Source organism: Notamacropus eugenii, chromosome 1 (assembly GCF_028372415.1).
Source record: "Notamacropus eugenii isolate mMacEug1 chromosome 1, mMacEug1.pri_v2, whole genome shotgun sequence".
NCBI lineage: Eukaryota > Metazoa > Chordata > Mammalia > Diprotodontia > Macropodidae > Notamacropus > Notamacropus eugenii.
The window spans coordinates 59,457,948-60,467,040 of record NC_092872.1 but is presented as its reverse complement, the minus strand read 5'-3'; the positions used below and the strand labels follow the sequence as shown (position 1 = coordinate 60,467,040).

General features: G+C 39.5%; 2 protein-coding genes across 4 annotated transcripts; both read left to right on the top strand.

The window, feature by feature from the left end:
• The first annotated feature begins 34,251 nt into the window (after positions 1-34,251).
• On the top strand, positions 34,252-653,636 carry PRKCB (protein kinase C beta). 3 transcript variants are annotated; one of them, XM_072603854.1, is made up of 17 exons: positions 34,252-34,635; positions 35,316-35,347; positions 251,176-251,258; positions 301,650-301,761; positions 310,229-310,357; positions 382,974-383,130; positions 385,521-385,655; positions 396,274-396,370; positions 443,334-443,480; positions 466,085-466,258; positions 496,537-496,628; positions 504,262-504,324; positions 514,259-514,397; positions 524,415-524,495; positions 525,534-525,641; positions 565,781-565,921; positions 653,198-653,636. In XM_072603854.1, exons 1-17 carry the CDS (start codon positions 34,463-34,465, stop codon positions 653,348-653,350), a joined length of 2,016 nt encoding a protein of 671 aa, XP_072459955.1. In that variant the 5' UTR covers positions 34,252-34,462; the 3' UTR covers positions 653,351-653,636. The 3 variants fall into 3 exon arrangements, with proteins under 3 accessions (XP_072459955.1, XP_072459946.1, XP_072459962.1); XM_072603845.1 differs by lacking the exon at positions 653,198-653,636 and adding an exon at positions 640,899-642,407 and having other exon boundaries at positions 34,253-34,635; XM_072603861.1 differs by lacking the exon at positions 653,198-653,636 and adding an exon at positions 566,093-566,202 and having other exon boundaries at positions 34,256-34,635.
• Positions 653,637-688,867: 35,231 nt separating this feature from the next.
• On the top strand, positions 688,868-813,873 carry CACNG3 (calcium voltage-gated channel auxiliary subunit gamma 3). The gene is made up of 4 exons (XM_072638057.1): positions 688,868-689,720; positions 801,695-801,778; positions 809,142-809,282; positions 812,759-813,873. The coding sequence occupies exons 1-4, from the start codon at positions 689,510-689,512 to the stop codon at positions 813,268-813,270; spliced, it is 948 nt and encodes a 315-aa protein (XP_072494158.1). The 5' UTR covers positions 688,868-689,509; the 3' UTR covers positions 813,271-813,873.
• The last annotated feature ends 195,220 nt before the right edge of the window (positions 813,874-1,009,093 follow it).

Here is a 1,009,093-nt window from a genome sequence, read left to right as displayed (position 1 = left end):
CGTTAAGGAGTTCTGGAGTACAGGGTCCGATATTATGGCTATGCCACAGGAATTGCCAGTGACATGTCATACTTTGCAACTGATTCATTAAATATTTTGCTGTTATATTAGTAGCTCACTAGAGAAAAATAGATGGTACGGTGGACAGAGTGCTGGACCTGGCGTTAAGAAGACTTAAGTTCAACTCAGACGTCAAATACTTATGTACTAAAATAGTTACTTGATATATTTATACTTACTCAATATATGTAATACTTACTCAAATGCTTATGTGAGTCACTTAACCTCTGTCTGCCTCAATTATCTGACTGTCCTCGATGCTTCGACAGTTTTCCCTCCTCAACTCTGCTTACTCTCTTCCCTGATTTCTTTTAAGTCCCCCCAAATTTCACTATTACAGGAAGCCTTTTCCAATCCCCCTTAATTCTATTGCCTTACTTCTGTTAATTATTACCTATTTATCTTGTATATAATATGTAAATATTTATTTACATGTTGTTTCCCACATTAGATTACAAGTTCCTTGAGGGCAGGAACTGTTAACTGATTAATTAGCTGATTGCTCTGTGAGATGGAAATCATAATTATATTTACCTCCTGGGGAGCACAGTGCCTGACATAGTTATTTACTTATAAGCCTAGCCTTTCAGAAGTAATTCCCTTTTCAAGGTTTGTTTCCTTTCTTATTTCCATCCCGTTTTGACAGTGTAATGGAAAGCGTACCGTACTAGCAGTCAGAATACCTGAGTTTTAGTTTCAGCTTGAACACTTTGCTTGCTGTGTGACTTTATACAATTTATATGACTTTTCTGAGATTCGTGTACTTCATCTGTTAAATGGGCATTATAGTAGTGTCCTGCTGACCTAACAGGGTTTTGTAAAGATGAAATGGGATAGTGGATGTAAAAGTGAAAGTGGTCTATAAAAATGCAAACATGATGATGATGAGGACTTTAAAAAAGCAAAAATGATTGGACTTCACATTATATTATTGATTTCAATACATTATCTACTCTTGGGAAAAGGCTAACTGGTTGATCTAGGAAACAATAAATCCAAGCATCACCTGGTAGAAACTACTATAGTTACAGGTATCGTGTGTAGAAGGAAATAAATAACTTCTGGAAGGCTAGGCTTGTAACTATAAGCAAACAACAAGACAACCATCATGCCAAGCCCTCACTTAAGATTAGGCAGGAAATCTAGAGACTTTACATCCAATGTTTCATATACGCTTTCCGTGTACACATTGGACATGGTCAGGACATGATACTCACAGGTAACCTCTCCACCTAGGGAGTATAGAGAATTACAATCTTCTCTCTCCCTGCCTTTACCCTAGCTGAAAAGGGATTCTTTTTGAATCCCTGAAACCTGAAGAGCAGAGAATCTAGCTCAGAGTTTCAGTGGCATAAGATGGATAATTTCTTTCAGAATTCTTAAAGAAATGAATCTAAGGTGGAGGGCTCAGTCCTTTGAAAGGACAATGGACATCTATTTTTCTGGCTTTAGGGAAAATGAAGATATAACAGGCAGAGAGGCAGAGGCAAAGGCAGAAATACATTGCGGTGAAGAGGAGAGTAGATTAGGGGCTCATACTGGAATAAAGGAAGAGGCAAATTCATCTGCTAAGAGTAGTAACGGGACAGGATTAAGAGCTCAAGGAAAGAAAAGGTTTAGAAAAGCTGCTTAGAGTAGTGCTTCTGGGAATTTATAAAAGCTGGACTGATGATAGAATTGTTGAGAAACAGTGTGAACTGAACCCAATTGACGTTGGACAGCATGGATTCATAGTGGGCCAGGTCAGCCTGAACCTTCATCTTTCTCCCACAGTACTCTGAAGCTTGGGAGCAGGAACAAACAGATAGAAAAGGTGATTAGGAAATGGCTTGGCAGCTAAAGTAGAAATTCAAAGGGATATAGGAACCTAGGGTGGTAAAGAAGGCGGCACTGAATTAGCTCAGAAATTGGTAGTGTTCTAGTTGTTTTTTGGTTATATCTGATTCTTTGTGATCCCATTTGGAGTTTTCTTGGCAAAAATACTGGAATGATTTGCCATTTCCTTCTCCAGCTCATTTTATAGATAAGGAAACTAAGGTCAACAGGGTTAAGTGACTTGCTCAGGGTCGCACAGATAGCAAGTGTCTGAGGCCACATTTTAACTCAGGAAGATAAGTCTTCCTGAGTCCAGGCCTTTGCCACCTAACTGCCCCAAAGTATAGGGGAAAATGAGATACTACGGAGCTCAAAAAAGAGTACAAGTAGAGCTAAGTTGAGTGAGTTGGCTTCCCCTGGGGTAATCTTATGTCACTAGGACTTCAGGAAAGAGATGAATTGAGTGGAGGCTAAAGTTGTTGGAACTTTCACACAAGTATTTAAGAGAATCAGATGGGGTAAGGGGGTTGGTGTCTCTTGGCTTAAACTGCTCTGTACAGTGTGTGACGACAAGAAGAAATGCAAATGAGAAACCACTTAAGCTCCAGTGGTGTGATGCAGCTGCTGGATGCAAAAACTTATGATTTTTAATCTTGAATATCCTCTTGTTGTTTAGTCATTGAGATGTCAGGGATTGGGGATAGTACTGTTCATAGGAGTCTGATAATGAGGGATAGAAGAGTGTACTGTTCAAGATCTATATGCATCATGCACTGGAATTAGGTATGTAAATGATGAGGCAACCTGCTACAGTAGAAGGAGTGTGTTGAATTTGGAGTTCAGGGACCCAGGTTTGAAAGCCGACTTTGATACTCTCTAGCTATGTGACCTTAGGCAAGTCATTTTCTGTCTTTGGGATTAGGTTCTCTAAAAATGGGAAAAATTGGGCTAATTGATCTCTGAGGTTTGATTTAGCTCTGTGTTCCATGAAAATCCTATGTTAACTTTTTGTAATGATAACCCTTAAAGTGCAAAGAAAAGAGCTAGGTCAATGGAAATCAAGCTTGGACTGCTCAGGTAGCTTGTGCAATTGAATGGGAATTATTTTCATTTCTCTAATGGATCCCCAGATGTGTACCTTATTGTAGTAAAAATAACAGGGATGTTAAGAGTCAGTGAGTTGGGTTCAAGTTTTGGTTTTGACACCTATTGGATATATAACAAAGGGCAAATTACTCCACCCAGGGTCATAAAATTTAGAGTTAAAAGGCACCTCAGAAATTGTCTTCCTTTCCTCTCTCCTCCTTCCATCCCTCCCTCCTTCCTTCCTTCCTTCCTTCCTTCCTTCCTTCCTTCCTTCCTTCCTTCCTTCCTTCCTTCCTTCCTTCCTTCATTTTCTCCTTCCTTCTTTCCCTCCTCTCCCTCTCTTCCCATAGGTAATTATACCCTTACCTGCAGGTGCACTGCTCAAAGGAATATAAATTTTGATCACTGAAATCTCAGAAGAGATCTTGGGATTTATAGGCTAGATTTCTTTTTTAAGGACTATGCTTTCACTCTGACTCTCTTCGACTGGCCAACAATAGGTCCCAGGCCAAGCCTTACTTGGTCATTGTTTGGTTTCTGATGGCTCAGAGTGAGTGTAAATAGCAACTGTTTCTGTTTGGCAGAAACCCTGAGGGTCCTCGCCAACTGGATTGATTTTTTTTTTTACAACTTTGCCTCGTTTCTTACCTAGTCTTAATCACCGAATGGGCATTGCCTCAGACAAACCAAGACCTGGGAAAGACCTTACCTTAAAATATTCAAGGTGTCCCACTGCATGGGGAGGTGGGGTGGGCATCTCCAGTTGTCCTGATCCATATCTTGCTACTGGACCCCAGATAGCTCTGGAGGAGATAGTGAGGTGTGTGATTTTGCACAGCTCTGCCTCCCTTACATCCAATTCACTTGCAAGTCATGACATCACCATGTCATGGTTTTCTTCCAGAATGAAGGACAAACGGGTGGAGCCAAGATGGCGCAGTAGAAAGACGCACATACACATAGCTCCGAACACACAAACCACAGAACGGCTAGAGGGGACCAAGCCAGGGTGAATTCTGCACCCAGAGACCACGGAGTATTGGAGCGAGGGAGATTCCTGCTCCGGAGAGACCTGCGGACCTCTCGCGGGGGGTCTTTCGCGCCGCGGACTGGGCGCCAGGACGGGGAGCGGAGTGCGGCCCTGCCGCGGCCACGACACTGAGGGGAGGGGATCCGAGAGGGCTACGGGGACAGGATCTCCAGTGGCCACACGGGTCCCCCCACCCACAGAGGGACCTACAAACCTCTCGCAAAAGGTCCGTCGCGCTGCAGACGCGGAGCCCAGCCCGGACCTGCGGCGGCGGCGGCCACGGCTCCGAGAGGCACAGATCTGAGAGGGCTCCGGAGGCGGGATCTTCAGCGGCAGCACGGGCCCCCCCACCAACAGGTGACTGACAGGGGTGGGTAAGAGAGTCTCTTCGGCGGGTTGAGAGGGGAGTGGGGTGCCCCCAAGGCTCGGGCCCCCTCAGGAGGTGGGGTCTGAGAGGCGGCTGCGGATGGGGGCTCCCCAAATGGGCAGGAGCCTGGATCCATTGTGGAAGGTCTGTGCATAAACCCCCAGAGGGAACTATGCCTGAGAGGCGGCCCTGCCCCTGACCACCTGAACTTAATTCTCACACTGAAAAGCAGCCCTGCCCCCGCCAAAAATCCTAAGGCGGGAAGCAGCATTTGAATCTCAGTCCCCAAACGCTGGCTGGGAGGACCAGGAGGCGAGGTGGGTGTGAGGAGAACATTCAGAGGTCAGGCCACTAGTTGGAGAAAATGCCAAGAAAAGGGAAAAGAAATAAAACTATTGAAGGGTACTTTATCGGAGAAAAGACACTTCCTCCCTTCCTTTCTGATGGGGAGGAACAATGCTTGCCATCAGGCAAAGACACAGAAATCGAGGATTCTGTGTCCCAGCCCACCCAGTGGGCTCGGGCCATGGAAGAGCTCAAGAGGAATTTTGAAAATCAAGTTAGAGAGGTGGAGGAAAGACTGGGAAGGGAAATGAGAGGGATGAGGGAGAAGCATGAAAAGCAGATCAGCTCCCTGCTAAAGGAGAACCAAAAAAATCTTGAAGAAATTGGCACCTTGAGAACTAGCCTAACTCAGTTGGCAAGAGAGGTTCAAGGGGCCAATGAGGAGAAGAATGCTTTCAAAAGCAGAATTAACCAAATGGAAAAGGAGATTCAAAAGCTCACTGAAGAAAATAGATCTTTCAAAAGTGGAATGGTACAGATGGACGCTAAGGACTTTTTGAGAAAGACAGATATCTCAGGACATACCGCGCAGATTCGAAAAATGGAAGATAATGTGAAATATCTTATTGGAAAAACAACTGACCTGGAAAATAGAATCAGGAGAGACAATGTAAAAATTCTGGGACTACCGGAAAGCATGATCAAAAGAAGAGCCTAGACATCATCTTCCATGAAATTATCAAGAAAAACTGCCCTGAGATTCTAGAACCAGAGGGCAAAATAAGTATTCAAGGAATACACAGATCACCACCTGTAAGAGATCCAAAAAGAGAAACTCCTAGGAACATTGTGGCCAAATTACAGAACTCCCAGGTGAAAGGGAAAATATTGCAAGCAGCTAGAAAGAAACAATTCAAGTATTGTGGAAATACAATCAAGATAACACAAGATCTAGCACCCTCTACATTAAGGGATCGAAGGGAATGGAATAGGATATTCCAGAAGTCAAAGGAACTAGGACTAAAACCAAGAATCACCTACCCAGCAAAACTGAGTATAATACTTCAGGAGAAAAAATGGTCTTTCAATGAAATAGAGGATTTTCAAATTTTCTTGATGAAAAGACCAGAGCTGAAAAGAAAATTTGACTTTCTAACACAAGAATGAAGAGAACCATGAAAAGGTGAACAGCAAAGAGAAGTCATAAGGGACTTACTAAAGTTGAACTGTTTACATTCCTACATGGAAAGAGAATATTTGTAACTCTTGAAACACTTCAGTATCTGGGTACTGGGTGGGAGTACACACACACACACACATGCACACACGCACACATACATAGAGACAGAGTGCACAGAGTGAATTGAAGAGGATGGGATCATATATTAAAAAAAAAATGAAATCAAGCAGTGAGAGAGAAATATTGGGAGGAGAAAGGGAGAAGTTATATGGGGCAAATTATCTCTCATAAAAGAGGCAAGCAAAAGACTTATTAGTGGTGGGATAAAGAGGGGAGGCAAGAGAAAAACATGAGGTCTACTCTCATCACATTCCACTAAAGGAAAGAATATAATGCACACTCATTTTGATAGGAAAACCTATCTCATTATACAGGAGAGTGGGGGACAGGGGCACAAGCAGGGTGGGGGGGAGGATGGAGGGGAGGGCATGGGGAGGAGAATGCAATACGAGGTCGACACTCATGGGGAGGGAAAGGACCATAAGAAAATAGAAGTAAAGGGGGACAGGATAGGATGGAGGGAAATATAATTAGTCCTATACAACACAACTAGTATGGAAATCATTTGCAAAACTAAACAGATCTGGCCTATATTGAATTGCCTGTCTTTCAAGGGGAAGGGGTAGAGAGGGAGGGAGCTAAGGAGGTTAGAACTCAAAGTGTTAGGACCAAATGTAATGTTCTTACCTCTGGGTAACAAGAAATACAGGTAAAGGGGTAAAGAAAGCTATCTGGTCCTACAAGACAAAAGAGAAGACGGAGACAAGGGCAGGGAGGGAGGATAGAGGAGAGAGCAGATAGGTCACAGGGGCAATTAGAAAGCTCGAGTTTGGGGGGGGGAGGGGATAAAAGGGGAGAAAATTTGTAACCCAAAATTGTGTGAAAATAAATGTTAAAAATTAATAAAAAAAAAAGAATGAAGGACAAACGACAACAATAATAATGACAGTTTGAATACTAGCTCTGCCATTTCCTTGTGGTCTTTTAAGTGTTCTTCAGGCTGTGAATGTGGTGAAAAGTAGAGGTGTAGTCATACCAGCATAACATACCAAAAAAGTACTATAATAACTGTCAAGACATTTTTACAACTCCACTGGCACCTCCAGCACTAGGAAGTTTCCCAGTCCTTCTTCTTCCTATTTAGACTGAGAGAAATACGATCATGAAATCTTGAAATTTTTGAGTTGGAAGAAACTTTAAGATATTCTCTCATCCAATATTCTCATGTATGGATAGAGAAGCTGACACTCAGATAAGGTTCTTCTCAAAGCTTGATAGATCAAATGTGGCCCAGTGTGAAGAAAAGACTTTCCTAGAGTTATACAGTTGAATGATGATGGAAAAACAAGAGGAGTCAATTTAAAAAAAGAAAACAAAAAGAGATTAGAGAAGAGCTTCATGCCAATGTCATCTTCTGCGCATGTGATCCATGAAGATGAGTAGCTTGCTCAAGAAAGACAGAGGCCAGAGGAATTCCATCATTCTTGTCTGTGATTGAGCAGTACAGTACAGGAAAACATTAGCCAAGGCACTGAAAATAAATCCTCCTTCCATGCTGGATAAAAACTTGTGCAGCTCACTAGCAATGACCAAGAGGAAATGCCTACTCTCAGCTGGATGGATCAAGGGGTCTGATTGCATGGCTAGAGTGAAAGCAAGAAAGGGTTTCATTAGTAATGATTAGTTTAATGGCCTTTACGTAAGACTCTGGTTCTTATTGCTTTTATTTTGATAGCTCAAGGGACAAAAGCTGAAGATTACAAGCCAGACTGTCTGCAATTGTTCTTAAGATGCATCCTAGGAAAGCTGACTGTCTTGTGTAAACATGTGGATCTTAAAAACTTAGATGTACAATGGTTGAAGGATTCAAACATTAGCTTCTTGACATCTTTTCTTAAGCAATAGGCCAACAGCAAATTTTGTCATTGAAGAACTAAGCAAAGTATGTTTACAAAGATACACTGTTTTGTTTCGCTAATGCATTTTTGTATAATATATAAAAAGACAGTGAACACTGGATTTGGTGAGATCTCTAATCATGTTGGTTCTTCCATGGATCCATGAGCTTGCTGAAGTGAGTTCCCTCTACAACGATACAAGTTGTAACTCATTCATGCCAGCCTGTCTTGTGCTACACTTTTCCATATTTATTTTCCCCAAATTCGACATAGGAGGATACACTCAAAATATCAGGAGCCTTCCTATAGATTTATTAACATTGTATGAATACCAATAGAGCACACAAGCCACCCATCATTTATACCTTACTTTTACTAAATTCTACCTTATCTGTTCTTTTTTTTTCAGGCCATACATTGTTCTGATGACAGCTTTTGAGCTCTTTCTCCTATACAATTCCTGGTTTGTACCATTTTGCAGCCAGCTTATAACCATTGTGTACTTCTTTTTTGTCCTTTTGGTGATTCTCATTTTTAGCACTTCACAGGTTGTGGTATTCCATATCTTACTGCTATACATTACCAGAAGAATAAAATATAAAAAGATGGGCTTTTCTTACAGAGAAAATTAGGATAGTTTTAAGAACTGTACAATTATCCAAAAACAATCCAGCACACTTTTTTCCTTTAATTCAGTTCTGGTTCTCAGTTAACTATACATTTACATCAGAGTTGAGAGGGCTGGGGTTTTTACGGCTTGATGGACTTATCATTGCCACGCAGGTCAGTACACTCTTTTGACCTCATGGAGATAGCAAATACAGAAGTGAGAGGAGTGGTACCCAACTGGACAAATTCTACATCTTAGTGGAGCATCTTTTCCAGGTAATTGCTGAGTAAACTCTTTTAGTAAAAGGAAAAAGAAATTGTCTTAACTAATCCCTTCATTTCAACAGATAAGGAACCTGAGGATCAAAGAGGGAAGATGACCTTTCTAAGGGCATGTGGCTGGTAGCTGGTAAGTGTCAGAAGTAGGACTAATGCTTATTCTTGTCTCTGTCGTTTCAGTTGAGCCTGACTCTTTGTGACCTTGATAGAGTATTTTCTCAGTGATCATACTGGAGTGGTTTGCCTTTTCCTTTTCTAGTCATTTTATAGATGAGGAACTGAGGCAAATAGAGTTAAGTGACTTGCCCAGGGTCACACAGTTAAATGTCTGGGGCCAGATTTGAACTCATGAAGATGAGTCTTCCTAATTTCACACTCAGTGCTCTATCCACTGTGCCACCTAGGTGCTAACTAACGACCTTCCTTTGAGCTGGAATCAAACTTTTTAATAAACTTTTAGCACTTTTTAATATAATTCAATTATCTAAACACATTTGATTTCATTGGTACAGGTACTCCTTCTGCCAAGAGAATTTGCAACCTCTCCTTCCCTTAGCGGACAAAACATCTTACCATCTACTTTCCAACCTTTAGTCAGTCAGTCAGTGAACCAATAAGCCTTCATTAAGTGCCTACCATGCCAGGCATTGTGTGGCGTATCGGGAATACAAAGAAATGCAAAAATAGTTCCACCTCTCAAAGAGCAAAAAGTTTGATGCAAGAGACAATATGTAAACAAGTAAATACAAAAAAGGTAGAAACAGGAAAAATTGGAGCTAATCAACAAAGGGAAATCACCAAGATTTAGGATCACTGGAAAGATCGAGTCTCAAAATTCAGTTGAGACTTGAAGGAAGCCAGGAGAAGTTAGGAGATGGAGACAAAGAGGGAGAGAATCTCAGACATAAGGTATCATCAGTAAAATTTTCCTGAGTTGGGAGATGGAGAGTTTTATTTGTCTTTTTCAGGCAATGAAATTTGCATTTAACTAGCTTGGATCCCAGACAAGAGGAAACAGACTACAGGCTGATATTGATGTGCAAGAATTCCTGCAGGCATCAGGGGTCTTTATTTCAGGGTTCTTAACCACTGTTCTTTACATAAAGTAATAATGCAACAACTAATAATGAGTGATGGTTATATAAAGCTTTACATTTTAAAAGTGCTTTCCATAAAGTGTGTTATTTGATAATCATCTTAAGTATGAGCTAGGGAGTGTGATGATTATTGGCCCCATTTTATACATGTAGAAACTATGTCATTACTGGAGCTAAATTTATGTTTAGCTATCAACATTTTCACTCAATCACACTTAAATTTTTTTTATTTAGTTTTCCTCAGGCTAGACCAGTGATTTCATTTGTATGAGTTGGTTCTTCATGTAGAAATTCCTTTCACTCACATAGTCTCAGATTTACATGGGGACGTAAGAGATTAAATAAATTGCCCAGGGTCACATAACTGATATGGATAAGAAGCAGTGATTGAACATAATTTTAAGACCAGCTATCTGATCCATTACATCATGATGCCTTTCACTTTTTACTGATAGCATACATTTAGAAGAAAGAATGAGAAGGAGAGCAAGTTTGAAGATAAGCTTTCTTATAAAGGAAACCTATAAGAAAATTAGCTGTAAAGTTAGCTAGTGTCTCTGGAGACCAAGTCACTTTACTTTGACCAACATTGCAATAAGTAAACATTAAAGCAATACTCACATAGCAAGATGTTTCTATAATTTTGCAGCCCAATTAATATCCTTCATTGAATTCTGTCAGTTGTTTTTGAAGTTTATTATGCTATCGTCAAAGGGTGGACTCTTTCAGGTGCAAAAGATCTAACACAGACTCTAACGGCTGGAGCTGAGTCTTAGTATTATCTGCATGCTTGACCCTAGCCTACTTTGTACATAGTAGACACTCAAGAAGGGATTGTTGAATCAAATTGAGCAAGCTCAAGTAGTGTGTGGGGGGGGGGGGGAAGAGAGAGAGAGAGAGAGAGAGAGAGAGAGAGAGAGAGAGAGAGAGAGAGAGAGAGAGACAAAAGAGAAAAGGATGAAGAAAAAGAATGATGGAATTTTATTGGTGTGGATACTCTAAACACTATCAAAGAATATAGTGGAGCAATATTGTCTTATCTAATTTTATTTATATGTCTTTCAACAAGTTCTTTTTGGGGGAGGCCCTCCACACAAATGCAATGGAGAGGTTCTTTTCATTTCTTTAACATTATATGCACATATGTGCAACATTTGGGTCATCCATGACTATCATTTTTTATTCTTTTTCTATTTATACATATGGCTTATAATGTAGTTTTAGACCATTTCTCCTGTGTAAGTCATTGCTAATATGTTTCAACCTATGTATGCCAATCTATGATTTTTCTATTAACCTTTAGAAATGATCAAATAATGGTATGCTAGTTCACAAATCATCCTTTATGCTATTGCTTAGAATTAATTCCCTCCTCAGTCCTAAGGATAAGCAAATGAGACTTGCTTTCCCTTTCTTCCCTTCTTCTGCCTCTCCTCTCCCAAAGGAATCATTTCCAGAGAGTTTATTCTCCTTGAGTGGTGTTGGTATTAACCCTGTGTTTCCTCTTGGCAGATTTTCCCACATGTTAATATTAACCATTCTTCTAAACTTTCAAGGGGGATCTCATTGAATTCTCAAAGCCAAATTAATTGGCATAGGCAATGAGCAAAAATTAAACAGCAAGGCACCCTGAGAGAAGAGACAGGAGGCAGCATGTGTCAGGCAAGATAAACCACCACTATAACTACTTTGACCATCATCTCCCCTTGGACCCTGATGGAGACAGCCCACAACCCTAAACCCAAGAACCTTGGGAAGAGTAGTGTCTTCTAAACCAACAGATCTGCTTCCAGTCCAGCTTCTGCCGCCAATACCGAGGGAAAAGGGAAAAGGGGCTACCTCTTTCATCATTTCTAGCAACAGTTGCTGACCAACTTACCAACAGGCAGATGGGCACAAGATCCTTGGGAGTGGCAACACTCACTATATCATCAGTCCTGTCTCCAGCTCAGCCCTCACATCAATCATCTGGAGAAGCAATACAGAAAAGGAGTCAGTCATGTCCACCAATTGCCTACCAAAAGCCATTCATACATGTGAGTCTGTCTGAGAGAATCAGGTACCCTGAAAGGAAAGGAAAGTAATAACCATATGCACCAGACAAGTCACATCCACTGTGACTACTGCTTCCCCTCAGACCCTGATGGAGAGAACTCATGACCCTGAACCCAAAAGCCTTTGGAAGAGCAATGCTTCCAGACTACTGGCAAGTGGTTCAACATCACAAAATGGATAGAATTATCAGTGTCAAAGGGACATTAATGAAGAGGCAATACCATATGATTTGTTGTTGTACCTTCAGTACAACAACTTCCATTTGAACTGATGCCTAAGCCTTGACATATATCCTCTGAGCTATGTCCTCCCTGCCTCACCCAGTTAGGATGTGAACTCCTTCAGAGGAGGGACTATCTCTTTGTATAGCCAATGCTTACCATGGTGTTTTGCATATAGCAAGTGCTTAGTAAATCATTCATTTATTCATCCATCATGTGCAGTCTATATAGCACCATATTGAAAAAAAATTGGGGGTATTGAGAACATTAGGCTTAGAGCCAGAAAATCTGGGTTCAAACTGTGCCACTTGCTAATAATCATAACAGCAGTTTACATCTATATTGGCTTTAAAGGATGAAAACGCTTTCCATGCATTTACTTCATGCCCCTAAACATCAGTTTCCTCATCTGTAAAATAAACAAGCTGGACAGGGTTGTCTTTAAGGCTCCTTTTAGTTCTGGTTATATGATCTTTGATTCTATGATTGTTTCATTTCATCCTTACAACAACCCTGTGAAGTAGATTTACATTGCAATGTACCATTCAATTTACAGATAAGAAAACTGAGTCTCAGTAACTTCCTTGCCTAGGGTCAACAAAGCTAGTAAGTGTCTGAGGTGGGATACAAATTTGGATGCACTCCATCATCTGTCTGTCTATCTATCTATCTGCATATAATATGTACACATACATTATATATAATATACATATCTATATCTGTATCTATAGCTATCTTTATATATGTATATCATATATACACACATTATATAATATATATATATTTATAAGTGTGTATTATATGAATATGTACATACATATATACATTATATACACATATATGCATGTATCTATATTTGTCTATTTCTTTATCATATGTTAAGCAGCCACTAGCCAGGCACTGTGCTAGACACTGGGGATGCAAGTATAAAGGATGAAACAATCTCTACTTCCAAAGAATTTACTTTCTAATGGAGGAAACAATTAAATATGAAATAAATACAGCATAAACAGAGAGTTAACATATAAAAAGTAATTAGTAGAAGGTATTTTGGGAGGGGAGACACTAAAAGTTGGGGCTTCATGCAGAGTATGGTGCTTGAGTGGAACCTGTAAAGGAAGAGAAGGACTCAATTAGGCAGAAATTCGGAGGGAGAGCATTCTGGACACAGGAGACGATCAGCTCAAATGCTAACCATGTTACCACACTGCCTCTTGCTATCAGTGTCACTGTGGGTAAATCCTTGCTTTCCTGGGCTTCTATTTCTTTACCTGTAAAATAAGTGGGCTCACCAAGATGGTTGGTAAAGCCTCTTTCAGTTTTAGCAATCTATAAGCCTAGGAGGTGATATCTCATTGCAATAGCAGCATGACCAAGAACAGAAATCTCGTCTTCAGGTTCTTCTACAAATATCTCTCCTTGAAAACCTTCAAAGATGGTGGAGCTCTCATTGTCTCCTGAAATAGACATTGCCACTGTTGGAGTGATCTTGGTTACCAAATTCTCACATTAAGGCCAAGTTTCTTTCTCTCTTTCCCATGTCAAATCCATTTGTCTTAGCTATCTAGGGGCAACCAGAATGAATTAACTTGCCTTCCACATTATGGCACTAAAGATAGAAAGGTCTCTCTTCCTCAAGGTAAACATTCCCAGTTCTTTATGTAGATCGAATGGCAAAGTTTTGCCTTCTTGGTCATCTTTCTTCTAACATGATTCAATGTGTTATGTCCTTATAAAAATGTTGCATCCAAAACTGAACACAATATCCACGTGTGGTCTGACCAGGCAGAGTACAGTGGGACCTACCCTGGCCTGAACACTGTGCTTTTTATTTATGTCTCCCAAGACTGCACTAACTTTCTTGGCAGTCACATAATACTCCTGACTCACTTTAAGTTTCTAGTTAGTACACAACAACCCTCAAGTCTTTTCCCTCATGAACTATCATTAAGCCAGCTTTCCTCTATTCTGTTGACTATGAAGAATTCAGCCCCAAGGAAAAAAATCATACTTGGTATCGAGTTAATGGAAAACAAAAAAATCTTTTAGAAGTATCATAGCTGGAAGCAACCTTAGAGGTTTCTAGCATAACTTCTTCATTTAAAAAAAAATTATTTATTTATTTTTAGTTTTCAACATTCATTTCCACAAAATTTTGAGTTCCAAATTTTCTCCCCATCTCTTCCCTCTCCCCACCCCATAACGCTTTGCATTCTGGTTACCCCTTCCCCCAATCTGCCCTCCCTTCTATCATACCCCTACCTTCCTTATCCCCATCTTCTCTCTTTTCTTGTAGGGCAAGATGAATTTCTATACCCCATTACCTGTATTTCTTATTTCCCAGTTGTATGCAAAAACAATTCTCAACATTTATTCCTAAAACTTTCAGTTCCAACTTCTCTCCCTTCCTCCCTCCCCACCCATTCCCACTGAGAAGGCAAGCAATTCAATATAGGCTATATATGTGTAGCTTTGCAAAAGACTTCCATAATACTCAGGTTGTGTAAGATTAACTATATTTCCCTCCATCCTTTCTTGCCCTCCCATTTATGCTATTCTCTCTTTTGACCTTATCCCTCCCCAAAGTGTTTACTTCTAATTACCCCCTCCTCTCATTTGCCCTCCTTTCTATCATCCCCCCCACCCTACTTGTCCCCTTTTCCCCTGGTTTCCTGTAGTGTAAGACAGATTTTCATACCAAATTGAGTGAGCATGTTATTCCTTCCTTAAGCCAAATATGAAGGGAGTAAGCTTCACTTTTTCCCTCTCACTTCCTTCCTTTTCCCCTCCATTGAAAAAGTTTTTTCTTTCCTCTTTTATGAGAGAAAATTTGTCCCATTCCATTTCTCCCTTTCTCCTCCCAACATATTTCTCTCTCACCCCTTACTTTTATTGTTTTAGATATCATCCCTTCTTATTCAACTCACCCTGTGCTGTCTATATATACATATATATATATATATGTATATGTATATATCATATATGTGTGTGTTTGTGTGTGTGTGTAATTTCTCCAACTACCCAAATACTGAGAAAAGTCTCAAGAGTTACAAACATTATCTTTCCATGTAGGAATGTAAACAGTTCAACTTTAGAAAGTCCCCTATGACTTCTCTTTCCTGTTTATCTTTTCATGCTTCTCTTGATTCTTGTGTTTGAAAGTCAAATTTTTGGTTCTGGTCCTTTCATCAAGAATGCTTGAAAGTCCTCTATTTCACTGAATATCCATTTTCCCCCTGAAGTATTATACTCAGTTTTGCTGGGGAAGTGATTTTTGGTTTTAATCCTAGTTCCTTTGACTTCTGGAATATCATATTCCAAGCCCTTTGATCCCTTAATGTAGAAGCTGCTAGATCTTGTGTTATCCTGATTGTATTTCCACAATACTAGAATTATTTCTTTCTAGATGCTTGCAATATTTTCTCCTTGACCTGAGAACTCTGGAATTTGGCTACAATGTTCCTAGGAGTTTCTCTTTTTGGATCTCTTTCAGGTGGTGTTCTGTGAATTCCTTGAATATTTATTTTGCCCTCTGGTTCTAGAATCTCAGGGCAGTTTTCCTTGATAATTTCATGAAAGATGATGTCTAGGCTCTTTTTTTGATCATGGTTTTTGGGTAGTTTCATAATTTTTAAATTGTCTCTCCTGGATCTATTTTCCAGGTCAGTTGTTTTTCCAATGAGATATTTCATATTATCTCCTATTTTCTCATTCTTTTGGCTTTATTTTGTAATTTCTTGGCTTCTCATAAAATCATTAGCTTCCATCTGTTCCATTCTAGGTTTTAAAGAACTATTTTCTTCAGTGAGCTTTTGAACCTCCTTTTCCATTCTTCTCCTCATTGGCTTTTTGGATATCTTTTGCTAGTTGAGTTAGCCTATTTTTATTTTTCATTTATTTATTTTGTATGTGTGTGAGTTAGCCCATTTTTAAAGGAGTTATTTTCTTCAGTGTTTTTTTGGGTCTCCTTTAGCAAATTGTTGATTCACTTTTCCTGATTTTCTTGCATTGCTCTCATTTCTCTTCCCAATTTTTCCTCCACCTCTCTTATGTGATTTTCAAAATCCTTTTCGAACTCTTCCATGGCCTGAGACCATTGCATATTTATTTTGGAGGTTTTGGATGCAGAAGCCTTGACTTCCTCTGATGGTAAGCATATTTCTTCCTCATCCAAAAGGATGGAAGGAAATGCCTGTTCACCAAGAAAGTAACTTTCTATAGTCTTATTTTTTCCCTTTTTTTGGGCATTTTCCCAGCCAGTTACTTGACTTTTGAGTCCTTTGTCAAGAGGAAGGTATACTCCAGGGACCTGTAAGCTTTCAGTTCCTCCAAGGTGGCACCAATCAAGGGAGAGGTGTTGATTCCTCTCCTCCACTGGTCTGGGAGCAACCAAAAACTTTTCTGGCCTGGACCTGGGAGTAGAATTCTCTCTCCACAACCACCTCCAGTGCTACCCCTAGGGCCGCTCTCAGGCTTGAGATTCATATCAGCATCTCAATTCCCCCAGGAGCTTTAGGTGGGGGCTGAGATTCAGATCAGCTGTTCGGTTCCCCCAGGGGCTCCAGGTAGAGGGCTCCAAAATGGATGCTGCTGCTGCAGTGACAGCAGCCCTGAGTCCACCCCATGCTCCCTTCTGGGTGAAGGAGCTTTCTCACTGACCTTTGAAGCTTTCTGTGGTGTCCATGGGCTGAGCAATCTGGGAACTACTGCTGCTGGTGGCTCCCTGAAGCCTGCTCTGGGTCCTGTCCTTGCTGTGCCACGTGGCCCAAGTTGGGCTGTGCTCTGCTCAGCACCGGTGGGATACAGCCTTCCTGTCTACCCTCCAGGCTGTTCTGGGCTGGAAATCTCTTTCACTCTGTCGTTCTGTGACTTCTGCTGCTCTAGGATTTGTTTAGAGTCATTTTTTACAGGTGCTTTATGGGCTACATGGGGGAGCTTCTATAGGTTCATCTTTCTACTCCACCATCTTGGCTTCACCCCCACTCCTTCATTTTACAGATGAGGAAACCAAGGTGCAGAAGTGTTACATGACTTGCCCAAGGTCATACAGATAAAAAGTAGTATTTAGGAATTGACCTAATATCCTCTGACTTCAATCTAGAACACTTTCAATTACACCACAATCTCTCTCCCTTCCCCTTTCCCTGCCCCTTACAGATAGCAGTCAGAATAGCAATAAAAGCCCAATATCCTTTCTTACAATTTTCTTGTTATTTTGTTCTGTTGCTAACACCTGCTTGAAAACTTTCAATGGCTCCCTTTTGCTGAACAAATTAGACAGGAAATTCTTAGCTTTCAAGGTTCTCTGTAATTTGGCTTCCACACAACTATTTAGTCTTATTTCATAGTATTCTTCTTCATGCATTCAAAATTCTGTTTCAATTGGAATGTCCTCACTCTTCCCAGATCTTATCCTACCCTTTCCAACTGTGTGATTTTGGATATGCCATTGCTCATGTCTGTGATTTACAATTCTTCCTTCCACAGTGACACCCTTCTCTACCAACATCCTTCCATTCTTTCCCAGCCCAGGCCTAGTTCAGCTGCCACCTCTTTATGGTAATTTTCCCTGATCCTTTCAGCTAGGCAGATCTCTTTCCCTTGTTGGATCTCTCGTGTCACTCTGTTTGATCTCTCCAATGTACTGATCACCTAACTTTTGCTAGAGTTATTTGTTTACAAGACTTATTCTCCTTCCCAAGTCTACTGTGAACTCTTGGAGAGTTAAGGCTTTGTACAAAGTAGGCACTCAGTAAACATTTCTTGGATCAGATTGTAAACTCTTTAGCTTAGAAGTCTCCTACTCTAAAAGAATTGTCTCTTTCTGAAAGATTGATCCCATGGATTGGCATCCTACATAGCCAACACAAGATGAAGCCTGAAATCTGGTCACAAGAGGAATTCCAGGGCAGAAGAAAGATGTTTCATTAAGATTTTCTTTTAAAGCTGAAGGTTCCTGTTAGCCTCTTAGAAAAATGGCAAAATCCATTTTCTCTGAGTCTCCTATTCTAGCCTTTGGCACGTCCTTGTTACATAATAACACAAATAAAGAACTGCTTACCTTGAGACTGCATCCCACATGGACTGTATTAGAAAGCATTCAAGATCCTGGAATTAATTTCAAAAAGATATGAAGCCAATGATAAGCAGCATCTCATTTCATATTCCACAAACCTGCCTTTGTTTGGCACATCACATACCCTTTCTTCCAGGCCCCTCCCACCCATGCTGCATGTTTGTACTGCTCATGTACTGTGCATGTTTAATACTGCTCATCTGTTTGCACTAATACCATCTAAACCCTTGTTTCTCTTGTCGAAGATTTGTCCATCTGATTACATAGTCCTTTGAACATAAGAGGACTGCATAAAACAACTGTGTAGGGCTGTAATCAGGTCAGCATGGCCCTTGGGTTGGGATTTGAGATTTCCCTGTTGTACCATGCAGATTGAAAAATAAGCTCGTATCATTGTACTTTGTGTTTGAACCAACAAGAACTTAATAAGTGTCTACTATGTGCTAGGCAATGGGGCTACAAAGACAAAAATAAAGTGTCCCTGATGACATCATAATCATGTTCATCATTATTATTAGCATTTATACACCACTTTAAGACTGATGACGTGCTTTGCAAATATCTAATTTTTATCATCCCAACATCCCTTTGTGGTAATTACTATTATAATTCCCCATTTTATAGGTGAAGAAACTGAGGCAGATAGCAGTTAAGTGACTTATCCAGGGTCATACAGCTAGCAAGTGTTTGAGGCTGTATTTGAACATAGAGTCTCCTGACTTCAGGGGTCCTGAATTCTATCTTACTGCACTCTCTAGCCACTCTTAAGAAGCAAGGCCATCAAGTCAGCTGTCCATCAAGGAACTTATATTCTATTGCACATATTGTACACATATACAATATGTGCAATAGAATATAAGTTCCTTGATACATATACGTAGATGCAGGACAGCGAGGTGGTGCAATAGATAGAGTACCAGATCCAGAATCAGGATGACCTGAATTCAGTGTGACCTGTGATACTCACTACCTATGTGACCCTGGGCAAGTCACGTAGCCATGTTTGCCTCAGCTTCCTCATCTGTAAAACGAACTGGAGAAGGAAATGACAAACCACTCCAGGAAATGGCAAACCAACTCAGGTCACAAAGAGTTGGACATGACTGCAAAAACAACCACAGTAATACATATACACATCTAAAGTATATACTAAATAAACTTGAGTACAAGGATTTTTCTATGTATATTCTATAATAATAATTTCACTTCATTCACAATAACTTTGAAAGGTAGATAGTACAAATATTATTATCTATATTTACCAGGTGGGAGAAATCTTTCTAAGGTTTGAAGAGATAAAGGGATTTACCCCTGTAGTAAAACTGGAATGTGAACCTCAGGCTCCAAGTCCATACTTTTTCTTTTTCCCCTATGCTTTTCCCATTAAATGATGCTGACTTTCTGAATTAGCTGTCAATTTAATGAAACTACTCTTTCAGGAGTCAACAGGGATGGCCAAGTCATGAGATGAGTGGCTTTTCCTTAGGTCTCATCCTCTTTGAATGATGCATTATTCGATACTGTATAGGACTACTCGTGCTTTAATCTGTTCCTCCTTTGGTTTTTGTGGTTCTTTGCCCAAGTCTGGCTCTCCTCCCCCTTTCAATCTTCCTATTTTGTAGACTTTGACACTCCCAAAGTTCTGTTTTTAGACTTTGGACCTTTTTACACTTTCTCCCTCAAAGATGTCACCCTCAGGATTTCAATTATCTTCTTTATATGAATGTCTCCCCAATCTCTGGCCCTCACCTCTCTCTGAAATTCTAGATCCACACTTCCAAATGCTCACCGAATAGCTCCATCTTAATGTTCCAGGCACCTCCAAATCAGCATGTCCAAGCATGAATTATCATCTTCTTCTCCCCTTTCCAATTCTTCACCTTGACTTTCTGATTTCTATCAACAACAATGAGATATTTGCAAAACACTTCACCAGCCTTAAAGTGATCCATATATGCTAATAATGATGATGATGACCATGATTATGATATTGTCAGGGACTGTTTCATTTTTGTCTTTCTGGCCCCATTGCCTAGCACATAGTAGGCATTTATGAAATACTTGTTAATTCAATACAAAGATCAGTGATATGAGCTTTTTTTTTTTCTTCTTTTCAATCTGCATGGTACAGCAGAGAAATCTCAAATCCCAACCCAAGGGCCATGCTGACCTGATTACATCCCTACACAGTTGTTTTATGCAGTCCTCTTTTGTTCAAAGGACTATGTAATCAGATGGACAAATCTTTGGGAAGAGGAACAAGGGTTTACATGGTATTAGTGTAAACAGATGAACGGTATTAATGCAAACATGCAGCATGGGTGGGAGCAGACTGGAAGAAAGGATGTGTGATGTGCCAGACAAAGGCAGGTTTGTGGCATATGAAATGAGATGCTGCTTATCATTGGCTTCATATCTTTTTAAAATAATTCCAGGACCTTGAATGCTTTCTAATACACTCAATTCTTTCCATTTCCATTACATAGTGCTAACTTTAGTAGAAGGTAGAATGAAATCAGTTACATAAGAAAGGTAGCAGCATCCTCCTAGTCATGTAGGCTTGAAATATTGGAGTTATCTTTAACTCTTCTCTCTCCCTCACTGCTAACATTGAGTCATTTGTCAGGTATGTTAGCTTTCTTATCTCTTCCTTTCTTTTCATTTCCAGGACTTCTTGTCCAGGCCTTCTTCACTTTCCTCTTCAACTACTGTGGTGTTCTTTTGTTTTGGCAAAAATGCTGGAATGCTTTGCCATTTTCTTCTTCAGCTCATTTTACAGATGAGGAAACTGAGGCAAACAAGTTTAAATGACTTGCCCAGGGTCGCATAGTTAGTGAGTGTCTGAGGCTAGATTTGAACTCAGGTCTTCCTGCCTGCATCCACTGTGTAACCTAACACTGTGTAACCTCTGATTACTGAACAGGTGTCAGTGCCATCAGGAGAGATTCCAGGCTTCTTTGACTTGTATTACAAATTCCTTACAACCTAGCCCCAACCAACCCATTCAGCCTTATCTTTCACTCTAACTATTCATGTACTCCTTGTATTAGTCAAACTGGATTACTCACCATTCCCCACATGGACATTATGCTTCCTCCACCCTCCTTTCTTTCCCTTCCTTGCCTTTACATGGGATTTTCTCTCTGCCTTTCACAAAGTCCTATTTTTCCTTTAAAGCTCAGCCACTTACTTTACTCCCTTGGCATTCAACATTTGTTGAATTCTTACTATGTGAAGAGCATTACATTAGGAAAAATAACGTATGATCCCTAAATTAAAAAAAAATGTGAGCACTGTGAAGTATTCCTTGATTCTACCAGCTAGAGATAATTTCTGAACTTTCATAGGCCATTGTTTCTGTCTTTCTTATGTAACTGATTTCATTCTACTTTCTAAAAATGAGCACTATGTCATGGAAAGAGCTGAGTCAGGAAATGTACATTCGAATCATGGCTCTGTTACTTCCTGGATACATGATCATAGGCAAACCAGTAAACCTCTATAAACCTCATTTTCCTTATTAGTTTAATAGAGACTATCATGGTCACTCATTTACAGAGTGGTTATGAAGAAAATATTTTGAAAACACTAAAACACTTCTGGTCTAGACCTGAAATTGTATCTGTCTGAAGTGGATTCCTGATGTGAAAATATTCTCCACCATTTGAATTCATCTGTAATTTATAACAGTAGAGGATTGCTTGAGGGCACTAGGAAATTAAGTGACTAGCCCAAAGTCCCCCAGTCAATATGTTTAGGGTCAGGACTTGAACCTTGATCTTTTTGACTCCACACGTGGCTCTTTATCAACTAGACCTGCGGTGTCAAACTCAAATAGAAATGGAGCCACTAAGAGGGCGGAGCCAAGATTGTGGAGTGAGATCAAGTATTCACCTAACCTCTAAGACAAGCTCCTTCAGATACCTCTAAAAAGAGAATCTAATTTTAGAGTTTTAGAGTAGCAGAATACAATAGGAGACAGGGTGTGACAGATTTCCAACCCAGGATAAACTGGAAGGTTCAGGGGAAGTATCTGTTGCACGGGACTGGAGGAGCACACAGTGCACAGGCTGTACCAGCACAGACCCTGCCATAGCAAAGCTGAGCAAGAAACCTGGATGGTCTGAAGCAGCAGCAGTACAGATTCTCAAACATATCAGCCCAGGATGAGAGTCCAGTGGAAATGAGTGAGAGAGAAATGTGCAATCCCAGGTAACTACAGCAGCTTCTCCTGAGACTATCAGCTGGCAAATTAAATATCTTGCTGTGGCTGAAGGGGATAAGTGCAGGACCAGAGCTGTCCCAGACAGCCCCACCTTAGCAAACTTGGAGGAGATCCTGAGCCCTTGGGAATGGAGCTGCAATCGCCAACCAGGACCTCAGGTGTGCCTCAGCACAGCCAGGGGAATCAGGAAGACACTAGTGCAGTCCGGGTTCACCAACTGCTGAGCTTGCCTATGCTCTAGCTCAGCAGAGGAGAACTCCTGTGGCCAGACTGCCCCTTCCCCACATTTAACACAGCTAGCTCCAGAGTAACTCCAGGAAAACTCAGAAAGACATCACCTGGTCTCTGCTTTGGCATACCAGCCAGCTCAGCACCAGGTAAGTTGCAGCATTTTAACTTCTAGCTGAAAGAACCAGAGGCCACAATACACAAAACCTCAAGTTCTAAACACAAGAACCATGGGGCAGAGCCCCCTGTGTCCCAGAAGTAGAGATCCACTTTAAAAGACAGGAAAAGGGAGACCATCATGAGCAAGAAGCAAACTAGGAAAGAAAAGTCCATAGAATCTTTCTATGGGGACAAGGACCAAAACACAAATACCAAAGAGATCAGCATTGAGACTGTACTCCCATCTGAAACTTCAGAACGGAATGTGAACTGTTCTCAAGCCCAAAGAGCATTCTTGGAAGAGCTCAAAATGAATTTAAAAAGCCAAATTAAGAAAGTAGAAGAAAAACTGGCCAATGATTTTTAAAATATGAAAAAAGAATTCACCGAAGAGAACAGCTCCTTAAAAAGGAAAATTGAACAAATGGAAAAGGAAGTAAAAAACCTAACTGGAGAAAATAACTCCTTAAAAAGAACTATTAGGCAAATGGAAAAGAGATGCAAAAGTGAACTGAAGAAAACAATCTATTACAAACTAGAATTGGGCAAATAGAAGCTAATGACTCTATGAGGCATCAAGAATCAGTCAAGCAGAATCTAAAGAATGAAAAAACAGAAGGAAATATAAAAATCTCATTGGAAAAACAACTGATCTGGAAAATAGATCCAGGAGAGAAAAATCTAAGAATTACTGGTCTACCAGGAAGCTATGATGTAAAGAAGAGCCTGAACAATACTTCCAAGAAATCATCAAGGAAAATTGCCCAGAAGTGCTAGATCTAGAGAGCAAAATAGTCATCTAAAGCATCCACTGCTCACCTTCTGAAAGGGATCCCAAACTTAAAACACCAAGGAATATTGTTGCCAAAGTCCAGAACTATCAAGTGAAGGAGAAAATACTGCAGGCAGCCAGAAAGAAACAATTCAGATATTGAGGAACTACAGTCAGGATCACACAGGACCTTGCAGCCTCTACATTAAAAGACTGAAGAGATTGGGATATGATATTCCATAAGGCAAAGGAGCTGGGATTACACCCAAGGATCAATTTCCCAGCAAAACTGAGCACAATATTTCAGGCAAAGAGATGAACATTCAGTGAAATAAGGGATTTCTGTCTTCTTGACGGAAAGACCAAAGCTCAATGAAAAATTGGATCTTCAAACACAAGTCTTAAGAGAGGCATAAAAACATAAATGGGGAAAAAACTTGTTATTCAATATAGGCAAACTTTTTACATCCCTATAAGGGAAGATGATACTTGTTAATCTTGAGAATTGTATATTTATTATGATATTTAAAAGGGATATGCATAGATAGAGGGAGTGGGCATAAATTAAATGGTGCGGTGATAAAAATGTGATTTAAGAGTATGAAGGGATTGTAACTGGAGATGTGAAAAGGAGGAGGCAGAAAAAGGTAAATTACACCACAGGAAGAGGCATAAAAACATATTGCAGTAGAAATGGAGCCCCTAAATGGTACATGCCGGTCACATAGTGATGCAGAAAACTACATATTAACCTTATGTATGTTCCATTGTATTTTATTTTGTTAAATATTTTCCAAGTATATTTTTCATGCAAAACGTATTTATATTTCCATGTTAGCCATATTGCAAAATAAAGTGAGAAAAATATATTTCAATTTGCATTATCAATTCTCTCTTTGGGAGTGGATAACATTTTTTCATCATGAGTCCTTTGGAATTGTCTTGGATCTTTGTATTGATTAGAGTAGTCAAATTGTTTCTTCACAGTTGATCATCATTACAATATTGCTGTTACTGTGCACAATGATTTTCTGTTTCTTCTCAATTCACTTTGCATCAGTTCATATTGGTTTTGCCATGTTTTCTGGACCTGCCCCCTTCCATCATTTCTTATAGCACAATAGTTGTGAGTGCACTGAGCTGCCTAAGCAGGGACCCAGCTAGCTGGGTAACTCAGCTCATCCTCTCTCTCAACCTAGCCTTGTCCCCTTCCTTCTCCTCTCTAAAAGAAGGTGAATTTTTATGGTCAGAAGTTGCCCAGTTAACTTGGGGTACACTGGCTAGATTTCCTTCCTTCCTTCTTCCCTTCCTTTTCTTTCTTTCTTTCTTTCTTTCTTTCTTTCTTTCTTTCTTTCTTTCTTTCTTTCTTTCTTTCTTTCTTTCTTTCTTTCTTTCTTTCTTTCTTTCTTTCTCTCTCTCTCTCTCTTTCTCTCTCTCTCTCTTTCTTTCTTTCTTCCTTTTCCTTCCTCCCTCCCTTCCTCCCTCCCTTCCTTCCTTCCTTCCTTCCTTCCTTCCTTCCTTCCTTCCTTCCTTCCTTCTTTCTTTTCTCTCATAAAATCTTAGTTTTCTCTCATAAAACCCAGTGCACTCTGAAGCCCATGGATTGAACAACAATGGGTCCCTGCCCAACCTCCATTCAATGGCTATTTTTGGACTCTCTGGGCTTAGAGTGAATGACATTAGTAACAGTTTCTCTTCAAAACAACAACCCTGAGGCTCCTGCCCTTCCTGGTGGAATTTATCTATTTTTTTTTTTTTCTATTAAAGGGGCCATCCCCCTGACTACTTTTTAAAGTATCCACTGAATGGGCCTTACTTCACCTTAAGTGAGTACCTGAAAAGGTCTTAGCCTAAAAGGCCAATTTTATCCCATTGCATCCTGGGCCATCTCCAGTCATCCTGATGAATATCTGGTCACTGGATACAGATGGCTCTGGAGGACAAAGTGAGGCTGATAACCTTGCACAGCCCTCCTTCACTCAAAATAAAGTCAAGTGCAAATCATGTCACCATTTCTCTGATGTCATGATCCTCTTTGAAAACAAAGGACAAACACAACCTGACTCTGTGTGACTCCATGGACATCGTCCATGGGGTTTTCTTGGCAAAGATACTGGAATGGTTTGCTATTTCTTTCTCCAGTGCGTCCCCATTTTACATATGAGGAACTGAGGCAAATAGGTATTAAGTGACTTTGTCCAGGGTCAAAGTTGGTAAGTGTCTAAGGTTGGATTTGAACTCAGATTCTCTTGACTCCAGACCCAGTATTTTATCCACTACACCACCTAGCCCAATAATATTCCATCACAATCATATGCTACAACTTGTCTAGTCATTCTCCAATTAATGAGCATTTCCTCAATTTCTAATTCTTTGCTACCACAAAAAGAATTGCTATAAATATTTTGGTAGTATAGGTCCTTTTCCTTTTCCTTTGATACCTTTGGGGTACAGGCCAAATAGTGAAATTGCTGGATCAAAGGGGTACGCACAATCTTATGTCCCTTGGGTATATTCCAAATTGTTCTCCAGAATGACTGGACCAATTCACAATTCCACCAATAGTTTATTGGTGTACATATTTTCTTTCATTCTTTCTAGCATTTGTCATTTCTGATAGGTATAATGTGGTACCTCAGAGTTGTTCTATTCTGTTTTTCTCTAATCAGTAGTGGTTTAGAGCATTTCTTCCATATGATTAGAGGTAGCTTGGACTTCTTCTGAAAACTGCTTGTTCATATCCTTTGACCATTTATCAATAGAGGAATGGCTATCATTTTATAAATTTTAATCAGTTTCCTATATATTTTCAAAATGAAGGCTTTATCAGATAAGTTTAATGTAATTTTTTAATATTATGTCATTGTCTGTGGTAGCCTCTAGCAAAATATAGTTTTGCTGATTATCTCTTTCAATTAGGCTTACTTTTGCTTTTACTTTGTCTGAGATCATGATTGCTACCCCTGCTTTTTTTTTTTTAGTTGAAGAATAATAGATTCTGCTCCAGCCCTTTATTTTAATTCTGTGTATGTCTTTCTGTGTGTGTCTGTTGTAAACAACATATTGTTGGATTCTGGTTTCTAATCCATTCTGTTATCTTTTGTTTTATGAATGAGCTTATCCCATTCACATTCATGGTTATGGAGCACCAATAGTGTTCCCTTCATCCTAGTTTGTTTGGTTTATTCTTCTCTCTTTTTATCCTTCACCTCCTCAAGTATATTTTGCTTCTGACCACTGCTTCCCTTAATCCACCCTCTCTTCTATTATTATTCTCCTCCCCCATATCATTCACCCCCTTCCCTTCCTATTTCTCTATTGGGTAAGGTAAATTTCTATTCCTGAGTGTGTGTGTGTGTGTGTGTGTGTGTGTGTGTGTGTGTGTGTATTCTTCTCTCTTTGAACCAGTTTTGATAAAATTGAAGTTTAAGCATTGCCTGCCACCCCACAGTCCATTTCCCCCTCCACTATAAAAATTCTTCATTACATCACCCTTTAAGTGAGAAAAATTTTCCCCATACTACCTTTCCTTTTCTCCTTTTTTAGTGCACCCCTACTTTTTAAATTTTTGAGATCATCTCAACATAACCACCTCACACACATCTCCTATTCATTAAATATCTGTTTTCCTCCTCTGAAGAATTATATTCAATTGTGCTGGGTTGGTTATTGTTGGTTGTAATCCAATATCCTTTGCCTATTGGAATACCATATTCCAAGCCCTCTGCTTCTTTAATGTAGAAGCTGCTAAATCTTGTGTGTTCCTAATTTTGACTCCATAATATTTGAATTGCTTCTTTCTGGCTCCTGGTAATATCTTCTCCTTGGGCTGATTCTGTTTTTTAAGGCATTATCTTCTTCAATAGTTTTTGTGCCTCTTTTATCAAGCTATTAATTCTCTTTTTATAATGTTCTTGTAATACTCTCATTTCTTTCCCCAGATTTTCCACTATCACTCTAATCACTTTCTTTAACTCTTGCAGGAATTAATGTTGGGCTTCTGTCCAATTAGTAGTTTCCTTTGAGGCCTTGGTTGTAGCTGTTTTTCTATTATTTGTTTTCTTCTGAGATTGTGTCTTGGTCTTCCCTGCTGCCATAGTAACTTTTTATGGTTTAAGTTCTTTTTGTGCTGTTGTTAATTTTCCCTCAACCTATTTCTTGACTTTGAATTTTATGTTCTAGTTGGACTCTGCTCACCTAGGGGTGGCGAGGCATTGTCCCAAGCTTCAGACTTTTTTAAGTTGTTGTTTGCAGAGCTAGTTCTGAGGGTCTGCAAGTTTTCAGTGTTTCCAAGGTAGTATGATCTGCAGAGATGTAATCACTGCCAGCCTGATCTGTATTGTGTTCTTTACCCAGGAAGGGGTCTTGCTCTCCTGCAGCTGCAAGCACTAGCACTTCTCTTAGTACTGGAACTTTGACCAGGTTCTCTGTTTCCTTGTGACTGAACACAAATGCTTTTCTTTGCCCTGGAATTGTGACCCAGAACTGCATATGGGCAATAGAGTTGCCAGTTAGTACCAGTGGTACCCAGTGTTAACAATGGGTCCCAGCTACTGCTGTGTGTGTGTGTGTGTGTGTGTGTGTGTGTGTGTGTGTGTTCCACCCTGATCTCTCTTGAAGCCCTCCTAGGTTTTCTCAGGGTGGCCAAAGGTCTCACTCTGACCTTTTATTGGTTCTGCCACTCCAAATTTTGATTCAAGGCATTATTTTAAAGTTGTTTGGAGGGGAATGTTGAGAGAGTAATTTGCCATGTTGGCTCTGCCTCCTCCAGTTACATTTTAATCTGGTTCTAGCAGTACCAGAGAGTATTGCCCAAGTGTGTTTAACACTTCTGTATTATGGTATATAGTGTATATAAATGTATTTTTCTTCTTCTTCTTTTATCCTCCCTACTAAACTGTAAGCTCTGAGAACAGGGACTGGGTCTTCATCTTTACATCGCTCACAGTGTCTGCTTGAGGACTTTGCACATAGTAATTGCTTAGCAAGCATTTATTATTCTTATTCCTTTGTGACCATGCTATTCCAACTCAATGAATAGTAGATATTTGGCTCTGGCTTATGCGATACAAGTCTACATGCATTGGAAAAATAGATCCTTATCTATTTGAGGTCTTGTGATCCATGCGGCTCTATGGGACCCAGGAACAAAACAGTTAGCAAGGTGGAAGACTCAGAAATAGAAAACGGTGTTCCAGTCAACCTGTCTAGCCTCATCTCTTGTTTCTTTCCTTCATATACTCTTTAGTTACTGAAATTGAACTACTCCATCCCTTATTCTTGTCTCACTCTTTCCTTTTTCAGTGACTAGGCCCATGATGTTTTTCCATACCTGGAATGAACACTATTCTCTATAGCCCTAGTCTTCATGTGGTGAAATTATTTCCTTTCCTCAGAATTAATCCTGATGCTTTCTTCTTCATGATTTCCTCTCAATGAAAGTGATTTTTCTCCTGTTCCTTAAGTGACTTATAGCATTTTTCTCCTAGACTTTCCTAGACTGCATCTCAGTATTTTTGTCATAGTTACTTGTATATTTGTCTTATTCCACCTTCCCAAGTATATTATAAACTCTTTGAGAGTAGAGTCTGTGTTGTACATATTTTTGCATCCTAAATACACAGAAAAAATATCTTGTAAACAGTCAGGGCTTAATAAGTATTTGTTGTCCTGAACTGAATTGAAAATCAAGTGTCTCACCTGGGCAGCTGCTCACATTTTTCTGTACAGTAACTCCTTTGCCTATTTCCTGGGTCATTAGTGAAAACTCTGATTCAGTCATCACATAAGTATAGTTCAGATTATTTTCCCCTCCATGCAGTACGGTACATTTACCCACACTCAATCTCATCTGTCATTCTTCTTCCTACTCATCCAGCCTTATGAGTTCTTTCTACAGCATATCCCCATTGGCTTGGCATTTCACCACCCAGAAGAGCTCAGAGTCATCTGCCGACTCAGAGATGTCACTGCATACTCACTCCTCCAGATCACGTATAAAAATCTTATATAAGACAGGTCCGAGTACTGATCCCTTCCCTACCCATGACAAACAAGTCTCCCCAACCTCATGGTGACTCAATTTTTAAAAAATAGTCTTTGGTGTAGAAACTCATTAAAGGTGTCCTATTCAGCTACTAAGGGATTAATGGTGCAGGTACCAGCAGATGGAGGGCAACTCTGTTGTGTAGGAATTGGGAAATATGAGAATCAAAATCAGAGAGAAGCCTTTAGGCTTGCCAAGAGCATGGGCCTCGGTTTACACTAGGGAGACAGTGGGAATGGAGCTGATGCACGGAGAAGAAAGCATAAGCTGGAGGCTTGATGGAATATTTATGAATCAGAGACCAGAACGATGGGAATTGGAGACCTCAGTTTTGAGATTGGTAGAAGGGTCAGGAAAGCTGCATGAACTCATTAGTTGGGGGAATGACTGAACAAATTATGGTATACGAATGTCATCGAATACTACTGTGCCTTAAGAAATGATTAAAGAGATGATTTCAGAGGAATCAGTGAAGTTTTGCATGAATTGATGCAGAATGAAATGAATAGGACCAGGAAAATGATTTATACAATAACAAGACTGTAAAGACAACTTTAACAAGACTGAAGACCTCTAATCAATGCAACGAGCAACCATGATTCCAGAGGACCAATGAGGAAACAGCCTTCTGACAGAGATGATAGACTCAGAGGGAGTAATTAAATATCTTTTGGACATGACCAATGTAGGAATTTTTTTCTCAGTTATGCATATTTGTTATAAAGGTTTGTTTTGTTTTTTTAAGTTGAGAGGAGGTAGGGAGAGAAGATAAATACTTGTTAATTAAAAAAAATGAAATTAATTTTTTTTAACAAAGCTTCATTGAGTCAAGAACTCTGAAAGTCATTTTGTCAAACTCAGGTATGCTCTGACAGACTGTCGTTTTGTAATATTTAAATCTGTTGGCTAATATTCTTTCCACTTTTTAAAGGAAATGGAAAGCTTTTCTTAAATTAGATCTTAGATAATTCCTTAGAGATCATGACTGTTGAGCCCAATCCTCTAATATTACAGATGAGTAAACTGAGGGCCATAAATGAATACATGACTTACCCAAGTAAGAAGTGGCAGAGCTAAGATTTCGTCCTTTGATTTCATAGCTTTGGAGCTAAAATAGATGATAGAGGTTATGTAGTATAACCCCTTTACTATATAGATAAATAGACTGAGGCCCAGAGAGAGAGGACAAGTTATTTGCCTAATGTCACATGTTCAGTAATTGACGGAGCCAGGGTTTGAACACTGGTTCCAATGCCTACATAGTTTCTACTACCGCACAGATGCTTCCCTCTAGTTCTTTTCCATATGTCAAACCAACTTAGATTCTTCTAAATGTTGAGACTGTTATAACAAGATTTTCGAAATTTCAAATAAATGAAATCTGTTTAGTTCCTTCTTCATCTCTATTTAGAATCCTTCCCTCAAAGAACCCTACTAAAACTAATCAGCCATGATTTGCCTTTATAGGAAGCATGTTGCTTTTCTCCCCAAATGGAAGGTTTGCTTAAGCTTTGTGGGAGCCTATCCTATTGCTACAAGTCTATCCAGCATGGAAATGGAATTCAGGCCAAGGTTCTCAGCACCTGTTGGCATCGTTCTTATGAATAGGGGACCAACTGGAATCTTCCAGTCCTCTTGCATAGTGGATTATTGCACATTATTAGTGCATAGTGCATTATTATAATGGGCAGTTTGGGTTCTGGACAATGCATTTGGGATTTCCTCCAGATCTCAGTGCAGGTTCCAATGACAGATTTAGACATTCTTCTTTATTTAGTTCTAGAACATACGATGTATTCATACCTCTGTTGTAGGTCTTCTAACCTGGATCGGGAGTGAGGATTTCTCTTAGCAGTTTGAGGGCAGATTTAAAAGATTGTTCTAAAAACATCCTTTCAGTCTTTCTGATCTTTATTCTCCATCCTCTGGCATTATCTTTCCCCTGACTTTCTCTCTTGGTTTTTAAAGAACTGCTCATATATTGTCTTTCAAGTTCTTTACAAGGTGCTTTACAATTTTTAAACTGTTGAGGTTCTAGTTTATGTGTGTGTCACTCTCTTGGCTTCTCTGCTCTTTCCCCTACTCTGTCTTTAGGGGAAGGGAATCTTAAGGAATGTCTCTCTTTGAGGAAGCCTGCTTTAAAGCACCAGAAATTACCACTCCTCCCTCTTTGAAAAAAAATCCAGTAAATGCTTGGGGGTGAGAGAAACCCTTCAGTCTTTTAGAGGCAATTGTTTCCAAAGGATAGACCATTAGAGGAAGTTGTGGCTGCTGAGACCCTGAAAAATTTTGAGGAAATTGGAAACCCTTTGGCAAAAAAGCATTTGCTTTGATTCACTTCAGGTAAAATGTATTAATCAATTGCTAGGTACCGGGTATATAAATTTAGCACAGTAACTTGCCCAGCACCAATAGACTGAAGCAACAGGGGCTGGCAACCTTCACCAATCCCTGTCCTATACCCACCATGTGGTTTGCCCTGGGTTCATTGTTCTGGACTTGCTTGTCTCCTTGATAGAGGAACTAGGTTCCCCAGTGCTTCAATTCTACTTCCACCTCAGATTCCTGAGGAACAGATCTATTTTGGGCTTGTCTAAGGAGTTCTGGTTTAGACAGTTTAAAAAAAAGGAAAGTAAAAAAGGTACCCACAGAGTACAAACATAATCAATTACAGAACAGGTAGTTTTATTCCCACAAAGGAAAAGGAATGATAAACAGTAAAGAATCATAACTGATAGGTTATTATTTAAGTTTGGTTGGGACATTTGCAACAGGGCTGCTCATTAGCTCATTTTACCTTCACTGAGTATAGCCCAGTCAATGACAAGTGGATTTTTTTCCTCCTTGAACTTTTTCTGGCTTCCTTAGAGAGGTCTTTCCTAACATTCCCTCCCTAAGGAGGAATAGCTCCTTTCTAAGTCTCCTTTGAAGTTAGAGGGCAGTGGTGGGGCACTAACCATCCCTCATTCTCACTTCCAGTCTCACAGGCTAAAGTTATTTATTGTTTGCTATTACAAAACTGACTGAATGGGCTTCATTCAAAGGGCAGGATGTTGGATAAAAGCCTCTAGTTTATAGGTTCAAAGGAAATAAACCTTTGCAGAGTTGTCTCTTGCTACAATGTTTCCCCAAATCTCCTATGAGGTTGTGAAGGCTTTTTAAACACCTAAGACTAGAAATCCTTGGCCAACTTTCTCAAATATGTTGTACCCTTAAAAGTGACTGCTATTTTTCCCCCTGTAACCTTTGAATAGCTAGGCAGAGAAGGCATATTTCATTATGATAGTGCAACTTTCTTTGGAAGCTATGAAATAATTTTTATCTCAGCAGCTTCAAGGAAAAAGTAATCTGATTAGAATTGATCTTTATCAGGAGCAGGGGTTTATTTTCGTTCATCTCTAGAAATCTGTTCAGCCCCTTCTGTGAAAGGAAGAAGGTGGGACCTTTAATGTCCGTGTAAGTAAAGCCAGGAATCTTATTTGCTCAAACCTCCCTTGTACTGGTTGTTGTTCAGTCATCCGCTGTCCTGATTGACTCTTTGTGACCCCATTTAGGGTTTTCTTGGCAAAGATACTGGAATGGTTTGCCATTTCCTCCTTCAGTTCATTTTGCAGATAAGGAAACTGAGGCAAACAGGGTTAAGTGACTTGCCAAGGGTCACACAACTTGTAAGTGTCTGAAGCCAAATTTTGTAATATTAATAGCTCTATGACACATAGCTCACATTCATGTAGAGCTTGTGGCTAATTTGCAAAGTGCTTGCCTTTCAACTATCTTGTGAGGTAGGTCTGAAGGGGTTATTATGGTTTGCTGATGAGGAAAAACTGCTCAAGGAGGTCCAGTGACTTGGACAAGGTCTTACAACTAGTAAGTGCTGCAATTTCCTTTTAAAACTTAGGTATTTTAACTGACCCCAAAGGTAGAATTCTTTCTAACAGGGACATTTCTGGTTTTGTTCAGCCCTCCCGGTCACATATGCACATATCACCATCTCTGCGGACCTTGGAAAGCAGAAAGTGCGTCAAGAAGATTTTATGAATGGCAGTTGAAAGGAGATGGACATCTTTTCACTGAATCTATATCCCCTACTGTCAAGAAGACACTAAAATAGATAATGAAAAGGGTAGGGGGCGGCACCGGCAGCGGCGGAGGCAGGGAAGGGTAGTCAGGGTGAAGAAAGAAGGGAAGGTGACTGTCGTTGAAGCTAAGCCCGCGATTTTTCAGGCAGATTCCCACATTGGGTTTTCATTCCAATTTAAGACATCCTTCCTTCTTCCCCTGTCAAGGATCACGGTGTAAGCACGGTGTGTGAATGAATGGGGAGACAGCTGATTGCGAAAAGGAGCTGCATCTAAGAGCAACGGGGAGGGTGTCCTTGGGGTCTCTGTTGGAGTTGGGATCCTACCCTTGCAGCTGCAGGGATACCCGAGCCCTGCAAAGGAGAAGCTGCTTGGGGTAGGACTTTGGCTGGCACCAATGTAAATGAGAGGCGGGCCGAGGAGTCCAGCCTGACTCAGTTATGCAAAACCGGAGCTGGGGAGTTGGGGCAGCTCCGGCCACGCTGCGGATGCGCGAGCAGAGGGGGAGGGGTGTTGGGGAGGTCTGAAACCGCAGAGGGAGTGCGAATATGTAAATGAGAAGCCCGGGATGGGTGTGGCCTGGAAGAGTAATGCAAATGAAGGGGCGGTCCCCTGTGGTCTCCGCCTCCCACCCCCGCAGCTGTGGACAGAGGTGCAGAGCGCAGCTGGAGGAGCGACGGCAGCTGGGGGCAGTGACAGCTCGGAGCTCCGCTAGGCTAAGGCGGCGGCGGGGCGACAAACCGCACGGCGAGGGAAGGCAGACCGAGTGGTCCCGGCAGCTGCTGTCGCCTCCTTCCCAGCCCCCGGTACCTCTCCGCTCTTCCTTGCGCGCAAGATGGCTGACCCGGCCGCGGTGCCGCCGCCGAGCGAAGGCGAGGAGAACACGGTCCGCTTCGCCCGCAAAGGGGCCCTCCGGCAGAAGAACGTCCACGAGGTGAAGAACCACAAATTCACCGCCCGCTTCTTCAAGCAGCCCACCTTCTGCAGCCACTGCACCGACTTCATCTGGTGAGCGCGCGCGAGGCGTCCCCCACCGCCTCCTCCCGGGGGGAACTCAGGGAGCCCTCTCCCCACCCGCCCTGGGGTGCCCTCGCCTCTGGCCCCCCTCTTACTTCCCGCTCCATCTCAGATTCCCCCTCTCCCGTGCACCCCCCCCGGCGGTTGGCGCAACCTCCGCCCTCCTCCGCGGCGGGCTGCAGCAGAATCCTGGCTCCAGAACCTGTCCTCCTCTCGGGGACTTGAAGTCCCCCCACTCCAGGGACAGATGCCTCTGTCGTAGCCCATCCTCTGGTGTCTCCTCACGGCGCTGTCCCCTGTTGCTAGCAAGGCACCCCTGCCCTCTCCCCGGCCCCGGCGGTAGGGACCTAGAGCCGTAAGCCCGCCTTCACCATCTCCTGGGGTTGGCAAGCGCGCACGGACTCGGCATCCTGGGGCCACCGTGGGAGCCCCTCTGAGGCACCAGTTCGCTTCCCCCGCAGCCCTGAGACCAACCGATAACTTTGCGGCTCCACTTCTGGGGGCAGAGGGGCGGGGCGGGGCGCGGCGTTCAGGCTCCCTGCAGCCCCCTAGAGCGGGAGCGCACCCAGATCCCTCAGGACCCTCAGGGCAGGTGGGAGAGGGAGAAAAAGGGAGAGGAGAGGGCAGGAGAGAGACACTCAAGGTAATGTGTCTTCCGTCTCCTTTTGCAGGGGATTCGGAAAACAGGGATTTCAGTGTCAAGGTAGGTGTTACCTGAGGATTCTACACTGCATAGACGCTTGGTGTGTGCGAACGAATGTCTTTGCCTGCGGTCTGTGGAAGCAGGCCCGAGTGTGGGTGGGTGTGAGCGCGCGTGAGCGGGTGTGTGGCTAAGCCGAGAGCCGGTCCATATAAAGTTTGGGACCAGTAGGTGGGTGATGAGAAGCTTTGGTTTTTAGCTAGGGTAGCCTCCCGGTATGACTCTTTAAGATTAGAGCCCTTAGCGTCAGGAGGAAGGCCCTGGAGAGAGAAGGAAACGTTTCTTTAACCCCCAGGGTGACACAAGGAAGGAAGCTGAGACTGCCCCAGCCCATGGGCCACCCACCTAGGTGGGGGCTGGCTGGCTGATGTGTTGGTGCTCACACTGAACTTCCTGTCTCACAATTAATTCCTCCAAGCCTCTGGGGGGCAAAGGGGGAATGTCTTTAAATGCTAAGAAAAGGTGGTTCCTTCTACGTTCCTCTCCTGCTGCCCCTCCTCCCCCCATGAATCTTTCTCCAAAGTATCAGGACAGTTAATTTAGGTTGGAGTGTCATCAAGGTCCTGTCTCAGCCCTGAGAACATTGCTAATCTCCCTCCTCGAGACAGAAAAGAAAACAGACTACAGAAAGATTTTGGTTATCAGTCTTGATTTGAACGTTCAAATTACTCATAAGCCATTTTTTTTCTTCCCCCATTTCTTGTCATACTTACTTCATCTCTGCCTCCATTTTTCTGGCACAACTGTGAACCAAAGACTTGGGTTTCAGCAACAGCCAAACCTCCTCTTCAGAACCTAAAAGAATCCGAACCCTTTCTGCAACTTTTCTGATATGGCTTGTTAGGGTTACAGGTGGTAATTAAAGTCAAACACTGATTTTCCTCAACTGTATTCACAACAAAAACCCAACAATGCCATTTGCCAGTTTTACATATCCGATGATGTTAGTGATCCATAACTCATTAAATCTCTTTAGTTTGGCCAGTAAATACTTTTCAGCATTTATTTACAAGATGGACTCAGTTATTTCAGTATTTACTATTTCATTGAGGTGTTTAAATTTCTTTTTTAGAACTTTGGCAATTGACCTTGTTTCTTACACAATCAGAAACAAAAAGTTGAAACTATATGAGATCTTAGAGATCACTAAATCATAGGATCATAGAATTTCGAAGTAGAAGGGACCTTGGGAAAGGCCATTTATCCAATCCTGTCCCCCCCCTTTTTTCTTTACAAAAAGAAACTGAGGTTTAGAAAAGTGATTGACTTGCCCAAGGTCATACAGCAGATCTGGGACTAGTGTCTCCTGACTCCAAGTTTAGTGCACTTTTTCCTCCTTACAGCTTATAAAGCTTCTTTTACACCTTTAAGGCATCGTATAAATGTTGAATCGAGCACCAATACTACCTTCAGGAAGACCTGACTTCAAATCTGGCCCCAGATAGTCACTTTGTGATCCTGGGCAAGTCCCTTACGTTCTATCTCCCTCAACTTCTTCAACTCTAAAATGGGGATAACAACAGTTACCTTGAATGGTTATTGTGAGGACTGAATGAACTAATACGTATAAAGCACTTAGTAGTGGACCTGGTACATAGTAGGGGCTTAGCTTAATAAATGCTTTTCCCTTTTCCCCCATCTCATTGAACAATCATAACCCTCAGAAGTATAGGTGATGTTATTCCCATTTTACACATCAGGAAATTGAAACTCAGAAAGATTGAATGGTTTACCTATGGTCATACTGTTAACAAGTGTGAACGATGGGATTTGAACCTAGACATTGTCCTCATTTTCAGTCTAATCTGCTACCTGATTCACTGAGTTGCTTCTTCATGCCCAGAGGTAACAGGATGCTTTAATCAGATGAGTGAAATTGTCACTCTCCTTTGACAGCCAGTGATTTCACTTATTCTTCTAAGCCAGTTTGAGAGGTTTTTTTGGTTCTTTTCTTTTCCTGAGCCCTCAACAGAAAAAAAAAAATCTCAAGTTAAATATAAATACAATTACAGCACCTAAATATTTCAACAAGGTTTTGTGGTGATCGGTGAAGCCTTTGTTCACAGGCAAATTTACATTTAAAAACTGGCCAGAGGGACTCAGCTTTGGGATTGTTGAATAGTTGGAGAGTGTCAATACCTTGCAAATGAGGAGGACTGATTGCATTTTGGTGGGTACTAAAGTGGGCATAGACTCATTTTTGGCTGTTTCAACAGCTGCTTTTTTGCCTTCCTAGAAAGTAACCTGGTTATATTTTAAAGGCTAAGATTCTTCTTAGAGTAAGGAAAAACTGAATTCAAATATTGCTTCAAGCACTTTTTTATTATGTGACACTGGTCAAATCATTTATTTGTGATCTTCCTCATCTGCAAAGTGGGGATGTAGTAGCATGTGCCTCGTAGTGTTATTATGAGATCAAATAAGGTGACTTGCAAAAATGCTAGTTATTTTAATCTCTTTTTTTTTAGAGCTATCTTTCATGTTGCTGAAAATTTCTTAAAATTTCACATTTTGGAGGTAAAGGAATGATGTCAAGCTTTTTAATGCTAAGCTCCTGATCCACATTTTAGGTTGACAGCAGCTCAGCTCACATTTACATGATACTTTGAGATTGCAAAGTGCATTCCTCATAACAACCCGATGAAATAGATAGTGAAAGTTTTCTTATTCCCATTTTACAGAAGAGGAAGAGGAAACCAAGATGTAGAAAGGTGACTTCCTGCAGTCATATAGCAAGGAAGTATTGGAACTAGGACTTGAATCTGAAGGCTTCTGACTCCAATTCCAAGGCTCATTCCTCTGTGGCATACTGCCTAGTATTTAGTTGTCTATTATTAAAGATTAGAGAAGTCACCAAAAGTCATAAGGTGTGGTCTGTAGTCTTGCCAAAGTTTCCAGATGACTTCACATCGGCAATGGATAGGAAAAATCATTTAGATAAGCCTTGGCATTCATCACTTCTAGAAGTGGGCACATTTTTTGTTGGAACTTTAGGAACATAGTTTGTTTTATTAATGAGAAATAACATCGGGCAGTTAGGTGATGCAATGGATTGAGTGCCAGGCAAGACTTGGGTTCAAATCTGGCCTCAGCCTCTTACTAGCTATATGACCCTGGACAAGTCACTTAATCCAGTTTGCCTCAGTTTCCTCATATGTAAAATGAGCTGGAGAAGGAAATGGTAAACCACTTAAGTATCTTTGTCAAAAAAAAAATATCAAATGAAGTTGCAAAGAATTGGACATGATTGAACAACAGTAAGAACAAGAAATATGTTTTCAGGTGCCCAATATAATTTGTAAATTTTCAATAAAGAATTTTCTATCTCTACCCCTTCTCAATCTTTCCATGGCTGTGATGCTGGTGAGCATTAAGAGCTGGAACAGGACCAGTCAGGTAGGTAGTTACAATGAGATGTCATGGTGAAACCCTTTCATCCAGCTTTTAGAAGAATGTGCCTCCTGAACTCTGTCTACATTTTGCCATCTCCTTCTCTTCTTTCTTCTCTTCACTACAGGTTTTTCTGTTTAGACTGGTTAGAATTACAGTTAGGCTGGATGGATAGGGCCAGAAAATACAGCCCCAGGAATCAGGATTCCTTGAGTGGGAACCAGAAGGAAGGGAACTTGGTGGTAGAAGTAGAAAATGCCAAATAGTATTAGATGGAGAAGTTGCTACTTTTGATGAAGCATCCCTGGAATCCTATTTTCCTTGCCTATTCCTATAGTTCCTCTAGTTTCAGTGAATTGCACCATTTTAGAGGTAGAAGAACTTTACAGATCACTCCTAGTTCAACTTCCTACCCAATTCAAGAATATAACATTAAAAAACTTTTTACTGGTTATCTTGTTTTAATATCACCTTTATTTTCAAACATATTATTTCGTTAATCTTCCACTCCTTTCCCTTGGTATAACTATCCTTTGTAACAAAGAATAAAAAGGAGGGGAAAAAAAGCAGCTTAGCAAAATTAACACATCAATTGGGTCTGAAAGGGTATGCAATGTTTCATATCCTAGTCTCCCAACTCTGCCTCCATCTTGGTTTTCTGTTTGTTTGTTTAGTTGTTTTTCAGTCATGTTCAATTTTTTGTGACCCCTTTTGGGTTTTCTTGGCAAAGATACCAGAGTGGTTTGCTAGTTCCTTCTCCAACTCATTTTATAAGTGAGGAAACTGAAGCAAATAGGGTTAAGTGACTTGCCCGAAGTTATATGGCTAATAAAAGACTGAATTTGAACTCAAAAAGATGAGTCTTCTGGATTCCAGACCTAGCACTCCATCCACTGCACCACCTACCAGCCCTGTAACAATCCTGAGAGATATTCAGAGAGAAGCCAGTGATAGGCAACTTATTATTTCATGAAGGAATTCACTGGACTGATATAATCATTAGAAGTTCTTCCCTATTCTGATAAAAATTGGCCTCCCTGTATCTTCTACTGATTAAGTAGGGCAGCTAGTTGGTGCAGTGAATAGAGCACCAATGCAGGAGTCAGGAGGACCTGAGTTCAAATCTCACTTCAGACACTTGACACTCACTAGCTGTGTGACCTTGGACAAGTCACTTAACCCCAATTGCCTCATCCCAGGTCATCTCCAGTCATCCTGATGAATATCTGGTCACTGGGTTCAGATGACTCTAGAGGAGAAATGAGGCTGGTGACCTGCACAGTCCTCCCTCACTCAAAACAAAGTCAAGTGCAAGTCGTCATCATTTCTCTGATGGCGTGGTCTTCTTCAGCAATGAAGGACGAACACACTGATTAAGCCTGGTTCTACCCTCTGAAACTCCACAGACTAAGTCTATACTCTTGTGTTTGTGATAGGATTTTCAATATATGGAGATAGCTATCAAACTTTCTTTATTTCAGAATAAAGACCCCCTTCTTTTAGCTATTCCTTTATAACTGCACTGTGCTTACTTGTGTTCCTTCTGTCAAGCTTTACTCATTAGGCATAGAGATATTTGTGTAGCCCACAGATAAGTCAAGAGGGTTAATCATTAGTAACTGCATACCATTAACCAGTTTGTTGGACCAAATGAAAAAGTGACTTAGTCACAGTGTCATCATCTGCCAAATGTATGTAAGTTGAAGTTCAGTTTGTTGTAAAATCTCAGAACCAAAAGAGAACTTAGAGCATCTCTGGTCCAACTCTTGAATTCTCAGAAATGAGGGCAAAATTGAGACTGAGTAACTTGTCCAAGGTCATACAGATGACCCTTTCAGAGTCTAATGAAAAAAGTGAAATGGACATCTTTGGATTATGATGAGATTGTCTGAGAAAGGGATTTGCTTTATTAGCAGTTGATAGGAGTCTTATTTTTGGTTTAATGGTATGTAATACAGGTCCGAAGATCTTTCTCTGTGCAACATAATACCTAAGTAAATATGGAAAATGTGACCTTTTTGGAATCTAGTGCATATCATAGACTAACTCTAATATATTGACTTTAGGAAAAAAGAATATTTTCTAAGTACCAGTGATATGTGAGCTACTGCCCAGGATCAGATTCAAAGTATTCACAATTTAGATGGGTAAACAGGGAAAAGGATCTACTCTAGGGAAGAGGCTGAATTATTGGCATTTTTTAGTATGATTGTGTGCTTTCAAATACTCTTGTTGATGCGTTCTTAGGTGTATTTGAGAAATATAGGGGCCTGGAGTCAGGAGGACCTGAGTTCAAATCGGGCCTCAGACACTCACTTACTAGCTCTGTGACCCTGAGCAAGTCACTAATCCTGTTCCCTCAGTTTCCTCATCTATAAAATGAACCGGAGAAGGAAATGGTAAACTACTGCAGTATCTTTGCCAAGAAAACCCCAAATAGGGTCACAAGGAATTGGACACTATTGAAATCACTGAATAACAACAAATAATGCTCTTGTGATGAGTTCTTGGGGGTAGTTGAAAAATATGCTTACCTCTGTAATATATGAAACATATCTTTGGGATCCAGACATCCTCTTTGAAACCTTGTCTGACTACAGGTAGTTAAGTCATTGACTGTCACATAAAATCTGTTGTTTGGCATTTCAAAATACTTCATTGCCAAATGCAATCTTCAATGGAAGTTGTTATGTTCAGATTTTAGATGATGTATCTGTGATCTGATCCCAATGATTTTAGAATTTCTTTCTTTGATTTCCCATAGCCCTTTCTCTCCTGCCAAAGAAGTTCTGTATGCCTCTGTATTTGTCTTTGCCTAAGATTCGAGTGAGTTTAATTTGGTTTAGAGAAGTTTTCACTCTTCCTTGGGAGAAATGAAGATGGTATTTACAGTTTCCTCATCTGAGAACTCAAGGGGTTGGATTAGACAATTTCTGAACTCCCTTTCAGTTTTAGCTTTACTCATGTGACTTACAGGAAGAACCCTGGACTTGGGGGCGTCAAAACAACTAGGTTTGAATTCCAGTTCTTTCACTTATTAGCTAGGTGACGTTGGGGGAGGTTATTCTGGGTCTTCATTTCCTGATCTGTAAACTGGGCATAATACTAGATTCATAACTTGCCTTACAGGGTTATTGTGAGACCAAATGAAGTCATGTCATAATGGCAATTAGTATTTATATTGTATTTTAAGGTCCATCAATTTCTCAGTTGACAAACATTTATTAAGTACCTACTATGTTCCAGAAACTCTGTTAAAAAAAAAAAAAAAACTTCCTCGGGTAGGTGGCACAATGAATGGGGTATTGGGCCTGGAGTCAGAAACCTCTGAGTTTAACTCTAGCCTCAGACAGTTTAGGAGCTGTATGACCCTGGACAATTGCTTAATTTCTGCTTGACTCAGTTTTCTCATCTGTAAAATGGGGATTGCAATAGCACCTCCCTCTCAAGGTTGTTGTGAGAATCAAATGGGATAATATTTGTAATACCTTAGTGCAGTGCCTGACGCATAGTCAGTGCTATATAGATGTTAGCTTCTTAGTATTGTTGTTAAACAAGGGAGCAAGACAGCCTCTGCTCTTAAGGACCACATAGTCTAATGGGGGAGACAAGATGAAAATAATTATATACAAATATGATGGAGGATAAATTGGAGATAATCAACAGAGGAGGAGGACTGGCAAGGCTTCTTGCAGAAATTGGTATTTTACTTAGGACTTGGACAAAGGTAGAGAAGCCAGAAGACAAAGATGAGGAGGGAAGAAATTCCAGACTGCCAGTAAAAAGTCCAGACACTGTATGTTGATTATTTCATACGAACCTGACAACAATCTTTGAGGAAGGTTTTAATTTTACAGATAAGGAAACCGAGACTTGAAGGAATGACATGCCTTGTGTGTAGTCATCTGGTTAGTAAGGGTTAGAGAGTTTGTATTCAGATCTTTCTAGCTTTAGATCCTACCCGCCAGTGCCAGGTTGCCTCCCTACAGATGAAGGTACTTTGGAACCACCATTAAGAGGAAACCAGGATTGGGAATCATCTGCAACCCTACGCAAGTCTCACCTGAGCAGCGCATAGGCATTATGGGTCCCTCTTAAAAGAAGGTCTGCTAGAGCTAATGGACAAAATGACATTTCCATTGGAATTCAGAATTCCATTCTGAATTAAGCTTCTGCCTAAGGATGTAAAAGAACCTGTCATGTAAGGGGAGATGGAAATGTTGTGTTTAAAAGGAGATCAGGAGGTGTTACTCTTTGATTGACTGACTTTCAGATAATAATCTGACTTGCTCTTTATCCCTGTTGCATTTTGAGTTGATTGAGTGGATATTGGAGATGGAAGAGCAAGCCCTAATTGTCAAAATGAGATGAAAAGAAAAGCATTTCTACAAATGTTTGTTGAATAAACAAGAGAGATTACTGAACGGGCAGTTGAGGAAATGGTAGATGAGAATGTAAAATGAAGTAGAAAGAGGGCTGGTTTTAGAGTCAGAAAACCTGGGGCCAAGGTCAGACCTGTTGTACCAAGTAAGACTGCTCTGAGCCTTAATTTTTAATCTAGAGGCGACCAGGTAGTATGGTGGATGAAGCACAGGACTTATAGTCAGGAAGACCCAAGTTCAAAATCAGATTTAATCATTTTCTGTCTGTGTGACTCTGGGAAAATTACTTGACTTCTGCCTCAGTTTCCTTAGATGCAAAGTGAAGGTAATAATTCCACCTGCTTCAAAGGGTGGTTAGATCAAATTAGACAGTATTTGTCAAGTGCTCACCACAGTTCCTGGCATATAGTAGATGTCTGCCTTTCTTCTTCCCTCTCTCCTTCATTCCTTTGTTTTTTCATTCGTTCATTCCTTCCTGTAGAAGGGGACAATCACACTTGCATTATTACCTGCCCTTTAGGATTATGAAGAAAATGCTGTGGAACCTGTAAAATGCTATAGGTGGGTGTCACAGCTGTTTTCCCAAATAATTTTTTTAATTATTTAATTATTTAATTTATTATTTAATTCTTAATTCTAGAGCCTTTCCAAGCCCCCTCCCTGTTGATTATCTCCTGTTTGTATCATATTTGTACATTATTATTTGCAAGTTGTCTCCTTTATTAAACTGTGAATTCCTTGAGTTTTGAAATTTAACAATTAGGGATTCATTGCTTTGCCTCAAGACTTGTTAGTCTGGTAAAATTATAGATAATTAATGAAGGGTGATATTCCATTCAGCAAGCTTTCATAAAACACTGATCACTGTACAAGACACCTGGAGAATTTTTGAAGTTTTGATAAGACACAGTCCTTGTGCTTAGGGACCTTGAACTCTACTAGGATGAGCAGACACAAACACTGATTACTCTAATAGACAACATTATAAGGTAAGCGTACTAAAGAGATTCAAGCCAAAGTGCTGCTTGAGGTATCTTGTGATGTGTGGACCAAGGAGATCACATCAGGGGATGGACCTTCCTAATCAGGTGATTGATCTAATGCTTCCCCAGAGATCAGATTTTGATAGTGGTGAATAGAGAAGTCTACACAAGCAGAACAGTCTTAAAGGGAGTGGTATGAGGGGGAGAGGGAATACTAAAGAAGAGCTTTGCTGTCATTGGCTCTGTTATGCATCCTAACTCCTCCCTTTGTTACTCTGAAAGCTGAATTACAGAGGAGGACGAGCTAGGGAGTGAGAAGAGTTTTGGACTGAGAGTCATCCCAATTTGGGTTGGGATCCTGCTTTTGTCACTTAGCAGCTATGTGACCTTGGGAAAGTCACTTGTCTTTCTATTTGTTCACTTGTAAAATGGGGATGACGATACTTGTACTATCTGCCTCATGGGGTCCTAGTGAAGATCAAAAGACTTTACTTTTTCCTAGAGGAGTATTGTTACAAAATGATGATCAGTACTAATCTTTAACCAATGGCTTTAGTAGGCTTTTCTGGGGCTGGCTAGAAATCTATGGGGCAGCTAGATGAACCAGTGGATAGTGTCAGGCCTGGAGTCAGGCAGACTGATCTTCCCCATTTCAAATCTGGCCTCAGATACTTACTAGTTGTGTGACCCTGGCCATGTTACTTAACCCTGTTTGCCTTAGTTTCCTGCTCTGTAAAATAAGCTGGAGAAGGAAATGGCAAACCACTCCAGTATCTTTACCAAGAAAACCCTAAATAGGGTCATAGAGAGTAAGACATGACTGAACCACAAAAACAAAGAAATATAATATTAATTTTTATGGGAAAAATATACTACAAGTTCCAAGGAGCTAAATTACAAATGTTTAACTTTTTTGGGGGGGAGAGGAGAAAAGAAACCTTAGTTTTCTCATCAAGGAAATGGGTATGATAATCGCTAAGCTACCTACTTCAAAGGGCTGTTATAAGGAGCGATTAAGTTAGCTTTACAGTTTTAAGGCACGCCATCTGAAAGTGAAGGGTGATTATGAGAAATCAGATGTGTTTATTTGAATCTGTTTGGGGACTTAGGGGATCTGTTTGTCTTGTAGTGGGCAGAGAAGAGGCCCAGGCCAGGGCTGGAACAAAGCAATATAATTTCTTTTTGAAGTTTATTATTGCAATTTTATTTTAATAGGTCATCACAGCCTCCCTGTTTGATTCTCACTTTTCCAGTCTTCCTCTTGCCAGATGGGTAATGTTGCTCTGCTGAGCTAGAGAAGGATGAAGAACACATTGCTTTCATGCCACTATCAGCCCCTCTCATTAAGTTGTTTTATATCCTATGTGTGGATTCCCAGAGTAGCAGTGATAAAGCACTTCAGTTGTGTGCGGTTAGCGGGACAGGCAGCCTACTGAAGTAGCTGCTCTAGGGGAAGTGCTGACCCAGGGGAAATTAGCTCGCCTTCCTCCCCAGGGACTTTTCAAGTTGGAGGGACTGAATTTTACCCGTGAGCCTTTGTCTTGGCTTTCTTTCAGTTACACTTCTGCAATAAGACAGCACCAAAGCTCAGAGACAGTTATCCATTCATTTGGCAAATGTTGGCTGCAATGGAGTGAAAAGAGCCCTGGGTTACTGGTACCAGGGAGACTTGGGTTCTCGTCCTAACTCTGCAGCTAGGAAGCTCTGTGCCCTTTGGCAGGTTTCTGCTCTTTTGGATCTGTTTCCTCCTGTGTAACGTGAAGGTTTTGGACTAATTGATCTCCAGGCTTTCTTTCCATTTGAATATCTTAATTTCTAAGCTCTATTCTCCCTCTGAAATAATTTGATCTATTTAATTTTGTTCAACAAATATTAAAAGGAACCACTCATGCAACGCACTGTTAGACACTGGGGTCAAGGAAGGACGAACGGTGAGGAGCATTTATTAAATGTTTACTATATGCCAGATGCCTTGCTAAATACTTCTCAAACATCATCTCATTTGATTCCCATAACAACCCTGGGAGGTATTATTATTATTATTGTCCCTATCATAAAGTTGAGGAAACTAAGGCAAACAGAAGTTAATTGACTTGCCTAGAGTCCCATCCCTAGTATTTGACTGTTATAGAGAATAGACTGTCATATAGAAAAAGAATTGGATTTGTTCTACCTCAGAGAGCTGACTTCAGAGCAATGGGTATAAGCTATAAAGAAGCAAAATTCAGCTCTCCATGAGAACGATCTCATGGAGATCTGGAAGGTCTGGAAGATCTCCTGGAGAACTGGAAGTGAAGTGGGATGATTAGCTATTAGTGAAATACATGTTACTAAAGATTTGCAAGGCAAGTCAGGATGAATGTTGGGAATGTAGTAGTAGAGGTTACTATTCAAATGCAAGTTAGAGCAGTTGATGTTAGATGTTCCTTCCTGTCACATGCCACTATAAGTTTTTGAAATGAGCATACGGAAAGCAACCAGGATGATAAGAGGACTGGACACCGTGCTATATAAGGAACAATTGAAAGAATTAGGGAGACAAAAAATACTTAGGGGCGATAGGATTACTGTCTTTAAGTATTATAGTAAAAGAAAGAAATAATCTTTTATTAAATGCCTACTGTGTGCAGGCACTGTGCTGAGAGCATTCCAAATATTTGGTCCTTATAACAACAATGAAAGGTAGTGACTGCTAATACCCTCTATGTGTTGAGGAAATTGGAACAGAAAGAGGCTGACTTGCCAAGCATGACACTAGTAGTGTCTGAATTTTAGCTGAAGTGTCTAGGAAAGGCTTTGTGGAAGAATTTGTATCTTAGTTGAACTTTAAAGAAACGGAAATTTAATAAGGTTGAAAATTAAACTGGGGAGACCATTCTAGTCATAGGGTACAATATACACAAAATGATAAAAGACAGGAAAAAAGTCTGGCAGTGTCTGAGTCGTTTTGAATGGAAAATAGTTTGAGATGAGGAGTAGTAAGAAATAAGTAAACAGTGGCATGTGGGAGCCAGATTGTGTTTAATATTAATATTAATATTCTTTTCTGCATTTTAATGAACTTTTTTTAATGTTCTAGTATGTAAATTTTATAAAGGTGCCATGCACAGCTAAGAAATATGTATATTCCTCTTTTCCCATTTGATAATAGCCAAAGATCTATCATATCCAACTTTTCTGAAATTCTATTCAGGTCCTTAACTTGTTTCTTGTTTCTCTTTTGGAGATCCAGATTATAAAGGGCCTTGTATGCCAGGCTAATGGGCTTGTTTTATTTGGCAGACATTGGGAAGATGCTTAAGAGTTTTGATCATGACAATGGCATGATGAAACCTGTGTGTATTATATTGCTTTGGCAGTGATGTGATAGATGGATTAGAGAAAGGAGAGACTGAAAAGAAAGCTAGAAAGCTATTATATTGCTTCAAATGAGAGGTGATGAGATTCTGAACTGTAGTGGTAACGGCATCAGTGTAAAAGAGGTTATATGTATACATACACTATACACACATATGTGTATATACATACATATATACACACACACATATATATGAGACATTTCTATAGAATTAAGAGGACAAAATGATCTATTTGACTGTATATGGGAAGGTTGAAGAAGAGTTGAGTGACTCCGATGTCTCATATCTGGGATTTTAGGAGAACACTGATACTGTCAACAGAAATACTTAAGATGTGAGAAAGTTTAGGTTTTAGGAAGGAAGGTGCTTTGTTCATTTTTAGACATTTTTGGGTTTTGAGGTTACAGTGTATTAGTCATAAAAAGATGTACAGCAGGCAGTTGGAAAGGTGGACCTGGAGCTCAAGACTAAAGTGAAGGCTAGAGATAGAGATTTGGGAGTAACTTGCATAGAAATGATGATTGAAGTCATGGGAGCAGAAGAGATTGGCAAGGTATAGAATATAGAGGGATAAAAGAGAAGGGTCTATAACAAAATCTTAGTGTATACTCATATTTAGGGAGGAGGAAGGGGCGGAAAAGCACATGAAGGAAACAGAGGCATCAGTCAGAGATGTATGGAGAGAACCATACCATAATTCAATTCTTCACATATTTTCTCATTTTATCATCATAGCAACTTCATGAAGGAGATAGCCTAGGGATGATGGCTTCCGTTTTAGATATGAGGAAACTGAGACTTGGCTGATGGGGTAATGTTGTTTCAGTGCTGGAGAAGAGGATACAAAAGACCAATTGTTCATGTCCCAGCAATCCTTCCCTTTTATTGGACATGTTTAATAGGCTAGCAAGAGACAGAACTGAGAATGATCATTTTAATCTCTCTCTCTCTCTCTCTTTCTGTGTGTCTGTGTCTGTCTCATTCTCAATTCTGGGGCTTACATTTTAATTAGAATATTGACAAATTGGAGCCTTTTACAAATCTGTAAAAGCATAACCAGGATGGAAAAAGGACATTGGCACAGTAAGATTAGTTAAAGAAATTGAGACTGTTAAGCTTTGAGAGTAGAAGGTGTGTGTGTGTGTGTGTGTGTGTGTGTGTGTGTGTGTGTGTGTGTGTGTGTGTGTGTGTATGTTGGGAGGGATTACTTGGCTCAAGTTTTTGAATATTGATATGTGGAAGGCTTTTTCTCTTTGAAACTACTTAGCAGAACTAGGACAAAATTCTTAGCTTTTTATGGGAATATCTTTGTGACAATTAGCAGTGTCTAAATGTGAAAGGAGATGTTGTGGGAGATCGTGAGTACCCCATCACTAGATGAAAACAGGCAAAGTTTGGATGACCAGTTGCCAATAATATTGTAGAGAGGATTCTTGTATAGAGGTATAGGTTGTTTGATATGGCCTCTATGGGTGATTCTGGGCAGCTAGGTGGTAGCTAGAGGGCTGGTCCTGGAGTCAGGAAGACTTGAGCTCAAATCTGGCCTCATACACTTATTAGCTTTGCGACATTGGGTAAGTCACTTAACCCTGTTTGCTTCAGTTTCCTCTTCTGTAAAATTAGCCAGAGAACAAAATGACAGACCACTCTAGTATGTTTGCCAAGAAAACCCCAAATGTGGTCACAGAGTTGGACACGACTAGCACAACTGACACAAATGGCCTTCCTAACTCTGACTCATATGATTCCATAAAGAGAGGGAAGTCTTGGGGATCTCTATCAAGACGAAGTGTTAAGGAGGGATCAAAGTTTGCATAGGGGAGTGCTGGGAGCTAAGGCTGGAAAATTCGTTTTGGGCCAAATTGTGAATAGTCTGATATTCAAGGCTGAGGAGATCCTTGTTTCAGATATCTTACTCTTAGCTTTGTGACCTCAGGAAATAATTAGTCCTTTCTGTCTCTTACTCCTCATTGTACAATGGTGGAGTTCAAAGAATTGATCTCTAAAATCTTTCCCAGTTATACAGTACTATGAATCTATCTGTGTGTTTATCCTGGGGACCACAGTGAGCTATAGAATGTTTTAGAGCAGGCAAGTAAAATACATTTCCATATCCTTATTTTAGGCAATGGATAGAAACTGGCAAATGGCAAATTTAGGCTTAACATTTCCTAACAATTGTTTTTCATCTTTTGTTTTCAAAGAGAATCAATGACATCAGGAGGCTGATGTCTTGACTTGCAAGTGAATTGGATTTAAATGAGGCAGAGCTGTGCGGTCATGAGCCTATCTCCTATCTCCTCCAGAGTCATCAGAGTCTGGTGGCAAGACATAGATCAGGATGACTGGAGATGATCCAGGATGCAGTGGGAGACATTAACCTTTTTAAGCTAAGGTCTTTTCTAGATCTGAGCCAACACCCATTCAGTAGTTAAAGGCTAGGTAAGAAGTGAGGAAAAAGATGGTCTACTTTGCCTTCACAAAGGAATCATGCAGAGTGGGGAAGACCCTGAGAATTTCTGGTCAGAACAGAAAAAATTGTAATTTATACTTACTCTGAGCCATCAAAACCCAAACAGTGAGCAAGTGAGGCAAGTCTGCATAGGCAAGTCTTAGGAACTAAGGCTGGAAAAATAGTTTTGGGTCAAATTGTGGATAGTCTGTCATTCAAGACTGAGGAGTATGGATTAGCCCAAATTCCTAGTCTCAGCTGTCTTACTCTTAGCTTTGTGACCTCATGAAATAATGAAGCCTTTTGACCTCTCACTTCTCATTTGTACAGTTGGGCAATAATGTTATTTCCTAATAGAATTTTCCAAAATTTGAACGGGCTATCTCAAGAGGTCATGGATTCCTCTTCATTAGCGGTCTTCAAACGAAGGCTATATTACAGCTTGTCAGATGTATCATAGAAAGGATTGATGTTAAGGTATTGATTGGACTAGATGTCCCCTCCAACTTTGAAATTTTGTGATTTGAATAACTTAAGACTGCACTGTGACTTTTGGGACACCCTATAACAGAAAGAAGGTAGATAGTATGCAGGATGATTTGAAAGGAGAAGCTAATAGAGGCAAAGATGTCCTCCTGGGACATCCTGGAGGCTCTTATGGTAATCCAGATGTGAGGCATTATTGTGGTGATTGTGAGAATGGAGAGCAAGGGATGGATATGAAAGAGAGATTGAAGGAACAGGACTTGATGACTGAGTGCAATGCCAACTAAGGTCAAAGTGTAGGAACTGGGCAGTGAAGAAGTACCTTTAAAAACTCTACTTCCAGTAATGAAAACTCTTTGAAGCTGTTGTCTTAGCTTAAAAAGGAGACATTTGGATTTTCATGTCAGTCTTACTGTTGATTGATCTATTTTTAGGGTGGTTGTTAGATTATTTTTGTGATCCTAACAATAAATATATCTCTCTATTGCATCTTTAGGAGCATTGTGTAACTGGAGAGATAACATCTTTATAGAAAATATTTTTTTTCTTGTATAATTTAAAGATGAGAAGTTAGTATGAAGTGTTCTTTGATCATGGTCACTTTCCACTGATTTCAGCTACTAATTAACAAGTATTTCTAATCATAGGATGACTAAATTTGAAGAGTGTTGAAATGCCTAAGGTAGGGATTCTTAACCTTTTTTTGTGGCTGTCATGCACATTGGCAGTTTGGTGAAGCCTATAGAGCCCCCCTCCCTTTTTTTTTTAGCATAATGCTTTTAAATTTATAAAATAGAGTATACAGGCTTACAAAGCAAACCAATTATTCTGAGTTATAGTTATCCAAATATTAAAAAATAGCTAGTTCAGAACCTCCAGGTTAAGAGTGCTTGATCTAAAATGGTAAAACTGGAGGGGATGCTGGAATATAGGACATACAGCTGGAAAATCCCTCAGAACCTAGAGTCATCTAGCTGGGAAGGACCTTAGAACATAAAATATAGAATATTGGAGTTGGGAGGAATTTTAGAATAGGAATTAAAATTCTATAAAAAATTTATTAGGCAATAAATTGTGCAAGGAACCATGTTAGATACCAGATATATAAAGATAAGGGGCAGTGCAGTACGTAGAGTGCCAGTTCTGGAGTCAGGAAGTCCTGAGTTTAAACCTAGCCTCAGGCACTTACTAGCTGTGTGACCCTAGGCATGTCACTTAATCCTGTTTGCCTCAGTTTCCTTATCTGTAAAATGAGCTGGAGAAGGAAATGGCAAACCACTCCAGTGTCTTTGCCAAGAACACCCCATAAAGAGTTCACAAAGAGTTGGATGCAACTGAAATGACTGAACAAAAACAACATATAAAGATAAATAATGACCAGGTCTTTGACTAAAAGGAATTTGCATTCTTGGAGAGGAGGGTTAGGTTACAACATGTATTGGGGCTTGACAACTACGTTTTTACTGTGGTAAACACATTTTTTTGTGCTGTGCTTTTCTACCCTTGTACATGGGGAGTCCTGGAAGAGGACTCATGGAGGGGAAGCAACTTTTGGGGAGGCCAAACAACATAGGGTCTAAGAGTAAGACAAAGATCAAGGTGGAAGTTTATGAATAGAATCTTTGGTGCCAACACAGAGAGATGATGGGAACTGCATAGTCATGGGAAAGGGAGCTATATAGAGGAAGCAAGGAAACTAATGGGTAGTTTTTGGTAAGAAGTGATAAGAGGCAAAAACAAACTGAGCACTAGTAGTGTGAACACTGTGAAAAAGTAGAAATAGAAGAATTTTCCCCTTTAATCAGGGTTTTGTTCTAAATGGTATTATGCATCACAGAGATGGTGTAGGACCCTGAAGGAATGAGTCTAATTAGAAGGGGAAAAGAGTCTTGAATTTCTTTGGGTTTAGTATAATGCGTTTGTTGTCCTTGTCTCTGTTAAATAAAACCTCTTTCCTTGATACCCTTGTTAGCATGAGTACTTGCAGGGGATCTAACATTTCCTTAGTGGAGAATGTCATAGACTGATGTTTTTATGTATCACTTGGGTAGTGGCAAAATGATCCAGATAAAGAAGCTGTCAGAGGCACATGAGGCAGAAAGGCTTATTAGAGGCTTACCCCTAATGTCAGATCTTTGCCACCAGAACTAGACATATTTCATTGATATAGGAAACTCTGATGAGGAGACTCCCTTTATTAATGCAACTTGGCACCTTCTCCTAAATCTAGCTTTAGTTGCTGAGAGCAGTGCTATGAAACTCAAATAGAAACAAGGACCACTAAACCATTCATAAGGATTTCTGTGGGCCACATATTAACTTAGAAAACCATATGTTAACATCATCTATGTTTTGTTGTATTTAATTAAATATTCACCTATTACATTTTAATTTGGTTCAGGTTGCTTGTGGGAATGTCATGGGCTGCATATAACCCCTGGCTGTGAGTCTGATACTTCTGGTCTAGAATAACATAAGACTAAATGGCTTTTCCAGGGTAACATTTCCAGTGTGTGTTAATGGCAGGACAATCTCAGATATTTCTGCCTCTGAGACTTTATGCCATAGTACCTAACCCTTACCTCCACCCCCCCCCCCCATCTGTCTCTCTTTCTTTCTCACACACACAGTAATAGATAAGTACAAAACAAGGATTTGACGATGTTGTTTTTCAGTCATTCTGTCATGTTTGACTCTTCATGACCCCATGGGATTTTCTTGGCAAAGATACCGGAGTTGTTTTTCATTTCCTTCTCCAGTGGATTAAGGCAAAAAGAGGTTAAGTGACTTGCCCAGAGTCACATAGCTAGTGAGATTCCAATTATGGATATGAACTCAGGTCTTCCTGACTCTATCTACTGAGCCACCTAGCTGCCTTAAACAAGGAGTGGAGGATATAGAGAAAGTATCCAAGTAAAGTACTCTGTGAAGATTTGAGAAGGCAGAGAATTCTTTTAGCTAGTGGGATCAAAGAAAGCTTCACTGAGGAATTTGGACCAGAGTTGAATTATGGAGGAAGAGAAGGAGTCTAAAAAATAGAAGTGAAGAGGAAAAGTACATTCTAGGCATGGAAGGCAACATGTATAAGTACATGGAGGTAGGAGATGGTATGTTGATTCTGTGGAAAAGTCAGGAGTCCAACTTGGCTGGAATGCAGAGTATGTGAAGGGGAGTAATATGAAATAGGGTTTGAAAGGTAAGATGGTACGAGATTCTGGAGGTCTTAAATGTAATGCTAGCATTTTAAATAGAATGTTAGCACTGGAAGACACCTTAGAATATATAGCATGTTAAAAGTTGAAAGTGTCCCTTCATTTCTCATTTTAGAAATAAGAAACAGACTCAGAGATAAGAAGTGATAGGCTGACGATGATATCGGTTTTGTTTGTTGTTTTGTGGCAGACCTAGGTTGTCTAGCTCTTAGGATTATGGTCTGTTCATTATATCACTCTGTTGCAATTGAGTTATTTACTGTGTACTCAGACTTGTCCTGGGACTAGGCTGTGGGAGAAGTATGTTAACTATTAGACATAGTTCTCCAGTGAGCTCATAATCTAACTGAGGAACCTCGAGACATATACAAAGAGCAACTCGATGTAACTTAGATCGATCTTCAGGAAAGGCTTGGGAGTGGTATGACAGAAGGATCTGACCTTGGTTCTCTCCTACTCATCATTTTTATCAATTAGTGACTTAGGTGAAGGCATAGGAAACATTCTTATCAAATGTGAGAATAACAAGAAGCTAGAAGGAATTTCTAGTAAAATAGGTGACTGAACTAGGTTCTCCAAATTTCTACAGATGGGGATAATGGACTAAGTCTAATAAGAAATTTAACAGGGATACAAATAAAATCTTTCATTTGTAAATACAATGGGAGAAATGTGGATTGACCCCTTATAGAAAAGATCTGAGGGTTTTATTAGACTTCCAGTTCATTATGAATCAGCTGCATAACATGACAGTCAAAGGGCTGCATTTACAGAAGGATAATGCTGAGAATAAGGAAGCTCATACTCCTTCTGTCCCCCACTCTGGCCAGACCACACTTGTAGTATTGTGTTCCATTTTGGATATCCAGTTTTAGGAAGGATGTTGATAAGCTAGAGTATACCCAGAGCAGGGTATAACCACATAGTAAAGGAACTTAAAACCATGACATATGCAGAAACATTCAAAAGACTGATGTAAGGAAGAACATTAGCAAAGATGATGCTCAACCTGAGGCCTTGGAATAGGTAGGAACATGGAAGGTAGAAAGGGAAGGAACCTTAGATATTTTACAGATGAGGAAATTGAGGTCCAGAGAAGTGAAGTATACTAAGTAATGGAATTAAAACTCAGGTTTTCCGATTCCTAATTTAGCGTCGAATGCCCTGCAGGATTTAGAGACCTCCTTTTGTCTTCCATTTATGGCACCAGTTGTATTATATAGAAAACTCCAGAATGTAGAGCCATTGTCTGTTATCTTTTTCTCCTCCCTCTCTCCCCTATCCTACACCAACTTATTTTGAAACTTTTTGATGGCCTTTCTGACTGTGCCACATTTTCTTTTTTCAACCTAGTATGGGATCTCTTCAGTAATAGGATAAAACTGTTCTTCTATCTGTGGAAACTGGTATCCTTTTTGAGTGGGTGAAGAACGTGAGAAATGAGTGAAAAAACAGAAATGGAAACATTTAGGAATACCTCTCTGAAAATGAAACTGGTAGGCAATGTGGTTTGGTTGGAGGAAAGCTAGATTTGTGGTCTGAAGACTTAAACTCAAATCCAAGCTCTGTCCTTACTTCCCTTGTGGCTTTAGGCAGATGATTTCATCTCTTTCGGCCTCAGGTTCTTCTAAGATCCTTTCCAGTTCTGTATCTGTGATCCTTTGACACTTATAATCTCGTTATTTTGCTACTTTCTATGAAATGGGAGTCTAAATGGGGAGATGCTACAGCATTCATTGTCACTATGCTCTTTCCCTACTGCCACATCCTGTACCCACAGTCCATGTGACCAAACTATGGATAAAGTAGACTGGAAATAATAATTCTAGGGTCTTATTGACCTTACTGACAAGTAGAGCCTGAAAATGGAAAGACAGTATTTTATGTTTAGATTTTAGGGTGACTAGGTTATGGAATTTATATCTAGAAGGAATTCATATAGTTTAACTTTCATTTTACTTTTGTGGAAACTGAGATCCAGAGAAGTTAAGTGACTTGCCCAAGTTCATATAGTTAATAAGTAGCAAAATCTAGATTTGAACCCAGTTCTCCTTCATTGTAATTCAACAAATATTTATTAAAAACCTACTGGGAGGCAAGATACTATGCTGAATTTTGCACTCTTCATGCAACCTGACATTTTACTGAGGGGATGTAAAATACACACACACATATAACAATAATAATAAAAGGTGAACTGAGAAGGGAGAAAGGACTAGCAACTGGAGGGATTAAGGAAGTGCCATCTGAGATGAGCTTTGAAAGCAAATACAAATTCTGACAGAGATGAGGAGGGAGTACATTCTAGGCACAGGAGAAAGCTTGTGGTAATGAATAGAGGTGAGTGCTGAAATGTCAAGTTAATTGAGTCTATGATGAAGAATAATGTGAATGACTGGAAAGGTAGATTGTTATTAGGTTCTAGAGAAATCCTTGAATAGCAGGATAGAGTTTGTATTTCATTTTAGAGGTAATAGGGGGCTACAGCAGTCTTTTGAGGAGGAAAATGAAATTACAAGATGTGCTTTATGAACATTATTTTGAGGAAACACAGACAAGTAGGACAGCTTTGAAACTTATATGTTGAATGTGTAATTATTTATATAAAAGAAAAGGTAAGATAAATTTAATTGAGATTCACAGTTTCATATACAATCTTTTTCTGTTCTGCTTTGTTTATAGAAATATTTTATTTCATATTCCTTAAATTTAGAATAAGAAAATCATGGAAAATTATTTTCATGACTATGTTGAGGATGGATTAGATAGAAGAAAGACTGAAAGAAGGGAGACCAGTTAAAAGACAATTGTAATGACCTAGAAGATAGAATTTTTGTTGTTCAGTTGTTTCACTCATGTCTCACCCTTCACAACCCTACTTGGAGTTTTCTTGGCAAAGATAATGGAATGGTTTGCACTGTCCTTCTCCAGTTCATTTTATAGATGAGGAAACTGAAGCAAACAGAGTTAAGTGACATGCCCAGGGTCACATTGCTGTTGAGTGCCTGAGGCTGGATTAAAGATAGACTAGGATGGTCATGAGAAAAGGGAATAAAAATGGGAGTTGTGGAGGCAGAATGAAAAGACTTAGTAATTGATTGTCCCTTCTTTGAGGACAATCTTGATCTTTAGAGTTATGCAGCATTCAATTTTGATAGTATTACTGACGTTCTTTCCATTTATATTGTTGTATATATTTTGTGCATATTTTCTTCCTGACTCTGTTTACTTTACTTTGCATCCGTTCATGTAAATCTTCCCATGCTTCTCTGTATTCATCATGTTTATCATTTCTTAGAGAATAATTGTAGTATACAGTAGTATAGTTGTATTTCCTTATGTGAGTTAACAAACATATCTGTTCTTCAGAGTCTTTAGGTGACAATTTACTTGAAATTTAGCAAATATATATGAAGACCAGTCTTGATTTTATAGCATAATCCATATCCCATCAAGATTTTATAACAATTGTTATAAAAAAGTAAAGATATTCTCTTAAACAATTATTTATTGATTATAGTACACATGTGAACTGGGACAAATATGGAAATTATTTTTGGCTCTTGTGATTGTTGTTCTTTGTTTTCAAAGAGGACTGAAATGACATCACTACATTAGAGTCAGGATAAAGTGTGTCAGATTGTAACTGATCAGACCACTATGAGTTTGGAAGGCTCTACCATAGAGTGGGCACATATAGTCCACATGGACTTTTGGAGTGGAGATGTCTCTAAATTTGCACATCTCATATTTCTTTTGAGCTACTGCAATTTTGTTTTCCTCACAGAGCATAGCACCTTCTTTGATGTCCCATGTTGGGCCAGTCCTCTGCCAGTGTCTCCCATGTCACACAATTGATTCCAAAGTTCTTCAGAGAGACCTTGAGAATGTCTTTGTATCATTTCTTCTGGCCTCCATGTGAGTACTTGCCTTGTGTGAGTTCTCCACAAAACAGTCTTTTAGACAAATGTTCATTTGACATTCGAACAATATGGCCTGCTCATTAAAGCCTTTCTTTCATGATCTGTTTAACAGATTAAACCAATTCTTTGAATGCAAATAAAACCTGGATTGCCTTGGAAGGATGTTTCTCCTCTTTGAATGTCTTCAAGCAAATCCAGTTCTAGTCTTTTTTGAGCTTTAGTCCTGCATCACCAACTATCTCTTGAACATATCAAAGTGGATTTTCCTGAGGCATTTCAAACTCAACATTTCCAAAAGAGAACTTAGGATTCCCTTTCCCAAACTGCAAACTCATCCTTCTTCCAAACTTCTTCGTTACTTTTGAGGGCATTGCCATCTTTCTGGTCACTGAGGTTTACAACCTTGGTACTGTTCTTGATTCCTCACTATCTTACTCCAGTCTCTTGAGATACCAAATGTTCTCATTTCTCTCTGTACTGCATTTCTAGAAAACATCTGTCCTCTCTAAACTCACACAGCCACTTCCCTAGTTCAGACCCTCATCACCTCTCACCTCGAATGCTGCCTCTTACTTAGTCTCCCTGCCTCGTCTTTTTCAGCTCTAATCCTTCTCTCATACCTAGTGGTCAGAGTGATTTTCCTAAAGTTTAGGTCTCATCAGGTCACTTCCATATTTACCAAACTCCAGTGGCTCCCTGTTGCCTTAAAAACCGAATAGAAACTCCTTTCTTTGACATGTAAAACTCTTTACATCTTAGCTCCCTCATCTTTTTCACTCTTCTTAAGTTGACTTCCCTCCTCAAATTCTGCAGTTGAACCACAGTGGTCTATATTCTGCTACAAACACACACACACACACACACACACACACACACAGACACATTTCCCATCTCTATGCCTTTGCACTGGTGGAATGTACTCCTTTCTTCCTTTTTTTTGAAATCCTTGAATTCCTTCAAGACTCATTTAAAGTACTTCCTTCTTCATGAAGCCTTCTTGGCTGCTCCAGGTTCTAGTGTACCCTTGTCTTCATTTTGTGCATATTCTGTTTGTACTTGTGTGTATACTTGTCTCTCATTAGAGTGTAAATTCCTTTAGGGCAGGGACTTTTTCACTTTTGTCTTTTTATCTCTGGTTCTTGGCACAGTGCCTGGCACATAGCAAGCACTTCATAAATATTTTTTGTTCCATTGATGAAAATGATGATGTAATCTCTTTCAATTCTGAAATTCTGTGCTTCTACAAATCTATATGACCATACATAAATCATGCTTGTGCTCTGGGCCTCAGTTTCTTCCTATGCAAAATAATGGGATTGGAATAGAGGCAATAGAATTTTAGTGCTGGAAAGGACCCTAAAAACCATACAGTACAATTCCATTTACTGTACAGACTAGGATGCTATCTATATGACCATACACAAGTCATGTCTGTTTTCTGAGCCTCAGTTTCCTACTCTATAAAATGTTAGGGTTATACTATAGTTTACAGAATTTTAGAACTAGAAAGGACCCCAGAACTCATTCATTCCAATTCATTTACTTTGTAGACAAGGAAGCTGAAGGCTAAAGAGGTAAGTTGACTTACCAAAGGTCACACAACTAGTCAGTGGCACAGCATAGGTGTCTGGGTTACCATTAATGTTCCCTCTTTGAATGTCTTCAAGCAAATCCTGCTGCTGACTCTCATCTTATAGTGCTTTTTAAGGAGCCATCATGTTCTAACTTTCTCTACCCTGTGTTTTAAGGTTCCCTCTACTTCTAAAATTCTGTTAGGATCTGATTCTAATAGCTACAAAGCATTCATTCATATTTGTTTACTGAAATGTAACTTGAGACAACCTTAAAATCATAAAGACAAATAGTTTCCAAACTCACTCTTTCCATTCCACCCTTTGCTTTGTACCCAGAAATAAAATTCTTATATAAGATACAAATTCTTCTAAAGTAAAAAATTAGAATGACAATGCCCTTTGCCTTCCTACAGAGGCATCTGTTTTATATTGGCCACAGGGACTATTTTAAGGACTCAGAGTTTTAATTTATTCCCAATGTGACTGAAGTCATATTTTCTTTCCTTCCTTGTGGTAACATAACTAATTTTGTCTCTGACTTCCGTAGGACTGAGATATCAAACCCTAGACTTTTAAAGTTGTTAATTATTTCCTAGGCAGCCCCCATTGTACTCCTAAGACATGAGTGGAACATGGGTAAATATAAAAAGTATGTTTCCTATTTTAGGTTATCATAATGCCATCAGTTCTTGTCTGAACTTCTACTTTTGGGAGCTCTTACTGACTTTAATTCACATCTTTATTGAGCATCAGCTTCGTGCCAAGATATTTTGTTGGACAATGAGAGAAGATACAAACGTGAATAGCACATTCCTTTTTATAGCGGAAAATTTTATTTCCATAGAATATGATTACTATCTGTAGTAACCACTGTCCACCCCACTACTAACTTTCAATCTTCCTCAGAAAGTAGTAAGTGCTTTTTCCTTCTTCTCTCCCTTTCTCTTCCCCATCCCTTTCTTTCCTCCCTTCCATCCTCTCCCAACCCAACTCATCAGATTATTCTCTTTACTGTTCATCCTATATCCTATTACGGGAGTTCTATCCCATTTTTGCATATTAGACTTCTTTGGAAGAATGGTGAAACCAGTGGATCCCTTCTTAAAATATTTTTAAATTCATAAAAAATGGACCCCTTCTTGGAATGTTTTAAAATTCATAATTCATAAAATAAAATGCATAGGATTACAAAGTAAACAAATTATGCTGAAATATAGTTATCAAAATATTGAAAGAAACATATTCCAGTTTAAGAATCCCTGCCCTGTTTTATGTCTTTTTGTTTTCTAGCTTCAGTGGAATAGATTGTGTGTTCTATGTTGTATGAATAAAGTCTTTTATAGGCTGATGTTATGTAGTGCAGTGGATAGAGTGCTGAACCTGGAGTAAGGAACTCCTCTCCATGAGTTCAAATCTGGCAACAGACACTTACTATGTGATCCTAGGCAAGTTACTTAACCCTGTTAGGCAAACCACTCCAATATCTTTGCCAAGAAAACCCCAAATGGGGTCGGGAAGTCAGATACCATTGAATAGCAACAGCAAAAGCCAGATTATGGAAGACCGAATTCCAGGCTAAGAAATATGGCCTTTATTCCATAGATAATAGGGAGCCAGTCTCCTTCTTATATCCTTAAGTCCCACCATTGCTTTTGAGCAACTTCATTGACATTAATAATGTTTTCAACTCTTTCCTTCCTCATATATCCTTCCCCTTTGTAAAATGTCCAGGTCATAGCCAGCTTTAAGAACCCGCACTAGACCCTTGGGCATCCACCAGCCACTACCCCATCTCTCTCCATCTTTTCTCCAAGAAGCAGCATAGAATATTGGATAGAATACTGAATTTTGAGTCAGAATGACTTGAGTCTGGAGCCTGCCTCCCAAATTTACTAGCTGTGTGACCCTGGAAAGTTGCTTAACCTCTTAGGGACTTAGTGTCCTCATCAATAAAATGAGAGGGTTGGACTCCGTATCCTCTGAAATGTTTTACATCTAGATATCTTTGCTCCTCTGATCCTAGAGTGTGCCAATTCACCCATTTCATCATGGACTCCCTGTCAGCTAACTCTCTTGGGCCCTTGCCAGTGCAGCTTTCATTCCCTGTTCACAGTGCCCAGGCTTAAAAGGTCACTTTTCCTCCTGCCAGATCTAAACAATGTTTTTACTACTTTGATCCTTTCTCTTTGCAGCCTTTGAGTACAATCCACTGCAACCTGCCCCACAAAATACTCTCTTTAGACTTGTTCTTCCTCTTGTCTCTCTGGCTATACCAGGCTTGCTGACCCCACAACATTTTTTGGAAGATTATTTAAATCTCTAGGTAACCAGAGAAATATCTCAGGGATCTGTTTTGGCCCCTTCCCAGTTACTACAGGAAGGCAGTGCTGTAGCTTAGCACAATGCCCAACACGTAGTAGGTCTGTAATATACACCTGTTGACTGATTGACTTGTAGCAACGAAAAGCTATCTGAGAAGACCTGATATCTAGTTTAGTTCTACAGCTAATAAACTATGACCATGAAAAGGTTTCTTCCCCTCTTTGGGACTCAGTTTTTCTCTCTGTAAAATGCAAGAGTTGGATTAGATGATCTCTTAAGCTGTTTTGCATATCTGGCAGTCTAATCCCAAGATATGTCACTGAATCCTATAAATACATAGATGGTACATAGTCAGTGCTTCAACCTTTTGAATAAAGGACATAGATGTCTGTATGTCTGATACCAACCTTTCCCTTTCAGGTCAATCAGTCTATGTCAAGCATTTAAGATTGCCATGCTCTCAAACTAAAAAGGCAATGTAGAATGACTTTAAAAACAAAGTTAAATGCAATCCTTCCCTTGTGTTCAGATCATACATTGAATCCAGCAACTGATCTGTTATCTTAGATAAGAAAACTTAGAGAGATCTTATTCAAGGCCTTTTTTTTTTTATTACAACTCTCTGATCTGCTGATAAATATTACGTCATTCTTCATGACTTTTTTTCTTTATGTCTTCCTTTTCCTTTCTATCTCTGTTTTTTTCCTCATGTTGACTATTGCAACCTGTTTCTTCCAAGACTCTTGGTTCAACACTGCCTTTTGTTTTCTCAGATCAGGTCAACAGGCATTCATTAAGCACCTACTGTGTACCAGAATTCTCCTAAGTACTTGGAATATAGAGGCAAAAACATTCTCTGCCTTCAAGGAGCTCACTGTCCATGGGAGGAGATAGCATGCAAAGGATTCTACACAAGCATTTGTTACTTCAAACAAAACACCCCAATTCTGGAAGATTCTGCATTGACTTTCCATTCTGCCTATGTCTGTGTCCTTTCATCAGGAGAGGATGTGTGGCCCCTGTGCACTCAGCCACTAGCCTCACTTTCTGATTGAATTCAGTCCCATTGAGCAGATCTCATCCATAGTCCTTGCTCTTGGCTTCTAGATCCTTTGCCAGAGCCTCTTGTGCTCTTTCCTGGATCCTCCTACGTTCCAGGCCACCTCCTTTAATTGACTCAGGCACATGTGCTTAGAGGCTTCTTTGTTCATCCTGCTCCCACCTTTGAGGCTTCTTCCAAACTGGACCATCTGCTTGGAATGAGCTACCTCCTTTCCCCTGCCCCCCTAGACAAGCTGTCTCTCTTTTGTCATTCAAACACTTCCAGGAAAGCTTCCTGGGTTGTTTAGAGCTGAGCTGTTGACTTTCTCTGAAGGGATATGAATCTGTCATGGTAATCCACCTCACTTTCCACCCCCTAGAATCATGATATATTCTAGAAAGGTGAGCTATGATTATGAATTATAATGCCATTTAAAAATATGCCCCTTGATAGTTACTGGAAAAGAACAATGGGTTTGGTGCCAGAAGAACTGTGCTTAAATCCCATCTTTGATGCTTAATATCTGTGTGGTTATGGGCAAATCTCTGAGCTGCTGAGATCTTGAGTGTACTCATCTATAAAATGGTGATAATATTACTAGTATTGTGGGGAGTGGAAAGAATGCTAGACTTGGGAGTCAGAAATAACCTGGCTTTTGAATTCTTCACCTGACCCTATTAATCTGACCACAGGCCCTTAACTTCTGAACTTTTATGTGTTCATCTCTGAAAGGTAGGAATCCCTGTGGTAGCTATGTCCCAGAGCATAGCTGTAAAGCTCAAATGAGATAAATTGAAAGAGTTTTACAAACCCTTAAGGAAAACAGTATGAATAACGGTTGCCACAATGTCAATGGAAAAGAGCAGGATGGAGGTGTGATTTTCTCAACAACCTTGAGAGGCAGGTGCTAATATGAACCTCGTTTTACTATTGAGGAAACTGAGGCAGAGGTTAATTGACTTGCCATGGGCCACACAGTTTCGTAAATGTCTGAGGAAGGATTTGAACTCAGGGCTTCCTGACTCCAGGCCCAATGCTCTATCCACTGTGGCACCTAGTTACCAGCAAGAAAAACCTGAAGCTGAATGCTGTCATATAATGAATGAACTAAGCCCAAGGAAGAGATGAAAAGAAATGTACCTTTATTTTTTTAGAGGTGGAGGATGATAGGGAGGCAATACTGCATATGCTGTCAGGCTTGGGTAATATATTGGTTAGTTTTGCCGAGCTGCCTTTCCCTTCCCCTCCACTCCCTGCCCCATTTTTTTGTGAAAAGGATGACTTATTGAATAGTAGGGAGAGGAGGGATATATTTGTAAATGAAGGTGGTAGCAAAACAATAACAAGATAAATTTTTTAAGCCTTTAAGTACCAGATAAATGTCACCTATAATTTAAAATAGTGAAAAATTAAAATCTTCAAATCCAAATTAAACCAACAAACTCGTATTAAGTGTATGATGTGTGCAGGATCCTGGGGGAGTTTAAATTAGAGATAGTGACCATATATTCAGTGGATCACCAGTGAATCAGAAGCCTGGTCTCTGGTCTCTCCTTTTCCCCCAGAGTGCTATATTTTTGAGCAAGAAAAGATATTTGAAAGAATTCACTGTTTTTTTTTTAACAGCTCTTGGCCTACTTTCAAAAGGTGACTGAGATATACCTTAATTTTGATGTGCGGATATCTGCTGTCTTTAAATAAAATGGTAGCTAATAAAGTTTTCAAATCCACTCATTTTCTCTAACTGGTAGACCTGATAACATTTTGTAGGCTCATTGACATTGAGGCATAGAGTTTGTACTAGCATTTGTGTATCTCAAAGTACTTGGAGTTCAGAGTGGGATGCAGAATGCAAATTGCTCTCACTGAGGAGAATTACTTTCTGTAATTTGGAATAGATTTGGAACCTGTCACCTCTATGAGTTAGCCAGGAAAAAGTTGAAAGCTGCTGAAGGATGGGACTTGGGAAGGCTGGGATTATGTCTTTATGAGTTAGCATTTTGGAATGTGAGCTAAATCTTATGAAAAGAGATCTGTGAAATACCAGGAGAAGGAATGATGGAATAGGGGTTGATGGAGGGTTTGCTCTAGGATTTGACTGAAATTTGAGAGTTTAGAAGAATAGTTTTTACCAAGACCTAGAACAGAATGAGAACATCATCCTGTAAGAAAAAGAAGGAAGAAAAAAGAGGAAGCTTGCTCTAGCAGATGCTCACTATGCCCCTTGGGAGGTGGGCATAACCTAATGTGGGAAGTGTTATTAATGTATCCAGCTTCTCATGAGGTTGTCAGATGATTTGGAACAGAATCTAAAGTCCCTTTCAGCTCTAAACCTATGATCCTATTAAAGACATCATTATTAATCACTAAGGAAAAGTTATGAAGTATTTTTAAACTCAGGAATTTAAACCTCATATACAAGGTATCCCAAGTGTCTTAGTGAAGTTTTAAATTTTAGTAGCTTAATTCAATCAGTCATTCAACGTTTATTAAGTGGTTACTCTGTTTCAGGCATTGTGCTAAGTGCTGGGGATACAAAAAGAAGCAAAAGTTGGTCCCTGACCTGAAGGAACCTACAATGGAATGGAGGAGACAACGTGTAAATGAATATATGTAAAACAAGCTATATGCAGGATAACTAGGAAATAAGTAAAAGAGGAGAGAGAGCACTGGAATTAAGAAGGGTTAGGAGTTATACTTCCTGTAGAAAATGGAATTTTGGTTGGAATTTAAAGGAAGCTTGGGAAGGTTAGGGGTCAAAGCAGAGGAGGGAGAACATTCCAGGTAAGGGGGACAGTTAGAAAATGTCTCGAGCCAAGATTATAAAATGTTAGATTTGAAGAGATTTTTGAACATGCAGAGCTAGATGAAATCAGTCTAACCTTCTCTCCCTCCCCCCTGCACTGAGCTCCATGAAGGTAGTGCCCTGACTAAGGTCACATAGTAAGTACAGTGTCAGACATGGGACCTAAACTGAAGACTGTGTTTCACTTTTACAAAGAAAAATGATCCCTTATACTCCGAGTTACAGACAAAAGGGCAATCAGATCATCCTCCTTTCTTAATATGTTGAGGTTAACAAGCTTTGAGTCTGAGAGCTCACTACCACACAAGGAATATTCCAATGTTAGCTCTAATTGCATGGTTTTTTTTGTTTAAGTGTGTTATCTTTAAAGACTCATAACCACAGTGTGAAACACCCGAACTTACCTTTTACTTAATGGGATTTCGTCCTGACAAAATATTGGCATTTGATTATCTGTAACATGTCGTAAACCTTCAAAGGAGCCCATAAAATTGGTATCATAATAGAGTGTAGGGTCTGTTGCCTCCTCCTTATAGAACTCTAAAGTTATCTTATAGACATATTGCCTCAATGGGACATATAGTACCTTCAAATTTGATTTACTTAATATTTATTAAATGTTTACCATATACAAGGCTCATTCAGTCAATCACTGGTATGGTCCTTTGTCCCCAAGGAACTCATAGTTTTGTAGGAAAGATAAGACATATATACAGATAAATAAATATAATACAAATTACAATCTGAAGTGTGCCTTGTTAAGTACTAGGAAACAGATGAGGGAGAAGTCACTTCCAATGGTGAGACTCAGGGAAACCTTCATGGGGGAGAAGATATTTGAGCCAGACTTTGAAGGATAGGTAAGTTTTCAGTAAGTAGTGGTGAGGGTTGGGGAGAATGTTCCAGTCATTAACTAATTTGTTGTTGTTCAGTCATTTCAGTTGTTTTCAACTCTTCATGACTCCATTTGGTGTTTTCTTGGCAAAGATACTGGAGTGCTTTGCCATTTCCTTCTCCTGCTTATTTTACAGATGAGGAAAGTGCAGCAAACAGGGTTAAGTGACTTGTCCAGGGTCACCCAGTTAGTAAGTTAAAGCCATTAATTAATATTACAAATCATTGTCAGTGACCTATAACATTAAAGCTGGCTTTTCATAGCTCTACATATTTAAATAGTTTAAAAAATCATTCTTGTAATTGACTCTATTTGTACTAAGTAACTTGACATATAATGGACCTGGGTCAGGTATCAGTAGAGTAAGCCTCTCCCTTCCTCATACAGAAGCTATCTTGGAATGACATGGATTTGAGAAGAGGTTACTTTATTAGCGGGGTTTATATTGGCCTTGGAGAGGCAGGGGAGTGAGCAAATTGAGGAGACTGGAGAAGATACTGAACTACAGGAAGACATGGGATATTGTATCTTAGCCCACATGTGGGTCAAAGTCAGCGTGTGACCCTACTGAAAGAAGCTGCTCGGAGTAAGGACTTCGAAGAGTCGACTTTCATAGGAGGAATTCTTTGTGTGTCACCTATTGCTACTGGGAAATAAATGGAGATGAGTGAGTTATTACCCAGTCAACATTTTTTTTTTTTTGCTCTTTTTTCTCCTCCTGCTGAAGAATGTCTTCTACATCCCAGAGCACTGTCACCTGTTTTAGATTTAGGACCTACAGTGGACATCAGAAAGGAGAAAAATCTCAGGTCCTGGGGGTGGGGGATGGGAAAGAAATCAGGAAAAGAGCCATTCCTGCTTGTCTTTGTTGTTGCAAACACCAGAAGGTGCTTAGGGATAGTGGGATGATACCCATGTTGACTTAACATCCTTTCTGAAACATTGAGCCTGAAAGCTGCTTTCCAAATGGTGTTGACTTGTTTGATGGGTACAGACCGTCTTCTTATATCTCATTCCTGGGGCTGGGAAGGGAATTTTCCAACTGTTCTTTAGGGAAATTAATGAACCTGTTGCTGGTTAGTAGATTGGGGAATGAAAGAAAGGAAAGCTCCCTTGTGATTCCTTCTTTCCCATTCCCTATAGGAAGCAGTTTGCTTTCAAATGAGTAACCTACTGGGGTATGATCAAAAGTCCTGGCTCTGCCACTCATAGACTTTGTGTCCTTGGGTGAGTTATCTTCTTTCTCTGGGTGTCAGTTTCCTTATTTCTAAAATGAGGGGATTGGATCTCTCAGATCCAGCCTTCTAACACTTCATTACCCTCCATGTATTTTGTGATTCAGGAACACTGGCTTTTTTGTTTTTTCTCCCATATGAAATTTCTATCTGCATTTTCACTGGCTGTCCTCTGTGCCTCGAATGCTGTCCCTCCTCACTGCTGCTTCCTGCCTCTCTCTGGCTCACTTTAAGACTCAGATTCTACCAGGAGGCCTTTCCATGTCCTCCCTTCTTCACCCAGTACCTTCACTCTGACATCATTACCTCTGTTCACACTGCATATGTCTTGTATGTTTATGGTTGTCCCAATGTTGTCTTCCTATGTAAACTTCTCATAGTGCCATGATGTTTTTGTCCTCTTGGTATTTCCAGCACTTAGCACAGTGCCAAGAACATAGGAAGGGCTTAATAAAGGCTTAATCATGATAATGATTACCTAGAATCCTGCCTTCTTCTGGGAACTAGAAAGAAGTCAACCTTAATGCCACTTCAGTGATTCAGAAGAATGCTTCGGAGAGGAAAGATAGCACAGAAAAACTGGAGGTGAATTAAGTAATTCTGGTTTACATCATTATTCATGTATAGTAAGATGGTATGGTCAAGGGGATAGAAAATATAGTTTCATCAGCTGTTTGATGCTTATGACTGACACTTATGAAAGTCGGGAAAAAGGATGAAAGTTGATGGGAAGCCTAGGTTCCCCCATATGAGACACTTTGGTTCCATGGTTTTCCACTGCGTTGTTCCATCTCTCCAAGGAGAGCTAGGCACTTCCTTTAGGAGAGCCCACCTCCTGGCTTCTGCTGTTACCTGTGCCACCTACTTCTTGATTTCTTTCCTTTAGCTTCCTGCACGTATAAAACAGAAGTTGTAGTGGTTTCCCATCCCTATTGCAGTGCCGTCAGTGGGGATAAAATGCTAACCATGAAGGTACTTGAAACCTTTGGGGAAAAGTGAAGGTACTCTATAAATCCCCCACTTTCATCTCAGCACTTCAAAAGGCTCATGGTTTTATCATCAAGGGTATTCCCTCCAGCATAACCAATTGTAACTCCTCTGCCCTTTCCTAGTTATTCTTTCTATCTTATTTTTCATCCCCAGTGCTCTAATGTTCTTCCTCTCTGCACTTTTCTAGGCTGGTCCTTGGAGAAAAGACAAGCAGTCTGTTGTCCTAGCCTATAGCGAAGCCTTTGTAGGCTTTGCCTGAGCTCACATCCTGCTGATGTAGCTTTTGAGGGTCACCTCTTTGCTATGAGGGAGTGTTGGAACGAAAGTCACAGGATTATAGACTTAGGGCCGAAAAGGACCTTAGAGGTCACCTAGTCCAATCTCATTATTTTACATATTTGGAAACTGAGGCACGGTGAGGTCAAGGGACTTGCCTAAGATTGCACAGGTGGGTTGCGGCAGAGTCAAGATTTGAACTCAGGTCTTATGACATTGTTCTGCTTCCCTTTAGGAGAGGTTCTTCTGAAAGCATGCTAAATAATGACTGGGCCTTACAGTATTCTTGTGAAGAAAGCAACTTCCTGAGTGTATTGAAAATAAGATGCTGTTTATTCACATTTTACCCTTCTTCCAAGGATCACTTTATAATGCTATCATGAGTTCTCCTTGGCTTTGCATCACTTCTGCAAGTCAGAAATTAACTTTTCTTCCCTAATTTCTCCTAGAATCTTCTACTTCTTTTACCAATATACTATTTTATATTGACATTATGTCAATGACATGATATTTATTTGTTCTAGTTGACCAGTGGTCCCCATTATTTTTTGTTCCTTGATTCTCTCTCAACACAAATGTGTTGTGAACCACCAGGAATATTTAATATTACTGCTTATAATATTATTTTAGAGTTATCTAGTAAACACTTGGAATAAATGCAACGATAACTTTTACCCCCCAAAAGCTTCAAATTAAAATTTATGTATGCATCTATATGTATCTATGGACACACACATGCATGTATATAGTTACACATATGTATATGCGTGTCTATAGATACATATGTATCTATATGTACATATGTATATAGACACATGTACATAAATGCTTCAAGCATGCACGTTTGTCACAGAGGAAAAAATGTATATTTGTGTGTTTGTATATTTGTAGTGCAATTAGGCAGCTATTTACTGCTTAAGGTGCCATTAAGGAGTTTTTAGTCAAACCCCTTGGACCATCATCACAAACCCACAAAAAGTTAGTAAACTGCAATATGAACACCACTATATTAGACCATAAGCTCGCTATGACTATGGTACCTATCTACAGTATTTTTTTATCCTGGGCAGCATCCAACACAGTAAATTCCACATAATAGGTGCTTGGATTGAATGAAATGAGAATGGTTAGCTCTGTGCTTAAAATACAGCTTCAGAACAACACAGTTTGCCCATTGGGGAAGGATGCTTTTCAAAGTTGGGAAATCTCCACTGTGACTTAAACGGCTTAAGATCCAGTGGCTGAAGAATAATTGGGTTTGGAAATACTCATTCCCAGGTGTGTGTTTTACTTTTTCCTTCATAACTATAGGTTTTCAGATGGTTGTTTGGGTAGGTATGTACTATACTTATACTCATGGAGGAAATGAGACTCCAATAAATGAATTCACTTATCCACCAATAATAGTGAGGGTCTAGATTCTAGATGTTCTGAACATGAACCTGCATCTCCTGAGAAACAGGTCAGAGTTCTTTCCACTGAATTATATGTGTGGCTTTCCACTTCTTGATTTGATGGTTAATTTAGAAGGATAGTTCATGTTTTCTTGTTGCCTCGGTACTCTTGGCCCTGTCCTGCATTTGTGTGGTTTTTCATTGCTGATTAAATGGCTGCTCCCTAGGTGGCAGGAGACCGAACTTTCTGCTGCCTGCAGGTAAAGTTGGTCTTGTTGTTTACTCATTCACTTGTGTCTGGATCTACGTAACAAGTAAATTCTATATGTTCATGGAGTTTTCTTGGCAAAGATATTGGAGCAATTTGCTGTTTCTTTCTAATGTGTCCCCGTTTTACAGATGAGGAACTGAGGCAAATAGGGGTTAAGTGACTTGCCCAGGGTCAAGCACCAGTAAGTGTCTGAGGTTGGATTTGAACTCAGATCTTCCTGACTCTAGGCCTGGTGCTTTATTCACTTGGTCATCTAGTTGTGCCCTCTAAAAATTGGTCTAGGGTGCCCTTACTTGGCCTTGTTCTGCAAAATGGGATGGATATGCCTGTGGGGACTTTGAGTACTTTCCATGGTTTTAATCACAACTGATGGCTGTGATATTGGAGCAAAGTATACTACTGAGAGTCTGAACTTGTCCCAAGGGCTTTGTATCTCATACATCTTTGCCACCTTGGAGCAGGATAAATTCCCATTTCTCTATGAGGAATCTGGAAAAGAACATTGGACCTGAAATCAGAAGACTGATATAATGATATAAATGATATAATAGCAAGAGCTAGAAGCAAATCCTGGCTTGGCCACTAGCTAGCTATGGGGTCCTAAGAATAAGCAAATGATTTTATCTCTCTGGTCCTCAGTTCCTTCATCTGTAAAATACATTTGGACTAAATGATCTCTGAGATCCTTCCAACTCCAAATCCTATAATTCTATGTCCTGGCTTCAAATTCTAGCTTTGTCACTTACCATATCACAGAGCCTCGATTTCCTAATCTATAAAATGGGGACAATAATATTTGTATTACCTACTTCACTAGATTTTCTGGGGAAAATCTCAAAGTGCTATATAAATAGTAGCAATTTTTATTTTTAATGTATTCATTCTGCTGCACTGGAGAGTGAGGCATAAGAAAGAAATGTTCTTTGCTCCAGGTCACCCAGAAAATCCCTGGCTCTTAATAACACCCCTTATGTACAGTTCTGGGCAGCATAGACTGGCCTCAGTCCTGTTCCTGAAATCCTGCCAGACTCTTCTTAGGAAATTTAAATGTAAGCCTATTAAAATACAGTGCTATCAGGGGATATTGTTAAGGACAAAGGAAAGCAGGCTGAATTCAGGGCTTAATAGATGAATTTGAGCTGAGTCCAGCAGGGGAACTTAAAAGGGTTATGAGCATTGATTCTTTCCCTACCTTCTCTTAAAAACTATTTGGGAAAAATTTTTAAGCCTTTGCTGCTCCTTATTTTGCAGGTATGTGAGAGCTCTTGGGAAGAGCCGATATGTGATTTTAGCTAAAAGGTCCTAGGATAGGGAATTAGCTATTATAATGATTGTGTTTGGATGGCTGTTCTCTTCCCCCAATACTACTCTTTGACGCCTGTTGTGGTATGAATCAGCATTCATGCAAAACCATGGCCCATAGCTTCACCAATGTAGTTCCTTCCTTCCTTCCTTCCTTCCTTCCTTCCTTCCTTCCTTCCTTCCTTCCTTCCTTCCTTCCTTCCTTCCTTCCTTCCTTCCTTCCTTCCTTCCTTCCTTCCTTTCTCTCCTCCTTCCCCAACCTAAAAAGGACATATTGATTCAGAGTAAAAGGCATTTAATTTAGCAACATAAAAACGTAAATGAAGAGAAATTCTCACGGCCCCCCCCCCCCCATTCCCATATACACAAGGGCTCTCTTCCACATTTACCAAACCAACATTATCACGAGGGTGGGTGGGACATGTATGACACAAAATATGAATGAAAGATACACAAATAGGGAGTATTCATGGTCAAGAAATATTTACTAAAAAGATATACAATAGGCACACATGTATGAGGAAATTAGTACCCTGTTGTTTCAGGGATATGACTTTCTTCTGGTAAAATAATTGCCATGATCTCCTCTAGACATGGTGTCTATACTCTCTGATGGGTTTCTCTTTTGGTTTGATGGGCGTTGAGTTGTTTTTATCTACTGTCTTCCATTCTTCACCTCTTCATAACTATATGCTAGGATGTAGTGTTTAGTAAGCCTCTCCCTGGTAATGGAAGGCCAAATCCCTTCTAGTGCAAAGCCAGAAGTTATGCAATGATACGTTTATCCAGGTAGCAAACCAAAATAAGTGGACTGTTCCAAGTTAAGGTTAAGTATGTTCTTTGGACTCCTTTGTTTCTTGTGCTGTCTCAAGGCCCTTGGCCCAGCTAAACATTTGACTAGAAGTTAAAAAAACTACTTTTCCTCCTATTAAACCTCAGATTATCAATCTGCTTTCCTGAAACCCATCTTGCATTTCAGCAAAACCCATAGCAACAGTATAGAGACTTGGATGAGGAGGCTTTCCTTACTTCCCTTGATTCTTTCTAATTGGAATGTAATTAAACCTAAAAGTAAGAATAAAATTTTGATCTGGGGCGGTCAGGGTCATTGACTCTATCCACATTTCTGCCTTTATTATGCACATCTGATATATGTACATTAAGAACACTGAATTTTGTGTTGCAATCTATCCAACACAAACCTTGCTGGTCTTTCTATACAATGCATCAAATACAAATATATTTTAGCTCACCTCTTCCCATCTAAATGGTTTTCTATTGCCTATTGCAGAGGTGTCAAACACTTGGCCTGTGACACCAACACCCCCCCCCCCCCCCAATTCTGTCAAACCGGATTAAAATGTATTTGGGAAATATTTAACAAAATGAAATGCAGTAGGACATAGATTATGGTAATATATGCCTTTCAGAATCAACATGTGGACCACATAAGGTAGTTTTATATATAGTTCAATGGCCCCCTTTTCTATTTAAGTTTAATTCCACCAGTCTACTAGATACAACATAAACTACCGATCCTGACATACAAACCCTTTATAAGTCAACTTTAATCTACGTGTCCAGCCTTGATCTCATACTAGTTTCCTTTAACTACAGATGCTCTCACCAATCTAGACTGCTTCTCATCTCCCATTTCCATCCCTTCCTCTTTGGTCTGGGTGTTTTGCTCATTTCATTCTTAGAATGGACTTTGCCCCTAACCCTCATATCTGCTTGTTGATTTTGTTTTTTCTCTAGATCAGATGCCTGATCAGACCAAGGTCAGACTAGATGACCTCTGTAATGAAGTTCTCAGTGAATTCCCTACTATACCAAATCCTTAAGCCCCAAGCCAAAAGGGATATTCCCTTTGTAAAATTTCTTCCAGAGCTTTGTCAAGGACTCTTTTTTTCCCATTATTATTTGTGAAAGCGTTTTTCTTCCTTATTGGTTTAGCAGCTTTTGGGGAGAAGGATCATATTATATGTGGATTATATTAGGCAGAGTATGCAAAACACTTTGTAGCCCCCAAGGAGCCATAGAAATGTTGGTCATTACCATCTTTGGATCTTCCCCAGTACCTTTTACAGTGTTACATAAGTAGTAGGTGCTCAATAACTTCTTATCAAATTCATTTGCTAGATGAATGAAGGCTAATGAAGTCTAGTTCCCTGAACAGGGTAGACAGACCAGTAAATGTAAAGTGGTGGCAGTGATGATCAATTATTTAATTTCTTGGGAGAAAAGAAAATGAGAAGAACATTGTTGCCTCCTTTGCAACAACGACTATATACTGGACTTTGCCTGGCCTTTTCTGGCAGTTCTCAGGGTGTTCTTGATGTTCCCATTTGTCCCAACGGCTTCTTTGCACAGCATTATTTTGCTTGATCTTGTAAAGAAAAAGAGCAAGGGGACATCCTAGTTGCTCTGTCATTACATTTGTATCTCAGGAAACTTTAAGACCATTAGAATTTCTTCTTTTTTTTAAATATAATTCTTTTTTGACTCAGAGACAGCTAGAAATACGCAGCTGTATTGTTGGGTGGATCCTACAGTCACTTATTTTGACTTGCAAAATATAGGCAACTCAGGCCTCTCTTGGATCTCTCGGGGGTGTTAGAAACTAGGGTACATATAATCTATGTCTTTGCTGAAATGTAAGCCTATGGATTAAGTGCAGGAGTTAGACCTGCATAGGAAAATAACTGGGGACACCTGTGGTCAGGTCTTTGTTTAAATCTGTAATTCTCAGTCCAGTATTTCATCTTCATCGAGTGATGATCTCACATGACCTAGGGAATCTTTTTGTATATAAATAACATGGGAGAATATCAGAGCTGGAAGGGACCCTAGGATCTAAACAAATCAAGCATTTTCTTAATCATCTACTGTTGTAAGTCTCTGGGGATACAACATAAATGATAATCAGACATTGCCCTCAGGTTACCATCTGCCATTGAGGATACTGAGATGTATCAAGGTGAAATGAGTTCTCTAGAGACAGAGATAGTTACTGGAAATAGGCAAGGTCTTCTGATGTCACATTCATGGTTCTTTTCTACTAAATCACATCACTTCTCTAATTGGAGGTTCCACTGAACATAGGTTAGATATTTATAAGGAGTAAGTATACTCTTTTCTCCTTGTCCTACATGCACATGGAACCACACAGCATGCACTCAAACTTAAACAACTGGAAGATGAGAATTTTATTTTAATAATAATTTCTTTTTGAACAGTCAGTAGCAATAAACAGTTATTAAACACCTACTACATGCCAGGCATTGTGCCATGTGCTAGGAATAAAATATGAAAAAGAAAGTTCCTATATTTGAGGAGCTTACAATCTAATGGTGGGGGGAGGGTGGGCGGCAGGAGGCAATACACAAAAGAAATCTGAAAAGGAGTTAAGGAGAAGGTACCTTGCATGATGGCGAAGTCAGACATCCAAAGTGAATTCAGGTGGGTAAGAAATGAGGAGATTTCAGTACTCTCTACCTTATTAAATGGACAAGTTTATTACTCCACCCTCCAGTCAATGAGGCAGAGGGTACTGATGAGATATATGACAAGTAGACAGGAATTGACATTGTAATATCTATCCATCACATGGTCCATAATCATGGCATCTCAAGTCCTAATGAGTAATGGACTAGGAAGGAAATGGTGAGACAAAAATTTGGTATCAGAGGGGAGAAGTTCCTAGAGAAGAGATGTGGAATGGGAGGGGAAATTATATAAGGTAGGAATATATCAGGGGTTCTTAACCTGGAGTCTGTGAATAGATTTCAGGGAGTTTATGAATTTGGATGGGAAAATAATGCATCTTTATTTTTACTAATTTCTAACTGAAATCATACATTCCCTTCCATTAGGAATGTGGACATTAAATTATTATTTTGGAAAGGGATCTATAGATTACACCAGACTGTCAAAGTTTACATACAGAAAGTTTAAGAACCCAAGAAATATATGGTACTAAATATCATTTAAAAATTCAAATATAAAAACTACAGTGTCATGGTAGTTCTATAGCACCCAAGCAGAGAAGGTGAATTACTAAATTGTTCAGATTATGTATGCAAATTTGTCAGATTCAAAAACTGCTTTCTTAGAAATGTTGGGATGGATGGGTATAGATTTGTAGGAATGTTGCTTTTTATATCTTAAATCCATTCCAGTTGCTGGCCCTGTTGTGCCAAGAGCTGTGGCTAGCTTTGTAGGCAAAGTGTGGATCTGATGGTCCCAGCCTGTATTGGTTAAAAGGGGGTGTTTGAGTAGGGTTGTTGTTCAGTCATTCAGTCATGTCTGACTCTTCTTTATTGCATGAATCTTCATAGCATGGATTACTTCAGGCCCTTCCATCCTCCATACCTCTGGAAGTTTGCCTAAGCTCATGTAAATTGATTCCATGACCCTATCTACCCATCTCATCCTCTACTGTCTCCTCCTTTTGCCTTCAATCTTTCCCAAGATCAAGGTCTTTTTCAATGACTCCTGGCTTCTCATTATGTGGCCAAAGTATTTAAGATTCAGCTTCAATATTTTTTCCTTCCAATGAATAGTGTGAATTAATTTCTTTAAGTATTGACCGAGTTGATCTCCTTGCTCTCAAAAGTCTTTTCCAGCACCACAGTTTGAAAGTGTAGATTCTATGGCACTCAACTTCCGTTATTGTCCAACTCTCATAGCCATACATTGCTACTGGAAAAACTATAGCTTTGATGTGGTGGATTTTTGTCTGCTAGGTAACATCTCTGCTTTTTAGTATATTGTCCAGATTTGCCATAGCTTTCCTTCCAAGGAAAAAGTCTTTCAATTTCATGCTTGCAGTCACTGTTTGCAGTGATCTTTGAGCCCAAGAATATAAAATCTGACACTGCTTCAATTTCTTCTCCTACTATTTGCCAGGAAGTGATGGGGCCAGTTGCCAAGAACTTAGCTTTTTAAATGTTAACCTTCAAGTCAGTTTTTGTATTCTCCTCTTTTACCCTTATCAAAAGACTTCTTAACACTTCTTCACTTTCTGCCATCAAAATGGTATCATCTACATTTCTGAGATTGTTGATATGTCTCCTGGAAACCTTAATTCCAATTTTTGATTTTTCCAGCCTGGCATTTCATACAATATACTCTGCATATAAGATAAATAAATAAGGTGACAGTATACAGTCTTGTTGTACTCATTTCCTAATTGTAAACCATTCCATTCATTTCTAACTGTTGCTTCTTGACCTACATACATTTTCCCTAGGAGACTAGTAAGATTATCTGATATTCCTCTCTGTTTGAGGACTTGCAACATCTTGTTGTGATCCATACAGTCAAAGGCTTTAGTGTAGTCAGTGAAGCAGAAGTAGATGTTTTTTTCCAGAACTCCCTTCCATTTTCCATAATCCAGTGAGTGTTGGCAATTTGGTCATTAGTTCTTCTGCCTCTTCAAAACCCCAGTCTGCATGTCTGGTAATTCTCAGTTCACATATTGCTGAAGCCTAGCTTACAGAATCTTGAGTATACCCTTTCTGGCACATAAAATGAGGGCAACTGTTTGGTAATTTGGACATTCTTTTCCAGTCTAGTGACTGCTGTCATGTTTTCTAAATTTATTGGCATATTGAGTGCAGCACTTTAGCAGCATCATATTTTAGGATCTTCAATAGCTCAGATGGAATTTTGTCACCTCCACTAGCCTTATACTTAGCAATGCTTTCTAAGGTCTACTTGACTTCATTTTCCAAGACATATGGCTCTAGTTCAGTAACCATGCCATACCATACCATTCTTATATATCCTTCAGTATATTCTTGCCACCTCTTGTTAATTTCTTCTACTCCTGTTAGATCCCTACCATTTTTGTCTTTCATCAAACCCATTGTTTTGCATGAAGCTTCTTTTGATATATCTAATTTTCTTGAAGATATCTCTTGTCTTGCCAATTCTATTGTTTTCTTCTATTTCTTTGCATTACTCATTTAAGAAAACCTTTTGATCTCTCCTTGTTGTTCTTTGAAAGTCTGCATTCAGTGGAGTATCTTTCCTTTTCTCCTTTCTTTGGCTATTTGTAAAGCCTCATCAGACAGCTACATTACTTTCTTGCTCTTCCTTTCATTTGGGATATTTTTGTTGCTGTCCTGTACAATATGGTCAACCTCTGACCATAGTTCTACAGGCACTCTACGTACCAGATCTAATTCCTTAAATGTATTCATCACCTCCACTTCATATTCATAAAGGATGCTATTTAGGTAATACTTATACAGTCTGATGGTTTTCCTTACTTTCTTTAATTTGTCTGAATTTTGCAATAAGAAGCTTATGATCTGAGCCAGGTCTTGTTTTACCTGATTGTATACAGCTTCTCCACCTTTGGTCGCAAAGTACATAAGCAAACTGATTTCAATATTGACTATGTGGTGATGTCCATGTGTAGAACTGCCTTTTGCATTGTTGAAAAAAAGTGCTTACTATGACCAGTGAGTTATCTTGACAAAATTCTATTAGTATTTGCCCCACTTTATTTTGTACTCTAAGGCCAAACTTGCCTGTTATTCAAATTATCTTTTGATTTCCTACTTTAGTCTTCTGATCTCCTATGATAAATGTGACATCTTTTGGGGTTTCATTTCTAGAAGATGTTGTAACTCTTCATGGAAATGATCACCTTTAGCCTCTTCAGCCTCAATGGTTAGAGCATAGACTTGTACTAATGTGATATTGAATGGTTTTCCCTTCATTCAAATAGATATCATTCTGTCATTTTTGAGATTATACCCCAGTACTTCTTTTCTCACCCTTTTATTGACTCTGAGTTCTAACTCCATTTCTTCTAAGGGATTCTTACCCACAGTAGTATATGTAATGATTAACTGAATTAAATTCACCCACTTCTGTCCAGTTAAGTTCACTGACGCCCAAGATGTTGATGTTCCAACTTTCTATCTCCATTTTGACCACATCCAGCTTATGAACCAAGGTTGACAGATCTTACATTGCAGGTTCCTATGCAATATTGATCTTTATGGCATCCAACTTTCCTTTTGCTACCAAACACATCTGTAGCTAAGCTTAACTTTCATCTTTGGCACAATCACTTCATTCTTTCTGGAGGTACTTATAGTTGTCCTCCACTCTTTGTTGTACATCTTCCAACATGAGGGGCTCGTCTTCTGATGTCCTCTCTACTCTCATTTTAGTACTTCTCCATTGGGTTTTCTTGGCAAAGATATAGAAGTTTTGCCATTTCCTTCTCCATAGCGAGTCACCTTTTGTCAGAACTCTCCAATATGACCTATCTAGTAAGTTACTCCATCATAACAAGATAGAGATCTAGAAGGAAGGTTGAGTAGGGTCCACTCAACATTTCTGAGAAAGTCTCTGTAGGCTTTGTTTCTGAACATCTCTGAGAAAAATTCTAGCATAGCTATAGATCATTCTTCACCAAATGATGTTAAGAGGGGTGAAATGTGTGAAGAGGGCAATTTTCTTATGACACCCCAGGAAGGTGTGGATTAACAGAGGGCAAAGCCAAAGTGCTCAGTGAACATGATGGGAGCAGTGATATTCCCTTCAACCAGAATGAAGGTTTTGTTTTCCCGAGGCTGTCAGATCAGAAGGGTAGATGGTAATTTATGACACTGTGGCCAATATAGGACGCAGAATACATTTGAACTGGAAGGATCTTATCAACAATTACCAATGTTTATGCTTACACATGAAGAGAAATACAATGTGTTTCTTCAATCATATACTCATGCTTTTGAGGAAACCAACCAATTTTATGCAGAATTTACCAGGGATCTGTGACACCTAGCCTGAAAACCATTAAGTTATCCAAAAGCATTTACAGCTACCTGGGAAGAAGGGAAGTGGAGAAACATTAGCAATCCAAGACAACTTTACAAGCCTTCCTCTCAAGAATTCCAATTTATGTATAGAATGAAATAAAAAGGTAAATATGAAGCACAAAGTAGTAAATCTGATCAGCTGCTGGGGCAAAAATCATTACTACCTAGTTACTGTAAGTATGTGTTTTCAAGAAAGATATTTCATCATCGCTTCCCACTCCCTGAGGATGAATGAAGTCTTTCCCATGCCTTTTTTTGTCTGCAGCTGGTACCTTCGGCTCCCCTTTGACCAAAATGAAGACATGAGGAGTCTTTGAGATCACTTTGAGCCCCCCCAAGACCTGAGAAAGGCCTAAAACCTGGATTGACCCCATCAAGAGAAAGACATTTCTGGCCCACTCTGAGCTTAACCTGCCCTAATGCCTTGCTCTGGCGTAACAGATATGCTTTGCTTTGCTCTCTGAGTGAATCCACACCCTCCTGCTGGATTTTGCTAACTGGAAACATTCTTCTGACAAGGACCAGCCCCACTGGACATTTCTCTTATCTTATTTTAAGACTCTCTTTTGTTGGCCACTATCTTGAGTAATGCCATCCTTCTTTCCAGATGTTATGTTTTGTTATATTGTGTCTTGTTAATGATAGAAGAAAAACAGACATCCCAGAGCTATAATTTCAATGGACACTTTGATACTTCTCCCTATTTTATTATTTACAACCTATCCTATTAAAAATTCCTTTCTCATATTATGGTTAACACATATAGAGACTATAATTTTGGCTGACAATAGGCATCCTGAGCAAGGAAGGGAAAGAAGGCTGAGAGAGAATTGCTCTGAGAATATAAGATCCCCTTTGTCTATCCATTCTTGGGCTCATTTTCACAATGAACTCCCATGCATATTTCTATATACATGATCTGCCAGCTTGGAGAGAAATAAACATACACATGCAGCCTAAAAAAAGTGTTTCATTTCTGGAAACCTCTGAAATCCTTATCAGCACCACAGTTAACAAATTAACTTATGAGAGGAGAAAGTAGATACTCCTCTCTAGGAATTAGAGTATCATTTCTATAAGCAAGTGTTTTCACCCAGATTTGTGCATTTGCTGCCAGACAAATGTGTGAGTAACTGATCATCACAGAACTATAAACCTAGACATTTATTCAGGTTCTTGAGTGATGATGCAGTCCAGTAAAGAAGGTACCATAGAATATCCTCTCAGCCCAGATTGAAAACGTACCGTGGTGCTAGATTTTAGCAAGATTTTTCCCAGATCTGGAAAAGGTACTGTGCTGCTAGACCTTAGAGGGCTTTGACTGCTATACCAAGGAGTTTTTACTTAGTATATAGTCAGCTGGGAGATTTTAAAGATTTTGAGTGGAGATTATAAGCTCCTCTGGGTCATGTATCTCATTTCCCACAGTGGCTAAAATAGGGTTTTATACATAGGGGCTTCATATGTCTTAAAATGTTCACTTCAAGAAAATATCTTTTCTCTATTTGCCTTAGTTTTCTGGATTGTAAATGTTTGGGGTATGGGAAGGGAAGAGGGAGGGAGGAGGAGAGATATCAGTGTTAAGCTGTCTCTACTCCAGAGGATTGAATGAGTATTTAGTAATCGTTCTGACAGTTGAAGAATTATTTGTAACTTGTACATCTCTGTGCCAATAGCAAATGCTACAACTTCTCCTCATCCTACAGGGAAGGATCACGAGATTTAGAGTGGGAAATTTTTAGAGGTTATTTGACTTTCACACCTGGTATCTTTCCAAAGAAGATGACTATATTGTGATGGAGAAAAACATGTAAAAATATACTCTGTATGGTATACACAAAGTATGTAGTATGTATGTACAGGAATTCTTGATAGTAGGAAAAGGTTATAGGGATGTCCTGTTATCTCATGGTTATAGTTTTTTGAGGACACAAGTAGTTGGGGAGAGGGGACATATGGCAAGATACTCCTTTATGTTAATGAGAGAGGTCAGATGAGTGTATAACCTATTAGACATAGACACATTCATAGAGAAATGGAATGGGACAAAACGAAAGGATTTTGTTACCAAAATAAGAGTGATGATTGTTGATTTTTAGAAGCATGAATTCCATGTTAATTCACTAGTTATTTTGCTCCATTTTTTAATGAAGTGGAACTGGTTTTAATTTGGGAATGCTTTTTGCTTCAGTCTGTTAGGGAACCAGTCATTTCTTTGAGTCTGCAAATATTCTCCATTCCACCCCTGATGCTGTAGTTGGGATTGAGTAGTTAAGTGTGGAAAGGTCTGTGGTCTAGTGGAGGGCAGTGTGGTGAAATTCAACCAAGGTTTATTATGTACTTATGTACAAGATGTTGTACTAGGTGATGGGTAGTCAAAGACGAAAAAGAGAAATAGTGTCTTACCTCAAGAAGCTTGCATCTATTGAGGTGGGGGTGTATGTCATGTATATTGACAAATTGGGGCAAACCATTAACAAGTGGGGGGTGGGGAGTTGTCAGGGAGGGTTTCACAGAGGAGGTGATACTTGAGCTAAAATGATGATTCTGAAAGACAGAGACAAGGAAGGAGTATATTTTAGGTTAAGCTGAACAATCTGTTTCAACACAGGGAGACTGCAGATGGGATGTTAAGATAGGGGCACAGTTAATAGTCCAGTATGACTGGAATGCAGAACATGTGAGAGGATTTTCAAGCAGGTGAAATGCCATGGTCAGAACTGTGCTTTGGAAAAATTATTCTGGCTGTTGTGAAAAGAAGACTAAAGAGGAGAACTATTGAGTATAGGCAGAACAACGAGGAAGTTACTACAGTAGTCCAAGTAGATGGTGAAGATGCCTTGACCAAGGGTGTTGGCAGTGTGGAGGGAGAGAAAGTGATGAAAGAATTGGAAGATTTAGCAACTGATTGGATATGAGAGGAGAGGGAATAGGAATACTTAAGAGGATGGTACTTATGTTCTCAGCATAAATGTTTGGCAGAGCACATGATTTGGGGGAAGATAATCCCCCTTCCTTTCCACAGTCCAAGGAAGAGGTCCATTTTGGACATGTTGAGCTTGAGATGTCTATGGGAGATCCAGGTGACGTCAAGCAAGTAGATGATGAAATGATGCTTGACTTCAGGAGAAGGATCAAGGCTATGAATCTATCTATCTATCTGCTAAAAATCTCTGTCTCTTGCTCTCTGACTTTGTCTCTCTCTGCCTCTGTCTTTGCATCTATCTATCTCTGTCTTTCTCTCTCTAAGTTATCAACATAGAAATGATAACAAACCATAGGAACTGAACAGGCCACCCACACAAGATCGTAGAAGGAAAAGGTGTAGGATAGAACCTTGTAGGACACTGATATTAAGGGAGAAGAAGATGGCTGGTGATCTATCAGACGGGTAGTAGAACTATCAGAGGACAATGCTATGGAAGTCATAGAAAAGAGAGAATAGGGATAGGGTGAGTGCCAAGCCTAGAGGCCTGTATTGGGCTACCCGAGTCTTTCTTACCTGTCCCAGGTCTTCGGTTGGCCAAACCGGATGCACATATGAGAGAAAGGACGTTCCAGAGTCGAACAAGGGTTGAGCTTTATTACAGGGTTTCGGTTACAAGTGCAGGGGGGTCTTCCTTAGGAGGAAGAGGGGGAGATTTCCTAAGGAGGCTAAGCTTAAGGGATTGGAAGTAGAAGTACAAGCGGGGAGAGAGGGGGAGGGGAGAGAGAAGAGAAAAGAAGCGGAGCCTACTGTCCTCTTTGGCTCCACACGTGCTAAGAGCTTTCAGGCTTCCTCAATCCTACTTAACCTTCAGCCACACAGTTTGCATCTCAATACCGTCGTGTTAGGTAACTAGGTGTGCTCCAATCCGGGACGACCTCGAGGGCAGGGAGACTCCACCCATCACGTATCTCCAGGGGAGAGGCGGAAATACCCGAGCTAGCCGAGCTAGCTCAGTCTGACCTTCTCGAACCCCCGCTGTTCATGGAGGGCCTCATAAGACTCTAAGATTTAGAAGTCCCACTTTTACCCGCCCGAGACCGTCCACACGGAATTGAGCTTCCAATCCCAACAGGTGAGGTTTGGTAATGTTAATTATAGAGAAATCCATGGGAATGAAGATAAAGAGAGAGCCATTAAATGTAGTTGTGGAAGAACCTCAACTTGAGTCAGAAGACTTTGGTTGCAATCCAGGCTTGATCTGTCATTGTGTGATTTGATGAAGGAGTAACTTACACTGGATATCTGTGACTCTTTGATCCTTTGATTTATTTCTAAAGTCCCTTTCTGTTCCAGCATTCTTTGATGTTCTGTTTGAGAGTTGGAGGTAGAGTTACAGCTCTGACATCTACTAGCTGGGTGGCCATGTGACCACTGTCAGGTTATGAGTCCTTCTGTTTTCTCAATTCAGTTAGCTGTTCATTAAGGCCCTACTAAATGCATGTACAAAGATGAGACAACATAGACTACACCCTCAAGGAACTTTGTATTTTATAGTGAGGAGAATTGATGCAGAATATATCCAGAAAGGTAAATACAAGAGAAATTTAAGAAGGGAGAAAACTGTAATAAGCAGAGTGGGGAGGACCAGAGTTAAGCCTCAAAGGAAACTAGTGATTCAGATTTCTAAGTTGGTAAACTAACATGCTGACAATCAGCATCAGTATTAAAGTTATTAAGTTTGAGAACTTAGGTTGAAGTTGACTCTGAAGTAGATACTGCAGAGGAAGAATGATTTGGAGGTTAGTAGATAACAGTGCTCTATCCATTTGGATATTCAATAGATAGAGTATTGAGTCCTGTAATTAGGAAGACTCATCTTTTTGAGTTCAAATCTGGCCTCGGACACTTACTAGCTGTGTGACCCTGGGAGAGTCACTTAACCCTGTTTGCCTCAGTGTCCTCATCTGTAAACTAAGCTGGAGAAGGAAATGGCAAACTATCCCAGTATCTCTGCTAAGAAAACCCCAACTGGGGCCATGAAGAGTTGGATACGACTGAAATGGCTGACCAACAATGAAGATGACAATAACAGATAACAGGAACAATTATCTAAGTGGAGTGATAGAATTAGGTGGTGAGAGCTTTAAAGGCATGATGGCAGAGAAGTGTTAGTGAGTGAGTAGATTGGGAACAACATCCCCCAGCTCTGTGATTTTGTACCCATCTTCCCACATTCCTGGAATACCCTTCCTCCTTACTTCTGCCTCTTAGAGATCTCTTCCTTTAAGACATACCACTACATGAAGCCTTTCCTGATTCTCCTTCTTCTCCCCTGCCAACTGCTCATCCTCTCCCTCCCTGTCTCATTGTTAACTACTTTCTCTCAGTTTGCATTTATTCACTTTCCATTTATGCCATGCATATTTTTATATGCACTTGTCTTCCCCATTAGAATGTAAGTTTATTGTAAGTAGGGGATTCATTGTTTTTCCTTGTGTCCCCATAACCACCACCCACATTGTAGGGGCTTAATCAATGCTTGTTGTTTGTTTGATTGACTAACTGAAAAGAAAGGTTTTAACAAGGGGATTGTAAGGATGAGCGGAGGAGAATGAGTGCTAGGGAGACCAACTTATTATAGGGATCAAAGTTCACCAGAAATATAAAGGGAAGTCTTTTTGTTTGGGCAGCGACAGAGACTAGGCAGGACCTGGCTAGCCTTAAGGCAGGGAGTTACATTGAGATTGCAGACTCATTTGGCCCCAAAGTTCTCACCTGAATGCTGTTATGGAGGTGGTTCTGTTGACCAGATTGAGGCTTGTGTATCGACTGGAGGATCCCAGGGTGAAGGAGATCTCTGCTAATGGTGTCTTCCAGGTTCACCTTTGCCCCCCGAGAATAGAAATAAGACCTGTGGCTTCCTGCCTCACATTTTTTTTCTCTGAGGAAAACACTTTCAATCTATATGCTGAGAACATCATAAATTTCGAGCCAGAAGAGACCTTCAAGGTTAGCAAGTCCAACCCCTTTCACTTTACAGATGAGGAAATGGAGTCGCAGAGAGAGGTTAAGTGATTTGCCCATATTTTATCTCCAGATTATTTTCTAGATCTATTTTTTGTAGCGTGTTCGGGGAAACAGTACAGGAGCAGGAATTATCGTTGGTTTTTTCATTCCCTACTTTAAAAATTAAATGAACAAACAGAACAGATGTAAAGGAGCAGCTATTGATTCAGAGCTACTTTGGAAAATAAGGTTGACATCTCATGCCAAGACAAGGGCAGCTCTTCCATTTTTTTTGTGGAGAAAACACATATGACTCTGAATAACTTATGCTGTGATGTGAACAACACTATAGATGTGTCAGAAAAGTGCTACTAAAGGACAGAGCGTTTTTAACGTTTCTAGTCATTTATGTCTTCTTGATGAGGTGAACCATGATGATTTATAAGCACAGATCCACCTTTACCAAGTTATTTTAGCTGCATGAGTTTAGTCCTGATAGTTGAACAGCTCTGATGTTTTGTGCATGCCTGGGGTAGAGGGAATTCCATTAGACTAGAGGTCTTGTATTCCAAGGTCCTTTCCAGTTCCCCCATTCGGTGTGAACTGTTCTAAGATTTCTTCCCTCCCAGAGGTGCTGTGGTGCCTGCCAGTGCTCACATTCTGTGTAGGCTTGAAGTTGGATGTCTGAATTCAAAGTGCTTGCCCACCTATTACAAAAGATGCTCTGTCTTCATGATTTTTACCTACTTCAATTTTCTGTTACTTAAAGCTGTTCCCCTTCCTCCCCCTCCTCACCCCAGTAACCTTAGGGGCAGTTGCTCTGTCAGACATCCGTCCTCTCCTGGGGAGGCTTTTAAAGTTAAATAAGAATCATACAAAGTCAAAAGCAGTAGTGAGTTGTGGTTAAGAGAGGAAGTTCAGCATTCAGGCAGTTTTCTTTAGAAAAGAGAGAGAAAAAAAGAGGAAGCTGCCACTTTCACTTTCTATCTAGTCAGTGTTTGGGATAGAAACTGAATTGGAAGAACTGGGCAGTCTGTAACTAGGCCTTGACACTTTGACATTAGGAATCTCATTTCTCTATGGGGACAAGAGTGGGAGGAAAGAGCTAGAATTTGTTGGTTAGGACAACACTGCCTTGATCTGTGGGAAAAAAGCATAACAGTTTTTTCAGTATTGTTTCCTACTCAGCTTAGGTACAGACACTTTCCCCTGATTCACTGACCCTCCCTAACACCACAGCCTCATTGGTTATGGAATATTTGAGCTGGAAGGGACAATGTGCAGAAGGTTGGAAGTGGAGAGGACCTTAGAAATTGTCTAGGCCAAAGCCTCCCTATCTTCCTTCCTTCCTTCCTTCCTTCCTTCCTTCCTTCCTTCCTTCCTTCCTTCCTTCCTTCCTTCCTTCCTCCCTCCCTCCCTTCCTTCCTCTCTCTCCCTTTCTTTCTTTTTATTTCCTTCTTTCTTTTCTTCACTGTTCTAGGCCATGAAAATACAAAGAAAAAATTCATTCATGATTTCAAGGAACTTATATTTTATAAAGCAAAACAACATAAGCGAATAGAAAATGCATACAAATTTAAATACAAGGTACTTTTTCAGGGAATATTCTAGGAGGTGGGAAGATCAGAAAAGGTCTTTTTTAGAAAAATTTATTTATTTATTTATTTTCAGTGTTCTGCAATCATTACCATCCAACCTAGATTTTTTTCTTTCCTTCTCTTCTCCTCCCACCACCCTCACTTCCCCCCTTCCTCCCTGAGACGGCATACAATTTTATATAGGCTCTACACATACATTCCTACTAAATACATTTTCACCATAGTCATGTTGTATAGAAGAATTAAAATGAATGGGAGAAATCATATAGCAAACCAAAACATAATACAAAAGAAAATGATCTGCTACAATCTACAATTGAATTCTATAGTTCTTTCTCTGGATGTGGAAGACATTTTGCCTTAAAAGACCACTGGGAATTTTTTACCTCCTTACATTTCCATGAAATTCTAAGTCTACTAGAAAAAAATCCTTGCACACTGTGGTTGTTGCTGTGTATAAAGTTCTCCTGGTTCTGCTCTTTTCACTCAGCATCAGTTCATATAAGTCTTCCCAGGCCTCTCTGAAGTCTTCTTGTTCATCATTTCTTATGGCACAATAGTACTCCATTACATTCATATACCACAATTTATTCAGCCATCCCCTAATGATGGGCATCCCCTTGATTTCCAGTTTTTGGCCACCAGAAAGAGTGCTGCTATAAATATTTTTGTACATGTGGAACCCTTTCCAATTTTTATGATCTCTTGAGGATGTAGTGCTAGAAGCGGTATTGTTGGGTCAAAAGGTATGCATATTTTTGTAGCCCTGTGGGCATAGTTCCAAATTGCTTTCCAGAATGGTTGGATCAGCTCACATCTCCACCAACAGTGAATTAATGTTCTAACTCTTCCACATCTTCTCCAACATTTATCATCTTCCTGTTCTGTCTTGTTAGCCAATCTGACAGGTGTGATGTGGTATCTCAGAGTTGTTTTGATTTGCGTCTCTCTAATCAATAGTGATTTAGAGCATTTTTTCATATAACTAGAGATATCTTTAGAAAGGGTCTTTTTTGAAGATAGTGTTTGAGAAGAGTTTTGAAAGAAACTGGGGATTTGGAGGTGAGAACAGAATATATTTCAGACATGGAAATGATGGAAAGCATAGATTCAGAAAAAAAAAACATGGGAAGACTTATGGACACTTATGCAAAATGAAGTGAGCAGAAGCAGAGGACCATGGATACTGTCCACTTCCTAACAGAGAGGAGCACTTGAGATGTGGAATGAGATAGATATTTTCTGACATGACCAATGTGTGGACTTACTTTGCTTGACTATTTTTATTTGTTACAAGGGAAGTTTAAAAAAATCAGGAGGAATATTAGAGGGGAGGGAGTGATGTCAGCATCAGAAAAGAAGAAAGGAGGGTCACTGAGGCATTTAAAAAGATATTGAAGAGGACCGAAGGGGATTAGAGTGAGACATACAAGCATGTCAGCTTTAAAACTAACATTTTAAAATGTTATATTGTTTTAAAAAGCAAACTGTTCATAACAGAAATTAAAGGTTTCATATGCAACCCTCTTTTTATATTCCTTGCATTGGGGATGTTCATGTTCATTTGTGCTTGTCAAATATGAACAGAATAACAAAAAATAAAAACTGTTAAAAAAACACAAGTCCAGGTGAGAGTTGATGAGGGCTTGAACTTGGGGATGGCCATTTGAATAGGGAACATAATGATATGGAAATGGAGTTGACAAAACTTGGTAACTCATTGGAGAGGTGAGATGAAGGAGAGTGAGGGGGTGAGGATGGCTCTGAGGTTGCCAGTCTCGGTGACTGGAAGGATAATGGTGCCTTGTAAAGAAACAGGGGAATTCAGAATGGGGGTCAGTTAGTCAATAAACATTTATTAAGCACCTACTTCTATGTTCCAGGCAGTGTACTAAGCACTGGGGATGGGTTTTGGGGAGAAGAGAATGAGTTGTTTTGGGCATGGTGAACTTAAGATGCCTATGGGACGTTGATTTTGACTGTCCAGTAGACAGAAGCTTTAGCTGAGTCTTTGCTTCCTGTATTATTCTTGCAGGTTCAGGCTAGTTCAGTGTCATCCTGTCCTCCTTCTTTTGGAGTCTGTGCTCCATTGCCACTTACATTTGCAGCTTTTATCCTGATTCCAGGCTGTCTGTGTTGTAACAACTCCCACAGTCCCCAGATTGGTCCAGGATCTTCCTTTCCTCCCCTGCAAGTCCATTCCCACTTGTCCATTCAATCTGGAAGTCCTTTCTTGTTCCTCCTATTGTACTTGGAAAAAGACCACTCGGCTCCTTTTAGAACTGCCTGCTGCAAATGAATTACCAACATTAAAAAGGCAATTATTAATTAACAATGGGAAGAAGAAGATGTCAGTCTCCTAGGGCAGACAATGAGATAATACCACTGAGGTTCATAATCTCCTTTTTAGTAAGAAATAATGGAGGGAAAACTACTGGGGGAAGGCCCATAGTGTTGCCTCTTTGAAGTGAGTATTATAGACTTTTTCATTTATGTAGATGAGTTTCTGATAGTTCTAAGGACACTGGAGTCCTAAACCTCTGGTTTTTACCCTCTAATCCATTCACTCACCCACCCACCCATCCATCCATCCATCCATCCATCCATCCATCCATTTAACCAACAATATTTGAGAATTGAGGTGAATCTTTGTATTACCTATCTTATGAGGACATTTTAAGGAAAGTCTTTACCAACCTTATAGCTAGATTAATTTGATTTGCTCACAAATATTATCATGTTACTCTGTTCAAAATACCTCAGTGGCCCTCTTTTGCCTACAAAGGTAGGTCCTGATTCCTCAGTCAGGCATTAAAGACCACTCATAGTCTAGAGCCGCTCTAAATTTCCTACCTTTTTGTTTATTTATACTGTCCATCTTTTCCATGTTCCGATTGAATTGTACTACTTGTTTGTCCTTTACACATACATCTGGTTTTCCTTTCCCTGAGTCTTTGCTCACACTGTCCCTCATGTCTGGGAGATAACATCTCTTACTCATCCACATTTTTATCCCTTGAGTTCTGCAGCACATGGAATTCATGAGTGTCTTGAGAATTGCAGATGAATACCACAGAGAGGCCAGTGGATGGGAGCATGATGGGCATGATCAGATTACTACATATAGCCAAGAAAGAAAGAATGGGAATAAAAGATGTCCTCATCAAGGAAATGTATAGTGGGAAGAGAAGACAGACAGGAGATACATTCAGCACACAGAATGCTCCACTGGTATCCTCATGACCAGAGCAATTGAGGAAGCACTCAAACGTTTTTCTTAACTTAATCAATATGCCATACAGACAAGCTAATAACCAATACAGAGAAAAACATTAGCTTTAATGTACATGTCCCATATGCAAGATATGATGAGCTCCTTGACAGCAGAGATTTTTTTGCCTTTCTTTGTATCTCCAGTGCTTAGCACAGTGCCCAGATAATATCAAATGCTTAAGAAAAGTTGTGACTGACACAGGATGGATAGGCAAGGATAGGCTATGATTTGCATCTTTGTAAGAAACATTCAAATCTGAATTCACAGATTCATTTCAGTATTTGAGAGTCCTCTATCTACTTTGAAAGACTCAGATGAAATGTAATCTTCTTGAAGCCTTTCCTGACCCTCCCCATCCCACCAGTGCTGACCACAGCATTTGAGCATAGTTGTTGCTTAATAGATATTGAGTTGACTGGACTAGGGAGTGGATACAGGGAAGGGATGGTAGTTGTATATGTGGGCTTTCTCTTCATTTGTGTTTCCTCCTGTCCACCCTACTTTTGGATGAAAATAAAAACTGAGATAGATTTTGAGCTAGGGCAAAGTCTGCTGCTGATCTCTCTTTTATGAATCGTCTTACCTTGAAGTGATATGTTTAATCTTGAAAGCTGTACAATATAGCCAAAGTGAACTATTATCAAGTATGAAAAGAACCCAAAGACTGACATATTTAATATTTTCTTCCTTCTTGCTTCCTCTACCCCATCTCACTTTGGACCATTAGTTCTTAACCTGGGACATAGGCACTTGCTTAAAATTTCTTTTTTAATGAAGCTGTTTTAAGACAATTAATTTCCTTTGTCATCCTGTGTATTTTACTTTGTACATTTAAAAATAAATCTGAAAAGAGGTTCATAAGAATCACCAGATTTTCACAGGAGTTCATGACACTAAAGACATGATTCTGAGAAGGGATCGATAAACTTCAGCGGGCTACTGAGGGAGTCTGTGTTGCAAGAAAATGGCAAGAACTCTCATTTTAGATAACACACCCAATCAGGATTGCTGGAAGAGGTGAGGAGGGAACGGGGCAGGATTTACTAGCTACAGCACTTGACTTAATGAAGTTGGGCATTTTTTTGGTTGAGAGAAAAAGGAGGTCATTGGTCTTTTGATAACTGTATTTAAATATATGAAAGGTTTTATCGAGCCAGATGAGAATTAGTTGTTTTTTGATTATTTGTCCACAGAGGACAGAACATGAGCTTGAAAGACAAAAGTAATAGATGATGTTTACAAAGGCTTTCTTTAAAATGCCCCCATAAGACAGGTAATACAAAAATTCACTTCAATTCTCAAATATTAAATGTCTGCTCTGTGCAGAGCGCTGTGGCAATGCAGATGATAGGGGTGGGTAGAAAAGACAAACAATTTAGACAAGACAATATTCAAATCTCACCTCTGACAAATATGACCAATGTGACTTTGGATAAGTTAATTTTCCTCCCTTGGCCTCAGATCCCACATCTGTGCAATGAGAGGGTTAGACGAGACCTCCACAGATTGATGGTCCTATGAAATGTGCAAAGTCTAGTTGATCAGCATGGCACACAGAAAGAGGTTACAAACCAAGATTCTTATACAACCAAGGTGGAACTAAAATACTCTTTCGTTATTGACTTATTGAAGCCCTAGAGAGGCTTCCTGGACAAGGCTGCATTAGAGTTAGGCTTCAAAGGCTTTACAAAGGCAACTGTTTGTCTTTCATTTTCAAAGAGGACCATGATATCAAGAAGGTAATGCCATGGCTTGCAAGTGAATTGGATTTAAATGAGACAGGGCTGGGCAAAGTCACTGGCCTTGCTCTTTTCCAGAGCCATCTGGGTCCAGTCACAAGATATAGATCAGGATGAGTGCTGATGGCCCCAGATGAATTATAAAGACAGAATGCTGCATGGAAAGAATGTTGGATTTAAGGTAGCAGAGAATAACAACATTTGAGAGTTAGAGGAGTGTTCAGTGGCCATCTAATCCAACTCATAAATCAAAGGAATCTCTGCTCTCTCATAGCCACAAGTAGTGATCGAGACTCTGCATGAAAAATCTCTAAGGATGGATGGGGAAACCTACCACTTCTTAGAGACATGACTGATTGTTAGCAAGAGTTTCCTGGCATCAAGCCTAAATTTGACTCTGACCCTTCTACCCCACTGCTCCTGGAACCCTAGGGCCAAACAGAACAATCTAATAGAATAACCTAATCATTTTTCCACAGGACAACCATTCAAATACTTGAAAATAGTTATCATTTCTTATCCAGGTTAAACATTCCAAGCTCCTTCAATGGATCCTCATAGGCCATAGCCTCAGAGGCCCCCTTCCCCATTTTCCTGGTTGTCTTCCTCAGCATATTCTTCAGTTTATGAACATCCTCTTTAAACTATGGCCCCAGAATTGAATACAGTCTTCTAGATGAGGTCTGATGAGGTCAAAGTACAGTGGAATTCTTACCTCTCTATTCCTGGAAGCTATGTCCCTCTTAATGCAGCCCAAGATTACATTAGCTTTTTTGGCTGCTACATCATGCTGCTGACTCATACTGAGCTTGTGATCTATGAAAACCCCAAGATCCATGCATCCCCCACTTTGTGAAGTTGATGTTTTGTAACAAAGTGAAAAATGGTACATTTATTCCTACTGAATTTCATTTTATTAAATTTAGTCCAATGCTCCAGTCTGTCAAGATGCTTTTGGATTTTAACTCTGACATCCATTGAGTTAACTATCTCTCCCAAGTTGGCATCCTTGGCAATTTGATGAACATAACATTTATGGCTTTATCCAAGTCATTAGTAAAAATGTTGTCAAATACAAATTCCTGGAGTACTCCACTGAAAGCCTCCTTGCACTCTATATGGAACCATTGACAACTGCTCTCTGAGTTTGACTTTCCAACCAGTACTGAATCCAACTTTTCCCATTATTGTCTAAACTATATTTCTACATCTTCTCCAAAAGAATAATATGAGATACTTTTATCACAAGTTTTGTAAAATCTGTTCACATATCTATCCATAGCATTAGCTGAGAAGCCATCCACATCACCACTCTAATCAACTGCTTTAGTAAGCCTGTCAAAAACAGAATAAATTAAGTGACTCCTTCTTGATAAAGCCATGGTGATTTGTAGTCACCACGGCTTTGTCAAGATATTTGCCATCTATCTTTTAAGTTTTTACTGACATCAATACTAGAATATCAATTCTAGAATTTTCTGACAAATTGAAGTCAAGGCAAGAGGACTTCAATTTGCAGATTCTGACTTTTACTTGAGTTCTATTTCTCTCTTTATTACCTATGACCTTGGACAAGTCAAAATCACTTCACCTTTAAAAGCTTTTGTTTTCTCATATGTAAAATTAGAATATGGAACTAAATCAGTGCTTCTTAAAATGTGGGTTGTGATCCCAAAGGGTTGCAAAAAAAATTGGCAACAGTAAAAGGTCTCTGTACATGAGAACAAAACATTAGTTAAAAATCAGACAAGTAATGTATTTGTGGTGTTTCTGGCAGCACTTGCCCATGTTGCATGACGCAACTTTGCTGCAGCATTGGTTCTGAACACACAACACATGCACTTTGCTTTGTGCATGTAGTCACATTCATGCAGCACCAGCAAATGCTATCAAAATGCAAAAAAGAGTTGGGAGTGGAAAAAGTTTAAGAAACCCTGGACTAGATGACGTCTAAAGCTTGTGCAACTCTAAATCTTTAAGACTAAGATGATGAGCAAGGATCTTTTAGTATGGGGAACTGTCTAAGTAAAAGATATGGAGATGGAAAGTACAGAGTCTTTTCAGGGACCAGAATCTAGTTTGTCTGGAATGTGATATACATGGAGGTCAATGGCATGTAGTAATTCAGGGAAGGTAATATAATCTCATTTCATAGATGAGAAAACTGAAACTCAAAGAGATCTTGATCCCATATCACTTTACTCCAAGGTAAGGGCTTTTTAAAATGATAATATTTTGCATTGATGAGATAATATTTGTAAAGCAATTAGCACAGTGCCTGCCACATAGTAGGTACATCTTAAATGCTTTCCCCCTTCCTCCTCTCCCTTTTGACAGTCACTAAGATACCCTGGTTGATTATCAGTGGTACTGAAAGTGGCTGCAGAATAAGCACTGACAACTTAAGCAGCCTTAGAATAGGTTAAATTGCCTCAAGACACAGAAATGTGGTTATTCTCCAACCTTTTATTATTACTCAAAGATAATTGAGTTAGATATCTCAAGAGTAAAGCCTGTTTAATTATTCATATCTTTTTCAAGCAATCGGTGACAAGTCTTTCTGTTGGAAGCCCACAATAGAAGGTAGATGTCTCTTCCAGCTATCCACAGAGGGGCTTCCTGCCTTTAGAATGTCATCCAGAGAGCTAGTATCCCCTCTCCAAAGAATACAACTGCTCTTCAAATAATTTTTTTCAAACCAAAGGGCTTGTTTCCAGAATATTTTACCTTTGAATCCAAACTGCAAATTCCCTTTAGGCCCCTAGTCCTTACTTTATATTTCCTAACTGCTAAAAGTAGCATTTTGCCCAGATGTGGTCATAGCTTCGGAGAATGTCAGCTCCTCATACATATAGCCCTACAGACCAGTTATACATTAGTCTCCTTATTTGGCAGATGAAGAAATTGAAACTCAGGGATGGGGAATGACTTTCAAAAGGTTACACAGTGGCAGAAAAGGAGCAAGAATGTATGGTCTTGTGGTTCTAATGTAGCCTTCTTTTTACTATGGTGTCAGAAAGATGTTGAGAGGGAAAACTGGTGAGGGTGTGAAATGGGGCAATTTTCTTTTAAAAATATGACCCTTCTACTCTGTATTTGTATGAGATACTTTTTTGGGGGGGCGGTTCATGATAGAGATATTCCATTTGCAAAGTAATACTAAAAGGTTGATGGAGAACAAGTGACTGTATTCCCAGTTTGCAAATTAGAAAACTGAGTAACACATAAGTCTAAGCTCACCCAAATGGCAAATTATATTAAAATTTCACATTTACACAGTGTTTTAAAGATATACAAAGTACTTCCCTCATAACAACCTTGTGAAGTGGGTACAATTACTGTCACTCACATATTACAGATAAGGAAATTGAGTCTATAAGAGGTCCATTTACTTGCCCAGAGTCAGAGAATCCCAAAATCTCAGAGTTGGAGGGGAGTGGAGAGACCATTTAATCTAATTCATATCTGCGTGTGAATCTCCTCCTTATTTGAGAAGGTGCCCTCCAGCCTTTGCTTAAAGATCTCCTATGAGGGGAAACCCATTGTCTCTAGAGGTGGCACATTCCTCTTTTGGACAGTTGTCATTGCTAGAAAGCTTTTCCTTATATCAAGCCCAAGTTTGCTGGAACTTTTTTCAGTGTCTGTAGCATCCTTACCATTACCCTGAAGCATCCCTCCATTGTGCTGACCCCCTTCTGCCACTGGTGAGTTTGTCTAAGTGCCTCCATTTTGGCAGTGGAGTCCAGTCTGGCCAACCTTCTTTCCCTGGTTTCTTTTTCTCCCCCCACTCCATCTATCTTTCCCAGGCTTCTAACAGAATTCAACATCATATACCAGAGCAGGTACCTTCTCATCCCTACTTTTCAGCACCCCTTTGTGTGTTATCTTCCCCCATTAGATTTGGAACTTTATTGTATTGCCTACATTCCCTGCGCTTAGTACACTGTCTGATATAATAAATACTTAATAAATTCTTGTTGCTTTGAAACTTTTGCCTTTTGCTCCTAGCCTGCCCTTTGGGGCCAGTCAGAAAACCCTCTCCATTCACATGACAGTCCTTCAAATACTGGGAGACAACTATCATGTCCCAAGCAGACGTCTTCATTTCTTCAACCAGTCTCTTTGCCATGTTGGTTGGTCTCTTGGATGCTTTATAGCCTGTCAATGTGTTTTATAAAGTGTGGTCCCTAGAACTGAACATCACGCTCCAGATATAATCTGATTGGATTTTAATCAAATCAGTGGGTCTATCATCTGATAGTTTGGGACACGAAGCCTTTCTTAATGCAGCCGATGATTTCGTTAGCTTTTGTGACTACCATATTATCCAGGAAGCTAGGTGGGGCACTGTGCTTGGGTCAGGAAGATCTGAATTCAAATTCAACCTCAGACACTTACAACTGGCTATGTGACCCTGGAAAAGACATTTAACTTCTGCCTGCCTCAGTTTCCTCAGTTGTATGATGAGAATAAGAATAGCACCTATGTCCCTGAGTTGTTGTGAGATACAAATGAGGTGTTTGTAAAGTGAGGTCCTGAGATATTTGTAAAGCACTTAGCTCAGTGTCTGGTACATAGTAAGTGCTTAATAAATGCTTGTTGATTGGCTGACTTTGAAGGAACAAAGATTTAAACTCCTGTGCTCTGAAACCTTGGGAAACCTATTTGTATAATATTTTGATAATATTTAATATTTTATTTTGTCCTCTTCTTCCTTCTATTTGCCCACAGTCAGGGAACTTATCAGTTGCTTTTATCAAGTAGGATATCTTAAAATGAGACATATTTTCAGACGTGGCCAGTATGTAATTTGTTTTGCTTGTCTTTATTATGAAGTAGGGTTCTGAAAAAAAATTGGGATAATAGAAGGAGTGAGAGAGATACAGCAAAAAAAAAAAAAAAAAAGAAAGAAAAGAAAGAAATGAATTAAAAACCATTTATTAAACACTGAATGTAGAAGCAGTGTGCTGAATGTTAGGGATACAAATACAGGAGGAGACAACATTTGTAGGACGTTTAGGCAGCAATGAATCGTGAAACTTTTAAGAGAAAAGAAGAGGAGGTTCAGAGGGAGACACAGATAAACAGGACAGCTTTGACATTCGTGTGCTGATGTGTAAAAAAGGAAACACTATTCTTTGTGTATGAAAATGTTGACATTTGGGATGTTTATAAAGTCTGTAATAACAAAAAAAATTTTTATATAAGGAAATTTCTCTCCCCTATATTAAAGAAGGGAGGTTGGTATCTTAAGGCTTAAGAAAAGCAACCTAATCAATAAACTCAAAGAAATTCTTATCCTTATCTCTAGAGAAAAATTAGGCCCGGGAAATGCCTACTTATATGAAATTTCAGGTCTATTTTGGGAACTCTTGGGAGAGGCCCAGAATCTTATGGTATAAATCTCCAAGCTCCTCCACACTGTTGCCAGAGTTTCTCCACAAGCAATGTTTCTGAGGCTGGGGAATGATAAGAGATCTCTTCCTCAGTAATTTGCCCAGGGAGTATAAAGTCGAGCAACATGTAACCTTGCTTTCCTCTTTGTACCTCTTAGTAGCCTGTAATGTGGCGTCAAACAAAGAGCATTTGCCTAGGATTGTGGGACCTAGTCCTGGCTCTATTATGAACTAACTCTAAGACCTTGGGTAAGTTATTTTGTCCATCTGGGTTTCAGTTTCCTAAACCAGTCAGGAATGAGATGCTACCCCTAATGTCCCCTTGGTTCCTTGGCTCTTTCTTTTCTCACCCTTTTCCTTCTTTCCACTTCTCCCTGAAGTTTCCCTTTCCCTCTCAAAAATGTTTCTGTGTCACTGTTATCTAAACTTAACTCAGGATATTATGTCTTCCTCTGTCCTTGGATTACTGGCCTCACAGTGTTTTCTTTCTTGGGACTGGAAGAGGAGAAAAGAAGGATCCCCAGGGCCTGTTCAGTTCACTCTAAGCAGGCTAAAAAAAGAAGAAAGATAGAAAAAGAAAAAAAAAGGCAAAGAAGTATGGGGCAGGAGATACTGAAGATAAGTGTACCCATGTTTCTCTGATCCAGGGACAGCAACTCTCATCAAAATGTATCAAGAGTCTACTGAATATAAAACACTGTTCTAGGGGCAGGTAGGGATACAGTGTTTAGAGTCATACCCTAGTTACTATAATGCAGATTGATACATGATAGGAACAATAGTGCTTATTCATTCAACTAACATTTTAAAATTAACTAGTTAATTCATATTTATATATAATTAATTTAATTAACTAATAAATAGTATTTGGAGAACTCTTTGCTGGTAGGGGAACTAAAATTTTAGATAAGACATTGTTTTTGCTTTCATGGAGATTGCTAAATAGGATACATAAACAGAAAACTATTAATAACCATCCAGGTTTCAGGGAGTAAAGATAGGGAAGAGAACTCTTGTGACTAGGGTAGGATATCTTGGACCTTTCCATTTCTGATTCGTATTCATGTGATATCTAGTGTTTTGTGATTCTAAAGATAATTGTCTGGATTTCTTGTGTCTTTACTATATAGTATTTCATTTATCACTCTAGCCTCCTTGGGAGGCAAAGGGTCAGAGAGTTCCATCCTTTTTTAATAGAGAAACTGATGTAAATCATAATAATACTATGAATATTAATAAAAATAGCTTATGTTGTTACGGTACTGGTTTTTAAGACTGTGGGCATACTGTCTAATCTTTCTAACCCTTAGATGGCTCATCTCTATGCTTGTCACATAGGAAGCACATAATCGATGCATTTCCATTTCATCTGCAAAATAAGGAAGATAACATTTTCAATACCTAACTTTATAGCATTTTTGAGGAGGAAAATGAATTACAAATCATAAATTAGCATAGCAATACCGTATTAGCTGCTGCTACCATTTTAACAATAGAACATAAGATCTTTGAGGACAGAAGCTGCTTTATTTTTACATTTGTACCTTCCATATGTGGCACAGAACTCTGGTACTTCATAAATGTTTATCGCATAAGGGTTTGTTGAATTCAGTTGAATCAGACTCATGAAGGGGGCTGACTTTACATAATTGAAAACTGGCTAGGCCCCTTTGAAAATGGTCTTCCAAAAATTTAGTTCCTAAACAATGGAACATCCATTTAATATAGAGTCTCCCAATTCTGTCACAGCAGTGTGGGATCATCACCTATTCAGTATGAAAGATGTTTTCCTCTAGACTTGATGATGACTTTTTCATTTCCTATTCTTGTTTTGCTGCAGGGGATGCTCATCTGTTTCTCAGCTGTGTCTGGGCTCTCTGTCAGTTGTTAGACTAGAAATGAGTTTTGAATTAAGCCATCAGTTGTTGATATAAAAAGATAGTTACCAGACAGCACTACTGAAAAATACTGCATGCTTGTCAAGTAACAGTATAGTAGAAAAAAGGAGTGGACAGAGGGTAAACTCTAGTAGGAGACCTGAATTCTAGTCCTATCCCTTGGGAAAGTCACTTCTCTCTGGGCTCAGTTTCTTCACTTGTAAAATGATAATGTTAGTGGAACATAATAGGTTCATAATATGTAGAAGCAAATAAACACAGTAATCCAGTGTTTGATGAAGCCAACAGTCCCAGCTATTGGGGCAAGAAGTCACTATTTGACAAAAACTGTTGGGAAAACTGAAAGTAATCTGGCAGAAACCAGGCACAGACCAACATCTCACACTGGATACCAAGCTAAGCTCAAAATGGCTTCATAATTTAGACAGAAATAGTGTCATCATAAGCAAATTAGTAGAGCAGGGAAGAAATTACCTGTTAAGGTCTATGGATAAGGAAAGAATGCATAACCAAACAAGTGATAGAGAAGTTCACAGAAGGTAAAATGGATGCTAATTGTCTGAAAAATAAAGTTTCTGTGCAAACAGAACCAATGCAGCCAAAATTAGAAGAAAAAAGTAGAAAAGTGAGAAAAATCTTTGTAGCAAATTTCTGTGATAAAGGTTTAATTTTTAAAATATATATAGAACTGAGTAAAAGTTATAGGGATAAAAGTCATGCCCCAATCAATAAATAGTCAGATGATGTGAATGGCCATATGAAAAATGCTCTAATTCACTAAAAATTAGAGAAATGAAAATTCAAACCACTCTAGGATACCACCTCATATCCATCATCTTGGCCAAGATGACCAAAAAGAAAATTGATAAATGTGAAATCGTTGGGGAAAAGGCATACTAATGTATTGTTGGTGGAACTGTGAACTAGTTTAACCATTCTGGAAATCAGTTTGGAATTATATCCAAAAGATTATTAAACTATGCATACTCTTTGATCCAGGAATACCACTACTAGGGTTAAACCCCAAAGAGATCCAAGAAAAGGGAAAGGAACCTTTATGTACAAAAATATTTATAGAAGCTCCTTTTGTAATGCCAAAGAATTGCAAACTGAGGAAATGTCCATCAGTTGAGAAATAGCTGAACAAGCTATGATATATAAATGTGATGGAATATGATTTTGTTATGAGAAATAATGAAGGGGATGGTTTCAGAAAAACCTGAGAAGATTTGTATAAACTGATGTAAATTGAAGTGAACAGAACCATGAGAGCCATTTGCGCAGCAGCAGCAGTATTGTAGAGGTAACCAACTTTGAAAGACTTGGTAACTCATTAACACAATGATACAACACAGTTCTGGACTCATGAGGAGACAGGTTGTCTACTTTCAGATAGAGAACTGATAGATTCAAGGTAGATGGAAGGATATTTTCTTCCTTCCAACATGGCTAATACAAAAATCTGTTTTGCATGACTGTACATGTTTGTAATAGGAAAAAAATGGTGGTATTGTACTGTGCCAGGGGTTCTTAACCTGGGGTCCATTTACCCTTTGTTCATGCAGAGATTTCAGGGGATTATTCAACATGGATGGGGAAAATTACACCTTTATTTCAATATAATTGGCTTATTTTATAATCCTAGATAGTTTATGCATTTTAAAACATTTTTCAGAAGGAGTCCAGGACACAAAAATGGTTAAGAACCTTTAGACAAGGTGGTGGCTGAGGTCTCCTCCACATGTCACGTTCTGTAATCCTGTATTTTTGTTGTTCATTTTTATTCTTGTTGTTCTTGTCACTTCTTGGAATTAACATGTTCCATAAATTTACAACCTTTTAGGAAAAGTTACACTTGTTTTAACTTGTCCTAAATTTACCTCATTCAGACTTGGAGGGATCTATTTGACTGAGCTCCTTGAAATTAGCGGCTGGTTTTGGCTTAGCCCAGTTCCTGGCAGGTAGGTGGTAGATGCTTGATAAATGCTTCTTCACTTGACTTCCTCTTACTAATGCTCTAACTTTGGTCAATAAGTCTTTCTTCCTTATCTCTGTCTAAACAGATTTTTTATCAGCTTGGATCATATCCTCTATAAGCCTCACCTTTTGAGTCTGTCTTCATTTGCCAGTACCTTTTCTATTACTTTAGATGCCCCTTCTCTAGCCTCCATTAAGGTCTGATAGCCAGATCTAACTAGTGTATTCTAGGTGGGGACACCTCCCCACCTTGTGGTGGAGGTCAATTACCTAAGGCTGCAAGCCCAGAAGCTACCAGAGTAAGTGGGAGCTAAGACATTAGTGAGTGAAAAGCATGCTACAAGATACAGGTTTTAAACAGGTTGTATATGTGCTGACTCTGCCTTCAGCCCTTTTCACCTACCCCCCCTTCTACTTAGCTTTAGAGCCTGGGATTCTGGGAATTTGTCATTCATTGGTTTTTTTGGGCAAGCAAAACACCCCAGGTTATAAGTACCCTTAGGAGCCACAGCCCCTATAGTCTCCCAAGTTTCTATCAAGACTGAATTTGATCTGAGTTTTTTGGACCCCAAGCCTGATCACAACATCTATGTCTACATATCTACCCTGTTCTATGTGTCCCAACCTAGAGAGGAAATTCAGTGTTATAGTTAACATGTAAGACCATAATTCTCCCGTAATTTGGAAAAGAATGCATAATTTTGTCAGTGTTTAAATTTCTCTTAATGCTTGTCAGTTGCTCCCAAATTCCTTTTCTTTGATTTTATATTATAGCTTCATTCAATTTAAAATTTAGTATAATTTTTGTATTTTCTGAATCCGGTTTTTCTTCTACAACTTTCCAAGTTCTCTTCCCCTTCAAAAAGTAAAAATAGAACTATATGAATGGCTTATTTTTACATTTCAATCTTAAGATATAAATTCAAATGTTAAGAACAGCTTGCAAACAAAATAAAGCAATAAACTGACTTTCCATGAAAAAAAGTGTTATATCTTTAAAAACTTTTTTGTATCACTTTTTATTTGTATCACAATATTTGTTTGTATCACAATTTATTTAACATTTTGAAAAATGGAGAAAGCCCTCCAGCTTCTTAGTTTTAAGGAGCTCTTTCTGAGGGGTTCTTATTCCATCCTCTTGTTACCAATATAATTTCTGTTGTCCTTTTAGCCTATCCCTTTAGGCTCTATCAGTGCAAAATAACAGCTGTGTAATAGACTTTCATTTGCATATTTTATAAATATATCTAGTGCTTTTCTTCTAAAGATTTCAAGATAAGAGTACTCAAGATCAGGGCTATCCCTACACAAAATGCTGCAAGGCAAAGAGTTTCTCTTTGGAACCCTAACTGCCCTTTCTGGGACTGGCTCTCACCCCTACGTCCTCACTTGATGTCTCTTTTCCTTTCCTGCAGTATTCCCTATTCCTAACACTTAAGGCCCTAATGAGATACTTTGTCTTACCAATGCTTCCTGTTGCATCATCCCTTTAGATCTGCCTTTCCTTTCCATCCTCCATTTTACAGGTGAAGAAAGGGTTCAAGGTCATGTAGCAAGTTAGTGACATTGCCCTCATCTGAGATCAGATCTCTTGACTTCTTGCACGTTCCCCTCTCCTTATACCTATTAAAATTTTCTTACCCTCTGTCAATGCCCTAAGGAACCTGTTTTCAATTCTAATAATCCATAGGGAATTGATCCTCTTTTTCCAGCATTATTATACTTTACTCCCCTCTAAGCCCTCTGTGGTCTCGCCAAACAGACCTCACTGTTTACACACATGGTACTCCATTGCCTGTGTCCATGCAGTTTCATTGACTGTCTTTTTTGCTTGTCCTATATTCCTTCCTCACCTGTGTGTTTTAGAGTCTCTTGTTTCCTTCAAGACTCAATTCATGCACAACTTTATGCATTTGGCCTTTAGTGGTCCACCTGTATGTGTTTTATATATTCCTATATATGTACATATTGTCTCCCTTGCTAACTTGTAAGCTTCTTGAAGGCAGGGATTGCTTTCCTTTTTGTCTTTGTATTTCCAGAGGCTAGCACAGTGCCTGGCATACTGTGGACACTTAAAAATGTTTGTTGATTCATTGGTGGACCTGACAAATGGATACTTCAGTAAACATATTACATTAATTTGATATATATTACGGTTATTTGATAGCTTAATTAATCCTCTAAGCAATTTTCTCTGCTATACCTCAAGATTCCAAAATGGACATAGTCTTCTAACAATGGCTTAACCAGTGTAGAAAATTATGCTGGTGGGGATTACCTTACATAGTAAATTCTCCTGTTTATTTCATGAGCTATTTTTATCTGTGCTTGTGAAGGGTTATTACAAAAGTACAGCTTACCCAGAAGTGATAGATTCAGAGAGTTGGAGGCAGCCTGTAGAGATGGTCTGATCCAGAGCTCCTTGCACCTGGCTTTGGGTGCATTATTGGGTTTTGTGCAGAAGAATTGCTGTCCTGTTCTGTTTTTCTCAGATTGATACTGGTACTCACTAAGCACACAATAGGGGGAAGAGAATTATGCAGCCTTCAAGTCGTCCTCTGTGTGGAAACTCTTCTTTCCACTGTTTGCTGTTTTTTTGAGTGAGGACGATCACAAGACTTAGTCACTGGAAGAACCCTTAGAGATGATGTAGTCCAACCTCATCATCTTGTATTTGAGGAAATTAAGACCAAGGGAGTTTGTAATTTGTCCAAGGTCTTTCAAGTGATAAGTAGCAAGGCCGGGATCTTCTGATTCCAAGCCAGTGGTGACTCTGACACACCCATGTAATCAGAGATGACTTCAGCTGGCAGAGTCTGAGCCCAAGTTTCATTATTGACTGTTGTTATTCACTTGTTTCAGTTATGGCTGATTCTTTGTGATCCCAGTTGGGGCTTCCTTGACAAAGATATTGGAATGGTTAGCCATTTCCTTCTCCAGCTAGTTTTGCAGATGAGGAAATTGAGGCAAACAGGGTCACTTGTCCAGGGTCATGCAGCTAGTAAGTGTCTGAGATCAGATTTGAACTCACAGAGTCTTCCTGACTCCAGGTCAGGCACTCTAGTCACTGTGCCACTTAGCTGCCTTATATTTGATACTATGGAAATATGAAATACACAAGTTATTCCTTAAATATTTCAAGAGATCTGGTACCTTCATTGTTATGGGTCCTTCAACTAATCCATATTCTCAACTCCTCCTCACATTAGTAGACCATCTTAACTAGTTGTGTAACAACCAACCAGAGAGGGATCATTTCCTTTAGATAGGCTGAACTGGAATGGTCTATCACAAAGACTGTATTCAAAGCCTTTCCAGTTGTTAAGGCCTGTTTCCTTTTGGCAAAGACTTTGAAATGCTGCTTTAATGCCATGATCAGGTATCAGAACAGGACCTCAGTGAAGGGATGTATACATACATACTATGTATATTACGTATGCATCTGTATATATACGTATTATATTGTGCTTTATGGTTACAAACTGCTTTATATTCATTATCTCATCTGAGCCTCACAATAACTCTGGGAAGTAAAGTGTTCAGTTTGGGGAGGGGACTGCAAAGGTAGACGTTTGGACCAACTGACTTTTGATTTCATCACTGTGGAAGAATTCTAGTGTGGAAACTCCATCCACCCCTGAAGATCTCACTTGTATCTTGTTTTAGACAGTGGCCTGAGAGTAGCTGAGGTAATTATTTCAAGTACTTACCTCCCTATTTTACAGATGATGTAACTGGGGCTCAGAAAGTTTAAGTTGGTTACCCAAGATCTTAAAAATGGAGTCTAAACTTGTGAGCCTTTGACCCCAAGTTCAATGCTATTTTTACTACTTCCAGATGCTTCTCTAGAAGATTCCCCATTTTCAATCCCTCATCTTCCCCAAACCAAACTGAACCCTCAGTTTCCTGTCACACCCCTTATTGTATCAAGCTTTCTAAGACTGAGGGTCTCTCAAGTAGAACTGAGTTTGGGATCTCTTGCGAATGATGTAAAACTGAGATCTTCCAGACTTCTATAATCTCTGTGATAAAGTTTCTCCAATGATATGGAAGTGGTTTGAAGAGCAAACATGTTTGTTTTTCCAAGTTTTGTTAAGATTCACTGATATCCTTCTTTGAGATTTTGCATATCAGTGTTTTCTAGAAGCTTAGCTCGAGGCAGATTTGTGCTGCAATAATTTCAACACACACACACACACACACACACACACACAATCCCACATGCATTTCAAAATTACTTTTCTCAACTGATGATTGTAGCTTGTGTTTTCTCACTAGCACACATATGAATATAGAATGGGCACATTGGACAGCATTGTGTTTTCTTAGGTTATAGGTTCATAGGTCATATATTATTGGTGAGGTTAAATGGAGCGAGCACAAGACTTGGAGTCAGACCTGGAGTCCAATTCCTTCCTGACATTAATCACATATTTTTGGACAATCCGCTTAAGCCCTCTGGGCCTCAGTTTATCTATCTGTAAAATGGATATGACCGCACTTTCACTGTCTATCTCAGAGGTTTATGAGAATGAATGCATTCAGTACACCTGAGAGTTCTGGAGAAAAACTCTGAGCTGTTATCATTGTTACTCAGTTTTTTTTTTTTAATCAGTAAAGCAGCTGCCAGTTTTCTCTTCTCCTCCTGACACATGAGGGTTACCTGGCTTGTCAGTTACTCAACTTGACACACCGATGAGAGCTAAATATATGGTCTTCTTCCTCTTGCTACTAACTTGATTATAGGGGCTCCCTAGAGGCAGGGTGGAGTAAGTCCAGAGAGTCCAGCGCTAAGAAATCACAAAGAAGGGAGAAGTAGGCATGTCTTGTTTTCTTTCTCTTGTTTCCCCTTCATCTTCCTCTTTTTATTTTTTCACATGGATTTCTCTAAGATATTCTATTTTAGTCTTTCTGGGGGTTTCTTTTGTGTACTCTTTTGTACTCCTTAGTTGATTTTAGAAGGTAGTGCATCTGGGTGTGTGTTTGTATATGTGTGTTTGAGGCATTTGTAAAGTCTTGACTGCAGTCATATATACAAGTCACTCTGAATGGGATCCCTTTAATGTTAGGGCTCCAGAGCTAGTTCTATTTGGAAGATCCTGAGTGTGTGTGTGTGTGTGTGTGTGTGTGTGTGTGTGTATGCATGTGTGATTCTAAAAGTCACCAAGCATTCATTAAGTGCCTACTAAATGCCAGAGCCTGCTCGGGCCACTGATAGATTTATTCATTCTTTTTACTCACTGGGCAAACACTGTTTAAATACTTCCTCTGGACAGAAACTTGGGCTTGGGGTTGGGAGAAATATGAAGATGACTAAAGTGTGGCTCCTGCCTGCATGGTAAATGGCAAGAATTATGATAACTGACATTTAATATGTGTTCAGATTTCAAGCCTTGCTCTGATTTCCACCAATCAGAGTTAGTTCTGCCTTGTGGAGCTACATAGAAGTCTATACTTTCTTTCATATAAAAACTCTTTATACTTGAAGGCAATGTCCTTTGTCCCCGTGAACACTTCTCCTCTCCAGGGTTATTGCTTCTCAATTTCTCCAACCGTGATTTCCAGCTGTTTCTCCAAACCACTTGTCCTCTGGACTGACTTCAGTTTTTCAAGGTCCTTTTTAGCTGTAGTTCTCACGCCTGGGTACAGCTCTAGATAGGGTAGGACCAGGAGACAGTACAGCGGAACTCCTACTTTATTTTAGACCAGGGCTTCTTAACTTGGAGTCCATGGATAGATTTCAGGAGATTTGAATGGGGAAAAATTACATCTGTATTTTCATTAAGCTCTAACTGAAATTTAGCATTTCCTTTAGTTGTTAATGAACCCCCTATTATTTTGAGGGATCCATAGACTTTATCATTTACCATGTTGGGGTCCATTGAACAAAAAGATAAAGAACCCCTGTTCTAGGTACTCTACATCTGTTTTTTCAATAATATTTTATTTTTCCCCAATTACATATAAAATTATTTTTAACATTCTTTTTCTTTAAAATTGAGTTACAAATCATTTCCTTGCCTTTCTCCCTTCACCCTTTCCCAGAATGGTTATCCTATATCTGTTAATGAAGGTTTAGCTCAAGTTACTTTATTGAGAATCATGTCTCATTGTTTATTCATTGGACTTGTGGTCACTAAACTCCAGAGTTGGTATTTTCTTGTAAACTGTTGTTAAAAGAATTGGGGGCCTCATTCTAATATGTGTTTGAGCCTCTGAGAGATAGCATAGTTGATCAAATACTAGGTTTAGTGTTGGGAGACCTTTGTTCCCATCCTACCTCAAACACTTACCTAGTTGTGTGGTTCAGGCTAAGTCCTTTAATCACTCAGTGACTCCTCATCTACAAAAATCATGACAGTAATACCTGAACTGTTTCAGGAGCTGTTTGAGGAAATCTTGGCACTCAACATGCATTTTTTTTTGGTGAATAGTATTTTGTTTTTTCCAATTACATGTAACAATAGTTTTAAATATTCATTTTTTATAAGATTTTGAGTTTCAAACTTTTTCTCCCTCCCTTCCTTCCATCTCCCCTTCCCAAGATAGCAAGCAAGCTGATATGGGTTATAAAACATGTGCAATCATGTAAACGTATTTCCACATTAGTTGTGTTGTGAAGAAGAAACAGAACAAAAGAGAAAAGTCACAAAAAAATCCCTCCGAAAGTGAAAATAGCGTACTGTGATCTGCATTCAGACTCAGCATTTTCCATCAGTTAATAAGGAGATAATAAGTTATACTCATGCAACTTAGTTTTGATAATTTCTGCTGATCGTTCTAGCCTATTGAGATCTTCCAGGATTCTGATTCATTTATTCAAACTGTGTCTTTTAGTTGTGGATTATCAGCATTTAGTGAATATACTTTTAATGATTTCATCCAACTTGATTCCAGTGTTGAACTGGACTGGATCAAGGTCAGAGCCCTGGGCGTTTTACTAACTGCCTTTCTCCAGATTGACATTGAGATATTAATCACCATTGTTTGGGTAGAGTCATTCAACTAGATATGAATCTACTCAGTTGTATTGCCCGTAGGCCATCATGAGTATCTGATTTGGAATCACAGTGGCTTTTAAAGGGATCAAGTGTTCACTCTGATAAGCGTAAGAGTTGTTGGACCTTACTTTGAAAAATATCACCCTGTACATATAACAGTTGTAGCCAGCAGTATAAAGGAAAATCTTTTGCCTCCATGTTTATTTTAGGAGGAGTCCTCCTGATTTGGCTATAGCAGAAGATGCTCTAAACTTGCTCTCCCATATTGCTAGGTGTTAAGATATCCTAGCCACCAATGAAGGCCTTTGGCACCTAGTCTATTGAGATCTGCTTCACCCTCCTTTCTCTCTCTAATTAGCAGAAGGACTCTTAGTAACTATTTCCTGTTTCAATCATGTGCACATGCAGAAGGAGGTTGGAGGGTGGGGTGGTGTGGGAAGCATTCACAGAACCCGCCGCTTCTGAGACAGTAGTCAACTTTGCCACAGACACTGATCTGCCTTTCCCCAGCCCACTAACATTGAAGTGGCTGCCCACTCACACCAGCCCTTTGTCCACAGGCTGTTTTGGCTTCACCCTCAACTTTCTTTTTTACCTCAAGTACTTGCTAGGCATCGGGGCAAGGCGAGCGATTTCAGACCTACTCAGACTACAGCTTGTAGCCAAGGTAACAAAGGAAATAGCTGTTGAAGGACTATGTATAGGCCTTGAGGTCTGAAGTCAACAGGAAGGCCTTCAGTAACAATTCTGATAAGTAGCCACATACTCACCCAACCATGGACCGGGACTTGACCAACTTGAGTTAGGGTTTTTGCAACAGCTGGTATTTTCATAATCAGGAACAGGGTGGCTTCATGGGATGGAGGATGCAAGGTGAGTTAAAATGGGACTTATAAATGTGAAGAGAGCCCACCAGACTCCTCCCCTCCCTTTTTTTCTCCCTACCCCCATGCTTAAGGAATGATGCCAACAAGAAATTTTTCAAGCACTTGCAGACCAGAAACTGTGCTAAGAGCTAGGGCTACAAAGAAGGCAAAATGACAGCTCTGCCTTCAAGGAACTTACATTCTGGCAAACGTGTTACTTTAGGAAAAAATATCAAATGTGAATGGTGGTCCTGAGTTTCATTGGCTCATAGAATGTTAGAACTGATAGGGTCCATTAAACATAGACTCTCAGATTTGGCAGGGCCCTTAGGACATAACCAAAAATGCAGGACGTAGGAAAGACCTGAGAGGTCATCTAATTGACCCCTTCATTTTCTATATGAAGATACCGAGGCCCAGACAAGGAAAGCAGCTTGCCTCAGATTCAGAGCAGGGAATTGGAGACACAACTTGAGGGGGATTTTTGGAACAGGAAATAGTCCACTAGGTTTTGAGTCTGGAAGACCTGAATTTGAATCTTGCCTCTTAGTAATTGTGTGACGTTGGCAAGGCATCTGCCCTCTCTCAACTTTGGCTTTCTCGTCTATAAAATGCTGATAGCAGCACCTGCCTTACAAGGTTATTGTGAGGATTAAATGATATCGGATGACTTCATACTGCATAAAGGGTTTTCACAAACCTTAAAGAGCTATATAAATTTGAACTATATTATTAACATACATGTGGGGTTGGATAGCAAGACAATGAAGTACAGTTTTTAAAAATGTTTTATTTATGTACACATTAAAAAAAATTTTTTAAATTTGGTTAGACATTTCTCAATTGCACGTAAATTTTTAACAATAATTTAAAAATTTTTTGAGTTCCAAAACCTCTCTCTTGCTTCTGTTCCTTTCTTCTCTTTGAGAAGGCAAGCAATTTGATTTCAATCACACGTGTGAGGTCATGTAAAACATTTACATATTAGGCATGTTGCAAAAGAACAAACAAAATGAAACAATAAAGATATGTATTTTTTAAAAGTATGCTTCAGTCTGTATTCAGAGTTCATTAGTTTGTTCTCTGGAGGTGGACAACGTTTTTTAACATGGGTCCTTTGGAATGGTCTTGGGTTGTTGTCTTGATCAGAGTTGCTAAGTTTTTCACAATATTGCTGTTGCTGTGTGTAATGTTCGCCTGTTTCTGTTCACTTCATTTTGAATGAGTTCATATAAGCCTTTTCAGGTTTTCTGAAACCATCTTGCTCCTCATTTCTTATAGCACAATAGTAATCTATCACAATCATATGCCACAACTTGTTCAGCCATTCCCAATTGATGGGCATCACATTGATTTCCAATTCTTTGTCACCACAAAAGAACTGCTAGAAATCTTTTTGTATAAATAGGTTATTCTCTCAAACCACTTTTAAAAATATCTCTTTGAGATACAGACATAGTAGTGGTATTGCTGGGTCAAGTGGCATGCACAGTTTTATAGCCTTTTGGGCAGAGTTCAAAATTGCTCTCCAGAATGGTTGGATCAGTTCACAACTCCACCAACAATGCATTGGTGTCTCAGTTTTTCCACATCCCTTCCAACATTTGTCATTTTCCTTTTCTGTCATGTTAGCCAATCTGACAGCTGTGAGGTGGTATCTGAGTTGTTTTAATGTACATTTCTCTAATCAGTAGTGATCGAGAGCATTTTTTCATGTGACTATTGGTGGTTTTAGTTCTTCTTTTGAAAACTAACTGTTCACATTCTTTGACTACTTATCAACAGGGGAATGACTTTCATTTTTGTAAACATAGCTCAGTTCCCTATATATTTGAGAAATGAGGTCTTTCTCAGAGAAATTTTCTGTAAACATTTTTTTCCAGTTTCCTGTTTTAGTTGCATTAGTTTTATTTGTGCAAAAAGCTTTTTAATTTCATGTAATCAAAATTATCTTTTTTACTTTCCACAATCCCCTATATTTCTTGTTTGGTTATCAACTTTTCTTTTATCTATAGATTTGATAGGTATATTTTTCTGTGCTCACCTAACTCATTTATTATATCACTCTTTATGTCTGAATCATTTATCCATTTTGACCTTATCTTGGCATATGGTGTGAAACATTGATCTATGCTTAGTTTCTGTCAAACTCTTTTTCAGTTTTCTCAACATTTTTGTCAAATGGTGAGTTCTTACTTCAACAACTTGGATCTTTGAGTTTATCAAACACTAGATTACTATGTTCATCTACTATTGTGTACCAAATCTATTCCATTAATCTACCACTCTATTTCTTAGTCAGAAACATATTGTTTTGATGACTACTGCTTTGCAATATAGTTTGAAATCTGGAACTGCTAATCTACCTTCTTTAACATTTTTTTCATTGATTCCCTTGATGTACTTGACCTTTTGTCTTTCCAGATGAATTGTGCTACTATTTTTTATAGCTCTATAAAAGAATTCTTTGGTAGTTTGGTATGGTATTGAATAAGTAATTTAACTTAGGCAGGATTGTTATTTTTATTATATTAGTTTGGCTTATCTATGAGCAATGAATATTTCTCCACTTGTTTAGATCTCTCTTTGTTTATGTGAAAAGTGTTTTATAATTATGTTCATATAATCCCTGGATTTGTCTTAACAGGTATATTCACAAGTATTTTATATTGGCTGCAGTTATTTTAAATGGCATTTCTCTTGCTGCTGGATTTTGTTAGTGGTGTATAGAAATGCTTATGATTTATGTGGATTTGTTTTATATTCTGCAACTTTGCTGATTCGTTAATTGTTCATTTTAGAGTTCTTTAAGTACACCTTCCTATTTTCTGCAGAATGTGATAGTTTTGTTTCCTCATTGCCTCTTCTAATTCCTTCAGTTTCTTTTTCTTGTGTTACTGCTATAGCTAGCTTTTCTAGTATAATATTGAATAATAGTGGTAATAATGGGCATCCTTGCTTCACCCCTAATCTTATTGGGAAGGCTTCAAGTTTTTCCTCATTACTGATAATGCTTGTTCTTGATTTTAGGTAATTACTTCTTATCTTTTTAAGAAAGGCTCCATTGATTTCTCTGATTTTTAGTGTTTGTTTTTTTTTTTAATAGGAATGCATGTTGTATTTTGTCAAAAGCCTTTTCTGCATCTATTCACATAATCATATGATTTTTTTTGGTTTCATTATTGATATGGTCAATTATCCTGACAGTATTCCTATTATGGAACCAGCTGTTCATTCCTGGTATAAGTTCCACCTGGTTATAGTGTATGATTTTTGTGCTATATTTTTGGATTCTTCTTGCTAATATTTTATTTAAAATTTTTGCATCAGTATACAGTAAGGAAATTTTTTCTTTCTGTGATTTTGCCCTTCTGCGTTTAGTTATCAAAACCATACGTGTGTCATAGAGGCAATTTGGTAGGACTCCCTTTTAGCTAATTTTTTCAAATAGTTTATATAGCATTGAGATTAATTGTTCTTTAAATGTTTGGTAGAATTCACTCGTGAATCTGTCTGGTCCTGGATATTTTTCAGGGAGCTCATTGGTGACTTGTTCAAGGGTTAAGTATTATATTTCCTCTCCTATTAATCTGGGCAGTTAATATATTTTTTTTAAAACATTCATCCATTTCACTTAGATTGTCAGTTTTAATGGCATATAATTGAGTAAAATAACTCATAATAATTGTTTTAATTTCATCTTTACTGGTTGTCCATTCAGCCTTTTCATTTTTGATACTGGTAATTTGGTTTCTTTTTTTAAAATCAAATTAACTAACTGCTTATCTATTTCTTTTTATTTATTCCCCCATAAAATCAGCTCCTACTTATCTATTAGCTTACTTTTTTTCTTTCAGTTTTATGAAGTTCTCCTTTAATTTTCAAGATTTTTATTTTGGTTTTTAATTGCAGATTTTTTTATTTGCTTTTTATTCTATTTTTTATTCGCATGCCTATATTCATTGATCTACTCTTTCTCTCAATGTATGCATTTAGAGATATAAATTTTCTCCTAAGTTTCTCCTAAACTAAGCTTTGGCTGCATGCCACAACTTTTGGAATGTTGTCTCATTGTTATCATTTTCTTTAATGAAATTATTGATTGTTTCTATGATTTGTTCTTTGACCTACTCATTCTTCAGGATTAGATTATTTAGTTCCCAATTAGTTTTTTATTTATGCTTCCACTGCCTTTTATCAAATATAATTTTTATTGAATCATGGTCTGAGAAGGATGCATTTAATATTTCTGTGTTTCTGCATTTGATTGTGAGGTTTTTATGCCTTAATACATGGTAAATTTTTGTGATGCTGTCATGTATAGCTGAGAAAAGGATATACTCCTTTTTATTCCATTCGGTTTTCTTCAGAGGTCTATCATATCTAACTTTTCTAAATTTCTATTCATCTCTTTGACTTCTTTATTATTTATTTTATGGTTAGATTTGTCTAGCTCTGAGAAGGGAAAGTTGAAGTCCCCCTTAGTATAGTTTAATTGCCCATTTCCTCCTGTAATTCACTTAACTTTTCCTTTAAGAATATAGATGCTATACCATTTGGTGCATATCCATTTGGTGTTGATAGTACTTCATTATCTCTACTGTCTTTTTTACAAGTTGCAGTTATTTTTTGCTTATCTCTTTTAATTATGACTATTTTCCCTTTTGCTTTGTCTCAGACCGTAATTGCTATTTCTACCTTTTTATTTTTTTTTTCCTTCAGCTGAGACATAATAGATTCTGCTCCAGTCACTTATTTTAACTCTGTGAGTGTCTCTCTGTTTCAAGTGTGTTTCTCACAAACAGCTGTACAAGTTTTTAATGCCAGGAAATTTAACTCATCATGGCAAATAGGTAGCTGTTTTGTGATAAGTCAAGTTAGATATGTTATAATAAAGGCTCAAATTCTCCCTTAGATAGTAGTTCACAAGGATACAATTCAAAGTATCCCTGTATGGACACTGCAAGGTTACACAGCTGGTGAGTGGTGAAGCTGAAACTAGGGCCTAAATTTGCTGCCTTTTATTTGGGGACTCTTAGCACCATGACACATTGCCTCTGGTTCATCTTTCCGGTTGGTCCATTTTTTTTTCGTACAATGGATTAATTTTCTTTTTCCAAATATGTGACTCTTTTGTTTGGATATGATTGTTGGCTCAAGTTTCTTAGCATTTACTATAGAATTCTCCAACTGGGACTTCCCCATCCAAATGCACTTAAATTTGATTTCGCCTTATCTCCTCAATATATTCCTTGTTATTTCTATCTGTGGACCTGCCGTTTTCTTTAGCCAAGCTAATTTGCTTTTTGCCCAACTCATATAATGACCTTCCTTTTTCCCTTCCTGTCCCTGTACAACCTTACATAGAACAGATTATCCTTTTTTTCTTTCTGGTTTTGGCCTTTATTCTTTTAAATTTATAGTTATGTGTGTCAAATTCCTCTTCTAGACTATAAACCTAATAAAGATGGGGTTTGCAAAGAGGAATGAGAGATGGTCTCATGATTTATAATGTTGAATATTTAAAGTGACCTTAGAGGTCAGTTAGTTTAATGTCTTCTTTTCATAGATAACCCGAGGAGAGGAGAGGATTTGCTTAAAGTCGTACAGTAAATTAGTGGTATAGACTGGACTTAAATTAAGGTCTTCTGGATTTCCTCTCAATGTAATTTCTACCATGTCACATGACCTCCTCCCACTTGGCAGAATAGACAGATGGAAACACTTGAAGTTAGAAAAGACTTGTGCTAAAATTTTTCCAATTATTCTTTATTAGCTATGTGATCCTGGGCAAGGCACTGTATCCTCATAAGGTTAAAATCACCATAATTGTAATAGCTGGCATTCATAGAATCCTTTCAGGTTTGTGATATACTTTTTATTTGATCATCACAATGCTATTGCAGGGCAGTTGCTGTTATCATCCCTGTTTTGCAGATGAGGAAACTGAGGCAGAGAGGAGTTAAAAGTTAAAATGTAAGTAGCATTATTATCAGGGAACTCCTAGTGCCCTATAGGAATAAATTATAATAATTATAATGATAGAGCACCCAAGTTTCACCAGAATGGTACAAACAAGGAGTTAAAGTTCAGAAGATGGAGAGGATATTTCTCAGAGTGTGTGTGTGTGTGTGTGTGTGTGTGTGTGTGTGTGTGTGTGTGTGAGAGAGAGAGAGAGAGAGAGAGAGAGAGAGAGAGAGAGAGAGAGAGAGAGAATATGAGAGAGAGAGAATATGAGAGAGAGAGAGAATATGAGAGAGGAAAGTGAGAGAAGTGGCATCTTGGAGGATGCATAAAGTTTCCATAGGCAGGGGAAAAGGCATGGGCAAAGATGGGGAGGTAGGAAATCATGACTTGGACAGGAAATAGTCTGGCTTGGCTGAATGGAGAAAAGTAGAATCATAGAACTATTGGCAGTTTCTTGATCAAAGTAGATATCAAACTCCCCAAATCTTAGTGGATGATCTTTCTGAGTACTTTTAGAGCCTAGAAATCATTAGTGGTCAGTCATCTGGTGTAGAGTATATGTGATGTTAGTTAGGTTGGCCTATTTACACTTTCTCTCTCTAAGCCTTGATTTGAAGCTGTTTTATGGTTTGTTAGGACCTGGCATAGCTTGTGCTCTATTGGCCTCCAAGAACAAAATAGGATGAGATGTCAGAAGAGGATGCAAGTAGAATTGCCAGAGAACCTATAGAATGTCATGATGCATCCTTTAGTGCCAAGGATTTGTGTTCTTGATGAGTGTTCTCTCCACTGACATAGGTCTTAACCCTTTATGCTATAGTAGATGGTCACCAAGAGTAAATTGGGTGCCCAGATTCCATTATGCTGCATCCATCCTGGGGGCAAACCTCACTACCGTAATTAGGCTAGTCCTCAGTTAGGCTAGTCCTCAGGTAACAAACATGTTCCATTTTAGATGGGTTTTCCAGCTTGGTAGAAACTGCCTGAGCTTATTCTATTCTGGCATATCTGTTATGCAGCCAGGATCACTCCTGTGCGATGATGAGGCAACATAGGAGAATTGTAGTGGAGGTTTCAAAAATCCTTTCCAGAAAAGCCTGCATAGCTGAAGCAGCAAGGCACCCTGAGGGACAGACAGGAGGTGGCATGGGCTAGCTGAGTTAACATATCACTACCACCTAGGTCATCATTTCACCTCTGGCCTCAGTGGACACAACTCAGCCCCTTGAAGTCAAAAACCTTGGAAATAGCAGGGCCTCTCACATCACTGGTCCTGCTTTGCAGTCCAGGCTTCATCCCAATTATTAAAAGGAGAAATGACTATTGAGAAGGGTCCTACCATTCTTGCCACCACCAGCACCAATTGCTGACCAACAAGCAGCCCTACAGAGAGCTGGGAGTGGCAGTGTCCTCTAAAATACTGCTCCTGATTTCAGCTACTATCGAGGGGAACAGTCAGCTCTCCTTCCTCACCACCACCACCCCTTAACCCTCACCAACTGCCACTGAAGGTCATATAAATCCAAGGGCACCTTCACACTGCTGGTTCTGCCTCCAGCTCAGCCCAAGCAGCCACCATCCTGGGCAACACCCCCATGGAGAGGCAACCTGGTAACTAACTGTCCTGCAGGGGCTGTGGCTACAGCTACTGAAGACACAGAAAGAATAGCTCTTGCCACTGAAGTATTTGGCACTGTCAGGTGGTTCAGCAGCAGAAAAGGATGTGATTTTATCAGTAGGAATGATATTTAAAAATGATGCATTACCAACGGCTTGATTGCTGCACCCTAAGGGCAATGGAACCTATCCATCTGACTTGCATCTGAAACCTCCCAGATGTGTTGTCTCTCCCATTATGCTGGGAGCTGCTTTAGAGAACAGATTGCCTTTTCTATTTGTATTACCAGTGCTTAGCACAGTGCACATAGTAAGCACTTAATAAATGCTTTTTTGCTCATATTTTGTCCTTCCTCTCTTTCCTTCTTTCCTTCTTTTATTCTTCCCTCCCTCCCTCTACCCTTCCCTCCCTTCCTCCTTCCCTCTTTCTCCCCTTCTTCTTTCTCCTCTTCCTTCCTTCCTTCCTTCCTTCCTTCCTTCCTTCCTTCCTTCCTTCCTTCCTTCCTTCCTTCCTTCCTTCCTTCTTTCCTTCCTTCCTTCCTTCCTTCCTTCCTTCCTTCCTTCCTTCCTTCCTTCCTTCCTCCCTCCCTCCCTTCTTCTTTCCCTCCTCCCTTTCTGTATGCTTCCCTCCCTCCCTTCCATATCTTTGCTTTGATGTATATTGACAGGCCCTATAGCTGTCATATCACCATGATATTGTACATAGAGAAAATGTTTGCCTGTTGATAAAAGGAGTGCTTGGAGTTCCGTACTAATGTAAATATAGTTCTTGGTTGAGAATCCATAATTCTACATTAGAAATGTATCAGTAGAGATCTAGCCTGATGGCACCAATGCAGATTACAATTGATGTTAGGCTGATGTGTTGGGCCAGTTCTTTTACTGACATGTCAGGCTGAGCAATGATATGGCTTCTGAATGGCCAGGGTAGACATATCACTTCTGGCTGTATCATTTGCAGCCTTTGACTTTGGCAAACATTTATTGAGTACCTTCTGTGTGCAGAGAGCATTGTTAGGGTCTGGGAGATGCAAAAATTAAATATGAAGTGCTCTTTCTCTTATAGGGTCTAGTAACGAAGATATGACAGTTGTACAAATGGCCACAGTACAGAATGACGTGGGATAGATGTTTGAGAAAGCTGTAAATTACATGCTATTGGAGGTCTGGGAAGGAGGGAGGAGACAGGCTTCATAGAGGAGTTAGCGTTGAATGGATCTTTAAAGCAGATAGAGGACCAGCCTTACAGCCTTACAGGACTCAGCCTTATAGGGTCAACTGCTACCTCTGGGTCATTCGGGGCTGGCCACTTAATATTTCAATGCCTTTGGGAAGCGTTCTAAGACTATCTATTGCAAAGACAGTGCCAATTAAATCAAAGGCCTGAACAAGAGGCAGAAACAGCAAAGGCATGTCTCCTTCTGTCACCACCTGAGAGTGATTCCAGATGTAGAGTCAGATATGTGGTTCTAGGCTGAGACAAGTCATTGTCAAAGTCTGCTTTGTTGTCCTTGCAGCCTGGTCCTAAAGCAGCCCAGGTGCTAATCTTGGCTTCACATGCAGACTCCTAGAAGAATCCAGACAGACAAGTCACAGGAGCTTCTCTCAGAACAGCAGCAGCAGCAGGTCCAATGGTACAAACACAGGGGAGCTTGGATGGGGCCAGCACAATGAGTCTGAGCTGCTGGGGGCTCCTGGGAGGGATAACTGGCCGTTCATTCCCACAGCCTCCCGTGCCTTGCATATCGAATCTCACGAAGGGTGGGTCAGCTGTGACCATGGTACATTGGTGCCGAAGCCAACATCAGCCTTTCTTAAATACTTTTTCTTTTTTGGTACAGGGGGAGCTTCTGAGGCTGCCCCAGCAATTTTCCTCTATTGCTAACATAGAAGACAGGTTGAATTTCAGACAGTGAGAGGAATGGAGATGAAGGAAATGACGATCATAATGTGTAGTTATTATTATATATATTATTATATATAATATATATGTATATATAGGACAATAATAATATATAATATGTAGGATAATAATATAATAACATAACACATAAAAACACATAGGAACTTAACAATAATAAAATAATGATAAGAATGGCTAACGTGGCATTTGGTATGTGCCAGGCACTGTGCCAAAGCACTTTACAATTTTTATTTCGTTTGATCCTCACAACAACCCTGGCGGGTAAGTGCTATTATTGTCCTCATTTTACTGATGAAGCAAATAGAGATTAAGTGACTTGCCCAGGACCACACAGCTAGTAAGTGTCTGAGGCTAAATTTAATCTCAGGTTTTCCTGATTCCAGGTCTGACAGTCTACACATGGTACCGCCTATCTGGGTTAAGCAAAGGTGGGGAATCAGGGGAAGCGAATGGGGGAGATGTTGAAAGCCCCCTGCAGCTAGAGCTTAGAAGTCAAAGGGAAGAGGAAGGAGGAGTCCCAGTGGTAGAGTCAGGAGTGATGTCAGGTTGTAGAGGACCCAGAATGCTAGAGCAAGGAGTTTGATTTGATAGAGATTGGAGAGCCAAGGAAGATATTTGAACTGGTGTTTAGATTTTTGCAATAGGTAGATTATGTTGACTATGTTGTAAAGGAATCAATTTTGTTATAATAGCATAGAGATAGGAGAACTGAGGTCCTGAATTATATTCATAAAATCATAGGATGTTAGGCTTGGGGCTACAAATTAAATAAACAAGAATTTATTAAGTACCTACTATGTTCCAGACACAGTGCTAAGTGCTGCAGAAACAAAGAAAGGGAAAAAAGAACAAACGCTAAAACTCCAAAGAAAAACAAATCTATCCCTACTCTCATGGAACTCACAGTTTAACATGCGAACAACTATGTATAAGCAAGATTTATACAGGATGAATTGGGGATGATCTCAGAGGAAAGGCACCAACATTGAAGGTGGGGGTATTGGCAAAAGTTTCCTGCAGAAGGGTAGATTTGAGTTGGGACCTGAAGGAAACCAGGAATCAGGAATTAGGAGGGAGAGAATTCCAGAGAAATAACCTGTGAGAATAATCCACTGGTTTGGTAGATGGAGGATCTTGGGAAAAGATTAACAAAGATGACGGTGACACTGGTATAGAGTCTGTAGAGGGGAGTAAGATTTGTAAGAAGTCTGGAAAAAATAGGAAGGGGCTAGATTGGTTGCTTAGTTGTTTTTTTTAATAATGTCTGACTCTTTGTGAACCCATTTGGGATTTTTTGGCAAGGATACTAAAGTGGTTCGTCATTTCCTTCTCCAGCTTATTTTACAGATGAGGAAACTGAGGCAAACAGGGTTAAGTGACTTGCCCAAGTTCACACAGCTGGTAAATATCTGAGGGTGGATTTGAACTCAGAAAGATGAGTCTTCCTGACCCTGACCCTGATGGTGCAGACCCACTGCACCATCCAGCTTGCCCAGGGACTAGATTCTGAAGAACTTTAAAAGCCAAGTAGAGCATTTTATATTTGATGCTGTAGGTTATAGGGAATCAACTAGAGTTTGCACAAGGGGGGAATGTGACTTTCATTATTCTCTATAATATATAAATGCAAATCAATAAAGGTTCCTCTTGAAACCTTCTAAAATAAATTAAGGATATAACCAAGAGATGTTTAAAATTGTGCTTTAGGAAGCACAGATGAGTGGAGATTGGACTGGAGTGGGGAGAAATTTGAGAAAGGAAGACCAACGAAAAGTCTATGTTAATAGTCCTGTATGGGTGAGGCAACCACAAGAGTGGTTATATTGTCAGAGAGAGAAGGTAGAGAACACAAGAGATGTTTTGAAGGTAGAATCAAGAGGACTTGGCAACTGGATGGTTTTGGAGGGTAAGAGGGAGTGAGAAGTCAAGGATGGTGCCTGGGTTGTGTGAGCCTGAGTGACTGGTGGTACCCTTAAGAGTAATAGGGAAGTTCCAAAGAGAGGAGAATTGGGGTCGGGTGGGGGAAGATGATGAGTTTAGCTTGGGAATGTATTGAGTTTAAGATACCTATGGACATCAAAGTCAAGATGTCCAACTGATAGCTGGAGATGGGAGATGAGAGGTCAGGGCTAGATAGTAGATCTAAGAATCATTTACAAAGACATGATCCTTTACATATATCATCTTTTATGACATATATGATACTTTAATCTATGGTAATAGATGAGATTACCAAGTGAAATAATAGAGTGGGAAAACCCCAAAACCCCAGGACAGGGTTTTGGATTGGTCATCTGGTCACATGAGGAAAGTAAGGTCTACACAGCTTAAATAGCTTGTCCGAGGTTACACTGAAAGTAGCTGAGCCAGGATTCCACACCTGTCTTCTAACTTCACATCCAGCAGACTTTTCTTTGCACCACAAATATTGGTGGTGATAACATAAGTTAAAAAGGAGGGGATGGATGTAGGGCTACTCTAGAGATAAAATTGACACGATTTAATAAGTTAATTATTTTCTGCTTCTTCAAGTAGTTGCAACCAAAAATGAGTATGAGGTTTTCAGTTGGAGAAAAATGACTGGGAAAGGAGGGGTTAGGAGGAGAGAGGGTGGACTTCAGGGCAAAAGAATTTGTACTAAGCTCATGGAGGAGTTTCAGAATATAAACCAAATGATGTCTCCATATGGGAACTCACAGAAGGGTGACCAAAGATAGTCCTTAAATGACAGCAAGAGGAACAAAGAAGTTGGGCACATGTAGTACAACAAAAAGACCACTGGAGAGAGTCTGGAGATCTGGGTTCTAATCCCGGCTCCACCCCTCAGCCTTGGGAAACTTACTTCCCTTCTCTGGGGTTTCTTATCTTTAAAACAAAACTAGATCATAGATCTGGAGTGGAAAGGGATGTCAGAGGCCATCTAGGCAGCCAGGTGGTGGAGTGGATATAAGGTTAGATCTAGATTCAGGAAGACCTGAGTTCAAATACTACCTTAAAAACTTAATAGCTGTGTGACCCTGTGCAAGTCACTTAACCCTATTTGCCTCAGCTTCCTCATCTGTAAAATGAGCTAGAGAAGGAAGTGGCAAACTCCTCTTGTATCTTGGCCAAGAAAACTCCAAATGGGATGATGAAGAATTGGACATAACTGAAAAACTACTGACCAAGGACATTATTATCTTCTCCCTTTTAAAGATGACAAAACTGAAGCCCTTGGGAATTTAAGTGATTTATTCAAGGTTACAAGGTAGTAGGATGTCAGAGGGGAGTTGCTCTGACATTCTATGATTTTTTTTTTTTTTTGCTGGGTACTCCCTGGGAAATCTTAGTAACATAATATCATCCTGACTAAGCATTTCATCAAAGTAATAATTACGACTGAAATTATTACTGCTACTCAATCACACCTCCATCCCTTTTGTTCTCTTTTCACTTCCTTCCCTTGCCCTCTCCCCCACCTTTGACCTTACTTTAGTTCAGCAGGTGAGAGGCTGAAAATCCACTGTAAAAAATGCTCTGAGGAACTTAGGAAATACTAAGGATGAATATACTGTGATGTAGTGAAAAGAGCCCTGAATGAACAAGTCATGAGACCTGGGTTTGAGTCCAGTTCTGTTTCTTACTAATGCTGTAACCATAGCCAAAGTCAGTTCCTCTTTCTTAGCCTCAGTAACTGAATGGGGGTAACCACCTCCCACAGTTGTGTAGTTGTGACAAAAGTGCTTTGTAAACAGGAAAGCGCTTTGGAAATGTGAGCTATTCTTAGTGATTATCGGTGTCCTAAAATGAATCACATTTCTCTGGGTGGGAGTTTGAAACCTCACTCCCATACTTGCTAGTGTTAATGCCACTTAAACACTCCCATCTTCAATGTCCCCATCTGTGAAATGGGTATAAAAATTGTGCCTGCCTCTGAGGGTTGTTGTGAGGAGCAAATGAGCCAATACATGTAAAGAATTTTGCAAACCTTCAAGTGCTATATAAATGTTAGATATTGTCATTATTACAAAGCACTTTCCTTATAACAGCTCTTTTGTTATTGTGCACTCATGTCTGATTCACCATGCCCCCGTGTACCATAGCATGACAGTGCTGTCCATGATGTTTTCTTGGCAAAGCTACTGGAGTGATTTGCCATTTCCTTCACTAATGGATTAAGGGAAATGGAGGTTAAGTGACTTGCCCAATGTCTGAGCTTAGCTTTGAACTCAAGTGTTCCTGACTCTAGGCCCAGCTCTCTAGCTATTTAAGAGCCACCAAACTACCTCCTATTATAAAGATTATATATTATAAATATATATGCTGTATTATAAATAAATATATTATTAAATATTTATATATGTCATTATGGGACAGCTAGGTGACGAAGTGGATAGAGTACCCGACCTGGAGAGAGAAGACTTGAGTTCAAATCTGGCCACAGACACTTAACTAGCTGAGCAAGTTACTTAACTCCTTTTGCTTTAGTTTTTTCATCTATAAAACGAGCCAGAGATGGCAAGGCAAACCATCGCAGTATCTTTGCCAAGAAAACCCCAAATAGGGTCATGAAGAGTCAGTCACGACTGAAATGGCTGAGCAATATGTTATTATAACAGCTCTACTAAGCTCAGATCCCACTTTCTGGGAGAAGTCTTTCCAGGTTCCCCTCAATGCTGAGCCTTCCAAATTCCTCTGTATATAGCTTGTGTGCATATCGTTTTTTGCTTGTCATCTCCCCCATTGAAATGTAAGCTCTCTGAGGACAGGGATTATTTTTGCCATTCCTTGTATTGCCAGCATTCAGCAGAGTGCTTGGCACACTTTAAGTTTAATAGATGTCTGTTGACTGACTGATAATGCTTGTGGGATAAGCAATGTTAGATTATTTGCCTCCTTGTATAGATAAGGAAACTGGGGCCCAGAAACACTGTGACATGTCCATGATGATAGAGCTAGTGACAGTAGCCTGGATTCAATCCACACTCTTTCTACTAGGTCACGTTGCTGCCTCTGCAAAAAATGAACCCCCCTGTCTTTGGTGTGAACATTGCAAAGCTGTGTTTTTCAGTAGTTTAAGACAGAGGTACCCGCTGGCACTGTGATGGGGGCTCAAACCAGATTTTAGTATAATTGAGAAATATTTATCAAAAATGAAAAAAATACAATAGAACATAGATAATGTTAATATGTGATTTTCTAGGTCCATATGTCACCTGCAGGGATCCTTATATACTGTTTAGGGGTCCCTGAGTCTATATGAGTTTGACACCACTAGTTTAGGACTGGACCTAGTGGTCCAGTAGAAAGCCAAAGGGGACACCAGCAAGAAATGCCATTGTTTTCTCAGCATTCATAAAGTGACTAATGTCCTTTGAATTCTTTATCCAAATTCTAATTGTTGCCCTTGATCCCTCTCTCTCCACTTTAAGAATATAATATTATCTCTCTTTTTAGGTGGTGTCACTGAGCCATATAGATTATGAATGATTCTCCCAGTCCCCCAGGAAAATCCGTAACCTAGCTAAGCAATGATTTCTAATTTTGGGGGTAACTTAGGCTCTCACTGCAGGATTTGAAGACTTCCCTTGCAGGCAGTGGTGGAAATAGCATTGTACTTGGGATCTGGGGGAATAGCCAACACTGTCAGTTTACCTGCTGGTGGAAGTAGGACAAGTTGTTTAAGTCTTATAATTTCTCATATTTTATTATCTTTAAAATGAGCAATATAATTCTTGCCCCGCCTACCTCTCTGGATTGTTGGGAGGATTTGTATGAGACAACAGGGATGTAGAGTGGGGGCAGGGGTGCTTTTTGAAAAATATTGAGACAGGGCAAGGGACTGGTCTCATGATTTCATTGGTATAAGGAATTTGACCGATATAGGTTGGCACCTCCTCTACAATTCACACTCTTAGCAGATTGCCTGGAGCCCTGAGATGGTAAAGACATAGAAGGAGGAAGTTTCAGAGGTGGGACTAGAACCTAGTTCTTCCTGACTTCTACTGTATGACTGACTCCCTCGAAACATATAAAGAGCTCAAAAATGTCAAAGTCATTACAGTGATTTTAAAAATGTAATTTAATTTTCTCTTGGGAATTATAGGACACTCCTTGGAGATAAATGAAGGCATGAGTTTTGCAAAAGCAGGACTGCAAATCATTGAAACAGGAACAAGAATTCACTTTGAACAGCTTAATCCACACAGCCAGTGGGAGCTTCCATTCTCCCCCTTCCCTCACCTCCTACACTCAATCAGTCATCAAATCCTGTCAATCCTGCCTCTGAAATACCTCTTACACCCATCCCCTCCTACTTACCTCCACTGTCATCACCCTGCTCTGGGCTCTCGTTACCACCAATTTTGCTTACTGCAATAGCCCATAACCAATTTTCTTACTGCTATTTCCTCCCTCCTTCAATCCACTGTGTTGCCAAGTTAATCTATCTAATGCACAAGGTTGACCATGGCCACTCTTCTGCTCAAAACCCATCAATGGAACCCCTCCCCCAATATTTTGGGGAAAGTATTGGTGGGAGAAGAACGATCAGCTTTGTGATTTTATTACTGTAGGGCATAACCCGTGAGGAAGCTGCCTGTGCTACAGAGGAGTTGCACTCAATGTGCAGCTTGGAGAGTTTGCCCCAGCACGGAGAGGTTAAGTCACTCTCTCTGGGTTGTTCAGCCAGTATATGTCAGAAGTGGGTCTTGAACCCAGGTCTTTTTGATTCCAACGCCAGCTCTCCACCATGACAAATTACCTATCAGTTCCATATCATATGCCAAATGAAATCCAGATTCTTTAACCTAGCATTTAAGACCTTTCATAATCAGGGGTGGGGAACCTGCAGCCTTGAGGTCACATATGGCCCTCTAGGTCCTCAAGTGTGGCCCTTTGACAGAATCCAAATTTCACAGAACAAATCCCCTTAATAAAAGAATTTATTGTGTAAAGTTTAGACCCAGTCAAAAGGCCACAGAATCTACTAGAATCTACTGCCATGTATGGAGAGTGTACCAACTGGGCTCTGCATCATTGAATCATCTAAGAAAATGATTCTAAAATGACCCTGTCTGACCTTAATTTCTTGTCCTTCTACGTCTCTTTCTCTTTCACTCCTAGATCTTATTTTCGTTCTCATTGGGATCTCTAATATCTCCCCTCCTACCTTTTCTTCTGGGCCGTCACCCCTGTTTTGGTCTAAGTTACCACCCTTCATAGTCTCAACCCTATAGTCAACCATTCCATCTCCACACTATCCTCTATCACTGAATCTTTTGATCCCTTGTTCTTTTGCCATTCTCACCATGCCAAACTGTAGCCCTGTATTAGCCCTACCATCTGTCTTCTCTATCTCAACTCCTGTTTTGCTGAATAACACAGGAGGAAATCATACAACCATGCCAACCAAGTCCAAAACAGATTCCTGTACTCTAATTTCAATTAGACCCTCAATTATTCCTGATTAACTGGCATGTACCCCATTTAAAGCTTCTCTATTCAACCTTCCCACACCCTTTTCTCCTTTCTTTTTCTAAACCACGAGTTCTTCTCTTGGGGTTCAAAGAATCCAAGGGGTTCTGTGAATAGATTTCTGGTAGTCTGTGAACTTGAATGGGAAGAATTACACCCTTATTTCAATAAATTCAGTTTCCTTTTTTAATTCCATGGATTCTATTTTATGCATTAAAAAACCGTTTTTCTGAGAAGTGGTTCATAGTTTTCACTGATTGCCAAAAGGCATCCTTGACACACACACACACACACACACACACACACACACACACACACACACACACACACACACACACACTTACACACACACAGGTTAAGAGTCCCTGTTCTAAGCCAAAGACCTGATATTACTGGGAAAATCAATGCGAACTCTTTGGGAGCTACCTCTTAATTTCTCCTCTATACCTCAAAACCCCTTTTTGCCATGTTCTCCATTTTCAGCTTTGTGCTTGGAGGAAGGTCCTGTTCCTACCCCTGCATTTGTACCCCTGATCCTTTCCCTACTCTCTCTTAGAAGATTGTGTCCCTTCTGTCACTTCTTATCTTACTCATCTTCCATTTTGTCTTCTGGCTCCTAATATCTTCTGTGTTGTTCACAGCAGTCTTCCCAAGTCTCCCTGAATCTATCATATTTGTCATTTCTTGTGGTGCAATGATATTTCACTACATTTATAGATCACACTTGTTTAGTCATTCTCCAACAGATGGAAACATTTTGCATCTATCACTTATCAACCCGCTTGCAGTCTGGCTTCTGACCTCATCAACTCAACTCAAGTTGCCCTCTCCAAAGTGACCAGTGATCTCTTAAATGCCAAATCCAGTGGCTTCTTCTTCAGTCAGTATTCTTGAATTTTCTACAGCATTTGCCATTGCTGACTATTCTCTCCTATTCTCTCTCTTCTTTGGGTTTTCATGACTCTGATCTCTCTCATTTTTCCTCCTAACTGTCTAGCCTGATGGTGGGAAACCTGCATCTTCAAGGCCACGTGCAGCCCTGTAGGTCCTCAAGTGCAGCCCTTTGACTGAATCCAGACTTTATTTGTTCTGTGAAGCCATATTCATAGAATGCTGTATTTGGAACCAGGAAGACCTGAGTTTGAATTCTGCTTCTGACACTTAATAGTAATGTGATGGTGGGCATGTCACCTAACCTCTCTTAGCCTCAGTTTTATCATCTTGAGAATGGGGATAATAATAGCACCTTCCCATGGGGTTGTTGTGAGGATAGAATCAGATAATATATGCAAGTCTCTGAAACCTTAAAGCGATTTGTAAATTCTGGTGATCGTCAGCATCATCATTCTCTTTTCCTCATTCTCCATATCCAATTAGTTTCAAATGCATCATTTCAATCTTTATAACGTCTCTCATATTCATCTCCTTCTCTCTATCCCTGGGACTATCACCATATTTAAGGCCCTCATCACATCTTACCTGTACTATTATAGTAACCTAATTGATATTCACTTTCAAGTGTGTGCTCTTGCTAAGCAATCCTTCACACAGATGCCAAAGTATAGGTTATATCATGTTGCTATCATGCTCAAGAACCTTTAGGGGCTCCCTACTGACTCTTAAATAAAACACAGATTCCTCTGTTTGGTTTTTAAATTTTGGGGGCAGCTAGGATTCACTTTCCTGAGTTCAAATCTGGCTTCAGACACTTACTAGATGCATGACCCTGGGCAAGTCACTTAACCCTTTTTGCCTCAGTTTCCTCATCTGTAAAATGAGCTGGAGAAGGAAATGGCAAACCACTCCAGCATCTCTGCCAAGAAAACCTGAAATGGAGTCATGAAGAGTCAGACGCAACTGCACAACAACAATGTTATCCAGTTTTAGCACACCTTTCCAGACTTAAGTTTTCCTCTTCCTTACATCCCTTATGTTCCAGACAAACTGGCATACTTGTTCGTTATCTATAACCCTCCATTTCTGGCTCACATGCTTTGCTCCAGCTGTCTTCCATGCATGGAAGGCATTCTCTCCTCATCTCTTCCTCTTAGAATGCCAGCCTGTGTTTAAAGCTCAGTGCAGAGCATCATTTCCTACATGAAGCTCTCGCTTATTCTTTGCCTTCTCCTGGATATTACCTCAAATTTACCTTGTCCTTACTTTATTTGTACTCTGTTGTTTAATCCCTATTTATTGAATTAATGTGAAAGTTTTCCTAAATCTTCCTTTCTCCACCTCCATCCACTTCAGCAGTGGTGGTGGTGGTGGTAATCTCCTCCTTCCTGGAATAGCTCACTGCACTTTGTTTGTTTAAAGAACTTATAGGCAGTGGGGGAGGAGATATGCAGATAAGACTCGTACATAAATAACTGAAGTCTTTATATTATCCAAGGCTTGTAATTCTTTATGCATGTCTTATCCCTCCCACAAATGTGTACTAAGGCATGGTGTTCATGATGTCCAAATTGAGCAGAGTTCCTTATGGAAGCTAGAGTTACTAGAAAGTTATGTGTTGTCTTTCATTCTGGAAGAGGACCATGACATCGGAAAGGTGATGCCATGACTTGCAAGTGAATTGCATTTAAGTGAAGCAGGGCTAGGCAAAGTCACCAGCCTCACTGTCTCCCCCTGAGCCATCTGGATCCAGTCGTAAGATATCCATCAGGATGACTGGAGATAGTCCATTTAGGGGCATGGCATGATCTGTTCAGTCATGTGGATGTGTTCAACCACCTATGTAATCGGCATCTGAGTGTTGTCCCTCCATGTGCTTTATAATCAAGAGAAGCACTATTTATATTACAGAGGCTCATTTCATTCTTTTTGGCCAGGTCCTTGGCTTGGCTTCAAGGAAATGTCCCACACCATCTATTCAAGGTAATTGGTAGGGATGCTTTGAAGAGATCAAGGTCTCTTAGCCTGAAGTCAATGTTCTAGGGACTAGTGGAATCTCTGAAACAGGCTAATGATAATTGTAGCATTTCTAGTTAGTTATTTGTGGTCCTGGGCTGTCCTCCCCACTGGAACGTAAGTGATATGAGAACTCCTCCATCCTTGAATTCTCAAAGCCAAAATTCTATGATGGATTAGAGGCAAAAGACGTGGGCTCTATTGGCAGCCTTTATACTTACTAACTGAGTGGCTTTGAGGATATCACTTCTCGAATCTGATTTCCATTTTTTCATCCTGGGAAATTTAGGGAGTTAAACTAGTTGTCTTCTTAGGTGCTTTCCATCTCTGATTTTCTGTGAAACATGTTCTGAGATTTCTTCCTACTCCAATATTGACTGTGAATCTATGGTCTCTTTGTTTCTGGTTTGCTTTCCGATGTCCCTTCTGGAGGTGGAGGTGGACCTTATTGTTGGATTTAGACTGGTCTGATGACCAGGTGAGGTTGACTTGAAAGGTACCAAAAAAACTTCAATGGCCAACATTCTCTCTCTTCCTTCTTTCCCTTGATTACAGGGTCAATTCTAAAAGAATTTCATGAGGAAGGCAGAAAGTAAGAAAATAAACATTTATTAAGTACCTACTATGCTCTGGGTGCTATGCCAAAGTGCTTTACAAATACTGTCTCATTTAGACCTCATAATAATTGAAGAAGGTGGGTAGCTATTATTATTTCCATTTTACAATTGAAGAAACTGAGGCAGGTGGGATAGGTGACTTGCCCAGTGTCATACATCTAGTATGTGTCAGAGACTGACTTTGAACCTGTATTTCTGACTCTAGGCTTATCCACAGTACCACCTAACTGCCTCAGATGGAGTTTTATGTGGCATAGAATGTTGGACTTGCAGTTAGAAGATCCCCAACTTTGCCACTAGCTAGGCTTGTGTCCTTAGGCAAAGCAACTTAGCTCCTGAACTTCAGCTTTCTCTTCTGTCCCATGGCGAGCATAATCTTTAGTCCCAGTGTAAGCTAGGAAAGGTGACTGCTACATTTGTATATTCTCTGAACTCAAATGTTTGTTTTAAAATAAAAATTACTCTGGCTGCTCTAAGGCTATAAGTGCTCATACACGCCAAGACCAATCTTTTCAGATCTCTCTTGGCTTAGCCAATAAGCTGGGCTGCTCCTCTTCTTGCCACTGAGCCCTTTACAAATTGGCATTTCAAATTGATTGCAGTATTTTGTTGTATTGTCTTTCTTCTCTTTACCTATAATGCAGAATCCTCACATTCTTTCATTTGGAGAATATTCATTTCATGCTAGAGTCTGAAACAGAATTGGACCCAGAAGCAGTACTGAGGCCTGGTTGTTGCCAGCAGTCTCATCAGCAAGGCAGAGAGGATTATCTACAGGAAACTGCAGTGGGAGGAGGGATGCATGTGGGGATAGGAGAATTAAGAGAGAAGGGCAGCCTCTTTTAACAGGGATATTAAAGGATGCTTCTGTTACTCCCTTTGCAACACCAAGTGGAAATTAAAAGCAGACAAGCTGAGTAATATTAGAAAAAGAAGGCCGACAAGAGGGAGAAAAAAGGATCATATGAGGATTCATTGAAGAAACTGGGGATGTTTGGTCTGAAGTGTTAAGACTGCCCAGTGATGAAGCAACTGGTGGTATCTTAATTCAGGGATGGGAACCGGGAGCAAGATGTGCTATATGTGGGCTTGGTGGCAACAGAAAGCATAGCCCAGAACGATATAAACACCCATCCGTGAACACCCCCACATGCCACAAAAATGAAATGATGGGACATGGCCCGAGTCCAGTGCTGTAGGAGCTGCCACCACCTCATGCCTTCCAGGTCCTACTGGTCTCTCTCCTATCGATTTTCTTTTGCTTCATCGCCATTAACATTTAACCAAATACCCCCTGTTGTACCCTCTGTATACACCAAATGATAGCCAGGGCCCATGTTGACCAATCATTCATGCACTAGTCCCTTTATTACTATCTGGCAACCCTAAATATTCTAGCAGAGGTGGCTAAGCAGTGTAGGGAACTCTTCTCTTTCTCTGAGAATGGCAGCACCTACACTTGCTCTCAGCGTCCACCAGTGCAATATCCCAATTGGTTGATATGGATAATGACGATGATGATGATGCCAGCTGGGATTTAATAGCATATTTAGATAGTGTTCAGTTATTTGGTGGTGTCCAAACCCAGTATGGGGTTTTCTTAGAAAAGATAGTGGAAAGGTTTGCCATTTTCTTCTCCAATGGATTAGGGCAAACAGGGTTAAATGACTTACCCAGGGGCATATCACTTGTGAATGTCTTATGCTGGATTTGAACTCAGGTCTTCTTGGCTCCAGGCCCAGCACTATCTACTAAGCCACCTAGCTGCCATATTAAGGCATACAAAACACAAATAGCATCATCTGTTACTCACAACAATCTTTTGAGGTTGGTATTGTTATTATCCACATTTCATAGATAAGGAAACTGAGGCTGAGAAAGGTTAAGCGATTTGCCCAGGATCCAATAGCTGGTAAGTATCTGAGGCAGGAGTTTGAACTCCAACCTTTCTGACTCTAAGTACTGTCCTCCATGAAATGTATCACCTAACTATCTTCTGACGAAAAAACTGACTTTGGTTGGGTGAGAGGGAACATGATAGTTGTCTTCAAATACCTAAGGGATTGTCATATGGGGGAAGATTAAATTCTTCCTGTATGGACTAAGATGGCAGAATTAGGACCAATGAATAAATATTATAGAGGTAAATACAGACTTGATAGAAGGAAACATCTCACAATTAGAAGTGTCCTACGTGGAATAGGCTGCCTCTTAAATTCCCCATCAATAGAAGTCTTTAAATGGAGGCTAGAAGACTGCAGGGATGTTGTCCAAAAGGACTGGGATGAGTCTGTGACTCCAGGTAAGTCACATAATCTCTGTGAGCTTCATGTTCCTCATCTGTTAAATGTAGGGACTGTACTACATGGTTCATTAGGTTCCTCCTAGCTGTAATCCCATGATCCTTGTTGAACTATGCTGTTCCTTCCTGATGTTCTGAGAGTATGTGGTTCTGTATGAGATTCTAGGATCCCCAAGTCTCATTTGGTCCCTTTTCTGAGATGGCCATGTGGACCAGTTGTAGCTACAAGTTGCCCAATGGTGGTCTGGAGGGAGCCTGTCAGCACAGTGCATTCATCCATGGCTACCTCTTTCTTTCTTCTTTCAAACTCTCTTGTGTGTTTCTAGAATAATCATTTCTTCACTGCTAAGAGCCTCCTACGGCCTTGATCTAGATGACAAAGGCAGAGGTTGTTTGCAGCCAAAGAGTTGAAATATCTGTTCGTGGAGAGTTAAAGGAAGGAAATAAGCCTTATTAAGTACCTACTCTGTGCCAAGCTCTGTGTTATGTATTTTATAAACAGTATCTCACTGATCCTCTCAACAACTCTGGGAGGCAGGTGCTGTTATTAACTCCATTTTACAATTGAGAGAACTGAGGCAGGCAGAGTGAGTTGCCCAGAGTCCCAAAGCTAGTAAGTATGCAAGGGTGGATTTGAATTTAGGTTTTCCTGACCCCAGGTCTCGTCCTTTATCTGTTGCATCATCTTCATTCACTCAACAATTATTTCTTGAGCTCCCTAATGTTTGCTAATGTTATGAGAGATAACAAAAAAAGTTGAAAATGAGATCGTGGCACTTGAGCTTATAATGTAGCAGGGGACAGTTCTCACCCAACAGTATTTTGAAAGGTTCATAATTACATTTGTTTTTTGGTGTACTGACTTCCCTGAGGCAGATCTCAAGCTCTCAGCTCAAGAACTAGCCATGGTAAGTTCATAGAGGTTCATCAGAAGAAGGTTGGCTGCCAATTGATTTCTTCAGTTTTAGGGTGGGGGCAAAATGGAACACAACAAATCAGGAAGCCATCTACTGAGGTCTGGAGGGATTGAGACTAGCATGGATGAAGGGAATACCCACACTGATAAAATCGCAGAACTTTGAAATGAGCAGTTCCAATTAAGTGATGAATTGTGCTGATAATTATAACATTAAATGTAACCAGTGATCAAGGAAGGCTTCTTGAGGAGGGGAGACCTTAGCTGGGACTTCCAAGGTGGGCAAGACCTATTTAGAGGGGGAAGAGTAAGGACGACACAGAGAAGGGCAGCTGGCACCCTACTTCTGGTTCACCTCCCCTTCAACCCCTACCTAGCCATCATCTTGGGAAACAACTCCTCTGGAGAAACAGCCTAGCAACTGCTCCTTCAGGGGCTACAGTCACAGCTACTGAAGATCCGGAGAAGAAAGTTCTTGCTACCAGGGTCCTTGGCATGGTCAAATACTTCAATATCATTTTGTCAGTGGAAAAGACTTTAAAGGAGAGGGATTGCTATTTGCATTGATTTTATACTCTAAGGACTTTTGCATGTATCTTGCAAATGCATTTTCTCCTCCATTAGAATGTGAATGGGCAACTAGGTGGTACAGTGCATAGAGTGCCAGGTTTGGGTCAGAAGACCTTCCCGAGTTCAAATCATGCCACAGACACTTACTAGTTGTGTAACCCTGGGCAAGTTACTTTAATCCTGTTTGCCTTAGTTCCTCATCTGTAATATAGGCTGGAGACGAAAATGGCAAAATACTCCACTATCCTTGCCAAGAAAACCCCCAATGGGATCAGGAAGAGTCAGGACAACTGAAAAGTGACTGGACAAAAGAATGCGAGTGTCTTAAGGACAGGGACAGTCTTTTATTAATTGTATCCCTTCCAGTACTCAGCCCTGTACTTTATACGTAGTTGGTACTTAAGAAATACTTTGTCATTTTCATAGCTATTAGGGAACATTGAGAGCTTGAGCCTAGAGGCAACAATTTTTTAGCAATGGCACAAAATGATGGTTTTGCGGACTAACCTGCCAGGGACACAGTGAAGGAGAGAGAATCAGGGAGTCCAATTAGGAGGCTGTTGGAGCAGTTCAGGAAAGGAGTGAATCCAAGATAGGTTTGAGAAGAATTGATAAGATTTGGCAAAAGATTAAAAACAGAGAGAAGATTTAGGAAGTGATGATTCCCAGTTTCCTTTGGACTGTAAGTCCCTAGAAAGTAGGGTATCGTTAGGTACAAAGCAAATGCTTAATAATTGCTTAAAAACTACTTAGATGTGTGCAAAGCTAAAGCTACTCAGACCAAGCCTCCAGAGGCTCTCCTATAAGGGAAAATTCTGCTCCTGGTTACTGGCACTGCAGTCTCTGAATTCATTCTGTCACTAGGGGCAGCTAGGAGCCATCTACTTAACAAAATTTACCCTCCCTGCTTTAGCCATAAAATATATCTACGGCTTAACTTGTCTTGGAATCCTTTCATGAACTGTGTATGAGCAATGGAAAATTGAATAATTTATCGGAGTACCTTAGTGAGCTAGCAAATAGCATATGTATCTAATCATTACCAATCATATTCATAATAACTATTGTTTGTGTCTTTAATGTTTTCAAAGCACTTTAGAAACATGAGACAACTTGATCCATCCAAGCATCTTATAAGATCAATTATGCTAGTGTTATTTACCCAGTTTTACAGATGAAGAAACTGAGGCTCTGGGAGGTAAAAGCCATTTGCCTAAAATTATAAGCTGCGGATGGAGGCTTTGGTTCCTATTATAGTAATCGTTCCATTACCTCAGGCTGCCTGGTAAGGTCAGGTCAAACATTTAATGTAATATTTTAGTGTCTCTACTGTTTATACTTCAAGAAAAAGGTCAAATTCTAGTTTACCCTCTGCTGATTACTCATTTAAAAGAATACTGTTTTGCCTTTTTTTTTTTTGTATGTGTGCCCTGTGTTTAAATGAAAAAATTGGGACTGTGGTGTGATGACTTACTGCTGGGGAATCTGAAGTTTGTTTCCATTTTGAGAAGCTGTCTTGTACAGGGCCACATAAATGTAAACTTAAGTGTGATCCTGGAATGTTGTTGGTGGTTAGCAGGCTGACATCTGGAATTTAACTTAGCTCAGAATGCTTTCAGGATCTCTGAGCGATGGGAAATATAGAATCCTCTTATTGTGATTTATACAAAGCTTTATGTTGCTACAGTGCCAGCCTTCCCTGGGATCAGGGGCTGTTTTACTAGAAATACAGATTAGAGCATACTAGAGTGTATCTGAGCATTGGAAAAACTCCAAAGGCATTTGGCCAACAAGGATTTATGGAGCCCTCTGCTAGGCATTTGGGTTGTAGGGTAAGAATGGCTACAGTCTCTACCCTCAAGGGGCTTATAGTTTCTTAGAACTAAGAATTGGATAATGGATCAGTATGTAATCAGTAGATATAGTTTGCGTGCATGTGTTACTACGCTAATTTCCCAGTGGAGAAGAATGATTAGTAAGTCCATGAACTATCCTTCTAGTCATTCTTCAATTTCAAAAGTTCCATGTTACTATAAATTGTATGATGTTGCTTCTTTCTGGTAATTCTTATTAACGGTTAGGATTATATAGTATTTAGAGCCAGTAGGTACCCTAGATATCATTTTTTCTAGGGGTTTGTAACCTGGAGTCTATAAACTTGTTTTTTTAACAAATATTTTGAAACTATTTCAATATAATTGGTTTTATTTGTTTTTTTATGTATTCCATGCTATTCATTTAAAAACCATATATTGAGAAGTAGGTCATAGGTTTCATGGACCTGGCCAAGGGTGGGGAGGGGGAGGGTTCATGACACAAAAAAGGCTAAGAATCCCTGATCAAGTCTATATCCTTCATTTTAGGGATGTGGAAATTAAGGGCTAGAGAAATTATTTGATTTGCCCAAGGTTATACAAAACAGCAAGAAGTGGGGCAATGATTTGAACCCAGGACCTCTATTTTCAAATCCAATGCTATTTCCAATAGAGACAAATGGTATGTTATATGAGAGAATAGCTAGACTTTTCTAGAGGTTGTTCTCATAAGTGGCCACCACCTTTAGTAACCTGACCATATGGGACCAACTCATCCTTCCACCAACGTTTTCCTGCTACCCATGGATTGACAAAGATTTGAGATAAAGATTCTATTTTAAAGGGAGATACAGAATATGAACTCTATTTTCACTGGACCAGGGCTGGAGGTTCTGATCCAGAGGGATGAACACACACACACAGAGTTGGGCTTACCACAAAAGCCTGTAGGGATGGAATTCTTTCGAATACCAGTTTCTGTATGACCCCCTTCACTCTCTACATACATGTAGACAGTACTTCACAGTCAAACTAGGAATGGACCAATTGGAATTGACCAAGACAGGAGATCTCTGGGGTTTCTTTATGTAATATCAGCTCTGCTGTTTCTAGGTGGGAATAACAGCTGATCTTTGAGCATGACTGCAGCTGTAGCAGCTTTCCACTGCTGTGTCCTGGGGCCCAAGGGCCTCTCTGAGATAATGAAGCCACATAGCACAGCTGGCACCTATGAGGGCTCTTAACTCCTGTCTTGCCGTTCTTAGATTTCAAGTATTAGAATTGGAAAGTGTTGATTGAGCTTGACTCCCTGATAAATAATGTAAGACTGTGTGTGTTTGTGTGTGTGCATGCATATGCACATGCACACGTGATATTATTCATATGGCGAGTTCCTGGTAAGAATGATCTCTTCTGCAGATTGACACCCTACTGTTTATAGTTTTGAGAATTGCTTGGAACATTGAGAGATTAAGTGACTTGCCCAAAGTCACAGAGCTAATACGTGTCATATGTGGGATTCGAATCCAAGGTCACTGTCCCATATTGTCACTAATTTAAAATTTTAAGACTTAAATATACTTGTGAAATGAATACATGCTTTCTTTTGATAATTGATGGTCACCAAAGGTGTTCAGTGATGGGGAATCTATTAGCTAAACATACAATTGACTAATTTGAAGTGTAAACAAGATAATTTCAGAATTTGCTAATTGTCATTTTATCATCATATATAGTGTTTACAAAAGTGTTTGGAGGGAGGGGGTGCCTGGGTTAAAGATTTTGCTTGCTGGCCAGAAAGAGGTGGAAGTATTCAAGAAAACCTTCTTGGAGGAGGAAGGTCTTGAGTCATAGTTGAGAAAAGATGGTGGGTGACCCTTGGCAAGTCACTTATTAACCCCATTGCCTCAAAGAAAAAGGAAGAAAGGAAGGAAGGAAGGAAAGAAAAGAGGGAAAAGAAAAAGAAAGAAGGAAAGAAAAAAGGGCCACTGCCAAGATAGAGTGCATTCAGAAGAGGGTCATCCAGAAAAGCAAGTTTCCTAGAGAGTGGAAGATTAATTAAAGGAATTGAGAGTGTTCTGCCTGGAGGAGAGAGTCTTTTTGGGGAGCTAAGGCATAATCACTAACTTCAACCACAGGGTTGTTAGGTGGAAGAGAGATTGGACTAATATTCCCTCTTGGCCCCAGCTGGGAGAAATTAGAGAGAGCTAGTTCCATAGTGTCTATGAATCAAGTTTCAGATCAACATAAGGAAAAGCTTCCTAAAAATTAGAATGCTTCAAAAATGCAACTGGCTGCCAGGGTAGATAGTCGTTCTCTATTACTAGAGGTCCTTGAACCTGCTTTTACGGGACATCATAGAGGAGATTCATGTTTCAGGGAAGGATTGAATTCACTAGATGATGGCCAAAGTTATTTCTGGCTATGAGCTTCTACAATTCTATACCTGCCTTGTGCCGTTCTCTCTGGAATGCCCTGCCCAAGTCTTTTGATTTGAAGGCCTATGATTTAGCTTCTCTTTTGCTGCTCAGCTAGACCTTGAGCCATCTGTCTTTGTCCTTATATGTTTTGAAGTCCTTGACTTTTGTAGCACATTCACTATTAGTTTCTCCCATCCAATTCATCCTATACAGAGCCATTGGACTTATCTTTGATTGTGTCATTTCCCTCACTGAATAAAAACCATCAGTAATTCTCTCATTGTCTTGAGGATCAAGTCCAGGCTCCTTCTGGGGCCTTCTTCCACCTTGCTTTAAGTAGTATATTGAAGTGGAAAGAACACTGAAAAGGGAGGGCTGGATCCAAGATGAATGGGGCATGAATTCAAATCCCAGCACTCCTAGTTAATGTTCTGTGATCTTGGGCAAGCCACACAACCCTTTGTATCTAAATTTTCTAATCTGTGACATTAGTGATTTGCCCTACATGACCTCCAAAGTCCCTTTCATCTTTAGATCTATAATCTTATGATCCTATGGTCTTTCTTATATTCTTCAGTCATAGGACCTGCATTCAATCCTAGCTATGCCACTTAACTTACCTGGATGACACAAATAACTATATTACAAAAACATTAGGTAATAAGTGTACTGAAGAGGAATAAACAAAATGTTTTATGAACAGCTCTTTTTGTGGTGGCCAAGAATTGGAAGCTGAAGGGACACCTATTAATTGGGGAATGACTGAACAAGTTGTGGCATATGAATGTAATAGAATACTCTTGTTCTATAAGAAATGATGAGCATGTAGTTTTCAGAAAAACCTGGAAAGACTTACATGAACTGATGCAAAGTGAAATGAGCAGAACCAGGAGAACATTGTACACAGTAACAGCAACATTGTAACAATGATCAGCTGGGAAAGACTTAGCTATTCTCATCAATACAGTGCTCCAAGACAATTCCAAATTATGATTTTTTCTTTTGGTTTGTTTCTCCTTTTGCAGCATGATTAATATGGAAATATGTTTGATGAGATTGCACATATATAACCTATATCAAATTGTTTGTTTGTTGTTTGTCCTTCATTCTTGAAAAGGAGCACAACATTGTCTACCATCCTAGGAAAGGAGGAAGAAAATTCAGAACTCAAAATTTTTTTTCACTGAATGTTAAAATTTGTCTTTACATATAATTGGAAAAGTACAATACTATTAAAAAACAAAAAAAATGCTTTGTGAAGCCTTGGTAGGATGGAATAAAGATTTTTATTGTTGCAGGGAGCTCATCAATCTCTTCCTGGAGGAGGTAGTATTTAAGTTGGGTTTTGAAGGATGGGTAGAAATTTGCCAACTAGGGGCAGGAATAACTGGCATAGGGAAAAGTACAGACAAAGGTATGGAAGTGGTAAAGTTCCAAGTTCCCGATGTACTAGAGAAAGCAAGTGATTGAATTTGGTTTGTATATAGAGCAGGTGAGAGTGCTTTATTATAAGATACCATTAAGGTAGGGTGGTATTGAAGTAGCTAGGTACTGAGCGGATAGAGAGTTGGACCTGAAGTCTGGAATACCTGAGTTCAAATTGGTCCTCAGATACTTACTAGCTGTGTGACCCTGGGCAAGTCACTTAATCTTTGTTTTCCTTAATCCACTGGAGAAGGAAATGGTAAACATCTCCAGCATCTTTGCCAAGAAAGCCCCATGGATAGTATTGGCATGCTATGGTCTATGGGGTTACAAAGAGTTGGACATGACTGAATACATGGTATCATATTAGGTAGAGCTTTGATTGTTAGGTCAAGGAATCCACTTTTATTTGGTAGGTGGTGGGAACTGGCCTCAGTAACAAGAAGAAAAACCTACTGAGACAAGAAAAATGAAAGGCGAGGGTGGGTGGTGATGCTGAGAAGTTTTAGTGACTGGGAAAAGGGAAGCTGGAGAAGCTTCCTTTGGATGACATCATTCTTTTCAGTGAAGTAGGAGTTTAAATTATTTGCTATAAGCTCAAGATCATAGATGAGAACTGAAAGGGACCTCAGAGTTCATTGTATCCAACTAAGTCATTTTATAAATAAGAAATTGAAGTCCAGAAAAGGTGAAGGTATCTGCCCACAATGATACATTGATGGGGGAGAGGCAGAATTAGAATTGAAGGGCAAGTTTGCCTGGGATATTCAGTAGATAGGAAAGGGGTTTGGAACGATCAAGGTGGAACTCGAGATGGAGTCAGTAAGAGTTACAGAAGGCTTACTGACTAGCAGTGAGAGCCCAGTTGAGGTCATGCCTCATAAACTGACAGGGGATAAAATCAGCTTGGTTTTGTGACTCATATCCAGCTTTTAGCTTAGCTTAACACATGCCTGTTTATCAAAGGATAGACAGAGAGGGCAGTTGGGTTACTGGAAAGAGCAAATGTCTGAAAATCAGACTCCTGCCAACTTCATCTTTAATAGAAGAGGGATTAGATGGTGGTTTTTGCTTGTTTTCAGAGAGGTAAAACTAGGAGTAGTGAATGGAAGTTCCAACAGTAAAGGAGGAAATGTATTAACAAAATGAGCTGTCCAAAAGTGGAATGGAGGGGTTCCAAGAGACAGTGAGTTGTCTGTTCCTACTGGTGGTTACAAGGCAGAATGGTTACTTGTCAGGGATTTTGTAGAGAAAATTCTGACTTCTATTTTGGATCATACTAGAAGGTGGCATCTTTCATCCCTAGCTATATGACCTTGAATAAGTACTTTTCTTCCTGGACTTCAGTTTCCTCTCAAAAAGAATGGGAAGAGATGATCTTTCAAGTTCCTGCCCCTTCTAACACCCTAAGATTTCTCATAGAGCATAAGGAGGGTCCCTGTAGTACACTCTTGGCAGTGAGGCCAGCAACATGTTAGGATTTCTCATCCCATAAACCCTGAGTCCCAATCTTTCTTCCTCCCTCCACCTAAGTCTTAGCAGAAGGAAGAAGTCCTCTCACTCACTGTGAGTGGGAAGAAAAAAGGGGGAGAATTTAAGGAATGTGGCAAAGGCAGTTTATAGCCTTGAAATCTATAAATAAAGACATCTGGGGAGAAAGTGAGTGATGTGTACGAGTCTGCTGATATGTCCTAGTATAAAGCATTTCAAATCTGTCAGTCTTAAACAGGAAGGAGGTAGGGGTTAGAGTTGGAGGCACTTACCTGACACCCCCAGCCTAATTTCACTCATCAGCCTGATGAGAGAATAGCAGAGCAGGTGTTGTACCATCCCAGGCAGAGATGAGGGAGGGACTGTCAGTTATGGAAAGCTATGATGCTGGGTGAGTGTTACTTGCAGAAGTTACACTCTCTTTATTGTCCCGTATTCCATTGTCAGAATGCTAGAGTTGGGTGAGACAGTGGAACATACACCATAGAATATTCGAGGTAAAATGAAATAATTTAAATAATATAAAGTGTTAGAGCTTAAAAGGACATTGGCACCTGGAACGTAGCATGTCAGAGCTAGAAGGGACCAAAGAATGTAGAATGTTAGAGCTTAAGATGCTGTAGATCTCTCCCCTCTCCAGTCATGTTCTACACAGCTGCTGAGGTGATTTTTGTAGAGTGCATATCTGCCCATGTCATTCTTCCTTATTACTTCAAACATAAACTCATCTATTTGGTGTTTAGAATTCTTTACATACTGGGGAGTATTCTGGGAAGATGGCGGAGTAGGTCAAAATACTTTCAGCTCTCCTCCACAAAAATCCAGAAGGAACATGGCCTCAGAGGGAATGCAGAGAAGAGGAAATAAACAACAGTTAGGGTTAAGCAGTGGTTCTCCTAAGACAACTTGAGAAGACCCCAGGGTTGGAGGTTCAACCTGAGTGAAGTACAAACACCTCCAGACTGACTGCAGAATCAACAAAAAAGCGCTGGGGACAGTGGGGTTGGGAGGCAGCCTTAGCTTTAGAAACTGTCATCTCCTAGACAGTCTGACTGCTGAGTAGGAGAAGACTGAAGGACTTTCCACTGCTGAGTGACTCTAAGCACAGCTGTGCTGACCAGACACACATACAAAGTTATGCTGTTGGAGAGAAGAAGTTAGCACACAACTGGTGAGTGCCATAGTAGTAGCTGCTGCTTGTGGGCATTTTCAGGAGAGTAGAATCCCTGGTTTCAATTTCAGGGCAGAGAGGACAGCTGTAATTTTCAGCCACCTGTGGGACTGCAAGGAAAAAAATAGCTTGTGGGACAGTGTAGCTGTGGGCCCTAGCTGTGCCTTAGGAGTGTAAAGGGAAGCCCAAGGTTGGGCCCTGGGCCAGACCTCAGAAAATAACAGTAAGAAGGACCTGAGGCTTAGAGTATCATTCCCAGGCCCTTGGGACTATAACTAGATTGCACTAATAGCTACTAAAAACAAAATAAACAAATAAAAATGATTAAGCAATGGAGAAAGAACCCAAACATAGACAGTTACTATGGAGATAGAGAAGATCTGGATTCATATTCAGAGGAAGATAATGGAGCAAAAAAAAGCCACTCCTTTTTCAGTGAGAAACATCAAATGATCCCAGTTACAAAACAAGTTCTTGGAGGAACTTAAAAAGGAAATCAAGAAAATTGTGAAAAGAAAATCAAACAACTTGAGATAGAGAATCAAAAGCTTAAGGAAGAAAATAATTCCTTGAAAACTAGAATTGGCAAAAGGAAGCTAAAGACATTCTAAGACACCAAGAAATAATAAAATACAATCAAAAGATTGAAAAAATAGAAGAGAATGTGAAATATCTCATCAGAAAAACAACTGATCTGGAGAACAGATCAAGGGGAAATAAGATAAAAAGATTCAGACTATCTGAAAATTATGATAAAAAAGTCTTGATACAATATTACAAGAAATTATGGAGAAATACTGCCCTGGTTCTAGAACAAGAAGGTAAAACAGAAATAGAAAAAAAAAATCAATCAATCACTATCTGAAAGATATTCCAGGAGAAAAACTTGCAGGAATATCATAGCCAAATTTCAAAGCTCCCAGGTTAAAGAGAAAATATTAGAAGCAACAAGAAAAAAGCAAGTTAAATATCATGGGGCTACAATAAAGATTACACAAGACTTAGTAACTACTACACTGAAGGACCATAGGTCTTGGAATACTATATTTTATAGAGTAAAAGAGTTGGTATTACAACCAAGGGTAATTTACCCAGCAAAGTTAAGCATAATTCTGAATGGAAAAGAGGACATTTAATGAACTGAAAGACTCTCAGGTATTTGAGACAAAAACAGCAGAACTTAAGGGAAAATTTGAGATATAACATCCAGAAGAAATATAAGGTAAATATTAAAGACCATTTATAAAGGACTCAATAAGGTCAAATTGTTTACTTCTTATATGTGAAAATATTATCAGTACTCTTATGACTGTCATCGTTATTTGGGTAGTCTGAAGAAAAAAGGCTTGGGCTGAGTTGTATATGATGATGTGATCCTAAAAAAATGTGTAGGGAGAGATAAAAAGGAGTAATTATATCATCAATTGGGGATAAAAGGAAAAAATTGATGGAGAAAAAAGCTAGTTGGGGAGAATGGGGAGTGATGGAACCTTACTCTCATTGGGAATGGGTTAAAGAGGAAACAACATATGTATCTAGAAAGGTATAAAAGTCTTCTAAATATAGAAAAAAATGAGGGCAGGGGGATGTGATGGGGGAAGAGGATAAGAGAAGGACTCTTGGAGGGGTGAGTAGGTTAAGGAATAGGAGGGCAAGGCAACAGGTAGAAGTAAAGCAGAGGAATGAGGAGGGATAGGAATAGGATGAGACAGATAGTGAGGAAAAATAGGAAGGAGGAAAATATACAAGAAATTATAGCTTAGAATGTGAATGGGATGAACTTACCCATAAAATGGAAACTGATAGATTAAAAATTTGAGTTGAATAGTATGTTTCTTTCTAGAAACACTATAAAAATGAGATCTACACACAAGGACAACATAAAGGGCAGGAGCAGAATTTATTATGTAAAAAAAGTATGGGTAGTAATCATAACCTCAGACAAAGTTAAAACTAAAACAGAGTTAATCAAAAGAGAAAAATAGAGTAAGTACACTGTGTCAGCAATATTATTTAATATTTAAAATAACCAGACAGTATAAAATACCTGAGAGTATACCTGCCAAAACTGATACAGGAACTATATGGACATAAACATTAAACATTTTTTATGCAAATAAAATCAGATCTAAATAATTGAAGTAATTATTGTTCATGGGTTGGTGATTCAATATAATTTAAAAATGACAATTTTACCTAACTAATCTATTTATTCAATGCTATCCCAATTAAATTATTAAAAATGTTATCTTACTGAGTTAGAAAAAATAACAAAGTTTATATGAAAGAACAAAAGGTCAGGGAAAAAGATATAAAGGACAGATTCAGCAGTATCAGATTTTAAACTGTATCATAAGATGAGAATATTGTTGAAGTATAAAATGGGTAATTTTGATTATTTTAAATTAGAGTTTTCTTGTATAAATAAAGCCTATGTGGACAAGATTAGAAGGAATGCAAAAAATTGGGAAAAAATTTTCATGGACAGTCTTTTAGACAGGATGTGACAGGGTTGTTGTGGTGTAGGAAATGATGAACTGGTTGATTTAGAAAAACATGGAAAGAATTGGACTTCTGAAGGAAGATGTTATCCACCTTCAGAGAAACACATGACAAGTGGAAATAAGCATAGTACGGTCTTACGCAAATGTGTATTATTGTATATGTATATATGTGCGGGTATGTATGTATGTTTATAGATATCTATCTATATGTACATATATATATGTATATGTATATATACATACACACACACACACACACACACACACACACACACACACACACACACACACACACATATATATATATATATATATATATATATATATATATATATATATATATATATATATATATATATATATGTATATATCCATGCTTAATTATAGCCTTCTTTAGGGTGGGAGTACAAAGGTGGGGAGGAGGGAGGGAAATGAAGTAAAAAGTGCACAGTAGAGAACAAAAGAAAACCTATAAGGAAGCAGAGAAAAGCTGGACAGCTTTGCAAACTGTGTAATATTTATTATATAGGTTTTCTTGAAATGAAAATTTATTGTTATATTGTTATATATATTACGTATATATTGTTATATACTGAATTTTCTCTTATGCTCTGCTGGGTATATGACAATATTTTTTCTTTTCTTTTTTTTTGTTTTGTGTTTAAAATAAATAATAAAATTTACACAAAAGGAATTCTCGACATCCTAAATCCAACCAGCTTCAATTCTACATTATTCCCTTTGGTGCTCTTTACAATTCAGCCATGCTAACTTTCTCGCTTCCTCATGCATGACACTCCACCTCTGTTCTCCATTTCTCATGCCTAGAATTTACTCTCTTCTCACTTTTTTCTTTTGGAATCCATATCTCCTTTAAAATTGAGCTCAGGATCCAACCATTCTGGAGAGCAATTTGGAACTATGCCCAAAGGGCTACAGAAATGTAGTTAGCAATATCACTTCTAGGACTGTATCCCAAAGAGATCATAAAAGTGGGAAAGGGTCCCACATGGACAAAAATATTTATGGTAGCTCTCTTTGTGGTGGCCAAGAACTGGAAACTGAGGGGATGCTCATCAATTGGAGAATGACTGAACAAGTTGTGGTATATGATATAATAGAATACTATTTGCTATAAAAAATGATGAACAGGAGGACTTCAGAGAGGCCTGGAAGGACTTACATGAAGTGATGCTGAGTGAAAGGAGCAGAACGAGGAGAACTTTGTACACAGCAATAACTACAGTATGCGAGAGATTTTTCTGGTAGACTTAGCTCTTCACATCAAAGCAAGGACCTAAAAAATTCCCAGTGGACTAATGAGGCAAAATGCCTTCTACGTCCAGAGAAAGAACTATGGAATTGGATCGCAGAATGAAGCAGACCATTTTCTCTTGTGTCATGCTTTTTTTTTGAATGGTTTCTCCCATTCATTTTAATTCTTCTATGCAACATGACTAAGGTGAAAATATATTCAAAAAGAATGTATGTGTAGAACTTATATAAGATTGCATGCCATGTCAGAGAGGGAGTGGGGAGAAAGGTGGGGAAAGAAGGGGAGGGAGGGGAAAAAATCTGAGATATATGGAAGCGATTTTAGAAAACTGAAAACAAATAAGTAAATTAATTAAAAAATTTTCTTCATGAAGCCTTTCCTCATCATTCTTGCCGAAATGCTTCGTATTTATTGTGTGCATATTCTGAATATATTCATATATAAACATTTGTCTCCTTCCAATGGAATATAAGTACCTTGAGGGCAGGATCTGTTCCATTTTTGTCTTTGAATTCTCAGTACTTATCGTTGTCTATTGTCAAGTCATTTTAGTCATGTCTGACTCTCTGTGAATCCATTTTTTTTTGGCAAAGATACTGGAGTGGTTTGCTATTTCCTTCTGCAGTTCATTTTACGGATGACGACCTGAAGCAAGCAGGTAAATGACTTGCCCAGGGTCAGACAGCTAGTAAATGTCTGAGGCCAGATTTGAACTCAAGTCCTCCTGACTCCAGGGCTGGCATTCTACCCACTGTGCCACTTAGCTACTTCATACATAGTAAGTGCTTAATAGGGAATTGCTAATTAATTGATTACAGAGAATATTAGACATCAGCTGTAATCCCTTGTTTTACAGAGGAGAGGGCTGAGGAGTGGAAGGGAAAGTGGACCTGTCTAAACTAACATAGTTAAGGGAAGAGGCAGAGCTGATATGCAAGTCTTCTGATGCCCTTGCCTGTGTCTTTTCTATTGAACCTCCATTAGGTTTCAGGTATAAAGGACAACTCTCCAGAGTTATAGAGAAGGATTTTGAGTTTGGAGGGAAAGTTCTAATTTGGGAAATGATTGTTTCTCTACATCCTCTGGGCTGTAGGAGTCATGACAGCAGGGTCCTGCCTATTGTCCTTAGAATTACCAGCAGATGTCCAATAGCAAGAGCTTGAGTTGGGAACAGGTTTGAGTTCAGCTTCTTATACTTGGAAGTCATAGCATATTAGTGTTTGGGATAATTTGGTCCAACTACCCAATTTTACAGATAAAGAACCTGAGGTCCAGAGGAATGAAGAGACTTGCATATTGGTGGTGGGAGTGATACCAGCACCCAGTAATCTTGATTTCCAGTCCAGTACTGTTCCCACCATACTCTATTTAATAGCTTGATGCCCAGGGAAACCTATTTATCTTCTTAGAGTCTTGGATTTCTTGTCTCTCAAATGGAATTAGTATTTGCATTACATACCAGACCAGGGCATTGTGAGAAAAATGTTTTGAGATTATTATTTAAATGACAATGATGACGATGGAGAGAAGAATGTACAAGTTTTGGAGGATGTTTACTTCTATTGGCAGCCACAGTGAGGCTGATGACTTAGCAATTTTACTGTCAACAAAATCAGAAAATACCCAACATGGCAGCTAGTGCAATAAGACGGTTCTGATTTCTCTAATATCCTCTTTTCAAAGTTCACTTAAAAGGGTTTTTGGGCAAAAGGAAAAGAAAGGTCAAGAGTTATAGAAAAGTCCCTGGATAGAGGCAACACTGGGGACTTGATTCCTCAGCAAGGATAATAATTATCCGTACATACCTAATTTAAGTGGCTAGAAAGGGGGTGGGTGAATAAGAAAAATGATATGACTTCTTCGACTTCATAGCTCCATGTGTTGGAACACTCTTTACGTCTTTTTGGATTGCATTAGAAAATAAAGTAGGTGTAATTGGCAGCTTACCACTCCCTTCCCTCCCTCACTGCTTAGACTTGATCTCTGGGGACTCCTTAGGGTAATACAATTTTAATAAATACATATGGCTGTTTACAAGACTGAAACAAGAGGCAATGGGTTCCTCTGACCTAGGGTTTCATTTCTATTCCTCTTTCAAGCACCAAGTCCTTCTGTCTGCTGCTAGCCACAAGTGGATTTCCTAGCGTTCTTTTTCTTTTTCAAAGAAAGGACATGTTTGATGTGAAATCTTGATTCATTTAAGCCACAGCCTTGCCTAGGAAGTAACACCTCATTGGTTCTTTGACTTCATTGATGTGTACAGTATACTTCTTCACTGGGAAGAATTAGATCTTAGAACACCCAAACCAAAGCATGTCTCACTGATTACAGGATGCTGGGTGTCAGTACAATGTGTATTGTCATGTATTGGGCTAAAAGGTGCGTTTGGGGACAACCGCAGTACCCATGACTCATTGCTTTGCTTTCAGTCTCTTCAGGTTCAGTGTCAGTCATGTTCTAGAGTATAACTAGAAACTATCAAAAACTGTAAACAGCAAAAAAACCCAACCTCAACCACTTCCCTTCCCCCCATTTTCCATGCCCCCCTTCTCAACATTCTAAATCATGAGATTCAATAATTTACTACCAATAGCTATGTGGTTTATTAATACAATAAATAAGTGCAAATAGACATTAAAAAGAAGCAGTGTTTTCAGTAGCAGGCTGTTGGATGGTATGCAGGGTTGATTTCTCTTTTGCTTTCCTCTCCCCGCCCCCACTTATCTAAGCAGATATTGAAGGGGACAGGAGGGAAAGGAATTGAGACTTAAAAGCTGGCCTGGAATTTCCTCAGCACAGCACTATGAGAAGGCAAGGGGAGAAAGCTGTAGATTGTACTCTGCTTACTGCTCATCAACCCCACTCTTGGGTTGGCTGAGTTCCTGGGCACTGCTACTTTTTGCCTTCTCCCATTGTCTCCATTTCTTTTCTGTGTTCAGTTATCATCAGTTTACTTCCTGTTTTTTTTACTTCCTCTTTCTCTCACTTTCAGCCACCTTTCTCCTTGTTGTTTTTTTTTCCACCTTTCTCCTTATTCATGCATGAGGACAAGTATGTAGTCTGGGAGCACCTGCTTCTTCCTCTTCTCTCTGTCTCTGTCTCTCTGTCTCTGTCTCTCTCTCTCTTCCTCTCACCCCCTCTCCCTTCCTGCCTCCCTCACCCCCTCTCTCTGCACATGCACCAAGAAGTCCTATCTAGCTGCAAGTCCCTTTGAGGACAAAAGAGCTGAAACCTCAATGACTCAGAGTAGTGTATGTGTGTACACATTCTAGCTCACTACATCTTTACGATCTTCACAAAGTGTCTGCCCTGAAATGAACAGCGCATGCTTTTGACTATCTTAAGTTCTCATCTCTCTTACAAAATCAGCCAAATTGCTTCATCGTCATAGCCCATTTGGGGGCATCATATCCATGTATCCCTTACCTGTCACGAGAGGCAGTACTGAATAAAAAACTGGCCTCAGAATCGGGAGAGGTTGGGTTCAAGTCCTCACTCTGACGCATACTAACTGTGTGACCCTGACTGGGCAAGTCACTTAATCTGTCAGCGTCCCCAGGCAACTAATTGCCCATGGTTCTACCTTGCAGACTTGCCTGCCTGCATAGGCAGAGAGAGTCTCCCTATACTAATGAAATCATAGGCCCAAATGCGAAAGAAAATAATTAAGGGATGTGAAGACAATAGATTATTGGCTGGATATAAGAAGGGGACCTGAGTTCACAGGCATTAAAAATAAGAGACATATGAAGAAAGATGCTATCTATGTCAAGAGAAAGAACTGATAAATGGAAGTATGTATAGAATAATTTAACACACATACACACATATGCACATGTATACATATATGTAATATATACATATATATACACACATATATGTGTGTATACATATGTATATATGCATATTTGTGTCTAATGGTAGCCATCTCTAGGGTAGGGAGAGGGAAGAAAAAAGGAAAAAAAAAATTTATTTTATAACTTTGTTGTATATTTGGAGGGAATAGCAGGTTGTACATGGTAAATTTACAGTTTCGTGTGCAATCATCTTTTTTTTATTATACTGTGTTATGGAAATGCTTATTTTGTTTATGAATTGAAAACAAAATAAATTTGTAATACCAAAAAAAAAGAACCACGAACTTTAGAGCCAGAAGAAATGAAAACCAGAGCATGAAATATATAATGTGAGAAGGATCACATCCCAGGACATAAAACATTAAAAATTTGGAAAAACTCTTTTCACTTTGCTGTGATGCTCCGCTTTTCTCCCTAGACTAGGTTTCAGGTGATAATTGCCTTTTTGCTAACCCTAATCTGCTCCTCCCATCCCAGAAAAGCATGGGCTTAGAGTGAGGAAGACCTGACTGTAATTGCCTCCTTAGACATTTACTATAGCTATGTAACTGTGGGCAAGTCATCTCACATTTCCTCGCTTGTTTCCTCATCTGTAAAATGAGAATAATTGGATGGTTGTAAGGCTCAAATAATATGCTTGTAAAGTGCTTTGCAAACTTTAAATCACTGTCTTTCTCCTCCTCATCCTTGCCCTTGCCGTCATCGTACATTGTGTGGAGTTTACTATGGGCAAGGTGATTTGTTCAAGGTTACTGGCTGAGTTGGGACTGAAATCCAGGTCTCCTGACTGCCAGACCTGTGCTTTTCCCAATGTACCCCAGCTGCCTTTAAAAGACAGAAATGTTATTTATTAAATCTGATGATTTTGTATAATTCAGTTATATCTTATATGTTATATAAGATATAATACAAATTTATGCTTGGAGTGTTTCAGGCAATCTGATTTGAATGGATTTAGATGTATCAAGACTCATCTTTCAAAAAAAACCTCTTCTGTGAGCAATTATAACTAAATTCTGGCTCCAAATAATGTTCAGCTCTCAGGAAGTGATAGGAAGGAACTTTCTTTAAAAAATTAAGAAAAATAGCATGTATCTTCCATTTTGACACTAATGGAACAATTTAATGTAATTTCTGAAAGAAATGGAGCCTCTAGAAAGCCTCCTGCAACGGAGAGGTTAGGCAGTGCTGCTGTCAGGCAGTGAGTGGGAGCTGTGAATGTGGAGCTCTTGGGGGTGGGCTCACACCAGGGAAAAGGAGTGGGTGAGAGTGCGCTGCAGCTTCGAGCCTGCTCTGCTCCCTCTTCACCATCCAGGCAGGTCTGGGAATGAAAGGAGCTCAGAGCAGTAGGGTTTTCCTGAGGGGGGTCCTAGACTTCATAGAGCTAGAGCTGGAAGCAATCTTGGCACTCATTCAGACCACATTTTCCTAAGGATGAAACTGAGGCTTGGGGAGAGGAAGTGTGTTATTGTCTAATATCACACACTTGATTATTAGCAGAACTGACGTTACAAACCATAATAATATTAACAGAAACAACAGTTATAACCATAGTAATAAATCACTGTTTTACATGGTGCTTTAAGGTTTGGAAAACTCTTCACATATGTCCACTTGAGCCTTACTACTCTGTCAGGTAGGTACTATTATAAATTCCATTTTACGGAACAGGGAGCTGAAACTGATGACTTGCTGGCCCTCACATAGCTAGTTAAGATCTGAAGCTGGATTTGAACTTAGTTCTTTCTGACTGTCTGTCTCTGTCGCTATTTCCTTCTCTGTCTCTCTGTTTCTTTCTCTCCCTTTTGGTCTCTGTTTCTGTGCTTTGTATCTGTGCCTCTTTGTCTCTGTCTGTGTCTCTGAGTCTGTCTCTCCCTCTGTCTTTGTCTCTGTTTCTCATATATTCCTTATCCAGGAGTTCCCCTGTGAAATCACAAGGTCCAGGCAGATACACAGTCTTGCTCCTCATTCCCCTGTTCAAAGCCTGTCTGTGTCTTCTTACTGCTATCAGAGGAAAGTTTAAACTTGTTAGCCTGGAATTCAAAGCCCTCTGTAATCTGGTGTCAATCTGCTTTCCAGTCATATCTCACACTATTCCCTTCCTCATTCTCTGTGTTCCAGAAAAATTGGATTATGCCGCTATCTTTGGTATATACCCAACCCTTTCTCATAATTACTTTTGTTCATATTTTCTGTGCCTGGAATTATCTCTTCTCTTTACTCCCTACCTCTTCTTTACCCCTCCTTGTCCCAGCTGAATCGCTATCCCTACTCTATGGTTAACTCAAATGTTACCTCTTCCAGAAACACTTCCCGTATCAACTCCAATCATTCATGGCCTCTCCACATTCAGATCTTTAGGATACTTTGAAGTAGCCTGGTGACTCAGTGGATACGGTGCTGGGCATAGACTTAGGGAAATCTGAGTTCAAATGTGGCCTCAGACTCTCCTTAACTGTATGACCTGATCAAGCCGTTTAACCTTTCTTAGCCTCAATGTCCACAACTGTAAAATGGGAAAATAATAATAGCACTTACCTCCCATGACTGTTGTGAGAATCAAATGGGATGATATTTGTAAGGTGCTTAACACAGTGTCTAGCACATAGTAGGTACTAAATCAAATCCTCTTTCCCCTCTCTTAACTGTAGTGCAAAACATCAGATGATATTTGCCTGTGCTTCATAGCCTTTGGATGGATTGTCAGCTGCATGAGATCAGGGACCCTGTCGTTTAAACTCTGTATGTTCACTTTCCCTTGCCACTAACACACAGTAGGTACTAAGTAGAGGTGAATTTCAACTTGGAGTCAGAGCCATACATTCTAAGTAAAAGGTGTCAGGTAATGCTAGGTGGGACTGAATGGCCCATCAAATAAAAACGATGATGGTAATGGCAATGACAACATTTAGATGGAGCTGTGTCTCATAAGTGTGGATAGTTTCTGTACTGATATGCATTGTAATGCTTTACTGGTGTTAAGAAGCATTGAATAAGTATCTCCTTTGTGCTAGGCATTACTTTGACTTTTTTGTGACACATTAGCAAGGGTTCTGGACTTGGGACTGGAGGTGTAGGGGTTGAATCCTGGCTATGTCACCTATTAACTACATGACATTACATAAATCACTTCCCTTCCCTGGGACTCAGTTTCCTTATGTATAAAATGAAGATCTTTTCCATCTCTGTCATCCTATAATCCCATTCTTGTCTCTTTTTTCTCCATAAAGTACCCATTCAATACTTTGTAGGCATCTTGCCTTCTTGGAACAGTTTCCCTCTAGTCATCTAATCATTATTCACTCTGCCTCTAAATCCTATGAATATGTGTTGTTCAGTTTTACTTTATTAAAGCTTAGAATTACAACTCAGTATACAGCTTGAGCTGTCTCTTTGCTAGATAACTGATCTCTTGGTCCCTTCGTGGTGGTGCCTTTTACCGCGCTTCTCATGGAAGTCATCATTTGGTAGCCAGCCTACTTGTAGCCTTGAATCTTAATAACTTTTTATTTGTGTAATGCTTGATAACAGCCAGAGATTTCATGCACAGTATCTCAACAGCTTTTTGCAATTCTGGGAAGAAAGTAGGGGAGGGGCAGCTAGGTGGTTCAGTGGATAGAGCAACAGGCCCTGGAGTCAGGAGGATCTGAGTTCACATACAGCCTCCGAAACTTATTAGCTGTGTGATCCTGGGCAAATCACTTAACCCCAATTGCCTCAAAAAAAAATCCAAACAAGCAAAAAGAAAAGGAAGTAGGGAAATTATTATTACCTCTCTCTGATGGGACGAATGATGAGAAAACTGAAGTCAAGAGGATTTCAGTGACTTGCCCAAGGCCACATAGCAAGTTAGTCTAGGGAGAGCATCAAAATCTAGGTTTTCTGAAGACTAAAATTTCACCTTCTGTAGGAAGCTTTTCCTAGTTTCTCTTAATTCCAGTGCCTTCCTTCCATTGATTATCTCCAGTTTACCCTGTACATAGCTTGTTTCTACTGAAGTTTTTGTATGTTGTATTCCCCATTAGATTGTGAGCTACTCAAGAGCAGGGACTGTCTTTTACCTTTCTATGTATCCCTAGCACTTTGCACAGTGCCTGGCACATAGGAGAAGCACAGTAAATGTTTAATAACTGACTCACTCAGTTTTTCCCCTCCTTGTAGTCTGGCCTTTATAGCATGTCTCTTTTCTTTCCCCAGGCTGTTTTTTTGTCAGCCCTCTCAGTATTGTGGAACACTGAACTGAGTCAAGGCATGGTTGGAAATCTGCCTTTGCTACTTATGGGTTAATAGTTTATTTTAATCCTGAGGACTTGAAGATCTGGATCAGAATCTTGAGTCTTCCTGCAAAAGGGACCTTAATACGGTCTCTTTACTTCCTTGTACCCATTTCCATACCTGTAGATCAAGGAGGAAATTAGACTAGATGGTCTTTCATTCTCAATCCTAAGATTGTTCTGTGAAGGATTCTCCCCTGAGTTAGGTCTTGCTGCTGATCTCGGATTCTGGGGTTATTATTTCATACTAGGCTGTACTCAAGACTTCTCTACTATTCCCTGTGTACCAGGTTATCATCATGGCCCTCTATTCTTCTACCCTTCAGCTTCCACAAAAATGTGTTGGATTCCTTTATCAGATTGTAATCTGAGGATAAAGATTATTTTTCTTTTCTTGTATTCTTTTATCCCCAGAATTTAGCACAGTGCTTCACACATTATAAATGCTTCACGCATGTGTTGACCGACTTGGTTATTAGCGTTTTCTCTGAACTGACCATGGGAAACCATTTGTCTTTGATGTAGAATTTGGTTTTTCTTTCTGCTGCATCCTTAATGAAGAAAGGGGGAAGGGCTAATTTTTGGTTTACTGCAGCTAAGTGAGCTAAAGCTTCATATTCTGCCCACACTCTAATGTGGTTAGACTTCCTCCTTTTCCCCAAAATACCTACTTGCTATCACATCTGGCTAAATCTTGCCTTTTTAGCCTTGCCATTTCCTGCAAACTCTGGGACACTATTGCGCTTTTCTTAGGACATTTATTCATAAGGAAAAAGACAAGAAAATGTTATTAAGGAAGTTTCTGGAAATCAAAAATGCTTCTGAAAGGATACTACCCAACATAGATGTGATATAGTGAAAGGAATATTGATTTTGGAGTATAGGGTTAGGGTTGGGTTAGAGGCTGAACCTGGGATTTTACTAGTATAGGTAGCTCTCAGGTGAAGAAACTCTCTCTAAAAGTATAGGTTGACACCTTCCCTGAAACTTACAGTCACAGAGAAGATTTGTGTTCCTTCGAGTTCTGTTTTTGGCCCTTTTTTCAATCACAGTCAAGTGATTTCACTTTTCTGAATTTCAGTGTCCTCACCTGTAAAATGGGTATACTACTTGACTTGCTCATTCACAGGACTATTGAGAAGAAAGTACTTTATAACCCTTAAAGTGCTACATAATTCCTTTGTGTTCAGTTGTTTTTAGTCACGTCTAACTCTTCATGACCCCATTTGAGATTTTCTTGGCAAAGATACTAGAATGATTTGCCATTTCCTTCTCCAGCTCATTTTGTAGATGAGGAAATTGAGGAAAACAGGGTGAAGTGACTTGCCCAGGGTGACGCAACTAGTGCTTGAGCCCGGATTTGAACTCAGGGAGATGAGTTTTCCTGACTCCATAGTTGGAACTCTGTCCATTATGCCACTTAGATGCTCCTAGCTTATTTGTTTAGGGCTTTGTAATTTCCATGACATTTGACACATTATTCTTAAACTATTCTACTTAGAGAAACTTCCTAGGTCACTTGCCATTATCTCCATCACTTCCCCTGCCTCCTATTCCCAACAGCCATCCTGTTTCTTCTTGATGTCAAATGTCTTTATACCTACTCCACTTTGCCCCACCCCATGCCAAACTCTCTTTCCTCTCTCTGTAAATAAATATACATACATACCTACATACATATATGTGTATGTGTGTACACACACACACACACAGTACTACTCCATTCCTGTGCTCTTACATATTGATTGGATGCTGATCAGGGAAATTAATTTCTCTGGACTCAAGTCTCAGACTTAGTCTGAGCCAGTGAGAAAACTTTCTGATTCATAGTGATCTTTTTGCTTGCCAAATATACTGTCCCATTTGACTACGTTCTAAGTAACCATCAACTTAGTCCTAGTGAACACTAACTAATTGGGAAACTACCATGTCTCTCTTTTAAGGACAAACAATATATAATTGCAAAGGTAGAGAGACACACCTCAGAAAATTTTCAAAGGATTCCTCCTCCTATTTTTGTCATATCCTCCCTAAAATATTATCCCTTCCTCCACCCCACACCATTCAGCCGCACACTGTCAGCTTTTGTTGCATGCTTTTAGGGCAGTTAGGATATTTGAAGAAGCATCAGTATATATGTTGAAGTACCTTAGTATGGAAGAAGGAATTAGAGTGAAAACCAAGACTGAGAGCCAGGCAACTGAACTCCTTGGGGAAAGGAGAATGTTCTGGGGTAGGGAGATAATTGCAACCAGGATCTGGATTGGGAAATAAATATGGATAACTTGGATTTCAAAGGAGGCATTTTAGTGGTAGAGATTCTGGACGTGGCAATAGAGAGCAAGGAATATTCTGACTTCCCCATTGTGACATGGGCGAGGTGGTGGTGGTGGAACAATAGGGATATGAAAGTGTAATTAGTTATAGAAAGGGTTGGCCAGGGATGTTGTTAGGTGGCCATCCTGAGTACCAGAAAGAGGTGAAGTAGGAGAGGTTTGAGAAGAGAGGGAGTTTATTAAATATGGAGGAAGCCTCCCCATTGAAAGGAATGGCAAGAGTTGGGAGTGGGACAGTGTAGAGTTAGGGTTGAGGTGAATGGGAAGAAAGTGGGGGAAGGTTGTTCTTTGGCAATTCAAGGATTCAGTCACTGGAGTGGGGAGAAGAAGAGGAAGTGGGAATATACTAACTATTGAGCAGTGAGTTCAGGCAGAGTAACAGTGGATGGAAAGGCCTGTGATAGGTTTGAACTTATCCCTCAAGATCTCCTGTGGCAGGCTATTGTGTTCTGTGAGGCCCATCTCATGGTAGATATGAACAGAAGAAGTATGGTCTAAGGATTCTGGGAGTCTGGTCAGGAGGTACGTCTCAGGATCTAGTCTGCAGCAGGAATGAGTAGCACCTGGTGATTTTGTGACCTGAGACAAGTGTTTCTTAGAAAATTCATTCAGGCCCTAGTTCTGAGCCAAGTTTCATGTGACCTAAATGTGTAGAATTTTTCATTAGTCAAGACTATGGCTAATAGATATATCCATGTATGTCAGAAGCAGCAGGTTTATACTTTCTCATTCCTGCGGTGCTCTGAGTCAGCCCAGGGTCAGTCTGCTGCTTTGTGGGCTGCTGCAGCAGCTTGGTTGATAGCTTTCGTTGTTGTTCTTAATGTGTTTGTAAAGTTGACCCTTTTAAACACATTGCAGTGACTCAGATCAGCAGCTAGCAGGAAACTAGCTGTGAACTATTGCTTTGAATTTTACCACAAATGGATTCTTTGGCTCCTCCCTCTTTCTTGAGTTGGTTGGATCAGCAATAGCTCTTACCTCTGAGCCTGGTGCACCTTACCTCTTAGAAACTCAGTTTCTTATTCTACAAAATGAGAATAAGGATAATTATATCACTTGCCATCAGTTTTGATGAAGGGAAGCTACTTTGTAACCTATAGAGTGCTACATAAAATGAAGTAGTGTTATTATTTAGCCTTCATCTTTGTCTATTTCTGAGATGCAGTGAAGAAATGAGGTTTAGATCCATCAACCATAAGCCTTACTATAAACTGGAGAGGGGCGAGTGTTGGTAGGTAGTACGGTCTTAGGTGGAATAGGAAAGAAAAGCCAGGGGAAGGGTTCTTATAGATCATTGCCAGGACCATAGCACTTAGAGTTAGAATGGGAAAGAGAAGTAACCTAGATCAATCCTCCCCATGACCTACTTCCACCAAAATCTTGCTCAGCTGCTTTGTCATGGTGTGAACATGATCCTGGCTTCTCAAAGGCTATTTCAGAAGATCATCATCAGTTGGGAGGAGCTTCGTGCATGGGCCAAAATAAAATAGTTTGTCTTTTATCTGAGCACCAACCTATATACTGTAAATTTAGAGAAACTTAATAGTAGAGTTTCAGCTGCCAGTTCACAAAGGTTTTCAGTAATAGAAGCTCTTGGAGATGGCCAAAATATCATGGATCTTTTATAACTGATTGAAGCAAGAATGCGAAGTGTCTGCACTGTACTGGCTGTTGTGGGTGGTGGTGGTGTGGTGTGGTGATGTGGTATGGTGAGGAATGGTGTGGTGGTGTGGTGTGGTATAGTGGTGTGGTGGTATGGTGGTATGATGAAGAGAGGGCAGGGTTAATGAAGATGTCATGATCCCTGACCTCAAGGAGCTTACCTTCTTGCTAATAATAGCACCATAAGATCGTCTTGCCTTTGTGTTACAGATTTTCTAAGCTCTTTCACTCTTCTGTCCTGTTTTAGCTGCACAGTTGATGAATTAGGCAAAGGGCAGGTGATATTATCTCCATCTTATAGATGGAGACACTGTGACATGAAGAAGTTAAATGAGCTTTCCTAAGTCATGGAGATAATAGTATGCAAAGATACCCTAGGTTTCCCTCTTATTGAGTATAGCTTCCTCCTTTTTTCCCCCACCAAACTGTGATGTCTCTACATGAGGCAGATGTCCAACAGCTAAATGGCTTAAAATAGAAAAAGCTAATTTCTGATCTATGCACATAAACTCGAAAATGAGTGGGGGGAGAAGAGAAAGGAGACCCCTATGTTGTTTCATGTGGGAAGGTATTTTGGAGAAGATGGCCCAGAATAGATCTGTGAATTACTCATGGGAGGTAACCTAGTAGATGAGAATAGTGTGTGTGTATGTATGTATGTGTGTGTGTGTGTGTGTGTGTATGTGTGTGTTCATCCTTGGTTGCCTAAGAAGACCATGCCATCAGAGAAATGATGACATGATTTGCACTTGACTTTGTTTTGAGTAAGGAAGGGCTGTGCAGGTCACCAGCCTCACTTCTCCTCCAGAGCCATCTGAATCCAGTGACCAGATATTCATCAGGATGACTGGAGATGACCCAGGATGAGGCAATTGGGGTTAAGTGACTTGCCCAAGGTCACACAGCTAGTAAGTGTCAAGTGTCTGAGGTGAGATTTGAACTCAGGTCCTCCTGACTCCTGCACTGGTTCTCTATCCACTGTACCACCTACCTGGTGGACTATGAAGGAAAGGAAGGAAGAGAGGGACAAAGGAAGAATGAAGTAGAGAGAAATAAAGGAAGGGAAAAAGAAGAAAGAAGTTAGGAAGGTCAGTGAACAAAGGATAAAGAAGAAATGAGCTTTTAGGGGCGGGGGTCAGCTGAATAATAAATTAAGATGAGCAGGACCAGGTAGAATAGAAGCAGATTAATTTCATCTAAGGGCATTCTTACAATTTTGTGCTTTGGAAGATCCATCATCATGTGGGCCCTTTCTTCTTGGAGGAAGGTTACCATGTCTCAGCACATTGGGTTTTGATTATTGGGGCCAAAATCTCCCCTACAATAAAACATCATTTGATGATTGGTTTCCTCGTGTTGATCCTCTTCAAATTTAACTAATTGGGAAACTACCATGTCTCTCTTTTAAGGACAAACAATATATAATTGCAAAGGTAGAGAGACACACCTCAGAAAATTTTCAAAGGATTCCTCCTCCTATTTTTGTCATATCCTCCCTAAAATATTATCCCTTCCGTTATAATCAGTGGTATCACTGACCTTCCTAACACTCTGGGATACACTGGGATACACTCTGTCCTGAGACCATCCTTGAAGCCCTTGCATTGGGAAAACTCTAATCAGGAAGATATTCTTTCCTTATGATGAGTTCTGCGTTATAATCAGTGGTATCCTGGTAGATGCTGAACAACCAGTTTTCTGGCATGACACACTTAAATTTGATCTGCGTTATTGACATTTTCTCAATTTCTTAAATCTAAACATTCAGCAAAACAGTCAAGCTCTGATTGATAGCATTTACTGATTTCTGAGGTGTGAATGTTCACATTATAGATTAACAATGACCTCTTTGTAAGCTGGTTTGAGCTAGCTCCAGCAAACTTCCATGAAGTGGTCCTAGTTCTATCTATCCTTTGGCACCAGTCAAAGCACGTTTAATGCATATTTCATGTCCTGAAGACTGGTGGAGATTTGCACAAAGTCACATACCTAACAAATATGCCAGACTGAGGTCTCTGCCTCCAAGTCTGGTGGTCTTTCCACTACAACATATTGCATCCTGATACAAATGGATTCATGGAAATTAGGATACTCAAGGTGACAATTTATAAAGTGATCATTTTGTAACCTACATGCTGGCATCACAGAATGTTCACCGGTGAAATATGATTTGAAAGTTGAAGTTGGGACGGAAAGCTCCTGCTTATGCCCTCACACCAAACTGAATTTGTGACTGATCTATTATTGATTTTTTTGGGAGGGCAGAAAGGGCATTGGATCTGGCCTAAGAAGACCTTTGTTCAATTCTTTTACTTTCTACCTCTATGTCCTTAGGCAAATCTCTGGGCCTCAGTTTCTCAATTATATATATTGAAGTGATTAAATCCAATGACTTCTAAGGCTTGTTACAACTCTAAATCCATCATCCCATGATCCTAAGAGCTCTCTTGGCCTTATTTATTTTATTTGTAAAATGAGAAAGTTGAGTAATACCTTCTGATCTGAAAGCTCTCAGAAAGAAGCTGCTAGGAGTTAAATTAGACTGACTTCAAGCCTAGAACTCTATCCACTATACCATTATGATCATGAATCCAATTGTCTCGCAACACCCCCATATGATTTTCTTCTCCAGAAGAATACTAAATAATTAAATGAAAGTACAAAATTTTTAAAAAAAAGTTTTAGGAATGCATTATCCCTTTTTCAACCTATTCTCTTATAAGGAATTCTAGCTAATAACACCAAAAAATGCAAAATTTAGCAAACCAGATAAAAAGTTTAGAAAGTCAAATTCAGATTTTTGTTGATTCCTTGGATAGAGAAAAATGTATTGTTTGAATAAACTCACATCCCAATCCATAAAACAAGAAATTTCATATTGGTCTGTCACAATTAATTTAGATCTGAAATATCATTTCATACTATCCAGGTATAACAAGATGTGTCAGTTACAATTTTATGATATAAATTTTTTATTAACTTTAAGTGCAAAATCCAAGGAGCTCTTACTCCATAATATAAATAGTTTGGAATTTCGTGAAGGACTTCCTGGAACTGTCAATTCCCCGATACTCCTCCTCCATCACAGCTCAGCACACCCATGCACATGTGCAGTTAGATAATTTTTATTTAACATTTGGTTACTTGTAAGAGAAAAAAATAGTGCTTTCAAAACTAAATATGCTAGCATACACACATTTAAACAACAGACTCACAAACACATGGCCACACATGCGCACACACACAAACACACATGCGATGAACCATGAATCCAACTTTCAAAGTCATCATTTGCCTAAGAGAGGCTAAATATTAGCCATCTTTGGGGGAATCTATGCCAGTTTCTTAGCACCTGTGTAACAGAACTTAGAAGGAATCCCTCCCTTTTTCTCTTTCCCCTTTTCCTTCTGGGAGGTTCATCACTTGGGAGAATGTTATCTCCTTTCTTAAAGCATGGTACCTAGAGTACTCTTACTTAGTGCATGATAAGGATTAAGATCTTACGGCTTGGATCTATCCAGATGTTTGCTAAGGACAATTGTTCTTTAGACCCCACCATGTAAAGCACTCTTGTGGGCTCTTTTTATCTCTAATTTGACTCCTGATTGCCTGATGCACACAGAGTCTTGTATAGACTTTGGTGCACGATGAAGACTTCTTTCCTTTGTGGACGAGGCCCTACCTATTTGTGATGGGGAATCTGCCAGATAAAATTAATAGGTCTAATCTTCTATTCTGCATTTTCAACTCCAGAGGGACACTGAGGTCTAACTGATGTTGTGCTAGCTTTGCTTTGCCAAGTTCTATGTTTTCTCTTCAGTCGTGTGCAGACTGGCGATCTTTGTTCTTCACAGGGGTATGTAAAGGGAGAGGGAGGTTGGCACTATCTCTGTGCTATATAAAGGTTAGTTATCATTAGTGGCAGTAATTGCATATAGAAAGAGAGACAAAGACAGAGACAGAGAGACAGACAGAGAGAGCCAAGAGACAGAAATACATTCACACACATAAGTTCTAACACATGCATATAGGTTCTGCCCACTTAATTCAGCATTTATTCATATAAATCTTTCTCTGTTTCTCTTTTTTCCACATTCATTGTTATGGCACAGCAATATCCTGTTATATTAATGTACCTCAATTTATTTGACCATTTCCGATCAATTAGCATTTATTTGGTTTCCAGGTTTTTTGTAGCACGGTTATATCTAAACTCCTAAAGGACTGGCTGCTGCCCATGCCTTCTCAGCACAGTTATTTCTAAAACTCTTGAGCCAACTGCTGATATCCCTCCCATCCCTCCTCTTTTCCTTTTTAAAAGTTTTTCTGGTAGGGAGAATCAGGTACGGTGCAATCAGAAATGGGACTAGTTCTCCACTGCATTGGGAGAAAATAGATTTTCTGATAATTAGTTTGAATAGCAACCTCATACTGCCTACCACCTCCTGTCATCAGGCATGGAGGAACGTATGAATTGTACCCTGGAAGATAACCTTACATGTATGTGTGAAACCAGTGCCTGGCAAGCCAGCTACATTTTATGATTTTATTTGTTTTTTAAAAATTCTATTATTGCTCTGTTGGCTTATTGTATGAAGAAGAAAAAATGAATATATACGTGTATATATTTATATATGCATATGCATGTATACATTTGCATATACACTTGTATATATTTATACATACACATACATATTTACATATACATAGACATGTATATACTTATGTATACATATGCATTTGTACATGTATATTTAATATAAATGAAAATTTATAGGGAATTGGTAATGTGGAGGATAGAAGTGGTGATGGGGGCTGGGCCTCAGCTGAGCCAAACTCAATGGCAAGCCTCAGTAGTTTTTAAAATCACTTTGCTAGTTTTAGTATCATTGTTTAACACTGTATAATATTAGTATTTTTTTTCCATGCGAAAGAAATGTTGGTAAGGGTCTTTGAAAGTCTTACGTTGTTTACATCTGATTCTTTAAACTTTGTTCATCTATTAAGTTTTTGTCCTTGTTTCTCAGGGAATTTATAATCTAGTGAGGGGAATAAGATACATATATAAATATAGAATATAATAATTGCATAATACAATGATTATACATTTAAAATCTGGCAGTTTATGTATATATATATATATATATATATATATATATATATATACTGTTCTTGAGGACAAATGTGTCCCTTAGGAACTATCCAAAAACAGCATCTACTTTTTTTTGGTCTTTTTCACATTTATTTGATTTTGCATACTGGATATCATTGGTCATGTAGCTAGTGAGAAGTTACCTCATTATTGGAATAAAAGTGTCCTTTGGAATCAGATGAAGAAGAAAAACATCTTCAAGTGGGGTAGCTAGTGGAGGCTTTACAAAACAGGTGGTATTTGAGCTGGACCTTGAAAGATGGCACAGATGTCATCAGCAAGAAATTGGGGGGCATTCCAGATTTAGAGAACATTATGATTCAAAGTATGAGGAGGAGTAAACAATGATATGTATCTTGATGTAAAGTTGGCGTGAGACAGAATTAGAAATGTAAATTGGAGCTAACATTGGATGGGTCTTGATTCCCAGACTTAGGAGCTTGGACTTGATTTGTTAAGAACTGGGGAGCCATTGAGGGTTTGTGAGTAGAGAAGTGACATGGTCAGAATTGTTCTTTAGGAAAATTTATCTGGTGGTGGTATGTAGGATTTGGATCAGTCAGTGAGAAAAGATACTGAAATTAGAATCAGTCAGGGAGAATGCAGTTTGAACTAGTTAGGGTAGTATTGAAAAGGGCATTATTTTTGAGTATTATATGTTGTTTTTGTTATTTGGTTGTTTCAATAATGTCTTACTCTCTGTGACCCCATTTTGGGATTTTCTTGGCAAAGACACCGGAGTGGTTTGCCATTTCCTTCTCCAACTTATTTTATAGATGACAAATTGATGCAAACAGGGTTAAGTGACTTGCCCAGGGTCATGCAGCTAATAAGTGTCAGAACCTGGATTTGAACTCAGGAAGATGAGTCTTTCTGATTCCAAAATAAAGAGACTTTAATTACAACAAATAGCTAAGATAGTGATAGCAGAATATGCTTGTCCTACGATTGAAGCCTCTCTTGTTGGTGACAGTAGGATGAGTAGAATATTAGAACCTAGGAGGTGGCAGAGACCTCAGACACAATTTAATGCAACCCATAATTGGAGATAATCTTCCCATGTAACATCCGATAGTCATGCAGCTTCTTCTTGAGGACCTCCATCAATGAGAAGCTCACTCCTTTGGGAGGCACTCTATTCCATGTTTAGAAAACTCTTGTTTTTAGGAAATCTTGCCTATTATCAACCTAAAAATCTTCCTCTCAGCACCTTCCATTCATTTCTGCTCTTTGGAACCAAGAAGAATAAATCTAATTTGTCTTCCATGTGAAAGCCTATTTGAAAAGAGCGGCACTGTTTCCCCCAATCCCATTTCCCAGTAAATCTTTCCTTCTTCCAGCTTAATGTCCCCACATGTTCCGTTGATCTTAACTGTTTTGGCTGACCCATTGCAAGGTCACAGTGTTTCTATTTTTATGTAAAAGTTAGGAGCATATTGCATAAGGTGAGTCTATTGGAGAGCTCTGGAATTGGCTGGACTTTTTGCAATTTATAGAAAGGCTAATGGGTTGAAACTTTTAATAGAGCTTTTCAATTTAACTGTTTGAGACTTCATTACCAGATTCAGTGTAGTGCTATATTTGATTTAGTCTTGGGATTAATTGTTTTCCTTTTTCAGAATTTAGCTTTCCCCTAGTGTTTGACAGGGAAAAAGCCATCTGCTTTAGGCTTGATGTGCAGTGAGATCTGATATTCATGGTGATACAGTTGGATTCAGCAAGCATTTATCAAATGCCTGCTATATGCCAGGCACTGTGCTAGGTTCTGGAAATACAAAGACCAAAAAGAAACAGTCATTGTTTTTCCAAGAGTTTGCTTTCTTTTTTTGTGTGAGGCAATTGTGTTTAAGTGACTTGCCCAGGGTCACACAGCTAGGAAGTACCTGAGGCTGGATTTGAACTCAGGTCCTCATGACTCCAAGTTCAATACTCTATCTGTTGCACCACCTCGCTGGCCTCCAAGAGTTTGCTTTCTATAGAGACAGAACATGATACATGTACATCTATATTGTTGAAATAATTGAGGGAGGTCTCTTTCTCTTATACTTTCTCTCAATCTTATTGTCTTTCATTCTCAGTCTGATTTTCTCTTTCTTACTTATTCCAGGTCTGTGACTTTATTATTATAGGAAACCCCCTTTGCCAATGTAGACATCACCTGTGCTTTCAACTTCTAGTTTGAGAGGTTTGCCTAAAACACTGAGAGATGTCCAGAATCACAGAGCAGTTATATGATAGAGGAAGTACTTGAATCTAGGACATTTTCACTATGAAGCAAGCTTTCCATCATCCATCATGCCATGCTGCCTCTCATAAAAGTATATGAGTAGATATAGAATTATTTCAGGAGTGGGGGAAAAATCATTAACATATGGGTGGATTAGTTGAGGCCTTCTGAGTACTCAAGCTGTACTTTAAAAAAGCAGTATTTATGTTTATTATATTTGTATTTATTTTGCTAAATATTTCCCAGTTATAGTTTTGAAGTCATGGAGAACATGTTTCCATATTAGCCCAAAACACACAAAAGCAAGAAAATTAAAGAAAATTTTAAAAAATTCTGTACCCAGAATTAATCAGTTCTCTGGAGGAAGAAAGTATTTTCCATCATGGGTTCTTTGGAATTGTCTTGGATCATTATCTTGATCAGAATAGCCAAACTGATCATCATTACAATATTATTGTTACTGTGGATGATGTTCTCCTGGTTCTGTTCACTTTGCTTTGCCTCAGTTCATGTAAGCCTTCCAGGTTTTTCTGAAAGCACCCTGGTCATCATTTCTTATAGCACAATAGTATTCCATCACAATCATATATCATGACTTATTCAGTCATTCCCCAATTGAAGGGCATTGCCTGAGCTGTACCTTAAAGGAAATTAGGTATTTTATGAGACAGAGATGGGGTGAGGGGAAGCATTCCAGGTGTGGAGACAACTTGCTCAAAGGCATGGAGGTGGGAAATGAAATATCATCTCTGGGGAAAAGCAATAGTTCATTTTGGTTGAATCAGAGTGTGTGAGGTATAATCATACCTAGAATGATAATCTGGAGACATTGTGATGGACTTTAAATACTGAACCAAGGAGTTTTCATTTTATCTTAGAGGCAATCCTTCATAAATCAGACACAGATATATGCTTTCTTTGGCATGAATTTTGTATTTAAAATTATTTTTTGTTACCATTGTCTCTCCTTTAGATTTAGAATTAGAAAGCACCTTAGAAGAAATCTAGTTCATCTCATTTTAAAAATTAGGAAAATGAGGCAGAAAAGTTAAATGATTTGCTGTGTTTCACATGTATAGTGAGTATCATGGTCAGGATTTAGACCCAGGTCCTCTGATTACAGATTCAGTCCCCTTTCAGTTTGATCTTGAAACTTCTACTCTTGTCTCAGGTTTATGGCCCCCACTAGCAGCAGTGTGTGCTGGAGCCAGCTCTAGAGATGATAATTAAATTTCCACTCTTGAGCATATGAACCTTGGAAATTGGCAAAGGCTACAAATTGGAGCTTGATTTAATGTTCTGTTGATTGTCTAGACTAAAGAAAATGAGGGAGGAAATGTTAATATTGCAGACTAAACTTAAAAGTGTGTTATGCTCTGCATTTACCCCTTCTCCTCTCTCCTCCTGAGAATAGGTAGTCAAGCATTTCCCAGAACATCTCTGTTCACAACAATCTCTCTTTCCTACCTAGAATTCTTATACTTTTAGGAAAATTCCAGGGCTTGGCTTCATGTGTTCAGACTTACAGGTAGACACTGAAGCTGATTAAGGTCTCTTTACTATATTGTTAATAAGTATTCTATCTTTGAAGATACAGATCCCCAGTATGAAAATCAAAGCAAGGAACCTTTTGAGAATGATTATGATGGCAAAAACAGTATTAATAATAACAGCTAACATTTTTATGACATCTTATGGTTCCAAATCTCCTTCCAGGTCTTATTTTATTTGATCCTGACAGTATCTCTGGAGGAAGGTGGTACAAGTTTCATTATCCCCATTTTATCTATAAAGAAAACTGAGACTGAAAGAAATTAAGGGATTGCTTGACGTATATAGATGGAAGCAATAATAATAATTAACGTTGACATAGTCCTTTAAGATTTGCTCTGTGCTTTACATATTATTTCATTTGTTCCTCACAACCACTATGAGAGGTAGGTGATATCATTTCCATTTTGCAGATGAGGAAACTGAGGTACAAAGAGGTTAAGTGACATGTAGCTAATAAGTGTCTGAGGCACTATTTGAACTCTGGTCTTCCTGACCAAGTGCAGTGATCTTTCCAGTGTACCACCTAGATGATTCCAGATAGGACATGACAGAGTTGATGGGAGAACCCAGGTCTTCACCAAACCCAGTGTTCTTTTCCCTATTCAATCCCATTGCTCATTTAATGTTTATTATCCATTAGATTAACTGAATGCCAACTCCCCTAGGGTAGAGTACCTTTCCTTTAAAATAATCTGTAGAAGAATCCTTGGAATTGCCATTAGAATGAACCACTGATAGAGACTCCACAGCCGTTGGTGAGCTATTTATAATTTTTTTTTCTAAAAGGGTTACATGAATATATTATCTCAAATACTATATAATTAGCAGCTATGATCCCCATCCTATGATGTCATCTTTCAGTTTCAACAGATCTTAGTTATCTTTATATAGGTTGCATTTTTTCATAAAAGGTTTTAAATTTAGAAAATCCTTTAAAAGGATTTTTTTCAAAATTAAAAAATAAAATCATTGGCTTTTATATACTCTGCAGAGTGGGAGATGAAATGATGCTGGGTGAAGTAGAAAGAACAGTGGACTGGATTCTGGTATTGGTTAGCTTTGTGACCTTGGAGAGAGGTTATTTCATCTATCTTAGCTTTGTTTTTCTCATTTTTAAAAACAAGAGTGGGGGGAGGCATAGGGGAAGGAGCTTGATCTCTAGTGGCCCTTCTTGCTTTGACAAGCTATATAATTAGGTTCATTTCAGATCTAACGTTTTAAGGTCCTTTCTCACTTTAGCATTCTATGTTGTATGATTCTAGGACAACTGCATGAAATTTATAAGTCAATAAACATTAAACACCCACTATATGCCAGGCACTGGCAATATACTTAATTAAATACCCACTATGTGCCAGGCACTGGTAATATACTTAATTAAATACCCACTATGTGCCAGGCACTGGCAATATACTTAATTAAATACCCACTATGTGCCAGGCCCTGTGCTAAGAGCTAGAGATACAAAGGAAGGCAAAAGGCAGCCCTTCACAGTCTAATGGGGAGACAACATACATAACTATGTAAAAACAAGCTATAAAATGAATAAACTGGAAGTAATCAACAGAGAGAAAGTATTAGAATGAAGAGGAATCACCATCTCTGACCATTCTGGTAAGTTTCCAACATCCAAAAGGTTAAAGGCTGTAGAGAGGGATGAGTCAAACAGGGAACACTACCTGTGAATATAGCACCTTTATAAAGGATTTTTATATTTTTTCTTTGAAGTTAGCCATGAGGCACACAGATATTATGTGTGTTCCTTGCTTAGCATCTGTTCCCACAGATAACGTTGGTGAGTATGGCAAAAGAGAGGGCAAGACATTGTGAGCTTAAATATGTTTCAGACATGGCTTCTGGGTTTGGCTAATTGCCTCTGTATTGGTTGTTCGTTCACAGGTGAATGAATGCCTCAGGCCCAGGAGAAATTCTAGAAACTCAAACGTGTATCCAGGAGCAGGTGTGATCAGTGGCTTCCAATCTGACTTAGCCATCACCCTTTATATGAGCTGTTTCTGCTCTTTTCAAAGGATGGACTTGGAAATTTTTGCCCCTTCTGGGTTCTTGGCAAGTTGAATTAGTTATATAATCACTTGAGAAGGCCAGGTTATATATGATCTTGGTTGGAAGTAACCTTAGAGATCACCTAACTTAAGTAGCAACCACTCCTGGGCTACTGAGCTTATATCTTGAAGCAAAAACAGTATGAGATATTGAAATGGAAAAAAACTCCTGGAAATATGAACCTAGGGATATACATCTGAATCTCAGTTCTACCAATTAGCTGTCTTTGGGATTAATGGACAAATTGCTTCACCTTTTAAAGTCTCAGTTTCTCCAATTGTAAAATGGATATGAGTTTTTCATTACTAACCTCACAGGATCTCTTGTAAAAGCTATAAAGTACCTCAAAATGTAATTTCTTTCCCATCTTTATCCATCAACTAGAATTGTATTTATTTTTTTCCTTTCTTCTAAAGAAGCCAAATTATGCTGCCAAGGTTGGTACCATATGGAGGGGTCATTAGAGCCCTGCTGAACAGGGAGTATGTAGGCATGTCCAAGGGGGAAAGGAATGTTGTTTTCAGGATGGCGTTTATGGATGACATTTCATATTCTGTAATACTCCTGCTACCTTTCTTAGTTTGCAGTTTCTATATCCTGTTTGTGATAGAAAACTGAAGTCATCATGTACCAACAACATTTGCTTTCATTCTCCTAATGGCTGTCATCACCCCTCCCTCCCATAAACCACCACATTTTTTTTTCTGGTAGGCTAATGGGAAAAAATAATTTGACATTTTAGAAGTAATTTATTTTAAATTACCTTAGAACTGAGGAAGAGGAGGCAAAATGTGTCATTTTAAGGTAGTTTTGGATAAAATAAGGAACTGAAACTACAGGCATATGAGGAATTGCTTTATCACTAACCTTGAACTGATAACGACAGAATATTTGCAGGCGAGGCTTTGAGAGAGATTTTGTAAAAGGTCAAGGGAAGGAGAATTCATGGCTGAGCTCTTGAGTTATGTGGACCTTGAAATTCCCTCAGTTGTAGATTCATGGTTGAAATATACTAAAGAAATGTTACTCAGGACAATTTTACTGATAACATTATCAGTGTTAGCAGGTTTTTTAGTTAACAGGTTTTTTTGTAGTTTTTTACTAAAACATAAGGGTTTGAAAAAAGTGATGAAGAATGAAAAAACTCAGAGCTAACCTCCAAGGAATGACTTCAGGGTACACCGTGGAGATTAAATACAAGGACATGCCAGCCTGGGACCATTTGGAATAGAAGCACTTTGTCTGCTTTAGAAGCTAAAAGTCAAAATCCTGGTTCCTCTGGGGAGTTGGAGATGCTTGAGTAAAATGTTTCTGGGGTGAGTCCCTGTCCTTCCTTCTCACTTCAAGTATAAAAGGGCAGAGAATGAAAGTTAAACAAAAGGACTCTAATTAGCTTCTTCAAATTGACTTTGAAAGCACGTCTGAGTGGAGTAAAGACTTTGAGTAAGGAGACACTGAGAGAAAGAGAGAGAGAGAGAGAGACAGACAGACAGACAGACAGACAGACAGACGGTGTTCAAGTCTCTACTTACCTTTAAGGGACTTTGTAAATTGTAAAGGATTTAGGAAATGGAAGGGAGTATAGAGACCATCTATTCCAAATCATTCATTTTTACAGAAGAAAAAATTGTTCCTCAAAGAGATCAAGTGATTCATCTAAGGTCACCCAGATAATGCTGGGTGGGATTTGAACTCTCTCCTTCCTTCCTTCCTTCCTTCCTTCCTTCCTTCCTTCCTTCCTTCCTTCCTTCCTTCCTTCCTTCCTTCCTTCCTTCCTTCCTTCCTTCCTTCCTCTTTCCTCTTCTTCTTCTCTTTCTCCCTCCCTCTCTCTCTCCCCTCCCTCCCTCTCTCTCTCTCTTTCCCTCTCTCTCTCTCTTTCCCTCTCTCTCTCTTTCCCTCTCTCTCTCTCTTTCTCTCACTCTCTCTCTCTCTCCCTCTCTGTCTCTCTCTCTCCCTCTCTGTCTCTCTTTTCCTCTCTCTCTCTCCCTTTCTCTCTCTCTTCCTCCCTTTCTCTCTCTCCCTCTCTCTCTGTGTCTCTCTCTGTCTCTATCTCCCTCTCTCCCTCTCTCTCTGTCTCTGTCTCTGTCTCTGTCTCTCTCTCTCTCTCTCTCTCTCTGTCCCCCCTCCCAGGTCTGAGGTGACTCAGGTCATGTATCCAGTTGAATGTAAGACTAAGAATCCTCCTTCCTTGACTTGTATTTATATTATGTACACACACACACAAACATACACATGCACGTAAGCATGCACACATATCTGGGCATACTGAGGGATTGAAGAAAGTTGTCATTTCCTCAGTATTTTTCAGTGGGGAGGCTGGCTGAAAGTGCGAAAACTCTAACAAGCTGCAAGGCAGCATGATGTGGGTGGCATGGTATAGTTAAAGAATGTTAGTTTTGGAGTCAGGTAATCTGGGTTCAAATCCTGGCTCTGCCAATTACTGCCTGTCTGATTCTGGACAAGTCATTTCACCACTCTGTGCCTCAGGGTCTTTATCTGTAAAAAGCGGGGGGGGGGGGGGGGCGTTATAGTAGGTGACCTCTGATGTCCCTTCCAACTCTTAACTCTATAAACCTGTACTCTTAGATATGTTAGGGCTAAGATAAAAAATTGAAATAATTTAAAAAGGGAGACCACTCTGCAGGGTTTCACATACTTTAGTCCTCTGAGCATGAAGGAGGTGTAGATTGGATTAAGGCTGTGTGCATCAGTGGGATATTTCCATTAGCCTCCATTAAAGAAGTGTTGATGACCAATAACTGCAGCTTTCCTTGCTTGGACAAGAGGGAGGGGGCCTTCAAAATCTTGTTCAGAGGAAGTAAAGAAAGGGGATGGCCCACTAGGGCTCCACTCATTAAAAATCACAGCTGGTTTTACTAATTGTCCTTCATTGCCCCTCCCTATGCTATTCAGCATCGTCATATTAAAGTTTTTTACTTGGTGAAGATGGCCACCTTATCCCATTCTCCAGAGTATAGTATAACAACAACAGCCAAGCAACCAACCAACCACATAGTTAGAATCCAGATAAGGAGATGAGAAGATGAGCTGAGCTGAGCATGGGGCTGGGATTCAGAATATCTGGCTTTGGTTTCTAGTCCTCAGTTTTCCTAAACTGTAAACTGGAGATAATCACAGGTGGTTATCTGAGGTAGGTGCTACCCCCCTCACTATTATTCTGAGGAAAGGACTATATGAATAGTGAAGTGCTATATTTGATTAGAAACAGTTTTCTGTGTTCCCTATATTCTTATCTCTGTCAATAAAGGTTCTGGTAATTTAGTACTATTACTAGACTAAATCTTAGTGTTTTTCTCCTTCTGTGTATTTCTTTTTTCTTTTTCTTTTTGGTCAAAATCTGTTATTTCATCAGTATAGGGAATTCCTAGGGAAGAAACTCTCTCTTTCTATGCAGATATACAACTCCTGTAGCCTCAGAAAGTTGGGTGAGCCACAGAAAAGTTGAGTGACTTGCCTAGGCTCACATAGTCAGCAGGTGTCAGAAGCAAGATTTGAGGCCAGGCCTCCCTGCCTCCCAAGCCCACCTCTGATTCTGGTAAGCCCATATCCTCTTAGTTAATTGATATCTATTATTACAGCATATTATTTATATAACATATATTATGTTATATTATTATATTATCTAATATTATCATGTATTTTTGACCAGAGGATTTAGATCCAGGAGAAGCCTTAAAAATTATCTAGTCCAGGGGTGGGGAACCTTCAGCCTTGAGGCCACATGTGGCCCTCTAGGTCCTCAAGTGTGCCCCTTGGACTGAATTCAAACTTCACAGAACAAATCCTCTTAATAAAAGGATTTGTTCTGTAAAACTCGGACTCAGTCAAAAGGCTACACCCAAGGACCTAGAAGGCCACACGTGACCTGGAGGCCACAGGTTCCTCACCCCTGACTAATCTTATTCCCTTATTGATGAGGAAATCAAGACCAAGAGAGATTTAAGTGTTTTGCTCAAAGACACCTAGGAAATGTTGGTATGGGCTGTGGACCTAGGGATTCTGACTCTGCTTCCACTTCACCACATTATGTCTTTATCTTCTGAATTATTATCCTGTATATACACTGGGAGAGTGACAAAAATGTCAGGCCTGCCTAAGGTAAAGCCTTTAGCCTGGGTCTACTGCCAAGCCAGCAGGGATTAACGCAAAGCAGGCAGTGTATTTCTGGCCGAACCACCATGTGACATCTGTGACCAAGTGCTGGGGCTTCCCAATTGGCTTGTTTTCCTTTCAGATAGCTAGCCCCTTTGGGATGTGAAGGTCGGTCCACACAGGCCTTTGTCCATGATGCACAAAATTGGGGTTAAAGAAAAGCAGTACCAAGCTTACTCACTGTGTGAAAGCTCTGGCTGTGGAAATGTGAAATGCACCAGGTCATATGTTTTTTTTGACCCTGCCAAGTTCTTGAATCTCTCTCTCTCTCTCTCTCTCTCTCTCTTCCTGTTGGAGCTGGCTGGTGGCAAAATTGGAATCCTCTTTGTCTTGAATCCTTTAGGATCTTTTGTTCTTTTCTATCTATTTGTGTGATTCTCCCCCTCTCTCCCTTAGCGCCACAAGCTGTTACTTACTATGACATTATAGACTAAAGTATTTGAAATATGAAGCTTGTTTTTTTTTAACAAAATCATGTATCCAAAGATCATGTATCCAAGATCTTCATTTTATGTATGAAGACCTGAGACTCAAGAAAGTTCAAAATTTACCCAAAATTTACCGAAACAGTGCATATCAAAGGGGACTGGGATACAAATTCTTTGTGTCTGGCCAGTATTCTTCCTGCCATACCAAAATTCCTTTCTTATTCAGCCAAGTAATTCCCTGTCCTTTATCCTGGTATTTTCTGCTCCAAAATGGATACCATGTGGGAGGTCCATCACTATAGAGTCTAAATGACCTATTGATTATTTTTGTTCCATTAGAAGAGGATGGTTTTTCCTTTCTTTGCATCTGAGAGATAGGGAGCTGATTTATTGTTTTTGCTGTTTGTCTTTTAAGTGAGGCAGGACTGTGCAGTCTTCAGCCTCACTATGTCCTTGAAGATCATCTGAGTTCAGTGGCAAGATGTAGGTCAGGATGACTAGAGATGACCCCAGACGCAATGGCAAACCTTTGCCTTTTTGAGCTAAGGTCTTTCCCAGGTCTCAGTTTGTCTGAGGCAATACCCATTCAGTGATTTAAAGCTAGTTAAGAAATGAGACGAAAGATGACCTAATTTGTCTACTCAAAAAAACCTTTCAAACTGGGAGGGGAAGACTCTCAGGGTTTCTGGCCACAACAGAGACAATTGTTATTTGTACTCACTCAGAGCCATCCAAACGCAGGGAGCTGATTGAGTAATAAGGGAAATGTAGTGTTGACGTTTAGTATTGAGTTATCCATTTGAAGCACAAGGACCGGGAGAAAGACAATTAGCCAATTAACTTTAACCTCAGATTCCTTGGGTCACATTGGTCATATCTTCTTTTAAGGTGTAGGGGTGTGTGTGTGTGTGTGTGTGTGTGTGTGTGTGTGTGTGTGTGTGTGTGTGTGTGTGTGTGTGTGTGCGCTGAAATGTGCCTGTTCCTTAAGGCTATTGGGTCTTAATAGTAGTGTCTCTAAATGATTGTATGTCAGGGTTGAGAGACAGCCTCTTCCTCTAACCTAGTGGGTAGCAGAGATAGAGATACACACATGAGGAGAACTGGGGTGGAGGAGGGAAGAGGCAGTCTAGTTGGGGGTAGAGAAGTGAATGTTTGCTCTTCCCTATACAGTAATTGATAGAGAGCTGGTCTTGAAACCAAGAGGACCAGAGTTCAAGCCCTACCCCTGAGGCATACTGTCTGTATGATTCTGGACATGTTAATTTCTCAGAGCTAGGAAAGTAATAATTATAACTCGCATTTATATAGAACTTTAAGGTTCTCAGTGTGTTTTATATATGTTTGTTCGCTGGATTTTCACAATGTGAAGTAGTTGCTATTTTTATCCCCATTTTACAAATGAGGAAACTGAAGCGAAGAGAGGTAAATGAGTTGTTGAGGGTCACCTAGCTATGAAGCATCTGAGGTGAGATCAGAACACAGGTCTTCTGGACTCTTTCTGAATGCTTTCCACGGTGCTTACCATGACAGCAGCGTCTGCAACTTCTGAAGACTCTAAGATGTAGAAAAGGTACTGAGCTGCATTGGTAGCACGTATTTCTTTAATGAGGAATTCTCTATACCAATTAAATCACAAGTCCAATTCCCATCTTTGTCTTCCCTTTCCCTTCCTTAGTTTCCATGCCAAGTTACGTATCTTACCATTCACCCTGGGTCCAGGGGGCTTCTTTTCATAAGATTATCAATGTTAGAATGGGATGGAATCTTTGCGATCATATCTAGACCCTGTGTTTTGCAGATGGGGAAATACAGATTCATATTGGTGAAATGATTAACTCAGCGTTACTCAGCAGAATTGGGATTCAGTCCCAGGTCTTCTGACTCCAAATTCTGAGGCTCTTCCTAACATATCCTTCTCTCTCTCTTTTCTCCCAGCATTTTATTCAGGTGAAGTTACTTTATCTACATCTCAAAGCTAGTATGCATATCCTGGAAAAGCTGTGTTGCAAAGATAGAGTTGGATAGAATGCTGACCTCAGTCAGGAAGACTTAGGCTTAAATCTAGCCTCAGACTCAAGTCACTTTTTAAGAAAAGGTCATTTGGATTGGAGAGGAGAGACTTTCGATCATGGAAAGAGAAGGATATGAAAAAAACCCCACAAAACTGCTGCTGCGAATTCTACTGCCAGGGAGGAGGAGCCAAGAAGACCAGGCAGGAGGAACTCACCTGGGGTGCAATTGCAGGAGGGAGAAATCCTGCCATCTGGTAGCTTCCTATTTTAACTAATTATTCTTGCTAACTAGGTGGCAAGCTCACTTATTTCTGTTTGCTGAAACCATATGTGTTCTCTAAACATCAGCACACTGGAGCAAAGCCCTGATGGCCCTACTATAGTTACAGCTTTGGATTTTGGATAATTCCAGAAACACAGGAATAAGATTAGAAAGTAAGAAGGGTATAGACAGGAAAGGGGTTGTATTCAGGACCTGGTACCTGATTTGATATAAGAAGTGAGGAAGAAGAAAGGGTCACAGATAACACCAGTTTCAAACACAAGATACTCGGTGGCATGATTCATTGTAATGAAGTCAGAAGGAGGAACTTAACTTTGGACAAAATGAGTTTGAGTTTTTTCTTGGGAAGATCCACGTGAATATTTTGTAGGCAATTGGCAATGCTGGCATGGAGCTTTGGAGAGAGGTCAGGGCTGAAGAAGTCAATTTGAGAGTCATCTGGATGGATTACAGATTTTTAAAATTATTAATTTATTTATTTTTAGTTTTCAACATTTACTCTCACAAGATTTTGAGTTCCAAATTTTCTCCCCATCTTTTCCCTCCCCCACCCCAAGATGACTTGCATTCTGATTACTCCTTCCTTTCATCTGCCCTCCCTTCTATCACCCCACCCCTTCTCTTATCCCCTTCTGGATTACAGATTTTAAAACTGTAAGGGACCTTAGAAGCTATCTCGCCTTTGATAGATGAGGAATTAGGGTCCAAAGAGCTCAAGTGACTTACCCAAGGTCACACAGGTACTGAGCAGCAGCGCTGAGATATGAACCCAGGAATTTTGACTCCAAATCCATCCTCCTTTCCACTCTACCATGAGGGGATAGTTGAAACTGTTGGAATGAATGAAATTGTCAAGGGAGAAAGTAGGAAGTTGAGACACCTAATGAAGATCAATAAAAAGAAAAACGCAAGAATAAGTAAATATGTTCTGAACCATGTGCACAAAGGCTTAAACACTATGGAGTAATTGTATTTACACGAGTGATGGGGTTGAGTGGGAAGAAGGTTGCAGCAGGAGTCATGAGATGCAGATGTTTGTCTTTGCTGTGTTACTAATTAGCTGAGTGACTTTGCTCCAGTCTCTTACCCTCTCTTCTTCTCAGTTTCCTCATCCTTGGAAGGTTAACACTGGAACCAATCACAAAAATCAATCAATAAGCATCTATTAAGTACCTACTATGTGCAAGGTACTTTGCTAAGGGAATGAGAATACAGTGACAAAAGTGGGGTAGATTCTGCCTTTGAGGACCTTATATTTTGTTGGTGGAGACAGTATATACACACATGTAAGCACATGCATAATAAATGTAAAGTAAATTTTTGGGGAAGGAAGAAAGAGAAGCTAGGGTCAACTCAAGTTTAACAAGCATACTGTGTACCAGGAGCTGTGCTAAGTGTTAGGGCTGCAAACAAGGACAAAAGATAGTCCCTGCTCTCAAGGAGCATACAATCTAATGTGGGAGATCATGTGCAAACAACTATTTCCAAAGAAGATATCAACAAAATAAAGTGGTGATAATCTCAGAGAGTGTGGGGATGGGGATCGGAAAAGGCTTCTTATAAAAGGGATTGCTTAAACTGAGCTTAGAACTAAAATAGAGATAAGAAATCTTTGCTCTAGACTCATCTCCTATAGTCTAAAATCTTCAGATTTGTATTTATGTTGTACAAAAAAAACCTCAAGTGTACAATCTTGCCTCTAGTTATTGATAATTAGCTGTATGACCTTGGGCATGTCCCTTCTATCTGGACCTCAGTTTCCTCCTCTGGAAAATCTAATTATGTCTCACCTTGCTATATCTTGTTTTGTTTTTTTTGTTTTTAGTTTCCAAAGCATAAATTCTTTTCTTGCCTTCCCCTTTATTACTGCAATGCAAGACAGAGAGCCAGGGAGGTACAGAGGTGACCCAGGACCCAATCAGATGTCTAGTATTCTTCTATCTACAGGACCCATGCACTCTTTTAGGAGAACTACACAGAAATAGAATAGAAAAGATTCCCAGAAAGGTACCCCAATGTGTAAAGAATTCTTTGCAAATAAATTTTTCTTTAGCTCAATATTTCAATAAAACCAATCCAGTGTAAAGAATGCCAGCAGGGTTTTCGGTGACAAGGCACATTTTTCTCAAGGGAGTGTAATTGATGTTAGCCATGCTGGTGATGTGATTTTCTTGTAAACACTTTGATTTGGCAGGGAGATTGCGTTGAGTGAGACTATAAATTAGGGTTAGAATGGTTACATTCCTCCCTGGGGGGAAAAGGGGGAAGAGAAAGGAGGGGAGTGGTACAGGGCTGAAATCTCAGGAGGAGGAAAGAATAAACTTAAAAGAAAGTGGGAGAGGTATTGACCTCAACTTCTGAACCACAGTAGTACCTGCTGAGCAGCAGATCTTACTTAGTTCCCTTAATCAGAACAAAGATCTGGAAATGTAAGTGCACTGTAGGTAATTGACAGAGTGCTGCACTAGCTGCTAGGTCTGGGGTCCTCCTTTCAGCACTTCCAGTAACTCCCTATGTCACCTTGGAGAAGTTACTTCATCTCTCTCTGCTTTGGTTTCCTTTTCTGTAAAACAACAGGTTTAAACTGAATTACCTCGGAGGTCCCTTCTGTTTCTGTTATCAGCGAACATCTGTGACTCCACAACAGGAATAAACATTTATGATTCTACAGGTCTGAATGATAATCTAAGCATCTATCCATCTATCCAGTCTACTTTGAGTACTTATTAACAATGGAAATTGAAAATTACAAACTGCCTTCCTTCTGTCGCTGAGCATATTTCTGAGAAAAGTCTCTCGAAATAGGAAGGAAAATCCACTGTTCTTGCAAATTGTTACTTAATACGTTCTGAATATTTTCTGATTATTTATGCCACTGGTCAGATGGTGTGTGTAATTGAGAGCTGGCTGTAAATATGCATTAAAAAAGAGAAGTAGATTATCTTGAGAAGAGATGGGATATAATGGAAAGAGCAATGGATGTGGAGCCAGAAAACCTGGCTTTTACTATCTATTCTATCACTAGGTGAGCTTTGGCAAAATTACTTCTGAGCATCAGTTTCCCCTTATGTAAGAAGGAAAACAATACTTTTTACCATTGTATTTATAGACACAGTGAGTTATTATGAAACTTGAAAGCAAAAGGTAAATGGGATCTACTATTATATTTAAGGTTCAAGCTGCTCTAAATAATCTTTTGGGATGGTTGGATTGAGGGCAATGAGATAATGTTTTTGAAATACTCTAGGAACATTTTTGGTTAGGTATAAGGCATGCACTAGAGCCTATAGAATAACAAAGAAGTTGAAGGGCTGCAGGTGATAAAGAGGACAAGGGAGAATAGGAAAAGAACCCTTTCAAAATGCTAGTGGAAAGGTAGGGGCAGGATCATGAGAGTTCAGGGCTAACAATTGTTTGTGCTAATAAACTACAAGATTTTTGCCAGATAGTGATGAAGCCTCCTTCCTGTACTAGGAGGCAGATCTGAAATAATAATGCAAAGTAGGGTGTTGGTGTTAAGGAGGGAGATAGAGGACAGTTCATGACAGTTCAGTAGGAGGTGGGAACCAAATTAGCCCTTCTTGAACAGCTTGGGAGCTCATGGTGGGGTAGGAGGTGGGTGAGTGGTGGTGTGCAGGCCAGTTTGAGCTGGAAGAGGGAATGGGGAGTAGGAAAGTCACAGAATCACATGATGAAAGGGACTTTAGAACAAAGAATGACAAAAAAGGGAAGGGACATTTGCACATAGAATGCTCAGTTCAAACATTTGTGAAATGCCTACATTGTATGTAAGGCACTGTATGTGGCTCTGAGGTAGGAAAACTCCGGTCTTTACCATCAAAGCACCATGCTGTCCATAGTGCCTGGCATATAATAAGTGCATAATAATTGCTTGTAGAATTGAACTGAATCCACAGTTGTGGGCCCCTGAATTAGGATTTCCTTCTTAAACTGCATGGAGCTGTACTCAACATAGACTCCATGGACCAGTAATTACCAGTGTGATTACAGTTTATACTCACAGAAATCATCCCATTTGTAAAAAATAGCCTTTGTTGTACAACTAGTCTGAAGGCATATTTTCTGTGACAATAGAAGAAAGGATTCAGAAGTGAGGGGGGAAACTGGAGCCACAGTGGAGGAGTCCAAAGCCTTGGGTGGAGGTAGCAAGGGAAAGTGCCTGATAGGTTACTGTTGTGACTCACGGACTAACTTCTTGGTTCCCTCAGTCATAGCAGTGCTGAGGGCCTAATTATTGCCTGGGACTGACCTGTGGAAATCCTGAGCATTATTGTGGGACTGACAAATCATGATGATATGAGGATGGTGATAGCATTTATAAAGCATGTTAAAGTTTGAAATATAAATACTATCTCATTATTATATTAATTAGTATTATTATTATAAATATTGTCTCATTTTATCCTCACAACCCTGGGAAGAAAGGGCTATTATTATCTTTATTTTACAGATAAGGAAACTGAGGCCGACTGAAGTAGTAAAATGACTTGCTCCTTAATTGTCACACAAGAAATACATGTTTGAGGCAGGGTTTGGACTCAAGTCTTCCTAGCTTCAGGTTCTATGCTGTATCCACTGTACCACTTACTTAGCTGTATGAATTAATAGCCCCTGAATCTCCCTTACGGAGACATCCAATAGAAAAACAAATCCCTGAGCTGGGCGAGATTGCAGACATTGTCCAGTTAGTTAAGCTTCTGTCTGAGCAAGAACCTCTTCTACAACATTCTTGCAAAATTGTCCTCTGGGCTCTGTTCCAGGGATGACGAACTCCAATAAAGACCTCCATTGATGAATGGGGAGCTCATTACCTCCCAAAGACACTCCACCATGCTTTTGGACAGCTCTAATTATCTGGCCCGTTTTCCTTATATTGAGCTGAAGTCTTTCAATTTGCAGTTTTCTACCCCTGGCTGATAGTTGTGCCCTCTAGGGCCAAGTAAATCAAGTATAATCCCTCTTTGGTGTGACGGCTCTTTAAATGCTTCATGACAACTCTCTGGGTCTCCTCTACCACCAAACTTTTTCTTCTCCAATTTATTATATGCAAAGCTTTGGACTACGTTGTGTAGTAGATAGAGCCCTTGGAGTCAGAAAGACTTTCTGCAGACACTTGCTGTATGATCTTGGGCAAATCAATTAACTTCTTAGAGCCTCAGTTTCCTCCTCTGCAAAATGGAGACAATAATTCCACCTCTCTCATGGGCCTGTTTTGAGGATCAATTGAGGAGATATGTGTAAAGTACTATGGAAGCTTCCTTCTGTGGCTCTCATTAGTTTCTCAGTCCCTGCTTGTCTGATGTGCCTAAAAACAGACTAGTTTTTCTTCAGTGCAACAAAAACAATTTTTTTTTTTACAGGCATGATGACTTACAAGGGTATAAACTCTATGATTTTGTCATTAGACTTTAAGTGATCCTTCCTTGGCATGCATTTGAGTGCCCCTGTCATTCATCGTGCTCTCTTCTCTAAATTGTCAATGTCTTTCCTGAAATGTGCCTGCCCCTGGCCTTCAATTCCAGTAAATCAAAAGGAAAAGCTGTCATATGGTGTTTAAGCAATGTATCAGTTGGGCCCTTCAAAGAAAATAATAATCTGAGTATTCTGGGTATAGCCATTGATTGAAAGACGCCTTCTTTTCCATGGTAAGTCCAAGGTAGGCTTTTCAAATGGTCCGTTGCTTTGTCATACACACTGGCATGTTTTGATAAATGGCTCCTGCTCAAGAAAAGGTTAATGTCATAATGCAACTGCTCAGCTAAGAAGACTTACATTGAATGCCTTCCATTTTGCCCAGCTAAAGGAGAAAAATAACCCAAGAGGAAAAGTAGATTGAGTTACAGGGAAGAACCCTGGACTTGAATTTTTAGAACATTAGAATCAGAGGGGATTTGAGAAGGTATCTATTCCAATTTCCCACCCAGCATAGAGATCCCTTCCATAGCATCCATGATAAGTGGTCAACCAGATTTTGTTTGAACCCAGCCAGGAGTAGAGGACTCACTGCTTTATAAAGTCCCCTTTCATCATTGGATAGATCCCATGGTTGGGCAATTCCTCCTTATATGAAGCAGGATTGTGCCTATCTTGTAACCTGGATTTGAATCCTAGTACCAACACTCATGGGGTAGCCAGGTAACCCAGTGGATAGAGTGCTGGGCATGGAGTCAGGAAGACTCATCTTCATGAGTTCCAATTTGACCTGAGAACATTGGTTGTGTGACCCTAGGCAAGTCACTTAAACCTGTAAAATAAGCTGGAGGAGGAAATGGCAGACCATTCAAGTATCTTTACCAAGAAGAACCTAAATGGTATTATGAAGAGTCAGACGCAACTGAAAAATGACTGGACAACAACACCTCACACATACTTAAGAAAATAATAGAATCAAGCATTCAGAGCTGGAAGGGGCCAAAGAGACCATTTAATCCAACCCCCTCATTTTACAGATGAAAAAACTGAGGTCCATGGAGGTTACATGACTTGCCTAAGGTCACACAGGTCATAAATGTCAAAGGTGGAATTTGAATTCAGGTCCTCTGATGTCAGAGCCTCCCTGCTGGTTCCCTGAGGGAAACTGATTGAGTCACTCAATCTTGTTCAGTTCTAGTGTCTATTTCATGAAATTATCATGAAGAAAGTATTTTGCAAATATTAGTGTGGTAGAAAAATATTTTTTGTACTGGACTTATGATTTCATTGATATAGGGAATTCCCCCATCAATGTAGATCAGAGCCTACTATATTACTTTGAATATTAGAGAAGTCCCTGGGAGCACAGAGGGGTGGAGTAGTCATATAACCAGTATATGTCAGAGTCAGGACATGAGCCCAAGACTTCCTGACTCCAAAACCAGCCCTATATCTTGTACTCTATGCTGCTTTCTGGGTTATAGAAATAGGAATAATTGATATTATTTTCATCATTTTGACTATTTGTGCAATAGTGAATACATTACTGCATTTCTCTGAAATTTTCCTCAGTCTGTAAAATGGGGCGAATGCTATTGCAATTTTTGCCTCCGAGGGTTGCTATGAAGAAAGCACTTTGCAATCTTCACAGCACTATAGAAATATGAGTTTATTATTTTTAGTATTAGGCAAGATATCTGGACCCTTGAGAAGCTGGTAGTCTGATGAGATTGGGGCAGTAGTAGTAGTGGTGGTGGTGGTGATGGTAGTAGTAGTAGTAGTAGTAGTAGTAGTAGTAGTGGTGGTGGTGGTGGTGGTAGTAATAGTAGTAGTAGTAGTGGTGGTGGTGGTGGTGGTAGTAGTAGTAATAGTAGTAGTAGTGGTGGTGGTGGTGGTGGTAGTAGTAGTAATAGTAGTAGTAGTAGTGGTGGTGGTGGTGGTGGTAGTAGTAGTAGTAGTGGTGGTGGTGGTGGTAGTAGTAGTAATAGTAGTAGTAGTAGTGGTGGTGGTGGTGGTGGTAGTAGTAATAGTAGTAGTAGTAGTGGTGGTGGTGGTGGTGGTAGTAGTAATAGTAGTAGTAGTGGTGGTGGTGGTGGTGGTGGTAGTAGTAGTAGTAGTGGTGGTGGTGGTGGTAGTAGTAGTAATAGTAGTAGTAGTAGTGGTGGTGGTGGTGGTGGTAGTAGTAATAGTAGTAGTAGTGGTGGTGGTGGTGGTGGTGGTGGTAGTAGTAATAGTAGTAGTAGTAGTGGTGGTGGTGGTGGTGGTAGTAGTAATAGTAGTAGTAGTTGTGGTAGGGGTAGTAGTAGTGACAGTGATAGTAGTGGTGGTAGTGGTACCATTGTTTATCCTTTGTTCTCAAAGGGGACCATGACATCAGGAAGGTGATGCCATGACTTGCAAATAAATTGGATTTAAGGAAGGGAGGGTAAAGTCATCAGCCTCATTTTTCCCTCCAGAACCAGCTGGGTCCATTGACAAGATATAGATTAGGACAATTGGAGATGTGTGGGTGGTAGTGGTGATGGTAGTAGAAGTAGCATATATGTAGTGCTTTAAGGTTGGCGAAGCACTTTATAAACATCATAGGAATGTTGGGAGGTAGGTGATATTATTAACCCCATTTTACAGATGAGGAAACTGAGGCAGACAATAGTTAAGTGACTTTCCCAGGGTCACATAGCTAGTAAATGCCTGAGGCTGATTTTGAACTCAGAGCCTCTTGACTCCAGGTTGAGTAGTCTATCCACTGCACCACCTAGCTCCTGAGACATATGGTAGTGGTAGCTAACATCAGTGAAGTAATCAGAGGACAATTCAGCATAGTGCAAAAGGGGATTCAGAGAATAGAGGGATCACTGTTGAGTTGGAAGGGCTGGGGACTGTTTCTAAGAAGCTGTTGGCTTTTGGTTCTCAGCACTGTGCTAAGAGACCTAGACAAAGGCACCTGCCCATCTGTCAGAAGGGGGTAAAATATCTCTTTCTATATTTTGAAGTGTTCCTTAACCTCCTCCCTTTCTCCCTTGCCTGGGACCTCCTACAGCTAACTGTTAAAGGGCCATTGGATATGGGAAAACTGGGGAAACATAACTATTGAAATCTGCTTTGTGAGACCACAGCAGAAAAGCTCTTGCCTTGCCAAGAGAGCATCCTGTATCCTGGATGTCCTTGCAGGTTAAATCTGCTGTGCCCTGGTGACTTCATTCCAAACAGAAGGTGGATTCCTTGTGGCTGCCAAGGCAGCAAGACCTGAGTGTTTCCCTTTGGGGGCTACTCTCAGCTGGCATTCACGATTGGGGATGGCACTCTCATTCTTTGCTGGAAAACTTTCCTGGAGTGGGTGTAGGCTGTGATGGAGACCAGAGTTAGAGTCAGTTGGCTGATAGGATCCAACTAGCCTAGTGATGGGCATACTATGAACTTGAGATGAAAAGAAAGACCGTGGAATAGATGATTAGGAAGCATCTCATGGGTAGCAGAAAGAGCACTGGACTAGGAGGACTAAGACTTGTATAGTCACCTGTTTGATGTGGGACTTTGCTTAGACAAATATCATCAGGTCCCTGAGCCTTAGTTTCCCCATCTGTAAAAAAGGAGACTAATTTTGTTCAGCATACCTCACAGTGTGATAGTGAGGAAAGAGCCATGTACATTGTGAATTGAAATGTAGCTCTTACTATCATCATATTTAGTCTAAGACTCATTTGTGTTAAAGAGGCTAATCACAAACGAAGTGTTACTGGGTGCTATTGAAGAGTTCTCTTGCATTTCCAAGAAAGAAAGAGGTGGTTGGGTAGGTGGGGATCAGTGAGGAAAGGCACAGTGGAATAATTCTAACTGGCATTTACGTAATGCTTTAAAATTTGCCAAGAACTTTATGTCCATTATCTCATTCGAGCCTCACAAAAACCTTAGAAGGTAGGTGTTATGATTACCTCTATTTTACAGATGAGGAAACTGAGACGAACAACAGTTATTAAGTGACTTGCCCAGGGTCGTACAGCTAGTAAGCATCTGAGGCTGAATTTGAACTCAGATCCTCCTGACTCCAGGGTCAGTGCTCTATCCACTGTGCCACCTAGCTACCCCATCCCCCTGATTCTTAAGTCTAACTCTCTTTGCACTATGCCGTGCTATCTCCGAAAAGAAGCATTGTGGATTCCTTCTTTCGCCCAGCAATTAGAAGCAGCATTTGGAGAGCCAGGTTTTCCTCCCTAAAAGTTATCCCCTCTATCCCTAAATCAATTTTCATTTGGGAAGATTGTGGCAACTCACTGTATTTGTTTCCTTTCCCTCCTTCCCCTTCTTTCCCTCTGTGTGCCCCTACATCCTATTTCCTACCTCTCTTCCATTGCCCTTCTTTGCTTTATCATCCTCTCCACTATCTTGGCTCTCTTTCTGCCCATATCTCATCCTTGGTCTGCCCCTCTCTTGCTTCTCATTGTCTTTTCCCTTTTTACCTTCCTTCTTGGAGTACTTAAATTCTTTCCTTCCTTTTCCTGAGGCTTCTGTTCCTGCTACCCACATAGCCCCTTTCTGATCTCAGTACCCTGTAGCTTTAATGCTATGAAATAGAGTACCTACTGTACTCTTGTAGGGTACTGGGATCATAGCTGGGCAGGTTAGGGAAGACTCATTTATAGCAAATACAGTCAGTTAGCTGATAACTTTGATAACAGAGTTAGCTGATAACTCCCCTTTGAAGCATTTCTGTTGTCAAGTGGACAGGAATTTTATATAACTGAGTTATGTGGTATTTGCTGGGTTTTTGAACATGGGCTAGTTGAGCTGGAGAGAGAGTGAAAGTGAGAGAAAGAGAGAAGAGGGAGAGGAGAAGAAAAACAGACAGACAGACAGACAGAGAGAGAGAGAGAGAGAGAGAGTCAGTCTCTAATATACTGAAGACAGCACTGGCCTACACTTAAAACCAGAGGACAAGGGTCTGAACCTGGGTAGGGTCACTTACTAGCATCCTGATCATCATTTATCTATATGCCTCCATTTTCTTTTTGTTAAGGTTAACTGGCATTGCCTTCCTCAGTGGTTTGTTGTGAAGAAAGTACTTGTGAACATATAAAGGAACAATTGAACTTGAAGGGTCCATATTAGTTCACTTTTACAATAAGGAAATAGAGACACTGAGGGAAAGTTCATAGAATGGGATTGTAGGTCTGTATCAGGAAGGGACATAAGAGACCATCTAGTCCAGTCTAGGAAAGTGAAACAACTTGCCCATGGATACAAAGAAGTATGACGGAATGAAAAACTATCTATTTATTTATTTTAAATAGCATTTTGACATGTAAAGATAAGATTTTAAATTTTAAAAGATTTTGAGTTCCAAATTTTTCTCTCTCCTTCCCTTCCTTCCCCCCTCCCTAAGACAGCAAACAATTTGATATAGGTTATACATGCACAATCATGGAAAGATATTTCCATGTTAGTCATGTTGTGGAAGAAGAAACAGAACAAAAGGGAAAAACTATGGGGAAAAACCACCACAATAAAACTATGCTTTGATTTGCATTCAGATCCCATAGTTCTTTCTCTGGATGTGGACAGCATTTTCCATGAGTCTTTTGGAATTGGCTTGGATCATTGCATTGTTGAGAAGAGCTAAGTCTTTCATAGCTGATCATTGTACAATGTCGCTGTTACCATGTTCAGTGTTCTCCTGGTTCTACTTACTTCATTAAACATTGATTCATGTTATGTCTTTCCAGATTTGAAAAACCATTTATTAAGAATTTTATATGTGCAAAGCACTGGGAATATAAATGAAAAGGCAAAAAGTCTCTGCACCAAAGGAGCTTATATCCAAATGAGAGAGAGAACACGTTTAAGAGATTTCAGATACAGGTCAGATAAGAAGGTCTCATGGTCCGTAGGGTACTGTGGCAAAGCAGGAGATGATGCCTCTCCTTTAATGCCATTCCTATTGATAAAATAATGATATCTGATGTTGAACCATTTGATAGTGCCAAGGACTTTAGTGGTGAAAACTCAGCATCCTAGGCAGAATTTGAACCCAGACCATCTTTCAGACCCAGTGTTCTTTCCACTGGTCTCTAATTACTTAGCCAAGATTACATAGTAAGTTAGAGGCAGAAAGACTAGGACCCAGATTTTCTGACAGCTGGCACAAACCACTTCAGGACTTTAACAAGCATTTATTAAGTATCCAATGTATACTAAGCACTCTTAGCTATTCTAATAGTCAAGGTCAGAGCTTGGAAGGTGGTGATGAAATTAGAGTGAGGGGAAGTGAGAGAATATGTGAGAGGTATTTCAGAAATAGAAAGTCCCAAGTGTGACAATGATTAGATATTAGGAGGTGGGCAAAAGGAAGAGGAAAAGATAATGCCCAGATTTTGAGCACAGAAGGCAAAGGAAATGCAGGTGTCACTGACTGAAATATGGATATCAGAAGGAAGAGCAGGTCCCTTCTTTGTCACCTCCCCCATGTCCGTGCAGAGTACTGTGCTAGATTCTGTAGGAGATTCACAGTTGAGATAAATAGGGTCACTGCCCTTCTGGAGTTTGATGCATAGATATCTAAAATACATACCATTCTGTGATATAGGTCCACACATAGGTTGCTATGTGATGTAAGGGGTTGGAATTTCTAACTGGTTGGTTTACAGGGAAGAATAATGGGTTTTGTTATGAACATGTTGACTTTGAGGTGCCAGGAGGACACTCAGATGGAGATGTCCCATAGGTAGTTTGAGGTGTGGATCTGATACATAGAAGAGACTTCAGGACAGAAAAAGAGACTTTGGAGCCAGCTGCCTGGAGCTCTTTGGCATCTAGCTATCCTCTTGTCACAGGTTAGCCCCTTGGAGGAGCTCAGCAGTTTCTGGGGCTTGTGTAATAGAATATGTTTTCTTTTTCCTCCTTATCTTCCCAAGCTTGATGCCCCTGATGCTATTTTGAGGTCCGGGAAATTGCCTAAGCCACATGGCCCCATGATCATCCTGGCAGGATGGGATTGGTATTTGGAGCTCCCTCCAGCCCAATCTGCTTTTGCTTAAGGCTAGTCCCAGTTCTGAATGCTACAGGAAACATGTGTGGCTTTGCTTCCTGGCTCTGGCAGCATCACCCACAGGCTTCCTGTAGCTATCTCCTGTGGCTGGATGGTGTCCACTGATGGGCCCAGAGCCTGGGTTTGGGGGAGGGTGCTCCTGGCCAACCCATGTGAGTAATCTTGTGGTAAGCCCTCTGGCGTGTGGGTGCTAGCAGTCCTAGGCTAACTAAAACCTCCTGCACAGATAATTTGGGGCTTTCTTACCCAAGGCAAAGGGAAGTAACTACACCTGCCATCTTGGCTAGCCCAGATCCAGTGTTTGGCATGCTCAATGTCAAATGGCCTGATAGGCCAGGGAGAATAAAGGGAGATGTGGCCAAGTGGATGTCAAGGTCCTCTCATCAATTGTAAGCTATAATCATGGTTTAACTACAACCCGGACAAGATTAAAGCTGGAGATTCCTTTCTCCCAAGTGATGAATTTATTCCTCTTGAGGTTCCCATGTCTGCAGAGGAGGACCCCATGTGGTTGCAGGTGCTTGGAGGGAGGAAAATGACTATTGTTATGATTGCTGTTCAATCGTTTAGTTGTGTCTGACTCTTCATGTCTCCATTTGGGGTTTTCTTGGCAAAGACACTGGAATGAGTTGCCATTTCCTCCTCCAGTTCATTTTATAAATGAGCTGTTGAAGCAAACTTTAGGGTAGGTGACTTTCCTGGGGTCACAGACCTAGAAAATGTCTGAGGTCACATTTGAACTCAGGTCTTCCTGACTTTAGGGCTGGTGCTCTGTGCACCATGGCACCATCTAGCTTTTTGTTATTACAGTGCTTTAGTTTAAAGATTACTCAAAAGAGACCATTGAGGGTAGAGAGTGTAAAGATTATTGCTCCTATTTATAAGATGATGAGGTTTAGAACTGGACACCATCTAGTCTAACCTTGTTTTACAGGTAAGGAAACTGAGGCCCCATATACAGGCAGTAACTTGCCTAAAGAGACACAAGTAGCAAGGTAGCTGAACTAAGATTCAACCCGAAGTATCCTAATGCCAAATAAAGTGTTTTTTTATTACCTCAGTGTTGTTAAACTCAAACAGAAATAGGGGTCACTAATCTATAGATAAGGATTCCTGTGGGCTGCCTTGACTTAGAAAGTCACATGTTAATACTGCCTATGTTTTATTACACTTTTATTTATCTTGCTAAATATTTCCCAATTATATTTTAATCTTGTAGAGGCTGTACTTCAGAGACCCTGTGGGTTGCCTTTTGGATACCTCTGCTCTATATCATGTTCCTTTGTTATAGATGAAGAAAGTGAGGCACCCAGAATGATTTGTCCCCAAATCCATCTGGCTAGGAAGTGACAGTGTCAAGATTCGATGGATCCTAGCTCTTCTGACTCTCAGTCCAGTGTCCTTTGCATTGTATTAGACTAGTTTGGTGGATAGGGCACTGGACTTAAGAGTCGGTAAGACTGCAGTTCAAATCTTGCCTCAGACGCTAGCTACGTGGCCTGTGACAAAGCATTTCCCCCAAGTTAGGTGAAGGAGAGGAGCTCGTATGGACGTCAAGTCGTACGAATGGTGCTTGGTAAGTGGGTGTTTTCCATAGGCCCTGTGGTGTAGTCAAGTCTCTTCCCTCTGCTTTGGGTTCCAACTACCAACTGTCTCCTGGCTCCCTCCAGGTAGAATACTTTGCTGTTGGCAGAACTCTGTCACACCAATTATGAAACTTGAGTCTCTGCTAAGGTCACCTGGTGTGCTGTTCATAGTTGTTAGGAGGCATCATACAAGATGCTAAAAATTTTTTAAATTTATTCTTTTGTTTTTATATCACCTGCATTTCCAAGTATATCATTCCACTTGTTACCCAGAGAGCCATTCCCCTATAGCCAAGAATAAAAAGGAACAGGAAAATCATTTTTTTAAGAAAGGCAATTCAACCAAACTAGTCAACCTGTCAAGTGAATCTGACAATATCCGGAATGTTCTGCACCCATAGATTCCCCCACCTCTGCAAAGTCAGGAAAGAGATGCATTTACTCATCTGTTCTTGGGGCCAAGCCTAGGCATTATAATCCCACACTGTTCAGTTCTGAATTTTCTGTCCTTTCCATGGACATCGCCATGGTTTACATTGCTTTTCTCATCCTGCTTACTTCGTGTTACATCATTTCTTATGTCTTCCTGAGCTTTTCTGTATTCTTGACATTCATTATTTCTCAACACACCGTAAAAGAAAGATGGGTTTCTACAATTCTCTGACTCTGTAGGGGGAAATAGTGGCAAGCTTTGGGTAGTGGGAAATAGTTTAATGAGGAAAGCCCATGAGTTATCAAATTGGAGCCACTAGAAGCTGATTTTCTCTTGTCATTGTTGGAAACAGGGGAAATTTATTTCTGTGGTTGTCAGTCAGCTTGGTAGACCCAAATAATCTGCAGTGTGAGAAAAAAAGTGTAAATAAATATTTATTGTACCTTTTACAGAACAGGTTATTCATATGGAAATGCTTTTCTCCGGAGCCTGGAGCCCACAGTGGAATTGGCTAATGGTTCCTGTCTCTTGGGAAAGAGAGTATGTGAGCGATTTGATGCAAAGATGCTGTGGAAATTGGCAGGCTTAGTCGAGACCGGACTAGGCTATTTGTGTGCAGAATTTCATTACTGCAGTCCAACTCTGAGAAACTCGCTTCCATTGCCAATCAATTACCAAATCCTATTGGTTTTCTTTTTCTTTGGGGGAGGGAGTATGTCCTCTAGCTTATTGCAATGGTTTCCTATCCGATCTCCCTATCTCCTCTTTTCACCACTTTGGTCCATTTCTTCACTTGATACCCGACAAATCTTCATAAAAAGCATTGCAGAGAGAATGACATCCAAACTCTGTCGTTTGGCACTTATTATTTATCATAACCTGCTTTTCTACTTTTTCTCTAATACTCTTTGAACGTCCAATTTAGCCTGAGGAGACTACTATGATCTTTGGTTTTATATATAGTCAATTCTCAACTTTTGCAGAAGTAATGTTCCGAGAAGATTTTGCAAAAGTCAAAAATGCAAATGTTGATACATTGATCCTATGGGAAATAGGGGGTTAAATTCCCACAGCCACTAAAAGCTGTAATCTTTCATTAGAGATTGCTGAAAATATGCTTCTTTGTAACAAAAGATTCATTCTGATATGCACTTTTTCTAACATAGTAACTATGAAATAACCCACAAAATGCAGTACACAAAATAAAACTGTTAACTAGCAAAACATTTTTTCTGTGCTAGTAATTCCCTAGAATTCTGTTACCTTTCTGTAACATCTTGATAAAAACAACAATAAAAAAAACATTAATTTCAGACAGTTCTATGCTGCTATAAACCTCTCTGAACTTTGGCTTCCCTTTGAAAAATAACGGTGAAGCTGCTGGGACTTTAGTCACTGCTTTCAGAAGATGCTAGGATTGGTGAGGTTTTGACATCATCTTCAACTCTCTGAATGCACAGGGAGCTCTTTACTCTACAGTAGTAGGGTGAATAAGACCAGTGAAGCGTCTAGTAGGATACCAGCCACTCCACAAACTTGAACGCATCTCTCTTTCATTTATTTCTCTATTGTGCATAGCTGCAAATGTGCATGGTTGCCAATGTGAAAGTGAACATGTGGTTACTAATAAAATCATGTGAATATTTGAAGTCCTGAAAATTAAACACCCAAATGTTGAGGACTCACTTCCTTTAGTTTGCCAGGTTCCTCTCTCAAAAGATAGACTGCAAAAGCGTTTTGAATAGGATAGGGAATGGTGGAATGATTATATTCTTTCTAGCTCATTTTTGTCCTAGTCAATCAAACCAAAGGAAATTGATTGAATCATGTGAATATCATATGAATTTTTGTAGTCATGTTACCTGGTTAATTTTTTTTAACCTAGACAATAATTTTAATTTTTCACCAGGGATAGCTTTCCTGTTAATTACTCCCTTTCTAAACTTGAGCTTGAACCATTTGAATCAAGCCTTGCCCACTGGTCTACCTGAGATCAGCTATCTCCAGGACAGATAATCTCCCCCTCCCTTAATCCAATTCTCTTGCATATCACGGCATCACCTCCCTGATGTCATGGTCCTCTTCCTGAACAAAGTACAAACATCTACAGAAATGTCCCCAAGACAATCTCCCATTTAAATTCAACCCAATTCCTTTTAACAATCATCCAGCTGTCTAGGACAAAATGCAAAACAGCATCTGCCCTTAAGTAGCTTATATTCTACTGGCTGGAGTGCTAACAGTCCAAACAATAACTGACCCCCCCCCCCCGCCAAATAGTAGGATATAGATAAGAACCTGCTGATGGATAACAGAATGATGGCTTTGGAACATTAGATCTGGCAGGGACCTTCAATATCACCTAATCTGATGCCATTTTATAGATAGGAAAAATGAAGCAGAGAGAGGAGATTTGAAACTGGTAGACTTGGTAGAGCTTGGGCCAGTTTATGTACAAATAGAATTTGTACACACACACTTAGCTATGTTCACATAGCCATTAATAACAGCACAGTGGGGACCAAGCTCAGCATTCAGTGCTTCTTACTTTAAAAAAGAAATTCATGTTTTGTTGATTTTTTTAAACATTTTTGTCAATTTCTAATATCCCCGCAGCTTCTCTTTTAAAATATTTTATTAATCTTTTGTTTTATATCATCTTCATTTCCAAACATATTTCTCCTCCTTCCTTTACCTAGTGAGGCATCTCTTGTAACAGATTTTTTTTAAAAAGAGGAAAAAATAGTTCAGCAAAACTACCTAATACATCAACTGAATTGGATAGTATAGGCAGTCTTCTGTAAATATTTGTTGAGTCTCCCTAATTCCCCATCTCTGCAAAGAAGGGAGGTAAGTGTATTCTCATCTTTTCTCTGGTGCCAAGATTGTTTTTTTTCCAGTTAGATTGCTGTCTTCAGGACCTTTCTTTTAGCAAATGAGTATAATTAAGCAAAATAAATCTATATGCTGAGCATCTCTGACAACATATACCTTGTCCAGCATGGTAGATAGTCCACTCCATCTCTGCCCTGTTTCATCCTTATTCTTCTAGGATCAAAACTGGTCTCCACAACTCATTTTTTCATATTTAATTACTATTCTTTTTTTCCTTCTACATCACTCATAAATAACAAAATTCACTATTTCCAAATCTTTTCATTTGGGAAAGTGACCAATAGCAGTGGGATGGCTAATGAGCCAGACAGTAGAAGGAGAAGGGAGAATCTGTCTGGTGCCAATACTAGATAATCAGCCCTGGATCAGAGGACACCAGTGGAGATGCCTGAAGCAGGAGGTTGCCTTTGTGAGGGATCAGAATTCAGAGCTGTCTGCAGACGTGTTATTGTTGATTTGGACCGTATTACCTATGGACTTTTCTGTACCTCCTTTTTCTCATTTTATGAACTGGTTATTAGAGATCCTAACCCCTACTCCCATGACCCAGTCTGGTTTTGGGCTTGGAAGTGTCTTTGAAAATACCTGTTGTTGATCAAAATTAGAAAGTCACTTTAATTACTGGAGCCTGAAGTACATAAGGGCACCGTGCATAGTAAGATCAAAAAGGTCTTAGCACAGGCAGAGCCTGGTCCTTCAGACAGAGAGGGATTCTATTCATTTTATGTGAAGTGAGATCTGATCATGCAGCAGTAAAAGGAGACCTAAATCCTTTAAGCTCAAGCAGAAAAAGAAAAGGGAAAGAAATGCTTTAATTTTGAAAAATCTACCCAAGCTTCAAATATTTCAACAGAGACCCAACATGCTCACATACTCAAAATAAGATCGATAAGCAGCTGTATGCATACATACAGGTGTGTCTATATGCACATGTATAGGTGTACATACACATGTATATATTGTGTATATACATACACAAGCCCCATTTTGCTCATTTATTTATTATTGGATTGGAGCTGTTATCTCATTGATATAAGAGATTCTTGCTGAGGCAATTCCCTCTACTGATGCTAATCGGCACCTTCTCTACAAATTATATAGTCTTAATGTGGAAATGTGTTTTACCAGAATGCATGCATGTAGCTTATGTCGGATTGCTTGCTATCTTGGGCAAGGGGAGGGATACTGGGAGAAAAAATATGGAACTAAAAATCTTATAAAAAATGAATGTTGAAAATTGTCTTTACATGTAATTGAAAATTGTATATCTGATCCTACAGGGTTTTGGGGTACATTTTGGGGCACACAAAGTACTCCATCCCATTTCCAAGAGAAATTTGGATTCTTGGACTTATGCTTACTTGACTTTTACTCTGAACTTCCTTCCCCTCTTCCCTATCCCTTCTTTGCTAGTTCATGACTTCCAGGCCCTTCTCCCTTCCTATACTCTAGCATTAAGCTTATCTCCTTAGGGCTTGGGGTTGCTTGACTGGCCAGTCACTGATATGAAGCACCAAAAGAGCTGAAATAAGTAAAAGCATGGTTTGACCAATGTTCCAGAAATTCAAAGATGCCTCATTTGATATGAGGGTATGTTTCCTCTATCTTTCTACTGTCAATGCTCACAGTTCCACTTGCCCTCCGCTGGCGTAGCCTGTGAGAAGCCAGGTTCATCATCTCACCATGAGAAGGCATCAGAGAAGAACAGTATTGGAAGGTTTTGTCAAAATCATGAGGTTTTATTAAGAAAAGGAACAACTGAAGGAGTAATTCTCTAACCTTTGACTCCTTCATCTCTTGAGTTGTTGGCACCTACATCTTAGAGGTTAGGCTCCAGTCCCATCCAAATCAATGATCAGTCTCAAATAAGTCTCTCTAAGACTGTTTCCTAGTCTGCAAAATGGTGATCATCTACAAGGTATCTATCTTTCTTTTTGTATACACACGCATACATACACATGTATATATATATATATATATATATATACACATACATTTACTCCATATATACCTACTTACTTGTATGTTGTCTCTCTCATCAGAAGGTAGGTCCTTTTTGCCTTTATATTCTCAGCTTCTAGGATAGTACTTGGTCCATAGGAAGCATTTAATAAATGCTTGTTGACTGACTGATCATTGACACTCATAGCGCATAGATAGGGAGTTGGAAAGGGACTTAGAGATCACCTGATAATAGTAGCAATGGCTGGCATTTATATAAAGCTTTAATGTTTTCAAAGGACTTGATATATTTTACCTCATTGGACCACCACAATGACCCTGTGAGGTAGGTGCTATTATTGCCTCCATTTTACAGATGAGAAAACTGAGGCAAACAGGGTTAAGTGACTTACCCAGGGTCACATAGCTGGTAAGTGTCTGAGGCCAGATTTGAACTCAAGAAGATGAATCTTCCTGAGTCCAGGCCTGAGGCTCTATCCACTGGACCACCTACCTGTCTCTCTTCCCTCCCACCCCCAAGAATATTAGAACTATCTTTATTCCAGGAGGGGATCCCTTCTCTATCCACCATCATTATATTGCTTTGTGAGTGTTTTAGAAACTAGTATCTGGCTGCAGTCTTTGTTGGGTCAGAAACAGAAGGAGATTTCAATCTTAAAGTGACTTGATCCTTAACAATAATTTCTCGGGAAAAAACAACAGGCAAAAAACCTCTGGAATAGGATTCAGAAGATATGAATCTTCCAGCTCTACCGTTTACTAGCTGTATATTCTTGGGAATATCATCTGACCTTGTGAGTCTCAGTTTTTTCCACCTATAAAATGGGGATCATACTTCAACTATGTACCTCAAAGAGGTATTGGGGATTTGAATGAAATAATGGATGGAAACATACTTTGAAAACTGTGACATGTTTAGTGAATCTTAATTATTTCTGTCAGAAATACTGATGATAATAAACATCCTGTCCTTTTCATCTTGTGAATCCCAAATGAACCAACTCCCTGTAGATTGAAGAAGAAAAATGAGAAATGGAAAGGGGGCAACCCACTGGAATGCTATCCTTCCCATTTATAGTAGTTAGTCAGGGCCTTCCCAAACCTTTCAGCAAAATAATAACAGAGTATTTTTGGTTGCCCCATTGAAATGTTTGGAACGTGCAGTTGTTGCTTTGTTTTTAGTACTGAGAGTGGATCTGATGATAGGTTGTAAAAAGAAAAGGGTGGAAATGCTAGGAAGTACCAATAAAACTAAATAGGGTAGTTTTTCCAGCACAAATACATAGGAGCTTGAATATGGTGGGATATTAACAATTGTCACTGATGCCTCAAATGGGTGGTCTCCCTTTTCTCCCTCCATTTGTAGATTGTTCAGTGTTCTTTCTAGGGAGCCACACTATTACTCTCAATAATGCAATGCTCACTTTCTTGCTAAATAGAATATCTCTTTTCTGTCTTCCTTTATGTGGCATTTGACACTATTGAATAATCCCTTCCTCCTCCATTGGTTTCTGTGGTGTTGCACTCTCCTAGTGGGTTTCCTACCTCCTCACTCATTCTTCTGTCTTCTCTGCTGATGCCACTTTTTCTTCCTGCCCCTTATGAGGAGGGCTTATCTTTGTAGCCTTCAGCTTATCTCCTTTTGGATTTGCTCCCTTGGTTAAGCTCATTCACTTCCATCATTTCAACTGTCACGTTGATGGTAATGATGATGGACTGGGTTTTTTAACCTGCTTAGCCAAACTCGAACTCCCATAATGGGCACTAGTCCCATTCCTCTAAGTGCCTGCTGAGTATCTCCTCCTGGTACCTGAGGTACAACATATCCCAAATCAAGTTCATCATTTCCAACCCTTCCTCCTTATGAACATGCTCCCCTTCCTCTTAACAAATATTAAACAACCAATGACTATCACAGTGATCCTCACACTAGACACTGAGGAGGACACGGATGAATAAGACAGAAGCAGAGAGATTCATGGAATTTAGAGCTGGTGGGACACTAGAATGCTAAAAGAATTTAAGCTGTGCAAGGGCAAAGATTGTCTCATGTTTACATTTTTATCCTCAGCATCTAGTGTTTAGCACATAGTAGGCACTTAGTAAATGTTCGTTGACTGATTAATCAAGTCCAGACCTTTCATTTTTGAAGAGTTGAAACAGAAGCCCAGGGAAAAGAGAGGTTAAGTTTCTGTTTGTCCTTCATTCTCAAAGACCATTGACCTCAGGAGGGGGAACGTCTTGACCTGTGTGTGAATTGGGTTTGAGTGAGACAGAGCTAAGCAAAATCATCATCCTCTCTCTTCCACAACCATCAGAGTCCAGTGACAAGACAAAGGCTAAGATGACTGGAGATGGCCCAGGATTCAGTGGGTGACCTTGGCCTTTCTGAGAGGTTAAGTGACTAGTCATGGTCATATGGATATGGGGAGCAGAGCTGGGATTTTGATTCCGATCCTTGAACTCCAAATACAGCACGCTTTCCACCACTCACACTGCTCATTTCAGACTGGGAACCTTGGAGTTATTGCTGACTTGTTTCCCTTTTCTAGTGTCTGATTTAAAAATATTCTTTGGGTTACAACTAACAGAGATAAGAGCAAAGTAATTCTCTGAACTCGATCCTGTGATGGAACTGTAGAACTTTCCTACTGTCCCCTTCACCACTCACGGTGGGGAGTGGATGGGTGACCTTCCCCTCTCTGATATCTCTATGGTGGTTTCCAGTCTCATTATTTCTAGCACTTGTTTGTTTCATTTGATCTGAGGAGAGTATCTATATTGCTCTATTATCCTGTGATGCTCATTATAATTCTTTATATTCTTCTTTCTGAGGGCTTTCAAGAGCTTCCTGTGGTTGTCACAGAAGGTTTCCCTTGTCCTTTATCTTTCGTCTGTTTCCTAATAATATCTCCAGTATGTCTCATTCCTCTTATCCAAGGAGACCAATTTGTTGCCTATAATAGTTACTTGTATTAGCAGGCACAAAGCTACTAGCCTTGAGAACCTCATTCCTTTTCCTTCTCTCTTCCTTTCCTCCATGCTCTATATACCAGAGCTGTTCCCTGTCTGTTGTCAAACCACAACCCTCATCCAACTTTAAACAGTCTGAGTAGCCTTGGTATGAGCAGCTTTGTCCAAAGTTTCATTTACAATGTTAAATGACCAGGTCACCTAAGTCAGAGTAGGTCAGCCAAGTCGTTAATGAGTCTCCTTTCTTGCTCTTTTTCAGCCTATTAAGTTTTTATTGAGACCATATGTAATTTAACACATAGTTACTGTGAGATCTAGAAGGGAAACAGAGAAGAGAGTGGTGTAACTTCTACGGATAAGTAGGAGGTGGGGCATGGCTAGGCTCTCTGAGTTAGCTTCTCAGGTAATTGCCAGTTTTCCGGTCTTGTGAACCATCTCCTTAAGTTGATTCAGAGCTAATTAATTCAGACACACATTAAGTTAATAATCTGGACCGCAAGTATTTCATGATCATAAATCACAGGATCTTCTCTTTCCTAGTTTAGATCACAGTACATGGTGCTCTGTGTACATAGTGGGCAATAAATATATGTTGAATTAAGTTGAATACCAGACTTAGAAGAGATCTCAGACCAGGCATATGCTGGAACCATCTCCAACATGCTTGTTGTAGTCATTGTGGGCATTTATGCCTCAGAAATAGGCAAACAGTTTAGTTCAGGGCATCATCTATTGTTCTATTGATTGTCTAGAGTAAGTAGACTAAAGAAAGTAATGGATAAAATGTGTATAATGTAGATTAATATAAAAGTGTGTTGTGCAGCTGGTTGTTAAACCCTTAAAAGCATACTCCTGCCTTAGAAGATCAGGACCAGAAAGGGCCTTAGACTTCGGAATATTACAGCTAGAAGGGACCATAAGACACAGTAAGTTAGAGAAGGGAGGGGCTTTAAAAATAAAAAATATAATGCTGAGACCAGAAGGAGTATTAGAGCAAGGTGGGATTTTTTTACTCCAGCCTGGACCGTAGACGAGGGATCTTAGAGTTGTTTTAAGAGATTTAAAATTCCATCTGTGTTCTGATCATTGTCATTTGCACTTTATTTAGCTCTAACAAAATATATACCATAAATAGAAGGTTTTGTGTCAGCAGTTTTACATGTTCTTTCTTTGGCCAAAAAGGAAAAACAAAATTTTCGGGTCACTCCAGGAGGGGCTTCCCGAAATGGAGGGTGATTTAAATTACTTACTTTTGGATTTTACTATTTAGTATGTTTATTTCCTCCCTATTGGCATTGGTTTTGAATAGTGATTATTTTCTTTCATCTGTAGCCGTGTAAATTTTTTATATTGATCAGTAATATCATTACATGTTGAAAACAATTTTGCTAATTTTTGTACCCTAGAGAGTCAATTGTTAAATATTTACCAGCACACACCTTGCTATATCACTTCTGTGGACTAGGCACATTTTCCTCTCTTTTGTGTAGTCCTTCATTCATTTATTCAGCAGCCATTCACTGAGCATCTAGTGTATATAGGGCTTGGGTACTGAGCAAAGTGGAATATACCAGAGATGCAAAAGATTCAGTCACTGTCATGAAGATGCTTAAAGCCTCTTTAGAACCTAAAATGTTTATGTGGATAATAAGGATGATAATCGCAATTAGCATTTATATGGTATTTTAAGGTTTGGAGGACATTTAGCTAATGTTATCTCATTTTTCATTACAATAACCCTGGTAGGTAAGTTCTATTTTCTGAACACTCATATAGTTTGCTCACATAGTTCCTTATGCCTAGAATATCTTTCTTTATCATCTTTGCCTGTCTAAGTCTTACTTATCTTTAAATTCTGCCTTAAGTTTTTGTTCTTATCCCAGAAGACTTCAGAGGACTTGAAAATAGCTCATGAATTCCTGACAGCCAGGCCCCAGGAAAGCCATGTTTCTCTCTCTCCCTCTCTCTCTCTCTCTCTCTCTCTCTCTCTCTCTCTCTCTCTCTCTCTCTCTGTCTGTCTCTCTCTCTGTCTCTCTCTGTCTCTGTCTCTGTCTCTGTCTCTCTCTCTCTCTCTCTCTCTCTCTCTCTCTCTCTCGTCTCTCTCTCTGTCTCTCTCTGTCTCTGTCTCTGTCTCTGTCTCTCTCTCTCTCTGTCTCTCTCTCTCTCTCTCTCTCTCTCTCTCTCTCTCTCTCTCTCTCTCTCTCTCTCTCTCTCTCTCTCTCCCCCCTTGAAATGCTACCACAGCTCTTACTGTGAACATATTAGTTCCTTCATCCTAGAGATTCTCAACCCAGAAAATCCCAGTCGGGGACTAGAGCCCCATTTATGTCCCCGAGGAGAGCAAGTTCATTCTGGTGTGTGCTGGATTCAGTAGGGAATAGTATCTGTTAGCTTTTATGTCCTCCTGAACTTAGGAGCAGGGTGCTTCTCACCTGATATTTGTTAAAAAGATGTGATTCAGACAGTAATCTCTGTATGAGCTCATAGAAAGGAGAGAGATCAGTGCAGGCCGAGTGGCCAAGGAAGGCTTCAAGAAATGAGATGCTATCAAGACCCTGAAAAACAGTTAGGACTTGTATAATTGGAAAGGCCTCCAAGGGTATCCAGGCAGGGAGGAAAGAATGATCAAAAACTCAGAGCTGGGAAGGAGTCCCTTTGTGTTTGGGAGAAACAGTCTGTGAGGAGGATGGCTTGGCTAATGTTGGGAGATAGTGGGAGATAAGACTGGGTACTGTAATTGGGGGTGGGGTGGAAAGAGCACCGGATTTGAAGGTTGGAGTTTCCATGCTTGAAACCCAACACTGCTGCTTTACAATTGGTGTGATCTTGGGGATTTTAGTAAAATATCTAGACCTAGGCTTCTTCACTTCTAAGATAAAGAGTATTAGAATAGATGGCCTATGAAGGATTTTATAACCTTGGATCCTAGGAAGGGAATGCTTGTAACTGCAGGGAGGGGAATCAGAAAAGAAAGCCTTTATTTATTTGAACTATGGTTTGAAGGAAGCTAGGCATTCTTTGAGAGGCAACTAAATACTTCAGTGGATGGAGTGCTGGGTCTGGAGTCTGGAATAACTGAGTTCTAATCTGATCTCAGACAATTACTAGTTGTGTGACCCTGGGCAAGTCACTTAACCTGCTCGTCTCATTCTCCTCATCTGTAACATGAGTTGGAAAAGGAAATAGAAAACTATACAGCTAGGTGGCTCAGTGGGTAGAATACTGGACCTCAAGCAGAGAAGACTTGAGTTCAAATCTGGCCTTAGATGCTCCCGGGCAAGTCAATTACCTTCTGTTTTACCTCAGTCCTCTGGAGAAGGAAATAACAAGCCACACTACTATCTTTGCCGAGAAAACCCCATGACAGTATTGTCCATGGACTCACGAAGAGTTGTCCACAACTGAACAACTATACAACAGGGATTCTATAAGGAGAAGATAAGAAAGGAGTGCTGTGATGAATGAAAAACCCAAGAGACAGAGTTTCTGGGCAATTAATAATCAGTTTATTAATTAGACTAGCTAATAATCAATAAATCGATGATCAGTTGTTTCAGAAGACCAAAGACTCCCAATGGAGACATTGAATGCTTCAAATACCTTTGTAAAAGGGAGAGCCCTGGAAAGTAAAAATCAACCCTGATTGGGGAACATTTAATGAGGAGGCGGGCTACAAGTTTTCAGCTCCTCCTGCTGATAACTGTGGCTGGATCATGAAACTCAGCTGCCTCCAGCAATCTAGACAGAGAAATTCATATCCATCCAGATCACTCTGGTTAGTTTTCTCCTTCATGAGCTGGGACACCCTAAATTCCAATGAAGAGGTACAAGGAGAGAGCAGTTCTCAGATCATATTCTGTTTACACCCCCCACCCCCATCCTGTTGGGTGGGGTGCAGCCCAAGATTGAGGAGCATGTTCCCTGAAGGTTATGGACATCTCATCAGTCAGACATGTCTTTCAGAGACTGACTGACCTTCTACAGGGGTTACAACTAAATGAAGAAATAAAAAGCCTGAATCCTAACTAATAATGGGTTATTGGTACAATAGAAAATAATAATTTCTCTCAGTGCATTCCAGGCAATGATGATTCCAAGCCTGGTTAGTGAGTGGAGGAGAGGAGGGCCTTCCACTTCCTACCTGGGAACTAACTTTGTACTTCTCTGAGACACCTATTACAACATTGCTTATTGCACTTATCTCTCTAATGTATCTTATCACCCTTCTAGACTGCCCATGAGGATTGGGACTGTGTTTTATCTAAACTTTACAGTTTTCCTAGCATGTAGCACAGTGTAGATGCATGGTAAAATTTGGAATTTTAATTCATTGAATGTATACACCATTGGATATTCATAACATTTCTGGAGGTAGGAGGGACCTGAGAGATCTTCTAGTTTAGACTTTTTGTGTTCTAGAGAACCTGAGGTCAGAGAAAAGAAACTTGACAGGTTCAAGGTCACATAGATAATAAGGAAAACTGAAGTAGCTAGGTGGCATGGTGGATAGAATGCTGGATCTGGATTCAGGAAGATCTGAGTTCAAATTCTGCCTCAGATACTGGGCAAGTCCCCTCTATCTGCTTCAGTTTCAACATCTTTTAAAATAGGAATAATAATGGTACCTGCCTTTCAGGGTTATAGTGATGATACAATGAGATGATATTTGTAAAAATACTTTGTAAACCTTAAAGTGCTAAGTAAATTCTATTATTATTATCTTCTGACTCTAAGTCCAATGCTCTTTCTTTTATAGACACTGCCTCTTATTTACCTTGAGATCTTCCTAGCATCTAGTAAACCTTTGCTAATAGCAAGAACTCTGTAAATAGCGAACAAATGAATGATGGATGAACAAAAAGCTTTTGCCTCCTTGACGTCGCATAATCATTATACCATTCTGATTCATTCTACTGGATACAGAAGGCCTCTTGCCTTTGGGGGCAGGAGGTATATCTTCTTCTGAAGAAGGAATCATGACAGGAGAGGTGAAAATGTCACTTTCCTGGGGTTCTGCTAATACAATGGTCTGTAGGCAATGATTTCTAATATTAGTTTCATTTCCTTTTGTTCATAAGCTTTGGTTGCTTTCTTTGCCCCTTTAAAGGTGAAAAGAATGACTTCAAGAAGGAAGGGACAAGAGACCTATTTGTATCCATGGAATCCCTATCTATTTTCTGATAAACTGGTTGACCCATTGAAATATTAAAGGTCTACTTTGCCCAGTCTTTAGCAAAGCATTTAATGGAGTCTGTCATATCATCCTTATGAACAAGATGGGAAAATATGGGCTAGGTAATGCACATAAGGCCATGTGGTACAGCGCATAGAAGATCAGCATTGGGGCAGTGTATTAGTTTTGCTGTGTGACCATGGGCAAGTTACTTAACTCTTTAGTACCCCTTTCTCTAAACAAGGTGGTAGTAAGCTCTCTAAGATCTTATTTTACAGACTAGTTGCTGATCTGCATCTGCAGAGGTTTTTCCACACTAGGAGTTCCTCAGAAATGAAAGGTGTGGAATGCACACATACTTAGATAGTTTTAGAAATGGTTAGATGACCAGATGCAAAGAATAATTATTAATGAGTTGATAACAACTTGGAGAGAGGTTTCTAGAGATATCCCTGTTTGTTTCCATGCTATGTGACATTTTTGCCAGTGACTTGGAAGATATTGATGGGATGCTTATGAAATTTGGAGGTGACCCAAAAGTGAGAGGGATAACTAACAAAAAGGATGGCAGAGTCAGAATTCAAAGAGACCTTGACAGGCTCGAATTTTGGGCCAAATCTAACAAATTTAAATTTCATTGATATAAAGTCCAAGAATTGGGTTCAAAAGCATGTCACAGGGAAAACACAGGAAGTCATGGAGAAGTAGCAGCTCATTTGCAAAATGTTAGGGGAGTTTTGATCAACTGCATGCTCACCATTGATTCAAGTAAGACATGGTAGCTCAGAAAGGTCATGTGATCTTTGGCCTTTTGCAAACTCCAGGTTGAGGAAGTCACAGTTCTGCCATATTTTGCCATCATCAGAGGACATCTGCCATATTATGTTCCATTCTGGACCCTACATTTTAGAAAGGACATTGATAAGCTGGAGATGATGCCATATCAAGATGTTTAGCCTCAAAAGGAGAAAACTTAGGGGGTACACAATAGTTATCTTCAAGAATGTGAAAATCTGGCATTGTGGAAGAGGAATCTAACCTGTCCTTATTAACCCCAGAGGGTTAAGAACTAGAAGCACTGGAGAGAGATAGAGTTTGTTGAGACTTAAGTTTAGGCTTGAGGTTAGGAGGCACTTTTTAACAATAAGAAAGAAAGGAAGGAAGGAAGGAAGGAAGGAAGGAAGGAAGGAAGGAAGGAAGAAAGAAAGAAAGAAAGAAAGAAAGAAAGAAAGAAAGAAAGAAAGAAAGAAAGAAAGAAAGAAAGAAAGAAAGAAAAGTCAAAATGGAAATTGAATGGAATTGAAAAGTATACACTAGGGAGAGGGAGAGGGAGATAAACCAGATAAGTTCTCTATTCTTACATGTTATCTTGTTATGTCATCTCTGTCCGCAAACCTTAAAGTTCTACAAAAGTTATTACTATTAGCACTAATACTATTACTTGTTGTTGTTTTTCAGTTGCGACTGATTCTTCATGACCCCATTTGGGGTTTTCTTGGAAAAGATAGTTTGTCATTTCCTTCTTCAGCTGATTTTACAGATGAGAAACTGAGGTAAATAGGGTTAAGTGACTTGCCCAGGGTTCCACAACTAACAAGTATCTGCAGCTGGATTTGAACTCACAAAGATGAGTCCTCTGATTCCCAGTCCAGTGCTCTAGCCATTTTGCCATGTTACTACTACTACTACTACTACTACTACTACTACTACTACTACTACTACTACTACTACTACTACTACTACTACTACTACTACTACTACTACTACTACTACTACTACTACTACTACTACTACTACTCCTCCTCTGCCAAAGCTGCTAGTGCTGCTAATACAACTACTACAATAAGCTGGGAGACTCAGGCTTTAAAAAAAATCACACAGTGAACCCCAACCCTCTCCCTCAGCCTGCCAATAATTATGTTGACCAACTAAGTGGTAGCACCCTAAACTGGGCTTCAGAAGACCTGAGCATTAACTTCACCTCTTACTAGCTATAAGCCATCATTTTTACAAAATGGAAAGAATGATCTCACATAATTTATCTCATAGGGTGGTTGTGGGGATAGCTCTTGGTGTTTTAAGGGTTGCCCTATAAGCATGAGGAGTAGTAGCAGTTATTATTTTTACAATTACTCGCACTGCCTTAGGTCAGGGGCAGGACCGAGGCACAAGCAGCCTGCTGGAAATGGAGAGATCCAAGCTGGATGGAGCTGATGCTGACAGTCCTTCCCAGCTCTTCATTGACAGTACTGTCATCTCTTCTCCCTCCTACAGTCTCTGTCTTTCAGTGAGTGATGGATATGTGTGTGAGAGAGGGGGCTCCTGCTTGACTGAAGCGAGTGTGTTCTTTATCATGCAGAGTAGCTTGCTTGTCACTCTGCCATGGACATCCTTTGAAAAGTTCTCATCTATTTTTGAGGACCTCTTGCTCACATGTACCCTCTTCCATGTTATGTCAGTGCCTGCTCATTTCATCCTTGAGCTCCTCCCCCACTTTTTCTTTTCTTTTTTCAGAACATAAACAGAGGAGGATTCAGAGTGCTTAGTGGATGAGTGTTGCTCAAATGACAGGATATCAAGATGGAACAACAGTGCCTAATTTAGGTGCCTCTTGCAGCTAAGAACATTTTATTATTTTCAACTAGCTGGGTCCCAAGGGAGAATTACAAAAGGACTGGATCACTAAAGGCATGGGAGAGGAGATTAGAAAGCACTTTCCTTTCCACAGTCTGTCCCATCCTCTTATTCCTCTGGTAGGATAAAACTTGGGAGGACAGTGATCTCAGGGCTATATAAGACTTCAGTTAGTGGAGTTGGATACTTCATTTAATGTCAGGGTATAGATAGAGTGAACAGGAAGACTCTGTGAGTTATAATCCTTCCATCCCTTGAAGACTCAACACATGTTCCAACTTCATAGGCAATGTGATACAATGGCGAAAGAAACAGAAAAGACAAACTACAACAAAAAACAAAACAAAAAACTTCAAAACACTAGTTCTGGCTTCAGAAGATTTGAACTCAAATACTGCCTCTGCTAGCATTTGCATGACCTTGGGCAAGTCACTTAACTTCCCTGGGCCTCAGTTTACTTGTTTGTCAAAAGTGAGAGGGTTGGAATAGATGGCCTTTGAGGTCCTTTCTAGCTGTAACTCTATGATTCTATGATCCTTCCTATTACTCTCAAGTTATCTAGGTATCTTAGTATTTAGAGATGAGTAAACAAAAGGTCAGAGGAAAAATGATTTGTACCAGTTCACATAGCTTCACTGGGTTTCAGAAGACCTGAGCATTAGTTTTACCTTTTACTAGCTGTAAGCCATCAGAACCAGACTGGCATTTGAGCCTATATCATCTGACCTTGAATTTGGTACAATTTATTTCTATCCAAACTGGTCTCCTTGCTGTCCCCTGTACACTACATTCCATTGCCTACCTTCATGCTGTTGCCCAGGCTGTGCCCCCGTAACTGGCATACGTTCTCTTCCTCCTTTCAACCTTGGGAACCCTTACCTCCATTTAAGACTTAGCTCAAGTACCACCTTCTTCAAGGCCTTACCTCATTTCTCCAGTTTTAGTGTCCCTCTCATTATTTTATATATATTCTGTATTTACTTATGTCTGACAACGTCAGTCTCTTCTTCAGTAAAATGTAAACTTCTTGAAGGTAGGAAGTGTTTCTCTTTGGTCTTTGTATTCCCAGTGCCTCCAAAGTGCCAGGTATATAGCAATAATGATCATAGTAGAATTTATATAGAGCTTTCAAGTTTGCAGAGCACTTTATGTAAGTATCTCATTCCATCCTTCCAACAATCCTGGGAAGTAGGTGCTATAATTATCATCACTATTTTAGAGATAAGAAATTTTAAGTTGAAGAGATTAAGTGACTTGTCCATGGTCATATAGCTAGTAAATTTCTAAAGAAAGATTTTAATCTGAGTCTAACTTGGAGTCCAGCTTCTTTACCAACCACATCACCAAGTTGCCTAGAAGTACTTAATAAATGTTTGTTGACTGATTCATTATACGTAAGTAGAATTAAATGCCTCAGGATATAAAGGAGTTTCATATAACTGAGGATCTTTTAGCAGAAGCTGAATGGTCACTCATCCAGGATATTGTGGAAGGGTAGACTAGGTTGCTATATGTTGGTTAAGGATTTGGACAAAGGGCCTGCTAAGGTTCTTCCAAGTCTGAGATTCTATGCTTCTAGGTTTCAGTTTAGCTACTCTGCAATTCTCACACTCACTTCAACTCTAGGGGTCCCAGAGAGAAGGACTATATTCTGGATTTACTGCTCTTTCTTTAAGAACTGTTTCCACCAATATCGGTATAAGGGAGTTGATTATGTTATTCAATGGGAGGACTTGAGCTGTGGAGAGTTCTGACTTGATAAAGCAGTTTCTGAAGTGCTAGTGAATGTCACTGTGAGAAAAATCTGTCTTTAGAGGGGTCCCTCTTCATCCTTCAGCTTCTTTTATGGCTTGATGTTTAATGGACTTGTGTGAAAATAACCACCTACTTACTGAGGACTACCTCCGGCTCTTCATTCCTTCCTTTTAAGACCTTTTCATCTCCATCCCTCCCTTTGTGGAATCACCTCCTTGGGAGCTCATTACAGATAGGATGATGGGATGGCACAAAGAGAGATGTGAGATCTGGGCAATTAATTAAAAAAGGTGGGGGGAAGAGATCAAATCAACTCCCACTCCAAATCTGATTATCCAGGATGATTGAGAGGTAAGAATAATGTGGGTAATGGAACAGAAAATTCCAAGAAGAGGTGGCATGACATGATAGGAAAGAACATTAGATTAAGAGTCTAGAGACCTAAGTTCTAATCCCTATTCTATCCTTGATTCAATGTATAATCTTAAAGGATTCACTTCTTTCTCTCTGGGCTTAAGTTTCTTTATTGGTGAAAGGAAAGGGCTGGTTTTAAATGATCTCCAGGACCTCTCATGTTCTGTGGTTCGATGACCTAATTGCTACAATGGCTGCAATCTTTACTAGAAGTGTTGAGAAAGACAGTTGACTTCCATCAATTTGTTCTCCCTTCCTGTCATTGTGTTTTATTATCACCTACCCTTGCTAACTGAAGCCCCATCAGCCCCATTTCCTCACTTGCTTTGGTGAGGCCTTCTTCACACTCTTGTGACCAACAGCAGAGCCTGATATACCTATAAGTTTGTGGACATCTCCAAAACTAGCAAGTGTCTCTTAAATGAAGAAATTCTCAGCTTTTTCTTGCCTCAGATGTCTCCCTTGAAATGCAGACACTCAATTCACCTCCCTTTTTCCAAGAAAGGTCTGAGAGTAGGTGTGTCTTGCCTTCAGAGTGGAATGGAGAACGGGAAACTGCCTAGACAGATTCCAGAATGGGAAAATGAGATTGCTTCCTAGGGCCTTCTGAGTTACATCTTTACCACTAGATAGTTAGGTAGTATAGTGGATAAAACCCTAAGCCTGAAATCAGGAAGTCTTGTGTTCGAATTCTATCTCAGACATTACTGGATGGGTAATAGGAGTAATCAACAGCAATTACTCCTCAGGGTTATTGTGAGGATCAAATGAGATAATATTTGTAAAATGCTTTCAAAACCTAAACGTAATACGATATATAAATGTTGACTATCATCATATAGCCTCTGTTTTTTGTTGAAACCTGAATCCACGAAACACACCTCTATGAGAAGGTAAGAATGAGGACACATCTTCAAAGCCCATTTGAAGTGATTTTTGGAAAATTGCCTGGATTGGATTTTTTTCTCCTGTTGCCTTCTATTAGCTGAGATAAATGATTATTTGAGTTTCTCCTTCTTTGAAATGAAGAAGTTGTACTAAATAATCTCTCTGATCTCAGTAGAAAAAAACTATATTTCATAAAAAATCATCAATAATACCATTATAAAAATCTTATGAATAATAAGTTTTAGGCTGGAACAGACCTTAGGAGCCAAGTAATCCAACTCTCTCATTTTATACATGAGGAAACTGTTACAAAAAGGCAAAATGATTTGCCAAGGTCACATAGGTAATTAGTAGCAGAGTAGGAATTCAAACACCGGTCCTCATACTACATTGCCTTCTATTCTAGGTTCTAAGTTTTAAGGTCCCTCCCATTTTTGACATTCTAACTTCTCAGTTCTAAAGTCCCTTCTAGCTCTAACTTTCTTTGATTCCATGACTAGTGTGTATCCGTTGTGTGTCTCATGGTTTTCTTCCTATCTCCCTCCTATCTTGGACTGTGCTTATGAGGTAGAAAAGGTTGAAAAGAGGCAATAAAATAAGAAAGCACTTGGTTAATCAACCTCTGAAGAAGCAAGCACTACCTGTTTTTAAAAATGTCCCAAATAAACTCAAGGGGAAAGGACAGATGGGAGAAGAACAGATACTATATGTCACTCTGACCTGAGTTAACAAAGGATATATTTTATTAGAGCCAGAAAATGTCTATATATGCTTCAGTCATTAGTCATAGAATCACACCTCCTCAAAAATGAAAGGGTTCTCAGAGACCACCTGGTCCAACCTACACCTAAAGAAGAATCCCCATCCTCTTGCCGTGGTCCTAACATACATTCAGCATGGCCTTGAAGACCTCTAGTAAGCAAGATCCCACTACTTCTAGAGATAGCTTGTTCTACTTTTAGATAGTGCAGATTGTTAGCAAGATTTTACTTATGTAAATATTAAATGTTCCTTCTTGCAATTTCTACCTGTTGTTTCTTGTTTTCCCCTCTGTGACTAAGCAGAAAAAATCTATTGACTCTTCAACCTGCCAGATATTAAAACACTTAAAGTCACTCTTCATATCTCTTCTTCCTTACCCCCTTAGTCCTCCAAAATTTCTTCAATAAGCTCTCATAGGGCATGAATTTGAGGCCCTTTACCATCCTAATTGCCATCTATTGGAGACTTTCCATATGATGTCCAGAATGGATGATAGTACTCTAGAGGTAGTAGTACAGTAGGACAATCACCTTCTCAGACCTGGCCAACTAGGCCTCCTTCCATACAGTCCATGATCTCATGAGCTTTTCTGGGGTATTGTATTGCCATCTACCAGAGCCAGTGAACTATTTTCGGATGAGTCGGTAGATGATGGTTGACTTCTGTTAAGAGGAAGATAAGTCACAGAAAGGTAAAGTCACATTCAGAGTAGTGCAGTGTATAAATGGCACCAGCAGAGAGAGCCCCTTGTTCCACTTGTTCCTGTACTCCTTCCTCCTTTTCCCTTTATCTACTTCAGTACCTTGTGTTATTTTTTCTCGAGGCCATATTGTTGACACTTTAATGGATGTGAAAGCTACCAACAGAGCTGCTGACTGTCCATTGTGTGTGGTAGTTACTGATTCACGTTCTTTCAGGAGAGAAAGGAGAACTCTTTTCTTTCCTCTGGCCTATTACTCTTGTTCCCTTCTCCCTTTTTTATCTTACAAAGGAAGTTGAGTGCTACATTAAAGAGAGTATAGGAAAGCGCCTTTGAGCCAACTGGAAGAAAATTCAGAGCCCATAAAAAAATCAAGCAACAGAGATAGATTAGGAAATTAAAAAAAAAAGATAATGAGAAACTCTGACTTAGACTACTTTGTGTGTCCAGACTTTTAATCAATAATTATTTTATGAAAGTAGGAGTTCTTAAGATCCATAGAATGTGGAGGTCTACTTAGAAATGGATTATTCAAGGCTTACTTTCTTTGAATCCTACATCTGTAAAAGAACTCAACATTTAATTAAGAATTGTTTATTGAGTACGTACTCTGTGTCAGGCACTGGAGCAATACAAAGAAATGGAAAACTCTGTCCCTACTCTCAAAAAGTTCATAATCTGGCAATATGAGTGATTTGCACACAACATTGTAGTAAAAACTACAGGGCAGATATGAGCACCTCCTAAATTGGAATGAAACTGACACCCATGTGGAACTGAGTGGCCAAGGTGGGCTTTGTAGAAGAGGAGGCTAACACCAAGACTTAAAGGATGATTAAGAGAGGTAAAAGGTTGAAGGGCAGTTTATCACCTTCCTGGCAAGGTGATAAAGTAGAGTAAAATACTTCAGATATTCGGCTTGTTTGTAGGACAATGAGGGGACTGGCTTGACTACAGTGATTAAATCTGTGGTTAGGGGATCTTTGTTAGTCTTTGAGAGAGCAATAGTGACAAAAGCTATAATGACAGAACTTAATACAGAAGTGTATAGAAAGAAGATGGAAGTGAGAGTAGTCTAAAAGTCACTAAAAGTCTTAAAGTGAGAGCAAGGAGTGAAACATGTTAGAGGGGACAAGTGAGACCTCAAATGGAGGATATTTGATTGCTTTGTTGTATATATGGCTTTTTAAAGGGGGAGAGTCTTGTTGGTTTTTAGAGATAGAAGGGAAAGAATGAGTAGAGAAGGGAGAGTTGAAGATTCTAGAGTAGATCTAGATTCTCTGGATTCTAGAGAAGACTCTAGCTAAGTGTGAAATAGAAATATCTTAGGAATTAGGCAAGAATGGAATAGGCAGGCGTAGAGGTTAGCTTTAGAGAAAGTCAGGAGATTTGAGTCCAAACCCTGCCTGTGACATTTACTGCTTGTATGACCCTAGCATGACTTGATCTTCCCAAGTCTCAAATTCCTTATCTGCAAATGTGTAGCTTGGTCAGGTTGGCCTCTGAAGTCCTTTCCAACTCCACAAAGATGGTTTATGATCTTTATCTGAGGTTGGTGGATTCGGGTGGATGGATTCAAAGGGTGAGTATAGACAAAGAGTTAATGGAGGAAAAAGTAATAGCAGATGATCTAGCAGTTGGGAGTGGGTAGAGCAAGTAAGTCTAGGGTTATAGTAATACTAGTAGTAAAGAAGTTAATCATGGTATCAAGACTAGGGAATCAAGTAAGAAGATTATTCTCAGGAAACTGAGAAGAGGCTATGTAAAAGTCATACTTAGGGGTTTGGGGCAGTAGAGAGTGGGAAAATGGCAGGCTAGGACATTGTTGTGAGAGAGGGAAACATACCAAGAGACCTGAACAGGAGAGTACTCTAGTATGATGAAGGTAAGGTTGTGACCGTGCTGTTGAGTAGGTAATATCAGCTGGAAAGAGCACAGTATGGAACCATTGAACTCAGTGAGTGAAGGCATATGAAGGGCACATGGAAAGGAAAGTAGACTTGTTTTTTCTAGCTCGTAAAGTTTTGATCAGTAGATAGGAGTTAGAAGGAAGTAGATTTTAGCTCAGGCTAGGGAATGGGAAGCTAGGTGGTACAGTGGACAGAGCATCAAGTCTAGAGTCAGGAAGACTCAGCTTCCTGAATTCAAATGTGATCTCAGACCTTTCCTGGGCAAGTCATTTAACCCTGTTTACCTCAGTTTCCTCATCTGTAAAATGAGCTGGAGAAGGAAATGGCAAACTAGTCCTGTATCTTTGCCAAGGCAATCCTAAACGGGGTCACAGAGTCGGACACTGCTGAAATGACTGGACAGCGAGAAAAGGTTATGATATTTAAGATATTGCCCAACTCTAGGACTCTGTTAGTAAACCATGGAATAAAAAGGTGTTGTGAATATAGCTTGGCCCTCCCCCTCAAATTGGGAAACTGAAACCAGAGATGTGAAGTAACTTTCCTAACGCTACACAGAGCTGGGATCTGAACCCAGTTCCCCTGACTACAAAAGTGACCTTTCATAATATCTCTAGATTATGTCCTTTGCTTTCATATATTGTATTCCTGTTTGTGGGTTGAGAAATCATTTCTAGTTGCCTTCTTTCCATGCTGGGTTTGATTAGCAGAGTAGACTTTGACTCTTGTAAAATTAGTACAATCCAGAAAAGGAAATTTGGGCTGTTTAGGAAGAGGAAGGATCTGTAATAACAGCCTCCGTTCCCGAAGGATACTGTGGGTAGAATTACAGAATAAGAAGAGAATGAAATCTACCCAGGGAAAGTATGGGTGATTGAGAGCACCAATGAGAGAAGGCGTTGAACACTTTTTATGTATTGTACTGGAATTTTCTGTCAAGCCCACAGCTAAAGTGGAAAATAGCTTCATTCCTTTCGAAGTTTTAAATTTCTATGAGGGACAGATGACTTTTGTCTCTTGATTTTTTAAATCTTTCATCCTCTACCTTGCATACAGGTATGTAGCGCTACAGATAGAGCCAGAGATCTGAGTTCAAATCCTGCCCAGGCACATGCCATCTGTGTGACCCCGGACAAATCACTTAATTTCTATCTGCTTCAGTTTCCTCAGTTGCAAAATAAAGATACTAATAGCACCTAAAAGTGCTTTGCAACCACAAATCATTTTATGAGTGATTATTATTAATTATTTCCACTTGAGTTTCTGGAGGAATTGGGGGAGGGGATGGTTCCAATTCTTACCCTTCCTTTCTACAAGCTGTTTTCTGTGTCACTACTTGACATTGGGTATTATTAAGAAATCACATTTATACAATGCTACTAGATTTACAAAACACTATTTTCTTCCTGCCTGTAACCCTGTAAAGTAATAAATTTAGAGTTGGGACTACAATAAAATCTCCTGAATATTCCACTGTCATGTAGACTCCTCAAGGACCAGGACTGTCTCATTTTTGTCTTGGTGTTCTCAGTGCCTAGCACAGCACCACTCACAAGTTAATTAACAGAATTTGATAGTACTTGTTGATTGTCTGTTGTTTGATGACCACGTGTCTGTTGTTTGACGACCACCCTCTCACTGCAACTGTTCAATCAGACCATTTTTTAGGGACATTGTAGAAAGCATTAGAGATTGGATGGAATGACCTTCAATGCTCCTTCTAACTCTGAGAATCAGTGATTTCTAATCCAATGCAACAAGCATTTATTGACTGTCTACTATATACAAGGCACTGTCCAGGGCCAAAGGTGAAGAGAAAATGGGGTCACTCTTCTTGCAAAGCTCCCATTGGTATCTCTCCTTCCTTAAGGCGTCTTTGCTCTCCATTTTTTTTTTTTTTTTTGTAGAGTAGGTTGGGAGGCTAGAATTGACGAGAATTTTAATCCTGGCTTCAAATAGCCTGACTCTGGAGGCACAATTTGGCATGTGTGACTCATTTGTAATGTCAAGCAATGACTTGTGCTACTGGATAAGTGGGGTTTTGCTGACATGATAGGATGACGGCAGTAGGCAGATTGCATAAATCAGGACCATGCTTTATCAGTGTGTTGGATGTGCCAATCACAGAAGTACTTATGGAAAAACAGAACATTCACCCACAGATCTAAGAGGCCTTTCCAAGCCCTCTCATCTCTCAGGTTTCTTACTCATTTATCCAACCTTTCATTCAGTCCTTAAACATGTGCTAATAGGGATTATGGGATGTACCTTTGCTGAATCCTTGGGAACCAGTCAACCCTATTGCCAAGAAACCATAGATCCTTTGAATATGAGGGGACCTTAGGAGACACTGATTCTAAGATCCCATCCAACAGAGGAATGTTCTCTTTAGTATCCCTGATAACTCTTTGGGAGGTCACAGTGATAATATCACAGGCTTACTATTCTATGGTCCAGACAGACAGTGTTACTACTGGTTCCCAAGGCCTTAGCAAGACTTCTTTTGTTGGGTTGTAGCATGAACATTGGACTCAGTTCTATTGGAGAGGTCATAGTTTTAGAACTGGAAGGATCTTAGATAAGAAAACTAAAGCTAGCTCATAGAAGATAAGAGACTTGTCTAGGACCACGCAGCTAGTAAATACTAGGAACGGAATTTGGATGTAGACCTTCCAGGTCCAGCATTCTGTTCACTTTGCTACATATTAAGAAATTGGTCTTTCTGACCATAGGAAGGAAAATGTTTAGCTGATGTTGATTTTGTATTAATGTTCTTCCCCTCCCTCCTTTTTTTGCATTGTGAATCACAATCCCCCTACTACCTGTCTTAGACATTTCCTTGTTGTAAAGGTGCTCAGTGGCGCTCCGTGTCTGATTTAGCCAGTAAGTAGAGATCACAAGGAAACAAAAATACTACTGGATTTGGTTCTTCCCTTTCACTCCCTGATGACCCATTTAACTTCACTTGAATGAATATTGATTAAGCATCTTTTTGGGGCAAGATACCGTGTAGGCAACTGATTAGATAGATGGAATAAGGTATGGGTCTTATCTTCAAGAAACTTACAGAGATAAGGCATGTACACATATAACTGGTACAAAAGGTAGCCTCTGATAATGAAGGAAAGAGCCAAAGAAAAAAACAAGGTCCGGAGAAATATGAGCAGGAAAAGTTACTTTCAGCTAAGGGAATCATTCAGGAAAGGTTTCATGGGAAAGGTAGCACCTGAGTTGAGCCTTGAAGGGAGAGACTACAATAGATAGACAAATAGGAAGGGACAGTCCAGTTTGGTGGTGGAGATAGTGATGGTGGGAATAAAATCATGCCAGAAGTAGAAAGTTGGATAAGAAGAGTGAACAGAAAATGGTTATATTTCCCTGGAATCTGGAATATGTGAAAGGGAAGGATGTGAGATAAGACTGGAGAGGTGGGGTGGAGTCATGTCATGGAGGGTTCAGAATGACTGGACTAAGGTATTTCTTTTTTAATCAAGGCAGTGGGAGTCAGTGAAGGTTTTTGAATAGAGGAATGATATGATGAGACCTGTTCATTAGGAAAGTTATGGGCAGTAATGTGGAGGATTGGATCAGCGCAGGGGGAGACTGGAAGTGAAGTGACCAGTTAGGAATCTGTGACAATTACAATGGAGGTGATGATGTTTTCAGTCATAGCAGGGGATGATGAGAGTAGAGGATGAAATGAATCTGAAAAAGAATATGGAGGCGTGGTCCTTCCAGAGAGAGATGGAAGTTACTGTTGATTCACAAATTAATTTTTTTCCCCTGTCAGATCACAGATTTCTCCAGTTGCTGCAAAGTTTTTCTCTCTGGGATTTATGTGGTATATATGTGAGAGACTGTTTTCTGAAGCTGACAGCTTTCAAAAATAGTGACAGAGATTGTGAGGGAAGAAGAGGATACACTGTAGAGAAATAATTCACCCTTTGATGAATGGATTTTCCTCTCTTGTACATAAATGAGGCAGCAGGGGATCTACTATTGCATTGGTGGGGGGAGGGAGGAAGCTTTTGCATAGTTCTTAGTCCTAGCCTTATTAGGATAATGTATGAGAGGTGATGGAAATCTTCACAGAGGGTCTTCTGGATAATAGGGAGGACTCTTAATGAGGTGCCAAGGATCACCACCATGCTGATTTTGTATGCAGTACTTACTTAATATGTATTCTTTACCTATAGTAATAATAATAATGATAGCTAATATTTATATTGGCTGCTAGGTGGCACCATAGTGTACAGGCAAGAAGACCTATCTTCTTGCGTTCAAATCTGATCTCAGACATTTACTTGCTGTGTGACTTTGGACAAGTCACTTAACCCTGTTTACCTCAGTTTCATCATCTGTAACATGAACTGGAGAAGGAAATGGAAAACCACTTTAGCATCTTTGCCAAGAAAACCCTCAGTGGGGTCACAAAGAGTCAGACATGACTGAAAAATGACTCAACAATATTTATTTAGGATTTACTATGTGTCAGGCAGTTGAAGGTATGAGATCTTTCTTGGCACCTCAGGTTTCTACTCCTTGTCTGCCAAGGGATCGTTGATTGAATTAAGGTGAACGAGTGATGTTTTCTTTTGGGGCTGCCACTAACTCATTGTGTGACCTCAGATGGGTTGTTTTCCCTCTCTAAGCATCAGCTTCCCCATCTTTAAGATGAGGAGTTGTGGGATTAGTGATGTAAGAGTTTTCTTTGAGCTCTGTCAGTCCATGGTCCAAGGCTCTGAGATTTAATGTTTTACATTCTAAGACTCTTCCCAGCTCTAGTGCTTTTTTCTAGCTCTAAAATTCTATGTTTCATGACTCCTTCCTTCTAGATCTAATGTTTTCTGGAGAACCTTCAAGTGAGGCCCAGGGTTCTTCATGTGAACTTTGAAAATAACAAAGGTTTGGTCTTTTTTAAGAAATTACGATTCACCCAAAACCAAATTTGCAAAAACAAAATTAATTCTGAGGAGCTAGCATTGACCTGAGGTTTCTTGAAATAGACAGCTCTGCTTGTTTATTTTTGATTTTTTCAGTTACGGAATTTTGATTTCTACATTTCTCTATGATCGCTTTTAATGCACCAAGTGAGGTTCATTCGTACCAGAATCTTATTAACTTTCTCAACGATGTTTCCAGTTCCAACATCCCATCAGCAGATGCACAAAGAGCCAAACAAATTAACTTAAATGATTTGTTTTATTTCTTGACTGGAATCTGTTTTTATTTTTGTGGCTAATAGTGATGTTGTATTGAGTTATTCTAATAATTAAAATAACAATTATGATAAAGTCATAAAGAAGTGGGATGGCATGGTACAGTGAGAAGAGAGCCAGCTATAAAATCAGGATGTGGGTTCAGATCCTACCTCGACACCTACCTTTGGTTGTGTGATCCTGAGCACATTACCTAACCTCTCAATGCTCCAGACATCTTCCTAAGATGCTAAGTTGCTTAAGAGTGCTAATTTGCATCAGTAAAGGGAGTTACCTCATTGGGTATTCTTCCTATCAATAAATTCACTCACTTGGGCCCTCAGATTAATAAATCAATTGCATAGCTTTTATTGTTTTGAAATATTTTCATGTTCATTTTCACACTTAGTCTTCCCAACAGCTGAAGTAGTAGGTCCCAATTTGTACCCAGGCTTTGGGACTACCATTGCTCAACTATTCCCCAGTTTCCAAGGACTATTACCACAAGAAGTCTCATGACATTAAAAACAAAGACCTAACATTCTTTTAGGCCTTGCTCACTGCCACTTCAGAGGCAGTCCAGCTACTCTTCTGGGCTTCTTGCCCTGCAAAGATAGCCCAACAGGAGAAATTTTAAGGTCATTACTCTATAGAGGATCACAGGTACAGATTTGGAAGGGACCTTAGAGATCAACTCTCTTATTTTCCAGAGGGGAAAACTGAGGCCCAGGGAGAGGAAGTATCTTGCTCCAGGTTCTACAAGTAGTGATAATGACATTAGCTTCCTTGTTCTTTGCATGCGATACTTCTCCATATTCCATGCATTTTCACTGGTTGTCCCTCATGCCTAGAATACTCTCACTCTCCATCTCTGCCTCTTGGTTTCTCAAGCTTCCTTCAGGATTTACCTAAAACCCTACTTTCTGCAAGAAACCTTTCTTCATCCTCCTTAATGCTAGTATCTTCCCTCTGGGATTGTTCTCAATTTACCCTGAAAAAATATATATGTGTGTGTATGTATGTATGTATATGTATACATATCTACACATACAATACATACATACATATATACATATACACACATATGTATGTATATGTATATATGGAGAAGGAGAGAGTTTTCATATGGTTATTTCCCCAACAAGTTTGTAAATTTATTGAGGGGAGGGATTTTCTTTTATCTTTTTTGTATCCATTTAGCATTTAGTGCCTGGGGAATAGTAGGCATATTGTTCATCTACCTACTAAATAAAAGTTGAAATTGGAACCCAAACCTGTGACTCCAAAATTTGGCACTTTTCCCAGTTATGTGATACTACTTGTCTCCCCCTCTATATGAATCCTTCACTGGAATGACTTGGGAGAATGCCTTGGATTACGTTGGGAAAAAGTGAGGTTATAGAGTCTTGGGGACTCAAAAGTCATCTAGTTCTATCTGTAACTGAAGCAGGAATCCTCTTTAAAACATCCTTGTAAAATAATTATAGTCATTCAGTCTATACTTGAAGACCTGCTATCATGGGAAACTCATTACCTCCTGCGGAAGCCTATTACAATTTGGTATAGCTTTCATCATTAGGACGGTTTTCCTTCTAAAGAGCTGAAATCTGCCTCTCTGAAATTTGTTTATTGCTTCTAATTCTTCCCTCTGGGGCCAGATGAAACAGAGTCTAATCCCTTTTCCGCATGAAAACACTTGAGATCTTGTGTCATCTTGACTACTTTCAAGGCAGTTTCTCAGTTTGACACATTGAAGAAATGAGTGTTGTCACACCAGGAAAGGGAGTATATTAATTTGCTTGTATCCAATAGTGCATAGTTGCAAAAGAAGAGAAACCAAGTTTTAGAATTATAAGACCAGGGATTGAGTCCCATTTCTGACACTTAATAATCGTGTAGATGGCTAAGCAGATAGAGTACTGGTCCTGGAGTCAAGAAGACTCATCTTCCTGAGTTCAAATCTGGCCTCCAACACTTACTAGTTGTGTGACCCTGGGCAAGTCACTTAACCCCATTTGCCTTAGTTTCCTCATCTGTAAAATGAGTTAGAGAGGGAAATGGCAAATCACTCCAGTATCTTTGTCAAAAAAACCCCTAACAGGGTCATGAAGAGTTGGACATGACTGAAAATGACTAGACAACAATAACCAACCCTAGGCAAGGGATGTTCCCTTCTTGAGCCTTTGATTCCTCATCTGTCAAATGGGGGAATAATGACAATATTATATATAATATTATATATAGCATATATATTATATATATAATATTATATAGCATTTATATAACACTTTAAGGTTTGCAAAGTGATTTATAGATATCTCATTTGATTCTCAAAGCAACCCTGGGAGGTAGGTGCTATTATGATTCCCCAGTTGACAGATCAGGAAACTGAGGCTCAGAGATGTTAAAGGACTTTCCAAGTGTCACATAGCTAGTGTCTGAAGACAGATCTGAACTCAAATCTTCAGGCCCAGTGCTCTATCAACGGTGCCAGTTCCTAAAGGGATTTGTCATGAAGACATGTCATGAAGAAAGTGCTTTGCCAACTTTAAAGTGCCATATTGGGATGAGTTATTATCACTGTTGAAATAATGAAATACTTTAAGAAATCTGTGATTTCATTAGTGGGAGTACATAAGACAGTGCTGGAATTGTAGTCAGGAAGACCTGGGTGGAGGCAAGAAGACTTGCCTCAGGTGCTTATTAACTCTGAGACTCTGGACAAGTCCCATAACATCTCTGGGTCTCAGATTTTCTCATCTTGCTAATGTGAGGGAGTTGGAGTTGAACTCTAAGATCTTGTCCAGCTTTAAATCTATGGTCCTATGACCTTGTAGTGTCACAAATGGAAGCAGCCTAGTATAGGAGAGAGATCAGTGACTCAGGAGTCAGAAGTCCTGAGTTCAAATCCTGCCTTGGATGTTAACTATGTGTGCAATCACTTAAGTTCCCATAGCCCCAGTTTCTTTATCTGTAAAATGAGATGATTGGACTAGAGGACCTCTATCCCTATAGTTCTATATCTTTAATCCTATAATTATAATTCTTTCATGCCTTAAAAAATAATCTCTGTGAGTGGCTATGGAAGAGGAAGAGTCCTTAATGGTCTCCTTTTTGGTAATATAGCCTCTCTATGAATAGTTCTAACCTTGTCCTCCAGTGGAAAAAAAAAGTCTTTATGGATGCATACTCAAATTTTTTTTAGTCTAATTCAATTCAGCAAACATTTTTCTTGTTTGTTTTAAGTTTTTCCAATTACATGTAAAGACAATTTTTAACATTCATTTTTTATAAAATTTTAAATTCCAAATTTTCTCCTTTCCTCCTTATGTTCCCATCTCCCTAAGATGGTAAGCAATTTGATGTAGGTTATATATAAGCAATCATGTAAAACCTATTTCCTTACTAATCATCTTGTGAAAGAAAAAACAGTTTCAGCAAGCATTTGTTTTTTTCTCATTTTTATTAAATTTGTTTATTTTTAGTTTTCAACATTCACTTTTATAAGATTTTGAGTTCTAAATTTTTTCCTCTCCCTCCCCTCCTCCTCCCTAAGATGACATGCAATCTGATATAGGTTATACATGTATAATCATATTAGACATATTTCCACATTAGTCATGTTGCGAAAGAAGAATCAGAACAAAAGGGAAAAACCACAAGAAAGAAAAAAAAGAAAATAGTATGCTTTGATCTGCATTCAGACTCCATAGTTCTTTCTCTGGATGTGGATAGCATTTTTCACCATGAGTCTTTTGGGATTGTCTTAGATCATTACTTGCTGAGATGAGCTAAGTCTATCAAAGTTGGTCATCACGCAATTTTGCTGTTATGTGTACAGTGTTCTCCTGGTTCTGCTCATTTCACTCAGCATCAGTTCATGTAAGTCTTTCCAGGTTTTTCTGAAAGCTTTCTGTTCACCATTTCTTAAGGAACAACAGTATTCTATTATATTCATATACCATAACTTGTTCAGTCATTCCCCAAATGATGGGCATCTTCTCAATTTCTAATTCTTTGCCATCACAAAAAGAGCTTCAGCAAGCATTTGTCAAGGCTGTCCTATATGCCAAGAAATGGGCTAGCCTCTGGGGATACAAAGACCAAATGAAAAGCCATCCTTCCCTTATGGAATCTCCTGGGGCAGAATTTGGGGAACGGTACAGTACATAAACACGGAAGTATAGACATGATAATTTGGGGAAAGAGAAGGCAATAACCAATCACTAAGGGGATAGTTGCTCAGCTGTCAGTCATTCAGCTCTAGCCTTCTATGTTCTGCGTTCTAAGGTTCCTTCCAGCTTGAACATTCTTTGCTTTTATAACAAGAGTTATTACTGCTGATGCCCAACAGGATCCCTTGCCCCTGAGTCCTGAATCACCACAGGAATCAGGAAAGAATCCTGAATATCCTCTTCCGTCCCCCTGAGCATTTCCCTGCAGCGAACAGAACCCAGTGGGTTTTGGGCACGAAAACTAATCTTTGAAAGCGTTGGTTGTAGTCAGAGGCCACATGCGGTACTTGCCATATGAAGGATCTGATTTATAGTGATGAGATACATAGTATTTCTGGGTTCTGTAAGGAGCTGTGGTGCTAAGAGAATTGGATTTCATACATCGTTATAAGAACCTTGGAGATCATAATATCTTGTGCCTCCCCTTCTTTACCACTCCAATTTTCGTGAGTTCCAGAGAAGGTTAAGTGCAAGGCTGCATTCATTATTAGTACCTGAGTCAGGATTCAAGGTGGGCACTAGGTGTTGCAGTAGATAGAGTGCCGGACCTGGAGTCAGGAACATCTGAGTTCAATTTAACCTCAGACATTTACTGGCTATGTGACCCTGGCCAAATCACTTCACTCTGTTTACCTCAGTATCCCTGTCTATAAGATGAACTGGAGAAGGAAATGGCAAACCACTCTAGGATCTTTGCCAAGAAAATTCCAAATACGATCATGAATTGTCAGACACTGTTGAAATAACTGAACAACAACAGGATTTGAACTCAGGTCTTCTGATCACCAGTTGTGTGTGTACATGCTGCCTTCAGGGCCCACTCATTGAATCTTGATGGGCAAATGCAATCAAAGTTGACTGCATGTGTTGTGATCATAATGTTCCTTTATCCTTCTAGGGTGCTTTAAACTTGTCAAAGAGCTTTTTGATTTGCTGAAGTGCAATCGTCAAGTTTTGAGATGAGTCTTGTTACATGGCTAGATCTATACAGATCATCAAAAGGGCCTCTGATTGTTTACCATTCACTGAACAAGATTCATTCATTATCTTTTGAATTAGGGGACTGGAATAGCCACTCTTTCCCCTCTACTTTCTAAACTACTTAGGTAATGTTATTTTATGGTCTCTTCAGAGTCATAAAGATCCTTAATGTATGGTGTAACCAACCTCTTTTATTTCCAAATATGGATCCCTTCAGAAACAAATCCACATCCGTTCAGTAAGAGCTTCTATATCTGAGCATGGGAAAGATATAAATAGAGGTGGGCAAGATTGTCCATCCTTCTAAGGAGTTTACAGCCTAGTGGGGATGACATAGGTACAGGTAACTATAAATTATGTCTTATGACAAGCTCATCTAAGAAGTACAAAGCCAAGTCTGGTGTGATGTTTGAGGGGGGAATGTCAGTGTTAATGAGGGGATCAAGGAAGCCCGCTCAGAAGAGGTAGCATCTGGTTTAGACTTTTAAGGTTTAGAGATGAAAGTAAAAGACATTTTGACACAGATCAGAGCTTGAATTGTTCAATTAGTCAGCAAACATTTACTGAGGGCCTATTCTGTGTTGGACACTGTGCAAGGGAGATGAAGAAAGGCAAAAGACAGTCGTTGTTCTCAAATGGTGCTCAGCCTGATTGGGGAGACAATATGCAAACAACTAAGTACAAATATAAAATAGACAGGAAAATCAACAGATGCAAGGCATGAGCATTAAGGGAATCAGGAAGGGCTTTCTATAGAAGGTGACACAGTGGATAGATTACTGGACCTGGAGTCAGGAAGACTCCTCTTCCTGGGTTCAGATCTAGCCTCAGATGCTTACTAGCTGTGTGACCCTGGGCAAGTCACTTAACCCTGTTTGCTTCATTTTCCTCATTAGTAAAATGAGCCAGAGAAGGCAATGGCAAAATACTCCAATTTCTCTGCCAAGTAAATCCCAAATGGGGTCGTGAAGAGTCAGACAGGACTGAGAAATGAGTCAACAAAGAAGGTAGGATTTTAGCTGAAGGAAGCCAGTAGGTGGAGATAAGGAGGGTCACCATTCCTGGCACAGGGGATAGCTAGTGAAAATGCTGGTCTTTGGGAGATAGAGTGGCTTGTATGAGGTGAAGGTGGGAGAACACAGAGAATTTGGGAAGGGGGACAGAGAATAGCATGGTTTGGTTGAATCATACAATATATGAATGAGAATAATACTAGATAAGTTTGATAAGGTAGGGTGGTACCTGATTGTGAGGGACTTTGAATGCTAAGCAAAGGGGTTAGAATTATATTTTGTAGGAAATAGGGAGCCACTGAAAAATTTTAAGCAGAAGGAGCAAAAAAGAACCACTAGAGTTGATGATTGAGTAGGAAAATGATGTGTTTAGATATGTATTTAAGGAAAATCACTTTGGTAGCAGTGAGGATGATAGATTTGGGTGGGGCTAAAGGCAGGGATACCATTTAGAGGAATGGTACAATAATCTAGAGGAGAGATGATGTGGGCCTCAACTAAGGTTGCTGCTGAGTGAGTAAAGGGGTTGGATGCAAAAAATGTTGTGGAGATAGATACATCAAGATTTGGCAACTGATTAGATATTTGGGGTGAGGTAGAGCGAGGAGCCCAAGATAATATTGAGCTTGTGTGCTTGGGGGACTGGAAGAATGAATTTGAAAGAAGGGAGGGTTTTAGGGAAAAGATAATGAGTTCTGATTTGGAGATATTGAGGGGATTTTTTTTGGACATGTTGAGTTTTAAGGTGTCTTTGAGACATTCATTCTGACATGTCCAACAGGTAATTGGTGATGCAAGATTGAAATTCTGGAGAGAGGCTGAGGTTGGATATATAGAAGTAGGAGTCCACGGCATAGAGATAATAAGTAATTCCATGGAAGATAATAAGTTCATTGAGAGAGTGAAGAATGAGAAGAGTAGGAAATCTAGGACAGATCCTTGGAGAATGCCTGTCCTTATGGATGATAGACCAGCAGAGGTGATTGAGAAAGAGTACTTAGGCAAGGACCAGACTCAGGAAAGTCGTTTCACAAAAGTCCAGAGAAGACAGAGAGTCCAGGAGGAAAAGGTGTTCATCTATGTCAAATGCAGCCTGTAGGTTGGAAAGGATGCGGACTGAAAAAAAAAGACTATTATTTCATGAAATTAAGATATCATAAATCATTGGTAACTTTGGAAAGAGTGATTTCAGTTAAGTGATGAGGTGAGAAGTCTCACTGGAAAATGCTGAAGAGCGAGTGAGAGAAGAAATGGAGGTGGTGAGCATAGACAGCTTTTTCTAAAACTTTAGCCAAGAAAGAAAGAAGAGAGAATGGTAGCTTGAAGGAACAGTAGGTTCTAGTGAAGGTTGTTTTGTTTATTTGTTTATTTTAAAGATTGAGGGGGCACAGGAATGCATGTTTAACTGCATTAGAGAAGATGCCAATTGATTGGGAGAAGTTGAAGATTAGAGAGGTGGGTAGGTTGATGTAGCAATCTGTTGGAGGACTCAGTAGGGGATGAGATCTAGGGCACATGAAGATAAATCCATTTTGCAAAGAGCAGGGTCATCTCAGTGTCAAAGACTAGGGAGGGGACAATGATGTCAAAGTTATATACCACGCTTGAATTTATGGTGAACGTCCAGCCTTTTATTTTTTGATCCTCCATTGAAAATTCGATCCTCACCCCTATTTATCTCCCCCTTTTAAAAAAAAGTCCCTCTGATCCTCATAGGCAATTTCATAAATGAGCTAAACGATAAACTTGAGCCAAACAGCTCAAATGTTTGAGTTTTGAAAAGTAACAGAAGTGTGAGATCATTGCGGGACAGACAGTATGGAATCATCTTAGTAAGAACCTTGTGATGGTAAACTGTGGAGGTGTCCTGTTTCTGCTTCTTCAGACTAGTTTATTTTTATGTAGCATATCTATATCTATAATTTGTATATATGACATACATATATAGATGGGTATATATACATCTATATACGTGGAATATACATCTACATATTTATATAGATGTAACATATAATATATAGATGTTTATGTACATCTATATAGAGATGAAACGATATAATTTGTATGAATTTGGTCCATTATTTTATTAATAAAATGAATCCATGTAGAGAGATTTTTCCTGCAAGTTAGTAGTAGACTTAACATAATTGACTTAATTGATTTACCTTTTCAGAATTGAATAAATCTCCAAATGTAGTTTTTGCCTTAATTGAATTATCAAATACAATGTTTGGAACATATTAGATTTTATTTTTACTTAGTGAGGGAGCCCTGCAGATTTAATGTGCTGTGAATGAGACATCTAAACCTAATATATGATTAATGACCCTTTTTCATAATTAAATATGAAAAGACTGGATCTAATTTCAAAATCAATCTAAAATTAAGGGCTCCATAGAAGCAATGAGACTGAGTAGAAAGAGACCTGATTGCACTTGGAGCTAGGAGACATGGATTCTATTCCTGGCTCTGGTGGCTCATTATCTTATAGTGACTTTAGGCAAAGCCCCTTTACTTTCCATGGACATTTGCCTTATCTTTAAAGTGTGGCCAGTACTGCTTTCACCACTTCTCTCATGGACCTGTCATGAAGATGAAAGAGGTAGGGTTGGTGAAAAAGATTGGTCAATTCTAAAGTTCTCTATGAATATGAACTCTCATTGTCATGGTGTAACCCATACCACAGAATGAATGGGTTTGAGCTTCTGGGAACCTGAGGTTTACATAATTAGAAATGAATGCCTCTTGATTCATACCCTTCATTGGGAAGTTTGAAGTCAAGATTTGGAAGAAGTCCTATTCCAAGATTGGCTTGAAAGGCATTCCAGCTGGTACAATATCACATGGGAATTGGTAAGCAATCTTTAATGTCATTGGCAAGGAGAACTCCTGGCATAGGAACTCCACCTGGTGTAGATTGCAACAAAATCCACATATAATTTAATAGAAAAAATAACTGGATTTTTGGATCCATAGATTTGGGGTGTGAAGAAACCTCGGAAGCCTCCTCATTGTTTATAAAAGAAAACTGAGGTCTAGTGAGAAGTGGCTTATCTAAGGTCATACAGGATATAAGTGGTAGTGCCTAGACTTGAACCCAGAACCTCCAGGCACAAAGTCATTGTCTTTCCACTGTATCGCATTCTCCACCTCTGAAGTTGCCATGGAGTTGTGTCAGAAACAGTATTTGAACTCAGGTCTTCCTGACCCTACCACCATCACTTTTTTCCCCCCATGTTGTCTCCATACTTATGTATTGAGCATCACAGGTATTTAATGATTTTCCCTTGACTGTCTGGTGGGTTGGATATGTGTTGGAGGAACAGCTTATGGGCAGCAACATCAGTGGAATCATCACAGTTAGTGCTATCATCATCATGTTCATTATCATTTTTATCTGATGGGTCCTTCTCTACACATGGACCATTATATATTCAGTCCCACCTAGCATCATCTAAGACCTTTTACCTAGAATATATACTCTGACTTCATGCTCCAATTCAACTGTATTAAGCTCCTGCTGTGTGGTAGTTTCTAGGGAAGGTGAGTATGCAGAGTTTAAATGACAGGGTCCCTGATCTTATAGAGTTTTCAGTCTATCCAAAGACTGATGAAACAAAGGCAAATATCATTTGATGATTTGCATCATAGCTAAGAGAGAAGGGAATAAATATTTTTAAGTACGTACTGTGTGCTAGGTACTGTGGTAAACACTTTCCAATTATTATCTCATTTTGCTCCTTATAACAACACTGGAAAATGGGTGCTGTTATTATACTGACTTTACAATTGGGGAAACTGAGGCACAGAGTGGTCAAGTGACTTGCCCAGGGTCACCTAACCAGTAAATATCTGAGGCCAGATTTGAACTGAGGTCTTCCTGACTCTAGAACCACCTAGATCCCCTTAAATTCTGTTAGGCTAAGGTTCATTCCAGTTTTGGTGACCCATATACTAGGGTTTTTTTCCATTCCAGACTTACATGTTCTTTTTTAAGGTCCTTGATGTTCTGACATTCTATGATTCTATGATTCTACTGTTAGCCTGTCAATTTACCAGACAAATTAGGAAGAAAAGGCCCATTTTTCATAATAATCTGAATAGATCTACTGAATTGTGAATTATAATTATCTTCCTGTACAGTTCATAGAGTTGGCATATAAAGGTGCCTCATATAAAGTTGTCCACTGAAGTTTCAAATGAGTGATTATAAGCATGGTGTTAATATAACTGTGGTTACAAGTCCAGTCCCATCTGCGTTTCACACGGAGAAAAATTCATTTTCTTGGCTACAGAAACTACCCCTGCTTAATCCTGGCCAACTGTCTCATAAATACGTGCCGTTGGTCAAAAAGTGATATGTTGTAGGCAGTGAGAGTGGTTCAGTGTAACATCCTCAGTGCTGGAAAAAGAGCTTGGAAGGTTTCCTTCCGAGGATGAGGTAGTATTTTAAGGATGTATTGGAGTGGACATTTTTAGTCTGGGACTTGGGTTCACAAAACCTGACTTTGAGACTTGGCTTTCCTTAAGTAATTTGCTTACATTATATGTGTGTGTATACACACATGTGTATATGTAGGTGTATGTATATGTACATATGTGTTTATGTGTATGTGTGTGTGTGTGTGTGTGTACAGTGGGCAGCCAATTCAGACCCATTTTCTAACATTAAACCAATTGGAGTTAGTGAATCAAAGCACCAAATTTTCAATAAGTCCTCGTCTAAAGTAACAACTAGATGAGGATGAAATGATGCCCAATTTGCCGCTATATGATATATGTAGTAAATCAGGGTCAGAGCTCGAAGAACTCTTGGGGACATTATCAACAAGTGGGAAATTTCAATTTACTGATCTATCTATGTTCCCTCTGAGGAAACGATACGAAAGCCACAGTATGGATATGTCATCAAATCAAGTCATAGGAAGTTAGAGTAGGGAGGGACCTAGAAATCACCCAGTCTAACCTCCTATCAGTCATTTCAGTCAAGTCCAATTCTTCATGAACCCATTGGGGGTCTTCTTGGCAAAGATATTGGAGTGGTTTGCCATTTCCTTCTCCAGCTTATTTTACAGATGAGGAAACTGAGGGAAACAGGATGAAGTGACTTGCCCAAGGTCACACAACTAGTATGTATCTGAGACTTAATTTGAACTCAGGACGAGGAGTCTTCCTGAATCCAGGCCAGAACTCTGTCTACAGAGTCACCTAGCTGTCCCAAGAGTGTTTGAATTCTGGTTCTTTAACTCCCTGTGTGATCTTAGATAAATAACTTGACCTAATTTATGACTTCTCAATTTCCTCATATGTAAAATGAAAGGAATGATAATTAATGACACCTAAAGTCCCTTCTAGAGTAAATTTATAATTAGATAGATAAATAGATAAATGGATGTAGAGCTGTTATTAAGCACTTTCTATGTACCAGGAACTGTGCTAAGTGTTGAGTATGTAAAAACAAAAGCCAAAAAGCCAAGATGGTCCCTAACTATCAAGGAGATTAAATACTGATGGTGCAAGACAACATTAGTGGGAGCTTGAAAGGCATGGGGGAAGGGGGAGAGGAAGAATGCAGAGTGAAGGTAAAGTAGACAGAGAGTGAGTCAGAGGGGAAGTGAGCAGTGTGGCTGGAGCTTTTCATGCATGACAAAGCATCCGGGAAGAAGAGGAGGTAGAGAAACAGTTGAGAAAATAGGAATAAGATAGTAGGTCATTTCAACTTTGATTCTGATGCCCAAAGGAGCCATCTAGTAGTAGTCAAAGGACAATGCTTTGAGTGATTTTTTTTTTTTTACTGAATGGAGAGTGGGAAATCAATATGCATAGGAAACTGTATTTCTCTGGTTCATCTCCTATCTGATCATTACTTCTCCATCCCCTTTCCTGTCATTGTCTCGTCTTGATTCCAAAATGTGGGCATCACCCAAGAAACCTGTAGGTTTGTTTCTGTAGGCTTGCTCTCTCAGAGATCTCCCCTCATCTAATCATAGAATTTCAATTGTAACTTTTGTGATTAGTGACTTATAAACAGCTTAGCATAAAAAGTGCTGAATTTGAAGTCAGATGATCGAGAATTAGAGAATCTGTTTAAATCCAGATTCTGGCACTTACTACCTTTGTGATATTGCACAAGTCCAGTAACTGTCCTGGACCTCAGTTTTCTCATTTGTAAAGGGGAGACTAGATGGTTTCTAAAGTTTATTCTATTTCTAAGTCCTGTTATCCCTTGAAATCTACATTTTCAGCCCTGATTCTTCTCCTTTGTGATCTTTCCTGATAACTTGAGTCTAAAAAGGCATTTCCACTTGGAACTATCCCCATCACCTCCATTCCAGTGGAAATTCCTGAATTTGAGAGATGGAGTATCTTGTGTTAGGAACAGCAAAGAGACCAGTGTCATAGGAATATAGAATATATAATGGTGTTGGTAATGGAGGGGGGACAGTAAGTATGGCATAAGAATAAAGGAAAGGTAGGAGAGGGCTAAATGATGAAGTGGTTTCAGTGTCAAAAAGAGCATTTCGTTGAAGATTGGGAGCCAATGGAGTTTATTGACTAGGGGAAGGTGATGTGATCAGATCTGCTCTTTAGAAAGATTAATTTGATAGTTGAGTGGAGGATGGATTGTAGTGGAGAGAGATGTGTGACTGGAAGATTCTCAACAGCCTGTTACAATGGTCCAGGTATGAAGTGATGAGGGTCTGCACCAAAGTGATAGTAGTGTCAGAAGAGAGAAGGGCCATATTTGAGAGATGTACAGTGCCATTCTATATGTATCACATGATATAACTGTGCAAATCATCTCTGAATCTTTGTCCTCCTCCTTACCCTGTCATCTGGGTACAACCTGTCATCTGGTTCTGTATATTCATCCTTCTGAATTCCTTCTAGCTATTCACTTTCACAGTCATCACTTGTTACCCGAGATGACCACTATGCATCCCTCTTTTGAGGGGATGGGTAATGGAACTCCATTCTGGAAGATCAGATATATTGTTCTCAGGCCAAGTCTGCAGGGTGGCTCATCTCTGCTTATATTTCCTTTATGTATTCTGTACTTTGGTTCAAGAGCAAGATAGGATGTAACTGAACCACAGGTAAAAAACAGGAGTGTATGTCTTACAAGCTTTTGGTGGCCTTCCCTATTGGATCAGGAGCCAGGACTAAAGAGAACCATGCCTAAACCACTACTAGCTTCCCAGATCTTTTCCTGGATCTGTCTTTTCCTCCATGTTGCACTGTGAATCTTTTACAAGAGAGGTACTGGTTTGACAATTGTACTCCAGTGCCAAAAGTAGCTCAAACCTAGGGTAAATATCTATTCTTTCTTGATTTATGCATGGATGGAGTCTGATAAGTCCGTATCCAGTGGGAAACGTTAGGTTCGTTCTTCCACATTGACAACACTTGCTAATGCCACCTTAATCCCGATGATTGATTCAGGCCTGGATCACAGAAATAGTTTCTTAGCTGGTCTCTTTCAGTCAAAACTCCCTTTGATACATCCTGGACTTTGTTGCCTATGGTGCTACTACACATGAAAGATTCATCCTCTTTAAACTATTCAGCTAAACAGTGGAGGGAATGTATATTAAGTGCTACTATGGGCAAAGCTCTGAGGAAAGCCCCTACAAAGTTTCAGTATTTCAAAAGATCCATAATTTCATTGGTATGGAAACTCTCTTAACTGAGGCAGATTGTAACCCCTTCACGCCTTAGAAGATAGTCTTTTATTATTAAAAAAAAAAATTATCACCCACTGGTCACTCTTCCGGGAATGAGGCTCCCTGACCTTGGCTAGGCTGGTCTTTTGTGACAAATACAATTGTTGAACTTGTATTCAAAGCCTTCCCAGTGTTGGAATACCTAAAAGAGATTTTGTTTTGCTGGAATTGGCTATAAGAACCCAAGCTCCCTTCCATGCTAGGATAAGAAAACAATGTAAGATTTTAGCAGGCAGGATAAAACAATCGCTCACATTTATGTAGTACAAAGCAATTTTTATGTTAACACACATATAGACACACAAATTCCCATTAATCCTCTTGTTAACTATGCCAAGCAGGTAAGACAGGTGTCATCCACACTTCATCGTTGACAAGCATTGTTCTTATGATGTCACTACTTAGCCAAATTATTTTTTTCAGTCACTCCTAGTTTACAGATAAGAGAAATGATTTGGGCAGATCCAGAGTTCTCCCCCTTTTTCTAAAGCCCTCATTTCAAGCCTCAGCCTGTGTAGGACCAGACTGATGATAATAGATAGGATTAATATTCTCCTCAATCTAGGTATTGCTACAGAATTTAGTCTAAGGTAAAATTCCTGGCACAATGTGTTCTGCTCAGGTTTGGGTGGGGGATACATACCCTTGTCTGGATTTCCTCCAAGGTCCAGGGGGAAATAAATGACATGATCAAAGTTACATGTCCCAACCCTTCGTTAGAAGAAGTCCACCCCATATAATCATTTTTTCCTGTAATTGTTAACCAATAAGAATTGATTGCCACCCTTGGGAATACTCACTCTTCCAAGAGCATATAAATTGTGATCTCACCACCATGATTCATCTTTGGCAATCCAAAAGTGTCACTGACCCTTTTAATTGGTAAAATGGTAGCATTACTAATAAAATGATTAATTTCTCAGAAATTATTCCTCTTGAATTTTTTTAAGCATCACACAGATTAAGGTTCAAACTGCTTAGACTTGCATGAGACCTTTCACAATTTGGGATCAACCTACCTTTCCATTCTTGCTTTATACTCTTCTCTTTCACCCACTGTCCACTCCAGTCAAACAAGATCATCTGTTTTTCTCCAGACATATGATGGTGATCTGCCTCTATGCTTTCATCTGTGCTGTTATGTTTGCGTATAATACTTACCTCCACCCCCATCCCCACTGCCCCAGTGTCTGTCTGCTGACATCACATTTCTCATTCAAAGCTCAGCTCAAATTGGTTTCTGCCATAACGTCTTCCTTTATCCCTACCAAGTGGGAGTTAGCTATCTTCTCCTCTTCTGAATATTCTTAACACTTTGTTTCGAACCTTTCTTCTGTACTCAGCACATTCTATTTGGATTATAGTTATTTATGTACATGTGTTTTATTCCCTACTAGACTTAAGCTCTTTGAGAACATGAACGGTGATTCTTTATTTAATAGCATAAGAATGACAGAAAAGATGAAACTGGGAACAAAATTGGTAGATATCCTTTTCTATCTGCATATTTCTTTCTTTTTTTAAAAAATAGATTTTACGGGTATCTTTTGTTTTTACATCGCCTACATTCCTAAGATTGAGTTGATATGTACTTCCTCTATCTTTCTCCTTATCCTCACCCAGAAATTTATCCCTTATAACAATTTTTTTTTTAAAAAAGAAGAGGAAAAGAATTCAGCAAATTTTACAGTTAAAATTTTTTTTGAGAGAAAGAAGGGAAAAACATAAACAAAACCAATCAATATACTGGAAAAAAAACCTGACATTATATACTGTCTTCCATAATGGGAAGATATCTGCATCCTACGTCTGCAAAGGAGCAGGGGGAGGTGCCTTCTTATAGCTCATCTTTGGGTCTTTAAAATTTCACAGCCATCAGTGAGGCAGTGAACAGAGTTACGAAGACCTGAATTCAAATTCTGCCTCAGACACTTACTAGCTTTATGACCCTGAGCCAGTCATTTGACTTCTGTTTACTTCTGCTTGCTCAAGTATAAAATGGGAATATAAAACATAAAATGGCATCTACTTCTCAGAATTGTTATGAGGATCAAATGCTATGTTTGTAAAGCACTTATGGTTCCTGGCATATAGTAGACATTTAATAAATGCTCCTTTCCTTCCAGCCTTCCTTCCTTCCTTCCTTCTTTCCTTCCTTTCTTACTTTCTTCTTTTCTTCTTTCCTTCCTTCCAGCCTTCCTTTCTTCTTTCCTTTCTTCTTTCCTTCCTTCCTTCCTTCCTTCCTTCCTTCCTTCCTTCCTTCCTTCCTTCCTTCCTTCCTTCCTTCCTTCCTTTCTTCTTTCCTTCCTTTCTTCTTTCCTTCCTTCCTTCCTTCCTTCTTTCCTTCCTTTCTTCCTTTCTTCTTTCCTTCCAGCCTTCCTTTCTTCTTTCCTTCCTTCCTTCCTTCCTTCCTTCCTTCCTTCCTTCCTTCCTTCCTTCCTTCCTTCCTTCTTTCCTTCCTTTCTTCCTTTCTTCTTTCCTTCCTTCCAGCCTTCCTTTCTTCTTTCCTTCCTTCCTTCCTTCCTTCTTTCCCTCCCTTCTTCCCTTGTTTTGTGATAATCTTTCCATTTACAATATTTACAATATTGTAGTCATTGTGTATATTATTTTCTTGGCACTGCTTACTTCATTTTGCATCAGTTCATGGAAGTCTTTACATGCTTCTCTGTATTCATCATGTTTGTTATTTCTTATAGCACAGTAATAAATATTGTCTTACATTCATGTAATATAATTTGTCTAGTGTTCCCCCAATCCATGAATGTCACCAGATCTATGCAACCACAAAAAGTGCTGTTACTAAAGTTCTGATGGCTACAGTCTTTTTTTTTGTTGTTCATAATCTCTTTTTGTATATGCCTAGTGGTATCGACTTGGTTCATGCATATTACTTTCAGTGTCCTGAATGGGACTTTCCATACAGTAGACCTTCAATTGTGTTCCCTTTGTTGCCGAAGAAGACCATGCCATCAGAGAAATGATGACATGACTTGCACGTGGCTTTGTTTTGAGTGAGGGAGGACTGTGCAAGTTCGCCAACCTTACTTTTCCTCCAGAGCCATCTGAATCAAGTGCCCAGGTATTTATCAAGATGACTGGAGATGACCCAGGATGCACTGGGAGACATTGAGTTCTTTAGGCCAAGGTCTTTGCAGCTACTCACTTAGGGTGAGGTAATGCCCATTCATTGAATAGGCCTGTTTAAGAAGGAGCCAGGGCATGGTCCCCTTAATGAGGCCAAGAAAAAGAAAAACATCAGGCTGGGAGGGAAACAAAAACAGTTAGTATTGATAATCATTCTAAAGCCAGGAGGGTCCAGAAGAGCCCTTAGGCAGAGGCCCATTGGTGTCACACCTTCAGAGTGCAGTAGGTTTAAGGTTTTGGGAAAGGAAAAGACAGGACAGGACAGAGAAGGAATGGAAAGGAGAGGAAAGGAAAGGAAATTAGCCAGTAAAACTCAAGTCAACTGGGCATCTTTTGGCCATCCAATTATACCTTCCTTTGGAGAGGAGAAGGAAGACGAGGGGGAGGCAGACAGGAGAGGAGGAGCTGAGTTACCCAGCTAGCTGGGTCCCCATTTTTTTCTTTCCCACAGGTAGAAATGAAGCAATAAAAGTCACAGATTCCAAAAGGTCAGAATAGGAATCTGAGATTATGTAGTCCAGTGGTTCTCAAAGTATGGTCTAATCACCCTTTTGTGGGGTCCTCCAAGTCAAAACTAATTTCATAATAGTACTAAGAAATTGGTTGCTTGTTTTGATACTCATTTTATTTCCAACTACCTATTTGTGTGAGGCCAGATTTTCTTTATATGTTGCATCCAAGATTATATATTGTAACAGATTGAATGCTGAAGCTGATATGAGAGAATCCAGCTGGCTTCTATTAAGCCAGACCTTAAAGAGATATGTAAAACAATGTCATTCTTCTCACTAATCTTTTCTTTTATTTTAAGAAAATGGATTTATTTTCCATTAAAAAGTATGAAGAGTTCCTGAGACCATAAAGTTTGAGTACCAATGGCCTGACACATAGTAAATGCTTAGTGAGGACTCATCGCTTAGCTGACTGGCACTTAACATCCCTGAGCTTCAATTCCCTTATCTATAAAATGAGAGATTTGGTGAGATGACCTCTGAGGGTCCTTTCCAGCTCTGAATCTATGAAAATAAACTTATAATCCTCCCTAAGATGAATAATAATCATGATGTACTAGAGGATGCATAAGACAGTGGCTCAGAGGAAAAAAAAATCTCCTAAATAATTGAGTAATAGCCTCACAAGAAATGTTGTAATGTTTTTTTTAATAGTAGTACAGAGTTCATTTTTTTTAAGTGTCAAATTTTGGTTTTGCTTTTTTTAAAAAATTAAAACCACCAAATACAGCTCTTACTTTCTGTGGAGTTATGATTAGAATTTCAACTCTGTCATAATCAGGCACAGGAGATAAGTTGATGCATTTCTAGGCATGATTTTTAAAATACTAACCCATCAATTGAGCATCACGTTCCTTTGCCATGGGCTGGCCAGGGCAGAGATGTCTAAAAAAGAAATATCCCTCCTGAACTTGAAGCAGACATGCAAATCAGTACTGGCCCACATGGGTTAGGCTTAAAGGAAATGAGGTCAACTCCAAACTAGTGAATTTAGAATACAAATCGAAGTCCAACTACAACCCAGAGGTTTTTCAAGTCCTGGTCTTCATGAATACTAGCTCAATCTTCGGAAGAACTACCTAATAATTAGAGATGTTCAACAAAGAAAAAGGGGGAGGACCCCAAAGAGAAAGGAAGTTTCTCAGTGATATGGGAGAACTTAAAACAGACCAAATGACCCCTTTTGAGGATATTTGGAATGAATTCATGTTTCTGGTAAAGATTAGACTTTTATCAGTGACTGGAATTTTTTGGTTCCAGGACCCTTTTACACTCTTAAATTTCTTGAGACCCTCCCCCCAAGAGCTTTTGTTTATGTGGGTTAAATCTATTAATATTTGACATACTAGAAATTAACACATCTTGGTATTATGAAAAAGAGTTTTGACCTCAGGGACTCCTCCATTGGTTCTCATTGAGAACCATTGTGTTATGTATGCACGGGAGATTTTTCAAAACACACACACACACACACACACACACACACACACATACAGTCAAGGTCTCTGTACTCAGGGAGCTCACATTCTAATGGGGGGAAACATAAGAAAGTGTACATAGAAGATATAAGTACAGTGTAGCTAGAATATAGTCCCAAAGGGTTAGGGTTAAAGTTTGGGGGTAGGAGGGAAAAACTGGGAAAAGAAAACTTCCCGCAGAGGGTAGAATTTCAGATGATTCATGCAGGAGTCCAGGAAAGCAAAGAGTCACAGGTGAGAAGAAAGAGCATTCTAGGTATTAGAGATGGTCTCTGAAACTGCAGGGGTGGGAGTGTTGTGTTTGAGGAACAGGAAGGACTATTTTTAGTACACTGTAAAGTACACGGAAGGAAGTGAAGTGTAAAAAGGCTGGAAAGGTAGGAAGAAGCCAAGAAGTGAAGGATTTGAATATTTGATGCTGGAAGTAAACAGGAGTCACTGGAGTTTATTGAGAAGAAGGGTGAAATGGTCAGACCTGTACTTTGGGAAGATGAATTTGATGGCTGATTGAAGCAGAGAGACTGACTGTCCTTCATTCCTGAAGAGGATCAGTGATATCACGTAGGTGATGTCTTGACTTGCTTATGAAGTGGAGTTAAGTGAGGCAGAGTTGTGCTAAGTCATCAGTTTCCAGAGTCATCAAAGTCCAGTAGCTAATGTAATAATCAAAACAGGAGATGCTGAGATCTCATATTTGGGTAGGAGCTTGGTCAGAAAGTCATGTCTACAAGAGAGGTAAAACAGGTCGTAAACATCAGAAGTGGATTTGAACTCAGATACTCTGTCATCAAACCTAGAGTTCTTTTTCCATACTATAATACTGCTTCTCTTAGAGTATATTGGTGGAATAATATTACTGGATTAAAGAATTGGGAGACTTGTGTTTGAGTCCCTTCTCTGCCACCAACTTGCTAATTGTGTAATTTGGGAAAATCACTTCATTTTCTGAGTGTCTCAGTCTACACCTTAGAGGAGCTCTAAAGTCTCTTGCAGCTCTGACAACTGATGTTCTATGATTCTTCATAAACCTTTAGCCCAGAGCTAATCTGCGAACCCACAACCACCCTGAGTAGCTGAAAAGGAAATGAATATTAATTTCATGGCTCTGTGTATGAAAGCCCCACTTTGCCATATTTTATATGGAAGCAAGAGCCTCAGTGTCATTTGAATGGCTTTTCACTGAGTAATTGATTCTGAACTTCTACTCATCCAGTGTGCTCAGGCATTTTGCTATGTGCTGAAGTTCACTTGTCATCCTCCGACACAGCTCATTTGGAATTGCATCTGACCCTCAGTCTAACTGAGGGGCTAAGGGAGAGAAACCCCGCATTGGGAGTTAAGGGACCTGAGTTCAAGTTTTGGCAGACTCTGAAGTCTATTTGCTGGATTCTCTTGGGCAATCACTTCCGTTGTCCCTGATATCTCAAAAAAATAAATGGGGCAAAGGGTTGGATTTGGATAAGGCCAGTAGATGGTACGGGAGATACAGTACTGGACCCAGAGTCAGGAAGATCTGAGTTTAAATCCAGCATCAAAGACCTTGAGCAAGTCACTTAAGCTCCATTTGCCTCAGTCTCCTCAGCTATAAAATAGGGATAATAACAACACCTACTTGTTGGGAGGACCCAATGAGATAATCACTTGAAAGCATTTAACAAAGTTCCTGGCACATAATACACACTGTGTAACTGGATATTCCTTTCTTCTGCACCCCTCCCCCATCTTCCATGAGCTCTAAGATCCCTCCTAGCTTTCCTGCACCACAAGCAGGACTCTTTTCTCCTATGATGTGAATCTAGCCGCAGTGCCACTTCCTTGTTACATAAACACTAGCAGACAGATCCTAGCAGCGTCACTGAAACTTCTTTGCTGTGACAGTAGTTTCTGCATTTGGGCTTCAGCGCATTCCCCGATCATCCCTATTCTTGAATTTTTATTGCACATATTACTCCTCCATCCCAAACAATTCTCAGTAATAGAGTCCTAATTTCTTCCTGCTTCCCTTGTGTTATTGCTTTTGTATACAAATGACCCCTGAGTAACTGGAGAGGAAATGGAAGAGAATTTGATGATTTAAAAAAGAAAAGAAATATATTCAAGCCATAGAAACTGTAAAAAAAAAACAAGGAATGGAAACATGGTCACCTTGAGAAACCATTCCTCTCCTGCAGCAGGCTGTTATGAATGAATGAATGATTCAGTCAATATTCTTTTATTAAGCACCTATTACATGCCAGATACAAAGATGAAATCCAAACCATTTATCCTCTCAAGTAGCATATTCTTATGGGGAAGAACATGAACATATATGGGTACCTATACATGAAAGTATATCCGTATATACAAAACCAGATAGAAGTTAGACTTGGCAGAGAAAGGCACAAACATATCAAGTAGCTACCATGTGCTGGCCGCTATGCTAAGGGCTTTACAAATATTAGGTCCCTATAGTCAAAGCTATGGTTTTTCCAGTAGCGGTGTAGGGCTGTGAGAGTTGGATCATAAGGGAAGCTAAGCACTGCAGAATCAACCCTTTTGGGTTGTGTTGGAGAAGGCTATTTTTGTTGCTTGTTCTTTCTTCTGGAAGAGGACCATGGCGTCAGCGAGGTGATGCCATGACATGTGAGTGGATTGGATTTAAGTGAGGGAGAGCTGTGCAAGGTCACCAGCCTCACTCTCTCCTCCTGAGTCATCTGGATCCAGTGTCAAAATATAGGTCAGGACAACTGGAGTTGACCTTGCTGCAGTGGGAGACCTTGGCCTTTTTAAGCTAAGGTCTTTCCCAGATCTTGGTCTGACTGAGGCAGCATCCATTCAGTGATTAAGACTAGATAAGTAATGAGGCAGAGAATGTCCTGTATTATCTAGATATATGAAAAAAAAAATCAATCTGGGAAGGGAAGACACTCTGGGTTTCTGGCCAAAACAGAAACAATTGTTATTCACATTCACTCTGAGCCAATCAAGGCCCAAATAACGAGTGAGGGTTGGCCTGGGACCTATTGTTGGCCCATCAATGAAAGCCAGAGTGATTTGGGCTTAAGGCAAGGTTTTTAAGAAAAAAATCTAGTCCTTAAACCCCAAGATATCTCGTGAGGTTTCACTGATCAAAATTTACATTCCTTTGGGCAGAGCACCCATAAGTAAGTATGATACCCTATGTGGACAGAAGAAAAGGAAAGAAAGAAAGAGTTCCGTTGCCCAACTGGCCAGTTCCAGTCGTGACCCCAATGGAGCAGCTCCTACTCCTACTCACAGAGGATGTTGTTTTTACTTTTTCTTGAAAAGGATCATGACATAAGGGAAGTTATGCCATGGCATGCAAGTGGTGGGCTACAAGGAGATCGACTCAGTCAATACTTGAAGAAATTAATTCATGTTTTTCAACTCGAAGGTCAAATACTGAAGCTGAAGCTTAAATAATGAGAAGATGGCACTCATTAGAAAAACCCTGATGTTGGGAAAAATTGAAGACACAAGGAGAAGAGGACAGAGGATTATGGGATAGATAGTATTGTGGAAACAATGAACATGAGCTTGGACAGACTTTGAGGGATAGTGGAGAACAGAAGAGTTTAACATGACCATGGGGTCATGGAGAGTCAGATATGACTGAATGATTGAACAGCAACAGTGTGGGGTGGGGTTGGGGGGTGAATGGAAAATGGGGAACAGGGAAGACCTAATGTAGAAGGTGATGCTTGAGCTGAGGACTGAATGAAGCTAGTGATTCCAGAAGGCAGAGGTGAGGAGGTGGTACATGCTAGGCCTAGGGGGACTACCAGTGACGGGTGTGGGAATGGAAGGTAGAATACATGAGCAACGGTAGAAGGCCATTTTGACTGGACAATGCAGTGTGTAGAGAGGAGTAATGTGTAATAAGTAGGTTGGGGCTGGGTTGGAAGGCCTTTAAATGCCAGGAGATTTGGAATCTAGTCCCAGAGTTTGGACCTCACTATCCTGAGAGAAAAAGGAAGGAGTATGTTGGAAATGTCAATGATGCAAAGATACAATGTAGCAATAAAATTTATGAAACAGCAAGGTGTTGTAGAGGGTAGAGCATTGGGTCTGGAGTCAGGAAGACCTGAGTTCAAGTCTAGCCTCACACACTAACTCTGTGATCCTGGGCAAATCACTTAACCTCTGTGTGCCTCAATTTTCTCAACTGGAAAATGGGAATAATAATAGCACCCACCCCTAGGGTTGTTGTGAAGACCAAATGAGATAATAATTGTAAAGCACTTAGCATAGTGCTTGGCACATAGTAGGCATTTAACCAATGTTTGTGTCCTTCTTTTCTTCATCATCTGTAGAACAAAGGGAATGGGACCAGATGATCTTTAACATGCTTTCTAGCTCTGACATTCTGTGATTCTAAGGGCCTAGAGCTGCAGTTCCATCAGAGGTTTTGAGGAAGAAATAATGGAGGGGAGATACGAACACTAACTGTATCCTCAGCTCCTATCAGTTTGTAATAAATATTCCATGACAGTTCCTATGGCTAGCTAAATCATAACTGAAGTGGATTCCATCAAAGAGTATACATCACTTAGAAGTAGGAAGAGTGATGGACTAAGAGCCTATAGATCTAGGGTGCAGTATTGGCATGTGATCGCCTGTAACTTATTAACATTTATATAACTCTTGGCATTCTAGAGCCAGAAAGGACTATAAAGGTTAAGGAGGGGAAAAAAATAATTAAAAAATTAAATTAAGTAAGGGGAAAAAAATCTCAAACATTTTATAGGAGACACAACTAAGGTTCAGGGAAGAGAGAGTGACTTGTCAGGTCAGATGGCCCAGTTAATAAGAATCAATCAATCAGTCCACAAGCATTCATTAAATACTTATTAGGTGCAAGATATTATGCTATCCACTGAGGATAAAAACACAAGAGTGAGACAGTTTTCCTGTAAGGAGCTTACATTCTACTTGGGGAGATAACATCTCATAGAAAAATACAGAATATAGACATACACAGGTGTGTTGTGTATATATATATATATATATATATATGTACATATGAGTAGCCCCTGTGTTTCCAACTTGAACAAAATGGGGAAAGAGATGGGAGAGGGAGAGAGAGAGAGGGAGAACATTCCATGAGATAAGGAACAGACTATGTTAAAACAAAGAGGTAGGAGCTGAAATGTTGATATAAGGTGCAGTAAACAGACCAGTTTGGTTGGTGCATGTACCATATACCAGGAGAAGCTTGGGGATATAGGCTGTCTCCAAGATTAGTGCTTTTTCCACTTTTTAGACTTTAGTGAGTCTGCACTGTTAATAATGTGAGCAGTCCCTTTAGTGGTACAGAATTCAATCCCATGACTTCTTATTCTGGGTGATTTGGGATCTCTATCCTTCCTTGCTACCTGCACAGAGATTTGATCAAAGTACTAGAGGCTTCCTTCCATGCATTTTTATAGTTCATAAGTACCAGTGGAATCCATTTTATTATCCCTTATTCTCTCAATGTGACAAACCTACTGCCTTTTCTGAATATATATTTCCTTGACAGTATTTGTTATTCTCTTTCTACTCCTCCAGGTACTTCAATAATTTTTTTAAAATCACCTGTTAAATGTGCTTTTATCTCTTGGATCACATTTCTTCTATAAAACGAGAGAATTGGATTTGTGAATCTCTAAGGTCCTTTTGAGCTCTAATATTCTATATCCTAGAGAATCTAAAGATTCTTTCCTCCTTCTGTCCTTTTCTTTTTTCTTTCCTTCCTTCCTTTCTGCTTTTATTTTTTCTCTTCCTCTCTCCCTCCTTTCCTTCTTTTTTTCTTCCCTTCCTCCCTATTTCTGTCTCTCCATCTGGTCCAGGCTACTCATAGACCCAATCTCTTTCCTGATTACCTTGAGAACTTCATTTCTGACCTGGACTTCCTTAGACTACCTAGTGCCCCCCCTCACTCATAGGGGTTTACTTTATTGATGCTAAACTTAATGAAGACATTCCATCATCATAGCTCTCTTCATCTCAGAATCCCAGAGCTCAAATGATCTTCCAGCCCCAGACTCCATACTAACTGGCATTACAGGCATTTGCCACCATGCCTAGTTCCAAAATCTCTTTCACATAATCCTAAAATCATCTGTTTTGGAATAGATCTAATCCCTGCTCTTAATGAGAATATAGGCTGATTAAGGGAATTCAGTGGGGCTACAATCAAGGAGACTAAAGAGAATGCCAGCCAGTACTTATGGAGTGACCAACATCCAGACAGCAAATGGGCAGATTATCACTGAGATCACAGAAATGTTTTATGAAGGGCAAGCAGTAGTCAATGGTGAAATGGTAATTTGACTCATAAAACCTTTCACCCCCAGACAGTATTATTTTATGACCATGGTGTGCAAGAAATATCCTCTCTTTGTTCTACTATGTATCCCTTGGGCTTTGCCAGAAGAGAGTCCAATCCATGCCTGAAGTACAAGACATCCTTACTGCAAGAATTTTTCATATAATAAGTAGTCATCCAGTCTCCATTTAGGAAATCCAGAGAAACAATTTCCCTCCCAGTGTGATTTTTTTTATTAAAAGGCCCTTCCTGTGACTCACTTCTTCAACAGCCTTATTCACTGAGTAGGTGAAGTTCTCACTCAGAGTGAGAACTAGGAAAGCCCTTAGCTTAAGAAGGTCAAGGTCTCCCATGGCATCCTGGGCTATCTCTAGTCATATATATCTGGCCACTAGACCCAGATGGCTCTGGAGGAGAAAGTGAGGCTGGTGATTTTGCACAGCTCTCCCTCACTTAAATCCAGTTCATTACAAGTCATGTCATACCCTCCCTGATGTCATGGTATTCTTCAAGAATGAAGGATAACACACACACACACACACACACACACACACACACACACACACACAGAAATCCAGAGATTTTCTATTTTCAGATACCTTTAATTGTCAAGAATTTACTTCTTCTTTTTAGCTGAAATTTACTTTGTAATTTTTATCCATTCCTAGCATTGTCCTTTGGGGCCAAGTGAGACAAGTCCAAACCTTCTTCTTTCATATTTCCCTCATATTTTTAATTATCCCAAGCTTCTTGAACCTATTCTTATATGTCTGAGATTGAAGTTCTCTCAAGTCCTTAACACAGAAAGGCTTCACCTTGTCAATGTCCTTCCTGGAATAACAATGATCGGTACTAGCCATACTACTCCAGGTGGGGTCTAAGCAGTATAACAGGATTACAACGTTCCCTCGTACTGGATACTAGGATTTTATTTAAAAAGTCCAATATTGCATTAACTTTTGGGGGGCTGCTGTATCATTTTGTTAATTTGTATATAGCTTATATTGCACTTAAATGTTCTGATTTTTAAAAATGAGTATTTTTGGCTATTTGTCCCCCATTTAGTACTTGTACATTTGATATATTTAAGTCAAGTGTAGGATTTTTCCTTTATTAAATTCCTTCTTATTAGATTCAGTCCATTGGTAGACCATTGAGTTCTTTTTTTGATCTTTATTAGCGACATTAGATCTTCCTGAGCTTTGTGTCCTCTTTAGATTTGACAAACACACTGTCTATGTCTTCATCCAAGAGACTAATAAAACTGTTGAGTAACACAGGTGAAAAGATAGATTCACTTGGCATTCCACTAGAGACCTCCTTCCAAGTTGACATTAATTCATTAATCACTACTATTTGCAACTAAAGTTTCAACCTAGTATATACAAATTGGCCACAAGTCACTATCACTCATTCCACATCTCTCTGACTTGTCCATAAGGATAAAATGAGAGACTTTTTCATATGCTTTGCTAAAATCTAAGCATGCTGTGTCTATTGAGTCAGTAACCTCTTCAAAGAAGGCAATGAGATTTGTCTGTGACATTCTTAATGAAGCTATGCTAGCTTATGGTGATCATCTCTCTCAAGAATTCTGGCATTCATTTCTGATATACTGTTTTCTCTTTTCTGTGGTCCCATTTGGCTTCCATTCCAAGAGTCTATATTATCTCTGGTTCTGTTGAGAGGACCCTATAATATAGAAAATCCCTTTTCACCTCCCACCCCAGAGACCAATCCTACCTTCACCAGTTCTCTGAATCCCTTCATTGAATTTGTCTTTCAGACTCTGAATAGAAATTGAATAGCTCATTTGGAATGGAGATTGGAACTAATTTAAAGGTATTCTTGGAGTATTGCTCCAGGGAAGCTCTTTCAAGGAGCGCAGACTTTTCACATATTTCATGCCAATAAAGTCTTCCTGTAATTTATTTTCAGGAGAAATGCATTGATATAAAAGGAGGAAAATTGGAGAAAGATTGGAGAGAGGTGCACATCAGAACTATGAGCAGTTGGATCAGCTATTGTTAGGTCTACTTCAAATTTATTAACATGGTAAAGTAAAAATCAGAATAAATGGCTGTTTCGATACCACTTTATGTCTCCTATTGAGGCCTAGCACATAGGTAGCATCAGGTGTTGGAAAGGATACTGAACTTGGAGTAGGATTGAACCCTTGCTCCCAACTAGCAAATCATTTTTCTGAACCTCAGTTTCCTCATCTGTAAATTGAGGGTGTTACTATGTATACTACTTATAATCCCATCAAATGAGATCAAATGAGAAAATGGATGTAAATTCAATTCTGTAAAGATTTACTCAAGCACCTAGTATGGAAATACATAATGACCTAGTTCATACCCTCTTAGAGTTTACAGTATGATTGATGGAATGAACCCAAACAATCGATTATAATACAAAATAGAACTCAGCCCAGCATGTCACCTCTTAACATTACAGAGAAAAGAGAAGTAATCTGTCTGGAATTCCATCTTCACTCTTTACACCTCCCTCTTCCTCATTTTCCTTCCTATCTTTCTTTTCTCTAGTTTCTGATTTAGAGGTGATTCTAAATCAAGGCCAGCTCATACTTGTGTTCTTGTCACCTCCAAGGATTGCCCCCCAGATCATTCTCTCTCTTTAATTTCATTTTTATTCACTGACTTCTTCCCAATTTCCCACAAATATGCCTGGGTCTCCCCAATCCCTAGAAAAAAATTTTCATTCTGTCCTCCTGTCAAGCTGGCATACTATTTCTCTTCTTCTTGTCATAACTAAACCCTAAGAAGGGGGCATATAGAGTCATTGCCTGCATTTCTTCACCTCACATACTCTTCTCAGACATACTCTCCCACATCTGGAATATTTTCCCTTCTCATCTCTGCCATGGAGAAAGCCTGGCTGCCTTCACAACAGAGATCCAGTGCCACCTTGGACAGCAACATTTTGCTGAGCCCCTCAGTTGTTAATCCTCCCTTTTCAAGTGACTACGTAAAACTTGGTTTCAAGGGTGTCCCAGATATCTTAGTGCAGTTTGATGCTTTATAAATCCTGTAAACTTGTGTATTTATTAGTTTAAGTTAATAATGTATCCCCTCATCCTCCACCAATAGAATCTTAAGCCCCTTAAGATCAAAGACAATTTTATCTTTGCATCCCCAGCATAGTGCCTTGCACTTAGTAGGCACTTTATGAATGGCTGTTGAAACAAAGTGAATGCACATAAGCATTGAACTCGTTAGACTTGTCTTTGAGAGACTTAAAGGCTTTGAGAACTTTACATTGTTAGGGAGCCGTCCTTCAGAGATGTGTTTACTATGCTTACTTATATCAAGGCAGAACTAAGGCAGGTTCTTTTTCTGCCAATAGACACTTTTCTGTTTGGACAATAACATTTTGACAACATAAGGGGTAAAGGCATAGGAATGGACTAAAGGGACTTAATTGTGTGCTTGATCAGCTTAAAGGTGTTTGTTCAGTGGGAATGCTGAGAGTGCTCATAAACCTTGTAATATTCCCTTTCACTGCTATCAAAAAGACAACCAACGTGGTAGATACAGAATTTAGGTAAGATGGGATTTCTGTCCTCAGGGACTTTCTAGACTAGTAGAGGATAATTAATGATAATTATTTTTATAACATATTTGTTGTTGAGTTGCATTTGTTGTCTCCAGCTCTTTGTGATCACATTTGGGGTTTTCTTGACAAAGATACTGGAGCGGTTTGCCATTTCCTTCTCCAGCTCATTTTGGAGATGATGAAACCAAGGCAAATGATGACTTGCCCACGGTGACCAGATTTGAACTTTGGAGGATGAGTCTTCCCGACTCTACTTCTGGCACTTTATTCACTCTGCTACCTAGCTAGGCACTGTGCTAAGCACTTTATAATTCTTATCTCATTTGATTCTTACAAAGAAGTAGATGCTATTATTATCCCCATTTTACAGATGAGGAAACTAAGGCAAGTAGGAAAGAAGCAACTCGCTGAATTTGAAATTAGGTCCTGCTGACTTCAGACATTGGTGTTTTATCTACTATGCCACCTAGTTGCCCCATATGGTGCTAAGACAGGTAACTATGACATGCAGCTGTATGAGAATTACATTTCTTACAGAAATGCATTTGGGGCTTCAGAGGGGAAAGCTATGATCAAAAAAAGGGAATCAAGGAAGGTTTCTTTGTGGCAATTCAATTAAGCTTTGAAGAGTGGATATGGATTCAGTAGGTTAAGATGGGGAAGAAGGTACCTTTTGAGCCTTGGGAGTAACCTGAGACTAATAGACACAAAAGTGTGAATGCATGGCATATGTTGAAGGCATCCAATCAGACGAAGCATGGAAGGGAATAACATAAGGTTAGGCTAGAAATATAGGTTAGCACCAGATCATGAAGGGTCTTGAATTCTAGGAAAAATAGTTTGAACTTTCCTGAAAGAACATAGGAATGTACTGAAGACTTTTGAGTAGAGGAATAACATGGCCAAAATACAGGTAGGATGTTCTCTGGTTAACCTAAGGATGGACTAAATAGCAAGGCAAACAGTAGAGGTACAAATACTTGTAATAAAGCTATTAGAATAGTTCAGGAGAGTGGTAATGAGGTTGAAACAAGACAGGTGCCAGTAGGAATAAAAAGTGGGACACAGGGGTGAAAGATAATGTGAACCGAGATGGATAATGCCTGATAAGTGATTGAATAGGAAAGAAAAATCCAAACTAGTCCCAGGGTTTCTTATGGATGAGAGTGGGTTAATGATTATCTCAACAGAAGAAGCATGAAGAATACCATGAATGAATGAAGCCTCATTGCAAGCCCCTGTTTGCAAGTGAGCAGATCTTCACATGGATGGTGACTTAGCCCCAAGTAGCCAACAGGCTAGGCAGAGAGGGTGTTGGCCACAGCTGTACCCCGTAAGACCTAACAATAAGAAAATAGAAGACTGAGGATCTCACTTCTAGGAGGGATGGAGAGTAAGAGGAGCTTTCCAGTTATCTGCAGAATCTGTTGTGTTTGTTTCTAATGGTGCTAGCAGAAATGACAGGGCATTCTATCTCTAAATCAGAGATTCTTGACTTTTGAGTGTACGTGTTGTGAGCCCCTTTGAGAGTTAGATGAAACTATATACTATATTTGTATGGAAAAATGAGCTAAGAATGGTTTTTACAGAGGAAAAATGGTTTTTACACTGGAAAAAATATTCTTAATGTGTGACATAGTGTGGGTATGTTTTCATAGATTTCAACCCCTGAAATAGAGAAATATTGGCTAAATTAATGTGCGATGATGTGGAGCTGGAACAAGCAGAATAAGCTGATTAAAAGTTATCTTTAATGGGTCAATGTCAACTTGAAATAATAATTATAAATAATAGCTAACATTTATGAAACATTTTATGAAACATTTTAAGATTAACAAAGTACTGTCTATCTATCAGTCTGTCGTCTTACTTTATCTTTGTAACAATCCTGTCAGGTAAGTGCTGCTATTACACCAATTTACAGATTAGAAAACTGAGGCTCAGAGAAGTTATTTGCCCGGGATCACACAACTAGTAAGGTCCAAGAGAGAACTTGAACTCAGTTCAACATCCCATCTCCTACAAGAAGTTGCCTTTGGTTCTGGGCTGTTTAACATTTTTGTTAATGACCCAAAAAGAGTCCTAGATGGCATGCTTAGTGAATTTTAAATAACATGAATCCTGGAGAGATTCACTAACATGTTCACTGAAAGTGTCAGAATTCAGAAAGACCTCAACAAGCCAGAAAGATGAACACAATCTAATAAGATTACATTTAGAAGAAATAAATGTAAATTCTTATATTTGACTTCTAAAAATTATCTAAAGTATGAGGGAAACATGGTTAGACAAGTTTTCATGTGAAAATGTTAGTGTATTGCAAACTCAGTTATGAGTCAGTTGTGTGGCAGCAGCGTCAAACCACTAATTTAATCTCAGGCCTCATTGAGAGGCATAGTGCCCAGGATGAAAGGTGACAATCTTGTGGTATCTGCTCTGCTGTTCGGAGTATTGTCTTCAGTTCTGGGTATTTCATTTTAGGAAGGCTATTAATAAATTAGAGTTTATCTGAAGGAAAATGTCTCGGATGTTGAGGGGGTCCTAGAGACAGTGCTAGGGGAAGGGCCTGGTAAGGGCAAGGGGAAAGGCAGGGTTAGGCTTAGCAGCTTCACGGTATAAAAGGGTCAGGGAAAGCCTTAAAAAGATTAGAGAATCCATGCATGTTTTCAGGCATATGAGGAGTCAGTAGATCAGAATAACTCAAGATCCATATGAAATAAAGGATGAATGTTGGAGCCAGGGTCCTAGAAGAGGTTTAGGGAGAGGATACAGGGTCAAAGGTGTGAGTGGGCATTAAGTCTGAGTTGTAGGGACAACTCTGTGATGGAAGGGAAGGAGAAGAGAGTGAATGGCCATGCTGAGGAATGGAGGAGGGGAAAGCAATTCATTCCAGGTGGTTTCCATTTCAGAGAAGGAGGCAAGGCCATCTGCTGTAAGTTAGGGAGTTAGGGGCGGGGCTGATGGTGAGACAAGAAGAAAAAATTTGGGGAACAGTTGTACAGAATAACATAAGGTATTGGAGAGGAGAGGATAGGGCAGTGGTTGAGTAGCAGTGAAGGTAGAAGTAAGATTATAGACTGTGCTTGAAACAGCCTTGATTTCATGATTTTCTCTAGCAACAGTGATCAAGCCTGGAACAGAATCAGAGAAATAGATATTGTAAGGGTTACCCAGGTACGAGGACTCTCAGGCCAGGAGCAAATGTGAAAGGGCAAGTGTTTGGGGTCTTGAGATCTTAAAGCAGAGCACCGTGGCTAGGTGGTAGAGGCAAACGAAGCCAGAGAAGTAGAAATAGATGGGTTAATTAGGATATTTAAGTGGATTGTCATAAGGACAAGGTGTAGATTTGAGTGGAAGGGATGATGGAAGAGGATGTTGTGGTTGGGGAGTGGAATTTATTTTTCCTGGATCTTGGAAATGGGGTAATTATGAGCGATCCCAACATCTAAGATGTTAGGCTACAAAAGGAGGAAGGAGGGTTGCTTGAGAAATTTGAAGAATTGAGGGATTGGGTTCCAGAAGGTTGTATCAATATGAATGTTATGGAATCATGGAATGTTAAAGCTGTCCTGGCCTTTGAACTTGGAGCAAGAATATATGGGTCAGAACTTATTCTTTTGCAAATCTAAAGAAAGAATCTTAGCCCATAGAATGTCAGAACCAAAAGTGGCCTCAGAACTTGGAATGTTGGAAGTGATCAGTGCCTTGGAACATGGAACATAGAACTGAAAGGATCCCTTTGGAAAGTGATTTGCTTATTCTGCAGCAATATAATTAGTGTCATTGTTGGGACTAGAACAAAACTATTCCTTTGCCCAGGTTGGTCCTCTCTTCATAAGGCTGTATGTAAAATATGTTCCAAATTAATCATCCATTTATTTTCACAGTACTACCCTACAAATGACCATCACAGTAACATTGTTACAGCGCTCTGTAGTGAAATGAAGTATTAAATGCCTCAGATAATCTTAAATGTAAGGACTCTGCATTAAATATTACTTGTTTCCTTTTTACATCACTCACTCTGTTAGCATTTACCTCAGCTTACCATCGGAGTTTAGTAGGGCTGCCTATTTTTTTTAGTTGCTCTCATGCTCAGCTGGTGGTTTTCTGTTGAGTGGGAAGGCACTGTGGAAAACCACTGCACTTGGTATCAGAAGACTTTGAGTTGGAGGCCTGGCCTCAACATTAACCAGCTGTGTCATTTGTACAGGGGACTTTACTGCCCTGAGGCTGTTCCTTCATCTGTAAAATGGGGATAATCCATCATTTACCTCAGTTTTATGACTCCAAATCCTGAACTCTCTCCCCTGAATAACACTAAAAGGCTTTGCCTCATTGTACCTAGGGCTCTGCTGAACATTAAGATATTGGTTGTGACTAAGCTGTTGTCTCCACAGGCACTCGTGGGAGGTGGGAAAGAATGCTGACCTTGGAGTAGGTAGGCTTGGGTTTGACTCTGAAGTCTACCCCACAAGAGCTGTGACCGTGGGCAAGACCTGTTTCCTCTCTGTGCCTCTGTTTCCTCATCTGGAACTAAACTAAACTAGTGATTAGCTAAGATCCTTTCCAACCCTAAATTCTAGAATCCTACGAAGAAAGACTTTCTGAATACTCTCAGCTATAGGGAAAGGGCTTCTTAGTTAGGCATCCCACATAACCCTCAAGCCCCAGAAAGCAAAGACTCCCAGTGAGGGATTTCAGTGCTCTGAAAATTGAGGGCATAGCTCATGAAAAAACATGTGTTTATTGAATTTGATGTCTGTCAAATTTGGTATAAAAACTTTGAATTGGCCCCTTGGCTTAATGATCTCTTTGTGTGTGTTTGTGTTTGTGTATGTATGTATGTATGTACGCTGTCCTCTCTCTTACAGTGTGCTGTTTCGTAGTCCATAAGAGATGCCATGAATTTGTCACCTTCTCCTGCCCTGGTGCTGATAAGGGCCCAGCCTCTGATGTAAGTAACTGGACTTGCTAACCTCTTATTATGCTCATTAGGGGCAATCTATGAGGAGGAAACTGAGAGTCTGTCTGGAAAAAAATAAATGGAGAGATGCTCTCTGCTCTGTATAACGAGGGCCATTGTGTATGCATGAATTCCAAGACTGACAGTTCACTTTGGTTGGATAAAGAAAAGGCCTACTTTCCTTTTCCAGTTTTCTTTGATGTATACTAGACAGCATCACAGTGGAGAGGAAGCTGACCTTGGAATCAGGAAGACCTGGGTTCTTAGTTCTATGTCTGACACATACTGGATGTTTGACCTTGACCAAATGACTTAATCTCTCAGTCTCCCAAGCTACTCTCTTGAGACTGTTTCAGAGCAGTTATTGATCTGCATTAGTAGGTGGAATTTTCTCATGAAAAAGTTCCTCATACTGATGAAGTACAGGATTGGACATCCATTTCCACCTCTGGGGGAAAAAATACCCAGTGCTCTAGGCAATGTAGTTACAAAAATAATAGTACTGCAAGGAGCTTACAACATGATTGGAAAATAAAACATTTGAACAAATAGCTAACAGAAATTGGATAGGAAAGATCAGAGAAGAATGGGAGCTCAAGGAAGGAGGGATTGTATCTAGCTGGGGGACTTGGGGAAGGTTTCATGGAAGAACTGACACCTGAGAAGGTCCTTGAAAAGTGGAGAATGTGAAAAGAGTCTTATTCTTGGTTTGGGGGACAATGTGTGCAAATTAGCAGAGAGAGCAAGGGAAAAATGAGATCTGGAACCTGTGAGTAGCTGGGTTCTGATAGAATATAAAATATATGAAGGGAAATAGTGGGAAGGAAGACTGAAAAGAATGGTCTCAATTGCGTTATCAGGGGGCTTTGAATGCCAAGCTAAGTAGTTTGTATTTTATGCCATAGGCAATCAGGTTTTGAATAGAGAAATGGAGGTTCACAGACTGAAGACTTTTGAGTACAGAAGTGGCTTGATCAAAATTGTAGATTAGGAAGATTACTCTGACAGTAAGTGCCAAAAGGATGAGCCTGGGAGTGGGGGGCACAGGGAGGCAGGAGGTCCAGTTAGGAGGCTGCTTCAATAATGTAAAGAGGGAGGTGATGAGGGCTTGAACAGATGGTATCAATTTTAAAGGGAGGTAAGTAGCTGCTGCAACTGATTTGGGTTGTGAAAATAAATGAGTTAACCTGTTTGAATCCTGCTGAATCCCACCAGTTTGGAGTAGTTATTTGACTGTCCTGGAACTGCGATGAGTACTTTGCCCTCTCCTTCTAGAGCTCTTTATCAGGGAGCATACAGAGTTTTACTGCTGCATCTCAGCAGTCTTCTGAGTAGCTCAGGGAGCTGGAAGAGCAAAGGTATTTTTTTAAATCTTGACAGTAGTTCATAGTTTAATTCAACAAACATTTATCTAAAACACCTTCTATTTGCAAGTCCTGTACCAGGTTTATAATTTACAAAACTCTCTTTTCCACAATAGTCCCCTGAAATAGGGGATGCTACATATTTATCTCCATCTTACAAATGAGGAAACTCAGGCCCTAGAATTGGAAATATGACTTAGGAGTACATATTTGATTAAGGGCAAAGTTGGAGGTAGAGTTCAGGCCCTCAGCTCCAAGTCCAGTCAGTGGTGTGCTGGTGAACATTTAACAACTAACTCTGGAGGAGAGGGGAATCTATGGGATATATTTTTAAGTTTAATCTCCGTTATGAACATTTTCTCCATCATGTTCTTAAGTCAAGACAATCAACAAAGCAATAAGTCAAACCTCTGAGTCACTCAGCTTCTTGGGACTTTACTTCCCTCATATACAAAATGAAACCGGCCTCGATTCTGATAACTGTGATCATTTTCAGTTCTGTAATAACTTACACTTAGATAGCATCATGAAGGTTAGAAAGTTTCCTTCCTCACAATGGTCAATTCTCTTGGAACCTTTCGGTGTGATAGGAGAGCACAGAATTTGGAATCTGGAAAGACATGAATTCAAATACCACATCAATGACTTAAAAGCTGTGGAATCCTACACAAGGTAATTAACTTTTCTCGATATCGGTTTATTCATCTATAAGGAAGAGATAATAATACTTTCCTCATAGTAGATTTTTTTTTGAGGCAATCAGGGTTAAGTGACTTACCCAGGATCACGCACCTAGTAAGTACCTGAGGCAGGATTTGAACTTGGGTCCTTCTGACTCCAGGGCCAATGTTCTAGCCACTGTGCCACTTAGCTGCTCCCCATGTTGTTGGGTTTTTTATTTTTTTATTTTATTGAAAAAAGAAAAGCTTCATTTATTGTAACTTCCCTTCATGAAATGATACATTTTGAATGGACTGTGAGGAAATAGTCATCCTTAATATACTAAAGGGCATTTTTTCAATAATACCACAAAAAAATCCAAAGCATCAAGTGTTTACATAATCGAATTGAACAAGTGTTATTAGATCAGTGGGAAAGGTTATCTTTTGTGATAGGAGGCATTTCCAAATCCCAAGGAGCTCACATCTCTAGTCAAACTTCCATTCTGCAACCCAGAAATGCCCACTGGGATGATAACAATTTTCTCTCCTTCCTTCTGTTTTGTGAAAAACTAATAATAAATTTTTTTGAACCTTACAAGGAGTAATGAAAATCTACAGATTGGGGTCCCTGTAAACACAGTAAGCAGGAAAGGTTTATGAGGATTTTAAAAATTCCAAATGGGGATTGTTATCAAATTACACAGAATGTCAGAGCGAGAAGGGACCTTTCATGTACTCGAAACCCTTTCATTCTATAGATGAAGGAACTGAGACTTAGAAAGTTTTAGTGACGTGCCTAAGGGCATTTAGCTTAGCACAGAGCCTGGCACAATAAGCATTTATAGAATTGGATTGAATTAATGACACCACAAGGATGGGAACCAACTATCTCTTTTCATTGTAGCATTGAGAAATAACTTCAGTTCTCCAAACCTAGTTAGCTTATCTACATATATACATATATGTATATGTGTAATATATATGTATGTATAATATATAAATAAGTAAATAATGAAATAAAATAATAAAATAAATAATAATACTTGCACTCTTTACCTCACATGGTCTTTGTGAAGAAACTGCTTTTTAAAATAAATTCACAAGCATACTTACATATATATGTATACATAAACATATATTCTTATAAGTCACTGTAAAATGGAATCAATGCTGGACTGAAGATCATAGGACCATATATTTCAAACTGGAAGAGATTTCAGACATCATCCAATCCAACCCACTCACTTTTCAGATCACCTTGGAGCGGCTAAGTCATTTCCCCAAGGTTGCAAAGCTAAGAAGTGGAGCTTCTGAGATTCAAACCTAGGTTCTCTGACTCCAAATGCCACATGGTTTTGCATATACAGCCTTGAACTGCAGCCCTGCTACTTAGTGCCTACTTCACACAATTGTAGGGAAGATCAAATGAGTTATTTATAAAGAAAAAATAGCTCTCAGCACAAGGCCTAGCACATAGTAGGCCCTTTATAAATGCTTGCTCCCTTTGTTCCTGTGCCTTTGGGAAAGTCACTTATTCTCCAGGCCTCATCTCCATGTGGTTTTGAAGAATAAAAGATATAATTTATATAAAGTGCTTTGCGAACCTTAAAATGGCATGTGAATGCTAATTATTATTAATCAATCAATAAGCATTTAATAAGTAGTTACCATGTACCAGGCATTGTGCTAACAGTGGGGATACAAAGAGAGCAAAAGATAGTCCCTGACTTCAAAGAGTTTATGGTCTAATAGGGAAGACATTTATTATTGTTATATTTGTTCTGTATCTTTGCTCCTTCCACTATATTATTTTGCTAATTTGTCCTATTACACCCTCTAATAGATTGTGAACTCTTTGAGAGCAGGGTTGAGTGTTTTTTATTTGTTTGTTCTCAGTCTTTCCATACATCCCCAAGGCTGAGGATAGTGCTTGTTACAAATAGGTGCTTAATAAATGCTTGTTGACTGACTTGTGAATGATCATATGCAACATCTAGCTTTCTCAGGATGCCAGAAGAGAACAAGGTACAAGCTGCCCCGTAGCCTTCCTTCACCTATTGAGATCTACATATCTGTGTCCACTAGAGTTACCTTTCCAAACTGGCTCTTCGTTGGCCAATCAGGAAACCTTATCTAATTGCTTGGCAAGGTTTTGGGTATTCCACTCACATTTCAATGAAGACACTTGCTCCCTAACTTCCTCCTTCCCCCAGCTAGGGGGAAGACAAGGAAATACAAGCAGATGCAGTGTTCCCATCACATTGGAAATAAAATGTAAAACCTCTCAAAAAGTGCACTGAGCCAAGCCCATCTGGTAGAGAAGGTAAAGGAGTTATTATCCCCATTTTACAGATGAGGGAGCAAAGCCTTGAAAGCTGAGGTTACATATCTTAGAAATACAGGTAACGCACACACACAGAGCTAACAGACACCCAGCTATGCTGACTCAACCTTGGACATTTTCCACTTTGCCTCACACTAAATGGCTGGCCTGAAAAACCTCATTTCTCTTTTCAAAGGTGAAACATTTCTTCTTTCTATCAGTAGCATTAACCCTGTTGCTCATGACCCAGTAGCTGAAGGTCCCTCACCCCCACCCCGTGTCTTTTGCAAATTGGAAAATTAAGCTTTGATGAAGACTTCCTGTGGAAATGGCCTACATATATTTCCCTTTGATACAGACCCTGTAATTTTGATAGTCCATTTCCTTCCTTTGATTCAGTCATTTAACTATGATTTTATTAAGCAGTTCCTACATATAATTCACCTTAATAGACACTAGGCAAAGTGAAAAGGTAAATAAGAAATGTCATCCTTGTCCTATATTTATAGTATGGTGCCTAGCACATAGTAGGTGTTTAATCATTGTGTTTTGAATGATTACCATCTGGTTCCTTATACCAATCAGATAAATGACTTACCATTCATTCTGTCTAGTTCCTCCTATGTATAATTCTACATAATAGTTGCTAGGAGAGAGATCATTAATAGATGTGTTCCTTAGCCCTGTGCTAGTAGAATACAGTACTTGGAACATATCTGTGTTTGTCCTTCTTTCTTGAAGAGGACCATGACATCACGATGATGACATGACTTTCAGTTGACTTTGATTTGAGTGAGGGAGGGCTGTGCACTTTCTTCTCCTGAGCCATCTGGGTCCAGTGGCCTGATGTTCATCAGGATGAATGGAGATGGCCCAGGATGCAATGGGAGACCCTGGCTCTTTCAGGCTAAGGTCTCCTGACCTGGAACATAGCAGACACCTGATAAATGCTTATCGATTGACTACAGCCTGGTAGGGAAGATAAGAAAAGTTTATAGATGAATGAATTAATGATAAAGCATTTATTCAAGGTTTATTCTATATACCAGATCTTTTGCTAAGCTTTGGAGATGCAAATACAAGTGGGTGAAATAGTTCCTGCCCTCAAGGAGTTTCTCTTCTAATAGGGGCAAACAGCATATAAAAGGATACAAGGAGTGGTGATGCCAGCTGTGGCATGTTGTGGAAATGAAGCAGTTAGCTGGCTTAGTGAATAGAGGACTTGGAATCAGGAACACCTGAGTTCAAATCCTGCCTCCAACTCCAGCTCTGTGAATCTTCACAAGTCATTTAGACTTTCTCAGTCTCAATTTCTTCCTCTGTAAAATGGGGATTGTAGCACCTACCTTAACAGGATTGCTGTGAGGGTTCAAATGAGATAACCAATGGAAAGCTCTTGGCAAACTTTGCTCTCTTAACTGCTGGCTATCATCACCGCTGTCATGATTATTCTAAATGGTTAGAGAATGATGGAGGCTCCATTCTAGGAAAGATAAGGGCAATTCTTCACTTACTCAGAGCCCAGTGTCTAAGTTGAAGGTTCCAATTGGAAGGGAGTAAGTATTATGAGGAAAATGGCCAGATTGCCAGTGGATTACTGTGGAAGTGTCTGGCAAATGACCAGATAGATAGCATGTAAAATTAGAATATAACAGGTACATAAGAAGAATACGAAGTGCTATGTCATATGAAGGAGGGTAATTCCATCTGGGGAGGGAATTGGTAAAGAGATAAAAAAGAAGTTAGTATTTTAACTGAGCTAGAGTGCCAGGAGGCAGAAATGGAAGGTGGGTAGTGTTCCAGACACAGGAAAGAGAGGGAACAAAGGTAAAGGAAGCACATTCAGGGGATGACAGGAAGTCTAGTCTGGCTTTAGCACATAGACTATGTGGGGAGGGAGAAAAATGGGATAAAACTGGATAAGTAGATTGGAGTAAGATTGAGGATTTGGGAAATGGTCATTTTCATTCCAAGCAATACCATGGATGTGAAGAATGACCTTACGCTTGTGAGTGCTCTGGTTCCATGTTGGAAAAGCCCTGAAATTTGGTCTCTAGTGGTGGGGAAGCATTGGCAGAAGAGCCCGGGAACGTTCTATGGAACAAGGAATCTTCTCATTAAGCCCTCTCAACTTCCCCATTGCTGCAGGGATAAGAAGATATTCCAAGATGGCCCAGGCACCAGACTTAAAATGCTTCAGCCCAAAGGAGTCAAAAACACTGATTGAGTGTTATTGTTTCAAGGGATCTTGAAATATAGGCTTTCCAACCTGAAAGGGTTAGTAGAACTCAGAATTTGGATTGTTAGAGATGGAAGAGATCTTGATATTAATAACAGGTTACATTTACAGAGCATTGCAAGGTTTATAGAGTGTTTGACATTATTTCATTTGTACTTTCCAATAACTTTTGAATATAAGCAGTACAAAGATCATTATTCCTATTTTATTTTTAAGAAAACTGAGGCTGAGAGAGGAAAATGAGTTGACCAAGGATATATGGCTAATACGCAGTAGAACCAGGGTTTGATCCTGGTCTTTGTTCTACGCCATGTCCTCCTCAGGACAGAGATAATTAGAGCTGGAAGGAGTCTTTGGGATCATCTTTGTCCGCAATACGGGAATATGCTGTATGAATTTTCCTGCACAATTCTGGCCACTCCATCTTGCTGATCTTTTTTTTTTTTTACCATGGAAACCAGATAATTTCAGGGATTGATCAAAAATGTGGGGGTAGGGGAGCATAAAGAACAAAAAAAGAAAAAGGGACAAAAATTTCGGATTTTCAGATGTAATTGTTGACACAAAACAACATTAAAAATAGATATGGTGGGTAGACAAAAGGCTAAAGTTGAGATAAATGTTGTTAAATATACATTTAATAATTAGCTGGAGGATAAAATGGGAAGATGAATGGCAGGTGGCCTCAAGTCAAGAGTCTCCTGGGGATATGATGATGAGTTGGCTTGTGGGGAAGCTTTTCTAAGCCATTCTTGGTGAGGTGGTGAACTTGGCTCAGGGAGCCCGCCTCCAGCCCCCTTCCTACACCTACTCTCTGGCTTTAGTTGTGTTTTCTTCTGAGATAATAGAAAGAGCTTCGTTTAACGCTCTAAGGAAGGAACCCTCACAGCCTGCATTGGGAAAGGATTTTCAAGCACAGTAGTTCTGCCAGTCTGGGTTCTTTAGCCTGCCTGAAAGTCATCTTCTGATGCTTCATTATGGAGTTGGGTGAGCCAGGGTTATGGAAGGTAAACCACTAAGGCACAAGCTGTGGCCAGTCCTGCCAACTAAAGAATTCAAATATGGTCCTAGGAACAGATGTATGTCATGTGATGGTTAGCCCAGCTGAATTCAAAGAGACTCATCACCAAAAAGTCAGCCACCAGATAGTGGATTTTCTGTTTTTGGAGGGGTGGAGGTGATCTATGAACAAAGGCATGAAGGGATGGCAAGCTTTATCTGTTGGAAGGTATACCTACTTGTAATGAATCATAGATCCTTAAAGCAAGTGTTCAAACAGAAATTGGTCAAACACTTGCCAGGGAAGTTATAGAAGGGATTGGATTTGATAATCTGTTAGAAAAAAATCCCTTGTAACTATTGCTCTTGATAAGTCATTTTAGTCGTGTCCTACTCTCTGTGATCGCATTTGGGTTTTTCTTAGCAAAGATTCTGGAATGGTTTGCCATTTCCTTCTCCAGCTCATTTTACAGATGAGGAAACTGAAGCAAACAGGATTAAGTGACTTGCTCAGGGTCACACAGCTATCAAGTGTCTGGAACTGAACTCAGGGCCATCACTCTATGTCTGAGGCTGGAGTTTAACTCAGGGCTGCCACTCTATCCACTGTACCACCTATGTGCCCTTAACTCAGAACTCTAACCCTTGAAACTTAGACTTCACCCTTAAACCCCATGATTTCACAATTCTATTGTATTTGAAGATGGCAGTGGTGGGGAAGCATTGGCAGAAGAGCCCGGGAACATTCTATGGAACAAGGAATCTTCTCATTAAGCCCTCTCAACTTGAATGGTGCCAGAAGCAGTCATAATTTTAGGATTGGATAGGACTTTAGAGATCATCTGTCGTAAGTTCTTGGCATTAGAGATAAAGGAACTGATTCCTAAAGAGGAGTAGTGACTTGCCCAAGATCACATAGTAGGTGAGTGTCAGGGATAGGCCCTAGATCCAGACCCCTGTCTCCAGATTCAATGCTCTTTCTGCTACATCCCATCATTGCTCTGAATATTGCATCATGTTAAAATTCTTTACAGTGAATGAGGTAGTTTTCACAATAGGAAGAATCAGTGCTGTTCAGTTTTCCAATCATTATCAAGCAGTCTAGTGAATTTGGGTAAGATCAAGCAGGCATCAAGTTTTCATTTCATTTACAGGGAAGTGTTAAGGCCCCCCATCATCTCTATATAGGAGAGTGACATTGGCAGATTAGCCAGTAAGAATCTTCAGGCTCTTTAAGGGCTTGTGGGTAGGTGGGCAGAAGTTGGGGGTCAACTTATCTGTTCTAGCCCATGGCCCTAGAAAGTCATCTTACCGCTGAGTTTTTGTAATATCACAAAATCAAGTACTTGATAAGAAACTTATTTAATTTTGGGTAGGGGAATTTGGTAGTCAGGGTAATCAGAATAAATAAATAGGGAGAGAGGAAACTCTTGGAACTGATTTGTCCTTTACCCATTTTGTTTTGTTTTTGCCACCAGTCCTTTAATTTTATTGATGTGGGGAGTTTTCAGTGAGGAATTCCTTCTACCAATATAGATGCTGCAATTTGTAGCCTTGGAATAGGTTGCTAAGAACTTAAGTGACTTGTCCAAGGTCACACAGTCAGAATGTGGGACTTGAAGCCAGTTTTTCTGCCTCTAAGACCAGTACATTTTATTCATCACTTCCACCATCACTGTCACTTGACCCTCCTTCTCATCTTTTTCCTTTTTTTCTTTCTCTTCTTTTACTTCCTCTTCTCTTCCCTCTCTTCTTTCCTTCAATACTTTGAAAAAATCATTTTGGGTACTCTACTTGCCAGCAAAGAAAACAGATTCTCCACATGTTTAGTAGATAATTCTCATGAATTGCTATGGTCCAAAAAAATCTACCCCAAACCCTCCCCCTAACTTGCCATCCTTCTGGGAAGAAACCTTTCCATACTAAACTAGACTAGATCTTTGATGAGAACCACAACATCTGTCTATTATTGTCTTTGTATCTTCTTTGGGCCCACCCAAGATGGTATATTCAGGACCAGGAGTCCCTCCATACCACCCTAAGATTTTAGCAGAGGAATAATGACAACGGTTGACATTATGATCCTGAAGCCTTTGTATATGTGATCACATTTGACTACCACAAAAGCAATATGAAATAGCTAATATTTCGGTGAACTATAGCATAAATGATTCTTATGTTGCTATTGTCATCTCTGTCTCCACTGGCTAGAAGGGTAGTCTTGTCATTTAGCCAGAATTGAAACAAGTCTGAGGAGTTCTCTTTTGCACTGAGGCTTAGCTAGAAGGAAAGGTCTTTTAATCTAAGAGAGTTAATTATCTTTGTGCTCTTAGGGAAGAAAAGGGCTCAATCAGGGGTCAACCTCTTTGCAGAAGTGACATGCCTTGTCTTCATTTATTCATTCCCTCTTGAGTAGGGAGGAGGCAGACGGGCAAGGCTGTATGCGCTGAGGATAGTTGATGTTTGTCCTTTTTCAAAGAGGACCATGACATTGGGAAGGTGATCTCATGACTTGCAAATGGATTGGATTTAAGTGAGGCAGGGCTATGCAGTCACCAGCCTCTCAGTCTCCTCCAGAGCCGTCTAGGTCCAGTGACAATATATAGATCAGGACGACTGGAGATGGCCCTGATGCAATGGAAAGAATTGACCTTTTTAAGCTGCCTTTTCCAGGTCTCAGTTTGTTAGAGGCAATGCCCATCCAGGCTAGGTAAAAATGAGGCAAAGAATGAACTCTTTTACCTAGTCAAAAAATAAAAATCAGTCTGGGAGGGGAAGAACTTCAGTGTTTCTAGCCAAAACAGAAACAATTGCTATTTAGACTCACTCTGAACCCTGAAAACCCAAGCAATGACCAAATGAGGTTTGGGATTGGACCTATTTTTAGCAATTTCTGAGATTCATAGTGCCACTGGACCCACATGGCTCCCGAGGAGAAAGTAAGGATGGTGACTTTGCACATCCCTGTCTCACTTAAATCCAATTCAATTGAGAGTCATGACATCATCTTCCTGATGTCATGGTCTTCTTCCAGAATGAAGGACAAACAATAATCAACAATCTGTGAGTATCATTAGCTGCCCCACTAAGGACCCACCTGGATAGTTCCAGTTGGACAATGCAGCTCCCTCCTTCCCTCCCTTCCTCCTTCCCTCCCTCCCTTCCTCTCTTCCTCTCTTCCTCTCCCCCTCTCCCTCTGTCCACATAGTTCTGTGGGTGCTCTGCCCAAAGGAAAATAAATTTTGATTGCTGAAACCTAGCAAGATATCTTAGGGTTTTCAGGCTATATTTCTTTTTAAAAGAACCATACCTTAAACCCAAATGGAATGAGGAAAGGGATGGTAGAGGACTGTGAAACTGGAGGGAGGAGGGTCCATTTAGCTTGCCTGGCTACACTTACCACAAAGGCAAAATTATCAGCAGAAGTATATGAAGGTTCACCTTTGAGAAATTCTACCCAAGCCTTGGATTTTTCAATGGAGCCAATGGATGACTCGGGGCGGGGGTGGGGTGGGGGGGAATGTATGGAAGGGTAGACTTTCACTTCTTATGGGCTGCCAAAAAAGCCTATACAACCTTAGGCTGCGTAAATAGAGTACAACCAGAGCCATAGAAGTGATCATCCCTGTGTACTCAATTCTTGGCAGGCTACTTCTGTAGTACTGTGTCAAAGTCTGGGCACAATTTTTAAAGGGAAGATGAATACTTTGGGGCTAAGGTTCTTAGGACTTAGAGTTTAGAGATCATTTCACCTTAATTCCCTGATTTGATAGATAAAGAAGTGAAGCCAGGGTAAATGAGTAAATCACTCAAAGTCATGCAGGAAACAAATAGGAGAGTCAGGAAAGGTCTTTGGGTACCAAATTCACTGTTTTTCCATTGTGACAAGTATTATTTCCTTCCTAGCATACCAGAACAGGGGTAACTGATTTAGAATCCAGACTCTTATAGTTGAAAGAGATTTGAGAGATCTTCTAGTCCAAAGCAAGAATTTTCTCTAGAGTATCTCTGAAAAAATGAGTTTTTCTTCTATCCTTAGTATATATGAAAGTTCTTGTTTATGGGTGATTGTTAATTTCATAATAAAAAATGGTCACTAAGCCTCTCCGGCAATGGGAACTCACCTTCCGTAATAGACCATTACATTTTGTGATAATTTTAATTAGTAAGAAGTTTTTCCTTTTATTAAATGGAAATCTGCCTCCCCTTAATTTTCATTTATTTGTCTTAGTTCTTCCCTCTAAGATCAAGCTTTTCAGGTACTTGAAGAGTAATTATCATGCCTTCTGCCTCTGCCCCAAAATGCAACAACTTGTATTTTCCAAACTAAGTAACTTTTAATTTCTTCACTCTATCCATCCTTTGGCATGTTTCTAGTTCCCTTGGTGTTCTACTTGCCATTCTTTGGATGACTGGGGTACAAGTGGGGAAGATTGAAGGTAGCACAAGGAGCCTTGGAACTGGGTTAGATGAAGGGGGAAAATAGTTTTCTTGAACAAACACAAAAGATCAAAAGGGAAGCTGATATGAATTTATTTAAAGAAGTTCCAGGACAGCTCCACATTCAGCCCAGTGATCCATTTCCATCCATACCTATGGTTCCCTAGAAAAAAACTGATCATAATGATGGCCCTATGTCACCAAGTAAGGATTAAATTTTGCTATAGCCCTCTAAGGGGGATGCAGGAACATATAGTTCAGAAGGATTTCCATCGAATGGAATTGGCATAAGATGTCTGTGCCTGAATGTACAATTCTTCAAATTAAGGACCATTTAAAGCTAGTTGTTACACAACCCACTTGTTACTGTCACATCAAGAGGAGGAGGAGGTCAGGCTGATGCTCATTGAAGCCATTTAGCAGCCACCCCTTCCTACTTTGTCTCTGAGATTTAATCGACATACAAGAGCCTCTGGTCTTGCAACTCTGTTTCTGCTTTTCCTTTTTTCTTTGCTCCTCTTGGTAATGTCTTGATTCTTAGCTTTACTTCCGGTGTCCATGCATAGGCATAGGCATAGGCATGGACATAGGCATCGACAGGTAACTAGCATTTATATTATATGTTTTGTCTCGTCTGATCCTCACAACAACCCTATGATGTAGTTGTTATTGTTATCCTTACTTTATAAATGAATCAACTGAACAAAGGTTAATCACTTGCCCAGGGTCACACAGCTCCTCGGTGTCTTAGGCAGGATTCAAACTCTGGTCTTCTTGATTCCAGGAATCACCCTCTAAGCCCTGCACCACTAACCCTTCCTAACCTACCTTAGCTGATTTATTGTTCCCCAATTACCCCTTTTGGAATCTTCCAGTTTCCTGACTTGACCATTGCCTTTTGGGTACTGCCCTTGCGCTTAGGTGCTTGTTCCTGCCCTTCCTTCTAAGGTTCTCTTAGATCTACTCTAAATAAATGTTGCACGTATGACTTTATATGCATTTTGGTTTTCCCTATTAGAATGTAAACTCCTTGAGGGCAGGGACATTTTTGCTTTTTCTTGGTATCCTTAGTGCTTAGCAGTATACTTGCTACATAGTAAGTTCTTAGCAAATGCTTCTTGGTTGATTGATTAACTGTAATTTTAAGGTACCTTTTTAGATCAGGCATCTTCTAATCCAATAGTTAGTCTGAGTTTCTTAGGGAAGGACACTAACAACTTAATGATGGAGCCAGAACTAGAACCCAGGCATCCTGACCTTCAGGCTAAAGAAGCAGCTTGGTATGGAGGGCAGAAAGCTGAAATTGGAGTGAGGAAGGCCTGGATTCAAATCTTGTCTTGGACACTTATTTTCTATATTACCCTGGACAGATTACTTAATGCTTCTGTTTCTCTACCTCTAGAGAAACCTCTGTTTCTCTCTAAAATGAGAGAATTAGACTCAGTGGCTTCAAAGATCTCTTTTTTCTCTAAATCTGTTGTTCTTTGATATAAATCTTCAATCCTATACGTGCTATTTCTCCTTAAAGTGTTCTAATCTAGAAATAAAGAGACATAATAGAAATTGAATTAATTATTGCTCTTCCCTCCAGAAGCTTGACTCTGAGTGGCAGATTGCTATTACCGCCTTACCTGGTGAACCCTGCCTCTTCACTTACAGTTATTCCTAAAGTCTCTTAAGTTTATAGAAAGTTAGGCTCAGCAAGCCCTACAGTTAAGAACAAGCACCATTAAAACTAGAAAGGGACCTTGGAACATAAAAAATGTGATATTTGGCAGAAGAAAAAATGTTGGAGCTTGAAGAGGCATGGGACATAGAAAATAGGATGTCAGAATTGGAAGGTCCCTTAGAGATGATCTAATCCATCTTCCTCATTTTTAAGTGAGGACAGTGAGGAACTAAAGAAGGAAACATTTATATTGTCTGCTACGTGTCAGAAACTATGCCAAGCACTTTATAAACATTTGAACTTCACAACTCTGGGAGGTAGGTCCCATTGTTACCCCATTATACTCTGGGATATTATTATCCCCATTGTACACTGGAGGAACTGAGGCAGACAGAAGTCAAGTGACTTGTCCAAGGATACAAAGACAGTAAGTTTGAGACAGGATTAGAATTCAGGTCTTCCTGACTCCAGACCCAGTGCTCTATCCATTGCACCACCTAGATGCATCCACAAATTGTGGTGAGGCCAAAAGAAATGGGTTGCCTAAGGTCATATGAGTTAGTGATAAAATAGTGATAATGATAAACACCTACAGACAGTAGGTATTTGGAGTCCCAGCCCATTACATTCCACTGACTACCTTCTCCAACCATTGCAGGTAAGTGAAATGCCATAGTGCTAAGCAAGAATGTGAGCTATCCTTTCTACAGATTTTAAAGAATTCAGGAACTGTCTGATTAAGATGATTTAGTTACAATCTTCTCTGGAGACAGGAGATTAGATTAGATGACCACTCAATGATTCTTCCAGGCTAAGACTTTTATGGGCTCTTCTAAACTGGCACTTAACACAGCCACCCACAGAACCAACCTTCGCGTTGGATGGAAGGAAGTAATCAAAGTATTAGTCACCTTGTAAATGGAATGGATTGTCCATCAGCAGTAATGACGCACACACAGAGTAGCCTTACAGCTTCTGGAGGAGGAAAGTAATTTATTTTGATTTCTATAGTGCTTTTCTCCAACTGGATTAGAACACTTTAGGGAGAGGCCATATGACTTAGTACAAGAGAACTCAACTGGACTTCAGGAAGCCTGGGATTCAGTCCTGATTCTGCCATTAATTGGCTTTATGACTTTGGGAAAGTCACTTTACCTCTGGGACCCAGTTTCTTCATCTGAAAAATAAAGACCTCTAAGGACCCTCAGCAGTATCTGTCTTTATTCCAAGAGCTCTTTTGATTCTGACCTTCCTCTTTGTAGTCCGAAATCCCCTCTAACTGGAACATCTTTTGTTCTAATATTCTGAGTCCTGAAGGGTCCTTCCAACTCTCAAATTCTGCAACTCAGCTTTTGCCCTGAATGAATTATAGCCAGTAACTAGCACAGACTGAGGTTGCAGCTTTGAGTTGATCCTCCCTCCTCTCACATATTTTTCTGTTCTTTTCCCTGACCTCCCCTAGCACATCAGCGTTGCTAGGCAATTCTGCCCACTGCCCTCTCTATGGTTCAGTGTCCAATTAGTACAGACTACCTTTGTTGACCATTTCATTAATTTCTTATTACTAGGAAAAGCATGAATGAAAATTGTCAAATGGGTATTTAAGTATAATTTTTTTTAAATTAAAAGTTGATAGGTTGCGGGCTTACATTTCAGTCAGGGGAAAGTGAATCGGTATATGGTATACTAACTACTATTTCTTACTACCGTGGAAAGAAATACTTGTAATTATTTATTAATTCTAATTAAAATTCAATTACTGCTTGGCAAAAATCCTAAATTAGGTTTCTAGGTAAAGAAAGTGATTCCCCTATAGACAGTCTTCTGGCTTTCTAGACTGAATAATATACATAATCTTATCAATTGGAACTTGTTTCCTTTCTCTGTTCGGGCAAAGGAGGACCTCAAAAGATGCTCTCAGGAGGTCCCTAGCCAACAGGATTTAGGGTCAGTTTTCATCATACATATATTTCTGTAGTGTTTTATCCTAACCTTAGGCAAGCTTCCATTTTATCTCCATGGTTCATAAATGAACGATATTCCAAATGTATCTATGATCTTCACAATGTGCATATTCCCTTGGCTCATGTCTTACCCCCCCTTGTAGCTCGATCAATCTAAAATGCATATACAAATATGAAATAAGTATACACATACACACAGACACACGTGTGTATGTATATATTTTCCCATGAGGGGACCTATCCAAGGTACTGAGGATTCTTCTCAATTGCTCTAGACGTCATTGGTTATATGTCACTCTTGCCACAACCCCAGTCCGTCTTCTCATAAAGACTAGCAAAAATCTTCCTAGAGTTCTCCACTCTCCCAGAAAACAAAAAGAAATGACTAAAGTCCTTCCCCTGCCACTCTTCCTCCCTTTGACTCCCATAGTATGTTGGTTTCTATTGCCACATGGAAATCAGATGGAAACCGACATGGATCAAAAACTCACAAGGAAATAGAAGAAAGACACTGAACCTGTAGCCTACTGCTCCCTTCTATGGAGAAAGAAAGAATCCAAAAATGTCTGAGTGAGCTAGAACCTTGGGCTGAATCTAATCAAATGAAAATGTAAATGTATGTAAAGTAATAGGATTATAGTTAGAGATAGCAGAGACCTCAGAGGTCTGAAGTCCAGCCCGTTCATTTTATAATTATAGAAACTTGAGGGGCAGAAGGAAAGAAACATGAATCCAAGCATTCATGAACCACTTCCTATGTGCAAAGTGCTTCACAAATGTTATCTCATTTGATCTTCACCACAACCTTGGGAAGCAGGTGCTATCATTATCCCCATTTTACCATTGAAGAAACCGAGTCAGACAGAAGTGAAATGATTTGCCCAGGGTCACACAGCTAGTAAGGGTGTGAGGCTGGATTTAAACTCAGGTCTTTCTGACTCTAGACCCAGTGCTTTATCCACTATACCCCCACCCAGAGTGAGATTAAGTGACTTGTCCAAAGTTGCAGAGATAGTAAAGTGGCAGAGCTAAGATTGAAATCCAGGTTCTTTGATTCCATATTCATTAGGTTTTCTACTTGGATTAAGAAGAAAAATAACCTGCTAACTACAAGAAGAGTGACGTACGGCCAGACAAGAGTTTTATTGAAAAAGACATGGGCGTTTTGATGGACCAAACGTTCACTATCAGTGAACAAAGCATGTTAGCCAAGGAAGCAAAGCATTAACTACAATGAGGGAAACGGCAATTCTAGTATAGTCTCTCTTTGATCAGACCGCTTCTCCAGCATTGTATTCTGTTGTGGGTACCACGTTTTCAGAAGGATGTTGATAAACTGGAGACTGTCCAGAAAAGTGTGACCAGGATGGTGAGAAGTTTTGAGTCCATGCTATATAATGATTACCTGAAGAAACTGGAAATGTCTAGGCTGAAGAAGAGAAGATGGATGGGTGGGGATGAACATGGACATAGTATCTGTCTTTACATATTTGAAAGGACTTTAATGTTATGAAAGAGATCACACTTGTTCTGCTTCACTCTAAAAGGCAGAAATAAGAGTTGCAGATGGAAGCTGGAGAGAGGCAAATTTTGGCTTGATGTTAAAAAAAAATTCTTAACAGATCTGACCAAAAGTGGAATTAGCTGCCTTGGGGGGTGGTCAATTTTCCTTTCCTTAGGCATTTTTAGGTGAAGGCTGGATGATCACTTTTTAGGCATGTTGGAGGTGGATTATTATGGCAGGCATGGTTTGGATGAATGGCTCTTAAGTTTCTTTCCAGATTTATGACTATCCATCACTAAGATTAGTGGATTCTGAAGTTACTTTTTTAATAAGGCTATCGGCAATCCTGTTCTGGATGCATGTGGAAGGGAATATGACCCCATCCTGTTAGTCTGTATTTCTACATACCTAGTCTCCTGACTCCCAGGCCAGTGTTCTTTCTGGGATACAGCCTCCTTTAGTTTGTACCTTAGGGTTCATTCACATTATATTCAGTAATTGTAAACTGGAATGAACCATAAGCTATCGGTATTGCCACAGGTAGGAAGAAATAAGGGATACAGCTGATGAGAAAATGGGGGAAAAGCTTTGTAACTGGATGTCTTTGGAGGACATATCTCTTCTTTTGGAAATCCCTGGTCCAAGACAAACATCAGGAATCATAGAATCATAGGATATCAGAACTGAAAGGGGCCTTAGATCACAGTGCATAGACTTTTAGTATGATAAGAGACCATAGGGTATTGACTACCAGAACTTGGACTATAGAATGTGAATGCTATAAGGTCCTTGGAGGTATCTAGTCCAATAATTTTATTTTATTTTTAATTTGTGGGATAAAACAACCATTTCCGTAATGTAGTATAATAAAAAGATGATTGCACGTGAAACTGCAGTTCTATTATGTACAGCTTGCTATTTCTTTTAAATATATAATAAAGTTATCATGTAAATTTCTTTTTTCCCTTTTTTCTCCTTCCTCTCCTCCATTAGATACAAATTAGTAAGCATGCAAACGCAACCCCTACCACTTATATGTATATATACATACACATATGTATATGTATGTATGTATGTGAAATTATTTTATACATCTATGTATCAATTTCTTCTTTAGATGCAGATAGTATCTTTCTTTATATGTCCTTTATAATTAATTTGGGTATTGATAATAGTCAAAATGACTTAGCCATTCAAAGGTATTCTTAAAACAATATTGCTGTTACTGTATACAATTTTTTCTTGAAATAATTTTATAAAAAGAGACACAGACTAAAAGAACTTAAGAGGTAGTGAGATACAATAGAAAGTGTACCAGCTCTCAAGTAGGAGGACATGAGTTTCAATCCTGATTCTCTCACTACCTACATGACTCTGGGCAAGTCCCTTAATCTCCCAGTTTCCTTATTTGTAAAATGAGAAGGTGAGACTAGAAGATCTCTGAATTCCTTTCCATCTTTGAACCTTGGATCCCAAGTGATTCACCTGTGGTCTAGTGAGGAAATATACTTTGTGAACAAAATGTTCTTAACATTTTTTTTACATGTGTCATAGACCCTTTTGGCAATCTGTTGAAACTATAATTTTTTTACATGCATATGATAAAATGTATAAGATTACAAAGATTCAGAGTCAGCTAAGTAGCACAATGAGTAGAGTTCTGGGCCTGACGTCAGGAAGACCTGAGTTCAAAGCCAGGCTCAAACATTTATTATCTATGTGATCTTGGGAAAGTAATTTCACTCTTTGCCTCAGTTTCCCCAACTGTTAAATGGGGATATTAATAGAGCTTATCTTCCAGGGTTGTTGTGAGCACATAATGATGTAAAATTTGTAAAGTACTTAGCATAGTGGCCAGCACATAGTCATTCTATAAATGTCAGCTGTTCTCATCACCATCAACGTCATAATTTTTACCACTATTGTTTTATTATTGTATATCGTACTGTTTGGTTGTTTCAATAATGTCTGACTCTTTGTGACCCCATTAGAGGTTTTCTTGCAGAGATACTGGAGTGGTTTGCTATTTCCTTCTCCAGCTCATTTTATAGGTGAGGAAACTAAGGCAAACAGTTAAGTGACTTGTCCAGGGTCACAGAGTTAGTGTCTGAGGCCAGATTTGGACTCAGAAAGATGAGTTTTCTTGATTCCAGGCCTGGTACTCTGTCCACTGTGCTACCTCACTGTTCAATATATTCTGTTAGCATATGCTATTATGTATTGTATATAATTATACAAAAGAAACCAACTGTATTGTAATGTAGTTACCAAAATATATTTGAAAAAATCCAAGTTCATGAGCACCTGGTTAAGAATCCTTGCTGTAAGTTTTCACATGCTTTGTACATGCAAGATCTTTTTAATTCCTTCACCACAGGCCTGTTCTAATAGCTTGAATAAGATTTGAAATGATCCTGGACAGTGGAGTGCCAGTTTTGGTAGGTACTGTTAAACCAGAGCAGTGTCACATAAGGACTCAGCTGTGACTGTATGTGTTGTCCTCTGAGGGCCCACCTAAATCATGAGGCTGTCCTTGGGGTAATGAATTTTTCCGCTGATAGCCACACTCTAAAGCCTTTGGTGTCATGGGGTTTGTGATCTGCATCAGTGGATAGAGAGTGCCCATACAACCTGCAAAATCACAGATCCTGAAAGTATTGAAGCTAGAATGATTGTTTGGCTGGGAAACAGGCTGATTTTCTTTTTTTCAAGTCTTTTCATGAAAGCTGTTCTATTCTCCCAGCAGGCTGACCATTGTCATTCTCAACATAAAGGGAACTTGTTCGATGTTGCTACAGTTTCCCCGTTGTGCTTGGCCCAGCCTCCCTCAACACCTCTACACATACATTTGCCCATTCACCCACATATACACAACTGGCATAGCATTTCTGTCCTGCTCCAGCTGTGGAATCAGATACCTCACTGTGCTTGGGGCCCTTGCAAACTGGTGGATGGTTTTTTGTGATAAGAGAGTGTAGTGCTTGAGGACATAGTCCTACCTCTTGAGTTGCTGCGGTCTACCAACTGGGGATTTCTTAAGTTTTCTCTACCTATGTTAAACCTCAGCATTAAATAGATGGCACAGTGGATAAACCTTGGACCTGGAATCAGGAAGATGTCATTTCAAGTCCAGTCTCAGACACTTATTAGCTGTGTGACCTTGGGCAAGTGAAGTTAATTTTTGTCTGCCTCGGTTTTCTCATTTGTGAAATGGGGTTCATAATAGCAACTACCTCACATGGTGTTTGTGAGGATCAAATGTGATAATATTTGTAAAGTACTTTGGAAACTGGAAAGCTCTATATAAATGCTAAATTTGATGGTTCTAAAGCTACAGAAGGAATGTGGATTACCAGGAGAGTCTTCATGTGAGCGAGTATTGTTAATCATTAGGGAAGTATGAAAATCTGTAAATGATGAACTATTTTATTTTTGTGAAATGCTTTTTTACTTTTCAAAGGATTTTCATGTAAATCAAAGAATTTCAGAGCTGAAAAAAGTCTTAAACATCATCATCTAGTTGAATTCCAAGAAGCCAAGGCAGAAATGGGAATAGAACTAGGTCTTTTCAAAGTCCTGTTCAGTAGATTAAAGACAAATACCCTCCTTTACTCTACCCTCTCCATCATGCACTCCTGAGCAAGTTCTCTCCTGCATTTACAGAGAGTATGTACAATATCTGGATGTCTCTCTGTAACTTCTCTCTGTCCTTTCCACCCATAACCTGCCTGTGGCCAGGGCTCATTTCACCCCCTAAAATAATTTGTGCCATACAGTGCCTAATGTCTTCTACCTGCATTTTTTGTGCACGTAGAAATAGGAACAAACATTCAAAGACAGAGATGCAAAGACTGGGATACACCCAGAGAAAAGGAAGTATGTGCAGAGATAGGGACACAGACATAGAAGTGCAGAGAGATAAGTATCCCTTCTTAAAGACCCTCAAAGGCAGATAGAAAAAGAGACAGGAACACATGCTCAAACAGAGACCTGCAGAGAGGCAGGGATATACTCTTGGAAACAAGACATGAAGGGAAGAAGATGAGACAGACATATGGCAGAAACAGAGATTGAATTAGAGACATAGACAGAAATGGAAAGATACATAGATACATAGCATGGAGCACAGAAATTGGGACATACTTTTTTTGTTGAATTCATTTCAATTTGGCAAAAAATTTCTCAAAGCACTTTTTATGTGCTAAATTCTATTTGAAGCATGAGTGGAGATTTGGAGTTTAGGTAAGATGGATACTTGTTCAGTGAAGTTTATATTCTAATAAGGGGATAGGACACATACACAAATAATTATAATGCCAAATAATATATAAGAGAATGCAAAATAATGATAATAGCTTACATGTAGTTCCTTAAGGAACAATCAGGGAACACAGGTAGTCTAAGAATTATTATCTCATTTTGTGGGTAAGTAAATTGGGGTTCAGAAAGGTTAATTAACTTTTTATCATTACATAGCAAATTAGATCCAGGACTTAATCTCAAGGTTTCTGACTCTAAGACCACTGTTCTTTTGATAACACATTGAGGAAAAGAATGAATAAAATTCAAATGGGTTCTGAGAAAATGCCTTTTATTCTTGTCTGAAGGAATTATGGAAACCTTCCTGAAAGAAGTGACATTTGATTATGGGTAGATCATGGTAGTAATTCAGTAGGCAGATAGGGAGGAATGAAGATATTCCTGATCTAGGGCATGAGAAAATGTATGGATATCGAAAAGTCCAGGGTTTGTGTGGGAAACAGTGAAGAATCCTGTGTGATAGGACCATACTGAGAATAGTAAGATGAGATGGCTGAATAGGATAATGTTAGATATGAGGGCTTCAAATGCCCTTTCTGAGCAGTGCACATTTTACTCATTAGGGAAGCAGAACAAGGTTTTGATCAAAGGTGTAACATGACAGATCTATGTATCAAGAAGATTTGTCTTGCACTGTTATCAGGGATGGATTGAAACGGGAAGTAAAGGTAAGAAAATCCATCAGGAGGCTACTGGCCATAGTTTAGATGAGGAAAAAGAAGAGGCTGTACTAGGGCTGTTGCAGTGACAATATAGAAAAAAGGATGAGTGTGAGAAATGTGACAGAATGAGCTACAGACAGGACTTGGCAACTGGGATTTGAGAGGTGAGAGACAGAGGGAAGAGTCCGAACGAATACCAACATTTCCAACGTGGGAATCAAGGTGAACGATGGTGCCATTGACACTTATTTGTTTTCACAACTGCCCCTGACCTAAGTAGAATTTAAGTTAGTTAGAGGCAGAGCTTGCGCTAAAATCTTTTTTGCCTGATTCCCTCTCTCATGTTTTTTTATATGCTATGCTGCCTAATTAGCTGAAGTCTGCTACTCACACAGCCTAACTAGAGCCTCATATATTTTAAATATCTAACTTAACACCTCAAATCTTGGTATCTAGACAACAGACTCAACATACTTTTGTAGCCTGTAGTTCAAAGCCTTTTCATTTTTATAGGTCTTGTCAGAGCTTGTGTTTAACTGGCTTAGCCTTTGAAAGCTGCAGTTACTTTAACACCAGAATGAAGTATCAGAAGATATACATACTTATACAGGAACATATATGTATGTGTACATAAAATTATACATACATGCATTACATATGTATGTGTATGTATATTTGAATGATTTAAGTCATAAGGAATATTCGAAATGATCTAAAACAGAGTTGGCAGACACATTGCCTAGACAAGACTCTCAAGTGCAGTCAGAACTAGATTAAAATATTATTGGGAAGTATTTAACAAAATAAATAAAAATACAAAAGAACTTAGATAATGGTAATATGTGATTCTGAAAGTGATCATGCAGTCCATAGAGGTCCTTATGGATGATATAATGGCCGCCCATTTCTATTTGAGTTTGTACCACTGATCTAAACCAGCCCCCTCATTTTACATATGAGGAAAATGAGGCATAAAGAGGGGGAGTAACTTGCCCAAATTTATAATTAGTAATTAGCAGAGTTGCAATTCAAACCCAGGTCATTGAACTCCAAATCCAGTTCTATTAGTTAAAAATAGTGGTATCTTTGACCACTATTAATGCAAGCCAGAAACTTTTTGGCATGCAGTCTTGGCAAGTAATTCATCTTTATACCAACTCGTAAATATTGCTTCAAGCCAACATACACAAATCAATGAAATATGTTGTCTGCTTTATGAAAAATGAATAAGTAAAATAAAATGCCAGAACATAGTGCTCCCTTGGTAACTTTTCCTGGTTTGAATACAACTGTCAGAAGAATCCTTTTGTCTTGTCCATCATCTCCTCCCCAGAGTGGCTATAATCATTTGTATTTCCAATGTAGCACAAATAAAAGCAGAAGAAACCTAAACTCTTTGGGATTAGGTCAGATCATTCTAATGTAAGTAGCTAGACAGTGTCAAGGAAAGGGAGACTTCTGTATAGTGGAAAGAGCTATATACTAGGAGAGGTATGGCCTTGGAGATACCCAGAGATATCAAGAGATACACAGATTTGGATCCTGATTCTGATATCTCATTATCATCATCATGAAGTTACTGGCAATAGTTCAGAGATTAGAGATTCAGAGTTATAACCATGGACAAATCATTTAACCTGTCTGAGCCTCAGTTTTCTCTCCTGTAAAGTGAGGCTTTCATTTTTAAAGATAAATACCCCTAGTACCTACCTCAGAATTATTTTAAGTGTTAGTCAAAAGAATACACAAACATACATGCACACATGTGTGTGGGGGTATGTAACACTTGGACAATCTTAAAGTGATATATAAATGTCAGCTATGAGTACTTAGTAGTACTTGGCTGAGGGATTGGCCCGATAATCTTTGGTGGCATCTCTCTGAGCATCAGTTTTCTCTCTTTCTATATGAGGATGAGTCACTGTTTTCCTACCTGTTGATCTATTTTTGAATCATCTTCCTTTTCCCTGTAGTAAGTGATCTTTCTTACTCCTGTGCTACCTTTTCAGATATCTTAGGACCTGTGGCTATGTGTGCTATTATACGGCAGGGCTCTGACCTGTGTTTCAGAGGAAATTGCCTCTTCCATTACTAGCTCTTCCTGCCATGAAAGTGCTAATGAAGAGATCAGTACCTTTGTTAGAAAGCCTAATCCATTGGTTTTGTCATCCAATCATGAGGGCTTCCTGGGGAAATGAGGACTAGGTCAAACCAGAAAACAAATACCTTTATACACTAATACTAAAGATTTTTAAATGGATGAGGATGATAACTCAACTTAGTCATGTGACACAGTGTCCTTTAACATGCAGAAAATGTGCCTAGGAAGTGGAACCAAGCCCTGCAAGATTCTTTGGATCATTAACTTAAATGGAGCTATCCTTAGTGCTGACATACTCCAGTTTGGGCTTGCTCTCAGTCCATCTACTTCCAACTTACTTGATTAGCTTGTTGCCTGTCACTATTTATAGTCTTTACCTTTGCTGACATCTGGTGTATTACCTTTCTTGGACCTTGCTTTACTTATCTCATGCACTATTTCTTTCTCCTCTCCTCAAAAAAATAATTGTATATACACACACATATACATACATACACATATATATGTGCGTGTCATATTTATACACAATATGAATATATATGTGTGTGTATCTATCCAGACAGATACACACATATAAAGCCCCCCCCCCCCTCCACCACGTATGTTGTTTTCACCGGGAGAATGTAAGCTTCTTGAAGAAAGGGGCTGTTTCATTTTTGTCTTCATATCCCCAATGGAAAGAAGAGTGCCTGGCACATAGTAAGCACTCAATAAATGCTTGTTGATTTGATTATTGATTGATTTTCATCTGTAGGACTAGCCTTCAGGGAGGTTCATTACCACATTAGTTGAAGAGTAATGAATACTTCAGCAATGATTCTCAAAATCTACTGTAGTTCCAGAAGCGTGGAGACAATCTTCAATCAGGGCTAGATGGATAAATTCCATCTTTACTATCTCTTATGTCTTAACCTGGGAAAGACTTCTGCTTTTCATCACTTGTTTCCTTCTTTGTACTTACTCAACTCAAGAGTGACATGCTCGAACTCAAGAATACTGGCCTGAAACAAAAATATCTTGCTACAGGAAATGAGGATACTCTAGTTATAAACATTTACAGGTTAGACAATCTCAAATACATTGAGTATATGTGGAGGCCAGCATTTGTAGCTTCTCTTATTGGTTTCCTTTGATCTTGACACCTCTGCTTAGCCCTCAGGGTCTAATCAGTTTTCTTTTCAGTTTTTTAACCACATTACCTTTCCTGGATCTCTGAGAAGTTTATTTGTAACAGAATCTAAATCATTTCTTTTCCTTAAGTCAGACAGAACTCGTCCTCCCCTAATTCTCCAAATACTTTATCTACTTGCTGGTCTGAGGCTTTTTATTTTTCTCCTCAGATTCTGGGCTCTTCTTTAGTTTTACTGGTTTCCATCCCCCTTCTCTAGCCCTTCACTTAATGTGAAGTTAGTAAACTTGTAAAATACATTATCCCCAACAAGTGGTACAGGTATCCCACAGCCAGAGGACAAACTTGCTGCTCTCAGGGAAAAGGCCTAAACAGAATCCATGCTTATCTATAGAGGATGGAATGAGCAGGACTCTCCCTTTTAGAATTGTTTAGAACAAATAAATCATGAATAATGTGTTGTTCTTCAATTATTTTTCTGTCATGTCTAACACTTCATGACCCATTTGTGGTTTTCTTGACAAAGATACTGGAATGGTTTGCCATTTCTTTGTCCAGTTCATTTTACAGGTGAGGAAACTGAGGCAAATAGGGTTAAGTGGCTTGCCCAGCACCATACAGTAAGTATCTGAGGTCAGATTTGAACTCAGGTCTTCCTGATACCTGGTCTGGTGCTCTATCTACTGCAGCATCTAGCTGCCCAATGAAGCATAGTAGAGACAACATAGTATATAATCTTGGATTTATAATCAGAAGATACAGGTTAAAGTTCCATCTTTGCCGTTCAATTGTGTGACTAATCAGATCACTATCAAGTGACTGGATTATATTACAAGCACTTAACTTCCCCCCACACCCTTTGGTAACCTGATGAAGTCTGTGGATCCCTTCTCAGAATAATATCTTTAATTCATAAAAGGATATGTATAGGATTATAAAAGAAACCAATTATGTTGAAATAGTTATCAAAATGGTTTTTTTTTAAGTTTATAGGTCCTAGGTTTAGAACCCCTGGATTAGATGGTTTCTTAAGTCCCTCCTAGCCCTTAATATTTTGTGACTAATCTTTTTCCTATATGTTATGTACCCTGATACCAGTTATCAGGAGATCAAACTAGTTCCAACTCCACCATTAAATTGCTCTGTGAGGGGAAGTCACTTTCATGACTGAAAATAACTGAACAACCAGAAAACTTGTCTTGATCCTTAAAGGAAACTAAAGATTCTAGGAGTAGGAAGAGAGAAAGGTTAATTCTGGCATGTAGGACAGCAAACCTCTGTAAACATATGGAAAAATCACTAGAACCCTTCAAGGCAAGGCTATATGTCAACTTGTTGGATCTACTGATGGAACTTTCCTTGTTCAGATAGAGTGGAGTAGATGACTTCCAAGGTTCCTTTCCTTTCTGAACCTTCTGAGATTCTGTGATTAGTTGACTTGCAAGGCAACAGTTCTTAAAAATGGAATTGTGAACTTAAAAATAATCTTTTTAACTATTTCAACATATTTGGTTTCCTTTTTAATCCTATGTTCTATGCATTTAAAAAACATTATTCTGAGAAGAGATCCATGAACTTTCCAAGATAGCTGAAGGGGTCCAGGACACACATTAAAAAAGTGAAGGGGGCAGCTAGGTGGTACAGTGGATAGAGCACTGGTCTTGGAGTCAGGAGGACCTGAGTTCAAATCCTACCTCAGACGTTAGCCAGCAGTGTGACCCCTGCCAAGTCAGCCAACCCTGAGGGGGGAGTACCCCCCCTCAAAAAAGGGTGAAGAACCCTTTCCTAAGGTCTGTTTTACTTCAAAAATTCTTTGATTCTAAGGAGTCTTTTCTCATTCAGATCATTCCTTTATCCCATATCTAACTCTGTGATTTTACTAGATACAAGGCATTGATTTGCACTCCTGTATTTGCACTTACTTGGCAAAGGTGCTCAGTTCTTCTTTGAGTATGTATGTTTCACATCCTCAGCTAGATAATAAGTTCTGCAGAGCAACAACTGTGTCTTCCTAGTGCCCAGGGGTGTTATGCACACAGTAGGTGTTTTTAAACTGTTGGTTCATCTGTTTGCATCTAATGGAACTCTGCTTTTCTGGAGAGAGCCAGCCACTGACTCTTCCTGCACACTGTTCACAATTCCTGGCACAGCATCTGATGCACAGTACTCACTCAGGGGTTGTGTCCTGATAATGAATATCATCATTAGCTTTACTCTGACAACAAGAAGAGTAAATTCCCAGAATCTAGCATCATAGAGCTTTCAGAAGAATCATCAAATCTTTAGAAGGGACCTTAGTGGCCATATAATCCAACCTCCTGCCAATGTTAGCATCGCCTCTATTGATTTTTGGAGTTTCTACTTAACCCTAGTGATGGGAAATTTACTACCTAATGAAGCATCATGCCCCATTTTTCAACAGTTCTAATTATTAGTAAGCTCTTCTTATATTCTAAACTCAGCTTTACCATAATTTCTATCCATCGCTACCAGTTTTTCCTTGTGGGACCAAGCAGAGCAAACCTGATCTCTATAGTACATAATATGCCGTTCAGACATTTGAAGACAGCTCTCATGTCCCTTTTCTTCTCCTCATAACCAGTCTTTTATCCAGGCTGAACATTCCTAGGTTCCCATTGGTATTTCTTGTGAGTTCTTCCTTTAGACTGTGTGTTGAGTTTACAGTATTAATCTGGAGATCACAGCCTTTAGTATGAGAAAAGACCTCTAACACAAAGTTAGATGAGGAAACTGAGTTACAGAGAGGTCAAATGAATTTATTAGGGTCATATAAGTAGGAAATAGTAAAGCTAGAATTTGAACTCAGGGCCTTTGGCTTTAAATCTAGTGTTCTTTTCAGTACATCATAATTGTTTTGGGGGCATCTGTCTGTGCTTTGAGTCACAGGTCTTGAGTGCCAGTTCTGTGATTTTTTTTTTTGGTACCTTGTTGCCTGGAGACTTCTTAGAAAGTTTACTGATGCTATCCCAATGATTGCTTCAAGGTATCTTGGGAGCGTGTTATACATAGGATGACAAAGGATGTCATTCTTTGTGAACTTGAAAATTTAAGAAAAAATAGTATTAGTATTTTTGGGTGTGGAAAAGGGCTGTGGATGTTAGTGACATATTCGCTGCTTTCTACTTATATGATCCTCCAATTCTAATGCCCTGGGGCCCAGAAAATGTTGTGAAGAAGTCTCTCATTAGAAGCTCTAGAAATTGTCAGGGTAGGAAGGATTCTCTTTCATCTCTTCTTTACTGTGGGATTCCTTCTTTAGGGATATGTGCTTTTCTTGCTCTTTCCAACTATTCAATGGCATCATCACTTTTGGATAGGGCTGTGGATCTTTCTTCTTATGGCACAAGCTCCCTTGCTATGGCCCCAGGGGGTTGACTGAAGCAGACCCTCCTGAATGTGTCATGTGGGGCGTGAAGTATTGGAAGTTGTGCTGTTGCTCCCATTTGAGATTTTTTCTAACCCTGAGACAATTCAGATGTAATAGAGAGAGACTCATCTAGAGTTTGAGAGACCTGTATTCTAGTATTTTATGTTCTTCTGCTATTATTGCTATGTGATGTGGTATACGTTCAGAGAGCACTAGTACCTTTGACATGAGGGTTTGCTGAGCCTTTTTCAGGGCTGCTCATCTACCTTCTGTGTCCACCTTTCACCCAACTCTCACCCATGACTCCAAGTTTCTGTATAGCATGTACAACTCCCATACCTTGGTAAAACTTTTTCAGCATGTGGGCTAAACCAGTTTGAGGGTAATTGACAGTCCTCAAGCTCATTGATGAGTTAAGGGAAATGTCTACCCCAACCATGTGAAGACTCTGGTGGAATGGGTAAATGAGAACAATTTATTCCAATGATCGTGAAAGCAACTAAATCAGACATTGTGGAGTACTTAGAGCTTGGTCAAGAAACATCATATACTACATCTTAGACCATCTCCAGTTAGCCTGAAACTTATCTTGCCACTGAGCTTTGATGAGTGAATGAGTGAGGCTAGCAATTCAGTGCAACTCTGCCTCACTTAAATCTAACTCATGCATGAGTCAATTCCAATAATGTCATTGATCCTCTTTAAAATGAAGGAGGAACATTGATAATGTGATCTTGGGCAAGTCGCTCCCTCTCTCTGGGTCTCAGTTTCCTTATCTGTGTATCAATCAACTCTTTAAGGTTCTCACCAGCCCTAATTGTTCATATTCTAAAGTTCCTTCTGGTGCCAACATTCTATGTTGTGTATTCTAAGGTCTCTTCCATCCTCACTATTCTACATTCCAAGTTTCTTTCCTGCTCGGATGCTTATCCCTCTCTGCTATTCTAAGTTTGTTTAGCTGTTGATGCTTAAACTTTGTGCTCAAGAGAATATTTTCCTTGCAAAATTTTAGTGGTCTTATTTTATAAATTTGGAAGAGAAGCAACTAACTAAACCCTCTTATTTTATACTTGAGGTTATTGAGACCCAGAGGAGGGTAAAAATGACTTACCTACAGGTACATGCCCTTTGACTCCAGTGTTCTTTCCACTGCGCTACACTATTTTTACCTTTGTGAGTTTTCATTGCAAGGTATTCATATTTATCTAGTCTTCTTTTTGAAAGATGAGCTTTGTGTGATTGAGCAAATGACCCTCTGTTCAGGAGGAAAGGAAAAACATGACAAAAATAAGTGTAGGTTATCTAGAATGAATATTGCTTGAATTTTCAGGACAGGCTGGAGTTGGTTGTCTTTGTGCACTCATTTTTTTTACCCTCATGTCAGGGGCATCTAGGTGGTGCAGTGGATAGAGCACCAGTGCAGGAGTCAGGAGGACCTGAGTTCAAGTCTCACCTCAGATACTTAACATTTACTACCTGTGTGACCTTGGGCAAGTCACTTAACCCCAATTGCCTCATCCTGGGTCATCTCCAGTCATCCTGATGAATAGCTGGTCACTGGATTCAGATGGTTCTGGAGGAGAAGTGAGGCTGGTGACTTGCACAGCCCTTCCTCACTCAAAAAAAAAAAAAAACAAAGTCAAGTGCAAGTCATGTCATTATTTTTCTGATAGCATGGTCTTCTTCATCAACGAAGGATGAACACACACACACACGCACACACACACACACACACACACACACACACACACACACACACACACACACACACCCTCATGTCAAAAGACATTACAAGGTAGTATGGCTGGAGAGCTGTCTCTAGAGTTGAAAAGACCTCTATTCTAATTGTACCTCTGATTTATATTAGCTGTGTCAACATGAGCTTAGCTGTTAAGTTCAAGAACTAGAATAAGAATGCAAACATCAGGATTCCAAGTCTATTTCTATTTAGATTATACTAGGGTGCTGTACATAACAGCTGCCATGCTCACTGGCTTCACTTGAGTGATCTTTATTTTATATGTTGGGTTATTGCTCCTTTGCAAGACTCAGGTAGAATCATAGGACTGTAGAATCTCAGAAAAAGTTGGAGGTCATCCAGTCACATCTTAGCCCAAGCAGGAATCTAATTTATAACTTCACTAACAAATTATCATCCAACTTCTGCTTGAAGGCTTTAATGGCATTAGAGTGAAGGATCAGGATAAGGATTAGCCAGACCTGTTATTTATTTTATCAGTATAAGGAACTGCGAGCTAAGTATATTGCTTCCTTTAATGCAAATTGGCAACTAATTCTTCAACTTAACAGTCTTAGAAAGTTGTCTCTAGCATTCAGAGGTTAAGTGACTTACTGAAATCTCATAGGCAGCTTATGTCAGAGTTAGAACTGGACCTTTGATCTACTTGCTCTAAGACTGGCTCTCTAGCAACTATACCACATTGCTTCTGAGGATGATCATTCCCATTTTGGACAAGTTTAAGTGCTTAGGAATGTGTTTCCTTAGGTAACTTTCATCTACTGGTTCCCATTTTCTCTTGGACCAAAGATCATGCCTAATCACTCTTTACTTGACAACTCCTTAAATACTTAAAGTGATCATTTCACCCCTAAATAATTTTTTCTTTAGACTGAAGTCCTCACAAATTTCTACTCTGATCACTCATCCTGTGGAAGTTCTTGAGGGCTATGCCAATAGAAAGCAAGTTACCATAGGTTTCTACAGAGCTGGAAGGACTGCACATGGACTCAGCAAGAGTTCAAGGCTGTTTCTGGCAGACTGGTCCAAGTGTGGAGAGGCACCTCACCATTAGACTGACCACAGAGGGATTAATTCTTTGCCCTTGGAATTCTTTGAAGCTACCTTCATATGGCATGTTCCATTCACCATCTTGCTTCCCTCCTCTGGATAAGCTCTGATTTGTCAAATGGCTTCCCTAAAATAGAGGGCTTAGAACTGAACACAATATTCTATATGTTGTCTGAACAGAACAGACGACATCAGAGTCATCCCCTTTCTCATTTGGATGCTATCTTTCTATTAGAGCCACCCAAGATCTCATTAACCATTGTGAATTTCGTAATGTGCTCTCTTGTATACCTACCATGGGTTAATGGGAACAGCTTAAAAGCAAATGAAATACTGAAAGGTCAGAAAGAATTGCTTCCAGCTGCCTCCTTTGTCCTTTACTGTCAAGGAGACAAACTATCTCATGCTGTGGAGGGGAAAAAAATCCATGATAGATGGTGTCAGAAAAAATGAGACCAACTGTTTCTTCTCCCCATGAAGGGGCAAGTGCTGTGACATGAAGGGAGGCTGCAGATGCCTTGTATTGTGCATCACCCTGGTTTTTCTTTGGGGAAAGATCTCACAGTCTGACAAAAGGCCATTTCCCAGAACCCCCTGGTTCCTGAGAACCTCTGGACTTGGGAAAAATGGGGAAAAAGGAAACAACCTTGGGAAGAGGCAGAGCTGGTTCCAGGTCCAGGAAACCTGGGTCCTATTCAAAACTGCCACTTACCCTTATTTGGACCTTACAATAAGTCTGAAGGACACTCAGGTCATGTAGGTATTATTATCCCCATTTTTCAGATGAGAAAACTATAGGTTACTGTGACATGCCCAAGGTCATCTAGGAGTGACAGGGGAAGGTGGGACTTGAACTCAGTTCTTTTGACTTCTTCTGACCTTTAAGTCCTGCCTGAAATTCCATCTTTTACAGAAAGCCTTTCCCACCTCTTCAATATTCTAAGACTTTCCTTTTATTTTTTCCTATTTATCTTGTATCTATGTATTTGTTTGTTGTCTCTCTCATTAGGTTGTGAGCTCCTTGAGGGCAGGACTTTTTTTAAGCTCTTTTTGTATCCCCACCACTTATCACTGTGTCTGGCAGATAGTAGGTACTGATTGCTTATATGTTTATTGGCTTGATTCCACGCACAGTACTCTTAGCACTAGACTATACTACCTCTAAACCCTTCACATTTTCAGGCTCCATTTTCCCTAGATGTAAAATGAGGGCATTGGATTAGATGATTGCTAGAGTCTTTTCCAGCTTGAGCATTTTGTTCTAAGGTCCTTTTCAACTCAAACATTTTTAGATTCTCAGATCTCTTCTAGCTTGGAAACTCTAAAGTCTCTTCCAACTTTGGCATTACATCTTCTAAATTCTAAATGACATTATAAATTCTAAGGTCTTCTGGTTTTGACATTCTGCATTCTCTTCCTCTTCCATTGGTAGCATTCTATGAGTCTCTCATTATTATAGTAATGCTGAAGTATTCCATGACACAACAAGAATACAGAAGTTGCCTGCCTTTTTAGTAATAAGTTCAGCATGATTCAGTTGAGCCAAAGTGGTGAGCAGTTATTGGATTGGAGTCAAAATAGGCCTGGTGTTTTGTCTCATTCTCCTGCCAAAACTATTTGGAGGAATGAATTCTGAAGATCTGTTTGTGCAAATACAGCCAACTCTCAATTTTTTACAGAAGAGAATGACTCCCTTCTCCTTTTGTGGCTTATGCAGATTACCATTTTTATCCTCAGCCAACTGCTTTTGGATATTTCACTGACAGAACAGGTAAAGGGAAAGTCCTACTGATCAGAGGACCCATAGATTCCTTCTTAGTTATAAAGTAGAACAGAAGACCTCTTAGATACCTCCTAGATGTGAGGCTCTATGATTTTAGCTACAATTCTTTTGTTCCTTCCTTTGGTGTTAGATATTTTGAATTTATACTGTAAACATTATAACTTATGGTGGAGCATCATTTTCTTAGGTCTTCCCCACACCTGGATATTTCCCATAGAACTTTGCTGAAACTGCTTTTTTCAAGATCTACCATTACCTCCTAATCTCCAAATCCAATGCTTCATCTCCTTAACCTCTCTGGAACCCAAAATTATTGATCTCTTCCCACCCACTCAAAGAGAAAGAAGGTCCTTCTCCATTTAGCTCCTAAAAAATTTGAATAGCACAGAACCAAGAAGAGGAATGAGAAATAGCACACTAGACTGAGATCTCCTTCCACAATGACATCAGTCCCTTAATGGCCAACTGTTTGGGTCTGATCATTGTCTTTATAAACTCCCATATTTTACCATTGTTTCCTCAAGGGTAGAATGAGTTTGTCAGTTTTTTTTTTCTGAAATGTAGGTAAATGATACCTATCTCATTCCTCTGATCTGCCAGTTTAATAATTGTCAGCAAAAGAGATCAATCTTTCATGACCTATTTTTGATAAAGCCGTCCTAGTTTGTGATCACTGCTTCCCATTCTAGGTATTGAGTTACCAATTCTTTAATAATACATTTTAGAATTTTGTCCAAAATTAAAGCCAAGCTCGTTTGCATGTAGTTTGTTGACTTAATCTTCTTCCCCCTCTTTTTTTTAGAAAATAATGTTAACATGTCTCTCCTTCTGCACAGTCTTTCAAAGATTATAGACAGTGATTTATGTATGATGAATAGGGTAGCAGATTGGGAATCAGGAAGGCTCATCTTCCTGAGTTCAGCTGTGGCCTCAGGCACTAGATGTTTAAACCTGGGTGAGTTACTTAGCCTTGCCTCAGTTTTCTCATCTGTAAAATGAACTGGAGAAGGAAATGGCCAATCCAATATCTTTGTCAGAAAAACCCCAAATAGGGTCATGATGAGTCAGCACAACTGAAAAGCCTTAACAGCCACAGCGATTATCACCTACCAGCTCTGTCGGTGCCCTGGGATATGGTTTGCCTAGGACTGATAACTTGAACTCATTATAGGCAGCGAGATACTTACTATCTATCTTATTATCTTAGGTTTCAACTCCCATTAGACATTTCTGTTTTTATTGTTTCTAGTTCAAGAATTATTCACTTTGACAGGGCAAGCAGAAGGAAAGGACAAATTGAGGAGTTTTGCCTTCTTTCATTCATCATTCTGTTGCTCTCTACCTTGAGCTGAATCCTATCTTTTCTTTGATTGTCTTCCCTCTCACTCCAAAGTAACTTAATTTTTAAAATTATTCTTAGCTTTCCTCACCTAAATCCTCCTGATACTAAGGGATGCTGTTATCTTTCTTACAGGATTAGGTCATATTTTCATATTCTTACTGTATTACCTGCTCTTGTTTTCCACCTTTCGAACATCTTTTATTTTAAATTTCCTTTTTTATGATAAATTTGCCAGACATGAAGAAATGTGAACTTGTGGCAAAGAAAATATAAGAAGAAGATTTTATATGCAACTGATTTTTTATTATCTAGATATGTTTTTAAAAAATTATAGCAGGTCTAAGGGTTTCCTTTACATGAATTGGGATGAGAAGATTTTTCGCAATGGTATCTTTAGGCAGCTCCCATTTTTCTCCTCATAAGAATCATTTTTCTTTGTGTCCACAAAATTTGATTCTTGAGCATTTCCCATTCCTTCAGGTCTGAAGTTTAGGACATGAGGCTTGTTTATCCTTTCTATCTCCTTTGAAGGCAGCTTTCCTAACATTTAGGATGTATGTAATATCTTTCTCATATTTTATGCCACCAGAGACTTCTAAGTTGACATTGATCTATCAATCTACTGTATTTTGCATCATCATTAAAAGAATTCTAACTCTGTTATTATCTAGACCAAATCTTTTCATCTTGTCCATAGGAGCAGAGAAAGGAATTCTGTCAAATACATGAAGTGCTGTATATTCCTTTGAAATTAACTCAACCCCTAGAATGAGGCTGATCAATTTAACAAAAGATTTGTTTTAAAAAAAATCACTGTATCCATACTACATGGGCCTTGATATCATGGAGCTTTTTTTTTTAAGCATTTATTAAGTACCTGCTCTGTGCCAAACATGGGCTTGTGTGCTTTAGAAATATTTCATTTGATCCTCACAACAGCTCTGGGAGGTAAGTGCTACTATTATCCCTAGTTCCTCAGATGAGGAAACTGAGAAGCTTACTAGCTCAAGGTCACACAGCTAGTCAATGCCTGAGGACAGATTTTAACTCAAGTCTTCCTGACTCCAACTCCATGTCTCTATCCACTCTACCATCTAACTGCTTCTATAGCTTAAAGTGAAGGAGAAGCATAGGATATATGCGTTACTAGAATACCAAGTAGAATATGATCAGGGCAAAGTGCTATGTGAGATCCCCCCACCCCCCATGACTTCTATACAAATGATTCTGACATCTGAATCTCCTTCTCCAGCCTGTCACACAAGCTCTAGTTCCACAATTCCAGTTGCCTTCTGGCCATTTTCACCTTGTCTTCCTGCCATTTCACACTCACATGTCCAAATCTGCACTTATCAGCTCCTCTCCAATACCTGTCCTTCCTCCCAGCTTTCCAATTTCTGCTGACAGCACCATCATTCAGACACTAGGGCTTAAAACCTCAATTTTTTTTGGACTTCTTCTTTTTCACCCCTCACCTGATCACATCATATCTTATAAATTCTTTTTCTGTACTATATAGAATCTGTCCTCCTTTCTCCCATCTTGACTACTCTGGTTCAGCCTTAATCACCTCATGTATTGCAAAAGTTTTCTAATTGATCTTACTATTTCCCGTTCTTCTTGAATCTATCCAGTCCTTCCTTCCCCTTCATTCCATCCTTCACATGGCTGCCAAAATACTCTTTCCAATGAACATTCCCCAGCTTATGAACCCCAGTGCTATCCTATGCTCATAGGATAAAATACAGATACTTTAGCCTGCCATTTATGGCCCATTATAAAAAAGCTCCATCCTACCTCTCAAGCTATTTCATGCAACTGTATTTTAAACATGCCAGTATTTCAGAAAAATTGCCCTACTAGGAGATACCTTATCTCATCCTGTCCCCTCTCAGAACTCTGCACTTTATCAGATTACTCCTTATGCCTAGATATAATCCTTTCACTTTTCTGTCACAATCTTTATATTCCAGCTAAGGCACCATTTGCATTGCTCCCCATACATGTTTCTTTGACTGTTAGAATACTAGTCCTATCCTCAAGCTCAGAGACCTTCTCACTTACTTATATTGGTATACCCATCAATTGTTACAGCTCCTGATGTAGTAAGTGCTTCCTTCGTTTATTCATTCATGAAACCATCCTGAATTGTCCCAACTGAAAATAACCTATCCTTGATATTTTTTTTAAAAAAGCACATTTGTTTTGTATCTCTACTCATCATATTTTACCTTTTGTCATATTTATTAGCACTTGTGTTGTATTTCCCCCAACTAACTGGAAACTCCAATAGGAAGGGAATTTATTGGTGTTCATCTTTGTAGACTCAGTTCACCAAGACTGTGCATGATAAATATTAAGTACTATGAGGTGTATTTTTAAAAAGTGTCGAATTGCAATAAAGTGGAAGCTGGATAACTTTTTGTCAAAAATGTTGTGGAGGGAGGGAGTGGGGGAATTTTTGCTTAGAACTAGTTTGAACGAAATGGCCTCTGAAGTTCTTTTCAACCTTGATATGCTACCGTTCTTTTCCCTTCTTTTTGGTATTTATTTAGCAGTTAATTTTTCCTCAGTTACATGTAAAAGCAGTTTTAACATTTGTTTATAAAGTTTTGAGTTCCAAATTTTCTCTCTTTTTCTCTCTCCACTTATCACTGAGACAGCAAACAGTTCCATATAGATTATATATGTATAGTCATGCAAAACAAATGTGTAGTCATGAAAAACGTGTGTAGTCATGCAAAACACAACATAGTCATGTTGTGAAAGAAAGCAGATGAAAAAATTAAGAAACATAAAGAAATTCTCCCAAAATCTGATAAATACTGTATTCCTTGCTCCCCTAATTTGTTTATAGTATTAGCATTTATACCTAGATCACTAGAACATTGTACACAGTAACAGTCACAGTGTGCAAGGACTGTTTCTGATTGACTTAATTGATTCACATCAATGCAAGGACCTAAAACATACCCAAGGGACTCTTGTGGCAAAATGCATCCACATCCAGAGAAAGAATTATGGAAACGGAATGCAAAATGAAACAGACTATTTTCTCTTGTATTATATTTTATTTTGTTTTTTCTCATGGTTTCTCCCATTCATTTTAATTCTTCTATGTGAAGAGGTGTTTATTAAGAATGTATGTGTAGAACTCACATAAGATTACATGCCATCTTGTGGAGGGAGAGGGAGAAAATTTTAGACTTATGAAAGTGATTGTTGAAAACTCAAAACAAACAAATTAATTAAAATTGAAAAAAAGAGAAAAGAAAGTGAGGGGAAAAAAGTTTCTTCAAGCTGTATTCAGATACCATCAGTTCCTTCTCTGAGGATGGATGGCATTTTTCATCCTGACTCCTTCACAGTTGTCATGGATCATTTTATTGCTGAGAACAGCTAAGTCATTCACAGTTAGTCATCTTATAATATTGCTGTTACTTTGTACCCTGAAAATTTCACTTTGCATCAATGCATGTAAGTCTTCTGAGGTTTTTCTGAGTGCATTCTACTCATCATTTCTTATAGTAGAATAGTATTCCATCATAACTACACACCACAATCTATTCAGCCATTCCCCAATTGATTGCATCCTGTCAATTTCTAATTCTTTACCTCCAGAAAAGAGCTACTATAAATTATTCTATTTTTCTATGGTCAGCTCTACATAATACAGAATAATTACTCTGGTTCCATGTATAGATTAGGGGCAGGGAGACCAGTTTAAGCTAATAAATATCTGTTGAAATGAATTGCCTTTATTGAAATAGTGGTGAAACCTAATTAGGACCTCTGCTAGAGTGGTGGCAGCTAGAATAGAAAGTAAGGGACAGATGTTAGAGATTCCATGGAGGTAGAATTGGAAAGATTCAGTAATGAATGGCATGTGGAAAGTAAGGGAGATTAAATAATTGGTGATAATAAGATTTTGATTACTGAGTGATCGGTAAATGGTGATACCATTTGTAGAAATATGGATATCAGGAAGAGGATTAGAGAGAAAGATGATATTTTTAATTGTGGAAAATTTGAATGTGAGGTGTCAGTGGGAAGTCCAGATAGAAGTGTCAGTCAACTTGTTTTAGTTACTGAGGAAAAAAAGATGAGGACCATGATTCCTCAAAGATCTCTGATATTTAATTAAAAAGGTTATACCCAAATTCCTTTAGTGTCTTGGAATATAATTTATTCAAATCAGTTGGCATTAATTCATGAAGTCCATTTATGTACTAACTTGTGGTGGGTGTCAGTTGTTTCTTAACTCTCCCCTCCCCCCAATCTTTTCTGGTGTGAGGTTAATTAATCAACAGGTTTTTGTTAAGTGTTTACTGTACACCAGGGACTATTTTAGGTACTGAGAATTGAAGTATAAAAATTGAAATAATCCCTACTCACCATAAGCTTACATGCCAATAAGGGAGAAATCAAGTATGTCTGTATGTGTGTATAGATACATATGTGTATACACATATGTGTGTATATCTATGTATCATGAATATAAAAGCAAACAAACAGGGCATATACAAAATACCTTAGAAAGGAGGCTACTGGCAGTTGAGGGAATGGGGAAAGGTTTCATGGAGAAGATGGTGATTGAGCTGTGTCTTAAAGGAAAAGAAGGAATTTATGAAATGGAAGTAAGGAGAAAATGTGTTTCAGTTATGGGAGTGGCCAGCGCAAAGGCAAAAAGAGAGGAAATAGAGCATTACCTGTGAGGATTATCATCCTTGTAGAGAAGAGAGAGGGGCAGTTAGGTGGTAAAGTGGTTAGAGTGCCAGACCTGGAATCAGGAAGACTCATCTTCAGGAGTTCAAATCTAACCTCAGACACTTGTTAACTGAGTGACCCTGGGCAAGTCACTTAACCCTGTTGCTTTCGATTTCTTCATCTTTAAAATGATCTAGAGAAAGAAATGGCAATCCACTCGTTTTTTTCCCCAAGAAAACCCCAAATGGGCTCATGAAGAATCAAACATGATGGAAAAATGACTGAATAGTAACAGAGAGGAGAGACACAAAAATATATAGTTGAAGAAATCATCTTTCCTCTGTTATGTTATCATAAATACCCAATAGCAGTTCCGACCTTCTTGCCTCAACATGGGTGTTTTGGTTGTCCAGATAGTTTAGTCATGTCCAACTCTCCATGACCCCATTTGGGGTTTTCTTGGCAGAGATATTGAAGTGGTTTGGCATTTCTTTCTCCTGCTCATTTTACAGTTGAGGAAACTGAGGCAAACAGGGCTAAGTGCCTTACCCAGGGTTCGCACAGCTACTGAGTATCTGAGGCCAGATTTGAACTCAGGTCTCCCTGAGTTCAGGTCTGGTGCTCAATCTACTGTGCTATTTAGCTGCCCCCAACATGAGTTGAAACTCTTAAAAGAAATACTTAGATTTTTTTTTTTTTTATCAAGTGTTGACTCATACTGTGCTTCAGCCTTCCTGACAGGTCTCTACCATTGTTTTATATTTGCCTTTGGATAGCATGGCATTGCCTTCATCCATTCAAATATAATCTCATCAGATAAGTCCTTTTAGACGTATCATTTACTATTTCTTTAAGTCATTTTTGGTTGCGTCCTTCAATTTTATTTCTTAATAGTCTTCCATGACTTTTCAGCCAACTTAGAAATTAAATTTGGAAGGGATCTCAGAGGGCATCTAGTTTAACTTCCCGTACAGTGAAGAAATGTCCTTTATAGTGCCGCTGCCCAGTGCACATTGAGGCTTTGTTTGAACACCTCCAGAACTAGGTACTTACTGATCTACTGAATCAGCCCATTCTCTTGTCAGACAGCTCTGACTATTAGGAAGTTCTTTATAGAGAGCTGAAATTTGATACCCTATTCTAAAGTCTCTTCTGTTCTAAATTCTCAGCCCATGAGTTATAGTTATCTTTTCTCAAAACTCTTTTACTTTACTCTCCTAATTTCCAGGGAAGGTATCAGGTTGTGTCTGTCTGGGAGAAGGGCAAGTATTAAAGGTGGTGACTAAATTTCTAGCTGGGAAGATTGAGAAAATAGTTACGCCACTAAAAGAAACAAAGATGATGGAATGGAGAACTGGTTTCAGGGAAAAGATGATTAATTTGGTTTTGATTGTGGTAAGCTAGGTGGTGGAGTGGACAGAGAGAGATCCAGGCCTGGAGTCAGGAAGATTCCCAAGTTCAAACCTGGCCTCAGATACTTAGTAGCTGTGTGACCCTGGCCAAGTCCCTTTACCTTATTTGCCTCAGTTTCCTCAATTGTAAAAATGAGCAAGAGTAGGAAATGGCAAAATACTTCAGCATCTCTGCTAAGAAACCCCAAGCTGGGATCATGAAGAGTTAGAACATGACTGAAAAATGACTTAACCACAACAAATGGTAAGCTAGAAATAACATCAGAGTATCCAGTGAGACATGTCCTCAGGCAGCTGGAAAAATGGAACTAAAAGAAAGGTGAGATGTCAGAACTAAAGACCCGATACGTTTTAGAGTCATCTGCTTTGAAATAGCAATGGAAACTGTAAAAGCAGATGAGCTCTCTAAGGGAGAGTGTATAGCAAGAGAATAGGGCCAATTCCCTGAATATTTTTCAATTTTATTTTGAGAAATGTTTCATTGATACCTTTTTAAAAAAAATTTTGACTTCTTCTTTCTCATTATTCCCCTTTCTCTTACCAAAGAACCCTCTTTTCTAACGGTGAAAAACTGTCAAGTAAAACAAACCGACAGAGTAACTGTGACTGACAGACTACGTAGCACATCTGTGCCTATAGTCCACCACCCCATTCTCCATAGAGCAAAGTAGGTGTCACTCTCAGTTATCTGGAATCAAGGTGATACATCCCACAAGTATTTTAGACCCCAAACTTTAAGGTCACTAGAACATATCACATCAAATCACGAGTCCCAATTTAGAGGCAAAAGGGACCTTAGCAATTACCAAGTTCAACCCCCTCATGAGGCAGATGGAGAAACTGAGGCTTAGGTGGTGTGACCTCAAATTTACACAGTGGCAGAGCCTGCATTCAAGGTAGTACAGTTAGGTACCTGCACAGATAGGCAGGTAGCTAATAAATTATTAACCGTCTAGGTTTTAGAATCAATTTGCACACCTTCTTTGATATATTCCTAGTTCTGCTTTACATTTGCTGGCTTTCCCTAGTTCCTGGTACTGTTTACTAATTTTTTTTGCAAAGAAGGCAGGAGTAGAAGATTCCTGAGTGTACCAGTAACCCCTGGATCATAGTAAGTCTAGAAGAAATCATGTCAACTCCCTTCTCCCTAATTGGGGGCAGTGTTTATTTCTGCCTGCCATGAACAAGTAAGGTCTTCCTTCCTTGGGCAGATCTGTGGCAGTCTCTGGGCTAGGGCCCTTTCCCTTGGCTCATTGCCACTCAGAGAGGAGGAGGAAGGAAGTATTTTCTTTCAACTGCAGTTTGCGGGAGTTCACTTTGTAATTCACTAATTCAGCTATAAAAAGGTTCTGTGTGCTATTCTGCAAAGCAGATTTCTGAGGTCTACCGTGGTAGAGCAAAGCAGGGTGGTAGCGTACTTGGGAGCCTTGAAATATACCCATAAATCAAGCTGACAGGGACTTCAGAGGTTATGTAATTTCGTGTCATACATTTGCATTCAAGCATTCCAAATTCAGCAGCAAGAGGAAAGAATGTGCTGCATCCCTGGCATTTTCCATGATTGGGGAAGGGGGTTGCTGGGAGGGGGTGTGTGTGTGTTGGTGGGTGAGAGATGATTTATTTATAACTTGAGGGTGTGATCTGATGCAGTGTGAATATTCCCTTAAACAGCTACTGTACTCAATGGGGACATCGGATGCTAAAATACAGTCTCCATAAAAATAGGCTGTACGCAAACATAGGATAATAGAATCCCAGAATCTTAGAGTCAGAAAGGACCTTAGAATGCAGAAGCTGAGAACTAGAAGGGTCCTCAATACACAGAATGTTAGCATTGGAAGAGACAATAGAGCATTGATTATCTGAGCTGGAAAAGGGCCTTAGAGGCCATGTAAGAAATGGATTTTTTTTAATCCTTTTTTTCTGTCATGGATTCCCTCTGGTAGTCTGAAGCCTTTGGATCTTTTCTCAGAATAATGCTTTTAAATGCAGAAAATAAAATGTGTAGAATTCCAAAGGAAGTCAATTATACTGAAATATAGTAATAAAATATTTTTTAAAGCCATATTTTCATAGACCTCAGGTAAAGAACCCCTGATCTAGTCTCATCTCATTACAGAGGAAGAAATTTTGCATAGAAAAGGGGTATAATTTGGGTACAATCACACATTCTGTCATTCTGTCAGTCCATCCCCAGATCTCTAGACCCTTAGTGTCCTTTCTAGTATATCTACTTTATTAGAGGGGGTTTATTTTGTATCATAGCTGTGTAATGCATCTGCAGTGAGATTTTAAAAAGTATTGTAACTCTGATCTTCAATGCATCAGGCTTAAACATAAACTCACTCCATCCCCACTTCAAGGCCTTGGAATAGAAGAGCTGGTCATTAGCCTTAGAAACATGGCTCCATCACTATCAGTCATCCTTCCTTTCTTTCATAGTTAATCTGAGTGTACAGACCCAAGGAAAATCAGACCAGGAAATTAATTTATGTCTCTGCAGTCAGCCACTTCTCGGCCATGTGGTTCTTAGTCAAAGTAAGGGTTAAATTATCACACATGAAGGAAAACCAAGTCCCAGTTTTGGTTTTGTTTTGTTTTGGTGATATCAGTGTAACTTTCCACTTCCTTATTATTCATTCATCAAACCATTATTGATTGCCCAGGATGTTTAAGCCACACCACATGGCATAGTTTCCAGATTCTTCTCAAATATAAGTTTCCCAACTGAAATTTTATTGTTCATTCATATTTCTAAATGGGAAACATGGCCTAATAGATAAAGTATTAGGTCTGGAACCAAGAATTCAATTCAAAAAACATTTATTAAGAACCTACTAAGCACCAGTCACTATGTTGCTGAATACGGGTGATGAAATTAAGACAAAACCAGCCTTTGCCTTAAAGGAGCTTACATTGGGAAAGGCAGCACGCAAAAGGAATCTGGAAAGGGGAGGGGACTTTAAGAGTTAGCAGGCAATGAGACATATTCCATGGAGTTGAAACCAGAGTTGCATATGGAAAGTGAATGTGAAGATCCGAGTTCAGGTACAGACTCTGATACCTACTGGCTATGTGACTGGGCAAGTCACTTAACCTCTCAGTGCTCTAGGCAATTTTATGACACTATAAGTTACCAAGAAGGAGCTGACCTGTGTTAGAGGGAATTTTCTCATTTGACAATGCCCTCTATTAAGGAAGTCATAGGTCCAGTCCCTATCCATTTCTCTAAGCAATTTACTACATTAATCCAATGCACTTTTTCTACCTCACTCCATGTATTGTTTATATAAATCCTGAGTGAAAATAATCAATGGGTGTTATTTTCATTGTTTTATGTGCATGTGTGTTTGCGTATGTATATATATACACATACATGTGTGTATGTATATATGCATTTATGTATGAACACATAGATGCACACACATATATACATATCATATGTAAGTGTATATGTGTATGTATACACACACACACACACACACACACATACACACACATTTTTCTTGACCATTGGTGGTTGTGGTAGCCTTTCTTTATTTGGGAGAGGCAATCTTTATTCATTCTATGGTACAGTATTTCGAGGTTTTCTGTTCCTTCTTCACACATTACCTCCTAAATCTTTGCTAATGTCTCTATAACAGATGTTCATGTCCTTTACTTAGACATGGGGTGTTGCAATACTGGAGGGATATACTGGTGCTTGGGGACGTGGTTGGGACCTGTGTTGCCCTTGCCTTATGTTCTTCTGCCCAGGATGAAATGAGCCTGTGTCAGCCCATGCTTGAATGATTAGTCTGGAAGCTCCAACTCCTGCCCACTCCTCCTCCAGCCCCTTTTTCAGCTTGACTTCTCAGTGCTGCTCATCTCTCTTGAAGCAGTCCTGACATCTCATTAATAGACATGTTAAGTAAGACCAAATTCATTTTTATTCTCCAGGACCAAGAGGAAGGTAGTGGGGCATAGCAGATATACCTAATTTGATGTTGGAAGACCTGGGTTTGAATCCTTTCTCAGACATAGTTGTGTGGCCATCAGTAAGTCACTTAATCTCTGATTTCTTCATATATCATATTATAATAATAGTACTTTTCAGAGACAGTATGATGCAGTGGATGGAATGTTGAATTTGGAGTCAAAAGATGGGGGTTCAAGTCTTGACAATAAAATTTATTGCTTATGTGGCCTTTGCCAGGTCACTTAATTTCTTTGGGCCTCAGTTTTCTCATTTACAGAATGAAGAGGATAGGAGTGGCTGACATTTAAGGTCCATTCCCACTCTAAGTATTTAGTCCTAAGACCATGGCAAAGTAAGGAGGCAATGGGATGTATACTGTCTGAGGCAGAGAAGTTGTGTGAGGAAAAAAGACCCCATGATCATTTTCATGGTATCATGACACCATATTAACTACCTTCTTTCTAGGCCATTACTTTGCTGCCTCTACCCACAGAACCCTGCCTTGACCCAGATCCTGCCCTTTATTTTTTTTTTTAGCAGTTTTGACCCCAAAGCCAACATTCTATCCACTGGTTCATACTATTTCCCCAAAGTACTATTATTCTAATTTTATATATGAGGAAACCAGGGCACTCAGAAGTTGTCTTACTGATGGCCATACAACTGTGTCTGAGGAAGGATTAAAACTCATATCTTCTTTCCTTCTGTGGAAGCTTTCTTCGAAGTGCACCCCCCTCCCCATTCACTGACTTAAAGTCTTTAGAGGGTTGAGATTTAATGACTTTAAAGAAACCTTCAAAGTGGCCTGGTGGGACTAAGAAAGGCTTCTTGGAGAAGATGGGTCTTGAAGATATGAAAAGCCAGGCTCCCTTCCCTTAAATAGAACAAAAAATGGTAAGTTTGGAGCAGCCCTAACAATTTGATGACTGATTTAAGTGACTGAGTCACTTAAACTTGGGGAGGGGATTTATGGCATGGTAAGGAAAAAGAAGAACAATTGACATGATCTGAGGGAAAGAATAATCCCAGAGAAGGTGGGCATGGTCCAAATGTTCAGGATCAGGACAGAGATCATTTAGTAATCAAATCCTGTAGTATTCAAATCCAAGAGTCTAGGCAGACAGCAGGAAAGAATTTGTAACAGGAAATCAAAGGCTGGGAGATGAGCCCAGTCATGCTTTAAAGGGTACAGTACATGGGGACCAGAGGAATTTTTCTCACTCAATTCCTCTAAGACCACACTACTCTATAACAGCAGTGGCTTGCTAGCTAATGTGTCAGGCATACTGTCATCCTAGACAATTGGCATTGTTTCATAAATCTTTCCTTTCAGAATAGACATATCATGTGGGCTTTCTCTTTGGGGAGGAGTTAATGTCAATACTTCTCCAAGCTGCCATATTCTATGAATTCTCTCTGTATAGCATTTATCAAATTCCTCCTTCTCTTTCCTTTCCCACAAGTCTTCCCTGAATTCCCCTTTCCCACTCCCCTGATGACCAACCCAAGGTCTAACCAACACAGGATTGGATTACTGAGCCATCTTCTCCTTGGTATCTTCCCTCCAAAGCACCTTTGGGGCTACCAGAGTTAACTTCTTAACAAAAATCACTCATATTTATATGATCCTATAGGTTTTAGAAGATATTTTTCTCATAATCCTGTGGGCTAACTAGCGCAAAGAAATCTTTCCTCAACATCGATTGCAATCCATTTGTAGCGAATCTTCGAGATTTGCCTGAGTCCCTGATAGGTTAATTGATTTATATGAAAATTCTAAGTTCTTTAGTCTTTCCCTTATACTGGGCTGCTTCTCAAGGCAGTGAAAGGATAATTATCTGAATTTCTCTGATTAGAAAACTCTGCCTGATACATGCTGAAGGTTTGTTGACTGAGAGGTACAGTAGCTAGCCTACAATTCCACATCTAGTATCAGAACTGACGGTTATAACCTAGATGTCCTAACTATTATACCCCTTTAACTGTTTCCCTCAGAAACTAAACTTCCTATTGCTTACCTTACCTATCGAAAATTCTCTCTTCCTACCCCCCAAGACAGACCCTTCATGGCAACTAGGTGGTACGGTTCGTAGAACATTGGACCTGGAATTAGGAAGTCCTGCCCGAGTTCAAATCTAACCTCAGAAACTTAGTAGCTGTGGGCAAGTTAATAAACCTCTGTTTGTCTTATTTCCTCAGCTGTAAAATGGGGATAATAATAGCACCTATTTCCCAGAATTGTTGTGAGGATCAAATAAGATAATACTTGTAAAGCACTCAGCACGTTGCCTGGCTCATAGTAAGCATTAAATCAATGTTAGCTATTATTAGTTATTACTATTACCTCTATGTTTTAAAAAAATCATTCTTCACTCTCCTGAATACTGGCTTCACTGTAGTTGTTTGCTATATCTTTGGATCCCCAGTGCCTTGAGCAGAGTAAGTCCTCACTAGAGATTTTGTTGTTGTTGTTGTTGAAGTGACTTGTTCCAGGACTCAGCCAGCGTCTGTAGCCCAGGTTGTGTCAGGTCCACTGTCCTTACTGTTCTTTGTGAATCGTGTGGAGTCTAGTCATAGGATTTGTGGAGCTGTCTATGGGTTCATCATAGGTAATACAAGTCATCTTGGAGCAGCCTCAACTCTCTGTTGGTTTTAAGAATAGGTGTGCAAGAAATTAGAATTTGCTGTCATTCAGGGAACCACAGAATAAGTGAGTAAGAGATTAGAATTAGGATCACTGAAAGAACCACCTATGATAAGAGACTGAATCAAAGCTTCTTAGTGTGAGATAGACATGCCCAGTCTCTCCTAAGGTGATTCCTTCCTTCATAATTGTAGAGTATAACAGTTGAAAGAAGGCAGTAAATAGGGTTATAGACTTATAGCCGGAAAGGATCTTAGGGGGCCTTTGAGTTTAATCCCTCTATTTTATAGATGTGGAAACTGATGCACAGAGAGGTTAAGTGAATTACCTAGGGTCACTCAGATAGTAAGTTTCTGTATACCTTAAAAATAGTGAGAAAGCCATTGCTAAAGTATTATCATGATTAGATTCTGAGGACATCCAAGCCACTTTAAAGGATTAAGTACCATAGGCTGAAGTACAGATAAAACAAAACTAAGGACCAAATAAAACTTGAGGCCAGATGCCAGGAAAGCAGAATCGGGCACTCACTAAATTCAGAAGATTTTCACAGTGTGGACAGTTTGTCATACATAGGTGCTCAACTTTGTCAACTTTCCTTTGATGATGAATTGGAATGCATTCTTTATATGTCTTTACCTTTTAAAAAGCCTAACATGCTGGGAAGTGAGAACTGGACAGTCTTCAAGATAAAGTTTTAAGTGAGAAGTTAGTAAACATGCCATAATGAAGATGAAGACTGGAGAATATTGCTGGAAACATGACTTCATGGACTAGATTTCATTGTCTGGGGACCTCCAAGAGATTGCTTAATTATCATTAAACAAGAAACTCATAGTGTTTGCTTTAGACTTGGCAAAGCCAGCTATTAGAAGGTAGCCATTTGGATCATGCACAAGAAAGAATGTCTATGCTTATAACATTCTACATGTGAAAGGGTGTTAGTGTGGACTGCTATGCTGTTAAATCAGCAGGAGTTCAAAGTCAAGTGTCTCATTCTTTTAGCTCTACTGAATTAAGGGCAGATTTGTTCATCTCACCAGCACAGCATTGATTTGGAACCTTGTGAAGTAAAATGGTAGCAAATTAAAATGGCTCAAATTCTTGAATTTTTTCCTTCAGGTTTCCATTCAGGATTTTTCAAAATAGTATACTACCCAATAACAACCATGTTTGAGATTTATGTTTCCTAAGTGATCCCATTCCTTTCTTATAGTTAGATCTTGGGATATTTGATGAAGACAATAGCCTACGATCAGGAGGCCACCAATATATACCTTATTTATCCTTACAACTGGAGTGTATCTCTTCAAAAGGAAAGTTCATCTTGGGAAGGCTACAAGAGATCAGAGATATTATAAAAGAGTACAGATGTTTAGGTCTGCATCAGGGAAAGACCACTTTAAGGCTATAATCTGGGACAGCTGGGTGATTCAGTGAATGCAGCACAGGCACTGGGATCAAGAGGACCTGAGTTCAAATTTGACTTAGACACTTGATACCAACTGTGTGACCTTGGGCAAGTCACTTAACCCCAATTGCATTGCTTTGCCCCCTCCAAAAAAAATATATAATGGAATTCAGGACATGTGGCTAAAGTACCTACTACGTGCAGTGAGGTGGTATTGCTTATTCATCATCTACAAATTTTCTTGTGAAGATTAGGAGATGAAAATTTTCTGAAGGAACTTGAAATATACTAGTGAGGCAGCATGATATAATGAAAATAGTCCTTGACTGAGAGTATCTTGGTTTACATCCTAGTTTTTGTTACTACCTATGTAACCTTGGTTGCAACCAAGGGCAGCTGAAGTCAGGAAGATGTATCTTCCTGGGTTCAAATCTGGCTTTAGACACTTATTGGCAGTCTGACCTGGGGCAAGCCATTTGATCCTGTTTGCCTCAGTTTCCTCATCTGTAAAATGAGCTGGAGAAGGAAATGGCAAACCACTCCAATGTCTTTGCCAAGAAAACCCAAAATTGGGTCACAAAGAGTTGGAAACCAATGAAATGCCTGAACAACAATGTGCAACCATGGACAAGTCATTTAACTGCTCTAGGTCTCACTTTCCTCATCTATTACATGAAGGAATTGGACCAGGTTATCTATAAGGGTCCCTTCTACTCCAAATTTCATGATGTTTTGAACCTGGAATGTACTGAAATAAATTCTATTTCTTTACTTTGGAACTTCATTGTCCTTGATTCCTGGTAGTAGACCTAGGTAAGGCTATTGATGATCATTATTTAAAACATTTTCCTAGAATGTGTCTAGCTTATTCAAAATTTATTCTTTACTTCAGTCTAGGGTTTATTTTCTAGTGTGTATTTGTTGTTTTTGTTAAACTGAAATTAAAGGGCATCCATACTTTTGCTCTGAGGTGGAGTAAAATGAATTGTAACAGATATGAGCAAAATGCCTTCTATGACAGTAAAATTCAGGAAAAGATGCTTGCTATCTAGGGATGCCTGGGAAAATTTCACAAAGGAAAAGGTACTGAGAGAGGCCTTTATGGGTTGATTTAATAAAGAATGGGTAGGGAATTCTGAACTGAGGGTACAATATGAGCAAGGAATCAAAACAAAGGAATGTAAAGGATGTGCTTGGGGAATGACAGGTAAGCCTCTTATCTGAAAAGTAGGATAGGAAAGGGAGTAGTATAAGATAAGGGTGCAGAGGTGCTTGAAAATAGATTATAGATGGTTTTGAATGTTAGGCTAAAGAATTTGGTCCTTATTCTGTTGACAATAGAATGACATTGAAGGATTTCAGTTAGGAGAGTAACATGAGCAGAATAGAATGGTCTGAGCTCTATAGGAATGGACTCATTCAATAAGAGTTGAAGTTTATTATTTATATGGCTACTTATAAATGATCACCTAGTGCTTTTGGACCTATTATTGGCTTATTGGAAATTCATAGAAATCAACAGTCATCCTTTTTTTCTCCCTTGATTTTTCAGGATCCACGGAGCAAGCACAAGTTTAAAATCCACACTTATTCCAGTCCAACATTTTGTGATCACTGCGGCTCTTTACTGTACGGGCTCATTCACCAAGGAATGAAATGTGACAGTAAGTGAAACCCCCTCAGCTTTTTTCTGTCTACTTTTTGGCTGCTGGAAGCAGACAAGAGGGACATATTTGTTGGATTTGGTGTTTATGTCCAAAGTGAATTTTCTTTAGGTCAAGGTTGGGTGCTTTGGAAACAGAAATGTGATTGCTACTGTCTCCTTAGTTTAGAGTAGGATTACATCTCTTCCCTCAGCCTGATATTTAAAGGCCAAGAAGATTCTGGAGAGAGGGTTTTCATGAAGATGGTAACTCTTCAACAATTTCTAGATCTATAATTTCGCCAATATGGGCATTCCCTAACCCTATGCAAATGGCGATTCTTCCACACTTAAGATGGTCTTTATAAATTGTATCAAAAATAAAATCATCATCCAAAAACTTAGAACTGTCAGATTAGTCTAACCATGTGCCTATTCAACCCCCAAATCTTTAGCGATCCCCTATTGCTATGAAATGAGAATTGACAGACAAATCCACTAGTGTTCAGCCTCATTTCACATTATTCTGCTACATGCATTCTGTGTTCCAGCTAAATTAAAATTAGGAATGGTTCCTGAAACCTAAACTGCCTCATTCAACAAGAGATTCTTATGTCTCAAATGCAATGCCTCCTTATCTCTGATTGGGGGAGAGTATGGTGCAGTGAAAAAAATACTGGATTTGAAGTCAGAGGACCTGGGTTTGAATCTGACTCTGCTACCCCTCTAGGACCTGGGTTTGAATCCGACTCTGCTACCCCATCTAGGACCTTGGACAGCTCACTTGATCAGGGCAGATCTGAGTTTCCTCATCTATTAGATGAAGGGGTTAGATGCAGTGAGATACAGTGAAAAGAGAGCTGGATTTGGAGTCAGAGGACATGGGTTCAGTTCCCGGCTGTGGCTCTTATTGCTTGTAAAATCACTTAACTTGGGCAAGCCACTTCTTGGGCTTCAGTTCCTCATCTTTAAAATAAGAGACTCAGACTAGATAAACATTAAATTTACTTCTGACTTGAAATCTATGGCTAGGGGACCTTTAAGGTTCTGTCTAGCTCTGAGCGTCTCCTTTAATGACCAACACTCTGGTGATAAGCTTCTCTGAATAATGATAATGATAAATGACATTGAGATATCACCTTAAGGTTTGCAAAGTGATCTATTATTATTATTAACATTGGGTTCTTACAACAGCCCAGTGAGGTAGGTGGTATTACTGTCTTCATTTTACAGATGAATAGACTGAGGCAGAGGGAGGTTAAGTGGCTTCCCCAAGGTCACACAGCTAGTAAGCATCTGAGGCTGGATTTGAACTCAGGTCTTCCTGACTTCAGGTCCAGAGCTGTATCCACTGCACCACCTTGCTGCTAGCTTGTAAATGTCAGATCTAGGACATCTGCCTCCCATATTCAGGACTCTTTCTATTACACTGTTTCCTTTCACAAGAAGGTATGACTATTTCTCATCAGTCAGGACCAAGAGGTTTTAAAAGACAGTGTAATTTAACAATCCTTTACCATCCTTTTTTTCCCCAAACGGAGGCTGTCCTTCCCTGGGGACTGGTGCAAAGTCAGCTAGACTAGATACATTTTAGTCCATGTTTGTTAGGAACCCTTGAGGGTAGCTTGAGTGACATTGTCTGGAGCACTTGGTAATTGAGAATGCCTTCATCAAGCAAAGAAAAGAGACAACTTTTAAGGCAGAGAGGAAAATAGCTGGAGGCTCTGCAGGCAAGAGTACTTTGCTGTTTCAGAGATATGTAATTTCATCAGTGTGGGTACTCTCTCCACTGACTGATCACAGCCCCCAAAATGCAGTCAATAAATGGCCTTCGAGACTGGCTGTGCCCTAAACAATGCATTTCCTAGGGATGAACCAGAAACCCTGTGGCCAGTCTGTAGTTGTCAGCAATTCCAGATAGCTAGCATTGCCCTACATACTTGGTCTTTATTCATCCTTCTTGAGAAATGCCCTTACTGGAAGGCAACCCCAGACCTGTGGTAGGAATTTCCCTGTGCCTGCATCCTTGCCTTATACCTTGGCAAGGCTGGGCATCAGATAGTAGGCATGTAGCCTATTACTGGGCTCTTTCCAGAGGAATTTCAGCTTGATGGATCCTGCTACAACTTGCACTGGATCCAATGGCTACCTTTGAGAACCAGGGGGCCACTCCCTCCAACAGCGATGAGTGAAAATAGCAGGTGTGAATCTGTATGGGGTGGAAATGATGACAATAAAAGCTTACATTTCTGGAGTACATCAAGTTTACAGCATGTTTTGTTCACAGAAATACTGGGATATCATCATTAACAGCAGCAGCAGTAGTAGTATTCATGTCTGACTCTTTGTGACCCCCATTTGGAGGTTTTTTTGGAGTTATTGGAGTGGTTTGCCATTTCCTTCTCCAGATCATTTTACAGATGAGGAAACTGAGGCAGACAGGGTTAAATGACTTGCCTAGTCAGATTTGAACTCAAAAAGATGATTTTTCTTGACTTCAGGTTTAGTACTCTGTGCACTAGGGTGCTACCTAGCTGCCTTGATAGTATAATAAATAGTAGTATTTATTTAGTACCTACCATGTGGTAGGGACAGTGCTGAGTACTTTCCAGATAACCTAATTCAGTCCTCATAACCAACCTGGAAGATATTATTTCCATTCTATCTGCTATGCACCTAGCTGCCTCAACTGCTAGTTAATGAATACATTATTCCAATTTTACAGAACAAGACCAATCTCTTCCAAATGAAAGCTTTTCTAACATTTTAAGCCAGCTATTGGATCCTTTCTAATTGTTCTGTTCCCCAAGCTAAATATCTACAGTTCATTCAATCCATAGTCTTTTGGTCTGGTTTCCATTTCCTTGAGTGTCCTGGCTCATTTGAATGCAATCTAATTTGAATTCTAAAATGTACTGTCAAGAACTGAACCCAATATTGCAGACTTGGACTGGCCAAAGTACCGTGGATCACCTTCCCAAACTTATTTCCTCATCTTTAAAATGGGTTAATATTATACTTACTATCTCAATGTAAACCCTAAAGGGGATAGGAACTGGAACCGTAATTTCATTAGTACAGGGAACTTCCAGATGAATAAATTCCCTCCACCATTGCAGGTTGGCACCTTCTCTCCGATTTAAAGTCTTAGAGAATTGCCCAGGATGCTGAGAGATTGTGACTTGCTCAAGATCACAGAGCCAGTGTGTCTCAGAGACTGGACCTGAACACAGTTCTTCCTGGCTTTGAAGGCAGCCTTCTAAGCATGATTCTTCAGACTCTTAAAGTCCCATGGAAATAGAAACTATTGTTATAATCAGGAGCGCGTTGTTCCCTTTGAAACAGTGGGGACAACCAATGTCTATACTGAGAACTATATAAGTGATATTTATTCAAATAAATTGTTCCTTATGTCTTTGGTGCCCCAGGGATGTTTATCAACTTTAAAACGCAATTTAAAATGAATCATTTATTGAATGTTTCCTATGGGCAAGACCCTTTGCTTGGCTCTGATGCTGCAAAGAAGAATAATATCCAATCATATTTTTCAGCTGCTAGGAATTCATAATCTTGTTTGGAAGATAAGAAAGGTGTACAAATAGTTAGGTACAAATGGCTAAGGTGCAATAAGAAAATGAAATAAGGACATCATGTAGAAGGATAATTCTGCTGCCCAGAACTAGGACCAATGAGGGAAAGATGTAGAGAGACAGATTTTGACTCTCTTTTAAAAAGTGTATTGAGAGCAGCTAAGTGGCACAGTGGATAGAGCACTGGCCCTGGAGTCAGGAGGACCTGAGTTCAAATTTGACCTCAGACAATTGAGAATAGCTCTGTCACCCTGGGCAAGTCATTTAATTCCAATAGTCTCGTAAACAACAACAATAAAAAACAAACAAAAAACTAAAAATGTATTTGATGGCCTCAGGGCAGGATGATTTCATTGTCCCTGGTGTGACCTTTAAAAAGGTTTGAGAGACATAGTTTCTGGATAATTCAATCATTTTATTAATAAGGCCAGCAGGTTATTAATAAAAGGATGGCCATTTGGTTGTTTCTTTTAGACCAAAGACCATAAAAGTGGGATCACAGTTTATATACCCTTCAAAGAAGAGCTATTCCTGAAGGGTGGCAATAAAGACAGGTGTGGGCTATATGAAAAGGAAGGTCTTGGGGCATGTGACGTAGTCACTCAAATCTTTGTCAAAGGGACATATCACCTGTCTTGATAACAGAGAGAATCAACCTTTTCCTAAGCCTGTCTGAGCAAGCATACAGAGCAATTTCTTTTATTGTCTGATTAGATCTTGACCTGGGTAAATCTCTAAGAGAAACTTCCCACACTGGTTCACTTCTGGATGAGAAAGTAGAAAAGGAGAAAAATTTTGGTCCTAATACAATAATTAGTTATTAAATACAAGAGAAATATTCATTTCTCACACTGAACATGTTGAACCAGAGGCCAGATGGTCATCTCTTGGGGATTCTGTAGACCAGATTATTACACTGGATGAAAAGCTGGGCTGGATAATCTCTTGAGATTCTCTTGAGACTTTTATCACCTGAGTTGGAATCCCAACTCAACTACTTACTACTTTTAATGGTGAACTTGGGAAAGTTAGCTGTCTTATTTTGGCGTTAGGCTCCTCATCTGTAAAATGAGATTAGACTTGATGATCTTGAAGGCCCTTTCTCCTTCTAAATCCTATGCTCCTTTGACTTTAGAGATAAATTAATTTAATTCCTTCTCCCCTCATTTTGTCTCCGAGGAAGCTGAGGCCCAGAAAGGGGAAATGACTGGCCCTAATGTCAGATGAATTAAAAACTGAAGTTCTTAAAAGAGCTGGCATCAGAGTGATGATGAAGATGGTGATGATGATGGTGGAGATATTGATGATGATGATATTTACGTAATACTTTTAAGTTTGCAAAATGTTTTACAAATCTTTTCTCAGCAGTCCTGATTTGTGATTCCAGACTCTTTCCATGGTTCCTCACTTGAAGCTCGGAGCATAGATTTGGAGTCCAAGTACCAGGATAATATTTCTCCTCTACCTTGACTCTGCTGATGACCTTGGGATATTTCTTCTTGTTCTGTGTCTTAGTTTCCCCCTTTCATAAAAGTAGAGAATTGGTATCTGTCCCTTTTATTACTCAATTTCCAAAGATTCATTTCTTCTTTAAAGGATTAGGGAGCCTGGGAATCTTATTGCCTCTCCCCTCTTTCCCATTTTGGGTTGATTAAAAAGCCCTTTAAATTTTATTTGTCTCTATTAGGCCAACAGGAAGGGAATAGTCAAGCATCTTTTAGGCACCTGGAGAAATATTACAGAGATATATCCCTGGGTAGTAATGCATCAATTACCAAACAAACTTAAAATGCTCTTGGCTCCATGCTGTGTCCCATCATCTACTGACATCTCTAGGCACAGGATCATAGAATCTCATTCCTTTTAAGAGGTTTTGGGCTTCGTTTAGGACAACCCGTCACTCTACAAGAATCTTTTTCCTATTCTATAACAACCCTGACAGTTAATCACCAAGCAATCACTTAAAGACCCCCTCGGGGAGATCGTTACCCCTTAAGGCAGTCCATCCTGCTTTTGAGGTGCTTTAATTCTCCAGAAGTTTTCCTTTACATGAAACTAAGACCTGCTTTCCTTCAATATCCAGAATCAGAATAACTCTTCCTCCCACGTACTGATCCCTTCAAGCAATGGTCATGTTCCTCTTAGGAATTCTCTTTCCCATACTCAACTTCCCTAGTTCTATCAATCCATTCTTATATCATGTGGTCTTTAGTTTCCTCATCATCCTGGTCACACACTAGCATGTCAGTTTCTATTTAAAATTCAGTGGCCAGAACTGACAACAATATTCCTAATGTGATCTGATGAGGGCAGGGTACAATGGGCTAATATCTCCCTCCTCTTGGACATTATTTTTATTTATGCTGCTGAAGATCACATTAGCTTTTGGGGCTGACTGCTCTATCTCAATGCTGATACGTATTGAGCTTGCAATTCCCTAAAATCCCCAGGTAACACTCACTTGTATTATTATATAAACACTGCCCTCCATGAAAGCTCTGTCATCCTGACTTCCCCCATCTCCTCAGGCACACACACAGCTTCTGCTGCCAGCCCTGTTTTTGGATCTAGTCCCTAAAGACCAAGTCACAGAGAAATGTGTTTGTTAATTCTCTTTTAGGGCTGTTACTACTTCAAGGGAGCAGGAAGGTGCCCTTGGGATCCCCTAGTTTTCCTTCTACCCATCCATTCAGCCTCTTTGATTTGGCAGTTTGTAAGAGATGGCTTTGTTAACTTCTTATTTCCTCAAATATCCTGACTTGGACCTTGACTATGCAAGCTCCCAGGCGCACGATGAGGTTTGAGACTTGGAAATCAGTAGTTGACTCTCCATATGTTGGGTGTCCAACAAGGGTTTGGGAGTGGAGTGATGACGATCTTTCTGGGTTGGTGGCAGCTAGAAGCAGTGGGTGGACAATGGCCAAGAGCTATCATACAAGGAGAGGGTGGGAGACAAAATTGGTACACTAGAGGACACGTCACCCTTCTAAATCTGACCAGCCTTGGAGAGCTGATGACTGAGCCCAGTGATTGAGCTTTAAGTGTGGTGACAAATTTTGTGCCATTTACCACCCTAAACATGTTCACAGGGAATTTCTCTAGGGACTTCCCTTTCTCTTTTCTCCCTTTCTGACTGTTGGGAGATATAACATGCCAAGTCAGGAATAGCAAATGAGCCCAGTGATGCCTGAAGAATCTGAGATAAAACAGTGTTCTTTCCTCCTCTTCTTTTCCTTCTCTTCTCCCTCTTTCCTTTCTCCTTATTCTATTGTATTCTTCCTTCTCCCTCCCTCTTTGCTACTCTCTCTCTTTCCTTTCCCTCTAACTCTATCCCTTTCTCTGCCTCCCTTTCCCTATCCTTGTTCCCTCTTTCCTTTTCCTCCCTCCCTCTCTCTTCCCTTCTCACTTCACTTGCTCTCTCCCATGTACACATGCATACCATTGCATTCTCTTAGACTCTCATTCTCTCACTATGTTTTCAGCCTATCTCTTTTTAGTTCTCTCTCTTTCTCATTTGCTCTATCATCCTCTCTTATTTCTTATGTTCTCCCTGTTACTCAGTATTCATTTTACAGTTTTTGAATGAATGACCTCTTAGTACTGCTGCCTAGAGCTCGGGGGCTAACTATCAGTAGAAGGGTAGACGGGTCGTTTCCCTAGTAGGGGCATGTAGCTGCATCTTTCCTTGGTTCCTCTGGGGAAGAATCATGTGGAATATCCTTTGATATAGTGCTCTGAAGAATGAGAAATTTGTTCTTTGGACCCTGGCATCTGTTCCTCTGAGATATGGAAAATGAAAATATAAACTGCACCATCCCTCTTGTATAGTAATGCTAAGCAATACTGAGAGAAATGACAGAGATGGAATGGATGTTTGCTTGATTCCTTAAAGAGCCTCAACTTCCTTACATGTAAAAGGAGGGTAATATCTGCAGTACCTTGGGTAGTTATGTGGTGCAGTGGATAGAGTGCTTTTACCGGAATCAGGAAGACCTGAGTTCAAAGCCAGCCTCAGATACCTACTAGCTGTGTGATCCTGGGCAAGTCATTTAATCCTGTTTGCCTCAGTTTCCTTATCTGTAAAATGAATTGGACAAGGAAATGGCAAACCACTCCAATATCTGTACCAAGAAAAGCCCAAATGAAGTCATGAAGAATTGGACATATCTGAAATGATTGAATGACAGCAATAAAAATCCGCAGTACCTACCTCAGCATTTTTGTAAGGCTCAAATGACATAATGCATGTAATGCATTGAGCAAATTGTAAAGCACTCTATACATGTCTGATTACTTTTTTTTTACTAGTTGTTCCTCTCTGTGTCACTTCTTCAAAACTAAAGGCAGTATAGCATAGTAGAAAGCATGCTGAACTTGGAGTTAGAGGGTCTGGGTTCAAATCCAAGCTCTGTATCTGAGACTTGGGGCAAATGACCTGCCATTCCTTTCCTCTTTTGTGTGTACTTCTCTCTCCATGTCCCTCTCTTTCTCTCTCTGCCTCCTGCTCTCTCTCCTGCTTTCCATCTCTCTTCTACCTCCCCTTCTCTGTCTCTGTTCTCCCTCCTCCTTCACTTCCCTCTCTTTCCCTTCCCCATCCCATCCCCTCCCTTTCTCCTCTTTCTCTCTCCCCTTATCTCCCACCCCTTTCTCTCACTCTTCTCCCCTCCTTTCCTCCCATACTTTTTTTCTTTACACTTGTTACTAATGGTAGACTTTTCTGCTCTTCCTTGAGTTCTGGGGATAACACTGACATTGGGAATTTGGACAGCAATATATCACTGACCCCATGTGGGTAGGGGTCACACTAAATGATCTTTCAGATCTCTCCTGTCTCTAAATCCTATGATCAAAGCCTACTCCTCCATCACATGGATTTTTCCTTTTCTCTCTTCTGTCCAGCCTGCATGATGAATGTGCACAAACGCTGTGTGATGAATGTCCCCAGCCTCTGCGGAACAGACCACACTGAGCGTCGAGGACGAATCTACATCAAGGCCCAGATTGACAAAGACGTTCTCACTGTTGTTGGTAGGTGTTGACATCGGAAAGCCTATCTTGGGGGAATATAGCCTTGGGATCTCCTGAAATATATTTCTTGCCTTGTTCTTGACTAAGCTCATGCTGATGAAGGAAGAGGGCAGGGAATGTCTGTGGGCAGGAGATCCTTAGAAACATGGACTTGCCTGCCTTATTGCTTTTGGCTTGTGAGCTTTGCTCTTTCCTGACTAGTCCAGAGTCCCATTTTTGTCAGGTTCTATGGGCCTCACAGTTGGTGTTCTTCCCCATGATAGTGACTTTATTATGTTTGTGTGGCCCCCAGGGCAGTGTGGTCTATCACTACAGACAGCTTGGGGCCTCTGTGAGGGAGTTTTGAGCACTCCCTGTGGAGTTTCCTTCTTCCTGTCATTTTGTAACTCTCTAAACTCCATGTGCTCAATTCCTTGATTTTTATTAATAGAACAGAAATGGCAAGTTGCTTCCCACCTACATCATCATGGGAAACAAACAGTCACTACACACAGACCTGTAGGCAGGGAGAGGAGGATGGAAGGAGGTGAGAGGCTTTCAGAATATGGCAGCAAATTTGAGTTGGATGTCTATGTAAATTAGATGTCCTGCGTCCCATGGGGTGACCTCTTAGCCCTTAAGTAAGCTGATGGGAGTAAAGACTGTGCCAGAGAATATGGTCACTTAGTTTTCCAGGTTGGTAGAACCAAAGTTGCCTTTGAATGTGAGAGAATGGTCACTTCCATAAGCAAAATGATCAAGATAGAAGAAGGCGAACACCCCCTTCCTATAAAAGGAAAGGAAACATATTGGCATGTGCTCATGGGCAGAGTCTGCAGACCATTCTGTCACCACCTCTACTGAAGGGAATTGGGAATCAGGGCTTCATACCCTTTCCCCAGATTAAAGAGAGATAAACCTCAACTAGAAGAATTCTGTCAACCATGGGTGTAATATAAATATATACGCAGCACTGTCTTTCCTTGGACTGGAAAGAGGCATAGGTTAGCACAGAGATACACATCCCACGAGAAACTGACCATTCACAAAGGGAACTTCCTGATACTATGAGGGCTTCTCATATTTGAAAAACGTGTGTTGATAGCCACACCCCCAGCGAGCTAGTAGGAATAGCCTTCCCAGCTCATCATATGATTACCAGCAAAACAGTTGCTTCATCATCCAGCTTCTAAACCCTAGTCATTAGTTGCATGCCTAAGGGGAAAAAAAGTCAAGATGGAATATGACAACTAATATGACAACTTCCTTTTTTTTCTGGACTAGGCATGTAGACTGATCAGTAAAACTGATACAGCATACTTCAATATCACCAAAGCATTAGAGCAAATCTAGCATGCTCTCCTTGTGAAAAAGGTGGAGAGAAATGGTCTAGAATAAGCACTTCTTAAACTGTGGGTCAAGATCCCATATGGAGTCATGACCCACAATTTCAGAAGCACTGGTTTACATGATGACAGATGTTGGCTAAGAGGACTTAGAACAGGTTGGATGACTAAACCCAAGCCATGTTTATTGATGGTACATTTCAGAAAGCATCACAGAGATCTGTCCCTAGTCCTCTGCTGTTAAACGTTTTAATCAGTAATTTGGTTGGAATCATAGAAGACATCCTTATCAAATTTGTGGATGACACAAAGTTGAGAGGAATATTTAGTATGCTAGATAATAATAGATGAAATTTAATAGGGATAAATGTCAAGTTCTGAGCTTTGGGTTAAAAAAGTCAACTTTAAAAGTGAAGGATGGGAGAGACATAAAGCTAATTCCTGTATTAAAGATCTGGATGGCAGGTTCAACATAGAGATCATTAGTGTGATAGGGTAGCCAAAAATAAGCTTATGCTGCATGGAGAGGCATGGTATCCAGAAAGAGGAAGGTTATTGAACCTTTGTGCTATGTCTTACTCAGAGCAAATCTCAAGTATTTTATCTAGTACTGGATGCTCCATTTCATGGAGAACATTGACAAGTTGGAGAATGTTCAGAGGAGGAAGACCAGACTGGTGAAAAGACTCCAAATCATGTCATGTCAAGATCAGATGAAGTAACTTGAAAGGCTTAGTCTAGGGTAGAGAAGATATCCTAGGGCCAAATGACTGTCTTCAAGCATTTGAAGAGTTGTTCTAAAAAAGATAGGTTAGGCTTGTTCTGCTTGGCCTCTGAGGGCTGAACCAGGAATAATGGTGGGGTGAATTGCAGAGATGCAGCTTTATGTTTGATGAAAGGAAAAACTTCCTAACTGGCCTGAGTGGTCTAAGTTGCCTTGGAAAGAGTGGGTCTCTCCTCCTGGAATACTTCAAGCAGAGGCTGGATAACTGCTTTGTGATTTAGAAGTGATTCTTGAGGGCAGCTAGGTGGCACAGTGGATAGAGCACCAACCTTGGACTCAGGAGGACCTGCGTTCAAATCTGGTCTCAGACATCTACTTGCTGTGTGATCTTGGGCAAGTCACTTCACCTCAATTGCCTTCAAGAAAACTTTAAAAAAGAAAGAAAAGGAAGAAAAGGAAGTGATTCTTACTCAAGTATCTGTTGTATTAGGTGGCCCCTGACGTATCTCCCAGTGTTTAGATTCTGTAATCCTAAGTGGCAGTTTGGGTTTATACTGGATAGCTCGAGAAGGTAGAATTAGAAGCAAAAGATGTGAGAAATAATGAGGCAGATTTCTGTTCACCTCAGTTGTGGAGAACTTCTATGCAGAAGAGAAAATTTTGAGGTCTACCCGCTGTCCATGGTCCTCAAATGTGCGTGGCTCCATATGTCTATTTATCCCTTGTCCTTCCCCTCCTGCTCCAGTCCTTGTTGATCCTGGTGATCCAAAGCATAGTTGCTTTAAAGAGCTGGGCTGGGTTATGGACTTTAATCGCCTCTTCCTCCCTCTTTAAAATTGTTTTTGTTATTGCTTTTCTCTTCTTGTCTTTAAGGAAAATTTCCAAGAAACTGAAGGTGTCAAGATTAGACTTTGCTCTGGACTCAGCCCAACTAAGATCAATTCTTTAAGTCTATCTGCGATTGAGTCCATCGCAGCGCCATCATTTTCCCAATAGAGGGCAGCAGTTGGCTCCTGATAGGCACATTCTGGACAGATTAATCTAATGTTTTTGCAAACCCAGAGGAGGTCATCATGCTTGGCTTTCTAAAGTTTAATGCAAAAGGCAATGAATGCCAGGCTAAGATAATACTATGATCTGTGCCATGGGGTTGGGACAAGAAAAGCAAAATCTATTCTTTACCTTGGTTTGGCTGGTAACAGAATGAAAAACAGATGGCTTGCTTTCCACCTCTTAGATATTGCTGGGAAAGAGATTTGAAAGAGATTTCACTGTTTGGCCTGTTAATGTACCATGGGGAAGTTCTTAGGATTAGTCCCTTCTGTTACAACTTGAGGCCAAATTGTTTACTTTTTCCTTTGGAGTGATGAATAACTATGCCCCTTTGCGTCCCCCACCCTTACCCCAAGAATTAAGCCGCTTGGGGACACCACATGTAAGCCTGGGCCAGGGGGAGGTAACATATAAATGGAGCTTTATGAGTGGGGAGGGGAGTGAGGAGCTGTTTAAACACAGAAAGCTTTCATCATTGATACTCAGTGCCTATAGATGGCTCCAGAGGGAGCCATTGGGATAGTTGTGGTAAAAATGATAATCTGCTGCCACCTTGTGACATTCTTGAGGATCTACACATTTAAAGAAAGCTGCACTACAGAAGATTTAGACATGGAAAGCCAGCTTGAAAAAATTAAAAAAAAGAAAGAAGATGGCAATAGCGCGAGTCGAGGGATGCTGCATGATGACATAATAGTGATATTAAGCCTCTTCTGCATAGAACAGATGATCTTTACCTTTTTTGTGTTATCCAGTAAAGTCTATGGACCCTGTCTCAAATAATATTTTTAAATGCATGAGATTACAAAGGACACCAATTATATTAAAACAGAGTTACCAAAATACAAGTTTGCAAGCTCGCAATTTAAAATCTCATGCCCTAAAAATTAGACTTGGGCTTAAGAGAGGAGATGCTTGGATCTTTGAAATCATGACATGAGCAGATAGAATGAAAGTCATCTCTTTCAACAGGAAAATTGGCCTTGTTCTAGTGGAATTTTAAAAAAATTAATGACTTGGATAAAGCCATAGATGTCTCCCTTGTTAGATGACAAAATCGGGCTCTAACGAGATTGTAATAGGATGGAACGATGGAGGAAAACTGATAAGGTAAAATGTATTAGGGGTACATGTGACATCTTACACTTGAGATCGAAGAATCAACTATAAAAAATTCAGAATAAGGGAGAAATACCTATATAGCAGCTCAGGTTAAAGGACTTGCAGGGTGTGTGGGGGGTACGCTACTAAATATTCTGTAGGAGGCCACAACGTGATGTGATCATTATAAAAGCTAGCACAACCTTAAGCCTCTTTAATAGAAAACACAGTGTCTAGAATCAAGGAGGAGGTAGTCTCCTTGTCCTTTGCCTTGGTGCAGATTGCTGTGTCTACTTCTGGGTGCCCTATTTTAGGCAGGATATTGATGAGAATTTCCTTAGAGGAAAGTGATCAGAAATGAGCAGAGGCTTGAATTCATGTCATATAACAATTAATTGGAGAAATGAGGAAAAATTGGATCTAAGGGGAGATTTAAGGAAAAAAGAAAAATAGGACCTTAATTTGGTGACTGGAAGCTATATATTCAATTCGGTAAGCATTTATTAAATATCTTCCATGTTCAAGGCATTGTTCAATAGATGGATGTTGCAGAGACCAGTTTTGGGTAGGTATCTAAGAAAAGCTTTCTTTGGCTACATTAGAACTCTAAAAAGGAGAATTCTTATGGACTGAGCAACTCAAGATATAAAGACTTGGAATGCCCTTGGATTGAAAAAAAAAAGGCATTCTAGAACCAGTGAGTTTCCATATCTCTGGAGCCCTTCAAATGGAAGCTGGGTGTCCATTTGTTGTAGAGAAGCTTCATCCTCAGATATGATTCAGACCAGATAACCCTTGAGGTCACCTCTCAGCTCTGAGATTTCATACCTGGTGTCCCTTCACATAACCTAAACCAAACTGTCAAACTTCAAAGAGGGGAATAGGTCTCCCACCCTGAGGTTCTTAGGTAACCCTTTGTAAGTAGAAGGGAAGCTTTTTGAGAGTAGAGACTTTTGTCTTCTTTCTCTTTGTGTCTTCAGTGTCTAGCACTGTTGTCAGCATCTGCTCCTTTTAATTTTTTAGCTGGATCTTTCTTTCCCATTCCTTTCCTGACTTTATAGACTGTGTCCACATCACCTCCAAATATTCATAGATCCCACCTGAAGTGTCCTTGTATTTCTGAGATGTCCTCGTTCTACTCATTGTTTGGTGCCCTTTGTTGTAAAAGGAGGAAAGAAGGAAAGAAGCATTTAGTAAGCACATATTATGTGCTGTGGTAAGTATTGAGGATGCAAATACAAACAAAAAGACTTTTCTTGTGCTCAAGGAGATTACATTTTATCAGGGGAAGACAACACATGAGCTGAAAAGGAGTGGGGGAAGGGAATGAAGGTACCCAGTGCAGGAGGTATGGTTTTGAAGTTTGGAAACGAGGAGTACCTTCCCCTCCTTTCCTGTTTCTCCTCTCCCTCCTTTCCTATTTTCCCTCCCCCTTTTTATCCTTTCCCCTCCCCCTCTGTTTTTTCTTCCCCTCCCCTTCCCTTTTCCTTTCTTCTTCCCCTCTCTCCCTTGCCCTCCCTTCGTTTTTTCTTTCTTCCTCATTTCATATATGAGGAAACTGAGACTTAGATGTATTAAATGATTTGACCAAGGCTGCATAGCTAGCTAGCGTCAGGGCTGAGACTGGAGCTCCTCATTTCAGGTCTAGAACTTGTCCATTATGTCATACTGACTACTTATTTGATAAACTCACAAGAGTCAGTTGTTTGGGTTGTGTCCAATTCTTTGTGACTCCATTTCGAGTTTTCTTGGCAAAGATACTAGAGCGGTTTGCCATTTCTTTCTCCAGCTCATTTTACAGATGAGGAAACTGAGGCAAAGAGGGTAAGTGACTTGCCCAGGGTCATCAGTATCTGAGGCTAGATTTGAACTCATGTTTTCCTGACTCTAGACCCTGTGCTCTATCTAGCTATCACCTGATTTGAGTTCAAATGTGGTCTCAGACACTTACTAGTTGTGTGATTCTGGCCAGATCTCATCTGTTTGTTTCCTTATGTGCCAAATGGAAATAATAATAGCACCTGCTTTCCAGTGTTTTTATGAGGATTCAATGACATAGTATTTCTAAAGTGCTTAGCACAATGCCTAACACATGGTAGGTACTTAATAAATGCCTGTTAAAATGTGTATTAAAAGCAAAATAAAAAGGTCTTAGATCTAGAGCTGATAGGGTTCCCAAGGTCTATGTAGTTTGATCCTCATTTTACAGATGAGGAAACTGAGGTCCAATGGCATGATATAACTTACCAGTAGTTACCCATATAGTAAATATTGAAGGTATACAAGGTGAACCTAGGTCCTCTGACTTCTCTAGAGCCAGTATTCCTTCCCCAGCACCACAGGAATCAGCGTAAAGTCATGACAAAGTTTGCTGTATAGTTAGCAGTGGGGGTAGTTAGTAACAGCGACAGGGACCCCAGGATTGTGTGGAGATCAAGGAATCTGTTTTTGCAAACTGTAAGAAGGATTGGACTGCGTTTGTAGTTCTTCCAGAAGTAATTAACAGCTATGTAGGCACTAAGTGTAAATTGGACTCCCTACGAACTGAGAAAATGAAAGGTCTAGATGAGCAACTTGTCTCATCTGCAGCTTTATAGATAAAGAGAATAAAAAAATATTCTCAAAAAGGATCAAAGGAATGAGGGATGCCAAAGTCGGTCTCCAAGTAGAACATGTTGAGGATATTTAGGGGAATGCAGACCAGAGTTTACATGGTAGAAGAAAGACAGTAAAGAGGAGAGGAAAGAGAAGCTTTGAATCAGTGAAATCTGGATTTCAAGGTGCCACCTGAGTTCACATCCAGACTCTGAAACAGACTACTTCTGTGGAAAATCACTTATTCCTCAAGGCCTCAGTTTCCTTTTTTGTAAAATGTGGAGTTTGGGATAGACAATCTTTAAGTCATCCTGTAACTCTAAATCTTGTGAATCTTTGAACACAGAATCTAGAGCAGCTACTCTAAATTACTCTCCTCAGACCTCTTTGAACTTCTCAATTCCATTCAACTCAATAAACGTTTATTAAGCATCTGCTAAGTGTCAGGCTCTCTGCTAAGTGCTGGGGGTACAAATAAGAAAAAGACAGTCTCTGTTTTCAAGGAGCTTACAGTCTAATGGGGGAAGATAGCTATATGTGTTTGTCCTTCGTAGCTGAAGAAGACCATGCCATCAGAGAAATAATGACATGACTTGCACTTGACTATGTTTTGAGTAAGGGAGGGCTGTGCAGGTCACCAGCCTCACTTCTCCTCCAGAGCCATTTGAATCCAGTGACCAGATATTCATCAAGATGACTGGAGATGACCCAGGATGAGGCAACTGGGGTTAAGTGACTTGCCCAAGGTCACACAGCTAGTGAGTGTCAAGTGTCTGAGGTGAGATTTGAACTCAGGTCCTCCTGACTCCTGCAGTGGTGCTCTATCCACTGCACCACCTAGCTGCCTGGCAGGAAGATAGCAAAAGAAAGTTGAAAGAGGAAGGAGAGGGCAAAAGCCACTGTGGGGACATGATGTTCTAAGGCATCATGTTCATGGTGACCAAATTGAGTAGAGTTCCTTATGGAAAACCGAGTTACTGGAATGTTATGTGTTGTTGTTTGTCTTTCATTCTTGAAGAGGGCCATGACATCAGGAAGGCGATGCCATGATTTGCAAGTAAATTGGATTTGAGTGAGGGAGGGCTGTGCAAAGTAATCAGCCTCATTTTCTTGGAGCCATCTTGGTCCAATGGCAAGATATAAACTTGAAGACAATTTGAGATGGTCCTGGATGCAGTGGGAGACCTTAGCCTTTTAAAAATAAGATCTTTCTGAGTTTTCCTCTATAAAGGATGGCTTTGGCAGGAGTTTAATGCTCCACACTCCAGCCCTCCAATCAGAGGGGAGAAGTAACTGAGGGAGTTGAGAAAGTGCTGAGTATTAAAAACTGCATCAATCTGCACGATGATGAGACTGCCTGTGATCAGTTAGTTTCTCTGGAGGGGGGCATGATGTTTCCTGGAACTGAAACCAAACGGAGCAGGTGATGAAAAAATGGAAGGGAAAAATGGGAGAAAACAAATTTTCCCTCATGCTTCTTAGGAGAGAACCTTTGTCTTGCTTTCTTCATTGGAAAAAAAAAAGAGGCCATTCAATGAGAATTTCTTTCTCACATCTTAAAAACACTCTCCAATATAATGTCGATAGAAAAAAACAAGGAAAGGGTCTCTAGGCATGATGAAATACTAAAAATGAAATGTAGTTTGTGGTCAAAGGTGGTGTTTTATCATTTCTGCCGACTGAAGACAAAGGTTGGTCTCTATGCCTCAAGTTCCTCTGTCATCCAATCCATCTTCCTCTTGCTTTGCTCTTCCAGATTTCACTAATTCAAAGCTTCTCTTTCCTCTCCTCTTTACTATCTTTCTTCTACCATGTAAACAGTTCTGGCCTCCTGATGATTAAATTCCAATTATTCCCTATCATTTCTAGAATCAAATAGAGAACCCTCTGTTTGGCATTCAAAGCTCTTTATAGCCTGACTTCTTCTATCTTTCCAGTTTTCTTAGACCTTACTTCACTCCAAAACCAAGTATTTTGTAATCCAGCGACACTATCTTCCTTCTTTCTCAAACAAGATACCCCATCTCATTACTTGGGCATTTTCACTGGCTGTCTCTTATGCTTGGGATTCCCTTTCTCCTCCTCTCTACCTCCTATCTTCCCTGGCATACTTCAAGTCCTAACCAAAATCTCCACTGCCTTTCCTCATCTCTCAATTCTAAAGCCTTCCCTTGGTTGTCTACAATTTGTATTGTTTGCCTATGTGTTTTCATGTTGTGTCTCCTCATTAGACCAAGATTAGGTCTTTTGTATTTCTTTGTATCCTAAGAGTGTAACATACTGCCTGACCCATAGTATGTGCTCAATAAATGTTTGTTGACTTAAAACATGCCTAGGAAGATAGAGTTAGAAATTGGGATTAAGTTTTATGAAACATAGCTAATGACATGAGAATGGTTGGCTCCTGGCTAAGGTTAGAGTACATCTAATGAAGATCTAGAAGAATGTATTTGCTTCTTGACCAGATGGAATAATCAAAAGAGCTTAAACTGAAAATGGAGAGGAATAGGAAAATGTGTCTGTCTGTAAAGCCAGAAACTACAGAGATCGGTAGATAAAACACAGAAAGAGTAGGCAAAAACCCTGATGACTGGAGACTCGAGGAAACAGATAGCAAGAAGGCCTTTTTTGTTTGTTTTATTCTTAGGGTAAGAAGAAAAGTAAGAAATTAATAATAATAATAATAAGCTCAGGTCTTGGGGATTGGGGCGATAACAATGCTATAAATTATGGCAAACTTAATAGTATTTACAGCCAGGCTCCAATTAGTGCAAATAATTAATCCCTTGAAGTAGTTGCATTGTTTGAGTTTCTATTCCATATTTCCATTGGATTGGAACGATTTACCATAGTTTACATAATTACAACTTGGAACAGTATAAATTTGAATACATGCAACTGCTTCAGGGGATTCATTATTCATGTTAACTGGGAGCTAGCTGTGACAACTCCTTTGATTCTGATTTCACAGGGAGAATTATCTTTGAACAGGACAATATAACAAAAATAGCTAACAGAGAATTGAAAACCAGAATAAGTCAGGTGATGGCAAGATTCCTCTCAGCTAACCTCAGTTCATTCAAATTACGTGATTTTGATAGGGGTAAGCTGTCCCAAGGCACTGAGGGAAGTTCCAGGACAATCCAGCAGTAGAGAGGACATAGTAAAGTTTAAATTAAGTGAGAAACAAGTCCAGGAGGAAAATGAAGAATGATGAAAAGGATAGATTCTGAGTCCTTAGAAAGGGAATGAACCAGCTGACGTTCATCAAGAATGAGTCAAAGCAGACTTACTTCTTGTTATTCAGTCATTTCAATTGTACCTGACTCTTTGTGACCCCATTTGGGGTTTTCTTCTCAAAGAAACTAGAGTGGTTTGCTGTTTCTTTCTCCAGCTCGTTTTATATGTGAGGAAACTGAGATAAATAGAGTTAAATGACTTGCCCAGGGTCATACAGCTAATAAGTGTTTGAGGCTGGGTTTAAACTTGGGTCATTCTGACTCCAGGCCTGGCATTGTATCCACTGTACCACCTACCTGCCCTAAGACTAATTTAATTTCCTCTTTTTATAGTATTATTCAACATGGATAAAGGGAATTCTATAGATGTAGCATGCCTGGAGTTTATCAATGATTTTAATAAATTTTCTCATAAGATCCTTGTTGACTATAATGAGAACTGTGTTAGACACATTCAAAACTAATTGAATGACTGTATTCAAAGATTGACAACTAATGGATAATTTCAACTTGGAGGGAAATCTGTAGTGGAGTAACCTATGGAAACTCTCATAAATCCTGTGCTATTCAATATTTCTAGCACTGACTTTAATCAGGGCATAGATGGCATGTGTCTCACATTTATGGATGAAGGATGGGAGTGATGGCTAACACCGGAGGACAGAATCAAGATCCTCAAAAGATATTTGGCTAGAACAAATGGGCCAATGCTAAGAAAGTAAAACAGAAAAGGAATTAATATAACATCATATAGTTGAGTTTAGAAAAAATGACTGCCTGACAGCATGGGGGAAAAATTGGCTAGAGTGCAAGTAAATTTAATTCAACAAAAACTTATTAAATGCAAAGCATTTAATATATGAAAGGCATTAGAGCCATAAAGAAGGAAAAAGCCCTCAAGGAACTTTGGATGTAATCAGTGATCTAATTACATGCACATAGAAAAGTATGATATAGTGTAGTGTGGTTAGTGAGAAGAAGGAATCTAAAGTGCTCTGGGAAGTTTTGAGGAAGTAGAGAGATGGATGGCTAATGGAGGGATGGCACTTAAATTGTGCCTTGGAGGAAGAGAGATATTTCACCAAGAAGAGCTCTGAATGGAGGAGGAAATCCAGACATAGAGGATGGATGGCGAACATGGTGAACAGGGGTAGAAGAAGGAATTCCAAGCTCAGTAAATAAATAGGACAATTTAGTTAAAACAGAAGGATACCTGGAGCAGGGCAGGATGAAGTAAGACCAGAAGGGTTGGCCGCAGCCATGTTATGGGCACTTTAAATGCCAGATTAAGGAACTAGGCATGCCATCTTATAATCAGTGAGAAGCCCCTGAGTTATTGAGCAGGAGAATAATGTGGTCAAGCCCGTGCATTAGAAGCATCACTTTGGCAACTGTATGAGGTAGGAATTCCATTGCAGTTGGGCTGGGGCTGAGAACTGGAAGCAGAGCATGGAATAATTAGGATATTTAGAGATTGCAATTATCCCTTCCACATTTCAACTTTCCCTAAAGAGGTTTCCATATATCACAGATCAGAAGAAATACTTAGTTGTAGCATGACCTTGGATGTGTTCCAACCTCTGTTTCCTCATCTGTAAATCAGGGATAATAATAGCACCTGCTTCACAAGGTTGTTGTGAATATCAAATAAGATAACATATGTAAAGTGCTTTGCAAATCCTAAGGTGCTAAATAAATACCATGGTCATTATAAACGTTACCGTTATCATATCAGTGAATTTTGGAGACACACTAACCTTGGGAGCACAAAGATCTGGGTCCTTTGGGATTTTATCCTTATAGGGAACTCCCTGTTTGGAAGATTCTCCTAGCAGTAGAGAACAGCAACTTTTCCATTAACTTACAGTCTTAGAAGAAGACTGAACTTTGAAGTTCAGTTACAGTAAAACGGAAGTCACAGAAATTAGGAGAAGAGTCACCTGGGATATTGGGAGGTGAAATTGCTTTACTGTTGATCAGATACATGATTAAAAGACTGAGAGATGAATGAAATCTCAGATGCCATTTAATCTGTCTCATTTTACAGATGAAGAAACTGAGTCTCACAGAGGTTAAGTGGTTTGTCCTGTGTCACATAGGCAGCAGTATTTGAACTCAGATACTTGGAGGTCAAATCTAGCACCATGGCTTTTCTACTTGAATCCATGTTCTTTAGACTCCAAGGCAAACCCACTATTCATGGCCGTCTGCTCCTTTACAATCAGGGTCACTCCTCACTTTTTTGAGACTGGGTTTCCCTATTTTGCACAGACTTCAGGACAAGCAACCAATAATAGGTACAATTGCACTAACATTTACCATGAAAGTTTTGACCTTTGATTTCCAACCTGAGCTGAATCACCCCTCCTTAGTCAGCCCTGGTGACTTATGGCTCCTGGGAGTGGGGAGGAAGTTCACCATACTGATGCCAGCCTAAATATGGACACCTGATAGCTTTAGGTTCACTGCTGCTTAGGCCTCCTGAGCTCAAGAAATCCACCAGCCTCAGCTTCTCCAGTGGCTGGGACTACAGGGATGCCCCACCATGCCAGGCCCACCACTGCCTCTTTTAGAATAGAAATATAAATATCATAGAATACTATGATGTATAAAAAGTTTGAGACATAATTTCTGGGTAACTAATCATTTTATTAATTATGGCTAGTGAATAATTTATAAAAGGATGATCATTTGGTCATCTCTTATAAACCAAAAACAAATTTAGGAGACCTCTTGACACTTATGTACCATTGGAAGAGTTGGGCATTTCCAACAGGTAGCAATGAACTCTGAATGGTTAGCTATTAGCGAATGAATACTATAATGAGAGGTGGACCTATTCTAATGAGGGGCTGGGGGACATGGATTTGATGTCACTCTTAGTCTCAGACCATTCCCCCACCTGGGTAATCTAGCCCACCCCCCAAACCTGAATGGAAAACAGTTGACTTCCCCATTTGGGAGTGATCTGAACAAGATGGAGGAGAATGGTAAATCCCATCTCATTCTCAGCCCTGTTCTTCAGAGGCTGATTTGACCTAGTAAAAAATGGAAGAAATAGGAAGGGAAAAAATCCTACATCTCCCCAAAATTAACAATTGCTTATTCAATAATCATTTCTTTCCATGCCTTTGGTTGTGTAGAATGACAATTTGTCCCAGGTAGGGAGTGGAGGTCACTTAATCCCAATCCCTCCTTTTACATATTTACTCAGAGATATGAAATAGCTTAACCAAGACCTCACAGGTCAAGTGAGTAGCAGAGAGGGAATAAAAAACCATATTTTCTGACTCTAAATCTCCTCTTCTTCTACCTCATAATATTCCTAATCCTGGAAATGTACCAAGAACTGCCCATCCATCTGTTTAATGGAGACCCAGAACTTGAATTGACTCCAATTACCATACATGAATGGAATCTTTTCCAAGGATATGAAGACTGTAGCTTAGGATGGTAGTATAACTCCTGCCAGGGACACAAACTGTGTATGTCTGATTTCTGGATGTGTAGGACACTCACTCTATATGGTGCATGTGAGAGAGATGCAGCGGTCCTAAAAGGCCTGACTGGGCATGGCCTCAAGCCAGAAAAACCCTGGAGTCAGTCTGTACCATGCAGGGATGAGTGCCATTGATTTAGAGACTAGTCTTAATCCCACCATTGTGCCTTGTATCTCCCTTCTATTCTCTATCTATCTATCCATCTATTTATACCTTCTATACTCTATTTTTAGGGAGGAACAGGCAGGTTGAAGGTGGGCAGGAACCTAGCTTGGGATGACAAGAAGGGAGCTTCTCTCAAGTCAGAAAAAAAGACAGGTCACTTGACCTCCCTCAATCTCAGGGCTCTCACATTTAACATTTGTAGGACATTCCTGGTCTCAGGAAAAGAAAGTAGACCTAAAAATTCAAAGCTGTAAAGTTCAAAAGTTTAATCCACTTATTTTAACAGTGTGAAAATTAAGGTTCATAGAGGTGAATGTTGGGTATTTCAATGATCTGTTTTTGCATCTAATTCCTCTACTAGGTGGTAAATTCCATGAATTCAGGGCAGTTATCTCCACTTTTTGTCTACCTACAACAGGAATACCTGTGGCAAAAGTCCATGGGGGAAGGGACAATTCATACAGGTGATGCTGCAGGATCTCAGGGTCACTGAAATCCTTAGAGTACTCCAAATTGGTTGTGGAGTCTCCACTGGATGTTGCTTCACTACTTGGTTGTCATCACAACTACTTCCATTTCCCCTATGAAATTATCTTCTTTTTATCATTTACACTATATATGTATCTACGCACCCCATGTGTACAGTCATTTGCATATTGATTTTCCTCTTCATTCCCTGTTAGAATGTGTCTTCCCTGAACTTAAGAAATGTGTTTTTTACCTTTCTTTGTATTGCTAGTAGAGAACACGGTGCCTGGCACATAGTAATTGCCTAATAAGAACTTGTTGACTGACTGATTGACTGATTGGCTGACAGCCTGCTTTTACGGTGCTCTCTATACTTGTGGAAAGAACTAGAGATCATGTCCTAGCAGAAGTCATGGCTTTGGGCTTGTCATCTCCTGGGTGGTATCCCAGCTCTGGGTATGGTACTCTCAAGTTTTTTTTTCTGACTCACTTAACTCAAAACTAGACTCCCTATTGGTCTTGACTTTCTCTTTTCTCCTCACATTCATCCATGTCAATGAGTGAAAGAAGACAGCATCAAAACAAGCCCTCTATTCGTCTACTGTGAGATGTCATGGCGGGGCAGGGCTATGAGCGTGGGGAAGAGAGAAAAATCTCTTCCCTCACTGTGCTGCATATTGTGGGAATGCAAAGGGGATTTAGTTGGCTCTCTTCTACACTGCCAGAGTTCCCGTCTGAGCTGCTTGCTTTTTAAAGTGGTCTCAAGGGACATTGCTGATTCATTCATTCAACCAATTAATTCAACCAAGACTTTTATGTGCATTTTCAATTGCCTTCACCTAAGGGTCTTGATGCTTTAATCCTCTCGAGTTGGTTAAGTTACTTTTTCATGCCTCTTAAAAGAGAAAAGATGTGGGAAAAGTTTCTTCCACATGCCTACTACTCACTAAGACTTTATAATCTCAAGGTGATTACTTAGTATCTTCACACTTTTTTATGGGATTGTAGGAAAATTGCTGTTATTTAGTTAGCTGTGCCTGATGCTTTGTGACTCCATTAGGGGTTTTCATGTCAAAGATACTGGAATGACTTGCAGTCCTGTTCTCCAGCTCATTTTACAGATGAGAAAACTGAGACAAATAGGGTTAAGTGATTTGCCCAGAGTTACACAACTAGTAAGTATCTGAGGCAAAATTTGAACTCAGGTTCGCCTGATTCCAGGGCTAGCATTCTATCCACTGTGCCATCTAGATACTCTAGGAAAATATATGTGTGTATACATATACATGTTTTATATATGTGTGTATATAGTTATAGATATGAAGTTTTTCTATAATCCCACAAAATGTGTACATATTCATTTATTTACAGAATTGAAATATATATGCATATATATATTCATATACACATCCATATACACAGATATGTATGTGTGCACATATATGCATGTGTATATATGCGTGTATATATGTATATGTATGTGTGTATATATGTGTGTGTATATATGTGAGTATGGGTGTGTATTAGTTAGTTCCATTTTACAAGTGAGGTTCAGACACTTAGCAAGCTAATTCCTTGGACGTCAAGACCAGGGCTCTTACTATATACTGAGCTGCTACATTTGCCTTCTCATTCTCATGTCATTTACCTTTCCCTGGACCTTCTCTGACTTCTGAAGTCACCTTTCCTCTAGGTCTGTATACAAAGCTCTAGATGGGGAGCATCTTTGATTTGTCAGAGAGAACACTGTGTCATGCATTTTAGCTGTAGTTATGCACATATACTTCCTATCTCTAGTAACACCAAATCCCTCTATTGTGCTGTGGCAGGGTGCCTGACCAGAGCTAACTTGGTGAAGGAGTGAGCACGCTCTGTAGGACTGCATGTGAATAAACCAATGGCCACATGGTGGCAGAAGTGTATTACTTGTAGCTATCCATTTTCAAAGGGAGCTAGTTCACTTAATTAAATTCAACAAACATTTATTAAGTGATTATTATGTATAATGCATGGAGGGATGCAAAGATAAAGGGATAATCCCTGTTCTCAAGCAGTTCGGAGTCTAGCAGGAGGGTAAGAGATGTCCAGATAATGGAAATAAAAGTTATGAGAGAAGCTCACCCAGCAATTTCAAACAACACTCTAGCATTGCCGATCCACTTGTTTCATCATCAGTCAGTTTTGTTGAGCTGGATGCAGTATGAGAAATGATGCTCTTGGCCTAAGAAGCTGATGTCTAGTTTGTTTCTGAAGTGGGCAGTTAATTAATTGGCAAGTGATTTAATAATCTCACATTTTCATAGCACTTTAAGGTTTATAAAGCTTTCCTCATAGCAACCTTTTGAGGTGCCATGTATTATTACCTCATTTTACAGATGCAAAAATTAAAGCCTACACGTTGGTGATAAATGCCTTATTCAAGGTCACCCAGCTTTTAAGTTCTGTACCTCAGACTATAACCCAAGTGTCTTGGCTCTAAACCAATATTTCTTCCTCCTACAAGATGAGCACAGTTTGGGAAAGAGGGAGGACTCGTAATACCTCTTCTTTTACTCCATCTTTTTCCATATGCCTGAAACTTTATGCATCTGTACAAATTGTTCGTTGGTTTGGAAATTAGATTTGAGTTTGTGATGTTTGAAGGGAGAGGCACAGGAGGAGGAGAAGGAGGAGGTATGTGCTAGGCAGACCAAATTACTACCACCACCTTCCTAAACATCCTAGGAGAGACAACTCTAGAAATAACTAGAATGGCTAGATCTAGAAATAGCTAGAATAGTGCCCCCACAGCCATGATCCAGAGCAGCAGCCGCTGTGGAGGCCTCATCTAAAGGTACTACAGATTCTACCTTTTCAGCAGCCGCAACTGCCTTCGAAATAGTTTATCTGGATTTTTAACTAACATGTCCTCTTTGAAAGGCAATGTGGTATAGTGGAAATAGTGCTAGATTAATAGCCAGGAGGACCCTGGGTTTGAATCCTACCCCTGACATTTAAAAAAATGTTTTTACTATTTCATTTTTTCATCAATTACATGTAAAAACAATTTTTAGACTTTATTTTTACAGTTTTGAGTTCCAAATTGTCTCCCATTTTCCCTCCTCTCCCTTTTCATTGAGAAGGCAAGTGATTTGATAAAGGTTATACATGTGCAGTCATGCAAAACATATTTCCATATTAATCATGTTGTGAAAAAACACTGATAAAAATGTAGAAAAATGAAGTAAAATAACAGTATGCTTCCATCTCCTTTCAGATTCCATCAATTCTTTTTCTGGAGGTGGAGAGCATTTTTCATCATAGGTCCTTCAGAATTGTCTTGCATCTTTGTATTGCTGAGAATAATTGAGTTTTTCACAGTTGATTATCATTACAACATTGCTGTTACTGTGCACAATGTTTTGGTTTGGCTTATTTCACTTTGCATCAGATCATGTAAGTCTTTCCAGGTTTTTTGAAACTATCCTGTTCATCATTTTTTATAGCACAATAGTATTCCTTCACAATCATATACCACAACTTGTTTAGCCATTCCCCAGTCGATGGACATCTCCTCAGTCATCAATTCTTTGCTACCACAAAAATAACTGCTATAAATCTTTATGTCCATAGGTCTTTTTCCTTTTTTGAAATCTCTTTGGGAAACAGGCCTAGTAGTGGTATTGCTGGGTCAAAGGGTATGCACAATTTTATGGCGCTTTGGGCATAGTTCCAAGTTGCTCTCCAGAATGATTGGACCAATGTACAACTCCACCAGCAGTGTATTAGTGTCCCAATTTTTCCCACATCCCCTTCAACATTTATCATTTTCTTTTTCTGTAATATTAGCCAATCTGATAGGTATGAGATGGTACCTCAGGGGTGTTTTAAATTTGCTCTTGATCTTTAATATCAGTGTGACCTTGAGAAAGGGGACAGCCTAACCAAAGGCATAAAGGAGGGAAATGAAAGGTGTGAGAAACTAGCACATTGGTCAGAGTGGATGAATTTTAACATGTTGTAATGTTAATGAAAGGTTAATGGTGGGTGGGGAGAAGAGTTAAAGATCTTCCTTGCGCATTAATAGGCCTCGATATCTTTTGTTAATTTCTGTGGAAGCACTGGGTCAGAGGGCTGTGCCTTCAGACTCTGGAAAGTATATAAATACTCTGAGGTGAGGTTTTACTTTGGAGCTTACTCAATGGAAGTGTTTGTTTGGCCAGACGAGACTCTGGGTAGCCAGTGAGGAGCCCCTGGCTTTAAAAATGCAGATGTTGGTGAGTCTCTCTCTGGTAATTATATATGTATGGTCAGACAGTTGGAAGCCCTGTCAGTTGATCTTTGCTTCTCTGTTTGTATTTTCTCTGAAGTTCAGGGTGCTGACTTTTCCTCCTGAACTAAGTGAATCATACATGCGTTTGATTAAAGTGATTGCGGACCCCTTAAAAGTTGCTTTCCTTTTAGAAAACCAGATCAAAAACATGTACAGCAGGTCCTCCTTTTGTATGTTGGGGTCCTTGCTGTTACATGTGTAAAAGGCAGTAATGTGTAATAAGTCTGGAAAAGTAAGTTAGAGCCAAAATGTGAAAGACCCTAAATGCCAGGGAAGTTTGCATTTGACAGGGAGATGCTATAGATTTTTGAGTGACTGCATGGTATGGTCATACTTCTGCTTTAGGAATATTACTTTAGCATTTATGTGGAAGGTGGCATGGAGAATGGTTAGACTTAAGGCAGGGAGGCTAGTTAGGAGTTTCTTTTAATAGCCCAGATGAGCAGTAATGAGGTCCTGACTTAGTAGAAGACATGGTCATAAAATAATATTCCAGGAATACTGAAGTTCTGAATGATCTAAATCTGGCAAGAAATTCTAAAGACAACAAAAAGTTAGAGTGTTAAGACAACTTAAATCCAATTTGTTTGATTAAATGTTTTCTTCAGTGGAAGTAAACACATTGTCGGAGACTCGTGAGCTAAGGCTATATCTTTAGAATTTCATTCTTGAGAGTTTCCCATCCCTCCTTGGTTGACTTATCATTTGGAATTTTAGATCATGGGATTCTACATATATTTTTCTCTGAACTCCTAAAATGTTTGGTAAAGGAGAGGAAAATCAGAAGAATCTGACATGCATCACAGAGAGGGGCAAATTCAGTTTCAGAGTTGAAATGGTCACTCCCTAGGATCATGCCAGCAAGCAGTTTCTCCTTGTGGTCACTGCTTTCCATAACATTTGAAGGATAAAGTGATTCTTTAAGGCAAGATAGTAAATGATTAGTTTCTGTGTATTTTAAAGAGAGGAGTCCCACAGATAATTGAATAAAATTTTGTGTCCCTATTTGTCTCATTTATACCTCTGTACTAGCTCCTGGGCCAGTCCTAAGAATTGTCATTCTTTTCATCTCCTTAACATTTCCTCACCTCATAAGGGCCTTGACACACATATCCAGCTCCCTATGTGACCAAGCTTCTATTTTCTCTTCTTTTTCTCCTCCTTTTCTTCCATTTTATATTCCTCCTTCTTGGTTTATTGTCCTCCTCCTCCAACTCAAGTTCTTTTCCTTCTCCTTCTTCTCCCTAAGTTTTCCTAAATTATGATTTCTGACCTTGTTTAAATTCCCCACATCTCCAGGTCTTCACAATTTCTTCTTGTTTTTCTATCTATATTTCAGTGAGGCGTTTAACAGCATCCCTCAGGGTGCCCTTGTGGACAAGATGGAGATATGGGGATGATAGTGCAGTTAGGTGAATTCAGAGCTAGTTGAATTACTGACCCTAAAGGGGAGAGAGAATGAGAGAGAGATTATGACTTGACACAAGGGAAAACTGATTAATGATTAAAGATAGGCACAGGCACTGGATCTATGATTTCAGTGGTAAATTTCCCCTCTTAATACCATTGTTACCTTCTCCATAAATTTTAACCTTCGAGCATTGCTTAGAACAACCTCTTAAGCTAGTTGTTTGGTATCGTGTAAGCCACATGTGTCAAAGGCACGACCTGAATTTAGGTTTTCTTGATTCTGAGGCTGCCTCCAAACTACTGTACCGAACTGCCTCTTACTAATGATTAGAGCTCTTAAAAATGGAATGGGGTATTGGTAGTTCCCCCATCACAAGAACATTCCACCTTCTATATTCTGTTTTCCCTTCCAGCTGTCATTCTTTCAGACAAGGGCCAGATGACCTTTTGCTAGGCAGGGTGTCAGGGGGATGTCTACTCGGGTAGAAATTAGAATAAGTGATCTCCCCACTCTTTGGGTTCATGACTTTGCATTGTATGGACCATTCAACCTTGATTTCCTGTGATTTTCTATTCTAAGATGTCATGCATCTCTGACATTCTAGATTCTAAATTTCTTTCCAGCATTCATATTTTATATTCCCTGATCCATTTTAGTTCTGACATTTGTGGCATAGTAGAAAGAGACCAGGATTTGGAGTTAGGAAGATCTGGGTTTGAACCCCCTTCTTGCATTTACTAATCTTGTGACCACAATCAAGGCACTTTTCTGGGCCTCAGTTTCCCCATCTTGAAATCATAATACCTAAAGTATGTTCTTCCTGGGATGGTTGTGAGATTCAAATGACACATAAGATATATTAAGTGGTTTGCAAACCTTAAACCACTTATATGAATGAATTTTGGGCATTAATACGGTTCCAGGATGTGATTCATATGCTTTTGTCCTAATTAAATCAAAGCCCAAGGCCAGATTCAGCACATGGGCCAGAGGTTCCCCCACCCTCCGTGTGAGACTCCAGAATTAGGTGTGAATGTTGACAAAAGAATGGTTGGGATTTCTAAGCCAGTGTCGCCTTTCCTAGGAAGGAGAAGGAGTCTTGTCTCGGTAAATGGAGTTTTGCTGATTCATTCACCAGTGAGTAACACTTTTTGTGGCTGTCCTTTTAGAAAAGCACTCTGCTGCCACAAGAAACTAGGCTACTGCTAATTGCAGTTTGCTGCACTTCCCTGAAGTTCTGCCTTAGCTCCTTGTATCCCACCCCTACTGTTTGCCACCTGGAAAACCACTCTCCTGCTTTCTGAGATAGTAAATGCCCTGATGTGTGCACCACTGGTTCTTTTTACTCATTCAAAAAAAGACAAAAAATTTTTTTTATTCCTATTCCTTCTGCTTCTCCAGTTTTATATTCTATTTATATTCTGTTCTCCCCTTTGAGGCTTCAAAATACTCTCTGGCATGGATGAGGCATTCAGTAGAAGGAATGATGGAAAAGAAAGGACCTGTGTTCAGATCCCAGTTCTGCTACTTAATCCCTTTGTATTTCAGAGTCTAATTTTTAATCTGTTGAATGAAGGTACTCCACTAACTATGGGAGTTATCTCTGTGGTCTCTTGTATTTCCAAATCTATGATCATATGACATGGATTCATAACTTAACCCTACTGCTTATGTTATCTTAGTGACCTCGGGCAAGTCACTTAACCTCTGAGGTCCTCCGTTTCCTCATCTTTTAAATGAGGGGTTGCACTAGATGACTTTTGGGGTCCCTTCCTGCTCCAAATCTGTGATGGTATTATTTTATAATTTGGGTCCAAGTCCTGACTTTTCTGCCAAAATTAACTGTGATCTTAGCCAAGCCAGTCAGCTTTAGTTTCTTTATACGAAAAATGAGAGACTTAGACTAGATCAGGGGTTCTTAACCTAGAGTTGATGAACTTCTTTATTTTTTTAATGTTTTGATAACTATCTTAATATAATTCTTTTCCTTTGCAATGCTCCATATTTTACCTTATGCACTTAAAGTCATTTTGAGAAGGGATTCTTGGCTTCATTGGAATACCAAAGAAGTCTATGATAACAAAAGAAGGTGAAGAACCCTGGGATTGAATCAAGGATCAGCAAATTGTGGCCTGAGTATCAAATCTGGAATTTTCACGTTTTTAAATAAGTGAAACTTTATTTTTAAATCTAAAAACCATTCTTAGCTGTGGACCGTACAAAAATAGGCTGCCTGTCTCTGGAGGTAGTTTACTGACCCCTGGATTAGATATTGTTCAAGATTGCTTCCAGCTCTAAATCCTTGGATCTCACCTATACACACAGTTGTGTGTAACTTTTTTTTTTTTTTTTTACAAATGCTTTCCCAAACATCTCTTTTCATTCTCCCCAGTACCTTGTGAAGTAGTCCTTGTTTTATAAATTAGAACATGGAAGGTCAGTGGTTTTAAGCCCCCTCTTCCAATGTAGCACACTGGTTTTGGAATCTGGATTTTTCTCAGTCCAGGTTTAGTCTACTTTCTTTCCCTGCTTCCCTCTCCCATGCTACTTTTAGGTCATTTGGATCTCCAACTGCCAAGGCACGTTTTTGCTGCCATTTCTCTTCTGCATTGTTTCTTTCGTCGTTTCAGTTGTATCCAACTCTGGATACTGGAGTGGTTTGTCCTTTCCTTCTCCAGCTTATTTTACAGATGAGGAAACTGAGGCCAACAGGGTGAAGTGACTTGCCCAGAGTCACACAGTAAGTGTCTGAGGCTGGATGTGAACTCAGGTCCTGCTGGCTCCAGGGCCAGCACTCCATCCACTGTGCCACCCAGCTACCCTTCTCTTCTGTATGACTTCATATATTTTATGATGCATGAACGCTATAGTTTGTGTTTCAATGATTCTATTTTAAAACAAAACAAAACAAACTTGGTTGAGATGAAGGGGTCCAGGACGATAGAGTATAAAATGTGATGACTGGAGTCGTGGAGATCTATTCTCTAACCTCAGCCTGCATTGCTATGGTATAGTGAAGTCAACACTTGGCTAGGACCCTGAGGTATTGACTCTGTCAGTAATTCATTGTGTGAGACCTTGGACAAGTCACTGCCTCAATTTCCTCAGCAGAAAAAGGGAGCGCTAGGTGAAAGTGGGGTTGGAGTTTATCTTGAAACTGCCTTCGAGTTCTGTGACTCCCTAACTTATTCCAGAGTTCCCTTTAACCCTCTGTCTTTGTCCTGAGTTATGTTGCTCCTTAATTCTCTCCTCTGTTCTAGAAAGTACCAAGTTTAGAAAATCATCCGAATACATATATCATAATTACCTGTCTGACCATTGAAAATGATGTAGGAAGAACCCTGGATCTGGCCATGGGAAAACCTGTTTTCAGTTCAGTTCTGGGGTAATTTGGTCAAATAGCTTCACCCCTCTTGTCCTCAAGTACTTCGTTTGTAAAATAAGGAAGATATGAATCTAGTCAATCAAATCCTTTTATTAAGGGGATTTGTTCTGTGAAATTTAGATTCAGTCAAAGGTCTGCACTTGAGGACCTAGAGGGCCCTATGTGGCCTCAAGACTGAAGATTTCTCACCCCTGGACTAGATGATGTCTAGGGACCCAATGGCATGGCTAGAAATCTTATAGCAAATTAAATCACTGGAGGTGCCTGATGGCTGGATCACCACTGGATGGCGGCATCTCCACATGGAGGGTTTGTGCTGCTGGTTGAGGTACCTGATTAACATTCTTCTTGCAGCAGGTGTTAGTAAATACAATTGGAACTGGCCATGGTCGTTGGTCGGTCATACAGCTGTAGTTCTAAATACTTTAGGACAGCAGCAGTAATAGGTTACTGCGTGGCTGAGCTGTCTAATTTGTTTAATAACCTAACACAACCATGTAATATACCATGGAGAGCACAAAGAGGGATCCAGGCTCCATAAGACACGGACACAAGATGTCTAGTGGTGAATGATGCCAGAGCAAATTTTTATGACCATTAGTATTCTCTTCATACCCACTGAGACAATCATGCAAGGTTTCCAGACATTTTTGTTTGCTTGTGACACTGCATGAGATAGGGGATAGAATGCTGGATTTGGAGTTAGGGAGAACTAAATTTAAATCCTGCCTCCATATTGGGAAGGAGTCTGAACCAGCCGTTCTTCATCCCTTTCTTGGCTCTGCTTCTGACTTTACCATCATGATCTCTTCTTGTCTTTCCATGTCTTTGCCGTTGCCCTTTGGGTTGTTGACTTGAGAATATAAGTTCCTTGAGGACAGGGATACTTCTCCTTGTATCCTCAGCACTTAGTACAATGAGTGGCACATGCTAAGAGCTTAATGCATGCTTGTTGACTGTCTCTGACACTTAACCATGGCCACCAGCAAGTCAAGGCTCGTAGCTCTAGAACTAAGAGGAACCTCATTGGCTATCCGACTCTTCATTTTATAGTTGAGGAAATAGGTGCTTAAATGACTGACCCAAGTCACCCAGATAATAGTCCTGGTTTCCTTATCTGTGAAGTGAGAAGAATAATAGTGGTGGTCCCAGTCTTAAGGAGTTATTAGTTATATAGCTATATATAAGTATTTATATATATATGCACATATGTATATATATATACACACATATATATGTATATATATACACACATATATCTACACACACATGCACGCACACACACACACACACACATACACACACACACACACACACACACACACATATATATATATATATATATATATATATATATATACACCTTTGAGTCTTCTTTTCATCCTGATCACTTCCCCTGGGTTCCCTCTAGTTTATCAATACCCTTCCAAAAGCGTGGCATCCAGATCTGATGACGATCTGTGCTCCAGATATGGTCTGCCCAGAGTAAAGCGTGGCATTGCTACCCCCTGTCTCATATGGCATAGTCTGACCCTCCTCTTACAGTCATCTTAATACAGAAAATCACATTATTGCTGGCCGTGTCATCTTGATGACTCCTACTGAGCTCACAGACCCTTACTAGACATGTGACCCTGGGCAAGTCATTTGAACTCTGCCTGCCTCAGCTTCCTCTATTGTAAAATGGGGACGGTAACAGCACCGACCTCCCTGGGCCATTGTGAGGATCAAATGAGATGTTAATTGTAAAGTACTTAGCACAGTGGCTGGCACATAGTAGGTGCTTAATAAATGTGTTCCTTTCACAAGCCACGAGCAACCCTTCTGTCTTCATCCTAGGAAGGAGTTTTGCTCCACTCCCCTGATCCTTTTCTTGTACAGTGGGATTTTTTAAATCCAAGAACAGGAGTTTATATTTAAACAAATTAAATTTCATCTTATTAATGTCCAAACCATTATAGAGATCTGTTAGGATCATGATTTTGCTGTCCAGTGTATATATAGCCTTCCTCTTGATTATATTTACAATTTACAATGCACTATGAGGTAGGCACTGCAGCTTTGTACTTATGAATTAACTCATAAATCCAGCTTCTAGATTCTAAGCCCTTTCTTTTTCCAATTCACAATTGTTTCCAATCTCAGGTAATTTTTCACAATTTAACTCTAAATTGCTATGTTATTATGTAGCTCCATCATTAAGAAAATTAAACATTCTGTAAAGCTCTTTTTCTCAGACCATGTTTTAATTGTAGCCAATGGCACAGGGAAATGATGTACTGAAATGGAGTGTGAGGTAAAATGGAAAAAATCAGGCTCAAATTTGTAGTAAAAAAAATCTTGTTAATACGGTTTCAGTGAAAAAAGAAAATGAAAGTCTGTATTAATTGAAAGTATGCTACTGTGTGTGGGGGGGGGGAGGGGGGGAGAGAGAGACAGAAAGTTGCTTTTCATCTTATTTGCTATAGATCTCTTTTATTATCTGGCAAAGTTTATGGACTCTCAGAATAAAGTTTTTGAATGCATAAAATAGAATCAGATACCAATTATATTGAAATAGTTATCAAAATGTTAAAAAGAAAATAAAGAATTTTTTTAAAAAGTTCATAGACTTTTTATGTTAAGAAAACGGGGTTAAGAAGCCCCATGTTGGATGCAGTTCTTGGAAAGTGGATACACAAGGAACCTCAGGGATATACTCTGAGATATGGCCTTGATTTATCCTACTTAGGCCTACCTTTGACTTATAGCTGCCTTCTTTAATCATTTAATTAACTCAGACCACATCCTTGTTTCCTTTCTGCTGCCCCCAGAAACTGTGGAACTTAGGCATACATGAAAGTCTTCCCAATTTACTTACAAAAATCTTATGTATTAATTGAGAACCTGTAAAGTTAAGATGAGGAATTGATCTCTAATCCCAAATCCAGATCCTGAAATCCCAAGGGAATCTACTCTTCTTAACTTGGGATCTATGAACTTTTAGTTTTTAAAATTTTATATGTTAATAAGTATATTTCAATATAACTGGCTTCCTTTATAACTTTATATATTTTATTTCATGTATTTAGAAACATTATTCTGAGAAGGGGTCCTTAGGTTTCACCTTGTCTTCCTTTGTGTGTTTATGATACACAGAAAATAGTAGTGCAGCTAGGCGGTCCAGTGGGTAAGAGAGCTGGACATGAAGTTCTGACTTCCAAATAAATATTAGCTTTGTGTCCCTGGGGGCAATCCACTTAACTCTCAGTCTCAATTTCCTTAGTTGAAAAGTGGGGATAATAAGAACTTCTACCTCTCAGGACTATTGTGAGAGTCAAGTAAGATGGTATGCATATTGCTCTGCAAACCCTAAAGTGCTATATAAGTACTGTATTAGTAGTAGCAATAGTAGTTAGTTACTAGTAGTAGTAGTAATAGTAGTAGGAATAGTGATAGTGGTAATAGTAGTAATAGTAGTAGTAATAATAGCAGTAGTGGGAGTGGCAATAGTAGGAGTATCATGTCTGTTTCAGCTGTTCCCCTACTGATGGATTCTCACTTTATTTCTAGTTTTTACTACGATATGAATGCTGATTTGATTATCTTGATGTGTAGTGGATCCTTGTGTCTTCCTTTAATATCCTAGATGCTCAGCAGTGAACTGCTATATCAAAGGGTATAGATAGACATTTTTCTTACATAATTCTAAATGGATATCCTGAATAGTTGATGCCTATTCTTGTATGAAGCTTTGCTTAATCCTCCTCTCTTACCCCTGCCCTCATATTCCTAAATATTTTATTCTTCCTCTGAATTCCTATAGGTATGAATGTGTATACCCTTAAAGTATAATTTTATATTAGTTCTTTGTGTTCATGTCCTGTTTCTTTACTAGACTTTCCCTATGCGTGAAGATAGTGAAACTTTATATTTTCCCAGTACTTACACAGAATTTTTCAGTTTTATTAAGATTTATTCACATTAATGGATTATTGGTAACTTGAATTGCAGTGAATTTCTCAGGTATCTGAAGCTTAACCTTTAAGCCCTCAAAAATTAAGATTTAACCACACTTTAGTGCCTCAGAATACTTATGATTCGATTGCTGTTGGCTCTACCAATCTAGACCACAACCCCCTCATGTACTAGTAGATAATTCTTCATCAAGAGTTGTAGCCAGAAAACAAAAATCCATCAACTTCCATGCCCATCAACCATGGTACTCAATGTTCTCTGGTTCAGAACTTCTCCATGCTTAAGTAGACTGGTTCTCAGATGACATATATGCCCATTGCCTGGATTGTATTTGAAACCTTTCCATGTGAGTAGGTCCTGCCAAAGTTTGTACTCTATTTGTTTATATCTAATAATCCAAGGTAGCTTCCATGCTCTGAAGAAGTGTTTAAGACTGACATTAATAAGCATATTTTAACCAATTTCCATGTACAGCTTTTGCAAAATGCATAACACACATCCCTATCTTCTTCAATAGCCTTCAATAGCACATATTTCCTCAATGACTCATAATCATTTTTTTATTCAATAAGATTTTATTTTTTTCTAATTCTATGTAAATGTAATTTTCAACATTCATTTTCTGGAAGATTTTGAGTTCAACTTTTTCTCCCTCCTTCCTTTTTCTTCCCCCTCCCTCCCCAAGATGGCAAGCAATTTGGTATAGGTTATACATGTGTAATCCTGTAAAACAAATTTCCACATTAGTCATGTTATGAAAGAAGAACTAGAACACAAGGGGAAAAGCATGAAAAAGTCTAAAAAGTAAAAATAGTATGGTTTAATCTGCATTCAGATGCCATCAGGTTTTTCTCTGGATGTGGATAGCATTTTCCATTGGGACTTTTGGAGTTGTCTTGGATTATTGTATTTCTGAGAAGAGGTAAGTCAATCTTAGCTGATCATGGCACAACATTAGTGTTACTGTGTACAATCTTCTCCTGGTTCAACTTCAGTTCATGTAAGTCTTTCCAGGTTTTTCTGAAATCTGCCTGCTCATCATTTCTTATAGCACAATAGTATTCCATCATATTCATCTACCACAACTTGTTCAGCCATTCCCCACTTGATGGGCATCCCTTTAATTTCCAATTCTTTGCCACCACAGAGTTGCTATAAATATTTTTGTACATGTAGGTTGTTTTCCCTTTTTTAGGATCTCTTTGGGATATAGATCTTGTAGTGGTATTGCTGGATCAAAGGCTATGCACAGTTGGATTGCCCTTTGGATGTAGTTCCAAATTGCTTTCTGGAATGATGACTCATGATTATTTTAATGAGCATCTATTATTTATTGTGCTGCATGTAATATAGGAGTTTCAAAGAATGTCAGATGCCTGAAAAGGACTTTAGAGATTCTTCAATCCAATCTTTTTATTTGACTGATAAAGAGCTTTTATTCAGAGAGAGCAAGCAAATTCCCCAAACTCACATAACCAATGAAAGGCAGAGCCTTAACTAGAACTCAGGTTTCTTAATTTCTAATCCACCTTTCTTTTCATTACAGCATGATCCCTTGTGTTTTTGCCTCCTCTATTCCTGTCACTTGATACCAAATTCTGCCTCTTGCTTTCTGTCCTTTTAATTTGCTGTGAACTGGGAAAAGAAGTCAATGAGCTTATTATAGTTTTGTGTAAAGTAAGAGTAAATCAGCTCTAAATTAGACCCTGTACAATTTTGTTAATATAATGCAGGGGCTGTGGTTCAAAGACTTTGTGACATCTGTTAACTGCTGATAAAATGACTTGTTTTCTTCCTCCTGACATTCTATGTTCTAAGATCTTGGCTTGGGTGTCACATGTTTTCTGTACCTGTATCTCTGTTAGGTGGTAGACTTTAACAAGTACCTTCTTAGATGAATATAAAGTCTGTGCTGCATAAAGTAGGAAATTGTAAGATGTTAAAATGCCATCAAGAAAATACACTTTTACCTTAATATAGTATCTTCCCAATATACTTTACAGTGTGCCAATCCTTTTTGAGGACCATGATATTTAAGTTTCTAAATGAGCTGATGTAAAAATGTTAGATCTGCCCTTTTCTTTGAAATTTATTAAGTTATAATAAAAGTAATAAATGTATCCTGAAGGTAGCACAGTATTGTTTTATATGTGGCATAGCACCAGACTTTAGGGAACGAGGCAGGTTGTAGAAGTTAGTTTGCTAAGTAATTGACTTAGTTGCTTCCTATACTGACCTTGCTCCCAGTTGCCATCTTATACATCAGGATTGAGGCAGAAAGTGGTCCTCAAAATTATATATGAGAGTAAACAGACTCTTAACTGCTGGAGACATTGATGGAGAGGCAGCATGACTCTGGGTCAGGAATCATATAATGTTAGTATTTGAAGGGACTCTAGAACACTGAACATAGAATGTATGTCAATCAGTAATCATTTATTATCTGCCTACTACGTGCTAGGCATTGTGCTAAACACTAGAATGTTAGACGAAGGAGGAACCTTAAATTATAGACTTTTAGAGCTGTAAGGGAGCTTAGAACCTGAAAAGTGATCCTGATTTTGCCAATTTGAATATTCCCTCTAGATGATCCAGATCACAACCCATCCATAGCTTTCCAACCTGTAAGACTCATTCATATGCTCTCATAAGTTCTCCCTAAAGGGTTGTCACAATTCACTTGACTCTCTCCTAATTCTGTAGAACCCTCATAAGACCAGATCATCCTTTCTTCCTGTATTATATGTCCCCATTAATATATTTTATTACTATTCTTTGAAATTCTTTATTTGTTGTATGTTGCTCCCTGCTTCCAATTTACCATCCCCCTCAGCCCAATATTCATTTTCCATTCTTTGGAGATGATTGTGCTCCATGCTTCGTAGTCTACACAACAATAGTGACAAAATATCTATATTTAAAAGATAGACCTTGGTTTCCAGGAGAAACTTGGGTTCATTAAAGGAGCTTTACAATTTCTAGAAGGCAATTCAACTCTTTCCTTCTGTTTAATATTGGCCAAATAAATTTTTCACCTATACTGTCTGTCCATTCTAATTAATAAATTCTATAGGTTTTCTGTGCAGCTAGGTGGTGCGGTGGATAGAATGCAGGGCCTGCAGTCAGGAAGACTCATCTTCCCGAGTTCAAATCTGGCCTCAGACAATTACTAGCTGTGTGACATTGGGAAAATCACTTAACCCTGTTTGCCTCAGTTTCCTCATCTGTAAAATAAGTTGGAAAAGGAAATGGTAAACTATTCTAGTATCTTTGCCAAGAAAATGCCAAATGGGGTAATAAGGAGTTGAATATGACTGAAACTACTACACAAGAAAAATAGTTTTTTCTATTTAACTTCATGTAAGGTTCCTTTGTAGCAGGTTATCTCTGCCCCAGCAATGAATTGTTATTGAAAATATTTTAACAAAGGTATTCATGGGGAATAGGCAGGGTTTCTCAATCAATAGTTTACAATGGACTCCATCTTTGTGTTTATTACCAATTGTTTAGGAAAAATGAACCATTTGATTCAATAGAAAAAAACACTGCCTTGAAAGTTCTTTTCCAATAAGGTTTCTCTGATCTATACATTGAAATCATTCAGGAGTCCTTGAAAGATATTACAGTAAAAATAACCATGTTCTTTGGCCCTCTGATGCCGAATATCCGGTAAGGCATAAACAAGTTACCGTAAGCCCACCAAAGGTGTGTGCCATTATAAGAAGAAGATCCAACAGAGAGCCGAAGTTGACTTCCCCGTGAATAAAGGGGTCCTTCACATGCTCAAGTTTTGTGGATGACATCATTCCAATTGCACCAAGTCCCAGAACATTACAGAGGCTCCTGGAAGAGATCCCAAATAGTTCAAGAGATTTTGGATTAACTTTCCTCATGGGAAAGACCAAGTGAACAAGGAGAATCCTTTGTTTAGATAGTGGTTGGGAATAATTGGAAGAGGAGAAAGAGAGCACTTACAACTAGGGGATAAGAAAAAGATTTCTGTAGATGTTGCATGGGTTGACTGTTATAAATTGATAGGGACTGATAAAAAATGGCTGCAGACCTGTAGTTGTGAATCACTAGGTTAAATGGACTGCCTTCACAGGACTGGAGCATCTACTTATGAGGACAAACCAAAGCAGCTTATACCATGTATCTGTGTATTCATGCTCCCTGGGTTCCAGTCATGCTGGAGACCAATTTTTCTACTTAGACTTCAAGAACAGGTGAGCCAAAAATTACAGGAGGGCAATTAGAGCTTTATCTCAGGGCACCAACATTTAGAGGGTTCTAACCTTATATTTCATAAGGTGGAAACAACCGAGCTTTGCACCTAGTTAGAAAGAATAATTCATTAAAATAAGAAGCTTCTCAGATGACATGGTTTCTACCCCACCCTTCCCACAGTCATATGGCCTGATGTCCCAAAGTCTCTTTTCATTTCTAGAGGCATGTGTGCGTGTGTATCTATGTGTCTATGCATGCGTATACATGTGCGTGAGTGCTTCCTGCTCCAGGTACTGAAATTACTAATTGAAGCTCTGATGTTTTCTTATCTTCCAAACAAGGTGTTTAGACTTGATTCCTAATGTCCCTTCTAGTTCTCATATTCAGGGATGTTTAAGTAGGAGAAATGATCAGAAATGGCTTTCAAGGTGTAATGTTAATACAAGATTAATGGTGGGGGGGGGGGAGTTAAAGATCATCCTCACCCATCAGTAGACCTCAATACCTTTTGTTAATTTCTATTGAGGCACTAGGTCAGATGGTTGTGTCCTCCAACTCTGAAAAGTATATAAATACTCTGAGGTGAGATTTTACTTGGGGGCTAACTTATTGGAAGTATTTGTTTGGCCAGAAAGACTCTGGGAAGCCATTAAGGAGCCTCCCTAGCTTTGAAAACCCAGATGTTGGTGTTTTTCTCTCTGGTAACTATGTATATATGTAATGATCAGATAGTTGGAACTGTGTTGATCTGTGGTGTAAGTATTGATTATGGTCAGATACTTGAAAACTCTTATCTGTTGGTCTTTATTTCTGTTTGTATTTTCTCTGAAATTCAGGGTGCTGACTTTTCCTCCTGAACCAAGTGAATGATACATGTACTTGATTAAAGCAGATTGTTGACACCTCAAAAGTTGATTTCTTTTTAGAAAAGCAGATTTAAGAACCTGTACACCAGGCCCTCCTGCATATTTTGGGGTCCTTGCTATGATACAAAGTAAACATTTATTTTTCTCTCTCCCCTGCCCCACAAATTGTATCTTATACCTCTCAATGAAATATGCAGTTAAACTATGCAGTTTTAAATAGAGGGATGTAATGGGAAAAATGTCTCTGACCTGAGAGGACCTTGGAGAATCAGAAAAAACCTCACGTAAGATGGGCTAATTGGAACTGTATTTTTATGGAAGTTGGGGATTCTAAGAAGGAGAGGTAAAGAAGGCATACTTTCCCTGCATGAGGACAGGCTGCACAGAGAAGTAGAGATGCAAGATGAAACATTACCTACGAGGAAAGTTATATAGGCCAATTTGACTGGGACAGAGAAGAAAACTATTATACATTTATTATAAATATATTACACGTACATTTTTGGAGGACTTTTGATGTTAGACCTCTTAGTTGAAAGGATTTTAGACCAGAGAGATTTACAGTTTGAATTTTGGAATAAAGTCTTCAGAATTCTTCTGAGATTTCTGAGTATCTTCAGATGTTATTACCATGACCAGCTATACCATACTCTTTCCCTCAGGCTATGTTTTCCAAGGTAAAAGTAAGAGGCATATAATCAAGCCTGATGGACATCAGTCAGTTTTACTCAAGGATGGAAAATTAACTACACTCAAGGATTTGTAGCAAGGATGGCTATTTGATAGATTGTAAGATCAAAGACTTGGAGCTGGAAAGAACCGTAGAGATTGTCTTGTCCAACTCCAATTTTTCATATGAGAAAATTGAGATCACATCTTTGTTCATGTGAATTAGATTTTTGGCAATGGGAAATCCTTGAAAAATATAGCTCACTCTGTTTGCTTATGCTTTTCAGTAGGAGAGCAGGATCATTGTGGGAGTAGTTAGGAGAGCCCCACTTATCTCCAGAGACGTTTAGTGGCCTGTGACTGAGACTTTCTGAAGTCTGGAAGGCTCTAAAGAAGGAATTGCTCTACCTCTTGAGGCTAATTAAAGAGCCTGTCATAGTGGTTAGAATGTTTTCCAGTTGCTTGAAGGAGAGAGAAGACTGTCTCTTTTTGATCTCAAAGTGCTGAGTTAGACTGAAGTGAAGGGAAGTTCAGCACAAATAGGAACTGTCCAGCATTGGGAAGGACATCAGTGGGAGGTAGTGAGTTTCCCCAAATTGCAATCCTTCCAGTAAACTATTAAGTATCTGCTAGGTACCAGGCACTGGGATGGGTGATGGAGTTATGACAGAAGAGTCTCTGCCTTAGCTGCGTATATACAGATAAGTAAATATAAACTATGTACCAAATAATGTAATTTTGGGGTGGGAAAGGGCAGGATGGACAGTGCTAGCAGGTTGGAAAGGAATCAGGAAAGTCCTAAGACCCTGTGTGGCCATTTATTAAGGATGCCGTAGAGGGTATTCATGTTTTTAGAGGACCTCTGAGGTCCTTTGAAATTCTGAGACTAGTTCTTTAAACTTTTTGAATCACAAATGCATACTTGGAAATGAATAAGTCCCAGGTAAATTAGGTATATCTGTTGTAACTACATTCAACCGTAGTGTTCCTCAAATGCTCCCATCCTCCTGGGTACCACCAGCCTTATCACGGAGAGAAAGATAGTGAAGTGAATGGTTTGGATAGTGAAAAAACCTTGGCAGTCAAAGAATGCCATTAAAATGACTAGGGAGTATCAATGACAGTAATAAAAAAGACTGACATTTATGTGCCCCTTTATGGCTGCAAAGTGCTTTATGTCCATTATCTCATTTGATGGTAGACTTGGAAATAATATTCTCTCGGAGCCTTGAACATGGCTACAAACTTTTGTGGAGTGCCCTCTCTGGACTCATTCCCCCAATACGTTCAAGTACTGGATGCTGAGTCCCCAGAGGAGTCCCCAAGAGGTCCTATGCTGCTTCTGTGATTCTAGGGGTACCCTGTGGAGAGTAGCCTCTTAATAACTGCTCATGAATCACCACTTTAACTGCCTTCCCTAACAATCAGCCAGCAGCAGATCAAGTCCTTTAGCACAGCATTTATTAAATTGGCATCACAAATACAGTGGTCATGAAGCATTTCCTCCAAAAGCTTTGGACACACTCTCTATCACAGATATGCACAGTCTGTGGTGGAGGGAACTTCAAGTACAATAGTAATGAGTCACATGTGATAGAAATCCATGGGGCCCAGGCAGCTCACACCTCTGGACCTAGAAGACTTTGATTTCCTTCCTTCCTTCAGAGTTCTAATGCTTCAGCTTATGGTATTAGTGATGGGTGAGTTGCTCTACTTCTCAGCTTGGATGGTTCCTTGCAGGGCATAATGTCTTTGCTGGATTGACAGCTCAGTTTGGCTGGTTCCTTGTAGATCACCATGTCTTGACTGGATGGGTTAATCTGCTGTTAGGCTGGGTCAAGGTTTGCTCCACTTTTCTCTGGGCTTGGCTGCTGCTGGGTTGAACCAGACAGATCACTTAGCTGCCAGATTGTTCTTGGACTCATCTGGGCAGCTCAGTCTAACCTTTGACGGCTGTTGCCAAATGGGGCCAAAGAGGTCATTTTCTTGCAGAGTTTCTGCAGCTGGACAGAGTCATGCAGGTCTTTGGGCTGTGACTGCCTGGGCTGGGCCACCAAAAAATACTCTGAACTTTTCTCAGCATTGGGTCAATCTACTAGACTTTCTTAGTTCAGTCTTCAGTGGGAAGTTATAGTCTTTCAGTATCTTCATCTACTGGCTTGGCTGGGTGGTACTGCTATCTCTTTAGCTGGGCTGTTACTAGGCTTTTTTAGGTTGCATTGGCAGGGAGATCTCCTTGATGACTCTCTTAGAGCCTTGTCTCTGAGGTTTCTTACATGGTGGCAGGAAGTAGGAAAGTCCAGCCTCTCCTGTTTGATAATTCTTCCTGGCTCTGGGTCAGTTCCCTTAACTTGAAACATGTCCTTGGCTTTAAAAGGCTCAACCACTTAAACTTCCCAGGCTTCTTTTTGGGTCTCAGAGGTAGAAGAGTGTCTAGGGCCAAAGATTTGCTTGCATTGTGTGCCCTAGAGGCACGCTCATTATCCTGTTTTCCTTTTGGTAGGTAATTGAGATATTCAAGCCTCAGACCCTTTTTAAAGGTTTGAGATGTATACTTTACATCCCAAAGACCTTCCCCTTTGTTTTAATATGTCTCTACTTTTGCTCCCTGAAACCTTCAGTTCTGCTGAGGTCTAAATGGGACACCTCCTTTGTGTGGACCATCCATCCATTGTATGGACTTACATCAATTTATGTATATTTTATATAATATTTTTATATTATAAATATATTTTATATGTACATGTCCTGTCTTTAATTTATATATTTATATATCTTGTCTGTACCTTTCTCAGTTTCCTTTTGATGTATGTCTTCAGCCTCTAATTACTTCTATGTATTTGAAAGCATATTTGCCTTTAGTACAGAACCTTGCTATATGACTTCCTTTGTATAATGTCTGCCATGAGGCCCCATGCAGAAATTGTCAGGAGACAGTATAATAGAGTATCCGAGCTAGAAGGGACCTTGGAACATAACATGCAGAATGTCTGAAGTTGACTTTAATCTTGTAATATGGAATGTTAGGGCTGAAGGAGCTTTGGGATGTTAAGAGTTTGGAGGGACTTCAGGTACCCTATAGTCCTGACCTCTAAGTTTTCTGATAAGGAAGTAAAACCTTAGAAAGGAGAAGGGATTTGTACAGGAACCTAAAGCTAATGAAGGACAGAGATTGTCATAGGACATTCTGCCACAGCAGAATCTAAGTTTCTTGAGGACAAGAACTGTCTCATTTTTTTTGTCTCCTCAGCTCCTAGCACAGTATCTGTCACATAGTAGATTCTTTATAAATTTTTGTTGATTAGAACCTACATCTCATGATTCTTAAATAAATGTTTTTTTCCACTAGGCCATGCTGATACTTAAGGTTTAGGATAATAATAACAGTAAATACAGTCCTGTAAACCTTAAACCTAAATGCACACTCTACAAATATCTCATTTTATCCTCACAAAAGCTTTGGAGGATAGGTAGTTATTATTATCGCCCCCATTTTACGGATGAAGAAGTTAAATAGCTTGCCCAGTGTCATACAACTGGTCTGATGTGGAATTTGAACTCAAGTCTTCCTGACTATGAGTCCAGTGCTCTATATACCACACTGTCTAGATTTAGGCCAAAAAGGGACTTTAGAGGCCATCTGGTCCAACCCTCTCATTTTACAAATGAGGAAACTGCGTCCCAGAGAGGGGAAGTAACTTTCTCAAAGTTACCACATACATAATAAATTGCAGAGCCAAAATTCAAACTCAGGTTCTTTGACGCCAATTTCAGTGTTATTTCCACTGTGCCATGTTGATTTTTCCCTTCAATTTCCTTTGAAAATGCTAGTCCTACTAATATGCTTCTATATGCACACACAAGGGCTTCTTAATCTTATTTGTGTCATGGGCCCTTGGAGAAATCTGATGTTTTCTCAGTATGATGTTTTTAAATGTATGAAATAAAATTCCTAGGATTACAAAGAAAACCAATTATATGTGTGTATATTATATCTATATCTATATCTATCTAAAATGTGTGTATACATACACATGTCTATATCTAAAAGCACGTCCATATATGGCTATATAGTTTAGTTATACTTATGTAGCTATAACCATAATTATATGTCTATGCATATAACTATGTGTCCATATCTATCTATCTGTCTGTCTGTCTGTCTGTTTATCTATCTATCCATCCATCCATCTATCCATCCACATCTGTCTGTTTTTCTTTTTATCTAAGCAAACATCTTCCAGAGCTCATCTTCTCTTTTTGCAACAGGCCTTTCTGTAAGGTCAGAAACCCATCACTTCTGCAGCCCCTTTAGGCACTGTGAGATTGGACATAAGTGAGACAGCAAACCCCAGATGGACTGTCAAACTCTATTGAAGTATTGATATTGGCTGCCGCAAGACCCTGAGAATGTTTAGCTGGGATGAGAAATCATAGCCGCCCTGACCTCTAAGCCCCCCTCCCAGGTTCCATGTGAATCATCTGCTATGTGAGAGAAGGGTAGGGAGCTGGATTTCTATCCCTGGGAACACTGGCTGGATTTGCAGCATTTCCACAGGCCTTGTGGGGGGCATCTGATCCACGTGGTGAATGGATCTCCACAGGGTCTTTGATTTGATTCCACCAGCCCTGTTCTGCATGTAGAAGATTGTGTTTTTTATTCTTTGATTTTATTCCCTTCCACCCTCTCTCTCTTCACCTGTGGCTTCAGAAGGCATCCAAGTAATAAATACTCTGATAAGAGCAGTCGGTTACTGGGGAGGGTAGTGCCCACCTTAATAACTGCCAGGCCAGAAAAATTGGCCATACCAAATCCTCCCCTTGATTATAAGAATCTGTGCACATGTATCTTTCTCCGAAGCAATCATTAGGCTCCTTCATGCCTGGGGCATCCTTTGCCCTCCTGGGGTGTTTATGAGAATAATGATGTTTGAAGGAGTGTTTTTTCCTTGTTGGCCTCTGGCTATAGGAGGGAAGATGGTCAGTGGTTAGTTGTATGGGGTGAGAAACAGTTTGATGTTGCTTGAAAGGCATGGAGAACCTGAAATTTTGAGTCCTAGATCTGTCATCTCCTACCATGGGAAAGGAAGCCCTCTGTACTGAGAAGGAGTTTTGTGCACATCCACAGATACATTGAGGCAAATGATGCTTATCTTAATAGTACTTGATATTTGCATAGCCTTTTTTGGTTATAGCATTTTATATAGATATAGATATAGATATATACACATTATCTCATTGGATTCTCACTAAAATCCTAGGAGACGGAGAGTTTCAGTACTGGGTCCTCAGTTTACAAGATGAGAGACCTGAGCCTCTGAGAGGGAAAATGATTTGCTGAAGGTCTTGTAGGCTTTGAAAATGGCATTACTGAGAAAGTAGTTTCCAGCTAGCAGTTTCTGGCAGATTTTGATCTGTCCACAAGATGTTTATTGATAAAAAAAAAAATAAAAATTAGTTTGTCAACTCAGCATGCATTTATTAAACTAATTTATTAATTTAAATTTATTAAAGGCACTACGTGGGGCTGTCAACATGTAGAGAAAAAAGCAAAAACAACAATCCCAGTCCTAAAGAAGTTGACATTTTGCTTCTTTAAATATACCAACTTACCAAAGTCACTCTTCCTCCTCCTTTTTTTCATTTTCCCTTGTGACTCCTCTCCCTTTTCTTTCTCTTCCTTTTCCTTCTTTTTCCTTTCCTTTACTCTTTCTCTTTTCTCTCCCTCTTCCTCCTCTTTCTCCTTCATGAATCCTGCTCTTCCTATCTCTAGCTTTCTTCTTTTGGGTTCCTGATCACCATGATTAAGATTCTGAGAGCAGCTATATTGAGGCCACAGAGGGCAGAACCATCAGTGGTAAAGAATGTAGGTGCATTATAGCCCATAGAATACTTTTGGGTGGGAAATGCTAGACTAGATTTCATAGGGAGGGTCTCACTATGATGAGGACTGAAGAGGATACTGCGAAAGCACTTTCATCGTATGTCTGTGTCCCTTTGTTCTATTTGTCTCAATGTTCTTGGTATTACTGCTGCTAATTCTAGAGCGGGTATACCAGTAGCTGTGTGTTAGCATTTTGGCTCTCTGTTTCCCCAGCTTTAAACGTTTTACTCACTCATTTTTACAAGTGATAATTCCAGGATAGGCAGGGCAATTACTGTATGTTAGCAGTCCATCTGAGCCTCCCTTTTTTTTCTTTCACATTTTTATTGTCTGTAAAAGGGTGTATTTCCATTTTAGTTTGCTGACAGATGCCTGTTGACAAAACTCAGGTCTGTTCTGTGTCTTTTCCTTTTGTTATTGAAATAATGGTCATGTCATGATTATACAATGGCATGTTACATAGACCCCTTAAAATATTTAAATCAAAATAGCATGAGGGAATTGGACAAATTTGACATAAGTCAACTCTGGATTCAGGCTAACCAGGATGCAAATAGCAATTTCTTTTGCAGTATGCCCCACAAGTAGTTATCCAGCATCTCCTTAAAGACCTAGAGTAATGCAAAACATTGTAATTTTTGCTGACTTTATTGATTAGCAAAATTTTCCTTATATCAGATCTTCCTGTAACTTCCTCTGGTTCTTTGCCCTGGACCAAAGAGAATGGGTCGAATCCCTCTTCCTCAGGATGACCCTTTAGATGTTTAGTGACAGCAATCAGGTCTTCTCGTTTCTAGGTCTAATGTGCCTAAGTTTTTCAGCTGGTCTTCTTTGACCTTATTCTGGTCCTCCCAGCATCCTTATTATCAATATGGCAGTTCTTCATGTACAACACTCCATCCGTAGTCTTTGTGCCTTGCCCTGGCCATCCCATAAGCACTCCCTCCTTACTTCTGCTCTTAAAGTCTTCTTCCTTTAAAATGCAGCTTACATGTATATAATATTCTCCATGAAACCTTTCCTGATTTCCTCCAACTGCTGGTTTCCTTCCTGTCAAGCTACCTTGTATATAAAACCATTTACATAATTGCATTTATTCACTTTATATTTAAGCTCTCTATATTTTTATGTGTACTTCTTTTTTCCATTACTGTGTAAGTTCCAAACAAGTAGTTGTTTATTCTTTGTACTTGTAACCCCGCATCTACAAGCAGCATCTAGTAGGTGTTGAATAAATACTTGTTGATTGATTGTTGATTAGTGTGGTCTGCCCAGTACAGAATTTCTGTCCGGTGGGATTTTCTGAATAATATCTGACACAATTGTTTGAACAGCATGTCTGTTTAAACAATCAAAGTGCTAAGCATTGCCATAATGGAATGAACATTAAATGGGTGGTTAATGCAAGCTTGCTTTTAATGACAATCTGAAATCATATGGCTTGCTAAGAGAATGGCCAGATAGCACATTATAATCATAAAACTTCAGGTTTTTCCTTAGAGTAGAGAACTAGGACCAAACGGGTAAAATTTTCATATAGGCAGATTTCAGTTTTATATAAGGACAATTGACAAGGTGGATAGAAAATGTAGCAGGTAGAAAGTTGGTCTTTGATGTATAGAAGACCTACGTTCAATTCTTGGTCCTGACATATTCTGGGTTGTGTACCCTGGACAAGTCATTTGACCTTCAGCTGCCTAGAGTCATTTAACCTAGCTACCACTAGGCAGCTCCCTTTTTCTTCCCTGTTTTTTATTTTATGTCTTGGCAATGTAGTCATTTATACAAATAAAAAAGTGTCCTCTTTAAATCTGTTCCTCCTTGGCAATATAGTTCAAAGACCAGGTAACCCTCTAAGACAACAAGTTGAAGAGAAGGTTCAGACCAGTATTAGCAGGAGACAGTTGTCACTAGAAGCTCCCTACACTGATGAAATCACAGGTGTTGTTTTAAAAACAAAATAAATTAATAAAATCTGGAGTTGTGCAAAAATAGAATGGTTTCCTCATGAAGTAGTGAGTTCTCCGTTGCTGAAGATTTGCAAGTTGAACTAGATATCCATCTGTTGGGGCTTCTGTAGAGAAAATTTTGAATTGCCTTGATTATTATTTTATGTAGGAATTCTGGGTAAGAATTCAATGCACAGAGGCTCAACATTAACAATAGAAGGAAATTCCAGGAGGGGAATATTATGATTCTTTTTTTAAAAAATTATGTCATATTGAAGTTCCTTCATGAGCAGAAATTCATCTCCAACATTATGACAGGGAAAATTTGATTCAATATCCAAATTAGATATGCTCCTAAAAATGTTTTGTGGAAAAATAGTCAGACTATATTAAATTGGAAAGCAGTTTTCTTTTCCCAATACACTACACTTTAATTCCTAGTTCTCTCTTCTGTGGTCCCACAGAGTAAATCTCATCCTTCCTTTAGATGATAACCCTTCAGATATCTGAAAATAGCTATAATTTCCCCCTAAGTAATATTTGTCTAGGGCAAAAGTCTCCTGAATTTTTTCAACAGACTCTTGTATGGTTCAACTTTGAGTCCTCTTTTCATCTTGGTCAAAATCCTCTAGGCTTATTCTAGCTTGTCATCGTCCTTCCTGAAATGTTATACCCAAAATGAGGTTAGTCTAGCTGATTTCATTGACTGATTTGGACTTTCAGGTCATGTGATCCACAATATGAAGGACTAAATATTTTCTCCAGGTCTCATAAACTGTCAGAAGGGGTCAAAAAGAGGAATTATGTACTAGAGGTACAGAAATCACAGTTGAATCAAAAGAAGGAAGCAAAATACCCAGGAAGATAACAGCATTATAAATTAACAATAGAGACCACTATTCCATAAAACTCCCACTCAGTGCCCTTTTCCACCAGCCTCCATACTGTAACAAATCACACAAACTAATCCATAGCCTTCTGATTTGGTACCCACATAGGTTTCTCTTTACCTGCAGAGAGTACTGGCACATTTTACTCTAGTTTTTGTCCCATAAAGTTTGCTATGCTTAGTAGCATTGACTCTACTCAGCTATGTGAGGAGAGAATAAGAATGAATCAGAATTCCTTTTTGCTTCCTATACTGGGGTGGCACCTAGGTTAGGGACTCCCAAGGTAGCAGAAACTCTGTTGAGATCATCCACCTTCCTCTCACCCAACCTTTTAAAAAGTGTCATAGGTTGAGTAAGCTTAGCCAGAGTATCAAAGAATGGTGGAACTGGGGCAAATGGCCAGCTTACATGACTGCACTGGATCTTAAGAGAAACAGACTAGCACCTAGTTGGAATCCATGCGGCCCTCCAAGAAGCTACTTGGAGCAGGGTCTCAGACTAATGAAAAGTAAATTCCTCAATATGAGAGATGGCCAAGACAGTCTTGTGGTCCAAATTTCAGGGGCAAATGTTCTACTAAAGGGGAAGGAGCCAGAAAATGAATGATAGGGACATATAATTTTAAAAGTCTAAAAGTGCAAAAGAATTCAAGAAGAAAATTCTGTTAAAAATTCAGAACACAGATATATCAACAGAGAAGATACAAAAATTAGGAGAAAAAGTGAGTGACAAATTATCAACAATATTAAAAACTTTTAAAAATATGAGCCCCTCTACCCAATAGAATTAATATCTAATAAACATAGAACTCTGTAGATCCCAATATAGCATAGAAACTCAGTAGGATGTTCCTAAATGTTCAAGAGAGAAACCAGAATCTTATTTTTTTTTTTGACAGGGCACTTGGGTTATGTGACTTGCCTAGGGTCATACAGCCAGTGTCAGATGTCTGAAGCCAGTTTTGAACTCAGGTCCTTCTGACTCCAGGTCCTATATTCTATCTACTGCACCGCCTAGGTACACCTGTGTAATCAAAATCTTGAAACAAAAAGTTAGAAGGGAAAATATGTCAGAATTGATGTTCTGCACAGCAGAAATGATCAGTAGAAGAAAACAAAGTAGCATCTATGATGTTAAGCTTCTCCAAAGAATCAAAAGAAAGAATGATGGATTGGGAATACAAATGTACTAGCGGGAAGGATGTGGAAGAAGCCAAAAGCAGTAACATTAAAAGAATACATGACCTCTAAATAAGCCAAAGACATTGTTCTCAAAGACAGGATACACAGAGACAGCTTAAAGATCATAGACTACCAGAAGAATATTACAAGTTGAAAACTCTGAATGCTCCAATACAGAAAATAAGCCAAGAAAACCTCTCAGAACCTCTGAGTACAGAATGCAAAGCTCCAATCTAAAGAATACACAGATTGCCTCTAAAACAAAAGGCTTGTGCTTTAAACTCTAAAACCATTAAATACTTGATTTCTAAAGATTTTTGTTCCAAATGAATTGCCACACCCTTAGACTGAACTCAGGACTTAAGGACAAACAGATTTAAAATGTAGCTGAAAGACACATCTGCTTTGTTATCTTGAAAGGAGTATTGAGATTGTTATTATTTTAAAACTTATGTGTAAGGTTACATCATACCATGTCTCAGTATTCTTGATCTCCAAGGGAGTTCCTACTGCCCAAATCTGCTTCTACTTCTCATAGGATTTAAAAGTGGTAGGGGCATTAGAATACAGGATACTAGAGTTTGAACAGGTCTTAGAGATCCTGCATTTATGTGTGAGGAAACTGAGTACAAAGTAATTGATCCAAAGTCACACAGATAGGAAGTGGTAATACTGGGATTTGTATCCAGTTCTTCTGATTCCAAATCCTGTCCTACTTCAATTCTATCATTCTGCCTTTGCTTCCATCCCACAAGTTTCACAATCTCCAGTAAGAGAATCTCTTCTGATTTTTTCCACTGATTTAATCCACATAAGTCTATTTGCCTTCTAGGCCTAATTCTTATGGCCGTAAGTTCTTGCAACCTTCAAATCTATGAGCCTATTTGTACGTTTTTTGAGCACTGTCCCAGACACAGCCCAAGCATACTGTGAAGTTTCCAGTTTTTCCTTGAAGACTCCTACTGTGGGTCTTTGGAAGTAGAGCAAAATCCCGTTTCCTCAGGGGGAAAAAGTTAAATGGAAATATTGCTTTTCTGGGTTGAAGGTGACTGCTTTGTTAAAAAAAAAAGTGTAAGTTTTACATGTTTGTTATCTCTCCCACTCAATCTTTCCTTCTTTACCCAACCACCAGTCTTTAGGAGGACAGCCATTTTACTTCCAGAGATAAAGTCAGTGACCTCAGTTAAATCATTTGTTCTTCTTTGCTTCATTTTCCTGTTTTCTAAGATGATACAGTTGGACAGGATGATCTTCTAGGACCCCTCCCAACCTTGAAGTTCAATGATCTGTTTCCAATTCACTTAATAACATTTTATGCTACGTATATCCTACTGTCTCTAATTCTGTCTTCTCTCCAGGGTCCTGAATATGCCTGAATATAGCAATTGGGGAACCAGAGGTTTTGATGCTAAGAGAACTGTTGACAAGGGTTTCTCCCACCATCTCTGACAGAACTGCTAAGTGATTATATTACTTTGCATAACCTTGCAATGAGAAGCAGTGTATAGTGAATCAAGGGAGGAAGACCTGGGTTTGAATCTTGTGTGTTAGCTTTGTGGCCATGGGCCAATCGCTTAACCTCTCAATTCCACCAGGCAATTCTGTGAGAGTTACACATTAGTTAGAGACCTGATTCTGTGGAGGGAGTTTGTGTACTGAAAGACACTAATGAAATCACAGATCTGGATTTTGCCCTCAAATTCTTGAAATACTACTACTTATGACTGTCAATTCCAAAGAATCCTTCCAAAGTACATAGAAGCATAGACTTAGAATTGGAATGGCTTTCAGAGGTTACCTAGTCCAATGTCTTCCTTTACAGATGAGGAAACTGAGATAGATGAATGACCCAAGATTCTTCATTCCTTCTAATACCTCCACAATTGGTCTAAGGCTAAAATAATTTCCTGCCTTTTGGCCTCAGTTCCCCCATCCATAAAACAAAATGAGGGATGTGGACTCTGTGCTATCCAAAGGCCTCTTTTGTTCTGAGATAATATGAAATCTAGATTTTTGTGGAGGTTTGAAAGCTTTTTTCTCTCCGGTGGTATAGATCATGACCCACCCTTGCCTTCTCTGTGTGTGATTCATTCTTATATACTCCCCAAACTCCTCTACAGGGGATCTACCTCACATACAGAGACCTTTAACTAGACCTTGTTATTGTGTGTGTGTGTCAAAGGAGCACCCAGACTGTTCATTGGTCATGCTTTATGCTCACTATGTGGTCGGCTACCTCCTTCCTGTTCATGCATTTCTCCACTAACATCTTTTACACTTCTCTTCCTACACAATTCATGGCTCCTCCTATGCTGCAGTCTCCTCACACTCGCTGTACATTTCGACATTGCTTCCTGGGTGATTTGCAGCTTTGCCTCTGAAGAGGTTTGAATATATTGAAGAAATTTTGCTGTCCACTCTGACTTGTTAAAATAAGCTTCTGCTTGTAGCTTAGGGAATGATGTCGTTTAAAAACACTCGTCTGCTTATTTGCATAGTTTTCCCCCACCACAGTTTTTCTTCCTGTCTCCTACTAACACACACACACAGATACACAGACACACAGACACACAGACACACAGACACACACATTATCTATTCTCCTTGAATTTTTCTGACTCCTACAGCAGCTGTGATTTCTGTGGCTAGCCTCACAGGCATGAGGACTTCCACGGAGCTGTCCACTCACATCTTCTTGTCTCAGAGTATGATGGTTGGTAGAGATTAAGGTACAGATAACAACTGTTGATGGATTTTCTTTTATACCACTTCTCAAAGGAAACTGTCCATGGCCTCTGTGCCCCAGGGAATGCCACTGCAAAGACTGAGAATCCAGGCTCAGTGACCAGGAAAACCAGTCTTTCCCAAATGACAAAGTGTTATGTCAGTTATAACCAGTTAGAGTCACAAGAATATAACAGGCTAGTGAGATCAGAATTTAAAAGCATAGATGCCAGTGTGATAACAAATTTAAACATAGAATCCTTGAGCTAAAAGGAACATTAGAATATAGACCAAAAAAATGTTCAAGCTGAAACGGTCCTCATAACATGGAATATTAAAGTTGGAATGGACCACAGAAACACAGAAACAAAAATATTAGTATTTTAATGGACCTTAGAACACTGAATGTCAGAATTGGAAGGAATCTTATAGCATAGTCTATTAGAACCTGAAAGGAGTTTAGAAAATATCTAGTTGACTCCATTTTACAAATGGAGAAACTGAAACCTAAAGAAGGAAATGACTTGCATTTCTATTTACTTTTGATTCTTTAGTTTCTTTACAATATTTCTCATCCCTATATTTATCCATCAAGCTTCAGGTATTAACAATAAGAGGGCTTTTGAAAACTACGAAAAGTTTCATAAACCTTCCCTATCTACTCCAGTCAATTTTTTTAAACCTATATTATTATTCCCTAGGAGGTACTCCATTGGAAACACAAATAATACCATCCCTTCCCCACCTAGCCTAACAGAAACTTTTTCTTTGCATAAGTAGACAGGTAACTGGCTGTTTTTTCCATAGGGCTACCTTGTGGGACAAGTTTAACATGAAGAAATTTGATTAGGATAATCATAAAGTCCTACACTTGGGTTTAAAAAAAAACTGCGCAAGAACAGGATGGAGAGATGTGGCTAGAGAAAAAAGCATGAGAAAAAAGAGCTCTGAGGTTCTGTTGAACTGCAAATTCATTATGAGTCAGCAGTGAGACATGGTGGCCAAACAGAAGCTAATGTAAACGTTAACTGTACTAATTAAAATATGGTGTGTAGAGCATAGCTATTTTTTGCTTGTTTTCTACCATGGTCAGATCACATCTGGATAGTAGATTTTATTTGTTTCTGGGTGCCACATTTAGGAGGAACATTAACAAGTTAGAGTATAACCAGAGAAGGAAACAGGCTCAGAATGGTGTCATCCCAGTAGTAATGAAAGTGAATGGGGCTTTTAAGCTTATAGAACAAAGACTTAGGAATAAATGAAAAGGCATTTATTAAATATTAATTAAAGTAACTAAGACTTTTGAACCTGTAGAAGAGAAGACTTAAGAATAAATGAATGAAAAGGCATTTATTAAATATTAGAGTAACTGAGACTTCAGGAATGAATGAATGAATGAATGAATGAATGAATGAATGAAAAACCATTTATTAAGTATTAGTTAAAGAAACTTGGACTTTTAAGTCTGTAGAAGAGAAAATAGGAATGAATGAATGAATGAATACACATTTATTGTTTTCTCTCAGCCTCAACAAATGAGGCAGTTGGAGTTTAGGATCTTTCTAAGTCTATGTGCCAAGCATTATCTGTCTTAAGTTTTGGACATTTAAATGCAAATGTAAAGTCAGTCTTTGTCCTCGAAGAACTTTATTATCTATTGGGAGTGGAAGTGGAAGTGAGACCACACACAAAGGGAAGTGGTGACCAGAGAAGAACATTTTGTGGTGGAATATGAAAAATTAAAAAGATATGAGTAGGGTCACCAGGGAGCAGATTGTGACATTCCAAGGATTACGGAAGATCATTTGCTCATAAATCCAAAATTGCTGGGGTTGGGGTGGGCAGTAATAAAGGTGAGAGGGTACAGGTGCTGCATCAAGGCAGCAAGCAAAATTGTTGAGAAGCAGGCCAGGGGATAGGAAGAGAAGTGAAGCCCAGCTGGGACCTCCATGAAATTATATGTGTGAAGCAGTCATCCTTGAGAATAAGAACTCTCCGAGAAGTTCCATAGATGAAAGCATTAAAGCTTCCCAGTCATGGTCTCTAGACTCAGCACAGCTGGTGAGGGGATGACAGGTGGGTAGGGAGTGAAGTAAATCATGGCTGGGGCTCCACTGAAATAAGGGGCCAGGGGAAGCTGTCACTCATCAGAGAAATGGATGGTGATGAACTGCTTCCAAATATTTGAACGGTTGTCATGTAGAAGAGATATTAGACTAATTCTGCTTTCCTTCTAAGATGGAAAGGTAGAAGTTACAAAAAGGCAAGCTTTGACTTGATAAAAGGAAAAATTTTCTAATAATTAGTCCAGTGATGAAACAGACTGCCTTGGGAGGTAATGAGTTTCCTGTTACTAGAAAGACTCAATCAGAGCTTGTATGAGTACTTTTTTGAGATGGTATAGAGGGAGTTCTTGTTCATATTCAAGTTGGACCAGATAATTTCTAAGGTATCTTCCAACTTTGGGTTTCTGTATTTTGCTTTAGTAGTGAGACCTCAATAACATACAGTAATGTGATTTTCTGTCCACACAGTCATGAGTTATTTTGTTTTTACTCTTTAGAATGGTAATGTTTGGTGTAAGGGTGTGACTCTTGGATGAGTGTGTGTTTTTAGGTGGGTTCTTATTATTAATATTGCTATATGTAACCCCTTTGTGAATTTTCATGAGCTAGTCCCAGTTTAAGCCATAAAATAATGCTTAAGGTTTTTATAAACCTTAAGCCTAAGAACAGGTTTGTTTGGTTTTTTTTTTTGTATCTTACATCTTTTCAGAACATAAAGATCATTCCTTGGGGCCTTTAATTTTCCAACTTTCATCCTTGGAGGGGTGCGTAAAATATATTACTTGTATTCAGAAATGGATTTTTGCTTCCCGAAAGCAGCCCATAAAAATAAGTAACTTCACAGAAGAAAGAAAAACTCTTTTCACTGGCCCATTTATAAAAATAAAAATGAAAAAGGTCTAGTGGTGGCAAAAGCAATCATGAAATTTGTATTGAGTTTTATCTCTTTTTTGTTTTGTTGAACTGGAAGAAATGGTTGAAATCGAGGTTTTGAAAAGCCCCAGACCTTCAGAAAAGCATCTTTTGTCTGGTAGATTTGGGGCAACTGCTGTAGTGCTGTCATGTTTTTGTGATTCTAGAATATCTAAGGTTCCATCCAGTCTAAAATTTGTAATTGCTAAGGATGGTTCCAGGGAACAAAATCTCCAAAATTTTGTAGTAGAGTAGAACTAGCTTAGTAGTTTGAGTGTTTGACTTGAAAGCACAAAGACCTGTATTTGAATTTGGCTTCCAACATTTAATAACTGTGTGAGCCTAGGGAGGTGACAGCCCCTCAGATCCTCAGTTTCCTTATCTGCAAAATGAGATTATGATAGTACCCTCCTGGTGAGATTGTTAAGAAGATCAAGTGATAATATATGCAACGCACTTTGCAAACCTTAGAGTGTCAAATGCTAGTTATTTTTTATTATTATAATGCTAATGTTAATTGGTGAAATACAGATGTAAGAAACATTGAAGATTAGAGTTGGAAAAGGAAGGAAACTTAGAACACAGAAAAGAGAATGTTACAGAAAGAATGGATTTTTTTTTAAGAACATAGACTCGTAGAGTTGAAAATAACTTTAAAGATTATTTACTGCAATGCCTTAATTTTACAGATAAGGATACTAACATGCTAGAAAGGAAAAGAATAGTTTGTTAAAGATCACACAACAATTATTTGTGAGAGTGGGGCTAGAATCTGGTTCTTCTGACACCAGTCCAGAACTTCTTTTTCTTGCTTTGTCCATGTGTGTTTATTCCTGTGTGTGAAGGATAAAGGGAGAGAAAAGAAATGCTTATTCTAGGTTGGCCAACCAATATGGAAAGAGTATTTAGAGTGTTCTTGAGACTTTCACATTTTTGTCCACAAGGAGAAAAACCTGTATTCTGCCTCCATTTAGATGGCTTCTATAATCCAGCCACACTTTTCTTAAACACCCACCTGGATTTTCATAGCATACCTTATAGGGACAACATTTTACAGTCGAAACACCTGTGAAGAATAATGACAACTAGATGACATTGGATGGAGCGATGAACTTGGAGTTCAAATTCTGCCTGAGATATTTACCGGCTCTGTGACCATTTGAACTACTGAACTGTAGATGAAGGAATTTGAGTTTTCTTTGGTAGGCCACAAGGATCTATGTTTTAAGGTCCTTTCCAGTCCTAATATTTTATTTAGTGTATGTGTAAGGTCCCTTCTCCTGCTGACATTATGTATTCTGTCTTCTAAAGCCCCTTCCAACTTTACTTTTCTGTGAATATTCAGGGAGATGTGCATATGCACTCTCACACATGTATGTATGTACATCCCCAGGGGATATAAATGGATAGATCACTGTGTACATGGATATACATGTGTGTATGCCTATGTATACATATATGTATACATGCATATGTATATATGTAAATATATGTGTGTATATTTATAAGGTAGAAGAGTTTTGCCAGTCTAAACTAAAATGAGGGGAAAAGATGCAATAGGAAAAAAGCATATTTTTACTATCCCAGTGAAACTATGAATATGAGACAAGTATAAGGGGAAATATTCTGCTATTGGTGCTTAGCTAATAGACATTTTCATATACCAATGCCAAATGGCAACTGAAGTAACTGAAAACTTATCTACAAATAAGTCATTTTCCTCTTCCCCATACCTCACTTTCTGCTTTTGTGATGCTGTACTCAAATGTGGCTATCAGATTTTTTCATATGTGCTTTGGATTTTATAATTTAAGGAAAGCTGTGGTTCTATAGATATGGCTGCTCTTTCAAAAGCAAGCAAATTAAAGCCCATCCGAATGCCAGGGGAATATGTATTGTTTTCTGTAGCAAAGAGAGGGGAAAAAAAATCCTCCTTTCCAGGCGCTTGGGTGTGGAGTGTTTTCCAGCCTCTGGAAATTAAACTCATCACTTAGAGATCTCAGAGCAGATAGCGAGTCCTCTGGCCCTTCCTGCTTGGATTGCACCAGGTTTTCTGTATAAGATTTTGATTGAGTGTCCAAATTAAGCTGCCAAATAGCTTCTATCCAGCTTTGGAGGCCTAGAGTAAGTATTTATGTCACAACTTTGAAAATAATCATGTTTTTAAATGGCTCAGGGAAGTCATTTTATCAGTGTTGTAGGGAATTTCTTGCTGCTGCTGTCCCTAGCAGCCCTTATTAGAAGGGCAAATAACAACATGTCGTCTCCATCTTGCTGTATTTAAATAACGCCATGCTGGCTCCCATTAACGATTGTGCAGCACATAACCAGAGATGCATTTATGCAAAAGTCAATATTAAAATTCTGAGACTGGAGGAAGAGAAGAGAGGAAGGTGGGGAGTTGGAAGATCACCCAATCCTTCCTCTCTTCACTCTTACACATGAGCACTCATGCTGAGCAAGGAATGTGCTATGCCAAATGCTTCCTAAAGATGGTTTGTCTAATGTGTTTTACTTTCTGCACTCTTATGAGGGAGAGCTTGGTGGGAAGGACCCACATCCCCAAATACTCAGAACTAGAGGTTAAAAAAAAAAGTAAAGAGATCAGTTAATACCGTAAGGGTTTCTACATATTTGCTAGATTCATCTAAACATCATAGACTCATAGAAAAACAGAATGGGGAGGGATCTTAGAACCAATAAAACATGGGATGTCAGAGTTGGAAGGGAACTAGAGTCACAGAATATTAGAGTTGGAAAGGACCTGAGACGCAACATTGGATGTACTTCCCTCTGCCCAGCTCCATTTTGTAGAGGAAGAAACTAAGGTCTAAGGGTAGAATGAATTGCTCCCATGAAATTACATAGTATGTGGCAGAGAAAAGACCTGAACCCAACTTTCTGTCTTCTAGACCAGGGGTCAGCAAACTACCACCTGCAGGCAAAAACTACCTGCTGCCTGTTTTTGTATGGCCTGAGAGCTAAGAATGGTTTTTTTACACTTTTAAATAGAACAAAACGTTATTTTAAAATGTTAACAAGAACAAACCATTCTTAGCTGATGGGAGTAGGGGTGGGGATTTGGTCCAGGTTATAGTTTGCTGACCTCTGTCCTAGGCTATTCATCTTCCCACTACACTAGGCTACTACTTGTCCATTGATACGAAGCCTCTACCCAACCTTCATGTCCTTTGTGAATTTGCAAGCATAGAATTCCTTTAGAGATCAAAAAAAACCCATCACACAGTATTTGGATGTATGCCAGGCTTTTAAAGCCACCAGGGCATTATTGGTTCAAGTTCTAGCTCTAGTACTCACTAGTCATTCGACCTTGGGGAGTTTTCTTTATGTCTCTGAGTCCCAGACTCTCTTGCCAGGAAGTGTAAGGTTAGAGATGGCTTCAGTGTCTTGTGATAAATCCTAACAAAGTGTGTTCTATGTCAGACTGCAAGTAGTATTTTAGCTTCCTTAAAGACAGTCTCCACAATTTACTTATATCATTTTGAAAGTATTCATCTCTAGCACACAAAGAAGGTTATATTAGATTTGGCTTTGAAGGTATCCTGCACTAAATGCAAAATTTCCCAAATTTAAACCAATGGAGTTCAAAGTCAGGAGGTACTACCAAGATGGACAAGCTTCAAATATGGGCTAAATGAAAGCTTTTGGTTCTGTTATCCAAGAATGGGCATGACTCAGTTCACATAGGTTTATGGTTATGTTTCTGGCCTCTAAGGAATTAATTTATTTTGGCCACAGTAACTCAAAATACCATCCACTAAAGTATTTAAGAATTCATATAGACTCAAGCAACTTTGTTTCATGTTAAGAAAGATAAGGTATTTACTACAGCTTTGATTCCTACTACTAATGCAGCATACATAATGGTTATTGCTGTCTTAATATACATTTTTAATGATAAAAATAAACTGAGAAGAGAGAAGAGACTTGTAAAATTTGCTTTGAATTTTCTCTAAATTGATAGTCTCACTGATTTATAGAAAGCAGTCTTATTTGAATTACTATTAGGTAGAGTTTAATTCAATTTCAAAAGTATTTGTTAAGTACCTACTATGTGGGAGGCACTGTACGAAGACACAGGGAAAGACAAAATCAAAATATTCCCTGTGCTCAAGGAGCTTACAGTCTACTGGAAGGGGAAAGGGGGTGTACTGTACACAGAGAAGTAAAAAGAAGTGTACAACTATGTTCTGTTCTGTCCTAATCCCCAGCTCACACTCAATGGTTGAGCCCCTAGAGAGGTAACTTTCTTGGAGTTTAAGTTACTCTTTGGACCTGTATGACTATGGCTCATAAGCCCCAACTGATATATTTACCGTTAACAGTCAGCCACAGAAAGTAGTGCAAAAAAAAAAAAAGGCATTTATTGAGCTGGCATTATGAGAACAAGAGTATCAAAACATTCTTCACCCTCCCCCCCACAATAAACCTTGGGCTTACTCTCCCACAAATACGTATAGCAGCAGTGAGAACTGGCACATGTATGGAATTCACTAATTGAGAGACACACCTATAGAGAATGCAATGGCCCTGGTACCTCACAGTTATGCCACTGTAAGACCTTGATGTCCTTTCTTCTTTCCTGGCGTTCTTATTCTGCTCTCCCTGGGTGCTGTATTTCCTACTGGACAGATACCTCCACTGGTCAATGGGGGTGGGGGAGCAGAGGTAGAAACAAATTCTCTCTCTCTAAAGAGGGGAAAAGTGATTCTCTCCCATGATTTGGATTCTTCTTCAATAACGAGCTCTCGTCTTCACCTCCAGATCTCAGAGTATTCAATTGTCTCTGTCCTTAACTGCTGCTTCAGCCAGCCAGTGCTAACTACCCTCTAATTCCATCAAACTTGACTGAAGAACTTCTTTTTTCCCCCCAAATGAAGAAAAGGCATGTATTGTGGATAACACAACATGCTAAGAAGACTCCTCTGCCCTTTAAGGGAGACCCAGCTTAAGGGGTGGTGGTGGCAGCCCCCTAAGAGGGAAGCCACTCAAGGGAGAGGGGGGACCCCTCAAGGGAAAGGGCTGCTTCTTGGAGACAGATCCTTAAGGAAGATGCCCCCCCTAGTTCCTTAAGGAGATGCCCACTTAAGGGGTTACCCACTAATGGGAGATGTCCAAGTAAGGGGGATGCCCTCCTTTTAAGGGGGATACTCCTGAAGTATTTCTTAACACCACATAGAGGGACAGCCAAATGTAAGTCCTTCTTTTCACTCCTTTTAAGAACTTTGCTAATTGTTGTCTCCTTATTTGTCTTTTCTTACCTAAATCAATTTATGCCAGAATGAATGAATGAACATTTTAAGTACTTACTCTCTGCCTGGAGCTGTGCTTAATTATAATAGAGGTAATACCTTGACAAAAAATCAGAAATCCAAAGGGTGGAAATAAGATGGAATGATGATCTTAGTGCTTTGGTTATATTTAAAGTACGCTTTTGTTTCTATTTCACTCTTGATTAGGCAGAAAATGTGAACAGAGGTGAAAATTATTTGCACACTTCAGTGATTAATGAGTCAAATTGCCATCAGCTTCTGATATTCCGAATTTATCCCATCTTCAACCAGAGAGCAGAAGTAAGAGGTAGAAGTTTCAGGGAACAAATAGATCTATCCAAAAAGTGGAATGGTCTACCTCTGATAAGATGAGCTCTTCCATAATTGGAACTGCTCAAGAAGACTTTATAAAGCAGTGGTTGGGGATGTTATGGATGAGATTCCTGTTTAGGCTTGGATTGGATCCAATGACTTCTTTGATCGCAGGTCTGAGATTCTATGAATGGAAGCAGGTTTACGAGCCAGTGTAACAATGACTTCCTTATGTTATCTTGATCCTAATTCTATTTCATTCCTTTCTATTTCACCATCCTTCTAGTCATCCAGGTTTGCAAACTTGGAATCATCTTTAACCCTTTCATCTCTTACCTGTTACATCCAGTCTTGTCTTGTCCACTCTATCTCCACAAGATTTCTAGAATCCCTTTCAGGGTGTATGAGGTGTTCGTGGAGGACTAGCACCTCTGGCATAATGGCTTTCTCAGTCCTTTTCAGGGCTCATCTACCTTTGATGTCCACTGTCACCCAGCTCTCACCTGTGGCTCCAAGAAATTGTAGCATGTGCAGTGGCAATGCTCTGGTAAAACCCTCTCAGCAGAGGGGCCACACTAGGGTAACCAAAAGGCCTCAAACCCTTTGGTGAGTTAGGGGGATGTCTACCCTAAGCTCATGAAGACTCTCCCCCCACTTACAGTGGAATGGATGGATGAGAACAATTTATTCCAAAGGCCATCAAGGTGATTAAAGCAGGCAGTGTGGGGCATGTAGAGCTTAGTCAGACATCAAAGACTCCAAATTCATCCTGCACTATCTCCAGTCATCCTGACTTTTGTCTTTTCGCTGGACTTTGATGACTTTGGAAGAAAGAGTGAGACTGATGACTTTGTCCAACTCTGCCTCACCTAAGTCCAATTCACATGCAAGTCAAGATGTGTGGCATGTGGTATCAGTGATTCTCTTCGAACATGAAAGACAAGCAGCAAGAATCCCTTTCCCTCTATTCGCACAGCTATCTCCCTGGGCCCCCATAACTTCTTGTCTAGAATACTTTGATAACCTCTGAATTGGTTTATTTGCTTCCAATATGTCGCTTCTCTGATACACCCTTGGCACACTTGTCTGGACAGTCTTTCTATGGCACAAATATGACCATGTTACTTCCCTTATCAAAAATTGTCAGTGGTTCCTCATTGTCTAAATGATAAAATACAAATCTTTCAGTCTGGCATTGAAGGCTCACTACAATTTGGTTCCCATTAGGTGCTGCAATGGATAAAGTGTTGGGCTTGAAGTCTGAAAGACTCAAGTCACATCTGGCCTCAGACACTTACTAGCTGTGTGACCCTGGGTAGGTCACTTCCCCTTTCTTTGTCTAAGTTTCCTTATCTCTAAAAATAGGATAGTGATAGTACCCACCTCCAGAGGTTGCTGTGAGGCTCAAATGAGATAATAGTTGTAAAGCTTTTAGCACAGTGCCCTGAATATAGTAAGTACTCTAAAATTTTCAGTTATTATCATTATCATTAATTTTATTCTACTTTACTCCATTAATTCTGCATCCCAGCCACACTGGATTACTGGCTCTTCTTTGAATTTAGTAATCCATTTCCTCCCTTGATGTAATCACATAAACCCTTCCTCAAAGCTTGGAATATATTTCGTTTTCATCTGCACCTCTCAGAATCCTTATCTTCCATCAAAGGTCAGCTTAGATATCATCTACTCTATGAAACCTTCCCCAATTCCTGCAATTTTTAGTGAGCTCTCTCTCCAGTTATCATGAATCTCACTTATTTCTGTGTGTGTGTTATATTCTTCTAGTGGAGTTAAGCTCTCTGAGGGCCTGGACTCCTTCATTTTGCCTGATCTAGTACAATAACTTCCGTATAATTTAATAAATGTTTATGTATTTAATTTTCTAAGACTATGTTCCTCTTCAAATAGACCATAGTCTTAGAAACTACATTTAAAACATCTGTAGAGGTGTTTTCAAGAAAGATGTGGAATCTGTAGTTTAGTTGCTGATTTCTTCAGGCTAGAACTGTCAGATAAAAATTTATTTCCAGCTAAAGCTTTTATGCTTCCCAGAAGCTCCTATCCCTGAATATATGAAGCAACAACATTGATCTCAAAAAATCATACTTTTGGTGGGGGGGGGCTTTAATGTTGTTACTGCTATTGAGTTAGTAGAGGAAAAGGACCAAGAAAGAAAACCAGAATCCTATCCTCTACTTAACCTCCACTCTGACTTTTTTTCATTTTAAAATAATTATATTTTAAGAAATGCACAGACTAATGCCATATTTTGAATTTTAAATTTTCTCCCCATCTCCTCCTTTCCCCTACCCCAGGACAGCACGTATTCTGATTATCCTTTCCTCCAATCTACCCTCCCTTCTATCACTCTCCCCCTCCCCCACATTATCCCTTTCCCTTCTCTTTTCCTGTAGGGTAAGATAGATTTCTATACCCCATTGCTTATATATCTTATTTCCTAGTTGCATGTAAAAATAACCTCTAACATTCATTTTTAAAGCTTTGAATTCCACATTCTCTCCCTTCTTCCCTCCCTACCCACCCTCATTGAGAAGGCAAGCAATTTGATAAAGGCTATACATGTGTGGTCATGCAAAATACCTCCATAACAGCTTTGATTTTTGACACCCTTTTCTATCTGCGGCGTTAATTATGTGGGATACTGGGCTCCTCAGTGTACCTTTCATCCTAGAAAGACACCAGCAATGTATGGTTTTGTCTCCACTAACCTGGACTTTTGTGCCTTGGAGTCTCAACCATAAAACATGAAAGCAAAGTTGTACTTCTAAACACTATATTTTGACCCACTTAGCATTATCTTCTTCCTTCTATATTATGACAGCCCTCCCTCACTCAAAGCAAAGTCAAGTGCAAGTCATGTCATTATTTCTCTGATGGCATGGTCTTCTTTGGCAACGAAGGATGAACACACATATTATGATGAACTTTGCTGTGTAACTTAAGGCAAGCTACTATTATTTATAAATCAGGGTGGGAATTCCAAAGATTAGCAAAGGGCCAAGGCACAGCTGCTTGAACAGTTCCTTTTCTTAACAACTCCATCGTTACTCTCCTCCTTCAACTTATTTTTAGAGTTTAAATATGAGGAGAGGGAAGAGTTGTGACATTAATAAGGTTAGGGCAAAATCGTTCAATTTGTCACATATTAGCAAAGCTGATGATCTCCAGATGACAAACTGCTTGTGAAAAATTCACAGTTCACAGTGTTGAAAAGTATTTTGATATCTGTGGGTTCTAAGCCAATATAAGGCTTCAGTTGTCTGGGGATTGGTCTTACAGAATGACTAAAAATCTAAAATCTTCTGTGACTAGGGTTGGGGGGGTAAGCTGGTGATCACAAAATTCTGCTATGCATTGTATTTGGGTCTTCCTCTTCCTTATTTCTCTGATGCATTCAGTTATTAACTCGACCATACTCTTATAATATCTTTTTCATCCAGCTCCTACCCTAATTATTACCCACCTGTATTATCGCAATGACCATTGAATGCCCAGAAGATCAGGAGAATTGTTCAAGCAAGAAATTGACACACTTTATATTGCTTAATGAGCTGAGAGTGAGTTTGTACTTTTAAGTAAGGGTACAAGGGGAAATTTCTACTCTACATCGTCCTTCCAGATGAACTATGAAGTAGTATGACTTGTTCTGTTATGACCTCTATGGCATTACCCACACACGCATGCACATGCACACACATCCACGTACACCCAGAGTGCTTTTATCAATATCAAGCCCTCAAGTTTCAGTAGATAAATTTTCTGGAGTCTTATCTTATCACTTAAAGTACACTTAAGTAAAATGTGCTAGGAAATAGTTTGCATAAATGTTATAGCTCCTCATTTAAGAACGATTACAGTTATAGGAATCAGAAGACCCATTTCCTCATTGTTCTCACTGTAATGTTAATGTAAGGTTAATGGTGGGTAGGGGGAAAAGTTAAAGATCTTCCCTGCCCATTAATAGACCTCAGTATCTTTTGTTAATTTCTGTTGAGGCACTGGATCAGAGGGTCATGCCCTCCAGCTCTGAAAAAGTGTTTAAATATTCTGAGATGAGGTTTTACTTTGGGGCTTACTCAATGGAAGTGTTTGTTTGGTAAGAGAGACTCTGGGTAGCCACTGAGGAGCCCTCTGGTTTTGAAAACTCAGATGTTGGTTGCTTCTCTCTCTGATAACTATGTATGTATGTATCTAATGGTCAGACACTTAGATCTGTCTGTAAATCTGTGATGTATATATTGCTTATGGTCAGACAATTGGAAAACCTGTCAGTTGATCTTTATTTCTCTGTATTTTCTCTGAAGTTCAGGGTGCTGACTTTTTCCTCTGACTTAAGTGAATGATATATGTGCTTGATTAAAGAAGATTGTTGACTCCTCAAAAGTTGCCTTTCTTTTTAAAAAGCAGATCAAAGAACCTATACAGTAAGCCCTCCTGTGTATGCCGGGGTCCTTGCTGTTACACTCACACATATCTGACAGGGAAAAAATTGCCAAATGTTTCCATATCATGTGCAGAATTTTGTGCCATCTGGTCTGGCTGGATTTCAACAAAGATAGTGAAGAGACATCTAACTAAGAAAATCAAAGCGACTCCTGCCAAATGGAGTCCAGGGAGATTTCCTTCCTCACCCCATATTCTGCTTAGCATTGCTTTGTCAACTTTGGTCAATAGCACTTTGCTTAATGAAACATAAAGAATGAAATAACTGTCTCTTTGGATTTTAGTCCCCAATGTCCATCATGCATTCATACTGTATTAGCCCCCAGAGAACTTCATTTTCTCCCTAGTATGTTTTATTAAAAAAAAAAAAATGGCCTACAATGGGAATTTTTTTCTTTTTTTGTGAGTATCTGTGTATATGTTTGTTCACACACATATATACACACATACATGTACACTTATATGTACATTAACTTGTATATGTGAGCATATAAATATATATATGTGTGTATATATGCAAATATAGGTATATCTGAACTTTTTATTTCATTTTTATGGGGAATTCCTTATGAGGAAGCTCTTCTCTCAAGGCATATCACTAGTTGGTCTGAGTTTAATAAAAGATTAAATGGAGTCCTGCAGACAATATCTGTTATAGGCAGAATTGTAACCTAAGTCTTCCTGACATTGAGGCAAGCTCTCACTGTATCTATCTTTGTTATGCTGACATGTGTATATATATTCACATATATATGCATATGGAATATATATAATAAATATCCATATTGTAATGTACATACATATAGGATATACATATATACACAATCAATATACATGAGTGGTACACATATATACACATGCAATTTATTTCAAGGTACTTCCTTCTGAGGAATAATGCCCAAATTTTGTACTAGTATTAAAACTGTAACAAACTAATTTCAATCAATCAATTAATAAACTTTTAAAAATGCTATATGATGAGTCCCATGTATTTTGAGAGCTGTTTCAACCCCCAACCCCCATATGCAGCATAAGGATGCTGCTGTGTAACTCAAAGGGAGGCAGAATAGACATCTCTAGCTTCTTCTTCTTCCACCCTTCTCCAAAGGAAATTTTAATTCCCATCAGGATGGGAAGCAGGAAAGTGGGGTCCAACAGTTTGGCCACTCTGCTCTCCTCAGAGACAGAGAGTACTGGGATAGAATTCTCTCAAATATTATTTATTTGTAATTCCCTTAAATAGGATTGATCTGCAGCTCTTCTTGGTGACCCATAGTTTAGGAAGTGCTGATGGAGTCATGAATGGAAAAAGTTAAAAAGCCCTGATCTAGAGGTTGTGGTTTTTAGATCCAAGCTAACTTCTGATCTCTGCTTCCTTACTGGAGGGTAGGAGGACACCAAGCTGTTTATCTGAGGCTTGATCCTTTTCCCTCCAAATACCAGTTCCAAAATGAACACACATAGTGAATATCAAAGAAACACATTTGTACGCATCAGGAAAAACAAATATATACCAGACAGTACAAAGTGAGGGAATTCCTCCAGGGAGAGTGAGATAACTCAGCTCAACAGAGAGACAGAGAGACACAGACAGTCCTAGATATCACCCAAGGGGGAAGTTCTCCAGTCTCTAGGATAGCAAGCAAGCTGGAGATAAGGACATAGTGGAGACTGCCAGCTCTTCTCAATCCAGCTTCTTCCTTGGGTCTTTTCCTCCCTTTAGTAGACTGAAGTGGGGTTCACATCTTCCAATATCTCTCTTAAAGCTGAAAATCAGAAGAACCTAAAGAGGCTAAAGAAACCAAAGAGACTTAGAGAGACCCAAAGAGACTGGAAGCTTGAAGAAAACAAAAGAGGAGTGAAGAGACTGGAGCTCACTCTTGCCAACTTTCCCAGACACAGGCGTGGGGTACTGATTTCCATCAATCAGGAGACACTCCCATAGCAATCTACTTTTGGACTGGGGTTGTACTTACTGTGTGCCAGATCCTGTGATGGGTGTTGAAATTAAAAATAAGAAGGTGAGACAGTACCTGCCTTCAAGAAACCTATGCTCTACTTGGAGAATATGTAAATATGCAACATAAATATAGGATGTTCCAAAAGTCCTCATGCAGTTTTAAATGATAAATCTTGACTTTTGGACAACCCTCTCCCTGCCATGTTCATCCCAGACAAATACATATGAGATATATAAATACAAAATTATTAAAGCAATGGGGCACTAATAACTAAGGAAATCAGGGAAGGCCTCTTATAGGAAGTGACAATTTTAAAAAAATATTAAATGTCTCATAGAGCACTGTGTTGGGCGCAGTTTGGTTTGTGGTATGTCAAATACATTGCTGGATATGGAATTAGACACCTAAACTCAAACTTTCTATTATTTACCTTCAGCAAATTATGTTACCTCTATGGACCCAAGTTTTTTCACTGGTAAAACTAGCATGTAGAAAAAATTAAAATTAGCACTAGATGACCTCTTAGGTTCTTTCCTGCTCTAAATTCTCTTATTTTCAGAAATACCAAAAAGGAAATTCAGAAATAAATGATTGTGTTCCTTGACCCTACAAAGTTTATAGTATTTTAGGATAGATAATATGTTTATTAAAATAACTGTAATACAGAATAGGATATGAATATATAGGAAAGGAAGAGAAAGTTATCAGAGATCTGAGGAAAGCATCACTTGTATTTGGGGGTTGGGAAGAATTAGAGAAGGCTTTTATGGAAGATATAGCATTTTACTGGTTCCAAATTATCTTCATGATTGCTGTCTTAAAATATAGTTTGAAGTATGGGAATTCCATGTGCCCTTCATTCACACTTTTTTCTTTTTATTTCTCTTGAGACTCTAGACCTTTTGTTCTTGCAAATGAATTCTGTTATTATTATATCAAATCATCTTTTGATTGGTATAGCATAAAATCTATAAATTACTACTTTGTCACAGTCTAACCATTAGCAATGATTTTCTGTTCAATCATTTGTCTCTTTTTATTCCTGTAAAGAGTAGTTATATTTATATAAATTTTGTGTATCTTGTTAGGTTAAATATAAGATTTTTATGCATTTTGTAGTTATCTTGAATGGGACTTCTCTTTTTAGTTTTTCCTAGTTTTTGTTAGTAGTATAAAGAAATCTTGATGATCTTTATGGATTTATATTCTCATGCTGATCTCTGAGGTTATTAAAGTACATCATTATGTCATCCGAAAAAAAGAAAAAAATTATCTCTTCTTTCACAATATTTGTTCCTCTTCCCATACTGATATAGCTAACATTTCTAAAACTATTCTAAATAATAGAGGGGAGGAGTACTCTTGCTTTACCCCTGATTTTACCGGCAAGGCATCACATGACCAGACACATTGAGTATTTTCTCCTGCTCTGGCATGTTAGATTTTGGTTTTTCATATTGCCAAGGGAGCAGAAATCCTCTATGCTTTTTTTCTTTGTTTTTTTTTTGTATTTATATAGAACTAGATGAATCCTAATGTTGATTCTAGGCCAATTGGGTTACCAACATCTCATAACCTTATGAAAATTGAATTCAAGTAGGCCAGAGAATCTTGCTTGTGCATGTGTTCTGAGACTCTACCTACATGTGCTGCTTAGCAGTAAGATCAGGGGTTGGGAGCGCCCAAGTTCTATGGCCCAAAGTCCTATATGACATTGGTTGCAGTTGTTTTTGACCAATTTGAATGGGCTAAGAAAGTTCTCAATAGTAAGATATCCATTTAAAAGGAATTTGAAACAAGGAACAGATGAGTTCCATAATATAGAAAGGTCATTTATCAGGATAGCAAGCTTGAAATATCAAACAAGGAGAACCTGAGATAGTAAATTATTGGAGCACAGATTTAGAATGGAAAGAAACATTAGTGAACATTCAGTTTAATGCCTTCATTTCATAGCTGAGGAAATGGAGGCCTAGAAAAGTTGTGACTTTCCCTTAACCGACATATAGGTAGTTAAGTAGCAGAATCAGAATTCAAATACAAATCCTGTGACTCCAAGTTTTGCATAGCACCACAATATTCCATTTGTGGGTCAGAAAAGCAAGTCAGCAGTGTGATGGCAAAAGAGTCCCAGGGGCAAGAAAGAAAAAGCTTTCCAAGGTAGAGTTCAAAGAAACCAAGTGGGTCCAAATGATTTTGAGCTTGAGCAAAAAGGTTGTACATGATTTTTAATACCCAATATGGCAAGATCTGGAGTCAAAGGACCTGAGTCAAATTCTACCTCTGATACTATCTACATGACCTCTAACAAATCACTTAAGCTCTCTATACCTCAACCCCCTGTCTGTGAAATGAGAGGTTGAACCAGATGGCTTTTGAGAATTCTGACTTGTGGTGCTGACCCTGCTCTCTTTGCTTCATTTTCCAAGTGATGTTAAGAGCTGGACAGCTCCCAACTGCTGCCAACATTTTCCCATATAAGAAACTGGTCAGTCCAATGACAGAGGTTGTGGTTAGAAACAGAGGGATGAGAACCAGGGGAAATGAACTCTCCTTCCAAGTGGACATTATTTTTAGTCATTCTTCTCAAGGAACTGTATTTTACACATTAGCACTTGCTGAGACACTGACAGCTTCAGTGTATAACACATTTTCTTATTGTACAAGGGGCGCCATAAGGTTACTATGAATTCCTGAGCTAAAGAAAAGAGAAGAATAAACCAAATGTCTTAAACAGGTGGTCTTCATTGCAATGTTAACTTATAAAGAAGAAAAATGAAAAGGGATCTGTTAAAAAGCAACCTTTGTTCTACCAGGGAGAAAGCATACTGTTAGGTTTTTATTTGGAGATGTGCTGTCAATCATTCAGACAGCGAAGTTTCTAATGCCATAAATCTTCTCAAATCCCATCTTTATTTAGCTCCCCATGTGTTAGATGTTACATTCCAAATTCCTTCTCCTAGAAAGCAGCACATAAAATCATTGATTTTGAGCTGGAAGGGACATTAGAGTTCTTCCAGTTCAATTTCCTTTTTTTAAACAAATGATGAAGCTGAGAGCCAGAATGGGGCCAAGTGACTTGGTCAAGATCATATAAGTACTGAAAAGCAGAACTGCTTGGGACACAAGTTCATGTCTTCTCAAAATTCAATGTTTTTGTACTACACCGACTAGTTTCCTTTGAACCATTGGTGACTTATTGAATAATTGAAACAACACTTAAAGAATCTGATTAAAAAACATGGATGTCTCAAAGTCAGCCACTGAAATGTTGAAATGGAAATGCTAGCTGCATTCATTGTATAGATGTAGAATTGAATATTTGGATTTTATGGCAGTTTATTAGGCAAATGTCTCCATTTTTCATGGTAAAGGAAGATTTATACATACATATATATTTATATATGTGTATGTATATATGTATATATACAGTTACTTTATATAAATTCACATTATGCAAATTCAGCTTTATGTAAAGAATTCTGAAAGGCATGGGAAGATTTAACAGAAACATATATAAAGAAAGTTTGGAAAATAGTGTGCTCACAGTTCATTCCTGATTTTTGTGGATTTGACAAAGATGAAACTTTTGAAGAAGTAACAAGATTGTAAAATTAGCACAAGAATTGGAGCTTGAAATGGATGAGAATGATGTGGAGGAGTTGATTGAGTCTTATGGAGAAGAACTGTTGAATGAGGATCTAATTGAGTTGCTAGTTGCAAAGATTGCAGAAGATGAAAGGGAAGATTCAGAATTTGAGGTCAAACCGAAATGATTCACAATGAAACAGTTGGCAGAAGCACTTTATGATTTGAGTGAATTTTTTCTTATATTGAAAAGATGGATCCAAACACTTCAAGATTTTTTAAAGTTTAAAGACTAGTTGAGGATAATGTTGCTCGCTATCATAAGATATATGAGGGAAAAAAGAGAGCCATTGTCCAAACATCACCATCAGTTTCATTAAACAAAGTTGCATAGCCCTCTGCCTGTGATAAAGGCTAGGTGGAATGGGTGAGGCAGGGACAGCACACTGTAATACATCTATGTTAACTTTAGAGTACTCTATTTACTTTATTATTAACTTTACCTTTCATAATTCTGTTTATTATCATGGTATGGCATTTAATATGTCTGTATTTTAGTACATTTTATGACTTGGTATTAACAAAGTAGTCATTTTTGAGGTCAGAGGTGAGAGCACTTGTACAGATTTGAAAGAATTCACTTAGACCTTCTCTTTAGCTGGTGGGAACTTTATTGTCCCAAAAGCACAGGGACCTGAGATTTAGCAAGGAGCTCAACTAAGGCACTAATAAAGGGAATGAACCAGACTTATATAGGCAAAAAGCTGTACAGTCTGTGTAGGATGATGATCTAATTTTTAGAGTTTCTAATGGGGATTGGAGATCTAGGGACAGGATAAGTACAAACAAGGTGAGGTAGGTGGCTGCTTGCAAGATAAGGAAAAATCATGATACAGGATGAAGAAGATGAATGACAGGATAGGAGACACAGGATAAGGGGGACAAAGCAACTCTTGGTACAAGTTGCATGGTTTTTCAAAATAAGGGGGCAAGGTTACCCTCAAGATATAGGATGGGCTATGGAATGAGCCTCAAACGAGTCAGAGAGCCTGGGAAAGTGACCCTTAGGGGCACCTTTGTATCCACAACAATTTTGCAAATACCTTTGTTGTATTGGCTAAGTGAAGTGGGTGGGTGGGGTAAATTTGCATTAATCACTTTAAGTGTGTGTGTGGTGTGTGTTGTGCGATGGTATTCTGAAATGGCCTTAACTCAGGTCAGTCTCTGGATAGTTTAGGTTCAATATTAGAAAAAAAAAATGAGACATTCAGAAATCATTCATGAAACAAAAGGAGCTTCACTTAGCTTTAGCAGAAAGATTTCCATTAAGAATAGGCGCGGAAGATACCTTATGTTGATTCAGCTGAGTGAAGTTCACTTGCCAGAGTTGCTCGTCATGTTCTCCCAACCAAATAGCAGAGAGAGCACTTGGAACTCCTCATGGCTGCTCTATATACAAGTGATCAGAAAGTGATGTCAACAACTTGAGCCTCTAGTCCTTTGAGACAATCAAGACTTGAGGATGGTCTCAGTAGTTTTAAAGGAAAAAAAAGATAGCCTAACCTGCATGGGGGCAAGGGTGAGAATATTGTTCCCACTGCACATGGTACAGGAGAAAAGTCACCGTGCTTGGCATCAAAGGACCTTGTTTGGATTCTCAGTTCCATTTAACTGTGTAATCTTGGGCAGGTTAGGTAATCTCTCAAACCCCTTTTTTTCTCCTCAGCTATCAAATCAACTATCTCACAGTCACCATAAGGAAAGAATTTTATAAATTGTAAAACTATAGAAACGTGAACTGTTGTTACCTGAAGGTATGATGTAAATGGATGAAGTCTAGTATGCTTTTCCTTTTTTTATGGGGTTCAGATGAAGGCATATATGTCAATGAAGGATGTTCCGCACCCCCATATGAACTGATTTATCAAGTATTGTTTAGTGCTTTTTATAACTTATAAAACACTTTCTTTCCAATATCCCTTTAAGAGAAGTGGCGCAAATTTTATTATGCTTATTTTCTGGAAGACAGAAACTGGGACCTATAGAGGAAAGTGATGTGCCCAAGGTCACATGACAGAAACAGGTCCTTTGGTGCCAAATTTAATGATGTTTACTCAAAAATCACCTCTATCCCTCCAATAAGTAAAAGTAAGATACCACTAAAGCTTTGCATTCCTATGCTAAGCCAAACAACTACAGACTGGGAACTCTCAGTTCCATGCCTGACAATCTGATTGAGAGCGTGGTACCCTTAAGAAGATATAAACAATGAAGGTGGAAAACCATACAAGACAGGGTCCTAGAGTAGATCACAAGCACAGAGCAAGCCTTAGAGCTGCACCTGTATACCAATCTGCATGAATCTCTGGGGGGTTCTAAGAGTAATAACAAATGCCTTTATTTTCATTGCCTCATGTGTTAGTTACCCAGACCTGTTGGTGGGGGATGGAAAGGGCAATATCTAGCCAAGAAGGGGCATTAGCACGAAATTTTGGGGGAAGGGATGCAATTGTTGATGTTCTCACTTACTGCCCCTGTAAAGTCCAGTAGGCCAGGGTAAAGGGAGGCGGGGAGCGGGGGAGGGGGGGGGCGGGGGGAAAGGGGTAGAATATACATCTTTCACTTTTGTCTCTGCATCCCCAGTACCTAGAACAATGTCTGGCACTTAGTGGGCACTTATTAAATTCTTGATTGATTAAAAAAAAATTGGAAATCTTCAATAAGAAGAAAAGATGGCTTGTGTAGAGGTAGGAAATATAATTATTATCTTTATGTTTTGGAAGAGATATTACATTGTAAAGGCAATAGAATCATTCCAATTGACCTTGGAATAGCAGAAGGAAGTAGAAGGTGCACAGAAGCAAATTTAGGCTTGTCGTAAGGAAAAACTTTATGACCATCAGAAATATGTACAAGTAGGATGCCTAGGGAGGTGGTAGGTTCTCCTCCACTGGATATTTTCAAGGAAAGATCTGGTGACCATTTGTTGAATGTGTTATAAAAAAGAAATCTCAGGTATGAGTTGGACTTATGAGATGTGCAGATAAATATTTAATAACTGACTTCTTAGAAAAAATGTAACCATAACATAAGCCTTGTAAGTTCAGTCTGAAATATTAATATTTTCTCCATCATTTTCCTAAATCAAATCCTATTTTGTAGCTTTTGCTGATTTTTGAGATGCAAATGATCACATTGAAAAATTAGTAGTCAGCTCTTATGAGCCGATAAAAACTGGCTCCAACACATCCCTGTTGGGCTGGATGACTTTTGAAGTCTTTTCAACTCTTAGATGCTCAGCGAAAAGGAACAATCACAATCCAGGGTGCAACACTTAACTGTTCCTTTTAACCCATAAATTTTGTGATTCTTTTTCTTTGATTTTAAAATCTCAACCCTTTCCTTGAGTATTTGGCATCCACTGTCCAAAACTCCAGGGAACCTTGGGAAACTGGATTTTAAGTGCCATATTTTTTGTGCCTACTTTACTGGAATAACTAGGATTATGTGTTTCTATCCTAATTCTTCTGAGATACTAGAAGCCTACTCTCTAGTGAATTAGAGGTGAGTGATAAATTCTCAGTACAAAATGTGAAATGCAGTTTTCTCCCCTTGAGAGACTTTAAAATTAAATCTTAATCAGGTATTTCCAGTCTGTGCTAAATTCTGCAGATCTTTAGGTATGGGTAAAGCACTGTATTTGAAATTCAGAAATTTAGGTTTTAGTCCTGGCTCTGACATTGGCTATGTGATCATGGAAAAGGCACCTTTGTTCTCTGACCTGGAAGCCCTTACCACTTTTTCTAGTCAGTGTTAACCCTTTTACCAAGCCCAGCTCTGGATCACTCTCATCATCTTCCTCCTCTGCTCCTATACCTATACTGCTGAACACCAATAAAAGATGTAACACATTTACATATTTGTTGCACAATCTCAATTGTGCAGGACCTCATTGGTTGTGCTAATATCTCATCAAATACTGTCTCTTCTCAGCTCTCCACTTCAAAGTAATCTTTTCTTTCTTCCCCACCTACCCTCAGGTGCAGAGTTGAGTCTCTCTTTGTCAACACTTAGACCTTCTAGTTGAGCTTCTAATCCTATCCCCTCTTGATTCCTCCAGGAACTTGGTCTTTATAAGATCACAAGATCGTAGACATCTGGCTGGAAGGTGTAGATACTCTGATCAAACTTGCTTAGTCTCTGGTCCTTATAAACAACATGCCTCTCCCCATGGCTGAATCTTTTTTAACAAGCTCTCCCCCATGCCTGAACAACACTCCTACCTCATCTCCATCCTCTTGAACCCTCTGCTTTCACCTCAAATGCTATCTCCTTCAGGTTTCCTGTTCCAATTCCTCACAGTTGCTAGTGCCCTCCCTTGGTTAATAATTTTGTATATACTTTTCTTAATTTTCTTTATTCCCTTATTTTCCCTAATATAATATAAACTCCTTAAGGACAGGGACTGTTTCATTTTGTTTTTGAGTCTCCAGCGCCTGACATACAGTAGACATTTAATAAAACCTTGTTGAATGAATGGAAATAATTTCATTTTACTGAGCTTCCATTTCCTTCTTTTTACAACTGGGATTATGATAATGCTTGCGTTGCCTACCCCATAAGTCTATTTGAATATCTATGAGAAGAAAGTAGAATTATATAACTGTAAATTGTTACCGTTATTTATAAAATTAGGTGCCTTAGCCGTTTTTGGTATTTTGTTCAGGCTTTAGACATAGTGACTGGTAGACATACATATGACCATATCCTTTATCAAGCACACAATGAACACTGTGTACTTAAATAATATACTTTAATAATAACTGGCATTTGCATAGCACTTTAAGGTTTGCAAAGCACTTTACATATGTTAAATCATTTGATCTTCACAACAACCTTGGCAGGCAGATACTATTATTATCCCTGTGTTATAGATGAAGTTCCAAAATTATCCCTATTTTACAGATGAGACAAACAGAGTTTAAGTGACTTGTCTGAGGTCTTATAGATATTAAGTGTCTGAGACCAGATTTGAACTCAGGTCTTCCTGCAGGTCCTAGGCTCTATATATTGTACCAGCTAGCTGTGGTACGCTAATGATGGCTGGGGGAACAATGTCAGGAAAAATACAAATTGAAAGGAGAATCTGCAAATTGAGTCTAAATGCACCTTAATGGGTTCTTTTTCCTTGTTAGGCAATCTGCACCTAGCAAGATGCACGTTATGTATATATGGCACATAGATACTTCTCAAACATACTACACAGAATACAGACCTTTCAGTAATATTATATTTAAATGAAACAGACACATAGTGCATGCACTCCCTGTGAATAGGCAGCTAGGTGGCTCAGTGAATAGAGCTTAGGCGTTGGGAAGAGAGGAGCTCAAATCCAGCCTCAGACACTTACTAGGTGTGTAACCCTGGGCATGTCACTTACCCCTGTTTGCGTCAGTTTCCTCATCTGTAAAATGAGCTAGAGAAGGAAATAGCAAACCACTCCAGTATCTTTGCCAAGAAAACCACAAATGGGTCATGAAGAGTCAGACATGACAGAAGTAACTGAATAAATCTCTAGGGATAGTATGCACACTGTGCATGTACCATCTACATCACACATAGAGGATGCAGACTCGGAATGCTATACATAATGCCAGAAATACAGCTCACAACATATATAGGTACCATCCATTTATTGATACTATCACATGTGTTTGATATATATTTGATACATACATAGAGTCCATGTGAATCTCCCTACTTGCTGCTTCCTGATATATCAAGCATTGCTGGTAGTAATTAATCTTGGTTTTCGGAGATACATTCTTATGCTCCACATCTACAAACAGGCTTTTTAGTCTTCCTTAGATAGTGAGTCCTTAAGGAGAAAGGGCTATTTCTCATGTTTTCCCTGAGCTGAAGATACATTTTTTCCTCCTTGAATTGGGATGTGTGTCTGCATATGTGTGTGTGGAATGACAAATGGACTGCCATGGGTGTGTCATATCACTACTGGTCTAGATATTCTGTCAGCCCCACTGATATAATGGTAACAAGAGGGTCTGTTTGTATAGAAGCAAAACTAGGGCCTGGGAAATTGGTCTTTCTGATCTTGGAAAATCTGCCCTAGGATAGGAAATTAGGAGAAATGCTAAGAGAACTTGAAATACTCTTAGGATAATACTTGGGGTCAAACTCAATGACAGTATGATACTAGCAGGGGTGGGAGGAGAACATGATTTGGCCTTTACTCTGATAGATTTCCTCAGGTAAGGAGAGAGAGAGGTTGTAGTCTAAGGCTGTCAGGATTGGAACTCTGGCCCAGCTTATGAATAAGGAGGGAGGCCTAGACCAAGCTTGGTTGGCACTTCAAGTGATGCATTTAGAGCCCAAGCGACTGGATGTGGCCAGTGAGTATTTGGACAATCTGATGCCTGTACCTCACTGTAGCACCAATGTGATATTCACAATGTCTACAGTAGTCATGAATATGTCAGCACAGTTCTGAATCTCAAAATTATAACAGACTCTCCACCTGAAAGACAAAACCAAAGCATTTATTCAAACACCAGAAAGTCAAATCCCAATAATAGAAAGCCAAATCCATCATAGCAGCAAAGAAATCTATACACAATAATGTTGCAGGAGGCTCTACCATCCCCAAACCTTCCTTCTGTTAGGCTTCCCACAAACCAGCTCCTTTGAACAAATCACAAACAGGCTCCCTTAAGCAAACTCAGAAACAATCTCTCTTGCTCATGCTAGTAGCTGCCTGCTCTCTCTTTTCCATCTCTGACTTCTCTGACTCACTTCCTGTTCCACCTGTTCAGTGAACTCCTTCTACCACAGGCTCCATGTGACTCCGATTTCCATGTGATCCAGGCAGATCTCATGGGTCTATTAATGAATGGGAAAGATCTTCCCATTTAAATTATCATTACACTTACCACACTGTGCCACAGTCTGGTGGCGGTCCTAAATCCCTCCTACTCTCAACACCCTTATTGCCACCTAGAGTAGGCAACTTGGGGTAGGTGAACTTGGGGTCAGATGGAGTCACAGAAGGATGGAGGACATATCTTCTTTCCCATTCAGCTATTTGTCCTGGGTCATGAGACCAAGGACTAGTTATCAGGAAAGGCCAGTACCCAAGAAGGGAGCCTCAGCCATATCTCGAAAGGTCAAATTTGAGTGTTCTGGTTGAAAGAGTGCTGGACTGGAAAGCCAGGAAACCAGGTGCTCTAGGAAAACCTAGTTCTTACACTTGACTTCTTTACCTTCATCTATAAAATAAGGGATTTAGATGAAGTGATCTTGAAGTTTCCTCCTAGATATAATAATAATTATGATGATGATGATGATAATAAATGCATTTACATAGTTCTTTAAGGTTTGTGAAATGCGCTATGCATCTTATCGCATTTGATCCTCACACGGGCCCTGGGAATAGGTGCTATTATTATCCTCATTTTACAGATGAGGAAAACTGAGGCTGAGAGAGATTATGTGACTTAAATGGGTCACACAACTATTAAGTGTCTGAGGCATGATATGAACTCACGTTTTCCTGACTCCAGGTCTGATGCTCTAGCCACTATGCCATCTAACATCATAATATGAGACTCTATGAGATTTGACTCCATGTCAACTCAGCCTCAGTTTCAGTAAGAATTGAATAAGCCTTTCTCTGTTAACTTGCCCAAATGACTTCTTTCTGAAGTCTCAGCTTCCTCCTTTACAAAATGAAGGAACTGAACTATGTCTCCTAAGATTCCTTTGAGGTGTAACATTCTGCTTTCTTTGAGGGGTTTGTTTGAGGGGACTGGGGGAGGTTCAAAACCTTTTTATCCACTTCCTTCTCTCTCAAAACATCTGTGTGCTCTCCACCAAGGCGTTGTAGAGTCCTGCAACCTCCATACATGAGAGCTAGTGTTCTAGGGGTTTTTGTCTTTATTCACAGAACAGTGTCCATCTCTTGGTTTCAACCCAAATCACCCCTCCAGCCCCCAGAAGGCTTCTTTCATGCCATATTCCCTAGAATATCTTGTGGTATTTGCTCCTAACTGTTCCAAGAATAATTAAGGCAATCAATAAGCATTTATTAAGCTCTTTTACTACACAATTGGCACTATCCTAGGTATACACTGGCAAAAAAAAAGGCTGTACCCTCAAGAACTTTATTTTTTTTAGAGAGACAACATTTATATGTATAGAAATGAATATAGACATACTTTTAAATTCTATTAAGGGACACAAAGCAAAAGTGATGTAGTAAAGCATTCTTTTAAAAAGCACTATATTCTTCAAGGTTTTTTTTTATTTGAAATGTTTTTGTGTTGTGTTTTCTGTGTCAGATCCAAATTTTCTCTCTTTTTCTTTTTTTTTCAGTAAGAGATGCAAAAAATCTAGTACCTATGGATCCTAATGGTTTATCAGATCCTTATGTAAAACTGAAACTCATCCCTGATCCCAAGAGTGAAAGCAAACAGAAGACCAAAACCATCAAGTGTTCCCTCAATCCTGAGTGGAATGAGACATTTAAGTTGTAAGTATCATAATTTTAGTTGGGTGGGTTGGTAGGCTCAGGTCACTGAGAGAGTTGGGGGGGGCCTCTTTTACCTTATCTCTTTTCTCTCCTTCTCCTCTCTCCCATTCCCTTCCCTTTCCTTCCTTCCCCTCCCCCCTAATTCAACTTCCTCATTTTATAGATAGGAAACTAAAATCTACAGAGTTTAAATGAGTTGGTCACTAAGATCCCTCTATAGCTCTAAATTTTATGAAATTTACTCATGGTCTCAAACTAGCACTTTACATTTTATCTTATGGTTGAGAGAACGATGAAAATTTTTGAGTAGGGGAATGGTATGGTCAGTCTTGTGTTTGGGGACATGTCAAGTAAATAGAAGGACAGCTATGGGGCGCAGTGGACAGAATGCTGGCCCTAGAGTCACTAAGTCTCCTCTTCCTGAGTTCAAATCTGGCCTTAGGTACTTACTAGCTGTGTGACTCTGGACTCATTTAACTCTGTTTGCCTCAGTTTTCTCATTTGTAAATTGAGCTAAAGAAGGAAATGGCAAACCACTTCAGTATTTTTGCCAGAAAACCCCAAATGGGGTGATGAAGAGTCTGACATGACTGAAAAACAGCTGAACAGCAAAGGAAGTGGAATGTTGTCCTGAGAGGGTATAGACTGGTAGCAAATTATTACAGACCAGAAGGGATGAGGGCTTGAACTAAGATCTCCAGGTCTTTAACCGTTCTTATAACCCTCACCTGAATGCTTTCCAGAATGTCAAGCTCTTTCCAATATCTGCTGCTTAGAATTGAACATAATACTCCAGCTATGTGATCTAACCAGGTATAATACAGTGGTACATTCATCTCCCCTGTTCTACTTGCAGTATTTTTGCTCATTTAGCCTAGGATCACGTTCACATTTTTGGATGCATATCACACTGAATTTGATTAATACTTTTAAAAAGCAAAACAAAACAAAGCCCCCATCCCTTCTGGACATGAGCCATTTTGTTACTGTTCACCCTACTCATAATTTTTAGAACCAGACCCAGTGCTTTAAGTATGGTCTGGCTAGGACAGGGTAGAGAATTGGGGCGATCATTTTCTTTGCTCTGGACATTGTGTTTCTGTAATGACAATCTGAAAAGCTCACATGAAACAAATACAGATTATAATATTATAAAATTTAAAAATAAATATTCTTTAATAGTTCCATAAATGGCCAACACAAATTCCTGGGATAATTATTTCCAATCTCATCTGCTTTGCCACTGCCATAATGCTTTAGGAGAGATACTCCATTTGTCCTTTTTTCTGGAAAGATAAGGATTAGAATGAAAGAATGAAACCTGTGACTTCTTTGGTGGAAGGAGTTCTTGGCAAGGATCTTCTATCAATATAGGTTGGCACCTTCTCTTCAATTCATAGGAGCCACGTAGAGCAGTGAGAAGTTCAGTGACTTACTCAGGGTCACATAGCCAGTTATATATCAGAAGCAAAACGTGAACTCAGATCTTTCTGACTCTCAAGCCAGCTTTCTATTCATATATACACCTTGTTCTTTGTTTCTGTTCCTTTACTTTGCCTAAATCTTACCCTGGTTCCTCTTCTCCTTTAAAACAGCCTTCCTTGGTTACCTTCCATACATAATGAGTCAACCACATTTGCAAGGTCCTCCCTCTCTCCCCCCACATTCCCAGGTTCATATTAGCATTACAAATTCAGAATTGAAAAAGACTTTAGAGATTATTTAATTCAGTTTTATTATTTAACAGGTTGGGGAACTGTACAGAGTTGGAGTGAGTTGATCACTAAGGTCTGTTTATAGATTGAAATCCTATGAAAATTATCCAAGATGATAAACCATAGGAGGTACTAGAACCAGCATTTGAACTCAAATCCTGAGTCCAAGTCCAGCTTTCTTCCTATTCTACTCTTGATTGGTTTATAATTTCTCTAACCAGGAATGATGCATTTGTCTAGAAACCATCTAATCTATAATTCAGTAATATGCCCATGTAATCCTCCCTTTGTATCATTCCTGGCAGCCAGTAGTATATTCCAAGTTCACTCAAAACTCTAGGAGATAAGAGGCTGTGGAAGATGAGGGTCTTAATAGATGGGTGAGAAGCCCATTAAAAAAGTTTCTGTACGTATTTTTCTTGTTCTTTATAACTTGCCTGGAAAATGTCAAGAAAGAACTTCTGTCACTTATTAGCACTTGGCTAGTCATCTCATCTCTCTCTGATTTCTCAACTATCCTGTCTATAAAATGGGGAGAACTGTAATTGCCTCACTATGGTGATTGTGAGAGAGTACTTTGTAAGCCTAAAGCCCTAGAGATATGTAAGTTATTAGAATTGTTATCTTCATAATGTAAAACTATGTTTTCTGGAAATCTTTTTTTTTTCTTTGTAGTCAACTGAAAGAAGCTGACAAAGACAGACGACTTTCTGTGGAGATTTGGGACTGGGATCTGACTAGCAGGAATGACTTCATGGGGTCCTTGTCCTTTGGGATCTCAGAACTGCAGAAAGCTGGTGTTGATGGATGGTGAGAAATGCTTTTATTTTTTCAAAAGCCACAGCTAAGAGGACATAATGATTGCATATTACATGTAGTCTTTCTCTTTCCCTCTCAAGCCTAGGGATTAAAGTAAGGAAGAGGGAAGATTGAGATTCTTTCAGTCTTTTTTTTTTCTTAAATTCTGTAAGTGTGGAAGAGGAACAAGCCACTTAGTATAGCGGAAAAACACTGGACTTGGAAATGGAACATCCTGGGTTTGAATCTTGATTCAAAACGTTCACTAATGACTTTGCACACGTCTTTAAACCTTCTGAGCCTCATTTTTTCTCATCTATAAAATGGGAATAAGGAAACATTGCAGTTGGGAGAATTAACTGAATAAAGCACTTTGAAAATATAAGTGCTCTACAAACAATCCAATTTAACAAACCCTTAGCATGCTTAATTAAGTTAAATGGTTAATTCAATTAAGCACTTACCATGTTTGAGCATTGTGCTAGATGCTGGGGAAAGAAAGGAATGAGGTAATCTTAAACTTCATGGCACTCTCATCTGAGCTGAAGGAGGGAAGGTATACGTGGATAAAGAAATACTGGAGGACAGAGAGAGCACAGTGTCCTGGAAAAAGCAAGAAATGTTTCACCCAGAAGGTAGCAGGATAGCTGAGTCCAAGAGGAAGTTAGGAATTCAAATCCAGCAGAGACAAGGAAGGAGCTCCTAGCAAAGTGGTACAAAGGTGCAGAGATGGAATTGACCTCAGTAATAGCTAGTACACCAGCTAGGCTGAGATAGATCCTAAATATAATAGAGAGCCTTGAAGATTTTTTTATAATTATTTTATTTGTTTTCAGTGTTCTACAATCACTTCCATATATCTTAGATTTTCTCCCCTCCCTCTCCCTCCTTCCCCACTCCCCGAGAAGAGCCTTGAAGATTTTTGAGCAAACGAATTTGGGGAACATTGACTTGGTAGCTGTGCAGCCAATAGATTTGGAGAAGAAAGAGAATTTGGGACAGGGAGACGGTCTAGGAGGTGATTGCAGTGCTCCCAGTGAAAGGTGATAAGTACCTGAACTGGGGTAACATGATTAGAAAGAGGGGAATAGATTTGAAAGATGGTGTGGAAGTAGAGTTGGCAAAATTTGGTGTCTGGAGAGATATGAATGGTGGGGCCAAAGAGGAAAACTGAGTTGACTTCACAGTTGAGAACCTATATGACTGCCCTCAACAAAACAGAGAAATTTGGAGGAAGAATGGGTTTGGGGGAAATTATGATGAATTTCCCTTAGCTGTGTGATCCCTCACTTAACGCAGTGTCTGGAACATAGCAGACATTTAATAAATGTTTATTGAATGAAGGAGCTATAGTAGAAGAGAGTGAACACAATTTAAGGAAATGGGACTGAAGTATAGCCAATGCAATATTCATAGCACCAACGGCGACTGTGACTATGCCAGCATAGTTCTGAATATTGCCTTGGCAATACAAAGACCTGAGTTCAAGTCCTGCTCTTAGCTATGTGACGGTAGGCAGGTCATTTTTACCTCTTAACTTCTGTCTTTTCATCTGTAAAATGGAGACAACAATCCTTGTACTGAAGCCTTCCAGAATTGTTGGGATGACTAAATGAGATAATAGATATAAAACATTTTGTAAAGTGCTATTCGAACTTGCATTACTATTGTTAGATACATAGTGTAATGAAAAGGACAATGGCCTAGGATGTTTCAGGCTTTGTCTCTGTCACTTACTGAGCTGATAGGTTCTAGCAAGCAAGTCATTAGACCTCCCTGTGCCTCAGTTCCTTCATCTGTGAAATGGGTACACTAGGGTTTGTAATAGCCTTCAGGTTTGTGACCTAGCATTATTTTTAGAAGTGGTCAAACTGTAGATCATTCTTCCCCAGGATGCCGTAAAGAGGACAATTGATCCAGCCCAAAAGGACTTAATAGGTGATATGTTTGTCATCTTCTTTGTGCTAGAGTGCGCATCCAGAATTCCTCACCCTCCTGCTAATTACACAGTAGGAGCCCATTGGTAGCTGTGTAAGAGGTAGCTAAGGAGGAGAGTGAGTATGAATAATTCAGTTTGACACTGGCTTCTGGAGCCAGGACCTCAAAGAAACCTTGATTATGGGTTGCTTTCAGTCCCCTATGAGACTCTGTCCAAAGCCTGCAATTACTGTCACTTGTTGCCATCCAGAAGATGAGCACAGTAGGTCTAAGAAGCCTCTGCTCAATAGGTCTATTCATTTTCCTGACTGCTTTCACAGCAGGATGTATGCCATTTTAATTTCTATCTCTGATGCTGAGGTCCCCCAGAGCCACGGTCTCTTATTAAGGACCATAAAATGAGGTTCACCTCCACTGAAGATGGCACAGACCCCAGTGTATCCCCACATGCTCAATCCTGCCACCTGAGTCCCTCTGATTATCTGAGAGCATGAGGAATTGTTTGCAGAATGCTCTGAAGGAAAGCTTGAATGATATCTGTCTCCTCACTCTTCCCCAACCTGAACAACAGTGCAACCTGCTCTCTGAATGAGGTACTTGGGATTTGGCAACAGAGCAAGGAGGGGGAATAGCATGGCAATCCAAAGTCAGCAGATCGAGGGTCAAATCCCTCTTCTGCCATTATGAGCTGTGTGACCTTAGACAAATCACTTTGCTTCTCTGAGACCAAGTTTCCTCTTCTGTAAAACAAGGGTTGGACTAGACATTCTCTGAGGTTCCTTCCAATCCTTGCTTTAAGATCCATGATAATTCAGCCACTCCTGGCCAGGTTAGCCATTTGAAGGCTGCCAGGAAAGAGACCAAACAGAGCACTTCTCTTTTGTTAACTTCTAGCCTCATTGATGAGAATTGGAGGCCAGAGTATATGCCAAAATACTTGATGAATCATTTTCAGACCTTTTGGGCATGCCTGCTGGCTCCGAAATTTTGATTCTGGGAGCTTATGATATAGGATTTAAACAAGAAAAATGGGTTTTGTTGCCCCCAATGAGTTCAGCAGGCAAATAAATTAACTATTAAATCTAGAAAGGACTCTCAAACAGTGTTAGAACTAGAAGGAACCTTGGAACATAGGATGTTCCAGTGGAAGGCACCATAGAACATAGGATGTTAGTGCAAACAAGAATCTTTTCAATAATCTGCTCTATCTCCCTAAATTTTTAAGGGTGCATGGCAACTGTGATTTCACTGAATTGGGGAATTCCCATGGAGAAAACTCTGTTTCCCAGTGCAAATCAACCACTGCTCTGAAAATTGCAATCTGGAGAGTTACCTGGGGCAAGAAGGTTAACTGATTTGACTAGGGTCCCACAGCCAGTAGGTATCAGAGCTTGGACTTAAATCTAGATCTTCCTGACTCTCCAGCTCTTTATTCACCATTCCTTGTCATTGTCCTCATTTCGGACACAGGACAAATGACTAATTTGCCCAAGGTTGCCAGCAAGTTAGTGGCAAATTAGGACAGGAGCCCAGTTTTCGTAGTCCTGTGGTCCTGCTATTTTCCCTATTCCTTGTAAATATCCTTTCTAATTACCTTGCTATGGGACCCAGGTCAAATCACCACCTCTGTGGGATTCTGATCCCTGTTCTGTAGAACAAGGGGTTTAGCCTAAATGATTTTCAGGGTCCCTTCTGACAGTATGAGTCTATTAATCTGTAGTGCTAGAGAGGGGCATGAATTCCTGCTAAATTTTCAATATGAACATTTATACCTTGGCAAATGCTACAAATCAAAGCTTGATTTATTGTTTTTGTTGACTGTCTAGACTTCAGTGATGGAGAAAATGTTCATGCAGATTAAACTGAAAACTGTCCAGTATACTTTTTTTTAACCTTTTGGAGAGCTGGTTGTTAACCATTTAGTGTCTCATCCCTGACTGTGGGCATTCTTCACTGTCTCAAAGGAACTGGGATTTTGTCAGTTTGGACATTCTTTTCCCCCATGAGAGAACAACAAACTCCCATACCTTAGCAGATGGTCTTCATGAGTGATTGTGGTTAGAAATCACTTTCTGATGAGCCCTGCTGAAGGTTGCTCCTTGGTTTTCACGTGATGACCTTGTACGATTCACTGGGAGACTCCCATTCACAGTCCTTCCAGACCGGTAAGAAGGACCTATCAGTTTATTCTTGAAACATTTATGAATCTGGGGGTCACATCTATGCTACAATGAGGCATTGAAGGAGGGTGAATGAATGAAAAAAATTATTGAACACCTACTACATATAATACACTATGTTAGATGTTGAAGATACATATAAAAAAGTGAGATAGTTCCTGCCCTCAAGGAGTTTATGTTCTAACAGGAGGGGAGGAACCATAATGTTAGCCAAAGAAGAAAATATTTTTTGAGGAATCACAGAGATTGTGAGCAGAGCTATAGAGTAGTAGATTGTCATGCCCTTTTGAAGAGCAAAGATAATATTGGTTTAATTCCTTTCCCCTAGCCAGAGGTAGAAAGTAGGATATACTAGGGCTTATCATGTACTGGCAAGGTATATGGCAAGATGCCAAAGTAAGTCCTGGTTTCCTGGTAAGTGACCTGATAGAATATGAAACATAGACTGTGACTGACTATGGGTAGTAGGTTAGATGAGTTTGTAATCTCCCATCATTCAGGACTGACCAACCTGAGAGCAGAATTTCAAAGCAGAGTGAATTTTTTCCCCTGAAGGGTAAGGATTTGGGGAGCCTGTGGTGGGGAATGATCTCTAGTCATATCACTTTTGGAGGCAGGGTTGATCAGGACAAGGGCAAGGAGATTAGAAGGGGTAGTTTACAAGGGACAGAGAAAGTAGCCAGACCATAAGACAGGGCAGATGACAAAACACATGGATAGACCCTGCTTCCTGATTAGTCCTTGTATAGAATAATATAGGGAACTAGTAATATCCTTCGTAGTGAATAGTAATATATCCATAGCTTGTTATTAAATGAAAATTGACTCAGGGACACCTGGGTTAAGGTCTTGCCCCTGACAGATTCTGGCTGTTACCATAGGAAAATCACTAAACCTTTTAGTGTATCCCAAGCGGTCATTCCCTCCTCAGAGATGTCAAACACTCAGTACCAGTCCACAAGAAGCCTTCAGAATTTTCAAGTTTGGCCCAAATCAGGTTAAAATGTAATTGGGAAATGTTTGTTTTTTTTTTAAATATAATACAACATAGATAATGTCAATTTGTAGTTTTCTAAGGTTTTCTAAGTCCACCTCTGTCTCACAGGGATCTGCTTCTGTTTGAATGTGAGATCATTGCCTTACAGCAATGGAATCATAGACCCAGCAGAAACAACAAAACAATGTGGTAAATTGGGAATCAAAATACTTGAGTTTTAGGCCCAAGTGTGCTCTTGAACAAGTCTCTTTGTCTCTCTCTGGTCTCAGATTCCTTATTTATAAAATGAATGGAATGAACAAAACAGTCTTATTCCCCTTTCCAGCTCTGATGTTCTATTTTTTAAGACCCTTTGAGGTCTACCATTTTGGCATTCTATGATCTACTGACTCAAGTAATTGTGGTCAGTTACATAATGGCCACACTTTCATTTGGGGCTGAATAGAATAGATAAATATTTGCAAATATTTCCTGAGCAGAACTTGTGTTTCTCTTTCACCCCCATCTCCTCCCTGCCCCCTATCTCTCCTCAGTGCCCTTGCATTTCTTTGCTTTTTTTTTTTTATCTGCCTCCCACTGCTGGCTCTGACTACTTTCTTTCATATGAAAAAATGGTGAAACTCTTATTTAAGTGATGAAAAACTGGGATAAAAGGTATGACCACTTTGCAAGGAAATCTGGTCATTTTTTAATGTTATTTTTTAAGCCATTGCAAGGGAAAACCCAAATTATTTTCCTTGTTGCAGGATTTTCCTGGAATAAAGCAAAGGGAAATAGCCTGAAGGTTTTTGTATCTAAACATCTGCAGCAAATGAGGGAAAGTGACTCAGAGGAAGAGTGTATCCAGTACTAGGCACAGTGGAATAACATTTGGTTGCTTCAGTGTAGATATCTGTTCTGTAGATAAAGCCCAACTGAAAAAATGTTCTCTCCTTATCTCTGCTCAAAAGAAGGTCATAGATTGAACTGGAGCTCAGCCTGAAGTCGGATGAAACGCTTTGGCTCTGAATATTTGTTTGATTTAAGTCAATTGGTGATTTAAGCATTTTTCTCCTACATCTATGCAACCTATTACAGGACTTCCGATCTCCTGCTACAAAAGAATAGACCAATGGATCTTTAAAATTTTGTTTGCTGTGAAGAAACAGGATGCTGTTGGGGATAGAGATGAATTAGTTTCCATCCCATCTGGGGTGGGGGTAGGGAAGTATCTTCTCTCTCTTTTGCCCCATATCTTAGATCACCTCCTAAGATCTTGGAGGGGGAAAGGGGACACTTCTTGTGTATTTCTCTATGGCAAGCCACCACTCACTGTCTAGCCTTTTTCAACTCCCCACCTTTACACTTGTTCTCCCTATTAGCTCATCTGGATACAGAAATTGTGTTTCTCAAATGGCCTCCCCTTTTTTAAGCACTAAACAGAATCGTAGAGTAGATAATTGCTAAATTATAAAACAAAGGATTGTTATAAAATAATTCTTTCCTATCCATGGAGCCATTGTGCATTTTTGAACTAACTTTGCCTGGCCACATAGCCAGCCCCTGTCATAACAAGGGGAAAAAGAACCCATTAAGATGCTTCTCATCCTACTCTAGACTCCATTTGCAGTTTCCCCTTTTCACTCAAAGGTGATGCCCTGACATTGTTCCTCCAAGTCATCATCAATCTAAATCACATTTCTAAGGATCCATTAACTTGGCTTCTCACAAATTAAAAAATTCCTCAAATACCATCATAGCGTACCCATGCCTATGTACCATTTCCCATGATCTGCAATATTGAGAATGAAAGCTACAGAAGGAAATTTAAGCAAATCTATCATATAAATATCTGAATTTAATAAAGAGGATCAATTTGTTGTTGTTTCAGTCATTCTTATCAGTTGTAGTTGACTCTTTATGACCCAATTTAGGGTTTTCTACACAAAGATACTGGAGTAGCTTGCCATTTCCTTCTCCAGCTCATTTTTAAAAATGAGGAAACTGAGGCAAACTATGTTAAGTGACTTGCTAGTAAACATCACACAACTAATAAGTGTCTGGGACCAGATTTGAACTCAGGAAGATGAGTCTTCTGACTCCAAACCCAGAACTCTATCCACTGTATCATCTACTTGCTCTACAGGATAAATTAGGAAGTGATTTCTGTTTATGGAAGAATTCACTTCACAAATAAATTCTTTTTAATAGCCAGCTCTTCTAGTTTGAGAGAGAAGTTAATTGTTTAAAAATGATTTCTCTTCAACTTTTCACAAACACATCTGTTGTATAAAGTGAGTAGCAATGTTCTGCAAGTAAATGTGTTTGCTCGTATCTGGGCTGGTAGATAGAGCCAATCAATATATTGGACATGATAAAATAAAAATAGCGGCACATTCCTTGTCTCTCAAGTGAAACACCTTGACAGTGGGCCTGTTGCCCAAGTTGATCAAGAGCAGAATATGGCCTTGGACAAAACTTGTTAACTTCTTTCTCTCACGAAGCATCAGTTCCTGCAACCATAAAAGAGAGACAATAATAACTGTTCTACCTACTTCACAGGGTTGTTTTTAGGAAAATGCTTTGTAAAATGTCACAGAATTGTGGAATGATGATGGGTCATAGTGATGATGGTAAGTCCTATTGTCGATGAGTTCTGTTGAGATGCTCTGAACTCTTCCCTGCTTTGGCTGCTTGTCCTACTGCTATTAACCCATAATATAGTTTCCAGTTGATGTGATTTTTAGATCTTCTTTTATCAGGTTTGGTCAACCTTGCTCAGGTATTATTCCTATGGTATCAAGCCAATGTACTGGTCCATCCATCCCCTGAATGGCCATGTCCTGGGAGTGTTCTGTTCAGAGTCATATAACATAGACAGAGGTAGGCAGGAGGAGATGAGAAAAAGTAAAAGAGAAAAAGAGAGTTGGTCTCAATGCTGATATTGGATTGGGGGAGAGGGAGGGAAAAAGACAGGGAAACAGGGAGGGAGATAAAGAGTTGATTCTAAGTTGAATATTATATATAAGCAAGAGGGCAGAGAGGAGAAGAGGGCAGAGGAAGAAGGAGAAAGGAAAATACAGAGAGAGGGGAAATAGGGGGCAAGGAAGAGAGAGAGAACATTTATTTCAACTAAAATTCTGTGAGTGGGAAAGGAAGCATTAGAAGGAAAGAGGTGAAAATATGCATATTAAAGAGGGTGGAGAGCATCTTCTTATATGATCCATGCTGAAAACCTGGGATTTTAGCCAGATTTCTTATGGTCAATGTTATATTAACTTCAGAAAGTTTTTAAGAGGGCTTAGTCATTTGTTGTTCAATAGTCTTTCATGTCTGACTCTTTGTGACCCAATTTGGAGTTTTCTTAGCGAAGATACTGGAATGGTTTGCCATTTCCTTCTCCTGTTTATTTTTCAGATGAGGAAACTGAGGCAAATAGGGTTAAATGACTTACCCAGGGTCACACAGATTGGATTTGAACTTCGGTCTTCCTGACTCCTAGCCCTGTGCTCTAGCTACTATCCCACTCAGCTGCCCTGTTAGTTATTTAATATTCCTGAAAAGTCACTCTCTCTTTTAATTGATTTCCCCCATCTTCCTTGAGCCTTTCCTGGATCTAGGAATAAATGAGATGTTTATTTTTTTTCCTTCCTAAGCCCAGCTTGTCTACCAAGTAAATTCATATGACTCAATCATTTTCTCTCTTCGTTATATGTCAACAAAACATTTGGATAAAAAGTACAAAACTGAATGAGCCATAAGGATATTTGAGCCACCCAGGGCTATACATCTGGATGTTTTACCCTCCAGGAGGTTCCGTTTCATGACAGGATTAACTGGAGCTGTCAGTTATCCAGATTGTGACCTTCATGATGCCAAACTTCCAGATGTTTTCACATTGATGGTGATTTAGAATAGTATAGAAAAAGGAAAGAAAAAATTCACTTGAAAGATTGACTGGATTTTCCATAAAAAGAAGTCTTCTCTAGATATATTCTAAAAATGCTGTCTGACAAATGTATATTGAAATGACTTGAAATACTATCCTACCTATCCTATCCTATGCTATCCTATCCTATCCTTTTCTATGTTATCTTATGCTACGCTATGCTATGCTATCCTATCCTATCCAATCCTATCCCATTTTACCTTATGCTATCCTATCCTATTCTGTGCTAATCTATGCTATGCTATCCAATCCTATTTTATCCTATCCTATCCTAATCATAGGTACTTTTCCCTAATTTTCCTTCTCAGGAAGATCACCCATGTTTGATCTGTTACAAAGTGGCAAAGGCATGTCTTGAATGCCAATTCGTATGGACCAAAAATATTCATGATCACATGGCAGCATGTTCTGGGTGGGGTGGGACTGATGGGATATGATTGCAGCAACTTACTGGCCTAGGGATGCAGTTATATGATATAAATGCACCAATCTTGTAATACCCCCTTGGTAATCACTCTTTGCTATTCATGAAGCTGTTCCTTTAACTTGTGAACAATCAGTAAGATAGGAGAAAGAGGAAAAGAAGTCAGATCCATGGTGCCTGTTGTGTCATCCTTGAGATTGATGGGACGGGTGCTGTAACTGAGATGCAATCAATCTGACTAAAGAAGGACTTATTACAAGTTTAGCTTGCAGAAGGCTGACCCTTGGCCATTGAGGAAGTATTAGACATAGCCACAATGTCTAAGATTTCTTAGAAGCAAAGGGAAAATATAATCACATACATCATTCCCTACACACAGTTCCCTAGGGGTTGGTATCATAGCGCAGACACCCAGAGATACATCTTCATCAAAGTCTTTCAGGAATTCTGACAACGCCCCCATGACCTTCCCGTGCCTCAGAGGCTTGCTTGAGTCAGTCATTCTCTGATAGCAATGGAAATGGCTATGTGGCTTCACAGAAATGTGTATTTTGTCATTCTTCTCTAATTCCTTTCTTCCTGCTATTCCAAATGTCTTTAATGGTGGCCCACTACAGTTCTGATGGGAGCATCTGGCTTCTACTCTTTGCTAGAATGCTGACAACTGATCATTCTTAAATTCTCTCTCTCTATCCAAGGTACTGACGTGACTAGTTGTTAGATGACCCTGGGCAAGCCAGTTCACCAGGTTTCTCAGTAGCACTGTAACACATAACTCCCAGGGTTCTGAGGAAAGCTCTTTGTGAACTGTCAAGTCTCATGTCACTGTGAATTATTATGACTAGCTACATGCCTTTAGATCATTCAATTCACTTTAATGAACCTTATGTTTCTCATTTGTAAAATGGGAATACAGCTTACTGACAGTATTGTTTGGAGGAAAGAATTTTATAAACATTAAAGAGCTTTATAAACGTGAGCTAAGCTTTTCTGTGAGTTAAGAGCTATTTTTTCTTAAAGTTTGGTAGGAAGTCCCCAAGAAAAGGTCACAGAAATAATATTAAACACATGTTGATTTCAGGAGAAAAATATAAATGTTGTTGAAAGCACCTGATAAAGGAGAGGCATTTTACTAATTCTGATTCTGTCTTGTCTCTCTCTAGGTTTAAATTACTAAGTCAAGAGGAAGGGGAGTATTTTAATGTTCCTGTTCCTCCTGAAGGAGAAGAAGGCAATGAAGAGCTCCGGCAGAAATTTGAGGTGAGTGTTTTTGGTTTGGGGTTTTTTTCTGGTCATTTGGAGAGTTACATCTACATAATATGTGATGGTTTTCATGTTTATAGCCTAGTTTTATGGGTATTTCTCTAGAATATAGCCTAATTATGTTGTTATTGATATATTAATATTTTCTTCAGTGACAGAATCAGTATCTAGGTGTCACAGAGGACAGTATGTTGGACTCAGAGTCAGGAAGACCTGAGTTCAATTTGACCTTAGCAACTAGCTAGCTGTGTGACCCTGGGCAAGTCATTTAACCTCTGTCCACCTTAGTTTCTTCATCTATAAGATTTGGATAATGAAAGCTCCTAAATCCTACGGTTATTGTGATGATAAGCTGGGATAACATGCAATTAAAGCACTAACATTGCTAGCTATTTAGCATTACATGAGATTCGGAACCACTGATGACTACCTCTCCTTCGATGGTCTTTGTAAGATCACAGATATAGCATTGCAAGGGACCTTAAAGGTCATAGGAACATAAATGTGAAGCCAAAAGAGACCCCAAAGACCACTTAATCCAACACAAGAAAACTGTCTTAATTGAGAGGTTAAATGATATGCCCAAGGTTACACAAGTAATAAGTGGCAGAACTGAGGGGGAAAAAACTCCCAAGTCATCTGCCTCCAAAGTCAACATTCTTTCCATCATACTGCACTGCTACCATTGTGTTAAGGAGAAGTCTGAATGGGTAGAGTTTGAAAGAGAAAAGAAAGGAATGATTTCCTGGGAGACTAGGAAATCCATACTTTTATAGTAAAAAAAAAAAGTACAGACACTATCAAATAGCATCTGTTGGTTGATACTGACAACCAACAAAAGCCTTACTTACCCCACTATCATGCAAGTGCAATGAGTGACGGCAGTTGTCAAATATTTCCAAAAGAGAAATCATGAAAGCATAATCGTATAAGAAGCAAGTTTAGCCACATGGCTGGTATAGACACTCATCAATTGACACTCATAAACGCAACAGATCTATAAAAACCAGCATTAGCCACAACCTGATGGTGATTTCATTTTGGCCACTTGTCTCTACTAATAAATGGCAAATCTGAAAATAAAAATTGTAAGCTTAACAAATATCAAACAAAATTAACATTTCATTGTACAAAGAACATAAATTTATATAAAATTTTGAGCTATTATGTTTTAGAGTATATTATGCTTAACAAAATGGTAACAATTACCCTGCTTCTCTCAGTCTCCTTTGGAACTTCCTTCTGTGTAGGTTGTTAAATGTTTCCCTAATCCTCTTTTGCAAGGGACAGTTTTATTTTGTTTGTTTTTGCATGAATCTCTAGGGCATTTCATAGTTAGGCAACTGAAGAGACCATTTGACCCAATGAAGCCTTTGCCAACAGTGTTGGAAATCTGACCCTGGTTGTCCATTTGTAAGATTGTTCATCTCCATCTGAACCTGATCATTCAGAAGAGTTCCAGGGAATGATTTCTCATTTGTGTGTTCCAAAGGGAGAAAGCTTCCTTTGGTAGTCAGGCCATGTTTCTCCACAGGTAACAGAAAGTTGTTGGGGAACTAACCTTTGGCTATTAATGAATACTAACTCTAGATTAGGCTACATGAAATATCACAGGGCCCATAGCACTAAGGGAAGCTGTATCCTCATGTCACGCAATAGCATAGCTGGAAGTAATTCTGGAAGCAAAAAGAGTAATTGACAAGGTGAATCAATTTAAAAGTGTGATGCAACAGGTATATATGAATATATATCAACAACATGTTTTACAATGATGGTTGCTTCTGATCATACTAATGCAATGATGGGTGTGATATACAGGTGAACAAGTTAGCTTCATTCTGATCCATGACCTTAGGCACCCCAACCTAAGTCAAGTCACCACCTTGAAAATGTGGGTCCTTTTTCATAGAGAGCAAAAGTGAATGGCTCTGTGTTACTTATGTCTTTTATCAAAGAAATAACTCAAAGTACAATCTCTCTTGTTGGTAATGAAGGAATGTCATCTTTGTTCAGAAAAAGGATGAACTATTATTTTCCTTTGGGTGTCTTATTGAAATGTTAGAAATTTTAAGTTTCAGAAGTGAATAATTCAGTTATCTGTTTAGAACTGTAAAAGAACTGAGATATATATGGAATATTCACTCACGGCCATGTCATGTGATCAAGAAGCTAGAAAGCTATTTTTCCAGTCCTGGCTAACTTAAAAAGGAAAACAAATGAGGAATTATATGCCAGAGGTAGAGCAATTATAAAACATTACAGAAAAAGAAGACAAGAAGGCCAGCAAAGAAATAGCCCTATGAATTAGCAATGAAGAATGCTAATCCATAACTCTTCAGCTTAGCACCCCTTCCCTACTTAAATCCAAGCCAAAGCAGAGTTTATGAAATAACCCATGGGTTTATGTTTTGGGACCTTCCCAGAGATTTCTTTTTGTGCTGCAGACTTTGCTGCCACATGCTGCCACTGCCTTTCCCTCAGCATCCTGTTGCAACAAGCAGTGCACCTCAGTTTTACTCAATAACAAAGGAGGGGAATGAATGTGGGTGAGTGGTAGCACTTCATATTTCCCTTCTACCTACAGTACCCTTTTTGATTATAGAACTCCAAGGTGGCAGAAATCCTTCCTGAAATATCCATCCTATAATCTTCCAACTAGTGGTAGACACCTACTCAGGCTAGTGAAAGAATCAAAGAATGGAGGAAACTGAAATAGGAGTCTAACGTGTGAGACCTGAGGGGAAAGAGCCTGGAATCTCTCTGGGGCCAGTGGTGTACCACCAAAAGGTTAAGGACCCATGACAGGGAAAAGTGAGTTAACCAACTTGGAAGACGTTTGAGACAAACTTGAAGCCAAGCTACAGGGGCAAACCATCTATCACAGGCAGAGGTATCAGAACCAGAAAGAGAATAATTGGGGGGTGGGGTGGAGAAGGGCTAAAAGCAACAGAGATTTTAAGAGGAAGAAAATTTAGTTAAAAACCCTAGAACAGAAACAGATAAATCAGTGGAGAAGATAATGAAATTAGAAATGATTGCCAAAGAATCCCAAAGATTACAAACCTCTAAATAAATATTTCAAGACAAAGGAAATTGAACCAGTGTCTGATGAAGCACGCAGCCCTGTAGATTCCAAGATACCATGAAACCGCAAAAGAATGTTCCAGAATGGTTCAAGGGACAAATCAGAATCTTGAGAGAAATCAGAAGGAATAGATGTCAGAATTTATGACCTGAACAGCAGAAAAAAATAACAAAATAGTAAACTTGACCGCGTGGTGATCAGTCCAAAATGTCTAAATAAATGAAAGATTGACAAATACATTGGGAATATAAATACACTAAAAGTAAAGCATAATCTGGAAGAAGACAAAAAGCAGCAGTGCGGAAGGACCACCTGATCACTATAGGTGCCAAATGAACTGATCTCAAGTCTGTATTTAATGCATAGAGACTACTTAAATATCAGAGGTCTCCTAGAAGAACATGACAAATCAAAAAACTAGACATTATAACTTAAGAAATAATCCAGGAAAACTGCCCAGACCTTCATCATATAGCCAAGTATCACTCAAAAAAACCCACTGATTGCCAGCAGAAAGAAACAGATCTTATGCTTCACACTCCAAAACACATACTAAGTAAATTTTACAATTCCAGTGATGAATGACAAGTTCGGCATGGGACCAGGAAAAAAGCCTTAAATATAAAAGAAAGAAAATTTGAAAGACCTAAGATTATGGTACATTCCCCCCAAAACTCAGAAGGGACAGGGATAATATATTCAGAAAAAACAAAGAAGCTTAAGGTACAACTCATTATGATATATCCTGAAGAAGCGATCCTATTAATTAAAAAAGGTGAATGCTCCATAAATGAAAAGGATTTGAAGCCTTGCTGCAAAATAAAAAAAGGCAAACAGATTATTTGACTTGCAAAAATTTTAAACAACAGAAACATAAGGAAGGCAAATAAATACCACTACCAAGGAAAGCAAAAAAGCAATACAATGTTACTCCGTTTTTATAGACTAATAAAAGAAAAATCTAAAATGAATGACATTTCATTGTGTTACAAAAGTAGGGGGAGGAGATACCATTAAAACATTTCTTTCTTAAAGTACACCAACAGATAATGATGGAAGTAGAATTTTAAGAAATAGAAGCGAACATAGAGGAGCAGACCTGCAGGGATTTGGTGTGTGGGGTGTCCATTTCCTTTAAGAGAACATTGTACTTTCATGGATAGCATCCTAGCTCTGGACAAAGGAAATCAGAAGTCTTCGGGGCATTCATTATATAGAAGGGTGTATGAGCATGGCCCTAGGAAAAAGACTGCATGGAAAACTGGAAAGAAAAGATCAAGGAAAAGTCAGAGGATCGAATTGGAGTGAATGAATTGTGACGTTGAAAAATGGTAGCAAGTATTGTTGGTGGTGTGTGTATGTGTGTTCATCCTTCGTGTGAAGAAGACCATGCCATCAGAGAAATGATGACATGACTTGCACTTGACTTTGTTTTGAGTGAGGGAGGGCTGTGCAGGTCACCAGCCTCACCTCTCCTCCAGAGACATCTGAATCTAGTGACCAGATATTCATCAGGATGACTGGAGATGACCCAGGATGAGGCAATTGAGGTTAAGTGACTTGCCCAAGGTCACACAGCTAGTGAGTGTCAAGTGTCTGAGGTGAGGTTTGAACTCAGGTCCTCCTGACTCCTGCACTAGTGCTGTATCCACTATACCAGCTAGCTGCCCAGTGGTATAGTGGAGAGAGTTAAACCTGGAAGATCTGAGTTCAAATCTAGCCTGAGGTGATTATTAGCTTTTTGACCCTAGGCAAGTTACTTAACCCCCATTTACCTGAGTTTTTTTCAACAGCAAAATATGGATAATAGTAGTACCCACTTCACAGGTTTGTTGTGAAGATCAAATGAGATTATATTTATGAAAGGGCTTGGCATATAGCATATATATTAGCACCTTAGCATACATAGCCTAGCATATAGATGGCACCATGTGAATGTTTATTGCCTTCCTTCCTCTCACCACCACAAAGAGACAATACATCTATGCTCAATACTTTCCCCAGAAATTGGTACTTCTAAGAGTGAAGCACAACAGAAAAAAAGGGGTGATGGGGGAAAAAAACTATAAGGCGATAACAGTTATTGGTTGGAAGAAGGAACTTAAACTTCATACTTTAGTAACTATAATTCCATGAAGAACATAAGGAGACTAAAGATGAAATAAATACATAAAAAGGCCATGAAGAATAAAAGCCTTAGATTAGACAGAAAAGGGAAAAAATAAATGAAGAGATCAAGGTACAGGAATTCTTTTTTGAAAAAGAAGAAAACCAAGCAACAAAAGAAGTGGGAAGGGAAGGGAGGAACAAGGATTTTGAATTAACTACTTACCTGAGAGAAAGAAAGGTGAAAAAGAAGGTTGACAAATAAAAGGAATTTTTTTAAAAAAGGAGTCAATGACTTAAGAAAAGCTCCCAAACTAGAGAAAAGGTTGATCAACAGTAATAGGGAGGTTTGAGGGTGAGGGGAAGAGAGTCTGTGGGAATAGTGTTGACTTAAATTAAGTAATTAAGACTATTTTTTGAAAGAACAAGGGAATCCCAAGGAAAAGACCAATTCAGAAAAAAATAAAACTATTCAAAACACATATGGAACAGAATATTGTTCTAACTCTCTCAACCACTTTAAACGTGGATGGATTAAAATATCCAATAAAATAAAAGAGATGGACAGATTGGCTATGAAAACAAAACTTAGAAATCTGTTGCTCAAACATATTTAAAAAGCACAGACATACATAGAATACAAGGGAAAGGCTAGAGCAAAATTTAATATGCATCCAATGAATTAAAAAAAGAAACTGTTTCAGTCATGCAATCAGACATGGCAAAAACAGAAATTCACAATATGAACAGAATTAAACAAAGGTATTGTATAATGCTGCATAAGTAACAAATCAGTATTAGTCTTGTATGCATCAAATGCTAAAGCATCTAAATTCATAAAGAAAAAATTAAGTGAATTGCAAGAAGATATAGTAATACAATAACAGTAGAATACTTTAATATTCCTCTCCCAGTCTTGAATAAACTGACAAATAAAGAGAAAAAAGGAAAACATAGAATTGAATAAATTTCTGGAGAAATTAGAGCCCAAACATTTATGAATCTTTTGTATGGAAAAGGCTGTACATATTTTTCATGGAACTTTTAATCTAATTTAGAGCACATTTAGAGCACAGTGGTATTGCAATTTAATGTAAAAAGGGCAACAATATTAACCATATTAGTTAAAGATTGTAATAGAAGAAAAATAGTAATCACTTTAGGAAGCACTAAAGATATATATCCAAATGGGGACTTAATACTGTAACTCTAAATAATGAAAAGGGTCAAAGCAAAGCATAGAAATGATGAATACTATGCACCTTCTGTTTAACTATACCTATGTCTTCTATGTACTTATATATTGTCTCTCTGATTAGAAAGTATGTTCTTTGAGAACAGGGACTATTTTTGCCTTTCTTTGTATCCCCAGGGCTTATCACATTGGCTGGCAAACAGTAAGCACTTAATAAATGTTTATTTACTGACTAATTGTGTAAAAGACAATCTCAATTATGAAATAATACAAAAATATTTTAAAGATGCAGCTAACGTCGTTCTCAGAGGGAAAAATTTACATAAAAAGAACATTAAACTTAGAAAAGGAATTAATTAATTGAATGTACATTTGAAAATTAGAAAACCAAAAAATAACCCCCAGAAGGGGGTAAGGAAGGAAGTAGTAAAGTAATAGAAAAGAGGAAGTAATAGAAAATATTGAAAAGTAGAGGTGAAATAGATAAATTGAATCAAATAGACTATAGAAACATAAAAACTACAATCTGATTCTTTAAAGGAATGAAAGAAGTCTTTGGGGTAGCTAGATGATGCAGTGGATAGAGTACCAGGCTTTGAGTCAGGAAGATCCCTCTTCCTGAGTTCAAATCTGGTCTCAGATGTTTACTTACTGTGTAACTCTGGTCACTTAACCCAGTTTTCCTAATTTATAAAATGAGCTGGAGAAAGAAATGGCAAACCACTCTAGTATCTTTTCCAAGAAAACCCCAAATGGGCTCGTGACAAATCAGACGTGACTGAAAACAACTGAACAACAACCAAAAAACCATTAGCCAAACCTCATTAAAAAAAAATCAAATAAAGAAAGGTAAAATCAAAACAAACCCATTTAGAAATAAAAGAAAAATCAGAACCTATAAACGCACAAATTAAAAATCTAAAACAAAGAGGACTGCCTTCAAAAATGTAAACTATCCAAACTAAGAACACTAAATAGAATTACAAATAATCCTATTTTTAAAAAAGAAATAGAATGGTTGTAAAGAAAATATAAAACCAAATTTCTACTGAAGCTTCTTCTGGCCTTCTCTGTCAGGAGGAACTGGGACATTAAAATACTCTCCTTCCTCTTGGTTTAGTAATTTAAACTTAGCGAGAGATTAGACAGAATCAGAGTAAGTAAACTAGTTCATTATCAGGTCACTTAGGTGGTTTCAGCATAATTTATATTTTTCTCCTAAAATCAACATGTGTTTAATATTAGTTCTCTGACCTCCTGTTCCTGATGGATTTATAGGAGAATTCTATTAACTTTTAAAGAATAATCAATACCAATATTGCCCAAATTATTCTCAAATTTTGAGAAAGAAAGCAGTCTGCCAAACCTCTTTTTTGAAATATAGACCTAGCATATAAACCATGGAAAGCTAAAGCCAAGAAGGAGAATTATTGACCAATATTATAGATGTGAATTCATAGTTTTAAATAAAATTTTGTCAAACAGATAGAAATAGAGCTAAAGAACCTTTCATTGTGGCCAAACTGAATTTATACTAGGAAAGCAACAATAATTTAACCTTAAGAAAACTAGCATAATTAAGCATATTAAAACTTTTCTCAGTAGATACAAATAACCTTTAACACCGTACAAGCAATTTATGCAAAATCTCTACAGGTTTTAGGCGTAGAGGAATCTCTCTAAATATTAAAATATCAATCTGAAAGCAAAAATTATGTACAATGTGAATGCACTAGAAATATTCCCGGTAAATACAGTGGTAAAGCCAGGATATCACTTTTCCCATTGCTGTTCTTTACATTTCTAGAGAAACTGACAATAGCAATGCCAAGGGAAAAAAATTAAAGGCATAAAGCTAGACGACCGAACTATAAGTCTATCCCTATTTGATGGCATTAAAACTATCAGTAGATTCAGTGAAATTGTAGTCTATAACATAAAGTCATACAGATCAGTAGCATTTCTTCCTAACAACAAAACCTGATAGGAAATGATATCTCATTTAAAATAACTATAAAATGCATAAAACGTTTGGAATTCAGTCTACCAAAGCACAGTCAATACTTGTATAGATTCAATTGCAAAGTCTGCCTCAAAGAAATGGAAAACAAATAAATGAAAATAGTCATGCTCATGTGTGGAATGCATCAATATATGTATAATAAAATATTAATACTACCAAACTGTGATAGTCTCAATGCTGTACCAATAAACTACCAAAATTTTACTATTTGATAAAATAATCAAATTAATTTGGAGAAACAAAAGATCTAAACTATAAAGGAAAATACAAATGAATATAGAATAGCATTTCTATACCACAAATTATATTAAAATCAGATCTCATAAGAATTAGTTGATATTGGTCAAATGTGAGAAAAATAGAAATATAGATCAATGGAACAGACTAAGAAAGAGTCAGAAATAATGACACTTAATAAATTACTGTTTAATAAACCTCAAAAAATAAGTCATTTAGGAAAGAACTCTTCTTTTTATTAAATCTGCTGGAAAAGCTGGAAAATAGTCTGGCAGATATAAGACTCAGATCAGCATCCTATACCACATTCTATATAATATATACATAACCTTAATATCAAAAATTATATCAAAAAATTAGAAGAGATGCATCTCACATACCTTTTCCAACTAGAAGTAGATGAATTCTTGTTTAAACAAGGGATAGAAGAAATTATATATAACAAAATATATAATTTTGATTGTTGTCATTCAGTCATGTCTGAGTCTTCATGATCCTGTATGGGATTTTTTTTGGCAAAGACACTAGTTTGCTATTTCCTACTCCAGTGAATGAAGACAAATAGAGGTTAAGTGAGTTGCTCGTCGCACAGCTAGTGAGTTTTTGAGACCAGATTTAAATTAAGGTCTTCCTGACACCAAGACTAGTCTTCTATCCACTGAGCCACTTAGCTCTCTCCTAATTTTGATTTACAAAATTAAAATACTTTTGCATACATAAAATTAATGGATCTAGGGTAAGAAGGAATGTGGCTGAATGAGAAAGAAGTCTCTGTCAAATTTCTTGGTTATGGGCATGTTATCCAAGATATAACGGTTCCATAAATAATAAAATGTTTATAGCAGGACTTCTTGTGATGGCAAAGAAATGTAAATTAAATAATTGACTATCAAATGGCAAATGACTAAAGAATATAAAGGAATAGTACTGTTCTATAAGAAACAATGAATATGATAAAGACAGAAAAATATGGAAAATCAATTAATTAATTAATTACTGTTTAATAGAGCCAGGAAAAAATATCAATGACCACAATCATCTAAATGGAAAGAATAACAACCATAAAATAATAAAAATAAATGTTGTTAAATTACAAAAAACAAACAGCCCCAAAGAAGAGAAATGGAAACACCTCCCCTCACTACGCAGAGGTTGGGGATTCATGGGTGGGGAAAACTGCTTATCATTGTCAGGAGGTTTTTTTTTTTTTTCGTATGTATTGATCAGTTTTGCTGATTTTTTTCTCTTTTTCTCTGCTTTTTAAAGATAACTTCTTTGTTTATAAGAGATGGTTCTCTCAGAGATAGAAAAGGAGAGAATGAGAATACAGGGGGAAATTTAGGTTATGTAAAAACACATGATATTTAAAATTTTATTTAAAACATGAGTTCATCCATTCCAGCTTTCTACTTGCCCAGAGGGTATTTCAAATGTTTTCACTAATGCTATCAACACAAACCTATTGAGCACCTGTGTACCCAGTCCTATACAAAACAGAAGCATGATGGGGATATGTATTTTTGTGTTGGGGGTGTATCTGCCCAGTGCATATCAACTTTCTCCTTTTGCCATCAATATTTCTATTGCTGTCTGGAGATTTCTTTCAGTCTCAGGGTAATTTGCATGGCTGGCACTGAGCGTGGAAAGAGGGTAGGAGTAGAAGGAAGTAAGATATAAAGGTATAAGGAAGACAGTTGTACATGGAAGGCAGAATAGACATGTAGAGGCCACTCTGTTCTTCTGAGAGGAAGGGGGTACCAGGCTAGATATATAGATATTTTCTTCCTTAGATATTCATCTCAGGAGAATCATCTAGGAGATATGATCAAGTTCCATATAACTTCTGATTGCTTTGTCATATTTAGGGGAAGGAGTCCCTAAGCTCTAAATCCAAAACTTAACCACTTTTGCACCTGATGCCAGTTCCACAATGAATATACATACCAAATAATAAATTAACTCATTTGTCCAAATTATAGCCAAATAGAAATCAGAGAAGGTATACTCAGGAGAATGTAACCCAGACAATACAGAGTGAAGATACTAACCTAATGGGAGGAAAATAACTCAACCAAGAGAGAGGATTCCAGATCTCATCCATGGGGAACCTTCTCAGTCTCTAGTGTAGCAAGTTAAGGGTAGAGACATGATAGAGACTTCTAGCTCTACTCATGTGTTTGCAGAGTCTTTTCCTTCAGGACCCTGACTTCCTCTTCCATCTTTCCTCTTGAAGTTGGAAGCCAGAAGTGCTGGAAGCAATTTGAAACTATTTGTTGCTTAAAGATACTACTTGAAGTTTGAAGATACTACTCAATGCTTGAAGATACTGCTCAAGTCCTGAAGATATTACTTGATGCTTGAAGACTTAAGCTTGAGGAATCCCAGCTGGTCCTGAAGAGTCCCAAAAGGGGACTCAAAGGGAATCTTTTCTTGAAGAATTCCAAAAAAGAGTGGTGAAGGTTGGAGCTCTCTTGCCAACTGTGGGGCACAGGCAGGGCATTCATCTGTGCCACTGAAGAGAGTCCCATATTTGTGGACTTTGGGACAGGAGTTATAAAGATAATAGAGACTCAACTATTCCTCCCTCCTCTCACCCCAAACCAAAAAGACTCGGTGTGGCATGGGAAGCACATTATTTGATGTCTTAGGGAAGAGGTGAATGGACCTCCCAACTCATGTAGGAGTAAGAATTAAGAAAAGACCTTTATTTAAGAAGGATGAATAGAAAAATCTTTAGAGTCACCTAAGGCTAGGTTTATGAGACCTGAATGAAAAAAGGAAAAACATGGAGGGAAGTGAAAGGGCCTCTAAAGCAATAAATCAGGAAGTGGTTGGATTCCCTGGGTAGAAAAAAAAATGAGCCAAATAAAATTTGTGAGGTCTGCTTACCAAAATTTAGCCAGTATTTCATTTAGGGTCAGCCCAACTCTATGGTCTACCAAATCTGGGATTCAGTGAATTTAAAGACAGATAAGAACAATGTAGGACAGAGTAGCTATAGAAGACTTCCTGGAGGAAATGGAGTTTAGAATCTGAGTTAATCACCTAGTCCAGATCCTAACTGCAGCTATAAAAAAATCTATTAAAAATATTAAAAAATCCCCCACAAGTGATCATCCATCTTCTGTGTGAACAGTTCTAATGATGAGATACTCTGTACCTTCCAGTTCATTCAACTCTTACAGAACAAATTATTAAGACAATTTCCTCCCTTATATGTTGTCAAAATATTCTTCTCTGAATACTTCAATGTGCATGGAGATCCCTTTGTAAAATTTAAAGTGCTGTATAAATGTCAGTCATTATAATTCTAACCACTACTTCTACTTCTTCTTTTTGGAGCCAATCAAGTCTAATAATTCTTCTTCCAAAGACAGAAAGCCTTTCATATTCTTGAAGAAAATGGTTACATCATCTCCTATCCCAAGCCTTTTTCCCCAGGTTAAGCATCCTCAGGTTTGTTGTTTTTTTTTAGTTGGTCATAGATAGAGCATTGATTAAGTGCTTAGAGTTCTTTCTCCTTTCTTATTGCTCTATTTTGGATAGATTCCATCTTCCCAATATCCTTTCTGAAACCTGGCATGCATGACAGAATACAATTCTCCAAATTTACTCTCATCAGAGCAGAGTATATTTTGAGATTGTCCCTGCTGTCATTCTGGACATAATGTTTCCATTAGTGTAATCCAAGTTCCTATCAATGGATGGCATATCACACTGTTAACTTCTATTGAAGCTAAGTAAATTCTTATCTGAGCGTGTCCCTCTGAAGTACTCTTCATGTCACTTGTGAACAGAGTTTTGAAAGCTGAGTGGGATTTAGATACGTAGAGAAGTAGGTGGAGGGAAATCTAGGTAAAGAAATTATACGAACAAGGACACGGGGATAGGAACATACGGGATGTGTTCAGGATACAGGCTCTACTGATCTGGAAGGGGTTTCTGTACAGGTTTGGAGATGCATGGTCATCTGAATGCCAGCCTGGCTAAGTGCAAAGAGGTTCATCCCAGATGGGTGACGAGCAGTGATGAAAGGTTTAAGCACAGCAACCCATACACCAGTCTATTAAACTTTAGAAAGGGCTGTTGTTAACTATCGCTGGTCTTCCCTTCTAATAATTCTTCTAGCTCTGATATTCTGTATTCTAAGACCCCTTCAATTCAGTTCAATAAATGTTTATTAAGTGCCTATAGTATGCCAGGTGCTATGCTAATAAGAAATATTAACAAATAAGAAAAAGAAAGATGGTCACTGCCCTTAAGGAGACTAGCAATCTAATGGAGGAAGACAGTACACACAACGAAGCTGAGAATTCAGTATTCTTAGGCCCCTTTCAGCTCTGTATGATACAGTAAGCCCCCTCTCAGTTTTAACATGCTATATTCTGTCCTCTGAATTTTCTTCTAGCTTGGTGATTCTGTGATGTGCTTTTAAAATGAGTGTTTTTCAAAATGGCCCAAGGGTAGCCAGACCAAAAGGGGAAATTAGCACCTAACACCCTATGCTTCCAAAGCTATGTTTTAATTGAAGGAAAAAGAGGTTGTCTTTAGCCTAACCTGGCATGCTGTTGATTTCAGAACGATGAAAATGCTGTTAGATACCCCCACACAATGGGATTTGTTGTGTTTTACGACAGTGTCTAGATCTAAATTAATGTAACCAGTTCAGTGTCTGGTATAATTGGATTGGCAACAAGACTTGAAAGGAAATCTTTTAAAGAAATTCAACATTAAGAAACTGTGCTCTTTGCCCTGGGTTTATTTAGATGCTTACAGAGGATCTCATCTGTTGAGGTTGCTTAGAAGAGGGCAAAGTACCTTGTGATTTGATTTGTAGGTCCTGAGCTAATAGCTTCACCTTGATAATCAATGGCCTCAAGGACTGACTTTGTAGAATTGGGAATCTTCCAAAACACCTAAGAAAACCTTTTATTTCATTTGAATGGGTATTATTTCATATGACATTTCCAGAGAGGATGAAAATTTCTGTTTAAGGCAATGGTAGGTTGAGTCACAGACCCAGGGTCACAAAACCAATATGTGCCAGGGGCAGAACTTGAATCCAGTCCCTCTTGAGTTGAAGTTTGGATGTTTATCCACTATGACATGATTTTGATCATTTACTTAAAGAGCTGACGTTTAAGTTTAAATAAAAAAGAAATTAACTGAAGTGTTGACTTTGCTTTGGGAGACTTTGGAAATACGTGCATTTTTACTAGATATAAGGTTCTGCATAAATAAGGTAGTTATCAATAGACTGTACATCAAAGTCTGCAATACATACCTGGGAATATCTTTGTGTCTCATGTAATCCATAGAGCTAGAAAGGCAAGAAGGGGGCAGCTAGGTGGCACCATAGTGCACAGAGTGCCAGGCCTAGATTCAGGAAGATTCAACTTCCTGGGTTCAAATCCAGCCTTAGACACTTACTAGATGTGAGACTCTGGACATGTCACTTAATCCTGCTTGCCTCAGTTTCCTCATCTGCAAAATGAGCTGGAGGAGGAAATGGCAAATTACTCCAGTAGCTCTGCTAAGAAAACCCCAAATGAGGTTGGAAGCATTGGACACAGATGAAAAAACAACTGAACAACAAAAACAGAAACAAATATAGTAAAACCTCATTCATGTAGACTAGAAGCATAGAATGTTTGACCACTAAGAGAGCCTAGAGCAGTAGAGGGAATAATAGAATTCCCAGATTCCCAAACTGAAAGAGACCTTAAACCAGAGAATATCAGAGATGGAAGGGACCTTTGAATCCAGAGTTTCAGAGCAGGGAGAGAGCTTAGAACACAGGAACTTAGAACACAGAATGCCAGAACTAGAAGGGAACTCAGAGATTGTTTAGTTATGTTCAGCAAAGAGAAATAGGAGCCAGTAAGTACCAAAGCTGGGATTTGAATCCTGAATTCCAAATCTCGTGATCTTTGCAAATTTTGACTCAGCTCAAGAACCCCATTCTACATGAGATTTGGCCTAATTCTCCAGCTGCAAAAGTTCTTTCTATCAAACAACTTCTTTCTCTTTCTCATTATATCTGTAACCCTATATCCACCTTTGGCTAGTATGTAGGCTCCTTGAGGCAAGTACTGCTTCACTTTTACCTGCGCACCTAGCACAGTGCTTGGCAATAAATCAATCAAAAGCCATTTATTAAATGACTACCATGTACCAGGCGTTGTGCTAAGTGCTGGGGATACAAAGGCAGAAGTGAAGAGCTTGTCATGTAGTAAGTGCTTAATAAATGCTTATTGAATGAATGCTTATCTAAACTAAGAAGGTAAAAATCCAGAATGCATATATTATCATATATTATAATAATATAACAGTATATTATATTACAATGTAGATTATGTACAGAATCTATATTGTAATAATATAATTTTATATATGTATATATATATATATATATATATATATATACACATATATATGTATGTATGAATGTAGGCCTCTAACATAATTGGACTGGGAGAGAGGACTCAGGCAAAAAAAATAGAAGTCAAATAAATAAGAACTACTCCCAAAGGATCTGGGAGTAGCTCTTCAAGGTCACATATGAGATTAAAAGTGCCTTGAGAACTAGAGAGCTGAATCACCATCCTGGAGGCTTTAAAGCTTAGAGACTGGAAGATAGAGGGGAGGGTGGCCAGCTGAGGAATTCCTGCCTGATTTATTCACACTCATTTGGGGCTTCAGGATTGATTGCGGCATTTAGCTGTGGAGTGCACAGAACTGTGATTCCAAAACTGGGAGGGGGAAGAGAAGCTTGACGAGGATAATCGCTATGGCCGACTCCTCCCCAGGGTCTTGCTACAAACAGTAACTGGAGATGATAGTTCTTGTCTAGAGTGTCATGTGACCAGCAGAGGGGTGGCATCAGGTAATAGGATGATGACCATTGGACTGGGAGGAAGAAATGACCTTTGCAGGGCCTTAATTTCCTCGCCTGTAAAATGAGGGGTTTGGACTGAATGATCTTTAAGATATCTGCAAGCTCTATAGCTATGATCCATATCCCATGACCTGGATTTGAGACCTGGTTCTGACATTTATGAATTGTATAGCCTTGGAGTGGCGAGTCTTTGAACCTCTCTAAGGCTCAGTTCCATGGTCCCCAAAATGGGGCGATACCCATACTTCCTGCTATGCTTGCCTTTACCAAGCTTCTCCTGAGGCTATGTGCTTCTTTACATGTTTCAAGAGTCACAATTTTAGGATTCTCATGCTTGCACAATACTGCATCTTGGTCGATTGTGTCCAGTCGCTCACCCAAAACAGCAGTGTATGTTCAACAGGAAGAATTTAAATATTGATTCCACAGTTTATGGAGTTAGGGCTAAAATGGACTTTGGGGTTGGTATTCAGATGTTTCAGTCTTGTCCAGCTCTTTGTGACCATGGGGATTTGTGTTCATGGGACTTTCTTTTGGCAAAGATATTGGAGTGGTTTGCTATTTTATTGTCCTGTGGCGCATATATGTGTGTGTATATATATGAAGAGGGAGGGAGGGAGAGAGGGAGAGAGAGAGAGAGAGAGAGAGAGAGAGAGAGAGAGAGAGAGAGAGAGAGAGAGAGAGAGAGGTTAAGTGGCTTGCCTAAGATCACACAGCTTTTGAGGCTGCATTTGAACTCACGTCTCCCTAACTCCAAATCCATCCATCTATCCACTGCAACACCTAGCTGCCTTAGCAAGGGTTTTCAACCTTTTCTGCCCCCATTATATCCTTTGGCTTTCAGTAAACATTCCCAAACTATCTATTTAATATGAAAGGAAATAAATTCTAGTGTTGACCTGCTATGTGAATGTTAATTAATTTCAAAAAAAGATATTATAGTTTTTACCAAATGTTCTTTATATTCTCTTGAAAAGTTCTTTTTTCCCAGGTATGAGCCCTTGATAGGGCAAGTAGAGCATAGAACCTGGGATTAGAAAGACCTGAGCCTGAACTGCCTCAGGCACTTACTAGCTTTGTGTCCCTGTGTAAGCTTCATAAACTCCTGATCTGTAAAATGAAGGAGTTGTTGAAACTGTAAAGTCTCATTCAGCTCTAAATCTATGAACCTATAAATCTCTTTCATTTTACAGTGAAGGAAACTAAAGCTCAGAAAGAGGTGAATGACTTATCCAAGGTCACCCAGCTAATGGCAGAGAGAATCAGATCTCTAAATGCTCAGCAATAACTCTTTGCATCTCTATGTAAGATTCTTCACTGTTGGGAAATTTTAGTTGAAAGAAAAAGTATGCAAATTATTGCTAATCAAAAATGAGAATTAATTTAATCAGGTGGCAGAATGGAGCTTTAGCAACTTCTCACAGTAATTCACAAACCAGTCAAACTGAGAAGGCACACAAACCTAGGGAAGATGGATAAGGTTGGTTCATGAGAGAAAGGAGATGTACACAGAGATGGGAAGGTAGGGACGAAATGATGACTGCAGTGAACTGGGAAAGTAGGAAGAGCTATGATCAGGCAATAAAGATACATTTCCCAGGGGTCCATTGAATCTTTATTGATATAGTGAGACAGAATTCCTGATTCGGCAGAGATAAACTTCCAGGGGCTCAGAAAGAGGGAAAGATATGAAAGATAGGCAGACAAAAAGGAGGGAAGAGAGGGAGGAAAGGAAGTTGGAAGGGAGGGAGGGAGGAAAAGAAAATGGAAGGAATGGAAAAGGAAGGAACAAGCATTTATTAAGTACCTACTATGTGCTAGGCACTGTGCAAAGTGGTTTTTTTTTTTTACAAATATTTTATCCTTTGATCCTCACAACAATCCTTGGGGATAAGTTCTATTATTATCCTCATTTTACAGGTAAGGAAACTGAGACAAAGATTAAGTGAAATAACTATTAAGCTCCTGAAGCTGAATTTGACACAGATCTTCTGGCATTCTATCCTCTGCACAACCTAGCTACAAGGGGAAGAGAGAGAAAGAACAGGGGTGCAGTATACTCGTGGTCTGGTCTAAGCCACATTCAGGGATAATGTCCCTTTTTGACCCAACCTGGCCCCTCTCTGTTCTTCAATTTTGTATCCTCCTCTAACATGCAACACACAGATTTTATTTGCTTTCCCATAACAGGGTTATGTTCATAATTCTTTGCCATAATATTTTTTCTGCTCCAGCCCGGTTATCTGGCCTGGCAGACATTCTCATTGCTCTGCCAATTATCAAGCCCCTTATTCACCATTCTCTCACAATTGTCTTTTTGATCAATAACAAACTGTCTAATTAACTTCTTTCTATAAGAATAAGGACTGAGCCTGTGATTGCATTGGAATAGGAAAGCCCTCCTGTCTAAGCCATTTGGCACCCTCTCTACGACTCAGTGCTTTTCAGAGTTGCCTAGGACAGTACAAGCTCAAGTGACCTGTTCAGGGTCACATCGCCAGTATATGTGACAAGTAGTCTTCCTGGCTCTGAGATCAGCTTTCTCGCCAGCATTCTACACTGTTTCTTAATTATTTTTCTTTTATGGATGTAGTTAAAAACAATCACTATCAGCTGTTTAAGGACTAACTCAGTTTGGGCTGGGTGCTGCAGTCATAGATGTTCCTAGACGGGTGTGAAGGATGTGCCAACATACTCAACAGCCTGTGTTACTTTGGGTTATCATTTTCCCTTCTCCTTTAGTCACTTCAGTCATGTTGACTCTTCATGACTCCATTTGGGATTTTCTTGACAAAGATTTTGTCAAGGTAAATGAATTCGGGATGAGTCCTTTTAAGTACATCTGTGATCATAATACTTTCTATGGCAGATCCTGGCCTCTGAAGCATAGACAGACCTAACCACATTTTGTAGAACCTGGTCTTTTAAAAATTCTTTTTGGATACTGCACCTCTTCTAAAAATCTCTTCTGATGCTTTATTGTGTCATGGAGGTGACACTTGTGTTCTTCAAGGCTTGGCCAGAAAGCCTGCTTTGGTTTTGTCCAACTGGTTTGATGGTTAGGACTGTGTCTATGGTCTGATCAGCACCCTACTGAAGTGCTAAGAGTCTCATTGCTCAAAGGCTGGCTAATGAGGGTCTACTATTTTATTATTATTCTTCTTATTGCTATAATAAATTATGAAGTCTCATGAAAGTGATCACCAAATGCTCTGGTGGATGGTGTACCCCACACTAATGAAACCATGGATCTTTTTGCTGCCTGTTAGCAATGAAACCCCCTGGAGCCCTGAAAATGGGTGAGTCATTGGAAATGCCTTGCATCCCCATAGAGAATGGCACCCTCCCTGCTGACCTCAGGTGCTTATACAAGATCCTCTTTGGCTTTCCTAGTTTAAAACAAATGAAACCATAATCTGCCTAAAATCACCTGCTTATGCAGCACCAGAGTTATTAATACTTGCAAAATACGGTGATGTTTTCCTTTTGCACAGCATTTTATAAAGTGCTTAGTAATAATATTTACTACCTGCTCCTGGGTTGCTACAGCCCTAAAAAAGAAAAAACCGAAACAATCATAACTTGGGGGCTGATCCTTTGGTGATGAGCTTCTCCATGTTTAGCTAGGCTGGGCTTCACATGATGGAGATCCTATGCTCCAGACCCTTCTACCTTAGTAGGGTCTGCCAGAGCTGATGTTCTGCTGGTGGCATAGTGTTGGAGAATCTATTGTTGCCTCCAAACTCCAGTGAAACAATCACAGAGGACTTCATGGTATTACTGCCAATTACAAAAGAGAGCTCCAGCCCAGTTATCCAGCCTGGCAGACATTCTCTGCTCAGAGTCTTATCTGACCAAACAAACATTTCCAATGAGTAAGCCCCAAAGTAAAACCTCATCTCAGAGTCTATGTACTTTTGAGAGCCAGAGGGCATCACAACCCTTGAGAACCAGTGCCTCATTAATAAAAGTTTACAAATCTTCCCAGGCCCATTAATAGGTGGGGAAGATCTTCCTTAATTATGTTATTCAATAAAAGGCACTTGATTATACTAAAATAAAAAAAAATACATTATGAATACACCCCAGGAAGTAGGTGCTATTATTAACCCTGTTTTACAGAGGAGGAAACCAAAGCAGACAAGGTTTGGTGACTTGCCCAGGATCACACAGGTAATAAGTATCTGAGGACAGATTTGAATTCGTATCTTCCTAATTCTGGACCCAATGCTCTAGCCACTGTACCACCTAGGAGGTGATAGTTGAGCCAAGATTTGAAGAAATTAGTGATTCAGAGGCAAAAATGAGGAGACAGTAAATTTCATGCATGGAAGGTTATTAGATAGGAAATAGTATAAGGATCATGTGTAAGGGTCAACAAGAAAAGCAGTTTGAATGGGCCATACACTAATGTAAAATAAGGCTGCAGAGTTAAGATGAAGCCAGGTTGGGGAAGACTTTAATACACATGACTTAAAGGACCAAAAAGGCATGGGCACACGTGGACTACAGGATATTACCAATGATGACCTTTGAGAAAGGGGCAGTGAAGAGATATTTACTGATAACAAATGTCGGGAAGAGGATCATAGGATGCAAAATTGCAAGAGACTTTTGAGATTATCGTGTTCCACAACCTCATTGTGCAGAATAGGAAACTACAGTCCAGAGGAGTTAAGGTGCTAAGCAGCAGAGGTGCTATTCGAACCCTGATCCCTGACATACCTCAGCCATACCAATGCCATCCTAGGCAGTGTATTAGTCATGTAACAAGAATGAGAGGTAACAGATGAACAACAGGAGTCAGATATCTACTGGAACCTCTGACCAAATGGCAACCTCTGTGGTGCTGGATATATTGTGGGACCTTGACCGAGTCACTCCATCTCTCTAAGCCTCAGTTTCTTGGTCTGTAAAATGAAGGGGTTGGTTGGCCTGGGTGACTTCAGTGGTGACCTCCAGCTCTACAGCTAAGATCCTATCACAATCACATGGTTTGGAAAATTCATTAGACATGAATTCCCCAGGCTAAGAAGGCAGGGAAGGGTTGCCACCTATAACAACAGAAAGAGGAAACCCACCAGTGAAATTACAAGTACTTTGCCCTCTTAAAAATACTGCTAGTAATGGAAATAGTTGGAATTTTGGAGTTATTTTATGACAATGTTGTGCTTCACATCCATTGTAGGCTACATTTCTTAAAATAGCCCTGTGATTTAGGTAATGAAAGTATAATTATCCCTATTTGACAGGGGAAGAAACTGAGGCTCTAGGTCATAATAGCTAGTATATAGGGCAGAGGGAAGACTGACTCCAAACCCTTCCCATTGTATTTTGATGGTGAATTCTGTAGCTGTAAGAACTAGGGTGGGAAATCTAGGCACTATTCTCACTTCAGCCATTTACCAATATTATGGGAATTTCTTCCACCAAAGCAAAGCAGGGCTTGTCTAATTATCTTTGACAGTTACTGGAAGTTCAGAGAGTTTAAATGAGTAATGCTGGGTAATATAGGTGGTATGGATCAGAGGTACCATTGGAACCCAGGACCAACATTCTATCCCTCCATGATGATGCCTCATCAACAGTGATATAGAGAGAAAAAAAGCTTCAGCTCTGAGAATATTCCTCTCCATAAGAACTTGTATTATTCAGTGACAAAGAGTGTCACTGAAGGTCTTCAAGAAGAGGCTGAAAATTTCCTATTTAGGTAGGAAGCAGATTAGATGAAATTTGGAGTCCCTTACATCTTTGAGACCTAATATGTTTCTAGGCAATTGTGTAATAAATGTTTCTGTTGTCCCAACTTTGTAAATTGGGAGAGAGAGAGAGGGAGGGAGAAGGGGAAGAGAGAGACAGACACACAGAGAGAGACAGAGAGAAGACAGAGAGACATGCACACAGAGAAAGAGAGAAGAGAGATGGGAGAGACAGAAAGAGGAAAAGAGAGACAGACACAGGGAGAGGGAGAGAGACAGAGACAGAGGGCGGAGAGAGAAAAAAACAGAGAGACACATAGACACACACACACACACAGAGAAAGAGTGGGGATGGTGGAGAGGGAGAGACAGACACACACAGAGAAGAGAGATGGGGGAGAGACAGACACACAGACAGAGACAGAGACATAGAAAGATGAGATAGAGGAGAGACAGCACGACACAGAGAGAGGGAGAGAGACGTACAATATGTGAGGTGTAGATGCTCTTCCATCCTGATGTTTTTGTCTCATGACTCATGTCTTAGCACCTGTATTGTTTTGTGCTAGACTTGGCTTGACATGTACACACTCTGCAGAAAAGAGCCTCAAAGGAGAGTTCGGAAATTACAGTCTCATCACTCAGATCAAAAGATCACGGGCCAGACGTACATTCTTAGCAGTCCATCGTCTCCATGTCGTAGACTTCAAAGGGAAAACCTTTCATGTCTATTCTGGTCTTATAAGCTCCCTCTCTGAGGGAAATGTCATATTTCCTCCTTTGTCTCTCCAGCCCCTGGTAAACTACTTGGCACATGCTAGGTGCTGAATAAAATGCTTGTTGAATAAAACTGAATGCACCTTGACCTACCAAAGGGCTCTGTGGCTGCTTACTTAGCTTGCAATCTGGTCACATTATTCCACTTCCATTTCAAAATCCTATGGCCTCTTTTTGTAATATCTTCCACCTGGTATATCAATATCTCTTCTTGATGCTTTGCACATGTATGTGTTTGGATATGTTGTTGCATATGTTTGCATATGTTAGTTGCATGCATATGTGTGTGTGCGTGTGTGCGTGTGTGTGTGTGTGTGTGAGTGTGTGCAGACCTATATCTAAGAATTTAGGTGCCTTGGGCAAGTACCGCAGAACATATCTGAGGCAAGTAGCTTCGAGAATACCATTAGTTAAGTAGGGGAGAGAGCAACCTCAGAACACAGGTGCTGCCCAGGGAAGGGGAAGAGTCATCCAGTAACATTTTGATTTAACTAATTGTCTTTGCTAACTCGATGCTGTTATATTCTTTTAGTGCTGTTTTGTATTCTGTTGTTTCTAAGCTCCTGAAGGACTGGCAACTCTCCCTAACTCTGGCATCCTAAGAAAAGTCAGGGACAAAGTTCTGTTTACAGCTCTACGTGCACGTATGGTTATGGGCTCGTAATTGTGCCTGGGTGATGGGGGTTAGGGATGATGATGGTGACTTCAGTATTATGGAACATAGAATATTAGAGTATACAGGGACCTTAAAATACAGAAATACAGTATCATAGCTGCAGAGGACCTCAAAAACACAGAATGTCAAAGCAGAAAGGAAGATTTTTTCCAAATGAGAAAGCTTAATCCTAGAGAGAGAATGCGCTTGCTTCATATCACCCTGTTAATTATGCAGTCAAGACTAGAACTTGCATCCTTTAACCCCCATGTCAGTGCCTTTTTGAATTGGAATTTTAAATAATATTTATTATTTTAATTTGTGGTTTTATTATTAATATTATATATTTTATTTATTATTTTATTATTATACATTTAAAAACAATTTTTAGCATTCTTCTTAAAAAATTGTGGGTTCCAAATTCTCTCCCTTCTTCTCATCCCAACATGGTAAGTAATTTGATATGTTAAACATGTGCAGTCATGCAAAACATATTTCTATATTAGTCATGTTGTAAAAGAAAACACAGACACACAAAAAATACAGTGAAAAATAGGATGCTTTGATCTGCATTGAATCCGAACTTATTCTGGTGAGTTATTTCCCCTGTATAACCTGTAAATCTCTGCTGTCTTTCCTGACTGGTTAGTCCATCCTTGTTTAAGAAAAAAACTAGCCTAAAAAGCTCTTTCCCACCTCTACCTCTACCCCACTCAGCCCCAGGTTCAGTTTTTATCAATCTGACCTCCCCTGCAGGAGGTGGCTAGATCAAAAGATAATAGCTGTGAGTCTGTTCCTCATATCCACCTGGGACTCAGCAAATAGTCTGAGATACAAGTCAGCATCCTTTCTGTCCTTTCTCAAGATTAATCCTCACTCATCATGGAAGCAGAGCTGTTTACAAGGTGCTTAGTTTCAAAAGGCCAGGAGTTTGGGTGACTCTGAGTCAACACCAACAATTGTGACTTCGACGGTGGAAGAATATTAAATATGTTTTGCTCCTGATATGATAGCTTTCTAAATGCTGGAAGTAATTCTTAGTCTGCTGAGAGTACATTCTTGATTGTAAGGAGAGGAAATTAAGTGTCTATGTTAAAGGGCTTAAATATTTTGCTTACCATGGTCAGTTCCACTATCTCTGCTTCTTAACTGTCTTCTATCTCTGGGTTTGGAGCATCTAGGAGGTGCAGTGGATAGAGTATAGGGCCTGGAGTTGGGAAAACTTGTCTGTCTGCATTCAAATCTGGCCTCAGAGGCTAGCTATGTGACCCTGGATAAGACACTTAACTCTGTTTGCCTCAGTTTCCTCATCTGTAAAATGAGATTGAGGGAAAAATGGCAAACTACTCCACCATCTTTGCCTAGAAAACCCCAAATAGGGTTATGAAGAATCAGACATGACTGAAACAACTGCACGTCAACATCATCATCGACACCAATTTCTCAGATCTGTTCACTTTCTCTCTTTGCTATAACTGGTTCATGTAGAGTACTTTGAAAGTCCCCTTTTTTTAAGTTATAGACTCAAGATGTCAGAGCTAGAGAGGACTGAGGAACACAGATTAGAATTAGAAGAATTTTTAGAATATAAAGTTGTTCAATAAAGACAGAACAAGAAAGAAGGATAGAAAAAAGTCTAGTTTAGGTAGACTGTAGTGTACATGTAGAGGAGTGATACACAATAAGGATGAAAAGGTGTGGGCTGGGCCAGGTTGTGAATGACTTTAAATGCCAGATGGAATAGTTTGTATTTGATTATAGGGATAATAGAGAACCACTGAATTTCATTTAATGGTGGAATAACAAGGTCAGTCCTGAGCTTTAGGAAGATTGCTTTAGCAGCTTTGTGGTGGATGGCTTTGTAGTGAGGAGAGACTTGAGGCAGAGCTTTCAAGGAAAAAGATACTACAATGTGTCTATAAAGGTCTGAAAGAAAATGGTGGCTGTGTGAGTAGAGAGGATGGGACAGATGCTAGAGATGTGGTGGAGAGAGAAACAGGATTTGGCAACCTCTTGGAGAGTGAGATGTGAGGATGACACAAAGTTTGCGAATCTGGGTGACTAAACAGGTGGTCATGCCCTTGATGGATATAGGAGAATTCAAAAGGGTAGAGGGGATTTTTGTTTTTGGGCAGAGGTGTTTGGAGGGAAGTTAGTGAAATCAGTTTGGAATATGTGAAATTTGAGATACCTATAAGACTTCTGGTTTAAAATGTCTTAGGAGAAAGATTGAGGTTAGATATATGAATTGGTGAATCATCTGTATACGGATGATAATTAAATGCATGCAAGCTGATGGAGTCACCAAGAAAAAAGGCTGAACAAGCCTAATTCATCCTGACTTTAGACAGAATGGGATCCTGAGGAAAATATTAAAGCATTAAAATTATAGGACTATTAGATCTATTGTAAGTGATGTTCAGTGTAATGTTGTGGATAGATTGCTGAACTGGAAACTGGGAAACCTGGGTTTCTAGTCTTTTCCTTTTTTGATCTTGGGCAAATCATTTTTTCTACTGAGCTGCAGTTTTCACATCTTTAAAATGGGAGAGTTGGGTCAGATGATCTTTAAGGTGCCTTCTAGTTCTGACATTTTAAGGTTGCTGTTAATCCAGTCATCGTGTGACTTTGTGGTTGCCCACTTCCCTGGTTTCCAGCATAAATAAATGTCTTCCAAAGTCTTACTGTGTATTTTATTAGACTTTCATTTTGGAGCCCTCGAATTTAGCTGAAGTCATGAGTAAAATGAATTGGGCAGGGCAGTAGACATCTGTCTGCACCACATGTCCCACAGACAGTTCAGCATAATTTGTTTTAGTCTTTGTTAAGAAATGATAGATCTTTATATTTCATTGTCTCGAATGCTTTTGAGAGCCTGAGGGTAAGCACTGAGTAGGCAGACAAAACTTCTGGGAGCTTGGAGAATCTTAGGCATGAACCTGGTCATGATGGAGTTTAGGGTCCAGTGTTCAGTCAGATTTATTAAGTTCAATGCTCTCTTTTCTGATTCTGTGATTCAGTGGGGGCACATCTTTTGAATGATACCCATACAGTGTTTACAAATGACTGAGTCAGTTATGGATTTATAGAAAGCTGATTCTGCTATGTGACACAAGTCAATATGGGCTGTCAGTTCACTGCACATTCTCCTTGTATGAAAAGAGCAGTGAGCTTATCTCAGCCCAGGAGATGAATCATACAAGTGCAGTCATAGGCAATCACACTCAATAGAGAGGTTTTGCATGTGTGTCTGTCTGTATATATATATATGTGTGTGTGTGTGTGTGTGTATGTATACATATATGTATATACATATATATGTATGTATATATACATATACATAGATAGATAGATATAGATGGGTTCTAGGTACAGCTATGTAATTTCTATGAATTTGGATCAGTCACTTCCCTTATCAGAGGCTCTTTATCTGTAAGATGGAGGGATTGGACTAGATAATAATTGAGATACCTTCCAATTTAGCATTTTGTAATTTTCTAAAAACTCACATTTTTCGAGCACTTTAGCGTTTACGAAGAGCTCTCCTTATAACTCTATCACTATTCCTTTTTTTCTCAATTTATTTTCTATACCCCCTACTTCACTCCCTCTTCTTTAAAAAAAAAAAAAAGAAAAGAAAAAAACTCCTCATAATAAATACACATAGCTAGGCAGAACAAAATTTCCTCTTTGTCCATGTCCAATGCATTTTTTCTTCCATTATCTCTTTTTTATGGATGAGAAAATTAAGGTTGAGAAAGTAAACAACTTGCTCATGACTGTACTGCTAAAAAATATCATAACCAGTACTTGTCCTGTGGCTTTTCTACTTATTCCTCAGTATTGACTGAGAACCAAAAGATAAGCTAGGCTTACTCTAAACTCTGATGAAGTTGGTCTGAATATGTCTTATTTCCTTAATTGGACAGTTCGGGTTGGTTTGGGAGGCAGAGATTTCCCCCTTTGCAACTATCATGGAAATAGTGACTTTTTTACTTTTAAATTTTTAAACAGTATTTTATTTTTTTCCAATTACACATAAAGAGAATTTTTTAAAAAGTCATATGAGCATTAAATAGGAAGATCTATATATGAACCCAGGACTTTTGACTCCAAGGCTAGGACACTCTCCAAGAATGGCTTTCTGTCTGCTACTCTGGACTGCTTTTCCACATTGGAGTAAATAAATTTGAAATACCACTCTAACCTTCTGAAAAAGAAAGTGAACACTTCTTACTTTATGAACTTCTTTTCTCTGGCAGAAAGATACAGTAGAAAGAGCACTGGAGGAAGACGTTGGTTCAAATTACGTCCCTGACATTGACCTCCATGACTTTAACCTTTCTAGGGCTGAGTTGCTTCATTTATAAATGGTCAGGTTCTGAAGTCCCTTGGAATTTCAGAGCTATGACCTGAAGATTATTTAAAAAGATGCTGAATGACCACTTGTGTCTTTCATGCATCATGGAAAATATTGGACTCAATCTCCAAGGTCCTTTTAGCTTCTCAGATTCGGTGGTTCCAAGGGAGAGATCATTTGCCCTTTCTCTCATCAGAAGCATTTCTAATGAACTCTGACCCTTTCCTACTATTTCTTTCCAATTAATTTTACTTCCTAAGAAGTTAATGCTTTCAAAATTAAATTGTGTTTAAATTAAAATTATGTTAGTAAAATACTTTCACATGAGTCTTGGGATAGCTAAGAAGTTACTGATACAAATAAAAGAGCAGAAATATAAACTGTCTCCTTAACAAGTGTAACATTTACTGCATTTTCTTTTTGTGTAGAATAATAGACTATTTAATTTGTACAGGGACCCTAGAACCTAGAATGTCAGAACTAGAAGAGACTTTATAACCTAGAACACAGACTGTCCAAAGTGGAAGAGGCCATCTCTGGGCTAACTTTGTTTTTCCATTGGGCAAACTGAGACCCAGGAAGGAGAAATTACTTGTCAAAAAACCCCCAGCAAATTAATGGCAGAATTAGTGTTAGAAATCAGATCTTTGTACACCTACATCCCTTGTCAGTAATTTTTATCTGGAAGTGTGTTCCAATCAGATAAGAATTCATTGTCCAATTATGCAAAACTTTCTATAGAGACATTTTGTGGTCTCATGCATGATCCAAATTTCCTCTTGAGTTCTGAATTGTAATAGACCATCTTTACTGTACAAAGATTACACTCCTGATTCTCCCCATCTGCCTTAGCTGCCTCCCACTGGCATCCATGGAAGGTAAGCACTTATTGCTTTCTTGGTAGTGGATCTCTCCCTCTGGCAATCAGAGTCACCAGGCCCCTTGATAGCACTAAGCTATGAAGAAAAAGAACTGTATGCTTTCTTCAACTTACTGGGGATTAAGGATTTGATTTTCTGTTGTAAGTGACTCCAGCATCGCCCTTGCAATTCTTTCAAGGTCTTAAATAGGATTTTCTTTGCAAGCTGCTGATTGATGATCTACTAAGAGGATAAAAAGATTGGGAAGTGTGGTTTTGTTTGATGAACCCTCTCAGAAATTAGGCATCATGCCATCTCAGATATGAAATAGACTTCAGTGGCCATATATTTCAGCCTGTAGCTAACTGAAAATTCCCTCAATTAAGCAAAAATCAATTAAGTGTACCTACTATGTCAAAATCAATGTTTTAGACACAAGGTACCCAAAGACAGAAAAGCAGAAAACAATCTCTTCCCTCAAAGAACTTCAATTCTATTGGAGGCTACTATAGGTAATAGACATGTCAACATCTGATACTTTGAGGTAAGAGAAGGCACCAACAAGTAAGGAAGGGGATCAGAAATGTCCCCTCTAGGAAGTGGTAGCTCACTGGGCCTGGAAGAAAGTTAAGGATTAGAAAGGAGTGACTGGGAAAAGGAGTGGGATGGGGGCTTTTACAACAATGAAGAGCTAAAAGATGGAAGTCTGAGTTTAGGAGAAAGTTGGTAGTCCGTTTTTTTTGCTAGAATTTAGTGAGCATGAAGGGGAATAATATGAGTTGAATCTTGAAGGGTGGACTACAGCCAAATAGTATAGAGTTTTAAATGCCAAGCTGAGAAGTTTGTATTTTATCCTAGAGGCTGTAGGGAACCACTGGAGTTCCTTGAGCAGAAGAGCAGCATGATCAGATGTGCTTTAGGGAGATTATTTTTGCAAGCATGTAGAGAATAAATAGCTTGGAAGGCTCTTTCCATGACACTATCCTCTCTCATATGATGCTGAAATCTGCCTCTTTATACCTTCTACCTATTTCTCCCAGTTCTCCCATGTGAGGCCACACAGAATATCTTTTTGTTTTTGCATAACAGCCCTTCACAGGATTCAACACAAGAACCATTTCCCTCTGAAGTTTTCTATGACTCTTCCCAGGTCATTTAAAAGAGGCAACTAAGCACCATAGTGGATAGAGTGCCAGACTTGGCATCAGGGAGATTGGAGTCCATATCCTACCTCAAATACTTCCTAGCTGTGTGAATGAACTTTTAATTTAGCTTCTATCAGCCTTAGCTTCGTCATCTGGAAAAAAGTAGATGATATGATATTAATTAATAATAATGATAATAAATGGTTAGCTACTTCCCAGGATTGTCATGAAGTCTGACTGAAATAACACTTTGCAGACCCTAAAGTACTACATTAACGCTAGCTGTTATTTTTATTACAGTTGTTGTTATTCAATCAATTCCTATATGAAGTGATTTCAAACCCCCTCCTCATTTAGATCTTTCTAACATCAAAAAGCTCCATTTTTAAAAATTTTCTCTCCTACAACATGGCATTTAGAACTTTAAACACCATCAAGGCAGGCTTTTTTTGCTGCCTTGTATTCCTCTACCATGCCCCCATAGTGTCCATTCTGTGGAAACATCAAGTTGTGGTTATCCATGGGGAACAGACACATGGGATCTTCTGTCCTGGGTCAGATCCATAGACTATCCAGTCCAGGGTTCTGTTGCCTACAATGGCATGTTGTGAAAGAATCTGGTTATTCTTGCTGATCTTAGATTTTTTTCTATTTGTTTTCGAAGTCCACACTTCACACATTCCATCATGCCCAACTCTTCATGTCCCCATTTGGGGAAGATATAGTAGACAATTAGTAAATGCGGGCTGATCCTAAGAAGCCGCTGCTGACTGTTCCTCAAACATCTGTTTGGCATCTAAGTATGTTTCATGGCTACCCCCTTTTATTATCAATGTCCTTAAGTCCTCTTCCTGCCCAAAGCACTTACCACCTTCCACTTTGCCTGCCACCATTGCCCAATTTCTTCCACTGAAGCATCCTACTCTAATGTTCCAAATGTTACCTCCTTGTTTCCTAAACAATAAAATCTCATCTGGACTGTCTTTCTTCCCATGAGGCCCTATGTGACTGCTAGCTAATGCAATAAATTGATCCGTACTACTGGTGCTAATAGGTTAATGTGTTACTCCTTGCAGGTAACATGCTTTCATTTCAGCAGGGGCTTCCTGGAGACAGAGTGCTTTAACCCAACAGTTTGACGTTAATGATAGGGTTCTTCACTTAACGAAGAGAAAGAGCTAGAAGGAATCCAGATCATCTTTTGAGTATTTGAAGGGTTCTTTTGTTTAAGATGATTTAGAATGAAGAGTACCTGCTTTTTCCCCAGAGAAAAAGACAAAGACAAAAGGGTAGAAATTACATGTAGATAAGTTTCAGCTGAAAATGAAAAGAATTTCCTGATAATTAGTGCTGTCCAACAACAAATTGCCTGGATAAGTAAAACATTTCTTCTTATCATTGTCTTCATCATTCTAAACATCCAAGTATTAAAGGTTAGCTAGGTGGCACAATGGATATAGAGCCAGGCCTGGAGTCAGGAAGACCTGAGTTCAAATCTGGCCTCAGACACTTACTAGCTATGTGACCCTGGGCAAGTCACTTAACCCTGTTTACCTCAGTCACCTCGTCTGTAAAATGAGCTGGAGAAGGCAATGCCAAGCCACTCCAATATCTTTACCAAAAAAGCCCCAAAGGGGGTCAGAAAGACTCACACATGACTGAAGCCGCTGAACAGCAACAGCAAAGTTTTTATTCTCTGAATTTCAGGAAAATGATATATCGTTGGAAAAGATATTCGAAGTGGAATAATACAATTGCTTAAGTAACAAGTCCTTTTATTTGGCCTCAACTTTTGTTCTAGATATCAATTCATTCTAAACTTGCCTCTCAATACTTTCTAGGATTACAGAATCTAATGAGCAAGCCCAAGTTCACCTTATCCATGACTGTAGACTTCAACCTTGCCCTCTCTCAGTTTATTGATGAGTCATAGTAGTTGCTAAGACAGAAGTCCTATTATAGCTGGTAAATGAATTAGCCCAACATCTAATGTGCCAGGCACATCTTCTGACTTGTCTCAGATTCAAGGAGAGATCGTCAGATCATAGACCCAGCTGAAAAGGAACTTAGAGGTCACCTAGTCCAATCTTCAGTTTATGTATGAAGAAATGGAATCCCAGAGAAGTTAAATGACAAAGAACTGTGGTACAAACTCAGATCTACTCATATTCACTTCAGCACTCTTTTCTCTGTATCTCACTGCCTGTCAAAGAGTTCTTTCTGCAGACAGTAGCTCTGAAAGCCATGTTATTATTTTTAACTAATTCATTTCTTTTCAACTTCCATAAATTTTAAATTTTCTCCTCTTTGCTCCCCAAGATGGCATGCAATCTTATATGGGCTCTACATATCCATTCTTATTAAACACATTTTCACATTAGACATGTTGCATAGAAGAATTAAAATGAATGGGAGAAAGCATAAGTAAGACTAAACAAAACCAAATATAATAAAAATAAAAGAGAAAATAGTCTAAAGTCATGTTATTCCTGCTGATTTCAGTTCTGTTTCAGCTTTCCTAAGGAGTCACTTACTCAAACATCTGTTTGGGATGCATTTGTGACAGTGCTTCCCTCCAGTTATAATGAATGTCTTGAGTTCATTACCTGCCCAAGGCATCCATTACCTTTCTACCATCCTCCAAATAAGCAAGTTTGACACATGCTTAGGTCAGCTGATTTCTGCGGGAAGGGTTGTAGTTCATGGAAACAATGCAAAGCTAGTGCTGGTCATAGAATTATGTATCAGTAAGCACCCCAACATACACAGGGGGGCCTGCTATCACAGGTTCTTAGATCTGCATTCATAAAAGGAAAGGCAGCTTTTGAGGGGCTAACAATCACTTTAATCAAACACATGTATCATTCAGTAAGTTCAGGGATCACCCTGAACTTCAGAGAAAATACAGAGAAATCAAATATCAACAGACATGGCTTCCTCTGTCTGACCATAATCAATACATACATTGCAATTCAACAGACAAGTCCAACTATCTGACTGCAGAGAGGGAAGCACCAACATCTGGGTTTTCCAGAGGTGGCAGGAGAGGAAGGGGCTGTTTAGTGGCTTCCCAGGGTCTCTCATCTGGCACACCAACCTTCTTCCAAAAAATTAAGCCCTAAAGTAAAACCTCACCCTCGGTGTATCTATACACCTTTCAGAGTTGGAGGGCATGACCCTCTCTCTGACCAGCCTCAACAGAAAAAACAAAAGGTACTTGGGACCTTCCTACAAAACAACTCCCCTAATCAAGTTTCCCTCAATGGGCAGGTCCATCAATGGGTGGGAAAGATCCTCCTTAATCACATTATTCAGAGACATTATAAACAAAACAGCAAGAAGATCCTGCTTTGCTTGGCCTCACAAATTATCAAACTGACTGAGAGTTAGCAAGGACCTTAACAAATAACTAAGTCAAACCCCTCTAATTTTATAGAACTGGAAACCAAGATTCACAGAGATTAAGTAACTTGCCCAAGATCCTAAGCTAATTAATTACAGAAACTAGATTTGAACCCAGAACCTCTGATTCTCAATCCTCTTTCTATTACATTCTAGTTTCATCTCTCAGTTAACAACTAAGGACATGGTGCCAAAGCAGATAATGTTCAGAATGAAGGTTTCCTAGGATCTGTTTATGCGTAGGTGGTGAATTCTCATACATAAATGCATATTCAATGTCTTAGAAAAAATATTGTTGCATGGGCATTTTCTCACCAAAGCTCTGCTTCATGCTGTTTGAAAAAGCAGAGCACCACCAACTAAGACTTAGGAAATCCTGGTGTTGTAGAATGAGCAAAGTGAGAGACCAGGGCTCTGGTCCTAGTTTGCCAGTAGCTGACTTGTGTTACCTTGACAGGTCATTTCCCCTTTGCTAGGTCTCAGTTTCTTCCTTTGTAAAATGAATTGATTTGGACTAACGGAAGGCTAAGGTGTCTTGTAGCTCCGATGTTCTGTGGTCAAGTCGCCCTTGTCTCCAAAACCTCTCCTGCCACTGACCAAAAGTGGTTCCTAACATGCCTATCCTAGAAGTGTTTCCTTGGATGAAGACATTATGTTTCTAAAAAAATCCATTAAATGCAGACATTGTTATATAGGATGCAAAATATATTATCCTAATTTTAATACTAATATTTAATGCATGTAGCACTATACACATGATCTCTTCTTGATTCTCCTAAAAGTTCTATGAGGTAAATAGTGGTGGTAAATAGTAGTCCTATTCTGCAGATAAGAAAGGTGAGGTTCAGAGAAGGTAAATAATTAGAGTTGTTTTTGTGCCGTAGTTTCAGTCATGTCCAACTCTTTACGGCCCTATTTTTGTTTTTTTGCTTTTTGGCAAAGATACTGGAGTGGTTTGCCATTTCCTTCTCCAGTTCATTTTTTTATAGATGAGGAAACTGAGGCAAACATGGTTAAGAGACTTGCCAAGGGTCATACAACTAGTGAGTGTCTGAGGTCAGATTTGAACTCAGGCCTGTCTGGGCCTGGTAGTCTATCCACTGTGCCACCTAGTTGCCCTAAATAACTAATACCTACTAGGATATTTCAGAATATTAACTTAGCTACTATCTGGCAATCACCCAAAGGAAAGGATGGAATAGGACGTTATAGATTGGAAAGAGGGTGGGGGAAGGGAAAGGAATCAGCTCTTACATCACACCCGCTATGTGCTAGGTTTTGTGCTAAGCACCTTAAACTAAGAGCCAAAGACTAGTAGCTAAGAGGGCTGGCTTCTAGTACAGGCTTTGTTATCAGTTAAATAGATGACTTGGAACAAGTTGTTTAACCATGCTTTGGTATGATTCTAGAGTGTTAACATCAACACAAGTTGAAAAAAAATTAAAAACAAGCAAACAAAGATACATTTAATAGCTTGTCTGTCCCTCACTCAAAAACCTTCAGTAGCTCCCTATTATATTTCCTCAGATAAAATGTTAACTCCTCACCTTGACCCTTAAAACTTATCTAATGTGGCTGCAGCCCTCCTTTCCAGACTTATTTTACATTACACCCCTTCATCTACACCATATTCCCTCTCCCACCTGGAATTCATTCCCTCTTTACTGATGCTTCTTAGAATCCTAGGCTTCCTTCAGGACCATTTCCTATGGCATTGCCTATAAGAAGCCTTTCCTAATCCCTCTTCTTCTCAAAGTGTTGTATTTGCTTTTCTGTTTATGTGTTGTGTCCTACAGATGAATATGCATTTCTTGAGGGTGAGGATTCTTTCTCACTTTCATCTTTCCATCCAGCCTCATTGGAATATGAAATATCTTGTCTATAGTAACTGCTTTTAAAAAAAGCCTTCTTGATTCTACAGAGTTGTTCCCCAAACATATAACCTATAATTTTGTTTCCTGAGAAAAGCTTCTCATCAGGAATGGGATTTTCTGTGTAGTGGACTCAGCCCTAGCGTTTGTGCTAGAAATAGCTCTTACTGTAAATTCTGTTACTTCAGTCTGTCTTGCAAGTTGTTATCTTGAGTTAATCTCTTTTTATTTAATTTATTTTTAAATTCTGAACTTAAACACTGAAAAAGAGAGCATTTCCATATATACAGCAGAATGCAAAAATAGAGTTGCACATGAAACCATGAATCTTTATTTTATGCTGCTTGCTAAAAAAAGTATATGATAATGAGACATAGTGGTACATACCTATGTAATCCCTGCTACTGGGGAGACTGAAGTTAGCAGCTGTTTTGAACTTGGGTGTTAGAAACTGCAGTGGGCTAAGCCAATCAACTGACCTCACTAAGTGTAGGATCAATCTAGTGAGACCCTGGAATGGGGAGCCTTTATGTTGCCTAAGAAGGGTCACATGAGCCCAGATTGGAAACACAGTAGGTCAAAGCTCCCATGCCAGTAAGTAGTGGGATTGGGTCCACGATTAGCTTCTGTATTCTGAACCTGGGCAAGATATATTCAGCCTTATTTTTTCTCAAAATGAGGGAAGGAAGGAAGGAAGGAAGGAAGGAAGGAAGGAAGGAAGGAAGGAAGGAAGGAAGGAAGGAAGGAAGGAAACAAAGACAAAGAAAGAAAGAAAAAGGAAAAGACAGATGGATGGAAGGAAAATAAAAAGTACATCATAAATCCCACTCATTGCTTTCAAAACTGTCTTGCTTGTCTATGCTTCCTTCTGAACTTTCCCCTATTCATTTCTGTGTATTAAAAAAATTTTAATGCCCCCTCTTTTTTGGCTATCACTGTCTTGTGCCTCTATCAATGCCCCATAGCACCTCTGCATCTGCTTCCCTGTAGGAGTCACTTTCTGGTCAAAAGTCATCTTGATTAGATTTCCTAAAGCTTGATCATCCCAGGGTGGGCAAATAACCTTGAGCTTCTGTACATTTAGCAATGAGAGGTAGAGCCTGAACTCCCTTGTAGACCCACAAAGGTTTTAGATGCTACTCGGGCCCTGCCAGAAGTAGTCACAAATTAGAATCATGATACGTATAGTTATAGGCAACTCTAAATATGTTGCCTTTTCTCATGCAGTTCATACCTAGGAAAGAGTTATTTGAGGGATCTTAGGATCTGCAAGTTAGAAGGGACCTCAGGGGTCAACCAGATGAACCCTGCTCCCTGAAGCTTGTATGAGTCCCCTCTTCCAAGTGTCCATCAAGAGGCCATTTGCCTTCCACTTGAAGGCACAGTTAAAAGTATGTTGGTTCTAGGGTCAGAGGACCTGGATTTAAATACCAGTGCTGCTATTTGCTACCCATTTGACTTTAGGTAAGTCATTTCACCCCTATAGGCCTGTTTCCTCATACGTAAAGTGAGGAATTTGCACAACATGACCAATTTTAAACCAGTGATCCTGCCTTCAAAGGGGATAACTTCTTATACGTTGAGGAAGCCCATTCCAACTTTGGATGATTCTTATTCTTAGGAAGGTCTTCCTTATGTTGTGCCAAAATGTACCTCTTTATAGTATTCAACTATTGATTTTAGTCTCATAGAAGCAGAATAAATCTATCCCTTCCATATTATGACTTTTGAAATATGAGTATAACCTCCCTGTATTTCTATCTACAGAGCCTAAATTCAAAGTAGTGGGGTCTAGTGATCAAAATCCTGCACTTGGAGTCATAAAAACTTGGATTTGAATACTACCTCTGACATGGTTTGATTTATGGGCAAGAGTTCTCTAAATGTCAGTTTTCTTATATATTAAATGGATATAAACCAACCTGTCAGAGGTTCTTTCCCTAGGGTGTTGGGAGTCTAAAATGAGATGATTGTAGATAAAACATTTTGCAAGTTTTAGGACTCTGTATAAATATCAGCTATTATTATTGGTGGGTTTGGCAACTTTATAATACCATGGACTTACTGAGGAATTCTGTCTGCTGATGTAAGAGGACCACTTCTCAGTCATTTTTCAGTTTTTATGATGAAGTTCTGTTTTGCTGATGCATTAAACTGTGATATATTTTGTCTCAGGATTTCTGTTATTTCAATGTTTCATCTATTTCAAAAGTTTCATGATTTCACTGGCATGGGTATTTTGTCTTTTGGCACAGATATATCATGCCCTTTCTATATCTTAGTAAATATGTCTTTGTGAGTTTGGCTATGGATACATGTATATATACATATATATGTGTGTATGTATACACACATACATATGCATAGCAGAATGCAAAAATAGAGTTGTGTATGAAACCATAAATCTCCATTTCATACAGCTAGCTAAAAGAAAAATAGTATACGATAGTCATACATGATATGTGTGTGTGTGTGTGCATGTATGTGTATTTTCACTTTGGAGCCAAGATTGTGGTGATGTACTTTTCTGTACTGAGTTCAGCTCATCCTTGAACTATGGACATACATTCTATTGTTAGACTTTTACCATCCACCTTTCTAGCCCTGCCTCCACCTCCCAACCCCCAACCCCAAAACTCCAAGTGCTTTCATTTCAATTTCTTAGCCTTTGAGAATCTAGTGCTTAGTATCCCCTCCATTGCCCAGTGAATAGGACTTTGGTGGAAGCAGGTGTTCTACATGGCAGGGCCAGGTTGGGGAGGGAGAGGGAAGTTAATTTAGAATTTTTTTATTAGAGCACATACACTTACAGATAAATGATGGTGCCATCTCAGAATCTGTGGGTGGTGGTGAGAAAACATTCGTACATAAATAAAGCTTTTTGTACAGACCATTTCTGACTTTGAAGTATAGGCGTGCTTTATCTATACTCTTTAAGGTCTCCCTCTCCCCCTCATGAGAGTCAAAGATTTATGCATTGTCCTGAGATTACTTATGGATAACTACCCTTCACTATTAGTCAGCCCATGTACTGGATCAGCAGATTTAAAAGCTGTTTTCGTGGGACCCCCAAACACTCTAAGAGATGTTTTGAATGACCTTGAATAGGAGAAATGTGATGCCTTGCGATAACCAATTAACGCCAGCAGAAACTCAGAAATTATCTTCGAGCCTCCTGTTTGGAGAAGGTCTGAGCGACAGTAAGAATGAGCTGCTAGAATCGGGTTAATGGAATTTCATGGTAGGCTGAGCTCTGTGCAGTCTCCACAATATGGCATATTTCAGAAAATTAAAATAGTCTTTCTTGAAGATAGCCTTTACAAATTCTGGCTCACAAAAGGAGGTGGCTCTTGGTGCAATAAAAGATCATGTCCAGTGATGAGATTTAGTATTTTCGAATGGGTATTCTGCCAGGCTTTAATAAGAAATGCCAAAGACTTGAATTCAGACTCTTTAGTTTCTACATTCACTAATCACTCCTGCAGAGCATTGTATATTCTCTTGGAACACTTGCTACCTTTATAAATTCAACTTTCCATACTGTTTAATAACAAAAGCTTGGCTTGATAGAATTCAGGACCTTAAGTACCTAATTCTATTCCTTCCTAACTAAAACCTTTCTTAGAGGAGTCACCATGGAATGGAGGTGATCAGGGGTTCCTCAAGACTGTGGCAGTAGATTAGCATCCTCTCCCATTGGTAAGACATGTTTGATGGCAGACCATTTGTTTTTTAAGGAACAGGCCATCAGAGTTAGGAGATGTGGTATGAGAACCATAGATACCCAGTGATAAGGAATTTAGAGGGCTAGAGAAGGTGCAGTGGCACACCAACTCATGATGATGGTCCACTTGAGATCCTTCTCTCTTCTGGGCTCTTGGATCATTTCTTTGTATATCTAATATGACATTGATTTACTGTCTGCTAAACCAGAGATTCCTAAACTTTTCTCTGTTAATAGCACCCTTATAGTGTCAGTTATTTTTTGAGAGTGTCCCTAGGTCAGAAGAAATACCTGACAGTTTCATTAATTAAGTAGTTAGATCCAAGCAACTGATAAGTATTTATGAACTAATAACTTAGTAGCCATTTAAAAAAAATGACACATATAAATTTAAAAAATAGTATTTTCATATTATTCTGAAATAGCTGCAGTTACTTCCTGATGGGATATGTGAGCCTGTGGGCACTGAACAACTTTTTAAACCTTGGAATCAGATTGGACGCTGCCACGCTCACTTCCACCTTCATATTGATTTTCGTGTGGTGCTTGATTTTTATCAATGCAATTGCCAATAGATTCATCCATCAGTCAGTCAATAATTTTTATTAAGTTCTTGCCATGTTCCATGTAGTGTGTTAAGTGAAAACCCAGATTTTCAGAGGTATGATGGTGAAAATGTTCAAATTTGAGATACCACTTAAGTAGCTGAAGGCAAAAGCAAACAAAAATATTTCCCAAACTTTAAAGAATGTTCTAGAAAAATAATGGACTATGATCTAATGTTGAAACTGTGAACTACTTCAAGTTATAGATGAAAATGTAAAATGTCCTGCTGTGTCCCTGTAAGTTCACTTTGGGGCAGACAGTGTTATAGTGCATAGAATATAGGACTAAAGGTTTATTTACTACCTAATATGATAAGTGTTTGTTGAAAGATAGATGAATTGGGGGGAAAAAGGCTGTCTATTTAAGTGCTGGAAGAGTTAAAGTCTATAGCTGGAGAGAGAATTTAGGTTGGAGAAATCACAGATCTTTGAAATTTTGAAATACATTTCTGTTCCTTAAATCTTGTCCTATGTTAAGAAATGTCTTATACCCACTCAGTAGAGTGTAATCTCCTTGGACCCACGGTTTCAGGAGGTCATGAATTTTCCATCATTAGAGGTCTTCAGGCAGAGACTGGATGTCCATCTGTTGGATGTGTTATAGTGGAGGTTCTTTTTGGACTAAACAGCTACTGAGGTCCCGTCCAACCTCCAAATTATGTGATTATTATGATATTTTCATTTTAGGTGTAAGTGTCCAAGTTGTAAAACCCTCCACATAGTGCCTGGCACATAGTAGGTACTTAAATGCTTATTCTTTGCCCATTCCTACCTTGCCACACGCACAGGGAAAATGCTTTATCTGTGGTGAACTTGAATTGGTCAACCATGCCAGGATTTTGAGAAGTTTACTTAGGTGGGAATAGCAAGATTGTGTGCAATACTGCATTTTTATATCATTTCCCCCTTAAGGTGTGTGTGTTTTCCTCCTTCGTTGCCGAAGAAGACCATGCCATGAGAGAAATAATGACATGACTTGCACTTGACTTTGTTTTGAATGAGGGAGGGCCTGTGCAGGTCACTAGCCTAACTTATCCTCCAGAGCCATGTGAATTCAGTGATCAGATATTCATCAGGGTGACTGGAGATGACCCAGGATGAGGCAATTGGGGTTAAGTGACTTGCCCAAGGTCACACAGCTATTAAGTGTCAAGTGTCTGAGGTGAGATTTGAACTCAGGTCCTCCTGACTCCTGCACTGGTGCTCTATCCACTGCACCACCTAGATGCCCTCCCTCTTAAGGAGGAAAAAGGAGAAATGTCTTGCATGTGCCTTGAAAGCTTGTGCTCCAATATAGGTCAAATTGTCAGTTACTTGTTTTCTGCTTCTCATTTGTCTTGGTTTCCTGGGTTTCCTTGTTTCATTTGGAAACATCTAGGTTACACAGTAGATAGAGCCCTGGGGCTGGAGTTAGAAGGACCTGAGTCTTATCCAGCCTTAGATACTTCTAGCTGTGTGACCTTGGGCACACAGAAGTTATGTCATCTTTGTTTGCCTCAGTTTGCTCAACTGTAAATAATAATGCCTACTTTCCTGGGCTGTTGTAAGGATCAAATGAGATAATATTTGTAAAGTATACAGTAGGCACTTAATAGATGCTTGTTTCCTTCCCTTCCCCTCATCCTGATGGTTGCTTTTCCTTTTGCTTCTCTTCTGGACTGGACCATTTCCTATTGTTATCTTTCACATTATTTCTCTCCAATCTACTACAACTTTATCTTCTAGCCATACATCTGTCTCCTTCTTAACTGACTGAGGTGCTCTGCTTTCCAGTCCCCATACAATCAATGCACATTTGTCCTAAAATCCTGGTATTCAGCCGATGAAGTCTTTTTTGCCAAGCAGGCAGACTGGATATGAGAGCTCACATGGAATCCTTTTTAGTACTCTCAGCCAGGATTTAGGACATAACTTTGTGGACAGCTTTTAGTTGGATGAAGGATGTATCAGCCCTAAGGGAGGAATTTTCAGACTCTAACATTTTACCAAGTTAGTCATCAAGCATTGGTTACTAAGTGCCAGGCGCTGTCCTAAGTGCTGAGGACACAAAGAAAGAGAACAGCACAGTCCTTGCCTTTGGGGAATGCCAGTTCTGATAGGGGGAAGGCAACATGCAAATAAATATTTATAAACAAAATATACACAGAATAAATGCAAAGTATCTCAAAGTGAAAGCACTAGTAGTAGTGAGGGGAAAACATGGAGGGAGGGAATAAATTTGGACCAGAAGATGGGACTTTTGAGAAAGAAGAAAGGTAGGAGGCAGAGGGGAGGGGAAAGGAGAGAAACCAGGGGAAAGGTGTGGAGTCTGAAGATGGAACAAGTGAACCACAACCAGGAATGTCCTTTGAGTTACTACTTCACCCAGCTAAGAATGAACGCCACCACCACTTCCACCCACTTAGTGAGTTTATAGAAGAATATCTAATTTGAGAGTCAGGTGCTGAATTTAGGACTTTCTTCAAGACAGATCAAATCCTCTCATTAATTGGGGGAAAAAGACACCTTGGAGAGTTGCCATACATTTGACACCAGATTTTCCTAATGCAGTGGATTAGGCTTGAGTTCTTTTTTTTTAATAGTATTTTTTTCAAATTACCTATAAAGACAATTTTTAATATTCATTTAAAATTTTTTTGAGTTCCAAATTTTCTCCTTTCTTCCCACTCCCTCTTTCTAAAATGGTAAGCAATTTTATATAGGTTTTATATATATATATGTATATATGTATATATTTCCTTATTAGTTATGTTGTGAGAGAAAAAATACACTGAAAGGGGAAAAAATGAACAAAATACGGTAAAACGTATGCTTCGATCTGCATTCAGACATCACATCAGTTTTTCTCTGGGTATGAATAGTATTTTTCCACAATGAATTCTTTGAAACTGTCTCACATCATTGTATTGCAGAGAACGGCTAAGTTATTCATAGTTAATCACACAGTGTTGTGGTTACTGTGTACAATGTTGTCCTGGTTCTACTCACTTCACTTTGCACTAGTTCACGTAAGCCTTTCTAGGTTTTTGTGAAACCTGCCTGCTTGTCATTTCTTACAGCAAATAGTATTTCATTACATTCATGCCCTGCAACATATTCAACCATTCCCCAATCAATGGATATCCATCCAATTTCCAATTCTTTGTCGCCACAAAAAGAGCTGCTATAAGTAGTTTTGTATGTGTAGATCCTTTTTCCTTTTTCTTGATCTCTTTGGGATTCAAGTCACAGCTCTGATAAATGTATGACCTTGAGCAAGTCATTTTAACCTCTATTTACTTCAGTTTCCTTATCTATACAATGGGTATAATACTAGTGCCACTTGTTTCATAGGATTGCTGCAAGCAAAGCGATTTTCAGATTATAAAGTATTGTAGAAACTTGAGCTATTTTCATACCATTTGTGTTAGAAAATGTCAGCATTCTTTGTTCAAAAGAACAATGGCCAAATCTATTTGCTTTCACTTGCATACTGAGTTCAAAAGCCTCCAGCTTGAAATATGAGCATTTATTCATCTTTTTCCCTGGAACTGTATTTTTACATGAAAAAAATTATCTGCACCAATTGAACAAACAACCTTCAGCACACATTTCACAGGATCACAGAAACTCATAGTTAAAGAAACCTTAGAGGACATCTATTTAACCTCTGTCAGAATAAGGATTCCTTCTACAACATGATATTTGATTAAATAAAACATTTATTAAGCAATTACTCTGTGACAGACACTGTGCTAATCACTGGGGCTACAAACACAAGCAAAAAGAAAATGAAAGAGCTTGCATTCTAATAGGAAAAGACAACTCAAAAAAGGCTTTTGAAATGGGATGGCAGGTAGAATAGGTGTCCATTTTGGGGCAAGGTGGAAAAGAATCTGAGCTAGGGTAGAGTGAGGAGGGCTTACATGGTGTCTCCATAAGTAGAGATTCTGAAGAAGAACTTGTCTGTCAGAGGAAGAGATTATAAGAATGAAAATGTTGCCAATGGGAGAAGACCACTGAACTGGAGGTGGAAATGCAATCTGGAGAGTCAGAAACTGAGCTAATAAATGATTATCTAGCTTTTGTTTGAAGATCTCCAATATGAATAAACCCATTCCCTGCTAAAGAAGCCCACTCCACTTTGGAATTGAAAGATTTTACTTACCTCAAGCCCACATTTGCTTTTCTGTAACCTCCATCCATTTACTGACCTCCTACTTAATGCCCATTCTAAGGGAATACAGAGATAAGCAAAGCACAATTCCTGACCTCTCATCACTTTCAGTCTAGTTGAGGAGATGATATCTATGTGAAAAATTGAGTAGCAATGCAAAATTATGAATGCTAATGCTGAGTAGGACGGACCATGAGGAAGGAGGCATTCAGAGGAAGAAGGAAACCCTGACTAGGGTGCCCAGTATTATAGTTTCTTCCCAGTACTGAAAACTGGTAAATTGATGACAACCTGAGAACATTTTAAAAACAGAAAGTGTTGTTGGAGCCAAGATGGCAGCTTAGATGTAGCAACCCAGTTGAACTCTCTCAACATTCCCCTCCAAACAGCTTTAAAATGATTCCTGAAATCAAATTTTGAAGTGGTAAAGCCAGCAAAAGGTCAGAGTGGAACATGTTTCTGGCCTAAGAAAGCTTAGAAAGTTGGGAAGAGGAATTTGTAATACCAGGGTGGAGGCCTGTCTGTAGCACACACATGCAGCAGTAGCAACAGCTGAGGCAGCTGCAGCAATTTCACAAGCTCTCAACCCAGAGTTGGTAAGGGAGTTGGACTACTGGTCAGAAAGATCACAAAGGACCCTTTGGTGGCACTAGGTGCAACTGGCACTGATTGGCAGCTCTATTGCCCGTATGAAATTCTAGGTTGTGGTTGCTGGGCACAGCCACAAGAGAGCTCCATCAGGGAGCTGGAGCCCTAATCCTAGTTGCAGAGCTAATAGGAGAGCTTGGTGCTTATGGCAGTGGGGGACAAGGGACCTTTTCTGGATAAATATCAGAGTATAGAGCAGAAGAGCATTGATTACACTTCTCCCTAGATTAAGCCACCTTGGGATCACAGAAAGCTTACAGGCCCCACAGAACTAGCTCTGACAACAATAGCATGAAAAAGTCTGAATCTTGGGATAATGTCTCTTTACCCCTAGGTGAACAGAGACCAACTTTAATGTAACATTCAAAGTCAAGAAAAAATAGGCTGGAGAAATGAACAGACAACAAAAAAACAACTTAAGCATGAAAAGGTACTAGGGTGGCAGGGAAGACGAAGACCTAATCTCAGAAGAAGACAGCAATGTGAAAATAGCCACAATTGAAGCCTCAAAGAAAAATGCTAACTGGGAACCAAATCCCAATAAGAATATCTGAAAGAGTTAAAGAAAGAGGTAAAAGTAGTAAAGGAAAATTTAGGCAAATAAATGAGAGTGATATAAGAAAATTATGAAAAGAGAATTAACAGCTTGGTTAAAAATGGGGGGGACATAAAAATACTCAAGAAAATACCTTAAAAAACAAAATTGACCTAGTAGTGAAAAAAATTAAAAGGCACAAAATATCACTGAAGAAAAGAGCTCCTTAAAAGGCAAAATAGGCCAAATGGAAAAGGAGAAACCAAAATTCTCTAAAGAAAAGAACTTCTTAAAAACCAGAACTGAACAAGTTGTGGCATATGATTGTGATGGAGTTCTATTGTGCTATAGGAAATGATGAGAGGGGTACATTCAGAAAAACATGGCAAAACCTATATGAACTGATGCAAAGTGAAATAAGAAGAACCAGGAAATTATTGTGTAATTGACCAATGCTGTAATGATGATCAGCTGTGAAACACTTGGCTACTCTGATCACTACAATGATCCAAGACTATTTCAAAGGACAAATGGTGAAAAAAAAATGCTATCCACCTCCAGAGAGAGAACTAATGAGCTCTGAGTGCAAATTGAAGTATAACTTTCTTGCTTTATTTTTTTTGCTTTTTTTCAATATGACTTATACAGAAACATGTTTTGCATGATTTCACATATATAATTGATGTCATATTTCTCAACCCTCCATGGGAAAGGGGTGGGAAGGAAGGAGAGAATTTAGAACTCCAAGTTTAAAAAGAAAAGAATGGTAAAAACAAAATATTTTTTAAAGTAAAAAAAAATAAGAGTATTTATACTTCTTGGAAAACTCTTCTGATCCTACCTCCCCTCCCTAAACAGTAATGGCTTTTCTTCATAAAGCACCTTGTATGCACTTAGTATGTGTTGTTTTGTGTATGGTATGTGCCTTCTCTTCCTACTAAATTGTAAGTTCCAAGTTCCAGGGACTGTGTCTTATCTAAACTTTCATTTCTTCACCAGCGCTTAGCACTAGCCTAGATTTGCACATGATAAATTTAATTATTCCATGTGACATCTCTTTAATTTAAAGAAATTTAAAGATCATGGTCATGTCTAGATACTATGGGAATGGGGGTGAGATATGGTTTATAAAGATGTGAAGAGGTATGTGAGGAGAAGTCTAATATCCCAAATGGGGACAGTGATCATGGTTTAGCCCTTGGCACTGCTCAGATGTATCTGGAGCATTGTGTTCAGTTCTGGGTGCCAGATTTTAAGAGTGATGCTGACAAAGTAGAGAGTATCTGAAGATTGGTAGCCATGATTACAAAAAGGATTTGGACACAATTTCCTCTGAGGAATAGTGAAAAGTACTGGGGATGATGAGTCTATAGAAAAAAAAAAAAACTTATTAGGTTGGGTTGTTGCTCAGTTGTTCAGTCCTGTCCAACTCATTGTGACCTCATGGACCATAAAAATCCAGATCCTTCTCTCCTCCACTATTTCTTGAAGTCTGTCCAAGATCATATTCATAGTTTTCATGACTCTGCTGTCCCCTTTTCTTTTTGCCTTCAATCTTTCTCAATACTAGGGTCTTTTCCATTAAGACCAGTCTTCTCATTATGTGATCAAAGTATTTAAGTTTCAGCTTCAAATCAGGATGAGTAGGGGAGACATTACTGCTATCTTATTATTGCTAAAATCTCTTAGATCAAGAGGAAGTAAATTTCTGAGTAGCTCCAGAGGAGAGAACTAGGGCCAATGGATGGAAGTTAAGGGATGGCACTTTTAAATATAACATAAAGATGAACTTGCTAAACTCTAATGCAGTATAAAAGTGGAATACTTTGGGGAATAGTGAATTCCCCATACCTAGAGTTGTTCAAGTGGAAGTTGAATAAACAACCACCACAAAGGGATCTCTGCCTTGAGAAACAGATTGAGGAAGAAGAGCTTTGAGATGCCCTTCAGCTGTGGGATTCTAGAATTCAAAGTCTGGCACATGTGGATGCTGAGAGTCAACACAAGTGATATGCCAGAAACCAGATTATCAGAAACCCAGCAAGCACATTGCTTAAGGGAAAGTCAATGCAGGTGTTTAGAGGTCTGGATCATGCAGGGGGAGAGGAGAGATGCACAGGAGACCAGATGGAAAGCACCAGCTGTGCTGAAGCACCAGAGGAACATCATTTAGAGGCATGGCCTCAACCAGAAGCTTTTGGGGGGGGGGGGTTCCTTCCCTGTCTGGATCAATGAATCAATAAACATTTATTAAATGCCTACAATAGGGTAGGTATTGGGGATACCAAAAGCAGTTTATATTATAGTAGTGTAAGCTACGTGTAAACTTTAAAGTATATCTAAATCTGTACAAGGTAAATATAAGTCAATGAGAGGAGGAGGGGCGACACTAGACAAGAGTACCAGAGTAGAAGTCATTGCTGGGGTCAGAGAACAGCCCTGTCCTCACAGGAGTCCAGTGATGTTCATTCTGTGAGCCTTTGTTTTCCCATCTGGATAGTAGTGATGATAATATTTGTAATGGCTATTTCACAACATTGTTGTGAGAAATGCTCTTTTTCAGCTATACAATACCTTAAAAAATAATTTATTGTTACTAGAAGGGAAGTGTAGCAGAGTGATGAAGTCAGGAAGACTTTCAAAGTCAAGAAGACCTGAATTCAGCTCTACCTTGACATGTACACACTTGCTGTGTGATCCTGGACAAGTCACTTAATTTCATTCCCTAGGCAGCTTCCTAAGACTTAAAGTTATTTGTAACTTACTGATCTGCTTCACTGGGGAAAATTTCCATGCCAACAGTTTCCTAAGCCTGTGAAATCACAGGTCCAGATGAAGCAAATACTGGTTATTACCATTGCTGTGAGTACTTCTTCATTATTTATAATGTGTGTGTGTGTGTGTGTGTGTGTGTATCATCTGTATTTTTCAGTGCTTTTGTGGATCCTTTCTAAATATTCTGTGTGTTTTCCCCTACAGAGAGCCAAGATTGGCCAGGGAACCAAGGTTACTGAAGAAAAGACAGCAAATGCAATATCTAAAATTGACAACAATGGAAACCGAGATCGGATGAAACTGACTGACTTTAACTTCCTCATGGTCCTGGGGAAAGGCAGCTTTGGCAAGGTATAGTGTGGTGTGGCAATAAATTGCTTCACAAGGAAAAGAGCATTCCTAGGATTTGGGGTCTTTGAATTTGGCACAGTTAAAATTATCTTCTGTCTTAACAAAGTAACAACATGGTCTAGAGTATCAAACTGGATTAAAAGTAAAACAACCTAAATTCTCATCCTGTTTATACCATTTGTTTAGGATGTTTCCATTGCACTGCCTCCTCTAAGCTAACGTAGGATGCAAGTAGCTTTATTATTCACTTTATCATTTGGACACATTTATCGATATGCAGCTGCACAGGTCCTATGTTAGTTACTGCATCAGTAATCCAGGGGAAATCATCTTGGTCTTCAAGGGACATCCTGCCTAAAAGAACTTGAGGCAGAGGAGAATCTCATGAGCCACCAGTGCCTTTAGGAGATTGGATGCTGTTGAAGATATTGTGGACTGGGAGTTAGGAGATTCAGGTTATAATCCTAGCTGTCTGAGACTCTGGTGTGACCCTCTTCTCTGTGATCCTTAGTTTTCCCATCCATAAAAACTCAGTGGTACAATGGAATGAGTATTGTTTCAGAGGATGCAGATTCAAAACCCACCTTGGATACTCACAAGCTGTGTGACCTTAACCAAGTCACTTAACCTCTGTAATCATCATTTCCCTCATCTGTCAAAGGAAAGCATTTCATTAGATTACCTCTCAGTCTCTTCTATGTCTAGATCTATGACTGTGATTCCTTTCAGCTCTAGGATTCTGTGCAGTGTTTTAAAGTCTCTCCAGCTCTAACACTATGTTTTTGTGTTCTCGAGTTCTTTCCATCTCTGACACTGCACTCTATGTTCTGATTCTCTTCTGTCTCTGGTACTTCATTCTGCATTCTAAGGTCTCTTTCATCTCCAACACTCCATTCTTCGTTCCAAGGTCCCTTCCATCCCTGACACTCATTTTTGTATTCCAAGGTCCCTTCCATCTGTGATGCTTTATTCTGTGTTCCAAGGTTCCTTCCATCCCTACACTCTTTTCTGTGTTCCAACATCCCTTCCATCTATGACACTCTGAACTCTCAGTTTTTAGGATATTTCCTAGCTCTAATATTTTAATTACCCATGATTCTCAATCCATGCCATTTTACACAGAAACGTGCAAGCCCCAGTTTTCAGTGTTGGATCTGAAAAATAAATAACCAGAGTTTTCATTGATGATGCTCCAATTAAATCACCTATTTCTGGAGCAGCTGCCATCCAGTGACAACACAGGTGTGGGATGTGCTTCCAGAAAGAAAGCAATCAGGAAGCTGCCATCTGTAATTCATTGTTCAGGCCACCTGCTTGTTTTAGAACCATGTCATAGGTGGACTGGAAAAAAGTCTGCCTCCTTTTGCACTTTACAATCACCAAGATGGGCTGTAATAGGATGATCTGCTGTAAAGGTTATGGTCATCGTAAATTGTGGTTAAGTACTTTTACTGTTCTCTCTCTTAAATTCATATACTAAAATCTAGGGTGCCCAAATCCATATCTTTTGCTCTACTGGTTTAAAGGTGACCCTACAGATGAAACTTCACATAGACTCTTTAGAAGAGAGTGTCCTAAAAGACAGGAAAGAGATAGTTTTAGTTTGAAGCTTGGAACATTGGATCCTGAAAGGAATCTTAGAACACAGAATGTCAGAGCTGAAAGTTAAGACATGGAACAAAGAACTGTAGACAGGGGATGGACCTTAGAATGTGGGATGTTCCCCATGTAAATGAGAAAATAGAAGCTTAGGGCGTTTGGGACTTGCCCACAGTCACATAGCTAGTATGTAATAGAGTGAGGAGCTGAACCCAAGCCTTCCTGAACTTCCATACTAAACATTTTAGGGGGTAAAAGAAACAAACAAAAACCTGAGGTCCAGAGAGGTAATTGACTCCTTCCATGCCACACAGCTATTTAGTAAAACAATGAGAAGTAACTAACCTAGTACCTGGCACATAGGAGGTACTTAATAATGTTTATAGAGTATTGACTGACTATAATCCATTGCTTCTGATCTCTTACACTGCTTACACCTACATATTCTTAGTGTCTCTGGTCCCAGGACAAGACTGCCCAATGTGCTCATCTGTCATAACTTTGTGACAGGAGTTTGACACAGAGCTAAAAATTAGATGGAAGCTGGCCTTGAGATAGGGTCTTCCTGATGCCATGGCTCTCTCTCCCTCTTTCACTGCCTCATTCTCTCCAAGCACTCATTGTATCTGCCCAATGGAACGAGTAGGGACAGCCTGGTAGTACAATGGATAGAGCACCAGTCCTGGACTCAGGAGGACCTCTGTTCAAATCTGGCCTCAGATCTTTACTAACTGTGTGACCATGGGCAAGTCACTTAACCTTGATGGCCTGCACAAGCACACACACACACACACACACACACACAACGTCAGAGGCTATCCAGTGGAACAAATAAGTAGGAGGAGATGAGCAGAAACCTTCTGAGAAGTCAACCATGTCCAAGGGAAAATAAGATGGTGGAGCTGGAAGCAACTTGACGACATACTGCAGAACACAGAACATCAGAGTTGGAAGGGGCATTGGACGTAGAATACAGAATATCAGAGCTTAAAGGGACCTTGAAATACAGACTAAAGAATGCAGTTCTAAACAGAGATGGAACTAGTGAGGTGGTATAGTGGGTAGAGCCCTGGGCCAGGAGTCAGGAAGATCTAAGTTCAAATCTAGTCTCAGACACTGACTAACTATGTGACCCTGCACAAGTCACTTAATATCTGCCTCATGTGTCCTCATCTGTAAAATGGGGATTATAGTAACAACTCTAATCTAGGATTGTTATGAGGGTAAATGAGAGAATAGTTGCTGTCTTTAAAGTACTGGATAAGTGCTCTTGTCATTTTCTGTCCCTTCCTACTGTCAATTAATTAAAAAAATTATTTGGCATCTATTATGTCTAAGACACCTAAGAAATGAAGGTGAGAGTGAGCTAAATAAGTTTCTACCTCCCTTAGGGGTTTATAATCTAGCAGAAGAGGTAAGTACCTGAAACTCAAATTAGAATATGATAAATATATAAGAGGAACCATACTGAACTACCATGTGCAGAACACTGTGCTAAGCACCTCTTTTTTTTTTTTTTTTTTTTTTTGGGACAGGGTTAAGTAACTTGCCCAAGGTCACATAGCTAGTAAGTATTTGAGGGCAGATTTGAATTCAGGTCCTCCTGACTTGATGACTGGTGCTCTTTCTACTTTGCCACCTAGCTGCCCCTAAGCACTTTTTAAAACATATTATCTCATTTGCTCCTCACAACAATTCTGAGAGGTAGGTGCTGTTATCATCCCATTTCATGGTTAAAGAAACTGAGGCTGACAAAAATTAAGTGACTTGCCTACGGTTACACAGGGAGTTGTGTCTAAGGTCAAATGTGAATGCAGATTTTCCAGATTTGATGCCCAGCCCTCTGTGTACCTAACGCTGAAGTTAGGTAAGATTGCTTCTATCTGTGGAGTGGGATCAGAGGAGTCAGGGAAAGAACAAAGCCCTTGGAGGCAGTTGAGACCTTAGGAAGCATCTCTTTCCCATTTTATTGATGAGCAAATAGAGGCCCAGAGAAATAAAGTGACTTGACCAAGGTCAACCAGATAGTAAAGGGTTTCATGTAGGAGTGTGCCTGGATGGAGGTGGTCCTCTAACCTCCTCCCCCATTCACTTCCTTTTTTTTTCCTCCCACATTCCTAAGAGGAAAGGCAGTTTTCTGATTTCTCCTTTCCAAATCATCAGGTAAACTGCCTCTGTGGGAGCCCCTGTGCTCATGCTTGTCTGCCATTAACCATTCACTTCCTTTACAACCCCAAGAAGGGAGAATTTTGTATTGGGTTACTCTGCAAGCACTCATTAAAACACTATATACCAGTCACCCAGCTAAGCCCTTCAAATACGAAGAAAGGTCAAAACAGTTCCTGTCCTCAAGGTGTTTATGTTCTAAGGAGAGAGACAACAGGCAAAGTTATATAGAAACAGGGTAAATTGGAGATAGTCTTAGAAGGGGGGAGGGGGACAGGAAAAGGTTTCTGGAAGACGACTGAAGTTTAGCTGAGACCTGAAGGAAGTCAGAGAAGCAAGGAGTTAGAGGTGAAAAGGGAGAAAATTTCAGACTTGGGGGCCAGCCAGGGCAAATTCATAGTCTGGAGATGGAACGACTCCTTCAAGGAACAGCTAGGAGGTTGAGGTCACTGGATTGTAGAGAAGTGAGAAGGCTGGAAAGGTAGGAGGGGGTCAGTTTATGAAGGGATATTAAAAGCCAAACGGAGGATTTTATATTTGATCCTGGAGATAAAAGGGAACTGCTGTTTATTGAGTTTATTCAGTAAGGAGGCTGACACGATCAGACATGTGCTTTAAGAAGGTCACTTAACACAGTAGGCATTTGGTCAATGTTTTATGAACATGAATGCTCTTAACATCACTTCCTGCTAGACTTCTTGACCTTTCCACCTTCCTTCCATTTCCGAAGACCAAGTTGACCAAAGAATCTTGATAGGTAAAAGGGAAGTAAAAGTTTCATATTGTGAGACACAAGCCCTGTGCCACCCAGGTATGGAGGGGATCAGAGGTAGAGTTTAAATGGATCTGAATTTTCTAAAAGAATCACCCTTAATTAGAGGGGGGTGCTGATGAGTGAGGTGATACCTTCTTGCAAGTTGGATTTGTTTCCAGTCCATTGGAGTCTGTCATCCCTCCCCCAAATCTTTCCACATGGAAATAACTGGGGCCCCTTAGGGATGGTGAATTAATTGAATAACCACGATTTCCTTCCATGCTGACAAGTGGAAATAGGGCTTTAAATTGCCTTTCTGATTAAGTGCTTCAATTACAGGTGTGGAGGAAGGGACTAGGGAGAAGGAGAAGTGAGAAACCATTTGGAAAGTTAAAGCAAGCTTTTGAGAAAGGGACAGACTTGCATTAGATTGAGTGGATCTAACTGTTCTAAATTTGCTAATGAATGCCTGACTTATAGGACTAAATCAGGAGTCATTTCTTTTCTAAGTCTAGACTCCAGGGCTCCTAATTCTCTTAGGTTTTTGGTCCCTGAACCACAAGGAAGAATGAGGACATTTGTTGCAGGAGGTTGGAAAGTGTGCACTTGTACTCTGTTGGACAGGTCATTGAACCTCCTAAAGCTCAGGTTCCCCACATTTAAAGCATCCCTCATCTCTAAAAGTTTCAAAATTCATTGTCTCAGGCTACATTACAAGGAAGGGGAGATGATGAATCACAAATGGAATTCAAGCTGGTTTTCTGGAGTCTCCCCTTGAAATCTGAAGAAAATGGTAGAAGTGAAGTTTTGATCCAGGATTAAGACCCAGTGGGGCCCCAAGACCCTTCCTAGGCTTCTTATTGCATCTGATTAAAAAACAATGACAGTAGTGGTGATGGTTGTGTTCAAATTCTCTCTTGTTCTGGTCCCCTTCACCACATTTCCCTTCTAGTCAGTATGGTAAATTTATAAGCAGTTAATATAAAGTAGCAATAGCAAAGGTTGCAAAGGGTCACATACAAACTGTCACAAAGTTCAAAGGAGCATCATTTACTCGTTATTATCATGTTAGCCAAAAATCATGTTCTAGTAATATGTGCTGAATTGGGGAATCCGATCCATCTAGGCTTTACTGTCAGGACCTTTCGGTCCTACAATATGTAAATCTCAGAGAAATTCCAGATATCCACAATTAGACCAGCAAAACACCATATAGTGCTGATAAGTCTGAGGTGATGGAACATGTTTGCTTTAAAGTTTTACCAACAACTGTGAGATGATTTACATATGTTAATGAATTAACCCCAAGGTAGCACAGATAAGAGTCTCTTTCCTTTAAAGACCCCATAAAATGAGACCTCAAACGACTTGCCCCTCTCCCCAGTATTCTTCCATCTCCATTGAGTCCATGGTGCTTAGTGATCTCAACTCTACTCCATGGTTAGGGAGTGATTATCTGTGCAGCCCCACCTCCCCATCTTGTTCCCCAATGCTACCTGCCTTCCTTCACCACACCATCCCTGATCCCACACTGCCTATGTACCCTCCTTTTCCCACTTATCTTTTTATTTTCTGTGACTCTTTGCCCTTACACTCTCTGGAACTTATAAAAGTGTGATTTCAGCCTTATTCTATGCTTCCATCATGGTCTTTCCCAGTGAGTACTCAAAGAACTGGGGCTGCCCATTTCATAATTTCATAAATTAATTATCAATTCTATGATGATGATAACTGATATTTATTTTTAGAACTTGAAGATTTGCAAATTCCTTTTACATAAATTGTCTCACTTGATCCTCCCTGTGAGCAAGGAGGTCCCTGCACTGGAGGGAACACCTAGTCCCCCAGTCACAGAGAGGTGGGAAAATGGTAGAACAATTTCCCATCGATGAGGGTCTCTCTTATTCCAGGGATGAGATGATGATGATGGCACTGCAAATATAATTACCTGTATTTTACAATTGAGAAAAGTGGGAATCACAGATTAAATGACTGTCAAGGTCACACAATGCATTAGTTATTAGTAGAATTCATTCATCTTTGTCTTGCCCATGAAGTTCAGAGATGTTCATTCTTGGAAATTTGTTCTGCCACTTTCTCATCCTTCTAGTGCTTGGGAGCCACAACCCAATCTCCCACCCCTACCAAGGAATTAGTGGATAATTTCAGGGAGTTCATAAACTTGGATTGGAAAATTATATCTTTATTTTCACTAACCTCTAACTGAATTTTAACATCTTTAGTTATTTAAAAATATTATTTTGAGAAGGGTCCAATGGTTTCACCAGACTGCCAAAGAGATCCATGAAACAGACTAGGCATCTCTGCACAATGTGAAATGCAGACTACATGTTCCTTTTAGTGCAGGGATGCCCTTTCCCTGATCCACTTTCACGAGGTGTTCTGCCTTCATCTTGATCTTCAGCTTGGATACAAAGTCCCCATGGCCTGTTACTGGGACCCTCCCCCTCTCTACCTGCAGTGGTGAAATGCTCATATGTATCAGTGCATTCTCCCATTTTACATTTGCCAGTTTGATGTGAGAGGTGAAGTGTTCCCAGTCTTGGGGCCCCTTTCCTCATCTCATCTACATCTCTCCACACTCTTTACAGAGAAGCTGCTTGGGTGACAGATATGGCCTGGGTTTGACAAGTATAGCTTTGCTGGCATCACTTCAGCATGTCCAATCAATCTCTTGGAATCCTTCCTCTCAAGGGATAGGGCCAGTTGAGTAAACAACCCAAACACAGCCCAGAGTTATTTACTAGAGCTTACTCTACAGAAACTGCTTTTGTTTTCCAACTGAATATGGAAAAATTCCAATTGAGGGAAAATATTTGAATATGCTTTTCCTTATTGTTACCCAAAAGCTATAACTTTTGCTCTCTATGATGATGATGATAGTAATCATTTTGATGCTACAGATGATCATTATTTAATGGACTACACAGATCATAGTCCCTCAAGACAGTTCGTCTTGAGTTGCCTGGTGTCTCTCACCCCCCCCCCCCCCAAAAAACCATCAACTGGTAATGAACCTTCTCATGATTATAATTATAGCTAACATTTGTAAAGCACTTTCAGGTTTATAACTGTCCTCTGATTATTAAGATGTTCACCAACATTATTTACCATAGAATATCAGAGAAATAGTTCAAGTGAGGGAAGTAATCTCCATTCATTTGAATCACAGAATCTCAAAGCTGCAAGAAGTTGTAGACGCTATTTAGTTGAAGCCATGCCTAAAGTAGTACCATCCATTCTTACTATAACATCATGGTAAATTGCCCTTCCTGAAACCTAATTAAGTTCTATTGCCTAATGAGGAAATCCTCTATTCCACAGTCATTGAGGTTTTGCTTAAGGGTCTCCAATGAAGGAAAGGCTCCTCCCTTGTGAAAGGGCATGTTATGCTTTTACATAGCATTAATGGTTAGGGAGTTTTTCCTTATATCAAGTCTAAATTTACTTTTTTTTTTACCTTCTTCCCATTGCACTTAGTCTTTTCCTGTGGGTTAAAGTAGAACAGATTCCATCTCTTTTTCCCCCTTTCAGATCTGTGAGTACAGTTATCATGACTTCTTTTAAGTATTTTCTTATCTAAAATGAAACTCCTCTAGTTTATTCATATCTATTTCATGTGGCATGACCATCCCTGTTACCCTTCTGTGGATTCACTTCAACTCATCTCTATTTTCCTAAAGTATGAAGCCTGGAGTCAGAGGACTTGGGTTCAAATCCTGCCTCTGACCCTTAATATTTGTATGATCTTATTTAGGCAAGTCTTTTAACTTCCTGACCTCAGTTTCTTCATCTGTAAAATGAGAGGGTTGAACTTAGATGCCTTCTGATGTCCCTTTGAGTTCTAGATCTATGACTCTATGGAACAAATCTTTTAGACATGTTCTAGAACTCATTTCTAGATGTTTTGACTCTCAATGTAACCTAAAATTATATTACTTTAGCTTGTCATCTCATAATATGACTGTTGTTGCTCCATCCTTCAAATAGGATCAATAGTTCATACCTGGAGAAGCTAGGATGCCTGGGTCTGCTTTGGGTCCTCATTTTCCTCCTGACCATAGCCTACCCTGACCCTGGAAGTACCTTTCTTTCTTTCTTTCCTTTTTTTCTTTCTTTCTTTCCTTTTTTTCTTTCTTTCTTTCTTTCCTTTCTTTCTTTCTTTCTTTTTCTTTCTTTCTTTCTCTTTCTTTCTTTCTTTCTTTCTTTCTTTCTTTCTTTCTTTCTTTCTTTCTTTCTTCCTTCCTTCCTTCCTTCCTTCCTTTCTTTCTTTTTCTTTCTTTCTTTCTTTCTTTTTCTTTCTTTCTTTCTTTCTTTCTTTCTTTCTTTCTTTCTTTCTTTCTTTCTTTCTTTCTTTCTTTCTTTCTTTCTTTTCTTCCATCCTTTCTTCCTTCCTCTTTTTTTATTTCTTTCTTTCTTATATATAATTCATTTATTTTCAGTTCTTAACATTGACTTCCATAAGAATTTGAATTCAAAATTTTCTCCCCATCTCTCCCCGCTCCCCACCCCAGGACAGCATGCACCCCATCCACCCCTTCCTCCAGTCTGTCCTCCTTTCTGTTGCCCACCCTTCTTCCATGCCCCTTCCCTTCTCTTTTCCTGTAGGATAGAATAGATTTCTATACTCCATTGCCTGTATAGCTTGATTTCTAGTTGCATACTAAAACAATTTTTAACATTCATTCTTAAAGCTTTAGTTCCATATTCTCTCCCTCCCTCTCCACCCACCCTCATTGAGAAAACAAGCAATTCAATATAGGTCATACATGTGTAACAATGCAAGGCACTTCCATAAAAATTATGTTGTAAAAGAGTAATCACATTTCCCTCTGTCTTATTCTGCCCTTCATTTATTCCATTCTCTCCCTTGACCTGTCCTCCCACAATAGTATTTGCTTCTGATTATCCCTTTCCCCAGTTTGCTGTCCCTTCTATGGAGTTTCCCTCTCCTATCCAGGGGAAAATAGATTTCCATATCCAATTGAGTGTGTGTTATTCCCTCCTTCAACTAGATCTCACGAGAGTAATGCTGAATTATCTCCTTTCATCTCCCTACCCCCTCCATTGTAAAAGCTCTTTCTTCCCTCTTTTTGTGTGATGTGATTTGCTACATTCTACCTCTCCCTTTCTCTCACTCCTAGTACATTCCGTTCAACAATAAATTTTATTTTTTTAGGTTATTCTCCCTCCATATTAAGCTTACACTGTGCCCTCTGTCTATATGTGTATATGTGTATATATATATGTATATATATACATATATATATACACACACATACACACACTCATGTACATATACATACCTACATATATAATACACATATACATGTATACCCATACCCCCCTACACACACACATACACACACACACATACATACATACATATATAGATATTCCCTCTACCCTAATACTGAAAAAGGTCTCATGAGTTACAAATAACATCTTTCCATGTAGGAATGTAAACAATTCAACTTTAATGAGCTTCTTAAGGCTTCTCTTTCCTGTTTACCTTTTCTTGTTTCTCTTGATTCTTGTATTTGAAAGTCAAATTTTCTATTCAGCTCTGGTCTTTTCAACAAGAGTGCTTGGAAGTCCTCTATTTCATTGAAATTCCAATTTTTCCCCTGAAGTATTATACTCAATTTTGCTGGGTAGGTGATTCTTGGTTTTAATCCTATCTCCTTTGACCTCTGGAATATCATATTCCAAGCCCTTTGATCCCTTAGTGGAGAAACTTCTAAATCATGTATTATCCTGATTGTATTTCCACAATACTTGAATTGTTTCTTTCTGGCTTCTTGTAATATTTTCTCCTTGACCTGGGAACTCTGGAATTTGGCTACAATATTCCTAGGAGTTTTCCTTTGGGGATTTCTTTCAGGAAGTGATCAGTGAATTCTTTTCATTTCTATGTTACCTTCTGGTTGTAGAATATCAGGGCAGTTTTCCTTGATAATTTCTTGGAAGATGATGTCAAGGCTCTTTGTTTCACCATGGTTTTCAGGTAGACCAGTAATTTTTAAATTATCTCTCCTTGATCTATTTTCCAGGTCAGTTGTTTTTCCAGTGAGATATTTCACATTGTCTTCTATTTTTTCATTCTTTTGGTTTTGTTTTGTGATTTCTTTCTTTCTCATAAAGTCATTAGCTTCCATCTGCTCCATTCTAAATTTTAAAGAACTATTTTCTTCAGTGAGTTTTTGAACCTCCTTCTACATTTGGTCCTTTCTGCTTTTTCAAACATTTTTCTCCTCATTGGTTTTTTGGACCTCTTTTGCCATTTGGGTTATTCTATTTTTAAAGGTGTTATTTTCTTCAGCATTTTTTTGGATTTCCTCTAGCAAGCTGGTGACTCGCTTTCATGTTTTTCTTGCATTGCTCTCATTTCTCTTCCCAATTTTTCCTCCACCTTTCTTACTTGATTTTCAAAGTCCTTCTTGAGCTCTTCCATGGCCTGGGACTGCTGCACATTTATTTTGGAGGTTTTGGATGTAGAAGCCTTGACTTTGATGTCTTTGTCTGATAGTATGCTTTGTTTTTCCTCATTAGAAAGGATGGAAAAAATACCTTTTCACCAAGAAAGTAACCTTTTATAGTCTTTTTCCCCCCCTTTTTTTGGCATTTCCCCAGCCAGTTACTTGAATTTTGAGTCCTTTGTCAAGTGGAGAGTATACTCTAGGGACCTGTAAGTTTTTTGTTCCTCCAAGGAGGCACAATAAAAGAAGAGGAGTTTACTCCTTTCTTGTCCTCTACTCTTGTCTGTGAGCAACCACAAGTGCTCTGATCTGCCCAAGATCTGCAAGTAGGGTTCCCTCTCCACAGTCACCACCAGCTCCACCATGCCAGAGCTCCTCCTCATCCCAGGGCCGCCAGTCAGGACTGAGATCCAGATCAACCCATTGATTTCCCCAGGGTCTTTAGGCTGAGAGCTCCAAAAACGGATGCTGCTGCAGTAACTTCTACTGCCCTGGGGCTAGGTCTTGGGCCAGACCCCTCACCCAGATGAAAGAGCTTTCTTACTGATCTTTGAAGCTGTCTTTGGTGTTTGGGGGTTGATAAATCTGGGAACTGCAGCTGTAATTCTTCACTCTGAAGCCTGCTCCAGATTTGTTCTTGCTGCATGGCCTAGGCTAGGCTGGGCTGCCCTCCACTCCAAGCCCAGTGTGATAGATCTTTCTCATTGGCCTTCCAGGCTGTCTTGGACTAGAAATCTCTTTCACTCTGTCATTTTGTGGCTTCTGCTGCTCTAGAATTTGTTTAGAGTCAATTTTTACAGGGATTTTATGGGCTGTGGAGGTAGAGCTCGAGCATTTTTATCCTTCTACTCCATTTTGGCTCGCTCCCCCCCTCTCCAGTACCTTCCTGTCTTAGCCCCCAATTTCTTTCTCCCTGTTTTTCTGGGAATTGTAATCAAATTGTTGCTCTCATTGCCTCTGGAAAGTGTATGTTCATGGTGGACAACTCTCTTGTTCCACTCAGAATCTTTGGGATTTCCTAAAGTATAACTTTCTGCCCTGGCCCCCCACTCTCGTATGTGTACTCATGAGAATGGAAGCTCTTTCATGGCAGAGGCTGGCTCACCTTTGCATTTTTATCCCCAGCACTGAGATTTACATATAATAAGCACTTAATACATCCTTTCACTCATTCATGCATTTGAATTTTAGTTCACAAAACCCACTAGATCTTCTTCAGACAAACTAATACATAACCATTACTCCCTCACCTTATACTTGGGAACGTGATTTTTTTTTTAACCCAAGTATAAGACTTTCTATTTATCCATACCAAATTTCCTATTTATTGGAATTCAGCCCAATGTTCAAGCCTGTTGATATCCTTTTGGTAATATATTTGCTATCCCTCCTAGTTTTGTTATCTCAATACCAGCCATTCTTCATCCAAGTCATTGATAAAAAATATTACATAGCTTATGACCAAGGAATGATTATAAGGAATCTCTACCTTTATCTAATTCATCCTGAAGCATTGATCACTACTCTTTGTGTGAGGCTATTTAACTAGTTTTTTATCCACTTATATGTATTGTTGTCTAGCACACATATCTCTGTCTTTTCCACAAGCACAGCACAAGAGATTTGTCAACTGCTTCCTTATAATCTATGTAAACTGTATTTATAGTACTCCACTAAAACACCAATCTAATCACCCTATTCAAACACACACTGGTTAGTTTGGCATGACCTGTTCTTGAAAAGCTAGACCTACTCTTTGCTATCACTGCTTCTTTTTCTGTATATTTCCTAACCATCATTTTAATAATAACCTTCTGAGTTTTATTAGGACTTTGTCAAGCTCACTAGTCTCTAGTTTGAAGACGCTACTCTTTCATTTAAAAAATGGAATAGTATTTATCCTTCTGTAAGTACTAAGGCAAACCTCTAAAAATTCCCAAAGTTCTCCTCTGGTCAGAGAGGTTATAGGGCTTTTCCCTTCTCCCTTCCCAAGTTTTTATATCTGGGGATTTTGTATGGAATGATTCCCTTTTATATAGATAGAACCTCAAATTTCTGAACTGTGAACTAGTATGTGTTTGTGTGTGTGCATGCACATTACTAATATGTATCTATATATCTCTATAGAAAGACATAGATTGATAGATATTAGTATCTATTCAATAACATCTATAGATAATAGTATCTTTTTATGTCTCTCTCTCTCTCTCTACATGTATATATATGTGTATATATATATATATATATATATATATATATATATATATATATATATATATATATATATATATATATATATTATACATAACTGGTTAGCTAGATGACTCACAGTGTGTTGTTCCTAAACTAATTTGAATTCATTTCTTGCTACTTATGCAACATCACCTCAGTTTATCCATGACTCTTAAGGAGATCAATCGATCGAATACTTTCTACAAATTTGTCTAAAGCCTATGATTGATTGATCAATCCTATAGGTCTTGTTCACACTTAGTTCACACATCTGATTGATCTTTCTCACCTCAAAAAGCATCATTTACCTTAATTGGGGCAAAGCAATTGATTGTATGACTCACTTGGCCTTTACCTCCACTCTAACATTTCCAGCTAGTCTTTGTTCATATTTTTTAATCTTTCAATGCTCCTAATACTGTTCTTCCAGTACTCCATCATGCATTTGAATTCATTGTCTATTACCTTCTCTTGGTTTCAGCTTCTGTAAATATCTTTCCAAAATCCAAGTTATTTGATGAATTCCTTGTGTTATCTACATCAGTCTCTTTAGAGAACTTTCTCTACTGTACGGCGTTTCCCTTCTTCTTCATCAGACTTACCATTCTTGGTGTCTTCCGAATTTCATTTCTGAGAGCTTTTATCCCTCCTGGATTGACTTCCCCTATAGAATTTTAGGATGGGATCCTTCCAATCCTTTCTGTGAACCACTTACTTTCCCCAAAATCTAGTGTACACCTTGATTATAAAGACCCTTCCTCCCTTTATTACAAGTTTTCAGATGGAGAGGTCACCTTTCCCCATGATTCCCATCATTTCTATTTTAACAATCTGATTCTTTTAACTGGTGAGAAATGGGTCCAGAATAGCAGTTTTCTTGGTTTTTTTCTCCCATATTAATTTTTTATTGTAGATTTTAAAACCAGCTACAAAAAATTAAATAAATGTACAAAACTCTAACTCCAAACTCTTAGTCCTTGGCAAGGTAGAGCCAAATAAATTAAGAAATAAGAAAGAAATGCAAAGAAAAGGCTTTGGAGCTGTGCTCCTTCCAGGCCAGTTGGTATTTCCCCCACCTTTTACTCTTTTTGCCTCTTTGCTTTCCTCTCTTTTCTTGGATATACAGATGTAGTCAGTGACTCTTCAGTTAGAGGACTTTGCTCTATTTTATGTTAGCCTTCCAATATTTTTCTTTTATGCTTTCTAAGTATCATTATTACATTACAATAATAATCCATTACACTTATATACCAATCATCTACTTAGTCATTTACTAATTAAAGTTGTTTTCACTTTTTACTCTTGAAAATAAAAGTATTATGAATATTTTTGTACAGATTGCTCCTTTCTTCCTTTATTATTTTTCAAAGGATAGAGTACTAGGACTTGGAAACTCTGGATTAAAAAGCCCCATCAGTCTTTTAACTCTTACTGTATATTGCCAATTGTTCTCCAAAATATTTGTACCAATTTACTGTCCTAAACAAAAATCTTCCCTCACCTGGTGAAGGTTCAAAAGTAAGGTAGATCAGGGAATTATTAGTTACTCTGCTTTTGTACAATGTTTTCAATCAGCCCATTCCATGTTTGGTAGGTTTAAGTAAACAACCTTACTCTGGCTAGATGCTTTACTAGGGATATAAAGAAGGGCAAAATTAGTCCCTGCTCTCAAGGAGCTTATATTTAATGGGGGAGGAAAACTATGAAAATGTAAGAAATTTATAGGGTAAATTGGAGGTAATCATGGAGAAAGACACTAGCATTAAAAGATGCCTAAGACTTCTTGTAGAAGTTGAAATTTGAGATGAAACTTGAACCAATCGGAGGAAGTCAGGAGGTAAGGAAGTGAAAATGAGAAGGAAGAACATTCTGGGAATGAGAGACAGACAGTGAAAAGTCAAGAAGTTTGGAGATGGAGTGTCATGTTTGAGGAGTAGCAATGAAGCCAGTGTCACTGGGTCTTAGAGTCTGTGGAAGGTAATAAATTGAAAAGAGACCAGAAAAATAGGCTTTAAAAGTCAAATAAGATTTTATATTTTATGCTGCAGGTAGTAGGGAGCCCCTAGAGATTCTTGAGTAGTAGGGATTTGATATGACCAGTTCTGTACTTTAGGAAGCTCACACAGAAGTTGATCAGAGGATGGGATGGAGTGGGCAAAGGCATGAGCTAAGGAAACCAAGTAGAAGGTTCTATTGCAGTGCAAGGTGATGAAAGGTCACACCATATGTGTGTCAGAGGAAAGGAGGAGAAATGGATAAGAAGTAGCAACAGACTGGATTGGGGGGGGGGGTGTGGTATGCAGTGAAAGAGAATAAGGAGTTGAGGATAATACATAGATTGTGAGCCCATGTGCCTGGGTTAATGGTGGTGTCATCAAACTGAACTATTTCACCCTCTTTTGTTTTAAGGGATGACTCTGGAAGGAGAAATTTAGGGATACATTGAGAAATAGAGGTGATATAAAAACAAAATGTAGCAGTGACATTCAAAGTGAGACTAGAAACTCGTTTTCCACTTCACTACTCAATGATCTTTCTACTACCCCACCTACCTTAGTCTGGTTTGTGAAAACATCCCTTTATATACTGCCTCAATGGACACCTGTTATGATGAATTGTTTACAACTGCCCTTCAGTATCTCCCAGAGGATGGACATATCTACTGTTTAGTTTAGCTTCTCAGAAGTTAAAAATGTTGATTGCTGTTAAGAATTCTAAAAATTACAATTTCTAGATTGTCAAAAGGTTTTCTCATCGTCTAACCATTTTCCGAATTTCTATAGCTTTAGGATATGATTCTATATTGTTTCTTATTTTACTCTGACTGTTTGATATATGTAAATTCCATTGCTCCAAATAGTCTTTGACACCCTCCACAGGAATACCTGGACTGTCTTTCACTCTGTCACTCATAGTGCTAGGGACAGTACTGGGCACATTGGTCACTCAGGATATCCTTGGTGATGGGTTGATTTTAGGGTTAGCTAGCCCAGATAATGAAATTGATTTGTTTTGCCATAACTGTTTGGTACTTCCCTCCTCCCCACCAAATCTGCAAAACACTACCTGGTTTTTGTTTAGGAGTCGCTATAATTCTACACTAGAATGTCAGAGCTGAAAGGAACTATACGATGTAAAACAGAGAATGATGTCAGAGCTGGAACAGACTTCCAAGTCCATGTATGAGAAAAACCCCTTAGAAAACTGAAGCTCGTGAATGAGAAGGGACTTGCCCAAGGTCACATATACAAGAAAAGTGAAAAATTATGGAATTTGACCCTAAATCACCTGACTCAAAGTCTAGTGCTTTTTTTCGCTATGCCAAGAAACACCCACATTTCTCTGTTCTCATTCTCACCCACATTTTTCATTGCTTGCATGAACAATGCTTGCTTAGACTGAGGGGAAAATCAGATAATTCTTTACAAAATGGGAATTCATTTAATTCCTCTGAATGTTTGACCTGAACACTGAGGTGAAGATGGGAAGAAAAAAAAAGTCTCATCCACCTGGAAATCTGAATTAGGCATCTGGGAAACAAGCCTTTCTCCTTATGAGATTCCTTGTAAATTGTGGCCATGCATCATCATAATATGTGGGGTGTCTTTGGGAGTCTTTTAGGAGTTCTTGTTTGCCTGCTTTGATTAGAGAGAGAAAGTTAGGAGATATTATAGCCTCTGTTGATTATAATAAATACATAATAAAGATCAGCATGAATGCTTTAATATATTATTGGCACAGTTTATTCCAGAGCAAGGAGAAAAGTTGATGAAAATACATTGATCTCTCTTCTTTGAACCCTAGCACTTACGAGGTGGACCACACATTTTGGTAGTGACTATGTATGTCTTATTCAGTAGTTCTATCTTCTTCCCTGGCTGTATAGCTTAGAGTTAGAGGGCATTTCTGAGCTTCTTTCTCAAATAAAAACTTAGTAAACTTAGTAAGAGATATCCTATCAACTGGGACCATCCTTTGTAATATGACTTAGATGAACATGTTGGTTCCCTTTTGTGGTATACAGATATACAGGGTAAATACCTACCAGTCCATAATCTTACAGATATACACCAAGACATGGCTTCCTTTAGCCAGACCCAAATAAACAAGAAGTCTCAGTTCATACAGCTAGACAAAATTGAATAAAATTTTAACATCTTGAGATGAGAGGGCCCCTCACAAATTTTTATAAGCCTTCTACTTCTAGAAGTACTCTCTTCAGTTAATTTCACTTGAAAATAAACTACCTCATTGAAGCACATACAAGCTGCTTGCCAGTGTCCACTATGTTCCTTCCACTGATGATTAGATATTAACTGTCTCTAGAAAGTAAAAAGGCTTCAGCTAATTAGAGCCTTACTCAGCTGCACGATAACAGATACTTTTTTTCTTTTCTCATTTTACTGCTTATTTGTGTTTTCTTGGTCTGGGCATAGTTGACATTTTCTAGGGGAACAGGATTCTCTAAGTAAATGAGATTGTGGTTCAGTTTTTTGTTTTGCTTTTTTTGTCCAAATTTGTGATTTCATCAATTCAGAGAAATCCCTTCTGAGAAAGTTTCCTCTACCAATGTAAATTGGCAACTACCCTGCAATTTATAGTCTTAGAGGGTTTCCTTTGGCACAGAGAAATGAAGTGACTTGCTTGTTGTCACACAGATAGTGTCAGAGGTAGGATCTGAACCTTGGCATACTCTCTGTCCATTGGGGTGCATTGCCCTTGACCTTTACCATCTCTTAATTTGCTAACATAGCTACAACAAAGACACACTAGGCAGGCATCACTTAAAGTCCTGCGTTGTTCCCTCATCAGTCACTCTCTCTGTCCATCTTCTCTCCCCAACCAGAATGGAAGCTCTTTGAAGGAAGAGTGTATTTTGTCTCGTGCTACATTTCCCACATCACCTGAGACACAGAATTGGGCAAATGGCATGGATTCAGCAAACTTTATTTGACTTGAATTGACTTTTGACATTAGTGGGGAAACAATAATTAGTTATGAGTATGTGTCATATTCTCCTACTAGATGGTAAGTTATGGAGGCAAGGAGAAGCATATTAGATTAATATTATTTTTACTGAGTTGCTTAACATAGGGCTCAGTTAGCACACAGATGAGGATTTGGGGGAAATGGAATGTTATCTCCTTAAAGAAAAGAATTGTCTTTCATCCTTTACGTTCCAACCCTTGTGCCTTCCACATAGTAGGCATTTATAATTTTTAATTGAGTTGTCATTACTGTTTAAAAATGTTCAGTGGTTCTCTGTTTAAAAATGTTCAGTGGTTCTCCATTGTCTACCAAATAAAGCTTATGCTCCTTAACCTGCTAGAATCTCAGAATCAGAAGCAACCTCAGAGGTCATCCAGCTGACCTAAGCACATCTTGGCTATATCTACCACACCACTCAGCTCACTCTACTCCATGCTTCAAGAAAACTAGACTACTTACCAACCTGTTTAATGGTCCATGCACTTCCACTTCCATGTCTTTTTTCTGCCATGTTACTCCCTGAACCTTGGATGTCCATCCCTCTATCCCCTTCTCTGCTTTTTTATTTCCTTTGCATTCATAGGATCATCAATTTAGAGGTCCTCAGATCTAACTTGCTTATTTCACAGATGAGGAAACCAAGGCACAGAAAACTTAAGTGACTTTTTGAGGTTTAAACTCACACAGCTAGGATATGTAGAGATATCTGAACCTAGGTATCTCAGTCCAGGTTCAGCACTATAATATCGAATAATACAGAAATATTATTTTTGCATGACCTTCCTGACTCCCCCAAATGAGTAATCTTTTCTCATTTAATCCCACAGTGCTTTGTATTCCTCTTATTTGTTTATCATAACCTGCTTGTATTACCTTTCTACTCAGTTATCGCCTCCAGCAGAGGTGAAGGAGGACATGATACACATGATACAATGATGCAAAATAACAGGGAAAACTTTGTAATAAAAATTAGAAAAGATTAAAAATAATAATAAAAAAGAAATCCCAGTGCCATGAGCGATTAGTTTGGGGTAAAAGGAATAGAAGTGGAATCTCAAAAAGAAAGAACAAGACTGTGTCAACAGCTAGAAGCCCAGAAAAGAGAATGATATATACAAAAGGATATATGTTAAAGGTATCATAGAAGTGTTAACAAAGTTTTTTGTGACGTCCAGAAGTTGACAGGTCTTTACTGCCTGGAGGAATTAGAGAAACTTTCCTTGAGGAGGTGACATTTAACCTGGGCTTTAATTCAGCAGTTGAAAGGGGGCAGGTGGAGGCAAAGCAATGGAAATAGGAAATAATGTTGTCGTATAGATGGGGACCAAAGGGTTGTCCAGTTTAGATGAAAGTTTGTAGATCACAGATGGTATGAAATATAAAGCTGAAAATAAAGGATCGAATCCAAATGGAGTTGGCCTTGAGTGCTAGGTGAGGGAATTAGTATTTTACTCAGTAAGGGATAGGGAGCCATTGCAGAATTTTGAGCCCTGAAGTGACTTCACCTGTAAATGAAGAAGATTATTCTGGTGGTATGATAAAAGATGGATTGGAGGAGTTATGGCATGGAGACAAGGAGTACAATTAGGGTGCTGATCATGCCATTCTGTGCTGCCATCGTAAGTGCCTCATTACCACCGTAGGCCACCTTTGTAAGTGTCTCATTACCAGAGTCTTATTACTAGACATTTACCATGGTGACAGTGTAATAGAGAACAGGAGACAAATGGGAGAGATGTCGTACAGCAAAATTGCCAGGACCTGGTAACTGATTAGATGTAAGATGTAAGGCTCTTAGAGTAGGCTCTCTTTTCTGGGCTTCTAGATATTGATACAGTCTCGTTCTTTGTTTTTGAGACTTCACTTCTATTCTTTTTACCCCATACTAATTGCTCTTGATACTGGGGTTCCTTTTTTTATTATTTTTATCTTTTTAAATTTTTTATTACAAAGTTTTCCCTGCTTTTTGTCCCACCCCTAGCCTTAGTTTTTTTTTTTTTAATTTAGCATACTGGTTGCCATTGTTGCTGATTTGAGATATTAACAGAGAACTGATCTAATAAAAACAACTCACTCAGATATATTGCCAGAAGTAAATTATGAGAGATGAAAGGCATAGAAAAGGTTTCTCCAAGGTAACCTCATGGTTATAACAAGTGAGCACCACAGACAGAAAGAATGCAGTCAGAAGTAAGAAGAGTCTTAGGGAAAGATAAAGAACTTTATTTCCGGCATTTTGAGATGTTGTTGAGACATCCAGGTATAGATATCCCATAGGCAGCTGGAGATGTAAGTTTATAAGCCAGATTGAGAATTTTTTTGTTTAGTCTTATCAGTGATGCCCAACTCTTTGTGACCTCATTTGGGGTTTTCTTGGCAAAGATACTGGAGAGGTTTGTCATTTCTTTCTCCATCTCTTTTTACAGATGAGAAAACTAAGGTAAATATCACAAAAGATCACACAGCTAGTAAGTGTCGGAGGCTAGGTTTGAACTCAGGAAGAAGAGTCTTCCTAAATCCAGACTCAGCACTCTATCCACTGCATCACCGAGATGCCCCAAGGATTTAGTAAGGAAAAACTCATTTTCACAGAAATTAGAGACATATGAATCCCAGAGGTGACCAAGGGAGAGTGCAGACAGGAACTTGAGGAATACTTATGTGAAGGGGCTGGGAAGAAGGGGGACAGATAAATATTAGTATTGGAGTAGGAAGAGAATCAGGAGTATGTAGCATTTCTGAAACCAAGAAAGAGGAGAAAATGTAGGAGTAGGGAATGTTCAACTATTTAACAAATTACATATTTTAAGAAAAATGAAGATTGAGGAAAAGTCTGATTTTGGGGGGGTAAGGAGGTTCTTGGTAACTACTATAATGGTAGTGGTGGGGAACTATGCAGTATTTTCCTCTATCCTCAAATTCCTAGCACAGTTTGGTGTATTTTTTTAATGGGAGCTGGGGTGGACTGTGGTAGGGGCAGTTGTCTTGTTTCCTCAGTATAAGGAACTTGAGTGGAGAAATTCTTTCCACTGATACAGATCAGCAATTCTTCTGTAACATATAGTCTTGTCATGGTAAAAGGACCACCGTTCATAAGTCTGAGGCATAGGGCAGATAGAGAAGCTTTATTTTTATTACAAGCTGTGGAAGGGAAAGATCCATTAATTGACGGCATTCCTATATCTGTCTTCTCAATAACAGTCCTGCGATATCAACTGACTTGGATAGCTCAAACTTGATATTCCATAGACATCTCAAACTTCATATATCTAAAACAGAACTAATTACCTTTTCCCCAAAACCCTCCCCTTTCCCCTAATTTCCTCTTACTGTCAAAGAGTACCATTATGTTTCTTATCTAGAACTGTAACCTCATTGTCACCCTCAACTCACTCTTACTCATCCCACATAACCCATCAACTATAAGACCTTGTCATTTCTTTCTCCACATTTCTTATACATATATACATCTTTCTCTTCAGTTACTTAAACATTTCTTTTAAATTTACATCATTATAATGATCATACCATCAGCTCTTACTTTTTGACTTGGATTATTGCAGTGGAATTCTAATTGTTCTTCTTATCTCAAGTTTGTATCTATTTTGGTCTATCCTCCCCACACAGCTGCCAAAATGATTTTTCTAAAGTGTAGGTCTGATCATCTGATCCTACTTCTCAATAAATTTCAATGGTTTCCTATTAGTTCTATGATAAGATCTGCTTTTAAGACTTGTCAAAACCATACTCCTCTCTCTTTCCTTCATTTCCTCCCTCCCTCCCTTCCTTCCTCCCTCCCTCCCTTCCTTCCTCCCTTCCTCCCTTCTTTCCTCCCTCCCTACCTTCCTCCCTCCCTCCCTCCCTTCCTTTCTTCCTCCCTTTCTTCCTTCCTTCATCCCTTCCTCTCTCCCTTCCTCCCTCCCTTCCTTCCTTCCTCCTTGGTATAAGTGCAGGAGTTACTAATCTGTCACCAGCCTAGGAAACCAAGCAAGACACCTTTGTTTTTCTCTGAGGTTAGCATAGAAGGGAATCCTGGGAAAGAGTAGAAACCTAAATGTGAGTAAGGGGAAGGGTAGGTAGATATGGGTTCATCTGTAGTTGAAGTCACTCAAGCTGTGAAAGGAGAGATAGGTTCTGTCTTCACAACGTTATAACATAGGTATAGTTCATGATTATGTACCTTGTATGTGTCAGAGGCAGGACCAGAATGTGGTTTTTCTGACTCTAAGGTGGACCCCTTATCCACTCTATACCATTGCCACTCCTATATGTTGCACATGATAGGGATGTAATAAATGTTCACTGAATGTTGGGTGAATCATTGTTCCCAAAGCATCCTAATTGTCACTGTCTCTCCTTTGTAGGTCATGCTTTCAGAAAGAAAAGGCACCGATGAACTCTATGCTGTGAAGATCCTGAAGAAAGATGTCGTGATCCAGGATGATGATGTGGAATGTACAATGGTGGAGAAGAGGGTGCTTGCCCTTGCTGGGAAGCCTCCATTCCTCACGCAGCTCCACTCCTGTTTCCAGACAATGGTAACTCTTCTGCTAATCATCATTCTATTGTAGGCATAATAATGGCTTGCACTTTTCTCATGCTAAAAGATTCTGTGGTGTTGTAGAAAAAGCCATGAATTTGGAGTTATTGGAAATGAGTCTAAATCATAGCTTTGCTGCTTATTAACTGATGAACTTTGGAATTCTCTTCTTTGGCCCTCATTTTTCTCAGTTTAAATAATCCTTGCTATGTAGATGACTTTCCCAAACTTTCTACATCCAGTTCTAACCTCTCTCTAGAACCTCAGTACTGCATTACTATCTCTGTCTGGATGTTCCATTACTCTCTTAAATTCAGTTCATCCAAAATAGAGCTCATATTTTTCCCTAATTCATCCCTCATCCAGACTTCTCTATTTATGTTAATGGCACCACCATTCTTTCCATTCTATAGTTCACAGCATTCTCCCTGTCCCCATATCCACCACATTTATTCAGTTTCCAAGACTTTTGGATTCCAATGCCACAACTTTGCTCACCTCTCTCCCCACTTCCTTACTCACCTGATCACTGCCTGGTTCAGATCCTCATTCCCTCTCACCTACACTATTATAATAGTCTTCTAATTCACCTCTCCTTTAGTCTTCCGCACTCTGGCTTCTTTCTACCTGCACAGGTTTAGTCCCATCACTGTTCTTCACTTACTTTTTTTTCTATTCAAATTTGTCTACTAGTTGTCATTTTAAACTTTACTTGCTATCTATTGTCTTGATGTCCCTGGTATAGACTTTCATCCAAGAGTGGACTGCGTTCTTGCCTCACCTTCACCTTTTAGAATGCATGGCTTCCTTCAAGGCTCAGCTCAGGTGCTACTTTCTCCACGAAATTGTTTCTGATCTATCCAATCTTTAGTATTTTTTAAAAAATTTACCTATGCCCCTGTCAGGTCATCCCAGGAGAATAGAAACTTCTTAAAGAAAGGTACTATTTCATTTTTCCCTTTTTTATCCACAGCATCTAGCACTTGGTAGTCACTTAATAAAGGCTCATTGATTTGAATCTAATCAGTAATACAAGAAATGTTGACTAAATGATCTCTCAGGTCCATATCTGCCTCTAGATATTATAGACTCTTTGAAGTAAGAAACATGTTATGGCCTCTAGTTTATAGATTAAAAAGAAAACTTTAGACTAAGGATACTTTATTTGTTCATAGTTACATAGCTAGACCTGATTGGGCCAGGTCATGAACCCAGATCTTCCTTCTCTCAATTCGTGCCACAACGAAGGACTGGACTGAATTTGTCCCCACCATACTTCCATATTAACAAATTGGGATTTTTAAAGAAGTTGAACCAGGTGACTATTGCTCCCAACTAGAATCTTGAGCTGAATTATACTAGGCACATAAAACCCATTTGAACTCAAGAAACTATTTGTTTGATGACGGTAATTGTTCATATTTCTACGTTGGCAAAGATTTATCACCATTCTGTGAGGCAGAATGGACAGGTATTATGCTCATTTATTTGATGGATGGGAAACTGAGGCACAGAGAAATGAAATGATTTTCCTTGGGTCACGTAGCTAGTGAGAAGCATTGTAACCCAGGTCTCGTGGCTTTAAGTCCATTGCTCCCTCTGCACACCACACTGCCTTTCCTGATTCTTACTTAGTTTGTCTTGCCAATGAAAACTTCTGTAAGATCAAGGTGAAAAATATCTCCCAAACAACTGAAAAATGCCTCCCTATGTCAGCAAAATGTTTGTGGCAGCCCAGATTCATCTCTGATTGGACCATTAATCAAAGGTCAAAAATATCCCCAGATTTCCTCTTTTTGTCCTAGGCAGTCACAAATTTATCTCAACATTTCTGAACCAGTTTTGTTTAGCTTTTATCACCTCCTGAGGCAGAGCTTTCAATAGGTTTACCACCTGCTGTAGGAAAAATGTTCTTCTTTGTCCTTAAAATGACCACTTTCAGGGGGGAGCTGGTCATTCTAGCATTCTGAGCTTTGGTGAACAAGCCCAAATTCCCACTACATTCATACTTCTCAAGATTTTCTAAACATTGTTCAGCATCTAGAGAGGGAGTAAGGTAAACTAGAAAGAACATTGGTCCTCAAGTCAAGTGACCTCGGTTTGATTCCTGGATTAATACTTGTTGGCCATGTACCCTTAAGCAAGCTGCTGCAGATCTATCAGCCTTAGTTTCTTCAACTTTAAAATGGAGGTAATATTGCTTTTCCTACCTATTTCAAAAGGTGTTAGTGAATAAACAACTGTGTAAATGTGAGATATGTATGTACAATACATATACATACACATGGATATGTATGTATATAAGTTGTACATCTTTCTCAATTTTGAAGTCATCAAATCCCAATCCTGACTGCCCAACATACCCAGGGCTTCTTAGACAATTCCAACAGGATTTGAGAAATACCTAGAAAATTTTCATGCACAGATTGCTCTTGATTCACTTTTTGGGGGGTAATTTAAAGCAGCAGAACATCTTTATCATGTTGGTGTCATGGGATGGGAGTTAACACCCATGAGCTAGGTTTAACCTTGTTGCCTTCCACCCCTTTGTCCTTAGGGATTTATTTCAAAGAACATCCCTGCAATAGTGAGACAAGTTGTAACAAAAGGATGTGATTTGATTTACTATGGGACCTCTTGAGGAAGAGGGTGTGTATCCTAAATCCAGGATAGCTGGGCTCCTTATTTTGAGCATCCTTGTCATCCCAAAACAAACTTCCACCTAGTTTTTTTTTTAAAGGAAAACACAGGATAATTTTATTGCTGATGATTGACAATGACTCACAGTTATTTATAGCTTTGACATCTCAAAGTATTTTACATAATCATGTCATTCGAATCCTACCAAAACCCTGTTGGTAAGTGCTCGTATTATTCCCAGTTTAAAGATGAGGAAACTGAGAATCAGAGAGATTGAATAACTTTCCCAGAATCATATGGTTGGTTGGTTGTTTTCCTTCATCCTCAAGGAGGACCAAAATGACATCACTGTGTTAGAATCAAGTTACCATATGTCGAACTGTGACTGATCAGACCAATATAAGCTTAGAATGTTCTGCCACAGGTCAAGCACAAATAGTCCATGCGAACATTTGGAGTGGGTTCTCTAAATTTGCCATCTTGTGTTTCTTTTGAGCTACTTGAATTCTGCTTTGCTTGTAGAGCACAGCACCTTCTTTGATTCGAATACACCATGCTGGGCAGTCGTTTGCCATCATCTTCCATGTCATCCGATCAAATCCAAAGTTCTTCAAGTGTCTGAGGCAGGATTTGAACCCAGATCTTCCTTAATCCATATCCAGTACTCTATCGACTACACCACACTACCTCAGGTGCACAAGAATCAGACTACTGATTAGATTATGGTCATATAGTCTTGGGAATTTTAGAACAGGAGTTTGCCTTTAACCCATAGATCACCTTATGTCAGATCTGGAAGGACTGTTAGAACACAGAGTATCTGAGCTAGAAAGGACCTTAGAGATATGATCTAGTCTAATTTACTTATTGTAGAGATGAGGACACTGAGACCTAGGGCAATGAGAGTAATATCTTATCTATTACTCTGTCCATGCCATTTAACACTGTGGCTTGCACATAGTCAGTACTTAATAAATGTGTGTTGAGTTGAATTAAATTTGTTGAATTGAACTGCCCAAGGTCAGAGTTATACTAGGAAAATGCATATTTAATTTCTGTTCTTATAGCACAGGCTGTACAGTTACCCTGAAGCAGCACCTTCTCAGAGATGATAAAGAAGTTTGAGGCAATTTGTTTTGTGACTTAAATACAAAAAAAGAACAAAGCCTCCCTCTAAAAGAGGAAACAGAGTTTTGGTGGCTCTGGATTGGCCATAACATCATCTGGGTTTCACAGAGTGAAACTGATTTAAGAATGACTATCACCAATGGTCCAGTCCAATTAGAAAAGAAATACCATGCTTTAAAAACAAAAACAAACCTGTCCTTAGGGGCTATACACTGGAGCCACTTTAAAAACGATAGTGCCTAATAATGAGATATTGTCCATATTTAAGTATGGGGTTTCACACTGAACTGACTTTTGCTATAGAGCAAGGAATTGTATGACATGGTAATGATAAGAGCACTGAACTAGGAGACAGGAAATGAAGGTTCAAGTGCAGGCTCTGCCATTCATGTGCTAAATAACCTTGAACAAATTTCTTCCCCTCTATGGGCTTGTATGTCCTCATCTTTCAAATGAGAGAGTTGAACCAAGTGATCCTTAATGTTCCTTTTAATCTGGACTTTCAATATTCTGTACTTCAGCTCTGATCTTCTATGTTCCAAGAGCCCTTTCTTCTATCTAGAATATTTATTTGTTCTTTTTTTTTAAATACCCTTCTACCATTGAGAACAAGGATGTTATATTCTGTGGATTTCTATCCTCAGTGCCTACCATAATGTCTGGCACGTAGGATGTGTTCAATAAATGTTTGTTGCTAGATTTATTGCCATTCTACATTCTATGATCTTAGTTGCAAACCAATCTCAAAGCTGTTGATGCAGAAATAGATAGGTGCTATTTATATAAATTTTACCTATTTGGGGTTATATTCATCTGATGGAAAAATGCTTAAAATTTCCTCTAACTGACTTCTGTGCTCCCTAATGTACTTGAGTTCCATTTTTTCCCCATTTGGGGAGGGGAGGGCAGCTTCTTCTAAATCAGCTTGAACTTGCCTAACCTAGATTTCACATATTCCACCCAACTCAGATGACATCCATTCATTCTACATTATTTATTGAGTAAATATGTAAAGTTCTATGTTGGGTGCTAGGAAGTAGCAAAATATAAATAACGTGGACCCTCTCATGAAACTTACGGTCTAGAAAAGGAAATAAAATTTATGTAGAAATAGAATGCAAAGTAGAATGTGATGCATCTGTAGAAGGTATACAAGAGTATTATGGCAATTTAAAAGAATTTTAAAAAGCCTTTTTACTAGGAAGATCATAGAAGACTTCATGAAGGGGGTACTATTGGAATTTATCCTTCAAGGATGAATAAGATGTCAACAGTTAGTGATTAACTAGGTGGAGGGAACCGCAGGAGTAAAGGTAGAGAAAGGAAACGATTTAATATGTTTGGGAGATGCACGATTGATCTAATTAAGCTCAGATTATGTGAAGGGGAGTTAGGAAATAAGGCTAGAATAGTAGTTTGAAGCTAGATTGTAGACTGCTTTGAAGCTAGATTGTAGACTGCTTTGAATGCCGGGCTAAAGGGCTTGGGCTTTGTTCCATAGGAAACAGGAAGCTGTTGAATAACTTTTATGATTCCAAAGAACTGATATTGCCTTTTATCCTCACAAGAACCCTGGTAGATAAGTGCTGTTCTTACCTCCAATTTGCGGGTGAGGAAGTGAGGCAGAGGTTAAGTGACATGTTTCGGGTCAAACAGCTAATAAACATCTGAGGTTTAATTTGAACTCGGGTCTTCCTGCCTCTAGGTCCAGTGTTCTAGGGGAGTACATTAGGGCACTCCACAGCATGTACAAGGTAAGTCTTAGAGAAGAGACTAGAGTCCAGATGGCAGAAAGTGAAAATTAAAATGAGAGTCATGAATATTTGAGGGGCAGCTAGATGGTGTAGTGGATAGAGGGTCAGGCCTGGGCTTAGAAAGACCTGAGTTCAAATCCAGCTTCAGACACTTAGTAGCTGTGTGACCTTGACCAAGTCATTTAACTCTATTTACCTAAATTTTCTAATCTGTAAAATGAGCTGGAGAAGGAAATGGCAAACCACTTCAGTATCTCTGCCAAGAAAACCCCAGATGGGGTTACACAGAGTCCGACACAACTGAAATGACTTAACAGCAGCAATGAATATTTGATCAAGGGTGAGAGTGGAGAGATTTGGGGAGTCATCAAAAAGAGTTGCATTCCCAGATAGAGCACTCCTTACCTTTGAAAGGGACTAGGCCTGGCTTGCTTTATTTTCTGACTCTGAATTGTACACATATCTTGTGCCTTTTCAGCACATTGGCACAAAGAACGCTAGTCCTTGAGAAGAAGATTACAGCTAGGTATTTTAAGAGTATTTTGCCTTCATTCATGAATTCAGTTCACATCCAAGACACACCCATCCTCTTACAAAAGAGGACTTGAGACAAAAGCCTCTTGGCTGATGCCTTCCAACCAGATTCCTGTCCTGTACCCTGACCTTATGGTGACCTGCCACTAACCCCAATTCTGCCACGTCAGAATCTGACTCAGTTTGGGAATTAGGGCTACACCCAGGGTTTGTGATGTCTCTAGGCTTACAAAACTGTCAGCTGAGCAGGGGCTCCTGAGCGCCAGGCAGCTCGGGATGCAAATGGCTTTCGGCTCTAAGTAAACAGCATCATCAATTTTTGCAGATCAGAAAGAAAAAAAAAAGCCTTTGGGAGAACAGGATCCAGCTGAACAGGATTTTATGTGCAGGCTTCAGAACTGCCTAGTATTCTGCTGGCATGTGCACAGGGGAGAAGGGCTTTCCTGAAGGTGACACTGTCCATACTCCAGCAGCTTGATTCTCAGTCGCAGTGAGTGAATTTAAGTGTCTGGAGGAGAATGTGACCAGATTATAGCACAGTAATCAAACTGTGGCATGGGAAATAATTTTTCAAGCCATTTTTTCCTGCCATCTGAAGGGAGGCTGAACAGAATTATTCCTTAGAGACCTGCAGTAGCTTCTCTGTAATCAGGCTTGTAATGTAATCAAAATGTTTAGTAAGGCAGAGAGCGTCCTCCCGTGCAAGTCCAAAAGATAGTGATTTATGTAGCATAGTCCAAGCTTCAATTCCCATTAAAGACTTTAATTTACCAATAACAGACATAGGCTGAGCTTTCTCTTCATAAAATTATACAATGGAAACAGTGCCTCTGCTTTCCTCTCTCCTCCCCTTTCCTTCTTCCCTCCTTTCTCTTCTCTTTTACTCTCCTCTCCAAATAAATTCAATAGAAGTAGCTATTCTCTGTCATGCATGTGTATGCATACCATCTACATCTATAGAAACAGCTTTTCTCTCATTCTCTGATGGATGAAGTGAAACCATGTACCTCCAACAGAAACAAATTTTCTCATTTTTGACGTATTCTTCATGTACAGCCTCAGAAACAGTTATTCTCTCTCTCTCTCTCTCTCTGTCTCTGTCTCTGTCTCTCTCTCTCTCTCTCTCTCTCTCTCTCACACACACACACACACACACACACACACACACACCCCCCTACACCACGTACCTCTAACAAAATTAGCTGATTCTCTGAATGTGTACAGCCTATTACTCATAATTTAATACACAAGCAGTTATTAAGTACCAACTATATACAGGGTACTGTGCTAGACTCTAGGAATATAAGGAGAAAAAATGAAGTGGTCCCTGCCTTCACAGAGCTGACCTTCTAAAGGAATACAACAGAACAGTATAATGAACACCGGTTCTGAAGTCAAGAGGACCTGAGATCACATCCTACCTCTGATGATTGCTACCTGTGTGGTGCATTGGCCAAGTGACTAAACCTCTCTATGCCCCAGTTCCTTCATCTTTCAAATGAAGTGGTGTCAGTTTCAGCTCTAGACCTGTGATGCTAGGATAGTATGTACACAGGTAAATAAATGAAAAGTGATTTTGGTAGGATTGGAATAGGGAGTGCACTAACAACTGGGGACATCAGGAGAGGACGTGGATACAGACCAGAGTTGTACCTTTAAGAGGCATAGGTGAGAAAGAAGAACATTCCAGATATAGGCAAGGGCACCAAACTAGGACAGAGACTTGTTATACGGCGAAAGAACATTGACTGTAGAATCACAGGACCACAGTGAGAAATCTGTCTCTGTCACTTATTATCTGTGTAACCTGATACAAGTCACTTTGTTGGACCTCAGTTATTCCACTTGTAAAATAAAAGGGTTGTGCTAGCTTAAGATCCTTTGTAGCTCTGTATATATTATCCTATGGTCCTGTAAAAAATGGAGAATGCATAAAGACAAATAGTTTGAAATTTCCGGAAAGGTAGGTTGGATCCACACTGTAAAGAATTGTAAATGAAAAGTAGAGAAGTTTGTATTTTATTCTAGAACTTTCTTGAGCAGGAGAGTGGTATGGTCAGGTCTGTGCTGGAAAATGAGTTAGAGAGGGGAGGAAACTGAAAGCCTGGAGACCAATTAAAAAACTACTGTAATATTCCGGGTGAGAGGTGACGAGGACATGAACTACAGTGGTGTTATGAAGTTTAGAGCATGTCCACATTTTTGGTGCATATGAAATATAAAACCTGAACTTTTTTTTTTAGCTGACTCTACCTATTCCCAGTTAGAGGTGGTTTATGACTTTGGGATTAGGGAGAGGAGGGACCTTGATGTAAAGGCAGCAGCAATAGCATGGAGCCCAGGGGACGAAGGTTGGGGTGGGGAATGTAGGGGGAGGTTAGATACCCCTAAAAGCAGATGAAGCTGCCTGCCCTACTTTAAGCAGCTGTCAGAAACATTTTGACTCAGATTCTGTCTCATGTTTACAAAACTGAACCAGATATGAACCCAATAAATAACCAAAGAAAGAAGGGTTGGAACTGCATTGTGAAGGGATTTAGATACCAAAGTAGAGGAGTTTGTGTTTGATCTTTTAGGCAGTAGGGAGTTACTGAAGCCTCCTAAAGAGAGGAGTGATGATGATTCCCACTTAATCCATGACTACAGTTTGTCCTGCACTATAAAAGAACCTGGTGACGCTGAGAAAAAAATTAACAAATACCCGTCAGCCTGCTTCCTCCCATACATGGACCTCTGCCTCCTAAGCTGAGACCTTGGTTGCTTAACTGTTTCTTTAGTTTCCTTGTTAGAAAAGTGGAAAGAATAATAACAATTCTTCCTGCACCACAGGGCTTAGATGTGAAGGTGTTTTGAAAGTCATAAAGTGTTAAATATAAAGAATTATTATCATTATTCCTATATGTGGAAGTTGGTGAAAGTCAGTGTCTTTTTGAACAGGAAATAAGAGTCTGCTTTTTTCCTGTGTGGGCTGCTTACCTAATTCATCCCTGGGCTGTGAATGTGGGAAATAAGATTCTAGAGATGATTACAGTGCTCTTGCTTGTGTGCCACATGCTTCCACCTTCCCACTAGGAGCCCTTCTAATCTGCTCTCCAGAATCTGCTAGTAGCTGGAATGGACCTTAGAAATCATGAATACAAACCTCTCATTTTTTGCCAGTGAGAAAGCAAAGCTCTAAAGAGTTGAAGTGACAGGTACAGGGCCACACAGTCAGTAGCAGGTGCTTAATGCACCTTTTTCTATACAGCATTGTATAGAATGTGATGTCTCTGGGTTTATGTAATGTAGCGTAAGATCCTCTTAGTGTAAGAGGATCATGTATTCTATAGAACTAGTGACCTTGGGTACCAGGTCTCTTACTGCAGGGAAAAACAGGATGGTTTGCCTGAGCCACTGCTAAGGGATGAAGTCAAGAACTGGGGCATAGCAAAACAACATAGTTTCTCTGTACAGGCAGAGATCCAGTTCACCAAGTAGACCAAACATAAAGATACTTTTCATCTATGTGTCCTTCTTATACAGTGTAATCCACATACTTCCCCTGCCCTTTCCACTTCTTCCCCTAATAGCCTGACTTAGTATTCCCAGTGTAGCTTTTGTGTGAACTTTGTTCCAGATGAATTATTGTCCATTCTTCTCACACTGGAGATTGAATTCTTAACACATGGAGTCAGTCAGTGCTTACTCTACCAGATCCTCCCTGGGGAGGGTAAGTCATGAGTAGCAGCACTACATGGCAGCCAAAGGAGAGCATGCCATTTTAGGTTGAGATGTAAAGTATATTGACTCTATTTCCCTATGCCTTTTGAAAAGGGTGTAATCAAAGAATTAGTGTCCACAATGAAAGAGATGGTGGTGTTGCTGTCCAGGGTGCTGGTCAGGCCACATCTGGGATAGTGTGACAAATTCTGAAGACCACGTTTTAGGAGGAACATCATCAAGCGACCCAGAGGAGGGCTACCAGGAAGATGAGGAGGCACATGGCTATGTCAAGCAAGGACTGATTTATTGAACGGAGTTACTTAGACTGGAGAAGAGAAACTTTGGGAAGGGGGGGAGGTTCATGTAGAGGCAATATATGGTAGCCATCTCCAAATATTTTAAGAGCTGTGATATGGAAAAGGGATTAGACATCTCAGATTCACATGGTCAATGAGAAAAAGTTATAGGGAAGCAGAATTCACCTTGATATATGGAAAATCTCTCTAACGATCAGGAATACATTATAATGAAATGGGCTGCCAAGGCAGATAGTGAATTCCTTGTTACCCTGAACTGTCAAAGTGAGGTAGGATAATCAGTTATTAGGAATGATATAGATGGAGTTCATGTTTTGGTTTTGTATTGGACTAAACAGCTTCTTAGAATCCTTCCAACTATATATTTACATAAATAACAGCTATGCTTGTGTTTCCTAACAAGACTGTCCCAAATTTTTTATCAATCTATAAAAGTACTAGTTGTTGGTTTATATACTCAAATAATGAGTGGCAATACACAGTCTTATGGAGATAGTTTTAGAAATCACTTAGTCTAGTGGTTTAATTGTACAGATAAGGAAACTGAGGATCAGAGAGTTTTCCTGATTATAGACTAAAGGATTGTGGCCTTTGTTTTGAGGCTGACTTTTGTAGTGAATCTTAAGAGATTTTTTTGATATAATCCATTCAACTCAATCAATAATGGATACAATGACAAAAAATACTGAAAATCAGTTTCCATTAGCTCATTGGTATATGTCTGCTCTGTATTTGTGCATATGGCACTCCACAATTTACAAAGCACTTTCCCTTCCAACAGCCCTTTGCTAAAGGAAAACAACAAGTTCAAGCACACACATACACACATACACACAGAGAGGACTATGCAATTGATGGGAGGAGAAGAGGTCAAACATTTATTAAGCCTTTATTATGAGGTAACATTGTGATATGTGTTTTATTACAATAGTATCTTAGTTGATCTTCACAGCAATCCTGTGAGATAGGTGCTATTAAGATCCCCATTTTACAATTGAGGAAACTGAGGCAAAAACAGGTTATGACATGCCCAGTCTCATCTCTCTGAGGTCAGATTTGAACTCAGATCTCCCTGATTCCGTACCCTTACTCCATACTCTATCCGGTGGGCCATCTAACTATACTGAGGCAGTTTGACTGAGGTTCAAATTTGCCAGAAACAATTTCATTTATCATGAATCTGGGAGCCAAGCCATTTCTAGTTTGGAGAAAAAGATGTCTGAACTAGCATAATCCCAGCCCTTCAATGTGAGTGTACACCAAGATTTCAAGTATCCTTTTATAGGCAACTCACACAGGAAAAGATATCTTTCCCCCCCCAAATTTATTAATTTATATGTTTTCAGTTTTCAACAATCACTTCCATAGGTTCCAAATTTTCTCCCCCTCTCTCACCTTTCCCTCCACAAGATGTCATGCAATCTTATATGGGCTCTACACAAACATTCTTATTAAACACATTTTCACATTAGTCATGTGGCATAGAATTATAGCAAATGGGAGAAACCATGAGAAAAACAAAACAAAACATAACAAAAGACAAAATAGTCTTTCATTCTGCATTCCACTTACATAGTTCTTTTCTCTGGATATAGATGGCATTTTGCATCATGAGTCCTTTGGAAATGTTTTAGGTCTTTGCCATGCTGTGAAGGGCTAAGTCTATCAAAATAGTCCTCGCACACTGTGGCTGTTATTGTGTATAATGTCCTTCTGGTTCTGCTTGCTTCACTTAACATCAGTTCATATAAGTCTAGGAAAAGATATCTTAAAATAAAGTCTTGGGTAACATTCCAGAACTGAGCACCTTAGTTACTATCTCCCTCCTCCTCAACTACATTCCTTACCTCAAGAGTTAAACAAAGGAATCTTCTCCCTACAATAGATATCTTATTCCTTCCTCAATGGATGATGATGCCAATTGCTTCAAGTGGAGGCATGGAGAGCTATGAAGTGACCTAGAGAAGAGAAACTGTGTCTTAATATTCTACCTTTAATACTAGTGATACTCTACCTTTAATCCATTCACCCTGTGAAGGGAAATTTTTGCCTTTCGTCCTGACCCATCTTCTACCTTTCTAAAGGACTTTTCCTAAGAATCTAGAAAGGGCTTTTGGGAAAACTGTTATTTCTTAATATTTTTCATTTAGCTAGAAAAGAGGTTTTTAATAGGTTTCCACACAGTACTGTACTGCAAATGTTATTATCCCAAGTTTATAGATCTGGGGCCCAAAGCATTAAAAGGATTTAAGCAGCTGGACCTGGGTTCAGTAAGACTTGAGTTCAAATCTTGCTTCAGACACCTAATAGATGGGTGACCCAAGACAAATCACTTAATCTCCTCCTGCCTCAGTTTCTTTATCTGTAAAATGGGATATTGATATCACCTACCTCCCAGGGTTGTTGTGAAGCTAGTGAAATAATGTTTGCAAAGTGGTTTGCAAATCTATAGAGCCATATAAATACTATATTATTGTCACCGTTCACATAGTGAGATAGCCCCCAAACATACATAGGTCTTCTTTCTCCCAGTCCTGCCCACTTTACATTATAACATCTTGTTTCTCTCTGTATTTTAATGAACTTTTTAATCAAGCATAAGTGAACAGGATTTTTTTTTCTTCCTGAAATTAGATTTTTTAGTTATTTTTGAATCGCTGAGATATCATTTCCTCCTAATTGTTTTGATTCACTCTCTTGGGCTGCTTTCTCTCTAATTCTTGCCTGAATTTCCTGACTGAAAGAGACAACAGATTGTAGTGTATGTGGACTCTGGATTTCAGATCAGGAAACCTGGATTTTAATTTATCCCTTTAACTACCTCACTAGGTGACCTTCAGCAAATCAAAGAGAATAGTATATGAGAGCGTGGAGTGCAGTATTTTCTCTGGATCTCTGCTTTGTCCTTACCTATTCTACCCCATATCATATGGATTTTTTTTGTCTTAATGTCCCCATCAGATTCTAAGGTCCTTGAGAATCATCATCGTCACCATAGCAGCTTGCTTTTACGTGGTGCCTTTAAGTTTGAAAAGCACTTTACAAATATCTGATTTCATCCTCAGAAAAATCCTGTGAGATAGGCATTATTAGTAACCCCATTTTACAGATGAGGAAACTGAGGCTGAGAGAGGTTAAGTGAATTGCCCAGAGTCACAAATCTGAATTACCTGAATCTCTGGATTTGAACTCAGATTTTCCTGGCTCCAAGTTAGCATTCTTAACTTTTTGCTACCTTTCATATTGTATGTTTTTCATTTGTCACACCTTTCCTGTAGCACAGTGCCTCGCCAATATTTGGTGTTTTATAAATGATTGCTAGTTTGAATTGGAAGGAATTTTAAAACACAAAGTATAAAATGTCAGGGATTTTAGAGATTATGGAATCTGATAACTTCTGAGGTCCAGAGCAGTGACTTTGCTAGCCCAGTGTTACACAGCATATTGCAAGCAGAGCCAAGACTTGAGCCCAGATCTTCTAACTAAATTTAATAATTTTTATGGTATTTTAAGGTTTTCAAGAAATTATACACATTATCTCTTTTGATCCTTACAGCAGCCCTATGAATAGAGAGGCAGTGTGGTAGAATGGTTATGGCAGTGGTCTTGGAATCAGGAAGATTTTGGTTCAAATTCTGTATTATTCACCTAATAGCTATGTGACTTTGGGCAAGTCATCTAAATTCTCTTTGCCTCAGTTTCCTCATATGTAAAATGAAGAGGTTGGACTCAGTTTCTAAGGTTTCTTCTAAATCTGTAATCTTATGATAAGTTGGCAAGGCAAGTATTTTTATCCCATTTTAATCATGAGAAAAAATAATCTCATAAAAATTAAGTGACTAGCTTAGGGTCACACGCTATTAAATTATGCGGGACTCAAACTCAGGTCCTTTAACTGCAAATCCAGTATTCTTTCCATTAAATTATGCTGAGAATCAGATGCTTATTATGTGCTGTCAAGCCCATAATAAATAAAATAAAACATAATAAATAAAACAGAGGTAAAAAAAAAATGGAGATGTAGGAGATAGAACTGGAGGTCTTATATCTGCAAAATATGTACTCTGTAACTGAACAAAAGCCTCTGCCTTCTAGATCCTCAGAGTTGGAAGGTAACACAGTTATTGATCTTGGTTTGAACAGGAGACATCTACATAATGACTCCAGTAAGTATCCATCCAGCCTCCAGTTAAAGACCTAGACCTCTCTCATTGTGAGCCTTACATCAAGCCAAAATCTGCCATTAAGTAACTTCTACTTATTATTCCTAATTCTGACTTCTGGAACCCAGGGAAACAAGTCTTATCAGTCCTTCAAATACTTGAACCCAACAGCCGTGCTCCACCTAAGGGGCACCTAAAGTTGGGGGTGATTGTGTTCTTTAAGTTAAACATTCTTAGCTTCTTCAAACGATCTTTATGTGGTACAACCTTGGGTCTTCTAAACTTCAAAGCCACCTGTCTTTGTGTGCATTCCAGTTTGTCAACAACCTTGTGAAACTATGACACTGAGAATAATAGGTGGCAAAACACCTTACAGATAATTGTCTCTTTTTATCTTCCAAATGACCTTGCAGAACTACCTATGGTCTCCTTATTCCAAATGTGGTCTAAGTGGCATAGATTCTGTGACATGCTTATGGTATACTTCACCATGGAAAAGTATGGTAAGACTCCCACATGATTCTATTGTACATTTATTATTGCATCTTTTATTTTCTTAGTGGAATCATGTGTGTTTCTTTTATTAGAATTTTATTCGTGATAGCCTCATCCTTTTCCAACCTAATAATAATAGCCAGCATTCACATGGTGTTTTAAGGTTTGCAAAGTGCTTTGCAAATATTATTCCACTTTATCCTTACAATAACCCTGTGAGCAAGATCCTTTTAAAGTGGAGGAAATTGAGGCAAACAGAGGTTAAGTGACTTGCCTAGAGTTATGTAGCTAGCATGTCAGAACCTCCATTTGAATTCAGGTCCTCCTGACTCCAAGTCATGTGCTCTATCTGCTTCAACACCTAGCTACTTCTTAAGATTCCACCGTAGAATCTTAGGCTGTGGAGTCCCACATATTCTACCTAAAAGATCCTTTCTATGAACTCTTAGAAACCTACTGTCTCCAAATGAAACGGCCACTTCTCCCCCAACTTCCCATCAATTCTACTTCCGCAGCTACAGTCACCTTGTGGGTCAGAACCAGATCCAGAATAAAAATTCTAACGAAAGACCTCTTGAACTAGACTATGCTGAGTCTTATCTTAATCCTTCTCTAAATTCCTTTATCTATCAAACAGCTAATCAATAAACAGCTTTATCTGTAAAATAGATAATAAAACCTACCCCCACCTCACCTGTCTCATTGGCTTGTTGTGAGGAGCAGAAAGTCCATTGTAATTATAGAGCATTATATAAATGTGATATAGTAATTTTAGTCACTTGACAGGATTTATTAGATATATACTGACCAACCTTTCCATGCACTATTTGCTGGTGGAGCAAAAGGAGTAAAAAATACCAAACTTAATTCCAGCGAGCTGATAGCTTTGTTAAAAAAATATGTGATATTCCGACTTTAATTGAGAAAAAGAAACTTAGATCCAGGAATTTAAGGGCTAGAGCTGAGATATTTGGGAGAGCCATATATAAAAGTCAGAATAAATGATATTGATGAATTTATACTCAATAGTTTTATAACTTTTGAAGAAAAGAAAAAGTCCAAGTTAATTCTGGCCCCTGAGGATGATTCATTTGACTTTTAAATGATTACTTAAAAAGTTTAAGTAGTTGTATTGATATTCAATATTAAATTTTCAATAAAATATTTAATTCAAATTCTTCATAGAAAGGCATAAACTGTGAAATGTTTAAACCGTAACATAAAGCAGAAATGCAATTTATTACTTTGGAGATCAAAGACTGTATAGGATGTTAGAACTGAAGAGGACTTTAAATTGCACTGTATTTAACCTATTTTTTTTTTTAATTTTTGCCTGATGAGCAGAGAGAGGCCAGAGAAGTCGAGACTTGCCTAGGGTTAGATATCTAGATAGCAAAGCCAGAATTAGAACATGGATGATTCTATTAACAAGTCGTGATTTCCCCCTTTATATCAAACTACCTTCTGTTCTCAGTGGTCAACTGAAACTGCTCTTGCCAAAGTTACCACTGATCCTTTAAAACTGCCAGATCTAATGGCATTTCCTCAATCTTCATCCTTCTTTACCTCTCTGCAGCCTTTGACACAGTTGACCAATCTCTCCTTCTGATATGACACTGATCTCTCTTGATTTTTCTCCTAAGGCCTTAACTTAAAAGGGCCAATGTCTCCCATTGCATTTAGGGTCACTTCCAGTCATCCTGATCTATATTTTGCCACTGGACCCAGATAGTTTAGGAGGAGAGAGTGAAGCTGTTAACTTTGCCCAGCCCTGCCTCACTTAAATCCAATTCACTTGCAAATCATGACTTAACCTTCCTAAAGTCTTGGTCCTCTTTGAGAAAGAAGGACAAACAAGAAGGAGGAGGAGGAGGAGCATTCCTTCATTGTTTGTCTGATCATCATCCATGTCACACCTACCTGAGGATGTTTCTGAAGGTTCTGCCCAGATTCTCTTCTCTCTAAACCCTTTCATTTGATGATCTCATCCACTCCCATGGATTTAATCAGAGTGCTGCTGGGACCAGCTTGAACTAATACGAAAAAGCCCATGGTCCAATTTTCAATGTGAGCATTTACACCACAGAAATCAACAAATGCAGTTAATCATGTTTTGTTGACTGTTTAGTCTTAAGAAATTGGTGAAAAATGTTAATAATGAAAATTAAACTTAAAAACATGTCACCATTTTATTTTTATAGAACGAGTTGTTAAACATTGTCAGGACATCCCTCGGTTTAACTATCATCTCTATGCAGATACCTCTTGGATTTGTACATCCAGCTCCAGTCTCTTTTTCCACTTCCATTCCTATGTCACGAACTTCAGATTGGACATTTGAACTAGATGTCTCATATGTCTCTCAAACTCAACATAACTAAAACTTATTCATTTTTCTTTAAAATCTCTGCTCTCTTTCAGTTTTCCCTGTTTCTTTCGAGAATACCATCATTTTTCCTGGTTGTATTCCCCTCTTGCAACTTCTGTCCTACCACTTCTAGAACCTTCTCTCTAAGATTTCTTCCAGTTTATATTATATTATATATATATATATATGTATGCATGTACATGCGTATGTGATGTGTATACAGTTGTTTTCATGATGTCTCCCCTATAAGAATGTGAGCACTTTGAGAACAGGGACCATGTTTTTGCCCAGCACATAACAACCTCTTAGTAAACACTTATTCACTTGATGTGACTTCTAGTCTCTTAGGTTCATAAACTTAGCGTTACTTTGATCCTTTAATCTCACTCATCCTACCTCATCCAATATCCAGTTAGTTGCCAAATTTCACTGTCTACCCCCAACAAACTCTCTGACTTCTATTGTCTTCTCACTGTTCACATAGCTACCACTCTAGTTCAGGTCCTCGTTACTTCTTCCTTCATTTTTTTTTTTTTTGATGAGACAGTTGGGGTTTGGTGACTTGCCCAAGGTCATACAACCAGTGTCAAGCATCTGAGGTCAGATTTGAATTCAGGTCCTCTTGATCCCAGGACAAGTGCTCTATCTATTGTGCCACCTAGCTGACCCCAGATCATCATTACTTCTTGCCTAGAGTATTAAAATGATCTTCTAATTGGTCCCCCTACTTCATATCTCTTTGTACTTTAATCCATCCTCCAAAGAGCTGCCAGTGATTTTCCCAAAGCATAGGTCTTTCCCTCCCCTCCCAACTCATAAGCTTCAGTAACTTCCTGTTACCTCTAAGGAGAAACTCCTATGTTTGGCATTCAAAGCTCGCCAAAACTCAAACTTTCCAGCCTTCTTGCACATTACCTAATTTCGCCCACTCTGTGGTTCAGCCAAATTCTCCTCGCTGTTTCACATGACAGCCTATCTCCTATCTTTGTGCCTTTGTGCTGACTGTCCCCTGTACTTAGAATGCTCTCCTTCCTCATTTTCACCTCCTTGAAACCACTAGTCTCAGTCATGACTCAGCTCAAATACTGCCTCTTGTTGGAGGACTTTCTCCTTTCCCCTAGATACTAATAATTTGTCCCTTCCATCTCTCTTTCTATCTTCTCTCAGACTATTTTCTCTCTCTTCTCTGTGGGTTTTTTATGCCCAAGTGTATATGCGTGCTGATCCCTTCCTTAGAATGGAAGCTCTTTGAAGGAAGGGAGTTTTGCTTTTGTCTTTGTATTTCAAGATCTAGGATGGTGCCTGGCACATGGTAGGTGCTTAATTAATATTTGTTTATTAAATATAATGCATCAATATTCTGTAGAACTATATAGATGCTATTGACTTCCATATTTTCATACTCCAAGGCCAGGAATACATTTTTTTTTGTATCCCTCACCCTTATTTCTGTGACTGACGCAGAGTAGTAAGTGCTTAATAAAGTTAGTGCTTAATAAATGCCTGTTGACCAATGGAGCATGGAATATGAGCTTTGTTTGAATTCTTATTCAGAATTGAAAAATGCCCCTCGAACGTCCTGATCCATGGGTATCTGCATAATGGGTTGGGTTGAGGTTTTCAGAATACCCATGTGAAATCTTTTCTTCTATCAACAGCACTCATTTACTTTCTTCTCTTCTTGTGGCAGGTGCCATCTGCTCATTTTAAAAATAATTTTTAAAAGCAAGTGTTTTAGTTTTTCAAAGTGAGGCGAAGACAAGTGGTATTTTTAGTCTTGTTTTCTACCAAATACCCAAAGAATTCTGGGCCAGGAGTCGGGAGAACAGGGTTGTAGTCTCCAATTCTACCTCTAGCATGCTGCGCTGTGACCTCTTGACAAATCATTTATCCTTATGTGACCTGCATTCTGAAAATAGGGGCAAAAGATTTAGCCTCCTCCACTGTCTTTCTGGTATATCAAAAGGATATATTAAATTTTGGAATGTGAAAACTGGATGGAGCTTTATGTGATCCACTCATCTGATTTTCCAGATGAGAAAGTGGAGGCTTAGTAGGATGAAATGACTTACCCAAGGTAAGTTACACAACTTGCACAACCGGTTAATGTCAGTGTAAGAACTCAACTCTCTCCTATGCTCTTTTACTTCTATGACTGGAAAGCTTCTCAGAATGAAGTAATAAAAGACAACTACTGTTTATATGTCTTCTATGGCATTTATCAAACCTTGTCATTTTAGTTATTCTTGTATACTTTAATCTCTCCTACTACAATGTAAGCTCCTTAGGGAGAGTGACTCTCACTGATTTCTATATCCCTCACATCTGCGCCTTGTACATTATGGGTGATCAGTAAATATTTTTAAATGAAGCCATGGATGGATGAATGAACGTGAATATGTGTGAAACATATCTTAATCATTTTAGGGGTATAAGTAAAGAAACAATATTTTTTATTCCTACCCTTGGGCTTAAATCAAATTGAGGAGACACTACAAATGTAAGACATAAAAACAATAACTAAAAATCTACAATAAATCCAATTTAATAAAGTATAAACTGTGTGAGCTCTAACAGAGGAGACTAATAGAGGTATTTGAATTAAGAGTAAGAAACAAGTTCAGAATAAGATGTAATTGATGAAGAGGAGGGAGGGCAACATTACAGACAAGGTGAGTAGCCTATCCAGAAATACAAGCCAATTAGGAAGTCATCAAACAGGTTTGTAAGATCAAATTTAAGAGTCCATGGGGAAAAGTGAGAAGAAAATAGGGGTAGTTGGAGAAGGCTTTGAAGACCAAGAGGACATATTGGGTATGATAGCAAGCCTCAGCAGATTTATGACAGTAGAGTTTGAAGGTGATTGTGGAGTCTAGTTTGGCATGGGGTGGGGCAAATTAATGGTGCGTGGAACAGGTAAAGGGCTATTTCTGTAGTTTGGGTTTTGAATTGCTATGAAAAAATAGGAACGAAAAGGACAATTTGAGAAATGAGGTAGCCTTTGGATAGAATAATGAGCACCACTGATTGAAAAAGGATAGTGAGCTCAGAATGATGATTCACTGAAATAGATATTCAGTTTTTCCCAATATGTTTTGGATGTAGGTGGGGCACTTAAATGGAGATGTCCTCTTGACCAACTGAGGCATCAGGCTGGAATGGTAATGAAAGGTTAAACTACCACTTCAGGTTTAAAAGTCTTCTATATATGTCTGACAGGCAAAACCATGAAATTTGTGATGTGTTCTTAGAAACAGGAAGAAGGAAGTGGAAGAACAGAGGTTCAAAGATTGAACCGTGGACATCGCTCATATTTAAAGGGAAGGACAGTGAAGAGGGACAAAAGGGAAATTAGGGAATAGAAACAGCCACAGAGACCCAGAAAGACTGGTAGGAGGCCCTGTTATAGAAGTGAAGGGTGATAGGATCATAAACTTATCAAGGATGAAGGGAGGAACTTATAACCATCTTGAAAAAGCCAACAGGATGAAGATTGAGAAAAGAACTGAGGAAATGACTGCTGGGCAACTGGCAGGGGAGTGAGTAGGGGAAGGTAGTACTTTGTATTTATTTATATTTTAAAACTGAGTCAATCTTGCCCAGACTGGACGTGTAGGGTCTATGCACAGGTCTAATCCATCTACTGATCAGCATGGAGAATTTACCCTGTTCTGGTTCTGTCCCAGGTGAGTTCATCTTCAGCAACCTGGAGGCACCCTTCCTCCTGTTCCTGAGCATGTTTATCATTTAATGCCAAACCTAGTGCAACATTCAATTGTCATAGGCCACTGCAACTCAGAACCCCTAAGCTCAAGATATCAACTAACCTCAGTTTCTTTGGTAGCTGAGACATGTATCACCATGTTCAGTCAAGTGTTGCTATTGAATGAAGGAATGAAAGAAAGAGTGAATGAATGAAAAACGTTTACCTGAAAAGTACTGGTCGTACATCTTGCTATACTCAAGGAGCTCCATTCTAATTTGAGGAGACAGCACATATAAGAAAGTTGAGCTGCTGGATGGAGGAATGGGAAGGTCCTGACATCCTAGGCATGTTTCAGTTGGGCAAATGGAAAATCTCAGGGATCTTAAGGGCGTATCAGTAGGTTGAATGGCAATTACCAATGGTATGCAGGGCACAATGACAGGGTAGGTAGTAAGGCCTGGATAACATTAGGACATAGTGGCAGAGTAGATGGTAAAGCTTGGAGGTCCTCCATCTCACTGAAAGGATTATAGTTAGAGATTCCCAGGGCACCCAAGTGGTGTGAGCAGCCATGTTGCTCTTCCTACCAGGTCTTAAGGGGTCTGAGCTACCCAGGGTTCAGGAGTAAGAGCAATGCTGGCAGTTATTTCTACAATTCCACATAAACCTGAAGTCAAAGGATGTAGGTGTCAGATTGCATTGGGGCTAGGAAAGATGAAATAATTAGGTAGAGAGTATTGTTGGAAAAAATGTCACAGAATCAGTCAATCAGAATCTTGAAGTTGGACCAGCCTTCATTGGTCATGTAGTCCGAAGCATGAATCCCCTGTGTACAACAGCCCCACCAGTTTTCTTCCAGCTACTACATGAATATCTCCAGTGATGAGGAACTCCCTTTCTACCAAAGTTGGTCATTCTATTTTTATAGCATCAACTGTTCTTCATATAAGTTGCCCAACTAAAGTCCACTCTTTTCCAAGCCAAATGTTTAGGTACCTTCAAGTAATTTCTGTGTGTCAAGATTCATATTCACTTTACCATTCTGGTCACTGTCTTCTGCATGCCCCACCAAAAGTGAACATGAAATTCCAAATGTGTCCTGATCAAGGCTGTTTATAAGAGGATTACAACTTTCCTTGTGCGGGGCTTTATACTTTTGTTAATGCCATGTACAATTGCATTAGGTCTTTTAGCAAGCTACATCATACTCAGAACTCATAGTGAGCTTGCAACTCATTAAGAACCCTTGATCCTTTGCACAAGAGTTGTCTTCTAGTCATATTTCCTTTGCACTTTACATGTGTAACTGATTTTTTTCTCCTTATGCTAATTTCAACACCTACAATATGGCAACATGGTATAAGGTAGAGAGAGAAGACCTGAGTTCAAATCCTACTTCCAATACTTAATAGCTATGTGATGTTGGGCAAGCCAATTGACTCCTCTAGCCTCAGTTTCTCTATTTGTAAAATGGGGATAATAATTACCATGGTGCCTCTTTCACATGAGTATCAAGTGAGATTGTATAAAAATCACTTTATGAATATTAAAATACTACAAGAATGCCTACATTATTATTACTAAGCTAACTAACTTCTAGTCACTGTTCCAACATATTGAAATCTCTGAAACCCTAGTTCTGTCATCTGGGATGTTAGTTTCATCCTCCAACTTTAAGCAAAAAATTATATGACCATTAAAAGAATAGTGTGAGAGGTAACTTATAGTACAAGCAGTTTTAGAGACGCCATTTGAAGTTTCAAATCCCTTCTGTGATGCTTTATGCCCCTAAGCAAGTCACTGAAAGAAAATGAGACTCAGATAAGTTAGCTGCAAAACAGGCATAGTTCATGTGTCTAGTACCTGCTCTTACAGGGTCTCCATCATTAGCTTAAATGGAATAATATGGATAATATGTTTTTTTAGTATTATAATGGCCCCCCACCTTGAGTCTTTTTTAGAATAAATATTCCTAGTTCCTTCAATTGACTCTTCTACCATATGGTTTTGAGTTCCCTCATCATCCCAAATCCTCCTTGGTCTCATGCCCGGTTGATACTCATGTTCTCAGCCACTGATTTTTGATATTTCTATTAGACTATGGCAAATGTTTCCACCCTTTTTCTGTTCTGAAACCTCTTGGCTTTCAGTAAACCTTCCTTTACTTTCTATTTAATATTAAAGGAAATAAATTCTACTATACATATGTATATAAGGAACAAAGATGAATTTTTCATAAAGAAAATATTCAGTACATAACCTTTTTAGCATGATAAATTTACTAAATGTCTATTAGAGCACATTCAAATAAATAGTATTCTCCGTTATTCTCAAATATCCCCTGGGGTTACGTGTGCCCCAAATGAAGAACCTTTGAGTAATGAATGTGTCTGCCACGTTACTGCATTCACCTCAAAACTTTCCTTAACTTTCCATTGCCTAATGAATAAAATATTTGCTCCTATTCCTGCCTGGCATTCAAGGCCTCCCAAATCGAACTCCAGCCCACCTTTCCTCCTTTATCTCATATACTCCTCTTCATATATTCTATGTCCTAGCCAAACAAGGCTACTTTCTATCCCCCAGTTCTCAGCCTACTCTTTTCTATCTTGAAGCTTTTGTTTATGCTTGGAATAGACTTCTTTCAGCCTCCATCTCCATCTGCTAAAGTCCCTCCCTCCCTTCAAGGCCTGACTTGAGTGTTACCTCTTCTACAAAGGTTAATCTAATTCCAAGGCAGACCTCAAAGGTGAAAGTGATTTCTTTCCCTAAATTTTTTTTCATGGCTTATTTTTACATTTCTTTGCCTGGGCTTCTGCGTTGCGCTCCTCTCATACGCTTATCTTGGTTATTTGGGGAAATGTCATTCGCCTATTAGATTGGAAGCTACTTGAGAGCTAGGTCTGTGATATATCTAGTTTTATATTCATAGCCCAAATCACAATGCCCTTCCCACAATATACACTTAATAAATATCTGCTTTATTGAACGGAATGGACATTTGAATGAGTTAACATGAGTTATAAGCAGCTACTGTGGTGGATGCTAGGAAATACACAGATTTTAGAGAATAATCATTTACCTGCCCTCCTGGAGCTTATATTCAAGTAGAGGGGTACTTTACAGAGGGAGAAAAATAATACAAGATCATATACAAGTAAGTAAGAGAGATGCAGTTCTGAGACACGATTTTGTACCTTTACCTTCTTTTACTGCCAAGCCCTAGGGCAGGGGGAGCAAGGGGAGACATTAATACTCTGTCTCTACATCTTCACTGCCCACTTATTTCACCCACTCATTTTTCATCGCATTGCAATCTGGCTTCTCCCTCTACCACTCTATTAAAGCTGCTTCCCTCTGCGAATGATCTCTTAACAACTAGATTCAATGTTGGCCTCCTCTCCATTCCCATTCCTCCTAGAACTCTACAGTTTTTGAAATATATTCTCTTCTCAGATGTTTTCTTCTCCCTTGACTTCTACTTCCATGTGTTCTTTCCTACCTGTCAAGTCATTACTCTCCAGCCTTCTTTGCTGAGTCGTTATCCATTGAACCAACTCCTGTGGCTCCAAGAAGATGTAGTAGGTGCCAAGTGTCTACATGATAGTAAAACCATCTCAGCAGCCTCTGCTGCTAAATGAGGTGGAGAGTAACTGATGGACCTGAAATCCGTCAGTGAGTTAGGAGATGTCTACCCTAAGCATGTGAAGTCTTCCATCTGTGGAATGGGCAGATGAAAACAATTTGTTCCAAAGACCATGAAGGTGGCTGAAGCAGGTGCTATGGAGCTCTTCCAGTTTGGTCAGAATTCAAAGATGTCAAGGTCATCCATTGTACCCTGGGTCATCATGAGTGGTCTTGATTTTGTCTTGCCACTGGACTTTGATGACTCCGGAAGAGAGAGTGGTGCTGATGACTTCTAGCAATTCTGCTTAAGTCAAGACATCACCCTGTGATGTCATTGTTCCTCTTTGAAAATGAAAGGTGAACATCAACAATCCGTTGAACCCCTGTTCATGGATATCTCCTGAAGCTTCTTGCTGGTTCCATCTCCCATTTTTCTCCACCCTTTTTTCCCTTGATAATATCATTACTATTTTGAGTTCACATAACATCTTTATGCAGATAACAATGTAATATATTTATTCAACCCTACCTTTTTTCCTGAACCTCAGTCTCTTAGCTCTAACTTCCTGAATATCACCTCTACCTAGGCGTCCCATTGACACCTCAAACTCAAGATGCCCAAATCCTAACTTGTTATCTTCACCCTGCCCACCAAATAAACAAACAAAACCCATTTCCTGCAAACTTTCCTATTTATATAGAAATACAGCATCATTCTTCCAGACACCCAGGGTCTTATCTTCAGAGCCATTCTCCACTCTTCCTTTATCTCCTCCCTCCTGTAATTAGTTGTCAACTCTTGTCAATTCTATTTACACAACATTTCTTCCATATGTGCATTTCTCTCCACTCCTATAGCCATTACTCTAATTTCAGTTCTCTCTCTCTCTCTCTCTCTCTCTCTCTCTCTCTCTCTCTCTCTCTCTCTCTCTCTTTTTGCCTGGACCTCCTATTTGCTCTCTTTGACTCCAGTTTTTTCCACTTTCCAGTTCATCCTCCCTGCAGTGGCCAAAATAATTTTATTAAGGCATAGGTGTGACCTGGTCACTCTTCCACTCAAAAGCTGCCAGTAACTTCCTACTGCCTTTAGGATAAAAAGCTAACACTTTGCCTTTAAGTCTATCTACAGTTTGGTTCCTACCCAACTGTCTTGTCTTCCCATTATTTTTCTTTCTGTACTCTGTGTTCCAAAGAAAGTGAAGTACTAACTCTTCAGGAAACTCAATATTCCATCTTCTGCTTCTGGATTTGCCCAAGCCATAGCCAGTAAAAGTACTGCATGGAAGAAAGAGCATGAAATCTGGAACCAGATAAACTGGGGTCAGCCTGGCCTTTGATGCTTACTAACTGTGAGACCTTGGGGAAGTCACTTAACTTTCCTCAGCCTCAGGTTCCTCATGTGTAAAATGAAGGTATTAGAATAGATTTCCTCCCATGGTCTTTCTAACTGTAAATCCCTGTTCCTGTGATCCAGCCCTATAATGTATATCTCTCCTCATCTCTGCTTTTCAATATATTTATCTTCCTTCAGTACTCAGCTCAGATTCCAGCTCCCTCATGAATCTTTCCCTGAGCATGTTCCTTCTCCCTCCCTCCCTCCCCTCATTTCCCCTGTCTCTCTCTCTCTTTCTCCCACACTCTCTCCCCTTTGTCTCCCCTTTCTTTTTCTCTCTCTCCCCTTGTCTCAATCTCTCTCCTTTTCTCTCTGTCTCTCCCCGCCTTCTGTTTGTCTATCTCTGTGTGTCTCTTTGTCTCTACCTCTCTCCCCCTCCTCTCTGTTTTTGTCTCTATCTCTCTCCCTCTCCCTCCCATCAAATAACCTCACAGCATACTTGCTGGGGTGAACAAGTCACTCATCCTTTTAGGGCCTTAGTTTCTTTATGTACAAAAGTTAGATAGTAATGCTTATTCTCCCTATGTTACAGTGTCTGAAATTACTTTGCAGACCTCAAAGCATGATATAAACGTGGTTCTTAATTGTTACGTTATTATTATGATTAATTATTATTATTACAGAGGCAGCATGTCATGCTGAAGAGAGTGCTGGGCTTGGAGTCAGGAAGTCAGGTCCAGTTATCTAATTAATTTCTCCACCCTGGACCAGTCACTCGGTCCCTGTGTACCTCAAGCCTCTCTCTAGGATTTCTCTATTAAATTGTAGACTGATATTGATTTGTTACTTTGGTGGAAGGAAATCTATACCAGGAGCTCTCCAGAGCGATAGGATCATAGATTCTTTGTGTATGTGTGTATGTTGTTATCGTTTCCCCCATAGAATAGAGGTTCCTTAAGGTAAGGGACTTGAAAAAAATATATCTCTTCCACTGACCAGAACTCTTTGCATATAGTTGGTAACAAATATGAGTTGAGTGTGACTGAAATATTATTTATTGTGGATGAGAGTAGAAATAAGGGAAAGATTCCTAGAGGGAGTGACATTTACAATGAATGGGTGGGTGGATGAATGGATGGAATGATGAAGAATTTGCAATATCTAAAGCACAGTGTTTAGATGGTGTATCCGTAGTCTGACATAGGTGACGAGTCTAGCCAAGTTCAAACAGCTCCATGATCATACTAGCAGCAGAATATTGACTTTTTCAGTAACAGAAACTTTCAAAGATTATATATTAAACTATAGAGAGGCTTGCTCTTCATGTCATTAGCCAGACACAGCTGAAATCATACATCACTGATGAAGAAAAGGGTGGATGGGACTATAGGCCATCCAGACAGAGGTAACAGAAGGAACAAAATGTTACGGAATGAAAGTATAAGGTTATGTTCAGAGAATAGTATGCAAATCTGTTTTCACTGGAATCTAGGAAATTTGGGAAAAATCATGGAGAACTTTAAATGCCAGACTAAGGAATTACAACTATGGAATGGATGATAGGAATCTTTTAGTAAGGAAATGGAACAGTCAGATTTATGCTTTTGGAAATAATCTGTGTGTAGGATGAACTGAAGACAGAGAAGAGTGGAAGTGAGGAAATGTGAACCAGCCCAACCATGAGCAGATGAAGGTCTGAATGAAGGTGATGATAGTGGAGTAGAAAGGAAGGGTTGTTGTATGAGATACTGCATATGTAAAATCAGCAGTACTTGGCGACTTATAGCTGGGCAAGGGAGATGGAAACAGTCAAGGATGAATCCAAGTTTCTGAGCCTAGGGGGCTGTGGTGCTCTGAATAGTAATAGGGATGTGAACCGATGCTATTATAGAACTCAAATTACCAAGCCTCTGCAAATCTTCCCAACCCCCAGATAAATCTGAGCATACATTCACATGGGACCTTCTACAGGTCTGGAATGGCCATGCATTAAGTGACCCAGACAGCATGAGTCGTCCATTAAAGGAGGCACAAAAGAGTGGGTATGCATTAGTAAGAGCCTCTAATGAGCACTATATTATCATGGCTAATGACCTGAGAAAAATTCATTAAGGAAACCCAAGTTTTTGGAGTGGAAGACTTTGGACTTCATCCAAGGTTTTGAGGCTGGACAGATGCTAATTCCATTTAGGTGGTTTCAGTTCATTTTTCTTTAAATGTCCCTCCTTTGGAGCTGGAAACCCAGACTCTAATGCCCAGATCCAGCCTAAGGTCCCTAGTGACAAGGGACAGACTTACGCTGATCTTGGTTCATCAGGCCTGAGAGACAGCGTAATATGGAAAGAATGTTGGATGGGAAATCAGAAGTCCTGGGTTCAAGTCTTGACTGCAAAACTTAGTGGCCATGATACTATACCACAGGCAGGTTACTTCTTTTCTGAGCCTCCATTTTCTCATCTATTAAATGCCAAGCCTAGAGGCCTGTATTGGGCTACCCGAGTCTTTCCTACCTCACCTCCGAGGTCTTCGGCTGGCCACGCCGGATGCACGTATGAGAGAAAGGACGTTCCAGAGTCGAACAGGGGTTGAGCTTTATTTCAGGGTCCGGGTTACAAATGCAGGGGGGTCTTCCTTAGGAGGAAGAGGGGGAGATTTCCTAAGGAGGCTAAGCTTAAGGGATTGGAAGTAGAAGTACAAGCGGGGAGAGAGGGGGAGGGGAGAGAGGAAAGAAAAGAAGCGGAGCCCTACTATCCTCTTTGGCTCCACACGTGCTAAGAGAGAGCTTTCTGGCTTCCTCAATCCTACTTAATCTTCAGCCACACAGTTTGCATCTCAATACCATGCTGTTAGGTAACTAGGTGTGCTCCAATCCGGGACGACCTCGAGGGCAGGGAGACTCCACCCATCAGGTATCTCCGGGGGAGAGGCGGAAATACCCGAGCTAGCCGAGCTAGCTCAGTCTGACCTTCTCGAACCCCCGCTGTTCATGGAGGGCCTCGTAAGACTCTAAGATTTAGAAGTCCCACTTTTACCCGCCCGAGACCGTCCACACGGAATTGAGCTTCCAGTCCCAACAATTAAATGGTCATTGTAATACTTGCCCTTACATTGACCGTGTGGAAATTCACAACCCTTCCTGAATGTGAGTTATTGTTACAATTGGCCCTTTAGATTGGGCACATTAGTTTCCTCTGTTATACATTTTTCTGGTTTTGAAAATAGTGCTGCCAAAATGACATTAAACTATCCAATGTGGTTTTTTTTTTCTGGACAAGCTTCTTCCTGCCATGTCCTGGCTACTTCCCAAATAGGCTTTTTGGGAACTAGAAAACACAAAATTGTACTTTCCTTATAAGCATTTCTCATTTGAGAAATACAACTGGACAAAATCCTAGAAGCAGAAACAAGAAATAGGTTCTGGGAGGTGCTTAAAATTTCAAAGGCATAGTTAAGGAACTCTAGGTGAATTAAGGGCTAGATAAGACATCCATTGCACCTTCTCCTTCTCCCCCTTTTCATGGCAATTGGCCTGTGTAGATGTTCCTTGCTTCTCATATGAACTATTGTAATAGTCTAATTAGCTTCTCTATAGACAGTTTTTCTCTTCTGTAATAAATCTTGCACACTCTCTATGTATCTACTCAAGAAGTTTCAGTAGCTACCATTGTCTCTACAATAAAATATAAACTCCTCAACTTGGTACTTAAAATCCTTAAGAATATGGAGCCAGCCTACCCTAGCTTTCCAGAGCTATTTTCCATTGATCTTTACACATGCCATGTTCTAGCTGTTGTCCAAATCAATATAACATCTTGTACGCCCCTCCATTTGTGCAACCTGGCTACCAAGCCTAGAATATACTTCTTACTTACTTTGCTTCTTGGAATCTTCAGCTATTTTAAAGACCGATCCCAGGTTCTACCTTTGACAGAACATCTTTTCTATTACTTATATTTATCATGCTAGACCACAGAGAGTCGCAATGTTGTTGAGTTGTTACAGTTCTATCTGACTCCATGATTCCATTTTGAGGCTTTTTGACAAAGATACTGGAATGCTTTGCCATTTCCTTCTCCAGCTCATTTTAACAGATGAGCATCTGAGGTTAAGTGACATGTCCAGGATTATGCAACTAGTAAGTATCTGAGACTGGGCTTGAACTCAGGAAGATGTTTTTATGATTCTAGGCACAGCACTCTACCCACTGTACCACCTAGCTGCCCAGAGCCACGCTATTTCTGGGTTACTATAAAAGAGAGGTTTGGGGCTGCTAGATGGCACAGTGGATAGAGAACTGTGCCTGAAATCAGGAGGACCTGAGTTCAAATGTGACCTCAGACAATTGATGCTTACTAACGTGTGACCCTAGGCAAGTCACTTAACCCCAGTTTCCTTGCAAAAACAACAAACAAAAAATAAAAACCAAGTTTTGAATGGTTGCCTTTTTCTCACTCAAAACGTAAAATCCCCAAAGCACTAATTTTTCTGTTTCTTCCCTTATTTTGCCAGGATCGCCTATATTTTGTGATGGAATATGTGAATGGTGGAGATCTCATGTACCAGATCCAGCAGGTTGGACGATTCAAGGAGCCGCATGCTGTGTAAGTTTCCACTGCGATCAGTCTTTTGGATATAGAAGGGAGGGCATTGGGCAGAATGATGTGATGAACCTGGTAAGATGAAACTTATGAGGATAAATGAAAAAATTGCATTTGAATTCAAGCATCAACTTCCTAACTATAGGGTGGAGGAAGAGTTACTAAAGAGTAGCTACTATGGGGGAAAAACCTAATGGTGCTATGGGGTTCAGTCCACTAATTAGTGAAATCAATGGTGTCAACCAAAAATCATTTAATCTTAGGCTTCATTAAGAGGGGATTAGTGCCCAGAATGATGGTCCCATTGGTTTCTGCCCTGATTAGATCACATTTAATTATGGGTGTCACATATTAAGAAATTAAGTGACAATTTGGCATCTGTCTAAAGGAAGGTGACTGGCTATTCATCTGAAAGAACTAGGGATGTTTAGTCTGGAGAAGACAAGACATGGGCATGAGTATGATAGCTGAGTATTTAAAAGGTTTTTCACACAGAAGAGGATTATACTACCTCTACTTTGCCCAGGAGGGCAGAACTGGAGAGAAAAGTGGAAGTTGCAGATATAATAATATAATATATAACATATAATAATATAATAATAAGACTTCTGGGAAAAAAAAATGGAGCTCATAGGATCACATGTTCAGAGCCAGAAGGAGCCTTAGAAAACATTGAGTCTAGCCTCCTTATTGGCTTCCCTACTTTAGTTATTTCCTACTTATCCTATAATGTAGCTTGTTTTTTATATACTGTTTACATATTGTCTTCCGTGTTAGACTGTAATCTCCTTGCAGGCAGGTATTGTCTTTTGCCTTTTTTTGTATCCCTAGAAATTAGCACAGTGCTTGACACATATTTGTTGCTAAATCATTTCAGTTACGTCCAACTCTTCATGACCCCATTTGGGGTTTTGTTGGCAGAGATGCTGATGAAGTTTGCCATTTCCTTCTCCAGCTCATTTTCCAAATGAGGAAAATGAGACAAACTGAGTTAAGTGACTTGCCTAGGGTCACACAGCTAATGTCTGAGGTTAGATTTGAATTCACAAAGATGAGTCTTCCTGATTCCTAGGCTGCCTTCTGTCTACTGTACCACCTAACTGCCCTGGCACATAGTAGGAACTTAATAAATGTTTATTGATTCATTGAAAAAGAAAAACTAAGACAGAGAAGTAAAGTAAAGATTTGCTCAGCATGACAGCTAGTATGAATCTGAGACGTCATTGGAATTTGGGTTTTTCTGACTCTAAACCCAGCATTCTATTTATAATGCTACCTAGCTCCCTCAAGAGTACAATGAGTTCCCATGGGAAATCATGGGTTCCCCTTTACTAGAGGTATTGAAGTGAAGCCTTGTTGTGAAATTTCCAGGGATTCCTGTCCAAATCTGAATCATATAACATGTCCTCTCATATCCCCTCTAACTTTGATCTTCTATGATTCAGGGAAGAGATTATAGGCACAATGGATTAAACACAATGGTAGATAGAAGAAAGACAGATAGAATGAAGGAAAAACTAGCAAGCTCTCTATTCTCTGGGAATTTGGGGTTAAAGGAATATATTTTTTTTACTCCTTTATCTCCTGATTCCTCTTCAGTCATTTTCAGTATACTCTTAGCCCATTCATGAGGAGAGATAAGAGAACATTGTCTTTACCCCGCCCTACCATCCATCCCTAGTTATTGAATTGTATATCCCGATTCCAAATGTGGCCAGGTTAGGAGATTTGGTCCCACTTAAAGACTCTTCAGCCTTGGCTGCCTCTGTTCATTTTCTTGCTTCTGACTTGTTCTGACCCATGTCCTCCATATCTACTTGTATCACTGTCTTCAAATATTTGAAGAGATGTCATGTGAACGAGGGATTAGACTTGTTCTGCTTGGCTAGAGGGAGCTGAATTTAGAGGAATGGACAGAACTTACAGGAAGATAGATAGAAGGGAAAATTTCATAACAATTAAGTGCTGTCTGAAAGTAGAATGGGCCGCCTCGAGTGTCAGTGAGTCCTGCATCAAAGAGAAGCTAGATATATGACCACCTGTCAGAGATGCTGTAAAAAAGAGTCTTATTTTGGCCAGGGGTTGGTTAAATTGCCTTTCCACCTTAGAGGCCTGTATTTTCTTCTTTTTCCCAGCTTCTGCTTTCCCTGTACCCTGGCATGTGTAGGCTGAATTGGCCTGCTCATCATGGTCATTGCTCATCGTAGTGTCTTGGCACAGTGAACAGAACATTGGGTCTGGAGCCTGGAAGACTTGAGTTCAATCTGGCCTCAGATACTAACTAGCTGTGTGACCCTGAGCAAGTCACCTAACCCCTATTTGTCATTCAGTTGTTTCAGTTGTGTCTGACTCTTTGTGACCCCATTTGGGGTTTTCTTGCCAAAGACAATGGAGTGGTTTGTCATTTTCTTCTCCAGTTCATTTTACAGATGAGGAGAATGATAATGACTTGCCCAGGGTCACACAGCTAGCAAGTGTCATAACTCAAGAAGATGAGTCCTCCTGTTTCCTCATCTGTAAAATGGGGATGATAATAATAGCACCTACATTCCAGGGTTGTTGTGAGGAGCTAATAACATCATAAATTGTAAAATATTTAGCATAGTGCCCCGCACATTGAGAGTGCTGTATAAATGTTAGCTATTATTAATATCACTGTTTACATTGTCTACTTACTGATTCATCAGCTGTCACTGAGAAAGCACCTTTACTTGATAATATTTCTCTCTCCATAACTCTCCTTGGCCTCCCACTTCCACCTTGAATTCTGCTTTTGTCTTTTGTTCCCAGAGCCAGTGTCTCTCTCCTTGGATGTGTTGTGGGAGAAGGGAGGGGAGGAGGTCAGGGATTGGAGCAGAATCAGGAGCTCTGCTTTTTGCCAGTTACCATTACCAGCTAATGCTAAAGATTTAGCTCCAATAATTAATGGATAACAGACTTCAGCATAAATTATACCAAATAGCTATCACAGGCTGAGTCTCTTGCTATGTCAGAGGAGAAGGGCATTTTCCTTAGAGATTAAAATGCTCTCTCCCCCCATGCCAGAGCTACAGATGCTATGTAGGTAGGGGATGGAATAGATGGCCTCCGGGATTCCTTCCGACTATGAGATTCTGTGAAGAAAGTGTTATAAAAATCTAAGAACTGGAGGAGACGTCAGAGGCCATCTAATCTAACCTGGACTTAGAAAAAAAACCCTTTTCTACAATATTCCGGCCAAGTTATCTTTCAGCCTCAACTACCTTATGGAGACAGGGAACTCACTCTTTCCTAAAGCAGTATACTCTATTTGGGGATGGCTCCTAGTCTTGTCTCTGGTACAAATTAGTTGTGTAACCTTAGATAAGTCGTTTCTTTGCTATGAGTCTCAGTTGTCCTCATCTGTAAGAGGGGTCAAGGGTTTTCAAAGGTCCCTTTTAGCTCTACCAGTCCCTGTTTCTCTGATTCTCCTAGACCAGCTCAGCAAGTTATCCATGGTCTCAGCTCCATGCTTGAGAATATAAACTCCCACCAGCCGTGGTGGGTATTTTTTGCCTCTGGCATCTATTTCAAATTGGGTCTTTTTTTCCAGTCTGTTGCAGCCCAGTGGTGGTGACTTCACCCTATAGGTTTGGATGAATATTTAACATCTGGCACACTGTTCCTGAGTGGTCCTGGATTTACTTAGGGTTTGGGAGTTGGCCTACAGTTTTCTTAGAGTTCTGATATGGACTAGTAGTGCAGAGATGCTGCCAAGGGCATGCTAAATGAAGCATCATTAGGGGAGATGAGGGCACCAAGACTTTTCCTTTCTTCCTTTATCTTCATTCCACGTCCTAAAGACTCCTGCATTATTCTTTTTTCAAAGAAGAAGGACTGAACTCCTTGCTATTAGTTAAAATGCTGCCTCTAAATCAATAACTAGCATTCACCTAGTGCTTTAAGCTGTGCGAAGCTATAGATATCTGATCAAAATTGCCAACTATTATGTGGTTCTCATTTGATCCTCAAAATAACTCTTCTATTGTGATTTCCATTTTAGAGATGAGGAACCTGGATCTCAGAGAGGTTCAGTGATTTACCTAGAGTCACACAGCTAGTGTCTGAGGCAGGATTTGAAGCCAAGTTTCCCAGCCTCCAAGTCCAACACTCTACCCATTATGCCACCTGACTGCTTCAGTGAATTAAATAGGATCATGTGAGCCTTGCATCCTCACTTTCTGAAGGCACCAGAAATGAGAAGTAGGCCTGAGTGGTATTGTCCTTCCTCTGTGTTTTGTGGATTTTAGCTATAGCTGTTCATGAAATGGATTGGACTCTTCCATTTCCTCATATACAACAATGCTTTTCCCATGACTTTTCCCATAAAATCCAAAGAGTTTGAAAGGATGGCAGAAGTCATCTAAGACCTCCTTCTTTGACCTGAAGCATGAATACCCTCTATAACATCATTTAAATGTAGTCTAGCTCCCTCTGAGGCAGCTGAGTGGTGCTGTGAAGAGAGTGCTGGTCCTGGAGTCAGGAAGAAGTGACTTCTACTAGATGTTTGATCCTGGGCAAGTCACTTAACCTCTGTCTGCCTCAGTTTCCTCAATTGTAAAAAGGAGGTCATCAATAGCACCTTCCTCCTAAAGTTATTGTAAGGATCAAATGAGATAATATTTTTAAAGCATAGGGTCTGGCACATGGTAGGTACATAATACGTTTTTATTCCCTTACCTTCCTTTCCCTCTGCTCGAAATGTTTCAGGAATGATGAGCTCACTACCTACTGAGGCATCCCAGTAAGTCTGCTTAGTCAGAATTACAGGACTTAGGCAGCTTGGGCTTGAGACTGCCCTTTGTCCCTTACTAAGCATATGACCATGTGCAAATCACATAAAGTGTGCTTGAGCTCACAGGTTTTTGGTGAGCAAAATGTCCTACATGCTATAAAGTGTTATGTAAGCGTCAGCTTTTATTTTTATGATATTTGTCTTTTACGGGATGAATTATATCTGTGTTTTATTATGCAATTCACTTGAGTTTCAAATATATTGAATTTTTTTAAAAAGCTGAATCAGACTTTAAAGAAAGTACAGAGCAGAAAGCCCTGAATATCAAGGCATTTACTTTCAGCTCCTGGTAATCAGAGTGGTTCAGAAATGAAATGGGCTACCTTAGTAGGTAGTGAGCTCATCCTCCCTGAGAAAGGTCAAGCAAAGACAAGTTGACTGTATTTTGGAACATTATAGAGGGCATTCATGTTTCAGGCAGGGGTGGTGTGAGATGACCTCTGAGTTCCTTTTATTCTAATAAAAATAGTAATAATAGCTAGCATTTACATAGCACCTTAAAATGCTTTACATAGATCTCGTTTGACCCTTTTAACAACCCCATGAGGAAGATTTTATTAAAATCCTCATTTACAGGTGGGAAGACTGAGGATGAAAAAGGTTATGTGACTTGCCCAGGGTCAAATAGTTCATAAGTGTCTGAAATGGTATTTGAACTCAGATTGTCTTGTCCCCAAGTCTAACACTGTGCCACTTTGCTGGAACTTTTAGGCATCAACTAGTAGAAAAGTACAGTAGTATTCATAGGCAACACAGGCTTCATCTACATCATTCTTCTTGTTTATAGCATTCCACCTGCATCCCTACTCTTCTCCTTCAATGTCTTGACCTTTCTCTGTGAAAATATCTTTTGGAGGTGGCAGCCGAGCCTGTTTGCCAGGATTAGTAACCAGACAGTTGGGCTAGATGACATTGAATTGCCCTAGAACAGGTAGGATGCCCCATCTGTAAGTTATACAGGTCATCAGTGACTATGAAAGTGCAGAGGAGGGAGACAGGATGGGAAATAACATTTGCAGTTTCGGAATCTGAGATCTTGTCCCTTAGGTTGATTGTACAGGGTTATAGGACACTCATTCACTGGTTTGACTCAAGAAGACATGGATGAGTAACTGTAGTTTTAACTAAAGGACCTAATTGTATTCAGCTTTTGAGGAAAGGACCTCCTTGGAGAGGCCTAATGTAGACCAGTGCAAATGGGCTCAGTATAACCTCAGAAAACAATTAAACCCAGGACTTAGCAGACACAGCTCAATAAGCCAGCATCATAGCCACACAAAAGCAAACTGGGTCTGATGAGGTGGACAGGAATAGGAAAAAAAACCAGAAAAGACAGTTGAGAGTAGCAATTCCCAACCAACAGTTCCCAGGACTCTTGGTGGTAGTGGTGGTGGAAGCAGGGGAGGGGAAATTATTGCAAAATGTCTACAAAACCTTACGTTCACCAAGCGCTGCCATTTTGACTTTAATAATTGCTGGCATTTGTATAGCACTTTAAAAGGTTCGCAAAGCATTTTGCAAATATTATCTAATTTTCTCCTCACAGCAACCCTGGGAGGAAAGTGGTATTACTTTCTCCATTTTACTGATGGGGGAACTGAGGCAAAGAGAGGCTGAGTGACTTGCCCAGTATCATACAGCTAGTTGGTGTCTGAGGTCAAATTTGAATTCAGGTCTTCTTGACTTCAAATCCTGCATTCTATCCACTCTACCAACCAGATTCCCCCATCTTTATTTAGCGCCAACACAATATATTCAATTACTGTGATATAGGAGCCTATAACATTGGTTGAGTAGGAAAAATTAAGAACTGGTTTAGACTCATGTAAGTGGTATTCAATGAGAATGGGGGTCACCATTCTTAATCAGCTAGGTAATGTGTATGGGGTTAAGGGGAGGGGAGATAATTAGGCTAACGCTATTTCTGCTCTGTTTTGCCATGCCCTTCACCTTGGGTCTTTCAGTTGGTCTTGTCAGACCTTTTTCTTTACTTTTCCCAACAATGACAAAATGAGAAAGGAAAATTCCAAATCAGTTATAGTCTTGTGTTCTGTAGGCAACAGACAGGAGCAAGAAGCAGAAGTAGCAGAAGATAGAAACCCGGATCATAAATGCTTCTGTGTGAAGAATGTATATGCCTTACAGAAATTGTCACTAGTCTATCCTTCTTACAAAGCAGAAGCATTATTTATCATTAGTGAGAGACTTACTCTTTTTTTTCTTGCAAAATAAGCAAAAAAAAAGCAGGCACATTTAGGGCCTTTAATCATCTCTCGCTCTCCCTCTCAGAAACCACAGTTACCCACCTGAACCTTCTGGTGCTACCATAGTCAATAAGTGTTCCATTATCCCAACATCAATGCTAGTCATAGAAACTCTCTTATGCTGATTCTTCCTCTATATGGTTTCTCTGATCCATATTCTCCCACGTGAGCCATTGGCCTCTATCTGCTGGATAACAGACTGAGGATGTCACCTAGGTTTCTCAGGACTGCTGGCGTCCCTGGTGATACAGTTTGGAATCAGACCTCTGCCTGGGAGATCTGATTCTCAAACTGGTTCTTTCAGCCAGCTGGTCCCTCAAAGCCATATGTTTTAAAAGGAACAGATATGTTCTCACACTGTAGTTGGCATTCATTACTTTGCTGCCAGTGCTATTAAAAGTTACCTGTATAAATACATGTTTGCATGCTGTGTGACTGGTGGGATTTTAGTACCTTGTATCCAGTTAATTGAATTTTGTGTAATGAAATTTAGAAAGCACTCAACTTTAACATATTTGCTTTAACAGGCCTATTCTGTTGATTTCTTTTTGTGTTTCAGATTCTATGCTGCAGAAATTGCCATCGGTCTGTTCTTCTTACAAAGCAAAGGCATCATTTATCGGTGGGTGAGCACTTTATTCCTTCCCTCCTCCCTTGCTCCTCTGCTCCTTTCTTTCCTGTCTCTCATTCATTTTTTCCTCCAAAAAAGAACTACCTCCAAATTGGAATTCTGGACAAACAGAAATCTTAGGGACCCCCTGAATTGTAGCTGGTTCAACTTGGGACCACACTGGAACTCTATCTAGCCCTGGGAGCCTAGTGGCTCTTTACTGTGGAGGGGGCAGGGCTAGGTAAGAATGTATTTCATCCTTTGCTCTGTGTTATAGAGATGGGACCTCACAAATGGAACATTGATTTCTCCTACTCTTCCATAAGATCTTCTACAAGAAGAAAAGCAGTTTAGCTGTCATTTGGGTGTGACAGCCTTATCATATCCTATTAGTTTAGAAATAAATGTTTTGAATCCTGAAATTCCCTACTTAAAAGCCTCCCATGGTTCCCTTACTGACTGCCAAATAAAATATAGACTCTCAATGTCTCTTTCACATACTCTACAGTTCAACCAGACTGGATTTATTCCTTTTCCCAATTCTCATCCTACCCTCTGCTTTCTTTGTACACTGACCCATGTTCCTGGTGTGGACACTACTACATCTCTATCACAGTCTCTCCCATCTTAAAAGCCTAACATTGATGCCATCCTCCCCATGGAGATGCCTCTGGTCTCTCAACTGAATGTGATCACTCTCTTCTCTCATTTCCCATTATGCATTGCTCAGACCTCTTCCTTGCCCTTATCACATTTTCCTTTATATTTTAGTTGATTTGTCTACGTTTCCATCATCATCCTTCTCCCTTAGATTTTAAGTTCCTTCACAGAATGAAGCAGAATGTTTTCTCTTGTATTATGCTTTGTTTTGTTTTGTTTTTTCTCATGGTTTCTCCCATTCATTTTAATTCTTACATGCAACATAAGTAATGTGAAAATGTGCTTAGTAAGAATGTATGTGTAGAACCCATATAAGATTATATGCCTTCTTGGGAAGGGAAGGGAGAAAATCTAAGACTTATGGAAGTGATTGTAGAAAACTGAAAACAAATAAATTAATTTTAAAAAAATTTAAAAAATAAAATAGATTTTAAGTTCCTTGAAAGCAGGAACTGTGTCACTGTATCCCCAGTAGCTGCAGCAAACAATCCAGTAGGTGCTTAACAAATGTTTCTTGAAATGTGATACCTTTTTTAAAATCCATTTTATTTTCAGTGTTCTACTATCACTACCATATAACTTAGATTCCCCCTTCCCCTTTCCCTCCCCCTTTTTCCCCCCTCCCTCCCCAAGACAGCATACAATTTTATATAGGTTCTACACATACATTCCTATTAAATACATTTTCACTATAATCATGCTGTATAGAAAAATTAAGATGAATGGGGGAAATCATATAACAAATCAAAACTATGGCGATTGAATGCCATAGTTCTTTCTCTGGATGTGGAAGGAATTTTGCCTTAGAAGACCATTGGGAATTTTTTTTAAGTCCTTGCATTGCAATGAAGTTCCGAGTCTACCAGAAAAAATTTTCACACACTGTGGTCATTGCTGTGCACAGAGTTCTCCTAGTTCTGCTCCTTTCACTCAGCATCAGTTCATGTAAGTCTTTCCAGGCCTCTCTGAAGTCTTCCTGTTCATCATTTCTTATAGCACAATAGTATTCCATTACATTCATATACCATAATTTATTCAGCCATTCCCCAATTGATGGGCATCCCCTTGGAAATGTGATAATACTTTTCTCCTTACACCCACCTCGCCTCCTGATCCTCCCAGCCAGCGTTTGGGGTCTGAGATTCAAATGCTGCTTCCAGCCTCAGTGCTTTGGGCGGGGGCAGGGCTGCTATTCAGTGTGAGATTAAGTTCAGGTGGTCAGGTCAGGTCGGGGCAGGGCCGCCTCTCAGGCTCAGTTCCCTCAGGGGGTTTATGCACAGACCTTCAACAATGGATCCAGGCTCCTGCCTACTTGGGGAGCCCTGGTCTGCAGCTGCCTCTCAGCTTCTACCTCCTGGGGGGGCCTGAGTTATGGGGGCATCCCACTCCCCTCTCGACCCGCCAAAGAAACTCTCTCACCGACCCCCGTCACCGGTGGGTGGAAGGACTTGTGCGGCCGCTGGAGATCCCATCCCTGAAGCCTGCTCGGATCTGCTTTTCTTGATGCCACGGCCATGGCAGGGCTGGGCTGGGCTTGATAATACTTTTAAAGTCCTTAACATGGTGTTTGGCACATAGTAGGTGCTATATAAATGCTTCAGATCTCCTCCCCACCCTCCCACCCCCAAATTGACATTTCAGGATAAACTTAAGCCTTGACATTTGGAAGTTTGAATGAAAAGGAGATCAGCTTGATTTTATCCTCATGACTCATACATGGCTTATCTGGATTGTCTAGAGGTCTAGCTAGGGAGATCACAGAACCTCAAGTTGTTCTTTCATCACAAAGACCCATCTGTATCATTCTCTTCATGTCACACTGGCTGCAAAGTTCACTGTGGAGCCTCATATTCACAGGGCATGTTGGACACCATTAACTCTTTGGTACAAAGAGCATCACACCCATGACTTTGATTGCATTTTATGGAACAACCATCTCTCTAGTCCAAGAAGAGATTTTCACCAGTGGCTTCTACAGAGACATTTAGCTTCATGTTTTCTTTCCCTATGAAATTGCATATTAAGCTGGGGGCTTTCGAGCACACCTAAAAAACCAGTCTTCTGCTCAAAGCTGATGTTTTGATATCTTCCTATTGATGAAGAGAAGGTCCCTGAACAGAGGACTTGTGATGTCCTATCCCTACACGGCTTGTAAACTGAGTCAGGAGCTACACCTGAATGACCTGTGTAGCCAAGATTAGTGGCCTCACCTGGGAAGAGATCATCTGCCAGGATAATATTGCAATTAATGAGGTAATTGAGAGACCTCAATGATACTGGAGAAAACTGGATCTCTTATCAGAACCAAGAGACTTGGAACAGAAACGGGAGATGAGCTTCTCAGTAAAGTATGAATGAACAGTGTGTTAGTGAGATTAGGGTCAAAACAGGAAAAAAAAAGGCCAAGCACGAGCTTAATAAACCAGGTACCCAAACACATTTGGCCAAAAAGATCTATTTCCAGTTCAACTGACTGAAATTCTTGTCATAAAGTAGGTGATTAAGAAATACTTCTTGATTGAATGAGCATGCTGGCCCAGCTCACCTCAGTTTGGTTTTTTGTTTGTTTGTTTTTGTTTTTTACTAACTGACCTTGTGCCGTGGCCAGCTCCCAGTCATATGTGGGAAACAACTGTAATTGCACCATGGTAAATGTATTTAGAATAACTATGTTTTAGAGCAAGCATTATTTAGCAGGGGTGGGGAATCTGTGGCCTCCAGGCCTCGTGTTGCCCTCTAGGTCCTCAAATGTGGTTCTTTGATTTAATTCAAACTGCATAAAACAATTTGGGCCATACTTGAGGACCTAGAGGGCCCCATGTGGCCTCGAGGTCACAAGTTCCCCATTTCTGACTTAGAGTCTCTTGTACCAATATAAGGAGATCAAAATTGTGTCCTTCCCCTCTCAGTGACTATATACCACTAGCCAGCTATTTGAGAACAGGTACTTAACCGTAAAATTTATAGTACACAATTCAATAAACCCTAATATTGTACAAGCATATTTTCCCCCTTAATTGCTTCCTTTATCACAAAACTATCCCACCCACCCCACTTTTTAAGTTCAAAGTTTTCCATTATCTACTCAGACCAGATCAAGAAGGAACTTGGAATTCTTTATCTATTGAGACCAAGGGAGAAAAAGGACCTTGTGTCTTCTATAGACCTTAAGCTCCATAAAATCCAAAATGTAGGGGACATCTCTTCTCCCAGATCACTGCTTTGTCATGGCAAAGGGGCTTGTGTAGCTCATTGAACTAAGAGTTATGCCATGCAGGGTTAGCCAAGATGGACAGCTCATAGTAGAGTGTTCTGACAAAAGGTGATCTGTTGGAGAAGAAAATGGCAAACCACTCCAGTATTTTTGCCAGGAAAATCCCATGGGCAGTATGAAAGTGATAAAAGATGTGACACTGGAATATAAGCCCCCTAGTTCAGAAGGTATCTAATATGCTATTGTGGGAGGGCAGAGTAAAACTACAGGCAGCTATAAAGTGACTGGGCCAAAGCCAAGAGGAAGCTCAGTCACGGATGTCTGGTGATGAAAGGAAAGTCCAATGCTGTTAAGATCAATATTGCATAGGAACCTGGAATAGAAAATCTATGAACCAAGGTAGGCTGGATGTGGTCAAACAGGAGATGGAAAGATTAAGCATCAACATCTTGGGCGTCAGTGAACTCAAATGAATGGGAATGGTTGGATTTTACCCAAGTGATCATTATATATACATAGTGCACAGAGTGCTGGGCCTGGAGTAAGGAAGACTCATCATTCTAAGTTCAAATCTGGTCTCAGATACTTACTAGCTGTGTGACTTTGGGCAAATAATTTAACCCTGATTGCCTCTCCTCTTTCCCCACTGGTCATAGCAAAGATACTTTTTTAACCACCCAAAAGGTGACTGTACACATGGACCTCACCAGATAGTCAATATAAAAATCAGATTGATTATATACTTTGAAGTCAAAAGTAGAGAAACTCTATATAGTCAGTTAAAACAAGAACTAGAGCTGACTGTACCTCAGATCATGAGCTTTCCTATTGCAACTTTCAGATTTAAATTGAAGAAACTAGGGAAAGCCATCAGACTATATGGCTATGACCTAAATAACATCCTTTATAAATGTGAAGTAAAAGTGATGAATAGATTCAAGGGATAAGATCAGATAGAATGCCTGAAGAACTATGGATGGGGCTTTGCAATATTGTGTAGGAAGCAACAACAAAAACATCTCAAAGAAAAAGAAGAGCAAGAAATGTAAATGGCAATGTGAGGAAGCTTTACAAATAACTGAAGAAAGAAGGAAAACATAACAGAAAGGAGAAAGGGAAAGATACACCCAGCTGAATTTAGAATTCCAGGGAATAGCAAGGAGAGATACGAAACTTTTCTTAAATGAGCAACGCAAAGAAATGGAAGAAAACAATAGACTGGGAAAAACAAGAATCTCTGAGAAAATTAAAGATATCAAGGTAATGTTTCATGCAAAATTGACATGATAAAAGGCAAAAATGGTAGAGACTTAGCAGTAGAAGAAATTAGGAAGTAGCAAGAATATACAGAAGAATTATACAAGAAAGATCTTAATATCACCAGTAACTATGATGTTGTGATTACTGATCTAGAGCCAGACATCCTAGAGAATGAAGTCAAGTGGGCTTTACAAAACATTGCTAACAGGCTAGGTGGAGGTAGAGGTGAGGGAATTCTAGCTGAACTATTTAAAATCCTGAAAGCAAATGCTATTAAAGTGCTGTACTCAATATGCCAGTAAGTTTAGAAAACTCAACAGTGACTGCTGGATTGGAAAAGATCAGTTTGCATCCCAATCCCAAAGAAGGACAATGCCAAAGAATGTTCAAATTACTGAACAATTGTACTCATTTCACACACCAGTAAGGTTATGTTTAAGATCCTGCAAGCTAGGTTTCAGGAATATATGAACCAAGAATTACCAGTTGAGCAGAATCATTTTCTAAGAGGCGCAGGAACCAGAGACCAAATTGCCAACATTTGCTGGATTATGGAGAAAGCAAAGGAGTTCCAGGAAAACATCTACTTCTGCTTCATTAACTACATTAAAGTTTTTGACTGTGTGGATCACAACAAAATATGGTGAGTCCTCAAAGAGATGGGAGTACCAGATTATCTTACTTGTCTCCCGAGGAACTTGTATTCAGACAAAGAAGTAGCAGTTAGAACCAAATATGAAATGATTGATTTGAGATTGGAAAAGGAGTATGACAAGTCTGTATATTTTCATCTTATTTATTTAACTTGTATACAGAGTACATCATGTGAAATGCCAGGTTGGATGAATCAAAAGTTGGAATTAAAGTTTCTAGGAAAATTATAAACAATCTCAGGTATGCAGATGGCAGAAAGAGAAGAATTAAAAAGCCTCTTGATGAGGGTGAAAGAGGAGAGTGTAAAAACTGGCTTGAAGATTATCATCAAAAGACTAAGATCTTGGTAACTGGCCCCATCACTTTCTGGCAAATAGAGACAGAAAAAGTGAAAGCAATGTCAGATTTTATATTCTTAGGCTCAAAGATCACTATAGATGGCAATTGTAACCATGAAATGAAAAGACAATTGTTCCTTCGAAGGAAAGTTGTCACAAATCTGGACAGTATGGTAAAAAGCAGAAACACCACCGTGCCAGTAAAGGTCAGTATGGTCAAAGCTATGGTTTTCCAGTAGCAATGTAAGACTGTGAGAATTGGAGTAAAAGGAAAACTGAGCACAGCAGAATCATTACTTTTGAATTGTAATGCTGGGAAAGACTTTTGAGAGTCCCTTAAACAGCAAGATCACATCAGTCAATACTTAAAGAAATTAATTCAGACTATTTACTGGAAGGTCAAATACTGAAACTGAAGCTATGAGGAAACAAGACTAATTATAAAAGACCCTGATGTTGGGAAAGATTGAAGGCAAAAGGAAAAGGGTATGGCAGAGGAAGAGATGGATAGTGTCATGGAAGCAATGAGCTTGGACAGACTTTGGGAGATAGTAAAGGATAGAAGGGCCTGCTGTGCTATGGTCCCATGGGGTCATGAAGAGTCAGATGTAACTGAATGACTCAACAACAACAAAAATGGACAACAAAAGTAAGCATCTAGTTCCAGACTGGGGATTGTACCCCTGACATCCTTTTTCTTGTGCTAGTCAGGAACTAGTGATGAAAAGGGGATAGCAGGATTCTTGTTGTTATTTTATTAAGGAAGGCAAGGCAGTTGAACCTTGGGGATGGAAAGGTAGCAGCTTCAGTGAGTAGCCCAAGAATATTACTGGCTTTTTTTTTCTATAGTGGTTTTAGCAAACACATTCAAATCTTGGAGAAGCAAGGCTTGTCTGCTAATGTTTGATAACTGCCAAATAGTATTGCTGATAAAAAGTTAATTGGCCTTAGGAGAAGGAAGAAGAGAGAGGCAGGAATGGAGCCATTATGTTGGAGCTGTGCAGATACAGGGGTTTAGTGTCCCTGGTTGACCTTTCCAATGTGTCTGATCTCATTTCTGTTGTGTTGTATCTTTAGTGAAGTCTTTTGTGCTGCTCAGTGATTTCAACTTGCCCAAAGTCTTAGTCACAGAGAATACTAAGGGGGCTACAATGTCAGTAAAATAAATGTCATCCTTGACAATGATATCTAAGCCTTTATCTTCTTCCTTGGAGTTATTGTTGTTGTTGCGTATTTGATGACATCAAGATGATGACATGACTTGCAGTTGACTTTGATAACTGAAGGATGGCTGTGTAAGGTCATCAGTCTCACTTTCTCCTCCAGAGCCATCTGGGTCCAGTGACCAGATATTCATCAAGACGACTGGAGATGGCCCAGGATGCCATGTGAGACCCTGGCCATTTTAGGCTAAGTCCTTATCAAATTCTCACATTGAGTGAGATACACCCATTTTAATGAATAGACTTCTTTAAGTAGTTCCTCAAGGAATGACCCCTTTTAATTAAAAAAAAAAAATCGAACTGGGAGGGGAAGACCCTCAGGTTCCTGGATAAAAGAGAAACAGTTCCTATTTAGTATTTACATTCACTCTGTGCTAGGTGGGCAGGGACCTGTTGTCCAATCTATGAGCTCCAGAGTGAATAAAAAATGTTATTTCTTGGAATAAAAAAAGAAGCCAGAATGGGTCCAGGGTCACCAATAAGGAACTTCAACCTGTTCCAAAAAGTAAACTAAGTTATAACAACTTTGTCACAATGCCATATTCTTGTTGATATCAGAGCCTTTGGGGTCTAGGGTTCTGGCTTTGATGCTTTTCTATAACAACAGCCCTGAAGGTCAGGACTTTGATTTAAATTATCGACCTGGAAAGTGAGAGGGAAAGGCACTGAGACTGAGGTACATCAGATTTCACTCAAAGACAACTAGATATTAGAAGAGGAGGAGGAAAGAAGCAAAAGGAAGGGAAGATGACTTGAATCACTAGATGTGCAGAAAGGAAACCAGGGCCACTGAGATGTGGGGCCTGTGAGCAGGATCTCTGGGTACTAGTGCGGCACTCAGTGGCACATAGTAGGTGCCTAATAGATTTTTATTGACTGACTAGTAGTAACTGCTTGTACTGTACCAGCTCATCTACTATGAGACTGTCTTCAAGCAGAAGGTAAAAACAAGTAGAATTATTCTTCCTGGCAACATTCAGGTATCACTTTTTATTACAGGAGATGAGTGGACCAATCATGTAGCCATGGCCCTTCCGATTGTAATTCATACCTAAAATTTCCAAATACTATCACTTTTCCAATTTGGAGTTCCTAGGCAGTTTTTAAAAAGTGACAATTAAGAAGAGAGCCCAAGAGTAAGAGAAGATGGAGACCATTTAGGCTTTGATTCTGGCATAATCCTTGTCTTATCATAAGGTATATTAAAGCTCTGATGACCTAGCTTAAAGGGTCATTGCAAAGAAAGTGCTTTACAAACCATAAAGGATTATAAAATGGGACTATCTCAATAATGCAAATGAAAAGAGTAATAAAAATAAAACCAAATATCATGAAATTGAATGGCCCAACTTGGTCCTGAGGAAGAGATGAGAAAATATATCTCCCTCCTTTCTTTGGGGACATGCATGTGTTAGTCATGATCACTATTATTTAAATTTGCTTATTTGTTTTTTCTTTATTAGAAGGGAAGGCTTACTTGAGGTTATGGGAAATATATATATGCACACACACAGAGTATGTTTGTTTATTTGTTGTTACTTAGGTGTTTTTTTTTCAGTCATGTCTGACTCTCCATGACCCCATTTGGAATATTCTTGGCAGATACTGGAGTGGTTTGCCATTTTCTTCTCTAGCTCATTTTACAGATGAGGAAACTAAGGCAAACAGGTTAAATGACTTACCCAGGGCCCAGCACTCCATCTACTACACTAACTAGCTGTGTGTGTGTACACACATATGTATATGTGTGTACACACATGTATACATGCACATGTGTATATGTTATACATGCATGTGTGCACATATACATGTGTATGAGTGTATACATATACACATGTGTATTGTATGTACATAGATAGATAAACACATGCATATGTGTGTATGTATAAATATATATAAGTATGTATATATATATACAATGTATCTTTAAAAAGTAAAATAAAAAGGAACGTTATGAAATGAAATGATTGCTTTTCCAAATCATACCCTTAGTTCTGCAGCCCTGCTTGTTGCCATTTAGAGTGTTAGAAATCCATTTAGAATTATCCTTTCTAGGGCTCGGACAATTTAGCTTCCTCTATAACAGTAGATTCTAGAGGATTTCCTCTTTAACATACTAGAGTACATTGTTGTACCCAAGAGAGCAGGATAATGAGGTTCAATTTGTATAAATATTTGCCTTGGTGTAATGGAAGGAGCATTGGATTTGGAGTCAAGGGACCTGGGTTTGAGTCCCAGCTTTGTCCCTTACCAACTAGATCCTGGACAAATCAATTAACTTCTCTTGGCCTCAGTTTTCTTAACTCTAAAATAAGATTAGACTGTATGATGTGTAATATCACTTCTATCTCTAATGTGTGATAATATAACCATTAATAAGTTTTTCCTTTGAATATCTTCATAAATGGAGGATTTTCTTAAAATGTAGGGGGAATTCTTCAAATTCTTTTGAAGACAAAGTAAAACTAAAAACCAAAACTAAACAAAAGTGTTGATACATGTCCTTCTCTGTACCAATGAAGGGAATGCTCACACTGATGAAATCATATTTCCACTTTAGGATTGAATATAAATCCTATGTTGTATTTCTGTTACAGAGACCTAAAACTTGACAATGTAATGCTGGATTCCGAGGGCCACATCAAGATCGCTGACTTTGGCATGTGCAAGGAGAACATCTGGGATGGGGTGACCACCAAGACATTCTGTGGCACTCCGGACTACATTGCCCCTGAGGTGAGGCTAATAGCAGCATAAGGCAGCCCCCCATTGACTGAACCATCATGTCCCCCACATTTACCAAGGGCTATGGCTGAGCTGTGCAGGAACACATACCAAGTAAATTCACCAGAAACAATCCCTAGTCTCTACAAACTTTGTGGAAGAAATCCCTTCCCTTGAGTAGATTTGTATGTGGGTGTATGACTGTATGTCAACCATGTATTGTTAAAACCTCTGAATTTTCCCTGATGTGGGAGAGGGATACCTGTTGTTCCTTTGGGTAGGAGGGAAACATCAGTCATTCTGGAGAAGTGGGTGAAGACTTACTTATAAATGCTTCCAAAAGTCCCTGAAACATGTGGAAAGAGTTAGTCATAGTGGTAGGCCCCTAGGATAAAGGACAGTCGTTCAGTTACATGGTGGTTTGAGCATTGAATTTGAGATCAGAAAGATTCTGACTTCAAATACTGCCTTACGTACTTACTAGCGCTGTGATCTGGGACAAGTCAGTCTCTTTCAGTCTCAATTTCCTTCTCTGTAAAATAATAATAATATAGTAAAAATATAAAATGAATAATAAAATTATAAAAAATATAGTAATAATTGAATAAAAGGAAATAAAATGGTAATAAAAGTTCTGTCTTTCAGGGTTCTTGTAGAATCAAACATGATAGCATCTAAAGCACTTTGCCAACCTTCAAATACTATATCATATTCGGTTACTGTTATCAACATCGTATATTACTATTAGGGATTTAGTTGAGGCAGTAGTCAGAGGGATTGATCCTCAAGCAAGGTGGTAACATGGCACCATGTGGAGTCAGGACCTCCTAGTCATTGGAGAACTGGAGGTAGCCAAGTCAAGTAGCCAGACAGCAGTTATTTCATGGCCACACAGAGAATATATCTTAAGGTAAAATAAAACTGTGATGCTTTGTTTGTTTTGTGCTCTTACCTGTTTTCCCTTAATTGCTAGCCTTTTGAAATGTACTTTTCTTCCTGTAGTTGCAAGGGAAAAGCACCAGAGGGTTACCAAGAGGACATTGCATGTGCTGGTAGTCACAGTAGAGAGTATTTGGGGGTGTCTACTAGTACAAGTTTAATAGCAGCTTTGATCGTATACAGAGCAATTTTCATACATGATACCCCTCATAACAATGCTGCAAGATTGGCAGAGGACATATTTTTATAACCATTTTACAAGCAAAGAAAGTGAAGCCCAGATAGGTAAAAAAAAAAAAAATTTGCCCAAAGGAACTCAGGCTAGTAATTGGCAGAAGCAGGTCTCAAGTCCAACTCTTCTAATTCAAAATTTATTGGTTTTTCCATGTTATCATGGTTTCTTCCTAAGCTTCTGGGCTTGCAATATGAAACCCTCCCTTTAGGCCCCAAGAACAGGTAGCTACATAAGTTAGTTTAGCAGAGATACAAGAGCCTGTGTCCAACATACGTCAAAGTTTGGAAAAGCAGGAATTTAAGCAAAATTTGAAGTTATGATCCAAGCATCAATAAGGTCCTTTTTCAAGCTGCTGCTGTCCATGGCCATCTGATGCCTCATAATTATGAAATTGGAATGTGTGGGATGAGCTAGTGAAACTTGACTGGATGGCAATATGGTTTGTGGGTTGATAGGTATGTTGGACCTGCATCTGAATCTTCTGTAAGAAGCCCAATATTTTTTTCCTGTGACTAAGATTTAAATGAACCAAAATGGCTGTAGCACATTTTCCCTAGGATCTGGTGAACTGCAAGCAAGTTTTCCTACTAACTCACCTAATAGTAATTTGGTCCATTGACAGCTTTCTTGAGGGAAACAACCCTTGATACTTAGGAAAGGGCTAGAATATAAATACTTTTTCTGGGTGTGTGTGTGTGTATATATATATATATATATATAGGGGAAATGGGGTAGGAGGGAAGGAGAGTAGAAAGGAAAGGAGAGCTAAGTGACTTTTGGAAACTAAAGGGAAAGACATTGGCTAAATTCTGAAAATGGGCTTTGTATATCCTAGATTATAATTAAAGAGATAATCCTTGCTTTTCTGAGTTGCCATTCTTTTGACTTCTAGGGATAGTTTCAGTGTTATCAAACTTAATCTACACAATCAACGTCAAATAAAGCATGTCTCATCATAGATTTATATACTGTAACTCTTAGAATCAGACAAATTTAAAATATCAAAATCTTAGAATCTTAGTGTTGGAACGGAGCTTAGAAGTCATCCAGTCCAACCACTGACCCAATGCTGAACTCCTCTCTGTACACCTCCAATAAACAGTCATCCTACTCTTTTAGCTTGATGCCAACTGACTAGATTCCATGAAGATTTAACACTGCAATGCACGCAAGAATACAGACCACAAGCAGCTTTTTTTTGGTCCTGTATATGTGTGTATATATATATATATATATATATATATATATATATATATATATATATATATATATATATATATATATATATATATGTATGTATATGTATATATATGTATGTATGTATATGTGTATATATGTATATGTATATATATGTATATGTGTGTGTGTATACACACAGAGTTTGCCCAAGTTTCTACTACATTTTTTGTTGACATGTCTCACAAACATGGAGGCATTACGTTATAAAACGTAATCATTTCAACTCCTCACATTTCACCTCTCCTGCTGAAACGGCAACACCTGAAGATGAACAGATCCCTAGGATCCAAATTGCCTTTTTGGAGGTGTTGAATTAGTCATCACAATTCTAAACTCAGTTGTGATTCATGGTACCTGGGAATGTATTTGACATCCTATTAGTTCAAATGATGTATTTTATTCACTCTGGCCACTGTCTGGATTAAGATTGATAGCCCGTTGGCATTTGGCCATGAAGCTATGAAAGATTAATGCTCCTCTAAAATAGCCCAAACTCTTGGGTCTGCAGGTCATGGTAAGACTGTACTCTAGTGATAGATAAAAAGGTAGCTTCATAGCAGGAGGGAAAGGACTCATTTTTTCTTAAAATGCAAAGTTGTCCAGCAGGGTCATGGACTAGGGCCATCATTGTTTATTCCTAGGCCCAGAAGAAGTCTAAAGGCTCTGGAATTTGCCCCCAAAATGAAGGAAGTAGCCAGTCAAGTTTGCAGTGGATGCCACAAAGTCCTTCTATGCTCTGATTAATTCCCAAGTGTGATGGGAAAATGATGCTCTGAAGACTTAGGTTTCCCTTTTAGCTCTGCCATTAACTATATGTGTGACCTTGAACCATGGTTTCCACATCTACACAATGAGTGGGTTGGTCTAGATCAGGCGTTCTTAACTGTTTTTGTCATGGACCCCTTTGATAGTCTAATGAAGATTGTGGACCTCTTTTCAGAATGCTTTTTTATGTATAAAACAAAATTTCAAAATAATTGATTTGAATTATATATGTAATGTGCATGTTTCAAAATAATTGATTTCCTTTGTAATTCTATGCCCTTTTATTTTATTTTGTATTTATTTTGGGGCAGTTAAGGGCACAGTGGTTAGAACTTTGGCACTGGAATCAAGACTCAACTTCATGACTTCAAATCCAGACTCACGACTGTGTGACCCTGGGCAAGTCATTTAGCCCTTTTTTTTTACCTCAGTTTCCTCATCTGCAAAATGAGATAAAGAAGAAAATGGTAAACAACTCCAGTATTTTGCCAGGAAAACCCCAAATGAGGTCATAAAGAGTCAGACGCAACTAAAAAATGACCAAACAGCTACAACAATACATATTTTTCTCATACCCATTAATAGATACCCCCCTGAAATCCACCTACAAATCCTAGGATTCCTTGGACCACTGGTGAAGAATCCTTTCCATGCTTGCATGAATTATTTCATTCATTCCTCCCAACAACAATGTAAAAGTAAGCTCTTCAGGTGTTTCCATTTCATGTGTGAGAAAAATTGAGCCTCAGAGGACTTGTTCATTCTCACTCCAACTTCATACAGTTATTGGGATCTCTGAAATGCCTTCTAGCTCTTCCATTCTATGTTCTAAGGTCCTTTACAGCTCAAATATGCCATATTCCAAATTCCAAGATCTCTTCTCGCTCTGATATTCTGTGCTCTAAGGTCCTTTGCAGCTCCAGCATTCTCTGTTCTCTGTTCTAAGGTTCTTTCTACCTCTAAGATTCTGTGACTATGAACTTTAAAAAGCTGATATTTCCCCCACATACATACACACACATTACCCTATCTTTTATAGTTATGAATTTTTCAGCTCCCCACTGAGTCTTCTTTTCCCATCTCAAGTGAGAGCCCACTGAAAACACCCTTCAGAATGGTAGCCAGAGAGATTGCCAGAGTTCATGCTAGCAAAGCTTTTATTTTAATCTTTTGAAGAGGTAGTTCAGCTTTATAGTGGATGGTTGGTAGGGGCTATAAATGCCCAGCAGGCACAGCATGACCATTGCACACTGGCTAGCATACCTTATAGTCAAGGCCTAAGTTTAACCCTCTTTTTGCCTAAACTTTTCATTTCAGTTTTAGAAACTATTTTCTTCCCAATGACCCAACTCCAACTTTTTTAATGGAAGGCAAAGGAAAAATAGCCATCATTTCCCCCAATATCATGATATTATACACTACAATATGTCAGTAATGCACCTATTTTTTAAACTGAGGGATGCATGTACTAACATCTCCCTGTATGCATTAAATTCATAGGGTTCCCTCCTCAACACCGATTCACATAAAAATCAAACACAAAGGAATTAGGATGGCTAAGTTGAGGCAACATTGGAAAGTCAGGAAATTTACATTCAGTGCCCGGTGCTTGAACTCATGGGATCAAACATTACAAGCAGAATTACAACCAACTTGGACTGGTTGATATTTATCAAGTATGATCCCTGATTTCTTGATTTTGTGCCTTTGCTTGTCCCATCCTATATGTAAGGAAAACCCTGCTTGCCCCATCTCAGACTGCCTGCTGACATATCTTCCAAGTTCCAGGTCAGATTCTATCACTTTTTAAAAACCATCCTTAACCCTTCCATCTGACAGTGATGTCTGCCTCATTTGATCTCTTCTACTCTTGTAGAGTAGTTAAATTGCAAAGTGGATAGAGCACCAGACCTGGAGTCAGGAGGACCTGAGTTCAAATACATTTCCAGACGCTTGCTAGCTGTGTGATCCTGAGCAACTCACTTGACACTTTTTGCCTTACTTTCCTCATCTGTAAAAAGAGCTGCAGAAGGAAATGACAACCACTCCAGTATCTTTGCCAAGAAAACCCCAAATGGGGTCACAAAGAGTCAGACTTGACTGAAACGACTCAACAACAAGCTGCCTTTATGTTCTTCTCTGTCTTTTACTTGCATCGTCACATACATCTGCCACCAGACTACAAGCTCCCTGAGGGCAAAGAACATATCTTACTTATCCTTCCTCTTCCCGGAATCAATCAAGGCCCTTGCATAAATTAAGTGCTTAAAAAATAGATAATAATATAAAATATTGGCTAAATAGGAAACACCTTATAAAACATCATCATAGCTTACATTTATATCAAGCTTTTAAAGTGTACAAAGAACTTCACAAATATCTCATTTGATCCTCACAAAAATCCTTGGAGACAAGCTGCTAATATTAACTCTGTTTCGTTGCTGTTGTTAAGTCAATTGGTCATGTCTGACTCTTTGCAAAAGTACTGGAGTAGTTTACTATTTCTTTCTCTAGCTCATTTTATAGATGACAGAACTGAGGCAAACAGGGTGAAGTGCCTTGCCCAGGGTCACACAACTGGTAGGTATCTGGCCAATTTTGAACTCATGAGGATGAGTCTTCTTGACTCCAAGCCCAGCACTCTATCTCTCCACTGTGCCACTGAACTGCCCTCTAAAGTGCTACATAAACTTGAAATTCTTATTATTTTTGAATATGGTGCTTCCAGGGTAAAAATTTGCTCCTAATGACATGGCCAAGTAGACTGGAATCCTGAAGCACTGTAAGGAACAATATAACTCATAAGAAGGTAAACAATTTACAGAAAAAAGAAAGCACAATGAAGTCTTTGTGGGTAAAAATTTATCCTCATAAAAAGTTATTAACAGTACAAATATTCCATATGCAAGCTTCCCAGGATAATAGAAAGGGTTTCTTTTAAACCTAATTTATAGATGGCATAGAGCTGGGAGAGATAGTTTATAGGATAATAGGATTATTAATTTAGAGCTTTCAGGGACCTCAGAGGTCATTGATGGGTTGGATGACAGAATAAAGACTCAAATTTATCTTAACAGCCTGGAATGCTAGGGGGGAAATGAGTTGTAACAAGAATAACATTCTCTTTCAAGGATATAAAATTCTGTATTTAGGATTCTAAAAATAAATTATCTAGGTGTAGGACAGAAGAACTTATCCTCTGACAAATGGCCAAAAGACATAGATGTATGTTAAGCTTAAAGAACGGGAGACTTGGGCAGGACAGGTTGTTGTTGTTCAGATATGTCTGATTCTTGGTGACTTCATTTGGGGTTTCCTTGGCAAAGACACTAGAGTGGTTTGCCATTTCCTTCTGCCGCTCATTTTACAGATGAGGAAACTGGGGCAAACATGTTTAAGTGACTTGCCCAGGATCACATAGCTAGTAAGTGTCTCAGACTGGTTTGGAACTCAGAAAGTCTTCCTGACTCCAGACCTGGCAATCCATCCACTGTGCCACCTAGCTAAGCTTGCATATCTAAAGACTTGTCATGTGGATAGAGAAAATTTGCTTTGTGTTATTCCAGAGGGACATCTTCATTAGATATGAAGAATATTATAATCTACCTTCCTCCCCCAGTGGAATGAGTTCCCTTACGGAACACTGAGCTTCCCACAATGGAAGTATTCACCCAAAGACTAGCTTGCTAGGTGTAATTGATGTTGAAGAGGAAATTGTTTTTCCTAGGAGATTGGACTTAATGACTTTTGGAGTCCCTTCCTATAATAAGATTCTGTGATTACAAGTCTTCCATATAGACACAAGAATTTCATTCAATTTCACAAGCATTTATTTAGTATCTAAACAGCACTTGGCGGACAATAAGTCATAAGCATTTATTAAGTGTTTACTGTGTCCCAGGCATTGTGTTGAACCCTGGAGATACAAAAATAAGCAAAAAGAAACAGAATCTCAGCCCTTGAAGAGCTTATATTCTAATGGGGAACAACCACACGTATAAGAAAGTTAAAAAGTCATGGAAGGAAGGGGCTGAAAAGGAAGTAGTACCTTCTTGGGATAATTGTGTCCAAGTCCATAAAATCAGAGGCATAGCTGGGAGGGGAATGAAGTCTGGTCAACGTGGACCTGTCCCCAAAATAGAGGCCTCTGGGAGCCAATGGAAATAGGAGCCAACGTGACTGAGAGATAATTCAAGGTGAGAAGACCCAAAGTTCTTAGGAGAAAGCTAAGTCATAACGGGGAAGTCTAGAGCGAGTCAGAAGCATATCTGGAAGAGAAATTCCTTGGGGTGAAATTCTTGAATGAATGAATCACTAGACTTAAATCAGTCTGGCAGTTCTCATCTTCTAACTTTCCCCTTCTTTAAAGGAGACCCTCCCATTCTCTAAATCAGAGAGCTTTGATCAGCATCGTGAGAATTATTTAGCCACATTCAATTATGGGCCATGAGCAGGACCCACAAGTCAAAGGTTTAGGTAGAAACTAAATTAAAACAGCTACATTTATATAACACTTCAGGGTTTGCAAAGGGCCTTATGTATCTTTAATGATGACCCTAGATCTTGTAAGGTGAGTAATGTTACTCCTTCCAATAGCCCCCAGTTTTAATGATGAAGAAACCGAGAATCATAGATGATAGATGACTTTATCACAATCTCACAGATAGTTTGTGGCAGAGGCAAGACTTGAACCAGTCATTTTTGGCTCCAAGCCCTCTTTCCAGTATATTCCACTTTCTCCAACTCCCAGAAGACAGTGTCTTTAGCTATAGGATAATATCCAGTATGCCCAAGTTCACCAATACTCCTTACACCAATACACCATTTTCATCTCAGTGTAGTGTTTTCTTTTACCCAACGAGAACAGATGTTTTATTTGAGAATGGAAAAAAGGAAATGGAAAAATAGGTTGACTTTACAGAAATTCATTTTGTAGTCAGTTTTATAGGAAAATACCTTTTATGGGTAAAAGCAAGTAATACATTTATTTGATGTTAGACAAATATTTGAGAACATGGTCATTCATTTTAACAAGTATTTATTAAGCACCTACTATTTGTGCTAGATCTGGGGAATCAAAGCCAAAAGGAAGAGTGCCTGCTTTGAAAAAATTTACATTCTAGTAAGGAAAGATATATGTGCATGAATCAATACAGAGTAATAGGAAATTATTGTAGAAGAGGAAGAATGCTGATGACTGGAGGAGTGAGGAAAGACTTCCTTTTGGAGGTGGACACCTAAACTGTGCTTGGAAGAAAGCTAGCAATTCTGCAAGATACAGATGAGGCGGGAGTGCACAGGCATGCGGGTGGGCTCCATTTTTGCTATGTTGCAAATAGGGCAATTTGACTAGAACAGGTGTTGTTCAAGGGGAGAAATAGGAAATAAAACAAGACAGATTATAGAGGATTTTAAGTGCCAGACACTTAAAGGGACAGCTAGTCGGCACTACAGAGTGCTGGGCATGAAGTCAGGAAGATATATCTCCATGAGTTCAAAACTGGCTTTGGACACTTACAAGTTTTTTGACTCTGAGCAAGTCACCTAACCTTGTTTGTCTCAGTTTCCTCATATGTAAAATGAGCTGGAGAAGAAAATGGCAAAACACTCTGGTATCTTTGCCAAGAAAACCCCAAATAGGGTCACGAAGAGTCGGACATGACTAAGAAACAACTGAACAACCACAAGTGCCAGGCTGATGAATTTGTATTGTGTGAAGCAGTAGAGAGACATTGAAACGTCTGGAGTTGATCTCATATCAAATCTCTGTTTAAGGGATATTATTGATTAATTCTATGTATAGAATTGATTTTTCTTCCTGTTCCTTTAAAGCTGCGTATCCTTCTAAGGTTATGATTTATGTAACTCCACTTCCTTCTCCATAACAAGAATATGCCATACCTAATACAGTCAAATGAAAGAAGAGCGTTGGCAAGTACTTTTTCCCCTGTCAACAATTCAGCTCAATTCAAATCCATTCAACTGATTTAATTCAGTTCAGTAAATGTTTAGGTGCTTGATTTGGACAGGCATTATGCACACTTGGCATTTGGGAAATGACGAAAAATTACATAGTCTCTCTTCCCTTGTAATTTGATAGAGGAGGTAAGATCCTATACAAATTTTTTGGGATTTCATTGAAAGCTTTCTCTAGCAATGCAAATCAGAAATTCTTTTTGGGATTTAATAGTCTTCTAGTCTTGCCAGAACACCTGAGCAGTTGTGACTTGGTGGGGAGGGACCAAGACACCAGAAAAAGGTATAGTCAATACACAGTATGTGTAATAGAACTTGAACTCATGCCTTCATTACTCTAAAGCTAGATTTCTGTCCACTCCAGCATATTGTTTCTCGCAAATTGCCACATACAAATTACCATGAACCATTTAGAGTGTCATCAGGACATAAGAGGAATATAAAGTGCTAGGAGAGATTTGAAGATGATCAGATTATTTCTGACATGGAGATTCAGAGACGATTTCATGGCACCTTGGTCTTGAGGGGAGGGAAGGCTTTGGACAGGTAGAGTTGGGGTCTGTGAGGGAGCTGGGAGAGAACAGGACAAGATTGAGGGCTAAGGGTCTTTGCCAGGTGTCCAAATTTCCTACCCTCACTTGAGGTTAAGGAAGAGGGAAAGACTTAACATCGTAATGTTCTTCTCTTTTAACTGCCAACACAGTCTTGGCATGTGGCATTGTGGAAGGGCCTGGGTATCTTTAAAGATGTGCGGGAGTTAAATGTAGCACATATACTGGGTCCAGGTCTTTATCATTAATGGACTTAGCTTGTGGTATTGCCCAGAGAGACGGAAATCTACTCATAATCCTGATGGCACATTTTGTGTTTTCCAGATAATTGCCTATCAACCTTACGGGAAGTCGGTAGATTGGTGGGCATTTGGAGTGTTGCTGTATGAAATGTTGGCTGGCCAGGTAATTGAATTTTAAGTGACTTGCTTTCCTCCTGGTCTGTGTATTTCACTGCAGTCCATGTGTTAATAGAAATCTATTCAGGGGTTGTTTATACCGTGTGAAAAACAGGGAATTGACCCTGTGGGCAGCCAAACTCAAAACATCCAGCCTCGGATCACAGTTGTCCTGCCATCCTCTTATTCGCCAGTCCACTCTCTGCCTGCTTAGCGCTGAGAGGGTGATCCAAGGAGGGAAAGAAATGTTACTTAAGATGAGCCAATATCCCAGATGAAGAGAAGTTACATGGAGGGAGATGCATTAGGTCCACTCTTAGACTGAGCTGAGCCAATTTCTTGGGGATTCTGGCTCCGTCTTAGAACCAACTCAGGAGATCTTGCATTGAGTCCCATAGCTTTTTCCTTTACTACTTTTGGAAATAGTAACCTGTCCTCTAACCCTACAATTCAAGCCAGCTTAGCTTCCCAAGTTCAGAAATTTTCCTGCCTTCTTCCTTTATTACCTTTCCAACCTATGTTGCTTATGCCACCTTAAACTAGACATCACATCCAGTTCTCTCCTTATCTGCTGCATGCAGCAGACCTCAGGATTGGACTTTCTAGGATTTATTATATTATTATCATTATCTTATATCACATATCATTGTCATATTATATCTAGAATTTATTATAATTCAAAAAAATAACCCAAAGTAAGGTTATTAGAAAGTATGTATAAAAGTTCTGTCCTGGATGGTGCCTAAATTCTCTAAGTTGCTTAATGGCTCACAGTCCTCTGGAATCCCATACTACTACATTTAGTATCCTTACACCCCTTACCAGACAACGGATTTCTCTAAAAAGAAATCAATTGATATATTTTGTTTTTATATCACTTTTATTTCCCAACATATCTTTCTCCCCTCCAATAGCCAGTGAGCCATCTCTCATATCAAACAAAGGGGAGACAGTTTAGCCAAACTGGTCACTGCCAGAATCTTCAAAAGAAAATCTTTTTTCTTACTAATTCTTTATCCCTGGTTTTCTCCCTTCTGTACAACAGGCTCCTTTTGAAGGAGAAGATGAAGATGAGCTTTTCCAATCTATCATGGAGCACAACGTGGCTTACCCCAAGTCCATGTCGAAGGAAGCTGTGGCCATTTGCAAAGGAGTAAGGAAATACTTGAATTTGAAACAGTTATATCTGCATTGGAGGGATGGGGAAAGTGAAAGGAACAGAGTTACTGCTATAGCACATGCATGATACTGTGCAAAGAGCACTGAAATTTGAGTCAGAGGGACTGAGTTCAAAACCTGACTGTATTATTTGCTACCTGTGTGATCTGAGTCAAGTCTTTAACCTCTCTGAGCCTTGGTTTCTCTCCTGTAAAGGTGAAAGGTTGGATTAGATGATGTCTCTGGTTACTTCTACTTCTAAATTGATGATACTATAATCCTAAAACACATAATCCTTCCCATGAAAGGTTCTCTCAGTTTGGGATGAGTTCTGGTTTATAAATGACCCATTTGTAATTATCAGATAGTAGAGACTCTGGGCTGACACTCCATACTACATGATCTTCCAGTTCCTGGAAGTGTGAAGTGGATTGAATCAGCTCTCCAAGTTCTCCTTGGGATTTAAGTGATTCCAGAAACTCCATGGATATTCTAAGCTAAGGAAAAGACATTTGGTCCCTTCAGATTCCTCTTGTCATAGGCTAGAATACTTGGTATGAGTAAGACTTAAAGATCTGAGAATTGGCCCCTTTCCACAGGAAGCCCTAGATTGAACAAAGAGGCTCCATCTAGTGCTCTCCAACCCCTATGTCTCAAGAGAGCAATGTAGAGCAAAAAGGTGGCCAAGCTTTCCCACCAACTCTTGCCTTAGAATCCTAAGGGGAAAGTTGAGCATTCGCCAACACTTAACTTCCAGCTCACTAGTCATGGTCCCGGGACTGTCAGATCTGTAGCAGTGCCTCACATTCATTCAAGACCATTTCAAACAAGGGTTATGTAGAAGAAAAGTCTGCCTGCATTAAAGTCTCTACTTAGAATTGAAGCCCAGGCTCATGGGTGGTACATTATTGTTATATTGGGCACTCCTGGGGGACATACTTCTCAGGGGAGGACAAGTGACTCAGAGGGTATCCTAGAAGATACTCCTTCTCATTTAAATCCTAATGTATAGGAAGGTCCAAGCACAAAACAGTGACTGACACTGTTACCTATTACCTGTGTGGTTTTGATTGGTCCACTTTTTTTTACCTATCTTGGTCTCAGTTTTTTCATCTATAAAATGAAGCTATTGAACTAGATGACTTCTGAGTTCCTTTCCAGATCTCAGTGCTGTAATTTTGTGTTTTTGTGAGCCACAGATACAATATACCAAGGATACACACACATGCATGTGCATATACCTATATACATACACACACTCAAACTCACACACTACAGCTTCTAGACCACTTGGGGACCATAGACCCCTAAGCGATTTGTGGATAAACTTCGGGGGGGGGGTCTGTAAACTTGGATGGAAAAAATTATACTTTTATTTCAATGTAATTGATTTCCTTTGTAATCCAACGGATTTTATTTTATGCACTAAAGAACATTATTCTAAAATGGGTCCGTATCCTTCATGGGACTGTCAGAGGTACATGACATAAATAAGGTTAAGAATCTGTCCTAGAGGGAGTTTCTAGAGAGAAGGGTTATAACAAAAAGCACATAAAAGCAGATAAGAGCAGTGCAGTTCAGTCCACCAAGCACCATGAATTGCATGACCCAGCCATTCTTAAAAGTCTCACCTGGCTCCTTCCTGTTCTCACTCTGATTTCACAGTCACTCTGAAAACTACAGAATTGTAGCAGCCTTGAAAGGTTATCCATTCTGCTCCCTTCCCTTTAATACCCCAGTTACGACAGCCCAGGTGAAATTGGGAATGCAGACTTGGCCCAATTGCTCACTGTAGCCCCAGAATAAGTGGAAGAATCAAAGGTCATTTCCTATATGCATTCCCATCTATACCCTTCTGTGCCCACATTCTAATGCCGTCTTTCCTGTTATGATAATGTTTATAGACCTGACCTAACAAGCCTCCACAGGCCAACAGAAATCTGATTCCCCAAGCTGATCAGTAATTAACCATGTGTTTTATCCAGAGTATATCCTACTGTATGTGCTCTGCACATAGTAGGCACTTCATAATAACTGAATGAAGTGGAAGCTCATCTCCATTAAGTCTTTTTTTTCAGAACTGTTTCTGTAGTTTCATCTTTTTTCTTGTTCCCTCTTCCACCCCGAGCCTACTTCTAACCTCCCATGATGAGCTGTGTGTTGATACAGCACCAGATGTTCCATCTCCGGTTCTCCTGGGCCTTGGGTTTGATGCTACATTTCTTGCAGAATGGAGTAAGCTTGTTTTGACTGGGGCTAGCCTCCTTCTTCCTGTCCTCAGGGTGACCTGCTCATAATCACTCAAGGAATTTAGAAGAGATGAAGATCCCTTTTCAAGTATTTTTCTCTCAGTTTCTTTCTATGCCAGTGCCTGTGATGAGTTGGCTTAGTGTATAGGAAAGAGAAGAGATTCCCCCCAGAGCTCTTCCAGCACAGGTGGAGCAGAGGGATGACCATTTGCTCTTGTGGGGTTATAGAACGTAGACCTGGAAGAAATCTTAGAGATTACCTAGTACAACTTCCCTTATCTTATTAATGGGGAAACTGAGGCCCAGAAATCATAAGTTGCCTCACATAGCATAGAAGTAAGCATTGCCTAGATCTGAACCCACAGATTGTTGTCATTGTTCAATCATTTCAATCATGTCTGACTCTTCATGCCCCTACTTGGGGTTTTCTTGGCAAAGATACTGCGGTGGTTTGCCGTTTCCTTCTCCAGCTCATTTTACAGATGAGGAAACTGAGGCAAATAGGGTTAAATGACTAGTCCAGGGTCATATAGCTATAAAGTGTCTGAGGTCAGATTTGAACTCAAGAGGATGAGTCCTCTTGACTCCAGGCCCAGTACTCTATCCACTCTCTGATCCAGCTTCCCAACTATGGCTTAGGGGTACAGCAATCTTCTAATTCATGCAAAGAGACCAGTGGGGTCTCCTACATGCCTCTCAAAACATTCCCACACCTGGCTCCAGCTAAGCATATGTCCTCTCAGCACCTACTAGTTTGAGAACCTTCCTTTAGTGTCTGAGGTCAGATCTGAACTCAGATCTTCCTGACTCCAGGCTCTATTTACTTTCCCACTCAAGCTGCCCACATTCTCCACCTTCAAATCCGTTGGTCTTTCCATGACTTCATCTTAAAGATCTATATGCCAGCGTAATCAAATGAGTTGAATGTAACAAATGCTTCTGCTGTGATCAACTCTCAGTGTAAACCAAGGTACAGGTAGGCAGGAAAATGATCATTGAGGTTTCTACAGGGAAGTTCCATATGACTCCTTCCCACCAGGTCCAGAAAACATGGTAGCCAGGCAATGTAAAGCTATCAGGTGGCCAAGTTCCCCCACCAAGTTCTGATCTTAGAATCCTAGGGATAAAGTCAAGCATCAGGGGCAGCTAGGTGGTGCAGTGAATAAAGAAGCGGCCCCTGAGTCAGGAGTACCTGAGTTCAAATCCAGCCTCAGACACTTGACACTAGCTGTGTAATGTTAAGCAAGTCACTTAACCCCAATTGCCTTGCTTGCCCCCCTGCAAAAAAAAAATAAAGTCACAGTATCCAGTCACACTTACTGAGCATCCCCACAGGACATGGGGAGAAAGTACCTTCAAAAAGGAATAGAAAATACAATCCCACTCTGAGTCTAAATAGCAACAGGGAGAGTTATCACTTACATAAAACCAAGGACAGCCTCTCCCTCCCAACCCTTTCCTGTTAGACATTTTAAGCCAAGAAAGACTGGAGAAAAATCACATTTATCTGTGTTAGAAAATCTTCCTTATATTCAGCGTTAATGTTTTTAAATGCTTTGTTCTGTGGAAAAGGGCAAATTCCCTGTAAAAGCGGGCAGTGTGTGTCAGAAGCCAAGCAGCAAAAGTTTTGAGGGAGCTGCAGTTCAGTATTTAATCAGTTAGTGTTAACATTTTGTACTTTTGTATACGTTCAAAAGCCAGAAAGCTGCAGGAAAGTGTGGAATCTGACTGTTAAAGCTTGTGGATTCCTTAGAATAGGAAAACTAACCTAAGTTAATCTTATGACCAGACAGAATTGGTAAGCATCTGTGTAGTGGGAGCTGAGGAATTCAGGGCATGCCTGTGATCCCGCCAATGTCTCTCTCATTGCCCCTGCAACAAGGTCTGAAATTCTGCCATTAGAAACTTATACTTTTGCTTCAGTGAATTTTCCAAATTTTTAGCAATTTTCCAATTTTCCTTTGTTCAACAGCAATCTTATTAAATTCAATAGAAACTTACTAAGTTCCTACTATGTGCATGGCATAGTGATCAGAGTGGAGGATAAAGATGCAAAACCCACCTTACACTCAAGAAACTTAAAGTTTAGTGGAAGGGTTATGGTTTGTATACAAATAATTATGATGAGATATTGAATGAGACAAGCAAAGGAAAGATACAGATAAAATACAGTGATGAAGTTAAGAGGGAAAAAATCACTTTCAATTAGGAACAGGGCATATACCTTGAAAGTAACCTTAAAAGGAAGAAAAAAATTTCAAAAAGCTGGGATATGAAGCAGAATATGTTCCAGGGATAAGAATAGTCCAAGGGAAGGTTTAGAAGCCTGGGAAAGGCAGATTGCAATCAAAAGAATGACTAACATTAATTAAGAAAATCCAAAGTGCATATAAAAAGAGTAATGTGAAATCAGGCTGCAAAGACAGGGTGGAGTATTGATAAATCTGATAGGCCCTTGTATGAATATAATCAATAAAATACAATTCCAGGCTTGTATTTTATTCTAGAGTCAATAGAGAGTCACTTTAGGTCTTTGAGCAAGCCAGTGACATGAGCAGACCAGGTGAACAAGAAAGTTAGTTGGATTGTGGTGAATGTAAATTTCATGCTTGCATGTAAATTTCTTTTTTTCCCATTTTTTTCCTCTCCCCACCAGAGATGGCTGCCATTCACATGTAAAAATTGTTCTATACAAGATTCTATTTATCAGTTCTTTCTCTGGATACAAATAGCGTCTGCCTTTACATGTCCTTTGTAGTTAATTTGAGTATTTATATAAGTCATTTAAAAGCAATAGCAAGTTGTGCATGACACATTTGCAGTTTCATGTGCAATCATCTTTTTTAATTATATTGTGTTAAGGAAATGCTTGTTTTATTCCATGAATTAGGAAAAAACAAAAAAGATTAGCTTGCAAAAGAGGTAGACTGGAAGCAGGGTGGCAGATTAAGTCCAGGCAATAACCAGAGAGGAGGGCCTGAGCCCTCAGGTGATTAGGTCGTGTGGATGGAAAGGAGACAGATAGGAGAGATGATGTTTGGGGGTATCCCCCAAACTGAGGAGATTGAGCCACTGCTTAGAGAGAAAGAAGGGAAAGTCAAAGAAAATAATAGCTGATATTTGCATAACACTTTAAGACTGCAAAGCTTTGGGGCAGCTAGGTAGCACAATGGATAGAGCACAAAGGTAGCACAATTCTGGAGTCAGAAATGTCTTAAGTTCAAATCTGATCTCAGACATTTGACACGTATTAGCTGTGTGTGACCCTGAGCAAGTCACTTAACCCTGATTACCTTGTTAAAATTAAACAAAAAAAAAAGATTGCAAAGCATTTTATAGACATTTTCATTCAGTCTTCCCAGGAGGTACAAATTGTCATTATTATCCCTATTTTACAGATGAATCAACTGAGACTTGGGTTAAAATGGCTTGTTTTGTGCCATTCACAGATTTTTAAATATCATGGGCAGGATTCTAGTCCAGGTCTCTATTGACTCCATGTCTAGCACTCATTCTATACTTCCTAAAATGATACCAAGGTTTTCAGTCTAGGGGTCTGAAGAAATAGTGTCACCAATAGAATAACAGAAAAATTAAGAAGAAAGGTAAAGTTTTCTGTTGGAAATGGCAAATTCACTTTAGGACAGTATAACATTAAGAGACCATTATAAACAAAATACTTTCTCCTGTGGATATTAACTCAGTCATTAATACTTTAGTGTGATTTAGTCTTATCTTGCCTTCCATTTTACAAATAGGTAAGGGAAAGACATTTAGGGAATTTGAATGTTTGGACTCTGGGAAGATTTGGAGCATGGAACACTATAGTAAAATGAGAGGCCTTGGGCAGTAACATTACAGTGGGAGCCCTAGTAACCTGCATGGGGGTTGGGGGGGCAGTGGAGGGCCTATAAGTGAATAAAAATATGCTACAGAAAGGCAAAATGCCGAAAGTGGAAGTGACCTTAGATCACGTAGTCTAGCCCCCATTTTATGGATGAAGGAGTTAAGGTTGAAGTGACTTGCTCAGGATGGTCATACAGATAAAGAAATAGCATAGCCTGTCTTCTGAATTCAAGACCTGAAAATAGGTCTTTTCAATATATTCTGCCTGGGGAGGTGGGAAACTAAGAGCAAACATTGCCAATTCCTCCATTTTGCCCCTGGCCAGGCCAGTCTGCTGAAGGGCTCTAGTTTTTAAATGGGTCATGGAGAAGTTAATTTTTTTCCAGGTCAACTAGCAGTCAATTTCATCTACAGAAAAACACTTATGATGAGGTGTGATTGTACTCCTTTAAAATTTACAACATTCAAGTGAACTGAACCATCTTTCTTTAGGGGACAAATGGAGAGATTGGGGTTTAAGAGGAAAGATGGGCCAGATCTCTACTGTATTTTTTTAAAATGCTAGTTCCAAATGAAGAGGAGGAGATGGTTAACAGTACAGCAGAATACATTATTATTCACCATGCGCCCTGGGGAATAACTGGTGAGTGATTAGCGATGGGAGCAGTGATTACATCTAGCTGTCTGCATCATTTCTGTCACATCTGTCTGGACCTGAAGGCTGTATATGGGCAGACATGGAAACATGATGGAAACAGCTGTTGGATGTTGCTGGGATGACTTCCCTCACTTTGCTAGATCTACCCTAGCATGGAGAGAGATTGAACCCTGCCTCTAAAGTCTATCCTCCTTAGTCTATGTACATTTCATCAAAAGTATTTTTCTTGCCAAAAAGAAGCCATCAAACGTTATTGTTTCCATTGTGAAAAAATGAAAGCCATAACGGTCATTAATAGAGTGGAGTTCATTAGAGCTTTGAAGAGATTAACCAAATCATCCCATCATAGAATTTCAGGTTATCTAAATAAGCTCATGTGTATCCCAAACAAATGGTTATTCAGCCTCTGTTTGAATACTTCCAGCGATAGGGAGCTCACTATCTGGCACATAGTGATTAATAAATACTTATTGACTGACTCAAGAAGCAATTTATTCCATTCTGGGATAGCTGCCATGGTCAGAGATGTCTTCCTTATATTGAGCCAACTTCTGTCCTCCACACCCCCCATTCCTCTTAAAGCCTACTAGGCCTGTGAGGCTAAGTAGAATCTAGCTTGGCATTCAAAGCCTAATCCCACCCCAAATATTTATAATGATAGAATATCAGACTTGAAAGACAGCTCTTAAAACTATCTAGTCCTATCCTGTGGAGTTAAACAGAAGATTTCTAAATTTTCTTCCATATGGAAACCTTTTAAATATTTGAAAACAACTGCCACATCCCTTCCCCACCCCAGATTCTTCTCTGCAGGCTAAACATCTCCCAGTTCTTTCAACCAGTTCTCATGTGACATGACTCTAAAACTTGTCACTGGTCACTCTCTTTGGGCACATCACAGTTTGTCAATATCTACATTAAAATATTGTTAAATATCTACATTAAAATATTGAATCTGGCCAAGATAGAGTATAGTAGAAAGGATCAGTTCTTTTACTCTGGACACTAAGTGTCTTCTAATACATGTAAGATGTTCCTTTGTTTCCATGCCGTGATGTACACCCATATTGAGCCTTTCACTTTATTTAGTCATTTATCTATCTATCTATCTATCTATCTATCTATCTATCTATCTATCTATCTATCTATCTATTTCTCTCTTTCTCTCTATCTATCTGGTGAGACAATTGGGGTTAAGTGACTTGCCCAGAGTTACACAGCTAATCTTGAAGGCTGAATTTGAACTCAGGTCCTCCTGACTCCAGGGCCAGTACTCTATCCACTGTACCACTTAGCTGCCCCCATATTGATCTTTTCAGTCCACAATCCTCCAACTCCTACTCACCTCCATCTTTTTCAGATGAATTCTTGTCTAGCCAACATCCCTCCTATCCTGTTTTTGTTCACTTGACTTGTTGCACCCAAGGGCAGACCTGCACATTCATCCTACTCTGGAAATCTTTACTGTTTGAGATAATAATACCTGATTTTTATACAGCATTTTAAAATTTGCAAAGCATTATACATAATTTTCTCATGGGGGTGAAAAAGTGAAAGATCTCACTGAGAAGAGGACTGTCAAAACAAGAGTCAGAAGAGATTAAGGTAGAGAAAGTCAATATTTCCGACTATCATGCTCTGGATCCTCAGAATGAGACCACATTGGCCCAGTTTAGAAAGGGGATCTCTAAAAACCCTTCAGTGGGACCAGAGTGTGATGAAGCGTGAGAAAGAGCATACATGCCTTTGCTCAGCATTCAAATCTGCTACCTGGCTTTCCTGGCTTCCTTCAAGTCCCAGCTAAAATCCCACCTTTTATAGGAACCTTTTCCCTATCCCACTTAATTCTAGATTCTTCCCTCTGTTGATTATTTCCAGTTGATCCTTCATGTGGCTTGTTGGTATGTGGTTTTTTGCATATTGTCTCCCCCATGAGACTATGAGCTCCTCCAGAGCAGAGACTGTCTTTTCCTTTCTTTCTTCCCCATAGAAGAGTGCCTGGTAGTACCTAAAAATGCTTATTGAGTGACTCAAAGTCCAACCCCACCCTACCCTTTTCATAATTAAAGATACCAGACTTGAGAAACATCTATGAGGCCAGCTAGTCTAAGTCATACCTGAACAAAGGTCCCTTCTATCAAATCCCAAAGCAGATGATCCTCTGACCTCTTCTAGAAAATTTCTTGTGAAGGGGAATGTCCTGAAACAACCCATTCCTCTTTGAGATGGTAGTAGTTGTCAGAGAGTTCTTCCATTTATTATGGCCGAACTTGCTGCTCTTTATCTTTCTTTCTAGTTCTCCTGCCTCCAAGCTACCCAGAGTCCTTTAATCCTTCTTGTGTACAATGAACTTTGAAATACTTGAAGTCAGCTATCTTATCCTTCCCTCTCCCCCGCCCCCAACTTTGCTTTTCTCTGGGCTAAACACCCCTAGTTCCTTTAAAACTCCTTATGTGGAATGAGTATCCCCATCCTGGACGGCCCCCTCAGAATGGACTCCAGTTTGTCAGGGTCTTTATAGGATAATACCCTGAACGAGACAGGATATTCTGTCCTTACCTCCCACCATTTCCCACTATAAATCCTCTGCCCGAGGCAGATGAAGACTCTTTATAGTTCTCCATGGGTTTGTGGGATGTTGTTAAGATCAGTTTGATGATAAAAATGGTAGGAGGTACTTGAGTATTAAAATGGACATTTTAATTCCTCATTACTCCCACCCCCAGTACATGCTTATATCTTCCCTGTCTCTCTGGATTCCAGGAATCCTTTAAGCCTCAGCTTAAGAATCCCCTCCCAGAATCACAGAACTAAGAATTAAAGGGAACCATATCTAGTTCATCCATCCAAGTCCCTCTTTTTACAGATGAGGAAAATAAGGCCAAAGAGGGGAAATGATTCATTCAAGCTAACACAGGTTGAAAACAGAGTAAGATTCAAACCCAAGCATTCTGATTCCACTCTAGCTCTATTTTGGCTTTTTGTTTCCTCTGTTACAACTCTTCCTCCAAGGTGAGGTCTTTCTGATTCTAATCTTTGGTCGTTTTTTGCTCTTCTATACTTAAAATTCCTTCCTTCTCCTTCCTTCCTCCTTCCGTCTTCTTTCTTTCCTCCTTCTTCCTTCCTTCCTTCCTCCTTCCTCCCTTCCTCCTTTTTTCTTTCCTCCTTCCTTCCTCTTTTCTTTCTTCATCCATCCTTCCTTCTTTCTCTCTTTCCCCTCTCTGTCCCTCTCTCTTCCTCCTCCTCCTCCTCCTCTTAAATAGCAGGCAAGCTCATTAAGGGAAGGAAACTTGTGTCTTCTGCCCTTTCCATAGCTCTCCCAATGCTTTACATGGAGTAGTACTCAATAAAGACTTAATGTATTGATTGATTTTCTATTCTCTAGTCGCAGCCTGTTGAGGGCTTGTATTACTGGGTCCCCCTTCTTTTCTTTGGTCTCCCTGACTTCAATATCTTCCCCATTGCAGTCCATTCCATGCATTAAAATAGGAATCATGCTTCTCAAGCACCATTTTGATCATGTCATTCTCTTTCCAGAAATGCTTCAAAGTCTTCATATTAAATCTCCCTCCTCTTATCCCCAGTGGTTAGGGAACCTATCCTCACTTCTCTTTTATTATACTCCAGCCTATAGGTCTCTAGGTCTAAAGATAAAACTGTCACTGGTTGTAAACAGCTTTGTCCTGGCTTCGAATTATAGAGATTGGTGTGCTGCCAATAAATCAATCCCTAACTCTGTGACCTTGGACATAATTTCCCCTCTCATTTATCACATGAAGAAGTTTGGCTTTGAGAGAGAGCAGGCTATAGTGGATAGAGAGTACCAGACTCAACATCAGAAAGACCTGAGTTCTAATTCCACCTCAGAGAACTTATTAGCTGTGGTACCCTGAGCAAGTCACTTAAGATGTCTAGGCCTCAGCACCTAATCTATAAAATAATTTTGATGACTTCTTAGGTCATTTCCAGGCAGGTAGGTGGCACAGCAGATAGAATGTTGGACCTGGAGTCAGGAAGACTCATCTTCCTGAGTTCAAATCTGGTCTCAGACACTTACGAGCTGTGTGACTCTGGGGAAGTCACTTAATCCTGTTTGCCTCAGTTTCCTCATGTACAAAATGAACTGAGGAAGGAAATAGTGAATCACTCCAGCATCTTTGCCAAGAAACCCCCACAAAGGGGTTATGAAAAGTTGAACATGACTGAAAAAACAAGAATAAAGGTCACTTTCAGTTCTAATTCAATGGTCCTGTAATTTATGAATTTATGGTCTCTTCTGACTCAGTCCTTATCATCTGTATTCTCATTTTCCTTCCAGCTCTAACACTCTATGCTCTAAGGTCCTCTCCAGCTCTTATCATCCTGTGATTGACTTTATCCCTGTGGGCATCATGGCACAATGGAAAGAGATTTAGAGTCAGGGATGTCTATAGAGAAGGGTATTTAGAGTCAGAGGACTTAGATTCAAGTCCAGGGGTCTTTTCTCTTACTCCCTGTATGACCTGAGGTAAGTCATTTATCTCTTTAGGCCTAATTTTCTCATTTATTAAATGAAAGGGGTTAGTCTAAGTCAGAGGTGGCCAGCAGGCTGAATGTGGGGCCCAAACAGAACAAAATATAATTGGGAAATATTTAACAAAATTAAAATACAATAAAATGCAGATAATGCTAGTATGTGGTTTTCTAAGTCTCTGTGTGTCCATAGGGGTCCTTATGTACTATTTAGTAGTCCCTGTTTCTATTTGAGTTTGACACTATTGGTATAGATCTGAGATCTCTCTTAGTTCTAAATCTACATGGTTCTATGAGTCTAAGAAATACGTTTAGCATCTACACACTATTTTCTACGTTGTAGTTTTTATATGTACATATATGTATATCTGTGGATATATACATATATGTATGTATATGCCATCTCTCCAGTGAGATTGTAAACTACATATGTAAAGGTACATTTGTCATTGCACTACCACTCAAATAAAACCAAATTTCTTTTCTATAACACACATATTTAAAAAAAAAATTCTGCCTGACGTCAGGAGGAATAGTCCATTGGTTTGAACAAGCCTTAGTTTTCAATAACAGATGGTGCCTTCATGGTAATGAGGATGAAAGCAAATATAGGTCAAATCCTCTGACAGCAACTCCAAGGGCCCATGTCCGTTCTTTAGCCTTCTTGGAACCTGATACAGCATAGATTGCTTGAAGAAAATAGACCCTTCCATCAAGGCTTGGGCATTTACAACACAGAGCTGATCACTTTTCAAATCCCCAGACACTTGACATTTAGTAGCTATGTGACCTTGGGCAGGTCATTTAACCCCAATTGCCTTTCCTTCCCCCCTCAAAAAAAAGAAAAGGAAAACGCATTTGTCCCATATAAAAAAGGAAATCTTCAGCATTGAAGTCATAAAACCATACTCAGAATGGGTTGTTTACTGGAGCCATATTTTTGTTTATTAGAATCATGGAATCGCAGAATCTTGAAGTTCGAATGTCAAATATCATCCAGTTCAACCCTTGGTGTTTGCTTGGTGTGAAGAATGGAGCCCTCCCTGTTTCCCCTGGTATCCCATTTCACGGTTAGGCAAATGTCTAAATGTTAGGCTTACTAGTGACTAGGAGACAACATAGGTGGTAGAGTGTTGTTGGGTTTGGAGTCAGGAATACCTGAGTTCAAATCCTGCTTCAGACCAGCTGTGTGATCCTGGGCAAGTCACGTCACCTCTATTTTCTTCTGTTTCCTTATCTACAAAATGGGAATAATAATAGTAGGGGGAAATTAGATAATATATGTAAAGCAATTTGCAGATCTTAAAGCACCAGATTTGGAATTAAGAAGACTCATTTTCCTGAGTTCCAACCTGGCCTTAAGCCCTGGTCAGCTGCGCAACTCCGGGCAAGTCACTTAACCCTGTTTACCTTAGTTTCCTCATCTGTAAAGTGAGCTGGAGAAGGAACTGGTAAACCTTTGCCAAGAAAACTCCAAATGAGGCCATCAAGAGTCAGACATGACTGAGGACGCTATATAAATCCTAGGTTTTGCTGTTATTCCTCTAGTCAAGGGATAAACTAGCAACGCATAATTACAATATGAATATTACATTACATTGGCTTAAGGCATTCAGCCCTTTGATTTAAGCTTATATCCCTAGCTGGACCAAATATTCATTCTGAGGCCATACTTACTTAGGGCTAGGAAGGTAGTCCTGAAAGGGGCAGCAGGAGGCAAACTTTACCTCCTTCACAATTGTCCCAGCTTTCATTGGAGATGAGAGGGAGTTTGGAAAAAGCAGTAAACTTGGGTTCAAATCCCATAGCTGACACCAACCGTGGCAAGTCAGTTTCTTCATCTGTTAAATGGAGACAAAAATATTTTGACTCCCTACATCATGCATTTGTTGTAAGGAAAATGCTTTGTAAAGCTTAAAACATTATAAAAATGTGAAACAAATAGAAAATTTTTCCTTACATTGAACTGAAATCTGCCTCTCTGTAGCAACCACTAATTAGTCCTCATTAATTTATTCTGTAAGCATTCCATTCTGCCTTCTGAAACAGCAGAACAAACCCGATCCTTCTTAAATTTATTGACCCTTCAAGTTCTTGAATGTACCAGCCATGTTCCCATTTCCCCATTCCTGTCTCTTCCTACCCTACATTGAATATTTCTGTTTCCTCAAACTGATTCTCATGTTTCCCAAGCCTGTCACAATCCTGGTTGCTTTCCTCTGGATAAAATTCTTTTTCTCACTGTCTCTTAAAGTCGGATACCCAGAACCATGTGCAGTTCTGTAGATGAGGAGATGAATTGGCTTCTCTGAGAACTGGCAGCTTAGAATTATCACCTCCCATGTCCTAGATATTTTATCTCTATTTGATGAACCTAATAGCACTAATTACTTTGGAAGGGGGATGCATTTATGCCTTACTTTTGACCCATGTTGACCTTATAGCAGGGCATGCTGGTAAATATTTAACAACCAGCTTGGGGGAAGGATTGAGGTAGTGTAAATGTGACACATTTTTAAGTTTTATCTGCTTTAGGAACATTTGCTCCATCGCTTTCTTAAATCTAGATGACAAACCAAACAATAAATCAAGCCCTGCTTTATGCACTCGCTGATTCCAGGTATAAATGCTACATAAAAACAACCAGCTCACAAGCCAGTAGGATGTCTCTCCATCCCACCCTTGCCTTAGTCTAATAATATGTCTAAGTATTTTTCATGTGATTTATTAATAAACCCAATTTTCTTCATTTTTAATTGCACTATAGATTTTCAGGACCTAAATGATTTCTATTTATTATAGTTCAGACTATTGATTTCAACTTCTCATTTGTGGTTTAGAAATTTTTTTGTATCTTGACTGTCATTTGCCTCATTGGATTCTCACACGCAGTTCTGTGTAACCTAAACATTTGTTAAATATGGCATTTAGGCTTTTATCAAAGCCATTGTAGCAAGGTTGTATAGCCCAGGGCTAAAGACATGCATCATGCCTTGAGAGAGCTCCTTCCTCCCAGTTCCTGGTTAGGATGGTAAATTAACACTCCAAGTAGTTTTCCAACCAGCTAGGAGTCCACCTAAGGGTCATCCTTCCTCTGCCTTCCCCATAACGATAGGAAAGACTTCTTCAGAGGCCATGCAGAAATCCCAATAAAACCAACTATTTGCAGCATCCCCCAAGACTGCGAATCTAGAAGCTCTACAAAAATGGAGAAATGACGTTAGTCCTTATGGCCTATTTTGTCCTATTTCTCTCCTTTTCACGACACAACTTTTTGTGCAAGTGGGTTGACACCTGCTGCCTTACCACGGTTCCTTCCTTAACCCCCGGCAATATGGCTTTCTTCCTCATCACTGTCCTGAAACTGCTCACAAAGGGCACTAGTGACCTCTTTCTTGCAAACTTTGGCGTTTTTGTCATTGTTATTTTGCCTCACTTCTTTGTAGCATTTGAAACTTCTGAAATCTCCTCCCTTCTTCCATGGTTTCTGTAACACTATGTGATGTCACTTCCCTTCCCACATTTCTGTTTATTGGCTCCATCGCCCTCTCTTCTCTTTCCCTTCCCTAATCTTCCCCTTTCTCTTTTAATCTTATTCTATCCCCCCATCCCCTTGTCTTCACCCCTCCCTATTTCTTTCCCTTCTTCCATCTTTCCCTCCACTATTTCTTTCTCCCTCTCTCTCCTACTCACCGCCCCCTTCTCCCTATCTCTCACGGTTCTTCTCCCCACCCCCAATTTCTCTCTCCCTATGCCTTTTTCTCTCTCTACTCCCCTTTCTGGTTCTTCTTTCTTCATTCTGATGGTGGGCTTATGCCAGGTTGTAGAGTCTAGAATTCAATTCTTTTACTAATAATAACAGACAAATAAAGTGATTTAAGATTAACGGAATAATTTACATGCCTTATTTCACTGGTATCTCACAACAACCCTATGAGACAGGGACTGTGAGTATAACTGTGACCATTTAATAGATGAGAAAACTGAGATTAAGTGATCTGTCCATAGTCAAACAGCTGGTAACTGTCAGAAGCAGGAGTTACACTCTGTGCTTCAGAAAGCTGATCCATGCTCATGACTATGGGTATTTTCTGTGTACAGGTGGCTCTGATTATTTAAATCTCCAGTCCTGGCCTCTCCCCTAATTTGTAGTCCCATATTTCTGTCTATCCCTTAGACATTTTTGGGGGGGGTGGATCTGGTTCCAATTACCATCTCGTGGAGTGACCGAAACATCTTACTGAAGATAGTTCTCCCTCCCACCTTCCTTTCCAACACAACTATTCTAGACTTACAATCCTGTCTTAGTATATCTTCTTTCACATTATCTCTAACACCCATCTCTAATTCATTTTTATTGTCACCCCTCCCCCCTACCATTGCTAATGCAGGACCTCACACCTAGATCACTGCTCTGACCTCCCTTTTCTATTGAAATATAAAATGATGGGGCTTAATATAAAATTTATAAGGTCTCTTCTGTGGTTCTAATAAAAATCCTATCCCTTCTTTGAAGTCTTCTTCACCTATCTCTCTGTCCTTGAAACTAACCTCTCCAGAATTTGTCTGCACTACACGTTATAGCATTTATACTCTCATAATCATGATAATACTTCATTGTGATGGTTCCTTTCGCTAATGTGGATCACAAGCCTTCTCTCTCCCTTAAAAACTTCCATGAGTTGCTGGGGTGAAAAAAAGCACAGCCCCCAATGGTCATCCTTCTCCACACTTAGCTCCTTTAATAACAGACATCTGGTCCATTGCCCAGTCCATCCTCAAAGCCTTTCCAGTTTGGATGGACCTGCTGATGACCAAGATCTCCTGGAGTAGTCTGGAAGCACCTAAAGCTGCCATTGTAGGGAGGCTGCAAAGGGTGACTTTAGTGGAGGAATACTATTAACATTTATAATACCTAACTTTTCTTTATTTCTTTGCATTTGATATAGGACTTTTGGACACTTCATTCCATTACATCCCCACATTTAACCCTGTGTGGTAGGTAGAGTGAGGGGTATTATGCCCATTTTGCAGATAAGGACCACAAAGGCTTAGAAAGAGGTTAAGCATCAGAAAGAGGTTAAGTGGCTTGCTGAATCCACATGGCTAGCAAATGACAGGGTCTGAATCACAGATCTCAAGAGGAAAGGGACCTTGGACATCATCCAACTCTAGGAGAAGAAGCTACAGGCCAACAATGTTAGCTGAGTTATCCCAAGACATACAGCTAGTAAGTGACAGAACTTGGTCTGGAATGTGGATCTGGTTGCAGATCCATTATTCGTTGTACTATCCTGCCCCTGATCGTGGCTTCATATGTCATTCATTTTGTTTCTCTTAGCATCCTGAGGGCAAGGATTGTGTCTTGAACTATGCTGGCATTCCTCAGAAGCTAGTGGAAAACTGGGTGCATAGTTGATGCTCAAGAAATACTTGGATTGATTCTGAGTCTGGGGAAGATCAAAGGGAAAGAATTGGAAGGGATCTCAGAGGTTATCTAGTCTAGTGACCTTCAGCTTACTGTCAATACTAAGAATTATGAAGTTTCAATAATTAAGGTCACACATGTTGTCATTCCTGTTCAGTCATTTTTCAGTCATGTCTGACTTTCTGTGACCCCATTTGGGGTTTTCTTGGCAAATATCCTAGAGTGGTTTGCCATTTTCTTCTCCTGCTCATTTTACAGGTAAGGAAACTGAGGCAAACAAGGTTAAGTGACTTACCGAGGGTCACACAGCTAAGAAGTATCTGAGACCGAATTTGAACTCATAAAGATGAGCCTTCCTGACTCCAGACCCAGTGTTCCATCCACTAATCCACTTAGCTACCCACAGTAGTGTCAAAGGAAGGCTCCTCTGACTGCAGTGTGGCTGCTCCAACCCCTTTCCCATGCTTCTATTATTAACCTCTTTGAGAGAGCTGATTGTTTAATTATTGGTGTGAGCACTTGCACCTCAGAAATCAGTGGTGCTAGAAATCTGAGCCTGATTTTCTTATTTGCTGATTTTCTAGATTTTAAAAAGTGTCAATAATACAGATGTAACTTAAAAGTTTATTGCAGGCTTTTTTTTTTTCTCCTGAAATCCCTGATTGTTAAATATTTACCATCACACCCCTTATTGCTCCATAAAATCATCACCAGACTGGAGGCCTGGTGACTGGGGCCTATTAATAGTAATAATAATGTTAACAGCAATTATTGGCACTTATATAGTACCTTAAGGTTTGCAAAGTACCTTACATCTCTCTCATTTGAGTCTTATAACACCCCTGGAGGTGGGACCAGCACTAAAAATGTTTATTTTACTTTTTACTGATGCTCTTTGTTAACATCACATTCATTTCCAAATATATCCCTCCCTTTACCCACTGAGCCATTATTTGTAGAAAATATTGAAAAAGAAATTAGGGAAAAGAAGGTGGTTTAGTAAAATTTACCAGCACATGAGCTAGTATGTGCAATATTCCATACCCATAATCCCCCACTTCTGCAAGGAAGGAAAGGAGGTACGTTTTCTCAACTCTTCTAAGTGCAGAGTTTGGACATTATAATGAACAAATAACATTAAACTTGTGCTCCAGAGGTAAAGATGTGAAAGTAGTAGGAGCATCAATGAGATCAAAGGATGTGAAAATATGAAAGGTGCAAGGGAAAGAAAGCTTAAATTGGAATCAGAAGACATATACTATATATGTATGTGTATATGCACATATACATATACACACGTATATACATATACACATATATGTATGTATACATATGTATTTATCCACATGTACATATATGTGTATGTCATAGCTCTGTCACTAACTAGCCGAGAGACAGCAGACATGAGTCATCACAGTCTTGCAAGCCTCAGTTTCCTTACGTCTAAATCATAATAACACTGACACTACCTATCCCAGTGGGTTGTTAGGAAGCTCAAATGAGACAAGTGATATGAAACACTTTGTAAACTGTCAAGAACTCTGGAAACATCAGCAAAAATCAGGATGAAAGTGTTCCACCAGGGTGCAAGGAGAGAAGTGTTTCTGGGTGTGATGGTACCTCTCACAGCGGGGTTCCAGGGAGTTTATGAAGGCCATTCTAGCAAATGTTAGCTGAGAGTGTTTCATCAAGTATGGAGGGGAGGGAGAAAAGAGAAATGACTAAGACAGTGACAGAAAGGGCTATTAACTGTGAAATTTGAAAAAAGGAGCAAAGGAGGATATTAAAAACCAGAGCCAGTGGCATAGCTAAATATTAATAATAAGACTCTGCTAGAATCCTGCAGCAAAGGCTGACAGAGTAGATGAGAGTCCTATATTTGGTAGCTACATATTGAGGACCTACTCTGGGCATAGCCTTGTGATCAGCCCCATGGAGGAAATGAAGATGGGTAAGATATGGTCTCAGTTCCTAAGGAAAGCTAACAGTAGAGCAGGGGAGATTTGGTGTGTATTCAGATACCTGGAATACAATCCAGAATATCACAGTGCCGAAGAAGAGGAATGATTTTTTAAATCCATAATTTACTGGAATCACAGAGCTAGAGTCAGACGGGCCCTTAGAGGTCATTTAATCCAAAACCTGAATTTTACAAATGAGGAAACTGAGGTCTAGAGAAATGTACTTACTGGCCCAGGAACATACACCGTAAAGGAAAGAAATAGGATTTAAATCTAGCCCCCATAACTCCCAAATTCAGTGTTATTTTCTTTGTACTCCACAGCCTTGCAGTATGGAGAGAAGGAAGAGAGGAGGAGAGGGAGAGAGGGAGGAAGAAAGGAAAGAGGAGAGAAAGAAAGAGAAAGGAGGAAGGAAGGAAAAGAGGGAAGGAAAGGGAAGAAGGAAGGGAGGGAGTGAGGAAAGAAACAAAGAAGGAAGGAAGGAAACAAGCAAACATTAAGTATTTTACAAATATTTCATTTAATCTTCACTCCAGCCCTGGGAGTAGGTGCTATTATTACTATTTTACAGTTGAGGAAACTGAGGCAAACAGAAATTTGTGATTCCCACCATGGTAGTTCAGAGTAGGAGCAAATCCCTTTGAGCTGAGGTCAGACACAGAATGGTACATGAGGTACAGAGATTAGACTTGGTGATTCTAAGCTTCCTTTCATCCCATCAGACTGTATAATTCTAAGGATGTCATAACAGTGTGGGAGACCACTATGCAAAGAACTTAGGAGATATGATGAAACATACTGAAGCAGAGAGGTTGGGAAAACCTTTTGTCAGATTAGGTCAGACAACTTTTTACTCAAGTAAACCATGGGCAAGTCACTTGATGTCTCTCAGCCTGTTCATCTGTGAAATGGGGATAGCAATAGTAGTACCTACCTCCTGGGGTTGTGAGGATAACATGAGATGATAGTAAGGTGATCTGAATTTCAGGGTCAGAGAGTGAGTGGGGAAAGAAATCAGAGACAAAGCAAATAAATCAGAGCTGTTCCCTTTATCCTTGGGCACCAGACTCACCTGAAGTACCATGTGACCGACTTAAGAGATGGAATAACATAATGATAGAACAGGGATTATGATCTATAGTGTGATTCAGTTCAACAGATGTTTATTAAATGCCATGCGTTTAGTGCTCCATTCACATTCCAAGGCACTAGAAATAAAAGAAAAAGAAACAAAATAATTCCTGCTCTCAAGGAGCTTTTATTCTACTGCAAGGAAAGGGCATGTACACGTATGATTAAATACAGAATATGTGCAAAGTATAAAGTCGCAGGTGTGATTTGGGTCAGACTACATCCCCCCAAAACAAACCTGGGGAGTATTTGCATGGCTGCAGCTTCCTAGGAGCTCCAACACTACTCCAAGGCTTGTAGCAAGCATTGCTATGGGGCCAAACCATACAGCCAGAGACCACTAGGGCCTAAGGGCACAATTTCCCAAACCTTAACATCTCTGGCTCCTATTATTGTAACATCAAACCATTGCTTTTCGATGTTACCAAGATTCTTCTTTTCCACAAAACAAAAACAAGACAAAACTCCAAAAAGTTGTCCTGTGCTGCGAAATGAGGAAAAGTTTTGTGACTTAGTGGCTAGAGCATTGTACTTGGAGTCAGGAAGACCTGAGTTCAAATCCTTCCACAGATACTTACCAAGTCCCATAATCTCTTTGAGTTTTACTTTCCTCAACTGGACAATGCATTGCATTTGATGACCTTGAAGATACCTTCTTTGTCTAAATCTTTAATCTTGTGAAATCCCGAATCGGGTGATTAACTCAGCTTGTTAATTAAGGAACCTGAAATGTAGCAGTAAAATGTAATTAGAGACCACAAGTTTTCTCCTTAAATTAAAAAATAAAATCATTCCTAGGTACTTTTAGGCAAATGAAAAAATTAGAAGTGTTTATTAAGAGAATGGACTGAGCCATATCCCAGTTGACTCTAATGAGAAAAGAGCACTGGACTGACAGTGAGGAGGCTTTTGGTCAAGTCCATAGTTCTCAGATTCTTTCTCTGTAAAATGACAGACCATAAAGAGACCATCAAACAATCAAGCATTTATTAAGTGTCTACTGTATTTTAGGCACAATGATAAGAAGTAGGGACAAAAAGAAAAAAATGGAAACATTCCCTGCCCTTGAGGAGTCCACATTGCAATGGAAGAGATAACATATACAAGCATGAGAAAATTAGGTAGCATGGTGGATAAAGGACTGGACCTGGAGTCAGAAAGACCTGAGTTCAAATCCAGCGCCGGTTGTGTGACCCTGGGCAAGTCACATGATGTCTTTCAGCCTCAGTTTCTTCATCTGTAAAATGGGGATAATAGTAGTAGTACTTTGTCTCCTGGGGTTGTTGTGAGGATAACATGAGATGACATTTGTAATGTCCTTTGTAAACACTGAAGCACTGTATTAGTTATTAGTATTATTGTTTTAAGTAAATTCATCATCTATTTTAATGTTCTTTTATAAATTTTAAGATTCAAATTCTCTTCTACCCTCCTGCCTCCATTGAGAAGGCAAGCAATGTGATATTAATTACACATGCAAAATTATGCAAAACATATTTCCATATTAGCCACGTTACAAAAAGAAAAGCAGGAGAAAAAGGAAGTGAAAAAACATGCTAAGAGTTCATCAGATCTCTCTGAAGGTGACAGCATTTTTCATCATAAGTCTTTCAGAATTGTCTCAGATTGTTGTATTGATTAAATAGCTAAGTCTTTCACAGTTGATATCATTGCAGTATTGTTGTACTGTGTATAATGTTCTCCAGGTTCTGCTCACTTCACTTTGCATCAGTTCATATAAGTCTTCCCAAGTATTTTTGAGACCAACCTACTCATCATTTCTTGTAGCACAGTAGTATTCTATCTATACCACAACGTGTTCAGCCATTTTCCAATCAATGGGCATCTCCTCAATTTCCAATTCTTTGCCAACATAGAAAAGTTGCCATATTTTTGTACATATGGGTCTTTTTCCTTTTTCTTTAATATTTTTGTGATACAGACATGCTAGCTATTGCATATGTATATGTACATATATATATGTGTGTGTGTGTGTGTGTGTGTGTGTGTGTGTGTGTATAAAACATATATTATGCAGATGGAGGTAAAAAATCCCCTTGGAGGGGAAGATAGTACCAGCTAGAGGAATCAGGGAAAACCTCATGTAGCAGGAGGTGCTTCACAACATGACTAACATGGAGATTTTTTTTGCTTGGATGCACATGTATAACCTATATTGAATTACTTGCTGTCTCAGGGAGAAAGGGGTGAGAGAGAAAGGGAGAGAATTTGGAACTCAAAAAATTTTTTAAATGAATGTTAAAAATTATCTTTAAGTGTAATTGAGGAAAAAAAATTTTAAGGTGCACTTTGAGTGCCTTCACAAGGGGCAAATACATAAGTTTATTGCTTCTTGACTGAAAAAGGAGGTGCTTAAGCTGTGCCTTAAAGGAAACAAAGGATTCTCCGAGCCAGAGGTGAGCAGGGAGAGTGTTCCAGGCATGAAGGATAATGAATATCAAGGCATGGAGATGGGAGATTAAATCATTTGTGAGAAACAGCAAATAGATTTGACTGAAAGACAGAATGTGAGAAGGGGAAAATTATTTAAGAAGTCTGGAAAGGTACTGTGAGTCTGGGCTCCAATGTCCAACAGAGACGTTTATATTTGTTCCCTAAGGTACTGGGCAACCATAGTTTATTGAGGAATAGGGTAACATAATTAGATGTAGACTTTAGGAAAAGTCACTTTAGCTATATGAGGAACAGAGTGGAATGAGGAGAGATTTGAGGCAAAGAAAACAATTAGGAGACTACTGGAATAGTCCAGGTGAGAGGTGATAAGGGCCTAAGCTAGGAGAGTTGTGTGAATAGATAACAATAATAAAGAACATTTATATAGCACCTATCATGTACCAGGACTCTGCTAAGTACTTGACAAATATTGTCTCATTAGATCCTCACAACAACCCTAGGAGTTTGCATTTTGCAACAACCCTTTGCATTTGAGGAACTGAAGCAAATGAAGTTAAGTGACTTGCCCAAGGCCCCACAGCTAATATCTGAGGTAGGACTTAAATTCAAGTCTTCCTGTCTCCAGGCCTGGTGTTCTTTCTGCCACACCACTTATGGTTGGTTGGAATAGAGGAAAGAGGCCATTTGCAAAGAGAGATTGTGAAGATAAGAGTGGTAAGACTTGACAGTTGCTTGGATATATGGCATAAGTGAGAGGGAGGGGTCAAGCCTGACACCAGAGTTGTGAATATGGGTGACTAGAAGGATGGTGGTGCCCTTGACAATGAGAGGCAAATTCAGGAAAGGGGAAGTCTGGGGAGGAAGGATATGGGATTGTGTCTTGAACATGTGGAGTTTGAGATGCCTACAGGCATCCATTTCAAAATATCCAAATGGCCATTGGTGATGTGGAAATGAAGCTTAGAAGAAAGACTAGGGCTGGATATAGAAATCATTGATGGTAATTAAACCCATGGGAACTGATGAAATCAAGTGAAAGAACATAGTTAGAAAAGAGAAGAGTGCCCAGGATGGTTTGGAGATATACCTATAGCTACTTACAGCTTTATTATCCAAAACTCAGCATTCTTCCTACAACACAATCTGTGTGTGGAATGATCTCTATGGTTCTTTTTTTTTCCTCTAGACTAACATATGGTTTAATATCTATTAGGAAGTGGGAGAGCTTTTCATTTTACCTGCCAGAATAAAAAAGAATGGTCTTTGATGTTAAAGCTTTTATGAAGATTAATATAGAGGAAAATACATAAACAGTGCTAAAGAATTCACATGCATTCAAACACTCACGTATCTAACATATCAACCTCCCCCTTTTATGTTCTATTGTATTTTTATTTATTTTGTAAAGTATTTCCCAATTACATTTTAATGGCCAAACTCAGGAGCTTTTAGGTCTACATGTTTGATACCTCTGATCTACAAAATGGGAAACCACATGTATAGATTATATATAGATCAAAAAGATATTTAATAAATAATGTTAAATAATATGATATTCAGCAATAATAATTTAACAACTCATTTTTATATTCTAATGTTGTATAAATGACAATGAAAAATTGCTTCTAAATTTCTTTATTTTTTCCCTTTTAGCCAATTAACAATCTACAACAGATGCTCTAATTTGCTTTTTAAAAAAAATTGTTATTTTTTTTAACATCTATGGTTCTTTCCACCTAAAATATTCTAGTACTTTATGTAGGGGCCAATCGTAATGCCTGGTGCATAGTGGACATTTAATAAATGGCTGTGGGTTGATGAGTTGGTGGTTGTTTACAACATCACGTTGGTTACAGCAGAAGAGAGGAAGGCAGCATTTAAAATTTATAAAGAGAATGTCCTACACCAAAATCCTCTTCCATCATTCCCTTCATTACAGTACTAGGGGCTTAAGGACGCCATGTAAAAAATAAGCTTTAACCAGTCCTTTCAAGATAGAAATGCTTCAAATACAAACCCAATGATGGATTTTATTACCATCATCCAAGTACTTAATTAGTTGCATAGCTAAGGATGGCTACCAGATGATGGCTATTTTGGCTATAAAAGCATAAATCATGTTATGTCGAGGGAGTAAGATGTACACTGACAAGGAGTATTCCAGGAAGGTTGAGGCAAGAGTCAGCTAGAATATAGTCATAAGTGGAAGTGAAGAGATCTGCTAGAAAAGTTTGACAATAAGTGAGGAAATGTTCTCAGCATCTACCTTGTAGGGAAAGAGTATTTGAGAAAGAATTAGAAAATGTGTGCAGTATTTAATGCTTGGGATTTTGTTTTCTCTTTAATCTCAGGATTCTTCTCATTTGCTTTCTAAGCCATCTCCCATTCACTGAGGTCTCCTCCCCTATGTCCAATGCCATGGCTTTCTAGGCCCTGCTGCATCAGAAGGAGGCATAGAAGACTGCACTCTGACCACATCAGCACAGGAATAGAGAGTGGGAACTCAATAAGTACCATTAAAGGAAAAAGCCAAACAGAATTCAGGGAAGACTGGTAGAGTCAAATAGCTGACTCTCTTTTCCTCCCTACAGTTTTGTTACTTGATCTCCTATGGACTTTTTGGTCTAAAAGTCTCCTCTGGCAAGCAGCTTTCCTAAGAGCCTTACGGCATCATAATAGTCCCTTTGTGTTTTGCTGTTTTATAGATATCCTAATATTTACCTACCTGCTCTGGCTTTTTGGGTTCCACCTAGACAGTTAGGTGACCCAGTGGATAGAATGGTGGTCCTGGAGTCAGGAAGCCTGGGTTCAAATACTGTCTCAGACATTTGCTAGCTTCTCTACCCTTGGCAAATCACTTAACCTTTTTCGGCCTCCGTTTCCTTATCTGTAAAATGGAGTCAATAATACCAGCTATCTCACTGAAACAATGCAAGGATCAAATAAGATAATAAATGTTAACTAACTTCGCAAAACTTTAAGTGCTACATAAATGGTAGCTATCATCATCATCACTATAATTAATACTTAGTCTATTCCCAACTCATTCTCTGCATTCTCTGCTCCAGCTGGGAATAGTCTTTCCCTGCCTGGGTATTTACCTAATTACCTACATGCATATATAGACCCTTGGGCAAGATATCACACCTGTTCTTTGGTCCCACCTTTAACCATCCATTCCCCAATATTCACATGTTACCTACTCCAGTGTGTTCTTGGTTATACCTCCCTAGGTACCCTGCAAATCACCTGCCTAATCCTTGGTTGACTTTCCTTGAACTACACCTGCTAAATTAATGACTGTCAAAATTTAGAAATGAGCAAGCTATTCTGCCCACAATGATTTATTCTTCCTGTGGGTCCATGGCAAGGTTAATTTGTCTTAATAAGGAGTACATCACAACTGCTCCCATGAACACTCTCATTAGCATCTTCCACAAATGGAGTCATCCACAATCATTAAGTAGTGTTGGCTGTGCACAGAATTGTCATAGATCTTGCAAAACAAACATAAACTGAAGCAACAAAGAAAGGGTGCTGTTTGCCAACTCCTGGATCTACTCATAAAGGTGCTTTCTTTTAGTGACCTTTGGTGTCACACTCACTTTATAGGGGTTAGGGAGCCTTCTGGTAGCCACCACTGACTCCTGTCTCAAGCCTTCTTCTCTGAATTTCCCAGGTCCCCAGACTCAATAAGAAGCTTCTATGCCCTCTTATCCACTAGAATAGACTTTTAAGAGAGAATTCGGGAAGGTATGAGAGGAAAAGTGTTCACAAATTCATGTCACAGCCATTGAATGATCATTTCCAAAATAATCTCTTCTTGACTCACTTAACTTTGGTATTTCCACCTTTCCCCTTTTATGCCCCTACTCCACTCCTTCCCTCCCCTTTCTCCTCTCTCCTTCCTTGTCTCTCCCCCCACCTCCTCTTAGCTCTATGTTAGATCCTCTACTTGTCACTGCAGAACATTAAAATGGGCCATTTGCTGCTAAAAGATCCAGTCTCCTTTCTCAAAAGACACCCAAGAACTTCCAGATTGAATTCCCAATTCTCAAGGATCACTTTCCTCACAGGCTTTGAACTGGGGAAACTTTAAGGAGATACTCCATAATATAATGCAACAAATACAACGAGACGCAATGTGATAAAACATAACACAATATGATGTGATACAATATAATAGGATACCACACCACACCACAGCACACTACCCTATCCCATCCCATCTCAGGTTGGATCTGTGAGTTCATAGACATGGGTGCTCCCTTCAATACAGCCCAAGGGTGCCTCTAGGTCCTGGGCACTGTTGTTCATGTGCTCCTGTAACTTTCCTAGAAAAGGTGCTGGGGTTTTTGCTGTGGATCCCTTTACATTACATAGGCACCATAGCTCACACTGGCTATCTCTCTTATCCCTGTTTCTTGCAATCCATGTACTGCACTACAGTTGTGTTCATCCTTCGTTGCCGAAGAAGACCATACCATCAGACAAATGATAACATGACTTGCACTTGACTTTGTTTTAAGTGAGGGAGAGCTTAGCAAGGTCACCAAGTCCACTTTCTCCTCCTGAGCCATCTGGGTCCAGTGACCAGATATTCATCAGGATGACTAGAGGTGACCCAGGATGCACTGGGAGACCACATTTACTAAGTACTTGCTGTATTCAAAAGGCTGTGAAGAAGGAAGTATACCAAAAAAAGTTCCCTACCCTTGAGGTGTTTATAATTTAGTCCTTGTCTTCACCAGTATTTCCCATTCTTTAACCAGGTACTAATATTTACAGACCTACAAAACATTTGCTACTAAAAATTCTTCCTTTATATACCCTATATATTTTTTAAACTGACTTTGCTGGTCTTTCTTATTTCTATGCACTGCTTTTCCTACCCACAGATTTCTCTGTCACATCCCACCTCCCCTTTCAACTGCTCCTCTGAGGCTCCAAAGGGCATAGCAACCCTAGACCTCATGAATTTAATTCCTGCAAAATCCAGTGTTTCTACCCCCAGGACAGGAAAGGAAAATAATCATTCCAGAGAGTCAATGTAGTATTTACAGTGGCTTTACACATCTGGTTTTAGAAGGCTATCTTTATTTTTTTCCCCTTGGATATTATACCTGCTAATTGAGTAAGCTGTCACTATATGGTCAGTCACATATTGACTACGATTTCGTGGTCAGAGGAGACAGGATATGAGAGCTTGAAAAAACTTTTAAAGGTTAACTAGTTAACTTCCATCATTTTATGTATAGAAGATAAAGTAACTTGCCAAGGGTCACACACCTAGTTGGTGGCAGGACTTTTGATTCCTGAAGCCCAACTCTCCTGATTCTCATTCCAATGCCCCTTCCCCATCATACCCTGACTGCTAGCTTCCATACTGCTAGGCATTCCATAAATGTTAACAAAATCAAAGATTCTGATTATTTTCCATTAGATTGTGCTTTTTCTTTAATAACAGGACTTTGTGTTAAAGTGTATTATTCAATCGCATTTCAGTCACATTTGACTCTTCATGACCCCTTTTGGGGTTGTCTTTTTTTAAAATAACGTTTTCCCCCAATTGCATGTCAAGACAATTTTTAGTGTTCATTTTAAACAAGATTTTAAGTTCCAAATTTTTTCTCCCTCTCTCCCCTTCTCTCCCCTCTTCTGAAAATGGTAGGCAATTTGATATACTAACCTATACATGTGCGATCATGTAAAACATATTTCTATATTAGTCACAGTTTTGAAAGAAGAAATAGATCAAAAGGAACAAAAACAAAAAAGAATAAAGTGGAAAATATGCTTTAATCTGTATTAAGAGTTCCTCAGTTCTTTATCTGGATGTGGATAACATTTTCTTTTATGAGTCCTTTATACTCATCTTGGATCATTGTGTTACTGAGAAGAGCTGAGTCATTCATAGTTGATCATTTCACTGTGTTGCTGATACTGTGTACAATGTTTTCTTGGTTCTTCTCATTTCACTTTGCATCAATTCATACAAGTCTTCAGGTTTTTCTGAACTCTGCCTGTTCATCATTTCTTCTTGCGCAATAGTATTCCATTACATTCACACACCACAGCTTGTTCAACTATTCCCCAATTAATGGGCATCCTGTCAAATTTCCAATATTTTGCCACCATGAAAAGGGCTGCTATAAATATTTTTGCATATATAGTCCTTTTCCTTTTTTATGATGTCTTTAGAATATAGACTTAATGCTATTGCTGGATCAAAGGATATGCACAGTTTGCTTGCCCTTAGGGCACAGTTCCAAATTGCCCTCCAGAATGGTTGGACCAGTTCACAACTCCACCAATAGTGCATCAGTGTACCAATTTTCTCACATCCTCACCAACATTTGTCATTTTCCTTTTTTTTTTTGTCACATTAGATAATCTGATAAGTGTGAGATGGTACCTCAGTTGTTTTAATTTGCATTTCTCTAATCAAAAATTATTTAGGGTACTTCATATGTCTATAGAGAGCTTTGATTTCTTCATCTGAAAACTGCCTGTTCATATCCTTTGATCATTTTTCCATTGGGGAATGGGCTTATATTCTTACAAATTTGACTCAATTCTCTAAATATTTTTTGCTTTCTTTCTTTCTTTGCATTTCACATTTTGTAATACCCTCTGTCTCTTGTTTGGTAATGAATTCTTCCCTTTTCCATAGATCTGACAGGTGGACTATTCCTTGCTCTTCTAATTTGCTTATGGTGTCACTCTTTATGTCTAAGACATGCATGCATTTTGACCTTATCTTGGTATATGGTATGAGATGTTGGTCTATACCTAGCTTGTGTCCTATTGTTTTCCAGTTTTCCCAGAAATTTTCCTCAAATAGTGAGTCCTTATCCCAAAGGTTAGGGTCTTTGGGTTTATCAAATACTGGGTCATTGACTACTGCCTTATGTACCTAATCTATTCCACTGGTCCACTATTCCCTTTCTTACTGCCAAAACTGTTTTGATGATTACTGCTTTATAATATAGTTTGAGATCTGGTATTGCTAAGCCACCTTCCTTTGTATTCCTTTTTTCATTAATTCCCTTGACATTCTTGACCTTTTGTTCTTTCAGATGAATTTTGTTGTCATTTTTTCTGGCTCTCTTTAATAATTTTTGGTAGTTTAATTGGTATGGCACTGAATAAGTAAATTAGTTTGGGCAGATTGTCATTTGTATTACGTTGTCTTGGCCTACCCATGAGCAACTGATATTTTTCCAATTGTTTAGGTCTGAGTTTACTTGTGTGAAAAGTGTTCTATAATTGTGTTCATGTAGTTCCTGGGCTTGTCTTGGCAGATAAACTCCCAAGTATTTTATGTTGTTTACAGTTAGTTTAAATGAAATTTCTGTCTCTTGCTGCTGAGCTTTGTTGATCACATAAAGAAATTCTGGTGATTTATGTGAGTTTATCTTCTCTCCTGCAATTTTGCTAAAGTTGTTAATTATTTCAAGTAGTATTTTAGTTGATTCTCTAGGGTTCTCTAAGTATACCATCATATCATCTGCAGAGAATGATAGTTTTGTTTCCTTATTGCCTATTCTAATTTCTTCAATTTTTTAATTCTCTTCTTGCTATAGGTAACATTTCTAGTACTATACTGAATAATAGTGGTGATGATGGACATCCTTGCTTCACCTCTTTCGGGTTTTGTTGTAGAGCGACTTGTCATTTCCTTCTCTGAATCATTTTATAGAAGAGGAAACTGGGTCAAACCTGGTTAAGTGACTTGCCCAGGGTCACATAGCTAGTAAATGTCTGAGGCCAGACTTGAACTTAGGAAGCCGAGTCTTCTTGACTCCAGACCTGGCATTTTATCTACTGGTCTTCTAACTGCCCTTTTGTTAAATAGTAACTAATGTAAGAATAATAGGGCAGCTAGGTAGTTCAATGGATACAAGACTGGGGCTGGAGTCAGGAAAACTCATCTTCTCACGTTAAAATCTGGCCTCAGTCACTTGCTAGTCGTATGACCCTGGCAAATCACTTAATTTTGCCTCAGTTTCCTCATCTGCAAAAATGAGCTGGAGAAGGAAATGGCAAACCACTCCAGTATCTTTGCCAAGAAAACCTCAAATGTAATTACAAAGAGTCAGACATGGCTGAAAATGACAGAACAACAAGTAGAATAACATTGTATCAAAAGAGTTGATAAGTTTAGAGCAAAATTTAAAGGAATATAAGCACAGTGTATAGGCTGATGCTACTCACTAACCTCATTCTCTTTTTAGTGCAACCTTGGTTTTATCTCAAACTGGAAAAGGCTCCAATTTATTAGCTGTCCTTGAATTTTTTTTGAAGTTAGACCCTGTAGTTTTATTGGGTATCACTACCATTGTAGCCCTTCTCTAGCCAGACTACTTACTGTGTTTTACGTGAGGTTCAGGATTCCAGTTTACAGTACAAGGAAGGGCAGAGCACCTCAAGACAATGTAGTAGGGATGGGAGCCAGAAGTGAGAATATAAAGGAGTCAAATAGGAAATGCAATCAGAGGGGCAGTCAGGGAGGACTAAAACATGTCAGATTCCACTGGGACTCTAAGTCGAAAGGTGCACCAAAACTGGTAAAGCCTGGTGCATTTTTTAGGGTTGCTTCCTAGGTCAAGCAGGACCAGGCATTGAGAAAAGGAAGCAGAGAGCCTGGACCTAGTGTGCAAGTGCACATTCAGGACTAGTGCTGCTTCATACTAGCAGTGAGCACCTGGGGAATTGTTAGCTAGGTGATGTTTAAACCCCATTACCTCACTTCACTTGGTGATTCAGGATATTTGAGCTTCTAGGCACTTCTTCCTTTCATGAAGAGTGTAGGAGAGAGGAGGGAGGCTACTGAGGTCTTTAGATTAGTCCAGTGAAAGAATCTTATCTCTGTCTGCTTTCTACTAATTAGTTAGCATTTATAAAGTGCTTTAATATTTACAAATCACTTTATATTTTCTCATTTGATGATCACAACAACCATAGAAAATGAATGCTGTTTTTATACTCATTTTATAAAAGAGGGAACTTAGGTAAATGGAGGTTAAGTGACTTAACGACAGCTAGTTAAATATCTAAGGCTGGATTGGAACTCAGGTCTTCTGGATTCCAGGTCCAACACTTTATCCCCTCACTACCTAGCGATCCAAGGAAGACTGTAAGCCACCTTCATTGAACTCCTGACCAACTCTCTAAGTGTGTAGGGTCTCCATATTCTTTCATATCCACAGTGATAAGGGGAAAAACATAGAAAAGATGACCATTTGTACCCTACATTTGCAGCAACTCCCCTTTGATTATTCTTTTCAGTCAGAAGAGTTATGTTTTATACTTAATCATCACATTCAGACGTATCCCTGCCTATCCAAAGACAAGAATAATATCTAACAGCTGCATCACTAATGGCCAAGAACACTATTTTCTTTTAATTGCACAGGGTCGGTAATTTTATGTCTAAAAGCAGGAGCAGAGACAGCAATGAGTAGCCAGTGTCAGCTGAAAATCAACAACCAGACTCAGAGAGAAGAGCCACTATGATGCTGAATGAATGAGTAAGGCATGCATTAGGGACTTAGTATGTGCCAAGCGCTGAGCTAAATGCTGAGGAGACAAGTAGGGAAGCCTCTGTCAAGGTGTTTACATTTTAATAGGGGGGACAACCCTTTGAAAAAGTTTCAACTATAAATCAGAGGACAAGTTCTCATGGTCCTTAGGGTGCAGCAGCAAAGAAAATAGCGATACACCTTAATTTCTGATTTTGAACTAATTGCTACTAGGTTGGAAGCATTGTTGTTTCCAAGGTTCTTTGGTTTGGTGTCTTGAAAAGTCTTCATTAGGGTCTGAGGGAAAATAATGGTCAAAAATTAGCACATTGGACAGTGATAGAAGTTGGACTCAGCCTGTGTAGACTCTATTTGGAGCACTGAAATAAGCAAAGAAGAACAAAAAGTAGGTGTATAAAAAAGTATTAAGACAAGCCAGGAACATGTAAGTGTTTTCAGCGTTGAATGGAAATCCATGTTTGTGGATCTTGTTAAATTCTTATATTTAATGAATGACCCAAATCTGCTGTCGTGCGGTGGTCAGTTACCAATTACACAGCATTTAACCAAGGAGTGTAGCTATTTCCTACTGGCCTCCTAGTTCAGATGTGTTCATTAAATGACTGAAAAAAAGTGTCTTCCAAGGGAAAAACTGTCAGATGATCTATACCTCAGGATCAGACATTTCACATGGTAAATGCTGAGGAGATAAGTTGGGCAAGTCAGGGAAATCTAAAGGAAGCTAAAAGAGTAGTATATCACTTATTGACTGTTTGTCCTGCCAAGTCCTTACTCCACTGAAATTTCCACCCCAGTAATTTTTTATGTAAATAGCATTTTATGTTTTCCAATTACATGTGAACATAACTTTCAACATTAATTTTTTGTAAGATTTGTGAGTTCCAAATTTTCCTCCCTCCCCCATCCCTAAGACAGCAAGAAATCTGATATAGGTTATATGTGTGTAGTCATGTTAAATGTATTTCCACATTAGTCATGTTGTGAAAAAAGAAACAGAAAGAAAGGAAAAAAACACAAAAACCCCAAAGAAAGTGAAAATAATATGCTTTTATCTGCATTTAGACTCCAAGGTTCTTTTTCTGGATGTGGATAGAATTTTCAGTCAGTCTTTTGGAATGCTCTCGGATCATAGTATTTTTAAGAAGAGTTAAGTCATTCATACTTGATCATCTCACAACGTTACTGTTACTGTGTACAGTGTTCTCCTGGTTCTGCTCACTTCATTCAGCAGCAGTTCATATGAGTCTTTCCAGGTTTTTCTGAAGTTCGCCTGTTCATCATTTCTTATGGCGTAATGGTATTCCATTATATTCGTATACCACAGCTTGTTCAGCCATTGCCCAATTGATGGGCATTCCCTCGACTTCCAATTCTTTGCCACCGCAGAAAGAGCCACCAGATTTTTTTTGAACCTAGCTGTAGAACTTCAAAATTATCCCTAGTAATTTCATCCCATTAGATTTGATCCATTATTATAGTCCCTTGAGATTGTTTTTTTAACCTGATTACCTCATCCAACATGCAAGTTATCTTTTTCACTTGAATTGTTTGACAAGCATTTATCAAAAACTCATTATGCATTAAACAGACAAAAATTAAATAATTCCTACTGTCCTGAAGGTTACATTCCACTGGACGGGTACAGCATAAACACATAGAAGTAAAGACAAAGTCATTTGAAAACAGAACCAATAATCAGAGTGTCAGGGGACGCTTCACAAAGCAGGGGATGCCAGAGTTGAGCCAGCGAGGAAGGTAAAGATAAGAACCAGGAAAGGCAAAGTTTGGAAAGACAGTGCATTCCAGGCATGGATTTATGGTTTAGGAAAATTTACAGAGGGTGGAAATGAAATGTCAGGTTCAGACAACAGCTAATAATCCAATTTGCCTGGAACAGAGAGTGTGGGAAAGGGAGTAATATGAAATAAAGCTGGAAACATTGGTTGGAAATAGATTGTGAGGGCCCTAAATGCCAGGCTAAGGAGCTTATCCTAGGGAGCCACTGAAGGTATTAAAGTAGATGAGTGACATTGAGAGCTTAGGAAGTTTCTTTTGTAGCTGTACCAGTGGATTGAGAGAGACTAGAAGCAAGGAGACTAATTAAAATATTTCAGGCAAGAGGTGGTAAGGGCCTACACTAAGGTAATGACTATGTGACTGTAGAGAAAAGGATGGATAAGAGACATGGCATGGAGGAGCTATTAAGAGGATTTGGTGAATGATAGGAGAAATGAGGGAGATAAAAACATTTAATCCAGAGATTCTTAACCATTTTTGCTTCATGTTTCCCTTTGGCAGGCTAACGAAGCCTATGGACTCCTCAGAATGTTTTTAAATGCATGAAATAAGATTTATAGAATTACAAAGGAAAGCAATTTGATTGAAATAAAGATGTAATTTTTCCTAATCAAAGTTCATGGACCCCAGAAATCTACTGTAGACTTCAGGTTAAGAACCCATGGTCTAAAAGACTATAAACTTGTAAATATGGGGGTTGGGAGGATGGCAATGCCTTCAACATAGATAAGAAAGTCTGCAGAAGGAAAAGGTTTAAGGAGGAAACTATGAGTTCTGCTTTGGAAATGTTGAATTTGAGGAGCTAACAAGGACATCAAGGTGGAAACGTCTAGAAAACAGTTGTTGACGCAGGACTAGAGATTTAAAGCAAAGTAGGACTCATGGATAGATATATGTCATCTGCATAGAGATGATCATTGAACCTTTGGTAGCAGATGAAAGTGTGTCATCTCCCTTTTTTGTAAATGTGCTATTTCTGCTTAACAAAATGGTGGTAGTTGCATTCAACCATTTTCAAAACATTTCTGGGTAATCTCTCTTCCAGAGGTTCTGTATATATCTGTTTTGAGCAATATTTCTGTTTAGCAGGAATCAAATGAAGAATGACACATATTGTTGGCAAGGGACATGCCCCCTCATTCAGTCACAGGTAGAAGGGTAAGCTTTTCCAGTAGGGAAGTACAGTGAGACAAGAAGAAATATGAAGATGTTGTGGCCACCATATCAATGGGGATCCCTACTTCCTTTAATCATCATCTCTATGTGCATGAGTCACAGATTTATATATCCAGCCATGGTCTTTTCCTTGAGCTTAAATCTTTAATCACAAACTGAATGAATACATCCTGTAGAAAACTCATTTTGTTATCCCAAAACTCATTTTCCAAACTTCTCTGTTTCAGTTCAAGCATTGTTCCCATCTCCCAGGTTTGCAACTTTGACATCATCCTATAGTTCTCATTCTCTTACATCCTACATATCTACTTAGTTGACAAATCTCATTTTGATCTCTTACATCTGTCCCCTTCTAACTACTCACATGACAATCACCTTAACTTAAGCCCTCACTCCACTATGGCATTGACCTCCTTAATTGGTTTTGCTGCCCCTAGCCTTTTCCCACTCCAAGTCATTTTCCACACTGATACTAAAGTGATTTTCCTTAAATAAAGATCTGACCATGTCACTGCCTTATTCAATAAACTTCAGTACCTCTCTATAGATTCTAAAATAAAATATGAACTCCTCTATTGGACTTTAAAAGTCCTTCACAAACTGACCCTTACCCAAGTTGAAGCTTGGTGGTGTGTTGCTTTCCTTTCCATATTCCACGGTCCAGCCAAATTGGCCAATTTTCTGTTCCTCACGTATAGTCCTCCATCTCCTGTCTTCATGCCTTTGTAATTCCCCATTCTAGGAAAGAACTGCAGCCTCATCTCTCCCCTGTAGAATTCTTTACTTCCTTCGAGACTCTGATCAAGCACCATCTTGTACTGGAAGACTTTTGGGTCTACTGGAAGCCCATCCATCCAACTGCTAGTTCCCTCCCTCCCTGGACTACTTCATCTTCTTTTATTAGTGTTTTATTTTCTGCTTATACTTATAGGTGACCATGTCATCTTCCCTAGCTGACTGTAAGCTCCATGAAAGCAGGAACAATTTCCTTTTTGTATTTGTATACTTGCCACCTGGCTTATAACAGGCACTTAATAAATCACTGTCCATCAACTGATTCCTCCTCAAGAAAGTAATTAACAACTAGGATATACAAGGCAATGACAAAAGCAGCTCTAACACTGGTGATCTGCTGATCTAATCACTTCCCTTGGAATTTCTGGGACAAGGTCTTACTACTTAATTGCTATGAGAAAATGTCAAAATATGAAACTTAACCTAGCTCAGACTGACTCAGGTCATAATGAGGAGCACTTTGCAGATGTGAGATATCAGTGTGTCCCTGGAGGTAGGGGATACCTCTAGGAAAGTGCCTTCCTGGATATTTTTGCCACTTGGTTCAACCATAGGTAGACTTATTCTATCTCAGAAAGATAGAAATCCCTGGTTATTGAATGTGTTAGTACTTGAAGGGGAAGAATGGAGACCTTGGAGACCAACCTAGAGACGTCAGATCACAGAGACCTGGTCATGACTCTACTTCCCAAATATAATTCTATAGCTAAAGCTGAAGCTACCTCCACTACCTTCAAAAGTCAACACTGGAAAAGAGTTCTTTCCTAGTATCAATGCATCAATGCAATATATATCTATTAAGCTATATATCTACCTGGAGACCAAGAGAGAGAGAGAAATGAGGAGAGACAAACAGGTGGGGAGAGAGAGAGAGAGAAAGAGAGAGAGAGAGAGAGAGAGAGAGAGAGAGAGAGAGAGAGAGAGAGAGATGTGTATATCTATCTCAACACATGAATACTTTTAACATATATATAGATGGGGTAGGAATCAAACCTCTGATTTCATTGACACAGAGAATAGGTGAGGATGCTCTTTCTTTTACTGTAGATTAGTATCTTATCTGTAATTTATAGTACCAAAAGATTTGCCTGGATCACTGAGCAATTATGACTTGCTTAGGATCATGGAGCTTATATGTGTCAGAGATGGCCCCTAAACCCAGTTCTTCTTGGCCTTCTATCTATTCCTCCATGATGCCTCCCACGAATATGGACTTCTGATATTGTGTCTGATAGATTAGCTTTTGAGTTCTGCTTTGTGGCTAGGAAACTCTCACAGTCATGATTGCATGATCCAGTACCACTCTCTTTTTCACATACTCCATTCCACCCAAACTAGATTATGTTCTGTTATCAAGCACCATCTTGTACTGGAAGCCTTTTGGGTCTACTGGAAGCCCATCCCTCCAGCTGCTAGTTCCCTCACTCCCTGGACTACTTCATCTTCTTTTATTAGTGTTGTATTTTCTGTTTATACTTATAGGTGACCATGTCATCTTCCCTAGCTGACTGTAAGCTCCCTGAAAGCAGAAGCAATTTTCTTTTTGTCTTTGTATACTTGCCACCTGGCTTATCATAGGCACTTAATAAATGACTGTCCATCAATTGATACTGTATACTTCACAAAACACACACACACACACACACACACAGAATTTCAGAGATGGAAGAGGCCACTCTAAATTTTATCTGGAAAAAAATGCTCCCTATAGTACACTCAGTAAGTAGTTTATCCAGACTTCGCTTAAAGACCTTCAGTGAGGGGGAACCTACTACCTGGGTTCCTGGAAACCCATTCTATTCTACCACTGAATCTCAATTCTTGTTATTCCTTATGCCTGAAGTGCCCTTCCACCATTGAACTCCTATGCACTTCATGCACCACAACTCAAAGGCCCTCTCCTCCAGAAAAACCTTCTCTGACTCCACCTTTCAAAAACGATCATTCTATTCTAAGGTGATGGTACTTGTACTACCAGGGAGGTTGAGGCTCATGGAATGCATGAACTTGGGAGTTCTGAGATGTAGTAGGGCTAAAGTCAATTAAGTTCCACACTAGATATGGCAGCAGTATTGTGAAGCCCTGGCAGCAGGAAGCCACCAAGTTGCCTATGGAGGGGCAAAATGGCCCAGGTCAGAAAAAGAGCTGGGAAGAGCTTCTGTACCACTCGACATTGTGATCGAGCCCCTGGATGGCCACTGTATTTCAGGCATGATTGAGACAGAGAGAGCTCAGTTCATCATCCTCATCCTCATCACCACCACAGTCCCCTTGGTCATTGTCATCATCATCTTGTCTCCCCCAAGACTCATGTGTTCTTTTACTCACTTAGCATGCCTATAGAACAAAATGCACGCTCCTTAGGCTGCTTTGGAGACCCGTCACAATCTGTCTCCTACTTACTATCACCCCATACACCCATTTACCTAATTTACATTTATATTGCAGTCAAGCTGTTGCCTGATTCTGATACTCTTATCTCCCACCTTGTTGAATCCACAGAAGCTGTTCCCTGTGCCTGAAATGCCCTCCCTCCTCATCTTTTACTGCTGAGCATCATTATTTTCCCCAAGACTCTGCACAGATGCTACCTTCCCTATCCCTCCCATGCTCTCTCTAGCACTTCCGTTTTCTTTGTACAGTCTTTATTTACCAATGTGTCCTTTACCTCTCATAAGCTCTCAAGGGCAGGGTCTCTTTTGTTTGTTTCTTTGTATTCTCAGTGCCTTACACATACTAAGCACCCCAAAAATGTTTGTTGAACTGATTGGAAATGTTGGATCATTTTGTATTTTAATTATTTGTGTAGGTTTCCTTTCCCTCTGTCAGACTTCAAACTAAATGAGGGTAATGACCTTGCCGTATATAGACCCTGTATCTCTTCAGCATGTAGCTCAGTGCTTTGTATACAATAGGTACTTACTAAATGCCTGTTACTTAATATTTTATATTTCCATATTATAATTTCTATCCCCGTTGAATGCATTCTTGTTTTTTTCACATTCCCACACTGTTACAATAAGTCTGACAGCTCAGATTTAATATAATAAAATATTATTACATATTATAATATTTATATAGTACTGAATAATTTATTAAGAGCATCCCTCCTAACAACTCTGTGAAGTAGGTAATGCAACAGTTCCATTTTTCAGATGGAGAAACTGAGACCCAGAAAGGTAAATTGGTCATTAAAAATAGCAAGTAACAAGGATGGGATTGAGACCTAGATTTCCTTGTTCGTTTCACCGCACCAGCTGCCTCTCACAACTGTCCCCAAATATGTAGAAGACTTGAGATCAAATAAATTTTCACACCATTTTATGCTGGTTAAAAAAAGGAAGGCTGTTTTGTTTGTGCTTCAGAGCTGCTATTCATCTTGGCTTTGTGCGGGTTTTTGCACTAGCTCAAAGATACAAAGATGTCAGGTTGATAACTAAGTAATTTAAACGGCAAACTAGAGAAATCTCAGTGGAATTGAGCCTGGTGTGTGATCCAGGGGAAAAAAAGTGCTATGTGTATTTTGACTATTTAATGAGCTTTAAAAAGTAATTACTGGTGACCACTGTTTACTCTAATATTTTGGCAGTTTCTTAAGGGAAGCAGCCTCATGTAGTGGAGAGAGCCCCAGACTGGGAGACAGGATACCAGGTCTGACTCCTTACCTACCCTGAGTCACTTCCTGTCACTTTCTGTCCTCCAATTTCCTCATATGAAAGATGGGGGAGAAGGAGCTACTAGATCTACTCCCACTCTCCCATCTATGAAAAATGGGTAAGATATTGGAATTGGAAGTAGATCTAGTGGCCCTTCCTTCCCCATTTTCAGAGATGATAAACTCTAAGATACCTTAAAACGCTAGCATTCTACAGTGATTTTATTATGTAGTAGACTCAATCAGCTTCTCACAATGAATGGATTTTGCAGATACGTAATCTGAAGTATTTAATGCCATTTTCATGGATCACATATAGAGGTTCACAAAATTTGTTCCTGGAAGAGTTTGTGGTGTTTCAGTAGTCCAACGTTCAAGACAACCCAACATTTATTGAGTGCCTTCTGTCCAAGGCACTCGGCAGCATAGCAGCGTGGCATAGTAAATGGAAAGCTTGCTTCATAATTAGGAAGACCCTGCTGGGGTCAAGTTCCTGACACATGCTGACAGTGTGACCCTGGATAAGTCATTTACCTTCTCAGTGCCCTAGGAAACTAAGACTCTAAATTGGAAAGCAGGTGCAGATCTGATTTAGTAGAAGAAACTTTCACATCAGGAATTCTCTCCACTAAGGAAGCCAGAGATCTTTTCCAACATTAAAATGTCCAAGTCACTGTGTTGAGCACGGGTAATTCAAAATGTAAACCAATTCCTGTGGTCTAGGAACTTCTTTCTGACTAGGCTTCAGCTTGGTTTTGGGTGAAAGACTTCTCTGTGAGATAAAGTTGCATTAGACATTGAGGCTGATGAGAAGCAGGCAGATGCTGGCAAGAGCAGCTGGATGAAGGCTGAATGGGGAGAAAGCAAAACTTTTAACTTCTTTAATTTGTTTCTTTTACTAATTCAGCTAGGATATAGTGTATCAGCATATATCAGTTGAATGAAATGTTTCTCTTTCTTTTTAAGCTGATGACCAAGCACCCAGGTAAACGTCTGGGATGTGGGCCCGAAGGGGAACGTGATATTAAGGAACATGCATTTTTCCGGTATATTGACTGGGAGAAACTTGAACGCAAGGAGATTCAGCCCCCGTACAAGCCAAAGGCTGTAAGTCAACTATTTCCAGTTTTTTCTTCCTCTTCCTCTCCTCCCTTTTCCCCCTCTTCACTTTTCTCTCTGTTTTCTTCCCCTGTTCTCCATCCCACCTCTCTTTTCCTTTCTTTGTTTCTTCCTTCTCTCTCTTTTCCTCTGACATACTCTCTTTTTCTCTCTCCTTAGAGAGTGTGTGCTCTTGGCACTGTTTGAGATGCAGACATGCTGTATGTATTTATGTACTTCCTCATGCGTCTACACAAGCCTATATACCAAAACATATGGAAGCCTGCAAAATACACACATACCAACAGATTTAGAACTCTGACTCCACACATAGACCATCTGCCCTTTGAAGTTGTAGGAAATGTATCAGGGCTATTGAGTTTTGATTTCATGGTTGTAATTATAATGAGTGTCTTCAGTGAAAATTTTTGGAGAATGATTGCTTCTTTACCAAGTCAAATATCCCTGCTCTCCTTTTGGGCTGTGATAAAGAATCTGATTTCACCTGGATTCTTTCTGTTGGTTTGATTATGTCACTTTCTCTTCATACTGGTGTTGAAAAGGTCACGTTGTTTATCTCAACCATATTTAAATTTAATTCAGAAACTCAAATGCTGTCTGAGTTGGTAATTCGTGGTAATTCTCTGATCCGCTTCTGCCCAAGGTGAAAAACAGAGCAAATCAGAGCTGGAATGGTTTATGAATGTTAGCCAGCCCTTTTGAAGGTGTTGACTATGGGACTAGCCTTGGCAATTTTTCTTTTATACTTTAAGAACTTAAGTGACACAGTTCTTTAAGAGTTGTGTGTGTGTGTGTGTGTGTGTGCACATGTGTACATATGGGTGTATGATTGCATACTTATGAATTTTTCCACTCATGCCTTAGAGGGTTTGTCATAGCTAAGGACTCAACAGGAAAGAACAATTAGCTCTCTGATTAATTAAGGTGTGTGGTTTTTTTTTTAATTTCACTGAGGAAGGTTAGCTCTTAGAGGCTATAAGTCATGGAGTTTCAGAATCAGAGCTCATCTAGTACACTAAAATTTCACAATAAAAAGAAAACTGAAGTCTACAAAGGATCTGCCCAAAGTCATATAGCTAGTCAGAGGCAAAACTAGCATTAGAACCCAAGTCTTTTAATCTAATATTTTTAGTTTATATGGGGCTCGATGACTTAATTAGAAGTGTTATTGTGTAGAAATAGTTTGTAATTGTGTATAAATCTTAGCATGTGGAATTTAAACCATACCATAGAATTATATGTGATAGAAATGTAGAAAATCTTAGGGTAGGTTACTTCATTCAATGTAGGAACCTCTTCTATTACAATCATGATAACTTTAATTTGAATATCTCTATTGACAGAAAGCTCACTGCTTTGAAAAGTAGCCTGTTGCACTGATGGATGTTGCTAATTGGTAGAGGCTCAGCCTCATTTATATCGAACTCAAATCTCAAATCTTGTAATCCTTGAAGGCTCTAGGATACCTACTTCTTCCACATGACAACCCTTCAAATATCTACACTTCCTGGAAAAAAAATATTCCAAAATTTCTCAAATATTTCTAATACAACACAATTTCAAAACTATAAGGGCTCCTCAATTGCCAACATGGGTATGTCTGAGAAAACAGAGAAGGACTCAGAAAGTCTCAGGGGCACAGCTGTTGCTGTCCTTATGACATAGTCATCATTGCTTAACCTTTTGCTATGATACTCATCTCTAAGCCCTCAGACAATCTACAACATAGCCCAGCCTCTCAACTAACCATGCTCCCCAGAGAGCTCAGGCTCTTCCATAACCTGGCTCACCTAGCTCATTTTCTTTCCCTGCTATCAATACCCATCACTTAACAACCAAGCATGAAGATCAATTTAAAGGATGCCAGCTGAGAGGCCTGGACTTTCCCTATTTTTACTGGCTAAGAGGCAGCATAAGAGAAGAGAGAAGCTGAGGTCTTTATTAGAGCTATGGGAGTAGCAAACACCTTCCCACCTCCTTGGGTTTGTTGCCTTGTTTCTTGGACTGAAGAAATGGACACCCTCACCAGTTTGTAAACATCCATCTTCAAATGTCCCAAGAAGAGGAATAACATCTCCAATGTGCTCTTTTCAGGGCAAAGTACGATGGGTCTATTATCTCCCTCCACCTTTCATTGACACAAACTAAAACTTCACCCACATTTTTAGTAGCTACACCATTCTTTTAGCTCCTGCTCAGTTCTAACTGAGTGAAAACCACAAGACTCCCCTCCCCCCATAGACTGCTTTCAAACCAGATATCCTGATTTGTTCTTATGATATTTTTTTTTCAAAAACTTAAATCCAGACCTTACATTTATTTTTAGTGTAATGCAAGCTATGAGTGGTCCTCCCCAAGTGAAAAGTTTTCTTGTATGATCCTGAAAACGAACTGTTTATCATTGAAATGAGTCTTTGTTTGTCCCTCATTGCTGAAGAAGAGCATGCCATCAGAGAAATAATGACATGACTTGCACTTGACTTTGTTTTGAGTGAGGGAGGGCTGTGTAGGTCACCAGCCTCACTTCTCCTCCAGAGCCATTTGAATCCAGTGACCAGATATTCATCAGGATGACTGGAGATGACCCAGGATGAGGCAATTGGGGTTAAGTGACTTGCCCAAGGTCACACAGCTAGTGAGTGTCAAGTGTCTGAGGTGAGATTTGAACTCGTCCTCCTGTCTCCTGCACTGATACTCTATCCACTGCACCACCTAGCTTCTCCTGTCATTGAAATTTGTGTTTAGGAAATTGGATTTCAAGTGATGACTCTTGTAATTTTTTCCAAACAGAGCAACTCATGAAGACCATGCCCATCCTGCATTTGGTCATCCAAAGCAGCAGCATCAAACTCAGATAGAGATAGGGACCCACTAATCCCTGCAGGCCACATATTGACTTAGTTTTAAAATGTAACACTATCTATATTTTACTGTATTTTTATTTATTTTGTTAAATATTTTCCATTTTAATATGACTGAGGTGTCACTTGAGAGGGATACAGATATGTTGTCCACAAATCTGATGCCCCTGGACTAAAGGTTTGCAGTCTAAGTCAGTAGACAGACAGATACAATCCCAGGTCCTTGAAGTGGAGTGGAAATGGGTCTGGACTTGGAGTCAGAAAGACCTGGGTTCATATCCTATCTCATTCCCTTATTAGTTGTTGACAAGACAACCTTCTGTGCCTCAGTTTCCTTATTTGAAAAATGAGGGGCTTAGACTGGTTGCCCTTCAAGTTTCCTTCCAACTCTAAATCTACATTTCTTTGATCCTAAGTACTGAAATAGACATTTCACTTCCTGGTTTAGGTTCATTATTCCATTCCATTGAAATTACTTTTGAAATCATGATTCATTCATTTAACCTACTGGCTAACCCATCTTCAAGTCATCTGTCCATTTGGTTATCATCCTTTTCATATCTTCATCCCAGTTATTGGAATTATTTTTTGAGCCTGCAAAACATGCTACACATACACACACACATACACACATTTATATACACATGATGTTTAAAATGCCTTAGTACAATTTTAATCTATTAAAGCTTGAAACTGTGCTAAGACTTTTGGGATACTAACTACATGTAAGTGTATATGTAGTTGTATAAATGTATGTATTCACATTTGTGAGCACATGTATATTTTTATGTGTAACATACACTTTTATAATCACAATAGCCTCATGATATAGATACTGTAGATGTTACTATCCCCCTTTGATATATGAAGATAAAGAGAAATTATATTACTTGCCTCTGATGTCAAGCCAGATCTCCCTGATCCTATTGTTGTGACTTGGTTTTTTAAAATCTAAGTGTATCCCCCAGTTCTGAAGCTGAAGATCGTATCTGGAGCTGGAAACTACTCTAACCATGATCTAATCCAGCCCCCTAATTTTACAAATGAAGAAATTTAGGCCTAAGGAGATTAAGCGTCTTGTTCAAGGTCATGTTAGTTGACGAGCAGCAGATCTGGGATTGACAATGACACAGGATTATAGAGGCAACATGAATACAAGGAGGATAGAAGCCCAGTCTCAGAGTCCAAGGAGAACTTCACCCAAGTCACTATTTAAAATGTTGGACAAAACCTTGCCCTAAGACCTCACCTCCGGATTAACCAACACTTTGTGAGTCCAGTTATTTAGTCATTTCAAGGTCCAATTAACCATGTTATTATCAAAGCCATATTGCTACATTGTACCCAAAGATATCATAAGGGATTTTGTTGGATGCCTTGCTGAAGTTAATTAACTAACTGATATAACAACTCTAATAAATGCAAAAGGGCTTAGTTCAGACCAATTATCATTGTGTGAAACACTTTTAAAGATCTACAGTCTCCTTAGGGTGGGTGTTTGTTTCTTATGCCAATACAGATGGCAACTGGATCACCTGGAGTGAACTTGGGCGCTCAGCTGGTCCTCAAAGGAGACTGCCCTTGGTCCTCTACTCTAAATCTTTCCAGTTTGATAAGACCAACCAGAGTTTGTACTCCTGGCATCACCCTTGAAATACTAGCCATGTAAATAACACCTTGGTCAATTAGCCTGATATATAATCTTCTCTCCTGCCTTTCCCCATTCCAGATGATTGGTCCCTATATAAAGAACATAAAATATCACATAACAGAAAGCACCAGATCTGAAATCAGAAGACTTGGGTTTGAATCCCAAATCTAGTATTTCTTAACTCCAAGACTTTAGGCAAATAACTTCTCACCTTGCCGGGTATCCAATTTGTAAATTGATGACAGTGGACCTTGCTAATTTTTAGTATCTCATTAAAAATGTGAAAAACATCTTAAGTCAATGGGAGTGGGGAGATTAAGCCTATACTGTAATTTGAAGATCCCTGGATGATCCGATGACATTGTGCCTGCACGAAAAGGATTCATTGCTATCATCTCATGCCTAGGACAAGTTGTTTGTTGTGCCCTTAAACTGGGTGAAACTGGAGTCCGCTAAGGCACTGATTTAAGTACTTCTGACAGCCATAGCCCTGAAGGACAGCCAAGGTGCTCACTGTGTTACAGGGACTTATCCTCAGGCTCTCTCTAAAGAGCCACCTGGAAGAAGGTGGGAAAAGTATCTCCTCACTGAGATATCCATTTAAAAATAACTTATGAATTGCTTGGGAGAAGGCTTGATGTAAAGCCTAAGTAAAGAAAGTGAGTTCATTGCTTCAGAAATTTTGGGACCTGGGATGGGAAAGGGGATGTCTCTATCTGAGAGGAGAATTCCAAGCTTCCTGAGCCATGTGAGTGGACCCCCAACCCTACAACCACCTCTTAGTGCTAAAAGTTGGAGTAGCTACAAGGGCTGTTGTTGTTTCTTATTCCAGAATGACTGATGCAACCTAGACTAGGAAGTCTCCTCAAAGAAGGAGTTCTTAAGAGAAATGCCCTCTTATCTTCTTGCTCCCTGGAGTTGGAGGTGGCACTCAGGCCTCAGTGATTTACTTAGACAGTAGACAGTGGAATGAGAGAATGGAAAAGTAGCTTTTCAATTTTGCAAAGCACTTTACAAATATCTTATTTAATGCTCATAGTAACCCTATAAGTTGGGTGCTACTCTCACCCCATTTTGCAGATGAGGAAACTGAGGCAATCATAGTGACTTGCACAAAGTCACACAGTGGAGATTGAATTCAAACTTAGTATGTAAGCAATAAGTAAGCTCCTTGTATGCTCTAGCTGGCACTGGAGATATAAAGATGAAATGAGCTGTAGTCTTGACTTCAAGGAGGTTCTAAGTCCAGGAGAGATTTCCATACAAAAGTCAAGACTAAAGATGTTAAGTATATACTGGAGACATCAAACAGAAAGGCATAAAAGGTTGGGAAGGGAAGGCTTGTTTCCTTTTGGAAGCCTCAGGGAAGATTTCATGGAGGGAAATGGGAAGCACCCCAACATACACAGGAGGGCTTGCTATCACAGGTTCTTAGATCTGCATTCATAAAAGGAAAGGCAACTTTTGGGGGGTTAGCAATCACTACTCAAGCACATGTATCAATCCTTTAAACAAGTACATATATCGTTCATCTATTTCAGGGGAGTCAGCACCCCAAACTTCAAAGAAAATGCAGAGAAATTAAATACAAAGAAATTAAAGATCAATAGACATAGCTGCCTCTGCCTGACCATAATTCAACAGACAACTGTCAGAGAGGGAAGCACAACATCTGGGTTCTCAAAGCCATGGCGTCTCCTTAAAGTGGCTTCCCAGAGTCCTCATCTGGCCAAACAAACACTTGCAATCAGTAAGCTCCAAAGTAAAACCTCACCCTCAGAGTCTTTATACACTTTTTAGAACCAGAGGGCAACGTATCCCTGGAGAAACAGTGCCTCATTAACAAAAGGTGGGAACCTTCTTACAAATCTAGTGAGTAGGAAAGATCCTCCCCAGTCACATTCAAACAGAGGCATTATACTTCTTGATCATACCAAAACGAAAACAGCAAAAGATCCTATTTTACTTGCCATTACAGCACCCCAGCTAGGTCTTGAAGAGAAAAAAGTTTTAACCATTGGACATGGGGAGGAAAGTTGGCTCAGAAGCTGGCATGGACAAATGTACTGAAGCAAGAGCGGGTAGAACAAGAATGGGGCCTTGGAGAGCAGTCTAGTTTGAGAGGTGTATAGCATGCATGAAGACAAGCATTGTGAGATCAAGCTGGATGGATAGTTTAGGGCCAGATTTGGGAGGGCCTTGAATATCAGGCTAATAAATCAGTACATAGTTTACTCTATGGGTAATGTGAGCCTGTTAAAATTTTTGATTCTGGAAGTGACCTAGTCAAACTGTGTGCTTTACAGATTGCTCTGATAGCATCTGCAAAATATACTGGACAGTGGAAAGACTGGGAACAGGCTACCATATTAAAAAGCTATTACAATAGTTCAAAGGAGAAGTGATGTGATAAGGATCTGAGGCACCCCTTCTCTCTGTCACTTGTCACAGGAGTATGGGATTTGGATCTGAGAGAGACCATAGACATCATCTAGTGCAGTTCTCTCATTTTGTATATAAAGAAACAAGGCCTAGTATGGACTTACCTCATTGGATCACTAAACTACTCAAATCACAGCTTCTTTAACCTCAGTAGACAGTCTTCGTGAGTTTCTGCTGTCCAAAAAGATCATCACTTCGTGTCAAACTTTCTGGTGATGAGTACCTCTGAATTAGGCCAGCTTGGTCCATAAATTCATAATTTGTCACTGGACCTGTATTCAGAGCCTTTCTTACCTTGGCAGACATATGATAGCTTTCATCCCATGGGCATAAACTTTGAGAAATCAAAGTCACCTTCATTCTACTGCAAGCCATTGGAGGAAGGCTTCACTGAAGGCGTACCGGACACTACCATGTAAACATCAACCATATTCTCCTCCACCTTTAGCAAAGCAAAGGATCTTTTCCTTCCTCAGTATAAATATAGGGACACTTTCATCTCTGGCATTCTATGTTCCATGGGCTAAGATATAGTGGAGCTCTGACATTTATTTGATTCTAAGACCCTCCTGCATAGGCAACAAGGTAGATCATTTAGAGTTCTAGCCTTAGAGTTGCAAAGACCTGGCTTCAAGTCCTGCTGTTTATATATACAAGCTGTTTGACCTTGAGCAAGTCACTTTACTATTTAGTACTTCAGGCAACCCTCCTGCAATGTGCAGAGTAGTTGTAGCTCTGCCTTGGTGCACACCAAGGACCCAATTATATCACAAGCATGTGTACATACATACATACACACACACACAGAGTCTGAAATTCCCATTATAACCCACCTGCCCCTGGGATGGCACTATCTGACCTCCCTTCTGCCTTCTCCATCCTCTTAGCTACCTGCTGTATACTCCATCAGTTTCCAGTGGCTTATGGCAAAGCATGTGCACAGGGATGTGTGTTACATAGAGGATATTAAAAAGAATAAATTCATCTGTCAGGACTTATGGATTCATGGATGCTATTAAACCAAGTGTTGTAATAGAAAAATCAGGTAACAATAACAGAATACTATTCAAAGAGCAATAAAGCTGCTATGGTTGTGTGCTCAGAAAGGGATTCTAAAGGTTGTTTTCAGCCTGATCCATTTCAGAGGCAAATGGCTCCTCAGAGGTCTTTGTTTGAAATTCTGCAGAAATACAACATAGCTGTCGTGTTGTTGAGAAAACCCCTCAGGGGAACCCTGATGTCCGTGGGCACCAGAGGGATGTAGGAACCGTACTCAGAAAAAGGGCACCTTCTTTGGACAGATGTCTGAACTGGTCTTCGAAGGATGCCAGAGTTCCATGGGATAGAAGAACGCAGAAGGGAAAAGTAAACTTGACAATCCGCGAGCTATCCATGACAAAAATGGAAATTAGAATCCTGTCATATGATAGTTTCTCTGGAGTCACAGAACATAAAAATGCTACCGCTAAACACAGTTAGAACACAGAATCTCAGAGGTGGCAAGGCACCTCGGCACCGTGCTAGGTTTTGAAATACAAAGACAAAAACAAAAACAAAAAAAGCGGTTCTTGCCCCTCAAGGTATTTACGTCTCAGAAGAGAAAACATGTCTTAATAAGCAGAAAAAATTAAAGTGGGAGAATGCACTAACAACTCAGGCAGAGTGTAGAAGGAGAGAGAAACAGGAGAAAGCAGCATGAAGGAGGTGGGGGTTGAGTTGAGCCTTCAAAGGAAAACAGGTTTCTAAGAAGCAAAGGTGGTGTTAGCAGGCATTCAGGCATGGAGAATGACTTGTGGGAATGCTTAGAGATGAGAGATGGATTATCAAGTTTGGAGAACAGCTCAGAGTCCAGAGCAAATAGAATATAGAATTTGGGTTTTTTTAAAGGCTAGTATAAACAGAGAATGAGGTGGATGGAACCCAAATTGTGGGAAGCCTTGAGTGTCAGGCTAAAGAGTTTGAGAAAAAGTGTGCTGCAGTGTATTAAGGGCTGGGCTTGGAATCAGGAAGTCCTGGATTCAAGTCCTGTCTTGATATGCATTGGCTGGATAATCTCAGGAAATTTATATAACTGCTTGGTGCCTTCTCAGCAATCCTCCTTACACTATTTATCCCAGAACTATTGCTGTTGCCTATATGCCTAGGGAGAGAATTTCCTCCCTAACCTACCTCCTGGAAGTTCATTATACCAATAAAATCTGTGCTCATTCAGAGTATTTTGTCAGGTGAGTTGAAGATGGATTGGAGAAAGTACAGATTAGAAACAAAGGGACCAATTAAGAAACCATAGCTCAAGCATGAAGTGATAACATTCTGTTCTGCTGAAAGGGGCTATTCCTTGGCTCATTTCTTAACTAGCCTTTATCTCTGAATGGGTGTTGCCTCAGTCAAAGTGAGAACTCTGAAAGACTTTAGCTTAAAAAGGCTAAGGTCTCCCACTGTATCTCCAATCATCCTGATCTACGTCTCACCACTGGACCCAAATGGCTTGCGAGGAGAAGGCTGATGACTTTGCACAGCCCTCCCTCACTTAAATCCAATTCACTTGCAAGTCATGGTATCAGCTTCCTTATGTCATGGTCCTCTTTGAGAACAAAGGATGAACAGCAATCTTCCAGAAAGAGTCTGGTTTCCATGAATGTGAAAAATAAGAGATGAAGGATGAAAAGAAGTTTGAAGTGTGGTAGCAAGGTTATTGGTGGTACAGTGGAAAAGGAGGGAAGAAGAGGAAAAGGACTGGGCCTAGTACTATTGAACTAGATGAGGATAAGAGCTCAGGAAGGAAGGAGAAAAGAAGAACTCAGTCCAGGAAACTGCAATTCTGAATGATGAGGAGGAGGAAGAAAGCTATCACTTATATAGCAGTTAGTAAAGCGCTTTAAGTTATTTCATTTGATTTTCACAACTACCCTGTGAGGTAGTTGATATTAAACAGAGACTGAAAGGGATTAAATTATCCAGTCAGTAAACATTTAGTTCAGCACTGACTGTGTGTCAGGTACTTTGTTAAGCACTAAGGAGATAAAAGAAGTAAAAGACAGTCCCAACTTTCATGACACTCACATCCACTGGGAAAAGCAGGCAAACAGGTATGTGCGAACAAATTAGATACAGAAAAAACAGGACAAAATTAAGAGGGAAGGTACTAGAATTAAGAGGATTGGGAAAGGCTTCCTGTAGAAGATTGGATTTTAGTTGGAACTTAAAAGAAGCTAGGGAAGGCAGTGCTGAGGAGGGAGAGCGTTCCAGGCATAGAGGTCAACCAAACAAAATGCATAAATCTGACAGAGGGAATGTCTTGTTTATGGAACAGCAAGAAGTCCAGTGTCGTTGGATTGAAAAGTATGTGGTCAGGTATAAAAAGTCTGCAAATGGTGTGGTAGGTTATGGCAGGCTTTGAATGCTAAACAGAACCTTTTGTAGTTGATACCAGAGGTGATACAGAGCCACTAGAGTTTATGGAGTGACATAGTCAGACTTGCCCTTTGGGAAAACTACTTTGTTGACTGAAAAGGAATATGGATTCTAGTGAGGAGAAGCTTATCTCAGACAAACCCATCATCAGGCTATTGTAGTAGTCTGAGCATGAGTGGTGGCAATATTAGAGGAGAGAAGGAGGCATGTTTGAGAGATGGTGCAGATGTGAAGTCAGTAGATCTGATTGGATATGGGAGAGGGGGAGAGAGGAGAGTGAAAAGTCAGGCTGACATTTAGGTTTCCACCTCAACTTCATGTCACGTGCTAACATCACTTGCTAGCATCATGTCACACGAATGACATGAGATGAGGAAGGGAGAGAAGAGTGAGCTCATGGTGAATGACCTTTCCACTTTGACTGAGAGGATGTTGTTATCCTTGATAGTAATAGGGAAGTTGGTGGTGGGGGAATTTAGAGGTTTGGACAGGTTGAGTTTAATATCTCTACTATACATCCAGTTGAAGATGTCTGAAAGATCATTGGAAATGTGAAATTGGAAATCAGCAGAGAGGTTAGGGAAAGATTGGCATATTTGGGGAACAATCAGCATGGAAACTGTAGTTAAATCCATGGGAGCTGATGAGATCACCAAGTGAAGCTGTATAATGGGAGAAGGGAAGAGGACTCAGGACAGAACCCTGTAGGACATCCATAGTTAGAGGGCATGCCCTGGATGAAGATCCAGCAAAGGAGACTGAGAAGGCAAAGTCCAATAGGTAAGAAATCCAGGAGAGAGTGATCTCCAGAAAGAGGGAGAAAAGAGTAATCAACAGTTGTCAAAGCCTACAGAGAGGTCAAGAAGAATGAGGACTGAGAAAAGATCACTGGATTTGGCCATTGAGATCATTGGGAACTTTGGAGAGAACAGGTTCAGTGAAATAATATGGTCAGAAGCCAGATTGTAAAGGGGTAACAAATGAGAGAGGAGAAAATGGAGGCATCCATTGTAAATGGTCTTTTCTAGGAGTTTGGACACAGAGCAAAAGAGATATAGGATAATGGGTAGCAGCAATGGAAAGATCAAGTAAGGATTATTTGAGGATGGAAAAGACATTGAAGATATGAAGTAGAGTAGGACAGAAAGGGCAATCTGTTGGAGGAGACAGGACGGAATGAGATCCTTCATGTAGGTGCAAGAATGGACCTTGGTAAGGAGTAAGGCCACTTTTTCTGATGGGACAGGGGTGAGGAGAGAGATAGTAGCAGAAGGCATCTGAATGAGAGAAGAGGGAGTTCATTGGCGAATGACCTCATAAAATATGAAACAAGATTTTCAACTGAGAGGGTAGAAGGAAGGGGACCCATGGGAAGTTTGAAGGGGATGAAAAGGTTGAGTTACTTCCCTAGAGTCACATAATTAGTTGGTAAGTTTCCAAAACAGGATTCAAACTCAAATCTAATTCCAAATTCCATGCTCTATCCACAATGCCACCTAATTGCCCTAATAACTGGGATTAGGAAAGCAGAAGATGCAAATTTGTTACTGGATGGTACCAAATAGCTGGGGTCTTGATTTTCTAGGATACTACAATGTCAGAAGGTAGTGTTAAGGTAATGTTAGCAAACACTGGTGAATTAATGAGAGAGGAAGGCAGTGCAGAATATGGGACAGAATTCTGTATCCCCAGGGAATGGACTGAATTGAATGTCACCAATTCAATAGTTAAATCCCAAGATAATGATAGATAAAGCTCATAAAATATTAGAACTGGAAAGGGCCTTAGAACATAAAATATTCAAACTGGAAAAGACCCAAGAAAATAGAACATAGAATGTTAGAACTTGCAAGGATATTAGAGGGCCTTTAATTGTACTTCATTGTTTTATAAGGAAGACATTAAAGCCCAAAGAGTAGAAGTGACTCAATGAGAGTCACACATCAAGATGGCAACACAGAGAAACTGTAGTGGACAGAGGTAGTAAGAGGGGTTGTTATTTTTGACTGTGTCCAGCATCCCTAAATCCTGTTGGAAAGGTTCCTCTTTCATACATAAATTCCACTTGTGTCTGTCTTTTATCTTCTGCTTTTGGCTTCCTTTCTTTCTCCTCAGATTCCAGGTTTTCCAAGTCCTCAGCCTTCATCCAGAGGGCTATGTACTAGGCATCTTTCATCTGAAGGGCTGAGATCTGTCTAAAATGTTTTCTGAAGACACTTCTCACTCTATGCAGTGTGCCCTTGCATGCTGATGAATGTCCTTTTCAATCTGAGGCCCTGAAATGAGAAGCAAGCTTTATTGATTCTCTCCTAATGGTTTGCCTTGGGAAATCTTTCAGTATCAGTCAAAGGAGAGCAATCTGTGCCACCAAATCACTTCAGGTTTCTGGTGCCTGCAGGTTTTGCTCAGAAAATACATTGCCCTCTTGAGTCCATAATATTGAACTCATGTGGGAGCTACCAGAGTCAACGCTTCTCCTCCAGCAGACCCAAGTGTGGGGTCAAGATGGGAGAAGTGGGTACTTAGCAAAGAAGGGGACCCCCAAAGAGTGTATCCAAAAGTAGTCATTATGTGCCAAAGAGGACAAAGGACCAATCCCAGTCCACCTTGGTTGGACTATATCTGAAAACACTTTCAGTTTGAGGATCCACATTTTGGAAATGGATTTTGTTTTTGGTTTTTTAAAATTTAATTTAGTTATTCATTGTTTTCAGCATTCACTTTTATAAGATTTTGAGTTTTAAATTTTCTCCCCATCCTTCCCCCTCCTCCCTAGCCAAGACAGTGTGCAATCAGACAAAGGCCATACATGTCCAATCATATTAAGCATATTTTCAATTAGACCCAAAGGGAAAAACCATGAGAAAGGGGGGAAAAAGGAAAAATAATATGCTTTGACCAGTATTCAGACTCCATAGTTCTTTCTCTGGATGTGGACAGCATTTTCCATCATAAGTCTTTTGATCATTGCTGAGAAGCGCTAAGTCTATCAAAGTTAGTCATCACACACTGTGATCAATTTTGTCTTGGTACAGCATCAGTTCATAGAAGTCTTTCCAGGATTTTCTGAAGTCTTGTCTTCTCGCCATTTCTTATGGAAAATTGGTATTCCATTACATTCCTATACCACAACTTGTTCAGTCATTCCCCAACTGATGGGCCTCTTAGGGGCAGATTTTGACAAGCTGAAAGCCTCCAGTAAAGAGTGAATGGTAGGTGAAAGGGGCCAAAATTGTTTCATGTGAGGGTTGCTTGAAGGAACAAAGGCATATAGCCTGTAGAAGAGAAGGCTTGGAGTTGGGAAGATCACTGTCTTTAGATATTTGAAAGAGAGTCCCTGTGTCTGAAAGTCTGGATGAATGGGTGGAAGTTTCAGGGAGGCATATTTAAGTTCAGCAGAAACTAGAATGTTCTAGCATATAGAGCTATATAAAAATAGGATGTACCTTCCCTATCAGATAGAGCATTCCCTGTGACTAGAGAGTCCCTAGATGACTAGTTGTCATGGATGTTGTACAGAGATCTCTACTTTAACTAAGACTTGGACTAGATATGTCATTTCCTCCTCTGAGACTGCATGGTTCTGCACAATCAGGTTTAGTTTTGGTAAGAGTGATAAAGATGCAGTACAGATCTGGAGGCTGTGGGAGAGAAATTGCAAAAGAAGATGGCTATTTGTTGATAAAGATGTCCCTGGGACAAGTAGAGGCTAACAGTGAAAGAAGAAGGATTTTGTGGGAGAATAGCCTTCATGAATATTTTACTTTAGGAGCACTGATGGCAACTGGTTGGTTGCTGGACCTGGAGTCAGGAACACCTGAGTTCAAATCCTGCCTCAGTCATTTGTTAGCTGTCTTTTATCTTTTCTTAACCCAAGTCTCCTCTTCTGTAAATCTGGGATAATAATGGCACCTATCCCCAGGGTTTCTGTGAGAATAAAATATTGTGAGGCATTTCACAAACCTTAAAGCACTATATGAATTTTAAGGGTTATTAAATTCATAGCCCTTTTATGGAAACTATATCTCAAAGTTTGAGCTCCTCAAATATATTGGTTTGTCATTTTTAAATTAACCAGGGAGATGCCAAGGCTTGGTAGAAATAATACTGGTTTGGTAGTCAGGTGACCTGAGTTTTAACTTTGACCTTGTCACTAATTCTGTGAGACCTTAGAAAAGTCACTTCCTCCCTTTGGGCCTCAGTTTCCCTAATGGTTAAAAAAAAGAAGAGGGCTGTGACCAGAAAATAATTGAGACCCTTTCAGGTCTAACACCCTATGGTCTATGCTTTAGCATCCCATTCACTTCTGACATTCTGTGTTCTTTGTTCCGACACCAAGCTCCAGTGCTCTGGGATTATTGGCTTGTATTCAAACCTTTCCATGTCCATGCCACTCTTCAGGTGGGTGTGACGACCAAATGAACTAATGAATAGAAAGCACTTGATCTTAATAAAGTATTATAGTAGTGTCAGTTCTTATTGATTGCTACTTTATTTCTTCTTAAGTTTGAAGAAATGATTAAAGAACTAAGAGATAAAGGGAAAAAAAATTCTTTCAGTACTAAGGTTCAAAAGCAGACCATTCACAGAAAATTAGGTTAGATACTTCGGGTGATTTCTAGACTCTCGAGGAAAGTTAAGCAAAAAGGTATAAGTGAGATGGCCATCAGAATTAAAACCACACTTTTGTCATTGTTGTTCAGTCATTTTCAGTCGTGTTAGACAATTTGTGACCCCATTTGGAATTTTCTTGGCAAAGAAACTAGTGATTTGCCATTTCCTTCCCCAGCTCATTTTACATGTGAGGAAACTGAGGCAATCAGGGTTAAGTGATTTGCCCAGGGTCACACAGTTAGTAAAAGTCTGAGGTTAGATTTGAACTCAGGAAGATGAATCTTCCTGACCCCAGAGCCAGTACTCTTATCTTTTATGCCAACCTAGCTGCCCACAAAACTACACTAGATCAATTTAATATGCTCAATCATTAAGAATACATGTTCCCTGCTCTGTCCTAAGAGCTATGAGGGGAAAAGAAAAGAAACAGTGTGGTCATAGGAATACTGAACTTGGAATCAAGAAGAGTGAGATTCATATCCTACCTTTTTAAGTTCTGTGCCTCTGGGTAATATCACTTAACCTCTTAGTTGCCTCATTTCACCATTTTCATTGACGGTTCCCCATGCCTTGAATGCTCTCCACCCTCATATTTGTCTCCTGGTTTTACTGGTTTCCTCAAGTTCTCAACTAAAATCCTATCTTTTATGTGAAGCCTTTCTTGATTCCTCCTTCATGTTAATGCCTTCTCTCTATTGATTAGGTTCAATTTGTCACATGTGTGTGTCTCTGTATGAGTGTCTATATGTGTGTGTATATGTGTGTGTGTGTGTGTTGTTTTGCTCATTAGACCCTGAGCACCTGGAGAGTAGAGATGCCTTTCTTTGCACAGTGCCAGCACAGTGCCTGGCAGGGTTGGCACTTACTATGTGCTTATTGACTGACTGTGCCTGTGGCGCCTGCCAAACAGGATGAAATACTGAGCATAAAGCACTTTGAAGACCTTAACATGCTATATAGATGTTCTCACCTCCATCTCTTAGAATTTTTAATCTCCTTACAGATTCAGCTCACGAGTCACAATCTCCATGAAACCTTTCCTGGTAATAATAACTAGTGTTTATATAATGCTGTAAGGTTTATAAAGCACTTTGCAAATACTACTCATTTTAACCTTACAACTCTGAGGAGGTGAGTGCTATTAATATTCCCCTTTCACAGATGAAGAAACTAAGGTAGACAGTGGTTAAGAAATTTGCCTACGGTCCCCTAACTAGTGAGTGTCTGAGATGGGATTTGAATCAGATCTTCCTAACTCCACGTTCAGCGCTCTATCTTCACAACTCTAAGTCTCTCCTTTCCCATTACTTTGAATTTATTTTGTCTACATCTTTATATGTAGTCTCACCTGATTGTTTTTTGAGGGAAGGGACTATTGCACAGTGTTTGGCACACAATAGGGACTTAGGAAATTCATATTGATTGACCTTATTGTGCCCTATAGGAGCCTGAACTCTAGCTAAGGAGACAGGGCATAGATCTAGGAAAACAGACATCTTTAAATTCCTCAGACATTTTTCCAGTGTTTCTCACAATGATTAATAGCCTACACATCTCTCTGAACAATATCCTCTGGGCCTGAAAATGGCAGCAGAGATGCCACTGTATCCTGGAATCTTCATGGTTAGAAAAGCTGAACATGACCTAGTGAAAAGACCTTTGTTCCCAGAATCCAAAGACCTGCACTCCAGTGCAGTCCTACCACCCATTCTTAACTAGCTAGAACTTTACTCATCCGAGCTTCTGGAGAGAGAGCTACTTTTATTATGTGGAACATGTAATACACGATTTCCCTTAAAGGAGTGTGAAGAAAGCAAGCCATTGAGCTCTGTAGAAATGCACGTTATGGTGATTATCATTCTTTGAAGTCCATAGACATATATTAGGGATCTATTCTATGCAATACTAGGAAAGGATGAGGGAGAGAAAGTAAAAACATTTAGGTAAGAGGTGGTCCTTGCCCTCTTAGACCTAGTAGGTCCCAAGAAAGTCTCTGCCATTTCAAGAAGTTCCCTTTCTTTCCAAAAGGAGGATGGGACCAGATTCACTCCTCAGAAAGGCCACTTTGTTCCTATGGTCTTCCAGTTACCAGAAAATAGCATTTTTAAAATGTACTGCTGTTCCGTCAGTCAACAAGAATTTATTCAGGCATTATGTAGACGTAAGTGCTAAGTGCTGAGAATACTACTGAAAGCAGAAAGAAAGAGACAGTCCCTACCTTCAAGAAACTTACATTCTAATGGGAGAAACAACACATAAATGGGATAAAGGATGAAGAAGATATTTTCTGCAAGGACATGGATAGACTAAGTCCTGTAGAGTTCAATCATGAGAGCAGACTAGGAAAGAAATAAAATATTGTTGACCTAAGCCTCCTATGTAAAATGGAGGTTCTGGGAGGGACCAGACAATCAGAGGGAAAGGCCACAAGGATGGAGGGTTTTTGATAGAAAAGTAGCCCAGGGATGGAGAGAGACTCGAGGGTAAAGATGTTTCTATGGCATGATAGGTGGAATCATGCACATTTAACAATTCATGCTTCATATCTACCATCAATGAAACACAGATCTGGATTGGTTTTCAAGGGTGGAGGATGATCACAGGATCTTGTATTCAAGCAGGAACAAACTTTGGAGGTATCTAGTATAACCCTTTCATTTTACAGATGAGGAAACTGAGGTCCAGAGGGGTTCAGTGTCTTACTAAAGTCTCAAAGATAGTAAAGGTCAGAGGCAAGATTTCAACCAAGGTTCTCTGATTCCAAATTGAGACTCTTTTCACTTTGTCAACCAGCCACACCCTTGGTTTGCCTTCCTTGTGACAAGTAGTTAAAATTTGCAAAACAGCCAAGTGGTAGGATAATGGTGTCAGTCAGTGGTAGGGTTTAAGATGTTACTCCCTGAGGTCAAGATTGGAAATGACCACTTTGCCTTTAGCAAGCCTGATGTCTTTCTTTTTCTTGGCCTCGTTAAAGGGGCCATGCCCTGGCTACTTCTTAAACAGGACTATTCAATGAATGGGCATTGTCTCACCCTAAGTGAGTACCTGCAAAGACCTTGACCTAAAGGGCCCAAGGTCTCCCAGTGCATCCTGGGTCATCTGCAGTCATCCTGATGAATATCTGGTCACTGGATTCAGATGGCCCTGGAGGAGAAGTGAGGCTGGTGACCTGCACAGCCCTCCCTCACTCAGAACAAAGTCAAGTGCAAGTCATGTCATCATTTCTCTGACGGCATGGTCTTCTTCAGCAACAAAGGACGAACACAACAATTTAATATAAATGCTTGAAGAATGAATGAATAAATAAATCATCATGGAGTATTTTTCTTAGCATGAAGTGAACTGGTCAAAAAGAGAATTGATCCCTGAAACTTGTCTTTTTCAATGCTCTGCTCCAATCCCTGAGTAACTGATTTAGAAACACTTCGAGATAAACTCTTCTGACGCTGACAATTTCATTTGGATTGTAAACTTGTTAGAGGCATTGGTAAGAAAACTTAGTCAATAACAAATGAGAATACTGATGATAACTGACATTTATATAACACTTTATGGTGTACAAAGTACTTTCCATAGATTATCTCATTTGAGCTGAATTTCCAAAAAATAAATCTGGAAAGGACCTCAGAGATGATTTAGTCCAACCCCCTAAGTTTACACCAAGGAAGCCAAAGCATTTGATCCTCACAACAACCCCTGTAAAGTAGGCAATGAAATCATTCAGTTCAATTTAACCAAGAATATAATGAACTCCTGCATGTAGAATATTGTGCTAAGTAAAGGATAATTCAGGGCACATACTATCTTCTCTACCATTTAGGAGCAAGCATTCTCTAAGTAGGCCACTTAGCAGTAACCCATCAGAAAGATACTCATGCAAAGAACATACATATCTGAAGCCAAATTTATTGGGAATCTGAGGGGGTAGGAGGAGGGATAATGGTCAGTTGACTCATGGTCTCTTATCAAAGTATGAGAATGTAGCAACTGAAAAATGAGTGCTTAGAAAAGGAAGTGCAGAGGGAAAAATAGATAAGCGGAACAATTTTGAAAAGACATTAAATGTATTATATGCTTTTTTAAAAAGTATGTAATAGAGATTTATTGTTCCATATACCATTATTTTTTTCTTCTACTTTGTATACTGGAATGTTCTTTTTGTCTTCATTAAATTCAGAATTTTAAAAAATTAAAGAATAAACTCTAAACCACCTGAGACACTTAAAAAGAAGGGGAAAGCACCTGGCATCCAGGCTTGGCGCTCACTGCCGATCTCACTTGTGTAAGTGTCAACATCTTGGGCATAATCCCATGAAGAAAACAGTAGCCCAAGGTAGGGGCCAGGGAAAGGGAAAGGAAGTTTTCTGGTCCTTCCTTAATTATGACGTTTCTCACGTCAGGTCCTAACATGGAGAGATAAATGTGGCTGTTCTGACAGAGGTTTGCAGACTTGGCATGCCATCTGCCCTGACTTTCTGCCGGTCCCCGTAGTTTTTCCCACTCACCCTGGACCTAAATGGATTGGTTTTGATTGAGATAATTATCATTTTTGCTGCTTCCATGTTTTCTCTTTTGTAAAGGAGAGTGATTAGATGGTTGAAACACTCAACAGTATGAAATAAGGAAACAGAGTACTGGAAGGCTGACAAAGCAATGGTCTTCTCTTCCATTCACTTTTAATACTATCCTTAATTAAATGCCATGTTCATGGCCCATGTAGATCATATTGCATTACTCAGATCACTCTGGGGGATCTGGTGATGAATTGCTTCAAAAAAAAATAAAATAAGACTCTTCATGAGTCTCAGATTTGCAGTAATTCTGTTATTTGAAAACATTGTTTATCTATCTCAGGCCAAAAGCTTCAACTTGGGTTTTAATGAGATGAAATTCTGTTAGTATAACATTCTGTGCCAAATCAAATTGCCCTTTAAACTCTGCAAGCAGCAGCTTTGCTCTGGTGAGTGTGTTTGATGTGCTGATGTTTCCCAATCAGAGACAGAAAGCAGAGCCTTTGTCTGTTTCTACCCCAAATCCAAACTCTAGGTTTAAACGATGGATTTAATTTTTTGTCAATGTTTTACTTAAATATAAAATCAATTGTCCATCTTCCTCTACCTTTTCTCCTTCTTCATTTCCTGTCGAAAAATGTACATATCACCATGTTTTAACACGTGAGCAGTTTTAGCAATAGAGGCTCAATGTACAGATCTCTACCTTTCTGTCCCTTCATAGTAGATAGGACATCTTCACGAGTAGCTGTGACCAAAATAACTCATGAACTGGCAGTCAGCCCCCTGGTGATGAACCTCTCTACATTCATCTAGGCTGACATTCAGATGACAGAGACCTAATACATTGCCAGACCCATTCTTGAAGTTTTTCCAGCTTTGTAGGACTAGCAGACATTACAGTCTGCTGGAATAGTCTTTAAGACTCTAGGGTCAGCTCCACCACACAGTGAGGCAGCAGAGAAGGATGCCTGGGCTTACAGGGAAAGAGAGAAAGTATCATAAAATTGCAGAAGGACAATAGGAAGAGAATGGAGCCTGTAAACTATAAACTATTGAGTTGAGTTTTGATTTTAAATGAAAGTCTAGGAAGTATTATGAAAAGGATGTATAATGAACAACTAGGTGGCATGGTATATAGATTGCCCAGTCTGGAGTCAAGGAAGACTCAGCAGAACTAGCCGTGTGACCCTAGAGATGTCACTTGACCTCATTTGTCTCAGTTTCCTCATCTATGAAATGAGTTGGAGAAGAAAATTTCAAATCACTCTAGTATCTTAGCCAAGAAAATCCCAAGTAGGGTCATGGAGAGTCAGACATGACTAAAAAACAACTCAAAAACAACAACAAATAATGAACACCTGGGAAAAGAAGCAGTGACCACAAAGAGTATGATTCGTCAGGACCAAGGAGAGCCAGCCTACTCTCATTTCTTTTTTTGACAGGTCTGTAAGACCTGGTAGATTAAGGCAATGTTGTTACCATAGCCTGTCTAGATTTTGACCAAGTATTTTACAAAGTCTCTCATGCCACTAATGAAAAAATAATGAAGAGACAGAGGCTGCATTATAATACAGTTTGATGATTTAGGCATTGGCTGAATGACTGGGCCTAAACAGAAATTTAATATGATTCAGTATCAACGTTAAAGGAGATCTCTTTTGGGTGATTTAAGGATCCGTATCCTTGGTCCTGTGTTGCTGATATTTTTTTATAAGCATCCAGGTTTTTTTGGGGGGGGGGCAGTGGTTACCGTGACTGATTGCTTTTATTGAAAAAAAAAAAGATTACAAATATAAGAAAGCAGTTATTCTCACCTATACACCTGATGAACTTCTTAAAGGTCCTTCTTATCCTTCTCTCAATATGTCACATCTCATTTTTTATGTTATTCCTTTTTTCCCCATTTGAGAGTTATTTTATTTTTTCCAATTACATGTAAAGATACTTTTCAACTTTCATATTTATAAGATTTTGAGTTCCAAATTTTTTTCCCTCTCTCCCTCTACTCCCCTCTCCCCCAAGATAGCAAACAATCTGATATAGGTTATATGTGTGCAATCATGTTAAACATATTTCCACATTAGTCATGTTGTGAAAGAAGAATCAGAAGAAAAGGGAAAAACCACAAGAAAAAAATAGTGAAAATAGTATACTTCAATTTGCATCCAGACTCCATAGTTCTTTCTCTGGATATGGATAGCATCTTCCATCATGAGTCTTTTGGAATTGTCTGTGATCCCTGTGTCTATCATGGTTGATCATTGCACAGTGTTGCTGTTACTGGCATGGTTTTTTGCAATAGTCAAAACAGCAGGTGACAGAGTCAGGATCCCAAAATATTTTTATAGGCAAGAACATGGAGTCAGATTTAACAGAGGAAAATACAGTTTTATACAGGTTCGAAAAACTCATCTTCTTAAGTGGGAGACAAGTGAGACATGACCTATAGTAGTTAACCAGAAAAAAAAATCTGGTGATTTTAGTGGACTACAAGCTCAATATGAGTCAACAGTAGCCAAAAAAAGATGTTGAGTCATTTTTCAGTCATGTCCAACTCTGCATAACCCCAGCTGGGGCAGCTAGATGGTACAGTGGATGGAGATGCTGGCTGGGAATCAGGAAAACTCATCTCTTTTCTTGTAAGAAGACCCTTTAAAGATACATCTGTAACAGCTATTTTTATAGGTGGGGAATGAAGGCCATGAGATGCTGAAATTGAAACTCATGCCCATTCAGTGAATAAAAGAGGGAAGTGTTTTATATGAAAAAGAATAATGTATTTGGAATTAAAAGAAAAGGGTTTGAACTTTGGTCCCACCTCTGCCTTGTGATCAAAAACAAATAATTTTACCTCTCAAGATCCTCAATTTCCTTATCTGTAAAAGTGAGATAATAACCCTTGTACCTACTTCCTAGGGCTCTGGTGTGGGCAGCAGTGAGTAGTGGGAGGGGTACTAGGCTAGGAGTCAAAAGATCTTGAAGGGTAGCTAAGCCATTTACCTGTGTGACCTTGACCAACTTACTTCCCCTCTTGGGTCTGAGCTTCCTCATTTGTAAAAACTAAGTCAGATTATGTTATCTCCAAAATCCTTTCCAGCTATAAATGCATCTCCTTCCCTCCTCTACTCTCAAAAGTGATTTAATGAGTTAATATGTTATTTCCAAAATTGCTTTGAAAGTCTTTAGTGACAGGTATTAAGCTGTACAAACCTTTAGAAATCAGACTGATAACTATGAATCATTCTATTTCCTCCAGGGTTGTTGTATGACCCTATTGGAGATGCCCTAGGTTTGGGTCAGCCTGATTTTTTTTAAGTGCTGTAATTACACCAATTGAGTTTGGGGGGGAGGGGGAGGTCTTGATAACATGCTCTCATACTGCTTGTTATGAAACAGAAAAGACCAAAAATTAATAGAATTCAAATGATTCAAAGTTTATTTTAAAAGATGACAACAAACACGTAGCATGTTCGCACTTTCTGTAATCGACTGTCAGAGTTTAGAAAGATGCAAATCTCCCTCGTTCCCTGAAGCTCAGCTTTCACAGAGAAGCAGTCATTAACAAGAGCTCACCAAACTGCAGGAAACAGGGCATTTCAGAATTTGGGATGAGGTATTAAGACAAGGCTTATTAATGAGCTCATGTTTCTTTACTCTGTTTTATCTACTCTTTTCAGGATCCAGGCTCTAAGTTTCCTATTATTCCATCCACGAGACTGACCTAGATTCACCCAGTGACTAAAACTAACCAACCATGGTTTAGGTCAGCAACACTTAACCCATCTGAATGCATGAATCGCTGGAGAGTCCTTTGAAATTCAAGTTAAATGGGCTCCATTTTAAATGCATGAGATTCGGTTCTCATCCCAAGAATGTTTCTTGAGGAGCAAACAAGGATCTTTCTCAAATTTATGGTTTATATTTACAGGAGATCTTAACCATTTGTGTCTCAAAGACTCCTTTGGCAGTCTGATGAGATCCTCAGAACCCCATTTTTAAATGTATGAAAAAATGCATAAGATTACAAAGGAAATCAATTATATTGAAATACAGTTAAAAAAAAACATTTTTTAAACTAAGTTCATGAGCACCAGGCTAAGAACCCTTGGCTTAAAAAGATAGTTCTCAGACATTCCTCCTCTGTGGGACTGAAGCCGAGAAGATAACTTGCAAAGGCATATAACAGGAACCTGTTTAGACATCACAGTAGATGTTTGGGGTAGACCTTAAAGTGGTAAAGACGTTAGGATATTCATCACCTCACTCAAAAGAATCACAGAATTTTAGAATTATGAGAGATCTTTGATCTTAAAAAATCATAGAATTTTAGAATTGAAAGAGAACTTTGAATGTAGGATGTTAAAGCTAGTTTACTCATCAAAAAGAAAGTGATCCCTCCTGGTTCTAACATCATAAATCAGAGGTTCTGAAATCTCTGATCTTCTATATTCTAAGACCTAGAAAGATACCATAGCATAAATTCCTTGAGATCAAGTACCAACTGTATCCTTTACCTTTGCATTTGCATCTCAACTATCATGGTATTTTGCAAATGGTAGACTCAACTCAACAAATAATTCCTGGGTTGAATTGTCCCATGTCTAGAAGAGGGAAGAGCTTGAAATCCAACCCAGCTCTTCTTATTATTTACTACTTGCTCATTACTGTACTGCCACTATTCTACTTTGCCTTGTGTCTATGAAAATCCAACTGCATCACAAGATAGGATTTGTGCTGTTTCTTGTCTAGACTTATAATGTTTGGTGGAGAAATGGAGTCTGGTGGTTATAGAAGTAGATGAGGGATGAGTTCTAGGAATTATCTCAGAGATATACAGTTTTTGTCTCCCACTACCACAGTAGAGGATAGAAGGCTACTTTTCAAAGATGGAAAATCTTTCATTTATTACTAGGTGCAAAGTACTGTTCCTTGCTCTGGAGGGCGTATGATAAAACAATGTATGGCAGCATAGAGCTCATCCTCTACTAGGGGATACTTTAATGAAGCTGTGAACTCATGATTATGGAGAATGCCTCCAAAATACAAATATTCTCCTCCACTTCTTCTGATCTTATCTAGTTCTTTCCATAGGATAAGAGATATGCTAGAAGGGACTTCAGGAGTCATCCAGTTTCATTTTGCATATGAGGAAATTGAAAGCCAGGGAGATTAAGTGATTTTACCTAATGTCACACAATCCAGTAAGTATCTATAACAAAAACTTTCCATTCAAGCTGCCTACCATACTGTTCCTGTAACTCCCCTGTGGAGTATTTACCCAATGACCTGGGAGACCTTCTCAAGGTCTTTTAACATTGCCTGGTTACTCATGTAACCCTTGGGTTATCCCATGCCCTGATTGAAGATCAATCTTAGCGTATCCCAGTTCTTCCAGGAGTATGTCAGCTCACTGGTTATTGACACAGATTGCACATTTGGCATAGAAAGAGTTAAACTGAAGTTTAAAGAGCATCCAAAAACCACATGATTCTTGGCATCCTTTTCCTGCTTCCCCTACCTTTATTCTGTCATCATTACTAGATTATCAGAAGAAGAACTTACAATACCATAGGCCGTTTTGTATTTTTCTTCATTTCATAGGCTACGATGGCCAAAGAATTCCTTACTAGGTGACTGCCCTACTGTGGCAGAGCCTCTCCATACTTAACGAGATTGGTCCTTGAGCTGAAGATATAGTCTATTGCTGGGATCCTTCTGGAAGTCTTCTAGAACTTGCATTCCATGGAATAGCCTTCAGTAAGCCAGGGTTACCTTCATGTCATGGTGAGACATCCAAGTTGGACCAAACTAGAATGTTTCAGAGGGATAAGACCACTCTGCTTTTCATTTTATAAAGCTCTTTCTCCACACATCAGAAACATTTATTAAACACCTCCTGTGAGCCAGGCACCATGGAATGCGTTGGAGATACTAAGACAAAGGTGAAATGATCCTTGACCTTGAGGAACTTCTGTAGGGTATGACAAGGTGTGCACATAAGTGTGTACCTAATGAATGCAAGATAATTTAGTGAGGAAACACTAGCAGCTGGGGAGGCGGCATTTTATGTAGGAGGTGACATTTGAGCTGAGCTTTAAAGGAAACAAGGAGTTCTCAGAGGCTGAGGTGAAGAGAGATTGAATTCCAAACTTGGAGGGATACAGGCAAGGGAAAAATATGGAGTTAGGAGATAGATTGTCATGTGTAAAAAAAACAGTAAAAAGGCAATTTTAGCTGAAAGGTGCATGATGAGGAGACTGGCATGGTAGGCTGGAGCCAGGGAGGGAAGGGCTACAATTACCAGGTGGAAAAGTTTATATTTGATTCCAAGGGTAATATTAATAAGGAGCCACCAAAGATAAGTATTTCTGTTCCCATAATACAGATGATGAAACTGTGGCTCGGGAAGTTAAATACTCACCCCAGGTCACACTGCTGACACAGAGTATGGTTATTTAACTGGAGACAGATGGCATTGCTTCAAATTCTAGCTTCATAATTTAGTGCTTATATGACCTTGGGTGAGTCTCTTCATCTCTCAGGGCTTCAGTTTCCACATCTCTAACAAAGAGGAGGTTGGGTTAAATGACTTTGAAAAATTCTTTCCTGCTCTGAGTCTCTAATCTGTTATCTCAATGGCCCAGTCAGGGTTGGGACCCAGCCAGTTGTCTTTACCCCCAAGTCTGGGGTCCTTATTCCAAGACATATAACCAGACTGCCTTATCCTTGGGAGACTGAGAGAGAAGAGGAAACCCTCACAACTACATCCCTTGGACTTTTGTGCTTTGCAGGCAGCAGAGGCCTTGCTTCTTCTCCTTGGTCATGACTGGAGCTAAAGAAGGCATCATGTTCTCCAATCCCCCATGCAAGGGATACAGCCATGACCCAGAAAGGCAAAGTAACAGATCTTGGTTTTTGTTTGTTTTACTATATCAATTTCTGCTTAAAAAAAATCTCCCCTAAGTGGGGTATGAAAAACAACAACTTTGTTTGAAGGGATGGGTGTGAAACTACCTCAATATTGAGATTTTTCTTTAAGTGGATAAATCTATTGTGCAGGTAAGGAAATGTGTCCCTCTGCCCTTGTGTTTAACCTCATCTTACACTTTAGGAACAGCAATAGCAGCCTTAGGATCTGGTTTGACCCCCACAGCCCCCCTTACTCACATTTTGCCTTGTTGGTTTTACTTTTTTTTTTTTTATTTTCCACTCTTCATAGGGAAGGCTTTATGTAAGTGTCAAGGATTTTCTCCTAATTAAACCATTAACTGGGGCATTTTGAATTTGGTCCAGGAATAGCAATCTTAGAACAGGAACAGAACATGGCCTATGTTCCAGGGCACTGGCCCATAACCTCATTAAGACCTTTGAAATCCACCCTTCCCCCACCAGTTGCCTCAGCTGGGAGTCAGGAGACGCGGCTCTAGTTCTGGGTGGGTCACTGAGCAGCTGCCATGCTAAGCAAACTACCTTATCTAGACCTCTGCTCCTTCATCTATAAAATGAAAGAAGTGGACCAGTCCATGGAATCTTTGAGTTGGGAATTAGAGATCATTCAATTCAATAAATGTCTAATAACGTCTATAACGACCAAGGCACTGATGATAACAAAGACAAAAAACTTTTGTACACAGAAGTGCTGGTGATAAAAAGCCAAAAAAAAAAAAAATGGATCAGTCTGATCAGTTACTCCCCTCCCCAAGAATCTTTAATGGATCCCTATTGCCCCAAACTCCTCTGTTTGGCACGAGCTGTGTCCAGTTTACCTTTTAGGACTTACAAATTACTTTCCTCCACGCACTCTACATTACAGTCACATCGGCTGCTTGTGATTCCCTGTTTCTGTCCTTCCCACATCCATTCTCTGTGGTTGTGCAAAGACTTTCTGTCCTTCATGTCTAAAATGTACTTTTTTCTCATTCCTGTTTTGTAGAATCCCTGCCTTCTTTCAGAGCTCATCTTGATGCTGAGAAGCAATGGAATACATCACGTTGGTTGAGTTCTTAGCTCCCAGCTTTTTACTACCCTTCCCCATCTTCTCTTTCTATGTTCACTCCATTCTCCACCTGTGATGGTGTCGTGATAGAAAAGACCTTGTTGGTAGAGATTAATCTAGGAAAAGTGTAGAATTATCAATAATTGAGTTCCCCTTAAATGTGCCTAACTGAAATCCAGCAACCCTAGCCTTAGTTTGATGTTGGTTTGCAAATTTCAATCCATCCTGTGATGTGAGCATGAAAATTGTTTTCCACATTGGATCAGCAGCATGCTACAGAGGAGAGAGCTATGGGCAAGAAATGAGGAAACTGGAATTTCAGTTCTTCTACTGACTAGCACAAAGTGAGATTCAAACTCAGGTCTCTACATTTCTGACCGAGAACTCCCTTTTCCCTTCTGAGGCTGTGTTCCCCTTTCTGTTATAAGTCATGATAATCCCTGCTCTACTTACTTCCCAAAGCTATTGTCAGAATGCAGTGATAAATGAAAGAATTTGGTGAACTGTAAAACTGCTGTACAATTGTAGGGATTATGATTGTTATTAAAAATAGATCTAAAGATTGGTGATAAAAAAAAGGAACAAAAAAAACAAAGTCAAAAAACTTCTTCTCTACTCACTTTTCTCCAGTCCAAGAGAGATATCTTGGCCCTAAGGGGAAAGAGCCTACGGTATTAGCATAAATATTTTTAAAAAGTACATCTTCCTTTACTCAACTTCAGCCTTCATAACATTCAAGCACCAGACTTGCCACTGACCAACTTGGGTGATGGGCAAATTCCTTGATTTTTCTGGGTCTCACATTACAATGGAGTGGGAAAAATTGGCTTAGACTAAGGTAGACTGATTTCAGGGGGGTTTTGAACTTGGTTAGGAAAAAATACATCTTAATTTTTATGAAATTCTAATTAAAATTTCATATTTCTGCTATGAATTTTTTTAAAAGAAACTATAATTTGAGAAAGAGTCCATAGGCTTTATCAGATGGCCAAAGAAATCTATGAAATAAAAAAGTGAAGAACCCTTAGACTCCATGATTCTATAAGTCTTTTCCAGCTTTAACATTCTGTAATTCTGTAACCCTTTGGAAGGATAGATCTCTGGCAAGTCAGTTAGGGTCTGTGGATTTCAGTTTCTTCATCTGATAGATGAGGTAGAGAGGATTGGATTAAGAGTCTCTTCTAGTCCTAAACCCTAAATGACTAAAATGTCCTGCTGTTACTCTTTTTCAATCACTTTTCAGTCATGTCCAACTTTTTGTGATTCCATTTAGGTTTTCTTGGCAGGGATAATGGAGTGGTTTACCATTTCCTTCTCTATCTCATTTTACAGGTGAGGAAACTGAGACAAACAGGGCTAGTTGATTTTCCCAGGGTCACATAGGTAGTAAGTGTCTGAGGCCAGATTTGAACTCCTGACCTGGTGGTCTATCCACTGTACCACCTCCCTGCCATAGCCCAAATAGACCACGGTCATCAGAACCGCAAAGCTGTCCAAACTCTTTATTGATAAAGATCAGAGAAACAAAATAAATTAATAAAATTCACACAAAGCAAGTTCATGATCCAGTTTCTTTCCTTTTCATCCATTGGTATTTTCCTCCCATCCTTGGCCTTTAATTTTCTTTCCTATCCCTTCATCTCTAATCTTCCTTGGCTCTTCTCTTCTATACTCTGCTACCAGGATTAGTTTGATATGCTGTGGATGTGCAAACCAACCAATTACAGTATCAGTTTAAAGTTATTACTTAACACAGTTCTAAGAGTGTCCCTAAAATATGGAATGTTATAATGAAAAGGAGTCCTTTGAGCACAAAATAATAGAGATGGAAAAGACTTTGAAATGCAGAACATAGAACTCTGTCTTTAGAGCAGTGGTGTCAAAATTAAATAGAAATGGAGACCTCTAATCTAATCATAACAATCCTTGGGTAGAAATGGCATATTGACTTAGTTTTAAAATGAAATACTATTTATGTTTTATTGTATTTTTATTTGTTTTGTTAAATATTTCTTAATTGCATTTTAATGTGATTCAGGAGATATTTGTCACCTCTGCTTTAGAGAATGTCAGACAGAAGAGACCGTTGTGTTTCAACCTCCTAATTTTGTAGATGAAAAAACTGAATCGGTAGGGAGATTAAATGGATGCAATGATTTGCCTAAATTTAAGGATTTCTCAATGACAACTTCCTTTTTTAACTTCTGCCCATAAAAAAAGCTGTTTATTTGTGCTTTCTTATAGTTTGGGTTCTAGATTAAGTGGGAGTCTCAGAGCTTCATGAGATTTAGGTCCGAAAAAAATGACTGGCATGCTCTTGGTAGACAAGATGTTAGCTCTTCTGGGGCTTGTTCATCGGATTACACACTCTGTGCTTGTTGAGGGAGTTAACCCTGAGAATATGATATGATTCATCAATGATTTAGTAAATGTCCACTGTGTGTAAGGAACTGTTCTATATAATGAAGACAGGAAAAATAATAAATGAAGCCAGAGGTGGGGAAGAGTGTGTAATTAGAAATGTAAACAAGAAACTATAATATAAGTTTTAAGTGATCATGGTACAAAGGAGAGGTCAAAAAGAGTCCCATAAGAAATTCAAGAAAGAAACTAGAGCATCTTGCTGGAACAACAGGAAAGGTTTCAGAAAATAGGAAATATTTGAGCTGAGTTTTAAGGGAGGGAAGTATTTCAATAGAGAAAAATGGAAGAAGGGAAATCCAATCTAGGCATGAGAGATGCCATGTCTTTTGGGATACAACTAGTAATGCTGCCTGTGGATGAATAGGTAGTAGTCATGTTGGCCAAAACATAGCCTATATGAAAGCGTGTACTGTGAAATAAAGATAGCAAAATCTAAGTCAGACAGGGAAAGGGTCTGAACATTAAGCTAAGGATTTTGTTGTATTATGCAGTTTGTAAAACCTACTAAATGTTTTTGAGAAGAGGAGTAATGTTATCTCAGACCTACATTAACATTATTACCTTGACCTACTATGTAAAGAATTGACTGAAGACAATCACAGGATCAGAGATTGAGAGCTGAGAGGGTTTTTATAGCCCATCTCATCCAATCTCTTCATTTCACAAATGAAAAAAACCTGAAGTCACCTCAAAGATGTAGATTTGGGAACTATTGACATAGGAGTAATAAGTGAAAAAAAAGGTAATAGATGAGGTTGCCAAGGGAGAAAAGTGGAGAGAAGAGGGCTGAGAGGAATGTCCTCAGTTACATGGAGGAAAGAAAAGAGGAAAAGGAACCAGTTAAAAAAAAGAGACCAGAAGAAAACAGTGTCCTATTCACCAAAGGCAGAGACCAAGGTCAAGAAGGAGGGAGTGGCCATCATTGTTGATTACTTCACAGTTCTGATGATTAACAAGACATCATTGTATTGATAAATAAGCTGTCATCATGACCTTGGAGAGTGTAATTTCAATAGAGCAGTTAGAACTTAAACCAAAATGCAGGCAATTTGGGGAATGCGTGGATTGTGAGGAAGTGGACAATATAAGCACATATTCTTCTTTACATAAGTTTAGCCTTGTGTGAGAGAAAAGAAAGTACAATGAATGACTTGAAATGGTAGCCAAAACCAAGTAATTTTTTTGTTTATTTTTTTAACATGAGGAGAACTAAGCATTGTTATAAACCAAAAGAAAGAACTCATTAGAAAGGAATTCCTTAAAGATGCAAAAAAGAAGAAAAAATTGATAAAGTTATAATACAGGAATTGGAAGAGAAATTGACCAAAGATACAGGTAGAAAGACTTCCCTGGGCAAAGAAGAAGGCTATCACAGCCTTAGAAACCACAGGAAAGTAGAAGAAGATGAAAAATATTTTTTAAAATAGTGGTTGAGATATGAAGTGGAGGAAATGAAGAAATTCATATTGGATGACCTCATTCTTCTCAGGACAGTGAAATACAAGTTAGCCTACCAAGAAAGAAAAGGGTGAGGGTAGTGTTAGTGGCTTGAGGAGAAAACTGTCCTAAATCAATCATTTTCCTCTGACCAAATGTGGAATGATTGATTCGTGTGGTTCATGCAGCGAATATTTATTAAGTACCCAGACCACAAAGGATGCTAGACTAGGAAGAACAGAATATAGTTCTAGGCATAGGGAGAGGTACAACGATTAACTCATACAGGGTCTTTACCCTCCTCTAGCTTACTGTCTGGTAGGAAAATAAGAAATGCCATAATACAAGATGGAATATGATTAATTCCTAGGAATTAAATACAAACAAATTGTCATGAGATTTGAGTAGAGAGAGATTACTTCTATCTAGATTGGAAATTTTTATGGCATTGGAGCTGAGCTTTGAAGAATGAGTAACATGTGGATTATCCTTCTTCCCACAACTGTTCTAGGGCTCATGAGCTATCCTAAAGGTGGTTCATTTATATCTTCCAGGTGAAGAGGCCACTTATTTGTTGGAGATGTTATAGAAATAATTCTTTTTTTCAGGCAGGGATTGAAATATATGACCTCTATGACCCTACAAAATCTAAGATTTGTATGACTCTATTTCCTGGAGAGAAGGAAGAATCATTAAGTGGGCATGATTTAAGTAACAAATTCTTAATAAATATTTGTTGAATGAATGTTGATTTCACATTCATTATTGTATTTTGCCTCATAACAGCCCTAATATAAGGAAATTAGTTTGAGTTCCCAAGGTTCAGTGACATTATGACTTTCCCAAGGTCCTTCCACTGTAACACTCTATCCGCGTATTAAGAAGAGGGGAGTCTTCCATATGGTAAAGACCGAAGCCAGGGACATTTTGACAGAGGCTTTGTCACCTCCTCTTGAAGAGAAGGGGGAGAGATTATGCATATGTACATTCTCCTTTTAGAAAATGAAACTGTGTATTGGAAAAAATGAAAAGCTGTCACATAAGTAACTTTATTTCTGCAGCCAAAAATATGATTCTGACCAGACTGCAGCCTGGTGTCGTGGGAAAAGAATTCAATTGGGAGTGAAGAGACAGATTCTGCTCTTGTAGGACCTTGGGCAAGTTATTTCTGTGCCTCATCCATAAAATGGGATAATAATGCCTATAGTAGTTAACTCACAAGGTTATTATGAATCTCAAAAGAGATGTTTTTTAACAGTTTTGTAAACATTAAAGAATTGTGCAAATGTCAGCTATTATTTTCATTGTCAATATCAAATATCCATCCAGGTCTAACATACTGTATTCCTTGTTCTCATGTCCTCATCCAATTGCAATTTAATCCAACTCCTATGGGTATTGAAGGGTGTAAATAGAGAAATTAGATTTTCATTTAAATTCCCTAAACATTTATTAAATGCCTACCATGTGCCAGATATTGTACTAAGTGCAAAAAAAGGCAAAAGACAGTCCTTGCCCTCAAGGAGTTTATAATTGAATAGATTAACTAGATGTCAGTGCGCAACATGAAAAGAAAGTTCTAGGCTAGTGTGGATCTATAATAGGTACTTATTAATTACCTTGTATAATTGAAGTGTTTTGATGCCAGAGAACAAACATTTCACCCCTTGGCACACATGTTTTCAGGTACAGTACTATACAATATGGCTTTGACTTCCTCACTTACCTCTTAAAATGTTGATCCATTCAGCCAGAAAATATTAAGTCCCACCTAAATAGGGAGTCCAGATGTCTAGAATGCTTTCCTTCTCTACTTCCATTTCCTCAAATTCCTAGTTCCTTTCAAAGCTAAGCTCTGGGGCTGCCACCTCCTACTCAAGCTCTTTATAGTATTTCAGCCCAAGACAATAAATTCATTTGTATTCAAGTTACCATTTATTAAGCACCAACTATATATTAATTCACTCTGCTTAGGGTCTGGGGGTTCAAAGAATAAGAAAGCCTTCTTCTTGGTTTCATGATGTTAGTAGCAAGAATAAGATTTATACAGATGGCTATCAAATGAAAAGGAAGGTGGTCAATGCTTTAGGAGAGATCCAAAATACTATTATCATTTTGAAGGAGAGTTCACATTTAGCGGCAGAAATCAGGGTTGGCTTCAGGAAGGAGATTACCTTTGAGTTGGGTCTTCTATTGTAAGATATTGACAAAGGGGAGAGTTAGATGAGGAAGACATGGGCAGGATGCTCACAGGCCAACCTCAAATCTTATGCAGACCATTTGTTGTCATGGTTCAGTGGTATTGTCACAACTATCAGGAAACCTACTAAAATGGAATAGGGATGATCAGGCCCAGAGGCCCATTGGTAGTTATTGCTATGAGTCATTCATTCATTCATTCATTCATTCATTCATTCATTCATTCAGCAGACATTTTTAAGGTTAATTGGTGTCTTCTATTTTAACATCATATCATTTACCATTACACTGTCTCCAAGGAGCCCTCCTTCTTAAAACGAAGGAAAGCATTTAAGCAAAACCAACCAACACAGTGATTTCCATCTCACACCACCAGTCAGCTATCAGCGTCTTTTTGTTATTCCGTGGTCTCATTTGTATCCAATTCTTTGTGACCCGGTTTGGGATTTTCTTGGCAAAGATACCTGAGTAGTTTGCCATTTCTTTCTCCATCTCATTTTACAGATGAGGAAACTGAGGTAAACATGGTTAAGTGACTTGCCCAGGGTTATGTAGCTAGTAAGTATCTGAGACTAAATTTTAACTAAGGTCTTCCTGACGTAGGACCTGGCGCTTTATCCATTGTACTAAATCACTGCCTATTATGTGATACTCTCTGTGCTAAGTGCTTGGAATACAAAATCACAATTCTTAAAGAGCTTACATTTTAGCAAGGGAGACAACATCTACGCGCACACACACACACACACACAAACACACACAAATTACAAAGTAGGAGGGGGAATGGACTAGCAGTTAGTGTGATAAAGAAAGGTAATATAGAAATTTCCTACATTGTATTTTGAAGTAAAAAAATTCTATTAGGTAAAAGTGAGGAGAGAATGTATTCCAGGCATGGGAGGGGACCAATGCACAAAGGCATGCAAATTGGAAATGAAATTCCATGTACTAAGAACAGAGAAAAGGTCAGTTTGTCCAGATAGCAGAGTGTGAGGAGAGATATTGTATATAATGAGCCTGAAACAACAGGTTTGGAGTTAGGTTGTGAAGGACTTTGAAAACCAGAGTTTATATTTTATTTTAGAGCAGAAAAGAGCTGCTAGTGTTAATTAAATAGGGGATTGATGCGGTCAGCTCTGTGCTTAAGGAAATTCACTTTGGCAGCTTTTGTAGCCAATAAATTGGATTGGGGAAGAGACTTGAGTCAGGGGGCCTAATTTGGAGGCTGGCCATTGTAATAATCCAGATGAGAGGTGACAAGGGCCTAAACTAAACTGGTGACTCTGTGAGTGGAGAAAAGGGGTCAGATGTTGTGAAGGTAGAAATCTGAACGACAGATAGGACATATGGAAAAAAGGTGAGTGAGGAGTCAAAAATAAAGGCAAGCTTCCGCACCTGGAAGCCCGGAAAAATAGCAAGCCTTTCATAGAAATGAAAACATTTAGTAGTGAGAAGGCTTGGGGAGGCGGAGAGAGGGAGGGAGGTAAGGAGTTCTCTTTTGGATATATTGAATTTGCTGTGTAACAACATTCCGCTTTGTATTTCCCCATCTTCCCATTGGGCAGAAGTAAGATAGATTTTTATCACTTAACCTCTGGAACTAAGATTGTTTATCATATTTGTTCTCAATTTAGATAGCAAGCATATAGTCATCATGCATATGTGTGTGGATTTAGCTGTTGCTGTTTACAAAGCATATTTTTCATAACAACCCGATGAGGTAGATGGTATATTATTATCTCTAACTTATAAATTAGGGAACTTGAATATCAGGTTATTGACTTGATCTCAGTGACCAGCAAGAAAGGGTCAGAGCTGGGATATGAACCCAGGTTTCCTGACTCCATGTTCAGTGTTCTTTGCACTACAGCACAATGCTTTGGATTTATTAAGTATCTATTGCATCCAAAATTCATTCATCATTTATTGTGTTCCAGGAACTGTGAGATTTACTAAGTTTGTATATGACATAGCTAAGATATCGATGGATCTTATAATTTAGAAGGGGGTGGAGGAACAGACATGTGTTCAAGTAAATATAATACAAATTAGGATGTGATTAGCACATAAGAGAAATATGAAGTGCTAGGAGATCAGAGGAAGAAGAATTCACTTCTAGCTGGGTGTTATCATGGAAGGCTTCACAGAAGAGACAGTATTTCACCTAGGATTGGAATACTGTGGGCAGATGAAGATGGGAGGGCATTCCAGGGAGGTAGGATCGTAGGATTTAAGATGATAGAATATTTCCTTATCATGCAGTCTAATTTCCTTATCATGCAGATAAGAAAACCAAGCCCTAGGGAGGAAAAGTGACTTGCCCAGAGCCATTCAGGTTAGAAATCACATTCAAATCTAGTGTATATGTATGTATATTATATATGTGTGTGTGTGGACACATATACATATATGTATACATATATGTGTACATATGAAACAAAGTTAGATTTGCTATATGGGCTAGTATATATATGAATGTATGTATGTGTGTCTATATACACATAAAATATATGTGTATGTTATATAGTGTATTGTATATACGTGTGTATATACAGACATGTATATACACACATTGTCTCCTCTAGACTGTGAGCTCCCTGAGGACATGGACAGTTTTACTTCTGTCTTTGTAGTTTCCAGTACCAAGCACAATGCCTGGCATACAGTGGGTGCTTAATATATATATTTGCTGAATGATTATTGGGTACACTATGCTGTTGTAGGCATGAGGGTGGCAAGTGGCACAGTTAGGATGAATATTAAATAAAGGAGATCAAGGGTTGAAAGTCAGTCCTAAACTATTTGGTCCTGTAGAATCAATTGCCCCTTGCTTTATAGGCTTGGAATCTACGTGAGTTTCTGACACTTTCTGTGGTTTGGTATTTATGAGACAATTACAACTTTTATTTCTTTTAAAAGAAGAACATCCCCCAGATGTGCTTTTTCAAAGCTCTTTGGGTCCCACCGTTCTAAGACCCTTCCAAAAGTGCAAAATCCTGGTATCCTGATTTTTTCAGATTTAGAAAAGCCTCAGCTTGGTAAATAATACCAGATGTGAGCAGTGGATTTGTCTCCAGCATCTTGGTTATCAAGTACCCTGTGGGCATTTTCTGACTGTGGGATCATTGATTGCTTTTGTGGCTGAAGGTAGGGAGACAGAAATCTATCCCTCCTGCCTGGGAGAAGCAGAGAAGGAGCTGTTATGTGAGCACACCTTCTCACTATTAGACGAAAGCCAGCCAGCCCATTTGTTTCAAAGGATGCAGCACCAGGCTTCGTGCTGTCAGAGAGTTCAGATGGGCTGTCGCCCCTTTGCCCAAAGATCTCAGGATGCTAATGATCAGTGACAACCAGGTTTTAAAAGCACCCAAAGACTTAATAGGATGGATATGAGCCATGATTACCTTCAGCTGCTTATTAGCAGGAAAATCTTGTTGGGATGGATTTTACCCTTTTGGTAACCTCCAGTCTTTCTTGTATATTTTCTCAGTTATCTCATGGAGAGATTTATCGTATTTAATTTTATCTTGACACAGTGGGGATTCAGACAGTGACAGCTGAGCAGAGTCCGTATCTGTCTGCTAGATCGCTTAGCCTTTAGGGAGGGTAGCATCATTTGGATGAATTTGTTTTCTAGTTTTTGATGCAAAATTGAAGTCTCACAAAGAAAGCCTTTGCAGGCATTGCTGCATCTCCCATCTGATATCTGTCGGTTGATAGCCCAGCCTGTGGCTTAGCATACAAACCATTGGAACAGTCACAAATTTGGGGGTGGGAAGAACATTCTGGAGACTTTTTGTTTGTTCCAGTTTCCAAGTTCAGGAGCAACTGGGAATGTAGTAAATAGGCAGGTTTTTTACTTTACTTATAGTCATAAGGACATAGAATGTCAGAATTAAAAAGGACCTTGGAACATTGAATTCCATAGCCACAAGGGACCTTGGGACATAGGACATAAAGTGTTAAGAGTTTCAAGGACTTACAGACATAGCCAGGCAATATGTGCATGTACATATGCGTAATATGTGCATATACATGTACATACTTTGCAGAGTAAATGGAAGGCAATCTGAAAAGGGAAGGCATTAACAGTGGGGGAACAGACTAAGAAAGGTTGAGTGTAGAAGGTGTGAACATAGAAGGCTAAAGCTAGAAAGGACTTTAGAATCCAACCATCTATTCGGATACCCTCATTTCACAAAAGAAACTGAAATTCAGAGAGTAGAACCTGCTTAATGTCCCTCAGCTGGTTCATTGTGGAAACAGAGTTATCTAGATACCTTCTTCCCTCCCCAGGGGTTTGGGTAGAGCATTTCTACCACTGGATCCCTCTCTATCAGACCAGAGTCCTATTTTATTCTCATTCACACACCACCACCCTTGAAGCTTTCCCAAGATTTCACCCTGGGAGACAGAGTTTTTTGACAGTTTATGGAGAGGTTGCACCACAATGGGTGAACGTAGGACAGTGGAATGAACGCTGAATTTGGAGCCAATGAGTTCAAAGTCTAGACCTTCAGCTTACTGTGTGACCTTGAGTAAATTACTTTTGCAGTCTGTACCTCAGTTTCCTTATTGCAAACAAAATGTAAAAGTTGAACTCATTGATATCCAGGTTCCCTTACAAAAATATAGTCAAAAATCCCATGAACCCTTTGTCTAGGAGTTAGATTTTTTTTTCCCTGACATTTGTTTTTCAACATTTAAATCTCTGCGACTGATACTCATTAAATCAGGTTAGAAGTAGAATTTTCTTGCCTTTAAAAACAGGCTGCCTCCCTTAAAGAACAAGAAAGAGAGAGGTCCGTAGACAGAGCTATTGCTGGAATAATAAGAGTAATAAAAACATAAAACAGTCATTGAAAGGTTGGAGGGAAATGAGATGAAAAGAATCCTTAGATAAAAGACTGCCTGAGATAGGAAATAAACAGGACAGAGCAAACCGAGATCTCGTCTGTGGCCCATGGAGCGCACACAGCAGGTTATTCGTCAAAACCAGCAGCATGTGCAGAGGAAGGAGAGAAGTCACTGAGGTAACAGGAAGAACACTGAACAAGTGTATCTGGATTCAAGGCCTGTTTCTGCCATTCATTCAGCAAGGTGGTACAGTGAATAGGGTTCTGGGCCTGGAGTCAAGGAAGATGAGTTCGAATCCAGCTTCAAATATTTACTAGCTGTGTGAGTTTGGGCAGGTCACCTAAGTGCTGTCTGCCCCAATTTCTCCATTGGTAAAATAGAGATAATAATAAAAATTCTTATCTCCCAGGGTCATGGGGAGGATCCAATGAGGTATTTATTTGGTGCTTTGTAAATCTAAAACGTTATATAAATGTTAGATGTTATTACGAACACCATTTTTCATATCAACAAGAATTTATCAATAAGCACCTGCTCTTTTTTAGGCGCTGTCCCAGGCTCTTGTATAATAAGAGGCAAAGGATAGTTCCTGTCCTCAATGAGCTTATGATATAATGGGAGAGACTATATGCAAACCACCAAGTACGAATGATCCATATGCAGGATACATGGGGAATAATTAGCAGAGGGAAAGCACAAGAATTAAGAGGGATTGGGAAAGGCTTCCCATAGAAGGAAGACTTTTAGCTGGGACTTCAATCACTAAATATTTACTAGGCGCCTAAACCCTGAAGATACAAAAAGAGGTAAGACAGCCCCTACCCTCGAGGAGCTCATAATCCAAACAAATAAATACAAAGCAGGCTCTGCACAGAATAAAAACAAAATAATTAATAGAGGGAAGGCACTGAAATGAAGAGAGGCTGGGGAAGGCTTCTTGTAGAAGATGGGATTTCAGTTGGGACTTAAAGGAAGACAAGGAGGTCAGCAGGAAGAGCGTTCCAGGTATAGGGGACAGACAGAGAGAATGCCTGGAACTGAGAGATGAAGGATCTTGTCTGAGGAAAACCCGGTGAGCCAGTGTCACTGGATGAATGCAGTCAGGGATCAAAGAAGATCTGGATTTGAACCCTGCCTTAGACACCAGTTGTGTGATGCTGGCCAGGTCATTGACTTCTGCTTCCTCCTCTATAAAACAGGGATTACAATGGCACCCACACCTACCTCTTGGAGCTGTTGGGAGCATCAGAGGAGCTGATGTGTAAAAAAGATGGCAAACCTTAAAATGCTTTGGCAACGGGAGCTGCTGCGGTCACTGCTGCTGCTACTGCTATTGCTTCTTGAGGCATGAAACCTTGAAATAGATAAGGAAATGTAAGATCATTTGGAGGGAGAGGACAGCATGAACAGGTTGGGGAGGGGGAGAGCATCAGGAATGGGTTCTTGAGGTAGAATCTTAAAGAAAGGTAACATAGAGAAGAAGAAAATAGAGGGATGAGTTTAGGTAGCAATAATAATTAGGTTAATTTAGTTGGAATGTAGAATACATTGGTCCTTTTATATATCACGAGAGTGATGTCTTGGCTTATGCATGAATTGGGTTTCAGTTGAAGTAGAGCTGTGCAAAGTCATCAGCCACTCTCTCTCCTCCAGAGTCATCAAAGTCCAGTGGCAAAACAAAGGTTAAGATGACTGACGATGGCCCAGGATGCAGTGGGCAACCTTGGTTATTCTAAATTAAGGTCTTTCCCAGGTCGCAGTTTTTCTGAGGCAACCCATTTAGAGAGAATGAGGATAGCCTCAATTTCCTGGTTAGACAAGATAATTTTTAGATTCTTCCTGTTCTCATGGCATTTTATCACCCTTGGTGGTCAAAGAGTCAGTCAATAGGCATTCATTAAGCTCCTACTATATGCTAGATACTGTTCTAAGAGACCTTAGAACCCAACATCCACACAAGAGAGTGAGGATATGAAAAAGACAAAAACACAATCCCTACTCTCAAAAAAGCTCACATTCACGTGGGAACACCAACATCCAAATAACTATTCACATACAAGAGTCTGGGGACCAGTTTCTGAGTATAGGAAAATGATTAAATTACGAAATTAAATTCATAAAGAAAGAATAGGAAGCAATCCCCCACAAAAAAAAAGGATCAACAAAAAGCACATGTAGGTTGTAAACATCAAGATCGAGGCCTTATGGGAAAAGATAAAATACCTGCCATCCCAAGGGTGAATGAGCTGATTGAGAATTTGTCACCAAATGCTAAGCATGGAATCATGGAAGGAGGAAGAAAGAACAGTGAACAAAATGAACATTTCCATATATATCACCAAGGTGATACTCAGAGGGGCAGCTATGAATATATTGGCATATTTCCAGGTTTGAATTGCAAGATATAACCAACTCTCTTCATTGAAGACAGAACGAGACATTTATTCAAACACCAAAAAGCCAAATCCATCATAGTAACAAATTAATCTATCATAGTAACCAAGAAGTCAATCCACATTATCAGGCCTTCCCACAAACTAACTCCCTTAAGCAGAATCACTCCCTCTCTCACTCACAGGTAGCTCCTTACTTCCTCTCTCTTTCTCAGCTCTTCCTGTTCTGTCTCATTTTCTTTCAACTCTGCTCCACCTTTCCCACTCCGTATGACTTAGACTCATGTGACTGAGGCTTTCATGTGACTTAAGTAGGTCACGTAGGCCTACTAATGGATGGGAAGGATCTTCCCATTCCATTAACAATACATTAACAATACACCACAGAATCTCAGAATGGAAAAGAATCTCAGGAGCCACATAACAGTCAAATGTCCAAAAATGACTGGAGTGCTGGGCCTGAAGTTAGGAAGACCTGAGTTCAAATCTGCCCTCACACACTCTTACTGTATACCTGAGCAAGTTGTTTAACTTCTGTTTGCCTCAGTTTCTTCAACTGTAAAATGGGGAAAATAATAGAACAGCTCCTACCTCATAGGATTGTTGTGAGGATCAAATGAGATATCTGTACTTAGCATAGTGCCTGGCACATAGTAGATACTATTGAAATGCTTATTTCCTTTCCTCTTGACTCATACTGGCATTGCTGACAAACACTGAGCATGCCTTTGCCTGAAGACAACCCTCCAGGAAGAGGGAGCCCTCCAAAGTTGCCCACTTCACTTCTGGATAACCCTAGTTAGGAAATTTTCCTCCTGTAAGCTGAATTCCACTTCACTGACTTCTACCCATTCATTCTTGTTCTGCTCCCTGGGGCCACGCAAGACAAATCTAACTGCTCTTCCATGCGACAGTCCTTTATTTAGATACTTGAAAATCACCATTATGTGCTCCCTAAATCTTCCCTCCTGCAACAAAAACATCCCCATTTCCTTCACTGGAACTCCCCACATGGCATGTTCTTCACTCCCCCACATTGTTTTGGTCAGCATCCTCTGGCTTTACGAGAGTTGGCCAATGTCTTTTCTCAAATCGTGGTTAGAATGTTTGTGACACAATATTCCTCTTTGTCCAAGAAGTTGAGGACAAGCCCAGCATATGTGAAAAACCTTCACATTTCTGAGTGCATTTTTTGTTGAGATCAATAAGTGGGCTGGGGGAAAAAAAAACTATGTGTGATAGATGCTGCTTTCTCTGAGCAAGACATAAATAGCATTTCTAATATTTTTATTTTTAATCTATGGCAATGCCTCTTCTGGAGGACTCCTAAAATTTTTATTTAAGAAGCCTCTCTTTTATATCTGGCAGATATGGGGCTGACTGACAGTGAGGGACACAGTAGTTTCCAGGCCTAAGATTCAGTAGTAATGGTGAGGATAGTAAGGAGGAGGGTAGTAAAAAGGCAACTTGTTTGGTGGCACAGTGGTTAAAATTCTTTAGAATCAAGAAGATCTGAGTTTAAATCCTGCCTGAGGCACAAGCTGGGCAAATCTCGTAAGCTCTCTGTGCCTCTGTTTTCTCATCTGTCAGATGAGGGAATTGGATCCTTCAGCCTCAAGTGCCCCTTCTAGTTCTAAATCTAAGATCCTATGATCCACTTCTAGGGCCATTTACATTCTGACATTTACAGGAAGGGCCGATGAGAGGTGACTTCTATAGGTTCCACAGCAAATATTCAACTCTTTTCCCACTGGGTTGCAGGTACAAAGGTGCCCTGAAGGTGAGGGAGTGACTCAGAAAGCACATTCTAAGGGATAGAGCACCAGATGCTTGTATATGCCTTATCTGTGGATAAGGTTATGGCTCTCAGGCAAGGAGCTGCAGGGTCTCCTCATTCCATAGACTGTACTTCCAGGACACAAAGACCACAGTTGAATTCCCAAAGGCAATTGAGAGGAACGTGGGAGTGCCTCACACATCGGGACATGATATGATGATCCTCAACTGCTGTGTTCTACGTTCAGCCACACTCACTAATCTTACTGTTACTCCATATCCATACACAACTCTTAACCACCCAGGGGGTCCATAAGCTTTTATAAAGTTGCTACTATGTGTCAGGTGTTGTACTAAAAGCTAAGGAGAGGAAGAAAAGTTTAACAACAACAAATAAAAAGTAGCAGGGCAGCTAGGTAACGCAAGGGATAGAGCACTGGCTCTGAAGTCAGGAGAACCTGAGTTCAAATCCAGCCTCAGACACTTACCAGCTATAGTACCCTAGGCAATCACTTAACCCTGATTGCTTTAAAATAAAAATCTCCTGCCTTCAAGGAGGTCACATTCTAACAGGGAAGACAAGCATGCAAATGACCATATACATAAAAGATATAAAGAGTATAAATGGAAGGTCATCAGAGAGAAGGCACTGTCAGTGTGAAGAACTGGGAAAGGCTTCCCGTGGAAGGTGGGATTTGAACTGAGTCTTGAAGGAAGCCAGGAGGGGGAAGGAGGGAATTCTAGACATGGGAGACAAGCAAGGGAGGTTGGACATAAAGTGTGTTGTGTTGAAGGAACGGTGTGAAGGCCAGTGTCACTGGATCTGAGTATTCAGAGCATATTAAGAAGACTGGAAAAGATAAAGCCCCTGTGGTGAAGGGTTTTTAAAGCTAAACAGAGGATTTTATATTTAATCTTGGAGGTAATAGGCAGCCGCTGAAGGTACTGAGTGGGGATGAGGAGAGAGATGTGACATGATCCTACTTGGACTTGGGTCACTTTGGCTGCTAAGTGGAGGATAGGAGTCAGAGCCAATTTTCATAAGAATGCCCCAGGCTATTTACTCTCCCACTTCTTTTAATTACCCTGGCACCCAAAGCCCCAGGCACAGATGCCAAGGCAATCAACTGGCTTTGTAGCAGCTTCTGGCTATAGCCACAACATGGTGGAAACCTCCTTTGAGTAGTCTATGGACAGCCCATCACTAGCCCCAGCTTCCTGCCATGTGTCTCTCTTTTCCTTCCATGCTCATGGTCTAGAGGCTGGTGATATGTAGACTTCATTTGGGAAAAGCCCTGGAATTAGAAGAACTGGTTTCAAAGTTGTTCTCACTAGCCACGTATCCTGAAGCAATTCACTGCACTCTCTCAGCCTTACGATGTTACCTGTAAAATGAGTCTAGAGTGCTAAGCCTGGCATCACTTCAAATCTTTGCCTCAGTTTCTTCCACCGTTAAATGAGGATAATAATAGCACCTACTTCCTAGACCAAGTAACAGTGCACGGCATATGGTGGGTATTTAATAAATGACTCCACCTTCCTTCCTTGTCACAGAGCAAATGAGAGAACATAGGGGACAAAATTCTTCTGATCACAAACTATTATAAAAAGTAGATATTATTATTACTACTGTTGTTGGTGTTACGGTGTTATGACAACGTGTATCACTTTTTCCTGCGGGCCCTGTGCTCCTCCCTGTCAAGATGCCCATGTCCAGTGTGCGTGTAAGCTATAGTCGTAGTCTCGTCTGTCCGTCTGTGAAAGTGCTACAGATATATATCCCTGCTGAAGTTAAATTAAAAAGTTTAAAACTTACGGGTTTAATGGAGGATGGCTCCACAGACTTTAGTCCCTGGGGACAACAGACTGCGTGGTTCCAAGAGGATGTAGAAATTCTAATTTGTTGTGGCATCTTCAAAAGTCAGTGCCGGGGCAGTCTTCTGTCAGGAAAGCTTGTGTGCTACATTCCAGAGGGGGAGATTCAAAGGACCCCATCTCAGTTCCATGTATAGGGAATAATTGATGCACTTCATACTATCAGAAAGAAAGGGATCAACTGCTTAAATCTATCCTTTGCAATTTGTGCCTTGATGGAAAATAGATGTCTGAGAGGAGAGAGTCAGAGAGGGAATCCCCTAAAGGTGCAATTTGCCTTTTGAAAAGCTTAGGTAGCAGCCAAGTATGCAGTTTCCTGACCAATCATTCCGAATAAAAAATAGATCCTAGCAGAACTGTAGATGAGTATTTTTTTAAAATGATGCAGAAAAAGCTAAGAGGAGGGTAGCAGTAAAAAGGCATTTTGGGGTGGAGGTGGCAGGAGGCAGTGTGCCTAAAGGATAAAGACAGAAGGAAATATGTACATGAGAAAGTCTTATTTTCCCACCCCTGCCCCAATATCCTCCTTGGTCTCCAACCCACCTTCTCATTTTCTCCCTGATTTGCCTTACCCTCATGGAGATAAGGTGGGAGGGGAGGGGAGCATACAGAGGGAGTAGGGTAGTCACAAAGAATGAGCCACAAGTAGGAAGCATGTTCCTCGACCCATGTTAACAACCAGACAAAACTCCAGCTGCTGCATTGTAATTGTGGTTTTGAGTCTTAAAGATTGATGACAGTAAGAAAAGTGGGGGGAAGGAAGGAAGGAAGGAAGGAAGGAAGGAAGGAAGGAAGGAAGGAAGGAAGGAAGGAAGGAAGGAAGGAAGGAAGGAAAGAAAGAAAGAAGGAAGGAAGGAAGGGAAAGAGAAAGGGAAAGGGAAAGGGGAAAAAAGAAAAGAAAAGAAAAGCAGAGGGTGGTGATTGGGCTTGGTGGTCTGCCTGAATCAACTCTGACAAGGAGGTAAAGATACATGCATATATTGAAGTAAAACAGCATCTATTCTGTTTTTTCACATATAGCCTTTGTCAACTGATCAGAGACTTGGGACTCCCAGATGTTCAAGAAGGAAGGCACATTTTCCTCTCTTTCCTTTCCTAATCAGTTAATCAATTCCCCATCTCCCTTCTTCTCCTTTGCTTTTGCCTACATGGAACTCTCTGTTCAGCTTAGGGTGATTTAATATCAATTCTTTTGCTCTTGAATAACAATTTTGAAAACATCCAGCCTGGGATATCAGTTTATACAAGGCCCAAGACACCTTCCAAATTTAGGGAGCTCTTCCACCTAGGACTGGCCAGCACAGCAAATCCCTTGAGAGGGGGAAGGGACAGATACCTTGGGGGCCTAATTACCTTCATTTAAGCAATATAAAGAAAAGAGGCAGGAAGGAGAGCTCTTTCCCTCCCCAATGTGCATGGTGACCTTTTTATTGTATAGCCACATATTAAAGATTGGAAAATTTTGTTATATAGTCTCAGCAGACCTTTCTGTGTGTCCCAGCCTCTGAGATGTGTATCATGCAGTATATTGTGTCAAAATTACAGATTAATTTTTAAAAATGCAAGCACTATTCCCCAGAGCACCTGCTTGTCCCTTTTGGAAATATGGTATTTATTTCATCCAAAAGGGCAGCTGTTGACCTCAGGATCATGGGCCATGGAGAGGGAGGAATAAAGGCTGTATACTGTTTTCTTGCTACAGAAGTCAATTCTTTCAAAGGCAGGGAAACAAAGGGAAAGAGCACTGAAGCACTGAGTCTGTAGATCCAGCCTGCTTCATTTACTAACTCTGCAACTTCAGGCAGGTCAGCTTACCCTGCTGAGTCTGTCCCCTCATCTGTAAAATGGGAATAATCACGGAAATTGACTGCCTACTTTACGAGACTCAGGCAAATCACATGAGATCATGGATATGGTTCTTTGTTAACTGCCAAGAACAACAAATATATGAGCTCTTTTTATTATAAGAGACTGGGGATTAATTTCCTAAATGGAATTTTAGATTAGAAGGGGAAGACCTTAGAGATCTAATCTAATTCAGCCTCCTGCTTTCACAGATGAAGAAAGTGAGGCCCAGAGAAGGAAAGCAACTTTCCCAAGGTCACACAGTTAGGGAAGAGAACAATCAGTGCTAAGCATTCCAGTCTCCTAATTCCAATTTCAATTCTCTTTCCACTATACCCATCAGAGATTCAGACAGGCAATCACAGATGCTAATTCAGGAGCTAACATTTGTACTGTTTTACCAAGGAGGTCAAAAGAGATCAGTAGCTTATGTTCTTGGACAAACAATCCCACAAGAAGAGAGAGACTGACTAAAGGCAAAGGAAGAATTTTTCCATATTCCATTTATTTGGAAGCACAGGAAGATATGATCATCAAATTTAGAACTGCATCGTCAAGTATGGCATAATGTGCTTTTCTATGCCTAAGGTCTGCTAGCATGCATTACATGCTTCCCTCAACCCAAGCATCTCTCCTGCAGTCGCAAGTGAGCTTTTACTAATTTAGTGAACATTTAGTAAATGTTGTATTAACTTATTTAAATCCTTACAATGAATAAGGAACTTCCAAGACTCGATAGGAAAGGGGGAGGATATTCCAGCTGAGTTGTGGAGGACATTAAGCAAAGATGCGTAATTTGTGCAAATTGAAATCTTTCCTAAAACTCAGCACAGACAATATTTAACAATACATCTGAAGTATCATTTTTAGTCAAACACATTATTCTTGGATCCAAACATAGACATTAACGGTCAACTCTGACCTTCAATCATATTAGTTTTAGTACTTATTTTCTGTATCTGGAAAATGGTCATCACCATACCACATTTAATTTCAAGATGACTTTAAGTTCTTGCATCTCTGTAATGTTGTATGGTAGAGTAGATGTCAATACTCATGGGCTGGACCTGATGAATCTGTTCCAGGTTGAGACATAATCTGTTCATAAAATCTCATATTTGGAATAAAAGTGATAGGCATTCAAATAGCATTTTAGAATTTACAAAATGCTTTATATCCATTATTGCATTTGAGTCTTATCCATAGCCCTATAAGGCTGGCACTCCAGGTTTTATTATCTTCACTTTCCAGTCAAGGAAAATGACCTTAGAGAGGTTCCGTGGTTCGCCCATGGTCTTAGAATTATATCAGAGGTGAAAATGAAACCCAGGTCAGGGTTCTAGACAAAATCTAGACACCTCAGAGATTATCTAGGCCACCATGGTACAATGGCTAGAGCTCTGGGCCCGGAGTTAGGAAGACCTGAATTCAAATCTGGCCTCAGATACTCACTAGTTGTGTGATTTTGGACAAATTGCTTAACCGTTTTGCCTCAATTTCCTCATCTGTAAAATAAACTGAATAAGAAAATGATAAACTACTCTAGTATCTTTGCTAAGAAAACCCCAGATGGGGTCACAAAGAGTCAGACATGACTGAAAAGTGGCTGAACAACCACAACATAACTGTATAGGAATCCCTTCCACTACAGTCTTAACAGTTAACAATCTAACAATTTACTCTTCCAATTAAAACCTCCAGTGACAGACAGCTCACTACCCATTTTACTCAGGGACAATTCTAATTATTAGGAAGGTAAGATTTTTTTTTCCTTATGGAGAGCAGAAATCCACCTCTTTCTGACTTCCACTTATCTCATTGGGTGTAAGGATCAGATAATATCAGTAAAGCTCTTAGCCCAGTACCTGACACAAGAGGAAGTGTTTAATAAATGCCTCTTCCTCCCCCTCTCTTTTCACTCATTGCTTCTGGTTGGGACCCCTGAGACTAAGCAAACTAAGTCTGCTTTTCTCTTCTGTCTCATAGCTTTTCAACTATTTCAAGACAGCTAATCCTGTGCCCCCCAGGTTTTTTCTTCTTCTGAATAACTATCCCTAGTTCCATCAAATGAGAAAACAGAGTTCAGGAGCACATTGGTCAAGTGTACCAAGCCCAACATACTGTCAAGAGGTGATTATGTATACTTGGCTCTCAGGGAGCTCCCTCCTGAGCATGTAAAACGAAAGCTCGCATGAACTGGATTTGAATAATGAGTGTGTGCTTTAAAATCTGACGTGGAGTTTATTAAAAATGCAAGGCCATTTTCTCTGTAAATAGAAGTTAAGCACCATGAAAACGCCCCCTTGCAGGAAGCATATGTTGTCTTTAGGGATGAGTGTTGGGAAGGAAGGAAAAATGAGAAGTCAATTTAGCTGACTGTTCTGGGTTGCCTCTTCACTGAAGGATTTGTGCCAGGCCTTTGTGACATGGTCAGTGAGGTGGAGTAAATCCGATTCAGTGCTCCAGGATTTCTCTGACCCCAAGGAGTTCAATTGGAAGCATTAGGCAGAAAAAAAAGGAAGGAAACTATTTACACTGGAAACTTATTGAAGGTTCTAGTCATGAGAAGGCCCTACCTCCCTTAGCAGCCTAAGCTGGCAAGTAGGATAGTGTCAGGCCTGGAGTCAGGAAGACCCGAGTTCAAATCCTGCCTCAGACATGTACAAGCTGTATGGCTCTGGGCAAGCCATTTAACCTCATTCTGCCTCAGTTTCCTTGACTGTAAAATGGGGAAAATAATAAACAACATCTACTCCATAGGGCTGTTACGAGGATCAAACGAGATAATATTTGTAAAGCACTCAGCACAGTCAGTGCCTGGAACACAGTAGGTTCTTAATAAGTATTTGTTCCTGTCCGGGTCTCTCCTCTTTATGCTTTTTTTTTTGACTGCTTTAATTGTTAGGAAGTTCTTGTTTATATTTCAAAGAGCGAGTCTCAGTTTTCCTCTCTGGTGTCAAACAGAGTAAGTCCAATCGTCCTTATAAAGGTAACAAACATAACATAAGAGAAGTTCATGATTCCATTATACAATCCTCTCCTTTGTACATTGAAAGGTTTGTATTTATTGATGATTAAATTTGCAATTTAAAAAGAACTTTTCAAATGTTTGAAATCAGTGATCATCTGCTCCTCCTCCCCCCACCACACGTGATCTTCTTTTGGCTAAATATCCCTATTTTCTCAGCTAAAATAATTTGGGATGATCAGACAACAGAAGAGACAACTAAAAAGTGAGAATTGGGCATGATGATGTCCCCACATATTTGAAAAACTGCACTATGAAAGAAGAATTAGATATAATCTGCTTGACCCAAGAGAGTGTAACTAGGATCGGTGGGTGGAAATTCTAAGGAGACAGATTTGGGCATTGGTATCCTTCCCCTAACAATTAAAGCTACTTCAGCTTGGAATGGACTGCCTGGAGAGATTTTGAGTTTCTTGCCAAGTTCTTAGGGAGAAACTGTATTCACCACTTTGGGGGAACAAAATGAGACAGCACAGAATTCAAATTTTATAGAGGTGTACAAGCCGTACATCTCTCTGAACTCATCTGGGACTTCAGTAATTCAGAAGGGCTATGATTTCAGACTAACCACTCCTATGGATACGTGAATGGCTGCCCCTCTATGCCTTAGAAGATGGTGCTATGGTGAAAACAATTCACCTGGTGACTGCCCTTCCAGGGTGTCCGTTTAAGCTTAGCTTTTCTGGTCCTTTGAAAATGGACACATAGTCAACCCATACTCAAAGTCTTTCCAGCTTGGTTAGCCCTCCACTGCCTTAGCCTTTAAGAATGAAGGGTCAGGACTTCCAGGTCATGTCAGCAACAAGATAACATTTTCTCTCATCTGCACAACCTTTCCAGAACAGAAATTGTATGCCGAAAATAAGACAATTGTATAGTCTAGGACACCCACTATCCAAAAAAAGGTTAAAAAAAACTGACACTCACTAACCCTGAACTTATTCAACATCCCTCCCCTAAATGTGGGCAGTGAGGCTGCATTAGCAGACCCAAAGACTCAAACACATCAGTCAGGGCCTGCAGCAAAACCCAAGTGCCTAAGCTGGTCCCCCTCCTCCCCTTCCTCTTTCCAGTGCTTATGGAGACACTGGATCTAGGCTGCAGAAGTCTGCTCACACACTGAAACCCAGAGTGACAGACTGCAGCCTTTCAGAAGCAAAAGCATGCTGGGGGCCACAGCACCATAGCACCAGCACTACAAAGCTCTACACTGCCAGGGCCAGGCAGACAAACCTATAGCACTGGCCTGGCAACTCTCTGAACTGCTGGTACCAGGCTAGAGAACTGTAAAAGAGAGGGACTATAGTGTAGAACATCACCAGAATTGTGTGAGGGGCAGAAGGGAACAGGGCATCACTCCATTAAGCCTGAGGAAACAAGCACAGCATCTAGCTGGGGCCAGTTGTGACCATCCAGAAGTCACTTGGGGCAGAAACCTAGGTAGTGAGCTATAAATTTCCAAGCATGAGAAAAGCTGAGACACTTCAAGATCTAGCCCCCAAGGAAACCACTATTAGAAGGGAGAGAGTTAGAAAGGAAACAGGAGAAAATCAAGAGGGACAAAAGGAGATTACCAAAGATCTCAGAAGAAGGCATAAACATTAAGAACAGAAGGAAATATAGCCTCCAGATCTAGTAAACAAGTTCAGGCATCTTAATAAATGCTACAAAATTAAGGAAAACAATCCAACACTTGATGAGACAAAGGACCCTGTGGAATGAGAGGAGAATTATTCCTGAATGGCTCAATAGAGAAATGAGAATTATGAGAGCTGAATTTATGGTCTGCACAACAAAAATAATGGATAGAAGAGAAAACTTGCAATCTGGGATGGCAAGTCTCACTAAAGAAACAAAAGAGAAAACAGTAGATTGAGAATTCAAATGTACAAAAGTGAAGGCCAGTGTGGAAGCAGAGAAGAAAAATAATAACTTTAAAAGAAAGTATGGTCACTATGCATGTAAAACATACTGATTTCAAAGACAGTATGTGTAGAGACAACCTGAGAATCATAGAAGAACACTACAGAACAAACCTTAGCACTATAATACAAGAAATAATAAGAGAATTAACCAGAACTTCTAAAGATGGAAAATGAAATACCAATTGACAAAATTCATACATCATCTCCAAGAAAAATTAAAACAAAACCCCAAGGCTGCAAGCTCCAGGATACATTATGGTTAAATTTAACAGTTAACTTCAGAAACAACAGGTTCTGCCTATACTGAAGAGAAAGACCTTCAAATACAAAGGCAGAAAATTCTAATAACGCAAGACTATTCTGCATCTTCCAGAAAATGTAAGAGGGAATGGAATAATGTGCTTTGAAGAGCAACAGAACTTAGGATTCTGTCTAGGCTGACCTCCCCTACAAATCTGAGCTTAACTATAAGAGAAAAAAGATGGACATTGAGTAGCAGAGGTGTTTGAAACATTTTTTAGAAAGAAAACCAGAAGTGAAAAAATTAGTTGCTTCTAAGACACCTCCCCCTCCAAAAACTCAGAAACATAGGAGGGGTAGATAAATGCAACAGCTAAGGATGGCAATAGCAAGAGAGTGACAGCAGAGAATCCAATGAGAAACTTCTTTCTAACAAAGAGACAAGGATGAATGCAGAAGTCCTGTGAAGGTAGCAATGAATAGAAGAATAGAGGGTATTATAGACAGACATGGTGCCTACAGGTGAATCAATGTTTTTGTGGAATTACATTACCACATAGGAGGGCACATGAAGCAGAGGAGGGGAACAAGGGGATACAGAGGAATGTGTAATGTGCTGGGATCAAATCAAGAGCTGGAAGTAAGGGAAAGGTAACCCCTGTGTTCTTAGAAAAGAAACTACAAGGGAGTGGGTGAAAAGAAAAGGGAAAGGATTGAAAAAAGCGGGAAGGAATTGGCCTAACTTTGGTAGTGGGAGGGAACCCCACTGATGAATGCTCCTATGGGTAAAGGCAGATTGGGAGTTAGAACTCCTGGGGACAATTGGCACCTAGGGGAGTGGGAGAGCATGCACTCAGGGAAGAGCATAGATCAGTGGTGAACTGCACACACAATGATGTGGTGGGAAAGGGGCCCTACTATGGAACAGCGTCTTCTCTGACACTTGAAATAATCAGCATTGTTCTGGGAGTAAAGCACAATGGAAAGCGGCAATTTGTGGGACAAGCTCTGTCCCATGGATTAAGTCAGTGGCAGAAACCACCTAGAGGGCAGAGCTTAGAATAGATACTTTGAAAAATTTGATTGCATGAGGAATACACAGAAAAGAGGTAATTATAGGGGTCATAAATCAGAGAATGAGGGTCTAGAGAAGATAGAAAGAGAGGATGGATAATGAAGAGAGTGAGAGAAATTCTTTTTGGAAAGGGGCTCATAAAATGAAGTTGAAAAAACTAATGAACCGGATTAGTTGAAGGGGAGGAGAGAAAGGGAAAAATCTACTTGACTCACTGAGAAGAAGAGGAAGATAGAACTATGTTATGAGATAAAAGCAGGAGAAAAAAAATAACTAATAAGCAAAACCCCAAAGGAAAAGGACTAACAATGGAGAGTGGGGAATTAGGGGTAAGTGAAGAAAGTCACTGAGAACAAAGTCACTTTAAAAAAAACAACTAAGATTAAGTTATTAAAGGAATATAGTATTGTGTTTACAATAGAAGACAGAAAAAAATGTGCCTTGAACAAAAATCCAATATTAGAAATAAATGGAAGAAAATATAACCTAACTCTCATAATTTTAAATATGAATAGATTAAACAATCCAACAAAATGAAAAAGAGTAGCAGACTGGATAAGAAAACAAAACCCTACAATCTGTTGATTACAAGAAACACATTTAAAAAAAAAAACAAAGACTGCAAAAAATAAAACTGAATGGATGGGGAAAATTTTTACTATTTGTTAGGTAAATCCAAGAAAAGGAGCAATTGTAATCACGCTATCCAGCAAAATAAAGACATATTCAAAAAAAGTGACAAATAAGAAAACTATGTTAAAGGAACCATATGTTACAAATAAATATCGGTAATAAGCTTATATACTTTAGATGTTTTACCATCCAGGTTCATAAAAGTGACATTATCTCTACTGCAAGATGACATAAACAGTAACACAATAGTGACAGGAGACTTCAATATTCTTCCCTAGTTTTGGGAAAATATGGATCTGAACAAATTCCTGGAAAATTCAGGGTCAAAAGACTTATGACATCTACTAAATGGAGACATCAAATGAATATACATATTTCTCAACAGCAAATGGAACTTTTACAAAAAGTGACCATGTAATAAGGGACAGAGTTATTGCAAACAAATTTCGATAGAAATAGATGCAATAAAAATGGGAATTGGTTCAGTGACTACAAATGAAAGATATAGATTCAAATGAAGAGACAACAATCAAGTTTTAAGTTAGTGAGTGAAAGAATAAATGAAAAAAAACAATTATGTAAAAGATAAAGATGGAACAACATACCAAAATTCCTGGCATGCAACTAAAGCAGTCTTTAGGAGAATATTTATATCCTTACAAATATTCATTAACAAAATAGAAAAAATGAGATTGATGAACTGAATATGCAATTTTAAAATGAGAAAGCAATAATAAAACTAAAATAAGCACAAAAGATATTGAAAATTAGATGAGAAATAGATGAGTTAGAAATAAATTAGACTATAGAAATGATAAATAAAACTCAAAGCTGTTTTTTGAGACCAGTAAAATTGATAAACTTTTAGCTAATCTGATTAAAAAGAAGTAGCAGAAAGTCAAATCAATGAATAGCCAACGAGTGTTGAAATCATAGCAAAACCAGAAGGAAAAGAATGAGAATATATTGTACAGTTATTTGTTAATAAAACTGAGAACATGAAAGAAATAGGATACATTTTAAAAAATACCCCAAGTATCAGAAGAGAAGATAAAGATCTTAAGCAACCCTGTCTCAGAAAAGGAAGCAGATCTAGCTGTGAGAGAACTACCAAAGCAAAAAATTCTTGGTCCCAATGGATTCACAGGAGAATTCTATCAAACTTTTAGAGAATAATTAATTCCTATACTTACCAATTATTCTAAAAAAGTGAAGAAAGAAAGCACCCTACCAGAATCTTTTTATGAGACAAATATAATCTTAAAACCTAAACCAACACTAGCCCTGCTGTCAGAAGCCTTCAAGTTTGAATTGTTCTTCTGATGTGTACAACCTGAGTTACCTTAAGCAAATCACTTCATATTTCCAAACCTCCATTTCCCCATCTGTGAGATAAGGGAGTTAGAATAGATGGTCTCTGAGGTCCCTTCTAGCCATGAGTCTGTGAGCCTTCTTTCTCCTTCTGCCTATGAAAAGAAAAAAAAAGATTAAAGAAGAACCTAAATTATGTAATGGATGTTACAAATGTCATTCTTTTCTCTTTAATATATTTTCACTTATTTCATTAAATATTTCTCATACATGTAAACAATTTTAACATTTTTTTTAAATTTTGAGTTTCAAATTCCTACCCTACCCCTTCCCTACCTGTTGAGAAGGTACGCAATATGATATTGATTATACATGTAAAGTCATGCTCAATTTATTTCCCTATTAGCCATGTTGCCAAAACAAGGCAAGAAAAATAAATAAAGAAAAGTACACTTCAGTTTGTATGCAGAGTTGATCGGTTCTCTCTCTGCAGGTGTATAGCATTTTTCCTCATGGGTCCTTTGGCATCATCTTGCATCATTATCATGATAGAAGTAATGTAGTCTTTTGCTGTTACTTTGTACAATGTTCTTCATTGTACTTCACTGATTTTGGTTTGCATCAGTTCATGTAAGTTTTCATAAGTTTTTCTGAAACCATCCTGCTCATCATTTTTTATGGTACACTAGTATTCCATCACTATCATATACCACAATTTGTTCAGCTATTGCCCAAATGATGGGTATCCTCTCAATTTGCAATTCTTTGCCACTATAAAAAAAACTGCTATGGATATTTTTATACAAATAGGTTCTTTTCCTTTTTCTTTGATCTCTTTGGGATACAGACCTTTTAGTTGTATTGTTAGGTCAAAGGGTATGTGCACAGTTTTATAGCCCTTTGGGCATAGATTCAAATTGTTCTCCAAAATGGTAGGATTCGTTTACAATTCCATCAATAGTGCATTAGAGTTCCAATTTCTCCACATCTCCTCCAGCATTTGTCATTTTCCTTTTTGATTGTGTTAGTCAATCTAATAGGTGAGATGGTATCTCAGAGTTCTTTTAACTTGCATTTCTCTGATCAATAGTAATTTAGAGCATTTTATATAATTATTGATAGCTTTAATTCCTTCTTCTGAAAACTGCCTGTTCATATTTTTTGACCATTTTTCAATTGGGGAATGGCTCATATTTTTATAAATTTGGCTCAGTTCCCTATATATTTGAGAAATGAATGTTGTTCTTTTGAAAGGATTTTTTTAAGGGATCCCAGAATTCTGGTTTCAGTTCCTTTTCTTTCCACTACTAGTTTGTACTCATTGGGATTTTGTTATATGTTATATATCTTGTCATTCTGGCCTGAGAATTTAGAGATTATCTAGTCTTGTTTGAATCCTCTGGACAACTTCCTAAGTACAGATTAGAGAAGGAAGCTCCCTTGACCTACCCCTCCTCCATGCCTCCAAGTAAAGGAGAAGCTCAATGTGAAAAATTCTGTGCTAGGTGCTAAGGAAAATACCCAGATAGATAAGGTATGGTTAAAGAGTTGGTATGCTATTTATGGAAATAAAACATGCTATAAGGCAAAGGAATGTATGGTAAGTGCACAAGGGAGGTACAAGGAAAATGCTAAGGGAACTCTTAATAAGCAAAGATCATTTCTAACTGAAAGAGATCCAGGAAGTCCATATGGAGGAATCTACATTCAGGAGTCTTTATCAAAAATAAATAAAACCCTTTGATCCATCAATACCACTACTAACGTCTGTATCAAAAAGAGATAAAAAGGGCCGGGGAGGGGGGGGCAGGGACCTATTTGCACAAAAATATTTATAGCAACTCTTTTTGTGATGACAAAGCATTGGAAATTGAAGGGATTCCTATCAATTAGGGAACGACTGAACAAGTTGTGGTATGTGAATATAATGGAATACTATTGTGCCACAAGAAATGACAAGCAAGTGGATTTCAGAAAAACTTGGAAAAACTTATATGAACTGATGTAAAGTGAAGTGAGCAGAACCAGGAAACATTCTATGTAGTAGCAGCATCATTGTATGATGATCAACTATGAATGACTTAACTACTCTCAGTAATGCGACCATCCAAGACAGTTATAAAGGACTGATGATCCAAATGCTATTCACAGCCAGAGAAAGAATTGATGGAGTCTGAATGCAGATTCAAGCATACTATTTTTCACTTTATTTTTTGTTATTTTTTTCTTTACTTTGTTTCTCCTTTCACAACATGACTAATATGGAAATATATTTACATGACTACACATATATATGCCATGTATTGCGTACCATCTTAGGCAATGGGAAGGGGAGGGAGGAAGGGAGAAAATTTGACACTCAAAAAAAATTTTTAATGAATGTTAAAATTTGTTTTACATGTAACTGGAAAAAATAAAATAACATTAAAAAGTAAATGTAACAAAATTATAAAGATCAAGCAGAACTCAAATAAAGAGATGAGAGGACACCCCCAACCCACCCCTTTGTGGAAGTGGGAGGTCCATAGGTATTACACATGACATATTTTCAGACTTTTTCAGTGTGTTGATCAGTAGTGCTGATTTTTTTCACATCAAAGATTCTTTATGAGCCTTGAAGGACAATCGTTGACTCAGAAAATCCTAGAATCATCTAGCCCAACATGATAATAGATATGATGATAAAACAATTAGATGTTTGCCATGATAGAGTGCCAAACTTGAGTCAGGAAGACCAGAGTTCAAATTCACTAGTTGTATGACCTAGGGCAATTCGTTTAGCCTCCCTTGAGCTTAATTTCTTTATTTGTAAAATGAAGGGGTTGGATTCAGTAGCTTCTAACTCCAAATTTACAATGTTATCATTCTATAATCTTCTCTACAAATGAGATGGTTACTGTGCCATTTGCTAGTCAAATTCCAGGCAGTGTAATAAAATAAAATTGAGACCTAAGAGATTTTAATTTTACTTTTACACTTCACCTCTTCTTCTAGCTTCCAAGCTCATAGGATAGTAGATTTAAATGTGGAAGGGGCCTCAGAGGTCATATGATTCAACCCCTCATTTTACAGATGAGGAAAAGGAGACTCAGAACCTTGTCCACAGTCACAAAGGCAGTAAACATCAAGAGCAGGATTTGTACCCAGTTCGTCTGACTCCAGTTAAGCATCCATTTCACTGTGGCCTCCAGGCTTCACTAGATCCTACTGAAAGAATTAAGAAATGGGAATAAATAGTTTTGTCCAATTAGTGAAAATCCGCCTTATAATCTTGGAAGTTTCCCAAAACCAAATGCACTATCAGATTCTTCTCCTCTAAAGTACCCACAATAATGAGGTCATAGATACATTGAAGAAGTATATAACATAATAAAGTAGTTAATAAGGTATTCCAAAGTCGTTGCCCTTCCAGACCTTGACTAGACATACAGGAATCACCTGTAATATGCAGCTTCAGAATTGGCATTGCTGAAGTGGTTTTAAGTATCTTCAGAAACAATTGTTCTTCAGTTGGCTAACTATTCATCCTAAAGTGTTATTAAATGTTCAACATTTTCTCCTATAAAGAGTGTAAGAGCAAGCTTCACTTCGGCCATTTTCAAATTCTGCCAAATTTTGAATTAGTGGAGTCCAACTAAATAACAATTTGCTGTCTTAGGAGAAAGTCATAGGCTTGCCAACTAATTAAGCACAGTGTCATTCTAGACTGGGATCAGAGATGGGGTAGTACTGATGTTCCAAATTATTTTGAAAATATTTTATGTAAAATTTGAATTTCTCCATAATCTTTGGTTTTTTAAAAGTAATTCCTAGATGGCACCAAGAAACCTGGTGTGGTAGAAAGTACTCAAGATTATCATCATGGAACAAGTTCTAACTAACTCATAGCACTTTGTGATGATGAGGAGGAGGAGGACGGTGGCTAGACTTTTATAGCACTTTACGGTTGGCAAAAGGCTATAAAAATATTATCTTATTTGATCCTCACAACAACCCTGGGAGCTAAGTGCTATTATTACGTCCATTTTTCAGATGAAGAGACTGAGACAAACAGAGGTTAAATGACTTGCTCCCAGTCACATAACTATTCACTGTCTGAGGCTAGATTCGAATTCAGGTCTTTCTGACTCCAGGTTCAGCTCTCTATCCACTGTACCATCTAGCTATCTCAGCATGCACTCACCTGCATATCTTACTTTGTATTATATTTATTTGTGTTCTTGCTCCCTAATATATTGTAAACTCCATGAGGACAGGGACTATGCTTTATTTTTCTTTTTATCTCCCGAGTGCCCTGCTCAGTACTTAGTAGATATTGGATTTGAATTGTCACTCTCATTGATTTGATTCAATTTAGTTGATGAGAGCAGATTTATGAATCAGATGAAAACCCTGCTACACTGGTACCATCTCTTTATATAAGAAATAAATTTTCATAATTTGAAATAAGATTTCTCAACTTTTGCTGTAGGAAAAATACCCAGACTGACATCCTGAACAAATGCTATATTTGATGATACTTTTAGTTTGTTTAAAGGGCTTAGGAACTGATGCACTATTGAATACTTTCTTCAGTTCTTTTAAATTTATTTTATTTTCATTATGAGTAAGAAAGGAGAACAAGTACACTGTGAGCCAGACTGTGTGTAGGCTTGATGAAAATAATCTGATGATCAGGTGAATAGGGAAGGGGGCAGGAAGGACTGCATGGAATTAAATCAGTAGTCACTGGATGTCATGGAAGAGACAGGCATCTCTAGAGGTAGAACTTTTTCACCAGTTTCAGTTAGTACACAGAAGCCTCAAGCTGTCTCGACTTCCTCATAAGATGAAAGTATTAAACATAGAATATCAAGGTATTGCAGAGCCAGATGCATTGATAATCTCTTGAAGCTTGATATTTTGGATAGAACTTGGTAAGTGTGGTCAAGTTATTCTGCCCCACCACCATGATATCATTTATTGGGATGATCATTGTAAATAGGTAATTTATCTGTTTCCATTTGTGAAGTCAAAGGCATACTAGCTTTTCCCACCTTTGTCTGCTGGAGAACAGCCATCACAGATGATTCATTTCTCAATCAGTCTTCCTTGCCAATGATCAAAAAGAGTGGATTGTTTCCTGTCTTAACATTTTCTCTCAAGGATAATTAGTTGTTCCTAGGGTAATGAAAATCCTGGAGAGAAAGGGAATTCCAGACAAGGCTCCTGAGAAAGCCCTCTGCTATCCTAAGACTTTTATTGTCCTTCAGGGCAATCCGTGTTCCTTGGCCCTCTGGAGCCATTATATTTCATCTCTTTTGCTGTCACTAAGAAAATGCCAGTAAGTCCAGATTAAAAAAATTCTCATAGAAACCAGGGTACACTCTCTTCCCATGTCAAAATAGGAGATGTCAACATGAATAGTACGCACTAAGGCACAAGGAAATGCAGGGCTTCATTCTGCAGTCAGCTGTGGGCAATTATGTTCTCCAGGGGAGTCATTATGAGCTACATGCAAGAAGGACTGCACCAATTCCTGTAAGGTTGGTGATTGTCAGTATGAGCCAGTTGTTCCAGAGAACACTTTATCAGTGGACTTGGATCAGGGATTCTTAATCTAGGACCTATGAACTTTTTTTCTTATATTTTAACAACTGTATTTCAACATAATTGTGTTCTGCTCTATTTTAATTTGTGTATTTAAAGACATAATTCTGAAAAGGGGTCCATACCACAAAAAAGTTAAGGTCCCCTGAAAACTGAGATGAATGCACAGACAGAAGAATACTTAGCAATGTACAGGTGGCTGGCAGCTGGGTGGGACAGTTAATATATTCTAATAGATATTCAAAAAACCTTGATAAGCTAGTTTGGCAAATCAAAGCGAGCTGCATGAAATTTCATACAATAAGTTGAACATCCTGAAAACATCACTAAACAAGTACAAAACACAAGAGGGAAGACCAGGCAATGTTTCATGTGAAAAAGACTTATGGTTTATAATTAGCTGCATATTCAGTATTAAGTTACTGCATGGTATGGCAGTCCAAAATCTAATACGATTGCTTGTGTATGACTTTGTTGGTGTGGCAGAACTCCAGTGGAGAAATTCCCCTCCCTCCCCCTGTGAATAGCTGAAGATCAACACCTTGTCTGTAATTTAGTATGAGAGTATTTATCTGGGAGAGACACTGATAAGTGATTTATCTGTGGACAAATGGCTAGCATGTGTCCAAAACAGGACTTGAATCCAGGTCTTCCTGAGGGGAAGGAGGGAATAAGCATTTATTAATTACCTACTATGTGCTAAGTGTTTTACAAATATTATTTCATTCCATCCTCATAACAGTCCTAGGTGGTAGGTGCTATTACCATCCCCGTTTTACAGATGAGCCCCAGTTCCTCTCCCTCTTCATAAAGCTATGTTGCTACCACATTAGGCTGTTGTGCGCCCTGCTTAAACCGCAGCAGTCTGAGTAGCATATTTTGGAAAGGATATTGACCAACTGGAGTTTGTCCAGAGAAGAAAGGGACCAGAATAGTGAGAATCTCTCCGATTATTTCTTATTGAATCATTGGAATACATTTGCATGATGACAAGTTGATAAAAGTCCAACCAGCCATATGTGCTCCTATCTCCCCATAATGGCATTGGGCACCATTCTTTTCCTTACTACGTATGACTTTTGTGTAGCTTTCACTGGTATTTTTGTACAGAAATCAACCACAGGGAGTTGGGCCTGTCTTTGTGAGCTATAGGAGAATAGAACTGGCCTTTGTGGGTCTGTGGTCTAAAGGAGAGAATTAGAATTGTGAGGAATGTGCTTTGGATCACGAAGAACACAGCGGGAATTGGTCTATGATGATAATTGGCCACATGCCCCGCTGGCTAACATGTACCTGAGAACTGATGCTGAGATATTACCTCCTCCCTTCCCCAGTTGGAAAGTAATATCACAGGAGAGAACTCAGTAGTTTGCCACTTAGAACCTACGTACCCTCCATGGCAGCCAATTCTAGCTTTCTGATGGTATCCCATTAGATTTTCACATAGAAATATAAAAATTATATATGCACGCAATATATTTATATGTACACACATGTGTATGCACATATAAATATATTGCGTGCATATATAATTTTCATAAATTAAATTTAATAATGTGTACACTACACATGTCTATATACATATAAGTATGCATATACATGTGTGTATATCTATATCCACGCAAACCTGCTGTGGAAAGAAGGCTCTTATCTAGTAACTGGCAGGCCCACTTGCCCCAGAGTTCAGAGGCGAAAGCTGTAAATACATCATCCACATAGCTGCAGCCCCAGAACCTCTTAAGCCCAGCACAGAAACAGAGATCCCAGACTAGTTAGATTGACCTGGCTGCTCCCAAGTAGTGAATCTAATCACCTACCAGGTGAGCTTACAACAGAATCCTCTTCCAAGGGAAATCTGCTGTGCCCCCTCCCCAAGGTATCTGGAGTTATGAGTATTAGGGCCCTGCTTTTTAGAATAGTGAGAAGGGTAAAAAGTTAGGAATCTAGAGGCTTGAATTCTGGTCCCATTTTTGGGACAAATTGGCTTTATGATCACAGACAAGTCACATTGACTCTGCGCTCCAGTTTTCTCATCTATAAAATTAGGATGTTCTGAGAGATCCCATACTGTACCTTGTTTTGCACCCCGGGAGAGGAGTGGTTTGTCTACTGTGTCATTCAGAGAGCAAGATTTCCATATGAGAATTCTTTCGTGGGTTGTGTGTATTTGGTGGAACAGGAAAGGTTTGGAGGCAGGTTGTGCACTGATCAAGACAGCAGGGGTCTGAGCAAGGTGATGTGAGTCCACCCCAGGCTAGCCTTCTTCTAAGCTCATGCCTGCCTGCCCATTCTGAGATGCCACTTGAGTGACAGGGACATTCTGGAGGAAGAAATTGACTCTCTTAACGGTCAGGGGCAAACAGTAGGATGGAGCAAACTAGCTCCTTAGGGGATAAGTGTTCTCTCTCTATAAATCAGTGACTCCCACAAGGCTCCCAGCAGCACAGTATATACTCTTGCATGATACATTTTACAACTGTCTTTTCATCTAGGGCTGGTTAGGCACCTTAAAGAGAAGATTTTCTCCTTTTGTCTTCACTAGAAAAAGGTTGGGGACAAGGAAAGAGGACTGAACTTGGACTCGGGAGCCTATTTCAAATTCTGGCTCTAAGACTAGGCATATCACTCTGGGCTACATAAGGGAGGAAAACAAGCCATTTGTATGGTACCTACTGTGCACCAGGTGCTTTTTATTGTCTGTCTTGTTTGGCCTAATCTTTCTAAGCCTCAGTTCTCAGTCTCTTATCTGTAAAATGGGGATAATATTTTCTCAGTTTACTTCACAGGGTAGTTGTAAGAAAAGCGTATCCTAAACATTGAAGGTTATAGTGGGAGCAGCTCCTATTTCATGTAGCCTGGATCTGTTTCCCTTCAAGGAAGTAAGGATGCCATCCTCTGGAACAGAGATATCTCTACACTCCCAAGGATAGTCTGAACCAGGTTAAAATATGATTGACAAATATCAATATATATAAATAAATAGAAATATAACATACCGTAATTTATTAACATGACATTGACAGATATGATTGACAAAAATATGTAAAAATTCAATAGAATGTAGATAATGTTAATATGTGGTTGTCTAATCAATATGCAGCTGACAATTCTATGTACAGTTCATTGACCCCATTTCTATTTGACAGTTCTCCTCTGAATCATCACTGAGTTGGCTTTTTTGTCATTTGAAATATAATATACATACTGCATTTTGTAAGCCTTAAAGTGCTTTATAAGTGACAACTATTATTGTAGGTACTGTTGTTATTATTGTTCCTGGAAAAATTAAAGAACCTATTATTAAAGGGATGATTTTGAAAGGGAAACAGTGTGGACTAGAAACCAGAATGACTTCATTAAGGATCTGTCATGCTTGAATAGCCTCATTTCCTTTTTTGGCAGGTTTACTAGACTGTTAAATCAAGGGACTGCCATAAACATATCATTACCTGGATTTCAGTAAAGTATTTGGCAGAGTCTCTTGTTCATCCTTGCTGACAAGATGGAAATAGTTAAGTCAGGTGATCGTCGAGCAGGGAGGATACAGAGAGCGAAATCAAATAGGAACCATTACTTGGCCAACATCAAGTTGGAAGATCTACCCTTAGCCTTGTGCCATTGGGAACTTTTGTCAGTGACTTAGATAAAGGCACAGGCAATATTATTATCAAAGCTGAAGACGACAAAGCTGGGAGGGATGGCCAACACGTTGGATGGCAGACAGGATCCAAAGAGGAGACTGATAAGTTATATCTCAAAAAATGAGAAAAATTAGGTATAAATGTAAAGTCTTATGCTTTGGCTCAAGAAATAAGCCATGGAATGCAGAGATGTGGGTAGACAGTAATGCACATAAGAAAAATACTGGAGTTCAAGCTCAGTAAGAGTCATTGATGTGATATGGGAGCTCCCTTCACCCCCTCCCTCTTAGGTATCATCCAGTCTAACTTTGAATGTGTTTATAAGCTAATGCAGGCTTAGGTTTCATAAATGAGGCAAAGGGTCTAGAATAAGAGGGAGATAATGTTCCACCTCATGGAACAGTCCCATATGTAGTACTATGTTCATTTTCCACCTCTACGAGGTGGAAAAAAGTATCTCCTAGGCCTATGGGCCAGCCATTATGGTTGCTACATTTTAAGAAGGACATTGACAATAGGTCACATTCAAGTGGGACCAAAAGTGTGAGAGTACTAAAGACCATGAGGATCAGCTGAAGTGACCGGAGGTATTTATTTTGAAGAAGATTTAAGGGCAACATGATAGTCTGGTGTGAGGAGGAGATATTAGAATTGTTCTACTTGGCCCCTGAGCACAGAACTGAGAGGAATTCAATAAGAATTCATTATATGCCTGCAATAGGTAAGGCACTATGGATACAAAAACAAAATTCTGAATCCCTGTTCTCAAGAAACTTGTATTCTATTTAGGAGATACAATAATACACAGATATAACATACAATTGTTTGTATAATGATACTAAATCTATGTAAAGAAGGGGCAGTGTGCTAACAACTTTGGGGGGGGGGGAATTGGGAAAGACCCTTGTGAGATGAGTCTGGAAGGAACCAGAGCCTTCTAGGAGTCAGAATAACAAGCAAGGCTAGTATGACTTAGATGTAGAGCATGATCTTTTGAGGTTGTGGAAACACAAATTTAGTCATGATACGTTAGCAGCTGACCAAATATAGAATGAAGTACTTTCTTGGGAAGGAAGCAGGTTCCCTGAAGGGTTTCACAAACCACCAAGAAGATGGTGCTTGAGCTGTATCTTAAAGGAAGGAGACTCTATGAGGTGGAAAAAAGTATCTCCTAGGCCTATGGGCCAGCCAAAGCAAAGGCCCAGAGTTGAAAACTGAAGCATCTTGTGTGAGTAACAAACAGAAGGCAGGCCAGTTTGGCTGCATCACAGAGTGTAGGAGGGACACTAATGCCCAAGGAGGATAGGAAGACAGGGGCCAGGTTGTATAGGTCTTCAACAAACTATTTGATGAGACAATCATTTATTAGGCACCATCTTAGCCAACTAACTTGCTATGTGAATCTGGACCTGTACTTTCTCTTGTCTTGGCTAAGATTTAATGTATAAAATGAAAGGGGTGGACTGCATGACCTTTAAGGTTCTTTCTAGCTGTAACATTTGGGAATCTGTTTCATAAAGTCCAGTTCTCTACCATATTGGTGGACAAAAAAAGTACCATTTTTTTCAAGTCACTAATTTAGATGTTCTCAGGTCTGCTTTCAAGGAGCTCTGGTTTAGTGAGGGAGTAGAGAAAACAAGGAGAATTGGAAATGATACTCCTTGGTGAGAACAATCTGCTGTAACCTTTGTTGTCTGCTCAAGGGGAGCAGACATATGTCTGGGTCCTGAGACTTGGACTTGCCCTTGAGGAATTCACAGCCCCAGGAAGGCAGGGCAGAATTTTTTTTTTTATCTTAGGTACCATCCAACCTAACTTTGAATGTATTTATAAACTCACCTTTACTCCACATGCTTTGTTTTTAGTCTCAAAACTTACAGAGAAATCATGGATCTCCCTGGGAGAAGGGTAGGAAATCTGTAACAGTAATAACAGTTTTGTATAGCTTATTTGGACCAGACTTGTAATTTCACTGGAATAAAGAACTCCTGTTGATGAAACTCTTTCTATCCATTCACGTCAATGCTTGCTCTACAATTTAGCATTAGAGCTTTACGTGAGGGTGGACTAATAAACTAAGTAATCTGCCCAATAGACACACAGCAAGTGTGTTAGAGATGGGGCTTGACCTCCATTTTTCTTGACTTGGAGGCCAACTTTCTCTCTACTGCTCAGTAGTATCAAGCTCATTAGAAACGTTAACTATAAATGAGGATCCTTCAGGCCACATATTGACTTAGAAAATCAAACATCTATTTAATTTATTTTGTTAAGTATTTCTCAGTTTCCCAATCTGGTTTGGACCACACTACATCCTGCTGTGTCTAGAACAATCAGTATTTATTAAGCACCTATTATATACCAGAAACAATGCTAGGCACTACAAAGAACTAAACAGTTCCTACTCACCAGCAGCTTCTGGTACAATGGGGAAGAAACAGCATAAGTAAAAAGTGAATAAATATAATACATATGAACTAGTAAGGGAAGGAAGCTCCTCGCGTTTGGGGAAATTAGGAAGGAGTCCAGAGAGAAGACGGTTCTTTTTTTATTTTTTTTTTATTTTTTTTTTTTATTTTTTTTTTTATTTTTTTAATGTTTAACAATCACTGCCATACAATTGCGATTTTATCCCTCCCCACCCACCCCCCACTACCTCCCTCCCTCCCCACGACTGCATACAATTCTGTATAGATTCTACATATACTTTCCTATTGAGTATATTTTCACTATAGTCATGCTAGAGAAGACGGTTCTTGAGTTGTATCTTAAAGGAAGGAGATTCTGTGAGGTGGAAGAAAGTATCTCCTTGGCCTATGGGCCAGCCAAAGCAAAGCACACTGAAGCATCTTGTGTGAGTAACAAACAGAAGGCAGGCCAGTCTGGCTCCATCACAGAGTGTAGGAGGCAAGTGGTATAGGTCTTCAAAAGTTAAACAGATGATTAGAGTTGATTGGGTAGGAGAGCCACATGGTCAAGTCAGAACTTAAGGAAAATTACATTGGTAATAGTGTATAAGGGCAGGTAGATGGCACATTAGATAGAGCACTGGGCTTGGAATCAGGAAGGTGCATCTTCATGAGTTCAAATCTGGCCTCAGACACTTACTAGCTGTACGACCCTGACACATCACTTGATCCTTTTTGCCTCAGTTTCCTCATATGTAAAATGAATGAGCCGGAGAAGGAAATGGCAAAGCTCCATATCTCTGCCAGGAAAACCCCAAATGGGATCTGGAAGAGTCAGACATGACTGAAACAACGGAACAAAAATAAAAATAGTGTTTAGGATAGACTGGGGGCGTGGGGGAAAAGCAGAGAGATTGGAGGCAAGGAGATCAATTAGGAGGCTGGTGGAGTATTTGAAAAGAAAGGTAATGGGAACCTGCACTATGGTGGTGTCTATGTAAGTCAAGAGAATGAGTAGCACTCATACTTACTTTAATAAAGGATCCACTGTTTCATTGATGTAAGGATTTGCTCTTTTTACTAATATGGCTTTCACTCTCTTCATGCCTCAGCAGACAGTCTTTATAAGCAGCTCTATATTTTCATTTGGTGGCCAGTCTTCTAGTGGCAAACGTATCCAAACTTGGCTAAGCAGGTCCTTAGTAGAGAGACATGCAGTCCATCTCTATACTTAGTTTTTTTTCAATGTGGTAGAAACTTCCAGAATGAAATTCCACTGATTGAGCCTTAAACAACACAGGGTTCCCTCAAAAGAAGATTTTAGTGAAGAAGAATAGGGATTTTTAGTCTGGAGTCTATGAATTCATTTCAGGAGGCTTATAAATTTTGATGGGTAAAAATTACATCTTTATTTTCAGTAACTCCTAACTGAAATTTAACATTTCTTTTCATTATGAATTTTTTATTTTAATAATATTTTACTTTTCTCCACATTATGAATTCTTAAAAATTATTCTGAGTTTATGAAATACACAAAAAGGTTGAGAACCCCTGAGTTAGACACATGCATTTATACAGGACATTTTGCAGTTACAAAGCAATTTACTTATGTGATCTCATTTGATCCTCACAATAGCCCCATGAGATAGAATTACCTCAACTGTAAAATGACTTACCCAAGGCCATACAGCTATTTCACGACAAAGTAGGGATTCAAGTACCAATTAAGTAGACAGATTAAACCCTTGCCCTTTGAGACATCTCTACCAGATGTCTCTTATGGAGAATATGGCCTCTAATAATTACAGACTTGACTGAGCACCCTAGACAGGGATAAGGTCAGAGCCTTGGAACCAAGGGGGTGGTAGGGGAGAGAAGGTGTAAGAAATTTTTGGAATAGTACTAGTCTTCAACATCTCCCTCTCCCAATAAATTTATTCTCCCTGCTGGTCAAGTCTAAGCTTAGTTAGAAGGAAACTGACTGCAGAATTCCATGCTCCAGCAATACTCTCCTTGGAGCAGAAAGAATAAAATGGTTAGATTTTCCATTTCTTATCATCTACTAACACTGTTAGTGAAGGAAAACTGGCCTAGTGGTGAGGAATCTATTCTCAAAAGAAGGCCTAAAGCATCTGCTATACAAGCCCTCCTAGAAAGGACATTAATAAGCCAGCACAGAGGTTCTTGTCCTGATCTCTATAGGCTTGTGTTATTTGTTTTTCCCCCAATATTTTGACAACTGTGTTTAGATCTAATTGGTTTCCTATGCCTTTTATTTTATGCATATAAAAACAGTATTCTGAGAAGGGTCCAGAGGCTTCACTAGACTGTCAAAAGAGGGTCCATGAAACAAAAGTGGTAAAGAACCTGTTCTAGGTAGAATGTTGAAAGGTTCGAGTTCAGGCCCCAAGAGGATTAAATGAAAGGAATAGGGAGCCTTAGCTTGAAGAGGATAAGACTTGGGGGGCAAGGGGAGGGGATTGATCTGATATTTGTCCTCATATCTGAAGGGCTGTCCTCTGGAAGAAAGATTGTTCCATTGAACCCCAGAAGGCAGAACTGAGTTTGATATAAGGAAAAGCTTCCTACTGATCACAGCTGTCTGAAAGGGAGTTGGACTAGTGAGGAGGGAACATGTTCTCTCTCACTCTAGAGGACTTTCTGTAGGGTTAGATGGCCACTTGTTAGGTTTTCAATTCGAAAGAAATGTATTAAGCCCCTATGATGTGTAATGTGCTGCATTGGGCAGTTGGAACACAAAGATAAAAATGAAATAGCCCCTGCTCTCTAAGAAATGAATACATAGATAAGTATGTATAAAATATTTTTAAAAATCTGTCTGTAGACCTGGCTGTAGCCTCAGAAAGCAACTCGATTGGACAATTTCCTTATCCTTTATCTGCCTCAGTTTCCGCATCTTTAAGATGGCGATAACCCTATTTCCTAGGGTTGTTGGGAGGATAAGTGAAATGGTATTTGTAAAGTGCTACATAAATATGCGTTATTACACAAAGTAACTTGGAATGAAGTTTTAAACAAGCGTTGGGAGGGCTGAGGAAGGATGTTGTGTGGGAGGTTCTAACCTGAGATGAGATTCCAAGAGGAGACGTGAGTGGAGGGAACATTCCAGGTACAGGGGAAACCTATACAAAAGCAGAGGCAGGCACTAAGTAATAAGCATGATAGGGAACAAGTGGGAATGTGACATCAGTTGGAGCCTGATTTTGAAAGCCAAGCAAGTGTTCACGTTTTTTCCTATTGTTGATAGGGAGCCACGGTAGCTTCTTGAGCAGGGTAATGGCATGGTCAGACCTGTGGTTTAATAATATTAACTTAAGAGCTATGTAAAGGGAGACTGAAGACGGAAGATTCTGGATTCAGGGAGATCAGTTAGGAGGTTGCTCCAATAGTTCATGTGAAAGGTGAGGAGGTCCTTGAACTGCACTGATGTTTCTAGTACTAATTTTTTGTTTCTCCAGGCCTCTCAGCATCCCAAGGAATTTGCACAGTCAGGCTCCAATCACTGGGGTAAAGATTAGGTTATGATAGAAATTAGAATGACAAATGGAAAAGGGCATGTTATGTTTTGCTCCAGTTCCCAAAAGACCTAAGAGTTGGTGTTGACTCCATGGGGAGGAGGGAGTTACCTAGACCAAAAAGCACTGGGGCATTGAAGACATAAATGGATCCAGGCTGCCCTATTTCAGCACTGATAGGAGACAGAACCAGGGACTTGCATTTGAGGACAAGTCAGGAGATCTTCATAACTGCCCCTGGGGTCCTTTTGTGTGAAGGACAGGATGGTGAAGCCTGAATTAAAAAGAACAGAAAGTAGTAAATGACTCAGAAGCTATGGTGATCCATCACATCTTGAAAAGAGCTATTGTTCTTCCTTGAGGGAGACAATGGGAACAGACATAGAATCAACAGCGGGCCAGAGCACTGAAGGGGGCAGACGCTGGTGTATCCCAGTGAGAGGTAGGGAGAAGGACCAACAGTGCTTACCCCTGGGGCAGGTGGGTGGAAAGGGAGTTGACAGAGCACTACCATGGTCTCCTCCAAATGTCTGAGAGCCATAGTAGTGGAACCACAGATTGGTTGGGAGACAGACATGTCCCTGATGGGAACCAGTGAATCGAGGAATGGTCCCTGAGGAGCAACAGGAGTCCCCCTCAATTGGAGAAATAAACTCAGCCCTTGACCCTCTCTGGTATGAAAGGTCACATGGATTCATCGGGTGTATGGACTTAGGACCCTACTGATACACATAATTTTGAGGGGAAGTTTGCTTGATTCTAGCAATGCCAAATTCTTTCCCTTTATTTTATCCAGCAGTACACTCATACACAAGTTAGTACTAGAAGTTAAAAAGGATCCTGTAGGTTCCTGTTGGAAGGGGGTGAAAGAGGTAGAAACAAGAGAGTTTCTTGACTATTATATAGTCAATTATATAGTTAACTATTATACAGGCTTAGATATGAGTCCCTAGTGTATTTTTATTGTGTTAAATAAAACCTGTACTGCATTTTATGTCTTAGCCTGAAACTTGCAAGGAAGCTGAGCACACTCGTTTTGCGGAAATATCATTCGCTACATGCCTTGAGTTTGTGTAGGTGTGACCAGTGATCCAGAGAGATTTTGTGAAAGACCCCTCAAAAGAGTACCTTTTGTCAACAGTACTGAGTTCAAATTCAGCCTCAGATACGACTAACTGTGTGACCCTGGGCAAGTCACTTAACCTCTGTTTGCATCAGTTTCCTCATCTGTAAAACGGGAATAAAGTACCCATCTCTCAGGATTGTTTCCAGGATCAAATGACATCTTTGTAAAGCACTTAGCACAGTTCCTGGGGCATAGTAGGTATTTTATATGTGTTTGTTTCCTTCCCTACTAAGGTTGCTTCTATTTCTTTACATTCATTTCACTACTTCAAAAGATCAAGGATTTCATCAGTATGAATGCTCCCTTGATGACAGCACCTCCATTGCTTAGGCTCCATGAAGTGCCAAGAAAGTCATCCCCTGTTGGCCAGTCATTTAGTATTTTCCTTCATGTTTACCATAATTTAAGTGCAAGCTACAAAGAAGCGCTCACCATTTAATGACCCCTTTTGCATCTGCTTGTAAACTTAGAACTTGGTGTGACACTCTTGAATTCACTTTCATTTGGTCTTCCAAATGAGCATCTGACATCTGCGATCACAGCCATGGTTTTGATTCCAGTCATGTGTGAAAATGTTGATTCACACCAAGGCTCTTCGAGTGCATGAGGCCCATTTTAAACAGCAAGAAACGTTTCTGAGTTTTATGTAACTCCATTACAACTGCTCCTAGAACAGTAAAGAAATAAACAATTGTGATATAAAGCAACCCCTCCCCTAAATCCACTCACTCTTACTCACCTGTTACCAGATACTAACTGGTATCCACATCACATTCCAGTTTCTGTTTGCTTAAAGAAGAATGGGAAAAGGTATCACTAGAAGTGAGTCAGTAAACATTATTAAGCATCTAATCCATTATGTGCCAGGCACCATGCATACAGAGTAAGCTAAAAGACTGTCCCTGCTCTTAATCTAACAGGGTAACAACATGCAAACAACTATTTAAACAACCTATGTATAAGATAAATTGGAAATATTCAGCCAAGGGAAGACATTAGAATTACGGAAAATCAGGAAAGGTGTCATTTACAGTCACATGTTCCCCAAGGCTATCCACTTTGGATTTAATTATGTAAGCACATTTGTTGAATATATAGAAGTTTCAACAATAAATTTGTGGAAGACTTTAGCAATTAAATGCTAAGAGTCAGGATAGTATAGTGAATAGACTGCTAACCTCGGAATCAAGAAACCTGACCTCAAATCCTACCTCAGATGGTTACTGTGTGAACATGGACAAGTCTCACAACTTCTCAATACCTCAGTTTCTTCAACTGTAAAAATGGGGATAATACTCCAGGAATGCATATAAAGCCAAGAGAGATGGAGACTTAGATTTCTCCTGGGGGAAAAAAAGAAAAGGAGAAGAGTTTCCTCCACATCTGGAAGGCAAGCAAGAAGTAAAGTCAAAGACAAAACCCCAGAAGCCCTGTCCACTCCTTCTGGCCACACACGCTCAGTCATGTATCCCTGGAAGACAAAGTAGTAGAGTGCAAAGGGGAACTACATTTGGAGTTAGAATCCCAGCCCTGCTCTTTTCTTGGGCAAGTTACTCCACCTTGCTGAACCTCAGTTTCCTCATCTGTAAAATGAGATTGGATTAGATGACCTTTAAGACCCATTCAAATTCTGAATCTAGTAACTCATGATGCTGGTAAATCCACCAGCTTGGAGGTGATGTGATGTCTGCTGATGCTGGAACCTAACTTTGGTAGACACAGAGGCTAATTCCCATTCATTGAAGAGAGATCTTTCTCTCTCCTTGAGGTCCATGGGGCAAACCAAAAGGGTTCCTCCCTATATCTGAGACAGGAAAACACCCCCTCAATCATCAGCTGTTAACTGTCATTTCATTTGTAGCTCTGCCATGTTGAAAATCTTTCTAGGAATGCAGGTCAACACCTCTGAAATCTATAGGTTTTAGAGGATCATGAGAGGATGATGTCGGTATATGTTAGCAGAAGGACTTGAACCCAAATTTTCTTGATTTTAAGCCCAGTTCTCAACTGAGCACCTCATGCGGCTTCTTTGGAGAAGGGTTAGGATTTCAATAGAAATGGCAGGTGGGGAAGGATAGAGGGAACATTCAGAATTAAGACACAGGAGAATACCAATCTTTGACAAGATGATGGGTTGCCCTACTTGCAGAATAAGAGGTAAGTCTAGGAAATCAGAGTAGTACCCTATTGGGGAGAGCCTTGAATGCCATGATCAGAAATTTAGTAGTGAACTACAGAAATATTTTGAGCACGGGGGTGACGTGATTTTATCTATACACAACAAAGATTAATCAGCTAAGGAGAATGGATTGGAAAGGGCAGTGTATTTTATAACCACCAATAAAAAAAAAAAGTTCAAAGAGTCCCAGGGCTTCTACGGTAGTTTTTAGGTGGTTCTTGCTCTCCCTTGCTGATTCTCATTGTTAGTTCTCAGGGTCTGATCTGAAAAAGGAAATGAGGTGGGAGCCACAGAGACTAGGAATATGATTAAAGGCCACAGCTGAATCATTCTCTTGTGTTCTGCTAAATACAATAATAGCCTGACTCCTTGGAGGAGCAAAGTACACTGCACTTCCTACCTTCCTGAGATCTAATTGTCACTATTGTCTAGGAGAGATCTGTTTTGTGAGTGCAGTGATGCTTCCACAGTCCTGTCATTGGCCAGTAGGTATTAATCTTTGGGAAGAACCTAGAGGATGAAGGAATAAGGTTAGAGATGAACTACCCTTGCCTTTGATCTGGAAAATTATTCTTCACCATAATTTGACACCCATCTCACTTAACCATCTAAAGTAATTCCTGCCAAGTTCTCCCAACTACAAAGGTGTTCAGCAATGTGTACTTGCACATTGATAAGCTATCACCACAATTACAAATACTTAGTAAAAGTCAAATCCTTTCAAGATAAGGACCAGCAAGGGAGGCAACTATCAGACACACCATGATAGTAAAAGCCCTGATGTATAGTAACCATGGCACAGAGGAACAACTGTATCAGTAGGCATACAGTGAGAACAAGGTCAAGGCAACCCACTTAGAAGAGTCAGCAGCTACTCCAAGACATAGTCATTTGGTGATATGATCTGGTCGCTTGCTTCTGCTTGGGCAGAGCATGTTAAGGTTGGATGAACTATTGTTCAGTTCCTTGGAACCCTCATTGGACCACAGAAACTGAGAACCTTTTCATCTGCAGTATTGAGTTTGCCCCACCCCACACCCCCTGTTTAATTGTGTGAGTGGATGTTCCCTAGGAGCTGGCCCATTCAGGTCTGAATCCAGGGAACAGAGTCTTGTTTGTGTGTGAATGGGAGAGAATGTCTATGTATGGACTACAGGAAGATCCAACTAAATTACAGAGGATAGCCATTGCTGAAGAGATCTGGTGCCAGACTAAGTAAAATAAGTGGGTCTTGTCTAAAAGTACAACTCTAGAGATTGCCCCATATCTGCTCATCAAATTACTCCGCTCAAGAAGTAAGTATTCCTATAAAGTGTTGACATATTAACTTGTTGAGGTAACAAATATTTACCTAACATCTCCTGGGTAACTGACCTCACCTGCCAACCTTAAGACCTGTACCCTGCCACAGAACTCCAAGGTCCCCTCAACACCATCAGGTAATGGGAGTTTGAAAATGTATATGTTCTACTAAGATGGAAAACATCTGTTGCTTTCTCACCAAGAACAGGAAGAAAGGATTGTGCCTGCTCTAACAGCAAGGTACTGGAGGCTCTCAGGTGATGTATAAATGATTTTCCAGAAGTCAGTTTGCATACTGTAAATATGAAGCATGTTGAACAGAGGCTGCTATTCAAGTAACAAGTTTTCTTTCTAAAGCTCGGTTCCCTGTTTCCAGTGAGCTGGAATTGGGGGCTATGCCACATTGTCATTGGCCCTGCCATCTCATTCCTATTCCACAATGCCTGGCTGGGCTGCACAATCATAAGTGCTACTCATAAGCTAACCCAAAACATAGCAGAAACCCAAAGTCATAAATATTTTGCTTTTGCTTTTCTTTTCTATCATGTCTGATCATTGAACTAATCTGGACAAAGAGTGAATGGGAAAAGATGAAAGAACCACACCCCAGTTTTATTTTGTTTAATTTGCTTTGGTTTCCACCCACCACAAGTTCTTTTCTTCCCCTCTCATAGTGTGGGCGAAATGCCGAAAACTTCGACCGGTTTTTCACCCGCCATCCACCCGTCCTAACACCTCCTGACCAGGAAGTCATCAGGAACATTGACCAATCAGAATTCGAAGGATTTTCCTTTGTTAACTCTGAATTTTTAAAACCTGAAGTCAAGAGCTAAGTAGCTGTGTAGATCTCCGTCCTTCATTTCTATCATGCAATCCCAACAGCTGTCTTGGTGACCTTTTTCATTGCAAAGTTGCATTTGTGTTTTTTTTTTTTGGTAGTCAGACTAGAGTGACCATATTTCAGAGCCATAAGTGTTTTCAAGTAGTTAAGAGTATCTCTAACATCTGGGATCATTGAGATGTGGTGGGCAAAATGGCAAACACTATCAAATTGTGCTCAGAGTTGATTCTATCCATATGTTAGCTGACCAACCAGGTCAAAAGAAAGGAAGCTTATCTTTCCTTTCATGTTCCTTGTTCTCCCTCATCATTTTTATAAATCTTCCAAGCTCACTAAGGATCCAGCTGACCGTTGGGTAAGATATTTAACCCAACAATCTGAGACTACTTTGGTGGATTAGCCTTTTTCTTTTCCTGGCAGCAAAGATTGAAGCATTTAGCACTAAACTTGTCCCATGATCCAGAACAGAATTTGTATCCTAATATATGAACATTTCCTTTTTTTTTCAAACAAAATCATGAGATCTTAATGTAAAACCACAAAAGGAACCATATTCCTTTTTTATCTACAAACAAAGATTACATATTCTCCTTTAAGGCTATGCTTTTCTATTTCTAGGGCAGAACTGAGAGGACAATCAACTGTAAATAGGCATTTGAGCTAGGTTGTCATTCTCTAGACCTTCCTTTGCCATATAGATAACTAATTTATAGGAACCAGCAACAGAAATCCTGCTGCTAATGATCTAACATGGCTGTTTGTTATAATAATGTCACGATGCTTTTGCTTCTAAATTGCACATATCCATCACCATCTCCAAACTACTTGAACAGGGCACTTTGGAACAAACTCTTGAAAACTCATGGTCACTCTAGTTAGCTCCCTGCATAACATGGTTTTACATTACATTCCAAACTTGATTTTCTTGGGGGGTGGGGGTTTTGATTGTCATTCAAATGCCAAAACAATGACTCACTTTGTTATACGTGCTTCAGATATGTGTCCAAAATGTCATTAACAACAATGAACTGCTATGATTTTTAAAAAGAAGAGCTGTGTGAAACCTAACCATACCTGTAAAAAAAAAAGTGTCAAAATGGATATTCATGCAAATACTTGCCTTTAGATATAGGATTTGTCTGGATTTGTTTCTGCCGTTGGGAAGATAATTAAGAGCTTTGGGAAGGACAAGTCTCTTGAAAGTCTTATTTTTTCCTTTTATGATGTTTTGTGAGATGTTTGTGGAAGTGTCAGTTTGTATTGGTATGCTTAATATCTGTAATGTGCCAATTTTTTTTCCAGTATTGAGATATAATAAAAATGGAAAGAAAGAGAATCAAAAGACAAGTACTCTCTTTGATAAATGCTGATTTGTGCTATAGTTTGGGGCTCTCTGATGCCATGTACCAGCAGAAAGCCAGATGAGATAAAGATGCAGGGTCATCTAGCATTCAGTGGGAGGGGAAGAAATTTAGACACTGACCACAGCACCACGAAGCCCATATCAGAGTCACCACAGGAGAATCATTTAGGAGTTAAAGTGACCAAACTTAGGAGTTGGACAAAGACCCAAATTTCCTCAAAATTAGGTTCTTCCTTTTCTTATAAAAAGTATAACCATCCTGAGGCTCAAATGGTTACTTCTTCTGAGGTCTGGCTCTGCCAGACCATTACCTACATGACACTGACAAAGTTACTTAGTCTCACTGAGTCTCAGTTTCCCTAGATATAAAAAAACAAAATGGGAAATGCCCACTTTCATGGAGCTGTTGTGAAGATCACATGAGGGAAATAGATATGGAAAAGCTTCATAAAACATACAGTGCTACATAAATGCCATTGTCAAACACACTTTATCATCATCATCATCATCGTCATCGTCATCATCATCATCATCATCTTCATCTTCATCCCCAGCCACATAGTCTCTTAAGACTCTAGGCAACTTTCTAGGACTACACACTGTAGATAGTGTCAACATGCATTGGGAAAAGGAGACTACTCATCAGAGAGTTCTCTAAACCTGTGAAATCATGTCAAGTCTCTGTCACTATCCTAGCCTCAATCTGTGTCAAAGATCAGCCAGAACAAGCTGAGGAGGTTCAAGAAGAGATTTTCAGGTTTGGTGGGCCCTTAGCTAGGAGCACTGGCTCTGGCCTTATGGTCTTAGAGAGAGTGAGATAAAAAACTCACAAAAAGAAAAATAGGTGTTAGTCACCAAGATTCCCTCTCTTTTCCTGTCACTTTTGACAGCGTGTTCCCCATGGTAGTTTGAAAACCAGGCACTAGAATCCTCATTTCCCTAATTTTGTCTGCTGCTCATTCCTTTCTTCTCTCACTTTTCTCAACTGGCCTTGGTATCTAATTCTGGTTTCAGCATTTTCTTCCAATTCCAAAGCATATTTTTGTGGTTATAAGAGAACTCTCCTTCCACCCTACCCTCTTGCCTCAAGTAGAGATATTGCCTCTTGAATGACCCAATAAACCTGACGTCCTCAGAGAACAGATACTGGTTATGTGGGGTTGGGGTCCCAGCTGGAGGTAAAACTCAGGAAGTCCCCTGACAGAAAGGCCAAATCAAGTAAAAGACAAGTCAGCCAAGCCCCCTGTGTTCCTTCCCCACCCCACCCCTTCTGCCTCACATCACACTTTGCTATGAGCTCTTGCTCTTCTCATCCACTCCTTTTTATGTGGTTTCCTCATTCTCATTCCACCCTATATTGCTTCACTTTTTTCCTGCTCCATTTTCCATCCTCTTCTGCCTGACCTCTTCCTCTCTTCTTGGTTTCCTTTCTCATTCATTCGGGTTTGTCCTTTCACAAGCTACTCCTGCTTTTCCTCCTCAGAATCACAGAGTATAGCACGTCAGAATTGGAAAGGACCATAAAATAACTAAGAAACAACAACTAATAGTTGTAACTGCCACTTATAGAGTACTTTTCAGTTTTCAAAGCACTTTGAAATATATAATCTCTTTTGAGCTTAACAACAGGCCCATGAGTTAGGTGGTGTATTAAGAGACTCATTTTGCAGATGAGGAAAAAAGCTCAGAAGAGTGAAGGTGCATCCCTATGGTCACACAGCTAGTAAATGGAAGAACCAAGATTGGAACTCAAGTCTTTTGAGCTTTTCAAAACTGCATAAATATTATATCTAGAATTTTAGAGATGAAGCAAAGACTAGAATATCAGATTAAGATGGACTTTAGATCATGAAACACTGAATTAGAACTAGAAAGGATCTTGAGGATCAATTAGTCCTGCCTTTTCATTTTGAAGATGAGGACACTGAGAATCAGTCGGGAAAGTGACTTGTTCAAGTCACCAAATTAGTCAGTTGTCAAATTATTTGACTTCGAAGCTCAGTTCTCATCCCACGGTACTGCTGCCTTGCTTCTAGAGGCCCATGGTTGATCAGTCTTCAGCCACCATTCTCTAGCTGAACCAGGGCCCTGGAGATATTGTTGAGCTATGCCCCATCCAAATGGTCCCCAGGGCAGGGAGTATGTGGGGAGGAGAGGCTACTAGAACTTGCTGGAAATAGTGGATGAAAATAGAGATGAAAGTGATCCCTGCAAAGCGTTGATCCTATTCCTCTAATTTTATAGATGAAGTAGAGGCAAACAGAGATGGTGGCTTGTCCTGTAGCTAGAGACAGAGTCACAATTTGTACCTGGTTCTTCTATCTGGGCCAGTAAAAAGAACCAAACGTTCTTTTCACTATTCTCTGCAGAAGCTTTGAATCATGAGGCCAAAGCAGATCCCCATTAGAAAGAATGAAGAAGAAAGGATAGAAAAACCTCCACTGGTCAGACTGGGAATATTCCCATGAGGTTTGAAAGTCCCCTTAGTGCTCCTTCTCCAACTAGTAAAATAAGTGCATTTTTTCCTTTGATGAATGAAGGGACCCAAACGTCACTGAAGAGGAATGAGTGTTCACTGGGAGGTGGATAACTTAAGCTAGCACTCCCAAATGACCTCCCTGCCAGCCACAGCATCCCTTAGCTTGGGTCTCCATATACACTTGGCATCTCTTAGAATCAATCAATAAGCATTTCTTTGCATCTACATTATGCATCAGACTTTGTGTTGGTACTGAGAATTAAAAGAAAAATGAAATAGTCCCTACCTTCATGGAGCTTATAGACTACCAAGATCCAGAACTTCCAAAAAATCATCAGGGGCATTTAGAAAATCTGATCAACAGAACTGAGGTAAGATTTCTTCTCCTTAAGAGGAAAAAAGATTCCAGAATTCTGCTCATCTCCTATAACCCTGAAATCTATTCTTCTTTTGCCCTTTCTCTTCTCATCACTCTATACCATGGATTTCCTTCTCTGCTGTCACTGCCTATAATCTAGGCAACAGAAAAATAGTTATAGCTGAGAGTAGTAGAATATTAGAACTAGAAGAAAAATTAGGTGAGACTCCAAAACTCATTTTACGGGTAAACCAAGGCCCAAAGAGAAGTATCTTTTCCAAAATCAGCAAGAGCTAGTGGTTGTTTTCCTTTGTGAGAAAGGAAGATAGTCCTGTCTGTAGCAGATTCCACTTCTCCATTTAGGAAGGGTCAGATTCCTTAGTCCTTAGAGTTCATTTAAACTCACAAAATGTGAGATGTCTGTTCTAGATTGGACTTTTGAATATAGAATGTTGGACCTAGAAGTCATCTAGTCCAGAAATGAGGTTCAGAAATGAGATATGATTTGCTAGTCAATAAGACTGCCAAGACTTGGTCTCCTGACTTCTAGTCCAAAACATATAAACCAGAATTTCCCATTTAGCCCTAGGTCCTGTCTATCAGCTGAGAGGGTCTTAGAGCTCCTAGAATATTCATTCACCTGGCTGTTCATTCTGATTAGACTATTTGATCTGTTAGTTCCTTAGACAGTTCTGATTTTAGAGTAGCCATCTGGTAAACCCAGGCATTTTTTTCTTGTAAAGATGATCACCATTGATTCATATGAAACATAACAGAAGAACCAATTTGACTCTTGCAAAGGTCAGCTGTTAGACTATCTCATGGACAGCATTGGGAGAAAAAAAATATTTCTTTAGATATCATTTTTCAGATTCACCCTATTCCCTCCCAAATTTAACCTGTGACTTAATCATTCCATTCTTAGGAATGTCTATGTAGGCTGAATTCTTCTCTATGGTTGTTCTTTCTTCTTCAGCATACCCTATTACTCAATCTCTTCCTGGTTTTGCTGGCAGTACTGTCATCAGAGGGTGAATGAATTTTAAAAGGAAAAAATTAGGAAACCTTAGCAGGAATTCTTTTTTCAGGGATTCAGGTTTCATACAAATAAGCCAAATTCCTGGTAATGAGCCTTTCCAATTTAACTAGGCTATTCCCTGCATGACAAGCATCTGAAATTTACATGTACATACTCTAAACTCTAACTAAAGCTGAAAGACTCTCTAAGGTCCTGGAGAACTGGCTGAGTTGTGACCTTTTCAAATACTCCTTGGGGCATAAGGTTATTGACTTGATTTTGAGGAGGAGTTGGGAATACCTATTGAACTCTGTTGAATATGGTTTAAAAAGCCAAGGGTCACCTCCATGTCAATGAGACATCAAAAGATCTATGACTTTAGCAGAAGATTAAGGCAAATAACTTCCCTTCACATTAATATCCATAAATACATGCAAAAAGAAATGAAAATCTCAGAATTCCAAGGGACCTCAGAAGCTATCTAATTTAGGCTGTACCTGAATCAGGACCCTTACATCAAGACATTCTTAACAAGTGATCATGTAGCCACTTTTTGAAGACATCCAGTGAGGTGGAATCCACTGTGACTTGAGGTTACTCCTTTCTACTCTGGGGTAAGCATAATTGTGAAGTTCTTCCTAAATTTAAATTTGCCTGCTTGTACCTTCTACATACTTTTCCCAGTTCTGCTTTCTGAGGTCAAGCAGAAAAAGTCTAACCCCTCATCCATGTGACGAACCCCATAAACACTTGAATGTAAATATCCTGCCTTTAATTTTTTAGTCTGAATATTCATAATTGCTTCAATTTTCTTTAACGTGTGATCTCAAGGCATTTCACCATCCTCATGCCCACTTCTGAATGCTCCTCAGTTTATCGATTCCTGAAATGAGCCAACCAGAACTGAACACAATACGCTAGATGTAATTTGACCAGGGAAGAAACAGTAGGTTATCATTCCTAACATTATACCAGTCCTAAAGACTAAAAGTGCATTCACTTTCCTGGTTATTAGTCTGGTGACTCATAATGAACTCACAAGCCCCTAAAACTTCCGTATCTTCTTTCAGATATAGCCAGATCTCCCATATCTAATACTTGTGAAGTTAATAATGACCCCCAAGTGTCAGCATTTATATGTCCTTATTAACCGTGTTAGCTTTGTTCCAATGTGACCTCTCATCCATAGCTTTATAGATCCTGTCTCTATCATCCATGGTGCTATCTACACCGCTAACCAAGTCATAGATTTTTTTTAATGTCAAAAAGCACATGGTCAGTCCCATATTTATGATTTATTGTACTAGAGGCCTCCTTCCAAACTGATATTAAACCAGTGATTCTTGGTCTGCTTGTTTAACAGGTTACAAATTCTCCCATCTATGTTATCATCTAGATCACCTATTTCTACTTTTTTCCCACAAGAATAATATGAGATCTTGTTAAATACTCTGCTAAAATCTAGGTAAACTTTGTCTATAGCAGTGCTCTATTCTACGGAATCCAGTAGATCTGTCAAAAAAAAAGAAATTAGGTTAGTTTGGCATGACCTATTCCTGATGAAGTCATGCTGGAGGCTGCTTTTCCTAAATGTTCACTAATCATCCCTTTTTAATAGTCTGCTCTAGGATTTTTCTAGGCATACAAGTCAATTTCTCTGGCCTATCATGTTCAGACATCATTCTGTTTCCCCTTATTTAAGAAAAATATTGTCCTCCAAATCTGCAGCCCTCCTCTCATTCTCCCAAATCTTCCAACTTATCTTGAACATCAATTCCCTAATTAACCATTCTTGTTTTGTCTTTGCAGGTCAAAGATCATTCTCCTTAAGTGGGAGAACCAGAAATAAAAATCAAGCAACTCTATATTCTGACATCTTTCATCATTCACCCCAAACAGTGGTCCTATACCTTCATTGATCCTAATATTTCCCCAATACAGCTAAAATATCTCCTTTGTTGTTCTTAACTTTCCTCACCAGCTTCAGTTCATTCTGAGCGTTAGCACACCTGTCAGAATTCTTACAGGATCACATTACATTTGGTATTCATCCTGCTACCTGCCTTTGCTGCTACCTTCTGCACATCTTATATTTTTTTATTGCTTGATGAATCCAACTTAGACAGCTGTTACTATTCTTTCTCATCAGAATGATGTCTTCAAAACTTTATCCTTGAGAGCTTCCCCTAGTGCCTAGATGAACTTCCCCCATAGATTTTCCCCATAGGACCCTTCCTCAGAATCCTTTGAAACCTGGTTTCAAAATCTTGGATGTATATCTAGCTACACCTGACTCTCCTCTCCTCTAGCATAAATTCTGAGACAGAACTGTCTATTCCCTACAAGGTTTCCATCTTTTCTAAACTGACAACTATTTCCTTCTTATTGCAAGAGTCAGATCCAGAATAGAAGTTCCCCTGATTTATGCCTCTACCTCTTGCAGCATGAGATCCTCATTAGGCACATTTAAGAAATTACAAAAAGCTCTACTTAGTCTAGAAAATATCCAGATAATTGTAGCAGACCCTCCTCCCCTCATACCATCATGTAATTTCTGTGTCAGGTTTGTGATGCTTTCCAACTCTTATAATTCTTCATTTATAGAGTCACAGATTTTCAGAATGGGAAGGAACCTCTATAGCCTTCCATTCTGACCCATACACAAAAGAAATCTCCAGTAGAATGTATTCAACAACTCGTTACCCAACTTCTCCTCAAGATCTCCAATGGGGGAGGGCACCCACTATGTCTCAAAGCTTCTTATTCTACCTTTAAAGAGCCCTAATTATTAGGAAGATTTTCCTTACACTAAACCAAAATTTTCCTTTTGCAGCTTCCATGCATTGTTGTTGTACATCCTTGTTGTACCCTCTCTGACCAAGTAGAACATTATTATCCAGGTTTCTATTTCTTTCTCTATTGCCTTTCCCCAAAGGCTTCCCACTGTAGTTCACCCAGTCAGGACTGTGGATAGTCCTTACAAGAATATACCTTCTTATTTTACTAGGCTGTTCTGCTACCATCTCCTTTCTATCTATTCTGTACCTTGCGGGAGCCTCTGGTCACATCTTATCAAGTCTCGATGGTGGCTATAAACTCAAATTTGTCTCCTTCTATTAGGATATCCAGTGGTCTTCATTTATCACCCACTCTTCATACATCTATGTATGGAGCTCTAGGGCTGTGGACTTTATTACTGGATCTCTCTTTTTTTTTAAGTGTCTCCTATGAATATAGAAGCTAAAGCGCCAAAAGATTAAGTGATTCATTTATCTTTTGGCAGCAGTGTCCCTTAGTGTCTCCTAAAACAGTTTCCCAGATTCCTCCAGGAAGAAGTATATCTAGTTTCTTTTGTTTTAGAAAGAAAATGATGAAAATCTGGCAGACTTTCCATTAGATAACTAGAAATTCCGATCCTATGAAATGAACCAGAATGCTGAGCATTGAAGGGCTATAGGATTGGTACAGCTAGAAGAACAGGAATAATCAATAACTGAGATGCTCACCTCATAGAGCCACATCCTTGAATCCTGGAAGGTGAAAGCTAACCCTTGGGATCATTGTATACAATCTCTTCATGTTACAATAGAGAACCAGAGAGTGCCTGTGCCTTCTCCAAGATTATACAGAGGGCTTAAAAGTAGATCTCCAATGTTCTGTCCTCTATATTACATGACTTTCTAAGAAAACAGTTTGATGGATGGAGCAGGGAAGAGGAAGAGAGCATTGTGAGATAGTAGAAAGCATATTGGGTGAGAAGTCAGCAGTCTAGACTATGTGACCTTGAACAAATCACTTAGCATATTAGGGTCATAATTTCCTCCTCTTCAAAATGGGTAGGATTATTTCTAAGATACCTTCCAACTTTCAGACCTGTAATGCTTTTTTAAGAATGGAAAGCTAGTGAATGGAGGAGCAAAAATAGATTCATGGACCATTAAAAAACCCTAGAGGAGACCTTTGCATAGGTCAAAGTCTTTTGTGGTTCCTCTGGTTAAAAGGGCTGGCTGTGGACTGCCCCCACTAGGACTGGGTCCTATCAGAAACACACATCAAAGACCTGGGTGTCATGAACACTGGCCAATAAGATTACAGACCCAAGCTACTAAAGAAAAGCCAGAATTTAGAGTCTAGGAAAATCCTAACCCAGACCCCATTGCTTTTGAGAGGTATTGTTATATCTGGGTCAAGGTGAAAGACTCATAATATGACACCATGTCACATGGAATAATTTGAAGTGGGTCCTCTTGAACATTTCAGTGCCATTCATATGGAATCCTTTGTCTCAGAATTAGAAAGTAACTTATGGGTTACCAAGTAGACCAACCCCTATCTATACCATAAACCCCCTCTAAAACAACCCAATTGGTCACTCAGTTTCTGCTTCACCATTTGCTACCCTGAGAGGTAGCCGATTATCATCAGACAACCCTAATGATTAGAAAGTTATGGGGCAGCTAGGTGGGGCAGTTGATAGAGCCCTGGAATTAGGAAGACCTGAGTTCATATCTACTCTCAGATAATTACTAACTATGTGACTCTGGTCAAGAAAAGAAAGGAAGAAAGGAAGGAAGGAAGGAAGGAAGGAAGGAAGGAAGGAAGGAAGGAAGGAAGGAAGGAAGGAAGGAAGGAGGGAAGGAAGGAGGGAAGGAAGGAGGGAAAGAAGGAGGGAAGGAAGGAGGGAAGGAAGGAGGGAAGGAAGGAGGGAAGGAAGGAAGGAAGGAAGGAAGGAAGGAAGGAAGGAAGGAAGGAAGGAGGGAAGGAAGGAAGGAAGGAAGGAAGGAAGGAAAAGAGAAAGGAAGGAAGGTAGGAAGGAAGGAACGAAGGAAGGAAGGAGAAATTTATTTCTTACATTAAGTTAAGGTCACTTGTATCTCCCTATAGATTCAGATACAGCCTTGGTTCTAGCTCAGTCTGTCAGGAACTTGTAGGACAAGTCTGCAGAGAATAATTCAGAGTTGGTGTTTCAGACCAACTAAACACCACCAGGAAAGGGAGGGCCTCTCTGCCATGTTCCAAGCCCCAGGTGCATAGTGTGATATCACATGGGGTAGAATGGATTAGTGGAACAGTAATTGTTAAACTGCATGTCCGTGGCAACCCTCAGTCACATTTCCATGATATAACATTAGCCGTTTCCCTGCCTTGCCCTAATTCCTCCCATTCTGTGATTGTAGACAATCATCTTTCCCAGCCCATATGTTTCACAGCTATTAGCTCATCTGATCTCACAACGCAATCTTTGAGCCTTGGGAGTTTGCCCAGCTCATGGTATGGGAAGGATGGGGAAAGGAGAGTGGGAGAAAGACTACGTGAACAATCGATGTGAAAAGTTTGAAGAGAACAGAAGGCCATACACCCCAGAAAAATTGCTATTCTCAGCTACCACGAAGTTTGGTGATCCACAAGGCCCTATCCCAGCAGGATTCTATTAGAGGTCAAACTTCTGACAAGAAATTGAATTGCCCTATCCCTCCATTTCAAACAATTCTGAGAAAACCTTGAATCCCTGACCTGAACACTAGTTCTGAGATCCTCTTCTCAGGAGCAGCAGTGAAACTCAGCTCCTTGACCCTAGGTGGTCTACCATTATTGCTCTACCACCATAGTGGCCCCTAGCCAGAGGATTTGAGTGACCAGGCCATAATTAGATCTTTGGAGTCTAAGGCAAGCCTGGATGTTAGAGTCAACATAATTCTTGAAATCTAGTTTCACCTCCTTCATTAACTCCACTGCGTGACTTTACACGAGTCATTTTCCTTCTCATTCTCAGTTTCCTCATCTGTCAAATGAGATCATAATAAATCATCTACTCTGCTCATGGGATTGTCCTGAGAAGGAAAACAGATATTAGTCATGAAAGGGCTTTGGGAGATTAAAAAGCCCCATGCAGGTGCTAGGGGCTTTAGCCCCCACTGAGACACTCTCTGGTACAACTCAGGGGGGCAAACTATAGCTCTTTGTTAACCAAGTGAATTTGAATGCCTCTGGGGAGACTATCAACCTAATTAAAATAATAACATCAGCTCAATGCTTGATTTTGTTTAAGGGCCAATTTTGGAGACAAGCGTATTTGGTAAAGGTTACACATCTGTAACTTATTTCCATTTGGGGCTGTTGTTACTACTAGTGTGAGTGCTATTATCTAGTCTTGAATGCCCTTGGAGGAAATCTCCTGCTTTGTGCCCTCCCTCTAGTTACCAGCTCAGCTCAGGCATCACTTGTCTCCCATGTGGTCACTTGGGCAGGCCTCAGTACAAAGGAAAACTATGGCGCTAAAGCTGGGAAGGATCCTCTGATGAATGATGTCCATGTTGCTTCTCAGGCTCCTCAATGGCTGAGTACAAGGCTACCAAGAATTCCTCCCTGGGCACTCAGGGTAGTAATCAAATGTTTTTCCTCCACTGGGAAATGCTGACCCATGATTATTTCCAGTGACATGTTGCAAAAAAATAAAGGTTTAAAAATAATTCTACTGGAAGGATAGAACACAAGAGATGTGTGTGTGTGTGTGTGTGTGTGTGTACGTGTGTGTGTGTGTGTGTTTCTGTCTTTATGTGTGGACAACTACAGAAAAAAAATCACATCATAACCTTTCATAATCCAAGAAGATTCCCTCATATTAGGGTATCTGTTATAGAGCAGTTTTTGTTTGTGGTTTCTTCTTTGTTTGTTTGTTATTTTGCAAACTTCCAAACAAGTTTGCTTGGGTGTCTTGTATTGAAGTGAATTCTCAATGTAGAATGGAAATTCCAGTATCATGCTGCTGTGTCTGTAACCACTTACAAAAACACTGATACCTCCTGCCATTGTATCCAAGAGGGTGTCAGGATCTTGGTGATGGGGCATTTCTCTGTCTTGTTTCTTCTTTCCCTTCTCATTCTGTGTTAATGTGTCTGCTTTCCGTTTGACAGAGGGACAAGCGTGATACGTCCAACTTCGATAAAGAGTTCACCAGACAGCCTGTGGAACTCACTCCCACTGATAAACTCTTCATCATGAACTTGGACCAAAATGAGTTTGCTGGATTCTCCTACACTAACCCAGAATTTGTTATTAATGTGTAGATGAGATGTATAACCCTACGGTCATGCCCAAAGTCGGCAACTTTAGACCCAGTTGTAAATAGAAATTCTAGTCTTCCGGGATTTGCGGTGCAGATGCCACCATTCACCATGTGCAGAGATTGTTTTCTGGGGCCTCTCTTTGTACGTGTATCTTGCCAGTTTGTTTTCTACATTTGAAAATGTTTCATTTGGAGTAAAATGCATTAACCTAATAGCAAGAGGTCTAACTTTTCCAACCTCTAATCCAATCTTAGTTATGCATTGAATGAGCAAAAAAAAAAAAAAATATTCTAACTCCTGTGTCTGGTCCCAAAAATGCTTCCATCTTTGTAATTTTTAAAATCAGAGGCTGACATTCTGGTAAAGTTTTTACAGTTATTCCACAGTGGTTTGTGTTTTTTTCCCCTTCAAATGCTAAGCATGGTTGGTATATTTAAGAGTTGTGAGTAAGCTTTGCTGTTACTGTGAACTTAGTATTTCTTAGAGGAACCTTTTGTTCAAGAAGTTGAGATGATTAAATCTGATTAATGTATTGAAGATGTACGCTTTACCCATTTCTATTTTTAAGTGCATTGTATATAGTATAACGGGCTTGATGAAGCTAATGTCTTCCTCCTTCACTCATAGGAAATGTATCCACTTGGCCATTCATTCACTGTTTTCATGTTTATTAATGACTCAGGCAAAAAAGTCTACGCAGCACTAAATAAGCAAAAGAGAAGGGCAGCTTCCTAGAACCGGAATGGCTCCTGGGGTATCACTATCTGCCAACTGGCTAAATAGGACATTTCTGTTAAAAGGATACTTTCTCTTTTTGCAGTCATCCCAGGGAGGAAGGCAAGGGGGAGAGGGACAGCACAAACCACAGAGCTGAGCCCACACAACTCTCTATGAGGGTTTCCTTACTCTATAAAGGGTATACATCTATCTTCCTCTCTCCAAAGACATATTTGCCCATGAAACTCAGCAGGGAACAGTAAAGTAGAGGTCTCTAAAGGTCATTGGCAAGTTATGGAGCCTCTGCCTCATGGGAAAATGCTTTTGTTCTATGCCTCTTTCCCCTCCTTTGTCAAATGATAGGTTTGGACTAGGTAAGCTTTAAGGAGCCTTGTGACTCTGACACCCTCTGTTCTAACATTTCTTCTCTGGATCTTATATTCCAGGGTCTTGTATTCTTTTCTGACAATTAGATAAATGTTTTCCCCTTTGGCCCATCTCCCCCTTTCTCCGATAAGTCCTAAAAGGACCCATTAACTCTTACAAAGTATGTAAAAATGAAGGTAAATGGGATGGGGGCTTCCAGTTAGGGCCTACCTAGCCTCTGTACATTCCTCAACAGTCATCCAGCCCTGCTCAAAATTCAGCCCTACTGCTATTAATTTCTTTTTTTCCTATATTGTTTTTCTCTTTGATTCTGTTTGTGAAGACATGGTAATCCCAGTCTGGATGTACCATGCAAGAGGTCTCTGCTCCTGCCAAGGCTAGTCGGCAGTAGAGCATTGCTGTCAGATCAAATGAATTGTGATGCTCTCCAAAGATGACTCACAGTTCTCCCCACCTCCACCACTCACTCACCTCATGCCTGGTACAGCTCCTATGACTTAAGACCTGGACTGAGATGTTTATTCTTCCAAGTACATACACACACACACGCACGCACATGCACATGAACACATACCAGATTTAGGGTCATCTTCTCAAAGACTTAAGAGTGGCCCATTAAAATTTGTACCCATCAAGACCATAGAATGGAAATTTGGGAGAAGAAAATGTATATATTCTTCCTGTGGACTATTAAAAAACAGATTTTTGACATTTTTTATGAATGCCAATGTTTCCCCACTGGACACATCTTCTTTTGAAATGACTTATCAAGGGAGCAAATTACAGCAGTCCTGGTGACTCTGTCCTCCCCTATGTCCCTCTGCCAGCCACAGCTACTTTTCACGTGGCAAAAATACTTCAGCACACATACACACACACACATACAACAAAACAAAAATCCAAAGTATGTGTCAAGAATGAAGGGACTAGAATAATGAGAAACTTGCCATCTAACCCTGGGACTAATTCTCTCTAGGACTCGATTTCCTCACCTAAAAAACAAGAGATTCATTAAGCAGCTTGTCTTAATGGGGTAGATCATCATAAAGATCAGAGGCCTGAGAACACCTAAGTAGGTTTAGATGTTTTTCCTTTCTCCCAGATGATAGGGAGAAATAAAATCTATCAATACCCTGAAAAACCAGACTTTTCCCTGCTTTTTGCTCTTTTGGCTTATGTCTGACATCATCTTCACAGTTTCTTTTTATTAATACAGTCATGGTATACTATCACATTGACAAAAGCCACACCCTACACAAAATGCCCTTTGAAGCTTTGGGGCTCAGCTGACTTTTAGTTCAAGCTAAGTTAAGTAAAGGAACTCCCTTTACCCATCCATATCTGCATCTGCTCTACAACTTATAGTCTTAGAAATTTGTCTATGAAACACAGAAGGTCAGAGCTGGAAGGGGCTTTAGAGCAAGGATCCAGGTAGTCAGCATTGGGAGGGACCTTAGAACCTTGAACACAGGTTGCCAGGGCTGAGAAGAGCAATCTGGTTCAGCCATTTTCTTTCACAAAGGAGGAGACTGAGGCCTATGAAAGGGAAGACGATGTTACCCAGACTGAAATCCACGTCTCCTGGTGCTGTTGAGAACTGAACTCTTGATTGGTCTCAATCAAATTCAATGCAATAAAGTATTTATTAAGTGCTTGCTGTGTGCCAGGAACTATGTAAGGACGGGAGTATACAAAGACAAAAACAAAACAGCCCTAGCCCTCAAGGAACTTACATTTTACTTAGACAGGTGAAGGAGGGGGAGGAGGAAATAACATGTACAAAGAAAAGTAAATGCAAATTATATGCCTAAAAAGATGGAACCTCTTTGATCAATTGATGCAATTTCCCATGTGACTTTGAACAATTAAATCAGTTCCACCTAATGGCTTTACTCTATTGATGAGGGCTTCTATAGAGGTCTGGCACTCTTTGAGGGATAAGATGAGAATACTCTCAGGGAGTTTCTCTGAGTCTCCCTCTGCCCTCCCCCCCAGTAGAGGTGACCCAAGGCCTCAAGACCAATGTGATGAACAGATGCTAGGTCTGAGGCATTTATTTCAAACAGGCCAGCAAGATTGCCCCAAAGTTTGTGAGGAAACAATCCCTGGAAAAGAAAGGAAAGATCTACCCATCTCTCTCAGAACCGGTTAGCTTGAGCAGTTTATGCTGGCCGGTTTCGCTAACCTAGGGTTCCTTAGCCTAATAATTCTTGGGCTTGTAGCTCAACAGATGGATAAATTTTTTGTACTTTTACTTTCTTTCCTTAAGTACTCCTGAAACTCTTAAAAAACTCAACAACCAAACTCTATCTCCAGTTGAGCTAAGGGAAAAAGAGGGGTATGTCTAAGCCAAACCAGACCAAAGTTGAGGGTAGAGGTAGAAAGATATATAACAGCCTATTCCTTCCCCAGAGCTTGAGCTAAGGGAAAAAGAGGGGTATGTCTAAGCCAAACCAAACCAAAGTTGATGGTAGAGGTAGAAAAATATAAAACAGCCTATTCCTTCCCCAGAGCTTGGGGACCAGTCAATAAAGACTGCATGCAGTGTTGTAGAGTTTGAAAACCCTAGAGCTGGCTCAATCCAACCAGTCTTCTTTCCTGCCTGGGGTCCTGCTTCTTCATAGGAGTTCCAGAAAACACTATCCACTGCTGGCCCAGCCAAAGGAGGGGGTCATACGTATATTAGATTCAGTGTACTGGGCCATGTTGTGCCAAGCTGACTGGTCTTTGTGGTTTACTTTTTCTAAAAATGAAGCTAAAAAGTGCCCATCTCCATGGTAGGAGGAAGAGCCTGACCCACCAAGAAATGGTGGTGATCCTCCCTGTTCCCCCAAGAGGCAGGGCTCTCAAGGGGGTCTTGAATTCCATAGAGCACTGTTTCTCATCATGTCTCATGGGGAATGCAAAAATGCCATGATCCACCTTTTCATTTTGTGTGTATTGTGACTTTCTTTTCATCTGCAAGTATTGATCGTTTTGATACATTATCTTAAATCTAATGTGTTTGACTAAAGGAATTCTAAAGACTGCATCATAGATGGATGTATAACCTCAGTTCTACTTGCTGCATGTATGAAAATAAATAAAAGCTATACTTTATAGAAACCTAAGACTGTGTGGCATTTCTTGAGATTTGCAGAATTTATTTAAAGAAGATAGTGACCATGAGGGCTGTTTAAGTCTTCTCTTTTCTACGTCAGAAATTTGACTGTTCCCTGAAAAGCAAGGAAAAAAGGATGAGAATAGCAAGTAAGTGCCAACTATGTGCCAGGCACAGTGTTGGAGACACTAAAAGCATCTCATTTGATCCTCACAGCAGCCCTATGCAGTAATGATTCCCATTTTACAGTTAAGGAAACCAAGGCTGACAGTGGGTAAATGACTTGCCCAGGGTCACACAGCTAATATGTGTCTGAAGCTGGAATTTAACTCAGGTTTCCTTGCTCCAGGCCCAGAGCCTTATCCACACAGAGTTTCAATCACCATCACCATTCTAATCATCATTGCCTCTATGTATTCCACATTGTCAGGAGCATGTCTTCTAGGCCTGAACATAGTGCTCTGGAGGGTGTCCAATCAAGCACAGTCCAAGGGATCTGTCAGTCAGTCAGCTAACATCTATCAACTCCCTTATTTGGGATACTATGTTTCTGTTAATGCAGCCTAAAATTGCATCAACTCTTTCTGCTGCCATCCTGCAGTGAGGACCCACGTCCAAGCTACTCGGAACCCCAGATCCAATTTCACATGAACTATTATATAGCCACACATTTCCAGTCCTGTAATGATTCAGTTGGTGTGTGTGTGTGTGTTTATGTGAAGCACTTTACATTTAGGTCTATTAAATTTCTCCTTATTAGACCCACCCTATTCATTCCAGCTTGTCAAAAGTGTTTTACATCACCATTCTGCCATCCTATACAATGGCTATGCTTGTTAACTTTCTATTATGTACACATTTGATAAGTGTGTCATCAACGTCTTCACTCATAACATTGATGAAAATGGTGAAACAAACTGACCTAAAGAGAGAATCGTGTGATATCCAACAAGAGATTTCTCCACAAATTGACATTAATCCACTGATCATCATTCTTGGGGTCTGATCATTCAACCATTCCAGTCCCCACCTAACTGGTGCTAACATCTACTCTATATCTCTCTGTCTTCTCTATGACCACTGAAAAATACCCAGCCAAAATTTAGGTATACTACCCCCTTGGATTTACCGTAATCTACAACTCAAATAATCCTGTCAAAAAAGAAGCCAATGGCATTAGTCTTCATGAATCTATCTCTGTCCTTTCTGACCACCATGCCATTTCTTCCATGGTCTCTGTCTTCATCTCAAAGGTCCTTTCCAGTTCTAAATATATGATCCTTAGAACCTGGATTTATAAGCATTTTTAACACCTTCCAGTCATTCCTCATTCCTCATTAATTGTTGTTGTTGAGTCATTTCAGTCATGTCTGATTCTTCATGACCCCATCGGGGGCTTTCTTGACAGAGATAGTGGAATGATTTGTCATTTCCTTCTCTTGCTCATTTTACAGATGAGAAAACTGAGGGAAACAGAGTTAAGTGACTTGCCCAGGGTCACACAGCTAGTAAGTGTTTGAGGTTGGATTTGAACTCAGGAAGGTGAGTCTTCCTGACCCCAAGCCTGGTGCTCTATCCACTGCACCACCTAGATGCCTTTGCCTTTATAAACTTAGGAGATTGAACTAAATGGCCTCTGAGATCCCTTCTAGCTCTAGCATTCTATATTCATTGTGTTACGATCCCTCTGAGTTCTAATATTTTGTATTCTAAGGTCAATTCCAGCTCCAGCATTCTAGTTGGAGGCAGCATGGTCTAATGGAAAGGGCACTGGCTTTGGAATCAAAGACGAGTTCTAATCCCCATTTTGCCCCTTACTGCTTAAGTGAACTTGATATGATATGAACTTGATATGAGATGACAATAATGATAGACCTCCAAATATTCAAAGACCATGATTACATCTTCTGTAGACTGACAGGTTTGACTTGGATTAAAGTCCTCTCACCACCCCGGTGACTCTCCTCAGAATATGTTCAGAACATGGTTTATCAGTAGAGCTCCCAGAACCAGACAGAATACTGTATTTGGTCTGATCAATGGGATTATCAGCTTCTTTGTTCAGAATGCTACGTTTCTGTTATGGCATCCTAAGAGAGCGTTAGTTCTTTTGGCTGCCACATCTCACTGCTGATTCATATTGGGCTTGCAATCCACTAACCCCCTCCGAACTCCCACCAAGATCTTTCTCACACAATCGGTTGCCCAGACACCTCTCCCTCCTATCTTGTCCCTCTCTAGTGGTCCCAGGTGCTATAATTATCCCTATTCAGTTTTATCTTATTCAATTCACTCATCATTCATCTGTCTAAATCTTTCTAGATCCTAATCATCTCATTCAATGTATTAGTTGTTGCTGCCAGCTCTATATCACAGATTTGATAAACATGCCATGCATGTCTGCATCCCAATCATTAATTAACTTGCTGAACAGAAGCAAGGTGAAGAGGGTCCTGTTGTATCCACCAGAGACCTCCCTCCAAATTTGCAGCAATCCATTAATCAAGCCTCTTTAGGTCCAGATGTTCAGCCAACTATCTCACATAACAATAGTGTATGTCAGTGTTTTAAAAGATTCATGATTTCATTAGTGAAGGTGCACCCTTCCTCTTCAAATTAACAAGTCCTAACCCTATATAACTTAGGAGATAGTCTTCATGAGTCACTGTGATCAACAAAGATGACTTCTCCATCCTGGTAATGAACCTATCGGCTGGTTCTCGGATGACAGACACATGACATATTTCTCTGCCTGTACTCTAAGCCCAACAAGCTTGGCATGACCTATCAAAATCTATGTAGCTTTAGCATACTTCCACATCACAACAATATCCACTTATTAGTGAACTGTTCATATATAAATGCATATATACATATATCTTCTCAAGGGCTTTCTTTTAAGGTTAGATATCAAGTAAGATCCTCCAAAGCATAATGGAAATGACAATTTTGTCAGTAGTGAAATATTTTCAAAGTACCTACGCATGCATATATGTATGCTTTGCAGAATGGAACCTAATGAACGGCTGAATGCCTATATTAATTACATAAAAACTAGACTGACTGAAGAGAGAAGACAAAATTAGTAAATAGACCAAGTGAGGACAAGCAGTATCCATGAGGCTCCTTCACCCTTATGTGATTACTGCTGTTTTAAAAGGTAAGCCACAAAACAATAAAAAAAGAATGTTTTGTAATTATAGAGAATGAACTTGGTCCCAAATAAGAGATATGAGACGATAATTCTCACTGCTCCTTTGAAGACATGGGAGCCCACAGGTGTGGATCGGTGCATTTAAGATTTTTTTCCACTGTATTAATTGATTTTGCCGAATTTTTTTTCTCTTCTCCCTCTTTTTTCTTTATTTCCTTATTTCTTTTATTTTTAGTTTGTGGAATTAAACAAGCATTTCCACCACATAGTATATTTAAAAAGGATGATGGCACCTGACACTGCAAATCTATTGTGTACAACTTGCAATTCCTTTTAAATATATAATAAAGTTATCATGTAAATTTCCTTTTTTCTTCCCTCCCTTCTTAGACATGGCTACCTTTAAACACATATACATATACACATATACGTATATGTATACACATATACGTAGAATCATCTTATGCATCTATTTATCCGTTCTTTCTCTGGATGAAGATAGTATCTTTCTTCATATGTCCTTTGTAGTTAATTTGGATATTTCTTTTAAAAAATTTGTCGTATATGAAATGGCTCTGTGGGATCAGTGGGGAAGAAATATTGGGGAAAATCAAAGTGAGGGAAAAGTAAAATATATCAGTAAAATGTATTTTAAAATGAAAACAAAATAAAAACTGAAAAAAGGTAAGCTGAATTGACTAATATTTATCAGTTTTGTAAATTAGCCCACACCCTGAATAGTCTCAGCTGAGTACTAAGATGTACTTGTGTGCTGTACCAAGTTGTGAATTCTGGATAATGTGATTGAGGTGAAGAGAAGAGGAAGCCAAGTAAGGAGAAAGAGATGAAAACTGGGACCCCAAAGCCAACTTCCAAAAGTTGAAATGTAACCTGCTTCTAAATGACAGCAAAGATGATTAGGAGTTAAAGAACAAAAAGGGATGTTGTGGTATATGGGATCACTGGTTAAATTAGAAGTGAGTTTTTTGCTAACACCAGAAGATAAAACTAGAGTTAGATAAAATGGTAATTGCTAATAGTTAAAGATTATTGAGAAAGGTATCAAATTATATTTGGTTATTTCTTTAAAATCCTACTCTTTTTGATGTGAATTTAGTAATACCAATTATTTTTAACTGCTTTATTAAAGAGATCTGTTTTTCTATGTGTTTAAAAAAAATAATGAGCAGTGAGCGCACGATTTTCCCTCTCTCAATTAACTATACCTATAGTAAGGCTGATATATTAGACCTAGGAAGATATAACCAAAATAACGATAATGACCGTAGTCCCATTTCTATAGCACTTTAATGTTTACAAAACGCTTTCCTTAGAACCCTTAAAAGTAGGTAGAACCAATATTATGGCCCCCATTTTATAGATGAGAAAATTTATTCTCAAGATATGAAGTGACAATCACAGACAGTCAAGAACTGTCAAAGCTAAGATCCAGAAGGGCATCTGGATAGAGAAGCAGACAGGGTGCTAGGCCTGCAGTCAGGAAGACCCATCTTTGTGAGTTCCAGTCTCACCTCAGGCACTTACTAGCTGTGTTACCCTGGGCAAGTCACTTAACCCTGTTTTCCTCCATTTCCTCATCTGTAGAATTAACTGGGGAGGGAAATGTGAAACCACTCCAGTATGAGGTCACAAAGAGTCAGACATGACTGAACAACCACAGAATTCAGAACCAGTTTTCCACTCTGTTCTTTCACTTACAAGATATAACTTTCTAGTTTACCAGGGGATGGGGTATCTTGTTTGAAGACAGAGTATCCAGGAAGCAGGAAGTCATCCCTTAAGTGCTGAACTTGCAAAACTAAAATGTAAAATGAAAGGAATGTCATCAGTGTCCTTCAGACAGGAGAGCCTCAGGAGAGAAGAGATGCTGGAGGAGAACCTGGGTGTGTCTGAGGCCAGAGGCTTATATCACATCCCTTGTCATTCTCCATTTAGCACCATCAAAAGGGGTTCAGACTGATCTGGTCTGACTGCATAAAACTAGCATTACATCACTTTGCCTTGGGGAAGCATCATCACAAAACCCAGAGATTTCCTGGGACTGCAATGGAAGTGTTAGGGGTCTAAAGGGAAGAAGGGGAATGGACGGATGGGCTTTAACAGATTAGAGTTCTCACTGGGGGAGCTGAGCCACAGTCCCATTGGCTGAATGAGGAATGTAACTATTTCTCTTCTCTTAATTTCACGGCTGAAGAAGCCTACTCCACCCACTATCTTCTGAACCTTCTGTGCTGCCTGAGTGGTGAGGATGCTGCAGAGAGCCTGCTGAGACCACTGTCTTCTCTGGCACAGATGAATCTCCCAGCCACCACCTGAAACAGACCCCAAATAAGAAGAGCTAGCGCTCTCTCTCTCTCTCTCTCTCTCTCTCTCTCTCTCTCTCTCTCTCTCTCTCTCTCTCTCTCTCTCACACACACACACACACACACACACATACACACACACACACACACACACACACACACACACACACACACACACACTGCTGTCACAACCCAAGTGTTCAGTGCTGTATTCTCCTTAGATTTCAGCCCTGAATGTTAAATTATTGCCCTGTAAGGAGAGGATAAGAGCTAGACTAGACTCATATTAGTGATTAGGGAGACAGTTAACAGCATCTAATGAAAGAACCTTCATTGGGAAAGAAAGCAAGGTCAGAATCCTGATCTAAGAGAGTAAACAGCAGATCTCACTGAGCTAAGACAGAGTTCATTGGGGAACCAAACCCAAGACCTTTTCCCTGAGACAGGAAGCAAAAAAGTTTATAACAGTGGCTTACAGCTGGGGAAATCAGATCAGAATCAAGGAGAATACATCATGATGGGGAGTGGTAGATGTCAGTGGAAAGATGGCCCCATGCAACTTCTCCACTAAGGCAATTTTTTAAAGTTATAGCTGCTTGTTAGTCATCTTTCCCCTCCCCTTACACATTACCAGCACTTCCTTCACTTTATCAGTTTTACTGTGTTCCTAGATACTAGGACCCTGTCCTTCCCAATCACTACCTTATTATTTAGCACCCATACTAGAGAAAAGTCCTAGGTTAAGCTTTAGTTCATTCTGTATCCCAGTATCCTTTTCAGCACCCCCACATTCAGTTAGCCACTGAGGAAGTAAAACTGCTTTATCACGATATGAAAAAATCATACCAGACAGTTAAACCCTGGGTTACTCAGAGAGGAAAGCTCCAGAACTTTCAACATCCAGAATCTCTGCAAACCCAGAAGGAAAGAGCAGAGAGGATCTAGTCTTTGGTGATTAAGAAGGAATTCAATTCAACAAACATTTGTCAGAGATTTCCTTCGTCAGGCACTGGGAAGATTACATGTGATATTCTATGTTTGCTTGGTTTGCTGTCCAGAAGGATGGGAAAGGAGGTAAGACTGGTAAGCAGACAGCTAGAGAAATTACATTAAGTGTTTACTCTGTGCCAGGCTAGGCAGCTAGATGGTGAAAGTAGACAGAGAGCTGGGCCTGGACTCAAAAAGACTCATCTTTGTGAGTTCATATCTGACCTTAGATACTTACTAGCTGTGTGACCCTGGGCAAATCACTTAATCCTGTTTCCCTCAGTTTCCTCATCTGTAAAGTGAGCTAGAGAGAAAAATGGAAAACCACTCCAGTATCTTTGCCAAGATGACCCCAAATGGGGTCATGATGATTCAGTTTAGGAGTGCAGGGACCCAAAACTATGGAGGTACAGGGCAGTCATCTGGAAAGAATTCACAGACTCAAGCAGTCTTCCAGTCATGAGACAGTTTATTATAGTGCTAATAAAGTGGGCAGAGCTCCTTAGGAAATTTGCAACTTAATGGGGGTGAATCTAAAGCTTATATAGAAAAACTATAGCGAATGGTATGCCAAGTTATGCTAATTAGGTGGGGAGTGGTCAGCTTGTAAAGAAACAGTTTCTGTACCTTAGGCACAGACACCATTCACTACAGGAAAACCTGGGAGGGAGGGACATGCTTCTAAGTTGACCTGCTACATCTGTAACAAGAAGCCTTGGAAGTTGACATCTATGAAGAGTGGGATATGACTTAAATGGCGGAATGATAAAAATAAAAATGCCATGCCACTGTGCTACATTCTAGGATACCAATAAAAGCACACAAACTAGTCCTTGCCCTAAAGGAGCTTATATTCTAATGGGAGAGAAAATACATGAAGGGGACCCTAGAAAGAGGAAGAAGGAGGGATGTGTATCGCAGCACAGAGGAAGAAAAACAACCTTGACTGCAATGTGTTGTTTGACTAAACTTCAGACCCCTGCCCCCTCATTCTGCTATGGGCTGAGGAGTATATGGGGTGTTCAGGGAGAACTAGCACCTCTGCCGTGAGGACTTGGCAAGTCCTTTTCAGGGCTGCTCATCCACCTTCATCCAACTCTCATCTGTGGCTCCAAGAAGAATGAATAGCAGTTTGGCTACTTACTTTATTTGACATCCAGGCAAGATTCTCCCTGGACTCTCCAAGAACTCAGGTAGAGAAATCCCTCTGGAGAAGTGATTTGGAGACCAGGTTGCTAGCCAGGGTTTAAGATAAGGTAAAGGAGCAGAAAAGAAAAAAAGAAATGCTCTGGCTAGCTGGTATTTTAGTTAAAGGGTCAGCTTTTTGGAATGAAAGGCAAGGACCTGGAGAAGTTTCAGGAAATAGTCTTAATGAAAACATGATGGGGGGAGGAGCCAAGATGGCAGAGTAGAAAGATACACATACACTAGCTCCAAACCCACAGCCCATAAAATACCTCTGAAGAAGAACTCCCAACAAGTTCTAGAGCAGCAGAAGCCACAGAACAACGGAGAAGAGGAGATTTCTGTTCCAGAGAGCCCTGAAAAACTGACCTGAAAGGTCCGTCGCGCACCGACCAGGAGCAGAGCCCAGCCCTGCCTTGGCCACACAGCACCAAGAGGAGCAGATCCAAGCAGGCTTCAGGGACAGAATCTCCAGCAGCCACGCAGGTCCCTCCACCCACGGGCTCTAAAGGTTAGTGAGAGAGTCTTTTTGGCTCCCTGATAGGGGAGCGGGGTGTCCCCATAACTCAGGCCCCACGGGGAGGCAGCAGCAGAGGCAGTAGGAGACAAGGGCTCCAAAACCAGGCAGGAGCTTGGATGCATTGTTGAAGGTCTCTGAATAAACCCCCTGAGGGAACTGAGCCCTGTCTGGTGGCCCTGCCCTCACCTGAGCACCTAAACTTAATCTCACACTGAATAGCAGCCCTAAGGATGGGAAGCAGCATTTGAATCTCAGACCCCAAGCACTGGCTGAGCAGATCTGGAGGTGAGGAGGGTGTGGAGAGGACACTCAGAAGTCAAGTCACTGGCTGGGAAAATGCCCAGAAAAGGGAAAAAAAATAAGACCATAGAAGGTTACTTTCTTGGTGAACAGATATCTCCTCCCTTCCTGTCTGATGAGGAAGAACAATGCTTACCATCAGGCAAAGACACAGAAGTCAAGGTTTCTATATCCCACACATCCAAAATAAATATTCCATGGGCTCAGGCCATGGAAGAGCTCAAAAAGGATTTTGGAAGTCAAGTTAGAGAGGTGGAGGAAAAACTGGGAAGAAAAATGAGAGAGATGCAAGAAAAGTATGAAAAGCAGGTCAACACCTTGCTAAAGGAGACCCAAAAAAATGCTGAAGAAAATAACACCTTGAAAAAGAGGCTAACTCAATTGGCAAAAGAGGTTCAAAAAGCCAATGAGGAGAAGAATGCTTTCAAAAGAAGAATTAGCCAAATGGAAAAGGAGGTTCAAAACTCACTGAAGAAAATAGTTCTTTCAAAAATAGAATGGAACAGATGGAGGCTAATGATTTTATGAGAAACCAAGAAATCATAAAACAAAACCAAAAGAATGAAAAAATGGAAGATAATGTGAAATATCTCATTGGAAAAACAACTAACCTGGAAAATAGATCCAGGACAGGCAATTTAAAAATTATGGGACTACCTGAAAGCCATGATCAAAAAAAGAGCCTAGACATCATCTTTCATGAAATTATCAAGGAAAACTTCCCTGATATTTTAGAACCAAGAGGGCAAAATAAGTATTCAAGGAATTCACCGATTACCACCTGAAAGAGATCCAAAAAGAGAAACTCCTAGGAACATTGGGGCTAAATTTCAGAGTTCCCTGGTCAAGGAGAAAATATTGCAAGCAGCTAGGAAGAAACAATTCAAGTATTGTGGAAATACAATCAGGATAACACAAGATCTAGCAGCTTCTACGTTAAGGGATCGAAGGGCATGGAATAGTATATTCCAGAAGTCAAAGGAACTAGGACTAAAACCAAGAATCACCTACCCAGCAAAACTGAGTATAATACTTCAGGGGAAAAAATGGTCTTTCAACAAAATTGGGGACTTTCAAGATTTCTTGATGAAAAGACCAGAGCTGAAAAGAAAATTTGACTTTCAAATATGAGAATGAAGAGAAGCATGAAAAGGTAAACTGTAAAGAGAAGTCATAAGGGACTTCCTAAAGTTGAACTGTTTACATTCCTACATGGAAAGACAACATTTGTAACTCTTGAAACTTTTCCGCATCTGGGTAGTTGGTGGGATTACACACACACACACACACACACACACACACACACACACACACACACACACAAACACACATACACGCACACATAGAGACAAAGAGCACAGAGTGAATTGAATAGGATGGGATCATATCTTTAAAAAAATGAAATTAAGGGGTGAGAAAGAAATATATTGGGAGGAAAAAGGGAGAAATGGAATGGGGCAAATTATCTCTCATAAAAGAGGCAAGCAAAAGACTTTTTAATGGAGGGAAAAAGAGGGGAGGTGAGAGAAAAACATGAAGTTTACTCTCATCACATTTGACTAAAGGAAGGAATAAAATGCACACTCATTTTGGTATGAAAACCTATCTTACAGTACAGGAAAGTGGGGGAGAAGGGGATAAGCAGGGAGGAGGTGATGATGGAAGGGAGGGCAATGGGAGGCGGGAGCAATTTGAAGTCAACACCCTTGGGGAGGGACAGGATCAAAAGAGAGAATAGAAGTAATGGGGGCAGGATAGGATGGAGGGAAATATAGTTAGTCTTATACAACATGACTATTATGGAAGTCATTTGTAAAACTACACAGATATGGCCTATATTGAATTGCTTTCCTTCCCAAAGGGAATAGGTGGGGAGGGAGCGATGAAGAGGAGTTGGAACTCAAAGTTTTAGGAACAACTGTCGAGTACTGTTCATGCTACTAGGAAATAAGAAATACAGGTAAAGGAGTATAGAAAGTTATCTGGCCCTACAGGACAAAAGAGAAGATAGGAACAAGGGAAGGGAGGGATGATAGAAGAGAGGGCAGATTGGTGATAGGGGCAATTAGAATGCTTGGTGTTTTGGGGTGGTGGGAGGGGACAAATGGGGAGAAAATTTGGAACCCAAAATTTTGTGAAAATGAATGTTAAAAGTTAAATAAATAAATTTTAAAAAAAACAAACAAAAAATAAAACAAATAAATAAACATTATTGTTCAGCTCAAAAGAAAAAAAAAATAAAAGCATGATAAACAGTATAGTTCAGTAGTCTGGTGTGACCTTGCCTCCAAACTGAATGAAGTGTCTCAGAGACAAATTTAAACTGTTTTTTCAAGGTTGCAGAAGGATTCCCTGGAAGAGGTGTGGAGAGAACATGACCATCAAAAAATCACATTCCAATATTTCTCTCACTTTAGGGATTTGGTTGGTGTTTTTAGTCTACTTGGTTGGTAGGGACATCAACCACCTTTGTGTCAGTGACTTCGTTGTTGTGATAACTGTTGACCTCTGTAGGCCACTTGCAATGATAAGGGCCTAAGGCCACAGTTCTCTCCTGGTTTAACCCCTTTATGCTTCCCCTAAGGCATGGATGTGCATAGATTGTGGGTCAAGGGTACCCAGGCTGAGCCCTGGGGAACAGGTCACTGGGAATGCTCCCCCAAGGCAAGCTGGTACACGATTCATACCCTAAAATTGCAGCAGCTATTATAGTCTCTGCCTTGTTCTGTCTGGATTGAACCAATACTTCTGACTCACAGATTCTAGAACCCAAAGACAAAAGCTTTTTTTCCCTAAGGGTCATCCATGATACCTAGCCCTTACCACCAATTGTCAACTGTGTCACCTAGGGATAGTTTCCATTTAATTTCTCACAAAATTTTCCCACAGGTCCCTGCTTGATTCTCAAATTTTCATTTTGGTTTTTATAACATATGATTTTTAAAGATTTTACATAATTACTCAAAATCATAGACTATATATGTGAGTATCCTATATATAATTATATAAGCATATGTGTATATATGCATGTATATGTAGGTATACATACATAGATATAGATAGAGTTAGCTAGTGCTACATAGTTATTAGAGAGCAGGACTTGACATCACGAAGGACCTGAGTGAATTCTCCCTCAGGTGTTTAGTAGCTATGGAACCCTGGGCAAAGTCCTTTAACTTCAGCCTCAGTTTCTCCATATGTAAAATGGGGATAATAATAGCATCTACTTCCCAGGGCTGTTGTGAAGATAAAAATGAATCTCACACAATTTTTCTCTCTCCCTTTCACATATAATATTCATTATTGATCTTTATTATTACCATATTTATTTCTATGAAATAGATATAATAAATATAAAACACTTTGCAAACGAGAAAGTGTTATAAAAATGTGAGCTATTGATTTGCTATCATCTTGTGAGTGGAAAGAAATTTTGGAGGACGTCTAATCCAGCTCTTGTCATTTTACAAAGGATACAGTTGAGGCCCAATGAAAAGGAGAAATGACTTACCCAAAGACACACAACTAGTCAATGACAAAATCGGGGCTGGAACCTCGGTCTCTACTCCCAGACCAGTGCTCTAGTTTCACTCTTTCAAAATGTCTCTCCCCCTCCCTCTCTCCCTATCCCTGCTCTTTCTCCTCAATTTCAACCATCTGGGTGGCCCAGTGGATAGAGTGCGAAGCAACTTGGAGGCAGGAAGATGAGTTCAAATCCTACCTCAAACATTCCCTGTCTTTGTGATCCTAAGCGAGTCACTTCAAGTCTCTCAACTTCAGTTTCCTCATCTGAGAAATGGAAATAATAATAGCTTCTATCTCATAGCATTGTTTTAAGGATCAAATGTGATGACACATGGAAAGCACTTTGCAGACCTTGAAATGTTCTTCCATCATTCACAGAGCTCGAGAGCCAGAGAAAAAAATGAATTCAGCCCAAGTCACATAGTTAATAAGTGATAAATAAATCAAAGGTAAATCTAATAAACTGGTGTTTGTATGCTTATTCCTTTCACTGTCTAGCTGTGTGCCCATGAGTAGAAATCACTTTATCACTTTGGGTTGTAGTTTCTTCACTAAAATAATGAGGGGCTTGGAAGATTTGATGTTTAGATAATAAATAGTATAATTATGCCCTTATAGAGTAGCCTGGACAGACTATTGAGATAGCAACTTATCGGTCATATATACAGATGACTACTTTTCAGATACTTAGATGAATTTATGATCTCATTGATATGCGTATAGCACCCCATCTATGCCTTCTCATCATGGGTAATTCTTCTCCACATTCACTCCAAAATTCTCCAAGTTAGATCAATACCCAACATGCCAGATACCTTCCTCTGGGTCTTCTATCATTCTCTAGGTACCCAAGCATTACTCAGACTGTCCATCTGTTTTCCTTCATTCTTACCACATGGTCTACCCACCTCTTATTCCATTTCAATTGTACATGTGTTGGGCGACAATCTTTTTATGCCCCCTCTGGTGTACAAGTTGTCCTTGGTATAATGGTACAGTCTATTTATGTCCACTATGACTCTCTCTTTCTCTGTTGCCCTTTGGAGCTCACCTACAGCTTTAATCATGATGTTTGCTGATTAACAGGCATATAAGCATCCCTGGGAGGATACCATGTTTTTAAAAATGGTCTATCATGTCAGGGTGAACCTTGAGAGTTAACTAAAGAGCTACATACAACTTCCTGAGAACTAGCCTTACTTCTCTCCTCTACCAATTCTTTTTCAATTCAAGGCTGAACACACTGTCATAGAATCACAAGTTTAGAGGTATAAGGACCCTTCAGGTTCAGATATCTATTTCAATCCCTTTCATTATTTTATATGTATAAACTAAAGTCTTTTCTATGAGTAAATAGAAGCTAAGTAACTTGGCCACAGTCCCACAGGCAAATAAATGTCAGCATCAGAATTTGGACCTAGGTTCTCTGACTCCAAGTATCCACTGTCTAATGTACTCATTGTCTATCTACAGTCTATCCAAAATAGACATTGCTTATGGACTAACTCATCCAACTTTCTGTCAAAGACTGGGCACAAGAAGTAGGCTTGATTCTCTTGGCTTAAAAATACATAAATAACTATAATTAACAGGAACGCACAATAAGTACATTAACAATGTGCAAAATGAAGTTCAATGTGACATCCAAAGGGGAATGACAAGGTCATTATTTACAAGAAAAATAAAGGAAGGCTTCCTGGAACAAAAGAGATTTGAGTTAGGTTTTCAATAAGGGTTCAATAGGTGAAGAGATAGAGGAGAAAATAGTGCAAGTTTAGGCAAGAGAATGAGTGAAGACCTCGAGCCAGGAGACCATCTATCATAATCTCCATGGTTCCTTCCAGTTCCAAGATTTGTGACTTTAATACCTTAACGAAGAGGAAATTCACGTGGACCTTAAGGTTAGCTGAGGTACCATGGTTTCTGGATAAGATTATTGGACCTGTAGTCAGGAAGCCTTGGGTTTCAATTGCACCTCAAATATTAACCGTCTGAGCCTGGACAAGTCCTCTCTGGATCTCATTTTCCTCACCTCTACAATATGAGGATTGAATTCATAACCTCTAAAGTCTCTTTCAAGTCCCAAACTATGATACCATAATATAGACAAGTATAGTGCATGCAGCCAGGAAATTTTATTTTTTACCTTTTATGCAAGCATTTATTAAATGCTCAATCACAAAGGGTATTTTTTATTCATCATAAAAACTAAAGAAACTGAAACTTAATGAAAGTTTTTAAATAATGATTAAACTTTAAAAATACAAACTTGAAAAGTAAGACAAAATGTAACTTTTTTCTTGAGACATCACTGTGTACCTGGGCCACAAATCTGCTTTAGGGGTTAAGCTGCAGTATCTCATGGTCCAAGACAGGAAGATTTGGGGTCATGCAAGTCTTTCCGTACCCCTAGATTACTCTTTCCAATAAGCCTGTGTAGTAGTTGGCTGGTACTCATCTCATATCTTCTCTGTAACCCAATCTCATCCATTAACTTCGTAAAGTAACATAAACATTCCTAATATTGAGTCTCATACACTTAGGATATTAGTGCTGCCAAGGATGTTAGAAAATAAATCCTATAAGTCTAGCACTGGAAAAAACGCAACCTTCTCAGATCTTGTAGAATACAGATTGTTTGATCTCAGAGGAACTTTAGAAGACCATAATAATATAATAATTGAAAGGGACTGTAGATATACTTTAGTTTAACACATTCACTTTACATATAAGGAAACTGGGACTTGGGGAATCAAAGTGATGGAGTAAATAGAAAATCTCCTAAACTCTCCTATGGTCATTTCCAAACAACTATAGAATAGCTCCCCAAAATCAATTCTGGAATAGCAGAACCAACAAAAAAAAAGATAGGGAGAAAAAATTTTCTAGCCCAAGACAACTTGGAAGGTCATCATGTGTTGTTCACCCTTTGTTGCCAAAGAAGACTATGCCATCAGAGAAATGATGACATGACTTGCACTTGACTTTGTTTTGAGTGAGGGAGGGCTGTGCAGGTCACCAGACTCACTTATCCTCCAGAGCCATCTGAATCCAGTGACCAGACATTCATTAGAATGACTAGAGATGACCCAGGATGATGTAATTGAGGTTAAGTGACTTGTCCAAGGTCACACAGCTAGTGAGTGTTAAGTGTCTGATGTGAGATTTGAACTCAGGTCTTCCTGACTCCTGCTCTGGTGCTCTATCCACTGCATCACCTAGCTGCCCCAACTTAGAAGGTCAGCATAAAAGGTAAAAGGGCAGTGCAGCCCTGGCAGACAGCATCCTGGCAAGCCATCAGGAAGCCCTGAGCCCCAGTGGTACACCAGACAAGCAGGTAGGCTCTAGCATTAGGTTTCCCTATGTTCCTCAGTGAAGTACCAGATGAGCCACCAGACCCCCCTCATCCTGCAGCCCCAGTGCAGGACCAGGCAAAGAACCCAGGGTCTGCAACCCCTGGCACAAGAAGCTTGGGACAGTGCCCCTTCCACCTCAGAAACAGAGCACAACTTTAAAAGAAACAAAATAGGCTGGAAAAGATTAGCCCAAAACAAAACAAAACAAAAAACACCTTACCGTGGAAAGGTATTGCAGTGACAGGGATGATAAAAACACAAACTCAGACAAGGATAATAATGTCAAGATGCCTATATGCAAAGCCTCAAAGAAAAGTATGGATTGTTCTCAAGATCCAGAGGAACTCCTGGAAGAGCTCAAAAAGGAGTTTAAAAATTAAATAAAAGAGGCAGAAGAAGAAAAATGGGAAAAGGAATGAAAGTGATACAAGAGAATCATGAAAAAGGTCAAAAGCTTGATAAAGCACAAAAAATGGAAAAAGATGTACAAAAGGTATACAAAAATTTACTGACAAAAACAGCTCCCTAGCTACATGGGGAAAAAAACTAAATGAAGAAAATAAATCCTTAAAAATTAGAACTGAACAAGTGAAAGCTAATGAATCTATGAGTCTTTAAGAGTCAAACAAAATCAGAAGAACAAAAAAAAAAATAGAAGTAAACATAAAATACCTAGGTGGAAAAATAACTGACCTAGGAAATATATCCAGGAGAAATAATTTAAGAATTACTGCATTACCTAAAATCCATTATAAAAGAAAAAAGGACCTGGGCATCATACTTCAAGAAATTATCAGAGAAAACTGCCCTGACATCCTAGAATCAGAGGGTAAAATAGGCACCCACTGATCACCATAGGAAAGAAATCCAAAAAGATATCTCCCAGGAACATTAGAGCCAAATTCCAAAGCTCCCAGGGCAAGAAAAAACAATGTTCTAAGCAGTCAGAAAGAAACAATTCAAATATCAGGAAGCCATGTCAGGATTGCATAGGATTTAGCAGCCTCAATATTAAAGGCATGGAATATGATATTTGGGAAGACAAAGGAGCTAGGACTAGACCCAAGAATCACCTATCCATTGAAATTGAACATAATCCTTCAAGGAGAAAAACTGGTCATTCAATAAAACAGAAACCCTTCAGGTTTTCCTGAAGAAAAGACAAGAGCTGAATAAAAAAAATGATTTTCAATTTCAAGACTCAAGAGAAGCATAAAAAAGGTTAAAAAGAAAGGGAAGAGAAAATGGAATTCAATAAAAGTAAACTGTTTATATTCCTACATAGGAAGATGATACTTGTAATTCTTGAGAACTGAATCACTATTAGTATAGTTAAAAGGAATATACATAGACAGAAAGTGTGAGTATGACTTTGAGGGGAGGACTTAAAAAAATTAAAGGGTGAGAAAGATTATACTGGGAGCAGAAGGAAGGAAGAGGTAGAATGGGGTAAATTATCTCACATGAAGAAGTATGAAAGACCTATCCCAGTGAAGGGGAAGATGGGCAGGTGTGAGCAGTGAATATTGCTTGAACTTTATTGTCATTGAAATTGACTCAAAGAGGAAATAACTTATACAATTACTTGAGTATAGAAATCTATCTTACCCTACAGAGAAGTCTGAGAGGAGGGAGTTAAGTAAAGGGGAGGGATGTTGTGGTGGGGGAGGAACTAACAGAAGAAAGGGCAGATTGTGAGAGGCAGTAATCAGAAACAAAACACTGGCAAGGAGGGAAAGGGTGAAAAGAGAAAGAGAAGGATAAAAAGGAGGAAAAGTAGGATGGAGAGAAATACATAGTTAGTAATCATGACTGTGAATGTGAATGAAATGAACTATCCCATAAAATGGAAGTTGATAGTGGAGTGGATTAAAAGCCAGAATCCTATAATATGTTGTTGACAAGAAAACACTTGTTACATACAGAATAAAGGTAAGGGGCTGGAGCAGACTATATCATGCTTCAACAGAAGTAAAAAAAAGCAATCATGAGCTCAGACAAAGTAAAATCAAAAACAAACCTAATTAAAAGAAATAAGCAAGGAATTTACATCTTGCTTCAAAGGTACCATAGACAATGAAGTAATATCAATACTAAACATATATTTACCAAGTGGTATAGCATCCAAATTCTTAAAGGAGAAGTTAAATGAGCTACAGAAGGAAATAGCAAAACTACACTAGCAGATGACCTCAACTTTCCCCTCTTAGAATAAACAAACAGACTACTTGAAATAATTAACTTTAGCAAAGTGGCAAAATATAAAATAAAGTCACATAAACCATCAGCATTTCTATATATGACCAATGAAGCCTAGTAGTAGCAAAAGATAGAAAGAGAAATTCCATTTAAAATAACTGTAAACAACATAAAATACTTGGGAGTCTACCTGCCAAGACAAACCTAGGAATTATATGAACACAATTACAGAACACTTATCTCTCAAAGTCAGATATAAACAATTGGAGAAATATCAATTGCTCATGGATAGGCTGTGCCAACATAATAAAAATGATAATTCTGCCTAAATTAATTTACTTATTTGGTGTCATATCAAATTACCAGAAAATTATTTTATAGAAGTAGAAAAAATAACAAAATTTAGCTGGAAGCACAAAAGATTAAGTGCAAAGGAAGTTGACCTAGCCATGATAGATCTCAAACTATATTATAAATTGGTAACCATCAAAACTATTTGGTATTGGCTAAGAAATGGAGTGGTGGATCAATGGAACAGATTAGGTAGACAAGGAACCTAGTATTTGAAAAAACCCAAAGACCCTGGCTTCTGGGATAAGAACTTACTATTTGACAAAAAATGCTGGGAAAACTGGAAAATAATATAGCAAAAACTAGGTATTGACCAACGTCTTATGCCATATATGTATGTGTCCATCCTTCGTTGCTGAAGAAGACCATGCCATCAGAGAAATGATGACATGACTTGAACTTGACTTTGTTTTGAGTGAGGGAGAGCTGTGCAGGTCACCAGCCTCACTTCTCCTCCAGAGCCATCTGAATCCAGTGACCAGATATTCATCAGGATGACTGGAGATGACCCAGGATGAGGCAATTGGGGTTAAGTGACTTGCCCAAGGTCACACAGCTAGTGAATGTCAAGTGTCTGAGGTGAGATTTGAACTCAGGTCCTCCTGACTCCTGCACTGGTGCTCTATCCACTGCACCACCTGCCATATACCAAGAGAAGGATAAAATGGGTACATGATTTAGACATAAAAGGTGATACCTTAAGCAAATTAGGAGAACAAGGAATAGCTTACCTGTCATATCTCTGTACGAGGGAAGAATTGATGACCAAACAAGAGACAGAGAGCATTACAAAATATAAAATGGATAATTTTTATTATATTAAAGTGCAAAGTTTTTGCACAAACAAAAGCAATGCAACCAAGATTAGAAAGAAAGCAGAAATCTGAGAAACAATCTTGCAGCAAGAGTTTCTGATAAATATCTCCCTTCTCAAATATATAGAGAACTAAGTCAAATTTATAAGAATACAAGCCATTTCCCAATTTATAAATGGCAAAAGGCTATGAACCAGCAGTTTTCAGAGGAAGAGATCAAAGCTATCTACAGTCACAGGAAAAAAAAAGCTTCAAATCACTGTTGATGAAAGAAATGCAAATTAAAACAGCTCTGAGGTACCACCTCATACCTATCAGATTGGCTAATATGATAGAAAAGGAAAATGATAATATTAGAGAGACTGAGGGAAAATTGGGACACTAATGCATTCTTGGTGGAGTTGTGCACTGATCCAAACATTCTGGAGAACAATTTGGCGCTATTCTCAAAGGGCAATTAAAGCATGTATACTTTTTGATCGACTAATATCACTGCTAAATCTTTATCCCAAAGAGATAACAAAAAGGGGGAAAGGACCCACACGTACAAAAATATTTAGAGCAATTATTTTTGTGGTGGCAAAGGATTACAAATTGAGGGGATGTCCATCAAACGGGGAATGGCTAAACAAGTTGTCGAATAGTATTGTGCTATAAGAAATGATTAGCAGGAAGATTTCAGAAAAACCTGCTAAGTCTTACATGAACTGGTACAAAGTGAAGTGAAAAGAATTGATAGAACAATTTATACAATAATCACAGTTTTGTAAAGACAAACAACTTCAAAGGACTTAACTCTGATCAACACAATGACCAACAGTAATTCTAGAGGACTCATGCTGAAGTACTCTATCCACTTCCAGATAGAAAAGTGATGAACTTAGACTGCAAACTGAAGGATTTTTTTTAATATCACTAATGCAGAAATTTTTTTTTTTGCATCACTCTGCATATTTGTAATGGATTTTGTTTTTCTTGATTTCTCAATGGATAGGGGAGGGAAAGGTAGAGACAGGAGAATTCAAAACTGAAAACAAATTAAAACTGAATTTTTTAAATGTCTCTAAATGAAGATCTTTATGAGTATACCACTTCTTCCGTTGACATGCACTAGAAGTTTTTCCTAAGGTATCAGAGTTGAAGAATGGAAACCCTTCCCAAAGATGATTCTTGGTATACTTTACACTCACCTACAGGAAAGGTGTTTGCAGAACATTGATACTAATGGGGCCAAAGGAAAAGATACATTAAAATGCTAGTAACAAATGAGTAATAAGACAGTCCCACTACTATGTGGGACCATAGGCTACTGAGCCTAATTGCAATTCATTTATTATATAAAAGAAACTGCTGATTTCTACTCACTCACTGATCCTACTACTTGGAATATAACCCAAGGAAATGAAAGACAAAAATACAGCTGCTCCAAAGATATCAATACAACACTTTCATTGTAGCAAACAAACAAACTAGAAACAAAGAAAATGATCAATACCTGAAAAATGGTTGAACATATTATGCTAGATGAGGATAATGGGATGTTAGTCTACCGTTACCTTCTAGGGATGAAAATATGAAAATCAGAGAAATCTGGGAAAACAAGTATTAATTGATCCATAACAAAACAAGATAACCAAAAGAACAACATGATTACTATAATAATGTAAATGAAATTAATGCTAAAAGAGAATAGAATTTGTATTGAATGTAATGACTGAATCCGATCTAGAGGACTGATAATGAAACACATTTCTCTCCAAGTGAAAGAAGTGGTGAACCAAAGGAGTTGTGAGATTCAAATGAGATAATGTATGTATATGATGTAATGTGTATTTGTAATGTATATATAATGTAATGTATAGCATGTAATGTTAGCACTTTGTAAACCTTAAGGATCTGTACAAAGTTAGTTATTTTTATTATTGTTATGATTAATATTAGCCTACAGCCACAAGACCTCCAATTTGGTGATGATTTGAACCCTGTACTACATTGTACTACATTCCTGCTGGGATAAGTATTATTTGGAGAGCAATATGGAGTATGCTTGTAAACAATTAACCACCAGGCTCTCTAGAGGGGAAAATGTATGAACATATCCTTTTAAGTTTAATTGGTACTATTGACACTTAAGTATAGGTAGTAAAAAAAAAAATTCAAGCTGTGAATTATAGTTGGCTAATTTGAAGTATAAATGCTCTCATTGAAAATTTAACAATTAGCTTTTAGAGCTGGTTCCAGCACACCCCTATGGTGAACTATAGTTGGAGAATGTGTTTCATTTAAAACTAAACAAAATTAGTGTGCCAGTTTCTTTGGTTGAATCTTTTTGTTGTTGTTGTTATAAAGGAGAGTTCTGTTGCAGGGAGGGGTTTGGGAAATAAATATGCCATTTAAAAATCAATTAAATACATATCTTTCAAAAACATATAATTTGTTGTACTCAACATTTTATGAGTGAATTTGAGTTTTTAAACCATCTATATGTGACAGGACCCAGCTTCCACTGATTTTTTTTCATCTGAAGAATTTCTGCTGCCCTTGCTGTCCTCATTATCTTCCATAGCAAATAGTCATCTCTACACAGCAGACAGATACCTGGATCTAGTGGCATAGGGAGCCTGATACCCTCAGTTTGAGCAAGAGTGTTGATTAAATTGGACTGCATTGATGCTAATATTAGCAAGGAAAGCACCATCCAGATAGATCTTCCTGTTCACGCTTTATCTAAGGGTACCACACACCAGGCCAACATCATGCCAATCAGCTAATTATACAAATAACCCAGGTCTTAGCTGGTAATAATGATCTCCCAGGCTCCAACTCAGTAGGTTCTGAGGCTGCTTTGGGGGGCTGTGTGAGGATACACTAAATAAAAAAGACCTTAGCCTCATAGGTGTGCAACCATTCCCTGATATCCCACCATTGCCAAAGCCAAGAGGGAACAGGGACTGTCCTTCCTCTCCTCAGATACATCAGGCTTCCCTTTGGTGACCTTTTTTCTCTTCCAGGATTCTTTTGATATTCATTTTTACCTCTTCTACAGAACATACAAATTGCGTGTGGAGAGGGGGAGATGAATGGCACGGTGTGATTGATACAGTACTTTAAATTCTACTCAGAAAGGTCTGGGCCCTTTAACCCCTACGCTAAGGGTTAACACGAAGTTATTCTTTCTTAGGCAAAGGCCAGAATAACTCAGAAGATTACCTCAGGCCCTACATTTCCTCTACAAACTGCTCTGAGTTCCCAACTCACACTGCCAAGTACATCCTTGGTTCTCTCCCCCATAGAGATTGCCTTGGATCCTCATAGAAACCCAAGGACAGCCCTAGTTTCAGCACTCTCATTAAAGCTTATTTCAGCCTAATGTTCTCCTCAGACAGCAGTCCTGACTCCTATTGGTCAGTTAAATAGAAACTTAATGAGTAAGACAATGTTTGCTAACCTTCCTTTGTGAAGAAGGAAGATACCTGAGAAAGAGACAGAATATCTGAATTTTCTTTGAGGTAGATCTTCCTTCTGTCCTTCCCGCACCCAAAGACCCATCGTTACACTCTACAGTTATTCTTGCCTCCTCTTACAAGGTTTGCAAATGAAAAAGAGGAAAAGGTACCTAGGATGGAGACTTTCTCATGAATGGAAAGGTGGAAGAAGAACACTAGCTTGGGAGTTAAAGGTGTGCAGAGGGTTTGGAGGAAGAACAATGGACTTGGAATGGACTACTCTAACTCCAGTTGTATAAACTTATGCAAATCAATTTTCTCATCTATAATATGATAATATCAAGGGTCAGCTATGTGGTGCAGTGGATAGAGCACCAGTGCAAGAGTTAGGAGGACCTCAGACACTTGACACTCACCAACTGTGTGATCTTGGGCAAGTCACTTAACCCCAATTGCCTCATCCTGGGTCATCTCCAGTCATCCTGATGAATGGCTGGTCACTGGATTCAGATGGCTCTGGAGGAGAAGTGAAGCTGGTGACCTGCACAGCCCTCCCTCATTCAAAGCAAAGTCAAGTGCAAGTCATGGCATTATTTCTCTGATTGCATAGTCTTCTTCAGCAATGAAGGACGAACATATGAGAATATCAATAATTACACAACCTGACTCACAGGTCAGAACCTGGGACCTCTGTCTCCTGATTCTCCTCCTATGTATATGACCAATCCTTATTAGTGCCATACCATCCATATTTCACCAACAAAGTATGAGTGATCCCTAAGTTTTGTTCTTTTCTCTCACTCTCCTTTTTCTTGGTTACCTCATCATCTCCCTTGGGTTTAAATATCACCTTACAGAGAGATCACACAGATCTATACAACCCTGGTCTCTTCCCTGAGCTTCAATCCAGTATGACGTATTGGGCATTTCAGGCTGGATGTCCCAGACACATCTTCCACAAAATGACCATGTCTGAAATAGATCTTATTTATCTTCCACTCAGACCCATGCATTTTCCAAATTCCCTTATTTCTATTGAGGTCTCACAATTCTTTGTTTCTCCAGATTTTACATGAGTATCATCCTTAACTTGTCACTCCACTACTCAACAAACTTCAGTAGCTCCCTATTGCCTCTGGAATTGCCCCCTGTTTAGCCTTTAAAACTCTTCACAACATGACCTGGAACTATCTTTCCCATTTTATGGCATATTACTTCCTCTTCCACATGCTATGATCTAACCAAACTGCCATCTCTGTTTCTCAGTTCGTTTTCTCCTTTAGACCTCATGGAATCATTTCATTTGGTCTCTTTCTAAGTCAAAGCATCTATTGTTTTTAATGAGTTTCCTCTCCAAGGGCAATGCAGAATAGACCCTAGTCTCCCACTAAATCTGTCTATCCATATTCTCCATTTATTCCCTGAACCAAGCATAGTCTTTATCAGTTTCCAAGAGATTTTATGACTCAAAATTATAAAAAAAAATAAACATGGAATAAAAATAACAAATTTGGGAATAGTCACAAAATTTCAAATAAAAGTTATCCATGGAATATAAATGGAACTGGGTCTTCCTTCTCTTAATTTCCTGGTTCCATAACTACATCTTTATTTTTGTTCTTATGATAATTTCTAAAGGTTTTTGTGATTCACAATCATCTTACATATTATTATTGCTATACATATTATTGTTACTTTCTTCTTTGTCATCATCATCATCATCAAAAATTTATGAAGTGCCTAAAGTGTTCTGAACAATTACAAAGAGTTTCAAATGAATGAAAGTCTCCACCCTCAAAAACTTACATTCTAGTTAAAAAGATACGAAAAAATAAACTCTTATTTTTTATTTATTCTTATAAATAAGGAAAAATAAATAAAATAAGTAAAAATAAGTATATACTGAATAAATATAATGAGAATAAATACTAATAAAATTAGGAAAGGACAGCATTAGTAGTTGGGGAGGTCAGGGAAGACTTTGTGTAGTGACTGATGTTTGAGCTGAATCTTAAAGGCTCTTCAATGACTCTAAGGTGGAGTTTAGGAGGGAGGGCATTCTAAGCAGGGTGGGTGACCAGTACAAAGGCACAGAGATGGGAATTCAGAGTCATGCCTGAGAAGCAGTGATGACAGTTTGGTTAGATCATAGCACGTGGAAGAGGAAGTAATATGCAATAAAGTGGGAAAGATAGCTCCAGGCCATGCTGTGAAGAGTTTTAAAAGCTAAACAGGGGGTTTGTATTTTATTCCAGAGGCAACAGGGAGCTACTGAAGTATATTGAGTAGTGGAGTGACATGATAAGAAAGAGTGATAAATCATATTAAAACATAGATTCTTAGAACTCTAGAGCTAGAGAGACCTTAGAACAGAGACAGAGAACCTGAGACCCAGAAAGGGACATCAGCTCTACTTAATGCCTCTTTCTTCAATATCTGCTTTACTTTGTTAGACAACCTTGGGCAAATTGTTGAGGAAATCAGCTTGTCTTTTGTGCTACCTCTTGCCTGACCTCTCTCATTATACGTTCCTGTCTCCACTGTCCAGTTACACTCATTTTATTCCTATTTAAGAAAAAATATATTAAAATGTCATCTTAGTACTTAAATAAATATTGTACTTATAAAAATTAGTGTGATATTTCAGAGATATATGGGTAGGACTTTGGCTTAATCAATAGAAAAGCAAATGTATTAAGTATCTACTCTGTGTCAGACACTTTGCATATAAAGAAAAAAACAAAATAATCCTTACCCCATCTGGGTTCACAATATATACACATGGGTTGCCAATTAACTGCTGAATGACTGAACAAATTATAGTATTGCAAAAGCAAGTGGAGGCCTGCTATCACAGGTTCTTTGATCTGCTTTTCTAAAAGGAAAGGCAACTTTCAAGGGGTCAACAATCACTTTAATCAAGCACATGTCTCATTCACTTAGTTCAGGGGAAAACGTCAGCATCCTGAACTTCCAAGAAAATACAGAGAAATCAAAATCAACAGACATGCTTCCAACTGTCTCACATATGCAATACATACACCATAGATCAACAGACAGATCCAACTGTCTGACCATTACATATATACATAGTTACCAGAGAGGGAATCACCAACATCTGGGTTTTCAAAGCCAAGGGGGCTCCTTAGCAGCTGCCAAGAGTCTCATCTGGCCAAAGAGTAAGACCCCAAAGTAAAACCTCACCTCAGAGTCTTTGTCCACTTTTTAGAGTCAGAGGGCATCACAACCCTTGAGAACCAATGTCTCATTAACAAAAGGTGTGGACCTTCGTACAAATCTTCCCAGGCCCATTAATGGGTGGGGAAGATCTTCTTTAATCACATTATTTGATCAGAGGCACTTGATTATGCTAAAACAAAATTGCATTATCGATATAGGTATATGAATGTAATGAAATACTGTACTGTAAGAAATGATTTCAGAGAAACCTGGGGAGACTTCTGAGAACTGATTTCAGAGTGAAGTAATCAGAATCACTTGAATAGTTTATGTAATAACAATAATATTGTAAAAACAACTCTGAAAGACTTTAAGTACTCTGATCAACACAATGAGCAGCCTCAATTCCAGAAGGATCAAACACGCTACCCGTCTCCTGTCAGACAGATGATAGTTTTAGAATGTAGTTTAAGACACATTTTTTGGATGTTGCCAACGTCAACGTTTGTTTTGCTGGACTATACATATTTGCTACAAGAAGATTGTTTTTCTTTTTTTCCTTCCAGTTGCAGGGAGTGGCAAGAAAATAAATTGATATTCATTGAAAAAAATGTAAAAAACAAAGCAAACACAAGCAAGTTCAAAATACATGCAAGGTTATAAAATTAATTGGTGCAGGGAATTAGCTGGGAGTTAAGATATAGGACTCAATCTGATTTTTGAAGGGAGTTAGGGATTCTAAGAGAAGAGAGTGTTCTCTAGTCTAAGGAAATAGCTTATGCTTTGTACAAAGACCAGAGGTTGTGTACAAGGAACAACAAGTGGGATGGAAAGTAAAGTGTGTGGAAAGGAATAACACATAATAAGGTTGGAAGGATAAGACAAAGGCAAATTGTGAATTACTTTCAGTAACAGAGGAGTTTATATCTCAGCCTAGAAGCAATTGAGAGTCACTGGATATTTTTGAGTGGAACGTTGACCCAGTCAGACCTGTGCTTTAGGAAATGTCCTTTTGGCAACATTGTGAAGGATGGATTTGAGAAGGAAAAGATACTTGAGGCAGAGAGATCAATTAGGCAACTATTACAGGAATCTAGAGCATTAGTTCTTAAACTTTTTTGTCTCCAAACCCCTTTATGTTTATAAAAATTATTGAGGACCCCAAAGAGTTCTTGTTTATGTGGGTTATACCTATTGATATTTATAATATTAAAATTAAAATGGGTACTTTGAAATAGTTTATTATTTCATTTTAAAATAATGATAAAACCTTTAGTAATGTTAACATAATAATTTTGTGAAAAAAACCTTATCTTTCAAAAGAAAGTGACAAAAGTGGCACTGTCTTATGTATTTGGGCAAATCTGTTTGATGTCTGGCTTAATGGAAGAAAGCTGATTCCATATCTGCTTCTGCATTTAAATCCGTTGCAATATGTTTTGTTTGAAGTACAGGTTAAAAAATAGCATCACGCATCTATCTAATGGGAAAAGGGAGAAAATTTTAATAGGTAAATAATATCTTAATGGGTTTATGAACATAGTTTTGACTTGAAAGGAGATTCCCAGGAGGCCTTGACCCCACACATTGAGAACTACTCATCTAGAGAAAGGTGATCAGAACCTACATTAGAATGATAGATTTGTGAATATAGAAATGGGGAAGAACACAAGAGATATTGCAGATGTGGAATAAGCTAGATTTGTTAATTATTTGGAGGTGAGGATTGAGGGTGAATGAAGAGTTAAGGATGATGCTGAGATTTCAAACTCAAGTGACAGAACTAGGAAGGTTAAGAAAAGGGGTGAATTTGGGGGAAGTCAAATAGCTCTGTTTTGAGTATGTTGATATTGAGATGTCTATAGGACATCAAGTGGAAAATGTCCAAAAAACACTTGGCAATTCAGGACTGTAGCTCAGGGGAAAGATTATGGCTGGATATGTAGATCTGAGAGTTTTGTATAAAGTTGGTGGTTGATGAGGAGGGAGAGAGAAGGAGAGAGACAGAGGGAGAGGGAGAGGGAGAGAGAGGTGAGAAGAAGGCCCAGGACAATAACCTAGAGTTCACTCACAAATAGAAGGTGGGACATAGAATGAAAGTAGAGGAGAAGAAATAGGCTCAGGGGCAGGGAAAAGGAAAGAGAGGGAAAGAGAAGAGAGGAGGAATAAGGGAGCTGGAGGAATGGAAAGGGAACAGGAAAGGACAGGGAAAAGAAAAGAGGAAAAGAAGGGAAAAGGTGGAGGGGAAATGGAAAAGAAAAAGAGGAGGAAGAAATAAATAGAGAGAAATGAAAGAGTAGAAAGAAATGACAGAGAAAAAAGAGAAAAGTGACAGAGAAGGTGAAAGAGAAAAGAGAAAAAGTAAAAGACAGTGGGTGGACCAACAGGAATATAAGAAAACAGAGAGAAAAGAAACAGGAAAAAAAGAGGAAGCATCTCAGAAAGACCTGCTGTTGTTTTTTGTTTTGTTTTCATTTGTTTGTTTGTTTGTTTGTTTGAAAATGGACCTGTTAAGTGATCAATGTAGAGAGAGGAGTTCCAGGACAGAAGACTCTATAATTCAGATTGACAGTTGTTCTGTGACTTATAGTTTGAGAGATGTCTAGGACCCTGAAAAGTTAAGTGAAAGGCAATACTCATTACAGGCAGGACTTAAAACAAGCCTGTCCTGCTTCATAGGCCAACCTTCTACCCTATTTCTTGGGGGTACTAGACTGCTCCATGAGTTCAGGGACCACGCTTCCTTGATTGCCTAAAACAATGTCTGCCACAGTAGATATCCAATAAGTATTTATTGAAATTAATTAAACTGAATCAAGATGGATTGCCAGAGGGCCTTTTCTAGGCTCCATCTTTGAGATTCTCCTGGGCAATTAACAGCTCTGGTCTGGAGGAGAGACTGGCTACTTACTGAGATCCTGGACAAGTCACTTAACCTCAATAAAACTGTTTCCTCATGTTAAATGAATCAGCACCAGGCCTCCCCCACCATCATTGCTTCAGATTTAGTTCCAGCACGCTCTGAGGGTAACTTTGCACTACTGAACTGGACTATTTATCCTTTCTCATTTAACCTGAACACCTTCATAAGCAACTGGAATTGACTCTCTGGGCTCATCTCAGAAGGTGCTGGAACTTCTGCTGAGGTCTCCTTTGGCTATTAATGCTCACAGAGCTTTTGGGGGGAGCCCAATCAATTGTTACCTCAAAGATATTCTTGATATTTCAGTTGGTTTGGCACCATGATTTCTGCTACCTCCTACTTTTCCTACTACCCTATCCCCTCTTCACTATCCAATCTAGCATTTTGTATTTCATATCATAATCCTTTCTATACCCTATATCATTCACTATCTTTCCTCAGTCATTCTTTCTTCCCTCCTCCAAAAATAATTTCTATTTGCCATACATTTTTCTCTTCTGTCTACAGGATGGCCTGTGATAATAATAGGCTAGCATTTATATAGTGCTTACTTATGTGGCAGGCACTGTGCTAAACACTTCACAATTATCATCTCATTTAATCTGCACAATTCTGGAAAGTGGGTACGCTGTTATTATTCCCATTTTACTGATGAGGAAGCTAAGGCAAACACAGGTTAAGTAACTGGCCAACAGTCACACAGCTAGTATCGAAGGCCAAGTATGGACTCAGGCTTAGCATTCCATCCAATGCACTACCTAGCTGCTTCCATTTACACATGTGATTAGGTATAAATTGCACGATAACAGATAATAAATGCAAATGGAACTAGAGAAAGATGAGATCAAAATTGGCCAGAATCATGAGGATCTGATAGCTGCAAGGAGGAAGTAGACCCTAATATCTTGGAAGGCTGGGCTAGGAAAGTAGCAACTTAAGCTGGTCCAGTAACAACAAATATAGGTTTCACTGATTTTGCTGAGAGTCTTGAAGAATCTTAGGGCTGATAAGCCTTACAGCAATGGATTGTTGTTCCTTAAAATGTAAGATGTAAAGATGTAATGGATTTTAGGATACAAAACACAATACTAGACCTGGAGAGAACCTTAGAAGATACAATGTTAGGGCATCAACCTTAGCCAAACCAATGTCTTTATTTTACAGAGAAGATAATTGAGGAGCATTTGGAAAGTAGGAGGGACTGGTATGGAGTAAAAAGGATTTATTTGACCAAGATTATTTTAAAAAGTTTTCCAAAGTTCTGTTTGTTTGTTAGAGGATCTTAGTTACCTATTGATCTGGTTTGTATAATCACTCAACAAGCATAGTTTTAGTCACTGATAACATTCTTTAACTGACTCCTGGGTCATTTTGTTTTCCCGTGGCACTAATCTAAAAGAAAATGATTAACTATGTTATAGTACGTTATTTATCATTCTAAAGGTGACACATCCTCCTCCCCCCTACAAAAATCTCATTAACACAAACCTACTTCATTCTTTCCTTAGCTTCATATCTTGGTTCTCCCTAGGCTCTAACAGCCACAATGACATTTCTAGGACTTCAATAGCAATTGACTGGGAGTCAGGAGATCAAGGTTCTGGATTATTCTTTGCTTCTGGCACATCATTTTCCAAATCAGGGTCTCATTTTATTTATTTGTAAAATGACATGTTTGGACTAGATTATTCTTGAGGTGTTTTTCATCTCTTGGATTCTACGCCCTGAAGTAGAGTATAGAATTGTAATATGATGCAATGGAAATAGTTTTGAACCTGAAGTTAGGAGAGATTCCTGCCTTGTAACTTAGCTATTTACTGAGATCCTGGACAAGTCACTTAACCTCAATAAAACTGTTCCCTCTTGTTAAATGGATTCTTTTACTATTTCTCTCTCAGGGTTATTAGAAGAAAACAATTATATAAGTCTTAATGTGGGCTCTTTAAATATGTTGCAATTGTTATTATAAGATCTTTTCTAACTTTGACATTTCTAGGCTCTATAATGCTATCCTCACTGAACCTAGAAAGGGTTTTCAATAATCTATTAACTATGATTACATCACATACAAAGGTCTAATATTCTGTTAACCAGTTTCTAGTGTAAGAGATTGAGAGATATTGATACAAAGGTGTTCTACAAAGACACAGAATCCTTTGGCCATTCAATATGTGTGTGTGTGTAAGGATGTATGTATATATGTATTATATATTTATATATCCATGTGTATGTATGTATATACATATATGTATATATGAGTGTATATGTGGGGGGGGGGTATGTGTGTGTATGTGTGTATATACATATACACATACCATTTAGGTTACTATTGTCATATCTGGTATTAACCAGAACTCCAGAGAAAGAAGGGTAGACATCTTGTTTTGTTTTGTGGGGACAAACTGAGACAGACTACACACAGCTGAGCTGACAACACTTCTTGCTGGGCTTATAGAGAGCCCCAGAGCAGCCTGTCCCTTTAAGTAGGAGTCTTCTCTTGGGTTTCATTCTCTGCGCATCAGTGGGCTCTGGTGGAGTCCGCAGCAAGATGTAAACTTGACTGGTAAGTCAAGGGGTTGGGGAGGGAGCCTTCTACTGTCCTTTTGGCCCCAGAAACTTTGGTGTCTTGGTGGAATTGAGGCTGCTGTCCTCTGGGGACAGAACCAGAGCAATCTACGCTATTCCAGCCATCGCTGATACAATATTACCACACACACACACACACACACACACACACACACACACACACACACACACACACACACTCACCTAGTCACCCCCAACCCAGCCCCTAACACCCTGTAACTTCAGCCCAGTGACTGAAAGGCAGAGTCCTGGGAGCTGTACATTCAGGACCACAGACAGATCCTTTTGCCTTCTTAGTCTAGCCCCTATTGGTTCGGCTGGCCATGTCCCCTGGACAGCGTCTCCTCCCCAACTGGGCGGGGGCTTTAGGGACATGCAGAGATAGCTTTTCCTGAGGCTGGGAAAGGCGAGGGCACTCCTCTCCAGGGCTGGTCCCCACAGCTGAAATAACAGCTATTTTTTGCCATCCGCCCTCACCACCCACCCACCCACCTCCCCACGCTTCTCTCTCTCTCTCTCTCTCTCTCTCTCTCTCTCTCTCTCTCTCTCTCTCTCTCTCTCTCTCTCTCTCTCTCTCTTCTCTCTCTCATACACACACACACACACACACACACACACACACACACAGAAGCGCGCACACGCACGCACACAGTCCGGTTGCCACCTCTCTGATTCTCTTTCGCCTGGATCCTCCCCAGACAGCCAAGCATCCCGGAACCCTCCACTCCCGCCACAGGGGCCATGCCCCACACGGAATCCAGCCCCAAGGCCCGAGAGGAATGAGAGGAGTCCCGGGCACTCTGGGGAGGACCAGGAGATGCTGGCAAGCCTGGTGGAGCCCGCCCCCCTCGGAGGGGAATAGACAAGACGGCGGGCTGGAGAGAGACCATTCCCGGACAGGCAGCACCAGTCCCAGCTTTCCCAAAGCCCCAGGCAAGAGAAGAACCTGCTCATTTGAAAAGCTTGCTCTGGGATCTCCAAGGGTAGCAGCCTGCCCCAGCTGTCTGGCTGTGGGGTAATTCAGCTCCCTCCCATCCCCGCCCCAGACCCCCGCCCTCCAGTTCTTCCCCCACCCCCCAATCTAGCAGCGTACCATGAAGAATTATGAGGATGTGTGACAGAGGTATCCAGATGTTGATCACCACTGTGGGAGCTTTCGCTGCGTTTAGTTTAATGACCATTGCGGTGGGCACAGACTACTGGCTGTATTCCCGAGGCGTATGTAGGACTAAGTCTACAAGTGATAACGAAACCAGTCGGAAGAACGAGGAAGTCATGACCCATTCAGGTCTTTGGAGGACCTGCTGCCTGGAAGGTATTTACATCTTTCCTCACTCTGACTCTCAAGGTTTTCCAAATGCTATCGAGCCAAGGGATGGGGGCAGGGGGTGGAGTGGGAGATGGGAGATGCGGAGAGTGCTTAGTTCAGGGCATTGCTGAGAAGATTTAGGTGTCCAGTACTCAGGCTAACTGAGACCATAGACTCGTAATGGCATCAAGAGATGTGTCGCTGTGTGAGGTAGAGGGAATGGTTTCATGCTGGCCTGGGACTCCACAGTTCTGTAGGTGGCAACGGTGTTTAAGGAAGTCATTTGCCAAAGCCCAGAGCCTTCCAACGTCTTTTAGGCTTCTTAGAGCTTGGGAGGAGGGGGGCACAGAGGGGAAGGGGGAGGTGTTGGCTTCCAAGATTCTCCCTATACTAGTTGCCTTCCGCATTCGCCTGCCAGGAGTTATCCAGAGCAGACATTCTCCTGAAAGCTCACGTTTACATAGCGCTTCACAATTTGTGAAGTGCCTTCCTCTCGATAGCCTTGGGGTGCAGGCAGAGTCTCAGAGAGGGAAGTAACTTGCCCAAGGTCACAGGACTAATAAGTGGTCAACTGGGCACACTAAACTAAGACTTCTCACCCCAAGTCTAACATGCTTTGCATTGCACCATACTGGGTGCAAGGAATGACAGGGACAGTTTTCTATCCTTTTATACATCTCTCACCAGAAATCTTAACTAGTCTAGATTTTTCCAAAGTGGGTCCCTTTTGTTGACCCCCTAGTCCCTCCCAATATTCACATATCCTCCCCCCTTCAAAAACATACACTATCATGGTAACTTACACTCCTACTAAACCCAGGCATAGATACACACACACAAACACACACGCACACGCACACATTAGCTAAGGAAAACTTCATTGTCTTTCCCCCTATTTCACATCAGGTATCTCCCACCCACTGCCACGTCAAAGGAAGCCAAAACCTCAGCATTTAGTCTGACAACTCCCAGGAAACCATCTATTGCCAAAAAGAAGAGTTTTTTTCTTCCCTCAAATCCTACACTCACTCACACACACACACACACACACACACACACACACACACACACACACACACTGGAGATGTATTTTCCTTATGGCTCTCCCTCTGATTAATGGGGTACCTTTTAGGTAGTAAGTTGCCTGTCACTGGAAGCTAACGCATGGCCACTTGTTGGGTACGTCATCTGGAGAACGAATGCTTTGTGTATGGTTGATTTAGAAGGTCTGTGAGGTCACTTCTGTGATTCTGTGATTCTATGATTCTACGATTCTAATATTTTATGATTCTAAAATTCAGTGATTATATGATTTTAATATTCCATGTATCTAAAATGTGATGATTCTAAGGCACCATGACTGATTCCTCAAGATGCAGCAGCATTGCAACTGGTTTTTCTAAGTCAAAATTTGTCTTTGGCTTAAATTAGGAGGGTATCTTCCAAATTGTAATTAAGACTATAAGGCCAAATACTTGCCTTTCCCAGAGGTATTTGTTTGGCTGTGGTAGTAGGTCCTGGTTAATCTTGTTATAAAACTTGTTCTAACTATAGAAAAAGAGGTTTTAAGGAGATAGTGCAGTGTACAAATGCCAGTAGAAGCTGTTAGGCAGATCGTGTAGAAAATAAAAGCTCTTAAGGGATCAAGGAATGGAGGAAGTTGATCAAAATGGAAGGCCAAGATTGAGATTCCCTTGGACTCACTGATGAATCTTTGAACAACCTGAAGCAACAGCTATGGTGATGGGCACACCTGAAGAAGCCCCTGAAACTGGAGCCCAGAGAGGTTACCTCCCCTTTCTGGACCTCTGTTTTCATCTTCAAAATGAGGGGATGGGGGTAAATGACTGCTAAGGTCTAATTTCAACTCTGACATTCTATGTTCTATATGTGCAAAGATCCCTTCTGGGTCCAACGTTCAGCGTGATGCGTTCTAAAGTGCCTTCAACTTCTAGCAGTCAATGTTTAAGGTCCCTCCTATATCTAACATCTTTTGAGTCTATGAAAACCAGTCTCTTCTTCCCCTCTATCCATGCATTTTCTATGCTGATTTTTCAATGACTGGCATTTACCCACTAACAGAAAAATGTCTGCACTGCTGTTTGTGTGTAACTTACCAATAGTGATGAATAAAAACCTCAAACCAAGTGAGTGATTAATAAGGCAGGGAAAAAGACAACTGTTTCAGAATACTGATGAGAGTCCAACATGGCAATTGTGCTGCTCTTACTGAGTATAAAAGCTTTATGAATGACTTGGAAGAGAGGTTAGTTAAAGTAACACAATTTTTCAGAGTTCCATCAATGGGAAAAGAGATCAGGAACATCAAATATAAAGCTGCAGGAATCTGAGAAATCCATCAAGTCCAAATTCCTCATTTTACAAATGAAGAAATTGAGACCCAGAAAGGAAGTGATTTGCCCAAAGTCTTGCATCAAGTTAGTAGCAGAGTCAGGTATTCTGACTTGAAATTTTTCCATTATATGATACCACTGCTGCACAGAAGCAGAATATCAAAACTGGAAGTAATCTTAGGGATCCCCAGAGTCAACCCCCCCCCCCCACACACACACCTAGTCATTTTATAAATGAAGAAACTAAAGCCAAAAATGGGTAGTGATTTGCCCAAGGTCATCATATAGACATTTAATAACAGCATAATTCTAAAATCTAGTTCTTTTGCCTTCTAATCCAGCATTCTTTCTACTATTCCACATGGCAAGATGACCCCTACCCACCTTCTTATTATCACCCCACCCCTCGACAACTTTAAAGACCTATATACACACTAGCTATTGTTTTTAATGGTGTACATCTCACACACTAATTGGAAAAATGTCTTTGTGCAAATGCCTCAGTAGCTAGTGCTATGACTTCACTTGCCAGTGTAATATTACATCATCTCTCAGCCTTCTTCCCATAGTCCTGACACCATGGAAAACTGTTGTCCTGATTGTTGATTGTAGCACAGCTAAAATTACTTCAGTCTTCAATACTACAAATTTGCAGTTTGTGAGGCTGCAGCTGTGGAAAAGTCAGTTGAGAAGCAATTTGGTGTAATGGAAGCAATGCTGAACTGGGAGCCAGGACACCCAGATCCCATTTCTGTCACCACAATCTCAGTTTCCATATCTTTTAAATGAGGAGGTAGTCTTCTTCTAGTTCTGATGTTTGATGTGCTTTGTTCCAAAGTCTCTACCAAAACTTATCCTGTTCTAACATTCTATGGTTTCCCTCCCACATCTGATACCCTATTTTTTATTTTCTAATATTTTGTTGCACCAACATTCTACATCCTAAGGTCCCTTGCTGCCTTCATATATTAGTGTCACACAAAGCTCTGACGTCATCCACTTTTTCATCCGAATGGTAGCATATAATTCCATATCAATTTTTCCTCTAAATATGAGCAAAGCAAAGGACACAGTGATTGGTTAGTGTAGTCACTCACATTAGAGAATTTTTGCCTGCCCATTGACTGAAGCTTCAAAATGTATTGCTGCTAGGGCACCAGGCTAAGAATTCCTACCAGGGTCTCTAGCAGTACAATGGAATTAGGTATGGTTTGCCGCAGCTGCATGCAATGCTCCTGGAATGGGGGAAGAAGGCAGGATCAGCCCCTGCTACTAAAATAGTGACTTGCCCACAGAAACTGCTCACAACCACAATGGAACACGCTAATGCTATTTTCTCAATCCAGCTGCTGCCAAAGAGACCCCGCTTGGACACCTCCTTAGCTTCCCCAATATTTTCCCTAAGTTAACTGGGGCCTCTTCCCCTCTCCCATTATTTTCAGCTTCCAGACAATAGAAACAAGAGTTTTCTTTTATATAGCACTTTGTGGTTCAAAATAACTCTACACACATCATTTCACTGGATCTTCACAATGATCTGGTGAGTAAGAGTGAGGCAGTCAACAGGCAATTTATGAAGCACTTACTATGTATAAGGCATTGTGCTAATCGGTAGGGATACAGAGAAAGGAAAAAATCAGTCACTTCCCACAGGAAGCTCACACTCCAATGGGAGAGAAAACATGCAAATAAGTAAATACACAAATGGTATATATAATAATATATACACATGTGTATATGTATAATGTGTTATACAGATAGCCAGGTGGCACATATTATATATTCAAGCACATATATTATAATATGAATATATACATAATACCCACAGGCATAGCATATATATCCATATTCTATATAATATGTATATGCACACATTTATATATGTCTATGTGCATCGTGTATGGGAAAAATTTATGGGTAATCTCAGAGGGAAGACAGACAAGGGTAGTGTATTATTCTCCCCACTTTATGGATAAGGAAACTGAGACTCAGAAAACTGGAGTGGCTAGCCCATAGCCACAAATCCGGAAAGTAAAAGTGATATCACTTAAAACAACATTACCTAGCCTAGTATTCTTTTCATTACACTGAGTTTCCTCCTAAAAGATGCTCATGTTCACCTAGGCAAAGCCCTGGACTATAACCAAGTCATTCATACTTTCTGTCTTGGCATTTTAGGAGAAATGAGAAAAAGAAAAACATGGATGATTCAACTTGTCTCCTAAGACTGGTAAACTATCTTAAGAAAGCCAATTTCAGTCATTATCAACTTTGGATCAAGCTGATATTTGGACCCAAGATATTCTTTAATGTATCCACTTTTCCAGACACTATATAGCAGGGGTTCTGGACCCATTTCATAGATCCTTTAGCAGTATGATGAAGCCTATGGACTCTTTAGGGGAAAAAAAGTTTTTAAATGTGTAGAAGCAAATATATAGGGCCACAAGGGAAACCAATCATATTGAAAAAAAATTGTAATTGTTTCTCACTCAAGTAGGCAGACTCCCTGAAATCTATCCATGCACAGGTCCATGGACTCCACATTACACCATAGCAATGTTTTCCTTTGGAGAATGTGAGAACATTCCTTCACCACCAATAACAACATTCCCATTCTGATACCAATTCTTCCTAGTTAAATAGATCCTTGATAGTAGGTTTAAGAACTTAACAAGAAAATTCCATTTTGTAGCAGTGATATAAAATTCAGAAACCCATCTAAACAAGTATTCATGTATTTATTTAATAAGAATCAATTAGTTACCTACCCTGTGCTAGGCTCTTGACACAAAACACAAAAATTAAAATCATCCCTGGCTTCAAGGAACTTGCAATCAACTGGGGGAGGGGGTGGAACAGGGAATACTGTATATACATAGGTAAATGCAAAATATGTACAACATAAGGAAATAGGTCTAGCAGCTGGAAGAGAACAGGAAAGACCTTAGGCAGAAGGTGTTGGACTGAGTTTTGAAGGAAATGGAATTTTATAAGCTAGAGGGGTAATGAATGCTAGGCATGGAGAATTGTTATACAAAGGCAGGAAATTAAATGTTTTGTATGGGGAACAGGAAATAGACTACTTTAGTTGTAACACAATGTGTGAAATTGGCATAATGTATGCTGAAGCCAATTTGTAAAGGATTTTTAAGGGCCAAAGAGAGGAGATTTTCTTGGTTTTGACCTGGATTGAGAGCACTGTAGTCTTTTTTTTATGATAATTATTGCTATCTCCATGGTCCTTTATGGTTTGCCTGTTCCTCAAAACAACCCCGTGAGACTGATGTTGCAAATGTCATTTCTCCACATTTTATACATGAAGGAATTAAGGCTCAGAAGGGAAAAGTGACTTCCCCAAGATCACACAGCTTGCAAGTGTCTGAACTAGGATTTGAACAGAAGTGTTCTGATGCTATGGTGGTAGTAAGATGGCATAATGGATAGAGTGCTGGGTCTGGAGTAGGGAAGACTCATTTTTGTGTGTTCAAATCTTGCTCCAGACACTTACTAGCTATGTGACCCTATGAGTCAAGTCACTTTTGCCTCAGTTTCCTCATCTGTAAAATGAGCTGGAGAAGGAAATGGTGGATCACTAGTATCTTTTGCCAAGAAAATCCCTGAGGGAATCATAAAGAGTCAGACACAACTAAAACAACTGAAGAACAACAACATTCTGATTCTATATGCAGCAGCTCATCTACTGAACCATAAAACATCTTCCCAAATCTATCTGCCAGCAGCATGCAGGGACACAGCACAGAAAAGGGAGTAAGGGAGTAAAAGACAGAAACTGACACCTTTAAGCAATGCTACTTTGGAAGACTTCAGCAGCATAACAGCATTGGTGATTGAGAAAGGGACCCTTGGTCATCTGCCATAGCAAACTGGGGATCCAAGCAATGTGAATATCAGCGACATTTGAGAGGGGCCTTCATCATAGGGTGCTGACTCAGTCACAGATTCCTAAGTTCTCTCCCCTATGTCTGACTTTCTTTGACACCCCAAGGGATTTATTCAGCTCAATTGAACACCCAGAGGATGCGTCCAGTGGCTGTGTTCCCTATGGGGAGTAGCGTTGTCACTGTTTGTTAGAAACTGGGAGATCAGGTGACATGGAGACAGGGGCAACACAAGCACCAGAGGAAAGGTCACCGATTAAGGGAGTACCCACAGCTCAGCTACATGCTGCATGTCTATCTGATACATCTGACTGAGACCTTCCCTTCTCTCCTAGGGTGGTTCCTCCAGTGGAGTCCCAAGTCTTTTATAATGTCTAGTTGATATTTGAGATGCTCTTGAAAGCTACTCTTTGCCATTCTCCAATCAGATGAGTGAGCAGCTGGCTCTCTATGCTCACCTCCAACACAGACCTTAGGTTAAAGGGTGGGGAACCTGTGGCCTGCAGATTACATGTGACCCTCTAGGTCCTCAAGTGTGGTCCTTTGACTGAATCCAAACTTCACTCAGGGGTGGGGGACCTGCCACCTCCATGTGGCCTCAAGGTGGCAGGTTCCCCACCCCTGACCTCAGCTCTTACCAGAAGCCTTAGTTCATAATGACCACAGAATAAAATATGGATTTTTTTAGTCTGGCATTCAAGCTCTCTATAGTCTTACTCCAGCTGACTTTTCTAGATATATTCCGCACGACTTGCCCTTTATAACTCCATGCTCTCATCAAACCAAACTATTCCTTGTTTCCTGTGTCATCTTGCTCTCCTTCTCCCGACTCCATCTGTCTGCACACTATCTCCCATTCTGGGAAGAGACATTCCCCAAACTCCAGTTTCTACTCATTGAAATCATCGTCTTTCTTCAGATGCACCACCTCTGCCATGAAGTCTTCCTTCATCTTCCTTATTCAGCCCTCACTAGAATTGATCTCTTTATCCCTGAATTTCTTTTCTGTTTTGGTTTGAGCTCTCTTATGTACTAAATTGTAACATAGTAACATGGGCATACTTTAGTCCCTTCCCTGATCCATATTAAGAGAGGGATTTTTTAATTCAGCATAGGACCTTGTTCACCAAACATACAATAAACTTTTTTTGCTGTTCTCACCTCCATCAAAGACTTTGATGGCTCTTGTGTCAGGTACTTTCCCTACCTGTACCTCCTTATTCATCCTTCCCTTTTCCATATGTAATGCATGTCTGTGCTGAATCAAGTTTTCAGCCTGAAGTCTCACAAAGACCATTTCATATTCATTGTCATCAATCACAACATTTTCATACTGCCTCGTGGTCATTTCAAGAATAATCATAATAGGTTACATTTCTATTATGCCTTTACAAAGTACTTTCACATCTATAACTTGATTTGATCCTGTGAGATTTTTAACTATCCTTCAAAGCTCTGCTACAATGCTGCCTCCACTAGGAATTTTTTCTGATTGCTCTGAATGGTTTTCACCCTCAAGTCTCTCTCAGCACGTTGTTTGTTACTTTTCCTATTCCCTCAGCATGTAATTTTGCATAATAGCTATCTGTGTTCATGTCTTGTACTTCTATTAGTCTGTAAGTTTTACAAAGGCAGGGAATAAATATATTAGTTAAATTTTAAATCTCCTCCATATATGTTAAGAGCTTAACATATGCTTGTTTAATTTAGATGTGCTATATACCCAATGAACAAACAAGGAAAATGAGGTTAAGAGAAATGAAATGAATTGGTTGCTCAGTTATCAAGGGGCAGAGCCAATATTTGAAACTAAGTCTTTAGATCCAAGTCCTTAATTCTTTTCATGGCCCCCCTCCCTCTCTCTTCCTCAGAACAAATTTTCCCAAGATAATCTAAGTAGGAGTACCCTCATCCCTATAAAGTTTCCCTAGATGAGGGAAGATTGTGTTACCATCAGGCAAAAAAAAAAAATAGTGTTTTTAGTCTCCATCTCTATAACTCCAAAGAGTTTCAGTTTGCCAGATGAAGTAAATAGGGAAATGTACTATTTGATTGGATTCTACTCCAGATGCAAACATGAGCTCATAAAAACAGCCAGAGTAGGTTCTGATGGCTTTTCAAAGCCCTTTCTGTTTGGTTCTCTACAGGGTATCTGCAGAGTCATCATGCCACAAGGTGGGAAAATCCAGATGTAGCACTGAAAATGACTTGGCAAATGACCAAGAATATTAGCTCTCACCATTTTTACAGTACTTTAAAGGTTTATAAACACGTACCATACAATAAGCCTATGAGATAAGCAGTATAAGTACTTTTAATTCTCATTTTATAGACACAGAAATTGAGAACTCAGGTTTAATGACTTGTCCAAGATCACTTAGCTTTTGACTCCAGAATCAAAATCATTTTCACTAACACCATGCCACCTAGATGAGACAGCAGCAGTCCTGAGTCCTAGTTTTGGGTATGTCACTGACCAGCTTTACAGCCTTGGAATTTTATGACATGATGTCAAAGATTCCTCTGGTATTTTAGCGTCCTCAGGTTCCTTGTATTGATTGAAATAAGCCAGAACTTTATAACAGGCATGCAGAGTTGTTTGCAGGTTGTCTCCCCTATTCCATTAGACCACGAGCTCTTTGAGAGCAGGAATTATATTTTTGCCTTTTTTGTGTGTCCACAACATTTAGTTGAGTGCCTGGCACATGGTAGGCACTTACTAAATGTTAGTTGACTAACAATCAATCCTATCCACAGTAGCTCATATTTTTATAGCACCTTAAGGATTGCAAAGTGCTTTATCTCATTTGACCCTGACAATTACCCTATGAGGTAGAAACTGAAGCACATAGTTATTAAGTGACTTCCCCAGTATCTCAGAGCTAGTAAGTATCTGAAACAGGATTTGAGCTTGGGTCTTATTGACTCTAATTCCTTCGCTTTATCCACTACCTCACCTAGCTGTTAACAAATCAGGCAATCGTAGAAAACAATTTGGCATAATGGATAGAATGCTAGACTTGGCATTAGAAAGAACTAGGTTAAAAATGAATGTTAAAAATTGTTTATACACATAATTAGGGAAAAAAATAAAACTAAAAAAAAAAAAAAAAGAGTGAGGAGCACTGGGAAGAAAATAACATTTACTGAAAGGTTGGCCCAAGATGCAGTTCTATCACATCACCACAGGGGCATTTAAGGATGAAGTCTGAAGAAACAAACCATTAAAAAAAAGATCTGTCAATCTGTCAAGATTTCTATTAAAATTGTAATGATAAAAAATCTTATTCTCTATTCAAAAAAGAAAGATCTGTGTTCAAATCCACATACTGACCTTTACTAAGCTTTGTGATCACTGACAAGCCACTTAATCTCTTGAGTCTCAGTTTCCTTGTCTTTAAAAGCAGAGTTTTAACATTTATAGTGTCTTTCTCACTGGAGTTATTGTAAAGCTCAGATAACATGAAGTATGCTAAGTGATTTGTAAACCACAAAACAGTATATAAACATCAGCTCTCATCATTACGGTTCTCTATCATTGGAGGCGGCCAAGGAGAGAGCCAACTCAGGGGGCGTCTTAGAGAAGGGATTCTTAACTTAGGGTCTATGAACTTTTAAAAATAAATGTTGATAATTGAATTTTGATATAATTGGTTTCCTTGGAAACCCTATATCTTTTATTTTATACACCTAAAAATATTCTTCTGAAAAGGAGTCCAGAAGCTTCATCAGATGGCCAAAGGGGTCACAGAAAAAAAGGTGAAGAGCTCCTATTGTAGAGGAATATCCTGCTTCAGATTACAGGAACTAGAGACACTCCCTCGAGGACCAAGTAGACTAAGTTTATATGACAGTCCATGTCAAAATTATTTAAAGTACCTGCTCAATAGCATCTCATTAATGTTCTGGACAGTATATGTTTGAAGGGAAGAAGGAAAGGAAGACAGGTATTTTTATAGTTCCAATTCTATAAGCCTAGAAGCTAAGATACTGAGTAGGAAAGTCTAATTAGGGTTATAGTGAACTAGAAAGATAAACGTAGAATTTTAGCTTTCTACTTCTTAATGTCCTCCCCTCAACCCCTTGCTAGACAATATCCATCCTATGTAAAATCACCATGTCAACTGGTATGAGAATGATGATGGAGGGTAACTAACATTTATATGGCATTTTATGGTTTGCAAAAAACTTTACAAGTATTAGCTCACTTTCCCCTCACGATAACCTTGTGAGGTAAGTGCTATTATTATTCCCATTTTATGGATGAGAAAACTGAGTCATACAGAGATTAAACTTCCTCATCTGTAAAACAGGGATAATAATAGTACCTATCTCCCAGAGTTGTTGTGATGATAAAAGGAGATCTTTATCAAATGCTTTGCAAACCTTAAAGTGATATATAAATGCTAGTTATTACTATTTGCCTAGGGTCAAACAGCTAATAAGTATCTGAGACTGTATTTGAACCCAGGTCTTCCTGACTCTAGGGTTAGCACTCTGTCTGCGATGCCACCAAGCTACCTAATAACATGAAATCAAAGCAACCAGATGAGTTGATCAGATGTTGAGGGTTGTAAGGATACAGTCCTAATCCAGGTTTCTCTGTGAATGTTAGATATAATACAATTGTATAGTTAGGCAAACCAATTGTCAGGAACTTTGATTTGGAAGACCTAGCCTTGGGAAATTATATATTGGGAGAACTACCTAATGTCCAAAGAGTTTGTACCTTAATACCATTGTTTTGTCTTTTCTGATGTTGCAAACACTGGTAAAAAAGGAACCAATTGAATTATTTTTTATCAAAGAATCACAGAATCTCAGAGTTGGAAAGAAACTAAGAGGTCAGTTAGTCAAGGCCATATTTGAGAAGTTCACTTCCCCTTTTTCCTCACAAGTGGTTATCCACTCTCTGCTTAGATGCTTAGGTGAACTTACTATCTAACCAATCACCAAGCATTTCTTGAGCACCTCTTATGTGCCCTCTCCTGATTTCATGTTTTTGCATACACTGTCTTCGCCTGCTAAAATATTTCCCTTTCTTCCAAGAGGAACCACTTCATCCACAAGGCCTTTTTGATGTATCTTCCTTTCACATGTCACAATACTCAATGTATAGTACTGCTTAATAAGATAGAGAACCAGACTAGCAGTCAGAAAAGAACTGATCTCAAGACTTGCCTTGGGTATATATCAGTTTTGTGAGCCAAGCAAACTCATTGAGAGTTCTCAGAACCAAAAAAAAAAAAAAAAACCCTAAGTCTACTTCCCCCCTCCTCTCTCTCCTCAAGGCACTGGCTACATAGAGGTAAACATACAGAAGTGAGAAGCCTTCCTTAAAGGACTTTACGTTCTATTACAGTAACACAATGTGTTCACAGATGGATAAGTGAATGATGTATACAAAATAAATATATAGTGATTGGGAGAAAAGAATTAACAACCCATGAAGGAGGTGGCTATTGATTTGAGCCTGGAAGGTTGCTAAGGGTCTCCAGGGGCAGAAGTGAGAAGGGAGAAATCTGCAAATGTGGAGGACAGCCAATACAATGGTACAGAGAAGGGAAATGGAATTTCACATTTGGGACATAGCAAGGGGGCCAGTATGATTATAGCTTCTAGGGTAAAAAAGAAGAGTAATATGTAAACATCCTAGAAATATAGGTTGGAGCCAGATTATAAGGAAAATTAAATGCCAGTCAGAAGAGTTTGCATTTGGTCATGATGGTAATGGAGATCCAGAGAAGAAAGTGAGGTTGGTGACCTTGCAACCTCCCTAACCCAAACAAAATCAACAGCAGGACAAACACAATTGAGAGCCACTTCAAGCCTCCTTTCATAGAAGTGACATGGTTAGAAATGTGCTTTAGGAATGTTAATTGGTCAGTTCTGTAGAGGATGAAAAGGGGAGAAAATAAATGCTGGATTATCTATTAAGAGTCTATGGAATAAGTGCAACAAGAGGTGGCAAGAGTCTGGTTAAGGTGGTAGCCATGTGAGTTGAAAGAAGAGAATGAATTTAAGAGAAGTAGAATCAACAAAAGTGGGTATCTGATTGGACATACAGAGTGAGAAAGAGAGAGGAGTCACAGGTGACTCCCCTAGGTAGCAAACATGGGTGAATGGAAAATGGCTTGATAAAACAACTCATTCCATTGCACAAACAAACAGTGCTTTCTAAGATCTTACGACTTTACCATTGGCCCTTCTTTTAGGTCCCCCTATTCATGTTGTCTTTCTCGAACAGAATGTCTGCTTCTTGGGGACAGACTTTTGTTTTGTTTTTCCGTCTCTGTCCTCAATAGCTGGCACATAGTCAGAGAGCAAGAAGCATTTTTTTATTCATTTTAGGGCTGCTTCAGTGTTAGAAGTTCTTCCTTGCACTAAAATCAAATCAGACTCCGTGTAACTTCCATACATTAGTTTTAGTTCAACCCTCCAGGGCCAAGCAGAATAAGTCTAATGCCTCTTCCCTGTGACAACCATTCAATTATTTCAAGGGAGAATTTAAGTGTGGGAAATTGAAAGGGGGAGTATGTATGCTAAAGGGTCTGTTCCCTCATTGATGCTTAAGAATTTATGACTTCTTCCTGGATCTAAAGGAAATGGAATTCTAGTCAGAAAATATTCCACTGTATGGTCCACAGTGTGCACTGTACAGCCTTTGAAATGCAAGGAGAAAACCTGGCGAATTACAGCAGCATGCTGCAAAGGGGATAACTGTTCACAGTTGCCATTCTCAGCCTATGCAGATAGTTTCATTAAAAATGCCGGTTCTCAGTCATGCAAATCCACTCAGTGCTGAAGCTTGGTCATTTAGAATCATGTTTAAAACAAAGCATTATGACCTTTTGAAAATTACATGAGAGCAAAACAAATTAGTTGTTTATCAGATTAAAACAACCCCTTGGCAAAAGCATAACTTAGAGTGGGCACTGGTTTGAGGGGTGTATATGTTTTTAATGACTTTTAGTACAAGATGCTAGCTAGCCTTGGGATGCAACTGAATTGCTTGAGGTATTTTGAAACAAAATCAAGTGGTTGTGATGTTAATCGGAATCAAAGGTTTGTTAGGGATCACAGTAACTGGTTCTCCAAAGACCTTTGCTTTACTTTTCTGTGCCCAATGTGTCTTTAACAAAAAGTGGCAGAGTTGAACAGAGAAAAGGACATGGCTGAAATCCTAGTGACCTAGTGGACTCAAGCTGAAACCTTTGAATTAAGCAATCTACTTGTAATGAATTTTTGTTTGGGAGTCCTACTCTTGGAGGGAATACATTCAGGCAATTCAAATTCTAGGTTCTGTTCTTACCCAGGAAGACTGGGTTGGGGCAGTCCCAGAAGACATTTCCAACTAGGTTGGTGGCAATAGGGATACATGCATGGCTTGTACTTCCAAGGGACTTGTATTAGAAATGAAGAAATTTCACTAACCCAAATCAACAAGTTTCTTAAACTCAGTTTGTCCCCTTTGATGAGCCTTACCTTACTAATCTCATGCACATCATCACAGAACCTCCCAGTTGAAAGTTACATAAAAGGGCATCTAGTCCAAACAACATCTGAACAAAGATCTTTTCTACATCATACCCAACAAGTGGTCATCTAGCCCTTTCTTGGATGTTTCCAGTGAGGAGGGATGACTCTTTCTTGTGGCTTGATAGCTCTAGTCATTAGGAAGTTTTTTTTTCCTGACGTCAAATCTTTGTCTCTTTGCAACTTCAACACAAGGCTCCTAGTTCTGCCCTTTGGAGCAAAGCAGAACATACCTTATCTCTCATCCATGTGTCCAACCTCCAGATACTTATAAGAAGATTAGCATGTCTCCATTATCTTCTCTCCTCCAGGTTTACTACATAGCCAGGGCCCTCAGCCAACCCTTATATAACATGAGCTTGGCTCCCTTCACCAGTTTGGTTACCTTCTTCTGGATATCTTTCAGTTTAATCTGTATCATTGCTAAGTTATAGCACCCCTCCACCCCACCCTAATACTCTAGTGACTGTATAAACAAAAGAGAGTAGAGCCTGATGAGCTTTTTTTTTATAGGTAAATTCCACATGTGCTCCTCCTATGTCACAATAGCCTTGGTACAGATCCAAGCTCTGTCATTTACTAGCTGTGTGATCTTAGATAACTGATTTAAGTTCTCTAGGCTTCCATTTGTTCACCTGTAAGATAGAGGAAACAATACATATTCTCTCTACCTCTTGTTCTTGCTGTGAGGATCAAATTAAATAATCGATATAAAATGCTTTTTGACTGTCAAGACCTACAGAAGTGTGAGCTATCATTACCATTGATATTTTTTATCTGGATATCTTTTCTCTCTTCCTAAACTGTAAACTCCTTGAAAGCCCATCTTCTATTTTCCTTGTGTCTTCCCACAAAGCCTAGTTTGATGCTGGGCAGAAAGATGGTGCTCAATGGATGAATGAAACAATGAAGCCAAGGTGTCAAGAGGACATGGATAGACAAATTCAGAGAAAGAAATCTAAGCACATGTATATATATATATATATATATATATATATATATATATATGTGTGTGTGTGTGTGTGTGTGTGTGTGTGTGTGTGTGTGTGTATGTGTATGTTTGTTTGTATGTATGTATGTTTGAACATGGTGATGGGAGGGAAAGGATGGGCCACTTCTTGGAATGTATAACTTTAAAATCAGTCACTGAAGAATTCTATTGTTTTCTGATAATCTCTAATGCAAGACTGGCCATTTTTAAGAATCCAGGTGGAATGATATCATTTTTAAAAGTTTCAAACACATATTCTATGGGGGAAGGGGGAGGGAAGCCAGGTTAGTGAGTCAAGATCTTCATGATGGAAACTTGCTGTTTTCTCTGCTTTCCTTTTCCTGCTTGTGGCAGCTGGTGGCAGAGTGGATTGCATACTGGACCTGGAGTTAGAAAGATGTGAATTCAAATACAGCCTCAGACACTTACTAGCTGTGACCTTGGGCAAGTTACTTAACCTCTGTTTACCTCATTTTTCTCAACTATGAAAATGAGAAAAATAGTAAAACCTACCTCCCAAGGTTGTTGTGAGGAAAAAATGAGATAATATTTATAAATGAGCAAACACTTAGCATGGTACTTGGCACACAGTAGGTGCTTTATAAATATCCATTCCTTGATCTTGTCTTCCTTTTCTTTTTTCATTCCCCAGGGCCCAAAATCACAGAATGTTAGAACTTGAAGAAAGCTATAAGATAGGCTATTTAAGCTGCACATTACCCTAAAATATAGTTTCTGAACACTGGAGCTGGAATGAATAATAGATCACAGCATATTAGACCTAGAATTACAGGATGTTAGAACTATAAGAGATTTTAGAGATCATCTTGGCCAAGACCTTAATTTTACAGATAAGGAAACTGAGACCAAGACAAGTGATAATACAACCAGTAAATGAAAATTCTGAGATTTGAACCTAGACTTGTGACTCAGGGTCCAGTGCCATTTCCAATGTTTATAGTCTCATGGGAGAGCTAAAACATGCAGTAATACTTCAAAACAATAATTGATGGCTTTGACATGGTATTTTGTTGTTAACAAAATACATGCATAACTTATTTCACTTGGACCCCAGAAAATCCTGTGAGCTACATAAGACAGATATTATTATTCTTATTTATAACTAAAGAAGTTGAAAGCTCCAAGAAGGAGCTCAAGGTCATACAGCAAATGAGTGGCAAAGCTAGGATTCGAAATCAGGGCTCCTGAATCTAAATTCAATATTATTTTCCACTCCTCCACAACTTTGGGATGGAAATAGAGATAGATATGGGAAAATTTCATCATGAAGATGGCACCTGAGATGGGCCTTGAAGGAGGAGAAGGAGATTTCAGTCAATATATACATCACATGGAGAAGGCTGGGGTGGGGATAATCCATTACAGGGGTGTGTGGATAGGACACAAAGGACAGCATGAATGAAGTCACAGTGATGAGAGAAAGTCAGATGAGAAACAAGGAATATAAACTTCTTGAGGACAGGCATTGTTTATATTTTTGCCTTTGTATCCTCAGTCCTGGCATTGTATCTGGCACATAGTAGGTTCTTAATAAATATTTGCTGAGTGAATGAAGGGGAGAATATGTAGTCTGATTTGGTTAGAGTATACAGTAGTATAATGCTGCTAGAAAGATTATGGAAAATTTTTAGTTCTAGATTATAATTGGAAGAGACCCTAAGGGATCATCTCTCTCTGAACTGGCTATTTCCTTCTGATTCTCTGCCATCCTTCCTTCTCATCTTCTTCCTTCTCCTTTAGAAATCTTTGCTGCCTTGTCCTCTGGGGCAGAACATCAACACTGAACAGATTTTCTGGTATTTCTTTCTTGAGTTCTATATGGTTCAAGCTATAGCAAGCCATTGTTTCGTCTGAACCAAGATGTAAGGGGGCAAAGCAAAGTTTCATCAGGCATGGAGAGAAAGGCCTTTGATTAAAAGCCATCCTGCCACAAGAAAGCGTGAAGGAGCCTGGGCTATTCGCAGGGTCTTTATTCTCTGTTCCTGAACACTGACAGAGCCCAGGCAAATGCTCAGGCTCTGTACAGAGAACAATGCAGTATTCAAATGTCTTACATGTCAGACACAACAAAGTAACTGAACTGCTACTACTCAGCTTAATGATAGGTGCTGCTACAACTTTATATTCTTGCCATCCAGGCAACTTCTAATTTAAAGAGAATGTACCTTGGGGTATTTTTAAATCATTCATTCTTTCAAGGAACCTGCTGAAGGCTTGCATCCTGTATGGTGTTGGAGTTTTGCACCGTCACTCACATGTGACAAACCCACATCTCAGCATGAGGTTTCTTTTCTTAATTTAACTCAATTTGCTTCAGCAAACATTTATTAAGCATTTACCACATACCAGATACCATCCGAGGTACTGGAGACAAGCAAAAATGAAACAAGTCCTACCCTCAAGAATCTTAAATTCTACTTCTTATACTATTTGGCCTTGAGCATTAGATCCTTTAACCTTGCTTCCATACTGCCTTAGCATTTCAGTGATTTATTCTGACTCTGGCACTTATGAATCAAATGTTCATGGAAAAGTAGCTACCTGTCTCTCTGAGACTCACTTTCCTCGTCTTTAAAATGGGGATAATAATCCTTGCACTACCTACATTACAGAAGTGGTCATGGATGAGAGCCTTGTAAGTTTTAAAGTGTTGTAGAAATTCACATGGGTGAGTGGAGTGGGCTGGCCATACATAAGGCTAAAGCACTTAGATGAAGTGTGGAAAACATCATCGGTGATCTGTTTCTTGTCTCTAAAGCACAGTAACTCTGCTTTTGGTCACAGAACATCAGTTAAATCATCTTACTCAAACTTCTCATTTTACAGAGAAGGCAACTGATGCCAAAAAAAGAGATAATATAATTAGTTCACAAAAAGATTTAGGACCAGAACTCAGTTCTCCTGACTCTCTGTTCAGGGTGTTTTGTACCACCCCTTAGCGGTCACCAATATCTCAATGTCTGGTAGCACTTAAGTGAGTGACTAGATTGTTAAGCTTCCATTAAACTCTATTTAGACATTGCTTTGGAATTGGGAAATCATTTATTGGTGTAAATATAGATTACACTGAAATGCAGCCCTTCCTCATATCTAAAATGAATTCTCTTTAAAGGAATACACACATATACCTACCTATACACATATACAAACATCTACAGAGAGAAAAAAGAAAAGCAGTTAGAGATCATATTTAGATTTTATCCAAAGAAGGTATTTGGAGAAAAGGGAGGGAAATAACACATATGACATATATGCATTCAAAAATTATATGGAGAGAAGTAGGAAAGGGAAAGGAAAAGCGGAAAAGAGAAAGGAAAGAGAGGAAGAAGAGGATAAGAAGGAAGAAGGGGAAAAGGAGAATGAGAGAAGGGAGAAAAGGAGGAAGGGGAGATGGAAGAAGGGAGGTTGAGGGGAAGGAAAGGAAAAGGAAGAGGAGAGGAAGGAAAGAGGTGTGAGAGAAAAGGAAGAAGGGAAAGAGAAAGAGGGAAGTGGGAATCTAGCATTTATATTTATATATCCCTTAAAGGTTATATAGCATTTTGCATACTTTATCCCATTTGATCCTCACATGCATGTACAACTGGTAGTATAAATGTGTCACCTACATGTTTGCGGATAAGAAACTTGAAGCCTATAGAATTCAAATTACTTTCCCAAGACTATACAACCAGGAAGTGCCAGGTCTAGGATTAAAACTCCAGCTTTTTGACTACATATACGGTAGGCAGCCCCCACGAGAGAGTCATGTCCTTAGGCTCTTGCCATATCTGAACTCAGTTTCCTTATTTCTCGGGTTGCCAATCTCATATTTTACCAGATCATTGAGGTCAGAGACTGGTAACAAACTTTTTCAGGGAGAGCTGCTTGCCAGTAGGTGAGTGGGCTAATAGCTCTGCCTTCTCCAATAAAAATAGCTGAGATCCTCAGAGACTTTATAAAGGTGGGTGAGTAGGAAGGAATATCCACCTCCCCTCAAAATAGATCGAAATTAATTCAATAATGCAAATATTTATTAAGCACCTAGTGGGTACAATACAGTGACTGACGCTGAGAATTCCAAAAGCTGAATAATACTCTGGTCAAGTCACTTAACCACTGTCTCAGTTTCCTCATCTGTAAAATTGAGATAATAATATCTTCTGCTTCAAAGGGTTGTTGTGAAGATAAAATGACATAATACCTTTAAAGCATCTTGTGAACCTTAAAGCACTATATGAATACTAGCTATTATTATCCTTGCTCATGGAGCTCACTATCATGTAGGAAAATAAGACACATACAAAGATAAATACAATACAAATAGAACAAATGCACAACAGAAGTAGAAATAAGGGACTTTCTAAGACTTGAGAAAACAGAGTCATTTCTGAATGGATGGACTGGAGAGTTCCCCCATAACTTAGCTCTAAACAAGGCTGGGTTTGACTAGGCAGAATCTAGCTAATGGTTTATATAGGCTAAGGTAACCTAAAGAACATCAAGCCTATCCCTGCTGGCCTTGTGGGTAGCAGACAGTACCAAGCAGGACCACAAAGAGAGCTATGGATAGCATGGTTCAGATAATAGCCATATCAGCCAGCCGGGACCAGAGGGTTAAAGTCAGTAGCATAGGACCAAGGCAAAAGGCAGTCAGATAATCTGCAGTCAGAATGGTCTCAAGCAGGGTGCACTTTCAGGACTAAGGACAGCTCTATGGGAATCCAAGCTGTAATAAAAGTAGCAGGCCTTTATTCAGGTCAGCTCTGTCCCACAGAGCAGAACTGTCAGGGATTAATTGGACCTTGATAGGTCCTGACCTTTTCAAGGCAGGGAATCATGCATCTATCCATCCCCAAACCTTCAATATCCATGCCTAAGGCCAGGGCCATAGCCTCTGGCCAGATTTGAGACTCAGCAGTGAAAGTCAGCTGGGTTGGAGCTCAGAGGCAGGAGATGTCCTAGACTAGGAAGGTAAAGCCCTGACCTCCTCTTCATCAGAACTTCCTGTGCATAGGGTGGGGGATGGCATGGAATAGTCCTGACTGCAGGGACCTAAAACAATCCTCTTTACCATTATCCTCCCTGGGTTGGGAGAGGATATGTTTTTCGCAGATTGATGAAGAGTTCTCAGAAATGGCCTTTGTGGGCATAGCTATTTCAATCAATCAGGTACTGTAACTGCTTGAGATGGATACTTGGATCTGATATGTGGACTCTAAACTCCTCATCACTTCTGCAGAAGAGCAGTGAAAACATGGGCCAAGGATGTAAGTCTTAATGGTGAAATATCACTTAGCTGATGCTTGATGTCATTCAGTCATTTTCAGTAGTATTGACTCTGTGACCTCTTTGGGGAAGTTTTACTATTTCCTTCTCTTACACATTTTTCAGTTGAGAAAACTGAGACAATCAGGATTAAGTGACTTGACCAGAGTTATGCAGCTACTAAGAGTCTGAGACTAGATTTGAACTCAGGTCTTCCTGATTTCAGGTTCAGCACTCCATACATTTTGCCACTAGCTACACTTTGGGTGATATTTACATAATGTTTTAAAGTCTGCAGGATGTTTTAAACATGCTATCACGTTTGATCCTTGCAATAACCCTATAAGGTAGGTCTGTAGGCATTATTAGTATCCATTTTATGGTAAGGGAAGTTAAGATCCAAATAGATTGAGTAATTCACCTAGAGTCACATAGGGAGCGAGTGGAAAATCTTGGATTTTAGACCAGGTTTTCTGTCTCTAACGTTTAGTACTTTTCCGCAGCATATCATACTAACTATACTGCCGAGTCACTCAACTAGTAAGGGACTGAGGCAGGATCTGATGAGTCCAAGGTCACTACACCATTATACTTTTACATATAAAGGTCACAGAATTTATTGTCTGAGTTTGAGAGTAAAGTCCATGGAAGTGGACATCTCTTTTCATCATCAGTTGTACAGGTAAGACGTATTTGGTGTACACCTAGGGGGGCTTCCTGCTGGGTATTTTTAAAAACTTCATCTACCATAAGTGGTAACTAGTATTGTGAGTATGGCAGGGTGTATGAATACAGTTCAACTTCTTATTGAGAATAGGTAGTTTGATAAAGGTGAGAGAGTAACTAACTTGGCACTGGAAGATTTGAGTTTGATTCAAGGTTGCAACAATGATTTATCTGTGCAACCATGGAAAAGTCATTCAACTTTACTACATCTGTTACCCTCATAATGCATTCAGTATCCATCACCCAGTCTTATTGTACAGAAAGACTTTGTAGCTCTTAAAGGTCTATAAGCATACAAATCATTAGTCTCCAAAGATGGAGAGTCATGTATGTGGTTAGAACGTCAGGGACTTTAGAATATAAAATATCAGAACTAGAAGATACCTTAGAGATTATCTACCTCTAATTTTAAGGATGAGGAAAAGGAGACCCAGAGAAGAGAGTAGCTTTCTCATAGTCACAGCTCACTAGTGGTCGAGTTGAAACTAGAACCTGCATCTGTTAACTCATCTTACACAACTCTTCCCCCAGCAACTTCAAACATGTGGTTCCCTTCTATCTTTCCATCAGTATGCAGGGGAGGGGGGAAAGGAAGTGTTGACAGGTGAACCTTGACTTTTAGATTTGATATATTCCAAATCAAACTGGTCATAAAGAGAAGGTAGTTTGGAGTTTTGAAGAGACTTTTCCAAGGTAGAAAATGCCATTAAATTCCCTGTGATAAGCCAAAGCCCAAGGTAATATTACTCCATTTTGGAGAAATGTAATGTCAAGGCAATTGTTGTGGGCATCCCTCAGTATTTTTAGGGCATTTGGAAGGAAGGAGGAGCTTACATGCTAATAGGGTAAATAACACAGAAGTGAATGATGGGCAGAAAGGAATATTTTTGTCTGGGAAGTCCCAGGAATAGTGACTGAAGCAATAGGGCAATTGTTTGACACTCCCTTTCCAAAAGCAATAATAGTGTTGATTTGACTAGAGCTCTCAATGAAAGGGGTGGAAATTGTTTGTGTATGGTAAAGGGTGAGGGAAGAATGATATTCTAGGCAGGATGGGAGATAGCTGAGATAAAGAAATATGGTCCCAGGAAATTCAAAGTTAAGTTCTAAATCACTGCTAAAATAAATGTGAACCATGGCCCATAGGTTTGAGGTAATGACTCAGGAAGTCTTTCTCCTCACTAGGCCAAGGCTTCAGCTTTAGCAAATAAAAATTTTTACTCTAATGATCTCATTAAGCCCCCTGAGAGACTTGACCCACTCAGCTATGGAACTTCTCTCTGGTGGTGAGTTGCCCTGATTGGTGAAAAAGGACAAACTCACATTGTTGACCACATGTAGTGAGACCAGTGGATCATTCTTCAGATCCATGAAGCTATCCATCTCAGACTTCTTACCTGCCACCAAACATGTAACAGAACTCCCATCTTCCTTTTCACTTCTTGCTCTGGGAACTATAATCAAATTAATATTACCATTGTTTCTAGAAAGGACATATTCCCTTATGGCTCTACTAACAACTTTTGTAATTTCTCTGGCCATCAGTCTCCTACATATGCTGTTTCTCCCTATAAGAATGAAAGACTATCTCTCCTTTGCTCTTTTGTGCTTAGCACCTAGTACATTCTTAATGGAGGTGGGGGGAAGAGTGGAGAGAGACCAGACTAGTGATTTCATTTCCAGTGGAGAAACTCTCTCCACCCTGCAGATTGTCACTTACTGTGCAACATTTAATTTTAGAACATTTCTTCATGAACTAAAAGATTAAGTAACTTGGCCAGGGTCCCATAGGAATATATGTCAGAGGGAGGGCTTGAACCTTGGCCTTTCTGACTTCAATCCTGGATCTCCTTCCATTATGCCATGCTGCTCCTCAATAAACATTGCCTTTTAATAAGTGTTTTAATTCAATCAGTTTATTCACCTTATCTTCACAATATCCCTATGGAATAGATCATACAAAAATACAACATCCCCATTTGCAGAGGACTAGGGAGATGAACACAAAGTAACACACCCTACCAGGTAAGTGGAAGAATCAAACTCAATCCTGTATTTTCTGACACTAAGGTGATCATCAGGCATCACCCATCTTTCCCATGAAAGTGTGTGAATGAGACCCTGGAGTTGTATCTATAGTGATCCTATCAGATAAGTGCAGGAGTTGTGCATTATAAAGGGACATTCTCTTCTAATGCCTAGAGGAATTAGACTCAGAACATCTAAAACTTTAGTAAGAAATCACTTATTTCACAGTGATGGGGAAAAAATCTCTACTTTGCCCCAAATGAGACCACAGGGTAGAATGAGATGGATGTGAGAATTCATGCAGTAACAGAGCTAGACAGTCAAGGTTTCACAGACTTAATGTCACCATCAAAGGACTGGAGGAAAGCAGAAGCAAATGGCCCTGGTCAGCAGAATTAAAGGCATTAGCAAGTGACCATATATAAGGCAAAATCAAGTGATTCAAGGTAATGGTCAAAATCAGGAGAGATCTTAGGGCTCATAGATATCATAGCATTGGCTATTGCTCTAAAAAAGGTTTCAATCCTTTTGAAGTTTTTAATTCTGCATTGCCAAATTATTTGATTGTACACCTAGAAAAGGACACTCTGGAATTAAAAAGATTTCAGCTCATCCTGACTGTTTCCAAGCAGGAGATCAACTACTTCCACCCAGGATCCCCTGCTGTTCATATCTGAAGGCAAGGACAGGTTCAAGGCTCAGGAGGGAATCAGCACTCAGGATGTATAGGTCAGCTTTCAGGTGCAATAAGAGGGAATGGTACTCTGACCATTTCTTTGTAAGCACTTTCATCCTCATATGTAGGAGTATGCCTTGCAATAGAGCCCCTTCCCTACAAACCACCCCAGGATAGACTGGTCCCTCAGTGGTAAGTTGGCTACTTGCTTATGGGCACTGAAATTGGTTCAACTTGGCACAAGGCCAGGATCAGTGAGAGAAAGGAATTCGTGTGTATCATTGGCTTGGAGAGAGACTATGGCATGGGGAACTTGTGTTCATTAGAATAATAAGGTCCAACCATATGGAAATTTCCTTAGAATAATAGGACGTTACATCCAGATGGGGCCATAGAACATAGAATGCTGATGTGAGAAGGAACTTAACATAAAACATAGATTGTTAAAGCTACCAGGAACCTGAGAACTGAGAATGAAGAATTTTAGGGCTGGTAGGAAACTCATGACAAAAAACATAGATTACCCTTGTTAGAAACCTTATAGTGCAGAATATAGAATTTTGAACCTGAAAAGAACCTTAGAGATCATCTAGCATGGTCTTGGGGCAGCTAGATGGTGCAGTGGCTGGAGTGCCAGGCCTGTAGCCAAGAAGATTCATCTTCATGAGTTCAAACTTGGCCTCAGACACTTAGTAGCTGTGTGACCATAGGCAATCACTTCACCCTGTTTGCCTCAGTTTCCTCACCTGTAAAATGAGGTAGAGAAGGAAATGGCAAACCACTCTAGTATTTTTGTCAAGAAAACCCCAAATTGAGCCATGGAGAGTTAAACATAACTGAAAAATGACCAAACAACAAAAATCATGGTCTTACGCAGACTGTATCAAATGAGATAATTATAAAGCACTTAGCACAGTAACACATATTAATTGCTATATGAATGTTAGCTATTGTTTATTACCCAGTCATGCACTGCCTAGGCATGAAAGATAACCTCAAAGCAAATCTTTAAAACAAATCGTTGGGGGATATGGGAAAAAACTATGGATTTGGGGATATAAGGACCTGTTTTGTGCCCACAATAACACCCTGGTCACTGACAGAGGAGAAAAGAGAGAAAAGCTAGTTTAGAGAGGAGTTCAAGTGAAATGTAGCTTCTGGTGGGCAAGAAGGCCCATATGATAGCTTCCCATCCTAAATCACCAATTGATCATAAGCATGTATTAAGGGACTAATGTATGTTAGGAATTGTGCTAGTGCTGGAGAGGCAAAGACAAAAAAAATGAAACATCCTTTGCACTCAAGGGGATAAGCTCAATTGTTCCCACCTGCTGAAGGAGTACAAGTGCTAATAGTACCTTCTAAATGTGTGAACTCTGAGCCTGAACTGGGTCACTTCACCATACTTCCAGTTGTTCTGCTCTCCAGTTTGCAAATGTAGAAACTGATGCCCAGGGAGATTATCAATAACTTCCTTTTCAAATACCAACTCTCCATTATATAAGTGGTTTGCAGCCCTTCATGAACAAGGATGGACCAGTCTGTCAGGAGCATGTTTAGACCAGGGCTTCCTAACCTTTGTCATGTGGCCCAGACCCCTTTGGCAGTCTGGTGAAGCCTACAGACTGCTTCTCAGAACAACATTTGTAAATGAATAAAATAAAATTCATAAGATTACAAAGGAAATCAATTTTATTGAAATATAGTTATCAAAAAAAAATGCTAAGTTTCTGGAGCCCAGGTTAAGAACCCCTGCCCTAGTTAGATGACAGACAGTCTGTTCTCAAAGTCTAGCTCTAAGTTCCTTCCATATACCTCCATTCGTAGGAAGGGAAAAGAAATCTTTGGCAACAAAGAGAAAAATTAAGTCCCATAGCTCCAAATTCAGCTATCTAAAGGAAGCAGTAATAGAAGCATTCTGGGCATCCCAAAGCAAGTGATATATTTTTAATAGGAAAATTACTTATAAAGGATGACAAGTACACACACACACATATCTTCGTACAGCAGCAAAAAGGTTATTCTTCCTGAATCATTCCTTCATTTACGACTACCCCAGAAAAGAAATCTATTGCTTTCAGCCAGGCCAATTACCTGACTGGGGAGCAGGGAGGGTGGCATGGAACACTGCACACTGTAGCCTGACTCAATAATGTTAAAGGTCAGATGAACTCAAGCTGGCCTGAGAGGGTTTAAAACCTGCATCCTGAAACCAGGAAGCAAACTTATCTCTGGCTGAGCTGCAGAATTCTTTCAACATGGAAACGTTTTACAGGTTCACAGCTGGGAGGGAAGATCAGCTTAGAAGGTATCTTGTCTAACCTGTAGAAATGAAGGACACAGGCATCACTGAGCACCTACCATATACCAGGCATAATGCTAAGAGCTTTCCAAATATTATCTCATTTGGTCTTCATAAGTACAGCAGGTAGATAGTTTTTATCCCCATTTTAAAAGGTTAAGGAAACTGAAGCAAACAGAAGTTAGTTGACTTGCTCAGGGTGACACAGCAAGTAAATGGTTGAGGCTAGAGTTGAACTCAGGTATTCCTGACTCCAAGCCCAGTGCTCTATTCACCTACCACCTAGCTGTCTCTGCAGGTACAGGAGGAAATTATTAAGAACATTCTAGACAAGCAACATCCAACCTTCACTTGAAGACTTCCATGGATGGAGATCTCACTACCTCCTAAGGCAATCCATTGGAGTTGGATCATATGTTATAGATTAAAATCTGAAAGGGAATTCAGTTGTCTTCTAGTCCAACCGACTTATTTTACATAAGAGGAAACTGAGTCCTACAGGGGTTATTATTTACCCAAGGTCACTCAGGTAACTAGTGGCACAGAATATAGTTGAACTGAGATCCTCTGCTTCCTAGATTCAACACACCTTCCTTTATGCTGCCCTGCAGAGATCCTTCAATGCTAAAATTTATTGTTGTTTTGTAGCTTTCACTCATTATCCCTATTTCTAACCTTTGAGGTCAAACAAAACAAATCTACTTTAATTCCCTTTTTTTTCTATTTTTTATTTAAAATTTTTCCCAATTGGAAAGGATTCCTTTTCTCTCCCTGCCTCCCTCCCTCCCCATTGGAAAAACAAAAAGAAACACAAAACCTAACAAAAGTGCATCATCAAAAAAATAAAGAAAACAAAGCCTTTCAAATACTTGAAGACCACTAAAATATCTCCCCCCATAAATGTCTCTTTTTCCCTCCAGGCAAAATATCCCAGTTCCTTCAATTGTCCCTTCCATAATATGGTTTCAAGTTCTGTCAGTTTCCTGGCTACCCTTTTCTGGACACATTCACTACTTCCCAATATAGTCCATCACATTTTTATATAGTTCTCACTATAAGGGAGTTTTTCCTTACAAATTAAAATCTGTTTCTCTATGACATTGATTTTTGTTTTGGTCTGTTTTAATTTGAATAATAATTTGAATAATTTGAAAAATTATTTTTCTCAATTGCAAGCAAAAACTGTTTCTAATTTTCATTTTTAAATTTAGGAGTTCCAAATTCTCTCCCTTCCCTTCTCCCTAAGAGAGTAAGCAATTTGGTATAGGTTACACATGTGCAATCATGCAAAACATATTTTCATATTAGTCATGTTGTGAAAGAAGGCACAGACAAAAAAAAACATGAAAAAAAGATAAAATGAAAAATATTATGTTTTCATCTGCATTCAGACTCCACAGTTCTTTCTCAGGAGGTGAACAGCAATTTTTATCAAGAGTTCTTTGGAATAGTCTTAGATCATCATATTACTGAGAAAAGTTAAGTCATTCACAGTTGATCACACAATATTGCTGTTACTGGGTACAATGTTCTCCTGGTTCTGCTCCCTTCATTTTGCATCAGTTCATTTAAGCTTTTCCAGGTCTTTCTGAAATCATCCTGCTTGTCATTTCTTATGGCACAATATTATTCCATCACAATCATGTATCACAACTTGCTCAGCCATTCCTCAAATATGGGCATCCCTTCAATTACTAATTCTTTGAAATCACCAAAAAAAGCTACTATAAATATATTTGTACAAATAGGCCTTTTCCCCCCTTTTTGGGATACAGATCTTGTAATGGTATTGCTGGATCAAAGGGTGCACAGAGTTTGATAGCCCTTTGGATGTAGTTCCAAATTGCTCTCCAGAACAGGTGGATTAGTTCACAATTCCACCAACAGCATATTAGTGTCCCAATTTTCATACATTCTCTCTAACATTTATCTTATTTTCTGTCATATTAGCTAATCTGATAGGTATGAGTTGGTACCTCAGAGTTATTTTAATTTACATTTCTCTAATCAATAGTAATTTAGAGAACTTTTGATAGCTTTGATAGATAGCTTTGATTTCTTCATCTAAAACCTCCCTGTTCATATATTTTGATAATTTATCAATTAGGGAATGACTTGTATTCATTTAAATTTGACTCAGTTTATCAGAGACACTTTGTGTAAAAATATTTTCCCAGTTTTCTGCCATCCTTCTAATCTTGGCTCCATTGATTTTGTTGGTGCAAACTCTTTTTAATTTAATATAATCAAAATTATCCATTTTATATCTTTTAATATTCTCTATTTTCTCTACAACTTTGTCTCATCTCTCCTAATTCAGCACACTGGAGCCAAGCAGAATGGACAGAATCCTTCTTTTCTGTGCCAGACCTTCAAATACTTAAAGATAGCTATCATGTCCCCTGTATCAAATCTTCTTGAGGCTAAACATTCCGAGTTCCTTCAATCAATCTTTACATGGTATAGCTTCTTCATCACCTTGGCCACCATCCTCTGAAAATACCTCGGTTTATCAATGTCATTTGCCCAACTTTAGAACAATTTCTACTTGTGTTTTCATAATTTCCTTCTAAAGAGCACTTTATCTCCCTTAGGTCAATTGCTTTTTTCAGAATATTAGGCCACTGGATCTTACCTATCCTTTATCTGAGCCCTTTGAAATCTGCTTTCCTCAAATATGTATATACATAGTGTTCCTCTCCTTTAGCACTTGTCAAATAGTTCAATATCAGAAACAAGATTTTATCAGTAGAAATGACAAGAAGAATCATTAACATCTACTTTGCTACTGTTCTCTCAGGATCATGAAATTTCCCCCTCTGACTTAACAGCTGAAACCTTCCACAGGTATTGTCTCCCCTATTACAATGTGAGCTCCTTGAGAGCAGGCACTGTCTTCCTTTTCTGTTTGTTTCCCTAGTACTTAGCACAGAATGTGGTACACAATAAGTGCTTAATAATTGCTTTTCTTTACTATCATGAATTCTATAATGGAATTGTCACTTATCCCCAGTATTCTTACTATTTCTGCTCTAGAACCAATTCCTCCTTATTGGTGGGAATCAGGTCCAAAACATCAGTTCCCTTTGTCACTACTTTAACCTTTTGGAAGATGAAGTTATCATTAAGATAATGTCATTCAGGTAATGATAATGACCGTTATGCATTTATGACAGTAGAGTTTGGGTTATATTCCCCTGAACCAAATGAAAGGGGAAGGAAAAAATGGAATTGAACAGAACATCTTAAGAGACTAACTGGTCTTGAAGTCAAAAGTCCTGGGTTCAAATCATTACTGATTGCTAATTACACCATTACTGTATCACAACTGATTGCTGTCATTATCATGAAAGCCTTGAGCTAGTAAGTTAATAGCGGTCATCATCTTACAAAGGAAAGAGACACTGGCTAGGAAGCTTGGTTACAAAGGCAAGACAGTTACAGACATGGAAGTCATATAAAAGATAGCCAGTCTCTCCCCATGCCTAGTCCAACAAGCAGTGTCCCATGTGACCTGTTCAGCCAAACTTAAACATTACTTCTATCTGGACTTCTACAATAAGTCTCCAGGTCACTGCTGGCTATGTTCACCATTGCCAAAAATTAAGCAGAGGAAAGTTTCCACTCACCTGTTCCAAACACTCCAAGCTCCCACACAGAATCCACAACCTGGAGTAAATGGAAAGAACCATGACAACCAACTCCTCCCCCCCCCCCAAAAAAAAACCCACTGAACTTTGCAGGCTGTAATGACCAAGCTTTGCCCTGAAGAAGAGAAGGAAAGCATACCTTGTTTCCATCTTGGCAGAGGCGAGAGACTGCGAGCATGGGACGTTTCATGTATCATCTGAGCTGGCTCATGGGTTGCTTGGATCTGCTGAACTGCTTTTCTTTCCTTCTTTCCTTTTTGCTCTTTGTTGCAAGGGATAGCTTGCTGCGTAGAGAGGGATTTAGCCAGAAAGGAAAGTGATCTAAAAAAAAGAGATCAATAAAAATTAAAAAATAAACTTAGGGGGAAAAAAAACGAACCAGTCCCCAACCTCTAAAGCCCTTGAAAACACTGAACAATTCCCTGAATCTTCATGAAAGTTTCCGTTTACCTCTTCACCTCTTCTAATGAAACCTGATTTTTCCTCATGGTATAAGCATTCAAGGTGAATATTGTTTGTTTAATTTTGTTGTTTTATTTTGTTTAATTGCTACTTTTGAAGGTATTTTCAACTGTTTTCCATTGTACATGAAAAATATTTTATCTACACTGTGGGTTATAAACAGTTTTTGTGTCTTAGCCTGGGACCTTCACCTCTCCATTTAAAATATTGTTTTTATGGGCAAGCATGTTCTCTGTTACAAACGGATTTGCCAGTGCATTTATGAACCAAACTGACTTTAGAAGTTGAGGTCTGTCTAGGGGGAGGAATGGTGGTGAAAAAAATAGTGAATAGAGCTGTGGGGTCAGAAGACTTAAATTCAAATCCTGACTATCCTATTTGTTAACTTTATGACCTTGAGGAACCTTTTGTCCATTCCCTCCTGGGCCTCAGTTTCCCCAATATGCAGCATGACAAGATTGATCTAAATGACCTCCAAAGTCTCTTCTGGTCCCCAATCCTATGATCTCCCTTATCTATTTCTCATTCCTCTTTTCCTTGTTTCTTTCAGTTTCCCCAATCACAATGCAAAACCCATCTTTTCTTTCTCCTTGTCTCGTCCCCAAACTTCCTCTAAATAAATGACTTTCCCTTCCATTATCATTCTAGGTGACCTCCTTGCCTTCAATTTCAGCAGACGCTATTAGCTCTGTTGTTTTATTTCCTCTCTTTTCCTGGGCTCCTAGAAGCCTGTTCCCCCTTATACTGGAATTTGATTTGGGGAAGTTAGCACAAATTGCTCTGCCTACTGCCCTCCAAGTTTTCTCCTTTTTACAGCAGAGACTTCTAGTCTCTTGACCTCTATACCTAGAATGTTATTCTTTAATTGACTATAAACTCAGATGGTCTCACAAATCATGTCAGTTGTAAGCTTTTAACCATCCCCAATCCCAACAAAATCTTCTCTTGTTCCTAAATGAAAAGCCTTGATAGGTAGTTAGTTATTCCTTCCCTTTATTACAGTTCTCCTTCATACATTCTAGAACCACAGGACAATCAAATGTCAGAACTAGAAGGTCTGAGAGACTATTTAATCTAATGTCCTTTGTTTAACTTATGAAGAAACTGAAGCTACATGAGATAGTAATGACTTCCACCAAAAGCAGAACTTTAACTTGAACCCAGATCCCTTGATATCTTCACCCTGCAGCCTCTGTTCCCAGCTCCAAACCCCAAATGAGCTTGACCCCTTTTACAGGTCCTGTTACAATTTATTTAAAGAAAATTAGAGTGGCTTGTGGTTTGTTTTTGTTTCTTTAATTTTCTTTACCCGCTATTTTAATACTGAAGAGAATGGATAAAGCCCTAGTCTACTCCAGTGGAACCTCTAACACAGTCCCCTCCTAGCAATTCTTCTCTCTTCTCTCCTAATATAATCTCCATTAATCTGTTCTTCATATCAAAGTCCTTCCTCACAAAAATCTGAATCACTGCAATTGTAACTTTTAGATTTGTCTAAAGTGAATTAATACTTGGAGTTTTACCTTGCTTGTCAATTGCTTTCCTCCCTTGGAGAAACTGGGGGGAAAGACCTAGGGATCCAAGTAGACTGCAAGCTTCAAGTGAGTCAACTGTGTGTTATGACAGTCAGAAGATCTAATGTGACATCTTGGGCTGTACTAACATAGTACCCAGAACTCTGATTGGGCAGACCATGTCTGGATTACTGTTTTAATTTGTGGGTTCCACATTTCAGGATTACACTAAATTTGTGGGTTCCACATTTCAGGATTACACTAAAAAAAAGAGATGATGGACCCCAAAGCACTGAGCACCCCCTGTCTCCACTAAAGGGCCCTCTATAGGTCCTAAAGGAACCTCTTCAACCAGGTTCAGTCCTGGGGGCACCTAACCCTGAAAGAAAGGAGTTATGCTCTTTTGCTTTGTCGATTCTTTGGCTCTTTATATCCCCTTCATCTCCACCTCAGAGGCCTAGGGATAATTACTTAGTGTTTATATTTTGTCTCATGGCTAGAATCTCTCTCAAAAGAAGGGATAGAAAAGTGCTTAATATTTAATGTAGATCAGATATACAACATCTTATTCCCTCTATATAAAAGGAAATGTTAAACACAAAAGACTCGCAAACATGCATTGACAGAAAATGTTAAAGAAGTCATAACTTAGTACTGCTCTGTTCTCCTGGGATACTGATAATTAAAACATCAAGATCTGTCTATGAGACTGCTGAGCAGGCATTTTACATTTCACCTCAGCTCTGCACTGTCCAATCAATTCCCTGTAAGACCATGTCTTCTGGCAAGCTAATCCCAGAGTAGAGGTTCTCTTCCATTAGTGACCATTCTCTCCAACATAGAAACTCCCTTTGCATCCAGTCAGCTATAACCAAGAGATCCAGGATCTCTGAACCCTTCAAATTCACAAGGTTGCCTCAGGATCACAAGATCATTATCTGATCACTAATATTCAGGAAAAAAAATAAAACAGAAATAACAACTCGAGCCTCCAGGCCCAGGAGCAAGCTTGCCTAAGGCTATACATAGGCTTAGCCTTCTCCCCCTCCCCAAGATCAGGTAAAGAAAGACACCAGCCTCACACCTGCCCCTCTAGAGAAAGACCTAAAAACTGAAAAGCTCTAGAAAAAAGAAAAGGAAGAAGGTGGAGTCATTCCTTTCTGAAGATGTGCTGAATCAGCAGTTTTCCCTGGTAGGCCTCCAATAAGATTATTTCATCACCTCCAAAGAACCCGAGTCTTTCAGGGCTAATCTATTTTTTTTCTGAAGCAGCTGGGGTACAGACTCCTTTGTCCATGGACTATATTCCAATCTGACCCTGACTGCTGATGCTGCTGAAAGAAGGCTGACTTTATGTAGAACTTCCAGACGAATGTTACTGAGTTGATGAGGAGTCTTGAAGTCATGTCATAAAAGGATTAGTTGGGGACGCAGACAATCATCTTCAAGATTTGGAAGGCAGTTGCATGAAAAGACCATTGAACTTTTCTTCTCATTGGTTAAGGGAAGCAAAGGAAGGAATAAGGAAACAAACCTTTTTTCAGAAGCTACTATGCTCCAGGCACCATGCTAAACGCTTTACAAATATTATCTCTTGTTTACTCAATAACCCTGGAAGGTGGAGGAAACTAAGGCTTAAAGATTAAGTGACTTGCCCAGGATTGCATAGCTCCAAGGTTAGGTTTGGTTTCTAAGGTTAGGTTTGAATCCAGGTCTTCCTGACTTCAAATCCTGTCTTTTATTCACTGGTACACTTTGCTACCTCCAAATAGTGGAAGATGCAAAGAGATAGATTTAGCCTTAATGCAAAAGAAAACTTACTAATGTTGTCTAAAAGAGAAATGAGTTGTCTTGGGAGTGGTAAGTTCCCTATCAGTGGAGCTCTTAAAACACAAGCAAAATGGTCCCCTGTAAGGGATAAAAGGAATTAGAGCTGGAAGAAAGTAGCATTAAAGATCACCTAATTTAATTCCTTGATTTTACAAATAAGGAAACCAAGGCCCAGAAACTTACCAAAATCACATAGGGAATAACCATCAGAATTTGAACTCAGACCCTACAACTCTAAACCCAGTACTTTTCCAACTATTCCAGGGGATACCGAGGAGATTATTGGAGTAAGTAAATTCTCAAGTCCCATTCCACTTAAAGAATGTATGATTCTATAAGCAAATTCTCAATTAATGTTCCCTTCAAAGAAACTTCCTACCACATTCCTCTAATAAGAGCTCCACAGATTCTCTAATAGTATCAGAGAACCTGTGAACTCTAAGGAGTCTCAGAGGTCTTCTGATCTTTTGGATACCTGAATCCCCCTGAACAACATATCAGAGAAATGCTGATCCAGTCTCTTCTTGAGAAACATTATTGATGGGGAATTCATTACTATCTCCTATCCTTTCCTTCCACAGCTCTTCCAGAAGACAGAACATTCTTAATTTCCTCTCCCCCCACCATTTCCTATGTTTATTTTTTCTTGAATCTGAATCCAATTCTCCAGTTTGTTCCTGCCATCCAAGTCAATTCAATTCAACAAGTATTTATGAAGAGATAGCGAAGTTACTTCAAAGTAACATGTTAGGTGCCAGAACTTTTTTAAAAACTAGTTATTTAAAAGTCCCTCCTCTCAGTGAGCTTACATTCTCTCCTTCCAAACCCCACCATCTAGCCAAGAGTTGATGATTCACATGGCTCTAGCCAAAAATAGGAGAACACATCTCAGGGTTCAGCAAACCCAGCCAGATATGTTGTAGCCATTGAACAGGTAGACCTACAGATCCTTCATTGTTTATACTCCACTCTCCACAGCCTAGGCTTCCTACATGAGTGGCACCATCTCCTGCATGAATGAGTACATATACACATGCACACACTCATAAATGTTCATATACACCTATATCTTTTCTCTTTCTCCATACATGCTACACCCTCACAGAAAGGAAGTTCATTGGACTCTCACAACGTCTTCAAAAAGTAAACAGGGCAAATATGGTCATATTAGCGATCACTCTCTATTACAAAGATGATGAAAGGGAAGCATGCAGGCTAATTACTTGTCTCTAAGTTGGTGTGAGAGAATTAGGACTGGACCTCAAGACAACAAATCATAGACCAGTCTCCCCTTTCCTACAACACATATCTCCTCCCCGAAGCACATAAAGAATGAGATTATAACATGCTAGGACTGGAGGAGAGCTTGGCACGAAGAACTTTGGAGCCGGAAGGGGTATTAAGTACAAAGAATATCAGAAAAGTGACACATCATAGAATGTCAGATGTGCAAGAGTATAAAAAAACTAGAATATAGAACTATAAGGGAAAAGAGTGATTATCTAAGTCATTTTGGCTCATTTTACAGATGAGAAAGCTGAGGCTAAGAGAAGTAGCCTCACTTGACCAAGGTGACACAGGAAGTGTAGTAGCCCAACCAGGACTCAGACCTAGGTCCATTGACTTCCAGAACAAGGTTCTTTCTATGACACCCTGTTGCCTCTTAGGATCCAGCTGTCTTTGCCTATTGCATTCAAACACATTACCCCTTCCCATTTAGAAAGTTTAACCAGGATAATATATTAAGGATCATTCAAGATAACAAATACTTGTTGGCAGCTACAGTGTGCAGAACACTGGTAGGTGCATCATTCAATGAGAGTAAGAATACTATGACTGGCGATCCTAGCAACCAGATTGGTGTCAGACTCATAATTTAGTGGGGCCACCAAGATACAGTCTATTTTATTACCTCATCTGCCACCACTCCTCCCCCCTTCCTATCTTGTGATCAGAACATGAACTCTGAAGCTTGCTCTCACAGTGATGACCTTTTGCAATATGAAATTGTGATTTCTGACTAATTGTCATTCTGGCCTCAAGGCATCTGATATAGGTCAAGCTTGAAGAATATGTCTGAGAGCTGGGGGTCATGTGGCTCCTCATTATTACCTTGCTCTGAGTTGAGGATTAGAAAAAGTCTGTGCTCAGTATTTCTTATAAGCTACTGTATGCTTGAGACAAAGGTAGACATGTCAAGAGAACCTGACAAGAAGTCCATGTCATCCAAAGGGTACAAAGACAGTGTGAAAATAGAGAGACAACCTGGAAAAGGTGGAAAAAGCCCTGAACTTGGATATGGAGATCTGGATTCGAGTCATAGAACAATTGCTTAACAGATTCTCAAGGCTGAAAATTATGTTTAAAAAAAAAGTCATCTCACCCAATCCCTGCCTAAATAGAAATTCCTTCTGTGATATTCCCCATTGGACATCCAGCCCGTACTTCAATGTCTAAGTCAATCCTTCTCCTTGGGGGAAAGTTATAGTTATTAGGACTTTTTCCCCTTTTACACAGAGCCTAAATCTGCCCTCTGTGCTCCTTGTTCTTCTGGGTAGGGCCAAGGAGAACAAATTTAATCCCTCTTCCATGAATATCTCTTCCAATACCTATTTAAAGAACATATTTCCTTCCCACAAGTCTTTTCTTTCCAGACTAAACCCATTCATCTAGTTCCATCAATCCATCATGATTAAATGATGTAACATGGTATGTCCAGTCCTCTCACCTTCCTGGATCCTCTCTTCTTGGCAAGGACACACTCTTCTTCCTTTGGCAAGGAAGATCCTTCCTAAAGTGTAACCCCTAGAACTGTACTGTGGAAGAAAGCCGAGTATGGTAGGATTGTGACCTTCTTCATCCTGGTCTCTGTGGCTCTAATTCTGTTTGATTTTAGTCAAGTATCTTAATCTCTCTGGATCTTTTTCCCCACTTCTATTTCTTATTTTCTGTGCTTGGTACCCATAAAGTTTATACGTGTAACAGGAGTAACAGGCCCAAAGCATATGTTCAACCTCATTTTCCTATTATATTATGTTATAATGTTAGTTGTTATTAAAGTGTGTGTGTGTGTGTGTGTGTGTGTGTGTGTGTTCCCTGAGTAAGTTGGGCATATAAGACATATAGAACCTATCTCTTGGATATTCTGTCTTATTAACTAACCTATAAGTATGTCAAGGTTGGGAATAGAGAGGACCAGGTATTCTCCTATACTCTCAATGTGCACTGTACTAATATATTCAATCAACCAAGTGATGAGCATTTGAGAGTCTATTATGTACCAGTCACTTTACAAGGTACTAGGGATGCACATATAAAAGTGAGACACTCCCTGACCCCAAGAAGTTTTCATTCTACTAGAGAGGATACATGACTAGACATACACAAAATAAAAATATTTGACTGTGCATACATTAACCATTTAATAAATATTTACTGGGTTAATGGGGGGGGGTATTAAAAGGACTCCCCTCAGAAGTAGAGGGGTAATCTAGGCTCTAAGTGATTGTACAGATCAGCTGGGTGATGAGACAGGAAGAATATTGAATTGTGAGTTGAAGGACCCAGGTTCTAGTCCCAGCTCTGAAATTAATGAGACTTGTGTCCCTATAAAAATCCTTCCTCCTCTCTGGTCCTTAATTTCTTCATTTGTCCAATGAAGGCTCAATGATCGGACTATATGCCATTTAACGGCACCTTATAATGTTCTTTATGTTCCAAGGTCCCTTCTAGTTCTAACACTCTATGTTCTAACCTAAATTCTCTTTTAGTTCTAATAGTCCCAGCTTTATGTAGTAAAGCCCCTTTCCACTCTCCCCTTTCTGCGTTTCATGATTTACTACACCATCTACATAACCCTACAAGCAGAGAGGCAGCCTGTCTCAGATGTTGGCATGGCATTCATCATACAGCATCATAAATCTGAACAAGCCAAGCCAGGGGAAGGCCAGATATCCCCAAAGGGTTTGGGTGAAGGCCAGGGATCTAAACATAGGTACATACCCAGGAGGCCATTAATCTAGGAACAGACAGTCAGGGGGTGGGGTAGGGAGTTATGTGGGAACCAAGAAAATGTTATCTGAGACCTCTCTGTGTCCTGTGAGAAAGGACAAGTCAGATATTATGACTATAAGTAGAGGTAGAAATAGAGTCCAAAATAAAAAAAATGTCAATCCAGGAAGAGGTTGGATGGGCAATAGGTAATTAACAACAATAACAAAAGTAACAACATTTATATAGCATTTTAAGGTTCGCAAAGCCCTTCACAGATATCTCATCCGACCCTCAGAACAATCCTGGGGATAGGCGTTATTCTCATTTCATAAATGAGGAAACTGAGACGGACAAAAATTAAATAACTTGCCTAGGGTCACACAGCTTGTAAGTTTCTGAGACAAGAGTTGAACTCAGGTCTTCCTGATTCTAAATCTGGCCCTCTATCCACTGAAACATTCAGCTGCCTCTAGAGATTAGCAGTACAAAAGAAGCAGGTATTCAGCTTCAGAAAAACAACAGCAGAAATTGAGAGACTAAGTAACTGGGGTCAGGGAAGACATCTGCACGTAATCCCCTAACCCTCATCAACAGGCCATCATTCTTTATTCTTCCAGCATGAAGCCTGGACCCTGTACCCATTAAACCATTCATGCTTGTCCCTTTCCTATTCTTTATGACCCCTGAGTATTCCAGCAGAAAAGATGGCTCCATTAAACACTGCCTTCATCAAATCCTATGGGAGTATAAAGACCAGAGAGGGAACTATCCCTCTGAACCATAGACTGGCTAGGATACTGGATTTGGAATCAGAAAGACCCAAGTTGGAATCCCACCTCAGACATTTACTGGTGTGATGGGAGCAAGTCACACAAATCTCTCTGTGCCTCCTCTTCCCCATCTGTAAAATATGGAGGTTGGACGCATTGACCTCTAAGCCCCTTTCCAGATCTAATTCCATGATTCTTGCTGTCTGCCTCCCAAACCTGCAGTACTCCAGTGTCCTAACAGGAAGCCAGTTCAACATAATTTAATTTGGTCAGCAGTTATTATTGCAGAACACTGTTGGTCATGGTAAGAAAATGCAAAGAAATAATCCTTGTCTTCAAGAAACCTACCCTCTAAGTGGATGAGTGGAGAATAATACAACAGGCTAAAATGATGGCTCGAATCTAAGAAAAAGTGAAATTTTTTGTAAGAAGTAACAAGAAATTTTATTGTATTGGATTCAAGTCCCATGACTATATGAGGCAACCAGGTGGTAAAGCATTTCCCAAACAAAGCAAGAGAAATTACAATCTCCTTTGGTTATTCCATACCCAAAGTTCTGCATTTGTTTCTGGACATCACAATTCATTACCATCTGCTTTGCTACTGCACCCTAAGAATCCCAGGGCCTTTGCATCTGACTTGCAGATGAAACTTCCCACATGTGTTGTCTGTCTCTTCCAGTAAAATGTGAGCTCCTTGAGATCAGGGACTGTCTTTCTTTTTTAGCTTGTATCCTGAGTACTTAGCACATAGGAGGTGCTTATTAAAAAACACTTTTTTGTTGGTCCATTCAAAGACGTTGGCAAGCTAGAATATATTCAGCGGAAATAGAGAAAAATAGATAGAGAAATAAAACCATGTAAAAAAATATCAGTTGTAGGAATAGGGACGATTAGCCTAGAGAAGTGTTGGCTAGGGAAGAAGGGAGAGCATGGAATGCAGAGCATAATAGCTATCTCCAAATATCTGAATGACTCTAATATAGATGAGGGATTAAGTTTCTTCTGAATGACTTCCCAGATCAGCACTAGGAGCAAGGGTAAAAGTTGTAAAGAGGCAAATTTTGGCTAAATATACGGGAAATCTAACAGTCACAGCTATCCACAAGTGGAATGGGTTGCCATAATAGGTGGGGAGTTCTCCATCATGGAAGTCTTCAAGTAAAAATGGTTCTTACATTAATAAAAAGCTTTAAAGCTTTGCTAAGTATTACACATAGAGTATCTCATTTTATCCTCAAAACAAGCCTATGAAGTAGGCACGATCATTTCTCTCCTTTTACAGGTAAAGAAACAAAGGCTGAAAGAGGTCAATTTGCCTAAGTATCAGGGGCAGGATTTGACACTAGATCTTATTGACAAATGTAGGATTCTACCCGCTTTTCAACAGGTTGATTACATGTCCAGAATATGGTGTAAATGATTTGGGCCCAGGTTGGAGACTGGACTAAATCCCTTTTAATTTTGAGATCCTTAACTTTCTTTCATACGCAAATAGCTATGAAAGAATGTTGTGGTTTAGTTGTTTTTACTCATGTCCAACTCTTCTTGACCCCATTTGGAGTTGTCTTGGCAAAAATATTGCAGTGGTTTACCATTTCCTTCTCCAGCTCATTTTCAAATGAGGAAACTAAATCAGAGTGAAGTGACTTGCCTGGGGTCACACAACTAGTAAGTGTCTGAAGGCAGATTTGAACTCAGGAAAATGAGTCTTCCTGACTCCAGGCCTAGTGCTCTGTGCACTATGGCACCACCTAGCAACCTGATGAAAGAATACATCCATGAAGTATAAAAGGCAAACGGGGGGGGTACCTGGAAGGAAAAATTAATTTCTGACTGAAACATCATGGAAGAATTCACAGAGAATGTTGGTGTCTGGACTTTAGAAACTCACCTGCCCCTTCAGGGTCTCTCTTCTTTACCTAGATCTCAGGTTAACTTCTGCATCCCCAGATTCTGAGTTTCCTAATATAGTAGCTGAAATTGCAAGGAGCAGTCATTCTCTTTTTGGACTCTCAAAGTGAATCTACAAGTTATAATGATCAAGTCTAGTCCCAAAGAGGAAAAGGATAAAACATATCTCCCCTCCCTTTTCTGTTAACAGTAGGGGACCATGGGTCTGGAATACTACCTACATTGTCCTATTTGTTTGACGTGTTAATTAGTTTTGATTAACTTTTTCCCCCTTTTTCTTTTTTTTGCTCTTTGGTATAGGGAGATGGCTCTCTGAGACTATGTTTGGAAATGAAGATGAAACAAATACAAAAAAAAATTAATAAAAAAATTTTAATGGACCCATAAGGCTCTAACTCTACCTGAGACAGAAATAACCAATTTATAACCAGTCTTGAATCCTTCAAAATCAATTGTCTGGTAGACAGTAAAGTGTCCTCTGGAGAAAGTCAGGGGATGAATGACCCTATCTTTCATTGTCTAGTTATAAGGGCTCCCATTGACATGCTTTGCAAGGGGCCTGGCTTTTCTTGTGTTTTCCTTGACAATGAGTCTCAAGATTTTTATCAATGGCCACCAATGTTTAGCAAATTGTGCAACTCAGAACCTACCTTCAAACCCTTCCATATCAGCAGCTCTGCATATCAGAGAGATCATTCATCACCACAGCAGTACATAAAGCAGGAAGCATTTGGAGGGGAAGGAAAGGGGAATGACACAATAATCACAGGATTCTCTGTGGCTATGAACCCCCTCTCCCAGATACAAATATACAGTGCTGCTTTGTAGACAGTGAGTTAGGGAACTGGTCATATCTGTCAGTTTCTTCTCCCTGGATTTCTTTTACCTGATACCCATCTCCCAACATAGTAAGTTTTCCCTGAACCTAGAATCATGATCTCTAGAGCTGGGAGAACCCTTAAGATCATCTAAGTTTAGCCCTCTCAACTTCCGGACAGGGAAACTGAGGCCTGAAGTAGTTAAATCCTTGCCCAATTCCTTACAGAGGAAGTAAGGAAAATTGCTAAGACAAGATTCAAAGTGAGCCACTCTACCACCCAATAGGATGGTGGGGAGTCAATCTGTCTATTCTGTGCCTCAGTTTTGTCTTCAGTACAAAAGAAAGAGTTTCATTTTGACAGCCCCTTTCCAGTTCTAGTATTCTAGTAGGTTTACTTGTAACATCTGTGTAGAAAGAATTTCATTCACATATGGAGAAGACTCTAGGGTTTCTTCCAACTCTGAGGTTCCTGATTCTTCTGACCACCACTGCAGTGTCTTGGTCGAGGTCTCTTGGTCTTTATGTTTTCCCCTGGGGCAGGAACTTGATCCTCAAGTAATCAGATGGCAGGAGTGATTAGCCTGAATATCCATTTTTGATAGCCTTAACTCCCAGATACTGCCTGCTACTCTCAGCCACCGTACCTTCCTCTGAGAGGGGGTGCAGTCACTTCATCCTAGTCCTGAGACTAGCAGATTTCATGTTCCTGGGTCAAAGGGAGTTTCCATTCTTCTCAGTCAGCCCTACCCCAGAGCACATGGGACAAGGATGGTGACCCAAAGACACCCAGAGAAGTAAAGAACAAAAGAGTTCTATCCTCCAAGGGATGCAAAGGACCCAACATGCCTCCTTCGAGCTAGTAACCAAGTCTCTGGTCCCAAAAGATGCACCCAGGGACAGTGAAGGAGAAAAGGAGCCTTGCCTCTGATGGATGCTGAGATGAAGGGTGAACTGGATTCAAACATGAACAACCAAAATGAGAAGGCTGGTCTGGATGGACTCTGAGATATTCTGATGTGCTATGTGAACCTCTTCTTTACCATCTTCCATTCTTCTCCCAGATGCTACACTCTACAATTGGGGCAACTAGGTGGTGCAGTGGATAGAGCACTAGTGCAGGAGTCAGGAGAACTTGAGTTCAAATCTCACCTCAGACACTTGACACTCACTAGCTGTGTGACCTTGGGCAAGTCACTTAACCCCAAATGCCTCATCCTGGGTCATCTCCAGTCATCCTGATGAATATCTGGTCACTGGATTCAAATGACTCTAGAGGAGAAGTGAGGCTGCTGACCTGCACAGCTCTCCCTCACTCAAAACAAAGTCAAGTGAAAGTTATGTCATTATTTCTTTGATGGCATGGTCTTCTTTGGCAATGAAGGACAAGCACACACTGTACAATGGCTTCCCATTGTTTCTAGCATAGAATCCATACTCTTTAGCCTGACATGTGAAAGCCTCCTACAGCTTGGTGCCTTTCAATCATACTTTCCTCACTTATTGATAGCCTACTCTTCTGTCAAGGCCCATCTCAAATGTTACCACCTCCATGAAGCTTCTGATTTCACCTCCACCTCTATTTAGAAATGATTTTTCTTCTATAGACTTCTCACAGAACTTTATATTTCTTTTATACTCAACATTGCCAGCACTTAGCACATAGCAGGGACTTTAAAAATTCTTATTGACCCAACTTACCAAATTCTATGTGGAGTTATTCTATTCTGAATATTATATATGGTTATTTTGCTCCTTTGGTAGATTGGCGATCTCATGAGTGTGGGCACTCCCTCTGCTCGGGGAGATTACAACCCTTCCACCCATTCTTATCCTGTACAATTCTTGTCCTTCCCAGCCCGGTGACCTTAAGCAAGTCACCTATATAAGCCTCATCTGCAAAATGGAGATGATAACGTCATATACCTTAGAGAATAATTGTGAGGATCACATGAAATACCTGTAGAGCGCTTTGCAAAACTTAAGCACCATATAAATGCTCAATAATGATAATAATGATGATCGATCTATGCAATAGTCTAGATTCCTAGTGTTTTTAGCATTTCTTGGCCATCACTGTGTTCTTGGGTCACTCATCAGTTTTCCCTTACTCTCACTACATGGCTAGCCGCCCATGGCTTTTTCTAGTTGTATATTTTTTCCCTACAGGTAGTTTTACTAGGGGACAGTGCTCTAAACTTGGTACAGAAAGACCTGGGGTCAACCTCCCATCTATGATACGTCCTAGCTGGACAATTCAGTTAAACTCTCTCAGTCTCAGTTTCCTCATCTGTAAAATGGGATCATAGTAGCACTTAACTTCCAGGGTTGGTATGAGGATCAAATAAGAGTTATGTAAAATGCTTTTCAAAGCTTAATGGTGAGCTGTTACAGCTAGGTCCTGATCAAGGCAAGTAAGCAAGGGTTACACTGATTCACTCTGCTATTTTCATTGGGCTAGAATCATTTGCCATAGTTTATAGAACTATAACTTCAAATAATACAGACTTGAAGAGTTTTGATCTCTTCAGGGAATTTATTGTTCATACTAATCAAGACCTGGCAAGTATTTCCTTCCTTCATTTTTCCTATGCAAATCACTGATTCTCTGGGTACTGCCCTTGGGATCACCTACACTTTTTACTCTTAGTAATTCATTGAAGGGTACCAGCAAGTGGTGTATCTGTCATAGTTTTCTGCCTTGAAGACAGAGACCGTGTCTTATTCATCTCAGTATCTCTACCAAAGCCTAGTGAAATGCATCACACATAGTATGGACTTAAAAACATGGTTTCTGACTAGATGGATAGATTGAAAAGTAGGTTTGGAGCCTGAATCATTCAGAGAACAGCTGCATTTCAGAAAGAATCAGCATAAATGAAATGCCAAGAGATGCTCCCATGAGCAGTAATTCCCCAACATCATGGCTTCAGTGATAGAATCCAAAACCAGATCCCCATCTGTCTCCACTTCATGATACCCTGTCAGAGTGGACAGCAGTAGACTCCCTGTCCCCCACCCCAGCCCTTGCCACAAACTCTGCTTGAGCTTTGAACAACCTGCCTGATCCATGGAACATCTGTGGCTCACTACTAATGTGATTGATTATATTTTCCACACATTCTCAGCTCGTTAGAAACCAAGAATTCTATTTGTTGGGGGTTGTTTGCAATCTGAAGCTGAAACACTGTAAAATGATTGTATAGCTGATTCATTCTGCGGGAGTGTCTGTGGTATCTAAACATACTCATACACCCAGAGTCTGACAATTAGTATTATTGTAAACGAGGAATAAATCCAGGAGACCTGGGTTTGAGTCCCAGATCAAACTCTAATGACCCATGTAACATTAAGCAAGTCAGCATCATATATAATATCATAAATTTCAAGCCTGAAGAGACCTCAAAAGTCATCTAGTCCAACCTGCTCATTTTACAGATGAGGAAACTGATAAGCAGACAGTGACTTGCTCAAGGTCACTCAGGTAGTAAGCATTATAGCAGGGATTCTTAACATGGGATCTGTGAACAGCTTTCAGGAGGCCCATGAACTTGGATGAGGAAAGAATTAGTTCCTTATTTTCACTAATTATTGATTTCCTTTGCAGTGCTGCTTTATTTTATCAATTTAAATTTTTTTTTCTGACAAGGGACCTATGGGCATCACTAGGTTACCCAAAGGGTCCAACCACACACACACAAAAGTAAAACATAAATAAATAAGAAACAAAAAAAGCCTGATTACATTCAGAATTTGAACTCAGGTCCTTTCATTCCAGGCAAATATGCTTCCCACTTCTCTCAAGACCTCATTCTCCCCACATGTAAAATGAGAAGACAAGACAGATTATTTCTAATTTCTATGATGCTCTAAGGTCCCTTCAAGCTGAATTATTCTAAGAGCCTTTCCAGTACTATTATTAGATCTTACATTCTGAGATCCCTTCCACCTTTAACATTCAATATCCTAAGGGTCCCTCCCTCCAGCTCTGATTCAATTTAGCAAATATTTTCTAAACACCTAATGCATAAAAAGATGCTGCATTAGGAGCTGAGGGAGATAAAGTTTAAGTGAGATACATCCCTTGCCTTCAGGGAGTTCAGTTTGGTAGAGTATGTGGCTTTAAACAAGTTTAATAGGCATTTAGGTAGCACAGTGCATAGAGTTCCAGACCTAGAATTAAGAAGACTTGTGTGCAAATCCATTCTTGGACACTTGCTAATTGTGAGACCCTAGGCAAGCTTTTTTAACTTCTACCTGCTTCAGTTTATCCATCTGTTAAATGGGATAATAACACATACTTCCTATGACTGTTGTGAGGATCAAATGAGATCATATTTATTAAGTACTTTGCAAACCATACGATTTCACATATAAATGCTAGTTATTGCTACCATTGTTAGTGATGTCATATGACCCATGAATACCTCAAGGATTTACAATTTTGTTTTCTCTCCACTGAGGTACATCACAGGTCACCTACATCTTACAACATTTTTGAGAATCATGACCCCTCTTCCTCTCCCCAAAAAAATCTCCCCCCCCCCCAAAGCTAACTTGGTGATGGCTCCTGGGACCTTGGTGAAGACCAACGGTCATGCAATCAGTCACTGAACACATATTTGAAGTCTTTGTTACTTTCTAGGACCTTCTGGAGCCTTCCAAGCTTTCCAAAGGTATAGTCTCCATCATCCATGATGATGAGGCATAAGCATGGGATTTAGGAAACAAGCAGAGAAAACCATAACACACAACGATGATATGAAAAGTGCCCTCAAAAATCCAAAACAATGAACTATGTGAGATCTGTAAGAAAATCTCCCTATGTGGAGCACCAGTGCAGGTTTCATGCTTTTCAATTAATGTGATTACTATTTAGGCTTTGGTTCCCTCATCTGTAAAATTAGAGGGTTGGGTTAAATGACCTGCAAGGTCCCTTCCAGTTCTAGAAGTATGGTGGTGCTATGACTCTTTTCAACTCTTAAATACTGTATTCTCTGTTCTAAGGTCCTTCCTAGTTATAACTTTCTACATCTATGTTCTAAGGTCACTTCCGTCAATCTATATTCTGTGTCCTAAGGTTCTTTCCAGCTCTAACAATCTGTGTTTTAAGGTTTCTTCCATTTTGATAGCTTATGTTCTATGTTCTAAACATCGTTTTAGCTCTGATAATCTGTGTTCTTTTCTAAGGTCCCTTCCAGCTCTGATAATCTATATTTTATTCTCTAAGGCATCTTATATCTCTGATGGTCTATGTTCTAAACTTTTTTGCTCTGATAGTCTAAGTTTTATGGTCTCTTCCTATTCTAATAATCTCATTTTATGTTCTAAGAAGCCACTATGTTCTGTCTTCTAAGATTCTAAGGTCTGATAATCTCATTCTATGTAATAAGATCCCACTGTGTTCTGTCTTCTAAGATTCTAAGATCCCTTCCTATTCTGACTATCTCATTCTATGTTCTGAGATCTGATAATCTCACTCTATGTTCTAAAATCTCACTATGTTCTATGTTCTAAGATTCCACTCTTGGCATTCCATGTATTCTTGTTCTGATGTCCAGTATTCTATATCCTAAGGTCCTTTTGAACTCTAAGGTTTCAAAGAGAAACAAATCCAGCAGAACTGGTATATGTGTGTGTACATGTGCATGTGGTTGAAAACCTTGTCCATGGAGTAATTCTATAGTTTGGAAAAGTGGCCACCAATTTGTGAGGCATGCCACAGTCACCGGTGAGAGTCCTCACTGAAGGCATGCCTGGAGGGCTTATTTTATAGCACAGGCACTAGTATTCAGGGGCTCTGAGCCAAGAGGACAACCTGTGGCTGGAGCTCTTTCCAGACAGGAAGACAGAAAGCTGTGGATAAGCAGCATCCTCCATAGCAAACTCAGAATCTGCTGGAAGAGAGAGTACAATTATTTCCCTTCATCACAGGTCCTTGGAACTTCCTTGACATCTCCGTGAAATTTTCCATTCTTGGGCTTTAGGCAAAAATCTTAAGTATATATGTATATATATATATATATATATATATATATATATATATATATATATAGAGAGAGAGAGAGAGAGAGAGAGAGAGAGAGAGAGAGAGAGAGAGAGAGAGAGAGAGCAGTAGTCTGCCAAAAAAAAAAAACCTTTCAAATAGTTCTTTGATGGTGGGGGGAAAGACATGCAACTCTGTCACTCTAAAAAAAGCACCCTAGCATTTGGGGGCTTGTGTAATTCCCTACCAGCTGAAATGATAAACTTTAAAGTTGGCAGGATTCTAACCAAAGTCAGCAAAGCAAGTTGAATTGGAAGAGAGTGGGAAGTGTTTTGCAAAGCTTCTCATCTCCAAGTGTTGGTATGCTCACAGGGACCAGTCCTATACGTAGGCGGACTAGGTGGGTGCCTACCACCATGTGATTGGAGGGCACAGCGCAACCCCACCTGCCATCATTAGTCTCACTCTTCTTTTCTCCTTGTATTGAATTTCCCACCATGAGAAGAAGTATAGTATAGGACAGAGTACTGGGTTCAAGTCCTGACCCTAAGCATCAACTAACTGACTAATTGGAAAAAAAAAATGGTAGTTCTCCTAATGTCCATTTCTTTTTTCCATAAAATGGGGATGTTACTAATTACTTCATCTTTTTTTATGATTTACAAAGCATTTTTCTCACAATTAGGCTGTGAAGTAGCTTTTACAAGTATTATTATTCACACTTGAGAGATTTGAGGATGACCAGAGGATTAAGTAATTTACCATCCACACACAGCTCTGAATTATCAGAGGCAAGACTCAAACTCAACTCTTGCCTGACTCCGGGTCCAGAGTAAGCATCTATTGTAAATAGTGTTGTACAATATAATCTCTTTTGTTAGAATTAGTAACAAGTTAGAAAACAAATAGGAAGGTATCCTCTCCAGAACTCCTCTGTTGATATATAGTATTACCTGCAGTACAGGGAAAAAATTTGGAGTCAAAAGTCCCAAACTTGAATTCTAGTTTCTGTTTACTAACCATGCCACCATCTTGGGTAAGTTCTTTCACATTTCTGGGCCTCAGTATTTATGTCTCTAAAGTGAAAGGGCCATCCTAGGTGATCTCTCAGTTCAGAATCAAATAATCCTCTGCATATGTATTCCCTGGAAGCAGAGGAAGGGTCTCTGGTTTCTCTCCCATTAGCAACTCTACTTGATTAGTTTATCAAATTATCTGACTGTCAACTAAAGGGATTTATTTTCCCCAGTGTCCTCATTTAATTTTTTTAATCTTTTTATCAAATTAACAAAAATCTATTTTATCTACCTCCTACCTCCTGTCTCCCACTTAAATGAAAAATAAAATCCTTGTTTTATTATAACATGCAAATTTGTTATCAGTTGTGTAAAATACGTAGCCAAACAAAAATATTATGCTGTATGAATGCAATAGAATACTATTGTGCTATAAGAAATGACAAAGGGGACAGGAGAAACTTCAGATGATTCGTATGACTTGATGCAGAGTGAAGTGAGTAGAACCGGAACACTTTATTTAATAACAAATATTGTAGAGACTGTGAGACTTAGCCTATTGTTGAGCCATAGCTAACAGAAGTTATGTCATGTTTGACCACTGATTTCCCAGTTTATATTATCAATATTTACCCAACAACTGGATTGGTCAGTTACACTAAGTTTAGGAATGCAAGATTAGTAAACTATCAGCTTAGCAAATTTCATGTAATTCAAGTATATAAAGTTTGCAAACATTACTATTCATAGTTTCTTTGTGATTGATATAGGAGGTTTCAGTCCAAACCACTCGTTAATTGACAGTCCCTAAGGTTCCCATAGCACTCAGTTCCTATGAATCTTCTGGGCAACAACAATCAGATGTAAGGGCAGAAATCTAGGCTCTCAGTTAAGGTGTACATCACACTGTATGTCCCAGCCTCTGCTGCACCCTGTAATAGTGGAAATATAGGGTGGCAGAGCTTGTATGCTTGAGTAATGGACTTTCTAATTCAAGATCCTTTGAGCACCTATGTTCTCCTTGCCCATGATCCCCTTCCACTCACCACTTTGAAAGACATAAGAATTCTAATGAACACAATGACCAACTATGATTCCATACAACTTACTTTGAAACATACTACCATAGCGTACTAATACATGTCTAACAACTGACTCTCTAAAAATTCAGGACATACTTTTAAGCCTAGTTTCCATTAGTAACATTTAACCCAGCACTTTCTTACATCTACACACTCAATAAAACAATAATTCAAGTCCCAATTTGTAGCATTTACTGATTTCCACAGCGTAAATGCTCACACTGATATTTTAAAAATCTTCAGATTAAGACTTTTTTTAACATCACCCTGCAGTTTTTAAATATACTTCAGAGTGCAAGATACGAGTATCTAGTTCAAATGAAAATGACCTAGGAGTTTTAGTGGATCCAAAGCTTGACATGAAGCAATAGAGTGATATAGAGCCCCAACATCAGTGGCATGGGGAGTACTTTCGTGTCACAGATTATAATCTCAGCACATCTCAGTCAGTCAGCAAGCATTTATAAAGCACTATGTGCCAGGCACTGGTACATATTAAGGAATGTCTAGCCGGCATAGGAGAAAACTTATGGAAGATACAATAAATAATATCAAACAGCTGAAACAAGTTATCCTACAGAAGAGTAATTGGAATTGTTCTGCTTGCTCCCAGAAAGGAGTAGCAGAAACAATGAGTAGAAGTTACAGAAGAAATAATCTATAAGGAAGAATCGCTCAAAAATGAAAGCTGCCCCAAAATGGAATGAGCTGCCTCAGTGGGTAAGGAATCTCCTGTCAAGGGAAGTATTCAAGGAGATATTAGATGACCACATGCTGGGTTTGTTTTAGAGCCTCTACCTCTGAAGGTGAGTCATGTCATTAATTACTAAATGCCATGACAAATAAGGCAGCTGGGTAGCATAGTGGATTGGGCACTGGCCATGGCATTAGGAAGTCCTGGGTTCAAATCCTGCTTCAGACAGCTACAAGTTATATGGCCGTGGGTAAATCATGGGCCTTCTCTGGGCTTTAGTTTCCTCAAATGGGGATAATAATAGAATCTACCCATAGGGCTATTGTGAAGATAAAATGAGATAATTAATATACATGTAAAGCACTTTGCAAAGCTTAGTGCTATTATGACAGTTACATTAAAAGTAAAAGACAGAGCTTCAAGGACCCTGCATTAGTATAGACTAGATGACCCAAGTCCACTAGGGGTTCCTTCTAACTCTGATACAGTATGACTACATAAGCCTCAGAGAAGTTGTCCCTGTAGGGATAATCCAGAAAGCATGACCATGATGGATGGTACTTGGTATGGGAAGACAGTATGAGGGGATCACAAAGCGTGAACAATCTGCCCAACAAGGAAGGCTATGATAGGGCTTCCTCATGTAGGTTTTCATAATGTGAAATGAAGGTAAGAAGGGGGAAAGGGAGATGGAAGCAAGAATGGAAAGGTTACAGACAACTCCAAATTGTATGTGTGGAGGTGTGGGGGTGCTGCTAAAGATGAATTCTCCCCCCCCCCACCATTATTTTACATAGAAGTTTATAACTAGGAATTCTTGCACCAAGGGTAAAATTCATTTGAAAGGGTGTCAAACATAAAACCTTCTGCCCCAGGGGCAGTTGACCCTGGAGAGTGGCAGCCTGTCCTCCTTCAGACTGTGACAGCCCATGCCTGTACTATGTGACCAACAGTCCCCCACCACTTAAACCTCTAGAAGAAGCAAAAAATAAAGGGACTACAGGAAAGGGGCTTTGGTGATGAGATCTTGAGGGTAGTAGCCTAAGGTTAGTCAAAGGAGAAGGGCAGATACAGGTGAAAAGGCAGGTTTAATGACCACAATAAGAAGTAGAAGTTTCCTCCTACCCCACCCTGCTCCCCTACGTACTATGCAGATCCTGCCTGTTCATATAAGATAAATTTGAAATTGTATTTATAGCATTTCAACCACCTCCATGTCAATCATAAGACAAAGTGTGGCAGGAGTGGAAATGGGGAGAACTGACTGGGAATATGGACACTAATCCTACACTGCCACCAACTCACTATGGGATGCTCGACAAGTGCCTTCACTTCTGTGGGTCTCAGTGGTGCATTGGAGTCAAATGAGGGGTTTCCTGAAAAGCCCTTCTAGCTCTGGCGTTCTGAGATTCTGAGATTTCTTTTCAGCCAGGTAGAGAAAGCAGAGTTAATAGAAAGCAGGACATTGAATCCAGTCTATGCTTGCCCTGGTCTTGCACTGCCCACTAGGGCACATAATCCCTACTTAGGAAAGGCTTAAGAAACATCTTATATGCATGAAAGTGTCTTCTGAGAATGTTGCCAGTCTGGGAAATGAGGAGTAACACCTGCTCTAGCAAATGAACAAGAGCTCATCTTCAGGTGTAGGTTTAGACAACTAGAAATGCTGGATCTTTTTAAGATGTGGAATAATTTCCCCATCTAGTCAGGTCTGCCCTTGAACTTATATGTCTCTCTCTTTTCCCCTTTTCTCTCTCTCTCCCCTTCTCTCCCTCCCTCCCACTTCTGTCCTCCCTCCATCTGTCATTCTCACCCTCTTTCTTTCCTCTCTCCCTTCCCCTCTCATATCTTATTTTTCTCCTCCTCCATTCCCCCTCTATCTCTACATCCTCCCATCACCCCCCATATCACACTGTCTTTTCCTTCTCTCTGACTTCTCTCTCCTATCCTCCTCTCCTCTATATTACTCTCTCCCTTCTTTTGCCCTCTACATCTTCCTCCCTCCCTTCTTTCTCTCCCTCTCTTTCGCTTATCTCTACACTTCCCTCCCCTCTCTTCCCCCCTCCCTAACCCCTCTCTCATTTTTTCTCTCTCTTTCCCTCTTTCCTACAAGTCTCTCCCACATTCTTTCCATTTCTCCCTGATTCCTTTCCTCCTTTTCTCCCTTCCCCCTTTCCCCTACCTCCTCTCTCTCTCTCTCCAGCTCTCTCTCCTTTTCTCTCTCAAATCTAAATTCAGTCACTGTCTTCCAAAAAGAAAAGTGAGTAGGAGTAAGAATTGTTTCAAAGCAACATAGCTATTTTAGCAAAATGCCTTTTTCTTTGAGTCAGTCCTAAGAAATCTGGGTAAAACCTAGACTAGAATAAAGCAAAAATTATACCAAAAAAATGGATTGGGGAAAGAACCCAATGCTCCCAGACGGGTGAGGGGGAAGGGAGGGTGGAGAGGAAGATTTCATGAACAGTGTGCAAGAGGGAAAGCAAATCTTGCTTGGGACAGTGTTTACAGGACTCCCAAACCAGCTAATGAGAACTGAATAAGACAGCCAGTCAGCCAGACTTCTGGTCTACCCAGTGCCAAACACCTGAGTATTTGGAGATGTCTGGATGGTAGCCCAGCTTCCTGCATGAGGGGCAATGTGTTGATGCGGCCAGAGCTAAGGGCACTTTAGGCTCTTGGTTACCTTGAGATAGGGACTCTCTTTGAACTGGGGAATCCTTAATGATTCATTCATTCAATAAACATTTATTAAACACCTAATGTGTACAGGGCACTGTGCCAGTCACTGGGAAAAGAGATAAATGCCCTGACATATGGACCTCATGCAGACTGGTAGACCTTCTTGCCAAAGGTCCTTAAGGTGTCTGGGAACTTTCTGTGGGTATGTCTGATAGAGGAAACTTAGGGTAATATGATGTAATCAGCAATAATAAATAGACAAGATGTACATTAGCAGAGTTACTGCTTCATTAGCTTTGCTGCTTTGGGTTTTTTTGGGTTTTTTTTTTTTTGACAACTCATGTACTTATTGCCAGATGGTTGGCTACTAGGCGATGAATATTTTTGGCCACATGAAACTAACCATCTTGGAAGGGAAAGTACGGTAGCGATCCGCATGGAGACCCTCTCAGGCCTCACTTTTCTCTTCCTTTATAATATTTCAAAGCATTCATTATATAATATCATCCCACAGTAACTGGGTTTGTATCTTGAATCTCTTTGAGAATCTAAATTGCAGGAGAACAGGGCCTATGTCTTACTGACTAATAACAAATGTCAGATTTCTACGTCCTTTAACGTTTACAAAGTTTTAGGATTTACAACAACTCTGTGAGCGCTAGTGTTAGTATTCCCATTTTGCAGATGAGGAAATGGGGGTCCACTGGGGTTAAGGGACTAGGCTAAGATCACATGTTAGAGTCCAGATTTAAACCCAAATTTTCTGACTGTGTCTGGTGATAGTTCCACTACTGTGTGTGTGTGTGTGCGTGCATGTGTATGTATATATAGTACATACACACATATGTTATGTAATATCATATAATACAATATATAATAATTTTAAAATATTGTTATGATATATGATTTATTATATCTTTTCCTCCACTTAGTACAGTAGGCATTTTGTAAATGTTTGAGTCTTTTTACTAGATGAATGAAGATGAAATCATAACTTTTTTATAATATTTGGTTGCTAACTTGTATGGTAGATAGATTGTAGGACTTAGAGTTTTGGAATCAAGACTACAATTCAAATCTTGCCTCACACATTTGACATGTAACCCTGGGCAAGACACTTGGCCTGTAAACCTCAGTTTTCTCCTCTGTTAAATGGAAATAATGATAACAATGATAAGCATTTATATAGCTTTTAAGTTTGTAAACCCACTTAACAGATATTAACGTATTCGATCTTCACAACAATCCTGGAAGGTAGGTGCTTTTATTCCAACTTCATAGATGAGGAAACTATGACAGTACCTAGCTCCCAGGGTTATTGCAAGGATCAAAACAGTTAACATGTATAAAATGCTTTGTAAATCTTAAAGCTCTATATAAAAGCTACCTATTATCATTATATTAAAGTACTTCCTTGTAGAAGGCAGGGCTTGGGGGTGGGGAGGGAATGAGTCAGAAATTGTAGGCAAATGATCTCATGTATATTTGCAAAACTCATTCTTCCTTGGGAATTTTTTATTTGTCTCCGTGGTTATTTACAACAAAAGTAAGAATGCTGAGATGTGGGTTTCCGCTCCATCACTTACTAGCTGTGTAACTTCAACCATTGCGTCATCTCTCTGTGCCTTGATGTCCTCATTGTTAAATAAGGGGATAAGTCAGGGGTTCTTAACCTGGGGTCTAGGAACTTACTTTTAAAAGATAACTTAATAACTATATTTTAATGCACTTGGCTTCCTTTGTAACTTATGTATTTAATTTTATGGATATAAAAACAGTATTCTGAGAAGGGGTCCTGGCTACCACATTGCCAGAGGGGTCTGTGACACTAAACGAGGAAGGGCCCCTAGAGTAAATCATATCTAAGGTCCCTTCTACACTCTAAACCCCATGATCTAAGCAGCAATTTGTAAAATGCTGTTCCCATCTGCATACCACCCACAGCCAATGCAGCCAGGAGCCGAAAGGGAAGGCCTCTTAGTTCATGAGAGGGAATGGGACCCAGCCAAGCTACAGACAGTGAGGGGGTGGGGAAGGGGGAGGAGATCCTCCAGTGGAGCTCCCCCCAATACCCTCAAAATACCTGTAGACTACAGAAAGGACAGCATAGCTGTTATGACTCACCCATCTTAGACCCAGCCTGGGTTCTGACATCAACCAGTGAATCTCAATTGCCTGAAGACCCTAAGAGTAGACACACTATGGTAAACATAGTGGAGAATTTCTGTAAGAGCACCAGCTGATAACTTTAAATATTTACCCCCTAGAGATGTTTAAAATGGGGACATGTTTAGGTATCTGAGTGACAGTCTCTAATGCAGGAAATCCCCAACTTAGAGATGTGTTATGTTCCCAAATCTCGTTTGTCATTCAGTTGTTTGGAGCTCAGAATGCATTATTCTATAACAGTAAAGTATCTGTAAATGGTACTTGGGCTTCCCAGTAAGGATGCATCCCCTTTTCCCCCAAAGCCTCTTTAATGTATGGTGTAGCTGAAATTCAATACACGCACTTTATTCATTCAGTTGTTTAGTCATTTCTGACTCTTTGGGAACCCATTTAGGGTTTTCCTGGCAGAGACACTGGAGTGGAGTGCTTTGTCATTGCCTTCTTCAGCTCACTTTAGAGATGAGGACATTCAGTCAAACAGAATTAAGGGAGTTGCCCAGGGTCACACAACTAGTAAGTGTCTGAGGCCAGATTTGAACTCAGGCCTTCCTGACTCCAGGTCTGGTACTCTATCTATTGTGCCACCTAGCTGCCCTCTGCTTTGGAAAAATCACTGGCAGCTGTGTGAGCACATATTGGGAAAGGGAGGAACTTGAGGCAAGGAGATAAATTCGGAAACTCTTTAGAAAGTACTGAGATTTGGAATCAGGAAACCAAGGTTTCAGTTCTGGCTCCATCATTCACAATCTGGGTAAATCAAGGCTTCTCTTTGCTTCATTTTCTTCATTTGTGAATTGAAGAAGCTGAACTAGTTCCACAAGGCCCCTTCCATCTCTGAAAGTTTTTTTTAATGTTTTAATCCTGGGTATCTACAGTGACTATTATAGCTCCAGTAGTAGTGGGAGAAGAGATGAATATATCCAAAGTTCCCTCACCCTGTTCTTTTCTCAGTCATGGCAAAGGCTAAAAGGCTGGCAAGGGGATTTGGCATATCATAGGATCACAGACATAGAGTGGAAAGGTACCACAGAGGCCACTGAGTCCACCCTTTCCCTCAGTTTATAGAGGAGAAATTGACATCAAAGGAGGGTGGCTTTTCCAAGGTTACATAGGCAGTAAGTATTAGAGGTAAATTTTGAACCCAGGACCTCAGACATCAGAGCCAAATGCTCTTTTCTGCTGTATCAAGAATTTAAAGGCATGGTCCTAGATCCATATCATGTTCCCTTCTCACCATGGACCCCCAAAGGCTTATTATTCCCTTAGGAGGCATGCTATCCATGGTGGTTAGGTTCACAGGCTAGTCCAGAGAGAGTTGTTTAATCCCCTAGCACAACAGAAATAGAACTATTAACACTAAAGCACTATTAGTAGTAGAGGCCTGAAATCTAAGCATCCTTTATAGCATTCTGTGGGGAAAACTTGCTCCAAGGTCCAAATAAGTGACTTTTGGAACAGGATCCATTTACGAGCTGGCACCTGGCTATTTGTCATAAAGAACAGAAAACAATACTATCGCAGTATTAGTAAATTAAAAAAACACAAATAATCCAATTGAATAAGAAGAGATTTGTTTTCCTTGCTGTGCCTGTAGAAATGTAGGTTTCGTGAAATAAGGAAGGGAAAGCAAATGGAGTCTTGAGAAGATTCTGAAGGGCACATTTGGAGACTTTCCAAGGCTTCGGTGGGGGATGGATGTTTCTATCATTCCTAATTATACTTCAAAATTTAGGGCTTTTCATTTGCTTGAAATGGTTGTATCACTGAATCTACTTTTATGCTTATTAGCCTTGATTAGGGTATGTTTGGGGTTCACTAACTGAGTGAAAAACAGGGGGAAAAGGAAAGAGGGAGGGAGAAGGAAGGGAAGAGATTTTCCTGGAATAATTGTACAAAGGTAGAGAGAGAGCAAGAAGTATGTCCCATGGGACATTAGATAATGGAAGGGATGGTAGAGATTCTGGAAAACTGGAAGACATGGTCTCACTCCTAGTATGTCTCACCCCTAGTAGGATGGGGCAAGTGGGACAGAGGAAGTTTAGCATAACTTGCCATCCAGGAGCTTTTAATTTAATGAATTATGTTCTTGCAAATTATGTGATAAATGCAATTGTTTTTATACTGCTATTAATGGTCTCTAAAATCAGAGCCTGAGGAAAAGCCCATTCCATCCTACTTATAGAACTGCTCCTTTCTTCTCTTTTCTCCAGTATTTAATCCCATATTAGAGATCATGGGAAACATGAAGACATAAACCACATGGTTCTTTCCCACAAGGAGTTTGTAATCTAACTGACAAGATAGGAAAGTCATAGCCGAACATATACAAAACATCATGTATGCAAGTACCAAATAACAGAGTCCAAAATACAGTCAGAGGATGTCATTTATTGGAATTGCTTGGGCAATGGAGTGTAGCTTGTATTAACCAGATCATTCAAAGAAAAGACCTTTGTAAGAGTTGGAAAGGAACTCAAGTCATAAAAGTAAAAGGTGTCAGAGTCGGAAGGGAGCTTAGATATTCGGTCCATCATCTTCATTTTATACATTAGGAAAGCTCAGGCCCAGAATGGGCAAGTGACTAATCTAAGGTCATACAGCAGACTGGTTGAAGAGGCCAGATGAGAGTTTGAGTTGGCTGACTCATACTTTTATAAGCTGGCGCCTGGCCATTTGTCATGAAGAAGTATAGAAAACAATACTATTGCAATATTAGTGAATAAAAAAGTAAATAAGAATAAGAATAAGAAGAGATGTTTCCATTGCTGCACCCATAGAAATGTTGGTTTAGTGAAACGAGGAAGAGAAAGGAAAAGGAGTCTTGAGAAGATTCTGAAAGGCACTTCTGGAGACAAACAAACATACCAGCGCTCTTCACTTGCCCGGGGCTGGCTTCTAACCATCACTTTGACTTCCTCCTAATCCAAGAGCATCATTCTAATACATGAGGCATGCGACAGAATGAAGTGGGCATGGTCTACGCTTGCCCATAGTCCCTCGGGCTTCCTAACCAATGCTTCCAGAGGGTGGCATACATTCACTGCTCCTCAACGTCCAGAGGAGAGGAGGGTGACAAGGATAATCCAAAATTTAGGGCTTTTCATTTCCTTGAAACAGCTGCATCAGTAAAACAATTTTTATGCTTATTAGCCTTGATTAGGGTATATTTGGGGTTCACTAACTGAATGAAGAGCAAAGGAAAGAGGGAAGGAGGAGGGGAAGAGACATTCCTGGAGTAACTGTGCAAAGGTAGAGAGAGAATATATCAGAGAAACAGAAGGGTCCTCAGACATCACTTAATCCAGACCCATCATTTTCTAGAGACTGAGGCTTAGAGAGGGACACATACTTATGTGAGGCCACACAGTGAGTTGTTTAAAGTGCCAAGACTGGAATCCATATCTCCGAACTCCTTCATGGGATCCTAGGATTTAAAGTTATAAAAAACCTTGGAGATCATCTCTGCCCAAATCCCTCATTTTATACATGGGAAAACTGAGCTTTCTCAATGTCACGCCACAGATACGTGGAGGAATTGGAGCTAGGACTCAGGTCTCCTGACTCCCAGCTAGGTCCTTCCTTCTAGGTGGTGGAGAAAATGAAGGAAGCAAGGGCTGTCATAGCAACGCACCAAGTAGATCCACGGGGCAGGGCAGTTTCACCAATGAACCCTTGGCCTCTGGTGAGAAGTGCCACCACCCCTCCACACACCTGTCAGTGTGGAAAGAAGCCTGCTGTTGATTCCTGCTGTTGGCTAAGGCTCTGCTGGCAGGCCTTGGGGTGGAGATGGGGGGAGTGGAGAGGAGGGGAAACTCACAGCTGCTATTCATTAGCTGAGCCCACGGGGCTGCATTCAAAGTCTGTCATCCCTGACTGAACAGCCAGGCCCCAAAGCCAGTGCACTGGAGGAGATAATTGTTTATATTGCCATAGGTTGCTTTGACTGGGAGGGAGGTCAAGAGACTGCGTACTTTGGAGAGAGGATGATCCAGATGATAATGCTGTCTCATACTTAGCTCCTGGGACAAAGGTTTGAGAGGCAACCTAGGGTGGGAAAGGATGGGAAGTGGGCTGAGGAAGGAACCCTGGACTGGAAATCAGGTTCTAGTCCCAGCTCAGCCACTTGGGCAAATCATTTTCCTCTTTATGCCTCTGTTTTCTCAGCTATCTAACAGGAGCAAGGTTCTGTCCCACCCACCTCACAGGGTTAGAGTGGGCATCAAATGAGGTAAGGGATAAGGAAATTGATTTTTTTAATTGTGCAGCTCTAGAGAAATGTAAGGGATGGTGTTGACATAATGGTATATGAAGGTGATGGTGGTGTTCCCCCCCCCACCCCCACTTTAGGAGCCAGGAACATTTGGACATGGATGAACAAACCAACCAAGAGAACATAGAGAAGTATGAGGAAGCACTTCAGGAGACAGCATGGAGTACTGAAAAGACCGCTAGATTTGGAGTCAAAGGACCTCGGTTCGAACCTCACCTCCACTACTTGTTGTCCATGTGACTTTGGACTAGTCCCTTAATCAATTCTATGGGCCTCAGTTTCTTTATCTGAAAAATGAAGGGGTTAGACTAGATGATTCCAAGTTCCATCCAAGCTCTAAAACTATGATCCTAAGATTTATGACATTTCTAAAGATTTGATATGTCCAAAAGTAACATGGGCTGCCTCAAGGAGTAATGAATTCTCTCTCACTAGAAATCTTCAAACAGAGGTTCCTTGAGTCCTTGCGGGGAGGGGTTGCATATGGGATTCTTGGTCAAGTGGAGGAAAAGGGAGAGATAATAAGCATTTATATAGCACCTACTACATGCTAGGCACTGTGCTAAAGGTTTTACAAATGTTATCCCATTTGATCCTTACAACAAACCTGGGAGGTAGGAGCTGTAATTATTCCCATTTTACAGTTGAGGAAACTGAGGCAAACAGAGATGAAAGCAGGTTGCCTGGGGTCACACACCTAGTAAGTATAGTTGTTCAGCCACATCTAACTCTGTGACCCCATTTGGAGTCTTTCTGGCAAAGACACAGGAGTAGTTTGCTATTTCCTTCTCCAGCTCATTTTACAGATGAGAAAACTGAGGTAAAGTGACTTTCCCAGAGTCACACTATTAGTAAGGATCTGGGGCTGGATTTGAATTCAGTTCTTTCTGACTCTAGGCCCAGAGCTCTATCCACTGCATCACCTAGCTGCCATCTCAGGCAAGGACCAATTGGATGAAATGACCTTTAAAATTTCAAATCTAGGAGTCTGAATGTAGATCAAAGCACACTACTTGTTCTCTCTTTTTGTTTAGTTTAGGTTTTTCTTTCTCAAACTTCCTCCAATTCATTCTAATTCTTCCATACAACATGACTACTGTGAAAATATATTTAATAAGACTGTATATGTACAGCCTATATCTGGTTGCATGCCATCTTGGGGAGGGGGGAGGACAAGGAGGCGAGAAAATTTAAAACTTATGGAAGCAAATATTGAAAACTAAAAATAAATTAATTAATAAAAATTACAGATCTGAGAATCTAAGTATCTGACCAACATTCAGCTATACCCTGACAACATTTACCACCATATGTTTATACTTTCATAGTGTCTTCCTGTACAGGCCCATAATGGATCCTACATAAAGTCAGAACAAGACATCTATGCAACCTATCCAAAGCTTGAAAATGACACTGTCTATATGTTACTGTCCACAAGGTGGCTTTGAACCCTCTCTCTGAAAGAAGCAACCTGACTATTACTAATTAAATAAATTCTCCAACTCCCAGTTCAACCTTTCTTCTTCTGTACCTCTCTATCCTAGAACTATATGCTGTCAAAGCTGGAAGGAACTTTGCAAATTATCTAGTCTACTTCCTCGTCTCTGCCATTTTATAGATGAAAAAAGCTAAGGCCCAAGAGGGGACTGGAATAAATAAATTCATTAATGACAAATTCATCATTATATCATAGTTTCATGGGCTTAGAATTGGAAGAGATCTTCAAATCCAACAAGTCCAACATCCTCATTTGATAGATGAAGAAACTGAGACACAGGGAAATTAAGTGACTTGCCCAAAATTGCATAATTAGTATCTGAGATGGAAATTTCAACCAAGGTCTGCCTGACTCCTAGTTCAATGCCCTATCTACTCCACGATAAGAATAAAAGTGATATTATGAGAACTGAATTGGACTAGGCATCTTCTAAAGCAGAGACGTCAAACTCAAATAGAAACATAAGTCACTAAACCATGCATAAGGATCCCTGCAGCAACATATTGACTCAGAAAACCACATATTAACATTATCTATGTTATATTTTATTGTTATTTATTTTTTCAAATACTTCCCAATTTTAATCAGGATTAGTAGCACTTGCACACACTTCTATTCTAAAGTGTAACAATTCATAGAATCTGGAGCTTAGAAATCTAATACTTCTCTTTGTTCCCTTCCATTTTATGGAAAACTGGGAACCAGAAAGGGAAAGTGGTTTAAGTTCACATTAGTAGTAAGTAGAAGAGCTGGGGTTGAAACTCAAGTCTTATGACAATAATTGTAATGTTCTGTCCATTCTTCAACTTGAAGATCATGGGTGAAAATTAACTGACCAACCTGAGATGTCCCATCAACTACCCACAAGCCAAAGGTTGGACTATTCTAAACTGCTCATTTTGTCAGGCGCCAAATGGGAAGCTTGCCAAGTTCACCTTAGAAGACATTATGCAGTAAAGGACCCAGGGTTAAGGAGGTCATATTTTGAGAACATGGACAATCTAGAGCACAGACAAAATAAACCAGCTCCATCCTAGTCATCCTTACTCTCTACAGTCTCCCTTGGTAAACTCATTTGCTCCCATGGGTTCAATCATCACCTCTATGCAGATGACTCTCAAATCTATCAATTTCTAAATCTCCAGTTGCTTACTGTATAGATCCACATGGATCTGCATAGTACACTGGCATCTCAAACTCAATATGTCCAAAATGGAACTCTTAACTCTTTCTTGCTAAACCTGTTCATTCTTTACTTTCCATATTACTAATGAAGTCACCATCTTTCCACTCACTCTGGTTTGCAACCTTCAAAACATTCTTGACACCCCTTCTCCTCCTCTCCTTCATGGAAGCAGTTGCCAGGTCTTGTGGACTCATTCTGCACAATATATCTTGAATCTGTTTCCTTCTTTCTACTCACATATCTATGATCCTAATCCAGGCTCTTATCAACTTTCCCTTGGACCACCATCGTAACTTACTAAGTGGTTCTCCTGCTTCCCATCTCCAATTCACCTTTCACACATAAACCAAAATCATCTCTGCAAGGCACCAATCTGATATGCTGTTCTGATCAAAGCCTTTGGTGTCTCCCCATCAATTCTAGAATTAAATATGAACACCTCAGCCTGGCATTTTTGGTCTCCCCAATCTGGCTCCTGCCTACCTTTCCTGAGTTATTTCATATTACTTCCCTTGACGTACTTATGTTCCAGCTAAACAGGCCTACTAGACACTTCCTGAACTCAAGATTGCATCACCTACCTTCACACAAGCTGTACCCCTTATCTGGAATTCATTTCCTCTCCACAATTACATATACAGCTTTGTTCCTTAGACTCTTTGGCTTCCTCTAAGGCACAGCTAAAGAGATACCTCCTACTCAGAACTTTCCCGGGTTCCTCCAATTGTTACTGTTCTCTCTCTTCAAATTGCCTTGAATTTACTTATCCATATACATGCCGTATTCCCCACTAGAAGGTAAGCTCTTTGAAAACAGAGATTGTTTCATTTTCGTCTCTGCATTCCTAGTAGCCAGCCAAATGCTTTGTAGTCAGCTTTTCAGCATAGCACATAGTAAGCATTATATATAAGCTTATTATTATCATCATCATTATTATTAAGTACTTATTGAATTGAATTAAATTGATGGTGAGCAGTCCTTTAACCAGGTATCAGGACAAACTGTCAAAGGAAATGAAAAGGTAGCCTCAGGGAGAGGAGATGTAAGGGAAGGGAGACAGAATCATTTTCAAAAATTAGAGGGGCTGTTATGGGACAAAAAAATCTGAATTACTCAGTATAGCTTCAGAAAGGAAAATGTCATTGGAGTCAGAAAGAAGGAGACCTCAGAATTGGACCTAAAGAAGAACCTCATAGCGATTAGGACTGTCCAAAAGAGACATGGAGCTAGTGAGTTCCCAGTAGAGGTCTCCAAGAGGATACCACTTACTGGGGATGTTCTAAAGAAGACTCTCCTTCAAGTTTAGGTTGGACTAGGTGACCTCTGGGGTCCCTTCCATATCTGAGATTCTGTGAATTTTCTAAGATTCATTAATTCACTTATGTGGATTGGATTAGATTCTTTAACTCTATGACTCTAAGACTTTCTGAAAAAAAGCTACAAGAATGACTTCCTCATCATTAGAGCTGCTTGCTAAAGAATCATGGATATAAAGCTGGAAGAAACCACAGAGATCATGTAGTCTAACCACTTCAGTTCATAGATGAGGGAATAGTAGGGGGTTGAAGTAAATGTCTTTTGAATTGATCCAGATAGAGATAGGATGAACTGGACCATCCATCATGGGCAGTGAGAAGAGGAGGGATTTTTTCTACCCTTAGTATCAAACAAGGGCCATTCAACACCCTGGGGACAGGCCAGTGCTGACATTTAATATCAAGGTCTTGAGTCAGTCAGTAAGTCACTCGATAAACACTTTTTATGTGCCTGGCACTTAAGATATAGAGAAAGGTCAAAAGTAAATAAGTAAGTCCCTACTCTCAAGGAATCCCCAGCTTAATGGGGGAGAAGACACAGGAACAACTGTATAAACAAGCTATATATAAGATCAATTGGAGATGATCAACAGAGGGAAGGCACTAGAATTAAGGGGGGGTCTGGAAAGGCTTCTAATAGATAGTGAGATTTTACTTGAGACAGAAGGTCAACTCATGGTCTCTAAGAACAAATGTCATCTATATGACATTCCATGCTGTGAAATCTATGAATTATGAGGCTTTTTCCTCCCTGTCCAGGAAAGCAGTAAAGTGTGGTGTACTAGGAAGAGTAATACACTTCTTGTATCCAGGAGACTTAATTTCCAGACCCAATTCAACCTTTGGCAAATCACTTGACTTTTCTGAATCTGCTTCCTTAACTATGAAATAAGGCTAAAAGTACTTGCCACTACCCCACTCCATAGGGTTCCTGGAAGGAAAGGGAAGCATCTCATAAACGTAGTCCTCATAACAATAAAGTCCTCATAACTATAACATCCTCATAACTGTAAAATCCTAGATGACATGAGTTATTTATCCTGACGTACTTTCTTGGTTTAGGATATTGCATTTGACCAAGGTTTAGTTAGCATTTCCTATGACCCAATCCCTTATTGCTATGAGGTTCTGTAGAGAACCTTTTCACAAAAGAGTAGGATCAAACAGGGGGTCTCCTCTCAAGTAATTTAGAAGACTCCCATGTGAAATAATGAATAAACTAATAAACCGAATCCCATTCAATTCAAAAGACATTAAGTGCCCCAAAAGTGCAAGGTCTTGTACTAGTTATTGGATAGACACCATCATGAAATCAGACACAGGCTCTGCCCTCATTGATCTTATGATCAAATGGTTGTTGGGCAGGAGGGAGGGGAAGAAGGTGTCAGGGAGGGAGATTATATAAATACATAGAACTATGATGCCTGCAGGGCAAAGAGAGTAGAGACCAGGAACTGATATAGAAATGATTGTGATCATGTAAATGAAAATGAAAGCAACCCTAAAAGACAATCTAATGGATTAATTACAATGACCAATCTTTACCCCCGGAGAATATAGCAGGCACTTAATAAATGCCTTTTGATGGATTGAGTAAAAACATGTAATAGGAAGAGATGAGACAAGAATGGTTAATGGTGACTAAGTCAGTCTAACTACATCTTAGAGTTTATAAAGACGAGTAAGATAAGAATAAGATAAAATAGGAAAGCAAGCTAGAAACAGATTGTTGAGGGCCTTGAATACTAGGATCAAGAATTTATACTTTATTCAGCAGGCAATGGGAATGAGGGAAAGATACTGAAAGCTTTTAGGTAGAGAAGTAATGTGATTTAAGTATGAACAACAGTATGTTTTAATGGATAGAGTTCTGAACTTAGAATCAAAAAGATCTGGTTTCAGATCTCTCCATTGAGACTTACTGGCTGTGTGACCATAGGCAAGTCACTTAACTCCTTTAAGCCTCAGTTTACTTATATACAAAGTGAGGAGGACGGATTCAACCTCTAGGGTCCTTTCCAAGTTTCAGTGTATGATCCTATCTATTTCTTACAGTTATATATTATAACCATAGGCAGACAGATAAATTGAGATCCTTGGGAAAAGCTTCTTGGAGGATGGGGAAGAACTAAGTGAAGAGAGAAGAGGGTAGGAAAATGGAGAGGTAAGCTAGGGCCAGATTATAGGAAGATTTTAATTGTCAAGTAGGGAAGAATTCTGATTTGTTGCACTAGGTAAAGCTGGCTCAGGGAGAAGTGTCTAGGTCAGTTGACCCCTTTGACCTTCACATTCTATGACATCCGTCTGACCCTCTCCCTTGTCTACCTCCTTCTCTAATCCTTCAGGTAGGGCAGGCAGCATGAGATGGTGGGAAGGGCCCTGAACTTGGAGTTAGAAGACTGAAGTTCAACTTTTAGCTCCCCCATTTATCAGCAGAATGGCCCCGGGCAAGCCACTTCAACCTCTCTGAAACTCAGTCTACAAAATGGGGAAAATAATATTTGTGTTGCCTACTACAACACAGGGTTGATTTGAGGGAGGTTCTTTATAATCCTTAAGGCACCACAGAAATGAGTTTTTATGAGTATTCCCAAACCCCTATGCTCTACTTCCCCTCCCTTCTCTCCCCCTTGCACTACCCTTAATAAAAACAACATTCAGAAAGCAACCTCATAATATCATTCACACCAAAGGATCGATGGTTGACGAGACTTAATGATTTGCTACCTCCTAATAGCACTTGTATTTCAATGGCACATTAACTAAAGTTATGAAACTGTGGAGTTTAAAGCATCTGAATAATATATGGGGAAATTATTGTAGGGGAAGGGGCAGAAAATCCTTCTAAACTCCCAAGAAATCATATAGGCAGTCACCTACTCTGCCTCCACATATGACTAGTCCCAGATGTAGATAATAGTGGCCATTAAAGGTTTTTTGAGCAGGAGGGCTAAACCTACCAGAGCTATTCATTAATGAGACTAATCTGACAGCATATGCATGTGTAGGATGGTTTGGAGGGGGAAGAGAGTGAAGACAAGACGACCCGTTAGGAGGTTATTAAAAGTCCAGGCAACAGGGAAGAAAAGTTTATACCAAGGCAATGGTGCCAGTAGAGAGGGGGGCGTTAATATAAGTAACCTTAGAAATATGTTTCTCCCAAACACAATCCCTTTGTCTATGAGCCGCAGGTGGTGGTAGATTTTAAGTACTTATTGAAGGAACGTGTCTCTAACCCCAGAAGCCCTTGCTTTTTATTCATTCATTCACTTAACAGCCCTAAGAAAGGTACAAATTGATGTGGGGTTGAGCATGCAGAGATGAGGGGGAAGGTATTCCAGGCACAGAGAACAGCATGAGCAAAAGTGCGTAGGTGGGAAAGCTCTGGGTATGTAGGTGGGATGGTGAATAGTCCAGTTTGGCTGGAGTATAAAGTATGGGAGGGGGAAGAGTGTGAAATGAAGCTGGGAAAAAATAGATCAGAGCCAGATTGTAGAGGGCTTTGAATGCGAGACTCAGGAGTTTGGTTTTTTGGGAGAAGGCAATAGGGAGTCATTGATGATTTATGAGTGGGGGATTGGCATTGTCAAACCGGGGCTTCAATCAATCAAGAAACCAACAAGCATTTATTAAGAGCTTACTATATGCTAGACACTGTCCTAGGCACTGAAGATACAAAGAATGAAATAATTCCTACTTTCAAGGAGCTTACATTCTTTCAAAGGATATAACGCAAACAAAAATAATAATATGCAGGTTAAATACAAAGCAGTTAAATAGAAGGTATTTAGGAAAAGAGGGCCCTGGTGCTGGGGGAATCTAGAAACGCTTTGTGGAGTAAGTAGGATTTGAGATTCATCTTGAAAGAAGAAAAGGACACTAGGAATCAATCACCTTTTGTGAGTTTTTTTTCCAATCAATCCATAAGCATTTATTAAGCACCGGAGTTAAAAGATTCAACGTAATTTGTAATGTGGGGTAAATTTCACTGTAATTACCTATATAGATTTGCCATTCCTGTATCCTTACCAGCTATACATACTTAACCCTCATTTGCAGGCTCATTTCTAGACAACATCCCAAGTTAAATACTTCATAGGCAGGAATGATAGGAGAAACCCTAAATCAATAGCTCACAATTCTCCAGGACCTGCATTCTTCATTTTCCCTCATCTAATCCTCCAGTTTCTTAGTGCACTGCAATTTCCCCCTGCCTTCTGCTTCCAGTACTTCTCCATGAATGAGTCTGCTTCCTTAGGAAACTTTTTTTTAAGGACATTTCATTTTGTTTTATTATTTTTTTCTTTCTAATACCTACAGTTCTGCCATTGCCATATAATGTAGAAGTTAAGATATAAGCTCTTAAAAAGCTCATATTTAAATGTTTTCTATAGGTAGTCTAAGAATGGAAAGACCTCAAGGCAACAGGGAAGAGATACTTACTGCCTTTATGTTCCATGGATCTATGGTCCTGACACCTTGAGCGTAATGACACTACCCATTCTCCCCATATACACCTATAATTTTCGGAGTAACTGCCTTCTCTTCCTTAGTTTCTCATCTGGAGCATTGTAAAGTTTCCTATTCCCACTATCATACTTAAAACTACTAGATTAACTTTCCTAATGATCAATTCTGGTCACATTGTTATCCTGTTCAAACATCTCTAATGACTCCCTCTCTTCTTTCCTAACATTTAAGTAAATCCTGTTTCTAATCTGCCTATCTAGCTTTTTTAATTATTATTTTATTTTCCTCAATTACATGAAAAACAATTTTTAACAATTTTCTTAAAAATTTTGAGTTCCAAATTCCCTCCTGTTCTTTCTCCTTGAGAAGGCAAGCAAATTGATATCAATTATATATGTGCATTCATGCAAAATATATTTCCATATTAATCACGTTGCAAAAGAAAACATATGCCAAAAAAAAGAAAGAAAAATTTTTAAGGTTTTAAAGGTACGCTTTGATCTCCATTCAGTTTCTATCAGTTCTTTTTCTGTAGGTAAATAGCATTTTTCATCATAAATCCTTCAGAATTGTTTTAGTTCATTGTGATGGGGTTCAGACTCTGGGAACCTGCCGGAACTCCCCTGCAATCTTCCCACTTAATCTGACCTTTCATACTCAGATCTGTTGCCCTTGACCTAGCCTGACCTTCCATTCTGGTTACCTCTTGATTGCCTCACTGCTTCCCACCCAAACCCTGCATTGTCTGACGCTCCCAATTGTCTCCAGCTATTTCCCACCCTTGATTACATCACTAGGTACCCCAGTCTCATCAAGATCCTCCTTAGACCCTCCTCCCAGACCACTAGACCACCTCTAGATCTTTTCCACAGACTTTCTGTATATAAATTCCATCTTGCCTCCATGAAGGTGCTCAGATTCATTCCAGCTCAGACTCTGTCTATTTGAGATTCTATCTGGCCTGCTTGTTAATACAAGTGTTACAAATGCTTAGGCTCCTTAAGAGTCAACCCAATATGGTGAATCTCTAATAAACTTTGTTTTCCTTTGGTTTAAAGAAGACGAGTCAAATTCATTTGAGCAGGACCCAGTGTGTCAGTATTTCAGGATCTCCAGCACCCCTAACCTCAACAGTTGTGCTGCTGAGAACAGCTGTCATTCACAGTTGATCACTATAACATTATTGGTGTCACTGTGGACAGTGTTCTCTTGGTTCTGCTCATTTCACTTTGCAACAGTTAGTCTTTCCAGGTTTTTCTGGAACCATCCTCTTCTAAATTTCTTATAGCACCACAGTAGTCCATCACAATCATATGCCACAACATGTTCAGTCATTGCCCCCCCCCCTCAATTTGCAATCCTTGGTTCTTACAAAAAGAGAAAACTAGAAATATTTCTGTTACATATAGGTCCTTTCACTTTTATCTCTTTTGAGTTATAGACCTAGTAATGGCATTACTGGATCAAAGGATATGTACAGTTTTATAGCCCTCTTGGAATAGTTCCAAATTGATCTCCAGAATGGTTGGATCAATTCATAACTCCACCAACAATGCATTAGTGTCCCAATTTTTCCACATCCCCTCCAACATTTCTCATTTTCCTATCATTCCTGTCACATCATATCTTGTCATTTCCTATCATTCCCACCATTTCCTGTCATATTCGCTAATCTGATAAGTATGAGGTGGTACATTAGAGTTGTAGTAATTTGAATTTCTCTAATCAATAGTAGTATAGAACATTTTTCATAGGACTATAGATATCTTTGATATCTTCTGAAAACTGCCCGTTCATATCCTTTGTCTATTTGTTAATTGGGAAATGATCTATATTCTCATAAATTTGATTCCATTTTCTAAATATTTGAGAAATGAGGCCTTTATCAAAGAAACTTGCTATAATTTTTTCCCCAGGTTCCCACTTTCCTTCTAATCTTGGCTGCATTAGTTTCATTTGTGCAGAAGCTTTTTAATTCAATGTAATCAAATTACCTATTTTACATCCCATAATGCTCTCTCTCTTGCTTGCTCACAAATTCTTTCCTCATCCCTAGACCTGACAAGCCTAGTATTCCATGTTCCCCTAATTTGCTTTTGATATCACCCTTTATGTCTAAACCACGTACCCATTTTGACCTCATCATGGTGGAGGGTATAAGATATTGATCTATATCTAGTTTCTGCGAAACTGCTTTCCAGTTTTCCCAACATTTTTTGTCAAATAGTGAGCTCTTGTTCCAAAAGTTTGGATCTTTGCATTTTTCAAATGCTAGGTTACCATGGTCGTTTACTACTGCATCTTGTGCACCTAATTTTTCCAATGATTTACCACTTTATTTCTTAGCCTGTATCAAATTGCTTGGATGACGATTACCTTGCAGTACAGTTTGAGTTCTGCTATGGCTTCAGATGTTTTTCTCCATTGATTCCCTCAATATTCTTTACCTTTTACTTTTCTGAATGAATTTTATTATTATTATTTTTCTAGATCTTTAAAAATAATTCTTTGGTAATTTGAGTGCCATGGCCCTGAATAAGTGAATTAATTTAGGTAGATTGGAATTTTTTATTATAATGGTTTAGTCTGCTCATAAACAATGAATATTTTTCCAGTTGTTTATATTTGACTTCATTTGTATGAAAAGTGTTTTGTTCATATAGTTCCCAGGTTTGTCTTGACAGGTAGACTCCCAAATATTTAATATTTTTGGCACTTTTTTAAAATGGAATTTCTCATTCTTTCTCTTCCTGATGGGCTTTGTGGGTAATATAAAAGAAGCTCCTTCTGACACCATGGTGGTGGCGATGGAGGATTGGAGAAAGGAAAGACTGAGGCTATTAACATTTAAGGTTCTTTCCAACTCGGATACCCTGGAAAGGTGGAGATGAGAATGGAGTTAATTCTAAGTATGATGGCCTATGCAAACAAACAGAGGTGAGAAATAATTAGCAAGCTAGTTTGTGTGGAATGTCTATTTAAAAAGTCCAAGTGAGACTTAATAAGGGTTTGAACATAGATGAACAGTGAAGATGGTAAGGCAAAGATGTGAGATATTCCACAGGAAGTGTTGACAGTTGATTAATTAGTTGATTAAAAGAAGAGAGAGGAAGAAAGCAATGACTATAAGGTTAATTGAGAGGCTATGTGGTACAGTGGAATGGGCAATGGAATTGGAATTAAAGGACCAGGGTTCAGATCTCCCCTCTGCTACCATATTATCTATATGATTAATTAGAAGCACTAAACCTCAGTTTCCTTGACTGTGAAATGATGAGGTTGAACTACATGGCTCTAAGCTATATTCCAGCTCTAAATCTGTGTCCTCGGGATTGATGATTGGTGGTACCATTGACATACAGGGGCAAGTCAGAAAGAAGCACCAATTTTGGAGCAGGGGAGGAAGTAGGGGAATGAAGAGTTCAGTTTGAGATGAATTGAAGGGAAAGAGTACATAGGCAGTTGTAATCACCATAGGCTTTCAGAATTGGAAGAGACTTTTTCTTTCCTCTGTGCCAGGGATTCAGATGGACACAGGAATCTACCCCCCAAACTAAGCTAATAAAATATAATAGTGCACAGCCCCTCGAGATCTGCAAAGCACTTTCCTCAACATATCCATGAGACAAGCAATATCATTTTCCATGAGAAAACCGAGAGTTGAACGAACTCTGCCCAACGTCACATATCTACTAAGTGGCATATGTTAGACTCAAATCAGGTCCTTTGATTCCAGGTCCAACATTCTTTTTGCTATATGATGCTTCTTCCTATCATAATAACTCACATTTCTATAGCCCTTTAAGGTTTCCAAGGCACTTTCTTCATGATAATCCTGTAAGGATTCAAGTATAATGAAGTTTGTTTTACAGTTGGGCAAATAGAGGTACAGCAGGCCAAAGCACCCAAGTCTCAGTCTCCTAATCTGTAAAATCAAGGAATTGAACTAGATGCCCTGTAAGATTCCTTCCAACTCTAAATCCTGAGATCCCAGGACTTGGATGCAGTTACAAGCCAAATTACCTGATTATGTATTCAGCTCTCTTTCCACCACACACCACATCAAGCAAGATCCTTAAAAACCCAGGCCACCAGCACCTCACCATCCCAGCAGAATTAAGAAAGAACAGACACAGAGACGGAACTGAATGCTAGAGAGAGATGTGGTATGTTTCCTCTGTTCTCCAATTTCCCATTCCTGAAATCCCCTACAGAGAAGTAGCTGAGACTTTCTGACCTGAGCTACCTCTGACCTGATGAAAAGTTCCCCACAAAGGATTAGTTTATTTTTCAAAAACATTTATCTTCCATCCAGACACTCGAGAAACCTTTCAGATGAAAGCTGTGACATTAAAGATTGGACCACTATTGTAGGAGAGGCAGTTTAGTGTAGAGGAAAGATCTATTAACACAAATAGGCTTGCCTCTTCCCTCTCCCTCATTCCTATTTCTTCTCAGTTAGACAAATCTTATTGTACTTACTTGTACCCACCACCTTTCCCCACTCATGTAGCCACTGCTCTATCCCAGGTCCTTTATTGTACCAGCCTCCTAATTGGCATCCCTACTTCCAAGCTTTTCCCTTTCTAATCTATCCTCCACACAGCTGTCAAAATTATCTTCCCAAGGCACAGGTGTGCCCATGTCACTCTTCTAATTGAAATTCTTCAGTGGCTCCCTATTGCTTCTGTGGTAAAATAGAAATTTCTCAACCTGACATTTAAAACACTACACAGTCTAGATCCAACCTGTCTTTGGAGACTAATTTCATATGACTCACCTTCATGAACTCTAGAATTTCATTCCAAACAAACTAGACTACTAATTATTTCCCACTTCTGTTTATTTACATAGGCCACCATGCCTAGAATTCACTCCTTCTTCATCTCCATTTTTCCAGGGTATCAGAGTTGGAAGCAACCTTAAAAGCCATGTAAATTCAACTCATCCCTGAACAAACACTCACAAAATAATCATCCAATTTTTGCTTAAAGACCTCTAATCAGGAGGGAATGCATTATCTCCATTCCATTTTTACATAGCTCTAATTGTGAGGAAGCTGCGTTTTTCCCCCTTAAATCAAACTTAAATCTACCTCTGCTTCTTTCACTCACTCCTCCTAATTCTGTCTTCTGAAGCCAAGCAGAATAAGTCTAACCCATTTTTTCAAGTGGCAGTCCTCAGATACTTGATTGAACCCCTAAATTTCCTCTTCTTTGAGTTCAACTTCCATGCTTTATTCAGACAGTTTTTATAAGACATGATCTTTATGCCTCACACCATACTGCTTATCCAAAATCTTGTTTTCTTTAAATGCTCCGTTCTTGGGCCATTACCTCTGAATTATCACCTAATTTCCCCAGTCATTAACCTTCTCTCTTTTACTCCTCAAATTGCCTTATATTATCTTTTTTTGGCATGTTGTATGCTCCCCTTCCAATGAATTGTAAGGTACCTGAGGTCAGGAGTTCTAGTTTTTGTCTCCTGTATCGGAACCCAGGAGGTTCTTATGTCTGCATTTCTAAAAGGAAAGGCAAGTTTTGATGGGTTAGCAATTGCTTTAATCAAGCCCATATACCACCAACAGCAGGGTTTTCAAAGAAGGGGGTCTGCTTAGCGTCTTCCCAGACTCTTATCTGGCACACAAACCTTCTTCCAAAAACTAAGCCCCAAAGTAAAACTGGCACTTCAGAGTCTTTATCTACTTTTTAGAGACAGAGGGCATCACATTCCTTGAGAACCAGTGCCTCATTAACAAAAGGTGTGGGCCTTTCTACAAATCTTCATAGATCCAATAGTGGGTGGGCAAGATCCTCCTTAAAAACATTATTCAGAGGCATTTTTAGTAAAACAAAAACAGCAAAAGATCCTAATTTTACTTGCCCTCACATCTCCCTATGCCCCACTCCCAGACTTTGCCAATCATATCCAATTAGTAAATGCTTCTTGAATGGCCTTGAAAAAAAACATGGATCCTGAAATTAGAACTGACTTCAAGTTTGGGATCTTCCTCTTTAATAGGTTTGTGACCTCAGACAAATTAATTCCCCTCTAAGTCCTAGTTTCCTCATCTATAGAATGGGGACAGTAATACTGTCACTACCTACTTCATAGTATTTTTGTGAAGACTGAAGAAGGTGGTGGTGGCAATAGCAGCTGGCCTTCATATAGTGCTTTAAGGTTTGCAAAGCATTTTACAAATATCTCATTTGATCATTACAAACAATCCTATGAGGTAAGTGCTAGTTTCCTTTCCATTTTACAGATGAGGAAACTGAGGCAGACAGCAATGAAATGATTTACCCAGGGTTAAATAGCTAAAAAGGGTCTAAAGTCAAATTTGAGCTCAGGTCTTCCTGACTCCAGGTCCAGCACACTACCCATTAAACAACCTAACTGCCTCCATAAGAGAAGATTCCCAAATGGTAAAGTTCAGCCTTACGAGGAGAAAGAGCCATTTGCTTTCCCAGGATAGTTGAAGGAAACTTGAGGATAGTACTTCAGGAAGGATTCAGAGTTCTGTCTCTCATGTCCCTTGCAAAGCAGTAGTTGGGAATGGAGCTGAGGCAGAGAACTATGTGTAATCTCATTTGTCAGGACACAAAGTCTCTCCTTACCTGCTGCTTCTACTCCTTTCTTTAGGTTTCTGAATGTTGCCCTAAGGGCTATTCAAACTGGTACTCGATACTTTTCCAGGACTCTGGGGAACCATTATAGGATCAATTGCCCTATGGTTCCAATTTACAGAGAACACATCATTAGCCCACGTTTGTAAGTAGCTTGTTGTCTTATACCATAGGGAACAATACAGACTTACAGTAAATCAATCAAGTCCTTAATTATTATTTTCTTGCAATAAAAAAAAATAACTAGAGCCTTTTTCTACCCAAACCCCTAGACAGCATATCATCACAGAAAGGATATTTTTCTGAAAATCAGGAAAATTTTGCTCTCATCCCACTTATACCACTCACCACCCAGTGGTGACTCTGGGACAATCATCTTCCATACCTGCAAAATGAGAGGGTTGGACTACATGACCTGAAAGGTCTCTTCCAGTTTAATGTTATATATGATTCTCTTTGAGTGCTCCGAAAGAACAGCGTACATGGGAGTGCTCCAGCGTTCTGTCCTTGGACCTGTTCTGTTCAACATTCTTGCCAAAGACTTGGAATAAACCATAAAACATTTGCTTATCAAATGTGCAGATAACATGACTTGGGAAGGGTTAGTTGATCTGTTGAACAATAGAAATTTAGTCTAGAATTATGAGGATAAATGTAAAATCTTACAATAAGATTCAAAAAATCAATAGCACAAATACAGGATGCAGGGAATATGACTAGTAAGCAGATCATGTGAAAAAGACCTAAGTCTTGGTAGACTTCAAGCTCCGTATGACAGTTAAAAATCATTATTGATATCTTAGACTACATTAATAGAGATAGTTCCAGAACAAGTGATTTTATATTCCTAATATCCTCTGCCTTGGTCAGACTCTATCTGGAGTATAATGTTCAGTTCTCAATGCCATATTTTAGGCAGAACATTAATATAATGGAATTCATTAATATGACTGGACAGCCATAGCTGTCTTCAAATACCTGAGAAGTTCTCATGTGGAACAAAAATTAAACTTAGTCTTTCTGGCCAGATGACAGAATTAGGACCAGGAGATGGAAATTACAAAGATACAGAAGTTGGCTCATTTATATAAGGAGGAAAAAACTGTCCAAGGGTGGGATGGGCATAGTCTTGAGAATGTAGCAAGTTTTTCCAGGAAATACTAGAGATATTCAAGAAAGGGCTGGATGATACATTTTCAGTCAAATAATTAATCAACAAACCTTTATTGCCTCCTATGTGCCAAGCACTGGAGTGACACAATCTCTCTTCCCAAGGAGTATTCACAGAGATATTAGGGTAGGAATTTACATTTCAGATAGGAGAAGGAAGTAGATCTCAGTCCTTTTACAGCTGAGGGGGCATTTTTCCTATTCTTTGAGGACAGAGACTGTGAGGCTTTTCATCTTCATATCCCCAGAGCCCAGAACAATCTTTCACATGTGCTTAGTAAATGTTTGCTGAGTTGATTTGAAGCAAATTGAACTGAATGATTCCTACTAGAAAATATAGCCATTGCTTACCTCCCACTTCCCTCACCCCATTAGTGGCTAATGGTTTTGGGAGGGTTGTCTTTGGTTTTTGTCAGGTTGGAATATCAATAGAGATTTGTCTCTCTCTGCTAGTTCATTCACAGTGGAACTTACAAGTCCTTGGGCACAGAGTCAGAGCTGTATTTCTCCTCTCCCTGCTTCCATGTAGGAGCCAAGACTAAGGCAAGGAGCTGCGTGACTGGCAGGGGGTGTGGGGACTGGGGAAGGACATTCAAACTAGTGTAAATGATAAGAGTTACCCCCAAAATAAGAGTTGACTTTGTAAGTAGCATGGGCCCTGGATGGAGCATCCTTCCCAGTGGAATAATTCTGGAAAGGTTGGCTTTAACCCTCTGCACCACTACTGGCAATGGTTTCTGAACTATTGGCTTCCCTGCCAGGTTTGCTGACATCAGATTACACAGGCAGAAGTGGCGCTTTGCCTGTGGACTGATTGTGTATTGTGGTTTTGGAAACTTCTGATGTGCAGATGTGAAACTCCTATACACATAACAGATGTCACAAGTGAAGAGTATGTACAGGGTTTTCATCACAGGGAGGAAGGGAGGTAGAAATGCCTCCTCAGGAATGTAGTGGAAAGAAACCCGGATGCAAGATGTGAAGCAAAAGAGAAATCCAGGTCAGTACAGTGAAAAGAGCCCTGTAACAAAGTGAGAGCTCATCAATTGGAAATGACTGAACCAATTATGGCATGTGAACAGAATGGAATGGAAAATTATTGTGCAACAAGAAATGACGAACAGGAGTAATTCAGAGAAGAATGACAAAATTTGTAGGAACTGATGCAGAGTCGGATGAGAACCAGAAGAATACAACTGAAATGATCACTAAAAGGAAACCTGAGTAATTCAAGAACCAGTAATGGTTCCAGAGTACAGATAATGCACCACATTGAACCTTTCTCTTTTGAAGAGATAGGAGGCCAGAATGTCACATATGAATACTACATCTGTTGGTTTTGCTTATTTGTTTTTTATAAGGCAGAGTTCAATTCTAGGGTAGGGTAAAGATAGAGAATATCTTGCAATAACTGAAATAAACAAGTCATCAATAAAATGTATCAGAAGGAAGAGAGAAAGGGAAAGAATGGAGGGAAAAGTAGGGAAGGAGAGAGAGAGAAAAGGAAAAGTAGAGGAAGAGAGGGAAGGAAGAAAAGAGAAAGGGAAAAGAAGAGAGAAAAAAAGAGAGGGAGGACTCTCAATTGGGAATAAAAAGGCCTAAATTTCAGACCTGAGTGCTACTTACTACCATGTAAAAGCCAGTCATTTTCTTTTTCTGAGTATCTTTAAATAAAGGAGTTGGACTGACCTCTTTTCAGCCCTGGCATTCTATGTTACCTTTTACCTCTAAGGTTCTAGGTCATAGTGTCTTTTCCACCCCTGGTTTCTGCTTTCTATATTCTAATGTCCTTTTCCAGTCTAATATTCTATCCCAGAAAGAAAGAGAAGGAGCCAGGGGGATAAAATATGGTATATTGGAGAAAAGGAGAGGGAAGCAGAGGGAGAAAGAGAGGGGGAGGATGTTAGAGCGGGAGGGAAACATCATATTTTTCTGTCATCAGAGATCAGCAAAAAGGCACCATTGATTCATTTAAACTCAGTGCAGAATGACTCAGACTTGGTCACACAGCGTGTCTTCATAGAACTACTCCCCCATGTCATTTATGCCAAAATGATGCTATGTAAAGAAGCCAGTTTTGTTCAAAATCATGCAAATGAGGCTCCTTGCTCAGGAGTTTCCCCTAATCAGGAGAATCAAGAACGGGGCAAAACACAATTCCTTCTGGCTTTGGGGTACCCTTCCCCCAAGCCTTCTCTTCTCATCCATTGCATTAGGGCCCGACACAAAGGAAACCATTTCCAATCCAAGCCTGGTCAGTCCAACCCTTGTTCCTTCATTAAGAACTAAGATTGTTGTCTGTATTTGCTCTTTGGGGCTGCCTCCATGATGAAGTGGAAAGAAGGTAAGGTAAGAGACAATGTAATCAGAGCTATGACTAGGGTGGAGAAGCTAGTATTTTTGTACCAGGGCATAAAATTTAGAGGGTGATGATTGTACCATCATGAAATGTGCTTGTTTGCCCTGAAAGCTTCATGACAGACTTCCTCCCCGTTCAACAGCTAAGAAACAGTATGCTATCCCAGAGGATGCGTTCTTCCCTGGGAGCCATACTCAAGGTTAGAGACTCTTAATTGTTTCTTTCTTGTGCCATGGACACTTTTAGTGGTCTGTCGAAGCCTGTGGACCTCGACCCAGAATAATGCTTTTAAATAAATGCAGTATGTCAGATTACAAAGGAAACCAGGTATATTGAAATTCATTTGTCAAAATATTTAAACACAAGTTCAGATTCCAGATTAAAGACTCCTACATAAATGATCTTACTATCCTTACCACACACACACACACACACACACACACACACACACACACACACACACACACACACACATACACACATTTGACCCAAAGGCAAAAGTTGCTAGTTGTGGTTTTAGACATAGACCATCAGAAAGTGAAATGGATTAAGATTCAGGCCTTGCTTCAAGCCCCATCTTCGACTAATGAGCTGTATGACCATAAGCAAATCATTTCCCTTCTCTTGGCCTTTTTCTTCATCTATAAAATAAGGAATTTGGACTAATTCAATTCAATCTGACAACTATTCACCAAATGCCTATTGTGCACTGCACTAGATTTAAATTCAGCCATGATGTTCTGCATAGGAAGACGTGGGGGGCAGGGAAGTTTAGCTCTCGAAGGGATTATAGTTTAGTAGGGGGAGATTACATAATGCAAAATAACTGTAATATAAAATAATCCATGATAAAAGCTTAAGAGAGTACAAGCAAAGTATACTGTGAAGTTCAAGAGGGGAAGGGTTAGTACTACCGTGGAGGACCAAGACAAGGCTTCATGGAAGAGGGATCATTTGACTTGGTTTTTAAAGCATCGTCCCCAAGGTCCCTTTCAGCTCCAAAGGTCAATGGTTCCAAAGTGCATACTTCCTAGACTACCACCCAATGGGAGATCAATGGTTAAAATGCAAATTCCATAAACAATAGAATTTGGCAGAGTCAATTGTGAACCTACTACCAGGAAGCATCGCTCATATAAGGATGTATTTCCAACTGGTAAGAGGAGCCACAGGGAATATGTTGGTGGCTGGTTCTGAATAATTTATATAAATAACTTGGTTGATTGTGGAGAAAGCTAAATTTGCTTCTTGCCAATTTACTGGAAATCTAGAGGGATAGTCAGAAGAAATGATGACCTGAAGAGTTTGGCTTGAGGCAGCATAACACTAGGTAATGAAGGGATGAAAAGGTGTCACTGATTAAAATGTGGAAAGGTCATAGGTGGCTATGCAGATACTAGCAAGCATCCCAACTCTCCATCCCAACTTCTCAGAAATTCTGACATCCTGGGTTTAAGTCATTTCATCTCTTTGCCAACTGCCAAGATATTGTCCTCAAGAACTATGGAAACAAAAGACTAGGAAACATCTTTGCCCTTGTTTAGTTCTAGTCACTCACTTAGCTGGCTTGTGCCTCAGTTTCCCCATTTAGGAAAAGTAAATATAACAATAGTAGATACCTTAATAAAGATGTTGTAAAGGAAAGAGCCTCAGAGGAGGGAGTCAAGAGAACTAGATTTTGCCACCGACCACCTGTGACCTACTGGGCAAGTTGCTTCTCATTTCTGGCATTCATACCAACTATATAAAAAGGAGTTAAATTTAAAAATTTCTAAGTTTTCTTCCAGTTCCCAGATTCTGTGATTCTAACAGAAGATGAAATGGTTGAAATACTAAATTATGAAGAGAAAGAATTTGCATAAATGGTTGTGAACTAACAACAAAAATGAAGAATTTGTTGAAGAACCATGAGAATCACATCTGTCTGGCTCTGCTCTGCCATGTCTGCCTCATAGGATTATGGTGAGGCTCAAAGAAGATGTGAGGTGCCTTGAAAACTATAAAAAGTACAATGCCAGTGTGAGTGTGTGTTAGGCCAGAAGCTGGCCACTAACACAAATCTGAGACATCTGCTACAGCTTAGTGGGAAGCTATCTGCCTAGAAGGCAGATGATTTTTTTTGGAGGGGGGATGGAGAGACACATACAAACTGTTGCTCCCACAGTTGGCCACCAGAAGAAACCTCTCCAGAGAGCATATAGGGTCTGCCCACTTGCCTACAGGGAGCACTTAAGATTAGATAGACTGACCCTATGGGTCATTTCCAACAGGATTACTTTGTAGGCCTCAGATAGTCATACCCTCCATCAGCAAATTCAAGTGCTTTCTATCTCAGTGTCCACGAAAGACCGAATCCACCAACTCCTCCTAGAATAGAGGGCTAATGAACGAAGCTAGATGAATGATATGCAGAGTAAAGAAAGATAACCCTGTAAGGGCAGGCCTGAGTATTGGATGCTGGGAGTGTGCCCAGCTACCTTTTCACACTCGTGGGGTTACCCAGGATCAGTTGCTCAAGGGGAATAAGGGTGACTTGGCCTTTCCATCTCCTGCTTCCTTCCTCATTTCCATGTACCTTGGACACAAGAGAGAGAAGGAAGCATGCTTAGTGATTGAGTGGCCAACAGCCTAGGGCTCCTACATTGATGATCTCCAGGGTACTTCTCCTCCCCTTTTTCCTATGGAACTTCCTGGCAGAGCCCACATTCTGGGTCTGATGGGCCATCAGCCATCCCTCCAGACCCCAGAGGTACCTTCCTCTCTTCCTCCCCTGAGTCCTTCTCAGGGTCTCCAAGCAGTAGCCACATTCAAAAAAACTTCACCTAGATATTATTTTCCCTTTTTCCTCCCCATGGCTTAGTCTGGGCTTCTGTTACTGGCAAGAAGAGCAAAACAGTTTAAATATTAAATTTTAAAAGGATGCACAACCTTAAATTCCCCCACCATCACTTCATGGCTAACTATGGGGTGAGGTGACCTGGGTCCAACTCAAAAGATGCCCCCCCTTTTTTTAAGCCAAGAAGAAAAGAGTGAAAAAAAATACTCTGCATTTTAGAGTAAGCTGAAGGATTTGATTTAAAGAATCCCTTTGCAAAAATCTGTATTTTCTAATTAAGTTTAATATTTTTTTAAAAAAATTAAGTTCCATTAAGTTTTAGTTCTTTTAGCTTGTTTGATGAATAATAATTTTAATTTAAATAATATTTTCTACTATTTCTATAATATTAAGATTTGTATAGTCCTATATATGTTATTTCATTTTGATCCGCACAATAAACCTATTGCCTAAGTGCTAATTTAATAGGATTTAACACCTAAAATGGGGCTGAGGATCAGCTTCTGAAAGACAGTAGAATTGGAACTTGTATACCATCAACATACCTGCTATTATTATCCCCATTTTACAGAGGGGCAAACTGAGGCTAAAAAAGGGTAAATGACTTGCCCAGGTATACCCAGCTAGTAAGTGTGTGAAGCAGAATTTGAATTCAGGTCTTCTTGACTATAGATTTGGCTATCTTTCAATTGGCCCACCTAGCTGTCCTTTACATTTTAGTATTCAATCAGTGTTTTCCTTTAAAAAATACATTAAGTACATATACAAGTGAAATCTGCATCATATGCCGGTGGGTGTAAATGAATGCCTTTACAAGACTGTAACTCTAACAAAAGGGTTTTTTGTTCATTTGTGAAGACCATGTAGAGCATTTTTATACATTATCTCATTGGATCTCAAAATAGCCCTATGAGGTAGGGAGCGTGTGTCTTCTAAGCTCAAATGTACAGTGAAAGAAACTGAGGCCCAGAGAGGGGGAGTGGTTCCCACAGCTAGTTAATGACAGAGCTGGAACTCTACACATTGTCTTCCCAGCTTCTGAACCACATTTCCTTTCCCTTTGGGTCCCACAGGACTTTGGGGTTTGGATTCTTTTGCCCAGAACTGGAGAGATTATTCCTGTGCTCCTGTAAACTGCATTATCTCCCATCTGCTCTGGAGGGTGGACAGGGAGTTATCCGGGATCCTTCTAATTACCCTGAAGTGGAGGTTTAGAGAAGAGGCCCCTCCTCAAAATGTGCCTGAGAAGAAGGCCAGCAATTCCTCTGTATATTTATTTATTAGCTGCCAAAGCTTTCTGCAAGTGTGGGCTGTTACAGAACACACGGTATATATATATATGTCCCTTGTTCCCACAGCCTCCCCAGCGTGGTGGCAACCTTGAAGCAGACATGTGGTAGATACATTCTGGAGTTCGGCAAATCCTCCAAAGGCTTCTAAGCTCATCCTCCTCCACCCACCTACGCTTGCTCTTTTTTATTCCTGCATAGACCCTCTCCCCACCCCCCCATCCTGAAGACACTCAGGTAGGCAACAAGGAATGAAAAGCAGGAACTGTATGCTCCGAATGTCATGTTGTTTGTGGAATCAGACACCCCCTTCCCCAGCCTGCCTTTGGAACCCTCCCACCCTAACCCTTCGTCCTCTCCTGAAAACATGGGCCCCAGCTATAGTTTTTCTTTCTTCCTATCAGTTCTTCAGGCAACTCAGTTGCCAATCTAAAGGACCCATGTGCTGTAATAGAAACAGTACTTAGAATGGGAAAACCTGAGTCCTGTTCCTACTTCTAACGCTTACTAAGCTCTAAATTTAGAGGAATTATTAGTGTCAGATGCCCACTACGTTTAGCCACTTAAATGGTGTCAGGCACTGTGCTAAACTCTGGGGATACAAAAAGGGGTGAAAGACCTGACTTCAAGGACATTACAATCTAATGAACTGGAAAGAAAAGTCAAGATAGAAAGAATCAGCCAATTACCTCCTAAAAGAAATCCCAAAAGGAAAAGTTCCATGAATGTCATAGCCAGAAAGGGTGGGACAAAGGCAGCCCAAGCCCAGGTCCTCCAAGACATGACCAGTCAGGAAAGGCATGGTTAGTCTTACACTTTACTCCCCTCTGCACATGCTACACTCCAGCCATATTGGTCTACTCACAGATGCTCCAACATGACAGCTCATTGCCCATCCCTATGCCTTTGCACTGGTGGTTTCTCATGCCTGGAACATTCTGCCCTTCTGACTTCCCAGGCTTCAACTCAAGTCCTAGCTTTTGCAGGAGGCCTTTCCTAATTCCTCTAGCTGCTAGTGCCTTGCCCTCTCAGATGACTTTCCATCTATTCTGCATGTAGCATATACGTACCCATTAATATGTTGACTTCCCCTTTAGGATTCATGTGCCATGAAGCTAGAGGTTGTTTTTTACTTTTGCACCCTCAGCATTTGGCACAGTGCCTGGCACATAGTGAGCATCTAATAAAGATTTGTTGACTAACATTCCCAAATCTCAGACCCTTCATTCCAGCCTGTTCCATATTCATTTCTGATCAGAACTTTCCTCTTCAGAAATACTTGGTAAAATATGAAGTGTTATACAAATATGTTATTATGATTTCTTGGTTTTGGTGACATATGACTCTTTTCCCTTTCTGTGGTGCTATCTCCTAAGGGTCCCCCCTTAACAGCATGGATTCACCTTGCCCCATTAAAGAAGCCAGAACAGCTGAGCTGTGAGAGCAGAAAGGCAAAAGCGGTAGGCAATACTCATGAGCAGGGCACCAACCTCTCTCTGATTCTGAGGCTATCTGCAGACAGCAGATAAAAGCAGGAAGGGAAAGGTTTCCTAGTCAGTGTTAGGTTGTCTCACTCTACTGCTTCTGCAGAACTATGTGTCCTGGGGAGAAGGAGACAGAATGAACCAGGGAAGGCCTCTGTGCAACAAAATAGTGTGGTTCTAAGGGTTTTCTCCATGTGTGCCTTTGTGTTCCCCTGAACTGTGTGTGTCCCTGGAGAAGATCCAGGTGCCAGACTATCCTGTAAGCTGACCAGAAGTCTTGGTGACAGAAAATGCTGAAGAGTTCGGCTAAAGATGACTTTGAGCTATAAGGCAAAAATGACAGCTACGTCCTTCTAAGTTCTTCCCTATTCTCTTGGGCAGGCCGGTGTCAGAGTCCTGATGGATGCTCCCTGATAACACACCCTCACTTGGTAATCAGCCTGCCACAGATTTGGAAGGATTTGGACCCACAGCAAAGCCTTGCTTATCTTTCTGTACCACCCTAGGCCAAAGATGCCGCAATGTTCCACTGTCAGGCCCCTAGTACCCCAGGCTCCCATCAAAATCCCAGATTCTCTTAAGATGTGCCAATCATGAGTTGGGAATTAGAGTGGTCAGGGAAGACTTCCTGAAGGAAATGGGTTTTGAACTAGGTCTTGAAGAACTGGGACTGGATAGGACTGGAGAGGAAGATGGAAGCCAAGTGACGTGAGTAAAAGATAGGAAAGAACACAGTGTATTTCAGGAATAAAGCCATCCAGCAGGAGGGTAGTGTGTGTGAGGGAGAATTCAATTAAACAAAAATTGAACACCTAATATGTGCAAAACACTACCCTGGACACTAGGGAAACTAGTTATAATAATGAACAGCAAGGTGATATAATAGCTAGAACGTGCTGAATCTGGAGTGAGGAAAAACTGAATTCAACTCTTATCTTAGATACTAGCTGCATGACCTTGGGCAAGTCACTTAACTGCTTTCTGCCTCAGTTTCCTTAAATGTAAAATTGAGATAATAACACCTACCTCTCAGGGTTGCATTACAAGTATGGAGAATAATCTACATGAATGGGGAAAGTAGGGTGGAGATAGTTCAAAGATAATAGGAAGAAAAACCAAGAAATACGCAGGAGTGTCTGAAGGATACTAGAGTGAAATGACTTTTTAAAAATTTAGTTAAAGCTTGACCGTGGAGGGCCTTGAATGTCAAGCTAAATACAGTTATCCTTTCCACAATCCACATAAAAGTTTTTGGCCCTCCCTTTATACAGAAGAAGTTGGAATTATTATGGTATTAAAAGATAAAATATGTTGATATTATGGAATACTATACATATATTGTATGCATTTCTGAGTTTCTAAACTTTTCCTGTCATCTGCTGGCCTTGATTTGTCATCTGTAGCTTGTGCAATACTCCTGCAAATTTCCCATTTCATTTCTTATGCTGACCTCTGATGGAGAAAGTTGTGATGTGGAAGGGATAACTGTCGTAAGTAGTTTATGAATTGGACCATAAGAAGCCAATGAAGGTTTTTTAGTAGGGTAATAATGGTCAGAACTGTGCATTTAGAAGAGATTTTGGCAGCTGTGTGAAGGCTAGATTGGAGACAGGAAAAACTAGCAGTAGGAAGACCAGTTAAGAAGTCTATTAAGATATTCCAAGCAAAAGGTCAGATGTAGGTAGGAAAGAGAGTGAGAAAGGCAGTTTGAAAGTGACTTATAATGTTCCAAACCCTAACCAGCCAGAGGAAAAGGAGACACGTTGGCTGACTCCAACAGAGTTGCTCCAGCCAGACTTGAGTGAGAGAGCCTTGCTGGGGCTTAGATACCAGGAATCTTTGTTCTCAGGCCTTCTCCATGAAGCAGATTACACCAGAGGGCATCATGAAAGTGGATAATAAGCCATAGCACCAGACCCACATAATGTCATAACCACTTGTTTCAAGACATGCCCATGTACCCGAAAGCAATCCAATTCTTTGGACAGCACAGTGTAACAGAAAAATAGACAGATTTGGTACCTGAAAGACTCAAATCTTTCAGAAACCCCAAGTTCATGTGCCCCTCTGCAGGACCCTCCAACCTTCTCAGTCTCAGTTTCCTTGCTTGTGAAATGAGGGTAATGATTCTTCTACCACCTTCTTCATAGCATTGTGGGAAAATGTAATGCATATGAGTGGACACATGGGTGTACATAAGTGCTCATGTTATGTATATGTTTATAGCATGTCAGATTTTATTCATTGATTCATTCAGCACATATTCCTTGAAGAGTTGCTAGCTTCAATTCACTGAGGTGGGCACTAAGGGTAATACAAAGATAAAAGAGAGAACCCCTGCCCTCAGAAGCTTATAGTCTAGTAGGAGAGGGGAAACATTATATTCATACATAGATAAATATAATATGAATCAGAGTATAAGCGGATTAAAGAAATAGAATGGGCTAGTAGGTCAAATGAAGGAAAACATTCCAATAGAAAGAATTAGAATAGACTTCATGGAGGAGGTGGTATTTAAGATGGTCCTTGAAGGGTAGGTAAGTGAAGGTGTTGTGGTGGGAGATAGTGGGAATTTAAATATGTGACTATTAAAATAAGGAACAGACAAGACCATGAAATGGAGACTGGACATGGATACATTTCCCTCTACCCACTACTTCCTAGCAAATTGAGCAAATTCACTTCCCTTTCCAAGGACTCAGTTTCCTCATCTGTAAAATGAAGCAGTTGGACTAAGTTATTTCTAAGGTGCCTTCCCACTCTAGTAGGGGAATGGAATTGCAAAAACATTTATATAAGACTTTCTATGTGTCAGGCTCTGTATGAAATGTTTTTTTTTAAAAAAAATATCTCATTTGATCCTCACAACAACTCTAGGAAGTAGATGCTACTATTTTCCCTATTTTACAATTGGGGAAACTGAGGCAAATAGAAGTTAAGTGACTTGACCAGGGTCACATCATTTTTTTCATCTGTAAAATAAGGGAATTAGACTTGATGTCTTTTAAGTCTCTGAGGCTAGACTTGAACTCAGATCTTGTCTCCAGGTTCAATGCTCTACAAGAAACCATAGAAAAGTTAGTCTGTCCTATTCTACCTAGTCCAACCCTTACCCCTGTTTCTAGATGAGGAAATTGAGGCCTAGTGAGATTAAGTGAGTTGCAAGGTCACATATATATTAAGTGAAAAGTAGGCTTTGAACCTCTGACTCCAGAGCCTATGCTCTGAGCCCAAGTATCCTCATTTGTAAAATGAGGGAATTGGACTTGATAGTTAATAAGTTCCCTTCTTGCCTTTAATTTGTGAACCTGACACATCCAGGCCCAAGTCTTGAAGGAGGCACTGGGAATGGAGTGATAAGTCTCAAGAGAGAGAAGCAAGATCCACCCAAGAAAGACAGGAAGGAATATATGGAATCCTATGGGACTCCTGTCCCTGGTGTCTCAGCTTCCCTCCCCTGTCTTCTAATCAGTTCTATCCAGTGCCTAACATACCCAAATATATACATTCTTACCTTCCACCTACATCCCCACACATATTCAAACTCAAAGACATACATACATACATACACACATGCCCCTCCTCATGTCCTCTATACTCACACCACCCACATACACATAAGCACCCAGACAACCCAACACATACATATGCCCATTTGTACCCTCTATAGAAGATAGTCCATAGAGTACTCACAAAGACACACAATCTCCACATATACCCTCTATGGACACATACACATACCCCAAATTTACACTTGCACTTGCACACACACACACTTCTGTACTCTCTATTCAAATAACACTCCACACTCAGATTATGCACTCTCTCTCTCTCTCTCTCTCTCTCTCTCTCTCTCTCTCTCTCTGTCTCTCTCTCTCTCTCTCTCTCTCTCTCTCTCTGTCTCTCTCTCTCTCTCTCTCTCACACACACACACACACACACACACACACACACTTCTATCCTCTTCACATATTCACACCCTGTACATTCATTAGTACCCCACTCATACCACTTATACAAACAAACATTTATACACATATATCTACCTTTTATTGTTGTTCAGTCACTTCAGTTGTGTGATTCTTTGTGACCCCATTGAGAGTTTTCTTGGCAAAGATACTGGAATGATTTGCCATTTCCTTCTCTGGCTCATTTTGCAGATGAGTAAACTGAGGTAAACATGTAAGTGACTTGCTCAGGGTCACACAGCTAGTATGTTTCTGAGGCTGGCTTTCAACTCATGTCTTCCTGACTCCAGGCCTGGTGCTCTATCCACTGTACTACCTAACTGCCTATACACCTGCCCCACATATATTTGTATCCACACTCCTTATGAACACAAGAACTCATACACCTTCACATAAAACACATCCACACACACACACATACACACACACCTCTTTCACAAAGACAAATGGCCCTCCTTCTACATGTGCCCACATTATCAATTTGATTAATTTTTAAACATTTATTAAGCACTTGCTAAATGCAAAGCTCTATACTTGACATTGGGAATAAATAGATAAAAAGGACACCTTCCTTGACCTTCAAAAACTTACAGTCTAGTAGGGGATAAGACAAGGAAGGATCACTTCTAGCGAGGGCATTATAGGTGAATGGACAGGGGGCGAGACCTGAGAAGGGGCCAAAATGAAGAGGAAAATTTCAACAAGTGGGTACCGGGAGACATATTCCAGACATGAGAGTCAACATGTGAAAATGTAAAGAGGAAGAAAAGTAGGATAATAGCAGAGAAGAGTGAGAAATCCAATTTGTCTGGAACACAAGACTTTTCAAAGGCAGATAGTATCAAATAAGGCTGGAAAGAAGAGAGGTAGCCTAACTGTAGAGGGCCACAGATGATAGGAGAAGCAGCACATATTTCATTTTGTGGGTAATGGGGAACCATGAAAGGTTTATGAGTGATCGAGTGACATGATGAGATGTGTGAATTAGGAAGTTTATTCTGGGAGCATATAAATTATGGATTCGAGTACAGAGGCTGGAGGCAGGAAGACCAGTTATGAGACCTTTACAATAATCCAAATGGGAGCCTGAAGGAAGTGTGCAGTAGACAGGGGAGAGAAAAAGGCCAAGGATAAATCCCAGATTATAAACCTAGATGACTGGAAGAGCAGTAGTGATAGAAGTTAAAGGAATGGGTGGGTTTGAAGTGTTAACCAGACACAGAGATGAGTGGTCAATGTGTGGGATGGATCATCTGCATCAAGGTGACAAATGAAATTATGGAGTGGATAAATTTACCAAGAAAAGGAGTGGGGAGAGAAGGAACAGAAGACTTAGGATATTCCCTTCAGGAAAAAGAAAAGAGGAAAGTAGGAAAGGAGACCAATAAAAAGCAATCAGAGAGCTAGGAGAACCCAGAGAACACAATCGCAAAAGCTACATACACACTCACAGTTCATACTCTTGTGTCTATCCACACACACCTAGGCACCTATCTAACCACCATATACAGACACATCCCCTCACATATACTCCCCCTGCCCATTGACTGATACTCACTCATGTTACTCATATCCACCACCACACATGCACACTGAGCCCAACACACACATGACCCTCCCCTTCACATACAATCCCATACTTCTTGTACATACCTATCCCATCTCTCCCAACACATGAATATATGTCAAACACCTACTTCCACCCACATTTTCATACAAACATGCATATACCTAGTCCCCACACACAAGTCCTAGTCCTCCATACCTAGCATACACAACAGCTCTCCATACACAACAGCTCTCATACATACCCCTATCTTCCAATTACACACATATATACAATCAGCCGCTTGTACACAGAAATATAGACTAAGAGCACATACCTGGTCACATATTCAGACCTGTGCACATTCACATGTAAACACCCCACCTCTACAGCTACAAATACCACCACCAACTCCATACACAGACACCTCTATCCCAACCAGCTATGCAGAAAGAATATGACCCATTCCTAGATGTGAAGGAAGGGAGGAAGGGAGGGGACAAAAAAAAGAAAGAAGAAGGGAAGGAAGAGAGGGAAAGAGGTAGAAGAGAGAGGGAAGAGAGAGAAGGAAAGAGTAAGGAGTGAAAGGAAGTAAGGGAGGGGAGGGCAAGAGAAGGAAAGAGAGGAAGGAAAGAGAAGAGGAGGGAGGGGAAAGGTGGGCCAGCCTAAAGGAAGAGCCTTGAATGCCAAGGAAGCCCAAGAGTGTCAGGGAGAAGGCAGGTTTTTGGTTCCTAAACTAAATGCTGTTGTGATGTTTGCTCCTAAAACTATAACCATTCCTATCTATTCCTGGGCAGCATATGCCTTTAAGAGTTGCCATGGCAACTCTCCATGGTTAATGAATAGAATGAAATAAAACATCCTCAATAAATGTCAATGCACAGAACAGATTTGCTGGGGAGCTGAGACCTCTGATCACTGGGCACATTTGACCAGTTCAGGTTCAAGTGAGCCTTCTGTTTTTAGACTGGAAGCAGCCACTGAGGGCCACTCACGTCTGTCCCCCATTCACTTTGCTCTGTTTATTATTGGGGCCCGGAGAGACTCACCTGCTAGGTCAGAAACCGCCTGACTCTACACAGATGGCAGGACAGGGGAAGGATGGGTGAGCTGACTGATTTGATTATGCATAGGTCAGGAAGCCCCAGCGGTCAATGTTGACTGGACATGGCACTTATTGTTTACATATGCCAGGGAAATGGCCCATCAGGAGGCAGAAGCCCTGGGGTTCCAGTCTAGGCTTTGACACTAGTCAGTTATTAGTCTGTAGATAAGTCACTTTATTCATCCCTTCGTGACTCAGTTTCCCTATATGTTAAAAAAGAGCTTCTTTCATTCCTGGCCTGCTCATGACTTAGGATTTTTATGAGAGTTGGATGAGAAAAAATATTGGGGAAAAGAGCTCTGGAAAATCCAGTGTGCTGACTCAAGGTCAAGGATACTGTCCCTACTCTGGAGCAAAAGTGGTTATCTTGAGAGGAGTGTTCCTTTTATGGCTTGATGGAAGACAGAGGGTTCAGGTAAACAGCTGTTCCTACTAAACAGAGGTACAAGGGATTACATGTTCCTTGAGCCTTTTCCTATTAAAGAGGGCTTCACAGGGATGGCAGCTGATATAGTGCCTTGCGTGTATATAGGGGATAGAACTGGATGTGTCATTTCACTGGTATTGGTGCGGTGGACAGAACACTGGTCCTGGAGTCAGAAATGCCTGAGTTCAAATCCAGTCTCCGAAACTTACTAGTTACTTGAACTTGGACAAGTTATTTAACATATGTTTGCCTCAGTTTGCTCAACTACAAAATGGGGACAATAATAGAACCTACCTCCCAAGGTTACTGTGAGAACTAAATGACATTTGTAAAGAACTTAGCACAGCATCGATATACAGTAGGAGCTTAATAAGTGCTTGTTTCCTTCTTCTTAGATAAAGAAACTGCCTCCCCTATACCAAAATAAGGTTGAAATGGGTATATGATTTAGACACAAAGAGTGATACCATAAGCAAATTAGGAGAGTAGGAATAGTTTTTCTGTCAGATCTATGGAGAAGGGAAGAATTTATAACCAAATAAGAGACAGGGAACACTATGAAATGCAAAATGAATAATTTTGATTATGTTAAATTCAGACATTTTTGCAAACCCAATGCAACCAAGACTAGAAGTAAAGCAGAAAGTGAGGAAATAATTTTTACAGCTAGTGTTTCTGATAATGACCTTATTTCTCAAATATATAGAGAACAGAGTTAAATTTATAAGAATACAAGTCATTCCTCAGCTGATAAATGGTCAAAGGATATCAACAGACAGTTTTCAGATATAGAGATTAAAGCTGTCTATAATCATATAAAAATATGTTCTAAATCACTATTGATTAGGGAAATACAAATTAAAATAACTCTGAGCTACCACCTCACAGCTATCAGATCGACTGATCGAACAGAAATGGAAAATGATAAGTATTGGAAGAGATGTGGGAAAAATGGAACACTAACGTATTGTGGGAGTTGTGAGCTGATCTAACTATTCTGGAGAGCAATTTGGAACTATGCCCAAAGGGCTATAAAACTGTGCATACCCTTTGATCCAGGAATACCATTACTAGGTCTGAATCCCAAAGAGATCATAAAAAAGGGAAATGGGTCCACATGTACAAAAATATTTATAGCTGCTCTTTTTGTGCTGGCAAAGAATTGGAAATTGAGGAGATGCCCATCAACTGGGGAACGGCTGAACAAATTTTGGTCTATGAATGTAATGGAATACTATTGTGCTATAAGAAATGATGAGCAAGTAGATTTCAGAAAAACTTGGAAAGACTTGCATGAACTGATGCCAAGTGAAGTGAGCAGAACCAGAAGAGTATCATTCACGGTAACAGCAACATTGTACGATAATCAATTATGATAGATTTAGCTCTTCTCAACAATCCAGTGATCCAAGACAATGCCAAAAGACTAGTGATAGAAAATACTATCCACATTCACAGAAAGATATTATGGAGTCTACATGTAGATCAAAGCACTGTATTTTCCCTTTTTTGTTTTTTTTTTAATTTTTCTTTCTTGTGGTTTTCCCCTTTTGTTCTGATTCTTTTTTTCACAATGTGACTGCTGTGGCAATATGTTTAATATGATTGTACATGTATAACCTATATCAGATTGTTGCCATCTTGGGGAGAGGAAGGGATAGGAGGAAGAGAGAACATTTTGGAACTCAAAATCTTACAAAAATGAATATTGAAAACTATCTTTACATGTAACTGGAAAAAATACTATTAAATGAAAACACATACACATACACACACATGCACAAAAGAAATTCCCTCTACAAGACAGAATCTTAGAGAATTACACAGGGCACTGAGAGGTTAAGGGATCACACAGCAAATATTTGTCAAAGACAACACTTGAACCCCTATCATCCTTGTTTCAAAGCCAGCTTTCTATTCACTATACCAAAGCTGGCACACAGCAGACACTTTACAATTGTTTGTTGAGTTGAATTTTAGACTAGAAGTCATCAAGGACCCTAGGAGGTTGAACCAGTAGGGTCCTAGAATAATAAAATCTCAGAGTCAGAATTAAATTTGGGAAATGTTTATTAAGCACCTATTGTATGCCAGGCATTGTGCTAATTCCAAAATGATGAGAAACAATACCGTCTTAACTTCAAGGACCTTAAAGTCTAATGAGAGGAGGATGGGGAAGTGGAATGTACCATGTACACAAGATACAAAATAGAACGTGATAGGAGCGAGAGGGAGGTTGAGACAAAGTATACCCTAGAAAAACATGAGGCAGGAGAAAACGCTTCCATGTGGGGGAACTGGGGACATCTTCATAGAAGAAGATAAGACATATCTGAGCTGGCCTTTGAAAGAAGAGAAGGATTTCAACTGGTTGAGATAAAGAGGTAGTTCTAGCCATAGGGAACAGAGAAATAGGAAGAAGAAGGGGGATGGCCTTTGTTACTATATCGAAGTGGACAGGATTGGAAAACAGCTATGAGTCCAATCTCATGGGACTGTAGACTGCATGAGATAGCATGAAAGTAAGGCTGGGAAGGTAAGTGGGAGCCACCCTGAGAATGGCCTCAATGCTTGGCTGAGGTGTTCATAATTTATCCTATAGGAAGTAGGGAATTACTGAAGTTCCTTAAGTAAGGAAGTGACAAGGGGAGGCCTGTGTCTTAGGAAGATTATTCAGGCAGCTGCTTGAATGATGAAGCAGAACATGGAACAAATGGAGGCAGCTAAGAGGTCACGACAATTGACCTGAATTAGAAAGGCAACAACGGGAAAAGATACGAAGGGACAGATGTCCATGATGTCATGGGGTGCGTGGCTCAGAAGTCACATGATCTGAATTTAAATCTCAGCTCTGCCCCTTTCTGACTTGGACAAGTCACTTCAACTCTCTGAACCTCAGTTTCCTCAACAGATGAGAGGGGGTCAACCAGATGACCTCTGAAAATCTACATCTATTATCCTATGATCCAAAGAAGGATATTCTTATTATTCTCACTGGGTATGGTTTGACTTGGTAGCAACCAAAGCTACACAGTCATGGTACAGGTGAGAGGTAGCCTGGTAATAGTGGGTAGAGTCCTGCACTTGAAGGAAGGAAGGCTTGAATTTGAAACCTACCTTAGACACTTATTAGCTGTGTGATATGGGCAAGTCACAAAACATCTCTGGGTCTATTTCCTTATCTGTAAAAAGAGGAGTTTGGACTCAATGACTTCTACAATCCCTTCCAGCTTTATCTATGAGCCTATGAGACTTAGCAAGCCTTAGCATTGTGCCTGGTACACAGTAAGTACTTAATAAATGTTCATTGACTGACTAATGAGACTGACCCAACAGAGGATGTTCGCAGAAAAGGCGGCAGCCAGGGAGAAACTTTAGCCAACTCGAGCTGGCTAAGGCTCTGGAGGGCAGCTGGGTATTGAATTACAGTACATGTGTGCAAAGGTTAGTGACCAGGGATATAGATCTTTGCGGTGAATGGGCCAGAGGCAGTGGAGGTATCTGTGGTGAAAGCTAAGGTCGAGAATCATTCATTGCCAAAGAGCTGAAGGGGCTGAAGGTAGTAGTAGTGTCCAAAGAGGAATTCAGCACAAAACCAGATCATAACCAAGTTTAAGGAAGCTATCGAAGGTGAAATCAGCATTTGGGAGTTGGGCTTGTATCCACTGATCTAGATGAGGAAAAGTCCAGTTTCTGGAATGCAATATTATTTTGATATTTATAAGTTGTTAAGCACTGCAATATACGACCAGAATCACCATCCCCACCCCCATGAGCATCACTCTTCAACCTCTAGCTAATTTCTTCTGAATCCCTTTAGACAAAAGGGCTCCCATCACCAACGATCCCCTCAATAAATTCCCTAGCAATGGAGGTCGTTGAGTCCTTAGAATACCCCATGATTGTCCCCTCTGTGCTGAAAACTGGATTGAAGCCCTCAAAAGAATTGATTAGAAATTTCGCTGGACCTGGGTTTGTCACTGGCTTCTCTGTTTCTCCTGGTTTCATGCCAAATATTCTCAGAAGACAGATTCCTTCCACCTCTAAATAATAGTTCTTTCAGAAAAGCTGTTTTTGGCCACCGGCCAATCTGTTGCTCTAGGAGAGTGGGAACTCCTTCAGGCCCCATGGAGGTATCTAATGGAGGTTGGGAAGGACACATACATTTCCTGAGGCCCCCACCATCCCATCCCCTTCTCACTCCCTCCCCCAGCAACCCATGAAGCAAAATTAGTGTGTGGGAGACTCCAATTTCTGTGTTGGAGTCCTGGCTTTACCATTTTATAAGTGTATATCCTTGGGCAACTTTGGTAACGTCTCTGTGACTCAGTTTCCTCACCTATAAAATGATGATACAGCTTGTAGTGCCTACCTCATAGAATCGTGAGGATCAAATAAGAGAATGTATGGAAAGTACTCTGAAAACTGCCAAGCATTATAGAAATGTGAATTGTTACAATAATTTACTTCTTCCCCTCACCCCAATTTACCTTCATTAATAAGAGAGGGAATATAACTATGAGTGCTACACATCCTAGGTTGTTAAAAACTGCCAATTTCAAATATTGAGTTCCTTTCTTAATCAACAAGCATTTTTAAGTGACTTCTACATGCTGGGCACTGGAAATATAGACAAAATAAAACAGTCTTTGACCTCAAGGAATTTGGATTTTATAAGAAGAAACAACATGTATGTAAATGAATGGTTGAATGTAAATTAATTTCATGAGACACTTTCAGCTGGAAAGATCACAAAAACTCATGTAGGAAGAAAGACTTGGACTGATCTTTGAGGCAAGATGGAGGTTCAAAGGAGATGGAGATGATGATGGAGTGCAATCCAAGTATGAGGGACAGCCTTGTGCAAAAGCAGGGAGGTAGGAGATGGAATATCTTTATGAGGAACAGAAAGTAGGATAGTTTGACTGGAATATACAGGATACAAAATGAGGGATGCATAAGTCTGCAAAGACTGGGACCAGATTGTGAAGGGCTTTTACTGCCAAACAGAGGAGTTTGTATATCATCCTGGTGGTGATAGGGTCTCACTGAAACTTCTTGGCCAGGGGAGTGACATGGCCAAACCTCTTTATAAATATTCACTTGGTGACTATATAGGGGCAGTGGATGGATTGGAGAAGGGAAAGACTTGAAGCGGAGAGGGGGGGCAATTGGGAGGTACTACAATAGTCCAGATGAGATGTGAACAAAGGTGGAGGCCTTGTGAACCATCAAAATGTTCCAGAAATGTCAATATCTTACTGAATGGGTTAAACCAATGAGTATCACCATAAAATCAACAGCACAGGCACAAGCGATTGAACGTCCCCTTTCTGCTCTAACTTCTTCCAGTCCAGACAGTTGCAGGTTGAAGACATATCAGGATCATTCATTAAATCTCTATCATGGTATACCATATTATATGTCTTGCTATGACCATAGCCAGGTGTACATTTAAGGTAGAAATAATCACAAGACAAACATCGTAGGATGAGGGAAGAAACCTTCACAAAATTAGGCTTGGAAGGGATCTTGATAGCCATAGAGAATCATAGATTTATAGTTAGGCATCTACTCCAACCTTATCATTTGACAGATGAGGAAACTGAGACCCAGAGAACGTCCAAGGTCACACAAGTAGAAAATTGAAGAGACAAGATTTGAATGCAGGTCTTCTGATTCTGTATTTGTCCCTCTTTCCATTGTTCCACAGAAATCTCATCTATGATATTCCTAACAAGTTATCATCCAGCTCGAAAATTCTTAGAAGGAAGAAACCCTTTATAAAAGTAATATTTCCATAGCTATCAACTGTTTACCAAGCCCTCACACAATGTAACAATCTCCCCACTTAACAGCTGAGGAAACTGAGGCTCAAAGCGTTTGAGTAACTTGTCAAAGGTCAAAAAGCTGCTGAGTGGGCAGATCCAGGGCATGAGCGGAGGCTCTCTGACTCAAAGATTCCAAGTCTTTCCATGACATGTGCCCACTAGGGCAGAGGGGTGGGTTCACTGATCCAAAGATACATTAACATCTTTCTCCCCTTCCCTAAACGGCTAACACATTTTCCAAATGACAAGCAATTCTTCAGCCTCAAAAGAAAGACCCAGAAAGAAGGAAAGCTTCACCCACTCCAGTTCCATCTAGTCTTTTCATTGCTCCCACCAGCAGCCCTACTGACAGACACCCTCTCTGGACTTGCCAATCTAGATTTGTACAAGCCAGGTTTGGCGGGGTGTTAACGAGGAAGAAATGAGCATTTAAATGTAAATTCAATGAGTAATTTTATAATTGTTTTCTGAATAAACTGCTTTTTTAACTCTAAACTGGCAGCCAGCACAACTTGATGAGCAAATCAAGTTTCAAGTAATTCATGATGACAAGTTACTAAACAATAACTCCAGTAGACCATAACCACCCTCTAACTAAATATCACAAGTATTATTCTACCGTTTTACAGATGGGCTAAATGAGGCTCAGAAAAGGAAAATGAGATTCTCATGATCATATAGCTAATAAGTGGCCAGTCAGAATCTGAACTTAGACTTTCTTATTCAAAAATCCAGAGCTCTTGCCACTACTCCCATTCCGCTTCTCCAGGGCCCAGATACACTTAGGGAACTGACTCCTGCCTCTGCCACTTATTATGTGACAGTGTGGTAAGTCACGTTTTCTTTATTGGTCTCAGTTTCCCTACTTATGCAATGAAAAGGTTGAACTAGATGATCTTTAAGGTTGCCTTTCAATCTAAAATTCTATGATCTTAGGGACTTTTCAATAGTTTGAAAGGCAAGGCAAGGCACTGAACATCGATTAAGCACTAATAATGTAACCAGGCACTGTGCTAAGTATTGAGAATACAAATACAAAAGAGTCCCTTCCTTCAAGGAACCTACATTCTAATGAGCACTGTGGTTTGTTGAGCTGTTTTTCAGTAGAGTCTGATTCTTCCTAACTCCATTTGTGGGTTTCTTGACAAAGACACTGGAAGGGTTTGCCACTTCCTTTTCTAGTTCTAATGGAGGTAGACAACACATAAAAAGGAGATAGAGGTGGGGGAGATGAGGGGTACCCACCTGGGGGCAATTGTCAAAATCCATGGAGTCAGAAACACAACGGGGAAGGGAATGAAATACAGAGGGCTGAACGTGGTGAGGGGATATGGCAGAGTGAGAAGGTCCCAGGCACCAAGGAAAGCTCCAGGTCAACTGAATCATAGTGTGTCAGAAGCATGGCCAGGTGGGACTCAGAGTCATGGTCTAACACTAGGGATCTTTTGGCTCATCTTTTACCATTTCTCAGAAATGGGGCATGGTGTGCATATTATGCAAAAGGGGGCAATCAGTATCCTGAGAAAAGCACTAGACTTGAAGGAGAAGATCAGGGTTCTACTCTCACATCTCTCACTGACTAGCCAAGTAATCTATTTTCTCTCTGGACCTCAGTTTCCTTATGTGTAAACTGAGAGAACTGGACTTCATTAAATCATGTGTAAGGTCACTTCCACCTCTAAAAGCCCAATAAGATTGTTTATGATGAATATCAGTAATAATAACTCACATTTTTATAATACTTCACAGTTTCCATAGAACTACCCTCTGAACCCATGATGAAGCAAGCAATCCACCACCTGAGAGAAAAACGGTGGACTCAGGATGTGAAATAAAACTTTTTTTTTTTGGATGTGGCCAATTTGGGGATTTGTTTTGTAGGATTCTGCTTATTTACTATCAAAGGTCTGTTTTTCTTCCCCCAACCCCCAACATGGGGGCAGGAGGTGAAAGAAAAAGAAAATAAACTTTTGTTTATTGAAAAAAATATAAATTAAAAAAGAACCACCCTATGGGTGCAAATATTATTATTCTCATTTTAAAAATGAGGAAATTGAATCTGAAAAAGGTGAAATACTTTACCCCACAACATGCAACTATTAAGTGACAAAACTGGGATTTAACTGCAAGTCTTCTGACTTCTAGACCAAATTCATCTGAAAATTTTTGCCCAAATAAAGTGGTTTCCAAAAGTGAAGTATCATTTTAGTTTCTCTAGGCTCTCCATAAATCTGTGTTGAATTTTTTGTTGTTGTTGAATTGAATATTCCCCTGGCATTTTCGCTCTTAACTGGGGAGGATTATAGGAGCATCTGAGTTCTTGTCCACCCCCATTCTCAGCTTAGAGTGAAAAACCTTTAACAAGGAATTACTATGGAGACTGTGTGAAGGTGTAAGAGTGGGCACGTCGACATATTTGTGAAGGAAAGACAGTGCTGGGCAAGGAAAGAAATTTAATGTAAAGTAATTTGCAAATGATTGAAAGTAGATGTTTATACTTAGAATGTTCTCTTCCTTAAAGGTTAAGGACTAAACACCTTTTTCTGGTCAAGAAAGGACCAGTCAGCAGCTTCAGCAGGTTGTTTTGTGGGTCCAAACATTAGAAGACAAGTTTGGCTTCAACAGCACAAGAGAAGGGGGAGGGAGAGAGAGAAGAAAAAGGTAGAGAGAGGCAGCTGGCAGAGGTAAAGGAGTGAATACTGACGCCCCCTTTCCATCCCAGCCAGTGGAGATTGTGAAGGTACCACAAACTCATCACTTTTTAAATATTCTTTCTTCCTGGTATACAGAAATTATATTTGGCTTTATGGGAAGGAGTGGTGTTCTTTAATGGAAGAACCAGACACTAAACTGAATCTCCCAAGAAGATTTTTCTGGAAGAACTAAATCTCTAAAGTCCCTTTGATTTCTAATATTCTAGGTTCTAAGTCCTTCCTAAGTCAGACATTCTTTCTTCTCTTCCAACATTTTACTTTCTGTGTCCTAAAGTTCCTCTTAAGAGTTTGAATTCCGAGCTCCAATTTCCATTCCAGCTGTGATACTCTACGTTCTTTGTTCTAAGGGACCCTCCTAATCTCACATTTTCTCTTTGCATTTCTGGCTTCTGGAAACTTTGTGTCCAGAAAGAGGATTAGGGAAAGAGAAATAAACCTATATTTGGGCAATGACCTCTGACATAGGAACCCAGCGATTCTTGAGAATAAGTCTCCAAAAACCCCCAACTCTGAGACACATTCAATTAATTTTCCTAAGTTCTAGATTGACTCTTCCCAGACTGAGATCCATTTGGTTTCACTCCTGGAAATAACAGAATTTCAAACAAATACCACGGCTTTTCTTCTAATGAAACAATTTACTAGCTACATATGATCACAGAATTTAAAGCTGGGAGAAACCTTAAAGATCACCTAGCCCAACCCATAAGTTTACTGATGAGGGAACTGAGGTCTGGAGACCCTGAGAGACTTGACCAAAGTCATACAGAGCATGGCTTTGAACTAGAGTCCTTTGAGTGCAAATTTGTTGGTCCTTCCCTTTCACCTCAAAGAACTCTGGGTTAGGTCAAACACAGTTATGACTATGAACCATATTCATGGTTCTCTCAGAAATTAACTGGAAAGGGAAAATTGCCTCTGCTATTTAAAAGGGAAATCCTATACTTTTTTATCTGTAGAACTAATGCCTCACATCCCAAAGCATGTAGCCTAATACTGGCCTCCTCACTAGCTCCTCCCAAAATTCCAAGGCAACCTAAGAACCTGGGGTTGCTAGCAGTCAAAGTTTTGATCCAAAATCTCCCTTGTCTTAGGTTATCCTCCTTCCCCCACTTCACACAGAACTACCCTCTGAACCACTGATGAAGCAACCTATCCACTGCCTAAGAGAAAAGTGATGGACTTAGGATGTGGAATGAAACATTTTGGGGGGTATGTGATCAACACATCCCCCACACTTCATTTCCTTGATTCAACATCTGTCCACCTCCACACCCTTACTCCTTCAAGTCCTTGCTAATGCAAGAGAGCTATTAGGTATGGGAAGGAGTGATTTGAAACTGCTCATGAGTAAATGAGACATGAGAGAAGACTATGGAATGGTTTGTGGGCTAGTCTTAGAATACAGAAGACCTGGTCTTAAGTCTTAACTTGGACATTTACCAGCTAGGTGACCATGGGCAAGTCTCTTAAGCCATGGGTAGGGAACCTGCAGTCTTAAGGCCATATGTGGCCCTCTAGGCCCTCAAGTGTAGCCCTTTGATCCCAAATTCAGTGATCCAGTCCTCAAGTCTGACCCTTTGACTGAATCTGGGATCAGTCCCGGAGGGCCTAGAGGGCCACATGTGACCTTGAGACCTCAGGTTCCCCACTCTTGGCTTGAGCTCTCTATGCTCCAAGCAAATCTCTAACACCGTAAATCACATGCCATAGCTGCTAGACAGTGCATTGGATAGAGTGCTGGTCTTGGAGTCTGGAGGATCTGAGTACAAATCCACCTTCAGACACTTACTGCTTGTATGATCCTGGACAAGTCACTTGCTCTGTTTGCCCCAGTTTCTCATCTATAAAAGGAGCTGGAGAAGGAAATGGCAAACCACTCCAGCATCTCTGCCAAGAAAATCCCAAATGGGGTCATGGAGACTTGGAAACGATTGAACAACAAAATCAGCGGAGGGTGTTTCCACACCATGAAGTCCCCATACAGATGAAATCATGGGTCTGGAACAGAAGCACCCACATCCTACAGTGGTCCCCATCAAGACCCAAAATCTTTTCCATTCTGACACAACAACCCAACAGCTGCTTTGCCTAAGCAACGGCAGTAATGCACATATGAAGCACAGTTCCCCATAACCTTCCATAGTCTGCAAAGGCCACTCAATAAGCACAGATAGAGGCAGTCAGCATTGACTGATCTGGTCTTCAAGTGCAGCCCTTTGATTGAATCTGGGATCAGCTGTACTTGAGGACCTAGAGGGCCACATGCGGCCTCAAGGCCACAGGTTCCCCACTCCTGGCTTAGGAGACTTGCCCACAGGTTTGAGGATCTCTCAAGGGGGCAGTCAGGGTAGGCCCTTCATGGCTCCTTGGATTTCCTAAGCCCCTCTCTTCTCCAGTGGGCTACCCCTCCAAGGGTCCACAACCAATCATATACTTGGGGGAGATTGTCTTCTTAGCTGTGGCATCTATTCAAGTTCACTTCTAGCTGCCATAGGGGGTTAGTGGAAAGACACCTGGAATCAAGTCTTGCCCCTACCCCTTACTAGTTCTGTGATCTCAATCAAGGCATTCCCTTTCTCTGAGCCTCAGTTTCCTCATCTGTAAAATGGGGATAATAATACTTGACCTATCTTCACAAGCCTGGTTATGAGAACTTTCTTTGCAAACCATAAAGCATGATAGAAGTATATTGTTGACAGTACCTGGTCCCTCACCCTTCATGCCAGGTTAGAATCAAGCAGGTGGCCCTTTCTGTGCCTTAGGTATTCATTTTGCTTCCTTTCCTGGGGAGCCCTTGGGAGCTGGAAGTTCAGAAGAAAGATCACTGTGTGTGTCTGTCTGTCTGTCTGTTTCTCTCCTTGCCAGGTAATATTTACCAGGTCCATTCAAGAGGTGGCACCTTGCCCACCATGTGCTGGTAGTAGACGAAAAGATAATCAAATGTGAATGGAAGAGGACACATACAGATTTTCCAATTCAGAGAACAGATTTACATCGTAAAACACACTGCTATCACGTTCTGGGAAACAGTTATGGCTGCCTGATGGTTTCCAGGAATTGTCCAAGAGTTGTCAGTCACCCCCAATTGTTGGTTAATTACTTAACTAATGAGTATTTACTAATTTAGCTACAGAATAAAATCAACACTGGAATCAGAGTCAGAATGGACCTGAGTTCGAATTCTGTCTCTGACACTGGCTGTGTGACCAAGGGCAAGTCAATTAATCTTTTTGAACCGCCATATATTCATCTATAAAAGTGGAATAATAAAACCTAGGTACTTTCCTCACAGAGTTGATATGAGGATCAAATGAGATTTTATATATATAATGCTTTCAAAGTCTTAAGTGCTATCTAAATATCACCTGTAACGTGATTTTCATTATTAAACAGTCATCATGAGGAAAGAAAAATTGAAGGCAAGAATCACGTATGACAATTGAGAGGCCCAGGGTGGACATGAGCAAATTGGGATATACTACAAATAGAAGTGGTAAAAAGGCATGTTGGCAAAGAAATGCATAGTTAAAAGATTAGCTGAGTATGTCATGTGAGGAAAGGGACAGGTAACTGATGGCTAGTCCACAGATTACACTAGATACTCACAGTGTCAAAGGAACTTGAGGAACTCCCCCAGAATACTGGCTGAATACCTTTACAGAAAGATGTGGACAAGAGTCACAAAGGACAGGGTTGTGGACATAAGTTAGAGAGAATACCCATTCACTCTCCTGTAGGATTTCTGAATTGGCAGAGTTCTCTGAAATGGATTTCAGTAGGTTCTCCACAAGGTATTAAACTAGCAGGGCAGCTAGGTGGTGCAGTGGATACAGCACCAGTGAAGGAGTCAGGAGGACCTGAGTTCAAATTTCACCTCAGACACTTGACACTCACTAGCTGTGTGACCTTGGGCAAGTCACTTAAATCCTAATTGCCTCATCCTGGGTCATCTCCAATCATCCTGAGGAATATCTGGTCACTGGATGCAGATGACTCTGGAGGAGAAGTGAGGCTTGTGACCTGCACAGCCCTCCCTCACTCAAAACAAAGTCAAGTGCAAGTCATGTCATTATTTCTCTGATGGCATGGTCTTCCTTGGCAACAAAGGACAAACACATGTTAAACTAGTATTACTAGGAATTTATTTCCTTAGTTCAAATAATTGTCTGGGATAACTGACCTACTCAGCATGTAACTTTTTAAAAGAGATAGTCACAGGATAAGGCAGTCAACCTAGCTTTTGCTCAGTTGCTTATAGTTGGGTGTCATCACATTGACTGTGAACTAAAAGAGATGTCAGCCTCCTCTTATCAGGGAAAGGTTTTCAAGTCATTGCATCTTAGCAGACAGGGGCTGAGACAGCCATCACGTGGCCCCTAACCTGATAGAAGAGAGAAGCTTGGCAAGTGAGACACCAGAGGAAATGCCCAGCAGGAACAATGTGATACCCACTGGACAACAGAAATATGGCATCCATGGGATAAAAGGATCTCAGATTGAGAGCTGGAAAGTTGTTGAGAATTTGCTCCACTCATTTTCCAGATAGAGAAACAGACCCAGAAAAGTGAAGATACTTGCCTAAATTCTCACAAGTAGTTAAATAGCAGAACTGGAATTCAAACTCAGGTCTCTTGGCAAATCCAGTATTCTTTCCACCATATTATACTGCCTTACCTAGCGAAGAGACAGTGTGGTCAACAAAGAAGATCCACCCAAAAGCAAAAACCAGCATAATGATATCATCAGAAGACACTGGCAGCCTACAACATTAAAGGTTGAAGTTGCCTAGTCATACATGCCTAGCCACATATATGCCCTACATGTGCATACAAATAAAAATAAGATGTGAATAACTGGAGAAATATTAATTACTTATTAAATTCTTGATGATTGACCATTTATTTAATATTAATTAAGCAGCAACTATGTGCCAAGCACTCTACCAGGCACTGGGGATAATATAAGGTTTTAATAAAGTCTGCCTTTTTATGAATGGAGTTTACAGACCATGACATACAAACATCTAGTCAGAGAAAAACAAATGAACATTGTTCATTCAGTCATTTCTGACTTTGTGACCCCATGGACTATAGCATATTAGGTCATCCTATCTTTCACCATCTCCCCAAATCTGTCCAAGTTCATGTTTGTGGCTTCCATGACATTATTGTATCTCCTCCTCTGCTGCCCCTTTTCTTTTTGTCTTTAATCTTTGCCAACATCAAGGTGTTTTCCAATGAGTCCTGTCTTCTCATTATGTGGCAAAGTATCTAAGCTTTAGCTTCAGTATATATACACAATTAATTGTAATATACAGTAATATATGATGAGTACATTATGTCACTGCAAAACAAGGGTTATATGGAATTTTATGGGAAGGGTATTGCTAACAGAGGAAAACATGGAGGTGGTATATGAGTTGGGATTTTAAAGGATGGGTAGGAATTCAACAAGCAGAGAGGGCAAAGGTGTAACATATTTCAGACAGAGGGGATGGTATAAGTACATATGAAGTAAGAAAGCCAAGTAAGGAGCCACATAGTACAGTTTGATTAAAGCACAGAACATTTAGATAGAAGTAAACTGCTGACTTGGCCCTGGGAGAAGAGAAGCTGGATTTAAAAAATGCTGCAAAAATAATGTGTACAGGGCTTAGCAGTTGATTTAATGTGATAACTGGGAGAGAAAGAAGGAGAAAGAATTAAAGAAGATTGTTGTCATATCCTACCTGAGGCTGGATCAAGGTACACACCCCTCTCGGTATGGGTAATCCTTATTTGGGAATAGACTTGAGACCTGGATCCATATCTGAAGATGAGTAAGACAAGCCAGATGGGCATCAGGGTTCCAAAATCCAGTGGCCTGACAGGAATTTTTTTTAATTGTTGGAGCAGAGTTTCAGGCTAGGGAATGAAAGCTAGATCAGGAACCAGAAAGCAGAGTCTTAGCAAAGTAAAAACTAAAATGTACATAACTTTTTAGGTTTACAAAGCGCTTTACTTATCTCATTTGAACCTCATAACAATCTTGCAAGATGCTCTCTTTATACATGATGTGGCCGGGGAGGTGTGGGAGGGTGTAGATGTAGGTGTAGGTGTAGATGCAGATGTACATATAAAATGAACCCCAATCTACAGAGGAAGAAAACTGTGTGTATATATATGTATATATATGTATGTATGTATAATTAACTCCAATTTACAGATAAAGAATACTATATAGAGAAAATGAACTCCAATCTACAGATGAAAATGCTATATATATATGTGTACTTATACATACATACAAATATATACATATATAAATATATACTTATAAAATGAATCCCAACTTATGGATGAAGCTGCTGAGGTAAACAGTTTAAATGACTTGGCCAGGATTATATAGCTGTTTAGTGTTTGAGCCAGGATTTGAACTTGGGTACTCCTGGCTCCAAGTCTGGTGCTCTCTCCAGTATACCATATAACAACCCCAATTGTCTCTAAAACCCTGTCTTTGAGAAGTCCTTGGCCTTTATAGGACAACTGCTGGCGTTCCCCACCAGCCTCTTTCCCTCCCTTACTGTCATATTCTTAGGTGAGATCTCTTGTGACTTCCTATCTCATGTATGTATTGAGACTGTGGACTCTACAATTCTGAGATAACAAGGCTGTATTACTAGGGAAAGCACCATTAATAGCAAGAGGTAATTCAAGAGAAAACGAACAGCTTTCTTTTGGGAGGATGAGGCGATGGCTTTAGTTCAGGGCACGGAGAGTTTGAGTTGAAGAAAATGTGCCATTACATTTATTATATAAATATAATGCCTCCTCTGATAGATTTTAAGCTCCCTGAGGATGGGGGCTATTTCACTTCTGGCTTTGAATCCCCAGCACCTGACTCATGGTACCTAATAAATGCTTATTAATTGCTTCATAGACCCTTTCCTGGTCAGCAAAATGGAGGCTGACAGGAAGTATGGATCATATGGTTTCTAAGGTCTCCTTAAGCTCTAGAGTCCAGGGGTGGGGAAGCTGTAGCCTTGAGGCCACATATGACCCTCTAGGTGCTCAAGTGTAGCCCTTTGACTGAATCCAAATTTCACAGAACAAATTCCCTTAATAAAAGAATTTGTTCTGTAAACCTTGGACTCAGTCAAAAGGCTGTACTTGAGGACCTAGAAAGCCACATGTGACCTCAAGGCCACAGGTTCCCTACCCCTACTCTAGACCTATGACCTCAGGATCCCATAAAAAAAAAAGATGAAAGTCAGGAGTGAAACTTAACTTCCATATAGAACTGAGAACAGAAATTATGATAATGCATGAGCACCGCTAGAGAGACTGTGTTAGCGGGTCAAAAGGAGAGGGCCAGGGTTGGAGGAGTCATTATTTAATAGATGTGAGGAGTAAGAGGAACCAGAAAAGAAGTAGCTGGGCAAGAAATACCCAGGAGTATGTGATAGCACAGAAGGGAAGGGAAGAGAGAGTTCTAAGAAGATGGGGATTTTCAGTACCATCAAATAATGCAAAAAGTTCTAGGAGAATGAGGCCCACTGGATTTTGGTGACTAGGAGGTCATTAGCAACCTCAGAGAGTAAAGTTGCTATGGAAGAGTGAGGCTGAAAGCCACACTGCAAGGGTTTGAGCGGTATGTGGGTGGTAAGGAAGTAGAGGCAAGGAAGGCAAACTCTTCTTTTAAAAAGTTTGACTGTGGAAGGAAAGGGAGAGATGAAACACTAGCCTGAGGGAGTAGTAAGGTCTAAAGAAGGCCTTTTTGAAAGAAAAAACATCAAGATTCTGAAAAGCTTGAGCATAGGCAGAGGGAAAAGAACCAGTGCAGAGGGAGAAATTAAAGGTTGAAAAGAGCTTTCTGACTTTCATCATCTCAGGCCCACACCCCAGGAAGACTCTAATTTGCCAGAATCTTGATCTTCGTGAGATTCCATGCAAGCCTGCATAGCTCCCTGCTGACCCCCAAACAGCAGCTCCTCTGGATTGCTCTAGGACGCCTAGGGAGGGCAGAGGAGGCATGATCCTCTGCTTTCAGCTCTGGAGGAGGGAGGGGATTAGGTGGGGAAGGATGCCTGGATGGAGAGCATACAATTCCACTTGAGAGCAAAGGAAAGGAAAAAAAAGTAGGAAATTACCATTACTGAATGGCACTTGCAAATTGGAATTTGTTTGGGGATTTATTTTAAGTCTGCTCCCAAATCTTCACAGTTGTAGCTGTTAAGTGGCATGGTGGCTAGAGTCCTGGACTTGAAGTCAGAAAGGCCTGTGTTCAAATAATCCTTCCTCAAATTCTGTGTGACCCTGGGTGAGTCACTTAATTTCTGTCTGTCTCAATTTCCTCCTTTTTAAAACAATATCATCTAAATAAAATGATATCATAGAGTAAGATCGTAATACCGTCACCTACCTTCCGGGGTTGTCAAGAAGGATCAAATGAGATAATGTATGCAAAGTGCTTTGCAAACTTTAAAATGATATACAAATGCTAGCTATTATTATCATTATCATCATCATCACCATTATTATGCCATTAGGGGATGAACAGCATTTCACTCTAAAATATCGGGAGTGAATTTCCCTGGTAATTTGCATCTTATTTGCCCTTGGTTTATTCAATGCCAACATCTCGCAAGCACCAGGTCTCTCCCTGGGAAGCAATGCACCAAGGAGAAAAGTGTTAAACATAACACTTAGGATTGCTGTTCTTCTACCTTTCAAGACCACTGGAAACCACTGCTACAGATTGGGGATGAAGAGAGAGTTGGGGGCCATTCAGGTATTTCAAGTCCAAGTCAACTTCTGGCCAGAGAGTTTACTGACAATAGCGATGGAAAGGAAATACAACGAAAGTAAATTGTGTAGGAAGCAGAATCAGGGAAATTACTAAAGTCAAACCTAGGATCTTCTACTGGTAGCCAGTACCTGCAGCATGGTCCACAGTGTGATATCATGGCTTGATTATTGAGAGAGGTGGGATAGAGACCTTGACCCTTCCAATTCACACATTTTATGTTCTAAGATCCCTTCCACCTCTTATATTTGATGATTCTACATTCTAAGAATCCTCCCAGCTCTGACATTCTATGTTCTAAGGTATCTTCTAGCTCTGACGTTGTATGTTCCAAGATCCTTCCACCTCTTATATTTGATGATTCGATATTCTAAGAATCCTTCTAGCTCTGATATTCAGTGTTCTAAGGTACCTTCCAGCTCTGACATTCTATGTTCTAAGATCCCTTCCACCTCTTATATTCCATAATTTTACATTCTAAGAATCCTTACAGTTCTGACATTCAGCGTTCTAAGGTACCTTCCAGCTCTTATATCCTATAATTCTATATACTACTAAGAATCCTTCCAGATTCAACATGTGGTCTTCTAAGCTCTGGTATGCCGTTGATTTACATTCTAAGAATCTTTGCAGTTATTTTATGTTCTGTGTTCTTATTCTGTGCTCCAAGGTCCTGACATTCTGTGATTCTATATTTTAAGAATCCTTCCAGATTCAAAATTCTATGTTCTAAGACTCCTTCCTGATATCCTATAATTCTACATTCTAAAACCCTTCCAGCTCTGGCATTCTATGATTCTACACTCTGAGAATCCTTCCTGCTCTGATATGTTATGTTCCCAGGTCCCTTCCTGCTCTGACATTGTATTCTAGGGTTTTTTTTCAACTTTGACACTCTCTGTTCTCTGGTCTGATGTCCCTTTCAGTTCTAAACCTTCAGGAGAAGTGAGGATATAGAAGAGATAAGTCTTGCAAAATTCTGTGATGCAGGCAAAACTGTTCTTCAACAAAACAGTATGTATCCATCCATCTAATCCTTTCTTCCACTTTCTCCAGATTGTATTTCCTGCTGTCTTTTGGTCCCATCCCCAAGTACTCAGAATCTCACCAAGGCCCAAGGATTCCCATCTGACAGGAAATTCTCTCTGATCCATACCTGTTTCTCATTGGATCGTGGATTTAGGTCTGGAAAGGACCTTAGAGGTAAATGAGTCCATGTTTTATAGGAGGGCAAGTGAGACTCAGCATTACACAGCTAGTAAGTATCGGAGGCAGGATTTGAACTTAAGTCTTCTCCATAACGGTAATAAGACAACATTTATTCCCACACCACATGTAGGCAGCCTCCTTATTCTGCTTCTATATAGGGCTGCAGTAAAATCCAGGGCTAAATGCAATATATACAACTGTACCTGATATTTGCTCTCTGTGTGTATGTATGTATATGTGTGTGTTTATGTGTGTGTTGAGGATGTTTGGGGGTGGAGAAGCAATTGTAGTTCTGAGGCCAGTGCTGTGAGAGAAGAGAGTACTAAGTCTGGGGAGCAGGAATCCGGATAGACTTTATCTATAAGGACTTAAAAATACAGAAAGAGATTAAGTCTGCTTCTAAATGTCTACCATATTGAGAAATGCCTACATGGATCCCACTCCTAATCAAGAGTGAGCAAAAAGGTACAGACCAGGAAGACCATTTGGAGAGGAATGCCTACAGTGCTTTTCATAGGCTCATATCTTTAGAACTGGAAAGGGACCTGAGAGATCATTGAGCCCAAATGCCTCATTTTACAGAGGAGAAAACCAAGTCCACCAGAAAGGGCCAAGGAACTTCCCCAAGGCTATACAGGTAGTGAGAGAAGTGAGATTTGAACTCAGATGCTCTTATGGTCAGTTCCAATAAACCTGTAAGGAAGAGATTAGAGGAATGAAGATATAGACCTAGAAGGGAATTAGAAACCACAGAACATAAACTGAGGTATAGAGAAGTTAAGTGACTTGCCCATGGTCACATAGCTAGTATCTGAGGCAGCATGTGAACCCAGATCTCTCTGACTACTAAAGCTAGCATATGCACTATACATATAGCCTCTCAGGAGGTAGACTAAAAGGAACCCAAGAAAGAGATCAATTCATAGAATCACAGAGGAGAGAATGTGAAGGAAAGAGAGGACCTTAGAGCACCATGGTGCTAGGGAGCATTATAGCTAGGAGACCTGGGTTCACATCCTGCTCTGCCGTTTAGTTCCTGAGTGACTTGGGGAAAGTCATTTTACCACCACTCATCTCCAGTTTCCCCATCTATAAAATCAGGAAGTTGAACTAGATAACCTTCTGAAATTCCTTCTGTCTCTACATCTGTAATACATATAAAGGAAGGTATAATGTCAAATTTTGCTGGGACCTTGTAAAATAAATCACAGACTACATAAGAAGTTGGGTGAGGGTATGTGGGGTTTCAATTGCAGGTACAGTTATATATAGTGGAAGGAGTACTGAACCAAGAAGGCCTAGGGTCAAGGTCGGGCTCTATCATCTCTGTGACTCACTTTCCTCATCTGCAGAATAGGGATAACGATATTTGTCCTACCTGCTAGTTGGCCTACCTGCCACAAGACTCACCCCATTCCAGTCCATCCTCCACTCAAATGTCAAATTCATCTTCCTGACCGTGTCACACACACATAACCCTTCCCTGTTCTTCCAGCTCAATAAACTCCAGGGGTTTCCTATCCCATCCAGGATCAAATGTAAAAATCCCTCTGCATGGCATATAAAGCTCTTTATAACCCACTTTTCTTATCTTTCCATTCCTCTTCTTACATACTCTATGTCTCACATACTCTGTAATCCAGTGACATCAGTCTCCTTGTTGTTTCTCAAAGGAACGGCCCTAATACCGGGCCATTTTCATTGGCTATCCCCCATGCCTAGAATGCTCTCTCGCCTCCTTTCCACCTACTGGTTTCCTGGCTTCCTTCAAGTGCCACTCTTTTTAAAGAAAACTTTTGATCTTTGTCTTGAACTCTAGGGTCTCCCCTCTGTTGATCATTTCCAAATTATCCTCTATGTGGTGACTTGTCTCTACGTCGTCATTTGCATGTTTTCTTCCCCATTATCCTATGAGCTCCCTGAGAACATGAGGGCTACCTTTTACCTTTCTTTGTATCCCTATTAACTGACAGAGTTCCTGGCATACAGTAGGTACATAATTAATGTTTATTGACCGCCCTACCTCACACAGAGTTGTTATGAGGACAGCATTATATTATATATAAATAATATAATTAGATACTATATATAATACAATTATACAATCATGTATAACATACATAATAGATTGTATAATTAGAATATATAACTATGTAATTAGATTCTGTAATTATTATATGTATGTTTGAGTAAGTATATACATATATCATATACTTACACTATATATACATATATACATATGCTGTTATTAAGAACACAGGACCTCCAAACTGGAAGAGACCTAATAGATCGACCCTCTTGCTCAATCCCCACTTTAAAAGAGAAAACAGACCAAAGACTGACTTGCTCAAGGTCATGAATTTAATCATCAGAAAATACAGGAAGTATCCAGGTGTCTTGCCCACCCTTTCCCAAACTAACCCTGCCCTTTCCCCTCTACCATGCTTGCTATTCAAATCCTCAGATACACAGGTTTGTGCGCTAGAGCTTTAAGCTATTTTCAGTACTGTGGCAAGTCATCGGCCAATTCCTGGGTGCCCAGGCGCTGCCTACCAGTCCCCAGTACCTTGCCCTTTCAAGCATGTCACCAGTTGCTGTTGGCCATTCTGATCTGCCTTCCTCTGCTGCTTAGTTTTCTGCAACTCTTGATGCCCCTGACTCAACTCCCTCAAACGAGGCAAGGAAGTAACCCCTGTTCTAGGCCTGCTGCACTGTAAGATAAAATAGGGAGAAAGAAACTTGCATATCCTCTCCTGACACCATTCTCCTTCACTGATCCCCTAAAGGCAACCAAATATACAAAAGAGGAAAAGGTAGAGACTTGTATCCAGTAAATGCAGTGTTTTACACACTAGTTTTTCCCCACAAAACATATTTGGCCATGAAATATATCAAATGAATTCTCAATTACTGATCCAGGATCCCTGAGGGAATGGAATATCTCTAGGATAAAAGGGAGGAAAGTGATGTTAAGGAAATTTGGAACAAATGAGAAGTTTTTATTCCAGCATGCAAAATAAGCTCTTGTTACTAGATATAGTTTTCCATTTAACATCTTCAAAAGAAAAGTATCACCGTCATTGATATTTCCTCATGGAATCCCCATTCATGTTAAGAAAATAAGAAGGTTGCTTGGGTCATAGTATATGGAAAGCTAGTTTAGTGACCAGAACACTGGACTTGGCTTAGGAGACCTGGATTCAAGTTTCAATTGTAACTAGCTATGTGACCATGGTGATTCAATTCCCTTTTCTGAGACTCAATGTCTTCATCTTTAAAATGGGAATAATAATACTTGGCTGTGGTGATTAGCCTATATGATGTACTTCTATTGCCTGCCTCATAGGGCTGTTGTGAAGCAGGCCCTTAGCCAACTGCCAATAGCTAACATAATTGTGACCTTTTGATTATAGATGTTTGTTTCCAGGGAACTAGATTGGTTTTCTTCTCTCTCCTCCTCTATCCATCTCCAAGGACAGAGCTCCAAAACCAAGTCCTCTGGGGCCTTCTTCAAGTCGAATTTGTTTCCACAGGTGCTTTCCGAGGGGTATGTAAGAAAATTGACCATTTTCCTGAAGATGCAGATTATGAACAAGACACAGCTGAGTATCTGCTGAGTAAGTCTGTCCACTCTCCTGTTTTTCCTGGGGAGGAGGGAAAGGGAGAACTTGAGGGAAGGGATGGTGATCTGCTTCTGGGTATATGACGCTAAGGCTATGGCTACAGTCCCCATGCCATAGTTTGGGGTAGTTGGAACAGAAATAGTTTGTTGTAGTAGAAAGAGGGCTGGATTTGTAGTCAGAGTACCCTGCATTCAAATCCTGGTTCCTCCATTTACTTCCTGTGTGCCCTATCTGGGCTCCAGTTTCCTTATTGGTAAGTTGATGGCCCAAATGACCTCAAAATACCTTCTAGCTTTATATCTATGCTCTCATAACCCAAGCAGAGAGACTAAAAATGATCAAAGATTAAAGCTGAAGGGTCCTTGAAACATAGAATATCAGGACTGGAAGGACCCTTCAGACATTGAATATACAGTGTTGGAATTGTAAGTGACCTTAGAATATGGAATATTAGAAGTGAAAGCAGTCCCTTTGATCATCTAGCCATTTTTCAGGTAAGAAAACTGAGGCTGGAAGAAATTATTCCCCCAAGATCACACATCAATGACAGAGCCAGTTTTCTAGGTCTCCAGACTCTGAGTTCAAAAGTCTATATCAACAATCTATGTCAGTCTATATCATAATCTGTATTATGCTATAAAACTTTGCCTTTACTGTAGTTTTGCGTAAGAGTAAACTGGCTTACAACACAGCCTCCCTACTCATCAGATATGGAATTGAGAGATAAGAGTTGTTAGCAGTGGTAAACTTGCCCTGGCTGTGGCCTCTGCTGTATTCTGCCAATAAATGTTGTTCCCCTACAGAAAATCAGGATAAAATAGGCCCAGAAAAAGCCTCTCTTTGGAGTTAAGAGATCTAGGTTCTAACTCCAACACCAACAGGATTCCCTGTTTGACCTTGGACAAGTCATATCTTCTCTCTAGGCCTCCATTCCTTCTGTAATTTAAAGAGATTCAAGGTCCCTTCCACATCTAATATTCTATGTTCTAAGTTCTAAGGCCTTTCTCATCTCTAACATCATGTTCTGTGACTGGGGAAGTGGTATAGCCTCCCTTGACCTTATATTCAGTGCTGTTCAGTTCACATAGTCTGTAGCTTCTGCTTCACATACAGCTGGTCTCAGATCACTGTGCAGCTCAGGGGGTTCCCCCAGCTCTCTCCAGTAAGCAGCTTGACTCTCACAGGCCATTAGGTGCCACTGGGCCTGCTGAACTGCCTCTTCCAATTCTCTAACCCCATTTCTTTACATCATTTCCAAGACAGGTAATTGTTTTTTGACTTCATCAATTACTGTAGATTTCCTCAAAAAGTGTTCCTTTCATTTTTAATCACCAGAATTAGATGATCACAGGAGTGGTAAATAGTTGTGTGATTTTTTTAAATAGTCTAATAAGGACTCAAACCTGAGTAATTTAAATGGAAGACAGTAGTTATAGCAAAAGAGTAGATCGTGGAATTAATTACCCTTCACCCTCATTTTCAAAGCAGGAACCATAGCAAGTCCAATTAAAGGAAGCCTCAGAAAACATCTGGTCCCCTAGTTCTTGTTAACAGCTCTGAGTATTTTAACAACAAGCCTGAGGTGAGTTAACAGTGTGACACAGTGGCCAAGAAAGCTCATGTGACTTTAGAAGCTAAAGCAAGTAATGGCAATGCAGTTTAGTATAGGAAATGGAGTCAAAGAACCTAGGTTCGAATCTCAGCTCTACCATTTACCACACAGATGTGTGACCTTAGGCAAGAAATTTCACCTCCCCACATCTCAATTTCCTCATCTACAAAATAAGGCGGTTGTATGAGAAAGCCTCCAAGATATTTTCTGGCTCCACATATATGATTCTCTAGCAAAGGTTTAATTCATAAAACAAAGGAGGTCAGAGTTCCTCAGAGATCTCTTACCATTCTGAGTCTGTGATTCTAGGATATGATATGCATATGGCAGCAAGGGCATTGGGTTGAGAATCGTGTGACCTGGATTCAACAACTTTATTATAAAAGCCCCCAACATTTATATCATAAGCTGTGATTTTTAAAGCACTTTCCACATACATTATCTCATTTGGACCCCTAGGATTAGTCCCATTTTCTAAAGCTGAAGAAGGCAAATGACTTGCCTAATATTGTACAACCAATCAATGACAGTTAGGATAAGACTCTAGACATAGTCTTAAGATTATAAATATAGGATTGAAAGGGACCCAAGAGACTGGCTAGCTCAGGATTCTTTATTCCCCTATATTGCCTTCTCCCAGTCGTTTTAACTCATGAAGTTTCTCTGATCAGGAAGAAAAGAAAAGAAAAATAGGCTGTAGAAGCTAGTAAATATACCTACAATGCCTGGCAACCATTGAAATGCAGAGAGGAAGCTGACCCTCCTCCCAACTCTGCAGCCCCAAGACCCCGTTGTCTGGACATGAGCCATGTTAACATACAGGGCCAGATCCACCCTGGTTGGAGTTGTGTGCTATCCTACCTTAATTCATTTGTCTTGAGAGATGACACGCTGCCAAAGTACATTCTGTATTTCTTTTTAAATTAAAGTTAATTATAATTAATATTTTAATAGAAACACAGAATTTTCAGAGCCAGGAGGGACTTCAGGCTCTAGGACAAGAGTGTTGGAATTGAAAGAGACTTTAGGACTTGGAATATATAACCTTAAGAGTTTAAAGGGACCTGGGAGATCATTCAGGGGGCTGTGAACAAGCTAATGTCCAGGTGATGTCCAGGTAAGGACATCCAAGGCATAGAAACTATGCTATAAAAGGTTCAGTTAAAGAAATTAGGAATATTTACGCTGAAGAAGAGTTAAGGTCAGCTAACCACCTAGTTATTTGAAGTGCTATCATGTGTTTGAGGTATTCACTCATCCTGCTTGGCCCCAGAGGACAGGGCTAAAAGCAGTGAGTGGAGGATAAAGAGAAGATTTGGGTTTTACATGAGGAAAAACTTCCTTCTGATTCAAGCTGTGGAAAAGTGTTTTTTTCATCTTTGAATGTCTTCAGTCAGAGACTGAATGACCACTTGTGGAGGACAATATCAAAGGGATCTACTCAGAGAGAGTTTAGTCTAGCTGAAGAGTTCTTAACTTCTTCTGCATCATGAACCCTTTGGACAGTCTGGTGAAGTCAATGTTCCCCTTCTGAGAATAATGTCCATTGCCTATATTTATAAATTGAAGGAAATGCCCATTTTTAGTTGAAAGATAATGAAAATAAAGATTCATTTTTCCCCATCTAAGCTAGACCTCCCCCTAAAAATTGTAGACCCCAGGTGAAGAAACTCTGGTCTAGCTGACCTCTAGTCTTCATACTCCTTCCATTCCACCATATTTCCTACTTTTAGATCACATGATCTAGTCCTAGCCTCTTAATCTACAAGAGGAAACTGAGGCATGGAGGGATTAAATGAATTGCAAAATGTTAAGAAATGAGTTAGTGACAAAACAAGGGTTAAACTCATTGTGTCCTAACTCCTAATATTGTACGCTCTCAATTATATCACATTGCCTCCTCAATTTTGCTGGGTAGGTTTTTGAAAATCACTACTAGATACAGCCAGAGGGCCCCTAGATAGTGAGTTATCAGTGCTGCAGTGTTAATGAGGCACATACCGAATGTCTGTGACCACATCAGAACCCTGTGCAAGACATTGTTACTAAAGGGCCCCAAATGTAGTTAGAGGGAATGAGCCCACTGTCCCCAGAAATCCCTGAATAGTGAGAGCCACAGAGCTAATGAAAGGAAGAGGAGATGAATCCATACCTCCAGGGCTGTGCTGAATCGATTATTCTGGAGCCAACTGAGATTTTTCACCCTACTGGCTAAGCACCAAACAGTCAATCCAATTCAGTTCCTGAAACAGTCTAAATAACCAGATGTGAGCTGTCTGAGAGACCAAATTGGATCAAACATTTTGGGAATCAATCATTTCTTTGGCACTTAGCCAAGACATCCAAAAAAGATCCCCCTAATCAACAGAAAAATGGCTAATTCAAAACTCCAGGAGACCTTCCCTGATTAATCCTATCCCATTTCCATCACCCTTTCACTCCATGTCTCCTCAGTGCTTGCATAGTCATTGGATGAGGAGGAAAAGGGAGAAGGAAGGGATTGCATATACCAAAGTGGAGTGTAAATTTCTGGAGTAAAAGACTACATTTCTATCTCTCTTTTTTAAAACCTATTCCATTGTGCCCAGCACAGAGTTTAACACTCATGGGACCAGGCAACTCAGAAGAGACCTCAGAGAGCATCTTGCCCAATCTACACCTGAAAATGAACATCCCCCTGCAACATCTCCAACAAGTGGTCAGACAAAAGAACTCGTTATCTAAGCAATCAGTATGCTTAATTGCTGGGCAGTTCTGAGGGGCACAAAGTCCTATTTTTTAACTGTGAATCAAATTTGGCTTCTCTTTAACTCAATGTAGTTTCATTGTTAGTAAAAATGAATAGATTAGAGAGATAGAGACATAGATGAGAAGAATAGATGGATGAAGGGATAGAAGAGATGGATAAATGGATAGATAGATGGATAAAAATTTTTAAAGTTGGGAAGGCATAGGTTATGGGGGCAAAGTTTAGTTTGAAGGCAAGAGTCAACCAAATAGCTTTTCCAGAGCTCCTCCAACCAAGAAATGCTTTGGTTCCTTCTGGACAGCACAGGTTAGCCAGCACAGATCTCTGGGGTAAAATAGAAATATCACTATAGATTTTTCCAAAGAGATTTATTTTTTCGAACAAAGCCAGTCTTCCCTTAGAGACGTTAGAAACACAAGTGAAGGCCCAAAGGAGTAAGAGCCTGGAAATATGGGGCTGAAAGGAGAGAGAAGGATCAAAAAACCAGAGAATATTTTTTCCTTCTTTGTCTCCAAAGACACAACCAAACCTATATAGAGCTGATTTGTACAAACTCAGAAGTTTGATAGAGTAGATTCCTATTCATGAGGGGTTGAACTGATTGACTTTGGAGGTCCCTTCCAAATTTGAGATTCTATAGAGTGATGCTCTCTGCTTCTCATAGACTTAACCTGGAATATGCATATGGGTCATATGCAGGTATTACTGGGGAAACTATGTGGTGCAGTAGATAGAGCATGGCCTGGAGTCAAGAAAATCGAATTTAAATCCAACCTCAGACACTTACTAGCTATGTGACCCTGGACATATCATTTAACCTCTCTATTTGCTTCAGTTTCCTCAACTTTAAAATGGTGGGGGGAGGTTGAATGGGAGGAGTTAATAAGAGCATCTGCCTCCCAGGGCTGTTGTGAGGCTCAAAGGAGATAATAATGGTTAAGGACTTAGTACAATGTTTGGCATAGAGTAAACACCACAATATGACGATGATGATGATGACTATCATGATCAATGGATAGAAGCTATGGGGGGGCAGATTTTTGGTCATCTCAAGAGAGAGTTTTCTAACAATTGTTAGGTAATTGCTGCCCCTAAGTCAGATAGGCTGCTTTGGGAGATAGTCAGTTCTGTATTTCTGGACGTTTTCAAGCAGAGAAGCTTGTTAATCACTTTTCAGAGATGTTTTATAAGTTGTTTATGAAAGGGTTGGATTAGATGACCTCTGAGATAATCTCATTGTTGAGTCACTTTCTATCTTCTCTCTCACATTTATATCCACTTCTCCCTTGAACCCACCCAGTCTTTTTTCTTCCAACTCACTTCATTGATACCACAAAGGCCATAGTGCAATTTCAACCCTTTCAGAATCATCACACAGTGCATTTATACTCTCCTTTTATTATAATCGTGTCCCTGCCTTACTTTCCCTCCTAGATTATTAGTTCCTTGAGGACAGAGGTCACAGGTTCTCCAGATCCCCAAGGTCTACCACAGGACCTCTGGAACAGGAGATGTTGATTAATCATGTGGAGTTAAATGAATGAGGCAGAGACATTGGGCCACTGTAATGGTAGGGTACTATCATGAAAAGAGCATGGTCTTGGGACCCAGGACCCCCAGGGTCAATGTTTCATCTCCAACACTTGCTGTTTGCATTACCTTGGGAAAATCACTTCATTTCCCTGACCCTTATCTTTGCAAAAACCAAAAAACCAAAATGGGATCATGAGGAGTTGGACACAACTGAAAAACAAGTTTCCTCTTTAATAAAAGAGAGTAATCATACTTGGAATAGCACTTGAGAGGGAGGGTGTCACAATGATCAGAGAGTTGTCCTGGGAGTCAGGAAGACTGCAGTGTCCGAGTCTCACCTCTAATACAGAAAAGGATACTAACATTTTGAGTGGAAAATCAACACAATCATTACTTATAAATCACCAATGCTACTATTTTAGAGCTTAGACTGGACCCATTCAGTACCATCATATCCTGCAAGAGTCAAGGACTAAGTGATGTAGAAGACAGACCAACACAACAAGAAAACCTGAGTTTGGATCTTATCTCAGACAATTTCTGATTATGTGGCCATGGGCAAGTCACTTTCTCTGTGCCTCAGTTTCCTCATCTGTAAAGTGGAGATGATAACAGCATCCACGTCACAGATTTGGTATGATCCAGTGATATGACATATGAGAAGCACTTTGCAAAATTAGAAGCACCGTATAAATGCTAGTTATTAATATTATATTTGCTAGTCGTACAATCATGAGCAAGTCATTTAACCTCTCCACCCCCAAGGTAACCCTCTAAGACTAGGATTCTTTCCCTCCTCATCTTGGCCTCCTGTCTTCCTTCAAGTCCCAGCTAAAATCCCACCTTCTGCAAGAAGCCTTTCCTGATCTCCCTTAAGACTAGTGTCTTCCCTCGGTCAGCAATCTCCAATTGATCTTGTATAGAACTTGTGTGTACCTAGGTGTTTGCATGTTCTTTCCTCCACTAGACCATGAGATCTTTAAGGGCAGCGACGGTTTTTGTCATTCTTAGCATCCCCAATACTCAGCAGAGAGCCTGGTATACTATAGGTGCATAATAAATACTTGTTGACTAAGTTGACTGAAATGGTGCCAATCTGCTTAACAGAGGAAGTCCCCCACAGAGAGCTCCCTATACTAGTGAAAGCAAAAATCTGAGACAAAAATAAAATAAAACATATAAAATAAAATACTTATATTCCCTGCTTCACAAGGTTATTGCCAGAAAGATGCTTTTTCAATTTTAAGGCACCATAAAAATGTGAACTATTTAATATCTCATCTTATGGTTTTTTCCTTCCTCATAACCTAGCTCATACCTCTGTATGTGTTAGATGCCTAATGGTCTTCAGTCTAAATAAACTGAAGTTTCCAGTGAGGGGTCATGTGATCTTGAATCCTGACTTTTCCTAGTAGCTCATTGTAGACTTTTCTGATCCTCTACTCTTTCCTCCATACACACAGGGGCTGTGAGAGCATCCAGTGTCTTTCCTATTCTCAGTGTGGGACTGCTATTCTTTGGGGGACTCTGCGTGGCAGCAAGCGAGTTCTACAAAAGCAGGCACAATGTCATTCTCAGTGCGGGGATCTTTTTTGTATCTGCAGGTAAGTTTAGCACCAGGGAAAGCTGAGGAGCCTCTTCATTTATCAGGAGGACCTCAGACAAATCCAAGAAAGCCTGCTCACTAAGATACAGACTCTGCTGGAGGTGGAGGCAGAATAATATGGCAGATGGAGTCAGAAGTCCTAACCATTTAAGCCATTTAACTTCTTCAAGTTTCAGTTTCCTCTTCTATAAAATGAAGGAATTGGATAAGATGGTCGTTACACTTATCACCTTAATGACTCCATGAATCATCCTTCTAAGATAGCGTGGGGAGCCATTTTTTCTGTCCTAACAAGAGCTAAAGTTTCACAGGAAAAAAATATAATTGAAGGTTTTCTATAGAAAGCAACACAATTTAGTGCAATTTTTTTCCTGAAAGACATATAAATCATCCAACATTTGTCAAATATAACAAATGCACATACACGCACAATGCACACACATGTGCACTTTTGGCCTAAAGGGTCACTAAGGGTGAGCCAAAGAGTAATGCCCAAAAGATAAAAAGGATGGATGAAGAGACTGGGAAGATAGGAAATAGAGGAAAAAAGGAAAAAGAAAAGACAGAGGAATAAGAGAAGGAGTGACAAGAAGAAAGATGGAGAGAGTTAGAGATGCACAAAGAAGACAGAAAAGGAAGGAGACAAAGGAAAGAGATCCAATTGTTCTTGAGGTAAATATTAGTAGAGGGTCATCTCTTGCTGTAAACTTGGGCTGTAAACTTCTCAGGGAGTGCTACTCCTTGGCCGATTACCCATGTTTCTGCAGCTTCTCTAATGCATAGATCTTTAAAGAATCTAACCCAAACAGAATAACTCCAACACTATATCAAGAAGGAAACCATATTGGATCAAAGCAGCAGTGACCAGAGCAAGATGGTACCCAGAAGATAAGATGGAATCAAACCATGAGGCTGCACCTGGCCATGGGTTAAAGGCTCCACAACATTATACTAAGACATGACAATCTAATCAGTTTAATGACCCTGAGGAGTTGTAGAGAGGAATAAAGTCTGAGGGTCCCTCATATTGGGTTTATTGAGTTGTATATTCATAATGTACAAAACAATGAGAAAATGACCTATTATCATTACCCCCAATATGGTAGCAAGAGAGCCAGGAGTCAAATGGCCAGTATTCTCAACCTTGTCTTGACTTATTAACTGGTGTTGTACAAGGCATGCCCTGTCCTACTCTCAGTTTTCTCGTGAGGGGGGACTCAACCTCATGCTATGAAGTCATTTTCTAGAAAAATGTAGGGGTCAGGCTAGATCTCTAAGGGCCCTTTCGGATCTAAGATTCTATGTCCTATGTTCCAATATTCCTTCCAGCTCTAACAGTTTATCACTTAATACTTGCCAAGGCAATCTAAGGACATATCAGTTCTCCTGAGTTGTACTGACATTCTCGCCATTTTCACTTATTAAATCTTCCAGGGAGATACCATGCATAAGCTACTGAAGGACTGTCAGTCCAAAATCCAAACCTTTCATCTTTAGACTAAACAGACACACGGGGAACATTTATCAGTATGAGAAATAGTACATTTTCTTTGTACTTTGGGATCATTAGAGCTGCTTCTACATTCCTCAAAACCCTGGACTCCAGATCTGAAACATTTTCCCCAGCATGTCTCCTTTTGGGAAAGTCTCCCATTGCCACATGACTACAGGGTACCCTAAAACTCACTTAATACCAGAGCTAGAATGGACCAGAAAACATAAGACCATTAAGCCTGGAAGGCCTTTTAGAGGTTACCTAACCCAAACACTTCATTTTACTAATGAGGAATCTGGGAAACAGAAAGAAGTGACTTGTGAAAGGTCACACAAGCAATTGGTGGCAAAGGCAACCAAGAACAGTGGAAAGAACACTGGATATAGAGTCAGATGACATAGGCTCAAATCAGTGCCCTGTCACGTAATACTTATGTCTCCATAGGCAAGTCATAGCCACCCTCTGGGCCTCAGTTTACTCATTTACAAAATAAGAACATTAAAGAGATTACCTCAATTGGTCTGCTGTTCCCCACACACGAAACTAATAATGCTATAGCACCAAATGCAGTCGTCTTTCCAATCTGTAGGCATTCTGACTTAGGGGCCCTCAACTTATAAATAACAAATAAAAAGCACAGAGGAAGGCCAAGTCTGGAACCCCTAATAGCCAAAGGACAGCTATGCTTTGTTCTTCATTTCACAGTGCCTGGGGAATGCTTTTAGCAAGAAAAGGACTTCTTCATAGGTAGATTGAAGAGAGTTTGTGTATGTGTGTGTGTGTTTGTGTGTGTGTATCTGTCTCTTTTGCTCTCTTTCTCTCTCTCATATACATACACACACACACACACACACACACACACACACACACACCTGCTTGCCTTCAATGTCACCAAAGAACTGGAGGGGCACACCTATTATCCCCAATTAAGACTCTGACGACACTGTCCCTAAGAAAGTGTGACACAGGGTACAAAACAAGTAGACTAAACTTTTATGGATTAAGTAGGTCTCCCTGGGCTGGCCAGACAGCCCAATTAGCAGGTATAATGTCGATTCTGTAGGAAAATGCCTTCCAAGTTCCATAAAGTCATAATTCATGAACCTTTAGGAATATAGCTTGGTGTGAACAAATAGATTGGGTATGATATAAAGCATATTGGACTTCTCTAAATCAGGAGGACCTGGACTTGAATTCAGATCTGAACACTTAAGCTCCACGACTAAAGCTGTCACTTCTCTGTGGGTCTCTCTTTCTATACCCATAAAATACAGGATCTCTCTAGATGACCTCTAAGGTAAGATATTCTAGCTTTCATGTTCTAAGTCAACATTACCCAAACTAATCTTGTCGTAGAACACTTGGGGCCTGAAAATATACTTACTCCCTCCAAAAAATTCCACATAAATACTGGCACAGGGAATTCAAGATCTAAGACACCACCAAAAAAAGGGGGGATGGTTAGGGAAATTTGGAAGCCAAATAAAACTATTCATGCCTAAAAATACCTCACATAAGTGTTTTGATAGATGCATCATTTCATATTTAATATTTTCAATGAAGAAACATTTTCTCCCATTACAGGGAAAACTTTGGGAAATGCTGTTCTAAAGTCATAATACTCTATGATCTCTGTTCTTCAGGTCCTACTAGCCCAGTAGAGTGAATTTTTTCTTTGGATCCTAAGCATACATACAACAGTGTCTTGTGCATAACCGATGTTTAATAAATTCCTATCAAATTGAATTCACCTTCTGTGTCATATCCTCTCTTTCAACTCTAACCTTCTCTGTGTTATCTGTAGTGCTTCCCATGAGATGGACCTTCCAAGGCTTTGCAGAGCATTTGTAACTTAGTAGTAGCTGTTCTTAGGTCTCTGGTCCTTCCCTCAACACACAGTATAAATGTTTCATAGTTAAGTTTAGCAAGGCACATCTGTTTCCTATTAAAAGGTACGTTTTTCTCTCCCTTTCTCTTAGGATTAAGTAACATCATCGGGATTATAGTTTATATCTCAGCAAATGCTGGAGACCCTGGCCAAAGTGACTCCAAAAAAAGTTACTCCTATGGCTGGTCCTTCTATTTCGGAGCCTTATCTTTCATCATCGCAGAAATCGTGGGGGTCATCGCCGTGCACATATACATTGAGAAGCACAGGCAGATCCGTGCCAAGTCACATTCCGAGCTACTGAAGAAATCCACCTTTGCCCGCCTCCCACCCTACAGGTACAGGTTCCGGAGGCGATCCAGCTCCCGGTCCACAGAACCCTGCTCCCGAGACCTGTCCCCTATCAGCAAAGGCTTCCACACCATCCCTTCCACTGACATCTCCATGTTCACCCTCTCCCGGGACCCCTCCAAGGTCACAATGGGGACCCTCCTCAACTCCGATCGAGACCATACGTTTTTACAGCTCCACAACTCCATTCCCAAAGAGTTCAAGGAGTCACTGCACAATAACCCTGCCAACAGGCGCACCACACCTGTCTGAGTGGACCTTGGCCCTCTGCCCTCTGCCCAGTCTTTCCCATGCCCAGTGCAACCTTTGGGGGAAATGTACAGAGGTGTCTGTCAGATTGCATGGCATAGTCCCCGTGATGGTATTACCAGTGAAACCCTTGTTTATAAAGAATAAAACCAAATGGGCCTCAGTTCTCTCCTCCACCCTAATCTTTATTCCTCTGCCCTCCTTTCTAAGACAGTTTCCCTTTCTGAGGTCCGAGCCTAAAAGCCAGCCCTACATGACCAATCAGTTTCTGGGTCTCTCAGTGCCAGATGTTTCCTCCTCTTTCTTCATTGGCTAGAAAGATCTTGGCCTTCTTTCCTCCTTCATCAGAAAGGACGTGGAGGAGTTCCCATTGGATTGGGGGAGGGCTCCACCAATCATGTGAATAGGCGTCTATCCCTATCATTCATCCACACTGAGCCTCTGCAGATCCAGTGACTCGGGAGTCCCACCCCAGAGGGAATCATTAACCTGATAGTTACATGTTACAAGAAATTGCCTAGAAATCAAGAACGTCCAAGCACTGACACGGCAAATGTCATGAGCGCTTGTGTTATTAAAAATGTTGCCTTGTTGTAACCGATTGAACTGGAAGTGTTTTGTTTCTTTCTTGTCTTTGCCGAACAAGTTGTCCTCTGGAGCTGGCGACCCAGGCATTCTGAAGCCAAACTCCTACCAACCACCTAAGGCATTCTGTTTAGCCTGATTGATCTATGGCATTCTATTCAACAATAAACCTTTCCATGTGTCAAACATTTTCTCAGCCGCTACTATGTATAGGGCCCTATCCTAGGTCCTGAAGGTAAGAAATAAAAATGAAAAAAACATGGTCCACACCCTGATGAGACTCACAGTCCAGTATCAATCAATAAACATCTATTCAATATTTACTATATGTAGAACACTGTTAGGTATTGGGGGTGGGGGTGAGTACCAAGTATGGTAAAACAGTCTTTGTCCTCACAGTCTAGTCATGGTTGGGGGATAGAACACATAAATAAACACAATACAATTTGAAGAAAGAGAAAAAAGAAATATGGTGGGCAAGGTACTATTTTAGGCATCAGGGAGATAATTATAAAAGCAAATTTTTGCCCTCAACAATCTTACTTTCTATTGGAAATAATAAGAACAGCTAACATTTATGTAGCCCTTTAAAGTTTACAAAATGTTTTCATGCTTAATTTCATATGATCCTTGAAATAACCCTATGAGGTAAGTGTCACTAATATATGTAGATGAAGGGACTGAGTTTTTTAAAAAGGTTTAGTGACTTGCCCAGCATTACATAGCTAGTAAAGGTCTGAAGTGGATTTAAAAATCATGTCTTCTTCACCCCACACCCAATACTCTATCTATCCTACTGCCTTTTCAAGCTCTAGACTTTGAATTCAGAAGATCTGAGCATTTCTGCTCCTTGGGCCTTCATCCGTGAAGGGAAAGGATAGGGCTAGGAATCATTAAAGTTCCTTCCACCTCTAACATTCTATGACTTGTTAAGTAAATAGGAGTAGTACAAAATACTTTGAGGGGTCCAAAAAAAACAAAAATAGTTTTTGAAGGTTGAGGTGATGTCTGGGAAGGAATTATGGAAGGCTTCTTGGAGAAGGTGATATTTAATCTGGGACTCAAAGAATAAATAGAATTTCAACAGATAGATATGGGAACAAGAAAGACATCGCATTTCATGTATTAGCTAGGACACAGAAGTAGGAAAACATATGAAGTGTAAGGAGGGGGAGGGATGTCAAGCAGTTCATTTTGACAGGCATAAAGGATTCCTGAAAGATTAGGGTAGAAAGGCAGGTTGGTACCAGATTATGGAAGATGTAGAATGCTAGGCAGATGAGATTAATGTTAATCAACAGGCAACAGAAAGTCCTTCTCAGCAGGGCAAAGAACCTACCTGACAAATAAAAAAGCCAGAAGCCTGATCTTGGGCTATCACCTGTATGTGCCCGGTGCCCAGATCTCTATCTCTCATCTCATCTATCTCTCTCAAGCTCTAGACTTAGATCCAAGTCTCCAGCCTCCCACAGAAAATCTCCACCTGAATGCCAACATGACCAAAATTCAGCATTATCTTTATATCCCAACCCACTCCTTTTGACTTCATATCTGTCATTTAACTTTCACTCATATCAGAAGCTTCATTTTTATCTAACATTTCTCTCCCTCTCATCTCAGTTCAACTATTCGATTCACATCAAACATCACCAAATCCTGTTGATTCCCTCACCTCCTTTCTGTTCCCACTGTTGCCATGACCTTGTGCCCTTAGGCAAGTCATTTAATCTCCCTGGGCCTCAGTTTCCTCATCTGTAAAGTGAAATTGCTGGACTAGATGACCTCTAAGAATCTTTCCAGTTCTATATGTATGCACTCATAAGCCTACATATCACCCAGATCGAGGCTTGGGGAACCTATGGCCTAGAGGCCACATGTGGCCTCTTAGGTCCTTGGGTATAGTATTTTGACCGAATGCAAGTTTTACAGGCCAAATGCTTTTATTAGGGGGATTTGTTCTGTGAAGTTTGAATTCAGTCAAAAAACCTAGAGGTTCACAAGTGTGCTCGAAGCTGCAGGTTCCCCACCCCCGATCTGAATCATTGCAACAGTCTCTTTATCCACCTCCCTTCCTCCAGCCTCTCCCTCCTTCAAATCATCCTTCATACTGCTGCCAAAGTCAAACTCTTAGTGTGAAATTTAGTGTATCACTCCTCAACTCAAACAGATATGATGTCTCCCTAATAACTACTGGGTCCAAATCCAAACCCTTTATCTTGGAATTCTTGGACCTTCACAATCTGACATATATATCTCACCTCCTCAACATACCTCTTCAAATTAATCACACACTGCTCTTCTGCCATCTTCAAGGAGTTTACATGCTAATGTGGGGGGTGAGATATAACATGAATATATTCTGTATTTCATCCAAACTGTTTATTGTCCCCTAGAATATATCCTCGGAACGCAACTTACTCCTTGCTTTTGTTTCCATATTTCCTGTTAATTTCTAATTGTTGAAATTCTATCCATTCTTCCAGAACCAGTTCAAATGCTTCTCTGATTAGCCCCCTTTTCCCCACTGGAAATTATCTGTCTTCAGTTTTCATATATTTTGTACCTTTCTTATATTCTTCCATTTTATAATGTTGTCATTTACATGTTTGTCATATCCCCTACTGGAGGGTAGATACAAGTGTCTAAATTAAAATGTTATGTCTCCCCCAGCCCCTGGCATCATGCTCTGCATAGAGAATATGTTTAATAAATGGCTTTTAAGTTGAATTGGGCCCCTACTCTCTCCATCTTTTCGTCTTTTTCCTCCATCTATCTTGAACCCAAACTCAATCTCTCCTCTACTCTAGGGATGCTGAAAGTCAGACATTTTGAAGTTACTAGGAGAGGAAGGGTGCAATTTTCCTAAGTGTGTGCTACATGGCATTTATGACATCCTATCACCTGACCTTCACAACTATCTTGGGAAACTCACAAATGGGAAACAGCAAGCTTACATTTGCCACACAATGAATTAAAATCTCACACAGATAGCTGCCAAGTCAATAATACGGCCATGGACCTGAAAAAGGCTGACTGATCTCCAGGCCAGGAGGGACCAAATAAAATTCCATTCTTTCACCAACAGCCTCAAATTAAATTGAACAAAAATGAGAAAAAATGTTTCTATGTTCTAATAGGAACAATAAAACAATGAGATATGGTGTTATAGAGAGATCTCTGGATTTAGAGTCAAGGGACCTGAATTTGAGTACCAACTCTCACGTTAACTTACCCTGGACAAGATACTTACCCAACTCATATCCTCCATGCTTAGGAGTTACAGTTTACTTATCTGTACAATGAATGAAAGAATTTATAAAGTTTCTCTCACATTTATAAACTATGAATCTATGACTTCTGGCTCTAACACAAAATACAATTTTACCTTGACCAAGTCATTTCCCCTCTGTGAACCCCTTTTTTCCCATTTATGAAATATGAGATTTAGACTCAATGACCTCAAAGGTTTCTTCCACTTGTGATATTCTATATTCTATGATTCTACAAGGTCAGTTCCCTCTGAGGACCTCACCCTCAAAATGAAGACTCTTGCATTAGCAAACCTCTTTCTGGAGATTCTTGCTGAGAGAAAAAAACAAAGAGCTATCTCCTCTCTCTTTTCCTCCTAGAAAAATTCTGGTGGCTGTCCAACAAGAACAGAGCTCAAAACTTGGGTAGAATGCAGAAGTTCCTACTTACTCTAGTGATTCCCCAGCACCATATGAACTTCTCCTCCCTGAGAGATGCCAGGACTGGAACCCTGAACTATATCTTAGGATTTAATAATGTCACTGGCTGAATTTCTTCCTAAGCCTAGAGGTATTTCCCCTTTAGCCAACAGGTAGTTAGTTGGTGAAATACCACAGCTGTGGCCTATGTGGAAAGGCATTTCTTTCTTTCCCAGGTGTAGTGCTTATAGAAGGGGGTAAGAGGGGCCTCAGAGCTATATTCTTAGGCAAGAGGTAAATTAACCTAATCTATGACCCACTGACTCCCCTTCCAAAATTTATCTACCAAGTTCAGTTACCAGGTCACCATGGTTATTTCCCAAAAAACACAAAGAGTTTCATCTACCAAGGATCCCTTCTCCTCCTGGGAAACATACAAATGAGACACCAACTTGACCCAAATGGTCAAGTTCCAAGGGAAACGCAGATTCACACAAATGGGCACTGCAATTATATATCTGCATTAATGTCTCTCGGCAATAACTTGCCTCATATGAGCAGAGGCAGGAGGCCAGAACAATTCACAGGCACCAGGGAATGATTGCTACTAGCTACTTATAAGGTTTCAGGGAAGAAGCATAAGCTGATGGTAATATATCTTTATTATTACTTCCAACTCTCCATGCCATGTCTAGCCATTCATTTGCTTCACTGCAGTGTGGAAGCAACCTTGCATCTCAAAGGGTAGAATGGGAGCTCTAACAGGTCCTACCAATTCGATTCACTTAATCACCTTACTAAGTGTTTACTATATACAGAGCAGTTCAAAAGACACTAGAGATATTAAAAAAAAAAAAAAGGTACCAGCCCTCAACGAATTTACATCCTAGTGGGGATATACTCAACTGAGTAGAATATAAGGTATGGAGTGATTAGGACAAAGGAGAGATCCAGGAAAATTTGAAGAGAAAGAGAACACATTTAGCTGAGGTCATAAAGATGGGGAACAAGAAAGAAAGATTTCATGGGAAAGGTGGCCCCTGAGCTGAACCCTGAAGAAAAAGGGGTTTCTAAAAGGTGAAAATGAGAAACTGCATTTCATGCATGAAAAATGGGCTTGTCCAAACGTATGGTAACGGAAATTTGCATGTTGGGCTTAGGAAAACTACTCATAGTGTAGGATAGAATATAGAATGCATGAAGGGCAAGAGTACACAATAAGGCTTGAAATATAAGGCAAGGCCAGATGATGGGGCAGCCTTAAATGTCAGGCTACAGAGATTGTAATTATCCTGTTAGGAATAGGGAGCTGTCTAGCAAAGGATGGTATGCCTATCATCGGATACACAGTCTAAGTTTAGAGAGGTTCATCAACAGAAGGTTCACCAGCATATGATGGATTTTTTTGGTCATATCAGTTCATGAAAACTATCTTTAAAGGGGTAGGGGAATTCTAATCTACCTCAGGGAAGAGAATGACCACACAGATGCAGGAACAAATCCTTTGAAGTCTTGAAGTGTGTTTTTCAGCCCCTTCCCACTGTATAGACATGGAAGGGTGGGAAAACTGGCTTTCTCTGATTAGTCCTTATGATTTTCATCTTGCGTATGGTGAGAGTGGTGAGCTGGGCCAAGGAAAATAGCTTTGTCATGTCCTCATTGTTGTCTCCAACACTGTCTTCACCAAATATTTAATATGTACTTATAGTGTGCTGGGGTGATGTTCAAGAAGGACTAGCACCTCTGGTGTGAGGGTGTTCCAAACCCTTTTCAGAGCTGCTCATTCACTTTGGGGGTCTACCTGGCACTCAACTGTCCTCTGTGGCTCCAAGAAGCTGTAGCACATACAACAGCCACACTCTGGTAAAACCATCTCAGCAGACGGGCTAAACCAGTTTGAGAGTTATCAACAGACCTCAGACCCATTGGTGAGTTGGGGGTACAGGAAAGTGTCTACCTCAGACATGTGAAGACTTCCACTGGCAGAATGGGTGGATGAGGACAATCTGTTACAATGGACATGAAGATGGCTGAAACAGGTGCTTGGACTATCTAGAGCTTGATCAGACATTGAAGACATCAAGGTCATTCACTGCATCCTAGGCCGTTGCTAGTCATCTTGTCACTAGACTTTGATGACTCTGGAAGAAAGAATGAGGCTGATGACTTTATGCAACTCTGCCTCATTTAAATCCTATTCATATGCAAGTCATCAACCTGTAATGTCATTGGTCCTCTTCAAAAAATGAAGGAAAATGACAACACTATGTGCTGGGCCCTGTGTTAAGCACTGGAATACATAGAGAGGCAAAAACATAGTACCTAACTTAAGGGGGTCACATTCTAATAGAGAAGACAACATACCTGAACATACAAAACATATACAATGTACATGGAAAGTACTCTCAGAGTGCTGAGAGGGAGAGGAAATGACTAGAAAAGACTTCTTACAGAAGGTAAAATTTGAGTTGTCATGAGCCAGGGAAATCAAGAAGTGAAGATGAGGAGAGAACATTCCAGGCATGAGGGAAAGTCAGTGAAAAAACATGGAGGCAGGAGATGGAGGGTTATGTTTGAGGAACAGAAAGGAGGCCAGTGTCACTGAATCACAAATGCTCGCGGTTCTGCCTCAGTCAGCTTCCATCACTTGTGCTTTCCACAGCCAAGTTTCTGAATTCTCTCTTCCATTCAGCAAAAGGATGTCTTAAGGCTCTCATTGGGTAATGTTACAGGACACTCTAGTCTTGTCTTGGAAACTGAAAGCTCATTGCACAGTTTGGGAGGTGGAGAGAAACAAAGAGAAGGTTAAGGGAACAATATGGTGGCTAGTTGCTAATGTATCCTGTCTTTTTCTCCTTGCTGTGAAAGAAGAGGTTTGTAAGGTTTTTGTCCCCAAAGATTCCCATTACCTTCAGGGAATTAAAAGAGGGGAGGAAGTTACTAAAGCTAGGGCTAGTGCTGGGATTCAGGAGAGAAGACCAAGCAGCCGCCTGCTGATAACCTTGTAAGAGCATCATCTAATATAGCCAAATATAAACAGACTAGGCCTACTCCATGGATACTTTAAACCCAAAATTCTATGCTGCTAGGAATTTGTAATAAGAAGCCTATGATCTTCTCCCTGACATCAACATCAAAGGTTAGAGACCAGGCTTTCCCAGATAGAAAATAAAAGCATTTATTAGTTTACCTGGATAATACTTACTATAATGCCTTGCATAGATTTGACATTTGATAAATATTTATAGTTTACTTATTGACTAAACACTTCGCAAATCTACTTCTATTTTGAACCTGAACCATTTCTGAGAAGTGATAAATTTAATAATTTACTACCCATTTGGCTTATCATAAAATTGTCTTTTTCAAGTCAAGCTTTAAGGGATGACTCTGGCTCCAATATTCCCAGGTAAGTAACGATACTTCAGAATTTCAGAGATAGAAGGGAACTCTGGTTAATCTACTCCAAACCTCCTTGTTTTATTCGTTGAGTCTATTGGTTCCCAGGACTAAGGAAGGTCACTCAATGTGTGAATATCAAGTTCTGGCTAGAACTCAAGTCTTCTCCTAGCCCTTCTAGAGCTCTTCTCACTGTCCCAACCCTCCTATGTTCATTGTCTTCCTGCCTTTCATGATGTTAAACACTTCACATATATGCCTTTAGCCTTCATGCTTTCAGACTAACAAGTGTTATCTTTTTAGTTTATATTCTTATGGTGATCTCTGAATATTCCTGATCATTTTAGTTTACTCAGAACTTCAGTCAGGTAGCTAGACTCACCTTAGCTTCACATGAATCCCTCTCCAACAATCTATGGCCATACTTCAACATCATGTCTCTAGCACCCTGAATTCTCTTTCAAATTCCTTGGTCTTCTTCCAAGAAGAAACCAGCAGCCAATGCCAAACTAGATTCCACCTTTGTCAGACCACTGCTGGGGAAAGACATGAAAACTGGCTCACTAAAAATTCATGCTACCCAATTTTATTAAGACCCTTCTTCTTGCTCAGAAATCCTACTATTCATCCCATCCAATACTTAAAAAAAAATCTTAAGAAACTAGTATGTGCAGGACAACCAGAGGGTTTTTACACTGAGAGTTCCAACATTAACCCTACACCAGTGATATCACAGTTCTGAATACACTAAAATGTGCAAAACACTTGGGAATTGGTTCTGGGTTCTGGAAATACGATCACAAAAATGAAGTTCCTTCAAAAGAGTTATATTCTACTGGGGAGATAGAAAATAGAATCATAAGATCATAATTCTAGAGCTTAAAGAGACCTCAAAAGTAATACCATTTAACCCCCCTCTTCATTTTACAGATAGGTAAACTGAGGCCCATAGAGGTCAAATGACTTGTTTATGGTCATAAAAATATAAACACATAACTAATTTACAGTTATTGAAAAGGGAGGTATCACTAACAATTAGAGGGATTAGAAAAGGCTTCCAAAAAGGAAGAAGCATAGGAGGTGAATTGTGAAGGAAGATAGTAATCTAAGGAGGTGCAGGCAGACAGAGAATATATTCCGGGCATAGAGGATATACTGTGCAATGGTATGGAGAGGTAGGAAATTTAATGTTAAGTTTAAGGAAGATGGTCAAGTAAAAGAGACTAAGAATGAGTGATCAGAGAAGTAGGAGAAGAACCAAGAGAAAGTCTTCACAAAGGAAGAGTCATTAATAACCCCAAATGCTACAGAGAGATCATCATGGATGGAGAGTGAGAAACAGTTAATGGAGCTAGCAATCAACCCATCAGCAAACATTTGTTAAGCACCTACTATGTACCATGCATTATGCTAAGTGCTGAAGATACAAATGCAAAAGTGAGACAGTCCTTACCCTTAACCATCTTACATTTTCCTGAGAAGAGGCAGCAAGATTAATGATAAGAAAATGCAAGCTATGTACAAAATACGTATATGGCTATTAGGGAAAGAGATGACCCTAAAAATTGAAGGAAGAAGAAAGGATTTCTCTTTGAAAGATGTGGCATTTGAGCGGTCTTGAACGGACCTAGGGATCACAGGAAGTGAAAGGAAAGAAGACGATTTGCCCATGCAATGGAAGGGTATGTATGGGAAACAGAAAGCCAGCCAAGTTGGCTGAAGTATGGGGTGCAAGAAAAGAAATGTTTTGTAATCAGTCCAGGAAAATCATCAGATTGTTAAGAGATTTTGCTGGACAGAGAAGTTTAGTTTTTTGTCTCAGAGGCAATAGGAAGACACTGAAGCTTCTGGGACAGGGAAGTAACATGGTCAGATCTATAATTCAAGATTGTCAATTTGGCAGTTCTTTGGAGAACTGATTGGAGAGGGGAGGCACTAAATTTAGGGTCACCAATTAAAACTATTTCAATGATGTAAAGGGCCTGGATTGGGATGGTTATCATGTGAGTGAAGAAAAAGAAACAGATGTGAGAGTTGTTAAGTTAGGTAGGATCAACATCACCTGGCAACTGATTAGGGTTAGGGGTGGGGTGAGACAGAGGTCTTGCAAATAAAGAATTGAGAATGACTCCTAAATGTCAAACTGTGGTAGCTGTAAGAATGGTGGAACCCTTAATAGAAAGAGGTAAGTTGGAAGGAGTGGAGGTTTTTCCATAGAGGGGAAGGGATAATGAGTTCTATTTTGTATAATCACATAATCCTGGAGAGGGTAGCTTCAATTGAATGAGGAAGTCAGAAGACAGATTACAAGGGGAGAAGAATATATCCTTCACCTTCCTCATATTATACATCATGCCTTCACCTTGACATGATACTAAACAGGTAATTGTTGTTTCCTCTAGAAATCAAAAGAAATTTCCTTCCACTCTAAGGTCAACTGTTTCACCTATGTTTTGGATTCAATCCCTTCTTACCTCAACAGGAAACTTGTTCCCACAAATATTCCCTTCACTTCTACCATTTTCATGCCTTCAACATGATCGCTATCCCTTCTACCATCAAACACACTCCAGATAGATAGATGATAGATAGATAGATAGGTGTGTGTATATGTATATGTTATATATGTGTGTATATATACATACATACATGTATTTGTGTATGTGCGCATATATGTGTGTGTTTATATGTGTGTATATATGTATATGCATATATGTTTACACACACACACACACACACACACTTCACTTGACCTTGACTCCTAATTACCCTTGAATTCCTCTACTTCATTTCACCACCAAAAGTCTCCAAAATATGTCTCTGCACTGGACATACACACTCCATCATAACCCTCAATATCCAGATTCTATCCCCATCAACCATCACTTTGGCCAGATTCAATGACTTTTCTCAGATCTCTTCTTGCTCTCTCTGTGGTCTTCAACAGACTTGACGTCTATTTTGTGTCCCTTACTACACACACACACACACACACACACACACACACACACACACACACACGCACACACACACGCACACATGCACACTTGATCCCCTTGAAATTCTCCTTCTCCTGGGCTCCCATGACACTTTTTTTGGGTCTGCTTCTTTCTTTTTGACCATTCCTGTTTGGCCATCTCTGTTTATTCCTCTTTTTCTTCCCATCCTTTGAGTTTTCCTCATAGCCATCTTTACACAGGCTTTTGCCCTTTGCTATCTACACTTGCCTTAGAAAATTCATCTCTTTTAAGATTGAACAGCTTCTGCTGTTTCTCCAGCCCTGACTTCTATTTATTCCCCAGTCCTATATTGTTAGCTACCTCCATGACACATCTACATCCGGGGATGCAACCTAACAATAGAAAAAGCAATAACGTTCCATTCAGAAGACCTGTATTCAAACCCTAGTTCTATCACTTGCTACCTAAATATGATCCTAAACAAGTCATTTAACCTCTCTGATCCTCAGTTTCCTCCAAGGGGATGTTATTCTTTTCACTCCTTATTTCCCATAGGGATTGTGAGAAAATATTTTGTGAGCTTAAATGTACTGAAAGAAATCTAGCTAGGCTTATTTAGCTGTTATCATACTTGTACATCTCACATTTGTCTAGGATACAACGTGAAAAATTAACTCATTAACTAATCATTTCTCCTTGCCATCTGGTTCCCCTTACCAAGTACCTCATTTCTCCCAGTGAAATCCCCATTTTTTCAATTTAGAAACCTTGGAGATATCTTTAACTCTTCTCTCTTCTTCATTCCCTATATCTATTATGTCATCAAGTTCTTTATGCCAGTTATTGAGAAGGTCTCTAAGACACTTCTCCTTTTCTCTCTATTCCTACTGCCACCAATCTAGTCCAGGTTCTCAAGTGCTCATACTTGAACTATTACAAAAATCCCGTGGTTGTTCTCCCTGTCTCTTCCCCTCTAATCTATCCAGCATACTACAGCGAAATTCACGTTCCTTAAATTTAAAATGCACTTTTATCATATCACTTCTACTAAATATCCTTCAATAATCCCCCATTTTTTGCTATATCAAGTCACTGAAATTATGGAATATTAGAACATTAGATAATTGAAATATTAAAGCTAGAGGAGACTACAGAACCTAGAACATGGAAGGTTAGAATGAGAAGGGATCTTAGAACAATGATCTTAGATCTTAGAGCTAAATATCTTCTTAGAAACTAAAGACACATTAGAACACAGAACAGAATATTAGCGTTAGGAAGGACTTTAGAACCTAGAACATAGGATGTTAGTACTAAAAGGGACCACAGAGAACATAGAATGTTAGAGTTATGAGAGAACTTCCGATTGTTCAGTCATTTTCAGTCATGTCCAACGCTTTGTGACCTCATTTGAGGTTTTCTTAGCAAAGATACTGGAGTGATTTGCCATTTTCTTCTCCAGTTCGAAAATTAGAATATAGAATATTCAATTCAATTAAAAACATGCATTAAGTACATAATTACTCATATAATTTGAGCTGAGAGGGACCTTCAGACATAGAACATAGAATGTCAGAGTTGAAAGGGACCTAAAAGATCATAAAAACCAGTCCTCTTATTCTACAGATGCAGATCTGAGTCCTAGAGAAGTGAGGTGACTTGTTATAAAGTTATATAGCTAATACGTGAGAAAGCAAGGACTCAAACACAGGTCTCCTGATTCCCACTACACCACTCTGACTTCTCAAATGATGCCTTCCTAAAATCCTCTACCTTACTTTCAAAGCTTCCCATAATCTGTTCTAATACTTCCACCTAGCCAGCTTTCCCCCCACTGTTTCCAAATATACTCCATTCATCTAATCAGGCCAATCAGCTTTCCATTCCAGGCATGTTCATGCTGACGAAATAGCCTTTGCTCACATCACCTAGATAGGATTTAGAGAGATGGCCTCCTTTCTTTATCATTTCTAAATCCTATCTATCTTCAATTTTTCAAGAAGGGGCAGTTTCATCAATGCGGATGCTGTCTGTACTGACATAAACTACAACCCAATGGACTTTCATAGATGGTCTCCACGAGTTACTATGTTTCAAAAGTTCAGTATCTTGCTGTCAACAAGGTGATAGAGCCTCCCAAAGTAGCTAGCTTCTCCGGCAAAAGATACATACAATTTATCAGAGTTCATATCCATCCTTCCGATGTCAGATCAAACCTACTTTTCTGATGAGCCCTCCCTTCCTACTTCAGTTTCCTCCTCCCCATAGTTCCCTTTTTTGAATTCCTAATGGAGCTACTATCAGTTGAACACTTAGTTTTCTCAAATAATTTGATGTTTATGTCTTTGCATTTATGTTGGAATGGGTGTATACAAGCATAAATATATATTCCATATAGTATAAAAATATATTTATATAAACATACAAAGACACCCACACATCTATGCATATATACATACATATACATATGTATATATAACTGTGTATTACATATACATATATACATACATATACATATTTATTTATATCTGTATAAGAAAGTGTAGCCTCCTTAAGCAGCATATGAGTTCCCTGAGACCTGGGGAAGTCATTTTTGCCTATTTCTTAGTACCTAGAACAGGGCGTGGCACATAGTAGGTGCTTCACAAAGGCTTGTTGATTGATTGTCTGGTTGATTGATTGATGTGTGTGCAGCATGCCGATATAGTGGAAAACTGAAGCTAAAGAATAGAACCCAATTCTTCCACTTACTAAGTATAAATCTCTTAGCCTCTCTTGGCTCCAAGCAACTCTCTAATCCTACAAATTGCAAAGTATTTGCTAATCTGTACTGGGAAAAGGGCTTTCCTTGATGAAAAACATGTTATACCAAGATAATTAGAAATCCAGATCAAAAATAGGGGGAAATAATGCTTGTACTACCCACCTTGTTTGGGGAAAAGGGCTTTATGGACCATAAAGTGCTCTGACAGTAAGCTGTCTTTTTTCCAACTAGACTATAAGCTTGTTTCTTCTTTCCTTGTATCTTTCTCAGCACCTAACAGCGCTGAGTCAATAGCAGGCCTATCCAAATCCTCATGGACCGGTTCATGAAGAGTTTTCTTTCTTGGTATCTTCAAGTATCAGTACAAATGCACACACATAAAATTATTTGAGAAGCTTCTTGATGTATCCCCCTTAGCTGCACGGACAACTCTTCTATATGGGATTCTAGATTGGGGTGGCCATGTAGCTTAGCTCTACAGAAGGGGAGCAAAAGGTCTTATGTCTACTTTCCAATAGGAAGAGTATTAAAGAGCTATCTGGGACCCCAAAAAGTGAAGTGATTAGCCCAGGGTCACTCAGCCAGTTCATGTCAGAGGTCGGACTTAAACCCAGATTTCCTTGATCCGACACTAATATTCTTATACCATGTTACCTCTCCAAGACTCTAAGTTGTGGTGCGCTAAAACTGGTAGGCACTGGCAAAGGGAGTTCTCTACAGCTCTCAGGTGTGGTTCTAAATGACAACAGTAACAGTAACAGTGTATTAGAAGAGTGTCATGGCCAACTTGACAGATTCCTTTACATGTTGTCTTCCTCCACTGGAAAGTGAGCTCCTTGAGGACAGGAACTATCCTTCTTCTTGCTTGGATTTGTATTTCTAGCATTGATTTATGTGCCTGACACATAGAAAACAATAAATGCTTCTTCACTGATTGACAAAGCACATTCTTTTTTTAAAATATTTATTTATTTATTTATTTTTAGATTCCGGCATTCATTTCCACAAAATTTTGAGTTCTAATTTTTCTCCCCATCTCTCCCCTCCCTCTCACCATAATACCTTGCATTCTGATGACCCCTTCCCTCAATATACCCTCCCTTCTATCACACCCCACCCTTTCCTTATCCCCATCTTCTCTCTTTTCTTGTGGGACAAGATAAATTTCTATAACCCATTACCTGTGTTTTTTATTTCCCAGTTATATGCAATAATAATTCTCAACATTTCTTTCTAATAGTTTGAATTCCAACTTCTCTCCCTCCCTCCCTCCCTCCCCACCCATCCCCACTGAGGAGGCAAGTAATTCAATACCGGCTATACATGTGTCATTTTGCAAAAGACTTCCATAATAATCAAGTTGCATAATACTAACTATATTGTCCTCTATCCTACCCTGTCCCCCTATTTTATTCTTTCATTTGACCTTATCCCTTCCCAAAAGCGTTTACTTCTAGTTACTCCCTTCTCCCATTTGCCCTCCCTTCTATCATCCCTCTCAACCCACTTGTCCCCTCCTCCCCTACTTTCCTGTGGTGTAAGATAGATTTTCATACCAAATTTAGTGAGCATGTTATTCCCTCCTTAAGCCATATGTGAAAAGAGTAAACTTCACTTTTCCCCTCTCATCTTCTCCCTTTTCTCCTCCGTTGAACAGGATTTTTCTTATCTCTTATGAGTGATAGCCTGCCCCATTCCATTTCTCCCTTTCTCTTCCCAGTATTTTTCTCCCTCACCCCTTAATTTTTATTTTATTATTTTTTTATGGATATCATCTCTTCTGATTCAACTCAACCTGTACTCTCTGTCTATATGTGTGTGTGTGTGTGTGTGTGTGTGTGTGTGTGTGTGTAATCCCTCCACCTACCCAAATACTGAGAAAAGTCTCAAGAGTTACAAATATTATCTTTCCATATAGGAATGTAAACAGTTCAACTTTAGTAAGTCCCTTATGATTTCTCTTTCCTGTTTACCTTTTCATGCTTCCCTTGATTCTTGTGTTTGAAAGTCAAATTTCCTATTCAGTTCTGGTCTTTTCATCATGAATGCTTGAAAGGCCTCTATATCATTGAATGACCATTTATTCCCTTGAAATATTATACTCAGTTTTGCTGGGTAGGTGATTCTTGGTTTTAATCCCAGTTCCTTTGATCTCTGGAATATCCTGTTCCTAGACCTTCAGTCCCTTAACATAGAAGCTGCTGGATCCTGTGTTATTCTAATTGTATTTTCATAATACTCGAATTGTTTCTTTCTAGCTGCCTGCAGTATTTTCTCCTTGACCTGGGAACTCTGAAATTTGACCACAATATTCTTAGGAGTTTCTCTTTCTGGGTCTCTTTCAAGAGGTGATTGGTGAATTCTTTCAATATTTATTTTGCCCTCTGGTTCTAGAATATCAGGGTAGTTTTCCTTGATAATTTCATGGAAGGTAATGTTTAGGCTCTTTTTTTGATCATGGCTTTCAGGTAGTCCCGTAATTTTTAAATTGTCTCTCCTGGATCTATTTTCCAGGCCAGTTGTTTTTCCTATGAGATGTTTCACATTATCTTCTATTTTTCAAACTTTTGATTTTGTTTTCTAACTACTTGGTTTATCTCATAGTCATTAACTTCCCTGAACTCAATTCTCTCTTTTAAAGAATTATTTTGTTCAGTGAACTTTTGAATCTTGTTTCCCATTTGGCAAATTCTGCTTTTTAAAGCCTCCTTCTCCTCATTGGCTTTTTGGACTTCTTTTTTCAATTGGGTAAGCCTCTTTTTAAAAGTACTATTTTCTTCAGCACTTTTTTGGTTCTCCTTTAGCAGGCTGGTGACACACTTTTCAAGCTCTTCTATGGCCTGAACCCATTTCATATTCATTTTGAGGATACTGGAGGCAGAGGCCTTGACTTCCTCTGACAGTAGGCCTTGTTCTTCCTCATCCAAAAGGATGGAAGGAGACACCTGTTCACCAAGAACGTAACCTTCTATGGTCTTATCTTTTTCCCTTTTTTTTGGACATTTTCCCAGCTAGTTACTTGACTTCTGAATTCTCTGTCATGAGGAGGATCCTAGTGCTTCTCCTCTCCCCAGTACAAGGCTGAGGTTCAGAGCAGCTGCTCACTTCCCCCAGAGGCATTAAGCTGAGCTGCCTGGACAATGGACCCAGGTTGCTTCCCCAGCCACCTTAGCTGCCCACCTCCCACTGCTGCCCCCGCCTGGGGCTAATGCTGTAGGAACCCCCTTCCCCTCTCGCCCAGCTGGGAAAGACCTCCCACACTGACCTTTGGAGCTTTCTTTGTTGCTTGTGGGTTGAGGAATCTGAGACCCTCCCTGCTGGGAATTCTGCCCTGGAAGACTGTTCAGGTGCTGTTCCTCCCAGTGCCATGTGGCCAGGGCTGGGCTCCGCTTTGCTCAGGGTCCCGTGAGATAAACCTTTCCTGTCAGCCTTCTGGGTTACCTTTGGCTGGAAACCTCTTTCACTCTGTTGTTCTGTGGCTTCTGCTGCTCTAGAATTCTTTGAGAGTCATTTTTTACAGGTATTTTGTGGGCTATCAGGGAAGCACTAGAGTATATGTGTCTTTCTACTCTGCCATCTAAGACAAAGCATGTTCTTAAATGCATTAGCTTCATTGGTCTTCATAATCACCCTCAGAGGTAGGCAATACAGATGGAACAACTAGGTTTGCTCCCAAGCTTTCATTCCTATTCTGGCCATGAAGGTTGGAAATAACACAGAGAAGATGTCATGAATTCTTACCCTGGGTCTGTACATTTTTAATATAATTATATATTGCAATAACTATTTTAGTGAAATTGGTTTTCTTTCTGATCTTACCCATTTTGTTTTATGTGGTTGAAAAACTTAATTCTAAGACTAGGTTTCACCAGAACCCACTGCCCCCACCCCACAAAGGAGTCCATGACCCAAAAAACAAAAGACTAAAAATCCCTAATCTAAACTGAGACTATGTTGCTTTAGCAAAAAGTTATAGCAAACTACTCATTGCATACAAATAACTCATATGCTTCCTTGGATACATGGTTCGGTAGTCAGATCATAAATTTCTACTATCTTCTAAACTCCTTGATGATGGCAGACCAGAAAAATATCATGCCTAGATGACCAACCTCTAATGCAATTTACTCTTGTTATAATATCATTAGCATCCATTCTCACAGTCCTACTCATGATCATGCTCCTTCCAAGCTCCAGATGAAAGTTCCTCCATGTTTGCATATTTAATGGCTAAGTTCACCCTCTGGATATCTTGACTAGTGGCTCTGCATACCTGCAGTTTTCTTTTCAAAGAAGACTGTCAGAATCTGGTGGATCCTCATCTCTGTTCCAGTGGCCAAAGACTGTTTCCTCCTTTTCTTCCATGTACCCTGCCTCTGTCTCTGTCTTTGGAATAATGTGTTTATAATCACATTATCTTAAAAGTAGTGAGAATTATCATTGAGGGGGCATCTACTTCATATCTGCAGAGGAAGCAGTGAAGTATGGTAGAAAGCATCCTGTGTTTGAAATCAGATGGCCTGCTTTCAAATCCTAGTGCTGTTAATTAATGCCTCAATGAAAATGAAAAAACCATTTAATCTCTCTGAGCTTGAGTTCCTCATGTAGGGAAAATCAGAGGATTGAACCAGATAGCCTCTAAGGTCTCTTCCAGTTCTAAATCTATATTCCTATGTTTCTATGACCCATGCCACATCTCCTACCCAGGAAGCAGAATCCAAACTTCTAACCAATTTAATCCTTTTAAAACCATAAAAACTATGTTAATCTACAGACAAACTGAGGCATAAAGAAGTAAGTGAGTGTACCTCAGATCCCATAGACAAGTGGCAAAATAGGATCATAACAATTAACATGGGACTTTAGAGATTGATTAGTCCAACCTCTTCATTCTAGATGGAAAAACAAAGTGAATTCCAGCATGGGGCAATAACTTTTCCATGGTCACATAGAAGATAAGCTAGAGAAATAAGATTCAAGCTCATGGCTCTTACTCAAATAAGAGCTCCTTCTAGTCCACCATTGCTTTGCTTCAAAAAAATTATTAGTGAGTAATTAAATACTGAGCCGAAGGGTATCCTAGGAAGTCAGAGAGGTGACTTACCCAAAATAATCAAGGAAAGCTTCATGGAGGAGAATGGGAAGATAAACAGTGGATATTGAACTGGGTCTTGAAGGATAGGGAGGATTTACAGAGGTGGAGAAAAGGGGAAGAAAGCTATGAATGCCTTTTCAGGTACAGCAGCACATGGGGCCAAGAGTTTCAGGACATAGTCTTCAATAATGGATCCTAAGTTCCTTTTCTGGGCTGTCTCTAAGAACATGGAAGCCATCAGATTGAAAAGTCTACTTTGGATTATTTTTTCCCTAAATTCAGTAGCTTGCACTTGCCCACATTGAAGTCCATCATCTGCCACTTCTCTGCCCACTCACACAGCATTGTGAGATCTCCTGGTGGTTTTATCACCATCAACTTGGCATTTCCCTACTCGGCACAGCTCAGTGTCATCTGCAAATGTGGAGGTTTCACTCCCTCCTCCGGATCATTTATAAAAATGAAAATAAGACTATGCCCAGCTTAGATCCCTGGCTGGTGAAAGGAGGTTGGAGGGGGCACCTCACTGTTTTCATTTAATTCATTCATTCAACAAGTACCATGTTGGTCTGAATGTAGGCTGCCATTAAATACAGAGTGCATAACTAAAAGGTGATCCTGTTGAAAGGGGGAAAACATATTAAAATATACAAACAACAATTGCAAGAAATTACCATGTTAAAATATATTTACTGTGGAAAGATATTTTTATAGTTCTTTAAATTCAAATGAAGATGTTTTATTCATTTTATCATCATTTCACTCTTTATCTTCATCACTTTTGTTGTTCTTTTACTAAGAACATAATTACAGTTCATACTAAGGTTTTATATAAGCCAGATTTGGGGGAAAGTACAGTCTATATTTGGACGAGTGTGGTGTTTACTGAGCATCCACCATGAAGACAGTCATCAAGGAGACTAAAGAAATATTAATATTTGTCCCTGTCCTCAAGAAGCTTATGATCCTACCGGGGAGATAAGACTTACATACACAGAATAATACGGGACACTATACAACGAAATAACAAATGGCAAATCAGGAAAAGTAAATGCCCTTTTATGTTAATTTTTTAAAGTGCTCATTTATCCCTACATTTTGTTTTCTGTCACTGAGGCTTTTGCCTTATTCAATAATTCAAAAGATCCTTTTATTAATTTCTGGACAACTCTTTTCCCAGATCACAATATCTTCATGCCTTAATAGACTATCATCATGAGTAGTGGCCACACCCCTGCCCCCCCCCCCCCGCCAAAAAATCTTCATCATTTGGTATCCAACCTTCCCATGATTAGCTTTGCCAGGGCAGGCAAGGCTTCAATTTATAGGCATACAAAATATCATTGATCCCATCCTGGAAGCCTTCCTAGCTTGGTAGTGCCTAGCAGAACAATTATTCTACTGTGAGTGTCAAAGATTCCTTCCATATCATGACATCCAAGAAGAGTTTTAACGGGATTTAGCTAGTTCCTTATCAATAACATTTTCCATATCAAAACATTTTCCATGCTAGTACCATCTTTAAAGTAGCTGTTGGCATAAAACGTTGCCAAAAGCTTCTAAAGGCATAAATAAATAATGTCCACTGTTTCTTCTTCATCCACATGCTTATTTTTCCTTCACAAAATTCTAATAAGTTAACAAGACAGAATTTTCCCTGCCAGAAACTATAATGCCTTCCTCAAAAAGGAAATATGTTTCAGTGATCCAGTCCTATTCTTTACTATAGGGTTTGAAGAGTCCTATAGGTCTATTACCAACCAATGGACCAGATTGCCAAAGAGTTATTCCAATTCAGTCATTATTTTAATCTGCTTAGTGACAAAATCTCATCAACTATTTGATAATCCACTTGGCATTTTGGCACTTAGATAGTCATGTTGGGTGTTCACTTCATCAGTACAGTTTATGGTGCCTGTATCATTTTTGTCACTGTTTTTCCATCAGTCTTTCATAAGAGATCTATCTACTCAATAAGATATGCCTTTCCTCCTCGTTTAGCATCTTAGGAATGCCATTTTACCACTGGGCTCTTATAGAAGTAAAACAAGAGAGATTCCGCATGAAAATGGTCAAATTTGGAGGGAGAAAGAGAATCAAAGGATAAAGGGAAGAGGAGAGAAAGGGATGGATCCAAAGAATAGAATGAGGGGAAGAAAGAAAGGTAAGATTGTAGAGAATCCCTGGACTAAACCTACGCCTTGACAATTTAATGGCAAAAATGTGTGGCTACACAAATAAACTGGAGTTAATAGACCAAAATGAAGATCAGACCCCAGACAATGTTCCCTCTAATGGTCTTAAGTTGTTAGCAGATGACTTTGCTGCATGAACTAAGCTATGAAACTACCTATGAAAGTAGAGGTCCTCAAATAAAATTTGCAAGAGTTCCTGTTCCTTCATTGTGACTGGTAACTCTCAAATGGGAAAATCCTTATACCCATGGTACAAGGTTAGCCCTTTCCTTGTAAGATATAGTCTTAGAGAGCTGCCCAGATTACTGAGAGATTAAGGTGACTAGCCCAAGGTTGCACTGCATGTGCCAGAGACCGAATGTCAGCCCAAGTCATCCTAGCTCTGAGTCCAGCCCACTACACCACAATAACTTCAGATCTTATTGTGCTGCATGGTAACAACATGAATACTAAGCACCTCATGAGTTACTGTGATTATTGCAATTACATCTCCAGGCCATTTTTCAATTTTTCACTCTTCAGTTAATTTTTCAGTGTCTATAACCATTGTCAGAACAGAGAGATTTCCCTGATGTTATGAAACTCTCTCTCTCTCTCTCTCTCTCTCTCTCTCTCTCTCTCTCTCTCTCTCTCTCTCTCTCTCTCTCTCTCTCTCCAGTGTGTCTGTCTCTCTAACTGTCTTCTCTGTCTTTAGCTTTCTCTCTGTCTCTGTCTGTCTTTGTGTCTCTGTCCCTCTCTTTCTATCTCTCTCTCTCCTCTGTCTTTCTGTGTCTCTCTGTCTCTGTTTCTTTCTCTTCTTATGTCTCTCTGTCTTTCTATCTCTGTCTCTCTCTGTGTCTGTTGGTCTCTGTCTGTCTCTCTATATCTCTGTCTCTCTCTTTCACACACACACACACACACACACACACACACACACACACACACACACACACAAACATCCATTGGATATGGAAAGAATACTGCCCTGGACTTGGAATAAGATAATCTGAGCTAGCTCTACCAGAAATACCTGAGTGACCTTAGATTAGTACCTTAACCTCTGGATTTCATTTTGTTCTTCTGTAAACTTAACAAGTTGGAACAAATTATTATTACAACATTTTGAACTCTGTCTTTAGGAAGATTCTCCTTGTCACATACATACATACATGTTAAAAGGCAAGGTCAAGAATCTCCTACTCTAAAAGCTGAAGTTTGCTTGTACCAGACCACTCTATTCCCCACACCGACCAAAGCAGAGGTGGGCAGCCTTTGATGAGAGAAGAGCCAGTTTCATATTTCATGCTATAACTTTTATGTTTCATATGTGGATATATTTTCATTGGATTCCAGAGGGTTTTTTTTTTTTTTTTTAGCAATTTCGTGTGTGACCAGGAGGATCCTGATAAGGTTATCCTGAATTTCTCTTATTTCTCCTTAATGAGGTAGTAATCCCTTGACTAAAGTAACTCTTTGATAAAATATGAACTCTCTCTTCCCTGACCCTACTCCCCTTTCCTCTTTAATACCATATTGAGGATGAAAGATTAATTGTCAGTTTGTGCACCTTTATTTTTGACCTTTAAAAGAGAGAAAGACAGATAGGAACTAGAGTTGGAGAGAGGCAGAAAAGCAAAAGGCGATATTCAGAGAGCAGACTTGGTTTCCTGGAGGGAAGTCTGTGCATCCGGATGGCCCCTGGAGAAGAGGAATCACATGACCTCAGAGATGGCAACAGATCGAGTCAGTAGCCAGAGGGAGGAATTTCTGAGCCAATCTGGGAGCTGTGGGAATGTAAACTGGAAGCAGCAAAATATCAGTGGCAAAGCAACAGAGAAATTCCTGGACAAAGCTTCCTGGACTGAGAAGAGGATCTCTTGGAACAATTGGCATCTGAGATCAAGTGACAACAGCATGAAGAAGGAAAGCAAATACATGTCCCTCACTATGTGAGTTATATGGACTGTGTGACTCTAAGACGGGAGATGATTCTTGATTCTCTAGTCATCCCAAGTGCTTATGTCTGGGAGTTTCTCAACTTCAGGGTAGAGCTATACCCAAGGTAAGTGGAAAACAGAGTTTATTTGAGTGAAAGGTCTTGATTTTTTATCAGCCTAAATGTTTGAATGGGAGTACAGGATTCTTTGCTTTTTCTGTAGAGACATAGACACAAGCTAAATTCCAGTGTTCTGAAGGGAAACTTGGCAGGGGGAGGGGAAGCCAGAGCATGACACAAAAAAGGGTATAGCACCCCCTCTCAGTGCTACCCCTCAATTCAAAGCCATAGGTTGGATGTTCTCCTCCCTACCCCAGGGGAATGACTACTTCAGGTTCAGGATATTCTGTGTGGGTCTGCATTCCAAAAATTATCATTCATAAGCCCCCACAGGTGTGTTCTCCCTTAACAACCATTTGATACAACTAGCTCAAAACCAAGGCATTCACTAAAATGGTATAGTATGAATAGTAGTAATAAAATATTTTCCCCATAAACCTGTGGCATACTTTCCCACAGATACACAAATTACAAATGGGAAGAGTGAGCACACACTAATAAAGAGGCACCCACTTGTCCAAGGCAATTTACATCACTGAAATGGGAAGGTCCAGATGCTTCTTCTCTTACTTGTGGTGTCCTCATGCTGCTCCCTCTGAGTAAAGCATCTCTGCTGCATAAGTCATTCCAATGGATTCCCTGAACCTCTGCAGTTCAAATTAACCCTGCAGCTGACCTGCTCTCTGCCCCTATTACTATTTACTACAAACAGAAATTGTGAGAATGATAGGCTGTTTTGTCTATTGACTCTTCAGATTTTCTGGCATTTAAAAACATTGAAAATCCAAAAAATAAATCTCCCTCAGAAATTACCAGGAGGAAACAAAACAAAAACTGGTAAATTGGTCTTTCCACAAGGATGGTAATAGCTAGATCATACACTTCAAGACTTAAGACTGAACTAGCTACTACACCATCTTTCAAAAGGTTTAAAATGAGGGGCAGCTAGGTGGTGCAGTGGATAGAGCACCAGTGCAGGAGTCAGAGGACCTGAGTTCAAATCTTACCTCACACACTTGACACCCACTAGCTGTGTGACCTTGGACAAGTCACTGAACCCCAATTGCCTCATCCTGGGTCATCTTCAGTCATCCTGATGAATATCTGGTCACTGGATTCAGATGGCTCTGGAGGAGAAGTGAGACTGATAACCTGCACAGCCCTCCCTCACTCAAAACAAAGTCAAGTGCAAGTCATGTCATTATTTCTCTGATGGCATGGTCTTCTTCGTCAATGAAAGATGAACACATGTGTGTGCACGCGCACACACACACACACACACACTTCTTAAAAAAAAAAGTTTAAAATGGTTTCAAAGGGTCCCAGTAGAAGACTACCAATGGCCCTTTTCAATCTAAGAAGCAGTTACAGTAGGTGTGAGCCAGTCTTATGCGTCACACCCTTTAGAGGCATGCAACTCTGAAAGGGACAAACCCTTCACACCTATTGTCTCTAAAATGGGGGGTGGGCCCTTAACTGATCAGGAATCCCCCTTTTGTCTCTATCAATCTTCTCCCTGGCTGTCTTGCAGTCTGGACCCGAGACCATGTCCTAGAGGACATCACTCTTTCTGCTCCAAAATTCCCACCTTGAGCCTTACGGTTTTGATTGGTGAGTGCCTCCTGTGCGTCATTGTACCTAGTCTAGATACAGCTATGTGCCACTTGTGACTTTACTTCCCAGCTTTCTTCTTACTTTGCTGCATCCATAGACCCTCCTTGTGACATCTTCTACCTACCCCCTCACATGAATTTTCCAGTTCTATAACCATAATCAATTCAATACTGGTGATCTATTCCCCTGTGGCTCCACCTCACTTGCCACCCTGTAACTTTCCAAACAAAAACAGCCCTCCCAGGCCACCAGTCTTCTCTATATGTAGTGATTCAGCATTAGAGTATGAGCTCTTTGAGGGCAGAGAATGACTTTGTTTTTGTATTTAGGTGGTGCAATGGACAGAGCATTGAGATCTGAATTCAAATACAGCCTCAGACACTTAGTGTGGTACTGGGTTATTGAGGCTATGTTTGCCTCAGTTTCCTCATCTGTAAAGCGGGGATAATAACAGCACCTACTTCACATTGTTGTCGTGAGGATCAAATGAGATATTGGTTATGTAGTCAGCACAGTACCTGACATGTGGTGAGCATTATATAAATGACAGCTATTATTATTTGTATTTCCAAACTTAGCACAATACTTGGCACACAGTAAGAGCTTGATAAATGCTTTTTCATTCATTGGTTTTCATTTATCAAACTTGACTTTCAAGAATATAATTACTGAGAAGCCCTCCTCCCTCCACCCTCTGTCATGATTAAGCTTGGTCTATGTAAAGAGCTTTGGTTTTGAAATCCTAAAATGTCAGAGCAAGAAAGGATCTTAGAGAACCTTCTGTTGAAAGTGTTATGCCTCAAAGAGCAACTGGTCACTATGGAACAGACTCACAAGTTGTGATGACTTATTACTTATTGTTCCCTGATCTAATCTTTCCCATTCTTTCCTTTGTGCAGGTCTGTCTTCCACACCAAGAATTTCCTTTCCCCCTTCCTGACCCCATCTCCTAATAGAATTCATTCCTTCCATCAAGATGACACTTCTTTGCATGAAGTATCCCATGATCCTCTGCTTCCCTCTATACCATCTTTATCCCCAGCTAGAAATTCTCCCTCTCCCTTCCAAAATCTCTTATGCCGCTATTTTTTGGACATCTCTTACATACTTGAACAGGTTGTCCCAAAAGGCTTGGTACAGTTTTAAGCTATAAATAGCTTTAGTAACTTAAAGTTGCACTAAGACTTTTGGGACATCATGTATCATTTGTTTCTTTAATTATTTGTGCATTTATCTCATCCTCCTCCTAGATTAGAACAGATTGTCTTGTTTTCTTGCTATTCCTATGCTTGATTAGTGCCTTACACATAGCCGACCTTTAATAATTTTTTTTAAATTAAACTGATCGCTCAGTGAGGAGACCCTCCCCATTACCCAAGAACTGATGTAACAGAAGAAAGAGTCAAAATGTCTATTTTAAGAAAAATTGAACAACCTGGTTCTCCAGAAGAAAGAAAAAACCCACGAAGAACACGTGGACAGGTAGTAGAATCATGAAACAAGAGAACCGTACACACCAGAAGTCCCTTCTGGAGTACCCAGGAAAATTAAGCACAAGGCCTGGAAACACAGAAAGGAGAGTGGAGAAGAGGCAAGTCTTAAGTCTAGAAGAGGGAAGAAGAAAAAAAATCTCTGTCTTTTAAATAAATGAAATTTTTTTTGAAGACAAAATGGATGAATTTAATTATAGAAAACTAAGATGATTATGTATAGCAAGACACAACACGCCCAAAATAACAAGGAAAAAAAAAAGAAACAGATTGGGAAAGTTAGGTTGTTTGGTTGTTTTTATTTTCTTTTTTGCAGTAAATACAGCCAACAAAAATCTGACACCAGATTCTATAAGAAACTGATACAAATTTATAAAAAGTGATATTTGTTCTCAAGTACATTGGAAAGTCAAAGAATGAAAACATACAATTTTTTTAAAATTGTTTTTCTATCACATTCATTTCCATATAAATCCATGGTACTTCTGTAATCAGAAAGCTTACTCTTGTATTAAAAAATAAATCATAGTCTGTAGCAGTAGTAGTAATATTAGTAGTAGTAGTCATAGTAGTAATAGGTAGCACTTATACAGTACTTTAAAATTTACAAAGCATTTCACAAATATTATTTTATTTAATCCTCATAACAACCCTAGAGGGTAGGTGCTATTATCTCCATTTTACAGATGAGGGAACTGAGGTAGACAGAGATTAAGTGACTTGATGCTTAGTAAGTGTCTGAGGTTGGATTTGAACTCATATCTTCTTGACTCTGGAGACAACACTCTATCCACTGGACTACCTGGCTGCCTGTAGGAAAGTTTACGTACTATCTCCCATACTTCATTCTCTTCCTCTGCAAAGAAAGGAACAAGGTACATTCTTACTCTTCTTTATCAGCCTGACCATTATAATTACTTAGTGTAAAGTTTCTATTTTTTCCTTCCATTTACATTATGTATATTTCCTGGTTCTACTAACTTCACTTTGCATTTGTTCATATAAGTCTCACCACATTTTTCTGTATTCATCTTGCTCTTCATTGACTAAAGCAAAATAATGTCCTATTGTATTCTTATATCACAATTTGTTTTACCATTCCCCAGCTGATGAATTTCTACGAATCCTTTTCGAAAACAAAGGACGAACACAACAACAACAACTTTGTTTCCATTTCTTTTACTACAAAAATTGTTGCTATAAAAGTTTTTGTATATATGGGATTTTTCTATTTCTAGCTCCTTGGAATACATGTGTAGCAGTGGGATCTCTGGGTCCATCAGCAGTGTATGAGTGTGCCTGTCTTCCCATATTACTGCCATCATTCACAATTCCAGCCTTTTTTGGGTTTTTTTTCAATTTTCTGGATGTGAGGTAAAACCACATAGTTGTTATGATTAGCATTTCTGTTATTATTGGTGATTTCTAGTTTATTATTTTTATTTTTTAAGTAACAAGTCTTTTTATCCTTCTGTCCCTGATAGTGGCTCCCCAGCATACTCCTTGAACAAATTTTTTAAACTCCCCAAACAAATCCCTCAACACGTATCTACAGTCTGACAGGACAATGGTAATGACAAATTTCCATGTTAGTCATGTCTGCAAATGCATGTCTCTGCATTTTAAGTGCATCACCTCTCTGTCAGGAGCAAACAGCATGTTTTCATTCTTTTGGAAACATGATTTATCATTTCATTAATCATAGTCTAGTCCCTTCTAGTTTCTCTCTATAATGTTGCTGGAATTGTATATTTTGTTCTCCTACTTCTATCCCACTCTGCATCTTCCCAGCTCTTAGAAATTTCCATTTCATCATTTTTTATGGCATAATAATATTCTGTTATATTCATATGCCAAAATTTCTTTAGTTTTCAAATTTAGGTACCATGAAAAGAGCTGCTATAAATATTTTGGTATAAATAGGTATATTATTAGAAAAGATCTGAACCAATCTTTCAGATGTTTATTTATAGTGTGCGATTTTTTAAGGACTGTTTGTTGATATCCTTTGACAATTTATCCACTTAAGAGTGGCTCTTGGTCTTCTATATTTAAGTTATAAACATACAATTTTTGAAATATTAGCCACAAATTTTAAATAATTATTTTAGAAATTGTCCAAACACTCTAAAAAGATAAATGCAACTTAAATCATTTATAAAATGCCATCAAACATCAATCCTAAAGTGTCTGTAATTCTGTCTATCCATGGAAATTACAACTCCAACACACAATATATGGCCCTCAACAGGTGCTGTGGCTGAAAAATTTCTCATCCCATTGAGTAGCACTTACTAATCTTCTTGATTTCACACCCTCACCAAAATTAATTTTGAACATGCTCCAAGGAATATATTTACTTATTCATGAATTCTATACTATACTTAGTAATTATGTACATTATAATTTCCACACAAAATATAAATTTTTAAAGAATGAGATAAATATAAAATAATGTTTGATCCTATAATCAATAGGAAACCACCGGAGTTTAGGGGTAGGAGAATGACATGATAAGTCATGCATATTAGGAAAATCACTTTGGTGACAATAGAAAAAATGGATTGGAATAGGAAGAGAGTGAACCAGGGGGACCGATTAAGAGACTGGGCAAGATCTTAGAAATCTGGGAGGCAGTCTGGCAGAAAATAGGCTTACACCAACACCTTATACTATATTCCATAAAATATTCTAAATGAGTATATGTGTGTGTATTAGTCCTTCGTTGCCAAAGAAGATCATGTCATCAGAGAAATAATGACATGACTTGCACTTGACATTGTTTTGAGTGAGGGAGGGCTGTGCAGGTCACTAGCCTCACTTCTCCTCCAGAGCCATCTGAATCCGGTGACCAGATATCCATCAGAAGGACTGGAGATGAACCAGGATGAGGCAACTGGTGTGAGTGTCAAGTGTCTGAGGTGAGATTTGAATTCAGGTCCTCCTGACTCCTGCACTGGTGCTCTATCCATCACCTAGACGCCAAATGAATATATAACCTTAATATTAAAGATAATACTACTTTTAAATCTTTGAAGAGAAACAAATCACAGCTATAGGTAGATTTATTCAGAACCAACAAGGGATAGAGGCAATCATAAAAGAAAACAAAGATAATTTTGATTATGATGAACTGAAAAACTCTTGCAAAAATAAAATTATTGTTCATAAAATAAAAAAGAAAGCAATCAAATGGAAAAAAGTTGTACATAATTCTTCTGATTATATTTTCATATCTAAGATATAAGAATATTTCATATGTGTGGATATTATAATACATAGTGGAGGCCAAAAGCTATTCTCCAATAGATAAGTGGTCAAAGGATATGTACAATTCTCAAAAGAATTGCAAACTATTAACATTCATAAGAAAAAAGACTTCAAATCACTAATGATATGAGAAATACAAATCAAAACAACCTGAAGTTTTACCTCTCACTCTAAAAGGTGACAAAAAAGACAAAAGATGGGAACAGTTAATGTTGGAGGGGTTGTAGGAAAATAGGCTGATTCGTGCATTGTGGGTAGAGCTATGAATCAGTATAGTAACTTAGAAATACAAAAATAAAATTATTTAAATGCCAATACTATTTCACCTAGAGATTCTATTATGAAGCTTATATCCCAAAGAGGCCACTGATAAGAAAGTCCTCATATACCCCCAAAATATTTACAGCAATATTTTTTATTCCAAGAATTGGAAACAAAGCAGATGGTCATCAATTGCAAAATGGATCAATAAATCATGGTACATGGATATAATGAAATATAACTGTGTTGTAAGAAATAACAAATATGATGAATAACAAAAAAGCATGAAGATAGTCACATGAACTAATATGGAATGAAATGAGCACAGCCAAGAAAGAACATAAAAACAAAGACTATAAGAATATAAGTGGAAAGAACGACCACAAAAGAAAATCAAAAGTGAGAGCTGCAAAATTGCAAAGAGCAAGGTTGGCTCCAAAAAGATTTGAGAAGACACTCCCACCCCACTGACCCTTTAGCACAGGTGGAAGGTATCATAAGTATGGTACATCACACACATATTAAATTTTTTTCAAGGTATTGATCAATTATATTGATTTCTCCTTAGCTTTATCTTTTTTCTATGTCTTTAAAAATATATGACATGGCTCTGGAAGGGGGAAGAAGGATATTGGAGGAAATTATGGTGATATAAGAAAAAGACATCAATGACAACTTATTTTTTAAAAAAAAAAAGAACTTGAGCTAAGCCTTGGAGGAAAATTGGGATTCTGAGAGGGAAAAAAGTATATTTTCACTAATTTTTTTTTATTTTAAAAAATCTAGGCAAGAATTAGTGAAGGCCTCAACCTGGATAACTGGAGAGAAGGGGATAAATGTGAGAGAGATTTGACATCTGTTGGACAAATGCAGCAAGGAAAAATGATGAGTCAAAGATGATACCAAGGGTGTAAGAACTTGGGTGAATGGAAGGATGATTGTATCCAAAAAAATAATGGGAAAGTTTAGAGGAGTAATGGTTTGGGGACAAAAGATAATGTCATATCTGTAAAGTAGAATACAATCTATTCATGCCTTCTCCTCCTCTGTGACTCCATCCCATCCAAAACTAAAAGGGAGGAAAAGCTCTTATTCATTATCACTGTACCTAAGCATGGAGCCCACCTTCTACGGGCAATTGGCACAGAATAGGGCAACACAGTAGAAGGAAGGAAAAGAGTGGGGGATAAGGGATAAGGTAGGTGTGGTTGCATTAGAGACAAGCCCTACAATTCAGCTATAGCAGAGAGGGAGAGATGTGACTTATCTTTCCATCTTCCAAATAACTGATCCTTGAGGTCAGTTCACTGGCCCTCCTTGGGATAAGATCATAGCCTCTCCTTGGAGAAAATGATAATGATGTTCTCTGAACTTAAACAGATCATGCCTCTCATGGTAGACATATAGTCCAAAATGAGGCACATACTTATACCTATCAAACTGGCAAAAATATCTTAAAATGACAAAATTAAATGTTGATAGAACTGTAGGAAAACAGGAGCTCTGATACATTTACAAATCAACATAATATTTTTGGAGAACAATCTGGAAATACACAAAAAGAGTTACAAATCTGATTGGGTCCTTTTACCCACTGGTCCTTCTATAAGGAATATATTCTTGGTATTTAGTGGCAAAAAATTCATAATGGTAAAAACCATTATAGATATGTATAAGCAAACAAAAAAAAAATTCTCAGATTAGTCAAGTCCAGAAAATGAAATGTTGCAATCTGCACTGCATCCATCAGCTCTCTAACTGGAGGTCAATAGCATGTTTCATTGTGAGTATTTTGTAATTGTAGTCGGTTCCATTATATTGGTCACAGTTCATAAGTCTTTCAAAGCTGTTTGTCTTTACAGTATTATTGTAAAAATCATTCTCCTGGTCTTCTTACTTCACTTTGTATCATTTCATTCAACCATTCCCATGTTTTAAAAGTGGTAAGGTAGACACCATGGCACAGTGGGGAAGATAACGGATTTAGAGTAATAGGACCTGGATTCGAATTTGAACTCTATTGCTACTGCCTATATGACCTCAGATAAGTTTATTCATTTCAGTTGGCCTCCATTTCTTCTTCTGTAAAATGATAGGATTGTACTAAATGGCTTGTGAGAGCTATATTTCTATAACCTGCTACATAAAAATAATAGTAATGGCTTTATTTGTAATAGAAAAAAATACAAACTTAAGAAAAACCTCTGTGCTCAATGATTGAGGAATGGCTGAACAAATTATGGCACATCAATGTAATGGAATAGCAGTATGCCTCTAAAAATGAAAAACAGGATAGATATATAAAGAACTATGGGATGACTTATATGAAAAGGCTGCCTTCAACTCCCTGAGGAAAAAAAAAAAGCTTGAGAAGAAAGGGGCAGAACTCCCTATTCCATGGCTCACCAGTTACAGTCTCATTTAATTTGAAGACAGAAGATGCTAGTTAATGGACCCCATTGGCTAAATGCACAAGACTGAATTCAGAAACTCCCAGTAACTTTGGGCATGGCTCCATTTAACTCGGCCTCACTTCCTTGCCAGCAGCAGAAGGGGAAGCAAGGAAGGAGAATGATGTAGCTGGGCCTTTGTCCAGCCTTTGGCCAGAGTTTTCATGCCTTCTGGCACCCTGTCTGCGAAAGAGAGAAACCTGTGCCTCGGTCAAAATTTCTGAATCACTTCTAATGCCTTCAAGAGACAAAAGGGTTGAAAAGAGAAGCCCATGCCATGACTCACAAACTGTCTCAATTTCCTGAATGCTTCCTGCTGTTGCAATTGAACTAGTTCTTTGGCATTTTGACCTCAGTTCTACTGAATCTTTGAGTCCTCCTCAGGCTATTTACTGACTGCCCACTACATTATTTCAACAAAGCTTTGTGTCATTCCCATTTCTACATCTCAATACTCCCTCCAGCTTGGCACTCTCCTCTGACTCTTAGTTTGGGCAGATGCTCACTGCATCTTATCTGTTCTCACATCTGGAATCCTAGCTCCCACTACTATAATCAAACAACAGCTGTCCATTATAGCAATTAGCATTAACTCCATTCTCAGCAGTATGGCAAACATTTCCCATTCATCCTAGGGTCCTGACTGGATAGGATTTTTCCTTTGCATAAGACCATGTTGGCAGATAAGTTAGCTATAAAAATCCCTTCCCAGGTCATGAGGGCACTGTTACTACTTTTCCATCCAAGTTTCCTGAGGGAGTATAAAATTTCTCAGCCCTAGAGAAGCATGGGTCGCTTCATGTGTGAGGGTAAAGTTCTGCTAGGGATCTCTATTTTATCCTGGTTGTCCAGGATCTACTATATGCCAGAAGGAAGAAGCAAGGCCTTTAGTGTTTATACTATAGGACTGCTACCCAGAGCTTATTCCACTATCTCTGAGAAAACAGCTAAGGCCTAAATAATCCTAACTGTTCTTGGAATAAAGCTATCTTCTTACTAGCCCTGAGTGATCGATATGTCTTCCTTCCAGAAGACCCTCAAAATTGCTAATGCCCATTCAGGTGGCATAAGAGTTAAGGCATCTATAGGATCATATGGGACCTTAGAGGTCACTGAGTCAAACCCTTTTGTTTTTGAGGTAACAGAGTAGCTCAGACATTAAGTGACTTGTCTACAAACAATACATGGAATAGCCAAGATTCAAACCCAGATCCAACTCCTAACCAGCCTTTTCCACTGTGCTATCTATGACTTGGCAAGTGAGATTCATTTGACCCCACTTAGGCCTAGCTATGTCTACTGATCATGACACTGAGTTTGACCTCAATTACCCATTAATCCCACAATTCTCTCCATAAGTTAATAATAAAATGCATTATGAAAGGCAGTATGATGTTACTGACCAGAAAGTTAGAGTCAGGAAAACCTGGGTTGAAGGTCTACATCACAATGGTCATGTATTCTGCCCAAGTCACCTAAATGGTACTGCCCTAGCCACTCTTTAAGGCTACAAATTAAAGTACAAGTGACAATCTGCACTGATAGAAAGTTTGCTTACCAGGAGTACCCTGTACCAAGAAAATCACAGATCAGAAAAAATGATATCTAAGAGAGAGATTTTACTGTTAATTCCCTTTCTTACAACCCTCTCTCTTTCAAATGTCTACTAGACTGTAATGAAATGGAAAGAATGACAAGTGTAGAAAAAAGAACAGAAATGCTTAGTAGATGTATGATCATTAACCTCTCAAAGTCTCAGTGTCTTCATATATAAAATTTTTTTAAGTTTTATTATTTTAAAATATTTAAGAACATTTAAAAGGTATTAAAAATAATACTTTTACTGCTGGAACCATGGGAATTTTGTGAGGCAAGTGTTTTTTTAAAATCTTGTAGAACTGTATAAATGAGTTACTGTTATGCAAACATGCCTTATTTATGATTATTATCATTTGAACTGAGTATCCCCAATAGCTATTATCTTTTATCTCTTCATTGCTAATTGAGAACAATTTCTTGATAAAGTCACCTACAGTGGATGCTTCCACTTCATTTCCTAACACTCTCTTCTGAAAACTCTGCAGTCTGGTTTCCATCTTCAATATTCAACTGAAACAGATTTTTCCCAAGTTATAATCTTTTAATCGTCAAATCTGATGGCCTTTACTCAGTCTTTTTTTTTTTTACTTCGTAGCACATGACACTGTTGAGCACCTTTTCCTCCTGTATGTTCTCTGTCTTCTCTAGGTTTTTGTAACACTGCTGTCTCCTAATTATCCTCCCACTTGTCTTACTTAGGCTTCTGAATCTCCTCTGGGGAATCTTCATTGACATCATGTCATCCCACTAATCACAGATGACCCCCAAGGCTTTGTCGTAGGCTCTCTTTTTTCCCCCCATGCAATTTCACTTGGTGATTTTATTAAGGCATCTCTATGCAGGTGTATCCCAGATCTATATAACAGACCTAAGCTCTCTGCTAAGCGGCAGTCATGTATCAACAAATGCCTTTTGGGTAACTAGATGATAATAGTAGATAGATCATTGGATTTGGAGTTAGGAAAACCTGAGCACAAATTCTGCCTTAGACACTTACTAGCTGTGTGACCCTGGGTGAGTCATTTAACCTCTCTCAGCCTCAGTTTCCACAACTGCAAAATGGAAATAATAATAGCACCTACCTCACAGGGTTGTTGTGAAGATCACATGAGATGACACCTGTAAAACACTTTGCAAACTCTACAGCACTCTATAAACACTAGCTATGATTATTACTGGTCATCTTGAACTGGATGTTAGGCATCTCTAATTTAATATGCCTCCCAGTCCCCCAGGCTAGCCATCTCAGCATCATCCTTAATTCCTCATTCTTACTCACCCCATATATCCAGTCACCACATATATCTAATCCATTGCCATTTCTTTGTTTTCCATCTTCACAAGATCCCCCATACATATTCTCTCCACTCATATAACAATTGCCCTAGTTCAGTTCTTCATCATCTCTCATTTGGACTATTGCAATAGACTTCTTTGATGTCCCTGCCTCGTTCCTCTTCTCCCCTACTCACACACCTTAATCTATCCTGTACTCAGCTCCCAAAGTGCAAATCTTCCTTTGTCACATACACACACACACACACACACACACACACACACACACGATTTAACATATTTCAGTGACAATTACCTTGAGGATAAAAATGTGAAGTCCTCCTCTTGGCATTTAATGCTGCCCTTACCCTCTTTCTACCTTTCTATAATCTAGTGACACTGGTCTATTTATTTTTCCTCACAAATGACATTCCATGTTTCATCCGCATGCCTTTGTACTAGCTGTCCTCATTCTGGAAATGTTCTCCCTCCTCACCTCCACCTCTGAGTTTCCCAAGCTTCTTTCAAGACTCAACTCAAAATTCACCTTCTACAGGAGGCCTTTCCTGTTCTTCCCCCAATTGCCGGTGTCTTCCCCTTTGAGATATCCTTCCATTTATTTTGCACATATTTTATATTACCTAGTTATTTACATCCTATCTCCCCATTTGAATATAAGCTTCCTGAGGGAAGAGATCATCTTTGTTTTTCTTTGCATCCTCACTAGTCGGTAAGGTGCCTGGAACACAAGAAATTTTAAGTAAATATTTGTTATTGCTTTTTTGTTGTTATTAACCCAGCCTTCCATCTGAAAAGTCTACTGAACATTCACTCATTAGTGACATAGCTTTTTATTATCTTTATAGAAGAGAGATATTTGAGAACTTTTTTGTATATGGGTTTAATTCCCATTGGCAATAAGTGAGAAGTAAGAAAGCATTTAATTGCTGTCAGAAAGTCTAAATCACTAATCCCAGAAAAGTCACAACCCCAGATATTGAAAGAACTTCTAGATAGTATGGATCAGAAGTTGTTTTAAGCCTTAAGTAACTATCGAGTACAGAAGAATCACTAGTAGATGAGAAATGGGTAAATACTCCAATTTTCAAAATGGAAAGTAAGGTAGATTAACCATTATGTTGATTCCTGGCAAGATTTGAAAATGTATAAATATGCATAAAAATGCATAAACATATTTGTAGCAATGGTAGGATAAGATTGTAAGCAGTGACCCTCCCTCACCCTACTACTTATTGCCTTGATGGGTTTTTCAATATGGAAATATGGGTTTTCACTCCTTCTCTGCTCTGGGAAGTTGTATCAAAGCCTCTGTAATTCTATCTTTTTTTAGACCTCAGTCCCCAGACAGAAAGAGCGTGTCTTGCAAAACACCTCAGTATTTGATCTAATTTTTCTCTTCCTTGGGGATGCTTTCTCTTCAGTTGCTTCCTCCTAACTGCATTCCCAATAAGTATAACCAAACTATCATGATTAACATTGTTTAAGGAGACAAGGAAAATATTTAAAACAAAGAAAGGTATATAGATTCACTGTACTCAGAAGGAATGACTTCCAGCTTCCATTAGGGACCCCAAGAGTAGAAAAGAAATACAAGATTCTGCCCTGAGGTCTGCAGTTGGGCCAGGCACAGCACTGACTGACCAAAACAGCCTGACTTCCAAAGTCCTGGCCTCACTTCCTGCGGTGCCTGCTTCTGCCCAGCTTCCTCCCCTTCTCCAACTCCATGCATCTTCTGCATATATAGTCAGAAACTGTTCCAAAGTAATTTCCAACTGTACAGACTATTAACACTCACTTATGGTTACCTGACTTGTCATGATCCATTCTATCACTTTGCTCCCTTTCTGGTTCAGTCTAAAGACTGTTCACACCTTATCTAGTCCACAGCTTATCATCTGTGAAATCTCTATCTTTACAATTAGATTAACAATTTAATGTCAACCATCTCCTGTGAGTAGATACTAGATTTTCAAGGACCAGTCACTTTATTCACTATTCAAGGAATAGCTTGAGAATTAGAAAGAGAACCAGTGACCATTAGAAGGTAGAAAGGATTCATCAGGAATATGTCATGCCAGTCTGAGTTCATTTGCTTTTTTTCCTCAAGGATAACTAGACAAGTAGAATATCATTGGTATAAAGTACCTACATTTTAGCGAAAAACTTGACAAAAATCTCATATATCCCTTACAGAGAAGATTAAGAAATATAGATTGAACAGCACTTTAGTTAGAAAGATTCAGAAATGATTGAATGACTAGACCTAGAGATTTGTGATTAAAAATGAAGCATTGTTGATCTGGACAATCAATTCGCAACCTTTTTGATGTCGAGACCCCTTCACACTCTTAAAAATTACTGAGAAACTCGCCCACCAATACATTTTGTCCATTTGGGTTGTATATATTTATATTTATTGACGTTTAAACATTATATTATTATAAAAATGGTTTTGACTTCCAGACCCCCTGAAAGGATAATGGAATCTCCCAAGCATCTTCTAACCACTTATCTAGAGAGAGTTCTCCAGTAAAAGGCTTTAAAGCTATGCGGAATATTTTACATAATTGAAAACATAAGTGGTATTCTTATGAAATTTACAAATAGCCTGAAACTAGGAAGGACAGACATATAGATAAAAATAGGGGAGGAATGGCTAGAAAACTATTCAAGTGAAAAAGACTTCAAGATTTTCATGAATTTTTCTTTATTTTCTAGGATGTAACATGGCCACGAAAAATGTTCACGTTGTATTAGACAGTGTTAGTATAACAGAGCATCTAAAACAAGGGAGATTACAATTTCTCTTTACTTTACCATGATCAGCCCACATCTAGCCCATTATGTTAAGTTCTGGATGCTATCATTTAAAAATGATATTGAAAAGCAGCAAGATATCCAAAGGAGAGTAGCAAGAATGGTGAAAGAACTAAAAATTATGTTGTATGAAAGTCATTTTAAGGAACTAGAGATGTTTAGGTCAGAGGACAGAACACTAAGGGGAAACAAAAGAGCAGTTTTTCATTATATGAAGGTTATCATATAGAAAGAGGAATGAAGCCAAGATGTGGGAGTAGAGGAAGCACTCAGCTGAGCTCTCCCAACATTATTCTCCAAGGGGCAGCTAGGTGGTGCAGTGGATAGAGCACCAGTGCAGGAGTCAGGAGGACCTGAGTTCAAATCTCCCCTCAGACACTTGACACTCACCAACTGTGTGACCTTGGACAAGTCACTGAACCCCAACTGCCTCATCCTGGGTCATCTTCAGTCATCCTGATGAATATCTGGTCACTGGATTCAGATAGTTCTGGAGGAGAAGTGAGACTGGTGACTTGCACAGCCCTCCCTCACTCAAAACAAAGTCAAGTGCAAGTCATGTCATCATTTCTCTGATGGCATGGTCTTCTTCAGCAACGAAAGACAAACACATACACACACATACACACACTCAACATTCTTCTCCAAATAACTTTAAAGTAATAGCTCAAATTGAATTCTGCAGTGGCAGAGCTAACAAAAGGTCAAAGTGAGACACTTTCCAGCCCAGGGTAACTTAGGAAATTGACAGGAGAAGTCTGTGACACCCTAGTGGGAGCTAGCATGGAGCCAGTGTGGTAGCCACACCAGCTGTAGGCTTTGGAGGTGGTGAGAACAGCAGCCTCAGGAGCTCTCAACTGAGAAATGGTAAGGAAATCTGGCAACTGGTCAGAAAGAAATTATGGGGGAATCCCTGTGCTAGTATTAAGTGCAAAAATGGGAGCTGTTTGGTAACTCCATTGCCTATCCTCATTTCTTTGTTGCAAGTCTAAGGTGAAGAGTACTTTTAGTCACAAAAGACTTGGGACCCTGAGGAGCAGTAGTACTTGTGGAAGCAGGGGCCCTTCTTGTGTAAGGATCAGAGCACAGACCAGAAGAACAGTGTCCACACCTCTTTCCAGATCACACCATCTAAGATGTGCCCAAAACTTCTAAACCCCTAGAACTAGCTCTGAAAATAACAGCATAAAAAAGCTTGAAGCTTAGGAGAGTTTGACACACACACACACACACACACACACACACACACACACACACAGGAATAGAACCCAACTTTAAGATAAAGTTCAAAATCAAGAAATAGGCTGGAAAATTGAGCAAATAAAAAATAACTTGTCCATAAAAAGCTACTATGATGGAAGGGAAGATCAAGACACAAACTCAGAAGTCAAAGCAAAACTTTGAGGGGGGGAACACTGAATTGGACATAAGCCCAACAAGAATTCCTAAAAGAGCTTGAAAAATATTTTAAAAGTCAAATAAGAGTGGTGGAGAAAAAAATAGGAAAAGAAATGAAAGCAATGCAAGAAAATCATGAAAAGTCAATTTAACAGCTTGGTAAAAGAGGCACAAAAATACTGAAAAAATAACACCTCAAAAAATAGAATTGTCCAAATGATAACAGAGGTTAAAAAAAACTTCTCAGATTAAAATAAATTCTTAAAAAACATAATTGGCCAAATGAAAAAAGAGATAAAAAAGATAACTGAAGAAAATAGTTCCTTAAAAATTATAATTGGTCAAGTAGAATTAATGACTACCTGAGACATCAAGAAAAAAATAAAATGAAAGCAAAAAGTGAAAAAATAGAAGAAAACATGCTAGATCCAGAGGGTAAAATAGAAATTGAAAGAATCCACAAATCATCTCTTGGAAGATATCCCAAAATTAAAACTCCCAGGAATATTATAGCCAAATTCCAGAGCTCTGAGGTCAAAGAGAAAATAGTTCAAGCTGCCAGAAATAAAGCATTCACTTACTATGGAGCCACAGTCAGGATCACACAAAATGAAGGAGTGGAGGGCTTCTGATATTCCAGGAGGTAAAAGAACTAAAATTGCAACCAAGAATAACCTACCCCCCAAAATTGAATATAATCCTTCAGGGGGAAAAAGGATTGTCAATGAAACAGATTACTTTCATGCATTCCTAATGAAAAGATCAGAGAAGAATAGAAAATTTGACTTTCAGATACAGGACTCAAGAGAAGCATAAAAAGGTAAACATGAAAGAGAAATCATAAGACACACAATAAGATTAAACTATTTGCATTTCTATATGAGAAGATGATACCTGTGACTCCTAATAGCTTTATCATTATTAAAGAATTTATAAGGACCCAACATAGACAGAGGGCACAGAAATTAATTGATTAGGTTGGTTCTAGGATATTAGGGCAGTTCTCCTTTATAATTTCTTGAAATATGATGTCTAGACTCTTTCTTTGATCATGGCTTTCAGTTATTCCAAAAATTATTAATTATCTTTCTTCAAAACCAAAATGGAAAAGTAAGAAAGGGGGATGCTTTTGGAAAAGGGGGAAAGTGGGGGAAAGAATGAGGGAAATTATCTTACATAAAACAGGTAAACAAAGAAGAGCTTTTAAAATGGAAAGGAAAATGGGAGTGGACAATTCCTGAATTTCGCTCTCATATGAACTAGTTCAAAGAGGAAGTACGTGTGTGTGTGCATATGTACATATATACAAACAAACACACTCAACTAGGTATAAAAATATATCTTACTCAACAGAGATATAGGAAGGGAAGGCGATAAGAAAAAGGGCAGATGATACAAGAAAGGGTGGATTAAGGGAGGAAGTGGTCAGGTATAAAATAGACTTTTGAGGAGGAGTCAGGTAAAAAGAGAGAGAGAAGGCAAGCAGGATAGAAGGAATTGCACAATTAGTATGCTAGATTATGAGTGTGAATGGGATAAAAACTCACCCATAAAATGGAAGCACAGAACAGAATGGATTGTAAACCAAAATCCAACAGTAGGTTGTTTAGAAGAAACATACTTGAAAAAGAAAAACACAGAGTTAAAATAAGGGGATAGAGCAGAGTGTGTTGTGCTTCACCTGAAGTAAAAAAGGCAGAGGTAGCAATCATGATGTCAAAGAAAAAGCAAAGACAGACCTAGTTAAAAGAGATAAGGGGGAAAACTACAACTTGCTAAAAATGACTAGCCAAGGAGGCATGCTGTATTATTTACTCAGAGATAATGAAGTAATATTAATGCTAAACATATATGTGCCAAGAACCGTATCATCCAAATTCTTAAAGAAAACTTAAATAAATTACAAAAGGAAAAAGCCAGGAAAAGCTATCCTGGGGGGACTTCAATTTTCCTCTCTCAGAGTTAGATAAATATAACCACAAAATAAATAAGAAAGAAGTTAAGGAGATGAATAGAATTTTTGAAAAAGTAGATCATTATAGACCTCTGGAGAAGCTTAATGAGAAAAGAAAGGAATAAACCTTTTTCTTAACTGTACAAAGCACCTTCACAAAAACTGACCATATATTAGGGAATAAAACCTCACAAATGAATGTAGAAAAGGAGAAATGTTAGATGTACTTTTTTGGACCATAATACAATAAAAATTAAATTCAATAAAGGGCTGTGGAAGTATAGATTAAAAAAGTAATTGGAAATTAAGTAATCTAATCCTAAAGAATAAATGAGTCAAAGAACAGATCATAGAAACAATAAATAATTTCTTTAAAAAGAATGACAACCAAAGGATATGAACAACCAAAGCTATCTATAGTCACATAAAAAAATGCTCTAAATCTCTATTGATTAGAACAATGAAAATTAAAGTAACTCTGAGGTACCACCTCACATCTGTAAGATTGGTTAATATGGCAAAAAAAAAAAAAAAAAAAGGAAAATGATAAATGTTGGAGGGGATATGGGAATATTGGGACACTAATGCAATGTTGGTGGAGCTGTGAAGTAATCCAACCATTCTCGAGGACAATTTGGAACTATACCCAAAGGGCTATAAAACCATACATCCCTTTGATCCAAGAATACCACTGCTAGGTCTACATCCAAAAGACATCCAAAAAAAGGGAAAGGGACCTATTTGTACAAAAATATTTATATCAGCTCTTTTGGGGAGAGCTAAGAATTAGACATCAAAGGGATACCCATCTATGGCCAAACAAGCTGTGGTATATGATTGTAATGGAATATTATTATGTTGTAAGTAATGATAAGCAGGATGATCTCAAAAAACAACTAGAAAAACTTACATGAACTGATGTAAAGTGAAGTGAGCAGAACCAGGAGAATGTTGTACATGGTAACAGGAATATTGTACAATGAAGAACTGTAAATGACTTAGCTATTCCCAGCAATATAATAACTCAAGACAATCCTAAAAGAATAATGCTGAAGCATGCTATCTCCCTCCAGAGAAAGAACTGATATTATCTGAATACAAACTGAAGCATGCTATTTTTCACTTCTTTTTTTTAGATTAAAGTCTTCTTGTACAAAATGATTAATATGGAAGTGTTTTACACGATTGCATGTGTATAACCTATGACTGCTTACTGCATTAGGGAGGGTTAGGGGAGGGAGGGAGAGATAGACTTTGGAACTCAAAATTAAAAAAAATCAAATGTTTAAAAATTGTTTTAACATGTAATTGGAGGGACAATAAAATATTACATTTAAAAAAAATAGATAAAGAGAATGGCAACAATGAGACAACCTATGGAAATTTGTGGGATGCAGCCAAAGCAGTACTTAGGGGAAATGTGTATTTCTAAATATAAATATCAATAAAAGAGAAAAATAACAGATCAATGAAGTGGGCAAGCACCTTGAAAAACCAGAAGAAGAAACATTTTTAACTCCCAGTTAAACATGAAAATAAAAATTCTCTAAATCAAAGAAGAGATTAATAAAATTGAAAGTTTAAAAACCCATTGAACTAATAAATAAATATAGGAGCTGGCTGTATGAAAAATCCAATAAAATAGGTAAACCATTGGCTAATTTGACTTTAAAAAGAAAGGAAAAAACAAATTACTAGTATTAAAAATGAAAAGGGTGAATGCATCACCAATGAACATGAAATTAAAGCAATTATTGGGAGTTATTTTGCCCCATTATATGCCTTTAAAACTAATAAACAAGTGAAATGGATGAATATTTACAAAAAAAGTTAATTGCCCAGATTAACAGAAGAGGAAATAGAATACTTAAATAATCCTATCTCAGATAAAGAAATTGAACAAGTCATAAAAGAGCTCCCTAAGAAAAAATTCCTAGACCAGATGAATTTATGAGTAAATTCTGCCAAACACTTAAGGAACAATTAAGCCCAATACTTTATGAACTATTTGAAAAAATAGGAAAAGAAAAACTCCTGCAAAATTCCTTTTATGTTACCTAAACCGAGGCGAGCAAACATAGAGAAAGGAAACAACAGCACAATTTCATTAATGAATATTGAAGAAAAATTTAAATAAAATACAAACAAGGAGATTATCATACACTCTGATCAGGTAGAATTTGTACCATAAATGCAGGGCTGGTTCAAAATTAGAAAAACTATCAGCATAATGACCATATCAATAACAAAAACAACAAAAATCACATAACTATCTTAATAAAAGCAGAAAAAGCTTTTGACAAAATACAATACCCATTCATGTTTAAAAGAAACATTAGAAAGCATAGAAATAAATGGAGTCTTTCTTAATATAAGTAATACTATATAAAACCAAAAGCAAGCATGAACTATAATAGATAACATAGAAGCCTTCCCAGTGATGTCCACTATCATTATTAAATATTTAATATTATAATATATAACATTATATTATATTAGAAATGCTAGCTATACCAATAAAACAAGAAAAAAATTGAAGCAATAAAAATAGACAAGGAGGAAACAAAATGTTTATTTTTTGCAAATGATATGATGGTATACTTAAAGAACCCTTGTGAATAAACTGAAAAACAAGTTAAAACAATTAATAACTTTAACAACATCGCAGGATATAAAATAACCTACATAAATCATCAGCATTTCCATATATTACCAACAAAACCCAGCAGGGAGAGATAGAAAAATTCCATTTAAAATAATTTCAAACAATATAAAATACTCGGGAGTCTCTCTGCCAAAACAAACCCACAGACTATAGGCACACACTTACAAAATGCTTTTCACACAAAGACAGATCTAAACAATTGGAGAAATATTCATCATTCAAGGGTAAGCCAAGCCAATGTAATAAAAGTGACAATTCTACCTAAATTGTTTTACTTATTCAGTGCAACACCAATCAAACTACCAAAGAACTGTTTATAGAGCTAGAAAAAAATAATAACAAAATTCATTTGGAAGAACAAAAGGCCAAGAATATCAAGGAAATATATGGGAAAAAAAAATGAAGGCAGCCTAGAAGTACCAGATTTCAGACTACATTGCAAAACAATAATCATCAACACAATCTGATATTGGTTAGGAAATAAATTAGTGAATCAGTGGAATAGACTGGGTACATAATACACAGTAGTAACTTAATGTTTGAAAAACCCCAAGATCCAAACTTTGGGGGTAAGAACACAGTATTTGATGAAAATTACTGGAAAAACTAGAAAAGAGTTTGGCAGAAACCAGGCATAGACCAATATCACACACCCTATATCAAAATAAGAACAAAATGGGTAAATGGTTTAGACATAAAGGGTGATATAAGTAAATTAAAAGAGCATAGAAAAATTTACCTGTCAGATCTATGGATGAGGAAAGAGAGGATCACAGGAAGTAATAATTCTGATTACATGAAATTTAAAAAGTTTGGCATTAACAAAACCAATACAGCCAAAATTAGGATGAAAGTAGGAAAGTGGGGGGAAACATTTATAACAAGTTTGTCTGATAAAGGTTTCATTTTTCAAATATATAGGGAACTGAATCAAATTTATAAAAAATAAGAGCCATTCCCTCAACTGATAAATGGATAAAGGATATGAATAGATAGTTTTCAGAAGAAAAAATCAAAGCTATCAATAGTCACATGAAGAAAAATGCTCTTAATCACAATTGATTGAAGAAATGCAAATTAAAACTGCTCTGAAGTACCACTTCACACCTGTCAAAGTGGCTAACATTAATAAAAAGAAGAAGAACAAATGCTGGAGGGGATGTAGAAAAATAAGTACTGGGATAAGTTGTTGGTAGAATTGTGAACTGGTCCAATAACTCTGAAAAATTATTTGGGACAATGCCAAAAAGGCTGTAAAACTGTGCATACTCTTTGACTGAACAATACCACTACTAGTCTGTATCCCAAAAAGATCAAAGAAAAGAAAAAATTGTCTATAAGCACAGCACATTTCTAATAGCTCCTTGTGTGGTGCCAAAGAATTGGAAATTGATGAGATGCCCCTCAATTGGGGAATAGCTAAACAAGTTGTGGTATATGATTGTGATGGAATACTGTTGTGCTAGAAGAAATGAGGAGCAGAATGGTTTCAGAAAAAAAAGGGAAGACATGAATTGATACAAAGTGAAATTTGCAGAATCAAAACATTGTCTACAGTAATAGCGATATTGTAATGATAATCAACTATAAAAGATTTAGGTATTCTGGTCAATACAATGACTCAAAACAATTCCAAAGGACCCATGAAAAATGTCATCCACTTCCAGAGCAAGAACTAATAAAGTTGGAGTGCAGATTGAAGCACACTTAAAAAAAAATTTCTTGCTTTTGTGGGGTTTTTTATTTTTTGCAATATGTCTAATATGGAAATACATTTTTCGTGACTTCACATATATAATTGGTATCATATTACTTGCCTTCTCAATGAGTAGGAAAGGAATAAGAGGGAGGGGAAGAATTTAAAACTCAATTTTTTTAAATGAATGTTAAAAGTAAATAAATAATTGGAAGAAAGAAAGGGAATTAGATCGGTTATATTTAGTCTAAGAATGCATAGAATGTATAGAAGTTCCATAAAGGTAGATAGTACTTCAATGTAAGGGAAATTCTTTTAAGTGCATGAAAATGGAATGAGCTACCTCCAAAGGAAGCTAAGAATTGGTTTGGTAGTTCTAGAAAATTTGGGGGAGGGGGTTATACAACCCTTGTTTAGTGAACTGAGGTATCAATCAGTATCAACATCGGGTTGATATTTGTATTGGCTGGGGACAGGGGAAGGTAAATGGTGGGAAATGTTAGTGAGTAAAATATGAAATCAAGTCCAATGGAATGTCATAGGAATAATGATAGGATCTAGGTAGATGTCAAAAGAATCATAAATTTAAAGTTGAAAGAAACTGAGGTACACAAAGGTTAAAATGACTTATCCAAGATCATATGAGAACATGCCAAAGGCAGATTCAAAGCCAAATGCTCTGATTCCAAATCCAGTGATCCTTTCACTGTGGTGGGTGGCTTATCCATATATCCATATCCATAGGTTGCCATGGAACAGAAAAAGATGTGGAGGAGATACAAAAATGACTATAGGAAAAATTAAAAAGTTATTATGGTGGTCCCTGAAAAAATATATCTAAGGTGATATGATAACCTATTGGTAACAAAATATGTTGTGACTCCTCTCTACAATCTGACTTGTATAACCTTGAGTGCAGCCTACAATTAATGTTATTTTTCAGTGTACGTCTATATACCTTTATTTTGTTGTTTTGCTTGAAAAGAGTTCAGATAAGGTAGCTTATATTCAAACCAAAATAGTAATTGGCAAAGGTTTGGGAACTCTAAAGTATGGCCAATAAAAGTCAACTTAAAATGTACAAAATAGCTAATAATCAGAGAAATACAAATTAAAACAAACCTAAGGTACCACCTCATGTCAAGCTAACAAAAATGCTTTTCAAAAAAATGGGAAAGCCCATTGCTGGGGAGTCTATGGGAAGACAGGCACAATAATTTATTGCTGATAGGTCTAAAGATTGATTCAATTGTTCCAAAAAACATCTGGAAACTGTGCAAGAAAAAAAACATCATGTTGTACATCTCTTTGATTCAAAGATTTCTCTAGAAGGAATACAAGCAAAAGTTATTGACAAGAAGAAAAGTCCCACACATATTAAGATGTTTCAGGCAACATAGTATGTGATAAAAAACTACAAACAACAAGAAAGCACCAGCAATTGTGGAATGGTTGCACAAAGTATGATATATGAATGTAACAAAACATTATAACATGAATGAGGAACGAAAAACATGAATTCAGAAAGATATGGGAAGACTCATATGATGCAAAATAGATATCAATAAACAAGACAAAACAAACAATAACTATCATAGCACAAATACAGTCAGCATGGAAAGACAACTAAACTCTGATAAAGTATCACAGTCACTATGAGTATCATACTGTCAAAATTAGGGTACAATACACCCTTTGGTTCATGTGATGAAAAGTACACTGGCCAAGGAGTCAAAGGATCAAAGTCCAAATCCCAGTTTTGCTACTTACAACCAGTGTGACCTTGGGCAAGTCACTTGATTGCTATAGACCTCAGGTTCCTCATTTGTAAAATAAAGGAGTTGGACTAGATGTCCTCTGACATCCCTTTACACCTATTATCCTATTACCATATTACCTCCAAAGTGCTAAAGTCCCTTTCAACTTTAAATCTATGATTGTTTCTGTTAACCAATAAATTAATTGGGGAGGGGGAAACAGAGAAACATACCTGGAGTTTTGAAAGAGCTTGCTGGTTGGTCTCCATGCCACAGGTCTCTCCCTGCTCCAATTCATCCTACACTCAATTGTCAAACTGATCTTCCAAAAGCAAAGTTATGGGCACATTATCCCTACTCTGCTCAACAAACTCTAGAGACTCCCTATCAGGATGAAATATGACATCCTCTGTCTGGCATTCAAAGTCATTAATAACCTGAATCCCCTCACTTTTCTAATCTTTTTATACCTTATTATCTCCCTCCTCCCACATCAGTAACACTGGTCTCCTTGCTGTTCCTCACACAAGATATTTCATCTCCCTACTCCATGCATTTGCATCTGCTATCCGCCTTTCCTGCAATGCTTTCCCTCCTCATCTCTACCTCCTGGCTTCCTTCAACTCCCAAATAAAGTCCCATCTTCTAAGAGAAGCCTCTTTCAATTGTCCTAAATGTGAATACCTTCCCTTTTTGATTATTTCTAACTTACCTTGCATATAACTTGTTTGTACATGGGTGCCTACGTGTTGTCTCGCCCCACTTAGACTGAGAGCAAAAGGACAATCTTTTGCCTTTTTTTGTATTTCCAGTGTTTAGCACAGTGTCTGTCCAGTGCTATCTCCAGTTGTCCTGATCTATATCTGGCCACTGGACCCAGATGGCTCCAGAGGAGAAAGTGAGGCTGATGGCTTTGCACAGCCCTCCCTGACTTAAATCCAAATCACTTGTATGTCATGGCATCACCTTCCTGATGTCATGGTCCTCTTTGAGAACAAAGGACAGAAAACAATAACAGTGCCTAACACACAGTAGGAGCTTCATCAATATCTATTGACTGTTCACCTTGAGAGAACTCTATCAACAGAGCTAGTCATGTCACTTCTGTTCTCAAAAACCTTTAGTGACTTGTAGAGGAGCATAAAGGGCACTTACTCCATTGGAAACCAGAGCTCTGGCTCTTCTACTTACTACCTAGGTGACATTGGGCAAGTCACTCAACCCCTCTGAAACTCGATTCTCTCATCTGTGAAAGGACTCTAGACTCTAGACAGAATCTCTAAGCGCCTTTCCCATTCTGTGTGCCCCTGGATGACTCATTTAACTTATTCAGGTGCAGTTTCTCCATCTGCAAAATGGATAATGAGAGCATCTTCTTTACAGGGCTGTTGTGAGAATCAATTGAGGAGATATGTGTGTGTATATACACGTGTTTGTGTATATATATATATATACGTAATATATATATATATAAAGCTTTGCGGATCTTAAAATTCTAAACAAATGTTCATTATTAGTAGGCTTGGCAGTGTTCTCCCTATTACCTACCTATTTTATATTATTTCCCTCCACATATTTCATGGTCCAGCTTCCCCTTTCATGCCTCTACTGCCATTGCCCCCTTTCCTGGAATGTCCTTCTTCCTCTCATTTACTTCTTAAATTCCCGTCCCTCCTTTAAAGTCTAACTCAAATGCCAACTCTTCCATGAAATCTTCCCTGATTCCTTTTGTTAATAATGACCTTCCCCTCAGAACTTAAATAGCATTTTCTTTTGTCCCTTCCTCAGACATTCATCACATGTAATTGTATGTCACAGGCAGCATCCTGTAGTTGAAAGGACATCACTAGCCTTGGAATTAGGAGACTTGAGTCGAAATTCCAGCTCTGACCATTGTTAACAGAATGAACTCAGGGGGAAAACCATTTAGCAAAACTTACCAACATATTAAAAAACTATAATGTTGTATATAAAATGTTTCACCTAAAATCCCCCTACAACTGCAAAGAAGCAAAGTGAGATGATTTCTCACATCTCTTCTTTAAGGACAAACTTAGTCATTACACTATCTCAACCTTAGGCAGAGCAGTGACTAGTGCTGGGTCTAGAGTCAGGAAGATCCAAGCTCAGATCTGGCCTCAGATATTTACTAGCTTTGTGACCCTGGGCAAGTCACTTAACCACTATTTGCCTTAATCCACTGGAGAAGGAAATGGCAAATCACTGCAGTATCTTTGGCATGCTATAGTCCATGGGGTCCCAAAGAATTGGACACACCTAAACAACTGAACAACAAATATATAATAAAAATATATCTTTATATAAATGCCCCTTATGTATTTTAAAAGTATATATGTATATATATGCATATATATATACATATATATATACACACACACACACAAACATATCTTTACACATACACACGCACATAGTCAGGACATGTCAAAGGTGGGACTTGACCCCATGTCTTTGATTCTGAGGCCAGCTTCACTGCACTGAAATATGTGAGCATTTTAGGGATCATTTGCCCCACTGCTAAACTACAAGGTCCATGAGGGCAGGGCCATTTATTTAAGGTATCTCCTTCAGTGCCTACTACAATGGTCTATATGTAAAGTGTGCTTAATAAGAGGTGAAAATAATTTAATGGGAAGCTATGTACTTTCACTCCCTCATTGTATAGATAGGAAACTGAGGCTGAGCTAAGGGATATAATTTACTTAAAGTCACAGCAAATTAGTGATGGAGCCACGAATAAAACTTTAGGTTCTCTGACTCCCTCCAAGCTCTTGTGACACCACGCTGCTTAATCTTCCCTGCATATGATTTGTTTTTTTCTAAAGCCAAAGTCTCAGAAATGTGTATGGTCCATGCCTTTATCATCAATTCGTATATTAGTATATGTATGTATATGTATACTAATATGTATATTAGTTCCCTATGCCCACGATGTAATTAAAAGTTCACCAGAATTGGAAGCTTGTTGGCCAAGCAGAATCATGGACCCTTAAAAATGAAACAGACCTTGAAATTGCCTAATTTAAGCTCCCCATTTTATAGATAGAAAACCTGAGGTCAGGAGTGGGGAGCAGCCCCAAATCACATATCAAGTTAGTGGTAGAATTAGGCTTAGAACCCACATCGCCTAGCTAGCCCTTCATCTAGTTTAGTATCTCTCCTAGCTGCCTCTCCCAGATGACGAGCATAGGACACTCAAGGGAAGGGAGGAAAGAGGAAAGAGTGCTGCTATTTCCGGGGTTCATTGCATCTCCAGGCTGGAGGCTGGTGCTAGGCTCTCCCCAGCGGGGCTTCTCCAAACCCTTCCCCACCTGGATGCCAAGCCGCATGATATCTCAGATTTTCTTTATATAGCCCTGTGTTCAGTCCTTTCTGTTGCTGCTGCTACTACTGCTGAATATGGAACAATCCTTCAAAGGACTCCTCTGTCTGACAATTTTTACAATAAGAGAGTGTGATTACAAGTGGCTTTAGACTGGAAGAAGATTTGGGGTCTTCATTAAGTCTTTTTTTTTTCTTCTGTTGCAATGGAGTTTTTTTTGAAAGAAGATAAAGTATTCAGATGGTAATTAGGCCTTCTAATTGCAGTAGTCACTGATTGCATAGATGAGAAACATTTGAGGAAGTGCAGCAATTAGATCGGAGGGAAATATTTAAAAACAAAATGTGAGAGGACTTTCAGTGCAAGGACATACAAAGGCAGATGAAGGGGGCATGACTCAAGGTCCCTGGCCTAAGCATCCCCTGCCCTGGGTCCAGTCTGCAATAACAAGGGCTTGCCAAGCACTTAGCTCCTCAGAAAACGTTACATCTGGTAGGGAGAACCCACTCTGCGACATAGTCAAGGCATGCCTTTGTTTTCCAATAGAACATCTGGGTCCCCAAGTCACACAGACTCCCTCCTGCTAGTCAATCTCAGCACAGTATCATTCCCCAGCTTTATAGCTAGGTGGCGTCTAATTTATATGCCATTGATTTAGCAGCAGGGGCGGGGAACCTGCAGACTGACTCAAAGCCCCATGTGACCCCCTAGGTCCTCAGGTGTGGCCCTTTGACTGAATCTTAACCTCACAGAACAAATCCCCATAATAAAAGGATTTTCTTCTGGAAAATTTGGACTCATTCAAAAGGCTCACCCAAGGACATAGAAAGCCACATGTGCCCTCAAGACCACCCCTGGCTTAGCCTTTGAGGACTCAGATTCACCTCCACACTCTAATCAATTATTGAAAAAAGATTCCTAAAATCAGAGGATAATGATGAGACCCTTGTGGTCAAAGACTGACATGATCTGAAGGGTCCAGGGATACAATGGGGGTTTTTCTCACTGTCTTGGCTCATAGTTCATGGCCATAGCCCACTTTCTTCCACTAAGATCTTGTTATGAACCTTGGAGCTCAAGTTGCCATTCCCCATTTTCTGTCCTAAGTAGACATGTGCCATGAAGTTATCAGGGAAGATCAAAGGACCAAAGAAAGTATTGCTGTTTTGGTCTGGTCACATGCTTCTTCCTGCTAAGATCATGATTGACATGATCAGCTCTTCCTTCTTGAAGATCTAGGATAACACTTTATCATCTACATTCCAAGCTCTAGTCCATATCTGTGAATCAGTATCTGTCCTTTTCCAAGGGAGAAATCCATTTTGTATCAAGGGAACCCTTCCCTGTCCACAAAAGGTGGACACTCCATCGATCTAGTCAACAGGATTCATTACTGGAATTCACTATTGCTCTAGCTAAAGCCAAGTCTTATGTATTTGGGGGTGGGGGTGGAGAAGGCTGTTCATTATGCCTCACCCCATTCCAGACAGCTAGAAAGTCTCCAGCTATCAGTTACAGTATTGTCAAGAGAATTACAGTATTACCAGAGATGGCTAACCAGAAAAGCTCCTAACACCACCAACAACACACTAGAAAACATGGGACAATGCAGGATTTTGGTAACCTTCTCCCAAGGTCCTAAGAGCAATCCCCTGTTTGCAGATAGTAGTATTGTTAAAAGGAAGGAATCAAAAAAGAAATTCTTGGTCAAACAATAATTAGTCCCAAAGATACAAATAAATCTCAACCTTACAATACCCCAAGTGTGAGAACTTTGGCCAAGGCTCCACTCTACATCCTGTCTATGCAATAGCTTCCACCACTTGAAAGGGTGTCTGCCTTCTTCTTTCTCTCTCTCTCTACCCCTGTCTGTGTCTCTCTCATTTCTCTCCTCTCTCTCTCTCTCTCTCTCTCTCTCTCTCTCTCTCTCTCTCTCTCTCTCTCTCTCTCACACACACACACACACACACACACACACACACACACAGAAATTCTGCCTGCTAGTTTCTCAGGTGAGGCCAGTAAATGTTTAATAAGCCTCCCAACTTTTTTATGGTTACTCTTCACAAGACAAAAATCAAATAAACTTTCTTCAATCTTTTTCTTGTTATCTGATTGCCCTATCCTTCCCCCCAGTATTCCTCCTTTTTCACTCCTTATTCCTTAATCACCTCATTTCCAGTCCCACCTATCTGCTAAATAATTATATATTATACATATGTGCAAAGCACTATGCTAAGCCCTTTACAAATACTGCATCTTTTGGTCATCACAACAACCCTGGGAGGTAGATGCTGCTGTTATCTGCATTTTATAGTCAAAGAAACTGAGACTAACTGAGGTTAGTTAAATGACTTACCCAAGGTCACACAGCTAGTAAGTTTCTGAGGCTAGATTCCAACTCAGGTTTTCTGACTCCAAGCCCAATGCTCTACTCATCGTGTGATCTACCTGCCTCCTATTCCTTGTGGCAGGTATGTTTCTATCCCAATGACTCAAACAAGAAAGAAAAAGGGACAGATGTCCTAATACTGATCAATAGTGCTCATATATCAGTGAAATAGTCTGACCCACCAATCAAGGCACCCTGAAGTCCACCTTGATCCAGACCAAGTGAAATCCTCAGAGGAAGTTCCTGAAGAGCTCAAGAAACAGTTTGACATAAGCACAAGGGCACTAGACTTAATATCAGAGGACCCAAGTTAAACTCCAGATTCTATTATTTCCTACTTATGTGACTATAAAAGTCCTTTCCCCTCTCTGAACCTCAGTTTGCTTAGCTGTAAAATGAAAGGATTAGATTATATCATCACCTTGGTCCCTTCTCATTCTAAATCCTATGAATTTGCATTGTGTCCTTTGCCCACCCAATTGAAAAAGTGTGGGGAAATGTAGGTGATAAATGGGGCATGGGCCACTTTCTCCAGGTGCTGCCTAAGCCATAAGTTTGCTGTCTTCAGGGTTTCAAAGATACCTTTCATTATTGTTGGGTCCCTAGAGATCTGAACCAACTATCTTCACAGCTCCCCATCTTCCAGAGTGGAGAGATGTGTGGTATGGCAAGTGTAACAGTAAGTCATCTGTTTAGGAATCAGAGGACACTGTCATGTCCTTCCCAGGGCATAGCCTCTTAGGGCTAACAATGAGGTATGTTTCTGTCAGGAGAGACTGTTCATTCTTCTGGTGCTCAGGAGGTAAGGTCCAACTTGGAGAGTAGTTATTGTTCAGTCATGTCTGACTTTTCATGACTCCATTTGGGGTTAGCAAAGATAGTGGTGGGTTTTCCCATTTCCTTCTCTAGCTCATTTTACAGATGAGGAAACTGAGGCAGAGTTAAGTGACTAGCCCAGGGTCACGCAGCTAGTAAGCGTCTGAGGCTGGATTTAAAGATTTGCAAGATCCTGGGGATAAGAGCAAGCATCAATCAAAGCTAAATCAGGGTGTTTACAAACCACAAGACAACTCAATAAACATTTACTAGGCATTTACTTTGTGTCAGACACTAGGTTAAGCATGGGAGATACAAAGAACAGCAAAAACACTTTGACTCAAACAAATGGGTAAACCAGTTGCCACCAAGGGATTCACAGACGGTGAGTCTGTCTGAGGTTAGAAAGATAAAATATATGGCATCCTAGAGAGCTATTTGTCTGACAGCTTGATTCCTCAAATCAGTGGTCTTTTTATTACTGAAGTCACTTGTATTGCCTATGCCCAACCTGCACACCAGTGAGCCTCCATAATCTTGGACAGGCTATGCCAAACCTCCTTCTTCGTGCCCTATCTAGGATTCCCAGGACTTGGTGTCAACGAACAGTGGGGTCAAGATGGAAGGTGGGTGTCCCTTCACCCTCCTCCACTATCTTCCTCCTCCTTTAGAGAATACACTTCTCCTTCACCCTTTGCCTCCTCCCAATTCTCAACCCTCTCGGAGGCATGGATGGTAGAGTGGGGAGGAAGTATGCCCCCTCCTTCCAAATATAGGCACCTGAGGGAAAGACCTGAGATCCCTACCTCCATTATAGCTCTTCTCCTTCTTATTCAGTTGCCCTGATGTTGCCATGATCACATAGACACAGACAACTGACCTACGCCTTAGCAAAATCCCCAGCTTTCCCCCTTCAGGAGATAGCCTTCAGGCCTTCCAACCTTCTCAGACCACTTCCCACTGATCTACATTGCCTGTTCTTTGGATGCTGCCCTATCCTTGGGGAAACAGAACAAATACATCTTAGCTATCATCACTTCCTGAATTGGATGATGACTAGGCACTTCTTAGCTCTCTCTTCTGGGTTAAGTAGAGTAATTCCAATCCTTTCATCTTTCCCCATGAATTCTATTTTTAAGCATTTAATCATGTCTATTGCTCAACTCTGAAATCTATCTGCCCAAACTATCCCTAACCTCTGTCCACTTTTTGGAATTTATTCTTCCCTTAAATGCAGGGCTGACTTTTGGTTGCCCCATAGATAGTAAGATTACCACCTTAAAATTATTAAATTTTTTAAAAAATTGGTTAGATACCTTTTGTTTCTAAAATACTATACTAGGTTCTGGAAATGCAAAGACAAAAATAAAACACCTCTTGTCCTCAAAGAACTTACATTCTACTTGGGAGAAAGGGATACCACACATTTACAAATATAGTTGTATCAGAAAAATTGAAAGAGTATATGGGGGAGGGAGTTCACAGCAGAGATGGAATGTCATGTGATCCTTGAAGAAATCCAAGGATTCTGAGAAGCTTAAATAAAACCATTCAATCCAGAACCTAGGACAGTTCAAGCAGATGTTCCAAAGTTCAGGGAACATTTAATAGACCAGTTAGGCTAAAAGGCAGAGGACATGAAGTGGAGTAATATGAAATAAAACTAGAAAAGCAGGTGAAAGCTATATTGGGGAGATCATGAAGTTGTGGGTTCAAATCCTGCCCCTATATTACCATCTTTGGACAAGTCACATAACATCTCTAGCCCTGAGTTTCTTCATCTGTCAAATGAAGCACTTGAACTAGATAATCTCCAAGGCCCCACTTAGCTCTTGATCTATGACTCCATGTGTCTATGACCTCATGTTCCTATGATATGTATTCCAAAAAAATGAATAACTAGCTTTGAACTTTATTGGAACTCAGGACTGCAGTTCATAAATCCCCTCTCCTTCCTTTCTTCTGGCAGTGTCCTCCATTTGTGCCTCCTGTCCTTAATCATTGCCCCAACCCAGGAAATCCTACTGCTACCCTACCCTTTGCTGTCATGTTCACCATGTTCACTGCACCAAAGTTCTAATGGGAGCTGGCTATAGGAGCTTCTCCAGCTCTTGGGCAACAGAGAAATTATATAGCAAGGTCTGAGCCCTCAGTTGACTGAGCTCTTCCTATGCTATTCCAGTTGCTGGATTTTAGGTCAAAACTACTCTCTCTGTGACCCTATCTCTATGGTTCTATAATCCACCTCCTCACCTTGAATTTTCCCAGAACCTGTTATTGTTTCTACTCTTACTAATCCAATTCCTTTTCTGTCTGACTACCCAATACCTAAGTCAATTTGGCTAAGTTTCTCCCCTTCTCCAGTTTTCAAGACTTTTTCTAAAGCAAAGGTGTCAAACACATTGCCCAAACCAGATTAAAACACAATTGGGAAATATTCAACAAAATAAACAAAAACGCAATATGGTATAGATAATGCTAATATGTAGTTTTCTAAGTCAATACAGCACCCTCTAACGATCCTTACAAACAGTTTAGTGGCTTCCTCTATTTAGGTTTGATAAGGACCTTCCCTGTAGTTTGGATGTATTCATTCTGCCATTTCTCAGTTTCCTAATCTCCAAAGTAGTCCACATTTGAATCATCTTAGTGTGATATATATAGATATAGATATAGATAGATAGATAGATACATATATATATGTATATATATTTACATAGCTACTTCTATGGCAATGTAGCCTGTCCAAGACCCTCAAGTTACTCTCAAAGACTAATAAATTTATTTTTGAAGGATTGCACCCATTTACATTGATCACTGATTACAAAGAATGAATTGCCTGGATCCAAGACTTAAGTGGTAGCCAAGGATGATGGGAGAACTACTGCCTCTTCTAAGTGAACAGTGATCACTATTTGCCTTACACATTCACAAGAGTTGACTGGACAGTCCTGGTGTTGTGGACAGAACACTGCCCTTGGAGACAAGAAGAACTAAGTTTGAATCATACCTTCAAGATTGCTACCTATTCTTAAAATCTGAGACACTTTCCTCCAAATAATAGTACCTGCCTCACAAGGTTGTTGTGAGACTCAAAAGAGATAATGTAAATAAAGCACTTTGCTAACTAAAAATTCTAAAAGTTATTATTTTGTCTTTGTTTCAGTCATGTCTGACTCTTTGTGACCTCATTTGAGGTTTTCTTGGCAAAGATACTGAAGTGGTTTGCCATTTCCTTTTCCAGCTCATTTTACAGATGAGGGAAATGAGGCAAAAAGGTGTAAGCATAAGCAAAGTGGGATTTGGGGGTTTTTTTCCCAGAGTTTAGTTTCTTAGACTCAGGCTAAATTGTGAACATCTGAAGGATTGACCTCCTTTGAACCCCAATAATTCACAGCTATGCTCAGTCATGTAGGTTTCATTCCTACTGGTTCTGAGCCAATCAGGGGCTGAGTCTTTGCTATATATTCTGGAAGGTTGGCATTTTGCTTTAAGGGCTCACTTATGAGAAGGATCTTTTGATTCCCTGTATGGGACTCTGTGTAGCCATCTGTTAAGAGCCCCCTGACTACTCAGCTGTTGGTGCTCTCTCCATCTGGTAGTGTTTGGAGGGTGTTGTATTACTTTGTTCAGACAGTTGGAGCCCTGCCTGTTGAATCTCTGTGCTAATTTCTCTGCTTGTATTTTCTATACTCACTTCTTTCTACTTATCTGTAATTAAAGTAAGATTGTTGAGCCCTTTGAAGCTATCTTTCCTTTAGAAAAGCAGAACAAAGAACCTGTGCTAGCAGGATGTGCTAGGGTTCTTGCTAATATGAAAAGGTTGAGTGACTTACCCAGGGTCACATAGCTAGTAAATATCTGAGGCTAGATTTGAACTCAGATCTTCCTGACTGCAGGCCTGGCACTCTATTTACTGTGCTATCTAGTAGCTTTCTTATTATTTTGTAAGAGTCTTCATTTAGGGAAATAAAGGAGAGGGAGGGGACTTAGTGATGGTCAGAGTATTCCTTAACAAGAGTCAGGCTTTAGGGAGAAGTAAGAGAAATGGACATCAGGAAGGGAGAGAATAATTACAATAATGAAAACACTTCAATATAGGAGGTCCTTGCTATCTAAGGATAATTGGCACCTAAAAGAAAAAAAATACCACTTAGAATGAATCTACTGGCAAAGAATATAAATAAATAATTCTCAAAAGAATTGTAAATTATTAAGAAGCTTGTTAAAGATTGCTCCAAGTCACTAAAAATAAGAGAAATACACATCAAAACAACTTAGAGGTTTTACCTCACACCCAGAAAATTGGCAAAGATGACAAAACTAGGAATACCCAGTATTGGAGGAGCTCCTGAAAGACAGTCACAGTAATATGCTGTTAGTGGAGCTGTGAATTGGTTCAACCATTATGGAAAGTGATTTTGTATTATCCAAAAAAAGCACAACTAAAATGTCTACACCATTTGACTCAGAGATCTCACTGTTAGGCATACAAATGCAAGGTAGATTTTAGTGTATGTGAAATAGATTTTTGCTATTCTTTCTTAGAGTTCAGTTTCCCAGGATCCAGAGCCATAACAATCTCTTGTTCCCAGGTATTAGATATGAGTTCTCACAATCATGGTCCAAAACATTACCACACTTGTGCAGCATTATATAATGATAAATTTTATAAACATCCATTGCTGTTGTGCAATGAGATGCAGGGATAGGGTGATGTAAACTTGTGAGGCTATTGCTGACACTATGCCTTCTTTGTCTGTTGCCCTATAAAGCAAGTGGGCATTGGTCAGTGAATAGGGAAACAGGGTTGAGTGCACAAATGCTGTGTGTGCCTTGATCAGCCCCCATCAAGGCTTGGGGAAATCTATGTTTGCCTCAACTGGCCCCCATTGAGGCTTGAGAGGATTTAGGGGAAGCACAAGTTGTGCCTGTCTTGACTGACCCTATCAAGATGTAGGGGTAGTAGTTACCTCCCCTTCTCACCAGCCAGCTCCTGCAAGAAAGGTGATTAGGGGATGCTATAGGAGTTTGTCCTCTTATTATCAGCAATTCTCTTCTGAAAAAACTGGACTAGAAAAAAGTAAGATTTTTTTATCCCTTCAAAATTCTCTTTCCTGTCTGACCAGATAAAGAGTGAACCTGTCCTAGAAGCCCTCCTGTGTGTACTGTGTTTATCTGTCTTACATCATATAACTCTAAAAGGTCAAAGGCAGAAAGAAAGGTTCTTATATGCACCAGAATATTCATAAAAACCCTTTTTCTGGTTGCAGAGAACTGGAAATAAATTGTATTTATCAATTAAGAAGTGGTTAAAGAAATTGAGGCACATAAATGAAATTGAATATCATTTTGCTATAAGAAATAATGAATATAAAGAATTCAGAGGGGCATAAGAAGACTTATATGAACTGATGCAGAGTGAAGTGAACAGAACCAGGAAAACAGAATACACCATCACAGCAATATAAGTGGAAACAACAACCAAAAAGACCTAAAAGTTGTTTTATTAAATACCCCAGAGATGAGAAAGTATACCTCCCTTCCTTCTCAGCAAAGGTAGAGAACTATAAATGCAGAACATTCTATATAGTGTCAGACTTGGTGGGTATGTTGGTTTGTTTTGCAAAACTTATTTTTCCATCTCTTAAAAAATTCTTCAATTAGAAGAGATGACAGAAAGAGTGATATATTTGGAAATGACAATGATGGAGAAACATATGATACTAATAAGAATCTAAAAACAAACTTTTTAAGTGAATCCACTTAATACCATACCTAACATTTCACAACAAAAATGAGGGAAAGGTTTAACTGGGATTTATCTAGAAACATCAAATTTAAAATATGTCCATAAAAAAGAGCTAACATTTATTTAACACTTTAAGGTTTGCAAAGCACCATGCAAATATTATCTCATTTTAGTCTCAAAACAACCTGGGAAGGTGGGTGCTTTTTTACCTCATTTTACAGAGGAGCAAACCGAGGTAGAAAGAGGTTAAGTAACTTGCCTGGGATCACGCAGCTAGTAAGTGTCTGAGATCTGATTTGAACTCAGGTCTTCCTATCTCCAAGTCCAGAATTCTATCCATTGTGCTCCCTAGCTAAAAATAAGATAAAATAATAAATTAATTGTATCTTATGTTTAATAAAATTTAGATTATAATTATGATTGTAATAATTCTTAGCACAAACAAAAACTAATTCAAGCAAGGATTTTGGAATGATTTTGCTGTCAAAATTTTATCATAGCATGATATAACAGCCTTCACTTTACATTTGACCTTCTCAGAATGATGATAAAGGTTATCACTGCAAAAATATTGGACTGTTCAATTTTCCCAGAGGCTTCTATTGATCCTTTGATAGTTAAATCACCCTCATTTGATGAAGTACCTATCCTATTTAGTGAGACACTGACCAACAGAGACATAAGGGGATGAGTTGGAATGTTCATCTAATATAGTTAAATGAGTAAAGATGTTTGAATTGTGAACAATTTTTTAAGTGACCGCTTGATTAAAGAATATTTTTGGTTTATCCCAACTTTTGTTTCACCATTCAGTTTCACAAAGCAATGGCCTGGTGGTCTTAGAGAGCTAATGTCAAAGTCAAGAAGACCTGAATTCAATGGTGTAACTCATTTAACCACTAAGTGACCTTAGGCAACTAAGGCTATAAGTCCAGAACAGTTGCTGATCTACATTGGTAGAAGGGTGGACCAAATCATAGGTCCTGACCAAAATAAAATGCAACTTCATAACTATGAGACCTCAGAGAACAGATACTCAGATGATTTTTTTTTAAATCTGGGATTCCATTGAATATTCCCTCCTTTGACACAGATCAGAACCCAAACATTAATGGCCTATCTCTACATTGATAGATTATTTCTCTATTTTTCCAAATAACCCAACTGTCCCCTGGCAGATGCCTTTCTAGGCATGCACCTCTCTGTACTTAGCCAAACTGGTCTTTTGACAACAGTCACAGTCCCTTGCCAAGGCCAACCTTGTAGACTTTCCAGCTTAGCTGGACCTGCCAGAGCTTGCACTGGCATAAACCCTGCACTCTTTTCTACAATAAGGCATTGATGAAGGACTTCAGTGGAGTAACAAGGATATCTCCCACTTGCATTTCACTTTGCAAAGCACTTTCTTCGTAACTTTGCCTATTAAAGTAAGCAGTGCAAGCTTTGTTATCCCAAACTGAGACTCAGATGGGAGAAATAACTCTATGGTCACACAGAGCAAAAAAGCAGAGTTAGAACCTCAACCCAGGTCTTTGGGTGCTGAGTCAAATCTTCACAGGGCCTCTTGCATAATTAAATGAATTCAACAAACAACTGAAAGTGCTATGTTAGGTTTGGGGGATACAAAGGCAAAAGTGGAAAAACTGTCCCTGCCCTGCAGTACTATGAGAAGGATAAGAGGTAATTTGAAGAGTGAGCTCCCTAACAGCCAAGAAGATTGGGAAAGGTGTCCCATAGGAGACAGTACCTGAGCTGCTCTTTGAAGGAATTTATGGATTCTAAGGGGTAGAATAAAGGAGGATGTGCATTCTAGGCATGAAGGCAGCTTAGGAAAATGCACAGTGTAGAACAGTGTCATGGTGAGTTGGATAAGAGTAAATAGGCCAGCCCAGCTGGGACAGAGAGTACACATAGGGGAGAAATGGGAAACAAGTCTAGAAAAGTAAGTGGCAGCAAGATTTTGAGACTTTCAATGACAAACTGAGGAGTTTGTGTTTTATTCAAAGAGCACTAGGGAGCTGCTGAAGATTCTTGAGTAGAGAGGTGACATGATCAGACCTATCCTTTAGGAAAATTATTTTGTCATAGTGAAAAAGTTACATTTGAGCTCTAAGATGTAGACTAAGAAGTAAATAGGGTCTTAGGAAAGTCAGTCAGTAGACTAGCCTTTATTAAGCACCTACTTTGTGCCAGGCACCACACTAAGTTTTGGGAATATAAAAAATAGCAAGGACAATTCCTAATCTCAAGGAGCTCACAGTCTAATGAGGAAGACAACATTCAAATAACTTTGTACAAGCAAAATATATACAGAATAAATTAAAGATAGTCAACAGATGGAAGGCACTAGAGCTTTAAGTTGGGATTGGGAAAAGCTTCTTGGAGAAGACAGGACTTTAGCTGAAACTGGAAGGAATCCAGGGGGTGAAGGAGAAGGTTCCAGGCAAGTGGGATAGTCAGTAAAAATAATGAGAGTCGGGAGACAGAGTGTCTCATTCTCAAGTGTGATGTATGAAAAGTTTAAGAGATATAATTTCTGGGTAATTAATCATTTGATTAATCATGCTGGCATGTAATTAAAGGGGTCAGCGACACTCTCAAATGCTAAAGACCCCTCATGGAATATACTCAACTCTTAAATGCTCTCAGAAGAGTGGGTGTTCCTAAATGTGGTAATTGACTCTGATTGGTTAACAAGTAATGAGAGAGAATGAATATTATAATGAGAGGTGGACTCATTCTAATGAGGGGCTGGGAAATATGATTTTGATCACTCCGTTTTGATCAAAATTATCTATACCCATATCACCCTTCTGACAAAAGGGAGAATCCACATTTTCCCAGACTGGTGTAAAACACAATGAGCCAGAATCCATAAATTCACCTAAACTAAAATTTCTTTTTCCTTTTAAATAGATCTGAGTTTTTCCTCTCAGTAGCAGCCCTGTATTCCAAAGGCTATCTGAATAACCAACAGGGGCTGATTTCTGTATGAGCAAATAGAAAAGGGGAAGAACCTTGGTCCTAATTCAATAATTAGTTATTAATATAAGAGAAAAATAATCATTTCTCTCATGAGGAATAACAAGGGGGTAGAGAACGGGAAGGTGTAAGAAGACTGGGAAATTGGGAGGGGTCCAGATACAGAGCCAAACAGAGAGAAAGCTTTAGGGTAGAAATGCCAAACCCACAAAACTCTTGAGTATAGCCCAAACCAGATTAGAACATAATTGGGAAATGTTTAGCAAAATAAATAAAAATGCAATACAACAGATAATTTTAATTTGTGGTTTCTGAGTCAATTATTGGCTGGCAGGGACTGTTTCTATTTGAGATTGACACCACTGCTTTAGGGTATACAAATGCTTTAGTCTCCTCTGCTGGTGACATTTCCAAAAAAGCACACACCCCAGCCTTCCCCACTAAATCTATATACATGTGAGTTTCCCAGGAATTGGGTAGGCGTACTCTCTACCACCCTACTATGAGTGCCAAACTGGTATGAAGTCCTGTGGGCATTATGAGCATATGAGAGTCAGGATATGCCAAGCTACTATGTGGACCCACCTATTGTTACCACCTGCCCCCATCTGGAACACCCAAAACATGTCATGGCTCAGAAACGCTAAAGGTCTGGGATCATCTTTCTCAATTAGAATTTCTGGAACAAAAAAAAAAAATCTACCAATACTGCCACATAAAATAAAGGCAGGGAAGAAGAAAGAGAAAGAAAGAAAAGAGTTTTCCTAGCAATTAGAGCTGAATTATTCACAACCTGTTAGACTTTTTCTTCCCCCTCTGATGCATCAGAATAAATTATCATTTTTCTCAAGTTTTAAATATCTTTTGAAGCAGGTTGGGTTTTGGCTGATGCAGCTGAAGCCAAATGTTTTTAAAGGGGAGCTCAGAGTTCTGCTCCACCCTTGGCCTCCTCCTCTGTCCTTGAACTTGCTTCCAGATAATGCATGAGAGTCATATTCCAACAATCTCTATTCCCAATGGATTCTCAAGATTGGCTTCCTTAGATTCTTTCAGACAAGGGTAGAATCAAGCTTTCTGAATAGGTTGTGGCCATTGGGTAAGAATGTAGGTCATTCTCATTTTCCCCACCCCAGAATGATAACAAACACAGCAAAACTACAACTCATTTCTATAGTACTTTGATATTTACAAAGAGCTTTCCTTACAAAAATTCCATGAGGAGAATAAGATCATGAGATTTCAAGCTAGAAGAAAACTCAGACCTCATCTGATCTAATCCTCTCAAATTTCCAATGAGAAACCCAAAGCTCAGAGAGACTAAATATTATGATCTTCACTTTGCAGAAAAGGAACCCAAGGCTAGAAGAGGTAATCAATTTGCCCAGTACTTCACAATTCATGTCTTCAGGCTTCTAGACCAAAATTAAGACCCTCTATTCCAGGTGCCCAGTGAGATATTGTTACTACCTAAGAGTACATGACAGTCACCAACATTCAATCCTTGAACATCTCTCTTGAAAAAAAATCTCTCCTGGTTGGTTGTTGTCCTTCATTCTCAAAGAGGACCAAAATGACGTCACTATGACAAAGTCAAGTTTCACTGTGTCCGACTGTGGTTGATCAGACCAATACAAGCTCAGAATGCTCTACCACAGATTGGCCCAGACAGTCTGTGTGAACATTTGGGGTGAATACTCTAAATTTACGCTTCCTAGCTTTCCTTTAAGCTGTTTTAATTCTGCTTTGCTCATAGAGCACAGCACTTTCTCTGATGTGGGCACACCATGCTGAGCAGTCCTCTGACAGTGTCTCCCATGTCACACAATCAATTCCAAAGTTCTTGAGAGAGACCTTGAGAGTGTCCTTGTATTGCCTCTTCTGACCACCATGTGATTGCCTGCCCCATGTGAGCTCTCCATAAAATAGTCTTTTTGGCAAGCATTCATAATGCATTTGAACAACGTGGCCAACCCATTGGAGTTGCGCTCTGTGAAGCATAGTTTGAATGTTTGGCAGTTCAGCTGGAGCAAGGACTTCAGCGTCTGGTCCTGCCAGGTGATCTTCAGAATCTTCTTAAGATAGTTCAAATAGAAGTGATTCAGTTTTCTGGCACAGTGCTGGTAGACTGTCCATGTTTCACAGGCATACAACAATGAGGTCAGCACAATGCCCTTCAGTTTGATAGTCAGTCTAATACCTCAGAGCCTCCCAAACATTGAGCTAGTTCTGGCAATGCATGCATCAACCTCATTTTCAATGTGTTCATCACTGGAAAGTACACTACCAAGGTATATGAACTTATCCACAGCATTCAAAACTTTTCCATTTGCTGTAACCAATGTTTCCACATATGGATGGTGTGGTGGTGGCTGATGGAGTACCTATGTTTTCTTGGTGTTAATTGTTAGGCCAAAATTATCACAGGCTTATAACCTTTTTTGTATCCTTTTCAAATTGAAGAATTTACCATCAGTAAAGTAACTGACCTTGATGTTGTGTTCATCTTCACTGAAAACACTTGACAACATGGCTGAAAACATCATACTAAAAAGCACAGAAACAAGCACACAGCCCTATTTCACTCCACTGGTGACTGGGAAGGCACAAGATCATTGTCCACTATCCAGAACCAGGGCAAGCATGCCATCATGAAATTGACATACAATACTGATGAACTTCTCTGGGCAACCAAATTTTGACATAATTTTCCATAAGCTCTTATGACTAACAATATCAAAGGCCTTGGATTTAATTCCATCAAAAGTGAAGTATAAGCAAAGCTTAGAGAGATGCAGGATTCTCAGTAAGAAGGCAGATGAAATGAAGTTTTATGCTGATAGTAACAATCCAAAGCATCTTTATGATTCCCTGAAGGCTTTTTATGGACCAAAAACCTTTGGTGCATTACAACTACACAGTGCTGATGGAGCCATATTGATTAGTGATAAGGATATGGTCCTAGAGAGATGAGCTGAACACTTCCACAGTGTTCTCAACAGACTATCATCAATCAATGCTGAGGACATTGACTATTTATCTCAGGTTGAAGTCAATCCCTCCTTAGCCGAACTTCCAACTGAAGAAGAGGTTTTGAGGGCCATCAGGCTCCTTTCATGTGGCAAAGCACCTGATGCTGATTCTATTCCAGCTGAGATTTACAAGGTAGGGGGTCCATTGCTCATACAAAAATTGACTAAAATTTTCCAGGTTATATGACAAGAAGAGGTTATCCCCCAGGAGTTCAAGGATGCCTCCATTGTCCATCTCTATAAAGGTAAAGGGAACAGATTGTCCTGTGACAATCACAGAGGGTTCTCTCTCTTAGTCATTGCTGGCAAGATTCTTGCTAGAGTCCTCCTTTATAGGCTGATCCTTCACTTGGAAGATGGTCATCTACGTGAGTGCCAGTGTGGCTTCAGAAAGTGCCAAGGAACAGTCGATATGGTGTTTGCTGCCCAACAACTCCAGGAGAAATGCCAGCAGCAGAACAGAGGTCTGTACACAATGTTTGTTAATCTGACCAGGACCTTTGATCTCTCCTAAACCCAGCATGAATAAATGTGCTTGGATGGATAGATGAATTAATGGAGAGATGGTTTGATGAATTGATGGGTGGATGAATGATCTATCTCAGGAAATTCTATCACCATCATAAATATGAGGTTCTCCCACTTATCCTGTGCTGATCAATAAATGATGATATGCCCAATAGGCCCAAGAATCAGGTCAAATTTAGTTGAATCACATATTCAAGGATTTGGTTTAGCTTAGGTTTCTCGGTCTAGGTGTCATAAGCCCTTAAAATCTTTCCCACCTCCTGCAATACTGAGAGGATATGTTAAAAATTATTCATGGACCAGGATGGTCAACTTTATCAGACTATAATGGATACCAAGACTATTCTTAGAAGAATATAAGTGACCTGGCGGTATAATGAGTTCTCTATCACTGAAAATCTTCAAGCAAAGGAAAGATGTCCTGTCAGGGAAGTTGTGAAGAAAAGCTATGCCTTGTGTGAAAATTGAACGCTTGAATTCTATCATCATAGAGTTTCAGAACCAGAAGAAACCACAGAACATAAAATATTAAAGCTAGAAGGGAATATCTAATCTAGTCCCCTCATTCTATAAATAAAGAAACAGAAGTTAAATGACTTCCCCAAGACAATTCAGTTATTAAGCCAGATAAACAATTCTTCTCTGGACCTCAAGTGTTACCAAAAACTGGGTATAACTTCTAGAAAGGGAATGTTTCCTTAGAGACAACCTTAAATTCCAAGCATCTATGAAATATGGACATATAATAGTGGTAGAGGTAAACATAACTTAATCCCACTTTTCCAGGTTCCCTTCGACTGGGAGTCATAATGACTAAGTCAGCCAAGGATTTCCTGGACCTACCTCTATTATAGGCTTCCTGGCTCCTAGAGGTATCAATTAAAATCACTGGTAAAGAGAAGGCAATAAATAGCTCCTTGTGTTAACAAACTCATCGTTTGAAAATGCAGATACTCTTGAAAGAGTGAGGTCTATCAATCACCCACATTTTAGTATCAACCGCTACCAATAAAATAATCAACTCATAATTTAATTGAGATAATCACCCCTCAAGGAATTAGGTCACTTTGGCAGGGGAAAGATAAGTAGATCAGGGTAATTTAGGTAGTCACTTTGGGGAAGGAAATGTCAAATACTTTACCCTTTTACTTAAGGCAAAATGCTTCCTCAATAAGTTATCTGTATTTCATTGAGTAGACATCAAACTCCTTCCCCTGATCCAAGTCAGTCTAATCTGCGTTGGTGTCATCTAAACACTGCTGTTCAGTCCAGTATCCACATCATCCTTTGTTTTTCTCCCAAGCTGCTAGTATCTATCCCTCCTCTGTCCTCTCCAAGCTTACTTTGTATATGTTTGATATCTACTGATGCATTGTTTTATCAGAGAATTTAAGCTCATCAAGGACAGGAACAGTTTCATTTTTGTCTTGATGTTCCTAATGCTTAACACATAGCAGGTACTTAAAAATTGCTTATAGGTCATTGATTATTGCGGCTGCTCCTAATCTTCCAGTCTCAAATCTGGTGCTTCCAAAGAAATTTTCCTTAAGTTCAGATCTGACCATGCGATTCCTCAACTCAGTCAATTCTGGTTGACTTCCTCTTGTCTCTGGGATGGTGGAATCTTCAATTGGAGATAGATTTCATGGGATCTGTGACCATGGGTAGGAAAAAAAAATCTGTCTTTATTTTCACTAACCTCTAACTGAAATTTAGCATTTCCTTTGATTATAAATGTAGGCAGTGAAAATTATTCTGAGAAGGGCTTCACCTGACTGTCAAAGTAATCCATGACACACAAAGAAAGTTTAAAAACCCCTGCTTTAAGGACAAAATATAATCTCCTCTGAGATTATATTTTTTTTCCTCTTTTAATGTCTTTCTAAACCTGACCCAAAACTATCTTGCCATCCTCATTGGACATTACTCCTCTCTGGTACTCTGCAGCTCCACTAAACTGGACTTCTCTCTTTTCTACACATAGGACACTTGTGTTTCCGTGACTTTGCACTGGCTTACGCACATGCCTAGAATGCACTCTCCCCTTATCCCTGCGTCATGGAGTTTCTCTTCCTTTTAAGATGCTGTTGGTGCAGCATTTTCTGCATGAAGCCCATTCTGGTACCCTACCCTCAAAATGCTAATGCTAACATCCTTCTTCCAAAACAGCTTTCTAATTAGCTTCTTTGTATATATCTGTATTTATTCACTTAATATTTATTATATGTACTTATATTACTACATATTATATTATATAATTATATTACAATACATAACATTATTGATATATTACATGTCATTATAAAATTATATAAAATATATTATTAATATAATACATTATTGTAATGTATGTTATTATATAATATAAATATTACAATTCATTTATTTTATATATTTATATTATATATAATCTATTTTAAATATATTTATTGTAACATATATAATAAATAAATAAAAATATTTGTTATAAATAAATTTATTTATTTATATTATAATATTTATGTATGTTTATTGTCTCCTCCATTAGAATATAAGCTCCTTAGGAGTAGATATTGTTTTATTCTCTATATTTGAATCCTTAGTACCTTTAGATCTCTAGTATCTTTGCCAAAAAAAAACCCAAATGGGGTCATGAAGAGTTAAACATGACTGAACAAGAAACCCTATACCTAGCACAGTGCCTGACGCATAGAAGGTACTTAATCTGTACTGGTTGCTGATTAATAACACTCACTTGGCTTTGTATTGTGCCTTAAGAGTGGTGGTATTGCTTAGTCATTTCAGTAGTGTCAGATTTCATGACACCCTTTTTGATTTTCTTGGCAAAGATACTAAGGTGGTTTGCCATTTCCTTCTCAGCTCATTTTACAGATGAAGAAACTGAGGCAAATAAAGTCAAGTGATTTGCCTAGGGTCACACAGCTAGTAAGTGTCTGAGATCAGATTTTAACTCAAGAAGATGGGACTTCCTGACTAGATTCAGCACTAGCCACAGTGCTAGTGCTAGCTGCTCCCACTTTAAAAGCACAAAACACTTATTTTCACAGCAACCTTATGAGACTAAGCAAGAGTTATCATCCCCATTTTAGACACGTAGGGAAGTTAAGTGACTCACTTGCCTACGGTTGCCCAGCTAATAAGCTTTGGACACCTGGAAAATCAGGACTCCTGACTTCAAGTCCAGCGCTCCATTTAATTGCTTCCCATCCCAAAAGAAAAAGCAGAGAGAAGAATCCATACCTGTCAACTGCCCCAGGCTACAATAGATAAGCCTCCTACTCTCACCTCCTCCCTCTACATTACTGGCATAATATGGTAGTAACATTTCTCTTCTCAGAATCATGGATTTTTAGAACTGGGAGAGACTTTAGCAATCAATTCATTTAATCCACTCATTTTACAGATAAGGAAACAGATAGTGGTAGAGCTGGGACTGAAGCCCATGTCTACTCAGTTCTCAAACCAATCTCTTTCCACCATACCATAGTTAAAAGGAAAGCAAGACAATGAAACAATCGGCTTTTCAAAGTAAAAAAAAGATCCTGGCAACAATGAGTCATAATAGTTTGCATTAGAATGTTTTACAATTTAAGAAGGTATTACCTCTCAATAACGCTTTGAGGGAATATAAGTTATTATTCTCATTTAACAAATGAGAAAAGCAAGGGTCCTAGCAGTAACTTGCTTACGGTGCCTTCCATCTCTAAATATGATAGGGTTTGGAACTCAGTGCTCATTCACCTATGCCATCTGGTTCCTATGAATAAAAGTTCTCACCAGATCAGAGACCTAGAGTGGGAGGAGACCTCAAAGGTCATTTTAGTCCACCACCACTCCCACTTCACAGATGGAGAAACTGAGTCCCACATAGGTAAAATGATTTGCCCAAGGTAACATAGGAAAGAAGCAAGATTTAAATCAGATTCTCATTTCACTTCAGCATTCACCTTCCCTGGTATCATGTGAAAATTCCAAAAATCAAATTATTTTCATCATCAGAAGAGATACAGGAATTTTATGTAAAAAAAAAAAAATTCATAGAAAGAGTAGTTTTAGAGCTACACTATCTGACTGATGCTTGTTCAAGGACCCTGGCTTACAGACTGAATTAATACTGTATTCGATCTGTCCAACAAGAAATGCTTCTATCTGGTGCCCCAGTTTCAGAAGAAACATGAAGGCAAAGAAAATAGATCTATCTCAGTCATACTAGTCCATTAGAAAATGAAACAAAAATGAAAGCAACAATTTGATTAGGACATCGTTGGGATAAACAACCCCAAAGTGAAAAGTGGTCAGAAAATGTGGAATGTAATTACTTAATTAAAATAGATATTTTTTCTTTCAAAGAGATTCAGAGTTAGAAGAGACATTAGAACTCATCTGTTAAATCCCTACTCCATACAGGAGTCTCTTCAAAAGCCTCCCCAATAGGTGAGCATCCAGCTGCTTGAATATTTCCATTCTCAGGGATCTCACTATCCCCCAAGGTATCCTGTTTCACTGTTGGACAAATTTAACTTTTGAGAAATTTATCTTTATTTTAAATCAAAACCTGCATCTTTCTAGACTTATAGAATAACAGAATCCAGGAGTTACAAAACCATTGTCAGGGATGCCAAATCTCTAACAGCCAGAAACACTGAAGAACTTGCGCCACTGGGACGCTAAACTACCACTGGAGGTACCTGAGCCTCCCAGAGTCAGAAGTATATGAAGTTCAGTATCCTAGGACCCCAAACCAGGAATTAATCACATATTCCATGTCCATGATCTCTTCAATTAAGACCCTAGGATCTGATCAACAGAACCCTTGCAGACCTCCCAGCCATAGGAGTCATAGAAAGTTCTATCAGCAAGGACCCCAACATACACAGGAAAGCCTGCTTTACAGGTTCTTAGATCTGCTTTTCTAAAAGGAAAGCAACTTTTGAGGGATCAACAATCACTATAATCAAGCACATATATCATTCACTTAGTTCAGAGTGAAAAGTCAGCACCCTGAACTTCAGAGAAAATATAGAGAAATAAAGATCAATAGACATGATTTCCAACTGTCTGACCATAAGCAATATATACATCACAGATCAATAGACAGATTCTCATCTGGCCAAACAAACACTTCAGTAAGCCCCAAAGTAAAACCTTATCTCAGAGTATTTATACACTTTTCAGAGCTGGAGGGCAGGACCCTCTGACCCAGTGCCTCAATAGAAATTAACAAAAGTTACTTGAGGCCTATCAATGGGTGGGGAAGATCTAATTGACATTACAAAAGCCTACTCTGAAAAGGATTTTAAGTCACCTTAGGTCCTGAGACTCCATTTTATTCAACAGTAAAATGAAGGGGTTGAAATAAATGAATTCTGAGGTAGCCTTCAGTTCTAACTTTGTGTGCACCAAAGATTAAAGGAGGGGCCTTTGCTTCCAAAGACTCTAAGGTCAGGCACTAAGTGCTTATTCCATGTCAGGTCATTTTTTTGAATATGCCTCATTTCTCACCATCTTGGAATAAGGTTCAGGACAAATATGGAGTGTGCATTCAGACAAGTTCCTGCAGACCTAATTTCTAATGTAATTCTTCCCTTGCCACCAGGATCTCAGTACTAAAAACAGAGGGGCCAGACTGACTCCACATTCAGTCATCATAGTGCTCTACAGTATGAGGATCCAAATCAACTGGTCTTTCCCCAGGAATGCAGATCCAGAGTCATTGTTAACTGAAATAAAAATTTTCTTTCCTCTTGTCTGTTCTCATATGCTCATCCCTCTCCACTATAGCCTTACTCCTCTATAATCCATACCTTTATCTTCCTTCTCCCATCCCACTGTGCCTTCCAGAATGCCTGCTCTGCTATTAATAAACTTTCCTTTATCCAAGATGACTTCACTTCATATTTTTTCCATCTTCTTGGGATGACAGAAAACTGACTTTTTCTGGTGGCAAAAAATTGGAAATTTAGGGAATGCCTATCAACCGGGGAATGGCTAAACAAGCTGTGATATACAATTGTGACATAATGCTATTGTGCTCTAAGAAATAATGGAGCTAATTTCAGAAACATCTGGTATTCGAACTGATGCAGAATGACATAAGCAGAACCAGGAGAACACTGTACAGAGTTACAGCAACATTGTAATGATAATCAACTGTGAAAGATTTAGTCATGCTGATGTAGAAGTATGTGTGTCAGTTACAAGAAAGAAAAGAAATGTTGGCATATAGTATATCCAAAAAAAGGAAATTGGCTTGCAACAAAGAACTGTATTGCACAAAGCTGGACATACTACTATTAGGGAAAATTAATTTTAACATAATAACTTTTAAGCATTCTTATGGAGAAAACTAGAGGCTTTGAAAGGCAAGCATAATGGACAAAAGAAACTTGAAAACAAGCTAATATGAATAACTTTAAAAGGCTAAGAAAAAATCCAGCTATTACATTCTGAAAGGAAGAAATTAAACTGAGGGTTAATGAAGAGATAGAGACAAATTATAGGCTTAGGAGTTTAAAAGAAGTTTTGTACAGTTAATAATTGTAAGCATGAAAAAAATTGAAGCAAATTTCTCTGATAAAGGCCTCATTTCTCAAACATAGAGAGGACTGAGTCAAATTTATAAAAATAAGAGTCATTCCCCAATTGATAAATGATCAAAAGATATGAAATTTTCAGATGAAGTAATAAATACTATCTACAACCACATAAAAATGCCTTAAACCATTATTGATTGCAGAAATGCAAATTAAAACAAATCTGAGGTACTACCTCACACCTATTAGATTAACTAATAGAACAGAATAGAAAAATGACAGATGCTGGAGGGGATGTGGGAAAAATGAGATGTCAAAGCACTGTGGATAGAATTTCAAACAGAGCAATTTGGAACTTTGTCCAAAGGGCTATAAAACTATGCAAATCCTCTGATCTAACAATACCACTACTAGCTCTTTATCCAAAAAGAGATTAAAAAAAACAAAACAAAAAGGACATATATGTATAAAAATATTTATAGCAGGTCTACTCTGCTGACAAAGAATTAGAAATTGAAAGGATGTTCATCAGTTGGGGAATAGCTGATACAAAGTGAAGTGTATGATGTACAAAGTAGCAGCAATATTGTAAGATGATCAGCTATGAGTGACTTCGCCATTCTCAGTAACATAATGATCTAAGACGACTGTGAAGGACTTATGATGAAAAATGCTATCCATCCCCAGAGAAAAAACTGGTAGTGTGTGAATACAGATTGAAGCATACTTTTTTTTACTTTCTTGAGTTTTTTTTCTTGGTCTATGTTTTCTTTCACAAGAGAGGGAGGGAGGAAGGAAGGAAGAGAGAAAGAAAGAGTCAGGACAAGAGGAAGGGGGGGCTGCAAGTGCGTGCGTGCGTGAGAGAGAGAGAGAGAGAGAGAATATTAAGTAAGCTGAAACTGGGTTATTTTGTCTAACTATATTAATCTGGTGAGAATCTGGGAGAAGCAGTGATAAATGTAAAAGGAGAAAAAAGAAAAGACCAACAAATGAAATATTTTAAAATACACTGAAAATATCAGAAAGAAATTCAAAAGGGAACCAAAATAAGCAGAGCAGTTTTATTATTATTATGTTAAATTTAGTAGACTTTTTAAAAAAGATTAGGTGAAAGTTACATAAGTTTACGATTTCATATATAATACTCTTTTTTTGTTCTTCCTTACATATTGAAATGTTGGTTTTTATTAAGTTAATAACAAAAAAGAATTCTGAAAAATAAAGATTGGTAAGTGACTCTGGTACTACATAAAACTGAATTTTTAAAAAATGCATATATTAATTTTTAAAGACAGGGGGATTTCAGCAGACCACAAACTTAATATGAGCTAACAGTGTGATATGACTGACAAAAAAAAGCAAAGATGCATGCATTCTTGGTCCACCCCACTGTTATACACTGAGTACTTATCTTTTTTTTCTAAATTTATTAATTTATTTGTTTTCAGTTTTCAACACTCATCTCCATGAATTCCAAATTTTCTCCCCCTCCCTCCCCAAGATAGCATGCAATCTTATATGGGTTCTACACATACATTCCTATTAAACGCATTTTCACATTAAAATGAATGGGAGGGGCGGAGCCAAGATGGCGGAGTAGAAAGACACACATATGCTAGCTCCGAACCCATAGCCCATAAAATATCTGTAAAAAAAAAAAAACTCCCAACAAATTCTGGAGCAGCAGAAGCCACAGAACAACTGAGCAGACAAGATTTTTGTTCCAGAGGGACCCGAAAACCTCTCGCAAAAGGTCCATCACACCCCGGACCCGGAGCTGAGCCCTCCTCTGCCTTGGCTGCGCGGCGCCGAGAGGAGCAGATCTAAGCAGGCTTCAGGGATGGAATCTCCAGCAGCCGCGCGGGTGCCTCCACCCACGGGCCCCAAAGGTTGGTGAGAGGGTCTCTTGGGCTGGCCAACAGGGGAGTGGGGTGCCCCCATAACTCAGGCCCCCTCGGGAGGCAGCAGCAGAGGTGGGAGCAGACTGGGGCTCCCCAAGCAGGCAAGAACTCGGATCCATTGTTGAAGGTCTCTGCATAAACCCCCTGAGAGAACTGAGCCCCGTGAGGCAGCCCTGCCCCAACCTGAGCACCTGAACTTAATCTCACACTGAATAGCAGCCCTGAGTCTGGGGAGCAGCATTTGAATCTCAGACCCCAAGCACTGGCTGGGCAGATCTGGAGGCAAAGTGGGTGTGAAGAGAATACTCAGAAGTCAAGTCACTGGCTGGGAAAATGCCCAGAAAAGGGAAAAAAAATAAGACTATAGAAGGTTACTTTCTTGGTGAACAGGTATTTCCTCCCTTCCTTCCTGATGAGGAAGAACAATGCTTACCATCAGGGAAAGACACAGAAGTCAATGCTTCTGTATCCCAGCCCACTCAATGGGCTCAGGCCATGGAAGAGCTCAAAAAGGATTTTGAAAATCAAGTTAGAGAGGTGGAGGAAAAACTGGGAAGAGAAATGAGAGACATGCAGGCAAAGCATGAAAAACAAGTAAACACCCTGCTAAAGGAGACCCCAAAAAATGCTGAAGAAAATAACACCTTGAAAAATAGGCTAATTCCATTGGCAAAAGAGGTTCAAAAAGCCAATGAGGAGAAGAATGCTTTCAAAAGCAGAATTAGCCAAATGGAAAAGGAGGTTCAAAAGCTCACTGAAGAAAATAGTTCTTTCAAAATTAGAATGGAACAGATGGAGGCTAATGACTTTATGAGAAACCAAGAAATCACAAAACAAAACCAAAAGAATGAAAAAATGGAAGAGAATGTGAAATATCTCATTGGAAAAACAACTGACCTGGAAAATAGATCCAGGAGAGACAATTTAAAAATTATGGGACTACCTGAAAGCCATGATCAAAAAAAGAGTCTAGACATCATCTTTCATGAAATTATCAAGGAAAACTGCCCTGAGATTCTAGAACCAGAGGGCAAAATAAATATTCAAGGAATCCACAGAACACCACCTGAAAGAGATGCAAAAAGAGAAACTCCTAGGAACACTGTGGCCAAATTTCAGAGTTCCCAGGTCAAGGAGAAAATATTGCAAGCAGCTAGAAAGAAACAATTCAAGTATTATGGAAATACAATCAGGATAACACAAGATCTAGCAGCTTCTACATTAAGGGATCGAAAGGCATGGAACAGGATATTCCAGAAGTCAAAGGAACTAGGACTAAAACCAAGAATCACCTACCTACCCAGCAAAACTGAGTATAATACTTCAGGGGAAAAATTGGGCTTTCAATGAAATAGAGGACTTTTAGGCATTCTTGATGAAAAGACCAGAGCTCAAAAGAAAATTTGACTTTCAAACACAAGAATGAAGAGAAGCATGAAAAGGTAAACAGCAAAGAGAAATCATAAGGGACTTAGTAAAGTTGAACTGTTTACATTCCTACATGGAAAGACAATATTTGTAACTCTTGAAACTATTTAGTATCTGGGTACTGGGTGGGATTACACACACGCACATGCACACGCACATAGAGACAGAGTGCACAGAGTGAATTGAAGAAGATGGGATCATATCTTTAAAAAATGAAATCAAGCAGTGAGAGAGAAATATATTGGGAGGAGAAAGGGAGAAATGGAATGGGGCAAATTATCTCTCATAAAAGAGGCAAGCAAGGGACTTATTAGTGGAGGGATAAAGAGGGGAGGTAAGAGAAGGACGTGAAGTTTACTCTCATCTCATTCCACTGAAGGAAGGAATAAAATGCACACTCGTTTTGGTATGAAAACCTATCTTGCAATATAGGAAAGTGGGGGATAAGGGGATAAGCAGGGTGGGGGGGATGATGGAAGGGAGGGCATGGGGAGGAGGGAGCAATTTGAGGTCAACACTCATGGGGAGGGATGGGATCAAAGGAGTGGAGGTAATGAGGGGCAGGATAGGATGGAGGGAAATATGGTTAGTCTTATACAACAGGACTATTATGGAAGTCATTTGCAAAACTACACAGATTTGGCCTATATTGAATTGCTTGCCTTCCAAAGGGAAGAGGTAGGGAGGGGGGGAGGAAAAGAAGTTGGAACTCAAAGTTTTAGGAAAAACTGTCAAGTACTGTTCTTGCCACTAGGAAATAAGAAATACAGGTAAAGGGGCATAGAAAGTTATTTGGCCCTACAGGACAAAAGACAAGATGGAGACAAGGGCAGAGAGGGATGATAGAAGAGAGAGCAGATTGGTGACAGGGGCGATTAGAATGCTCGGTGTTTTGGGGTGGGGGGAGGGGACAAAAGGGGAGAAAATTTGGAACCCAAAATTTTGTGAAAATGAATGTTACAAGTTAAATTAATTAATTAATTAATTTTAAAAAATGAATGGGAAAAACCGTGAGAAAAACATAACAAATGAGAAAATAGTCTGCTTCATTCTGCATTCTAATTCCATAGTTCTTTCCCTGGATGTGGATGGTATTTTGCATCATGAGTCCTTTGGAATTGTTTTAAGTCCTTGCATTGCTATGAAAGGCTAAGTCTATCAAAAACAATCTTCACATACTGTGGCTGTTACTGTGTATAATGCTTTCCTGGTTCTGTTCACTTCACTCAGCATCAGTTTACATAAGTCTTTCCAGGTTTTTCTGAAGTCTGCCTGTTGGTCATCTCTTATAGCACAATAGTATTCAATTACATTCATAAACCACAACTTGTTCAGCCATTCCCCAATTGATGGGCATCCCCTTGATTTCCAGTACTTGGTCCCCATAAAAAGAGGTTTTTGTACATATGGGTCCTTTTCCCATTTTTATGATCTCTTTAGAATACAGTGCTAGAAGCAGTATTGCTGAGTCAAAGGGTGTGCACATTTTTACAGCCCTTTAGGTATAGTTCCAAAATTACTCTCCAGAATTGGTTGGATCAACTCATAGCTCCACCAACAATGAATGAGTGTTCCAACTCTCCCACATCTTCTCCAACATTTATCATTTTCCTGTTTTGTCAGGTTAGCAATTCTGTTGGGTGTGATGTGATACCTCAGAGTTGTTTTGATTCACATCTCTCTAATCAACAGTGATTTAGAGCATTTTTTCATGTCTGTTCATATAATTTGACCATTTATCAATTGGGGAATGATTTGAATTCTTGTAAATTTGACTCAGTTCTCTATATATTTTAGACATAAGGCATTTATCACGGACACTAGTTGCAAAAATCATTTCCCAGTTTCTGCTTCTCTCCTAATCTTGGTTGCATTGGCTAGGTTTGTACAAAAACTTTTCAACTTAACATAATCAACGTTATCCATTTTGCATTTCATAATGTTCTCTATCTCTTGCTTGGTCGTAAAATCCTCCATTCTCCACAAATCTGACAAACAAACTATTCCTTGCTCCCCTAATTTGTTTATAGTATCAGCCTAGATTGTGTAACCATTTGGACTTTATTCTGCTACACAGTGTCAGGATTGGTCTATGCCCAGTTTCCACCACACTATTTTCCAATTTTCCCAGCAGTTTTCTACATATGTGTCTCTTTTTAGGAAATCAACCCTAAACAGAGCAGTAGCCAAGCTCTAGGTGACCCACAGTTCCTAGGGATTGTTTGACTTTACACAGAATTAAACAAAAGAAGCCAGAGTCACTTACAAATGCTCAATTAATTCCTTTGTCATCAGGGTCTTCAGTCATGGATATTTATTCATCAGTGACTCCAGTTTCCCCTATCTAAGTAAAGAGAATGGACCAGCTCACCTGCATCATTGACCCATATCCTTCTTTGTCTAGCTCCCTGAACAGTCTATTTCATCTCATTCTACCTTGCCTCCTTTCCCATTCCAAATTTGAAGTTTTCTTTCTATCTCCATTCCTCCCTCTCTCCTTGCCTTATCTTTTTTCCCTTCTTCCTTTTTGCTCTAGTCACAGAGAAAACTGGTTTTCTTCTGTCTACTTTTACCCTCAGTTCTGACCAATGCATGTACTAGGAATTTCCCTGACCCCCTGACTGACAACACTTTCCTGGTTTCCACAATTGTCCTTTAGCTTCTTCAATCAATCAATTAACAAACATCTATTAAACACTTGCACAGCATTATGCTGGTTTCTAAAGATGCAAAGACAAAAATGCCAAATTCCATGCTCTCTAGGAGCTTACATCTTGCTGGGAGGAAACATGCATTCAGAGAGGCAAACACAAAAATCCAGTCACCCTTCCATATTACAGGGGTTAGGAGAGGCACCCCATGATCTAGGAAGTCTGCATAAAATATTTTGGCCTTTCCTTCATACCAGAGAAGAAGTCTGAATTATTATGATATTAAAAGATAAAATATGTTGAAATTCTACAATACTATGCGTATATTTTATGCATTTCTGAGTTTCTAAACTTTTTCTGTGTTGTCTGCTGACTTTCACACATTGTCTTCAGCTTCCACAAGACTCCCAAGAAATTCCCGTTTAATTTCTTGTGCCAACCTACAGTATATCAAAATCTCAATGGGGAAAGTCACTGTGTTAAAAAATTGGGGGAACATTAGCAGCAAGGGATCATAAAAGGTATCACATATAGGCTGTGGCCCTTGAATTGGTCTAGAGATTCTAAGAGGCAAAGGTAAGAAGGAAGTGCATTCCAGATGTGGGAGGACAGCTTGGACCAGGGATGGGGAACCTGTGGCCTCCTAGGTCCTTCAGTGCAGCCTTTTGACTGAGTCCAAGTTTTTAGGGCATAAATCCTTTTATTAAGGGAATTTGTTCTGTGAAGCTTGGATTCAATCAAAGGGTAGGACCTGAGGACCTAGAGGGCCACATGTGGCCTCAAGGTCATAGGTTCTCCACCTCTGACCTGGACAAAGGCAGAGAGACAGATGATGAAATGTCTTGGGGGACAACAAATTGGTCAGTTTGTCTGTAAATGGAATGTCTAAAGGACAGTTATACATAATAATCCTGGAGCCAACTTGTGAAGGATTTTAGAGGTAATAGAATGCCACCAGATTATTGAGCAAGGGAATGATCTGCTCAGACCTGTGCTCTACGAGGATCATTTTGTGTCTTGTATAGGGTTGAAGAGGTAAGAAAGTTGAAGTATGAAAATCAATTAGGAGACTATAGTAGTAGTTCAGGTAAAGTGATAAAGATAAAGATAAATTTTGTGAATGGAGAGAAAGAGATGATACAAAAAGTGTTGTGGCAGTGGAATTGGCAAGACCTGAAATTGATTTAATATTGGGGATGGGGAAAATGAGGGAGGTTGAAAAGCTGAGTATTGGAAAGGAAGAAAAGTGGTGATGGGGATGGGGGGTACTAGAGATCAAGGTGAGGATAAACATAGGGTTAGGAAGAGTAAGAGAGTAAGGCAGAGGGACAAGTGGTTATGGTCAAATGGAATAATTTTGAAGTTCTTGATCATGGAATTGGAAAATTTATGGGTGATGGTAAGATCATATCCCTCAAGTCATATGACCAAAGTATAATGAAGGTGTTGATCATGGAAGCTGAGGAGAACAATAAACTGGAATGCTAAGGTATTTGAGCAGACATTGATGTATAAACTGAAGTTCTTGAGTATAAGGGCAGTGGTTGAGGTGAAGAAGAAGACTACAAGCCAGGAAATGAACTTCTTGAGAAAAAAGAGAGAATGACCTGGAAGTTGATAAATACTAGCCACCTAGCTCTGGATGAAACAATCTTCAAAGGAAGATGACAAGGGGAAGGGGAAGTTATGGAAATGTAAGTGAGAAGCAAGAAATATGCCAAGCCCTCCTCCTGGCCAATGTCAGGGTACATAATAAAAAGATTATTGAGTTATGGTCCTGCTGTATTTAAAAAAAAGTTGGCATTAATTTACATGCTGACTTGTCATCTTGCTTTGCTCATTTCTCTTCAATCTTTCTCTTCATCCTCTCCATTAAAAAAATTCTTTGATATTTAGGAAACATTCCCATGTGCAGAACAGTAAGCTAGACTTGGGGAGTAGATAAGACATGGTCCCCTGTCCTCATTAAATTTAAGGTCTTACAGGGAGAAGACACAGATAGCAGGGTACTTCAATGGAATGTACACTGACTATGGTGTCATCTACTACTACTTCTACTACCACCACGACCACCACCACTACCGCTTCTACAATAATAATAACAACAATAATAATTGGTAGCATTCTTACAATACATTAAGGTTTGCAAATATTATCTCATTTGATCTTCATAACAACCCTGGGAGGTATTATTATCCTCATTTTACAAAGGAGTAAAACTGAGGCTAAGAAAAGGTAAGTGAGGGGACAGAGCCAAGATGGCAGAGTAGAAAGATGCACATACTCTAGCTCTTCCCACATAGTCCATAAAATACCTTTAAAAAATGACCCAAACAAGTTCTAGAACAGCAGAAGCCACAGAACGACAGAGTGAAAGAGATTTCCAGCCCAAGCTAACCTGGAAGGCTGACAGGAACGCTCTATTGCAGCAGACACAGAGTGGAGCGCAGCCCAGCTTTGGCCACGTGGCACTAGGAGGAACAGGACTGGAATAGGCCCGGGGGAGGGGGGTGGAATATCTAGCAACAGCAGCAGTTCTCAAATGCCTCAACCCATAAATGCCAAGGACAACTTCAAAGGTCAGTGAGAGGGCTTTTTCAATTGGGCAAGAAGGGAGCAGGGTCCTCCCCTAGCCCCAGTCCCAGGTGGTGGTGGCAGCAGTAGTGGCCTTTGGTGAAGCTCTCAGCCCAAAGCCCCTGAGGGAACCGAGCAGCTGATCTGGATCTCAGCCCTAAATGGCAGCCCCACCCTCCACCTAAAGTCCCTGGGGGAATTGAGTAGCTGACTTGAATCAAGTAAGAGAGGTGGAGGAAAAATTGGGAAAAGATATGAGAATAATGCAAGAAAATCATGAAAAGTGAGTCAACAGCTTTCTAAAGGAGACCCAAAAAATCCTGAAGAAAATAACACCTTGAAAAATAGGCTGACTCAATTGGAAAAAGAGGTCCAAAAAGCAAATGAGGAGAAGAATGCTCTAAAACACAGAATTAGCCAAATGAAAAAGGAGGTTCAAAAGCTCACTGAACAAAATAGTTCTTTCAAAATTAGGATGGAGCAGATGGAAGCTAATGACTTTATGAGAAACCAAGAAATCACAAAACAAAACCAAAAGAATGAAAAAATGGAAGAGAATGTGAAATATCTCATTGGAAAAATAACTGACCTGGAAAATAGATTCAGGAGAGACAATTTGAAAATAATAGGACTATCTGAAAGCTGTGATCAAAAAAAGAGCCAAGACATCATCTTTCATGAAATCATCAAGGAAAACTGCCCTGATATTCTAGAACCAAGGGGCAAAATAAATGTTGAAAGAATCCAGTGATCATCTCCTGAAAGAGATCCAAAAAGAGAAACTCCCAGGAATATTGTATCCAAATTCAGAGTTACCAGGTCAAGGAGAAAATATCACAAGCAGCTAGAAAGAAACAATTCAAGTATTGTGGAAATAGAATCAAAATAACACAAGAGCTAGTATCTTCTACATTAAGGTATTAAAGGGCATGGAATAGGATATTCCAGAAGTGAAAGGAACTAGGATTAAAACCAAGAATCACCTACCCAGCAAAACTGAGTAGAATACTGCAGGGGAAAAATGGTCATTCAATAAAATAGAGGATTTTCAAGCATTCTTGATGAAAAGGCCAGAGCTGAAAAGAAAATTTGACTTTCAAACATAAGAATCAAGAGAAGCATGAAAAGGTAAACAGGAAAGAGAAATCATAAGGGACTTACTAAAGTTGAACTGTTTATATTCCTACATGGAAAGATAATGGTTGTAACTCTTGAAACTTTTTTTAGTACTTGGGTAGTTGGAGGGAATACACACACACATACACACACACATATAGACAGAACACAGGGTGAATTTGTTGGGGGTGTAAGCTCAGTTCCATGTGGACAGTCTCGGGCGGGTAAAGGTGAGAGCTTCTAAACCTTAGAGTTCTCATGAGACCCCCCCAGGGAACAGCAGGGAATTGAGGTGTGAGACCGAGCTATCTCGTGCATTTCCGCCTCTTCCCGTGAGAAAAGTGCTGGGAGAGAGCATCCCCGCCCTCGAGATTGGCCCAGATCTGAGCACACCTATTGTTATCTAACAGGCACGGTATTCAGGTGCAAACTATGCGGCCAGAGAGCTTAAGTAGGATCAGGAAAGCCTGAAGGCTCTTAGCGCTGAGGGGCCCTTACAGGACAGAAGGCCCCTCTTCCTTCTCTCCTCTCTTCGCTCTTCCCTCTCCCCTCTCTCCCCACTTCCACTTCTGCTTTCATTCTCTTACTGTAAGATCATTGCCTCCTTGGGAGATTCCTCTCTCCTGAGGAAGAATTCACCCTGCACATGTTACCAAGACCCTGAATAAAGCCTAACCCTTGTTCGACTCTGGAAAGTCTCTTCTCTCATACATTTATCCGGTTTGGCCAGCCGAAGACCTACGATAGGTAAGGTAAGACTCGGGTAGCCCTCAGGCCTCTAGGCCTGGCATGAATTGAATAGGAAGGGATCATATCTTAAAAAATGAAATCAAGAGGTAAGAGAGGAATATACTGGGAGGAGAAAGGGAGAAATGGAACGGGACAAATTATCTCTCATAAAAGAGGCAAGAAAAAGCTTTTTCAATGGAGGGGCAAAGGAGGGAGGTGAGAGGGAAAAAGTGAAGCTTACTCTCATCACATTTGGCTTCAAGAGGGAATAACATGCACAGTCAATTTGGTATGAAAATCTATCTTACACTACAGGAAAGGGAGAAGGGAATAAGTGGGGTGTGGGGGATGATGAAAAGGAGGGCAAATAGGAGGAGGGAGCAATTAGAAGTAAACACTCTTGGGGAGGGACAAGGTCAAAACAGTGAATAGAAGAAATGGGAGGCAGGATAGGATGGAGGAAAATATAGTTAGTCTTACACAACATGACTATTATGGAAGTCATTTGCAAAACTACACATATATAGCCTATATTAAATTGCTTGCCTTCTCAGTGGGGATGGGCAGGGAGGGAGGAAGGAAGAGAAGTTGGAACTCAAAGTTTTAGGAATAAATGTTGAGAATTGTTTTTGCATGCAACTGGGAAATAAGAAATACAGGTAATGAGGTATAGAAATTTATCTTACCCTATAAGACAAGAGAGGAGATGGGGATAAGGGAAGGGAGAAGTGTTAGAAGGGAGGGCAGATTGGTGGAAGGGGTAATTAGAATACCTGGCATTTTGGGGTGGGGGAAAAGGAGAGATGGGGAGAAAATTTGGAACTCAAAATTTCGTGGAAATAAATGTTGAAAACTAAAAATAAATAAAAAATAAATATTAAAAAAAATAAAGAAAAGCTAAGGGATTTGCCCAAGGTCATACAACTAGTAAATACTACCTGTGTAACCTTAGGCCAGTCACTTGTTCACTCAATTATCCTATTGATTTCTACTCTGTTTCTACTTTCATGAAGCTTACACATTAGTACCAGATTCAATATAATATGGAACATGATTGGTACATGAGGTACAAGGTGCTGTGTAAGATCACAGAAGAAACCACCAGATCTCAGAATTGGAAGGCACCTTGGACATCTTCTAGCTCAATTCATACATGACATTAGAATCAGAAGACCTGGGTTCTAATCCTACCTCTTATCCTACCTGGGGGTTGCTAGCCAAGTCACTTGACCTTTTGGGGTTTCTGCTTCCTCATTTGTAAAATATGGGTGTTTGGCTAGATGCCTTCTGAGGCCTTTTTCAGCTCTAAACCTTGAGTCTATTATTATTCATCATTCACTCCCCTTGGAACCTGCAGTCTCCAACTTTATTTCTACCCATTATTGCTGCTCCATTAGCCAATCTAAGCACACTTTCTTTCTCTCCTATTACCTGTTAGCATCTACAAACACTTTCATTTACATAGACTGCACAGAGGCAGACATTTTATCTTTAGACAATCTGGGCAGGCCATAAACAATAGGAAATTCATAGAATCACAGATAGCTGGAGTTGGAAGGGGCCTTAGAGACCACTTACAGCACCTGCCTCATTTTACAGAGTAGGAAACTGAAGTCCAAATATATGAAATTATTTGTTCAAGATCACACAGCACTTTACAATCCACTTTAATTGTCACACCTTAAATCAAAGGAACCAAATCAAAGTTTTATTCCTCTTGGTATAATGCCTACAATGGCATCTGCTATGGGGACCAGTGTGCATATTAGATGGACCCATGAGTTGAGCCTGACCTCCTGTGTGCAAGGCAGTGGAAAGAGCCCTGGGTTTGGAATCAAAAGACTTGCATTCAATTCGAAGTCTGCTCCTTACTACCTGACCATAGAAAAGTTATAGTTTTCTTAATGTCATTTTTGATTCAAAAGCTTATGAAATTATTCATGGATGCATGAAGGAGAGGGAAAGAGAAAGGAGAGAGGAGAAGTTGTTTCCAGAGAAAACCCTCAGGGCCCGGGTTGACTAGGGTCTCCTGGGCCCTATAATGGGTTCAGACACAGGTTTTTCTCCCGGTAACATTCTCTCTTCTGCTGAAGTCCCTCCCACTTGCTGCTTTGAAAGGCTTCTCAGTGATCATTCTTTTTCAATTTTATGTTAATTCCCAGATGCACAGAGCCAAAGTTTTCAGAGCAGAGAAGCAAGGAGTGTAGTGAGCAATGGAGAGGGGGTGGACCAGGTTGGGCATCCCTGAGGCATAGAGGACAAATGCCCTGACCCCCTGCCCTGAGAGAGACGCTGAGTGCCTGAGAGATTGAGAACCCTAGCGGTGAATGAATCAGGTCCTTACCCTCCGAGACAAAGCCCAGAGCTTCCAAGCAGGGTGAAATCATCCTTAATTTGGCTGTTAGATTTAAAAAAAGAAACCAGTCCTCACCATAGCAACCACGGGGGCCCAGAGAGGCAGGAACATCCTCGGAGACTCTAAGCTCAGCTCCCAAGACACTTGCAGAGAGAGGAGAGTACAGGAAAACTTTGCCTGCCTGCTGGATTGCATGAATTCTTTGCTGTATTCAAAGTGCAATCATTCCCTACCCAGCAGGGTAGGCAGAGATCTGTATCCCCAGTCTTGCTCAAGAGGCTTTTCCCCAGGGTCATTCCTGGTATTTCCAATACCAGCGTCCCTTTATCCTGCCCCCACGGGGCAGAAGCTTAATTTAAGCTTAAATTTCCTTGTCCCTAGAAGCCTCATTCATCCCCTTGAAATCTTTCAAGTTTTCTCTATCATTGTCTTCAACATTTTGATCAAAACCTTCCTTCCCACCCTACCCAACCCCCCCCTGCCCCATCTCATCAGCTCCTCTAACCTGTCTTTCCTGGCCTTATTCCACACCATTCCTCCATAAATCATCAATCTACAGCAGGGCAGAACATCTAGTCCAACCTAGTCACTTTACAGGTGAGGTAACTGAGGCCCAGAGAGGTTAAGTAATTTGCCTCAAATTGCACAGGTAGGAAATAGCAGATCTGGGCTATGAACCAAAGTCCTCTGACTTTGAATCTAGGCTTTTTGGTTGTTCCGTTGTTTCCGTCCCATCCCTTTCCTTGTACTCTAGCTCCTAACTGACCAGAATAGTTACTCTCCCCTTTGCACAATCTACAACTTTCTTCATCTGTGCCTTTGTTCATGCTGAACTGTCTGTCACTCACCAACCCTATTTTCTGAATGTTAAATTCCTACCAATCCTTCAAAGTGTCCCTCAAATGCCACCTCCTCCAGGATGCCTTTCTTTATGCCTCTCCTAAATAGTTGGAAATGATCTTTCTTTCCCCAGATCTCCAGAGGCACCTGTCAAGTGTATGTAAATTCCATTCTGATTTATAGACATATCAATATGTAAAAATGCATATAATAATAGTAGCAAGAATTTATACAGCACATTAAGGTTTCAAAGGGCTTTAAAACATCTCATTTAATGCTCACACTGATGCTAGGAGGCAAGTTCTATTATTTATGCCTACTTTGCAAATGAGGAAACTGAGGCAGACAGCAGTTAAGTGACACGCCCAGGGTCACACAGTTAGGAAGTATTGGAGGCTGGATTTGAATTCAAGTCCTTTTTGACTCTAAGCCCAGCATTCTATCCACTGTGCTACCCTAGCTGTCGTGTGTGTGCCTGCATGTGCGTACACATTAACTCTATCATTCTCACTAATTTCTGCATTCACTTAGGATAGGGATACTAATATGCTTGAACACCCAGCATAGAACTCTACCCCAATTAGGTGATTAATACCTTGTTAAATTCTATTGCGATCATAGGACTTAGAAGCGGAAACATCCTTAGAAGTCATCTAATCCAACATCTCCTTGTACAGATAAAGAAACTGAGTCCTGGTGAGGGGAGATTAGCTCAAAATCATACAGGCAGCAAGTGTCAGAGGCAGGATTCATACCGAAAAATAGGAGAAAAGGCATGGTGGCTAGAAGGCTAGATTCCAAGTCTGAAGGACCAAGATTCAGATCTTGCCTCTGACACCAGCTGGGCTACCATGAGCGCAGGTAACTCAACTTTTCTAAGGCTATTTCCTTATTTACATTAGGAATAAAAGCTCACAGTTTTATTATGATGATCAGACAAGAGAAGGTATACAAAATTCAAAATCTCTCCTTAAACTTTTGTTGAAAAATGCTATACACCTCCAGAGACAAAAGTGATAGAGTTTGAACATTGATCAAAGTATACTATTTTTTACTTAATTTTCTTTCATGGGTTGTTTTTTTTGGTCTGTTTTCTTTCATAACATGACAAATATGGAAATATGTTTTGGATGTATAACCTATATCAAATTGCTTGCCATCTCAGGGAGAGGGGAGAGGAAGAAGGGAAGGAAAGAATTTGAAACTCAACATTTTTTAAAAGAATATTAAAAATCATATTTCATAAGTAATTAGAAAAAAATAAAATATTTTTAAAATAAATAAGTAATTTCCTTAAAATGTCATATAATGTCTACTACATTATTTTCTATATCCAATTCACCTATCATGCTCAGGGCCTTCCTCTAGAGCTAATATTACATGAGTACCAGTAAAGCACACAGGTTATCCATTTGTTATCCTTCATTCTTGCTACCTGACCAGTCTGCCTCTTTTTACAGTTACATAATATAGCTCTTATCTGTTATCCTTTACCTCACTTCTTACACAGAGTTTGTCAATGTTAATATGTTTCAATCAACTTATATGTACCATACATTCCTGCTTTGCCCTTTGGGTAACCTACACTTCAGACTCTTCAGAGACTATGTACTTCCACCCTCCACAGCCATAAAACAGTTTCTAGACTCTTTGGGCCTCCCTATTGTGGTAAATTTCTGTGCCACTTAAAATTCATTAGGAAATAAAGACATTCCATGTCAGTGTCTGTTCCTTTATTCATTTTCCATTTTTAGCAAGTTGTTTAAGCTGCATGCTATAGCTTTTCTTCACCTTTCTCCTCCTAATTTAGTGTTTATTTTTATCTACGGTCTAAGAATTTTATGACCTTACTGTCACAATAATAATTTCATAAGAACCTTGAATTTCCTTCAAACTCCAAGATTCTGTGACTTACATAGACCTTTCATAGTACTTTTCACCTTCTTTTCATGTTCATCACATTAACTTTAAAAAATTTTTTTGTATGTGTTTTGAGGAAACTAAGACTTACAAAGTCAGGATGTGAGCCAGGTCTCTGCCTCTGACTCTTTCCATTACAACAAGCTGCCTAATAATAATATCTGCCATTGATTTATCATTTTATAAACATGATCTGTGATCCAAGTATTATTATTTTTAGCCTTACTTCCCAGATGAGAAAAAACTAAGGCTTAGAGAAGTTAGGCAAATGGTCCATGGATGCACAACTAGGAAGTATAGGAAGCAGGATTTGAACTCATGTCTTGTCTTATTCCAAGACAAGCTTTCTTTCCACTACATTGTTCTCTCTCTCTCCGCATATAAGGACCTAACTTAGAAATGACTGATTCAGTCATTTCTGATTCACAATGGTGAATTGTGCTTTCCTGACAAGATAAGGGAGATTTCATTTATTGTGATGTCATTTGCAAAAACGTTCCCATGCCCCAGCAACCTTCTGATACTCTTCTTGAAGAAAGTATTCATGATTTACAAGCATGAGACTTCTGTTTAGGTACCAGTCCTTTGATTTCTTCATTTCCCACCAACTGAACTCCTTTGGGCTCCATTATGCCCCCAGGAACCACATCATCCTAGATCCCATCAGCCTTGGTACTCACACCTCTCATCAATTACCCTTTGCTCTTCAGACTTCTCTGAGTAGAGAGTGGAACAGACAGCTCCTCTTAAAATTTCTATTTAAGACGGGTACCAAGTTCAAACCATCTCTTCATTTCCCTTTGGACATAATCATGACCCCCTCATTTTTTCTCTTTCCCACTTCCTATTTTCAACTTCCTTTTGTGTGTTGTTTCTTACACACACACACACACACACACACACACACACACACACACACACACACACACACACACATACACACAGATCATAAGTTCCTTGAAGGCAGGGACTGTTCTCCTCTTTCATATTTATATCCCCAGCTCAGTGCGTGGTATAAACTTAATGTTTACTGACTAACTGAATGGTTTCTCAAGTCAGCTCATTCCATTGTTGTAGAGCTTTAATCGGTCCTTCCTTATAATGTATGGAAATCAGCCAATCATAATGTGTGTAAATTTGCAGAATATAAAGTGCTATTATAAACATACTTTTCATCACATTTCAGCATCTTTCCCTAGGTTGCGCTGAAGTCAGTGATTGTTAAAGCATACATTGATTTAATTTAGAGGATTTTATCAAGTTCTTCATATAATGTCTTTACCTCTTCATCCTTTGCAGCAGATGTTGGATAAGCTGCATTTATCTTCATGGTAGTCTTTTTGTTTAATCTCAGTATGAGTACTACAAGGTAAGATGACCAAGTGGTTCAAAGGCCACAAGAAACATAATTTCACGAACCGTTAAGTGCCATATAAACATCATTAGTTATAATTGCTATTATTTACTATATTTGGCTGTGCCTTTAATCCATGAATATGGATGGGAAAAAATATATCTTTGTTTTCAATAATTTCTAAGTGAAATTTAGCATTTCCTTCAGTTATCTGAAAAAATATATATTCTATGAAAGAGGTACAAAAGTTTTACAAGACTACCAAAGCAGCCCATTATACACATCAAAAAATTGGTTAAGAACCCCTATTCTAAGCTAAAGGATGGGTTCCAGCAGTGGGGATGGTCTGCAATGCCATCCATGCCTTTTGCCCAGTCTACCCTGTGATGAAATAGCTCACATTGGCAAAAAAGCTGTGAAGCCAGAATTAGGGGTCATTCTGCATCTGTAGAACAGAGCAAAGCTAATCATAGCCCTCCAGAGGGATGGTTACATGGCAGTGACCTTATTAGAACCACATTTAAATGGTTCACATACTATAACTGATTCATTGGTCTCTTCTAACATTTCTATCCTCCTCCCGCTACCCCTCTCCCTCTCAATCTCCTAGTGTATTGCGCTGTACTATTGAGACAGTAGATATTCAATGAGGGTTTTCTGAATTAATAAGAATGTGGACTGGACCTTCAGTTTTTCAATGTAGGGAAAATTTCTAAGTGAGGAAATTCCCATTACCATGTCTCAGCTAAATTGCAAACTCCTGGAGATCAAGTACTATTTCAATTGTGTCTTAGTTTCTGTCAAGCACAGGGCCTGGCACACAGTAGGCTCTTCATAGGGGTTTGTTAATTAATCATTTGTTGATAGATGGACTACTTCACCACCTTTAGTCCTATCAATAAACAATCAACCAATTCGCATCTATTAAATATTTCCTACCAGTCAGGCACTGGGTTGGGCACTTAATATACAAATTCATAAGTGAAATAAAGGTCTTTGCCTTCAAGGAACTTGCCATCTAGGCGAGCAAGAGAGCATCTACTTAGGTATACAAAAGATACACTAAATAAATTCAAAGTAATCTGGGAGGGAAGATACTAGTAACTGGAAGAATCAGAGAATGCTTTATGTAGAAGGTGGTGTTTGAGCTCAGTTTTGAAAGAAAATAGGGACGAGGAGGGAGTTTATTCTAGGCTTGAGATGCAGCTCATGCAAAGACATCAAGATGAGAGATGAAGCATTGTGAAGAACAGCGACACAACCGCCTCTCTGTGGGGCTGATTTGGCAGTGATGCAGCTGTCCTTCTTCAGGGAAAGATGTTGACTTGACCATACCAAGCCCAACTGATAAACCTTAATTCACTCTCTGCCCTGGCAAAGCATAGGTCTTGATGCTATTATGGAGGATTTCTCCATTATCTGGGAGTCTTGCCCAATGGGGCTGAGGGGGAGACCGGCTAGAGGAACTCACAGCAGGAGAGATTTGATGGGGGTTTTGGCAAATTTCTCCTTATGTGTTGGGTTTTTTTGAATGTGTGCCCAGAGACTGCAGCACTTGCTCCCTTTTTAGAAATCCCCAAATAAAGGCAGACAGGAAGCCCAAGGTTTGCCATAAGGGATGGAAATTCCTCTTCTGATCACTTGAAAGGAAACACATCATGATGAACAAGTTGGAGACTGGATAGGAAAGGTAGCCAGAGACCAGCCAGGGGACCTCACACAGATGAACGTTACCATCTCTGCCTTAACTATTCCTTAACAAAGTCTATCTTCTTTCAGGTTAAGACTCCCAAAGAAGGTTACAGAAGGCAGAGGATGGTCTAGGGACAAACACCTAGCCCCTCAATAAGAGCAGACTGATTTGAGTCTCTCAAACCTTGGAATTCAGTATTACCCAGCTATTCTTCCCCTGTGGATAACTCTCTAGCCTCCCAGGGAGATGCCTATACTAGTTGCTCTCCAGAAAGTTCAAGATATATTTGTTTCAGTACTGAGACTCAAATTATATCATTAGAACCAACTCTTCATTTCTCTCCCCTCTCCATTCCTCAACCCAACTTTTATCTTATTATCAAATCCTATGGATTTTTCTCCAATGAAGTAGAAAGATCACTGATTCCAGTGATCTCAAATATATCCTCACAGGTGCCAAAAATCACATTCCCAAAACTCAGATCTGACTATGTTATTATCCTACTCAAAAAGCTTCAATGGTTTCTTACTGCCTCTAAGATCAAAAGGAAAATCCTTGGCCCAATATTAAAGGTCTTCTATGATCTGTCTCCCATCTCCCTTCTCAGTTCTATTTCAAATCACTCCTCTTCATACACATTCTTTTTCCTTCAAATTGGCCAGTCAGCTGTTTCCTATATGTAACATATCATTTCCTACCTCCATGGCTTTGCATATGGTAAACTGCATGTTTGGAATACAACCCTCACCCCCATCTCTGTTTCTTATACTCTTCAGCTTCTTTCAAAGCACAGCTCAAGTATTACCTACTACACAAGACCTCCCCTGATCCACCCAGTTCTTGGTTCTCTCTTTCTCTTAAAATTACCTTGAATGACTTTTTATATACTTTCTGTTGACTTTTCTATTTATATAGTATGCCCTCTTTCTCCTTCTAGTAGAATGTAAGCTCTTCCAGGATAGGAGATGCTTTGTTTCTGTGTTTGTATCCTCAGTGCAACATCTTGCTTAAAGGAGTAGCTTAAAAAAAGTGAATTCAATTCATATGGAATCAGAAAAAAATAAAGGTTCAAACCTGAGATTTGACATTTCCCAGCTCTGTGACCATTAGCAAGCTACATCATCTCTCTGAGCCTACAGAATGCATTCACATGGACAGTCCATCCATTGGTACCTCAAACTCAACATGGCCATAAGAGAGTTAATTATCTTTTATCCTGCCCTTACCTTCTGAATTCTTATTTCTGTCAGTAAGACTATCATTCCCTAATGACTTATGTTCAAAACCTTGGCATTACTTCTGACTCTTCCAGCTACCTTCTCTCTTATATTCAATCCTCACAGAATCATGGAACCTCAAAGTTAGAAGAGATCACAATGGCCATCTACTCCAACCCAGACCTGAATAAGTATCCTCCTTGCAGCGTATCATTCCAGCCTTGGCTTTGTGACCTGTACTGACGGAAAATTGACTACCTACATTTTCAGATAGCTCTGATTTATTGTTCAGTCATTCAATCACGTCCAACTCTTCATGACCCTGTGGACATTATCATGTCAACGTTGTCCATGAGATGTTTTTGGCAAATATAATGGAGTGGTTTGCCATTTCCTTCTCTAGTAGATTAAGGTAACAGAAGTTGAGACTTTCCTGGGGTCACATAGTTAGTAAATGTCTGAGACCATATTTGACCTCCAGTCATCCTAACTCCAGACCCAGTGATCTATCCACTGAGCCACTAGGGGCCTCATAGCTCTGATTAAGATCCTACAATCAGAGGATCTTAGGTTCAGAACTGGAATGGATTGTAGAGAAAAATTAGTAGAATATTTTCATTTTCCAGAAGAGAAAATTGAGGAACAGAAACATTTAATGATGCAACTAGGGTCACACAGGTTGTAAGTGACAAGGACAGGGCTGAAAATCAGGTCTTGGAATTCCAATTTCTTTACATCAAGTCTAAATTTGCCCCTTGTGACCTTCACCCATAGTTCCTAGTCCAGCTCTCTCACCAACTCAAACAAATATCTCTTCTCCACATGATGGCCTTTCAAGTCCTCAGTGGCAACAATCATGTATCCCTCTTTGTCCTCTCTTCTCCAGTCTATATATCCCTAGTCCCTTCCCCCAATATGCTCTGGTTGCCTTCCTCTGGAAGTTTTCCAATCTATCAATATCCTTTCTAAAATGCAGTGCCTAGTACTGACCACAGTATTCCACATGTGGTCCGACTAGGATAGAGGACAGCACAACTATTACCTCTTTATTCCAGAGACGTGTACTTTCTTAATGTAGACTAAAGTGAAAAATAACTTTTCTGTCTGCCATATTGCACTGTTCTTGACTCACATCAAGTTGGCAGCTCATTAAAAACTCCAGTCTTTTTAATAAAAACTAACCTAACCATGCCTTTCCCATATTGTATTTGTAATACTGATTTTTTTAAAAAAATAAAAGCATTTATTAAGTACCATTATACTAAGCATTTCAGACATAAATCCAAAAACAAAACGGGGGTAAGGACTGTCCTCAAGGAGCTTATATTCAATTGAGATGAAAACTATTTCCACAAATAAGCAATGAATATATACAGAATACCTCCAAAAGTTTAAGTTCTATTTTAAGACTAATTTAAAACTGGAATGCTTTAAAACTAGCTTCGAAAAGCACTAAGACTTTTTGTGGAATATTATGTATGAAAAATACATACAAAGTAATTTCTGGGACCTAGGAATTAGGAAGCAGGGAAGCAAGAAAAGTTCTTGTAGGAAGTGGCAACTGAGCCACTTGAGCACTTGAGGGTAGCCAGGGATCCTATGAGGCAAAGACGAAGAAGGAGTTTACGTTCCAAACATGGTAGACAGTCAGGGAGATGGAATACCCCGTATTTTTATTGTTGTTTAATTGTTTCAGTTATGGCCAACTTTTCATGACCCCATTTGGTGCTTTCCTGGCAAAGATATCGGAGTGGTTTGCCATTTTCTTCTCCAGCTCATTTTACAGATGAGAAAACTAAGGCAAACAGGGTGAAGTGACTTGCTCAGGATCGCACAGCTACTCAGTGTCTGAAGCTGGATTTGAACTCTTCCTAACTTCCTTACTCCAGGCTGAGCACTTAATTCACTGCAGCACCTATCTCTCTAATATTAGGTATAGGAAACAGTAAACAAAGTAGACCAGTTTAGTTGGAATGTATAGAGTGGTTGAAGGAGAGTAAAGGCATGATAGGCCTGGGAAGACAGGTTGGGGCCAGCCTCTGAAAGGTTTCCAAAGCCAAATAAAGGCTTTTGTATCTTAAATGAGAAGCAAGATAGATCCACTAGAGGTTTTTGAGGAGAGGAGCGACATGGTCAGACCTATGCTTTGGCAATGTTTCTTGGGCAGATATGAGGGATGATGAATTAGAGACAGGGAAGCCAATTAGAAGGGTACTGAAGTCATGCAGATAGGGATGGGGGCCTGAACTGGAACTGTGGCCAAATAAGCAGAAGGAAGAGGGCCCATGGGATGAGAGTAAGACTTTATATGTATCTTTCTTCAATTTCATATTGTTAAATTCAGCCCAAAGTTCTAACCTATCAAGATCTTTTGAGATTCTAATCTGTCATCCAGTTTATCAGCTATCCCTTGTAGCTTTGTGTCATCTGCAAATTTAACAAGCTTTCTGTCTATGCCTTTAAGTAAGTCAGGGATGAAAATGTTCAGTGCAGGTTCCTGGGGCAGGCAGTCCAATGAGCTCCTGCCGGGCTGATTTCAAACTATTTATGACTTCTCTTTGAGTCCTGACATTCACCCAGTTCTGAGTTCATTTAATTATACTTTCATTTAGTTCACATTTCAACTTTTCCAAGAGAATAAAATAAGATACTTTATCAAGCCCTTCACTAAAAATCTGGTTAACTGCACCTGATCTACCAGTTTAATAATTTTTTCCAAAAAGGGGGGGGGGATAACATTAATCTAGAGTGACCTGTTCTTGAAGGTTATGCTTATTTTTTGGGATCACACTTCCTTTTATAAATGATTTACTAGCCCTCTCTTTATCAATCCATTCTAGCATTTTCCAAGAAATTGAAGGCAATGGAGAGTTTCTATTCTCTTTCCTTTAGGATTGGAAGTATTTGTCCTTTTCTAATCCAAAGGTGCCTCTTTTTTCCTCCAAGATCTATCAGATACTCAGGACTGGGACTCAGGAATCACATCCACCATTCTTCCAAAATTCAAGACTATAATAGTTCATCTGGCCCACGTTGACTAGAATTCATCAAGAGCAGCTAAGTGCTCTCTCACTATCTCCTTACTTATCTTGAGTGTCAGCTCCCAATTAGTCATGTTTATTTCCTCCTTTGTAACCTAAAGACCAATCTCCATGGCTGAAAGAGAATGAAGCAGCTCAGTCCCTTTTGCGAGTGATTATCCTTGCATCCCCATCGAACAGCAGGCTTACCCCTCCTCTTATCCCCAGTGTAATGTGAGTGTCAATCTTAGATAGTCAAGGCCCTCATTACCTGCCTGGGTCACCACCACAAAAACTCACCCTTCCAATAGGCATTTCCATCTCTTCCCCCACCCTTGTAACTCATCCATTATATTGCAGCCAAATATCTTCCCTTTGTATATCTCTAATCTCATCATTCTGCTCAAATCTTTGATGGCTTCCCACTAATTTTTTTAGTAGAGGTCAGCCTCCTTTACCTAACACTCAAAGGCCCATCACAATCTGGTGCTATGCTATTTTTCCAGACTTCTGAGGAGAGGGGAAAGAGCGGGAGAAAGTGGTATCTGGTCTGTGATTTCATTGGTTTAACACCTTCTCGCGAGGAAATTACCTCTGCCAAAGCAGATCAGTGTCTGTTCTATAATTTAGACTAGCTCTCTATCTGCTACATGAGGCTGCCTCTTCAACTTCTATTGATTCCTTCCCTATACTCTACATTCCAACCAAACAGGACTACTTGCCATCTCCCAACCTCGTCTTCTACTTCCTCCCTCCATAGATTTGCTTGGGATAGCCTTTATCCCTAGAAGATCCCTTCCCCAACTCTTCATCTGTTAAATAGTTATCCACTCTTGAGAGTAAAACTCAAATATCATCTTTGCCCAAAAAAACTTCCTTAATTCCTCCCACAAAAATACATACTCTCTCTCTCCCCCCCCTTTTCTCTCCCTCTCTCTCTCTCTCTCTCTCTCTCTCACACACACACACACACACACTCACAGACTCAGTAACGTGCTTTCTCTGCCTATATATCCCACATAGCATTTTGTTCATACTTTGCTGATGCTCTCATCATGCATTTCTTTGTATTATAATTATGCATGTAGGCTCTTAAACTGAAGCCCTAGTTCTTTCACTTCTAGAGTAGCCACTATCACATATCTATTACTCTCTTCGTATTTATTTTTACATATTCTTATATGTACATGTTATATCCCTATATAGGAAGGAAGGAAATAAGCATGTATTAGCTACCAGATGCCAGCCATTGTGCTAAAGCCTTTACAAATATGATTTCATTTGATCCTCACAACAACCCTGGGAGGTAGGAGTTATTATTATTCCTATTACAGTTGAGGAAACTGAGACAGAGGTTAAGTGACTTGCCCAGGGTCATGTAGCTAGTGTCTGTGACTAAATTTGAACTCAGATCTTCCTGACTCCAGGTCCAGCACTCTATCCACTGTACCCCATAGCTTCAGGGCCATCTCCAGTCATCCTGATCTATATCTTGCCACTGGACCCATATGACTCTGGAGGAGAGAGTAAGGCTGGTGACTTGGCACAGTCCTTCCTTACTTAAATTCAATTTGCTTGCAAGTCATGGCATCACCTTCCTGATGTCATGGTCTTCTTTGAGAAGGAAGGACAGACTACAACCATAACAATCCCTTAGCTAATATGTAAGACTATTGAAGGGAAAGACTTTCATTTTTATCTTTGTATCTCCAGTACCTAGCAAAGTGCTTGACATACAGTAAGCACTTAATAAATTCTTTTCGATGGATTGATTGGTCTGTATTGTGGGCATATGTATATATGATTCTATGACCATATTCTTCTAGTTCCCCCAAAAGGACCCTTGCTTAAGTGTCAGGAGATCCGGATTCTTGCTTGGCTCTCACATTAATTAGATGTTTAGCCATGTGTGGGTCACTTCAACTTCTCTGGGCATCACTTTCCTCATTTGTAAAATGGCGATAATAATCCCTGCTTACCTCATAGAGTTTCTGTGAGCTCTAAATGAGATCAAGTTAAAAGTACTCGACAAATGTGGGGTATAATTATTGTTAAACCAGGCTTGAGATGTGGCTCTGACCCAAACCCCAAACCAGATGCAAATTTGAGAACCAATTTGCCAGTGCTAATTGATACTCCCAGACCAAATGTGGAGGAGATGCTGACATTCAAATTCCTTTTCTTTTTGCTTTGCACAGTCAGCACTGCCTTCTTGCTTTGGACCAGGTCTGTGTGCCTCCAGATGCCTCTGACTCCAGGCTTTGGAGCACAGACCTTATGCAGAAACCACTATTGCATTCTGACTTCACTGGAAGCCATTTGGAACCCTAACTAGCATAGGAAAAAAAATTAGTTTCTGACCCAAGACGGATGGGCCAGGGATGGGCAGAGAAGGTTGCTGCTTCCTCCTCACAGTGACTGCTTTCCCCACATTGAACCTCAAACTTCCCTGTTTCCTGGATTTCCTTTTCCTGGACTTGCTTTCTTCCCTAACTGCCATGAAGGCACAGGACAGATTTTAAGTGGGATGAACCACACTTATTTTTCCCATGATTACTATAGCTAAGGTCAGACAGTCCTCTACACTCCAGTCTGCTCCATTCTCAAATGAATTTGCCCTAAATACAAGAATTCCTACTTACAATAGGCAAAGGCAGTCAGCATTGTGGAGCTAGAGCAGTTGAACTTTGAGACCAAGGAAGGAACAGCTTTTGCTGATAGTTCTAATGGGGCTGCCAGCTCCTTCTCCCCTCCAAGACCGCATATATCAAGAGGGAGGATCCAAGTTTCTCAGGTTCTTTAAATTGACCTTTAAATTGTGGCTATTAAACTGTAAGTACTAGAGGGAAGGGAAATAAGAGAGTCATGTAAAACCTTATTGTGTCAGAACAGTAAGACCTGAGAGGTCTGATTACCTACTTGGGCGATACCACCTATACAGTACTTTTGGTTTCACGTTCTTCTGTTTTATGCATTGACCTTTTCTGTAAGCCATTTTGTTGTCTTAGGCAAGGAGGTGGTGCAGTGGATAGAGCACTTGGTTTGGAATCAGGAAGACTCCTGTTCATGAGTTCAAATCCAACTTTAGATACTTCCTAGCTATGTGATTCTAGGTAAGTCACTTAACCTGCTTTGCCTCAGTTTCCTCATCTGTAAAATGAGCTAGAGAAGGAAATGACAAACCACTCCAGTATCTTTGCCAAATCAGACAGCACTGAAGTGATTCAACAACAACAACAAACACAAAAGAGTTGGGCGATGATGACTTTGTTTCACTCTTGACAACATTAGAGCACTTAATTCCATATTCTCTTGGGTATACCTGTGTCAAAGGTCAAGGGACTCTGATAGCAGACACCCAGAATTAAGGGATGAACCTATTACTCCCTCCTTGGTCTTAACTTTATAAACTCAGAGAGAAATTCATTCAAGAATGCTGACTAAGATCCTCTTGATTTCTAAGTGTCTAGAAAACTATTTTCATTATACAGAGGCATAAGAGTCTGAAGGGAATTAAATAGAAGCCTTGTGCAATCAATGAAAGGCATGTCTACTACAAGGTAACAAGCAATAGGGAAGCTGAAATCAGGGGAACAAACAATAAGTGCAAAGGTGTAGTTGTAACCATTCAGGCAACACAAGTAGCCTCTCTGTGGTTCAATTTCTTCAACTATAAAATAGAAATAACACTTGTACTAATACTATATCATAGAGTTATTATGAGGAAAGTACTTTGACACCTCAAATCACTATGCAAATATGAATTGTTAATGAGCATATAAATGCCAGTAGCAAAGATAACCAATGCTGGTGATCTGTTAAACCTGTGACACTTTTCCTTGGGATAGACAGAGCCAAGTACAGGAAGCATGATTGCTATGCAAATTGAATGTGTGAGTTTTAGGCAAGGCAACTGCCTTCACTCTGCGTGGCTGCAGAATTCTCAGAATTCTATTCCTTTCTACTCAGTTGTGAGAGTTTATGTCTTCTTGTGTTTTAGACCAATGGCCTCAAAACTTTTTCAGTTGTTCATTCTATCATTAAAAATAAAAAAATTTGAGCAAGTATCCCCAATATGTGTATATTCTTTATAAGATATATAAACTGTTCTGTATAATTTATTTTGTCCAACTGAAGAATAAGAGTGGGGAGGGGTGAAGCAAAGGGAATTCTCACTCACAGGTCACTGCCTCAGAGTACAGAGCCCACAATCCCAGAGATGCCTGCCACAGTCATAAGGTGGTCTGTGGGCAGGGTAGGAGCATGGGAAGAGAGGGTGATAACTGTCTGTAACACAGAAAACACCAACTATGCCATGTGTCCAACAGGAGACACAGGAGTTTTGGGGCTCCACTCTCTAACAGGTTCATCCTTGATCTAGGCAGCCAGAAGGACAGGAACAAAGACATAATGAGGGGTTAAATAACTGTTTATTCTTCTCAAGGGGGTTGCTGATAATGGGAGCACCAACTCCTACAGTGTCCCCTAATTATTCTTTTCACAGGGGCTGGAGATAGAATACAGAATAGGAGCACAACTCCTACATATCCCCTAAATCTAGATGGGGATCAATCGAGACAAGCACACACATTCACAAATCCCCCCAAGCCCTGGTGGGAACCAATCAAGGCATGCACAGAATTCCAGCTTGTGCATTCCCCACTTACTGACCAGGGATCACTTGATTTATAGAGAAGTACACAAAGAAAGCAATTTTCCAGCAATATTCTATAAAAGCAAGCACCCTGACATACACAAGAGGGGCTGCTATCATAGGTTCTTTGATCTGCTTTTCTAAAAGGAAAGCAACTTTCGAGATGTCAACTATGACTTTAATCGAGCATATGTATCATTCACTTGGTTCAGGTGAAAAAGTCAGCACCCTGAACTTCAGAGAAAATACAGAGAAATCAGAATCAACAGACATAGCTTCCAACTGTCTGACATAAGCAATACATACGTACATACATACATAGTTACCAGAGAGAGAGGTACTAATATCTAGGTTTTCAAAGCTGGGAGGGGTGAGGGAGGAAGGGGTTCCTTAGTGGCTGCCCAGAGTCTCATCTGGCCAAACAAACACTTCCAATCAGTAGGCCCCAACATTTTTTAGAGCCAGAGGGCATCACAACCCTTGAGAATCAGTGCCTCATCAACAAAAGGTGTGGGTCTTCCTACAAATCTTCCCAGATGCATTAATGGGTGGGGAAGATCTTTAATCACGTTATTATTCGATCAGAGGCACTTGATTATACTAAAGCAAAAACAGCAAAAGATCCTACTTTGCTTGTCATTACATATCCTCACAAGTTTGTATTAACTTTAGCAATATCATGGTGATTCAGTAGAGTGCACATGCAGTGGGCATTTATAACTTAAACTCAGATAATTACATTATCTATCCTTATATCTCACTGAGCAAGCATGGTGAGATTGTTTACAAGTCATGAGCCTGGCAATTAATATCTGTGATCCTGGAAAGTATTATCTAAAAAAGAATAACAAGAATCCGCCTTACGTACACTGTCCCAAGAGGGACTAAAAACCTGAGCACAAAAGGGAACCTATCACTTACATAACAGTAGGAAGGGGCAGCAAGGTGGCACAGTAGATAGAGTGCCACATGCTGGAGTCAGGAAGATTCATCTTCTTGAATTTAAATCTGGCCTCAGACACTTACTGACTGTGTGACCCTGGGCAATTCACTTAACCCTATTTGCCTCAGTTTCCTCATCTGTAAAATGAGCTGCAAAAGGAAATGACAAACCACTTTGCCAAGAAAACCCCAAATGAGGTCACGAAGAGTTGGACAGGGACACCAACAATAAGAGTTGAAAAAAAGGGAAGGTGGTAGAGTATGGGGAGATAATGGGTAAAGGGTAGGTGTGGTTGTGTTTGAGATGAGCTCCACATCACGCTATTTTATGGAGGATTTGACCATCTTTCCCCAACCTCCAATTGGTTGATAGTCAACTCTTGGGATGATGGCATAGCCAGTTTGGGGTCAAGCCATGGTTCTCTAACAGGGCCAGATCCTACATGGAGACCACTGTCCTATACAGGTAAGTATCAAACTCAAATACACACCAGGGCCACTAATCTATACGTAAGGACTCCTGCTGGCCACATATTGACTTAGCTTTAAAATAAAATATTATTCATGTTTTATTGTATCTTTACTTTTTTGTTTGATATTTCCAAATTTCATTTTAACTTGGCTCAGTTGTACTCAGGAGTGTTGTGGGCAATATGATTGACAACTCTGCTTTATACTACCAGTGAGACTTGTCTTCTCTACAAGCTCAATTCAATGAACATTTACAAAGTTCCTATGGTGTACAAGGCCAGATACTAGGAAAACAAAGATGAAAAATGACACTATCCCTGCCCTCAAGGTGCAGTCTAGTAGAGAAGTATGACTAATGACTCTAATATGAATGTGATACAAGTGTATTACAAATAACTATAATAAAAATGTGATAAATGTATAGAAGAGAACCATACAGAGTAATATGAAAATTAAAGGGAAAAAAGATCACTCAGAGCTGAGGTTATCAGAGTAGGCTCCATAAAAGGAGATGGTACCTTGAGAAGGGCCTTGAAGGTCAGAAATTCATTAGGGGACACTGTGTGCTAGGACAAAAAGAGTATAAGCAAGTATAATGATATTACCTAATGACAAGTAATTTGGTTTGGCAAAAATAAAGTACATGGAGGGAATATATGTCAAAGAAGGATACAAAAGGAGGTTGGTACCATATTCTGAAAGACCGATTTCAAACCAAAGAAATGTGTGTTTAATCCTGGGGAATCCTTGAATTTTTTTTTTTATTTTTGTTTTAGTGGGAGAATGTGCATTAGAAAAGAACAATATGGCAGAGATCTATGAGCAAGGAATCCACTGGTCTACATTTGCCTGAAGGTACAGGGAAGCATGGGGTGAGAAGTCCCACTTCTGGATCCTATGACCGAAGGCAATCAAAGGAAGGAGTGACCCACCCTGGGCTGAATCCCATGCTCCAGGACTCATCCAACCTGATCATAAGGGAGAAAGGGAAAGAGGGATAATCAGCGATGAAACTCTGCTAGCTGAGCATGGCACCTAATGAAGGTCTGAGGCTCCCTTGTGTCACTGGTCACCCTTCTTAAGAATCTACACCAAAGAAATGGGCAGTTCCCTCACTTCAAGTCATCCAGGGCATCCAATCTTTGAAACTTGGAGTGCCTGACTCTATGGAAGACAACAGCAGATGCTGTTTTAAAATAGCCCCCTCAAAAGCCCGCTATCAAAACTGGATTGTGCCTTGGCGCTAAATCAACAAATGTTTGCTGTGCTCTTGCTGGGGATGGAGAGAGCCTCTGGAGATTATATGTAAGTTAAATGAGATCCGACCTCTGCCCACCTGGAACTCATAGTCTAGCAAGGGAATGTGGAGGATGATGAGGATGGTGGTTATTAATAATAAATCTATTAGCACTCTAAGGGTGGCAAAACACTTCACACATATTATCTCATTTGATTTTCATAGCAAACCTGTGAGGCCAACACTACTACTACCCTGTCAAAATACTACTATCTCCATTTTCCAGATAACCAATGAGACTGAAAGAGGTCAAGATATTCTCCCAGAATCACAGAGCTAGTTAAGCATCTGAGTCAGGATTCAAATTTAAGTGTTTCAGATTCCAAGTTCAGCATTCTCTTCACTATTTTGCCAAAGACAAGTACATCTGCCAGGTACAAAAAAGTTCATGTGAGTTCTGCAAGGGAAAGAGATGATTTCTGACAAGGAGGTGGGGAGGATGGCAGGAATCAAGCAAAGCTTCTTGAAGAAATTGATGTTTAAACAAGATTTTTCAAAAACCAGGTAGGATTTCAAGAGACAAAACTGGAAAGAAGGGAATTCTGGGTTCCAAATTGAGGAAACTCAGGGAGTATATTAGGGGCTAGGAAGGAATGTGTGTTGACCAAGACAAAGAGTCTAACAGTAACATGAAAGATTACTACAGATTAGGCAACTATTGCAAAAGTCCAGACTGGTGGTAGCAAGTACTTGTGCTAGGGTGGGCCAGTGGAAACAGAGAGAAGGGAGCAAATGTGAAAGACTATCCAGTCAAGAAAGGTAACTTGTTATGTCGGATTGGGAGACTGAGGACCAGGGATCAGATGTGAACACTGCAACTTGCTGCAGACAAGTCATTTAACCCCTCTGACACTCAGTTTCCTCATGTGTAAAATGAGGAGGTTGGTATAGATTATCTCTAAGGTCCTTTTCCACTCTGAATCCTGATTCCAAGGTAATCAGAGAAAGAAAATGAACCTGGACTGAGGTCTCTACAGCAAACAGGCTAAATTATGACTGGCAAGGATCATAGAATCATCTGGAGTTGGAAGGACTCTTCAATATCATCAAATCCAATCTTGTCATTTTACGGATAAGGAAACTGAGGCTCAGAGGACTTGCCTAGTTTGAACTCCGGATTTCTGACTCTAAATAGATAGTAATAGCTACTATTTATTATATACCAGGCACTATGCTAAGTGCTTCACGATTATCTCATTTGATCCTCATGACAACCCTGGGAGATAAGTGTGATTATTATCCTTGTTTATAAGATGAAAAAACTGAGGCAGAAGTGAAATGACTTGTCCAGAGTGACACAGACAATAAGAGTTTTAGGTCAGATTTGAACTCACCTTTTCCTGACTCAAGACCCTGAGCTCTATCTACTGTACCACCTAGCTAGTTCCATGGCATACTACTTCCCAGTTAACAGCTGATTTCACAACTTTACCTGTGAACCCTAGGACCAAATTTCAAGGAGATAAGGAAGACCTGCTTATTTTTTGAAAAAAGAAAAAAAAACAAGCTGTTTTCCAAAGAGGAGGTATGTTTCTTCCACTGATTCACCTTGATTTTTCCTCCTCCCATGCCACCTGGTCCCCTTGGTCTCCACACAACATTCTGCTTCCCTTTCTCAGATAGACGTTTCCACCTTCGTCCATAGTGTTCTGGTCCACTGGAGTGCAGTCGAGAGACGCCTCCTGAATCAACTTGGGGAGTTTATTTTGATGAAATACAATAATTATCATGCTTAGCAGCTGTTGCTATTTAAAATAAGAAAAACCTGGGCTTGCATCGAAAATGTTTGGTAAACCATGTGCCCCACCAATCTGGTCCAACGAAACCAGCCATTATGAAATCCGAATAATAGCTGGAACTCATTACAGGAAGTTAAATTGCAAATCATATTTTGTTTCCAATGAGCTAGATGAATGCATAATTTTCTGCAAAAGAAATACTTTTTGTCAGGATCCGGTTGCCAAGAGTTGAAGTTATGGGGTTGCAGCTGTTCCCACTGTCTGATTGTCCATTTCAAACTCCAGGGAGTTTTTGTATTCAAAGGAGTGTTTTGAGCACAAACAGAATGGGAGTCATACATAGAATGTGTGAGCTGAAAGAGACCCTAAAGATCATTTAAAGCCAAATTCATCATTTTACAGAAGAGGAAACCGAGGCCTGGAGAGAAACAATTTGCCCAAAGTTATATGGGTAGTTAGCTGTAGAGTCAGGAATCAAACCCAGAGCTTTTGCCTCTGAATTCAATGTTCTTCTGGCTATATTAAAAGCTAGGACTTCTCCCCTCATCCCCCCCACCCCATCACATATATATTTTATATATATGTATATATATACATATTATATATACATATATATCATATATACATGCACATTCATGCATGTGTATATATGCATATGTATATATTATTGTATGTGTGAATGCATGTGTGGATGTGTGTGTGTGTGTGTGTGTGTGGTGTGTGTATCCTTCACACTGTGATCTAGCCATGCTATCTCAAACCTCTTGCCTCCTGAGGTTGGAGCTGTAGAGTTAACTACTGAAAGGAAGTTAAAATCTCAGTATGCTGTGTGACCTTGGATGACTGACTCTACTTCTCTAAGTCTCAGTCCCTCAAGACTTCCCTCCTGAGTAGACTGTTAGGGATTCAGGGAATGAGTAGAGAGAGTTCATTTCATAGCCACACCAGTACCTTCTGGGTTGGAATTTGTTTGCTCCAAGTTCTAACCTAAAAATATTCTTCTCTAATATCAAGGACAAAATTTATAAACATGAAAGTGGTGATTATCGTTTAATCACAGGCTTGGTGGTAACGACTCCCGGCATTCTATCCATGATATTAACAAGAGCAACATAAATGTGTCATTTGCTTGGTATTTTTAGACTCTCCCACCACTCCATCCAGCAAAGGAAAACTCCCCCTGCTTGGGATTCTTGTAGTTTCCAGGTCTCCCCCTCACCCCCAGCCCCAGAAGCAACATCAAATAACGTTTGAGAGATAGGGAACGTGGATGGGGAGTATGGAACTGCCTGTTTCATTCTAAGCAGCACATAGATGTGATAAGGAGAAGAGTTAGATCCCAAGTAAGAGCCCCTCTCCCAATAAGGTCTGAGTAATTCCTAACCATTCATTGCTGTGTTCCCCACGGCATCCCATTGAGTCTCGTGTCTATAGTCAAGGATCATACATTAGCAAGGATGTTGGCAGGTAGCACATGTCCAGGACGATGAGAGGCCTCAAAACCATCCAAAGGGGCTGAGATAGTTTAACCTGGAGAACAGGAAGACCTAGGGGAACGTAATCACTCTCTTCAAATATCTAAAGGATTGTCATACGGAAGACGGATGTGATTTATTCTGCTTGGCCCTAGGGGAGAGGCAGAAGTCACAGGGGGGAGGTTTCAATTTAACATAAGGAAGAACTTCCTAACAAATTAGAGCTGTCCAAAAGTGGAATGGGCTGCCTCAAGACATAACAGTGTTCCTACCAACTGGAGATGTTTAATCACAGACTAGATGACAACTTGTCAGGATATTGAAAAGAGAATGACTTCTCTCCATCTGCACCTATTAAAGACTAATACATCCTGCAAGGCCTAGCTCAAATGAAATTTTATTCTATCCCACTCTGTCTCCCACCCTCCCACCACCACCCTTTGCAAGTTAAAGATGATCTTTTCCTTCCAACAATATTGTCTAGTGCATTATTTGTGTCTGTCCTATACACTTGGTTTTATTTTGTATTATGATTATTTCTGTATAAAACCAAAGACACCACATCTCACACATGGACCCACCCCCCAAAAAACTAACCCAACACCAATGTCCCTATCCATTCATGACTATAATTCATGAGACCCTACCAATGGATTCATTTTAACTAGTCAGAAGATATAATTAGTTCAAATAAAAGGCATTTAATGAAATAACATAGTAAGGAAAATAGAATTAGAACATGTCTCAACCCACTCCCCACCCCAAAAAAAGACTAGGGCCAATTCTCCCATGATATCACACACTATCCACAGGAAAGGTTGATATGCTTAGGAATTTTGTATGGGGACAAAAGCCAAAGCCAGGTTACCACATTATAGGACTCTATGATTAAGGACCTACCCTCAACCTTTGAGCCAGCTGAGACCAAGAACTAGGAATTAGCTAGGTGAGGCAGATCACACACATTTAATTAGTTTCAATCAAACAAGCCCAAACCCCAAATATCATTTTCCTACAGAAATGTGACCTAAATTAAAAGTCTTTTCAAAAAATAGCTCAGTTTGGTTCCTAAAGTGTTGCTTTTTATTTAAATTTTAAAATCCTCCTGTAAATAATTGAAATATTGGCCAATGCAGAAATAGCTATGGAATGGTTTGAGTAAAGAGCATAAACACATCCTTTGGATATATTCAAGGATGGTCTTATTTGACCTGTGGACATATTCAGGGGTAACCTTACTCATGTAATAATTAAGAACTCTCTTTCCCATTTGTACAATATTTTAATCTGCTCAGAGTATCCTCAGATCCTAATCTAATGCTCCTGTAAGATAGGTAGGGCAAAGATTACAGGTCAGGAAACTGACCCAGAGAGACACAAGCATTTACCAGGAGGCTTACAGAGCATTAGTGACAGAGCCAGACCTAGGACTTTAGCCTCCTAACTCCCACTCCAGTGTTTTTCCTATTATGTGAATTCCCCAGGAAACTAGGATGTGGACTAAGGAGGTATGTGTTTCCTAATTATATTTCTGTTTACTCTCTATTAAAGGTGGAAGCTCAGATAATTGTGCCTCAGGCAGAAGTCTGTAAGTTACAGCTATAGGGAGAATAGGCTTGTAGGTGGTAGGAAGGCTAAATAAAGACCAGAAATTTTGTTGCTTGCAGGTATGGCATAATAAACACAAGAATGCAGAACAAACTTAGAGGCTGATAAGTCCTTACTAGCTTCACTTCTCCCTTTGTCCTTACTCCCAGGAGCTTGCCCCCAGTTTCCTTGCCAAGCAGGAGCATTATGGGAGGTGATGAGAGCTTCAACACTCCATCCACATACCTCTTATGGATACTCATTGGGCTTAGCAGTAATCAGAGATTTAATAGGAATTCAAAAGAAATTTTCTAACCCCAACTCAGATAGTTAACATGGGCCAGATACCTCAGATTGGCACCAGGAGAATATTAGCCTGGATCATTCTCCTAGTTTCTGTTACCTATGTGGCTGGGTATGATGACTCACAGACCTCAGATATCTAGTAAAAAAAAAAAAACAAAAAAAAAACCTTAGCTCATTCTTGCCAGGTAGAGTCTTATTATTTACTACACCCCCAGCAGATGGTGGCAAAGAAGGACGTATGACCCTAAAGAGACTGACGACTAGTAAATGGTAGTGGAGAAACAACTCTAGTAGAAATATTTCTCTTTATTCTTAAAAAATACTAATAACCCAGAAGATAACAGAGATACCACACCCCACCAAGCTGACAAAACAGATTGCCCATTTGTAATGCTCTTTTTAGATGGACAGAGAGTAGCATGATGCATGTCCCTTCCCCCCCCCCCCCTCCCCAAGGAAAACAAGAAGCTCTGGTATATTAGACATGTAAATTGCCCCAGCTATATAAATACTCCGGCTACATATGTAGTTAGGTTGCTACAGATGGTGTAGAAACCTGTGGGAGAGGATACCCAGCGTGTTGGGGTGGGGAGGAGGAACTTTTCTTGCCCCTCAACTTGTTATTTTGGTTAATTAAATTTCTTTTGCTTTGAACCAAAAAATTAAACCTTTTACAGTGAGGTCATGAGCTACAGCTTTGCATGGATGCTGACCTATGTTCACAATCTACCTTGAACCTAACTTTGGGAGTATCCAGGAAAGCTACACGTGAGGAGAAGCCTTGGGTATAATATAGCCTCCACAAGCCACCACAGTGGGTCTACTAACCGAAAATAGCATCCAGAATGTATTGATAAATGTTTAACAATCAGATCTCAAAGAAATACATGCATGACACACCTTTATGTATTCCTAGAATTTTCTCGATCATTTTAAAAACCTAAACAATCAGCAAAACAATAAATCAAGTCCTGACTTAGATCATTTGCTGATTTCTGAGGAGTGAATGCTCACATTGAAAATTTAAAAATCTGATCTCATGACCTGTTTCAAGCAGGCTGTAGAATATCCCTGACTATATCCCTAAAAAACCAGAATTCCTAAATAACAGTCCTTACAGTAGTATGCTACTCTCAAAGAAATAAAAATATTAATATCATAGTCTTAAATAAGTAACTATAGTCCCTGGACTGGGGCAGCATTCTGTTAGGTAATGTGATTCAACTTAAAGCTTTCCAAGAGGATTATAATACCAGGACTTAAGAACTTCAGGGACCTGAGACAGCCTGGTTCATAGAAGTCATTGCCAAGAATGGACAGGAGTCACATGCTGATTTTTATAGTACCTCCCTATAGGGATGTGGGTGGTATTGCTCCATTCTAGCACTCCCAACAAGCTGAAGCTACGTTGTCAGCATCCCTGTTTGGAAACACTTGACACCATCCACGTTCCCATGACAACCAGGTACCTGGATGAACTTAGAGAATGGGTATAATTCTGTTGAGCTAAGCATGTAGACCGATGGCAAGCAAACCCCTGCAACCATCTAGAAGGAAAAGCAGAGCATCTCCAGTGTAAACCCTACCCTGGCCAGGAAGATCCCTGACAAGTGCAGTGGAGGGAAAGGGAAGAGTGAAGTTCCCAAGGAGGGAAAAGAATCAGCATTTCAAAGGTCAAGCCAGAATCCTTGCCACGATTTGATCTATACAGCATAGGAGGGGAAAACATAGGCACAAATTGATGAGAGAATCAAACCAGAATTAATCATCAGTTTTCCAAACTAGGGCCAAAGAATAACCAGAGATCAAATGAATAAAAGGGAAGTGCACAGAATGACAACAATCATAGAGAATACATTTGCCCACAGATTCCTGTGAGTCAACTGTTTTTCCATTCCCCCACCCGTGCAGAGGACTATGGGGTCCAGGTGATGCTAGTATCTGATTGTGAAGGAAGCAGGATCAGGTCCAGATGACCATAGGGTTTGAGGCCAGGATGGATAGGCATCAATTGCTAGGTTGGGAAGGTTTGGGGAAGGGAATGGATGGGAACTGGAAATTGTAATCTCTTATCTTATTACATTGGCAAATGAAGATTATATAAAAGCAAAAGATGTCAATAAAAATGTTTTTGCTGAAGTACAGCCATACAAAATAAAATGACAGCAGGAAGGAAACAAACACGTAGATAGTCCCTACTACATTCCAGACACTATCTTAAGCACTTTACAAATATGACCTCATTTGATCCTCACATGGGAGGCAGATGCTAAAGTTAAGTAACTTGCCCAGGGTCACACAGCTAATAAGTGTCTGGTGCTGGATTTGAATTCAGGTCTTCCTAACTCCAGGCTCAGCATTTTTTCTACTATATCACCTTAAATGGAAAACACAATAAAACCATCAAAACTGAGTGCTGCAAAACTGAATAATGATTAAGCTTAGCCTCAAAGAAGAGATATGAAAAGACAACTGTTCCTCCTTTGCAGATACGGTAGACCATGGATTCTCAGATTTTTTTCCATACATTTGTTAGTTTGCCTGAACTTTCCTCCCTCCTTTTCAGTTTTTGTCATAAGGGACTGCTTTTTGGGATAGGGTGAGGGAAGGATGGAGTATGGGTAATATAAAAACAAAAGATGTCAATAAAAACCACAGCAACAAACTCTGATCAGTACACAGAAGAAGGGCAGCTAGGTGGCATATGGAGAGATTGCCAGGACTAGAGTCAGGAAGACCTGAGTTCAAATTCAGCCTCAGACACTTACTAGTTCTGTATGACCCTGGGCCAATCACTTAAACTTGTTTGCCTCCATTCCTCATCTGTAAGATGAACTGGAGAAGGAAATACCAAACCACTCCAGTATCTTTGCCAAGAAAACCCCAAATGGGGACACAGAGTCAGATATGACTGAAATAACTGAACAACAAAATGAAGAAGTAAAGGAGATTAGAAGGATACATATCAGATAATAAGATGTTATTGATGTAATTATTTCGTTAGCTTACATATGTTTCTTTTTGAAAATCAACTAAATATGTTTTCATATATGGTTTATTTTGTTTATTTGAATGTTTGTATCTGTTTACAATTATTAACTATATATATTTAAATTATTTTTAAAAAGAAAATATGTTAGAAGCTTTGATAGTCAAGTTTACAAAGATACAGAGTAACTCCTTCATTTAACACTTTAAAGATCTACGTTGGGGGCATGGCCAAGGTCTCTCTTCTTTAAGATTTTCCTTACCTCTCCCCAACAGATACATGTCAGAAGTGGGATTCAAAATAACACCTCCACATGGAGACCAGATGACTACTGAAAACAGGGAAAGCTCACACTTGAGTCTGATGCCTTAGACTACTCTGCTTCAAAGAGCACGACTCCAATGGGCTGGCCACATTGTTCAAATGCAAAATGTACACTTGCCAAAAAGGCTATTTTATGGAGGGCGTACACAGGGCAAGCATTCACATGGTGGTCAGAAGAAGCTATATAAGGACATCCTCAAGGTCTGTCTTAAGAAATTTGGAATTGATTGTGTGATATGAGAGATATTGGCACAGTACCACCCAGCATGGCATGCCCACATCAGAGAAGGTGCTGCATTCTATGAGCAAAGCAGAATTGAAAGGGCTCAAAGGAAACATAGGATACGCAAATTTAGAGTATCCACCCCAAATGATCACAAGGACTATTTGTGCCTGACCTGTGGTAGAGCATTCCGAGCTCATATCAGTCTGATCAGCCACAATGGGACACATTGAAACTTGACTCTAGCATAGTGATGTCATCTTGGTCCTCTTCGAGAATGAAGGACAACAACTGACCAACCTCTCCCCAACAGACAGGACAATCCAGAAAAAAGCTGGAATCAGTCACCGAAGTCTCTCTCCATCCCCCCCTCAGTAAAACAATGCACAGTACAGGCATTCATAGGTCTGGAGATCCATTCTACTCCCATTTTCTTCTTAGGGACTCTGCTTATCAAATGACCTAGCCAACAACAGACCCATCTTTGGGACAAGAGATGAAGAGAGAGAAAAATACAAAGTAATGTCCACACTGGAAAAGACTGGACCATAGATTGTTGGAATGGGAAGAAATGAGGCCTTCCAGGGCCTCAAATCCCACTTCCTGTTGCTAGAGCCACATCAACACTGGGTCTACTACAAACACACTTAATGTGATCTCCATGGAGCCTTAACTGCTACATGGTACTCCTTTTATTCTTTGTCCATTTGTTTCTTTATCACAACATTCCCCTAATAGCTTTTTAAAAATCTTAGGTTTCCTATGCTATCCCTATGCTACCTTTGCTCTTCCTGTTAAGGATAGCAAAGTCTCTTCTCATCATCATACAAAGGAGCTTAAAAAGCAGCTCCATATCTAGCTGCTTCCTTTTGGAGGCTTAAGGTTCCTTTGACCTCTGATCTCTCACAAGAAGGATCACAGGAATCCAGGGATATATCATTACCTCACAATTTCTGAGTTCAGTAATGGGCAGAGTCCAAGCTAATGTCCTTTCTTTCCCCATGCTTGGGTGATATATGCCAAAGAGTTTAGGGTTTTATCATAGCCCTTATTTTCCCTCCAATTGTCCCTTTAGGCTATGAGAGTTAGTCTAGTGCCAACCAACCAAAGATACTCAAATTACCTAGGGTTCTTCACCATATGAAATTTTTCTATCACCCACTATTCATTTTTCTAATGTCACTTGTCACTCTGACAACAATTCAATGTTTACTAAGTTTCTACTATGGTCAGGATGCTGTACCAGGCACTGGACATATAAATATACAATTTTTTTAACTTACCTTAAATGTGACAATAAGAATGTTCTACCGGAAATTTGGACAAAGAACTGACGAATGCCATCTACTGGGAGCAAAGGAGACCTGTAGGCAGAGCTATGGGGAGAACAAACAGACATTAAACTGGGAAAGGCTAGTGGTTATCTATCAGAGGACTTCAGAATGGCAAGAAATCAGAATACTAACAAAGAACAGCCATGAGACACTAAGTAGCAGACACATACCATGGAACCATATTAGAGATGGCACCTCCCAGGAGCCTGCCTAGAGCAATGACAGTAACTGACTGGGATTATACATGATTTTGGGTAGAGTGTTTGTCAGTGACTATCATTTTCCAGGAGCTCTAGGGAAGTCCTATCTTTTTTTTTAAATCTATAAATAAACTCGTTCATTCTTTGAGCCTTGTGAACTATGTGCTTTTAAAGGGTGCTAACACACAGGGTGGTGTCAGTGAAATTCCCAGACTTCGACTTAAGAACAACAAGCCTGGGAAATCAAAGTGTCATGTGAGACCCTCCTTCACAAGGGTTGTATATAAACATCAGAGAGAGATGGAAGGGATCATAGAACATAGAACTTCAGAGCTGGAAAGGATTAGCTTTATGATCCCCTCACAATCCATATGCTAAAACAGAAGCACAGTGAAAGTGAGTGATGTAACTCCCAGGCCTTTACTTCACTGCATTAGATCCACTCTCTAAACCCCATCCCCCACACCCACCCAGCCACTGAGGAAGATTCATGATTCCTCTAAAGGAAACAAGAAACAGACAGAAGGGGAAGCAAGAAAACTTTCCCAACACAGGAACAATTCCATAGATCAGAAACTCCCCTTCACCATATGCTCCTGCTAGCTGCCAAAACATCTAGATTGCACAGTCAACTTTTTTTTTTAGAGGCACAAGAGTTTAACAACAATTTCTTTGAAAACTGGTGTTCCTTCCAGCTCTATTCTCGGGAGATCCCATCTTTTGGAGGCCCCCCACAGCAGGAGGCTGGTACATCCTGGGTACTGTAGAGATCACACTGAATTCAGGCCTGGCTTTGGAGACATTAACAAAGCAGATTGGAAAGCAGGTTCTCCAACCAGGAGGGAATCCTTATAGTCACAAAATTATAGTATTTTAGAGCTAGAAAAGAGCCCTTGAGATAGCTTAAGCTGATCGACTCGTTTTCTAAATAAGGAAACTGAGTCCCAGCAGGAGGAATTGACTTGACTAATGTCATAGAGGGAGTTGGTAATAACAGTTAGTCATGGCTTTCTTAACTTATAATTCAGGGTCCTATCAATTACACCACCCTTCAGTTCTAACCATTCATACCACCTTAAACTAGAATAAATGACTTTGGGTTAGTCCAAATCTACTTATCTACAAGCAGGGTGACAGATTATAGATTTGCAGGTTCAGAACTAGAAGGATCCTCAAAGATCATCTCATCCAGATCCTTCATTTAATCAGTGAGGAAACTGAAACCCCAAGAAGGGAACCAGGTTGAGGTCATACAATTAGTATGTGGTGGAACCAGACCTTTTAAAACCAGGTCTTCTGTCTCAAAGTCCAGTGCCCTTTCCACTCTGCCACGATGTCTTTGAAGACTCTTTTTATTGACCATCTCCACTGCTGCCTATGAAGAAGGATCAATTTATGTCACCAATGGTTAGAATTGTACCTGAGGTCTATTTCAGCAATGTCACAGAGCTGCAAGTCAGGAAACATAACAGTCTTCAAAGGACTGAAAATGAGTTTCACCCAAAGGGCAATGAAAAGGCACATGGTGTCTTACATGAGTAAGCTGTGACACATTACAAACAGGAAATTACTAAGAGGCAGCAGAAAAAAGGAAACCATCAAAGAAATATATCTACAAAAAAGAAAATAGGGAACTAGTCAAGTGGCTAGAATGATGGGCAAAGACCCTTTTGCTTCATCAGTATACTCATAATTTGAGGAGAAAGTGAGGGTGATCCTTAGAATGTTGAACAAGCCCAACATTGAAGGTGAATTTAGGGAAATGCATGACAAAAGTCACTTTGGATAGACAGAGCCCAAATGGTTTCCATCTGTACTATTGGACAGAACCTCCCCCTCCCCCATCACTGAGATCACAGACTCATATGTGTATTTGATTATTAGGTATACAAGCCCCATGCACAAAAAATGTCATATGAATGTGTTACTGTTTTGATGATCATGGATGGGAAAGTTGCTGCTGAATTTTCTTAGTTTGCGGTGGGGAGAGGAGAAGAGAACAGAGGGAGTTCATGAAAAGTCAGACTCACTTATCAAGGAAAGAGTCTAGGTTAATATGAAAAGACTGATGATGCTTGAAATAATTAAGTCCAGAACCTGGTGAGACAGATCAGAGAGGACACCAGCTTTGAAACAAAAAGCAGTGTGACTGGATTGGATAAAGTCAAGGAAAGGCATAAAAAGAGTCTTCTCTTGAGACAGTAAACCAACGACTATGTGGTAGTTAGACCAAAATCTCTGATGTAGTAATAGGGCTAGTTAGCCCAAAAAGCTACGCTAGCTTATATGGCTAAATTAGGATAAGATTTCAAGCTCTGTGACATAGCAATTATGTTCAAGATTGTTTTCATATCATCTTTGTATTTATCTTTGCATCTTCCCTGGGGTCTACACAGTGTTTTGCTTATGATAGACATTTAATAAATATTAATTGAATTTCTCTAAGATGCTAGTAGAATTATCCTATGATAGTAACCTCTAATTCTGTTAAGTTAAGGAAAGAAAGTCTAAGCTGAGTCTTGGCATAGACTGATGACAACATTGGTCAGATACAGCTGGCATCATGACCCTAGCAACAAGGGATGCTAGACAGTGAAGGTTTCATGAGGTGGGGGATGGGGGGGAGAAGAGAATGCCATCATTGGGCTAGAATGGGGTAAGATCATGTTTGGAGCTCATATTTTCTTAACCCCCAGCAGGTGCACTAGCATAGTCCTCAAGAATCCAGGGTCAGCTGAGACAATAATCCTAAAATATGGTAACCAGAACTGGACATAATACTCTAGATGTGATGTGACTAGGGGGAAAGACAGTGTAACTTTTACTTCCCTCCATCTACTATACATCAAGTAGAAATAATGATTTAAGACAAATGAAGCAGTAAGTAGAACTTGTCTCTGCCAAAGAAGAAAAATTCCTGGAGCATAGACTGTCTTTTTTTTTCTCCTATCCCCAGTGCCTAGCACAGTGCCTAGTATACAGTGAGCACTCAATAAATACTCCCTGATTTATGGTAAGTCTTAGCACCAGTGCCGAGTGCAAAAGACAGCTATGAGAGGAAGTTGGAAGTTGAGGAAGAGGAGTGAATTCAGGCTGGCTGAACAAAAAAGAAAAAAGGAAGAGGAAAGAAAAGAGAGAGTTCCAGGGCTGGGTAGCACTTAATAAATTCCTGCTGACTAGCCCAAAGGAAATCAGAACTGATCTGATCCTGCAGAGCTTTTCAAAAAATACTCCCCAACTCTTCCAATTGAAACTGATTTTTAAAAAACACATTTGTTAAACGTCTATCATGTATAAAATACTGAAAGGAATACAGAACTGGCCCATTCTGTACCTCAAATTTACAGTCTAGCTTGGGGCGAGGGGAGAGGAAGAGAAGGGGCTAATAGAGAATGAGGCTAAGTGCACAGGAGCCCAAGCAAATGAGCCTGAGAAATTCAAGTAGATGCCTCCCAAGTGAATGGAATTAGGGAAAGCTTAATAGCAAAAGGGAAAAGGAACAAACTTTTCTATAGCACGTACTATGTACAGGCACCATGTTAAACACATTACAAATATATCTCATTTGATTCTCACAACCATACTGTGAGGTAGGTACTGCCATTATCCTCATTTGACAGTTGAGGAAACTGAGGCAGATAGGTTAAATAATTTGTTGAGAGTCATACAGCTAGTAAAGGTCTGAGATCAAATTTGAACTTGGGTCTTCCTAATTCCAGGCCCAGTGCTCTAATCATTGTACCATCAGCTGCATGTCTAATCTGTCCTTGAAGAAAGGAAAGCTTAGCAGAGAAGATCAAGGGATGGGGGAAAGTCCATTCCAGACATGGGAATCAGCCTACACAGAAACAGGACTGGGAATGGTTAGTAGTCCATTGCGGTGGAGTGTAGCATGAACAGTGAGTAGTAATGTGAAATAAGTTTGGAAAGGTAACTTGTAAGCAGTTTTCAAATGCCAAGCAAAGTGTTTGTATCTTTATTCTGTAACTGTTAGGAATGAAAGGGCCCTTAGAGACGATCAAAAGTACAAAATCCTTCATTTTACGGTGGGGAAATGGAGGCTCTGCTAGAAAAAAGAGGCCGCCAAGAACCCTTTAACCCAGACCCCCAACTTCATAGCTTCCAAAATATACCTGTCAGACAACTGCCTCCCCTCCTCCCACGCATCAGGCCTGTTCTGTTTATGAATCTTCTTAAGCCGTTTCACTCAGATAAGTACTGTCTACCCACCAAGACTGGGAAGCTCGTCTTCCATGTCTGTTATCTCTTTGCAGCACCTGGTACACTGTTCTGCAGACAGTAGGCACTCAAGAAATATGGTTGGCTCTCTCTCCCTCTCTTTCACACACACACACACACACACACACACACACACACACACACACACACACACACACTGCTTACTTGGCTGAGAATAAACAACGGATGCTGTACCTACTTAATACCTTTTTGGAAAAAAGAAGGGAAATACTGAGCTCAGTTAGCAAGCTTTCTGTCCTCCAAGGGTCACCTAGTTCTCCACGAGAAAAGCCCTCTGAACACCACAGCCCACACGCCTCCATGCCCTGTGACAAATCCTGCCTGCTCAGGTTCACTTTGAACTCTCTGGTTTGGAATGTCACTGTAAAATCTAATTCACACATTCCTACTTTGCTGAGGGATACAGGAAGTTACTGTGAGCCCCACATAAATGGACTCAGGATAGATGGGCCTGCGGGAGGGGGGAGGGACAGTTAGAGATGTGAGGAATAGCCAAAGACTGAACTAAGGTTGTGGTAGGAGGAGGAGAGAGACAGGGAGACAGGGCAGATACCCAACATACTGTGATTCAGTGCATGTGTAAGGGAGGGAGAGAGGAGAGAAGGAAAAGGAGGAGTAGAGGAGGAAGAAATGGAGAGGAGAAACACAAGGAAGGAAGAAGGGGGAGGTAGAGAAGAAAGAGGGAAAGAGTGAACCAGGGAGCCTTGGGGTATATCTGCTTGTGACTGGTCTAAGGACAACGGTAAATAGGCAATTTGTTTGTATATTTAGTTGGGCAAATGGAAAAGTGTGCTCTCAAAGATTTTGAAAATGTATGTGTGAAGGTTCCTGGCTCACTGCGGGCACCAACATGGGAGGAATGAGGGAGGAAATCATATCTAAAAAAAGTCTTTAACTCTTGGGATATGATTCTCTTGGAAAGGATTCTATTTCCAATGGCATGTACTGATAGCCTGTTTATTTCTCTCCACCTTTTCATGTGTAGTGTATTTGTATTTAGCAATTTTCCTGTGACCCCTTTGCCCTACTGATAAAAACCATGTTCAGGCATTGATAAAGTCTCTCTAGCAAGGTATGAAGTTGTTTTAACAAGTTCAAATCCTTGACAAAATATGAATTCCTGCTCTATGTTGGCACATCAAAATCATATGCATTAATCAATCAACAAGCTTTTATAGAAGGATTGCTTAGTCCCAAACACCATGCTAGGAACCTAGATGCCAGGTGGGCAAATAAGAGACTATCACAGTAGTTGGGCCAAAGGTGATGAAGGTCTGAGTTAATGTAGTTGTATGAATGGAGGGGAGATATGAGACAAATAAATATCAGTGACACTGTAGAGGTAGAACTATAGAGACTTGGAAACTGATTGGATCCTAGGGTTAGGGGTGAGAGAGAATAAATAAAATTAAAGGATGACTTGAGAAACTGGGTGACTGGAAGAATGATGGAAATAGGGAAATTGGGAGAAGCGAGACTACAGGGGAAAATAACGAGTTCAGCTAGGGATGTGTTGATCTTAAGACACCTATGGGATGTCCAGTTTGAGATATTCAGCAGGCAATTAGAGATAACAGGCCTGGAACGCAGGAAAGAGATGAAGGCTGGATGTAGAGATTTGGAAATTATCTGCAAAAAGATGATACTTGAATCAAAGAAGCTGATGAGACCACCTACAGAGAAAACATAGAGATAAAAGAAGGCAATCCAGAACTAGGGCCCTGGCGGACACAATGTATAGGAAGAAAATGTCAGAAATTAGAGCCAGGAATCAGCAAGAGACAGTCACAATGTAGGAAAAAAAACCTCAAACTTGCCCTTCACTGACATTGTAGATTATATGGACTATGTATGTCTGGGGAAGGATCTCAACTCTTCAGAACCTTGGGTGATTTCTCTCTCTAAAGGGAACCTTAAGCCCAGATCAATGCTATAAGTTAATAAGACTTTACTAAGTCTCTTGGGAAAATGAGGCTCACCAGAGAGGGAAAGATAAATGTCTTGACTGTTTATGAGATCAGGTAGAAGTCCTCTACGTTTTCGGTTGGGTTAAATAAAGCTTGTCTTGTATTCAATATCTTGTTAGCCTCAGTGCTTACATAGGATCTGAGGTCTCTTCCTCTTCTGATGTAGAAACCTAGTTGTCATTTAGTCATTTTCAGTCATGTGCAACTCATTTTGACCCCACTTGGGGTTTTCTTGGCAAAGATACTAGAGTGGCTTGCCATTTCATTCTCTAGCTCATTTTACAGATGAGGAAACTGAGGTAAAGAGGGTGAAGTGATTTCCCCAGGTTCACACAGCTAGAAAGTGTCTGAGGCTGAATTTGAACTCAGATCTTCCTGACTCCAGACCCAGTATTCTGTCTACTGTGCCAACTAGCAGCCTCACAGAGACCTAGACACAAGTCATATATGGATGTTCTCAAGGAAAACCCAAAGCTAAATTCTGATGTTCTCAAGTGAAACAAGCCAAAGAATACAATTTTTGAAAAGCCCCTGCAACTGAATGTAATCCAAGAAATCCCAGAGTCTTAGTTCTGGGCCACAGATTATATTTGAATAGAAGGCACCTCAGTGTTATTCTCTCAAACAAGACCCAAACTGGCCTCTCAAACAAGTTTCAAATTAGCCTAGTCTGCAGTCAAATCTCATTAACAATGAATATGCCTCATAATTTGACTGGCTCCGGTCAGCTCCTGAGATTTTCTCCTCCTATATGCAAATAAACACAAACAGGTTACCCATCAGATATTCTTGTGTTCCCAAAAGCACAAGGATAAGATTTAGCTCCTAAATGAGCAAAGCCAGGGAGAAACAAGGAATAAGTTATACACCTGTACAAGCTGAATCCTAAAAATGTGAGCAAGAAGGATTCTGGGAACATTCCAACCATGAAGCAAAACAATGTTTTCCACCATTCAGTTACGTCAAATGAGTAAAGGCCCACAGTCAAATAAGATCACCAGCATCAGGATATATCTGCTGGTGGTTCTTACAGTTTACTGCTTTTTCAGAACAGGAAGAACATTATCTCAGGTGAGAAACAGTTCCAGCTACTTCTTGCCTCCTTCCCCACCTCACCTCCATTTTGCAAAAGTACACTTGTGATCTTTCTGTCCTGGCGTGTTTGACAGACCCATCCTTCATATTTTCTTACATGATGATCAGAGCAGGGAGCTTTTGCCAAGCACACACAGTTATATTAACTATCTTTCAAATAAATGCCATTACCGAGGAGAGGAGGGAGTCATGTTGTACATTCATCAATGGCAACCATGTACAAAGCCCCCAGTGAGGTGGTTTCAGGCCAGCTGGGATCAAACCATTTGAAAATTAAGTCCTACTCACTGAACCAGACTTCATGACCTAATTGTTTTTTCTTTAACTCATTCAAATCTTGTCACTTTGGAGGAACATGAAATAAGCAATTCTTTTGCAAGTATTAAAGGAAGGCACATTCTCCAACAGTTAAATAAATGGTGCAACCTCTCTGAGCTCTGGGAATGGACAGGAGCTTTACAGACAACAGCTAATGTGCCACTGAGTTTGGAATTAAAATTCAAACAAATGATGTTAACAGCAAACAAGAGAAAGTAATTGAAAAAAAGATAAAGAATGTTCTATAACCTTAAAAAGTTGCCTAGGGCCTCCGATGCATTTTTCATGGGAAAGCCCCTGTGTTAATGAAGAGAACAGACAATTTTCTCTCATTTCCAACTTGTAATTAGCAGGCTTTATACTAGTCGTGGGGATCGGTGCTGCTAATTACGGCCATCATCATTAACCAGCCCTGGTGTTTCCCTCGCCAAAAATAGGCATCTCGGACTTTGTAATTCCTAGGCCTCCTAATGTCATAGGATCTTAAACCTGGAAAAGACTTTTATGTCACAGCTGGAAGAGACTCTGGAGAATGTATGGGAGAACCCCCTCCTTCTGCAAAAGTAACTGAAGCTCAGAGGAGTTAGGTGACTTCCCCAAGATCATACAGTGAGTTAGTGACCAAACTAGGACTAGAAATTAGCCTCAGCTGCTAAACAAGTGCTGTCTAATTGACCACCTAGTGGGAGACCTGGAGTCACCTCTGTCTTTCCATATGGCTACCAAGCTAGTGATGTAATTCTAGAGGAACACACAGACCAATGGGCATCTGTTTAAGGGAAGGGAAAAGAAGAGTTTCCTTCTTCATTAGCCCACAGCACCTTCAGGAGGGCTGGAGTCACAAACCATAGTATGTCTTACCAAACAAGCAAGATGCTCCCTACATGGAAGGAAGGGTTATGAATGCTGGCTAAAAAACTCACTGAACAAATTTCCTTCAGCTTTAGTAGACAAAGGTAAGAGAGGGATATGGACTTATTTTAAGACCTTATTGGCCAATAGCTCTATAATCACTGGCCAATCTAGTTGGTGCAATAAGGTCCATCATGGTAGGTGTTCAAGCAGAAATGGGTGACTATAGACAAGGATATTGTAGAGGGGATTCAGCCTTCTAATAGGAGTTAGACTAGATGATGTCAGAGCTTCTTTCCAGCTCTGAAATTCTTGAATGCCAACTGAATCCCAAAACGTTAGCACTGGAAGTAACATCATCATCATAGCACTTCAAGGTTTACCAGTTACTTTACAAATATCTCATTTTGTCTTCATGACACCCCTAGAAGGTAGATATTATTATCTCTACTTTACAGATGGGAAAACTGAGGCAGAAAGGGGTCAAGTGACTTGTACAGGGTCACAAAAGTAGTAAATGTCTAAGGTAGTATTTGAAGTCAGATCTTCCTGATTCCAGGTCCAGTGCTTTATCTACTGCACCACCATCCTAGATAATGTTAGAAAGCATCTAGTATAGGGTTATTAATTTTGGGTCCATGACCTAAGATTCATAGATAGATTTCAGGAGGGGGAAATGTATCTTTATTTTCCCTAACCTTTCATTTTCCTCATAATCTTCAGCATTTTATGAGTTTAAAAACATCATTCTGAGAAAAGATCCACAGACTTCACCAATGGAGGTGTCCATGAAACAAAAATGGTTAAGAACTCCTGATACAGTCTAACATCTTCATATTTTAGAGGAGGAAATTGCATCCCAGGGACAGAAAGTGAAATGCCTAAAGTCATTCAGTTAACTAAGATCACAGCCAGGATTAAAACTCAGAACTCCTAAATCCTAGTTAGTCATTCTTTCCACTCTATCATTTAATAACAAACCAATAGCAGGGGTGGGGAACCTATGGCCTTGAGGCCATATGTGGCCCTCTAGGTCCTCAAGGAAGGCCCTTTGACTGAATCCAAACTTCACAGAACAAATCCCTTAGAAGTCCAACTTTTCTACCAATAAGGACAACAAACATGACAAGAACAGAAAACAAGGACTTAGGTCAACTGATGCAAAGTAAAGTAGAACCAGAAAAACCACATACAGAATGACAAGATAAATGGAGAGAACAAGCCTGCAAAAGCTCATGACTCAACAATCTGTCAGAACAGAATGTTGCAAAATTATAAAGAACAAACAGCCTCAAAGAAGAGACATGAGATGATACATCCCCTAACTCCTTTGCTTAGCTCTTCTAATGCTTGTGAAATATTTCAGACAATATCAGCCTTTCCCAATGTCTTAGTCAGTTTTACTGATTTGTTTTCCTCTTATTATTCTTTTTTTTAATGCTTTGTTATGAGGAATAGCTCTCTGAGAGAGGGAAAGGGAAAGCTCGAGCTACCAATTTTTCTAAAATCTGGGTTTTTTGCTTGTTTGTTTGTTTTTTTTAAGAGTAGGACTATTAGAGGTATGTTCAGACATGCGAGCCAGTTCTACCTTTTCTTTTAATTAAATTATTTTGTTTTCAGTGTTCTACAATCACTTCCATATATCTTAGATTTTTTCCCCTCCCCTCCCTGAGACAGCATACAATTTTATATAGGTTCTACACATACATTCTTATTAAATACATTTTCACCTTAGTCATGTTGCATAGAAGAATTAAAATGAATGGGAGAAATCACAAAACAAAACAAAACATAATACCAAAGAAAATGGTCTGCTTCATTACGCAGCTCTACCTCATGAGAACCAGTCCAGCAGTTTTTGCCTCCCACGCCCTGGTGCCCACAGTGACTCCTGAACAACAAGTCCAATGTTGGATCAGTGCTGTCTCTTCATCCTCTAAAGAGTCAGTGAAATACAGTGAAGAGAGCCCTAAGTTTGAACTCATGAGACCGGGCACTGAAACTCAGCCCTGTCATTGACTGACTATGGAACCACTGTCAAGGACTTCTGCTTTGCAAACTTTAAAGCGCTATCAATGCCAGCACTGTGTTTATTATTACTGCTTCTACCTACTTTATAAGGTTAACATAAATAAAACACTTTGGAAATTGTAAAGCTATATAGGAATGACCTACTCATCATCAAAAAATTAGCTTTATCTATGTTCAGAATCAGGCAGGAAGCCAATTTTAGAAAGAAGATAATCAACATCTGGGTGACTTTTGACCAGTGAGTGAAGGGAATGAAAACATCTGGTTCACACATGCCAACATGCCTTCAGTACACAAGCTGTCCCTAAAGTGGGTTAGTGAGAAGAACAGAACTTTGCACAAGCAACAGAAAACAGCCCGGGGAGTTTGCTGAGCTCTTTGAGCTTCTATAGGAAAAAACAACATAACAGTGTGACCTATCCTGGCCTCTGCGTCTGATAGTGGCACCAACCTGCAAAGAAATGATTTTTGTACAATTACAGAATTTCCATTGGAAAGGACCTCCATGACCATCTGGTCCAACGCATACCTGAAAAAGAGTCTCTTCTACAATATGCCCAACAAGCACTTAACTTTGACACATAGTAGGCACTTAATAAAATGCTTGTTGACTTGACTTAACATCCAGCCTTTGCTTGGAGAACTCCAAGAAGGGGGAACCTTCAACTGTGAGACATATATAATTGTCAGGCAATCTTTCCTTTCCTCCAGCGGGCCTATGCCTCTTCACCATTCCCATGAATTGTTCTTAGGTCTTTCCCCACTGGAGCCAAGAAGAAATCCAAGTGAGAACAGTGAGGTGATGCAGTGGGCAGCTAGGTGGCACAATAGATAAAACACGGGGCATGAGCTCAATAGACCTGAGTCCAAATTTGGCCTCAAATACTTAGCAGCTATGTGACTTTGAGCAAGTCACTTCATCTCTTAGCTTTCTCTTCTATAAAATGGAGATAATAATGGCACCCACCTCCAAGAGTTGTTGTGAGGATCAAATGAGATAATTATTGCAAAAGGGCTTATCATAGTTCCTGGTACATAGTAGGTGCTATATAAATGGTGTTATTAATATTACTATCACTAATATTATCCTCTATGTAAGAGTCTTTTAAATACTTCAATTCAGCTCTCATGCCCTCTCTCAAACCCTCTAGTCTTTTCTTCTCCTGGTTAAACAACTCCAGGTTCTTAAGCGATCCTCATATGGCATGAAATTGAGGTGCTTCAACTTCCTAGTTACTCTCCTTTGAAATTCTCTAGCTTAATCAATTTCCTTCCTAAAATGTGATACCTAGAATTAGATACACTACACCAGATGTGGTCTGACCAAGGTGTAATATACGAGGATCATTTCCTTATTCCTGGAAACTGTGCATCTCAATGCAGCCTAAAATCAACTTAGCTTTCTTGAGTAGAGGCAGCTAGGTGGATAAAGTGCTGGATGTAGAGTCAAAAGGATCTGAATTTTAATCTCGCTTCACATACTTCTCAGCTGTGAAACTCTGGACAAGTCATATAATCTCTCAACCTCAATTTCCCCATATGTAAAGTGGGACAAAAGTACCACCTACCTCCCAGGTAATTATGAGGACCAAATGGTTAGAGATCACGAGGACCTGAAGGGAAGAAGTGTTGATTTTTGTGTGATTACAGAGAAGGGGGAACTATGAGGAGGAGTAATCCACAAGATTTTGAAACTGAATGAGATTTGGCTGTAAGGTGAAAAAAGTGATGAATCAGAGATGACAATGAGATTGTGAAAACCTGAGTGACTACCAGAATGGTGGTAACCTTGACAGCAAAAGGAAATTTGGAAGATGAGTAAGTCTGGGCAGAAAGATCATGCAAAGATGTCTATGATCCAGATCACAATCCATGGATGTCTTTTTGTCTTTGGTGGTTCGCTCTGTCCCACCCAAAGGAAGAGGGTTCAGGCAGGGTTCTTATAGCTCACTGACCCCAAGTGCAGAACTCATCCCTACGAGGGACAGAATTTTCCCAATGGCTGTTGTGAATTTACTATGTGTAGTAGTCAGTTTAAGTTAAAACTTCCCTGAGAAACAGATGCCCTATTTAAAAGGAAGAAGGCTGAGAGCTAGCCCATCATAGGAGAAAGAGGATTGAGGAAGTGGACTTATAATAAGCTTTCAGATCACTAAATTCTCCAAATCTTGTTCAAACAGATTGTTATCACACTTTTCCCATCTTGCTCTTTCAACATTGATTTTTAGAATTCATTAAATGTAATCTTATTAGATTTGGCCTCATGTTCCAGCCTGTCAATTTTTTTTTAATCCTGTCTTCCACAGAGTTAACTATCTTTCCTAACTTTGTGTCATTTTCAAATCTGGTAACTACGCCATCTCTAACATCCAAATTACTGATAAAAATTAAATAGTTCAAGGCCAAAAACAGGTCCCTGGGGCATTCTAATAGAGACTTCCTTTGAAACTGCAATGAACTATTACTGATTACTCTTTGAGTCTTGCATTTCTAACTCTTTAATAGTACAGATTAGGTCCCAAGACCCAAGAGGGCAGCTGCTTACATAGGTTCTGTACCAATTCTATATCTATCACTCATGAGCCCCTACCAGTGTGCTTCCCATTAGCAGTCAGCCAGAGAAAACAATTATCCCTTAGCAAAGACATCAAAAGGCATAATAACTAAGAAGCTTAAATAGCTACAAAATAGCCCTCATATTGTCCTAGGGTGTACTCTCCCATAAATATGAACAGTATCTAAGAGAATCAGGGGTACAATCTTCAAGGATGATGGTAGTGAGGCTTACATGGAGGGACCAAGGCAACTCACAATTCCAGGACCACAGGATTCACTCATAAGATTCAATTCTTAATTGCTAATGCTAGCTTGAGTCTGTAATCAACTCTTTTCCCTGCTGTAAGGGTCATGCTTCTGAAAACTATGTCTGACTTCTATGACTACTTAGTTATATTCATGTCTTTTTTGGAGATTATGTATCTCTTCTTGCTGATACATATCTGCTATGCCTCCAACTCTTTCAAACTAATGAATACTCCAACTGCTGGATGGATTGTCTCCTACTAGGCAAATAGCTCTCATGCTAAACACCATAGCTTAGGTGAATAAATGAAAGAAAATCTCTTCCTCTCCTCTCTGCCTGGGTCACACTTTGCAACTGCTCTGAACCTAGACTCACCTAACCTATCATCATTCTCTAGTACTCTGTTTTTAATGCCCTTGCTCATCCAAACTCCCTTCCAACTCGAAAAAAAAGTGTTCATGCTTCATAAAAGGATCACTGGGTGTTAATATTATGTTAGGACATTAACAACATCTGCGGCTACATCAATTGAGCTCAAAGGAGAAAGCCAAATCCCTCTCCTTTATAATATGCTTTAGAATTTTTCCAGGAATCAAAGTCAAGATAATTGGCCTATAGTTTACAGACTTTATCTTTGCTTTAAAAGTGGGAGAGGGGAGAATGTTTGCTCTTTTCCAGTTTTATGATTCCTTTCCCATTCTCCACAATCTTTCAGAGATCACTGGCAGTGACTCAATAATTTTTCCACCAGTTATTTTGCTACTGGATCACGTCATTCATCTGAGTTGGGTGACTTGAACTCATCAAGGACAGCTAGGTGTTCTCCTACTATGTCCATATCTATCTTGGGTATCAACTCCATGCTTTCCATTTTTTCTCTTTTCTTTCCCACTGAGAGACCATCCTCCTTAGCAGATAAAAGAAGCAAAATAACAGTTGAGTAGTTGTGCTTTCTCTGTCATCACTTAGCATCATAGCAAATACTCTGAGAAGCAGGCAGTTCCCTTCCTTACCCTCTTCTTTTCCCCAATATCTCTAAAAAGAAAACAAGAATATCTGTATTGTCATCCTTAATTTTCCTTATTATCTTCAAGGTGAATTTGGAATATCTAATGCTGGGGTGGGAACTCGCACTAGCATCTAGGCATGTCTCAGCATTCCAGGGAAAACAGGAAGACAATAGGGTAGCTGGGATCACCATCCCCTGAGCTTGCCTTTGCCTCAGTTCAGCTGAGGAGATCTCCTGTGACCAGACCACCCCTCCCCCACACTTAACAAGCTAACCCCAGGGCTGATTGGGGAAACACAAAACAAAAACCTGCTCTTAGTTTTTTCACACAAGTCAGCTCAACACCAAGTTCTGCAGTTTCTAACTGAAAGAACCAGAAGCCACAACACACAATCATCATCATGAATAAAAAAAAGCAAAATAAGCACGAAAAAACCATAGAATCTTTCTATGGGGATGAGGACCAAAACACAAATACCAAAGAGGTCAGAGCTGAGACTGTACTTCCATCTGAAATTTCACAAGGGGCTATGAACTGTTCACATGCACAAACAGCTCTCCTGGAACAGCTGAAGAAGGAAATAGAAGAAAAACTGGCCAATGATTTTAAAATTATAAAAAAAGAATTCACTGATGAGAACATCTCTTTGAAAAGGAAAATTGAACAAATGGAAAAGGAAGTACAAAAATTAACTGGAGAAAATAACTTCCTAAAAGAAACAGTTGGTCAAATAGAAAAGGAAACACAAAACCTAACTGGGAAAATTGGACAAATGGAAAAGGAAATACAAAACTTAACTGGAGAAAATAACTCCTTAAAAGGAAAAATTGGACAGATAGAAAAGGAGATGCAAAAGTTAACTGAAGAAAACAATTTAATAAAGATTAGAATTGGGCAAGTAGAAACTAACGACTTAATGAGACAGCAAGAATCAGTCAAACAAAATCTAAAGAATGAAAAGATAGAAGAAAATGTAAAATATCTAATTGGAAAAACAACTGACCTGGAAAATAGATCCAGGTGAAAAAATTTAAGAATTATTGGCCTGCCAGAAAGCCATGATGAAAAAAAGAGTCTGGACAATATCTTCCAGGAAATCATCAAGGAAAACTGCCCAGAGGTGCTAGATCCAGAGTGCAAAATAGTCATCAAAAGAATCCACTGTTCACATCCCAAAAGGGATCCCAAACTCAAAACCCCAAGAAATATTGTTGCCAAATTCCAGAACTATCAAGTGAAGGAGAAAATGCTACAGGCAGCCAGAAAGAAACAATTCAAATATCGAGGAGCTACAGTCAGGATCACACAGGGATATCTAATGCTGCTCCTAGAGAATTATGCCACATTTTTATATTCATTCTTGGTTAGCTGCTTCTGCTTACATTTTCTATATGTATCTTTATAAAAATCTAATTTGGTTTGTGAATTTCCTGTACATCCACATCACTCTCTCTAGACAACTCCCCTTTTACTCTCTCCTTGGAATTGTTTCCTTTCATGTCTTCAGAATTTCATTTCTGAAAACTTTGCAGTCCTGTGCTAACCTCCAGGTGAATTTTTGTTCATGGATTCCTGCCTTTCCTCTGAAGGCTTTGCAATTTGTAAATTGTCCTGCCCCCACACTGGACTTGGTACAAGTCCAGAACCTAGACTCTAATCTTTACTCTATCACAAATTCATTGTGCACCCTGGCCAAATCAAACATTGACTCTGACCTTCACTTTCCTCTTCTGAAAATGAGATTATTGGACTAGATGATCTCTAAGCACTCTTCTAGCTTTGATATGATATATTCTAAAATCCTTTCTGTGATTTTTCCAAATACCAGTTCCCTGGAGTTCATAGACCTTCATCTTTCGTTTGCTTCCTTTCTGGAGAAACAGGATACTTTAGTATCTGGCCACCATGTCTACCCCTTCTGGTGGAAATCCCTTCTTCCACCTACAGAACTAAAACTAGTATAGGGCAAATAGGATTTTGTCCCATGGTGCCTACTTCCATAATCGTGATTCCTCCCCATGAAAACAGTCTTCTCAACACCTTTCCTTGCAAACAATCGACAAGCATGTATTAAGGGCTTGCTATAAGCCAGATACTTTTCTAAACAGTCCTGTGCCAGCCCAGGCTGCTAGCCCCAGGTCTTATTCCATATTCCTCCTCCCACAAGAACCCCAGAGGGTTTAAGGGTTGAGTTTTCTGAGCGATGAAGCTACTGCACCCATGGTTTGACTACATTCTGCACTGCTGCTCCCCTCCTTCAAAGTGTTTTGGCCCCAAATGAACAAAGTCCTAGTTATGCCTCTGGCCCCCTAAATCCCAGCCCTCTAATTTCTTCTCTATTTTCTCTCTCTGGATTTGGCTTTATAAGTAGGCACCTTTTCAGTTCTCCACAATAAATAATAATAACTTACCTTCTCTAATGAGAGGCAATTTGATGAAGTAGCTAGAGGACTGGCCTTAGAGTTAGGAAGTCCGGCATTCAAGTCCTGTCTCTGACTTATACTGACTATATGACAAATGGCAAGTCATTTAACCTTACAGAGCCTTGAACAATGCCTTAACCTTACAATGCCTCTAATATTATGTTACAAATTACTTGCCAGATGCATTGATACAAAAATTTTCACACTGGGGATTCCCTACATTGACCATAGGATCATATTTTTTTTAATGGAAGGGGCCTTGGAGGCATCTAGTTCAATTCCCAATTCTAGCGCCAACTTCCAGGAAACTGAGGCCTATAGAGGTTAACTGACTTGCCTAAAGGTCACACAGGCAGGAGGTCATGAAACCAAGATTGGAACTCATGATTTCTAACACCAAATCCGTTATTTTTTCCACTGTGCCAACCTATTTCTCAAGCAAGGCAAGAAGCATGCATTAAGCACCTGTTAGGTCTTTAGGTGGCTAATGAATGATATCGAGATTGTCATTCACCAAAACATCTGCTTCTTTTTCAGATAAACTCTGTCTAACCATGCCTCTTCCATCTTATATTTACAAAGCTGATTTTTGAGCTAACGTATGACTTCATATTTATCCTTATGAAATTTCATTTTATTAGATTCAACCTCATGTTCTCAACTGTCAAGATCTTTTTAAATCTCTCATCCAGGAAGTCAGTCCTCCCACCTATCTTTCTGTCATCTGTAATTTGATAAGCATGCTGGGTAAATCTTCAAATCTCAGATTACTGGAACTCTCTGACTATTGTATGCTATACAGTTTCACCACACACTTAATCTGCCTAGTTCTAAGATAAATCCCTCCCTCTCCAAAAGAATTCCTGTCCATCTCCCTTGCCTCAAGGCAATTGGTCATGTTGTCTAATCAAGCCCTGGACCATGAGCCATGATCTCCCTCCCTATAGACTCTCCTGGGAGCTCATGGTCCTTCTTCCTGCCCAGATCCTCCACTGTGGGTTAACTCTAATAAGTTTAAGTCTCCTGGGTATTAGCCTGTTTATTATCATTGTATTGGTTTGGGTTGGTTCTTGTTCATGCCATCCCCCTTTAAATGTTGCAAAAAAGCAGCTGAAACATAGGTTACTAAGCCATTACCAGGCATGCAATGACTCAGGGTACAATATACGAATCGACCAAGGTACAGGATACAATATACGACTCTACTCAAGTGCCCCTTAATGGCAGAGGGTCTATTTTTGCCCACCATGTTCAGTCACATAGTTAATGAACATTTATTAAGCACCTAGTATGGACATTAGACTAAGCTACAAAATGGTTTTCACACACTGCTGCTTTCTGAGCATGAAGTCTAGAATTGAGTAATAAAATATAGGAATTGCAACAATTATCTTGGTTCCATCCACACCCCTGGGAGTTGTCTCTCGGTTTCTTTCCCTTTGTACTCAGTAGATTCAGACACACAATGTATGGATCATTGTGATTTTAATATATGTGACTAGAGAGGGATAGGAACTGAACTTGTGATTTCACTGGTATAGGGAACTCCCAGGCAAGGAAAGTCCCCCTTAGCAATACCCATTGACTCCTTCTCTGCCTTCGAGAAGAAATTCTTGACCTAGAATCCATGACATTTGTGGACTGCTTTGAATATTTGGATTAAAATTTCAACATGATTTGTTTCCTTTGTAATCCTATGTATTTTATTTATTTAAAAATATTATTCTGAGAAGGGTTCATAGACTCCACAGACTTTCAAAGGTGTTTATGGCACACAAAAAAAGGTTAAGGACCCCTGACTTAGATAGTTACCTGGAACAATGAGTTATTAAATGGTGGCTAAACTCATAGGAACAGAGCTCTGTATCAGAGCCAGGACCTGAACTCACACTGTCCTAGCTTTAAGGTCAGCTCTCATCTGCTATGCAACTTAAAATTAAACATACCAACTCTCCTACTCCCACTGAGATAGGCACTGTGATTTATTTCTTGTCTTCTTCCACCCACTGCAGTACTGGGGAAGTCCTCGTGCTGTCCTACAGTAATAGAGAATGGAAGAAGGAAAGGGCCCTCATAGCATCTTTCAATGACAAAGCAAAGTAAGGAAGCAAATCCCACCCCACCCCTCACCCAGTCCAATCACTTACCAGGATCTGTGGGAGCTCAAGGTTCACAGCCTCTAGTGATGTTGAGCAAATGATAACATCTTCTCCTCTTGTAATCGGATTTGACCCTATGTGACCCCTGTGTTACTCCTTCTTGCCCTGCTAGTGGTCTCTTGGCTCCAACCCAAAATTCCAAAAACAAAGACTGTAATTTATAACCATACACATTTTTTTGCTTCCTTTGTCACAGAGAGAATTAGCATCACCCCAGGTTCTCGGAACCTTCCCTGTTTTGCCCCCCCACCAAATCACTGGTACCTGTAAGAAATTGAAAACGCTAAGATAGCAAAATAAAAGTTCCCTGAGTTCTACCAATCAATCAGTAAACATGTATTAAGCACTTACTATGTGCCAGGCACTTTATTAATCACTGAGGATACAAAAAAAAAGGCAAAAGTCAGTCTGCTCTCAAGAAGCTTGTAATCCAACGTAGGAGACAACATACAAACCAATATATACAAAGTAAGCTGAGTACAAGATAAATAGAAAACAATTTACAGAGGGAAGAGATTTAGGAGGGGTTGGGGAAGGCTTCCTATGGAAGGTGTGGTCTCAGCTGAGACTTAAAACCAGGGAGGTCAGCAGTCAGAGTGGAGGAGAATGCTCTGGGCATGGGAGATAAGTCAGAGAGAATGGCCAGAGCCAAGAGATGGAGAGTCTTGTTCATGGAATGGCCATCAGACTAATATCATAGTTGGAACAGTACCTGTTGAGAAAACTGAAAAGATAGGAGGGGATAGGTTATGAAGGGCTTTGAATGCCACACAGAGCATTTTGTACATAATCCTGGAGGCAATGGGGAGCCACTAGAGTTTACTTGAGTAGTGGTCAGTGTAAAGGTGACATGATTGGACCTGGGCTTTGGGAAAAGCACCTTAATGGCTGAGTGGAGGATGGATTGGAGTGAGGAAAGACTTGAAGAAAGCAGACCCACAAGCAAGCTGTTGTAATAACACAGGCATGAGGTAATAAGGGCACTGGCATGGTGTCAGAACCAGAGGAGAAAAGGGGGCCATATTTGAGAGATGTTGCAAAAGTGAAATTCACAAGCCTTGGCAATAAATCATATGTGGGAGGGGACAGATAGGAAAAAATCCAAGATCACTCTTATATTGCAAGCCTTAGGGACTGGGAAGGTGGTGTTGTCCTCTGTACTACTAGGGAAGGTAAGAGGAGGAGGGAGGTTAGGGATGGAAATAAGTTCCATTTTGGACATACTGAATTTGAGGTGTCTATTGGACATCCAGTTTGATATGTCTGAAGGCAGTTAGAGATTCAAGATTGGAGATCAGTAGAGTATGGGGTAGGAGAAGCACTAGAAAATAAGCCAATAGACAGGGAGTAATTGAAAATAAGTGAAAGAGCGCATGAGGGAAGGGCAAGGAAATCTGTTTGAGGATACAAGGTGGAATGGGATTGCTTGGACAAGTAGAGGGGTTAGCTTCAATAAGGAGTAAGACTACTTCATCATATGATAGAGCGGTGAAGGAGAAAGAAGTGGCGGTAAGCACCCGAGTGATGGAAGATGAGGAAGAAGTGGTTTGTAGTAAGGGGCCTCAATTTTTTCTGTAAATATGAGGCAAGATTCTCTGCTAAGAGAGTATTAGGAGAAAGACTCTTAGAGGTTTGAGGAGGAATGAAAAGGTTTGAAAGCACCACTACACAGAGTGGAATAGTGATAAGGGAGGTATAGTAGAATTGCCTAGCAGCAGGGAGGCCCCAGTCAAGGTTATATAACATAAATTAATAAAATTAATTAATTAATAACATAAATTAATGGACCCAATCAAAATGATTGCATGATTTCCTCCATCTTTGTTCAGCAGCATATGTGTAGGAGTGAAGGCAACTAGTTTAAACACCAGTTTTAAACTCCACACTCAGAAAGATACACTGATGCTGGACTGGTATAGGCCTTCTTCCCATAGGCATAGGCTATCACTTACCTATATTTAACCCATGTCACTTTCCACCAATCATACACACACATTCGGATGCACATGCACACACATGCATGTGCACACACACCCCAATAATTCTAATCACCCAAACCTGGGAAAGTCCATATAGACACTCATTTTACCTAAGAGCTGCTACTCCATTTTATCCCGTATAGTTTAACTAGAAGAAAACATGTCACAATGACCAATCACTTATAGGTCTTAGGCTAAGTACTAAAGGTCTTCCATCCTATTTGGATGGACTGAGGAAATGTGGTCACACCCCAGAGATCATGTAAAAATTATTAAGCAAGTTAAGAAGGGATCAGTACCAGAAATTGGAGCAAACTTTGCAGCATATGTAGAGATGTGCTGGAGAAGCCTTTGTTTTAGTCTTGATTAGGAATCCTTCTCCCAGCTCCACCTTTGCCCAGAGAAGACTTTGTGAGCATGAAAGTTTCCAGAGGGTGTTTGACTTTCTGTCTAGCCATTGATGTCCCAGCATCATCACTCTGAACTTGCAAGGGTCCTATGTTCCCATCAACATCCATCTCTGGGTCAACTGGCAGCAGTGTCTGTATCAAAAGCAAAAGACAGATGGACACGGGCTCACTATGTTTAAAGGGAGCTATATCTTGAAAGGGAGAAGTGGACTTTCAAACCCAGAAGTTGAGTTGACCTCTGTGCCACACATATTCTCTAAGCCTGGACTCAATTTTCCTTGGATTCCATATGTGTGTGTGTGTGTGTGTGTGTGTGTGTGTGTGTCTGTCTGTCTGTCTGTCTGTCTGTCTGGGGGAGGGGGGAAGCGTGTCACCCACTTTGGCAAGAGACTGTTTTACACCAATTGCTCTTAATTTGCCACCTTAGTAAAAACACCTTTCTAAGAACTACTGAAGGTTGGCTGACTAAACAATCCTCAAGCACACCAGTGGGGACACCAATCTATGGTAATAGAAAATTACCTATGATTCCTCAGGGCTACACCTAGAACCCTAAGGGAGAGATGTAATCAAGCTCTAGATACCCAACTCACCAGTGGGAATGAGAGTGGGAATTGGGATACAGATCCTAGAGCTTACACATACATTTACAATTTTTTTTGCTAAAAGGCAGGGTGGGGTACAGGGGAGAGAAGAACATTTTTCTGGCATCATTCACACCACACTGTACAGGAGGTGACTTCTTAAACCTAAGGTCAAACCTACTCATGCCACATACAGCTCTATCCGCAAATTGTCACTGTTTGTGTTCTGCAAGGCTTCATTACCAAAGAGCTAGCTACCCAGGAAATCTCTGTCTAGGAGACAGAGAGAAAGAGAGAGAGAGAGAGAGAGAGAGAGAGAGAGAGAGAGAGAGAGAGAGAGAGAGAGAGAGAGAGAGAGGTGTTGCCAGCTAGAAACACATTAACACCCCTCTAACTCTGTTCCCTGACTGCCCAAATCTATTTCTCCATTTGTCACTCTCAGATCTCAAGAGGTGACAACCTTAAGAAAATCTGACAGCTTTGCCACCTCTCTTGCTATTGGAAAGCACCCAAGAGGTTAAGGACGAGTGGCCTGGGACCGAGGATATGATGGGGGCCTCCTTAGCTGCATTTCCATTAAGCCTTAAAAGCTGCAGCTGCTCAGTCTCTTTCTGAGCTGGCTGAAGACTGTGGAGGTAATTTGCAATTAAAATGTGTTCAGCTAAAAAAAAAAATCTGACAGTTACACTGTTGATATACAGCCTTTGATTTCATAGCCTCCATTTTATATGTTACCTTACCCTGCAACCCATAAAAAAATAAACCTGGTTAAACCCACAGTAGATTTGGAATCACATTTTATTTATCATAGCTAACTTAAACAATGCTCTTTCCTACAACAAAGTGTGATTCAAAGGGGTTAAGATGACACTAATTTCTAATGTGTACACTACCTACACTCCCACCAAACCAAACCACTCTCTAGTTTACTGTATACTCACCATACACATTTCACCCATTCCTCCCTGTGAACATTTCCCCGCACAATTCCTTATACCTGGGATGCCCTCTCACCCATTAGTCCCATCGACAAGACTCATCCTCCCCTCAGTATTTATTGAAACCTGTCCCATCACCCTGCTTTTTGCCTGCCTCCTTAGATACTGCATCCCAGATTTTAAAGAGCCACCAGAGGGTCAACTGATCCTTTGCCAGTAGATAGCTAACCTCCCTCTAATTCCTTCAGTTTTGACCTGGAAAATTTCTTCTCTCCTTACACAGAGGTAACAAAATGAAAATCACTTCTTTACATTTTAATATCTTAACATTTTTCGTCTCTTTTATCAGCATTTTATCTGCTGTTGCTTCATCGACTGGGCTAGGTTAGATTCAGCTGATCCTTTCTAACCCTAAAGGAACAACTAAAAATTAATTGAAACAATAAATTTACCCAAGTTGCAGGACATAAAATCAATCCATGTAAATCACTGACATTTCTGTATATTGCCACAAAAGAAAGCACAGAAAAGGACAGCAAGAGAAATTCCATTCAAAGCAACCAGCAGAATATATAAAATACTTGGGAGTCTATCTACCAAGGCATTGGCAGGAACTATATGAATTCAATTACAAAATGCTCTTTATAGAAATAAAGGCAGACAAATAATTGGAGAAATATTAATTACTCATGGGCAAGCTGTGCAAATATAATAAAAATTATAATACTACCTAAATTAATTTACTTATTCAGTGCCATACTTATCAAACTACCAGAGGATTATTTTACAGAACTGGGGAAAAGAGTAATAAAATTCCTGCAGAAGATCAAAAAGTGAAAAATATCAAGGGAGATAATAGGCCTCTTTAATTCTTAAAAAATCCTTATTGACCTTGCTGTACCTCTCAAACTACTGTAGTGTATCTCTTCTCCCTTTCCCAGGCAAATTCTTAATACTTTATATGTTTCCAGTTCCTAACTCCCCACTCACTGCTCAATAGCTTATAGTCTTGTAACCCTGTCACTGCCTTCAAGGTTACCAACAATCTGTTAAATGCTGAATGTTCTCACTTCTTCATGCATGTTTTGACACTGTTGACCACGTCCTCCCTCCACTTCTATGATGCAAATCGCATCTGGTTGTCCTCCTATGTGTCTGATGAATCCTTTTCAGTCCCTTTGGCTGGATCATAATTCATATCCTACTCCTTAAGAACAGATGTCCCCCAAGACTTGCTTCTTCTCTTTCTCTCTGGACTCTCTTTTTTGGTGATGTTCCCATTTCAAAGTCTTCATCTTTATGTAGAAGATTCCCAAATCTATACATCCAGCCCATTCTCTCCCCTGAACTATAATTCCCCCATCACCAACTGCTGCTGGACTTCTCTTCTTGGATGTCTCATGGATATCCCAAATTCAACATTCCAGCACCAAACATATTTCTCATTAAGCCCTTCACTCCTCCAAATATCTGCATTTATACTGAAGGTCCTGTAACCCTTCCACTTACCCAGCTTCCCATCCTCAGTCATCCCTGACTCTTCTTTATCTATTATCCATAATTAGTATTATCATGTTTTGTAAAATTGCCAAAAGCTTATACATGTTCTTTTCTCTCCACTTCCAGAGCCATCACCCTAGTTCAGGACTCAACACCACCCACCTAGGCTGTTGCAGAGACCTCCAAATTGGTCTCCCCACTGCCAGACCATCCTCTCTCCAATCTACTCTTTACCCAGATGACAAAATAACCTTTCTTAAATATGGTGTTACTATGTCGCTTCCTGTTTAAAAAGCTTTATCAGCTCCCTATTGCCTCTAAAATATAAACTATATGTATAAATATATGTGTTACATAATTGTATTTTATATATATGAATATGTGTATATAATACACACATATATATATATATATATATGTATATATATATATATACACACTCCCCCACTGTGTGTTTAATATGGTTCCAGACTCCCTTTCACATTACTGCCCTTCACATGCTCCACATCCTGGCCAAAATGGCCTATTACCTGACCCCAAAGTAAGAACTCTGTCTCTCACCTCCATGTTATTTTTTTTGAGACTGAGTCTGTCTCTCTATCTCACCCAAACTGCAAGTATGGTGCCTACCATGGGTCCTATTCCCCTACTGATGGGCATAGGAGCTTTGACCTACTCCATTTCTGACTTGGTCTGGTTCACTTGTTCTCAGTCACTTAGTGAGCTACCCTGCCATTCCCTGAGGGGCTTTACCAGATTTGTGCCAGACTTAGTTTGAGCATTCCATTAATTTTAACCCACTATAGCTCAGAACTTCCAAAGTCAAACAATCCACAAGCATCAGCTCCTCTCAGTAGATGGGAAGACATACCCCTACCATCCTTTTCACAGAATGTCCCCCACTCCTCCACTGGATTTCCTTCTCACCTTTTCCTCTCAAAATCTTTAGTTTCCTTCAAGACTCAATTCAGGTGCCATCTTCCACAGGAAACCTTTTTTGCCCCTCCCTTAAGTTCTTTCTTCCTATTCAAAATTACTTTTCATTTACTTATCTGTACAAATGTTATATTCCCACCCCAATCCCAGTAGAACATAAGCCCCCTAAGGGCAGGAATTTTTTTTCCATTATGTCTTTGTATTCTCAGCATTTGGCACAGTGTCTTGCACATAATAAATAATAGATGCTTGTTGAGTTAAATTATATCTTCGATGACCCAGTTTAAATGTTTTTCTTCCTTTATCCTCTTAGCAGCAAATAAACTTTCATATATTAGAGTCTACATGATTACACTGGAAAGAGAACTATCTCTAGAATCAAAGGACCTGCATTCAAATCCTGGTTCTGATGCTTACTACCTGTGTGACTTTGGACACATTACTTACCCTCCCTAGGTCCCTGTTTCCCCAACTATAAAATGAGAAGAATGTCTTAGGATCCAGTATTAGATAACTAGATACAGTAACCAGATGGTCTCTGATAACCTCCTCGGTCTGGGTCTACGAGCCTGTGGCTTCATCACTTTTGCTTACATCTTGTTTATGTAATTCATTCTTTTCTCCTTTGTATCATCACAGTTTGCTTGCATGTCATATTCCCCCTGCAAGACTGTAAGCTGCATGTCTTATTTCACCTTTGTATTTCCTGCAGCACCTAATGCACTGTACCAACTAACTGCCCCTGATAATAACAATAGATAATATTTATATGGGGCAACTAGGTGGTACAATGAATAGAATGCCAGACCTGGAGTCATGAAGACTAATATTATTGAGTTCGAATCTGGCCTGAGATGCTTACTAGCTATGTGACCTTGGGCAAATCACTCAAACCTGTTTGCCTCAGTTTTCTCATCTGCAAAATGAGTCAGAGAAGGAAATGGCAAACCACTCCAGTATCTCTGCCAAGAAAATCCCAAAGTGGGATCGCAGAGAATTGGACACAACTGAAAATGACTAAACAACCAAAGCAAGTTTTATTGTTATTTTTATCTGGAAGGGATCCTAGAGGTCATCCGATGTAATCCCCTCCCTTTTATATAAGAGGAAACTGAGGTTTGGAGATGTTTTGACCAAGGACACAAGGCTCTGTGATGGGAGCAGGATTTGAAAACAAGTTCTTTTATTAAAAACACAGTGGTTTTTTTTCCATTGTACTACACATCAAACTACTGACCCCAGTGCCCTTCCTACTCTGTTATCTTTAAGTACCCTGGATGAAATGCCATAGTTATCAATGGCTCCTGCCTCCTGGGGCAGAGGGTATTCTCCCCACAGCTTTATCTGGCACTGCCTCCTCCCCTTGATGCCTCTAATCTGCAGCACCCCAATTTTCTGGTGACAGGTAGTACAGGTGCTAATATCTACATTTTATAGATGAGGCAGCTGATGAGTAAAGGGGAATGATGACTTACTCAAGGTCATACAGCTAGTGTACCAGGTCTAAGACTTGGATCTAGGTCCTCTGTTTATTAAACTGAACTCTTTTATTCAATTGTTCTGTTTGTTCAATTGAATTGAATAAATTCCAGGGTTCTGTTTATTAAATTGAGTTGAACTGAATGAAATTGAATGTCTATGCTGTCCTCTGTATCTCAAGCAGGCAGTGAATAGAGCTGATTGCACTATCCAGCTACTGAATGTTCCCTTTGGGAGACTAAATGAGGAAAAGACCAGGCAGCAAGGTATCAGCAACCACAGCAGCTTTTCCCACCCACTCCCCCACCCCCTACCTTCCCCAGCTCTCCTAATTCTGAGTTTCTCTCTTTGAGCCCCACCACACTGCTCCATGCACAGAATGAGTCTCGCTGCTGCCACCTTGTGTAAGGGAGCACCCCACATTAACTGCTGAACTCCTTGCAGTAGGGATATTTACTATTACGAGATCTACAGTTTAGGGCTAGCCTTATTCATAGGCAAAATTTCCCCCTTGCCCTACACTGTGATTTGAGGGGACTCTTTCATCCCAATATATCTGACTCTGTTCCAGGTCCTGAAACTTCCCACTTTGAGCAAGATTATTGAAAAACTTGTATTAGAATAATATCTAACATTTATAAAGTTCTCTAATGTTTGCAAAAATTTTATAGACATTACTTTATTGGATGATCATTATAACCCTGCTCAGGAGGTGATATAATTATCTTTATCTTACCGAAGAGAAAATTGAAGGTCAGAGTTTAATGGAACACCCACCTAAGTTTGCTAGGGTAGAATTGTCTTTTACCCCAATCTGCATCTTATCCAAGAGGAGGAACATATTGAGTAATCAATTTATCACATTATACTTTGCAGATGAAGGGTGATATACAGTGGAAAGAACCCTGAAGTGGGAAATGAAAGAACTGAGTTCAAACCCTGGGCTAGCCTACCTGTATCTCCTTGGTCAATCAATCAATCAATCAAAAATCATTTATTAAATGCTTTCTCCATGCCAGGCATAGCATTAATCACTGGGAATGCAGAAAGAGGCAAGTCCTTACCTTCAAGAAGTTTACAATCTCATGCACACAACATGCAAACAAATACATACAAAGCACGTAATACGTGGAATAAATAGGAAATAATTAACAGAAGGAAGGCACTCGAATTTAGAGAAGCTGGAGTAGACTTCCAATAAAAGATGAGGTTTTAGTTAAGATTTAAAGCAATTCAGGTGGATTGAAGAAGGGAGAGCATTCCAGGCATTGAGGATAATCAGAGAAAATGTCCAGAGCCAAAAACTGGAGTGTTTTCTTCATGGAACACTCATGAGGCCAATTTCACTGGATCAAAGAGTACCTACCTGTCCAAGTGTAAGGTATAAGAAGACTTGAAAGGTAGAAGTTTGATAGGTTATGAAGGACTTTGAATGCCAAACAGAGCATTTTGTATTTAATCCTGGAGGCAATAGGGAGCCACTGGAATTTATTCGGGGGGGGTGGAGGAATGGGGGTAACATAATCAGACATATGCTTTAGGAAAATCATTTGAGTGTCTGAATGAAGGATGGACTGGAATGGGGAGAGACTTGAGGTGGACATACCCACCAGAAGGCTATTACATTTATGATTTCTTAAAATATAACTGAAAAAAAACCCAAGCTTTTAAAAAGCCCATTGTGTTTTAAATAGAGCTGCTTAACTATGCTTTTAAACTCAAATCAAGCTGGCTCTCAGTGAATAGTCCTCAACCTTCTACGGATAATTGTTTATATTTTGATGACTTAGAATGAGTATAAATGACAAATGTTTTCTGTTCTAGCTGGAAACTCTTAAGGGTCTTCCCCTCTCAAACTGATAGTTTTGTGATGGTAAATTGAACTATCTTTTGTCTCAGTTCTTACCTAGCCCTTAGTCATTGATTGGGCATTGCCTCAAACAAACTGAGACTTGGAAAAGACTTAATTTAGAAAGGCCAAGGTCATCCACTGTTTCCTGGGCCATCGCCAATCATCTTGACTTTTGCCATTGGGCTTAATGACTCTGGAGGATTGTTGTTGGTTGTCCTTGGTTCTTGAAGAGGACTATGACATCAGGAAGATGATGCCATGACTTGCAAATGAATTGGATTGGAGGGAGGGAGAGCTGTGCAAAGTCATCAACTTCACTGTCTCCTCTAGAACCATCTAGGCCCAATGGCAAGATAGAGATCTGGACGACTAGAGATGGCCCCTGTCTCTGGAGGGGAGTGTGAAGCTGGTGACTTTGAGCAATTCTGCCTCACTTAAGTCCAATTCATGAGCAAATTAGTACTCCTCGAGAAGGAAGGGTAGACAACAATAACAGTAATAGTCCAGGCATGAGGTGATAAGGGCTTGCCTTTGAGGGGTGGCAGCATCAGAGGAGACAAAGGGGTATATAAGAGAGATATTGTAAAGGAGAAATTCATAGGTCTTGGCAACAGATTAGATATGATAGGAGGTAAGGGGTGAGAGACAGTGAGGAGTTGAAGACAACATCTGGATTGCTAGCCTGAAGGACTGAAAGGATGGTATTTCCATCTACAGTAATAAAGAAGGTAGGAGCAGGGGAAGGATTGGGGGAAAGATAATGAGTTCTGTTTTGGACATATTGAATAGAAGATGTCTGCTGAACATCCAATTCAAGATTTCTGAAAGGCAGTTGGAGATGAGAGATTGGAGGTCAGTAGAGTTTGGGACGGATGTGAATTTAAGAATCGTCAGAGATGGTAATTAGATCCATGGGAGCTTATCCATGGGAGATTCACCCAGTAAAGTAGTATAGAAAATGGAGAGAAGCAGGCCCAGGACTGAACCTTGGGGGACACTCCATCTCTGAGCCTTGGTGCTCTCAATGAAATTAGTAATACTTGTATTGCCTACATTGCAGGATGGGGGTGAGAAATGTAGTTTGTAAAACATAAAGTGTCTTGGAAATGTGAGCTACAACTTTTATTACTTTATTAACTAAGGCCTTGGAGGAGTTTCAGCACCTGAGGTGATTGTTAAAAGAACACTAGTTTTGTTTAAGTAAATGGAAAATGTTGATCCTAGAAAGAGCATGGAAGAAGGAAAGAGAGGGAGGAAGGTGAGAAGAAAGTAAGAGAGACAAGAGGGGAAAGATGGAGAGAGAGAGGGAGAGGGGAAGAGAGGGAGGGAGGGGGAGGGGGAGGGGGAGGAGAGGGGGAGAGGTAAAAAGGGGGTGAGATGAAGAGGGGAAGAGAGGAAGAGGAGGAAAGGAGGACAGGGAGAGAGGGGGAGAAAGTATCTAGAAAGTGAAGAGAGAGGGAAAGAAAATGAGAGGTATAGAGAAAGAGACATACGAGAAAGGAGGGAGAAGGCAAGAATGGAGGGGAATGGGGAGGGGGAGGTAAGAGAATAGAAAGGGAGAGAGAGTAAAGAAAAAAGGAGAGAGGAGGGAGGAGAAGAGAAGAGAATGAGGAGAAAGAGAGGAGGGAGGAGAGAAGAGGTAGAGAAAGAAACAGGTGAAGAGAGAGGAAGGAGGGAGGGAGAAAGAAAAAGAGAGGGGGAGGGAGATGGAGGAAGCAGAGAGTGACAGACAAAAGCATTCTTGTCCTAAGGTTCAAAGGAGTGACTGGTAATAGGGAAAGGAAAAAGGAGAATGGAAAGGCTAAAGCTGGTAGCGACTTTTCAAAAAAAGCTGAGTCATTTAAACATACATAATTCATTCCTGCATTTTCCCACACACTGGCACAAGAAGAGAGGAGCTCCTGAATCTCCAAGACCTGGAGACTCCTAGGAACTGTCCTCACAGGAGCCTTGAGTCCTACACCTACTGCCACCATCCCTAAGGGACCACTTGCACCCACTACTCCCTCACTTCTACCTCCAGCTCCCAAATTTGGCTTTTGACTAACAAGAAGAAGGCAGGAACAGGCCTGGGAGTGCGGTGGAATGGTAGGAGGTAAAAACATAGAGACCACAGTGGTGTCTGCAGTGCCTCCCATCAACTAGGCCACTTCTGCTCCTGTTAGCCCCCAATTTTCGGTGAAACACTGGAGCTTTAATGCCAGGAGGAAAATACAATTAGGGTTATTCTGGGCTAGAGTGAGGTTGAAAATAGCATCACTATCCAATTTGCATGTTTTGGTGGAAAAAGCACTGGACTCAAGGATCAAAAGACCTAGGTTAACATTCCAGCTCTAATGCTTATTAGTTGTGTGACCCTTGGGTAAGTGGCTTCTCCTCTCTGAGAGTTTTCTCATCTACATGAGAACAGGATGTTCTTTCCCTCTCTACCTCAATAATTACAGCAGAGCCTAGACTTATTATTCAATTGATCAACCAGGGAGATGAACTAGGTATGAACAAAGCCTAGAAATCTCTGCTGAAATAACTGATCAAAGGAATTTAAAAAGGAATATACCCCAAGTGCGGTCATAAAGAGTCGGACATGACTAATTAACAATAACAAAATAAAAATACTGGGATGGGTTGAGGGGACTGAGACATACTCAGTGGGACTTGGTCAAGGCAGTTCAGGTTCTATGTTTCTAAGGGCAAGCCAGGACATGGCAGTTCCAACTATGCCTCTGAGAATGAATGACTTAGGGGAGAGGGAGAGAAACTTCTGCCCTCTACCCCTGATCAACAAACCTTGCAAACTTCAAAAGTTTTGGAATATTTGGACTTCCTGTTAGTTTCTTAAGTGTCCCCAAAAGGCCAGTGACCAGTAACTGTGACTGGTAATATGGAAGGCTGAGGGCAGATTGGAAACATTAAGGAAAGATAGTTTCAGGACTCTACAAGAAATCCAGAAGAAAACTGGACCACACCTATGGGGAACATCTTGAGGACCCAGCAAAATACCATAGCAATTACCTTTTTCACTGGATGTTCTCCATACCTGAAAGGCTCTCCTCATTACCTTTTCCCCCAGTTTCTCTGGACTCAGTCTAATCTTCTCTTATTAATCAATTCTGTGTCCAGCTCATTACCCATCTGCAATATTCTACCACATATTGAAAGACTAAATCAATGAGTTTCCCTTCTCACAGCGTGGGCAACAGACACTTATATCCACTTTGTTTTTCAGATGTGGATGGCTAGAACAATCTCTGTCATGTGGCTGTGGATTTCATTGAGAAGGCTTTGTGTTTTGCCAGGAATCAATGCAATTATCACACTAACAGTGAACAGGAGTTTTTGAAGATCTACATCAATAGAGAATCCTTTTTGCTTGTTGTTTTGAGTCTGCACATGGTATCTTCCATGACACTAATTAACAGCCTAGATAAAGATTGCAAATTGATAGTATTTTTTACACTGAGCAACCATTTTCACTGTATTTTGTGAAAAATTTACCACCTTCTCTTGGTCTTTTTTCAGTTAGCATTCTTCTCAGTCTATCTGCTACATTTAGCATTGCTGGCCCCCAAACACTCTCTTCTCTGGACTTTTGTAATATTACTATCTCCTGGTTCTCTTCCTAACTAACTGCACCTTCTCAGTCTTTGCTACTTGATCATCCAGATCATGCCCCCTAACGATGAGTCTTTCTTCCGATTCTGTGCTAGATCTTTCCTTCTTTTTTCTTCTCTTGTCTTCCCTTCCCTCCCCCTGCCCATAGACCTAACTACCGAGTCTATGTAAATAAATCCTAGACATAAAGACATACACATTCAATACAATACAAATCCTATACATAAAAATACACATATACAGAATGTATATGTGTGTATAGCCCCATTTGATCTCCTAAGCTTCAATACTGCAGCCCCAGTTTACCCAATGGACATTTCAAACTGGACATCCCAAAGACATTCAAACTCAAGATGTCCAAAAGAAAACTCATAATCTTTCCCAAAAAAACTTCCCTTCTTCCAAAATTCCCCACTTCTGCCTAAGGTATTACCATTCTTCTGGTCTCTCAGGTTCATAACCTTGATGCTCTTTTCTAGTTCTCGCTCTCCCCGACCCCCCGTATCCAAGCAGTGGCCGAATGTTGCCCTTTCTACCTCTAAAACATTTTTTGCATCTTATTTCTCTACTCAGCCAGCTCCCTCCTTAATTCAGGCCTCTTACCTGGATTACTGCCCTAGCCTCCCAATTGATGTCCTTGTCTCAAGTCTCTCCGCACTTTACCCCATCCTCCATACTGCTGCCAAAGAGATTTTCCTGAAGTGTAGATCTGACCTTGTTACTCCCCTACTCAATCAATTCCAGTGGCTTCCTATTGCCTTTAGAATCAATTATAAATTCATAAATTAAAGTCAAATATAAATTAAAACCTGTTTAGGTTTTAAAGCCCTTTACAACCTTGCCCCCAGCCTATCTTCCTGGCTTCACTCGATATTATTCTCCTCCTAGCACTCTAAAATCCAGGCCAATTGGTTCCATGACCCCATCATGCCTGGAATGCACTCGTCCCCTAGAACCTCATAGAATCTTTAAGGCCTTCAACTGCAGTACCCTCCCTCTCAAAATATTTTGTATTTCATGACTTTGTAATTATATTAGAATTATTTTCTTTATACTTTTTGTATACGTTTACATATGTCCTTATTGTCTCCCTCACTGCAGTGTAAGCTCCTTATGGGTAGAGATTAGTTCATTTATTGCATTTGGATCCCCATTGCCTTACACAATCCCTGGAACACACAAAGCACCTAATAAATGCTTGTTGGTTGATTAGCTTAATGAGTTGCTTTGCCAATATTCAATAGGCAGTAAGATATAGTGGAAAAATCACTAGACTTGAAATCCAAAGAGATCTGTGTTTGGATCCTGCCTTGTACGATCTTAAAATTAGAGGGGTCCCTTTATAGTATTACCAAGAAGCATCTTATCCATTGTATAACCCTGTGTAAGCCATTAAACCTATATGAGCTTCCATTTTCCATTTACAAAATTTGTATGAATATATCACATTGCCCTCCCTCACATATGTTCTTTCAGAAAACTACTACAAGCGTGAGGTCCTTTTAAAATCAGCATCCTTTCAAAATCACAGCTAAAAAGCCCCCAAAGGTGTATTTACTTTTACTAGGCCAAGAAGAAGATGCATTATTCCAAAGCAAAGGACATTTAATTAAAACACAGAGCAAAAGAAGTGACAAGAAAGATTTGCTCCATATACACAAGGGTATGATCTTCCACAGGCTAACACCCCACCAGCTGAAGAGAAGATCCACACAGAAACATTTAAAATAGAGAAAACACATAGAGAAGTAAGTATTTAGGAAACACGTATAGCCAAGAAATACACAGGTCTGGGCAACTCACTTATTCAATGATGCAGAGAAACCAGTGTCTACTAAGTGATAGTATAGCTCAACCCTTTCCTCTTATCTGCTGGTAATCTTTGTTGAACTGCTCCTCTCTGCCACCATCTATTGGCTATAAGGTAACTGCTTAGATAGAGGAATGGTCTAACAGCTCTTTAGCTTATAGTCCCAGGAGCTATCTAACTCCATTGTAATGTAGGTCCCAGCCAGTCACACTTCACAAACTATGTATAAAGAAAAAAATAAAAAAAAAAAAACCTTTCAGCATATTTAGTTGTCTCCTTTACACATGGAAAATAGATCCAGGAGACACAATTTAGGAATCACTGGACTACCTGAAAGCTATGATCAAAAAAAAAAAGAGTCTAGACATCTTTCAAGAAATTATCAAGGAAAACTGCCCGAATATCCTAGAACCAAATAGTAAAATAGAAATTGAAAGAATCCATCATTCACCTCCTGAAAGAGATCCCAAAATGTAGACTCCAAGAAATATTATAACCAAATTCCAGAACTCCCAGATCTTGGAGAAAATGTTGCAAGCAGCCAGAAAAAAACAATTCAAATGTCATGGAGCCACAGTGAGGATAAAACAAGATGTAGCACCTTCTACATTAAAGGACCAAAGATGATATTCTGGATGGTTAAAAAAAAAAAAAAGCTAAGATTACAACAAAGAATCACCTCCCCTGCCAAACTGAGTATAATCCTTGGGAGGGAGGGAGGGGAGGAATGTAGATATTTAATGAAATAGAAGACTTTTAAGCATTCCTGATAAAAAGACCAAAGCTAAATAGAAAATTTTACTTTCAAATATGACTTTTAAAAAAGCACAAAAAGGTAAACAGGAAAGAGAAATCAAAAGTAATTCAATAAGGTGAAATTGTTTGCATTCCTAACTGGGACAGTGATGCTTGTAACTCTTAAGAACTTAATCATTATTAGGACAATTAGAATGAATATACACAGACACGGCAGTTGACTATGATTTAGATGATATCTAAAATAATAAAATTAAGGGGTGAGAAACAGGGATGCACTGGAAGAAAGGGGAAGAAAGAGACAAAATAGGGTAAATTATCTCACATAAAAGAGATGTAAAAGACTTTTTACAGTTGAGGGGAAGATGGGGGAGGGGAGACCACTTGAAACTTATTCTTATAAGAATTGACTCAAAGAAGGAATAACATACACATTCAACTGAGTAGAGTATCTTACCCTACAGGAAAGTAGGAGGGGAAGGGGCTAAGAGAAGGAGAGGGAGGCACTGATAGAAGGGAGGGCAGATTAGGGGAGTCAGTGTGTTCATCCTTCGTTGCCGAAGAAGACCATGCCATCAGAGAAATGATGACATAACTTGCACTTGACTTTGTTTTGAGGGAGGGAGGGCTGTGCAGGTCACCAGCCTCATTTCTCCTCCAGAGTCATCTGAATGCAGTGGCCAGATATTCATCAGGATGACTGGAGATGACCCAGGATGAGGCAATTGAGGAATCAGTAGTCAAAAACAAAATACTTTTGAGGACTTTGAGGATGGACAGGAGAAAGAGAATAAGATAAATAGGGAGGAAATAGGATGGAGGGAAATACACAGTAATCACAACTGTAAAAAAAAAATTTACAGCAATTATCTCTGATAAAGGGCTCATTTCTCAAATATATAGAGAACTGAGTCCAATTTCTAAGAATATGAGTCATTCCCCAATTGATAAATGGTCTAAGGATAGGAACAGGAAGTTTTCAGATGAATAAATCAAAGCTATCTGCATTCATATGAAAGAATGTTCTAAATCACTATTGATAAGAGAAATACAAATTAAAATAACTCATGTACCTATAAGTTTGGCTCATATAACAGAAAAGAAAGAGGACAAATGCAGAAGGGACCATGAGAAAATTGGGATAATAATACATGGTCAGTGGAATTGTGAACTGATCTAACCATTCTGTGGAGCAATTTGGAACTATGTCCAAAGGGCTATAAACCTGTGCATGCCCTTTGACTTAGCCATACCACTACTAGGTCTGTATCCCAGAGATATCTAAGAAAAAGGAAAAGGATCTAAATGTATAAAAATATTTATAGCAGTTCTTTTTGTGGTGGCAAAGTATTGGGAATTGAGAGGATGTCCATCACTTGGGGAATAGCTAAACAAGTTGTCGGATATGATTGTGATGGAATACTATTGTGCTATAAGAAATGACAAGCAAGACAGTTTCAAAAAAACCTAGAAAGACTTACATGAACTGATGCAAAATGAAGTGACCAGAATCAGAACAGTATATACATTAATAGCAATATTGTATGATGATCAGTTGTCAATTACTTAGCCATTCTCAGCAATACAATAATGCAAGATAATTCTAAAGGACTTTATCAAAAAAAAAAAAAATGCAATCCACCTCCAGAGAAAGAACTATTGGAGTCTGAATGCATATCAAAACAAATGTTTTTCCTTTATTTTTCTTGGGTTTTTTGTCTGTGTTTTCTTTCACAACATGAATAAAATAACATGGAAATACATTTTACATGACTGAACATATATAAAATATATCAATTTGCTTGCCTTCTCAGTGAAGGAGGAGGGGAGGAAGAAGGGGAAATTTGGAACTCAAAACTTTAATGAAGAATATTAAAAATTATTTTTGCAGTTTTGTAGCAGTGTTTTTGAACTGTAAAAAATAAAATATTGATAAGTAAAATCTCCAATTAAGACCCTACTACCTCCCTTGGCAGCACATTACTCTTTGGGTCATCTGTAATATTTGGAAAGTTTTCCTTGTTTTGAATTCAAATCTGTTTAAAACTAAAATCTTTCCCTCTGAAATTTCCATACATTTCTTACAGGTCTACTTTCTGAAGTCAAAAAAAGCAAGTCAAATTCTTCTTCCAGATAACAACTCTTAAAATACATGATAACTATCAAAACCCCACCTAAGTGCCCTCTCCTCTAGATAAATAAGATTAATTCCTTCTACAGTACCACTTATCATCTGTTCTCTAGTTACTTCACCTTCTTCAACACCAGTCTTGTGGACACACTACAGTTTGTCAATGTCCATTCTAAAATATGGCACCCAAAACTGAACATGATATAGAAGATATGATCATTCTGCATGATACATGAAAACTAGCACTTCCCTCTTTACAGATCCCATGCCTTTCTTACAGCAGCCTGAGATTGTTGCCTTTTTTAACTACCTTGTCACCCTATCGGCTTATATGAGTTTATATTCCACTGAACCCCACCCCCACCCCCCAAGCTGTGTGTCTTCTATCCATATACATGCCTAGCTGAGAATAGACAAATCCATCACCAGAAGGCTGGCTGCCAAGTTATGAATTATTTTGGTCACATCCACAGATAAAACTATGCACTAAGGCATAGAAAGGTTGTGATCCATGCTGGAGGGAGTATCCACACTGATGAAGTCATGAATCTTTTGAAGTCAGAGACAACAAAGGATATTCATTTAATCTGGGATTATTTTAAATTGCTGGGAACAAAAAAGAAAATGTGCTACTAGTATTTTGGAAAAAGGAGCTCTAAAATGGAAAGGCAGCTTAGGTCAACGAGAAGAGCGTTGCATTAAGATGTGCAGAAGTCCTGATTCATCGCCAACCTTTGCCCACTTCCTCTGCTCAAAAACTTTGACTGGACAGATATACCACCACCCCCAAAGAGCCAGGACTGACCTTGGCAGATTTCAAAGAATTCAGAGAAAGCTTAGGTAGGACCACAGACCAAAATTCTTCAGGACAAACCAGACCCCAAGGTATGGGAAGCTCTCAAGAATGAAATTCTGAGGACACAAACAGACGCATTGTTGATGAGGAGGGAGAAGGAGGAACTGTCTAAAGAGACTGAAGTAAGCCTACAAGAACTCATCAACCAGTCTGAATTTTAGTCTTTTAAAAGAAAGTGTCAGGCATGCTGAGCTGAATCCAGCAAAGATAGAAAGGGACAGCAAAAAAGAATTTGCCAGGATTTTGTTTTACTATATATTAGTGGGGGACAAGGGAAGGAAGATCAAAGATGGGATAGGAGAGTTGCTGACGGTGAGTGGGAAAGATAACTGATGACCTAGAGAAAGTAGAGCTGCCTCACTCTTATTTTTCTTCTGTTTTCTCTGTCAACAGGAACGACCTTTGGACTGGAAAAGGCAACACAGTTTCATGGGGAAGGCAACATGAAAACAACTACATGTAAATAAGATATATACAGGATAAATTGGAGTTACTCAATAGAGAGAAGGCATCACACCAGATCAGGAAAGGCTTCTCATAGAACATGGAATTTCAGCTGAGACTTGATGGAGGCCAGAGCCACTGGTCACATTGGGAATTGCCTTTTCTTTCCAAGTGTCCCACTCAGAACAGTACTTTACGATGATCCCCCACCACTTAGTTCCTGGGTACTTCATGTCCATTTTTTGTAGTTTTGCCCTGGGGTCCTCAGGCTTAGGCTAAAAGATGGAAATGCAGAAGGTTCTACTCTCATGATAAGAGCTACAAGAGAGTACAAAACCCAAGATTAACAAGGAGATAGTAAAAGACCATCTCATTGCTCTTGATGAGTTCAAGTCAGCAGGTCCAGGTGAACTATATCCCAGAGGACTGAAAGAATGAATGAGGAAGAAATATAGTGCAGGATTTCAGCCACAGAAAAATTAGGTTCAAATACCACTTCTGATACTTCCCAGCTGGGTAACCTTGGGCAAGTCACTTAATCTGCCTCAGTTTCCTCATAAACCTCAGTAGCATGCCCACTAGCTGAGGGTGTATCCCAAGGCTCCATCTTGGACCCTCTTAACTTTTATCTTTATTCTCTGTTAATATGAATCAGATGTATACATGCATGTGTGTATGTGTGTACAGGATATATGCATGTATCTCCAGTATATACGTATGCATCTCAGAGTCTCAGATTTTCAGGTGAGCTCCAGTATAACTCCTCTAATTCACTATTCAGCGTTTAAAAGGGGATATCTTATAGGCATCTAAAATTCAACTTGTATAATACAGAACTCATTAATTCCCCCTCCCACCTCTTTCTTCTAAAGTTCCAATGACTATTGAGGACACCACCATATTTCCATCTACTCAGGTTGTCAACTTTGATACAGTCATGAACTCCTCACTCTCCCTCACACTACACACACACATACACACACACAATCAGTTGCCAAATCTTGCCATTTCTTTCTTCACATCTCTAAAATATAGTCTCTTCTTTCCACTCACTCAGCCACCTTCTCCATGACTTCTCACCTGGACTATTTTAACACTCTCCTAATTGGTCTACCAGCTTCAAATCTTTCACCAAACCCAGTCCATCCTTTACACAGCCACCAAAGTGTTTTTCCTAAAATGTGGATATAACAATTCCACCAGTAGCTCACTATTACCTGTATAAATATAGGTAATGTAGGCTCCTCTGTTTGGAATTTAAAGCCCTCTAAAACTGGTATCTTTCCATCTTTCCTGTCTTCTTACACATTACTACCTTGTACTCAAAGAGGACCAATGATATCATGATGTTGGGATCAAGCTACTGTGTGTTTGACTGTGGCCGATCAGTGAAATATGAGCTTGGAAGGCTCTACCACAGGTCAGCAACAAACAGTCCATTTGAACATTTGGGATGAAGATACATCTAGATTTGTGCTTCTCACATTTCCTCTGTGCTACTGAGATTCTGCATTGCTCATCGAACACAGCACCTTCTTTGATGCAGGCATGCCATGCTGGGCAGTCCTGTGCCAGCGTCTCCCATGTCTCACAATCACACACAATGCCAGAGATAGCTCAGTGTTTAGAAGACTCAGAAAGAAAGTGTGAGAGAGAAGATGGATTATGCTGCCTACCAAACTGAAAGTCGACAGAGCTATTATGCTGATTTCATTGTTGTATGCTTGTGAAACCTGGAGAGTCTATCAGCACCATACCAGAAAATTGGACCCCTTCCATCTGAATTGTCTTAGGAAGATTATGAAGATCACTTGGCAAGTTGAGGTATCGAACATTGAGGTCCTTTCTCAAGCTAAAGTGCCAAGCATTCAAACTGTACTGCAGCAAGCAAAACTCCAGTAGGTTAGCCATGTAGCCCAAGTGCTAAACATTTACTTAAAAGAATATTTAAAGGAGAACTCACACAAAGCAAGTACTCACATGGAGATCAGAAGTGGTACAAGGATACTCTCATGGTCTCTCTGAAGACCCTCCATATATTCCATGGGTCCAGCCATACTGGCTGATTTCCTGTTCCTCATACAATTTGCTCTATTTCCAGTGTCCTTGACTGCTCAGGCTTTCCCCCATACCTGGAGTACTCTTACTCTTCATTTCCAGATTTTAGAATTCTTTTATACATATATAGAGATAAATACACACACACACACACACATACACATATACATATATACATATATATAGTATATATGTTCATCCAGCCTCAGACACTTGCTAGATATGTAACCCTGAGCAAGTTGCTTAACCTCTTTATACTTCAGTTTCCTCCACTATAAAATGAGGATAATAATAGCACCTTCTTCCCAGAGCTGTGAATATGAAACAAGATGATAATTGTAAAGTACTTAGCACAGTGCTCGGCCCATATTAGACACATAAGTATTTGTTTGCTTCCTTCTCTCTTGCCTTCTTTCCTTCTCTTCAGTTAAGCTGAAATCTTATCTCATTTCCAGCCAGAGAACTATTACTCCTCTGTGTTCTTGGATCTACTGAATCTGTATTAACTCCACAAATTTGCTTTTTACTCCTTTGAAGGAAATGGGGGATTAATCTGATGAGAGTAATCTAGGTGCTACTTTCCTCCTTAAGAGCATATAGGGAAGTAATTTTTATTCTGAAGCCTTTTTTACCCCTACATTACAGATATCTGAGGTGTGGTAGATAGATATAATTCTAGCCCAGTATCCCTCTTGGAGATAAGGGAGAGGAGAGACCCCTCTTATGAGGAAGTCCTGGACTGTGAACATCCCTCTCCCACTAGTATATTGGCAGTGCTAGTTTAGTCAATTTTCTCTTCTTCATAAAGATAGAAAATGTAATCTCCCCTGGAGAAAGAGTAGGACAGATCCAAGATCAGACATCTATCCATTTCACATATGGGTCAGCTGTATCATCATATTACATTGTCCAATCATATCTATTCTATGTGTAATTAACCCAGATTTTAGCAAAGCATGTGGCAAAGTCTCTCATGCCACTAGTGTAAACAAAATGAAGATTGTGGGCTAGATGATAAGACAGTTAGGTGGATTTGGAATTGGTTGAATTACTGAACCAAAAGGGTAGTCATTAATAGTTTAAGAGGAACTTAGAGGAAGGTCCCTTCTGAAAGGACTCCAGGATCTATGCTTGACCTTGTGATATTTAACATTTTTCTTTAGGGACTTAGATAAAGGCATAAATGGCTTGCTTAAAAAATTTGAAAATGGAATAAACTGGGGAGGTATAGTTAACATGTATGTTAGATGACAGAGTCAGAGTTCAAAATCAAAATATGTTGGAAGCCTAGAATGTTTAGCCAAATCTAATAAGATGAATTTTAAGTCGGATTTATGTATAGTCATAAATTTGAGTTTTAAATCAACATCTGAAGTGCAAGGTGAGGGAGGCTTGGAAAGACAACACTTAAACAAAAAAGTAAAGGGTTTTTAAAGGATCACAAACTTAATGTGAATGATTCATGTGATATGGAGGCCAGAGAAGCTAATATAATCTTAAGTAGGACAGCAAAGCAGCACAGCAGATAGTATACTGGGCTTGGAATCAGAAAGACTCATCTTCATGAGTTCAAATCTGGCCTCAGACACTTAAGAGCAATATGATCCTGGGCAAGTCACTTAATCCTTTTTGCCTCAGTTGTTTTACCTGTGAAATGAGCTGGAGAAGAAAATGGCAAGCCATTCCATTATCATTCCCAAGAAAACCCCTAAATGGGGTCACAAAGAGTTAAATATGACAGAAATGACTGAACAGCCATTCAAGCTGCTCTGAGAAGCATATTGTTCAAGTCTAAGGAGGTGATGGTCTCACTGAAGTCTGCTCAAGTGACATCTAGAATACTATGGGCAGTACTAGATAGACCACATTTTTTAACATTTATTTATTTTTAGTTTTGAACATTCGTTCCCACAAGATTTTGAGTTCCAAATTTTCTCCGCATCTCTCCCCTCCCCCTATGCCAAGACACCTTGCATTCTGATTATCACTTCCCACAATCTTTCCTCCCTTCTATCACACCCCTCCTGTCCCTTATCCCCATCTCCTCTACTTTCTTGTAGGGCAAGATAGATTTCTATACCCTATTATCTGTATTGCTTATTTCCCAGTTGCATGGAAAAACAATTTTTAACATTCATATTTAAAACTTTGAGTTCCAGTTTCTCTCCCTTCCTCCCTCCCCACCCATCTCCACTGAGAAGGCAAGCAATTCAATATAAGTTATACATGTGTAGTTATGCAAAGGCTTCCATAAAAGTCATGTTGTGAAAGGAACTGTATTTTCCTCCATGCTATCTTTCCTCCCATTTATTCGACTTCCTTTTTGACCTTGTCCCTCCCCAAAAGGGTTTACTTCTAATTAACCCCTCCTCCCATTTGCCCTCCCTTCTATCATCTCCTCCACACCCCACTTATTCCCTTCTCCCTTTCCTGTAGTGTAAGATAGAATTTCATACCAAATTGAGTGTGCATGTTATTCCCTCCTTAAGCCAAATGTGATAAGAGTAAGCTTCACTTTTTTCCTCTCACCTCCCCCCTTTTCCCCACCATTGAAAAAACTTTTTCTTGCCTCTTTTATGAGAGATAATTTGCCCCATTCCATTTCTCCTTTTCTCCTCCCAATATATTTCTGTTGCCCCTTAATTTTAGTTTTAGATGTTATTCCTTTTCATATTCAACTCACCCTGTGCCTTCTGTCTGTATGTATAGAATCCCTCCAGCTACTCAAATACTGAGAAAAGTCTCAAGAGTTACAAATATTACCTTTCCATGTAGAAATGTAAATGGTTCAACTTTAGTAAGTCCCTTATGATTTCTCTTTCCTGTTTACCTTTTCATGCTTCTCTTGATTCTTGTATTTAAAAGTCAAATTTTCTATTCAGCTCTGTTCTTTCCATCAAGAATGCTTGACAGTCCTCTATTTCATTGAATGACCATTTTCCCTCCTGAAGTTTTATACTCAGTTTTGCTGGGTAGGTGATTCTTGGTCTTAATCCTAGCTCCTTTGACTTCTAGAATATCATATTCAAAGCCCTGTGATCCCTTAATGTAGAAACTGCTAGATCTTGTGTTATCCTGATTGTATTTCCACAATACTTGAATCGTTTCTTTCTGGCTGCTTGTTATATTTTCTCCTTCACCTGGGAACTCTGGAATTTGGCTACACTATTCCTAGGAGTTTTTATTTTTGGATCTCTTTCAGGAGGTGATCAGTGGATTCTTTCAATATTTATTTTACCCTCTGGTTGTAGAATATCAGGGCAGTTTTCCTGGAAAATTTCATGAAAGATGATGTCTAGGATCTTTTGTTGATCATGGCTTTCAGGTAGTCCCAGTTTTTAAATTGTCTCTTCTGGATCTATTTTCCAGGTCAGTTGTTTTTCCAATGAGATATTTCACAATGTCTGCTATTTTTCATTCTTCTGGTTTTGTTTTATAATTTCTTGATTTTTCATAAAATCATTAGCTTTCATCTTCTCCATTCTAATCCTTAAGGAATTGTTTTCTTCAGTGAGCTCTTGGATCTCCTTTTCCATCTGGTCAATTCTGCTTTTTAGGACATTCTTCTCCTCATTGGCTTTTTGGATCTCTTTTGCCATTTGGGTTAGTCTATTTTTTAAAGTGTTATTTTCTTCAGCATTTTTGGGGGTCTCCTTTAGCAAGCAGTTGACTCATTTTTCATGATTTTCTTGCATCACTCTCATTTCTCTTCCCAATTTTTGCTCTACTTCTCTTACTTGATTTTCAAAATCCTTTTTGATCTCTTCTATGGCCTGAGACAAATACATATTTTTCTTGGAGGCTTTGGATGGAGGAGCTTTGACTTTGTTGTCTTCTGTTTGCATGCATTGGTCTTCTTTGTCACCAAAGTAAGATGCTACAATTGGATTCTTTTTCTGATTTTTGCTCATTTCCCCAGCCATTTACTTGACTTTTGAGCTCTTTGTCAAGGTAGTTCTTTGCTTCCAGTAGTGGTGGTGGGAGTACTGTCAGCTGCTAGATCCCCCCACAATCTGTGTACCTAGAGCTCCAGAAACAGTGACTGCAGCTGCCCCTGCTGATGCTGGTTCCTCCACGCTCTCTCTCCTCTGCTGCACTCTCCTGCCCTGGTCCCACAGGCTCTTCCCACTGACCTTCCAATTTATCCTCAGTGTTTTGAGATCATGAATTCTGGAAACCACCACAAATGTGAGAGATTCAGTCTCCCCAAGGCCTGCTTAGGTCCCCTTTGTGAACTCGTAGCCCATACTGGCCTATGCTCTGTTCCCAGTGTGGCATGATAGATCCTTTCTGTTGACCTTCCAGGCTGTCTTGGACTGGAGATTTGCTTCACTCTGTGTGGGTTCTGCAGCTCCAGAATTTATTTAGAGCCATTTTTAACATGTATTTGGCTGAGCTTGGCAGGAGCCCTCTAGAAAGTCCATGCTGCTACACTGCCATCTTGGCTCCACCCCACCATGAGTCATATACCACATTTTTAAAAGACCATTAATAAGCTTGAGACAGTCTTTGGGAGTATAGCAAGGATGGTGAAGGAGGCTCAATTAAAGGAAATGAAGATGCTTAACCTGGAGAACAGATGCCTTAAAGAGATAGTGATAACTGTCTTCAAGTATTTTAAGGGCTGTCACGTAGAAATGGGATTGAACTTGTTCTGCTTGGCCCTAGAGGACAGAATTAAGGGTAATAGATAGAAGTTACACAATTCCCTAACCATTTGAGTTGTCTAAAAGTAGATGGGCTGCCATGGGAGGTAGCAGATTCCTCCTTGGTAGACGTCTTCATGCAAAGACTGCTGTGGGAATTAAGTGAACCCCACTGACTCCATCTTGTGAATCAATTCTGGAGCTAGCTTAGTTCCATTTCTATTTAATTATGGATCTAGTCCAATTTCTGTCTTGTGAGAAAACTTTATTCAGTTATGGTAATTGGAAGAAAACCCTATTTTACTGTTTGATCCTCTCCCTATGTGGCTGGGAAACTGGACCACCCCTCCCTACTGTTTAGAGACCCTTAATCAAGGATCTAGGTTATGTTGACCAGAAATGCAGTCAGATACAAAGACTAATGCAAAGAGTTTTTTTCACAATTGTACATCTCAAGCCACCCATATGTCTTAACTGATCAATGGGTTATTGTTTCCATGTTCCTTTGATTGTTTACAGACACTTTGGGGCATGGGACACCTCCTTTTCTGATTCCAGAGAATTGTACCTGGGAATTGCTCTCCCCCTCCCAAGTCCCTAATCTTTCATCCAATTAGAAATCAGATTACCTAATGTTGTATTGTTTCTTTTAATTCATTGACCTTATTTGATTAACTGTTTTTAACATATAAGTCTGTCTCCCCCTTATTCAGGTTCTAGCCCAAAGCCAAGGAGGTCCGTTTCCTCTGTGTTAGGTGATAGGTATACATTGCTTAATAGATCGATATGCTCTGAAGACTGACCTTTTGTTTTCTTCAGTCATTTCATCTTTCATCTACCACACTGCCCTTTGTCAGGTATGTCAAGTAAGGGATTATGCTTAAGTTTGACTAGATAGTCTGCAGTCCCTAACACCTCCAAGATTCTGTGATTCTATGAGTCTAAGATTTTTTATATTGACTCAGATTAAAATTCTAGAAGACTTTACAATATTTCTTACTTATTCTGTATTGGTCTCAGAGCACATTAACCTTGAAACTATCACAGAGCTATCTCCTAAGAGCTATCTCCTCAGATTTTTGAAAAGTCAAGCTTCCTGGGAAATCCAACTCTGTTCAGAAGAAACACGAAGTAGAAGCAAGCACAACTGGTATGGGAATTGAGGATACCTAAATTCAATTTCCAGCTCCCACATTAACTGTAGGACCTTGGCAAATTGCTTCACCTCTAAGAGCATTCTGGAGTTTTTTTCCATTTGTAAAATAGGGATAACCATATTTTTACTACCTACTTCACAGGTTAACCCAAGGGACTATTATAAGAATCATGATGTATGTTAAAGTGCTTTGCTACCATAAAGCACTTCAGAAGTATAAGGTTCCCATAAAGTCTGATGCAAAGACACCTGAACTTGGACTTCAAAGGTATTAGAGCTATGAGGGACCTCACAACATCATCTCATCCAATCTTCTCATTGTCTTTGTAGACTTAAAGTGGAAGGAACCCCTGAGATCACCCGCTCCAAACCTTTTGTTTTCCCATCACATAAAGAAACTGAGTCCCAGAAAGGTGAAAATGACTTGCCCAGAGATCTCTCCTTGCTCTTTCCATGCTGCTCCTAATTGCTCTTTTGCATGATACCCTTTCAGATATTTGAAACAAGCAATCATATTCCCCTCCTAATCCCACCTGAACCCCAACTCTTTTCTTCATTCCAACTTTCTAAAAATGGTCATCATATGATATTGTTGCAAGTCCCCTCATGATCTAAGCCAAACTCCTTTGGACCTGCTCCAGACTCTCAATATCCTTTCTAGTATATGTACCCAGAACTAGACCCAATACTCCATGTACAGAAAGAGGGAGGGCAGAACAGAGGGCATACCTTCTTTTTGTACACTATGCTTCTCCTAATGCAATCTATGCTCACAATAGTTTTTTTGGCTCCCAAGTCACACTGTTGATTCATAACATAATGGATACATGTTCCTCACTAGCAAGTAACTCCATAGGGAAGGGAGGGGTGGGAGTGGAAATCCCATTTTTTGAAATAACAGTAGGATCTACTTTCAGTTCCAAATCTGTCCCAAATCCTCCTAAACCTCCATTCAAGTTGAATCAGAGAGAGATATTTGGGCTATGATGAAGAATCTGACATAACCCAAGAAAGAGAGAGAAGTAGCCAGAACACTGAACTTGTTGCACTCCTACAAGGCATGGGGGGGGGGGGGGGCGGGGGGGAAGGAAGGGCCTATTAAGGAAAATGAGAAAGCTGTATTTCTGTAGAGTCAAACTCTGCAGAAATTATGGAGATATTAATTGACGAACTGAAAGGGCAAAAATATAGGTCATGTCCAATTAACAGTAGTAACAGGGTTGGACAAGAGCTGGGACTGAAAACCTGGATAAGTCTGAAGACTTTGACTGATATCATGGGCCTAGGCAAGACTAAGAAGGTTAGCCAAAGCAGTTAGGCAGGGTGTTGGGGGGAATAAGAGGAAGGGAACTAGAGCTAGGACCTGCTACAGCCTAGGCCTGAGAGCCTTTTATGACCAAGCTGAGATCTCTCTGGTCCGAAATTCAAAAAAGGTTATGGTCAATGTTTCCACACAGGGAAGGGCCAGATCATCAGATAGGTAGTTCAGAGCCATAGTCATAGGTTCATATTTAGCTGTGTGACCTTAGATAAGTCACCTAAATCTAAGTCTCAGTTTCTTCATGAATGAAATGACTATAATAATAACTGTTGTTGTTCTTTGTCCTTCATTCTCAAAGAGGACCAATGACATTAGGAAAATGATCTCAACTTGCAAGTGAATTGGATTTAAGTAAATCAGGGCTGTGTAAAGTCATCAGCCTTACTCTTTCCTCCAGAACCATCTGGTCCAGTGGCAAGATATAGATTGGGACAACTGGAGATAGCCCCAGATACAGTGGAAGACCTTGGTCTTTTTTTTTTATCTAACTTTTAACATTCATTTTCACAAAATTTTGGGTTCCAAATTTTCTCCCCTTTTGTCCCCTCCCCCCACCCCAAAACACCGAGCATTCTAATCGCCCCTATCACCAATCTGCTCTCTCTTCTATCATCCCTCTCTGCCCTTGTCTCCATCTTCTCTTTTGTCCTGTAGGGCCAAATAATTTTCTATACCTCTTTACCTGTATTTCTTATTTTCTGTTAGCAAGAACAGTACTCAACAGTTGTTCCTAAAACTTTGAGCTCCAACTTCTCTTCCTCCCTCCCTCCCCACCCCTTCCCTTTGGAAGGCAAGCAATTCAACATAGGCCATATCTGTGTAGTTTTGCAAATGACTTCCATAATAGTCGTGTTGTATAAGACTAACTATATTTCCCTCCATACTATCCTTTCCCCCATTACTTCTATTCTCTCTTTTGATCCTGTCCCTCCCCATGAGTGTTGACTTCAAATTGCTCCCTCTCCTCCCCATGCCCTCCCTTCCATCATCCCCCACACCCTGCTTATCCCCTTCTCCCCTACTTTCCTGTATTGTAAGATAAGTTTTCATACCAAAATGAGTGTGCATTTTATTCCTTCCTTTAGTGGAATGTGATGAGAGTAAACTTCATGTTTTCTCTCTCACCTCCCCTCTTCTTCCCTCCACTAATAAGTCTTTTGCTTGCCTCTTTTATGAGAGATAATTTGCCCCATTCCATTTCTCCCTTTCTCCTCCCAATATATTTCTCTCTCACCACTTGATTTCATTTTTTTAAGATATGATCCCATCCTATTCAATTCACCTTATGCTGTGTGTGTGTGTGTGTGTGTGTGTGTGTGTGTGTGTGTAATCCCACCAACTACCCAGATACTGAAAAGTTTCAAGAGTTACAAATATTGTCTTTCCATGTAGGAATGTAAACAGTTCAACTTTAGTAAGTCCCTTATGACTTCTCTTTGCTGTTTACCTTTTCATGCTTCTCTTCATTCTTGTGTTTGAAAGTCAAATTTTCTTTTCAGATCCGCTCTTTTCATCAAGAATGCTTGAAAGTCCTCTATTTCATTGAAAGACCAATTTTTTCCCTGAAGTATTATACTCAGTTTTGCTGGGTAGGTGATTCTTGGTTTTAGTCCTAGTTCCTTTGACTTCTGGAATATCCTGTTCCATGCCCTTCGATCCCTTAATGTAGAAGGTGCTAGGTCTTGTGTTATCCTGATTGTATTTCCACAATACTTGAATTGTTTCTTTCTAGCTGCTTGCGATATTTTCTCCTTGACCTGGGAACTCTGGAATTTGGCCACAATGTTCCTAGGAGTTTCTCTTTTTGGATCTCTTTCAGGAGGTGATCAGTGGATTCTTTCAATATTGATTTTACCCTCTGGTTCTAGAAACTCAGGGCAGTTTTCCTTGATAATTTCATGAAAGATGATGTTTAGGCTCTTTTTTTGATCATGGCTTTCAGGTAGTCCCATAATTTTTAAATTGTCTCTCCTGGATCTATTTTCCAGGTCAGTTGTTTTTCCAATGAGATATTTCACATTATCTTCCATTTTGTCATTCTTTTGGTTTTGTTTTGTGATTTCTTGGTTTCTCATAAAGTCATTAGCCTCCATCTGTTCCATTCTAATTTTGAAAGAACTATTTTCTTCAGTGAGCTTTTGAACCTCCTTTTCCATTTGGCTAATTCTGCTTTTGAAAGCATTCTTCTCCTCACTGGCTTTTTGAACCTCTTTTGCCAATTGAGTTAGCCTATTTTTCAAGGTGTTATTTTCTTCAGCATTTTTTTGGGTCTCCTTTAGCAGGGTGTCTACCTGCTTTTCATGCTTTACTTGTATGTCTCTCATTTCTCTTCCCAGTTTTTCCTCCACCTCTCTAACTTGATTTTCAAAATCCTTTTTGAGCTCTACCATGGCCTGAGCCCATTGAGTGGGCTGGGATACAGAATCCTTGACTTTTATGTCTTTCCCTGTTGTTAAGCATTGTTCTTCCTCATCAGAAAGGAAGGGAGGAAATACCTGTTCACCAAGAAAGTAACCTTCTATAGTCTCATTTTTTTTTTTCCTTTTCTGGGCATTTTCCCCAGCCAGTGACTTGACTTTTGAATATTCTCTTCACAACCCACTTTGCCTCCAGATCCTCCCAGCCAGCACGTGGGGTCTGAGATTCAAATGCTGCTTCCCAGCCTCAGGGCTTTGGGCGGGGGCAGGCCTGCTATTCAGTGTGAGATAAAGTTCACGTGCTCAGGTGGGGGCAGGGCTGCCACACGGGGCTCAGTTCCCTCAGGGGGTTTATGCAGAGACCTTCAACAATGGATCTGGGCTCCTGCCTGCTCGGGGAGCCCAAGTCTGCTCCTGCCTCCACTGCTGCCTCCCAAGGGGGCCTGAGTTATGGGGGCACCCCACTCCCCTCTCGGCAAGCCAAGAAGACCCTCTTACCAACCTTTGGGGCCTGTGGGTGGAGGGACCCATGCGGCCACTGGAGATTCTGTCTCAGCGCCGCGCCACACAGCCAAGGCAGGGCTCAGCTCCGGGTCCACAGTGTGATGGACCTTTGGTGTCTGTTTTCAGGGCTCTCTGGAACAGAAATCTCGTCTGCTCTGTTGTTCTGTGGCTTCTGCTGCTCCAGTATTTGTTGGGAGTTCTTTTTTACAGATATTTTATGGGCTGTCGGTTCAGAGCTAGCATATGTGTGTCTTTCTACTGCACCATCTTGGCTCCTCCCCCCAGACCTTGGTCTTTTTAAGCTAAGGTCATTCCCAGGTCTCAGTTTGTCTGAGGCAACACCCATTCAGTGATTAAGGCTAGGTAAGAAATGAGGCAAGAGATGGCCTCTTTTACCTACTAAAAAATAAATCAACCTGGGAGTGGAAGACCCTCAGTGTTTCTGACCAAACAGAAATAATTGTGATTTACACTCACTCTGAACCAACAAAACCCAAACAATGACCAAATGAGGCCTGGGTTTGCATCTATTATGGGCCAGTCAGTGAGAGCCAGAGTGATTTGGGTTGAAGACAGGGTCAAATAGCTCCATTTGAATCCCAATGCTCTTTATCAAAGCCTGGTTTTCCAGAGCTCTATCTCAAAAAATTTATATTTCTTTGGACAAAGCATCCACATGTGAGTACACAATTTCCCATGTGGAGGGAGGAAGGGAAGGAAAGAATGGAAGGAAAGGAAAGAAGGGAAGGAAGGGCTATTGTGAGAATCAAAAGTAATTATGTGTGGGATGAAATATGCAAGCCTTAAGAACTGGATAAATGCCAGCTATGGTTATAGAACTGAGGGCTAGAAGGGACCTTAGGGAGCAGCTAACAAATCAAACTTCCTCATTTTACTAATGAATTAAATGAGACCTAGAGAGTTAGGCTTTGCCCAAGTTTATGTAAGAAGCAAGTAGAAGAATCAAGATATCAATCTAGGTCCTCTGTTCTTGATACTTCACCAATCTACCTTATTTTAGTAACCAAGGATGCCTTTAGAGCAGGAATGAGGAACCTGAAGCCTCAAGGCCACATGTTGCCCTCTAGGACCTCAAGTGCAGCCCTTGGATTGAATCCAAACTTCACAGAACAAATCCCCTTAATAAAAGGATTTGTTCTGTAAAATTTGGACTCAGTCAAAAGGCTGCACCCAAGCAAGATGGCAGAGAATAGGCATGCTCTAGTTCTCCCCCCCCGCCCCGATAGCCTTTAAAATACATGTAAAAATGGCTCTAAACAAATTCTAGGGCAGCAAAGCCACAAAATGACAGAGTGAAACATATTTCCAGATAGCCTGGATACGAAAGGCCTAGTACACCAGGCTCAGAGTGTGGGTCACCACACAGGAGATGGGACTGAATTAGGTTTCAGAGCACTGAATCATGGTTAGCTGCTGTGGTTTCCAGATTTCTCAATCCACAAACACCAAAGACAGCTTCAAAGGTCAATAAGAAAGCTCTTTCACCTGGGTGAGGGGGGGCATGGCTTTAGCCTCAGCTCCAGGGTGGCTGCAGCCACTGCAACAGTAGCTGTTGTTTCTGGAGCTGTTGGCCGACAGACCCTGGGGGAATGGAGCGGCTGATCTGGGTCTCAATCCTGAGAGGCCTCCTGGTCTGAGAAGGATCTCTCATGTGGCAAAACTGGTGGCAGCTGGGGAGAGGGAATCCAACTCACAGTTCCAGGACAAGAAAAAGTTTTTTTTGGTTGCTCCCAGGCCAGAGTGCAAGCTGGGAGAGGAGTAAGCTCTTCTTCCTTGATTGTGCCACTTTGGAGGAACTCAGAACTTACAGGTCCCTAGAGATATCTCAGAGAACAGTTGCACAAAACTTCTGAAGCCTAGGGTGGTATACCTTCCACTTGACAAAGGACTCAAAAGTCAAGCAATTGGTTAGGAAAATGCCCAAAAAGGGGGGAAAAAATAAGACTATAGAAGGTTACTTTCTTGGTGAAATGTATTTTCCTCCATCCTTTAGGATGAGGAAGAACAAAGCACACCGTTAGATAAAGACATCAAGTTCAAGGCTTCTGCATCTAAAGCCTCCAAAAAAATATGCAATAGTCTCAGGCCATGGAAGAGCTCAAAAAGAATTTTGAAAATCAAGTAAGAGAGGTGGAGGAAAAATTGAGAAGAGAAATGAGAGTGATGGAAGAAAATCAGGAAAAGCGAGTAAACAGCTTATTAAAAGAGATCCAAAAAATGCTGAAGAAAACATCTTTAAAAATAGACTAACCCAAATGGCAAAAGAAGTCCAAAAAGTCAATGAGGAGAAGAATGCTTTAAAAATTGGTCAAGTGGAAAAAGAGGTTCAAAAGCTCACTGAAGGAAATAGTTCTTTAAAAATTAGAATGGAGCAGATGGAAGTTAAGAACTTTATGAGAAACCAAGAAATTATAAAACAAAACCAAAAGAATGAAAAAATAGAAGACAATGTGAAATATCTCACTGGAAAAACAACTGACTTGGAAAATAGATCCAAGAGAGATAATTTAAAAATTATTGGTCTACCTAAAAACCATGATCAAAAAAAAGAGCCTACACATCATCTTCCAAGAAATTATCAAGGAAAACTGCCCTGATATTCTAGAACCAGAGGGTAAAATAGAAATAGAAAGAATTCACTGATCACCTCCCAAAAGAGATCCCGACCCAAAAGGAAAACTCCTAGGAATATTGTAGCCAAATTCCAGGGTTCCCAGGTCAAGGAGAAAATATTACAAGCAGCCAGAAAGAAACAATTCAAGTATTGTGGAAACACAATCAGGATAACACAGGATTTAGCAGCTTCTACACTAACGGATCAAAGGGCTTGGAATATGATATTCCAGAGGTCAAAAGAGATAGGGTGAAAACCAAGAATCACCTACCCAGCAAAACTGAGTACAGTACTTCAGGGGAAAAATGGGATTTCAATGAAATAGAGGACTTCCAAGCATTCTTGTTGAAAAGACCAAAGCTGAATAGAAAATTTGACTTTCAAATACAAGAATCAAGAGAAACATGAAAAGGTAAACAGGAAAGAGAAGCCTTAAGGAACTCATTAACGTTGAACTGCTTACATTCCTTCATGGAAAGATGTTATTTGTAACTCATGAGGCCTTTTTCAGTATTGTGGTAGTTAGAGGGAATATGTGTATATATACATATATATATATACACATATGTATGTATGTATATAGATAGATATGTATGGGTATGCATGTGTATATCATATATGTGTAGGTATATATATGTACATGGGTGTATGTGCATATGTATATGTGTGTGTGTGTATATATATGTACACATGCATATACATACATACACATAGACAGAGGACACAGGGTGAGCTGAATATGAAGGGAGAATACCTAAAAAATAAAATTTATTGTTGAGTGGAATGTACTAGGAATAAGAGAAAAGAAGAGGTAAAATGTAGCAAATCATCTCACATAAAAGAGGCAAGAAAGAGCTTTTATGATGGAGAGGAAGAGGGGGGAGATGAAAGAAAATAAGTGAGCCTTACTCTCATAGGATTTGGTTTAAGGAGAGAATAACACACACTCAATTGGATATGGAAAGCTATTCTACCTTTCAGCAAGGCAGGGGAGAAGGGGATAGGAGAGAGAAGATAATAGAAGGGACAGCAAATTGGGGAAAGGGATAATCAGAAACAAACATTATTGTGGAAGGGCAATTCAAGGGAGAAAATGGAATAAATGGAGGGCAAGATAGGACAGAGGGAAATGTGGTTAGTCTTTCAGAACATAATTATTATGGAAGTGTTTTGCATGGCTACAAATGTATGGCCTATATTGAATTGCTTGTTTTCTCAATGAGGGTGGGTGGGGAGAGAGAAAGGGAGATAATATGGAACTCAAAGCTTTAATAATAAGTGTTAAAAACTGTTTTAGCATGCAGCTGGAAACTAAGATGTACAGGAAATGGAAAAAGAAATCTATTTTGCCCTACAGGAAAATAGAGGGGAGGAGGATGGGAAAAGGGGGATAGTAATAGAAGGGAGGGCAGACTGGAGGAAGGGGTGGATAGAGTGCATGCAGTCCTGGGGTAGGGGTGGGGAAAGATGGGGAGAAAATTTTGAATTCAAATTCTTGTTCAAGTGAATGTTGAGAACTGAAAAATAAATTATACATATATATTTAAAAGGTTGCACCCAAGGACCTAGAAGGCCTCATGTGGCTATGTGAGGTCTCAGGTTCCTCGCCCCTTCTTTAGAGTATTGAACAGAGGGGCCAGAGACAATGGTGGTACCCATAATCAACCAATCAAACAACAAGCATTTATTAACCACACTCTGTGTTCCAGGCCTATTCTGCAGAGTTCTGCGATGCGAATACTAAGGTGAAATAATCTCTCCACGCAAGTGCCTTACATTCTATCAGGAGGAAGCCACATACATGGGGAGTGGGGGCAGAGGAACAAAGCTTGGATATAGACACAATTACAAGGTTTGAGAATATCCTTTCTAGTACCCATGGTAATGTCTATTAAATTATTATTCTCTGAGCTAGGGGTGGAAAGGTGAGGGAGTTGGGGTCTAAAGGTTGCAGCTGAGATGACAAGATGCTCATGCTAACTAGATTGTGGTATCTGGTAGATGACTGGATTGAAATGTAGCTGGATCTAGAGCCAGCTATATATTTAAAAAGTAAATACAATAAAAAATATCACCTCCAAACACTAGTGAGGTTGGGGCAGAACATAAACAGGAGAGATGCCAAGCTAAGAGTCTGAAAAGTGAAAAGGCATTGGCCTGACAACTGCTAAAGGTCCAATCCCTATTACTACAAGAACTTGAGTTCTGAGCAGAGTTCACACAATTTATGGCTCTGTGGGCACTCAATTTCCCACTAGGCACCTGTGCATTCTCATGCCAAACAGAATGAGGGCTGCCTCACCTGCCAGCTACAGCTGGATAGCTCCTTGCTTTCAAGATCAGCATGTTTCTCAAGATAAAGGTTATTTCTGTGTAGCAGCAGAAGGGTGGAAAGGCTAGGAGACCAAAGAGTCAGACGAAGCAGCGTTTGGAAACAGAAAATAAATTTAGGGTCCTAGGGAAGGTACTGTTTGCTTGTAAAGAAATTTCATGATTTTCTTCTCCCAAATCAAAAAAGATTTCTTTCCAATTAACCACTTTTAAGCTTTAAATACTTCATTTCTACTCTTTACCATCTGGTTGTTTCAAAACTAGGCTTACCATAACAGGTGGCTTTGCTAGTAACTCATAGGTAAGTTCTCACCTTTGAAAGCTAGATGAAAGAATAAGGGATGGGGAAGAGAGAGGAAGCAGGCACACTTAATTTCTTGCAGGATTATAAATAAATAATCAGCCACATTGTTGCAGTATTCAGAAAATGTCTCTCTTATATAGTAAAGGGTTTGGGGTTTTTTTCCAAATCTTAAGAATCAACTGAGAGCAATTTCCTCTTTGGAGAGGGAGGGGGAGCAAAGCACACAATTTTCACTGGCTTTATATGGGTGGACTGGTTGTCAGAGGCTATTTACAGCCTGTTGGACAGTAATATCTATCAGACTTCAAATATACCAATTGGATCAGGTTCTCCTATGCTGAGATAGATATGAAGTATGAAGAAATTTATTGTGTCCAATATATCTTGCTTAAAATCTGATTGATTCTGTTTCAGGTCCTAGAACTTTCATTTTCACTTAATGGTGGGGAGAGGGAAGAGGTTGGATCCAGAGGTCCAAAAGATGCCACACATGCTCCCCAAAACACCAAAAAAATTGCATAAGCTGTTTATAAAGATAGCAAGTTCTAGAGAATTCTAGTCTGGGAGTCAGAAGACTGGCTCTAGTCCTGCTCCTGTCACTAATTGGCTATGGGGCTTTGGGCCAGCACTTCTTTTCTTTGCATTGGCTTTTTTGTAAAATGAGAGGCAGTGTAGCATAGTAGATAGAGTACTGTTCTTAGAATCAAGAAGGTGTGATTTCAAATGCTACCTTCTAACTATGTCACTCTGGGCAAAGCATTTAATGTCCATAGGCCTCAGTCAGCTCCCTAGGATTTATCAACTAAGTCCCAAAAAGATTAGGATGTGATCTTGTGATCTATGTGAGGGAGTTCCCATGTGGGCATTTTACACACCCCACAATGACAAAATAGGAAGGAAGGAAGGAAGGAAGGAAGGAAGGAAGGAAGGAAGGAAGGAAGGAAGGAAGGAAGGAAGGAAGGAAGGAAGGAAGGGAGAGAGGGAAGTGAAGAGTGGGCATTCATTAAACCCTTGCTATGTGCCAGGAAGCATGCTAAGCCCTGATGCTACAAATATTTTGCCTTCAAGGTACTTACATTCTAGTGGGGGAAGACAAAATCTGAAGGGTAACTAACTGGTAAGGTTTGGAACTAGGAGATACATACATAGCAGCATTATGTGTAGAAGGCCAGGAAGTGATGTCAGCGCCTGATTCTGGACAAGGTAAGATAATTTTGGCCTTACCTAGCAAAGCCTGGCATGCCAAGAGTGAAATGCAAGGTTCCAATAGAAGGATAGTAAGATGGTGGTTGTAGTACAGGCAAACATGGGAATGAGAGGGGCAGATGACTGGGAAGACCCTTTGAGCAATCACACAAAAAATAAGGGGGTTGGTTTCAGTGACTTCTATGCCCCTTCCAATTCTAGATTTCTATGATTAGTCTTTGACCCTACCCAAGTCCCCTGACTTACCATTGACCTGGATATCAGGAGTCCTGACTTCATCTTAGTTCACCTGAATCAACTGTTGTATGTCCAGGTGCAACCCACTTGTCAGTCACACTCCATAGACCCATTGTTAGCTAAAAGCAGGAGGAAAGAGGGAAGAGGTGAGGATCACAGGCTCTACCTCAGCTACAAGGCAAAAACTTGTACTTAAATCCCCTTAAGAACTGCCTTTGGTGCTGGTGTACTCTGGTTAGATTAGTCCAACCTTTGTGCAAATTAGAGCACACTGTGTGATAAACTGAAGAAGTAGGAAGCATGTAAGTTTCCATTAAACTTGTAATGACCACCATCTGTGGTGGTCTGGGATTCATCCTATCTTCATCCTATCTTCCCTCGTGTTGTGTGTCTGATTATCAATGTTCTACCTTCAGGATGGGTGATCAGTAGGAAGCTCTTGTCAGTGTTTCCTTAGGGAGCTTGTAGGATGCCAGTCATGACTTGTACTGCTTATGAACTAAAATACAGTACATCCAAAAGAAAATCTTGGCAGTGATGGAGTTCTCATATCTGATTCGTCATGACTGAAACTCAGTCCTCCATCACTGAGGAAAACTGATCAAAACTGAGCATCTTTTTGACAGACCTTGGCACTAATATCGTGGTCATGTGCTTGTCTTTATCTTCAGAACTGGCAATTTGTTCTCCCATTTCCCTTATTTATTCTAAATATTTATTTTTTAATTTAATTTATTTAAAATTATTTAAATGTTAGTTAAGGAAAAACCCTAGTCATGGAATCCCACCTCCTAAGCCACTAAGAAAAAACACTGAGCTGAGGCTGTAGAAGGTAGAGGCATTCCACAAAGGTATTGTATACTCTGGTCTGAGAGACATAGAACTAGGAAATATGAATGGAGGCAACTTCATACCAGAAACCTGGTCTGTAAAAAATTCACAAACTTGAGAAATCAAGCCAAGAGGGAAGTGACAGAAGCAATTCTTCCATGTGGGCAACAGAAAGCTGCCTGCCCTTCATTATCATTCATAAACGCCAAGAGGATTGTGGTTTAGAATTCTGAACAATTCAATTGAATTCAGCTTCTGTTTGATGTCACAAGGCATTAGCAATATATTTGCATTAGGCAAAGCATTACTATCCTCAATGTAGGAGAAGGATTACAGGGGAAATAGGCATGAATTTATTAGCAAATGTCACTTAGCATATGTTGCAATGGAATTTACCAATTCCTACTATAAAGGCTGACTCATAAAAATCTTTCATTGGGGTATAAATATTCTCCAGGATCAAATCAGTGATGTTTAAATGCCTGTTATGCAAGGAAGAGGGAAGAGAAATGGGGAGAATGATACACAGCTGAGTGGTGTTGATTGTTGACTGGGCTTGGTTTTGAGTTGTTTCAAACTCCTAATAGCTGATAGGTATATGACATTAGTTACAAAATACTCACATAAGTTAATGTTTATTGCTGGAAGGAGACATCATGGTAGGAAGAGCATTTGGAATCAGAGGACTTGAGTTCAAATCCCTGTGATTTATTTGTGATTTGGAGCAAGACACTTAAATTCTTCAGATCTCCCTCTCTTTGTTTGTAAAATTTAGGGGGTAGGGCTAGATGACCTAGAAGGACCCCTCCATCTCTAAATCTATGATCTTCATAAAAACTCTGAGTGGTAGATTCTCCTTTTTATAGATGATAAAATTGAAGCTGAAATAGGCTAAGTCACTAGCCCATGGTCATATGACTAATAAATGGCAAACTGAGAAATGAAACCCAGGTCTTTTGTCTCCAAATGCAGGGCTTTTTCCACTATAAAACGTTGTTTCTTATCAAAAAGTATCATGTTATGTTATTCTCACAATAAATGAACCTCATTAGAACATAATAATGATAGCTGACATTTACCTAGTGCTTAAAATTTACAAAGCACTTTACATGCACAACAACCCCCTAATATAGTTATAAGGAAACTGAGGCTTGAAGTAGTGAAGTGAATTGCCCAGGGTCACATAGCTACCAAGTCTCTGAAGTGGGATTCAGATTCAGATCTTCCTAACTCCAGCACTCTATACATTATACCAAATTGCCTATTGGACAGGAAGTTAAGAGATCAGGGTTCTGGTCCCAGTTGTAACTCCATGGGGCAAGTTATTTCTTTGTTTCAGGTTTCAATCTCCTCTGATTCCAAGGAATTCTGATAATAATTCCCTTTATGTCCCATTCTAGGGCAGAGAAACATCACTTTGGAAGGAAGAATATGGAAAAGAGTATGCAAGGGACACTTTGGACAGGCCAAGGAACTAAAGAGAACTCTTTCTAAACCCAAATTGGACCCTGGCTCCTATGAAGACCCTCTTCCCCTTGCAGCATCCCAACAAATAACAGCTAAGTGTCCTGTGGGAAGCATCCATGCTCAATCTCTAGGGAATGGTAAGCCAAGTCTACCAGGCACTTCTCTGAGCAGCCATGTGGCATCCTTACTAAGCAAGCATTCTGCATCTTTCCACCACTCAAAGTCATATACAAGCATCTTCTAGCTAATGGTACTCAAGAAAATAATACTGAGGCACATAAAAATATCACTCTGTAACTAGTTTGTTGCATAGTGGGGAGGAGTAACTATAGTGGGGGTGATAGGGAGGAGTAGAGAGTGGAATATTTCCATTTTGGTTTATAGAATCAAAGAACTTTAGAGCTAGAATGGACCTAAGAGATAATGTAAGCTCCTTGAGGCTAAGGACTATTTTTGCCTTTTTTTGCATCCCTAACACTTAGCATCATATGAGATTAATAAATATTTGGTGATTGATTGACCTAGTCCAACTTCCCCTTCTAAAGATGAGGAAATGAAAGAGCAGGTAGGGCAAATGTCCAAAGATCTCCAAACTGAATGATGCCCCAATGTGGTCAATTTCAGCTCTGCCTCCAGCTACTCCCCAGTAAGACCCCACATTTGAAATTCCCTAACACATTTAGTCTTACATAGTCCATTCAATATAATAAGGCCAAACTTTCTAAAACAGACTCTTGGAGTACCATTTTCAGGCTGGCATTTTCCCCCTTTTCCATTTGGTTTGCCACTGCCATCTGAAATGCTGCCCTGTTTGCTCTGATCTATCTTTGTCTTTTCATTTTGCACTGACTCCTTGAAGAGTACCATGTTGCAGGCCATTTTTAAAACCAAATAATCAATCAGGCATGAAAGTAAATTTTGACCCAGGGCTGCAAGGAAATTAGGCAGTGGGCCCTGAAAAAAGGATATATATTCTGTCCTGCCTTGACTTTTCTCCCTTCTTTAAGCATCAGTAAAGTGATGTGGGAATAGCATGGAATACGTGGGAAAGAGCACTGGGTCTGGAGTCAGAGGAACTGGATTCAAATTCATCTTTTATTTACCACCTACATTATTTGAACCAAGTCACTTTACCCTCTCTGTTTCCCCATGAGTTAAAAAGAGGATTTCCAAGGCATCTTCTAGTTCAAGATTCTAGAGGATTGGGTCCAAGGCCACTAAACTCTGGAGCAGCAGGTGAGGAGGCTGGAAATGAGTGTAGCACAGGGGGAAAAGAGGAGGCGACAGCGGTCCTCTGGTAGTTGTTTCTACGCTTCCCACCCAACACTCAACAATCTTTTAAACCTTTTGGAACATAAATATATAAATAATACATTGTGATGATGCCAGCTGTTTAGCCCCCATGTTTTGGCGTTTTCCAACAGTACTTTCTTCTGCCAAGATTGTCTGTCTGAGCAAGAACATGATAAAAGCTCACATTGACACAGTGCTTGAATGTGTACGAAGTACTTTCCCTAAGAAATAGGTAACGCAAAGATTATTATCCCCATTTTGCTGATGAGGAAACCAAGGCTCAGAAAAAATGATTTGACTTGCTTATAGTCATCTGGGTTAATAAAAGACAGGTCCAGGATGCAAACCCATATCTTTCAATTCTATGTCTAGTGACTTTTCCATTACATGACACTTCTCTGGAACCCATAGCTGAGGTAACCAGTGACATAGCTAGCTTGTGACCATGTTCTGACCTTTGAACTATTGTTCCCTATTGGTTCCAAGCCAAAACTTTGTAGTCCAGTTCCAGTAACAGACGCTTCTCTTAGACCCTGTGCCTGAGCCCTTACCTTAGTATTTTGTCCCTTCAGTATCAGGACCTTGCCTTGCTAGCCCTCCCAAGGACTGGAGTTCTGCTCCTGAACCCTAGACCTCATCCTAGCACCAGGCGGAGTACCTAACTCCTACTGCCAAAACTTTCTGAAGCCATCTGGCTTATTGTCTGAATCTCCATTTACTGCCTACTCACAGACTACCATACGGCTTCCAGGACACCCACCTGTTGCCAGATCTGGTGCCAATTGTTTGCCCTTCTTGGACATCCACATCTTGTCCCTTGCCAGACTCCCAGTTCACCAGGTTGCTGGGATCCATCCTTTTCCCTAACCCCCACCAACACTTTCCTCAAGACCTCCTTGACATGAACTGGCTTTCCATCTGGATAGCTACCTGGTGTAATGGGAAGGAATATAGTATGATAGAAAAGGCATCAAATTGAGAGTTAGGAAACCTGCCTGGACACTAATGAATTGTGTGACCTTAAGCAATGTCACCTAATTTTTAGCAGCCGTCCTACTACTGGCTCATATTAAGCTTATTATCAACTGGAAACCCTGAATCTTTTTTCATGTTATTTTTTATATTATGTGAGTTATTTTTGCTGTTGCTTGTTCAGTCATTGCAGCCATGTCCAACTCTTTGTGATCCCACTGGGGTTTTCTTGGCAAGAATATTGGAGTGGTTTGCCATTTCCTTCCCCAGCTTATTTTACATATGAGGAAACTGAGGCAAACAGGGTGAAGTGATTTGCCCAGGGTCACACAGCTAATGTCTGAGACCAGATTTGAAATCAGGTCTTCCATGACTCCAGCCTTAGCATTCTATCCACTGCACCACCTTTGTTCACATTAACTACTGCAAAACTATATTTCCCCTTTCTTACATGTACTTAGAATAGAATGGAAGTTTTAGAGTGAAAAATGGATCCTGAAATACATCTAGTCTAATCTCTTCATGGAATAGAAACTTAGAACTGGAAAGGTCCTCAGAAATCAAGTTCAGCCCTTACCTGAAGCATGAACCAAACCCCCAAGACAGAATTTGCAACAAGTCATGTAGTCTCCACCTGAAGACCTTCAGTGGCAAGGAACTGACTGCCTCATAAGGCAATCTATTCCATTTTAGGAGAGTGCAAATTCTAATTTCAAGTTTTTGGTTCTAGTTCAACTCTCTAAAGTCTAGAAGAATATCTTTAAGACAGCCCTTCAAATACATGGAAAACAGCTGTCATGGCCTCAAGTGTTTTCTTCTCAAAGCTAAACAAACACTTCTAATTTTTTCCACCAGTCCTCATATGGCATAGTTCAGAATCCCTAAACTCCCCTTATCCTTTCTGTTTCTCCTGCAGTTTGGTCACTTAAAATGTGGTGCCCCAAACTGAACACAGCCCTCCAGAAGTATTGTGCTGGTTTTTCCTTCATTCTCAAATAGGACTGACATTCGAAAAATGATGCTGTGACTTACAAATGAAAATGAATTTAGGTGAAGGAGGGCTGTGCAAAGCCATCAGCCTCACTTTCTCCTCCAAAGCCTTCTGGGTCCAGTGGCCAGATATACATCAGGACAATTGAAAATGGTCTGGCTTCAGAAGTGTTATTACCAGGACAGAGGCTCTACTTCACAAGGTTGTTGTGAGACTCAGATGAGAGGGTATATACAAAGCCCTTTGCAAACCATAAAGCACTATAAAAAGTCCACTGTTGGGGGGCTGGAGTCAAGATGGCAGAGTAACAACATGCACTTTCTAGAGTGCTGCCCCCAAGCCCAGTCAAATGCATGTAAAAAATGATTCTAAACAAATTCTGGAACTGCAGAACCCACAGAATGACAGAGTTAAGCAAATCTCCAGCCCAAGATAGCTTGGAAGGGTGCCGGGAAGCGTCTACCTCACCAAGCTGGGAGCAGAGCACAGTCCAGCATAGGCCACATCCCAAGCAGGTCTTTGGGAGAATGAATCTCTTGAACTGTGGTGGTTTCCAGAATTCATGATCCCAAAACACTGAGGATAAATTGGAAGGTTAGTGGGAAAAGTCTGTGGGACCAGTGCAGGAGAGTGCAGCAGTCTAACCCTAGTCTCAGGGTGGCAGAAAAGGGAGGGGGCAGAGGAACCAGCAGCAGCAGGGGCAGTTGCAGTTACAGTTTCTGGAGTTCTAGATCCACAGATTGTGGAGGGATCTAGCAGATGACAGTATACCCACCACCACTACTGGAAGGAAAGAACTACCTTGACAAAGAGCTCAAAAGTCAAGTAAATGGCTGGGGAAATGAGCAAATTTCAGAAAAAGAATCAGACTGTAGCATCTTACTTTGGTGACAAGGAAGACCAATGCATGCAAATAGAAGACAACAAAATCAAAGCTCCTCCATCCAAAGCCTCCAAGAAAAATATGAATTTGTCTCAGGCCACACAAGAGCTCAAAAAGAATTTTGAAAATCAAGTAAGAGGAGTAGAGCAAAAATTGGAAAGACAAATGAGAATTATGCAAGAAAATTATGAAAAATGAGTCAACTGATTGCTAAAGGAGAGCCCCAAAAATGCTGAAGAAAAATAATACTTTAAAAAATAGACCAACCCAAATGACAAAAGAGATCCAAAAAGCCAATGAGGAGAAGAATGTCCTAAAAAGCAGAATTGGCCAGATGGAAAAGGAGATCCAAAAGCTCACTGAAGAAAATAATTCCTTAAAGATTAAAATGGAGCAGGTGGAAGCTAAAGGCTTTATGAAAAATCAAGAAATTAGAAAACAAAACCAGAGGAATAAAAATAGCAGACAATGTGAAATATCTCATTGGAAGTACAACTGGGAAAATAGATCCAGGAGAGGCAATTTAATTATGGCACTACCTGAAAGCCAGGATCAAAAAAATGGTCATCTTTCATGAAATTTTCCAGGAAAACTGCCCTGATATTCTACAACCAGAGGGTAAAATAAATATTGAAAGAAGTCATTGATCACCTCCTGAAAGAGATCCAAAAAGAAAAACTCCTAGAAATAGTGTAGCTAAATTCCAGAGTTCCCAGGTGAAGGAGAAAATATAACAAGCAGCCAGAAGAAACAATTCAAGTATTGTGGAAATACAATCAGGATAACACAAGATCTAGCAGCTTCTATATTAAGGGATCACAGGGCTTTGAATATATTTCAGAGGTCAAAGGAGATAGGGTTGAAATTAAGAATCACATACCCAGCAAAACTAAGTATAATACTTCAGGGGGAAAAATGGTCATTCAATGAAATAGAGGATTTTCAAGCATTCTTGATGAAAAGGTCAGACCTGAAAAGAAAATTTGACTTTCAAACACAAGAATCAAGAGAAGCATGAACAGGTAAACAGGAAAGAAAAATCATAAGGGACTTACTAAAGTTGAACTGTTTACATTCCTACATGGAAAGATAATGTCTGTAACTCTTAAGACTTTTCTCAGTATTTGAGTAGTTAGAGGAATTATATACATACAGACAGAAGGCACAGGGTGAGTTGAATATGAAAAGGAATAACATCTAAAAATAAAATTAAGGGGTGAGAGAAATATATTGGGAGGAGAAAGGGAGAAATGGGATGGGGCAAATTATCTCTCATAAAAGAGGCAAGAAAAGACTTTTCCAGTGGAGGGGAAAGGGGGGAGGTAAGAGGGAAAAAGTGAAGTTTACTCTTATCACATTTGGCTTAAGGAAGGAATAACATGCACACTCAATTTGGTATGAAATTCTATCTTACACTACAGGAAAGGGAGAAGGGGATAAGTGGGGTAAGGGGGAATGATAGAAGAGAGGGCAAATGGGAGGAGGGGGTAATTAGAAGTAAACCCTTTTGGGGAGGGACAAGGTCAAATGTCACAATAGAATAAATGGGGATCAGGATAAGAGGCAGGGAAATTTAGTTAGTTTTTCACAACATGACTTTTATGGAAGTCCTTTGCACAACTACACATATATAACCTATTTTGAATTGCTTGCCTTCTCAGTGAGGACGTGTGGGAAGGGAAGAAGGGAAAGAAGTTGGAACTCAAAGTTTTAAAAAATAAATGTTAAAAAAAAATTTTACATGCAACTGGGAAATAAGAAATACAGGTAATGGGGTATAGAATTCTATCTTGCCCTACAAGAAAGTAGAGGAGATGGGAATAAGGGACAGGAGGGGTGTGACAGAAGGAAAGGCAGATTGGGAGAAGGGGTAATCAGAATGTAAGGTGTCTTGGGATGGGGGAGAGGGGAGAGAAGGAGAGAAAATTTGGAACTCAAAATTTTGTGAAAATGAATGTTGAAAACTAAAAATAAATAATTTTTTAAAGTCCATTGTTATTATTGAAAATTAGTGCAATATGAAGAATGACAAGTATGAAAAATGCAAAGCAATATGAAAAATATCACCTCCCTCATTCAAGATATTACATTTGAAATTCTTCAATATGGTACATTGGATAGAGCACTGAACTTGGAATCAAAAAGACCAGAGTTCAAATCCTACCTCAGATACATGCTAGATGTGACCCTAGGCAAGTCATTTAACTTCTACCTGCCTCTGTTTTATCATCTAAAAGAGGAAAAATAATAACAATGCCTTAAATTAGGTATTTGTAAAAAGTTTCACAAACCTTCTAGTGCTCTGTAAATACTAGGTATTTTTTCTTTTCTTTTTAAAATTTATTTAACTTTTAATTTATGGAATAAAACAAGCATTTCCATAATACATTATAATAAAAAGATGATTACACATGCAACTGTAAATCCATTATGTACAATTTGCTATTCCTTTTAAATATATGAAAAAGTTATCATGTGAATTTCTTTTCTTTTTTCTTCCCTGTCCAATCTTCCCCCCGCCCAAACATATCACACTGAGCTAGCTACCATTAGATACAAACAGGTATACATTTATGAAGCTTAAAAGAATGCATGAGCGTTTTTGGAATGCCATATCACACTACTTTGCAAATTTATTTTTATTGATTAATTTTTTGTTTGACATATAATTCAAAACTGCAGCATACTCACCAATTAATCCTCTACAACATACAATCCCCCAAACAGTAAAAGCATCATTAAAAATTGACTAGAGGTAACTGTTTATGAAACCTTATGCTACAGTGGTTATCCATTCAGGAAAAGAAAGGTTGAGGGAGTGCTTTTTAAGTTAGCCAGATCAGTTCATCACTTTTGATCTGAACTTTGTTGTCATTTGAAGTGATATTCATTTAATTCGTTATAGTAAATGGTGTATAATGTTATTTTGATTCTGCTTTGTCATAATATCACAGCATAATAGTTCTTGCCATATTCCTTGGATTTTTAAAATATATTTCTTTATGTTGTAGAAGTATTCAATAATAATAATATTCAACTCAATAATATTCAATATTCTTCAATAATAATAACAATGCTAATTCACTTTATATAGTATTTTAAAGTTTGCAAAGTGCACTGGTCCCCTTGCTCTCCCTTTCACACAGCACTCCATCTCTGTATCTTTGTACTGGATATGTCCCCATACCTGGAATTCTTTCCCTCCTCACTTCTGCCTCCTGGCTTCTTTCAAGACAGCTTCAATCCCAACTTCTACAAGATGCCTTTTCCAGCTTCTGAAGTCTAGTCACACACTACAGCATCACCATTATCCCGAAATATTCGTCATTAAAAACCTTGACAATTCCGTATCTGACAATGACCTCCTATCATTCCACCTATGCCTCACCCCTCCTAAACACATTTTCTATCTCTATCAAGACTGCCAATCCCTCCAGCCTTCAGAGCTTTCTCAGGCCATTACCCCTGCTTTGCCCTATAGCTAGTCAATTCAACTCTGTACTACCCTCTACTTTTAAATCCCTTGACCCCTTATCCTATCACTCTTCATCTTTTGTCAAACCTTAGCCCTGGGTTATTCCCAGCATCCTACCCCTCTGCTCCTACACCCATGCTGCTAGCCCTCCCTCTCTCAAAACAAAGTCAAGTGCAAGTCATGTCATCATTTCTCCGATGGCATGGTCTTCTTTGGCAATGAAGGATGAGCACACACCCATGCTGCTAAATGCAACCAGAAGACATCACACAGTAGTGTGGACTATCCCCTCAATCCATCTACTCAAACCATCATCAAATATCTCTCATCTCTTCTCAGCCAAATACCTAGAAAATGCTGTCTATTCTCCCTATAACCACTCTCTTGTAAAACCTATCAAATCTGGCTCCCAAATCATCATGCAAGTTAAACTGTTCTCCCTAAAGTAATCATTGATCTCTTAAGTGACAAATCTGTTTATCTTGTCAAATTGTCTTAATTAACAAAATTCTTAATTAAACAAATCCTCATACTCCTCAATCTGTCTATTGCATTTGATGGCTGTTGATCATCTTCTTTTCCTGAATACTCTCTTCTTTTGGAACATTCATAAAACTATTCTCTCTGGGTCCTTCTCCTACCTAATCGCTCCTTCTCAGTTTCTTTTGCTGCTTCATTACCCACATTATGCTCCCTAACTGCAAGGCTCTTTCCTAAATCCCCCTAATCCTGTCTATATATAATTTCTTTCTTGGTGACCTCATCAATTCCCCTAGGTTTAATTGTCATATCTATGCATATAATTCCCACATCTATATATCTAGCCCTAGTATCTCCCCAGAGTTTAAATCCTATATCAACTGTCTATTGAACATTTCAGATTGAGTGTCCCAGAGATATATTAAACTCAACAATTCCAAAACAAAGCTCTTTTTCCTAACTTCAAGCTCTTTTTGTCTTCTAAATTCTCCTATTCTTGTCAGACACCATTCTTCTAATCTCCCAGGTTTAACACTTCAGCGTTTTATCCTCTAGCCTTACTCTCTCTCACCCCACATGTTCAATCAGTTGCAAAATCTGGCCATTTCTACCCCAATGTATCTGTCACCTCCAAACTCTTTTCTCTACTAACATAACTACCACCATAGTTCACACCCTCATCACCTCTGGCCTAAATTATGACAACTGCCTCCTAATTGTTCTCTTGGTCTCAAGTCTTTCCTCACTTTGGTCCATCCTCCACACTACTGCCAAAGTGATTTTCCTTAAGTGCAGATCTGACCATGTCACTGCCCATATTCAATCCACTCCAATGGCTTCCTATTGCCTCTAAGATATAATATAAACTCTCCTATTTAGCTTTTAAAACTCTCCATAACCTTGGCCCCAAACTATCTTTGCAGCCTTATTGTATATTATTCCTTCTCCGGCACTCCGCCATTAAGCCAAACTGACCACTTCTCTAATCTGCATTCACAACATGCCATAGCCTTTCTGTCCCCCACACACCTCTCCCCACGACTTTGCATTGACTGTCCTCCGTACCTGGAAGGCACTCCCTCCTCATGTCTGCCTTACATAATACCTCTGTTCCTTCAAGACCCCGTTCAAACATCGCCTTGAAGCCTTTCCTGATCCCCTCAATTACTAAGATCCTCCCTAGCTGAATGTATCTTATGTTTAACAATCTATATTTATTCTGTATATATTGTGCCTTATGTATTATTATATATTTATATGAATTATATATGTATGTGTAATGTATTATATTATGTACATACTATGGTACATTACATATGTGCATGCACTTATACAATATGTATATATTACATTACTACAATGCAAGCTCCTCAAAAGTAGGAATTATTTTATTTCTTGTATTTGCATCTCCAGTACCTAGTATATAGTACCTGGAACATAGTAAGCACTTAATGAAATGCTTGTTGACCCATTCATTGTGAGATTAGTGAATAAATTTGAGAAACTGAGAAAGTTTCTGCATTTAATTTTGAAAGGTAATTAACTTTGAAAGCACAAATATCACCCAGGTCTCAAAGCTCATGGGGAGGAAAACCCAAAAGTTGACTTCAGGTCACCCTTGGATCTTCAGGGCACTAACTAGGGAGGAAGTAAAGATCAAGTAAAAGAGGAGAGTATTTGACACAATTCTGTATCTTTTCAGGACACTCAGAGAATTAGCAATTCTAAGCAAAGGCCTCTGAAAGCTACAGCGATCTCTGGGATAGGAAATTACAAGCTGTAATAATGGCGGTGGGATTAAAGTTGAATCACACATCCTTCCATTCTGTTAATAATTGGTAAACCATAAAAATGCAAAGTGACACATCCTCTGACTCATTAGCACTCTCTTAGTCAGTTTTGTTTAATTGTTTTCTGGGAATGTATTTGGGGGAGGGGTGTTTGAGCATTGGACAGTGCCTGTTGTGTCAAAACAAAATGTATAAGTAAATATATTTATTTTTAAAGCTATAAAACCCTATCAGAGACCCTGGATCAATTTCCATTAGCATTCTAGTGCCCAAAACAGGCTGATTCTAGTAAACTAAGAGTAAGAAGGCAAAAACTTCTTTCTGGAATTGGGCTTGTTCCCATAATATAGAAATATCAGAGCTGGAAGAGACCTTAGAGCATAGTGTGTTAGAACCAGATGGAAACTTCAAACATACAAAGTTGGAGTTTCAAAAGACCTTGGGAATCATCTAGTCGAAGACCCTCATTTGCAAATAAGGAAACTGAGGATCAGAAAGGGGAAATGATTTTGGCCAAGTTCACTCAGGCCACTTGGCTCTCAGTCTAGGGTTCTTTGCACTACAACAATTCAATCCAATCAAACAAGCTAGCATCTGAAACTCAACATGTCCAAAGTAGAACTCACAATACACACACACACGTAATTAATTTGGTCCTTCCTAAATTATCAATTAACTAGTAGTTCCTGGTTTAGGTATCTTAGTCATTGGCACCACCATCTTCCCAGTCACCCAGGTGTGTTACTTATTATTAATATTCATAGGCTCATAAATCATAGATCTAGAACTGGAAATACCTCAGAGGTTATCTAGTACAACCATGTCCCCCATTTTTGAGGCTCAGAGAAGTTAATGACTTACCCAAGGTCACAAAGGTTTCAAGTGACAGGGTGAGGAGATAAGCTCAGGTGATATGACTCCAAGCTCAGCCTTTTCTCCCTGTACTACTTTGATTTTTTCTTCTCTCTGGTCACCACCTACTCCCCAGTTAGACACCAAGTCCTGTTGACTCTAACTTTACAGTATCGCCATCCCCACCAAGGGGTGTGTTGGCATCAACGCATTCTGACTTGGGAAGAGCCAGTTGTTAAATTTTCAGTGTGAATATTACAAATCAGGGCTTAATTTATAGTTTTGTTGATTGTGTAGGCTTAAGAAAGTGATGGGGGAAAAAAATGATAGAACTGCAGAATGTGTCCTGTGGACTCTTTTTTTTCAGAGAGCTGGTTATTAAACATTTACCAGCTCACCTCTGCAGAAGCCCAGTCCTTCCTGCTGCCTGGTGTGGCAGAGGAGTTCAAAGATTATCACAAAAGGCGTCCAGGGGAAACCAGTCTGGGTCAGGCCCACATGAATAACTTGCCACCTTTCCAAAGCTTGAGTAAACTTCCTCCCTGCCTTTTCTAGTCAGTGTATTTCCCCTGGGTCTCCAGCACCATTCTAGAATAAAATACAGAAACCCCCATCCCTGTGAGAGTAGTGGTGTGCTCACCACCTTCACAGTCTCAGCCTTATCTCTTCTTCCCAGGCCTGAAAGAAGATTAGAGGCACAGCTGTTTCCCTGTGAGGTGATAAAGCTGTGCCAACAGAATGTCAGGTTTCCCCTGCTAAAAGCTACCCTGAATAAAGGAAATGTTGGTAGGAGCTCACCCCTCTCTTTCCCATCCCACTCCCAGCTTCATCTCTGAAAGACCTGCCTCAACTTCCCCCTTCCTTATATTCAGGAAAGTCATTTGTTCCTTCCTCCGCCAAGTTCATCCATATTGCTTGGGCAGAAACTCAAATTACTACAGAAATCATGTGGTATTCACCCCTCTTGTGAGGGCACTTGTTTTGCTCCAGGGAGTCCTGCTACAGAGTACAGACAGGAGAGCTTCAGAGCTGCTCTTCTGACAAGTGCCCATTTTGCCTAGTCTAGGTCTAGTGTTCATGAATATTGGTATCCACTGTTGTAACCTGACCAGTTCAGACCACTTCCTCAATTGTCCAGACAGTCCAATAAAGCTCCTTCCAAAAACACACAAATGAAACACTTTCACATACCCAAACCCAAAGTGGCAAAGTCTAAGACACCTACTAACTCACACAGATGTGTAAATAAGAGACAGTGACCTGAAGTCAAAGATAAAGGACCCTAATTCATGAGGTGTAGAAAGTGAGGGTTCCCACCTGGGAACCCAGAAATATTTTTCTCAGCAGAAATCTGACCAAGCTAAATGACAACGAGCAGCCAGGTCAGCTCATCAGCATCCGCAAATTCCTGCTGAAGATTCTTATAGGCCAGTGTCTTGTAAAGGGGGAAGCAGGGAAAGACAATCAGCTTAGGAGAAACCATTCCAGCTGCGTGACTGTATTTGCTCTCCTCCTCCACTCCATATTTTTGCATTCGCATGTTGATGTGTGTTGCAGCTGCCTCCCTAGGGGATGTATAGGGATGGGAGGTGGCTTTTGTTACCCACATGGTTGTGTTTCCCACCTTTTGATGTGACTTCATTGGAAGAAAAGGGGAAAACAGCCAGTAGCTAACATCATGGATACCTCTGAAGAATTACAGATGATTCCTCCAGAAAGAATGAAAAGAAAAAAAACATGAAATCACTAGGAGCTTCCTCTCTGGTGTTGTTAGACTGCTGGAAGGCAGTCACTTATCTAGAAAGAGAGTAAACCATCTCATTCCACATTATAGCAAAACAGCTAAGTGGTTCTGGTCTTGGAGTCAGGAAGACTTGAATTCAAATCTTTTCTTAGATGCTTACTAGCTATGTGACAGTGGGCAATTCACTTAACCTGTCTGCCTCAGTTTTCTCAGCTATAACAAGGGGATAATCATAGTACCTACCTCTCAGTGTTGTTGTAAAAATTAAATGAGATAATATTTGTAAAGTGCTTAGCAAAGTGCCTGGCACATAGTAGTCAATGAAAGAATGCTAGTTTCCTTTCTTGGGGCAGCTTGATGGTGCAACAGATAGAGTGCCAGGCCTAGAGTCAAGAAAGTCTGAGTTCAAATCCAGCCTCAAACACTTACTAGCTGTGTGATCCTGAGCAAGTCACTTAACCCTATTTGCCTCAGTTTCCTCATCTGTAAAATTAGCTAAAGAAAGAAATAATAAACCACTTCAGTATCCCTGCCAAGAAAACTCCACACAGGGTCACAAAGAGTCAGACACAACTCAACAACAACAACATTTCCTTTCTTATTTCCACCTCTGGTTTTAGTTTATCTTTTACTGGACAAGGTAGAGATTTTAGCAAAACCTCAGTATCCTCATCAGTAAAATAAAGGTGTTCCACAAGATGGCTTCTGAGGTCTCTTTGAACTCTACATTCTACTGGGTATGACCACTGGTTGAAAATTGGTAGGCCAAGAGAGCATTTAGATAATTGTATCACACGCAGACAAGAGGAACATGGTGGACAATGCCATCTACAGGGCACCCTGATGAAGGCAAGAGAAGGAGGGAGTATGGACATATCTGTTGGTACATAAATCCAATGAACCACAATAACTTGAGTAAATTTGCATTGACAAACACAATCCTTGAGAAAGGTTAAGTAAATAAGAATCACATTTTGCTTTCATAACAATTTGCTAAGGTGGTTTGTGCTTCTCACCCAGCCTGGACAAGAGAGAGGGAGGGAGAGGCGGAGAGAGAGAGAGAGAGAGAAAGAGGAGAGAGAGAGAGAGAGAGAGAGAGAGAGAGAGAGAGAGAGAGAGAGAGAGAGAGAGAGAGAGGAGCAGGTCTGGATACCACAAAGGCAAGATCCATAAACTAGCCACAACCAGAGGAAGGTGTCTAGAGAATTCTGTTATTCTACACTATGCGGAAAAGAGTGGGGTAGGAAGGGTGGGAAGGGAGATTATCACTAATTGGGGGAGATCAGAGTAAGCAACTTAAAGAAAGTAACATTTTGAGCTGGATTTTAAAACCTAAGTAAGATTTCAACAAGTGTGTATTTTCCGTTGTTGTTTTTGACTAGGAGAACATTTCAGTTATGGGGAATGGCATAAGCAAAGGTAGCCACTTGAGAAAGTGTGACGTTTATACATGAGTTAGCAAGCAGCACAGTCGGGCTGGATTGTCGAGTGTGTAGTTACTATAGTCATCTAAAATAACTAACATTTATATAGTGTTTTAAGATTTATAAAAAACTATCTAAATATTTCATTTATCCTCACAACTCTAAAAGATAGATGGTATTATTATTCCCATTTTATAAATGAGAAAACTGAGGCAAGTCTTTGTCTTATCAGAATTTATTAGAGTATGCTCTCAGAACCCCTCAGTACTCCCAAGGGATGAGGAACCTGTGGCTTTGAGAAAGAGATGGGTGGGGAGTAGGGAGGGTGGAGAGGCAGGGAAAAGTGGGGTAGAGTCAAGTGTGCCAAATTTTATAGAACAAACCCTTTTATTAAAAGGATTGTAGGGGTGGAACCAAGATGGCAAAGTAAAAGGATGTACATACTCGAGCTCTCCCCCCATAACCCATAAAATAACTGTACAAATGACTCTAAACAAATTCTAGAGCAGTAGAAGCCACAAAATGACAGAGTGAAACAGATTTCCAGCCCAAGACAGACTGGAAGGTCAATAGGAAAGGTCTATCACACCAGGCTCAGAGCAGAGCACAGCCCAGCCTGGGCCATGCAGCATGGACAGGACAGGAGCAGGCTTCAGGATGCGGAATCATGGGTAGTAGCTGCGGTTCTCAGATTTCTCAACCCACAAATTCCAAAGACAGCTTCAAAGGTCAATGAGAAAGCTCTTTCACCTGGGTGAGAGGGGAGCATGTGTGGCCCCAGCCCCAGCCCTGGTCCCAGGGTAGCAGCAGTGTCCACTTTTGAAACCCTCAGCCTAAAGACCCTTGGGAAATCTAGCAGCTGATCTGGAACTCAGCCCTGAGTGGTGGTCCTGGGGTGAGGAAGAGCACTGGCACTAGCGTGGTGGAGCTGAAGGTGGTTGCCAAGAGGGAATCCTACCCACAGTTCCAGAGCAGAAAAAAGTGTTTGTGGTTACTCGTAGATCAGAGTGCTGGCCAAAAGAGGAGTAAACTCCTCTCCCTTGTTTGTGCCACCTTGGAGGAAGTGAGAACTTACAGGTCCCTAGAGATATCTCAGCAAACAGCTGCACAAAACACCTGAAGCTTAGAGTAGTATATCCTCCACTTGACAAAAGTCAGATAACTGCCTGGGAAAATGCCCAAAAAAAGTAAAAAAAAATAAGACTATAGAAGGTCACTTTCTTGGTGAAAAGGTATTTTCTTCCATCCTTTCCAATGAGGAAGAACAAAGCATACCATCAGAGAAATACATCAAAGTCAAGGCTTCTACATCCAAAATCTCCAAAAAAATAAATAAATAAACAATGGTCTCAGGCCATGGAAAAGCTCAAAAAGGATTTTGAAAATCAATTAGGAGAGGTGGAGCAAAAATTGAAAAGAAAGATTCAAGAAAATCAGGAAAAGCAGGTCAACAGTTTGCTAAAGGAGACCCCCCAAAAAATAGTGAAAAAAATAACACCCTTAAAAATAGACTAACCCAAATGGCAAAAGAGGTCCAAAAAGTCAATGAGGAGAAGAATGCTTTAAAAATTGGCCAAGTGGAAAAAGAGGTTCAAAAGCTCACTGAAGGAAATAGCTCTTTAAAAATTAGAATGGAGCAGATGGAAGCTAATGACTTTATGAGAAATCAAGAAATTATAAAAACAAAACCAAAAGAATGAAAAAATAGAAGACAATGTGAAATATCTCATTAGAAAAACAACTGACCTGGAAAATAGATCCAGGAGACATAATTTAAAAATTATTGGTCTTCATGAAAACCATGATCAAAAAAAGAGCCTAGAAACCATCTTCCAAGAAATTATCAGGGGAAACTGCCCTGATATTCTAGACCCAGAGGGGAAAATAGAACTGAAAGAGATCCCAACATAAAAGAAAAACTCCTAGGAATACTGTAGCCAAATTCCTGAGTTCCCAGGTCAAGGAGGAAATATTACAAGCAGCCAGAAAGAAACAATTCGACTATTGTGGAAATACAATCAGAATAACACAGGATTTAGCAGCTTCTATACTAAAGGATCAAAGGGCTTGGAATATAATATTCCAGAGGTCAAAGGAGATAGGATTAAAATCTAAAATCACCTACCCAGCAAAACTGAGTGTACTGCAGGGGAAAAAATGGAATTTCAATGAAACGAAATCAAAAGTTTTATTTTAGGATCAGATGTGGTCTCAAGGCCACAGGTTCCCCACCCCTGTCCAATATCCTTAAAGGAGATCCATGAGGTCAAAACTATTTTTATGAGAATACTAAGACATTATTTGTCTGTTTAAAATGTTCCATTTTCCAACTAATGAAGCCAGATTTTCTGCATAGACTTCAACCAAAACAATATATCACAACAGATTGAATGCAGAAGCAGATATGAGAATCCAGCTGCCTTCTATTAAGCCAGACATTAGCAATTTGCAAAAATATGTAAAACAATCCCATTCTTCTCCCTACATGTTTTTATATTGAAAAATATAGTTATTCTTCATGAAAAAATTATTTATGTTAGCATATAATTTATGTTAGCATATAATAGATTATTTTAGTGAGTGAATAACTATTTTAAAATATCTATTTTAAATTTCTAATAGAATAATTATCAATAGATACAACATATATAAACAAAAGTTCTTTAAGGCTCTCAATATTTTTATTTTAAAGAGATAATGAGATCCAAAAGTTTGAGAATCACTGGTCTTCATGTTGACCTAAATATGGGGATTCAACCTAGCTATGCTTTCTTCATAATTCTCACACATAAAAATGATAAGACTGAGAAGATCTCAGGGGAAAGACGATTGAACCAAGCTTCTAATACTGCTCCGTGGTGAACTTCCTGTCTAGTCTTAGACAAGCCACTTAATTTTTCTTCACTTCTTTTTCCTCATCTACAAAAAGAGGAAATGTGACTAAATTAGCTGTAAGGTACTTTTTAATGCTAATGTTCTGTGTTCTAAGATCCCTTTCAGCTCTAACATTCAATTCTCCAAAGAAGAAAAGGAAGACAACAAGAATTTTTTAAAGTACCTACCAGGCACTGTGCTAAGCACTTGTATAAATATTATTTCATTTGCTCCTCACAACAACCCTGGGAAGTAGATGCTATGATTAACCCATTTAACAGCTGAGGAAACTGAGCCAGAGAGAGAAAACTAACGCAATCCCTTCTGCTCCAAAAGTCATAGAATCACATGGTCAGACCTAAACAAGAACCTTTCTATGAGGTCCCTGATACGAACTTGTCCAAAACACCCAAGAATCCCACTCTCTGATCTATAATAATAGCTAATATTTATTGATGTATTAAGGTTTGTGAAGCACTTTACAAATATTATTTCATTTGATCCTTAGAACAACAACCCTGGGAGGTAGGAGCTATTATTATCCCCATTTTACAGATGAGGAAACTGAGGCAGACAGAGGTGAGGCTAAGTGACTGAATCTAGCTTCAAAGCCTCCAAGAAGAGTCCTTCATGGGAAGACAGGTCAGATCAGTAGCACTTTCAATAGAGTAGACACGAGAGTAGAATCAGGTGGAGTAAAAAGACCATGTAGAGGGAATACCTTCTCTATCACCGAAATCTGTGTCTCCCTCAGACACAGAAATTCATAGACTCTCTAAGTGGGAAAGGCAATGTAGTAGGTAGAGAACTAGCCTTTAAGCAAAGAAGACCTGAGTTCAAGTCCAACACAAAACAACAATGTTACCCTGGGCAAGTCACTTAATATCTGAATTCTCTAGACAACTTTTTAAGCCTATTGATTATCGAGGAAGTACTGCCCTGTCATCTTCTCATTCACTGAAGCTTCCTTCCCCAATGAAATCTAGTTCCTAGCCCTCTTGAAGTGGGAAGAACTAGGGGTCATTTTTCCAGAGATAAAAAATCATACTCGATTGCTGGTGGCCTCCCAAGGTAAATTATGTTGCACAATGTCTCTTTTGTTCAAAAGGCTATGGTATCAGATTAACTAGTGCCTGCAAAAAGAAACAAAGATGGAGGGAGTGGAAGACCATAGATGATTCCTGCAACCTTTAAATAAAGATGGCTCTAGAGGACAAGTGAGGCTGGTGAGCTGCACAGCTCTCCCTCACTCAAAACAAAGTCAAGTGCAAGTCATGTCATCATTTCTCTGATGGCGTGGTCTTCTTCGGCAATGAAGGACGTGTTTGAGTGAGGAAGAGCTGTGCAGGTTACCAGTCTCACTTCTCCTCCAGAGCCATCTGAATTCAGAGACCTGATATTCCTCAGGATAACTGGAGATGACTCAGGATGCACTGGGAGATGGTGGGCCCTTTAGGCCAAGGTCTTTACAGGCACTCACTTAGGGTGAGGCAAAGCCCATTCATTAAATAGGCCTGTTTAAGAAGTAGCCAGAGCATGGCCCCTTTAATGAGGTCAAGAAAAGAAAGACATCAGGCTGGGTGGGGAACAGCAACCATTACTATTGATAATCACTCTAAAGCTAGGAGAGTCCAGAGGAGCCCTCAGACAGGGCCCCAATAGAGTTCCAGTTTCAGAGTGCAGTAGGTTTAAGGTTTTGGGAGAGGACAGGACAGGGGACAGAAGAGAGAAGAGGAGGGGAGGGAAGGGGAGAGGAGAGGGAAATAGGAAAGGGGCCAGCAAAACCAAAGTCAACTGGGCATCTTTTGGCCATCCAAGTTTACCTTCCTTTGGGGAGAAGAAGGAGGAGGAGACAGACAGGAGAGGAGGAGTTGAGTTACCCAGCTAGTTGGGTCCCCATTCAGCCAGCTGCATCTGCTCACAGGTTTGTGTTCGTCCTTCAGTTTCAGAGTGCAGTAGGTTAGTGAGGCTGGTGACCTGCACAGCTCTCCCTCACTCAAAACAAAGACAAGTGCAAGTCATGTCATCATTCTCTGATGGCATGGTCTTCTTTGGCAACAAAGGACAAACACAATCCTGTGATAGATGAAGCTGCCTGAATGGGGACCCAACTAGCTGGGTAACTCAACTCTTCCTCTCCTGTCTGCCTCTCCCTCCCTTTTCTTTTCCTCTCCAAAGGAAGGTAAATTTGGATGACGAAAAGATGCCCAGTTGACTTGGATTTTACCGGCTCCTTTCCGTCCCCCCATCCTGTCCTTTCCCAAAACCTTAAACCTATTGCATTCTGAAGCTGGGATGCCAATGGGCTGCTGCCTAAGGGTTCCACTGGACCCTCCTAGCTTTAAGAGTAATTATCAATAGTAACTGTTGCTGTTTCTCTCCCAGCCTGATGTCTTTCTTTTTCTTGGCCTCAGTAAAGGAGCCATGCCCTGACTACTTCTTAAACAGGCTTATTCAATGAATTGGCATTACCTCACCCTAAGTGAGTACCTGTATAGACCTTGACCTAAAGGGCCCAAGGTGTCCCAGTGCATCCTGGGTCATCTCTAGTCATCCTGATGAATATCTGGTCACTGGATTCAGATGACTCTGGAGGAGAAGTGAGGCTGGTGACCTTGCACAGCCCTCCCTCACTCAAACCAAGTCAAGTGCAAGTCATTTCACCATTTCTCTGATGGCATGGTCTTCTTTGGCAACGAAGGACAAACGCAAACAAAAACAAATAAACAAGAAATTTGAGTTTAAGATAGTGATTTAGTCCAGTCTTCTGCCTAGTATAAGACACCTCATCTGACATGCTCTCTGACTGAGCACTTCCAAGTGCAGGATTTTCAGCACCACATATGGCCTCCCAATTCACTTCGAGCTAGTCCTAATTTTTAGGAAGCTTTGACCTACTTCAGGCTGAAATCTACCTTCCTGTACCTTCCACCCACCGCTCCTGGGTCTGCCCTCAGCAACCAAGAAGAATAATTCTAATCTCTCTTTCTCAGCACAGAATTTCAAGTTCCTAAAGACAATAACCATACTCTACTTCCAGCCCAAGCATTCTCTTCTCCAGGCAAACATCCCCAGTCCCATCAACTGATCATCATATGACATAATCTTTGGTCTTCTTCCACCCTACCATACCACTTGTCTTCCTCTGGACCTGCTCCACTTTGTCAATGGCCTTCCTAAAAAGGTGGCCAGGGCTGAACAGTACTCCCAGTCTGGTCTGATCAAGGCTTAGGACAGTGAAAATATCATAGTTCTTTTTTCAAACATCAATCCTCTCTTAATGAAGTTTAGAGATCACAAAAGTCCCCATCCTTACTGGACTCCACTCCTACCCCTCTAATCCTATTGCCCTTCCAGCCACCTAGTTCTGACTTGAGCTAAAGATAAGGGGTGGGGAAAGGGAGCAATACAAGTGAGTTACATGTGAAGGGAGGCGAACCAAAGGTTAAGATGTACTCTGGAGGGTTTAGTGGTACAACCTGCCTGGTCCCTGGTATCCCCATGTATTCTATTTCCTCAGTTTGATCATTCCACTATACCCCTGTCAGACAAGGCTAGAGCTGCCTTAAGGGAGTGCCCTGCTATAGGCTATGTCAGCCACCCACCCCAGCTACCAAGAGTATTCTTCTAAAGTTTATAAGCCAACATTTCCCATGTTTTGTCCAACCTTCTATTCATAGAATTTAGGAGACAGACATTTGCTGATGAAGTCTTACAAAGGATAAGCAACTTAGGTGCTGATATCTGCAAGATCTTTCCCTTTAAGGAACAGAAAAGCACCCTGGTATACATAGGAGGGCCTGCTGCAGGTTCTTAGATCTGCTTTTCTGAAAGGAAAGCAACTTTTGAGAGGTCAACAATCACTTTAATCAAACACATATACCAACAGAGAAAATACATTCAGGACCAACAGACAGGGCTTCCAATTGTCTGACCATAGGCAATACATACATCACAGATCAACAGACAGATCCAACTGTCTGACCATTACATACATACATAATTGCCAGAGAAGGAAGCACCAACATCTGGGTTTTCAAAGCCTGGAGGGGCTCCTTAGTGGGTGCCCAGAGTCTCATCTGGCCTAATCATAGGAACACTCTCCCAATGATTGAGCCCTAAAGCAAAACCTCACATCACAGAGTCAGGAGGTATCACAGCCCATATGTTTCAGTGCCTACTTATCAAAAGATATGAAAGCCTTCAAGCAAACAAGCCTCCCCTAATCAAGCTCCACCTGAGGCCTATTAATGGAAAGGGAATATTTTTAACTCCCATTACAAAGGATTAGACAATAATCAGTGACCAGTAGGAGTCAACAAACTAGTCATTTCCTCACTCTAGGATTTTAAGGAAATCAAATTCTATTGAGTTATGTTCAACAAACATTTAAGTGCCTATACTGAGTGCAAAGAATTGTGCTAGGTAGGTTCTGGAGATACAACACAGAAGATATACACACAGAGTTGTTCCTATCCTCATGGAGCTCGGTGAATTAACATATAGAGAGATAAATGAAGGGCTGCTAGGTGGCACCATAGTGCACAGAGTGTCAAGCCCAGAGTTATCTTCCCTGAGTTCAAATCTGGCTTCCAATACTTATTAACTATGTGACCCTGGGCATGTCACTTAATCCCATTTGCCTCAATTTCCTCATTTGTAAAATATGAGCTAGAGAAGAAATGACAAACCAGTCCAGTATCTTTGCCAAGAAAGTCCCAAATGGGGTCATGAAGAGTTAGACATAACTCACCAACAATAATAACAGCAAAGCAAAAGAAGATACTTTGAGGAGGGAGTGAGCATTGACTATTGGTTATCAGGGTAAACCCCCTAGAGGAAGTGGAATATGAGCTGAACCTTAAACAAAGGTAAGGACAGGAACAGGTAGAGGGCAAGAGGGCCAAGGGATGACTTGTGTAAATGGTAGATCCATAGATTTAGAGTTGGAAAGCATCTCAGAGATCATCAAGTATAACCCTCTCATTTTACAGCTGAGCAAGGAAGCACAGTAAGATCAAGAGACTCTCTAGGGGTCACACAGCTAGTAAACATCTGAGGTTAGATTTGAACCTAGACCTTTCCTGAGTCTAAGTCATATGGTATCCACCAAACCATGCTACCTCATAACAAAGTACATATAGGAACACATTTAAAATCAATTTACTATTTTGTATTCTAACTATAACTAGTGCAACAGAACACCAATTAAACCAACTTCTCAATGCATGAAATTCAGCTGTATTAATCAATATGTACGTCAGATCCTCTAAGAACAAACCAACAAACCGCTTCCCTATAGGTCCTCGTAAATGCCTTATACTGGTGCTCAAGATATACTGTCCAGTCAGAGGCCTCTGAGGTGCTCAATTGGCAGGGCTCTGTCAACCAGCCCTGTTCTCAAGTGAACATTGGGTGCTTGAGTGTCAAGTGTGGGCAGTATAAGGAGCCTGTCCCAATCTCAGCACAGGAACAAGATGAGGCTCAGTTTCTTGTAGTGTTTAGCTATGGGTGTTCCTAATTTGATTAAAACATAATTTGCTAGGTAGTTTATTGTATAAACTACTGATAAAGTTGTTTATATTTTTCCATTGGTAGTCTGTCTTATCAGAGAGTCCACATATGTTTAAGAGTTGTCTAAAAGCACAAACATGTTTACTATATCATACAACAAAAAGTACTTATTAGTGAAAATTAACTTAATCAAAACAACCCCATTGCAAAATGGAGACTTAAAACAAAATGGAGGGGGGAAGGAGAGGTTGGAATTCAAAATTTATTTTTTTTTTAAAAGATGAATGTTAAAAATTGTCTTTACATGTAGCTAGGGGAAAAACAAATTTTTTAATGGAGCTGGCTATGCTGAGTTAACCAATTTATTCCTACCATCTTATTCAGGTTAAACTTATTCTCACTACAGACACACATGCAATGGGAACATGGCTAGAACACCAGAGCCATAACTCTTCTGCCCTTTATTCATTAGTTACTGCCTTAATTTATCTTCTGTGATCTATCTTCTGGCTCCAAATACTGCTAGTCTATCGATTTCCACCTGTAGAGGTGAGGGTGATGGATCAAACCAATTTTGTTGGTGTTGCAGTAGCTGTTACTGTTACTTCTCATTGTATGTTCAAAGTGCATGTGGAATCCCTTCTGTGGAAATTCCCTTCCTATGTAGAAGGAACTTTTATCATCAGCACCATTTACTGCACCTCTTTTTGCTTACGTATTAATAGTTTTCTTTGAAGTTAGTGATGACATGCTCTTACAAGGCATAAGTAACTTGGGCAATGGTATCCAACAAGTCTTTCTGCTTATAATCCTATATATTTGCTTGCAAAAGTGCGATCATTTTATAAATTTTCCTCTACCTTTTACAAAATTTTTTTACTCCTTCCTTATACTCGAAAATACCAATAGCTTTTGGAAAAGTCATTCTAGGGTACTTATTAGGTATCTGAGCTTAGTAAACTGCATATCCAGCAATAACTATCACCTTCCAATGTCACTGGCCATATATCATCTTTAGGTTAATTATGAGAACCAACCTATCATAAATTTCCCCTCAGACAACAGCAGCCTACATTGAAGGCTGATCATAATCTTGGAAATGTGCCAAAGTTGAGTTGCCTCAAAGATCATGCAGGAATGTAGCAAAGATTATCCACTAGCTAGGTTTCTGTGCTGTGGCTAATTAGCATTCAGAAGATTGTTCACATACTCAGGTACCAATTAGCACTTCTAAATCTTCAAGAACATCTGGAAAATAGGGACATCACTGATAAGGACTTGTGTCCAAAAGGAGTCTTTTCATTGTGTAACCAGGAGGAATCTAGTCTCAAATTTCATTGCTGCTGGACCACTTCTGCATCCTTCTCACAGATTCTGGTACTTGAATCAGTGTGGAGAAGGCTTTTAGGGGACCAGAAAAAGCTCTAGAAGGCTAGAGGAGTGTATCCTTCATCTGAAAGTACCCAAGGGAACTTAGAGAGTTTTCTCACTCCTTGAACTCACTATCCATCTCAGATGTGGCCATTTGTAATA

Bases quoted from the DNA above. Each gene is read 5' to 3' on its own strand.
- PRKCB (XM_072603845.1), top strand. From the start codon at position 34,463: ATGGCTGACCCGGCCGCGGTGCCGCCGCCGAGCGAAGGCGAGGAGAAC. The intron at 443,481-466,084 runs GTATAGTGTGGT...TCTCCTTTGTAG, and splicing joins GGAAAGGCAGCTTTGGCAAG to GTCATGCTTTCAGAAAGAAA. The intron at 504,325-514,258 runs GTGGGTGAGCAC...TTTCTGTTACAG, and splicing joins AGCAAAGGCATCATTTATCG to AGACCTAAAACTTGACAATG.
- CACNG3 (XM_072638057.1), top strand. From the start codon at position 689,510: ATGAGGATGTGTGACAGAGGTATCCAGATGTTGATCACCACTGTGGGA. The intron at 689,721-801,694 runs GTATTTACATCT...TTGTTTCCACAG, and splicing joins GAGGACCTGCTGCCTGGAAG to GTGCTTTCCGAGGGGTATGT. The intron at 809,283-812,758 runs GTAAGTTTAGCA...CCTTTCTCTTAG, and splicing joins GATCTTTTTTGTATCTGCAG to GATTAAGTAACATCATCGGG.